At 40.0% G+C, this 1098686-nt stretch overlaps 3 protein-coding genes and 1 long non-coding RNA gene across 19 annotated transcripts; 3 read left to right on the top strand and 1 right to left on the bottom strand.

The window, feature by feature from the left end:
- The first annotated feature begins 146788 nt into the window (after positions 1-146788).
- Positions 146789-264227, top strand: STXBP5 (syntaxin binding protein 5). 6 transcript variants are annotated; one of them, XM_075036033.1, is made up of 29 exons: positions 146789-147603; positions 149420-149517; positions 178585-178666; positions 179533-179633; positions 191996-192130; positions 193252-193315; positions 196817-196900; positions 208265-208388; positions 209689-209767; positions 215799-215953; positions 217024-217096; positions 219322-219469; positions 219875-219942; positions 221026-221066; positions 223168-223388; positions 224914-225092; positions 225710-225835; positions 226310-226461; positions 227965-228048; positions 234289-234354; positions 237962-238021; positions 238116-238163; positions 245299-245349; positions 249557-249796; positions 251284-251653; positions 254292-254457; positions 255271-255382; positions 257637-257857; positions 258568-264227. In XM_075036033.1, exons 1-29 carry the CDS (start codon positions 147451-147453, stop codon positions 258607-258609), a joined length of 3543 nt encoding a protein of 1180 aa, XP_074892134.1. In that variant the 5' UTR covers positions 146789-147450; the 3' UTR covers positions 258610-264227. The 6 variants fall into 6 exon arrangements, with proteins under 6 accessions (XP_074892134.1, XP_074892129.1, XP_074892128.1 ...); XM_075036028.1 differs by lacking the exon at positions 227965-228048 and having other exon boundaries at positions 146790-147603; positions 234292-234354; XM_075036027.1 differs by lacking the exon at positions 227965-228048 and having other exon boundaries at positions 146790-147603.
- A 24464-nt stretch (positions 264228-288691) lies between these two features.
- LOC142034539 (uncharacterized) lies at positions 288692-299648 on the bottom strand. Its single transcript, XR_012651679.1, has 3 exons — positions 299537-299648; positions 296625-296772; positions 288692-290689 (listed from the first exon to the last, which is right to left on the bottom strand). It is a non-coding gene; the product is annotated as an uncharacterized LOC142034539 (long non-coding RNA).
- LOC142034537 (SAM and SH3 domain-containing protein 1-like) lies at positions 299322-869454 on the top strand. 10 transcript variants are annotated; one of them, XM_075036021.1, is made up of 22 exons: positions 357042-357506; positions 358851-358930; positions 557555-557604; positions 765786-765914; positions 804643-804693; positions 804815-804864; positions 816295-816335; positions 817874-817960; positions 819287-819399; positions 821079-821180; positions 835936-836068; positions 840145-840491; positions 844941-845012; positions 847434-847577; positions 849776-849911; positions 850925-851094; positions 852208-852417; positions 853147-853297; positions 855991-856104; positions 862932-864070; positions 864644-864775; positions 865600-869454. In XM_075036021.1, exons 4-22 carry the CDS (start codon positions 765870-765872, stop codon positions 865858-865860), a joined length of 3498 nt encoding a protein of 1165 aa, XP_074892122.1. In that variant the 5' UTR covers positions 357042-357506; positions 358851-358930; positions 557555-557604; positions 765786-765869; the 3' UTR covers positions 865861-869454. The 10 variants fall into 10 exon arrangements, with proteins under 10 accessions (XP_074892117.1, XP_074892116.1, XP_074892118.1 ...); XM_075036020.1 differs by having other exon boundaries at positions 357042-357602; XM_075036016.1 differs by lacking the exons at positions 357042-357506; positions 358851-358930; positions 557555-557604 and adding exons at positions 299322-299411; positions 299906-301059.
- A 44339-nt stretch (positions 869455-913793) lies between these two features.
- Positions 913794-1087855, top strand: UST (uronyl 2-sulfotransferase). 2 transcript variants are annotated; one of them, XM_075036013.1, is made up of 11 exons: positions 913794-914407; positions 979851-979894; positions 996764-996919; positions 1004586-1004665; positions 1020139-1020292; positions 1046721-1046818; positions 1049008-1049165; positions 1078647-1078926; positions 1084983-1085042; positions 1085588-1086148; positions 1087117-1087855. In XM_075036013.1, the coding sequence occupies exons 1-10, from the start codon at positions 914146-914148 to the stop codon at positions 1085607-1085609; spliced, it is 1314 nt and encodes a 437-aa protein (XP_074892114.1). In that variant the 5' UTR covers positions 913794-914145; the 3' UTR covers positions 1085610-1086148; positions 1087117-1087855. The 2 variants fall into 2 exon arrangements, with proteins under 2 accessions (XP_074892114.1, XP_074892115.1); XM_075036014.1 differs by lacking the exons at positions 1084983-1085042; positions 1085588-1086148; positions 1087117-1087855 and having other exon boundaries at positions 1078647-1082818.
- The last annotated feature ends 10831 nt before the right edge of the window (positions 1087856-1098686 follow it).

Genomic DNA, 1098686 nt, shown 5'->3' with positions numbered 1-1098686 from the left:
AGAAGCAGTTTCAGGAACGAGCACAGTGGTATGTGGGAGACAAGCCTGGCTTTCCTCCTGTGTACCAGCCATGAAGCTTGAGAGACCTCATAAACTCAGAGCTTAGGGCAGTACTGAAAATATTTTACAATTATACTTTGAGATTGGCTGGAATTTTGAACAAAGATTTAGGGACTCTTTAGAGAAGGGCAGCATCTTTCAGAGCATCTTTAATGTTGAGCTGCATTTTTGTAGTGGTAAAACAAAAAAAATTTGTTTACTGTACTGATTCCTGATACTTATTTCTCTTTCATATGAAGTATAGCCAGTTATACAAAGGAAAATGTCACTGTTCAGCAGAAGTTTTGAAAAGTTTTGATGGAAACTGCAAATGCCACAGTAGAATGAAAACTTTTCAACATGCTAGACTGCATTGTGAATAGTCACTAAAGAATTTCTCAGAGTTTGCTTGCTTTATTTCTACATTTTAGAAAAAATGGTAGCATGCACAAAGTAATGCAGGTACCTGAGAAAGAAATTAAGTCTTTGACTTGATAATTCAGTTTAATGGGGATTAACTCTGTAAAGAGTTAATCACTTCTAATAATTCATTGTAGGTGTGTTCTACTAAGCTTTAGCAATTTGCACTGCTTGATCCTTTTCTTTTGACCAGCGATTATGAACTAGAAAGGATCTTTTTCATTAAAAAGTATATCTAAAGTTACTTTTAATGCAAGTAGCTTCATTAATCTTCAAATGACTTGTCCCATCTGCTTTGCTTTAATTTGGCTGGCATTTATACAATGAGTTACAGACCAAAAACCAGACCAAGCCCGTTCCAGGATGCCTCGCCGCTGAGACAAGCAATGTGCTGTGAAATCAGGCTCAGTTCTGAGCTGCCAGTCTGCTCACCCTGGCAATGTGCAATTTACCAGCTATGTAAGGTCTCATTTTAATTCAAGGAAGAGACACAGCATTTATGCACATGCACAGCATTTCCCCTCCAAAAGGCAAGAAAAGTGTCTACATATTTTGTCTGGCAGAAAACATAAGAGAACAGCTTTGCATAATCCCACAGCAGTTTGCAGAATGAAAGAAATCTCACTTTCAGAGCCCCTTTTCCCTCTCATTCATTTGTTGAATCAACCCTAATAGATTCACAGTCCAGGTAATATTTCAATCATTTAAATATCCTTGTTATTTGCTGAAAAACAAGATGCTGTTGTCCTCCATCTCAAAGGAGGACAAAGATGGGAAAGTAGAAAGTCAGGGAAGGAGAGGAAACAGTCTGCATCACATGTAGTGAGACAATAGCACAAAAGAAAGGTGTGTTGAAGATGTTAGTAACCATACAAGAAAAGAGATGGGGGGGGGGGTCGGGTAGGACTCAGGACCTTTGACTTCTGTGGCAATAAGAATGTGGTTAGGGACAGTGGTTCAGGGACTGGCAGGCTAATCTGAGAGTGAGGTAACGTACAGACCCAACAGGGATGTTGGTGAGGTTTAACTTGCTAATAAGTCACATAAATGAAGTGTCTTGCTAAAATGAGACCACTGTTTTCTGGCCTGGAGTGTCCTGAATTTAATTTCCATCCCATGGCTGGCTATTCTACAGGTGGCAAAAACCAGAAGACATCAGCTACAGACAGGGTACAGAGGCAGTCAAAGCACTCAGCTGTGGCATGGCTAGGAGCAACCAGAACTACTTCAGACATAGCAAAAGCAGAAAGTGCCTGAAGGGACACAAAGGGGCATTGGAAAATCCATCCTTCCCTACTCTGCCTGTGCCAGAGACCACTATGCAACTCTGACCTTTCAGCTTTAAGGCCACAAAATTTTTATTATTTTTTTTTTTACACTGTGGAGAAACCTTGAGTTGGCTCTGGTGACAGTTGTTGGCAGAGGCTAGAATCATAGATCTAGATATGCAGGAAAGACTAAAGCTGCTCCACTCCCAGCCATCTGGGTAGACAAAGGGATGAAAACTTACGTGTCCCAGGGTTTTACAAAGCCCGTAAAAATATAACTCTTGGGAACTGGAGAAAGGTAAGAGACCAGAAATTAGTCACAAGTGCCTAAAGCAATGCTTGTCCTCTTCTCCCTCACACCACAGAAATGTGTCGTGAGGGGATGTGAGGTGCAGCTAGTGAAGGAATGAGACGCTGCTTGCTCTCACCTTGTCCTTACTCTTGATAGAATGAGTTTCACAGCACTTCCCTGTCATCATCAAAAGCATTAGGAAAAGCAAGGGAATGCTTTTCTGTTGTTCCAGTGCAAAAGGTGGCTTTCCCAAAAGCACATTTCTCAGGCTTGCTTAAGTGGCTTTCACCTAAACTAGTCCAGTGTTAACAGTTCCAAAGACTTCATTGACATCTTAGCTTTTTTGAGTGTTTTCGTTTTTTCTCCCACATATATTACTAGCTTAACACATTGCAGCTGCAATGTTGCAGATGATAGAAACTGTTTTGATAACTGATGCTCTGAAATACCATTTATGCATAGACTGAGATATTCGAGTGCTGTTTAGGGTGTTTGCCTATACCCATATCTGCTTTCTCTTAAAGACTCTGATTTATTCACCACAAAACAAAGCAAATCTGGAAACCTGGCTAAGGTGAGAGGAATGCACTTCCCTGTCATACCATTTACAAACTGGGTGCCAAGTCAAGATGAGGTGTCATTGTATTTCAAGTCTTCTCACTGACCTTAGCAAGAGCTAGAGGTCTAGTATTGTCTCCCATGTATCTATCAGCACACGTGTTCTGAGTGTATCATCTATATAAATTAACACACAGTCAGCACTGGTTCAACAGTACAGGCACGCAGTGCAACACAATTGCAAATCAGGTGCAAGACATTTTATAAGATAAAGTCCCTGCTCAGTGAAATTCAGCTAGAGTTTTGCTAGAGGCCAGGACTTCACCAGTGGGATGCGCAGGGTAAGACATTGTGAGATATCACCCTTGACAGTCTGTCATGGTTTAACCCCAGCCAGCAACTAAGCACCACGCAGCTGCTCACTCACTCCCCTCCCACCCAGTGGGATGGGGGAGAAAATCGGGAAAAGAAGTAAAACTCATGGGTTGAGATAAGAACGGTTTAATAGAACAGAAAAGCAGAAACCAATAATGATAATGATAACACTAATAAAATTACAATAGTAATAATAAAAGGATTAGAATATACAAATGATGCACAACGCAATTGCTCACCACCCAATGACTGATGCCCAGCTAGTCCCCGAGCAGCGATCCCCCTGCCCCCACTCCCCCCAGTTCCTAAACTAGATGTGACGTCCCATGGTATGGAATACCCTGTGGGCCACTTTGGGTCAGCTGCCCTGGCTGTGTCCTGTGCCAACTTCTTGTGCCCCTCCAGCTTTCTCGCTGGCTGGGCATGAGAAGCTGAAAAATCCTTAACTTAGTCTATACACAACTTAGCAACAACTGAAAATATCAGTGTGTTATCAACATTCTTCTCATACCAAACTCAAAAACACAGCACTGTACCAGCTACTAGGAAGACAATTAACTCTATCCCAGCTGAAACCAGGGCACAGTCCAATTAAGTACTTTGCTTTCAGATACTACAGGGCCCAAAGTCTCCCTGGTCCATCCTTTTTTAGCGGTTCCACTGGATTCATTGCTGTGTTCATGCTGTCACCCCAGCAGCAGTGTGACTAGATGGGGTAGTAATATAGATAAAGTGGAAATTACTTTAAATAGAAACCTGCAGAAAGGTTGTGCCACAGTCATTCTTTTACCAAAGATAGTACAGATAGTATAGAGGCAATGCATAACTCTTGCCAACTAAATCTGGAGGCTGAGTCATTCAGCCACTTTTAAAAATTCATAATGATGATTGTTGCCTGGAGGAATTTCTAAAATGAGATGTGAATTGTGTCAATGCCAACAGGTAATATACACTGTGAATAAGGTAATTAAGAGATTATTTAGCTTACTAAATGCCTTGTAATTTTTTGTGTAGTCCTGATGCTGCTGTTTTCTTATGTAAAAATCCATAATGTTTTATTTATTAAAACAAAATATGACAGCTTTACAGTCATTCTGAGGAGTCTTAACACCTTCTACCCACATCAGGTGTTTCCAAGTCTCATAAAAACACAAACCAAGCAAACACCTGAGTGCACTCTCAGCGCTTCTTTGCCAAACCAAAGGTCTTTTTTTTTTTTCTTCAGAGCAGTTGCAAAAAGAAGTGTCTTTCCACCACTAGCCAATATCCCAGCACCAGTTTAAGGCTCCCCCAAATCCTGCACCAGATGTGTTATTTATTAAGACCCCCCACGCCTGTAGGAGCCACTTTTCCCTGCAGAGCTCACCTCGCTGCTGCTCCGGCTTCTGGCAGGGGCACCGGGGCAAAACGCCTTCCCCCGGCCTGCGCCTAAACTGAGACCAAAGGCCAAATTCGGCAGTGAAGGAGTAACCTGGAGCTTGAAATAGCTTGACCAGCTGTGACAGCACGGCAACTTTTGCCGGATCTGCTCGCTAGCGAGAGGTGTTTCTGTGCCTGCCTGGGCGGGCAGCCGTGTCTGGGGGTCTTGGGGTGCTGCCCCCTCCCCACCTTCCCCCGCAGCCCAATTCCACCCTTGCCCAGCCACCGCCCTGCAAACCGGGGGGGAAGATGGGACGGACACACGGCTGGGGCAGCCCAGGGGAGCTGCTGCTCAGAACTGTGTCCTGGCTGGGCTCCAGCAAAGGCGGTCTGTGAGCAATTTGTGGCTACAAAAGAGAAATGCTGAATTTCTAGCTGAGCTGGGCTTATTTCTGAGAGACTGCAGGCAAGGATAGCGATCTTTTTAGTCTTTTATTTACCCCACAGCAAAATATGTACTCAGTTTTGAGTAACGCTATAAATAAACAAAGTAAAAAATAATAACTGAAAGGCACCGGTCTGCAAAATAACAAAAGCTTAGTGCTTTCAACTAGACCCTTCAAAGCTGTGCCCTGTCTTGCCCTATTCCACTTTTGAAAGAGAATGAATCTGTGTGAACTGGAAGGATTTTGTGTGGCTTTCAATCCCTCTGTCCATTCAAAGGCGGTACGTGTAACTGCTCCACGAAGAATCTCAAGCGCAGCTCAGCTAACCAGCGGATGAACCTCCACTGCTGCAAACCCCCAGGAACGCAGACGCTGTTCGTGTCTGGCTTTAGTCGCCTCGAGTCCTTTGAGTCTGAGAAGACTTTTCTACTTTTTGTCTTCAGGGCTTGTCCTCAGGCCAGATAACTGCTTGGCTGGCTTTTCTCCTCCAGCAAGGTTGACACCACTGCACAGTATTGATCTCGCTGCAGCACAAGAGGTGCGGCCGAAATACCGATAGTCACTTACCTCGTATAGTATAGTACAGTGAACTTCCAGAAAGTACAAGTGCTAGTACAGGAGGCTGGTAGAGTAAATCATTAAAACTACCTGCTGTCCATTGTGCCTCTTGACATTCCTTGTGCTGTAACTGTGACTTGTTTTATTGACTCATTATAAGGATATAATGCACTGGGGAGTCAGGAACTTGCAAAGGGATGTATCTGCTGTCCCATAAATTGTCCCTCTAATTTTGTAACACATTACAGTTTAAAGGCAGGTCATAATGTTCCCAATCAGTTACCAAAAGGCAGGTGTCTAACTAAAAAATGCCTTGATTTTGTGAGGAGCTGAGAAACTTGCTTCAAATTGGGGCACTGAAAATCAGGCCAGTTTGAATTAACTGCTGGCGGAGTCTAGCTCTGAAAACATGGGCTGCTATCCCCGAGTACAGCGCTTGCCTTTTAAAACAGATCCAGGGAATGAACAAGAATACAAATATTCCCGACAGCTTCAGGGTACTACTATTCAGTGGCACTGACCCTGCCTGTGCCGATGAGGTGCATGACCTGAAGACTGTCACCTTGAATGAAGACACAGTACAAGTGCCATCCCCACTGGATATGCATCTGCTTGACTCTGGGCAGGTTCTTCAGCTGGGACACCAAATCCACATTCTGCATGTTGTACAAGAGGAAAATGGGGTACCGGGATAAGCAAGGGTCTGTTTTCTCCCCTCCAAGTACTCTTGCACGGATTGAGTAGCTAACTGTACAAGTAAGTTCAAGCATACCAGGGGCTGCTTACATTTTTGAACAGCTGATTGACCTTTTCCTTCCATTTGCGAATCTGATGATACATTTTAGTATGCTAATTTTTTTCAGCATATTTTTGAGTTACAGCACTAAAAGCTGCAGCAAACCACTTTGGTTTAGGTTTCATTTATCACTTATTTTTCAAATGTCAGCATGCACCAAAGGTCTGCAGGAGCCCATCACTTCTCAGGGACAAGAAGACTGTGAGAACCTTCTGATGGGGAACAGTCCGTGCAGTCTTCTGCCTACAATAAACTTTTTTTTCCCAGTATGTGGGCAACAAGACAGAATATCACAGACATTAAAAAACAGATTGACGCTCTCATTGTGCTTAAGGTGCAGTATATATTAGGATACGGCACTTGTCTAATGATGAGTCTTATGGCTGAGGTGTTAAAAAAGAATTAGTCTAGTCAATTTAGCCACCAGACAGCTATCGATATTAACAGAAGCAGTCTGATTGACTTTGAAAGTCTCCAATTATAATCCTTGCTATAATTATGATTATGCTTCTCTGTAGAGCACTACTGAGCCTCCACTTTTGACTCATACCAGATTCCCACTGAAGTCAGCAGGAGCTGTGCCTGACATGGGGATCTCATAGGCAGTACTGTTTGTCTGAAAATAAACAAGCTGTTCTTGTAAATTGGCTCCTTAATATGGACTGGTTTCCCCTTTGTATGGTAATAGCTCTAGTCATACATACAGTTTTGCTTTGTTCTGCCACAGGAACAAAGTCAGATTTAAGGGCGCAGTGGTCTGGAGTATTTTCAAACTTGTCCCGCACTGTAAAATTCTTAACTAGACTTTTCAGGCTGGCAGATTTAGGGGCTAGCTCGAGTCTTTTGAGTTTCCATCCAATAATTCACTATCAAGAATACCCTGCTTGCCTGTAAATTTTCTCCTCATTAATTTTTGCACAGACAAGTAAAACATCTTTGATTTCATCACCATGATTAGAAGGAGGCAAGTAGATTTACTGCAAAAGAAGTGAATACACAGGTTTATTGTGGAAAGCTTATATGGGAAAAATCTATCTTCAGCTCCTTACCTACTTCATTATATACTCAGGAAAACTCTGCTTATTGATTATGTGTGAAGTTGTTAATTGCCTGGCCAGCACTGCAAGCGAGGAAACGCGTTTGGGAAGCAGCTTTCCGTTTTTGTAGAAAAAGCAGAAACAAGGACCATAAACTGGGCAAAATCTGAAACAGCAAAATTCATGAGACTATCATTATTCATGTTAAGATGCGCAATTTGAGAGGAAGATCTTCATATTAGGAAGTTGCTGTAAAGGTTAGCTTGCTGACAAATTGCCCCCATTATCTCGATAACCGCTAAGCTGTAAAAAACATTAATCACTCATCTTGCAAGAAGATCTGTGGGAGTAAAATCCAGTGGGGTTCTGCATGGCCCTACCAGCCTCTTCAAGTCAATCAGAGGACGGGGTTAGGGCTGCCATCTAGGGCTATAATTGAACGTTGTTGTATTCTCTTGTTTCTGGGAGAACTGGGGTCTTCATCCCTTCAAGTATCTGTCTGGGCATCAATAAGCACATATATCCACAATCAGAAGTACATGGACATTTCTTCATGGGGACTTTTTAGAAATGTAATTACAGCTGTCCTTAAATGCCATGTTCTACACTTTCCTGTGTCCTTTACAGTGCTCTGCTACACGATGGCTCTGTTAACCTAAAGCTGTACCAGCATGTTAATCTCAGAGTGTTTTTTTTACTGGCTCCTCTTTCCAAAATTCTCAGTATCAAATACTTACAGTCAAGCACTGAAACAGAACAGAGAGTATTACTCAAAAAGTTTTCCATTGCAGCTTTGTGGCTACAGCATGTTACCCTATGGTATTTGAGCACTTACATACAGGACCAGTTTCTGTCTCCTGAGAGCGCTGGGTGGCGAGGACTTGTCCTAGCTTTGCAGAGAGTAATGTGGCTATTAGCAGTAATACCACATAAGCATTGTGGCCTTTTGAAAGTGGTGTTAGGTGGGAGGCACAGCATGGCCATGGTTTCAGAGGGAGTCTGGGGTCTTGCAGGACCTGGGCCTTGGGCACACCATACTTTTGACAATTCAATCAATGCCTTCTCTCATTAATCCATAGCCATGCTGCACAACTCAGTAGGAGAAACCTTCTTGCTGAGCGCACATTACCTTCTTTCTGTTGGGAGGGAAACCAAAATTTGAAAAGTCAACTCATCATTTTTTCTCATCTTACTTCTGCAAAATAAAAAAAACGAGGCTTCCTAATGTGCAACTGCTTGCATTAATCAGGCAGTGACTGTGCTGAGAGGCGCTCAGGGAGCTCCCACCTGGGGAGGAGACGCCAGGTTAATATCACATTTCAACACTTCTGCTCCCTTCAAGAGACACGAGTGTCATCTAGTGGTGAAACAAACCCACTCACGCACACCCCAAGGGCCACCATCTGCCCACTGGTTTCCATAAAGATCATTGGGCAACACGTTTTGTTTCTGCTGCACTTTAACAACCTAATGCAGAATGTATGTAGTAACACTTATTTTAGCTTTTGTCCTTGTGGGATTTCTTTTACGCATGCTGATGGAAATAATATGAGCCAACCACAGTTAAGAAGCAGGAGACTCTAATGGCTCTCTGCCTGAGGTTTTTCTGTCCCTGCGATGAGATACAGAAAGGGACAATGACCACCAGCATCAGCCTTGCTCCCCAGGAGTTAAGTGAGTGCTTTACAACATAAAGGGCCTTTTAAAGCTTTATTCACTTGTTACATTGTGTAATGTGTCCATTGCAGGAATGGACATTTAAGATCTTTCCATTTTAGAGTAGATTTTCTCCCAAACTCTTTAGCCGCTTTCCACACACGAATACAGATTTATTACTGAAGCAGAGCATAGACATAGTAATTCTCTTTTAATCAGCCAAATAAGACAAAAGGAAAAGCACTATCTCACCAGGAGCATCACTAGCAGAGAAACACACAGGGAAAGGTAGCTTAGCTGGTAACAAAGTGTAGTGGGGAAACACTGGCTGGTTATGTATAATTTTCCTGATTTGACTTTCTGGCAGTTCATCACAGTAATTGCAATGCAGCAATCCCAGGTCAAGATATTGTGCTGGTCTTCTGAGGAAAAGCAGACTTCGAATGCCCACAAGTCGCCTAGAAATCATCACATTGTAAAATTACTCCCACAGCTGGGATCCACGTGAGTGCACGCAGTGCACTTTTCCAAGTGCAGAACTGGAGACCCACCCGTTTTTAGGACAAAGGTGAACTTCCCATATTTTCAGCTAATGCCAAGAACTGAGACTTAAGGAAAATCCAAAGTGCTAAAATCAGGAGGGACGAGTAGGGGCTGGTGGACAGGGAGGAAGGAGAGCTACATGGCCTCGTAGCCCTGCTCCCACCATGGGCAGTGTGACAAGAGAAACCACAGCATCTTATCCCTCTTCCCTCCTGCTGGAAGAAGGTCAGTGGGCCATGCCAACGGAGAAGAGACTCAGGCCTCTGCTCCCCCTTTTAACTCAGCTGTTTCTTTGAGGAGGATTCACACCCCAAAATGACAAGTGCCCAATAGCCGTTTGGAACTGGCGAGGGAAGAAGTATGGATGGTCTTGCTGATCCCTGCGACTGGAGCCACGTGTGTCTTGCCACCAGTTCAGTGCCAGAGAAGTGCACCTATGTTTAAGAAAAGGCACATTTCTAGTTCTGCCCTTGAAGCTGAGGAAAGGGTGCTCTCTTGGCAAAGGATGCTCCAGCGGCAGAGAGCAAAGGGTGCTCTAATTCCCTTCCCAAAGCAGAAGTCCACCTCTCCCACCCTTTCACCCCTTCTTACAATTGTTCCCAGCCTGTCTCCTGGCTTCGTGCTGTTTCCTTTCTTTGCTGCCAGATCCTTTCCCATTAACTACACACCCCTGTGTGGCTCTGCATCTGTCGGGCTGACCTGCTGCCTCCTGCCCAGTTGCTCACCCTGTGAGCTATGGTAGTGCTAATGCTGCTGCCAGGAGCTGGTATGGCAGTAAAAAAGGTGCGTGAATGTGAGAGCCTGGGCTCCCCGATCATCACCCTCCTCCTCGTCCTGAACTTTTGCTGCTCTGTCTCTGTGCTGTGCAGAGATGAACATCACTAATCCTAGATTTGATCTATTCACCACTGCATCCTATAGTGGTGCCAGCAATACAGGACGCACCAGTTAGTGGTGAGGCTTTTGAACAAGCAGAATTAAACTGTGCCCCTGGCTGCTCACAGATTAGCTCCTGGCTCCAAAGCCCCTGTGGTCACAGAGACCATATTGTGAAAATTTGAGGATCCAGTCCCTCTTCTAGGGAGAGAAACTAAGGGCATGCTTCGTCATTCTTCAAATGGCGTTTCACCTCCCACTGCCTCGCAGAGTTTTCTGCTAGAGCAGGCCTCGGACAGTCATGCCACACGTGTTTCTTTAGCCTAGGGGTGCACACAAGGGAAAAAAAAAACCAAAACAACAACCAACCTCATAAAAAGCACTGAATCCCTTTGCAAAGCTGCCAGCTGGCTGTGTAACAGAGTGCTGGGCAGGACCCAGATCAGCCAGGTAGTGAGGGGCTCCTGGCAAGGCGAGGGCAGTGAGGCAAAGGGGTCTTTCCCCTGCGTTGCTCTGCACCCGGAGCCACGAAGGGAAGGCTGAGCAAGAACCGCCAGCTCTTGCTCTCTGCCAGCCCGTCAGCCTCCCGTTCCCTGTAGGAGCTGACCCGGCAGGGCTCGCGCTCGCTCTTTCGTTTGTCAGCCCGCCTGCGTCAGCAGGAACGCGGGGAGCTCAGCTGCTCGTCGTCCCAGCTGAGAACGTTGCGGGAGGAATTAGGTGAGGCGTGCTGGTAAGAGGGAGAGAGAGGGTTTGAGGGGCAGGAGTCACAGGCACAGTGATGTGGAAAAGATGAGGTCAGGGAAAAAACCTCAAACGGGGTATTCTCGAGCTGGAAGGGAATGTATTTTTAGAAGGATCGGGCTGTTTCAATCCCAGCCGTGGGGAGCCGTGGGATCAGCAGTGGGTCTCCCGGGGATTTCAGCAAGATTTGCCTCACAGCTGCAGTGAGCGAGTCGCCACGAGGCAGTTGGCATTCAGCTGTGCTGTAGAAAAGCTAAATGAGTGGGCTGAGAGGCTCGGTTGTCCCCTTGTCCACAGCTGAGATGTGGCAAGAGGCAGGGGAGGGCTTGCAGATGCTGCCAGGTCTGCATGGGCACTGCGCAGGCTGTCCCTCTTCTGAGCAAAAGCAGAAAGCTTTGCTTGTCACAGATGCTCAGTCACACGCTTTTAGGCTTCGATTTGAAGCACTCTTTCACCATGAGGACAGTGCTAATGAGGAGAGGCCATGCCACAGATGGTCCGACCGAAACCCAGGGAGGTCCTGGCAATGAGAGCAGTGTTAGTCGCTGTGCAGCAGCCGACTGGAGACCAGACCCTGGTACCTCCCTCGTCAGCAGAGTGAGCAGAGTACTATATCAAAAGAAGGCATACATTTAATCAATTCCCGTGGTGCTGGAAAACTCAAATTGAATTTGAATTTTTTTAATCTGCTTCCATGTTTTGCCCACCGCTAGTGCCAGAGCGACATTATTCTCCTTCTCCCAATTATTTCCCAGCAGAATGTGTCTCTTTTCACTGAAATTCAGTAAATATTTTGAAAACACTGTGACAAGGCAAAGAATGTTTTGCAAAATCTTTCTCCCTGTAGCCTAAATGGACCTGGCAACAGAGCAGATGATTGTGCTCTGAACTTGGGGGAAAAGGTGAAATAACTCATCCCCATCAGTTCTGCTATTTGTATGTGGGAGTAAATTCAGGCTGATTGTCCATCTCCAAATGCTGCACTGACCTCCAGGTACATGGCATCCTGAGTTGCAGTGCCTGGATTGTCCAGTGGTGTGCACCACGTAGCCACTTTGCTCTCCCAAATGCCACAAAGTGACCTCTGGAGCAAAGTCGGATGTCCAGAGTGCCAGCGCTGGGCTGACCACAGAGCCACAGACCAGAATTGTCAGCTTAGAAAGCTGCCTGTCATGAATACCGGGGAAGGAACAAGTATGACAGTGCAGAATGAGCTTTTGGTTGGTTGGGTTTTTGTGTGTTGTGTCACGTCTGCACATCTAGAACCAAATATTGCAATATTCTGTGCCCATGTTTTGCTTTTTTGGACATACATTTCATTTTGGACACATATTTTCCATATCTCCAAATGTTCTGTAAATTTCAGCAGTAAATGATTATTTAACAATCAAAAAAAATTGTTTCCTCACCCCTTTTTTTGACTTTTTCTTCTTGCTAACTGGCCACCAACAGGAGAAGCACCGTTAGAGTAATACTGAATACAAAAGCTTTAGCTAAGATTTTCAGAGTGACTGAGGGAGAATTGTCAAGGGAAAGGTGTCTGTCCTCTGCATAGCAGGCCCCAAAAGGTAAGCCCAAAAAGGGGATACCTTGGTGGTTGAGTTCTTGGCCTGTGGCTACATTTGAATATTCAACTGCTGTGATGGCAAAGCCTCCCTTGAAATGAATTCTTTTCCCTGACATCATGCTGACAAGTTCAATTGCATTTCATATTCTTGCTAAGAAATTATCTCATACTGTGTTTTTCCTTTCAGAAAGTGCCTGGAGTAGACAGGCATCCTTTGCTAACAAGCCCAAAAGGAAAAGCCTAGCTTACACAAGTTAAAAAATGTCTGAAGGACTGGTAATTTTGGCAGAAAGCACTTCATGCCCTCTAAGGGAAGATCATAAGCAGTGAGGTCTACAAATAATTAAGTCAGCTTAACATTATCATAAACTTTGGGTTATTTGCCCTTATATCACTTCGATTTTTGTTTGGGAAATTCAAAAGCCAGTCCCACCCCTCTGTAATCTTTCAGCCAAGCTTCACTTCATTACCACATTGTGGGAAGTTTTCTGAAACAGCTCATCATCACCTAGATTTACCTTGTTCCTCCGTTCTGCCCAAGTGAAGAGCTTTTAGTTGCACAGTGCATACGTGTCCAGAGCAGCTTCCCTCTCTGCAGGTGCTCCTGCAAGAGCTATGAACACATATCTTCTTCTTTCATTTGAGCTGATTTTTTTTCCCCATAGGGCTTTGCTAGCTGCAGTTGCAATAACTGGATGCAAATGCAGGACCAGGGAGCAAGGCCGTTTGTTTTCAGTGGGACCCCACAGGGTTATCCAGGCACTTAATTCCCCATACAACAACCTAATTCCCAGCAGTGAATTAATTCAGCAATGCATGGGTGCTCCTAGAGAAGCTGTAACCAGCAGCTCACAGATGGAGCAGGCTTTGGTGCTGCAGGAGTGGCTATCGTGGCAGGCTGGTCCCAAGGCTTAGAGAGTCAGATGAGGCTTAATGGTGACCTTACCCCTCCTCCATACAGACCTGGAGTCCATTTGACTCAGAAGAAACTCTTGTGTAAATATTTCCTTAATTCCCTGCTCTGCCCCAGCTTTACTTCCCAAGTGCTGCATTCCTGCTCTGCCCCAGGCAGCGATGTGCCAGCCAGGAGGGGAAAACCTCTCTGGGGCTTCTGTCCTGACATTAGATCAGAAAAAGCTCAATCCCTGGACAAGTTAGGGCCTGCCATGAAACCTGGACCTTAGCGAAAGAAAGCTGAATGGAGAAAGTGAGCGATGCCTGCTGAAGGGACGACGTGTAAAGAAGCCTTGCCTCAGGCCAGCAGCAAATATAAATTGTACATCAGGGGCTTCTGCCTTGGCATCAAGGTATATTTTGGGCTGAGGAAAAGATAACTCTAGGTCAGCTGCTGTGAATAAAGGACTTGAGAGCAGAGTTAAATGATGAGAGGCTATTGATGAAGGGAGAAAATGACTGCGTACGGGCTGAAAGTCTGAAAACCACGATTTTTCGGAATGGGTCTGAGATGAGATAAGCAGCGGCTGGTACAGCATCCACAAGGACTGAAGCAAAGCTTGCCATTAGCAATGCAGTGAGAATGGGACCAGCTCCCAGTGTCCTTCTGTGTCACAGGGCCAAGATATCCAACAGCATCTGGGTAACCAGCTCAGGGGCTTCTGCGCCCAGGAAACAGTTCAGTCAGGGTCATATTTGGGCTTTCCACCCCAGCAGCTAAGGATGGCCAATAGTCCTGTCTGTCTCTCATGAAACAAGCCCTTTTTAAATGTTTAAATATCCCAAGGTGCAAATCTTGAAACCTGTCCATTGCATATCTGTTTGCTATCTGCGGCGCATCATGGGAACCAGTGCTTACAGGTCTAATTGGCGTCCATTTGTAGACTAATGGGTGAGTTAACGAATTGTCCACCATGCTCACTCCTTATTAAAAGCTATTTATTTTCACTTTAGAATACCAGTCAGAGGCCAGCAAAATTGGAGTCTGTATATTTCTGTCTATAGCTCATTATATATCTACGCGTGTGCGCACACACGCATAGAATAAACTGCACTCAGAACATGCAAGGTTCGAGACTAAGGAGAAAGAAGTGTTACCCACATTTTAAAGATGGGATGCAGAAGGAACAGGAGATAACGTGAGTTCCAGATCGTACCTAATGCCTGTGATAGATCTGGAAACTCACGCTTAACAAGAAAACCATCCTTCCTTCCTGGAATGGAAAAAAGAAAGCTAATACACACAGGAATAAATAGGACTGTACCTTCTGCAGAGTACCTGTAGTGTTAAAATAACCTTAATTCCCTGCCCGAGACAGTCTCCCTGCTTTTTTTTTTCATTTTGCATTCAGTAGTCTAAAGCAGGAACTGTGATGCTTATTTTGATTTTTTTTTTTTTTTTAATTTCTTCATTTTTTGCAGTAAAACGTACAATAAATCAGGCTCAGGAGCTCTGTGAAGTTTGCAAAAGCAAGCCCTACTCCGCTCCAGGCATTTATACATGATGCACACAGTCATCAGTGCTCACTGCTGTTATTTCTCTGCCAATCACCTTACCCAATGGGAAGATGTGTCACAACACTGAGCAAACATGGAAACAGCCACTTTAATCAACCATATTTTCCCCATCTGGTAACTTTCCTTTAACATGGTAGTTCAGCTTTCACACAGATTTTATAGAGAGAAAGTTTACAAGCCATAAAAATTAACAGCCAGTATATATGCAACAAACAAATCAACAAACCCCCCCTTTAGTGTGTGCCTGAGTGGATCTAATTCAAACGGTGACTAAACTGTGGCTGCATTTCCATGAGATATTTTGCCTGGCGATGTGCAGTATGCAAAAAGTGTGTGATTCTTTTCAGTGAGAACCAGACCAGGGGTGACAGGAAGAAGTTTGGAGGACAAGCACAGAAAACCAGCCACGACAGGAGAGGAAAGCCGCAGGGAACGGCTTTGCACATGCCACAGTGCCCGTTGCTCACAGAGCAGTGACCGGGCAGGGCAGTGACAGCCTTCCCTTCCCATGTACCTACGAAGAACTTAGCTGGCTCCCTTCACCTTTACCTATCCCTCCTCATAATGAAAAAAACCCAGAGCAATGTGGTTAAATGGTGGGATGCACTCTCTCCACTCTGCCTCAGATCACACCACAGTTAGAGCTCCTCCACGCACACTGGAAGGACATTTCTGGGAGCACTTCTTTCTCAGGAGAAGTCTCTGTAGGGGCAGGAGTGGGTGCCTCGCTAGAAGTAATCCTCGCAGTTCCCTGGTTCATGTGTTGTTAATGGAAGTACACAATTTCTACTGGCATAGATTAGGAGCATTAATGGCAACAGAACAATGAATATCTGTGCAACCAGAATCTGACATCTTCTATTTGTCATGCCACCAAATGGCTTGTTTTCAAATTATAAAACACTTGTGCAGTGAATGGAATCAGGCTATGATAATTTGTGTGTATGAACACTATTTTAAGGTCCACTTGTTACATCTCATTCAAATACTGCCAGCGTGGATGTTGGCTGGATGGAGGAGCATACATACTTGCTGTTTCAGAAAGGCTTCTCTTCCCATCCCTCAGTGTGGCTGATTGAACTGCTTTTCCTCTGGTTATTCACTTCCAGTAAGACTGTTGGTAAGGAGAAGACAAACCGAACACAGCACAGCATCAGAGGACTTAGTGTTTTCAGAGTTGGCTGGGAGTTGTAGTCTGTTTTCCTCTCAAAACAAAGAAGATGTGACAGGTCTGCCTGTCTCTTTCTGTCCAGTCTTCTCCTTCCTTCCCCTCGCCCTTCTCCTCTTCCATCAGCTGCATCACCTCAGTCAGATTTGGCAAAGGAATTGAGGGATAATATCTCAGAGATACTAAGCTCCTGCAGTCTTTGCCAAAGAGGAGAGAGACCCTACTAGAGCTTGCCTTGAGGGAGAAGCAGCCTTTAGCCGCTGCCTTGCAGCCTTGAGGCAGCTGCTTGCTGGCCGGTCATTACATACACAGCTCCCAGCTGCTTCAGTTATTTGCTGCTTTTTGTCCAATTATTTTCCACTGTTTGTCCAATGGAGAGGCCAAGAACAGGTGAGGCAGTGGGATGGGATCAGGGTGCGCAGGGCAGCGGGATGGAGGGGGACACAGGCGGGCACGGAGGGGTGGCAGAGGTGCTGGTGTGGGGGATAGACAACTGCAGCGGCGGTAGCAGTGGGGCTGGGGAAGTGGAAGCACTGCAGGTGGGACTGAGGATATTGCAGTACGGGGGAGTGCAGGGCCCCTGAAGTTAGGGAGGAGGAGAAGAGGCAATGCAGAGAACAGAAGTCTGCCTGTGATATAACTGGTCTATTTTCTGTGAAGAACTTAGAGTGAATTAAAAGCAATGAGTCAAATGAGATGTTTCACCATTTATGTTTCCCATAACAAATTGTTTCTAAGGAATACAATGGAAATATATTTTATGAGAAACAAGGGAGAAGAGGGGAAAGATTTGAGACTCAAACCCCAGGAAGGATAAGTATCTATATTTAAAATGTTCTTTGTTTCCAATTCTTTATTCAACTGCTTAACCATTTGCTTTGATAAAATACACTTGACTAATTGGCATAATTTTCTTTGTTTATACCAATGAAAGGTGATCTCAGACTCAGTTAGGAGATGCTTTGTGCTCTGGAGTAATTCCATGATAAGGTGGACTTGCAGTAGCTACTATGCAACTTGTATTTTTGACTCTAGCGAGAATAGGAGAGTATTGTTTCCTCTTAGCTGTTTGGGGCAATTTTGAGAGCTAGTGATATCTGATGCCAGGTTAGCAGAGAGCAATGTCTTATGGGCAGATGCAAACAACTATCTCCAAGCATGAAAGGAGTAGGAAAATATATATGGCCCTGGGAAATATTTATGGTCCATGATGGGAACACTGGGAAGATATAGAAAGCAAGAATTATTATGGCCAGAGCAATCAGGGGTTATCTGACACCCATCTATGGGAAGGTAGGCTTTCCCAGTTCCATACTGGTGGAATTCCTTTTTCTAGGAAAATTTGGTGGCATGGTGACTGGTCTGTTCAGTTGTATAGTGCCCAGAGGGTCCTTGTTTCCCTGAAAGGACTAATGGAAGACAGTGGGAAACAACTAAAATAAATTCTTAAAACTGAGGTGTTTTCCTGGTACGTGCTTATATTTTTGTTCCATGTATTGAAATATAGATGTTGTTAAATGCAGGAATAAAATACATTGATAAATTTGACTTAAATCCCTTCAGCCCTATTGTTCTCTGAAGACCAGTATGTAATGTACATTTGATCTAATATGAATTTCATCAATACAAATTTAATTGCCAGCTTATTATCATCTGAGAGTTTTCTTCATCACAGGATATTTCAGCATTAAACTTTGTAGCCCAACTTTGCATAGGTAAGATTTTGGATGAGGATTGCTCTTTAAACCGTTCATCCAGAAACAGTTGAAAATGGCCAGTGATCACCTCCTGCAACTCCAGCTGCACACTCAAAATGCCAGGACATTTCAGAACAGCTTTCTTCTGTGTTCCTTTTTGTTGGGGGTGGTTTAGGTGCAGCTGAAGCAGTTGTGCTATGTCTGGACAGAGGAAACCACAGCAGTTTTGCAGAGCAGGCGAGTGCCAGGAAGTTGTCTTATATTCTGTTTTGGCATTAACTCCCAAATTCTCCTGTTAACTTTTCTAATATAATTTTGTTTTAAAGCAATCTCACAAACAACAGGCTTCCTGGGAACTGATAAAGATTTTCTTGCTCTTTTGACTGTAGCAGTGCTGTAGTGTTCCAGCTCAGCTTATCAGAGTAAATTGCTCGCCTTCATTAACTGCTAACCTTTCCAAAGATAACAATGGAAGACCATAGTTTTTCTTTTGCTGATGAAAAAAGATTTGTGAAGTCTGCTAAGGCTTTGACATTCTCATTCTCTAAACCCTTTTTTCTTTTTTTCACCTGGTGATTGCTGGCATGTTGGAGAGCAGCTGACGCTTTGGGCTGACGAATACCCCACCCAGCATGAGGACCTGCTGTTATCAATTCACACAGGGCCCTAGCTTATTCTAGAGATTAATCAACTGAATACGAATAGTGAGGGTGATTATCACATAAATAGCCAGCTCTCCAGTAAATAACTAAACCATTTATCCTGAGATCTGTTAATTAACTTTATCAAGCGTGGAAGATGAATAAACACCTAAGTATCTAGGTGCCAGTAAGATAATAATTTTTGCTTACAATTATACTGATCCTCTCTGAATCCCTACCTACATTTTTGACTCTGAAGACAAACCTCTTAAGAGTTTTGTGTTTCTCCCTTGACTTTGCCCTGGTGTCTGACCTTTGAGCAGACACACAACAACTGATGGGAATTCAGAGCTGCTGTTTGCAAAGTCCTTTTCTGTAAGATGTCGTTTCAAGCCCATCTAGTTCACAAAACTCCTGAGTCACCCTACATGTGGGTGTCTGAAATTCTCTGAACCAAAGTGGAGGATGGGGCTGATGTTCTGGTGTGACCTTACAGATGCTCTGACTCAGTTTTGGAGCTCACCTGAAGACTTGCATTGGTAGACTAGTTTTCTGTGGGGACGAGGCCTGGATTCCTGCAGGTTGGCCAGTGATTCTGCCCATTGCCTTTTCATCACCTGGCCAATTTTGGCCAAATTTGCTGGAAAAGTGGAGCTCACAAAAACTATAGTTTCCCTATGCTTTCAAAAGTTGTCGGCCAGGGAAAGAGGCATTTGTGCTGCTACTGAAGGTACAACCTGCTGGCAAGGGAAGACGGGTCTAGTTTTCTTTTGCATCATTTTACTCATCAGCCAATTAATTAGAAGGGAGACAGTAAGTCAGAGTAACTTTTCATGTCCAGTCCTAAGGTATGCCAAGTGCCTGTCCTTCACAGGGCTGTCGCACAAAGCTGAATCCTATGGCTGTGCCATCTTGCTTTCAAGCATGGGTTGAAAATGAGGCCCCTGCAGAGGTTTCTTTATGAGAAGGTTCTCAGCACTGCCATTATGGTTTTCCTTTGGATCTAAGTGGCCCCAGGTCTTATTCTCTTCCCCTCAAAGTGCAGAACTGCAGCGGTATGGCCTGTGCCTTTGCTTAACTCTCCTGTTTCTTGAGCCCTTATCAGGACAAACAACCAGAGTCCCTGGCTCTTCTCCTTTTTCGGGAGCTGCAATGAAAATTCATCCAGTCAGCTGCATGTGCAAGTTTTCCTGTGGTTTTAGAAACAGCAGCAGTGGAGCAACATTTAATTTGCTGCTTCTACTTCTTAATCTCGAAGGAAAAAGGTGGTAACTGTTAATTGCATCACAGCACACGTGTGCTGGAGAGCACAGCAGTTTGCACTGACACTTGGTGTCCAGGGGCCAGCAAACCTGACTAACCGCAGACCCAAAGCACCACGTGTACAAACCTAAGCCCAAACCACACTGCAAAATATCTGTGTTTATTGTTCCTGTGGATCCAGAGGCACGAAATCGTTAACCATCCCTCAGAGCTCCTGACGCTAATGCACACAGATATAAAAGATTGTGGGAATGCTGACACATACTCATTGGTGAGGGGGATTATGCACTGAACATGTATATGTGGCAATTCTTTCAAAAAGAGCCTGAGGCTGTCTAGATCAGGCATGTTGCAAGAAATAGGTTGCAAAATCTGTTTTTGGGGCCCCATTCTTTTATTTTCAAGTTATGCCGGACCTAAGGGTTTCTGTTTGTTTGGGGGTTCAGTCTTTTTTGTTACCTGATACTGGCTGCAGACTGCACAAGGGAGTGTGCATTAGTGTACAGGAGAAGGGTTGTGTGTGAAAGGCTACAGGGGTAAGGCTCCTGGGCGAATTCTGCAAGGTTACAAACTCTTACTGTTGCTTCTGCTTCAGGCTTGACCATGTTCCTCTCTCCCCTTCCCTCCTCCTTTCCCCTCCCTGCTCATCCTTTGCCAAGTGTAAAGCTGTCACTGTGAGAGGTAAGAGCTGTAAACGTCTGTGCTGCATTATAGCATCTTGCAGGGAAGCTGTGATGATGGAAATACAATGAAAATTGGACTTTTCTAATTAACCTCTGCAAAATTGCCATCAGGAATGCAGAGTATTCCCCAGTAAAGATGCTTTTAAGTGGCTGATTGTGTGTTTGTCCATGAAGCTTTTATCAGACCACGTAACAGCTTTGGGGTAAGCTTGCGAGGACTGTTCTTGAATAGGCTTCCGTCAGAGAAGGAGGGGTGGGAAACCAGCTTGGATGCTGAGAGGCAGTCTGTTGCATTTAGGAAATACAGCAAACAGCCATATAGGAGAGCAAAAGAAATGAAAAAAACAACAGGGCTCTCTGTTTTGTGGCTCAAAGGCTTAGGGGCACCTCAGCCAGCAGAACCCAGCAATTCCAGACTGATGAGTCTTTAATCAGCTCACACTGGTGGAAGCTTTTCTGCACCAGAACAAATATCAAATCCTACTGACATGCATAATGACAGAATCTGGTAAACTATTTAGACCAAGCTACAAAATGAAGATGTGAACCAGACTGGCAACAGACAATAAGGTGCAACCCTGCAGCTTTACTGTTGTTTGTGATTTTTTTTTATTAGTAAATTAAAAAACTGCTTCTGTGTGATTTTGAGAAGTCCATTTCAAATAGCACTGCAGGGCAGTATGGGGCATTTTCCTGTACTGTCTTGCCTGCCTTAGGCTTGAGATACTTGTGTTTAAACTGAGTGTCCCCCTTCCCCCTCACCCCTTTCCAAACCTAGAGTTAATTTGTTCCCACACCTCAGTTTCTGTGAACAGATGCCTCCATCTCTGAGCTCACCATTGCTGGCTGGGAAGTGATTCAGCTACTAAACAGTTATAAGTGAGCAAGGGAATAATCACTGGGTATTGCTGACATCTGAAGAAATAATCTCGTGTTCATGACTTCCCTAGCAAATGAAAAGGGACAAAAATAGAGGCCCAAGCTGCCTCAGAGCAGGGCCGCATCTGAAGTTGTTTGCTACAGAGCATGCCATGAAGAAACAAGAACCAATGAACAAAAAATCTCAAACTCGTGCATTGTAATGAGCCAACAGAGGGTTGCAAATATTTCTGACTCACTTTATGTTTTTTTAAAAATCTCCAGAATAAGCAGTTACTTTTTATAGTCTTGAATGGGTTTTGTGCATTCAGTAAATACATTGGATTCAGTTTTAAGTAGTTCCTAACTTGAGTAGTTTCTTAGTCAAAGTAGCTGAAATAGCTTTTCACAATTTATTAATCTTTGTAGCTGCAGTCTATTCTTTTTGATTAAATTGTGTTCAGTTTTACAATTTATTAATCTTTGTAGATGCAGTCTCTTCTTTTTGTTTAAATTGTGGTGTTCAGTTTTATGAATAGAAATCTGGGGATTAAAATCACACACAGGTATTGGAGAAGAATGTCAGTTTGTTGATTCTTTCTGCGTTGTGTAATCTGAAGTGCAAAAGGATGAATTCAGCAAGCAGCCAAAAATGAAACAAAAACTTGTGCCAGAACAATAGCACCTCTGCAGCATAGACTGCTGCCTTGTCTTTTGTATTGTCTCCACTGCATTATTCTGTTAAAAAAAAAGGCAACTCCAGTTAATAGCACAGGGGCATAACTCAGAATCTGTGGTCCTCTCAGGCTGATAAACCTAAATTGCACAGTCAGTCACCAAAATAAAAATCATAAACAAAGAAGACTGTAGATCTAGCTCCAAATTCCTTTATCTCCATGAAGGCCAAACTATGATCCATCATCAATGTACTATTGTGTAATGGGACTGGAACCCCACATCTGAACCTCTTCACACCTCCAGGCCTTAGCTTTTCTATATACTGCACGAGGTGACCACGTCTGTGGAAAGAAATTCCACGATCTGCTCTTGGGTACAGGTGAGACTTTTCAGGTGAGGATGTATGTTTAATAGTCTTTATCTACTTTGAAGATCAAAAGCCATCATACAGATAGGTAGGCAATAGATATTAAGACTGACCTGTTCACTGAACACGTTTTTGCCTCTATATGGAGAAATGGATTGGCATACAAATCAGAGAAGGACTTATTCTGCTATACGAGTTCCACAGAAAAATTGCCACTGTGTACAGACAGTACTGAATTTTGTCACTCATACTGCAGATAGGTATCTGCACAAGAGCCTGTTTTGTATTACGGTAGTAGAACTCATTGTACCATGACTACACTGATTTTGCTCCTCATGCAAAGCAGCTGGTAGCAGTCCTGTCATCAGATTAGCAGGAGGTCCACAGGGATTTCTATTTCTGGTTAAAAAAGAATTATTAGTTTTCAAGTGATAATGATCATGATAAAATCCCAGCTATAATTCATTCAAGGAAAAGAAACTCTTTCAATGAGTAAGAAATATTACCAGTACCTAAAACCATTGTGACTGCTCATCAGTTTCTTGTTAATGTAAATGATGTATAATACAATGATGTCCTGCGAGCCAACTTTAGACAGGGTGGATTGGCAGAAGAGAGTATTGATAAGGAAGGAGACATGAACACATCTTACCACTATGAGCACGTAAATGGACCACTATAAAGGTCACCATAGAAAGGAAGTTTTGAAGAGTCAAGGATTCAAATGTTTTGTTTCAGGAGTTGCTGAGGATGGCTCTGTCATGCCTAAGATAGCATTGAAGCTGCTTGGTCTAAAAATACCTTTAGCAGTAAGGAGTTTTCTGTGAGGAATTAAAAGAGGGCTGTTAAATTAACAAGTGTTTAACTCTGTCTTTCATCCTGTCAAAATAGATAAAAAATTACAATTATGAATGAGAGGCATCATATGCTCATCACAGAAATGAAGATGTTGAGATAGATTCCATGCCACTGACAGAGTCCCTGGAAGCCTCTGTGGGTACTTGGCCAACCTCTGGGGCAGACACTGAACCTTACATGTACAAATATAGCTGGAAGAGCAGCCCCACACTTGGTCCACACACACTCCTACGGGGTCCCAAGGTCACTGCTGAATAATACAGGGCAGAATGATGTATATATGTCTCATGAATAAGTCTGGGCTGGATTTTATCGAAGTCCGGGTATGTGGCATTTCCTACGTTCCTGCGAGGAACGCCAGAACCATTCTGCTGGATCTCTCACTGACCAGCTGAGGTTCCCTGCCACAGTTCCCACCATGACCAGTATCTATCATATGGTTGTGTGGGCAGAACTGGATCCCACCCTCTACTTCCTGCTGGACAGACCTCATTACCCAGTAAGCCTGGGTACAAACTGCAGAAATATCATTATGTGTTTTTTCCCAAACCTCCTAAGTGATTTCATAGGCTGGCAGTCCAGCCTGGATCTTTGAAGTGCCAACACAGAAGACATCTCGAGCAGTATCTATCTTGTCACAGGAGACGTCATCATAAGTGTATTAAATTTGCGGGTCGCACAAGGCTGGGAAGAACTATGCATATGCTGGAGAACAGGATTATAAATCAGAAATAATTTGAAAAATGACATGAATTGAAGACTCCCCTCACAATGACATGAGATATGGAAGAGTAAGGTGGGCCAAGGCAGAAATACAGGAACGCATATCAATTGCATGAGTAGCAGCTTTCCAGGGACGAATTCTACTAGTGAATTCACAGGGTAACAAGCTGACCAGGAGTCAGAAGCATCACACTGAAAAGAAAATAGCATATTTCATGCAGGGGTGTACTTACTGGACCACAGCCTGAAAGACACATGAAGTAATCCTTGGCTGGATTGGCAGTGGATGTTCAAGTAGGATTTATTCAGCCGGGCCTATTTAAGCATCAAAACCCTACCTCCTCTCCTGTTTGAAAGAGCAAGCCAGATGAGGAGAAAAAACTGATAAATAGAGATGAATTCTGAACATGGCAAATAATAGTACTGAAAAGGGAGAAAGTGAAGCCAGAGATAGAGTCATTGCTTCATTTACCATCAAACTGATTATGACAGTTCAATCTACCTCCCAAGTTCCCTTTTCCAGCCTGGAAGGAAAAGCAGACACACTCCTTTCACATTACCAGCTGGAAGCAGCAATATACACATGTGAACGTTGGCCCAGTGTCAGTTTTGCCCTACACGTGCTGGAAGGAATTGCAGCACACTCATTGAGCGACTGAAGCAAACCCAGAAGAAGAGGTTACTGCATAAACATTTTCCAGTGTATTTGCAAGCTAGTGTGCATGGCTACGTCGTCAAAGGCCTCTCTTCACTGGGATTATTAATTTCAGTCTTCTCTTATTTAATTATTTCATATAAACTCTCTAACAGCATCTCAGGGCTCAAAAAACCTCTGCCAAAACCTCCAGTGAAATCCCTGCTTGCAAGCCACAGCTCTCAGCAATTTTTTTCCCATTTACCTTCTTACATTCACCCCTAGTCACTGCCATGGTCCTCCTAACTTCAGAATTTGGCTGTGTCTCACAAAGCCCAACACTGTACAAGCCCCAAAGTTATCCCTAATCTTTAAGGTAGAGTTTGTATGCAGTTTCTGCTCTTTATTTTCTGCACTTCTTCTCTCAGCCTTTTAATTTACATACACTTAGCCCATCCAAGCTTTGTCATATTAACACAGAATAAAGATGAGACAAGTAAATCTGCTTTGCTTGCATTTTCTGCCAGCTTGGGTCTAGCAAACTTGATATGATCGTATGATAATGTTTTAGAATTGATAATAGTATTATATAGTGATGCCAGCCCCAAAGCAAAGGTCTCTATAGTGTGTAAACTGTAGACGTTAGCCATCTGGGGTGGCAGGAAAGGAACATCTGAAGAAGCAGCAAATCGCATCTTCTGTTTGCAGACAGCCCACATCAGCTTAGCAATAGCAGGCTGAAAGGCAAATTCTTCTGGACTGCTAAGGAATATGTGATAAAGCACTGTTTGCATGAAGATTTGGGTTGACTCAGCAGGTCTTGCAGCTATACTGCTTCCCCACACCAGGATCTTTTTTTTTTTTTTTTACTTTCTATATTTCTTAGGGTTCATCTTTAAAATCTTTTGCATGAAACTAATTGTGGCAAAGTGAACAATAGACAAAAAACTTTCCCCTGGGACGGGGAACAAGGATGATACAACTATGGAAATAATTTTCTTTATTTAGAAAGGAATGCTCCACCAAGCACATTTTGATCGAAAAGTATCTGGTCACTAGTTTAAAAATCATAATAAAAACAGCTAATGTGCCTGAACGTGAAGAAGGCTGCTATCAGGACTTTGGAGACTGGCACCTAAAATGGATCTCATAAGCATCAGTCCCCCTTGTTTTGGATCCCTTGGGACCAATAATTGGGTTTTCGCCTCCAGAGACTGGCAGGCTCAGTGTACATAAAAACTAGGATTTTTTTTTTTTTTTTTAATTTTCCAAAAAGCGACAGCTTCTCTTCCAAATAGCTGAGCTCAGGCACGGCTGCTTTGAGTTTGTCTGCAAACCTGAAGGGTCCTGCTTCCATCTGAAAAGGTAGGTACTCAGTTCATCAGGCCCAGACAATCACTTAGAAAGGTGGCCAGCTGAGGAGAGCTATGCAAAGCTTTCTGATGCTTTGTGTAATAATGTAAAGTAATTCAAATATCCTACAGGCGTCAGAGCAATATTTAATAAAACACTCTGCTCTCTCTCAGGTCCATAGGAAAACAGCTGAGGATTTCTTGAGTCCGGAAGTCATACTGAAAATTATTTTTACTCCAGAACCCTGTAAGATGACTTAAAGAAACCCTAACAGCAGCTGTTTTCTGTGAAAAGATATTGGATTCTTTGAAAAATTTATTGCTTAATTATCTATTATGGAACCCTCCCAATATGGTTATAGCTGGAGTCAGCAGATGGCACTGTTACTCATAGTGATAAAACTTTTTACAGCTGTGCAAAGCTTGGTACATCTTTGAATAAATTCTGCATTGCTGCTCATTTTCTAGTGAAATGTCCTTGGCCAAAACCTAGGCATTGGCTCCCTGCCTCACCTATTAAACCAAAGAAAATACTTAAGACAAATCTTGCCTTAGAGAACTGTTCAAATTCCTGAGAAAGGGGGTTGTTTGCACGATGTCTAAGTAACTCCGGTGCAAAAAAAAAGGAGTAATTGAATACTTTAAAGCAAAGAGCCATACTTTTTGTCAGTGACTTCTCCTCTGCTGGGAAGTTGGTGCTTTCAAGGATACTGGTGCTTGGGCCATATGGCGTCCACCTCGGAGCCCATGAACACTGATGGAGAGGCTAGACAGGCACTGCAAGTCGCAATGTGTGCAAAGCACCCTGAGCCATGCAAACAAAGGGGTCGCTTCAGTTCTAGGAGAAAAAAAAATCTTTTTTAAAATACACAGTCATCAGGTCACAAAAAGAGGGTGAAGAGGGTAGTTGAGGTAAAGCTGAGGAACTTTAGAGGACAGGGAGAAGCCCTTGGAAACAAGAGGTGACTCACCAGCAGGAAAATGGTGAAAGCACTTGGAAAGCCGAGGTAGAAACACACGGAGCATCGCAGGGGCAGCAAGACCGGTGGAAAATGAGAAGGGCTGTGAGAGGTACAGCAGGAGGGCTGGGAAGCGTGCCCAGAGGAGGCTGGCAAGGGAAGGCCGTGGGTCACTCACCCGTGGTTATTTGTTCCCCAGGAAGAAGCAGCACCTCTCAGAAAACTGCTGGTCCAGTCTGAAGTATTTACCTCACTGATGCTATAGACAAAAAGAAAGAGTGCATAACAGCTAGTAATTTTCTCAATAATCGCATCTGTCTTTGTTAAGGTTGTTTTTTTCTCCTAAGGGTCTTGTAAAAACCTCCGCGAACAAATTCCACTTGTCAATGTTTTGCTGGTGGTTCTGGCTTCTGTTATTAAAATTGTGGCATCAGTCACTTCAATCTGTCTGTTGATGATGAGTAGACACACAGATGCAGACGCACAACACTTTTTGTCTGAGAACGACTAGTCCTAAGGTGAAAAGGATTTTACTATTTGACTGAGGCTGCATAAATCATCAGCAAGGTCTATACCTGGTGAGGACAAAAGCTGGTTTCTAGGAATTTTCACTGGGATGTTCCCATCTGGCTTCAATTCTCTTTGCTACATGCAAATCCGTAGGGATACTGGTCCCACTGGAAGCAACCTGAAATTCAGCCAGGGTTGAGATCTGCTGGGCACCCTCAGCTCCTCACAGCTGTGAGCCAGGGTGAACGGAGCTGATGGGGGGGAGAGCTAATAGGGCTCATTCTTCCTCTCCTCTCTCATTTAAAAATATCTGTCTTGCTGTGTTTCTGTTTCTGTCAGTTAATGTCAGCATTCCATCCACAAGATATAATGTAGAGTCTCTATGCCCTCTGGAAATTTGGAGAGTGCATTCTTTCCTCAGAGCCTTCACAAAGTGCTCACAACTGGTTAAGTTTATAGGCAATTAAGAAACACAGAGCTCTAAAAATAACAGTCTGTTTATAATCTATTGTGCTGCTACCATAGTGGTCACCATTTTCTCTAGTTTGCAAGACTTATTGTATATTTTCTGTGTTTAAAAAAAAGACAAAAGTAAATAAGGACTGCTATAATGGTTGACTTGATTAATGTCATGCTTTAGGCTCCGGGTTTTCTTAGATTCTGCAGTCAAATTGTTCATCAGGTATAAAATTTATTAAATCAAAAGGAGTAAAGACCTTTAAAACTGCAGGAGGAGCACAGGCTATATTCTCAATCTGCTTGCAATAAAATCTGTTGCTTGCTTGTCATCTGTCCTAGGTTTGCCTGTACTAATCAATATTTCTCCATCATTGATTAGGGCAGGGGTGGACAATGAGGGAAACTGGTAACATGGACTGAGCTGCAATATACAAAAGGGAAGAAAAATACAAGTGTGTAATAGAATTCTATTTTTATTTATGGGTTTCTGCACTCCAAGTAATATTTTCTTATATTAGCTTCTCCTTAAAGTTTTGTTTAACTGCTAGCTGAATTAATGAGAGAGAACTATGTCCAAGGCATTAAGAAGTGGGAACTGGATGCTAGAGAGATCCCTATTTAGAGACTACTAAACTGTATGAGGAGCACTGCTGTAGAATGTGCTGGGCATATGTTCAATAAGAGCTGCAAGGTTGAAGACCTGGTAAAATCATTTGGAAACAAGTCACTTGCATGGCTTCCTTCATATGCCTTTAGGCAATTACATATTTAAACTCTCAGCATCTCTATCTCTCTTTCAATGAACAAAGAAAGATCGACAAAAAAAATCCTTTTAAAATGCTATTCAGTCAATGTCCAGTTCTGCGTTTGTATTCCTATCTAATTTTGGCAGGTTCAGTAATTTTTGTTGAAAGAAATGCAGTCTTCCTGTGCATAAAGGAAGAGGCCACAATATGGAGGGGTGGGGGGAAAACGCGCATTTTTGCAGTGAAGTACTATTATAGATAATGATTCTTCTCTATTCATTTGGATGAGAAATGTAAGGTAATAATGCTTAAATCTTCCCACCTATGTTTTGGAACAGATTAAAAAATGGCATGACCTTATTGTCTAGCAGACATTTGATATCACCTGGAGTGTTATGAATTTGGTGACAGCAGAGTGTATGCCACTCTTCTTGTTATGTTTTGGTTTTGGAGTTAATTGTTTCAGCTTTGTGAGGGTATGACACAATAAGTGTAAAAATGATCATGTAAGAGCTCAAGACAAAGCTTTTGAATGTAAGAGGATACAAATGAGAATCCAGTTCTTCAGCTGCAAGGGTTGTCTCTGTACTGAGCAAGAGCTGCCTGCCTGAGGAGTCTTGATTAGGAGGTTGAACAGGGTTTGGTGCTTTTGAACTTCATTTTACTGTTCTCCACCAATGTCCCCGGATAGCACACCGTAGCTGGCTGGAGTCGAAGTGTCACATACTGCCAGGAGGACTGTTGTCTCCTGTCCAGGGAGTCCTTTCTGGCGAGGCACTGGGACACCACAAAACTGAAGGATGCGGCTCCCTGTGTGAATTGTGGAGGCCCAGGTCTAGGGTATGTAAAAACCGGGGGCATAGCGAGCCTCATGAGTCTCCAGAGACTATTTTCATCAAAGCTGTGCTGGCAGAGACATCTGTTTAAGCACTGGTGGCCCTTTTACAAGCCTGGCATGGGATTTGAGACCTGTCAACATCTCTGACTGGGATTTCAAAGATGTCATCATTTGGAACAGGGCAAAATAGAGGGCTATCTCACCCAAGGAAATGGCTCAGGAACAGCCTTTCTGAATAATATCCCAGATGTCTCACAGAGGTATTGTGTAAATTTAGGATGAAGGCACAGGGTTTCATCCAATTTCTGTTGTTTTGTGATTCAGTCCCTTCCCTTCCCAGGGAAGGTTTGTTCACAGCCGTTCCGTTTGGCACAGCATTGTATCATCAGATTTTTTACAAACCTCAGCCTAAGAGCATGTGATCCTGAATCACTTCTTTTCTACTGAAATACCCAAGGATTCTTTTTTAGACAAGAGCCTTGGCTCATGGTGTTTTTTACAGGAGACGCAAGCAGAAGAGCTGTCCCAGGCCATATTTTGCTGCAGTGCTTGGTTGGTCTGTCTGTGTAATTTCAAAAGTGCTGATTCATTTCCAGACTTTGAAACTAGTGACACCAAACATGGCCCTTTTCTAACTTGAGGAGCATTTTTTCATGGTAGGTAGACAAATGACATGTTAATGTAAATTGTCAGGGTAAAGCTAGAGTTAATCTGATGTGCTGTATGGAAAGCAAAATAAGCCAATTCCTTCAAGGCTGTTCCTCAGATTCAGACATTAGCTGCCGTCATAGCCTCTTTCTGTAGCTGCCAAGATGTGAGCAGTGGTCAGAAAATGTTGTGCTTCAGCACGGGGAGTGTAACAGCTAACAAGAGCAATACCTGACCCATCCCTCTGCAATCTAAATGCAGTTCAGAAAGGCAGCTTTGCAAGGGCACTTTCCAGACTCCTTCTCCATTAATGCTTTTGAGTCAGGGCATGTGCAGAATTCAGCGAGGCAGAAACATCACCACTCCTCCCTCTCTAGTTTTCCCCTTTGGGGCAGGTTGCTGTTGGGGAGGGGGAGAGGGGCTGCGTGGAAGTGAAGCCTGTGAATCACACAGGGGAAGATCACTACAGGTCACACTGTTGTACCCTCTAGTTGAAAAGGGCTGGATGCATTGCTACTGAAAGAGTCTCTCATCATAGGGCTTTGCATACAGTAATTGTGTAAACGCACAGGAGATCATGGTACAGAAGCTGTGTTTCTGAAATCAGATTAAAAACCAGGTGCGAAATGCAGTAAAATCATAGGATGGGCAAGTTACCTTAGAGGTATGGATGTCTGAGCTAGTGCATGTGCACATATGTGAGGGTTGCTTGCATGAGAAAAGGTTCAGCTAAGAAAAAAAGAATCCTCAGGAGATGTGTCCCTTGCTTTTCTTTGAATTTCACTTCACTCTAGAAAATTGTGTAGGGACTCAGCTGGTTCCCTCAGGATAGGAAGGATATGTGAGCTGCAACTCTGCCTTTAGGTATTTCCAATTACAGAAAGTACAGATCTTGCAGAATCACCTCTCAGCTGTTTACAGGTAAGCTTCTGGATGGATGCACCAACTGCTTGGTCTAAACACAGCTAAATATCTGATTAAGAGCTACATTTTGGAGCAGAGAAAAAAACCTCCAAGTAATTAACATCTAGTAGAGTGCTCTGCTTCTAACTGTTAAATTTTTATATTAGCTACCAGTAAAGCAAATACTTGCAGCTAAACCAGCTAAATGTGATAAATCTGTCTTTGGAAAATAACTGATTAAGGTAACTTAAATTTAAGCAAACTAAGACTGGACCTCAGCTCCAGGTGTCAAATCCCATTTCCCTACGCTTTCAGGTTGTTGTAATTTAATATTCCAGGGCGTATGTGCTTTGCCAGGCAAGAAAACCTATACCAGTTATTGAGATTGATATCTAAGCTGTTAATGTAGGGTACAGCTCCTGCTCTTCTGAAAACAAAACATATACCATATATTCACTTCTGAACAGAAGAATTCTTTTTTCACTCTTCCACAACAACCCATGTTTAAAAGGATGGAAAAATAGACAGAAAAGGTGGAGAGGATGAAACTTTGAACTTACTGTTTTGGAGAGTGTATCCCTGCCAGATGACTCAGAATTCAAGCTGCTGCTCGCTTTGCAATGCCAAGTGAAAGTCAAGTACCAGATTCAGTGATCTGAAAGAGGAGACTGGATTGGGCTGAAATACACTGCCCAAAAAGTGAGGGGGACCTGTTCAGTTGTATACCACCATCCCATAATCTTTCTGGGCTTTCCTCCAAGAGATGCCTCCTGTAACATAAAGATGGAGTAAGAAAGCGAAGACATGCAGGGTCACTGCCTATAATTTTTAATAAAGAAAAAAAGTTTGAAAGGTCTATTGGCCACCTTGCATAGGCTGCAGTTAACTTAGCTAGAGCATTAAGTATTTATCTGTGAACTTAGAGTCCTGGCTGGACAGCATGTTGATGCCCTAAAAGGGAAGAAATCTTTTGACATTATTTCACACAAAATTCTTGTGAATTAACTAGGAAAACATGGTCTTTAGGACAGTGGATTGGGTGAAAAATTTATTATATCCAGATAACCCGCTCTCTGGATGTGGTTATCAATGTTTCATCTTCAAAACAGAAGAAGATAGCAAGTTGGATTCTTTGTATGAAAGGCTGTTTAGGGTTGGTTTTTATTGGTTTTTTTTTTACAAAACATGAAGGAATAATCTGACCTCAACACTTCAAAAATAGAGCAAAAACCTCTGAGTTCATTGAGCATTTTGCTCAGTGAGCTCTAATTGCAACAAAAGAGGTAGAGATCAGGTGTTAGGAAAAGAAACAAATCCAAACAAAAGAGCAATCTAAAAGCAAAGATAATGTAATGGGCTCGGTTTTGGGACCAGTACTGTTTAATATCTTTATCAATCATCTGGACGAGGGGATTGAGTGTACCCTCAGTAAGCTTGCAGACAACACCAAGTTGAGCGGGAGGGTTGATCTGCTTGAGGGTAGGAAGGCTCTACAGAGAGATCTGGACAGGCTGGATCAATGGGCCGAGGCCAATTGTATGAGGTTCAACAAGGCCAAGTGCCGGGTCCTGCACTTGGGTCACAACACCCCCACGCAGCGCTACAGGCTTGGGGAAGAGTGGCTGGAAAGCTGCCCAGCAGAGAAAGACCTGGGGGTGCTGGTTGAATATGAGCCAGCAGTGTGCCCAGGTGGCCAAGAAGGCCAACGGCATCCTGGCCTGCATCAGAAATAGTGTGGCCAGCAGGAGCAGGGAGGTGATTGTCCCCCTGTACTGGGCACTGGTGAGGCCGCACCTCGAGTGCTGTGTTCAGTTTTGGGCCCCTCACTACAGGAAAGACATGGAGGTGCTGGAGCGTGTCCAGAGAAGGGCAACCAAGTTGGTGAGGGCCTGGAGCACAAGTCTTATGAGGAGCGGCTGAGGGAACTGGGGTTGTTTATCCTGGAGAAGAGGAGGCTGAGGGGAGACCTTATCGCTCTGTACAGCTACCTAAAGGGGGGTTGTAGTGAGGTGGGTGCTGGTCTCTTCTGTCAGGTGGCTGGAGATAGGATGAGAGGAAATGCCTCAAGTTATGGCAGGGGAGGTTTAGGTTGGATATTAGGAAAAATTTCTTTACTGAAAGGGTTGTCAGGCATCGGAACGGGCTGCCCAGGGAAACAGTTGAGTCACCATCCCTAGAGGTATTTAAAAGATGTGTAGATGTGGTGCTTAGGGACATGGTTTAGTGGTAGACTTGGCAGTGGTACGTTAGTGGTAGGACTCAATCTTAAAGGTCTTTTCTGACATAAACGATTCTATGATTCTATTCTATGATTCTGTAATGAGATATTGTCTTAGACTTGGGAAGCTGTGGAGGCCTTTAAGAACAGGTTGGGCAAACATCAGTCAGAAACTACAAGACAGAAGCTTGTCCTGGGCACACACTATGTGACTTCATACCGTCCTTTCCAACCATCTTGTTGTATAGTGCTGTAACTTATTCATAAAGCTTACGTTTTGAAAAGCAATGCTCACATATTGCCTTCATGGAAAGGTTAGCTTCTTAATGGCTGTACCAGAAGTGAGGTCTTTTTCTCCTAAGAAATTGGAAAATACTAAATTGATAATGATGTACTGAGTAATTCTTTCCACTGCACCATCAAATTATATGCTTGCATCTGTCAGCCATATGCCATTCCAGTCTTTCCTGTCTTGATTTCATTAATAGCACTGGGCCAAACCAGGCAGAATTCCTGTTTGTGTAGGCAGGTGAACTCTCTCATTAATATCTTCTTGCTTTCTGTTTTAGTGAGTATAACCCCAATAGTATGACATTTCAAAATCATATACTTCATTAATATATGCAACTTAGAGTTAGTTGCAAGGTGCCAAAAATAAAAATGCACTGTTTATATTCAGTCCCCGGCTTCTTGCACCTTACAGAGACCCCATTTTTGTTGTGTTCTTCCTCGCCTGCTTGTTCTGTACCTCATTCCGCACAGTGGGACTGCAAATCCTAGGAGGAGCTGTTGTAATACTGACAATGAGTTCGGCTGACATGAATATGAACTCTGTGCTTTGTCTGAAAATAATTATTCTAGTGAATTGATCCTCTACTGAAGTGATGGCTTGACCTCCCCACACTGAGTTATTCCCTTAGAAATCTCTGTGGGACACACGCGGGAGGCTGTTTTTGTAAGGCTGGGTGACAGTTCAGAGATATGGCAGGTAATTGTTCTCTGGCAAAAAGAAAATCTCAGTGGGACAGATATGCTACTAGACCTCTGCTGCTTTAATGAAAAGGCATCTAAATGTGAACTGCTGTGCCCAGAAAGCTTTTGGAAGATAAAGCCCAGGCTGTCTAATGCAGCTAAGCAACTTGGATATGATTGGAGTTTTTGGGCAGGGGTTGGGGATTGTTTTCTTTGAAATGGTGAATAATTATCACACCCTGTTTTATCACCTTGCTAAGAAGGCACTGCCATGGGATTAATTCTTAAACTTCCTCCCAAGCATTTCTCAAGCTTTTCTCTGCACCTGTGAGTATGAGCTGGAAACCCTCAGGCTTTCCATGAAAACTCTTGTGATTCAGGTGGGTAGTGCAGCAATTAACCCATTGGTGCTGCACCGCTCTGAGAGGTTTCTGCTTTTTAAACACTTGGAAAGTGCTGGGAAGAGGTAACAAGGAGAGATATTTTGACATGTACAAGAAGGAAAGTGGTGCACTGCTGAAAAATTATGGTGTAGTGAGAAAGCTCTTTATGTTTACAATATTATTCAGAGGGCTAAGCCATGCTCCCCCAGGACACCTCCTCCACAGGTGGACCTAGCTGAACCTCATTCATCACAGAGGATGCCCAGTCAATGGCTTTTTTCCATGATTATTTTTAAATTATTTTATTTACTGAAGGGGCTGCTTTTTCCAAAATTATGGTTTCCCTGACCTGTCTTAATGTTCAGTGTAGCTCTGTGGTTTTATAGTCTCTTCACATTAACTTTACAGTACAGTTAATATGGTAGAATGACTTCATGCCAGAAACTCTCAACATATTTTATTAAAAACAAAACAAAACAAAACACAAAACAAAACATTTTCCTCTCAAAAGAAAAGGGATGTTCAATCATTTCAAGACTTAACCAGCTGATGTGGAGGTGAGTTGTTTCTCTTTAGAAGTATTTTTAGAAAAGACCTAGTCTTCACTTGTACTCAGAACAATTTTTTTTATCCTTTCTCAGTCCTCACTTCCACCACTGACAATGTCTTTTCCTGGCATCAAGTCTCTGGTTAACAGAAATTTACAACTCTTTCCCAGAACACAGTAGATACTTGCCCTCCTATCTACATCTCTGTTTACATATAGACTGCTTCTGATTTGGGAATCTTTAGCCTCTTTGAGAAGCAATGATATTATCTTTTCTGTGGAGATCTCAATTTTATTCTTACCTCAGATTTTATGAATCTTCATCCAGGGCCTTTTTGTGAAGAAGAAAATGTTGACTTTAAATTTCAGTTTGTTGCAGGAATCTATGTAAAAAAACCCCTAACAACAATGTCACTTCCCTTGAAATTAAATTGCCCAACTGTTGTTTACATTACAAAAAAAAAAAAACCTTCAAAGGTAAATATATAGCTTCTTACTGTTACAGCAGAGCTAACAGATTTTGAAGTCTGACGTAACATGGTCAATTCTAGTTGAATCAGTTCCATTTCAGCATTTCCACTTAATATAACCAAACTGACAGAAAAATTATTTATTTGATTGTTGAGAAGGTAAAGCATAATCTTTTGGTTTTCTTTTTTTTTTCTCTTAAACTGACAGACTAAGAGCTGCATCTACAAAGAGGTCCCCTTTCTATTCGAGAACAGTAGATGCTGGATAGAGTGTGAAGTCTGCCCTGAGAATAGCCAGGCTGTCTCTGGGGTGGGAAGAGTTTGGGCTGAAGTGGATTCTTCAGCTCTCAAGCAGGGGAAAAAGAAAAATTATAACCCAAGGTGTATACTTGTATATACACAAAGCAAGACCTCTGGCAGCAAGAGAATTCGCTGGCCACAAGGTTAGGAAAAGGCTCTGAGTGGCTATCCTGCCTGAACTCTGTTTTAGATATGGACCCCCAGCCTTCTCCAAGTCTAGGTGCTCTTCTGTGCTGGAGGGAATAAGGAAGGGAACAGATTTGCTCAGAGCAGGTTGCTCGTGGTAGTGGAAGGAGTGACTGGAGTGAGGGCTTGCCTATATGTGGGATTACATTATTTGTATATATTGACATATGTGGGAAGAGGGTAAATCACTTTTACTCAGGCTAGTGTAACTTCTACAACTGCCTAGTGAACCAGTAATTGATACTATTTCTGCGGTACCTCAAAAAGTATAGATTTTCTGCATGACTTGGCTACAATATTTGTATTCAGGTAGTATGTAAAAGGGCCTTTCATCATGTACAAGTAAATGCCAGACTACATCGCATAAGAACTACAAAAAGCTCAACACTCTTAATGGCTTCATATGCTCATAAACTGAGCTATATTAATTCGGTGGAGTTTCCCAAGAGTAGAGAACAGGAGAGCTGGAAAGGACACTCAGCTGGGCTAGTATTGAGTCAATCTCCAAGAAGCCTGAATAGGCAGAGAGATAAATATGGCTGAAATGAGGGAAATAATTCTAGCGTCCTTTAATGAGATGAGAGGAAATTGTAGAGTCCTCTCACAGAATCTAGACTGGCTTTTTTTTAGGGAGTGATAATTGAGTTTGGGGAGATGTTATTTTTCACAGTTTGTATGTGGAGACAAAAACTATTTCTTTACTTCAGGTACTTAATGTGGTGGCGTGTGATGTTATTCCTGAAGTTTACTTGATTCACTTGGACTGAACACATCTTGCTGTCCTTTGATCCATTTATGAAAGTTCGTCTATTATTGTGCCATTGCAAAATAAGCAACAGAAATATTAACAGCATAGAGACTTCAGTCTTCATCACAGTCAGGATTTCAGTAGGATCAAACCTGTCGCCAAAACCACTGGAGAGTGTAAGTCAGACAAACACACTTTCCCTCATCCACAGCTTCTCAGTGGCTTTGGAGGACTCACACATTTCATGAATGGTGTTTCTAGAGGATTGTGGAGGGCGGTAGGAATACTAGACAGCTCCTTTATATCAACAGATCATGTAATGCTCATTTGTAACAAAAGGAAATGCACTTCAGACTGTTGAGACTGCTCATCTCTACTACACACCAGTGCCATACCATTCACAGTCACATAGCTGTCTCCTGGAGTGGGTGACAGCTGTACACCCAGCCTTTCCCTGGCCACAGGAGGTTTGGGCACATAGCACGTGTGTTATGCAGCAAATAGAATCAGTTAAGTCTTTTGCTACTTTGGAGATTGACAGAAAAAGGCAAGCCAGAAATGTACTCAGCTGGAAAGGTGAGTAGGCTGCATACCAGCTATAGGTCACTGTAGAATTCTGCTATACATACTACTTCAAATGCAAGGGAGAGTGGGAAATTAAAACCAGAGTTCATTAAATAGATACTGATCTTAGAAACATTGCTTCCTCGTACTTCATGTCTACAAATACTAGAATATTCCTGAAATTTGCCAGTTTTTCTGGCCTTTGTACAGGGAACACCAGTGAAATAAAATTGGCCTTGCATCATATACCCATAGCTTTTCATACACTGAGGAGGCTGCAGGTGATGTGGCAATGGGAAAAAGAGGGCGACCTGAGGGTTTCAGACAGAGCAATACCTGAGTGCAGGGCTGCTGCCCTTAGACCAGTTGAGGGGCAAGTCCAAAGGATTTGAGCAACAGGACTGGGCAGGATAGTAAGGCAGGAAGTCAAGAGAAAAATATGTGGGATGCAAAATGCAACAGTAGCATGAAATTTGAGTACAGATTTATGGCAATAAAAGAATAAAGAAGTTTTTTACCTTCTCCTTCCTTTCTTCCTTCCCCTCCTCCCCCCCCCCCCTCTTTTCTTTGGTGGAAAAGTCCCATCTTCTCCCTTGACCTCACAGTAGGATGTCCATATACAATCTGACCTGGCAAGGATCCCTTCAACATCTTAGGTTTAGAAGTGTGCCTATCAGTTTTTCATATGGTGTTATTTGATAGGACCATGCTGACAATGTAATAGTATAGACAATCATATCCCCATTCCTAGGAACAATCTCAAGCATTATTTAAATAATGAGGATAGACAGCACCATATTCCCTTTCTGAGACTTTTTACTGGGTGTTCCTGAGGAGCTGCAGTGAAATGACAGAAGCTCTACTGATATTTAGCTACTGACAATCTGTTAATTGCAAAGAGGAAAGCACAGTGAAACAATTATCTCTTACATCCATGATACCTCCTTCTTGAAAAGCTGCCGGTTGTGGTAAAGAGTGTCCATATTTATCCTGAAATCCAGATAAGCTTCTGTTCTGGGTTTGTAGTTTGGATGTACCTGAATTAATGTGGAAGTGAGGTGCTATGCATCTTCAACTTAATATGACAATAGAAAAGAGACTAGAGGTCAGACTAAGGATCCATCCAGCTTACTGTCCTAGCTACTACAGTGGTCACAAATGGAGGCATGTAGAAAAGAGAAAACAGTGCAAACATGGGCAAGCCTGAATATTCTCCCAGCTATAGCTATTATTGTCTGAGGGAATGTTGTATAATGAACCTTATCCTTTTGTTTGCTCTGAACCTGGCTCAAAATGGCTTTCTTTAACGCCTCATTTATTTTACTGGCAAAGAGGGCAAAGAAGCAATCCCTTTTTAACCTATTCTTGAGCTTCATGATTTTGTAGACCTCTATCATATCCCCATTTTGTCATCTTTTTTTGTGACTAGTAGTCCAATCCTGTATCCTTACTCTTTGTTGCTTCCCGCTTCTGAATCTATTCCAGACTCCCACAAGAGATGACTCGACTGTACATAATATTAATGATCCAAATGCACCATGGCATAACGATGGTCTTATTTTGTTCTGTATTTATCACCCAATAGTGCCTGAACTTTAAGTTTTTAAGCATTGCAAAGTATTGAGCTGGTGTTTTCATGGAGCTTCCTATTACATTTATATAGTTATATATTGTGTTCCTATTTCTGTTATAGTCTGAAGATACCACTTCTGAGTGGTAATGGTCAGCTCAGTGGTAAGGGTTATCATTTACATGTGAATCTGGGATTGTGCTGTTTCTTCTGTGCATCCTATATTACCACCTACACTGAATTTCCCCTGGTCTTTTATTGTCCATTCAGCTCTCTGGTCCTGCCATTTTTCTGTTGGCCCCAATCCTTAATAACTTAATATTTACAAAATAAGAAAACTTTCTCAGTGCATTGTTTAGCCTCTCTCAGATCCTTCACCAGGATGAGAACCAGAATGAGTCCAGGTAGAACCAGTAGTCAGCAAGGAATGACCAATTACTTCCAACCTCTGTTTCCACTCCTTTCAACTGACTATTCATCTATGCTAACACCTTCCTCTTTTATGCTGTAGTTGCTTGTTTCTACCACTTTCATAAGATATCTTTGGGGAATTCTAAGTAGATATTATCAGCTTTCTCACTCTTTTCCATAGACTTTCTTGCCCCCTTCAAAATATAGTTTTACGAGGCATAACTTGTTTTCAAAGCCATGTTGACTCCTGAAATTGATCATTAAGATGTGTACTAATTCTGTTTTTTTTTTTAATTGAAGTTGCCAGTTACTTGCCCACTACAAACACCACGTCACGAAGTCTGGGATTCCCTTCAAACTGTTTGTTAATGATTGATGTTACATTTGTCGTGGTCTTCAGTTACCCATGCAATGAGAGGCTGCACACTGTCCTTGGTGATTCAGTTATTTCATCCCTGAGTTCCTTTAGAGCTCCTGGGTAAATACCATCTGGTTTTGAGAATTTGTTAAGTTCATTTTTTCAATTTGTTCCATAACTTATTCTACAGACACTTCAATTTCAGACAGCTCCTCTCTGTCACTCATTAAAAAAAAAAAAAAAAAAAAAAATCCCCCAAAAGACCCCACCTTTTTTTGTTTTGACATAGGAGTCTTCCTAGCTTCTCCCAGAATGAACAGAAGTGCAAGATATAATATCTTTTCTTCATAGGTTTCTGTTCTTACATTATGATCAATTGACTCTTTGTAATCTTTGACAGGTTTTCTGCTCCTCATGTACTTCAAAGTAGATTTATTAATGATACCTTTTATCAATTGTGCATCAAAGTATTTTTGTCTGCTTCACTGTCTGTTTAGATTTTAATCTGCAGAAGTTCATGATCCTTTTTATTCAGCTCATTTGGACACACCTATTCAGCTTTCTGACAGCTGGCTCTGTAATGTACTGTGTAGCAATATTGAACTCCTATTGCTCCCTTTCTCAAGGATTTCTCAGTAGATGGTATTGATTTGCCCCACGCTTTCAATATGGTGGCTTTACAGAGCTTTGAGTGTATGGACATAATTCTTTTAGCTATACCTTGTCTTCAACAAGTTTTTCTTTAATTTTTACATAGAGTACTGACTTTTTGCAATAAATTTTTCAGCTGTGAGTAAGAAAAGTTTTTGTTTTTTCATCTCTGAGTGATCAGGTTAGGGATTCCTTGTTTTTTTACCTTGAAAATTGTTCTAGATACCAGCAATAGTTATGTACTCACTTAGGTCCTCTCTGCACTCCCTGAACACTGAAAAAACCCACATAAATATACATACATTTTATGTATATATAAAATAAACATACGCATGAATAAAAGGGAATTTGTGTTGTGTTCTGAATCAGTAGCACCACATGGGATGAATTGGCTAATTCTGGATCATTTTTATGACTTCATATAGTAAACGAGTTTCTGATGAGCTTGTTCCATAACCTTTTGATGTTTTTCTATAAGTCTCTCTCATAGGATTGCAGTGAGTGAAATGAACTGTTCAGATAGCTCTTAGTTGCTAAGCACCAAGCAGGCCTTCAGTAAAAAGGAAAAGATAAATTTAAGAACTTAAAAATACATAAGAATTTATTTTAATCCCTAACTGCATCATTTGCTTTGACGTTATTTGATTTTGTCGTTCTAAAACAGGCAATTACGGAGTGTAGTGTTCTAACCTGAGCATTGCTTCCTCTCGTTGTGTATGGCATGTCTTGAAGCATATCTTTGGAAGGATCTTAACATAAAGCTAAGGCTACTCAGTGAGGCTTCCTGCTTATAAATTAACAATTTTATCAGTTACTAAGAAACACAGGCTATATTATCTGCCGGTAGCAGCTCTCTGCATGTGGGCATCCTGAAATATTGCCATGTATTTGAACAAGAATGGTCCTGTGCAGTTACATCTTTAAGGCTGATTAAAACACCAGAAGAGTTGCATCTGAGTTTTAAATGTAATTATTAAAAGTAATTAAAAACATCTCATTGTATATCTGCTTTCCTAATGCTACAAGTCCAGCTGACTTGTGGGCACATTCTTGTGTACTGCAAATATATCTTTGTCTTCCTGTGAAAGATGAGAAAAATGGCTAGTAATGAGATGAGTAAAGGAAGACATGTTGTTATCTTCCTAGAGATGACAAGTTTGACATCTAATGCTTTGATGCTACTGGCCCATTAGCAGCGAGCTTTGTGCCCTGTCTGCACACTATAAGTGATCAGAATGCATCACAAAATAAGTCCGAAAAGGTTCATTTGCCAAAACCAACTTTTTTTTGGTTTGATTTTGTTGAAATGCTTAATCTCAGGAAGGTCAAAACACTATTTAGTTGCGATAAGGCTGAGGCATTTTAGTTCAATTTTATCCAGTGAGCTCTTCTCTTACACGAAAATAGAATTTCTAACGTTGAGTATTTGAACAAGCTTTTAATGCTGTGTTGTTCCGTGACCAGAATAGCAGGCAGGGTGTCACGCAGAGGACACCCACTGCGGGCACCCCTCTGAGAGCAGAGCCAAACCAAAGCAAATATGCCTGAGTCCCTCCAGCTACTGCTGTCATCTCAGAAAAGGGAATATTATTGTTCCCTGTAAATAAGTCTTGACATAATATGACCAGCACTTCCATCTACGTACACTATCTTATATAATACAGTGTGTAGGCATTCACAGAAAACTTTGCAATCACTGTCTTATTCTCATTTTCTTCTCCATGATCAGATGTTGATTTACAAGGACTTTCTGATCTCTATCAGTGGTGGTAGAATCGTAACTTAACATTTCTTCTGGGGTCTAGTTCTGACACCAGCATAAATGCTATTGCAAGTAATAGTTTATTTTTCAGTGAGATTGTTTAATTTTCTGTTATATGCCTTAATGGCTTGCAGGTATTGATAAAACAATGGGAAACTGCCATGGTATTTTCAGTCACTTGAATATGGCTTTTAGTGAAGTTAAATTTGCCTGCTCATTTATAAGATGCACTAAATATGGTGAAGTAGGATTTATCTTGCCTGAAGTTCGTTCTCTGAAAGTAGTCTAGGCAAGTTGGTTTGGACATCTGTAGTTGATGCACAGAGGAAAGTTCTTCCAGTGCTTGATTCCTCCCATGCACTGAGGTTGCCTCCATTTGGATGTGACAGATTGTCCTGTGGAGCAGGCTTGCTTTTTTCTTGGCTCCACAGCCAGCTCATAAATGGCTTTAAGTTGGGTGCATAAAATCAGGGATGTAGTTGAAGGAGTTGGACTTCAGCAGCCCTCTGGTAGGATTAATCAATGCAGATAGGTCAAGAGACCTCTAATTCTTTCATTTGCTAGCTAAACCATGCTGTTTTCTCAGGCGTGGGGTAATGCTATGCCATCTTTTTACTTTTGATCTGTGCAAAAACAGTGTTGTCCACTGCTCTCAATGTATAATCAACAATAGACTTCCCTACAAGCTGCATCTTGTTGTGTCAGCCTTATCGACAGGCAAACAGTTATTATTTGCTGAATATAAAACATCCGGCCATGTTAATATGCCTGCATCATGCCTGAGCTTTCCTGATGTATGACTGTACCATTTGTCTCTTCATAAAATGCTAAACAGCTTCTGGAAGAAGTTTCTGCTCTCCAAGTGAATGGCCGTTCTGAGGTAGTAAATTAAGGTTTGAGCATGTGTCTACTAGGATTACTAGGAAAAACATCTCTCCCTTACAAAGCCTGGAAGTGTGCAAAGGCTGTGATGGAAAATCACGGGAGACACCCCAAACCTTGTATAAAGTGAAACAATCTCTCAAAATGTGGACTGGTGAGATAAATATATGGCTAGAGGCTGCCTCTTGGGAAAAGAGGTCAAAGACATTTTATGTCATCTTGGAGGCACTCTGGCAGAAAAACCAAAAAGCACCAGAGGGAGTCACACTCCCACCTTGATTGTCTCTGCCACATAAGCTTCCCATACAAACACGTTTTGGTATTGAATGACACTGCAATGTTAACACCTGATAGATTGCTTCTGCAATTATACTTTTGTCTGCTCTCCCTACAGTCCTCAACTCATTTAGTGGTAAAATCATCACTTTATGAGTGTCGTTAAAGTTAAAATGCAGCAAATAAGCTTGGAGGTTGGAAAGGGAGGAGACAGAATATATCTGTCTTGTCACTTACACCTGGTTATACAAAAAGGTGAAAACATTTTCAACCTCTTCCCAGCAGAGATTGCAGTGCTCAAAGTGATTCCTGCTTTGCCCTTGATGTGTCACTAATACATCCTTTAGGAAGGACTGTGAACACCTGAGAAATGGAGGAAGTGGTCATTCTCCAGCAATAAAAATCTAATAACTTCTAGCATCTGCCAGCTCCGGGGACTATCACTCACTCACTGCGGCCTGAAGTGGTAACAGAAGTGAGGAATCATTAGCAGAAAATGCTTTCTTTTTTTGTTTCTTCATTTCTGTAATCCCAGCTATGGAACAAATGATCGTTTCCAAGTAGTTCTGTTGGGTAGGGGTTGGGATGGCCAACTGCACTGCCAATGAGTTTAAAAAAAACCCCAACCCCAGGACACAGTGTCTGTAGTCTCCTCCTGTATACAGCCATCTCAAAACTGAGGCAAATTAACTGGTGAGAAACCTCAAAAGCAGAAAGATGAGTGTAGAATGGTGCGACATAAATTACTGTGTGGCAGATGATATCATTTCATATGCAAGTACTGTCTGCAAGGCATATCTAGCTAGTAGGATTATTACTTTTTTTAAACAAGTCCCTCTTAATTACAAAGAAGAAAATGCTGAGCAATTATTTCTACTGGGTTTCTGAAAGAAGCATTTTTAGTTGCAAGTGGTAATTATGAAACATAATTATACTTAATTTAATTTACATGTAAATTAAATTGTATTTCAGTTGCCACTCAAGCCACTCTTGCAAGATTATTACTAAGTGGGAAGAATGAGTCAGATGTGAAAAGAGAGTAGACTTCATGAACTGAAAATAAAAATCTAAATTATATTTCAAAATTTCAATTTTAACTAAATAATTGGTGTCACAAGTGCAAGACAGTTGAGAAGACAGAAAAAGGGTTGTAATAAAGACCTTTAATTTTCCATGCACTGCTTGATACATTTGATACGAATAAAATCTGGCTTATTTAGTCACTTTTCACAAGTTAATTCCTGTCACATTCAGATGGTCTTGCTCGAAAAAGGTGAACAAGAGTTGGCTGGCCTGAGTCCAGATACAGTATACAGCTAATTAAGTTCACAGAACACCCACCCACAAAATAACTTTTACATCAGAATCTGAAAGCACGTTGTATTTAATATGCATACTGGAGATAGGCAATCTGAGAGTAATGAAGGGGGAGGGGAAAAAATATGCTTTTAGAGTTTCAGGCTCCTTCCTGATCACTCTAATGAAACAAGAAACAGCGAGTCATGTGGATTTAGGGTCTAATGGGAACATTCCCAGCCTAAGTGTAAGGGAAACATATCCCCATTAGCCAGTTTTTGGCAAGGGGGGGTCCAGATGTCTTTTAAATTAGTAACTCAAATAACATCTTTGCTCCTACTGCCTGCAGTTACCTATTGAAGCAACCTGGCACACAAGTTCGTTTCCCACATTTGCCTCCATGAGGGGATCACTTGCCCCAGAGTTAATACATAATACATTGCTGCACCAAGAGCAGGGCTGATGGCTCCAGTGGTGCATTGCCTTTGTGCCCCATCGCAGTGCAGCAGTTCCCTCCTGGCAGACTGATGCGGCAGCACAGGGAGCCTGTGAGACAGGACAGGGTGCAGCTTCAGCCCAGCCTGTAAAAGCAGCCCCAAAGACATTTGCTCCAAGGCAACATAATTAAGTTGTACAGAGCATCCGTTTGCTCCCAGACTCTTTGCTTATTAAGAAAATTGTTGTAGGAAGACTTCACCTCATTGTAACTCATAGTGCTTGCATACACGCTTTCACCAGCTTAGACACTCTATTAAATAACAATTATTTGTGGTTCTGGAAAACCCTGACAGAGCTGCCCTGTGACAAAGGCAAGAGGACCTGAAAGCCACAGAAAATAACTCTGCACAGAGAGGGGCTTAGGTGTTCTAGCTGTTACTGGCTATAGTCATGATCTTGTGGATTGCACAGCGTTGATTTCAAACAACAGGCTTTATATTGCCTGATGCAACAGCTTTCTCTCTTTGATTTTTGTGACCGAAAACTTTCACAAGTCGCCATACCTGAGTGCTGGTACCCAGTCTGCAGGGGTGGGGAACCCAAGCAAAAGAAAATGGTTTTAAGAAACTCATGGGATAAAAATTAAGTTGATGATCAAGTTAATTTTTTCAGTAATGTTTTGAAGTTGGCTTATTCACACTACTCTATTCATATTTCACAATACAAGAACGTGTGTGTATTACCTTCCTCATTTTTAGGGAAGTAGGCAACTTTTCTGTGGCATATTAATGTCCTAATTTTTCCTGGTTTAACTTCCTTTATTGGTGTAATAAAAATATGGCATATATAACTAGTGTACTGTGTAAGAATAATAAGTGAATCTCCTTGAGTTTCACTTTTGGACAATAGATAGTGCAAGCACCCTGTTATTTGTTGTGCTTATTAAATTATGTACCATTCATTGTTGTCATTTTTAAAAGAAAAAACTTTTTTTCAAATTAATTAAAAATGGAAATATATACCCATGTCTTTGCAATACAAAAAATGTGAAAAATGGGGAGGAATTCCAACATTTTAAAGTGGAACTCTACAAAGCTGCTTTTATGCTCAAGCTTTTTTTCTGGATGGCTCAGTACGTACAGAGTCAGACTCCTATCAGCTGGCAAGCGCTTGCTTCTAATCAATTAATAAGAGGCAGCATTCGGCTCCTGTAGGAGATGTAGGGAGTGTAGGTAGCTAAGGTCTGGCGGTTGGAAGATCTCGCGGTGTACGGAAAGTTAGAGTCCCTCTCCTAATGACCAATAGTGTTTAATTTACGATGTAAGCAGACGGAAGTGGCGTTGTAAACCAAAGGTATATAACACCATGTCGACCACCAATAAACGCCATTTGCTGTCCACCACATTGGTGTCTGCATGCTGATGGACAGGGCTCGCCGTTCCTGAACCAGGTCGCCACGCCTGCACGTCAGGCGACAAGTGGTGCCGAAACCCGGGAAATCGCCTGGACGAGTGAACGGTCAGACGGGCTGCTGGACCAGCTCAACGGGAAGAGGTCGAGGGGGGACGCTCCCGGACCAGGACCAACAAGGAAGATGGAGGCCCTTGTGAAGGTCGTATCCCAATTACATAAACAGTGGGGGATTGATTGTAGGCCCAAAGATTTTACCCTTGCTTGTGGAAATTGGAGCCATTGATCAGCCGGTAGATATACTCCAGGCTCCTCTCCTGTTTGTCTTCTAGATCCTGTGTTCCCATGCAAACAACATTCTTCCTAATTGGTAGCAGTCTGGGAGCTTGCTGGGATTAGCACTAGGATGGTGAGTCCCCAAATTGACTTGTTTTGCAGATTGTTTACATACCTGATAAATTAGCCCTATCATCAAGAAATATGATAATAATGTAGGAATCACTTTTAAACAGGTATGTTATGAACAAGGTGAACTGTAGTCTAAGGGAATATACATACGTATCTGTGTGCATACGCATGCACATGGGCAGACACCTGTGCACAGTTTTCTGCTGAACTTGCTGTTCATTTCTTTTGCACAAACAGTCAGAAGACCACTTAGGCTTCCCAGCGGTTCCTACCAGGATTTGTTCCAAGTGGTCACGCTTCAGCCTGCTGGGGTTTTTGGCACTTACAGTCAATAAGAAAGGTGCTGTTAGAGTTGGAAATACCTTAATCACTGCCACAGAGAGTCAAAAAGCTTTCCCATTTGGAGCTAATATTCAGCACAATTTCAGACCCTGTATTCAGCAGTGCAGAGAAGATGAGACCGTCTTTTCTGTGCAAGGTGTCTGTCTGAGTTGCATTTCTCTTCCCCCTTCTCTTATGCATTGTGTCTTTGTAGCTGTTATTTTCTACAAAATGCTATATGAGAAATTTATTTGTCCAAAGGCTAGCTGAAGTTGTGAGTTGACCTTGTCTTGGCTAGTTAAAGTCAAGAGATACACAGTTGGTGAAATCCTGCCCCCCCCCCGAAGATAATGGTTGTTTTGTTATTGATATTGAGAGGCAACATTTTCCTCCTCCAAATTTTCCCAAGGGAAGGACTATCTGTGTAAGGGATAGGGTACAGATGAGTGTTTTGATGTATTACCTACTGGTAATAAGCAATATAATCAGCCCAACAGTTTATACTGACAATTGCGATACTGAACTGGCTCAAATCATAGCTAGGGAGAAAGGGGGTCAAGAGGGGTTGGGTTTTTTGTTTTAGAGGTTCCCCCTAAGAGTTTCATAGAACAAATATAATTTGTCCCTAATTTTACTTCAGTTCGTACGTATAGACTTACTGGTCTTCATTTTGCAGTATCTCCACTTTATTTTTTTTTTAAGTCCATCAGAGATGGAATTAATACATGTATGGCTTTGGTAGTCCTATATGACTTATTAAACTGAGGTAGTGATGAATGATCCACAGCTTGTTTGCAGAGCCCCGTTAAATACACAATGTTTCTGTTTTCCTGTATTTGCCCAAAATTTTCAGGCCTGGTCCTTCAGTCTGAAAAGCAAAGGCAATTGGAAGAGCTTCAACTTCTATCTAGTCTGCTGTGCAACTGAAACAGATGGTTAATCACCTTCCATAGTATCTGATGAAAGCAGAAGTGGTTTTGTAGGATAGAGCTCATCCTGAATGCTTCTTCTCCCAGAGCAAATGTGCCTCCTGGCATCAGGCTGTGGTGAATGTGTCTGCAACAGTACATTTCCGCATAAGCATGTCTTGCTTCCTTCTTTGGAAGTCCAAAACCAGGGCTAGGCTTCTTGAATCGCAGTCCCTGGAGTGTTCTTTCCTTCTTTCTGTACTGTGTGACACATCTATTTGGTTTTCCTTTGTCCAATCCAATCCAATCCAATAAAAATTCAGGAAAATAGCATGTTCCTAAAAGCTAATGTTGTTACAATTAGATAAACTGAAAGCCATTTACTGCCTTTGGAGACACTTGTATAAAGCTAAACAACTCTTTTTGCAGTCATGAAGGAAGTATGTGAAGAGTGTCCTTTGTTCATCTCACCACTTTACAGAGAAGATATTGAGGTATAAAAACTTTCATAAACATTTCCAGAAAATTTGTATTTCTCTTCCTCTGAAGTACCCTATTCTCCTCCCACATTTCTTTATATATGGAAGAAAAATATGCTCAAATAATATGATATTAAACATAATCATGCAATATTTGTGTAGTTTTGGAAATGTGTGCATTGTAACTGATAGAGGCAATGCTAGATGGATGGCACTATGATGATATCATCACATTTATCACACCCCTGTTGAACTCCTTTGCTATTTATGAAGTTCTTTGTCATCTGTGTGCAGAAATCATATTCTTTCTAAGACTATATGCATCTGTATTTGTACAAGGCCAGCTAAGCAAGTTGTCATACATTCAAATAACTCTTAGTATGCAATAAAGTTAGAGCTTTATGTAGATATATTGCAAGTAAGGCTATGTAAGTGTCTATATACAAGTTTGACATTCTCCAGCAGCAGAAAAACTTTTGCAATACTCCTAGGCACATGTTTGTTGTACTCCTACACCTCCTGATGGGGTGAGATTCACAGCAGAATTTCAAACCTGCTTAGCTGAATCCAGTTGCCATCTCACCTGCCATCTATTACTACTAAGGTATGCTGGTAGTAAACTCTGCAAGTATGGGCTGGATAGCATTGTCAGTCATACGAGCCTAAACAGCTGGTGTAATTTTAGAGCAGCGGTATATTCAGGACTTACACATTCCCTCTTCATGATCTTTTTCTGATTGTGAAAAGTACATTACCTTGAGAGAGCTGGGTGCTAACGTGCTCTAGGCATATACTTTTTTTAGGGTTTATGTTGGTATTTTTGTCGCAGTTCTCACTGTAGCGAGACACCCAGAAATGAACCATGTGCAAATATGCAAGATCTTGCTACCCTTGTACACCGCTTTTATCTTAGATTTTATGGTTTCAGTTAAAAAAAAAAAAAAAAGATAAGCAGGGCAGAAAAACTGCAATCTGTTTAAAGAGTTGCTACCCATTTTCTCTGTAATATAGTCATGTACTACCAAGGGACTTCTCTCTGTACCAGCAACCAAAATGTGATGTGTTAGGACCCTGCATCTGAACAGCAATCGGGGGGCATGGGATGGGGGGGATGACACCTTTTTTAAAAAATAACTGGTTTATGTTTGAACTAATCCAAAAAGAGTTTGGATATTACTACTGTGTTACAACAACAATGCTGAGGACCCTCGCAAGAAAAGCTCTCTTACCTGCTGTGCATAGTATAAAGTTTTTCTTGTGCATTAGAACTATCATAAAGCACAGATTACATCCAGTTAAACTAAGGAATTGTCTAGCCCCCCCTGAAAAGAGTGTGGAGGAGAAGAAAAGACTGTTGTCACACTTCACTTAGAAAAGAAGTTGGAACTAATGTATATTAATACTGAAGAATCTGGCTAATATGCATGGCAAATTCATTTTGTACAGACAAATACATAAAGGAATATTCTAAAATGAAACCAATATACAATCCTTAACAAATACTAAGGTGGATAGGAACAGGCAGTCGACTGAGAACACAGCAAGCTGCTAATGATATCCTTCAAACAAATGATTCACACACCAAGCCTTTTGCTATAATCTCACTCATACAGTGCAGGTCTCTGAGGGGAAAGAACAGAAACAAATTGTGTTTCGCATCACTTGGCATCTCAGTATAATCAAAACCCCAGATCCAGGTAAGTGTGCTATTGAATTGTAAAGTATTCTTATCCCTTTCCTAAAAATGTCTATTCACATGAATCAACTTTGCGGTCCTTGTTCTGCTGCCTGAGCTCTGCTGCCAAGCTACAGGGAGACTCAAAAGTTCAGTTCAAGCCAAACTTGATCAGAAATGGCAGTGATATCAGGATTTCTGTGAAACTTGCAAGAATAGGATTAGAAGGAAAGTCTGAAGTTGACACCTGCTGCTGAGAGGTAAAACTTTCAAAGTACTTAAGTCCCAAATGAGGCGTGGGGTCAGATTTTTCAAAGTCATGATGCTGCGTAGACAGGAAGGTAGGTGCTAATTGGGATTTTCAGAATCATCTGAGAAGCCTGACTTCCTAAAACCAGCGTTTACTCAGGCTGACTGTGGTGGTTTTTTCTGCATGCATGTTGATGCTCATTTATGTCTGTATATGAAAAGAATGCAACTTTTTCAGTTCTAGGTGAAAAGGAGCTGTTTCAGTATGTTTTAGTTTTCAACATGCTCTGTGAAATTTAGGCACAAATTTAATTTGACTTTAATAAATTTAATTTGACTTTAATTCTAGTTTTTAACCTCATTCTGATCAGAAGTTTGACTGTGAGCTGGCACAGTTTACTTTTATTCCGCACTACCTTGTACAACTGCTAGTTGTGCAACTTGTGCTACCTTGTACAACTATATGCCAGCCCACAAAGCTGAAGCTGTTGGTTCCAAGACCCAACCCTGAAATTAGTTGCTCTATTTAATGACAACTTAGTAAAGCTTATCTGACAAATGTATCTATTCAACATGTTTACCTTGCAGAGGGTTAGAGATAGAAATTGTACGCTATTCCTTGTTTATTTTGTTGATGTTCAACTCTTGTGTTTTCACCCTACTGGGGTTTTTCACTGTCTGTTTTTCTCCTAGTGACCACATGTATTGACCATAACTCTTTCATAATCCCAGCAATAGTGCAAATGCCTTGCAAAATTTTTGAGGTTTGCAGAAACCTTAATTTTTCTAGAAGCCATTTTTTTCCCTAAGCTTGCAAGTTACGGCATGCACCATGTAAGTGAATAACCAAAAAGTGGAAGGCAGTACCACAGCTGGGGAGTGGGGAGGATGACCTTAGAACTGAAGTGACCTTAGAGCTTGACTATATTTTTTTATCTCTGTTTTAATTGCTACAAGGCATTCAAAATAGTAATACAGACATGCTCAAATCAGAAGTGGTTCAGACCATAGATATACATAATCTGTCATGGGACCACTACTAAATAACTTAAGCCCTGTATAAGTGCAATTTTGTACCAATTCCCATGCTGCTTCTCTAGGCTTGAAAGCCGCAGCAGCAGTGACTTGGGCTCCAGAGGCTTTCTGCTTCTGGAACTGAGCACTGCCGCTGAGGCCAAAGGAGAAACTTGCTCACTGAAAATTGAAGTCTTGCCAATTACCCTCAACCTTTTCAGTCCTTTAAGGAATGCTTTAAGTTCCCAGTATCTTCCTGTAAGGCTAGTTCTCTCCCTATCATTTTTAATAGCCAAGAATACATGTTTTTTTCCCCCCTATGGGACACCTAAGGAAACTTGCCCTTCCTGCCCTATAGCCCCCCAGAGAGCAGCAGTGGTTTAGGCTCTGAAACCTCTGGCTTTTCTGACCCAAGGTGCACTCCCAGAAATACCTGGAGTACTCACAAGTGACCATGACAAGCTCACAGAGGAGATGCCACCTGCTTTGGGACCAACAACTGCTTCTCTGACTCAAGTCTTCCTTATCCCAGGAATATCTGAGACTCCTGCAGTCTTTCACTAAGACTCAATCTTACCCTATCATTGCGTACGTTCAGAAAGTCATGCCTTTCCCTTTGAAATGCAAAAGGTCACCAAACTGTACCAATACTAGTCCTCGATACCAAACCCCGTAGGCCCTGCAGAGTGCAGCACTCATTTGGACTTTGAGATAGAGGAGACAAAATTGAATTTTGCTACCACAAGCATGTGGGACAGGGAGCAGGCCACTACTGCTGTAGGAAGAAGATGAGGAGGCAGGAGATTAGAGAGGAGCAAGGCTGCGCTGGAAGGTGACTGTGGGGGGTGCTTGGAGAGGTAGCCCTACTGCTCCTTCCAAGGCTGAATGAGGAAGGGATGTGGGAAGAGGAGAGTTTGCTGTTGCTCCAGACCCCAGCAACAACCTGACCCACAAGCCCTGAGCCCTCCCTTGGCCGTAGAAGTGATACCAGATCCACTAGCCAGGGCTATTGCAATGACAAAGCAGGCAGTGATTGTAGGCAGCTTTGCCACTCCAGCAGGCTGTTGCCTGGGGAGCTGTACTCTTCTGTGCCCAGAGGCGTGATGTCCCACTGCCCACAAGGCCTTCTTGAAGCAGATAAAAGGGCAGAGCTCAGCTCTAACCATGCCTGAACAGCCTGCTATCTGCTCAGATCAGCTAAAGTTGTGAAATTTGAACGGGAGTTTTGGGAAAAGTGTGTCTAACAGATAAACAGTTTGGTAATTAAACACTGTGGTCATTCTCCAGCTCTTTCTTTTTTTTTTAAGAATGCTTGGGGGGTTTTTTGGTTGTTTGGTTTTTTTTAAGAATGCTTGTTGTGAACCAGATTAATCTTTTCATTGATTGATCAGTTCACCAGTCTCCATCCATTAGCGGTGGTGGAGTGCATTGAAGCCTGTAATAATTCATGGGACATTCATCATAGGGTGTCCCTGGGATAGATGGAACTGGGGAACTTTTCATCCTCTGTTGTGGTGGAAGTATTTCCCAGGAAAGGTATATTTGTCTGTTTGCCAAAGCTTCTCTCTTCTTGTCTTCTCCCAAACTTGGAGTGTAGCCACACTCAGGGCCAGATGTCTGAGTTTGCAGGCCTACTTTCAATTTCAACAGCAGTCAGTATCACAGCTTCATTAATAATTCAGGTTTTTCCTTCTGTTAGGAAACCAAGAGCTTTTCCTCACTAATCTTTAAAAGCTATTTTAGTCAATCTTACCCATTTTTACATATTCTGACAGGTGGCAATACAGTGTCTGGTTGTGTTCTGAAGGTTTTTTATTCTATAGTTTTCACTTTGAGCACCCTTTTAATAATGTATTAAGCAATGTGATCATCCCTATTGAGTGGCTGTTTTTTCACCTCCTCCCTTGAGACACAAATGTGTTCAGGAAGCTGCTTATTTTGTACGGATGAGTCCTGCTCTAGTCTAGAGTTCTCTGGCATTTTAGGGGGTATTTTAGATTTACTTGAATAAATACTTGTATTACCATGTGATTATGCTACAGAAGACCAAGTTCAAGAGACAAACCTTCCATTTGTCTTGGAAGCAGCACATTTTTTTTCTTTTTCTTGGAACTTCATTTCAGAATAAATCTGTTCCCCAATTCAGACTGGCCCTTCATAATGTTTAATGTGACAGCGTTATAAAGTACAGAGCTAGAATTTCTGCTGTGACACCCCTTATCTTTAATAATTTATAAAGTCTTGTCTTGCAGTTTGCCTTTCTTTGACATTCTGTGCTTTTATTTAAGCTGAGTTTAAGCAGGACAAATAAAAAAACTAGGAACCCAAGAAGAAGTAGTTCCAAGGTAAGCATATTGGCCAGATGTATAAAATGTTTGGATATGATTTCATTGCAGGCTCACATTCAGCTGATCTAACGCAGAATGGTATATGGGCATTTCTTTCTCACTGATATCTTGTTCCCAAGAATCTGATTTCTTTCTTTTTAAATAGTCTCTAATATGGTCACTGAGCTCTAAAAGCTGAGTGTTGTCAGTATAGTGGCACTGGAGTGCTATGTCTGCTTGCATTTTCAGGAACCTGAGAGAATGGCTTTGCAAAGCTATGAGTGCCCTACTCATCACAGTGCCCTGTCACAACGTTTTAAATGCCAGCGTCCTAATGTGCTGCATCTCTGAGTGTATGGAAAAGGTCTGGCAGGAAAAACTGTCCTGCTGAAAAGATGGCTTGACTGTGGTGGTGTTACAGAAATGCTTTTCCTAATTGTCAGGGAGGACAGTGACTATCCCACACTTGAAAACAACCAGGTCTTTCTCCTCTCATCATTTTTAGTTGATAACCATCCCTTAAAGCAGAAGTTTTTGCTGTCTGTCCTGAAATGAATAAGCTTTCTATGTGGAGTGACATTCTCTCATACAATTTCTATTACTCCAGTCTGCAAGGTCTTCCTTTTCTTCCAATATAATTGTCTAACCCTATTACATCTCCGTATGCCTCCCAACTTCACAGGGTCAGCAAACTTCGCCAGCATGCTCCAAATACTGACAAGAACATTATGTAAGATGAGACCAAAAGACCAATTGCTGAGCAACTGCCTGCCTTGTTTCCTTCCAGCTTGATACTGCCTTCCAAGCCACTGTCTTCAGCCTGTTTCTTGCAGCTTACAATTCTCATAGGTTTACCCTATCTTCTCTAGTTTAATTTATAACTTCCTATGTGGTAGCAATTTAAATAATTTTCTGCTGTTAGCTCAGCCATAGATTTCCCTGTGTGAATACTAATTATCTAGGCAGAGAAAGAAATCAGTCTAATCTGATCTAACGCTTGCAAATTCACATTGTGTCTTGTCCCATTTGCTATTACCTATTTCCTTCCATGTCTGTAACAATTCTTTTCTTTAAAATTTGCTTAAGTTTTGGTAAAAGCAAAGCCAAACAAATGACTCCATTGCTGCCAATGTATTTATGGCACCTTTATCAGTTAAAGGCATTGTGTTTGCTGTTCCCCAGTCAGATAACACTGCTGACCCCCACTTCCCATGTAAACATGGCATATCACCCATTGCGTTCCCCAAAACTCTGGGAGTGAATTGTCCTGTGCCTTCATTTCAAATGCATCAGTTTCTTCAAGTATTTTACTTGTACCTGGCTGGTGGGTACTTCATCTCTATACACTAAGTGTCCCATTCTTGCTTTTTCTTAATGCAACTCTGAACCAAAAATCTTAGTGTTTTGGGACTATAGTTGAAATGCCTTTACCCTAAATGTCCCTCTGTGGCAGGGTGGATGGGCCCTGGAAGGGCTCAGGAAAGCAGCTACACCCTTAGGCACCGTCAGCAGAAGGGAGGACACCCAGCTGGTGGATTTAAATAGCACGTCCCTTGGAGGAGATTCCCAGAGGAAACGGAATTCAGCGAAAGCCTTTACAGGTGGAGGAGGTTTTCTTTCTTAACTCCAAGATGAATGAAGGTATTGAATCTGAAACCTGGCATCAGCTGCTTCTTTTACCCCATTCTAGAGGAGTACCTATGGCAAACGTTGCTTACATTGGTAGGCAGCAAGAGCCCATGTGCTGACCTTTCCCAGCCTTAAAAATAGGAAAGACAGAGGGTGAAAGAGAAGGAAAGAGTCCTCTTATTTTAAAGAGGAAAAATACTTGAAGACAGATGCTGTCTCAGTTTGGGAATGTGCCACTGTGTCTTTGTGCCAGTCTCAATGAGAGACAGTAGGTGCGTCTGTGCCACTAAAAATAAGTTTGCAGTTCACTCTCTTCTCACAATTACATAAGCAGAAGCTGGAATCTACTCCTGCATATAACCAGTAGAGACTGTATCTTTCCTAGTCTCTGAAGTCCCGCTCATGCAGGCAGCGTTCTGGGCAGAAGTCTGCAGTGCTTCATAGTGAAAAGCTGTATGTGAGTATGGCGTAGTACTCCAAGAAGCTGTAAAACCTACTTCAGCTTGAATAATCTGAGATAAATTGAGCTTTTAGCCTGCCTGTAATCTATTTAAAATGATAAATAAGAAATATTGTTGAAGAAATATAAGTTGTTGGGGTTTTTGCCCAACGCCTTGGAGGAGAAGGGTGTAGGGAGGGGACAGCCTCTCTGACATCCTACTGGGAGGGCAATATTGAGCTCCTTTCTCATCAAAATGAGCACTAGCAGTGTGTGTTTATTTTCATGGTACTGCAAGCACAACCAAAAGACCTGCAGGCTCCTACTGTAAAACTCTATTCTGCAGAAGCAAAAAGCTTCGGTGACATAGCATGATATACAAGACGATAACCACAGATTGCGCTGTTGATCTGTGCACCTTGCCCGAGGAGATCATTTTGCAATTGTTTAACAGCCTAATTGCAATGTTACAATGTAGTTTGGGATGGGCAGTGAAGGCTGACTTTATCATAAAAAGTGAATTAAGAAACAGGTTGGAAAAAACATTAGGAACAGGACCAGGAAGTTGGCCAAAGTGGTGGAGGGTAGCACCTTACTTCTGTGAAAAATACCATGAGATTGATTTATAAGACTAAGTTCTGAATAAACTCTGGTTCCCTATGGGGAGCTTTGATTTTACGTAATAAAAGTAGCCCCTTCCATTTTATTTTTATCTTAACCTGTATCTCAAATATGAGAGGAAAAGGAGATCACGTACATTCTTCCATGGGCAGATATCAGAATAACAACAATTCAGTATTTTTAGTACATGCAAAGAGTCTCAGCCATCACCTTCAAAATAAATTATTCTAATCGCTCCAAAGGCAGTTTGGCAACCTTTGAGGCCTGCAGAACACAAAATGCCTTATTTTAGTGTTGAGTTAAAAATCAAGACTTAGAATAGACACTGAATAACAAAATGCTAGGAAAGTGACCTTTTTGTCAGCAGTTATGAGAGCTTACTCTGCTTGACTGAGCAGACTGGACAGTCAGAATACCCTTTCACTGTAGAAAATTGGAATGAAAAATTTAATGGAAGTGGCAAAAGGCTGCATTCCTGCATGGAGTATGTGAATAAGAACAAACTTGCAAAGGCGTGATCAGTGATATAAAATTGCTACGAGCTTTCTGAATTCGGAGGAAAAATGTTCAGTACACTTGAAATTACTTGAAATTTCTAGGCCAAATTGAACTCTGATGTGATAGAGAAAAATTGATTTGCTGTTCTTCTGTAAGGGTTTAGTACATCAGTACTTAACAAGCTAAGAAACCTCACACTGTGACCCACCAGATCTTCCCTTTCTGACTGTGCAAGTAAAACAATCCTCGAGAGGTAATACTTCAGGTGTAAATGCAAGATTTGTGCCACAACAATTATACACACACAAGTACAGAGCAGGAGAGGTGAGCAGAATGCATACTGACAGTCTGGCTTGTCCAGAGGAAAGTTTGCCCCGATAAGACAGACCTACTTCGCTGTTAGTTTTAAATCATAACATTGCAGCATTCAAAATCTCAAACATCTTGACTTTCCCCTGATATATTTACTTACTATTTCTTTTCCTAATGTTCTGTGTGGTTCATTCTTTCTGAGGCCTTAGGTAGAGAAAGACAGCCTATTTTAAGCTGTCATCAATGCTTCTGTTGAATGGTGATCAAGTAAGGTAGAAACACTTGGTGGAGATGTATGGAAAATGTTTTTTCCTTCGTGTGATGAAATGGGCACTTGGCTTATTTTAATCCACAGCCCCTCAGAAGGCATCCTGCTGCCATTAGGTCTCTTTCATGTGCTACAAGAAACAGTAGCTCTAGTAGAAACATTGCTGTCTCAGCTTTCAAGAAGTACTGAGCATTTTAGCCTGTACTTTGTTTTCAGGGCCCAGTACGAAAACTCAAAAAACTTGCATCAAAACCCAGCTATGGTCACCAGTTCTTCTCAGTCATAAACCATAGCTGTTCCTGGAAGCGTACTGCAGAAAACTTGGTCAAGCTTCATTGAAATTTAGCCCAATTATTAGCCTTAAGCTGTGGTTCCTGGTGAATCCTAGCTGAATTGTGGAGCCGTGCTGGGACTGTCAAGCAGACTCAAGGGAGCTTTGGAGGTGCAATTTTTATCTGAGTGTTACTGAGCATATGCTGCAATTAACTCTAAAAATTAATTGCAACATGTTCTTTCCAGAAAGGCTAAAGGGAGCTACCTCAAAAGCCACTATGATCAGGAGAAGTTTCTGATAAGATTTGTCCCAAGCAGTCCCGTTTGGGAGCAGCCACGGAGCGGTAGGTTTGCAGGCCCTCTGCAAGTGCCGATGGCAGGACGGTGCCATTCGTGGTGACCTGCTGCTTCATTCGCCAAGCGCCTGTTTGAGCATTGGTTGGAAAAGGATGTACATGCAGGTGCTCCTTACACCTGCCTTATAAAGGCAGATCTTCACAACTGTGGAGTCATAAAGCACCTGGCTTGACATTCATGGGGGATTTATGACTGGATCTATTTTCTTGACTTTCAGCAACACAGACCGTATGTGCAAAGTGGTTGAGTGTGCACAGGGGCAATATAACACTGTGTGTGTATAGGTGTAGGAGACATGTTTTCTGACTATGCAAATTAGTTGCCGAGTGCTTGAGGGGCAAGGTAATATTTGTTATTCACATTTGCACATTACTTATGAGGCTGTGCATTTAAAAAGAGGCATGCCATTTTCTTCTGATGTCTGTGAGTTGCTCAGTGTCATTGGGATGTCTATAGCCCTGGCATCAAAATGACATCTCTTTTATCTCCAACCATTTGCATCTGCAGAAAGCGCATTGGCCCTAATGTGGTACTGTTTCCAAAAGCCTGATACTGGGGCTGCATTATAAAACATTTTCATAAATATTAAGCTTCATAAAATAAAGTATTCCCCTTGACAATATTAGGATTTCAAAAGAGTTTAGAAACCCTCTTTTTCATTCAGTGCAAAACAGAAGTATAGCTTTGTTGTTAAAGCCAGATAATAATTGACCTATATTTCACATGCCTTTATTTCTAGAAGTTGACAAAAGCACTGCGCTCTTGAAGCTGATAAGAGCTCGTACTGGAACTGGGTTTAAACTTTTTTGTGGTGGTCCTCTTTGCATAGGTTTTGAGGTTCAAATAATACTGATAAAAACTGCTGTACTTTGAAACAGTTAGTGTGATGAGCTGTAGTTTTAGAGAGGAAGAACTCCTGTTCTTTATTACTAACAAGTTATGGGATGCTGTCTTAGTTAACCTTCACAAGTGAACAAACAAACAAACAAAAAAAGACTACTGCCTTCATCTTTCCTTACCCAAGACACGATCTACCTAAAATGACAGGGAAACCATAAGGTGTCTGAAGTCTTTGTTGTTAGCAAGAGGAGAGAGAGAAAAATCAGAAGTTTAAGCTGAATGAAAATAAATTGAACCCTGTAAAAAAGCAGTTTAGCAGTAGCCAGAAATTAATTTAATTTACCTGCATGGCCTGCAGGGCTCATATTTTAACCTGACCTAAGGCAGCACAAATGCTTTGGTAATTCCAGTTCATGAAAGAAGATCAGACAATCACATCTTTGTTTATAGCGGGAGTTAAAAATGAGCATAATAATGTCAGAAGATCTTGGATATATATACAAATACTTGCAAGCTTATCTCAGATATAAATAAGTTTGGTCTCAGGCATTTCACTCTTACCTTGCTCTTTTGTACCTCTGGTTCAGTCTAACTCAGAATTTTCAGAAGAATAATAGTCTCCGTCCCTTACAAATATCACATTTCCTTGAAAATGCCATTGGTTTCAGGTGTTCTTGTCATCTTGAGGTTGGTGAACTGCATATATAATTAAAGCATAGAAGAGTAAGGAAGATCATCTGCGTCACACACAGTCTACACTCTCCAGATAGTGTGTCTGGCTCAGAACTGAACCAAACCTAGGTGAGGATGGGCTCTCTTGCTGGGTTGGTGCTCTCTGACAGTCTGGGAAAAAGAAAAACTGCAGAACCATACCCACTAAACAACAACCTCAGTTAGAAAACAGGCTCCTGATATAGCTAGTCAGGAGAAAAAGTCTGCCTTTAAAGAATGAATCAGACCTCCAGTGTATTACCAGTGAGTTCCCTCTCTCAAGGTGGCGTAGTCTGTATACAGAGTATGAGCTGATTATATGTGTAAATTAGGTATGGCAGCGAAGTCTCTAAAGACACATAAATTGAATCAGGACTTCTACAGCCTTAAAAACAGTTATAGGTGGGAACTGGAGAAATGTCAAAAGTAAAGAATAATAGATACAATATGCTTGATTGAGTCACATCCTACTTTTTTTTTCTATCTAGTGTAATTGCACTATGCCATGAATTTGAGCTTGTGCTGTGAAAAGGGAAATACCTTGGAGGCTGTTGTTGTTTTTACAGAAAAGTTTACATTTATTTTTAATAGCTCTGCCTTGAAATGAACATTTTATGGAAACTGTAAGTCTTGTGATTTGAAAACATTTTTTTTTCCCGATTTCATTAAAACCCCGCCATCCAAAAAAATCAGATTTTCTTTGTTTGTGTTGAGATTTTCCAGCCTGTTTTAGTAACTAGGTAAAAATTAGACATGTTTAATTAGCAAAGAATTTTTTGTTTCAGCTTTTTAATGAGTCTAGATTTGTTTTCTAAAGCTCTCTTCCCCTACCGCATCCCAACCCCCATGAACTGCTGTAATCACATATTACTGCTAGTCACTTAAGAAAAACCAGTATTTCATAGAATAAGTAATGAAAGAAGAACCAACCTGATGATGTTACATGAAGGGACCACCCAATTTTCTAAAGCAAAGGTAACACTGAAATTAGCAGCCTGCAGGTTGTCAGACACCTCTGGCCTCTACTTGTGTGGAGTGCTGAACTCCTCACACAAGTCAAGTCTATTCTAAATGGCCAGGTTATTTTCTTCAGTGGTTTTCTAACAAAATGTGTTTTCTGGTTTGGGGTTGGGGATTATTTTTGTGATTGAATTTAAATGAAGTGTTCCCAAGCTGAAAGGGAGAATAGGATGAGTGAAAGAACAGGAGAAGGCTGCAGACAGCTGTTCTTAATGTGCCACACTTTAGCACAAGATTGTTGTTTTGATTTGTTAAATTAAAACCAAAATTCTTCTTCCCCCTACTAAGTACTGCAGTCTAAGAATAAAAGAAAGATCCGTTAAATAAATAAGGCAACAAATACGGAAGAAAAGGATAAAATGCTGGTCAAGGAGAGAAATTTGATTTAATTATCAATCATGAGTGTGTATTGAAATACAGCATGTGGGTACAACCTGCTGGCACTTGAGGCTGGGATGCAAATACTCCAAGAGTTTGCTTTGCCAGCCTGTGTCTTCTCATTAGGCGCTTCCTGCTTAAAAATGAAGCAATTCCTATTCATCAAAGAGAATACTGTTATATTCTGTGCTTAGGAGTACATATTATATATGATAACATGATGAGGGTTCTTTCTTTGTGAATACTCCAAATCATAATTTCTTTTTTCTTTTAAAAATGCATGTTACGGAGGTTGGTTTACTACCAGGGAAAGGCTTTCAGGTTATTTTCCATTTCAAACAAAAGGGGATATATTTTATATTCAGAATTGACTGTAATTGACTGTTCTTTAGCAAACTTTCTGAGTACATCCACAGACATTCAGTGTGTTGACATTATGCTAAAAAAAAAAAGGAAGCTGGGAATTTGAAATTCAGAGATGTATGTATGTATATTTGAACACTTGGAAAATCTGCATCTTTTGGTGGGAACGGGTAAATGGTTAGTTAAACATGATCGAGGCCTTGGGTGAGTATCCAGTACTGAAAACATGATCGAGACTGATCCAGAATTACTTAAAAGATCATTAAACTGTGGCCCAAAGGACCCTTAGTCATAGCTGTAACCTGCTCTGCATTCGGGGCTCGAGGGCTGACAGCTGATTTGGGTGTCTGTCGCCGTGCTGGGAGCATCGCTGCCTCTTCCTCTCTGGTGAGGACTTCTCCTGCCTTGCCTCGGCACGGTGTCACGCAGAGGAGCTGGAGGAAAGTGGCCGTTCTTCCACCTCAAGCGCTGTGTACCAGGCGTCATCGATATAAATCACAGCAGCACATAACCAGATCACAAACACAATACCTGGTGAAAAGACTGGATTTCCTGACAAGGATTTTCTCACCCTTGAAAAAAGCATATTCCATAAGAAAAATTTAAGCCTTTTCTCAGAAAAAATCTCTAGTATTGGTTTTGAATTGTCTCTCTCAGTCCAGTAACATCCCAGCTCTGACTCACTTTCAGTTCCACTTTAATGCTTGAAAGAATAATAGCCTTTGATCTCTTAGAAGGACATGCTTCCCAGATAACAAGAACATCAGAATAAAACTTGGAAAAGAGGCTACCTTCAAACCATTCTGGGTAACTAGTGTTTCACCAGGTCATTCATAACAGGCGAGGTTTTTTCTGAGGCAGGACCACCAGCTGCATCTCTGAGTTTCTACCTCTCCATCCTGCATCTGACACAAATATAAATGAGAGAGAGAATGTTTCGTAAGAGTACCTAAACTGAAATGATCCTCTCCAATCCCATAATGAGTTGTGGTTTTCATAAGATTAATTCATAGGAAATTAGTTTTTTGCTCCTTTCCGTGGCTTCAGTGGGAAAATTCCACTCAGCTTTGGGTTGGCTTAAGTCTTTGAGGACTCTCTGCAAAAAAAGCATGACTTAGATACGAGATTCTTTTCAAAGAGGTGCCACATCTTCCTTCCCACTGGCACCTGGGCATTCGTGTGTGTCCCAGCAAGTACAGGTGACCTCCTCTCCCTTCAGCCTCCTGGGGCTTTAGTGGTCACCTCAAAACTGCTCTGTGCAAGCAGGCTGATGATGGGGGTCAATGACACTTTGGTTTCTCTGACTCTGGGAATTGTAAGGTACGGCAGGAAAAAAGGTTTGCAGCAGTAAGGATAGTGCAGATTTCCCCCCTGGTCCCCACACTCTTGTGAGTCCATTTATAGCATGTCTATGCTTAGGTGCCAGCAGTAACATGGCAGGTCCCTTCCCACCGTGTTGAGTCAGCAGGATGCAACCTGTCCTGGTTTCAGCTGGGATAGAGTTAACTGTCTTCCTAGTAGCTGGTGCAGTGCTATGTTTTGAGTTCAGTATGTGAAGAATGTTGATAACACACTGATGTTTTCAGTTGTTGCTCAGTAGTGTTTAGCCTATAGTCAAGGATTTTTCAGCTTCTCATGCCCAGCCAGGGCACCTGACCCAAACTGGCCAACAGTGTATTCCATACCATGGGATGTCCCATCTAGTTTAGGAACTGGGAAGGGGGGGCAGGGAATTGCCACTCAGGGACTGGCTGGGTGTCGGTCGGCGGGTGGTGAGCAATTGCCCTGCGCATCATTTGTACATTCGAATCCTTTTATTACTACTGTTGTCATTTTATTAGTGTTATCATTATCATTATTAGTTTCTTCTTTTTCTGTTCTATTAAATCGTTCTTATCTCAACCCACGAGTTTTACTTCTTTTTTCTGATTTTCTCCCCCATCCCGCTGGATGGGGGGGGAGTGAGTGAGTGGCTGCGTGGTGTTTAGTTGCTGGCTGGGGTTAAACCACGACAAACCCTCCTCTGGCAAGTGTTGCCAACAGCATTTGGCTGTCCAGAGAAGGACGATGGCGGCATGGGTAGTGTCACGCGTGCCAGTGCAGCCCTGCAAGTGGCCCTGCTGAGCCAGAGGGTGAGCAGAGCCCTCCCCTGCTGCTCTGCCTGGGCTCTGCCTATGGGGCAGCGCAGCCAAGCGCAGCCCCTGGCAAGGGGTCAGCTAGCTCTGCACCTCAAGAGCCCCTTTCTTAAAGTTAAGTTGCTTGTTGGAAGGGAAGAGTTGCTGCACCCTGGCACTCAGACAGAAGTGAGCTCTGGCTTCTTTAATGCCCTGCCGTCGTGGGTCTCTTGCACTCCCCCAGCCAACACTTGCAGGAAGGCTTATGGGTGGCAACTACCCAGCAAAGGCTTACCAATATTTGTCTCACAAAATTAGCAAGAGGAGAGGCTTTCTGCTGTCTCATGCTCATAGGTCATGCCCTATCTCTACAAAACTGCCAAGAGGAGGACTTGTGAAGATGTTGAGGGAAAAGGAGAGAAATAATCTTTGGAGAGGTACAGGCTAAGTCATCTTCTCTAGGTACTAGTCTAGTCTGTCTTATTTTTGGCACGATCCAGCTTCAAAAGTTTCCAATGGCTTTTAAAATTCTCTCGCACCAATTGTTTTTACTATTTCTGAACTACTGGCTCCCTGCCCCCTGCTCTGCTGAGTTGACTCTGCAGAAAAAAGCGCGTCTCCGGGCCGTGACTGACAGCACGCTGCCCCAGCAGCAGCAGCGCCTGAGAGCTGGTTTATGGCAGTCGGCAGGGGATGTCACCCCGTCCAGGTCCTGCTGCTCCTCCACATGTACAAGTAGCACAGCTGAAGAGGAAACCTGCTTAACGTCTCGATGCACAGGCAGCACAGGATGCCAAGTTAACAAGCCTGGGCATCAGTGTTAATAAAGCGCCTATGAAAGGGATACAGTTTAAATGAGCCGCTGATCCCACAGGGAAAATCTGTCAAAAAGTCTATTTGTGTAATCCTGTAAAACAAGCAGACAGTGTGTCTTCTTCCATTTGACACTTCTTACGGCGAAAGCTTTGTCTTTGTAGCTGGGGTGGGGTTTTGGGGGCTGTATTGCTGTAATATTGCAGATACTCAGTATCAGCGTGTCTAGTGAAGCTATAGCACATTCATATAGATGGCAGGAGAGAAAGGAGTGGTACCATGAAGAAGCCAGCTGGCTGCTCACTGACATTGTTGTCAGTCACTTACAGCATCACACAAAAGCTTTACTGGGGTTAACGTAAGGAACTACGCTGCACAACCATATCTGTGTAGAGCCGGCTGAGGAAACCAATCTGGACAGAGAATACTTCACATTCTTCAAGTTTGTATTTGCTCCAGCTAGTAGTTCTCCTGCCAAAATCTTAGTTCACCTGCAACGTCAGAGCTGTGCCTTTAGCACTGAACCTTGCAGCAGGGTGCTGCTATTGGGAGTGCTCCAGTGAAGGTTGGACACAGGCACAGCTAAGATCAGGAGTTCTGTTCTGGGTCCTGCTTACAGCCGCAGCATTTGGAGTGTGCCACAGGCAGCATGGAAAGAGTATGGAAAGACAAGCCCTGTGTCAAAGAGCTTAAAATCATTATAGATGCAGAAACTGGAAGGAGGAGAGGAAAAATGGGCTTGGTATCAGACATTGGCTAAAACAAAAGGGAGCTCTGATAAAGAACTTGCAAACAAGTTTTAAATTTTCAAAATGTATTTAGAGGTTTACTGGATGCCTAACTTCTCGAGAAGTGCTGAGTGTATATGCTGGGGAAAAACAAGCTTCCTTAATGTGACAAGTCATGCATGAAGAATTGGCGGCATCCAAAATCATCGGTTTCTTTCATGAATTTTCACTCACATACAAAGATCCAGAATAAAATACACCATATTTCTGAAAAAGTATTAGCAATGTTTTTAAACAGTTCTCACTCATTTTGGCAAGGGATTGTGGGCTTTTAAATAAAGAGATAACACACTGACAAGAATTTATCTCATGAATATCAGGAAAGAAAAGAGTTCAGCCCTGACAAACAACGACAAAATGCCTTAAACTTAAACCCACAGGACCTGAACTTTAAACTCAGATCAGACCCGAAGCATCAAATCAAACATGTGATGTAGGACGTAAGCCGAGCCAGCAGCCTGCTGAGCTGATGCACTGCCTGGAGGGGAGGCCAGTGGTGCTCATGTCATGTATAATACAGGCCAAACAGGCGAGGGACTTCGAAAGGGGAAGAATGCGCTAACTTGGAGCAAGTCAGACCACAGCGCTTTACACCAACGTGAACTGTCAAAGTCCTGCTAGAGTATTCCTGCAGAGCGTCAGGAGCAGGTTAGCTCCCCGGCCACAACCTCACAGCCAGCTGTGTGTGGCTCGCGTGGCAGAAGGACTGTTGACTGCACGGCTGGTACAGAAGCAGTGGAGCAGGAAGCTACTTCAATAAAACAGTTTAAAAAAAAAAATCATTGAGGATTAACATTTAAAATATATATGCAAGCTAAAGAAGCGTGTAAACAAAGTGCAAGCCACTAAAAGCACAGTCTAGCTCCACGGCTGTTATTAGAATACAGCTTTCTCCGCTGTAGCTGCAGAGGAACCAGTTTGCTGCTTCTGCACTGGAGGAACATGTGGGAGGGAGCTTGCAACCAGTAAGAAGAAACCATCCTTACTGGTGAGGATAGCTGCCAGTCCGCGTAGGAGCAAGGCCTGTGCCTTACAGCCATGCCCACATCGGGCTCTGGTCTCCTCTCAGAAGGAAAGCTCAGCCTCAGGGTAGCAGCCACAGCTATAGGGCAGCCCCTATAGCCTGCGTATCTACAGATGCCCTGCAGCAAGCATGGTCTGTGGGGCTCAGTGGGTGGGTGTGTGTAACGGGGCAGAAGACTTTTCCCCAAGTAAAGCCCAGGGTTAATTAGATGTAAACTTAGATACAGTTATATATGTACACTAATTGCTTTAGAGAGTTATTGCCCTGGGCTGCTCCAAACACTGTTACAGACAGTATTTGCACTAGTTGTGCCTCCTGCAGGGATTTTCTTTTTCAGAATTCCTGTGCCCAGTGCAAATGGTTTTTGAAAGTCTGGATGTTTACGGCAGTCGTAACTGAGCCCAAAGTAACCCAAGTAACAAATGCTCAGTCTCAAACGGAAAGGCTAGAAACAGGTTCCTGGGGAAAGCGCTGTTGTAAACTTACCCCTCGCCTTGCATCTGTTTGCTTTTTCCAAAAGCTGCAGCTCTAGTACTGCTTTGTTGTTGGAACCTTTATAAGTCTGCTTTTTTTTCTGTGCTCTGGTGCTTACAGAGAGGCCAGAGCTCCCTGAAAGCAGAGAAACAGAAGTAGTTTACAAAAGACCTAGCTAAGGTTTAAAATTCAGCATTTACCACTTTAGGTAATTGCAAAAATTTGCAGTTTAATTTAGACAGAGACATCATGGCACAGCTGCAGCTGCAGAGTGCCTCTTCACGGAATGCTTTTAAGGTAACAGCATGTCTTTTTCCCTCCTTCACAAAGAGAGGCCACACACAAACCATGAAAAATTGGCATCCTTGTTGCTTGGTATTTTTCACTAGGTGTCCAATACTTTTAAAATGTCATGGTAGGGTATTGCTTGTTAGATGTACCAATCATTGCAAACTTTTTAAACTAGCTTACATTCTCTGCATGCTTTTAAAATTTCTGCTCAAGTGCTTTTGATGTTTTGCAATACTTCACAGACTACAAATACCTGAGAAGGTTAGAATTGCTATACATACTGGCTGAAACCTTCTTTCTGCTGCATAGGGGATGATTTAAGACAGAAAGGATGGTGAAAGGTTTTCATTTGGAAAATACTTTTATAGAAAACAAGTCACAGAGGCGAGACTGAACAGACAGGATTAAAGGGCATGCAGGATTGCTCAGAAATGCTACTTAAAAGATAGTGATAACAGACTGATTAAAAGACCAGCAAAGCATTAGAGGACTATGTAATCTAAAGCTAAAAAAATGAATAATTCTTGACAAAAAAAGAGGAGAAAGAAAAAAACCCAACTACTTCTTGTACAGGAAGAGGAAGCTCGCTCTTATAGTAACCAAATCAAGTTTTGACATTATGCTTTCTATTTTGCCATACGGATATGTTTGCTGACTTCTAAAAAAACCCACCCCCCAAAACCAAAAAGCATTCCCAACTTGGGTAAGCTCTTCCTTGAAGATGTAACGACCACATGTAGTCCAGGCCATTAATTATCCTCCATATCCGGTTCCCACTCCTTTGCCACCTGCTCTGTCTCATGGTGTGTGCACATATAGGGTCCCTAATTCTCACTTAAATGCATTAACCTTAAGTTCTGGGAAAATGATAGCTCCTACCAAAAGGGAGAGGAAAATGGGACTTCAGTATTTGTTTTAAAAACAGCTGTGAAGTTAAACAAGTACAGCCCTCAGAGTGCTGGCTGGTACTTGAGTTGATGGGATTTTTAACAAAGTGGTAATGGTTGATTCTTTGCAAAAGAAGAGTCAATATTCTTTCTAAGGTCAAAGCAAATCAATGTTGTTGTCTTAACTGCTGTCTATCCAAAAGAGAAAATCACAAATTTGGGGTCATTTCACTGTCTTTCCCAGGTTTTCTACCCTCATCTCCCTGGATGACCCTGGTTCTTCCAGCTCTTTTCTAGTCAAAATTGAATTATTTCCTTTGCTTATGGCCTGCACTTTCCAACATTCTTCCTATTTCTTTGGTACAATTTCTGTCAGGAGTCCAGGTCCAAAATCAAGCTTTGTTAGAAATAAAGAATCTTTACTTGATATTGGCTTTCCTTGAGAAACTCACCTATGAAAAATTCTAGCAATAACTTTAGACCTTTAACATTTCTGCTGTTTTTGTCTGGGTCAAAAACATTGTAAAGAAAAATTGCCACTTGAAATGTAAATCCATGAACATTTATCTTATATGTTAGAAGAGCTCAAAGAAATGGAGAAAACCTGTCTCTTTTCAAAAAGAAAGAAAAATTAGAAATTTCATCCTAAAAGAAGTAGCACTGTGCAAAATATAAAATTTTTTTTTAAACTAAAACCAGAGAAGATTGAAGTCCTTCTGTAAATGCAAATTTAAAAGCAGATTTAATTACATAATTTCTCACAAAGTGATATTTTGTATGGCTGAATATCTGGTAATGACTAGCTGGCAGTGTAACAGAGCCTGTTCCTCTGATGGTTTGCACCTCGGGGAGTTATTTACAAAAAAGCAGACCCTTGTTTTCTGCTTGCAGTGAGTAGCTATAAATGACCGTCAGGTGCTCAGCAATAGCAAAAATGCAGGTCTTCCCTTGGTAGTTTGATTTCAGGCAACCTGGATACTTGAAAAGAGAAGGTAGTGACTGTATATGTATATTTATGTGAAGTGAGAGTACATTCCTCAGCTGTGGGGCCAAAAGACACCTGAACCTGAACACACACAACACCTCCCTTGTGTCCACCCCAAACCGGACACTTTCCTCATGAAAACTTTGGGTGTGCTGTGCTAGCTAGCAGAGGATGAATACACTAGCCTTTCTAGGGAACACGTGCTCTCAGAGTTTCTTTTAGGTCAAATTTATGATTGGGTATAAGCTGTAATCTGTACCATAGTGGTCTGGGGGCCAAAGAGAAAGAATAAATTCCTCAGATGGCAAAAACACACTAAATGTGCACATAGGTTTATTAAAAGGGTGGAGGAAAACTTTGCATTCCTTTCTAACTCACAGAGCCAGTTACCTAGATGTAATTAAGAGATAAAGATACTTGAGAATGACCAGGAAAACCAGGGCCCTCACCTAGAGCCATTTTGAGTGCCTTCCCTGGATGCAGTTGCATAAACAGAGTAAAGCTCTATTTTTAGCCATTCAGGGCAGGACAAGACTTTCCAACATGTTTGCTCACCTTGGCCTGCCACTGCACAGTTCAGCACCAGGCTTCAGCTTTGCAAAGTGCAAGGGGAAATTTAGAGCTGAGGTTTTGGTTCAGGTATACTGTGAGAAAGGAAGTCAGATTTTGAATGGAAGAGTGGTCTGGCCTCCTATGGAAGTGCTGGCTGCTTGGCTATTAGTACTTGTCATTTCCATATGCTCTGAGTTTCAGCCAAATACTGAAAAGACAAAAGAGGCTACTTGCTATGTGCCACACAAATATAAGCCTGGGTGCAGGCTGGGTGCTTATTACACCTGATCCCTTTACCTAAAGCTGTTATGCCTGCAGCCTTGTAGCAGAAATTGGAGAATGAAGGAAAGAAAACCCACTATGTTCCTCCAGCCTTGACACCTTTCCTTTTGTTTTCCATTCAGCAGGGCCTCACAATAGAACTAAAGGGGTGACATCACTCCACCAGATAAATTAATTTAGATTCTCACCAGAAAGCTGGCAGTCAGTACCAAGGAAGAGAGAGGACCACAGGAGGAGTGGGAAGGCCACCATCTGCACAGTGAGGTGGCTGGTGCCAACTGGGCCCAGGGCTAAAAGATGGAGAAGAGGAGAGGATGACCACTGTTCTGCGTGCATGGCTTTTGTTGTTTTCCTAGCTACAGATGGGACGTGCCCAGCATTTGGAAATTGCTGAGACTGCTAGGAAAGAAGAAAGGTGGAGAACCTGGAAGCATGTGGCTGGAATTTGTCTGGGGTACAATTTGTAGTGTCTAAACATGCACGATGCAGTGAATTACATCAGTCCTGTCCTTCTGACTGTGTTTACTTTAGAGAGTTAGAGGGTTTAATGTTGTGAAAAGATCAAAGAAAGAGTTACCTCCTCATGCTTAACTTCCATCAATTTGTTATCTGTCACTTTTATCAAAGCAATATTTTCCTAGTCTGGAGAATTCAAGACTGTGATGAAGTGTAGGAAATATCAGGATCTTCTCTCTGTATAACCCCATTCAGTCACTAGGAATCTGGTATCAGCTGGAGACTGCTACCGTTGCATCTTCAGTTCAGACACAGGCTGTTGCAGAGGAGATGCAGACTGAGTTCTCCCACAGACTATTTACTTTTAGCTTCTTTTGTTGTTCCCTTTTATGCAAAATAAGTATTTCTGAATGTAAATATAAAATTAGGACTTGTATATGGAAAATGTGATTAGGCAGTGTGCGCCTACCAGCATGCATATTATTTTCATTAATGAGTGGTGACAGTCATTTTGTTTTCATGGTTTTTGGCAATCCGTTTGCTCTATTCTGAGACACTCAGTACCCAAGGAGTTTGCTGGAAAACATAATTTTGCAAGAAGACACTGGAAAAACACATTCTTTCAACCAGCTAAATGCTGTCATCAACAGTTATTCTCACATTATATGCAAACCATGTGTGAAAGCACAACACAAGCCCTTCCCCCGCTCCTTTTGTCTGGTGAAGGCTCATGGGGGTATATTGCACATATTTCAAGATGAAGGTTTTTTAACATGCTCTTTAGCTCCCTAAAGCAGGTTTCCGACTTGTATGTCCTCTGATCAAAAAACCAATGAGATTTCAACCAGACCAGGTGCTATTACCTAACCTATCACCACTTCTAAACTAAGACTGTTTTCTTGCTAGGGAGATATCTCTGAGTTTATGGCTGCGCCATTTGGCTATTGGCCTAAATAAGCATACACATGACTAACGTGTCAATGGTAGATTTCTTCTTGATGAAAACCAGGTGTTTGACAATATTGCCTTAGCATCTCCTCTTGATAATGTTAATTACAAAGAAATGGGATCTGCCTTTTCCAGCTGTAGCCATCAAAAAGTTATTCCAGGTCATTCACCTAGGCTCTTACCATAAACCATGCAGGCACTTCTTAAGAATAAATTGTTCAGCCTTTATCTCTTCCCACCAGCTAAGGAGATATGTACATGACAATAGCAGATATCTAACTTCAACGTGGCTAACCATAAATGAGGTGGTTTTCCTTAGTGTGAATGACTCAGCTCTGTCTTAAAATAGCCGTTTATGTAGCTGGGATGTAGCCTTTCATTTAGTTCCCTACCCAGCTGGGACAGCTGAAAAGTCACATAGGGCTAAAGTGGCAAAAGGACTCACCTTCTGCAATTCCATGACTCCAGTTCACGGTTTGAACCCACGGGCTTAAACCTGGTGATTAAACTGCCAACAACCTTGGATGAGCAAGGTCCCCCACTTTGGTGGGATGGTTCCAATAGCACGGCCCTTGAACTTGTAAGTAGGAAATGCTTCAGACTCAAGTTTGTATCTTAAATCTTACCCTTTTTCTGAATCACATGTAACTTCAGTTGATAGAGAACTCCAGATGTTACTTAGACTACTTAGCCTAGTGGTCTGGAGTACCAAATCACTTCCCAGAGCTGGGAGCCTAAAAGACTCAGGAGGCATAATTCTTTTTTATTTAAAACATCCATCCCTGAGAGAGTCCTACTAGTATGAACCAACCTCAGCCTGGTATGTGTTTGATGACAAATAATGAGTGAATGAAAAGTCTTAAGACATCTTAGGGGACTGAACTCGAGGTTAATGCTTTGAGGCTCTGAAAGGTTAGATGTGTTCTTGCTGCCCAGTGAATTCACATCTGTATAATGGAGGGCCACATTCAAGAGTCAACATGGGAGTGTGATATCAGCTGAGGCCTGGTGGTCAAGAGGTTTTGTGTATCCCAAGGTGAGAGATAGAAAATCCAATGTGAATTAACACATAATTAGGATACTCCCTTCTACTGGAGGAAGTATGCACGTGTTCGTACGGTGAGGAAGGGATACACAATGTCATTCTCCTCTTTCTTTGTAGCTTTAAATGAATACAGCTCCCAGCACTGTTTTGACTAGGGACCAAACCTACTTATGTATCTGTTTTCTAAAAAGTGTGCTGAGGAGGCTGCTAGGTCTGCTTCACTATGGCCAAGAAACATTTAAATTGAGGAGCCTGTCCAGTTTGGGGAATTAAATAAATTTGCTGAGCCTGTGAGATGGAGAACTTCCTCTGGAGTTAAGCAGAAGCAGAACTCCAGGGATCTTATCATGAAAATGCAAACTATCTGTTTTTTTTTAACTTTCTCAAGAAATTAAGCAGAAAACTTGAGGAGCACCATCAAGACTCTAGGACTCCAAGTTGCCACTTCTCACGGACTTGCTCCTTCGACTCTCTAATAACATCTCAGTATTAGGAGAATAAGTTCTTAAAGTCACAAGTTTAAGATTCTGTGGCAGTGGGAAGCCCATAAGCACTCAAGAAATATAGAAAAAGAAGCCTCAAGCCCTCACTTCACACCCTCTCAGAACTGCTTTATGGTATCAGGTATATCATTTATGACAGTTTTTGAATCACTGTTCTGCTATAAGGGTAGAATATTAATTCTAAATCCAAATTGTATTTTGGCATCACACACACATATTGAGGCCTTCTTGCACTTTAGAAGAGAGACAATAAAAGTGGTATGAGACAATATAACAAAAAGAATAAAGAAACCAATTTCTTATTATTTGCTCCTTAAAGTATTATTCTGTTGAAGTTCTGTCCTCATCCTACTTGTAATACACTTACAAAGTTTAAGAGAGGGTTACTACTCTATTGCATTTTATAGCATCCTGAGAGTAGTGGTCAATCTATTTTATTTTCTTACTGTAGGTATAGTTATCTCATACTATTCCACTCAGCCACCATGCCACAGGAACCGTTATTTCATTGGAGTTTGTTTCAGTCTCTCTCCCTTTTTATTTTGTTACTTTGTACCAGATGTCAGTGGTTACTGCCAGAGTCAGACTCAGTTTTCTCAACAGTCTTGCTTTAAATCTTCCCTCTCCAAAAATATGTCTATTCTCATAGTTCAGGGACTGAAGCCATGACAATTCTAGCTGCTTTCCAGGTACTCTTCAACCTTTTAAGGTCACAGGGGAGTCTTTTAGAAGATGAAATGGCAAGCAACTTTGTTTGGAAAATATACAGTATAGTCATATACATAAAAGTGAACAAAACTCATTGCATCGGCAGAGTGGTCCGCAGTCCCAGTCTTAACTGCTTGGCTTATTTAGGTCAAAACTCTACCCATAAAACATTCCTTGTGCATCTGCAGCTTCCCTTGTGAAATCAGTTAGACTCTGTCAAGTGGGCTGGTTGTTCTCCTGTGTGCTCATACCCCCTCCAGTCCAACACACTCAAGGGTCCTGGGTTCCACTCAGCCTTGCCACAACCACCTTGCTCTTGTTGAATAAGGCTGACCCTGCCTAATTTCTCTGTTCTTACCAAGGCTACCAGTACAAGGAAACCGAACAAAAAAAGCCTTCTCAAACCCCTTGTCTTTCAGAGACAGCCCTGTTATTGAGTGGATTTTTTCTGCGGTAGGAGCCTAAGTTTGTCTGACCTTTAATATAAAAAAGCACTGTTGCCGTAAAGTAATTCAAATGAGCATTTCTCTTGAGCACCAGCTATAAAACTGTGCAGTTTTTTAAATGAGTTCACGGCAAGTGCTCTGGGCACGTAGATAACAGCTGAATCTCACTGGATAGCTGCCCTTAACCTCTGTCGCTTTAATTCTTCCTGCCATTAATGATTCTCCCTCATGTTTCCAGTGCAGATACAAAGAGAACAATTCCAAACCCACTAGTAAGCCAAACCTTCAGATGCAAGTACCATGGTATCCACAGTGAGTCTGTTCTCCCTTCTTGTAGCCAGGATCAAAGTCATCCTTGGTGTAATTTTATCACGGTCAATGGAGTTCCACAAGAAATGACTTTCAGGTAATTCTCAGTGGATGGCCCAGCAGTAGCTGTTTATATTGGTGCTGATTCCCAGAGCTGTCCCTGCTGGTTTTAAGAGAGAGGCTGGAAAGAGGAGTTTTGATTTTTCAGTATGATGTTTCCAGGGAGTATTTCCCTTCTGACTAGAAAATAAAATAACTTTAAAATGTACAAAAAGTGACATAAAACTGTATGCAATCTCTTTCATTGGACTAACTAAAAATAAGAGGCTATCTTCCATTACTGTTGCAAAGCTGTAAAAGACTGGGGATGCGATTTAGTTGTTAATGTTATTGAGCTTCTCTGACAAAGGTACACCCATCAATAACCTCTGCTATTATATTTTTATGTCCTCTAAAAATAGCTGCTTATTTGCTTTACATCTTTTTCTTCTCAGAAAGAGTTTGTGGGACAGCTCCTTTTAAGGAAAAATTAATTCTAGCTTATAAGTTACAGGACTCCCTGAAGTTTCCCTGAATAAGTTAGAAGACATCATAAGTCATTCTCTCTCCATTTCCCTTTCTCATACCTGTATTGCATTGCCTATGGAAACAAAGAAAACTCCCATGCCAGCGTGGAACTGAGCCGCAGTAAGGGAATCTGGGGTTGGCCCATAGCACAGCTAGGCACTGCTGTGCAGAAACAGCCCATTACCACCTGGAGACTTCAAGACCTTTACTAGGGCATACGGAGGAGATTTAGGACCCCTACAGCTCTCTCTGACAAAGAGAAAGAGATCACTGTCAAACTCATAACACAAGTGGAAACAAACAGGTAGGCATAAAGAAAACAAACTGCAACCTCACCTCATTTCAAGCAGCAACACCAGCCCCCATCAGGAATGTTCTCTGGGGATTAATATCTGCTAGTGGTTAATGAGCCAGAGCACAATGTGGGCCATTAACTCCTCCCAGCTGGTTATCAGTTCCCCAGGAAATGTCCTACACCTCAATCATTATTGTTCAATTACAGCCACATCGCTGGGTCCTGCAGCCTTGCTGCGACATCACATTTTGAACAGCTGTGTTTGGCCAGCCACTAACTAAAAGGCTGCATCCCAGTTTGAAAGTCAGCAGAGGGAGAAGGACATGAGGGCTGGTTGATGAGCAGCTGTGGCCAGTCCTGCATCTCCCTGGCTTTTGAGCAGAGCAGAGTGTGCTGGCAGTACATTCGTAGAGTCATTTAGGTTGGAAAAGACCTTCAGGATCATCGAGTCCAACCATCATCCATGCTCTCTAAACCATGTCCTGAAGTGCCTTGTCTATGCGCTTTTTGAATACCTCCAGGGATGGTGACTCAACCACTTCCCTGGACAGCCTGTCCCAATACCTGACAACCCTTTCAGCAAAGAAATTTTTCCTAATATCCAACGTAAACCTCCCTTGCCACAACTTGAGGCCATTTCCTCTTGTCCTATCTCCAGCCACCTGACAGAAGAGACCAGCACCCACCTCACTACAACCCCCCTTCAGGTAGTTGTAGAGAGCGATAAGGTCTCCCCTCAGCCTCCTTTTCTCCAGACTAAACAACCCCAGTTCCCTCAGCCGCTCCTCATAAGACTTGTGCTCCAGGACCCTCACCAGCTTGGTTGCCCTTCTCTGGACACGCTCCAGCACCTCAAAGTGGAGAAGTCATTCAAGTGGAGAGGAAAAAAAGAAATAGTCATACTGGCTCCTTAGCTTTACAGCAGGCAATGATCAAGCCCGTGGAAATCAGGAGCCTCCTCCAAGCATCTGCCCTGCAGAACACAACAGCTTTGGTCAGTGGTTCCCATGCAGAGGTGTTCAGAAACCCAACTAGCCGCATTGCATAGGCAAATCTGATTTCTTGTTTTGTTTTGTAAAGCCTCATCTTTCACACTTCCTATGAATAGACACTGTGGAAACTGCAGTGTGAATCTGCTATCAAAATGTTTGCTTTTGATACCATTTCCATAAAGTTAAATCACTAGGTTGCTTTAATGTCAGAATACTATCTATCTATATTACGTGTATATAACAGCTCATTTAGTATTTAAATGCACAGTAAATCACAGCGGTAAAAGTTGAGATGAGCTGTTTTCATAGCATAGAATTGAAATGAGAAGGCTCATTTTTCAAATGGGAAGAGTCCAAATGAATCAATGCTGTCATGTTTCTGTGAAATGTGTCAATTTTAATAGAACCGTCTCTTTAATGGAAACATTATTCTGTCAGAAATTTTCCAACCAGTTATATAGCCGGCAGCAACTGGTAAAAATGCTAGCGCTGGCTTTGAAGGCTGTCCCACTAGCCCAGGGCAGTCTGGCCGGCGAGCCAGCTGACAGCCTCCTTTGCCTGAGAGGAGCTGCTGCTGCTGCTGCTGCTGCTGTTGCTGCTGCTGCTGCTGCTGCTGCTGCTGCTGCTTCCATGCGAGGGTGCGGGCAGGTCCCTCCTGCCAGCCCCAGCAGCGGGAGCTGCTCCCACCGCATGCCTGCTTGCACGGTCCTCAGTTTTCCTACTTCTCTGCCACCTTGCAGCTAAGCATCATCTCCTGTAGTGTCACATAGCAAACTGCCAATACTTCTTTTCCAGGCAGGATGGCAAACTATGACATCCAAGGGGTTCGCAGACCACCCAACTGCTCAAGTCCTAAGGGGCAACTAGGGAGGCACCTTCCAGTCCCTTGGAATAGTTTTTATTTGCATTTTATGTGAAGGTGACTGCGATATTTTCTTTCTTCAGTGTATTATGTGGAATGAGTCAAGATTAAATAAATGAATATTTAAATACTTGGGGGAAAAAAGCGGGTTTCGAGGAGTCACAAGCATATGGGACACTAAAAATGAAGAGTTTGCAAAGCAGTTGGCTATTTGTTGGCTATAAGGACAAACTTAAAGCAAAAATCCCAATAATGCCTTGAAATTTTAAATTAATTTGCATCCACTGAAAGCTACATAGGCAAGCACAGCAAATAATCACAAATGAAAATCTCAAAGTGTCACTTGTTTTCATGCATAAAAATGTAAGTAAGTTTTGGATGTCCCTGGGTACTCGCAAAATACCTGGAACTATACAGTTCAGGGAACCAGTCTGGAAAGTTTTGTCCTGGTTGCTGCCTGCGAATCAAGGCACAGTATCTGTATCTCCTACACCTATTAAATTCTCAGCAGGTAAGTGTATGTGTTAGCTGGGTTTAGTCAGAAAAACTGGGCTGCAAGAAGTCTGTTGTACAGGATCTACTTTTTAAAAGGTAATTTAAACGAGGTTTCTTTTCCTGGATACAGCATTGTACCTTTTGTCCAGCTGGAATTGTGACTTGCAAGCTCTAGAAGCAAGGTGATATGAGCGCAAAATAAAAAAACCCAAAAAACTATTTAATTTAAAAGCAGTATGTTAAGAGCAACATCTGCAGAGTGAATTCCAGACAGTCTCAAAATAGACTTTTGATCTTCTGTTCTCATTCATTGCAGAGTGAGAGGCTGTAGCTTCAGCAGAATGCAAATAAAGTAGGTAGCCTGTTTCTCTTACTGAACCTTATAAATTTCAAGACCACTTGTACTCCTAATCCTGTACTCAGGTCATAAAAAAATAATCCTTAAGAATAAAGGAAGTTAGTTAAGAGGTGTGAAGAGTAGTGATGCTGGGTGAGAGCCCTGCGGTGTTACGCAGGCACATAGCTGTCCCCGTCCTGGAGGGCCTTGCTGCAATGGTGTTGCAGTCGGCGTCTGCACAGCGCCTGCCACGGAGAGGGCGAATTGGAATCGTATTCGGACAACTTTTTCTTTACACATCTCAGAGGCCGAACACCTCTACCTTCCCATTAGAAGATGCTGTTTCTGCTGGCTCGTTTTGCTTTCTCTTTCCAGGGTTTGCCCTGAACTGACCTTGCAGTTTTCTCTCCCTGCTCTTGGCCCTCAGTCCAAGCTGGACTGCCTAGAAGGTAGCAGTGCTAGCAGGATGGACTGAAGCTCAGAGCAAGGCTTATCCTCAGGTACTTACCTAGCAGATCTCTGCATCCTGCATTATGTTTATTATTGTTCTCTTAGCAGTTTATTTTTTGTAGTTACCTCAAATATGGTTTGCATGAGCTGCAGTAGTATCTTCGACGGGAGTAGCTAGGAAATCTCCATTGCCTTCTGAATGGCAGGTGGTTTGTAATCTGCTCTTCAGAAAAAAAAAAAAATGTCTAGAGCTACAATGCCTAAATGGTGGCTCCTTTGGCAGTGACTCCAGGAAAGCTTTCTCCTACACGCCTGTCCGTCAGCGTTCTCTCCTGTGAAAGACAATGAGAAGCTTCTGCCATCCTTCCACTTGTAGCTTCTGCTTGTAACTCATAAATTGTGCTCCACCGCTATGCTTTGAAGGCTCCAGCAGCAAGGTTGCCAGAACAAGAGCCAAAACAACTCCTCATAAATGCTAATGAGGGTCATGTGGATAAGTCTTTATTTGCTGCACATTAAACTTACCCTGAAGGACAATTTCCGAGACTTTAAAACTTCAGTGAGATGGGGAGGGAGGAATATTAAGACTCTCTTCTAATGTCAGTGCCTTCTGGCCAGTTTCGTTACTTTCATTTTATTCCTTGCCACTGATCCTTAAATAGAATTTATGGTTGTCCATTTGCACTCACCTTACTCATAGGGTCACAGATGTATCCATGCAGAATGATTACTATCATACAGCCAGAGGAAATAAATGCTCCCAGAAAAAGAGCTCTGGGAAAAAAAGGAGGATAAAATCTCTTGGAAAAATCAAGCTTCTCCTATTTGCTATAGAAAAGACCCAAAAGGGACAGAGTAACTTTTCCACTTTGCATACATTATGGCAGCGGCTTTGCAGTTAGTCTCACCACATCCAGCATTATCCCTAGTAAGAACACAGCTTCACAGAAAGAATCCAGAGTTCATGGAGGAGAAGTTATGCTTGTCAGCATGCTGGCAGAAAATAATCTTCCATTTACTTGTAAAGATCACATCTGCTCATGCCATGAGAAATAATATGCATTCCTGACAGTCCCATGCATAGAGTGAGGCAACAAGACATACACACTGTCCTAGTAATACCTTTGACAAAACTGCCAAAGTTATAGTTATACTTTGCCCTGACTCCTTTATGTGCCACTTCACAGGCAGCGTCTTATCACAGGAGCACGTAATTATGTTGGATTGGTTTTGTATATTGGATGCAGTGGGGTACCATCTTTGACGCATCATTTCAGTGACCCCTTCTTACTTCGGTCAGTGGTCTGGTTTCTACCTTGAGGTGCCCTGCATGCAATGCTGGTCTGATATGTACATGTGTGACAGCTAGCGTGTCACCATCTCACCTGATGAGCCAAGGAAACATTGCTGAGAGGATGCGGTGCAAAGACAGACCTACATAGACCAAGAAAGAAACACAGAAATGGAGAGGATCCTACTGGTCTCACTGGTTTTTTGAGGATTCAGAACAAGGCCATGAATAATTTCATTCAAATTGGCTGAGCAAGACTTCGAAAATTTTCAGAAATTCAGCCTTCAAAATGAAAGATAACACAGTAATTACTCAAGAAAACTAACACTGCAAAACTGTCTTACTCAACAGAAAAGTAGATCTCACGTGACCTCTGTTAACTTTTGGCATTGTTTTATTCTGAGAGATTGACTTTAGTGTGACACTAGCCATGTTACCTACTTAAAACCACCAAATAACTTACTGTCAAAGGGCAGAAAAGTTTAAAAAGTTTACCATCTACTTTTGAGGAAGTATATAAGAGAATCTAAGTAAACTGGTCTTGAATTTTGAGAAATAAATTCTATTTTTTTGTCTTTCCTCCCTTAGCTCCCGTGTATCTTTTCACTTGGTCATACTTGGGACTAGAATTAGAAAAGCCAGTACAACCATCAAAAAGACGTTAGGCACTCAGAACCTGTTTCAACTGGAGCTGAGCACTGTAGTACAAGGGGACCCTTTGAAAATCACAGTTTTCTGTGTTATTTGCTAGCTACAAGGGATCCTGAAGCATAATAAGTAATGAAGGAGATAATAGGAGAAACGCTTTAAAAGATGCTCACTGTACCTTAGTTAACGTTACTGATGTGAAACACCCAGCCTCCTCAGAAGAAAGATTTATACAAAATCTTGCAAATGTTTGTCCTTATGAAAATTTCCACTTTTTAAATTATTTTTTTTTTAATAACTCAAGAACTTGTAGATCTGAAACACCCACATGTGGTAGTACTTCAAGTGAGGAAACTGGAACCTTTTGGAAATTTTTCACACTTCTTTCACAATCAGCAGAGGATTGCAAAGTGAAAGGTTGACATATGGGTCACTTTTGCTGACACACTCGCTAGATCGCAAGCAGCTGCCAGACAATTTGTTTCAAGGACATAGAAATCACTGAGTTACATTAAGAGAGCTGCACACATCTTAATCGGTAGCTCCTCTGCAGAAATGTGTACCTAAGTTTGAAAGTGGTCTCCCTCACTAACTAGAGAATATACAGAAGAAAAACTGCTTTGTAGGTCTTTTTGAAGAATTCATTTGCTGATTGTAATGTATTTTTATTTATTTCCTCTTTCATAACGTGATAGTTGGACAAAAACTGAAGTGTATAACAAATTCACAAACATAAAATATTTCTAAAGATATGAACTTCCTACAGAAAACCAAAAGCTACTTTTCAGACTTCCCAAATTTCTCCTGAAAAATATCATATTTCCTTCACTGCCTGCTCAGATGGTGGGACTAGTGTGGCATTTGAACTCCTGAATTGCAGAAGTCTCCATGTAAGGTTTGCACTTTCTCTTTTTTTTGTGTTTGCACTGATCACATGTACAGAAAAGAGTCTGTTTATGGTCTTGAAAGTAATTGGTGCTATTTGTTTGTTATCCTTGCTGAATGAGTCTTCTCCATTGGCATATTTTTTCTGCCTAAAAAGCTCTTACTAACATTCTCATTTGTAAAACCAATGTAACAATGGGAAAGTGAGCTGAGCTATACTGTGATTCATGGGTAAGAGTTACACTTCAACTGATGGTCCTTATTACCGCAGAGGACACAATTTGATTTCAACTTGAGCTTAGGCTTGCTGAGCTGACAGAACACAGTCAAACAGAAGTCACTGAGAGGCGGTAAAGATAAAACCTTCACTAACATCTGTAAAAAATTAACAAAACCTTCCTGACAATATAAAATATACAGCATGTAAAGACAACTTCTGAGTAGAATTTTTCCCCCCAGAGCATACACACTCCAAGAGACAAAATTATTAATGATAGATTAATCTTTTCCTGTTGCTTATTCCTCATATACACCTCAGTCTGTAACACTGCAGTCATTTGCTGTCGAGGTTGTGATGGTGCCATAGAGAGTAATGACTGCAGTTGACAAATTAGGCACGGAACAGGCTAACTGCAGCAATATTCTTGTTCATATCACTTCAACTCACTTGCAGCCTTGAAACTGGGCACAGGACTAGTTTGTGTAAATTCTTCTGCTTACCTTGGTTAACCTAAATTACTCCTTATATCATCATGTTTTAATGTTGGCCTGAGTCTCTCAGTCTCTTCATGGATGTCCTGCCACCACAGGCACAATAGAGCTCCCAATCTTTCCCTGACAAGTCTATTCTTTCTTTTGCAGAAACCGCTCCATCTTCCCTGCCAGTTTGCTCTTTACAATAGTTCTATCCTTGATCCTAAAGCTGCATCAGTCCTAAAGTTTTCCCCTTATTCCCTCCATAACCTTCCAAAAATTGGCTACCTCTTCTCTCCACGCTCACAAATAAATTGCTTATTCCCCTGCTATGACCAGAAGGCTGCTGCAACAATCCTTTTCCTGGCTTGTCAGTACCGTCTTGAGGAGGGTGGAGATGTTGCACTCACTGGTAGAATGAACTATTCATCTAAAAAAAAAAAATTATCACAGCACTGCTTGTCACTTCAGGTATGATCCACTACAAAGCCTTTCTCTCTTTCTCTGCAGTGAAATACCTGCCTAGACTATCCCCTTGTTTCTGCTGTTGACCCCTTCCTTGGCTTTGCCAATAATACCAGTCTTCTTGTGTTTTCCTCTCATGGAAGAAGAGGCCTCCAAAAATTCCCCTCCCTCAAAACTGTCTCTTGTCTTAATGCTGACAAAAAGCACATGCTTATTAAAATTCAGGCAGCAGAAAAGCTGGGGTTACTTTGTTTCAGGCTAACTAGTATTGAGTCATCATTATCTCTCTGTTCCCCTTCCTGGTTCAGCAGACATTTTTCATCACTTACATTACTCTTAGGTTTTAAATTCCTATGTAAGGTATATATTCTACCTAATAGGATGAGGCCCACATGCTATATTAGTTTCTGACAGCTGCCTCAATACAATAACAGAAATAATATATTACTACCTAGGTTGTGGAGAGTGAGACCTGCACTTGTAGGCTTGTCAGTCTAATTGGCACTTTCGACAGCCACCATAACTTGCATTAAAATAGCTAACACGGAACAAACTCCTGTTTTATATTAAAACACCTAGCAAACACAGACACGGAGGCTCAGCCCTAATGGAGGGAATCAGAGGAAAGCTATTGCTGAAGTAATACTTCACAGTGTTTGACATGTGTAGCGTTACAGGGTATGAGCACTGCGTGTATGTTGCATCCCAAATTTGGAGCGACTCAGGTTCATGGATTTCTGTTGTCAGAATTAAAGTGAAACGACACCAGGGGAGTTCAAACAGCAATCAACATTTATTCAATCTAGCTAACCTTGCCCAAGTACCAATGAACTTATCAATATGAACCTTGCAACATGTCATTAAGCCGCTGTTTGAAAAGAGAAGGGAGGTGTAGAAAAAGAAATGGAAAAAGGAACATGGAACTGTATCAGGAGAGCCCTCCCGTTGAGTTGCAAGGTTCAGAGCAGACCCCCTTGCTTTCTGGACTCCTTCTCAAAGAGGAGCCCGGGGCGGCTGGATCCACTCCTAGTCTCAGACTTGGTCAACGGTTTATGTTTAAAAGGATGAGGGGTAAGGGCTGTGGAAAAGAGAGAAGGAAAAGAGGGAGAGGCAGAAAGAGAGAGAGAAGGAAAGAAAGAGAGAAGAAAAGGGTTTCACCAGTCTTGGGTCCAGTGTTGGTCCAGCCAGCGTAAAGATCCAGTTGGGGAGGGCGCGCACTGAGAACTCGTTCTCCCTTCTTTTATAGTGGGTTAGTTGATGGTCTCGACATGTGCAGTTCATGTTCCCGGGGTTCTCTGGAATTGGTTGGTGAGCTCTGGGGGGGGTGTTCATTGCGGAGTTGCCTCTCTTTTTCTGCTGGCATGACCGCTTAAGATAGAAGCACAGCCCCATCTTCCGTGGGGCCTTCTCCTCTAGGCACATATGCTGTGCTCCTTCTCCTGGTCACTTAAGATAAGGAATTGCGGCTTTGGAGAAGCGCAGTCCCACCCTCTGTGGGGCCCTCTCCTCTGGCACATTGTCCTGTTCACAAAACTCCAGTGTTTTTACAGAGGCCGTTTTCTCCACCAAAGTTCTTGAACGAATGTTTGAGACATTGACTATGATTTGTCAGACCTTCACAGTGTGTTTGGGATAGGGTGGGAGATTAGGGGCTGTATAGATACCGTTGAGATAGCAGCTCTGCATTAGGGAGTGTTTCTAGTTGGAAAGGGAAAGGGAAAAGCAAGTGAACAAACTTTACATGGGAGATGGCTGTCCCTCAGCAGACCTCCTTCTCCTTTCCCTGGGATCTTGTTCAAGAAGCAACAGGTCTGCCTGAGAAGCTGCATTTGGTGTCTGAGATGCTGCATTTTGTGATGTGGGCACAGCTCATCCCAGGTACCACTGTCCTACTAATCCGGTGTTATCGTTTCCCCCACCACCCTTCCAAGTCAGATAAAACAGCATAACCAATTCTGTCTCCACAGGCTAATCTGCATTGTCCTTATCTTGCCACTTCCCTGGTATTTAATGTTCTCCCTACAAATACACTGATTCAGCTTGACCATCTCACACTTAACAACCCCTCTCAACCAACTTTACAGCCACCTCACGAGCAATCTTTAGTTCAGACACAGTCTGGGTCCCTGCCTCTCTGCCAAACATGCATTTTTGCGTGCCTCAGTCCAGATTTTCCATTCCTCTGCTTCGGTGTAATTCAGTTATGCTAACTGAGTTACCCCTGACATCCTCCAGTGGCAGAGAAGAGACCTGGCTGATCGTCTTTCTTTTGCCAACTGTAATTCTCAGTTACAGTTTTCTTAAAACTATCATCTCCAATTCAGTGCCCATTTCAGAGCAAGTGTGGACAAAGCTCAATCTGAATGGCAAGTTGTACATAAATGGCTTATTATACCAGTCCCTGGAGTCCCTGGGGGAGCAGCAGCCCCCATCAAGCTGGAAGCTGCTCAAACACCCAGGAGAGCCTCTGCACTGAGGGGCATCCAGTTAAAATAGGCAAGAGGGATGGCTGAAGGGGAAGTGTTACCATTATAAAGGTGTGGAGCTGAGGAAATGCTGATTTGTCAGAAGAAAACTGAACAGATACCATTAAGGTATGACTCAGAACCTCTTCCTCATGACATTACTCTTCTTCCCATCCACAAGCACACTTTAAAAACATATTTCTTCTCCATTCTTTCCATTGTTTTTTTTCCAGCTAAACAGGGTTCATTACCTAGTGCAAAGCTCGCTGTCCCCACTGATGTCAGCAAGGGCACGCTGTTATCCATACCTCACACGTATGGCTAACAATAAAGGCTGATGACCTTTATTGCCAGGAAATGCAGTGCTGCAGAAATAGTGTCTGCAAGGATCTTTCCGCAAAATTTCTGAAGCTTTTATGGAGACTTCAGGTAGCAATTGATGACTTCCTATTTTCTGAGAACAATATGAGTGCCACCAGAGAAACAGAACAAAATTACTGAACGGATGTAGTAAATATGGGGTTTTATACATGTTTACTGTGAGAAATGAAAATGGCTGATAACTTTTTTTATGAAGACTGTATAGAAAATGAGCCATGTCAGAACAAAAATATTTCATCCTGACAATTCCTGTTCGGAAGACACCATTAATTCTTTGTCACATGGCTCAGCATTTCAGAAAATTATTTTGTTCATATGTGCATATTTAAAGATTAGCTAAAGTTCTGACATCTTAATGCAAGCAAATAAAAAGGTACTTTGTAGTTTATTGCATTACCATTATTCATTGTGTTTTATTGGTATGTTCTCTTTATTTTGTTATTCTTTATAGTAAAAGCATTGAGTGTGTTATGCTTTTTGAAAGGAAAGATTAACCTGCTTACTCTTCTACAATAAACAGATGTAAAATAGAGGCAGCAATAAAAGCACATAGTCTTTTGATAAGCAGCTGGACATGATATCAGGATCAGAGATTCAGGCTAAATAGATTTGTTACTTTAAGTGAGAGCCAAAAAATAATCCTTCAAAAAGTAAGTAAGTTCTGAATTTGTCAAAATGTATGTCTAAATATGTGTCTTGACAACCATGCCAACTATGTAAAACAAAGGAACTATACCAGAATTTCTTAGGCCTGCATTTCCCTGGTATGTTCTGAAAGCATGGAAAAAAATAAAGCTGATGGGAAACACCCCTGAAAATGGCAAATTCCAATTTTCTTACATTCATGAAATTTTCTCCTAGGGAATGCTGTGATGTCTTTCACTCCTGTGCTGACAGTCTTTGTGCATATATTTAACTTTACTCCCCTGAACAGTCTCATCAAATTCTCTAAAATTGATCATAATTTTAGAGTTAACAATGGAGATGAGAGCTTGCAGGATGTGGAGTGCACTTTACCCTTCCAGTCTTAAATTACAGCTAAAAATTTTCCGACTTTTGCCATTAGTAGAGTTCTTCTAGTCCCTTGCAACATCTTGCAATTTTGCAAGTCTAGAAGCAAAAGAACAGTTTGCGGCTTTGGGGCTATATTTTCTTAACTACTGTATTTCAGAGCCCTTGTTAAGTTTAGAATAATGCATAATCGAAGCTGAAAATTATCTTCCTCCTCTAAATTTGTCTCCATGGACTTCTAGACCTCAGTAGTCTTTGCCAAGTTTTAGTTAATAAAACATGAAAAGTATTTTTTTCTTTGACTATGAAAATAAGTCTTTTCTGTTGCTCCATTTACAAAATATTTTAAAAAACAAAACCTGTTTTCTGAAGTGAAAAACCTAATTGAGGTGCTGATATACTTAGGAAATAATTGCTCCTGAAACTGGTATTATTTTACAGTGTTTCACACCTTTCTGTAAAAAAAAAGTCATGTCATGCTGGTAAATGCTGCCCAAGGAGTCTTCCCCCGCACCGTCCTTACTGAGTTTTGATGGCTTCTGTTAATGCCTAAGAGGAAATACTACATCTTTCATGTATAATATCATTTTATGCAGAATACTGTATATGAAGTATTTTGATTTGTTATTTGTCCTTTGAACAGATGTACCTTCAAAGATTTACAAAACAAAACCCCATTTTTTTAAACTGATTATACCAGCTACTGAATGCAACCAGCTACTGGTTGTCTTGTATAAAAAATTAGTAAGCAGGGAGAATCAGAAAAATCTATTATATCATTAGAGTGGTCTAATTTCACAAGTATGAAAATGCGACCATTTTCAAGACACATCTGCTTTTTTATCAAAACCTTTCCTGGTCTTTTTCCTGTATCTGCACAGTCATCAGAATCTGTCATTCATTGACCCTTGCATTTGCACAAACTGAAAAATTTCAGGTAGTCTTTTGTTATAAATCTGGACTCAAGAAGGAATATGACCTGATAATTCTGAAGACCTAATAAGGGGACTGCAGTTCATATGATAGTACAGGTGTACTCTAGATAGTGGGAATCCCTAACAAGTATTTGTTCATGTACTTTGGCTTGGATTCTATTAACAATATAAATATATTTTTAAAACATATATTTATGTTCTCATTTATGTTCTGATAGCATTACCAGTATGCAGCTAAGGTACATGCTGGCATGATATATTCTCAGCTTGGGCAGATGTATGGATTAATGCCTATTCATAGGAAAGCAGCTATTTAATGTAAAACTCTAACAATGAAAGAATGTATGATTTTAACATAGTGTGACAGCACTGATGTGAAGATCTGTCTAATGTCAGCTATAAGGCACCAAAACAATTAAATCTGTGCATAGCTAATAATTTCTGGAACACTTCTTCCCAGGAAGTATGCTCCTTAAAGAATAGATTATCCATTCTTCATCTTTAGCTTGCACTATGCTGACATAATTTACATTATAGGAAATAAAATAAGCCGCAGCAGGCAACAGAAGTCCATGTTAATCTAACAGGTCATGATACAGAATTGCCACTTCTTAAATTTTTTAGTATGGTTAAAACCCTATTCCTGCCTTCTAGGCCTTTGAAGAGTATGTCACCTTCAACTTGGTGCTCTCTCAAAATTTTCACACTTCTTTGCATAAAAAATTTAGAAATTATTCTTACATTACATTTCTAAGAAAATGCCTTTCTCATCCTCCTTAAAGCAGGGCCCTTATCTCACATGTCAGTTATGGCAACATCCTTTTCTCTTTCTTTGTGAAATGCGGTCTCAACCTTACTCCCCCCCCCCAGCCTGCTGCAAAGGTCTTTTTCCTAACATGCCCCATTGACTGTCAAAATTTCCCTGTGCACCCCATCCCTGGGCTTCCATTCTCTGTTTCACTGACCGTGCTGCTTGATTTCCTTCTGTAAGACTGCTGATACCCATCCTGGCCATATGCACTTACTCTCATTTCTTACAAAACCCCTGATCTCTGACCAGATATAAAGCCAGCCTCTGCTTCTCTTGTTAACCTTCAAACACAGTCTTCGTGTTTCTCTCAGGCACCCTTCATACTCTAAAAGAAAGGTCCATGACTAGTCACAGAGCTACCTTATTATTTTTCTTCTCTGTCTTCCTTATAATTTTCCTTTGTTGATGCCTATAAACTTTTGACAACAGCATGCTCAGAGCACATGTTGATCAATAAATACTATTTCTTTACTCTTTTATTAGTCTTCTCACTTAGCCTAAGCTCTCTCAGAGGCAGAAGATGCCTTGTTGTCCCTATTTCCACAGTGCCAAGGACAATAGGTCTTTGTCCATGAATTAGGCACCTAAATGCTATAATATTCTGAATAGTAACTTGTATTCCCTATGAGTAGGTCTCTACCCATGAAACAGATAGATAAACAGGATTTTAGAAGCTTGAATTCAGAAGTAAAGTGTTCTAGGGCATTTTCATGGTAAAGCCTTAAGGAAGCAGCATGATTGACTTTTGTGCTGGGATTTCCCATTGTACAGTTCTATTTTATATGCCCAAGGAAACCCTCCTTCACATCAGACTTCAGTTTGTCTTGTTCTGTGAAAACCGGTGGCTGCTTCAGGGGAAGATTAGAAAAGCTCTGTAGAGGAAAGTTATGTAAAAAATATGATAGAATGTTTGTTTAATCCTATCAGTTCATCACTGGTTTATATGCTGAAGCACAAAGGTCCAAAAGTACTCATTTTCTCGAAGGAAAAACAATCCTTCCTGTAAATTCTTGTATGTATGACTACAATTCCGGCTTTGGAGATTTTAGAGGGAGGGATAACTAAAAGAAAAAAAACCCAGAAACATACTCTTTCATCATTTTTTCCAATCTCCTCTCATTAGGAAAAAGCAAAGATCAGAAATAGTCACTGATTTCAGAACAGAGATTAGGAAATAAAATGGACACAAATTACCAACAAAGTAGTAGGAGTAATGGCAAAAAGACAGTGATAAAGACCTGGATAAGCTCAATAAGTTAAAGATAAAACTGTACTTATGACCTGAATAGTCATTGCTAGTTCCTGCAGAAAAGGAGAAAAGTACCCAAGGCAATGATGGCTTAGACACTCTTGTAAAAATGAAGATTCTACTCTTTTTTCTGTAAGTGAGTGGAATGCTACAGGGAGAAGCATGATGGAAAAGCCTGAGAGTGTATAGCAATAAAAAGAAATGGCTATATGAATGAACTCTGTGGCACTAGGAAGCAAATAAAGAGAGTACTAGGTCTAAGGGATGACAAATGAAAAATGTCAGCATATGTGGAGATATCCTTAAAAGGAAAGGACATAACAAAATGACAAATAAAAGACAGGTTTGCTATGAAAAAATATTCTAAGTCAAAGCTAAAAACCTATGTTTAAAGACACTATTACAAGAAGAATATAAGTATGTTATGTCTCTTAATCCACTCACTGTAGTATCAATTAATAGACACTAAAGAGATATAAAACATTAAGTGCAAATTTACTCCCTTTTAAAAAGCACTCAGGCATGAAGAAATGTCATTGCACAGAACAATGAAAACAAAGCAGAAGCAAATAATTGAAAAAGAAAGAAACCCATAATCTATAAGGCTACTTTCCTTAACAATACTTTCAGAAGTGCTGATGGCTTTTGGACTTTCACATGTCAATAATATTCCTCACACTGATTTTGTTTTAGGTTTTCCTAACACGACGTTTCTAACCTTGTTTGACTAATGCATGTGTGTAACCTCACCATGTATGATGCCGTTGGAAGGGTTAGACCATTAAGATAAGAAGAGCTTAGGGACTTCCTGAACTAGAGGTCTTATCTTTGACTATGTCATACAATCTGACAATCTGCTGTGAAGAAGTGGTAATAAAACCCCTTCATACTGAAATAAATGACTGTGGCCAGTGTTATTTATTTTCTAGGTAATTGCAATAGCAGCATATTTTGCTTTTGAGACTCCTGACACTGTAAGGTGACACTCAGAGCTGCCATATCTAAAGACTGTAGGCTGCCTGTCTGCTTACTCACCGCAGCAAACTCTGGCACTGAACTCACCTCAGGAAAACACAGTGTCCCTGCTCAGGGAAACACAAGACTTCAGACATGCTGTTTCTTGCATTTTTCATATTATGTAATAGCCACAATTAAGAAAGGGTCTTTCAGCTTTCATTTAAAGAAACACTACCTGAACAGAGACTATCTGAATCCTGAAACCATTGTTGATAGAGAGAAGATAAGCTCCTACTTCAAAGAATATGATTATTCTTATTAATATGTCGTACCAGGGTAGTTTGCGAAACCCTAGTAGGAGTAGGTCCCTGGATCTTCTGAGTATCTTGCAAATACAGAAGGAAAGGATGCACCAAGGAATGACTGGGGCCATCTGAATGCCAGCAACTTGTTCTAATTCATGCACATTGATGTACACCTAGACGTTCTCATTACCTGTTGGCAAAAATGTCACCATTTGAATCCCACTTAGGGGATGTCATCGCCTTCCACCAGCACCGGGAAGCCTCACCGTGTATTTGTGTTGGACACCCAATTGAAGGAAATCACATGAGCAAGGAAGAAATCGTTGTGTGATCAAGGTGTTCCTTACAAATAAAGTGTCCTAGGCAAATAATTCCTGAATAAATACTTAAAGACACTGTGTTAATAAGGGAAACATTAATACAATTTATACTTCTAGCTTGCTGTCTTGGAAGAGAACGTAATCATCAAATATCCAAATGCTGTACCATTATGATAAATACATGTTTACACTGGGTTTACCTCAACAAATTTGATAATTTACATTAATGTTGTAGCTTATTGACAGTTTAGCTAATGCCTCTTGCATCTTCTGTGCAATTGTTTGACAGCATTGCTTTATGACTTTCCTGAGCTGTCAAACACACTGAATCTACATCTCCGCGTGAGCATGCATGAATGGTTCAGTAGCTTCTGTGTACATGAAAGCCAAAATAATGAAACACAGAAATACAGTTAAAGGCGTAGATAACCAAACCCAATTACTCTACATAGTTTGCACTCTGTTGACTCTGGTAATTTTAATTGTTTTCAATCACAAACAAGACAAAGGTCAACATGAACGTGAATCATAGTGTGTCATGCGGTTCTTGCAGACTTACAAACAGGTTTGTCAGCATTTCTGGCATACAGCAGCTGCATGATGGTACCAAACATTTTATGTCTAAAGCTCATTAGTTTTTTCTTTGCTTTACAAAAATAGAAATCTGTGCACGCTTTGAAACAGGAAGCTCTGAACTCAAACTGTACATCACACTCAGTTATCTTTTGTTGAAATGCCTGCCTCAGGTAAGGCCATTAGCATATTTATACTGATCCATTTTCATTACAGAATAAGGAAGTAGGTTAGTTACAAAGAAAATGGATCTATTCCTCATAGCGAAAATCAGTCTAATGGTTTATTTGTAAATATAATGTAGCAATAGGGAGTGAGGGAAGATACACAAAAGTATCCAAGCTAAGAACAAACGTTTCTTAGGCTTTCTATACCATTGCCCTCACTTTCAAATGCACTCTGCCCCCACTAACTATACTGAGGATTTTCTATTCTTAAACTTAATCTATAAGAAATGATCAAATGAATGAATGAGATATATGGAAAAATAGAGGGCAGATATGCTAGCTAAAATGAAATTGCTATTAGAAACTGTTTAGAAGGATAATCTCCCTGTTTCTTTAAATTTCTGTATTTGCTCATTACAGAAATAATTATTTTAGTTGTTGACACTTATCAGGGCTTGTCACACCTCACAATTTATAACCACTAGATTTGTTTCCCCTGTGACATTGATTGTACACAGTATAGCCAGAATGACTAAAAGCTAATGTATGCTCTTTTAAAATGTTTCATTTGGGTTACAAATACATCTTAGGCCTGATTTGTTTAAAATCTATATGCATGAATAGATCAACGACACAGGATCCTAAATGATGAAACACTAGAAACTCTACCAAGAGGCCAAGGGAGTATTCACTTTCTGGCTTTCTCATGATAGAAGCAGGATGGCCTGGAGGCAGGGCAATGCAATAATTAAATGGGCATTGCCCAGCAGGAATGGACTCAGCCAAGCTGGCCACAGGATGTCCTTATTCAGAGGTTTTCTAAGCTGCTGAAATAATTTGCAAACAAAAAGATTGGAAACTGTAAGCCAGTGATGACCCACTTCTAGGTAGAGGTAAGGAAAGAAAATTCTTGGTGTGACTGCAGCCACACAGACTTTCACAGCTGGAGAAACTGGGGAGGACTGTTTTTCTTCCCCCCTCCACTCCCCGCACCCTCAAAACACCAAGAATGGGCAATCAGGGCCCAGATTTTGCAAAGATACCTTCAGTGCTGTGCTTTGCAATACACAAAATTAAAGAATAACAATTTCTGTGCCTGTCTCCTTGGACACCAGGAGGAAATGTCTTAATTTGCCTGGGCAGACTTTTGCAATTGATTGATTTGAAATAATTTCCATGCTGCCTCTGTGAAAAGTCCCCTCAGGGTGTGGGTAGGAAGTGGTTGCAATATACACCACTATATTTTCAGTGTGTGATATCCATACAGTGTCCATTACTTCCACCTCAGAACCTCATAAGCTTTAACGCAATTACTCTCTAGCTGTGCTGTGAGGACATGTAATGCTGCTACTCTTATTTATTAGTGGGGAAAATGGTGTATTGGAAGGCTAAGATCTACATATTAGACACTTAATTCCAGCTAACCCCATGTGAAAAAAATTAAATCAGTAGGATACAGGCACCTTTATACCCTCAAAGATTTTGTTAAAACAGTTTGTCTAGGGGTACCACAGGGGTTTATGGGATCAAGGGAACTGGACCCAATTGTGTGCTCTAACTACAGATCCAGCCTTTCTCCCTAGCTGGTTATTTCCAGTATCTCAGTATTCATCTCCTTATAGGGGAATATGTATTTAGTGTCAGGAGTGGAGATGAGCTTATTTACTGACTGTAAAGTCAGTACAACACCTAGCCTGGGAGAATTTTTAAAAAGCTATTCTTGACCTAGTCATGTAACTGCATCCTTATTATTTGTTTCTGGGCACATGTGTCCTAGCGTGTGCTTGTGTTACTTTACCTTTATCCATTTCAAAACCTATGAACTGGAATGAAACTAACCTTGTGTTTGAATGAGTCTTTAGTGCAGAAGTGTAGCTCAGTAACAGAGAGAAACTCTTTTTTTTTTTTTTTTTTGGCATATGCAAAGCCTGCTGTTAATGTGCTTGGCCTTAGGGTGCCAGGAACTCCATAAAGCCTTATTCATATTTGTCTGCTGTGTAAAAGGTTCAGGCAGATGAATGGGAAAGTTTCACAGGAAACTGTAGTAGATTCTGGCTACTAGATTTTTGGTTTAGCTTCTGAGTTGCCTCTGATGTAGCTCATATTCTTCCTTTTGCCTTCAGTGTTGCTCGTGAGACTGTTTAGGGAGAATTATTTTGGTATTACTATGATTGTTTTCCACTTGGACTGCTCATGACCTTATCCAAATGCCTCAAAATCCATCAGTAGTGTTCAATGAACCTTTACTAGCTAGAAGTTGGAGTGGCGTCTTCCCTTTTGTTCATTGTATGTTGTCCTGGGCACACCTGAATGGCTTGCTTCGGCTCTGCCAGCCATTTTAACACATACTTTATTGTAAGAAAAATTGGCTACTAGGACACCATCAGTTTTCAGTGCAAGGAAAGGCTATTTTTATATTTGAGAGCAACAACCATTTTCTTTCCTCGTCCGTAAGCTTTCAGATGAGTTCAGTCTGCAGCATGCAGCTCTAGACTATGCTGAAGTTCAGCCCCAAGGCCTTTGCCAGATCATCGTAAAGATAGAAGCCATCTGTATAATCTGGATCTCTGTGCAAACTTCCTCAAGGCTGGAGCCATTCAGATCCGAGGCTTTGATTTGCATGACACACTTCTGAATATTGACATTTGGCTGTGTCAAAAAACACAAGTTAAGCCAGCCCGGAGCTTTCCTCTCCACCTGTTTGTACAAAGCTGCCAAGCAGAAAAATTAAATGCTTATATTACTAAATGGGAAAGCCTGTTAAAACTCCTGAGCTGTTGATTCTTGCAGTTAGTTTTTGTTGACTTGGTCCTATAGAAATGTTGCTAGCATCTCTTATCAAAGCTGGGTATCTGTTCAAGGGTGTTGAGAACAGTAAATCCCACCAAGTCTGGCTTCACTTTTGGGATACAGACTCACAGAACGGCAGAGGCTGGAAGGCACCTCTGGAGATCATCTAGTCCTGTCGCTGCAGCTCTGTAGTGGGGTCATGTCTAGCTATCAGAAACTCCTGTTGGTGCAGATAAGGGGTTTCTGTACAGCCATAACAGTGGTGTCGCTTGGACCGAAAGCTTGGGGACAGGGCTTACTTACTATCGCTGCACAGCCCTTGAAGACTTGTTCAGAGCCAGTTCTGCTACGTCTGAAACCGTGGGACAGGCTGCGCCTCTCTTGTTTGTCTAATTTCAGACCAGAACATCTATTTTACACTCCACCAAAAGAATGGCGCACCGGAACATAATGTGATAGCAATTGGAAATATAAGGAAGGAGAAGGAGGGTAGCGGCTTTAGCTTTGAACAGAGGAAACCAATTACAGTCAGCAGATGGGGAAACATCTCTGTCCATCTCTTGCTCTTTCTCTGAAACAGTTCAGGGTGACACTGACGTCCCCCTCACCCTCCCCTATCACTGCGTTGAAAACAAATCTAACAGCTAATGGGCAAGTAGGTGACCAAAGTGATCAAACGCCTCCCAGTATGTGCCCAACAGTAGGCAGAGCTGCATATTTGTTGCTAGACTGCTTCCTCTGCAGAGAAAATTAAATGACATTTGTTCAGTTCTGACTGGGCTGGTATTTCACATCTTGCTTTCGACTCTTTGATCTTCAATCTGTTGACTGCATTTCCCTCCAAAATAATGAGGGAGCCTGCTGAGGAGCCACAAAGCACCTGAGAGCTGCGGGAGAGAACAACACAGCCCAAGGTTCATCATAACGTCAATTTAATGGGGCCTCCAGTGACCTGTCGTTTAAGTGGTTGGGGCATCCCTTACAGTGTAAATTCTTACTTCCCTTGGAGAAATTGCACTATATAACATTAAGAGAGTTACGGGAACTTAATGCTATGCCTGCTCAGTCATTACTTCACAGATGTTCATGCACCAAGCGCCAAATCATGGTGCAAATCATAGGCTTTGTGACTGAGAAGCAGAATTTGGCACAGTTTGTCATTTGAGAAACCCTTTTCTGAAAGGCAAGAAGCAAATCTTTGCCACTGCTTTCTAAGAGGGGGTGGTTTTGTTTCAGCTGGCCCAGGTCTTTTTTTAAAATACTGCTTCTATTAAACCATCCCTATTCAAACACCTTCTCTCCCTCCTTAAAAGTTAAGCTACATACTGCCTATAACACATTACAGTTTGTCTCAGAAACGTTACACTCAGTGTCTCAGTTCTCAAGATTAGGTGGCACAAGGCCAGTGTAAATTCATTCCTGCAGTGGATCCCTCTTTGGCTTAAAAAGTAGCAAATCCTGCTAAAAAATATATCGTAAAGAGTGGTGTAACATTTGGAAGCAGGAGAGCCTGTGAAGAGGCAGCACTGCCCTCTGTATGACATTCATATACCACAGTGGAAATGTGTCATGTTCTGAAACTAACTTTCTGTTAGGCATATAGAAAGAAAAAGAAATGGGTGGAGAAGTTGGAAGGAATCAGATTATATTTTTGTGATGAGAAGGGAATCCAGGAAATAAGAATTCTTTCAGTGTTAGAAAGGAAGAACCTGTAGGGGCAACGGTGGGGAGAAAGCTCGTACAAGGAACACATTTCAGAAATCACTGGGAGTATTTTGCAGACTGCATGACCACACACTGGGCAGGAAAAAGTTTTCTTAACTTGAAATAAAAAACGTAGCCCAGGAAAGAAACCAGCTGTTCCTGATGTACCCCCATCCTGCTCATCATTGCCACTGGTGTCCTGCAAGCTGTCTAGGCCTGTCCTTTTCATCAGACTTATGCAAATCCTGCGTCCAAGCAGAATTTGGCTCTTACATTTCCACTACAAGAACCTGACAGATACTTAGCTCTTTTTTTTCCAACTAGTTTCTAGATCTAGATTTAATTTCAGAGCTATTTATCCATCCAGGCTTAGCTCCCTGTCTTCTGTCTATAAATCAACATTGATCTCCATCTTCTTATTCTTTTAATTAATGCTTAATCACTGAGCAGTGTACCGAGAGAAGTTTTACAAAAGACTGCTGCTGCATGGCAAATGAAGCTGGGGGGCAGTGGTGGGAAGGGTTGGAAGCAAACAGGAGGATACTGCCTTCTTTTTCCTTTGTTACATTTCATATATCTCATGTTTGCTATAAAAGACAGTGGCGTTGTGTTGAAGCCAATCTTGGGGAAAAGGAAAGAAAGAGTCAGAAATAGAAAAATACCATCCCTAGATGAATGGCCAGAGCATACATAGAAAATACACTTATTTGTCCAGGATAGCTTAGCTACAGGCTGTTTCCAGCAGTCCTTTTCCTTCTGGATGCACAGCTTTGATGCTGTCTGCAAGGAGCGCCTGGAGAAAAAGTTGCTTATGTCAGGTTAGAAGAGAAGGAACATAAGTGAAGAGGAGGGAGGGGAAGGAGCCCAAGCTCATCTCCGCTCTGCAGCTGCCTCAGTCTCTGCTCTCAGCTCGTGGTCACTGGTTCATGATTTGCTACCCCTAAAACATTTTCGTTCGTGATGGTTGTCACCCATCCAGCAGTTGCCTTTCTCTTCCTAGCTGCCAACCACAGCAATGCTGAGTGCTGAACATGGATGAGAAATCCAACTTGTGTTACATCTTCTGATGTCAGATGTTGAAATAGCTGAGAAAGACTAAGTCTCAGCTTAATAAGTTCCATTATAAGAAGGGCCATGCTTGTGAAACATGAACTTCGAATGGGTCTAACCAGCAGTGCAATATCTTTCACAGGGCTGTGTCTCAGAAGGCCTGGTGGGCCAGCTGCAAAAGCTCGCTTTGAGCTTAAATAGATTTCCTACTGAGGATCAGTAATAAATGCTGATCTGTGATGTGAATTTGGCTCGGGCTGAGATGTGGAGAGGCAGTGCATTGGGCAATGGGTTTTTCCCTCTGACAAAGGAGGATCGCATTTCTGGGGGCAGAAAAGGGGCTGAGCCCCAGGAGCTCTGAGCTTCCCACCAGACTTTGGGGACGTTATTGGCTGTTTCTGCGCATCAAGGGGGAAGCCAATTTACAGAAACTGTGAATTCTTGTCAAAATCTGAGGTGTAGTAAAGGACAAAGGCCATAGGTCAGTGGAACACAGCTCTTCTGGGTATGGGTAACAGCCTGCATTTTAGTACTGTCCCATGCAAAGTTATTCAACCAGAAATGAAAAATGAAAGCCATGATTACAGGAAGGAGGTCCTAGGACACAGTCACTTTGAAAAGGACTCAGGGCCCTGATGAACAGGACACAAAGGCTCAGCATACCTACATGGCCACTGTAGTTCTGGGGAGAATAAAAGGGGAATATTGAGTAGCACTGCTGACATTAAGTTTCCACAGTATCCCTCATTTGCACAGCTGCTACTAGAATACTTAGTCCAAATTTGGTGTTGCAGATCAAAACTTACACAGATATATTGGAGAGAGATTGGAGCAATGAGGATAGTGCAGAAACAACTCCTGAAGAGAAAGAGTGAAGGAACTCAGTATATTTAGCTTACAGAGATAAACGATGATGTGGTTGCAGTCTGTAAGTATGAGAGCACAGAATGTGGTAATAAGGTCTCTGAAGTCTAGCAGACAAATGAATAACAAAATCCCAAGCAGGTGATGAATCCAGTTAAGTTCCTGAACCTTCAACAACAAAGTTTAAATTTTAGTAGAAAAGATAATTAACTGTTAAAACAAAATTTTATATTTTGTAATAGTTCCTCTATCATTGGAAAATTTTTAGTCATTGTCAGACACTTTTCTAATAATGGTTTCAGTGCAAGCAGGAATTAATTCAGCCCCTGGCTTCTGTTACAGCGGAGGTCACAAAGGGACATTGATCAATTTTAACACCAGGATTAATGAACATGTATTCATCCCGTTCCATCCCAGGAATACGCTTGTAGCATCAGGAGTTAGAAGACCAAGATCCCCACCCACTCTACCCTAAAACTCTCTGGCAACTGAGGGAGATGTCCTTGAGGAGTTTCAGCCATATTATCAGGTGATTTTAAGAAGGATAAAACATTACTCAGAAAACCAAATTTTCCTCAAAACCTCCAGAGGAGAAAAGACGGTGAGAGCTATTTAAGGCTGTTCTGCTGCCACATGTCACACGTTGTGACGCACTCTGTCAGTGTGGTTACACAACACCACCACCTCCTCAGACACAGCCGACTTTCTGCACAGGGCCTGTGCCCCCCCTGCCACCCCCCGGCCCCCCACCCTGCCAAACACAAAGTAATAAAACTCTGCTGATCTCTATCAAACCCACCAATTCTGAAGCAAGGACGCACTCTTCCTAGAGACTTCGTGCCTTTCTTTGGCACACAAAACCCTTGCTGTGTCCAAAATACAATTGCTATTTTATTTTTATTAATTATTTACTGACATTTAATTTGGTCTTCTATAGAAGTATTAAGGGATGCTGGCATTGCATATGAGAGAATCAGTCCAGCAGTCTTTCCACCTCCTGGCACCAGAGTATGAAGCTATACAGTAAAGGTAGATAAGCTGCACAGCTAGTTTTGCGTACAGCCCTTCTGCAGCCCGGGTGAATCACTGGGTCTGTTCATGCAATAGGAACACTGGAGGGCCCTGAAATACTGTTTTGCAATAGTGTTTTGGTCAATGTGAAAAATCATTACAAATTAAATTACAGCTATGATAGCTAGCAGAAACTAGATAAAAGCATATAAGTAATTTAACAGGAGTATTTTGCCTGGGTTTTGACTGAATTAAGAGCACTAAGCTTAAAATATGTACTGCTGTGGTCATTATTTCTTTTTAAAAATGTTTCCAGACTTTAGAGATAAGCATGTGTTTACATAATAAACTACCGGCATGAAATATATATATATATATATAACAAATAAGGCTACCAGTAATCTCAAAGTAAAGGTTGCCCAATACTTTCCAGAACAGGGCTGTGCCTTGAAGTATTTACGGACATGCCAAATTGTTTCTTTTAAACTATAATATATTAATGTGGGTGCCTGCTTTCGAATGAATGTTTAGTGGGAGCAAAAAGAAAAGATCAGCTATTTCTGACCTTGAGACTAAAGGAAAACGTCGTGCTCTACCATTTTCAAAGTACACTTTCAACCATTTAGTTAAGAACTGGAACACTGCTGTGTTTCTTTGACAAGGGAGCCAACTCAGGAGCAAAGGAGCTGTCCCTTGGGAAAACTCTGCTCAAATAGAAATTAAAAGCCTTTCAAAATGTGCATGTTCAATGCACAATGAGGATTCCAGCTAAACACCCCCATCATTCTGTCACATTGAGAAAAATCCAGTTTGGGACTCTCGGCAACGGGAAATGCCTGCACTTGCTCTTTGTCTGTCATGCATGGCTCTGGCCTGAGCCATGGGAATACGGGAGCCGTGGGAATACGGGAGCCATGGGAGTACAAGGAACTGAAAGCAGCTGTCTCTGCTTTCATGTCCAGGCAGTATGCAGAAAAACAATCTGACCTGACCCTAGTGTATAGGAAGGGAGAGTAAATGAAGGATAAGTGTAAGTTTATAGGTGACTGGATCAAAGACGTCTTGGGTTGAGGATGACATTAACTGTGAAGACTAAGTTAATGTTTCACAAGTGACATTAGTGATAATGCTAAGTTTGCAAATTTACCATTCTCTGAATTTGAAAAGTTTATGCATAACAGAAAAGTCAAGCAGTCTTGAAAAAATCTTATCTTCATTTTTTTAATTTCGATTTTTAATTTTTTGCCTGCACAAACCAAAAGGAGAGGCAAACTCCATGATTATTTTGATAATCCCAACCCATGAATGTCTTCCAAGGCAAGCTATGTTTTCTTTTTAAAACAGGTTCACATAAAAATATCTCTTCCTTCTCCTTTACAAATACAAATACAGCAAGCTTTTCCAGAACCAAAGATCAAATGTGGTACTCAGATCTGTGCCCTCTGGGATTAGTCATGTTTTCAGAAGCTGCTAAGAGCTTTCCCCCCTTTTAAGCTAGCAGGAGCCCAAAGCACACAGGAACTTGCAGGAAGTTCCCAGTTTAAAACTGCCCAGTGCTGGTTCTGTTAGGTTATCTGTGTACAATACATAGATACTTTGCTTCAAATACAATTTGTTACTCTCTTAACTTCACAGAATCACAGAATGGCTGAGGTTGGAAGGGACCTCTGGAGGTCACCTGGTCCAAACCCTCCTCCCCCCCCTCCCCACTTAAGCAGGGTGACCTAAAGCCAGTCGCCCAGGACAGGGTCCAGACAGTTTTTTCATATCTCCAAGGACGGAGACTCCACAACCTCACTGGGCAACCTGTGCTAGTGCTTAGTCACCCTCACAGTGAAAAACTATTTCCTGATGTTCAAAGGGAACATCCTGTGTTTCAGTTTGTGCCCATTGCCCCTTGTCCTGTCACTGCTGAAAAGCACCTGGCTCCTATTTGTGCCCTCCTTTCAGGTATTTACATACATTGATAAGGTCCTTCTGAACCTTCTCTTCTTTAGGCTAAACAGTCCCAGCTCTCTCAGCCTTTTCTTATATGTGAGATGCTCCAGTCTCTTCATCATCTTTGCGGCCTTTCATTGGACTCTCTCCAGTATGTCCACGTCTCTCATACCCAGGAGCCCAGAACTGGACATAGTGCTCCAGGTGTGGCCTCACCCTTGCTGAGTAGATGGGAAGGATCACTCCCCTTGACCTGCTGGCAATAATTTGTCTAATGGACGATACCACTAGACTTCTTTGCTGCAAGGACCCATTGCTGGCTCATGTTCAACCTGGTGTCCACCAGAATCCCCAGGTCATTTTCTGCCAAGCTGCTTTCCAGCTGGTTGGCCTCCAGCATATATTGGTGCATGGGGTTGTTCCTCCCCTAGGTGCAGGGCTTTGCACTTTTCCTTGTTGAACTTCATGAGGTTCCTGTTCGCCCATTTCTTCAGCGTGTCAAGGTCCCTCTGGATGGCATGACAACCCTCTGGTTTATCACCCACCCTGCCCAGTTTTGTGTCATCAACAAAATTGCTGACAGTACATTTTGTCGCACCATCCAGATCATTGATGAAGATCTTAAACATGATTGGACCCATTATTGACCCCAGGGGTACACCACTAGTTACTGGCCTCCTATTAAAATTTGCGCTGCTGATCACCACCCTCTGGGTCTAGTAATTCAGCCAGTTTTCAGCCCACTTTGCTGTCACCCATCCAGCCTATACATCAACAGCTTGTCTATGAGGATCTTATGGGAGACAGTGACAAAGGCCTTACTGAAGTCTAGGTATACAATATCCACCACTCTCATCTGCCAGGCCAGTCACTTCACCATAGAAGTTTATCAAGATGGTCAAGCATGACTTCCCCTTGGCGAAGCCATGCTGACTACTCCTGATGATTTTCTTGCCTTAATGTGCCTGGAAATAGCTTCCAGGATTAGCTGCTCCCTCATCTTCCAAGGGATTGAGGTGATGCTGACTGACCTGTAGTTCCCTGGGTCCTCCTCCTCTCCCTTCTTGAAGATGGGGGTGACATTTACTTTCCTCCAGTCTTTGGGAACTTCTCCCAGTTGCCATGATTGATTATAGATTATCAAGATTTGCCTTGCAATGATATCTGCCAGTTCCCTCAGCTTTCATGAGTGCATCCCATCAGGGCCCATGGCTTTATGTGTATCCAGTTTGCTTAAGTGTTCCCTGATCTGATCCTTTTCCACCAAGGGTACGTGCTTCTTGCGCCAGCCTGTCCCCCTGGTCTCTGGGACCTGGGATTCCTGAAGGCCAGACTTGCTAGTAAAGATTGAGGCAAAGAAAGCGTTCAGTACTTCAGCCTTTTTCACATCCTGCATAACCAGATCCCCCATCTCATTGAAAAATGGGCCCACATTTTCTCTAGCCTTTCTTTTGTCACCTATGTGCTTATAGAAGGGCTTCTTGTTGCCTTTGACATCCCTGGCCAGGTTCAATTCCATTTGGGCTTTAGCTTTCCTAACTTCATCATAAATAATCTTACAGAATGGCAGAAACACTAACTTTCTGGCATTCTGCTGTGATTCTCAGTAGCACCGTGGTCTGGCAACAGACTTCATGAAAACAGTTCCAAATTATGGATGTTCTGTTCTCATGCAAAAATATGAGCTTTTAATAGAAAATGTCATGTCCATCCATATGATTTCACTGCACTATTTGGAAACTGTCTATATGGGTTTTGTAGCAACTCAAAGAAGTTCAGACCATTGGAATCTCACTTTATCAGCAATACATCATATTTCATTTTGGAAAACATGGCCTCTCCGATAATGTTTGCATGGTGAAGTGGAGGTAATCATGAGTGACCATGCAAGCCAAATGATTAAGTTGGGGGTTTTGGGGGCCTTTTTTTCTTTCAAAAGAAAGAAGAACCATGTTACAAGAAATCTTCATAGTATGCTGCGAGCCATTGTGTCATTCACATAATTTTGGAGATGGTTAGCATACAGATAGTAATTAGGTCCAGTCAAATGGCATTTGCGGACTCATGGATGAATTATGTTAGGCATTTTTTTTACATTAATGATATTTGCAAACCAGTCCAATAATTTCATATTTATTGGTGGCTAAAAACACCCTTTATATATTACCAGCAAATAAATGGCAAACTGGGTTAATAGCTAAATACTTAGTGTTTGCATTCAGTAGGTAAGTTTGGGTTTGGAGACCCAAGCCATTTGCTGCTTAAAAATTCTATGTCTCTGTCTACTGGAGGCTCTACATCAATCGGCAGACTAAAGCATTCAGAGATATGAGTTTGACGTAGAAGGTATATTCTAACATACTTTGAAAATGATTCAGTTCAGTAACTAGTTCATGTTCAGCTCAGCTGAGCAAGAGTTGAATCAAGCAAGATTTCAAAAATATTCCCTGTGTGTTTCCAACCAGCTCTAATGTTGCTTGCTTTCCCAGAACAATTTTTTCTTTGCTTTTCTCTAAAATAGTGATTTTATTGATTTAGGGATTTGTTTTGCTAGCCCTGTACATGTTATTAGAGTGAGCAAGCAGGCTGAGATCTCTGGGACCCTGGAACCAATGAAAAGAAAGGTCTAGCTGATAAAGGGAAAGAAATTAAGAGTGAGCTTGTGGGAGAGCATGTATCAGTGACATACCCATAGTAACATTTAGCTTTTCTCAGTCCATTTTCTTAAACTTGAAGTCCTGAAGTCACTTGAAGAAATTACAGTAGGAAGGGAAACAGATGGGCTGTGTCTATCTGTGGGTAATTACATTATCCTAAAAGTGTACACCTCCCTGGTCTGGTCCTCTGCTCAAGATTTTTACTTGATGGAGGCCCATGGAAATGCACTTCTGCTACAAAGCCAGCTGTACTCAGGACAGAAAAAGTACTGAGGGGGTAAACTAGAGCCTAAGTAGAAGTTACCATGGCATTGGCCTTAAGAATGTAACAGCTGGGAGTGCCAGAGTCCTGGTGGCAATAGAAGGGCATAAACTAAAACAAATGAAACATCCAACCAGTTGATGGTTAAGAACCAATTTTTAAATTGCCTGGGGTAGCAGCACAAGCTAGCAAGGGGATACTCTTCTGTGTTTAAATAGTTGCTAAATCTTTGAGGCAGTCCTTCTGTTAACTGAGGTAACAAGAGCCAAAAATGCATGCCTGCATACCCTGTCAGAGTAAGGTGTGAGTTGCATACCCTGTCAGAGTAAGGTGTGAGTTCTCCATCTAGATTAGCATCACAGGGGCCTAGGGAGGTCATGGCCACCCCTCCTCTTCATGGCCAGAAGTGAAGGGAAAGGACTCATAACTCTGTAATGGAGGGCCAGGGAAGACTGGGCTCTTGCACTGTATCTTAATAGTGATGAAATAAAAGAAGGGAGAAAGTAAAAGTTGGTGTCAGTGTGAGGGCAAGCAGAAGGGTGGAGAGATCTGCTAAAAGGAGCAACACATTCTGGCTGAACTTCTCAGCAGCGGGAAAGGCAGCCTTCAAACCCTCCCTTATCATCACAAAGGCAGAAAATACTGCAAATAGCCAAAGTGTAACTTATTCAGGAAACACATTCTGTCCCCTTTGGGGAATATGATGTATCCTCAGTGTCAGGCATTGCAAACTACAAGAACGCAGTGTGGATCTCTGCAGATATTACAGAAATATACAAAAATCCATATCATTCAACCTGGTAGTAGAGGCATACACATGCAAAATAAAAAAATACATTTAAAAACCAAACTTAATGTAGCAAAACTCACCAGATTTTAAAATAAAAGCCATGTGGCTACACAAACTCACTGAATGGAAAGGTTCTGTTATGTTCACACGGGGTTTGCACTACATAAAACTCCATAAAATTTTGTAACTCAAGAAAGAGGCAAGAGTTAAATTCTCTTATTGCTGAGTGCTGACTTTGGTTTTGTTTGGTTTTTTTTTGTAGTAGTAGTTTACAATTTTCGTTGAGGTTTCAAGCCGTATTGAAAGCATACTTAAGCTACTCAAGTGTGGTCACCTCTGTTAGCTGGTAATCTCCTAAACCTCTGTAAGCAAGAGGGCAGAAAGCCCTATTCCAGAAGGCAACCCAGCCAAACACAACTCCTGCTGCAAATTGCTCCATGAAGGAGCTTCTCTCTCCATTAACTATATGGGAACCTGAGAAAGACAGGCTGGCGATTCAGGTAAGTGGTTTCTAACATTGTAGGTATGGAGAAGAATGTAAATGACAAGAGAAGATGGGACAAGAATAGAGTTTTCTTCTGAAGGAAGAAAACTTGTTAACCAGTAAATCAGAATTTCTTTTTTTCCTATTGTCCCACCAGCTTACAAGCAACACAAGGAATTACTAACAACAGTGATCCAACAAACTATTTAAGTATATTCTTGATTTTAGCTACAGGACCATCTACTTTAAAATGACTGTTTGCATACTTAAGAATGTACTTCAGAGTTTGCTGGATCAAGGCCTGTGTTAATCATAGACTATGTAACGATGAGAGTAGTTTATTTGGAGGCTAGGTCTTGATAGAGTTTAGCTCTTCCTGACCTTATTTTTAACACAGCACTGCTTGCTGTACCTGTTTAATACTGTGATGTGTATTAAATCTGCATAATTACCTATAGTGGGATTTGTTTATCAAGCTCTTCAGATTCAACGATTTCCCCACTCAGTAGGCAAGTCTCTTCTGCTTTTGATCAAACATATCTAAAGTTATAATGACTTCTAAGATTTCACTCTGAAGTAATAGGGACAGGGGCTTTATCAGAGTGCTCAGAAATAGTATTTGTTCTATGGTGTTAAATCTCCAATTTTGTTTGGGAGCTGTTTGTTTTCAACCCTTGGAAAAAAAATGTATTTACTTAAAATCTGCATCACAGCTGGGTAGGGCTCTACCTTCAAATTAAAATGATTTGCCTTCAGAGAATTTATGTAAATCTTTGGAAATTAATTTCAAAAGCTCTACTCTGGAGAATCCATGCTGTTGCTGTACAGCACACAATTATATTAAAAAAAACGCCACTTCTAAAACGACATAAACCAATGCACATTAAATGGAACAAGTTTATTCCTTTCTATAGACCAAGTCCTTGGCTTGTGCAAATTAGTACAACTTCCAAGTCTTCAGAATGTACCAGTTTATTCTAGCTAGCCAACTGTTTTCAAAATCTGAATGTCCTGAGCCATACATTTAATTTCATTATATTTGTAGTAAGTAGGTAATTAGCATGTTCCAAGCCCCAGCCAGGGGATTGCTGGAAAACCTGTAGAAAGGCGCTGCCAATTGCTGGGCTATGTTAGTCAACATTAAATTAATGTGGTGTTTCATAGCACATTGAGTAAGGCATTCATAAAACCAATGGAGCAAGTCTTTTGTTTTATATAGGAGCAAGGGAAATCTGTTATGGAAATAATGCCGTTCAGGAAATACAAATATCTGCACCATTCATCTGCTGCCAATGCATCATTTTCAAAGGTCATAAATCTTTTACATAGTATGAATGTTGTCCTCAGCCTCATTTCGCTCATGAGGGGTTTTTTCCTATTTACTATCCTCAGCTGTCCTTTTTCTAAATGGACCTCCCTGGGGTTCCTTTCACCCTCCATTGATCTATATCTATAGGTATATCTTCCTAGAGCTCTATACTTCTTTTCTCCTTTCCTTGGTGTTAGTACATCTCATATGTACAAATGGAGGTGAGATTTTTATTCTTCCAAAGGATAATTACCATTCCTAGACACAACTAATGAAGCTATCCATGATTATTAGTATCATATTTAATCAAAGAGAAGCTCATTTCTTGTGATTCCTGATTTTATTCCTTTCCTTTTTAGCTTGCCAGTCTAACCTGATTTTATGAGAAAAAGTAATTTTTTTCTAATTAACCAAAGTTCTGTTGTGACCACCTGGAACATGTGAACAAAACAAGTATGCTCTTATCAGAAAGGAAACTTGTGAAGTTCTCTGTAGTCTGCTTCAAGAGATCGGATCTTTATTTAATCAGCGTCTTTATCACTCTTAGAAGAAAATTATCCAAAGTGCCTTTTGAGAACCTTTTGTACGAGGATCAAAGCTCATCTCTTCTAAAGTCGTAACTTCAGCTGGGGATTGCAAGATTGTAAAATCATTAGGGACCCTTCCTCCATTTAATGTTCCTTGTACGTTCTATGGCTTCAGAGTTCATTAAGCGGTTTGTCAATGAAAAGATGATGAGATGTCTTCATTAAAACCTCTGCCATTAAGTCTTTCTAATTTTAGGGGAGAAAAATGTATTTTTGCTCTGAGTTTTCTCTGCTCAGAAGTGAATGCTTTGTAAAATTTGGTAAAACTCCACTTGGCTTTTCCTGAGTGAGCTCAGAGTATGAAAAATTATTTTCATTCATGAATTCTGGTGTGCTTCTTTTGCAGTCAACCAACTCAAAAATGGTCTTACTTGTAAAAACAAAAACAAACCCCAAAACAAACCAGTCCTTACAGATGACTCTTTTAACTTGTTTAAAAAATGCAAAACTGTAAATGAGAGTACCTCTTCTATTCCAAAAAAATAGAGTTGGCAGTCAGTAAACACGTGAGTAATATGGTAATGAAAACAATGCATACCAACAATGAGAATTCGTGCCAACAAATCTAGCACTCTACTCAATGAAATAAGTATTCATTTGTGTGTGTTGTGTATATACATCCAAACACAAATCCTTGGCACATTTGACTGGAAAGCACAGTCAATTAATCATAATTTGTAAACTCATTGCAAAGCCTCTGTTCAGCAGTGTCAGATCCATCTTAAAAGAATAAGCGGCAGCTCAAGCCAGCCATAGGAAGATAGTAAGAGAAACAAATGGGATTTAGGTGTCCTCTTATCAGAAATCAGAAAAGCTTTTATACAAAGCTGCTGATGCCTTGGAAAAATCTTTGAAGAACGTAAGTAGTGTTATACTACATATAACTTCTAAATCATGTTTCAGCCCTTATGGTTAGACATCACCAGATAGGAGAAGCAGGAGTAACCATGTCACCAGTTAGCTAATGCAGATTAGCTAATCCCCAATTTTGATGGGACTAGCAGGTTTATGTTAAACCCTGTTTTAATTATGGTTTCAACTAACTGTGTGTAGAGCTGGATCAATGAGAAGGGTGGAGAACAGCTGGTACACCATGCCTACTTTCAACTCCTGGGGTTGTATACTCACAAAAGGCAATTCCACTTGTGCCAGCCAGTACAAGAATTTAGAATAACAATGAATTTGGAAACTTTTGTAATTTCCTGTTACCCTCCATGACTCGCCCTTGACTTTATTGCAAACTTACCTCCTTATTTATTGTTCATATCTTTATTTTACACACAGAGTGTCTAATATATTGGCCTAGGAGCTAATGCAGTTACTATTATCCATGACATGTAACTAAACTCATGATTATAAATCAGCTCCTGCTCTGGATTCAAATAGGGAAACAACATGGGAATAGTTTTCTCAACAACAATATAATAATATACATCCCTCCCAAGAAGAGCAAAATTCATCTGAGATCAAAGACCTTTCATATGCCATTTCAAGGGAGAGATCAATTTCTATGGTTTGTCCTTAAAAACTGACAAACCTAGAAAGTGTTGTGGGACTTGCTGCCAGAGCAATTCTCCGGTCTCTGTTGGCTTTGGGGCACTGCATTTGCAGGGAATGAGGTAACTGATAAACTCCTCCTATAAGGGTTTGGGTGTTGCTTTTTTCTTTTTTTTTTATGGTTTGGGGAAGTTTGTAGTTTCCTTTCCTTTATGTCAGTGCAATAAACATGAACTTCGTCATGTTTGTAATGATGCAAGTTTATTTGGAGAATCTCCCATTTCCAGAATGAACCAATTAAAGATAAGCTGAATATATTGCAGTAATCTGTTCCTGTTTGTATAGTATTTTGGCTAATGTTAGAACAGTAATAAAGCCTGAAATAAAAAGAAGCAAATTAAAAATTCATAAAGCAGCTGTGCATTTCTAAAGTAGATGAGGGGAATTTTGGAATTCCAATGAATACTCACACCCAGTTGTGATTTGGGACCTGATTTCATTTCATACCTGTAAATCCAATGGTGTAAGTGACCCTACAGCCATAGTTCTTTAAATGATGGGCATGTTTTGTATGTGATTGGGAAGATTAATCTTGTAGGAGTTTATATACTATGTGGGATAATTAAAAGAACAATACTCTGATATAAAGGCATTTTATGCTCAGATAGTACTGCCACCTGAAACACGAAGCCTGAAAAATCGCAGCCATTTATTGTATTTGCATGCTGTGAAACTGGTTAATCTACAGCCTTTTGATTTTCTTAAGGATGAGGAATAGTATGCACATTTTAAGACTAAGTTGACTACGATAGACATGAAAAAGTCATTTTCGAAGATGCCCATATAAAGTTGATGCTTTCTTTTGGTGTAATCATGAACATTAAGAAACTGGAATAAGCAGCCTAAGATATTGAAATAAGAATGCAATACTTTACAGATTGTCCTGAGATGACCTAATATATAAGTGAAGTCATTATATTTTATCCTCACAACAAATATGTAGTTCACGGAAACCTCTATAAAGAAACAATTCATTACCTTGATTTTCTTCTCTTTTGTGGTTTTTTTTGGCCAGCCCTAACTTTTTCTGGTGTAATTTTGAAAGTTTCTGACCCCCTTCCCAGTTGCTCTTCTACTTCCAGGTGTGTTGTGTTTTAAACAAAGTAATAAAGCTCTCATGCACTGAGCAGCTAAGCAATTAAAGGCCCTGTGGATAGAAGCCAATAACTTAGTTTTCTTCCTGCAGTTGTAGATGGGAGTTAGAAGGTGTTCTTGTGTGAGAGTTACAGAGCTGAACATTAAGTAGGTGTATCTAAAAATATAGGTGGAAGAAGCAAAGGTCTTTCTGACAAATTATTAATAGTTTATTTTGATGTAAATGAAGGAAGTAATCCCACCATCTGTCACACAAAAATTCCTTTACCAAAGTAAGAGATACCATGACTCAGAGAGGCAAAATAACTCCATTATTATTAGACAGTCATTTATATTTAAAAGTAAACAAGAAATAAATTGCAGTGACACTATGTAACATGCTTGGGTCTGCAAAGAAGAGAAATAATTGTTTCAAGAAGTGAATACATTATTGTGGAAAGAAATACTGAGAGAATAAGAAAAGACTAAAACTTAACTGTTTTTTTCATCACAGTAAATGGTTACATCTGGAAAAAAACAGAAACTTATCAAAATTATCATAAGACTGGTTTTGCTTCAGTGTATTTTCAACAATACATTATTAATCAATGAAAATCTTCATGCATTTAAAATGAAACAAATGTTAAAATGTGTTCAAAATGGAATGGAAAACTATATAGTAGATATACTAACATCATCCTATAATCAGGTCCATCCCAGCCATAGAATTTTTTTTTGCACAAAATGCAGCAAAAGGAGTTACTCTCAATAATTTTACAGAGGCCAGAAGCTAAGGGAAAAAAAATTTAACAAAACAGAATTTTAAAGCTTTTCAAGGTCAGGCTGGACAGGGCTCTGAGCAACCTGATCTAGTTGAAGATGTCCCTGCTCATTGCAGGGGCGTTGGACTAGATGAGGTCTAAAGGTCCCTTCCAACCCAAACTGTTGTATGATTCTATGACTGAGCACCATCTTAGACTGAAATTGATGGGAGTCAGTATTTTTTATTTTCTGTTAATTAGTCTCTGAATATTTTTCAAATAATTACAATTTCTCAGGTTTACTTCAGAGAGCTGTTAGTAAGTTTAATGTTCTTTTATTGCAAATATCAACAGTTATCTCCCATCAAACCCTCCATAGCAATCTGTTAGCATTTCGTTATATCCTTCCACATGCAAAACCTTGTTCATGAATTTTATTTGAGTGCAGCCTAATATCAATACATATCATGCTACAGAAAGTTAGCTCCTCCGACAATGACTATTTCTCCTAATTATGCTTTTACTATTTTCTCCTATCTGCTTCTCATATTTATGTCCTATATATATCTTAACCATTTTGCAAACTGCTAGCAATGCCTAAACCTTCTTGGCTATACAAATTAGTCACTTCAAGTTACAGCAACTGAAGTCAGCACTGATTGCAACATTATGTTTTTGTATTATTAGCACAAGTTTACTTTGCAGATGACTCATTAAAATGCCAGGTATCTAAATAATGTGTTATCCAGTTCATATACCCTGACCAAAATTTTCATGTCTTTTGCTCTGTTCTCCAAATCAACTCTATCTTCTTTTGAATAAAACTAATTTACTTATGTCAAGCTAAATGTTGTACCAAATTTTTCCCTGTGTGCTTTGTTGTAAGGCAGACACCTCAATAAATTCAGTAGAATTAAGGGTGATACAATCTACATCTAATTTTAAAAGCATGACCTTGGGCATAACCTGTAGTTACCTAATTATAATTTCATTGGGATGCTTCATAATTGCCTATTCTGGTGGGTTTTGTACTTCATCTGACAGATGGAAGTTTGTGTGCAATACACCTCAGATCTGCTCCAGTATCACTAATCCCATGTTCCTAAATAGTAGCCAGCACTACTGGAAGATCTAGCTGTGTACACCTTTGCTAAACAGAAAGAATTGATTGTAGGTAACAGTACTACTTCTTGGACTCCTGGAATATTACAAGTAGTACAGAAGTCCCATTCCATTTTGATGGTGATTTTTTTTTTCTCTTAGTAGTAGTTCAGATGTTTGCCAAAAAAAACCCCATCCCAAACAAAAAAACAAACCAACAAAAAAACCCAAACCCCAGTTCAGATGTTTGCCAAAAAAAAACCCCACCCCAAACAAAAAAAACAAACCAACAAAAAAACCCAAACTCCCAAAAAACCAAAGCATCTCTTTTTTTTTTCCCAAGATTCAAAATTATTGCACTTGGATTTGTTTTATTTCAGTGAACATTTTCAGTGAAGGGCAAGTCATTTTTGTTGAAAGCCGTTTTCCATTTTGCAGAGGTATTTTTGTCAGCTCCAGCTGAAAATGCACAGAAATCTCCCTCAGCCCCTGGCTCTTTAGCATATTAGCCATAAAAGCATCACAGCAAGCTATGTTAGTTAAAAAAAAAAAAATTGCTTTGACCAAGTGCAGAGTCCTGTTTTCAAAAGCCTATAACTCAAGCAAATCAAAACAATTTTTCACTCAATTTCAGCTTTTAACATCTCTCCATTACAGTTGTACAGATGTTCAAAATAACACCGGTGCCTTTTTTATAATGAGAAATGTCTGTCTATTTTCGCACACTCACAGTCTGAAATGAATTTCTGATCAAACATTTTAAAAATTCTTTTTGGGTAGAAACCAAACAAGGAATACTCCAGCCAAAAGTTGATTTTTTCTGAGTTTGAAAATAACTGAATAAAAAGGGAAATCATTATGCTGCCTCAACCAAAGCTTTAGTTGACAATATAATCAAATAACAGGCTGGTATAAGAAAGTGAGATTACCTGAGGTATGTGCTCACTGGAAAGAGAGGTAGAATTAAATGTAAGGCTTTATCAAAGTATAATTGTAACCCAGTGTTAAAAGTTACTAAATTCCTTGTCAGGGAGGGCTACCAATGCTGCAGACATCTGTACAAAACATTCCTGCAGTACCTGCCTATTCAGTATTTCTCTGCACACACTGAGCTGAAATGCACAAAAGCACTAACATTCTCCTTCAGTTCTCATGAAAAGTTTAACAAGACAAAATTAATTTGATATGTACCCAGTAGTATTTTATTTTCAAAACACATATTTTGTTATTATATTCCCTTTTTGGGGTTAAAGAGAAGGTGAAAGTTGAGAGATGATAGCTGGGGAATGCACTGACTATAGTGGTGCTCATTAGGAGGGTTTGTGCTGGTCTTTTCTTTGTGTCACATTCATAAATCACCTGAAATAAAGTCTGCATCAAAGTCCAGCAACTTAAAAAAGAAGTAAAACTAAAAAAATTCTATGTGAACTTCCATCCAGAAAGCACAAATATACTTCTCAACAAACCTACGCAGTCATGCTGCTGACATGCACACGTACCCTTAGCGGACCCACACTTATTTTGAAGTGTTGTGGACGTTATGACAAAGTAAGGTTGATGTTCAAGATTGTAAGAAAACAGACTATAAAGTTAAAAAAAAAAAGACAAAACAAAAAAAAAACAAACCACAAAATACCCCCAACAAACCAAAACCTAAAAGCCCTAACCTTAGTAGATAAGGCTTGCATGCTTTCAGATGATGATAAAGGATTTGGAGCACTTCTAGTCCCACTTATGCTACACTGCCAGGTAGCAGGGACTATATTGTGTCCAAATGGTGACTAATGGAATATTTCTGCTCCAAATTCAGACTAGGTTAAGGATGGTACGTTGTGAGCTTGCTCACATCAGTGCTGAACTTAGCTTCTTGTGGCGTCAGAAGCTGTGACTGGTTTCACCAGCCTTACTTTGAGTATGTCCCTACTCACTGTGCATATTCTCATAGAGAAGAACTTTCTTTGAATCAGTTAAGGCTGAGTAAGTATGACATCCATGCAGAGAAAACTCTTGAAAGCAAGAAAATGTCAGATTACGGAACTCCTCTTAAAGGCACCTCAGTGCCCACACAACACATTTCCACTGACATGAGTAGACTTCACACCTCCCCACAGAACTTCCTTCTGCCTCCCAAATATAAGGGATCCCATCCAGCTCATTAATTTCACACTATAGAACCCCCACACTATAAGCCTAGCTCAACACTGATTATTTCATAAAGTTAGTAAGGTCAAGATGATGTGTATGTGTGAGATTTTGAAATAAAGAGGAGATGGGGGTGTTTGAATTTTATTTATGCTTCAGATTTGTAGTTCAGAGATGTCCAACTGACAGCAATTTTATTTTTTTTTATTTTTTTTTTTTTAAATAGAATAACATGCACATTCTTTTTCTAATTCAATATTTCAGACTGCCAGCTTGGAGAAAATGTTTGGCATTCATATAACAGGTGAGGTAGCAGAGCAGTTGGTCCAAAGATTAAATGAGGATAGTAATAACTGTGAAGAGTTATTAGGTTAAGAGTATGAATTGAAACATGCTGGATAAGCACACAGGCAATTTTTAAATGGGATAACGATACTACTTGGTTTCTGCTGAGTTAATTTTGAAAATATCTGCTGCCTAATGAGAAAAAAAATTGCCATCATTTGCTAAGGCAGTCAGTTCCTGTGTCTTTCATACACTATCCTGTAGTACTACTATCTCTTCCTATTGCTGTCACCTGATGTCTATATATGAAGCAATCCAGAATACATGCTTTATAACAGCACTTGCTCATGTATATTCTGCCTAGAGTAGGTATCTCACATTAAAGTTGAATGAAAATGTAAACTTAATGAGAAATAAATTAAGCAGTAATGAAATTTTAATCACACAGTCACGTGGTTATTGCTATTGCTTAATAGGCAAACTGGTCCCTTAGACTCAGATTAGCAAAGCTATTTAGGATCTTCTGGATGCAGAGAGGCACCAGGGAAATCTGCAAGTTTACATAATCACTCAGACACTTTTGTAAACCCCCCTCATCTGCATGCCTAAATAGCTTTGAAATTCTGGTTTTATCATTTTCTGGATTGGAACAGCAACTTTGGTTGATCAAGGCTGAAGGGGCAGAGAAGTCCTAGTTAGGACTCTCTTTTAATGCAATTTTTTTTGCTTGCTTGCTCTACCACTGTCAGTTTGGAGAGTAGTTTCTGCATTACTCTGAAGTGTACCTAATTTCGACATCAGCTGCCATTTGTTAGAGTGCAGGTATTCTGGTCCAATCCCTACCAGATCAGATGTGTCTGAAAAGATGGGATTGCTGTGAAAACATGATCCGGAAGGCATCTGTATCAGCTCCACACCACTTGAGTAATCCTTAGTAGTAGGAAAGGCTTGAACTCCTGATAGAATAAGAGTTTTCATTTTTCCTTTTATGATTGGAACTGTGTAAAAGGGACTCAAAATCGGGTTGAGCCTGAATTCACAACAGTTTTAAAATCCTACTGATTGATTCAAAGAGCATTTAACTGTAGGTGAATGAGAGAGAATGGTAACAGAAAGATAGGGGGATGGCACAATAAGCATTAGATTTGAGGAAAAGGAATAGAAATTTAGATAGCATAATGAGGGGACAATAAAAAGCATCAAAGTACTTTTCCCATTGCTAGAAACAGTCGCAATATTTTCCTGTGGGAGAAGATGTGGAAAAGGGTCTTCATTGCTCATTTTTCCTTCCAGTAAAACACATTCCTGTGATCCTTTTGAATACCCTTGATCACAAGGTAGCAGTATTTCATTCTCAGAAAACCATCATATTTCAGAGAATGCTGGAACTAGTTTGGGAAAAACAAATGTCTAACCCTGTAACTGAATATCTTAATGCTAATGCCATGTTTGAATCACTCTTTTTAAAAAGTAGTACCTGAGCTTGGAGCATATAGGGTAGACAAAGTAAAGTTTAAATGGTGTTTCAAAGAGAAGTTGCATACAGAGGTTGTTAAGCAGAAACAATAAGTCTTCTGCAAAAGGATTTTCAGATATTTTTGGGTTTTGAAAATAGGGAATGTGTTCCTCCCTCATAAAAGCGTAAGTAACTAGGTAACAGAAATTATTCTCTAAAGGAGAGATTCGGTAGTTCTGGGGCTTGGTTGGCTCCAAATGAATACGGCTTACAGAATGAGAGAAATATTTGTGACCAGAAACCTCTCTAAAATGCTAGACAAGCTAAAATGTTCTGCGAAGGTACCACGTGCTGCCATCCCCCCAACCTTTAAAACATTTCTGAAATACTTAAATGCTTTTTGTATTTTATTTGAATGTATCTCTATACATATGCTATGACCATACTGACAGAAATTCTTTCCTTGCAGAAGTTTGTAGTTCATTCTTTTCCTTTAACTGAGTCAGATTTTCCCTTGTTCTGACCTGGGTCCATTGTTTCTTGTTCTTCTGTTGTGTACCTCTAAGAAGACTCAGCTTCTGGTTTTGGACAGCAGAAATGTCTCCCCTGAGCCTTCTCTTCTTAAGGCTGAACAAGTCCAGTTCTCTCAGCCTCTCCTTTGTACACCATGTGCTCCAGCCCCCTTATCATACCGGCAGGCCTTCATGGGATTGCTCCAGTATGTTGATGTGCTCCTTAGTTTGGTTAAGCTTGTTAGCTTGGCCATGGATCCGCATGGATAAACCAGTCTGAGACTGGTATATCCTAATAGTTGGGTGTTACTGGAGAAATGTTCTTGTTCAGGCATCTCTCCACTGAAGGCTACTTCTATGGTCTCAGCCAGAGAGGAATCCACACCCACCGTGGTGATGAACTAATCATCTTTCCTCTGCTCAGACTGTTTAAATTTCTGGTTTTGTTTCAAGAAATTAAGTTATAATCAGTTCCATGGATGGAAGTGCATGCAATCCAATTAGATTTAGGCCTCACAAGAGAAAATGTGCAGTCTGACACTAAATTAGGACCGAGCTCTGTCTCAGAACCTCATAAGGAAAATAACACGTCACTGCTATCCTAGTCAGTGCCACAGTGAGGTAGTCTGAGGCAATGGTCCCAGACATTAGGAAGAAAAACATGTTAGGGACAGTCTCAGGCATGGTTTATGAAAATCTGAGGTAACTATGAATGAGAACAGATAAGGCAGAGCTTCTATTTAAAAATGAACAATATTTTTGTTTCAAAAACTTTCATACCTTAATCACAGTAAACCTCTGCAGATTTTACTTTAAAAAATTAATCATCATAGCAAACCAAGTATTTCTTGTAGAGCCCTGGAAGAAATTTCTTTAAGGAAGACCTGAGTGAAAGAAGAATGAGATCTGTTCAGCATTTATCATTTTACTCTGCAATTTTTCCACATCAATCTCTGCATAAGAAATGTAATCGTAAGATTTATCCCTTTGCCAAACCAAAACTGGTTCCTCCTCAGTTTGCCTCCATTAGCCCCAGGCTAAGAATGCATAAGCTTGATATCTGTAAGAAAAAAAGAAGCAAAAGCAGCTTTTTTTATCCCCCGCCCCCATAAAGCACCTGTAGTAGTTCATAAAACAATGACCTTGTCCCACTTCTGCAACCACAGATATCAGGGTGAAACAGCCCTCATCACAACAGCATCAACACACAATTCGGCCTTCTAATTGTATTTTATATACTGCCAGAAGAGCTCTCTTTATAAAAAATGTCAAATGTTAAACAAATGCATGTTAAAAATTTGCAAACCTCTAAAAGTATCAGAAGATTTCCATTCTTTTCATCATCAAAAATTATCTGTTATGATACATGGGATATGTGATGCATGGGTGATTTTCCATTGTTTCCAAATTTTCCTTGATTTTCAACTGCCTAGTCTCACCTTTATATTTAAAAGGGCTCTTGCCTTTTGGATGTCTTGGTCTTAAAATTGTACATCTTGGCACTTTTATGACCTAAGACACCAAATGATCAGTTCAGTCCTTGGTGCACATCTGATTGCATGCTAGCCACTGACACTCTAGTGGCAAGTGTATGGTTGTGCTATAGATAGGGGCAGCATTGGCAGGTCTTAGTTTCACACTTCACTCTGCTCCAAATGTTCTAGACAGATCACTGCAACTCATCTGTGCATTCCTTCCTCTGGGGATAGCAGCATGTCCCCCTTCAGCAGGAGATGCTGTAAGCCATTCCCTGTTGTTTGCAGTATGTTCAGGCAACGCAGCACTCTAAACAGCTGCTTCCACTGTAACCCAAGTATTTATTTGTTTTTTACCTCCTGAAATCTTCACACATGCTTTCAGCCTGAAATCTTAAAGCATACTAATATTTGAAGATATCCAACTCTAAAATAAGAGGTCATAAGCAGCTATAATTCAGAAAGGAAGTTATTCTTCTTGATAAATTATGCTGAGTATACTGCTTCTTTTCCCCAGACTGGCCACATAATTAGACACTGAAAATGGTTTGTATACAGTGAGGTTTTCTATTCTGAAAATGCAAGTCTGTTTAGGCATCTGTACAAAGTCTATAGAGGGTCCTTCACTCACAATTGCCATTCAGCAGCACCTGGAGCACAACCAATATCCAGCACTGGCAGCACTGTACGTGGTATCAACAGTAGTAAGCAGTAACGTTTTTATGAGCAGAACTGAAAACAACCTCTGCAACTGAAACTGTAGAGGGAGGTAGACAATGAGCTTGGAAATGGCATGAAATAAAGTTACTCAGGAGCAAAGCAGTGAAGTGATGTGTGCTTGGTCTATACTTGGCAGCTTCCAGAAGTGCCTAGTCACAAATTTTGCTAAATATGCAAGGGGATGCTTGAAGTTACCTATATACTTCCACTGCGAGTCATCTCTGCTATGGGGAAGATAATTATTCTTGAACATACTCTTACATTTTAGGAATTCATTGTTCATACTAATGAACAAAAAGAATATGCATTTATTTGATTGTTTGATATTATATACCCCAAGATGGCACTGAAATGCATTTTTTAAAGAGTCCTGAGGATTTCTGGATAGAGCGACACATCTGTCGAGGTTTGTCTCCTAAGCATAGCTCTCAGAAGTTATATTCTGATCACTCTACAGCTCCACTAGTTCTCTTTCTATAGTTTTCTGTGCATTAACATAAATTTCTTCACTAACACATACATACTACACTCTATTTATAGTAATAACTTTTAAATATTACATTAACAGATTTTACTGGTTTATCTTATTTGTAGTGTTATTAATGTTATGAATAACATGTAATACTAATACATTTATGTCTATATGATTTTATTTGTGTATATTTACTATTGTTCAGTTCATTTATTTACACAGACATATATTAGGGTCTAAACCAGAGGCCAAATAAAGGAGGCCCCAATACTCTAGGGCCTTTTCAAACATACGTGACAGCACATCCCTTCCTCAGAAAGGAAGAGAGCTCTAAACCAAAGGCATTAAAACCCGAAATATATGTTGCCAGATAAAGAACTGGAAACAACAATAGTGAAAAAGGACAGAGAATACATTGTGTGCATTTTATTCTGAGAACTGCTTTCTTGTAGAGGCAGACTCCTTCTGTGTGTAGCCCCGCCACGGAGGAAGCACAGTAACAGCCAGCCCTAGTACTATCCACGGAGCACAGTGGAGCAGATTGCTTTTCCAGGCTGGAAACCAGGGGCCCTTCCTGAACCACTCCCAGGGTCTACACAGCTGCCACAGGCATTCAGATAATGGGCTTTTCCACAACTGTCTTAAGCCTGTAGCAGAAAACCTTACGTAGGCTGCATTGGATTCAGCCATTGCTCACTACCTGGCTCATCCTCTACCAATAACTTTTTGAAAATACAGGTACTTTGTTTATGTATTTTTCTTACCAGACTTGATCTTTATAAGTCTACGGAAACAATAGTTAAGGGAATTAACATTGATGTCTGGCATCAATTCTCCTCCTGAGAAAGTCATGTGCAACATCCATGCTACTATTGACAAAGTTTTTTAAGGTTTGACAAAAATGGTGAGTCAAGCCTGTTTGTTCACTACAGCTACAACTGGGACTGTTTTTAAGGAGTGCCTGTTTAAATACGTTTAAATACCACACCCTCCATATCAAGGGGAAGGCCCTGCTCAACTGTGTTGGTTAATCCTTCTAATGTTTTAATAATTCTACTTGTTCCAAAGTACATAAGGTTTTCTAGTTTGCTCAGAACAATGTATAGGTGTCATAGTACCTACAATATACACTGGACTGTTCCATCACCACATATGCACCCATTAACATCAATTCAATCATTTCTTTGTGAAATGTTTCATTTTCAGTCATCTCAGCTCTGAAATGCCCACCTAGATAAAAACTCCTCCTGTAGCTGCTGAGACTTCTGCTAAAATAAGAGTAGCAAAAATGGACATACAGTCATTCTTACAACAGAATTAGTCTGGAGATGCCAAGGTTGATTTTTGAGATTAATAATAGAGTATTAGAGTGCTTAAATCTTAATATTCTACTGGTGGTGGTTGCTGATGGTTCTTGCATACTGTCTATTATCTTCCTAGCCTCAAACACTAGAGGAGATGAAAGTAGTTACTGGCTTAGAGTGTTGCCAGAGAGTTACAAAGACATCAGGGAAGTTGTGCCTTTTATCATTTGTGCAACTAGTGTGTTGTGCTTGCCCTGGTCGCACACACAGATAATGAGTATCCACACAACTGCTCTGTCCCCTTATCTGCAGCATAGCACGGACTTCCTTCCCCCCTTCTGGAAATTCATAGTTTTAGCATGAGTCTTATAGTGTCTGGTGTTTCTTTTAAATCCAGTCAACTGCTATTACCAAATAAAATGTATACCTCTTTTTATTTTAATAAATGAAAATATATCTAGCCCTTGCATTTGAAAAGAAAAAAAACCAAAACACACCTCTCAAAGAATGACAAAGGTATACCTCAGGGTTCAAAACATAGATGGTGAGTACAAAGAATCAAATTTATCCTCATCCATTCACAACGAGGTAGGGAAAGCTGATGTGTTAGAACTCCATTTATCAAAATACTGAAACATATGCTTAGCATTAAACACATGAGTGTCACACACCCTTGAGTGCTTAAATTTAGTCCCATGCTTTTATATTTTGCTCAATCAACATCAGTATATTCATTTTATTAATGGACACTTACTTTCAAATAAAAAAAAATCAATGAAGAAAATTACTACAGCATTCCACTCTGCTACTTACTTGAAGGAGAACTAGTTCAGAGGGCTTAGTATCTGGTTTTGAAAAAAACATGAAGTAACTACCACACTGAACAGTGGTTTCTGACAACAGGGAAGCCACTTAGGCAATTTATATTTGCAGTGTTGTTTACATATGGGAATAATACTCCAGAGCACAGTATGTGAGCCAAGGAAAGTAAATATACACCCAATTTGTAAACTTTTAATATGCTTGTTTTACCATAAAAATAGACTTGTAATTAGTTCCCAGGAGTTTTGGTACAATAAGATGAAGTCTAATTTCATACAAGATGAACAGAAGATTGTTGCTTTAGCTGAGACTCAGACAAGCATGCCAAAACCATTAAAATGAATGGGAGTCTTCCTACATGTTTAAATGCCTTTACATCAGAATAAATAGCATGAAATTGAGAGTGCTGACTGACAACCCAGAACGAGATATAGCACTATATCACTAGACCGGAGGATTTTCTTTTCCTATATTCAGTCTCTGAGGTTGCTGTGTAAACATAAACATACAGTTTTGAGCAATTAAACAAGTTAGGATAATTAACTGTTCTGAGCGGGAGAAGAGAAAGAAATCCTAAAATGTAACAAAGTTGTAGATCCACAAAAACATTATGGTATAAAATGCCCTTTGATTTCAGTTTTACTGGATCTAGGCTAAAGATCCAATTCTGTAAAGAGTTATTCATGAGAGTAACGAATTATAGTCATCCCCACATGACTACTAATATAAATAAAATACCAAAAAAGCAGGCTTGCAAAATTAGGTCCAAATCATAACACAATATGGTGAAGCTCTCCACATATAAAATACATGTAACACACATAAAATACATTTCAATGTTTAAAGCAATTTTAGCAACTCAAAAAATGAGGGAAAACCAGAAAGTGCAACATCCATGAGCATATTTGGTATAAGAAAATCAAATGTCTATGCGCATAAGCTTGAAGGTTTTTCTGCCATAGTCATGTTAAAGACAGTTATAGTTGGGGGGGGGGGGGTCTTGCATGTTTAATTTAGGTGATCAACACAGATGTTTCAGAGTTAAATTATGGTTTTTAATAGTACAGCCTTGGTCTTATTACATCTTTTTCCCTCTCATTAACAATTTTGGAGACTTGGATGCAGTTTTCAGCAACTTGAAGAAAAGTTTAAGGACTTTTTTTATTTTGTGGTATTCATAATGAGCTCCTAGATGATGCTGTATGCCTGAGGCCACTTCAGTAAACTCCCTTGGGAAAACATCCCAATGTGCCCTTTATATGCATGGATAGAGTAAAAAAAGTAATAGCATATTCCTATCTCAAAAGATAACTGATTCCTGTTCCTGCAACGTCTGATACAAAATCTTTGAAGACCCTTTCTATTCCTACAAAATGTCATGCAAACTTTCTCTGTAAATGAGTTGTTTTCAGTTTCTCTGTGCAAAGTAATTAAATTATTATCTGTGCTGTAATACTTTCCTCTCTTCTTATTGTTTTCCTTTTAAAGAATTATTTTGGTGTATATTGCTCTTCCCGAATCTGGCTTTCAAATTAATAACATGGGTATAAGGTTTAGAACTAATAATGACCTGATAATGGACTTCTCCCATGACACAGAGGGACAAGGGTTTCCCAAATGTGACCACAATATTCTTTATAACAAGGTCCCTAGCTCTATCTTGTCTATCTAGTTGGTGGTGTCTAATTTCAGAATGGGTGGGTTTTTTCTTGCTTGTTATTTGGTTGGTGAGAAGAGAATGTCTTGTACTAGTTTAATCAAGGAAGATTATTATATAACATCTGTCAGATTGACTTGCACCATATGGGCCCTGGGCCATCTTCTGTAAGAGAACTTACAGAGACATCTCAAAATGTCTGTGAAAATAGAACATATTTTTAGAATTGTAGAATATCCTCCTACACTGCCAAATGAACCTGTCAAAAGCGCATCTTGATTTCTTCAGCTCCTACAATTCATGCTTGTTTGCAGTAACGATATTTATTGACCAAAGGTGGGTGGAAGAAGTTTTTCATATCTGCTCTTGCAGATGTGAAACTAACAGTATGGAAAGATTTTTAGGGTGGGGTTTTTTTTGCAAAGTTTTCTAAAAGTTCTGAAGCAATCTCTTTTTTAATTTTATGTGAGAGGAGGAAAGATAAAAGAGACCAAATAATGAGAACAAAAGAGGAAAACAAAAAGTAACAAAATAAATGAAAAGCATTTACATGGTCCAGTACTGTTGTTATGATCCAAACACAAGATTACATGTACCTGACCCTAGTCATGATCCAAAACTCTAGATTTTCAGTAGCAGTAAGAAGTAAAATTTTGAAATAATGATGCTTAGTTTAGGGGTGGTAAAATGGCATCTTGGCATGGAGCTACTGGAGCTGGTTTGAGAAGAATGAGGGAAACAGGCAGTAGGAGTGCAACTCATCTGGCTGGGGTAGACGGGATTCAAGGTGCCAGAGGGGAACTGGAAGGAGAGCATTTGGGAAACATGGGAAAGCATCTAGTGGCTCAGTATGTGGCTTTTTGACTCTATGTGTTTTATTTACTTGGCTAGAGGTCTTTAAAGGATAACACACTCCTAGCCTACATACTATGGTAGAAACAGAACCTGCTGTTCCTCAACAGGCAGGTATTTTAGCTAGTTCCTAAGAGGAAAGTAATCAAGCAGTTGGTTGCTAAAGTCATAGCTGCTAGGATATGGGTTTCTAAATGGTGGTGTCTAACAAATGAAGAAGCCTGAGCCTAATTAAGACTGAACACAAAAAAGGTTAAAAAGAAACATAAAAAAAAGGAAAGTAAAGGTCCAGAAATTGTTCAAAAAATGTCCATTGTCCTAGGACTAACAGTAATATGGGTCTTCCATTAAGAGAGATGTCAATGGAAGATCACATTGTCTAGATGTATGCACTTAGATCTTTCTGTTGAGAGCATCAATGTGAACTGGGAAAGAATGATTCACATCTTGTAAAAGAAGCTATAACAGTGGCCCTCAAAAATGTGTCTTGTACTGACCGAATAAAGTGACTATTCCTGAAGTCATCAGGCCATTATCAGCCATCTATCAACTCTGGAAACTACATACATCTAGGACCAGATTTTTAAACACAGTAAGGGCAGGATCATAGGTGCTTGTCAGCATCATGCAAGTACTAGTGTCAAAAGCCACAGTTCAGTGACTACTTACCCTCCCAGCTACCTAGAGTAGAGCTACAGTGCTCAAGGAGAGGAGTCCGTAGCCATCTGAACTTCTGTCAAATGAGCTGGTAAGACAATATGGTGTAGCACATGTGCCAGCATGCTAGTTTAGCCTCAGGAAGCAGTCTGGCTGTGAAAGGAAGCCAATGTGTGTGAACTAATAAGTTTTACATCTCAGCAAGCCTAATGAGCTTGGGATGACACTGTGCCGATATGACTATAGTGTGGACCATGCTTCTCTTTGCACTATGGACATATCCTTTTTCTCCATCTGCTGGCATCTGCTAGCAGCCTAAATGCTGCTTCCACCTCCCAGTTTGCAAGCTGCTCAGAGCCTTAGCTCAAGTCACAGCCCTGAAGATGCTAAAGGATTTTAAGTTAGTAGAGAGAGTGGGTCGGAGCATTTTACAGGCATACCCAATATCTGCGGAATGCCCCATACCCTCGTATTTTGGCACAAAGCCTCATTCTGAGGCCTGACACTTGCTACAAACATGACAGCTCTCCAGTGCCATGTAACTCTGAGTGGGAATATGGGCAAATGCCCTTAATAAGCAGATGTACCAATACTTGCCCCAAGAATGCATGTCTTGACACGTGGATGCTGAAAGGGAGGGATAAGACCGTAATCTTGAGAAGTGCAACCAGGAGGTGTTTAGGTTTATGAGGTTTACTGCCTCTTTGCTTACTGTTCCTCTCCATGTAGCTGCCCAAGTAATCCAGTCTGTTCAAGGCAAAGTCAGCTTTCAGGAGCTAGAAATACTTGCATTATCTTTTATCAGTTCTCACCCAGGAACCAGTAACTAACAGTTGAGCAACCTCTTGAACACACCTCCTAATGCAACAGGCTATGTTTGTTTGAGGGCTGCGCCCTCAAAGGTTGGCCTTAAATCACTGGCACTTTGTACTGAAATGCAGTGAAGGAGAAACAGTCATAATTCAGGCAGCAGTCTCACCTGGGAGGCCACAACAAAAAGCTGAAGGGTAGTCCCTGCACCTTCCAGGAAAGGTCTTTCCCTGCCTGTGGGAGTGCTTGCTGCCTTCTGTTCTAGGGCAAACATGGACCAACATGATCAAGTGCTTGCAGTAAGGAACCAATTTCAGCTAAGGGTTTATGCAGCTAAGGCTACCAGTTGTTTGAGAATACACTGCGCAGAAGCAGCAGTGAAAGACCATTGACACAGTCAAGAAGAGCTGAGAGTTAGTTTAGGATGCTACTGCATCAAAGCTGTTATTGCCTGAAAGCACAGGTTAGCTTAGCATATGCAAAATACATATTTGTCTGTAAATAACATTGCCATGACCTCTAAATTACTGGGTAAGCTGGTATTTTAAGATGCTTATGGAAGAGGTCTGGATGCAGCTGCCAGAGGGTGGAAGGGCAGTATGGCTCTCATCAAAACACAGCTGAGAGGCACAGTTAGCACAGTGCCTCTGTGAGATACCACACGGAAGGCAAGAGGAACACAGCTGCTGGTCACAGGCTACTAAGGGCTCAGAGACACCATCCAAATTTACCACAGTGTAACAAATTACTCCGCTATAGCTGTTCCTGCATTAGTTCCTTTATTCTTTGAGGCTTAGGCAGAGGGTCTTCACCTCTGTTTGTCACTGCTCTGACTTTGATGTATAACCCACCCCCTCTGAGTCAATGACATTTATGAGTTCTGCATGTGCCCTAGCTTTCATGAGATTTACATAGTATAGTTGTTTAGATTTGAGATCAGTAAGGAAGTACAGATTAATTAATATGGAATGCTTGTAATACAAACATGACTCCTGACTTGGCAAATTAGGCAAGTAACCCGTCCTGTGCATTGCATGGGAGCCTAACCAGCATGGTACTTGCTAAAATCCATCAGAAATCAGCCACATTAGTGGAGAGGTGTCGCCCCACTGAAACAAGCAGTCTTCTCAAAAATCTCCTAAAAACCTGACCCCATGTTTCCTGTCTCCTAAAGAACATGTGTGGTAGTGTAGGCAGCCAATTCTAAGACCTGTGTTTTAAAGGCCCTTAAGATTTAAAGAACTGGCATAACTGGTTGCCTGTATGCAAGAGCATAACATGCCTGAGCTTCCACTGTAGATAGTCTTGGGCACTACCCAGTGCAACAGTAGCTAGCTGATACCGCTGACATGAAACGTACTGTCAATATGGAGCAGTTAAGAAGAGGACCTGATGCCAATTTTGCATCTCATTTACCTTCAGAGAAGCAAAAGAGATCAGTAGGAGGTCTACACTGCTCCCAGAAGGCTGCATGTGGATCAGATGCAGATCAGAAGCAAAATCACAATGTTAACATGCAACATGTGCGCAGGATAACATATGCTTCTTTTTAGCAGAGATTTGCAGCTCGGGTACAATGTCACGCTAACATGGCTATGTGATTTCCAGAGAACTTGGAGTACAGGCAAAAGTCATTTGAGTACATCTATACCTGCCACATAGGCACACAGACAAGAATGCATCTAAATTTACTTTTTAAATTTTCATTGCAGTTATATGAAATTATGGTGCATCTGCATTGTTTCATTAAATACAAAGACAGCATCTGCTTTGAACACAGCAGGAAGAAAGCATTGCTGGCTAGACCAACTCTAAAAAACTGAAAGTGGCTTTTGAAGCCTGTTCTTGCCTTTGAGGTAGCCATATGCATTCCAAAATGCAGGTTATTGTCTGATAGGCAACTACAAGGTTTTGATTTATTCATTTTCACAAGGGAGAAGATTTGAATACAAATATAAATATTGCCAAAGCAGACTGCATAAATGGCAGACTTCTTATGTAACTCTAGATATGTGTCATAGACAAGCAGTTATAGAAATTCAGCAAGTTTCCTTCATTAAGGACAGATTAATTCTAGCTGATCTCTAGCTTCAGCTGCTTCAGGTCCAACTAAAATGAGTCTGCAAAAATGTGTATTTTCTCATGTCAGTTTGAAAGCTTCTGAACCATTGATCAAACAAATTTGGAAGATTCTTGAAACATGCAGTAAAGGGAAAACAATCACGTGTATTTCTTGAGCATAAATTGGCAAGAGGGAAAGGTCATTCTATTGACAGGCTGCAAACAAAGGGCACTTTTTTTCTGGTAGCTGCAAACAAAAGTCACCATTCCCTCAGAAGTGTAATATTTGAGAGCTTGAAATGTATTTTCACAGCAGGCAAAAGTCAAGAAGTGGCTTAACCTGTCCAGTACACGTAAGATGTCCCCTGTGCCTACTGTCCCCACTTTTCCTGCCTTGACATCTCCCACAAGAACGGTGCAGCACCTGCTAAGTAAAATTCAGAGAGGGAAAACACCAAACTGGGCAGCTGAATACCTTTAATCTGTTGGCTTCTGCTGTCTAACTGCTATGGTAACCAACCACATAAGGTAAGAATTGGAGCCTACTAACAAAATTGTCAATGTTAGTATTCTGAAATAATGGTATTTACAAATAAGACATAGTTTGGAGAAATGGAGCTAATAACACATTTTACAGCTATTGTTTTAGGCTAAAGCACTGATGAATGCAACACTATATCCATTGGCATTTAGGCTATTTTCCTTACAGACACACACATGAAAAAGATTTATAACATCTTAAAATCTGCTCAAGACAAACAACATATTTGTTTTATAGTGAGAACGGGTTTGGTGCCTATAATTTGTGTATCATAGGCATATAATGCTGGCTGACGTCTTTAGGGTTCTTATTAGGCTTGGCAATGGCCTATGGTGAGATTGTGCCTACATTTACTGAGATCACCTTGGCTTTTACATTGCATAAGTTAAAAACAGACTTAATATTTTCTATGCAGTAGCATTAAAAAATAATTATTGGGAAGGCTTGGCTTCTGCTGTTGTAGAGGAAAATTTAAGCATGTTTGCATTCTTTCCAGTAAGTGGAACAGACGCTCAAACTTTCAGTTTTTGCAACAGCCTAATACTAACGCTTCTTTTCTAGGTTCAGATTTTGGTTTTGCATTTAATGTGTAATTCTCCTCTATTCTGCTGCATAACATGGGGCATCACTTCAACTGTGTTCTCTGCTTTTAGTCAGCTATATCACATCGATTTTCATACAATAAACAATTTATTTCTTAGTTTTGTCACAGATCCAACAAGACAATGGGAAAGTGATCCAGATTCTATATTGCTAATAATCAAAACACTTATTCCATCTTCCTTATGTACTGTGTGATTACAACAGTGTAATTAGAGGCAAAACAACTATTTCTAATATGCTTAGGGTGCCAAAGGGGTGGTCCGTTATTATGATACATGAGTCAGTAAAACACCAGTCTTGATTTTCACATCTCAGAAGTAGTATGCTTTGCTGCCAATTAGAAAAATCTTTTTTTATCTATAAACTTGGCAAATTTTAGCAAAAAAGCACAGTCAATAAACATGGAATTCTAATTTTCAGAACAGAATCAACAAACTTGAAAACAAGCCTAACAAATGCAATAGTTAAAAAATGTCTTTTATCACATGAATATCAAGAGGCACCAGTTTTGTAAAGTTCATGTTGTCTGTTTAAGTGCATCCGCCTAATATTTCATGTAAGGAAAGGAAGTTTCCTTACGCAAACAAGTTTATTTTTGATATTATTCTCAACTGCACATCCTGTGAAGTACAATTTACAGTGCAGAGACTGCAACAATTACTACACTGGTCTCTTGGTATATTTAGGCAAGTAAAAGATATACACACAAATCTGGGAGGCTGAACAGCCTCAAAATTAACTAGTTTCCTTACCAGATGCAAGACCAAACAGAGGAAACTCTAAAGACTAAGTCATCTTTTCATATTATGAGAAAGTTGGCTGTAAAATTGGTCCTACCCATAAGACTCCTGAGATTCTTTCACTGGACAGGTTATTAAAGACCCAGTCCAACTTAAAGTTAATGCATCATTTGTCACACAGAGAACTTCTATTAAAAATTTCAGACCTACATCATTACGCACCATCTCACCATCATTAAGTATGTTCTTCATGGCTGACTAAAGTTAGCAGAGACACACTAATAATCAGAGAGATATTACTGCTGAGAATTGTTAATGCCTCCTTTCATAAGGACAAGCTGCTGACCATGCTTAGGCATGCAATGGTTATATCTTCTTTCCAGCTATCTTTGGATACCAAGGGATTCACAAATTATTGTCCTGCCTGGCACCTTTTAGTGAGCTATCTGAAATGGTGTTAGGTGGCCAAGTATAGACCCATACAGAGCCTTCATTTTATTTTATCTTAATCAGACTGTACAGACTAACAGAATATTAAGCTTGATGGAAGGTCTCCTCACAGCAAGAATCAGAAATAATTGTCCTGATTTTTTAGGTCTTCTCACCATTGACCATAATGTATTTCTGGCCTATACAGATGTATTTCAGGGATTTCACTTTGGTAGGGGATTCCAGACTGCTAAAGAATTGATTTGTTCCTTGAACCCTTTCCAGAAGAACTGACTGTACTCTCTTGTGACCCTTCTCTTGTTTGGTGAGTTATACAAAAACCTCAAGGGGTTTCCTACTTTCATAGTGAGTTTATCATCTCCAATGCTCTTTCATTAAACACAAATTCAGATTTTCTCATTCCTTTGCCAGATCTGACAGCAAGGGACAGCTCAATCCAGGAGTGAACTTTGCTGGTAGAAAGGCATTGGGGGAGCAGATAGAAGTTTTTCGTGCCCTGTTCTTTGACAGCGCTATTAGCTTTTATCTCTGCACTGGGTTTTATTTGCAGGGTAAGAGAAGAGTTGCTTTTAAGATGTTGATGTTGAGTACGACTGAAGCCCTGGGCAGCCTGCAACAATGGCAGGGCTCCCCAGCACAACTCCCAGTGAATTGTTCAGAGCTAGCTGCAGACTTGGGTCAACATGTGTATCAAACACCAAGCTTTCTATCTCTCTAATTAGGACTTTTATAGAGTTTCTGCCACTCTAGTATCTGAGCAATTATGGAGTTACTCCTGCTTCATATCAGTGTTGAATTCGGTCACATCCTGTGGCAGGAATTTCTCACTTGAGTGATCCTACCATTGGGATGTGCTGCCCTTGAAGGCCTAAATCTCATACCCTCTAGGGCATGTTGCCCTGATTTTTCAGATTAGCATTTGATTCACTCTTTTCCTTCTTGTTTTGATTTTTAATCTCCACAAGAAAAACATTCACCAAACCCAATGCTAATAAATTACATTTTAAAAACAAATACACATATAGATACATATGTATATAATGCTAGGATTTAAATACTTAGAAACAAATAATTCAAGGGTGAATTTCATTGCAATGTTTTTGGGTAAAAAAGCACTGTGATAATACAAAAACATATAAGTGAAATAGCCAGTCCAGTGTTCACTCTCAAAGCTCAACACAGCTGAAAACTAGACACACAGTATTAAAATTATGTATGTGAAAGGTCATGCTAAGTCTATAATACAGTAAAGAATCTTTAAAGAACTGTATGTACATGCAGTGTCGTTTTAAAAGGCTCCTTGAGTTAGAAGCGCACATCCTGCATAACTCCCTCAATCCTGAAACACTGCACATGTTTCACAGAAGCAGTTTCTTTGTACGCAGTGAAAATTTCCTACAGGTATCCAGGCATATGTGCTGCTTGAATTTCAAGTGTCTTCCAGGATTCTTGTCCAAATATTAATAAGTTTTTAAATGTCAGATACTGTGTTTGCCAAATATATATAAAGTTTAACATGGTTTCTCAAACACATACAAACAATACAGGGAATTTTTCTTATTTATATTATTATGAAGTGGTGAATCTTCCCATTAACATTGTTTAGAGGGTGGGAAATGCTTGTTCCAAGATATGAAGGTAAATTTCAGAATTCAAAGAACAATTTCAGGAACAGAAAGGCTCCTGCATAGAGGTTCAGTCACTGTTAATGATAAAGAAAATGAGATACTTATAAATATTGTAAGCAGAAAGAAACTCAGTCATAAGTAAAAAGCTATCACAAAAGAAATAAATGCTGCCTTAGTTGGGAGGAGAACAGCAGTTTACCAATGAAATTAAATCAGTGGTCCATATAATCCTGTTTCTGACAGCAAACAATACTTGATAGTTACAGGAAGTTACAGAAAACTCCAAAATGAAGAAATACAAGTGATCTCTCTGTAGAGGAAATTCCTTCCTTACTTCAGCTAAATTCTGATTAATTTAGTCATGAATGTCTATATGCAATATTTTTCAAAGCTGTCAGTTAATTATCAGTGGATGTTCTTATTAATCATCCAAATATCTTCTTTTAAGATCTTTCAAAGCTTTCGGCTGACTAATTTTTTGCATTAAATTGCAGCACTTCTTTTTGTGTATTATAAGAGATACTCCCTCTTTTTAATTTTTAATTTGTTAACTCTTAGTTAAGTATTTGTGACTTTTTTCTTGGATGACTAAGTATAAAGTAGGCTTATCCCCTTCTCATAATCCCTCATAACCCTCTCTTTTTCACTATTATTTGTATATAACTGAAGCCTCTTTAAGTCATCTCTTTCCTGAATGACGTAGGCCTACTCTCTAATATCTTGTTACAGTTTTCATAAACAGGTTGGACTCTCCTTACTTATTTTCATTTTACTTTAATATTTAGAATGACAAAATATAGTCTCAATTTAATAATTCACTAGTTTCTTTTTAGAAATATATCTATTGATTGTGCACAGTAACAATTTATTTGTTTGCTCTTACCAAGCACAGGTTCTCCTTGAGCTTTCTACAGGCATGAAGCTGGGAATTTAAAATGTGAAAGTAAATATTCATATTTATATTTGAAATTTCCTCACTGTATATATATTTACCAGCATTTTATTTTGCTGGTCATATGGTTCTTCTTACCTTTGTGAAATCTTCTGACTAGTTCTCTCACCTAGATGTCACCGTCTTTTCCAGATCATTAATAAATATATATCAATACATACATTAAGCATATCTTGGAATATTGTGTTAGCATTATTATTGTTTTTAATTTACTACTTATATCTGTTTCTTTTTACTTTCATTTTTTGTCTTTTATGCAGCTCTAGTCAACAACTTTTTTTTTACATAACAGGTGTTCAGATGGACATCATTAACGACTAAATAAGACAAACCAAGTCTTCCTTTATCTATAGTTCCTTTGACAATCTTTGTTTCACTAAAATATTCAAAATAGTAAAGCTGGTTTTTTAATTGTGCTTTCGTTGGCTTTATTTGGGTTTTTTTCTCTGTTAAAGGTAAATGCTTCTCCACCTTGAAGCTGTTCTCAGCATCCCTGATAATGTCAAGAAAGCAAATAGTCTTAGAGAAACCTCAGACACTTAAAATAATTCTTATGTGAACAAAGACACTTCAGAAAAGAAGCAGTGCTCTTCTTTCCTTTCAAAACAATCTCCTGTGATGTTTGAGACTTCTGTATATAATGTATATGTCATGGTTTAACCCCAGCCAGCAACTAAACACCACGCAGCCGCTCACTCACTCCCCTCCCCACCCAGTGGGATGGGGGAGAAAATCGGGAAAAGAAGTAAAACTCGTGGGTTGAGATAAGAATGGTTTAATAGAACAGGAAAGAAGAAACTAATAATGATAATGATAACACTAATAAAATGACAGCAGTAATAATAAAAGGATTGGAATGTACAAATGATGCACAGGGCAATTGCTCACCACCCGCCGATCGACACTCAGTTAGTCCCCGAGCGGCGATCCCCTCTGCCCCCACTCCCCCCAGTTTATATACTTGTATTGGGTTTGTGTAGCAAGGTTTTGGTAGCAGAGGGGGTTACAGGGTTGGCTTCAGTGAGAAGCTGCTGGAAGCTTCCCCTGTGTCCGACAGAGCCAATACCAGCCGGCTGTAAGATGAACCCACCGCCAGCCAAGGCCAAGCCCATCAGCGATAGTGGTAGCGCCTCTGTGATAACATTTTTAAGAAGGGGAAAAAGTTGCGGGGCACACAGAAATGGCAGCCGGAGGGAAGAGTGAGAACATGTAAGAGAAACAGCCCTGCAGACCCCCAGGTCAGTGAAGGAGGGGGAGGAGATGCTCCAGGCGCTGGAGCAGAGACCCCCTGCAGCCCGTGGGGAAGACCCTGGTGAGGCAGGCTGTCCCCCTGCAGCCCAGGGAGGTCCACGGTGGAGCAGATCTCCACCTGCAGCCTGGGGAGGATCCCACGCCGGAGCAGGTGGGTTCTCAAAGGAGGCTGTGACCCCGTGGGAAGCCCACACTGGAGCAGGCTCCTGGCAGGACCTGTGGACCCGTGGAGAGAGGAGCCCACCCTGGAGCAGGTTTTCTGGCAGGACTTGTGACCCCATGGGGGACCCACACTGGAGCAGTGTGCTCCTGGAGGACTGCATAGCGTGGAAGGGACCCACGCTGGAGCAGTCTGTGAAGAACTGCAGCCCGTGGGAAGGACCCACGTTGGAGAAGTTCATGGAGGACTGTCTCCCATGGGAGGGACCCCACGCTGGAGGAGGGGAAGAGTGTGATGAGTCCTGCCCCTGAGGATGATGAAGCAGCAGAAATAATGTGTGATGAACTGACTGTAAACCCCATTCCCTGTCCCCCTGTGCCACTGTGGGGGGTAGGTAGAGAATCCAGGAGTGAAGTTGTGCCCGGGAAGAAGGGAGGAGTGGAGACAAGGTGTTCTGAGATTTGGTTTTATTTCTCACTACCCTACTCTGGTTGATTGGTAATAAATTGAGTTAATTTTCCTCAAGTTGAGTCTGTTTTGCCTGTGACGGTAATTGGTGAGTGATCTCTCCTGTCCTTATCTTGACCACGAGCCCTTTGTTATATTTACTCTCCCCTGTCCAGCTGAGGCAGGGGCAGTGATAGAACAGCTCTGGTGGGCACCTGGCATCCAGCCAGGGTCAACCCACCACAATACTAGATGGGATGTCCCATGGTATGGAATACCCCTTTGGCCACTTTGGGTCAGGTGCCCTGGCTGTGTCCTGTGCCAACTTCTTGTGTCCCTCCAGCTTTCTCGCTGGCTGGGCATGAGAAGCTGAAAAATCCTTGACTTTAGTCTAAACATTACTTAGCAGCAACTGAAAACATCAGTGTTATCAACATTCTTCTCATACCTAACTCAAAACCATAATACTGTTCCAGCTACTAGGAAGACAATTAACTCTATCCCAGCTGAAACCAGGACAGTATATCAATTCAGTTACATTATTTTAATTTCTATTATGATTTTTGGTTTTGTTTTTTTTTCTAGATTGTTTACTATGCGGTGGGAAGGAAAAGAAGTTCATATGCTATGAGAAAAGTGGTAAATTATATACAATAAGAGACACAAAAACCATTTTTGGCCCCTTTTTAAGCATAACTTAGATTGCATGAAAGGAATAGGACTTTCTGAGAGGCTTACTCAGCCTTTTAAATTGATTTCAGAAACTTTACATATATGCATGTAGGGCAGCATTGAAGAAAAGAGGAGACCCTCCCAACCAAATAGTAAAAGTTAGGAATATGAGTATCAGAAATTAATTTAGGTATGTAAGGAGGAACAGGGTCTTATGGAACTTGAAAACGCTGACAGAATGGTTGAAGTTGAGATAATGGCAGATGAAGAGTAAGTAGGGGTAAAAAGAAAGAATGATATATTGGTAAGTGATGGGCAAGGATGGTAACTTGTGTTGCTGTGTTTCATGGAAAAAATGTGTCAAAAGATGTTTTTAAAGACACCAGAGAGATGTTGCATTAGTTGTTATGGGATGAGGACCCCAGAAATGAACACACCCTTGAGGAGAAGAAATTTTGTGACACTAAGAAAGAAGATGAAGTAAAATTGGAGCTCATATGGCTGTGGAAAGGGAGCAGGGGACAATTCAAATACACTACTTTTAGTGCTAGTAGTGTGAGCTCACACTGTGAGCTGTGTCCAATGTATGAATAACATAATGTTCTGGGAGGAAGACCAAGGGGTCTGATTCTCTGTGTGTTAACTGGAGGCAAACAAGGGGATATCCAAGACATAGTTAAGATATGATTCATGTCTTTGGTGAAGGGTGACAGGCTTACAGATCAGCATCAAGAGACAGTAGCTATAACTGTGATGAGATAGCTCACAGGAAACATTAAGTTCAAAGTTCCTTCAGAATGCACGAGAATAAGGCATGAAGGACAACGAACCAAATGGGGAGGTAGCCAGGATGGAGAAAAGCCAAGAGTACATAGCATCTGACACTGCTTCTGATTATCTGACATCTGGTGGTATAGCAAGCAAATATTTTAATATATTTTGTTAGCCTGTTACTGGAAAATTCCCAAATTTTATGCAAATCTACACAATAAATTATCTCAGTAAATCTTTTCTGGTTCAAACATTTTCATAAAACTGAAAGTAATTCTTAAATACTTTTCCCTTGGATTTCCAATACCTTTACATTAGAGCAATAAAAGGAACAGTTGAGGGGCATGAATGTTGAGTAAAAAAAGTCTAAGAGGAAAACGCATAAAAATATGGGGGCGGGGGGGGGTTACTCTGTCCTTCACATAGTTCTCACTCATGTAACATTGCGAGAGTTGAGGTCACCTGAAGCACTCATAATCACAATTCCACATTCAACCAGGCAGGAGCTGAAGTAAGAGACCTCCACCAAAGGATCTTCAATCTTGGGATGTGTTTCTCTGTTAATCCACTGGAGCTGGAAGTCACTGACCTCCGGGTCACACTATTTTTTACCCACTTACATACTTTGTATTATACAAAAGAAATGTCTGGCTTGTTCTCACTGGGGAGGTTGTGATATCTTAACACTGTTTCAAGTTGTAAGCTTATTTCACAAACACTACACAATGCACATAATTACTTCAGAAATTAAATACTAGGCAGTGGTAGATTATGCTCTTTTTCAAAAAGTATGGAAAGCAAAGCAGAATCGTGCTTTTTCCTATTTATGCTCTTCCTTTAATTTGTTTAATTTTGGTATTTTCCAGCATGAAAATACATGAGCACATTTTGCTCCTATTAAATTTTAGAATGTTTTACTGCTACGGGGCATGAGTTTCACTGGTTGAACTATCCTACTGTTTTTGAGTAGCAAGAGCTGTGTGGGGAAATTTTGTTTAAAAGCATTCCTGTTTTTTAAGTATTTACTTATTCTATTTATGTTCTTAGCATAAATATTTCTCTCTGCTTTCACCTTTATGAAAGCTTTTTCTTTATTGTTTAAATAAAGTTCTATTTTTTCACTAAATTTAATTTACAGTTTTGATGAGATATGGATTGTCACAAACATTATCATTTTCTGCTTGAAGTGTAAGGCACATTTCTTTGATCATACTCTCTCTTGCATAAAAATACAGCAGCATGTATGTGCAACCAACTCTCCACCTCAAAGAAAACTACCAAAGGGAAACATTATACTGCTCACATAATTCTTCTTAGAGACTGAGAGAAAACAAGCTGTGTATGGCAAATGAGAGTTATAATGCTGAACTGGTGTTCACTCAACAGCTACAGTGATGATAGTGGTAGTAAGACCCTATGCAGAACAGAATAGGGAGGCAAGATAAACTTCTTATTTCACTTAATCGTTTGCTTAGCTCAAAGATACCATGCTTTCAAAAGATGTGAGGAAGAAAGCATCATTCTTCAGCATTATGTGAACTGCTTTATGTACATGGTTTTTGAGGGCAATGTTTGTTAATGTTTATATGTTGCATTTTGGAAGAGGTGAAGTTTTATCACAGTATAACTCTAATATGCCTTTTTTCTGGGAAGATACCTTTTCAACACATCCGTCCACACCTGAAGGCTCCAAAGTCACAGGCATCATGAATCCAGCTTTACCAAATTTATGCTTAAATGAGAATAATTCCTTGTAAATACTATTCAATGGCCTAAATTCTTGGATCTAAAACCCTGAGTTTAGTGCAGGATCAGGAGATAGACAAAGGTATGTCAAAGCACCTAACAAAAGATAGAGCAGCCTCTTAACTCTCCTGAGTATGTGGTGGCTTCTAGGGTATTCCTGAAATACAGTGTATCTATGAGTGCCTCCAAACCTGAATGGAGTAGCCAGAAGGAAGTCCATAGACATGGATATAGCATCTAATATATGGATAATTCCTAAATACCTGGTTAGGAATTGAGGAACGTGTAGGTGATGGAAATGTAAGCAACCTGATGTCTAGCCTAGCCTAGCCATTGGTAATCTCTGATGGATCTGCTCAATTTCAAGGAAACAAACTATACTAAAAGCTAGTGCTAGGGACTACACACTATTTCTGATTAGAGTGTGGACAACAGAACAAGAACAGCAAAATGGATTTTGCAAATCTTTCATAATCACTGCCTAAAATGCAACAGTTCTTTCATTTTAAGATACACACAGATAGTTCTCCAAATCCATGTTAGGCTTACAGTGCATAATAAATAGCAAATAAAAGCAAGTTGCTTATTTGCACTTATTTGTGATGCCGAATTACAAGTCCTGTCTCCTTTCATTGCCACCTGTGAAGTCACTATGTAGTGTTGGAAATAAACAGGAGAACTCTATTTTAGTGGCAAAACCCATGCAGTCAAATGAAAATACGCAACAAGTGAGACAGACAGTGTGAGTGGCACAGATCAGAGAAGCCCAGGTTTTTGATTATTCTTAAATCAGCTCTCACAAAAAGGATGGACTCTCTTGCTTGGGAGTTCAAAGACTGAGAGTGAGAAGATCTTTCCATTTACTTCTGTAATAGGAAGTAAGTGATATTGCACTATATAAATCTTAAACTCATATTAAGTGAAACAAAATAAACAGCTTTAATAATATCACTCATATTACACAACTATTACCAGATTTTCCAATTTTAAATTTGAGAATGGAGCAACTTTATACTATTTTTCCCCCCAAAATCATTCTAGGAATATGAATGCATGTCCACACTCAATATATGTCAAGAGAATAACTCACAACTGATACAAGGATTATTTATGAGATACATTTTTCTCTTTAAAAAATTTTGAATTGCTGAGCTTCTAGACAAAAATTATCATGACATAGAAAAATATTTCCATGGGACATAAATTAAGACTGCCCTTCAGATATGAACTGCTACTTTAGATGTCAGCATGAAAATGTCAGGGCCCCAAGGGCACCGCCAGCCCTGACTGTCCCTGGCCGGCCCCCCGGGGCTCCCCCACGGCCCAGGACCCCACGTCAGCCCCGGGGCCGTCAGCCCCTGCCCCAGCGATGCCGCAGCAGGGCCGGTCTTCGTCTCCCCACAGCCCTGCCCGGCCATGGGCCCACGTCCCAGCCCAGCCTCAGCCTGTCCCCAGGGAGGTTCCTGGCGCCCAGGCCTGGGTTCGCCCTGGGGCTTGCCGGCGGCCTGCTCCTGGCTGAGGGGTGGCACGGGCCCGGGGTTGGCAGGACCTGTCCCGATGGACCCCCACAGACAGCCCCTGATGACACAAGGACCACCGGCCCTCACGGTGCCCTGACAGTATGCGTATCAAACCACCTTGACAACGAAACCTTCATGGCCCAGAGTTAGTGCAGTTTAGTATTTGTTAGTTAGGCTGGAGTGCTTTTCAAAAGTTTAGCCGCCATTTTTGCCTTGAAAACTTCACACTGTAACTAAGGGCCGCTCGGTCTCCAGAAGAGCAGCAGCTTGGTGCTGAGGGAGAGGGCAGAGGGAGCTGGGCTGGCCGGGGAACGAGAAGAGGAAAACAGATCTCCTCAACCTGCCAGGGAGGCAGAGCTGTGGGTACCCTCAAGCTGTGCCTGCAGCCTCCGCCGTACCTCTGGACACGCCTCAACATTGTTACAGGAAAGCTATTTGCTTTATGGGCAAGAGGAAAAATGCAAATCGAATGCAAATTAAACAGCTTCCACTGCAGACTGTAATTTAGGCATAGCTGTAGGAAGTACTACAAATCGTACCAGATGCTGATACGTTTTGCACGGCTAAACCAGCATGGCTTTACTTGTGTGTGTGTCTCAATTTCCAATTGCTAAAATGAAGATAATCTCTTTTTTCCCATTAACCTGTCTGTCTTGCCTAAAGAGGTGGGCCTCTGTGACAACAGTCTTTCTCCCACTGCTTCTCAGAAACCGCCTTTTTGGCCTGACCATCTACATGGTAATGCACTATAAAATATAGGTATAGTTAATAAATGTTGGCTATTCGTTAGCGTAGTGACCAGCCCTAACTGGGGTGCTACAGCAGAAGGGATGGTGATTCACAGGGAGATTTGAAGGAGCAGATATTAATGACTCCTTACACACCTTGCCTGAAGTAAAGCTCAAAACCATGATAATACATCAAGTTGCTGAACTTAATCCCAGCAATAAGTCTAAATTCTGGTCAGGACAATGTCATGCACTACAGTGCTTGCTGACCTGATCTAATTAAAGCTTACAATTTTCTCTAGCCTTTAGTTCAATCAGTTACTACATGCCAAAGTTCAATTGCCTCAATTAGGGTTAGATTAAGTCACCAACTGGACCTAAAGCCTACTCAAGAAGCTCACTGACTAGTGTCTTGGGACAGAATCTAAAATAATGTAAAGAATGGGAGAAATGAGAATTGTCAGGCTTTTTGACTTTAATAAATTGGAACCTGTCCTGCATAGTCTAGGCTTCTCCTACTCATTTGCCTTGTTACTTATTTACTTTGTCTGAAACAATTATTTGCCTTGTTAATTTCAAATTATTACATTCTTCTTAAATTGCAGGGCACTAGCATTTTCTTTGGAAAGTCCCAGCTGTCCTTGCATTTCACCTCTTGTTTCACTCGTTGGGAGGGAGGGGGAAAGGTGTGGAAAGAGGTTCTGTTTGCCATGCTTGGAATGAAGTTAAAACCATACATACTCTTGTTTTTATGGAAAATCTTTTAATTGTCTTGAAATCTGAAATTTTCTCACACAACTGAGCTAATCAGAAAATTTAAATATGTATCTGGTATTATTATTTCTGAACTGGTGTTACAAGAAGGGTTTGCGTTCACAGAAAAATGGTAACACAGAATGAAAATAAATGTACTAAAGAAGAAAAAGCCTAAAATTAAATGAAGCATATATGCATTTTGGATCTTCTAGCTTCAACATCATTAAAGGGATTGTCTGCTTGCTTGCTCACATGCTTAGCCTTGCAGTTTATGTAGTTCACTGCTCTTAAAGTAAGAAGAAAAATATCAGTGAAATAGTAGCCATTTTTAACAAAGGCCTAATGTTTCTTTAGTTTAAATGAGTACTTGTCTAAATTGTTGAACTACTGTACAACAGGAATCCCATTCCAGCTAATGCATTGTAATTACAGTGACAGTAATAAAATACATAAGATTATTTTTTCTTGTAGTGGGCAGTCACTTAAAATGACTCATTGATGAAAGATCCTGTCTGAAAGGCTACACTTTGTACAAAATACTGTATATAAACAGATCACTATATTTGAAAGACATTTTTTAAATTGCAGCACTACAAATGGATAAATTAGTTTTGTCCATCATATTTTAGCTTTAATTCATTTACCCCAAGAAAATCCTTCTTCACTTGGCAGACACTCATACTTTATCTTAATTTGGCTATTTTATAAAGCTTGTGTTGATTTCACTTGTAATATTTTGGTGCTTTTTAATGGAGACAGATTGTATTTCATATTTACTTCACTCTCTTATGCAGGTCTTAAAGTGGCACTGTAATAGGAAGCACTTGTATTATACTTGACCTAATACTATAAAATGTGTGTGATAAATACATATGAAACAATATTCATTATTCAGTAAAGTATCAGCCTGTATTTTTCTAGATGGATTAAAGCCTTACCTTGTTTAAAACCTGTTCTGATTGTACTAGCATTGTATATCTGAGGTTTTAATCCTGGCTTAGGCCTACTATTAATGTAAAAGTGAGAAAACAGAAGTACGGCACATGGGATGTGAAATTGTAATTTTATTTTGTAGTAACACAAAAAGCAGACGTTACAGAATCTCCATGTTTAGAGATATGCAAAATTTAGACATGACCCTGAGCAACGTGATCTGTCTTTGAAGTTGGATCCAGTTAATGAGTGGGTGGACCATTGGACCCCATGACTACCAGAGATCCCTTCTCACCTCAGTTATTCTGTGCTTATATGATTCTGCATTAATATGTTTCAAGTATCCATTATAATAGATCAAATTGCAGAAGCAAGACAATATAAGGCAAGTGATGATGCAAGTTTTGTACTGTTGACAAGTATGTCATACTATCAGTTGAGTAAATCATGTCTTCTCCCGATGTAGCTTAAGCATATACATAGTGTTAAGAAGGTGCATGATTGCATTGAAGGAAACAAGGTTAATTACATGTTGAAGTGATGGCATAGATCAGGTTACAATCAGAAATTCCTTAGTATCATTATTTGTAATTTTGCTTTGGCATCTAATGAACAACTACAACATATTAAGTGAACTTAAGTGTTGAATGTACATATTACATGCTCCTCCTGTAAATCGTTTCAATCCACTAGCAGTATCTGAGTAATGATTTTCTTATAAATATATGGAGACTGAAAACCCCCAGACACTTCCGTTCAAGTGAGAGATAAACATTATGACATTAATTCATACACAGGAAAGTATCCATAAAAATATAATTAGTTAAGAACAGAAGAAACTGACGAAGGATCAGCACCACAGTATAACAGACGTGGATTTTAGGAGCCTAAGCGCAACACTGCACTTCAAAACTGCTCATTTCTGTGGCTGCCTAGCCCCAGTGGTGCTTATTTGTGACAAGAAAATGAGAATTTTAATTCAGACACCCCACTTTCCACCTAATGAGTAGACACAATCCAGAGGAAAATGTCATGGAAAGAAAACCTATCCTCTACTTTACTTACTGATTTTTTTTCCAAAAAGAAAGTAGGTGACAGAAGGAGATGATCTCTGCAGCTTACAGAGTATCTGCTTGGAAGGGAGGCATCCTGAATTGTGAACCCTGCTCCCAGGACTGTTTATGCCCTATACCCTAGAAAATCATGAACAAAAGAGAAGAAATACTCTGCCACCAAAACTGCCTGTTTTGATTGCACAAGAGATTAATTAGAAGGGCACATGGCAACAAGGGTACAACAGGAAGCTGTTGTAACTAAAAGCGTGAAGCAGGAGAGTAGAGTAGATGCTGTGGTTGAAATACCTCTGTTCTTAACACAGAGCTGGCCCAGGCTCAAGTAAAATGTGATATAGAAAGCAGAAGAAATCAACAGACTGCATGAACAAAAGAGAACTGTGCATATTTAGTACAACCTAAGAACAAAATTAATTAAATGACTGCACTGGCCACAGAAGATTTGGATAAGCAGAAAAATAAATTACTCCTTCAGACAGTGATAAAAGGAAAGGATTGGCTGGAGCCAAATCAGTGAGTCTATGCTGCTAGGATGACCTAACCTTAGGTACTGAAGACACAGCTGAAAATAATGAAAGTAAATTTGAAAACAAAAAATGTAGTGTTAACAACCTCCTTAAATATTTCTTTAGTGTTATTTATTTTTTATTTAAAGAGCCTTTATCTCATGGCAAAAGACAGATGGATGCTTAAGTACAACATTTTTTGAAAGGACTGTGTATCAGTGAATATGAGAATAATACGTAAATAGGTCAATAGATAATAACCAATAAACATATTTTCATTAGATACAGTAAATTTTAGTGTATAGTTTAATAGCTGACACTGCCTTTGTCTGGTCCAAGATGAGACTGGTGGGACAAAGGTGCAAATAAGCATGTGAGTTACTAAGGAGGACAGTGCACAATCTCTTTCATAAGTCTCATGTTTCCATCGCATAGTGCTGCTATTCATTCCTTTTGCCTTATGTACTCTCCCTTGCTAGGGCATTGTAGCTATTCACCTCATCACATAACACTGGTAGTGGCCAGCATTCAGAGACCAACAGTAATCAACTGGTAACAATTCCCCAAATTCTTCCTAAGACAACCATGCCTCTTTCTTTTGCCATGCTCTAGCTCAACACACAACAGCTACGTGGGCGCTTGTATATTATTATCTGTACTAGTTGGGTAGATCAATGCCACAGAGCCCTTCCAGTTCACACTTCAACAGCCAACGTATGCACTTGTCATTATGCTTGCTGACCTGAGATGAATGCGCAGGAATCTTGGTGCAGTCTCTGCAGCAGTAGGATGTGCCTTCTCTCTGCCATGCACGTCCATACAGCCTAATGGCATCCATACATTGGGTGTTAGTCACGCTGTTCCATAGGCCTTTAATAAAAGATGCCCATGCTCTGTGAGCCTGCCAAAGACCACACAGGCTTCCAGATACAGGAACTCATCATATCAGTACAGGCCTGGTCAATCAGGACGTTTCTGAAATGGGTGATTTTACAATCAGTAGACAGTTCATCTCCAGTTGAGGTTATGGCAAGTACTAGCATCGCTTTTTTTCAGGAGTTGACCAGCTCATTGACACATGCTCTTCATTTCCTTCTTGTTTACAGCTTATTCAAATTAAGCTGCAGAAATATCAAAAAAGTTGACCTATAGCTGGAAGCCCTCCTTAGGATTTGTCACCAATGCAGATTATTGGGGAAAAAAAAAAAATCACAGATGTTTGTTTGGCGACAGCTCTGAGTCTAGAAAGCTTGAGCAGTTTCCCAGCAGCCAGGAAAGATTCCAAAACTCACTTGGAGCTGTGGCTACACTGCTCTGTCCAATACATTTGAGTAGAACAACCTGAATAGGATTAGTTCAGAAATGTTTCTCAGCTTCTTTCTATTTATGGCAAGGAAATGTTTGGCTAGGGGTCAGTCGATCCTGACTCTGCAGTGTGAGTGACTAAGCACCATTAAGAAGTTCTCAGGAAAGCTAAGCATCTTAGTCTTCAAAGCCTGGATTGACTGACTGTCAAAACCTTTAGTGCAGTTAGAGGCCAAGCAGAGATCTTGAGGCCACTTCTGATGGTCCTTTTTTCATCCATGCTGCGTAGTACAATAGTTATTATGGTGTGCAAATCACCTGGACTACACTGCCTTCTCTGGATACAACCAGTAACACTTTTGGGGCTTATATACAAAATAATGACAAACACCGTGAGTGGACCTGTCACTTCACTACCTACCCACTGCTCTGGTATTGTTCCACCAAATCTTAGCATACATTATAACTGCATGGGCTTTTACTCATTCTGGCTCGTGCAGGGCTACCATAATTCTCTTTCTTCTTCATGCTAACACTGGTGGTATACTACCCCACAAAAAAAAAAAAAAAAAAAAAGAAGAAGAAAAAAGAAAAGCCCATAAGCACAGTGATGGCTGCACTCTGCAGTTATCTGTAAAGTTACTGTGATTATTTTGAGGCAGAAGACCCAACAAGTCTGACCTGCACCAACTAAAGGTCTGTGGGATCACAGTGGTAGGTAGGCCAACACTACATGCCCCATTGCCTCAAATTGTTAGGAATAGTGGTTGCTTATGTGGTGTCTGTAGAATACTGATCAAGAAATGAGCAGGTGATCCTCCCTCTCCTTTTCTAGGAGCAGTAAATAACAGGATCAGTAAGAAAAGGCGGGCAAAGAAGACCAAAGCCAAGTGGATTTATTTGGTGGCAGGCATTTGTGTGGCCAATGAAGATGCACTGCTGGGGCCAAGTGACTCACGAACATTTAACAGTGGCTCTGTCACAGCTGGACTCCGTCACAGTTGAGTACAAAGATGTTGCAAACTAGTTGGGTCTGCTTGCTTCTTCCCCAGCTGTGCAAGACAGTGAGGCTTTGGACTGGGGTATAAAACACTGGCAAGAGATTTCAGACATCAGAGGCCGGAAGGTCTGAGTAGGCAACATGAAGTAAGGAGGTTAAGCAGAATTGGTCTCGTTTGTAAACAGGATGTGGTTATTGGGTAAGAGCTGGAGGCCCCAAAGAAGCTCTGAAATACAGCAGCTAAATCCTGAGAGATAATGGGGATGTTCACTGAACTATAAAATTAAATGGCCTACTGAAGTCCCAGTGAGAGGGAAGGTTGCCACTAATTTTTTTAAAGGAAGAGCTGAAGTCCCAGAAAGCATTGATTTGTTGAATGGCATCAACTAGAAAGTGTGAGGGAAGAGAACTGCTGTTGTCTCAACCTGGTGTATATCATTTGCCTAAATGTTTGCAAGTATCAGTACAATGTTGCAATAATGAATGAGGTTTTCCAGGTGTTAGGTGCTAAAGTAAACAGAAAATGAAATCCAATCTCTCCTCTAAAAATGTATAGTCCAGTTAAAGAATGGATTCAAGGGCCAAATACATAGAAGGTAAGAAAAGGAAAGTGACTGTAGTATGCAAAAAGAGTGCTTTTAAAGTCCTTTAATTCTTCATCCAGTTTTGAGGTTTGGTTTTTTTCGTAACTAATATTACTATAAATAATGAGGGTAGTTGTGCTATGAAAGTTGTAACTAGGAGTATTTGCAGGGCCTGGCCTAACATATACTGAGAACAGAACTCAAATGGGCTATAACTTATATTCTTAGAGTTATACTTGTACACGCCTTTACCTGTAACAATCTGTGTTTTCCACTTAGTCAAACCCAGCCAAGTTCTACACATTTTCTTCCCAGTTTAGTGTGTTACAATAAGCATGTGTTAATAGATGGACAAATTAGACATTACTTCTGTAACTTATGAACTGTTAGCTAAAATATGTAATGGATAAAGACATACTGAACATGCACACATTGTTCTCTTAAAATTAATTTCTATATCAAATATTTACTGATCCTTATTTAAGTTTACTTATTCCTAGGACTTTTGCCATCTCTGCAAGCATTCTTTCACATTTTACCACGATGATTTGAGGAAGTGTCCGACAGTCCTGATAACACAGGGGAACAGCTATGCAAGTTCATGACTCAGTCACTTTGTAAGAATACGTAAACTGTCTTGGTTTATTTCAAATGCTTATACACCATATACCTGCTGGCAGCATGGCTGTAAATTGACATGAGATTACAGGTCTAAGAAGAGTTTGTGGAATTTTTAATTTTGAGGTTATGATGATGACTGCACCGTGAACTATTTTGCTGCATTCTGATTACGCTTGTCCCTCTGTGCACTATTATATTTACTGTGCTAATAAAGCATGGCTGGCTATCAGGCTGAAAACACCTCTTAAAGGGACTTTACTGCCTGCAGAGCCTTTTCCTGCTAAGGCATTCACGCTGTAGCTAGGGGAGGCGAGCCAATGTCTTGAATCACATCTCTGCAAGTTTTCCCTCCAAAAGTGGCGATTGATCTTCCAGTTCATTTTAGTTGAAAGCTCAGGAAAAAGTCACAAATAATAATTACCTTCAGCAATATAACGATGACTGAAACAAGACCAATCACCTATTACCTGACCGCTGACTAGATAATCCAAAACTGCAATCCAGGAGGAAAAGAAAAATAAAAGCGGAACGCAGACTACAACACAACAGCGGTTAGCCGAAAGAAGCGTTTAACTCTGTGCCACCTGCTTACACCAGTTTTGCTGCCGTGAGAACGAAGGGAGGCACGGCGGTTAGCCGACCGGCTCGCCTTGCCGCGCGAGGGCTGGCGGTGGCTTCTTCGGAAGGCGTTGGCCAGCCCCGCACTAGCCCTCGGTCCAGCCGCTTCGGGCTACGAACGGCTAACGCTCCCAGGCCGGGGTCGCACCGCCTGCGCGGCTCTCCCCGGCACGGTGCTTAGGGCGAGAGGTACGGGAGGATCACACCCCTCCGTTAACCGCTACTGCCGTTGGAAACGCTCCTCCACGCCTCGCCCCCCGGCCCCGCCGCCGCTCCCCCGGCCCCGCCGGGTGCCGCCACCACCTGTTACCTGCTCCCGCCTCGGCCCCGCCGGAGGCCAACCCAGCTCACGCCCGGCGCGGGGCTCTCGTCGCCGGGCCGGGCCGGGCCCCGCTCACCCTCCCGCCACCGCGCCCCACCCGCACCCCTCACACCGCGACGCGGCGGGGGGGGGGGGGGGAGCGGACACCGCCACATCCGGGTGCCGGCGCTCTTAACGCGCATGCGCGGCCGCCCCGCCGCTGCGAGGCAGGGCGTCGCGGTACTCAGTGCCGCCGCCACCGCCGCTCCTCTCCGGGGCGCTGCGCTTCCGCGTTGTCAGGCAAGGGGGAGCGACCGTGAGGCGGGGGAGGCGCCCTCCGCGGCGGCAGGAGGAGGAGGAGGAGGAGGAGGAGGAGGAGGATGGTTGTGGGGGCGGGCGGCGGCAGCAGCCGCTGGCAGCAGCCGGGAGAAGCCCCGCTGGTGACTGGCTGGCGGCACACGCAGCTCTGAGGAGGCGGAGGGTGCCTGAGCCGCGGGGCGGGCGCCTGCGAAGGGGGGAGAGACTGCGGCGGCGGGAGGGGACCGGCACACGCACACACACACACACGCACGCACGCAGAGCCGGATGACAGCGGCGGCCGCGGCTGCCACGATGTGAGGCGGGCTGCGCGGGGGGAAGCGGGGGCTCCGCGGAGAGGAGAGGCAGCCCGCACACCCCCGGCGGCGGGAGGGGCGGCCGGGCCGGGGCGGGCCGTGCGCCCCGGCGGGCAGGGGCGCGGGGCGCGGAGTGGCCGCGGGCGGCGAGTCTGGGACCGGCGGTGGCGGCGCTGGTGGGCTGACCGGCTCCTGTTTGCTTGGCTCCAGTCTCCCGTCTCCGAGCCCGCGGGCCCCCATGAGGAGCGCCCCTGCGCTGCCGGACTGACGCCTCGCCGCCCTCCCCGCGGACGAGGAGGAGCGCTGCCCGGCGGCGGAGAGCGCGGCGCCCCTGATCGCGGGCCGCCCCTGCACCGCCCTCCCCGGCGGGGGCTCGTCTGCCGCCTGCGGGGCGGGCGGCGCGGCGCGGCGGTGACAGCGCGGCGGCGGCGAGGCCGGGGGAGCGGGGAGCGCCGCCGCCGAAGACCATGAGGAAATTTAACATCAGGAAGGTGCTGGACGGCCTGACGGCGGTCTCCTCCGCCGCCTCGGCGTCGTCCGCCGCGCAGCAGCAGCAGGCGGGGAACCGGGAGACCGAAATCCAGGAGACGCTCCAGTCCGAGCACTTCCAGCTCTGCAAGGTGAATGAATGCTGCAGCCCCGAGCCGGCTGGCGGCCGGGGAAGGGGGCGCGCCGCCGCGGTGGGCTCTGCGGGCATTGCTGCTCGGTACCGGCCTCGCCGAGCCTGCCCGCCGCTCCTGTTTACTTGTTTGGATTTTTTTTTTTTCCGGGGGGGGGGGGCGGAGAAGGGAAGGAAGCGGTGGGTGTAGCTGTACAGGTCTCGTTGGATTTCTGTAGTCATCCTTCCTGGAGAGTTTCAGGGTTTGTCGTCTTCTAGGCTCTTTCATGCGTGTAATGTTGACTGTGTTCATGAAGGCTTCGTAGAAGGAGTGGGATGGATGGGGGAAGGAGTGATACCTAGCTGTAGTGCAGATCTGATTATCGCGGCATTTGAGTAGAAGCCTCTGCTAATGGGCCCGAAGGACAGGGGATCTGTCTCTCTGCATTATTTGGAAATGCATTTATCCCGTTCCTTTGCGCCTGAAAAAGGCTGTAGACGTTTGTGGTGGTTTTGCTGCAGTGTGTTGCCAAGTTGCCTATGCCGCTATCGCAAATCTTCTCCAGAGGCAGAGGAAGAGTTCCTGTTTTTTTTATTTGCTTGTGCGTGATAACGATAACTGCAGTTTGTGTCTGCACACTTCAGAAAATGATGCAGCGAATTAATCCACCAGCTGTACCAAGAGGAATAAAAACTGATTTGAATATCAATAACCATTTTTATCTTTACAATGCACCCGTGGCCTAGCTTGATATGGATGAGCTTGTTTGTGGATTCTCTTCCTTGTTTTATCTAGTATTGCAGGCGTTTCTGCCACTTTTGCAAGTTGTTCATGAAGGACATTGAAAAGAGCAGAGCTGTTACCAGTTAGATTTTATTCACTGTGAAATACTGAGAGTTGCAGGGTATGCCTGCAACTTCAGTGAAGTAAAAGTACATCTGAAGTTTGCTATGCATTTATGAGGTCCTAAAATAACTCTCCTTTAAACTACAGAGTTTGAAATGGAAAAGCTGGCTTACATTGTGTATGTTTAGAAGGGAAATAAGAGTAAGTGACACTCTTATGTTCTTGATTCTGATTAACTGCAGTCTGAGAAGTGTAATGGAGTTATCGCTTGGTCAATTACCAAATTAGTCTTGGCTAACCAAAAAGCTAAATGTGCCAGTAGCTTCATATTAAGAAAGAATTCCATGGTTGAGGGGGTTTTTTGCTTTGTTTGGTGGGATGTTTTTTGTTTTTGTCTGTTTCAGGGGCTGTTTTTTCTCTTTGGGGGAAGCAGAGGGTGAGAGATTGGTTTTATGGAGCTTGGGTTGTTTTTTTTTCTTAATGTGCTGAGAGAGGTTGCACTGTCATGTGGGGCCTGTTGGATTGAAATTTAAGTGATTGTCAGACAAGCAGGTCTAGTAGTTTGTAATAGTTCTAATGATAGGTCTGACTTTGTTGCCAAACTTCCTAGGAACATCTCAGATTTTAATAGTTTAGTGCCTTTGTTAGAGCTGAAAATAAGATGCCGTGGAGAATGAGGTAGATGAAAAAATGAAATGCTGAGTTGATACAGTCTTTGTACAGAAGAAATGTAAGATTCAAATTAAGTTTCAGTAAGTATGGCTGTCACTTGATGATCAAGTATGAATGAGTAATTATGACTAAAAAAAAATCTTTTATAATTGGTTCATGTAAGACAGCTGATTTTTCTCAGCCTGTTGTTAAAATGCTTTGTAGTTCCTTTCTTAATTGTGATTAACACTGAATCCTGTTCCCTAACATACGATATTGATTCTGTTTATTTTTGGTCTGCTGCTTGACCCATCGTTACTGTGATGCTCTGACTTGTTAGACTGTACGCCATGGTTTCCCCTATCAACCTTCAGCCTTGGCATTTGATCCTGTTCAGAAAATACTGGCCATCGGGACTCAAACTGGAGCACTAAGGCTGTATCCTTTCATATTATGAAGCAGATTTAGTGCACCTCATGCACGTGATGTTTTGATTCAGCTGCTGGAAACATTCAGAAGTGTGGTGGGAACCAGGTATGCAGGAAGGGAGAAAGAAAAGCTCTGTTTTCTGCTGGTGGGTGGCCTGGCTGTTCTGGTTGTTCTTTGTGTCAGTTCAAGTTGTGTTAATGATGTGAGGTATGGCTGCTCAGTCCCCATTATCTCAAGTTAATATATACATTTTGTAGAGGGTTACTAGTGTGCTGACAGTTTATAGCAGCTGACTGCAAATCTAAAGAGAGACCTGGGCTGAGCTCTGTTTCATTCTTCTGCTGTATCCTCTGGGATTGAAAAATTCCATGCTGCTTGGTGGGGTTTTCTTTTTGTTGGTTGGTTTGGTTGTGGGTTTTTTTTTTTGTCTGGTTCTTGATAAGCTTTGTAATACTGTAGTTACCTGCTACTGCTTCTGTGTTGCCAAAAGATGGTTTCAGGTGGGGACGCTAAAGGGTACAGGAATTGTATCTCACTAATAGTTTCCAAGTGACTGAGATGAACAGAATGAATGTGTGGAATAAAGTACCAGTAACCCTGCTTCTTTTTTTTTTTTTTTCACTAAAAAGTGAACTACCCATATGTTCATAGCCATATGGTACCATAGCCATATGGTACTATCCAAGCCATGTAACAACATATGTGTTTAAACTTTTATTTTTAAAATAAGATGCCCTGTAGATTCTTTAATCCACACTGCCATTGCCCAAACCTTACATTTCGTCAGAAGAGGATGAATTGAATTCTCTGTTGTCCTGAAATTGACTGAACCCTGACCTTTTTGGGGAAGGTTTAGGCCATCTTGCTAGAAAAATTGACTTAATCCTCTTTAAACTGTAGGTAAATCTCATCTTTTCCTTTGCTACTTATATTAGTCTGCAAGTCGACTTTTTTTTTGTTTCCTTCTGTAGCATCACTGCTCTGTAAGGTTATTTGCCTTAGAGAGGCTTGCCTTTTACAAGTTGAAAAATTAGAACTTCAGTATTAAATCTGAGGCTTTAAGAAGAGGCTGAAGTGGCTTGTGTGGTATCTATAACAATATCTATTATGAACTCCCAAGATCTCTTAATTCAAAGTATGAGCAACAGTAATGAACATGCAGTGCTCTTAATACTGTATTTGAAACTACCCTTAATTCTATAAATTTAGGGTTTAAAAAGGTGATAAAGTTGATTTCGGTGAAGAAGGAAATGTGAGTGGTGCTGTTAATTACACCATATTGGTAGAATAGATGAGAAAACAAAAACAGACCTAAAACTAAGGATTTAGGTTGGAGGAAAAGGAGATATCAAAAGGCACCTGTTCAGAGCTTACTCACCTGTAACTTTGGGCAACATGATGCTGCAGTTTGGGTAGTGATGACTTGATAAAACCTATTTACTGGCACTCATCCATGGCTATGCCTGTGAATTCTCAGAGTGTGAATTGCTTTCTAAATAATTGAGAGAAGTGTTGCAAGATTGTGAGGGAAGAAACAGTTACTGTAAGAGGAAGCAGTAACATTGACAGAAAATGTATTTCTAGAGGGAAGGGAAGAAGTTTCATGCAGAGGCTGAAATGTTGGTGGTCCCCTAACTCGATGAAGATGAATATGCTTCTCTGTACCTTGATAGAGATCTTGATTCTTGGAAGAGCTGGCTAAAAGCCCTCAACCTCAGCTGAAAGTTGTTAACCCAACAACCCTGCAGAAGTTCCATCTCCTGTGATTGATTGCTTGCTCTTTGGGATGGACGAGTGCAGGCAGAAGGGATAGACTCAGACACATTCCCAATGTAAAACCAGCCTGTCACTTTCTGCCTAGTGAAACTGGTTTGCAAAGCACTCTTTGGGAAGGAGTGGAACTTGCAAGAAGTGCTTATTTCATTCTATTGCTCAAAGATAAAAACATAACCAAAAACTGCTTGTTGACCTACAGGATGCTTTACCTGCTAAGGTTTTTATGAACAATAAATTATGTGCAAGGATTCATTAAAGTGGGAGCCACTTTCTCTTTGGAGCTGCAAAAGTGTTTTTAGTTGGAATGAGGTTGGACTAGAAAGACTGAGAGTCAGTAAAGAGGTATTCATTGAGAAGTAAATCCTAAAAGTGGGAGAAAAGTCAATCCTCATTTTCTTCTGCATTCATGTTGTGAGAGTATAGAAGTAAAGGAATCATAATGCATCTTTCATTGCCTACCAGCAGATGGGAGCTGGATATTATTGTTTTCCTTGCATCTTCAAGTATAGGTGCATCTTGTCAAGCTTTCACTTCCTTCCTATTGCAAGTAAGTGATCTGAGGAATTGTGAAGCAAGTTTTTTGGTTTTTTTGGGGTTTTGTTGGGTGTTTTTTTGGAAAGGGTGTTAAAGTTAAAATATTCTTAAATCAAGAAATGAGCTAACCTGTTCTTGGTTTTGTTAATATGTGAAGAAATTAATATTACAGTCCTGATTGACTTTGGGCCATTTATAAGCTAGCCCCTTTACAGAACATGCTCCCTGTGTATGAGCAGTCTGCAGTTTGGGTATTTTAACTTCAAAACTAGTGTTGATTAGAACAGCTTAATGTGAGCAGGAATTTTCTTGACCATACTCCCATCTCATTCTTCTTTGAGGAATCTGTAACTGCTGGTGGAGGAACAGAGAGAATTCTAATATATAAATACTAAATGTTGTCTCTAGTGTTGGTACAGGGACGTGTAAAAATAGAATTAAACCATTTTCTGAAGAACCAAAATCTGTGGATACAAACATACTGGGAATTCACTGACTATATTTATCAATTAGAGATAAAGACAAAATAACATCAACACTGTATTGAATTTTCTGACTCCACAAAGTAATTGTAAAAATGGAAATATCTAAACTATAGGTAGCATGTTTCACTAATTGGATTAGAAGTAGAATTCCTACTGTGCTAATATTCTTTGTCCCTGATCCTAGGCTTGATGGGCTAAGACTGGAGGAGGGCATTGTGGAGTTGGTGACTTAGTGTGCCAGAGGTAGGACTTTGCCATTCCGTGCCCATAAGCAGCAGTTGATTCTAGATGTTACAGTTTCAAGAGGGAAGGAAGTCCATAAAAACATTAGGAGGAGACTGCTTTAAGTGTAAAACTTAACTTTATGAGTCACCAAAGTTACCCTTGGGGTTATTCACTAGCTTAACTTGAGCGGTGTATCCCTTGTATTCCTTTAAAAAAAAACCAAACAAACAAAACAAACAAAAAAAACAAACCACAAGTTTCCAGAGTTACTTAGAAATATTTCTAACTCTGATTTAGCTAGGATACTTAAAAGCAAGTGTTTCTGAGGCAGACTGATATTGCTCAGGTATTATCCTTAATTAGAGAAGCATTTTGTGCCCACCGTAGAAAGGAACATTTTGAGCAATTAATAACAAAGGCTGTGCTCTGTTTTCAGCTATGGACAACAACTTGGTTCCTTTACTATATATGAGGAAAAGTTACAAAGTGTATGGTTTAGTAGAATACAGACCCTGAAGAGAGGTCAGATGCTGGACCCGCTACTCTTGACTATAGAACAGCTAGCTAATGTGACCTTCTCCCTAACATTAGGATCTGTTGACAATAGTTAAGCCCTTTGATTCTGTTTTCTGTATTGCAGGGGAAGTTGAGTGATGAGGCAGGCACAAAAGCAGAAGCACAGCACCGAGTGACATAAAATCTTAAATTTATTTCTCACATACACCCACACTCATCTGCTCACGCTGATCCAGTTGTTCTTCTGAGTTTGTGGTGCTGATCAGAGGACACTTATTCTAGCTGCTTGAGGTGTTTGAGTCTTGGCTGGTGGCCTGGCTCTTACGCATAGCAATTTTGCCTCAGGCTCGCCCTTCTGCACAGTGCTGGATGCTTGTGGATGCATTCTCCAGAAGAAGCAATTGTGCTCACTATTGATTTCAAACTGCAATGGTCAGCTTAAGCTGCTGGTGGCCTCATTTGTCACTGCAGGCCAATATCTTTGACTTTCCTCATACTTAAAGGAATTTAGCTATTGTTATCAGGGTGGCTTTCACCTTTTGATCTCCTGTCCCAAATGTGTTAGAAATCAAGCAGTTAAAAGTTCATCTGTGCTTTGCTTCTTTCCTGTGCATACCCAAACCATTACAGCAGGACACGTAATCCATAGTCTTTAGGAAGTTTTGTGTGTAATTGCCTGTGCTTTGTTTTCCCAGCAGATATCATAACCTTCTAATGAGTTAGAGTTGAATATATGTACTCAAGGTTTAACTTACCTGAATGCTGTAATTGGGTAGACTTCACCCTGTGACATCCTGACAGTGTTCAGTGTCATAGGTAATAGCCCTGCTTCTGTGCTGTCCATTGTTTTCACTCTTCTGCTTACAAGTTTCTCTAGAAGTCGAATGTAATCTGAACAGGGTAGCATTTAAACTGTAAAGATGTTTGAGAAAGGCGAGATGGACTTTGTCAGGATTTGTCTGTCTTTAGGATGTTGTTTCCTCAGAACTTTAAATTACTAATTGTACAGGGCTCTGGACTTAATAGTCAGCTGAGCTTTTTTGTTTGCTTTTATAGGCGGTAGAATAAGCTTTGAAGCTAAAGCAGAAAAATTGAAGGAGTTCTTCTGCTCCCTGCTGTTTAACTGCTCCATCTTAAACAAATTTCTTCAGTTTTCTGTGCTTTAATGTCTCAATAGCAAAACTAGGACAGTATATCAAATGAGACATAGTTTGATTGTCTGCCAACATGAATGTAGTATCTTTATTGGTGCTTCATGCCTTAAAAATACTCATTTGCAGCTTGAAGATCAGCTTCTCTCTTGACAGAGGGAATTCTAAAAAGCAAGACCGTTTCCAGTAGAAATTCTTGACAGTAAAGGAGATACCTGTAGAATAAGTGTTGTGTCTTCCATACAGACCAAACTGTGCCTAGGACTCTTTATTCCCAAGCAGAACAGGATCTTTAATTAAAGTTTGGGTTTTTTTTTCTGTTGCAAACCCAGTTCACAGGAAGGAGAAAAATTAGGTTGTTTGTCATTCTGTCATTAAATATCTGAAGATCCCAATCGTTCTGAATGTCAGCATCTGTTCATTTCCCCCCATTCTTTTCAGCAAAGATGACTTTTATGTAAGCAAATGGCTGAAGTTTTCATGTATTTGGAGTGTATAAAACTTGTTTTCTGTGACTTCCATTCTCTGGCTTTTGTGAGAAGAACTTGCAACTGTTATTCTTTGATCAAAATAGCTCACAGCCTGAATGTGTGGTTCCATGTAGTCAGTTTCTGATGAAGTGTTTGTGTTGCAGCATCTGGATAGTTTTGCTGTAGTTGTATACCAAAAAATTCAAGCAATTTAGGGATTTTGTTAGAGCTTCAGAGAATTCACATTTCAAACTTGTGATGTGATTATATCCATTAAAAATACTTTTCCTTTGGATCATTCAGACTATGCAAGGCAGTCTGGCAGTATGACTGTGGGGTTTTTTTTCCCCCTCTCATGGAAGTATCAGCTTGATGTTGTGTGTTTGGGTTTTTGTTGTTGTTGTGTGGGTTTTTTTTGTTTTTTTGGGGTTTTTTTTGTTTGTTTGTTTTTTTTAGGTAGCTCTATACCTGTTCTTTCTCCCTTCCAGAGAAAGGGCAGCAGGGCAATGGCTGGAGTTGTGTTTGCAGTATACAGAGCAAAGATTTCAGTTTTTCAAACCAGCATCTAACTGTGAAGTTGGCACAGCTTCAGGTGGGAGACTGGACCAGATGAACTTGGGAGGTCCTTTCCAACCTAAATTATTCTGTGATTCTGTCTGTTCTGTGAATATGCCAAAGTTGAACTAAACTACTGTTTTGTGGATTGTCAGGGTTTTTTTGGCATTTGTACACTGAAGAGAATAGTCTCAACCTTTGCCAACGTTCTTCTGGACTTTGAACAAATCTTCCTGTTTTCGGAAGAGTACATTGGTAAAGCTACTAAAAATATTGCAATAGTGTCATGCCAGAGACACTCCGTGATTATCTGTTAAAAAGGAAATGTTTATTGGCTACCTTGCCACCCAGTTGACAAAGTAGTTTAAATGAGAAAACTACTTTGCTTAAAACATACATTAATCTTATCACATTTCTGTTTCTTTTAAGGCTACCACACTTCTTGTATCTTCCAGCACGTAGTTCACGTGGGTATCATTAGCTCTCTTGCATCTTTCTTTCATTGAAAAATCCCCATTCCTAAATGAAGAAAATCAACTACCTTTGGATATTCTGAAATTAAATAAGGCCAAAATGCCATGATTAGACATGTGCCATGATTAGACATGTAACCCTTAAAAATGTATGGAATTATAGCAAGTTAGTCCTACACAGAGAAAGCTATGACTGAATTCTTCATAAGAAATAGGATGGTGTACTTTTTAAATCTATGGTTACACTTGTTGGGAGACTTGGTGTGCTGGTTTTAGCTGGGATAGAGTTAATTTACTTCATAGTAACTAGTATGGGGCTATGTTTCGGATTTGTGCTAGAAACAGTGTTGATAACACAGGGATATTTTAGCTATTGCTAAGCAGTGCTTACACAGTGTGAAGGCCTTTTCTGCTTTTCACCCTACCCCACCAGTGAGCAGGCTGGGGGTGCACAGGGAGCTGGGAGGGGACACAGCTGGGACAGCTGATCCCAACTGACCCAAGGGATATCCCAGATCATGTGATGTCATGCTCACCCTATAAAGGTGGGGGAAGAAGAAGGAAGGGGAGGATGTTTGGAGTGATGGCATTTGTCTTCCCAAGTACGCGTTATGTGTGATGGAGCCCTGCTGTCCTGGAGATGGCTGAACACCTGCCTGTCCATGGGAAGCAGTGAATGAATTCCCTGTTTTGCTTTGCTTGCATGCATGGCTTTTGCTTTACCTATTAAACTGTCTTTATCTCAGCCCACAAGTTTTTTCACTTGTACCCTTCCAATTCTCTCCCCCATCCCACTGGGGGGGCACTGATTGAGCGGCTGCATGGTGCTTAGTTGCTGGCTGGGGTTAAACCACAACAGTCCTTTTTCATGCCCAATGTGGGGCTCAAAGGGTTTGAAATAACAACAGATTTGATTGGAATGTGCTAGATTGAATTTATAGCTGTTATTGCTGTTTAGCTCTTAATCGGCAGACTTCTGTGCTTGCCATGGGGCTTGCTTGCTTTACTGCGTATTGGAGTCTAGTGCTCATTAGTGGCTGCTTTTTGCTTTCACTGCTTGCTGTACTGCTTATCGTCTTACTCTGCTGTGCCTGGGAACATTTTGATAACAGCAACAGCGATGCGCTTGGGCTGGCAGATGGCCAGGGCATCGCTGGTGTTTCTGTGCTGCTGTACTGGACAGGCTGGAACTCCAGTGTGAACTCGAATCAAAGCCACTCTGACAGGTGGATGAGTCCATGCACCAGCAGGACACCCTGAAGCATCTGTGGCTGTGGATAAGCCCACGCCAGAGCAGGTATATCTTGACGTGGCTGTGGTTATGTCTGTGCCACAGCAGTTATACCTCTGAAGGGATTGTAGCCCAAGAATAAGTCCTGGCTGTAGAGGTACACCTTGAAGCATCGGTGGCTGTGCAGAGGTCATGCTGGAGCATCTCAAAGCGTGTGGCCATGGATGAACCCAGGACAGAGCAGGTACGCCCCTGGAGGGACTGCAGCTGTGGGTGAGGCCACGCTGGAGCAGGTTTACTTTTGAAGGGACTGTGGCTGTGGGTAAGGCCATGCTGGAGCAGGTATATCTCTAAAGGCATTGTGGCCCATAGATAAGGCCATGCTGGAGCAGGTGCATCTCAAAGTGACTGTGGCTGTGGATAAGTCTATGCGGCAGCAGGTCTTTGATTTGAAGTATTATTGCATATACTGTAACTCTACTAAACAGCTTTTAGTAGTAATTGCTTCTGTTCAAAAATACCTGAAGTATAACTGCATTAAATCTCATACTGTAACTTACAAAAACAAACTTTAGAAAGAAGACTTCTTCCCTGTAGGTATTTTACTGACAAAGTAGAAACCTAGTGGATATAGCCTTCTAGCTTCAAACTTGCTGGGTCATTCTGAGCTTGGGGAAGGAAATGTCTTTGGAAAGCATGGAAAGTTTGCCAGGCTGCTGGCATTAATGTAGCACTAGCATAGCCTGTTTCTGTGTACCTCCTAGCTATTTGTGAAACACTGCAGTGGTATGGATTGTGTGATCTGATGGGGTGAAATGTAACAGGGAATTGGACAGCTGGGACCCAGCTTGAGCACTGTACCAAAAGTCTGAAAGCCTAATTTGCTAGCCTCTTAATTCAACATTTTACTGGCTTTGTTCTTTCTCAGTCACTGTGGAAGGGCTTTTAGAACTGAAGTAGCATTATTGCTGCAGGAGAAGAAATGAGCGGTTTCATTAAAGTCATGTCTGGAAAAGTAGAAGCAATTCATGATTTGAGATGTGATAAAGCTTGAAAGCACAAGATTGCAAACCTTTCCTAACAAAACTTCCTGTTTGGCAGAAGTTTTCTAACTGCATCAGACTACTTCTAAGTGTCCAGGTCTCTACTTTCACAAAGGTTTCACAAGGCAGATGTAAGTGTTCTTATGCGTTACCTTTAAGGTGACTAGAGGTGCCCTCAGTTGTTATTTTTGTATGTTTGCTATTGCTTTTCTAGAACAGTTTTTTTGTTTCTTAGTTTAATGGAACAGTAAAAACCCACATTATTTATGAGGGTTCCCATAGCACATCTGGCTTTTTTTAATAGGGTTATCTATGTAGAAGCTCAGTGAAAAACAGAATAAAACTTGTAAATTATTACATTCTATATGAAGTTAAACAAAACTGGAGGATGTGGATTTTGGAAACAGTTCACTTTGTCCTTAATCTTAGCTAACTGGTAAAGGTTTCACATTTTGAAAAAAAATAGAGTCCTTAGCACTTATGAAAGTTAATACTGCAGTAGGTCTTTATCTTTAATCTCTTGGGTCTTTTCTTTTCCTCTTGCTAGTCTTGGTGTGGCCCATCCTGAAGTGTACCATCAAACTGATCGTTATAATTTTTTTGAAAAATGCTAAGTACATCTGGTTAAGTAGACAAGACTCTACTTTTCCAGAGATGTAATTCTTTGACATGAAGTGTATTTATTTGTTTGCTGGCCTGAGGAAGAAGTTTGTGGTACTTGTGAACCAAGACAGCATATGAGAGTGTATTGCTTACCCACTGCCAGTATGCTGTCTTTCAGCAGCTTTTTAAGTTACCTTATTTTGCTGAACTGTAAGCTTAAATCATGGTATTGTAGCTGGTACTTGAATACTAATCAAGCATAGCCTCTTGTTATTCAATTGGTGATAACTTGGGTGACCTTTTTCATGTCAGCGCTTCTATCATAGGCACTTGATAATCAGCTTACATGTTTATGAAAGGGAGCGCTAAGTTACTACTTCTCTTGACTTCCAGTGCAAATACAGTGAAGGTCTAATGATATAAGTTAAATCTCAGGCAGTGATATTTGTATCACTGAATTTAGGCACAGTTTAAAATAATGAAGGTCTTGGAAATAGCTAAAACTGAAATATTTCACTAGTGAGGACTGTGGTAGAGTGGTATAATTCCTTATTTAGTAGATTTCTAAAATATGTAGCAATTCTGTCAGCCTCTGGAGACTTATACTCAATCCTGATTCATCTTGATTTTTACAATGCTTTTGTGAAATTACTTTTTCTGTGGCTATCACTTAGCCTGATCTGATACGATGTTCCATTTAAGACTCTGCCACAAATGAGAACCATTTCTTCTTACAATGAAAATCTCTCTTTGGTAAGAGATTCCAAAACTGCTTTTATGTCTGAGATCTGTACAACTTGATAACAACCTTGGCTGTGTACTAGTTGTTCTAACTTAAATCACTTCCTGCAAAGGCTTAGTCTATTTTGAATCCCTAAGCTTCTCCTAAATCAATAAAAAAATCTAGTTACTGACAGTGTTCATATTGTGGCAGCTCTATCAATTGCCGAATTAAAATTGATTTTAATACTGTATTAGTAAAATTTTTTCACTGAAGTTCAGGAATAGATCTTCCCTAGTCATGTGTTCAAGTGGTTCTGTACTTACAGATTTTTCATTTGCTTTGAATTTTATCTTAAGTGTCAAGAATAGTGAAAGTAGATGAAACTTGAAATGTGTGTCTGCTAGTATAGAACACAGTGCAAGATTAAATGCTTTGAGGAATGCTAGTTTATGCTGATTGAGCTAATTAAAAGATGTGAAACTGAAATTTTTTTGTAGTACAATGGTGCTGATCTTGCAATACTTGAAATTGCAGTCTGAAGTGTTGTAGTTTGCAAAAATCAACTGCTTGATTGCTGTTCTACAGAGAAGTTTATAGCTTGATAGAAATAACTAAAGGCTACTTTATTCATTTTACTGAATGTCATGGGATTTTTTCATAAGTGCCTTAAAAAGGTAGTAACAAAACCAGGTTTCTGTTTGGACTACTTGAAACTTTATTTCCTTCTAAAATTGAGATAATATAATTGCAGTGACTACTGCTTCCATGTCCAGAATAAGTCTTAGCCTGTCCCACTCAAACCAGACAGTGTTTGTAAGAGCAATACTGGTGGAGAGAGGAGGTTAGGTTCTCCAGCAAGAAGGCTACAGACCAAACTCGCCCTTTTATGAGGTATCTCCCATGGATTCTTCAAGAACTAATTGTTTCCTCCTGCTCCTATATTCTTGTGAAAAGTCTTCACAGGAGGTGTTTTAACTTTGGAAACCAGGGAACTAAAGGAAGGATGCAGATCCAGAGGAAACAAGGCCTTTATACTTCTACTTAGTGAGCTACTACTTTATTTTGTGTGATTCATGCCATTTCAAGCAGGGGATTGCATTGCATAGCCTCTTGAAGCTGCTGCCAGGCTTGTACTCTGTATGTGTTCAATTAACACTATTAGATCTTTGGTTCATGTTAAGATGATATATTTAACACTTCAAGAGTAGCCGGCTAAAGAGGTAATCCAGCCGGTATCTAATGTTTTTTATAACCTTTTCTACTAAAGGTCCTGCCTCTTTCCCACCTAGTAAGAGCAACTCATAGTCATCAGCAGCAGATGGACAAAAGCAATTTGCATTTTTCTACTTGCTTATTAGGCAAAAAGAATAGAATGCTAATTTTTTGGTGATCACTTAATGTTAAATTGATAGGATTAGCAAGCTTGTATTCTTTTTAGCATATGCTCTATCCAGTCTTACTACCTTGTTAAACAGAGCAGATGTTCATCTTCACAGTTGAAAAACATTCCTGACTGAACTTTGTAGTGATGATATTAAAAGTACAGTTACTAAGCTTTAGTGATGCTTATTAATATGCAGAATGGGCTGCAGAGCAATAACTTGCCTGGCATTCCTTTTTATATGTGTTCCAAACTTGTGCTGTAAACTGGTGCAGTGAGATTAGGTTCACAGCTGCCCTTAAATGTCAGATAAAAAGGAAAGTCATCAAAAAAAGCCCCTAATAAAATTGCATTTAAGTGACTAAATATAATCAGATTTCTTGCTGGCATGGTGAATATCCCCTCATTCTTTAAAATAATTAGGTGGGAAACATAACACTTGGGAAAGAAATCCTGGTGAGTTACTAACCTGGCAAAAAAGAGATCAGGTAGCCTATCTCTTTAAAATACACAGTCTATGAGTAATGTCCCCATGCTGTCATAAAGGCTGCTGGCCAAAGGAAATAGTATTCAAATAGCAGCCACTTGCAAAGAATACTACCATTTTCTTAATTTTTTTTGTACGTACTTCTCTATCTTTCAGTTAAAAAAAACTAAACAAAAACATAGGTCCATAAACTTTTTTCAATTACCCCCAGTATATGTGGCTGCCTAGGACTTGGCTGTTGCCCTTGTTTTCTTTGACATTGCCCATGGAAGTACTGTGAATATAGTCCAATTATATTAATAGTCAAAGGGATAGTTAAAAAATAATACATAGAATGGGATTTATATGTGCTTTAGAGGAAGCTGTGAGGAAGAGGCAGCAGGAGTTAACTTTTGTAATATTGTTTCTTTTCTTGAGTAGCAAAGGACAAAAACTACTTGACTCTTGAACTATAGCAATTTGAAATCACTGTGGGTTTGTTGGGTTTTGATTTGTTTTGGTTTTTTTCCATATGAACACTCTGCCAATAATTTCAAGATCAAATAAATGCTGTTCTGAGTAAAAAGAAAAAAAAAAATGGGAAGGAGGTGGCATTTCCTGAGCAAACTTTACTGACTTTTGATGATCTCTTCTTTCTGCTGGCAGTTCCCAGTGGGAGAAGCAGCACATCAGAAGGTGCTAATGTGAAGTTTGGTTAAAAAACATTTAGGAACTGCAGTTTTGCATTTTAGTGTATCATAACCAGAAGCAGTTCCAGTACTTTGCGATAGTCATGTTGTGCATAACTAACAGTGCATTCTGTTATTTCCAGACCAGATTTTTTGATTACATTTGTGCAGCCTCTTTTACCTCCAGTAGCTTTCTATAGATAAACTGGCTGAAACTTAGTAAACATGTCTCTTTGAATGCAGGAAAGTTACCTGTAATGCATTCAGTGTAGTATTAGCGCTAACAGCCATAAAGGCCCCTGTTAGAGCAGTTTGCAAATACATTTCTACAGAAATAAACCCCTAACTTATACAGATCTGCAAGTACATAGACATCACAGCTGGTGCATAGCTGTAATTGGAGAGCTAAGTGATCAATATTTGAATGCATCAGTATCTGGTCCCCTACCTTGCAGCAGAACTGACTTGTATTTGTAGCAGACTTTATTTAAAGCTAGCTCTATTTTAGTACCAGAAATTACAATTCCAAAGGGGCCAGAAATGTGATAGTGTGTGATTTAAATGTAAGTATATGGTAGTCACTAAAAAAAAATTTCTTGATGAGTTTTTTCCATTATAAAATAGCTAAAAAATGAGGCTGTTATTACTCTTGCACCTGAGGGTAAAGTCATCTGCCTTGGCATAATAAGCACTAGAGGTGATCACTGTCACCAGTTCCTCTGGTAAATAGGAGCTGCCCGCATTTCATTTCAGTAGACAAAAGTTGTGGAGATCCTTGCTATTTTGTTAAGGTTATGGACAGGCTCTTCTCCCTTAAGTGCTCAAAAGTGACCTTAACTTATCTGTGTCTAGTGTACCCTGGCCTGGGCAGAATACTTACAGACTTTAGGTGTTACCTTAATGAAACCCTTTTAAAGAAGGATAGTTTCTAAAACCAGGAGGAGGGAAGTATTTGGTTGTTGCCTACCTAGTGTTTCATAACTCAGTTAAACTTGGGTTTTCCTTTACAAATTTAGTCTTCCTCTATTTTCAAGATTGACCTGAGGGGGTAGGATGGGGGTGGGCAGTGGAAGTCAATTCCTAGTCAGGCTGCAGAAACTTGGGAGATGCTACTTCAATTGCAAGAATACTACTTAAATGTTTAGTTCATAAGTTTTGTGTATAATTTCATAGTAATACACCTGTCTGAATTCAAGCTGATACTTGAGATTATATATAATACTTAGTGTGTTGTATAAATATATTTAGTGTACTGTATTATATGTACTATATAAAATATTAAAGAAAAATAGGATTGGCTTGAAGTAGGTGTTTGAGACACAGATCACACCAGTCAAAGTACAAAGCTTCCAATTGGTGGATAAGTGGACACATACTTTCTCTGAACTGACTACTGAAACTTGGCTTTTTGATTTCCTGTTACCAGATCTGCCCAACAAACTTGGAAGAGCATGGTGAGAAAAAAAATAATCATAATTTTGGTGTCATATAGAACAGTAGTGTGTCCAGATTTTGAGTCCTATGTTTTCCTGGTTTCTGCATCTTAAGTGGCATTGGTTTAGAGGAGGGAAGCTAGAATTATTGAGAACAGAGTAGCAGCCTTACGAGAGGATTAACAGTGCTTGGACTCCTCAGTTTAGAGAGGAGGAGAAGGGGTAAATATGATCAAGGGTTATAAAATCAAGAGGACACTGGTTAAAATGCATGCTGCGCTGTCACATAGCAAATTTACAGTGCAAAAACTAGGGGGCATTCCCTAAGTTACTATTAGACTGATTTAAAAGAGATAAAAAGCAATTTTTAGTTTGAATACAATGAGTAGTGAAATTCTAGAATTTGTGGGTGTGGGAGATGGTGTCAGCAGGCTGTACTACTGTATTCCAGAGGGGAATGGACAAACTGTCAGACAACGGCTCAATAAGCAGATGCTAAAGGGACTGGACTAGGATTTGTCGTCTAATGCACTTAATCCACTAGGAAAGTTTGGTTTGGGAGTGAGAAGGGAATAAGCTACAAAAAGTGGCCAGGCTAGTGTGGTCTCCTTAAAGAAAGTTGATTTGCTGTTGTAGGAGAGACAGTGCTGGGCTGCATGGACCTCTGGTTTGAGTCAGTGTGGTGGCTCCCGTGCTCTTAGTCTGGCTGACTCCTGTCAGAGGGAAGAATTCCTTAACTATGGTAGTTGTTCCACAGTATGATTGCACAAGCTTCTTCATTTCAACTCAGTACTTCACATTGTAATAATTTTAAGTTGTGTTTATAAAAATGTTCTCAGCTTCTGTGGTTTGTTAGCAAGGAAATAATCTTTGCTGCTTAAGCAAAATTTATCAGATGCCTGAACAGTTGATGAAACAGTTTTTGTGGTATGGTAAAACATAAAGTGCTGAGAGGGTTGGTGTAGTGTACTGGTGAGTTTTAACATCCAGTAAGCTGGCATGAAAACTGTGTGTTAATTACGCTGCAATCTGATAATGTTCTCTGCCTTGGCTTTTTTGTCTGCAGTGGAGGTTACTGTTGCAATTAGAACAGAGTGCTGGGCAAGTTCAGGAAACAATGGCTATAAGTTTTAAAGGGGAAAAACTACTTTGTGCCATTCTTCAAATGTCATAATGTGCTATTACAGTAGTTCTATCTGGTTTGACAAAGAAGATGCTACTAATGCTTGCTCTTCTAATCTACAGAATAATGGATTGGCATTTTTAGGAATATAATTTCAGCTGCTGTAGGAAGGCTCATTAAAAGAGACTGTTCTTGTAAAATATTAATGAAATTATATTTAGTGTCCAACTTAAAATTAGCAGATTTCAGTTACAAAACAGGTAATATACATAAAAACATAGTTTGTTCTACAAAAAAAAGCCCTCTAAAAGTAGAGAATCCTCTGTATTCTGAAACTTCTCGTTGCCTGCTATAGTAAATTAAAAGCATATAATTACAAATTATACAAATGTACTTAATTTGGGGGGAGTTCACTTCTGAAATTAAACTCAGTTGGGGATACTTGTTAGTGTTGTCTTAGTGTACTATGGAGAATCTTTAAAAATGATCAGTGTAAGTGCATTCTGTATGAGTGATACTGAATCATAAATATATTATTTTCAGCTTCTAATAAGAACTTTTAAAAATATTTAGTAGTCTGAAGTCTTAGTAGCTCAGTACTGGTCACAGCTATTATTTGATATGTTACTTATCTGGTTATCTTTTTTTTTTAAAGGACTACTAATAAATGCCATTCAGCATACTTTTTTTGTTGATGTTTGACTGGAATGCATGTATTGGTCCATCATGGTGGTTTTTAGTAAAACAGATTTCACTCTGGGTTTTTACAACAGGTCAGTAGTTGATGTTCCTTTTTTTCAGTTGTATTTGAGGAGATTATATGAAGAGATTGTTCCTTTTATAGTTGCTATTTTGAATTATTGGAAATTATTGGTTAATAGAAATAATCTCTGCTTGTCTTTTGAAACCTAGTTAGTATGTCTGTATCTTAAACATATGCAATTTTCAGTGTCTGTATGCGATTGATTTTCTCACTAAACGATTCTTCAAAAATACTGTTTTCAGATGTGCTTTAGTACAGTGGTGCTTCTGGAAGAGTTAATTGTAGCTCTTGTCTGTGAATAGTTTCTAATAACCTATCTGTCCTGGAGGTGGTTTGGGGTGAATGATTTAACTCTTTCCTCTTTCTCCTCTGCTTCAAGAGTGTCAAGTTTGTGTATATATGTGGCTTGTGAGGAGGGATAAGGCTTGATTCTGTTGAAAAATTTCATTGTCCTGATTGTGCAGCCTTGTTACCACACAGTCAATTTGAATACTACCTGTTCTCTGCAGACTCGCCAAGTTTACAGAGTCAAACAGACTCAGAATGTGTAGGGATTTGTAGGGTATTCTTGATTAAACAGCCTGTCTTTCAGCCTTTCCTGGAGGCTGAAGTTGGGAACCTGGGCATTCATGGGGAAAAATGAGTAGTAATCAGACTTAAGGTTGCAGTGCTAGTTAGTTTTTTTTATAGTCCTTTGTTGCAAAAGAAATTGGGATACTTTGCAAGCAAAACATTTCCAGACATGTAATTCTTCAAAGAATTAAAGTGAATCTGCATGCAGTTGGCCAATGAAGTTTCTCTTTTTGTAAGCAAAAATAAACTTGGCTTTTTCTCTTAATACATATATGACTTGAATTTAGCTCCAGTGGAATTCCTTACCATCAGGAAGTCTAATGCTTTTCTTAAATTTTTTTTTTTATTCACACAGAGGTACTGACGACTATGAATATACAATGTGATTATTAGTTCCTGTTTGCCATTCTGCTATGATAACATTTAAAAGAAGAAATAAACTTTGAATGGTACCTTGTAGAGATGGTATTTATTCTCTTCAAACTTTTCTAGCCAAATCTTGGAAACAATAGTTTTCCCCTGTGTTTTTGTTATTTTTTATTTCTTTCTAGTAAATATTTAGAGGAACATTACAGGTGATTTAGTTTGTCAGATATCAACTTAAATGCTTGCTATTGCAGTTTATATCTGAGCCTCCTGTGTTTTTACTCCTCACCTTGTGGAAGTTTGACATGTGCTCTGCATTTTGCAGCTTCTAGTCAGTTGAAGTAGCTGGCTGAGAGTTATTTTGCTTGTTTCCTGCTGTTTTTTGTTGATGGAAGGTGTTACAGAAGTGAATTTTCAAAACTAATTAATATCACTTTCTCTGTTGCTGAGTAGAGAAAGCTGTCTGACATTCAAAACATTAAAACAAATATTTTAATGAAAATGTTTTAAGCAGTGAATTACACTGTATCAGTGCAGGTTCTCCTGACTCAAAGCAGGTCTGAACTGAATAGGCTACAATGCCATGTTAATTTTTAATGATCTGGATTTGCTGCTTAGAAACCATCTTGAGGTTGGATGCAGAGTCCTGTTTCAGACAATACTTTCTTTTGTCTGAGCCCCTGCATATTTTCATGTTATGGCATTTCTGAAGCACTGTTTTTCACAGCTGGAAACTTCCCTAGAGAAAGTGGGAAACCCTGTCTATTTGACACTGTAACTTCAGTCTTTGACATTAAAACCTCAGTAAAGCTCTGGACTGTGATAGTCTGCCTCAAACAGTGAGTGTTTGATTTCTTTTTTTAATGCCTTTTTAAAATTTTATTTGCGGGGGTAGTACTGTGACTAGAGATGATGATAAAGGTTACTTTTTTGGAAGATGTATGATTGCTAGGTTTTAAAATACTTTTTATCTTTTAACTAAGCAGCAGCCATTTCACTCTTGGAGTGGTTCTTGTGTAAATAAGTTGCTGAGGATTCCAACGGGAACCAAATTGCTTAAAAAGAAATCCAAAAGTCCAAATTTTCTTAGTTTTGTACTTTAGCAACTGTCACTTTGAAGGTGGTAATTTTCTCAGAAATCTGGCTGTATTTGTCTTCAAGCACATCTTTGTCCAGACTTGGTCTTTACCTTGCCATCTTTTTACCATTTAAAAAAAGGGGGAGAAACAGCGGAAATGTGAATGTCTTCTCCTGGCATTTGGGAAGTAGGGTGGTAGTGAAAAAGACAACAGCACTGTGTGGAAAGGAAAACCTCTACTCTGTTTCCGCAGCCTTTCCTTGACTATGCTCAGCTTTCTTTACCTACCCCCCGCCCCCCCCTGCCCCGCATGTTTCCTTGCTCCTAATAAATAAGAGGTCAAACTATTAAATTCCAGTGTGTATTTTTTTAAGACAATCTCATTCTTGCAGAACTATTGCTAGATATTTCAGTTAAGCTACCGGATTTTGGAGGAACCTTGGAAATGCTGAGCAGCATAAATGGATATAGTTCTGCACTTTTGAAGGGCTCAAAACAGTGATTTGTCATATATAATACTTCCTTCAAGCCATCATATGAAGAGAATGGGGTTTCCCCTTCCCTTGGAACTGGAACAGTTTCAGTTGCAGGAAGTGAGTTGTAATATATAGACATTCATTATTTTGGATACTTTTATCTAGAGGAAAGAAACAGACATTTGTGAAACCTGCTATCACATGGCTCTATCTTGTAGTGTAACTACCTGTGTGTTGTAACTTTTCAAATGTTTCCTGTGACTGCAGCATTTTATACAGAGCTTCTATTTTAGGATGTTGAGGTAATGCTGCCACCTTTCTCCTTTTGATGGGATATGGCCCTAATCTGGGTTTCTCCTACCAGCTTCCTATTTTCATAAAATTTACAGCGAAGTATGATCTATAAGACTTCCCTCCTGTCAAAGTTGATCAAAATAGCTCTTCAGCCTCAGAAATTACTAGCAGAGGACAAACAAGCAAAACAAACATTCTTGTAATAGCAGGGCAGATAAGCACTGCCTGAAGTACCAGACATTACTTGGAATCTGACAGGAACTGGAAGTGCACAAGGCTAAAAGATGAGCAGATTCTCTAAAGTATCAAAAAAAAGAAATCTTGCTGAAGCTAGATTTGCAAGGTAATATCGTCCCTCTATCTAGTAGTTTAAAGTGCCTACTAGAAAAACTGCAGGAAAGATGCATAGGAGAACTACCTTGGACTGTGCTTTGCTGTTGATGATCTGTTTTCTGTGCTTTTGCAGTCTTAAACTGGGCTGTGGGTACTTGGAAATCTCATAACACTGTCTGAATTATTCCCTTCCCAGTGCTAATAAAAGCTATTTGTTGGACATCCACATCCTGCACAAAACAGTAGGTCTGTGTTTATACGCTCATGGGAACTCTTTAGCACTGTCAAGTGGTGCATTTCTTAGGGCCAAAGAAAGGACCCATCTGTAGTCCTGAAGGACACTGAGAGCAAACTACTGCATCTAAGGTGGCATCTGCAACAATTTTAAAGAGTTAAGATAGAATAGGTAGTGGGTTTTTTTTAATGCTATGTGTTGCATTTTAATAATATTGAAGAACTGCATGTTTTAATGCCAATTTTTTTATCTGATAATTTAGGTTTTTCTAATGACCATTTATTTTTTTGACACTATTTTAAAATAAAATTTAAGCTAAATAATGCAAAATGCCTACTAGTGATGTTGAAAGAGTGCATAAACTTTCAAAAACATAATACATTTGAGGAGATATGAATTACGGTTGTATAAGCAACTTCTAGGGACAATGTCAACATTTTAATAGAGGGTAAACACAAGCCACAAAAGTACCACTTCATGCAACACTGATATGTAGCTATATTTGTGGTGTGAAAAGCAACTATGTGTAATATCACAAATGTCTAGACAAAATAGCTAAGTAAAATTCCAGGTATTTCAACAAAACAGTGATCCCTCTTCATATTTTGGTATGTAATAAATTATTTTTCCAAGTTCTATGAAAAGCACAAAAAAAAATCAAGAAACACTCTAATGAGTAGGAACTGGTTTTGCACATTAAAAATAAGAATTCCAGCTCCAAGGTACCCCTTGTTTACTTGATGACATATTCTCCTCTTTTATTTTGGTGGAAGAGTGCCATCTACTGCATTGCTTGAATTGTACCTTAGTTTTTCATTTGTGGTGGTAATTTTGAGCAAACCTTCTATAAAATTGTCACAACTACTTTGATAGTGAAATAGTGGGTTTGTCAGTTCGTTTGGTGATTTGCAAAACTAGAAATTATGCTATAGTGGAACCTGAGGAGGCTTAAAATAAAGTTGAAAACACTGTTCTTAGACTATATTGCAAAATACTTTTAGTAGCAGTGAGAGCATAGTTATTGGTGGTTCATATATGTTTGAGGCTAATTTTAAAAATCTTCAGTGTCATTTTGAATGGAGAAGATTGAAGATGTCTCTCTACTTATGCCTTTGAGCAGACTTCAGGGAAACTATCTCCTGAGACCCATTTATTGCATTATATGTGAACTAGGATTTAGATGCTGTTAGCTGAAATATTTAAAAAGCAATAGCAGCAGTACTGGTTGTGAACATCACTTTGGGTATCTGGAAGATCTTCCAGCTTGTGACCATTACCACTATGAGTCTGGAAACAGATTGTCATGTCAAGTTGGTATAGACAGAGAGGTAAACTTGTATCTACCACCTTGATTTGGGGTCTAAGTTCTACTTTTTGTCTGTATAATGGAAGTGTTGGTACTTCAAATCTGTGACCCTCGTAGCACTTCAGCAAGTAACTTTGCTGGTAAGTACTTCAAAAGGCTACATAAGCAAAAAACATGCTGTTCCTGCATCACTGTTTGATAAAACTCCTAGTGATGAACTAAACTTTCTCCAAAAGGGTGTTTGGAAGAGGGAGTTATTTCCATCACTAGTATGAGGCAAAATGGTGTGGAAAGTAGAAGGGTGGATTTAAGGCTCATCCACAAGTTAAGTGTTGCAGGACTGTGTCCAAAGGGAGGAGCTAATATCAGTACTGAGAGACAGACCACAGCAAAACCTCAGGGAGAAGTTCATACGTGTGACCAACTTAAAACTTAACTTAAGGTAGTCTTTAAGACCTTTTCCTCGTCCAGATCTACAAGTACTCTGTTGATAATGTTTTTAGTTCAGTCTGCTTTAGTCATCTGCTTTTCATGCCTTCTTTCTCAAAGTGAGTGACTAAAAGTTAATACATGAAGAGTGACAAATTGAATAGCAAAGATGAAGAATGGGGCAAAATCTTGTTTGGGATAAGAGAAGAATTAAAAGGGATTAATAGTTGATTCGAGAAGCAAGGTGTTCATGCCAAAAGGAAAGATGATGTGAGAATAACAATTTTTGTAAAAGGAGAGTTATTAACTGAGTGATAGCAGAGGATCGGAGGGGAAAAAACAGTGTAGCTTATGTAAGTTGTAACAATACCCATGGTCTTATTCTATATAACCCCCAAATGATGTAAAGGGTTAATGAGATAAAAGTGAAACTGGGACTCAGCAGACTAGACTAGCTACTACTCAGTTTGTAGGGAGGGGATTGAGGAATGGGCTTGTATTTGAACAAACTTGAGATGAAGTGACTAGTGATTAGTTAGTGTCTTCTGTCATGAATATCCAGTAGTCAGTGACTTGAAAATAAGTGACAAGGACTTGTTTGGCAGGCAAGAGTTAAGGGAAGTATTTTAGGTCATACTGTGTGAATGGAGAGAGACTTCTGGACCTAGCAAAGAATTGCTTTGCAGTCAGAAGTCACTGTTGATGGACAATAATTGATTGGGTAAGGATTGGCTATGTTCTTTGAAAATGTTAAATTTTCCTTCTTATTAGATAATATCTATGGTTCTTTATGCTCTCATAAGTTAAACTAAAGAGGTATATAAATTCACTTAACATCTAATTCAGAACATTACATTTGTTAATGCTGCTGTTGGCAATGTCTGTACAAAATATTTGGACACTGGAAGGAGACGTCATTCTTACTTCAAGTATTCCTCAGGTCTGGGAGCATAGAATGGCCCTGCCTTTAGTTTTGGCCAAGAAGCTATGAACATAAGAGGAAAAGCCTGGTTAATTATTAATATTATGATACAATATGTGCTACCAAAAAGATGGATGAGGTAGGATATCTGTAATAACATGTTAAAATTTGACATTAAAATTAGACTGGTTTAAATGGATGACAGATGAGCAGGACTTGGAAGCATGCAACAATACAAAGATTTTGCCTCTGAACTTTGGTGATAATATTTCAAAATATATAATTATTTCCTGGATTTACTCTTCTGTATATAGTCTTAGGAAAAACTTCAATGAGTTAGCAGTTACCACCCATTTCACAGCATCCTGTGTAGTCAGAGGAACCATTATGCAAATGTATTTGTAGCAATTTCCTACTCTTTCCCCTTGTGTTCTGCCCTTCTCCTTCCCTTCCATCCCACCCAAAAAAGTACCACATTAGTCACCTTTTTTACATTGTTAGTGCTGAAATACAGCTTTTAGACTAAGTAGTAGAACCTCTTAGTAGTAGAACCTGGATCAGAAAACAAAGTGAGTAAAATCAAGGAAAGCTTGTAGCCTTGTTAGTTTTTTGAAAATACTGTGTTGTTTAGTCTAAATTGATGTTTTTACCTCTTCATTTAACAGCATGCTTTGCTATCTGTGAATTGTGTATGTAGAAACTTATTAAAAACAATTTTGTTTCTTGTTTGATTTTAAATCACAGATTTTTAATCCTGTTTGCATTTGTACTACTTAATTACATCTTGTTCTAATGAAAGATTGCCTCTCTGGCAGCTATGAGAAAATTCTACCAAATACAGCCTTTACAGAAAATTTGCTGGCACTTTTCATAGCTGTTTGGGAAATACTGTATTTGTGCGTATTTATGTAAGCAACTTTGAAGGTTAAGATGTACTTTGTCTCCTAGCTATTATTGTAGTTAGAAAATGGATCAGATATAAATAAATACTCACTATCCATTTCCTATCAGTTTCTATGCAAACTAGTTCAATAGTTGTTTAATTTTAGAATATATAACTCATACTAATGTAAGAAAGAAAAAGTTTGTGCTTTAAAATTGCTGCAATACAGAAACTAGTTAATGAACTTTAACTGAGATCTGTGTACTTCAGTATTTTTCAAAACAGAGCTCCTTTTTCACCTTATCAGTCTAAGATTATTTTTTTTTTAGTTAACATTGAATCAGTTGGCTTCTGATGTTTAAAGGAGCTGAGCATTGTTTTACAAACAAAGCGAATACTTACGGAAGTTGATCTGCATTTATGCAGGAACTAATGTTATTGGTAGCTGGTTTGGAAGTTGAGAAATTCAGCTTCCAGGCAGTTATGTAGTCACCACTTCACTGGAATTTCTAAAGTTGCAGTAGTAGTTTGCTGTAAACTGTTAAGCTAGTATGATATTTGTAATAAGATCTAACATCAACTGTTTAAATACCATACCCGTTGTTGCCCTCTTCCACCTGACAGGAAAAGCACGAATGATATGCTCACCCCCTCCTCAGGAAAGCATGAACTCTTATGCATGGCAGGAGATGTAAAAACCGCTGAACTCAGACGGTATTAAATAATTTCATGATAATGCCTCTCATATACTTTTTTGGACAAATATAAACTGTGTGAATGCAGCTTCTCAGCCCTCACTATTACTTAAAAAAATAAAACGGTGAACAGTCAATACCATTGTGCTCAAAAATATTTGGGAACATTATACAATGTTAAGATTTCTAGAAAATGAGAAAAATAATGCATTTTCCAATATTTTGGCATGTAAATGATCTCTTCCAATTTATCCTCCTGTCTTCCCCGCCTCCTCAAAGAGAGGGGAAGACCTTTGGGGAAGTGCCTTTTGGTAACCTTGCAGGACTGACGTCCTAGCCTCTTCATCTCTGTACCCTGCATTGTTTTCATCCTTATGACTAACAATGAAGCTGAATGTAGTTTGATTTTGTTTTGTTGGTTTTGGTTTTTTTTTTAATTGCCTGGAAGTTATAGTTTTTTACTCTCTAAGGACACTTGATTTATGTATAATATGTAATGTTGACTTTTTTCTGTCCAAGTAATGAGGTCAAACTGTATCTAGGTATTGGCTAATTTGCAAGTGCTGTATTTGCATGGAAGTTGCAGCTGGTGTCTTCTGACTGTCCGAATCTGATGTCTTCCTTTTCCTTATCCTGTTTCCTTACTGTCAGTTTTCTTGCCTTCTCACTCTCCTTAGCTGGTAGAAGGAGAGTGCATGACAACAGTCTGGCAGGAATTCCCAGAGTGAATTGTTACCAGTAATTTGATAGTATTGCTACCTGATGAACTTAGTCACAGTTTTAAAGCCCTAGTTTGTTTTTGCTTGGTGCTGTGATTTACATATAGGAGAGTGGATCTGAAGTGTCAACAAATATTATTGTATACTTTTGCAAACATAAGTGCTGAGACATAAGGAGGACTAAAGACCTGCTTAGCTGAGTGATATAAACACAGCAAGAAGCTATGCAGACCTAAAGCTTTAGCAGGAAACTCTAGAATCCTAAAGTTGTTGAAAAATAGTGATATGATACCATACCTAATGTCTAAAACTATCCCAAAAGTATTTTGTGGATTTTTATTCTATCTTGTTTGGTAATACAAAGATGTGAAAGGTCAAAGTGTTTTGTAGACTGTGTTGACTGTAGTACTTTCCAACTTTTTTAATAATTCTTTCTTGCTAAATAGCTGTGTGTCTTGATAGATTGTTCTTTGTTTCTGTGAGAGATCATGCTTTTGTATGTGCAAGTAATAGTACTGATTAGGTCTGGGCGCAGCTAAGACTGACAAACAAGAAAGTTGTGTGAAGCTGTTCTTGTACTGCTTTAGTCCTGCTTAGACGTATCACTAGGACGTTGTGGTACTCTGTAACTTGATGTAAATTAAGTCTTTGGTTTTTATCTGTTGTGGACTGTATCCAAACTTGGCAATGGTGAGTAATACCAGACAGACTTTTAATCTTTATATACTTAAAATACTATTTGGAAGTCTCACCATCATTGTGTGTTTTTTCTATGTTGTGATGATTCTTGGGGACCACAATCAAAGCGCATACAGAAATGTGTGCAAAATAGGTGGTGGCTTTGCCTATACAAATAATTTGGGGTCTGATTAAATAAGGTGGAAAACTGCTGCATAGCAATGACTATAGTAAAACATGCAGGTATAGTATGCAGTCCTAGAGAGCTATAAGCTACAGACTGGTATACATAAGAATACTGTAAGAAATCTACTGCCCTTAGTGTTTTGTATGTAATTCAGATCAGTGGTATGTGTTTTCTTCTAGTCGGAGATGTATTTTTTTTGCATCATAATTGTCAAATATTTAAATACTGTGAGGTGTTACAGCTACAGTATTAAGAAGTATCTAGGAATGAATTTTAAAAGCTGCCACAGTTTCAGATGTGTCTTAAAAATCGCTAGCTATTGTAACAGTGGCAAATCTGATACAGGAACATGGTCCATATCTTCTGCTGTACTGTTGAAACTTTCTATAGCAGTGTAATGACCTGAAGATGCGAATATCCATGTGGTGATAATTTGGAAAGTAATTTATATTATAAATGTGTCTCTGTATGTGTAACTGACTTATGCTAGGAATTTAATTGATAGTTACAGTTTTTGCAACTGTTGCCTATGTCAAAAGGGTCAACCACAGGTGAAGAAGAACCCAATATTCCCTAGGTCTACTTAGAGTAACTTAAATTAAAGAATTAAAAAAACAACAACAAAAAAAACCCAAAACACCTGCTCTTCTGAGGCTTTCATAAATATTCTGGAATTAGTTTTCTCTTTCAAAGTATGACTTCTAAGGGCAGATGTGTACTGAGTTGCCACTATGTAGATAAGCTATAAGTAATAGTAATAATTTTAAAAAAGAATATTTTGCAGGAGAACTCAAATATCACTAATTGAAATGCTTTAATTTTGCCTGGAAAAAAAGACTAAGCTTAGGTCTGAAGCTTGTTTGGAAAAATATCTTTTGGAACTGTTGCCTTTTCTCACAAACCAAAGTAAAATCAGTGTCATTATGCAGTATTAAATCAGAGTGATACTGTGCTTTCCTTTTGTATGACCTGCACTTCTAGCAGTTATGAAAATGAACACTGCTGTTAGGACATAAGTATGTTATCTCTTCCTTCTCTCAGCCATAGCTTTTGTCTCTTACTTGCTTTTTCAAAAAACATGCAGTGAAGACAATGAGATACCAGTGTTATACAGGGTTAATTTCCTAATGGTTGTGGGGAATGCAGAAGCAATATTCAAAGGTACAGCTGAGAAGCTATTAATTTATCCAATTTGTTAATATTTGGAATAGGGGATGAAGCAGGAATAGTAGAGAGAAATGCTTGGAAATGAAGGAAGAAGGATGGGTCTTTAGTTAGAAAACAGCTCAGAGCAGACTGTTTCCTCTAGAGCTACCCTAGGTCTTTGGCAGAGAGTTTTTCCTGTCTACAAAATTAAAATGCTTTGCCCATCTTGTCATTATTCATTATAATATTTGCCTGTTTTGGGGACTACTATGTGGTAGATGATCACTGCTTAGTGCAGTGAGCTCTCTTGCCTTAAGCACACATACGCAAGTATAGAGGACTTGAACAAACTGCATTCCCTGGGATTCTGCCTGTTTTGTGTGGTTGAGAAATACTTAACATGTACTGAAACAGGCATGTATTATTATCCTTCTACAGTCAGTATTTAAGTGACATGCTTTTTCAACTTGGCATACCCTGCAAAACTGGGAGGCTGTGCATTTCTTTAGAAAAGAAGATTAATGCTAGTTAGGAGGATGATATTAATTTGAAATGAGAAGAATAATTTTAGCTGCTAGGTGAAAAAGCGAAGATGACATCATCCTTGGGTAAGGAAACTAAATGGGACTAGTTGCAAGGGTTTTTTTTATTTTTTTGATAACTGTATAGGAGACTGAACTCTATTTTCAGATCTGTACATGAGGCTTCCACTAATTTGTCAAAAAGAAGAAACTTGCTCTGAATGTTTAAAGCTTGTGTAAACTTATTCCCAGTGCTTCGTATTTACTGATTTCTGGAGAGAGAACTGGTTCAGGTGTCCTGGAAAATGCAAAAGGATTTTTTTTGTTGTTTAAAGAAATGTTCAAGTATTCTTAATATTGAAATTTTTACTGACTAGTTGTAACAGTGCTTCCAGAAATATTTGCATCAGAAGTGCTTAAAGAAAACATTTGAGGGATAGAATTTGAAGGGTGGAGTAACTTAAGGAATCCATGGGTTTTTGTTTTTCTGGGTCATACTCCTCTTGTTTTGAGGCAAGATAGCTGTAAAGCCTCAATTCCAAATAAACTCTGGGTGGGTGAATGAACAAGGGTTACATTTAATTATGTTGGAAGCTGTTGTTCAGGGGAGGGGCTGGAGAAATCTTTTGTTGGAAAACTGTCTGTGTCAGTGCAGATTAATAACAAGTTTTAAAATTCAGTTTCTATAAACATCTGAATTTCACTTTCAGAAATTGCTTCTTGTCTATTTCTGCAAATAATTAATTCAAGTGAATGCAAAAGCATGAGCAAGGCTGAAGCAAGTCTGCTCTGAAATGTCTGGTATTCCTTGTGGGGACATTTTTTCCAATCTGGCAATTTGTGTAGTCAGTCCATAGTTAATGCAAAAGCAATGATTTTACATTAAAAGTATTCTGAATCTGTGTAGGAAGGTATCATTTATGGGGACAAACACCCCCCCCTCCCCCCCAAAGTTGTAAGCTCTGTCTTTTTTTTTTTTTTTAAGAGCTATAAACTCGGTGGAATACAGATGGCTTTGTACAGGAAACATATTGATAAGAATTTAAAATACAAGGAAAAAACAGGTGAGGCAAGCTGGCTCTTTAAGCCCTTCCATACCAGAACAAAATTAAACTGCTAATTCTGTTTGAGGAAGAAAGCTGGTATTAAGTTTGCTGGATTATTCAATATCTGTTTAGTATATATCTGTTTAGTATATATCAACATCTGTTTAGTATATATCTCATCACTTAGCTGGATGTTATGCTATGGATGTCTAGGAGAAGAACGTGATTGAAGTTTAAAAGTTAAAATATTGCAGTGTGTTGAAGCAGACTTGTTCTCATTGTAGTTCTACTTACATTTTATCTTGCCAGCTTAGAGGCTGAGCAGGAGATGTGTTTGAGTCCTGATTTTCATGCAACCTATTAAGTCTGTTCAGCCTTTCAACTGTCTCTAATGTGAATGCATATATTTTTTAAGAGTATTTGTGTCCACTTTGGTTTTGATCAACAATTTCTCAGTAAATGGAAAACTCACAGAATGGGTGAGAATTGTACTGTTTTATTAATTTCTAGTGTATACTGAGAGAACAAATTGTACTCTGTATTCCCTGTTTTGCATACATGCTCAGAATGATTTCCTTTCTTCCAAAAACTAAGGTGACTCTTTAAAACAAGAGGTGTTCAGCTCTTTGACAAAATGTATTCCAGAAACCCTGGGCGTACTATAATGATGAAATAGTGACTGCTTTGCATAATTCATCTGGACTTGTGTTATTTCTGCTCTGTCTCATAGAGGTTGGAGAATTTCCTTAATTTTGTATCAGAAGAAAGGGGAAAACCATGTTTGAAATAAAGAATCTTTGCAACTAATAAATGAATCAGCTATGGAGAACTGAAAGAATCTGTGTTGCTTCTGCTTCTCTTTGATATTCATTATGGAAGTATAGGACTAATTTATGTGTGAAAGGGGAAAATGAAGAAGCTTTTGTTATCTCATAGTTGGTGTGAAAGCAGGAAGTCTTGATACAGAGATCCTGGAAATTTACTTTATACATAATTTCCCATTGAATCCTCTGTATTTTGGCTACTGATCTTTTTATCTGTGTCACAGCAGATTTTTTTTTTTAACATGCCTTGCCTTATTCAGCTCTTTTCATCTGTTAAGTAGTGTTTAAAAAGGAGAAAAAGCTCCTTTAGCACTTGAAAAATGTGATAATTTGATTATGATGCTTATTTAGATTAACTTCCCTCTATACTAGTCCTGATATTTAACACTACTAAAATAACTGCTTCATCGTTCTCCATTATGTACTCATTGATGAAGAATCCCTTAAATAACTATAAGTTAAGCAGTTACACACAATTTTTGTATTCCTTGGCGGAAAAATAAGATGGACCTTTTAACTTCTTTGTGTTACTTTGTGGTGTTTATAAATGACTTTTTTTGGTGATCAATCAGATCTATATGGTTGAATGCACTAGCTAGAAGCAGGATGTTAGCCTGTTTGAATGTGTTATTAGTTATAGTGACAATGCTGGTTATGGTGGTTAGTGGTTGGGTTTTTTTTCCTGTTACATACAACAATTATTCCTTAATGGTACCAATTCCAGCTTTGGTCGGCCAGGAGTTGAATGCTACTGTCAACATGACAGTGGAGCTGCAGTAATCCAGCTTCAGTTCCTGATTAACGAGGTTAGTAAAAGGATGTACGTATTCCATAATTCAGAGAAGATACAGAGTGTATTTTTTTCAATGTCTCATTAAGCAAGCATCAAAATCAGCTAACACAAGTGACTCTTAGCCTGAATGGTGCACAGTGATAACAATTATAAATAAATTAACTTTTTTAATTTTAGAAAATGCTTGACTAACTGCTGAATGTATCTTTGTCTCTAGAGTACTCCTTTGCTATAAGCAAGAACTTTTTTCCTTGGAATATTTATTCATGTCATTGAACATTAAGTTATCTCATGAAGTAGTAAAGTACGTTTTCAATAGTACTAACAGTTTCAGTAGGTACTTAATTTTATTTTGATGGAGTTACTGTTTTAGACGTGAGTGGGGAAGAATGATCTCTAATCTGATCCCTCAGTAATTTCAGGTGTTTATTTTTCTAGGGCTGTAGCAGCTGAGATCTGACAGCAGTGCTGTTCTTGAGCTAGCTGGGTCCAGATTTGTAGAGGAACTTCTAGCTCAGAGGAATGGTGAAGTCAGACTTCACTAGTTTTGTCAGCACATAGATATTAGCAGTTGAGTTCATTGCTTAATTTCTCTACAGAGGTGGGCATGAGGGAACTAACAGGCCCACACTGGAAAAAGCTGCTTCCTTCCCCATTACCCCTCAGTATAGCACTGAACCAAATGTGGGCAAGCTGAATGACACCACTTAACTGATTACTACTACTTAGAACTTATCTGTGCTATGGTGTTGATGCACATGCTTGTAAATATTTTTTTTCATCCTGGTAGCAAATACATAATATATTGCCATTATAATGACGATATGCTGTTACTAGGGTTATGAAAATAAGTTGACTAAAACTTTTTCTTTCTTATAGGGAGCTCTTGTGAGTGCCTTGGCTGATGATACCTTACACCTCTGGAACTTGCGTCAGAAGAGGCCTGCTATACTTCATTCACTCAAATTTAACCGAGAACGGTAGGGATTGGATTATTATTGCTTTGCCCCTTACCATCACACTGTGTGCTATTGTAAGATCAGATTTATTAATGTAGTCCAACTCATAACTTGTTAAATGATTAAAACTGGATTTACGTTGGATTTGAGTTGCAGGCTGTTAGGGCCCAAAGTCCTTGTGAGCAGACACACTAGTGACCTAAACTGAAATGACTTTTCTATTACTTTGCATATTGCATTGCTGAACATCAATTTTCCCATCTTTAAAACATGGAGGGATAGAAGACCTTCAGTGTATGTCTGCGAAGGAATTTTGGAATAGAAGAAAGTGTATGTGTGTGCACCAACAAGACAACAGGAAAACTAGTTCAATTTTTTAATTGGAAGTTTTTCTCCCCTTGATGACAAATCATAATTCTGCAGTGTTAGAGCCCCTGTATGTATCAGAAGCAGAAAAAAATATGCATTTTTAACTAACAATTTTGAGACTCAAGTAAGAGCATTGTAAGCAAGCTAAGGAGAAGTTTTAGAAACTTAATCTAAAAGTCAGTTGACTAAATTTCTGCAAAAAAGTGTCCTTTTTGTTAAATAACAAGTAATCCTTCCCCTTTAGGAAGTAGCCCTTCTTTTCCAGTATGGGTGAAGTCTCAACTGGAATGCTATGTCTACTTTAGAGCAGTGTGCTTCAGAAATGGACTGCTTGGGGAGCTCAAAGGATACTATAAGAACACAGAATAATCTGTGACTTGTACCTCTGAATAGGGCAGGAAGTAATAAGCTTTAAGTAACAGGTAGCAATAGAAAGAGGTAAGTTAAGTATTTATGTAAAATCTTCTAATGTAATGTCATACAAAGTGCTAAACAGACTGTTGGGTGTGTTATGGAGTAACCTTGTTGTTTTAAAGAACAGGTTATAAACAAATTTGTCAGCAATAACATAAATGCAGATTACTAGTTTTTTGGGGGGGTAGAGTACTACATGATTCTAAGTTTCTTTTGAGGTTTTTTCTATGATTGCTGTGCATAAACTTTTTACCAGGGCCTGTAAGGATAGGACAAGGGGTAGTGGTTTTAAACTGAAAGAGGGTAGGTTTAGATTAGATAGAAGGAAGAAATTCTTCACTATGAGGGTGGTGAGGCACTGGAACAGGTTGCCCAGAGAAGTTGTGGATGCCCTATCCCTGGAAGTGTTCAAGGTCAGGTTGGATGAGGCTCTGAGCACCTGAGGTAGTGAAAGATGTCCCTGCCCACAGCAGGTGGATTGGATTAAATGGTCTTTAAAGGCTCTTTCAGTCACAAACCATTCTGTGATTCTAAACTGTTATGCAGAAAACAGAAAGCTCTGACAGTGCAGAATTCTCTGCCCCAAGGGAGTGATGGCGTTCCTTTTTGCAGCATAAAAGTCAAATGGAAAGAAATGCAATTCGCAACCTGTAGTTCAGCTAGGATTGTCCAACTATAGAATGCAGTGGTGTATCCAAACCAAATTTTCTCCCCCTTCTTTCTTAAATGACTTTTCTTTTACCTCAGCACCTATTTAAGTGTCAATATAAAATTCAGATTTGCAGCCTGAAACCACATTTGGACATTGGCTTCTAGCTAATGCTTTGAAATAGATATCTGAGGTGGTGATTCTGATTGTATGCAAATCTGTTGGAAGCTGGCTTAGAGTCTTAGGTATATGGATATCTTTGGTTAAAAAGAGTGGAAGTTTTAAACCATGCTTTTCTTCTAAATGTGGTGTTCTCACTAGCAAAACCAGTCACAGGGAGTTCAATGTGTGTACTCATACCAGAAAGAGGGGTGGAGGTAGAAGGGAGTCAAGGTCACTCATGTCACTTCAGCAGTTGTATTTGTTATTAAATTTGGACAGAGTACTGATTTTTCCAGGAAAACCTGTGCTGTGCTGAAATAGGTAATGAGAGCACCATAGTTACCAAGAGTGGTGAAAGTACAGTTTGAGACAAGGGCTTGTTCTTCTGATAATTTTAATCTTAAAGTATCCATTATAATAGCATACAGAAGTAGCCAGAACACTTAAGATCCCAGAACCATACATTGTCATAGCCACTTATTAAAATGTCATGCTGGATGACTGATAACTGTTTTCAAATATTCTGTTTTCTTTTGACTAGTTTATAAAATAAAGCTTTATAAAATAAAGTGTAATCTCATTGCTAGGGAATTATTTTGATTTTGAACTTTAGACAATTGCACAAATTCACTGTTGAATAATTCTGAATAGGTGTCTTTAACATGAAGAGTTCTTAGTAATGAATTATAACTAATAGGTTTGATATGTGAATTTGAAGTAATTGGGCTTTGCTTAGGTCATTTGCATGACGTACATTAACTACTAAGTTTATTGAGAAAAGCGTTCATGAATAAAACTTGGTCTTCTCAATTTACAAGTGCTAAGTTGTTAGATATGTAATTAATAAAACCTTTTAAATAATTTATGTTGTGCAATTAAGAGTTGCGCATAAGGATAACTAACTTCTCAAACAGGAATTATTTAAATATTAAATACTACAACAAAGCCTTGTAGCAATATTTTCTCTAATGATAGTTTAATTTGCCAGCTTGCGTAGGCAACTTCAATATCTTGGAAATCGGTTTGGGTAAAAAATAAGTTAAACTGGAAAAAAAGTCCTTGGAGGGGAACCAAAGCCAAATCTTACTATGTGACTGAAGCAACTATTCCAGTTATTCGTTATTTGCTCTAGGACTCTGTAGATGCTAAGGTTTAAAATTGTATACCTGATTGGGATTACCTGGAAGTGTGTTGACACTGCGGAAAAGTGGTATTTGTGTCCTCTTTGATACGAGTTGAGCTCAACATGTCACAGGCCAATTTGTATTCAAGTTTTGTTTCCAAATCAGAGTTTAACATGTAAGGGTTAAATGTGAACTAGAAGGTTGGTTGTAGCACAGAGAACTGTAGCAGTTAGCTACCCAGATTAAAGGACATTCTGGTCTTAAACTATTCTTGAACTATGTTAAAAAAAAAAAAAAATTGAAAAAATAAATAAGGCTATAACTTGTTAATGAATTCTGTATTCTCCTGGCACAGCCTTTTACCAGCTCTGGCAAATTCCCTGCTTTTAGCCATATGGAAGAATTACTGCCCAATAGTTAACAACACAATTTCTAGATTTCATATTTGTTTCTCCTATTGGTAATCTAGTTTGGCTAGCTTGTTTTCAGGCCTGTTTTGAACATCTGTCAAATAAGGAATAAAAACTAGACATAGCTTGTGTATAAATGCTTGTGTCATGTGTTTAAGTATTTTGTATACTAACCTGAAAATTGGAGTATTAAATTACCTGTAAATTAATTCAGAATGCAGTCTCTAGTATATGACTGGAAAGTGTTGTGAATTCTTGCTTTTCTAGTCATGAATTTTAAGAATAGAGTGGTGAGAAAGAGTTGCTTTTTCTTTTAAAATAATTCTATGCCCATTACAGACTTTGTTCTGAGCTGTGGAAAGCATCTTCATTGGGTAACTTGCAGCTTCTGAAATTTGAGCAAAACTTTTCTTTAAAAGTAGTGGCCAAGAGTCTTTAAAGATGCTGCTTTCTGTTAATCTTTAAATAAGGATCTGTAGATAAGAAACTGGCCATTTAAGAGATTGATAGCTCTTGACTGCCTTTTGTATCAGTGATGGTTAGTAATTTGAAGCAAGTCTTCCGAACTGGCGATTGATGAAGTTTTTCACGTATAACAAATCTGTTATTTGAAATTAATGATGGATGTCAGAAGCACAGTGCAAAACTACCTTGTTTTGCAAGTTTTCTAGCCTTTTGTTCCTGTTGCATTTGTGTGGGTTTTGCAGCTGCTTCATGTTCTAGTTACCAAATAAAAGTTAGAAGATATTAAACCAATGTCCTACTAAGCTTGGCCACTGTTCCTTGACCATGGGAAGCAGTGTTTAGGGACCAGGAAAAAATGCATGATGTTTACATGGGAGGGGTTGCTTGCATGACTTGTCATGCAAGTTAAAAGTGTAGTACCTCTTTGCAGAACGCACAATTCGATGTGTGAACGTATTTAGTATCCTAGGTTTTGTACTTCTCTAATACTCCTTCAGTGAATCACAATGTAGTTTCTCTGTCATCTACATACCTGTATAAATATCCTACACATAATAAAATTGTTGTGTGCTCACATGTAATGCAAGCCTCATGTCAAATGTGTTTTGACTTAATAGCAAATGTTAATGTTAGGCTAGATTATCTCTGAAATAAGCATAGTTAACACTTCTTATTGAAAGCATGTTGTGAGATGGATGTCCAATCTGGCTTTAGTTTCCTTGCCATGCAAGAACTATTAATCTTTGTGCTGATCTAAGGTCGGGTGTGAAAGGTCAAACACACATCACTGAGCCAGGGACTTTCACAGAACCAATTTGAGAGGGTCAAGTGACAGACTAACTTGATTAAAAAAAAAAAAGAAAAAAAAAGAAAAAGAAAAAAGTGGTGTGGGATGACTAATTTGTCTCCTTTGCTGCAAACCAAACCCAAACCAATCAGCTTTACGTACAAGTATGAAAAATTTGTTTAATTATCTAAGACTTGCACCCTTACTGAGCTAAGATTCCCTGTTCTAATGCCAAAAGAACTAGTTTACTTGCTTTGTGACTTAGCATAAAGACAAGAGCCAGAATCACAGCATCAAAATAGAACTGAGTGTTTAGTGTGTATGTGTGCTTTGCATATCGATCACTGAATGGATTGATAGGAGTTTAATTTTTAATATGTCAAATTTTGTGCTGTAGTATTTAAATAGTTTTCCTCAGTGTGAAACTGCACAATTCAAAGTTACAAAATTATGCTTTAAATGTTGCTGGTTTTGTACCCTGCTCTAAATAGCAACTGTAGCATTGTGTTTAAAACACAAACTCTGTCTATAGTGAGTGAAAAATCCCACTTGTATTTACTACTTATTAATAAACAAGACTTTTAACTTTTATTATGACACATACCTTACCTTGTTAGATACTGTAACTTTGTACCCAGCCTGTGCATTAGCAGACATTGGTTGTGAAACAATTTTTCCTTTTAACTCACTGAATTTATAAACTGACCAATTCTGCCACTTTGTGGATAGCAGAAGGACATACAGGTTTTTTTTGCTTGTGAGAGCAGGTGATGATAGATACTGTTCATGGTTTTTTCCTCCACTTTCTGTGTATCAATATCAGTGTTTCACTTCCAGCCTTTGTTTGAGGGCTGCCTTTATCCCCTTTGCCCTGTGCATTTTGGGGTAGGATTATAGTATAACTAACAGAAGGATTACAGATACATATCAAACCATACTTCTGAAGTTAAATATTTGGACCCTTTGCAGTGTCAGTGATACGCCAAGTACAAGTTTAATATACGACACAACTAAGTTTTTCACACATAACTAAGTTTGGTGGGTTTTTTACACTTTTTAAACTGTCTTTCCTCTTGAGAGTAAAAGGAAATGATCACTGGGTCTGCTTGCCTTTATGGTGTCATATAAAGCCTTCTTTTACCTGGTGGGCTTAAAAATGTTACTTGGTGGTGATCCACTAGATGATGTAATTAGAAGAAGTTTTATCTTGTTTCAAGAAGTTAGCAGGGGAAAATGAACTTCTTGACTGTCTGGATTTGCTGTAGGTGTGAACATCTCTTTCATGCAAGATCAGATTCCTTTGAAAAACATTTTCTAGAGGCTGTGCATGCACGCAAAGCCCCATGTGTCAGTGCAGTTGATGGAACTGCAGTTTCATCAGTTGCCTTCTGCTGCCTTTGGCACTGAGGCAGAACTGAAGTGCTGAGTCCTATTACTCTGAGATTTCTGGTTTCTAAGAAACAGTTTTTAAAAAAACTGTCTCCATTGTCCTGTTAGCTGTTTTCCTTGCACACTGATGATTTTCACAGTGGTATGAGGCGCATAATGGCCAACTGCCATGTTCCTGGGCAGAATTTGACCTCTAGTCTTTAAGCCCAGCCTGTCTGACAGACTTTTCTCCATCAGTGATGGGCATAATTCTTCTGTCTCCTGTGGGAAAGCTGCATCTCTCACATGGCCAGTTTTTTTAAGTTGTGGTATGTGACTTCCCAGATGAAATGTTCAGCCTGAACTGTGTGTGTTAGAGCAAGCTACCCAAGTTTTTTCTGATGCCAAAAGTCTGGTTACTTTTTGAGTCATGTCAGATATACCAATAGGAGTTCACAAATATGTAGTGCAGAGGATTTTCAGTGCTAAGAGATCCTCAAATCTTTAGGGCATTTGGTGGGCATTTCTTCAGTATTGAAAAATTTTCTTAGTTTTCCAATCAACTCAAAAGGAATGTGTGCTTTGGTCTTTTGTCATCACTACAGGCAGTGAAGCAGCCCTTTTCTGTTTGTGTATAAATAAAAATGTGGAGTCCCCTTCTGAGTAAAGTACAACTGAAGCTTGAAAAGCCATCTTAAAAGAGAGGTGAAATATGACTCCATAAAGAAAAGAACATGTAAGCTGTGAAATATATTAGGAACATGTAAAAATACAAATACCTGCAGTACCTAAGAAACCTCTAAACTGGAGCCACCTTCTGGAAAATGATCTATATGGCCCTAATATTGATCACATCAGTGGTGACAATTTTATTTCTGTTCTTGGCTCTTGCTTCCCCATTACTCCATCTTGACACCACAACTCAGGTACTGAACATATGTACTTCTCAGCTGCCTTTAGAGGCAGCCCTTCAAGTGATCGTATTTTGAGAAACATTATTTGGAGTGCTGTTATGGTATCTAAATGGAATTGAAGTACCTCATCCAGTTTCTATAATATACTGCATTTATCCACATGGTCTTTTGGGGGGACAATTTTGGGATGCATTGAAGAGGAATTCTTCCTCTGCATGTGCGTTCTGCACCTTCAGGCCTTTTTCGCACAGGTAGGTATTTTAAGCTTATTGCAGTTACCAGGTCTGGAAATAGACCCCTTACAGCAGTCTGGTAAAATCATAGCCACTGATTGCTTCCATCAGTATGTCATTCTGACACTGGCTCTTGACTCTTTATGCCTATTGAAGACTTGACAAGAGACTGTGGACATGGAGTCTAGGCTAACATAAAAATTAAATTTTTCAGCCACCATGTAAAATTCAGAAGCTATCTAATGCATGAAAGATTGAAGGTAGAGGTAGGCAGAATTTCAACTTTGGTAGCTTAACACTTTTCTCTTAAGAAAACTTTTATTTTCTCTATACAATAATGACCTGAGCAGCTAGTGTAATTACTGTAACTGCAGACCTATGATAGCCTGAGGTTCTAGAAATAGTTTCAGTGACTTAAAAATAAAATCAATGTTTGTCATGTATCAAAGTATTTGTCACTGTGCTTTGTTAAAACAATGGAAAATTCTGAAGAACATAGAATACTTCATAATGCAGTAGACTAAGGAAAGGTAAAGATTAATTTAGAAGGATTTGTGTTGTCATAATACACTCAGGATAACAGCCTGTCATTTTTACTTAATATTTCCCTTAAATGCCTAATTCTTTGACTTACATTAATTTAATAAATTGTATTCTTTGATATTTCTGTAATAAAATTCCTTTAGGGAATACTATTACTTGCTATAATAACTATTTTGATATATGTTGTGAAACAACCACAATTAAGATTTTTCTTAACTAACTTTGACAGATTATCAGAAAAGACACATGGTCTGTGGTTGAGAAAGGAAATCCTTTAGGTTTACAAATTACTTCTTAAAGACTCCTGTCACTGCTAATACTCTCCCATAAGCAACAGCACAAACTGTATTTTAAGTACAGTAAGAACAAGAAATATTTTGTGAGGGCTTTTCTTATCAATGTTTTCCACTGCTAGTGTACCACTGTATATAATATATAATTTTGTTTTCTTGAACTATTGGTTCAACTCTTACAAATTCATTTCACAGAAAATTGAAATTATTTTTTTTTTTTGGAAGAGGGCAACAGGGGAAGGAGTGGCTTTGCAAATATGTATGCAGTGAGGAGGAAGATTTTATGCTTAGGGAAAAGAACAGCTACAGTAGAGTTTGGAACTACCCTGACTGCTTAGGGGTTCCATAACAGTACCTCATTTTAGCAGTGATGTTAGCATATATTAAAATCATACTGTAGATTTCAGATTAAAAAAAACAAACAACTCTTTAAAGCATTGGGTTTTTTTCTATAAAGGGATTTTTTCTTTTGACAGGTATAGGGAAGTGAAATATTTGGAATAAAGTGCTGTGCACAATACTTGCATTATGCTAAAAGTTAAATCTACTTCATAAAATGTACTATACTTACTGATGTAGCTGAAATTTCCTTGGAGATAATCTGAGGAATCTGTTGTGCCATGAAAGAGCTACCTGCAAAAGCCTGCTTTCTGTGATCACTGGCTGAGACAGTCCCAGCCTGTCTCCTTAGATGCGCAAAACTGGTCTATTTTTTTATAGATGCTTCTGTTCTAGTATTTTTGACCAGAATGGCTTGATACAGGAGAGGAAGAGTATGATACTCTGCTTTTTACTGATACATTGTTTTCAGTCAGTTGGGGTTTGTGCACAAGAAACACTGAACCCAAGTAAAAAATTTTTGCAAGTCTATCTGTAGTCTTTTCTCTCTGTTCCCAACAATTGATTGTATTTTCCACGTTTATGTATGTATCCATTTGTGGGTAGGGAGAGAGGGGGAACAATGCTTGAGTTGTAGAAATGGCCAGAGCATTACATGGCAACTTCCACTTCTGTTGATCTTAAAGTATGTTATGGATGGAGTATATTATTCTAATCTTGTGGTGGCAGAAAGGCTTCTGAAAGGAAAATCTGCATCTTTCAGAAAAAATATATATGCTGTCCTTGGCCAAGTGTTAAATCAGCAAGTATTGCCTCACCACCAAGATGACCCTGACCTTTTGTTTCCATCCTCCAAAACAAGTTTGAATCCCTGTAATCCGGAGTCCAATTTTCAATGGAGCAAGCGAGGCCACTGAATGTATCCTGTGTGTTGACATGCTAGTATGTTGTCATTGGTCCTTCAGATGGTCATAGCGTCACTGAATTTTAGTTTTTAGGGCTATAACATTTCCAATGTTGTTTAAAAACTTCATAGTTTAAGGTGAAGCCTTAATCATTGAAGAGAGAGAAGCTCAGTACATGGACTCTAACGTTGGAAATGTTATTCTGTAAATTGCTAAAATAAATGCAGTTATCTGAAATGAATCACTTTAGACAAAAATATAATTGAATTTCTGAAAGTTGGAAGACATACTGTTTCTATTAAGAAAATAAATAGCAAATAAAGTTATGTTTGCAAATGGAGGAACGTTTGCCACATTCAAGGTGAAATGGGGCTTCTTTCATTATAGCAGGATCAGCATGACAAATTCCTTTTTGAATTTAAGTAGTCATCAGTTGTTCTGTGAAATGTAAGTTCTAAGAATATTTTTTAGGTTATATAAAAATCATACAAGACTTTTTTTTTCTGATTGTAGAAGACTGGTAAAAGCACACTTTGAAGGATAAGGTTAAGAAACCTGTTTTATATGTGCCTACACTTAACAACTTTGAAGTCTCTTCAACCTCCTGCCTTTGAGAGTTTGTAATCATTTTGTGAAGTTACTAGTTGAACTCAATTTATTTTTGGTGTGGAATCATTTCATTGCTTGCTAACTCTTGACAAAATTAATCTCACTTGCAAAGAGGAGACAAATTGAATATGGCTGCGTATTCAAATAGTCTATCAAAAATATTGAGGAGTTGGACACTTCTTTAAGTGTTGCCTTTTTGCTATAGCAGTCAAAGTTGCAGCCCCAACTTATATTTTTGCCCACCTTTAAATGACATTAAATAGATCAGGTTTTGTAATGAAAGTGTTGGACAACTGTAATTGACAATATTAACTCTCAGATCAAGACAGATAGGCCCATGACCCTGCTCCTGAATATTATTTCTGGCTGCTAGGCCATGTTTTTAGATCCAACTGATCTGGCTGTCAGCTGCTTCTGGCACATGGAGTCCTGGCACAAAAAGAAGCTGTGGTGTTGCAGGGTGCTGAGGGTTTTATGTTTTCATGCTGCATCTCTTTCCCCTTCCCCATGACCTGCTTGTAGTGGGAGAGCTCTGTTGCTGGGCAGTAAGGTTTTGGGGCATGCCTAGGAAGCGTGTGTACGGATGTATGTGATTTAGCTTCTAGTAAAATATTTTTTTTTTTCAAGGACATTGGGGAAACTCAAGTCTTTAACCTTTGGTGTTTGCAGATGTCGTGGTTTAACCCCAGCCAGCAACTAAGCACCATGCAGCTGCTCACTCACTCCCCGCCCCACCCAGTGGGATGGGGGAGAGAATTGGGAAAAGAAGTAAAACTTGTGGGTTGAGATAAGAATGGTTTAATAGAACAGAAAAGAAGAAACTAATAATGATAACACTAATAAAATGACAACAGTAATAATAAAAGGATGGGAATGTACAAATGATGCACAGGGCAATTGCTCACCACCTGCCAACCAACACCCAGCTAGTCCCCCAGTGGCAATCCCCCGCCCCCACTCACCCCAGTTCCTAAACTAGATGTGACATCCCATGGTATGGAATACGCTGTTGGCCAGTTTGGGTCAGCTGCCCCGGCTGTGTCCTGTGCCAACTTCTTGTGCCCCTCCAGCTTTCTCGCTGGCTGGGCATGAGAAGCTAAAAAAGCCTTGACTTTAGTCTAAACACTACTTAGCAACAACTGAAAACATCAGTGTTATCACCATTGTTCTCATACTGAACTCAAAATATAGCACCGTACCAGCTACTAGGAAGACAGTTAACTCTATTCCAGCTGAACCAGGACAGCAGATCACTATGCTTAGTAAAAATGCTACAACCTCTGAAAGTTCAGTGAGTTGGAAAAGCATTTTAAATCTTGTATATAGTCCTTTTTCTCTGAAACTTCAATAAAGTAAGTTAGTGCAGCCTTTTTGCTTAAATATTTAAGCACAAGAAAGTTAGAAAATGGATAAATTAAAGATTTGCTTGAGCAAGCTGCATTCCCTAACTAGAAGGAAATTAGTGATATAAAAAGTAGAGGTACACTTTTGATCGAGGTAGTATTACTACAGAAGCTTTAACTTTTGAAACCGGTAATAAAATTAGTATCTTTTCAGCCATTAGCAATTATTTTTCATTGCTGCTGTTAACTTCAGCACAAAAGCAAAGGCTAAGTGTGTATATACAGCATCTAATGCAAAGGATCTAAAGCTGTTCTTTGCATAAATACTTATTAACAGGTTTGTGAAGTGATGCATGGATGTGGCAAGAAGGGAGCCCAACTGGGAGAAAACAAGAATAAAAAACTTGTAAAGCTGAGGATTAGAGCTGACAGAACAAATTTCCATTGAATAATTATTTTACCTTATCACTGAAACATTTCTGAAAGCCCAAGTTTGATAGTCCAAGTAGCTTGGCAATTTCTTTCAATATTGGACCCTGTCAGATTAAAATGGTTTAGAGTTTACAGTTTCCAGAAAGTTTCTAGACTCTAATTTCAAGTTAGTATTTCTGTTGTATAGAAAAATCAGACACGTTAGAAGCTTCAGTTCCTACAGACATTATTTCCTTATCAATTTTGAAGAAACGATAAACAATGAGCAGGACCCAAGAGGACAGAAATAACCAAGTTTTCAAAGACTAATATTTGCACTGGAGCTATGGTCAAAGAAGAGTTCTCTGCTGGTACAAACTGCATTAGCTTTTGTGTTTTGTTCAGGTATTTCCTTCTAGCAGAAGAGAAAACTATAAGGCAGAAAATTAAAATGTGGTTTAAGTAAAATAGTAGCCCCAAATTTCAACTACTTTTAAAATGACTTTTATAATTGTTTAGGATTGGGTTTAGGTTTGCTCTTTACGGGATACTTTGGGTTACATATAAACTTACATTTCTTATGCTTTATTTTCTGCCTTTGTCTCCTCACTTGAAACCAGGATAATCTGCATAAGGCTACTTCTAAAAATCCTTTGTTCTTTAAAACTTGAAATTAGATAGATTTCAAAGGGAGATTTGTAGATTATAACATAGGAGTATTGTATTTTAAGTTTAAAATGACAGCAATCTTGAGCAAATACATTCAGTATGATAACTTTCAAAGGTGGCTGAGTGATTTTTAGCTGAATGACTTAATAGTTTTAGAATACCTTGTTTTCTATTTTTTGTTTAAGTTTTTACATTGTCTGTGAATCTCTTGCTTTTGTCATGTACTGACTTTGCTACTTTTCTCTGCCTGTAACTTGTCTTATTTCTTCCTGTTTGCCTATTGTTTTTCTTCTACTTTTTGGCAATGTAGACCTTGAAGTGTAAGATATCTGATAGACTTTTCTTTAATTCCTTTTTTGGTGGCTTTCTCTTTCAGGATAACATTTTGTCATCTGCCTTTCCAAAGTAAATGGCTATATGTGGGCACCGAAAGAGGAAACATTCACATTGTCAATGTGGAATCATTTACTCTCTCAGGCTATGTCATCATGTGGAATAAAGCCATTGAACTGTGAGTTTAATCAAGTATTGTCTATTGATGGGAGGGAACGGAAGTGTCCCAGATGTTACTAATATCAGTTGCAGAAATGTCATTGTTACCTACAGTGGCCTCCATATAAGTCTCACTACACCAAATACATGATCAAAATATGTAAATAGTCATGTAAATACTTTTTATTCTCATAAATGTGAAGTGTTAATGTTAATATATATGTTTCTGCCTATAACACTATTTTATCATAGTGCCTGGAATAGACATAAAAATAGACAATATAAAAAGAGACATAAAAATCATTATCTGTGGTGATAAAGAACTAGAAAAATAATACATGTTAAAATATGATGTGGCTGGTACTTGGGCAGGTATGTCACTTATACAGTTTTGGGGTTAAAGCCAAAGTATAAAGATATGTATTGTAAGAGGGCTGATGCATGCTGAGTATAAAATTACTGGCTGACAATGTAAATTTAAATAAGCCTATTCCAAGAGTGAAGTATATTTTACAGCTATTGTTATTGCTTCTCCTTTTTTAATAATAAATTTGTGTATGCAAATATAGTGTTTTGTGGGTGAAAACATATACTTGTGTGCTGCTGTTCCTGTGTTGTTATTTTGTTCCCAGAATGCTATGTATATCTTCAAAACATATATGAAGTCCATCACTTGCCAAAGGCTGTTGAAAAAAACATAGCTCTTCATTAGTCCATCTTCAATAGCAAGAAGTCAACATAAAGTCTTAACTCTGTTGTTTTAACAATGCCCAGCTTGGGCAGTTTGTGAATAATGGCAAGACCTCTTTTCCAGCATAAAAATAAACATTTTATCCAACTGTGTCAGTTCTGTAACAACAAACATTAAGGCAGATATTGTAAAGCTACTGGGAATTTTTTTCTGTGTTACAAATAAGCAGTAAATAAGTCTTCTTATTAAAAGACAGAAATTAAGTGCCTAAAAATAGACAGAAAGTATTTATGGGCTTGAAGATAAAAGTAAAAGTGACTCCATGCTGAAATGTCCATAGCTTGCTTACATGGGGTCTACATCTGCAGAATCTGTATTACTTGCAGTCATTTTGAGATGCAGTTCTGGCAGGGGAAACTTTTTTTTAAATTGAAATATTTTTTGTTTAGGTCGTCCAAATCTCACCCAGGACCTATTGTCCACATTAGTGACAATCCAATGGATGAAGGAAAGGTAGGATATGTTTAAAGACCATTCAATACAATATTATTTAAGCAAGACTTTTTCTAAAGTAAGATGACACTGCTTTTTAAAGAAGTATTAAGTAGATGAGGACAATATTGAAAGCATAAAGGAAGGCTAAATCAAGGTTTTAGGCTCTGAAAATAATATGAAGCAAGGTACAGACATGGCTGTAGGACACATTACTAGAATAATTGAAAGCATCTTGTAATCAGAAACACTTGAAAACACAGCTGGAAATGTTTAATTGCAAAAATTCTTGAAATCAAAGAATTTTACTTATGGTGGTAAAAATGAAGATGTTACCAAAAAAAACCCAATCATAACCTGAGTGCAGAAATAGTGGGGTGGAAATTAAATAAACTTTACAAAGGTCTTTGGTGTTACTTTTTCACAACTTTAAAATGCATATTTTTATAGCATATTTATATAGAATACCGTGTACTTTGTCTTTAGTTTAGCTAATCTAAGGCAGCAGTTCTTATGGGATTTGAGGTCTAACCAACATACTCTCATTTAGCAGACAGCATCTAGTGATTATAAAAAATTTCTTAAAACCTAACTGGACTGTAGTGCAACTAGATAGTCAACTCAACTAAAATATATAAGAAAGAGCTATGTATTAGACTTGTCTTTCCCTTCTTTTGAGGTAATATTAACATAAACATGTTTTTACCTTGACAAAAAGTTTTACAGTACACATTCTTGAAGCCCTTGCAAGACAGTAATTTTTATGTCCTGTGACATAGCCACAAAGGAGAACTTAAGGTATGAACTCAATGGTCATGAGTTCCTTCTGTATTATTAAATTAAATCTACAGGTATTACCCTTTGCTTTGGGATATCTGTTATGAGGCTCATGCAAAAACAACACTGAACGCATAACTTTAGTTCACAGTGAAGACTTCATGAATTAAAAGAGAAAGCAAGGAGTTAAAGTGTTAATATGCCTTCTCTAGGTGACAGCAATTACTGTAATACCAAATCATACATTCCCCACTTAAGTCATGGTTGCAAGACTAAGTCTGTAACAGACCTCTTCTACAAGTCTTGGGATGGGATCACATGACTCATCCACTCCATAAGGGATCTTCAGCCTCTTTAGCTTGTGTGCCTCATATGGTTATTTAGAAAATCTTAGTGGTCTGCTGCAACTTTTGTTCAGATCCCTTGGTCCACACTGAAGAGTAAGCAGGCGGGGAGGTTTCCTTAATTTTGACAATAGGAATAAAGCAAAATAGGAAAGAAGGATTTGAAAACAGCAGTCTTACATGCATCTTTTCCAAAAGTGTGTAGACCCCTGACAAAAGTGTGGTTATAACTTAGCCAGAGACACCTTGATGCCACTTTAAACACATTTTCATTAATGACTTTGCTCTGGATTAATCAGGCATAGGTGATTGAGTAATTGATGAATTAAACTTTGAATTATTATTTTTGTCAGTGTAATGTCTCAAATATCCTAGAGTTTTGAACTTCCATTTGTGAAGAATCTTCAAAGAGAGAAAATAATTTTTTGTACTACTGTTCCACATATGCAGGAGAAATATTTTTTTTTATTTACTTGCTTTTCATTTGACATGTTAATGGTGGATAAAACTGGAGAGAGGGAATGACACTATTGTCTCAGCAGCGGTTTGAATGTTTTAATAGCATGCTTAGTTATAAGCTTGTATCCTAGACACCTGAGGTTTCAGTCCATCAAGGAGAATTTCATGTATACAGTTTTTTTCATTGGGATGAAGCTTACTGCCCTAAGTGCGTAACTAATGAGTTTCTCTGTAGAATTAAGTTTGAATTGTGTTCCAGAATCATTGACCCTAGAATATGAACGCAATTAAGCTATGGTAACTTCAGAAAAGACAAATGATCTATTTATTCTGGTGTATTCCACCCCACATTTAATTATTGTCAATTAAAGTTTAAGAATTACTGTTTTTATCAATCATGCTATCAATCAGTGCTTTAGAATCTGATCTTACACTCCTTTCTCATAAGAAAAATATTGCTGAAAAAAACCTGTGCAGTTGCAAGAACCTCCTGTGTACTCACTTTTAAAATTTGTTCATGCTTTTAGCCTTTTAATTGCTGTGATTTTTCTAATGTTTAAAGTTAAAATACAAAAAACTATAAAATATGGCTTATGATAAGCAAGATAATTTAAAATAATAGTATACATGACACTAGTGAGAAAAAAATTCTAATATTCATTTTTGCTAGATCAAATGTTATAATATCTTTAGGGTATTTTTGTGCTGTATAGCATTGAAATAGATCAAATATTTTATCTGTAAGCTGGTAGGAGATCCTCTGTTGTTTTTCATACTGGAAATAACTGTACACCTTGAAAATCTTAAGCTGAAAAGTCTGTCCAGGCAAAACCTCTAGGTACAGCAATAGGCCATATTGATTTAGATCTCTGTCCTTGACTACAATGGCATGTGTGTGAAAGCAGTGTTTTCTACCTTGTAATTCGAGGGACGCTCCTCAGGGCACTTCTGTTTGCTCACAGGAAATAGACTGTTTCAACAGTGAGTAAATCCCAGCAGCCAACTACTCCTTTTTGTATGTCCACACTGGGAGAAAGAAGTGAGATTGAAGGCATGCTTCTTAATGCTAGGAGCTGCTTCTCCTGTAGCAACATTGCTCAAAGGAAAGATCTCACAGTAGGTCCAGCAACTATGAAAGATGAAGCTGCATTGCCTCCTATATATAAAGTGCCAAGACTGTTACTACTGCCTTATGTTGGCCTTGGTTTCATTAAGAGAAGTGCCACTTAAGATAGGACAGCAAAGCACTTAGATACTCAATGTGTTAGACCAATTATTGTGAGCAATTTGAATCTTTGCTCCCTTCAGAAATGGTTTAATATTGCTTCTAGCAAAAAGATTATTTGCAAAATTATCTTGTTTAATTCCTCTCTAGCTTTCCTCTTCTTAATAACTAATATTCTTGGTGTTCCTTTAGCCAGTTATCTCAGTTGTGATTAACATTTGGAGAAAGCTTATATTACATAGTTTCTTTATAGACAATGAACCATTACCTAAAACTTTAGGAAGGAAAGTGTGTTATTCCAGCAAATCTAAGCAGAACAAATTCCAGTGAGGAAAATGCACAATAAAAAGTTCTTCCCCCCCCCTCCTCAATTTTCACTCAGGAAGGAAGATACTTAGGGAAGTTTAATGTTGACCTTTCTGGAGCTCAAAGGGATTTCCAAGGACTCTTCAGAGGAATGCATTTTTTGTTTTTTCCCTAACTTTGCATGAATGTCAATGGTATTAGCAGGAAGTTTAGGAGGATGGCAACAAGTACAAAGTAAACCTCTCTAACATTGAGGTCTTCACTTCTCACTAATTTTTGTCTTCATAACTACTTGTAGTTACTACATGTAGTATTATGCTGCATCTCTTCAGGGCAAAAACTACAGGCATTGCAAATGGTATTATTTTGCTTATCCTTATAAAGACTTAATATATCTGCTTATTATTGCAGCTTCTGATTGGCTTTGAGTCTGGAACAGTGGTATTATGGGATCTGAAGTCAAAGAAGGCAGATTACAGATACACACACGATGAGGTAACATTTAATCTGCATTTCTTACTATGAGAATATGATTTGCCATTTTAATAGTGATTTTTATTTTTTTTTCATTTCTTCTGCTTCTGTCACCAGTGGATCAATAAATAGGTCTCTTTGAAATTGCAAGTACTTGAAGTTTTCTCTAAAAGAGCCATAGAGTTTGAATAATAGAAACTTTGGACGAATAAGTGTTCACTGATTTGAAATTCGTGAAGCAATGGATGGTGGCATGGTTTGGATTTCTTTGCTAATTTGGGGGGCTGAGGGGGAAGCTTTCAGATCTTTTTTTTCTGTTATTGAGTAGTGTGACTTTCACCTGTGTTAAGAGCTTGAGTCATAAGTTGAAACAAGATGGTTTAGCAATTTCTGTAATATGGAATCTCTCACATATTCTGAAAAGTGGCAGGGGGGTGGGAAGAAACTGCTAAATAGCCTCACTAGGACATTTCTGTAAATATACCCTTTTTTTCTAGGATCAAGGTTTGAAATAAAACTGCAAGAGGTTTAAAAAAACCAATGATATTGAATGGCACTTCTTTCAAACTTGATTCTTGAGAGAATACAGGCTTTTTGAATGACTGAGATTAAGAAAAATCATTCAACATAATATGCAAGTTGATGCATTTTATTTAAAAAAAACATAAAATTAGTCTTGATTACATTTCATTGTAAAATGTCTGTACCATTGTTCAGTACCAGCTGGGACTGTTTCTTGTATCATAGTGGGTGTATTTTCCTTAGCTCTGTGCTGAACTTTTCACAAGACAGGATTTGGGGGTTTATGTGGTGATTCTGGCTCAGTACTCATGCTTATGTGTTGGTTCTACCAATGAAGAGTTTCTTTGAAGGGGTAGTCTCTGAAGTAGTCTAAGCCTTAGATCATCAGAGCTGTATTAGAACATCAGAGTGGAATGAGGTTTCTTTGTGTGTTCAGAAATGTCTGTATAAGCCTCAAAGTATGTTATGTGAAGAACAATTTTCTACCTTCCAGTTCCATTGCATTCACCTAATTAATTCCCTCTGTTTCTTTGTTTCATAAACTTATTCATATCTCCATCTTTTTCTAGTCTTAATCAAGTTCTTCCTGTACCTCTTATTCTTCTTGCTTTTCTCTATTTTTTTAACCATTCTATTTAATCTTTCTTTTATAATAGAGAAACACAACAACATAGTATATTCAAGATGTGGGTGTGCTGTATTTATGATGTGGAATAATTATGTTTGGTTTTGTTTTCTTTCTCTGATCTTGATACTGGATTAGTCTTTTGATGCTGCAAGCGTTAAGCAGATACTTCCTTGGAACAACCTACTATAAAACTAGAGTCTCATTCTTCAGTGTTAATTGTCAGCTCAAAGTCCATTGTGTTTATGTATCGCTTCACATTTACATAGTTGGACAATAAAAATTGTAAGTCTTTCTGTAGTTCTTCACTGGCATGCTAATTTCTACCTTTGATAGTGTCAGCTTTGGTACTGTCAGCACACTTATCACCTTAATATTCTTGTTCTAATTTTCCATGTTATTTATGAATAAACTCAGCAGCACAGATCCCTGAGGGTCTCTACCAATTACCCTCACCCATGAGCTAATCAATTACTGCCAGCCTGTCTTTGTTCTAGCTTGCTTTACTTCCTGATACCTTAACCAATTATTCATCTGTTCAAGGATCTCTAGTCTGTTTGTTTTTATTTTCCTTTGAGAGATGTTGTTGAAAGACTTTGAAAATTGTGTAGACAGCTTAATTGATGTTTCCATTAGGCACATGCTTGTTAACATTTTCAGAGATTTGTTGGATATGATTTCCTCTTACAAAAGCATGTTGACTTCTCATACCTGGTATATTATATTCATCTATATGTTGATTAATTCTGTTCTTTAATGAAGTTTTGTTGCAGTTTCTAGAAACTTACCGAGGGTAGACACTATGCTGCTTATTCTGTTTTTCTTTGGATTTTGTGGTCCGTTTGTTTAAAAATTGACTGTATACTTGTCATCTTCTTGAACCAGCCCTGATTTGAGAGGTTGCAAACAGCAGTGAATAGTTCAGTCATTTCATCTTTGATTTCCTTTAGGATTTATAAATGAATGCATCTAATTGTTCAGTTTGGTTTTTGATTGCAGAAGAGGTAATGAAATACCTTAGGTCAGATCCTTTGGTAAAGGAATGTGCATTATCATAAGCTGGGAATGGATAGGAAGGAGAAAAAAAATAATTAAGGTCTGTAGAGTGAACTTGATGAGTTTCACTGTTCTCATCAGTGAGGATCAACACACATAAAGTTGCTTAAAAAAAAATACTGGCTATTCAGGTCTTAAAAGTTGAAGTATGCTTTTTCTGTGAGTTCAGATTGCCCTTTAAGAAAAATCTCTTTGGAAAAAGAATGACTATATGCAGTAATAATTTGTTGGTTTTCATCCATTTAACATTCTATGACAAGGAATTTCTTCTTCAATAGGCAAGTTATTTAGATCTAATCTTCTAAGGGGGAAGGCAGAATAGAATAATGTCCCATTTTTGAATTTGGATTTGATACAGTTAGGCAGTTTCAAGTTCTTCTGGATTCTGGCCTGAATGGCATAGAAATAAAATGATTAATTTTGTCTAACAGAATTGAAAAATATGTGTTTCTTGAAAGGTGGCATTGCGGAGAGTGCTATAATTGTTTCTGGACCAATGGTTTTGAGAGAAGATCCTATCAGATACAGGAAAAATAATGAATAGAAAGCCGCAGAAAGTAGATGATTATATGTATGCTATATATATCTGTCCTTCTTTTTTTGTGTGAGTCAGGTGAGGTGGGGCTGCTTCTGTATCCTTCTTTCATTCTATTCTTCATTGCCTCTCAGTTTTGTATTTAGCTGCGAAAATGGAGAATCTCTCTCAATTTGTCAGTGAAAGGAATATTGAACTCCAAATATTATTTATCTAATCATATTGTGATCAGTTCTGACTAACTAGTGGCCTATATAAATACACTGTTCTTGCTGTTTTTCAGCTAGCAGTTTCAAGTAAGTGAATGTAAATGTTAAGAAATGCAGAAGAAACAGGTTTTTTTATTGTATTTTGCAAGAATAAAATGATATTGCCAAATAATAAAAACTTCGCTAGTTTCTATGAGCAGCTACCTTAACAGAAAAGAGAAAAGTATTCTCACTTGCTTAATGCTGAAAGAGGTTACTGTGGAAAGGTGGGTAACTTTTTAAGTCTCAGAAAAGTAACACCATAACTGATAGTGTGAAGAATGCTGACTGGCATTGTTGGAATTCTGATAATAAGGTAACCTGTTCATTCTAGTTGAATAACTTCAAATACTTAGCCAAAAATGAAATATCTATATATCTATAGTAAGTAAATAATTCTTTTCAGTGGCAGGCTAGTACAGTTGTGTTGATTTTAAAGTAGAATGGAAAATCAGAAACCAGGGAAACTGAATTGAGCAGGACACAGAGAGGGTACACTGATACTATAAAGACTGTTTGTTAGAAACTGTGCCTTTGGATTAGTCTCTTCCTCACTCATCACTTTGTAGTTGATGTTGGTCTTAAAACACATAACTTGAGAGGCTGTGCAGTCTACCACCATCATTTGATGCAACTCTTTTTTGACTCAAAACTTCAGATGTGTGAAGGGATCCAAATGTCATCCTTTACGATTGCTATGGGTTTGTGTGGTGCAGTTTTTCTGGTAGCAGGGAGGGGGCCGCAGGGGTGGCTCCTATGAGAAGCTGCTAGAAGCTTCCCCGGCTCCAAGTCAGACCCACCTCTGGCCCAGGCCGAGCCCATCAGTGACGGCGGTAGCGCCTCTGGGAGAACAGATTTCAGAAGGGGAACCTGCAGTGAGTGGTGGGATTGGAATGTGAGAGGAACCCCTCTGCAGACACCGAGGTCAGTGAGGAAGGAGAAGGGGATGCCCCTGCAGCCCGTGGTGAGATGGCGGGGTGTCCCCCCCCAGCCCATGGAGGCGAACGACGGAGCGGAGGTCCCCGCAGATGGCCGTGACTCCATGGGAAAGCCCGCGCTGGAGCAGTTTGAGACGGAAGACTGGCCTGCGGAAAGGACCCACGCCAGGGAAGTTCGTGAGGAACTGCAGCCTATGGAAATGACTCGAGTGGGAGAAGTTGGTGAAGGACTGTCTCCTGTGGGAGGGACCCCCCGGTGGAGCAGGGGATGAGTGAGGAGTCCTCCTCCCCCTGAGGAGGAAGGAGCGGCAGAGACAAGGGGTGAGGAGCCGACCCCAGCCCCTGTTCCCCTGCGCCGCCAGGGGGAAGATGGAGAGAGAACAGGGAGTGGGGTTGACTGGGAAGGAGGGAGGGGTGGGGGGAAGGTGTTCTAAGGTTTGGGTTTACTTCCTAATATCCTTTTTTTGTTTTGATTTGTAGTAAATTAAATTGACTTTGTTTCTTCTCCAAGTTGAGCCTGTCTTTTGCCTGTGACCATAAGTGGAGAGTGATCCCTCCCAGTCCTTATCTCGACCCACCAGCCTGCCTTTTTATTTTCTCCTCATCCCACCAGGGGCGGGGCGGGGGGGGGGGGGGGAGTGAGCAAGCAGCTGCGCGGTGCTTTGTTACTGGCTGGGCTGAAACCTCTACAACAATCTTCCTCTGCTAAGGAACAATGAGGGTCAAACTTCCTGAATGATCAGAGGTTTATGGAAAGATACCTGTGCAATTTCCTCAGGGAAGAAGCTGAGTCCTATTATATCTTTCTGTAGTTTCCTGCTAGGCTTCATTCCAAATTACCTGACCTTTAGGAAGCTTTCTTGAAGCAAATTCCCATGTTGTGGTGGGACAGTCTCATTTGTTGCCTGAAAGCTAAGTCAGTGGAACACTATCCATGCTTTCTTCCTGTCCGAACGTGTGTGCCTGCCCAGTACCCTGCTCTGATATTTGCAGCACAACAACACTAGGAGCACTCATCCCCAGGACAGGAATGCTTATAGGGTAGGCAACACCACCACCCCTTAAACCTTTGTAATCATATTTCTGCTTAACCATGGCTGGGGGAGGCAGCTCTAGGTTGTGATTATATTAGTGCTGATTGCTGGCATATTCTTTCCTTGACAATGTTCTAGTTCTTAACAGGGAATTTAGTTAGAATTTGTTCTTGATTTTTCTATATTACAAATGAGATCCTGAACTTCTAGTACTTTATACTTTTTATTAGTACAGTAGTATGTTGCATGTTTAGAGTTAGAAGAATGCACAAATATAAAATTCTTTTTCAGAGAATTTGGAGGAAATTATCTTTGGCATAATGGAACTGCAGTTGTGAATGAGCTTTTCCTTAGAAAGTTTCTTTTAAACCCTCTCCTCAAAACATCCTTTTTGTCTTGGGCAGGCTCAGTGGAAAAATAAGTCTGTAAATTCTTTTTGCATCATTCTCAAGCCTTTTATGCTCAAACAGTGGGGATTAAAAAAAAAAGTTATGCATTTCTTATGTGGAATACGGTTTATACTGCAAACATTTCCCATATTATGTTTTCATCTGTGAAAGAAATAAAACGAACTTCTTAACTATCGGTTTTGTTTCTAAAAAATTGAAGTGTAACTTCTGAAAACTAAAGCTAGTTTTTTACTAAAGTCTATTCTTCAAGTAGTATGTCATTTGTTCTGATTTAAAGTAAGCTTTGATAGCATTAACTCAGCAAATGTATTATAGGTTACTATTTTTAGGCTCAATATTCTGGTACATGGCTGAGTGTAAGAGATTATTTTACAGCATTTAAAAACATGTCAAAGTAGCCTGTGGGATTAAGAGGAGGGAAAATAAAAAAAAGCAACCCTGATGTGTTACTTTCCAGAAACCAAAGCATGTCAATGCAGTTGTCGCACAAGTGGGGTTGTTTACCCAGTGTGGGAAACACCAATATACACACAGAGCAGAGGTATTTTATTCCAGTTCATGTTCGTGCAAAGGTGGGGACTAGGTGGTAGTCCACAAAGCTAGCGCACCTCATGCCTAAACGGGCAAGCAATTTATTCAGTTCAGTTATATGTATTCAATTTCCAAAGTTCTTCCCCAAAACTATTACTGGTAGTTGCTTATCTAGCACAATTTCTTTTGGGTTAAAGTTTCCCCACTTCAAATTAAAGGTACAGTGTTCTTTTATTCTACAGTACAAGCTCAAGGAGAGTGGGGAGGGCAAGTCTTTTGGTCTTGAATTGAGTCAGTGGTTGTGATCTCCTCCTGCTGCCTTTACCTTTCCTTCAGATATCAAAGATTTTTGCGGACTTCATGCCTGTTAGCAATTATTCAACTTTTTGGTGCCTCCTGGGGTAGGATGTTCCCTTCTTATCAGTCTTTTATTTCTTCTTCAGGGGCACAGTCTTCAGCAAGGCATGCCTTGTGTATACAAACGGTGTCTTATTTCACAAGACCTTTGTGGTCGTCTTAAGTACATCATTTCTTGAGTACATCACAGTCATTAGGCACTTGCACATTTCATTGCATTAAAACAATCTTCATGATATATTACCATTTAAATCTCAGTAGCTACATTCATTTTTTGTTTCTCTTGCAGCATTTTTTTCCCTTTTTTTCTTAGGCTGTTGATGAGAGAGTTAGCATAGGTACTCTCAAGTCACTATGCTTGCTTTGAATATTTTGGAAAACCTGTAGAAAAGGAGTTTGTGTCATCATCCATTCAAGTTTACGAGAAAATACTGTCCATGTCCATGGAAATGGAGGTCTATCATAATAGGGCAGTAAAATCTGAATAGGCTATGGTAAACAGTCTGGTTTACAGAATAACTAATCTCATGTCATGGACCTTACAAGTCATGCACAGTATGATGGCTCAATTAATGGCACGAGAGAGTAATGGATCATGGTCAAATCCGAAGAATGATGAAAGAAATTCTCCATGATTCTGGTGCATTCCTGTGGGAAAGTATGCAGAAATTTTGCCAAAGATTGTGTTATAATTGAAAAATAAGCAAGGAGGTGCATATTGTTTAAAAAAAAAAAAAAAGCCAGTTTAGTCTAGATTTTTTTTCTTTTCTGAGTTGTAGCAATTGTATTTGCAGTAGTCTAAACTTGGTATTAGAAAAATGGGTTAAAAAAAGTCTTAGAAACAGGGTAAACTGCTTAAATTTACAGGTTTTGTGTTCACATCAAAGTATCAGTAAATTTCTGCATGTATCTTGTCTTGCAGGAAGATAGGATATGAAGACCGGTCTCAAACTGTTCTGAAATGGTATGCATATAATGAGCTGTAGGGTTAAAATAAGTCTGTAGGAATTGAAAAGAAAGGGATTTTTGTATATGTATTTTATGAATTGAAACAGTTAAATCCCTTGGTGGAAAAATACAATCGAAACTTGGGTCTTTATTGATGAACTTGTCTCTTAAATTGTAGGCCTGTATTTGGATTTATTAATTTTTCTACCTCTTTAAAGAAACAAGAAATAATAGTGATTTCTAGGGATATTGACAAGCTATTGCAGCAGTAAAATGAATTTAATAAAATGTTTTTAAACATGCATTAATCCCTTTAAAAAGCTAGTGATCTACTTAAGATATTTCTGTAGGAGACTTGCGTATAAATGCTTTTAATTTTGTTCCTCAGACTTTTTCTTATTTGTGATTGTACTTCACAGTCCTGCAGTCTCCCTCAGGTAACTGTTGCAGTCACTGCAGGAATGTTTCCTTCTGAAAATCAGATATGTTCACCTTCTTTGCAGGCAGCATAGCAGTCATTTTTCCACATGGGATAATCCTCCTGGAACAGATGGTGAAAGTGAGGCTTCCTTTGTGCACAGCCTGTCTCCACTTAATACTCTAGGATGGTTAATCTATATGTTTCTGGTTAAGTTTTGGCATATGTAGGACAGCACAGTCAATCATGCTGTGCTTGTTATTCAAAACAGTCAGATTTTATATCCACACACACCCCTGCCAAAAAACCCCCAACACATAATTGTCTCAGAAGTTTTGAAACAGATTTCAATATAGTCCAGAACAGCTACCTTAACTTCAAATCAAAGTGAAGGGGATAGTAGGAGTAATTTTAATAAGAAACCATTAGTTATAATTAAGTAAAGATTTATTTAGATAGGTTTGTTTGTTTGTTTTTTTAAAGAGAGCATTCTCTGTGTAAGTTCTTGTAAAGATTCCCTGTATTCGGTGCATGTTTGTAAATAGGATTCAGAATGTTAGTGAGGTCAGGACTTGAGTTACCTGTGCAGACAACTCCTCTTAAGGATACAAACACCTTGTGCCTTAAATACAGTAACAGTCCTCTGTGGTACTAGTGCATGATCTTGTCATAAGGGATTACTGTGTGTTTGGGATCCATATGACCAGTGATATATTCCACAAAAATATTTGAGATGATTGCTTAAATCAGCTGGTGCCAATTCACATTGCTGCATTATGGTATGAAAAGAGTACCAGTTGAAGTTTTAAGTCAAGATGAGAATTATGATTAAAACTGGGAGTTTTATTCTGAATCAGTAAGAATTGCAGCCTCGGTGGTTTCTGACTGATTTTTCTATCTTGGATGTTATGCTTTCTTTCTATCACTAATATTAACCCTGGAAAAAAATGTCAAAACTTTTGCTCTTGAGTATTGGGGTGATTTTTCAGTTATCAGTTTTGTTTTGGTGATTGAGGCTATTGATATCAACCAACTAGTGCCACCTAAAGTTATTGTACTTTTTTCATTGTAACTGACTTGTCACTGTAGATATACTAGCCTGTTGCATACCTAGAGATTATGCTACAGCTACTTACAGGTCTGGTTTTATTTTTCAGGCTTACAGAAAGTTGTGAATTGTGTAACAGCAAAGGATAGTGCTCTGTACCAAAGCTTATCACACTCAGCCCACAGAATTGTTAGATGGATTATTTTAAAACTACATAAAACATGTATTTTTGTTATGCTTTAAGTGATATTTAGCTGCATTGCTAAAAGTAACCAGATGCTCTATAAAACTAGACAATAAATAGCTATAAAGCCAAAGACCTCATTATTCTCTTTGAGTGTTCTTTCCATCCCATCAGGTTCCTTGCAGAAATTAAGTGATAGCAGTCACCCCTCTCCTTCATGCTCAGTTTATCAGATCTTTCTATATTCTTAAGCATTAATGCAGTTTCAACAGTAATGGGGTGTTGCATTTCTTTCCTCTTGACCTTCTTTTTCAAGAAAAGGAAAAAGTGTTAATTTCTTAGATTTATCCTTCTATAAAGCTTGCTTTCTTACTGGTTCTTAAGACCTATTTCTACATAAATGTGTATCAAAAACTGTTCCGTTTATTTACACTATGGGCTGCCTACTGTTGTCAGGGTTAGACTCCACATGGGAGAGTATTTAAAACATACTTATTACATTGTATTTCTAGTCATAGTACAGATAATTTTTTTTTCTTAGTGAAAAGAGCTTTTTGAAATGCAACCTTTGCTTTACTGAGTCTGCACTTTAAAACTTGCTGATCCCTGACTTTGGTACTATGTTGGTAAATAAAAACAAATTTTCAATATTTATGCAAAATTTCTTTCATAATACCCGCTTTTATTTGCTAAATAAAAATTTATTTTACAGCTAGAATGAACAAGACTATTTCAATTTGACTCTAGGAGACTTCATGTGAGATGTCTAGGTTTCTGAGCTACATAGGTATAGATGTGATACTGGTACACTGAACCTGTCTTCTAAAAAAATCTATAGTGATTCCACACTGCATAGGGAACAAGATTAAATTTCACTAAGAAATACTAAACTTAGTTAATCTGTAGTTTACAGATATCCAGATCTTCTACTGCTTTAAGTTGGAAAAGTTATTACCAGAGACTCTACACTCATGTGGTGTAGTAATTTTCCTCTGTCTGTTGTTTAATCTCTGGATTCTCCCAATCATATTGCTGGAAACTGTCTTGGTTTTCTGTATAATCTCATGAAATGTGAAGATCTGATCTGTGTATAATCAATTAGGCAAAGCTAGTTTACATCTTTTTTTATGTGATTTGCTCTTCACCTAGTAATTTACTGCCTAAGCTTTCACTGCTGGTTAGGGCTCCTTACTACTCACGCACCTGGGTTTCCTCACGGAGGAAATCTCTATGTACCTGAGAAGCTGGGGTGAGTGTAAGCCCTGCTTACAGACAAAATCTCTGAGTGTGTCCACTCAAAAGATGGTATTGTACAGCCCATCAGCTTTCACGTATTCAGGTCCTGCTTTCAGTTTTTCTGGAGTAATGTCTTTACCATAAGTATTAAGCAAATCTACCTTCTCAGAAATATCAAAGTTCCATACTTCAAGCAGGTAATACTTCCTTCTGCACCTTTTGGGTAGTAGAGAAATACTTTGGGTTTTCATTGTTTATTGATATTTTCATACTGTAACTAAAACTCCCTCACACATCACCTAATGGTTTCATAATGTCTCCATGTACTAATAGAGATACTGGAAACAAAAATGGCACCAATCTCTTCTTACTAGTTAATCTATTTGCCTTATTTGTACTCTCTGCTTCATTGTTTACTCTTCTCTTACCTTAAGGCAGCAACTAGATTTCATTTAGTCAGCTTTTTTTCTGCAGTAAGATTTTATGTGGCATGGCTTAATCATTCCATTCCTAATTTTATGAATATAAAGATGTTTCTGTATTCATGGAAAGATTTACTAGTAGATTCCTACACTTGCTTGTACCTCAGTACTGCCATTGCAACATTAGAATGCTTATTCAAGCTAATATTTTGGTTTTTTTATAGTGTTCCCCAAGTGATTTTACAGATTTAACTGATGAGGAAATTAAAGGGATTTCTTCCAAACCTGCTGAAGCAGAACTGTTTCGAAGAAGAATCTCTGTATTAGCAGCTGCTAAAATGATCATTATTCTTCATCATTTCCAAAACATCTTATCATTACTTCAATTCTTGTTTTACTTAGGTTCTCAGCCCATGCTTGCCTCTTGTGCATATCCACATAGACATCTCAAAATGCCATTCCTAATAATCCCATGAAGTACATAGGGTTGTGGGGTTTTTTTTGTATGGACAGTGTATTTTTCCTGATAAAAAAAGATTTTGGTTAGAAAGCTCAAATAAGTGCTTGCAGTTATTCTGTGCATGCTATCCATTGAAAAATATGTTAATATTACACTGAGGAGGATTTTGTTCCCCTTAAAAAATACTGTCTTCGTTGTAGTGACATGTTTATGGATAAGGTATATCTGAAAGAAGTACTTATGAACCAAAAACTTACCATGGGTAAATTAAGATGTACTAAAAGCAGTATGATTTAATTAGTACTTTCTCTAATTTTCTTTTGCCCTCTAATGTCATTGAGGAAGGAGTAAGGATAAAATGATGCTAAGATACTCAACTTACAATGTTCCGTTTTTTCTCTTTTCTTGTGTAGGCTATCCACTCTGTGGCTTGGCATCATGAAGGAAAACAATTTATTTGTAGCCATTCAGATGGTACCTTGACCATATGGAATGTAAAATCTCCTACCAAACCTTTCCAGACAATCACTCCACACGGTAAGATGAAAATGGATACCCACTGTGTTTGACAGCTCTTAAAACAGAGAGGGCTTATTTTTAATAGAAGTGTGTTTTGCAAAACCAAGTATTAAAAATACACTTGCAGTGCAAGTAAAAAAACTTTGTCATACTAAATTCTGATTGATTTCATTAAAAAAAGTCTTTATGAAATAAGAATCCAAATCACTGCAGTTCTGTCTAAATCTCTGAACTTTAAGCTCACCTTTCACACAATGGCATTGAACTCAAAATTAACTAATGCATATTTTGCAGGGCTTGCTTTTTGCTTGACATTACAGTCCCATATGTTGTTTAAAATACATATAAGCAAGCATCTGTTTCATGTATAAATGTGTAGATTACCATATAAATTCTTGGAAAGATTTGTAACAGAGTAAGACTAGCATCTGGTAAGATGTTCCCACTTCTCAGAAGACTTGCATTAATGTTAATCTAGGAAATTAACATTGCATGTTGTTCTTCTGTGAAATATGCTGCTGCTCTTCAAAAAAAGTTCTATACAAATGCCAGGTTTGCATGGTGTGTATGTGTCTAAGTCATGTTTTAGGAACTTATTTACCTCAGATACTTAAGTGTGAATGTAATAGGATAATCTGTGAGGTTACAGTTGTAGTACAAGATGCTATAGTTGAGCATCCTGGTTTGCCTCTCTGAGCCTCTAGCAAGTCCAGAGGCTCACATTTCTATTAATGTTCAGGTAGAAAGAATGCATATTTACACCGTACTCTTAATTTCTACTGACTCCATGGGAAATTGTATCTGTAGAAGCTTTAGTTGCTAATAGTCCACAGCTGAGAGAGCAGGCCTTCATGTTCAAATTCAGGTCTTAGCCTTTAAGGATAACACTCAGAATAAACCTCTTTTTACTTGTAAGCTGACCAATTTTCACTGCAAAATGGTAGACATGAGATAAATTTTAAATCTTAGTGCTACTTATAATTGTCCCCTAAAAAAGTTGTTTTCGTTTTCAAAATAAATATTCTACAACGCTTCAAAAAAACCCCCAACAAACAAACAAAAAACCAAAAAACCCAAACCCAGACAAACAAAAAAACCCCACCAATGAAAAAAACCCTAGACCTAAATATTCTAGGTTGTTGTATTGAGTTTTAACAAATCTTTAATGATATTATTCCAAGGCATACTCCATAATTGTCAGAGGTATTGAATATATGTTTGTATGAATGTCCTACTCTGCAAGTTGCATAGTGAATTTCATAATTTGTCATGATGTTATGGAACTGTAAGACTAATATAAGAAAATAATTTACTTTAGGAAAGCAGCTGAAGGATGGAAAGAAGCCAGAACCCTGCAAACCTATTCTTAAGGTGGAATATAAAACAACTAGAGCTGGGTAAGACTTGTTTTGTATGCAAAATTAACATATGTAAAATAAATGCAGCTCTCTGGGAATGTACTTTGTTTTCCAGTTGTTGGGATACATATCTTGATGGTGCTAACCTATGGTAAAACAGCTGAAATAGTTTTGGTAAATCAGGTAAATTGCTGAATAAACTACAAAAACGTGTGAACAAACTAATATATACAAACCTTAACTTAGGTAAAGATATGCTAATGCGTTATCTATATGCTTCTTCCATGCTACTAAACTCATGTGTATTTTTGCTCAATCTCTTGAGAATATTAAAGAAAAAAAGGCTGCTGAAGCACAGAAGACACTAAAGCACAGACCTGAAAAACTGAACTTTGACAAATAGTAGCCTGATGCAAATATTCTAAATTCTGAATATGTGTTCCTCCCCTAAAAATATTACTGACAGAAGCTTTTCTGGTAGAGTGCTATAATTTATGCAGTGAATTGTGGCTAATTATGCACACTGAGAATGTAACGAAGCAGTAATTGCAACAAGAGGCTCAGATGGAGTTACAGTGTCTTGAGTAGCATGTTTTGTTACCAACACTGCCATTAGGATTGAAGGATTTCATGAACTGTGTGGAATTTCTTTTATTTATGGTTCTGAAGTGGTTTAAAGAGTTTGAGTAAAAAGTGCAATATAAAGATAAAATATAAATGAAACCTGCTCAGCTATTTGTAAAGGTTGATTTTTTTTTATTTTTTAAATTTTCTTTTACTTGGGGGGATTTATGTATTGTTTTAATTTGCTTTCCAGACATTCAAATCTATAGAAGATTGTTACTTGATGTAATGTAGTTTTCTACTATATGTTAGTATACCCATACATACAGTATCAGTAGCTTTGTGTATTTTTATTGTTTGCTAATATAAGGTAAAGAGAAATTTAAGACTGTGGCTAACTCCCAGATGTATGAACATCTATGATCAATTGGAAAGCCGTATTTTACTTGCAGCAGTCTACGTCTGCCTGCGTATTCTTTTCCAACTGAAATGTCAAAAGCTGATCTAAAGAAAGATACAGATAAGCAAAAGTAGTCTCAGCTTCAGCAAGTTACAATTTCTACAATCAAAAGCCTTCTGTTATGAATAGTCATTCTGAAAGAAAAGATTAGTTTGAAGCTTGTTCTATGTAATTATAATATTACAATGTGAAAACTAGTCGACTTTTCACACAGGTTAAAGAGGAACTTATTCTAGTATAATTTCTAAGAATACATAGCTCTTTGGGTAGACTACTTTTTCCTAGTGTGGGCTTTTGTTACACCTCTCATTTTCCAGTGTTCATCCAAACTGAATGTTTTGATGCATTTCGGTTTAGTATTTTCTCTCTAATATTTTCTTCATCTTCAGTGCACTTATAAATCTGTAACTGTTGTGATACTCTTCCAGAACTCCAATTAAAAAGAAAAAAAAAAAAGAAAAAAACCACAAAAAAACGCAATCTGCACTGGTGGTGAAGCAGTGCACTGAAAATCTCCATTTGTTAACTTCTACATGTACTTCAGTTCATACTTGAATTTTCGGTTTCAATTGTAGTCTCACAAGAATTTTAAGGCAAGGCAGAACTACCTTTCAATGCTTAAAATTTTGAGTTTTTCTCTTTACCAATTGCAATTGGTTAGGTATGAACATGATACAATTTTGACTTTTAGGTAAAGCACTATCATTTGTTGTTCATGGTTTAATTTCTGTAGTGCAGAGGAGAATAATTTCTGCACAGGACCAAATTTTTTCTAGCTACTGAAAGAATATAAGAAACAAATCAAACTTGCCTCTGTAACAGTCTGCTCTAACGGTTCTTAAAAAAAAAAAAAAAACCACAAAAGAAAAGAAAACAAAAAAAGCTTACAACATCTTTAAGAGGTATTGTTTAATGTATATTTAAGTTATTTCACCTAACTTCTTTATTGTGAAAAACAGTGAGTAACCATTCCATGTTCACATTTTCTGTGCTCTGTATGGAACTCTAACATCTTTGTCACCTCTTCTTTCTTGCTCCTTCCTTATCCAGAGTGGTCTAGGATCTAGATTTGTTTCAATATCTCCTCATACAGAAAACAATTCATTGATGTGATCTTACTTGTTTTCTTTTCTGGTTCTAATTCTAATAAACTGGTTTTTTTGAGAAAAGGTGTCCAGAACCACACAGAGGAAGGAATATAACTGATTGCAACCTGTAGTAGGGGCTACAGACACTATTCTTTCTACTTTTGCGGCTCTTATTAATCCTTTCTCACTTTTTTCCTCCATTAAGTTCTCCGTATTATGAAGCTGGAGTTGGGGGAAACAGGACAGTGTGAGCCTTTTTTTGGTTCTTACAGACTACCTATTTATCTTTACAGTCTGTGGTTTTTCTGTTGCTGGGTTTTTTTTGTTTTTAAGTTTACTGCAGATAGTGCCTGTGAAGTCTCCAAAGCCAAAGTTGTTTACCCTACAACAATAGTATGTCTGTACCTTTACTTCTGGCTATTTAATATTGGCAGTCCTGTACGTGGGCTATGGAGTAGAAAAGGCAAGTTCTTGATATATTCCTTGAGCAAACTGGCATAATTTTTCAATCCCACAGCATAATGTCATTATTCCCCAGCCATTTAAGTTCATCTAAAATACTCTGTCCCTTTTTGAAGCAGTGAGTTCCAAAGGTAGTTTACCTTTTGAGCTTCCTGATATGGTTTCCATGTTGCCTTTTATGCATACTTTTCTGTCTAAAGTGAAATTAGAGAAGCTCTTGAGCTTCCTAATGCCATTTTCCGCTCCTCCAGATTCAGTCCCTTACAGTATTCACTCTGTTTGATATTAGCATTATGGTAAAATTGCCCAAGCTTATTCTTTGCTACTAGAGCTCTGTGTAGAAATTAGAGTTCAAAAGTGTCCCTGTAGAACAAAAAAAAAAATACAAAACAAAACAAAAGTATTGGCAGCTAATGCAGCTGTCATTGACTAACTGTAGACAGCACCTCTTAGCAAGATGGATGTATATAATTGGGAACCAGGGGTTACAATAATAATAACAACAAGGTCTCCAGATAAGTAAAAGTTCTTGATCTGTTAATTTAGTTTGAACAGCACTATTTTTTTGTGTGAGCTTGTTGGTTCAAAAGCACAATTCCCAAAATGAATTTGTAATTTATCTTTACTACTACTTCAAGATTTCTAGTCTTAAGCTGAACTAACTCTTGAAGTCTTTTCTACTTTTACTACTAGGGATTAACTTGACAAATTCACCCATGGTTTGAAAAGTAAGCCAACTGGTACCAATGGCCTGGCTTCTGTATATACTGTTCTGTCTCACATCCAGATTGCTAGAAACTGCCCAACATTTGACAGTTTACTTTTAAAATTGAGCAGAAACCTCCTCCAGGCTTGTGAGCCAGTTAGCTCTCCATTGTATTATGTTTTCATATGCTGCAAGACCTAATACTGTGTTTTCTGAAATTCTTTTCAATGAAACATTGCCTCCCATGTAGTGAATTTTTTTTATAGTGTTCCCCAAGTGATTTTACAGATTTAACTGATGAGGAAATTAATGTAAAGGGATTGCTTCCAAACCTGCTGAAGCAGAACTCTTTCAAAGAAGAATCTATTAGCAGCTGCTAAAAATGCTATATATGAGTTCTCTAACAGCTCAGCACTGCTTTTTCTTAAATGTCTTCTACTGTTTCACATAGGTAAAATGTAACTATCAAAGTTGGAGCAATCTCATCTATTATGTACAGTACAATTTTTTTTATTCTAAATATTTAATTAGAAAACACACAGCTTGTGTTCGTGGTAAATCCATGGTTTCATAAAAATATTAAAAGTTCATACACAAACTTGTATTAGTCTTTCTGGCAGATTAAAGTCAACTTTAATCTTTGATTCATCTGTGAAAAATCCGTGTGACAGATCAGTGTGATCTGTTTTTAGCTCTTCCATTCTTTGTTTCATAAGGATACAGACTCTGGCAAGCCTGCCCAAAGCAATGTGATTACCTTGAGAAATAAAACCAGGAGAAACCAGCGTGCAGTTTTCACTGTGATGTGTGAAACTTAGAAACTGAAATTTGTCACTTTGTTGTCAGTTGATCTTGGTGAACCTGCAAATCTAATAATTACTACAAATTGTCCTGGCAGCATTAGTGTTTAAAAAAAACTAATGATTTTGTGTAGACAAAAAATACTGCAATAAATCATTCCAGCACAATGAGATACTGCAAGTATATCACACCAGTATTTTTTTTCTTCATTGACATCCTGAAAAATAGCAGCTTTAATTTAAGTTTGTCCTTTTCCTGAATTTACTTCATGGACCTGACCATAAAAGATTGTCTGAAGTTCCAGTATGAAGAATTGAGATTAAATGAAAACTTGGAGAAAACTTACTTCTTTTCTAGAAATAAACTTTGGGCTACTGTTGGAGGCAGGATATTGAACTCGGTGGACCCATGGTCTAATTTATGGCCATTCCTTTGAGGTCTCTTCCTCAGCCAGCAGAACTCCTTGATGCTATCAACTCTTCAGTCATAGGGCTTTCTGAAGGATCAGGCAGATTGTGCAATAATTGTAGAAATTGAAAGCTTATCTTGGTCTGCTTTGCCTTTAATGCTACAAACACAGAGCACATTTCAGCCAAGCCTTAAACTCATGAAGGGCAGCATGTGCATAAACTAAACCCTTCATACACAGTTTTCAAGAAGAAAGATGTACCTAATCTGTCACATTTGTGTTTCAAATGCTAACTAGTGAAGGCCGTTTAGACAGTATGGGAAATATGGTGTTATAGAAAAAGATAAAAAAAGATCTCTTCAGCCTCTTTTTCACAATGTGTCAGGATGGTTTGTGTCCGTCCCGTTCCCCACCCCCCCCAAATTTTTTCCAGATACTGACATAGTAGCTGTTTCCAAGGTAGACATAAACAAAGGGGTAGGATTCTTACCTAAAGTAAGCATAAAAGTAGATCAGAGGAATTTCACACTCTGAAGTGCCTATTTTTCCTCCAGAAATATAACCTGGAATTTGAGGCAATAGTCAATAATAGGGGGAATTTCTTGACCTGTGTACTTATAAACAGTCTGCTCTTTAAAAGGTATTATGCCCTATTTTAAACATAAACAATATTAAAATGAGTGTTGACTTTTGATAATCAGGAAAGAAGAAAATACCTAGCAAAACAAATATATTCATCTTGTTTTTCAATAAATTAAATACAAAACCACATATTATGTACATAGTAGAGCACATGTGGATGTGTTTAAAACTATGTTTCTGTAAAGACTTTAAAAAAATTTTAAGGGAAGCCTCTAACCTTTTTTAAAGACTAGAAGAAATATTTTTGCTTTGCTATACTCAGCCATTTAATTATGCAGGAGGAGTAGTCTATGGCAGAGTAGTTCCTTGAATTTTGTGTGTGGTGTTGGGGGGAACGTATAAAATGTCTAAAGTATTTGTGTAATGAGACAACTACAGGCATTTATTTATGTCTTTGCTTCTTAAAAGACGTTAGGTCTTTGGAGCTTATCAAGCAGCCAGTTGCTTTTCCAAGACAGTCATATTATTGTGACTGCAAAATTACTTTACACTGTTTACAAAAATGTTGATCCTTCAAAATTTAGCATGATTCTGTACAGGAAGAAAATGGGACTATTTCTTCCTGATCCTGCTAGAATATTTTATAGTATGGATAAATGGGGCTGTTGGCAAATCTGAATCTGCAGTTCAGTAGAAAAGAAACAATTCTAAAGTTTAACTAAATAAAAAAAATCTTATCTGGAAGCAGTTGCAAAGATTGGTTAAATAAGCAATATAGAACAAAAGGTCTGACGAATTATAGTCTTCTAATTCTTGGGTTTTAGGTTTTGAAACACATACCCAAGCAACAAATTGCATGGAGAGCTGGTTTGCATTATTCTTAATGTATCTCTGCTTAATGATATCTCATTGAACCTTATAATAAGGTTACAAAATTCACCCAGTCTCTTTTAATGTATTATCTTGGTGTGATCCTAAATGCCTCTGCTTTATTCCAGGGAGCCTTTCATCATTCTCTCAGGAGGCTTGTCATATGACACTGTAGGAAGACGACCCTGTTTAACAGTTATGCATGGGAAAAGTACTGCTGTGCTAGAAATGGATTATTCTATTGTTGATTTTCTAACCCTCTGTGAAACACCATATCCTAATGGTAGGCTTTGGAAAGATTTTTCTCAGTACCTTGACCTCTTCTCTTTGGAGTTTTATCCCATCAGAATATTCTTTACTATTGCCTTTCTGTTTTATCTCTGGGGATCAGACTGCAGCAGCAACATCTGTTATCCCCATTGTCTGAAGTATGTTTTATTCCCGAAGCATCATAATACAATAGTTTATTATAAAACCTATTTTGCTTCTAGAAGAATGCCAATTACTGGTTCCATGGTTTTTCCTTTTTTTAATCCCTAAAGCACATGCAGACAAAAAGTAGCATTACAATTTTAAGCCATAGTTACTGCAGCAGATGTGTTCATTAATATTTATTTAAGCACATAAGACCTTTCCAGTCAATGCTAAATCTTGATTAGCATTTGTGTAGTACTCTTAACTTTTAGTGACTTTATTCATTCCAGTACTCACATGAAGTTCATGACTAACCTGTAATCTCTCTTCTGTAGAAGGGGATTTTTTTTATCACAGTTTAGGTAGTTGTCCCAGTTTAATAGTGCCGATGACTTCAATGTTTTTAGCTGTCAACTTCCAGCAGAGTATATAAAACTGCTTAGCTCAGAATTGAGGTCTGCCTGAAAGAGGGAAAGATAAACTTTGGAAACTCCTTCAATTTTCTTATTTTAGTGTCAAGTCAGCTGTCTTTCAATCCATTTTGTAAGTAATTAGAATTTAAACCCCACTGAATAAGAAGAAAAGCAGTTTGGGGGGGGGGGGGGAGGATGTTATTGTTCAGTGATTGGCTCTTTCTCAAGAATACTGCTTATACAAGTTCCTCTGCATGTTCCTTTTCCTGTTATTTGAGCTATTTAAATGGTTCTAGCAAACTGGAAGAGAGTTGAGAACATTGAATTAAAGGGAGAATATGGCTTCTCCAGACTTAACTTGGAGTATTCAGGGGAGTGAGTGTATAAAATATCTCCAGAAACTATAGACATCTAAGTGGGTTTTCTACTCCTGGGTGATAGAGTGCAAGGCCTGCTCACATTCTTGGGGCTGTGCATACAAGAACTACATTTACCAATAAGTAACTTTTTTCTTTCTTGTCTTCAGACTTTCAGGAACCATACGCTGTAGTTGTTCTCCTAGAAAAGGACTTAGTACTGATTGACCTTGCACAAAATGGGTAAGAATCTTGTGTAGTCTTTTTAATGGTTGCCTGCAGTGATCAGCCTGTTGTTCTCTGTTGTTCTGCTCTATAGCTTTTTAATCTACTGTAATACCTCCTTGTCCAGAACATAAAATTTTGAATATTAAATATGAGGTTTCTTTAGCAGAACTAAGTATCTTTATAGATCAACTTTCCTCAGTTTAATGTGTAGTAGATGAGTAGAATATTATCTGACTTTCCAGGCTTGATTGACTGACAGAAATCACTGATCACTGCTGCTTTTTAATTATCACAGTTTATTTTGAAGTTGATTCCTTAGTGCTATGAGGGGAGCTCAGAATTTTGGGGAAAGGAGCAGGGGGAACAACTATTCAGATAAGGCAGGTAATTTTGGCTGACACCGAGTGTTGTTGTTACCACATAAATACTTGCTGATTTTACTGCCAAATGCATTGCTATCTGTTTTGCTTAAAGTAGCTCAATACTGATGCAATAAATATCATATATGTAAAATGAGAATGGTAACATCTACTTCCTGGTTTACTACTGTGGTAAGAGGTTGCTTAAAAGTAGTATCCTATTACAGTTTTCACAACTAATACTTGTCTAACCCATTTTGAGTCTCCTGTTACTTTGTCCATGGAACAGTCCTTATAATCTATTAAGTGGTGATTAAAAATTCTGGATCCTACAAATTTTTCTATCAAGGATTTTGAAATTAGTATAGGCAGTAAAAACTAACTATTAAGGGATTAGTAGCAGAGGAACCAGACGTATAAGATCTTTGTAGTGTTCCTGATTAAAAGTCACCAGTGGTCAATGAATTAAAAAAATCCTTGTGAAGAACATCCTTCTAAGGCAAAACAAAAACCTGTAAATATGTATCCTCAGAGTCAATGGTTATACCTTAGCTAATGAAGACTCTATTGAATTTGGAAGAAGGTCAAGTTTAGTCCTACTATCTCTGCAGCTACTGAGCAATTTCATTTCCTATTTCCCAATGTTACATGGCCATATGCTGTATCCAGAATTTGTTTCTGATATACCAAGGGCATTAAGCTTCCAACATTCATATGTTGAAAGATGAATAAAACAAGTTTTAATGAGCTTGAAATAAAACGGTTTATACAAGGCTTTTTTTCTTAAGTGAAAGTTTGCAGTGCCTGAAATTTGAAGTCACATTAAGGCTTGTTCCATTTCATTTTAAAAAATCTTCAGCAGCTATGTTTTTAGAAGACTTACGATGGTCTTTGTTACAAATGACTTGCAAAGTATTAATTGTTTCACACCTGAAAAGCAATTAATAGGTTTTTTGCTACAGGAGGTTTCCTTTTGCCCTGTGTCATATGGATTTATCATGTTTTGTTAAAATTAAGCCTCTTTTCCATTTGATTTTTAGAATATTGTTTTAGCTTTCCAGATAGCTCTGTATAAAGTTATTGATATGCAGAATATTTTCATCTGTTGTTGATAATTTTTCCTTTAGATGAGTTAAGAGGCTGTGTCCCTTTTGGCCCCTCTCAAAAAAAAAAAAAAAAAGGCAGGGAGGAAATGTATGGATAGTATGCATTTCTCTGGAGATAAATGTTCTTGGAATACAGATGTATTTACCTCTTATTATTATTGGCTTTTTTTCCCTTATTAAGGCTCTGTGACTTTTCTGATGGAGGTGATGGTGGGGAGTGTATATATATGTGTGTGTGTTTGCTTCTAATTGGTAATGGAGTGTTGCTATCTATAGCTTTCAGAAAGTGATCTTGGAGTTGCAAGTAGGTTATGAAAAGTGCTGGAAGACTTTGTCCAAGAAAAGTATAATAATACAAAGTGGAAGTGGAGTCCTCCCTCTTTCTCCCTGGAAGAATAGACTGAAGAGTTAGAAATAAATTCGTAGCTCCACATTACTACAACTAGGACTTGGTAACTTCAGTTTTTCCACAGGCAATTAAGATAGTAAGCTTTTAAATATAGGAAACTATAGGGAATAGCAGTGTTCTAGAAATATTCTAGAAACAGTAAAAACTTTAGGTTCTGTCTAGACTACTACACTACCTTGATAGCATACTGGATGAGCAGTAAAGCTGCATAGTATATTTGTTCATAATCTAATTTGATATGCATTTATTTTCCTCTATATGAAAAAAACCGCAAACTTAGTCTTTAGTGTTTTACTTGTGTTCCGCATTAAAAAAAAAAAAATAGTTTTTCTTAGATTAACAGTCATCCCCTTTCATCCATTAAAGGTACCCTATATTTGAGAATCCCTATCCTTTGACTATACACGAATCTCCGGTTACCTGTTGTGAATATTTTGCCGATTGTCCTGTGGACCTCATACCTGCGCTCTATTCAGTTGGCGCTCGACAGAAACGTCAAGGTTACAGTAAGAAGGTACAACATCTACTACATACGTATGTATTTGAAAATACTGAAAATCAACAGCTCTAAACAACATAACAGTGGCCATACTAAGACCAAAGATCCATCTGACTTATCCTGTCTTTGACAGTGGCTAATAGCAGATGTCTAGGGAGGATATAGCATATGTCAAGCCTATAGTCATGCTTTCCTGATGTGCTCCCATTGATTGCCATATCACTGGAAGCTAAGGGACTTCCTGGAGCAGGGGTGTTGTTTATAGCCATTGATTATTATTTTTTTTTCTCTGCAGTCGATATGTCTAACTACTTTTTGAAGATGTGAAATACTGGAATCTGCAGTATCTGCAGTAATTTCAATGGCTTAACTTTGCACTGTATGATATTTTCTTCCTCAGTGTATTTGTTAATCTTCCAGGAATGGCCTATCAGTGGAGGCAACTGGGGTTTGATCACTCAGAGTTATCCAGAGATAATTATTACAGGGTAAGTGACACCATAGTGTAGTAGTAACTTTCTTAGCTGATTAAGTAGAAGTGAGAATATTTTGCGCCTCTTGTAGAAAACAATGTTCCAAGAGTGGTTTGAATGATTTAAAAAATTATGTTCACCAGACAAGTCATTTGCCTAATCTTCCTGAGGTGTTAAAAGGAAAGTAAAGCAAAATGTGGAGGAGAAGGTAGGAACAAAATGATAGCAGGTGTTATACAGGGATTATTATTATGATGTGGTATTGTGATTATGTCTGCTTGCTATCAATATATGCTGGATGAAACTTACCTTTTATTCTTTAACTTTTGGAAAAGAGTTGAGTAGTGTTTTAAAGCACAGGAAGTCCATTAAATAGTTATTGAGTTCAGTTCTCAAAGGGAAGCCAATTTTTTTATTTCAAAAAGGACAACCAAATACTTAAATCTGTTTGTTTTGATCTCTTTTTGAGACTGATCCTTCTAATACTGCTCTAAGGAGCATAAACCAAATATAATTTGTAACCATGCAGTGCATCACTGAAAGTGAGAGCACTACTAAAGTTTTTTTTAGAACAGCCCATTAACCCTAATGAGGATTACTGTCACTTTATGCTACACATTGGAGAAACGTTGAGAGACAGTCCTGAAAAAAAGTCTAGTCATCTGATTCTCAATGTCAAGGATAAATAAACAACTTAGGTGACTCATTTACACTGAAATACAGTACATTTAGGCATCTCCTTTACAAGTGTAACTCCAAATAAATGGCAACTTTTAAGAAACAACACATGGCAAGGTATACCAAACTGCTTAAGGGATATGCAGGTATCTGAAATCAGTATTTAAAATCGTAAATTAGTATTAGTACAGAGGAATTTCAGGGAGTTAGCCTCCAAAGGTTTTTTTAATCCCTTCTGTCCAAAGTAATTGGGGTGCATGTTTGCAAAATATCTGCTTCCAATAAATTGTGAAAATAAAGTGTCACTAAGAATACTAAAAAAACCATAATGCTAGCCATATATTTTCTAATCGGTAGCAAAGAGGTCTAACACTCCAACTAACCATTTTACCATCTTATTAATTTTTTAATATTTCATAGGCATGCTGATGGGTCAATCAAGTTTTGGGATGCCTCAGCAAGTAAGTGTTTTCAGTAGAGATTTTTTTCCTGTGCAGTAGGAGTTTTCTAAACTTACTGATTTCTCTAATGGAATGTAATTGCAGATTAGTCATTCTCATTATTTCCTGCCTCATGTAAAGTCAGTAACTCCATAGGAAACTGATTTAAAATTAAATAAAGTTCACATTATTTCTTAGTTAAGTGTTTCACTGTTTTTACCACCTCGGTGAAAATGCACTGGTAGTCCAAGGACCTGCTAGAATGGAAGAGTTCTAAAATTTTTTAGAAGCACCTTCAGGAGCACATTATTGAGCATTGAGATGCATGATGGGCAAATGCATTCCTTTTTAGTACAATTGAATTTCAGTAAGTTATTTCTGTCTTTTTAGACAGGAGAGAGGCATGTGTTTATATCAGCTCCCCATAAATTACAGTATCTAAAAATGAGAATTGGAACCAGTAGTAGTTCGTGCTAATAAAATGATATAGGCATTTGTGAAGAAAGGCAGAACAGTAAAGACAAAACACTTTTCTTTGGTGGAACACTGAACAGGTCTGAAGAGTCTGATACCGTTTTACATTTCTCTTCAGTTAGAGTCAGTTGCATCTGATGGTCTACACAGCTAACAGTGAGAAATGCAGTAAGAATTCAAATTAGAATGGACTGCGGAGAGTTAGATGTTTTAATTAATCTAGTTCTGACTAACCTTACTCTTGGTACTTAAAAGCTGTCTGAAGCAATCTTGGAATCATTATCAGTTGTCTTTGAAAACTTGTGGAAGACTGGTGAGATTCCAAAATGCTAAGGCGTGTGTGGGTGTGGGAGGGAACAGATGCAATGTATATGTTTAAAAACTGGGAGGAGGAGTATTTGGAGTGTTATAGATCTTTAATTTCACTTTAGGGTGGGGGTGGAACCTGGGGGGGGACGGGGGGGGGGACGGGGACGACAACAATCCTGATTGATTCTCTGCGCTTAAAAACTCTATTCAGCATAGATCTGTCAAAAAGATCCTGTTAAAGGCACTTAGTTTCTTTCTAAAACAGATAAATAAACCTGTTAAGGGAGAAACTGCAAGTATCCTGTATCTTGATTTTAAAACTTTTAAATCTCAATAGCACAGTCTTACAGATGAGCTAGAGAAGTGTGATTCTGGTAAAAGCACTGAAATATGGAAGAGGAGAAAGGATGCTATAAATTAAGTTTTCCTAATGATATGATTGGTATTTGTAGCAGTGATTTGGGCCATTGACTAGAGAATATGTCTGTGAAGTCTGAAAGCAACACCAAGGCAGTTGAAAGAAAATGTAAGAAAGAATTAGAATTGCAATTGAGAATGATCTTGCTAATCATTGAATAGCTTCCAAGACAATTTATTCGAGTATAGGATCAATGATTTACACTCAAAACTTGTTCTGGGGAAAAAAAAAAAATCGGAGATCTAATGGATTGTAGTGTCAGTGTTGCACAAAAAAGTAATCATTGGGATAAATAAGTTGGAATATCTGTAAAACCAACATGGAGTAACTCTTTCACAATTTTAAACTGTGACAAGGCCTCACTAGAACAGTTCTAGGAAAATGCTATTGAGAAAAATATGGATTGATCAGAGGGCAGCGCTTTTGAATGATCAGACAGGACAAAATAAAAATTGCAGGAACTGGGGCTGTTAAGTCTGAGAAGACAGGTGAGAGGCCATGGATCTGAAATACTGTAAGGAGAAAGGAAAGGAGCTTTACTTTCTCTGTCATAGAAAAGCTTAAATTGTGGGTATGGCACATGTAGCTAGATGTTACTGTTATAAATTGATGCTTAAGTATAGTTAAGCCTTGAGAAGCTGTGAGGGCTTAGTTTATAACTGAAGCTTAGTACGTGTCTATCAGGAAAAGTGGTGCTGTAGGGGGGGTTTCTTTTATACTAACTGATACTGCGTTAGGCAAGTGGTGCACTGCATGGGCAGAGTGAACACAGGTATTCAATGCTTATATTCTGCCCTCTTTTGTTTAATATAGTGGCTTTATCTATGAAGGGAAGTTTCTAAATTAAAAAAAAAAATAACAAGAGAAAAATACCTGTTTAGATCAAAACTAATTTTTTCTTCTTTTCTGGTTTGTTCCTAGTAACGCTGCAAGTACTCTATAAGCTAAAAACAGCCAAAGTATTTGAAAAATCCCGGAATAAAGATGACAGGCCAAACACAGATATAGTAGATGAAGATCCATATGCTATTCAGATCATCTCATGGTGTCCAGAAAGTAGAATGCTGTGCGTAGCTGGAGTTTCTGCACATGTCATTATTTACAGGTTCAGCAAGCAGGAAGTGACAACAGAAGTCATTCCGGTAACTAGTATAACCATTTCGTAACTTTGTAGGATTTACCTATAAGAATACTGTTGTAGCAATTTACTACTTCATTGTGTTTCATTGTATTAGTGAAATGGACAAACACAATTGCCTCAAAGTGAGATGTATTTTTGTGGAGGAAAAATTATAAATTATGAAATTTGGCAAAAAGTGAAAATTGCACACCAAGATCTTGGTTTTCATTAGCTTTTTCAGCTTTTGCAGCCAATAATCGTTCTTTGTTCTATTTATCAAAGCAAATAGTGAATCAAAACTTGGCTGTATCCAGGGTAAAAAGAAAACAAGTGAATGAGATGTCGAGTTGGAGAGTTTTCAAAGCTTTTAGGGAGTTGATTCCTTTTTTTTTTTTCCTTGATTCATAGTAATTACCACTTGTCTTGGTAAAACTTCTGCAGTATGCAGAGCTGGAAGAGCAAAAGCGTGCTGGACATGCCCTAAGGTCTCTTAAGGACTTTGCAGTGTCACTGTTTTATTCTGTATAAGATACAATGATGAGCTCTATTACAAGAGTTTGAGAAGTCCTTTGTTAAATCAGACACACACATGCAACTTTATCTGAGTGTATGAGCTGAAAGCTAACTTGAAGCCATTTAATTATAAAATGTTGTATGTTCCAAGTAAAGCATTAATCATAATGTAGTTGGGTCCCGTCCCCCGCCCCTTATTTTGCCCCCTTCAGATAGGTCTCAGTTGAAGGAGATGAGGCATATTTTTTTTCCTTCTGGTGTTTACTTATGTACAAGTGCATTCCCTTGTGAGGGAATAGTTTTTTCGAAATGAATTTTACAAATCAGCCCCTGGCAAACTATTCTTCAGTACTAGGAATGCTTTAGAAACAATAGTGTGTAGTTCTTTTTTTCAGTCCATGAGTTAAGTTATACTTTCCAGATGATGAGAATAAAACAGTGGAAAACTACACTGCGCTACAATTAGTCCTAATATTGTTATAGATCCAGCAGAAGGAAATCTGAAGTCACGATGAACTCTTCAGTTCTTTAAAATGTATGGTTTAGTTCAATGCAGCATCAAACATTGAACTAAGTCCCATGTGTACAGTGGTACAACAGTATAAAGTGTAGCTGTTTGTATGCCTTCAGCTCATCTTAGGTTTAGCATTCCTGAACTACATAAAACAAGTCCTCTTCATAGCTGAGAATTTTATATGCACAGAATGATAATTAAATGGGTCTCATATCCAATATTTAATTTCTTTCCAACATTAAGCATCAAACTTTTAAACATTGGGAAATAGGTTAGATTGTCAAGTTTTAGCAATCTTCGGATATTCAGTCTGTAGTAGTTAGTATGACACTCTATTTCCAAAGACTACATGTGTGTATTTAGGTTGCAGTGTTTATTAAACTACTGTTATCTTTTAAAAGATGGAAAAGTCCTGGATGCCACTTTCATCACTAGTATCTTCCATTGCGCTTCATTTATTTCATATATAGTTTTTTGAAAGGCAAAGTTTATTGATAATTTTTTTTACTTTAATTTACAGATGCTGGAGGTACGTCTGTTATATGAAATAAATGATGTTGAGTCTCCAGATGGCGAGCAGGTGCCACCTTTACCAACTCCAGGCACAGGTTCCAATCCTCAGTCCATTGTTCCCCAGTCTCATCCATCTACTAGTAGCAGTTCATCTGATGGACTTCGTGATAATGTCCCATGTTTAAAGTAAGTATATTCTGTTATACTTTTGTTGAGTGTAAAACTTTACAAGAAGATGTGATGAGAATATATGTACTTTGATATAATTACAGAAATGTCATTGTTGGCGAAAATGTTTTGTCTCTTTGAGCAACGTCTTCCAAATATCTGAAAGTTGAGATCTGTTCTAAGAAATTGTTGCAATCTTAGTTTCTTTAAATTTCATGAGTTGATTTAAAAACATCCACATGCACCCCTCACCCCCTTCCATTCTCTAAATCAGAGTTCTGGGAACTCTGAAAAGAATGGGTAACACCTTCCTTTTAGACACTGAATGCCTTTATCTGTTCAAGTCAATATAGCATGTTAACACTGTTATGCCTTGCTCTGAAGAGGGGAGAAATGAAGTATTTGTGGTCATTGCTTAATTAAGTTTCAATTAGGTAATGAATTAAAAGAGCCCTTAAAGAAGTGAATGACCAGTTCCAATGTGGTTTTTTTCTGGTTGCTTGTGTTGATTTTTTGCAATTTCCAACTTTCTGAACTCCAGTGTGGTATAGAATTTAATGAATTCTGAGCCCATAAGTTAAAAATGGAGGCTGTGGAGAGTCATAAAAAGATACCTTGTTTTGCTTACTTTGCAGAGTTAAAAATTCTCCTCTCAAGCAGTCTCCAGGCTACCAAATTGAGCTAGTTATCCAGCTAGTATGGGTGAGTGGAGAACCTCCTCAACAGATAACCAGCTTAGCAGTCAACTCGGCATATGGCCTGTAAGTATATTTGGCAAAGTTCATTATTCTGTTAAAGAGGTTTAAAATTATCTATTAAAAATTAGGTCTCCATGTGTGTTCACATAAGCTGCACAGCAACATGAGAGGCAGTCAGTCTCCTGTGCTTAAAAGATAATTCCTTTTGGGTCATGGCAGATCCTGATGATGTTAACATCAGAAATGAATCAGTATCACTCTTCCTCACCTGGCACTTTATAGCCAAGAGTAAGTGTCATTTAAGGCACTGTCAGATAGGTTGGCAAGTACAATGATGGTGATCTGTTCTACTCAGTGTCATATGTTTTTACAAGACAACAATTAGACAATACTGCATTCCAAAATAGTAACTTATGCGTAATTTAGTGTAATTCATAAAAATTAGAAGTCTTAAAATGCTGAACAGCAGCAAAGACTGATATAAAACTTTACCAATATTGATTAGCACTATCTTTCCTTCCACTTCTCTTTTTCCAGAGTAGTTTTTGGAAACTGTAATGGTATTGCGATGGTTGATTACCTCCAGAAGACAGTGCTCTTGAATCTAGGCACTATTGAACTGTATGGCTCCAATGATCCTTACCGCAGGGAGCCACGATCTCCCCGAAAAACTCGGCAACCGTCTGGAGGTGAGTAACCCAAAACTTGTTTTAACCAACTGTGCCTTTCTTCTGAGCTTATCTGGACTAATATTGTATATTCTTTGAATACAAGCATACTTTTCTCCATTTTTTTAGTTTCATCCTTTCTTCTTGATGTGTCCCTAATGTTACTATTGCAGGTTTGTTACTTCGTGTTTCCTTCAAAACTGTTGCTTAGTGGAATCTACTTATGCTTGATAGCATTACTTATTTTTTAGTGGCATGTATGCTTTAAGAAAAAGCAGATGGGAAAACATTATCTGTGTGAATAGATATAAATGTACAATGGATTTATGCAGTTTACAAGATTTTAACTTAACACAGCATGAAGTAGTAGAAGTATCCTGGTATTTCTGATAAACCTTGTACCCATATCACATGCTTGTATAAACCCATTAATGTTTGCAGATAGCCGGTGTATCTGCTGGGATCTTCTTGCTTCCTGTTTTAAACTTTGACTAGAAATGTCCCTGATAAGCTAAAACATTACATTGCATATGCTGTTATGTTATGCTTGAGAGGAAGCCTTCGATTTAAATGAACATAAGAAACTTCCAAATACAAAATGGTAAATTAAATCTTTTTTGAAAAAAGGACTTTGATTTAAAAATATACTCAAGAAGGGTGTTCCTTTGCAGCTGAGGAGGAAAGTGACTTCTGAGTCAAATGCCAAGCTTTTTATTGCCAAAAGGAAAATTTAGTGTTTTTAAATTATTTTCTCCTCTTTCTTAGGTAGTGGATAGTTTTAAGTTAGTTTGGAAAACAGCTGAACACAGAATGATAAACAATGTCACTGCTGCCCCAAATTATTATTTTTCAATAGGAAATAATCTGTTCAAAAAACTTCATGCTCTAGTGTTGGTTGCTTTATTTTAAGAGATCCAGAATAAAGTCCAGGTAAGTTCTTTCAGAAATTTTTTTATTCAAATTGAAGTGGATGCTGTAAGATGTATTTTAGTAAATCATTGGTTTGACAGAGATCCAGTTAACATCAGTCAGCTTATTTCAACTGAGGAAACTGGTCTAAAAATCATTAACGTAGAGCAGAACATACACAGTTGGTAACCTGTCAGGTAAAATATTTTCTTCTAATATATAAAAACTTTATTTAAATAATTACTTTTTAAGAGAGAAAGAAATAACTTTACTGGTTGACTCCGTTAATTCCTCTTGGGAATAGAGAGCTTAAATTCCACTTCATGCATTTAGACTATAAACTGCCTTTTGGAGTGTTGAACATTACTTGCTTTGTTTTCTTGGCTTTTGTTATTTTAATGTATTGGATCTGCATAACTCTGAGTTACAACTGTGTCTCTTCATGAATATAACTGTTACATGAAATCATATATTTTCATCTTACATTTTAATACTAACTATCTGCATGGCAAGAGCATTTTATAAACCTGGTGATACAAGTTAATTCTGCTGGCTTTTCTGTCTCAAATGTACTGTTAGTGTCTCCGTCTTTCCTTTTCTCATTGCTTCATAAAGGTATGCTGACTGTGGCTTCTTGCATGTGCGGCCTTTCTAACTTATATTCAGAGTCTGTGAAAAAGCTTCGCACGTCTTATTTAAGTAAGTCATCTCATGGCAATAAAATATTTTTGAACATCTGAACTTGTTTTTTTTTTTTACTTGTTCACTCACCATAAATATTTTTGTTCATTTTAAGTAATTGTTTTACTTCTAGAAACCAATTTTAATCCATCACACATCTATTGTGTTCCTTGTTCATGGCATCTTTAAAAGAAACTTGAAGGGAAAAAACCAACCGTAATAGTATCTGTATTTTGCATTTTTTGAATAAATAAATATCAAAAGCAAAAGGAGATGCTGTCTCAGAAGTTACTGATGTCTACAGACCTGAGATCTTACTCGCCAAAATTAGTGTTCTTTTGAGATCTGAGGCTAGATGCTTCCCTTTGCTTGGTCCCCTTTCTGGCAGAAAAAGCTTCAGAACTCTAGTGTTAGATTATTATTATTATTATTATTATTAATAATAATAATACTTAACGTCGTAAAAGACAGTGATTTGTCTGTTACAAATGAAAATTTACTTCTACAAAGATGATGTTCATAGGGATTAAGAGTGGAGGTGTTTGTGTATTGGACAGCCCTGTGGGGTGCCTATGTGAGGGAGGTAGCCCATCAGAACCATGATTAACCTGAGGGCTTCTCTGACTTATTCCATCATTCACAGCATCCAAGAATTTGGAGAACATAACACAAAGCTGATTTTTAAAAGCATAACATTGTTCCTTTCCCTAGGATGCCAGTTTTCTCCAGCCCTTGGGCAGAGGTAGGTAATCTCATCCCATTTTTTAATGAAGGAGAGTGGAATAAAACTAAGCTAAGGGAAGAACGACCTGGAGTAAAAGAAAAATAAAAAAAAATTTAAAAAAAACCACAAAACAAAACAAAAAAAAACCCACCGAAACTAAAAACACCCTTTGAGATTGTGGTCCAATTCTCTTAGTTCTGGGAAATTTCTTTTCCTAACAAGAAAAAAAAAATCTTTCAGACAGGCAGAGAGGGGTAGGCTCAATAGCCAAATACTGCTTTCTGTATAGTCTTCCATCCTTTGCTGCCAAGGGACAAAGGGAGCTAGGCATAAAAGAAATGCCTCCACCTTAAGATGATACAGAACTGAAAACCAGGATCTGCCACTGATTTGTTACCCAACGATTGTAAAGCTGAATTTACCTGGACTATTCAATTTAGGAATATGTTAAAGCAGGTTTTGTACAAAAGAGTTAATTTCTTAACCATGTAGTTAATTCTCTTTCCCTCCACTGTCCTGCCAGTATCTTGGTCAGCTGGAGCTACAGTCTTTCTAAAAACTGAAAATAACTTCTCTAGAGTTATCATTTACTATTTCTCATTATTTGTACTTCTTTCAATGTATGTTGCCCAGACTTCAATAGCTTAAATAATAAAGCATTATTGCTATGTAATTTTTCACAAATAAGTCTGTTACATTAAAGAACTATACTTTCCTATATTTATAGGATTGGAACTATAAGATTTGGATTTTGCATTCTCCCTTTCTTGAACATTAATATCTGCATTTAGTGTCTTCAGAAATACAAGGAACTAATATTTCCTTGGTTTTGTTTTGAAAGATATGCCTTTATTGAATTCTTTATTGTTAAAACATTTGTATCTTAATACTTCTAAATTTATTTTTCTATGAATAAAGACATTTTCAACTACTGTACAGCTCTAATAACCTAGGGAGTACTAGTACTTAATTTCTAAATTTTCCTAGAAAAAGTGCTTATGTATTTAATGTGTTTGTTTTGGAGAAACTGAGTATATTTCCCATTCTCTCGGAGACAACCACAATGTATTTAAAAAAAAAAAAAATCATACTAACCTGTGCATGCATTTGGACAAGTTCTTAATTAGTTACGTTAAGTTCGGGTTCAGACAGCATGCAGCAGAGCAGCATATTGTTACTGTACATTGTAGCCCAAGATTGATAGAACCAAAAATTAAATTATTTCAGTATAGAAAGGAGTAAGAAAACATTATTCTCTTACTCAACCACTTCCATAGGTTTTGCCCAAAAAAGGCAGCAAGAATTGGTTCTTCCTCATTAAGAACCCTGCTATTCTGTATGTTCCAGCATAAAATGTCTATGTAATAGATCATCAGTATCTGCGTACATATTTGTAATTTAGTAAATGGCATGTCCTGAGTAAACCAATTGAAAATTTAAAAATACTTTTTTGAAAAAAAAAGTTCATAGAGTAAGAGTTACGTATCTTCTAAAATATGAATGGAAATGCAAGATTTTTCCCTTCAGTTCTGTTGCAAGAATATGATGTATGTTTCTGTCATCTTATTTTTTTCTACTCAGAAAAGAAATTCAGATTCCCGTCTTAAAGCAGCATCTATTTAGAGACAAGGCTCTCTACACTAGCTAGACTGTAAACTGTCTTTTCAGGCTAGCTCAACAGATACAAGCTCCTAGTTGGGATCGTGTTTTGGAATTTATCAGTGATTCATAACCAGGTATATTACTCACATGTTTTGGGTGACAATTTATAGTTTGTGAAGCATGCAGTATATGTGTTTTGTGAAGGCCTGCTAGACAGTGTCATCAGGTACTTGTCAAGGATAAAAACAAAGTCAACCTTTGCCTTGAGATCATAGTATTTGGGGCGGGGGTAGAAACCAACTTTGGCCATGTACTGGAAGACATAAAATGTGTAAGTAAAAGCTTTATAGTGTGATGAAAACCGTACACAGTGGAGGCTTAAACTGTTTAGAGACCTTTGCTTGATATACTGTTTGCTAAATAGGACAGGAGCCATTAAGAAAGTCAATATTGGTACCAAATTATCAAACAATTGGTAATTTTATGACTAAACACCAGAACTTATGGACAGCTGTTATTTTTCCATGCTAAGTTACATAATTGAGTTCACATAGGACACCAATCTTAACTCTTAACTTATTATTGGTGGGAGTTACAAGATTTTATGTGATTTCTCGACTAGTACAATATAATACATCTTTTTATAAGCTAGTATTTCCTAGCTATACCAGAGGCAGTTTAGGATTCTGACAAAATAGAAGCAGTTTTTTGTATGCATGTGACTTTAAAAAATTTTTATTATACATCAAAAAAACTTTTTTTGAATGTGATCTACAAGGGATTCAGAACTGGGGTTGAGTCAAACCTGAAGAAAATACATGCGTAGAACTCTTCTGGGATTGCTTGTTCTAGTTGTTTTCCCTATTCCCTTTCTCCTTGAACTGGATGTGGACATGAGCTATATGAACTTTTAACTTGAACATCAACTAAACCAAACCGACATCAGCTGTGGCTAAGCCAAGTCCAGAACTGAATCAGGAAGTTAGTTTGTTGGGTTTGACGATTTTTTTTACTCTGTTTTTCAGGTTAATTGTTTTTAATTCTAACTTTTACATCTTCATATCAAGCTAGTTCTAGCTGTAATTTTTCATTAGGCTGGTTTCCAGTCAAATTGTAGTTTCTTCAGAGATATATCTGCCTAAAGCTTATGTGGAAAAGCTGGCAAATGTCTCATCAAACTTACTTTATACATCAGTTAATTTCAGTTGTGAGTCTAGGGAGTCTTTAATGCTGCATGGTAATTTTTATGTCTTTAATGAATGACTTTATTTGATTTTTTTTTTTTGGTCATTCATTTGGGGAGGTTTCAAGTTTCTTGCTACTAGAGTTCAGAGAGAGATAAGCTAAAAGCTTATTAGAAGGTCACTTTTCCATATATTTGTGTCTAGCAGCTTGTGATCTTTACAGTTCTGAAATGGAAACTCTTGGATCAATTTGCTTTTGTAATCCGTAGCAATTTGCACATATGCTGTAACCCTGAAACCAGAAAACTTTTCCAGGAGAGCTGCTTTACTGCCAGTGCACACACTGCTTCTATCAGGGCACCTGGGGTTTTTAAGATGAACAGCAATAACAATTGTTACACCAGTTTCTTCTCATTGGTCACAGACAAACCCTCATAGTTCACAGACTTAGATCATTCTTGTTATTCTCTGCTTAGTTTAAATACTAATACAATCATAGGTAGAATTACTTTTTATCTATTTCTGTTCCTTCTTCCCTGTTTTAAATAATAGCAGTGATGACTATGCTTAGATTTCCAAGGTTTATGTGCCATAATGATTGTCGTTATGCTCACTTACTCTTTAGTGGGATAAATCCTACCTAATGCATAAAATTAGTGCACAGGTTTATGATGAGAGAATGTTTTGGGGGGTTTCTGTTGGATCAATTGATCTGAGTTATTAAGATGTATATTAATCAAATTATAGCCTCAAGACTTCTTAAAAAGAAATCAAGCATGCAGGTGTGTGACGTCATTCTTGGCTAAAGACTATTCCTGTCAATGCAGGAATTTTCATAGGAAAACTAGTGTGAGAACTTAAACTTTTCCTATGAAGATAAAGAATTAAAATATTTACAGGAAAGTTCCTGAAGTGCATGTTTGGATTTGTTCAGTTTGGTTCCTGAAGGAGCATGATCTAGAAACACAACTACTTCTAAAAGCACAGTACAGGTTTGTCCTCCCAGCACTGCTACTTTCTAAAACTTATATTGCTTGTTGGGAGAGCAGCACCTGGATTTTTGAAAAAATCTTTTTACACTACCCTGTCTAGTACAAAACATTTAGACCCCCTTGCATGTTTAAAACTCTGGTGCTTTCAGATGTCAAATCATACTCTGTTAGAGAATATGTACCACAATTATCCCAGAGTGTTCATTGATTTACTGATAGATAAATAAATGAATTGCTTTATTCTTTCTTCTGTGTAGTAGAAAGGTATAGCTTCCACCTGGGATTTCACCATACATTTTAGAATTTAAATCAGTTCCCGGACTGTTGTTCAGTATAGGCTTAACCAAGCCTGAAGATCATTTGACAATTTCACATCAGTCCTAGCCTTTGAGTTTTGAGGTTCAAGCTGTACATGCTCTTAGTAATCTTAAAAAAGACTGTTTTGCATAAATGAAACTGTGTGTGAGGGCAACATACTTTAATGTGTTCCACATGGATACGGTATTTCAGGAGAACTTTTTTTCCTTTAAATGATTAACTTCTGGTATAGTATTTGGAAATTTTGAAGCTTTGATAGAAGAGTAGTGCTGTTCCCATTTCTTTTTGTTGTCATCTAACAGGTATGTACAGATGCATTAGTGAATGTGTAGTATACAGCTGTATAGACAGGCTTTGCATGTGCAAGCCCTTGTTGCCTTAGCCATTACCATTACACTTCTCAAGCTTTTTGACTATTTGAAATATTTGTGTGCATGCAAAAACTTTTCATTTTAACAAATATTTCTTAACTATTAGTGTTAAGCATTACATGCTTGTTGGTATCAGTATCGCATCACGACATTTCTGAAGGAAAACTTTAATATATAAACCTGAAGATGCTTTACTAGCCTTAAAATATCAATAAAATTCACTTTTCTTAATTGTGGGCAGTCTTGACAGCAAGTTCTGGTCAAAAAGGAAAATAGAAAAATACCTTGTATACTTCTATTTAGTCCTGTGGAATAATATTTAGGACCCTTATGAGGCAACTTCCATCTTTAGCATCTGATTGTGGACTCCTATGCTTTATTTCCTTCACTGAAACAGAAGGAATGAGCTTTTAGATATTAACATATTACAGTTATTCAAATGATCAGATTTGACAATGTAATAATTTAGTGGATTTCCTCCATACAAGAAAGAACATTTTTGTAAGCACCCTAGAACCTAAATTCTGTAAGTGACATCAATAGGGAGTTTTGCTGGAAAACAAATGTGGCAATGCAACAGCAAATACAAAGTGTATCACTGTAACAGTGGGAAAATAATTTTAAAAAAAAAATGCACTGTAGTTTCACGCATCATACTGCACATGTGGTTATAATCTTCAAGATCCTCTTTCATCTGACTTTCTTTTGCAATTATATTTTTAATATAACTCTAGGATTTTTTTCAAAACAGAAATATTTGTACTTAATATATGTCTATAGTGTGTAAATAACTGTTCTGGTAAGTCTTGACTTGCTGAAAATATGGTGGTTTTCATTGAAATTTAATGAGGAAGCATATTTTGTAAAGAAAGCTTTAGTAGGAAGAAGTGACTCTACAGTCACTGTGGGTAATGTTCAATTTAAAAAAAAAAAAGAAAAGTAATACATAACAGAAATTCTATCACAACTGGCTGGTTTGTAGCCAATAAGAAATGAAGTTCCTAACTGTAGCGGAAGAAGGTATAAAATAGCAGCTGTATTTATTATATACTGGTTTTGTGTTCCAGCAGGTCTTTGTGATATTAATGAAGGTACAATGGTGCCAGAAGACCGCTGCAAATCGCCTACTTCAGGTAATCATAACTTTCTCTGATCTTCAGCTTCTGATTTGCCCAGAAGATGGTATGCTTTAAGTCAACACTTACTAGTTAAGTAATTATATAAAATCAAACCTGTTGTCTTCTCACAAACTGTTTGAGCTGTCATGAATTTTGCTGTGTTGCACAGCTGCATTTTTAAAACAAGGATGATTTAAGAGATGCAATAGGAATATGTCATAAAGATGAATGAAGAGAGATATAATCTGAAATACTTATGCTTCAGGGAACATACTGCACAACGGAATTTTGAAACATTGATAAGAGATGCACAAATTCCTGTAATAGTCCATGTGATTGTGTTTCAGAGTCCTCAAAAGTGGTAAAGATTATTTCTGTAAAAAGAGCTAGTTTACTTCTGCTTCCTCATACGTGGTAAATTACTATTTTTCTTTGGAATCAGAGGTCTTCAGAAACTGGCATCCTTACAAAGTAGGAGTTCCCTACTTCACGCTTCCCCCCTCCCTTTTTTTTTTCCCCTCAGTTGCCAGTGCTGTACAAGAATACTTTAAATGACAGCTTCAGCAATATGTAATACTATTTAGTATTTTGTTTAATATCGCCTAGTTGAGGTTATAGCCATGTAAATGCTTGATAGTACATGTCAATATATAGCATTCAAGATGAATGTTTCATGTAGTAGCTAAAAACTTGTCGCTTATCTTCTATTACTGTGAGAAAACTTTTGAAGTAATATGTCACTTTATCTGTTTCATTCAAAGTTAGAGTAAAGGACAAAATTGCAGGTTTACTCAAGTAACTAAAGTAGTCTGCTCTTTGCAATGTAGTACAAAATGGTAATCAATATAGGAATCTAAAGATAGATTCCTTTTGTATTGTAGCCTGTACCTTTCAAAGCCAAGTTGAAAGCATAACAAAACAAAATATCCTGTTTGTACCTCAAGTAGAAATTTTAACATAAATTTTAATTTCTGATTTGACAACTGCAGTCTTTTGATGTCAATTTTAAGTTGTGCAAAACTCATGTGGATCAGTCAATGTAATTTTCTTTTTTGCTAACCCTTTCTTAGTAACAGATTTATTTATAATTAAAGTAAAATTTGCCTGGAAATTTTTAATTAAAAATCCTTAACTGAAGATGTGATTTCATGACAAACCTGTGTAATGCTAAGAATTGGCATGCTGAAGTAGTCAACTTCAGCATCATTTTTAATGGTGTTTAGAATAAAGCGAATCTTTCCTATTTAATTTTTAAATATCAAGACCAATGTCTGCAAATACCTTGTTGTGCAGTGCTGCAGTTGCAGTAAATCACTTTCACTCTCAAGGTTGAGGAGAATTATTGTTCTTAGTAAGGTATTCAAATTTGACTCACTTAAACAGTCCAGTCTACTTTGTGATAGACTGCTATAAAATGTGTACAATGAACAGCTAATGAGTTGTAACCCTTAATCTGTATCCTTTTTTCCCCTTGTTCCAGCATCACTCAAATGTCAGCCCAAACCACTTCCAACTGGTACTGCTAAAACTTAAAACACTATTTAAATTGAATTAGAGGGTTTCTTTCCTAATTTAGAGTTGGAGTAAAACTCAATTCACCATTTCTACTAACAGTACAGTGAAAGCAAGCCCGAATCAAGGTTTATATGGAAAAATCCTAAATTTAACAATTTGCCTCCATTCCCTCTGTGTTTACCTACCTCACTCCCTCCTGAGTTGTGTTTGCTGAAGTAGGTTAAAAACTAATGCAATCTGGATATTTCTTTAAGAGGATCAAAAAAGCTGGCTACTTAGAATAGATGGATTCAAATGAATTCCTGAAAGGAAACAGAATTAGGGGTAAATTCCTAATCCTGCAGAGGTAGAAATCAATCTCCAATTTGAGTTGACTATCTGAGAAGACTATTTTGAAGTTAGTTCATATTAGAATAAAATCTAGAAGTTTGGAGAACTGACTATTCTGTGAAAAGAGTATATAATGTCTTAGGTAGGTACACACACAATATTGAAGAGAAATAAGTCTAAAGTACCAAAAATAGTGAATGGACAAAAGATGGAGGGGGAAAGCCACTGTTGTGTTCCCCTGTAAAATAGAATCTTGAACTAGCAAGGTTGGACTGTGCCTTGCTTCCCTCAGTTCTGTTCTTTCCTCCCAGCTCTCGGTGAATGAGATAAGGTTCATGGCAGGCTTCTCCAGTTTTCCTTTGGGAAATGTACTTGGAGGGAGGCACCTCCCTGGTAGGGAAATCATTTGGTGGTGTTTGTGAAGACAGAAGAGCTGCAGTTCCTTAGGTTTGGTTTAAGTTTTAGATCTTTCTGGGCAAGAGCACAAGACTGGAAGGAAGCTTGAAAATGGCATACAGTTTTCAGAGAGGTAAGAGAGGACATTTTGGAGAAATCGGCTGCACAGAATTGCTAAGCTTGAGATGCAGGACAGAGGCCAGATTTAAATGAACTTTTTCCAGTCTAGAGGCTCTCTAGTAAAGAGAAAAATACACTAGCACAAAAAGTTTGCTTGTTACTAGCTTTAAGATTGGAGGATGGGATTTGCAATTAAGTGCATTATTGGCTTTGACTGTTAGAATATGATCTGTAAAACAGACTAGTCACTGTTTGGGCTGAAGTCTGCATTTGCTCAAGTGATCTAAATCTTCCACCTCTTCCACCTTTCCGTGCCCAGGTGAAGAGAAGTGGAAGCTAACTTCTATTAGACTTCCTCCAGTGGGTGGTTATACAGTTCAGAGGACTGTGAAAGGGACTAACTGCCTATGCAAGTTAGGAGAGTGTCCCACAGTTTTAATAAGACAGTACTATGGAAATACTGTGAAAATGCAAGAGAAATAATAACTTTATCTCCTGCTTTTTCCTACAGAAGTTAAAATGTAATAAGCTTAGGCTCCAGTGGCATTTATCTGAGCCATAAAACATTGCATAGTGTTGTAAACTGTCAAGTTTTGTGTTCATGAGTGTCAAAATGTTTGCATTATATTGTGAAAGTGTAAAATAAGAATAGAAAATCCAATGACATTTGGTATTTTTTAGTTGAACTGAGCTTTAATTTCATGACAATCATAAGCCTCAAGTTGTGGCCCATAGCCACCACTGGTTTTTCAGTATTAAGGATTCAGAAAAATCCTAGGTGGCAGCATTGGCTCCGAGTTGGCTGCAGAACAGTTGAAGAACTGTGACCCCAAAGTGAATTACTGCATTGGGAAAAAAAAAACAAATTTTCAAACTTGAGCTTATTGTTGTGGCAGTGTTCTGTGAATTATAATTTAGGTTAATCTTTGTGTCTGGAACCATGATTAGAACAGCAATCTAGTTATTAAACATAAGCGTTTTATTCAATGAGGGAAATATTTCTAGCAATAAATTTGTATTCTGCAACATTTTACCTTGCATTATAATTTTTGTGGTTAATCTCAATATCACAGAATTCCTGTCATACCAAAATAATTTGGACTTTATAGTGTCTAGTACAGCTACAGAGAATACCAGTATCAGTATTTGATATTTTAATATATCTTTGTATTTTCCTTAAACTCAAAGCTTGTATTAATACATTGGTTTTGTGTCAAATATATATCTTTGTATATCCATTTCATTCTGTCTTCACTCATAGGTTCTGGTTCACCAAACAATTCTGATGATGATCAAAAAATGAATAATTTTATAGAAAAGGGTACAGTATTTTTCTTTTCTATAATCTTATTTTTTCTTCAGTTCATCCTTTGATACACTTAGATTGATCTTTTTTATTAAAATATTATTTACAGTGAAGACCAAAAGCAGAAAGTTTTCCAAGATGGTAGCCAATGACATAGGTAGGAACTAGAAAAATTCTGCTCTGTTCCTAATCCAGTGCCGTACTCTATGCAACACTAACCCAGCAGCAAAAAAAAACAAAATAAAATTCAAATTTCAATGCATTAAGTTATTAATTTTTCATCCTGTATGCTAATTGGTAATTCTGTGGGCTGCTTCTGTACTAAATACACTGGGCACAATAATTTCTAAAAAATCAATGATATTGGTGGTTTAAATTCTCTGACTTTACAATTGCACTTCTCTATTTTCTGGATGGGTGAAATTCTAATCTGTACTAAGAGTTCAGTCTATGCAAGTGACAACATTATTCCACTACTTTTGCAAAGGTACACTCTCTTTGAGAACATGTGGCTGATTTAGTTTCTTTTTATGTCTTGCATTCATAGCCATATGGTCAGATTTCCATATGACTATGGTCAAGATAGAGGTAGTATCATGTTTTCATTTAATTGTCTGGAAGAGGACTTGGTCATATATATGTACCCCCCGTTACTGTTCCAGAACTGTATTTACTTTTCTGCATCCATCAGTGACACAATACTCTACCAGCTCCAGACTTGTGTCTAAAAAATTTGGTGACAAAATTGTGTTGGAATATGTTGTATGCAGGTAGATTGAACCCTTTTATGATTGGAGTGGAAATTAACTCTGCTTCTGACAACTGGGCCATTACATAAATGAAGGCGAGAGGCTGTATGATTTAATTTTGGGGAAGGGACTCTTCTTCCATAACCGGGATATGGTTATTTTCATTTCAGAATCACTGTGTAAATGATTCATTTTGTTTTCGTTTAGTATGTTAGTATATCATTGTGGGAGGATTTCACTTCATCTCTTTAGTCAGATCAAAAGGTTGAAACTACTTTATATAGTAAAACTGTTTGCTAAATTACTATTTCATAGGTTGTGTGGAACCATAGGTTAAGCATAGGGAGGAAGAGATTTATTTTCAGGTAATCTCCCTTGGTTTTGCTGTTTCAGAATTTAACTTTTATCCTAAACCATTAATCTCTTTCATCACAATTCCATAATTGAGATAAGAATAATTTAAAATTCAGTGAGATAAATATGAGTATGAAGAAGTTCTCTTTGGAATCTGAGGTACAGAATGAGGATGAGTAAGAATATGCTGGTTTTTTTAGTACTATGTTGAGCCCTTCTTGCAGTGGTAACAGAAATGTTATGGAAGATGAGTTCTGAGACAGTGGAAGCCTGAATATAATTCAAGAAAGCAAATGGCTGTCAATAATATGTCAAGTCATCTCTAATTATTAAAAACTGAGTATCATTTACATGAGTACTGATTAATATGTTCTCCTAAAGGAAATTCAGGCTAACTAGAAACTTACGTTCAGTTCTTCTAACAAGAACAACACTTACTCTTGTACATGTTGTATCAATGCCTGTTGATGATGTAATGTTTCCTCTTTGTCCTAAAGCAGTCTCTTCTGAACTTAAGACAACTTATCTTGTGCAAAAAACATAGTATGTTTGACTGCGACTTCATTATTTTTTTTACTTTTTTCGGAGTAAAGTTACAGTATTAATAAAGCATGCTAATGAATTCTGTAGAACTGTTGACATCTGCTTCAGCTTGAAGCCTTTCAACTGAAAGTATTGTGAATGTTTTTCACAGCTAAAAAAGCAAAACATTTATTTACAAGTAATGCACTCTTCAGGGCATAAGTTAAACACAGAGTTAATTGAGACAATAATGCATTTGACATGTAATTCATAAGCGTCTCCCAGTCAGCCCATACTGTGATTTGTGTAACTTGCACAGTTTATTGGAAGTTTGAAGGAACTTAATTATTTCATCTGTATTCTGTTAGACTTCTGAGTGGTTTGATGCTGTGCACTGAATGGTTTTTTTCACTGCCATGTTTTCTATACCTTACCTGGCATGTTTACTCTGCATGGCTCTTTCTTAACTGACATTCTAAGCTCTTCCATATAAGTAAAACACCTCTTCTTTGGTGTTAATAGTTGCATGGTTTTGCATTTCATTGTTTTAATCTGAATTACCAACTAAATGTGAATGGACAATGAGTTTTGTAAAATGTGAGTGTCACTTACTGTTGTTAACTTCATGTTGTATGAAATACTGTTTACCATCAACTGTGTTCACATGGATGAATTTGTACGTAGGACTGTTGTAGCTCTTTGCACTGGCATATAGTGCAGTCAGTTCAAGTTCTTTCCGTTCTTTGTCAATATGTGAAATATAACCTGTCAAATGGATTGTGAAACAGAACAAGAATTATTTACATTGATAATTTCAGTTGCTTTTAATATCACTCCTGTGGTTTTTGTCACATGGGAACAATAAGTAAGGGAATACTGCTTGCAAAGTAATTTCATTTCAGTGATAGGGCTGTAAGGTAGTAACATAATACACATGCATTTAGAAATATGAAGCCATTATCAATTTAATCACTTTATTCGAATTTATGTAAAGACATCTTCATTTCTACAGATTTCTGTCATTACTGAGTGTCAGACAAGGATTCTTGCTTTGTTAAAGGAACAAAAACCATCTAAGACTGCAAAAATAGCATAAATAAACCAAAATGTAAATGCTTTATGCACCAACACTTCAGCTTTTCCATATATACTGTTAAGATCAGTTGGTCTTCTGTTTTTTTTCTGAATAGTCAGTTGTGAATATTCCATGCTAAGGAATGAATAGTAACTCAGGTTAAAGACCTATTGTGAGTATGTTGCTTTTGGGTCACATTTCCTTTTTATTTGCATCAGAGGTGAACTTTGGAAAAGTTGCATTTACCTTGGATATGTGGAGATACTTGGTTTAACTAACCATTTCTAGAAACTATAGAAAATACTGTGGCCATTATTAAAAGCAGCCATTTCTCTTGGGAATGGCAACTATTTGAAAGTATAAATAATGTGCTGTGAAGTAGTACAGAGAAGTGTATCAAATGTAGATGAACTTACAGGAAGAAGAATTGGTGGGAAGCATTTAATTTCTAATGCCATGTCATTTTTATAGAAAGGCTTTGTGATCCAACTTCAGTGGAAGCAAAATCTTAAGCTGTTTTACTCATACTTTGGTCACTTAATTATCTGGCATGAAGAGATATATGCAATTAAATATACAGCTACAAATCAGGTCAGAAGTTAAGGGTTATTGTAACTTCCATTTCTGGAAGCCTTAGTAAAGGTACATGCAAAATACTGTAGACTCTCAGACCTTCATAACTGTTCCAGTAGGCTACACGTCAAATACTTTTCAGGAAAATTGGTTTGATTTATTTTTGCATTTTATACATTTAAAAACAATTACAAACAATATTTGTAGGCAGATCTAAGCAGAGCAGCTTTAATTCCAAACTTCTGTAATCCCTGCTGTTACTCTTGACATAAGGCTTCTCACATTTGTTACATTTGAAGTGTACACCTAAATTTTTCAAACAGTGCTAAAGTCATTGACTGTTAATGCTGTTTTCATGGAATCAAATCTTAAGATGCTCATAATAAGTTCTTTATTTGCCTTAATGTCAGAGCAAGACTGTTTCTTTGAATGTGTTTTTAGTACTTTGGTCTAATTTTGGATATATCAAGTACACCTTTTCTTACATTTTCTTGTAAAATGGCTTTATTACTCTGATATCAAATTTAGAGATTTCAGCATTGATAATCTATTTCTTTATTGTACTGTCACCAGTACAGTATTCAATTCTTTAAGCATCTTGAAATTGGTAATGTTAATCTTTCACTTCTGTGTAGTTGTCAAATACAGAATAATTTGGCAACTTTGATATGTCTAACGAATTCTAAGCTGCTTAGTTATTTCTCATGAAATGTTAAATGAAATGGGCTTTATGTAAACTGTTCTTTTGTCTGTAAAAACACCAAGGCGCTTGTCTCCTTTATAATCTTTAGAGTTTTTTTTAAAGGGTTTAGACTGTTTCCTTAAGTAAGGAATGTGTGAGTAATCACTCTATAGCTTTCAAACTGATGTGCTTATACATTCTAAAGTATCAGCTCAGGATAACCCACTGCAAATAAAATGTGACTATTACTTTTAAGCCACAGCTTCCTATTGATAGTTCAGTCATGTCTCAGCCTTCAGTTTTTCGTCATTAAATTGCTTGAGACTCCTATGCTGAAATGCAACACACTATGTCAAGGTAACCTTTCGTATTTTAACACCTTGCCCCCTCAAGCCTCACCTATGAGAAATCTCCAAGAATCTTGAACGTTGGTTTTGGACAGTTCTCTAACGTCATACTTTCATGTTACACATATTAGCAACAGAAAGGGGGTGTATGTCCGTGTGTATGACTCTAGGTTTTCTAATTTAGAGGAGTATTAAATGTAGCTCTAAACACAGGCAAAACAGTCATTGTTGCCTTGAGCAGCAATGTGCCAGGAGGAGCAAAATGTCTCCCCTGTCTCTGTTTCCTTGGTGCACACCAGCCACAGAAAGGTAGTCTTTGCTGTAAATACTTCAGCGACCACCACCACCACCAAGAGAGGTATTAAACTCTGATATGACAGCTAGTACTTGAGGTCAGCTACATCCAGCAGGAGTAGTCACCGCCACCTTTGCCCTGTTGTACAACTGGAGTAAAAAGCCTGACACTGAGTGCTCTCTATGTAGATCTCCATCGTATCTCTTCCATTTCTCTGATTTGTATCTTTTGTGTCATAAAAGTTGTCTATCATGTTGCTGTTTTTCATCTGGGGCATAGCAAAACTGAATTTTCCAAAACTATTGTAAACCATAAGCCAGATATGAATACAAGCATATTTCTTTTATACTAAGTAATGTTAGTTAAAAATGGCTTAGCTGGCAAAATACTCCTATTTTCTTATTGCATCTTTAGGCACTTTTTTCTTTAAACACAAGATGGCAGTACTGCTATGTAAATAGTTTATTGTTTCCTATTTACATTTGAATTATTGAGGGGTTTGACACATTAATGTATGTTTTGAAATGTTTTTTTTTTGCATAGCACATTAATGCACATTTTCTAGCAATGACATCCGTTTTAACAATTTGTGTATTCTCTTGTCCTATTAATGAGGCATAGATCAGTGTTTGTAGAAAATGATGTCTAACAAATTTGTTTTACCTTACCAAACTAGTTCACACAGCTGGCCTTTTGTTAAGGAGCAAAAAGCTAAAACTGGGGGACTGACTCTTAGAATCTAACACAGTTGCCTGTACTGCTTATTACCTGCTATATTACCTCCTACCTAGTATCTTTTTTTTTTTTTGTCAGTTTTCTCCAAGTTTTTAAAATTATGTGTTAAACACTTCTATTTGAAAAGCCAAAAGTGACTGCTCTGGTCTTCAAAGTGACTAATTAATCATTGCTGGTATTCACACATGGTAAAAGCTGTGAAAAGCCAAAAATAACTCAAGTTTATTTTCTGTGTGCATACTTGAGCTTTTGTTCAGTATCTCAGTTTTTATGATTTACATGTCTAACACAGAAAACAAGTTTTATGATGACGAATGCCCATCTCGTAACTCACAATTCCAGGTGAGGTTTCATGATCTCCTTTCAAGCTGATGTAAGTTCAAGCTGACAGCAAAAAGATGACCTCCTGGTCACTAGTGCTGTTTTGTACCGTGCTTTTCTGCTTGTATAGCTGAGCTCTGATCTGGAACAGGAGTTGATCTTGTTAAAAACAACCCTTGGCAGAAATTTCATTTAAATGAGTTTTGGCCTCCCCATTAAGCTAGGCAGATGCCAGTGCCAACGCAAGGATGAGGGTAGAAAACATGGAGTCAGACTGCCCTTTTCAGTTTCAGCCTCTGCTAAAATAAAGTGACTAGCATTTCATTCTGAGAGTAAGTAATTTCAATTTAATTTGAATAGGACATACTTAGTAACATTGACACATGAAGGAAATTAGATTATTTCTGGAGTCTTATTCTCAAATTTTTGTAATGTATGACAGGAATAAAACTGTTCAACTATTCAGATAACTAGCATTTGCAATATTGATGAGCGTAATTGATGATACAATGAAGTATTTCACTTTCTGAAGGATTGGAAGTAACTTTAAATCACATGCTGTTTTTCAGGATATGTAGAAAACTGCATGATTTCTGTTAAAATGATAATTAGAATAAATTAACTATTTTTAGCTGAGAGAAGCAGCAAGGTTCAGGCTGCTTTATGACTGGTATCCATTACAAGGTACTCCTAGAATTATAAGGCTATTGTCCACATCTGCTTTAGGTAGAGAAGTATTACCTTTACAAGATGGTGAAGAATTAAATGATATATCAGAATTCAAGTGTGTGGCTGGGAAATAAATTCAGAGTCTAGCCCTGGTCTAGTAGTTAAGCTACATCAAAATTATTCCTTCTCTAGTAATTGTTGAAAGCTGGAAGAGGGATGTATGGCTACTAATTTACTAATGACTTTTATGATAGCAGCATTTGTTAATACTGTACTGCATTTTAAATGGACCACAAGATTTCCATTCCTATAAAGAGAATTTTCCAAGTCGGGGATGAGTTCAAGTGCTGTTTTTGACTTCAGCAATATAATCAATATTATACTATCTTTTGTTTGACAGTGCTGCAAGTGTTTCTGTGCTGCTGATTTTATAACTATTCTCTGTAACATTTTCATGGTTAAGGATTGCATCTCAGATTACTAGCTTTTTACACATGTGCATTAATGTTTTAGTGTAATTAAAAGTTCATCTTTTCTCTATTTTAAATATCTTGGCTTTGATCAGGAAGTAGGGCAGAAGAAGAGGGGATGGGATGCTAACCTTATGTAAACTTCAGTGCACATTCTTGCAATAGCCAAGAGTCTGTATTCTGTCCTCTCACCTGAGGAGATGAAACTTGAGGTTGAGCCAAAGCCAACTCCATCCAATCCATCAAGTTCTGCCTGAAGCCTGAGGAGAAATAAAGCTTGGCAAAAGTCAAAGTGCTGTATTTTGGGGATTTTGGTATCTGTCACATTTTACTTTGCACCCCTCCCTTGTGGAAGTGAGGCTGTGCTTTAGTAGAAATCCTGTTAAGTACTGCAATTAATGCAATAAACAATGATATATTAAATATTGGGAAAGAAGCAAATAAAGGCCAGCAGAATCATGTTTATTCCTTTTAAAAAAAAGATATACTTCACTTTTCAGCAAAGATGTCCAGGAAGCTAAGTTTGCCAACTGAGTTAAAGCCTGATTTAGGTAAGTTTACATAGTTGATTTTATTTTTACTAAAACTGTTTTACAGAATGTGAGTACATTAAAGTGAGAGTCCTAAATTATGTAAACTATCATGACTTTGTTGCATTTATCTGAAGTCTAGAACTAAAATTTTAATTCCACTCTTTTTGGGGGCTCTCAGGCACAAAATGTCATTGCTGTCATCATAAGGTAAGCCTGCAAATCTTGTATGTGGCTTATCGCACTTTCAGCATAATTTTTAGGCATCTGTCACTCACTTTATCGGTAGTGCTGTGATAGCAAAAGTGTGAATAAGCAGGTAATGTAAGGAAAATTGCTTCCTGTTTTGAACCATCTGATACATTTTAAATTGAAAAATGAAATATCTTAAGAATAACAGGATATGTTGAGGTCCACTCAACAAATAATTGGACATAGTTTTACAAATGTTGTCTTGTGACCACTCTCTCTAAATGAAAATAATATACAGCTGTTTGGATGGATGACCAGTCTGAGAATTTTTTTCTTGAAAAAGCACAGTAACTTTCTTCTATATAAGAAGCAGTTCAGTTGAGGTTGTTAGTACTAAAGGTCATTGTATTGGATAACTAAAACATCATACAAATGAGTAGATTTATTATTTTTTTAGTACTTTGCCAGCTTGTAGATCAGATCCAGCTCTCCTGCCTTGTTCTCTAAAGATGATGGGGGACAGCTGTAGACCTACAGCAGTAGAATGTAGCCTGAATGTGAAAGCTGCCTTCTGCCTGCCACAGCTTGCTCCCCCTCCTGCAGCAGAATTGCTACCACAACCCCACCAGAAGACAGACCAGGATCAGACTGGCAGCTGCAAAGCTGTGTATTTGGCAACTGTTGCTATCGGCAAGGAAAGAGTCCATGGCACTGGAATATCCTGAAACTGAGCTGGACCACCCTGATTTACAATTTACAATTACAGCTCACTCAGAGAAATGTTGGAAGGAACCCTCAGAGATCCTTTAATCCATTGCTATGGCAAGGATCCACATGTCTGACAATTTAACCTCTCATCTATTCATGAGCCTCCAATAAATAAGTTTTTAGAAAAATTCCCAGACAGAAAGTTCCAATGTTTTATATTCAGACAAATTTCCTGTTATTTAATCAAACTTCCTTGCTTCCATATTAACTTTTTCTTGTCCTTTCCACAATGAGCAGAGATAACAAGTGCTCCCTGTCTTTTTGTTAGCCATCTTTTATGCTGTTGAAAGCTGTCATCATATCTCTAATCTTCATTTTTTTTACAGATTTTTTTTTTTACAAAATTCAGTTCCTTCTCCTTTTTTAGGTTATGTTGTCTAAATCTAGGATGGCTTCTGTTAATCTCCTCTGAACTTGGAATTTTTCTTCATCTTTCTAAAGCTCTTGTGCCCAGAACTAGAGGGATTTAACTGGCCTTGTTGGCAAGAAAGAGCAGAAAAATTTGATTTGACTTTTCAGTCTGTTTCTGTTCTTCCTTACTATGTTTACTAATTTATTAGGGATGGTTTCAGTTTAGGGTGACTTTTGTCATACTTTGCAAACTGGAACACATTTGTATTTAAATATTATCTAATTAATTCTAATTCTACTGTTGTTTTACTCCCAGTTCTTTGATAGCAATAAGTACTTAAATGTGTTGTGGTTTTGTTTTTGTTTTTGTTTTTTTAATGAAGACTGGAGAAAAGAGAATGCTTAAAGTCTTTCAGCGCTTTCTAATCCTGAAAGAGTTTCAGCATTTTCTACATCATTTAATACTTGCTGTTCTTTCTGCTGAAATAATGGAAAATTTTTTGTCATCTCACTTCTGGTATACTCATAAAATAGTTTGTAACTTCTGAATTGTAATAGCCTTTGGTTTTGCTTGGCTTTGCATATGTATGGATATCTGCACTTAGATGCCTCATTTTGTTCTGTGTAAAATTCTTTTAGGTTTTCAGGTCTGTAAATAACTTCCTTAGGCAATTATAATCTTTTTTTTATTTTTACTTCTATCTTTTCTAGTGGGATAGCTTTTGCATAGTGTTCTTCAAAGATTGTCAACTTGCTTGTATTTTTTTTGTCACTTATGTGGCTGTATCTACTGGCTCTAGGAGACACCTGAAATGCCTTTCTCCCAAGCTCATTATGCTTATCATTTTCTCTCCTTTCTTTCCATGGCTTCTTGAAATCTACTCTTCCATGATCTTGTTCTTTCAAATTACTTTTCTGCTTTAGATCTTTAACCTACCCCTTTTCCTCCCTAAATAGCCATAACAAAACCTAAAGTATGTGCTTCTTATGTGCTTATCCTCCACTTTCTAAAGCAGAAGTTATCTTGAACACACTCTAGTCTGCATTATAGCATTGCTTTTCAATGTTGTAATCCAAGTGATTAAGGTACCATTGCCACAAGGTCCTATCCTTCGGTTTAGTTGCTCAAGAGAGTCTCATCTTTCCATCCTTCTGATGAAGTGGTGTGTAGTGGATCGTCACACTGTTGTTCCTTCCTCTTCGTCTGAAACTAATCTATTAACAAACCATAGATTCTTCCTTGACTTCAGGATAAATAATATGCACTAAGGCAGTTAAACTCTTTACCCTTGGTTCTCTCTTGTGAACAAGTTGGCCACTCTCCACAATGCCTGTATTGTCTGGCAAGTTAATTTTTATGGGGCTTTTTCCTGTCCATTCCAATGCTTCTGGAATTTGTACACATGCTCTTCAAATATTCAACCAGATGCAGCTCAACAAATGCACATTTAATTTTATGCCTGTTGCAGTTAATGTATGATTATATTCAGACTGATTAATCCATGTTAGAGTTGAAAAAAGCATTGTTAGTAAATATTCATGCCTGAAAAAACAAGCATCTTAAGAGGTTGTGGTCATTAGAAGAACTATAAAAAACAAATAATTGTTTTCACTGGTTTACTCTGGATTTGATTTTTTTAAATGTGAAAACTTAGCATGTCAACATCTGAGTGGTTGACCTAGTTTCTTTCTGTAATCCATGTTTTACATTTGACTTAGCTAGAATTCAGCAGGATGATAATTTTTCTATCCTTGCTGGAATGAGACAAATATCTCCTGAGAAGGTTCACTGTTTGTGTTGATTAGATGTCTGTATTTAGTCAGTTGAAAACTAGTTTGTATGCTTTTCAAATGCATGTTAGATGTTCTTTGTAGAAAGTTTTGCAATAATTTAATGAAATTAGCATAGTGATACTTCCAGAAAGTATGTCCTTAAAGATGCCAGTTGCATCTATACCCTACCCAAAGATCCAAAACAATAACTTAATTTTTCAGAAGTCATGATATAAATTGCATCAAACTTTTACTAGTAAGGTTTGTCTTGTGCCAAAATTTTGGAATGATGAGTTAAAGTAAAGCATTAATTTGTGAATGCACAGATAAATTCAGATGTGCTGATGTGTTAAGTATCACCACACGTGCAGATAGTGCACAGCTAGAATGGAGCAGTAAGTTTACTGGTTTGAGCTTTTGTTAATATTGGAATTCATTCTCTTTTAAGAGAACCTTATTTGCCAAGCAGTGAGCAAGATGGCCTGAAAAGTTTTAGTGCTGTTTCTGGCACTACAGTACAGTATTCAAAAGGGAAGTCTTCAGCTTTTCATACCAGTGCCAGGTGGCATTTGGTAGCATTTGATGTTTCTCTTGCTAAAAGTGTGGGTGTGTGTAAATAGCCTGTTAGACCTCCTCCATACAGTTTCCTAAAGTGGGACAATATTATTGTGAGTCCTTACAGGTTATGTGGTATCATGCTGTCTGGATGTCACTGCAGTTCTTAAAGTAAATTAATTGCAACTTCATAAGATTATTAAACCGTGTTCTATGGAAGCCAATATTTTTTTCATCTGATCAATGAACTAATTTGCAGAGAGGTTTGTAATTCAATTTTTTTTTTAAAGGAAGAGTCCTGTTTGATGATGACTGTTATTCTCTGTCCTATGAAGACAGAAATATGCATAACAAGTGTTCGTGACAATTACCTAATAGCAACCTCTGCAAAACAAGATTGGGCACTTTGTTCAGAATACGGTGTTGAAAACTGGGCTAAAAGAAAATATGACTAAGGAAGAATACAGGAGTAATAATCAATGGCATGGTAGTTAGAATATACTTCATGCTAAAGAACAAAAAAGAAAATCCAAATTCTCTTAATCCCTGCATTTTGCTATTCTTTTTAATTAAACTGATTTATTTTCAGATGTCAAAGACAACTCTTTCAGTCGATCCCGGAGTTCTAGTGTAACTAGCATTGATAAAGAGTCACGCGAGGCAATTTCAGCTCTTCATTTTTGTGAGACTTTCACAAGAAAGACTGATACATCGCCTTCCCCATGCCTGTGGGTTGGGACCACGCTGGGTACAGTGCTTGTCATTGTACTGAATTTACCCCCAGGAGGAGAGCAAAGACTTCTTCAGCCAGTAATTGTTTCTCCTAGTGGTACGTACAAAGCAGATGGGCTAAAGCATACTTCGATAAAGTATTGTTCTCATTCATATTTTTTTAAAGAAACTGTTTTTCTCTGTTATGGATTAGTTAAATTAATATATATTCCATTGATTTAGCTACTAAGGTTAATGATCTAGCTTGGTTACTTCATTACCAGAGTTTTAAAGTTGCAAAGTTGAAAATATGATCTCGTGTAATGTAAAAATAACACTTTAAGTATACTTGCTGAGAAACACGTTTGCTAACCTTCATGTAGTACCTGGCAATTGTTAAACAGAGATAGCAGAAGAGATGAGTATTTCAAATGCTCAAATTTTTTATTTTTTTTTTTAATCATGAGGTAGGAAACTTTCAGTTTTCCTGCATCATGAAAAGGGAATACAAATTAAGGGTTGTATATTGAACAAGGTTTAAATATTAGTGATAAAATATTCATTTGGATTGCTGTGAGAGGTCTTGTATCTTGTTTTTCTGATACACAGCAACTGATTTTGTTCTAATTATATATTAATGGCTTGCTGAATATGCTGTTAGGTATAGATTTAGCTTTCCTGCTACCACTGTCTCATGCAGAACATGACATGCTGCTCTGCTCCACCTTGCTCACACAGCTGGTATCAGGACATGTGAATTGCAATGCTATTTCATTGAAATAGTTATTAGGAATAGCGTGACCTCTAGACCATATATGTGATTTGTGCTTATCGAGTATGGTATTGGCAGCAGTATTCAGATTTGGTAACATATGATCATGAAGGCAAGACTGCAGACTAGGCAGTATGTTTAATCACTGTATCTGCAGCATAAGCCTTAAAAGGATACTGCCATGTGTATGTTTTTTTGTGTACTTAGCAAATGTTCATGTTTTTACTTATGTGTGAATAAATATAAGTAATACAAGAAATGTATTAGCTTGAGATCTGGCCTACAGAGATAGTGACTTAAACAGTGGGGAGGGAAAACTTTTCTTCTTTCATTTTATGCTAAGGAGTTGCATTCAAGTATGAACTGCAGGGGAAGAAAACCCATGTTGCTTGTTTCTGAACCTGTCTGTATTGAAGAAAAAGGAGGTTCTCACCTTTGACTAATATTTATTGTTGACATTAAGCACACTGTGTACTCCTCAGGAGAGAATGAAATGAGTTGCATTTGTGACACTGAACTTGAATACACGTGTGCATTTCAGCTTGGATTTCTTAATAAATGTATACATTTCCATTGAAGTTAATGGAAGAGTATGCATACACTTAACCTTTGAAAACTGGTTTAACATTTTCTTGAATACATACGTGCTCTTGCACGTTTCATTGGTTTTTAGATAAACATCCAAAGGTTTTGGTACATCTGTGTTGCTACAGAGGCAAGCCTAAGTTCTAGTTTTGTTTTCATTGTGCTAGCTTCTGAAAGGAGTATTTTGTAGCTTGAAAGACAATTTAGGATAACTGTTTTAGAAATGTGCTCAATTGTTTTTTTCCTAGGAACCATCCTGAGGCTAAAAGGGGCAATCTTGAGAATGGCTTTTCTGGATACCACAGGATCTTTGGTCCCACCAGCACATGAACCCTGGAGAGAACTCAATGTTCCTGAAGATAAAGATGAAAAAGATAAATCGAAAAAGCGACGACCTGTCTCAGTGTCCCCCTCTTCCTCTCAGGAAATCAGTGAAAACCAATATGCAGTGATATGTTCAGAAAAGCAAGCAAAAGTTATCTCACTGCCATCTCAGAACTGTATTTATAAGCAAAACATAACAGAGACTTCTTTTGTTCTTCGTGGAGACATAGTGTCACTGAGTAACAGTATCTGCCTTGCATGTTTCTGTGCCAATGGACATATTATGACTTTTAGGTAAGACCTGTTTGATAATAACTTAAACATAAAAAGAAAAAATAGTCTTCTGCTAGATAAAAAAGTTTCCTTTTCCATACAAATATGAAATTAAAAAAAAATGTACATTCACTCAGTGTTCATGAACCTCTAACACTTGGGCCTGGATAATTTTGATTATGCATTCCTATTAGTTATGCCCTTAACACATGAAAAAGTTTACTAGTTTAGCTCAAGTTACCCCAATTCAACAAATAGTTCCAAATATGCGATACCGGTCCATGAGTTGATGAAGTTTGTCTCAAAGTTGAATTTACTCCCTGATGGAGAAAACTGCCTTGAGTTAGACCTTCAGCTGGTACCTGACCTCAACTCTGCATATTTTTGTGCAGCTGTTTGCATCACATTCATGCCTCAAGCTTACCGTTTTGTTGTGTAGCTTACTTATTTCTATGCTACAACCACTAGCAATTAATCTTGCCTTTATAGCCCAAGTTTAAGGCCTTTAAGACATGTCATCTAAAGTAAAGGGTTTAAGTTATGCGTTTAAATATGTGTAGAAGTAATGTTTGAATGTACTTACGTTTCACTTAGGTAATTTTAGTATGTCCTTTTTCTTGAGCATTTTCAAATGGTGTTTTATTCTGAACAGCAGTGTGTATATACCTATACCCTTGTCACCTACATTTTAGTCACAGCTAATGCTAAGATGAATGTGGAACATGGCATTTTAAAATTGTGCTGGTAAAATTCCTAAAACATTATTTTTAAGGTTGCAAAAACAAGCTTTCAGCTTGGGAAATTCTCTAAAAGATACTTCTTCAGGAAATTGTTAGGAATAAAACCAAAGCTGATGCATACTACAATTAAAAAATAAGTTTTGATTAAGTCTTTTAACTCCATTGATGTATACCCCAACATATATTCTAAGCATCTCTACAAAATGCTGCTCACCTTTTAGGACAAGCATTGTTATTTCCCCTAATGAAAACTGAACTTAATAAATAATGTGTAGGTACCATATATTGAGACATCCTGTTTTCCTCAGGATTTGTTTTGTTTTCTAATGAACTTTGCATAGAGGTAGGTGCTAAATTATAAATATTGAATTGTTACATTGTGTAGGGAAGTTGAATTCCCAAGGATTAACTCCATTCCATAAACATGAATTCCTGTTGGGAAGTGGACTTAATGTGTTTAAAAAAAAAAAAAAAAAAAAAGCTGTATGTGTAAAGTTGTCAAAGCATTGTATCATTCCCAAGATGGCCAATACTTACCTACTGATAAAAATTTAGATAGGGCTTACGATTCTGTTACAGATTTGTTTGAAACTCTGAAAATGCTGTCATGGATGTCATGCTTATCCTATCTGATCTAATGTTTTTGTATTTTGTCTTGAAGCTGTAACGATGTTTTGTGCTTCCATCAGTCTGAAGCAAGGCAATTCTCTGTTACTAACTCACTCTTAGCAATATTCTTGGTTTAGATAAGTGCATGGCAGAAGTGTTGTTTCTGGGCGATGTGCTTATAAGAGAACATTGTTTTTTATTTCTTACCTGTAGAACTTGCTTCCAAAGTCATGTTACCAGTTCTCCTTCCTTTTGTTTGTCATAGATTAAATCTGCTAAGAGACGATCCAGTCTGCAAAATGCAAGCTTAATGTTTAGAAATCTCAGTATCATATAAAAAACCACTCCAACGCTTACTGTTGTGGTTACTACATCTTTTTCATTGCTTTTGACTTTACTTTGCACCTTTACTGCTTTTTTTAGTTTCTAGAAATAATAATCTTATACAGATGGTATCTGCAGCAAAAGCTGCTTAATGTATTGTTAGCTGCAGATGTACCAACATCTTATGTAAATTACGCTTTTACAAAAATTTCAGAGTGAATGTTTTTGAGACAGCAGTTTATTTTGGGTTCTATTTATCAAGACATCAGGTGTTCAGTCACTTCTTTCTTGCATTTATTATTACTTTGAGGGAGAGGAGTGTTTGGTAGCAAGAGCATTGTTACAGCCTGAGTGTGTTGAATCTGTTCTTCAGTAGCTTGATGCAAAAGTACTGCAATTACATGTGCAGAATCAGAAAATGCAAGGTAAGTAAACTTTGCTCTAAGAGGACTTCCTCTTAATTATGCGGTCAGACAGAAAAGTTGGGCATAATTCATAAGATTGTTTGAGGCTACTGAATTCTGTTTTCCTTTGAAAGCACACCCCTGCATATTTCTAAGTGTTCTTGAGGAGAGATCTTTTAGACTTGTATTTTTAGTCAAGGAGAAATTCTTCACCCAAGAGAAGAGGCAGGATGTTTAGTTGTAAACTTTTGGTAGATACTTATCAAAATACTTTGTTAGTAATTACTAAATAATGCTTTAAGTGAATCTGAGATTTACATGCTCAGAGTATCATTTAAAGGATGCTTTTAAATGCATCTGTGATGCAGATGTTTAAATTTCACTTTTGAGGCACTAACTTGAAAAAAAATTCATATTTATGTTTTGAGATTTTGCAATTGCATTAAATGATACCCTGTTTATGTGGTAATTATGCAGATGGTGAAGAGAAAAATAATGTATTGCAGTCTAAAAATGAGATATTTGATCAATAATAGACAATCTTGCTGTATTTAATAAGTTTTTTTAATTCTTTTTCTTAAGTTTGCCAAGTTTAAGGCCGTTGTTGGATGTATATTACCTGCCACTCACCAATATGCGGATAGCCAGAACATTCTGCTTCACCAACAACGGACAAGCACTCTATCTTGTCTCACCAACTGAAATACAGAGGCTCACCTACAGTCAAGAAACATGTGAAAATCTTCAGGTAATGAATTACAAAAAATAATTACTGTTTTCCTAGATATATTCTGAGGTTCTTGGTTCTAGATTCGTGATGCTTACAGTAATGAAGTTTGTCATAAAGCCAAGCACTTTGGCTTTCGTGCTTTGATTTTTCTCACTGTAGAGTCTGATTCAGGGTGAATCACTCCTACTCTTAAATTTTACTGTTTCATCCATCCTCTTGTATTTGAAACAGTTTCTTACTTAATTCCCTTTTTGATCGATAAGATATTTCCTCGTATAACACGTGCAGTTAAAACTCCCTTGTTCAACTGATGCTGGTAAAGGTGCATGCTGACGTAAGCGGGGAATACTAACTTAGGATAATTGAAGAAAGCTATTATGTTTCAGGAGTATTAACATCTTGAAAAGACTCTCAGTCATACTTCAGCTTAGAAGTTGTATAGAATACTGAAATAGCAGAGATGCAGGCTGTAAGCTCTACTTTGGTACCATGCATGGATATGGGTATTTGCAGGTATAGTTTCATCAGGACAAAATCGGGAGTGTTGTCCAAGTTGTTGAGGGGCAAATGCAGCTTTACTTGAACCCATTTCTTTGCTAGTGAATTTCATGAGCTATAAGCTTTCAACTATCAGAACAGATGGTTTGGACAGATTTCTTAATATGTTTTTATTTTTTATTTCCTAAGTTGCTCTGCAAAGGCAGATGCCTATTAAAGCATATTCATTTTCAAATTCAGATCCACAAAATAAATCCTTAAAGTGAAAGAATATTCCATTAATTTGCATGTGAAATAATGGATGCTTTGTTGTGTCTCCTCTTCATTGCAAAGGAAATGTTGGGTGAGCTCTTCACTCCTGTAGAAACACCAGAAGCACCAAACAGGGGGTTCTTTAAAGGCCTGTTCGGAGGTGGGGCACAGTCACTTGACAGAGAAGAACTCTGTAAGTTTTTTTAGTACTCGTTATTTTTCTGGTATTTCTACCCAAGAAAGCCAGTGATCCTTGAGAAATGTATTACCTGTGTTAATAGAACATTATATTTGCAAAGAGGAAAGTAAAAAAGGGAATGACAAATACTTTTTCATATCTTTTACGTGTTGTACACCTTACCAACAAGATCAAAAAAGCCTGGTGCTGTTTTCTCACAGTCTCCTTTACCTCATTTATTCAGGAGTAGATTATAAAACAAGAAATGGGACAATTGATTTTATTTTTATTCATCTTTATGAAGTGTGTAGTACTGACCATGTTTTTCTTAATGGTGTTAAACTGAAAGAGGCTGGTTCTGGAGAACGCTATTCTGGACAGTGAGAAAATTAAAACTCCATTCTACTTCAGTTTGTTTGCTAGGTTCTTTTTCCTCATTTGACTTGTGCAGAGATGCCTTAGGAATGAGAGCAAGGGCAGAACTGTATGATAGTTCAATTTGGTGCTCTGTTCATAGGACAGTAAAATCCAGATTTGGCAAAGTTTTTATTGCTTTATCATTTTTTCATTGTTTTTTGATTACAACTTTTTTTTACTGTGGTAGCATGCAGCTTTTTAGTATATTTAAGGAAAATAACTTCCACTTATTCAGATATTTGCTAGATGGAACACTATATTATGCAAGTTTATTTGTAAGAACTGTTTCCTTTTTAACATGAAACATAGCTCTTAACAGGCAAGGCTCCCTGGCAATCCTTTATGTTTTTTTATTGGTTCTTTGATCTATCCAATAAAAATTAAATTAGTCTTTACTATTTTTGCCTGTACATTTTGAACAAATATCAAATATTTAGAGGTCACTTTCTCCATTAAAAATTCCATTTGTATTTATATATGTGTAATACTTTGAAAGGTTGGTCAGGTATTCTATTAGAGAAATTTGTGTGCACAAATTATATGTTTAATTAGTATGACTGGGACAAGAAAAAAATGGCTTTTTGTGGCAACAGAAAAACACTCTTGTAACTTTAGAAGGTATCTTCTTACATCATTTCAATTTTCCACCATCAAGTTTTAGCTTAGATCTTTAGAAGGAAAATAGTATTGAGTGGGAGAAAAAAACCTAATGAATTAATTGTAGCCTGAAAGTAAGTTCAATGACAATTCAAAAGACATCTGAAAGTCTCTTTAAAATAGTCATATTTAACATGAGGGTCACAGTAGAATCTGTAATAAGTGAAATGATTCTTTTTTTTTTATTCTTGGGAATTCACAGAAAGAAGTTTATAGTGTTAGTTGAAATCTAAATCATTCTTCCTAGAAGCATAAAATCAAATCATAAAATCTTGAAATACTGCAGCAAAACTTGTTAAATATGTTAATATTATTTTTCCCAGAAGTGGGAAAAAAAGAAAATGTTTAAACCATAATTTCATTGTTTAGGAAAAAAAAGTTACAGATTATTTGGTTTGACTTCAGCATCCAAAAATGTTTTGGCCTTAACTCAAATTTTTGTAGAGTATACAATTCAGCATGAGATTGACATGTCCATTAGGTGTCTAGACTGAACTAGGTGGCTGATGTCCCATTATGAGCAAAGGAGATGTAGTCAATGCAGTCACTGGAGTCTAGAGAGCTGTTCAGCTGGCCATTCGTGGGTGTTTACTTCAGGATGAGCTGATTTGTTCTTACAGCTGTACTGCCTTTTCATGACTTAAATGACTTTTTTTTTTACAAGATTCTTACAATAATGAGAGCATAAACACCTAATCTTCAGGTGTCTGCATCTAAAACTGAACTTCCATCAAAGGAAACTTCTGCTGGTGGAGTCATACTGGCTAGCTAAACCAGCAAAGCACTTCCAGAACTGACCACGGCTTGTATTTTCAAAATTCTCCTCCTTTGTCTGCTGAACTCCTAACACCTTCCCTGTGAAGTAAGCTATAATGTTAAAAACCACTTCACCAGCACAATTCTGTTGATGACCATGATGCTGGCACTGAGAGAGTTTTAATTTCACACTTGAGCTGTGGAAAGGTTATAATTTTATAACCTGCCTGGAAATTTGGAAATATGTTTGAAAATCTCAGTTTTATTGAATAGTAACATCTAGAAACATTGAGTAGTGAGTATTGCTCATAGTCATGCCTGTGATTAGGTGTTTGGTGTCCATGCAAAGAAATGACACCTCAAACTTATATTGGTATTTATGTGACAGTGATAGAAAACCTTACTATTCTGTTTTTGCTGCTTTGCAAAATGCTTCCAGTTGGAGAATCAGCATCTGGGAAGGCATCAAGGAGTCTTGCCCAGCATATTCCAGGGCCTGGGGGTATTGAAGGGGTCAAAGGAGCAGCATCTGGTGTAGTTGGTGAACTAGCACGAGCCCGGTTGGCGCTAGACGAAAGAGGACAGAAACTAGGAGAACTGGAAGAAAAAACTGCAGCTATGCTTTACAGTGCTGATTCTTTCTCTAAACATGCTCATGAGGTGAGTCTGTTAACATGTTAAACTGAACATTAAACTGATACTCTAGCAAAAATTGCAAGTTTTGCAAGTAACTGGCTCCTGCAAAGCCATGTTAGAGGTATCTAAAGGGAATGCAATATCGCTGAAAAAGGACACTTCCCTTTTATCTATCAATCATTACTCCTAATAATTAAGTATTAATGTAAACAGCTTTGTCTTGTGGCACATTGGTCTAGAGCATACCCTCTGCCTGAGTGGCATGTGGATTTCCAAAAGTGCAACTCAGTTCACATGAAGAATTTGTCACTGAGTTAGATAAGAGTATTGCTCTGTGCGAGATTCCTGTGGTTCTTAAGAAAGACCCAATTGTTGTATGCAGACCCCATGAGTCCAAGTTATTTATTTTTTTTCCTCAGTAACTACATAGGATGGTTGTTCTCTTCTGTGTTCATCCAGATCTCTTTCCATCCCCTAAACTCCTGCGCAACCTTTCCATTGTCCCAAAAACATCTTTTTCTATCTGAGGCCAGATCATCAGCAGTGTTGCTACCATTAGAAAATTCATCATGCTAAACCCTTGCTGTTCAGCAATGTTGTTGTTGCAGTTTTGAGAAGCCTTACTAAAGTCCCTCTTTCTCATGCTGCTTTGTAAGCTTATAATTTGTTTATATCATTGTACTTTTTGATTCGTTATAGAAGCAGTAATTAGAAATTGTTTTTTGTTTTTCTAGATGATGTTGAAGTACAAAGACAAGAAGTGGTACCAATTCTGATGATGCTCATCAATTACATCTGTTTAATTTTGTCCTGATGAAAAAAAAATCTTGGTTTTTCATTAATTTTGGCAGGACCTTCAAAATTCAAAGGAGTATTTACCATTGGATACTGTTGTTTCCTAGCACAAATCACACACTGTTTTACCTCAGTCATGGCTTTAACTGAGGAGCTTTATATTTAAAAGAAACACACACAAAAAAACCAAACTTGAGTGTTTCTTAGCTGTTGGTTAGCTGAGAGTTGGAACAAAGAAGGTAACTGGAACATGTGGAAAAGAGGGTAAAGGGAAAACGTAGTGTGAGATGGGCAGGGGCAATGCAGGGTCAATCCTGTGTTAATATTTCATATGCCAGAAGTTTTTGTGCTATTGTAATTGCTGCCAGTGTTATACCCTCCTGTGAGGAGAGGCAATAAATCAGGGGTCCAAGAGCTGGAATAAAGTTGTCTGTCTTGCTGGACGGTAGCTGACTTACACTTACCCTCTAAGACTCACTATATTTACCATTATTGTTGAAGAAGAGTTCAAGTTTGCTGTCACTTCTTTCATCGGAAAAGCTGGAAGCTTGGAAGATTTCTTGTTGAAAATTGTATACATAGTTGACCTGTGCATAGTCTTTTCTTGGACCCCTGATCTAGTATTCTTGTATTCACATCATATTCTGTGAAGTGCAAAACAAGAGAATACACAATTTTTGCATTAAAAAAGTCAAGTGAATAATATGACTGGAATGTGTCATGCTGGGAGTTTTCATTTGTGTTATGGCTGTGCAATGTGAAATGTGGTAACATCTTCATTGTGGTAAGAATACTTCAACTTCTGTTCAGTTAAATATTATTTTTTGCCAAAAATAGTTATTGGTTCAGTTTGTGTAACATTTAGAATTGGCTGTGGGTTCCATTCATGCTGTGAACTTTTATAAATGTTTAACAGAATGTATCTTTACAGCCATTAATTAAAATAGCTGAGATAGTTTTGAGCAAAACTTAAATTCTAGATGCCCCTCTAGTCCTTTACTGTGAAATCAGATAATCTTGGACTCAGGTTTTCAAACAGTTTTACACTCTGTGGAGGTGCTGATGCATGAATAATGGCAAGCATCTAATATTTAATAATTGTCAGTATATTGTTTAGCAAATTTCTAAATCCTGCTAGTAGAGGTATTTTACAAGTACCTATCTCAGCCCCACTCAGCACTAAAGGCCTAAAGTTTGGATTTAGTCTCTAAAGCAGTGTTTTCAATGTGGGCAGTGGTAAGTGTCCACTAAAACTTCAGGAACTGGTGAAATAGTGTTCAGTTTGGGTGAGGTAAATAATATAGCTGAGCTAACTTGTTAATGGCTGCTGCACTAAAGCTGTAACAGTGGGAATGACCAGAGCTCTTTTAAAAAGAGAGAATTCCTTAAAATAAATGTTTGCATTTCAAAAATTTATTTAGACTTTCTTCCTCAAAGCAGGAATAGTTACTGATTGATTTTGTTTTATGAAAGGGAGTACTTACAAGCTGATAGGTCTACATTGTCTGAAATTAATCATTTGGGTTTGCTTCTCCAAGCATCACATTCTCTGTGGTGTTTTTGCACACTTTCTGAATGTTCTCAAAGCAAAACCTTAGTTATATTTGTATTGTGAAGTGATGTTGCAGGTACATAGATGAGGCAACCTTACAAAACACTTAAAGCATGCAAAATATTGAAGTTACTGATGGTTCTTAATTCATTTTTCAAATGAAAGGCAAATATGTTTGGGCTTTGTAGCACAAATTGATAAATTTTCTGATTTTATGTATGGTAACAATTTAAAAAGACAAGTGAATTCTGTTGCCAGTGTGAGGGCATGCCATACCATGTCCACTGTTCAAAGAACTTAGCAAATGAGAACATGACAACTTGAACAAGTAGCTTTGATTTCTTGATGGCTCTGTCCCATACCTACTGAGTCAATGGTAACTCCAGTTACTTAACTCAGCTTGCCACGCAATTTTTGCCTCTGCATGTTAATTCCTTTTCTAGTGTCTAATTAATGCATAATTAAATTAACACTATTTTGTTAAAAATTCAGGTAGAAGAAAACTAGATAAACTACTATCCATACCATTTCCAAAAATAAAACACCCTAGCTGACACTTGTCTCCTTCCTTATCTCACATTTATAAATTGAGATGACTGATTATTATTAGACCTGGTGAAAATGAACTATATTTCAGAGCTACAGAATCCTGGAAAATTAGTCTCGTCAGGCTCTGTGGGAGAGGATGGCAAAAGTACTCTTCAGCAAATCATGGTATCAATTCAATGGAAGATGACCTTGGTGTGAAAGGAAAGCCTACTTAACTTTCTCATCAATAAACATTTGACAACCACCAGCAAGCAAAAAAAGAGGCAATGAGAGACCATCTGCCAGTACAAGAAGAGTAGTGGCTTATTTGGTATTATAGAATTTATCATAGCTGAATCTTTTTTCTGTTGCATATGTTCAGAGCATGCTTCTAGAGTTGAAAACTAATGAAATGATTACTCACGAGATGAATACACAAATGGTTCTTGGCCAATAAAAGGGGCTATGTACAATTTTATTCTAAAGCGTTCCTTTTTCCTTCTCTGTGGAAGGAAGTTGATCATACATCATTGCATCTTATTCTGCTATTGGTGGTGCACCTTTTGTACAGCAAAGTATATTGAAATCCTTAGGGTAAGCACCCCTGGTTTTTTTGCTAGCATTTTAGTTGTGTGAAACTTTTTTTAGAGTATCTGGAAAACTATAAAATACAATTGAGCTATTACTTTTTTTTTTTTGATGGAAGTGTAAGAAACTGCTGCTACCTATCTGTTTATGTGTAGTGTGTCTCATTAGGAACTGTAAACTGAAGAAGCTTTTCTTCACCTTAGTCCTGCCAAATTGTAACTTTTGAATGTTGATATGTGTAAATATGCGTGTATTCCAAATAAGTCTGAAAGTGTTACACCACAGGCATCTCCAGTGATTTGTTCTTCAGCAAACAGTCAGTTATAAATTATAGTAATATATAGCTGTGTTCCTTGTCTGTCTTTATGCAAAGATTTTTGCCTGAGGTGGTACTTGTATGGCAGGTGATGTTGGAAAGCTACATCCAAAGGAGGATTTTTGGAAGCAAGTTCATTTCCTTTCTTTTTTTCCTTTTTGCTTTCCTTTTCTCTTTTCCATTTTGCGTTTGGGTTTGGGTTTTGGGTTTGGGTTTTTTTTTGCTTAATTAATGGCACTGATCTTACATGAACTTTTAAACTTGAATTTTTCCTGCACTTTAATTCAATCATGGTATTTTATTCCTTAATTTTGTTTTTACATTTGTGCAGTTCAGGTTCATTATCTGTATATAAACACACATGTTCAATAAAGACTTTAGAACAGATTACTTTCAGGCACACTTGCTAATTATGTGACTATCATTTCAAATGTGTGTTTTCTTAGCAAAATATGTATATACAAGTATATACAATATAGAATCTAATGAAAGGCACGTATCCTGTGTCAGCATTCAGTTTATAAATTTCTGCAACACTTTCAGATTTGTTACTAGATAATACAATAAAATCTGTTATATTTATACATACTGCTTAAGAATATACTTTTAGTTTTAAATAATTTTTATATGTACACTTCTACCTTTAATTTTAAAAATACTTATGTTCAATTTTTAAGTCAAAGTACTTAAAGTATGTATATTATCCATAGAAGAAGTTGTTTTAAGCTTATGAATACATTCATATCTCATATCGAGATGATACAATTACTAAGCAATGAAAACAAATAGCCCATTTTGCTTTGCAGAAAATAATCATACTTATTTTTACTTCTCATTATAAACATTCTTAAACAATTCCCGAAGTATGGAGAGGGAAGACAGTGCATTCAGAAAACTAACCTAATGTCAAAGTTTTCTCAATAGCTGCAGTTTGTGGCTGACTGGTTTTCTATGATACGATATTTTTTTTCGGGTATACACATGAAAGACTTTTTTCAGCTTTATTCCTTGGACTCTTAAAATTCCCCAAAATTTAAGTGAGGTTTGTCCAATAGTTTCTTTGAGTAATGTATGAATTTTGATTATACATCAGCTCTTTACATGTAAATCAGCGGGGGGGTGGGGGGTGTATACCGAACATGTGCAGAAAACTTACAGCCTGTGGCTGAAGTGCCCTCTTCTTTCTCATCATGGTTTAACATACCCGGGCAGGCATGGATAGCATGTTCGGTGCGTGGGGAAGGAGTGCAGTGCCTTGCCTCCCTCTGCAAGTTGCAGGGTAACTTCTTGGTTGAACCTTTTCTCATTCTAGCCAATTTCCTATATGATTTCTATGAATCTTTTTGGTGGATGTTGATAGCTTTGTTACTACCACAAAATCTTCAAATACTTTGTAGACAGAAATTAATGATGTTTGGGGGGAAGGAAGGAAGTAAAACAGAAAAAAAGATGTGTAGTGTAGGCAAATCAGCTAAACCAATTTTATTTCAGTTTTCATTGAAAAGCTAAATTAAGCTGGGCCAATTTCTTCTTATGCATGTTATAGAGATGTGCTGTAAATCATCTACTTTATTACTGTTTCAAGCCAAATAGTGTACTGTGTTTCTGGGTTCTTTTACACTAAAAGATGTGAGTGTTCGTTTTTTAAAAAGAAAAAAAAAGGGGGGGGGGGGGAGAAACGAGACAGAAACATAGAACAATCAAATGAAAGGTGTCAATCAGTATTCCTTTTAGTTTTCCATGTAAAGCGCCTAGAAATGTTTGTCATACAGCTGTAGGTTACTTTGACACTTGTACTTCTTTTTGTTAGTACCTAAGTTACATACTACCAGGCAAATAATAACTAGAAGTTAAACTGTTTCAGTTGAAAACATGTAAGGAGTTGTATGTGGATTACCACTACCATTCAGTAATAGGTGATGCAAAGGGAGAGGGGTGGGAACATGTTTTAAATATTCCCTTTTAAAACAGAATTGTAAATAAGCAGTACTATGTTATTTTAGACCTGAGCTCTGCTATCTGTAGTGGTTAGAACTAGGAAAACATGCTGCTTTCTAGTTATGCTACTGCTTCCTTGTACCAGCACCATGGGGGAAAAATAAAAAACCATCAGTAAATTTTTCTACATTGCCCCCTTGTGGGTAAGCATGCTTGATGTGTAGCAGTTCTCGTTTATGTATAACTTAGTGTGTACATGTGTGTTTTCTTTTTTCTTTTTGTTCATTGCAACTTATTCTTCAGTTAAGTCTTGCTGAGCCCCACTAGCTCTTCTGAGGGTGATTACTGGAATATGCATTTTAGGTAGGGTTGCAAATCCATCTGTCTACAAATATAGTTTCATATGAACTGCAAACTGTACTGTTACAAACACAACTATGTTAGATTGCATAGAGTTATTTTACTTACATGTACTTGAACTGAACTATGTCATCATAACAAAGTTAAAAAATTAAGTATGGAATATTTTTGTAAATAAAAATACCTGTGCAGCTGGTATTTTAAATTTAAAATGTATTATACATTAATGTTTCAGAAAAAATGTTCATATATGTGTATATGAATGTGTCATTATGCTGAAGGGCTCTTGACTGGGCAAAATAAACTATTCAAATCTCTCCTGAAATGAGTGGAGCTTACTCCTTTTCTTCCTAACCAGTTCTTTTCCTGCTGGCTGGAGCGTACAGTGACTCCTTGCCAAAAGAGGCTGTTTCATTTTGCTTAAGTTTTTGTGGGATGCACCGTACAACTAGCAGAGCAGTGTGTGCTTGAAGCACTGGCAGCCAGGCTGACAGTGAGTAGCCCCTAAGGAGCACAAAAGGCAAAATGGTTTGTCGGTGGTGGTGTTCCCAAGCAGGTCTAAAAACATTCTGAAACACACATCTCGATGGCGACGATGTGAAGTCCTGTTATCCTTTTAAGCTATCAGAAAAGTTAAGGTTGTTCATTTTACAGACTCAGTAAAGCAAAGTATTTTCTGTAGCTGCATTTTGACAGTGTTCATTAATTTAAGAATCCAGGGTGTATGGGGAGAAGAGATGAAGCTGATCTTTTTTTTTTTTTTCCCTTTGCCATATTTATGGCACAGCAGATGTATTATTTTCTTTGGTTGAGGCTCAGCTTTGCCACCGACCAATTTCCAGCTTGCAGTCTATTAAATTTTCTGTCTTCTGCTGTTGGGTGGGGGGAACCACCTTTGTAAACATGCTCTGAATGATGCAGAAATACTGAATCTGAAGAGAGGCTGAGGCAGTAATTCTGAAGTGAAATTGCTCTATCTCAGTGAAATTTTTGGAATCTCACAAAGTCAAATAGTAAAATATTTCAGTGCTGGTTGTTTTAGTATGTGATTGATGTAGTGAGGATGCAGTTTCATCTGTGGGAAAAGTCTGCTGGTTCCAGGCCTCTCCTGCCTGACCTCCCCCCCCCCCCGGTATCTGATACTTACGTATTCTGAACTTTAAGCACTGCAGCACAGGAGTTATAAATAGGATGATGCATTGGAATAAAAAATTGTTTTATCTTCAATCCAATTAAACTGAAATCTCTGCCATCACCAGTAGCACAGCAAGAATAGCTCCCTCCTGATGGGGACTGTGGGGCTCCACAGAGCATCAGTGGACTGACAAGAGGAGGGCATTGTCAGACTGAGGTTGCAAAGTGAAACACTTTTAGTAGAAGCCAGGATTTGATGAGACCTACATAAAATGGTCCCTTTGCGCATCGTGTGTTACGACAGTTCCGGTGCCAACATACTGTAAATTAACTGCATCTAGAACCTACAGACACATGATGGTACGCCCATTAGTATTAAACTGTGCCACCCTCCACAACTTTTCCTTATCCAGATTCTTTATTGGGAATGGTCCCTGGCCAGCTCTGCCTGGGAGGAGGCTGGGAACACCTGTAAGGACATGGCAGTGGGCATCCAAGGTCCAGTATGGAGGGACCATAAATTGGGCAGGCTAAGGACTGAGTACAGATGCAGGGACCGGGCTCGGGTCCTAGCTTTTGGCGTCAGTCTTTTCGTCTAGGCTGCATCACTGAACCAGCTCTTCCTTGTTGCCCGCTGGCCTGCGGGTGCTTGGTGGCATCTTAGCCCTGATCTTGCCTGCTCCCTCCTCCTGCCCTGGTGCACCTGGACTGCTCCCTTGGCCATGCGTCGGCCAGGAGAGAGGCACTGGCTGTTTCCTCTCTCTTAGGAGAAAAGGTAGCAGCCTTGCTGGAGTCATCCCAGTCTGGCCGAAGGAAATAGGATATTTTCCCTTGGTCCTGCACTGAGGTAAACCCACAAGGGCAGTATGTCAGCAGCCGGTTTCTCACCTTCTAGTTTGCTGGCTGATTTTTTCACAATGCATAATTAATGTTCCCTTAGTAAGGGCTTGGGGGCTTGTATATGTGACTCATTATAGTGGCAGAGTTCTCCTCAGTTGCTGTAGCTGTTTTCTGTATTTTTCAGCCACGGGAGACAGCCTGGGCTGGGGCTTGTGCACTGGCTGCTCGGAAGGGAGGGAGCTGTACCCCCTGGCTGGCTGAGACCTAGGGAGCACTCCTTTATCCTCCAACATTCATTTAGAGCTGTTTGACTCAAACTACTCAGAAGAGGTGGTGGGGGACTGTAGTAAAGCCTTAGTCGAGGAAAAATAGGAAGATTTATGTTGTGTTTTGGAGCAGTTAACAGCGTTTCTGCATCTTGCTGCAGTCACAGTGTGAGCAGGGCTTCAGAGAGAGTTGATCGTTTGAAGGGGTTTGCAATCCAAATGTCAGACTGTGCTTACGTTTTGATAAGTTTACCAACTTGTCTGCCTCATTAAGCAGACCTAATGAGAAATTTTATATAACTGTGATTTCTGTGGCTCAAGAGACTCCTGGGAAGAATAATGTGGAATGCAGTCTCCTCTGTGGGAGTGAACAGAAAATAATTTCAAGCTGGTATCTCCTAATTCTCTTGGGCACCCGCAAGTCTCTTAGCACCACCTCAGTAAGTACCTTTTATCTGAATGTCAGTGTCACCTACCAACTACGGTGCTTTTTCTTCTGGGATCTTAAAATACATAGCACAGTGGGCCAGGCCCTCATGAAGTTTTCTCATTACAGTTACTCTCTTCAGACTGAGTATGCAGATGCTTGTCATTCAAGATGTATCACAACTTAATACTAATTCATATGAGGAAGGACTGGTTTTTTTAAAACCTATCTTCTATGAAAGGGTTAGACAAAATTCAGTAAAAAAAAAAAAAAGGATTAATCAAGGTCATTGTATTTCTCTTTAATATGCTCAAACTTGGAGTCAGTTCTAGAAGTGAACTTAGGAGGTCCCTACTTCCCATTTTGTTTTCAAGCACAGCAGTTTCTGGTTGTGCTTTAGAGTTTCCAGTGTCTCTTAAAAGAAATCTGTGAAGCACCTGGAAAGATAGAAATCAATTCCTTTATTCTACTGTTCCAGTTAAAGCCCCTTAGAAAACTTTTTTTAATACATTCTTAAATATAATTTGTTGCTAGAGCAGGATCCATGGAAGCTGCATTGACCTCTAGAGCTTTCCTTTGGTTGTAAAAGGCCAGTAGTTGGTTTGGCTTCAAATGTCAAACATACAACTGCTTGTTCTTATTGGGATTCTTCTGGAAGCAGCTGCTTCCTCTCCAGTAGTCCAGTCATGCTGCATGCACCAGTTTTGGCAAGTAGCTTGTGGGCTGTAGTCACCGATGCAAACATTCTCTTCCTGTGTAGGTAAAGGAGAACTGAAAAATACCTAAACATTGCTGGCTAGGAGGATCCAATACCAGTATCACAACTACTTGAATGTATTTAGCAGATTATGTCCTAAGGGACAACCAAAAATCTCTCCCTGTGCGCCCTGCGGGGCACAGTGCAAGGCCGTGGGACTCGTACCGTGTCGGAACCGGGGAGCACGGCGTCTGAGGCCTGTCACTCTCTCGCTGTATTCCAGTACTGGGAACGTGACTGGCTGTCAGTCTGAAGTGGATGCAGAGTTTACCGAGGGCACTGATACAGAGCTTCAGGCAAAGAATAGATGTGGTCTTCCAAAATATAAACAGTGACAGGGATTGGCCAGGTACCACATCCTGGAGAGCCCATTTCAGGCCTGAAAACCTGGCTCCTCGTGATTTAACCTGTGGAAAAGGCAAAGCTAATATGAATAATGGCTGTTTGCCATAGTCCTCCGTCGGACTAATGGCAAGCAATAATCTAAAATTTCTTCTGTAGCTGTTGAAAGGAGTTTCTTTATATTTGAATTACCAACAGTAAGGTTGTGATTTGCTCTCAGTCAGGGCGTGAGCTGTGTGTATTGCTATATTGTTGAGAGGCCTACTCATAGTCTACTACCTGATTATCACAGGCGGTGTAAAAACATGGAAAAAAATGTTGGTCTGAGCCTGGCCCCGCAGGCTTCAGCCTGGTAAAAGAATGACTGACGTAGGTCAGAGAGACAAGGGGGCAGAAACAAGAAGACAAGGTTTGGCTGAGCTGGTTGGCACAACACCCGTTCTCTTCTTGCCACGTTTTTGCAGATATTGTGGCAAAGAAAAGCTTTTAAGAATGCACTGAAAATGAGAAAAAGTGGCTGTTTGGACTTTTACAGGGAGCTGCTCCGACATAAACAACAGCGTGGAAAAAGTGAAGCAGGACTGTTTGAAAAATCTAACCAGGATTCATAGTGTTTGGCATAGTTCACCAATCGTGAGGGATCTGGCATCCCACTAAAGGAGCAATGATAGCTCTGGAGGGGACAGGGTGCTGAGAAGGCAACAAACACGGAGACAAACTGCCCGTGTTTGCGGCTGTCAAGAAGGGGGAAGCAAAGGGAAGGCAGCACAGGGGAAGGCAACAAGCACGATGCAGCAGGCTTCGAAATGATCTTTGCGGCTGTGTTGTGCAGAATGGCGTTTGTCAGAACCAGAGGACAGGATCTAAGGAGCGCTGGTGTGGAGCTTTGTCACATGGATGTACGTGACAGGCTTTGCTTCAGAAGCGACGCACAAAAAAGGGCCCGTGAGGCAGCAGGCAGCCCCCTCATCGGCACCGGGGGAGAGTAGCTGGAAACGACGCCTGAGGAGACACCTGCTTGACCAGTCAGAGGACCCACATTATCCCAGGCATCACTTCACATACAGACACCACCAGATATAGGCCACGTGTTTCCAAACACAGTCACACCTGGAGCAGCACTGTGGCTTGTGACGGGCCTCAAATTTGTCTGGCAGCCGGGGCGAGGAGAGCGCCGACCTGAGGGCTCTTCTGCCAGCAGCGAGGAAACTGAGAGCAAGAGTCTGACACTGCTGCCTCCTTCCCAGCATCCAGACCAGGATCTCTGTCATCCTCGAAGTGATCCAAGTGGGCTTCTTGCCGTTCACGGTTGGTAGGAGGTGACTCGGGGACCCCTCGAGCGGTCCTGCTGACTGCTCTGGCGCTGACACCAGGGCTTTGACCCCCGAGGTTTTCCAAGGTGCCTCTGAACCGAACATAAAAAGACAGGTTTTCTTTTCTTTAGCAGGGAAGGTAAAAATTAATCAGCCTTTGATTTTATAGATCTTTTTCTTTAAACAAACAAACAAAAAAAACCTACTGCTCTGGGCCAAATGGACTGGCAATGTCACTTAATGTAACTAAGGCGCAATGTGCACAGCTTCCTTCGGTGCACTGACATGTGGCCACATCTGTCCACAGGGCATTGCAGATGCAAGCACCCTCTCGTGTGAAGAAATTTGTAGTTGCAGAGTGCCCTTCAAGTAGCTTTTGGCTTTACAGCTGCTGTTCTGCAGGCCTGCCTTACCTTGAGACTCTTGTTCCCTGAAGGCAATGCACGTGACACAGGAGCAGATTTTTTTCATTTATTCCCAGAGTTTACAGTGAAGTGTCACATTTTGGCTGAAGGCTCATGAGACAGGGTTTCCTGGGCATGCCAATTCCTGAGCTTCACTGCCAGTTGCTGTGAGTGGGATCTGCAGGAAACTCACAGGCTCGGCAGCAAATGTGCCCTGTAAGTAATAAGCCCTGTGGGTCTTGGGCACCAGATGGAGTTCATGGGAGGAGTACCAGTAATATTGCAAATTAATAAGTAAAGAGGCATCCCCTTCTCATTGTTACCACCCGTCCTGCTCTGGAGTGAAATAAAAACCCCTCCTGCTCCGTAGTTTTAATTAAAAGCTGTGATGGTACATCGCAGGGCATTAAGGATGACTGAAATTGCAGGCTCCTCTTCCCCTCCGCTGGAAGATTTACTGTGTAGGCAATTGGGAGTTGTATGTCTTCCCGATAGCATTATCCTTTAGTCCTTAGCGCACCTCAGTAATACACTAACTAGTATATACCATAGGAAAACTTCCCATAAAAAGTTCCCATATAACTAAAATATGGGTCTCTAGAAACTTTTGCTTTGATAGGGTCACTTAAGAATCACACACTCAGCCTTTCTTTCTTTTTTTTTTTTTTTTTTAAACTGTTCCTACCTGTGTATGAGCTACAGGAAAAGCTTTCCCCAAACCGATCCTCCAGTTTTTTGTGGAGCAGCCTGGCAGCTCATTGTGGAGGTTTTTCCTTGCTTGCTGTGCCAGGCAAATAAATGTCGCTGGGCCACAGGAGAGGAGGCACAGCAGATGTGCCTTGCGGAAGAGGAAAGCTCCTCCAAGGCTTTGCCTCTTCATGAACGGCCGCCCTTTTCCCCTCAGGTGGGTGGAAAGCATGGCGTTTACACTGGGAGAAGCAGCAAAGCCTGTGGATTGCCAACACGAGGGCGGGCAGCTGGCAAGTTTGGAGATGGAGGAGGAGGGCCAAGGACGGCGTGAAGGGAAAGGTCTGTGTGGGGAGAGTCGCTGCTCTGACTGCACAGCAGAACCAGGCTTTGCTTGCCGGGACCTAACCTCCTGCTTTGCAAATGTTAGGCATCACTGGACACCTGTCAGAAGCAGCTTGGCTTCTCTGATTCTTCCAACCCACGCTATTAGTTTTCAGTTTAAACTCATCCTCTAACCAATAGAGTGTAAGAGGGGGACCAGCTATGCACATAGCCTCTTACCTCTCTTAAGCTTTGAGAAAATCCCCCAAGGACAGGAGCAGCGGCACTAGCATGTGAGTCACCCAAAATCTGACTGAATCAAACACTTGGGGATGGTGCACCCTGTGTAATCCTACTCACCTCTACTGGTGTTTGCTAGGAAATTCTTGTTTCTCAAAGGACGCTTTACACAGGCTTGTGATTACTGCCTGTCTGGGGCACTGAGGGTTGGAGCAAGGGGAAAAATTTGCCTCAAAATACATAATGAAGGCAACAGTGTGGATTTTTACCTAGCCCTGACTAATGAAGTGAGCCTTGGGTCATTTAGCCATTATTACGGTTGATTCATAATGATTCATAATAAGCACTTCATAAATTAATGTACTCAGCTCCTATACAAGATGAGGGGTTTAGAGATAGCAACCCTTGTCATATTGCAACAACTCTGATACAACTGTCCCAGTCTTTTCTAGCGCTGAACAAATCAACTTTTGTCAAAAGCACAATGAGACATTCGGCTCCTGGTCTGGGTTCAGATAGATCAACCCTGTGGTTTCTCAGGAGTTTTTAAAAATAAAAACAAAATGCCTTTACTTAGCTTAGGCTGCTATTATAAAATGTCATTGTGCGTAGATTACAGATTTTGCTAGAGTTTAACAGTCAATCTTTTCCATATGAGCACATGCTTTTGGCTGGGAAAACTATTATCTGAATATAATGGCTTTCTTTTCAAGCCAAAAACTAAGTATGGAAGGCACATCCAACTGAAATGAGAAATGCTGTGTTATTTCAGTTTTTGTAAAACTGCTCTTATTTCTGACAGTGGTTTTGCTGAAGACAGTGGTTTTGCAGAAGAGATGCAATCTTTCTTAAATAGACTATAAATAATAGCTAAAAACTGAATTGGAAGCAGAATAAATAGACACAATTAATTCAACTGAAAAAGGCTAATTTTCATTCTGATTACCCATGCTAGCACACAATCATCACTTAATGCCATTACGAGACTGTAGGATGAGGAACAAATCATAGAATTCAACTGATAAAATAAATAATACGCGTGCTGTTCGTTTCAATCCGTCAGTAATTATTCTCCACTGTGTTACATAAAAATATTCCTTTCCAGTTTGAACACAGTTTCAAAACTCTCATTTAGAAATTTCAAGACATTTATGTAGACAATGTGGGTGATGCTCAGTCCTCAGTTCTTCAGTGCTGCATGTGTGTCTTTCTGCCTTCACTTTCCAAATGCATACTTGAAAACCCTTCTCGGTTGGCCAGTATGCTTATGCCCCCCCTCTATATTCTAAAATATTTCACTGGGGTTATTCCTCAAACTTCAGACAAATCTTGCTGCTTCCCTTCCGCCAGCTAATTTCCCAAGCTAGCCCACAGTTAATTAATTTTTTGTTGTCCTACTGTGCTGGACACATTTCATTCCTACAACCAGATGCCAAGTGAAGTTCCCTCTAAGTGGCAGCTGTCATCCAAAATTGGATCTGGAGGAAAGTCCGTGCTGCTCTCTGCTGGGAGGACCCAGAGGTATGTGCAGCATTTGATGGCTGTGTTGGTTTCGCTCTGCAGTGCCAATTTCCCCTGGAAACCTATTGCAAGACTGCCTTTAGAACAAAATTCCTCAATTTTATCAGTGCAGTCTTCATTTTCTGTTTAAAAGCATCCCTGTCTAATAGATTTATTTCACTGTAATACTGACCTTCACCACCCTCGCTCATTTCTACCCAGTCTGGACCAAAAACTGTCCATAGCTCAGCATTTCTGCCATGGGGTGGGGGATATGATAGTACCAGTACATCTGCTTTTCTCATTCTAACTGCTGATGACCAGGGAATGAATCAGAATTTGGAGGGGATTGCTTTTAGCATGATGTGAAATTTAAGTGAAATTGTAAATTGAAGTTTAAGTTCAAAAAGAATTTGCTCAGCATAGGCAGCCAGACTATATGAGCACATAAAACTTGTTTTCCTGAGAAACTGGGCTAAAGACCTGGTTAGAAACCCTCAGTACATTTGGATCAAACAGTATTGAGAAATCAATTCAAGAAATCATATAAACAACCCTACCTTAAAAAATATCACTTCAAATATTAATTTCTAACTGGTGCAGCAATGTACTCCTAAAAAAAATTGTTAGCTGGCTGAAAACTTTTCTAAGCCTATCTTTCAGCTTATCTCTCATCTTTATAGAGTCTGGGAAAGCATGTTAGTCTCTAAGCCATGAATATGATTTGTTTACTCAAAGAGCTTCCTGAAATCACAACGCAGCACTTCTGTATGTTATTAAAAGATAAAAAATGTATTACTGTCAGGTGAAGGGTCAACGTCAAATCCTTGTTATATCTGGAAAATTCGGATTTAGAGGTGAAGCAGTCTTGAAGATGCTCAGTTGAAAGCATCATATTCAGCAAAAATATCTCATGATACCACATTGTTTCCTATGTCTGGGTCCATCTAGTGTTGTCAGGAGAGAAATATCACCCTAACATGCAGCTGCCTGTCAATTTACCTCTCTGGATACTTTCAATAAATTACAAGTTGTACAACAAAAAAAAGAAAATTAGAGAAAGACCATCTTTATAGCGTGTGTGCCGGGGCGGGAGGAGAGGAGAGCCGGGCCGGTCTGAAAGGGCTTGCTGGAGTCTTTGTCTCTTTCTGACTGCGAGACATGGTTCTGCACTGAAAGGAGACTTTTAAAATGGCTTTGGTACGTACTGTATCTCAAGGGGAAAGGCAATAACAGTAATTTCTGTCAAACAACTAAGCAGACATGACTGGATATTGTAAGAAGCTGTTCAGTTGGAAATCAGAAGTAATTTTTACATAACTGTGTTCCAGAAGAAAGATTCTTTAAGTTTTCACTGCAGGACTCAACCAAGTCTTGCATATTTTCCTTTTCATTCAGTTTTACACAGATACCCTCTTCATAAGGGTTACATACTCTTACTATAACTTATTTTGTAGAAACTATGATTATACGCTGCATAATTATTCTTGCCCTGGGAAATTATTAAAAAATATAGAAAGTCTGCTTGAAGTACTTATAGTCACAGCACTGTGATGAAGGTGAAGTAGCACAACTGTAACTTTTTATTCAGAAACTAAACCAAAATGTCTATTGAATTGGGGGGGTGGAACAGAGCAGTGTGTTAGGACCACAAGGCAATCTGTTCTTCCAGCTAAATTGTAGGAATCCATCATGTTGCAATGAGGTTCTCAGAGGCAATTTAGCTAACTTTGTTTGATATACATCTCAAAACAGTAATGGTAACAATAAACTACAGAGAAAACAATTTACCCTGTTTCTGACAATTATTCTTTCAATATTGCAGTGACCCCATTAACCAGCCATGTGCATTAGCAAAATCCAGCATTTCAGCTAAGAATAAGGGGAAGAATAACAATGTCTAAATGGGTTCATTCTAAATCTAATAGCCATTTGAAAAACCTATAAAGTTTTTATCAAGCGTATAGATTCACCTAAATAGACAATGTTCTTACTTATTTTTCCACTACAGAAAAAGATGAGATCCTTAAATCCAAGGCCTTTTCCACAAAGGGCTTGAATTTCTATTACAAATCTTAGCTACTGGAAACTGCTTTTGTATTGACATTTTTCTGACAGCAGAGGATCAAATATTTAAAATGCCTGATTTATTATTGCTCGCATGCAAACAATTTCTCTCTTCCAGAATGAACAAGTGCAAATAATTACTTATGCATTCCTGACAAGAGAGGCACATGGATTTTTTTCCCTCATGTAGTGAGGCCATCGACCTATCAGGTATGTCTCCTGCAGCTGTTCTAAAGAAAAAAAAAATTAATGTCTTTCAACGCCTTGATATGATAGTGTGTAATATCAGCAGCTTATAATAAACCCTATTCTCAAATGATTTTGCTGAGACAGGAGTTCTGCTGACTTTCCATATGAGTGATACTCATTGACATATTTCTGCCACAAGCAGCTACTGTGGGTGTTAACAAATCATGTTTTGTCCCCTGGGACAGTCAGAGCCCAGTGGGGTTTGTATCATGTCTCATCCTTGCTTCAGTCTACTCAGGCATTTTCCTTGGGCTGCAGTTCCCGTTTGCTAACACGGTGTCCCTAGAACAGACCATGTTCTTGCAGAGCTACTTGTGTTTTTATTTCAGAGTGTCCCTATGCAACCGCAACCTCATTTCCATAGCTTTGTGCATTATGGGGGTGTAGATTCATTAATGCTAGCCAGCAAAGCAGCAACTTGGTAGTTTCAATTCTTTTGGTAAGTAAAAAAAAAGTTTTAGATGTTTCTCTTCAAGTTCAGATGTGATAAAGAGTGAATATTGCAAATTCTTCAAATTCTGCGACAAAAAATCACAAATACAAGAACAGCGTGCCAGTCAGTCCAAGTGTGGTCTACGTAACATTTGGCCACATGTAAATCATTATGGAGTTTGCCTGTTAGCACTCCTGTGTACCCCAGTAAAACAACTAGTCACTGCTAATGAAAACACAAAGCAGCACAAGCTTAGAGTCTGGCTCCATCTTATGCTGTGGCCCCGTGTCATATAGCAGTTGGGACCAGATCCTCAAAGATATTTGGCTGCTTGATGCTCTTTGAAATTAGAGGAAATCAGGTCGTGCTTACTTGTAAAGCTTTGCTTCTTGGGGAATTTTCACAAGCACTTAAGCACCAAATTTTCACAGCTTTCTCTGGGATCTGTGAACCTAGGGGTTTAGGCATTGTTTTTGGGTGCCTATCCACATGCTAAGGTATCTACATATCACTAAGACTCCTGCCTTTGGAGCTATGATCTCATTAAATCACAACAAGTAAACGGTATCACGGCTGATAAGTACTTGAACAATTTCCCTGACGCACCAACAAGCAGCAGCAGCCCTCTTGAGCTAGAGATGTCCTGTTTTATTTGATTGCTTGTGATCATTCATAATCCCATGGCATTTTTCGTTAAAGACCTCAGCCCACAATTTAATTGCGAGCTTAAACTGCAGTGCCAGCACAGCTGCTATTTGAAATGGTAGATGCGGTCCCACTGGGAGCCAGGCAGTGATGGAGCCGGCTCTGTGGGGTGACACAGGACGGTTTGGTCAGGCTGAGGTGCTCCGTTTCCCTCCCTGGAGGAGAAGGGCAGGCAAGGAGGAGGGGAGCGGGACAGGAGGACTGGACCCCACACAGGTGAGGATGGCAGGGCCACCGCCAGCTCGGCCCTGCTCCTCCTCCTCCAGCCACGGACAGCACAGCCCGTGCCACACGTGGCTGATTTTCCTCCCTGTTGTGGTACAATCACAGCTATTATAAGCAAAGAAAAAAAATAATTTAAAAAAATGCAATAAATTAATCAAAGGCCGTTACTGAAAAGCAAAAACAGAACTGGGAACTGTTTTCAGACAGATTCCAGCAATACCGCTGTGTAGCCTCCATTTCTTTTCTTTCCCTGGACTTGAGGCACTACATGTCAAGCAAAGCAAATGCTTGTGACCCTGGGATAATGACTGTACAGACATTTGATGTTTTCATTTGTGCTTTCTCTGTGTTTCAGAGCAAGACCTCTGTGGCATGGTGGCATAAATGCTGTACTCCATGCTGGAGCATACACCCCTGGTAGGACCAGCTCTGAAAAATTTCCCCAGGGTAAGTAAAGTTCATCAACCCGTGGTGGTGTGGGGGCTCTTATACAGCTGCTTTGCAGTTAGTATTTATGAGTGACAACCCGAGAGTTGAATGTGTTGGCTGTATGAGGAGAGGTTTTTTCCTTAGAGTTGTCTTCAAAGTAGTGTTGCGATCGTACCGTCTCCTAACGGTTTCCATCTGACAAGCTACTTCAGATTTCTGCGAAACAGAGACAGGCAGTCTGGATCCAATTCACTTCACTCGTGACCCTTCTTGTCATGCTCATCAGCAGTGTCTCTTGTGTCAGGCTGAAGGGTTCGCAGTCCTTCTTATCAATTGGTGTTGCCATGACCTGGTTGCCATGCCCGAGCTTGTGTACTATTTATTTTACTTATAATTACTTATTCAGCTATTAGGAGTGTACACATGTAGTTTGGATCTTCACAAGTAGGACTAATGGTAACTAATGTTTGACAAATTTTGTACCAAATTAAAAGCCAAAGAAGGAAAAACCCATGTTGATAGAGAAGCTGTGCCTGCTGTCCATTTTCCATCAAACTCCTCCCAGAATCCATTAATCCAGGGTAAGAGCTTGGAGGTTTCCTAGTTGCCGTTTCTTTTTTCTCTGCTTTTAAAAATTTCTAGGAAATTTAGTAAATGCTGGCACAATGGCAGGTAGAATGTTAATCCACTTCAGGCCACAGAGATCTATGGGCAGATGGGTCAGCACGGCTTATGCTGAAGGAAATCCTTTGAGGGAAAACAAACTGGCTTAAAACAAAGAGTGATTTTTTTTTTTTTTTCCTTTCAAATCTAGAACAGAAACACAGCCAGCTATGATGGAAAGTTGAACTTCAGATGATAAATTATGCTAATCCTTTATACTTTATGCATATAAGATTTATATGTTTTCATGCTAACCTGAAACAGCAAACAGGTCAGAACAGATTGCGTTCCTATTTTGAACAGTGAAAATTTTAAGGTGCTTAAGACAAAAGAGCTTTGCTTTGTATGTATGTTGTAGGAGCAGTTCTGGTTACAAGACAGACCTTTTCTCCTTGCCCCTGTTCCTACACGCCAGGTTTCCTGCCAGTGCCCGTCCCCACTACTGCTGCCCCAGCCTGCCCCAGTGCCCTGGTGTCGTGGTTTAACCCCAGCCAGCAATTAAGCACCACGCAGCCGCTCACTCACTCCCCCCCCCCCGCCCCCAGAGTGGGATGGGGGACAGAATCGGGAAAAGAAGTAAAACTCGTGGGTTGAGATGAGAATGGTTTAATAGAACAAAAAAGAAGAAACTAATAATGATAATGATAACACTAATAAAATGACAATAATAATAATAAAAGGATTAGAATATACAAGTGATGCACAATGCAATTGCTCACCACCCGCCGATCGACGCCCCGCTAGTCCCCGAGTGGTGACCCCCCCACCCCCACTCCCCCCAGTTTATACACTAGATGTGACATTATGTGGTATGGAATACCCCGTTGGCCAGTTTGGGTCAGCTGCCCTGGCTCTGTCCCCTCTCAATTTCTTGTGCCCCTCCAGCTTTCTCGCTGGCTGAGCATCAGAAGCTGAAAAATCCTTGACTTTAAAGTAAACATTACTTAGCAACAACTGAAAATACCAGTGTTATCAACATTCTTATACTTAACTCAAAAACACAGCACTGTACCAGCTACTAGGAAGACAATTAACTATCCCAGCTGAAACCAGGACACCTGGACTGGCCATCTGGGGACTGCTGGGGACTGCAGCCCCCGCCGGAGCAGGGGTTTGTCCCCACCATACCCATCCTGCTGTCCCTTCTGCCCTGCAGCTCATCTCCCCAGCCAGCCCTGCAGCACCTCACACCTTTCAGCCATGCCCTCCTCTCCTGCCTTCATGCCAGGAGGACCCTAGAAGCTTCCTACTAGCCCTGCTTTGATGATTATCACCCAATCTTCATCGTCTGTATCCTAGCTAGTCTGCTCCCTCTCTAGCCTCCTACCCTTTCACCCTTTTATAGTTTCTGCCAACCTGACTTTCTTCAGATCCTGCTGTATTCAGGTTTTGTCTCCACTTTCATGGTCTGGTGTTGGCTTCCCAGCCCCAGCTAACCATCCTTCAACCCCAAAAGGGCTGAACCAATAACTTTCTATCTGAAAATAAACAAACTTTGATAAGCATTTGCTGAATTGAATAGACAAGGTTTAGCAAATTATTTCACTTTCACTGATTCCCTCAGCATTGCCCACCTTTGAACACCAAGAATAATGACTAAGGCTCTCTCTGAAGACCAGGAGCCCTCCTTTCACCGGAGAGCCTGCTGCCGGGTGTAAAATGCTCTGTCCCCTCCTCTACCCCACAGCTTTGCACAGCCCTAGCGATGGGTCTAAGCTGGCCTCTGTAGGAAAATCTGCTTTTTGTCCACTTTAATAATGGCCCATATAGCCATGTCCTTTCAGTCACCAAGCCGTAAAATTGCTTTTGTTATTTGTTAAAAAAGCACCTGAGTGCAGCCTCGGCAAAGCTTTCTGTGCTAGGTTGTTGGGTTTTTTTTCCTTTTTGCCTTTGTCTTGCAATTAACTGATTGAGGTCCTTATAAAGATGATTAATGTCCCAGCACTACTGAGTGTGGAAAAGTTGCATTTACCTCTTTCTCCAGAAAGGAGGTCAAGGAAGTGGCTTGTGTATTTAGCCCTGAATATGGCAGATGTTGTGTTCATCTCAGGACCATTTCGTAGTGAGCTACAAACCTCAGACTCTTGAACCAACTGACAAGGAAGCGAAAGGAAACACGGGCGCTCCCCCGGTGCCACTGCCACAGAGGTGAGAGCTCGTTGTTCTGATCCAATTACAAATCCCAATTCCATAATCCATTGGACTATGCAAATACAAATTGCAATTTGTTCACAAATCAAACCTTTCCTCTGATTTGTTGTTAGATACAGAATTGCTAAAGACAGCAGGGCAGGAGTGATATCATTTTGATAACCAGTCCTGCCTAGCATGTGTCCTTTGGTCAGCAATGCTTTTCTTGACGCAAACAATTTACATTCGTATTTCAAGCTTTCAGCTTAAAACAGCATTTATCATACAGCAGTCTGAATTCAACAGGAAAATTGCTGCTGCCTTTCCAGCTGTCAGTTGGCTCAAAAGAGCATCATTCTCCTTTTTACCAAACTCTCCTGTGAGACTCTTTTAAAGCCTGAAGAGTATCGTAAGAATTTTGCTGGACAAGTAATGCAGTAATGCCATTTCTTTCTGTATCGCATATTTACCAAATAGCATAGAGTCATAACAAAATTAGGATTAAGTATTTTAGAGTTTCTATCACAAATGAATAGCCTTTTTAGAAAGGAAAAAAATACAAAACATTTACTTTCTGCTATTGAATTTCATCCTCCTGAGAGCAGGATATCCACACAAATGAAATTTTTGCATTGGCTGCTTCAGTCTTTTGACAGTTCAAGCACCTCCAGTGTCTTCCACCAAGGACAAAACATGCCTGGAGGCCAGGCTTGGAGGTTAGGATTTTTTAAACCCCCCCAGGGAGGTTTGCAATGTGAATTGAAAGCTGAATTTTTTAGGTGTTTAGAACACCAAAATGCATGACTGCAAGGGTACTTATTGGTTTGTACTGCATGGTTAGCATCCATTACTGTCTTCTAGATTTGTTTTCATATGACATACAAAACTTCTCAGCTATCTGTAAGCTTATGGACTTAAACTTGCCTGAAGGTTTCAGACTTTTCCTTGGTCTAGGTCATGAGTAAAATATTCTCCTGAACAGAAAATGGGCTCTGGCCATCCTGTGAGTATTGTCTTTTCTTCTAGACAGCAGGGTTGGGGTCAGTAAACCACCTGAGTATTACCTGCTCTTTCAAAAGACAAACAAAGCTTAGTGCAGGGAATTTTAGAGTCCTTGGATCAAAGGAAAGACCTGAGCTAGAAGAAAGTCAGTGCTGGGCTGTTAGAGTGAATAGGAAAACTGCTGGTGGTGACAATGACACAAAGTCAGGCCCTACCTGCCCTTAAGGTAGATTACTTGATGTGTAAAGTCTTCAAAGAGCCACTGGGCCGAGAAAGCCAAGGGGGGAGGGGAAGAAAAAAAAAAAAAAAACACTGGAAACTGTAGTCCATGTTGAGTATAATGACTATTTGTTTTGATATTTTGCCTTCATTTTTGTCTAACCACTAAACCGGCCTGAAGCCATGTCTCACGTGGCCTTCAATTTTTTAGGATTAGGAGGTGGTGTGTTCTTGTGAATGCCCTTCTTGGTGCAAAAGTTTCTCTCCCAAACCTCAGTGCTTTCTCTCTCATAAGCATTTAAAGGGTGTTTTGTGTGCTTTTTGATGTTTGGTGACCTTGTGCCATTCCCACTCTTCAAAGCAATATGAATTGATGGACAGTGAAAAGGCCATACTTTGGAGCTGTGATTTAATTTCAGAGATCTGGTATTACTGCAGCAAGTTAAGCACAAACAGCAATGCTGCTGTCCCCCTCCCCTCGCCTCCCTCCTCATAAAGCAACAGCTGTGACTTCAGAAACAACACCCAACACCAGATATTAAGTCAAGTTTGAGGAGTTTCATTTCAACTAATTACATGAGCAGTGTTCCAAGGTACTGTCTGCATTTCTGAGCTTCATCCATTTAATTTCTTCATTCTCAGCACTAATCCATGTGAATAGCAGATGACATGCAGACCTAGCAGTAGTCTTGTTACTCCAGTTGTTTCTAGTTAATCAATCATGAAAACCAGCCTTGGAGTAAAGTTTTCCACATTTCTTCACCTCTCAGCTTGAACTAGCTCTTCATCATTTCCCTTCTAGCACCAACAAAGATTCCACAGAAAAAAGAGAAAAACAAAGGACTGTATTAACCTACCTCAGAAAACAAAGAATAGTTGATGGAGAAGGGCATGCCACCAGTGGCATGACTTTCCTCTGCTCCAAAAGAAATACTTGTATTGTAGGTCTCCAGAAACTTCATTGGTGTTGGCACTGGAGGAAAAGAAAACCTCTGACTTCTATGAAAATACACCTGGAAATTCAGTAATTATTTCTTACTCTATTTTCTTCTGTGCAAATAATTATGGTTGCCAGCATACATTGCAATAGAAATGGTCTGACAGGTCGCAGGTGGTGGTGGGGAAGCTCACAAGAGTCGAGGACTTTGTTAAGTTGTAGTCACTGTTATGAAAGCCCCTTTTCCATGGCTTTGGGCACTCTGGCCCTTCTTCCTCTTGCTACCTTTCAAAATATGGACTTGCATTTAAACCTGTGTTGGGGGTTTTTTTTCTTTGTTTTTGGCTTGTTTTTTTTTAATCAGCTGCACAGATTGAAGAGGATGTCACTGCTGATGATATTCTAATTCTCTGGACTGGGATCTTTGAAAGAGCTTGAGTAACCAGCCTCTTAAAGCTGAACTCAGTGTTTCCATCCACCGCTAGGACTCACCTAAACAGAGCATCCAGCTGCAACTTCCACTCTCCTCTTGGCAGCAGTTCTGTCATCAAGTCACATTACTTAAAAGACTTTAAAGAAATCAGCAGATTTTGCTTGTATATATAACAAATGGCCCCTAAAAGAAAGAAAATAGGCTACAACTCTGCTTTGTCACTATCCAGAGAATGTAGGAGCTCTTAAACCTGAAAACAAACCTTCTTCCTTGTGACCAGGTAAGCTTCCCAGCCACTAAGAATAAATGCCTTATAAAGACTGCAATAAATCCAAGTTAAAATTTAGTATACTTATAACTAGTGATGGATTCTGCAAAATTATTAACATTACATAAATTTGTACTTTTGAAGAAGTCATTGTTTGTTATTGCGTTAGTTATGTATCAGTAGCACCAAGGTGCTCCGTGACATTTACAAAACTCCAGAGGGAAGGTATCTTTCTTGTAGCTCAGTGTTTCATTCATTTTAGCCACTCACATGTGAGCCTTCAATGATTTGCTGTTCTTCATTGTACTGAATATGAGCTTCTAAGCCTGTTTTCTGAATCTCCTGTGATTTAGCTCTGACCAAGCTAGCTCTGGCTTAGAATGTTGGGAGGAGTGGGGGGTGGGGGTGGCTGGCTGCTATTACAGCTTTTTTAATGCAAATATGCAAATGACCTTCAGTTTGTCCTCCTTCAAGTGCCTCTAAGCATAGCATGAATTTTCCCCAATATTTAGATTGCTAATACCACCCCTTTCTCCAAATCTCTAATTAGCATTTGCTTCTGTGTTGGTGCCTGCTGGAATTAATTGATATTTGTTAGATGCTGAAGGGCAGGAACATATGGTGCCACCTTGCGTGCTGTGCCGATCTGTATGAAACCCTGCCTCTGTAACTGCTGAGTCAGTTCTTCCCTTTCCTCCTCGATGGCAGTAGCTCCAAGACTGACAAGTAGCCAAGGTGAAAACACTTAACCCAGTGTCAGAGCACTGTGGCTACAGCTGCATTAGAGGATAGGATTGCCCAACAGAAAGATATTTGTAGAGAGAAACACTCAGTGTTAAAGATCCAACTTTCGGACTATACCCAAGCCAGGAAGGTCGCTTTGGACTAGGTCGATTCTGGTCCCCTGGGCTGAACCCCAATATGCAGATGAAGCAGATTGCATGTGTATTTTTGTTTACTTCTGATCAGAAGGAAACCAGCTCCTGTGCTCCAAGGCTGCTCTGTGATGCTCACCAAGCTGATCTCTACCAAGTTTATCAAGGTGGTTAGCAGGAAAAGTTGGGAGATAAAAAATGTAAGCACACTCTATACATGCCAAACTTCTCATCTGTAGCAGCAATGGCCCGTGTGTGATCTAATATCCAGTTCATTTTCCTGCAGATGTCCAAAGTGTGAATTGTTAATTCATGCCCTGGATTTCAAGTGGGTTTAAACTAGCTGTTTCCTTCTGCAAAAAAACATGGGTGTGATGAGAGGGCTGCTAATGCCAAGCTCCACGCCTGTAGATGCAATGCAGATGTAAACAAAACTGTTTGGCTTTCTAAGACTGACGTAGTCTTCCAAAAATATCCCAGAAACCTTTGTGGCCTCTCTCACTCATGAGCCACGTACAAGTCTCCATATGACACACATGGACGTCATGCTGTAAAAAGTTGCCTGTGGTGGGCTGCGAAGCAGCCAGTCATGTCTATACCAATGGCCAAAGGACACAGGGGTTCGGTGACTTCAACGCTCTAGTTTGCAGTTGTTGTGACTTGGACTTTGCTTCAAGCAGCAATATAAGAAGGCAGCTCAGCAACTGCTTGATGCTGGCTTTCACTCTAACAGTGCAGGGTGGCAATCCAAACACGAAAAGGCAGCCTACCTGAAGCCCATGAAGAAAAACACAGCCGTGGCACAGCAGAACATATGGTCCTTGTTTTGGCATGGAGACCTTTGGTACAGAGCCCGTGTCAGAGGGTCTGCTCATACATGACTCTCTGGGGTTGGGGTCTGGGCTCCATGTAAACTTGTGTGAGGCTCTGATTGCAAACTCTCCTGTGAGTTTCTCAGTGCCTGGAGCAGCTCCTGGGGACCATGAGCAAGCTCTGCCCAGCAATCTTGGCCATAAGTTGCTCAAGCTTCTCCCAAAGAGCATGCCTTCCTGCTGCACAGAAGTCCAGCCCTGGGGAACATTTTGTCCTGGTTTCTGTGTTTTGAGGAGAAAGAAGAGGGTACAGCAGCTGTGAGTAGAAAGCAAACATTGTCTGATGCTGTATGTGGGCAGTGAGGTGTGAGGAGACAGGCCACAGGGCTCAGAGGCAGGGAGAGCCTTCCAGAACCACTGGACCATTTTTATTCCTGCCCCATGACAGCTACACATAATGTCTGACTGGCTCAAGCTACCAGCCCGCGTGTCTGACACGGACCAGACACCACTGCTGCATTGCATCGACCCGTAGCGCAGCTACGCTCCCCGGCAGCCCGCTGCAGAGCACAGGGCACGCGTCCCTCCTCGGGAAGCTTTGCCCTCGTAGGCATCCTTGCCCTACCACATGCCACCGGATAGGGATGCTGCACATCATGACACAAATGTTGTTTCTTAGAAAGCAAGGGCTGGATTCTATGCTCACTGACATGTTGCTGCTGCGGGATTAAGGCAACTGTGTCTGTACTGCAGTTACTCTGGGTGCTTTTTTTTAAAAATCACCCTTATTCAGGGACTAGTGGTGGTAGTGTAAACATACAGTGTATTACCAGCCTCCTGACTTCATTGTTCACCTTCTTTCCTTCAGAATAAATAAATTGCAAATACATAATAAATAAATTGAAAAGCCCTAAAAGAAAAGAGAAAAAAACCAAGAGCCCCGCCAAACCAAAACCTAAACCGAAAACTAACTCCCCATTGCAAAAAAAGGTGGTGCCTAGGAACCAGAGGTGCTGAAAAACTAAACGGGCCATGGCTTTTAGCACTGATTTGGTACACCTTTCTCCCAGGTTTTCAGAGATGGTAGTACCAAGGAATTAGTTCAGAGCTGGGGATGCAATCTAGAATTTGTTATTCCTAAACCATTCAGCGTAATCCCTTCTTAGAGAAGACACATGCGTTGAATAAAAGTTTATTGTTTTAAAGCTACGCTGCAGACCCATCTATTGAGATTTTTATTTTGTTTTTTAAGTTTACAGACTTAGCTACATACTGGTAGAGAGGTGCATACACATTTTTCTCAGCCAAGGAAAACCATAAATTGGCTACATTTACTGACAGAAGAAGGTGCTGCTAAGGCAAACATTCTATTTCCTGCTGAGAAGCTGTGAATCATAGCGCACGAAGCAATATGTACAGAGGTTTTATTCTATTGCAAAAATATGGGGATGAATTTGTTGCCTGGAAGAAATGAAATGCGGTGAGATAGTGTGAAATACCTTGATCTGTTGCTTGCTGACATAATGTGCTTTGGATAGCTTTCCATTATATTACCCTAAACAGCTGGACATTTGAGTCCAAGAGATTTTATCTATTCTTCATAATTAATATAGTTTTTTTCTGAGGGAACGGTATTTCTAGCACAGCAAAGGGTTATTTTATTTTCCTTATTTTACTCTCATTTTTCTTCACATCTCTCTCACTGACTTTTTATTTCAGCACCTTTTGCTTTTCATGGGTCTTTAGTTCCATTAAACATCCAGCGCTAATTAGACTCTGTTGTCTAAACTGTACCAAACACTTCACTCAAAATCAAAGAGCATTTAATTAGTTAGTCTACAGGTTACACCCTATCTTGCAATGTTAACATAAATGAACAGTTGAAATGCTTGTTACAGCCTAGCAAAAAATGTAAAAAAAGCTTCTTTAACAGCAATCAAGATTTCCATTTCACTATTGATGAAGGCAGGCATGACAAGTCCTTGCTACTCAGATGGCTGCTGGGCTGTTCGTGATGGAGGGAAGGCACGGAAGCAGTAATGCTTATTTCCATCCTTTCCCAGGAACAGTTACACAGGCAAAGCCCCATGCCTGTGCTGAGAGCTGCAAGAGGAGTGAAGCCACCGGGTAGCCTTGGCTTTGGGCAGCCTGCCACTGCCATGAACAGGATCAAACTTCCAGAGAGTTTTGCTCCTGCAGCTTTTTTGGATCTCTGGGTGTTTGTTCTGGCATTTGAATTGGAAACAAGGAAGTCCAGAAACAATTGCTAATCTAGTAATATCTAACTGTTCTAGTGAATACAGCAATAGGATGCTAAAGTTCAGTTTATCTATGTTTATTAAGTGTTTTGATATTGCTGCATGTGCTACCACCATGCTACCAAACTCTTCTCATCACCTGATATTTTAGTCAAGTTCGGGGAAGGAGGGGGTGCATGCCAGGTTTGGGGTACATTGACTACTGTGGCAGCTCACTGTTAATGTATCTGTCCATACCTTCTAACCATTCACAGGCAGGAGGTATTAAGCCTAAAAAGACACATCAGAACCAACTAAACTAATTAAGTGTCTTAGGTCTTGCCCCTCTTTTCCAACTTGGACAAGGTGATAATGACTGATACAATTAGCCACATGCAGGCGAGGTAGGAGGAATTCAGCTTCCATGTGCTGTCCGACAGACAGTATTTCTTTCAAGAGCACAGTAGGCATAAGGTTGAACTGGATGCACACTGGATGCTAGACAAAGTATCCAGAGCAAAGTTTACTACAACTCCAAATCCCCAAAGCAAATGATTATGTGAAAATCTCACCTTGCTTTTTTTTCTTTAAACAAAAAAAAGTTCCCCCACACACTCCACACACTCTCAGCTGCCCCCCTGTCAAAGAAACCCATCTGTCATGAAAATAAAATTAATGTCATCAAACATCAGACCTAGTTCATGATTTCTGAATATTCTGGATTGAAACCACATTGGTTGCTACAGAAGCAAAGAATATTAGGCAGTTCACTTAAGAAGTTCAATCTCCTAAGTAATTACTCTTCAACTTGTCAAAACCATGAATAATAATTATTTGTGGTCTCTAGCAAAGCTGTATGTAGCGGTGTGAAAGTTATGTTGAAAAAATGGAAATGGCTAAACAGAGCCAAAAACTTGACCTGAAAGTGCTTTAAATCCATATGATCTCTGGAATACTTGGAGAAAAAGATCTGCACAAGTGAGTGAACAAATTCTTCTCAAAGTAGTTCAGACCAGTGACCAGCAGTAATGTTTTCCAGGCATGCTTTACTCCTCCTTCCTTCTCTCCTCAGTAACAACCCTCTAGCAGCATTTTAAAAGAAAATTCTTTCACGTTCAGATTCTGCCTCTGTTTTGCAAGACATTTAAGTGTCTGTTAAAGTAAAACTCCCAAAAGGAGCCTCTTCTCACAGATGGATCTACATGAATGATCTTTTCAAAGAAAACTTGTGCTGAAATATGCAGAACTGCTCAAGATGTGCTTGAGATAATTTGTTGACGATATCAGGTTAGGCAGCTCAGTCTGCAAGAGCAAGTTCTGCAAATTAACAAGGAAAATAAAATTAACTAAACTGCTAGATTCCCCATTTAAAAAGTGGAAAAATATTTTTGATAGAGAAAAGAAAATTATTTGAAGCAAAACAGAATCCAATTTATAATGCTTAACTCATTTCAGTGATCTTCAGAATGCTACATTTGTCAGTCACTTGCTTTGGTTCACCAGCATAGCTGACTATGTGCAGATGTATTTGTGGTGTTCCCATTGTAAAACATAAACCAATATTGCCATTACCAGTTTCTAAGTATTATTATCATTTTCACAGTGCTGCTGTCAAGAATGATTGCCTCAAGTCCTCTCTCTTCCTTGTTCATTCTAGGAGTGAAAATCTGAGGAAATAAGGAAGCTTCTCCATTCTCCCTCATGAAATTAAAGTCTCCAAAATTAAGTTGAACTGTGCACTGCCAAAATTATAGTAAGTATACTGTTGCTTTTTTTTTTTGTAATAAGATCTTGCTACAGCCATCTTTTAATAAAATTACATTAAATGCAAGTAGACAGGTACCACATATACTGCTACTATCTCTGCGGGAAGACTTCCATTAGATGTGCAATTCCATGAGTTTGAGGTGTCTGCCACTCCTTGAGGGGAAGGTAAGTAAATAAAGCAACATGTCCTTCTTTATATTTATTTTAGTGTATTAAAAAAAAAAGAGACATGTCTGACAAGCAGTTGTGATTTTTTTTTTTTAATCTGCCTTTAAACAAAAATCAGAATTAGCACTTTAGAAACCACGTATTTGACTGGTAACTTCTGCAGTGTTTTAGGGGTGTTACATCTCAAGGGAACTGCAGAGAATATTGGAGCATAGGTCAGATCAGCCAATATTAAAAGAGCAGCACTAAGTATCTTTGGTTTGCAGAGGAAAAAGACACAGTTTTCTATTTGTACTTGAGGCAGAGGCAAAATGAAGATAATATGGCATTCCATCACTACTTTTCAGAGCTCTGAAACTCCTAACATCCTTGGCCTGGCATCTATAAATACTGTTCATTGCTATACACCACAATTAGGAGTAAGCTAGTGTTCAAATTTAGTTTATTCTAGAAGCTCAGTGAAGTCTTCTAGCATAGCAAAGGTTTATGCACATGCTTTGCACAAAGTGCCTTCAAAATTTCATTAAAAATTATTCATTAAATTAATTATTCATTAAAAATTACATTCATGTGTGTAAAGGCTGAATTACTAGGCAGACAACAGAGACATATAGGTTTCACTTCCACAGTTTTCTTTCATCTCCACGATACGACCTTCCATTTTGTATTCCTTACCTAATTCACAAAAATCTTTAGCATCTCTCTTGCTCTTACTTAACCTCAACTATGTGCCACTTCCAATGATCCCTCCTACAATTAGAGTAGACATGAGGTGCATAGCTCGGCATAGCTGTGGGTAAGGGAGAAGACATCTATGAAATAGGAACTTTAGGCATTTAAAAGCTCTGATTGAAAGCATCTGTAGAGGACTATCTTTTTCTGAAGGTAAAAGAGCTCATTTGGGTGAGATGGAATTTTGTTAAAAGCTTGTAACACAATACCCATGAGCCCTGCACTGGACTTTGGGCATTTTGCACAGCCTGGAGCTGATGAAGATTTGTTTGGTTTGATTTTTGCTGCCATAAGAAAGGTGAGATTTTACTATAAAAAGACAGGGGATGGCTGCAACAGTAGCTTATATGACTGCTAATGGAAAGGTAAACTACAGATTGCCTCGTAGATTTACTGACTGGCATGACTAGAAAGAGTTTGCTTTTTATATTATCTGGAGAGAGGAAAAAATAATTCGTTACAGCACATCTCTGAAGAATAATTCTGACACTTCAGCTGACCAGTCTGAACCAATGCTGATTTTATGAGGCCAGGAGTGGTCAGAGATAAAGATGTATTAATCTTCTACCTGGGTCTTCAGTTGGGCTTGAATGAAACAGGAATTGCCCTAATATTCGACTAATCCAAATTATGCTAATTCATCTTTATTTTATTAATGTTAGATTTAGATCAAACCTTGGATCTTAATTCCAAATCAGAGTCTTGAACTTGATGAGGACATGATTTGACCTGTCTCAAATCGTTAGCAAGACTGAAACCCAGAAGCTGCAGTTAGATGGAAAGGTGGGTGTGCTTCATGGCACACTTCCGAGTCCTGTTCTCTCAACTGTCTTAATCAAGGTTTTGGTTGACGTGAGCAATAGTTGTCTTCCAGGCTGTGCGACTGCTGTTCTTACTATATGAGTTAATACAAAGGTAACTACCTGGATCCCCAAATTCCACTCTGGTAAGGGGTTTTGACACAGCTGAAGAAGTCACCTGGACACCTGGGAGCTCAAAAATGTCCTTGGTCCACCAAGCTGAGATACAGCCTTTGTCTCATGCTCAAAAGGCAGAGCTATAGACTTACAACTGCGCCTTCTGAATCTGGCAACCTGAAATGGCAAATCAGGATGTTGACAAATGCCAAGGTGTTGTCAATGAGGCTGTTTCTGGGCTAGGTTTGACCCATGCCTAGATCAGAGTTGGTGTCACAGCTCGGATCCTCTCACACGTGCAGCCCTTTTTCCACTTACACAACAGTCCGCTCCTACATTGCATACTCAGCTGAAGTGGGTGAGACATGAAAACCTGCAGAAGCCTGGAAGGGAAGAAAACATTTCTTCCTCCCTCTACCAACACATCCAGGGTTAACAAGCATCAGCGATCTGCACATATGTTTTTTTTTAAATTCGAGAGTTATTTGCTTTATAACTCATCTTTCTTCTGTCTTCTCCCACCAGAGGTGCAGAGGTTAACCCACAGATCTGTCTATCTTTCTGTAGCCAGGTTCCGTACCCCTCAGCAGTCTTCCCAGATTCATTTCAAATGTAACCTGATAATTAAAGATGGATGAGGGTTCACTCAAATGAAAGTGTTTGTAAATGAATGAAAACTGCATGCATGCTATAGAGAAATGAAGACATAGAAAAATATTTCTGTTGAGTTACTGGTTGTTGAAAAAGAAATTAAAATATAATATATCCAAAAATGAAAAATTGGATATGTTCCCTGGAGATAAAACCCATCATCCCAATTTTGTATCTATGGAAAAACTCTGTGTTCTTTTAGCTGGCATGACTCTTTATAACAAGGAAAAATGGTCTCGGAAGGACAGAAAACACATGTTATGTCTTCCTTTTTCTTCCTTGCATTTCTAATTGTACTATCAACTTTAGCAGAAATGTGTGGTGTAAATGAATTCGTATGATTGTGAGAGCTTTTGTTTGTTAATTCCCTGACCTTATAATATTCTAGTCTCATATTTATCCATCTGAACAGTTAAAACCCCACAGATGCGCCAGCTGTGACTGCGTGTGTCAGGAAGATAGTGGGTATCAGCTGCAGGAAGACTGGAGTCAACCTTGATTTAATGAAGAGTCGGTGCCGTGTGGCGGTGTGGCAGTCGGCGGAGGCAGGGCGGGCGTGAGGGTTTGGGCTCCGGTGATGCGTGATTGACTCCTGACATGCCCAGGAATGGCAGAATGAGTCCCAGCTGGAAAAAAAGATCACAGAAGAGGCGGGAGCTGGGATGCAGCGTTGTCTTTTGGGAGACCTAGCTGAATGACTGACAAAAATCTATTAGGGAGAAAGGGGCGAGCATGAGTAAAAGGTCTCACAGCGTTTATTCTGACAGGATGATTAATTTCTTGTTACTCATCCAGAATGGGGCTGTCTGGGGGGAATTCAGGGAAATATTTGATTATTTCAAACATTGATTATTTGGAGAAAAGCTTTTGCATAAATCCAAACACTTTATCCCGTCTTTGTTTTGAAACGGCACAGTGGGAGTTTTCTAATTTCTTGGTGGAGGTTCTTCAGAGGCTCAGCACTATCAGGACTCTTTATTTCAAAGCCAGGAGCCAAATCCCTAGCTGCTTCAGAGGGTCTAACTTACTTGGGTCATGCTGTACCCTTTCATGCCAGATGGTTCCTTCTCCTCCTCCTCCTCCTCTAGGACTCTTGGTCCTGGTGATGTGTTGGGCTCAGGTCCATGAGAGAAAAAATCATGACTGCTAACCTGTGGTGCTGCTTGGCTCCAGGAATTTTTACCTGATAGCCACCTGGATAATAATCTTGACTTCTTCTTGCAAGGAAGCACTTTATGTTTGATGACCCTCAAAGAATAGAATTAGCATTCGCTACTTTACTCTTGCTGATTTCTACCTTGCATGGCTCCGGCTTTTATGCCTTGTGTCTCAGGTGCCATTCAGGAAGCTCTGTGTGTTTATATCATCTACAGCAGCTGAGCTCAAGAGAGAAAGGCAAAGCTAGGATAGTGCTTTTTCCCCTCATGAAAACCATACATAGCAATGGCCGTGCTAAATCAGACAAGAAGTCCCTCCAGCTCAATATCCTGTCTAGGTAGCAGGTGCCTAAGCAAAAAATAAGTATATGAACAGGGCAAACATTACAAGGAAATTTTCCAACTTAACTATTTTTGTTGGAGAGGCTGGAGGAAAGAATCAGATCTGGACATAGCAAGAGAAGAAGAATATAACTGAAAGAGAAGAGTGTTAACAAAAAAGCCATTCAGCAGAGAAGTCGTGAAGGAAAAGGGTAGGAGTTGTGGAAATAAGAGATGATGAAAAATGCAGTCCATGAGGCAGACAGAGCTGCAGGAAATTGGTTGGGATAACAGACATGGAGGAAGGATGGATGAATGGAGCAGTAAGAGCCCATGCAATAAGGGAACTGAGCATATGCCAGCAGGTAATAAGAACAGCCAGTCTCTACTGTCAGCTATGTACATAATGGAAAGGAGTTTAAGAACAGAGTTTTATTGCCTATATACTTAAGAGAGTCTAGGTTTTGAGTAATTTTGAAAATTTCACAATTTTCTGTCTATCTTCCTCTAAATACCTTATAAATCCGGGCCTTTGCCTATATGCTGCTGAAGAGAGGCAGAGTGAAAACAAACATGGGAGAAACAAGGACCTGGTTGTCATACGTCAGCTTTTCTGACAGCTCTGTAAAACGAATGAGTGACACTGCTTCAGGAGCGCACAGAAGCCTCAGCTGTTCTGAACTGAACAGCAGGGGTTTTTCCCTGATTTCCCCTGGGGTCAGGATACTACCTTGTGGTCTTAGGACATTGAAGAACCCTTTTGGAATGGAGAGGATAATTTCTGAAGGGTTGAAGGGTTCTCCCCTTCCCTGACATAGGCTTTCTGTCCCACAGTAATTACAGCTGGTGCCACAATTTTTAGGGCAAGATGCACAGGCTAGTTAGAAATGATGGATCCATTTTTGCCCAATTTATTAAACCCACTTTTTTTTTTCCCCTCTACAAAATGCTTTGGTGTCCTGGAAAACTGGTGCCTGATGTTTGCAGATTTTTAATGTATTTGTTTAAGACATATGACTATGCTGACTGTGAGTTCAATTTTATTAGGCAGTAGCTGTATCCTCTAAATTCAGTTTCTCACTGAAAAAAACCCAACAACCAACAACTTGAAAGCTGCATAAAGATTGTTGTTTCATGGTTTGTACATGTGTCTGATGAGGAAGCACTTCTTGATGAAGAGGACTATGTGGAAGTTCATAGAAAAAAGGAAACAGAAGCTCACAGTAAATGTCCAAGTGAGCAAAGTTTTCAGCTTTTCATTCATTATGATTCCAAGACGGTATCACATGGAAGTGCTAGATTGTAAATTGTGAGGACGTAAATATTTATTAGTTCTCTACCCACTGTGCTGATATTCAGCTGGTATTTCTAGGGACTTCCACAACTTAAATAGTAGCAAGAACACTACCATTAGTAATAATTTAGGATTTCTTCTTGTATTCACCTGCAATAAATAGTTCATTTAAACAGTATTCAGTGTGAAGCAAAATGTTTTTAGTACAGGTAAAATTCAACCACGTGCACACCGTATTGGCATTATCTTATGGATCAAAGCCAACAGTAAAGAGAGTGAGTCAGTGGTTTAAGTTTGTAAAGACAAACCTATCCTGAATTATTGTAGGGAACCTTTTCTTTATGAAAATAGTTGTCTGTTACCAGCTGGTAAAATAGCAGTCACGATATATTTCTAGGGATAAAGTGAGGTTTTGTTTTGTTTTAGGGTAATTTTGTTTGCTTTCAGGATAGTCTTTGCCACAAAAGGCCAAGAAGGTAGTACTTGTGCAAGCCTGTTTTGTCTTCTCATTGACAGTGGCATACAAAAATATGTTAGAGGTTGACTGGTTAATAGAGAATTGGGTAGTCGATGGAAGAAGGTGAGCTCTTTTACTTTCTTCTTCTGTTACTGAGGAAAAAGAGGCTAAATTTTTAGACTGAATTCTGGTTACAGAACTTGGTCTGAGGAAAACAGCAGCCTAGATTTGGATATCTATTCCCATTTCTATTCAATTTCCTTCTCTATTGCATTCAGAAAGTGATCTTCTAGTTATCACAGACTTGATCTTAAATTAATGCCTGTAAATTTTTATGGGAAAGGAGCATCATAGTAAATAAAGTAGCTGCTCTATTTCAAATGCACTCTCAAGTCCAAAATAATTTTATCTTCATGACATAGAAAAATGGACGTTTCATCAGCTAAATCCTTTTACATTCCCAGTTAGATAGTCCTAGTGAGCATTGAATTATTACAAACATAGTGAGTAAATTTAGAGCAGGGGCTCGTGTTTTTGTATATTTTAAAGTTTCCTTTAAAATTAAAACATTGCTTTGTTTATATAAAATACTATGTGATAAATTTGTTTTTGTAAACAATTCTATTTTTACACTTAAATTTCATATAAATTCCTTATTGCAATGTTCTCATTAGTCTCCTTTTTAATTCTTTCTTTTCTGTGATAGAGCTTTTGCTAAAATAACCCTTCACTTCTCACAAAGAGCATCTTTTCAAATTATTGTCTGCTGACAAAATATGAGGAGAGGCTAGGAGAACTTGGTTTGTTTAGCCTAGAGATGAAAAAGCAAAGGGAACCAAACTGCAGTCTTTCTCTATCTCTATGGGGAAAGCCATAGAGAAAACAGAGCCAAACCCTTCTTAGAAGTGCTCAGCAAGAGGACATGAGACAAAGGTCACCATTGCTTTGACTAGATAAAAGGAAGAAATTCTTCATGGTGAGAGTGGGTGAGTGCTGGAGGAGACCACCCAGAGAGGCTGGGGAACCTCCATGCCGGTAGATTTTCAGAAGTCAACAGGGCAAAGCCATCTGCAACCTGATCTGAGTTTGCAATTAGCCCCGCTCTGAGTGGGTGATGCCCAGGGATCCTTTCCAATCTAAATTTTCCTAACCTTCTATGAAAGAGTACTTAAAGTAACGGTCATCTGATTTTTTTAATGAGGAAAAGTCAACCTCCAGAGTGCTTAACAGCCAGTAATATTCATTAGAGTTAGTACAGCTCATGGGAGTTGACATGATGTGCACCAATGTTTGAAGTTCTAAGCTTTATACATCAGCTTATTTGTCTGCAGAGTTTACATGAGCAAATCTTCCTTTAGCTGCTGAGTTTTGTTGCTATATATTCTTTAGGACTGACGCTTTAGATAAGACATAGGATGTTTTCAAACCTTCTCTCACCGTTATCATTATTTTCCTCTGGATTCTTTGCCAGTGTACTCCAGGTACAGTCAAATAATTGCAACATTTTACACAGAAGTATAAATAGCTCCATTTACGTGAACTAATAGCCTGGTTCTGGAAATAACTGCCATCGTGTATGAGCAGTTGCATTCATTTTAGTGAATTATTCACCTTGTGCCCTAGTGGAAACCCTAGAAAAGTATTTGAGAATCTGCTTCTGTTGTTTTAGAAAAGTACAGAAGTATTAGCTTGCACTCATTCATTACACATTATTCATTGCAACGTATTCATGCAGTACTCCCTCACTCTGCGTGTGAATCTGAGTTTCCTTTTCTAGCTGAACAATTCCACTAATATCTTAACGGAACTGTATTCATTTCGGAGTCTTCCTCACATTCATGCACTATGTGATTACTCTTCTAAGCATTTGTGTTCTCGTCTAGCTTTGTTTCAACCATCGAATACATCAGTGTATGGTTCAAAACACTAAAAAGTATTCAGGTATCCAAAGGCCAACACTGTTCCCTTAATGTGTCAAAAATCGAGTAAGTCCTGATAAAGGTAGAAAAAAAGAAAGAGCTCTAAGGATTCCTGAATATATTTTATATCTAGGTATAAAGTTAGCATTCAGCTACATTTTTATTTATCTCATCCCAAACAAAATGACTATATACAACATCTCATGATATAGAAAATGTGTGACCATAGCTTTGCAAAATCTATTATATATTATTGTCAGATAATGTAATCCAATAGATAATCATACATTTTAACAGAATATCCTTCAGAACAAAAGGATGAAACCTTTTCATTCCTTGGTACACTGCATAAATGCAGGGTGCCCTCTGTTTAAAGGATACCTAAATGAACAATTCAGTTAAAATAGCCTTTACATTTGCTAAGCAAATCTGTCATTGCTATGCTGTATCCTTTTTGGCGATATCAATCACATTTATGTTGTATTACATGAACAATATAGTCTGACATGGTAAAACCTGCCAGGAATCTTAGTTTTTCCTCATAGTGGGCCTGCACAGCTTACAGAGCAGAAAAAAACCCCACAGGAAAAATAGTATTTTTTTCTGCCATGCATCTCCTTTGGGCTTGGTTCTTCTGAATACACATTAGAAATAACTTTTACCCATTTTGCTGGAAGCTACCCTTAAATGCAAAAATCTGATCCTTATCCTCCACTACCAAACTGCTTACATGTAAAAAGTCTACCAGCAACTTCATAGCAAACATTTCTGTACTTGCTCTCTATATGTGTGTACGTATATTGTGGCTGCAACGTAGCAATCCTGTATTGTTGGTGCGACTTCTAATACATCTTCCCGCTTTTATTATCTGCTGAATTTGAAAACGAAAGTCAAGACTGAATTTGGAAATACTGGAGACAATCTAGTAATACTGAAAACTTCAGAAATTAAGACCATTGTGTCAAATATTCAACAGCCCCCACAATTCAAATAAATTTCAATCAAACTGTGGACTGATTAATTTAAGCTCAGATAAGCTTGGAAAGAAGTGGTCTTTATTTGAAGGACAAAGCAGGGAAAGCATGGAGAAGTGTCCTTTTCTCACCTGTTTATAACAGGTAGGAAAATATTTATTACATGCTGCATGTATCTCCTAGGACAATGCAGTTCAGGTTTCCTCTGGGAGGCTCATCCTTTCTTACATCGTCCATCAGCGAGGTCAGAGGTGACAGACCATTCCATAGCCTGTGCATGGGCTTAGGTAATTCTAGAAAAGGGAAGGACTATTTGCATGATGGGAGCAGGGTATAATACTAGATGAAGGAAGCCAGGATGTGTGGCGCTAATATATTTACTTTTTAACTCAGCATAGTTTGTTCTTCTGTTTATCCTGGAACTCAAAGGCAGACTTACCTGTACGTGCTTTATCTCACCCATATTAGAAGTCTGCTTGTGCTGCTTTCATTTACAAATTGCTCGTGCTCCAGCTCTTTGTTTAGGCACAACCTATTTCCAGCATGTGTCAGGAAACCCTGTGCATTCAGGGAAAGCTTCTCCCACCCTGTAACATATAAACACCTTAATTAGTATGTGTATATAATACGAGTATAAATGGTGTACTGCAGGGATAAGCTAAATTTAAGGTGAAATACAGGATCTGTATTCCACCACTGAAATTAATCTGCAAATACTGCAAGAAATACTGTTTAGAATGATACTACCCTATTTATTGATTTAATAGTTCTGTAGATACAATACGTATGATAGGCGGGGACTTACAGTCAGCAAGCACACTCTCAGCTGGATTGAAACTACAGTTCAATGTCTCAGAAATTAAAATTTTTTGCATTTAATAATTTTTAATCATAACTTTGCACTTAATAAAAAAAAATAAAAAGCACATAAAGGAGGTTTTCAAACCGAGTTTGCTGTTATCACTCAAAACATGCCTCCATTTCCTGCTCTGCCACTCTGTGACCTTCCTCCTTTTCCACTCTCAAATCAGCTTCCCAGCATATTGACTGCCCCTCCCAATTTGGTGTCATCTGGGAACTTTCATTCCACCTTGTCACTGAGAGCATCAGTGAAGATGTTGTACAGTGCTGGCCCCAGTACCAACCCCTGAGGAACGCCCTTTCTAACTACCCACCCAAATGTCATCTAAGTCTTCACTAAGGCTTGCGCCAAAGTTTTCCCAGGGACTGCTGTGAGGTGGACTGGTCTTTTGTTCCCTGGACTTCTGATTGTCTTTTTTAAAGGTGGACATAACATTTTCTTTTTATTTGTTGTTTATTTTTGTATTTCAAAGTCACGTAGAACTGCTGTATTTGCTATCAGGTGAACTCATTTTGTGAAACTAAAATCAATGCCAAACACAACCACAGCGAGCTTCACACTATTGTAACCTGCTGCCACGATCCATGCTCCCATGGGGGTGCACCACTTCTCCTGCTGCCCTGTCAGAAGCTACAGATCCTACCCTTTAACAGGTAGGAGACCTGCAGTTTACCAAGCACATCTGAATCATAACATTTGCAATACCTTAAAAGCCTTCCAAGACCCTTCCAAAACACACACATAAAAATGATATAATTCTGTATGTACTGTCAATAAGCCCGATGAAGATGGGCTGTACCAGTCAGTTTTTCCTATCTCTCACACCATCAATTCCAGCTCCAGTTCACAGAACCACCTTGCTAATTTCTCTGGCGTTGTCAGCCTTTCACCCGGTCTGTGAAGAGAAGATAATTGCTGCTTCAATCTCTGTCTCTGGCCTGAGAAGAGGGTTTGAAATATTATGTGGCCTGGAAGGAAAATAAGATGCAGAAAAAGAAGAGGGATGGAAGGAGATTTTTAAAAGGAATAGAATGCTGTTCCTACCTTCTTCCCCTTTCAGCACATGAATCTGTGATCTCTAGGCTTTTTACCCAGAGGCTGTGTTTTAACCACTTGCAAGTACCTAACCTTTTCAAAACACCTTGCAATGTAACGCTCTTTGTGAGAACGCTGCTATGCTACACAATCCTGTGGCGAACTACCACAAAGTCCCGAGGACAAACGTGGGCCTATCTGTTACAAATAAACCCCACCAAATTACAAAAGGGAGCGCATCCCTCCTCTGGCAATCCCTCTGCTGCGGGGAGGCAGGGTGGGCGCCCCCACCGTCGGTCCCCAGCTCCCCCCAGCCCCTGTAGGTCTGTGGCTGCCCCCGTCCCTTCTGACGGGACCCGACAGGCAGGGCCAGCCCGAAACGGTCTGACTCCCTCGGGACCCCACGCATGGGGCTGAAGGGTCAGCTGAGGGAGAGGCATTTGCGTAAGAAAACAAATTTCAACCTGTTTTAAATTCAAATGGCAGCGGAGGCCGCGCCTCAACATCCCCCCCCCCCCCCGCCTTCCCCGGAGGTCGGTAAGGGGAGCGGGGAGCCCCGGCCACCCCGCCCCGCCACCCGCCGGGCCGGGTGGGGCGGGGGGGGCCGGGCCGGGCCCGGGTTGGGCTGCTCTTTCCGCAGTGGCCTGGCGGGGGCGCTGCGAGCCCGGCGTTGCGGGCCGAGCGCGGCGGGCAGCGTGCGGCGTCTCCGCCGGCCCCGGGCAGCCCGCGGCGGCGGCGGCGGCGGCTGGGAGAGCGGGGCCAGCGCCTCCCGCCTGTCCCCACCGCTTCCCGGAGGCGCGGGGGGACGCTCGCCCCCGCCGGCAGCCCCCGCTCTTCCCCCCCCACGAAGGGTCGCCCTTCGGCCGCCAAGGGGCTCGGCGCCCCCCGCGGGGGAGCCGCCGCCGCCGTCGGTCCGGCTGTCCCAAGGGCGCTGGGGGACAGCTCCCCGGGCCGTACCCCCTCGGGCGCGGTGCTTCTGCCTTGCCGGGGGCGGGGGGGAACGGGGACGGGCAAGCCCGCCGGCTAGCTTGCGGAGCGGAGGCAGCCCCCGCCGCTGCCCGGCCGGGCTGCCTTGCCCCCCGGCCGGCCGCACGCCGCCTCCCCGCGTCCCCGTCCCTCCCCCCCAAACCGGCGGGTCGGGCAGGGGGGCGGCCGGCGGGGACACCGCGGGTTTGCCGGCGGGGCAAGTTGAAAAGGCCTTGGGGGAGAGCCGGGGCAGGGGGGCTGGCAGCGGGGTGACGGGTGCGGAGGAGGAGCGGGGAGAAGCCGCACCGGAGCACCGGGAGGAGCCGGAGGAAATCTGCTGGCGGCGCGGCAGGCGCCTCAGGGGTAGGGGAGGAAGGAGGACCCGGGAGGGGAAGCACCGCTCCGGGGTACCGCTGGCAGGGAGGGGGAAAGCACCGCCACCAGCCGGGGGAGGAGGAGGAGGAGGAGGTGGGGGGAGCGCCGGTGACCTGTCGCGGATCGGCTCCGCCGCCGCCGCCGGAGGATGCACGGAGCGCCGGCTGCCCGCACGGCCCCGCCGCCGCCGCCGCCTCCTCCTCCCGAGGGCGGCTGCGGGGAGCGGCGGGAGGGCCGGCAGGGATAGGGGGAAGCGGCCAAAGTTGGGCTGCGCGCCCCGGAGGGGGGGGGCGGGAGGGCACCGCCGGCATCAGGGCCGAGAAAGTGGGGTTGGAAAGCAGTTTCTGGGCTGGCTGCCGGCGAAGCGCATTTAACCATCATCCCAGGGATGAAGGGGAACCGGGAAAGTAACTCGGAAAAGTGAGTGGGATTCTTATCTTTTTTTTTTTTTTCTCCTTCTTTTTTTCCTCCTAATCCGAAAGGATCCGTTTAAAAGGAAAGCAAAAGCCGCCGTGTGCGCCCGCTGCCGGGAGAGATACGGGAGAGGAGGGCACCGCACACCCACTGCACCCCCGCCTGGGCTGGGCGAGGGTGCGGGATCCTGCGCTCGGGTCTCCCCCAACACGATCGTGTACCAAAGCAGCTACACACAGTAAACAGATTCATCATGCGACAGAGCCTAGGAAGGTGAGACAGAAGCAGAAACAGAAACTAACACTGAAAGGAAGAGGGGAAAAAAAAACCAGACAGCGGCTGCGGATTACTTCCAGAGAAAGTGGGTGGATGTTGTGCAGCAGCGACTTGGGATTTTAGGGGATGCACCCATACATTTTGCTTCTCTCTAGTCCGAGCCTCCCTTCTCCAGTGGCAGAAAGCGGCTGTACTTGGTGGTAGGAAAACAGGAGGAGGAATAAACAGGAGGGGTTCGTTCGGCAGTGCTTGCGATGCCCCACTGATCTGCTTTAAGGATTTTTTTTTTTTTAATTTTATTTTTTTTTCCCCTGGTGGATGTTGGTTTCTTGACCTTGATTTTGAGACCTTCTAGTTGCATCGCAGTTCGGGGCTTGTGTTTTTCTCTCCTTGGGCGAGGAGCGGAAAGGGGGAGGCTGGCTCCGGTGCTGAAAGTTGCAGCCGTGATTATTTTGGAGCCAGCATGTGCACCAACATAGTCTACGAGTGGCTGAAGACCCTGCAGCTCCCCCAGTACGCGGAGTCCTTCGTCGATAATGGCTACGACGACCTGGAGGTCTGCAAGCAGATCGGGGACCCGGACCTGGATGCCATCGGCGTTGCCGTGCCCCACCACCGGCGCCGGATCCACGAAGCCGTGCAGCGGCTGAAGGAGGCGGACGAGACGGCGGCGGGGCTCTACTTCACCCTGGAGCCCCAGCCGCCCGCTCCGCCGCCGCCCCCCCGGCCGGTGCCGCCCGCCGCCGGGCGCTGCCCCCGCTACCGACCCCCGGGCCCGGAGGAGGCCCGGAGGGGGGCGGCCCCCCGGTACCGGGCCGGAGGGCGGCGGGGGGCGGCCGGCGGCGGGGGCTTGGCCGCCTACCCCAGGTTGAAGCTGAAGATCATGATCCGGGACAAGCTGGTCCGCGACGGCATCAACCTGAGTAAACCCCCCTACTCCAACAAGGTAAGAACCGGCCGCTGCTCCCCGCAGGGGGGGGACGGGGCTCCCCGGTGCGGTGGGGCAGCGGCGGCAGCTGGAGGAGAGGGGGCCGCTTCTGCCGGGCGCTGGCGCTGAGCATCTCCAGGTGTGCCAGTGGCATTTTCGGAGGGAAGGGTGGTTGGGACCTGGCACTAGCCAGGTGTGAAGAGGAGCGGGGCCAAGGCAGGTCAGCTCCGCCAACGCTCGTTGGCCCGGTGTGGACGTACAGGGTGGTGCAGCATGGCGCTCGGGTTTTGGGTTTGCCTCTCTCTGGTTTTTGCCTTTTAGCCCAGTCTAGTTCAGGGCGTGAAGGCAGAAATTGTCAGGGCGGTCTTAATGGCTTGGGGGTTGGTTTGGTTTTCTTTTCGGTGAAACTTTTGCATTGTGTCAGAGAGTGATGGCTTCTCTCGTCTTTTGTTAAAGGTCATGTTTTAGTGTCAGCTTCTGTTGGCGTAAATGGCTCATGAAGCAAGTGGTAATCTGGCTAGAGGAACCACTCCTTCCATTGCCTGGATTTATTTACTGGAGGATGGTAATGACTGGTGAATGTCAAAACTATTCATCAGCTGCTCCAGCACAGGCCGGTCTATCTCCTGGACACGTGGTTTGCTGAAAGGCCAGAAAAGTGCAGGTCCCAGAAGAGTACATTCCAGTTTGACGAAACCCCAATATTTACCTAATTCTTATCTTTTGAAAAGGTTATAACGTAAGATTAATGTGGTTTGGAAGACAGAAAGAGTTTTGTCTGAAGTTTTCAGTAGGTTTCCTGCTGAAAACATCATACGCAGAATAAGTAAAATGATAGAATTAAATGGACAATATCATGGAGGAGAAAATGATTTGTGAAAGAAAATAAGGTGTTGTAATGCACGGTTGCTTCAGAGTTCAGAATTAATTGCTTCAAAGTTGTTTGATGATCCAAGTTGCCTGTATTTTCTTTAATGATTTGAAGTCTGATTTTTCGGAAAGACTGAGCAATTGTAGTTGACCTTCAAATTGTGGGTACCTTTTACCTCGGAAAAGCTTACGAAGGTATGGAAGCAAGGTGATGAGGAAGTCTGCAGGTCTGGGTTTACAGAAATGTGAGGAATTAAGATTGAATTATCTGCTGTAGGGGACCTGGGTGTGAGGATAATGAGTAAAATTTAACTTGGACAACAATGCGGAGGTACAGATAATAAGACTGATAGGACAGTAAGTTTCAGGACTCCAGTTTTTTAACAGCTTGGTGATAGAGGTCTGTTAGTCACTTCTCAAGTACAGTGCAGTTGGCTAGTTTGAGGTTTTTATTTGTTCTCTTTTCCTGAAACATCTGGCTGATGACATTGTCAGAGACAGTGTATCAAATCTGATAAGACAGTAGCCAAATCTAACAAAACATCCATGAACATCTAGTCTAAGTACAGCATCTTCCAAAAGTTACTGTATCATTTTGGAGAGATTTTTTTTTTTCCCCTCCCTTGGAAGTGATCCATCGTTGGACTGACACCCTTCTGAAATTACCATTACATGTCTTATATAAAAGAACTTCTGGCTCGCCGGCGTAGCTGCAGCACATTACTCACCTCCATAGCTACGTTTCGCTTCTTCCTTTTGTCTTTGTGTATATTCACAGTGACCAATTCTGTCTTACCAAGTGGATCCTCTCCCTTCTCTCTTCTATACCTCGTCCATAGGAATTGTAAAATTTCTAAGATGCCAGCATATGACATCAAGGAAATTCAAATCTTTGGCGTTGAGTTCTTCTTTAGCTCACCTTATTTTAATTTGATGGGTCTGATAATAGTGTGGATTAACTGTCAGGGCAAGCTCATCTTACACAGAAAGAGTCACTCAGCTTTAATTGGTTTAAATCTAAATGCAATATTTTGAAATAGAAAGAGGAACCAAGCTCACTTAGCTAGTTTTATTTCAGCCTGTGGTGTCAATGTATTTATTTTGGATGATAAATGCATATAACATCATTTTTTTACAGTAATAGAAAAACTTTCTCCATCTCCTCAGTGTGAATCACTTCACATCGTAGCATGTTGTAAGAAACCATAAAGCTGGCAAGATTTGAGTGTGTGTTGCTCAACATGTGTTATTCTGAATGCCACCCACTGTAGCAATCCATCTCCAAAACGGCTTAAAGGGAATAGCAAAAGATCACGTCACTGTACATTATTCATTGGATGTTGTTTAAAGCAAGAAAAATGGAATACTGTATTCTTTCATTTGGGAAAGAGCCATGTTATAACAGTGTCTCTTTTTTAAAAAAAAAAAAAAAAAGAAAATTGTGGATATAATTTAAGCAACCTGTATTATACTTTTTATATAGAATATGCAGTGTACAGACTTCTGCATGTCAAAAGAAACTGGATTATTCTCTGCTGTGCACAGGATTAAAGAATCAGCTTGAGGTTTGTGTCAAGCTTTTTGTATACATTTATCACATGGCCATATGTGGTTATTCTGGAGCAGGGCACTAGACACTGACCTGTTTGACATCCATTTGCATTTCTGGTGCTGCTGAGCTGCTAGCTAGCCTTCTACTTCCCTCCATGACTTCTGTGGAGAATGCCGTCATCTTTTCCTCTTAATATCTGTGAATGGAAAGTAGTATCTATGAATGGAGGAGCGTGCTTTTGTATACATATATGTATATGCATTTTACTTGTTTCCTGAAGAATACTTCATGTGTTCAGTTATGTAGTTCAGAGACAATTTTTGAGTTTTATTGGAAAACATCCCTGAGAACTAGAAGTGCTGCTCCTTTGACTTGTTTGTAGCCTTTTGCTAGGTGCCAGAACTCTAGACGTGTCAAAAGATCTAAAATGAGTATTGGATGTGGCCGTGGAGACGTTAAAAGCATCCTTTTGTGGTCCTTCCAGTGTTGGTGCTGTATTTTCAGATGAAGGGTGAAACAGCAGATTGGGAAGGATAGAAATGTATTGGCATAGTGAATTTCAGTTTAACTTAGCTTGATTACAGTCAGCAGAAATTACTAACAACTACTTAGCAGAGCTTAATATAAATCTCTCAAAGACGTGCAAACTTTGAATTGAAGCCATGTGTGTGGGCGACTTCAGACATGGAGAATTATCACAAGCCGTCTTGATTATTTCCATGGAGAATTAGAACAAGGCCTCACCTCCTCAAATTGCATCTTACATATTTTTCAGGTATAAACCAATATAACTGTAACTGAGAAGAACTCAACAGAAGTCAGATCTTGTTCCATGTTGGTAATGCTCCTTGATAGTCAAAGCCTCCTGTTTTAGTTTCATGCCTGCTGTTGCTGGCTGATAGCCCTAGAAGTCTCATATATCTAAGAAACTTCTGGAGTTGATGGGCTTGAATGCCCTTCAAAGAAGAACCCGTGGTACCTCTCTGAGTGAAGTGAAACATCTGTGTCATCTCAAAATATCTAGCTGCTTTAAAAAATTATCCTTGATGGTTGTAATTCTCTCCTTAATTAGGAACTTAATTATGCCCAGTGTAGGGATAGTATTAATATTCTTTTGCCGTGTAGACGTTTTGGAGCATGAACTGATGGCAGAAGGAAACCAAAATGAGCAGCCCCCCTGGGTTCCAGTGAAGATGAACTAAGGGAAGCACAGCACTGACCCAAACTGGATCAGAGGAACAGAGCCTTTACCTCCATCCAGAGACACTTCTTGCCTTGGTGGGCTTGTTGCAAAACGTATTATGTCCATGCTGGGTTTGAGCAGGAGTAATGTCACTAAATGTCACCGTGGTAGGGAAAGCAGAGGCGCACCAATTTTGTCAATATAAAGACAAGTAGGGTACCTCCTTGTGGAAAGTGCCAAGAGAAATTAAGTATCCTATTTATCTCGAATATAGATTAAGTGACATTTAATAGTTTACTGGAATTTCATTACTATTTCTAATTGAAATAAATGGCCTGACTTGTTTCTTGAGGAGCTTTATTCAATTTTTCATCTGCAGAGAATTGCAAATACATTAAAAATCACTAAAAACGTAGAAAAAAAGCATTAAAAGCTCCCACACCAGTTGATTTGCTTAGCCTCAGTAAAGTTATATTCATGTAGATTTCAGTATTTGTTAGAGAGAGTAAAACTGTAGTGTGACATATGTATGCGTACGTGACCTCATTGTCACTCACTGTGCTGTTCATGATTATCAGCATGCCTGAAAAACAAACACTAAAAATTCAGCTGCATTTGAGGTCATAATCTCAAGAGTTCAAGCAGATGTAGAAAAGTAAGAAGTCAGATCCAAGCATCTGCTTAAACACCCAACCACATTTTTTTTAAGTTCTGTGCTGCTGATATAGCAGAGATTTGTGGTTCTTATTAAATCTTTGTTTAATCCTTGCCACTACAAAATGAGGACTATTTCACAGAAGTTAAATGTTAAGAGGTAAAGATGCCAGTAATACTGCTTTGAAATACACTGGTTCAAGCTGAGTCTGCGGCTGGATAGTGTAGTCAGCGCTTTAGATATCTACAGAAGTGAATTCAGTGAATTAAAAATATGGTGCTTTGAAGAAATGGCAACACTCACCCATACTAGAATTAAACATGAACCTTTTTCTAAAGACCTGACTGCTTTGGAAGAACTGCATCAACTCTGATTAGCAGAGCGTTCTCAAATATGCCTTGGGGAAAGCTGCCTATTGACAAAAGTACTAGTGCATTAAGTAGTAACAATATTTTCATGGCAATAAATTAGCAAAGCTACAGGCAATGTTCAGGAAGTGAAAAGGTATTTTATATAAGAAATCACTGAATTTGTCTTTGATTTCATAACTCTGTTTTCTTTTAAAGAAAATATAGCACCTCATATATTGGGCAGTTGTTTCACAGTCCCGGTTTATTAAACTCACCGAAAACAAACTGGAAAAGATCTTCTGATCAGACCATTAAGGCAAAATGTTGCAGAATATGAATAATACAGTACTGTGCCATATTTGCATTTGAATTGTTCCTGAATATTTTAAAGTGTATTCAATCTCCTCTGGAAATGTTAATGTAAATCTTCCTGGGTTTCATTATCTCTCAGTTTTGAGGGGAGGAAGAGCCCATTAGGGTATATTAAAGGTGGAGTCCTGAGAGAGGATAGTACCAACTCCACAGCCTTCTGGCCCCCTTTCTACAATGACATGCAGTGTATTTTCTCAGTCCTGGTCACAGTGGGGGCTGACAGAGGAGCAGGAGAAGCGCGTGGCTCCCAGCTCGAAGGAGCTGTGCGGGACCGAGCCCCTGCCACTGCCCTCAGCACGGGAGCTTTCCTTCGTCCCCCACACCGCTCCAAAGTGGAAAGAAGAGCTAAACTTGCAGGTCCCTGGCAAAAAAGAGAAATGCCTGGTCTCTTGTAGTTCCCTAAAGGCTTTTTGCCCCCCTTAAAGGGCATGATTCAGTCGGACCTCTGTGATGCAAAGCTGAACTGAATTTTCTCACATAAAGTTTTGCGGGGGGGGGGGGGGGGGGTGTGAACCACACCTCCACAGGGACACCACCAGCGGTCTGGCAAAAGTCTAACTACCAGTTTCACCCCCGCACACCAATAAACCTGTCTTGTTTTAAGTAAGTTTGGTGATCATAAGTCTTTCTGAGGAGAAAGGAAAATGTTTCTGTTGATACCCCCACCCTCAGAGCTTCTGTCTCCACCATATGTAGGATGATGAAGCTCATGCACACAACCATGTGTGAGGAGTCACTGGCAAAGAAACTAGGGTAATTTCTTACCAACAAAGTAATCTTGGGAACCATGTTTCTAGTTTTGTTTACAACTGATATCACTATTATTTCACATATCCCATAATATATAGGGCAGCTGTCTCCCTGATTTCAGATGTGACATTGAAGAATTTGCCTCAAGTCATGAAAAATTTTAGGCGGATGAAGTGTTGGGACCTACTACTGCAGTGTCTTTGTCCATTGCCTTATGCTTAAGTATAAACTTCCCTACATGTAACAGAAAAGTGATCAAGGAACAACCAGTAACTTGGCTATATGGCAATTAGTTATGCCTGTCAATTTTGCCTGTCAGTTATACCCTGAGCATACATGTCATTAGGAAGAGTCCCTATTCACTGAAGACCGAGGTATATAGACCCATATGTATGATCTGAAACATGCTAATGGCTATCGTAGAATTTCTGAATAGTGCAGCAGAAGGGTTTGAAGTGACAGGAATATTGTTATAGCAGATTAGGAATTAATTTATTGTATCACTTACAGGAGCTCACTTACTGGTTTGAGACTCTTCCAAAGCAGGAGAGACAGAGTGAGTTAAGACTAGGTTGGTAGGTTCAACTTTTAAATTTCTTGCTTTGTCAGTTTGAATGAGCCCCTTTGCTTGGTGTTTGATGAAGTTATCTGGTTCAATCTCTTTGTCTAGGCTAATATGACATCTCATATCCATGTGCTTATCTTGACAAATGTGTTGGCTTGTACACGCTGCAGGAATTGTCATTTATTAAAAGAGCACGGCGGCTCTATGTTTAGCACTGCCACGTTATTTTGGGACCGGCTGTGCAGCAGGAAGGGGAGGATCGGGTGAACCTTCCCTGACACTGGCAGTCTGCGAGCTGAGCTGGCCCAAAACCGTCTCCAGTGACTCATCCAGCCTCTTCGGTTTGTTACTTGCAGATAGTAAAAAACTTTTCTTGCGATTTTGCAAAACGAAAGAGAAGTGGTGTGTCACATGAAGCAGGAGTAGAAGGGCCTTCAAATAGTATCTCATCCTGGTTCTCACAAACTCAGCAGGATGTGAATGACAGTGATGCATGCCTCTCACGGGAGCCTTGCTCTTCCAGTTGGTCTCATTCCCGGTGAAGTCAGTGGGGGTTTTGCCAATGATTTCATTTGATGCTGGGTTTGGCGTGAAGTGTTCGAATTTAAATTGGCTAACAAGCACACCCTTACCAACTGTAATTGTTGTGGTGGGTGAGAACAGGATGAGATGAGAACGATAAATACAGTAGTAGCATGCAAAAAAAAGAAGTCAGAACTTTTCAGAGCTTTAAATATCACCATTAGCAGCTTGATCAGCAGCAAGGCAGACTTCTGAACATAGGTTTGTGCTGGAATAAATGTTTGGTAAATATTCTCTGAAGTCTCCACTAACGTATATAGGCTGGAATCAAGTACACATAGTTGTTTATGGCTGTCCTCTCTGTAACTTAAAACTGGGGAGAAATGGCAATAATATATAGCAAATAAAACTTACAACTGGATACAAATGTATGTCTTCTACAAGATCTTTTTTCCCAAGAAGTTGGTTTTGAAGTTCCACACCCTGAAGCAGGGATGTGGTGTTATCACTGTGTATGATGTCACTTGGAACTTCAGGGGGAAATTAAGTCCATTTCTGATGTCTGTGCCTCAGACACCACACAGTAAATTTGGTGTGGTTAAGAAAAGAGTTAAAAAGCTGGGAAAAAAACTTGCCTTCCAGTCAGGGACTAAGAAAAGCTTGTACTGTTTTTTTCCCGGAGTTGGTTAAGTGGCCACTTGGCCATGCTCTCACATGCACGGAAGGCAATATTTTTATTAGCAGAAAAAGGCATTGAGAACTTCAGTGGCTGAGAGCTGAGCTAGGCTATTCATGCTGTGAAGAAGGCCAAAAGCCAGTGTAAACCAAGAACTTAATAAGTCAATAATCCATAGAGAAAAATAAAACCTCAAAACTCAAAAGCAGGAGTGGGCGCCAGTTCTGCATCAGTGCCCTTGGTTTGTGGATAGAGATGTTTGCTGGGAGTGACTCTTCTGCACTAGCAAGCTCCTGTCCCTTGGGCTCTGCATCTCCCAACCCTGCTGACCCTGAGCCCATTCCCTGACCTCTCCTAAATCATCTCCCCTAAGTCTGCCTCCAGGCACACTATCTTCTTCCCTAAGAGCAGTCTCTTTCCCATCCAAGAATGTACATCTGTTGCCTTAAGTCTCCCTAATCTTTTTCTCCCCAATCTACATTCATTCAACAAAGTTGAGGACTGTTAACTGTGATCTGTTTGGGTGGAAAGACAGAACTGATGCAGCGATACCTTTTTGTACAGCTTGAGACAATGCTGTGTCTCTCTCACTTGACGCCATCCCACCCCATCCCATCTCACCCCAAGTCCTGTATGAGTTTCATTCCATCTCTCTCTCCTGCTGCCCCAGAGTCTCAGGCTGTAATTTGGCTCCTTCTCTCTCCTCCCTGATGAGAAGAGAAGCTTTCTCTCCCGCTTGGGAGAGTGGGGCCGTCCCTTCTCTCTCCTTTGCACTCAGTGCCCCCAGCTGCCTTCCCATTGACCAACATGGGTGGCTGAGCCCAAGTTGTTCTCATAAAACTAAAGCTCCAGACTTCAATCTTAAAAATTTCAGTCTTAAAGCTGCCACAAGCTGCAGTTATCCAAAGTCCCTCCAGTCCCAGTTCTCTGGCAGAAAGAAGGGATTGATCTAGGAAAAGGAGGATGTATTATAGCTGTGGAACGTATATATGGGACTGACTTGGTCTTTTCAAAGCAAGACCAAATGTATTGTTAAAAAAATAAGTTGTAACCTCATCAAAAGTTAGAAGTTCAATGCAAAAATGTTGCAAGATTTTCTTGGCATAGTTTTTTAGGGCTAACCATGTGATCATGATAATTGCTTCTAATTGCAGCATCTCTGAATTCTTGTCCGATTGTTCAGTGGTTGCCAAAATTTTTTTCTTCAAATTTTGTTTAGACCTGTCCTATTAATAACTGCTTGCGTTGTACTGCATTGAGAATTTTTATACAAATGCATCTCTGATCTTTTGTATACCTCGTAGTTAAGGTTTCCGCCTAAATATCCAGCTATTAGTTTAGCAGAGGTTTTTCCATAGCTAGGGAATGAGAAGTACCAGAATAAAGAAACATCAAGAATCGAATTTGCCCTTGAGAAGGTCTGTCACAGATCTTCATGGGCTAGTTCCTAGGCTAAAAATTTCAACCTAAAGATAAGAACAAGTGGCTATTTCAGCCTCTGAGTCTACATTCTCTCTCGTATCAGACCAAACATCACAAGGAAATATCGTTTTAAAACACTAACCTAAAGAAACTGAAGGGTTAATAGAGATAACTGTGGAAATTACTAACCAAGAAGGTTTGTTCATTTTAAAGTGTTAACATTAAAAAATGGAGAAAAACAGAAAATAAGGAAATGTAAGTGAAACTATACCAAGAGATCTGGAAAAAGAGTCATTTTGATTTCACCTGCTTTGTTATTTTCATGTGAAGAAAATGCATTGGACTTTCCTATGATAACTTCTAAATAAGATTTTGCCAAGAGAGTATTTCAGAGAGAGGATTTTCACATACACTTGGTATTTACACAGTGGCAGAAATAAAACTCTGTAGCTTGTGGAGTAGGATGGGGCAAGAGGAAGTTTGACAAGAATAGCACTAGCTCGTTTCTGTCCAGCTCTAAAAATTACATGCAGTAAGGACATACTTCATGCAGTCAGTGAATAGAAGTAATAAAAAGTGTGTGTGTGTCATTGCCAATAATGTCAAAACCAAACCAAAAAAACCAGTCACTCATTTTGTATCTCTTGAAGAAGTAACATCAGTATCCCTAGCAAAGGTTATGGCAAAATTCTCCTAAAAAGTTGACTTTATTTCCCAGATTTGTGATCTAAAAATTCTGTGTTTGAAGCAATGTTGAAAAATTCTCCTTTTGGTAATACTTTGGCTCCTGATACAATAATTCCCCAGGAAAATGATTTTATTCTTTTTGATAGAAAGGCATGCACCTGCTGCAAAGTGAAAGGAAGGGAACTAATTTAACTGCTGTCAGGCAGCAATGGAAATCAGGTGAGCCAGGCTTGGTCCTGGGTACTGCCAGGCTAGTGCCCTCAGTGCTCATTTACTTCCATAAGCAGGAGTAGCACTGCAGAGGATTGAACCAGTTTGGGCTAGTTTTCCCAATGGAGTTTAGCTAATCTGAAATACCACTTCTCATAGGTAAGTTTTATGCATATCAACAAAAGCAGAGATTGTAATTGTTAGAGCTAGTCTGAATCTCTTTTTGAAGTTGGCTCATACTGGTGCTGTAGTAAGTATGTGATAGTGTGGGTGCTGTGCGCTTTATAAAATGTTACATCGCTTATAAAATTAGGTGGTTTTCGTATGAGCCTTCGGTAGTAGGTATTAATTCACCTATATAGAAAGTGGTAAAGGACTGAGGTGTTTCCCTAAGGAATTCTTTCATCTTAGAGCTGGAAACTTACTTAAAAGAGAATTTATATTCTAAACTTAAGTACAGTAAAAAGAATGGCTTATGCAACCGCTGGATTTGTTAAATTGATTCCTATGGTGTCTAACAGGAAATAAGCTGTTCCAGTATGTCCTTCATCTGTGTGTGTGAGTGTGATGGTTTGGGTTTTGGAAGGAGCACAGATTTGTCCAGGAGATCTAATTGTTTTATAGAACTTGTTTTATAGATCTTTCAGTGGCTGAAACTGATGCAATAGTTAATAATATTGATCTAGACTTGGAAAATAAGGCAGAAATTCCTTTGTGCTGAGCAGACTTCTTCCTACAGGGATAAGGAAATGAGCATCATTTTCTTAATAAGAAATAGCTTCATACTTACAACGAATATGAATTAAATTCAAGGCGAAGGTAGTGAAGGAATTTAAAGGGCTTATTTTCCTTTTCTTCTTCTTGCCTCTCTTATCATATTTACCATGGAAAAATGTCTTTCTCTAATTTGAATTTACTGTACAACTGGACAAAACCAATTTCATCCTTTTACTCAGCACATTCTAACTCCATAATCTTCCTTTTTTGTTGTTTTCCCTGACAGTTCGTGCAGTATGAATATACACTTCATGTACTTGACGGTTTTCAGTTCATCAGTGTCTAATTTTAAATTTTCAAGGTGTGCTATTTTTAACTGAAGTGGTAGCATTGTTTTTCCCTCAAATTAAACACGGTATTTAAATTACGTTAAGAACTTTTAGAGGTGGTGTCATAAGAATGACTTTCAGAATGATTCAGGTATTTTCACTAACACCTTGCTTTTTTAGACAGTCCCTCCCAGAACTTATCTTGGCTCTTCAGTAGTAAAAGCTTGCTGCTCTTTTTTATTTACTTTTTATTTACTTTTTATTTGCTTTTTATTTGCTTTTTATTTGCTTTTTATTTGCTTTTTATTTGCTTTTTATTTGCTTTTTATTTGCTTTTTATTTACTTTTTATTTACTTTTTATTTACTTTTTATTTACTTTTTATTTACTTTTTATTTACTTTTTATTTACTTTTTATTTTAAATTTTCTGCCCTTCCCCCCCTCGCCCCCCCCTTATTATTTGCTGATATATTGTTTTACTTCTCTGGCTCCTGCTGACAAAAGATAAAAAATTCCATTCTAAACAGCATTGCTTTTGACCTGTCCCTCTTTATTTTAGTGCGGGTTTGTCTTGCAAGGTGTTGCATTTACAAAAAAAAACCCACCAAACTTTTCTGTAGACCCTTTCAGATAGTTACCTGAATAGTAATTATCTATTGGCAATTATGTATATCGCGCAGACAAGGAATAATATTCTAACAGAGCAATACTTACTGTTTTTATATTACATGCCTTTAGGGGCATGCGTGAATATTTAGGGTTTAGGGATTTTGTAATGCTTTCTAAACAGACTGCAGCACTGAATTTTTGTCTTTGTGTATTTTCCTGCAGTCTGTTTGCTAGCTGCTTGCGAGACGTGCAGAATACGTAACTGAAACATGTACGTTGGTAGGTAAATAGACCTTTGATATAAGAGGAAACTTCTGCAGTTTAAGCAGCAAGTGTTATCAGTTGCCTTATCTATAGTAGGATTTTTCAAAAGTAAAAGCATGTTTACAATAGATCTGTCAGGTATGTAGGCTCTGACCCTGTTACACCCTATCGTGAAAGTTGGTGGAAATTTTGCTACTGATTTTGTTGGGAACAGATTGAGGCTTTTGCCAAGGACCAACATTTCTGCTTTCAAAGTACTGAATCAGAAAATGTAACCATTATAGTTTCTGATTGAAACCTTGCCTTTGATCTAAATGACTTTTAAAATGTATTTCTATTAGCTGTTATTTTCATGAACTTGTAAAAGTCCTTTCTCTTTGGAATGGGCTGCTGAAATTGCGAATGTCCCCCCCTACCCTTGGTTAATGTTGCCATTCAAATACTATTAAATTGATCTGTACCTTTTTTTCTGTCTCAGTTTTTTTCCTCTCATCCCCCTCATCCCTCCCCCCCCCCCTTTTTTTTTTTTTATTTTTTTTTCCCCAGTTTGGAGACTTGTGAAGTAAGTCCTAGCCTGTCAAACGGTGTGGTGAAATTCTGGATGGTTTTCAATTTTTCAGCTAAAAGTAAGGGAATAGAAAACATCATCAGTAAGAATGAGATGCTTTTTGGTACCTGAAAAATATTTAGAAGGCAAGAAGTGGAAAAAAAAATATAATTGTGCTATAATTATTTACTGAGGCTGTATAGCCTTTTCAAAAGGAGTTTAGCCTATTTAAGAAGAGTAATCCTATATGTTAATTATTGGTGCCTTACTGGACTTAAACTGCCTGGGAGGAGCTAAACTTGGAAAGGAGGTAGGAGCCTGTAGTAAAGAAATCTCAAGAGCAGCCAGGCTGAGAAAAAAGTTTTTAGGCTGAGAGTTTCTATCACGTTGTTTTGGAACTATATGCCCCAAGGAAGAGATTGCTTTGATTTTGGTGAAATGGTGGGATTTGTTTGCAGATGGGTAGATTAGTTTACTTACACGTTCGGTCAATCCTAAAGGTGGAAATTTGGTAGATGTAACTAATTTTCTGTTCTTTTAGAAAAGTGATGTGTTCAGAGGAGTTGCTGTCTGTCTGCCCGTATGCTCCCTCACTTTCTTCAGAATCTCTGGTTTCTGCTCCCCTTCCTGATAAACACACATGTTTTTAGACCTGTTAGCCCATCGCTTATGCCCATGTAGACCATTTTGTCAGCCTGTGGTTACAAAAAGCCTGAAAGGGTATGTGAATAACACTCTAAGTGTGTTTTCTTTCTATATTCCCAGAACTGCATATAAAGAATACTTAAACTCTGGGTTTCCAAATACTGTCAGTGTCTCTTAAATACAAGAAAAAGTTGGAAGAGAAAAGCTTTTTTTTTTTTTTTTTAATAGGTTCATGTTTAAATCACAGCTCTGGATGTTGTTTAGACAGCTTGCAGCTGAAGAATATGTTTAGAAAAAGACTCCTGCAGTTTTATGCAAGCTTCTTTTCCACTGTACAAATAAGTGGTAGTGCTTCATGGAACTGAAGCAGCTGTATATCTCAAGAGTAGAAAAAGCAGTGAAATTGGTGCAGCAGTTTTCCATGTGTTCCCTTTCAATATATCTAAGGTTTGACTAAATGAATATTGCCAAAGTTGTAAAAATAATTCTGTTTATGTGACATCAGATCCATACTGGGAGTTAAATGTCCTTCTGCTGTTTGGCTAATTGGTAGTACCAACCCTTAGTAATTTTTGTGATTGAAATACTTGTCCAATACCTCTGAATAGAGGTGACATAGTGGCAAGTGTTTTTCTCAAGTGTGAGCTGGATTTTGAAACTACTGATTGACAAGCAGTTGTCTAACTTTACAGAAGCTGCATTACTGGCGATCTTAATCTTGGCTATTAATCTTTTTACAATGCTAAGCTGTCTTTGCCATTAGAATTTTTTTCCTGGTACCTTACATAAATCTTCCATGCAGTGATTTTTAGCTTGTTACTTTTTGCCATGTCTGCCAGGGGCATGGAAAACGGAGGTTTTTTCTTTCCCTCTGGCAGCAAGCTTTAGCTACCTGAGGCTACTGCTAAATCCTACCTAAATGTCTCTGTTAGAATAGAGAAGAAGAACGTTCATTAATCCTCCTTTTAGGTTACACTTTCTAGACCAATTCTCATTCTTTGCAGTTGGTCCCTTCTGTATTCCCTCCCTCGTTGGTCGGAAGGTGTCTTGGCATGGTATCCCAGTGGGGGCCTTGCTGATGTTGGGCAGAATGTACGTTATTCTGTCTTTGCAGTTGATAATTTGGTTTGTTTGCCCTCATATGGGGCTGTTACCCTTTTTGTAATGTTATGATATTACTGACTCATGCCTTGGATCCGCAGGAGGCCCCAAGACCTTTAGGTAGCAATGAGAGCCATTTGTTTCCCATTACTGGTGTATGTAATGATTCATAGTCAGGTGTGCTTTCTTGCTGTTGTCCCTGATGAATAACATTCCCTGTATTTACCAGGCTCTCCCTCCAGTTTAAGGCCATTTTGAAGTCTAAGCCTGGCTGCCTGTGCACTAATGCTCCAACCAGTTGAATGTGGCCTGCTGATATAAAAAAAAATTCTCTGTTTCACTACCCAAATCAGTACTAAAAATAATGATTATTGCTGTAGTGAGGACAGCCCCCTGCAAAACTTCTCTTGATACCTCTTCAAATTTTGGCATAGATAGTTTGTAAATATGTTTTTCCTCATGTTTTGTACTCATTTGTTATTTTGATTTAGGCTGTGCTTCCCCAGTTTGTTAATACAAATGTCTTGTGAAACAGTATCAAAAGATGTAATAAGGTCAAGATTTTTGGCATCTACTTACTTCTTTTTTTTCCTGGAGGTTTGTTGTCTGGTATACGAAGAGATTAGGCTGATGTGACATAATTAGTTCTTGGTGAGTCTATGTTGACTGTTAAACATCTTGTCACTTCTTGATTCATGAAACAAAAGCATTTTTGTGGGGGAGGATCAATACGATTTTTTCCTATACAGGATAATAATCTTGTTCCAACAAATACAGGTTTGTTTCATCCTTCTGTTATCTTCCTTTACCCAAAAAGTAACCGCTCTTGGTCACTGACACCGCTGGTTTTGGGAGAGGGTAGCATGCTCTCTTGGTACACAGCGGACCATCTCCTTGCGCACAGTCCAGTTTTTCCCCCATGCTACCAGTTTCGTTGTGATTGTAAACCTAACGTAGTGGGTGAACTCCTTTGTAGAGCTGTTTGTCCCTATGTATATGATGTCTGTCGGGCACAGACACCTATATGTCCTCTGCATTTCAGCTCCTGCTAGTTTTCTAGTGGGTAGAGGGAACTGAGGTGTCGTGGTTTAACCCCAGCCAGCAACTAAGCACCACGCAGCCGCTCACTCACTCCCCCCCCCATCCAGTGGGATGGGGGAGAAAATCAGGAAAAGAAGTAAAACTCCTGGGTTGAGATAAGAACAGTTTAATAGAACAGAAAAGAAGAAACTAATAATGATAATGATAACACTAATAAAATGACAACAGTAGTAATAAAAGGATTGAAATGTACAAATGATGGGCAGGGCAATTGCTCACCACCCACCGACCGACACCCAGCCAGTCCCCGAGCGGCCAAATCACTGCCTGCCCCCCCCTTCCCAGTTCCTAAACTAGATGGGATGTCACATGGTATGGAATACACCGTTGGCCAGTTTGGGTCAGGTGCCCTGGCTGGGCATGAGAAGCTGAAAAATCCCCGACCATAGTCTAAACACTACTGAGCAACAACTGCAAACATCAGTGTTATCAACATTCTTCACATACTGAACTCAAAACATAGCACTGCACCAGCTACTAGGACGACAGTTAACTCCATCCCGGCTGAAACCAGGACATGAGGATAACTCTGTGCTGCACTTTAGCACTTTGTGCCTGGGGAGACTTTGTCCGTAGCCACTACAGCAATGTGCGTGTACAAAAGCAGGGTCTGCAAAGGAAGGCCTTGAGGCACTTGTGTAAATCATCTCCTGGGGAGTGCTGTGTGCATTTTGGCCACTGCCAAGGATCTGGCCTGATGTGTATTGAATGCTCTGTGGCATCTGTTCTGTCGTTCAGAATGTAGCTGCCGAAAACAGTAACATGTCTGGGTCGCGCATTAATCGTGATTAAATTTCTCAACCCTCAGATGTATCTTTATTATGTGTTAGTCTGACTCAAAAATATAAACTGTAGGAAACACTTTTCCTACTGGGCATGTCATGTAAAAATAAATGTGTCTATTCTGCCTGTCCCTGCAGACGTACTGACCTGATCCAGGGTTGCTGGGGGTAGGACTAATGTGATCGCAGGCCTTTGTGATCTTACTGCATACTTGCAAGGTTATCTCCCTCCCTCCTTCTCTCACTGGAGAAACTGGTGGATTGGTTCTTCCCAAGGAATTGCTGTAATTCTACATCTTTCCTCTTGCACCAAGACCCCAAAATTTTCATAGACTTTTTTGTAGGTCTGGCAATGGGCAGATAAGTGCCCTGCAGCTTGTGGGTTGGGGGCTTTTTTGTTTAGAGAGGGTAGACTAAAAACCAGCCAAACAAAACCAGAAACCAATTGATTAGTTTGCTCTAGTTCAAACAACACAGCAGGGACAAAAGCAGGGCAGTAGCCTGCTGTACAAGTATGAGGAATTGAATGACTGACCCAGGAACAGACTTACAGGGCACACCACAAATGTCCTTCATTCTGTGTGGAGAAAAGGTGCCTTCTCCTTTCTCTCCTCCTTGTGCGTCTAGCTGTTGTTTTTGCAAGGAATTCATCGTTCATGTTTCTAATCCCTAGGATCTTGATCCCTTTTTAAACTCACCTAACCTGTCCCTTACGTGGGAGAGCCACAGCGGGCTTATTGTAAATCTCTTCTTCTGTCAACAGTGGTCCAGTAATGAAATCTCTGATACCATTATCTCTGAAATAGGGCTCTTCCTCTATTAATTGCACTCCATGATGGCCATATGTTGCGAGGATCTACCTGCTGTGATGTTGCGAAAGACAGAAGCAAGAGCAGTTGACTATCATACCTTAAGCATCTGGCCTAATGAGAAGAAATCTTTTCCTGACTAAAACAAGTGCTCAGTCATACACACAGCATCCTGAAACACAGCACAGTAATGTAACCGTGGGGAGGGATGTGCTGCTGAAAGGAATCAAGTTCATGGAAAAGCCCTGGAGAGCTTAAATGTACAGGCAAGAGAAAACCAGAGCCAAGTGACTCTCGTGTTTCCTTAAGCCTTAGCAAGGGAAGGGGTAAATGAGGAAAAGCAGCATCTGCATCCCCATGCCTGCTTCTCTCTAGTGCTGTTTATCTTACTCCCTACTTGTATAATCAGCAGATCTTCTGGTTAATGCAGTGGGAGCCCATTTAGTGTCTTTAAGTGTTGTCGGCATTATTGTTCTAATGGACTGAATATGTTTTGATTCACAAATGCTGATCTTGAGGTGAAGGGGGCAAGCTGCAGCATACTGGAGATTATACTTAATTACTGAACCTCACATTCATCTACATATACTTATGCAAAGTTTGGCATTTTCAACGGTTTATTTTTAAATAGCTGAAAACATTCTTAAATAATGCTGATGTTGCCTACTTTCAGCACACTGTTCCTGAAAACAAACAGTTCAATATATTGCTTTTAGGGGAAATATTTTGCATGGTTGCTCCCAGCCTGGAGCTTTGGGAAAAATTAGGAAATAATTTAGGGGAAGCTATAAATCAGTGAAAAGGGACTTTTAGATTAAAGAATGCTTCTTCAACCATGACTGTGGCTCATAATAGGATGTTATAATCTGGTCATGTAGAAATTTCTGTGTTAAAGTTGGGGAGGGGGGCAGGGATGTACAGGGGGAGGAAAGGAAAGGATGAAGTGTACTTTTTACCTTGTTCTGTTCAAATTCTGTCCCTGGAGATTCTGCAGGATGGATCTGCAAATTGTCTCTTACTGACTTTTTTTTCAGTGTCTTTAATTTAGGAAAACCCCACCAGAATTTAAAACAATTGTTACCTACACTAAAATAAACTTTGGTGACCAGTGGAAGCAGACAATGACATCAGTATGTAGGTGTGGAAGAATCTTTGTGATTTAGGAAACTGGTTTATTGCTATCATTCATCCTAGTAGAAGCACTTCAAGATCCCTAAAACTGTGGGTTTGTGTTTTTTTTCTTTTCTTTTTAAAGAGGAACTGTTTTCTAATTCCCAACCCACATTTATTAGTGATTTGTTATGTATTTATTTTTTTAAAATCATGATGACTTTTAGTTTAAGTAGGTTACTGTGTTTAAAAAACAAAACCCCCAACAACCCCCCCCCCCCCCAAAAAAAAACCAAACCCACCACCACAGTGTATAGTCTACCTGTACATAATCTCAAATAGAGGGTTTTCTCTGTGTGTGCGCAGATTAATTGCAACAGTAGTTCCCATTCAAGGAATACCCCAGACTCACCAGCATGATGAGAACAGTCATATCTCTTCAATGTCTTTGTTCTGATAGCTGAAACAAGGAAAGCTCTTTCAGTCTCTCCTTGTTAATTGGGCTGTCCAAATCTCTGAACATCCTGATACCCGTTTTCTGCACCCATCTAAGTTTGTATTATCCATTTTTTTTGGAATGTGTGTTTATTCCAGATGAATTTTTATTCTAGTATTCTATGAGATGTCTAGCTAGTATACACTTTCATATATCTAGAAACATTAAAGCCTTTTCCTGTTATGAGGTATTTAATTTTTCTGATTTCCTTTCCACCCCTCCTAGAAAACACATATTTCTAGAAGCCAATTTTCTTTTTATTGCCAAAGAAATGCAGTAGATTGCCCAAGTAGTGTGTGGGCACTTTTTCTTCTCTCTTTATTTTTTTTTTAATAATAAATTTATATACAGTGTTTTACTACTCTGTGGAATGTTCTTGGGCAGTGCTGTAGGTGGTAAGTCATACCAGGTGTTATAAGTTGTTTCTTGAAGTTTTTAATTACAGGTCCAAATTGCATATATACCACTGCTGGCCTTTTCAGTTTTTACATATAGCACTTAGAGCAGATTTTTTTTTTTAATTGGTGATTTTGATCACCACATGTATTACACTAACAAGTGGGAGTGCCAAATCTGATCCTTGACACTTTTAACTTTTTTTTAATACACCAAAGCAACTACTACTGTCCCTGCCACTACCACTGTCTTAGATAAAGTAAATTATTTTAAAGTCAATTCTGTAGAGCTGCAATTCTTGGTAACAAAATAATTTCAAGCACTAGTAAGAAAATTTATGGATTTCAATTATAGCTTGTAGTGTATCATAATTCTAGTTTTATACCCTGTGCAGTTCAGTGTTTTGGATTTTTAATGGGTATAGAGCAGTAATCATAAAAGTGATTCAAAATGCACCCAGTAATTACAGAGATTTGCTGTTGCTTTTGCATTAAAAAATGATGATGATTTACAATCAACAAAATTGCAGTCTGTGGTTTTACTTCAGATACTCATGCTGTTACACTGCTTATTAGTTATGGTCAGTGATTTAGAGCTTAAGAGCTACACGTTAGAAAGCTGTAAAATTAGTTATTCTTTAATAGATGATAGCAGTAAATTTAAAACAGACGTTATATTAATTATAATCTTGTACATTAAAGAATACATATGTAGCCCTTTGTGTCTTCTTTCATTGCTGGAAATCAATTACAACTAAAATGAGGTAGTTGGACTACAACAGCCAGAGTCACATATATTTTTTTTTTCTCTTAGTTTCTATTATGGTCCAAGAATTTTAAGGTTAGCTGCCAGACTAATTTCTGTCTAGCAAGTAATGTAAATAAGTCCTTTTCTTCACCACTCCCCATCCCCCAAATGCATATCTAGGTGTATATGAGTTATTAAACTGCAGTTAATATACTGAAATTGTGAGCATTTAAAATTATACAGAATGAAGGAAGACCTATTTTACCTGCAAGTTATTTTTAAGTACCTTTGAAGTAAGGTAAGAATATGGAGGGGATTTGTTCTCATCTCTCCTTTCTATCCATTTTCTTCCTTTCCTGAATATTTCCTCTTTTTTCATGCATCAAAACTCAAGGACAACAGATTACTACCTGTAAGAAGTATTATTTCTGAATTGGGCTTTGCAGTTGGGAACTGTAAGAGTTAAAGCTATTGTAACAGTAACGTGTTTCTTTAGAACATTCTCAAGCATTAGCATAAACAGCACTTTTCCCTTCTTATTAAACGTGGATTTTGACTAAGATAAGATAGTGATCAGGTACATTAGCAGTCAAGTCACGATGTAAAATATCCTGGCATAGTTACTGATTATATAGCTGTTTGTTAGAAATACTGACTGAAAAACTCAGAACTAGAGAAGTTTCTGAACTGTTGGATGACAATGGTTTGTTTCTACAAGCTCTCATGGAAAGAGTGCCCCTATTTTTTTTTTTTGACCAATAGTGTTACAAGAATAAACTTACAGTACTTTATTTTAGCTTGTGTTTTATGTGGAATCCATAGTTGATGAAGGTTTCAATCACTGTCTTGCATTAACAGTTGTATTCATTTTACTGTTTGCAAAAAATATCCTGAAGTGCTGGCCTTTAGAAATTCTCCTTGTCAAAACTCTTCATCTGAAAAAGGGTTTTGAAATGTAGCGGAGACCACCTCAGTACTAGTTGCTTTAGGGTTTGCACACTCTGGCAGATCCAGTGAGTACCTTGTGTAGGTGGTTATGATAGTGTGAGACGGGTGCATCGGAAAATTAGAATAGCAAGATTTTGTCTTTATTTTATTGTGGTTAAGGACTTAACCATTTCTAAATACAAGCAGGAGAGACAAAATGCAAACTCTCACCTGAAAAGAGTTTTGGTTTGGTTTGGTTGGGGTTTTTTCCCCATGGTGCATTCAGGTCTAGAGATTGTTGGATACTTTTTGATTAAAATTAAAAGTCTGGAATATTTCATTTGGGTTCTTCCAGGCTGAGTGAACTTTCACTTTCTGATGAAACTTGGCCCAGGCTTCCAGCAGAATCTCCCTGGTCTGCAAAGCTTCACCTGTTCATTTCTCCTTCTCATCCTCTTCCTCACTAGAGGACCTGAGAATCCCTAGCTGGCGTCTGGCCCCAGTTTCTGCAGCCAATCTCCGATGTATTTGTGAAGCCCAGGTGGGTTTCTGTTGGGTAGCCAACACTCCAGTGTGTGAAGTCCAGGAATTGATTGTCAGGGTGAGGAGGAGTTTGCCCAGGAGCCATATATCCTGCAAGCACTCACAGCTGCTCAGTGAGATTGCATTCTTGCATGACTAAAGATGCCTTTTGCCAAATAAAGTTTTAACTACTGTACTTTCACTGCATTAGCTGAAATAGCCTGTACCAGAATTAGACTCTCATTTTACAAGCAGCTTAGACTGGTTTTGTTTACCTGCCTAAAAAAGGATTTTTAAAATTTTTTTTATTTTTTTTTTTTACTTTAAATCTGTGCTACCTTCCCCTTGTATGAGCATGCACACAAACTCCTGAGTTCCTTCTATGAGAAGGATTAGTTTTGACTTGGATTAGTCCAGTGATATGGGCAAGTCCATGGTCCTGCAAAGACAGGTGGCATAAGGAGCATTAGGAGACAGAGTAGAGGCAGAGATGAGGACATGAGGGATGGGGGAATTCATGAATGCTTCTTCAGAGTCGGGGTTTGCCTCTGCCTCCATAAAATATGTGACCTTCCGTCCTGTGCAGTGTAGATTCATATTTTTTGAGCAAGATTATTTCAGCCAAGTATTAACTGGAAGGGGTAGGGAGTGATGGATAAGTAGCAAACAGCCCTGACAGAGTCCTTTACTCAGAATAGCTTCTGTTTGTCAAGAGAGTTCAAGCCTGCCTGTTTCAAAATAGCTCTGGATTTGCAGAAATAAGTGTTGGGCAGAGGTTATTGTCAATTTGTATAGTAGCTTGTGCCGGATGGGTTAATACTTGCTGCTAATAATTCAGTGGTTTTTCTGTTTGGACTCTGTTTTCCATGTAATACAGGAAGGACAGAAAAAGTAAGACCTTAAGTTCCCAGTAAGTCTGTAAAGTGCGAACATCTGCTGGAGTCATGAACTGTGTATTTACTGTGTTTGGTAACAGGGCAAAGGCAGCTGATCATGATCTTTCTTCTCTTAATTACTTTGTCAAATGTCACTACAGCTCCATGTAGGGAAAAGAGGTATTTCCTTAATGACAAGGAAATAAGATAAACAGCAAGCAAAAATGGGATAGACTGACAGTATGCTGCTGCTCTTAGTTTTATTTAATCATAACTGTCACTTGTCATGTTGAATCCTTTCTCGCTAAGATCTCAGTACATTTTTTCTACCAAAATACATGGTCTCAAGTACTAGTTTTAAACACTGTTGGCCTTTCATCCTTCTAGTAATTACACAAAGTGAATATAGGTCAGAGTTTCAGTTTCGATGTTTCTTCTGGCACTTCTATTTTCTCTAGCCTTGTGCTTGTCCACCCTAATATTGATGGTTTTTTATAATGTCTTCTTAATGAGTGCTTTTGTGCAGCAAGATGAGGACGAGGTATACTTTGCAAATGCGAATGGCTTACCAAAATGTAAAATGGACAGACTTCAAATGAATCTATTACTTGAAGCTAAGCCTAGCAATAGAAATTACATTTGAGGCCTTTGGACCTTCAAGGGACATTAGTAATCCATAGCTAATCTTTATGTTAGCAAAATCAAAGACATGTTAATACATTTTTAACACTGCAGTGCTTAGAATATTCTACTCCAAAATGGATTGAATAGGTAAGCCAAAAGTGTATTACATCGTGCTAATTCCATATTGAACATTTAGCTTGTGAAGCTTGAATGAGGTATTTGTGGTCTGTGAGGCAAAATAGACCCATGACTGTTACAATCACAACCTCTGCCTGTACAAAGGCAAAAATCAGCCTTTTTCAGATTAAAGCTAGCTAGATGATAACAGTAATATCCCAGTTTAGACTTCAGTGTTGACTGTGAAATTCTGGTGGGAATTTTCTGGACAGCAAGGGACATACGGTAGGTAGATGTGCAAGTTACACTAAAGCTGACCTCGAGTTGAGCTTAGTCTTTTCGATTTGTTAAGTACTGTCGAGTCCCCTGAGCATTTCTCTCTGTGGGAGTATAAGACAGCACCAGTTTCCTGTGCAAAACAACCCGCTACTGCTGTTTGTTAACACTTAACTATAAAAGTGACTGCTTGCCTTCAGTCATGCTGAATTATGTTAGCCTTTTAAGATGGAATATTCTGAAACCAGCTGCATTTACATGCATTAGCTGAAGCAGCCTAATTAGTTTAATTAATTAGCATAATTAGCTACAGCTTCATTGTTCTGCAGAGTTAGACTGCTGGGTAACTCTTTGGGCTCAAAAAGGGTATTTGAAGTACCTGGGCTAAACTAGGGTAGACAGGGATGAACTGACTATTTATTTATTAATCTCATAAGTAATAAAAGATGATATGGAAGGTACTGGTGGGGTTAGTGTTCATGTGTAAAGGAGGTCTTTAAGTCTGCTAGGATGTAGAGTCGTCTTGTATGAAGACTTACATGAACTTTATTTGAACACTTTTCTTGTGGCAAATATAAAACATGAGTTTGAACTATGTTATAGCGACTGTATATGAGATTGGAGCGTAACTTGTTGGGATAGTTTAATATAACTTATCAACAAAAGGTCCAGTCACTTGTATCAACTTTTTAGATTATAAATTCCATATAGGTTGCTTGGGAACTTTGTTAGGTGCCTGCGAAGGGCCATCAGGGCCCTGAGGAGCAGCAGCAGTGGAAGCTGCCGCGTTCACTACCATTTTGGATGTCTGGGCAGACTCAGTCTGCTGATGGGAGAGGAGCATCTCCTCTCTGATGGCTGAGAGCAGCACACCTGAGGCAGAGGGCTTTGGTACCCTGCTCTCCGCAGCCTGGGACCATGCCGGGCTCCGTGCCCTTTCACAGCAAGTACCTGTGCAAAACAGGTAGGCAACGTGCTGCCGTGACCACGTGCAAGTGCATGCTAACCTTCTCGGACTGTCCAAGGGATTGGTGCTTTTTTCTAGGTCGGGTTGCTTCTGGAGAGGTGTAGATGTATTCTGTCTGCTTGCCCGTCAGGCTGACGGTAGGTAGGGTTGGGTTGGGTTGTTTTGCTTGTCTGCTCACAAAACTTGAGGAGCGAGATTTGTCCCTGATGTATAAAACTTTTGTGGAGTCACTGCAGAGTTGAATCTGGTACATTTTGTCTTGTGTGTCTTTTCAAACTAAACCAGTAGTTTTAGTAGCTGGATGAACAGTACTGTACGTTCCTCAGTAAGCATGCGGTACCAAACCATGCAATGCCCTACACCAGCAACCAAAATACTGAGGCTTATATGGCAAAGGAGTGAAAGGGAGGTAAGGCATTGTGCTCTACTTACAAGTTCTAAAAAACTATTAAAATAGGGAAATTGAGCGATGAAGAGGACATGTGAGAAATGGCAGCAGCTGGTATGTACTATATAATTTCAAGTGTGAAATTGAAATTGTCTTGTGATCATAGTAGGCATCTACATTATTAATGCCTGGTGTATTGGTTCCTACAGCAATAGTGCTGTCACTTGTCTGTGAAATAATATGTAGTAGACACTTTTATTTCAGTGATCAACCTAAAAATAATTTTGAAAGGCACAATTTTTAGAGGCTCAGTTGGAACCAGACACTTGTGACTGATCCGTCCTAGGACACATTCAGTATTGAAGCTTAGCTTGAACGCTCACTATTCATTCAAAATCTTACCTCTTCTAAATAAATGGAAATGTTACTTTACTGTGTGAGCATTTCCTTCACCAGCACCACTTGTTTCAGAAAACCTTGTAGATAAGTGATGAGTGTACGCTAGGGGCCATATGGATGGAGAAGTAGTGTTGAAAGCCAGAGTAATTTATTACAATCAGCTTGTTCCTGGAACAGGTGGGGTAGATTATTAGTTGCCAAGGACATCTCATGAGTGTGCAGAGAGGCAATACATTAACGGGGGGGGGGGGGGGGGGAAGCAGACGGCAACTTTAATATTCTCTTGTCCCAAATATAAATGAGGAAGAAGAGTGGTACAAACAGGATATTCTGCCTCACAAGGACTAGGGGAGACATTGTGTTTGGGTTTTTGTTGTTGTGGCAAATGTATATTGCTGTGAGCAGCTAAGTTTTATTTGTCCTGCTAGTTGTCACTGATACCCAAATAAGCTCTTTGGAGTTTGCATCCCCTGTTTGTTTTTTAGACAGAGTTTTCTGCACCTGATTATAATGCTAAAACTTCAGAAGCCTGTGCCTGTCCAAGTTTTAAAACCAGCTATTGTTATACTTAATTGGACAGGAGAGCTGGCTGAATTTTTTTCTGACAATATTTTAGTGGAGCAGTATTTTTTTTATTAAGTATGTGAGAGTTGATACTACAGCATTTTTTTAATGTTTCAGTTTTTCACAAGAAACAGCAACATTCGTTATGGTTTTAAAAAGTGTTTTAAATGGTCAATTTAGAATAGAGTACTTCATTTTATTTAAAGTAGTACATCAAAGGAATGTGGTGTGTTAGGGGGTTTGTTTTGTCTTGTTTTTACCTCCTATGGAAATGATGAGATTCTTTTCTGGAAAATGGAAGTGATAGTGTTTTTTCCTTCGAAATAAAAAAAAATAGTTGGTGTTCATGAAAGATGTGCAAGCTAAGGAATGTGGGAGATGGAAGTAAGGGATGCGATGAGCGGAGGCCACCCAGGAGAGTCGTTGCGAGTTTATTCCTTCTCTTTTTGGAAACTGAGAAGGAAATGTTGCAGAGCAAAGGGAATACAAAGAAGGTTGAGATGAATGTATAGGTTAGTATAGCTGTCCTATGCCAAAGTACCAAACCTAGTGTGTACCTGATGATGGTTGCTTTTGGGGAGAGTTTGTTTCATATTAAATAAAATATGAATTAAATAAAGCTGTGGCCTGCCATATAACCTGATACTGTTATCCTTGCTGTGTGTTTGAACAGTGATAGCTAAATGCTGTCAGATAAGAAAGTGACTATTTCACGTGCTTTACATAACTGGGATCTTCTAAAGCACATCTACATGCTCTGTGTGCTTGTTCCTACCCTTAAGGTTTGCACAGCAATATTCCAAAATAAACTTGGGTCTTGGCATTGCATGACTGGTTGTCTCTCTGCTGACAACCTATACATAACTGGTAGTCTCTCTGACAACTTAAACCCCTTTTGATCATGATTTGTTGCAACTGATTGCTTACAGATCCTCTTCCAATCTGTGATGAACAACAGTAACTTTTTTCCCCGTTGTCTTTCTTCCTACATACACCACAAACTAGGTGTCTACTGCAGCTAGCACATACAGCGCATCACACAAAGTTTGCACAGAACTGTTCTTGTTATTTAATTTCAGAGTTGTACAAACATCAGACCTTGACTGCTGTATGGGATCTCAAGTGATGAGATTTCTATCCTAATCAAATTATTCCAGTTATTACATTAAATTTACATTACATTTAAAGTTATACTGCTAACTCTGGTTTTCTTTATACAGTCAAGCTGACTTCTGTAGGTGATGTGCAGAGAATCTCTACATGTTGCTCCTCCTCATCTCGATTGTTTCAAGAATGAGATTCTCCCATTTTATATATGCTAATTTTGATAATTTGTTGCAGATGTTTATTGTTGTTGTTATTGACATGCTATGAAGCACAGCCCAACCTAAAAATGACACCTCTCTCAAGATTTCCATTTGTCCAGACAAGATTACAACCTTTTCTGGTTCAAGAGGCTGTTTGGCTGAGGGTCTCAGGCCCTACTCTGTCCAACATTTTCCTTTCTGCGTAGGGTGGCATACTTGGGAAGGGAGCTGACTGTTGGATCCTCCTGGCCCTCTAAGAAATCTGTGTGGAGATAAGACAGCAGAGGAGTTATCACTAGTCTAACAGCACTGATATTTGAATAGTTGTGCCAATGAATTTAGTCTGTGTCATAGGAGAGGGGGATTTTTGTCTTTCTAACGCTATTGTTATCACATTCTGTCTCTTGCCTCTTCAGTTGTTTAATAAGGCACCCAGATGACTGAGTTAATAAATAACTTGCATCATCTTCCTGCTCTGCATACTAATCTAGTTCTTTGCAACCGCTGTGTCCAGTAGGCAGTTGTGATTGGCTCTGGGTTTTTTTTCTAAGCTGCTTGGATCAATTCTGAACTGCTCAGCCGGTGCTTTCCTGCTGCAGTTGGAGGGAGGAAATGTAATCTCTGATTGGTGTTGAGGAGATGCAGTGTCCTGCTGAGGGCTCTGTCATTAGTCTCCCTCTGTGTCTCAAAATCAGAAGATTCTTTTCCTAGTGGTAAAATATCAGTGATTGGAATGCATGTACAGCAGCATAAAGAGGTAACATATGAAACAAGTCATCTCCTGATGATGAAATCAAGAAATATGATATGTCACAGATGGCAGAAGGGCTGTAACAGAGATAAATGAATGCAGTTAAATTCTACACTTAAAAAAAAAAAAAATCTTCTCCGTAGCAGACTTGGTTGAACTCTTTGCCTATATGTGAAAAAGCAAGGCATTTGGGAATTAAAATTGTATCTTGAGTTTTAAAGCCCAACACGAGAAATGTTTACTGAAGTGGACGTTGCTTTTCTTTTTTAACTATTATTCTTTACTTCTAAGTGTTTCAGGTTTCATTAGATAATTGAAAGGCACTGCAGTGTTCATCTTTAAACTGCCTGGAGTCAGGCAAACAGATACATAGTTGCAGTTGAATGGGATGTTTAATAGCTATTTGTGTAATGTGGGTTTGTGTGCATTCTTTTACTTTCTTTTGCACTACTTCAGTCCCAGGGTTTCACAGAGCTAATCAGAGCACAGAAATTACGCTATCGTCTGCACCAGATTGTTCTGTACATCATGTATTGGCTTTCCAATGAGAAACAGCAGCTCTCAGAAGATAAGAAATTTGTGAGGATGGTAGAAGGAGGAACTGGAGGCTAAAGTGTGGACCAGCTGTTCATGGGGAAACTTTCTGGGGAGAAACGGGTTATGTTCTGATCTTGAACTAAGTGATCAATGTGAAAGGGAGTCAAGTGCTATTTAAAACAACTACACAACAACAAAAATAACCCAAACCCCAGCATTAGTCAAGGTAGTATTATTGCAGGCAAGTGTTTTATTGCAGTAAATCTTAGATAGTTCTCATATCCTTTATAATTTAAATGTACCAAGTTCAGTCAACAGTGAGTGGTTTGGGAGACTACTGGTAAAGAACTGACCTGCAAGCTAATGGAGATTTGCTGAATTTATTATTCAATAACCAGGTATCACCCGGGCTCCAGTTGAGCTTATGGGATCTGTGACCTGAGGTGTCAGGCTGAAAAAAATCTCTGGTTTGGTACCGAGTGTTGTTGTATTTGTTAATGAGAATTATCTTTGTACCAGGTTAGCACTTACTGCCATGCTGCTTTACAAACATGTTGAGGAGACTGTCACTTGGACTTACCATGTGAATAGGCAAGATGAACTATGAAACAGGAAAAAAAGGTGAAGGGTAGAGCTGATGCATACAAGAACTGGGACTAGATTTTCCAGGTTGATAACCTGTCTTCAAAGCTATGTTGACTATTGACAAAAGGAAATGGCGACCTTTCTCCTAACTACTGCTGTCCTTGGTTCAGCAGGCCTGCAGTTTTCTTCTGGGACTTTCCTTTGTGGCTGATTCTTAATGTATGAACCCTGATTGCTTGTGTTGGGACATAGTCTGCGTTTGGTGACCTGGTGCTGCCTTTGTGCCAAGTGATGTGATTTATTTTTTTTTAATCTTGCTTGGAGTATACAGAAAAAACACAAGAATTTTTCCTGTTTCCCCTTTCAGGTAGGTAGCAATGATGGCTGGAGGAGCTAGCTGGCAGCCTCCCAGTTCCTATCTGCTTCTACTTTTCACCCCATAAACACTGTCGTTTTGCTTTATGTTTCCAACCCTCTCAATGACAAAGCTATTTTTCTCACTTAACAAATGTAAAGTTTTGGAGTGTTATACACAGTATCTTCAGTGATAGAGTAACCTGAGCATAAATAAAATATAATCGGCAAAAATGCCTTTGTTATGTTTATGTTTTCAAGTAAGAAAATGCTTAGTAATATCTACCCAGTGACGAGAAGACAGTAGTTCTGTAAAACATAACTACAAATTACTTTCTCTGTGCTACTGTTGGCTTTTGTTTCTGATAAACAGTGTTGTTTGTTTTTTTTAAACAACATTGTTGCTCAGTATCAATGGTTTCAAGTTAGTGTTTAATGTTCCAGCAGTTTGGGTTTCATGGGAGTTGAGAAAAGGCCAGTTCATACTTAACAAGCTTCTTGGTTTTCCAGCCAGTGCAGTCATATTTCTGAAGTAAAAAAAAAAATACAAGTCTAAATTAATATTTGTTTTAGCTGACTTGAGAGATTCATCTTCTTTTTCAAGAGGGCTATAGGTGACTTTTGGAATAAATTAATCACTTTCCATCAAAATGCTTTTCTTACAAAGTGGGAACAATTATTTTAGTAGGTCTTTGGATTTTTTTTAATCTGTATTATCTCAGCAGTGATACCATCAAGGCTGTGGGAATACTTTTTAATATTGCATGTGATAATTTTTTTTTTGTTCATTTAATCTGTAGGTTCTGTAATCTCTTGACCTAGATGCCTACTTAGTGAACTGAAAAATAAAAGTACTACATTATGTAGAGGTCTTCAGCAGCAGATCTCAAGTGTTTTACAATGGAAATAAGTACTATTTGACAGGTGATGAAACTTATGAATAGTAGCAAAATAAATCACCCAAATGTGCTCATTAGATCAGGTGAAGGTCTGTGAATAAAACACAATTTTCCTGTGCCATTCTCTTGTTTTCTTTCAAAAAAAACCCAAAAAACCTCCTTGTGCAGCTAAGTTTTTTTTGTTTTTCCTGAAACTTCAGGGTTTTTCCTGAAAAGAATAGCTGGCAGTTACTGAAAATAGTAACAGGTAGCATATGTGTGTGCATATAGTGCTATATATAGTGCTTGCCTACTCATGGGTCTTTACAGACACTGAGTATTCTAATTATCTGCAAGGTTATATTTTATTATATAAGTATCATTAATATTCCTAATTATCTTCAATGTTAATATAATTTTTAAATTCAGTCAAATCTGTCTTTTCTCCAATGACAGCATCAATCTCTATGGTTTAAAAGAATAAAAAAATAAGAGATCTGTTTGTTGTATAAGTGAGATTTATCTCTTCTATAAAGTTTTGCACTTTGTTCTTTGGGTTTTTGTCTGTTCGGTGGGGTGGGTTTTTTGCTTTGTTTTGTTTTTTCTAAGATTGAGCAGAGATCTCAGTATTGCTTTTTTGAAAAAGCTGTAAGACTGGTTATTCTTGGCCTCCAGCATAAAACAAAGGAAGTCATTCTGAAGTGGGATTAAACTTTTATTTCTGTCATTAACATAAATGCCCCATATGCAAAACTCAGATCTATTTCAGCTGAAATGGAATATTTCCACTGTACATACCTCACTGATCCATCACTGAATTATATCTGCTTTTCCTATGGGCAGTGTTGTCCTGCTGACACTTGCAGCTAATTAAGTTTCATCTATATAGTCAGGTCCTCCCTCCTCTAATGTTTTGATACAAACTGACCTTGCACTCCGAAGTGTTATAGCTGTCTCTTTTCCAGACAGTAGTCCTTGAGATCATTCAGGGTTGTGTGAGACCGGCCCTCCTGTGTGGTGGTGAACCTGCCCTGCTTTGTGACATTCACAAATGCCACTTGCTCCTTTTTTCACGTCAGGTAAAACACTAAATAAGATCAGTCTTGGGACTGATCATTGAAGAACGCCAGCAACAACCTTGTTTACGTTGCATAGTTCCCTTTTCATTATAACGTAGCTACATCTCTGACTGCTTTCAAATTCATGTACTAATCACCCTGCTGTCCCTGTAGAAAACTAGGCAAATGTGATGTAAATATGGAGAAAATGTGACAGAACAGATGAGGGGTTAACAGTTCACCAGGACCAGATGCCATTTACCAAAGGGGACTGAAGGGACTCAACTGTGACATGCAAAATTGCTGAGCTGCTGGCCGAGTTGAGTAACCTCCCATTTCAGATGGCCACCATGCAGATTGCTAGTATGGCCCCCATCTACAAAAAAAGAGCTTAAGTGGCCACCCTGGAAACTAGGGACCAGTAAGTCTGACTTGTATCCATGATACAATGGTAGAGCCTATGATAAAGGGTAAGATCAGCAAGAAGATGGCTAGATGCTTTTGGGAGAGGGTGAGCGTGGCTTCAGTAAAGGGAAATCCAGCAAGGATTTTGAATGTGTACATGGTGTGTGAAGGAGGGGAGGGGATCCCCTGAACATAAGTTTATTGGATTTTCAGAAAGACTCTGTGGTTCCACACCAAACACTGTTAAAGAAGTCAAATTGCCCTGAAATGGGAAGAAAGGCCCTTTCATGAGTTAAGGGGCAGGAAGGAAAGGGTTGGGGGTTAATAGTCAATTTTCAGGTTGGAGAAGAGTTAGCACCAGGATTCCCACTGGGATTTATGCTGGGACAGGTTTTGATCTGTATCTTCGTCAGTGGTGTGAAGAAGAGCTGAAACGTAAAATCCCTAATCCTATCGATGATGTTGAGCTGCTTTTTTGTTGTTGTTTTGGGTTTTTTTTGAGTGGTCAAATGCTGTAGTGATGTTGGAACTGCAGGAGAAGCTTCACAAAACTGAGTGGGCAAAAAGGAAACAGCTTTAGTGTAGAAAAAAATATGGAAGTAGTGCATTGAGGGGAAACAGGCCTACATGTTGCTGAACTTGGAAATGCCAGTTAGAACTCAGGAGCATCACAACATGACAGGGTGGATTTGCTATTTGCCAAATCTTGTGACAGGAAAACTACAGTGGACTCAAAACTTGTAGGATATGGGTGTAAAATGGATAAAGAAAGCGTTCCTGGCACAGCAAGTAGGGAAATTCTAAAACTGCCTGCCCTTACAACACGGAGGGAGATGAACAGAAAGTGGCTCTTCCCATGCCTGCTCCTTCAGTATCCCCTTCCCATTGCTGGGGCTGCTTGGGGCAGAACATGGGGTTGAATGGACCAGTGGTCCGAAGCACTGGGATATTTTTCTTGTTCTGTAACAAGTGGTCTGTTAGGTTTGTGCAAAAAATCTCCCCACTGACCTGATGACTTTCATTCCTGCTTACAATTATGGAATGCAGATCATCTACTTCTCCAAAATCAAGTGTAAACCTCTGCCTAGATTAATCTAAGAGCTCAGTTCTCACTTGTTCATGTCTCCTGCCCTCATGTTGCGTATCCTCTGCTATTGAAAACTGAGCCACAGTAGGTTTTGGTCCACATCTCAAAAATTAAACACCATCTTCCCAAAACTTTTTTTTAGTGACTGATGAAAATAATCCATTTTCTACCTCTCCTAACAGCCACTGAGCCTTGCTGTTGTTAGTTCCCCTTTTTTCATTAATTTCTGTGTGGTAGATTCAGTTACTGAGATAACAGTGTATTTGTGGCTTCTTCAGTAAAACACTGCTCTTCACTCATAGCTTCAGATTTGTATTTAAGCTGAATTTGATACAGCAAAATTTTGGTGATACTCTGTGTGAATGTTTGACTTGACGCGTGCTGTGAGAAGCCCAGCAGTAGGAGAATGTTTGTTATGGAAACTTAAGATAAGTGTAAGCCTTTGCAGGATCATATTTCTGGGTTCCTCATCATCAGTTACTTAAATGCTTAAAATGGCTATGACTTGTTGGTTTGACTTCAAAGCTGCTTACCTTGTATACTTTTGTGTGGGAGTTTTCTTTCTAAGATTGTAACAGAATAGAATAGGGTTGGAGAAGAGTTCCAAGGGACAGGAGGGCTTTTCAAAGGGTTATCTTCAAGAACGAACATCAGGGCTTTATTTTTTTTATATTTGACTTACGTGTTTTAAGAAATTAAATACAACAATGCATGTTATAGACTTCTACTAGAATTTCTTGAAAGGTTTTGCTTGTCAGCATTTGACTTTTCTCTCTCACTATCAACTTGACATAAGATAAAACATTCTTGGTTTTGTGTGTGGTTTAAAGGTTATCCTTTGTAAGATGTAAAAGATGGATAGTGGGGGGTTTTGGTATGGAACAACACAATGCCATTTTTGTATTGTATCAAAACATTTATTTTTTCCCTTTGTATTTCTTAATTTCCTTAGTTCAGTGTTTTAAGCTATAATTTTCTTTTAAAAACACCATAAGCAGTAGTTTGAAGAGATGCGTGAACAAAATTCTCTGTGTAATCCATCTATCATTTTGTGGTTGCACTACATAATTTGGTAGGATACCAATTCAATTAATAACAGCCTCATAATTAACATACTGGCACCAGCAGGCAATTATTTGAAGTGTGACTTTTTTTCCAATCCCTAAAAATTGTTGGTTGGTTTAATGCAACCTACAATAGTAGTATAACAAAAAAAATTGTGATGAAAATATGCTTTTAATATATCTGAAAAAAACTGATGTGGTCTATAGAGAAAGCTTATGTTCTTGACGAAGGGGAAAATTAAAAAAGTCTAAGAGTACTTCAGAATATGTTGGATTGCTTTTGATAGTAAAATAAGGGGAAGGTGATCCTGGGTTTTAGGATAGTAACAGAGCACGAGATAATGTCAACATCTTCATGTCACCGACCAAGGGATCTCTCCCAGTTTCACCTCTTGTCTCTGTACTCTTGGAAATCTTTATGAAAGGACACGCTTATGCTGACTCCTCCAGGACAGCAGGTTGAGGCACAGACTTATGTGCCATTTAAACTATGCGTAAGTCTCTCGGTATGATTTTTGGTGGTGCTGGGGAGGCTGCGTGGTCTCTTGCAGCAAGGTGAGTGTGGCTGTTCGGTTAAAGCTCGCAGGGAGTGCCGGGGTCCTCCCCCCAGCCCCTTCCCCTCCCGCTCCTGGCCCTGACCCTCCACTCGCATCTCCCCCAGGAGAGTTGGGGGAGACGCGCCGTGACACATTTCTGAAGGGCTGACTTTCAGCCTTGACAGATGGGGCGGTAAGTCGTTAATTCTGCTCGCGCTCAGTGTTGCAGGGGCCGTCGTTCCAAAGAAGGCAGTTAAAACTGTCAACACCTAACAGTGCTTGAAGATAATGAACGTAATAGAAACCTGAGAAGCCCACGAGCAGCACTGGCTTCCCATATAGCAGATGAAATCCACTGGGTCTCTGCATTTCAAGAAAGCCTCTTAATCCTATTCAGGCATTTGTAATATGTGCTTATGTAAAAAAAAAAAATAAAAATCTGCTTGTTCAAAGAAGCAAGTTAACAAAAAAAGTTAAAAGTATTTAAGCATCCTATGTTTAACATGTTCCAAAACCACTCCAGAATGTTGACAGCTGGTTATTAATTACAGTGCCATGGATAAATATGCCATGATAATGCAGCACATAATTTTATGTAACTTTTATATACACCTTCCAGTACATGCTCAGTGTTCCCATGGTAGGTTTTGGTGATAAAATACGATATGGTGGATTTTTGTGTTTTTCAATAGCTTAGCTGCTTTTAATTGAGTGCAATGTAGAAGCAAATTTCATTATCAGTTAGTAATGTTTGTGATACTTGGTTTTTCTACCTAGAAGAAAAGTCTTTGTATTAAAGTCATTTTCCTTTTTGGGGGGACAGGAAGGAAGGAAGAAAGAATGAGCACTTGGTAAGGCTCTTTCAGGAGGAGTAAAAGCAGGAAACCTAATGATGGAAGAGGCCTGGCTTTCAAAATCCTTTAAAATGAAATAGAGTACAAAGTATTGTAGCATAAAGTAATCCCCAAGGAAAGTAATTAAACAGAGAAATGATCATGAAATGTGTGAAGTCATTGCTGAGAATCATGCATACAGAAATAATTTGTTTTCTGTCAGTGTGTGTGGCTTTAACTAGAATAGAGTATTGTTTGAAGATACTTACGGCTGCCACTAGCCATGGAGTATTCTGTGTGATTTCCTTTTTATTTACCTATTGCAACTGAAGTGGCTTGAGCTTTTTAATTACGTGACCCTATAGGATAGGAGGGATTTAGAATGATATAACACATGACTTTCACTGTAGAAATCACATGGATGCTCTAGAAGTGTCCAGTAATTATTATTATGAACACTGGTCTGTACACATATCCACACACACCCACGGTATTTATAGAACTGTAAGATAATAGAGTTTCTGCCAAGAATTAATTTTTCTGTAAAAAATGACTTGTTTATCCTCAAATATCTTCATCTCCTTCAGAGGGGTGTGTGCTTTGTTGTCCATCCTCAAGCAGTAGAGTATTTAGTATATTATTAGTTAAAACAGTAGAGCCAAGTTTAACAATGGGATGCAAACTGAAATTCATCAGTAGAATACTTGGACCCGCTTGTTGAGCTTGCAATGCTCTTGGTGGGTCATGTTGTTTTGGGAATGCATAAAAAAGAACAAATGAAGCTGGGGAGAATTTACATCAGCTATGAAGGCAGTAACCCATTTTGTGTACTTCCTTGAAGGTGCAATTCAGAAAAGAATTTCACTTTCAACTTTCTGACATAGCAAAAGTGTCCAAGTTAAATCTACATGGGGGAAAAAACTTGGCTCCCCTCTCCCCAGATTACTTTGAGGGCAGAAAAGGTGATAATTACTGTGCCCTGGATAGTTGTACACCATAGAACAACCTGACTGATACTGTCTCATAGTCTCTGTGGAAGCTCATCATTGCTGCTTCTATCTTTCTCTTTCAATACTATTTCTACAGAAAGAAGAGACATCTGTTTTTGTACAAACTACAGCATTTAATTCAAAATAAACAAGTGACAACTCTGTATGATGAAGCTGTACAGTAGAGCTCTGGCTTCATTTTTAATACCAAAGTATATGCTTGGAATTGGAGATCCCTGTGTTGAGAGTCCCATGAAATGCTGCAGGACCTTTGTGTAAAACGCTGCAAAATCCTGGGTGCACTTCAGCTATTACTTGCATATAAAATGGATTTTTTTAAAAAAAATTATATTATTTACTCCTTTGTAATGTAGAAAGAAGAGTTGGTTAGGAGGAGGGATGCATTGGTTTTTGGAAATTTGTAAGGGACTTAATGGTGAAATGCACCACTGTGGGAATGCATATAAGCAGAGGATATAGATAAAGTTGCTGTGCGCTAATAAAACCGATACACTGAGCAGTTAACTGGCTTTGTAGAATAAGAGTCTATGAACATTAATGACACTAGCTTAGTTTTATAAAAATTAGCTGTTCCACTCAAAGAAAAAGTATTTCTCACTCATGCCTATAGTTAAGGAAACATTCAAATGTTTGAAGTGTTAATCCCATGGAGGTTGTTTTCTGGAATGGGAGTTAGTATAAAACTGGCATTAGTACAGTTTTGCATATCCTACAAGACAGACAATGCTTCTGAAGAGAAAGGAAGATTTGACCAAAAGTTTGGAGGTTGTTTTTGGGGGTGGTGGTTTGTGGGAGGGTTGGGTTTGGCTTTTGCTTTTTTTTGTGTGTGTGTGTGTTTTTATATTCTTGTGAGCATCTCTATTTAATGTATTTCACATGCTTTACTGACACTTCTTTTTCATTCAAGCCTCAGGCATCTTCCCTTTTGTTGTGGGGTGTGATGCCAAACTGAACAATATTAGTTAATCTCAATTTTTTCTACTTTGGGCTTGGGCCAATAGCTGCATGCCATAATCAGTGATCAGCTCAAATTATGGAACAGGGAGTATTTTACATGAGTGTTTGATAAATACATATATTTAATTCTAACTCCTGTTTCTGCACTTCTTAAGATGAAATACTACAGGGCTGCAGTGGATAGGGCACATTCACCTGCACTACAAAATCAAGCTAGTCGTAATTTTTCCCACTGTAAAGGGCTATTGAAAGTCATACAAAGAAACAAGTCAACCAGTTGAAGAAAAAGAAGGAAAGTTGGACTTTTCAGTTAGTTTCTCATGTAATTTCCCCTGAATTTCTCAAGACAATCAATATCAAAAGGCATATCAGGTAAAGTGAATAAAAAAGGATTATGTCTGTAACTTACAGCTTTGGGAAGACTTCAAAATTGTATAAATCTTAGTGTTAACTTCAGATCAGAAATAAATGGGTTAAACTCTGCATTTAGATCTGGTTTCTACTTTCCAGTTAGTTCTGCCAAAAAGTCATTCCACTGGAACATTAGGAAGGAAATAAACTTTTAAACATAATTTAAGACCGGAAAAATCTTTTATGGTTGTATTTTGTATCATGACTTTTTATAAAAACAACAACATTTATTATTTCAAAAATGAAACAGCCCTTCAAATATGTGCAGGATGAAACAGTACATCCCTGGAACCAAATGTCAGGCATGTCGCTGTTTTCTGTATTTGTTTTAAAGGTTCTCAGTGTTTAACATTCTTAGCAACTAGTTCATATACTAATGGCTTAATTGAAATCCTTTAAGAATACGGATATCTACCCAGTCCCTGAAAAATCATTCTGGGGCAGTTCAACAATGTAAGGGCTTACATAAGAGTGTGTGGGGTCTTCAGTTCTATTTAAATATTTTCCTAAAAGTATTTCCCTGTTGTGGTTTGTTTTGTGGTTTTGGTGTTTGGTTTTTTTTTGTTTTTTTTTTTTTTTTGTCGGACCTGTAACTCTGAAGCAGTTTGTTTATTCTTTTCAGACAGCATAAATGTTGGGTTTTTTTCCTTTCTGTCTCTTTACTTAAAGCTATTGTTGCAGTAGAACTATACTTGATGCCATTATTTCCGTTGAGTAACACCTTATCTTTGAAGTATTTACAAACTCCATGTGTAAACTGCTACTTGTAAGAATAAGGATCTCGAAACTTGGTCCTTCTACAGAAACCAATACAAGTAAGAAGCACAATTTTTTTATAGTTTGGATAATTGTTTAGACTTACTGTGACTTGCAGAATTACATAGCTTGTTTTTATTCTTGCAAGATCAACAAATTCATCCAATGGTGGCAGCAATTCTCCCTCTCTATTTCTTGGAATAAACCTGCATGCTTTGGGCAGCTCTCAGACATCTGTATATTCAATGAACAGGGAGATAATTGCATATAGAAATTTGGTTTCCAAATTTTGGTCAATGGGCACATTCTGAACGAAGAAAAGTGTTTGGTGATTATTATTGCCGTTTTCTCTTGAATATTCATTGGATTGTCATTGAAAGCAAATCGTGCTTGTGACTAAGTGTGAGCAGAGCAGGGGTAGGCTGGTGGCAATGGTCTGTAGCTGTATGCCAGCTCCAGCCAACAGTGATGTTGGAGGCCTTGTGTTTATTAAGAAAAAGGTATAATTCATGAAATGTTAAAATTAACATTTAAAATCTTGACTAGACAAGGTGAACCACAGGCATGTAGATAATCGAGGCCTGTCCTTCTAGAGTCAAACATAGATGATTGAGGCCTCCAAGTCCATTGTGAAACTGAAAAAAAAATTTAAAATAACTGATTTTTAAAGTAGCTGATTGCTTGATGCCACATTTTAGCAAACCGTATGCATCTGTGGATCCTTCTGTGGTGCCAGAAGCCTCGCTAGGTCGAAAACTAGAAAATACCAAAATCTTAAAAAAACCCCAAAGTTACCAAAATTTAAAAAAAAAAAATAAAAAAATCTTTCAATAACCTGAAGAGTCTGTGCCCCTGGAAAAATGGCAGGCAAAGGTATTGTCAGCCTTCTGAATGGAAGAGGTAGAGACTGAGGGGAGAAGAGCACGGAGAGTTGCATCTAAAAACCCCAGAAAGGAGAAGTATGGAAGGCAATAAGCAAAATAACAAAACCTAAAGTATTTTCCATAGGGAGTGTGTTAAGGGGAGAAAATAGCTATGCATTCAATAAATTTGAACATGTGCTGAAGGATATATGAATTTATTTTGCTATCTAGTCAAATTACTGTTAATTGGAGTAGAAAATTAAAGTAACTTAGAAATAAATTCAGTCTTATTCAAATATTTGTTCCACATGCCACCTACTTTCCCATCCCTTTCCATTGTACAAAATGGATGAGAGGAAAAAAATCTGGCTGTAGAAACAAGTTGAAGCACTCCATGACAAACTGTAAAGAGTGCGTGTTACTTGGTGAGATAAGAATTTAATCAAAAAGATCTGAAACTTGACACAGGGGGTTTTGCATGGGTTTAACTTCTTAATGTTCTCAAAATGCATGTACTAGGATGTGACTGATTTTAAGTTTTAGGAGTTGAGTTTGCATCTTTACACCCTTCTGCTCTCATCCAGAAAATTCTTCCACTAGATTGGATGCTCTTATTTAAAATAACCTAAATTAGTCTTGCTTGTTCCATATTAGCCGTACTAAGTACATCCTTCAATAGCTAGATGAAATTCAAGTTTTTCAATTAAATTTACGAATTCAGTTTCTAAAACAAGTAACTTCTATAAATACCAAATTCTAATCACTTGGTCTTATTAGTTGATCATAATTTGACTGTTCTATGAATTGTAGGCATAAAATAAAAACAACTTCTAAAATTTTTAGGTGTCTCTGTGGAAATAGTAGTAGTTACCTTGATGATTGTCAATAGAGGTTTACAAATCATGTTATTTGGTAGTTTGTTTTTTGTTTTTGTTTTTTTTAATATTTCAGAGAAAAATAATGTTTTGCAGAATGCACTGGTTTACACAATCTTATGTCAGAGATAATTTAAGGTCTGGCCTCATCCAAGTCAGAAAGCAGTCAAATATCATGCTACTACGTGTCTAACATATTCTACTTGCTGTAAGAAGGTTAATTATAAAGGAGAAGCCTTGAACAAATTGTAAATGTGATTATCAATCATTTTTCAGGTTGCCTAGGGGCAGTGTGCATTTCTGTAATTAAGGGTGTGCATTTAACCAGCACAAACATAGAAGAAAAATGTATCAATTTCTTAATATAGTGTTTGTGAAACTGTGTTCATTTTTTTCCTGAACTGGACTACACACATGAAGTTATTGTATCAAATTCAAATATCAAATAATTGTTGCTTATGTTATTTTCAGTGGTTTTAATGAAAAAAACAAAACTTCTAAGGTAATGGAGACATTTTATTTTTATAAAAAAGTTTTGGTGTAATGCTGTCTATAAATATTAGGTAAAAGATGATAGTCGTTAAAGAACAGTTTCAGGTGGTGTTCAGGAACTGGGTCATGGCTTTCTGGAGAAGAAAATATTACTTCTGTTCAGATGTTAGATTACTAAAAGAAAAGTTTAAATATTGTATGCTGACTGTTCTTGAAAGTCTTCCCCTCCCCCATTCAATCCTTGCATCTCTCTACCCAAGTTTTGAATGAAATCAACTGGTGTTTGTATGGCTCGGTTTGCTATGGTCTGTTTTTTATTAACCCAGGGCAGATTATCCAGTTTTGAGATTAACTCAACCACAGGGGCAGATAGATTTGCTGGCAGTACGCAGGGTGGGCTCTGCCACCCTGGGCTGTTGTTGGGGACTGCTCTGCCCAGGTGCCTCTTGGCTTTTCCATTTACACCTTCCTGTGTTGCGTAATCTCTCTTGCATAAAGTAGCTTGATCTGGTTTTTTTCCCCTCTGTTATTCATGGTGTGAAAAACTCAGTAACTTAGAAATGTAGGAAAAAAATCAAAAAAAGGAAAAGTGCATGACTCTGAACTTGAAATGAGAGTTTGTCAAAAAAAAAAAAAAAAGTACAAAATGAATATTGTGTGGGGTTTTACCTTCCTGAAGATCTTTGTCCTCTCACTTCGAAAGGGAATTTTTGTGTGTTGGAGGTTCAGCCATCCTAGCATCCAGTGTTTATCATGAAAGACACCAGCTCTTCCAAACCAATTGTGTAGCACAATTGGTGTAACTAGATCTTTTCTCAGGCTCCTGGTGTATGTTAAGAATGGTAAAATTGCGTTGTCTTGTGTTACTGTAGGTCATCCCTGTCTCACTGATCAATTTGTGGCATGGATACTGTACGCTTTCCTCTGCCATTATTTTACCTTGCACTTTTAGCTCTTCTCCTTATTATTATATTGTTAATTGTATCTTTTCCCTCAGTTCATCCAGAAGTCTTTTCTGTATTTGCTGTCTCTGAAGATTTTATTCAGGCTCATAAGTTTTAATACCAAGCCGTGTCTGCTTCAATGGATATAACATACAACCATTTTGCTCAATGTTTCCACTGAGCTGTAATATTGCAAATATATTCAAAAAGACTCTAGTGGGTGTCTCTAACGCTGTATTCCCCCGAATAAGCTCATCATAGTTCTTTGTTTTCTTGTAGTTTAAAAATAAGAGCAAATATAATAGAAAATTGAAATCAAAATTGTGTGATTGAACTTAAATCCATCCCAGAAAGCAGGATGCAGTTGAAATGACAACTGCAGTTGCCTAAAGTGTCATTCAGAATGATATTAAAAGCAGTGGCTGAATATTCTGTACTTAAACTATAAAAATAAGAAAAAGTCTTTCCTACTTCAATCCTCCCCCTTGTGTGCACAGACAAAATATGTCAGGTGAAGAAAATCTAGTTGAACAATGATTTGGACTCTTTGCGAACCCTGTATTTTACTGCTTCTTGAACTGTACAATTCATTAAAAATTGAGGCAACAACTTTGATAAAAAGGCCCTTTTTAGATAATAGAAAAGAAAGCAAATGGAATGTCATGTCAAGCTGCAGCACAAAATGAATGTAACATGCACAGATGTATGTTAAAAGGATATGTCTAAACCAAAAGTTAATTTAAAATTTTCTTGTGCTGTGTACAAATAGCCCAGAACAGAGACCCTTGAGATCTGTACAGCAATATTAAGTAAATTATTGCAAACATCAAATGCATCAAACTAATAGTTCTATTAAATAGATGGTATTTCAAGAGATAATCTGTGCATTTGACAGCCGTTTACTATGTAAAGCGTTCTGAAATACAGCTATTTACACAACAGTCTATGTGGTCTCTTATTTCTCTCAGCATCTCAGAATGGTCTTCTTCCAGTCTACTGCTTGCCAAAATGTAGTCATTGGCATTTGCCTTTGTTAAAGACTCTTTGTTAAAGGATCTTGCTAAGTTAGTTTAAGGATTTGTTGACAATAACTATTAGGGAAGCTTGCAATATAAATATTTTATTTCATGTTGTATTATGATGCTTTACACGTGTTGCTTAATAGTTAAATCTAAATTTTTCTTTAAGGAGAAAAAATCCAGTTTGTTTCAATGAAGTTAAAGAATGTTAATTTAGAAAATGAAAAGCTGTGTTAAATGGTTTAGTATGGTAATCCCGTGATTTGCTTGGGATCAACAGTTGCTTGGGAATAAAACAGCTACTTAACACCTGCATCCATTTAATAAGGGTCGATACATTAGAAATGAGGTACGGCTCATCAGGTTTTACTCTTCAAAATTTTTCCGAGAGAACTTGAAAAATAACAAAACTACTTCTCCCTTCTTTTTCTTCTCGTTGAAAATCAATATGCTCTCTAGTAGGAAATATTGTTTCGGAAGAGAGCGCTAGCACTTGCAAATGAGTTTCATTGGGAATTTGGGGGAAAAAACCATGTGTTTACACTTACAAGGATGTAATAGTGCGTAGTTATACGCTTATGACTGATTTCCTTATGCTGACTGTAACTTGCTCTTCCTGAGGCTGTTTCAAAATGTCCTGTTTTAAAAATCAGGAGAAGGGCTATAACATTGGCTAACTTTTAAAATAGAAGCCCTTTGGGCTGCTTGAAAAGGGCTGAGCTCTCCCAGCAGACCATGTTTCTCGCTTTTCTTGTTATTTAAATTTCCTATATAGCACAATGCCAATCAGTGTGGAGAAGAGTCCGCCTCACACCCCTTGCATTGAACCATGTGTTCTTCAAAATAGCGTTCTGGGAGGGTGAAGGGTTTGAAACGCTGACTAGTGAAGTAACATGAACTAGGTGAGGCAGTGCAAAGGAAGAGACCTTCTGGAACTGTGTGGACCCACATCCAAGTAGCATCAGGCTATGTCTCAGGCTGCAAGCTGTGCTTTGGGAAGCCTGGCTTGTGGTCTGTACCAAAGTTGTTCTGTGCAGTGCCCAGAAATCCTCAGACTGTTTTGAACTGCAGCTGCTGAGGTAGCTACAGTATTTGGAGACCATCCCCTGGTGTGATGCTCTCAAAGGAGGCTGTGTTCAGGTGATGTGAGTGCAGCACATGTGGGGTTTTAATGGATTGTGCTTACTTTGGGTACCTGAAAAGCTCCCTGGAACCTATGTGGTCCAGGTCAAACTTGGTCATTTGGCAGGTCTAGAAAGGCAAAAGTGTAATTTGGAGGACAGTATAAAAACATGTTTAGCTGCAGGAGGCATTGTTTTCCTAAGCTCCACTGTGCTAAACTTCATTTGAACAGTGTTTTCTTAAGAGTAATTTCTATCCTTAAAACATTTCTTTGTTTTACTGAGAAGCTGTTTCTTCATCTAACCTTCTTACGCCAGATTACACGATTACACTGTTCCCATTTTCGCTTTACGTGCACAGGTGAAGCAAGGGTTTGTCAACAATCAGAAAGTTTTTTAACCTCTAGGTCACAAGTTTAACTTTGTCCTATGTCAGTACTGGTAGACAGGGTCATGTTTGAGGAACTGTGTGACTAGGATGTGGGATCTCAGTGACATTTTTAGTCGCCTTCATCCATAGAGTAAAAAACCCAAATCTCACTTCTCTTCACAGCCTAGGCATGATCCTTCTGCACTAGGATGGACTGAGTTTAAAAATGTGCATCATTTGTCTACATTCTCTTTTTTTGCCTGGATAAATAGACTGTTTTTAAAACTGCAAACCCCACATCATTTCTAAGTACTAAATTCATTATTAGAAAATATTTTTATAAGAACAAGAACAAACCCTTTACTTCCTCAGTTGTGAAATTTGCTTATGACTCATTAAAATGCATCAGTAGATACGATTTCCCATTGGTGCGTTACTTCTAAAATTTTACAAACAGGAATCGCTTCTAAAGTGACTTATAAATGTATAATAAGCATACTGATTGGTTTGATTTTATTTCTAGTGGTGAAGCAGAGCACAGCAAGCTACAGACCTTTGCTGAAAAATCCTTGAGTTCTTGTCCTTGCGTGTGCTGAAGGAATAAGGACAAGTGAGGGAAGAAAGTTGGGTTATGATGAAAGAAGTAGTGTTCAGTTACCCTTGATTATGTTTAGTTTGGCAGTGTTGCACATGTAGACTCATGATGAGATATACATTTTTCCACTTTCTGTTGCATAGTGTATATGTACTTGTTTTCTTTGGAACTGATAGAGAAAAGTAAATGTCAAAGGATACACTGGGCATAGTGGTGTTCAAGTGCACACTCCTCTCCCTGTAAAACATGTTTCTATGTTACTCAAAATGAGAACAAGTTGTTAAAAGTTCTACAAATGCTGTGTGCTTTTATGTTTTAAGTGTAAAAAATGCAAATTTTTGTGGGTTGGTTTTTTTGAGTGTTTTTTTTTTTTGTGGATATTTTACAGAATAGAAAATGAAGCAGATGTTTCAACAGATGTCAAAGGGGGCCTCTGGAGGGAATGGCTGTTCCACACACCAACAGCATTAGAAAACTACTGAAAGGGAGGGGGGAATCTAGAGTTATGTAGCCTGAGGTCCAGTGAGCTAGAACTCAAAGGCTTTGAGATTGCAGCTATTAAGAGTGGCAGGTTCTACTTTTATTCTTGTGTCAGGGCACAAATTCAGAAACCTTCATCACAAAGGGTATTTCTCCTCCTTTGGTGGCTATGAAACTGTCTGCAAGGATTGCAGTGGCCCTCTGCAAGCTCTTGTGCAAAGTGCTCCATCTCTAAGAGGAGCATCAGAAGCAGATTCCCCTGCCCTGTGAGGAGAAACCTTACTCTGGCCACTGCAGAGATGTGCTCCTTGGAGAAGCTGCCAGAAGGAAATGGGGCACAGCTATCTGGAAACATGTTTTCTGCGCTGGAGAAAACTGCCGAAATAAAGGATGAAGAATAGAAATTAAAAGCAACTTTACAAAAAGGTAGAATGGGATACGAACTTTAGACTTGTTGCGCAGTTAAGTGGTACCAGTTGCAGCATTTAGTCAGCTCTAAATTGAGACTCATTGAATTTCACAGCAAGGAAGGATTGCAACAACCTCCACATCCTGCCTGGCAGTGCCTTGCTCAGGAAACAGCTTTCCTATCACCCCCGTGCCTTTTTTTTTTTTTTTTTTAAATCAAAATGCCTTTCCTAGTTCTAATAACCATAACAAGGAAAAAAAAAAGTTGGAGTTAACTGAGTTGTCTATCACCTAATTTTATCTTTATTCTCTAATGTGCAAAAATGTTAGGTGTGGGGTTTGTTTGGTTTTTTTTTTATATACTCTATGAATATTGGCTCCACCAGTCCTGAGTCAGCATGGTTATTTGTAGGGTATTCATGTCATGAATGTGATATGCTCCATTCAGTAGATGCAGTTTTGTGGAAAAATGTCATCTTGCTAATGAATACAAACATATATTAAGAAGAAAAAGGAAGACCCCATTTCATTTGGGAATAAAAGCTTTTGTCCGTGAGGCCTTGTAGCTTCCAAGTGTATCTGAATCTTCTGTCTGAATGACACAAAGCTACAGGGAAGATAAAGTGATAAGTCTTAGGAGTCAGGAAAACCTTTCAAAATGCAGACCAAGCCTTTATGCTTTTAATTACCTAGAGTGGGATGTTGAAAGGAGTGGGATGATGGAGGGGGCAAAAGTAAGGAAAGCAGCTCATGATTTCTGAGCTGAACTTGCTCAAATCTGCAGAGGCGGGAAACGTAGTTTTCCAGTTCATTAAAGGCAGCAAGCTGTCAGTCAGATGCTTAAGAGCCAGCTCAGCTGAGAGAGGGCACATGCCTTGGTTGTTTACACAGAAATCCTATGAGTGCTGCACAGACGCTTTTGCAGCCACTGTTGGCAGCACTTAACACAGTGGCATGTTGCTTTGATTTTGGACATGCTTCCCGGTTTGGACCTACTTTCCCATGTCATCACAAATCAGCTCAGAGGGATACGGAGCACCTTAGATTTTAAGTAGTTCAGAACTAAAATTTACATGCTGTATTTTACCTGGGATCCACTGTGTGTACCTATTCATGTGAGTTGCTACTTCCAGGAATAAATTATTGCAATAACTTATACAATGGGAACCTGTAGTACAGCAATAGAATGAGTTCTCTGTAAATCCATCCTTTTCCCTGCTGCATGCTGCAATATGAAGAACAGCCATCACCCTGCTTCAGGGGGGAAAGGATTGCCAGGGCAGGAGGAAGAGAGGGGTTAAAATTTTAAGAGGATTTAAGAATTCCTGACAAAATAGGTTTTGCCTCGTGCTTTTCCACAACATGAGAAGCACAAAATGAAGGGGAGAGAAAAAAACAGAAGTAAATGGAACAAAACAAAACCTAGAAACATGGAGCTGTAAGAATGTATGAGGTGTTTTGTTGGGTCGGGGGTTTTTTGTCTGGGATTTGTTTGTATGTGTGATTTGAGGAGTATCTTTTGACTCTGGGCAGTACAGAGCTGCATGAACAACACTGTGTGCATGAGTGTAGAAAACACTAAAAAGCTCTAACAAGAGGAGTTGGAGCAGAACCTGGGACCATCCTGGGCTACCATTCCCAGAACAGTGTGGTGTCCTACAGAGAGATAACATCAAATGGAAAACAATGGTTTGCTGAGAGGGAGAAAAATACCCTAAGGTGGCTACACTCACCAATCCCTTATGATACAGCATATTATCATGGTTTAAGTGTCACAGTGTTTGGAGTAATATAATATTTTGGTGCAAATAAAATAAAAAGTATTGTGAAAGATTTATGTGTATTATCTATCCACTGCCCAAATGGAAAGAAATTGTCTGCCAAATTCTTGGTTGTGAGATGTAAATGGCTGGAATTATACTCAGAAAGATGTCTTCCATTCCTTTTCATTATATCATTTAGTAGCTCCTGAAAAAAAAAAAGAATAGTTTTGCTGATTCAAGGGCCTTGGAGATGTTGTTGCTATTTTCCCATGTACCATAAATCTCATCATTTGTACTTCCAGCAGCAAGCTGATTTGCAGATGTAGAGGCTGAAATTTATGGCAAGAAGTAGAGGACTCCAAGTGGGCTTAACACTATCCACAGCTGAATTGAAATAAATCCAGAGCAACTTCATTTATATATAACAGTTGCTTCAGAACTTTTTTTATTGCAATACCTTTTCTGTCCAATGTATTGTTTTCCTTTACTTTTATTACTACTTATTTATCAAGAATCATGTAACTTGAGACCATTAAAAAGGGAATCAAGAATTAAATGTTGGATATTTGTGACTCTTATTAGAACATCTGCTTTATTCATAAAAGCCAACCTGTTGTGGTGGCAGGCTTTCTGGTAGTGTTTTTTTTTTTGTTGTTGGTTGGTTGGTTTGTTGGTTTGGTTTTTTTAAGTAATGCACAGTGAAAATATGCAAAGACACTCTTACATGGTGGAGATTAACCCAAAAGGAATTGTATCTATATTACACTGATGTATACATTTTCTTGATTTGATTTATAAGATCCAGTATAAGACACTTGGCAATACAGCATACTGGAGAGCCATGGAAAATGCTGCTCTGTTTCAGGAAAGTGCCAATGCAGGCTGCCCTCCCCCTTGCAAATGAGAAATGCAAGCATTAAAGAACCATAATTGTTAGTTTTTATGATAGTTTTTAATATTTTCGTGCATTTGTGATCTGAAGGTGGAGCAGGCATTGAAAGCGTAGTTATATTTGATGTGCGCATTAAATGAACCCTGTGCACTGTGGAGATGTAGATGTGTTTGGTTATGGTGCAGTTTTATTTCTCTTCCATTGACATACCTTGACAGAAAGTCCCATGGAAAGACATGGGACTTCTGAGATAAGAATCCATGGCAGAGCAGTGACATTCTTTCTAAAGCTTTATTTATTGAAACCCAGGAGGTAGTTGAGTTAAATGCCTCATATACAGTATGTATAAAGAAGTGAAAATGTAGAAATGTGTATTGTTTTTTAGCAGGGCCAGATTTGTTGCCCAGAACACAGAGAATTCATGCCATGAGGAGGAGGATGTGGATGGGGGAGGAAGGATGCTATCCTTATGACTTACTTATGGTGTTTTAACTCTTTTCTCCATGGTCTCTTTGGGAACCAGGAACTGTGTAATGCTAGTGAGTACAACTATGTTCTTTTAAAAAACAGAAGAAAAAAGAAAAAGTATTGCATATGTAGGTATATGTAATAGATCTCCCTCTAAATGGTTGTGAACAATAATATTGCTAAATCGTCACGTGCTCATGCCAGAAAATCTCAGTTGTGTTCTCAGGAGTAAGAGTGCTGGTCCAGCAGTGGGCATAATTTAACCTGGTTCTGGGCAGTGGAAGTTATTTGCTGTAGAAGCCTATTTAGATATCTGCATGAAAACCTGTCTTGTTTCATCACCCTCATTCTTACCTACGAGGGATGTAGTGGATTCTGCAGTAAATATCTTTTGTGCTGGATGGGGTGAGGAGCTGTCATGTTTTTCCCTCTGCACAAGGGACACATACTGGAGACTTTGATGCCATGTTCACCTTGGTGGTATATGTCCCCTTATGGTGGCTCTTAATTACTTCAGTTTCTACCTGACTGGGTTTAGGGTACTGCCATCCACAGATCTTACTGAGAGTGTACCAGCCATTTATTCACTCTTCCAGGCCACCACAGCTGTATTACCACTCAAAAAAGAAATAAGGAAACGGACTGAAAATCATGAGATCGATTCAGATTCTTTCAGTTCTTCTGAAATTAATTTTTGTCTGTTGTTTTTGCTTTTGTGTTTTTTTAAGCTTTTCACCCAGCTACAAAGAACACATCATTAAAGAGTGGATGCTCATTGGATTGTCACTTAACCATATGCCTCAGGAAAAAAAAGAAAAGCGCTGATAGCACTTCTGACAGTGTTGTAGAAGTTGGCAACATGCTCATATCCTCTCTGTGTTCTTGACAGAGAAGGCAGGCTGACTTTGACACTTATATTTTGACACTAAATTATTTGGCTGACATGCATATTAAAAACAAAAAAACAAGAAAAAAAAAAACCTCCCTATTTTTTCCACTACTAGTATCTAAACAAAGAAGTGAGAATCACATTTAAATATCCTGGTATCACCAGACTTTCGTTATGGTTGAGCACAGGTATAAAAACTCATTGTCCCTGATTTCCCTCTTCCCACATAGGACTCCAATCCTCAGTTTTGTGTTTCCAAATTGTTCTCTCTTTTAAAATTTTTATTTTATGTGAGCATTGTTTTCCCCTGTAGAAACTTCCTTTCTTTTCTTGTATATTCTATCATCATAAAAATTAGCCTCTCTGAAAACAAATACATGTTTCTTGGGTTTGTGAATTGGGTTTTATTGCACTTTCCTATTCTCAATACGGCATAATAATGCAAGCAATTTAAGGAGAGTGTGTTTTAATAATAATTAGTTCAGCTACAAGAGGTATTCCAATAACTTCAACTGTAGCAGTAACAATATTTTCTATATATGTTTTTTAAAAAAGGGCCATTACACAAAGTGTTTGCAATAGTAGCAGGGACATTTAACTTTACTTTAATCTACTGGTTGACAGATCACCTGTCATCTGCTGATGCTGACCAGTTTCTGAAGGCTGAATGCAGTTATGTTTCAACATAGCTAGAAATTCAAGTTTCCTCTCCTGATACTTCAGTTGAAGGGGGGAAAAAAGTCTCTTAATTGACTTAATCAGTACCACACTAAATAATTACATAGTTTGATTTATATATTTTTTAAAATGCCAAAAACCCAGGAGGAAAAAGGGAAAGCTAAAGGACCATAGAGGTGCTACTTAAGTTACCAATAGTGTTCCTGTGCTATTTGTTTAATTCCAGTAGTTTGGTTCAATACGTTCTCCTTTAAATTACTTTTCTGTTCAGTTAGGCTCTTCCATGCTCAGAAAATAACCTACTTTTAGCTGATGTTTGCAATTTAAATGTATGATTTGGTAACTGTTATGTTCGGGATTTTTTTTGTGTGTGTCAGGTAAACAGAATCATTGACTGTATGTGATACTTTCTTAAATAGGCATCAGGGGGAAAGGGTATCAAATGCAGAGGAAAAAGTAATATGAAAAGTCACAAAATAAGTTATGGATAAAGGTTATTTTTAAAAATGCAATATCAATGATTTATTCTTAACCAGCTGATCCCCCTTGGTTCATCTTTCTCCAGACACTTCAGTTATTAATGTAATGCAAACAATAAGTCATTCAATTTCTCTTAGTTCTCTTTACGCTTGTCAGACACGTTTCTGTACAGACTGTTTTGGCAGCAGCAGTGATGAAATACATTTATTGACTGCAGCCACAGCAATCTAAATAGATATCTGTCTTTCCCTAACACCATGTAATAGGAATTTGTGGGTTTTATCCCTGAAGTAAATCTACTTAGAGAATTTTTCCTACCATAGGTTTTAATGTTTGTTTTTGTCTAGAGTGGTTTTGTTAACTTTTGGAATACTTACAGAAGGCAGGAAGGTGGTTTCCTGTGACACAAAGTTCCTTTGAACATATTTTGCTAAATTTCAGACTTGTTTCTTAGAATTCATGTATAGAATTTTGTTCTTTTTCTGTCAGTAAAAACAGTCATTTACTGTTTTCTATAAATGTGGTATAAAAGAAGCCTGGGATAATGTTTTTTTTTTTTCCTTCATTCCAGTGCATGACCCATCTCATTTTCTTTGATTCATTTTTCTTCTTTCCAGGTTATCCAGAGGACTTCTTCAAATAGTTCTAGTTGTTCTGAGAACTGTACAATAAAATTGAAGCAAATTGCTAAATCAAGTAGACAATTAGTTTTAATGGGCAAGTCCTCGGTATTGTGGTCTCTATTCTGCTACCTGTGTCTTTATTTTGTATGACACAATAATTGGATAAAACAGATAATTCTCTTAGGAAAACGTATTGGTAGAACAGTGGATGGATGCCTTTGTCACAGACTGTGGAGTTACTTACTTTTCCAGCGTGCCCCCTCTCCCCCCTTTCTTTGTAACCCTAAGAAATTGTGTCATTGTACAGACAAGCATTGCAGAGTTCAACAGGGGACAAAGTGCTCTAACTTGGTCTGGCCTATAATTTTATTATTAGCACATGCTTTTGGGAGGTGAGACACATGGGAGGGTGGAGAGTGCAGAGATAGCACCAGGTTCTTCGTCACTAGTTAAGGCTCTTCAATTACCTTTTTAACAGACCCAGGCAGGGAAGAAACTAGAAGATAGACCATGTATTACATATGAGTGGCAGGGAAGGGTATACTTTCTGTGTGTGAGATCTCAGATGCCACAGGTCATCTACTGCCCATTCTACTCTCTAATCTTGCAACTGTAGCTGTATATTGACCACTTTTTTCACCAAGATCACTTTCCTACCAAACCTCTATATTACTACTACCATTATTGGTTTTCAGTTTTTGCACAACTTGAACACTTCTGTATTGGGTTTGTGTGGCAAGGTTTTGGTAGCGGGGGGTTACAGGGGTGGCTTCTGTGAGAAGCTGCTGGAAGCTTCCCCTACGTCTGACAGAGCCAATACCAGCCAGCTCCAAGATGGACCCGCCGCTGGCCAAGGCTGAGCCCATCAGTGACAGTGGTAGCTCCTCTGGGAGAACAGATTTAAGAAGGGAAAAAAAAAGCAGTACAGCAGCAATTGCAGCAGGGAGAAAGGATTAAGAATATTTGAGAGAAACAGCCCTGCAGACACCCAGATCAGTGAAGAAGGAGGGGGAGTAGATGCTCCAGGTGCCGGAGCAGAGATCCCCCTGCAGCCCGTGGGGAAGACCCTGGTGAGGCAGGCTGTCCCCCTGCAGTCCATGAAGGTCCATGGTGGAGCAGATCTCCACCTGCAGCCCGGGGAGGACCCCACGCCGGAGCAGGTGGGTTCCCGAAGGAGGCTGTGACCCCGTGGGAAGCCCATGCTGGAGCAGGCTCCTGGCAGGACCTGTGGCCCCGTGGAGAGAGGAGCCCACACTGGAGCAGGTTTTCTGGTAGGGCTTGTGACCCTGCGGGGGACCCACGCTGGAGCAGTGTGTGCCGGAAGGACTGCAGCCTGTGGAAAGGACCCATGCCAGGGAAGTTTGTGAAGGACTGTCTCCTGTGTGAGGGACCCCACGCTGGAGCAGAGGAAGAGTGTGGGGAGTCCTGCCCCTGAAGATGAAGGTGCAGCAGAGACAACGTGTGATGAACTGACCCCAACCCCCATTCCCCATCGCCCTGCGCTGCTGCAGGGGAGGAGGTAGAGAATTCCAGAGTGAAACTGTGCCTAGGAAGAAGGGAGGGGTGGGGGGGAAGGTGTTTTTAAGATTCAGGTTTATTTTTTATTATCCTATTCTGATTAGTTGGGTAATAAATTAAACTAATTTTGTGAAGTTGAGTCTATTTTGCCGTTGATGATAACTTGTGAGTAATCTCTCCCTGTCCTTATCTTGACCCACGAGCCTTTTGTTTTATTTTCTCTCCCCTGTCTAGCTGAGGAGGGGAGTGATAGAGCAGCTTCGGTGGGCACCTGGTATCCAGCCAGGGTCAACCCACCACAACTTCCTTTTATTCCATCTTTAGGCAAGCAGCCTCTGAAGGTTTCTCTAAACATTCCTCCCACTCTCTACTCAGTTCTCACTCTGCAGATTGTGTTCTTGGTGAGATGTAACGTGTTTTGGAAGCACTGGGCTTATGGTACACAAGTGTGCAGATGCTTGGTAGGACTGAAGTTAATAGCAAGTATCAGCTGAACTTACTGGATCAATATTCTCTTAAACTTCTGATTTATCACACAACTGCAGAATTTTTAGGCATTTGTGAGAAGGAATTTTGGTTTTGATAGTAATATCTAAGCATTACATTGCAGGTAAAATAAACACCCTGAACAAAGCTTACAATGACAAGTATCCTATATATTTGTGTAAGCGATAGTTTCACTTGAGTTATAAATTAGGTTTCTTTCCTGTTGTCATGTAGTCTATTATAGTAATGTGACACACATTCATGAAGAGATTTCTTTGACTTCCTGGGCCAGAGTGAATTGGGCATAAAGTGATGCAGTAGGATTTAAAAACATCCTTGGTATCTTTTTGCTATTGAGATTCTACCAGGTACCTCTGTGAATTTTTGTTTAACTAAGTAGCTTTTAGAATTTGATGTGGAGTGGTTTCTTTCAGTCTCGGGCTTTGCCAATGCAACTAGTTTTCCAAAAATAAACAGCATGCAAAGACTTAAGCTAAAGAATTCAGGACTGCAGGAAGAGAATATTATGGCTGCAGAAACAAGCACTCAGAGAAGAAACCAGGTTGTGGCTATCTATGCAATTTTAGCTTCTTTACCCTTTCCCTTCTTCCATGTATATGTTATTTCATAGATAATTTTTTTTTCCAACTGATCATAAACTTTTTTCATCCCACGGGATGTGTGATGTGCAAAATGTTACTTTTTCTTCACTATATCCCTAGTACATTTTGGTATGCTAATTAAACTGTGTTTAATGCAAAATTATTCATTTCTCTGTGGGCTTTTAAGGTGGATGTCAGTGAAGCATCTTTGTGCTTCACAAAGTTTGGGTTTTGGGTTTTGTTTTGTTTTGTTTTTTTCACAATATCCCTTGATGTACTATCTCCATTATACATTTGGGTAACTTAGATACAAAGGAGGAAAACCAGTATCAGAATTTTTAGCGTATTTAACATCGTATAGACGTACTGTCAGATTCAACTATGATGACAGGAACATTCTGCAATAAGGTCTTTAGCTCGTTGTTAGACACCACTCTAAGCTGGCTGTCACACATTGTAGATGATTATGGTTCATATGAAATACCTCATATAATTACAATATTTCTTTTGTAAAAAGAGATATGCCCATCTTCTTGGTGAGACAAGACAATTAAATAAGGTTATTCACAAACATTGCAGCCCTGTCATGGTTTTGCATAGGCTTCTCTTTGCTTTTGTGTATCACTTGTATACCTTGATGATTTTTAAATTAAGTAATATTCATAGGCTGCCTCATGATTTATGTATTCTCACAGGCTTGGTGGTTATAATTGTTTTTTCTCAAATTCCCACACTGGTGCCATACTTCAGAATCAAGAAATAGGTGAATGATTTTTAATAGCAGTTGTCTCCAGTGGTATATATGCTGGAGACCAGAAATATCACCGCTTTTGTAGTTGCTCTGTATGTTCCCACAGCACACACATATGGTCTTGTAAGTCAGTAGTTAGCTAACGTGTTCTAGAAATGTGACGTTAATCATGCAGATGGGCATTTAGGAAGTCAGCGTTTTCTCAACTCTAGGTTGTTGATGATTTTCTTTAGGACTAATTAGTAGGGTTATTAATCCAAACAATTAAATTCTCTTCTAACACTACAGCTGTTTAATTAATGAATCTATTAATTAATCAGTAGGTTCTCCAGATGTCTACTGAGATACTGTCCCTTGAGCAGCAATATTAGTTGTTGGATTTTTGTAAACCAAGAACTAGAATCTTTCATTTGCTTAGTTGTGTATTAAACAGGAGTTGGATTTATTAAGGTACAAGAGTTGTATCTTTTCCTCTTTTTCTCTGAGTAAAAATCTATTTTTAATTATCATTGGTTATTTTTTCCATTCAGCCACCTGACATACTTGTGAATAGATAATGTGTGATTAAAATTTAAGGGGTTGTTATTCAAATGTCTCCTTTGCAGCGACCCAGAAAAAGCTCGTGCAAAAATGAATGCTACCATATAAACATGCAGATAGCTTAATTGCTTTCAATTTCAAAAACCTACTTGCCTTGTGCCAGTAAGTCATGATCTAACCACAATACTGCTGCTGAACTTGCATTCACGGGGGTGTGTTTGGTGTTTTCCTTAATGCTCAATGGGAACACGCATGCTGAGCCCAAGGTCGCTATTTTATTCAAAACTTTTGGGTAATAAGCCATTACTAAAGATCTGGTGAACCTGCCTGCTGCCCTCCCATATGCTTATCTCTTCCCCTTTCAAATTATACACATGCAAGGACGGGGAAGTTTTTATGCCTGCTTTCACCTAGAGGCTTAAGTGTTGTCCTTCTCAGTCTTTCATAGAAGGAGACCAACCTGTGTGAAAGCGGTGTGCGCTGTATCATTCCCAAAGGTGTGTTCTTATCTGCAGTGTGCTGCCTCACAGTGCAGCTTGAAAATGGGTGGCTGTTTGGGTCAAGTCTGCAAAGTCATCCTGTCTGGTTTCATTTGACTGGTACTGTTTATCGCACAAGAGTGGCAAGCACTTTGACCACACGCTCTGCATATCTTTATGTGCACAGGTTTGACAAAAAAAGTTTCTCTGCATACTGAAATATATAGGATATACGTGCATGTTGGTGCTGGTTTGCCTGGTTTGTAATTGCTTTTGAAAAAGTGAGGTTTCCAAAATTAAATATTATATCTTGTGATACAAAAGATGCTAAAATACCAACTAAAACAGTTCTCAGTTTATTCAGTAATGAATTCTTAGTCACCTAAAAGTATTGAAACCAGTGATCATGCTTCCCTCTCTGTTCTGTAGAAGCCAAGGTATAAATTACCTCGTCAGTTCTAATTATCATACAACAGGCTAGAATGTAACTGTGAAGCTGCCATGGCTGCATTTTTGCTAACACATTGTCTCCCTTGGAGACAAGGACCTATTTTATTTCTCCTCTCATTCCTTCCTCTTAAAATTCCTTCCCTTTTCATTTATCAGGTACAAAAGAAGGTAAGGAGAAGGAATGTAAGCCTCAGGCAAACTGTATTCATTTTAATTAAAATCCTAGAATGCAATCCACACCTCTTCTATTCCTGTGTTGGTGTGCACGAGACTCCAAAACTTGCCAGCCCACAGCTGCCAACATTGCTGTATTATTGGAACATATGTAGAGTTGGCTGCTTTTCCCAGTGCCATGCGTCTATGCCGAGAAAGGTGCTATACTGGGAAAGGATGATGTCAGAGGAGCTAAGGGCATATGTTCTCAACTGGAGTTTGTCCGTAGTGACGTTTTGCTGGAGGCTTGTGCTGTTTGGGAAGGTAGTTTTACTGAGGTGACAGGCTAGGTTTTGCCAGCTGGCATCAAACTTAGGCAAACTATTGGCAACAAGGAACAACTACTTTGAATAAAACTTGTAGGAGCTCAGACCTGAGTGAAACTGGCTTTACTTGGGAAACATCTTGTTTGGGTTCTTTCAGCTTTTGTCCATCTAATTTATTGTTAACGTGGATATTTTAGGGAGCCTTGAGACTACATTGTCTCAGTTTGCAGCTGAGGGGAACTGAAGACCAAGCAGGGGTATAATTCTGTTTCTAGTGATAGGCTGAGCTAGAGATAACTGTTAAGTGTTTATTGTCTGGACTATGTTGTGCAGAAACCTATAGTTGCACTATATCAATAGCTGTCTGTGTGTGGCTAACCAAGCAAAGAGGACTAACTGGAAAATAGGAAGAATGCTGAACAACCAAGGAAATAAATTCTGAATCTATTAAAGGTAGAAAATAGAAAACCTAGCTCTATAAAACTTTTCTGAATTAGGAAGAGCCTCAGTCTGCTTCAAGGGCAAAAGCTTTATTTAGATCATCGGTAAGAATCTTCAGTATTCCTGTTCCTCTGAATTCTTTTGCTGGGATTTGAAAGATGAATCTGACCTATCATTAATTGAAAACCTTTCAGTGGCAGGTAGTATTTGTTTTTTTTTCTTGTAATTTATATAATATCTTTTTATTCCTGTAAATGTGAAAATCATTCCTTGATTATTTTTTTAAATAAGTGTTTAAAAAACCCCAAACAACCCCTCTCCCACCAAAAACCCTGACAACAAAACTGTAACTATGTAAGCTTTTAATAGAAAAGAGTAACCACCCCTAAAACAAATGATAGTGTTGTTGGAAAGGTTTGTATAGTGGCATCTTAAATATTTTCTCTGACTAAATAATCTTTGGAATCTGGCTAATCAGAAACCAGAAAACAGTTTCTGTCTTTCACACACACCCACTCCCCTCCCTGCTCTCCCCCCGCCCAGCTCAATTCACTACCTAGTTTTAGAATTTTATAGTCACTTGCTATTGTATTAGTACTTGTATTTTCTGTCGATTTAAGGCAACAGTGCTAAGAATTGTTTGAGTAGTAAAGTGAAATGAGCAAAACTCACTGTTTGCCTACTTTTATCTTGAATTTCCACTATGTCATAAAGGTTTTTTCACTCTGTGGTTCACTAGTTATTGGTGGTCTGGGAAGTATATGGCAAGTATTTGATCCTTAGAGAGCTAGCTAATCATATGGTTTTAACTGTCCTGTTCATTTTCAGTTTTAGAATTGCATTAAAAGGAAGACAAAACCACATTGCTAATATTGCTCTCTTATGTAAGCAATTTATATAGTCATTGAAAAGATATTATATGACTTGTGAATGGAAAAGGAAAGTTGTCCATGCCTATGAAAGGAAGGATATATGTTTAAGAATTATGTTAAGACATAGTGTACAATATAAAAGCATTTGAGAAATCCTGCGATCCAACCTCAGCCTCAATGTTTTCATAGATTCGAATTCAAGGATAACCAATGAGGTCCAAAACCTGGGTCTAGAAGTTTTCAGAGGCAGAATTAAGATGTGCTCAAGTTCTGCTGATCTACAAGACAGTTTGGAGCACATCATTTTATTTTGTGCCTTTGAAATTGTTTCCTGGCAGTGAAATCAAAAGGTCCATTTTTCAGTCTTGGCTCTATTAATATCTTGATTTCCTCTTTTTGTGTCCTAACCAAAGCTATATTATAATATTTACTCCAGCCTTTCTAGCCTACTTACAAAAAAACACCACAAAGCTATTGCTGCTGTATCATTCTGCATCCTACACTAGCACTAATAAAGATTACTTCAATAAGACAGAAACTTTTCCCCATCTTTTTTATATCTGTTCTCTATTATAGATTTCCACCTTAAGTGCTGAAGAAACATGGTTTTGTGATCTCCACAACTTAATGAGAAACTTCCTCCTAGGATGGACCAAGTAGGTAATTTGTTGCAATGAGCTCCACTTTTGGCTAGGGTTGAGCACTCCCTGAAGAGCATAGGTCAAAAGCATACCTCCAAGGTGAGATTATTTCAAGAAATGGTAGTCTTTACCTCCCTGCCAAACTCTTCTGTGTGCTTCAGTTTCTCACCACCTTGCTCTGTTTCATTCCTTTGACACTAGCTATTTGTAGTGTTTAGAGATGCTTTTACTTCGTCAGGATGATCTCGAGTACAGTAGATTCTTGCTATGCGAATAACAAGATCCTTTTGAAAGCTGGGAGACAGTGATGTGCCAGCCAACTTTCCAAGCAGGTATAAATAATTCCAAAGTAGATTTCACAGAAATGGATTTGTACCTTTGGTCCCATTTCTTCAAAGAGCGTAGCCTCCATGCTGTCCTACTATGTTTGACAAAGAGGTTTTTAAAGGCAACTTAGTTTGAACCTTCTGGGTTTTGATGTATGTGGTAAGGAGCCTTGAAATATGAATAGCCTTTTGTTTTTCCAGCTTACCTAAACACAGCTCCTGGAATGTCAAGACAGTTTTGAATGAAAGCGGAAGGCCCCCTTAGTCTCCTGTTTAGGCAGACTTTCTCAGTATATGGTGCATGATACTTCAGCACTTTAAATAAACATGCTGTGTCAGGCATACTTGATCAAAGGTAGCCTTCCATTTCTGATTAAGGCAGGTGTGCTTAGAGCCTGCCTTTTCAGAAGTGCTGAGCATTTACAAAGCTCTGAGTCACCTGGATTTGCAAAGACTCAGCATCTTTGGAAGTCACACCACTAGCAATGACAAAATTGGAGTATCCAATTAGGTGATCTCATTATAAGTCCAGTTAAATTATAGATGTTAGTATACTTACAGCTGCAGGTAATCATGTGAATGCTGACCTCCATTGAAATCAATAAATGTTAAATTACTTCGTGCTTTTGAAAATCCCATTAGGCACTGAGACAGCTGAATAACTTTAGAAATCTGATGTATGGGAACATTATTTTCTGTGTATGGCACCTATTATGCTAGGAGACTGCAAGAAAGCTGAGCTTTTTAGAGGGAGTAAAAGGAATTAATTGCCCAGTCAATGGGGCATTCAGTGGCTAACTGTCGTAAGCTGCTTTAAAGCCCCAGATTGACGCCTCTGCTTCCAGAGGTTTATGGCCCATATGTGGGACACGAACAACTTGGCATACGGCAACACTGAAGCCCAGCAGAATGTTTATAATATTCAACACACTGTTGCCATTGGCAGAGAAGTATAAGTATTGACCAACTGCCATACTTTCTAACTACTCTTAGCCAAATTCTCTTCTGAGATATGTTCATGCAATGCCACTAAGTTCAGTGGACAGAACCTAATAAACATCAAAAGGGGCGATATCTGGAAAAGCAGCAATTCTTTAGAGTTGATTATTTTTTTTAGTATCAACATATTTAACTGGATTTTCTTTTTCTCCTGATCTTTGTGAAATATAAGAAAATAATATTTTCTGTTTTGAAAAGCTTGTGTGTAAGAAAGGGCTATAATCTCCTGGGGAGGGAAGGGAGAGTTATGGATGATAATCAGAAAGCCTGAGTGGTAGAATTCCAGTTACAGTGTTAGTGAGAAGAGTAGATGCGTAACCAGTATGAGTCAGATGAGATGATGCGAAGATAGGCAATTTTACTTGTCTGACAGATGTTCAAAATCTTATTTCAAAGGCGTGTCTAGAAACCTTTCAGTGAATATGAACGTATTAACGATGTTATTCTTAAGGTTTCAAAAAATAAAATACATTAAAGCTACCACTTGGCCATTGGCTCCCCCATGAACTTTTCCAAATGCCAGCCACAGATAATAGCAAGAAAGCTTGTTTTATCAGATATTATCAGAAAAGTCAAATTAAGTCTTAGCTGCACTCTATTGAAACAAGTGGCATATAGAAAAGGATTGAAAACACTATGTGAAATTTCCTTCAGTTGTGTTTGTTTTTGTGCTTTACCTTGACTAGTCTAGACAGCTTTTTGTAAAATTTTCATCATAAAAGTCTCTTAACATTATAAGATCTTAAAAATGTATTTTCAATGTGGTCAGTTAATCCATTTAGAAAAACAGTAAAAAGCATGTCTTCATAAAATGCACTTGGTTAAACTTTTGAATACAGAAACTGCTAAAATTAAGGATTGAGTAACAAATTTTTATGGTCTGAATATATTTATGGTCTCATTTTGTGATAACAGCAGTAATCAAGCTACAAATTTTTACCTAAAAAGCATCTGGTGAAATGCATCTAAATTACTAATTATTCCTGCTATGCTATTCCCTTTTCTTGGGGCAGGGGGGAAGTGAGGAGGGGGTAGGTTTGGGGGCTTTATGGGAGTTTTTTTTGATGGGGAAGAACATGGTTTTATTGGGACAAATCTTGAGGATGGACATTTAGCAGAGCTTTCAGCCTTCACATTTTTAGTTTCCTTTCTGAAGATAAGGGTCTGGGTCAAAAAATATTCTATGGGCTTAGTGACAGTAACATTTAATAGGGCTGCAAACTGACCCCTGTGAATGGATTGTTCCGCACGACTCCTCCCTGTTGCGTGGTGTTATAATTTAGTATGTAATAATCCTCAGTAAATTCCTGTAGGTTCCCCCCCCCCCCAATTTGGCATGTGTTTGGAGGTAAGGTAATTTGCCATTGTTTGACCTGAGACAATTTTGTACCTCACCAGAATAACCTATGGGAGCCAAGACATAATATTTTTGATGGGACTGAGCACCACATTTGTACACACATGTGTTTTAAATTTTCCATTGTAGCTAAATTTTTATTTTTAGTGTTTTTAAAAGTTTTGGATGAAATGGTTGCATAGTTTCTGGAATTGAGATGAGGAGAAAAAAATTTTCACACTTAAGATAATTCCCACAGCTTTTATTATTATTAACTTTATCTACTGACTTCCATAACTGACTTGAGAGCATAGCCTTGAAATTTAGGAGCAGGTGGCCTTTTTGTCAGGGCTATGTCTTTCGTTATTCATTTGCCAAATTATAAACTTTTAAAGTCTGCTTGCATGGGCTGAATAGAGACAAAAGGGAGGTATTGAAAAAGGCTAATCTTCTCTGTAGTTAATAGCAGACAAGTTCTTCCAGGGCTGATTCAAAGGATCAAAGTTAGGTTCCTGCTGAGTTGCTCTCTTCCTTCATTACTTCTGGAGGAAGTCAAGGGAGAGAAAACTCAGTTGACTGAAGTTAGCCTTGGTGAATACTGCTTTTAAGGTTTCTTGAATTCTCTGAAGTTGTGTGTGAGCATTTTGCTGCACCTTTTAGTTCTGCTAGCGCTGACCAGTCTGTGCACATATCAACACCCCTGAGATACTTAACATACTTTAGCCTGGAGCTACATCATTAAAGTTAGATTCATTTTACTGCAGTTGCTGCTCCTGGCTGAAGAACTAGCACTGAAACTGAAATCATAGTCGCTATCTTGCTGTGCTCTTGGTGAACCCCATGCTGGCCCTGAGGCAACGCTGTGGAAGAAGCTGTCAGATGGAAGCGTGCAAAGCAAGAGGGAAGGAGCAGGGCTGAAGTGTTTCAGTGGCAGTGGAACAACAGCAGTGGGAGGAAGAAGAAATAATAATCCTGATAGTTCATATATTTTTTTGTGACACAGGGGAAGGCAGGGAAAGGAGGAAAACCAAAACAAACCCCCGGCAAACCTAAACCAACCAACCAACAACAAAAAACCAACCCAAACAAAACCCCCTTGGTTCTTCAACATGGCACTAAACCCCTTGCTTTTATATGTTTTCTTTTACTTTTTTCCTATATTGTTGCCCACTGCTTTTTAATTTCATATTTCCATAATAAACCCATTTAGACTCAAATGTATGAGAGAATGATGCTTTTGTGTGTTGAATGTTCTTTGACGTAATTTATCTAGAACTTGACAGGGATGTCATCCTTGATGATTAAAAAGGCATTAATGAGATGAGTACTTGTCAAGACTGGATTATGGCCACCTCTCTGTTAGTTAAATGGCAGTGGAATGACTACTGGAAACAAATGTGAAGCGCGCATTTTTGCAATGAATTATTGATTGTTCTTCATAGAGGAAATAAGAAATTAGAATGATTGGACAATAAAATATAAACACTCCTTGATATTTTAATGAGGCATATTATGACATAGTTGAGGTAAGATAAAAAGCTGCATGATATGAAGTAATTTCTCTTTAAAGAAGCCTAATTCTATTTAGATAGGAAAAAAGGAATGCGTGGGGTTTTCTTTTTTTGATTAAGCCATAATGCACTATGGTTTATGCGATATGCAAATAGTTAGATTTCTTCAACATGTACATGGGAATTCTTAATTACCATTAGATAAACTGATAATAATTCAGCTAGATACTAAGCATATGGTTGACATTACATCTATAACAATTCTCAGAGCTTAAAAATTTAAGCATACACTAATGCTGATTTAATTTCTTAGCTATTTAGTTATCTATTTTTATTTGACAAACTGAAATAGGTTGTATCTTGGGGAACCAGACCAAAATCTGATGTGTAAAGACTTGCTATCTTTACAAAATGCTTTACAGACACTGCTTTGCTGTGAAAGTCTCTTCACAGATTTTTATCTTGTAATGTCAAAACAATTAATGGGAAAACAAGCAGTTCAGGGTGCTTCATCTTACTTGTCTTCAGTTTGTTAACGAGCTCATCTCTCTATATCTGGAAGTTTTTAATATTTATGTGTGAGGAAAGACGTACTGCAGTGCTGCTGCTGCTTTATGGGGCAGTAAGGTTTCAAGAAAACTGTAACCATGAATGAATATTCCTTCACTCCCCCATCTAATCTCAGAACTATGCAATGTGAGATACAGTAAACATTTCCTGCTCACCATAAATTTGTGTGTCTTCCAGCAAGAGATAAGGAAAACAACATTTTAGGGTTTGGCATTTGCAGAATTTTGCCTAAATATGTGGAGATATTTTTAGGGTATATTGGTCTCTAGTATTGGCAAAAAAAACCCTATTTCTTTTCAACCCCCCCCCCTTTTTTTTTTTTTTTTTTTTTGCTATTCTTCCTATCATGTAATTGAAGAAAAATGCAGGAAAAAAGTTTTAATCACTTTTCATTCCACAATACCAATTTCACTATTTTTGCTTGTGTACATCAAATAAGCAGTCTTTATCCACTTTCATGTTCATTACTGTACCAGTGTACTTTCCTATTTGAACCCTCATAAATAATGGTAGCTTTAATTCCAAGGCATGATGAATGAGTGTGTCTGGGCTTTTAACACTCTATGAGAATTTTAAAAAGTCTTTATTTTCACATCTCATTTTCAAACATTATTTTTAGTAAACTGCAACAAAGTAGTAGTTAGGAAGATCCAGCACTGACATTAAATGTCTGGTCTTGTGGAAAACCAAGCAGTCCTCTGTTCTGAGTTAGCTATGTACTTTTGTTGGCACTTTGGTTTTGGGTTGCAGCACAGGGATTACAGGATTACATTGTCTGCTAGGTTAGTAAATGATTCCTGCCTGGCTGTAAGGCAAGTATGTAGCAAGGCTTACCTAAACTTATAGCTCTTCTTTTTAACCTTTTTGTTTCTTAATGGCAATAACTTGGAAAACTGCTCCCTGTCTCCTCAACTCTTTCTAGCTGTATATGTTTTTTCACGATGACAGGTAATTTCTCATATAAATATCTAAGCATAGATGTCTTGTGACACATTTATGGATGTAAGCATGCCAAAATACCCTAATTAGTTTACTAGGAAGTGTGATCATCATGTGTACAAACATTATCAAGCACATGATCACTTGTTGTGACTTTAACTTCCCCCATTTGGCAATAACATGAGATAAACTGCCTCCTCTTAAGCATTGCGAAGGGAACTAACTGTTTCCTGCATGCTGGCCAAGCAGCAATGCTGGCAGAGGGATACGCTTTGCTTCTCCCACACTAGGATTACACTGGGAAGAATTTCCAAGCCATCACATGGAAGGGAAGAGGAGTGGGTGCGTGTGTGTATGTGTGGTGGTGGGGTGGGGTGAGTATTTCACCAAGAGAAGAGTTTGGTCTGCTGGGTTTTTCAGCTAAATTAGCACTCGAGCTAATAAGAAGCAACTTAAATACCTGCTCAAGCTGTAAAGTAACTGTTGGCAGAACAGGCAAGCACAGACGTTTTTCTGCGTGGCTGGGTTGTGCCAGGATGTGAACAGCTACTTTTTAGATATAACATGCAGAGTAAAACCCATTCAGGTTTGCAATGTACATTAGCTTTTTCATTGAAAATGGTAACTTTCAGAGTGTTGGGCTTTTTTTCAAATTGTTTCTGTTAATGTAAGTTAGAGAGTGAGAAATACCCCTATTTCCAGTTTTATGATGCTTGGGTGTTTTACCTTTATGTGAAGGGTTTTTAAAATATTGAGAGTATTTTGTGATTAAAATTCTCCTCTTGCTGAAATCAGTAGGAAAAACCTCATGAACTTGACTGGGAAGAGTATCGGGCTGCTAATGGGTAGGAAAAAAATGAACCATGCTCTGACACCAAGCTGGTTCCACTTGTACCCAAGCCCACGGCATTTTCTCACATGACGACTGCTGGGAGGTTGTATGTGTCAGCCCCACGCTGGTAAGCCCTGGGCTGACTGGAACTGCTCCAAACAGACCTAAATATCACCAGATACAGAGGAGTCTGTTGCATGTTCACATCATTCCTGCCCATAAGAAGCAACTCATGGGTAGGTGTAGGCAGGCGTAAAAATGCTGGTTATCTTTAGGTTAGGTCACAATGACAGTTTTACCAGGTCTGCCACAAAATCACAATTCAAGAGGATGGTATGTCATAGCCAAACCTGTTACACCTCGGTGTGATTTAGTCCTTGGTGAGAATTTAGCTAGTGTAGCAAGCTGTAATGTTTTATGTCAGCGTTTTGCAGCTGAATCAACACAAAACATTAGACTCACAAGAAGTGTTCTTAATATAAGTCCAAGCATACAGTGAAAATTAAGTTTCCTATAGAAACTCTCTCAAAATATTAACTGTGATGATTCCACTATTATTAGTTGTTAGCTCCTATTTAGTTGAATATTGTGGGCATATAAGTAAGTATGGAGTGGAGAGAGCTGTGAGAGAAAATAGGTTCTCTCCCCATCTGGTAGGTTTAAAAGAAAAATGACGCTAAATTAGAGGTTTATATTATCCTTTATTGATGGTATTTTTATGCTTCCATAACATCTTAAATTTGAAAATATCAGTGCCTCAGGAAGCTAACTCACTTCTCTGTAGGTGCTAAAATTTCCATAAATGTGTGGCATGAAATCTGATAGATGTGTTTTTACTGAATTGAGATGTAACTGAGGCTCTATTAACTTGTTATAATCCCTCTGCTAAATTGGGTTCTGCATGTTTTCTCACTGTTAAGTTTCACTATGCAGTGTATGTATTGCAAATATGTAACTCCACAATTGACTGGGAATAGTTGTGAAGAGGTTGTTATGGTCTCTCTTGCGTAAGTAATACATCTTTAGAAAACAAAATTAGGTCATTGGCACAGGCATTTAACAGTGATTTGACTCAAACAGAAGAACTGGAACTGTTTCTTTGCCCCCTGAGGAAAAGAGCAGTTTTGTGTCTATTAAAGTCCTTCAGACTTTTCATCTTAGGCTTATGCTACATGTTATGATTACTGTCCTTCCTTTGGAGGACAATTAGACCTTTTGGGTCAGTCAGTGTTTTACTTTTTATCCTGGTAAGTGAAGCACCAAGAATCTCTGTGGTATTGCCGTGGCTGTGCATTAAGTCAGTAATACACAAGATAAGAAGTCCAGAAGTCCAGAGTGCCATACGTTACTATTGAACTACTACTTCTTCCAATGCATCTAATTAAATAACATCTGAAGGTTAACTATACATCCAAAACTGGTAAGCAGTTTTAACAGTTCGTATGAGAACAACTGACAGAAGCCTTACATTTTTAAAGGATCTCAGTGGCATGAGATTAGTTAAGAAAATCGGACGTGTTGCTGATGCAGGACATTGGCTGGCTGGAGTGGCACTTGTCCACATGAGTTCCTCGGTGAAGGCTTGAGCTGCTCAGTCTGCGTGTGTGATTGTGCCTCCGCTCTGAGGGAAGTACTGCATCAGCATAGCTGTGCAAAGCCATGTGCATAGTTCTCAATGTCCTTCCTCCTCCCCACACCCTGCTCTGGCTTGAGTATGAAATGGCTGTACAGAATATTACATTTAAATCTCCCTTCTGTTTTCTACATGAGACCCTGTTAAGGCTGGTTCTTACCTGGGAACAGTTTTATACCACTTTCACATTTTAAAGACTTCACGTGGTCTCAGGTTACATCCCCCACCAGTGGGATGTGCCTCACTGGTCAGCTGGAAATATATTGTCCGTGAGCTGCAATGCAAAACATGAACAGATAAACTTTGCTAGACCTGTACTGGTTTTCTGTATGGTCAGTTTGTTATTTCTGTCCCTAAATCTTGGTGCGGGAATTTTGTAGCCATGACAATTTCCCAAGAGCTGTGGCTTTGGAAAGGTTAGGAGAGGTTATTCTGCACTGCTCCACAGCGTGAAAAAATGTACAGGATAATTTGTTTGCAAGTGTTAAAATCTCTTCAGTTATTCTGATCAAAACAGAATAGCTTCATCAAATCCAGCATATATATTCTGGACTGGTATTCAGCAAATACAGCAGAATTGTCACTTTACTGCTTGAATATTTTATTCCATGCTTAATACAATGTCCCTGACAGAGGGACCATTTCTTTATATTAAAAAAAAACACCCTGGAATGTGGTAGTTGGTTGCATAAGAATCTCAGCACACTTTAAAAATAAATATATGAAGTAATGCTATATGTAGCAACTGTCATAAGGTTTAATCATAGTTTAATACAACCAAGTTCAGCCTGAGTCCAAGAGATAGTTATCCTATTAAAATCCAGTGTGATTACAGAGCTGTTTTCAGGAAAGAGGGGGGGGGGGGGGGGAAAGGGCTTGTCAGCTTTTGGCAGCGCTGAGGTGTTGGACTTTGATCAGAAACTTTGATTCCTGTGGCTTCTATTACACAGGAAAGGAACTAGTCTTGGCACATCTTCTAACAGGTTGTGAAAGATCTGTTGCTTATGCCCATTGGAAGAACTTTCTTGACTATCAGACATCTTGGTTTCATTAAATAGTTCAGAGAAGTCATGAATTAGAACTGGAGCATTCACAAAAATGGTTTTAATAATGAGTTTCCAGGAACCACATTTATGAAGCATGGGAGAATAGCACTTCTCTGCCTGACAGATATCTGGAAGGAAAAGTTTATTGAAGTTTATGAGATGCTCTACTTAACCAGAGATTAAAACATGGTAAGGAACAGAAGGTGAAAAATAATTTGTAAATACTGGTATGAAAACTAGAAGCTACCATATATGACTTATTTTAATAAGCATATTAGACAATAAAAAATGGTTGAGATTTTATATATTTTCTTAGGTTTTACATTTTCTATTTATAGTTTGTATGATTTCAGTCCCCTCTTAAAGTTAATGTAGTGCTGTAAGTGGTCAGGGTTTTTTTTCTGTGTTTATCCCTCAAAAGCCACTGGAGGGCTTGAAATAGGAACATGTACAATCCTAAACAGTGTCAATAAAAGGAAAGTGAAAAGATACTGACTGAATCCACCTTACTTCTATTTCTTTAATAAAGCTGAACACTGCAAGCACTATGCAGAGGTCCACGGATGAGGAATGGAGTTATATGGAAATTCAGGCGCCCATTTTGGCAAGCCTCTAGGCAGGCATGGATTTTCTAAAGTGGACAAGCGTTGCTGCTTCCCCAGCGCTGCCCCAAATTCCCCTATCTTGCCCATGTGAGATGGGAAAGGCTGTGTAGGATCTCCATTTACTGACCAGTCAGCCCACTTCCATGTCTGCAGATACAGCTGGCCACCTACTGCAGTTTTCAGAGCTGTGGAGCTCCTGCTGGCTGATCTCAGTCATATTGCAGCTGTCAGCCACCTCAGGTCTCAATACTTCTGAAAATTCAGCTTTAGCTCCCCTCCCAAATGTTTCTCATTATAGCAGAGTGTGAATTTAGAGTGTAATAGCTGTGTGTGATCAGCTCCACACCCAGACCCTAGCAATAGGGATGCCTATGCATGGAGTTAATCAGAAACACTTTCATGTACAGATAGCCAAACTAGTTCATCCAAGGTAATGGGGACTGGGAAACACAGATTTCAGGTACTGTAAGTTCGTGCTTGTAACCTGAAGCTTTAGTTTATCTTTTTCTTTAAATGTAGCTATTGCACTGGTTGATGAACAGTGTGGACTGAGCACATGTCTGCAAGTATGTCCCACAGACCCGATATGCCCTAAGGTTATCCCAGCCAGATGTGGAAAACTAGCCTTTCTTGCTGGGAGACAGGGACTGCAGGAGGGGCACTGGAGGATTCTCACTGTTATTTCATTTGTCTCTGTAAAATGGGCAAGTGCTAACTTGGTTTAAACTAGATCCTGGGCTCTAAGCCACAGTCATCTGTGCTAGCTAGTCAGGATTCAAGATATCCAGACTCAAGTTAACCTTTTGTCTTTGTGGAGGTGAGGAGGTTTCAGCCAAGATTCAATAAAAACATTGAACTATTGCTAATACAAAAAGGACAGGGCTTATTTTATTTTTCATTAACTTTCTGGACTGAAATGGTTTGTTCTTGTATCTGTAGTTGGAGATAATGCACAAACAAATTTCAGTCTTTAAAAGAAGCTTGGGGTAATTATAAGTTTCCATACAAATTAATAATATTAAAAAAAATAAAAACCTCAGGACCTGACAGGAGTCAGTGTTTTTGTTTTTCTTCTTACTATTCCAAGGCAGAATTCTTCAGTTCAGCTCTGGGCTTGATTTTCACTTTGGATGATACAGCTCTTGTTTTAACTGAATAGCTAGAGCTGTCATGATGTTGTAATAGTTATTTAAGCCAAAGATGTTGTATGCAATTTTTTTAAATGTTCCCTGGTTTGGGGGGGAGGGGGGGAAATAAGGGAGAGTAAATTAAAAACATAAGGGGTTTTTTTTTCCAAAATATATCCTTTCAATGTTCTGTATACCACAATTTCATGTTTAAACTTTTAACCAAAATCCAGCACACTTAATGAGGTACAGCATGCAGATCAGTGGTTTCCAATTTTCTGCTGTTTGTGAATCCAGTTCCAGCATCATAGCTTTTTTTCCAGTTGCTCCTTAGGTCTGTGAACCCTGATTTATTTGAGAACCACTGAGTTTGCAGAACCATGGCTATGGGAAACCTCAGTAATGAGGAAGGAGCCCTTTGTTTGCGGGAATACCAGTTCCCAGTGCTGCCTTGGCTGGTGTCCTGGCTCTGACAGTGCATTTGACAGCATCAGATAACTGAAGTTGTAAAAATGGCACAGTAGGCAGATAATTTCTTCTTCACAACTGTTTTCACCCTGATTACAGATATTTAAAGACAGGTTTAAAACCATAAAACATGAGACTTTGATAGCCTTTCAAAATGTTATGTTAGTTTCAGAAAATCTGAGTATCCTTGGCAGCTGTGCAAGTTATGTATGGCTGTCAAAACTTTAGATATATACTTGCTCTTATTTTGAATTTTTCTTTCTGTAAAACACTACTGACCACTTTATTTCTGAATTTCTCTGCCTTCAGTTTCATTGCATGACTCCTTGTTCTTGTATTGTGAGACTCTGATTCTAACGTCTCTATACAATTGCTATGTTACTTTTCTATCCTAGCTGTTCTTATTCTTTTGCTTGAGCAAAGCAAAAAGACTTAAAACTGCAGTCTCTCCAGTTTCATGCTACCAGGTTTTCTCATTTCTCTACATCAGAATGGTACAGGTCAGGTTGGTGGATGGACCGTGGCAGATCATTGTACATTTCCCTGTGTGTACAGCCTCTCCCTTTTTCCCTTCATATTAGTCCCAGCTGCATATGCCTCTTATTTGCCTCTGCATTGTCCCCACTAGTTCCCTTATGTCCTCTGTATTTTAAAATATCTCAAACCTTTGGCCTTCTCTGGGCAAGAGGTGGAGCAGCTGGGTGGATGAGCACTCTGGCTGGACACGTAATGGAGGTGGCTGGGAATTGCTGGGCCAGCTGGCTTCTGTATCTTGCCTGTCAGCTACTTGTGGCAATTTACTCTTTCACGGTGTACTCATTTTCATAGCACAGATGTGATAGAGGGGTGATGAATTTAAGCTGCTCTCCGGTGAGCCTGGATTGCATAAATAAGTACATTGGTATGTTGTTGATAAGTTTACTGTTTGAATATGCAGCTTCAGTTTAGCAGGAAGCTGTTGGAGGAAAAGTTAGTAGTGAAAATGAGTATCGGAAGGTAAACTGCTTCTGGACAAATGTAGGAGAACCGTTAGTGGCAAGCGACAGGATGGGGAGAGGTGGTGATGTGGTGGCAAGCTGAGGGAAGGGACCTGCTTGGGAGAGAATACGACCCTTTTTGGTGAGGGAAAGCAGAGAATCAAGCTAGAACGCTGGCTGGACTTATCTGAGCCCTTTCCTAGATTACCTGCAGACAATGGTCAGTCTTTGTGTTATCAACAGTTTCACATAGAAAGGCCTTTTTTTCTAGAGGCAATGCAAACACTACTTGTGTTTGAAGATGGCTTTGCAGCTGGTGGCTTGTCACAGGCGGCTGGAGGCCCAGCCTGACAGACCCAGCCGTGGCGGGGCCTGTCGGAGGCACACAGCGGGCAGGCCAGGGAGCGGCAGGGGCTGTGAGGTGGGGGCCTTGCCAGGCTCTGCCGCAAGGCCTGCAAAGGCCGCGGGTCTCCAGGTGGAACTGGATCATCCCTCCAAGCGAAACTGAACTTTTCCTCTCTGAAGGTGAGGGGATGTGCTGGAGAGGCAGAGAGAGACAAGGGAGCTGGGGCAGGCTGGCTGCCCAGGAAGGCAGGGCTGGCTCTTTCTCCCCCAGGCAGGACTCGCTGCTGTGCCTTACACCCTTCCTCGGCATCACCGGCTCGTCAGAGATCTGTCACAGGAAAGCAGGTAGCAGGGACAGCTCACAACTTAGAGGATCCTGCGCCGCGAAGTCTGAACAGAGGCAGCCTCGCACGGTGGCAGCAGGTGAGTCCTGCCAAATTCCAACATATTGGAAAACTGGATGTGAAGAAGCATGAAACTTTATTCTATCTTGATTCAGGATGTCAGTACAAGTTCTTTTATATGAAATAGTAATTAAGCCAAAGGGAAAAGCTGCACAGAAAGATGCTGGGACTTTCATTCACAGGCTAAAGCAGACCAAAAGACTGTACCCCTTAAAAGAAGATGCAGAGGTATTTTATGCAATACTTTCTACCCCATGTTGGGATAGGTGTAATTTTCTGAGGGTGAAGTTCCGTATGCCATTCTGGGTGTGGCATTTCTGTAGTAGGTGGAAGAAAACCAAGAGAAAGACTTTCTGAGCTTGCTAGCAATGAGGGTCTTTAACATCGGTCTGTTGAAGGGATGTGAAGTTATTTTGCAGGGTATTTATAAATCCTTTCTCTTCAGCTGGTATTTGTGCCTTGTACCATAATTTTTGGTGAGAGCTGTGTTATACTCCATCTACACTTGTGATGGACCCCAGAAATCATCGGACTGAATTTTCTTGCAGGGTTGCAATATATGTTTCAGTAAGTGTTCTTTATAGTAAAGACTGTGATAAAAGATCTGGTCTGATACAATAAGCATGGTTTTTCAAATGCTTTGCTCAGATTAATTTTTTTATTCCCAGTGAGTCAAATAGCAACTTATAACTGGAGTTTTTTCATTAAGTTGTTGAAAATAACTGTACTGCAGCAAATGACAAATATGCTATATTATTCTGAAAATTCTGCACTGTAAAGCATGAACATAATTTTCGTACTTATAAGATACTTTCCATGCTGCGCACAAATCTCTCATTATGTGTCTTGTGTTGCGGTTGTCCTTATTTTCATTTAAATTTATTGCAGTGCTTTGTCTGAAGAAGATATTTTGATTGGTTAGTAAACATGCCACAGGGGGTAGGTAATTTACATGAACCGGCAATTCTGTTGGAATTGCTATTCAGCAGTTTAAACTACTTATTTCATCCTTGCAGTAGTTAAACAAGGGGGAAGAGCTCCCCAAAACATGACCTAGGAGGGGAAACAAACAAACAAACAAAATGAAACAAACCCCAAACAAAAACAAAAACACCCCTGCCCCCTGCCAGTTCCAGAAGTATGGAATAGGTGGTTGGTTTGTTTGTTTATTTGTTTCTAATAAGGGAGTAACTTTCTGGGAAAATAGTAGGAGCACAGTGTGTTAGTCTCTGTGAACACCCCAGCAATGTGTTTGTATTGCAGTAAATTCCTGTAGCCATCAGTGCTGTTCTTGTTCTGCTATAAAACTAGGTGGGATTGAAGTTCATTACTCGTAGCTTGAGACAACTAAAGTTAATGTCTCAACTACTCCCCTTAGCACTAAAAGATGCCTAGAAAGTAGCAACTTCTTTGACAATATGAAGCAAATGAAAACAAATATCAGAGATCCGTCAAGTATGAAGAATGATGTTTTCTCCAGAACATGAAGTTTCTTAAAAAGCTGTTGTTTGCTCTTGTTCTCATAAATCTGTTAAGTATTAAATAACTAAGACATTATGAATTCTGTAAAACCACCTAATACCTTAGACATCACCTGAGGATTGTTAAGGGATGTTTAAGATGTGAAAGATGCCCTAGTTCTGCAACTGGACTTTTGAAAGTTGTGCAGTCCTGGGCCTCCATTTCTCAGTCTTTCAGGACTGTGTCAGGCTGCAAGTGAAAGCATTTGTGTTTGGGAATCACTGAAGCGTACATAATGCTGAACACTTTAAATATGTAAAAGATTCTGCTCTGGGATGTGATGCGACAGAAGATGTCCTTTGTTACTCTTGGACATTGCAGAGCATCTTGCACTCTGTACATACTTGCGAAGTGTTAACTGACAAACTCCTTTCTGCTGCCTTGCTCCTTCTTTTTCCATTTTCGTGCATTCCTGTGAAGTACTGGGAACCAAGCCCCACTGGCCCCAAAACTAGATAGAAAAAGATATTTAGAAGCCTAAATACATTCTCAAGATATGTCTAACCACACACATGTCTTAAGTTAATCAGTCTTCTGATTTTCATTATTAAAATTTTCTGAGAGCTGGAAGGTCTGTTTCTGCCTGGGCATTAAAGTGTCTGCTGTATCCATGTGAGTATTCCTGTCATTTTGCTACACTGAAAAATCACAATGGGACTGCAAAAGAGGGGGGAAAAAAAACCGACCCCAAAACGTGAGGGAGGGGCAGCCTTCCCACGTCAGTTTTAGAGAGTTCGGCAAGGATGCAGAATATTGTAGATCATTTCTGTCTTCCATCTGGGAATGTGCAAACGCAGAAACTCAGGAAAGTATGCTGCCTTGCAGATGACATTCATCTGGACTGAGGGACAGTCCTCAGTTGAAACAGCTTTTTGCACACAAAAAGATGCGAGACCTATCTAAAAACAATAACTAAGAGTTTAAATTTTTTTTAATGTTTATGTATCTAACTCTTGGACTACATTCAAAGCTGTTTAAATGGGCACTTTGCTGCTTGTGCCACCGGGGGAGTTGGGTTGAAGATGCACTGTTAGGTTCCCCACTAGCATTTATGGTTTCCATTGGCTAACTTCATCATCTTCCTGGGCAGGTTACTGGTTTCTGAGGGTGCCCTGGGAGGCACCTCCTTTCCCTGTGAATGCAGAGCGCTGCGCACAGGTACTCAGCTCAGAACTGTAAGGACAGTGCCTGGAAATTTGGCAATGAAATCTAGGCAGCAGGTAGCTCAGCTGCGCAGGGGCTGTGTGTCTCCCCAGAGAAGGTTTTTATCAAGTTGTATCCTCTGTCCAAGAGAAAATAACCTGTAAACTTCCTTTGTAAGTCAGGATTTGCAGCCTACCTAAATACTGCAACTTCATGATTAGCATTAACCCCGGCCATTTCCCCATCAGAAACCGCAAAAAGTTTGTACCAGGACAAAGGAGGCAGCATGTGCTAAGCATGACCACTTATAACATGGTGGTTGAAGAGCCAAAGATTTTACTTTTTCCAGATAGTCTTCTCTAAAACATAGCAACACTCTTAAATCCTGTACATCTGAAGAATTAACAGTAAATCTTAAGACCAGCTGTAACACATCTGATGATTAAATGTGGTGATCCAGGGACAGAATAATTCATTCAATGCTGAGCCACGTATCTACAGCATCCCTTTTTGTTGTGTTTCGTGATGCCTGTGGATGGTTTAGTGTGCGAGATTGACTCACTACACAGAGTATACAACAGAAGCTTATTAGTTTTTCACTCATTTTTCAAGTACTTCTTGCTCCGATAAAAGTAATGAATTAAAAATCAAAGCATAAGATACTGTAATATTGCTTCTTATAGCTACATGCAGACAGTTTCTTTTTTTTCTTTTATTCCTTACTTAAGCTCTTCTGCTTCAGTGACAATTCATTTATGTCTATAAAACGCACCTCACAATTCACTCCAGTTTCTAAAATAGTTGAGTTTGGAATGCTATCTCTTTACTGTAGTTCTGTAATAGAAATACTTCATGTCATCCACACGAAGGCCAGGCTAAGCAGCAAACTGCACTAGAATTTGCCTGGCTTCAGCCTTAATAGGAAGTGGTCAGGAATTTCCTGCTTTGAAATGTTTTTGATGGAGTTTTGAAATTGTTGTGACATTCTAATTTAACACTGTTTAAATTAAATAGTTCTGCTTTATTCTTTGGTGCTTATTTCAAAAGCTGTAATAATTTACAGAAAGACAAAAAAAAAATGTAGCCGACAAAACTTTTCAATTGATTTAGGATTACTTTTGGCTTGAGGCCATGTTTGGATTTTTGACTTTTTATTCATAGTTAGAAAAAAAAATTGAAATTTTGTGTGACAGCAAAACAGCTTCTGTCCTGGTCTAGCATTAATATTGCATTAAAGCTAGCTTTTCATATTGGAAACTATGAATGGAGGAAAAAAATATGGAAGTCTATATTTCTTAGACATAAGAAGAAATCATTACGAATGACATGAAAAAACTGCTAACCTTCAATTGACAAAGTCACTGTCATAAATATATGAATATGTTTGTATATGCTCTAGCCTTAAAATATTTTGAAAGCAACAGGCACCACTCCACCTGAGCATTTTCTCATACAGTTTAAATATCTGTTTTCTCTTTTTGCTCCTTTTATGTCTCCTTGCTCGTGCAAATGGGTGTGGTATTTGTAATATTAGAGCTATTCTTGCTGACCTGAAATGTGCGAAAGCTCAGTAGCTGATGAATATACAGCATAGTAGCAATCATGATGATAATTAAGACTAATTTATTACTCTGTCCCAAGCCTAATCTGATGCAGTTGTCAATGTCAGATGCCTATGAGGTGGTTGTTCTTTCCATATTACCAAGTTAGGAGCAAATTGAGAGTTGGCAAAAAATGGTGGGAACGTTTTCACTCATATTTTCCAACTTTGTGAAATACCTGTTGCCATTTGACCTTTTACTGCTAGGATGATTTTTGTGAAGTTATATTGGTACTAGAGTGGAGAAGAGGAACAACTGTCTACCCCAGAAACTATAATGTTGTTTTGAAATTTTGCATAGATTCTGGATGATTTTATTGGAGTGTTAGTATGAGCAAGTGTAGCCATCAGAGTGGTAGAAAGCCAATCAACCACCTCCTTCTTAGCTATATGCTAATATATTTTGAGGCATCTCTTTTGGGGAACAGCCCATCCCAATGAATAACTTATTTCAGGGCAGTTTAAACTTGAGTTACAAACAATATATTTCTTTGTCTGCGTATGGAGGGATTCAAAGCCCAGGCTGGAAATGGGCAACAGCAAACCTTGTTAAAAATCGCAGCTTGGCAGAAGTGTGATGTAGTTATCACAGAGAACTAATGCCACTGATTATTTTACAGGCAGAAAACTAGTTATAGGCCACAGCTGGGGATAAGGATGGAGGGGAAAGGAAGCATGCCAAGACTGCGAGAAAGAAATAACTTTTTGTTGAGCAAGTTTGAAATGTTCAAGGCAGCCTCCCAGGTTACTGGTGCATGGGTTGTTTGCCCACCTGAGAAGCAGAAATATACCTGCTAGGGAAGTACACATGATGGAAACACTGACAATAGTACCTTGTTGTTAACTGTAGTAATTTTAAATGGCTTAGAAATAGTAGCCATTTAAAAAGCAAAGATATTTCAAGGTGGTTTGGAGTCAGAGTAATCTAGGTTGGAAGACACCTCTGGAGACTCAAGTCCAGCCCTCCACTGCAAGCAGGATGAACTACAGCAGGTTGCCCAGGGCCTCATCCAACCCAGTTTTGATTATCTCCAAAGGTGAGCATTCAACAACTTGACTGGGCCCCTGTTCCAGTGCTTGACTGTTTCATTGTGAAAACTGATTTCCTAATACCTCACTGGAATTTCCTGTATTACAGCCCATGTCAATGTCACTCATCCTGTCCCTGTACGCTTCTGAGAACTCCTTCCCCCCCTCCCTCCCCCCCAATTTAGCTAGCTTACATTGCCGTGTTATCATATCCGTGCTGACTGTAATGGAAAGAAAGAACAAGCAGCCTTGTTTCCAAGAGGAGCTGCACATTCCGACTTACATAGTTTTGCAGGGACCCAGAATGAGAAATTAAGAGTACAAACCCAATATCTAAAGTGGAGCATTTTGCTTATGTGTCATACTAAATATCAGTAGCAACAGAGCAATAATTTTCTATCCGATTTTTTTCCTGGTTTAAAAAATGCATATCTTAATGGTATTTACAATATAACCCCCATCCAGATAGACTCCACATGTTATTACTGACAGGAGTCTAGTGTACACCTTTCTTCCTTTTTACGATTTCCAATCTAACTCTGTATTGATACTAGTTAATTAGATTTAATAATGACATGTCTTCAGTTCAAACGTAATTTTGTCTTCACATGCTCCTTGATACATATCATAGCAGAAAGAAGTGCCCTCCCTTGATCATCCTCTTAGAAAGTCCTTTGCCTGCCCCACTTCACTGTTGAGCAGCTACTGTGATTTATAGGATAGTTTCTGTGTCAGTTACATAAAGTGTGGGGTGGCAAGTTCATGATTACTAAAGAATATGTACAGCTGATCACAGTTAAGATTGATTATGCTAATTGTGGTAAAATACAGTACAACACTGGTGCCAGTATGGTGCTTTGATGGGCCAAGGACAAATGCCTGACAAGTTTTTCATGCATATAATTTTGCTTTATTTTGTTGCCTAGGATGAGATTCAAGTCGCCTAAATCTAGCTGTCTGGAAAGGCACAAGTCTTGGGCATCTCCACACTGTGGGGTTTTTTTGGTTTTTTTTGTTTTTTTTCTTGCTTATCTCCAAAGATGCTCTCTACTCTTTTCTTTGACAAAAAAAGAGTACGTGCTTGGATTCCTTGGTTGGGTGTTGTTTTTTTAAGCTGACCAAAACTAGATAGATAAATCCTGCCCCTAAGCAGTATCTCTCTCTTGTGTGATTCCCAGCTTCATTTTCGTAATAGCGTAGTTCTTTTCATACCTTCTACTTCTTATTTGTGAATTTGAAAACACAGTGGAGACTAGTAGCAGTATACCGGTTTCTGGGTGGGAAACTAGAAACATCATAAGCTGAGAGTAGAAGCAGATAACAAGAAAACCATGATTAGAATCTGTATTTTCAAATTCCCCATGTACTGCCCTAACCTCTAGGACACACTGTAATGTGAGTCCTTTAGGGATTTTTTTTTTTCTCTTTTTTTTCCAGAAATGCTAGAGCTTGGAATTAGGTTATTATGTGATAACTTCTATTCCCTTTTTAAATTTTAATTAACCCCCCAGCTTGAAGATATAAGACTCAAAGCTCTAAATGTGTATAGAAAATAAAGGCTTTTACATAGAGTCTCTAAAAGAAAGCTTATTTTTAAACATAAACTCTTGAGCTTTGAAGAGGGCCTTAGTCATGGGTCTCCCCAAATGCCAAAGATTTCACTTTTTTTTTCCCCTAACTTTTACTGTCTCCTTATGTGTATGCATTTAGCCAGCACAGTATGCTCTGTTTAAGCAGTGATGGTGGTAAATAGTGATAAATATATTGCAGAGTAGCAGGTCTTTGTACAGAGAGCTGTGGGTAGTAGTCTAATCTGTCTAGTGTAAAGATGACTCAGTATTGAAAATCTGGGTGGTCTTGGAGGGGAAGGAAACAATAGCCTGTTTTAAGTAGCTATATTTTAAGCAGACCACCTCCTTGCTTTTGCGGGGGGGGGGGGGGGGTGGGGGGTGGAAGGGGGGAAGTGGGGGGTAAAAGTGAAATAATTTGATCTGTCATCAAAAGCCAGGCAAGTCTGGAAGGGCTCGTTTTCAAAATGTATTATGTTTTTTTACAATGGTGGGAGTCTCTCCTGGATCGATGGCAACTTACAGTAAGGCTGTGCATCTGTTGGTGTGGAGTAATTAACAATATGGAGCAGTGCAGGTGCTTACCCCTGAACTGCAGTCAATGAGACCTTTTGTGTTTTTAGAGCTAATTGCAGTAAGTCTACATAGCAGGGCATTTTACTGTAGGAAATACCTCTTAAACATTGTGGTTTGGTCCAATATGAAAGAATTTAGCAGTAAGGCTGATGAGGATTGAGTTAGTGAGTCAAAATTATTTCTCTGGATGACTATCTTAGACTAAAGATAATACAATTTTGCTAGTGGTTTTCAGTCACCTGCAAGTAGGTAGATTCTGGCTTTATGCCTACTATACTACGTAACAATGTTCTATATAGTGTTCAATAATGCTAATTTCCTAAATTTAACAAGTATAGGTACAATAAATATGAGAAATGCATCATTCTGGTAACCTAGAATGGTGTTAAAAGGATATAGAAGGGAATTCAGAGAGGTAAATGTTTGCTCTGTGTGTGTTCTTCTGGGGAGAAAAAATCTAGTGAGGAATACGTAACTACTTCAATGTGGGGGGGGGGGCAGGGGGGATAAAATATATGTACTCTTGTTATCACCTCAGCATATGTATATGCTTCATTTCAGCAAAGTGAACTCAATGCTTATAATGCAGCAAAAATCACCATTAGGCAATATTTAAGAGAGTATTTTAATTAAATTTAAGCCTCTAAACAATTACTGTAATTAATAAGTTGTGTTCCTTAATGGCCTCTAAATAAAAAGGAACTTGTTTTGTTTTCTGTTGAAGAACAAATGGTTTCATACATAATAAGCTGCTTCAGGACTTTTCCTTTCTAAACCTTTAAAAGCTGATTTGGTCTTTACAGAAGAAAATTCAATTGCAACTCCCACTTGTGTTGCCCTGCTGCCAACATACCTAGGGAATGATTAAGATGGTACTGTATGTTACAGTGCAAGTTGAAGAAAACCTAATGTATCTTCAGTACTACTCACTATTTTGCATGTGCACATATGCAAATGTTATATGGGTAAAAAGTAAACACCAAGATTTCTAGCTGAAGCTGTCTGTAAGCGTTGATTAGCTACTTTTTTTTCCTAAATAGACAGCTATATCATTGTGTATATTTGGAGTCAGTTTAGATACTGTTATTTATTTCCCTTCAGTAAATGTTGGCTGTCTGCCTTCATTTCTTTATGTCTGTGCCTGTAATAAGATTCTGGACAAATAGTGCTATACTTTGGAATCATGCTGTTGTAGCTCAAACATTGTTTTAGCAGAGACTTGAAAGGAGTATATTTACTGTTATTTTAATTAAGCTGTAGCCTTTTTTAATTGGCAATATAGTATACTTTGTCACATTACATATATATGAAATCAATTTAAAAACCATTTTTTCCCCTACTTTTTTTTTATTTGGCAGTCCCTGAAAAATATCTGGAACCATAACTATTCCGGTTTATTTCTCACTTTTGTATCTATTTCTTTAATTTCTTCTATTTCCCTTCCTCAGGGTTTGCTTTCTCTTTTTTAGGTACAATCTTTAGATTCAGTCCTTTGCTTGAAGTACAATCATTAAATTTTATTGTATCATAGTAAGGAAAGTGATGGACTACAGGCCTTGTTATACACTCATTGCATGGCTCAGATTTGTTTTTTGAGATGGTGCAAACAAGCCTTGAAAATAGAGAATGGCTTCTTGGGAAAGGGATAGAGGTGTCCTTTTACAGCTGACTGTCACTTACTTGAGTTGGTGGTCAGAAAACAAGGATAGAAACTGGACCTACAAAAGAAAGCAGCCCTCCACCTAAGCAATTCAATAATATAGCACATACTTTCACATGAGTTTGTGCTGTGCTCCCCTCAATGCAATGCATCAGAGGAGCATTAGGGAACATATATTGCAACAATACAGACTTGGTATGCGTTATGCTCTTCTGGAGCATGAGGAGGAGAGGAATACAAACTGAGTCAGTCTCCCTCTTAGACTGTTTCTGAGACTGCACAACTGCGTCCTATTTGCTTGTGACCTGCATTGGCTGCAAATTTAGAAAAAAGCCATTTTAGGCACTTAACAGGGACCGGAGCAGTTTTATTTGCAGAATGCACAAGGCTGTATTTTAGTCCTAAGTGGTAAAGCTTGTGTGATTGAAAGCATGTGACATACTGCTAATTGCAACAACACCCAGCTCCTAGCATTTGTAGTGCTTGTCCAGAGGAAATCTGAAAGCACTTCAGTAAGGTTACTGCCATTGGCCTTCATTTTGAAGATTGGGAAATTGAGGCACAAGGTGACAAAGTTATATGTCTAGATCAGTGAGGCATTGGCAAGTCTTATTCTCCAGAGCATCAGCCCAACATGCAGTACAATAGGCCATTACCTTCTGTTTGGCCCATCTGTTGTCAATGAAAGTGTGATTGATTCAAGTGCTCTTTGGACACATAAGAGCACTGTGTGAATGGTCTGTTTGTTCCTGTTATGTTAGGAAAGATTTTTTTCTTTCTTTAATGCTGTTAAATATACGTCCATGTTCTAGAATCAGTCATTGTCTTATGCTTTTAGTCTTTCGGTTTTATATTGTACCTGATCCACCTCTGTTTCTCCATTATCTTTTACTTTAATTTTAAAACTTTTTTTACAGTTTGACAAAGGTTGATGGTTTTCCATAATAGTCTTTATGCTTACACATTCTTAATATAAAATCAGTTTTCTAGAATAAGGATATAAAAGCTTAATTCTAACAGATGGAGTAGAAGTTTCTATGTATTGTGTGATTTTAAGCTCTAGATAGCAGTGGCAAACACAGTTGCTGCAGCTCAGACAAGAGAGGTGTTTGCAACACTGTCAGGGAGGGCAATCCAGGGATGTAACATTGCATTCCACTACAGGCCTATGAACACACATTAAATAATGGCAGTACTTGAACAAGATTTTCAGAGGTGCTTTAAATGGGCATTTAGATTTATATGGCTTTGAAGGCAGGTGACATGCAATTGTTCTGAAACAGAATTGAAGTGGTGGGTATCATCTACGTGGGGATGGAGTTTATTCAGTATCCTGCAAACCATGTATTCTTCACTGATGTAAAAAAAACCCCAACAAAACCAAAACTAGTCTTATTGCTTTCTCATCATGAGAATGTGCTTCGAAAAATCTTTAAGTAATTCCAAAATAAGTAAAAAAGACTTTTGATCCAGGTCTACATACTTCTCATCTTCTCTTTTTGCAACAGCGTTTGTACCCTCTCTACCCATGCCTTCTCATGAGCTATGGAGAATCATTGACTTCAGTTGCAACGTGCATTTTACTAGTGAGACACTGTGGAGAAAATATAAATTGAAGAGTCATTATATAGGCTTTTGGTACGTGGTTCATCTTTTGTAATAAAGATCAAATAGGTGGTAAATTTCAGTTTAAAAATAATTTCATGTTTGAGATACTGAAGTAGGGAGAACAAAGAATGTGTATAATCCTTAAATTGGTGATAGAGAATTTTTATGCTTGGGTGTTTTGTGTGGTTTTTGAGGTTTGTTTTTTGTTTGGTTGGTTTTTTAATATGCAATTTTACAAGAATGACAAATACCCTCAGAAATCATGGGAACAAATCAAGCATAAGAAATTTTGTCCCAAAGGATGACCTTCCTAAGAAAATTTATGCAAATGCCTGACATAGGGACTTATGATAAAAATGACTTCTCAATCATAGCTATGACATTGTCCCTCTGATCCCAAAGTCTGCGTACTGGATGTAGCAAACAAGATTGGATTTTGTTTGGTTGTGGCAATACACTGCTGCCATTACTGCTAATCCTTCATGCAGGTTGTTAGAGTAGTTATTATGTTGTTCTTGTGCAGCATTAACTTAGCTCTAAGTATATGGTATGCATCCTGCTTACCTGCAAATTCCCAGTTAGAATGGATGTAGCATATTGTGCTTTTAACACAGAAGTTACCTTCATATTGTCAAGTAATTGGCAAACCTTTACATGCTAGGATTGGCTTCAGCATTGCTAAAAATTAAATTGATACTATGCCAAATTCATTCATGCTGTAACATCGATGGCATTGCACCAGATCTGAGTTTAGTCTATTGTGCTTCTGTTGCTTGGTTTTTCTAGGCACAGATACAGGAAGGAACAGGGTGGGTATAGAATAGTTGATATCTTCTTTGCCTTTCCCATGATTCATTTTTCTTGTAAATTAGCTTCATTGAAGGAAATGATATAACTTAGCAGATCCTTGGCACAGTTCTTCATACAAACAAAACACATTATGGAAAAAAAAATCTTTGTCCATTATAGTTTGACAGCATTGTGTTCACTAACCATGTCTGACATCTGAAAATATAATGGGGCCACTCCATCTGAAGCAAGGAAGGAACAAAAAAAGCATTTCAAATAGGATGGCAGTGACCAAATAACTTTTCACAATATGGGGTTTTGTTTGTATTCTTTTAGATCTTTTATAACATTGTGGTAATCTTGACAAAACCCAACCAAACCAAAGAGCTTACACAATAGTTTTGTTTGGAGTATTGTCAGTTAAAGTAGGACACAAAGTAGAAAAATAGGCAAATCTAGACTGTGCAGCAAATTTGGTCTAACCTGATGATTGTCCGTCATGTCTTATGGAAAGAAATTTAAGAAGAGAGAAAGCAGCTTAGTCCTGGATTCTGCCCTGTGGGCAAACAGTAAAGTGTGAATTGTGAATCTGAAAATGACATTTTGGGGAATATCTCTTCATATTTTACTTATTTATTTTCTATTCATCATTTCTTCAACTCCCGGAGCTGGCAGAAGAAAGGAGGACAAACTTAGTGTTCATCCTGTCTCTTCTGTAGGCACTCATCCTTCTCTTTGCCACTGTAAATGAAGCTTGCTTGTCTTACCTCATTTCAGGTTGGTGCATGGTGTGTCCTTTCCCTGGCCTGTTGCATTGACTGTGCCAATATTTGAGTCTGTGGACTTGCTGCTTCTTTTCTACTACATAGACATTTGTCATTGCTTGTTATCTGTGTTCTGTTCCCTTTTGGCAGCAGCCTGCTCTTGCACAGGATAGGTCTAACATGACACTGCTCTTGGGGACATCATCTTCTCTCTTGTATCATTCTACGATCTCTATCTCTATTGCCTACTAAAGAGATTCTGAAATGAGCACCCATTGCAGTTTCTCGCATGCAGCTTTCCGTACTTGGCTGGAGCTCATCGTGAAGATCTGCAGAACTACTTCATTGCTTTCCTTCACGTCCTTCCTTTAAACTGTCCCCCAAGATGAGGCCTATGGAAAACAGACTTTGCATGTGGCTGTTGGACCGACCTGCACTGCTCCCACTTTTTGTTTTAGTGGACTTCCACCTCTCCAAATCCATCTCCCCTCCTTCCCTATGGATAATATTTTATTAAAAGGAAGGACTATCCATTTGTTCTTCATTCTGTTTTCTGCAACAGTGAAATCTTGATCCGTGGTTAAGGCAGAAAGTAAGTCATCTTACTTGTATTCGTTAGCATGTTGCATTAAGGAAGGACACAATGGAGGGATAGGGAGAACAACACTCAGAAGAAGCACTAAATTAGAAGAGTGGCTGAGGTATCAGGACCAGTCCTTTTAGAACCAATGCCACATGGCACCGTTCCTTGCAATAGGATTTATTTCAGGACTGTTTTTCTTAATTGTTCATTCAATTTCAGTGTCATCACCCTGAAATATCTATCTCCAGTGCTCGTGAGAGAAAATTATTTTGTGGTTTAGAGTTGGCATGCAAATCTTAAAATTAAAACAGACTGGTAGTTAAGCAGCTCTTGAAAGCAGCACTGCTTTGAAGTAAAATTCTATTCCTCCTGCAACCCTGTTCATTTAACATACAAGGACAGGCTTGTGTGCAGGAGAGACCAGCCATGATATACAGCAGTACAGATAAGCATTAGTGGGGTTTTCTTTGGGGTGGGAGAGGTGGGGAAAGAGCAGCAGTGGGAGAAATTTTGATTATAGATTCGATTTATGCCCACTCTCCCACTTTGCTGATCTTGTTGACAGGAAACTGGTGGAACTCCCTTCAAAACTGTATTTTGGGGATGGGGGACCCCGTGTGCTTCTGAGGTTGCACAAAGCAGTTTGCTAAAACCCTTCACTATCCCTTCTTCACTGGTCCCTCGATGAGAACTGCACATTCTTGCTGATTGCTGTTGTACTCTGAAGTAACTGTATGTATTATTTCTTGTGAGATTTATAGCTCTGGTTTTGGGGTTGTTTTTTTTTTTTTTTTCTCTAGTGTTGTCTATATATGAGTATACATCATTACAGGAGGTTCTTCCTTTATAGAGTGTCGATATCCACTCTGACCCTAACATTACAATAGTATATTAATTTTTAGGTGCGGTATTTAAGCATGTTGATCTTTAAATCCACTGGCAAATTTCACAACCCGGTGAAGTAGCACAGGTGTCTAGGAACTATTTTAACTATTCCAGCAAATGCCACAAGCCAAATCCTGTTCTGTTTTATACCAGTGTAACACAGAAGTTAAGGATTTGCTGGTCTAGCATGGATTTACAGTGATGCTGTAGATGCCTTCAGTTCTTTGGACTTTGCAAAATTATGCTGATATTAAATTAAGCATACTAATAAAACACAGCACAAAGCAGAAATAAAATCTCTCAGTATTATTTTTTACATTCTTTTCTAATAAGTGTAAATAATAGTGATGGGCCTGTTTTATGAAAAAAGGAAAAGTCACATGAAAACAATTCATGCATTTTTCTTATTTTTTTAATCAAAATGTCTTTTCATAAAGCTTCATTGTTCTGACAGTGCTTCAAAAGGGAGGGGAAAAAGCCCTAACAAAATACAGAACTCATCCTCTAGCTTATTTGTTATTTACTGCCTATGAAAATCAGGGATTAGAATATTTTTTGGGGGTGGAGATAGAACTTAATGACACATATGACATTGTGGTTTACAGGAGTTTAATTATCAGAGGAATGATCTGCTGCTCTTTTGTGTCAAGCAACAGGGCATTTGTTTAGGAGCAGAAGAGAATCCAGTGTAGCATCAGCTATGCCTTCCCCAACAGGTGGGCAGCCGAGAGGGCTGCTGAGTTTGCTCTTGGACTGTGACAGGTGAAAAACGCTATTTAATGAGTTTTTTTCCCAGTCAATTAGCAGGCAGAGGGAGCTTTCCCATCTGTGCCTGACACAAACAGGGTTTGCCGGTTGCCACATTTCCTTTGTGAGAGTGATGGGCAATTCATAGAATAGGGTAATGACAAGACTTTGCTGGCTGCAGTCTCACTAACTGCTCTGATCTGTTTAATCTCAGGGGTTTGTTTATTAAATACTTCCCACTAGTGAAAAAGGGCAATGTGGAAGAAGGGTTCTCACTAGGACAGTGCAGTGCTGTATGTGGGCTACGGATGCCTCGCAGTAAAACAGAAAAACAACCAGCAACTCCCAGACTGTACTTAATATTCTCATCTATACATGTAATGTATCAATAAGACATGCATGTTTGTTTGGATTTCTTACTATCTGCAGGAGCTACTGGTAAATGTTGCCTTATTTTTGACAACTACTGGCTTTCTTGAAGAAGTGTGCTATACCCACATCAATAAAATATACATAAATCCTTCTGAAGTCTTTATTAATCTCTTCCCACCCTTTTCTTTTCAGGGCACCCTAGTAAGGAAAATTTCAGTCTGACACCAGAAAGCACAGAAAAATTCAGTAGATTACCATTCACATGAATGTAATGTGCCTTCCTCTCTGCAAATTCTCTTCTTAATTTAAACAGAATTTTGTAATTGCGTATTTTATTCATTCCTAGACTCTATTAATCCCTCTAATGCACAGACTTTAAATTTCTTCACACATCAGTTCTGCTGAAGTAATGGAAATTAGAGCACATTAACATATCACATCCTACTGCTGATACATTATATTTACTTGCAGTGATACATAGAATTTTCACAAAGGAAAGGGCAAGATAGGTAGCTATGATTTCTGTACAGCAAATCAAAATCTCTTTGCAGGTTTACCTGGAAAGTAAGGTTCTGATAAATATATAGCATTTGGCCAAGAATCTATATACTGGATAACATTCAATTGCCTAGTAGCAGTATTATTCCTGTTACCTACACTCTTAGTACTTATTTTTCTCTTTCCAAAAACTATTTTTGTCTTAAAATCTACTTGAGCAATTTTATTTCATATGTTTTATTGTGGGTTTATAAACTAGCATAAATACAGTTTTGAGTAGAGGGAGTTGCTTTGGTTTTCTTATTCTTTTCTTTTATTTTAAATCTTCAATTCTGTGAAATATAGCTGCCTTGGGGATTCCTTTGAAAAACCTGATAATGAATGTAAGATGTGAGTGACTGGTGTGTGATTGTGTTGATGTTTTCCCTTCTCTTGAGCCCAGTTTGAAATTCAGCTCTGCACAGCAGGGATTGTCCTCAGCCACATATGACTATTTTGAGGATTGTGTGCTCGAGTAGCTGTGCAGGCTTTGGGCAACTGGCAGCAGTTTGTCATGGCTGCCTTTAGGCTAGTAAACCTTGGGGATTTTAATCCCTGTCCCTCTCTGTCAATCAAGTCTGTTTCACTTTTTAATGTAGTATTATATATTTTCAGACAAATGGTGTTCATTCTACAGTGGGTGCAAAAATACCAAAAGGCAAAATGCATAATGTACGGCGCTTACCTATTTTCCTCCGACTGTGTCACTGAAAATGATTTGCTCTGTGGTATAATTGTTCATATTTAAATCATCAAGCTTGCTTGCCTATTTTCTCATTGTTTTATTTTGATTGAGTACTTTGATGCTGTGAATCCTGGCTGCATTTAATACATTATAATGATGTGAAACTAAACCCTGAATGGCTTCCAAATGAATATTATTTAATTTTCTTTGGCATTCACACAAGCAGCTTCTTTGCCAGCTGAGTAGTAAGTATAGACACGTTTTTCACTTCTGTGTGACATGGTCAGATTTTAGAGCTGTTCTCTTTTGCATTTCCAAAGTACTGAATATGCTGTTCTGAATATTATTATTCATAGTTTTCCTTCCTTTTAGTCCCAAAATGTGAAAAGTAAAGAATAAATGGTGTTAACACTTTTTTCAGAGCTGTACAAGATGAAAAGGGAGTTTCCACACTTAATAGCCAGGTAGTGTGCAAAGATGATGAGACATACTGAAGGTCCAGGAAGAATAATTTGATGTTTGCTACACATTTAAAAATATTATTATATAATATGGAAAAAAGAAAAAGACATTTGTATGGCTTTATGTGTATAGCCATGTTATTCAGTTGCAAAACCTCACATTGTAATGTTGACAGGACTTCCAACACTCCAAGTGAATTAGTTTTGATTTTTAGGCTTCTTCTTGTCCCTTGTTCTTTCTTCGGCAAGTCAGTGAATGTGGTTCACAGTCTCTATAGGTAACTCATACTAAAGTGTTGGAATTTTGATTTCAACAAGTTAGTCATAGAAAACAAGTTAGAAACAAATTGTGCTCAAATATAAGAGATCTCAAGAGGAGGCTGAGGTATCATCTTTTATTGCCTGATGTGGTAGGGGAATCAGTGTGGTTTTCAAAGGCTTTTTTGATTGTTGAAATCATACAATTCTTTTCATGTCTGAAAGGAGCAGGGAGCCAAGAAGTCAAAGGTTGCTCACAGTGAGCTGATGGAGCTGCACTGCTAACTGTGGTGTGCTAGAAGCAAACCAACAAAACCCATCCTCTCCTGGCTTCTCCCAGTGGAAATAGGCATAGAGTCTAAAACGTGAGGCTTTGCAGCATATTTTTTTTTTTTTTCCAAAGAAAGGTCAATGTAGCTCCTGTTCTGTGGCACCCCAATCATTTTCACCACCCATGAAGCTTGCATACTTGGACTTTGGCGCTATTTTTTTTCCCCTCCTTTGGGGGATTGTTACCCTACTGTAGGAAGATGAGTCTGGGTTTTTGTTCCTTTGGGGGGGTTTTGGGTTTTGTTTTGGGGGCGGGTTTTTTGTTGTTGTTGTTTTTTTGTTTTGTTTTTAATGAAATGCAGGATCATCAGTTGAGGGATTTCCCTCCCCTACAGCAGATTATATGATGAGCAACATCTTTCATGACATGACGATAGGGTTAATGCCAGGTTCCTTGTCTCCTGTCTTCCTGTTGAGTCTGAGAATGGGTGAGTCCCTAAAGCCATTACTTAAAAGAGGGAAATGGTAAAAACCCTTCATAATGGACTCCATGTGGGACAAAATCCAGAGGCTTTGTTCAGAACAGAGGTCATCCTTTAATGATAATGGACATGGGTCCTCTGGTCAACACAGTACATGTGCTCCTATGAAAGAATGTCTTCCCTTCTACTCACTTAGTTTGGTTTTCTAATAGGGTTTGAATACATAAGAACTGCAGGCTGTGCTGCATGTATTTGAATGGTATGAACATCAGCCCAAAACAAGAATGAAATGGGAATCCAAAGAATCCAAAAATGAAGTGGCAGTCAGTCCTGATAGATGAACAGGAAAAAGAGAAATGGAGGAAGGGCGTAAATCTCATGAGATGTTGGAGACAACTCTTGCATCCCATTTCAATATGACAGTAAGGAGGTATATTAAATCCAACATACTGTGCTTGCCCTTCTTGTGTTCTGCGAGGCTTGCCAGACATTTGATTATTAGAACCCTTGGTTCTGCTTGCTGGCTGAGGGACATGCTTAAATGTGTCTACATTTCCTGTAGTTGTATTATTTTTTTTTAAAGCCTTTTTCCCCCTGTAATTTCCATGCTGTTACTACTCTGTTACCTACTCAGTCACCTAAACATTCTGCAAAACTTTGTCCTAGCATTCATCAGGCTATCAGACTCCCATGGTACAATTACAGAATGCATAAGGGAGGCTTAAAAATTATTTGGTCCCCTAGTTCTTAACAGTTTTACATATGATTAGCTACTAACTGTCTCAAAATGCTGCTGTAAGCACCATCTTTATATTCCACCAGAGAGGTGCTCTTGGGAGAACAATGAGACGTTTATGGTATTTGGGTGGGAGGGAGATTAGAAAGTGTAAAATAATTTCTTACTCATAAACTCCTACTAAATTATCTTTTCATTTTGTAATAAAATACTTAGTTTCAATAAAGATATACATCAGGGGATTGCCAGAAAATGGCATTATATTTCTAGTCCTTACTGAAGGATAACAGTGAAATAATCAGATGTTTTTGGAAATTGTTTCTCACAAATCTTTGGATCTTTGTTTCTGGGTATTCTAGTGCTGAGCCCTTTCATTTATATTCACCTCTCATCATCTCACTTTCATTAATTCAGAACCTCAAGTTACTGAATTGTGAAGTCTGCTTTTGTTTTCATTTAAATTGCAGAACATTAAACAACAGTGGTATGTTATACTCAGATGGCAGTGCCATTTTTCTCCTGAAAATAGAAGACATACAGCCCAAGACCCAAATCTTCCTCTGTCACAAAAGAATAGATGGTCCCATAGAAAGACAGGGTCTCACTCGGCCCTGGCTGCCTGCTTCCTTTAAACTCTTGTGTTGTCTTACATGAAAGCTACGGTCACAGTCTTTGACCGCGTCACTTTTTGTAACATTCTAGGTGGTGGCCCTTCTCCATAGCCTAGCTGGTCTTTAGCATGCTTTTCTGAAGAGCTCCCTAGTCCAGTTTAATTTTTTGTGTGGAAAAATAATGAAAGTGTAATGGATGCTCTGGACGTATTAGAGACCTCTTTCTGTCTCTGAAATGTCACCTTTCATACATAAGGCTACATGGATGCGAGATGATTTGGTCACAAGGACATTGGGACAACTTAGAAGCTTCTCCTGTGATTCAAATGATTGGCTTTTTTCTGGTTCTCTTTCCAGAGTAGAGCAGCTCATTTTGAGCTGGATCATCAGGCTGCGGCATCATATTTGCTCAAAACTTGCCTTGTGGGTTTGAAATTCTTCAGGCTTAACCTTGGGAATGGAAGTAAAATTACCTTTACAAATGACATGAAAGGCACATGGTAAAGAGTCTGAAGATCATGTCCTTGGGCACGGAAGTGATTCTCATTAAATCCCAATCTATGTACCATGCTTATATTATGGATTTTAGTCTTACACTCTGACCTTTGGAAAACCAGCCTGCAACACGTCTGGTAACAATTGGTTAAAGATCTTCGATAGCTGTAAAGCATGCTTTTGCTACAGCTCCATACAGTTGGATAATGTCTAATAAACTGAGGTACAGGTGATATTCCCAGTGAATAATGAGCCTCTTTCAATCATTATAATCCTAATTTGTTTATTCTCTCTATTCTTAAAAATAAGAAAGAATTGCCATATTTACTGTTATTATCATTGTTTAATTTTGTTTAAAAATTATACACAGTCCATTCTTATGCCTTTTAATACTGCAGTAAAACAGAATGTTGGTAAGCTTAGTTTTCTAGATGGCTAGTCTTTGGCTTCAGACTTTTTCTTCCTCTCTCATTGGTTCAAGTTCCTGATGTTTTCACTTAACATCCAGGATTCAACAGCCTAAACTAATGGACATGTGTGTGTGTCTTCCAACAGCTGATATCAGTACCCAGTCAGATGAGTGCTGAGCAGTTGGGGATTCTTTCAGCAGTGATTCTGCCCAGCATTTTCTGAGGAGTGTGCAGTACCTGACTGATCTGTGGATATTTTTTTAAATTTGGAACATTTTAGATGGACAGAATAGTTTTGGCAAAATACATATCTTTCTAAGGGAAGTTCAACCAACTACTTTTTTTCTCTTGTATTTATGAATTTCAAAGTATATGGCCAGACTTCAAATAGCTGATCAGCTTGCTCGATAGGAAGAACTTGCATAAAATTACAGTCATGTTTCCACACTTGCTTCTTTCAATGCAATAGAAAATGAGAGATGCAGTATGTGGATGGCATACTCAAAGCAATGGTTTGAGGAAATGGTCACAACTGAGCACTGTTACATTTACCAGCCTTAGAAAGAACAATAGTACAATAATCAAGATGCAAGATGCTGCGGGCTTGCATGAGCATTGTAGCCATGTGGATGGATACAAAACAGCCCTATCTTCCTTCCTTCTCCCAACAACCCTGACAGCTCACTCTGCCTCCTTTTACTTGCACTAGTGCCTCAGTTTGTAAGTCACAGAACTAAACCCAAAACAAAAAACCAAACCAAACAAAAAAACCTCCAAACCCACAAATGCTACATTCAAGTACAAAGAACTAGAAACTATTTTGCTATACTATCTTTCCATGCTTACACAAAAAGTAATTCTCTGTGGAATTATGTAATTATTTTTTTTATTTTTAAATAAAGGATCGTACCAATTATGAGGTCTTCTATTCAGTTGTTTTCTTCATTTGTAATACAATACATATTTATAAACTAGTAATACATATTTATGGATTGCTTCTAAGACAGCAAGTATTCCACAGTTTGTATAGAAAATAGTTCACAAGGCTCTACTATGTAATTTTCAGAACTCGTGGAAAAATAACAGTATCTGTAACCTTCTTTTGAAGAGGTACAGCCTTAGCAGATTTCACTGTTAAATTAAAAAAAATTAGACCATGCCTGTATAGCTACCAAGGCTTTGCTTTTGAAACATGGCAGGAATGCAGTTGCCCTGAAACATTTTTTTTTTCTTTTTTTTTCCTTTTTCCCCTGCCTCCCTAAAGCACAAGGAATGGAGGAGGAGTGATGTAGGTAATCTGTAGCCTTCCCACTCACAACATGTAGTACAATCCATGTGTTTGGGAGGAAGCCTATGGACCAAACAGAAACATTGGTCTGGCTGTTTTGGGGTATGAAGCTGACCTCTGGTAGCTGGGGGAAGGAGCTGATGTGGGTTATGAAGCAGTTTAATACATCTAGGAGACATAAAGGTGACTTTTGCTTCTTCACTCTGCTGGACTGAGTCTACTCTGCTGTACTTCTTAATTCACCCAGCAGAACTAAGCTTGTGAATCAGAACCAGTCACTTTTGATATAAGTCTTTGTGGCTACTTTCTTAAAATTAACATATTTTAGAAAGAGTTGGACAAAAAATTGCTGGAGAACAAAATATGCAAGTCCCTAGGAAGTTGTTACAGGAAGGAGTTGTGCCTGCTTTTTAAAAGCAGATAGCAATGGGAAGGAGTCATTTCCTAGACTTAAAATGTTCTGCCTTCATAGTGTAATATTACTGATCACTGTAACTTTTGTGTTTCACTTCCAAAAGTCAAAAAATGGGGTTGTCTGATTCCTCAGTTGATTCATGCTTGTAGAGTGATCAACTCTGCCTTGGGGCTCAGTTCAGTGGCCAACAGCATGTCTCCCACGTGCATAGGAGTTAATCAAAGATTGGATTACTGCAGGTCTTAGTTGCTCAGAATACACATCTTCTGTCAAATGAATCTAAGTTCACATAGCACTTCAAAAACAGCTTTTCCTCTTGCAGGATGAGGAATATATTGCATACATAACTTGAGGGAACTGTGCACTTCTGTTTGTGCTGAAGCTCATACTGAGTGAATGGAGAAAGTGAGAAAGATGAAAGCCTGTTTCTTCACCTCTGCTCATCTCTAAATTATGAGTCTTGTAATGTCCTAGCTTCATGTTGGGACAAGTCTAGACCACACAGTAATTCCTCCTACTTCTCTTACTGCCCCCCCCCCCCTTTTTTTTTTTTTCATCTTTTCCCTGCACCCACACATACTCAGGTCAGGTGCCCTGCAGGTCAGACACAGTCTTTGTGACTAACAAGCCCCAGTGGGGATGGGAATCTCCAGCTGCCTTGTTATTGCAGCACCAAAGGAGCTAGCCATAGGACTACAAGGCAAATTTTGTTATATAGAGAGTTTTTTTTTTTTATATTCTGAAACCTTGTATATCTGCTATATCATGAAAATTTAACCTTTTAAGATCTATTTTGTGATTTTTTTTTCTGTATTCTTTTTATTATTGCTTTAATGATAAGTGTTTATATTAGTTTTGTGGAGGCTTTGCTACTCTACTGCAAAAATGTTCAAAATACAAAGAGAAAAGCTTTAAAAAAGATCTAAAATTTACAGGTGCTCAGAATCCTTTTGGTAAAATAATTTCTATTCAGCTTTGTCAAGGTCCAAACTAGGGGGTTTGCAAGATCTTCCAGCTTTGAATGTACTTAGCAGTATTAGAAAACTAAGATTTTAGAGACTGCTGGTATCTTACATTGTTTCAGTAAAAGTCGTATGTGGACATCACTTTGCTTTGCTAATTCGGGAGGATAACTGAAGGTGCCATTGCAGTTTTGCCTTTGCACTGCACAGTCCTCATTGTCTAGAAATGAGCAAGGACCTTCATGCTGAGGGGAAGAAGAAAGCAGTTTTCTAATGAAAATTCCAGAGAGCCACAGTCACTGTACTTTGTTCAGAGGACATAAGTGGAGATAATACTTCTTCACAAAATTTACAGCCTGCCTTATGTTGCTGATAATTGTGGATAAAAGTAAGAAACCACACAACAGACCAAAACTACATAATTTAATATCCTTGACTGCAGCAGTACCAATTTGATGGATCTGAAAATGGAATTTCCTGTCTCAGGGCTTGGCACGCAGTCTGGGAGCATAATGCCTGATATTGAAACTATGGCTACTAAACTGCATAAGGTAAACTAAGCTATGATTCTCAGCAGTGTTTCAGGTATCAGCATCCAGACAGGCAGAGAGCTGAGGGCTGTCTTGAAGTGAGCATGTATACCTGCAAGTCAGCAAGGGAATTCATAGCAAGGCTGAGGCATTGAAGAGAAATAGAGATGGCAGATATTTTTTTGTTTCCTGTCATTTTCAGAGGAAAAAATACTGTTAATGTTTCAAATGGATCTGTACATAAGCTTGATAGGTGTTCAGGTTCTCTTGTTTCTTATAGGCTGTAATAAGGGATTTCTGGCCTTTGTGTCTTCCATTCACTTTCTTAAGTGAATCTGTTGCATGTAGCAAGAATGAAGAGTTTTATAGTACTAGAGAATGTACTATGAGTTTATGGTGCCAGCACACTCCAGGTAACCAGCCAATACAATCCTCTGCTAGGAATTATACTCTTTGGTTGCCGCTGTGGTTTTTTTAAGGCTTTGTGACTCTGTCATAGAGCAGTGCTACAGGGAACTCATTCCCATTTTAAATGATTCACCTTAGTCTTGGTAATTCAGCAAGGTTAGTGAGTCTTAATGGCCATAATGTTATATTATATGTGCTCTCACACTCCCTGCCTGCCCCCTATTTTTGCTTAGTATGTTCTCTTTATGTTTTTGGGTGGGGATCCTGTGACCTAATCATTTGTAGTGTATACATCCACATGTGAATTCAGCTACCATTGCAGTTCGTAGAAGTGGCACTTGGAGAAAATGATTCACACATTCATCCTCTGACAGATGTCTGGAGCTGGTCAGGTGAATCACAGCCCAGAAATGCCCTTCTCTCATGGTGAGTCTAGGCAGCTAGCCAAGATGTGGATGTCTGCGTTGCAGAAGTCTGAAGCTGTGTCCTTAAAATAAAATGTCATTGCTTTCATTTCCTGAACGATGCAAGCTATGGCATTCTAACACTATTAGGCTATTTATATAATTGCACAAAAAAGTTTACTTTCAGAGTCTGAACTTTAAGAAAATCACTTAAAATGATGGCTAAGTTAACTAGATGAGAAAGCGCATTTATTTAAAATGATGATTAAGTAATATTGATATTTCCTTTATTCATTTGATTTTGGTGAGAAAAGTAGGAATTGTACCTTATTCCATATAATATGCAAAAAATATTTTGCATATTATATATATGTTGTAGGCACACAGAAACTTTTGTTCAGTGACTGTAAAGGCAGATGCTCCCTCTAGTGCCTGAGACTATTTTCTGGTAATGTCAATAGCTTTGTTGGGCTTTCTGCCATGTCTCACTATCCAGTCACTTGAGTCCCTCAGGTATGAATCTTAAAATAGGTAATATGAAACGAGGATAAACCCTTTGGTATTGCATGCCTCCTGCATCTTTCGCCTTGTGTGTAGCAGAGGGAGTCAGATAATGCATTAGGATAAAACATATGGGAAAGTTAATCTAAATATATTATTTTAATTGATGTAAAGTTTTTTTATAGCCTATCAGGTCAGCAAACTGTTTCTTCAAATTAAATGTCATCTGGGAAAACGATGGTACTTGTGAGCATTTCTGAACATAAGGAGGGTTCATTGTGTACATCAAACACGAGGGACTCAAAAAGTACCTGGACACTAATCTCAAATTCAGGTAATTGTTCCCTTTTTGATATTTTTGCTAGCTGATAGTTTTAATATGTCTATTGAAGGTAGCAGACTAAAGTTATATGATGTGTTGTAAACCAGTATATAACATCACTGTTATGATGTAGAAAGAAGAGAAGGCTGAACTATCTAGACAGCCATATACCAGCTTAGTAAGAAAGCATAAGCTGTGGGCATCTATGCTAGTATCTGGTAGCAGGAGAGGGGAGAACGGAATATATTTGCATGCCACGTGAGATGCCTGAAGATGCATATCCTCCTTGCTTGTTAGGCTGTGGCTGCATTCATCCCAGCACACAGTTCTTTCTGAAGGCAGCCTTTCTACACTATGTGCATTCTAAATTTTTTAAATGTTATTTTTAAAAATAGGCATTCTACAGTTTTGTGTGTATCTGTAAATCATGCTTAAAAATAAATTATGTTAGAAATAGTATGCGTAGATGTACAAATCAATGTATATTCCTAGCAACGTTCCACGATAAATTGTAAAATCCAAGGTTATGAATATTACTGCAGTAATGCATTGCCTACACCATTATCGAGCTCTGGTAGATGTGACAGCAGAGGGTTTTGAGGGGATATGAGCGAAGAGAATAGGTAGGGGTTTCTGAAGAAAATTCTTCCAAGTATGATGGTGAGTGAATATTCTTGTGCTTTGTATTTATCCTGACTAAAAGCTGTCTGAAATGGTGAGCTTTTAGTTTGAGGGGGGTTCTGTTATTTCTGTAGGTAGTCTATGTGTCCCTTTTCCCTCCTTTTCCTTCCTTCAATCTTTCTCCCCACAAGGAAAACAAATGGAAAATCTATTGTAAAACCTCTGTTGACATCAGCATTCAAACCCAAGAAAAATGTATACAAGTAAAATGCATATTCTACTTAGGTGCACTGGGAATATCACTAATATTTTTCATTCTGTAGCTTGCATTTATACAGCTGAATGGAAGAGTGATACAGTGCAATTTGAAATAGCAGCCAGCAGCAGCCTCTCTTCTTTCCTGGATCCTTGAATCTTCCTCTTTCCCAGGGGGAGGGAGTGAGGAAGTGTCCACGTGTTTTAGCAATCTTTCTTATCAACATGTACCAATAGACAGGGTAAGAAAAAGTAACTGAAAGTAATTAAATATGCTCGGTTACATTTTAAAGTAGTCTGAAACTAGAGCTGAGAAAAAAAAAAAATCCAGTAACTTGTTACAATTATAACTGATTGTCTATTAAAAGTTACTTTCTCAGCGTTGCCATTGGCAAAGCCATTTGCTGGCTGTAAAGATTCCTTTTCTCCTTGTGGTGGCACGTTATCAGCGTTAGTGGGTATGACAGTAAACAGCAAAATCATGTTGTTTAAGAAATAGACTCCACTACAGATAACCCCTCCATGAAAAGGATGCTTCTTAGATTACCTCTCTTAAATTCTGACAAGATATGTTTACATCCTGTTTGATGTCTCCATATGCCTTTAACTGCTTGGAAGTTTAAATGCTGTGCACTTACTCTTTTGTTTCCAGCTGTGCATTGTAGATTTCGTGCAGTAAAATGTTCCACTTATCTGCTTCAAATTACTAGGTAGGCTAGTCCCTTAGCCAACTGAGTCTATATTTTATTGTGGTTTTTTGGGTGGTCACTGACCTTCTCAAGAAGGGCACATATTTCCTAAGAGGGGAACTTAGCCCCTAACTTTTTATTGTGTGCTACATGATTACCTTTGCTGAGGTTCTCTCAAGAGAAATGCTTTTTCTTGGCAATTGCAGTATAATGTCAGTAGTGACAAATATGGTTCAACAGAGTCATATTCAGGAATTTTAAAGATCAGGTAACATGTCAACATCCTGAAATACAGTATGGAAATGATCATTCACAAGGATGCCGTTTGCATGCGAATATCACATTTCTTTTCTTTGAGGAAATGGGAAGGAATTTCTCTATCATGAGCATTTGCATTCCTGCTGCAAATAAAGGGTTTTTTCTTCAAGCTGCGTTGAGTCAGCAGGATGTGGCCCATTGCTACGGTTCCCTCCTTGCTGCTTCTTCCCTCTAAAACTATAGCAATTAGCTGATAACCTGTTGGAATAGCCAATTATTACTCCCCCTCCTGCTGGCTCTGCTTAAGGAGGAGAAAAAAGGAGGATAAGATTTTTAATATGAAATGCTGAATTATCTCCTTTTTTTTATCTGATGATCAGCCCCTGTGTATTCAAACCGAAGATATGGGTGCTATTTCAGAAATGTTTAATGAAGTAGTCTCTTTATTGTAATCTATCCTTAACGTTGTCTTATAAGACAACCATTGCTGTTGCAGAACCAAGATGCTCAGACTTGTGATCTTAGGCCTGTTTCTGCTCTATTGCATGCAATTAGCTTTGTGCTTAGTTAAAATTGTGATGTTCATTTAGAAATGGCTAAGAACAGAAGTGCACAGCATGATGCTGCACTAATGCAGTTACAGTTATAACTATAATTTGTCTAAACATCAACTGCTATGGGATTCAAACTTTAACAAGATTTTTAGATTTATAGTTTCGGTTTATTAGTAAAGGATAAAGTCTGCCCTGCAATTCTGAAAAAATGCATTGGCTTTTGGTTTTTATACTCTATACTAGTTTATCAGGTAAGGATAGGAGAATTTCATGTAGCTGAATATATATTTAAAAAATGACTGTTTTCAGTAATTATTCTTTGAAGATATTTTATTTTTGCTTCCCCAGTCCTGGGAATGTCTGAGCAGTGGGGCACTGACCTGACCTGTAATTCTGTCATGAATTCAGGTCCCATCATAGCTAATCCGATTTATGTTACTGCTGAAGTTCAACCAAGACCTCAACCATTTATATGTCATGTAGTGATTTTTTTCAAGTAATTTTTCTTTTGTTCAAAAAGGTGACTGTTAACTTACTGTGAATTGTAGAATTCTTAATGTTTTCTGCCAGTCCTGTTGTTCTGAGTTAGTGTTCTGCTGAATGCATTTGTACACTGTGTGAAAGCTGATTTTTCTATGATGCAACACGAGGGCAGAACTTAGCTTGATTTCATTTCATTCTAATAGTGACCTATTTGGCATAGTTTGCAGTTTGCCTTTTTATAGATATAAATTCATACCTCGTGTCTTATATTTACGTATTTCATCTGGATTTTCTCAGGATAGACCTAGTGAAAAATGCTGTCTATGATAAAAGAGCTTTAAGATGCTAAAGCTACTGCCTGTATCAGATCTATATTTTCTGCAAAATGAGGCAGCCATAATAATGAAACAAAAGTCCATCAAACATTTAGCATTACCCTACATTCCTAACTTAAAACTATAAAATAAACCCATTGCTATTTCTCTCAGTTTTCTTCTGTAACAGTTTATCATATCAATAATCTCATTTACACCATTCAACTGACATGTGCTACCAGGAGTTATCTTTTAAGTGTAAATCAAACTTTTGGAAATATTCCAGAATATATCACAGTGTTATATATGTCATTATATAAATATGTTGGCCAAGCTTACCTCAGTATAACTGTAGTGAACTGGAAGTATGAGCCACTGTGTTCATGTATTTCTAGTAGCTATTTTTCCTTTTCACACTTTTGTGATAGTTGACCTGCTTATCTTGTATTCTTTTCTCTGATTTGTATGCTCTTTCTCATTTTCTGTCTGAGTGTTATAGTTCTGTATGCGTTTCCTGACAGCCAATTAATTGGCTAGGTCTTCTCGCAGCCAAGAATAGAAGTAGCAGTTCTACATGGACCCCTTATGTCCATTGATGTGTACAGCAGACATCCTAAGAATGGGGACATATTTCCCTGGTCTTGCGGCTGCATGCTGTTCACATCAATTTCCCATTAAAAGGTAATTTAAAGGTATAGCCCTAGGCAGACTCAGGAGAGAGTTATAAAAAGAGTTTAATTAACAGTTCAGTGTAATATAATCTAAGGTTGAATAGTCTGTAACCATCTCATTTTTTTGTTCACATTTGTCATTTCCTTTACTTGCAGATTAGAGGAGGTTTCCTTGTGTGGTAAAGAACGCAGTGAAATAAGTCTTCGAAGAAGCTTTGTTGTACGTGTCTGGGAGCTAGCTCACTGTGTTATCACGAGCTTTAAACCTGCCACTGCTTATCTCCCCTCTGCATTAGCTCATCTCTTCTGGTCAACACATTTTAAAGGGAGAGATTCAAGTCACCTTCCAGTTGGGCCCTCTATACTTTTTGAAAGCTTTACTGCTGTTCAAAAATGCGTTTAGCCCAACTTGTTCCAAAATACTCTGAAGAAATAGCTAGTTTCATGTGGAAAAAAAATGGTAGAAAATGGGGCTAGAAGAGATATAGGAGGCTTTGTATTCAAAAGCAAGTAGTGTTGTCTCTCTTTCCTCCCCCTTGTTGGTTGTATTTTTGATAAAACTTTCTTTGCTTTGTTTTTCTGTCTTCCCCCCTCCCCGCTCTGTGTTTCTGTGTTGTGCAGGTTTCTGCACACGTCCAGCCAGGCTGAGTGTAGCAGGATGTGTTGCTTTCATGACTCCTAACAGCCTTCAAATCGGAATGATTTTCTGTCACGCTGGCCTGACCTTTTCCTAGAAAAATTTATTACCTAAAAGAAGGAAAAAGAGATATGTAAGGGGATCCGAAGTACTCCCTTCCTTGAGGGCTAAAGATATACAGTACTTGTTGTCATTTAACCATCCACCCACCTAATTCATTCTAAAATGCCAGCTACAAGTGCAACAATTTGTGGACATGACTTATCTTGCGTGCTTGGTACATTAGTCTACAAGCCTGACAATTTTATTCCCCCACAGAAATCTGTCTTGCTGGCTTAGATCTGCCTCCTTTTCTCTTCCAGTGGAAAATATGTAGATTTCATAAAAACTTTTGGTTTTTACATAGATCACCTCTGAGGAATAGAGTGGAAGTAGTGACTGAACTCTTGTTTTGCCCTGTGGCCTAGTATGTTAAATCATTCCACAATTAAATATGGCTACACTGGGACATATTCTACACAAGTTAAATAAGCCTGACTTGTCAAGTATTGAGTTTGTTTTGATTGCAGAGAAAATGAGATGAGGCATAGTTTGATCTTTATTCTTTTGTGTGCCAAGTTTTTAAGTACGTTATGACAGTTAGGGAAAAAAAAAAGGCAAAACAGGAATCTTTTCATATGATTGACAGAAAGACCCCTAAAGAAGTACTTGAAGTGACTACCTAAGTGAAAATTGTTGCGGAGCTAAATCAGCTTTTGCAGTATCTAATTAAGACTCCCACAACATCCAGATAGTTTGTTAATTATCATTCTGCTTCTCCCTCCAGTTGCTGTGTCAGGTAGGCGCAAAAGTTAACATGCACCTCCATAGTACACATCAAATCTGTTAATTTTCATCATACCTCACAATGGAAAGCTGTAGAGGTGATCAAAATAATTTTTAACTATAGCCATTCTGAAGGCTTAGTAAGCTTATGAAGCAAATGTTAATTTACACATGTCTATTTCAAACATATGGTGGGTTTATAATTATAACTGTGGAAAGGTTAGGCGGGGGGGGAGTCGGTCCATCTTGTAGAGCTGAGACTAAAAGCAACATTTTTCAAGCAAGCCTGAAAAACTCCCATGGTGCTGACAACAGGGACTTTCCAAAGTGAGCATAACCCAAGCACGCTTGGTGTTCAGTGCCAGGAAACTCTGACTTCAGGGGTCTCTAGCATTCATGAGTTCCAGGGATTGAGTGAAGGAAATTAAAAGTAATTTAAAAATAGAGCTGTGTTTCTCGGCTGTAGTGTAGACATGCTGTCTCATGAAAATAGTCACTCTGTTACTGGTTTTTGGTGGATTTTTTTCTCCTTTTTTTCTCCCCCTGCCCAGTTGCAATGCCAGGCTCCCGATCTGTATGTCCTATACAGCAGACCCTGTATGTCCGAAGGCATAATATTTCCATACAGACATGAGAAGACTACAGTGAAAATGGACTTTACTGTCCTATATGCATACTCAGCACTTCATTGCAGGATTGAGCATGGCTGCGGGAGAGGTCTAGTGCTTGACTTGTACCACGGCTGAAGGACGCCAGAGGTGACGTGAGCAGGAACAGGCACATCAATAGTTGCATTTTATTCTTAGCTTTCTGTTTGCTCACAGGTAGTTGCTGACCTATGCAAACAGCATATACGCTACTCACTAAGCAAGTCTGGCTAGTATGTGCAGCCACCTGGAAACAAAGTTCTGTTTATCTGCAGTAACCATCTACTCTGAGAGGAATGAGGAGAAAGCAGTCCAAGTTACTCCTGTGATTTAGGCTTAAGGACTTGATAGCCCAGATAAAGATGAAAAGGAAGAGATGAGGAGCTTCTCACTGGGTTGCATAGTGGAAATCACTGTCCAGCTATTACTTGCATAGGCCTGAAACTACCAATTTACAACAACAACTGTAAGATACATCTGTGTCAAACTGTCACTCCATCTTGTATTAGGATTTCCATCCTCTATTACAGCAAGAACACATCTAGCCTTGCCCAAGACAGTGTACTGCAGACTTTTTACCTGCTGACAGGGCACTTGACGGCTTGTCCCTGAGAGCCTTGACAATCAGTGATCCTAGACATCAGTTTGGCTTGTTGCTCAAAAGTTGGCCCAGCTAGCAGGGACAGTGAATTTTCTGTGGAAGCATCACTGAATAACTAATAACACCTGACACTTCTCAGCCTTCCTACGTGGCAGAGAGAGACAGTGCATTCAAGGGTTTGTTGATCATACCTGTGCAAAGATGACTGGAGAACAAGAAAACAAGAGATACTCTGCCTGCCCCAGAACATTAGAAATTTTCAGACTCAGGAAAGAGTGAAATGAGACAAGAGTGGCCAAGGCCAGTACTTTAAAGGGTTTGGAAATTCTAATAGAGTATAGTGGCTGTGATTAAATTATTCCCCTCATTAGACAGAATTGGTAAAACTAGGAACAAGAGGAACCTGCAGTCAGGGCAAGGACTGAGGAAGAGTGAGTTTATAGGGGCACCAAAATATTCAGAAGAGGTATATGTCAGACCAGGAGAGAGTTGGATCTATTAAGAGCTAGGGGGTCTGCAGATGCTTTAACTGTTCAGCGGTGGACTGGCCCAAACTGTCACATTGAACATCGTTTGATGGACATCCTTAACTGCCACAAATGCAATCAGGAGAAATTCAGCACATTGCAGTTTTTAAATCTATTTGCAGTGCTCTTTCATTTCACCAGCTGTTCTGTCCTTACTTCATAGTAGCTTCCAAAGTTTTAATTATTCTTGCCCATAGTTAAAATTGTGCTTGTGTGGGTAAATGGAAGTGTGTTGTATCTAATGTCAGAGATAATTGCTGGCTGCCTCAAGAGACTTGATAGATTCATTACCTCTACATATGGTAGGAAGAAAACTGTCAGATTTTATGTAAGCTTTGAAGAGCCTTTAAAAAGGGTTAGAAATCGACGCAGAAAGAGCATCAGTTTGCTAAACAAGGTCCCACACATTGCTGCATTAGTGCAGTATATTTAAGTTGATACATTTTTCCTACTTGTCTTACAAAAAATAGTCTGGAAACAAAAAATAAAGGATTTATGGCTCACTCTTTGATGCCCATAGATCTTCCAAAATGAAAGCGCTTCACGTTGGACTCTGTCATTTTGAATGTCTGTAGGAAGTCTGTCAAATATACTGAGGTATTTTCCAAGCAAAATCTGTGATGCATCTGATGCTATTACTTACTAAGAATATGGCCAGTTCAGCAAACATTACAAGTGACAAGTTCACTTTGACGTAGTCTTATTCTATCTATTTTATTTTATTTTTCCAGTGTGACTGCACTTAATGGCCTCATTGAGTTTAAAGTTGTATTGTATCGATGCAGATGAGACAAGTTCCTGTCTCAGAAAAGTAACTGAAGTTCTTCTAAGCACCTAATGAGAACTTAAGTTGATCTCACGTCTGGCTGCATAGTCCCACTCTCTTCCTTTGTCTGATGCACGGTCTTTTCCCACTCACTTGTGCCAGTTCTGGTATCCATCAAACCTGCATTTCACCACACCACACCAGTAAAACACTGGTCGAAGTAGACAGTAGCTGGTTTAGTTTAGCCTGCTGTAGAGCCTCAGCCTGGAGGGACGGTTACATGTTACAGCTGCGCTCATCAAGAGGTGTAGAGAGATGTCCTCCCTTGCTCCTTTTGTCTGCTGCTAACCACAGGGTTCTACCCATCTCCTTTGCCGCAGCTTTGGTTCTCACCAACTTTTCATTTAATTCCTTTAACTTGCTAATTCAGCAGAAAGTTCTTCAGTTCCTTTTCTCAGGCTTCTTTTCTGATGAATGACTCTGCCTGGTGCAAAATTGGATGAGCGCTTGATGTGGTGCAAAGGAAGATGAGGGTCAGATGAAGTGGCTGGGATCAAGGGGGGAAATGGCAGAAGAGTTGGCAACACTGGGAACTCCTCCTTCAGTAGCAGCGTACTTTACATCAGCTTGGGTCATAATGTGTTACTTCTCCCCAGCATCATAACCAGAGGAGCAGGTAAAGCCAAGGCCAGGAAACAGAGGTGCAGGGAAGCCAGTAGCACCAGAGAGCTGGGAATTAGGTCAGGAGCCCTGCACACACCAGGCTGTGCTGTCATTGTGCTTTTTTATGATCTTTTTGAACTTGGGGCAGGGTCTTGAAAATTACAGCTGTTGCAAAAAAAAGCACAATAGATATTATTGGGTGTTTTACCATTTGAATCCCACTGCCTTCCCTGAAATATTTACATGAATGTAACAGATACTGATGAGTTGGGCTTTTTTTTATGCACTAGAATTGTTACAGGCTAATTTCAGTGTGCGAACGAAATATTTAAGAATAAAAGGAGGGGAGTGTGTAGTGGTAAGAACAACAGGTGTTTTCACTGACACAGAGGAAATGTGAAGGCTGTAGGACAGTGTGGTGGCCTAAGAAGGTTTCCCAGTGGCACTTGCTGGAATTCTCAAAAGCCCAAATCCTCCCTTTGTGCTGAGCTGTCATGGGTGTTTAAATCTGTCATGAGCAAGCAGGGAATTGATCAAAATATAGCATGCATTTGACGTAATGGCAGCTACAGAAAAAGGGATTAAATCTGTTACAGATGTTGACATATTGCAGCTAGCTCAAGTGGAAATCTAGCTTGTCTTAATTAACACTCAGAAAGCTGGAATACATATAAAGAGGAAAGTTCTTCAGAGCAGATATGGGATCTTTCAGCTAGTTAGCCAGCTTGCTTTCATGTCAAATTCAGAACGACATACCTTTGGACAGAAGAGTTGGATGGTGAAGCACAGTTGTCTCTCATTTTTTCAGCATTTAAGGTTAAGGAATCTGGTTATCCACAAAAAGCCCATTTGTAAAAACGTTGTTGTTCCTCATATCTGTAGCAAACTGTTGGGGAAACTGTGGGAATCAAAACTGGTGAAGAAACAGCAAGGAGATTCCCAGCTTTTCCAGTTTTGAAGTCTTTCCTTCCAATCAGCCAAGCATCATGCAAGTGTACTACTACCATATATGGACTACTTAGGTATGAATTTTATATTAAAGTAGATGAGAAAGCACATAAAGTAGCAATATTAATCTGCAGAATAATCTTATAAAGCAGTGAAAGCAGGTGTGAAATTTTCTTCCATGTTTGACACACCTGAGAAACAGGGGGCTACTCTGCAGAGTGGCATGTAGGAAAGCAATTAGTTCATGGTGTGAAGTAATGTGCATATAGAGTCATAAAACCCTTCTGTAGTGTTTTATTTAGAAGTAAAAGAGCATTTGTTTGTTGTGTAAGCCTCCTTTGAGGAGAATTTATATTGGTTCTTTTGTCCTCAATTTTGTCAGTGAAAAAATTTCTGTGCGTTCTGCACGTTTCTCTGTTTCTCTCTCTACACTTCAATTTTCTGTTACTCTGGGGAACAGACTTCTTGAGGCCAATAACTTAGAAATTCTGCAGATGTCATCCAGAAAGTGAAATTTATCTTACTATTGTCTGAGCTGTAGGAATTAGCTTGTGAGGTTAACAGTGAAATAAAAAATGAGGTTTGGTGCGATCTTTATTGTTTGTGATTTATTTGTGGTAATAGCCTCTGTCACACAACTAATCACTTTACAAGTGTTCAAGGAGGATATTCTTTGCTCTAGGGAACTCGCAGCATAAGGAAAACCGGTCAAGGGAATGGAGGGACAGTGACAGGCAATTTAAAGCTTTGAAAGTGATGACAAGAAGCTTAAATTTGATGTGATAGAAGTGGAAGGCTTCAAAGAGGGAGTGACTTGACATGATCAAATCGACAGGTGAGGAAGATGGCTGTTGCAGCTGTGTTTTGCATGGAATGAGGGGAGTCTTTTAGCAAGTCAAGGAACAGGATTTACCAGTGCTGAAGGTGGGATATAATGAGGGTCAGAGTAAGAGACTTGTCTATAGGAAACACAAACAGGATCTTGGACATGTTGAGAATGAAGTAGCAGTAAAATTGGAGTGTGACTCAGCCACATGGTAGAGGAAAAGAGCAAAGTGAAAATTAACTCTTCAGATTGTAAGTATAAGCCATGGTGAAATCAGTTGAGTACTCATCTTTCATAAAGAAGTGGAAAAGCAAAACCAAAATCTTTGTAAGGAAAGATGTGGAAACTGTTATGGCACTGTTATATAGTATCTATGTACTTTGTTACTAGACCATTGAAAAATAAAATTGGAAGTGCATGTCTTTCACTTCAGTTTTCCAGGCTATAGGACAAAGACACAAGGCAAATCTTCCACTCTGTGGAAGTCATCAACAGTGCAGAGCAGAACTGTATACACTGTGGAAAACATGGGAGGAGTTTAGAGAAAGAAAATTTAATTCACCATGAACTGAATTAAAAACTTCTCAGAGCAGAGCCACATGAATTTTGCTGATGGGAAAAAGTTCAAGTCTCAGAAGTCAGTGAGATACAGAGAAGCTGTGTTCAAGTGAAATCTAGGCTCTCTGGCTGAAGAACAGGCTATAGAAAGCTCAAAGTCAAGCAAAACTATTTTAGTACCTCATGTCAAGTTCTAAAATATTTCCGCTGTCTTCCATGTGCAGCCAGAAGCACCCTTTTCAGAGGAGCAAAACCCTAATCAAACACAAAGAGCTGGCACAAATCACAGCAGCATAGTAATTTTAAAAGTTATTTTTTCTTGTTGCTTGTAGTTGATATTTTTTTTTCCCTAGGTTTTTGTTTTGTTTTGTTTGGGTGTGGGGAATTGAGTCTTAAGGAGATTTTTTTGGAAGCATCCTAAAGACTGGGATTCAAAGCCATAACTCTTATCAGGAGAGTTTTCTAACCAAATTACTTCAGAAGGGTTGTCTTTGGGCAGGCATCTCATTATTAGATAGTACCTATGGAGAAGATGCCCATTTCATCAGTCTGTATCTCACCTCTTAGCTCTTCTGAAGTCTAAGGGACTATTTCTTCCTGGCTGATGTCACAGGAATATTTGAAAATTATGAAGCATTTGTTTTCTCTAGATTTCTCCATATACTTTTTTCCTGCTTGCTTAACTTACAGGATATGAAGTGTGTGACAAAAATTGAAGGTTATAATTGTGCATGTTACGAAAAAAAAAAAGTAAGACAGAAAGAAAAAGAAACCTACAAAAATCAAATTAACAGTCAGATAGCACTTAAAGATACTCTAAAATTGTTGCCAACATAAGAATATATGAAAAGCCAGGCACTGTTGATTTTAACCAGTCTCACAGCATAACAAAAAATTATGATCTGCCAGCCTGTCTCTTCCATGATTATTTTCTTAGTCTTGAGCTTTATGAAACACATTTATTTTAATTTTATTTTATATTACCATCCGAATAACATGGTGGCTGAATGTCAGACTAGAGTGAAATATGTTCTCCTCTACTGTGGGCTTTCATGCAGGCTTTTAATTCTCCTGTTATTGCAGAATATCTCTTGTCTGAGCTTTCATAGTGAAATGTGCTGCAATTCTCTCTGGCTGTCTTGGGTGTTTATGGATTGCTGCTTTACGAAGTAGAAAAGTTTGCATTACTTCACAAACAACTGTTAAGGTAGGGTAATGGAAGAGGCAGATAGCCCCTTTGCTACTTTAACGGCACAAGCAGCATTACATTTCATGTTGCACTTGCTCGTGGTGACCAGAAAGTGCTAGTTTTTTACAGGAATTAGTGGCCAGTGGGACAGGACTAACAGAAAACTTCCTCTTAGAGTATCTGATGCATAAAGGTAGAGGGAAGAGAGGTAACGTATCATCTTTGTCATGATAGAAATCACAGGCTTCCTGGGAGTCATTGGCAGTTACTGCAAACAAAATTAGTGGGCAGGAGCTGTATTGACTTATGTTTGGTTGCATTTTTATTTTGATAAAGTTGCAGAGACTTTGCCAGCATCCATCAACTACACTTTAAGGGGAAACAGAGCTTAAAGCATTTATACAGATACACTATGTGTTTTCATTGCAAGAATGATGTAGCTTTGCAGGTGCTTCCTTGTGGTGGTGATTTCTTTACTTTCAAACTTGCTCAGTGAAGATTTCTAAGTATTATTAACTCGCTTGTTCTTTTTTCTTATCTCTCAGTGTAGCTACCTGATTACATGATCCAACTTTCAGTTTACAAAGTCATGTTACTCAGTGACGATGTCTTTGTAGGGTTTATAGTCCCTTTCCGTGGGAGCATTTTGGAAAGGACAACATGAAAAGGGAAAACTCACAAGGAAATGTCTGTATGTTCAAAATAAAGTAAGTATCTATCTGTCATACTAAGTCATATTCTGTGTACTTATATATTTGCATTTTTCTACAAAGTAAATGTAATATGCAGGGGTTTTAACCTTTGAAAAGAAAATGTTTAAAATGCAGACAGACTGAAACAGCCATATGTAATGTAGGGGCTTGTCTACAATAGCAAAGATCAGATATTATTATGATTCAAGAGAAAAACCCTTGATATTTGTGGCAGGTTGACCCTGGCTGAATGCCAGGTGCCCACCAAAGCTGTTCTATCACTCCCCACTCCTCAGCTGGACAGGGGAGAGAAAATATAACAAAGGGTTTGTGGGTCAAGATAAGAACAGGAGAGATCACTCACCAATTACCATCACAGGCAAAACAGACTCAATTTGGGGAAAATTAACTTAATTTATTACCAATCAACCAGAGTAGGGTAGTGAGAAATAAACCCAAATCTCAGAACACCTTCCCTCCACCCCTCCCTTCTTCCTGGGCTCAACTTCACTCCCGGATTCTCTACCTACCCCCCCCCCCCCAGTGGCGCAGGGGGACGCGGAATGGGGTTTATGGTCAGTTCATCACACGTTATTTCTGCCACTTCATCCTCCTCAGGGGCAGGACTCATCACACTCTTCCCCTCCTCCAGCGTGGGGTCCCTCCCACAGGACCACAGAAGACAGTCCTCCATGAACTTCTCCAATGTGGGTCCTTCCCACGGGCTGCAGTTCTTCACGAACTGCTCCAGCATGGGTCCCTTCCACGCTGTGCAGTCCTTCAGGAGCACACTGCTCCAGCGCGGACTTCCCATGGGGTCACAAGCCCTGCCAGAAAACCTGCTCCGTGGGCTTCTCTCTCCACAGATCCGCAGGTCCTGCCAGGAGCCTGCTCCAGTGCGGGCTTCCCACGGGGTCACAGCCTCCTTCAGGAACCCACCTGCTCTGGCGTGGGGTCCTCCATGGGCTGCAGGTGGAGATCTGCTCCACTGTGGGCCTCCCTGCGCTGCAGGGGGACAGCCTGCCTCACCGTGGTCTTCCCCACGGGCTGCAGGGGAATCTCTGCTCCAGCGCCTGGAGCATCTCCTCCCCCTCCTTCTGCACTGACCTTGGGGTCTGCAGGGTTGTTCCTCTTACATGTTCTCACTCTTCTCTCCAGCTGCTGTTTCTGTGTCTGTCCCGCAACTTTTTTTTTCCTTCTTAAAAATGTTATCACCGAGGCATTACCACTATTGCTGTTGGGCTCGGCCTTGGCCGGTGGCAGGTCTGTCTTAGAGCCGGCTGGTATGGGCTCTGTCGGACACAGGGGAAGCTTCCAGCAGCTTCTCACAGAAGCCACTCCTGTAAGCCCCCTGCTACCAAAACCTTGCCACACAAAGCCAATACAGTATTTTAACTTCTCTGTCTACAGGAGTTACTGCTGTTAAGTGTATGGGTGATCAGCTTCAGATGTTCACCATATATGAGTAAGGCAATCTTTTTTTTACATAATATGTATCTCTTTCAGTGGCTCTACACGTACATACGTAAATATATAAAATGTCACTGGATAATAAGATGGCTAAATGCTGTGTGTATAGGAATTGTAAAGAAACAAAACCAAAACCCAAACCAACCAACCAAAAACCAAACAAAAAAACCCAAACCCACAAAGGGTAGAAACCAGGAGGTGATATATTAGAAAGGACTTTAGAGATGTAGAAAACACGAAACCCAAATTATACAATGAGAAGTTATTCCATACAAGGAGGTCTGTCTGCCCAGACTTGCATCTTTATTCTCCATATTAAATTCTAAAATCTCCAATCGTTTGTGTATTCTGGTAAATGCTTGAGAGTTCTTTCTCTGTGTCCAAACTAGTATTATTTGGATGGACTTAAGTAAGAGGCAGCAGTAAAAAGAGACCTTGAAAGAGAAATGAATTTTACTTGCGATTATTCTGTTGCATCTTTTTATGTAGTAGTAGTCTGCAAATCTACAAAAAAAAGAGGAATAGCAGATCCGGGACCTGGAAAAAAGTACACTTGCATGTAATAAACCACAATATAGTAGTTACTGGTAACTTTTTAAGACCATTGCTTTTAAAGTTTTAGCAAAAACAGTATGTATAAAGACAGACATTCAAGCAAAATTGTATACTATCTTTTTTCTGACGTATATGCTTTTTTCAAATTGTTGCATGTTATTGGAAGAGGAATTTAGCCATATGTTTTGAGGAGATACTGTTTAGAAGGCTCTGTCCCAAATTCCCTAAAATACATGATCACGTGCTACATTCCAAGTATTAGAACTGACTTCTGAGTATTGAGAACAGTAGCAAAAGATTAGCGATTTGTGGGCTTCCAGAGGCAAAAAGAAAGCTTGTTAGATTTTTTTAAATTTTTTTTTAATTTCCATTCCATGCTTTCATTTCACATCAGGTAAATGTTAACAAAATCTTTGTTAGTTAAAAAAGAAAACCCCAAATTCTTTATTCGGAGGCACAAAGAAAAGGCATACGGATATGTTGGTAAAGCATATGGAGGCCCTTATGTAAAGACAAAACAAAAGCAAAATAAAGTTACTGGCTGGACCCCTGAGGTGCAGCACATAAGAGTGTTTGGTGGAATGTTGCCAATTCTCTTTTCTTCTGAAGAACGAAAGTTCCTTTATATCCTAAACAAGTAAAAACGCAGACAGTATACATCTGGTAGCAGCAGAGAGTTGCACACTACTTGAATCTCTGTTTTTACACTGGTTATTTTCACTCAGTGCTCAGAAAGTAGTGACCTTAAAAAGTTAGTGGCAATCACTGTATTACACTAGTTGGTTTATTCCAGATGAGCACAATGCACTTTTTTGTCAGTTTGTGTATCCACAATATACAAAGATTGCTACTGTAGGAACCTCCTTTCTGTTAACAAAGATCTTTACTCCAAAATGATGTTTTGCCACTGTAGTAACTTAACTATATTTGCAAATAAAACTTCACTGGCTGAGCCCAGAAACGTAGTTTAATGCACTTGGTATTTCTCTAAATTTTATGCAAATCTGTGGTAATTTTTACTTCTTTAGTAATGGTTTGTGTCTCCTGTTTTCATTTATGGCAGCCATTTAGACACACCAGCTGTGCAAAGGTAAACATGTACTTTAAAAAATTGAAACATTTATCTTTTGCTGAACATACTATCTATTAACAGCTTGCTCTGAAAGTATTTGAATCAACCTCTGGGATCTGCTATAACTGACACACACTGTCATTACTAAATTAAACATGCCAAGAACTGTTATGGCATATCCATACACTCATAATACATTTTCACACTCTTTTCATGTCCTCCAAAGCAGAAGCAGCATGGCTGTAGGCAGACTGCCTATTAGGAACAGTCTCTAGTGTATACTAACCCCTGAACTATGGCAGGAAATTGTTAGGGAGCACACTGGTCATCACAGCCCAAAATCATATTCTAGTGATTTAGCAGTAGAGACAACTAAGGTTTGGTACCCAGGAACATTCCTTGGCACTGTAAAATTTACTATTGTAGGTGTAACCAAGGAGTACTTCTAGTAAGTCTTCTTTAGGCTACTGCTCTCTTTCTGTTCTATGTTATTTTTAGAGAATATTGCTCAGAAAAAGAGACGTCTTCACTGAGTGTTACCCCTTTTCAGAGCACACACACAGACTAGAACTCATGTATCACTGTGCACATTGTTTTAAAACAAACAAACAAACAAACAAGAAAAGTCATCCTCTTTGGAGATTTTGAGCTATGCAAACTTTCCAGCATTGGTATCTAGTAGATGGCTAATGCATTGTATTGAATTTTTTTAAAGGACTCAGAGTTGGGTACTCAGAAGCAACCAATAAAGAAGCCTTGACAACTTCAGGTTCTTTTGACAATAATGGTCTCCATTTTTATGCTATCTTTTTATGATGTCCTTAAAATTATTAACTAAAAACCCCATAACAATTACTGTTGCAAGTTAATAAAGTCTTTCTTGCAAAAGTGTAGAAGCTACATCCTAGCTCCCAGTGTATAACTGAATTTAAGTTCCAAAATGTGAAGAATGTATTTGGGAAAGCTGAATAGTTGCCATATTCTTCTACACTCAGATATTATGTCCTGAAGTATATCTTTAAATTGCAGACTGCAGTGAAGTAGGAGCATGCATGGACATGAGGGGAGAGAAGGGGTATTAGACCCCCAAGGGGAACTGCATACCAGAAGCAACATCACTCAGAGCTGTGCCTAAGACACATACAGTGTCTGCATAGGCACTGTGACGAGACCTCTGCAGCACTATTTCTGCATCAGCTGCAAACTGTTTTAAATGCACAGCTTCATCTCAGTCCTGCCCAACCTAGTACATGTGGGATGTGCTTCTGTGTCCAGCTTCTCCCAAGCTAGGATGGTATCCTGCAGGTTTGAAGGATGGCACTGGCCTTCCAGAGAGAGAAGCTCATTCATTTGCCTCTTATCTTGGAGACTGCTGCACTGTACTGCAGTGTGTGTGTGATTCCTAGCATAGCCCCATGCTGAAGAAAGTCCTGCTAGAAGGCTTCTTGTCTTCCCTCCCCATGTTCGGAGAGGACTGGCACAGCCCATCTTCTCTTATGTGGCCAGTACTCACTGCACACACCTCCATTGTGTGGGCCCTTGGAAGACGAGAAATTTAGTCTCTGCCTGTAATGCATCTCAAGTTTCTGTAGTGTCTCCATTTTGGTTTTGGAAAAGATCTATAATTTGTGGTGTTAAACGTAATTCATTAGGAAGGCATTTTACCATGGATAAGTGTGTCCAGCTGTTGGTGCGAAACAAATAGACAAGCGATGCTTGGCCCCAAGCCGTGACTGAAAAGCAATTGGGCAATGTGTGCTACATGTCACAATTTGTTTTGCTGTTTGTTGGATGTAATTCCACTGATATGGAGAATTCATCCTCTATCCCCACCTCTCCTTTTATAATGGCAATAGAATTTAAATTGAGAACAGTTTCCCAGACAACCTTAGTGTTCCTTAAATGCTAAAGACATTTTTGCTGTTTACTGTAAATGGGGTGGAAAAAAATCTTAAAAAGCCAAGCAAGCTATGTCCTAGTTTACGTCAGTCATCTTAGCAATTTCCCGTGATTAGATTCAAAATTCATAAATGGTCTTTACTTTTATTGCCTATCAGTTGCATCAAATAGGGTTGCATTTTTTGCCTCTGTAAGTGTTCTTAAATGTCAGACTGATAGAAACAAATGCAGAATATCTTTGCTCAGAAGGATGTGCTAAAAAACTTTGAAACATTGTTGAGAGCATAGATGTAGCCTGGAGAGTGAAATTTTACTGCAGATAGAGCAATTTCTTCTTTTTCTTCCACACCCCCTGATTCAGTCATGTTGTTAAGGGTCTATATTATGCTCCTGCACTGGAAGATTAAAATATTTTGGGAAGCTTATGCAGAGTGTCCCTGCAAGGAACAGACCATCTTTTCAGACATGTCTGTGCAATCCCATAGAGCAGGGATTGAGATGGAGGTCACAATGAGCAGGAGAAGATCAGGAAAACTGGTAGGTCTGCTCCTACAAAAATTTAGCAGCCATTCTACAGAGTTGGGGCATGGGAGAGACCAAGGAGCTGCTGCTCTGCAACACAGTTAAGGAAGGAAGATAACTTTCATCCTAGCTTTATTACTATCAAGTATTTCTGCTAATAAATGTTTTTGTCCCGTGGCAGTTTAAATATGCCACATTATTAAAAGGCACATAAGAGAAGAACAGAAAAGCTGGAAATTACAAGACTGTCGATGCGTGAAGGCAATTTTCCAGAAGACTTACATTGCTAATACATTCAAATCTTTCTGATATGATGCTGCATTTGGCATTTTTTTTAAACTTCTGCCAATTCAAATTGTTACCATATTATGATGAAAAAATGAAGACTGTTTCAGTGCCTGATGTTATCCCAAGCAGTAGGTAGCAGCAGTGTTTCCCCTACAGGTATATAAATAATTTTTTTTAAGGCTTTGACCCTCAGGTACATTTCACCATAGGTTTAGTGAACAAAATCTTCCTATTTCTGTAGTACAAGATGGCTACCTCAATTTGAAGGCACATACTATCACAGTATAGAGCTCCTTCTATTGAATGCTCAGATAACAGCTCTGGCTGAGTCCTAACCCACTAAACTCCATGTTTTGAACCTTCCCTTAATACAAGTAGTTTGCATTGTTATTGGTTTGTTTGGGCTCACTGGCATATGATGGTGGTAAAGGCTCTTCACCTGTTAGTCCTCCATGGCAGTAGGTACTTCTGCAATTTGGCCATGCTAGTCCCCCAAACTATTGCTGGTTCCTCAAATACATTCTAGGTGTGCAAACATCATCTTCAGAAGTTAATGATTCTCTGTTCTGTTTGCTATGGGAGATGAATTTTACTATTTAGACAACAGATGATGGATTCCAGGTATGGTGAGGCATTTTCTGACAGTTTGATAAATCAGCCAGAATTTATCACTCGTATATACACAGTTTATTAGAATAGTTGGTTCTAGAAACACTCCTTGGGCTATTGCCCAGTCTCCTGAGTGTGACCTACAGGTATCAGTTGGGTGGGTTTATATAGGGGAGGCCTAATATGGAAATAAAACATAACAGCAGATTAAAGGAAAAGAAATTGAAAGTCAACAAAAGGTAGTCATTTCTGTTGTTGAAGTACAAGATCAGCTGGAACAGCTGACATCTCGCACTGAGTAGCACCACAGTCTGCCAGCATTGCATGTTCTACAGAAGGATTTTGAAAGGCTCAAACTAATTCTCTATGTAAGCAGGGTATTCACTATCAGTTTCACTGAAGTAGAACATCTTGGTTACAATTTTTTTGTCCTCTTTCACTAACCACTATTAGGGGGTTTTGTAATTTTTTATATTGACAGAAATAATAATTACAGCTAACTTAAGATATGAATACAACATAGTCCTACAGGTGTACTGAGATAATGGGGAAACACTGGTTTAGATATTTTTAAATTTAATCATACATGCTTTTTTTCCCTTCCTTCTTCAAATCAAAAAGGTGATATTTTCCATTGCTGAACTGCTTTTGTTGTATTAAATGATTTTAAAATATACTTTAAGAATAACTTTAGATCTTGAAATTTCAGTAGTAATTTGAATGATGGTAATAGTAATGGAAGTGCAGGTTTGGGATAATATGCTTGCCTTCAAGATCGAAGGCTCGATTTTAATCAGAATTAAAATAAGAAAACTTCTTGAAAGGGAGCTGTGATACATCTTCATTGGTGTACATGTGGAGAGCCTGCTGATATCAGTGGTTCATGGACTGGAAATGGTCCCACGAGTTCTAGTAACTTGAAGTCTTCATCTCCCAGAGTAGTATCTTTAATTTCTGTTGTTGGGGGTATAAGTGTGTGCAGAGAGGCAAGGGACTAAACATCTAGTGAGCAATTTCCTTCTCCTTTCAAGGAAATTGATCTTTTTATCACCAAGTGATTTCTGAATTTCTCATTCTGTTAATCAAGATAGTACATTATTTTTGCCTTTCAGAAAGACTTGGACATGTATAGTCTAATTTTACAGTGTTGCTTTTCAGAATGGGAGCTGCATTTAGCACTTCTGGTTTCCTACATAGCACATTAGGAAGAGATTTGTACGTATTTAGCAAAGTGCACAATGTCATTCAAGACTAATAATCTCAGGCTATCAAAATTATTTTTGACAGCCAAAATTGCAAATTATTTAACATTCAGAAGTACCGAAATGCCAAGAGGGAAAATAGATGTTAAAAAAAAATATATACACTAAGCATGAGAGTCATTTTGTAGAGCTAAGATGAACTAGAACTTAGTCACGCTAAATGCCCTTAAAAAGCTGAAGACTAGAGCTCTCTGCCTTTCCTCAAGTGCATAGGTGCTGTCCAGGTATTATGAAGCATATCCTTGTGACTGAAAAGCTGTCACGTCCTCTGGCTGTGTAGTGCTCCCATTTGCAAAGTTTCAGCAATGTGAAGAAGATTCAGTAACTTTAACAAATTGAAGGGAGCTTGGGAGGAAGATTAGTAATAAAATTAATTAAGACATTTATAGCCCCTTCTTACACTAACACGGTCATGTATGCATTTTATGCCTCTGACCCTGCAGCTTCATAAGAGGATGTTTACTTTAGGAATGTGTGATAAACCACATATTTGTAAATTTTTATAAGTATTAGTCTTTGTGAAAAAAAAAGATAGTGCTTCATTTAAAGCGAAAGCAATTCACTTTACATAGAAAAATGTCATTATCAAAGAGATGAGAATTACACTTGGTTGTTAGTTTGCTGTAGACTTTTAAAGGAATTATAATAATCTAGACCATATGGAAATTTATAACCTTCTGCTATAAAACAGCTGCACTTTTCATAACTGGTAGAAATTATGCATATTTTATATTTGTCAGATTAACTGCTGAGTTTGGCTTTTGTCAGAACTGCTGTTACAAGACAAGATACAAATATTAAGTTCATCTTTTTAAAACTCATTCAGTTATTGCTACTGTTATTATTCTTTCCTTTTTTCCCCCTTTTCTGCTCCCTTATTTCACTGTAATCATTCCCACTCCATCTCCAAAGATCTTTTTTCAAACAGACTTAAGTCTGTTGTTGAAACTGGTGTGAATACACCGTTAAGAAGGTGATAGATAGAGTGATGCTCCTGGGCCTTTGCAGTGGAGCAAAGGTATGAAAGAGTAAATGTTTGATATTAAAGAGTGTTTTAATTCCTATTTTATATATTTTTTTTAACATTCCTCTGAATCCTTACCTCTCAGTGCTTATGCCCTGTCTACCCATTTTTTATGTCTTCTGTGTTAACTGAAATAAGAGTGAGATTGCTTATCTGATTGCTTATTGTCCTGTAAGCAGTGGCATTTTCGAAACACACCACCACTACTATCATGATTTATGATAGGATGCTGATTTCAGAGAGCAGTCTTTCATATAGTTCTTTCAAGGAACGAAAGTTTGTCCTTTATTTATACATAGAGCTGAGCAAAAGGTGCCTCTCTAGGCTTCACTGACTCCCCATAACCTCAGCTTCTCAGGTCCTCTAGCTAGACAAATGTGCTGAGTGTCTGCACAGGGTATTGACTCTAGATCTTGTTCAGGAGCTTCATGTATTACATCATCCTATGAAAAGCAAGCAGCTGATGCTGAGTAATAAATACCTCATTCCTATTTTGCAAAGGAGAGGTGGGAGTTCTCTGTTTTCTTCCCTTCTCTCTCTGCAGCTGCTCCCCTTCTCCCTTTCCGACTGTGAAGATATATCTCCTCGAGTGCTGATTTTAGAATACTTGACCAGAGGTTTCAGGTTGCTTCCATTTGTCTCTACTGATGTAGGTGAAATTAATTTTGAATGATGAGTTATTTCAATTACACAGCCTTTTCTGCCTGCTTGTTTTTAGACAGAATCCTTAACTGTCTTAGCTATACATACTGCAATTATTGTTTTCTACAAGCTTATTAATCATTAGTTTAAAATCAAAAATGCATTACTAAGGGAAGAAGAAATCTCAGTATGTCTACTGTTAATCTGGATATTTTTTTCCCATCTGGTCTCCTAATAATGGTAGGTTGTGAGAAAAGGATGTTTATATTTACAGCTGTAATGAACTGCATGATCACATGAAGATTTGGTGGAGGCCTGCTGGGGATAATTCAGGAAGGAGGAAGTGAGACACAGAACATAAGTGCCGAACACTGTGTGTAATTAGAAAATCTGCAGCATGTTCTTATGAACTGTGACCACTCATCTGCATTGCGTATTTGTCCTTAAAGGCCTGATCCTGTGAGATATTGAATGTGATGCTTGCAGGGTGCAGTTCTTGTTGATATTAGTGGGAACTGAGGGCATATGTCACCTTGTATGAACATATGCTCAGAGGGATAACATCAGTTACCTCCCGCCATGTGAATGCCAGCTTTGATCCATCACAATGCGATTTCCCAGATGTGTCCTGGGTCAGATCTCTGTGCTCAGCCAGTATTGTTCACCTAGAGGGTGAGTGTTCTATATCACTTCTGTACCCCTTCGTATGCCTGGGAGCCTATCTGAGCCAGCACAGCTCAGTTACTGCTGTGACAGCCCTCAGAGTTTGGTGGACGGGTGGCTCTCTGTGTATGAGTGGTGATGGGATGTTTACTTTTTAAGAAGAAGGAAACTGGTCGGAGGAAGAAAATACAAAGCTTAATTCTCCTTCTGGAGAAACTGTGGGGTGATGGACTGTTTTATTCAACTCTGTTAAAAGTGCTCAAAATGTACTTACACCACCTCATTGATTATCATGACAAAAAATAAACAAGAGGAATTTTGCTGGAGGCAGAGACAGCACCAGAATGTCTGGCAATTGTATTACCACTTTAAAAAATGATCTTAACCTCTGCTTTTAATCAGCATCTTTAGCAAAGTTGTTTGTTGAGGGGGTGTGTGTGTTTGTGTCTGTCTCTTCCTTCCCCTTCACTTTCCACATTGTAATGGAAATGCATGATGCCTGTGTACAATCTTTCACCTCTGACAGCATGTACTGCATACTGCATGCAGCTGTCATGGTAATGACAAGTCTGGTGCACCAGGATAATTGGGTACTTGAAGAAGATTCATAAGGCAATATGCTGCACAGTACTGTGTTGTGCCCTGGGGCAAGGGGAAAAAGAGAGAGGGTACCAGGCAGGGTAGGGAGTCTATTTGTGAGAAATGATAATCTAGTAATGTGATTTTGTTTGCCTATGAAGTGGTTTCCCTCATGCCCACCCGCCCCACAGAATTACGTTAAGGGTTTCAAAGTTGGTTTGTACTACGTAGGAAATTGGGTTCCGTTTTATAAGGAATGGAATTGAAATACCCCAGCAGAGTGAAAGAGGTGAGCATCATCACAATGCTGTGGCTCTCTGAGAAGTCGCTTGGTGTCAAACCACTATAATCCTGCCATCTGACAGCTCATTATTAAGAAACAACAAGAACTGACTTTATTACTGTAGACTATAGTTGACGTATCTGCAAATTAACACCTTTTATTCCCTTGTGACAGATTCTGTCTGCTTTTCTGGCATCTGTCATAAGGTGTTAAAGGGGAGCACATTTTTAGAGTTTAATGTGATAACAATTAACCTCTGATCTCTTTTTCTGATACATCTCCTTTTTCATTATTGTTGAAGTTATTTGTCTTGGAATGAAGATTAAACACTTGGAGACCATGTATTTATGCGCACTGATACTGATAGTCTGCATAATGCAGTATTAGATGTTTAACAGATTACTCATTAAAATTTTTGTCGTGGTTTCTCTTCACTGAAAGGAAAGGAAGTGTTGCTCACCGTTAAAAGCAGGAACCTAGGATTCAAACCTTCTGTCTGAATCTCTGATTTGTTTCTGCGTCCTTGAACAAGTCATTTAATCTCTTGGTATGATGAAAATAATAGCCATGGTACCTCACCAGCATGTTGAGAAACCTAATTAATTACTGTTTTTTATATAGCACTTGGGTACCAGCAGATGACTTGTGGCAGAATTATGAAGTACTACTAGTAGTAATAGGTTGGAGAAATTAAAAACTGCCAGTATTGTTTTGCCTGGAGAGTTTTTTGTGGTATCATACAAACAGAATTCTCATCCAAAAAATAAGTCATTAAATAATGAAATCTATAATGCAATTTATGCAGCAGGTAATATAGATAATGATACGAACATAACACAATACCAGCACTTGTAAACAAGAGCTGACTTGCAGTTATGTAGAGGAAGGTCATGTGCCTGAAAAGCTTTTCCAGCATCACCAATTTTGACTATTACAGAAAATGAAACATGTATCAAGGCATCCTTATCTTATTAAGAATAATGAGGTTGACACAGGCCACAGAGGAGTGCTGGAAGAATCACTCCTTAACCGCCTATATGGTGAATTAAGCTGACCTTCCTTTTCATACGTCTTTACAAAGCACTTTGTAAAAAGAACATTTATTGTTTTGTAGATCTTACCCTTTGGGAGCCCAAGTTTTTGGATACCCTTCAAGGAAATTAATTTGCGGAGTTTTTCATTTTGCAGTAACATATTCAAAAAGTAATCTAGAAGCCAGCATGCTGTCTTCATATATTCTTTGTTTCTGGCAGACTGAGACTATGTATTTTGCGTGTGTTTGGTCTTCATCTGAACAGATGCTTCCCTTCATTCCCCCTCATTCCTCTCATCAAAAAAGGATCTGAGCTTTTTCACTGCGTCCCTATCCAAAGATGCCTTTGTATTTTAACTATCTAAGGAGGAGTGTCTTAGGACAGTCCCATTCCCATTGGCTTTAAGTGAAAGTTCCAGGCATGACCCTGCAAGGTGCAGAGCACTGCCACCTCACAGTGTCCTCACTGGGAGAGAACAGCTCTTCATGTCCCTGAAACGTTTGTGCTGCCTTGCAATGTATTATTACTCTAATAATTGTACTGGAAATGGATAAGTTAAAAGGCAGCATAGAGATGGAAGTCATGCTGAGTCGTAGTGTTAGCTTTGCCTTTTGATGACTTCTGATTAAACCATTTTCTTTTTTTAAGTATCAAAGTGGGTAACCTTACACTAGTCCACACTTTATTGGCCTAACTGTTATTGAATGCAGCTCCCTCAGATAACTCATAATGTATATGCAAACCCTACATACATAGGACCTTTGATCAACACTGGACTCTTGGCCAAATTTTCCTAAGAATGGAATATAATTTGTGTTCACTCCTCTGAGAGCTGCAGACCTAAATTATCTCTATAAATGTTATTTTCAGTGTAGTGATGAAGCACAAAGGGTTATTTTTTGTGATAATACCTCTGAAATCTCTAGTGCCCAATCTTTATTATTTGTTAGCACTGAGATGATTCAGGCTATACTGTGTGGTAGTATGCCTTTGTTTTCTGACATTTGAAGGCACGTAATGCAGGAACATTTCACTGCCCAACTGATAGTCCCATCTTGATATCAGGAAAGTTCTGAGGCTGGTTTTTTTGTTGTTGTTTTTGTTTGTTTGTTTGTTTGTTTTAATTCAGTGTTTCTTCTTTAAATGCAGCAAGACTCAAGCTTAGGTTAACTTAGAAACAAATTATTTAGTTTTTCAATAGGAAGATGAGTGCTAGCACAAATTAAATATAATGTAAAGAAATTTATTCTTGTTGTGTTACAGATGAAAGAAAAGGTCAAGTAAGGAAATAAATTTGTAGCAGATCAGGCACAAGTCCATTACACTATTTTGTATGCTGTGAACTAAGGAGTTAGCTTCAGAAAGTATCATTGTTTGTCCTCTTGGGGCTTGTAAGGTTTTTCATTCTTGCCCCACTGGGTTTAGTTCACTTTAAAGGATCTTCCACAGCAAAGCCCATTTTACTCTATTATTGCACAGAATGATAACCTGGGACCTTAATTCATTTTGTGAATATGCTGCAGGTTGGTGATGACAGCATGCAGATAACTAAAGTGTCATGGTTTAACCCCAGCTGGCAACTAGGCACCATTCAGCGTCTTGCTCACTCCCCCCACCCAGTGGGATGGGGGAGAGAATCAAAAAAAAGTAAAACTCATGGGTTGAGATAAAGAGAGATTAATAGGACAGAAAAAGAAGAAAACAATAATAAAGATTATAATAATAAAAAAATTAGAATATACAAAACAAGTGATGCACAATGGAATTGCTTACCACTCCTCAACTGATGCCGTCAGTTCCCAAGCAGTGGCCCCTGGACAGCCTTCCCCCCAGTTTAAATACTGGGCATGACGTCACATGGTATGGAATATGCCCTTGACCAGCTTGGGTCAGCTGTCCTGGCTGTGTCCCCTCCCAACTTCTTGTGCCCCTCCAGCCTTCTTGCTGGCTGGGCATGAGAAGCTGAAAAATCCTTGACTTATTATAAACACTACTTAGCAACAACTGAAAACATCAGTGTGTCATCAACATTCTTCTCATGCTAAATCCAAAACACAACACTATACCAGCTATTAGGAAGAAAATTAACTCTATCCCAGCCAAAACCAGGACACAAAGCCACTTACAAAGACAAGTAAAGACAGTGGCCCGGATTTCTGGCTGCTCAGAAATGCTTGGCTGCAGTTCCTGATTCTGATGAAAGTCCGTGCCAATGTGGACCTAGTACGGTCTTTTTTTGAGTCTGTTCTGTGTATAAATTGACTACAATACTTAGTAAAACAGAGCCTTGACCATATTATCTTATTTCCTTTAACATATTTGTTATATTTAGTGATAGACAGCTAAAGGTTAGATATGCCAGGTGGGACGATCTGCCTACAATCTGTCCCTATTGACCTGCCAAAAAGGCAGGTTGTTGCACCTGAGGATTTGACCCGGGTTATTTAAAGTAATAAGACTGAGCCTTGTGAAGCTCTTGGGGTGTGAGTACATATACTTGAAAGAGTGGAGACCTGCAGTAGGTGGGGGAACTTTTCACATTTCAAATCTCATTTACAGGAAACATGCACATTCCCTAAATTAATTTGAACATCACTTTAGTTTGAAGAATTGGGATTTATAGTCCTCACCTATTTGTACCATGTTAAGAAGCCTTTTGAACCTCAGCAAAAGCATATTCCAGTTCAGTAATAGCTAAGGCGTTAGATTTTCTTTGCTTTCCATCATTCTTGCTAATTATAAATATACATGTGAAGAACTAAATTGTAGAACAAATAGAGACTAGTACTTAAAAATACTTTTGCTCATTGAGTTCAGTGCTGCTATTAACAGTCTTTACTCATTAAAAAAGGGGGTATAAAATCCTGCTATTCACAGAGGTTTATTTCTCATGTGAGGTTTTTGAGACCCATTAACCATATCAGCCAGTAATTTTAAGGAAGTCCATGTTCCCTAGTACTGAATGAGAAAATGTTAACTTTTAACCCTACACAGAGTATACAAAACCACAGTAAAATTTATGTTTACACAACCAATAAAGCACAAAATACTGTTCAGTAACAGCCTGATGTTTGACATCTGAATTATAGAGTTTATACACATACCAAATTATCTAGAAATAGTAATCTGTAATTAATGGTTTCATTTTAATATCAGCTAAAGAGAATCATGAATGGTTGGAATGCGAGAACCTATTTTTAATAAGTGAGTACATCTTTTAAGTGCTAATTAATTCGTTATTTGTTCATCTTTGACCATTCATTTTGTCTTTTTTCTTTCTTTTCTTTTGAAGACCATTGTTGCAGCACCTTTTTGATCAGTGCCTTGAGCTTATATGCAAAACTGTCAGATATTCAGATTGGCCTGCATTTTAAAAATTATAAATGTCACATTTGGAGGAAGCTCTTTACTCTTCCCTTGGTTTTGTTTTATTTATGTATAAAAAAAAATCATAATGATCCTTGTTTCCCCATGCCACAGAAAAGCAGGTAACAAAGGAATTAAGGCCTTAAGGATGGCAAGGAATTACCCTTAAGCTGCAAACACAGGTCTTCAGTTTTATAGGCCAAGAAAATCTCTGAGGAAGTCTGTCTCCATTTTTGAAGAGCATGTAGGATCCGTAGTAGGGACTTCTTTTGTTGTGACTTTAGGGTCTTTCTCACTTTTTGTAGGCTATTCCTCATGGCAGGTTTCTAGCACCATCAGTAGGTGGGACCCTCATGAAATCTTTCCTACTGTAGCTACTGTAAGATATGAGCCACTTGAGGGGCTCTTTGGAATAATCAGCTTGGATATCCGTGGAAATCAGATGGTATAATTATTACTGTAACTGCTCCTTGGCTATTTCAGCTCCTGTCCTAAACATGCCCATGGCTGACAAGCAATGTTAATATCACAAAGTAATGATAAAAGGTGCCTGAGGAAGAGTTCAAACAGAGCAGTGGCTGCTCTAGCTCTTGTCACTCTTACTGTACTCACACAGGTTTAGTTGATCTGGTGGTTTGCTTTCTCTTGAGTTATTTTGTTGAGACGATCAGGATCAGTATCCGGAAAGTAACAGAACCATAACTGAGGTATGAGAGTAGTTTAATTATCAGTGCACATATGACGCTCTGATTCAATCTTTTGCATCTGAGTGCTTTTTAGGATATATGGGAACAGTACAGGAAAAGGTAGACAAGCAACCGTCCTGAGGCATTAGTTTAAATTTTGATTATATTTTTGACATGTGTGGTATGCTGTGGAAAAATAGAGTTACTTCTCAGAGGAACTAGCACATTCTTTTTTGCAGATTTTGCAGGCCTAATGTGACCAGATTGACAATACTGAAGACACTATTTAAAAGTGAGACACAACAAAGCACCACATTGTTTAAAAACAATATTATTGGAAATAATGAAGGTAAATGTGATTTGCTGGTGGTAAATTGAAATCACTGATTAAATTACATCTTTGGCTAATAAATTCACTGGGGGAACAGTGCACAGCAAGTGCCAACACAGCACAGCCCTAAGGCATAAATAAAAGTTATCTAATTGATGGCAAAGATAAATCAGAATATAAGCAAGCGGCTTGTTAATGTGCTTACACGGAATTCATTACAGCTGGTGGAAAAAGCTCCTTCTCTCTGCATGCTTCACTGCACAAGGCAGCTGTGATGTCGGTCACTTTTACCCACCTGAATTTGTTACCTTAAGCTTTCTCATGCATGTGGTTTCTTTTGAGGGGGTACAACAGGTATCTGTGAGAGACTCCATTCTTACTAGACTACATCATGGTTAACTTGACACTTGAACTGTCTTTAGTTGCTTTCATAATTTTTCCTCTGTTTGCTCAAGAAGCTCTGAATATTTTACCAGGAGGTGTCTTAACTTTAGTTAGCGGAGTGAGTCAGGGTCCCAGGCTGATTTCAAACCTACCTCTCTCAATATAGTGAATGAATTCCTGAACCAGCTCTGGTGGGGAGTTAGTTTTTTCTAGTCAGTGCAATCACCTGTGCAGAGGGAAGAAGATGCACTCTCAAAAATGCTTTCCCTGGAGTGGACATCAGATCAAAGTCAAGTTTCAGCCTGATGACTGAACAGCCATTAAATGTCATTCAAAAAACATAGTATGGAAATTATCCTTTCCTTGTAAAATACTTTGTAGTATCCTTGGTTGCTTCTCTGGGCTATGTGATCATGTGGCTAGCAAACGAAGGCTTAAAAACATCCATTTATTGCATTAAAAAAGTGAGTCTGGTTCTGCAGCCTTTGAGATTTATCTATAGGAGAAGTCAATGGGAATTTAGATATAGTTCTTCAGACTTAGTTCTTCAGTTCTGGACTAATACAACTTTTACATCAGAGTCAACGCTAGTGCAAAAAGTGAAGCATCACTGCATATACTATGCTGTCTCATCTGCTGCTATTTATGGTTGTGTTCTGATCTCAGTGTCACTGAGTAGGACTCTTGGGTAACTGCTGCATTTAAGGAATTTATTGTTCCTCTACACATAGCTGAACAGAACTTGTCCTGCTACCTCAAGCTGACAATTAGTAAGGATCTAGTCACTTCACAGAGGTTATATTGTGCTGCTTGTTTGAGATGGGAATTTTGTGATTGATATTCACAGTGTTTCTGCAGCTGTAAAGCTTAAACATAAATATGCATGTTCAAATAATGGCAGCAGACTTAAGCTGCAGTAGAAATCCCAGAAGCATTTTCAGTTGTGTAGTTAAAGGCAACCACATGTCCCCCATAAGACAAAGTGTAAAAGAATATAAAAGTGTTACAAATGCAAGTAACTGTTGCATTTGAAAAAAAAACCAAAATCCAGTTCAAACCTGACAGTGGTAAACCCTGAAAGACTTTACAGTCCTTCTATGCTATCACTAGAAGTCTGGTTTTTCATTGTTCTTTGAAAGTTTGGAGCTGCAATTTAGTGGGAAAACCAAGTCATCTTGTCTCTTTGAGGTAAAAGGGGTAATGGCTCATCAGTAAGTTAAGAAAAGAGGCAAAAATTGCCTTACTTGAAATGATTGTGTAGTTTTCCAGAGACAGAATGACTGAACAATCATGATAACCTTATTGACTTATTTTACCTGCCTTGTTGAGTAGACATGTCATTCAAAGGAATGCTAGTCAGCATTGCACAATCCTTTGAAGCATGTCGCTGATTTTTTTTTTTTTTTTTTATCATGAAGTACAACTTCAGGCACTGATGAGTTTGTAAAGAGAAGCAGGGTGAGTATCAGGAAGAATGATTATTGTGAATGGAAGACTGGAGCAGGTGGACACTGCTAAAAAAAACCCATTTTGTACATAATAAGATAAGTGGGACAGTCAAGTTTTTGTCTCCAGATGAAAAATTTTCCTTGCTGTTGCGGCACATTTTTCTCTAACCTAGCTTGTGGATATGTGTGTCTAGAGTTTGTGGCCAACAATATTCAATTTTCAGTGCAAGAAACTAAAATCATATTGAAACAGCTAAAATAGTTTTTTTTCTGATTGAGGTTCTGGCAGCCTTTGCTAGAGCCATTACCTAACACCTCTGAAACTCTGAAAAGAGTTTCTTTTGCAGGGATGGCTAATTGAAGGTGCTCAGTTCTGAGGTAAAAATAGGTGTGTTTTTTATGCACACAGCCATTCATTCAGACTATATATGCTATATATACCACATGCATGTATATGCTGAAAGCTATCCATAACTGGATATGGAAGGCTCTTTTTCCTGTTGGGTGACAGAGTGGTGGGTCCATGGCAGCCTCTGAATGTGGTATAACAGAAGGAAGCTCTGGAGGTAAACTGAGTAAGCGGTAACTATCATTTGCTCCTTAGTCTAGAGGCTGAAGGAAAAGAGGTGATGGAGTGGCAGGGCCTTTGCAGAGGGCTACAGAGCCAGCTCCTGCTTTGGAAATGGGTTCTGTACCTTGAAGGCCTCCATAATTCCTTGCCTAAAGCCAGCTGCTGCTGCTGCTCTTATGCATAGGGAGGAGCAGATTTCCCCTATAACAAATATAGCTGTCTCTTTAGCACTGAAACACATTACTTATTATAAATGGCAGCGATGGAAAACATCCTGAGATTATTGTCACAGCTATGTGCTATCACATGCCTTGACATCCCCATTCAAGGGATTAGAGGTACAAAGAGAATGCTCAATGAGCTGATTAAATCAAATAAACAGATTTTTAATTCTCATTAAAAAACATTAAATAGCTACTGCTTTTACCAGCAGAGGAAAAAAAGCCTAATATAAATCTGCTGCTGTAATTCAGAAAATTTAAGGCAGTGTTTGTATTAGAAATATCGGGCAAATGTAAGTGTATCTTGCTGAATGTTGCAAACCTTTTGCATTATAAGCAGCAAAAATGCCAAGATACATTTTACATTAATCAGTCAAAATGCAGAAAGTAAAATCTAAAACCTCGTAGAGCAACAGAGGATATTCCTCAGGGGCTATTTCTGTGGAATTGCCTGACTTTTGCCACTGCACAACCCAGATATCCAGCTATTGATTTAAGTCTAATTATATGCTTTTTAGTAATGGTTTACATGTGTATTAGAAGAGGTTTCAGGAATGGAGTGAGGAGGTTGGGAAACGGAGGTAAAATGTAGGGGCAATCAGGAATTGAGGAAGACAGATTTAGAAATGTCTTTGAATTTTTGTGAAACAATTTTTTGCTTATATGATGGGAGAGTCACATAATCAGAAAACCATTTTATTGCAGGTGTGACACATGTTTTGTTTAGCATTTTTACCACTATAAATGAACATTTATTTTGCTCACTATTTGGATTCCTGTAAAAACAGAATTAATATGTTCGTTTAGTTTGCCTGTAAAATTGTAAAATGTCCTGAAGAAGGGCAACCGATTTTCAGACTGGAACAGACAGAGAGACAGAAGGGAGGAAACAGGAAAAAAGAACTGGAAAGAGTTAGATGAATACCATCTTGGCTTGTCCGTCTGGTTCCTTCTTTCCTTCATCCGTTTTCTTTTCATCCTCTACTTGGCCATCTGCTTTGGTAGCAGCTCCCACAGGTGCTGGGAAGATGAGCACATATAGCGAATAGTTTCCGTTTACTGGAACTGGGGGTTGTTCTCTCATTATAAAAATGCCCACCACTTCTGACTACATTCTGAATCAAAATATTTCATTAAAAGTTCCATGGGAATTTAGCAAAAGAAAGTCTCCCAGTTCAAGCATAAGATAGGCACCTGGTGGTCAGGGGCTTTTCTATAGTCCTCCTAGCAGCTGTGGATTTAAAGTCGCTGCATTTGAAAGGTTCTTTATTAAATGAGAGTAACAAAACAAAGCAAAAAAAAAAAAAGTGTAACAAAGCTCTTTCAAGGCTCTGGTATTTACTATGAGGTTTCTTTAGATGGAATAATACGCGTAGTGCTGAACATAACTAACTGTACCTTGCAATTCTCTGGTTTGAGATTACTGAATTAGTAGTGAGAATGTTGAGGGCCCAAGTGAATAATTGTTATTCCTTGGGGTCCCGTTCTAGCAAAACACTTAAGCACACACAATACTAAGTACACAAAAAGAAAAAGAAAATAGTAATCAAATAAGTAAAAGTTAATGCACCTGGAATATATGTACAGCAAGAATGAAGACACACTGCAGGCTTCACAGAACCCTTAGCTTGCTAATTTACACACATTTAGTAAGAACAGAAATTTATTTGGATAATAGTTGAAAATCAATATTTGAAGGTAAGCTTTTACAAAAAGGGTGAGTAGAGAACTGCAAAAAATAGATAATATATAGTTTCCTATCCTGTCTTTACTATAATAATAAAAATAACTTTTTTTCTCTTTTTGATCAGATTCCTGATGATTTTCCTTAGTGACTTGATCCTGTTTCTTCATTTTCTCCTTATTCAGAGCATAATTCGTCACAAAAAATATTTGTTGTAAAAATAGCTGACTTCAGAAGTAGTCCGAAGTAGGAAAAGATCATATTTTCAGGAGGACTTGTTTTCAAAGTTAGTAATTTTGAGAAGGTCCTGAGATGCCTGTCTGTAGCAGTGAGCACCCAAAGACCTTGACAGTTCTGGGCGTGACTTATTTTGGAAAATAGCACAGTTTGAAAGTGGGGGTGAAATTACATACCTTAAACTAGAATTTATTTACTGGGACGACTGTTTTAAGTGTTTCCCACTCAGTACTATGAAGTGTGTCAATATCTTCACATGCACACAACTTCCTTATCTTTTCCGAGCTTCCTCAAGGCAGCAGCTGAACACTTGTTTTATTTAATAATGTCTTTGGGTTGTATGGATAGCTGACCTTGGTCCTAGGTAATTTGATTGTACTTTTTTCCACAAGTAATTATCCCCACTGGAGTTAGACAGTCCCAAAATATTAGGAAATGAGTAACGGAATGATACCATAGACTTTCTTAAGTGACAAATGAGTCATGCAGATTCTGTTTATGACTTGGGTGATATTCTTATCAAATTCTTCTTTTCTGAATCATCTGCTTCACTAATTGTGTTTATTGTTCCCTGTGGAACAACATTACAAGTTATCGCTCAACAAACCCAGTGTGGACAGAGGTGATATATAAACTCTTAAATATTAACAGAACTTTTTTTCTGCCTTAATCTTTGTAAATTATCTGTTGGGGTTTTTTCCCCTTGTCAGTCTCACTCTAATTCTTCAGTCTATTTGGAAAAAAAAAAAAAAAAGAAAGGATTAATTATGTCTAAATTACTGAATGGAATTAAAATGTAACTGCAAAATAAGTATATTTTTCTGCCTCTCCCCTTCCCAGTGCCTCCTGAATGATTAACTTCAGTTTATTTCTAATTAGAAAAGCCACATCAGACTAAGCCACAAAGCATGTCAAAGAGTATGCAAATAGTGTAGAGTACTTGAAAACCTACGACACTTTGCCTTTAAATGCCCTGCGTGGTTTATTAAACTATAATTGTGCTCTCTGAAATGTCGTATTGCAATTATATCCTGGGTTATTAATTAAAAGAAAAGAAACTATAAATGGTGAAAGATAATTTTGCCTGTGAAAAGCTTTATTGAGATTTTAGAGAAGGGCATTCAGGCAAAAAGTGATTTGTGAGAAAAGCTCTCACTGAAAGAAAATTAGATGTTTGGATCACCTTCTGGGGAAGGGAACCTGCATCCATTCTCAGCAGGTTGGGAACTGTAGCTAAAATACAGTGAACCACAAAGGAAGAATTGTAGGTGATAATGACCAGATATTTATGCAAATTCATTAACACCAACCTATATAAGGAAGCTCTAATTTTCTCTAGTCATATCTTTGGGCAAAAAATGGTTTGGTTTTTTTTAAAATATGTTTACTTGTTGGAGTTACATAATATGGAAGTTGTTAATGTTCTTTAAAAATAGATGCGGATGATGAAACTTTTGAGAGTATCACCAGCGTTACTACCACCTCTAGTAGAAGTGGAGGTTATGTGCAAATCTTCACTTTAGGAAATGACACTTCAAAAGAATAAGTGTTCATGCACCTGGTAGGAGTTCAATTTCCATTTTCTGTAGAATAATATGACTTTTTTAAAAATGGAATTTAATTTTATGATATACAGAGCAGACCTAAAATGGTTGTCTGCTAAAGTAGGAAAGAAATATTCTGTAAGCCACAACTCACTCTTGTATGACTTCTCTTTAGGAGTTTGTTTATGATTGAATCCATGCTGCAAATGAGGGATTTGAGTTTGGCCACAGCTTTCTGGTATAAAAGGTCCAGTTTCCTCAGTCTTTTTGGGTGAGAATGCATTTTTACTTCTCAGAAATCATTGTGATGTTGGACTGTATTGCTGAGATGGAGCATGCTGAAGCATTTTTTGGTTCTTCTTTTCTATTAAAGCATTCCTCCTGTGCAAACTGCATGCTCACACATCATTGCTTTGCATCTGATGTCAGAAAATAAATCTGACAAGGTCCAGTATGTCTTCCTGTCTAGGTGGATATTGTCAGTCAGACCATAAATAAACTATGTTTTCACCTTTCTCTATATAAACGGGGGAATATTTTTTTCTTCTTCAAAAGAATCCTACCATTAGCTGTCTTTGGGAGAAGGGGAGGAACATCCGTCAGATTACTTGGTAGGTCTGTCTCCAAAACCAATTTTTCTGTGCTTCTACATACTAGCGGTAGGTCAGGATGTGTGCAGTGCTTCTGAGAAGATGATACTGCAGTAGCTGGTTTTCCCTTTAAGCATTATTCTGTTAGTGCAAGTCATAAGGTTGCTAATGTTGGAAGAGTGTTCAAGTTACGTGTTTTCAGCATATGGCTTTCATTTAATTCCAGAGAGACAGAGGAAGCTGGGTCAAGAGGTACTGGCAAAGGAGGGACCAAGAACAAGTTTTAAACGTCAGCTTTTGTGTTAATCTTGCAGGTGTAAGTAATTCTTACGGTCAAAGGGGCTGCTGGAATGTATGGAAGAGTGTACAAATAATAAATAAACTGCCCCTTAGACTGCACAGAAAGACAGCTTTTTATGATAAAAAAGCTCTAGCTCCTATCTTTTTCTTTCAGCTGTTGAGAGGAGAATAAGCACAAGGGGTTGGTTATTTTGTGGAATACTAATCAGAATATGCTTTTTGTTAAACTGTGTCTTTTAATTGAGAGAAAAAGGGGTGAAGAAAAAAAATATTCTTAGAGGGATTTTTATACAACTCAATGAATGAAGAAAAAGCAAATCCTCTCCTCTTGTTAGGAAAAAAACCCAACCCCAAAGCCCCACCATATAACTAGAGGCATAAAACTCTTTAAATTCACCTTTGTATAGTCTGTTTTGGATTGTGTCTGGCACAAATGCACTTAAGATAGTAAGAAAGTTTCACTGAATCTGGTGTCCCAGTTTGAGAGTTGCTGGAGGAGAGCAGTACTTCTTGGAGACATGCCACCGTTGAACCCATTCCTCTCTTAGGAAAAATGGAACAATATGCTTTTTTTCCACAAAGCAAGTAACTGAAAAAAATAACCTGTCTGAACTGCCAGAAAGCGGAGTACATCCTGGAATGAATCAGGAGCTTGCCACTTCATTGTAGCCAGCGATCTTTGGAAAGCTCACAGATGTAAAATAGTAAAACATCTATATCAGTATATGACCTTATCTGCTCTCTCCCTCTGATAGAGGCTGTATTTCACCTTCAATTTTTTCAATTACTTGTATTACAGATATGTCAAATTTAGGAGCTTTTGGAAGTAGCTGGGGAGAATAGCTGACAAGTTTGTTCCAAAGTAGAATGCTTATTTAAAAAAAAATACTGTAATCATCTAATTGTTCAAAACCTAACTGATGGAAAGAAAATAATCTGCCTTTCAGTTACAGGCTATAAAGAATTGATAGCATAATGTTTGATACCATTTACTTTTAAGGGAGAGAACACTTTTAATCGAATCAAGAATTCTTAAACCTAAATACTTTCTTGCTACTAGGTATTATAGCTGTTTCATTAAAGCATGCTTAAAATAATATCAATATAAATGTAAAGTTAAAACCAAGTTAAATTCTGTTATTATTTTAACAGTACGATTTGGATTCATTAGCAGCTCATCAGTAGGGTCAGGATTTGAAAAGTTCAAAGTTTCATTTGTTATTGCTGTGAACCTGCATTACCATTATTGTGAGGTTCTGAACAAAAGCATATGTTTAAATAACTATTTAATTGAAGAGTATTAAGACAGCACTGAAGACACTCTGCCATGAAGGTGTAATGAAAGTGAAGTTGTAGTACTGTAAAAGACTCATTTTGGCACTTTTACACTACTTTTAAATCCTTATAAAACTTTAGAAATAAGTTTTTTAACTCTGTAAATAAAGCAGTAATGAAGAATTGGATTTTCTACACTGTGAGGCTGCACTAAGCTTAAGCACAAGGAGCTGTGGAGTGACTGCGTGAGAATGAGAATTACTGCATCTGAATTTCCGGAGCTTAGTGTGCTCAGTTCTACAGAACTGCGTAGTATATACCCCAGATTTCTGAGGAAATCTGCAAATAAGATTGTCACTTTGGAATTAATAATTTTGAAGGAATCTACAATGACAGGAATAATATTGAAGCGTAGCAAATTATTTTGCGAGGAATGACAAAAACTATTTACAAAACTGAGGAAGATGGGAGTTAGTATGTGAAATATTAGGAAGTGGAAGAGCTGACTAATGGGACATGACAGTGGATTGTATTGTAAAAGTACTGGCTTGAGGGGGAAAAAGCAGTGGAATTTCCCAAAGACTAAGAAGTTATTGGAGTTAGTGGTATTTTCATTAGTAATATTGTAGCAAGTTGTAGTGCTCTGCTGTTGAAGTTGATATAAATTTAAGAGGGACTGTCCACAAAGAAAGAGTTTTGAGATAGTGGGCTGGAAAGAAACAGATGAACTTGAAGATTACAATAGCAGAAATGTAATGAAATTCAGTTTTAGAAAATGCAGGATCATTCCTGTAGATTGCATGTAGACTGCTAAATAAAATGGAGAATAGGTCATGAGATCAGGTAGTGACTACAGATTGTACTGCTTAATTTTTAGCATGGTCCCTAATTTTTAGCATGCTCCCTGATGTGGTTTTAGGCCAGGCCAGCTAGCCCTCTTCAAGACAATGGTCAGGAATGGTTCAGGGAATCGTGTGCTCTAAACACCATTCCTGACAGCCAGTTTAGACAAGACAAAATCAGTGTTGGCACCACCTAATCTCACAGGCTTTGCACTTTCAAATGTTCCCATATGCTTTCATACTGCACCCTTGTGCTGCACATTATACATAACCTCCATTTTGTGGCATAAAAATACTACAGTGGTGGGCTACAACATGGGTTCTCATTGTTTCAGGTACTTTGAACTGGAAAAAAACCCCCACAACAATAGTAATAATACTAACAATGGTAATCATTGTCATCGTCATCATGTCCTTGGGTCCAAGAGGCACAAAAGATGCCCAGTCTTAGATTCTAATGCTGTCTAGTGTGTATGTGGCTTTAGGGATAGTGAAGTCCTGGGACTTGTTTTCGTTAGCCTTCCAGGCTACCAGTTTCTGCACTGAGGTGCTCCCTTCAATCACAGATTAACAAGTAAGAAAAAAAGACCTGCAAGGACCCTGTGTACCAGAGGTACTTGCATGCCGAGTCCATAAATCAGACTGTGGTATTAGCCAGTAGGAAACAGTGCATTTTGGTAGAGATAGAAGAGCATTCATGACATTGTGCAGGACAGTGGAGAGACCTCCCCTGACAGTTTTGTTTAGCCACGTTCGTGGAAAATGAATTTGAACTGGGACAGCTGGAGCTGGGGTAATTAAGGAAATAGAACGCCTGCCATGCAGAGGGGACAAAAAGGGCTTGGCTTGTTAAATGTAGTACAATTAAGGCTGAGGAGTGTGATTACTCCTTCAGGGGCAGGCACCAGAGAAGGAAGTGAAATAACTGTTTCAGCTAAGGGGCAGAGGTAGCACAAGAGCAAAATGAATGTAACTGTCCCTGAATATGTTTGGCTTGGGAGATATCTCACCATGAGACAGAGAGGGTTCTGGAGCAACCTGCCAAAAGCAGCAGAGGGAGCAAAAAAACTAGTTAGTTTTACAATGGATCAGTGGCGACCTGTGAAAGGACTGGTGATCAGCGCAGAACTTTAAAAGATGGAATTGCTTGCACTCCCTGGGCTGTCCCTTGCAGGTTTATCTTACTTTTGTCTAGAAGAATGTGTAAAACTATTTGGCTATTCAAGGAAAAATAAGCTTGAACATTAAGCACATTCAGGACAATACTGACAGTAGTCTTTAGTTTTCTCAGGTTAAGCTGTACTGGGAAGAAGCTGCAAACACTCAGTGATCCTCTAGTGCTAAAGAATAAAATCTCTGTGTACATCAGGTTGAACAAATGATGTGAAAACAATGCAAAGAACCTTTTTTTATATTTAATTATTAATTAAATCTTTGTGATTTAAAAATCAAGTTTGAGTGACGCAAAGTACCTTCTATAAAATGCCAGTGTTATCCCACTTTTATTGCCAACCCTTTTCAAAGATGAAATGTAGATTTGAAATAAAACTAGGCTTATTTGTTTTCATACCAGGGGAAACCAGTAATACCCCCAAGGACTTATGTTTTTTTCATTTTAACTTGGGTATAGATGAGCTTATATTCCTAAAGAACAATACAAATTCTTTGTGTGTTCACAGTGAAATGAATTGCATAAAACCTATATGCTCTTAATTACAACTACAAAATGGTAATGCTTTTATAGGCTGTATGAGATCTATGTTATAAATTGGCTACAATTTTCCTTTTTTTTAAAGTTGATTAATATTTTGTGTATTTCTAATTAGAGTGTTCTTTTAAGATAGCCTATTTAATACATAAGAATATTTAATGCTGTATTTCCCCCCTCACATTTTTATTTAATTTTACAGTAGTTCTGGGGATTGTGATTTATGAAGTTCATACACGTATAAAAAGAATAATATTAGGTTAGCCAAAGTTTACCAAATAAAAGTATTTCCCAACTTCTAGTAGTGAGATAATACTCAACACCACAATTAATTTGGCAGTTTTATTTTGGGTGCTGCTACCTTTTGCAGCTCTTGGAGATATTATTTGGGGAAGGTGAGAATTTAGGAACACTTGCTTTTAGGGAATGTGTGACCAGTTGTGGTCTCCTTTTCCTGTACAATGATCTGATGATAACTGGGCAACTTCTAGAGGGAGAAGGTCAGTAACAGAGTAAAAAATGTATTGTTCCTCAGGAAAAAAAAAAGAAGTTGTTGCTGTTATTTAAAAAAAAGTTTGTTATTTTAGTGAGAGAGACTTAAGAGTTTTCAGGGTAGCACCTGGGGTCTGGGGCTGTACATCCGGTGTTACCAGTGGTGGAAAAGTTGATCGGTTAGGGACCATGTCTGGACATCTACCAGCCTGAGCCATTATTTATAGGATATGCTGCTGTAATCTCAGTTGTTCATCACAGCCTAGTCTTGTTGAAATTTCTGTTTGTGCTATATTAAAAATACCCATTCTAAGCAGTATTACTGGGGGTGGAAGACTAAATATATCTTGCAATTAGCTTTATATATTGGCATTCTCAAACATTATGTATGTCTAATAACTTTTCCCCTGAATAAAGAGACCCAACATATGCAAATGTATGAGGAGGCATCCATTGTTCGGCTGCCTTTGTGCCTGAGGGCACTTTATGAAGTGTCAGTGATTACAGGTGCTTTTGTTTCGAACAGCATTTCCCCTAAAATAGCAACAATCACCAGTAAGAGGAAAACAAAGCCTTGCCAATATCAGCAGCATAAATGAACTCAAGGGTGCTCAAGGGCCCTTGTAGTAAAGATAGCTGGTAGGGAGATGGTCTCTTGGCATATTAAATGTGTTTTATTGGGGTGGGGTTTTTTTGTGAGAGAGAATAATTACACCTCTCAGAAACCCAGTGGGAGTGACACTGCAGCATAATGGGGCTAACTTTTATGCCTCTACTTGAAGCACCTCATCATAGTCGTGGAGAGATTGAGGGAATGGGAGCTTCTAACCATTGGTTGCCTACAGTCCCCACTGTGCAAAGAAGCTGGAGAAAAGCTAATATATATTGCAAAGAATTATAAATAAACTAAAAGGCTCCCTTAGGAGAAATGTTATGGTATTGCTACAAACACAGGGGTTTAGGCGTTCTCCCACTCTCCCTGCTCGCTAAGGACTCTGTAACTGAGGCTGGTTGTTGGAAGGCATTTTGTTCTGAATGATGCCTGAGTTACCTGTTGCTACATCAGCCGCTGCAGCTCTGCGCAGGAGCCCTCCCGCACTGCCTGCTGCTTTTGACCACTGTACTTTGGTGTTGGGTACTGTGATAGCTGTTGTTTCCCAATCTAAGCACAGCTGCAGGTATGGAAGGATGAATTAAAAAAATCCGTAAAGAAAGATGAATGTTCACATAAAATTAAGATGTTAATATTTAGACCACAGTAAATATATTATTAACATATGTATTAGAATTTGAGATTGCAAAATACAGGAAAATCCAGCTCATATCTTTCTATTCTTTTGATTAACTCATTTGAAATACTTTTCTCTCTGCTACATCGTGTTACACATTGTTAGGACACTTGTGTGACATCACAGCTGGGATCCAATCTTAATACAGACTCTTTCTCCTACACCTTTTTTTGCTCAGTAAAGCCCTGATTTGAAGATGCAGGTCTTGTTACATGCCCAAACCTGCCTAAGGTGCCAAGGATGCTGTTGCATTCTCTTACCTCCATGGCTCTTCTGCCAAAGAGGAAGAGAGTCATTCAGAATGCCTTAACGATATCACTGAAGGACTACTGAATGCAATGTCTAACTTCTAGAAATGCAAACCTGGATGTGGTATCAGGTTGTAATCTCACATCCAGGCAGGGAGAAGAATGTGCAACTAGGTCTCAACATTTTAGCAACGCCCTGCAGCAACGTTAGCCCATTCTAAGGTAAACCCTTCCATCTGATTCACAGGCAGTAGCTCACAGCTCAGGTTGTTCATGCTCTGAGAATTACATTTTCTGTACAAATGTAGACAGATAATGATTCTTTATACAAGCATGCATTTAAATGAGAAAAATGTATCTGACTCATTACTAGCTCTTGAATGAAACTGGACTTGATAGCCATTCTGAAGAGGGATTGTGTTTGGAAGAAATATTTTTGAAGAACATTTTTTTTATTAGCTGTGTTTTGTTGGAGCAGCAGTATTTTGTTGGATACTGCTGCAAGTATGAAGTAGGAAAATAGGAAATAAATGAGTATGTTCCTCTTGACATGAAACAAAATGTTATAGGCTTACTTAAAACAATCTTGAGTAGATTTTTAGATTTTTATTTTTAATTAAGATTTACCGACCTTGGTAAGAAAAAGGGTTGATGTGACAGTATAGCTAAAAATTATTAATAGATTTTAGAGATGGAAATGATGCAGACTTCCACACTTCCACACTGGGAGATGAATGACTATATAATGCAAAATCTAAATAGCAGAGAGCAAAAGAAATAGATGTGCCCAGCAACGTTTCAGTGTGCCAGGCTACTGTGAACTAAAATGTATGATAGCTCCAAAATCAATAAGAAAATCTATTTTGGGGAAATAAAGGTTGAAAAAATTGTGGAAAATATGTTGGTTCCCCAATAGACTCTTTAAAAAGCCATTTTCAATTTCTGGTGATACATCAAAAGAAAGATAACATAATTTTTTATAGTGGTGCTTTTCTAAGGCAGAAAGAGTTTCTATGTGAAATAGATGGAACATCAGATGCAATTAACTTGTATCTAACTCCTTAATTTTGCACAGCAGTAAATGCCATTAGCAAATCTGATCTTTCCTTTATGATAGAGTGTATCAGGTCCTTTTGTCTCATATTAGTGTCTGTGTGGAGACCAATTAATTTCAGACTAGTTTTTACCTAGGTTCTCACTGAACCAGATTTTATTATAATGTGTATGTCTTGCCAGAAAACAATAATGTCACATGGTTTTCAGTAGCAGCCTAACTCAATAAACTGTAGTAAGTAATCCAGGTCCCAGTTGTCAAAGACTGATCCAAAAAAAGAAAGTCTACTATATGGATACAGTCTCCTTTCAACAGCATAAACGGCAGTGAGTGGAAAAGTAGACATGTAGAGGCCTTGCAGTATGAGGTATATGCAATACAGAAATAAATTAATTTTGAAAAATGTGTATTTTGCCAATAACCAAGTAGCTGTCAGGTTAATTGGTTTCAGGTTTCTAGAAGGTCTTTTGGCATACTGTTTCATTAAATGTAAGTTTTACAAAAGTTCTACAAGCAGTTTTATACTGTATGCCATTTTAAAATAAACCAAGAAAAATCCTGTAAAGCAATTAATATTAAATAAAGACAAATTGTTCTAAAGCATGAAATTCCTTGTATGAGCTATGGGCAAATACAGTATTTAAGAAGGCTATTTAGTATTAGGTTAGTAAAAGTCATGGAGCACACACAGCCTATTTGCTTTGTAATTGAAATTTCCTGGGCATCAGAGCAGTCATATGACCCTAAAGAAGAGAATTAGTGATTGCAATCATATCTAGCTAATCAAGTCTTCTGCAGTAAGCCATACTTGAAAACTCTCCACATACACAGGATGTTTCAATTGACTTCTAAGTTTTTCTCACACATTTTCACAACAGTCCAATGTTGCATATTTGCTAATATTTCCTAATCTCATTAAACAGAGCATGGAAAATGGATAGTTGGTATGGGAAGAGAATAATGTCAGAGACTTCTGTGAGCAGAAGTTCAGCTGCTGTGGCTGCTTTATAACAACTCCTGTTCTGTTTGTTGCTTTGATGTGAGAATTGAGAAAGCTCCAAGGTGCAAAACCAACATCGCTTTTGAGTGAGGAACAATACCCCATTCCCTAGAGAAATTCACAGGCTCTGTTTTTTCCTCAATTGATTTTTCATTCAATGAAAATCATGACAATGTGCTAGATGCCCCCAAATAATAATCTCATAAATAAAAATGTTCATTTTTATAGGCAGCATTCTTTATGAGACTTATTTTTGAGACATCTTAATTCCAGCCTACAAAATCACAGTTTCTTCCATATCTATGCTGTCTCTCATGTTCACGTAGCAAATGAGTATTTTCTGCAGGTTCTGCCATAAAGAAACGGTCTTATAAAATTATTTTAGACAAGGGAAAAAAACAACCAAAAAAAACCCTAACCCTGGATTATTCAAACTATGATAGAGGTCTTTCTCCTGATTGGTTCCAAGCAGTAATTTAATGAGGTAGTTTCCATACACATTTAATGTATGACAGCTCTCTTTCCCATTTAAATTGTCTCACTGGAGGAAGCAGGATTTTGCCTGTCTTTGCTGGCTGAGCTACAGCTAAAGACAGGAGCACAGGGCAAGTCTGTTTTATCTGCAGTAAAACACTGGCTTTGAGGGAAATTTTCTATCCCTAGTTCTATAAATTAACAGGGAATTGAGCTTGGGGGTTGAAATCTTGAATTCCTGCATCCTGACAGCAGTTCTCTTTATTGATTCTCACTGTTGAGCTTTGCACAGAGATGGTGGGAAGTGTAATGTCAGATTAGATGATCATAATGTCCTTTCCTGGCCTTAAAAATCCATGGATAAAGTACTTCAACCTCTCTGTTCCCCAGTCTCTCCATTTTTAAATTGAAATAATTCTTACACACATAGGTCATGGGATATGCTAGGATTATTTAGTGTTTGTGAGTGCAATGAAAATAGAAAGGCATATATTTTTAAATAGAAATAACTCAAATACTTTTAGAGACTTTCTTTAAACATTTACTAAAGTATCATCTGGCTGTCAGAGTTAATCTAATATGATTAACAATTATATTATCGTGTTATGCAATACCGACATTTCAATACACATTCACAAGGGATTGCTTCTGATTCATTTGTATGGTAATCCAGCCATTTATTCTACTTTGCGCCTGTTTGTATGGGGTCGTTATAGTCTATGTTAAGGTGTTTGTGAGCTGGATAGGCAGCTGGATTCATGCTCATTAAGCCTCAAAGCCTCTCACTTTCTCCCCTGCTAGCAGTGTTCAACGTGCTGTGGTTTTGTGATTTGGAAGTACAGCACTGAGGGAACCGAGCTGAAACCACCGGTCTAATTTCACTTTGGTCGTTTTTCACTTGACTGATCAGAATGATTTTCAGTCACTCCAGTCAGGGCTGGAATCCCAGAGGTGAAAAGTCAGCGAGTAATCTGTTTAGCCAACGGGTCCTCCAGGTGGAGCTTAGCTAACCGTAACAATTATTGTATTCTCTTCTCTCTTATCATAGCATGGCCATTGCTAATGTTATGTTGGAGCTTCCATTTTAAACCATGCTTTGCAGGAGATGTAGAATTTGCTGTAAAAATTCCCTACGTGATGAATCTGGACACAAAAGGTTGCAATGCAAGAGCTGCATTTGGCACCAATTGAAAGATGAGCTTCAGTGACTTTTAATGAAAAATTGACTTTTTCATCCAGAATATTCTCCCCCAAAATCCATGCACAGAAGAAACCTTCTGTGAGGAGAAAAAGGGTATTTGGTGGGATATATGTCACCACGTCTCCCCAGCTGCTGCATAAGTTGCAGAGGGCCCCTCACTTCAGTATTGGAAGAAACGTGGAATAGCAAAGGAATACCTATGGACTGACCCATTAGTTAAACATGCTAAAATTTATTTATTTATTTATTTGACCAATAACACCACATTTTGTTACACCTAAAGTACTGTTTAACCATAGAAATTGCTTTTCGTGCTTTCTGGTTTGGTTAAGCCCTTGCACTTCTTTCAGGTTGGAGAATACGGATCTGAGAAGTCACTTGTGTAAACAGGCAGTTTCAGTTACCAGGTTCCCTGTACTTCAACATCAGGGAAGCAAGTATCACAAAATGGTTTGGTTTAATATAAAATGGTAGAATCAGGATGAGGTTTTTTTGTTGGTTTTTTTTTTTAATAAATGCATTTCTTGAATCCCTGTTGTAGAAAAAACTCATATTTTTTATAAACTTAAATTAAATTAATATTAAATTAATATCTATCCCTTTTTAAATTATCTTGGCAAATCATGTGTGTGTGTGTGTGTGTATATATATGGCATATATATTCTCACATGTGAATTTTTAACTTACAAAGAAAGTAACCTCTCTTGAAAACATGAAATGGTAAAAAACAGATAGAATATAGTAAGGTCATTGTTCTTATTTTAAAAGCAACTGTTTTATAACTGTTTTTATGTTTTGTGAGGCCTTACTCTTAAGGACTACAGACACTTGAAACTGAGGGAACTCATGAAGAGTTAAAAACACTCAAAGGAGATATTTCTGAATAGTATTCCATTTACTGTCATTTCTCCTGTTTGGGCTTGGGTTTTGGTCTCATATCCTTACATTCTTCTTACTCCCAGGAAGAAAACATTTGAAGATTAATGGCCTTTCTGTTCCCAGGCAGGGAACAGGATTATACCCTTAACTCGTTACTGTTGTTAACTGTGCAGATACCTTCCCAGACATTATTCTTCCAGTTTATCTCAAGTGCTGCCATTTCTCAGGATTCGATGGCTCCATGGAATCACATAAAAGCTTCTGGTAGATGCACAATTTATACTTTAGCCATCTCTGAAAATTCAGCCTCCAAAAAAAATAACCAGGGGGGGGAACCAACAGAAAAAAACCTTGTTTTGTGTTACTGACCTTTCATAGTTGCTGTGCAACCCTTATAATTTTATCCTAAATTTCCAGTAAGTGATGTAACATTTAGCAGTATCACCAGGTCTTACTTCTCTTAAATCCTTTGTACTTGGATCTACTTTTGTACATGGGAACAAGATGGTATGCATTAATTTTATGCACTTGGGATATCCAAAGTGTTTTCTTTCTGGTAACTGAAAAATAGGGAAAATTATCAAATAGGAGGAAATATTTTGAATACATCTTTCAGTGTACAGAACACAATAGGAAAGCTGACAAAGCATTCCTGAATTGAAGATCCTTTGTTTATTACAAATCCTTAACAGTCTCTTTGTTGTTAGAAGTGAGATGGATTCAATTATTTTAAAAGTGACAAACTCTAATCAATATTCAATTATTGGTGTGTTAATTAGTAGATGATGCCTTGTCTCTATTATTAGCACAGGCAATTTGCTGCTGAACTTTTCTGACTGCTCAGTTTCCCATTAAGAGTTAGTATCACTGCAGAAGCACAAGCAGTATAACGGTTGCCTTCTCAGAGCTTTAGGTTAGCATTTGGCCAATCGAAACTCTCAAGAAATATGACATTTCTGTGAAGAAATATTTCTGTGGGATTATGTTGCATAAAACACTTTAAAGAGCTATTATTCATTAATTAAGCAAAGGCAAAACTGCAAGAGATGTTAAAATATCTGCCTGTGCTTGTTTGTAAAGGGCAAGTGCATTGCTTTGGAGTCAGCTGCAAAACATTCCTTGACTTCAATGCAAACTTGCTGGGATTATTAGTGTGCATTGCAATAGGGATGGTCTTTCTATGAAGTTAGCTACATATTAAATTCATGTCTGGACTCCACTTTCAAACTATTAGGCATTGTATGCACACTCACATATATTGAAAGCACATGATCAGAGTAGGGAAAAACAAGAGCTGGAATTATTTCTCACAGTCATAAATGTCTAGAAGTTTATATCCTATCAAATGGCTGAATTGTTGCTTATGAAAGTAATGTTTAAAAATGCCACTAAATTTAGGACGCTGCTAATCTGTTGTCTGCTTCTGAAAGTTCATTTACTTAGGACAATAGAGCATTAATGCAAAATGAAATGGTCTGAGTCAAGGACTGTTAGTAGAGAGACAAAGTTGAATGCAAGTTCATTTTAATCTGTGAGATGTCAGTAAGTACTGGAGAACTGCAGCAACATGCTTTTGGTGAATCTACCTGTTCCTACAGAAGCTGGACTCCTAAAAAATGAAAGATAAATGTATACTTTCCAAATGTATTAGGGTACATTGCTTTTGATTTTAGTGGGTAGCTAGATAGTTGTAGATGATTGGTGGTACTCTTGGAGAATTAATTGCGATACCTAAGGAAAACAGTGTACAATGCTAGTATTTAGCATCATGCCAATCCTGACTATTTCTTTTAAAACACCCAGCAATTCTGCAAAAAGAAGTTTGAGTACCATTACTTTCCAGCCTCAGTATAACACTGGCAGCTTTTCTCTACAATGGCTCCATCTGCCTTTATGTGGTTGGTTGGTTTTTTGGGGGGGGAGGGGGGGTGTTTTGTTTTGTTTTGTTTTCTTCCCCAGGACTTTCCTGCTGGGCTACTAAATGCACATTGCACTACAGCTTTGTAATTTTTTAAATATTAAATATGAAATAGAACACATGCAGTTCAGCCTTGCTCATTTTTCCTTGTTTTATGATACTGCTTTTCTCCCTCTGTGTACAAGGGGAGAAAATAGATGTTGCATGTTGAAAGGGATTACATGGAGAGGAGTGAGAATGGGTGCTTTTGCTCATCAGAAACTACTGATATGTAACCCACTCTAGCTTCAACACGTTTTCAGATACAGCTTTTTGCCTGACCACTCTGTCTTACCACCTCCATGCAGAGCTGAAGTCCTCAGTATTCTTCCCACCTCCCTACACTTTTGTTGGTGTGATTTAGCTGGGCAACACTTAATTAAACTCCATTTCCGCTCGTTACGCTTCAGGTATTATTATGCAGCTCCCTTCAAGAGGTAATTTGTAGGCTGTTTATCAAAGCTGTGAATTTAATAATATCAAAGCCATGCTATTGCGCTGTCACTGTAATAAGATGTATTGACATTTCTTATGAACAGAATTTTGTCTCCATAAGTGTGTTGTTCCTCTGCTGAATATTGTGGGCTTTCAAAACAAAAAAACCCTACAATATCTACATTATTTAGTCATATTATTCCATTACCCTCACCTCCTTCATAGTTAGATATTGCCACCTAAAAACCAGAACTTCAGCACTGTAGTACTTTGGCTACAACAGGAAAACTATCCCGTGTTTTATCTAATGGTGTTACCTGCGGTACTCATCTAGTATTTCTTTTATGAGGCATGAGGGGAATGGCAGCAGTTCCCTTTCAAACTGTTGGGGATACAGGTAGTCTCTGCTGCTGTGGAACAGCAGCACTGAGTAATTAATTCTAGAGCTGGTCAAAACCATAGATTTTTGTTTCCTGTGGAAATTGTGTATGATTTGTGAAAAAGTTCAGGTTTTTTCAGGAGAGAGAGTTCTGAATAAAAAACATAATTATTGTATAGAAAGTAGATACTTTCTTTGATATAATGGAAAATTACTTGGTGATTTTTTTCTGTATAGTTTCACAATAATATGTAGTATCATTACAATGTTTGTTCTTCCCTTAACTGTTGGGTATAGCTCTGCTCTTCATGTAATTTGCTCTCCTTTCCGTAATTCTTTCCCCTGCATTCAGGAGGTCTGCTGAGATTGCATATCTAAAGTATCCAAAATGCAGATACTAAAAAATGAGTATGGAAGGAAGTATGAAAAAGACCAATAGCAAGCAAAATTACCAAGTCTTAACTCCTGCTCCCTTTTTTTTAGTTTTTCTTTACTTTAAATTTCATAGTAGGATGGGAAAAGGAGCATCTTGTAGACATTATACAATCAGCAATGATTTAGGTAATTTTAAATTTAAAGGTCAGAATATGCAGTACATCCATGCATTAATGCTAATGTCTATGGCAGCATTGTGGCAGCCCTGTGGTATTTTTGAATGAAAAATTATTCTTGAATATTCAATCCAAAGTTTTTATAGCTTTTTATTTTAAACTTGTAGATTTTGTTGTTATACTTTTACATTTGGGGGCTATTTTTAATATTCCTTTTTTTGGAGAAAGTATGAATTAATTCTTTTCTTAGCATCAAGAACCAATGACTGATGTTTCTCTATTTATATGGGTAACTCAGTTCTTCTATTGTTTCTTCTTGAATGAATGTCTACAAAGATTCTATATTTGGTTCATGTGTGACTCATGTACATGAGACTAGATTTATTTTGAGTACTACTGTAAATATTGTGGCTGTGGATGCTACTGTTGTTGAAAATTCCTGGCATAAGATTACCCTTGCTTATCTAAAAACTTGCTTTCTGTTGACAAAATACTTACTCAGAGCAAATGTAGTTATGTGCTGGCTGCAAAGTCGTTGATAAGATAGTCCTAGCTAGGCATTTTGACAGAAGGTACAGTGTCTCAGATCCTCAAAAAACTGGTCTGTCCTCATCTGCACTATCCTATAATCTCATCTGCTACCTCAGTGACCATAGGTGCTGGTATAATCACATAGTCAAATCCAGAGAACTTCCTCATAGGCAGTCCTCTGTTCCTTTCTCTCTTCCCTTCTTAGTGATGCTGCCCTCAGCCTTCTCAGGCTGTGAAAAGGAATGTACACTGGTCATTGTGGAAGTGAACATCCAACATGAGAAGAAAAATCTAAATCCAGAGATGGTCTGGAGATTGTGGAATTGCTGCACACCCCACAGAAAATGTGCAACATATCGTCAACCACTTATCAGCATTGTCCAATGACTTCAGTCTCATGGTCAGAGAAGCTGAGGGCATATTTCAACCTCCCCAGGTCAGCTGTCCCAATGCTAGTTAACAGAAAAAGGATCAAAATGGTCACCAGCTTTATCTATGTTGGTTGCCCTCTTCTCAGATCTGTAGCAAAAGACAATGAAATCTGTCTTCTCACTTTCAAAGAGAATTCATCTTTTAGTTGTGAGGAAAAAATACAGATCTGATTTTCACTTCACTTGAAGCGCAATGATACTATACTTTTTGCATTTCTCCCTGAGTCTCGGATTCTGTACAGTCACCATATTCAACACCTTGACCTGTTGGAGTAGCACAACCTGCGCTGGATTCTGGAGTTTCACTGTCATGAACATGTCAAATGCTGAGGGCATACTGAGATGTTCCTCAGTACTGGATGTAACTGAGGGTTTCTTTTGCATTGGGCTGTGTACACACAGAAGAAGGATTCTCAAATGGGACTTTTGCTGCCAGTTACCTAAGCAACAAAAGAGGAGCTAGAGGTATTCGATCAGTTCAGAAGAGGAAGTTATGCAAGGACAGCATAATTAAAAGTAGTCCTGCAGGGAAGACTACAAAATATTTTAAGATCCTAAAATGCCCCCTTGAATTAACCCTGTTAAATCAGTCTCAGTATATACTAACCAAAGGCTTTGAGCTGAGAAAACAAATCAATTATGAGACTACCACAGTGTTTGTGGTGAAGTATACATTCAGGAGAGAGAAGAACTTCAAAGAGAATTAGTCACCACCTTTCAGTTGTGTTAATTTGCTTAGTTGACTCTTAACTGTGTTTGTTCCTCAAATGTCTGTCTGTTCTCACATGAATGTTCACATAGACTGTGAGAGTACATCACAGTGAAGAAATGGTTGTTGACCACAACAAAAGACCAACAGTCAAGCTTAGTGTGAGACCAAATGCTGGCCACGTGCTCCATCTCTTCTATGACAGAGCTTACTTATGTGAAGGGCAGTTGCATTCTCATTTTGTGATTGGATTTTATTTCTCCTATTCATTGAGCTTTTATAAATTTGGTCTTTGGAAGGAAAAAAAAAGTAACTTTACATTTATCTGTACACCTAGCTTCTCCCTACTAACTGCCCTTTTCAAGAGGCTGCTTTAGTCATTGTGGCAGATCACTAGTCCCCTGGCTTTTAGGCCTGCCTGCCATGCTCTTCAGCCCACAAATGCTCTTGTGGCTTCATAAGCTCTGGAGACAGTTGAACAATGAAGCTATTGCTGCTCGAGGCTCCAAACCAACTGTTTCTGAGAAACCAGGAAAAACTTCAAGGTTGCTGTTATCAAGGGCTGTTGTTCTTGATCCTAGGCTCATTATTCCAAGGCCTGTGCCTGTAAGTATGAATGTTTTCTGTTTCTTGAAGGACTATGATGCATCTGGTATTTTCTCCTCTGCAGCATCTCAGACACAGACACCTGTGATTTCCACAAGTTTGGTGTTAGCACCAGTCACCTCTCATCAGGCCACATAGCTCAGCACTGAACATCTCATCACTGAGGCTGCTCAGGACATTGGCCAAGTTTATGAGTTAGTTCAGTGTTGAAATCTGCACTACTAAACTTGATGAAAGATACGATATTCAGGTAGTTGCCAGCTCCAATTCCATTTAAAACAGTATGAGGTAAAATTGGCACTCTGCAGTGGATGATTTTGTCTCTATTTCATCTGTCTCTTTGAAAAGAAGCCAGGGTGTTCTCTCCAGTCACTTCTCCATCACAAATCTCATAGAAGGAGGCAATACATTGAGCCATTTTCAGAGGGTGAAAAGGGGGATGTTTTCCTTACAGCAACAGATCATCTATTCTCAGTGTCCTCTGTCCTTCAGGAGCCCTGTAGGCCTTGAATGTCTAAGTCTTACTGGATTGTGAATGTCTTTCAAAAAAGGTTCTCTTAAATGATCCTATTGTTCCAAGGTCTCTCTCAGAGGACTTGGAGTACGTGGTTGCCTTTTGTACCTCTGTTTTTCCAGTGTCAGTCACTAGAAGGCAAGGAGTACTTCAGGAAGACCTCTTTTAATAATAGTGCCTCTCCAAATTTATGAGGCACTCCTCGTCAGGTGCTTTCCACACTTAGTCCACCTCCTAAGATATGGTTTAAGAACTTATCAAAGGATAAGTTGCAAAGATAAGTAATCATGGATAACTTGGAAGAGGTATCCCAACTTTTTTAATAACATACTCACAACAGCACTAGAAAAACTCATCCATTCACAAAGAGTGCTCTAGGCATACTGAGGTCATTGGGCACAATCTCACCTTCCCCAGAAAAAGGAGCATGAAAGTACTGCTAGGTCATAGCCAAGGAAGAAACCTTGGATGGTAAAATCTAAGAAATGACCCATACAGTGGGGACACGTGAAGGGTGTTATGGTTCAGCTGACCCTGTGGTAAGTGGCTACTAAAGGAACAGTCTTTTTGCTCTCCTACCCCAACACTGTGTTCCCACTTCTCTACTTGGTGCTGGATCAAGTGATTTTATCACTAGAAGGTGAGTTGATATATCTTGTTGATACTTCATCAGAAAACTTTCCTTCTATTTTTCTGTGTTGGCAGAGTTAGTTTTCCACAGGATGAGTCAACTGAACTAACTCACCATGTAGTTGCATAATTCACTAAATCTGACACAAGGCAGAGAGACAAGAATCCTTGACACAAGAATGCAGAGAAATGGAATTGTTTTGGCTGTAAAATCTATTCAAAGGCTAATATCCAAAAGGGAGGTAGCCAGCACTCAAGGTCTTAGACTGTAAATCTGACTTTCTCCTGGAGGCCCTTTAAAAAAGTTGGATTTGTAAAATAAATATTATTAATATTGTATGCAAATAATGTGACACATAAATGAAAAAAATCCCTATCTATTAAGTTGGCTGTGCAACACATTGTTATATAATGAACATTTTACACTTTGTACATATGAATGTTATTGCTGATGCTCACTGGGGTGTATCTCTTTTCTTATTGGCTTGGATACTCATATCTGGGGGTTTTTGCATGCTTGTTTTCTCATAGCCTCACTTTAGAGGCTGAAGGCTTGTCTTTGAATGTGCTGCAGCTCTTCTATGATCTTCTGAATAAATACTAGGTTGCTGAAAATGAAATGAAATAAAGCAATTTTTTCTTTCTAGCCAACAAGAAATGAAATTAAGTCCAATGGCCCAACCTGTAAATATTCCTATGCTTGTCCTTTGAACAAAACAAAACAAAGCCAAACTCCAACCCAAATTTCCTTCTGCTTGGCTTGTCATGTGTTTTAAGGCTACAGTGCCTTGTAGCCATGTATTGTGTTATAGCATTTGAAAGGTTTTTATTCACAAGTACTTAAAAGATTTAGCAGCAGAAACTTATATTCTTCCTCAATTATATATATGAAGGGAGATGAGAGGAAAGATGGGTATTTGCCATAGATAAGTATGCATTTCTAGAAACACTGGAAACAATTCATAATCTGAAAAGCATGTAAAAAACCCAAATTTATCCTTAATTTTGATGTTTTCCCTTTGTATAGTAGAAACTGAAAGATGGAAACTATTAAATGACAGTTGTAAACTCCTTACAGTAAGCGTAGCAAATTTTAACTCTCTGCCAGACCACAAGGTGAACTCTGGGAACATTGTGTTTTCTCTGAGCTGATCTCAAGGGACTTTGCTCATGCTCTGAATTGGGAGTGAGAATTGTATGGGCATCAGCGTCTTACTCAAATAATTCTGAAAATATCTTCAGTTGTGTCTCTAGGAAATTATTCTCATCAGCCACATGAGAACAGCAGTTAAAATATAGCAGGACACTGCCCTCACAAGTTGTCCTTTTCCAAATTTTGTCAGTGATGGTCAGTGCAGTAAAAGCAGTAACAAAAGTGAAAGCTCTTTTTCTTCCTTTAGTTTGGAAATCTGACAAGGACAGGGTTTGCTCTTGCCCATTAGTGTCATGTCATGTTCCACAACTGGAAGCAGGCACCCTCATATTCAAATAAATTCCTTCTTTGTGTACAACGGAGGGTGTCCCCTTTTTGTTTTCTTTCTGTATCCCAAAATACTTTCTCTGTGGCTCACTCAGTAATGCCTGCTGAGTAATATGCATGCTACTTTATTTGCTCCCTGTTGTGTCCTACTGAATTGTCTGTTGCTTTAATTATCTGTGCCCCCATGGGATATCACAGGATGTGCTGTAGCATAGCATGGTGAGAGAAGGGCTCATTCAGCCTTTCTCTTCTTGACTCCGCTAAGGAGATCTGTACTTTTCCTGAGGGATTCCTGTGGTGCTTTTCTTCTTTGGTGCTGTAGCCACCATGTGAGTGATATAAGGAAGAGAGTTAAATTCTAGCACATGGTAAGGGCAGGTATAAGTACAAACAAGAAATTCAGGGATTATTTTGAAGTTTGCTAGAATTGTTTGGTTTAGATTTGGGAGAACTGAAAAGTAGGAAAAATACATGATAATGTGAAAGTGGGATCATATTTTCAGAGTGTTAGGAGGAAATACTAATGGAAGAAAGGAAGGACTCCGACCATATGCATGCTGGATGAGAGAAAAGGGATGTTCAGGAAAGACACAGAGTGAGAGTGAGATTGAAACAGCTTTAGTGATAGGCACAGCAACTGCAACATAGGGAAACGATGGTAGTTGGGAGCAATAAAGGATTGTATAACAAAGGAAAATAAGAAGAAAAGGAAATAATATAGTTAGAATGGAGAAAGATTTCTAATAAGATAGATATGAAAAAGAGAAAAATAAATGGAATGTGCAGGAAATTAAACACAATTTTTTTTTTCCCCACATTTTATGTAAAAATAGTTTAATGACCAGCTCAACTATAATGGTTCTTAAGAAAAAAAGAAAAAAGCTTGTGGCAAGTTGAATTGGAACGTGTGGATACACATAAAGACGTAAGAGCAGTGGCAGTATTTGTAGAAGATGTGGGGCAGCTGTTCTGCATTGCCTGGTTTTAATTTCTATTCTAAACAAATTCTTCTACCTGCCTGGTGATCAGGTTTCTCCTTGACAAAGTTGCATTTAAGGTCAAACCAAATGTGGAATCAGTGCAGTCTTCTTGGCAAAAGCTTCATTGCAGACACTTTGGTAGAAGGTCCCTTCAGAGCTTTTACTATTGACCAGAAAAAGTCAAGGCAGAGAAAGGGCGTAATAAGCAAGAGGAACAGGATAATAGCAGATGCAATATGTCACTGTGTGCGTGCACCACGTCATGCTGTAATGTCCTTTTCAGGAGGAAGAGAGTGCGGGTGTGTTGTTTACTCTATGCTTGGTTCTTTCAATGTGGCCACAGATTGGATAGTGTCAGCACCCAAGTGTGTAGTTGTACTGAAAACTTATCTTTTGGCCAGGCTTTTAATTAAAACAAGGATATTAATTAAGATCTGTACATCATAAATGCATAAAGTGCTAGGATTTTAAAATCAAATTACTGGTTATGAAGTGTTCCCAATGACTATTAAAACAAAGCACAGCAAGGCATTAAACCCACTTTTTACTGCTACATAGAAGGTCAGTTAGGTAGCCTAACACAGTGTTTTCTTTTGCTGCTCTGATAGCTCCTCTGTGTTTGCTGCCATCAGACATACAAATCAAAATATTGTACGAACTCATCTTGCTGTATGAGGATTAGGCAGACTCAGCTGTCTTATCAGCTTCAAGATTGCCCTGTGCTATACGTAGGTAGCCATTGCATGGATGGTGAACAACAGGCTCACTGCTTTAATAGGTGAGTACTCAGACATGGGAAACTTCATGTCTTCTGTTTTTTCTAGATTTTGAAGGAAATTCATTGTCAGAAGTAAGCAAGAGGTCCAGCTTTTTTGGTGACAATATGAGGTACTTATGGACAAGTTACTTTGTTATTAAATAAATTAAGCCTAGCGTTGTGGCAAAACATCCTCATCATGCTGCTGCCAGATATTGCTACTAGAAAGAGACGGAAAACTGTTATCCTGTGATGTACTTTTGATCTCAATAGAGGAATAAAGGGAACATTTATAAATTTAATTCAATAAAATTTTCAGTTTCATTGACGTTAATGCCAAAACTCCCTTCAAATCTTCATCGTTACCACTGTCATATTTCTCAAATCTACCTTCTGTAGTTTTGCTTACATGTTTTTAAATTATTTTCAATGCATGTGGTACCTTTGTAAGTATAAAATGTACAAATATTTCATGAATCTCTCCTTTAAATCTCAAATCCATTTCCAGTTATTCACAGTGACTCTATTCTCTTGGCCACTTGTCAGCATGAAGAAAACCTGTGGCAATTATTTCCTGGGGAGGTCTGCCCTGGGCCATAGGATTCTGAGACTATGGTTCTCATCTATTCAATTCTCACTTAAAAACAGAGGGCTTAGGGTTTAACTGTGGAGTAGTACTTTTCTGGACTGCTTTGCTATTTGTACATTAAAGTTAAAGATACAATCTTTAAGGTAAGTGTAGCTTATATTTAAATTTAGATTAAGTTATAGGTGCAAATTATAGGATACTTGAGTATCTTTGTTAGACTTTCCCAGAAAGTGAAGGATTCAGAATTTGCTAGTTTCTAGTGATTTTATGAAACTTCATATTTTGATAGTATTTCCTTCCATCTGATATTTTGTGTAGCTGCTTCATTCCTCAGCTGTAGGTACCTTTCAGGCCTCAAGTTTCATTCCAGTTAAGTCCTTGGATTTGGAATAGGTACATATCTTCCATTGTATTTTCAGTATTGGATTGTGCAAGAAAAGGTGCTGAGATAAAGTCCATTCTCAGATTCTTACAAGCAAAAGTAAATTATGGTGTACATTAACATATATTTACATATTTTAAAGATTGGTCTGTCAGAAAGTTTTCACTAGTTTGGATCCTCTGTATGATATGACATACTCACAGTTTTGTCCACTGTCAACCCAAAGGTTTTGCTTGAGAGAAACTGTTAAAAATTGTCTATTACCAGTGTAAGCAGCCTTGTTCCTTGCCTAAAATGACTCCTTAGCCTATGTTTTTTTTTCTTTTTTTTTCTTTTTTTTATTTTTTTCTTCTGAGTCATACTGATATGAAACACCATCTGTGTCTTTTTCAAGGCTTTTAGCACATTTCTTTTGTAAAATCTTAAGGTACAGGCAGGCTCAAGGTATTGGGTCTTTCAGAATGTGCTTCTAGTGAAGCTTTTCCATGAAACGTTGCTTGAATGATAAAAGCAATAATTACAGTACTTAAAAATGACAGTCTGTGCATTTTTAGTGAAAACATGCAAAATTATGGTTCAGAGTTGATTATTTTATAATCGTGTCTAATTACATTATTGTTTGCAAAAACAGGGCAGTGTTTATACTTGCAGCAATTTGAAAACTAAAATTTTCCTACATTATAGCCTTGTTGGAATAAGACAAAATTGACCCCAGCAAAGCATTTAGCCTGGGGTAACTCCAGCATAGCACCTTTGAGTAAGAACGCAGAGGAAGGAGGGTGTGTTCAGCTGCAGGCTGAGGCACGTCAAGGTTTGTTTGGAATTCAGAGCTCTCCTTTCAGTGATACTCGGTGTGTATTTAAGGTAGGAGCACGTTCATCCCTGTCAATTTGAGAATTACTGTAATTTTCTTTTACTATGCTGCTCCATGCCTGGTAAATTGCTTTACAGTACAGAAATAATGTAACACAATGCCTTTGTCACTTCCAGGAAGACTTTCAGTCCTTGAAAGACATGACTGACTAGCACTAAATAAATCCCATGATATTGCTAAAAGGACAGAATGCTAAAATATAGTAACTTGTCTCTCCTCACAGCATCCACTGAATTCTCTTTCTTGTTAAATTTGACTAACACAATAATGCTATTAAGAGCATGTCTGAGAAACACTTACATGTTTGGAGGATAAGATTTTTGTATACTAGCCTATAGACTAAGAGTCCTCTTCCTTTTGAAAGCCTTTCTCTGTTATCTCTTCCACGGCTGTTAAAATTCAGCTGCATATTCACACACAAGGTCTCTGCTGTCCTGCGTATTGTCCAAGAGGAGCTGTTTGGCAGGAACTTCTTAGTGGTTTGGGTTTTTTTTTATAAACCATAAAATCCTATACACACACACAAAAAAAATGGCAGGTAGTAGCATGAATAGAAGTGATGTAAGGTTTCTTGGATAGAAAGTCTAGAGAGATTTTAATAACCAGTATAATACAGGTGTCCAAGTATGGTATGATGAAGTGACTGTGTCAGTGTCCTTGTATCTTCCATAGCTCCTGTTGTTTCTGTGCAACTATAACGGATAGCTGCAATATAACCAAAGATAGTGCAGTACGAATAAATGATGACCCTGCCTTCACTTTGTATAGATACAATACTTGTGATTACATACATTACAGAAATACTGTCGTCTTTGAATCCCAGTAAAATACACAAGAAACAGCTGTTGAGTATCTGAAGAACTTTTCTTTACTCCCCTCTGTGGTCTGGTCAAATGCTCAAAGACACGTTCCTAGCAGAAAATATTTGACAAAATATTTCAGAAGAGTAGGTTTCTGTTCAACATGTCTTTCTGTCAGGCTTATGTTTGCTATGGGAAATCATCTTGACCTTTATTAACCCAAAGATTTGGACTATAATTTTCTGTAAGATGCAATAAAATTGAATACGAACCTATGGATCTTAATATTGGATGAAATATCAGCATATTTTGACTGCTGCCAAATAATTTCTGGAGGATTTAGTGGTTTACAGATGAATGAAATGGTGGAACCAAACTGTTAGCTTGTCTCATTAGAAGTCTGATTGTCCATCTGTACTGTGACTGGGGTTCATCACTGCCTGGAAAAACTTCACATAGCTTCTTCAAAAATAGAAATCACAGGACCAAATTCATTCATTCATAGGACCAAATTCTATTCTAAACATTGAGGTGTTTTTAAGCATGTATAACATATGGTACCACACAAGAAAATTTCCTAATCTTCTAATGTGGGCCTCAGCTTTAAGAAAGGATCCTGTGGAAGCAAGGATAAATTTTTTATGAGCTTGCTTTAAGAATGGAGAGTTAGTTTACCATTTATTTTTGCAATTGCATCCAAATTTGTTTATGTTTGATTATAGTTTTACCTAAGGAAGGACCAGAGGTTGAGAAATTCTTAGATACTAGGACAGTTTTGTTAAGTTACCTGTCATTCTGTCTGCCAGTGCACCATTGTTCTTCACAGGCAGGTTTCCAGTGGTTTGTCTAATTTGCTTTTAAAAACCCAAACCAAATTGTGCTTTTGCCATTTCCTATGGGAAGATGATATTCAATGAGTCTCAACAACCATATATATAATTTATTTAAATTATATATGATGTCATCAGAATTTTATCATCCAGATAAAATTCAAGCAGAAAAAATATTTTTATTTATATTTGTTCAGACAGCTTCTGGCATTGTGGTGATATGTTCTTTTTCATAGTATAAATTTTATACCTCGGTGCACAGCAGCGCCTATACTGCTGTGTTCTACAGGAGACTTCTGAGAAGACAGATTTATATAATACAGTCATAATTTACAGTCATTAATATGAAGATGTTTTATCAATTACCTAAGCAAAAATACCCTGCAGAATTTATATCTTTTAGTTATTAAAAAGTGGTGACTATCTTAAATTAGTTATGGGAAATAAAGAATTCAGCAACAGAAATTAATCACTGTCACATCCTTGTGCATGTCTTGTGGATGCTAGGCTGTGTAGAACATTTGTTTGGAAAAGGGGAAAATATTATTATGATACCCTTAATAGAAACAGACAATCAAACAAATCTTAATTTGAAAAGGTTTTGCAGTCATAAATCATAATGGCACTGTGCTCTAATGGAGGAAAAACATCTTCATAACTGTATGACCTTGGTGCAGAGGGCCACTTTCTGGGAGGCATATGGTCTCATCAGACAGTTTTATTTTTCCATTTCAAAGACAGATGACATTTTTGCCAAAATACAAAGTTAAAGGCACACATTGTAGCTCCTGGTAAAATCATATTGTATTTATCCTTACATTTTGTGGCAATTAAATATGTATTGCACCAGTGTGTTAAGATTATCTGTCTCTGTAATAGATACGTTATGGTCATTTGCAATGTCACTGAAGCCAGCACAAATTAAAGGTCAATATACATTTAACATAGCTATAAAGACTGATGTTCTGGTAACTCTTTGATTGTTAGGGTCAGGAGTACTTGGGCTGAACAGAATGAAGTAACAGCAACAACAACAACAACAAAACCCTCCAAAAGGACAAATGTAAAATACGGAACTTAGGCTGCACAAACATCAGTTGGGGATGTAACATAGCTTAGCTGCCACTTAGGCAATCTGCTCATACGATCGAGAGAGGATTTATTTTTACATACATAAGTATATTAAAGATAGTAATAACATTTTCATTCCCATTGAACAGGAGAAGGCAGTAGATATTGAACAAATTAAAGGCTGAAATGATGAAGATACTTCTCTTTAGCCTAAGAACAGATTAGTATGAATTTAAACTAATGAAGAGCTGGATAGCAAATTAAGATAGATGAATTGTAGTTATTTGTGTAGTTTACTGTATTCTTTATTTACAAAAGCTACTGTCTTCTCACCTATCACGTCAGTGGGAGGCAACTAGCATAGTTAAAAAACATGAGGGAGATGTTTTGTGAATTAATATAGTTGAGTAACTTACACAGTTGATACAATTTATATAATTGAGGTAACTGCCATTGGCCTACAAGGCCTGTTTCTCTCCCTCAGTCATATCCCTGAGATGCACCAAGAATGGCATTTCAACACCTGTATAGGTTGCATATGTTTAGAAAAAGATGATCTCCCTGCCAAAAAGCAGGGTAAAGGGTGTAAAGGTTATATGCTGTAAAGACAAGAGAAAGTAAAGTTAAAGTGATGTGGACTGTGGAATTGAACCTCTATCTGCTGAGCCCAGCTCTGATACCTGAACCACATCTAGAGTCATTCAACAGCCTAAGCTGGTTATATCTTGAGATACAGTGGTCAATGTGTGTGTGTGGGGGGGGTGGGGGGGGAGGTTTTTTCTGTATCTTCTGAAAGGTAGTAAAAATAGAATCATGAAATCATAGAATTATAGAATAGTTTGGGTTGGAAGGGAGCTTTAAAGCTCATCTAGTCCAATCCCCCTGCAATGAGCAGGGACATCTTCAACTAGATCAGGTTGCTCAGAGCCCCGTCCAGCCTGACCTTGAATGTTTCCAGGGATGGGGCATCTACCATCTCTCTGGGCAACCTGTTCCAGTGTTTCACCACCATCATTGTAAAAGATTTCTTCTTTATATCTAGTCTGAATCTACCTTCTTTTAGTTTAAAGCCATTACCCCTCGTCCTATCACACCAGGCCCTGCTAAAATGTGTCACTACTGAAGCAATGAAGGGCATAGCAAAAGATTGGTGATATTGTTCCCTGGTAAATGTTTGTTGTCCGTCAGTGTGTAAGCTTGTACTGTGTCTGGCTTACATCATTACTGTGTATGTCTACTGACCCTCTTTCTTTGTGTAATGGGATGCACTTCCTGCAGGTTTTCTCAAACAAGGATTTTTGGAGTAACATTTTGGAGTCATTTTTGAGTGTGACAGGTTTTCTGCTTTAAAATGAACAGGCCGCATCATAAACAGCTCAGCAGTATCACATAATTTTTTTCAGGTCACCTTTAAAGACAGACATGGTGTTCCTACTGTGCTATATGCCCCCAACAAACTGCTTCCTTAGCAGGAGCTCTGTTGTTTTATTGATAGCACAACTAACTACAGATAAATCCTCTGATTTGGTAAGTCCCTTGTTATGTCCCTGATACAAGGCATCTCCTACTGTGTTTCTAACTATCAGATGATCAAAAAACTGAATTGTGAAAGGAACAGTAACCATGAATCTTCCTTTCAGAATCCAGTTTTTGAAGTAAAAATCTTATAATAAATTAGCAGATGAATGAAATATATCTCATTAATATACATTATAGCAATGAGAGAGAGCAGATTTTGCACTAATTAAGGAAATAGAGTAAGTTGGAGAGAGTTCAGCTTTGCTCTTTTACTAATGAGCAATATTGTGTGGACAGTTTGTCATTTAAATTACAGCATGGTATGTGATTCAGAAGACACCTACAATTGTAGATCCATAGAGTAGAAGAATAATGATTGTGTATGAGGTGGTACATTATCCAGCTTATCTGTACACAGGATCACGCTGTGATCTTGAGTATTTTTCTATTTGCTGTCACTGAAGAAGGCACTCACAAGCTTTCAGCACTCACTCTGAAAGGAGAATCTGGAAAACTTCCTGACTCGATTGTATGTATCAGCTATATATCAAAGCTTCATAACTTTGCTTTAGCGAATCTCTGTTTTGGGATGTAGTTCAATCACATACTTTCTCATGAAATCTCACTGCCTAAAGCATACTGAATGTGTCTGATATCCCACACACATCTCGTGTGGCCCTGTCAGAGGGATTTTAAGGCTGTGGTTGTAAATGAACAGCTTCCCAGATTGCACCTCCAGTAACTGTTCAGCTGTACTGCAGTATTTACTCATTATGGGCAGGCACTAGCTGGTCAGAAATACCTTAAAGACAATAAGGGGGCTTTGACCCAGTCTTGGTAACAGTCATGTTACATACTAAAAAGGCTGGTTAAGTCTCTGTAATAGCTGCTGGAAAAAAAAGAAAGAAAGAAAAAAATAAAAGCAGGTAGTGGTTTGGGCTGTGGATTTCCATGTAACAGCTCTTGTTGTTCTTCATAGTTTTTGTATGGAGCTGTTAGGTAATAAAAGTGGTACTTGCTAGAATGTAAGTGTTGCCTTTGCTAGTATTACTTCTGGAAGTATCTCAAACAATTTGAATATGTTTGCAGAAATCTGCATTCAGTCACTGAACATACTGACTCCACAAACCAGTCCAGCACAACTGGAAAAAAACCTTCTCTGCTTCTCATCAGTCTGACCACAAGAGCTGCATTTTGTCTGATATTCCTGTGATCTGGAGATCATAGACAAAAAAAATTGCTGATGGAAAAAAAACTGGCTAAGTTTTTTAAAGTTCAAAAAATGTTTGGTTTGACTGTGATTTGGATTTTGGATAAAGAGGCAGTGGAAAGAGAACATAGTTTCTCTTGTCAAGACTGGTTTTCCTGCTCATCTGATTTCATGTTATTTCTGTATGTTATTTATTATGAAGATCTAAAAAGCAGTGGGTTATACTTCTCATATACATATATAGATATATAAACGCCCCATTTTTCTTTAGGAACCCCGATCTGTATTTTCTGTCCAACTTATAAGATATGGCAACATGAATGAATTTATTTAAAGAAATAAGGTAATATCCCCTGATTGTGGCTATAATTAGAGTGCCAAGATTCTGTTTCAGAAACAGACATGTACCCAAATCTTGAAATACAGAACAAAAACTCAAGAGTCAGTGTAATTGCATTTAGTGTGTTTTCTGTACACTGAGAGTAAAAATGGAGAGAGATGAGAAAGGAAGGGGTAGAAAAGTAAGTAATGTAAACCAAGAGGCTACTGAAACTTGTTAAAATGCCATTAACAGTGTAATGAGCACCTATGCAGTATCCCCTGGGTAATGCATTCCTGGACTTAGGACAAGGAAAGGAGAACTTGCTGTAGGTTTTTCTCCAGTTGGCGAAAATCCTTTCCTGTTTTTTATTAATGAGGTGCTCTGGTGAAGTACTGGAGGTTGGAACTGTCACTTTGGTTACTTTATGATGGTAAAGGGTTCAACATAAAAGGGCTGCAAAATGCTAGCTTTTTTAATGTCTCACTTCATAAATGAGCTTAAAAAAGAGGGCAGTCTCTTTTGTAAATAGAGGGCCATGCTGTCATCAGTTGGATAGTGTCATGGTAATCATATTACGTTTTCACTAAAACCAGTAACATTGCTGGTTTAGGATCCAAACCCATAAAGTATCAAAATAAAAATGGATCTTGTGCTCTCAGAAAACTTATAAGAAACTTTCCACCTGTGTGGTATTCAAAACTGAAATTGTCCTGTACTCCTAAGGAAGAGGGCAGAGAAGCAGCTTTTAATATGCACTGATCTAAAAGTGGTTTTCCCCAAATTCCACAAGTTTATTTTATGATTAAGCAAGTTTATTATGTTTTGATTATAGATAAGAAGCATATTGATAGCATATGATAGCTGGGATGTACATCTAGACTACTTTCTGCTAAGCAGAAAATTATCAAATGTATATCCAGTTCAGAGAGTGTCTGAGGTTCAGAACATACTACAAACAGATGACATTCAGCAAAGATATCCACATTCTCTCTTCCTCGAACACATACATTCCAAATTTTCAAGAGTTTTGGCTCTAACTATAAAGATGGCTTTGGTTCACAATAATACATAAATGTTAGAGAAGCAAAAGTGACATGTCATTTTACAAATGCAATGGAGATTGTTAATTGTTTGTACAAGATGTTATTTACAATAATAATTTCTGAACCAGGTAATGATCTTTTACACTTCCTATAATGGTTTGGATATTATATCATGCTCCAATGCATCTGGACTTATTACCAAGTCATTACAACAAGAGTAAAGTTTTCATAATTTATAGAAGTGATTATGCTCTGTAGTGTAGGAGCTGACCAAATAAATAATAAAAAATGGCATTTTTTTCCTCAGTTCCTCTGCCACTAGCACATGTCTCCCCTCTGACTATTAGAAAAAACGTGTCTGAAGCTACTGTTCAGACAAGACAGAACATGGTTACAAGCATCTTCATTTCCATCAGTCTGAATGTGATACGTGCTTAACTCAATCATGTAAGCTTTGTATACTGGTAGTACTGTACTGATAACTTCTGATGTAGAGAATAGAGTTTTATTTTTTCTTTTCAGATTCTCGATGATTTCACTCTGTCACTTTTTTTTATAGTTATTTATGTTGTACAGATTGTTAAAGCTTTAGTTCTGCAACCTGTATCTCCTTAGGGCTTTTGCCTCCATAACTGTCAAGTTTCCTTGTTTAAATTAGCTTGTTTAGAGTGTATAGCAGGAAGAGACTGAGTAATGAAATCCATACCCTGACTGTATTTAAAAAACTTTTTTCTCCTTGGAAGATCTGAAACTCTGTATTAATTTTGGGCTAGTTGTAGAAAGCCCTGAAGCACCAATTCTAGACTTGCGAGCGGTCCTACTTGCAAACTAGACCAAAAAGTGCTCCGGAGAGCAGCCTGGCTTCTGAAGGAATAAATTAGGGATACAAATTTTAAGCTTGTAATTAATTGTCAGCTTTTTACAATTAAAGTCTTAAGTGCATGTCACATGGCAATCAGCTGCAAAAGCTTAAGAACAACCTACCAATTGCCTGCTACTGCTGGACAGCTGTGTCAACAGGCCATGTGAGAGTTCCTCAAACAGTGCAAAGTTAAGTGGTTTTATTTTATACTGTCATGGAAATGTGGCTCGGGCTAAGCTGCTGGATTTCACACTAAGTGGCTGAAGAATGCAGGTCAATGCAGTAACCTCCAGCATCAAGGCAGTAACACATTGCTGTGGAACAGCAGTATCTTCAATTACTGTGGGTGCTTGCTAGGCAAAATATACATCTGATCCTTAAAATCTATATTCATTTAATGAAGACAAAGATTCCTGACAGCCTTTTCCTGAGTTACAGTACATAGTTTAATAATTGGATCTTTGCATATGAGCTTGATTTTTCATTTCCTTTTTTTAAAGAAGGGTTAATTTTTGAATTTACATTGTCTTTTTCTTTGCTCATGCTATTAGGTTAGTGTATATGCATACTTTCACAAATCTAGCTGCTCTAGAATGAGGATTTTAAGCACTCTGACAAGTGTTTTCCTTGACAGCTGATGTGTAGTTTTTCATATGCAAGAGTGATGTGTTGATTAGAAGGGGTTATTTAGAAGTATAAGATGAAAAAGGTAAAGAAGAAACTGGGAGGACTTTTAAAAACAGAAACCCAATCTTGAGACCTGTTTCTGACCACACCAATATACTGTTACTGGCTTCTGTCATACTCATACATACTGATACGGCGTGGTTCTTTGTTATTGGTTCTTCTAGAGAGTATCTTAAGATTGTCTATTAAATAAAGCATAACAAAAAGGAAGAGGATAGTGTATGCCACCCATCTGCAAGGTTCTCAATAAACCATCCACAATCATGTGTTTGAGCAGGGAGATATATCAAGAAAGGATAAGGAAGAAAATGCAGTACTTTAAAAAATTTGAATCTTAGGTCAAGAAAACAACATTCTGAACAAAAACCTTCAATAATATGAAAAAGTAATACCCTATTGTAATCAGAATGTGTCAGGTTGGTAAACTGCCATTTTATCTCAAGGGCTTAGCCCTGCATTGCAGACTTCCCTTTGCAGTGTCATCTTCACTGTCTGTTGGAGTGCGTTACAGCAACAATTTTGTCAGAGATGCTTGACAGCTGGTGGAGTGACAGGCTCCAAGTGGTCACTGTGAAACAAAAGGCTTTTGACTGAAAGATATTTCCCTATTACAGTGATACTTGCTCATCTATTATTCACTCTTTACAGAAAATAAAGGGGAATATGTACGTGTGGGTGTTTGAGGGAAGGGAATATGGAGAAGGCAAAGCCCTGAAGTTCTCCAGTGAGAAGTAATCATAGTTAGCCAGATCCTTGTAGGCAGGCTTAGCTGCACAGCCCAATGAAACTTGTTAGCAAAGGGATCAGTGCCACGTAAGGAGTATACTCTTTTCATGGCTCTTTGTCAGTCTGATATCTCTCCAATTTATTTTATTCAGACAGCGGTGTTATAAAGTTAGGAAACTTGATCGCTGAGACTCAATTCTTTGCCTTCTTGCCATGTTTCTTCAAGAGGTTTAGCACATCTGCAGAGAAGTAGATTATGTAGCGGCAGTGCCTATGGGCAAAGCTCAAGTAGCACAACAGAGTTCACACCCATATGGCTAACTTTTTTCCTCCAAAAAATACCTTGGCCGCATCCACACAGCCTTTTCACAACAGTCCCTGGGCTCTGCTACAACCAGGTTGTTACCCAGTCACACCAGTGCTCTCTGGTGTGAATCAAAAGCACCAGACAAGGTATTAATTACAACTTTGACAATAAGTGATCACAGAGTGGTGCTGGAGCCTATTCCCAGACCTATTATCCCTACATTTGGGGGGAATGTATCTAAATATCTGAAGTGACAAAGTAGGGTATACTCTGGCTGGTCTTATAAAGATGACTGATCACCCTCATTTCTGGGATGCCAGAAAGGGTAGTGCATTTGAGAGCTCTAGGACCACAAGACATCATTAGTCATTAGACAGATTCAGTGGGCTTTATATCACATGGGAGGCAACAGGTATGGCCATGTGTTAGAGCCATGTCCGTCCAAGACAGGACTGCCTAGATCATTTCCATGTTTTTACAATAGCTTGCTTAAAAGCCTATGCAAGTAACACAAGTGACGAAGAAAAGCTGAGAAGAAGCCTTGATGAAGAACGTAAAGGAGGTATACTGCAGCTGGCACAGTGTCACTTCTTATTCATGTTCACATAATGAAAGGAACAGGTTTACTCTTGCTTATGTAATGCTCTAAAATTGCACTGACTTTCACTCAGTCTAATCGTCAATCGTAAGTGACTGTAAGGTAAAATGGAACAAACCCACAAGGTCATACAATTACTGTAAGGGTATGTTTGAAAGTTTTTGAAGTTAATACACAAAATTCACCCTCTGAGTAGTCTTTAAGATGTAAAATGTAAGAAATATACATGTATGTCTGTATATAGGGTACCTTTGAGTTTCTAATGAGTGCTTGATTGTGGGGATTCTAATCTGATAGCAATTTTCATCTTCACTTCCTTATTTCTGGCATGGAATACTCTATCATAAAAAATAGACTGTGTTCTTTTCAAGTATATTCACAATAACTGTAGGGAAATGTATTTCATGGTTTTACAATAGGGCTTCAGACTTCACAAAGAAACTGTATTGGTTTTTATGCATCCTTTCAGCATCTAAGTAACTTTATTCAGTAGTAATCACCAGTAAAAGGCATAGCGCTCTCTTGAGATGTGAAGACATTGATTGTAAATCACAGTTTTGTAGTGGTTCACTACAAGAACTAAGAATGTCAAACTATATGTATTATTTTTATTTAGGTGCCTGGAAGTATCCTGCATCTTTCAAGTAAATCACAAATAACCTCATGTAACAGCAATGCCTTTTGTTTAGGTGAATGCTTCAAGACTTGATCTGGTGAAAATCTCCCTGCCCCTTCAAAATCAGTAGGCTATTGCCCAAGCTCTGAGACTGACTGGAGGTGGAGGGTAGAAACATTAAGCAGAGAGTGCAAAGAGAGGAGCTGCCCTTTTCAGGATCGGCATGGATGTAGATCAGTTTAAGAAAGTGCTGAAACCACAAGTGGCAGAGACCAGGATGCTGGTTGCAAGCATGAGCTGTCCTGGGCAGCCACCTCCACATCCTAACTCTGGTTCTGCTCCTTGCTTCCTGGACTATGTAGGGATTTTACAGAAACCATCCAGCAAATATGCTCACTTTAATTGGTGCTCTTCCTCCAGTTTTTCTAGTCTCTCAAGTTGGATCAGAATTACTGCTATGTCTGTTTGTTTGTTTGTTTCCAAGAGTTTTAGCACCTTCGCAAAAAATTATATGCTGATTCAAGGGAAGGAGGGGAAACAGGAATGCAGATGTGTGGGGAGGGCAGGCGTGCTTCTTTGGGTGGCAGAGCAGATTTAACCTGGTATAGACTACACTGAGTATCTGTCTCCCCTTCTTCTTGTCAGAGTTGAGGACAAGGCTCAGTTGAGGTATGGGATTAAGAGTAGAACAAGGTTAGTGCCTCTGCAATTTATACAACTATTGCAATCACTGTAGAGCAAACCACCGCATTCTGCAGCCTGGATTCCACTGTTAGAGTAATGCCTCAATATTAATGTGAAAGCAATACATTTTTGGTCCATGTCTACAAAGGTAATCAGTCTTCTTTTGATTTGGATATTAGCTGATTTGGCCTTCAACCGTTCTGTGCTTCAGATCTTGAACTCTGCAATGCATATTCTTTTTTTCCCCACGCTTAACAAGAGTCTTAAATAAGAAATATGTTTAAAACTATGAAAATTCAAATAATGAAGTGTGAAAATCACTCCATTATTGTTTTGCAGAAAGGATAAGAGATGGTGGCTGAGTAGGGGATGTGGAAGATAAAAGGCACTGAGAAAATGTCAAAAAGGTAGAATATATAAAAAATAGAAGGACCATTCTGGAAGTTTGGGAGGTTCTGCCTGTAGGAGACTGTAGTTTCCTGGGTTTACTTAAATAAATATTTCACAGAATCTAATAATAATGATGAATTCTAAGATGCAAGAGATAATAGCAAAGCTGAAGCCAGATCATAGCTTGGTCCTTCCATGAATATACTGAAGCCTTTGCTGCTGTAGGAGCAGGCCAGCTGACCCAATTTAACAAAGCATATATTCCCCCCTGATGCTTAAAACTTCAGGTTCCGTTGGCAGAACATTAGAAATTGTAATCGAGACTGAATGTGCCAAATTTCAGAGCCTAAAGCCTTCAGAAAGACCCAGCACACCGGGAAAGTCTTTCAAAGGCTTTAGGAAAGGGTTGCAACAAAAAAAAAGGTAGCTCTTCTCAAAAATAGTTGTGCTAAAAAGCAGAAAATTATTATTTCTGAACTTCTTATGGCAGTGAAATTTCTATAAATTACCTCAAAGGGGTACTTCTGTCATCTGGAAACGTTAATACCTCACTGTAGTCTCTGTTTATCTCATTGGTCATTAATTTCCAGGAAGTGCCTGATGCATCCAGTAATGACTCCTCAGATAATAAATAAATAATGTAAACCAAGTATGCCTTAAACTTAAAATATAACAAACTGTTCTTAAAAATTGTAGTCATGTGCAATAAATAGATTCAACAGTATTAGACAGTCAGCATCTAGTAACTCTCTCTTGATTGTTTTGCTCCAATTTCTCAGACCCAGTTGCCAATAAATACCCTTCTGGATAACTTTCTCCTGTACTAATGTTGCCACTTAGCCTGCTGAATCACTTCTGCCATTGAAGTAACAGACATTTTTTAAGTGAATATCACCAATTTTTAATGGGAATAGGTTTTGCATGTGTTCTGCAGATAAATTTCCTTCAATAATTGGAATTAGATAAATTAATTTTAATGAAGACCTCCTGTTTGGACATTGAATAGTCTTGCTGGCATTTTCTTACTGGGATACTTCAGTAAGGTATCTCAGTCCATGTTTACACATCAGAAATAAACACTTAAGTTGCTTGCCAAAGGTTCCAAATTGTAGAAATTTAATTAATTACATTACTGTAAATCAGGCCACTTCCATTTTTATACAACTTGGCCATCCAAATTTGAAAGCACTGACCAAACTTTTACATCATGCCAACAATGGTTTGGTGCTTTTTTGGAAAAAAATGCAAACAAAAAAAATTGGTTTTAATGTTTTAGGTTTTTTTCTCAGTAAGAACGTCCCTTGTGCTCTCTGTGGGTGCATCGATACAGATAATAAAGGTCATGATCTCAGCTAAGGGCCTCCACCCTTCTCCTAGGAACAGCCTCAGCATTGTTTTGGCCTCTCCAGTTAGCTCTTCCCCAGACACAGCTGTGGTGGAGGGTCCTGAGCAATGTGAACATGAATAGAGCAGTTAGTTTGTGGCCATCCTGTCTTCAGCATCATGGAGGTAACCTGTGCTTGCAATTCATCTGGTGCCTGTTCCAAGTCAGGATCCAGAAAGCAGGCCATCCTCTCCCTGAATATTCAGAGGGTCCTGATCAGCTGAGTGCCTCAGAAGATCCCAAAGAGGTGACGGCCAGCAGAACTCCTCATGGAGTGCGGCTCCAGCTACCACATGCTGCTGGCGGAGACTGGGCTACAGGTCTGTGTCATCTTCTGCCTTTCTACCGATTGCCTTAGCCTTATGAACACATCCAGGAGTTGCAAGTCCAAGTTGACTCCCTTCTCAACATTCAGGCAGAGCTGTTCACCAGCAGCTTCCTAATTTATTCTCATTTTCATAAGCTGTAATTGGTTAAGCATCAGTTTAAGGGATTCGCACCTGCTTCTGCCCTGCCAGTGATGGCTTTTCCCTCAGCCCTGAAGAACAGCACTGGGGGTGAGCCTGCCCCAGCCGAGGTGGTAAGCGGCTGCTTTTTGCGGCACAAAAGGCTGGGGAGAGGCAGCCAGACTAGTGCAGGAGAGTCTCTCCCTTCTCACTGTCTTCTCTTCCCACTGGAAGTTTATGCCTGTCAGTTGTAATCTCTGGTTAATGCCCAATCAACTCCTGTTTCTAAACTTTCAATGCAGCTGCTGCCTATGGAGGTGGAAATCTCTGCCTGGAAGGAGGGGAAGGGAAACATCAATTTTAATTTTTACAGTTTGTATTTACTGCTGGCCTTTTTTTCTGGTTGTAACTGTTAAGTAGTTGGCTCTCTGACTTTTGAACTTACACTGGAAAGGCTTGAGGTGAGTATTTTGATCTTTGCATGGTTTGGGGAAGCTCAGAAGGGGCCCCGGAGGACTGGTTGCCAGCGCTTTTGAGCTGAGCTCCAAGCTGTTTCCTTTGTTCTGCTTGGAGCCAGCATTGATTCTTATGAGTTGTGATGGTGGTTAGACATAATCTTTTTTCTTCAGTGATTTCAGGTTTCAACATAGTTTAGGGATTTTTCTCCTTTATTATTTTTCTCTAGAAGGATTAGGTATGTTAAACAAATCAATGGATAAATTATTCCAATCCAAATGTGCAGACGGAGGACTGTGACCCTTCCTCCCCTCCCCTGCAACCCTCCATATTCAACTGATTCAAAAGAGACCTGCCCTGGGTTTTGTTTTGCACCTAGTTTTAGCAGCTACTTTTGTGAGATTGGCCTGGCAGCATTTTGAAGGAGTATTTCGTATCCCATTGAGCAGTTTTGGTTTTATATAACGATATAGGACACAAATTGCAACATTTGTGAGAGAGAAGAGTACAAAGACTTTTATTTATTTTGAAGTGCTGTTGTGGATATAGCATGATTGTAGGCAATGGGAACAAGTTAGCCTGTGAAAATGTACATTATGTTCGTATTTGTTAGGTATGTAACTACATTCTTCTGTTCTCATAATACATAGAAATGTGTTTATGCTTAGACTTGCAGTTTGGAGCAAAGACTGCCATAATAGGAATGATATGTCGAGATTTAACTGCTCTGTGGATTGTAGTACAATAAAGCAGTAATCCGTCTCCCCTGTGCTGGTTCTAATTTTTTATTCAGCTGTGGCATTCCATACCATGCTGTTTATCTTGTACTTTCATTCACTCATGGATCTGATAGTTGTGAAATTGGCAGATGGTTTGTGATGCTTTGCTAGGAGTGGTTGTATCTATCCCAGTGATTAAAAGGCTTGCTGATTTGCTTACCCAAAAGGATTAATGGCAGGCAGCAAGGGCTTTGTTTGAAAAATCCATGCCCCATAATTCAACAAGGGGACAAAAAGTAGGCTGGAAGTAATCCAGTATTAGAGCTGCTTTATGGAGAAGCTTTTTAAAAAACTTACTGACTCAGCAACTGGACATTTCCTGATGAGATCTGAACTATCAAGGAAAATGCAGCTTCACACTGTTTTCTCTGTCATTCCATGAGAATAAAGTTCAAGTTTTTAAGCAGGTCAGCAGCAGAATTGAATGACATGTAAAACTTTGGAGAGCTGCCCTGCATATTTTGCTTCTGTATAAAATCAGAAATGCAAAGTACAGAAGCATGACCTTGATGCATCCTCTCCTACCTATGTAATTTAAGCATTCATAAATTGCTGGTTTTTCATTGGTATAGTCAAGCGCTCAGGCAGACCAGATTGTGAGCACTTTAACCTGCTCTTAGGCTTCTGTAAGTTATTGGTTTCCTAGGAAATTGTAGTTGCAAATTGCAAACTATAGTCTACGGTAATAGTAGGCTATTAAATTTAAAGTTAAATGTCAACACACACAAAGCCTAGTGAAAAGCAAACTCCGCTGGGAGTTCAGGATGCTGGTCCCTGTTCTCAAAACCATTTTAAGGTGTATGCAATGATCCTTGAATGGGAACGGAGCTACTATATCAGCCTTTCTCATGCCCATTCTCTCTTCAGCCCTTCACCTCTTCCATTCTTGGTTTCCCAGCTCCAAGCAGAGGCAGTTCCCTCTCAGTCCTGCCTCTTATCAGATGAGTAGGGCAATCCTGAGCAGTGGGGTTCAAATGCTCTCAGGCTGGGAATGCCTGGGTCCTGCCTCTACCAGCAACTGTGCTAACTACGGGATGCCCCACAGAGGTGGACATGGCTTCGTCTGCCCAGTGTGAGCTTCCCGTTTCAGTCAGTGCAGGCTGTCGTAGTAATTTGTGGATGATTTGTTCTGAACACGTCTACTGACTTTATTTCTTTGGGGAGCGGAGGTGGAGGTAGGTACACTGGAGCTTAGATGACAGACACCTCTCCACAGCCTAAAGTGCTTCTCCATATGCAAAGATACCTACTTTGTTGCTAGGAAATTGAAACAAAAATGTTTCTTGACTGTGTATTTCTGAAAATGAAGAATGGGTATAAAAGTAAACAGTCCAAGCATGCCTGTTTTGGGTTCCTAATGGACTGTAGGCAATTGGTGTATGGTGTTATACAGTCACAGTGCTGCTACCACTCCTTCTGTATGTCAGCTGATTCTGCATATTGTTATCCTTTCTTAAAAATAAACGGCATCCCTTGGGTTTTTTTGCTTCATTATATTATCCCTATTTTAGCACTTTGTGCAAACTTCAGGTATTATTAAATATACATTGAACCAGCTCTACTTGCTTTTTGCTTCCAGCCATTCCTTGTGATACCTTTGCATTTTTAATCTTGCCTACAGGGTCAGAAACTTCAGCCTGGTCAATATGGTAGCTGTTGCTGGGAAAATGAGAATCACCTTGTAAAGGACTAATTCTAAGTCTCCTCGAAATCTCCCTCTGAGATTTCTGTCCTGTAGTCTGATCAAGAGTTGGTCTTTTACCTCAGCTAATCCTCTCAGAGTTACGAACAGCTTTTCAGCCTTAGATCAGCCACAAACCTTTCTCAAGGTTTAATTTATTTTCTGTCCTCAAGCTTAAAACATACATGTTTTAAAACAAATGTGTTGGTCTTACATGAGGTATGACTCTCTGTAGCTACATGCAATGCACTTGTACAGTTAGCTCCCTCTGCGTGACTGCCAACCAAAACACATCAAGAACACAGGATTCTGCTGCTATCAGACTATTGTCTGCATGTTTTTCTTTTCACCAGCATCCATTCCTCAAAATACATAATGAGGTTTAGATCTCTTGCAATTGCCTTCCATATATCCAGATGTTTCCATCTTTCCTGCTCAGATTATTTTCTGTAATTTCATTTTCTTCCTGGTGCTAGATGCTGTTCAGAAATTGCTTTGGACCACAGTCCTTGGGAGAGAGACCCTTATTTAGGGGTGCATTTTCATTCACTTCAGCTTAATGGAGAATATGCTTCTTCATGAGATCTTCCTGGGTCTTCTAAAGAATGAGCAGAATTATGTAAAACTCCAGTACTTCTATCAAATAATATCTGTGCTGATATCGGCCAGGTAACTCATCTGGGGTGTTGTCTACAGAATCTGAGACCCAGCTGGAAAACCTGTCTTATAGACCAAAGATAAAATTGTCAAATGTGCCCAAATAACCTAAGATCCTACCTGCAAAAGAGAAAAAAATACTTGGGATTCTAAATTTCATTGAAAGTACTCTTTCTACATTCTTTGCATTCTTTGTTATGCTAAATTTAAATCCAGGGATTTTAAATATGCATATTTTCCATATTGTCTCAGCATACTCTGGAGACGCTGTATGTAAGCTGGTTTTAATTAGATTTGTGTTAAAGAGAGACTGCCTTCATCCTAGTTGAGCAACTAGACATATGTTGAATACTTTTAATGGCAGTCTCTCACTGCCCTAATTGCATGTGTGATTATTTATTATCTTTTCCAAGTTATAAAAAGACAACCAAAATTAGCTTCAAGCAATAGAGGCATGACACTGATGTGGTTCTGATCTCACAGGTAGTAGATGGGAATAAACTACTGACCCCAGGAGCACCTGAACAGTGAATGAACTTAGGATGCCCATTTACCTAAAACTTAGGATAGCTTCCCCAATCAAATAATTTTCCTTTCAGTTAATTCCTCCATATGTGGGCAGGGCACTTCTTAGTAGATATTTGCTTTAGACAAAATTTTTCCAGAGCTTTTGTTTTGACTAGAAAGGATTGACATAATGAGGAAAAAAGTCCTGCACATGAGTAATTTTTGTTGCCATGAGGAAGAGTGAGCAGTTAAAGACATGTAAGGACAGGAAATTCTTTTCTATTCATATTTTGAATGTATGGAAAAGGTTCTCAAGCAATCCAGTTTTAGCTTTGACTCCACAAGTATCTAATATATTCCAGCATTTTGTTAACCTTCTACACAAGTTATTTGTGCAGCCCGAACGGTTTAGGTTGTATCACTATTTTCCTGTGTCCAGGAACAGTTGATTAGGCTAAGCATATGTGAACTTCTGCATATCTGTGATTAAGCACGTGAGCATATCCCAGTGCTATAGAGTGGTTTTGGGGAAGAGAATCAAAGTGTGTTGAACTGTACTGTGGAAGAGACTTGTAGTATTTCTGTACAGATTTGTCGTGCAATCTGATTATTTTATAAATACAGTATTTGCTGCAATGAACAGAAATGCAGGGTAAATGTGGTTTTGCATCATAGGTAGTACATTTGCTATCTAAAGCCACTGTTACCACAGCTAGCATCATCCTTCTCTGTGACTGGCTTCCTTCCATCAGTGCTTTTCTCTCAACAGAGTGCCATACAAAGACGTATCTCACACTAAAAAAAAAAATAGTAGGTCTTTCCAGTGGGGAAATTCATAGAGTTCCATTGTACCTCAGGTTAAGGAACAGTTAATTTTGTAACTTTGGAGTTGAATAGATTTTTTTTCAGTCCATTGATTTTTATATTTTTTTTCATATTTAAAAAAGTATCATCACATTTAGCCTGTGGAGTCCACTGCTTCGTATTTGAAAACTAGATGTAAAATTGGTTAGGACAAGCTCATTCTACTTTGCAAATCCTTGTGTGAACATAGGATACAAGCATTAATAACATCATTTTCAAGCTTCTTTTTAAAGGAAAAATGTTTTTCTTTTCCTTTCTGATTTGATTGCTATGTGTTCACTTAATGAAGACCTGTAAAATCTAATGCCCCTGATTTTAATCACAGTTTGTAGGCTTTAACCATAGGAAAAATACCCCTTACAGAAGTCTGATCTTCCTAGTAACTCTTAGAATGACCTTACTTTAAGACTGTCTATAGTCTGTAACTATGAGATCCTATTCCTTGGACCATAGAGTGATACCTTATTTCATCAGGCTATTTCTATTGTAGAAGGTATAAAAGACTCACACTTTACTCTTCTGTGCTGAATAAATATTCTCCCTATTATAAAAATTAATATGTTTCCTGGAGTATAAATAATGTACTCCTAGGACAGGATGATTGGCACAAGTGATCAAGTTACATGACAGAAAAAAATGGAACTGCTGTCTTGTGGGGACCTTGAGAGAAGAAGCAGGTAAAGAGGTTGGATCCTACCCACACTGTTTTCTCTAGGATTAGTGTTAAGATTTTTTATCTTCTCCATAGAGTACTGGTCCTCCACGATGTAAGCCTTATTGCAACTAAAATTTGTTCAAAATCAGATTGCACGTAAAGAAGAAAGTAGCAACCATTATGGAGTAAATTCAGAGAGAGAAATTACAGGGATGAATTAAAACATTGTGGTTTCATTCAACAATAACCTAAAGTCTTCTGAATAGACTTTTATATCTTTAAGAAGTTTCAAGTAAAACAATGAAAAATGTGTGTGTGCACATATGCATATGTATGTGTAGCTGACAATTTACCTTAGTTTACACTCAGATCTGAGGCTTCAAAACTCAATACAAATAGTAATATTTATATACTGTATTTCCTACCATTTCAGTGTAAGTACTGTTCAGTGCAAGTTTAAATGTACCTGATAGGAAGGAACCTGTAAGCTAGAGTGGAATTATCTTTGCCCAGAATAATTTTTTTCACAAAAAAAGTAAACACATGAATATTGAAAACACATCCTAAGAATTAATAAAAATTTAATAGTTAGAAGTACCAGCAGGTAAAAAAATTCCTAGGTATATTGTTAGTAATAATTATCCCTCTATATGACTGAAAGATTTCAGTGAAGAAAAGATCATGATGAGGAATGTAAAGAGGCAAAAGAACAGTTCACAGTCTGAAGATTAAAAACAGATGGGGGCTAGAAAAAGAAAAAAAATCATATAAGGAAATTAATTTGGGTAAAAAAACATCCTGGCTTTTTTAGCTGTATGTCTACTTATCCTATTTCCTGACTGTAATTAAGTGTCGGATATGTTTTTATTTGTTGTGTTTTTTACATTTATTTTACTTAGGTAAAGAATGAATAGGTCTTGCCACCTGCTTTGTTTGAGAGTAATTTGAACAAATGGTTCAGAACAGGTCAGCATACCCTAGCACACAGATGTTTTTTTCCATTTGCAGAGTATCACTTTCCCAGATGAAAGTTTGGCTGTGTCTTGCTGGGTTGCTAGTGTTTTTGCCAATACTAGCTTTGGACCATGATCTGTCTGGTGTCTCTTTTTGGATCTGTGTAATGTAATGATGAAAGGGAGAGAGAAATTGTTTCTTAGCAATGAAGCAAGTTGGTGATGACTTCACTTGGGATAGAACCAGCCTTAGGCTACAAAACAAGGCCAACCAGATAATTTTTTTTTTCTTTAATACCTTGAAAAATCTCGTGACCTATCTTCAGCACCCTCCTGCAGTGGTATTCTTTGTGCCTAACCTATTTTCTGTGCCTGACTGTATAACATTAAAAAAAAGCCAAAATCCACTCCCGCCCCCCCCCCCGAGTTATTCTCCAAACTGGATATTCAGAAATTGAGAATCTGTACTAAATTTGGAAAAAAGGTGCTTTGAGTTTATTTCAAGATTGTTTTTCAATAACTGATGAAAATCAAAGGCTAGAATACCCTACCACTTAACCAGTGAGAGATTGGGGATGTAGTTTTTTGAGAGGTCTTCCAGATAGGGACTGAAGGTTACTATAAGAAAAGAAGAAATAAGAATAATCCCACTCCCCCCACCCCCCACACCCCCTGCTAATGAGATTCTGATTACAGGTTTAATTAACTCTGCTTTGGGAAAAGATAGCTGTAAATTTTTGTCACTGTATGGAATAGTAGATTTGTATGAAACGAGATTTGTACTGCAGATGAAGACCAGAGAACTGGTGCAGCATAGGAATGACAGGTGCATCAACTTCAGCTGAAAACAGTATGAATCTTTGTGTCTTATGCCAAAGGATGTATTTTTGTCCTGTTTCTAGAATTTTAGCATCTCTCTCCCTTGCTCACATAGCTATACTATTTGCAGTACCAGAAAGCCAAAAATAGACCTGTGGTTTTTGTTGCTTGTTTTCTACTGGTTGTTGTGTGACATTTGCAAGCTCAGGAAGTCATATATTTTCGAAAGCATAGTTCTGTACCCTATTTAACTAATTTTTAAGAGCAGTGATGGCTTTAGTCTAATTTGGGGTGAGTGATCGTGAGACTGAAAGGTGAATTTATTTTTTTCTGTAAAAAGACTACCATTTGATAGATGAGTTTCAACCAAACAAACTTATTAAACAAAGTTGCTGGCACAGGTGGTAACTGGTTTCTGCCAAACATCCACAGAGAAAGTGAATTATGTCATCACAACATGATACAGAACAGGCTGCCCTGTGTGATTCCTTTGTGAAGGAGATAGGTGAACATCTTTGTAATACTGTTGAAGAAGAGCTTACGTCTCCTCACCTGAATTGGTGGCTGTCATAAGGTTTTCTAAAAACTACTACATAAATCTTACTTTTTGATGATTTCCGAGATTGAATTCTGTTGAGCTGAAGCCTTTATTGCATTGAATCGCAATGTGAGTCAAGGACCAACGGACATGAATAAGAATTAAAGAGATGCAAGAAAATAGCCCTAATAAAAAAGCGCAGCACTTGGGTGCCGCAGTTAGATTGAGTCCTGAATTGTCATTGATGGGTTTCTCAATCTTGTCAGTAATGATGGTTTCCCATGGTGCCAGCAAACTGCGAGCAATTTTCTGCAGTAGCTGCTGTGACCAGATTGTATTAAGATGAAATGTTGTCATGAGACAAATATACAAAACCTTCTACTTGCTTGTGTCTGATGCAAGGAAGAAACCCATCTTTCTCTGCTTGGTGAAGCATAGAGAACCCTCCTCAAATCAAGGCTGGAAGAAAATGTGTTGGTGTTTCAGTCATGTGCCATTTATTGTGTCTTTATTAGACACAACTTTGTAACTGGAAAAAAATGAGACTGTGTTTGTAAAGACTATTTTCAATATATTAAATATCATTTTGTCATTTATGTGGATGTATTACCTACAGTAATGTTTTCCTCATTTATCGCCCAGTAGAACAAATAGCCTAGTAAGCTAACCTAGTATGAACATTTGTAGATAGCATTGCATTATGACTTGTGCATGTTTTCTGTACATAATTTAAATTTGTATTTCTTAGAAGTAACCCCAAGTAGCAATGGTTGAATAGAATAGAACAAAATAGAATATTTCAGTTGGAAGGGACCTATAACGATCCGCTAATCCAACTGCCTGACCACTTCAGTTGCTGGTGAGACAGGAGAACAAAATTGTTGAGACGGGTTTATTGAGAAGCACTGACATGGATGACAGGTATCTGCATCAGAGATATTCAGTTTTGTTAAATCCATTGCAGTCTTTCATTTGAGGCCTTTAAGATGACAAAAGTTCACAACTAAACAGCCTTCTGATGGAAATTTAGCTGTTTTCAATTATAATTAAATATGAACCTAATTACACCAAAGTCTGGAAACAACAGGAAGTCATCATATCCAATTAATTTTAAGCAGGAATTCTTAGGACGGATGCCATTTAAGGTTTGTGTTCTTGTGGTTGCTTTTGCCAGTAGTGATAGAGACATACTAGCAGGTACTGCATACAAACCAGTTTCTGGGTGTTATCAGTAAATCAGAAAATTTCTCTCTTTGGATAACTGAGAGGGATAGTACTTTCAATTTTAAGTAGATAAAGTACATAAGCAGTCAGGTGCAGTTGAGAGAAAGTAGAGCAACAGCTCTAAATCCTTTAGACACATCATTAGCTGAAAACGACTTGTTTTGGTTTGGTTTTAAAAGGTGTTTATTCATCATTGTTGTGTAACTAACAGCAGCCTATAATTCATCACATAAACCACTCTGGTACCTGAGGATGGAAGGTGGCAAACGTGACACCAGTTTTTAAACAGGCTTTCTGGGAAGTCAGGGTTAACATAGACCTGTAATCTATACAGGTGTTAGTCTGTAACAAATATAATTTTCAGGGAAATTAATAAAAACTGTGGTAAAAATAGAATTAACGGACACATGGATAAATACGATGAACATTCATGGTGGCTTTTTAAATGGAGTGCTTGACTCACAAAGGCACTGGAATTCTTCAAAGTTGTCAGCAAGTACATGGGTAAAGGAGATTGTCAGAATTTCCAGGTGGGCTTCAACAAGACTTCTTTCCCAAAAGTTTTAAGGAAATTTAAGTCACTACAGGATTGCTGCCTATACAGTTCCTTGCATAGACAGATAGTGGATCAAAAGACAGAAAACAAGGAATAGAAATAATAGAATGAATATAGATGTGACCAAGTCTGTTGATGATATTAAAATTAACTTAGCATTGTAAAGACAAGGTTCATCAATAACAAACTACAAGATGAACTTATAAAAATCGGTGACTGAGCAGTGAAATGACAGATGAAATGCAATGTAAATAGATACAAAGTGATGCATGTAGAAAAAAGTCTGAACTTCACACAGAAAATGAAGGCATTGAGCTCACCATTAATACGCAGGAGAACCAAGAGTGGCCTGGACAGGCTGATCGCATCTTTCTCTATAAGTAAGAGGGAGCTGAACTGAAGCTGGCAGAAGGCAGGTTTGGAACAGTAAAAGGGTACAGCTTCTCACCAGTCATGGAACTCCTTGACATAGAACAAAACTTTGCTCTGGCCCAAGGTCTTAGATTTTAAAGCCAAGGAGCTAAAATGGCCCTAAAAATTATTTCAAGGACAGTTCTCCCTATTATAGTCCCATAACATGGCTTATATTGGTACTAGCAGATGATAACAAATAATAACCTTCTTTGGCTGGCAGACAGAGCTTCTGAACTGTCCTGCTGCCAGCACCTTTCACAAGGAGCCATATAGTAATACTGACAAATCTGTGATGTGTTGCTTCACTGGTACTATTTTCAGTCTTGTGAAGATACAAAGGACAAATCCCACAGGTACTGTGCTGTCCTGGGTGAGAAAAAAGCCTAAAACACTGAGGTTGAAGCACTCACAGATGATGGGGACAGCTGAACAAACAGGATGCTTTTGAAGTGGTGAAAGAGAGAAATTGCATTTCTGAACTCCTGGACTCAAAAGCTGAGACAGGATAAAGTGAAATGGAGGAGTTAAAAATATGAGAAATGCACCAGCAAAGGTGGTTGAGGTTGATGGATACCTGTGGGCAAAGTGCAGTAATAACTCCCTGCTAGAGAATCCCAGAAGCTGCCTGACTTGCCAACAGTAACACTACCTCAGTTTCTGACTCATAGGCTTGAGTGAGACTTGAGTAACTTTTCAGACCTCTGCCAAAATGCGTACTTCTACACGTTTTAGGTGTATTTGATTAAGTAGATCGGAAAAAATTTCTTGCAAAAAGTTTGTGAGGTTTTTTTCCTTCTGATCATGACAAGATGTGACAGCTTTACAAGTGCACAGCCAGAAGAGGAAAAAAACATAGTGCTTTTTCTTCCTTTTACTTTGTCAAGTCATTTCCTGTTAATTCAATGGAAATAAGTAACTGATCTTTTCATATCAATATCACAGTGCATGTCCACTTTCTGGCAGGACTTAAAACAATAATAAGTGCTTGTTGTGTAACATTGCTTATCATCGTCTTCTAAGATTGTTTTGAGTCCTTCAATAATTTCAGTTGCAGCTTAGACAGGCAGTAAATATATACTCCAGTAATCAATTTGAGATGAGTATTTGGAGAGAGCTGTACATACTTAAGTGCTGTTAATATGTCCTTTAGCTTGCAGGTGTACAGCATATGAAAAAAATAGAATATAGCAGGTGGGAATACTGAAGACCTCTGAAAATTGATGAAACTCATGCCTCTATCCTGAGAAAACATGTGGCTTCAACTATTGTTGCCTTGATTAATTATTTGCTTCTTTAGGATGCTTAGATTGGTTAATGTTTGTTCTGTCATTTGTCATGGATGAAGGTAGTCTTTGTATCTCTGGTTGCCAACACTTATTTACTTCTCTCCACTTACTGCATCTTTGATTTAGCTTCTGATCTTTCTTGAGGCCAACTCAAACTCTATCTGTATCTTGCGTACCTTAGGCATCTCTCTTGAGTAGATAGTCAGCCTTTTAAAGTGGAAAAATCCCATCCAATACCGATTCCTTGGATTTTGTTCCTTAAACTACCCATATTTTCCATACCGTCTTTCTATCAATGGCCCTTTCTCTTTATTAACTATTTAACTCTGAAGCTCCTTTAAAAAACAAACAAACAAACAAACAAACAAAAACCCCAAAACTTCTACCAAGCATCTATTTCATTCCTCGTCAAGCTAAAGTTCTATTTTTCTGTTGTTGAAACTTCCTGATATTTTTCCTCCAAATCATCCTTCACACCATCCCTAGATACATTCCACTTCAAAATGTCCCTCCCCATCTGCCTTCTAAGACGTGTACCTTTTCTTTATCCTCTCCTTCTTGCAAGCTTTTATGTCTTTCTACTTTCCAAATCTCATGTCTACCCAATAGATATACCCCTCCTTCCCTCCTTTTGCCTGTCATACATATATTGCTATATTTTAACTGTTCAAGATCTTTCTCTTGTAAAAATGACCTGCTTGCTTTGCTTCCACGTGTTGCATGTATTGCATCTGTAACCCACAGCCTCATCTCACCAGGATTTCTTCTTTTCTAGCACTTGTACTCTTCTCTGTGGTTGAGGGGGCACTCCTCCTTAAAGAGACCCTCTAACTGTCTGTTAAGAATGCCTCTGCTAGCAATTTTTTTTACATCTCACTCTCTTTTTTGCTTCCTCTCTCAGTCACCCAGAATGTAAGCTATAGTAAATGATGTTTTTCACAGCAGTGCTATATATGAGAGACCAGTATTTCCTCATTCTCCTTTGTGGCTTTCATATTCTGTATTGCTGGCGTGAAAGGACATTCCTGATCTCTCTAGAAAGTGTAGGTGCCTGTTTAGTGCCTTGCTATAAGTAGAGCCGCACTTCCAAAAAGCCAGGTCTGTATGTGGTGCAGTAAGTGCCCAGCCACAGGACCAGCTCATGGCCCAGAAGGTTGATCTTGACCATTTCTTACTGTGAGATGAGTTCTTTGGACTTTGGCTAACCTGATTTATAACAGGAGCAAAATTATCTTTGTAAGTATTAATAAATAAAGCCTTTACAACAAAAAATTGCCACAGAAATGTTCTGATATTTCTTCCAACAGTGCACAACTACAATGCTGAATCTGTAGGACAGGTAGACATAAAAATGATTGGCCAAGAGATTAAACTTCTCTGCCAGATACTCAAAAGATATTAGGTGCCTAACATCTAAAATATCAGCTGTCAAAACCCATAAAATCCTGCTTTTTGAGCAGTATGATCTCTGAGCTGGAGTGGGAGGAAAGATTATTGCATACAGGAGTCTGAGATGAATGTGTATTGTGCCAGTTTCTTTCAATTCCTCCAACATTCACCAAGCTTTCTGCGTGCAAAAGGAGAAACAGATTAAAGTGGAAGACAAACTTTAAAATGAATGCTATCTCAGAATTTAATTCAATTTATAAACAGTCACAGTCTGTTCCCTATCAACCCATCTTCATTTAGCTTTTTTCATAAAAATGCAGTGTTTTCTAACTTTTAATAAGACTGCAAACAACAGAAGCCTCATTCACAGTCTGTTCACCTAATAGATGTTAAATACTTGCAATTTTTTTTCCTGAAAATATATCTAAATGGCTAATCAGAATGGATTATTTCTTCCAGTGATAATGGTTCTGACTGAAAACAACTCTTCTAATGGGTAAATCTTTATAAGTTTCTAAACTTCTGTGGTGTTTGTAGTTGGGTGAATCTAAAAGCACTTACTAACAGAGGGACAAATATAGAGAGGAAAAAATTGCTATCGCAGTACTAATTGAGCAAGTATCTTCTATATGACATTGTCTGTGTATGATTTAGGAATAGGTGTCTAACTATTCTGTTTCTGAGGGGGAATTTCCTTGGCTTTCATGGTCTTAATAGTTCGCACAATCTGCAGTCACATGGGACGTGTTGGTGACTTGACTGGTCATGTACACAATGGTGCTGGAAGGTTACTGTTATATTTCCAGGGAATCTGTAAGGCAAATGCTTAATGTCTTACATTAATTATAGAAATACCTAAACATGTTTTTCCTTTCATCTTTTAAAATCTTCCATATTCCCAATCTAATTCCTCCCACTTCAGAAATAAAATTTGAAAAGAAGACCTGTAAAACATTGCTAATTTTCAACTAGTTTTTGCCTTGTAAGGTTTTTACCTGGATTTGGTCAATTAGCTGCACAGAGTCAGGCAACATCTGTTTCTCCAGAGCAGCTAATATTGAATTTCCTAATCACGAAAAGCAAGTGCGGATGGGTCCTGCAAACACACAGCGGCACTCTCCCAAGCTGCCCTTGCTGCTCCTTCCAGATCGAGATGCCATTCACTGGGCAAACCCAGGAAGACCGAAGTTCCAGACACCTGGGCTGACTGTGTGGTACCTGCACATACCCAGTTAAAACATCATGCCCGTTTCTCATGAGAGCTGGCTGGCTCCAGCTCCAGCTATCCCTTTCTTCTTTCAGGGGCTAGCACCGGTCATTGCAACCTGACCCAGGGGGTTTCCAGCAGAGGAGTCCAGTCTGTGTTCTCCCTTTTCATACGGGGGGACAGAGAAGACATATGGGGGGATGTGGCCCACCATTTGTGGGGTGATTCCTGCCTGCAGAACTGCTGAGTGAGGCAGTGGTGCCTTTCAGGCATGGGATGGGATAGAGGCACTGGGGGAGGATAAGGAAAAAACAAAAAGCTGCTTATCTGATCATCTTGCAATCATTTTCTCGATGTGGGATATATACAGATCTCTTCTGAATATTTTACACAGAGATATCTTAACTGAATTATTTTTGAGTTGTCCCTGAAATTTCTTCAGTTTCTGAAAATAATTTTTGGTTTATGCATGCCAAATACATGTGACATGCTCTCATGTCAATTTAGCACTGTGTTGAAGTCATTATTTCTGCTTAATCCTCCTTGCTCATGCCCAAGGATTTCATTAGTACCTCTTGTCATTAAACCGTCCTGGGAGTTCATGTTTTCTCTGAAACTTTTTCAGCTTCACCATTTTCCAGGGTTCAAACCTCCTGTTCTGTTAGTGTAGCCTGTGTTTGCAGTTCCTATGTGTGCTTGCCTTTCATGCACTACTTCCTTCTCCATATCAGAGTATACTAGCAGTCTTTTGTGTAGTTTGAAAAATCAGCAATGTTTTTTTTATTTATTTACTCCTAGATTATTTTTTAAAATGCTTAATGGGATTGTCTCTAGTATTCAATGTTACAAAATCACACTTTCAGCATTTTAAGAATGATTCAGTATTAGATAATTTTAGATCACTTAGTGTTCCAAATATACGCTTTACTGGTATTGTCCAGTGTTGCTTTATTTTCTAAGTAGTAGTTAAGGTGGCTCTAAGTGAACCAGTACAAAATTCTAAGAATATCCCAACTTCATAGTTACCAATTTATAACCGCCTAAAATACTAGAACTTAGTATGGGTGCCAAGACTTCCATTATGTAACCCCAAATATAGTGTTTAATTGTATTCCCATGCTCTCAAAACCAAATCTTTGGAAATATTTTCTTTTATCATGCACAGCATTCATACTTCTTTGTTTGCCTTCATTGCATACTGAAATGTTAGCATGCTTACAAATTTCTTAAGTTTCCTGAGTATTACAAGGCTTATATAAAAACTGGTAATAGTGGTTGAAATAGCTCTCCAGCCATCTCCATAGAGCTTTGGGATGTCATTATAAAAAAGAAGCTGATTTAGTAATCCTTATCCCTAGTCCATGTTAGGTATTTATCCACTTATGTTACTCACACGATGAAAAAATCTTTCATCATTCTCATGCCATGAGTACCACATTCTGCTTTTTGCAAATACAAGTATTATTTGAATACTTGAGCCTCATTGGCATGTTATGAAGTTTTATAATTTCCGTCTATAGTTGAAGTCTTTACTATTGCTAAGTCTTCTCTTGTTGCTATATTTTAAAGCCTTTTTTGTAATGGCTGTATACCTGTCATCTCTGATTTGATTCTGGTTGATCTTAGATCTCATCCCCATATTTCTGATAACAACCATCCCACTGGTAATGATAGCTAAATAATTTCCCCCTTATTTTATTATTGTCCAAACCAAAATCTCTGGTGTCAATTTGGCATTAGCTACAGCCTTTGGGGAGGTAGGGGTAGAAAGGGAGAAATACCAACCAGTTGAGTCCTATGATTCATTCCAGCTCAGTCCCTGTATAGTTGTGCTTGAATAAAGATCATCTTTGCTTATTTTTAGGTTTACCAAAGCAGTGACATATTTGATATTTTGTTGTTTGCATAGAATTTTCTAATTAATATTAAATGAGCTTCTAAAAATTATGGAAGAAGCAACTCCAATAAATAATCCCAAAGTGAAGGATTTTTTTTTTAATATCAAAAATAGATGGAAAATAAAATTTAGCAAAGCAACCCTATTTATCAGTTTAGCCGAAGAAATCACACATTGCTTTTCCAGATAGTTAAGGTCTGACATAGAAATTGCATGTATCTTTTGAAACAAGCTTTTGTTACCTTAAACTTCAGTGTAGTTAAATTGCTTCCATGTGCAAATCCTTTTCTAAATATGCCTGTGTCAGTAGGCCAGGCATCACGTCGTGAATCAAAAATCACGTCGCTTTTTGCTCCCTCTGGAAGTCAGGTGTTGATGTTTTCTGAGAAGCTGTTTGCTCTGTAGTTATTGTGCTGGGGCAAGTCTGAAGACATATTACCATGGAGCCTGCAGTTTTTCAAACATAAATGGAACACCCCTCCAGCCTGCTGTGACGAATTTCCTGCACAGTCATGTCCTTGAATCATGAGCAATCAGTGAAGCATGGTTCCAGGAGACGATTCTGGGAAAGAAACCTGGGGGATAACTACCTTTTAGAGGGACAAATGTAAGCAATAGAACTATAGCTCTGATCCCACAGTCAGCTCCAGATTAATTCTTGAAATTATGTGTATTGAACCTCCCACAGGATCTTTGTCTTGAAAAGGCACAGGTCTGTAGTAATGATTTTAATCTTAAATAATACAATAATTGTCCTACTAAATTAGAGATTAATCCATTCTTTAATTAGACATTGAACAAAAACCTACCTTCAGTTATTTTAAAAGGTGTTGAATGCCTTCAAAGAGAGCTGTTTGTTATTCATGCCAAAAAGCCAAACTTCTTAGAAACCTAAGTATAGATTTAGGAGTCTATCTTTAGGCACTCCTGTAAAGAAAATTCTGAGTGCTCTTCAGGGCAAAAATCTCTATTCTCTCCTCTGTCTTGGGTAAATGGAACTAACAAAAACTAATAAAACAGATAAGGAAAGTAGAATTACTAACCTAGGTACAAAAATGCAATTGTATACGTTTTTCTTAAGCTCCTCAAAAGGAACTTTTTTTATGAATACAAGAGCTGATTGGATATTTCCTTGTTCTTATTTTCTTAAAATTCCAGTGAACTCCAAGCAAGAAGTTTATCTCAGCACCCATTCCCAACAAATTTTCATTTTGATATGGATTCTTTATGGACTTTCATTGGGAAAAGAAGAATTGAAAGTCATTTTTTGATATCTCGAAAATAATGTAACTGACAAGAAAAAAGAATCTCAAAAAGATAGACTCAATAGAAAACAAAATATTAACTACTGAAGTACAAGACTACCACATTATTTTTAGAACAGTTTATTTGGGATAAAAGATTGTTGTGGAAAGTAACTTTAAAATTTCAATCTTACCTGAAATGCTGATACAATCTTTCTATAATCCAAGTAGAAGTCTCTCAAATGCTCCTTTACTTTCATGTGTTCCTCCAAAAAATATTTGTCCAATAGGCCATAAAAATCTTTTAGGTGACATTGTAGTTTGTTAGTGTCCTAAGAATTATTAATTATTAAAACAGCTGTGTTGTCTTCTTCAAAGTAGTTATCCATCTGAATAATTGATAACATAATTGCTTGTGCTTATTCCTATTACCTAAGGGCTTGTCTATTTTCTGTTTTAACATAGCTATCTGGAAGGAGGCTACTGATAATACGTAAAACATCTTTTAGTGCTTATTCAAGAGGATAAAAGGGTATTATACTGATTTTTGGTGATGAACTGCTACGTATTTATACAAAGTCCATGCTATGTTAGTGTCTCAGGGAGGAAATGTCACTACGGTTCACCTTGGGATATTATAATATACAGTAGGCAGTCAGTACATTTTTGCATTCCTCTCATTTTCTTTCAGCCAAGCAGTTGCTGAACTCTATCCCTTACACAGTAGCTTTGTTTAACAGCACCTGTAATCTTCTAGCACTCTTTGTTTCCCACATCTCGGATCAGACGGCAGCATGCAAAGCAGCCTAAAACCAGCAGAATGGCTGTCAAGGGATCAGAGTGGCAAACTGGTAAGGCTATGAGGAGGGGAGGGAGGATGAAGAGGAACATGGACTGATGTCATGATCACGTGTGACACATGGCAGCCGTGCTTCCGTCCTTGGTCCTTCGGACTTGGCAGATTTTTGGCTAATACTGTGAGAAGATTATAATTGTGAATAGGATTTGTGTGGGCATTGTGTAACATATTTGTTGGTTGTGCAGGAGGATTGGCTATTGAGCACCCAGGCAGTGCGCTGCACCCTGATTGCTGGGCCTCCAGTCCATATTGAAAGTGGACTTTTCTGTTAGGACAATCCTACTATTCTTTAGATGCTTGTAGCAGGTAAGACGTTTTTTTCACTTGCTAGTGTAAACAGAAAGAAGAGCAGCCTCTCCGGTTATGTTCAGCTCCACTTACAGTCATAGGCATAGAAAACATGGTGAATGGTACATGGTTCATTCTTTGGCTTACAGGGTCTTTGACTTGGAAGGCTGTGGTATGCAAAGGGAAGGAGCTCTTTGCCCTGTTGTAAAAACTGAAAGTTGTCTCAGCATGGCTGTAAAAAATTAAGAATATGGTGAAGGAAGACATAATCTCTGTGGAAAGAGAGTGGTTTAATTGTGATGCTTCAGTAGGCGTGTAGTTGTACCAACAGCTTGAGAGCTTTCTCAGCTTCTATATTAGATTGCGCAAAATGGATATAATAGTATAGACTCTAGTTCTGTGATTAGTTTCCTACTACATTTTTGTGAAGAGCTAAGGATGATGAGCTCTGGAGAAATTCTAGGTGGTTGTTACTTTGTAAAATACTAGAGAACCAACTGCAAAAATTTTGTAAATGAAGATGCTTGCCTATTTTTACGTGTTAACAGAAAGCAGTTACCGCTTCTTCTCAGTTAGTGCCACTGTAAGAATTGACAAGTTTGCTCCCAAGACTTTGCTTTAAGCAATTGTCATGCCACATACATAACAATGTGTGTGTTGGCTGCCTCCTTGCACTACTTTGTGACAGCAAAACAAGTACCCCTTCCATTCTTTGCCATAGCAGTGGAAAATAAACATCTGGCTATCTGTCTCTTCAGAAAATATAAAATGCAACTTCTGAGAGAGCGTCTACATACCAGAGCATTACTTTGTCAGAGAAATAATACTTTATCTAAGAAAAAAAGCCCCCAAAACTTTAAAATCACAGTGTACAGCATTAACATCTGGTTTAAAGTGTATTAAGAGCCAACAACTCAATGTCAATTTGGTCTGACTTTACGGTATTACTTGCTTGATTATGGCTCTCACTGGGGGAGCCGAGCATTTCGATATCATCCAAAGCCCCTGAGAACGATTCAAACCAGCTGGTATTCTCTATATTACATAATTACGAAGCACACAGTGCCATTTGGCATACTGAAGAGGCACTGGGGACCCACTTCTCAAAATATTTACAGCCTTTTATTCTTCTCTAAACAATCATTTGCATAGTAAAAGTGATATACAGCACACCAACATGCGAGTTTACTTTATTTTCACTTTCTCAAACTTACCTGGAAGTGCTGGTGTTTAGCAGTGAGTAGGCAGAGGGGAGATGGAGCCAGCAGGAATAAAGGCTGCAATGTTTCCAAGAAAAGCTTTATGTTGACTCAGTCAGTGAAAGATAAGGAATCTTTCAAAGAAAACCTGAAAGATGTATAAAAGTTCCTTTCCTGTGCGAAAGCATAGCATGAAACATCTCCCCTGGAAGTTGGAGAAGCTAGAAACCAGGAGAAGTTGCAAGTGAGCAAGCTGGTCGTTACAGAGTTGTTCATGTGTGGATGAGATGCAGTGGCTGCATCTTGGGGGGCGGGGGGGGGGGCTTTGTTTTAAGTAGTGTATTTTTGATCGTTAGATCTGCTTCTTTCTAAGGCAAAGTTGCTAAAACTGTATTTTATCTAAAGTGAACAAAAAGCCATGGAAGTTATCAATAGTTGAGATGCCAGAAAAAAAGAGCAGAAAAAAGGAAAAATCTGTTGGAGTTTCTATCATTATGTATTAGTCTGAGAGATTTAAAGTTACAAAGGGATAGGTGAAGGGTTAATGGTAACTGTCTTTTTTCTCCCTACCACACCAATAAAATAGATACACTTCTTGTACACACGCAACTCTTGAACTACAAACCTCTGATCTTAGCACCCACAACCTACCCTCATGCCATGTATGGGAAGCATTGCACAATGTAGCAATGTGAAAATCCTTCAAAGCCCCAAATTCTTCTCAAGTTTTCTGTTATTAAATTCATGTTTGTCAGAAGGAATCACATACAGCAATGTTATATGATAGATTAATGAATTTTTAAAGGCTTTCATGCTGTGTAGTACAGGTTTTCTCTCTGTTTTGATTTGGTTTTAATTAAGAGATCATTTTAAGTACTTAGTTATGTTGTGTGTAGGGCTAAACCCCAAATCCTTTGTCTTTTTATCGACAAAGCTTCAAATCTGATTTGAACCAAACTTTTGCAGCTTATAAAATTGTTTTGGGGAGGAAAAAATTATTAGCTGAAAGTGAGCACAGGCGAATTATTAGATACACTATAGGGAGCCTGGTATTTACATATTGTCCAGGATCTGAATGGTTGGTATGAACAGATATGATTAGTTGTAAATCTCTGCACCCCTGCGGGTGGTATTATCATTCAATTTCCACACAGCAAGGGTTACTGAAACTAATTTTTGGTGCCTGTTTGTTTCCCACTTTCGAGATGTTTTAATGCATTGCATAATTTGGACTGTAAGTGAAGGTATTGTAAGTGCAGAATCAAAATGAGAAATGTAATGGTAGTCTGAATGGACCATTAAAAGTGGTTTGCTGAGCACAGTGACAAAGTATGGCATGTGCCACTGTGCAGTTAAACCTGCAGACTGCAAACCTTCCTGAATTCTGAACTATTTTTTGCTGTCTGGTCCACTGCAGAATTTGACTGAGTGCCAGTGAGTTTCACAGCCAACTTCCTAAACTTGTCCAAGAGATAGGGCAAAGAAAGAATGCTCCTGTCACACAGAACAAGGAGACAAACACCTTCACCATGCAATGTCATGTTAGATAAGCAGACCACTGGACCTCCCATTGCACTATTTCTTAATTTAAGCATACCACCAGTGTACCTGCCACAGGAGATGCTAGAAAAAATTGCCTTAGGACTGCTGGACAGCTGGAGATTAACTTGTCTATTGCCTTAGTTTCTCCAAGGCAATACCTGACTGCATTTTAATATATGCTGTTTCTGTAAAAGCTTCATGAATGCTCAGATGGGAAACCATACCGCTGACTGTTGCTTTATAATTCTTCTTGTCCTCTGGTTCTCATTCTTTATGATTCTGCTAGTTTTGCCTTGCAAGCTTTCCTGAGCAGAGACAACATTGTGACGGAAAAAGGGGTGAACTGAAGGAAAAAAAAGAGATTAATTTATGACACAAGTAATCAATGAGCCAACTAAGGAGAACACTCTACTGGACCACATACTTACAAACAAGGACGCATTGGTTGGGAATTTGAAGGCTGGGGGCAGTCTTGGATGCAGTGATCATGAAATGAAGAAGTTCAGGATCCTGCAAGGAGGTAATAAGGCAAAAAGCAGGATCACAACACTAGGCTTCAGGAGAAGAGGCTTTCACCTGTTGAAGGACCTGCTTGGAAGGATCCCATGGGATATGGCCCTGGAGAGAAGAGGGGTCCAGGAGAACTGATTGATTTTCAAGGATCTCCTCTTCCAAGGTCCATAATGGTGCAGCCTGATGTGCAGGAAGTCAGGCAACGTTAGCAGGAGGCCTGTGTGGATGAACAAGGAAGTCCTGACAGAACCCAAACACAGAAAAGGTCACAGACAAGAGGTGGAAGCAGGGGTAGGTGACTAAGGAGAGATATAGAGACACTGTCCATGTCCACAGGGATGGGTTCAGGAAAGCTGAAGCCCTGAGCAAAAGGTCATGTACAAAATAGGTGCTGATATAGACTAAAGGCTTAGCTCTCGGGTCTCACAGACTGAGAATTTCTTTTCAGAAGTGGATCTGTGTATCCTGGAACCTGTTATCTTAATAACAGCCACAAAGCATAGAGGGAAATCCAGATTTTTTATTTATTTATTTTTGGTTTTGTTATTGTGTCTTTTCTGTGTGTCATTCTTAGGCTTTTCTGAATGCTCTGCTCTCCTAAGGATAACACAGATTTAGCTACCTACTCAAATGAAGTGCAAGCTTTTATCAGGCATCCAATCTTCCACACAAAATAAATTTTTGTTATGTTCTGACATCTTTTAGGACCCTTCTTACTTCTCTAGTTACTCAATATAGTAGCAAAACCTAGTTCTATTTTGTATGACTGTGTAGATGCTGGGGGTTTTAGATGAGACAGGAAAGGAGGCTGCAATGCAGGGCAGAAATACTCCTGCACTTTTGATAATTTATTCAGAAATAGCAGAAACCTCCTACACAGTAGCTCACTGAACTCCCAATGATATCATTCTCCCTTGTAATCCAGACAAATAGTGTTCCCAGTCCATAATATATACTTGAGAAGCGCCCCAGAAAGGTGGACAATTATGCCTATCTGCTCTCACTACAGAAAGGGAACAGTCAAGATAATGACATATCTGGTGAAGTTTATGTTCTTTCAACACCACGTGTTTTAACACTATGGTAACTTTTTCAAAAGCCATGTGCTGGAGCATCCTATTAGCATGTATATTTTTTAACATAAAAATGGCCTTCAAGTTTGTATTTTGACATTGAATTTGGAAGTCTGCAGAGGCAGAAACTTGGAGATTTCAGTTACATACTCCTTTCCATATTCTCTCTGCTCATTCTGTCTGTGAAATCAAACGAGGTGGAGAGGCAACAGAGTCATTGACATAATCAAATCTGGTAAAACAGATGATGGATGTAATGGAATTCCTCTGGAGGCTCAAAGTAAAATCCATAAATCAGCTATGAATAAATCAGCAAGTTTACCTACATGGATTTCAGATTTGTTGCCATAGCACATGACCTATTAAGGAAACTTGAATCAGTGTAAGAACACTTCACAATAGAAGTCTAATTTCTACTAATAAGATAGATCCCTCAAAGAAGGCTTCACACAGATCTCTAACCAGGCAATGGGTCCATCCACACCGTGGCTGGAAGGATGTTGTGGATTGAACACCCATCTTCCTGAATGGGCTCTGGTCTGCACACCAAAGAGATAGGGGTTTTGCCTTTCGCCCTGACACTTCAAAGACATGTGCATGTAGATGAAAAGAAGATATTTGACAAGAGCGAGATTTAAAACAGATTTTTGTCCCCTTGCTTGTAGGTTTGGCTCAACAGTTAATGCAGCTTTCCAATAGACAGTCTTTCTTTTTGTCACATCTCCAAAATAGTATTCCTTTGTATTCTGACATCTTTTAGCACCTCGCTTACCTCTCCAGCTACTTAAATATAGCAGCGACACTTGGTTCCATCCTATGTGATCATGTTTTTCTTATGGAAACTGGAAAAAGCAGTTGTAGCTGGAAGCCTGTCTGCCTCAATATAGGTAGACCTTACTAGCAGTTACCCAAGGCTAGCTGAGAAATCCATTAATTACATGTGAGTATTTTTCTCTCCACAAACCTAAGATATTTTACAGTCTATTCTGTGTTCTAATCTGCTTCTGAAACAGAAACTTTAGTGAAAAGTAGCCATAATCCTCTTTAATGATACAGGCAGAGTGGATAGTGAATTGCATGTAGAACAGACAACATACCTCTCCAAGCCTATGTAAAACAGTGTCGGCACTTTGTTCTTTGCTAAGGTTAAATCCATTTTTTAGCTAGCAGATTCAATAGTCTGTGTGGTGCTACTAGAAAATTTAATGATTTTTAATGATTGCATTCAATACTATTATTTATAAGGTTCAACAAAAAGAACTGTGTTGTGGAAAAGCAATAATATCACTTACGACAGCTCAAATAAGGAAGTAACCATTATTCTATTGAATGTGTCGTATCCTGATATGATTAACTTTAATTCATGTTGAAAAGACTTTTCACCTGTTACAAGCGAATAGCTTTTCACATATGGTTCAATTTCTTTTACTGTCTTTGATAATTACATTTATCTGGTACTAATTTTTCTCCTTTGCAAAAACGTGCTTAGTAATTTTTGTGTGTATGTATATTAACTTGAATTACCTCATTTCTTAACTCTGTAAAGCTGTTCTTTAAAAGTCCATACTTCTTGCCACAGGAAAAGAACTTCTCTTGTGCACAGCTAGTGTCAAGATATTGAAGGCGAATAATGCAGTTCCTGTTCTTCTGAATAGTATTCGTGCAACTTTTTAAACATTGATCTGTATGCCATTGTTATAAATCACAATTGAACCCTTATTTGCTGAAAGGTTCTGAGAAACATCACTTTAAAATGTGCCTTAAACCATTCAGTTAAAAGTGATACCTTTTTAAAATGCATGGCAGCTAGCATTTTGCTACTTGGAAAAAGAAAAAAACCTAAAGCTTAATGAAGCAAATGCATCAATTAGGTAATTAGCTTAAAAAGCAAAAGGGAATTTCATGTCACTTTTACTTACTAAACCTTAGGATGTCTTACTAATTTACACATTAGATTTTTCTCATGAAGAGGTCAATAGATTGTGTGCTTGTAAGTTCACTTATGTAGATGGTAAAAATAGCAGACATAGAAAAGGAAATTTGTAAAACTTGAAGAATGGTGCCTACTATGGAAGAGTATTTTGCTCTAAAATAGGTCTCAGCAATAGGTGTCTGCAATAGGTATCAGCGTATGAAATTAAAATGATTAATAAAATCATGCTTTGATTTCTTTAATTCAGTTGCAGGAAGAACTTAAATAAGAATAGTACACAGAGAGAATATTATGTCTTGAATGCTATGTTGCAGAACCGGTAATTATTCTTACAGCAGAACATTTTAGTTTCCCTCTGTTAGAAGCTGATTACATCTGTTAGGGAGGCATAGTTTCCAGCCTTTCTTTCTCTGCCTCTACTTTATGGGATCCAAATGTGATTTCCCTGTTATGACTGATTTTTGCATACTTGAACAGCTACGGGTTCTCACCATTGTACTGCAAATGCAGGATGAGGCAGGTGAAAAGAAAGGATTCTTTTAACTGTGTCCTGCTTTGTAAGATGATGTGACCTCCTTTAAAACAGCCAATAAGCCGTATCCATTTCTAAAAAGCACCTAATACCTTCCCCCTCCTGTGAATTACGTCTCCTGTTTTTTTGATGGGTGAGGGTTGTTCTTTTTTATACATACAATATTTTCTAGCCACAGTGTTCTAAGAAACTTGTGCAAAACTACATTATAAAATCAAACTGAGAACTTTTCTCAGTTTTATCTATTTCATAGTACTAATATGTAACCAATGAAGGCACAAAGAAAGGGGCATCAGTATAATAGTTTTTAAAACAATGAAATTACTGAGAGATGTCGCATATTTTTCTAACCTGCTCTTGCAGGTTTTTGGTATAATCCTTAATCACTGAGTATTCTTAAATCTAAAGTTGCCTTGCATAAAGATTTTATACTCAAGTACCGTATCAGTGCTGATACAGTCCTTGATGCTGTCGTTAAAAACTTCTTTCAGATCACACTTTGATAATTTCTAGACTGCTGCTATTGCTTTCTCACGTTGATTAATATCCAAGGAAAATAGCTACTAAAAGAGATTCTACCTAGTTAAAACCATGACCTTGAATTCTGACATCTTGTCTTTGCGTGCAGCATCTACTCTTGGAGACTGATTGACAACTGACTTTTGTTTGAAGTCCTAAGTCTTACCTATTTTTCTAAGAAAGGGATTTTCAGAGGCTCACCTAATTCTTACAGGTTCTGTGAAAATCCCAGATTAATTCTTGATTCATTTGGCTATTGACTGCACAGCTCTTCTTCCATTATACTATTAGCCTCTATCTTCAAATAAATTAAATTGTGTTTAAAGGGATTTTATGGGTATCTTTCTTAGAGGTACTTGTAAGGGCTTTTAAAACTCAATTCATAACTATTCTATAAAGCTTAACTCTAACTCAAAATTGTAAATTCCTCAGACTGACCCAAAAAACTGAATGATACCTACAGAGGAAAAGCTTACCATCAGGCTGTTCCATAAGTTAGCTTTCTGCAAGTAAACTGCCAATCCAGCTGTGTTTGGGATGTATCTGTATAAGCCAACTGAGGGCTTCTGTGCTTCAGCAGAGGAGCAATAGAAATTCAAGAATTTACTTGCTTGTACCAAATTTCTGTGTGAACTCCTGTAACCTAGTTGCAACCAAAACACTATTTTTGACAATAAATCCTTATAAAATAGACCAACATACTTCAAAAGTCAATTTTTATATCCGTATATCATGAGGCAGTGTGCTTGAATCAAGGTCACTCAGATGCGATCAGTCTGTTTCAGTTCTCTGTTTTACCTTTGCTTTCTCCTCTTTTCCCTCCTTCATTTTCTGCCTCATGGTTCAGCTACAGTCCAGAAAGCTCTAGCACAGTCTGTGAGCCTGCATGGCTGCCGTTTGTCCTCTCTTCTGCTCAGGGACCATCTTGTCTTCACACCTGCTTTTACTGCCATTACCTGCACTACCAGTCTGCATAGGCCAACAGGTGCAAAAGTAACTGGAAAGTGCTTGAAGAGGTTCAATTAAACTTTTCTTTCTTTCCTTCTTTCTTTCTTTCTTTCTGTCTGTCTGTCTTTCTGTCTTTCTTTCTTGTTTCTCTTTATTTGTGCCAGATTGGCTTAGCCTGCAATCTTACTAAGCCTAGCAATGGCTTTTATCTAAGCAACGTTGCTGAGCGTGTCTAATTTCTTGCCCCATTGGCTTGCCAGCTCCAGTGGACTGTCTAAATGGTTGTGAACCTGTCAGCACTAAAGGACAAGAGGGCAATATTTTGTTGCACAGCTATAAAACCACTCCAGCAAAGCTGTAAGAATTGCAGAAAGTTATTGTACAAGGATGCATAATGTCATCTGAACCTTCCACAATATTGATACTAAAAAGTAAGAATCATGATACTGCAAAATATGTGATGCTATGAAACTATTTAGGTTACGTTTTAAGAGTCTGGGCATCTCTCTCTTTCTTCATTAACACTCTGTCTTCCAGACGGTCTTGGTTTTATTGTGGACATGAGGACATTTCTCTGGGAGATTTTGCCTTATATTACCAGCTCTTTTGCTGCTGCTTGTGAGGGCACTCTCTCCCTCATCAGTGGCCACCAGAGCTTCCCTGCAGGTCCCTCCAGCAGCCCCTGACCCCACACATGGCATTGTGCTGGTAGAAGTCCCTTTTGCTAGCATGCACAAGCCATGCTTGCAGTAACGTGCCCATGTTTGGCCCAGGCTGGGATGAGTTTGGAATAACAAGATGTGGTGACTTAGCGAAGGGCCAGACCACTTGTGGGACTACAGAACGAGACACTGGTACCACCAATACCACAGTAACATTAATATGTAATCCCTGTGATAATACTAACAGGTTTCAGTTTATTGCTGTTCCAGGAAGAGGCTCCAAGCAATTGAGTTCATTCCTGACCCTTTGTCTATTACGTGTATGCTCCTTATCTACCCAGGATGATGGGTTATCTTGAAAGTGGAAGTATTTCAGGGAAAAAGGATATTAGAGGAGTTCATCAAGTGAGCAATCTTATTTAATATTCTCCTTAATGACCTTGACTCACAAATGAAATTTGCTGATAAAGCAGAGATGGAGTCAATCTCAATGCAGAGGAGTTGAATAACAAGTAGGATGAACTGGGTAATATTGAGAGCTGAAATGAATAAAAAGAGGTGGATTTTAATAGTAGAAAAGACAAAGCCGTGCATCAGAAGCAAGTAATAATTTCTGCTATATTCTGAGCTCTCATCAGTTAGAATAAAAAAGACTTAAGTGCATTAGGCAGTGAGGATGTTTACAAAATACTGATGAGATTTGGCTGTGCAAAACACACAATAGCAAGAGCTATATGATAAGGTATTTCTAGCCCTTGTACTGAGTAGTATCAACTATTTAAAATGTTGATGGGTTCCTTCTAAAATGGACATGTCTGTCTTCACAAAGGATGAAAATTATATTGAAATCACTGCAAATAAGGACTCCTAGGATTGCAGATTATCAAGGAAAGGACATGTTCGTTCAAGAACAAATAGGTATCAGCCAGTTGTGCTTACCTATTGCCTAGACAATTTCTGTTAAGTACTGAGACAACCACTGCACTAGCTTTCCAGTGGGAATAGGAAATCTAGCCAGATTTAAGATGACATTTGATAAAGTTATAAACAGGATTATGTGACACAACTGCTCGTCTGGTATAGCAGGGGACTAGATTTGGTGGCATGCAATTGCTTGGAGTATACGTTTTCCCTTTGAAGAGAGCTCTTAAGTTTTCAAGCATTGAAAATAAAATTTAATAATCCACATCAGAGAGATGCATTCTCGCAACTATTTAACCTCTACAAAAGAGGCAGTGAAGGATAGAGTTGTGAATCGCTTTTGCCAGAAATATTTACCTTTTTTTTTTTCATAAGGTATTCTGGAGGGCTGTGTTTAAGTTTCTTTGTAACAGAAGAAGAATTTTGCACAATACTGACTCTTCCCAGTTGACTGGAAGAACTCTTTATTCACAGAATCTGGGCCTCCCTGGTTTGGGAATAAAAATATTTACGTCCTGGAGTTTCATGATTTTTCAACATCCTAAAAGGAAGCTTGCCCTTCTGTGTTAGTTTCTCTGAGTCACCAGTCCTTCTTGAACTTTGCCACAGTGTAGACTGATTCCAGACAATGCCTTTTCATCCTCTTTGGGTTTTTTCCGTCTGCAGCGTGTGTCTGGATTGTGACAGGAAATGCATAAGCAACTTGTTGATAATGATAACATCTGTGTGTAGTGACAGAATATTTCAGCTGAAGACACTTTCCAGCTTTTTCATCATTTTGCCAGAAGGGTTCCTTTATTCTCAGCCCACGTTTGGCTCTTCTAAAAAAATATTCCTAGTTTTATTTCAGATACCAAAGAAAAAATTCCCTTTGCTTTTTTTCTAAGAATTTCTAAGTATTTGCTCTCAAGGAACTTCAATTACTTTGACAGTGACCAGATATAATGCTGGTTACTTTCCAAGTTCTCATTAAAGATCCTTTCAAAGACCTCAGAAAACAGGCATCTAATTATTACAAGTACCTACATCTGAACAAAAAGGTCAGTGGTTTTACTGGATCCAATAGGATTCATGAGAATGAGAGTAACAGAATCCCTAGACAGTTCACAGAAAGGTAATAATTCAGTTACCATCAGAGTTTTAACAGATACCAATGCAGCATCCACAAGCAATTTTCTCTCAGATTCCTAGGCATTCATATCTTAGGCTTCAGGACAAGAAACTGAGGGATTTACCTTCCAGACAGTACGCATCTTTGTATTTCTCAATCAACCTTAGAAAGTATACACATTTTTTGACTTCGGCACTCATTAAAGAACTTGACCTTTATTGTGATCCAGAAAGGACAAGATTTCAAAATTCTGCTCAGGAATACATTAGTGTTCCTGTACTGTTAATTATAGCCATATCCTAATTTTCTAAAGTTTTGGGTTTCAATGGAAGAAGCATTCTTTAATTTTCCTTCCAGTTCTGGATCTTTTTCCCAGCATGTTCTAATTTTCCAAATTCTTAAACTAAGTCTGCAAGAATAGAGAATTCCAGCAGGAAAATATTGTATTTAATCATTTCACTCTTATTATTCCCTGAATCCTGATAACTTTACAAATGGGAGACTTTTTTAAAAAAGAAATTTGTATTCAAACATTTCCTATTAGCGGTTATAGCAGGCCCACAGAGTTAGTATGTATTGACAGCTTATGCATCTGGAATCCTTATGTGTGCATTTTTCTTTGTGTACTGTGGCTCTCAGGCCAAAAGCAGGATTTTCTAGCCTCTAAAACATTTGGTTGGAATTACAAAAAAAAAAATCTACCTGTCTCTCTCTGTTCTAGCATTTTCACAACTGAACTAGTTGACTGCAACTTTGGTTGACACAAACAAATTAATGCAACAGTTATCACTGAAGAGAAAAATCACAGCTGGTAGGTACTACTAACCACTGACCGCTACTTTCAGTCTATATACCTAAAACATTTCTGAGTGCAGGTAATGCTTCATAAAAGGTTATACTTGCTCACTTAAAGAACAGGGCTGCTTCTTGGGCAAAGAGCAACTTTTCAATTTTATCAATTTGCTGCTTGGTTTCCATATTTTCAGTGCATTTCTGCACTTGGCACTTAAGGAAAGGGAAGAGAAGAAAAATATGAGTTGTTCAATAAATGGCACTATTGCATCCTCACAATCCCCGTCTTCCTGCCTCTGCTCTCCCAGACTTCTCTACCAGTTCTTCCTCTCCTCCAGCATTCGCTATCTTCCCAGCTGGGCAGGAGTCATCTGCTGCTGGGACTGGCTTTGAGTTCTTGATGTACTGGTTGCCTATCTAATTTCTGCTGCTTAAAATGAGCAAAATGTTCTTTCTACCTCTACTTTCAGAAAAAAGGAGACACATAAGTCTTACTCCACTACTCAGGTGATATACAAGAACTTCACTCCCTTTAAAGCATGGTTAAAACATTTAAACATAGAATACTAAAACATTCAATCATATTTTAAAAGGTTCAAGACAGAGGAAATAAAAAAAAAAGGCAAGCGAGGGATCACATAAGGCACTAACAAAAGAAAAAAAAAATCTATCCTTTTCCCTCATTTCTATTTTTTTACTCCAAGATGTAAGGTTTGACCCACTGTAAAGGATCATGGAGCACTGTATGCACGTTAGTGAAGGAAATACCTTTCCTTGCTCAGCATGGTTTTTAACAAGAGAATATCTAGAACAATTTGTTAAATAATTATTAAAAATACTCCAGATGCATAGCTAACTGGGGGGGGTGTGTAAAAAAAAAAATATTAAATGGGTCCCATGGGAAGACCTATTTAGCAGAACATGAAACGTAGATCATTTTGACTTCTTAGATTTCATGGGAGGACGATTGATAATTTTGGTTGACTTGAACCTGAAAACTACAACACAAAACTGTAAGATGTGAAAGATGACAGAAGCAATCTTTGGGGAAGTAGTTTAGGGAAGAAGAAATGGCAGGATGGCGAGAGAGATTGTTCTCAAAAATATCTTCTGTTTTGTCAGTAGAAGGGAGAAGGACTTACGTCATTTAAAAATAGAAGTACTGTCTGGCAGTCTGCTTTTAATAAATATTTGCTGGCTGTTAGGATTTCCACAGGGCTGTTCTAGATTAGCTGATAGGAAAGTTCCTGAACTACGAGAAACATGTATCCCTCCTTCAGCATAGTCTTACTCTTCACCTTTGTCAAGGAGTGTCTTCTCCAGGTGAGATCTGTTCCCAGCAAGTGGTGGTGGTTGAATGCATGACAGGAAAATAAAGTAATTTATTGTCTTAGGAAGTATAAAATCTGACAGGTAAAAAAGACTCTTGATATTTTTGGTACTGTATTTCTCCTTGTATTAAGCATGTCTGGGGAATTTTGAGCCCCTCTTCTAACTTTAAAAAACATAAAGCCCCAATACGTGTTATTTACTGAGAGTGTATCAGATAATTCACTGCCATTTTAGTCAATATTACTTTTCTCCTTTATTTTTCCATTGCTTTATTATCCCACTCACACAGTTTTTAACTCAAAATACTGTCTGTAGCTATTCCACCTTCAGGTAGGTGCCTTGAACAATTAGCAGCTATGATTACCAGTTCCAGTAGCGAAAATATTGGGTAGCTTTTTTCATCTCTTTCTTTTTTCTCCTGCATGCTACTCCAAAAGACACTGACCCATGCTACTTCAGTCTTTGGACACAACAGTTGCCATGGGAATCTGAATGTTTACCCCCACGTCTTACAGAAGTACACCTTCCTTGTGGCAAAGGTGTTTCTATGGTAACATTTTACTGGAGGCCATAGAACTTATACAGGGTGTGCCATAAGGCTTCTTTTGCACATTATCTGTCTTAAATATGTCAGAGTAGGCTTAGCTATATTAAGGCAGGTAATAGTGAGAAGAAATGTTTCCCTTGGAGACTGGACTCTCTAGGGGTTATTGAACACAATTCATCAGAATTTTACTTTATTCCAGGTTTTTATTCTGTGCTCTTTCATTATTTCTAATGGGGTGCCCTATTTTTCAATGGTAGTCATTCTCTGAATAATATTGGCTCATTGTACTATTGTCAAAGAAAATATTATATCAGTATCACTTCTGGTCCTTCTTTAATAAACCCAGTAGGTCTTTTGATTTCCAGGAAGGTGTTGTTGGTGTTTTTCAACTTCCTAAGATGTTGTTTTGGTGATTGTAAGGAAGTCGCTATCTGTAGCAAATGTACTGGACTGAGGGGTTAAATATGGTGTTTTGTTTCTTTTGATTCATTATAGATCATTGTCACCTCTGATAATGGCTTTCACCTTAAAAAATGACATGACACTTCCCAAATTAAAATGTGCCATGTTTTCTCGCTGAGAGTCATCCATTGATGTCGGCTTCCATTTACAGCAGAGCCTGAGCAGGCAGCAGCATTCTTGCCTTGTAATAAATAATTTTGGATTATCATCAGTGTTTTATTACTGTGCTATCAGCCTTTATATTTATTCCTATCCATCAATGAAGGGACTCTTATTGCTGCCAGGTATGTGGGCCCATTTTGTTTCCCTGCCTGTTTCAAAATGTTGGTCCTGGCTTTGCATCAGCCATTGCTTTGCTTTCACCATTGGGACTAGCTACAATATGGGTTGTTACTAATGTCAACCATTCCCTGCTGGCAAGGGTACAAAAGAAGGCTTCAGCCAACACTGTCCTACTTCTAACAGGAGCCTTGGATCATCTTCCTTGGCCAGGGAAAGGTGTAGTTGAGAAAATGAGATGAGCTAAAAGAATTAGGACAAATAAAGGCATTTTATGAATTCATTTGTGACAAATTAGCTCAGACTGCAAATAGATTGATTTGTTTGGGTGAAATGAATTGGTTCTCAGCAGCGTAAGGATCAGAGTCTTCAAGTTTAACATGAGGGAAGGTATATTTAGAACCAATGTTAGCTTTTTCTTCTGGCATTAACTCCAAACTGAAAATAGAGTCTGAAGTTAACACTGTGGAAGCTTCTTATGTATACAGCCTTCTTGTGTAAGGAGCAGCTGTTCTCACACAGAAGTTGGATAAAATGCAAATTCTGAAAGTGAGAAACAAACTGAGTCACACCCTGTAGAATTAATACTGCCTGCTACCTTACACATACTGCCACCACGGAGGAGGGTGCCAGCATCCCTCATGCTCACTTGCCAAGACTCCAGAGTCTCATTCACTGCTGGTGCACTTAGCTCCACATCCACTTGAGATGAGTCCCATCAGTCTGCTCAAACTAAATACTCTGAGCTGTTTGCCAGCAAATGATTGATGCTAATTTTATCTTTGCCATGTAAAAGCACAAAAAGGGAAGAGGAAATTATTTCCATCCAACCTGTTGGCATTTGGATTATTTCATTCAAGACAGCATTACTTTTTTCTGCTTTATAAAATAGGTGCTATGCAATTAGAAGATTTACAAGTGAAAAATTCATGTACACGTGACTTTATCTGGCATTAAATCTACATGGAAAAAAAAGCAATTCAATAAAATATGGAAGCCATATTTTCAGAAGGGTCTCAGTGAGGCATCTGAAATTATTAAAGTACTTTTTAACAAGCATTCATTGCCATACATAAGGTAGGTGACTATGTACACAATCATTTGGTCCTTATCTGTACTGCTTGGTGCTCAGTTTCAGACTCAAAATTGGAACATTTGTTTACTTAGCTGTATTGTTTAGAAAAGTGTTTTGCCAAGACTTTAAGCAAGCCAAATATTTATGGATGCTGTTTGGTAAGGATTCTTCCCAGAGGCAAATCTTCCAGACCCCAAGAGTTAAAGTATTAAGCCAGTTTATGTGAAAAGGGATGAGAAATGCTGTGGTGCTACTTTTTCCCCCTCCTGCATTTCTTTGGTTCATTTCCACCCATAAATCTTTACTTCTCTGAAATAAATCATTTTTGTGTTCAAAATAATCAGTTTAACCCTTTTGTAATTGAATTGTGCCCAGCCAAATGAAGTCAGTTAAATCAGATTAATTAATGCTGGCCTCCACTCCTTCCTCAGGTCTTCTCTGCTGTTATATGAAACTGCACCCTGGATAAGTAGCAGGCCTTCAGGCCACCATATATTTCTCTTTACTTAAGCATGCTGCTCCCTCTTCTCAGCAGTTCAGAAACTATTTGATACTGCCTTTCCATGCCTAGGAAGAGGGATGAGGCACGAAAGTTAGTATAAACCTTGTTCTCATCTTGTAGACTGTGAGAATATAGCTGTTTCCTTACTTCTTCCTTCTTCTCTTCCTTTAACTTCTAATTGTAGCAGCATCTGTATTGCTCTTTTTTTGTACCTTGATTCTCTCTTCCTACCCATGCTTGTTGCTCTTGGAATGCAGCCCACTGAAGGAAGACAGAGATCGTGTAGAAGGATAGCAAGGCATTTTAGTTTTTTCATGACTTACAGGAAAAAGAAGTCTTGATGTTTTGTTTCATGTTTTTTTCCATGGTATTCGAAGACAATGATAAAGTTAAATAAGCAGTGTGGTATGAAATGTGCAATTTGGCATGCAGGGAATTCTCCCTTGAGATTGCACAACTCTGCTTGTGTCCTAGGAGCTGAGTGGTTTTACAGAAATGGAGGGAGAGAGGGCCTGGAGATGAGCCCTATTCCTCTCCATTTTTCCTTAGCCAGTAGCAGGTTTTCCTTATCCCTTGAAGTACCAGAAGAGAGCTGTCGTTTCTGTCCTGTCATAAGGGGGGAACTGGCACAGGGAGGCAATCCTGTACCTGAGGAAAAGGGAGAATGTAGAGAGAGTCCCTTAAGTGCTCTGGGCTGCAGCCTGCACCATGGGATCCTGACCTTTCCTGCAGGATTGAATTTGGAGTAAGGGTCTAGTTTCAGACAGAAAAGGAGATTCACGTCTTTGCTCAGCATCTCCTCTAACCTCCTTGAAAATTTTGGTAATATTTCCATTTAATCCTTCTGGAATTTTGGTGAGAAAGTTGAAACAGTATCACCCTGGATATCACTGAGAGCTAGGGTAACCCAGGAAATATTCCAATAATGAACCTTCTTTTGTGGCATCAGTATTTGCTCAGTAATTAAAGTAGAAGTTTCCATTATACATTTGGGTTTGGATCCTTCAGTGAAATCTGTCTAAGAATTTCCATCAGCTTCAAAATGGGTTAGATTTCCTACAGGACTGAGAATTTCTCTCTTCCTTCCTTCCTTCCTCACCAAAAAAAGGACAGGAATTAGATAATATTTGCCTGAAGACGATATTCCTTAAGAAGAGGAGGATGTGTATTCATTTATATCTAAACAAGAAAGAAAAAAAAAATTTGGATTTCAGGTAGACCGATGTGGGAGAATGAGCATTTTTCTTGTTAAGTACTTGTTAAGTATTTAATTTTTATAGTGGTAATTTATAAAAATGTGTTGTAATGAAGATTTGTAACACAGTAATTGATAAGCATTAGCATTGTAATTTGATGGTAGATTTTTCCATCAATGCACTTTTATGTGACCATCCTTTCTTTTGTTTCTAGTTCTTATTTATGTGAAATAACAGGCTGATGACACATATATTGTTTATGTGTGTTCAACAGTTAATTGCTAGTTGGGATGAATATGGATATACTCATATGTACCTAGTAGCTTGGCAAAACTAGTCATAAGCTTTTCAATATTTTCATGGTACCATTCCTTTGACAAGTTAGGTAGAAAGTGGTCCCTAAACCTGCTGTTAATGCAGTTACCTTGAAATTGCTCTAGATGGAGAGAGAATTAAATCCAGGACTCCTACTTCCTGGGCAAATTCTCTAGCCACTAGGCTGAGACTTTCTCTTTCCAAGTCCTTAAAACAGGTAATTAAGCACAGCTCAAAGTTTGGAACTTTTCAGATTTCTTGCAATGATGTTATTTGGGGGTGGGGCTTGGCTGGGGGGGGTGTCTGTCTCACCCCACCTAGCCAGCAATTTCAGTGGCACTTAAGATATATAGGGTTCAGTAAAATACAGCACTCAGTTACGGTTTGGATATTCTGTGCAGCTATGTTAAATGAAACTCTAGCAGTAGATCATGTAATCAGTTATAATTGACACAAGATTTTGAAAGAATTGTTGTGACTGTTTTTGTACTCTCTTAACTAGCAGCAAAGGTAGGAAATACAGTATTTGTTCTATAGGTGCAAAATAATTTAAAAACATATGAATGAACAGAATTTATTATTCTTCATTGTCCCAGATTCTTCTATAATGAAATTTGGCAGGAGGATCTAATTAAAGTAAATAGTAGTAAATGTTGACAATAATACATGGAAGCATGTCAAATAAATAAATAGGTATCTTGAGAGACTTTATTGAATGTTTTTCATAGCCTGTTCAAGCTGTAATAATGTGCAGTGCTGTATTTTGCATGTTGTGTAGTGACTTGGTATTTTAAGAGATTTTTCTTTTTTATGGTGGTGGTTAACTGGTTTGGGGGGTACAGTCACATTAAATCTAAACCAAAGCTTTACTTGTCATGTACTTTCTTCCAAGTAAAACAACAATATGGCCTGCACTATTATTGAAGTGTAGCTGACTGAGTTATCTTAGCTGTCATTTTCTTTTGGAAAATACAGATTCTGGGTTCTAATGCTTAGTACCATAATACTGATCTCTTTATGTAAAGACATATGGGGTGGGTTCATTGTAATCTACTAAGACAGAGGCAATTCTTTTAGTATTGCAGTGTTTGGAAATGTTGTCTTGGTTTTCTCAGTTCATCATGAGCAGAGGCTGAATAAATTAGTAAGGAATCATATTACCAAACTATAAAATCTTCAGATTGCAATTCAGTGTCTTCTGGTTTTATGTGTTGGGGTCACTCCAGAATAGCACACGTGTAGGCAGAAGATGTCATGTGAAAAACAACCTTATTTCAAAGGAGAGTTGAAAACTTCAGACTGGTTCTTATGGGAGGAGCAGTCACGTCCTCTAATGCTCCAGTTCAATCTAGCCCTTATTAAAAGTTAGTGGGCACAGGGATGCAACTACCATTTTATCCAGATATTTTAATTCATGGAATTCCAATAATGTAAAAAAAAAAAAAAAAAGAAAAATTTTTATATTTCTTTCTTGTCTTTTACAAGCTAATTTTAACAAAATTTAGTCATAATTTCTTTCTGTGATTTTGACTTTCAGTTATATAATGTTGTGTTGCCAAAAAAAAAAAAAAAAGAAAAGGTGATCAGGAGATTAGGATGGGAAAGAACTGTTGGGTTATCTTCTCTGTTATCTCAAACACATTGAGCGCATTGGATAGGAGGCAAGATCAAGTAGAAGGGATTCAGGGATTTATTTATTTTTTCAGCACTATTAACTTTGATTTTGCATAAATTCCATGTGCCTTAGGGGCCTGCTAGCTTGGATAGAGGTTAGCCAGTAACTGCTAACCTTGTCTGCGTTACTATTGATTCTGTCTTTCAGGCACAGTTAAAAAGACAACTTTCTAAATAAAAATTGTGTCACAGTCCATTGCAAAGTGTTTACCAAAGCAAAAGTAAAAAATATCTAAAGCGTGCCCTTCTGTCTCCTCCTTAAACAGTGGGATTAATTTTAAATAAAAGCAGGTGCTTTAAATGTGCTGTACAATTCATACTGTAATCGGATATAGTGTTCTTTGGTAAGCAGCAGAACTTTTTAGATGTTTGTTCATATTTATTGGTTAAATATTGGATTTTAAATCATTAAGGAAAGACAGGAGAGAGGGATGATGGATCTCCCTTTGACCTGGTCACCACTACTTGGATTTAGACTTCTGGAGAGGGTGCTGGAGGTTTCTCTTTCCCAAGAGCCATCGAGCTTCCACTTTTGTCACTCACGGCAGAGTAGAGCAGGTCAGCCAGCAGGAGCCTTCAGCTGCGGCATAGCCGGGGAGACCCGGGCAAAGCTGGAAGCTATGGGCACTGGGAAGCCCAGTCCTTGAGCTGATGAAAAGAAGAGGGGCTTTCCCATGCCCTCTGATATGATGGCAAGGAGTTTAAACCTAGACACTGACAGTCACTGAGCTGAAGGCAAGGCAACAGTTTTTCTTCAAGCCCTTTTGTTTACTTTTTGTCACTCAGCAGTTCTGAATTTCTTTAGCTGCCATTATCTTTTTCTAGTAATTCTTCTGGTTTTCAAAAAATAAGTCTTAGAGACTGCATTAAAGACTGCAAATATTTGGTGTCTTTAAGGATGCTTGAAAGAGAGAGGGAGGCAGTTGTATCCTAGGGCTCCACCTGACTTGAAATGATGTCAGGCTTTTCCTTCAGCCACTCTCTGATTTGCACCATTAACCTGAAATTCAAACCACCCTGACAGAAAAGGGTAGGGGGTCAGACAGGGAGATGGTATTGATCTATTTTGTCTCTTATCCAGCCAGTTTAGAGTTGCTCTTAAAATCATGCATGCTGTAGTACATTGTGTCAGTTTGTTCGGTCTAATGTTAGGTATCCCAAATGAAAATTTCCTTTCTATGATCTCCTTTCCTTAATGTCATCGTATTTTCATTTTTGTATCTTCTTTATAACAGCTTAAGTACTCTAGTAAGTCTACAGGCTGCTTTTATACCTTTTCAAATAATTTTAATAGAGATTGTTTGGGTGTGTTTGTTTACATTTAAATAATAGAAGTTTTATCCCAGTCTCCAGGTGTTTATTGGTGATACTGTAAAATCATAGCACCATTAAACCAATGTATCAAGATAGAACTTGGCCAGCTGTAACCATTTGTTCCTGTGGCATTCCCCAGAAGTCACAAAGTGCTGAATGAAATCCTGTGACCCAATGTCCACCAGCACGTAACCACCTGCCTGCCTGCTTTTCGTTTACATGGATGAGTGGTCTACTGTGAGAAGTCCTCCTCTCTAACGATTACTGGATAGAGTAGCATGAGGAAAGAGGTCTGAGTCTGAGTGAGTCCCAAGATCTTTGACAGCAAGCTTTGCCTCACAAACAAACTAGTTCTAGCACTTAAAATAAATATTCTGAATGTTCACATATTTTATGTAATAGTAAATGGTAAAGTTAGAGTGGTTTTGTAAGTTACTTCATAATAATATAATCACACATCACAGTTTCTGCTGTGCATTTTTCTCAGTTGTGTAGTAAGAGCAATGTGTAAAGAGTGGCTTGGGCAACAATGTTAGGGGAGAAACAGGATGGGGAAAGCTCAAGGGAATCACTACATCATCTTTCTACATGAAAGTAATGTTGCAGTAGTAGTGATATTGTTCTCACTGAAAGCTATTCTAAAGAAATGAAATATTCCACTAGAGGAAATGGAAAGCAAATTTGTTTTGACTTCACAACATACCAATAAATATTGTATTTTCAGTGGTGTGAAAGGAAACCTTTGCTATAGCCAAAGGAATAAGATATTTCTATTGTAAGAAATAGCCCTAAAAAGCAAAACGAACCATGCAATGCTTTTCTTTTTCTTTAAACAAACAAAATGTCTTTAATGAGGAAATGGAGGAAAAAAAGTCATTATTTTCACTCGACAACTAATCATTATGCCCTTGCCTTGGTAAACAGATATTTCTCTCAGTTTAGCTGCATTACATAATAAAATATTCTGGTTTCAGCAAGTGTGTTTTCTGCTGAGTGTTATGAAATTTAATAGAGAAGTAATGTCTTATTGATGCTTAGTTTTTGTGACCTTTTCCATCTTGTATTAGTGACATATTGGTCCTCTGTCTCCAGTACTATGGGATTCTAATGGATAGTATAGAATGGGTCAGATAATGAAAGTCCCTGGTACATTAACTTTCAATTTCATGAATGTCTGAATACTCCCTGGAAGATGAATAACAGGCATTTCCTTCCTTTTGCATTTTAACATTTATGACCTGGTTACGATTTTTTTTGACCGTGTTACCTCACAACAGGTCCTATATTATCATATTAAACTGTGTACTTCTGCTTTTGGAAAAGACCAAATATTGTAATTTACAGAGGGAGACAGGTAGTGCCCAGATTCTGCTAAATTAGATAGTCTAATGCCCATACTTTATTAGCAAATGCAATTTTTTTGCCCAAAGTTATGGTCCTTGTTTAATCAGGTCTCACTCAGCTGGTATAGGAAAGCAGTTAGACTTTGTTAGTGGTTGATCTGTGACTGAAAAAAATGGTAGTTACTGTTATAAGCAGCATTTCAGCCTTGTAACGTTGTAACAGTAGGCAGGATATATGGGAGACAGCCAAGGATAGGGATTAACCAGTATTTATAGGATGTATGTAAGTGTACATAGGATACAATATTACATATATAATATACATATTATATTGTATATATGATATAATGGGAAGATGGAAGTAGTTAGATTTGATATTGCCAGTGTTAAAAGAATGAACTGTTAATGATATGACTGAGGGTACAGCAAGGTGGGAACTCAATCTTCCACTTCTTCATAATATATTAATATAGCAGTTAGTCTTTTTGCAAAGTGCATAAGAACTGACCTCAAGCTTTCTAGGCAGGACTTTCAGAAGATGTTTCAGAAGGTGTCACCTTGCAGGTCAGAACAGCATCTTCTGCTGATTTCAAGAAGCCTGCGCAATGCCAAGTTCTATAGAAATGGGTATCAGAAAATTTCTGAGAACACGTGATAATAATGCCTAATATTAAATAACATCAGTGCAGCATCTTCAGAATCTTTCTTTCAAAAACACTGTAAAATATTTGCAAGGGAGGAGAACAGGATAAAGCCCACATTCTGTAAAAGAGTTCAGCTGCATTTACTCTCCTTCCATTCAGCAGCATTCAGAAACTGGAAGCAAAGTTATTAGTGTCAGTACTTGTTTCATCCATTGAGATTGATGGATATAGATGAATAGGGTGGTTAACAAGATGGGAATATAGCCAGTGCACTACGTCTAAATAGAAATTGGACTAGATTTCCTCATTAAAGTGAGGTCTGTGGTTTCTGTTCCAGATTTTAAACTGATCTGAGGTTTGGACTAGTGGGAAAAGGATGTTTCTCCCATGTCGGGAAGGAATAAAATCCACAAACATCTTAGATTTAAGTGAGATTTTCTAAAGGGAGGTATGAAACATGATGCCGAAAGCAGGGTAGGTTACATCAGAATGTTTTATTGTTTTGTGGCTGCAACAGCTGAGTCAGTTCACAATGCATCTTGGAGACAAATTATGTGTCAACGATTTTTCAATTCCCAGCATCAACTTTATTTATGATCACAAAAGAAGACTTCAAAACATTCTGGAGCTGGATTGAATCTGCTGCCTAGGACCCCATTCTTTCTCTGAAAGCATTTTTTGGTGGAGTATTTCAGAAATAAGCAGCACGTGAGACACTGAATTTTGCAGAGGTTACGTGGAGTCATAAGAATCCAGCAGTTGTGTAGGCATTTTATAACTAACTAATAGTTTGATAGACATTCTTATTTTGCATTCAAATTTGTAAAAAAACCAAACAACCAAACCAAACAAAAAACAAAACCAGTAATAGCTTTTTTTGAAACAGTGCATGTTGATATTTTTGCTTTTTCCAAAGGTGTAATTTAAAGGCCAACTGTAATTTAAGAACAGAGTATGAACACCAAACACATTATATAATTTGTTAAAAAAGGAAAAAAAGTTTTCTTGGGCAGGCTGTATGCAGGAAGGCCAAAATTTAACTGCAAAGCAAGAGTTGCAAAGTAACTTCTGTGTTGTACCTTTTGATTTGAAAAGTCTAAAAGGTGCTTTTTTAAAATAAGCATTTTTTGAGGAGGGATTCTTCAGCATGGGTCATGCTCACTGCCATTAGCAGTCCCATCTGTTGCAAGAGCAAGGACAACTTTGTGAACAGCTGCTGATTATGCAGATGCCTCTTTTACAGAGGTTCTGTTATGAAGTAAAAGATGAGTGTATATGCACATGGCGCATCTTTTACCTGGATTTAGAGGATTGCTTCATCTTTGGTAAAAAACATAGTTGCAAAGACAGTGCCCAAAGCCTTCTTTAGCATTTGAGAGGCCATAAAAGCCTGATGATGTACATAGCATGTGTAAAAATAGGCTGTCTCGTACAATAGGCTATTATAAATAGCCAGCTAACCGCTTTTTAATTCTAGTCTGATTCCAGCACCAAACAGGAAAGCTGGTGATTGGAAGGTTGGTGCATGTGCAAGTCTACAAAATAATTCATGTCTCAAGTTGTCCTCCTTTCATCCAGGTCTAGTTGCCTTTGGAAGATCACAGCTGGGGTTGTGGGGCTGCTGCCATCCCCTCCTGGACAGACCTTTGACTGTCACTGTAGCCAATGACATTGCCAAAAGCAGGTGTAATGGTATTTGACCAGAGGTAGATTCTACAAAATACAGGTGTCATCTACTTCCATAGTTAAAAAGGATACCCTACCATATTCAGTGTGAAGTAGAGCAAAACTGTGATACAAGGGAGAGACAGCAAATCAGGCTGCCATCTGGAATGAACTTGATTTACTTGCATTTTAAAATGAACTGGATTGCATCAGTCAGTTTTGGTCTACTGTTAAATTTTCATTTATTTTAATGCACAGACAAAAAGGTATTGAAAGTCATCATTTCAAAGGGCAGACGTAAAACTTTATACAATGTGTTTTTCCCAGATTTAAGAATGAATCAATAGAATCAAAAAGAGATAATCTGCAGTTCAATGTTATTACTTTTAAAGCATGTACAATACAGCTCAAGAAGATGTACATTTTGTGGCAGAGATGAGTATACAGTTCTTTAAAATGAGTGAAATCAATCTGGTAAAATTAATTTAATATGCAATCTGACTATATTTTAAACTGAGGCATGATTCATGATTCAGATTCAGACAAATCTTATAGGTCCCATTTTCAGTCTAAAGGCTCTTGTCTGCCTGGTCATTGCATGAACTAAATGGGAAGTTTAATTTGTGTTGTGCTACACACAGACCTGAGTGACTTTTAATATAACTGGTATTGCATTACTCTCCATCGTCTTACCAGGGCAGTGATCATCACAGCTTTCTTACAACAATGAAGAGAGTGACCTCTCTCTTTGTGGGGTAAACACTATTTAATAGCCTTGTGAAAATCAGAGAGGAAGCACGAGGGGATATTCCTGCACCAGCACATTTACATGTATGTACATCCTAAGTATAAGACCTCTCTGCTTGAGGAAGGGGGAGTTTGTAAATAACTTTTTGTAAATAAACACGTTGTACTAAGAAAATGCCCCACCTTGGGGCTGCATCAGGATGTCTTTAAGTGAGAAGTGACTCTGGAAGGCCCCTGGGTCTTGTCCTACTAAGCAAAGTGTCTATAGTACTAAAATTTCAGTTAGTTATCAGCAGTTTGATTCTCTATTAGGTCTAATCAAATGTGTCCTGTTGAGGTGGTGCTGATGCAGCCTTGCTAAGAAATGCTGCTCTGAAATGGATGGCTGTTGTGCAGAAATGTGTGTGCCTGACCTAGGGCAGAGGCTGGAACAGTAACAATGCAAATACAGCTGGTGTTTCATAGGAAAGGCTAAGAAATTCTCTAAGAGAATTCTCAGTAGGGAAAGAGGGTTGATGGTGCTTGCAGTTACACAAAATGTAACTACATATTTTCAGGGTGAAAAATCCAGGAGACCAGTGTGCTTGGGGAAGGCAAGCTCAGGGGATGTACTTTAGCAGGGAAAAACTGCTTTCAGTTTCCAGTGATTACAGGTACAGCTTGATGGATTATTGGTAATAAATTCATCAAGTTCCATTTGAAAACTAATTAGAACAATTGCCTCCCTTGCTTATACAGACTAGTAATTTCCTTTGAATTCCCAGACTAAATTTAGTTTTAGTTAGCTTATACTTAGTTTTTCTCTTGCCAACATGACCAGTTTGCTTTGATGTCTTTTGCTCTTCCCTTGTGTCTGTGTGCCCAAGTGTCTCTCTGGTTCCTTGTATTATTTGTATGTCCAGTCTAGCTTCTACCTTCCTCATCTGGCAGAATTTTCCTTGACATAAACATATGTGCATATACTCTAATTCACAAAGTACCCCACTATAATTAATTACTGTACTCTTATCCTTTACAATTAAATCCTCCTCTTTCCCATTCAAGCTTTCTGAAATTATACTGCCCAGTGCTAGGAACTCAGGCTAAAAACCTCTCCTCGTGAAGCAATATTAAATGCTGATCTTTGAACATATTCTTGCTGCCCAATTCAATCAAAGCAGAACACATTAAAGGTGGAGATGACATTTAACTTCCATTCACCAGAACTGGGAAAAGTGCAACCAGGAAACCCTATGCAGTTATCATATTTCTCTCATTTTGTTGGAAAGTTCCCTTTAACCCATATTAACATCTTACACTAATTGAGGAAGAGTTAATAAATTACTTCATGGATCATTCAAAGTATGATGATGCCGTGACATACAAAGGTTTTCTCTGAAGAGTCATTAACTGATTATTTAATCTTTTCCAGGGCCTGAAATTCTGTATTTATATCTAGGCTTTTTTGGAAGACTTAAGTGGGAGATGTGATGGTCATATCCTAGAGATACGGTGCCAGAAAATTAACAGTGAATGTATAATCAATATTTCCAGCATCTATTGATTTATGTCAGTAATTACTCGTGAACCCATAATGCTGACTGTTGTCAAAATAGCTTGCTCTTTATGGTGTAAAATACTAGTTGTGGCAAGGGATTCCTTATTTATCTCAATAAATTAAGTATAATAGTGATAACTCTGAGCAAGTGTTTATATTATATGGCACCTTTGACACTGGCCAGAGAGTAATTCATTCAGAAGGTTTCTAGGCATGAATTAGCAAAGAAAATAGTAATTCCAGTCTGAGTCAGACAGCAAAACCCTTGGGCTGAGTCAGCCTGGGCAACGCTGGTGTAAAATATAGTTGAAATATAACAAGTCAGCTTTCCTGAAAACTTGCACAGATTCTGTTCCGGTTTGACACTTGTGTTTGATTATTTTAAACTAAGAAGCAACAGTCTAAGTTGTATTGCCTGGAAACTCGTTACACAATAGATTACAGCTTATGGAAATTGAAATACAGCACTGAATTTCTCTAGGTTAGTAGTTCATAACTGAATCTGAAAAAGAGAGGCCTGCAAATTTACCAGTTAATTGCAACTCTGTCCCTGATGGTTTGTATTGAGCACTTCTAAAAACAGAAGCTTTAACTTGCCAACTAGGTAATGCTTTTTCAAGGTGCAAGGTGTTCCCAATTTCATCAAAATTCACAGGGAGCTGCAGAGGACTGGAGTCATGGATTGTCAGTAGCTTATATGTATACTCAGCTCCTTTCAAAAACAAACCAAAATTGTGGCTGTGTATCCTGGTAATTGAGGAGCAATATTGAGGAACAGTAGGTGGTACAATCACAACTCAGTTTGGTTCATCTTAGAATATTTACAGAGTTGCCTCAGCTTTATACCTGACTTGGTTGTAATGATGTTATTTACCACAATGGCAATTCATGTCTTGAACCACTTGACTATTCGACTGTTCACCTGTTGCCTAGAGTGTGTTCTTGTTTTGTTTGTGATAAACACCCTCCTTTCCTGGCTCCTTATTTTTGTGTTAAAATCACCAAGATTTTAAAGGAAAAGAAACCATAAAACCTCTTTCTTTAAACTGAAAGGAACACTAAGAACATGGGCTCTGATTAATTTAGACATGATAGCAAAGGCCATATGTTAGTGCTATCAGTACTGCATTACACTAGAGCTTAAAATGCTTAATGGAAGTTGTTAATCTTTATTTTTCTACCATTATTTAATATTGGCAAAAGATTTTTGCTGATCCATACTGCTTTAAGATTAATTGTTCAAATTAGCAGTGTAGTTCACACAGCTGAAACTAAGCATAAGTGTATGAAAGGTCTTTTACACAAAAGTCACCAAAGATATAAAAAACATTTTTATAGCAGAAATCCTCTGGATGAAAAATGCTTGTCCCTTACGTGTTTCCCCCATTTTTCTGAGATAAATGCTAAAAAAAGGTTTGGGTCTATTATCTGTGTTTAATATTCCATTATATCTTAATAGTCGTCACATAACTTGGTTAAGTAACAATAATACTGTGACACACACTAAATCTATTAAATTAAAAGTTCAAATATAAAGCTATGGTGAATTAGAACAGTGGACAGTTTGCAGACATTCCTCTGGTTTCTATGACATCTTCTCTTTAATAATTTCATTTAAGAATGAAACATCTGAAATGAGAATCTAAAATATCTAAAAAGAAACTGTAGACAGATTATGAGTGGTCTACTGGAAATCAAAAGAAATAGTACAGAGATTAAAAATTCTCATAATGAGTAGGACAACTGAAGACAGAAAATGTAAGAGCAAATTTGAAAAAATTGAAGACATGGATAAAAAGTATGTGCTGAATGTTTTACAGGCATGTTAGATGCTCAAATTTAAGAAAAAATATAGTCTTTTTTTGTAAGTCTATTACCTATGAACATCTGAAGTTTTTTAGTAAACAGTTTTACAAATTAAATGGCAATAGTATATGTTGTATAGAACAATAAGATTAAGAAACTTTGGAACCTGTAATGAGATCATGAAGAAGAGGAAATTTGGGAATGGAGGTGCAACAAAACAAATTTCTGCTGTTCCTGTGTGAAATCCTAAACCTGCCACCTTGACATGACTGCAGCAGAAAGCAGTCCTCCTTTGTGGTGCCAAGGTCTAGGTGCCAAAGTGAGCCTCAGATTGTGGGAACACACCTGCTTGGGTAACCTCCGGAGGTGAGAGCTGCAGAAATCGGTTCTCCACTCTGGAGTTAGCCTGTTTGTTCCCTATGGGACATAGCTAAAAATTTAGCCTAGTAGCACAGCAATTTAGAGGCTATGGGAAACCACAATGAAGGATTCACCTATCATGTAACTACATCAGGAACACTGAAGAGTAACAGCTGCCGGCAGCAGGGCTACATATCTCTTGGTTTTGCTGGTTTTGTGCTTAAGTAAATAGTACTCTAAGCTGTAAGAAGTTTATAAAGATAGCATTAATAAAAATTCTTATGTTTACCTAATCTGGAATAGACAGATATATCAGGAATTAAATTGTCCTACACAAGTTATCATTGTAATTAATTTTATCTGTAATTCTTAAGAAGTTAAAATATAATTCTTTTTCTTTGGTTACATGATTTTGAACATGTAATTTTGCATTCCAACATGAGAAAAATCACAGGATATACTTTTCCTTCAAGTCCCTTAGCTTCTGATTTGTAATTCAAGAATATATTTACCTTACTTGTCTCTATGCTATGTTAGAACCGTGGATTTTGGTTGATGTTCATTTGTAACAGTTAATGTGATCAGAAATTAGAGAATGTCCTAGAAAAATTATACAAGTGCCTGACAAGAACAGGTGGATAAAAGAAGCAAGCAATGTGTTCAGAGAATAATCATTCAATAAAATTAATTGAACTAGGCAGAAGAGCTCCAGGTAACTCCTCCTTCTCCAAAACTGTTCAATTATCCTAACAAAACTTTTGTGGCTTGAACGTCAATCAGATAGTCAGTCCCTTGAGGCTTGCCTGATTCCAAGTGAAAGGTTTCTTTGGTTTTTTTTTTCCATTTGCAACAGAACTAGCATGGGTGCAGGGTAGAAAGTAATTAACTATAATACAACCCCTAGCACCAGAGAAGAGTAAAACAAAATAATATTTGGGAGGAGTTTTGAGTTTGTGGGAGGACCAGACAAAAAAATAGAGGGTTTTCAGCTCACTGCAGCACAACACTACATACCCCCTTGGAGAAGTAGGGGCACGATTCCTCCAAGCTGGAGACGCAGGGCAACGTTGGGGAGTTCCCTTCTTCAACCAACTCCAGTCCCCTCTCTAGAGACCATGGGAGCCTACAGTGTTTCTGCCTGTATTGGGATATGCCGTGTGGGTCTCCTCAAGCAGCTTTCGTGTTTCATCTTGAACAGCTTCACTTCTTTCCCCCACACAACAACTGGTGGCTGAGTATCATCTCTGACCTGCTCAGAATTACAACAGACACATAATTCACAGGTGAGGTCTCCAGCAGTTTTAACAGGAGGTTTCACTTCTCATCCTGGAGCACGTGGGTGCTCAGCCTTGCTTTACAACTTTTCAGATTTCCTCTATCCAAATCAAGTAAAGCACGAGACGTTGCTTCCTGATTTTGAGTTCACTGGGTTTGTGATAAAAAGTAAGTTAAAAAGGCAAGAAATCTTCCCTGCTAAAATTATAGTCTATGAAAAACAGATTTGGATGTTTCCTTGAGAATAAGGAAATACAAAGCAATATCCTTTGATAGGTCACATCTACTGAAGTTGACAAGAGGAATTGCATATGACGTAGTGAGCTTCTGTCACTCAGCATTGCATCTGTGATTAGTTATGCTACAGTCAGAACTTCTGCAGCCAAGGACTTAATTTAAAACCTTCATATTAACTTACATTATTAATACTTCAAAAAGTTAACTAGCAAAAAAAACCAGTGCTGATACAAGTTTTTTTTCTGGGTTACATTATAAAAGCATTGAATCTTTCCTTTTTGTCAGGTGTTAATATTTTAATTACTATGAAGCTATGGTTTCACCTGAGATGAGCAGGGCTATGGAGTTAGCAAATAAGGAGGAGAGATAACATTGCAGCCTAATTTTAGGATGCTTTTTCATTCTATTTTTATAGATAAAACCTATTCATTATATGGAGAAAAAACCCCCAACCAACAACCACCCCAAAAAAGACCAAAACCAGCTCTAATAGCTCCAGAAACATTCAAGCTATAATAAACCCCCTCTTTCTATGGTGCTTCAGTTTGTGACAGACACAGCTTTCAACAACCTTTCCCTCACTGTCAGAAGCATTTCTGTGAAGGCTGCAGCTAGATGAGTATTGCAGCCACAGCTGTGATCAGCAGATTCTGCTGCCACAGCTATTATGTGAGTAAGACTCTTCTTCAAAGAGAAAAGCATCTTTTATGATGAAGAACTTAATACCTTGAGCTTTCAGCATGACATATGAAGTCCTAGTTGCCTATGGAAAGATTGAGACGGCAATTCTCAGGAAGAGTTTGAATTCCCATCTGGTCCAGAAAAAGCAGAAAGCAAGAAATTTAATACTCACCTGTCTGCCTGTACACCAAGGTTTCCATTCAGGCTGGAGATGAGGGGTTGCTAGCGATATGTTTATCTTTTGAAGGGATATGGCATCCTTTACAGGCAGATTTTTCCCTGCCTGGTGACCATCTAATATATCTCTTTGTTTCTAAAGACCATGGGCTACACAACAATAATGTTTCTCTTGATCTTGAGAAAAAGCCACAGTGACAGCTGTTCCTTTGTATTTTTCTTCTGTTGTAATTCCCAGAAGTTAGCACCTCTAGCATTAGCAACTACTTTGAAGTGTTTCTTCCGATGTAACTCATTTCTGAGTGTTGAATATATGTGAAATACATATACCTTCAGGGTTTTACACCTTTGTTTTATCACCTCGGGTTCGGCAAGTCCAGGAGCAATCTCTTTAATAAGTATAAAAGATTTTTTAGTACATGTGAAATCTGCGGGGTTAAGAGAACCCAAACCAGAAAATACACAGTAAGAAGGTTTTGTTGACAGCCCACACTGGGCTATGGAAGGATGAAATCTTGTAGGGAAGGAAAGTTGATATTAAGACAAAGTGCTAATAGCTATAATCGTTGTGATGAGTGTAGAGTGAAGTACATAGCTAGCTGAACAGCTCATAAAAATAAGCTGTGGTTACTAAGACGGAAGGACAGGCCAAATCTTACTTTTGCCAGGACAGTAAAGGTGTCTAGCTATGGCCTTGTACTCCATCAAAGCAGTCCTAGCAAATGAGTGCAATGCAGCATGCATATACTGTTTTTCTGAACTGAAACTGTAAATCTGTAACTAGCATTACTGTTGACTTTATGGAAGGTGTTAGCTAACTTGACAGTTTGACCTTTCTCTTCTGATGACAAACACTTGAGAATATGCACTAGAAGTTAGCTTGACTTGACTTTTTCTGCTTTGGCGCTATTGCTGCTGCCTTTTGGTTTTTGTGAGGGAAATTGCCCTTTTCTTGCGTTCTCAACTCCAGCTGAGTTTTCTGCCCTGAAAACCTAATACATAAGATCTGCTTGCCATCAGTTTGCTGGCTGATATTAAGCACAAAATTGATGTCTTAGGGTATGATCAAGTTTTTAACTTAGCTTTATAAATATTCATTATCTTACATTTTCACTAATTGCTCTAGAGCAAGAGAAAATGTTAATTTTTAATCAATAATACAGCATCCTTGAGAACATTTTACAAATTACAAGTTCATTTAAGTCCCAGCATATGTTGTTAATGTTGGTTGTTACATGCTAATTAGTTTGGATTTTTCTAATCAGGTGCACTGGAAATGCCAGCTATGGAACTGGCATTGAGCAGAAATTTTCTGAGCAGAGGTCAAGTAAGAGTTCCTGTATAGAAGAAGCAGGATGTAGTTACTTGCTATTCTGAGTTTCCTCTATGAAATCAGTTGATAAGGAAATTAACTCCTTTTCCTAATATAGGTTAACCAACTGTAAGTGTAATTCTCAGGAATTTGTTCTGATTAGTGATTTCACCATTTTAAGGCACCATGATTACAAATTGATGGGTTTTTTGAAGGTGAAGTATTTTAAAGTACACAGATTTATTCATGCAGGCTATCAATTACTTTGATATCCTTTGAATTAGCATTAAAGTTAAGGGTCTTTGGACTGAAAGGATTTCATTAATTGCAGGCAAAAGAGGTGGAGTCCATAATTCCTTTGGATGTAACTGTCATGAATCTTGAAATGTGGCAGGAAGAGTCATTAGCAGAGTGCCATTCACATTGGCTCATCAGAAAGGGAGTTTGATGTGATTGCCTCAAGCAGAGTACAGAAGGTCAGCACGGGCCAATACCCTCAGCTAACAGAAATGTAGAAAGTTCACAGAGCTGCATGACAGCTAGCTCCAGCAATCCTGACTCCTCTGTCTAGATGAGTTGTTTCTCTGGGAGAAACCTATTGTCAACTGCTCAAGGCTCTTGCCATTTGAATTCTTAAAGGGATTTTATTTTTTATTAGGTGACATTTCTATAATATTCTAAATGACTTAACATTGTTTTTAGGGGTAGTAGTAAGGTTCAATTAGAGATTAAGGATCAAGGCAATGACCTGCTCCCTATTTCTACATGTTTCACTTCCAATTTTTCTCTGTGTTTAATGTTCTCCTGCTATAGCTCTTGTGTAATTTCACATACTTACTAAATGCAAAAAGAAAATCTTGAGTCTTTACAGACTGAAAAGACATGTGACAGGTCAGGAAGGGACATTTCTCCATTTAGCAGAGCTTAGGCACAAAAAAAGATGGATACGTGAGAGAGAGAGCGCACTGATTACCAATTCTCAGTTCTTTTGTGCTTTAGCTTATTCTACCATTGCAGGACCAGGAGAGGAGGCACACTCGAATGACTGGAGGTACTTACCCTTCTCCCCCCTGCACCACTAACATGGATGGGCACAATTCTGAGAGCAAATGAGGAGGCGCAGACTGGCAGAGCCACCAGAGGCAATGAAACATCAGAGGTGTCCATAGAGTCTTTGTTCAATGTAAGAAACTTAAAATGATGTTAGTAGGAAGGAGAATGTTCCTCTAAACTTTTGCTATTCATCTTATCCAGCATCAAAAATCCAAGATCTGCAGATGCTTCAGCTCCTTCACTAGATTTCAGTTACAAAAGTTTAAATCTTAACCAGTTCTGTAGTAGACAACGAATACTTTACTGTTAATGTGGCTGTTGAAATTACATACAAGATTTCATGACTCCTGGATGACTCTCAGAAGTCATTACAAGGGGTATCTGCCTCAGTCTTCCCTGCTTCTTAATCCTTCTACCACCCCATTGTCCCATGTTAATGTTAAAGTGAATATTCCTCAAAATGAGATTTTGAGACATCAAGTTGACCCAAGTGGCCTGGCTTTCTGGCTGACACAGACTGTGCATGACTTCATGCCTACAGAGAAGTAAAGGGAGGAGATTAATTTTTCTGAATCTCAGTTATTTCTGTTGCTTCTGCAGAGCAGGTACAGCTTCTTCACATGACACTTACTGGTCCTAGCCTCTACAGGAAGGTTATTTGAGACTGGGATTGACTGAACAAACCACTTAATTCATAAACCTTTCAAATTACTGAATTGATAAATCTGGAAGGACAGGAGAAAGCATGAGACAGGCCTGGATCTGACTGACTGGTAGCAAAAACTGGTCTCGTGTAAAGATTACAGTGCAGAACAAGGTTAATTTTTTTTTCTTGGGGAAGGAAAGTCTGTAGTGGTTTTTAGTATGGTCATTACTTATCTTTTTATGCAACTGCCTTCTGAGAATTGTGTGTGATGCACTCAGTTCTGGTTGCATGAAAGTTCATGCTTAGCCTCTGGGACTGTGAAAAGGTTCAGTTGATAGTTAAAATAAAAGGTAGGTCACTTACTGCTAGTCATATTTTAAATCTGGTGATGCTTTTGGGGAACTACTTTCCATGCCATTACAAGCAAAGGCACTTTTTCCCCTGTTAATTGGCATTTCAGGTTGTAGCTATATTTTCTGTCATAGTCAAGGCTTGAGCTTTTATGTCTTCTGTCACAGTGACAAAGTGTTAACGATTTCATTGAAGCAGTCAGTCAGTCAAATTAAAATCTCACACCATCTATATTGTTTATCTGTCTTGCCCTACTATCTTTCAGTAATACTTTTGATCTCTAATGGTCAATGACTCTTAAACCTTGACCAAAGTTTAAGTCCAAAGGCTTATTTGGGGTTTTTCTTCTTTATTATTTAATTAAGTATATTAGCTCTGTGCCCCATCACAGTATCTGCTTTACTTCAGTCAGATTCATAAGTTTTGGTGCTGTGCATACTCTCAGATTCAAGCTTGCCATACAAGTTCCAGCCTTCCTAGTCACCTCTAAATCAACAGCAGTCAGAAATGTTAGAGCCTGGAAAAAAAAAAGACATCACAAATACTTGTATCTAAAGTAACAGCTTCCCAGATCTTCCATGTACCTCCTGTTTTATTCTCCCCTGGCATGTGAGCTACATTATTTTAACTTAGCTATAAGTACATGCAGTTTTCCTGGTAGTAAATGCCATGGTTTAAAAAGTGGTAAATGCTGGCACTACTGCCAAACAACGGAGATCCATTATTTCTCGGTGATTTTCTTCCAGACTCAAGCACATGCAGCATCTGGAAATACTACTATGCTGTATGAGTTATTTACCACTTATAAGATGCTTTTCTGACAAAATACAGTCCTTTTAAAAAAAAATTAAATTTTGTAACTGGTGATGATGATCTGACCAATGGTGACTATATTGCAGTCCTGTAGGGAAGGTGCAATAGCCCCATTCTGTGGGACCCAGAGATGATAGTGTCATCATGAGGGAAGAAAGCAGAGTGAGTGATGAGTTGGAGGGTTTATATATAACTGTGTCTGTGTGTGCATATATATGTATAAAGAGTAGACAAATGTGATAAGACCAATGAGTGGTTTAATTTGGTCTTATTTTATAGTTATCCCAGAAATCCATTGAGCAACCTTTTTTCAGATGTAGATTAAATCTAAACATAAATCCAAAGCAAATTGCATATCCATTTATTCCACACAAGGGAAGAAAATGCATAAATAAGCTTAGAATCAGCTTAGAATTTTTTTAATGTTCACTTTATTACACATGCCCCCTGATAGTTATTTAATTTTAAATGGTTTGGGTTCTGAGTCATAGATTTTGAGCACATATTTCTTCAAAGAGATTATCAGTGCTGCTGCATTCCAAAATAAACTGTGATATAAATAAAGCAAAGTAAAAATGTTTCAGTAACAAAATTTAAATGTAATTAATGTTGTAGTTCACAAATCTCAGATAATTTTAAACACCATTTCTTTATTTTCTAGGTGTTTTCTTCACTTTTTCATATTTAACAATGTAATAAATAGCTAGAATATAAACTATAAATGTAAATATACACAGTGCATTGAATAAAAATGTAATAAAATATTGCATACACTATATACATATTTTCACTTACTGTAAGCTGATTCAAAAAACTGCAGTGCAAATTCAAATAAAATTTCCAATATTCAGATCATCTCACCTACTAATATGAGGCTGCCTTTGATCCAGACCTGTATAATTTGGTCTAAAAGGGGGCTAGGAGGAAACAGCTTTGATGTTAGTATAAGTTCATATGAAAACACATCCAACTGAGGTGATGCTATAGATGGAAATATTTCAATAGAGCAACTATAATAGGGTACCTAAGTAACGTTTGCTTGTATTTATTTCTTCGTAATTTAACCTTTGAAGGACAAAAATCAGTCAGGACTTTCTTTAAGATACATATTGCAAGACAAAATGGAGACAGACACACACAGAGACATGCAAAGAAACAGAGACACTAAACATACTGGGACGTTAAACATTTTTCTATCACAAACTCTTAATCAAGATAATATATTGACTTGTCCTAGGGTGGTCCTCCACCTCTGCCTCGTGTTTCTTTAAGTATCCTCATTAGGACTTGGAGAACTCATAGCGTTCCTAGGAAGAGCCTTATTGGTGAAGAAAGAAATTAGCATGGAAGCACTCAAAATAGTTAGAAATGTCACTGCCTGACATTAATTTTAAAGTAAAGATCCCTGCAACATTGATTATTTTTTTTCAGATGCTTCAACATTTTCAAAGCCACAAAATGATCTCTCTCAGGCTATCAAAGGCTGCTTTAAGATTATGTGAGCTCTTTGTAAGAAGAGTCCTTGAGGATTCCCTGCCATTTTTGATCCAAATGTGTAGCTTTCATATTGATTGAATTGAAACTTTCATGAGAAGAAATCTCCTTGTAGCATCTTTCTCCTTTATACCTCTGGGTAAAGATGTGCTCCCCAGATCTCAATTAAATCAGCATTGACCTTGCAACTCCCAGTAGAAAACACAGGAGTTCGCCTTGTCACTTTTTTCCCCTGCTGTTTTCAAGAAGTTGTCATGCCCTCCAGAATTGTAGGAGCAAACCTTCAAAAATATATCCAAAACACAGCATGGAAGTATTTCAAATGCAATCTCTGTATTAAAGGTAACCAATTACACAACTCAATGTGCTGCTTCTGGAAATAGTTAAAATAATACAGAAGTCCATCACAATTAATTCTTCAATCCTCATTTGCACTATTTGCTAACCTCAAGTCTCCCTAAATTTCTGTCTAGGAAGGTGCTGTGCTGTGTGCCAAGCTGAACTTGGTAGTGGGGGTTATTGGGATATGGCAGAAGGAGTCTAGATAGAGCAGGGTATATCATAAGTAGGTTTTAATTGGCAGTTGAAGAAGCAGGTGTGCGTTTTATCACTGCGTTCAGCCAAACTGAAGGGCACACAGATCAGCCACTGGGTCTTATAACAACTAGTTGGTATAGAGGACAAGCTGTATAGGACATATATAAAGACCAGGACTCTGAGAAAAGTGAACCCTGCAAAACTGATTTTTTTTCCTTCAACTCTGCAGAAGGGCTTGTGTGCATATGTAGCTTATACAAAAGTCAGAATACAGACCTACAGTGAAGCGGATGCTTCCTGAATTCTAAAGATCGAGGGTTATTTTTATAGAAGCATAGACATTCCTAAATAGGGAATGAATAATACAAAGACAGTTATAATTGATTTGAAGGCAGTATATTTTCCATGTTACTCTCTACATTTTATTGAGCATTAACTCAAAGAGACATTGCAGCTTATTTTGCATTGTGATTATTCTGACTTTTAAAAATAGACTTCCCCAGTAGTTTTAACAGCCTGTAATATTTTTTAAAGATGTCTAGAATATGGTACAGGTGTTTTATTTTTCTTCTTTTCCATTTTTCATACAGGAATTTTGAAAATCCGTTTTTATGTATTGGAAGTTATGACATGCTCTATTCCAAGAGTACAACAAACCAAACCCTAAAGACTGTTCTGTTACGTTTGCTAACATTTATGCATTTTAACTATTGCCTGATTTTCAGAGGCATCTGTGCTATTACCTGAAGGGCTTTTCCCTCCTAAGAAGCAATTTTGTAAGGTTAGGTCATTCAGAGACTTGTTAAACACCTGGTCAGGGAGGACTGTTTTTTTCTGTTTTAAATTTCACTCTGTTTTGGATTTTTTTCCCTGTTTTACTTTTGGATTTGGATGAGTACTAAAACCATGTTTATTATGGATTTGGGGCATTTGCTAACCTTCCCTGCTATGGGTTCTTCAGTAAAACATGTTTCTTCATGTGCTCTCCCCAAAACTACAGAAGTCATCTCCAAATTCACGTGTCCCTTTCTATTTATGAACTAAGAAAGATGTTCTGACTGGCTATTTTTCATCTTTCTTGTGGGCATTTGGTGTATATAAGAGTGCAGGGGTTTTTGCTCAGCGTTGTCTGTTATAATTACATACATTATAGTAGAGTTTGTGGTATCAGAGAGACCTAATACATTCTTTTCTCTATGTACTCTAAGCACTTATGTGTCTCCAGTCAGACTAGAACATGTATGTTGATTGTAATTTCTTCTGCAAATGCTAAAGGGAGACAAGAAGAGTTGACATTTGTTTTTCATTTTGCTAAAAACTTTGAGGGAGAACTGTGGCCTGGTAAAAGCAGGATGAAAAGAAACCAGAAATAAGGTGTAACTGGGCTTAGAGTCGAAAAATCGGGGACTCAGAAGTTGTCCAGTCATAGCCTGATCTGCTGTGCTTAACAGAAATAGGTCATGTGTTCGGGGCAAGAAATATAAAAGCAGCAGGCATTTTTGCCAGCTTGGATCAGTTTGTTCAGGTATTGTTAGCCGGTACAAAAAGATGTAGAATACAGGATATAATGTAGCATAAAGTATAAAGCAATTATTGTCTAACTAGCACGCAGAAGATAGGTAGGATTTAATGAGCTATTAGGCTAAGCATCAGTCCATAAGCATTAGCATTAGCTATTAGGCTAAGCATGCAGCACCTCCGGCCAGCATGAGCCCAGCAGGGAAGGGTCAGCCTCTGCAGCCCCCGGCACTGGCTTCGCAGCGCTGCTGAGCTGCCGTCTGCCACCAGCTCTGTCATCACTGCTGTCACTGGCAGCTCAGACGCGTGACCTGATGATTCCCAACTCGCTTGACCAGCATCCATGGCTTTTCCCTTCAGGATTTTATACCTTTACATGTTGGTGCACCTCTCCCTCTTGAATCCCTGAGCTACTAATAAGCCCCATCTCAACAACCGTACCCTATTTGTAATTTTTCTTTTCTTGTCTTTCTACTCTTTCACACAGCTCTTTCTCCCAACTTAGTAATTTTCTCAGAAACCAGAGGCACAGTTACATAGTTGGGCTGGATCAGAGCTGGGCCTCCAGTCCTGGAAACACAGACGGCCAGGGCCCTAGGAGACGGAGGGGGAGCTTATAAAGCATCGCTGTCTGTTTTTACTACAGCCTATTTTATTTTTACTGTTAATATTTAGCTTTATCAATTTTTGGCAACTAAACAGTTCTGAACATTTTGTTTGTGGAAGCATAGCGCTGCATCCTGCTTTCCTCCTTACATCAATATAGGCAGCTGTTCTATACTGATCCAATATCTCATCTTTCTACCTTGACCTATATTTCTATATTGACCTATTTAATCTTTCACTACCCTTTTGAACCATTGACATTGTTTTCTTTTCACAACCACTTTCAGGTGCATAGCATATGCTGTATGTTTATAATACAAATTCTATAACCAGGAAATATATGTTGCATCCATTACAAAGGAAAATAAGTTACATTTCCAGGAGGTCATCTGTGCTTTCGCTTCACAGCGTAACTATGTTATCTTCCTATATTTCTAGAAGCAGTACTTATAAACTGATATTTATGTAAATGCTGGAAAAAACAGACATCCAGTGAATTACTTTTTCCAGTATAGATTTACATTTGGTCCAAATTCCTTTCTTGAATGTGGATTGAAAAGCTATGTTTTGAGTATCTAGGAATACTCTCTATTTCAATGGATTTTGTATACTTATGCAAATTACTACTTGAGTTATATAAATTTAGTTTGAGGTCATTATATGGATAATTTGTTACTTAGTAAAGTAGTTTGTCAGGTTATGAGACGTTAATCCTCCAATAGGTCTTTAATTAGGAGAGATGAACTAAATAATTCATAGCAAGACTTGGCCTGCAAACATTTATACTACTCGATTATACCATTTTACATGCAATGACAAATTGTTTTGGTGTAGTCTGGAAATAGCAGGACTTAATTAATTACTTCCAAGGTTTTAGACATCTGTGATAGGTTCTTTAAATGCATTAGATTGGAAATTCATGCAAAGGCTAAAAATAGAGTTCAAGTCCTTGGGGTTAAAAAGCTGAGATGAAAAGAGAGCATTCTGCTTGCAGTAAAGAGCAGGAAGCAGCTGAAAGAGGAGAGGAATAGCAGCTAACCCGTGTGTCCAATTCCCCAAATATTACTTTTGCAAAACTGAGCTGGAAATCATTAAATACTGAAAATGACATGGTTTTAAATTTGAATAAAAGGAATGTGCTAATTACTTGAGTGCCTTTTACTCATCTGGCCAATTAGATGGAAGGGGGTGCTGACAAAGGAGCCCTGAATAGTTTAAAGAGCCTACAAACAAATGAAAAAACAGGCGAAATGTTCTTCTATTCTGAAATCACCTTGCAAATGAAATCAACTACATGAAGATAATTTACTAGACTGGAATGAGAGATTCTTTTTTCAAAAAAAATGCGGGAAATAAGCTGGATGTTGTAATAACACAAGGTTTAGTATATGTCATTAAGTGGTATCTTCAGATGATGAAGCGGTGAATCACACTGCTTTTGCATTTACAGCTAGTGGGAAGAGCAAATAGCAAAGGGTTATAGTCATATGATCATATAAATCTGAAGAAAAAAATCATTTTTATAATATTTACCAATTTATGCTGTGGAGGAGGGCATTTTTTACAAATTAGATACCTGCTCGAACACTTCAGTTGGGAACTCTAAAAGATTGAAATTCATAACCCCAAATCTGGAATTAATCCCTGAAAATGGTCCTTTTGAGTATGGACAAATACCTAATTTTTTCTTTTACACAGTCAAGTTGCTAACCTTTACATGTAGCCTCACAGTTGGATCACTCATCCAGCACTCTCAAGTTCTGACTTCAGTTTCCTCTATGGCCTGAGAAGACTCAAATGCACATTGCTACCTCACAAGAGGACATCTGGGTTCGGTAAAAGGAGCTGTACCATTGTGCTGAATGTGGCTGTGGGAGACCAGAAAGTGAGCAATCAAAAGGGAGAGTGATGGAAAAGATAAGTCATTTGCAGGCTACATGAGGGGAAATGGAAGTCTGAACACCATACAGGTTTTTATCTACAACTGCTTTCTGACTTTTTGCTGTTAATAACTACTACATACCTACCAGCAGACCTTGAGGTTATGCCTATTTAGTTTGCTGGTATGGATATGGCTTGTGGGGACAGCTGGAAGTTTATGAAACATTCTCCATGGGTCTGGGCCACTCTCTTCCACTTAAACTGCACGTTAGGTGCCTCAGCACTTGTGCTGTTTTAGACCTTTGTCACTTGAGTTTCAGGTTACCTGTCTCTTTGTGAAAGTACTGAATTGAAAACCTCTTCTGACCAAAGCACTGGTATTAGGAACTGTGGCACTGAGGACAGCAACAGGTATGAAAACAACATGAGGAGGCTGAATGGAAATAAGAAGGGAAATAGCAGTAGCCACCCAGTAGCCACTAGCACTAGCATGCACATACCTAGCCTCGTTCATAATAGATTTCACTACTAATTCTTTCTAATGATCCTAGGAAGCCTCAGAATATTTGCCACCTTTGGGGTGATTCTAGACATCTGTAGAAAATTTCAAACAGGTCCATGTTTAATGAAGAAAGACTCTGACAGCCACCTCAGAAGTGAAATACCCCAATGTATTATAAAGCGATACTGATAATAGAGGTGCAGGAAGCAGAAGAAAAGGGATATGTAGGGTCTCAGCAATACAATGTAGTTATATAAAGAAGGGTAAATAGCTAAAGAGTAGACTTACTGATTATGTTTGTCCCATATTGTCCCAGATATGTGGGTTAGGTTGAGGCTGAATTTTATGGGTTACATGTGAGTAAAGAAATTGCATTTCACAGCTTCAAAGCAATTTCTTTATTTCATAACCATCCAAAATCAGATGAAATTTGCCTGTTCCATTTTTCAGTCAGAAACACATTTTTACAGAACCCACTTTTTAGCAAGTCAGGGCACTTAGCAGGAGCTGCAGCAAACTCTTTCAATTCATTTATCAAAGCATTTGCAGTACCCATTATAAAACAACAATAGATGTTAACAAAAGGAAGTTAATCCATATTCTATAAATAAAACGTTAGAGAACATCAAAGCTACTTGCAAAATCTCGTGTTTCTTTTAAGTTTCATTCAATTTCCCCTCTTTGCATCCATGTGATGAAAGTTTATTTAAGGGGCCCAGCTAAAATATTCAACATTGTAGAAAAAACAAAACAGCCTACATAAAGAGAAGTATGAAAAGTGCAGCTGAGTGAGAAAGATGTCAGAAAACAGCTTAGCTGTCAGTAGCTGTCATATGCGGCTGAGGCAAAGCCCTGCAGACAGGCTTTAGTTGGCTGCTGCCCTCCTCAGCGTGAGAGGTCAGCGCCCTGAGCAACTCCAGCAGCACCACTGGACAGAATCACAGGAGCACACTCTCTCCCTCCAGCATCCACAGCCCCAGTGCCTGCCTGAAGCTGAGCCTGGGTTCGAATTAGCCTATGCTGGCAGCATGGCTCCTGCCGGTCCACCCGAACAAAACATGAGCTGTTGGCCTTGCAGGGGCTGCTCTGTTTTCTGTGTGGAGCTTTGTGACCCTGCTGCAGTCCACTCTGCTGTTTTGAGTTTGTTCTGAAGGAACTGATCGATAGAAGCGATGGTTGCTCCTGTGTCTCTGGCAGTAGGAGCAGCACCAGTAGATGTGGCATTAAACCACACATGCTAAGATGGCACTGAAATAGTCTCTGCCTAAAGTCTTAAAATCAAAATAAACAAGAAAAAAAGAAGGTAAAGTGACTCTCTCAAGATAAATTGAATGATCTGTGGAGGAGCTTGAATATGGAGTCTAGCAGAATGGCATCTTCTGCCAAGACGACCCATTACATGTGAGGGACGCAGGGCAGAGGCACCAGTGCCAGTAGAAGTCCGTGTGATCTATCTCACCAGAGCCTGACTGCTGAGAGCCAACCTCAGGCAGTGACAGACATAGTTCAAGTTTCCTTCCCTACAATACAGTCCATAAAACCTGAGATAGGTGTCCTTCCAGGGCTAGATTGCCTCTGCCATTTTCTGAAGAGCTTTTCATTATAAAGCTTCTTGTGTATTAGTCTAGTGTTAATGCATCTCAGTTTGCTGCATAGATTTTTCGGGGGCAGAACAGGTGGTCGGTTTGCCTGGTTGGAGAAGCTACCAAGATAACAAATGATAAAATCCTGCGCTGATGCCACTCAGAGAGGTTAATCTCTGCTTATATCATAGGTGAATTCAGCCTGTGAAATTGTTTGAAAGTAAGTTAAGCTCACTTGTATGATTTATGGTTTTTCAGAGCAGCTCTTACAACTGGACAAAATAGATACCATTCAGTTATTTTACTTTGTGTTTGGAAAAAAACCCCCAACATGTATTTCTTAGTCATTCTCACTAAGAATGTTTCTAAAATGAAGAATACTGACCATTTCTCAAGCTACTTAAATAATATTTTGCATTTCTCTTGTTTCTCAAATCATTGCTTAGATGCATACAACCATCCTAAGTGTACACTGCAGTCATGGATGGATATTAAAATGCAGAGGTATTGTATAACTCAAGTAGGGTTTGCATATTTGGCTGTTTGCAAAAACCAGCTATTTAAATACTGGGAGTTGCAAAAGATGTAAAATCTGGCAATGAGGAAAAAAAAAAAGAGAGGCTGTGACATGCAGGAGCACTCACACTCTGCTGAAGTGTGCACGCTGTGCCACCTCGCAGGTGTGGCATTTCAGCTACGGGGCGGGGGGTGTGTGTGCTGTTTGTGCAGTTTATGTTTTTGTTGATGTTTGGTAATGGTAAAATCTTTCTTTCCCATGGCAAGGCGGATGAAATGCAGGACTTTCCTCTTGAAGAACTCATCCCCCGGGAGCCCGAGAGCTGCTCCTGCCTAGCAGGAGGGAGGGCTCTGGTCGCACCTGAGCTGGAGGCAGGGCAGACAGGCTTTGAGAACGCCCCTGCACACCCGGCTTTCCCTCAGCCGCCCCAGCGGCAGGTTCAAGCAGAGGCACGTGTCTTTCTCCTGCTACATGTCACCCATCACTGACCTTCTCGGGAATGGCTGGTGCTGTAGCCCACCCCTGCCTTTGGGGCCCACGTGCAGAGGAGAGGGGCTGGAGCAAAGCCCCCACACTTTGGGGTGCGGAGAGGCCCCAGCTGTGTCCTTGGAAGGGCTGGTTAAGTAGAAAGGATTGAAAATGGGCTTTTGGGCTGAGTGGGCGAGGGTTATGGGAACGGACCTGGCCTGCGGCTGGGAGGAGGGTGGCCTGGCCTAGCCTGTGGCGGGCATGCGGCCCTGCCTCGGGTGGTCAGTGGGGCCTTGCTGGCCAGGCAGGTCGTGCTTCCTATGACCAGGAAAGGTGGCCCCAAAAAGTTGGGGCGGGGGGGGAGGACATGTGCCCTGGGCAGTGCCGTGTTCCTCTTGTGGCATGACCGCCGGGCAGGGTGTTGATGTGATGTGTGCTGCCTGCAGCTTGCTTGGTTTTCAGGGAGTCACTGCAGGTATCTGCCTCAAAGTTTGTCACATTGCGCAGATGTGTACAAACACCTCCTGGGCACAGGGATCTGTGGAAGCTCATATGCCAAAGACGGGACTTTCTGGAGATGGAGAGCAGGCAGCTGGGCGGGCAGCGAGCTCGCCTCCATGGGAGCGCAGCGGCTGCCCGGCCTGCACTGCTGTCCCTGCCTGGCATCCCCAGCCTCGTGGGGGTCCTGGTGCTGCTTTTGGGGCCTGTGTGTTGGGAAATACAAAACTCAAATGAACATGCTGCGCTCAGAGGTATGTGTACATTAATCTTTTAAAAGGAGCTGTATCTTCCATGGAAAACTCTTCTGTATCTATGAATCAGAAAAGGCTGAAAAACACCAAATTAGCAAATAGATAACCGTTGCTGTTACCTGATCTGTGGTGTTTTCGCTTCATCCTGGTTATAGTGTGGAGAGCGGTTTGAAAGGTTGTCTCTTAGGTTTCCTTGCTATAACACTGCATTAACTTTTGGATAGAAATAAATCAAGTGCTAATGCTGCTTTTGTGGAAATACAGTATCCATGATTACTGGTACTTAAGGAAATAATTCACTCTGTTCCAGAAACTCTTGACTCTGCCTTCATTTACTGCTGGTTGTCAAAGACAAGAGATACTGTGTAAAACACCTGCATAGTAAAGTAATCTGGAAAAGTAATGGTCATATTCAGAAGACACATTGACATCATTAGGTAGCATATGGTAGCTCCTTGGCTCTGGGTATGTGCTGAATTTGCTCACCAATATTCAGTGTTTTAAAAGCTTAATTAGAGTGGAAAACAGAGCTAATTTTTAAACTGCCTTTTGGTGCACTTGCAGAAATGTTTCAAAAGTGAAATAAAGCTTTTGAAGCCTGCCTGTACCGAGCCCCTCAAGGTGATGTTTCTTGATGGCTCCTGCCAGACTTCTGCACAGCCAGATCATCTGGTGGACTAAACTTGGTCTGTAATTAGGCACAGTTACATACCTGGTCTCTGCTACATGATGGCAGTCATCCAGTAGTGACTCTAACCTTTAGGAATCTTCCTGAACTTTGTTTAAAAAATTCAGCTGTAAAAAACAAGCAAACAAACAACTAATGCCTCTGTCCCCTTTATCCAAGTGCCAGTATCTTAGACTACCTTCTATGTACTGAGAGTTCTTCTTCAGTGCCTTTAGTGTGCTCAAACTGTGTCTCTCTGAGATGGTGTCATCCATACAGACCTTCATGAGAATTCCCAGGAAAAGAAGTAAGGAGTATTGGAAAATGTACAGTAAAGACTTAATGGGAAGTCTCCTGTGCAATCCATATCCTCTGCCCACCAGGAAAGCCATTTATCTCCCCTTTGTTTGATATGACCTTACCCCAAATATTCTGACACTATAATTCTTCAGCCACTAATGTTTCTCTCCACAGTATTTGTTTATAACTTTGCACAGGGATCTTTTTCTCCGTCTTTGGCCTCTCTCATTAAATACACTGGGAGGTGCTGGCAGAGGAAACTGTGAAAATATTAGTTGGAAATGAGGGGAGAGGGATATGAAATTTGCTTCAGTGTACAGAACAACCTCCTTTGACTGGCTTGTAAAATTAACTCTGCCAAAAGGCAGAGGTCCAATATGGCCTGGGATCCCTAACATGTAAGCAGGGCAGAGACTTTTTCACGGAATTCTCGAAGAGAAACAGCCATGAAATCTGTGTGGGAGAAAGAAAGGAGCATGAGCAAGGAGCTGGGTTTGCAAAACACATCTTTAGCAGCTGACTTGGAAAACTGGCCGTGGTGTCTGCTGGAACCAGCTGTCAAAACCTAAAGAATATGCTGGATTTGGTGTGGTAGCTTCTCTCTTTTAATGGTTCTTTTTATGTATTGCAGAGTTTTCTGGGTGAATGCAAATAATTGTATTATATACTACACTGTGCTATTTTAAGTATGGGTAAAAGGTGATAAATTTGTGGGAAAGGGAACTGGTGAGACGCATTACGTAATATATCACTTTCAGGTTTTGCAGATAGTAAATGCATATAAAATGAAAATGTTTCCCTAGGTTTCACTACTTGTCAGTCAAAGCTCTGCCATACACTCCATAACAGAAGGCAGGAAAAACCATGCTGGATCGCTTCCTTGAATATAACTTATGAAAAAATCCCTTAAATGGAAACCTCCATTCCACAAATGGTCCTTTTCTTATTACATCTTGGTAATAAAAGAAAAGCATGTTCATAAGTTGATTAGATAATTCTTATTATCAAAATGCAGTTTTCAATCAAAAATGACCTTTTCTTACATTTATTGGGAAGCTAGCTTTACAACACATTAAACTGAAGCTTTTGTGCTGGCGCAAGCTTGCTGTTCCACAAAGATGATCTTCAGTTCATTTGCTCTTTACAACACTTATTACAGACAGCTGGCTGCTTAATAAGATTTTGGGGAGGGGGGGGGTCTCTCTTATATTTTGGCTCATTCTTCCTGGTCTTTCTGTCTCTGCTGCATGTTATTAAGTCAGCTTTATAAAGCCTTTGCTCTGCTTACATTCTAGGCATAAAGAAGATGGATAAGAGAGTTTTTTAGGTAAAAGATTGACCCCTGAAGATTATGCAGCAGCTTTATTACATGGAGTAGTGCATAATGTTATCTTTAGATGTTGAATAAGATGATTTTGTTTGAATTAAGTTCTTGTAGAGAACGTAAACTTGCTATTTTCAAGTTTGATTCTTATTGCCATTCTAGTTCTATTACTAGCTGTTGTTTTCTAGTAATGGCATTTTTATATCAAAATTCTGGCTCCTTTCTGAGCCTTTCTCATCCTGCTAAACAACATGGGGAGTATAAACAAGGATCTAACCATGCTGACATTTGAAAGAGGGAGAAAGAAATTATAGAAGTTAGGTGCTATTTGAGAAATGCTTTCACCTGCTGTCTTTTATGTTTCTTTTTTTCTGCTCAGTGATACGTTTTTCAGAGCAGAATTCTTATACTTGTCCAACATTGCTTTTTTGTGGTTTGTTTTTTTGTTGTTTTTAATGATCATGGGAAGGAGTTATTATGTTAGAATATTGGCTTTTGCTACAAACCATTTAATATTGCGTATTTTCCTGCAGCATTTGAAGGTACTTAAGCATCTGTTTTTTCTGTAGATCAGTGTCGTGGTCTAACCCCAGCCAGCAATTAAGCACCACGCAGCCGCTCACTCACTCCCCACCCCACCCAGTGGGATGGGGGAGAAAATTGGTAAAAGAAGTAAAACTTGTGGGTTGAGATGAGAACGGTTTAATAGAACAGAAAAGAAGAAACTAATAATGATAATGATAACACTAATAAAATGACAACAGTAGTAATAAAAGGATTGGAATGTACAAATGATGCACAGTGCAATTGCTCACCACCTGCCAACCAACACCCAGCTAGTCCCTGAGTGGCGATTCCCTGCCCCCACTTCCCAGTTCCTAAACTAGATGTGACATCCCATGGTATGGAATACACCGTTGGCCAGTTTGGGTCAGCTGCCCTGACTGTGTCCTGTGCCAACTTCTTGTGCCCCTCCAGCTTTCTCGCTGGCTGGGCATCACAAGCTGAAAAATCCTTGACTTTAGACTAAACACTACCTAGCAACAACTGAAAACATCAGTGTTATCAACATTCTTCTCATACCAAACTGAAAACATAACACAGCACCAGCTACTAGGAAGACAACCAACTCCATCCCAGCCAAAACCAGGACAATCAGTTTCTCCTTTTTGTTTGAAAGTGGAAATAACACTCTTGTTGAAGATTTGAGTTTTAGTTTTTTCCAGCTGTAGTTTTTCAATAATCAGTCATTGCAAGACTCCTTTCTAGACACACCAAGTGTTTTGTATGTTACAGCCATGGTATGGGAATTACATTCCTCTATCTGTTGCTAAGCAAAGCATTTTATCCATATACTCTTCTGTATTATGTAACTTACAGCAATGCTAAACAGGACTGAGCTGCCTCATTGTTTTACGCCAAGGGTAGGGTACATCTTCCTTAACTTAAAACATTCCTAACATAGGCATCCACATGTGAACCAGTGGTGTAGACCCTCCCTTTGTAGTCAGTGAAGAGAAAAAGGCCTTTCTAGGATGTGGCCAAGATCATCCTAAGGTTAGTGCCAAAAATACAACAGAAGTGTCTGTTTCTCTGCACTGACAATAAAAGTCATCTAGAAGTCGTCATTCTCTAGACATGTAAAGTTAAGTGACATTTCTGTCAACCGTTCCCACAACTGTGGAAAGTGCACAGAGATACAGTTTGAGAGCATTGCTTGCTGGGGATCAGTAACGCCTCCATGTGTTCAAGTTAATTGCTGTGTGGTTTTTAAGTTCTTTTGGAAGAAAAATTTGGGGGTTTGAGAAAACAAGGATTTGCTCTTAGATGGGTGATAATTTTTAAATAGTAGCTGTGCCATATGGCTTGATACCTTGGGATATCAGAAATAGGAGAGAGAGAGATTAATTTGTGGGCAGAGGGCAGGTGAAGATAGCCAGAGGTACACAGTAAAAGCAATTTATCAAGTGGTTTTACTGCACAAAAAATGCAATTTATTCTGTAGGTAGTTACCACATAACATTTTTTGCTGTGATTCATCATAAGCTATGCCTGTATCATGCCGCTGCGGGGGGCACAAAGTAGACAGTGACTTTTGTTCTGTTCCTGAGCAGGAGACTGGCAGAGGGTCATAATTTTCCACACTGCTTCTCAGGAGGCTTCATGAAGGATCTTACTGGTGTCAGCTTTACCTAAGATTTTGTGGAATACCTCTGTCTGCAGTTTCAAAGAATTATAATAGATTTGGAGAAAGCTCATATTTTATGCCCTAATTGCTTGATGACCTGACAGAAGAATGCAACCTTTGTGCTAATGTCAATGGTACACAAGCTTCTTGGAATTATAAAAGACAAGCTTCTGTGTTTGTTTAATGTGACAAAGTATCAAATGAAAGAAACTGGTTTTTTTAAAAAACCCTGTTTAAATTTGGTTGTGTGGACATAAAAGTCTTCTAGAAGACAGAGAAAAACTTTTTTAATAAAGAAAGATTTCTGATATGTATGTATTGGACAAATAGGCATATTACCTCCACAGGTAAATATTTTAAATCATTCGAGGGGTATATGGAGCACAAACTATGAACTGTCTATACTTTTCTACCATATAAAATTATCCATACATATATAATACAAAAAAGAGTGGAATTCAGGCTGTACATCTCAATGCTTTTACATAAGGAAATTGTTTTCAATGCAGTGTAATTAGCCACAGTATCCTAAAATTAAAAGAGAACTTTCTGTCTGAGAGGCTGATGTGTTCTGTGGAAACACTTATTTACAGAAAAATTTACCAGATTACCTCTCACATAAAACACTGAATTTAACTGATGTTATCATTACAGATGCTACTGTCTCAAAGACTTAGTGTAGGAAAGTTTTGACAGAGACACGATGGAAGTTCAAAGCATTTCTTCAAGTATGTTTTACTTCTAAAAACAATTAATATTCTGCAAGCTCTATAGTAAAACTATTGCACTTTTTAGTTATGCCTTAAAAAGAAAAATAGCAAAGAAAAGTTTTCATCAAAGAAACTCCAATGTACAGAAGGGAGCTGTTAATTTTTGTATGCAGTGTCATGTTATAAACCACGAGAGCTACCGAGACCAGTACTTATTAGTGGTGTTTGTAACCTCCTAGGGCATCATTTGAAGATTCTAGGGTGGCTCTCAACTTGAACATCACAACTTGGATATAGAAGTTCTATATATAGTGTCAGTGAATTGTATGAAGGAAGAGCAGTCTGATAGTAGTGTATTTTAACTCTGAGGAAGAAAACACAAGACTTGGAAATTGTTTTCCTCCTTCAAATGCAAAGACCAAAGGAGAATAAGAGTAGAAAAATACTTCAGTTTGCTCTTAATTTACTCAGATATGTGAATCCGTGAATGGGTGGGATAATTTGGTTATTTAGGTGAATTTCTGACTTTATGCAGATAAAAATTCAATGAGGCAGAAAATGGAAACTCCGCGCTAAATAAAGGCTGTTCTTTTTATGCACAGTTAACTGATTGGAACAAGTGGAAATTAAAAGTAAGCCTGGAATTTAGTGACCCACTGATAAGATGCCTCAATTCAAGTAGCACAAGGGTGGGAGAAAAAATTCATTGGGTTCAGGAAATAATATGCAAGGGCACTGGTACCAGACAAAGAAGGATCAATTTTCAAACTGTGTGAACTTCATCAGGAGTTTCTCACAGACTTGCAACTACATTATGTGTGTATATATATTATTTTAAAAATGCATATATAGTACATATATTTTAATGTATATTTTACATATAATATTTTCATTTTTAAAAGCACATTCATTTTCAAATGGCATATTAATCTGCAAACCTTCTTTTGATCCCTCAGTAGTTCTTAAAAGAAAAAAAAGGTTATTAATATTGCATTCCTGGCTCCTTTAAAAGTTTACAAGAAGAAGCTGTAATCTCCACAGTTGCATTCTGTGGGTATAACAAACCATGTGAGGAAGCACATCTTTCTTCCACAGTTTTTTAAGCACAAGTACTAAAGTCATAGTTAAATACTTCCAGTATCTCTAGTGTGCAAATGCCTTTTAAAACTCAGTTCTGATCTACTGACACTATTTTTTTAGTTTGTACATTTTATGATTATGTAAGTGCATCTCCAGAGAGGGGCTTTAAAATGAACAATTATTTGGGCTTTTTACTCGCTTTTTTGATAGAATTCTTTTTTCTCAGTTGTCTTTATAATATAATTTCCCTTAAGTAATTATATAACTGAGTAGACTAACCTTCATTTAATCTCTGCTGATCTTTCTCAAGCTAGAAACAGTCATAGATGGATAGTGAAATTTCTGTCTGACAGCAAAAGTCTCAGCTGAAGTCCTAACAAAGGATTCTAAAATCTGCACTAAAACCTAGACTTTGAAAATCCTTTTCTGGGTCTTATTTCTTAGTAGCAAAGCTAGCAAACTGCTAGTGAGAGAAGAGATTTTTAAAGGTGGCAATCATGACACTTCCACACTTCCCCTCACTTCTTTAAATTAGCACTTCTTAGACTGTAGAGGTAGAAATAAAGTTGAAGGCTACAGAATTCGAAGTGGGGGTTTTTTGCTTGTTGGTTTGTTTCAAGTTTGGTTTGTAGCTAATGACGAAATAATGCATCCATATTTAAAAGAGTGCCAAATGAGATTATGAGAGTTACAGAACTCAGCTGAAAATTATAGAGAGATTTTCGTTATAACTTCAGCTATACAGTTGCAACTGGCATAAATAAAAAAGTGTCTTCTAGTTAAGAGTTCCTACAATATTTCTTTCTTCTCTAAGTATCTTTGTGATTCCTTGTGGCAAAAGTTTGAAGACCGCATTTCACCACTTAACATCAACAAAACATTGTTTATTTAAATTTGTTAATTTAAACAATTTTCTTTGTTCTTACTTTAGTAACACCTCCAATTTGTAATGTTGGTTACAGACACTTGCTTCTTTCTTGCCTAAAGGCCAGGAGACCATTGTGTCAAATCACATAAGCTCCATACAAAGCAGCCTAAAATTTTTGGTGTATCTGAGGTCCTTATTGTACTGTTTGGGGTTCTTTGGTATGTTTAATGGCGGGGGGAGGGATATATGTACTTTGGGGTGAGTATTTTTGCTAAAAGACATGATGAAGAGTCAGCTCTTTTCTGTGCTTAAAATGAGTGTTGCCAATTTCAAAACATAGTGGTAACCGTCTCTAGTATCACATATAAAAACCGAATCTCCCCCTGGGAACATAATGGATATGTTTTAGACCCACAGCATTGGAAAGAACATACTTCCTTCCTACCTTTGCAGTTGCGAGTGGCCAGGACAGCTCTACGTTCTCCCTGTGGCTCTATGATGGCCGCAGTCCTCACATTCTGCAGTTAGTGGGAACTATAAATTATCTTTCATGATGATATCGCTAATGAGCACACTGCAGCCTATGGTGTGCAATATTTCTGCTTTCTGTAGGACAGTTTTGAGAGGGTTCAAAGGGGACTAATAAGCCCTCATCATTCCCCTGCTTCTTGGCCAGTTTGGGTTTACTTTTAAAGCCAGACATGTTCATGGGGAACTTAGACCCATGGTGAAAACTTCAATATCAGGTAGTGCTGACAGTCCCCAAACCCTGTTCCCTAACAGTTCCTCCCTTCAGCTGCTGTCCTCCTGGGACCTGCAGTCTTGGTTTTCCTGCTCAGCTCCAGCCCATGTTGGGAAGAGGAGTACAACTGGCTGGGAGAAAAATGCCTGACTAAGCCCTTTCCAGGTATTGCTAGAGCAGGGAGCACGTATAGATAGCATTGCTTTATTTGGTAGAGGGAGAAAGGATATAAAAGCTGAGTTGCATGAAGCCACAGCACTAGGTTGTGGAATTAGTGTCAACTTTCTGGGGGGTTTTGTTTGGGTTTGGTTTTTTTTCTTCAATGATGTGGTTTGCTAGTTGTACATTACTAGCAGGAATTTGGCAGTGATACACTTATCATAGAGTTCTATCAACCTAGCTTTTCCCCCTCTATGCTTCTATATCTAACTTTCACTTAATTTAGAAGGGAGGTTTAACAGACAATAGTCACTTGCTTATAACATATGTAATGCATAAGATAATAATTTCCATGACCCAGAGGGCTGGGAGGGGTATTTTTGGTTTTATTCACATGCATTTCTAACACTCTCTTAGAAACTGTGCTTCAGCCAACTATCAAATCTGCTATAGCTTTTCTAAGGTGGAAAGTGGACAGGAGATGCTCAGCAATTAAAGAAAGTACTCATGGAGTCTAGTTGATGAAAATCGGTACGATGCTTTTCCTCACTTTCACAGACATCACCTGAGAGGTCTCATCCTTCCAGAGTTCTCCCTTTGTGCTTTTTCTCTGACGTGCAGGCACAAGGCCCTGGTAAAGGTTTGATGATTGTGCTTTGCTTTCTGTTGTATTCAGCAGAACTTTTCAAGGAAATAGAATCAAATCCCTGTAGGTATTCAGGGAAATATCATTTTGATGTTGAAGTGTAGAAATCTTCTCTGACCTAAATTTTTGGAAGTGACTAATGCTTTGGGGAATTGCATTTTCTAATCCTTGAGCTGAGGTTATGTAAGGAGACCTTTTATGGAGAATGAGTGCTTACAATTGGGGAATTGACAAATCTTAAGTGATCTAAACTGGTTATCTGAATATTCATGCCTTAAAAATGTATGGAATACAGTTCCTTCTCTCTAATTGTGCAACATAAATACTTTTTTTTCAGTATTGCAAAACCTATTCAATTATTAACTGGTGCACAAAGATGTGTTACCATGAATCAAAGCAGGATTTATTTTTTTTTCTGTTCTGATTGAATTACTTCTCATATCTTTCCCTCTCTCTTTCTGATTATGAAAGCTACATTACATTTTATGGAAACAAATGTTAGGATATGGATAAAAATGTAAATCAGGAAAATAAAAAGTAGGGTCCTTATGATCTCTGTCACTTTTCCTATCCTGTATTGATATGCAGTATTTTGTTAGTGAGGTTTGTAGTGCTAAACATACAGCATAAGGGAGCTGCTGCTAGAAAAACCCTTTTTGTCTTTTGATTTTTGTGTGATCTTTGTGTTTTTTCAACAGGAGTTCTTCAAATTTTGTTTGTTTGTTTGTTTGGGGTTTTTTTCTCGTTAATGTAAATTGCTTTCATTAAATTCCATTTGACCTTGGGAAGAAAATGTGAGTAAAGAGATACTTCATTTGGAAGAGGAATAGAGAGAGATTGATGTGAGGTTTCTGTATTGTCTGATGGAATAAAATTTGCAGGCTTGCTCCCACACTGACTAAGTGGCTTTGGGTGGTGGTCCAGCAGATGCAAAGCAGCTTTCCTAATTGTGCTTGTTGTAGCCAGTTTTTCATGCTGATGTTTAGAATTTCAAAGAAATATGTGCCAAGAAAAACTGTGTTCTCTTACACAGATAAAACAGTAGGGAATCACACTTCTTTAAAGATGGTCTGATGTCTTTGTAACATTCCTGCATTAATTTGCATATGCTGTATAAAGTGTATAAATCTATGCTTAGGAAAATGTGTCTCAATTTTGAAACGCAAATATCTATTTGTCCTCTAACTAGACAATCTGTGTGTATCTTCAAAGCAGGTGGCAATCCTTATCAATGTAATGTAAAAAAATGTATATCTGTCCAGATCTGGACAGAGAAGCAAGGTATTCTTAAGTAACTTACATCTTCTTAGCTACTACTGAGAATAGGCTGGAATTTAAAGAAAAAAATGGAAATATAAAGCATAAGAATTAAGGTTTGCTGGTTTAGAGAGCTAGAAATGTTGTCCTTCATCTCCAAAACCTTTAAATTTCAGTGGGTTTCATATTCGGTAGACTTAGAAGTGCTGCTATACTGTAACTGAAGCTAATTTGTTGTATATGAGAACTGACAATGTTTTTAAGTGCATTGTAGAAGAAACTGTTTTACTGCTGAATTATAGGCAAATTCTAAAAACAGGATGCTGGCTAAATTGGATGAAATTTAAATCAACTTTACTTGATTGCAGTTTACATCCAGAAGGATTGTGTATTTTAAGGGTCACCCTTAGCATTTCCACATCCCTTCTCAAAAACTAGCTTAAGCAATTAGGACAAGATTTCTAAATGTGTGGGGTGCCTAAAGATGCAGTGATGCTTGGCAGGATTTTGGAGTCACGTGCATCAGAATGTTGTTGATTTGTGGGGTAGCTCCTGAAACTCAATGTGGAGAGAAGAGTCTATGTAAGGATGAAGCTACCTAACAGTTTGACCATACTGTGACCTTAGGCACTCTGAAAGTGATGGGAACTTTCAGCTTTTAAGCCATTTCTGTAACTTAGAAAAAATTTCTTATTGTCTCGTACACTGAAAATTGTTTTGCGTATTTTAAGATTTGTCGTGGTTTAACCCCAGTCAGCAACTAAACATCACGCAGCCGCTCACTCACTCTTCCCCCGCAGTGGGATGGGGGAGAGAATTGGGAAAAGAAGTAAAACTCGTGGGTTGAGATGAGAACAGTTTAATAGAACAGAAAAGAAGAAACTAATAATGATAATAACACTAATAAAATGACAACAGCAATAATAAAAGGATTGGAATGTACAAATGATGCGCAGTGCAATTGCTCACCACCCACCGATCGACACCCAGCTAGTCCCCAAGCGGCAATTCCCTGCCCCCACTCCCCCCAGTTTATACACTAGATGGGACATCCCATGGTATGGAATACACTATTGGCCAGTTGGGTCAGGTGCCCTGGCTGTGTCCTGTGCCAACTTCTTGTGCCCCTCCAGCTTTCTCCCTGGCTGGGCATGAGAAACTGAAAAATCCTTGCCTTTAGTCTAAACACTGCTTGGCAACAACTGAAAACATCAGTGTTATCAACATTCTTCGCATACTGAACTCAAAACTTAGCACTGTACCAGCTACTAGGAAGAGAATTAACTCTATCCCAGCTGAAACCAGGACAGATTTAATGGCAGGTGATGGCAGAGAGGAAAATCTGGATAAAAAGAGAGGTACAAATACCCTATGAACTGAACTCTTCCTGCCAGGGAAGAGAGAAGGAATGCCACAGTAGATGGTATTATTGCAAATTTAGTTTAGTTTAAGAAGCTTTTAAATCTGAAAAGCGAGTGCAGAATTCAGCTGCAAAATAGGTTGCCACAAAGGCAGCTGTTTGGATTTACCCTATAAAGTAATTTCTTGCTGTTGAAAGCTGCATTCAATACAATAGCTGGATACATCTTCACGGCACAATGTTCTCTCATCACTTCTTTTCAGAGTACATTTGTGTGAAGAGTTCAAGAACAATTTTTCTCCTCTTGAACCTTTTCCTCCTTCCCCATGCAGAATTCCACAGCTATGGTTTTGAAGACAAGATGCCTCTCTAGACATGCTTGGGGAGGGAGGAAAGGGAGTTATTGATTTATTCAACACATCAGCCTCACTGATGTCATAGGATTTAGTAGTCGTCTGCATTAGTAGTTCACTTTTATGACCACTGAAGTAATTATTTATTGTTCCTTAAGTTGGCATGAGAAAGTTTCTTGTTACTCTTGTGGATACTTTTGAGTATCCAGGCAGATAATTTGGGGGATTAAAGCCAGCAACATCAGTGTAAGTTCTATATGCTCTTTTAGTTCTTCCATGCTACTGTGTGAAAACAGCTCTTCATTACTTTGAAAGCTTCTCTTTTGGCTGCTGAGCACTAAGAGCTATAAGCAAGCTTGAACTGGAAAAGACATAGAGTGGAAACTAGCACACCCACTAGTAGGAGATTCTGGTGGCCTGACTGAACCTTTGCTCAGGGCTGTCAGAGGATGCATACTACAGGATTTAGTTCAGTTCACTGTGTTCAAAGAAACTGTACACAGGTGCTAGTAGGAATGTTCTGAAGTAATGTTCATTAAGTTACCTTCAATAAGATACTGGTAATTTGTTGCAAGTATTACAGTAAAGCACCTATAAAAGCCCTGGTTAAAAACACCTTTTCAGTTAAATCCTTGTTTTGAAGTGATGTTGAAACGTTCATAACTTCTGTGAAACCCTTTTATGTCCATAGAACCAACAGAAAAGAATAAAATATGAGGGAAGTTAGACAGTTACATCAAAAATCCATTTGTGGAGGAAAATACCCAAATACATTTGATTTGGTAATAAAATTCTTCTTTCCTTGCACTATGCAATTGTTTAGATGTTTGGCTTATGACTTATATGTAAAGTGTTAGTACAATTACATTATTCCTAATTAGCAAAATACCATCAGATGTTTTTCAGTATATGAGATAATGAATAAAGGTTGACTACATTTTCAACAATTAAGTGTTACACCATACAATAGAATGTAGTAGAGTAACTGTAGTATTTTGCACATACTTAATATGAAAATATTTGAGAATCTTCTTTCTTTCATGCACTTCCTTCCTCATTCATTCATAAATGCCTGTGTTTTATAAAGCTTTATTAAGGACTTCACATGTGTGCAGCTATGGATAGTTTTAAATTTCTTTTTGGAAACTGTATGGTTATACTTGAGTTTGTAGTTTCCTCCTGTACAATGTGAGCCATGGGAAGGACAGTCTAAGCTGCAGCAGCCTACTTTATTATATTACAACCACTGATCCTGTGAAAGGGCTGTGTCATGCTGCATTGTGTATGTGTATTATTTCTCAAAGAGAATCACCATTCAGAATAATTAATCATAATTAGCAGCAAAGCAGGAACAAGGTCAAAATACTAACTGATTTTTTTCATTCACATCAATCCCACCTATTTATGGTGCTGTCAGAAAAAAAAGTCATTTTTTAGAATGTGCGCTTTTGTAGTTTGGATCCAGCAGCAAAAGACATTAAAATGCAGCTGTTACAGCTCCATTTACGCAGGTTTTTTTCACCTGAAAGAAAAAGTCCCCATTTAAGCACTCAAGTTAGGCAGTAATTCCTTTGTCACCCCTTAGGAATTCTAACTAGGATGTATTCATCCTATTCAGGGCTGTAGGTTGTTGGGGTCTTTTTTAATTCCTTATAAGTATATTGCCGTCAGTGTTGGTGACACGTATCAGCACCACAGAGTGAAATACAGAAATGAAAATAGAATTTGAGGCCAGCACATGTTTGCTAAAAGCACTGAAAGAGATATCCTTAGCAATAAACAAGAAAATAAGAGGGTAGACCATGACAGGATTTTGTGCATGTCCTCCAAACATGCACTGATGCTATAAAGCTGTACAAATGGAAATAATAAAGGGAATGATTTTTACCCCTAGGCTTGACTTAAATAACTGATAAAAAGTAAGAGGAGGGAAAAATCTGATGAATTCTGCACTGAGGACTGAGGAACTGGAAAAAAGGTTATGATTGATTTGACCCTGGATACATTAGGAAATTAAGCTGAATGCAAGACTGTTCCAACACAATGCTGTATACTGGTTATCCTTGTAGACAAGAACCAACTGGTCGAAGGCATATTTGAAAGTAAGAACTAGATGTTTTGTACTTAATGGATCAAAGCACTCTGAAAATGTTAAATCACCTTTGTACTAGGTAGTTGCTATACTTCTACTTGAAGGACAAAAGGTTTGACAAATGTAAATAAACCAACAAAATTCTTTCTGTTCTTGAAAAGTTAATGAAAATGGATCTTTATCTTTGCCCCTTCTGTCTTTACATTTCCTTTTTTTTTTTTTTAAACAAAGAGAAATCACTCCTTTCATAAGATAATTATTCCTGTCCCTAAAAACAATGTTTTAGGCATCATTTACATGCTCTACATCAGATGTTGTAACTACAAGTTTTGATAACTTGGAAGCATGGGGTTTTGAATGCAAATATATCAATGTGCTGGCTACTAAAGCTCAAGAAGGAGTACTGCTGGGACACATCACAAACTATTGAATCAAACCAGAGAACACAATGAATTGCTCCTTAAGTAACTGCAAATCATATAAAGAAAGGGAAATATTATTGAAAGGCCTCAATTTGCAACAGGCATACTAGAAATTGCATACAAACAACATTTTCTATGATTGATAGAAAAAGTTAACCTCTATGATTTTTTAACCTAGTCAAGTTCTGTAAAATACCCTTTAGAAGTGACAGTGTTTCAGAAAAGAGGGGAAAAAATGTAAGTAGGAAAATGCAAAAAAAAGCTCAAAGAAGGCCTTGAGTAACATATACTTAGCGATAGCATTTCAATGCCAGTGAACCCAAACAATTTAAGCTCTAAATTAAAGCTTGTGGAAGAGGTCTAATTACAGTGGACCTAAAGAATGTGTTTCAGTGTACGTAAATGTCACATTACAGATTTATCAATGAGATTTTTCATAAGAAATATTGATCTTTAAAGCTGGTGGAGGTGGCAAGTGGCTCCCTATTTTTCCCTCTCCTTCCTAGTATCTCTTTCAGCTAGGTTATTTTAATAATCATGTTTTTACTTTGTTTTCCCCTTATGGAAGATCTGACATGAAATTTCTGAAGTACTTCCCAATTCTGTTCCCATTACATCAATATCAAAGTGAAACAATATAGCACATATTTTTGTGTGTTTTATATACATTGTTAATATCTATCATGAAATATTTAACAACTAAGTAGCAAATTAGGAAGAGTTTATCCAGTTTTCTTTCTCTGAAGGAATACAAAGAGCTGAAGACTTGGCTCTGTTGAGATCAAGCCAAGCTATCAGAAAACTGGGTAAGGCTGGAGGAAGTCATATACTCATCACCTTTGCATATCTGCTGTCCTTGTATATTCATTTGATTGAGTTACTGGAAAACAGGAACCGCTGAGGACAAGATTTTAGGCAGGAAAATGTGGAAATGACTGTAGGAATAACTGATTATGAGTGCTCTTGACTGGAGAACAGACGTGAACTGGAATGTCATTGTTTGAAGTTCTTGTGAACTCCTTATAAATTACTTCAGTTATTTTTTTCATTACTATAGAAGAGTAATTGTTTATTACTGCTGCACTCTGTTCCAAAGTGCTGCATCATTCTAGAGTGCTCTGCTGAAGGGATACTTCCCCAACATCCTAAATGTTGTGTTTTAACGAGCAGATATGTAAAGCATGCTATTATTTTCTCCTGATTATTCCTTGCACGTTAACGTTTCTGAGGTGGTTTCTAGATGATGATTAAAACAGATTGTTCAAAAGCAACAAATCCGAGAGACCAGGGCAAGACAGACTAACAAAATTTAGATGAAAAGCATGAAGCCAGCTTTGCAGTTGCTTTATTTTGCCTTAGCAGACAATATACCCTTGAATAGATAGAGTCTAACCATCTAGTACAAATTCTTATACTTGCTGCTCCAGTGGGTTTTGTTGAAGATACTGGCTTCTACTATATGAGTCAGCAGTGTTTATCAATTTTAATACAATGCCTCAGGACTATCGCCACTTACACTTTAATATGACTTGGCTTGTCAATTCAAATCTTGGTTTTTTGCAATTTTAAACTCTCATAATATTATAATTTATAGGGCTCCATGATAATTCATAAAACTATACCTCTTGGTTCTTAGATAAACAGCTTAGGAAAATGTGGCTTTTTATTCTTGCAATGAGCTGTTTTATTTGGCAGGTTTTATTTACTATATTTAAAGGTGTAACATTGAGAAAATTCTAAATGAAAGTTTAGAAGTTCTTCTTTGAATCACAGTGGGCATCTCAATTGGAAAATGCTCCTGTAGAGTCCATTCTGTAAAGATTTAATTCTCGTTGCTGATATGCCCTACAAAATTCTTTGTATAATCATGTTTTAAAATCACACCTTTTCTTAGCCTACTCATGTGGGAAATAATCATGTTCTGATATAAACTGATACCTTAATTCATTATGCCAGCACCTTCTAACACCCATCAGAAGAGTTCCGTTTCCCAGTACGTGCACAGCCCTGAAATCACGATATCTCCTTGATACAGCCTTTGTTGTAGAATTTTGCAGGCAATGCACCATGAGAAGATGGGGGATTTGCAGTGCTGTTCTCAGCTTTGTATGGCCTTTAGCAACTTACTTTAGCAACTTACTTGCCTCCTCTTTGCTTTGAAGCTCCTTGAGTGAAGACAATAAACCTTCTTCTTGCTCACCCCACTCCACGTAGATACCTTAAGTTAGTCATCAAGTGACTGGCATATTAGAAGACTGAACTGAGTTCCTGGCATAAATCGCTTTGTAAGCTGTGTGACCTTATGTGCTAACAGCGTCTTCCTGTGCAGGAAAGAATTTCATTGCCTTGGCTTTTCAAAAGCAGAGATAGGTTGTGTTATCTCTGTCTTAAAGATCACTTAGAAATTTAGTGGCAAAGCAGTTTTTCATTATTTATGCAAAAGAACAATATATTTGATTGAAATAAACAATATCACTAAATTTGTATCATCCTTCATCCAGAAGTTGTACAAACATTTTTTAAAAAGTCTTAAGACACATTTGTGATGTGTCATGTAAAGACAAATTCTTTATGTGCATCAACTATTAGGAAAACAACATTATTTTTCAACATTTGCTGTGTGTTACAATATAAAGCTGGGAGTATTTTAGTAGGAATAGTGTTGCTTCTGCACTGCCGGTATCTAAATACTATTTTTTGGTTGGCACTGGGACTTTCATTTTGACGTTTGGAGATTCTTCACTGTGAAATATGGTTGCAACACTGCACGGTTCCTCTTGTGTTTCCTTAGGCAAACCTTGCTGTCATGAACAAAGAAGTTGCAGAGCAAACCCAACTATTTTCTTTACAGAGGTTTTTTGTCTCAGAGATGGGACAATGCAAACCAAAATCATGCCGAATGAACACTAAATCCCGAAAGCATGCTGGTAATTGAGTATACTGCTGAAAAGTAGCTTTCAACATGTTTGAGCCTTGATTATGGGGAGTGGTGAGGGTGTGGTAAGGGTTTAGGGGGGTTTTGTTGTTCTTCTTGTTGTTGTTGTCGTCGTTGTTGTCTTACCCAGCATTTTATCAGCCCCATTTTTTTGTTTCCCTATTTTCTTGTCTGTAGCCCTCACTATTTGTACATCTGCAAGTTACTTGGTACACTTTTTTCTTAGCCCTCCTGCCATCAAGGTGCTTGTACCATTTCCAAAGTGATACTCCAGGCACATAGATGATAACTGGTGGGTTAAAATCTTTTATCAGCTGTAAAAGAATAATTTATGGAGGAGGTTTACTGTGAAGTATTAACCAGAAAAGGTGGGCTTAAGACATCTGCTTTTGGAAAACAGTATTTCCAAAATAAGTTGCTACTGTACTGACTGATAGAGAATTCATATGCCTCAACTGTTTGGTATTACAGTCTGCATGCATATGCTGACAGAAAAAGGGAAAAGAGAAGGAGCTCCAAGGATTTAATTTATAGTATATACTACAGTTGTAAAATTGTATTCTTGTTTTATGTGTTTAGTTTTCTCTAAACTGAAGTTTATGGGGAAAAAAATATAATGAATCCCTGTATATCGCTTTGCTTTATTCCAAATTTATGGCTTTAACAATCTTCAGTGAGAAGCTGTTTATCTCAGCTCTGTGCATTTTGACATACAGGACTCATGTGGCTTCATTTATTTAATCTAGAATGCTTTTCAAAGAAACACCAATTGCAACTGTGAATATTCAGAAACATAGTGTGATTCTCTATATAAGTAGGACATTTTCTTGACTGTATGGTCTCTTGATCTTTCAATATTTTTACTCTTATACCTATGCTTATACTTAAACATTTAGGTATAATTTGTAGAAAGTTAGTTTAATTCTTAAAAAAAAAAAAAAAAAGAGGAAATGAAATAACTTTTTGTGGGTTTGTGTGTGTGTATATGTGTGCACACACTAATTTATCAAATACCAAGCTTCAATATGTATAGTGCTCTTACATTTACAGAGGATAACTTCAGTGGAGGTTCCTTACAATAAAACCTTAGAGTTGTGCATGTTTTCCTCTGCAGACATCTGCACTTTGGCATTCCACGAGCTGCATTTTGGGTTCAACTAACAGTGTTCGGAGCATATTAATACTACACAGAAGTTACACAAAAGAAGGGAGCTGCAATACATCTAAGGGTTTCTGAAATTTATAATTTCTTATAGGTGCTTTCCATTTACATGCAGATTTATTGTTCTGAGAGTAGAGCTGAGGCAATTAATGAGCTGGTCTGTAGTTTTAAATTGGACAAGTGACAGAGGTGACAGACTTGAGCTGTGGGAAAAGGAAATTTGTGATAGCTTCTTAGAGGTGGGTTTGGGGTCTTTTGTTTGCTTGATTTTCCACAGCGCTCAGCAACTTGATGATCGTAAGTTTTCTTCATGTCAGAGTCAGCTCTTCCTCCTTTTTTCATGATCTTCATTCCAGTCCCATTGCAAGAAACCATTTAAGTGATCTTTGTGATATTTACAGTGAAGCTCAATATTGCCCTCCCTAGATACACATTAAGCATTGGATCCATAAATTGGTCTGTTCCCCCTGGGCAGAGCTGTTACATCTTGGCCCACACAGAGCTGAGCAGGCGTTTGTATTAATAGAGCGTCGTGTGGTCACTGCTGCCATGGCTATCTGCCATTTCACAGATAACATCACAGTCTGATGTGATGTGTGTAAATAGCTCCCTGCACTGAAAACAATATTCTACTGATCCAGCCTTCCAGCTCTTTCCTGATCCTAACCACTGTGTCGTGTGTTTTTTCTCCTAAAGGTTGAACTTCATTATGTAACTACTTATGTTCTTGAATTTTCTATCATTATTTATATGCAAGGAACAAGTCCTATATGCAAGGAGCATTTGCATTCCTTCCTTCCTAAATCTCTGTGTTTTGTTCCTCCCTCCAAACCCAACATATCCTGGAAATATATTTCTGAGAGATTCAGACTTCTCATCCACCTCCTTGTCTTTTTGTGCAACACCCTGTACCACTTCTAGGCACCTTTCTGACCACAGGGTAGCTCTATTTTCCGTTAGAAGACTCCCATGACTGAGTTTTAAATTAGGATAGTGTTGTGGTTTAATTGCTCAGCCCCACACAGCTGCTTGCTCACTCCGCCTCCCACAGTGGGATGGGGGAGAGAATCAGAAGAAAACTCGTAGGCTGAGTTTAAGACAGTTTAACAGGTAAAGCAAAAGCTGCATGTGCAAGCAAAGCAAAACAAGGAATTCATTCCCCACTTCCCATCGGCAGGCAAGTGTTCAGCCATCTCCAGGAAAGCAGGGTACTCCATCACACCTAATGGTGACTTGGGAAGACAAATGCTATCACTCCGAACATCCCTCCCTTCTTTCTTCTTCCCCCAGCTTTCTATGCTGAGCACGATGTCCTATGGTCTGGAATACCCCTTGGGTCAGTTGGGGTCAGCTGTCCCAGCTGTGTCCCCTCCCAGCTCCTTGTGCCCCCCAGCCTGCTCACTGGTGGGGTGGGGTGAGAAGCAGAAAAGGCCTTGACACTGTGTAAGCACCGCTCAGCACTAGCTAAAACATCCCTGTGTTATCAACACTGTTTTCAGCACAAATCCAAAACCAAGCCCCATACTAGCTATGTGTGCATATGAAGAAAATTAACTCTATCCCAGTGAAAACCAGTGCAGATAGTTAAATAAACTCTATGACCTATGTCACAAAACCAGTAAGAGGATGTGTCCTTCAACAGCAATGGATGAAATTACTTAGGATGGCCAAAATTTTAAGTAGCTCCTGTAGGGTGGTCAGGAGGAACTGCAACAGCAGACAGCATGTCCCTGAGCACCCCTGCCAAGCAAACATCTCCTGCCTTGGCTGTTGGGTAGATTATGGCTATTAGGTCACTTCTAGCTCCCCTGTACAGACCAAACACCTTGACTGTGTGTTTGTCTGTCTCTGTGCTGATCTAGTCAGTCTCTATGAGACTCTGTCTTAAGTGTGATGGCCTTGACATGTGGTAATGTTTTACTACATAGTAAACCCAGTGTTTTGTGATACTGCTTGTCCACTGCATTTCTTTGTGGTTTACCCATAGAGGTTCACATTGCCCATTTTAATGGTCTAAGTATGTCTAAGTGGCTCCTGACTTTCTCTTCATGACTGTCTGTGCATCTACCACAATGAGGTGTAAATGAACTGTGACTGTCAGTAGCAACATGGAATTTTTTTAGTGACAATGTATAGCCTAGCTGATCACTAATCAGACCTACAGCCTGTTTTACTCCTGCAGATGAGTGCAGTACCACAGCAGTTAGCTGTAGCTATGAATTTTGATCAGAGTAAACACCAAGGGCTCATTTATTATTGAGATAGTGAGAGTATGGCAACAGGTGATGATGGAGGAAAGCAGGGCTGTGTGCCGCTAAGAAATGAGACAGTCAAATAATATTACACTTCACAAATTTTCGGACACGAAATATAGTCTGAGAGTTTACAAGGCTGGTATACAGCAAGTGCCTGGCATTATCTGGTAGCACTTGGAATGTGTTAGTACTGGGTAACTGAGTGTCTGTGCCTACACTATTCAAATAAATCTTTTAGGCAATGTCTCTAATAAAGATTAGACAAAATTGAAAGTGCTTTCAATAAAAGGTATTCACAAACTGCCTATAGGTGCACTCAGTCTACAGCCACCTCCTTGGTCTATGAGAATTTATGGCATTGTGTTCCCTATTTTTTCCTCCTCCCTGAAAGCCACTGCCTCATCTAGTACTCAAGATCTTGATAAATGCTATATGGAGAACTAATGCCATTGACATTTGCCTTGTTTGTTCTTGTATTTAGAAGTTTGACACCCCATATGTATGGTTTTAATGCCTCCAACTGCACAACTACCTTGGGTATGTTTGTGTACATATATATCCCATTAGAATTGTTCAAAGGTAAGTTCATCAGAGTTTGTACATCACTCAGATTCTGCTGTGATCGAAGAGTGTATATCTAACCATGTACAATTTAACAATTCTGCCAGGATTTTGTTGCCATGCCATAAATACAACTCGAGCTAACACACAATTTCACAAAGATAAAGTCTGACTGTCCGCTGAGCAGGTGCTGCACAGAGATAAAAGTTTCAGCACCAACACTGCACAACCAATACTTTTACTGTTGTGAAATATATATATGTATGGAAGTTTTATCCACTTGGTATTTATTTTTAGGTTTCTATTTATATGTATTAATAGATAATTTAGGTGTCAAGATACCAGATGCAGAGAGTTTACCAAGTTATGCTCAGTAACTTACTGAAGGCCTGTCAGTGAAAAGGAGAATTTTTATTTTAAAGAAGATATACACAGAACCAAAAGATTTCTCAAAGATGGGCAATGTTTGGCAGAGATTTTATGTTTAACACTGATACGGTGTTTCTGTAGCATGGTTTTATGAATCAGGCCTTAAGTGTTTTATATAGTGACCAGCTTTATATTGAAAGGGATTCACCCAACATTGAAATGAATTCTGTTCACACTGTCACTGAGTGAAGTACTGAGAAAAGCAGAAAAATGAGATATTTGATTTTTATTGGAAGTAATTTTTTTCATATTTGTATGGAGGAATTGCAAAAACATACCAGAACTAATATGCACAAGCCTATTTTATAAAATGGCTTACTATTTTATTAAAATAATATAGACACCCCACACAACTTTACAAAATAAACAAGCTTTATAAAATAATAAGAAACAGGCATTGTTCTGGGAAATATATTCTCATGTTTTATACAGTATATGTTCTAGAAGTAGTTCATTCTCAATCGCTGGGCCTCTGTCAATTTTTTCAGTGCCACAGTAGATACAGCTCTCAAAATATGATGAAATTATAGTTTATGCAGCATTTCTTTTCAGATTTTCTTTTTTGGCTTTTGGTTGGTTTGGGGTTTTTTGAGAACACAGTGCCTTTGCCAGTGAGATGGTATATGCAATAACTACACTATTTTAAATCTCTCTAACTTAACAAGTCATCAGAGGCTGAGCTGACATTATCTCCAGTGGCTGATTACATTTCCTGCTGGTGGATTTCTGTCAGGAGTGAGGGAAGAAACTCTTGGTGGGACAGATAGAATCTACCAAGCAGTTCTGCTGTAATTAATGTAGAATTTACAGCAGAAAATCCAGACTGTCAGTGATAGTTCAGTAACTAGTGCCAAGTCCTCTTTATCAATAATGCTTGTCTTTGGAAGGGGCATAGTTAACTTCTTCAGTAGTCCGTAAATTATTACAGAACTTACAAATCTGCTATAAAATCAATACAACTAATTGTAAATTAATAGATTTCTAAGTGTGAAGGAGCATGTAATAATGTAGATGAGTCCTTGAATGAGCATGCCAGTTCTGGTGTCAGGGGTGGGAGCTTCCCACTGTTTTATGTGACATCTTCAAGTGTAAACATATTTCTTTTTCTTTCCCCAACTGATTTAGCCTGCTACCATAGCAAGTAACATTTCCATTAGCCTCCTACTGTTAAATCATGGAGTAACTATAATCACAAAAACATCCACCATGCAAGCAAACTAGTAGAGCAGCAACTGTGGTCATAGCTTATCTCCATCTTACAGGCATTTTTTGTGAGTTCACCACAGTTGGTGCAGAAACAAATCCCTTTAAACTGAATCTAATGAAGGAGAATAAAAATGGATGGTTACAATACAGACTAAGGGTTTATAGATATTCTTGACTACGCTTGCTAGAAAGAAAGACGTTGTTGTTTGTGTTGTTTTCCTTATGTGCAGTATTTTACAGCAAGACAGTGTCCTATGTGTTGATGCCTAGACTGCTCAGGATTGAAGTGGCAGAAGAGGAATGGTCTGACTTCAGGATGTTTAAGTTGTTATTTAAAATAAAATATATGTAGATGCTGACAGGTTTAGCTGTGTTACAGGCAGTAGAACAGAAACAATTTTAAGGCAAGAAAAACTTTCCTGTTTATTGCTTGCACTATTTCGGTTCCAGACTAAAACTAACTGTGTTTGCATATGTGCAATAGCTTTCTGTGATTTAGCTTTATTTTTAACTAGATTTAAATAAAAGATAGCTTTCATTGGATAGCATACTAAGGTTTTGTTTTTCTAAAATCTCAGTTTGGTAAAGCATGCAGACTTGAAGCTGAAGTGACTCTGAAGCAAGGTTAACTTTTACACACAAGTTTTTCTGATCTGGGATTTCAAGGTGTCCTTATCTTCCTTTGAGACTGAAGTCTGGAAACTTGGCAGAAAGCCATTCATGCCAAAGGCTTATCTTGCAGCACAGCTTCTCTCTTCTGGATACAGCTATACCTGTTAGTATTAATGAATTTGATGGTAGCACCTTCAATATCTATGTGTTGTGGGTTTGGTTTGTGGGATTTTTTAAATAATAGAATCATGAATAGGATGGTGATACAAGGTCTCATAAAGAGTAGTCTCTATGTTAAATATATGTAGTAACAGGATATTTTACGTAGGAGTAAAATACATGGTGTGTCATCGTTTGGAAGGAGGACAGAGTCTTAATAAGCTTCATAATGAACTACTAGAACTAAATGTGTAGAAAGTAGATGCTTTTGCTTTTTTGCTTTTGTTAATTTTCTTACTTTAATTAAAACTGAAATGTGGGATTTTTCTAATAGCACATTAGGTGACCTAACAGTGCGGTGATGTGGAGGGGGAAAGCACAGCTTGCTGTGCAGCACTGCCCAGGAGGAGCAGCAGCAGCAGAATTGTAAGATAATTCTTAACTCTATCAGATGCTGCCCCATCATTCTGGCAGCCACCCAAGTTAAACATTGTGGTAATTCTTTCCAGGATTGCTCCTTACAGTTTAGTAACTCTTAATGCTTATATGTGTTTGTTAAAAGTCAACTGTTCTGTGTTTCTAACTATCCTGTAGCGGTAAGATAGTGGTAGAAATAAGAGGTACCTTAGAAACAGTATCTGACCTGTGCTCAATGTCCCCAATCCTGGTTCATCAAATGTATCATGAATCTGAACTTTCTTGTCCAAATATGAGCATTTGTTTAGGGCCCATTTTGAGTACTTCCCTGCAGAGTGTCCGGCTGGCTGAAAGGACACAGAAAAGCAGTGTCTTAGCTATGAGTAATATGCAAACATTAAGTGAAAGACTGAAGAGAAATGTATTCCTCGAAAGGTCTTAGTTTAGTTAGAGATGAGATGAGTTTTAGAAAAAATGAAAGTTAACGAAGAGCTTTACATAGATTGACAGAGGGTTTGGTGCCGTGTCATCCCGTCGTGTTCTATTCCCCCTGCCTTAGGATAAATGAGGGGAGTTACAGGTGAAATCTGCTGAATGCTGGCTATGAGTAGAAAACTGTCATGCCCGGCCAGGAGGTCCCAGTGGAGGAGCAGTCCGCTATGGAGCTGCTGAGCAAGTAGTCTGGTCTGGTGAGGGGGAGCTCAGTCCCTCTGGACCAGGGGGTGGCACATCATCCATTTTTCTCTGTAGCTTTATGATGAAAGGGGCTCTGCAACTATGCTGTGTGACACAGCCTTGTGCTAACTAGATGGCATCTGTGTCTCCAAAATAATAGGAACATTCTTGCTGTGTTAAAAAAAAAAAAAAGGATTCACTTTAAATATATGTTGGAAGGGCACAACTGCATACAAACTATTTAAAATCTTCTGAGAATTAGAGGTTTATTATATAGTCAGCTATACTCTGTAGGAAATCCTTTGTTTCTCTTTAACAGGCTTTCAAGGTTCCTTATTTAAGTGCATAACATCATATTTTAAATGATTCAAACGCTTCCTATGATGGCAAATTTAGAAAAGGAGCAGTGTAGTTCAAAGGTGGTATCAATTGTAAATGAGGGGCTTTGTTCTTTCCCTTTTTCTCTCCTCCTAACTGGTCTTCTAAGTGTCCTTATGCATGAAGCATTTCACGTGGTTGAACAGTGGTGTATTCTCAGACTACCCCTTCTTTGATAATACATGCTGGTAATTAGAAAGGCTTTGAATGTCTGTATACACATTTATAGTGGAGACAATATGTGCTATTTTTTAAAATCCCATGTTCCAGTAACTTTTAGATAGTACCTACTAAATTCATGTTTATTATCACAATTTTTGCTTACAAAACTAATGAATTATGGAGGACTTCTGATATAATACCACTCCGTTTATTAAGGACTATTTTACGCATACTGGATTAAATACTATGCCAGTTGTATAGCTGTTTAGTTGTTGGTTTTATAATAATCTATTAATTTAGTTTTCATGTGCTCTCAAGTAAGGCCACTGAAATCAATCAAACCCATTCAGAAGGGGTGGAGCTGCCTCGGGTGTGCCTTCACTGAGCGACCCTTTGGCTGTAGCTCCAGGCAGAAGAATTAGTCCTGATGCTGCCCGGGGAGGGGGTGGGCTGGCCCCCTGACCAGGGAATTGCCTAGAGCAGCTCTTCCATCCATCCCTGCCAGACAGGGTTCGTCTCCCCTCCTAAATTATATATCCATTTCCCAGTATTCTGAATTTCTGCACCATTTTTTATAAGAAGCATATTGATGTGTGTTGATTAAATGTATGTGCTGGTTGTAGTACACATGCAGACTACCGTAGTTTCTTATCCCCTGCAAAACACCTCTTATCTTTTTTATTGTGGGAGGAGGGGGAAGAAGGGAGAATTGAAACTGAATGAAGTAAAACTTCTTTCCCTCCCCTAAATGTCAGATCTGTAACATAGATTTCCTGATATATTATTTTCATCTTTTTGCTTTTTTTTATTTTAGGTAAGTGGAAACTTTCTCTTCATGACTCGGGGACTGGTTTAATTGCTGTGGTAAGTGTTCTCCATTACATGAATATAGGGATCAGTTGTGTGTAAATTAACACTAACACCGTAAGTTGGCTTCACAACTGACAGCTGATGGTTTTTAGAGGGCTGCATATATATACACATGCTGCTTCTCCTACACAAGTTGTTAGTATCTTTGAATACAGATGATTTGTTCTCTGCAGATCTGCTCAGTTGTACAGCTTGCAGGTACCCTCAGTCATTTTTATGCATGTAACTTGGTTTAGCATTAGCTTGTTATGTTGTGTTTGGTCTTACAATACAGAAGCTTGTTATCTGAAGTGGTTTACCTATGTTTCTGTTTTGGTTACTTGACCTCCAAATTTAATGTGTTCAGTTGTAGTAATAAGCATTGTTTTCCTTGTCTCCTTTAGCATTATTTCACACTGTTTTGCAGTAGCACAGTTCTGGTTGTTAGTGGCTCAGACTTATTGCTGTATGTGGTTTTTTAAATTGCAAATTAATTTCTGAATTGTGTGTGTATGAAAGGGGAAAAAAAAAAGTTGAACACCTAGCCATGAGTTCTTTCACAGTAAAAATGAATGCTTGAATTTGCTTTTGTGCACTAACTGTTCCTGATATACCATAGCTGGGTGAAAGGGAGGGAATGACTATTTTTTAGGAACTTGGCTTTTAATGGTAAGGGGGGAATCTTCTCTTTTGGGGCATGCAACTTCCACGGGAATTTTTTGTCTAAGCAGGTGTATGATGAACGAGGCAGTGGACTGCAGGAGAGAGAAACCTCCTTTTGTGTTTCTGGCATTGCCCTGGGAAGGGCAATATGTATGTAATCCTCCTGTTGAAAGGACTGCAATCTCCCATTCTAGCATCATCTGTTCAGTTGTGGCTTTGAAATGAAATTTTATGACCCCATTTGATTTTTGGTTTCTTTTGGAGGGGTTTGGAGGTTTTGTGACCATAAATCTTTATTCTATGTGTTTTTTGTTTATATATTGGATTAAAGAATGCATTACTTATGGCAGTAGTATTTTAAGCATATCCAGCACACTTAGCCTTTGCCAACAGCATTATTTCTATTGATGGTATTTTTGGATGCAAGTAAAGAAGGTTATGCTAGTGTAGAATAGCTCTTAACTTCATTAAAATGGCTTTTTTTTCCAGTAGGTTTTTTTAAAGACATATGCAGTTTGTACACTATAACAAAAAATTACAGTTCACCTTTTTAACCAAATGAGGTTAACTTATTTTCATTGTGATTATCTTTTTGTTGCTTTATCAAAAAGATAACAATGGTGATACTTATCTTAATTTTTAAATAATTGGTTATTAAATATGGAAGTGTTGTCCTGCTTCAGAATGTTCATACAAAGTCTTGGCATAGTCCATCTACACTGGCATTTCTATATTCTGTGGAAAAAGATCATTGTATAGTTAAGCATGTACTTGTAAAACTCAGGTTTTACTCAAGGCATTTGTGAATTAGCTGCAGGATACCCAGCTGTGCCTTTTTTTTTTGTTTTGGTTTTTTTGTTTGTGGGTTTTTTGGGGTTTGTTTTTTTTTTTTGCTTGCTTAAGGGAAACATTTACTCAATACTATGCCCAGATCAAAATTGGATATATATTTTTTTTAAAGGCTATAGATTATTGCAACTGCAGAGCTAATACTGGGGTGAAGGAGAAGCTAGTATAGCAGACAAAATCACAACATGTGTGTGATTATGTACATATATAAATACATGAACTTTTTATTTAAAGATGTTGTCCAATGATTCAAAAATCTTCTAGCGCTTAAAGTAACTTAAAAAAAACCTACAAAAACTAAAACAAAGGTTTCAATAATATATAAGTCTTAACTAGGTTGTGTTCAAATTATATTGGTTTTTTATTCAGTGACCTGATAAAGAATGTTTACTTCTTGTTTCAAAAATTCTGAATTTAGAATGGGAAAGTACTTATTTGCTTCAAATATCCTTTCCCCTCAACTACTTTTTTCACTGAATGCTTGCTAAAACACTTGATTTTTTTTTTTTCCTGAGGTCTTGCTAAAAAAAGATTGTTTGTTGTCCAACAAGACAGGTAGAAAAATTCAAATAACATATTCATAATAATAATCAAAATAACTAAAAAAAATCTAATTACCCCTTACCAACACAAATAACATCTTATTGCCTGGTGATGTAGAGTAGAAAAATGATAACTCTAAGAAGTAGAAAATGTCCAAATGAAAGAACATTTCATGCCAAAGTTGAATAAACAAATGCATGGAAATTGTCATCCCTGTTGCTTTAGTTGAGTGTTGGCTGTGTGGTTAGAAAGACCAGAAACTATCCTGCCAGTGATACCCATCATAATGGGGGAGGAAGCCATGCACCTGTATATAGTGTTACACATTATATACAAACTATCTGCTGATGAGTTGACAGTGGTCTATGTGTGAAGAAAACTGTGTGCTTGAGAATGTAGTTATATCAGTGTCAAGCCTAGTTACATATTATTTTTCAGCTCTTAAAATTTATCTCCTTGTTGGGTAGGAACACTTACAAATGAATTCCTGGCAGACAAATAATTTTTTTTCTTGAAATGTACTAAGGACAGCAGATTTTACTTTAGATACTACATCGAGGTCCATGCCCCATGCTGTTTCCAACCGTGCTATAGTTTTCTTTCCTATTAAAGAAGCAGGACTAGAAAGATCAAAAAATAGAAAAATGGGAAGGTGAAGAAGGTCAGGTTTTGTGCTTGTGTAGGCTTTTTCATACTTGTGCTTTAAACCCTTTTAAGAATGACAGAGGTGTGCAAATCCAGATGTTATCTGAAGAGCTACCTCGAAGGAGGTTGGTCAGAGCAAATCACACCAGTGTCAGGGCAAACCTGTGCTGTGGCTGTTTGTGACTGTAGACAGTCCAGCAGCTTGACAGCTGCACCCCATTCCAAGTGTTAATGGTATACTAATATGCCTGTCTTTTCTTTTGCATTTGATTTGAGGGTGCTGGTTCTTGACACCTGAAGTTGCTCACTGTAAAAACTGCAGTTAACAATGTGTCATAGTTTGTTTTCTTTTTTTTAATACTGCTTACCCGCAGTGATCCTCATTTGTACTCAACATCATTATATATGAAGCTTTTTTTTTTTAGCAGTGATAGGTATTCTTAGTTTGCATTGTACTTCAGCAATCTTCAAAATGTTAAGAACTGAATTTGGGATTAATGCAGATATTCAAAATTTTCCAATTCATTTTGCAGCTCAGGTTGCTTTCAAATTTCTGTAGAGAAACCTTACTAAAACAAAACTGTATTGTAGAAACTGGGGAAAGTAAATCTTGAATCCTTTATATGCAGCAAACACTTTAATTAGCCTGGCTTGGAGTCTTTCTTGGTCATCATTATTTTAGGTTGTAAATGTTTCTAGTGTCACTTCTTAATATTCAATCACTTGTTACGTTCTTACTGACCAAGTTTGGGTTTATTTTCAGAAATCAAATAAATTTTTTTTAAAAACTTTAGCTTACAACTTCTATTACCATGTTGCATGTTCTCTTGCATTAATAACTAAGTTAAAAGCTACAGTGAAGACAAAACATCAAAAGAAACAGCTGTGCCTTTTGCTGCTGCTCAAAGGAGACACCAAATGTAAAATTACACTATCAAAAACTTGTAAACACTAAAAATCTTATGTTTCAAGATAGCTATTCAAAATAACAGTTTGAGTAAATGTTGGATTTGGTATTCATAACAATTTAGACCTGTGAAGTTTGCTACGTATGTATTGGAGAGGAAAGCATTTCTGAACAGCACAGCAGGTTACTTCAGCTGAATATGATTTTGAGGCATGGCTGGAGTGCATGTATTCCTAGGTGGATGAAGGCTATCATTAAGTTTCTCCATCTGGCTAATAGGACACACTTCCTTTCAGAAAGAATCCTGGACTGAGGACCTTTTAGGGGTGAGGAGTGTTGGGGTTTTTCTTGTGGTGGTGTGTTGTTTCATTGTTTTTTTTATTTGTTTGTTTTTTCCACTTGCTACGTTTCTCAAACTATTTTTTAAAAATGTTTGTATATTAACAAAATCAATTTTTAAAAAATATTTTATTCCAGAAAGTGCTTTCTTAAGCTTTTATCTTAAAGGATAAATCGCTGCATTTCAAGATGTTTCATGAACAAGAATTAAGCAAATAAGATCTCAGTCTTCTGACAGTACAAGGTGCAAAAAAACCCAAAACACTCTGTCTTGTCTTTGGAACAGATGTGAAATTTGCAATGACAGATTGGTTCTAATAAATTTACTTCCACTGCATTAATCTGTTGAGTAACATCTGACTTTGCTTTTCATGATTATACTATTGAGATTTTCCTAAGCAGCCTCATTTCCACAGCAGGCTGGTTAAGGCTATCTCTGAAAGAAACTTAACCTCCACTGAGAAAGACCCAGTGCCTTTCATTGAACTAAATTACTAAAATAATAATCTAAGAGTTTTGAAACTGTATACATATGAATGCATGTATGTATAAACATGCAAGTAAGCAAACAGGTTTATAATACCAGTCTAGCTAGATTATACTTTCCAATTTGTTGTTTTGATGATCAGAACTACATTACTTTTTTAATGACTTTGTACGCAGACACTTTGTATTGCATTGTGATCTCTTGTAGTCCATGACCTCACCTTCACCTTACCATGTTTTTGGTGGGATTAGTCTGAATCGCATTCCGTAAAGCAAAAAGCGCCTTAGTTGCATTAATTCAGAAATCCAGTCCAGAGGGATTGTGGTCAGAAGCTTATCATTGTACTTTTTAGTCTATTAAATTTAATTTGAAAGTCTTAATAATAAGCTGGTAGCTGCAGCTTTTTTTTTTTTGTCTTTGGTTTCTTAATTTTGAAAGTGAGGGGTGAATTTGTATGGAAATAATCAGTATAGTCCCAGAAGATGCACACGATCCTCCATAGCCAGATTTGGTTCTTTATGCTAGAGTGAGTAGAACCACTATGGGCAGCAGTAATAGTGAGCTTCTGTGTGATATGGTTTCAGATTACTCGGTTTACTCGGCTTGCTCAATATCCCTTGTACAAACCTAGCGTGCAGTAAGTTAGAGGTGACATATTGTCTTGTTAAATTGGAGCTCTCAGATTTGACTGCGATCCTGTTGAGAGCACTTACCTCAATGTTTACCTGCCCTTATTTACACTAGTCAACGCAGGACATAGAAACTAAACATCTGCTAGTTTATATGTTAATGGGGCAGTCGGCTAGCCTTAAACATTTTATGAAGCCTTGAAAATAACTTGAAATTTTTGTGCTTTTTCCCCATCAGCTAGTGAGGACAAACTGAAAGTCAAATTATCTGGTGGTGTGTGTCAAAATTGTATGTTAAAAAAGAATCATAGTATTGTTTATGGAGGAGAATAACTCCAGAGTATTTAATTGCTGTGAACACGCGAAAATTAACAATCATATCGTGGACTGCCACACAAGTATTGATCTATGCATTTTACTACCATGAAATTCTTTTTGAAACAAAGTGGAATTTATGAACTGCAACTGAAATCCATGGTTTTTTTTGAAAATTATTTATGAACTATTTAAGTGAAGCATTTGTTATTTTGCGATTATTATTCAAATGAGTGCTTTCCTAATTATATGAAATACTTGTTTTCCTCAGGGTTTGCTGACAGGAAACAGTAAAATGTTATTTTACAGCTTGTTAGTAATGGTTTCTTTTATATATATATATATTGCTAGCTGTGAGGATTTCTGTCTCATTCTTTCATATTCAGAACTTAATTTTTTCTTTATGGAAAAGAGATGGGGAGAGAAACTTGTAAATATCTGTAACACCACCAGAATGGAATGACAGCAGAGGTGTTGACAACATATTGTTTTAAGCTTTATTTACAAATGTAATTAAGAACTGAAAAGATAACCTTAAAATAAAATCATGGGGGAGAGTCTTATGCATGGTAAAATCTACTCTTTCATTACTGCACACTTTCAGCGCTCATTTACATTGTTATTTCCCGAAGTCCCTGCAACTGTTAAATTATGCAAATTAAGTTACCATAATATTCAGTGCCAAAATGTTTTATTTAATAGCAGTCATTAATTTATTTCTCTAATCGAATCCTCTAGGAAATCATTTTAAATCTATCATTTTGTTTTAAATAGGTCCCAGTTCAGCAGAACGAAAACCTGTTGGGCCTTACGATCATGGGGTTTTTTCAACACCTACATGACAATTCTGCAGTGATGCCCCCCTCTTTCCCTCCCATTTACCCAGTAATTTTGCATAATGGGAGAATCAAACAACGTATTTAAATATGACATAACCAGGTATTTTGAATGCAATGAATAACTACTGTTGTTAATGCTTCCACTCGAAGCAGAGCATTGTAAGAAAGAGAAGAGTTGAAGCAGACCTGAGAGAACTAGGGTAGCACCTCAGAGAGATGGCGAACAATGCTAATAAGATTAAAAAAAGAAAAAGATAAATTCTTGCACAGCTCTGGGTCTCTGATTCACATGAACTTTAGAGTGGAGTACAAGGGCATCTTGAATGAGCTAAGTTCAAGCTTGAACTTGAGGTAAGTTCAAGCGGTTTCTGGATCTCCCAAGGAAAGCGTTTTTTTTAATTTTTTTTTTTCCTAAGTCTTAGCAAAGGGGAGGCAGGGGAATTTCCTGTTGATTCATCCTTCTGCCACGTGTATTTCAACTGTGTTATTTAGAGGAGGGAAATTTTGAGGCATGTGATCTGGTTTACTGTGAGCACAAGAAGGAGCATGATTATGGAGTTAGAGCTGCCATAGGCTTTGGGAGGGCTAAACATCATTTAAAGTTTTTGTGATCTGAAAATACTACTCCAGTAACATACACAAATTTCTTTTTGTCAGAGGAATCTATTACATTTGAAATCCTGAATTTTAGGTATAAAATATGAAGCTTTATGTGCACGTATTTATAAGCAAAACCTGGATACTGGATAGATTTTTCTTTCCACAAAACTCTAAACCTTTGCACTCCCTGCCCCCATCCCAATACTCTTGTGCAGCTGTGGCAGGAAATTAAATTCAGTGCAGGACTGGAGATTGCAATCGTCTCTCCTGTATCTGACATATTTTTACCTTGTTCCATTGCAGGGAAGTTTTGGCAACTTGTTTGAAAATGCAAGTGAAATATTTTTGCAGGGACAAATAAGGTAACTTTGCACCATTTAAAAGCCACAGGGAGCAGAATATCCTGTTGTCTTTGAGAACATGCAAATGAGATTCTTGTCTAATTGAAAAATAAGGACATTTCTGGGTTAATTGCTGGAAATGACCAATTATCCAAACACCTGCAATAAAAGAAACACTACCACTCATCTGCTATCTATCTTCAAATAAATTATTATCATCTTTAATATGTAGCACCATTCACCAGAAGACTACATGATTCTTATTACTCAGTTTTGTGAATAACTGATAAGGTTGTTACCCAGCTGCCTTATTTGCCTTTTGAAATTAGATGGAGCAACAGTACTGATGTCAGTGGATTGCCTCAAACCTGTCAGTATCTGTCTTAGTTACAAGTTACAGGTCCTTACACTCATGAAGTGATGTGAAAAAGTAGGTAGGTGACCATCACCTCATATTTTCCTACCTTCCCTCTATGCGATTTAATCGAGGCCTAAACAGGCTAATTCCTTCCACATTCATTCTTCCTTCTCAGCCTCACTTCTAGAAGTGTTGCTGTAGGAAGCAGAAGCATTAAAGAGTGGAGAAACTGAGTATTGTTCATATGGGGTGAAGGGCAAAATAAGGTTGCCCTGGTCTCATCATGCTTCTTCTCTCCCCCTCCCCAGGCCTTCTTCTGCGAGTAGGTTTCAGGAAGATCTGGCAATGAGGAAGAACATTCCTGGCTTTAATATTTAAAGCAATCTATGTTTATAGGTTTCTTTATATGCTTATTTAATATATGCGATTTTATGCAACCCCAACATAAAATAAAGTGATAGGGTGTATGTGCCTTTTTGCTTAGTTAATGGTGCTTACCTCAGGTCACTTTGATTCTTTATATGTAAAATATTAGGACTTAAAAGACATTAGAAGAATAAGTGGGTCTTTTGGAGAATTCTGCTTCTATTTCTTTGACTTAGAAACTAGGAAGTTCGTAATATTAAATAAACACTTATTTTCATGCTCAGGACAGATTTTTTTAATAATTATTTTCTGAATCAATAACATTCAAAACAAGAATGGCACATAGAAAAAAGATATTAACATTAGCCAAAATAATGTAAACTACCTTTGACTAATGTCCCCATATAGAGATATTATATTGTGACAAAATCAGATTTTCCAGTTATTTTTAACTAAAATAAAACAATAAACAAAATCAGCAAGCAAAATTGGCAACTATCTCCTCTTTTTCCCTTCGTCTTGACTGTTCTTGGCAGATTTCCCATCTGTGATTATATATTCTTGCATTCCCAAAATATAAAGCTCTCTACTGAATCTCAATGACAACGAAAAGTCTCAGCAGGTTTGTTCTCTAGCGATCTGACCTTTCCTCTGTCAACTTGTTTACTTAGGAACAGTTCTGCATCTTTGATTCAACCTGCAGTTTACTGAAAAGCAGAAGCAAAACTTCCAAGTCTGCCTCTCTACTTCTGTGGTCTGTAATTTCTGTTGTAGAATAATAGTTTGGAAGATTAAAGGGGGGGGTGGTGGTGGTGTTTTTTTCTTTTTTTAGGAAGTCAGGGTCTCAGGCTTGGAATTTTGTGAGCACTTTTTGTTATCTTGAAATGCTGTTTGCCTCACTGCAGTGTTGGATATTAATTGGATCAAATGGAGGCAACCAGCTGCTCACACTTCAACTCCTGTCGCTTCTATATAGAGATAAAACACAGTAGGTAAAATGCCAGTTTATCGGTCCTAGGCTTTTTCCAGTTTTCTGGTTGAATTCTTTGAGGGCGATCTAGAAATACTTTTACAAACTCACCTGTGTGAGAGAAGCCATTTGTGAAGGAAGCGTGGCTGTGGGCTTGAGGAATGAGGGAAGCCTCTGTCACACCTCTCTGACTCATTTGTCAGCCTGAGCCTCACTTTCAGGAATGATAGTTTTTATCTAGGTCCCCCTTCCCCCTCACAATGCTCTTACCTGTACCCAGTGACTAGACTTGTCTTAGCTAAACTGAATCTACCTACCTCTAGCACCTTGTGTGAGCATACATGATTTTCTAGTGGTTTTGCTGGTCATGGAAAATGTGTAGGTACTTGGGGTTTTTTAATCATAACAACATGATAGAGACTGAACTGGTACATACAAGTTTTTTGGGGGTGGTTGTTTTTTTTTTTTTTTTAAAAATGTAACACAGCTTCCTTGGCTGAAGCCAGTCCACAGCTCAGAAAGCACATCACCTTTTATTAGGATGTTTATTCTTGTCATATATCAAAGCATGTCCTATAAAACAATCTTGACTTTTCTTTCCCTCCTCCTCCTTTCAGGATTTGGTTGTACTGATGAGTTTTTTGGTGGTTTGTGAGGTTTGTTTTGTTTGTTTGTTGTTTTTTTGTAAGGTAATAGGACACTGACTTAGAAGGTGTTTAGACAGAGAAAAGTTTGCATAAACTAACTACTGCTTTCGTCACCTTTTGTAGCTGTCCCTAGGCTTCTGCTCCCCCTGTTTTCCCTCTAGAAGAGCATCCCTCTGCTCATGGCTGGGAGGATGCTTGGGGACCTTCCCATTGCCCGGCAAGTGCTAGACTCTCTGAGGGTGCCCAGGGTGGCAAGGTGGGCTTCTCTACCGGCACTCAGTGAAGACAGCTGGTAGTAAAGATTTTTTCAGGAGTTCAGAAATGACTTTCCTGATCACTTGCTGCACCTGTTACCAATTAGCGTTATCTGCAAATAATGTGTTGGTTACTCATTAAAGCCCAGATTCTTGAAGTTATTTGTAAGACCAAATTCTGTGGGTTTCAGTATGGAAAACTTGAATAAATTTTGTGGAAGATAAAGTGACTTCTCAAACTTCACAAACATCTACAACCAGTTTGCACTCAGCTTCATTTCCTTGATAACCATCTGCTATGCTGCTGCACACTCTTACACGTAGAAAGTGGATAAGGGAGCTTAAATTGTATTTGGAGATTGGTTGATTGTCAGTTATTTCCATCAAGACGACAGTGGCTAAGAGACTTTTTTTTTAAGCATGTAGTATGAAGCACCTGAAGGTGTGCAAATGAAAATTAATACTTGCATTTTTTACTGTGCATTTTTACTGGCAACTTTTACTGGTTCGTATCCTTATTGATCATCATCATCAGAGATGTTTGTGCATCTACTTCTCCTGAGTTTATTTTTACCAAGATATGATTAATTTGTATGGAAGAAGTAGTAAATTATTTAAATGTCCCTGCTTTTCTGCAAAGATTGGTGTTCAAACTGTACAAAGGATCAACATTAGTGATGTTCAGTGCTCTTTAAGGACACCAGTTTCAAGTGTCAACTTTGAAGCCATTAGTACCTGTTAATAGTCTTTGGAGCTATCCAGCTGAAATTTTGAAGTGATTCAGTACTACATTTCATCAAGTACATAATTATATTGCTATTATTCAAAGAAATCTATGTAAATTAAATATACTCTATGCTTTCTTCTCCTGATAGAATTAAAATTGCAAACTTATAAGATTTTCTGTTTTAAGAGTGGGCTGAAATCTTGTGTAAATTGACAAGACAATCCACATGAAAAGAATTCTGACTAAAAAGGACTAAGATATCTAACTAACCTTATTCTGAGTGAGTTACTGACAGTGCTGGTACAGCCTATAGTCTCTTTCAGGCAGAAATTTCATCTGCTTGGTATTTGTGTGCCTTGGTCACGTGACTTAGAATAAATCTTTCTTGAAACTATGCTGCCCTTTCTGATTTCAGTGAAGTAAAGATTCAGTCCTAAAAAGGTTTCTAGTGAATGCATTTGCTAGATGAGGCTGAAGCCTGACTATTGGACTAGTTTTTGCCTGCCACAGGAGTGTACTCAAAAAGAGATGGGAAAACTTGTATATTTGTAGGATTCAAATGTACAAGACTGTCAGCTCTTTTTACTGACAAATTAAATTTGTTTTTTTCATGTTTTAATTATTAGTAAGTAATAGATCTTTATCTTTAATAGAGTGAAATTATGTAGTGTTAGGGAAGTGATTTGAAATTAAACATGTCTTTGAAGGTGTGGTGGTGCATTCCTTCCCCCTCTCTGGGCTGATATACGAACTCGGGAAGAGTTCATGACAGAAGGTTAATGAGCAATGTGTTCCAATGTGTTCTTAAAGTAATCTGAAAATGATTAAGAATATGTTGTATAAGTAAAATGTATGTCATCTCTAATTGTATAGACAATTTGATTTGAGAAGGGATCAAAGTCCTAATACTAGCCTTAGCAGCCTGCGTAAGATTTCTGACTGTGGAAGATAGCAGAGCCCTTTCCACACTGACCGTGAACAAATGAATGATATTGGTAAAAAGTAATACAACAAACTGAAGAGGCTAGAAAGCATATAATGCTTTGAAAATTACTTCCTTTTGCTTCATAGGAGTTCTGGAAACTGCTCAGCAGGTTTATAAACTTTACTCCCGAGGGAAATGCTCTGACCAACAGAAATGCAACAATAGCTAGAATTAATATGTATATGTTTACATTTTGAGTTGTCTAGGAGTTGTGTAAAGACTGTGCATCCTTTCAGCCTGTATTCTACCTAGCTAGTCGAGGAAGGAAGTTGCCTGTTTGCTGAGATTCTTCCTATTCCGTGTTCTAAGTATCATAAAACCCTCAAACTTTTATTATTCCTTTCTAGTAAACTTTTTTCAAAAGAAGGCAAAACACAGAAACAGCACAGCATTTTGGCAATAAGGTATATATTATGTAATGTGCTCAAAACTGTAGTTTCTTTCCTGAGTCAAAGATGCTGGCCTTTAGTCAACTACATCGTTGCTGCTAATAGACACCAGCAGAAAGCTGATAACAAAACTCACCTCCATTGAATGTGTTTGCTCAGCAGATGTGTATCACTGAAAATGAAGTTATATTCATACTTCACTTGGAAATCTAACAAAATGATCTTTGGTATGCTTTAGTCCTGAGAATTGAAGTGATAGCTGACTGAATCTTCCCTGTCAGACATTTATTTACGTTTCCCACAGGGAAATGCATTGCACGCTTAGGAAGTGACTGGAATGTGTTGCAAAAAAATAAAAAATTATTTGGAAAAAGTTTCATCTATTATCAACATGGATGACATTTCGTTTAAGTGTGATGAATGCATATTTGTATAAGAAGTGGGACATCCTGATGCTATTGCACATATGTCTTTGGAATTACTGTTGTGCTCTCTTCTAAGAAGCAAGTTTGTTGCAGATAAGTATCTTATTTTTGCCAAAGTGTGCTTTGGAATGCTAGGTACTTGATGCTCTAGTAATCCCCAAGGCAACCTGAGAATTTGTTACACAGTGCAGAATTGGCCCTGGAAACAGCAGTAGATCCTAAAAACCACATGGATTATTTCTTAAGGTGGGCTAGTGGCCACAGTAGCAGGATCCTGATTTCCACCTACTTTGCCATGTCGGTGTGCTTCCGGCACTTTGTTGGACTCTGTATGTTGATGAAGTGGAATGCCTTTGATGTTACTTTGCCTCCTATGTGGCCATGGTGGAAGCTCAGGTATTAAATGTCTGCTAATATGTATGCCTCATGGAGATGTTTGTTTAACTGTGCAACATGAGCTTTCCCATCAGCTATTCATCATCCCTAAAGGAAAGTAGTAGGTCACATAGTAGCAGGCCAGGTTGTTCTTACCCTTGCTCCCTTTGGGCTAAGGAAAGTTAAGAGGAGTAGAGCTTGAAACAGCAAAACTTGTGATACCAAATAGAAATGAAGTGGAAATGGCAGATTGCTTTCCACTTTAAAGTCTGGTCGAATTTAATTTTATTAGATATCTCTCAATTACCTTCCTCAAAAAGGAAAAAAAAAAAAAAAAAGTAGGTGAGTTATCCTAAGATCTTTATTTTGTTTTGTAATATCTTGAGCTGGGCTCTTAAAATATTATATTTGCTTGTGTATTTATTTATTAAAGTATGAATGATATGTTAAATTAAGCTTAATGTATTACTTAATGCTTGTAAAAAACCAACAATGCACTGAATGTCTCTAAAGTGCAAGCTTCCACATTTGAAGCCCTCTAATTAACCTACTTGCCTTCATATTTAGAATAATCACATCATGTAATTTTAAATAAAGTGAAGCTATAGGAATGATGTAAGATTCTATAACAGAATAATCTGGTTTGGAGCTGATAATAGGTCAAATTGTAACATGATAGAGAAATACAGAAAATTGTTGTAAATGTGTAAAAATAATTTGTTGTTTGAGAGCAGCAACGTGTTTTCAGTGCTCTCAGATGTATTATTTGATCATGGGAAAAGAAAAGAATATTTGTGGAAGATCAAACAAGATCATGTACAGGGTAGATTTTATGGTTCACACAAACTCTGGGCCTTTTCTTCTAAAATTCATCTGATACCTGTAGCTTCATCTGTGGGGGTTGGTGATTTTCAGTATAACAGAATTTTGTTCTATATAACATTTAGTGAAGTGACTGTACACAGAGAGTTATTATCATTTCATCAATAGGGAATCCATTGTCTGTGATAGCAGAACAGGAATACTTTAAAGGATGGTCAAATCGATACTTTTAAAAACATACATTGAAAATCTGTTAGTAATAATCAAGTTTATCAAATACATTAGAACCTGATCTTGAGGGTTATCTCGCATTTCTCTTCAATACCGTTTGGAATATTAAATTTGAACAGTGTTACAGTCGATCTCAAGAAGAATTTCTGTAAGTGTATGTATATAAATGTTTGGTAGCTTAACATGTACCAGGTGAAACTTAACAACAAAAAAAAAAAAACTAAAAAAGAACAAACCCCCTGTGGTTTGTGTCAGTTGCTGTACATGCCAAGTAGAATAGAAATTCCCTCACTTAGCTGTCAGTGAATAACATGATAATCTTTCAGCATTCCAGTATGTCTTCTCCTGGGGAAAAAAAATATGTTTGAGTTAAAAACAAATAAGAGTGAAGTCAAGGATGTATTTCTGTTCCAGTTGGCATTTTAAGTAGCAGACTCCTGATTTGTGGCCTTTCGCTCAAGTAAGGGAGGGATTCCTTGTGGAAGGGCAGAGGAAATACTCCCTCACGTACTGCAGAAGCACCAGCAGAGCTGCCCTTCAGTGACCCTGCTACTTGTGCTGGCCTTTGCATATGCCTCCCTCAAAGCATGGGCTTCATGACAGATACTCAGCTCTTCCAGTTCCCTGGTCTGTCTTAAACCCTGCGAACTCTTGCACACCTATCTGAATCCAGAGAGAAGCCTTGTGCCACGTACTCGATGTGAATGTAGTGTGTGGCTGCTTCAGTTCATGCTGCCCAGCCTTCTGCTGAACTGCTGATAAAGCTGCTTTTGCAGCTGGAAAATAGGGATGTAGAGTTTGCTGCTACCTGCTTGCTTGTTTTTCCTCTGCTGTGTTCTTCAGCTATCAGTCAATGTAGTCTATTGCTAAAATGCCTGTTCAGACACATCATCACTGTATTTGTTTAAACTCTTCTGTTTGAACTCTGGTTTCTTCTAATTTCACTACGATTCATATTGTTGTCATTACATGAGGCAACCTGTTTCCTTATCAATGGGAATAAAATGGCAGAAAGCAACTCTGCCTTTTTTCAAATGGCTTGCAACTGACCCAAGCACAAGACTGAATCTTCTAGCAAGGTGAACCCTCAACACCTGCATTTCAAACCATTTTTGCTTTCTTTCTGTTTTGCATTGTACAGGCCTGCTCCTTCAAAAACACTATTATCTTGTGTTTCAAATACCTGATCAGATCCCCACAAAACATGGCTGGCTCCACTACAGACACAGTACTGTGTACTTCCCAAAGAGCAGAACCATGGATGGTTCTTCCAAAGCTTTTTAAATTGTGGGAGAGGCTGACAAAGGTCTGGGGGAAAGTGTGGCAGAACTGGATTCGTAAGTCTGAGGAAGTAACATAGTCTAGTACCTCTTCTATAATAATTATGTCTTCTCAAATTGCATGCCACAGGGAACTTGATTCCTTGCTGCCTGTCCCATATCAGTTTGGGCCACTGCATGTAGCTGCTTTTTTCTTTTTAAACTTGTGTGCCATATCTTAAAATGCATACAAAATATTATATGGAGATTGTATCAATGACATTTCTAAACATAGGATTTCTGTATTTCTTTCCCTATTTTGATGTGAGGGTTTTGACAACTGCCCTTTACTTGTGTGCCTACCTGTTGCAGTTAGGGGCCCAGCTTATATGCTGAATTCTGTCTTTAAAGCTAGATTATTTTTCCTTTGACATTCTTTCCTCTTTATTTTGTTTTTTACCCTTTACAAACCAATTTGTGATTTCATGCTGTTTTTATTTTATTCTGTTTTTTGTACTAATAGAAATGAGCCCACCCAGGTTCAGTACTTAAGGGTTGGTTTTTTTATTTCTGTAGTTTTCCAGCTTTCCTCTTGTTCACAAGGTTTGCACAGACATGCTACACTTTTACAGACATTACACTCTAGTCTGGCATTACATTGTATAATCATTTGTAATCAAAATTGCTTCAGATGATTTAGGAAGAAACATTGAATGCAACTGTTAAATATAAGAAGTACGGAAGTAGAGCCTGATTTAGAGCCTGCTCTTAGGTCTTAAAGCATAAAACTATTGGTGCTAAGATGGTAATGTGGAGACAACTATGTGTTATCTGGAGTGACATGATAGAAGCCTATGCTATACTGTAGCCTTCACATGTAACAAATACTGCTACGCATAAGCAGAGCACAGAGAGAAATGAAATCAGCTCTGTCTGTCAAAAGTGAATTTGCAGATGCATCTGAAGAGGATCAGCAGTATATTTGTACAGTTCTGTTCCTGATGGTTTCATTGTTCTGAAACACTGCAGTTAAGGATTTTAAGATCAAAAAGGTTGTTTTACTTCAAATTAAAATTGAGTTAGGGAACTTGGATTTTTCTTATTTTTTGTTCTACTTTTTTCCCAGAGCAATAAAATACAAATATTAGGTAAGTCTTTAAGAGCATAATAAAATGCTGCTGTGAATAATATGCTGTTCGGAGGATGCAGGTGTAATTTATTTCCTCATGTATCATCTTGAAAAAGATTCTGTTAAAATTTTAATGGAAATATATTTTTGAACATCAGTCTGAAGGACCTGTGTACAGATATCAGGATATAAAGACAAAAGTTCCAACTCCAGTTTTAAAACAAACTTTTCTTTTGTTGTGGCTTAACCCCAGCCAGCAACTAAGCACCACATGGCTGCTCACTCACTCCCCACCCCACCCAGTGGGATGGGGGAGAAAATCAGGAAAAGAAGTAAAACTCATGGGTTGAGATAAGAACGGGTTAATAGAACAGAAAAGAAGAAACTAATAATGATAACACTAATAAAATGACAACAGCAATAATAAAAGGATTGGAATATACAAATGATGCGCAGGGCAATTGCTCACCACCCGCTGATCAACACCCAGTTAGTCCCCAAGCGGCGATCCCCCGCCCCCACTCCCCCCAGTTTATACACTAGATGTGACGTCCCATGGTATGGAATACCTCGTTGGCCAGTTTGGGTCAGCTGTCCTGGCTGTGTCCCCTCCCACGTTCTTGTGCCCCTCTAGCCTTCTCGCTGGCTGGGCATGAGAAGCTGAAAAATCCTTGACTTTAGACTAAACACTACTTGGCAACAACTGCAAACATCAGTGTTATCAACATTCTTTGCATACTGAACTCAAAACATAGCACTGCACCAGCTACTAGGAAGACAGTTAACTCTATCCCAGCTGAAACCAGGATGTCTTTTTAAGATATAAGCAAGTTACTTGTTTTCTATAAATTTTAGTGTTACTATATGTTAAAAAAAAAAAATTAGGAAATCATATTTGGATATGTCTATGAAAAACTAGGACATTGGTGGTGTAGAAGAACCACATCTAAGCTATGTTTTCATAGCTATCCTTGGGGAAAATGGTTTGAGATGGCTTATTCTAGCAAATGGTTAATTTCTGAAGAGTTTGGGAAAAGGGAATGGAAATACTGATGAGAAGAAAAAGGAAAGGAGTCCTCACCTTGAGGGAGGAAAGTTGAATTGGAACTCTGAAGCTAAGAAAACTCTACTCCTGGCTTCTACTTGTATGGCATAGGTATTTCAGTTGCTTGGTCTACTATCCAAAAAAAAGCCTTGTTCATCGTTTTCAACTCAACTGGTAAAAGCATGTGGTACGTATGGTCAGGGTGCCTGTATGGGTTTACAGACAAATAAACTGGGATAAGTGGAGAAGGTGACATACTTGGGATAGATGGGCTCGTTGGCTTTTACCTGGAAAGGCTAAGATGGGGGAAGAAGCGTTTCCCCAGGAAGAGGAAAATAATTCCTGTTGAAGACGCCAAGGAAAAGAAAGCTAATGGAGATAAGTATGATTGTGTTTCATGGTGCAGAATGATGAAGAGAAATATTGCAGTCTGTGGTTGAAGAGGCTGGGTGTGATTTTTATTTCTGCAGGTGGCTGTAAGCCTTATTCATTACCTTTGTCTAACACCGGCTCTCTATTTAGTTTACAGAATTCAAAATCTAGCACTGACTTTAGTGGTGCTAGCATTGATTTGCAACAATTTCAGACAAACACAGCTTAAATGGGTTTCTAACACAGGCTAACGTGTTGTTCTATTGATGTGTTAATTAAGCTCTTAACTAGGTGGTGGTAGGCTATGACAACGTTGTGTGATGTGGCAGCATCCTCAAACTGTTCCTGAAAAGTTATGTGTTTTAAAAAAAAAAGTGGGGGGTATTGCAGGTGGAATGTTCATTTCCACTAAAATCGTAATAATGCAGTTTTTAAAATCAAACTTATTTTGTTTTGCTCTGAAAAGATGTGGCTTCAGATTTATTCTTTTACTGTGCTTAACATTTTGATTTAGTAATCTAGTTCTGAAATGTTTTCTTTTATACTTTTTGTTTATATTTATTTATTGGTCTTTTCATTCCCTTGCAGTGTGTTTGCAATTTAATGGATTTTAATTTAATTTTTTAAAGTCTTTAGAAACTGGAGGTTAGCATTGTTCATATAGAGATGTCCAGGTACCAAATTCAGTACCCGCCTGGTGAGCAGCATGGAAGACAGAAGTCTTCCCCAGGAGCATTTCATTTGCCTATGGAGACAGTGTCTTTTCAATTGAAGGAAATTTATTATTATTGAAAAATCAAAAGGTATTCAGCCTTTTGGTGATAAACAGTCTCCTTGCAGTCAGACAACATTTCTTCTGAAGACAAAGGCATTGTTAAAATATTGATACTGAAAGGTGTAGCAGGCAAAGGGATTGTAAGGCTCTAATTGCGAGATTGCCAAGAAAATTATGGGGTTTTTAAACTTGAGTGATCTGAAGGTGAAGAATAAGGACCTTATGGAATACATTAGCGAGTTGAGTCAGAAGCTGCTGCTGCTGTTGTTTCTCTTATGGTGGCAAATGTAGAAGTTGCAGCGTCAAGAGTGTTTTTTACAGCTGAGTGGTGGAAACTGTGCCTGGGCAATAGTACAGTAGTTACTGGTGAATAAAGTTAGAGAGGGTGAGGTGGTGTTACAGATGCCACCGTACTGCCATGGTACTGCCAATGTACTGCCACAGGTGGTAACAGAGAATTATGTTTTAAATACTCTGATTGTTACCCTGGTCCTTAACTATACTTGGAATTTTTTTTTTTTTCTTTTAAAAATCTTTCCAATATTATTTCTGTCTGAACAGTATAATGGTATGGAAAGACACAGCTCCTCTCCGAAGCTATTTACAGACACTGCTGTCTCAGTAGCTGCTCTGTACATCCTACAACAGATACATCCTAACACGTGGTACCAACGTTGGCTGTCCCAGGAGAAGAAAAAAATATGCTATTGTAAATAAGATAATAGTGTATCTGTATAGTATTTTTGATTCTGTAATTACCCACTAATGCTGTGAACTATAATTATTTAACCCACCCCCAGTTTACAGTTTGACAATGCTGCTATGGAAGCCTAGAGTTACAAGAGTGGATAATTTCGAGCTTCAAAGCTCCCGGGGTAGATGTGTCCAGAAGTCCATTCTACACTCAGAACCCTCTGTGGGTTTTCAGTTACTACACAAAGGTCATGGTTTCCAACCCCATTGTTCTGCTCTCCACTAGCTTTTCCAATCTCTGATTTATAGTAGAGAGTGAGATAAGAGCCAGTAAGTAAAAGTGTATATGTTCTGATGGGGGATGGGATGGGAGGAAAGGCTACAAATCCTTTTAGTAAAACAGAACGCTCTCTTGGTGGCTGCTTTGCTGCGGTTTATTAGTTCACCTGCCTTTAAATGAGTCCTGCAGGTGCTTTGACAAATGGATTGAGAGATTGCCTAGTAAGTTCCTCTGCTTCTTGTAAGTACTTCTGTGTGGATGATTTGTAACTTCCTACGCCAAGATGTCTTTGTAAATCATAACAGAGGGCCCTATGCCTTCCAAAGCCACAGTGTGGCTTGGAAGAGGAAAGGAATGCAAGCTGAAGAAACATGCTGAGAGAAAAAGTATTAACAGAATTTCAACACCTTAATTTTCTAAATGTGTCTTGAGGAAAGAGATGTCTTTTTCTCTTGCTAGTTCTTCCTACTCATGGCAGTAGGTGCTGCTTTCACCTGGAGTTATCAGACTAGTTCTCTCTTCTGCCAAGTACCTGGGTCCTAATTTGAATCTCCTCCTCATAAGTCTCATTTCTGTTGTTGCTTCTCCCTGCACTACTATTGTTCCTCAAGTGATACTTCAGACTCTTGAGTTTGGCTTGTCCCAACACCACCTCTGCCTTGAAAGATAAGTTTAGACTTGACACAGGGACTTGAATTATTCACAACTCCTCTTGACATGGTAATGTATTTGATCTCTCCAATATTTAGAGAAAAGATTAAAGTTGTGGGTGTTTCTGATGCATGAAGGAAGTGGGGAGATCATGTTTAAAAAAAAAAAAATTACACATGTAACAATCAATTTCATTTCACCCTGAATATACTTTAAAAGCATTTAGTTAATCTTGTTTGCAGCTCTGAGATGGCAAGTGTGATATTGTTACAGAGGGAAGAAGGGGGAAACATAGCATAAAGTTAAGCGTCATTTCCAAGGCTCAATCTCAGGAGCTGGAAATTCCAGGGTCCCCTGTTTCAATCCGCTCCCTGTTTATAAAGAGCTTTTTAGTTTTCTGCAGGATCCTGTAGGTTGAAATTCAGGGCAGCACCCACAGGTGAAGGACATCTTGGTGGTACATAAGCTAAAATGACTTCTTAAATTTTTTTCATACTTCCAGAGCATGCTTTAAGTCAAATGCAAGATGCCTGGCTCCATACTGGGATAACTGGGTAGAACTTAATTTGCTGTGATCTAATAACAACTGACTGATTCTTCTCCTTTGTGGGAACAACTTGTTAGGGACCTGAGAGGTCACATCTGTTTGCGCTGACTAAAAACTGTTTTATAGAACAGGTGTTTGGTTTTAATCAATTCTGGAAAAGTTTCCTTCTCTATGTGAAAATATTCCCATGCATATATGTTTGTATGTATGTATGAAGGCTGGGAATAGTACTGCCATAACTCACTATGTGACCTTTGTAGGTATCCTAATCTTATAATTTCTTCTGAAGTGTTTACTGTCAAAGCTGGTCTCAACATTTTAAGACTGACCTATTAAATTATATCCAAAATGAATAGCACTTGAATGTCAAAGATACTGATTCTTTTTTCTAGCAGAAAAAAGTTTTAGAAAGTAGGATTTTCAAGTTTTAAATGTCTTTTGCAAATTCTTTTGGTACTTTGTGTTCTGATTTCATGTAACATTCTGTGCTCTTTTACAACAATGCTTCATTCTGAAGTCAGACTGAAGGGGAAGACTATTTCTGAGAGAAAGAGCACATAAGAAAGTTCACTAAAATCTTAGCTTGTTTTGTAATTGAGCAGGTTTTGGTGTCCTTTTTCTTATTTATGCAAATGGATGGAGTGGCAAGGGGAGAGGCCTTCCGTTTCTGCTTCCTTCCTAGAAGGTTAGCCTGTACTTTGGCTGGCCCTTAGTAATTTCTGTTTCAATTTTGGATCTGTATCTTTTTATCACCTATTAATTTCAGAAAACTTAGGGGAGTTGAGCAATGTTTTGCCTGCAGTTACTCTTCCCTGTTGGTACAGGAGGATAATTTTTGATCCCGGTTGGAAAGTATAGGTCCCTCTTAATCAGCTGTATTTTCATCTGTCTCCTCTAGTTAGGGAACAAGTTTTCTGGTAGGTCTGATGTTTCTCCTACTTGTTTTGTACCTGAAGTCTTAGACCGTGGCTAAAATGTGCTAGCATGCTTAGGTTCCCTGTTTTCAAAAATGTTGGTGTCACCTCTTGAAATTCCTGATGGAGAGAAATTAAGAAAGATTGATAAGTTTTTAGAAATGCTATTTTACCTGCTGGGAAAGTTACAGTGCTTCAGATGATGTAAGCAATAAATGCAATCCCAGGTGACCTACAGGTTAACAATGACCTTTGATTGACCATGGAAGCACATGAAGTCTTAATAACTGATTCCATACAGAGACAACTTGTAGCCCACTGTAGTTAGTAGTAACTGAGGGCCATTATAGTCTGATGGATGTTTGGAGGCTTGTATAAAATGAGGTGGCTCTTTCAGGCTAAACTTGAGTTGACAGACACCTATATCTCTGTAGATTCTTTTATTGGCAAAGGTACAACTCAGCCAGGATTGATGTGAACTGTCTTCATGTTAAGATCATAAATAAAGGCATACTCCATTCTTTGGCCAAACCAAATATTTTTTTTCTTTTATTTTGTTTCAAAAAAGGAATAGAAGATGAGAACTGATACAGGTATGAGTTCCAGAAAAATATTTTAAAAAATAGATATAGACATCTGACTTGATCAGTATTCATTAATGAAAAACAGAAGGGCCTTTCAGATTGGAGTTTCAAATTATTGACTAGATTTTGTATTTAATTTGCTGAGTGTCAGGAAAATCTCTAATATATTTTATTTTTAAAGGGAAATTTCAAATGTCACTGCAGGCCAAATATAGAACTAGCACTAATAAAAGACCTCTGCTTCTTTCTTTGTACACATATGCATACATCCAGTGTTTGTTCTTTTTCCTCTTATGCAGTGTTTGCTAAGGAATGGACTAAGTTCTGTTTTCTGATGATAATTACCACACAGTGCGATATCTGAGCTCTGGGGGTTTCCTTAGATTACTTTTTTTTTTCCTTCTCTTGTGTGAAGCTGAACTAAGGTAGTCTTTCTTTGCACAAGAGAAGAAAAAAATGTTCACTATTTCAATTTATCAGTGTTTTCATTTCTACAAGCTTGGGAGGTGATAGAATTCAACAATAAGAGTAGTGTCTTTTTCTAAAACATTTGTTAAGGGAATAAAGACAAGAAAAATAGAGTCATAATTCTGAAAAGACATATGGTGGAGCACTGCTTACTTTTCTTGATGATCCTTCTTCAGCACTCTAACAGTGAAAATCTGACAGCACAAATTCAGTCATCTCACTATGTAAATCAGCAAATAATTTTATGCAGAAATTTCTAGATACTTTGAACAATTTATGCTTTTGTTATAAATACTAAAACTCTTTCCCATTAAAAGAAATTGTTTTCCAGTGTGTACTTATATCCATTGTACTTAAATTTTTATTATCTTTTTATTATTTAACTCTTTGCTGTAGGCACTGTCTCTTCCTATGGAGAAGAGAAAAAGTGTTCTGTTAAATCATTTGGGTTACCGAAGGTGTTTAGGAGTAACAGAATAAAATGCTTTTGAGTTTATTTTTAAAAACCCAAACAATCAAATCAAACCAAATAAACTTATGCTGACATTTGTCTTAACAAATCCTTACACATTAAGTGTAGTAACTTTGAATTATACTTAACTAATGAGTTAAACAGATTTTCTCTTCCACTCTGCATTTTCAGTGTCTAGTTTTGTACTGTGTGGGTATTTCAATGAGCCAGGCAGATTTATAGTAAGGTGGGGATTGATAAGGTGGTGAGTTTGGGGTGGTTTAGTACTAGATCAAAACATCTTAACCATGTAAATGGTGAAGAATTTATTCCAGTTCCAATTTGTTTAAAAGCTCTGAAAGAATAGCTTTGTCCAATGAAGATTCAGATTGTATTGGGTGCTTTCTGCTTGCTTACACTATTTGGTATTCAGGCAAACTTTATGCTGGAATGGTGCATCTGTCTTGCTACAGCATGAACACTTGCATGCACTCTGGTTAGACGGAAGGATGCACAAGCGTATCTTCAGGCTTGATCCATTTCAAACTGGTACCGTATGGTGTGGTGTTGATGAGTACAGCATCATGGTATGAGAAGGCCACGTAAACAAACCGAACACCAACTCAGAAATCTTTTGTTGGAGCCCTTAATATAAAACAGAGCAAAGCTACCTTGGTCAGTAGAAATAAAAATAGCAGTATAGATGACAGCACCACAGTATGAGCTGCCTGTTGAGGAGAACTGAAAGCTGTGTTTGCAGTGGATGTTTTCTGGATTCTGCCTCAACCTTTACGAATAGATCACAGCTGGAGTATTTGCAGAACTTCACATCATTGGGGCATGCTCAACACTGGCTTTTAGTATAGATCTGTTTTTCCTTTTGCTGTATCAAAAGGAATAGAAGTACAGGTCAAAAAGAGCATCTAACTGAAAATACCCAAGTCAAGATAGCAGAACAATTAAAACAGGAAGAAAAAGGCAGGGATAATAGCAGGACTTAAGCAATCACCAAAGCGTGGTAACCTTTGTAGCTGAGCCTGACCTCTTTGCCTTTCAACTCCCCATGTCGTGCTTATATTTTGGGAACATGTTGACTGGAAAAAAGAAGAAAAAGCAGACACTAATCAAAGAATACTAAAATAGCTCAGCAAAATGGGGTATTGGTGTTGCAATCTGAATGCTATTTTAACATTGTTTTACAATGCTAATTTTCAATTTTTTAATCTCTCTTTTCCTAACTGAGCACAGATATACCCGTGAAAAATGACACTTGGCATGCGGTGATTTGAAAATCGTTGTCTGCCCCTTGACGTCTTCATCTGACAACATCTATATGTTGCCAGGTTGCCATGACAACTAAGTACAGTTGTAATTGCAACCCTGGAAAGGTAATTCTTTCACTCAAAATGTGGCATACATTTAGCCTGTCTGAAGTTTCAACAAACCATCTTTTAATGACAAGTATTATGAAAGGCCTGAATGAGGTAGTTGCTTTGATGTCAATTTTTTTTTATTATCTCATATAGCTTAACTAGATGGATACATTGGCTTTTATTCAGTGGAGTCTGTATTTTTTAACCTCTTTATGCTTTATTTAAGTTTCAAATGTATGGTATCAACTGTGAATCTGAAATTAACATATGAAAGCAAAATACCACATAAAGTGTTCATTTACTTGCGTTGGCAGTTCTGAAAGCAGATCATCTTGATATATTCCTCATACTTACCCATCATTTGGGTTAAATCAAATGAGTTTTGTTGTATGGCTGACTGTACTTTCTTAAATTAAAAAAATAAAAAAAAAAAATAAAGCACAGCCATCAAAACCAAAAAATAAATGCAAGTGTTTCTACTGAGCAGGCCACATAGGCTTTACAGTACCACAAAGGAAATCTTAAGAATCAGCAAAACTACCGTAATTCTAAGAAATTTCCACCTGATTTGTATGCCTGTGGGAGGAGAAAAGGAATTGGAGATTGTGTGTGCATAGCTGAGCCTTATTATTCATCTACAGTCCTAGATACTGAGAATTGGCAACACATAGCTGCATTTTACCCTCTTGACAGCCTGACCTGTCTTCTCCATCTATGATGTTGTACAGTCTCTCACCATCCATTTCATTACACAGGTTAAGTAATACGCTGGTCAACTACACCACTTTGTAGTAGTGCAAAAAAGCCACCTTGCTTGGATGATTTTTTTGTCATGTAGGGCTAGAATATTGGGCTTTATACTCTCTGAAGGGTATAAACTAGCTCTGAAAAGTAAGAGTGAATGTAGTCCTAAGCTTTCCATGTTAATTTCCTCAAACTGTGGTACCGCTCCATGAGGACATGGTAGGAGCATTTCTTAGGTTGCTGAGCTCTTGCTCACTAAATGATAGTACTGTCACTTGGGATTTCTGGGATAAATTGGGCAACTTTAGTTTTCAAATCTGTTAGAGCTTCAGTGAAAGGTGAACGTCAATAATGTGCATTTAGCTTCATATATGCTAAATGCCTGTATTTAGCTGCTTATTTGTCTCAGCAATCCACAATACTAAAATCACCCTCTGTAAGACACACGCAGAGATGTTTGTGATTATTTTTTTTTTTCCTTCCCTGAAAACAAGAGCAGGTTGGGACTTTGAATGTGTTTTGAAAATCAGGTTGATTTGCTGTAACAGCTTTGACTTTTCAGCATACATTTCAACTGTCAGTTGAAAAATACTTTAAATGGATCGAGGCCATTCACACTCCTGATACATTTTATTTTTATAATAGACGGTCTCCTTGCAAGTCTAGACATCTATGATCATTTCAGAAGGACAGGTCCTCTGAAACAATTGTGCCGTTATGCCATCTGATTTTTTTTTATCTGTTCCTTTGTGCTTGAAGTTATTCAAAACATTTTTCTCTGTCTTTTTTTCATTGCTTCCTAATGAACCAGAAGACAAAACCATGGTGTCATTCAGCAAACTAGAACCTGTATATTTTGAAACAAGTCACAGATGTGTCCCTTGAGATGTCCTAAACTTATTGTGACCAAAGGAGTGAAGTAGGCTTTCAATATTCTAACACACAGTGGTATAAATTGCAGAGAAAGAATCACGATTGTTTAATTTGAAATAATCCTTTTATCTCTAAGGCCTGTGCTTTGCATCGATGTGCTGTATCATTTGAGTATTTTGTGTGATCTGGTAAACAATGTTCTAATTGGTTTTGCAGATTTTTAGTTTAAAAAGCCAGCCACACCTTCTACACAGGATAGAAAACAGCCATTCTGTGATTAAAAGACATTGAGCAGCAAGCACGTAACAATACTGACTGGTAAGGCAAGTGGAGTAGGGAAGGGACCGCAGAAATCCTCAGTGTGTCTCTACGTATATTACTCTGAATATCAATATAGGGAGATATTCTAGTGCCTCTGGATAAACATACTAGGGTGTGCTGGCATAATTCAGCTCAGAATTTGCTGCTTAGTATATATGAAATATATAAAGTGTTTTATTTTGAAAGTTAATTTTCTGCAATGGAAATGTAGATAGTAAACCCACCAGTGACAAGTGGAGTTCTTCAGGGGTTGGTACTGAGACCAGCGCTGTTTAACATCTTTGTCAGCAACGCGGACAGTGGGATTGAGTGCACCCTCGGCAAGTTCGCCAATGACACCAAGCTGTGTGGTGTGGTTGACACGCTGTAGGGAAGGGATGCCATCCAGAGGGACTTTGACAGGCTTGAGAAGTGGGCCTGTGTGAACCTCATGAAGTTCAACAAGGCCAAGTGCAAGGTCCTGCACATAGGTCAGGGCAATCCCAAGCACAAATACAGGCTGGGCCATGACTGGATTGAGAGCAGCCCTGAGGAGAAGGACTTGGGGGTATTAGTGGATGAAAAACTGAATATGAGCCAGCAATGTGCGCTTGCAGCCCAGAAAGCCAACCGTATCCTGGGCTGCATCAAAAGAGGCATAAACAGCAGGTCAAGGGAAGGGATTCTGCCCCTCTACTCCGCTCTTGTGAGACCCCACCTGGAGCACCGCGTTCAGCTCTGGGGCCCCCAACATAGGAAAGGCATGGACCTGTTGGAGCAAGTCCAGAGGAGGGCCACGAGGATGATCAGAGGGCTGGAGCACCTCTCCTATGAAGACAGGCTGAGAGGTGGGATTTGTTCATCCTGGAGAAGAAAAGGCTCTGGGGACACATTATAGCAGCCTCCCAGTGCTTTAAGGGGGCCTACAGGAAGAAATTCTTTACTGTGAGGGTGGTGAGACACTGGAACACGTTGCCCAGAGAGGCTGTGGATGCCCCATCCCTGAAAGTGTTCAGGGCCAGGCTGGATGGGGCTTTGAGCAACCTGGTCTAGTGGAAGGTTTCCCTGCCCATGGCAGGGGGGTTGGAACTAGATGATCCTTAAAATCCCTTCCAACCCAAACCATTCTATTATTCTCTGACTTCTTTCTGTAAACTTTAAATATTCACTTTAGCACATGGGAAGATCAACTAGGACCTTACATCCTGGTTTTTGGCTTATACTGTATTTTTTTACTTTTCCTTTCTTTAAAGCCATTGAGATCTAAAAGTTGGCCCAGTATTCTTGCAGGAAAACAGTTTGTATGTGTTTTGAAAGCTAGTTATGACTGTGAGTTTGATTTCTTATCCTAGTTGCCACTGTTTCCTGGCAGAGGCACTATGTTGTGCCATCAATGTTTAGGAGTTCTCACAATCCTGTAGCAACTCCACACCATTAGTTTGTTTGTTTGGGTCTTCACCTAATGGACTGTTGTGCTCTGAATTTTCTCTCAGCATATGAAGTGACAGGTTTGCTTTTTGTTGTTTTTGTTGTTGCATGTTTGCTGAGTAAAAGTTCTTGCCTTCCCTTCATGAGAACTATGCCTTCAGGCTGACCTGGAAATCACTCACATGCTCTAGTACTCTTCCCCTGAGTGCTCTGTATTTACAATTTATCTGTTCTGAGGTGTGTGGTAGGCTATAACTTATCTGTAAGTTTATGTTGCATAGGATTAGAATGTAACTTTTTCTTAACTTGCACAAGGAATGTAAAAATAGAAATCCCTTTAGTGTATTTTCTCAGTTGCCTCAAGGTCCTTCAGAACACTTGTCCTGTTTTAAACCCACTTGCTTTTGCCCTTTGTGTGACACTACTTGGATGGGACTCCACCTGCTGAGAAAGCAGGCTTTTTCACTTTCTGTATTGTGCCAATGCTTTTTATGGGCTCAGTTCCTTTGCTGTGTACCAGTGACTTCTTCACTGACCACTCCAGCACCCTTTTGCAGAGCCTTTGACAAGCTGGTTGCCCATCTAGGCAGCTTGCTTAGCCTGCCCACTCTTGGGTCAGGGCAGCAATGTTAGAGTTAACCACTTCACCTGATCCTGCTTCCCTCAGAGGCGTGTTACAGTCCCCGTTCCCACAGACACACACTCCTCCTTAAAGCAATTGCATGTCAACATTATAATGGTGCCAAGAATTCATAAATTATATATAGACGGCTTGTATCATCATACTTCTCCTTTGTCAAGAAAACCTCATTAGGATAGAGGTGAGCTAGTCCCCTGGGTGTCTTTCTGATGTTCTGGCATCTCAGTCAACACACCTGCTTATAATCCTTATTAATTGAGACTTCCAGCATTCACTCTGTGTATGGCCCCCTATCATGAAATTGTTTTAGGTCAGTTTTCATCTCCCTGTGTAAATCTCCTTTCTTATTACATGTGGGAAAGCTATACAGAAAGAAGCATTCATAGCTCCTGCTTCTCCTTAAGTTCATTCATCCATGAAATCTGTTTTTCACACATGAATTTTAAAGAAAAGGAGTTACATGAGGTAGATGTGAATTAACCTGTAATGCTTTTGCAAACCTCTACATCTGTGTGATCATTGAGACAAACAGGTGATTGTGATAAGTTTGTAGGAAAGAGAAGCCACTTACATGCAGTTTTGCCATTGCTGTAGAGCCTTCTTGGAGAAGTTTGGAATCCGGAGCATGTTTGTCTGCTCATCAGGTGGGACTTGTAGTTAAGAGAGAGTGGTAATTATGAGAGAGTTAAGACTACATCTTTTCTGTTGCCCATTCAGTGCATATGAAGACGTTGTTTCTCACATAGAAATGCGATGTAGACACACTCTCTTGCATACTCTGTAACAGTTCTGATCTTGAATATGCATACTGTGATTAATACAGTCCTTCACATCCTTTGGTTATAAATGTGAAAACATGGGCTAATCTGTAAAAATCAAACTTTCAAAATGTATGAACCATGCTTATAAATCTAAGAACCCATATTGGCAATGAAAAATATGTTTGAAGGGAAAACAGTATTTAAATCAGTGGGTCACACAACATTTTCTTTAAATCATAACTCAATAAAGAAATTGATGCTAATTAGTGTTTAAATCTCTCATCTTGTCAGCTTTATGTGTGGTGCTTTGTTTGAAGTGAAATGTTTTTTGACATAGCCTTCCTAATGCAAAATTTTTTTCCCTTAGTTCTTTGATGTTGTCGTTAAAGGGAAAGACATAAAAAAAACCCCAAACTGCTCTTTAGCAATAGTAGTAAAGGAGGGGAACTGATTTGATATATTAAATTCTCTGGGGCTTTGCATGTAAAGCATCAACAGCTCTGACCTATCTTTACCAAGAATAGAGAAAAAATGATTTATTTTTTGTATTACAGTAGCACCTAGAGGCTCCTTTCAAAATCAGCTTTATCATATTTGATGTTATACATGTTAATGAGCATCTGTCTTTCAAAAATTCCCAAATAGGCCAGGCAAAGACTGTAAGTAAAACCAGTGTTGTGGTAAGCTGAAGGGAGGTGCCCAAGGTCATTCATAGATCCAATGCAGAGCTGGGAAAAAACGCAATATTACAGAGAGTAGGACCCAGCACAGCACCCGCATCCCCACCGGTGTGCTAGTGCCAGCACAGCAACATTTGGGGGTATCAGGGGGCTATCAGAGGGGTATCAGAGCTCATAAACTCTGCTGGACTCCTTGGATCAAACTCTGCCCTGTCTGTGTAGCTTTGTGAAAATGAATGGGGCAACAGCAGCAGCAGCTTGAGGTGAGCTGAAGGAGGAGAAAATGGTGACAGTAAAGGCTTCCTACAAGAGCATTGATACTATACTGAATTGCACTACTTCTGTTATATATACCCCTAATGCAGTGTAGTATAAAAACACATGAGCTGGCTTTAAATGCAGTGATACTACAGTGTGTTGTAATCTGCTGTTCATCCTGCACCTGGCAGATGCATAAACCAAAATATTCCAGATGTCAGTGAAAGAGAAATAATAAGATATGCACTAATAATGTGAGGGTGTGTTTGTTGGGGAATGTATGTGTGTGTGTAGACATCATATAAGTCATAAACCATGATTACATAATATCATACACAAAAGCAGTGTTAAAGTAGCCTTATTAAGGTCATAAAATTTAGCTTTCAGGAGCCAGGAGATGTTGTTGTGAAGGTTTTCTTCATGGTCTCCATTTAATCTTGTGCATATACGTTGTAATTATATTGCATGCACTGTTTTTTTCACCTCCAAGTTCTTAATTCATTCAGCAAGGATTGTTCCTTTTTTCTTCCCCTCTCCTGTTCATTCTTTGTGTTCTGTCCCTATACCTGCTCTACTGCTTGTTATTCAATTCCTGTTCAAATAGAATGGTTTATATCCTTGTGAGTTTTCTAAGGTGTTTTATCATTACACAGTCCAAACATTTAAATGTTAATAGACCTGTCAACAATACTATTGTGAAATGGTATTGGTATCATTATTCTCTTTTAAAGATTAGTTTTTCCAGCGTTTTATCACAGAAAGCATCAAAACTGCTGGTTTACGAGTAGTCTAGAACTGAGGCAAATAGATTACGGTTAAAAATAGCAATCAAATTTCTTTACCTGATCTGAGATGTCTGGGATCATGCTTCTCAGGGTACTGTTTGGTTCAAAATACAGCTCCTGCTTGGATCCACAGTTAAGAAGTTTGGACCTACATCACTTCTACAAATAAGAACCAGACTCTTCAGCTGAGAATATAGACAATGTGAACCACAAACATTTAACCATCTATAAAAGTTAAGGTTCTGGTTTGTCCAGTATTCTGACTTTGCACACAGTGAATATGTAAATGCAAAATTAAATTCACCATGGCAACATCCTTAAGATGTGATTTTTTTGAAAAAAATTTTTTTTCCTCTGCAGTATCTATCCAGCTCAGGGTGGGGGGGGAGCAGGGGGCAGGGGGACCCCCAAGCCTGAAACAAAGGACGCAAGAATCTTGTGGGCGTTAGTAATCTTTACATATCCTCAGGGGGAGATACATGATATCTGATGCCCATGTCACATATGGAGTGAAGAAAAACAGTGTCTGGTCAATTTTAAAGATATATAATGCAGTTAGCAGCCAATGTGACACATCTTGTTTATCTGCCTTATGTCATTGTTAGGAATGGAAACTGTAGGACTACTTGCAAATGATGTCTGAGTTAAGAGAACATCCAACAGTAATGGAAAGGTATTTTTCTTTAGGTTGAAGGGAAGATACTGAAGGATCAGTGGGGGTGGGTCTTGGTTTTGGGTTGGGGGGTTTGGGGTTTTGGTTTTTTGTGGTGGCTTGGGGTTTTTTCTTCTTGAAGCACAGTACAGAAGACAGTTGCTCAGCCTTACAGCCAGAAGGCTTTTTTGAATAACCTGTATCTTAATTTAATTTGTCTATATGAGCATATTTCCTTCCATTTTAAGAAGAAATCAAATTTTGGTAGCACGTAATGAAAGTTTTAAAGCTTCTTCTCTGAAACTAAATATAACAAAAACACACACAAAAAAAAGTATGTAAACTCTTAGTGTATCTTTTTTTTTAATATCATAATTTGTTTCCAAGTCACCCTGGTGACTCTTGAGTAGGTACAAGAAATCATAAGTTGGGGTAAACTAAGTCTGATTACCAGATCTGAAAAATAGAAATCAACACTAAAATAGATTCTTCTCTATACATAGCACAGAATTAGTGAGAATGTGGGATACATCTGAAGGCTACTTCAAATGCTGTGTGTGTATTAAAGGATGTTTCATTTCCAGTATTTTTAAATAATAATCAATTGCATGAAACTTTAAATTTCTGATTTATTCTGTCTATATTATTAATGATGAACTGCAGTTGCAATGTTTGTTTATATTAATGATGCATCTTCAGTCTATGAACAGCTTCCAGCAAATATTTGAAAACAGCAATCAAATCTGTTGGTATTTTCCATGGATTAATTTGTATTTTGTGACATCTGACTTTCTGCTCAGAAATTTCCTCCCAAAATAGCAATTATTATAATGTGAACTTCATGTGGAATATCTTTTAAGAAACCTGATGACTACTGGTTTCCTTATGATATTAAATATTTTCCTTTATCAGCACTATTTAACTTGACAATTTGGAAATTCTCAGTCCTCCCTCACATTCTAAGGGCAGCCCTACATGTAGTATGATAGTGCTGGAGAGCAGCAAGTGTAGAGAAACCATCTCACGGAGCTGTCTGAAAATCAATTATATTCCTTAAGAATAAATTCTAATATGTATATGTTGCTACTCTCAGATATTTTTTCTCTTTGGATTATGTTATGTTCCATTCATGTGTTTCTTCCTTCTTTGCTTGCTGTGCGCTATAAAAATGTTAAAGCGTTCAGACTATTTTAATAATCTTTTTAAGTACTCTGAATACTGTTGGATAGCTGATCTGCAGTGGGTCGTTATTAGTCAAATGAGCCATTTCCCATGTTCTAGCAATAAGTGTAATATTTAGATATATAAATTGCACCTTTCATTTTGTGTAGGTGTTACGCTGTCATTTCAGTATATGAGTAGCTTGGAAAGGCCGTAAGTCTCCCTTCCACAAGAAGAAATGATTTTTCTGATCTCCAGGGCACACCTCTGCCAGCAGTGAGCTCTGGGGGGATGTGCTCTTTTGTTGGCTGCTTTTTTCTCTCACGTCATGTGTTTGTGTCCTTCAGTCTATGACTTCCACTTAGGTCAAGGGTAAGCTTTGACAAGGCTGTTCCTTTCTGTAACTGGAGCTAAAGGCTGTCTTTTCAGGCCTAAAGGAACTCATTTTGTTGTTAATATGGTATGTCAAAACACTTGTACAGTCAATATTCAGAGATTTTTTTAATATAGCACTTGCTTTTAGAGTTTCCTCAAAGTAAGTACGTACAGAAGATCACCGATTGTAATTGCAATTATCACCAGCCCCAGCTGCCGATGGAGCCGTGTGAACACCCACTGTCTGGAGGAAATACACAGTTGTTCAGCTCTTGCTCTGCCCCATTCGAAAAGGTCATTTTGTCAGACTGAACACATCACTGTTAGTGTGACCGTTTAGATGGCAAGGAAACTTCCTCTTGTCATAGGGTAGTATGTTAAATAGAAAATGTTAATAATGTCAACCTTAAAATAAAAGGTTTTCTGTGGTTTTGTGGGTTTTGTTGTTGTTTTCTTTTATGTAGCAGAAGACATGCCCCGTAAAGGTCAGGTACTCCTTGGTAGCATTTTGATAAGAAAACATTTTGGTAACTGCGAGATCAGTTTATCTTACTAGCACCAAAAATACAGCTAACTATCCATCTCGGACCTTTCCCTGCATCTGTCATATTGCTACCAAGTGTTGCCCATTTCTGAATTGGTGAGGATATGATGGATCTGCCAGAGCAATTTAAAGATTTAGGAAGTGTAGCCAGGCAGGAGGGATATTCTAATGGCGCTGGGGCTGCAGCAGAGAAATGCTTGTTCTCAGATTTATCTTTTGCAACTTATAGTTACACTGAAGGTCTGTGTGTATTGCCTTGCTGTCCCTGTCTGACATCTATATGTAAATCTATTTTGTGTCCTTAGATAATGCCTTAGTATTTCATTTGCCTACAAGCACAAAAACTTTAGGAACATGTTACTTTTCTCTTTGATAATGTTGGAAACATGGGTTCAGGGCTTTTAATTTCTGATTAATCAGGAGCATAAGAAAGTTTTTGCAGGAATGCCATGTGAATTTAGTGAATTGCATGTTAAGGATAAATCTGTATTCTAAACACAGCCCTCAAAGGCCCTAAGTTCAAAGGTACCCATGCTGTGCCAAGATAATTCAGACCAGTATCCTGTGTGGAATATGTATATTACATTTTAAGCTAAAAAATCATGTACGCTTTAAGCTAATATTGCTAGTGGCTGTGCAAGTAAGAAATAATTTAGCCTTTGTATTACATCAGTATGCTTTGTCATGAAGAAATGAAATAACTGTAATTTTTCTATTCACAAGTAAAGCTAGAAAATTCTATGACTTTTTTAATCAGTTCATTGTGGATTTAGATTCCATAAAAAATTTTAGGAGGCTCTTTTCTCATGTTGTCCATATAATTCTAGTACTGACAATGTGACCTCTGTTTCACCTCCTCATTGAAAATGAGGCTAACAAAATATATCTAGATATTTAGATAAATAAATAGATCTAGATATTACAAATATGTATTATTACATATTCAATACAATTAAATGTAGATGTAATTTTTAAAAATTCTATGAATATGACTGACTATATCTGGAGAAATGATATCATGCTTCAATATTTCTGAACTTTAGCTTACTGGGGGAAATATTTTGCATTTGAAACTCTGAACACTTGCTCATAAAACTTAATACTTTTGCTACTGAATTATATGAAGGAAAAAATAAAACTGCATCTGAAGCAACTATACAGAATTAAGAAATAATCAGAAGATAATGTTGTAATGCTTTATCATTTTGTGGGTCGTTGACCATTTAACAGTCATCTGTTTGAACCACTCCAGCCCAAGATAGCAAAGATTTTTATACCTGTCAAGCTATTTAGTAATGACCTGGAGGATTGACAAACTCACTTCAGTTCCCAACATTTCACTCGTAGCCTTAATACTTTAGATCTTGAATTATATTTTTAACAGCTGGAGAGGTATTTTTCTCAACTTGAACACAGTACCTTTGCTGTACTGTGTTTCATACTGACCTTGTCTCCTTTGGACAAGATGGTAAGCTGTGGAGTCATGGAAGGTTGGCAGCAGGCTTCTGGGCAACTGATAACATATACAGATATTAATCTCAGTAAAATAACTTTTTTCCCTTTGAAAATGGTCATTTTGTCTTCCTCCAGTTTTATGGCCAATGCTGATTACGTTTATAGTTAGTAAACCTGTTACCTAGCAAATCAGAAATTAGTTCAGTTGCTCTTCAACTTCAAAACTGAATAAACTCATGAAAAGGTTGTATCTGAGTATTCTGTTGGTAGAAAGAGGTCTTGATGCAGGGTTTAAATTCCAGACTTTCTGAAACTTTATTTAAAAAATGTTTATTTTCATCTGGGGATGGGGTTTTAATGTTTTGGGGTCTTTTCAGCCAGATAAACAAGCAGAGGAGTTTAAAGGAAACTTGCCTTTTGGTGTCTCAGGCAACTTCAAGATAATTTCCCTTTTTAAGCCTCTCGGACTAAAGGAGCTAAAATTGTGCAGGGAATGGATGTCCTGGCACCCCGGAGAAGGAGAAAAGCTGCCCCTCTTTCTTTTGTTAAGGAAACACTCCTCTGTGGGTTGGAGGGAAGGAAGCTAAGTGGAGAGAGCACACTTGGCAGGAGGCAAGCAAATGTAGGCTTCTGCGGTTTTCTCCTTTACGTCCACTGATACAAGGTTTGGATTTGGAAGAGTACATTTGAAGGTGCCTTTACCTATGCAGTTATGGGTTGCAAATCAGAAGAGGGAACAGCACAGATTTAAATTCTTTGGGTAGATTGAATGAGGGAGATCCAGAGGCCCTTAAGCTTCCGTTAAAATTCCTGGAAGACAGAACAGAGTCTGGATCTCGTGTCTCTGAAAGCAGTTAGGATAGCTTGTGAATAATTTTGCGTCAAATAATTTTTGAGAAAGCACAGTCCTTGGGCCCAAAGACTTTAAATCTTGATTAGATTCAGGCCTCATGGGTTGCACTCGAAATAAATTTACGTATTCAGTGCTAGAAATTAAAAGAAATTGCTGTCTCTTGAAAAAGGAAAGTCAGCATTTGTTGAAGAATCCCTTTAATTATATTTCTGGTCTACATTTAAAAAAAAAAAATTAATTCAGCATAATCTTCACTGCTATCTCCAAAATAAAACGTGGTTTAGTTAATTGGCTGCTGAAAGTGAGCAGACTCTTACACAGTTGCAGCTTGACTCTTTCAGTGATAAGATGGGGAGCGGGGTGTATCCTCTATGCAGAGCTATCAGGACATACATATTGCTGCTGACAGGAGCTGCTGCACTTTCCATTATAATACTTGTTTTCTTCCTGTCTATATTCCAGGCAAGCACTGAATATTTGTATGTGTTTTCATGCAGAGCTCTGTCAGCATATTCTGTCACTATGCAAGCCCCGCTTATTTCTTTGCAAGAGCCGCTAAACATCAAGCAGCACAATGGTTTTTTGCGATGAAGGTTAGATGACAGTGATTTGTCTGAAGCCACCAAATCAGTTTCCAGCTTTGGCCAGAAATGGATTTTTAAACTAGTTCAAGGTGATAGACTGGCTGAGTAAGTAGTACAGAAGAGTCATAGATGATATTAAAGCAATAACTTGGTAATACTATTCTTGTTATTGGACTGCATATCATGTTGCAATAGAAACTATGATTAAAAATCACTTAAGAAATCTTTCATTAAACAGAATTAAAAGGCTGAGAAGTTCTGATCAAATTTAGTTGCATGATTTTAAATACTTTCGTATAACTTCACAATAACTTATTTAAGAAAAGATGGGTCCTTTGTGAGAAATGTTATTAGTGGAGTCCTTGAAGCAAGTGCTGGAAAATGGCTTTTCCATTACTTCAGAGGCAGCATTAAAGTACCACGAAATTCAGAGCTGCTAGTTTTATCACAGACATTTTTATACCAGTATTTAAGTATTTCCCTTATAGACCTTATATCTAACGGCCAGCATTTTAAGAGAACTGATATACCTGGAGATGGATCACCAAGTGATCATTAAACAGCAAATTATAAATCTGGAGATGGATCACCAAGTGATAGTTAAACAGCAAAGAATAAATCCATCAGATTTTCTAAGTGTTGTAGATAGTCATATATCATTAACTGATATTACAAAACATATTTGGGTTTAATTAAAATTCCAGTGTATATATAGAGAGCTTGATTTTGTAAAAGGAAGTTGTAAATTTAGCTGACGACCTGAAGCCAGCTCTTGGATCTTTTTATTTATTATTTTTTCCCAGTTAGGTAGGCCTTTACAAGTTAAAAGAAATTCGTCTCCTATATAAATTAACTTCCAGAGATCATTCCAATTATTGTACTTGGTGACAATAGGAAAATTTTTTTCCTGTTGCAGTGTCACCAGTCTATAGAAGAAACGATTTGCATTTTATTCCTCTGTGGAGACAGGATATAAGAAAAAAGAATTAGTAGGTAAAACAGAGCAAGTCTGAAATAAAGCACTTGCACTGACTGTCCACCCTACTGTCAGTCTCCCCTTGCCAGCAAATTCATTGAAGCAATATTTTTTTCAGACCTGTAGATTATTTAAGGTAGCTGTGGCTGATGACTCCAAGAACACAGCTGCTAACACCTGGTTTATAAATAGGGGTAATTGCAGAAGAAGAGCAGATACATACCTGTCTCCAAGCCAAAACGTTTTACTGAAGGACCACTTTCAGAAAAAACAGACTAGGACAATGGGAACAGTTTGAAAGAAATATGTTTAAATGGCACCGTACCAGGGCAGGGCAAGAGGGGTTGCAAAACAAGAGCAAACACTTTGTATCCAGAGCTATGGCTTACAGGAATCCAGAATGAGGGAGGAGCTGGGCAGCTCAAGAGGTTAGAGGGGCATTGCTACATGTCTTTTTATGGCACTTTTTCTCTCTTAAATAAGGGTAAAGGAATGTAGCATTACAAGCCTCTTACTTTTGTGAGATATTTGAGTGCCTGCTGTATATGAGGCAGATGTACTGTTCTTTTCTTCAATTACTGGTCAGAGGACTGCTCTTTGAATATTACTGGTCAGTGTTAACGTTACAGAAAAATATAGCATATTATAGCCATAATGTTTTGTCATCTTCTCTCACTGTGATAAAGGACAAGGCACAGTGAAGGCTGGTCAATGCTTGGTTGGTAAATCTATCGGGAGCTTGAGGCGATTCATAGGACTGGTTGGTGAAGGCAAAGGGGGATAGATAAACGATTGCTTTAAGAGAACATTACATAAAGCTTATTCTCTTGGAAAAGTTGTAAATCTGAGGTTTGGTCACTTAAAGTTTTGACATTCTATTTCACCTTTCATAAGTTGCTTTCAGAAGTGACAACTAGTGATGTCCAGACCAAATTTGACTTTATGTAATTGTCCTCTGACTATGTTGCAATTCTTGTAAAACAGTGTAATCGCATCCTCTCCCAAAATATGGTCTGGTGTTATTGCGTTTTATAAAATAATTGTTCCTTCTTCCCAAAAGTATATGTATTGAAGGGGAAATAGGCAAATTGCTTCTGACAGAATAATTTTAGGCAAACTAGCAAGGAAATAAGGTTTCTTAATGCTTTCCATTATTAAAGCCTGCTTCCTGTAGCTTATAGTTTTACCAGACTTAAATTTCTGGTTTGGAGTTTTCCATGCTTGATCTCTGTCTTAGGACATTTTTTTCACCACATTAAAAAAGAAACTTGAGACTGCAGGTATAAACTCTTTGCACTGCACAAGGTTTACAAGTATTACATACACCTATAATTATAAGACTGGATTATTGGAAATAAATTTGGTTTGAATTGGTGACCTTACTGTTAAAATTTTGTGAACTCTTGCATGCTTTTAACAAGGTGAACATTTCAATAAAATTCATGCGGCAGTCTTGTGTTTGGATAATGTAAGAAGTAACTAAGAAGTCACAAATTACCAAATATTACATTATACATAATGTTATTTCCAGAAATTTAAAGTTAGTTCTTAGGATGATGAAGTCATAAGCTTGAAAGGAATTAATCTGTTCAGTCACCAACAAGCTAGGGGAACCACCCAGAGGAAGAGCAGTAGCCTCTATTTCGTGACATTCTTTCATTTGATCTCATCTTTGTAGTTAGAAGACAAAGCTATCTAGATTTAATAAATTTTTATTTGCTATGAGATCATATGAAATGTCACTTGGAAATATATTTCCAGTTGACTTAAATTTAAATACCCTTTGATGGATGAAAAACTGACAGGCAGTAACCCCAAACTACGGAATGATCAAGGACAGTGCACTGACTATAGGAAGGAGGACCTACCGAGGGCATCATCAGTTGTTGGTAGCCCTGCTTATGCTGACTGAAGAGTTTCAGTAGTAATTTCTTGGGGAAAAGGCCACATATTTATAAAACATGTTGATTACACTAAACTGGAAGAGAAAATAAGAAATGGAACACAAAGCGACTAGTGATACAGACAGACAATAACAAATTTAGATTTGTTAGATGGCATAGGTAAAAAAAAAAAAACAGATGCAGTTTTAGTTTAAAAAGAAATCTTGTCATGGTGGGGGAATCTCTTTTCGTAGTAAGGATATAGTTTAGAGCTATCACAATCTGGTGCAACAGCATCAAAGCAGGACCACTTGGTATTAGAAAGAGAAAATCAAAAGTTGAACCTACAGTAGTAAATCATTGGTTAGCGACTGATCTCTGCCTTGCACAATAAAGAGGTCCAGAGTGCCTCAAGTATCACAGCATTCACATTAATCCCCTCTAGACTGACTTGATGGGGTTCCCACCATGTCCACATTGGTCTCTTCCGATCTACATGGAGCACCCCTGTCACTCCTAGATGTACTTTATATGAGCATTGGGTATGGGACAGAAGGGAAGAAGTTCAGTTTGTAACCTTAAATAGAGAGAAGGCTGTCACAGCCCACCAGGGTGGTGGTTTATGGCATAATGTCAAGGACATGACAGCAGTAGTCAACTTGTCCAACAGGAGAGCTGGTCCTGGCAGACAGTGACATTAAGTGCTGCTGCCTCCTTCATACTGCCCCTTGGAAGGAGAAGCTGAAGCAAGTCCCCTACAACCTTATGTCAGTTGTGTCTGAATATTTTCTCGTTCCTCAAGGAAAGAGATACAGATAGTCAGCGGGACATGGCCCATGATCAAACTAGAAACCTGTGTTACTTGGTGGCATACATGTATCCTTACAATTCTTTTTGTTGGCTGGAATGACTTCATTTGAGTCTGATTGTTCCCTGTAATGACATGTAAGTAATGCCCTACAAAGAAAGATTAATAAATATGGTAAATTAAGATAGAAAATCATGATAGCTTGTGCTGGACTAGTTCCAAAAAACTTATAACCTGATGGGTTATTGGGGTTTTTTTTTTGTGGGTTTTTTTGGTTTTGTTTTGTTTTTTTTTTTTTTTTATATATATCCAATGTCTTCCACACCATTGAGACTAATAGTCTATGCTATATGCCTTTAAAAAGCCAGGAGTGACTGTATTGGTAAAAAATTCCATCACTCTGATTATTATTGTTCTTCCCAAGCTAATGCAGTTGATGACTGTTAACCTGAGAATTATTAGGGATGGAATCAATGATGTGTGCCATCTGTAACAATGAAATTGTAACATTAAATGGCAGAAACCATTAAAGTCCAACACTGGGTATTAATAAAAAGCTTTGCATTAGAAATACTATAACTGACAGAATCAAGGTACTAATGAGATTTCACATCTAGTTCTATTCATTTCAAACATCTAGGGCTCGTTTTAGAATCTAAAATAGGGATCTAAATCTAGATGGATATTCCCAAGGGGGAGTATCAGTGCATGTTGTCAAATTTTAGCAAAGTAAAAATTATGAATGTTATTACAAAACTAAGAAAGCTTTTTTATGTTGGTTTGGTTTGGGTTTTTCCTTTTTTTTTTTTTTTTTTTAGTCTCCACTGCATTTCCTATTTTTATTTTAAGAGCAGAGCTGTTGCTGAAATTAGAAGCCATTATGGGATAAACAATAAATTTGGATTTTTCTATGGGTTTAGGATTGAATAAGTGTAAACAAAAAAGTCTGTTAAGATCTTTGGTCAGAATTGCTACTTGAAAAAAATTTCAAGTGTATTAATATATCTGACCATTATTTTTCTTTTTTTTATATGAATAGATACTTACAAAACAAAAACAGAAAATATACTGGTCATTAAAGACTAGTATGTTGCTTATGGAAAATAATCCACAATTTGATGCCAATATATATGATGTTATTACTGTATATTGAGGCAGATTTTCTAAGGTGAGAGCTATTGTTATGTGGCATTTTCTGTGTTGTTTTCCTTTAAGATACTACTTGGTCTACATGCAGTTCCCAGTGTGTCCCTTGCTGCCATGTGAAAAATATATTATAAAAGTTGCCTGTGAATATGTTCATGTCAGTCACTTTGTATGAAAACAAAAATTCCATCTGAGCAATGACCTGCAGAGAAAAGGGCAAAAGAATGAGCAGTAGGATCTATGCCAATAGTATGTCTTATATCTTGAGGAGAATGACTTTCTAAGATTAATTCATTTTAAGCAAGAGGAATCACCTTGTTTTACGACCAAGTAGTAATCTCAAGGTCTGTACATTAAGTTTTGTCATTATGAAAAGAGGATTCTGAAGTCATATAAAAAAACATGACCTCTTAGAAAAATCCAGTGCACAAAGTCTATTTGCAAAGATTGTGTTATAAATCATGATTCATTCTGTGATTGTGATCAGCATGTAGTAGAAAAAATTCATCTTTTTCAGGGGCGTTTTCTTTTTATGGCCTCCTTCTTATACAGTTAAATTGCTTTACTGCTTTGTTCTTTATCTGAGTTTAAATAGTTTTTACATCTTTGCTTGTATATTTTCACAGTACCTATTTTACAGCACTGAAACCTTTAAAAGACAAAGGAAAGCTTTTCTTTTTCTTTTGTTCTTTATAGAATCTTACATTTGCATTCATGCATGAATGTTTCAAACACAAGACTTAGTGAAGTATCGCCTTGCTCATTTCTGACCCAGACCGTGGCCGACATCTATTGCTAGAGGAAGAATCATATAAAGCATCCCCCTAAGTCTTCTGCACCACTGGCCTGGGCTTATAAGTTACAGCCCAGTGGGGAGCAAACCAGTGCTGCTAAGCATGGATGAGAAATGAGGTGGACACCCTTCCTCACTGCTCCTTTGCTGCTAGTCAGTGTGCCTGAGCCGAGACAGAGGTGGGAATGGTCTGGACCACCATAAAGCTGTCACCGGTTATGTCCCTTGCCTTGGAGTTACTGCCTGATACAACTGCAACTACGTGTTTCTCCCTTGGGTTTTGTATCAAATGTAGAATTTAGTCCTTTGGAAGCAAAGGATATAGATGTTTGCAGGCTTTGTGAAAACTTCGTTTTCACTGACTCTCAAATGATTTAAAAGTACAGTTCTGGTCTAAAACGTGATGATATTACAGACTTGTAACTTTCCTTTGCATGACGTGAGCTCAATTTACGCCCCAAGTTTTTTCGTTCTTCTGTGCTTGAAGTACTTGAAAATATTTTTCTCTGCCAGCAAGTGCAGATAGCTTACAGACCCTCTGTATTTAAATACCCTATGTATTTAAGAGGGTTGCCAGTTACCAAACTTCAGCAGTGTAAGGAACGACAGATGGAGAGCATAATAACTTTACTATCTCGGTAGAAAGCCAAAAAACATCAAACTGTCTGACACGTGGGCCCAAGAGCACATAGAATGATAAAATTTTTTTTCACTAGGGAAATTGGAATCTAAGATCTCATTTGACACACAAAATGTGAAATGGTTGGATGTGTACAGTTTTTAAGATAAGAATGCATTTGCAGTAGCTTTCTTTTTTACATTCAGATGATCTCTCAAGGATCTATAACCATAATAATTTAAAAATAAGTAGTTACAATACTTCACTCTAAGAATCCCTGATACAGAGTACTATATTATTGAATTGAGTAAGACCGTTATAAATCTTTCACTTGTACTGTTTTGTGTGCAGAATCTTGAACTCTTCTACTGCAGACTATCAAACCAAATGTCGTTTCTTCTGCATGCAATGATTAACAATGTGCAGGCCTTTGAAACTTTGAGCTAAGCTTTCCTAAACATATCAGTGCATGATATTTCTTTCTTTTTATTCCAATGACATGACCCCTGAATCAAATCAGGCAAGGCTTGCCTTAGAATTAGTCTCTGTTGCTTTGAGAGCAAGCCAACAAGGGATGTGTAAATTATGCAGAGAGCAAATCCCAACTGTGTGCCGTTTACTTGCACAACAAGCTCAACTTTAATTAAGCCAGGGCCTAAGATCCTTTGCCAAGTTGCTTTCAATACTGATTTTACAGTTCATAGAGCAACATCCTCACCTATATGAAAGCCTTTTTAACCCTTCAAAAACCTGCCTGTGGTAGAATATATGTGATAAGGGGGCCTCATAATTCAGTGGCTGACAGAAACACTCTATGATAAATACAATCATTTTGTCAGATTGCAGACTTGAATTTAAAAATGCAGATTTTTAGAATTCTTCAGTGCAACAGGCATAATGATTGACATGACCTACCACTGTAGTGTCAGTATTAAATCTACAAGATTATTGCCTGCTAACATCAAATGGAAAGGATTAGAAAGAGGTGACCTAAAGGGCACACCCAGGATTTGGAAGTGAGATAACTTCTCATAACTCAAAAACACTGAACCTCCCTTGGGAACCGTGAAGATATTTCCCAGTGGGCGGAATCCGTTTTAGGGATGCTCATTACTGTGTGAATTCTTTCCTCCATGAGGAAATAAAATATTAATCCATTTTGCTTATATTCTACAGAGCTATATATTTCAGTTCTATTACAGCTGCTAGCTAGCAACTGTGACTGTTTCACTTCAGAGGGAATGTGGTTGCTGTTATTTAAATAGTGTTAAACATTATTTCTAAAAATTACAGGGTTTGATTTCTAGTACTAAAATTCAGTGTTGTACCAAACAATAAAGTCCATCCAAGATCTCATTTTAACAAACAAGAAATTGAAAAAAAATTGATCACCTTACAAAAAATTAGTGATAATTAGGTGTGCGTACAGTTAAACTTGTCATGTGCTGTTAGTGGTTTGGACTTAATTCTAAGTATTGAAAGAGACCAGTTTCACCAGATGAAAATAAGTTATCAAGAAAATCAAAGAGAAAGAAGTTTTGAAGAAATACAAATAAAGATTTGGAAGGATTTTCTGTTTTGTTTCGATTTTTATTGTGCTTTTTAAAACCACTGTACCAGCTCTGATAAAGGGCTTAGTGCTTTTAAAGCATGTGCAGAAGCAAAACTTCAAAAAAAGAAGGTTGTATAAAAACTAGTGGTTAGCTGGGGGGTGGGGCAGGGGGGAATGTGTTTTGTTCTTTTTTTGGTGTTTTCAGGGGAGTGTTATGTTTTTTGAAAATGAGACATTTCTATAATGTCCAAGAGCTCTTTCTGACAGTCTCTAATAAGCTTCAGCAGAAATTTGGACTTTTAATTAAGATTAAAGTGAAATTTTGGCTGTTGACAGTCTGTTCTAAAGACACTACTGTATGTCAAGTACAGCCAAACATGGGTCTGTCATTGGATTTCAAATCTTTTATTTATTAGCAGTTTCAAAAAATAGTTTAAGCCCCATTATGCCTCAGACCTTTTGAATGAAGCTGTCTGGGACTTGATGGTGAAGGTTAAAATTGCAAATTGCTGTAAGTCCTGGTCATTTGAGCTTAAAGCCATTATCAGGTACTACTATTTCTAGCTCACTGATCATATACAGATCTAATGCATGTTGTGATATATTTTTATGTGAGATTTTCCTTTACTGAAATCTCTGGAAATATAAGTAATAATTTAATAGTAAAACTGAACCTCTGTGTGTAAATATTAATGCCTGGTTCAGATGATATCTTCAACATTTTCTTATGTGCCAGCACTGTTTCTTCTCTGAATTTTTTAATTCCTGTATGACACTCAATGGATTGTTTAAGGTATATGAATCTGTTGGTATTTTTAAAACTCTATATAGTACTGAGCAGTAATAAATATTCTACTGGTTCCTTTTAATTTTCAAGTCATAGTCATACAGTAATTCAGCAGACGTTAGTTCCCCAGTAGGCACCCTTGGTTTTACTGAACTTTTCTCTATGTAGTTTTTTTTCTTCACAAGCTTGCAGTTGGTGGTATGTAAATGCTAGGTCTGGAAATATTGTAAAGGCTCAATATTTAGTTATCACGTATACAGACACAGCCTACAGAGACATCATGCATTTTTCCTTCTTTCTGAAGGACTGCACACATCTCCATATTTTTTCCCAATTCTAGATTTTCCAAGCTTTTCAGTAGCTTTTTTATATCTTTGTTTCTAGTCATTATCTGATTCTGTCATGAAATCTTCTGTAGTCTCATCAATGTGTGTTACTCATTAGCTTAAGCTTAGTCAAAAAAATTGTCATGTTTGCTTTTCTAGCCACATATAACTCTTGCTCCCACCACTCAAATTTCATGCAGTGTTCTTCAATGTACTCACTATAAGTTATGGCCCAACTCATCTTGACTTAGTGCATAGTGAGGCTCTCAGTCCTGTGAGATTTTAGAAAATTACTGAGTTTTCATTCTTTCTGAGCCCAGTTGCTCATTTCTGGATCTTGAAGCTTTGCACAAGGATATTTTTTTTTCAGTAGAGTCGGTAGATGAGTACGTGTTACTTAAGATTTCTACAGGGAGATTCACTAGTTATGGAGAGCAAACAGTTCTGCCCTTCAGGTCTCTGCTTCTAGGACACCGAATTTGAAAGAGCAACTTCAGAGGTATTTGCTGAGCAGAAGTCAGCCATGGCCTTGTTAATCACACTCTGCTTCAAAGATGAAACAAGAATAATACTGAAAAGCTCAAAAAAGCAGAGGATGATTAAAATGGTTAGGGAGCTGGCGTGTATAACATAGGAAGAGAGGCTGAGAAAGGTGGTTTTACAGCCTGAAGAAGAGAAAGATAACCAGGGATTTAACTGCAATTTTCAGTTAACATGGCGGGGGGGCTTTAGAGAAAGAAATTGCATTTCTCTTGGAGGTGCACAGAGAAAGGACAAGTGGCAGCAGGCACTTGGTTGGACATATGAGTGAAAAAAAATCTTCACCGTGAGGATTCAGCACTGGAAGAGAGGACCAGGGAGGTTGTCATCTCTTCACCATTAAAGATTTTCAAAACTTGGCTGGACAAAGCCCTTTGCAACCTCATTAACTTTGAAATTGCCTCTAAACTTGGAAGTCGTCCCTACTTTGGGCAGGTGGTTGGACCTGGTCACCTTCAGACATTGCTTCCAGCCTAAATTATTTGGTGATTTTATGATTCAGCATTAAATCTTCTACATGGCATTTGATTTGAAATCACATGGTTGAAAGTTCAAAATTAATATGGTATATAGAATAGGTTTAAAAACCACTGTGTGTCAACAGAGGATAATTCCCACAGGAGTGTTTTCTAGTTGGGTCTTGTAGGAATTTATTCTTGTTCCATTGCTAGTTAATATTTTAACCTTTCACCCCACTTTCTCCCCCAAAATAGAATATATTCAATGGCTGGTGAGGAAAAAGAAAACTTTTTCTTAGTTTATTTATTTTTCTTACATCCAAAGTTGTAACCTGTCTCTATTCCCACCTCCCACACCCCTCCAGAGCCCTGGACTAGGGAAGGCTGGGACTGGAAGTGAACTTTGGGGCTCGATCACGTTCCTTTCCTACTGTGGATGAGAATAAACAAGTTGGTCTCATGGCAAAGTATTCATGGCCTTTAATGCAGTTCTGTTAGTTGTAATCCACTTTGTTGTTATGTGCAATAACTATATTGCCCTTAAAGGGAAGCTATGTTTAGAGAAGTTGTTTTAATCCATTTGTAACTTCATTATCAAACAAAACAGTATGAATAGCAGGCTTATCTTAAAAGAAGAAAAAAAAAAAAAAGGAAAAAAAAGTCCTGGGTCATTTGTGAGCAAAGGGAAGGGACACCAGAGATCAAGGAACAAGAGCAACTGAAGTGGCCCTATCTCCAATATTTTGCTGAGGGAGAAGAAGAGAGAGGGAGTCTTCTAACTCTTGACTACATTCTTGTCCTTTCTCTGCACCGTAAATATTTTTGGTTTAAAATTCAACAAGTAAGATTCTCATTTTAAGCTGTCAAACATTTGTTTGAAAACTAGAATCAAGTTGTCAGTTTTAATACTTTTTTCTTCATTTATTTTACCTTTTCATAATGAGTTAAAGAGGGGAGAAAGACACAGGAAAAGAACACCCTACCAATTGTAATGACCGGCAGACAGGTCCTTAACACTTTTAAGTAAGCATTTTTATACTTTACCATTACAATCTATAAAAGAAGAGTGAAATGATTCAGGACTGTTTGTTGAAGTGCAAGTCCTTGGATGAGCCAGGATAGACATGGGACAGACAAAATGCTGGCGTAGTTCTTGGTCCCTTTGCTGAGCTTGTGTGATGGGGAACAGGTAGAGAGTTATCCAATACTCAGGTAATGTTAGCCATTTCTTACCTCACGCTCATATATGGAATGGATTTGAATATGCCCTAAAGTGCATCTTCATAGGATTCTGCTTCTATCAGCAAAAGAAACCTCCAAGAAACTGAGTTACACCCAAGAAAGAATTCTGGATTGCTGCTATAGGAAAAAAAAAAAAAAAAAGTGGCATTATGTAGCAGGAATTTTATTTTTTTTGGTTTTATTTGGTTTCATTTTTCATTCATGCCCCACCCCTAACCTTTAGGGTAAAAGGTATTTCACATTAGCATAAATATTAAGGAGATGCCATTTGTGCTACAGAAAGAACTTTCAGCTAATCATTTTTCCATGCATTTAAATAGGAATATTAGAATGAGGGTAATTACTTCAGTTTTCCATGAGTGATCCATCAAGACATTGACTTTCACTGTATGTTGTTGCACAGATTAGTAAGTGTAGAATTAAATTAAAAACCAATGTTGGAATATTTGAAGTGTTTTGACAAGTTTGGTATTTTTTAGTTTTTAACAAAGTTAAGATTTTATTTTTAAAAAGTATTCCCTTCTTCTGAAGAGATTATTTTGTCAGGAAAATGTACAACAGATTGGATGATAAGGGAGAATTTAAGTTATGACCAGTTATATGAAGGAATAACCTCACAGGAGTGGCATAGAAAGTGTGAACAAATAGGTTAGAGAAGTTGCTTTAAAATTAAAGATTCCAATCATTATTGTTGTTGTTATTGTTGTTTTATTTCACACCAGAGATACCACTGTTGGCATTGGGGAAGGACAGTACAGCATTGTTGAAGCAAACGTAATTGTAACAAACAAGTATGACTTCAACAGAAGTATTTCTGGGAGATTCAGATTTGACTATTATCAAGTAAAAAGAGGTTTTATTTCCTCTTCCAGTTTTTGGCTCTTTTACCTGGATAAATTTTATTTTCTAAGTCTTTACAAGAGTATTCCACATTCAAAACTTCCTGCTGAAAAATTCATATTTTTATATACTAAGAGGCTAAGTAGCTGTCTCAAAAAATGTCTCGCTAAGCTAGGCTTCTAAGGAACTGCCAAGAATTACACACCATCACGTACTATCCACCTAGCTTAAGCACAAGAATGTACCATTCATCCCCTGTCCAGGTACAAAAGCAATGCTTTTTTTGTGTCCCTCTCTGCTTGACTGTATGCTTGAAAGCTGATCACCAGCTAAGCAAGTGATGGGACTTGGGAAGAAATTTGCTTTTTGAGTAAAACAGATTGCGTTGCCAGAATGCAGTATCAGAGGAATGGCTTATTGCATGATCGCAGATCTGATATTAACAGGATGCTTTGTCAACGGTTGGAAAATTCCTAAGTAGGCATTGACTTCTCTTGCCAATATCAAGATTTATTGGCATGAGAGATATTGACTTCAGCAAATCCATGACATTATTATATCTCAAAGGTTAATAAATCTCGTTACCAGCCAAAACCATAAGTCAATATAATTACGCTTGATGATGCATGTTTTCCCTGAAGATCTCGGCTTCATATTATACTTCCAAGAAATATCAAAACATTGAGAAAAAAACAACTAAGGGAGAAGTCAGTATAAATAGCCACATCCACATTATCATACGTCTCATAGTCTTTGGGTCTTCGTGAAAGGCACTTGCCTGTTTCTGTGCTATTTCATATGCTTTTTGAAATGGGTTGTTTTCTCTTGAAAAGTTGGGCTCGTTTTCAGTAATAGGATTTAATTTTTATTATTGAAAAACAACGCTTACGTGTGTCCACAGGAACTTCTGAATTCACAGATAGTCTGGTTTCCAAATTATATTTTAAAATATGTAGGTCTAATGAGCTGCATAGGACTGCAGTCTGTTGAAAAGACCATGTTTTATAACACCTGAAAGAAAACAGTGCTCCAGCGTGCAATTTAGGTAAAAAAAAATCAAAAACATGGTCCTTAATAACCTGATTTATTTTGAGCCTATTTATTGTGTTGTGGAAAAAGTAATTTTTATTTTAAAAAGACCCTCTACATTGATTATACCTAAAGTTTATTTCTATCGGGTTTTTTTTTGTCTTGGATTGTGTTCTTCAAAGCAGAAAGGGGGGTGGGGGGAAGCCAGGAAAGCTGCTTGGCTGTCCCGCTGCCTGTGGTGGGAGGGACCCCCTGTCACCATCCCTCCTGGGGGCGACATGGGACCCAGCTGAGATCTGGCACATGGATGCTCCCTGTGTGCGGGGTTGGACAGCAGAACTACTCAAAATTCACAATTTCTGCAGTGAACAGTTTAACATAGAAACAGCATCACTTTGTGACTGTGTGGTTGTACAGTAATTTCTGGTCCTTTGTGAAGCATACAGTACGTAACTAATGGTGCAGAAGCAGGAAATGGCCATGAAAATCCCTTTGCACCAGATTAGTTTTGACTTCTTTCTGGATTTACAACTGATTTTACAAATCTGAAGAAGCTCGTCTGAATATATATAAACACATTTTTTTTTATTTCCCAAACTATTGCATGATTTCAGATAGTTCTTTTAAATGATCCTCTTGCTGAGCTCTTCTTTGTTTTCCTCTTTCAACCTCGGCATTTTCTTTACCTGTTGACATTATCAGCAGTAATAGCTTTTCTTTCTGATTTACAAAGTAAATGGCAATCATTTTATTGTGGAAGTTTTGATTTAATCTGTTGACTTGGGAATATATATAACAGTAAACGTATAAGCTAGTAAATTTCTGAAGAGAAATAGGAAAGTTCACAAAATGTAGCCATACATTAAATTACATATTTTCATTTTTTCAAAGAGGGTATAACAAACAACCAAAAAAGATAGGAAGACCTACAATCACACAGCAGTGGACGTGATAGCGCTGCACAGGAGTTGAATTCAATTTTGTGACAAACCAGTTACTGAAAAGGCATTTTAACAAAATGGAGATACTGATGGGGTTGAGGAAGAAGATAAGTTTTAAGTTTGTCCTTTCTTCTCAACTGCTTTAATTTCAAATTTGTCACTAATTTGAGGTGAGAGGGCTTTAATAAAATATCAGGTCACCTTTTTTCTGAGAAGTCTAAGCCATTTATCAAAGGAGGCGGACAGCGTTAAGAATAGGTGCTTTGTCACATCTGATATAGTTGGGGTTGCAAAACAGTTTCCGTATAATGTGAGGGGACATAAAGTATTAATGGTTCCATAAAATCAGGCAGCAAAATCCCTTCCCATAATCTTCCTTTTGCTCCCACAAATTAGTTGGAAGATTGCTTTACTTCAGAGCAAATAAGAATTGTCAAGTACTTCTCAAAAGCACTGATTAGATCAGGGAGATTTATCATGTTACAGGATCATATCAGTTGGTATTTTAATTTTTTTTCCACACATGATGTGGTTTATATGTTATTCAAAAGTTGAGATAGTTGGTCTTACGTGATTTGAAGCAATTTATAGAGATTAGGGTTGCAACATAAAAGAATAACAAGAAGCTAAAGTATAAAAAGCTGCATAAAAATGCTCACAGAATTACAACAGCTTTTTAAAGTCTGTCTGCCCTGTGCTACTTGGGAGGTTTCAAGGTGGCACCTCTCCTAGAACTCAGGTCTTCTGCTAATAAAGACAGTACTAGCACAGCAGGAAGGAAATAGTTGCCCCTTCATCTGTAGACTCAAATAGCATGTTTTTTCATGTGAATTAGTATATGTTTTCCAAACTAAATTTTGTAGGATATACCCCTTTTTAAGTATTCCAAATATTGTACTTCATATTTTAAAGACAGTTTCACAAACATAGTTTTCCCCCTTAATGTGGTATATTTGTCACAGTGCAGAGCATAGCACAGGCGACTGTATCAAAAAGAAGAGGTAACAGAACCTAGGGTAAATGAGTGTATAGTGAAGTCTAATTTGATTACTTTCTGTTTTGATAATCTTCCTCCCTTTCTTTCTGACTTGATGGATAGTCATCTTTTTTTAGCTGGTGATTCTCTATGGCCTCTACAGTCCTTTGGCAGAGATTGCATCTATGAGTCTGCATGCTAATTTGTGGGGAGTTTGTGGCAGTATTGCACTATCACGTAGTGGCTGAGTGGACCATCATGTTTTGAGGAAATATGAACACACGGTTAGATTAACTGTTGTCTCCTCAGAAGGTCTTAGGAGTGCAAAGGAATGTGAAACTCCGTAGGAGGAGAGGGGGAAGCAACGTCTATGGGAAAGGCATTGAGGAGAGCTGTGCCAGAAAAAGGGAAAAAGCACTATAATAAGTACAGATACAGTCAAAAAGTTATTCCTTTTTTTTTGTGAAGGGAGTGGGGATTAAAAAAAAAAACCAAACGCAAACTATACAAGTAAAAATTCCATGAAAATTAAAGACAAATGTTTATCCATCTGGGGTGATAACGGGGAATTGTTTTCTCTGAGACTACTGCGACTTCTCTGCACTGCTCTGGAGTCTGTGTGTATCTGATGTAACCACGGCAGAACTGTGATTTACTGAGGTACACACGACACTTAAGAATTGCAGCCTTTTACAAAGCAGGTAGGTGAACCCTCTGTCCTAGTACACCTTTAACGCAAAGTCTCTAAACTGCTGAAATCTGTAGCTAGGCTGCATGTCTACAAGGAAATAATTTTTCGTATTTCTAGTAGTTTTTTATAGCAAACTTCACTGAGTCTTTTTAATTTTCCATTTTGAGTTGGTTATAATAAGGATAGCATAGGATGGCTAAGACACTGTTATAATATTACGTTATCTTAATTTTACTGACATATATTGCCTTTTCCAACGTGAAACATGAGATTTCTCAGTACCTTATTCAAAGGCGAAAGCAAATATGGCACCTGCTGTTCTATAAAGGTTTTAGAGTAGCACGGTTGGAGCTAGTTTATACTGCAAATACCAAACCACGTGCTATGAGTTTCCTGATGAATTAGTGACTTGTCATCTTGCTTATGCTGTATGGATATACCCAAAATACAAAATTCTGTACAATTTCCCTAATCTACTGATCAAATCATTTTGTTTATGAACAATATAAGATAATGGTACGTTGTACTCTGTGTGTAACTGAGCTATAAACCTTTGCTGTCTGCTCTGGTAGGGGTTCAATTTGTAATCTTTGATTCAAGCCATTGCTCATTCTTTTTATATTCTTCCCTCTCGGTTGGCTGAGTCCCAACACAGTTTGTTCTTTAAGCAAGCACTGGGAGCAATAACCATTAACCTTTTTAAAGTGGCTTTTTAGCATGTCATGAGTTTGGATGTCTTGCTTCTTTTCACCATTAACCTTTCTGATGGGACAGTGCGCCGTGTTTTGCTTACTTCAGCATGTCACACACGTTTTCACCCCTTGCCCATTTGCAGGCACTGTATTTCGTTACAAGAAGGATGGGAGAATGTGGTGGGGAACAGACAAAGGCGGTGCGTGCCATACCTTTTCCCTAGGCACATGAGCAGCTAGTGTGACTCTAGTTAAGAAAAATAGCCCATTAAAGTAGTATCCTTTTTCAGGTGCAGAAGCAGTTCCTCTAACACTATCACTGGTGCTTGCTACAAGGCCTTAATTGTTAACCATGATAAGGCATTGCAACCAAAGCCCTCAAAACAAAAGCTGTTCATCTAAGGCCAACATCAGTGAAAGGTTCAGTTATTCTTGCTTTACTGAGCATGAAATGGAATTGAAAGGCAATATTAAATGGGTTATTAAACTTAAGACATGGTGCCTTGTGATCTTCTCTTGCAATTGCCCTTACCACATGCATATATAATGTGTGGAATATTCTCTATAGGGCTAGTCATTTGTATGGGCTTTAAGTTTCAAGAAATGTTAGCATTGCAATTATTCAGTCATCATTTTATGATAAACTAAAAATACGGTTCCTTTGGAAACTAAATGTCTGTTCTCTGGTTATTTTCATCCTCTCTATATGCAGGCAGGTATCTACCACAAAGAATGATTAAGAAGTGGAAAGAATATACTTTCTTCTAGCACAATTTCCCTCCCTCTCAGAAATTCTTAGTGAGAAACATGTACTTTTGTTTCTCTTCAACATAAACACTCATCTCTCAAGTTTTTGGTTTATTTTACGTAGCATTACGACTTCCCTCATGTCCCATTGAAATGATTCTAGGACAATTGACATATGTTTCCTGAAAACAAACCAGGCATTTAAAAATGAGTGCCATCGTCTAGCAGCATTGTGGTCAGAACCTTTTCTCAGGTGAGCACTGAACAGCTGTTTCCATGGACTTTAGCTGGCCTGAAGGCAGGCCCAAGGGAATTGCATGAAAGCACATTTCTAGTGCTGGATTCAGTGTTTGTTCAGCTTGCCTAGAAACCAGACAGGGCTGGAACATTAAACAAAAGGAATTGATCTAAAGGGCATTTGCCAATTAAACCCAATTGCTAGTGAAGGTGCCTGGTAACATAGCATTTCCACTGTTTGCTCAAAAACTACAACCAAACTGGACTAGGAAGCTCCTGTGTAACTCTTCGTCATTTGCCTGGCAACAAAAGTATTTTCTACATGTTAACTATCTCCATAACTAATTGAAAGACTTATCCAGACTGGTTAATTATCATCAGACAGGACCATTCAGTATCACTTCAGTAGCATGAAATAGAAGTTGGAAAAACCGACACTGTGCCTAACTGGCAATTAAGCAGAAGACAGCATCCGTTAATTTTCTTAACTGAAGCTTAACTCCAATTTGTGTTTATCCATACACCTGAGAGTTCTTGCTGAAGAACTGCAAAATTTAGAAGGGGCAGGGGGGAGAAATATTCCTTGTGAAACAAAAGAAATGTTACAATATAATTCCCAAAAGATATTGCTAGAATTGTAATCACTTCCACTAGGATTTGTCTGTCTTATTTTGACAGTTTGTATTGGAAACAGCAACTTGACTTAGAGGTGGCTGAGGATCATGGTATAAATAGGTAATCTGTATTAGAATTTCTCGTGCCTATAGCTGCAAGGTATGAATCCATTTCTAAAACAGTAGTGTGCTGGAATAGAGTTAGTCTTCTTCATGGTAGCTGGTATAGGGCTATGCTTTGGATTTGTGCTGGAAACAGCGCTGATAACTCAGGGATGTTTTTGTTACTGCCGAGAAGTGCTCACACAGAGTCGAGGTCTTTTCTGCTTCTCAGCCCACCCCACCAGCGAGTAGGCTTGGGGGGCACAAGGAGCTGGGAGGAGACACAGCCGGGACAGCTGACCCCAACTGACCAAGGGATATTCCAGACCATGTGATGTCACGCTCAGCAACAAACAGCTGGGGGAAGAAGGAGGCAGGGGGGATGTTCAGAGTGATCGCGTTTGTCTTCCCAAGTCACCGTTACACGTGATGGAGTACCCTGCTTTCCTGGAGACAGCTGAACACCTGCCTGCCCATGGGAAGTGGGGAATGAATTCCTTGGTTTGCTTTGCTTGCACACGCAGCTTTTGCTTTACCTATTAAACTGTCTTTATCTTAGCCCACAAGTTTTCTTACTTTTACCCTTCCGATTCTCTCCCCCATCCCACTGGAGAGGAGTGAGTGAGCGGCTAGGGTTAGACTATGACAAGTAGTAAAGAAACTCACCTTTAGTGATTCTGAAAATATTTTTAATTATTATCTCTAATAATTTGCCTAACTCTGGAAGAACTGTCAAACAGCAAAAGAAAAAGAAGTGGTGATACAGTCAAAACACTCACAAATAACCTTAGAGCAAGGATAAAATCAAATGGATTTAAAGATGCCGCTGGGGAGGATTTTGGTTTAATCTAATGACTTGGTTTGGTTTATTTCTGCTGACAGACAGGTCAACTGCCACAGCTTCATTTTAACACTTTACAAAATCATCTTCCAAATTGCTAGAAGCACAAAGACCATTTAAAGTCAACTTTCACCTGAGAATTAATTTCTGTATCAGAAGAAAAGTGAGGCTAAAATTAAAAGCTTCAGCAGACCAGATTTGGGTTGCTTGGACAAATACAAATGATGTAATGTTACTCTAAAGATACCCTGAAATCAGGGTTCCATCTTACTCAGAACTAAAACTATTTAGTTTAAGATATTCAAGTTCCTACCAAATTTTGGTGGGGTTTATGCCTGGGATTTTGGCTTATCCTAGTGGTCTTGTACAAGAACTATAGAATATGACTTCTGATTTTGGGGCCACCTCAGCCAGTATCTAAATCCTGGATGCACTATTCATAAATCACTTTTCAGTCATAGTATTTTATGGCTATACATGGGAAAAACAAGGATTTGTGCCAATGATTTTGTGTATTTTCTTCTTGTCATTTACAGTAATGAAATTCCAAGTTGTATTTTTTTCACACTAGGCATTTCCTCCCCCTGCCATTAAATCTTCTGTTGTTCTTCAGCACAACCCCTGGAGTCCAGGGAAATGTACAGAAGTGCTTTTTATTTCAAACACTAACACTACTGATCCTATTTTCTGTGTTAAGGAAATGAGTAAATCCATCCTTCCTGCATGGCTCAATCAATTTCCTTTTGAAAGGGAAAACCTGTGCTGCTTTTACCTTCAGACAATATGTCAGTATTTCTACTGTGATATATAGGCAATGGATTTAGAGGGATTTTTTTCCCATAAACCAACTAGACCTACACAGACTGTTTGCTCTGAAGTTCACGTTTGAGGTATGCATACTGCAATTAATCCTTCAAGGACTGTTTTTAGCACTGCAGTTTGTGCTTCTGCCTATGTGAGTTTGGTTGTTCTCGCTACTTCTGCTCTCTTATTTCACAGTGATTCAAGGACCTTCCACATAGATTTGCACCAGTTGTGCAGTGCTCTATGCAACCGGTGATACTTTGTCGTGTGTTGATGCAGTAAAGAGCAGGTTTTGAGTGCTCTCCATAGTAATGCCAGTCTGTGTCTGAGCTGTGTGTCATTCACGTTTAGCTTGCTGAGATCCAGTGAAAAAGCAGTAGTGCAATACACAAAGATGTTGCAGTGCTTTGTGATTTTGTACAATAATCTTTTGCAGTCTTATTAAGTCATGAGATCTTAGAGGTTTGCTCTAAAACTGTCAGAAAAACAAAGTTTCTAGTTTGTGGGAAACTTCAATTGTACCTCAAATTTGCCTTAGGTCAAATTGGGCTTGGATGCTTCAAATCCACTCTTTAGCCTCTCTGTAACACATCAATTTACTATAGCAGGTGCAGGAAACTCCAGCATCTTTCTCCCCAACTAGCCCAGGGAAAACCTATAAGGAAGCCAGGCACACTTCCCTTAAACAGCCTTGTGTTCAAGAAACCCAAAACATAAAAAAAACCCACCAAACAAAAATCCAAACAAACAAACAAAACCAAAACCCCAACAAAATACAGTAAATAGACTATAAAGATTGACTTTTTAAAATTTCATTTTTGAAAGATAAGTTGTGCTTCTCTGAAAAATCTTCTGGCCAGTTCTGCTTGATGTGACTTGCAGTTCTCTGACACTGGCAAGGGCAGGGGCCCAAAGAGGTGAAAGTACTGTTGTCTTCATATGCAGAAACTTTATGGTGACATCGAAGAACTGAACACAGGCTTTTATTTTATTTTTTGCTCTTATACTTTATTTATCTGGTTTTCCTTTTATATTTTAAAAAGCATATCTATCAATCACACCAATAAAAGATGAATAATTTGTAGTTAGTCTAAATGTACATGGTTTTAAGAGAACCTCAGAGTGGCATTTGAAAACCTCCACTGGGGACAGAAGTAAAAATAGAAGTTTATGTTGGTTTTCAGGTCTAGGACAGTATTCCAAAGAATATGGGAGAGTATGGAAGAGAATATAAAACAGAGTATGGCTGTCAATCCATCCTACCCCTCACTGGGTTCCCTTGGTAGAACAGTGGCTTCTGTAACCTGTTAACATATTCAGAGGCAGTTTAAGCTCAGCAACTTTAAAAAGATTGGAAATGGTTTGTTGTTTTTTTTTTCTCCCCCTTTTTCAAGGTACTTCTAAATCTCACTGGTGTCTGCTCTTACATGCAACAGGGATTCTTTTTAACTCTGAGGCGAGGCCTGAGGCTCTAATCCATGTCTTCAGGTGACCTGCAGTTAAGGCTTGTCAGAATAATTACATCTTGCTGTGGATGGGCATAAGCATTCTTTGTCTTTTTTAAGATTCTTCCCTGTAAACTACCTGACCTGAGCTGACTACCCTTCACAATGGGGGAGAGGGAGCGTAAAGTAAAATTAGCTATGCACGTCCTGCTGTCAGTCTGAGATCTCCATCACTGACTTCTGTCAACCTCCTTGGCAGGAAAACAACCTATCCTGCCCATGCTTTGCTTTATGAAAACAATGCATGCTTATTAAAATAAGGAAGGAGAAACAAAACAAAATCCTACATCATACGTTCATTTACACCAAATTGTCCCTGAAACCAAACTCCACATGTTTATTAAGATGTGTGTCCCCGTTGCCGTGACCACCTAGCATTGCCTTGAACTGCAGAGAACAGACAAGGAGTGATTGAGTGTGCATTTTTCCTCTTTATGTATTATACTTGAGTTTAGTCTCGGTCTGGCTCCTAAATAGAATAATCAATGCCATTATCTCTTCCTCCCTTATCTAAATCACATCAGGAGATCAATAGCTACAACAAAGACGGCCAGTGCTTTCTTTCCACTGGGACTCATTACTTTGCTGCCCAAGATGGGGGTATAGATATTCTCAGGAAGGTTATCTGGTGTTCCCTGGTAGTTAACAACAACTGTCAGTTATTAATGGTGCTCTGCAGCCTCACCTTTACAGTGCCGTGACTGATAACAGGACATGTTTATAACAAAATGAATCTCTGCCACCTTTTCTCCTCACCCTCCCAGTTCTTGTTCGTTCTTTAGTTTCCTTTCTCCCCTCCTGTCTGCTGTTGCAATCTGAGGCAGCATGTCTGAGAATAGCAAATGTTGGGGGCCTTCTCATTGAGATTCCTCACAAGTGCAGGTTTGCTTTTATACAGGCTAACATCTGCTGCAGTATTACAAAGACTAATTAAAATAAATTCAGATCCTAAATTAGTCTTTTCAGTAACATTTATTACACAAGACACTGGGTGATAAAGTGTATAATACAGTTAAGCTGAAGCAAAGTTGTATTTTGATTGGGTTTGCTGGCCAGTCAGGAGCAATCTCCCCAAAGAAGTTTACATTTGCAATACAGTACTTTCTGCTAGACTAATAATGAAGTCTGCCACAATGTTCTCCTCATGTTTATTTATACATATCAACTAAATGTAAAAAATGATGCTTTAAAAAAAAAGAAAATTACACTTCTCCTGTCAGTTTGGACTACACTCCCAGTTTTTCTTGTCAAAAACAGACAGCCGGTTTGCAAATACTAGGTGAACGGTGTGACAGACAATTCACACATCAAATCATCAAATCCTCAAAGGGGTAGTTAGCCACTAATTTAATGGCTTCACTTTCTGCAGTGGCACAGCCTCAGTGTAAGTGCAGAGCCAACCCTACACCGTAATCCTGCCTTGGGGGACCGGGCATGGAGCTTGGGTAACCCCAAATTTTTGTGGAGTGATGAGCAAAGAGAAGCAAGACAATGGTACCTGAAGTACATTTGGTATATATCAAAAGTGTTTGCAGCAGTTAGAAATATATGGATGACCAGGATTGTATTTATTCCTTATTATGTGCTTCAGAGAAGCAGAACAGGGTGCCCAAACAACAACATTATCACTTTTCCGGCCTGCAAGGCTGTAAATGAATGAAAACGAGAAGAGAGCAGTTGTGAAGCTGTGCCCTCCGGACACGCTAAGCTAAGGAGCCAGAACGTAAAGCAGTCATGCTGCATCTTTCTTCTAATACAACATCAGGATTTGCTTGTTGACTCTTAAGGGCCTGACCTTATGCCAAGTGAAAATAATGGGAGTTTAGTGGTTGGGTTCAGGTAGGAACAAAAGTCACCTTTCTCTGCAAGAAAACTAAGGGTTTTCAGATGCATGGAAGAGGAAAGAACATGTGCTGCTTCAGGCCTTCAGACCGTCAGTGAACACCACCATGATGTGAAATATGTAGCTGTAAAAAGGTTCATCTTATTAAGGAACTGAATTACTCATATTTCCAGTCCTTTGTGCCACTTATTAGGAGAGGTTATTACAGTGGGGGTTTTGTGGCTCTATGTTAATAATTCTTTTTTGGACTTTTTTTTGACTACTATCTGCAGTCACTCCTTGTTTTCCATGAAATAGGGTAAGAAAGAGCAGAAAACATTTTTCCTTTTGTTTCAATTGTCTCTTAATGTACCTAAGAAAATATTCAGGAATGTGGAGTGTGGGGGTATTGCTTTCCTTTGCCTGCACAGCATTTCAAGTGCAAGACGTCTTGGCCTGGACCATTCCGGCTTTTATTTCTTTATGCATTTTAGGTGCTTTTTGGGGTCATCTTTAAAGATTTTGAGGCCTTTTTTAATTAATAACTTGGTATCTGCCCTGCTACTCAAAGATTTTGTGCACCTTCCAGTGGATGGGTAATAAGTTAGTTGGAAAGAATGTGCATTTCTTTGTGTACGAGAGAGAGCGCACCCTTACATACACTGTTCATTTTGATAGTTTTCATTCAGGGCAAAAATATAACTTGAAGATATATTTTCTAGTAGCTCTCCCTTGGCTACTTCAATTTTCTTACATGAAACAGAAAAGTAGTGCAGGAGTTAATAAAAGACAGGTCTGTAAAAAGGGCATAATATGTTACAGATAACTCAGCACTGATATTTATGTTTTCTTTTATTCTGTCAGTCCCCAGATTATAATATACAGATTGAGTATTTCCAAGGACACCACAAGGAAATTTGCAGAGAAATCAAAATGGGCTATGGTAGGGCATAATCAAAACAAACAAAACCACTCCAAAAATACCCTTGAAAATAACCAAGCTTCAGAGTTAGATAATCTCAGCAAAGCACTTAAAAGGAACGTAATGAATGAAAGAGATGAGCAGCAGAAGTGACTGAAGTGGTCTTAAATTAGAAAAACACAAAGGAACTGGAGTTGTCTGTGTCTGAATTTCTTGAGAAATCTGCGTGAAGTTCCTTTTTCTCTGATGGTTTCTTGTGGGGCATAAATAAAATGACTTGTGTCTAGTCTGCTGCCTAAAATCAGTCTAGGAGAAGACATGAACTGGTAGTTAAATTCTGGATTGGCTGATACCAACTTCTTACATCTTTGTTACCTGGGTGATACTGTATCTTCATCTCACATGATGATGAAGGGCTTATATCTGTTACAGTACACCATTCTTTTCTTCATCTGGCAATGTTTTTGAGCTTTTCTCCACTGGTCTAGGGGCTTTCTATGCGCTAGTAGCCATCCACCATTGTCTCTGCATTGCTATTGCTGTCATTACTGTTCAAAACCAAGAACAGATTAAAGCAAATGACATATCTTTAAATCAAAGTGTGATCGTTAACTAACACAAACACATCTCTCAGCCACGTAAAACTGGGAAGGTGCTTTAATGCACGCCTTCACCTTTGCCATGCTGAAAAGCGGGTGGTGCTGGAATTTGGATTCAGTCTCTCGGAAGCTCCTAAGATAGTGAAAGTTTAGTCATAGAGTTTGCAGCATAATGTTTGGCTACAGTTCAGCAAAAAGATGAGAGGGGAGGAGCGAGGCAGCAAGACAAGCACACCACGCGGGAGCGCTGATGCTGATGAGACGTTTCACTAAGATGATTAATGCCCATTTACAAAATTGGGCTATTTACAAAATTGAGCATGTAACTTAAAGACTGCCTGGGTTAAAAGGAAGTGCTGCTGCCCACTGACACCGCTTTTATCCCGCACTGTTCCTTCTGTCCCGTTGTGCTGTAATTACAGCTGAGCCTTGTGCAGTGGCCTGTCTCGGGTGGCATTAGTCCAGGACCTGCTCGCTGCTACTGCTCCTGTCTCGACCGGTGTGTTGTGCCAGGCTGCGGGAGCAAGGGGATGAGGGAGCACTTAATGGAAGGCAAGAGGTTTCCATTTATGGCTGTTATTCCACTCTGATTCTGGGGTAAGAGCCATTATAAGGGTGTTTCAGAGCACAACAGGAAAAAACTACCATAACTAGGAGTAATGGGATAAGATTGAGCAAAGGCAAATGGAGGCCATTTCCTGACAGTGAGATCTATTAGACTGTAGAACAGATAAGTCTCCCAAGGCAAGTGGTAGAAGTCCAAGCACTTGAGTCATTTAAAACTACAGTGGACAAAGAGCTCAGGAGTATGTAATAGGGAATAATATACCAGTGGCCACAGAATGGAAAATTGACATAACGTGCCCTTCCATCTCTAATTTCTGGAATACGTACAGACCAATTGAAGCTTTCCAGCTTGTAGTTTCCTGGTAAACATTTTTTAGAAAGTCCAGTTTCTAGAGAAAGAGTAGTAGATGCAGATGTCTCTGAAAGGAAGTACTGCTGGTTTTAGAATGCTGTTCCACAACCCTTTCTGTAGATGTCTTCTCTGCAGGTGACAAGTTTCAGGCTTTGCAGTTGAGTGAAGTCCAGCTCAGGGGGACAGCTTCCTTTTCAGAAACACCATTTTCCCTCCACCCTTGTTGTTCACCACATCCTGTACCCAAATATGCATAGCATTATTAATATTAGTTTCAGGCTTTTGGTTGCCTTGTACCTTGTTAAACCATTTTTATAAGTAACCTAAAACACAGAAATAAGGTTTCATCTCGGTGCTAGCCATCTCCTTCACCTTACAGCTGTATGTTGGCATGATGGAGTGGGCTTTGCAGGAAGAGAATCTGTGGTCATATAGTTAAACTCAGGAAAGGCACCTCATATGTGGGGGACAGTAAGAATGAAAAGCACAAAGTATGTATGAGAAGCACAGAAAAGTCTAGAATTACTGAAAGAAGACAAGACAGGGAATGATGCGGTGCCACAGGAGAGCAGTCAAGGCAGGAACAGCAGAGTTCTTAAGTGTACTTGAGCACGAACATGATGCAAATAAATAGTGATGTGAGCAATGCAGTGCCCTAGAGCAATAGACCTGAAATGCCAAGTTTTTGATAACTTGAAGGCAAAATTAAAGGTGTTGATCAGGAGTCACTCAGGTGGGCAGGAAGCATGTTAAATACTTCTGGGTTTGGAAATTCCACTGCCTCCAGTAGACAATATTGATCTTATGATGTGTTAAAAGCTGCTTCTAACCTGTAGCTTTGTCATTCTTTCACTGTTGCATGCATAACGTAACCTTAGATTAAACCATAGATGGCAAAATTCACGAGCAGGTTGTGCAATGTATCTGTAATTCACCCCTCCTCTTAAGCTATAACCCTTAGTGGGTATTGGCAGAACAATACTACTAGCATAAGAATTGGCTTGATCTAAACTGCAACGTTGTTTATGCTAGCAAATGGGGAAAAGAATAGTTATTGAAATGGATTATGTTCAAGAAGCCCTGAGGGTGGGCTAATATACTAAGAAATCTTTAGCACCCTGTAATGATTTGCTGTCTTTAAGAGGCTGGTTTCTTTTTTCCTGTGACTTGTTTTTCTTTTAATGTTGCCAGATTCATTTTTAACAAATCTGATCTGAACATTGTATTGTTCGCTTGATATTTTTTACCACCTTTCCCTGTTGTTTTTTTTAAACATTTATATATATCATGTTGGCCATTTATGTCTAAGCACACGTGCTCTGCTCTCTCAAGATGCTCTAGTTAAAAGCCTTAGCTGAGAACTGAAACAAACACATTGACGCACTCTGAACTATGTGCATATCACATTAAGTCTTTTTTATGTTGGGCTGTGTAAATGCATAGATCTTTGCCTTATGCCTGGATAGTGATCAGATTTTTTTTTTTTTAAATTTTAACTAGCTACAATGGCTAATTCCAAAATTTTGACCTCCAACTAAGATGTTCATTTGGTCAGCACCTCCATATTTCCATTTCACTGACATGGGTAGTCAAGATATTGAACATAATGTTTTGTGGTGCAACTTGGCATGTCAAAAGAAATGACAAAATTGTTTATTGGTCTTTTACTAATTCAAAACCGCTATTTTGCTTGATATGTCATCCCCAATTAACAATAGGAGCTTAAGAAAAATTTTATCTGTTTTCTGTTATCTATACTAAGCAGATAGAGACAGATCTTCTGTTTCTTGCTGTTCTGTTTTTTTGCAGATCAAATCCATAAACTTTCTGTCTCAGAATTGATTTGTACAGGATAATAATAAAACTTAAGTATCAACGTTGTACCAGAATAGTTATTACTTTAGATATATTTTATATTTATAATGCTCTTCTATATTTAAAATAATAGAGAAATGCTAAAAGAGGAGCAAAATTCCAGTGACTATACCAGTATTTATCCACTAAATGAACACCTTTATTGTATCATTTAGGTGAAAGATAGGTATATTAAAAAGTATGTGTTATGGTAGGATACAGAGTGTGTATGCATACTATATACAGTCCAGTAGAAAGCTATGCTGAAACATGTAAATGGATGAACACAGCCTATGTAACCATAGTCTATCAATATATATATATTTCCATATTATATCCTGTAAAGCATTTTCCAAGAGGGGAAAATAAGAGCATGTGAATGGAATACTGATTCCACTGGTAATAACGGCATCTGATCTACAGAGATGGCTAGTAGATTCAAATCATTGTCAGCTCCTGCCTTCTAGGCAGTAATCTTTCAATGCAGGATTTACCATAAAGATCAGAAAAACAGCTGGCAACTAGCAACTTGTTATATAAAAGACCTTTAAATGTCTTCTGCTATCTAGTGTGATTTACTTAAAAATGTAGCTATTGAATGCACAAAATTATTCAAGACCCAGAACTCCAATTAGCTGGTAAAGTCCAGTTATGGCTTTAATTGTTTTAAGGTTTCCAAGGGGATACGAGTCTGTGAAGTGCTGAAACGGGGGTGGGGGGGACATGACAGACTGTGTTCTGGATATTAATTTTCCTAACTGTGGCAGGAACGTTTAACCAGACAGTGCAAATGCAGTCATTAGTGAGTGGGAAGCCCCATGCCAAATATTGAAGAAGGATAAGATACAGCAAACTGCAGAAAAATATAGTTGAAAGGAAAAAAATAAATTTGGGGGCTGAAGGCCATGTTGAACATTTAAAGCAGGGGAATAACTGAGATAATGATTTTTCCCTGTCACTCAATTAGAACACCAGTGGAGGTGTACAGCCCGTACAAACCCATGCACACTCTACACTGCTGGTAGGAATGATGTATCTGCACTGCAGTCACTACTGAGAGAACTGGATTGGGGTGATTTTGAATGTGGTTTTTTAAGGCACCTTCTTTCCAAAGCGGAAATCTATGAGAAAATGTAGTTGCCATCAGCATGATTTTTATATCTATTTCTTTTGTAAGGTGCAAACTTGTTCTTCAGTCGACCATATTCACCTTCTTTTTCCACACACACACCCACCCCACCCCACACTCATCCGATTCCTCGAGCTCTTTCTGTATTACCAAGTATCTAATTCAGCTTTCATATCTGTTTTAGTTATCTATCTCTCTATTATAGCTACTATAGCTATATTTCAACAAGCTATCCTGCTAAAATATCCTGTCTGAAAACTCAGACCGACAGCTTAAAGAGTGAGTTTGGATGGATGGATAGATAAACGGTTATCCAGAATAGCTCTTAGAGCTGTCTATTTTAGCAAACTATTCAAGCTGTCAGCCTCTGTGTATTTATAGCCTACTTATCACACTAGTATCTGAACACCTATCAATTTAGCATTAGAAATCCAGTCCAAGTCTCAATCCAATTGTGGAAACTCACTGGCTGTTCTCTACTTGCCTTGGATGAGTAGAATAAAAGATGTGATATCCAGCCATGCTTAGCTTTTTCCTTCCTAGTCTATTGTCTGACAGCTTGATCGGGGGCTTCCTAAACTGTCAAGAGAGACTCTTTTTGGTGATTCCATATAAAAGGTAGTTTGTACTTGTTCAGAGCTCTTCTCTGAAAAAGGTTTACCTCTTTCTGAAAAGGAATCTTCATTAAAAAGGCTTGCAAAATTTCCAAACTAAAATGTTAATTTCCATTTCTCCCAAATTTTTTCTCCTTTTTTATTGTTTTACCCTTTTCCATGTCTTTTCTTTTATCTTTGAAGTTGTGTTTGGTTTTCACCTTACTAGTTGGGCAGTATGCCGAAGAGAGAAAGTGAAAATTATTTTTTTCCCCAGTGAAAACAATGGGTAACACTTTGTTGAATGTATCACCAAGTGGTAGAGATATTCACTTGACAGTGAGAAAAGCTAAGCTTTGAAAGTGAAGCAGTTCTCCAGTATGCTGAGCAGAGAGTCATCTAGAGAAAGGAAAAAGGAAACATTAAACAAAATTGAAAGTTTCATATCTGATAACTTGGCTGCTTTTCCTAAAAAAAAAAAAAAATAAAATAAAAAGGAGCTAATGGTTTTCAGTGCTATGTTCCCAAGCATGAGAAAGACATCCTGAACGTGTGATGGACTGCTCTCGGGGTTTATGCTGATCACAAAAATGCATGCCACACATATCAAAGAAGGCATCTACATCTTGTCTTTAGAAATGGTCAGTATTAAAGACTGCGTAAAAGAAAAAATGGTTTTTATTACTCCCTAGGTTAAAAGGCAGAATAGAGTCAGGGTATGACAAAATACAGTATGATAGCACAATACAGCTCTTTGTGCAACCTGTGATAGCGATTGTTAATGCAGTAATATGTCATTAGTAGAGGTCAGTCCATTTGTACTCATGGTAAGATCCTCGCAAAGGCCTTTCTGCAGCACTGGAAGGTTCTCATGTTACCACAGACGCTCTGAGGAAGCACCGATAAAAGGAACAGGTCAGCATGGTCACGAGTTACCCATGTGGACACAGATGTAATTCACACCTCCATTATTGCTCAGGTCAGCCAATTTTCTGGTCATACCTCTTATTCATAAGCAAAGAGGAAGACCAGATGTGTGCAGCCAGAGGCATGCCTGCTTTTGTTCAAGAAAGAGTGCTTGTTTCTCTTCAGGGGGAAAAAGCTTCTTCATATGGCAGTCTCAAGGAGCAGAGGATTTCTTTTTTTTTTTTTTTGTCCTTGCTGAGCCACTCAGAGGCATTTGAGAGAGCAATCAGTCTGTAATGTATGAGAATCCATCCCTTGGTCAAAGGGAAGTGGCATTTGTGGCTGAGTTCAGAGTTTGTGGTTTCTTAGCCTTTGTTGCCAAATCACACTCGGCCCGTTTCTTCTGTGTCAATGTTTCTGTCCCGTTTCCACTAAGGAAGGTCAAAAAGGAAAAAGCTTGGATTACACTGTTTCCCTTTCACTGAATTTGAAGTTCTGGTGCAGATAGGTGATTAATTCCCTGATTAATTCAGTATGGAACTGAACTGGAAGAGTATTTGACCTTTCAGTTAAATGGGAGAGATCACAGGGCAACGTACTAGATGTTTTTGTACACCCACTCAGCAGGCTGCTTTTTGATGCAGTCAGGAACAAGCATCTTTTTCTCCCTTCTTTTTTGTGAATCTTTTTAATTTCTTTCATAGTAAATTAAAATTAGATGTGTTTTAAATACTAAAGCACAGTGGTTTTCAGGAAAACAAAAAAAAACAACCAAAACATTTAACTGGTTGGAGAAATCCAAGTTAGAATTGGGAAAACATAGCAGAGAGTTGTTGGGGTATCTGTTCTCCTTGAAAGAGCTGAGGGAGAGGGCAACCAGAAGATGAGGATGCTGCAGGATGGATCTTTGTATTGGGTCTGGTTGGGATGGAGTTAATTTTCTTCAGAGCAGCCTGTATGGTGCTGTGCTTTAGATTTGTGGCCAAAACAGCGTGGATAACACACCAACGTTTTAGCTGTTGCTGAGCAGAGCTTGCACAGCTTCAAGGCCTTCTCTGTTTCTCACTCTGCTGCCCCAGAGAGTAGGCTGGAAGTGGGCAAAAGGCTGGGGGGGGCAGCCAGGACAGCTGAGCTGAACTGAGCAAAGAGCTATTGCAGCCCATACAACATCATGCACAGCAATATTATGGGGGTGGGTAGTTTTTCCAAAGTAGACGTTGCTCAGAGGCTGGCTGGGCATCAGTCTACTGGTGGGAGGTGGTGAGTGATTGTCTTCGTATCACTTGATTGGGTTTTTTTCTTCACTTATTAGGCTGTTTTTATCTTGACCGGCAAGAGGGAGAGAAGTTTTTCTTGCTTTTGCCCTTCTGATTCTCTCCCCCATCCCACTGTGGGGGAGTGAGTGAGTGGACTGGATGGGGGCTTAGCTGCCAGATGGCACCAGCCCACCACAGTCTGTGATGATTAACTCTGGAGACAATGAAAAAGGCCAAGTCTTTCCTGTTGGAGATAAGAACTTGCTATCAGCTCCTCCCTGCTATGCAGCTATATTTACTGCTAACATACTTGTTGTATTCATAGGTTGTTTGCAATAAAAATATAATGGGGAGAAAACGACATGTGTATAAATATAAATCTCTAGAGGTGTTAGTGACAAGCTGCTCTCAAAGGAAACAGCTGATCAATGTATAGGAAAGATGAAGGGGTGTGATCATGATCAGACAACAAGGTTAGCAATATCAGCCAGGTCTCCTAAAATAGATGGAGGAGTTGCAATTTCATGTCTTCAGCTACAACCTGGCCTTGTTTGCTGGTTTCAAATATAAAATAGCAATAAAGCATCCATCTACCTGACATCCTTTTATGTTCTCTTTCAATCATGGGCCACAAAATGTTTCTTTTCAGGTTTACTCTGGTTTGGCAGCCCTGTTATTGCCTATCACTTTAAGGAGTTGAAAAGGCTGAGGATTGATTTCATTTTCTTTTAGCTCGCGAGCTTTTTTATGCGGAATCTGTTTCTCACTTGGTTTGCATTTCATCTAGGATAATGCTGGCTATCAGTGCTTGAATAATAATTGAACTGAAGCAAGCTGTTCAGCCTAAGGTCTCAAGCTGGGAAAGCTGTGTATGTCATGTGTGGGTATTTCAAAAGAATTTAACATTCCAAAATTAAGTTGCGAGTAAACACAAAAGGTAGGGGAAATCTGTGCCGCTTTGGCTATGCAGCTACACCACTGCCTTCAGTAGTTCCTCACTGTACCTGAGCTAGTCCTTCATGTTCTTTAACAATTTTCATCAATGGTATGTAGTAAAGCATTACAGCACTGAGAGGGGGAAAATGGTATACTGTTAATTTTGAAACACAGATGAGCCTTGTGGAATTGTTTCTCCTGTCCCTTCATATGCTTAGCTTCTGTTGAGTGGGCCTTTAATAGTTACCTGACTTGGAATTGCACTTTTATTTAGATACCATTAGTGCCACTAAAACATAGATGCTGGTTGTAGCTTTTGTAATTATGTTGCTACACCTTTCGTTTACAGTAACACTATACCATTATTGCTCCACCATCTGTAATCTCTTCTAACAAGCATTTGAAATTGTGGCTCAACTGACAGGAAAAGCAAGCTTATTTTACAGTATCAGTCTGTAAACGGATTGGTGATTATGCAGTTTGTAGATTGCTTATATTGAATGCCACTGTTTGACACATGCTACTTGAATTTGGCAGATGTTGGAGACAAATGGTTTGGGGTTGCAGTTTGGGCTCACCTGCAGTGAGTGATGGTAAGCACTGAGTACTCAGAAAGCTCCTTCTGTCTGCAACAGGCTTGGGCTGTGACTTGGGGACAGGGTTTTAGTTGGGGATAGAGGAGTGGAAACTTAACCGATGTCTACAAAACTACGGAATGTTTTATCTTTTTTTTTATTAGATTGCCATTTGAATCATTCTAATTTTCTTTATTATAGTCTCCTATATAAACCATTTTTTCAAGTTGGGAGAAAAATTACATTAATGTCCAGATAGTAATTACATCTTGTAAGTCACAATCTGATGGCTTGAAAACAAGGGTTAATTAAAACTTTGCAGACTGTTTTTGGAAAGCTTTAACCTTCTCCCACCCTACTTAATCCAGACATGGCACTGGAAGTTCACCAATATATAAGCACCTTTACATGTTTTACTAGCCATTCACATGCACAGTTACTGTGCTACCAGTTAGACAATGTGGTTCCTCTGTGCTCTGGAGATGAGAGACAAGGAAGGATGTGTTAAATATTAAGAAAAGGTCTTTCTATATGAAATTCTGCCATTTGCATAAAAGATGCTACAAGACACAAAAGTATGAGTTAATCACAGAGGTTAAACTATAAAAGAAAAAGTCATGCTTAAGGAGACAGACATTTCTGTTGTAGCTATCTATGAATTTATGATACTGCTGATGGATATCTTTTAAACTTCAGAATTAATGAGCACCCTGAGGACAATGAATGATAGTTGGTTAAAAAGGAATAGAAGAGTAAAGGGACAGTATTCAATATAGGTTTTTTTACTCTGCAGGGGTAGACAATGCTAAAATCCTTTTGCTGATAAATATAAAATAATATATGTTGGAAAAAAATCATGCTTCAGCCAAATAAGAAATTGCACAAACAAGTTACAGTATAGCTCCTGCAGCTTAGTTCCTTTATAATGTAAAAGAAGAGTCAGCTAAATAGCATAACTTAAAACAAAACCCCAGCTTTTTCATTACCTCTGAAACTTCAAGGAGAAATGCCAAGCTTTCAAATGTCAGATCATATCCAAACTGTTAGCAACTTCCTTTTTTAGAAAAGAAGCAAAGGAACTAGGCTGCCTTGGGACTGTATTTTGCTGTGTACATAAAGTTAGGAGAGGAGCGTACACATTTAAAACATCCCTTCCTGAGCAGGTGCCTGCAGAATCCTATTGCGTGTACATTTGCAGTCTTTCTGAACTGTGAAGACGTTGCAATTCAGTGTGAAGTACTTGCTTAGCATTTTCTTTCTTAGGTTTCAAGTGCTTCTCATCATTTTTGAGCACTCCAAACCAGGGATGAGGTTTACTACTTTCAGTACTGCTCAGGCTGATCCACGTGATCTTGATGGATTGATTGAGAGTCAGACGGGTCTCAGACTGGCATCTCTTTTTTTTGAGAGAGTCCTGGTACAAAGTAAGATTAGTCACATGTACAGCAAACCTCAAGAGGTATTCAGCTTTTCTAAAGGCTGCAAGCATTTCCATGGGCATCTCCGGTCAGGGTCATGGTGGGGGTGTGGATTCAGCTTCCCTCTCTTGAGGGCACACACTTTACCACCCTCGTGCAGGTCCTTGGGTTGCACCTGGTCTCTCACCTGGCTGTGCCAAACCAACGGCCATACCTTTGTCAGCAGCCCGGCAGTAAGTAATTCTATAGGTTGCGAATCTGCCACCCGCATTATGGAGGGAAGGGATCAATATATTTTACAGAGTTTTCTTAGTCTCATAATGTTGTGGTTTTTCTCCACACCAGACGTCTTCATCTTTGCTCCATTTGTAAAATACTTGGGCAATTGGCTGCAACTTCCAAGTTACATGGCGTTTAATTGTGAAATTTGCTGAAGTTTTTCCTTGCCTCTAGAAAAACTTTTCCTTTAGCCTTTAAACATCAGTTCGGCCATTTGTTGAAAAGCTCTGCATGGCTCACAAACTCCTTTTAATGCCTCCATTCCTCTGTCTTGTCAGCCCTTTTCATGAAGAGCCCTCTTTCACATGAGTATTTTGTGCTTATCAGGCAGAGTGAGTGCCTTGCTGCTCAATATAAAGCCCTGAGACTTACCTGTGTGACGGGGTTAGACAAGGTTAGACAAGTAATTTCACCTATCCTTATACTTTTTGAGTCTTGGGCTGATCAGGTTTTTCTTTACCAAAACAAACTTTTGATAAGTGAGCAAATCGAGGAGTGTGCAACCGCAGTAAGTAGGACAAAATCTTCCCTCCTCTGGCAGACGTGGAGTTCAAATGGTAAAGAAAAGGAGCGTGAGCAGTCCTCCTCTGCTTGGGGGATGTTTTCTGGGGAAACAGCAATTCTGCATCTCTTAATCACAGCAGATACTGGTTGAACATAATCTCCCAAGGCAACAGTGAGGCTAATATGACCTGCGATCTGTGGATAGTTACCAACTTCAGGTTTTGCACTTGGTATGACTGCTGCTGGATTACTGTGTCTAGTTCTGATGTCCCCGGTACAAGAAGGAAACCAGCAAGTTGGGAAGGTCTCGGGTGAGAGCCTTGCAGTTGCTGACTAAAGGATCTTAACTGGTTCAGCTGGTCAAGAAAATGGTTGAGAAATAACTGAATTATTAGTTTAGTAGTACTTACACAGAGAACAGGAGCGTAATGTTAAAGGGCTTTGCAATCCAGCTGACAAATGTATCTACCAACTGGAAGCTAGACAAACTTGAGCGAAATATAGTGCCTGCTTTTAATAGTGATAAACACTGGCAAAGTGTACCACAATCAAGGATGGATTTTCTAAACCACAACAGTTGTGGAACATGACTCAATATTTTCTAATTCAAACAGGCATTAGTTTCAGGAATAGCTGAGGTTCCTTGTAGCCTCACATGAAAGTCTTTTAAAAATCATACATAATACATGCCCCACCTTTCTCTTTAATTCTGTTACGTACATTCTTTATATTATCGAATAATGCCTTTTGCTGTATTTCTGGACTCTCCAGCAGTTTCTCTTTCTGCTAGGCACAGAGTCTGTACTGTATATCGGGGACAGTGATGTGAAGTATAAAATGTGAGAGCAATTATTTGATTTTCCTGGCCTTTGAAACTGCTGTCTTAGAGGACAAAGCAGAATAAAGAGCATTTCTAATCTCTGGCCATTCTCATCCCTTTTTCAGACCTGTCACAGTTCCTACTTGATAAACAGGTCTATGCTAGTGTTAGGTTTGAAGTGTTAGCATTAGACTGCCCTAGTAGTAATGTAAAGGTAGATAAAGCTTTATGTTAAACTTACTACTTTAATTAAATGTGGGGTTTTTTAGTAATCACTCCTGAAGCCCATTCCTTCACTCTACATTTTACTCGCAATCCTTGCATGGTCCTCTTGAAAACGAGCCTTAGTTCTGCAGTCTCCTGAGCCTTCACCAGGGCTGTGGATGGCAGCTATGGTGTGTGATTTTTTTTTTTTTTTTTTTTTTTTTTAATAAAGGTTGTTCAGTGCCTGCAGTACTTCATGCTCAGAATTGAGAAAATGGCAATGTGCTCCCAGCAAGCATCAGAATATTTAATCCCCAGGGCTAGGAGGTGCAGGGTTTATATCTGTATTTATTTCTCAGATGATTTTCATGTTTTGGGTTCCTTTTACAAAATAGGGATGCTTGCACTAGATTTTTTTTTTTTTTTTTTTTTTGAGGAGGAGGAGAATACAGACAAGACAATAATAACTTCCATTTTCATTAGCTACATCTCTACCTGTGTTGACATTTTCTGATGAATACCCCCTAGATTATCATCAGGAGCAACAGCAGCAAAAAAAATACTGACTGCACTTGAGGTTTCTTAGCAGGCTGAGAAACAGGGAAGGAGAAAAAAGAATATTCCAAAAGTATATCGACTGTGGCAGTATTGGGGTCTGCTTCCAAGTGATTAATATAACCAAAAATACACTTGAGAAATAAAGGAGCAGGAAATTATTTATATTCTCAGAGATACTCTCTCCCTTCAGCATATACTATTTGTAGATCCTCTTTCCCAGTTTTTAAAAATACTTTTCTACATAACTAGTTTCCGTGTTCTCCCCATGAAACATGAATGAGAGCCACTGTATTTTTAAAGCTTCATCTGCTCTGTTCGTAAATGGTATAGACCAGCTACAACCGGTGCCATTTGTTTTAAACACCCTGTTGAATGGAACCATTTTATGGAGAGTTGGCTGACAAGTGGCTTCAATTAATGGCAGTGGCCAGGAGGACAGCTACGCCTACAGCTTTCTCAGCAGTGCCGAGTAGCTATTTGGTCTGAGTCCTCAAAATAAGTATGAGCAATTTTTGCAAAAAAATTTAGTGGATAGACAAGCCTTTACCATTTGAAAAAAAGTATTTCCAAATTTGAGCCGCACAATTATATATCTGTCCCAGTGTTTCTGTCTCCAGCAGTGGAGAGTATTAGATCACAGAGAAAAGTGCTAAAACTCCCACAGTGGACAATTATGGAATAAGCTGCTCTAAGGAAAAGTTCCTTCCTGACCCCAGGATGCCTTGAAGTATTTCTGTTCTGTTTAATGTAATTGTAGATCTTCATATTAGTCCTATAAATGCCAAATCCCTTTATTAATCCTTCTGCAAGATTATTTCTTTTAAAAGTCAATTCTGCGCAGTGGCTGTTCAAAAGAAGTAGAAATTAATCTTTAAAAAAATAAAAAGAGATTCTTTCTGTTTTCAAAGCAGGACAAGATCTAACTGATAATTCATAAACATATTTCTCTTCACAACTAGCCTGATACATTCCAGTTGAAAGACAAGAATGATTATTCAGCCTGGTTGTAGGCAACTGAATAAATTATGTTGCTGCTAGAATATTCTTGAGACTTCTTTTTAATGTTGTTATTTTTTATTTATCTGTTCTAGTTACTCCTATAATTCTTTGTATTACACTCATTCCGTAATCCTTTGAAACATACCTCAGATGGTCTTCAGAGCATCCTACGCCTTTTTTTTTTTTCCTGGAGGTTCATGATCTAAGTTTTAAATATGTAATAGACTACTAATCTTTGTAAGAAATAGGATCATAAATTCAGGTATTAAAGATAAATATTAGGTAAATTATAAGGCTAATGTGTTCCCAACTAAGTAATTTTCTGATAAGCATTGACATTTCTGGAAGACATTTAATTATTGATGTACAATATATCAGGAATGATTAATCAAAAGGGTATCATAAGTTCAAATGGATATAAATTATATGTTTTATAATGCTGACGTTATTTAATTTACTAGGATTTGAGTTTAGTAGTCATCTTGGATTAGACAATGTAGGGGCACACTGTGGGAATATTAATTTTTGTCTGACTTCCCACAGATTCTGAACTGGCAGGAACTGGGCAGAGTTTCCAAGGCTAAATCCTATGTAGAATTCTGATATGAATGCATGCCTGAAAGACTGTTTAACTTGTATAATGGTGTCAAACACAAGCAATCTTTTAAAATACAATTACATTGGCTTCACTTTTCCAGGACTGGGATGGGGGGTGGTGTTTAAGGTTTTAATGATCTTACCAGCGAGACCTATGTTGTACCATAAGGTGGTGAAAAATGCCATCATCCATTTTTATCTAAGATTTAATATTCTAAGGTTACACTGAAGAGTTTAGATGCTGTAGATTCGATTTTTCTAACACAATTTTTACTCTGATAGGGTAGTGCTGGTACTGTTTTCTCATGAATATGTAGCAGCATAAGGAAAGAACTGGACAATATGTGTTCTATATTAGGAAACCTATTTTCTCTTCATTATGAAACACAAATATGTTCCTAACAGAACTATCCATACTGTAAGTATGTTTAGATCAGCTGTTACACACTGGTCTTATGCAAAAATGCAGTTCTCTTATACTCATCTTCTGAACATGCTGTCTATTGTGCAGGCTGTGTGCTATCTGACAGATTCATAGCTAGGAGGATTGGGTCTGTGGTGATGATTTCTCAGCCCTTGTGAAGGTTGTATAAAGTTTGTGGCCTTTCAACTCTGAAATGAGTTTACTTTTCAAAGTCAAACTCATCTCTAAAATGCCTTTTCCAGATGAATAATCAGCCTACCAAAAATCTTCTGTGGTAACACAATACCAAAGTAATTGTGAATCTAAAACTTTAAAAAAAAAAAAAAAAAAAAAAATGCAAAACAAATGGAAACATTCTAGCGGCCTTCAGGCAAAATCAGGTTTTCAGTGAAAAATCTGGATGCAACTTTAACGAGAGAATCTGTACTGGAAAATGTTGGCAGATAGGAATGTTTGGGCAGTTTGATATTTTCTCTCAATCTGACTTGCTCAATCATTCAAAGCAGATAGAAAGTCCATTATTAGGGCCTTCGGTTATCAGGTCCCTTAAGTGTATTGGGGTAACATTGCTCCTTGCGCAGCTTCCATGGCAACTGCGGGATATTTAGAGGTTCAGTTCAGTGGCACGCATCAGTGATAGTAGGAAAAAGACAATAGCTGACAGTAACCTCTCTGTTCTCAGTTACTCTAGAGAGCAAGCTAATGAAAGAAGAAAAATAAATACCCCATCTCTGCTATAGGTGAGAGCAGTCCTGGGTTTGCCTACATCTTGTGCATGGAAGTATAACTGACTTAGGCCTTTTGTTTTCCCAGCATACCATCCAGCCATTACTGGAAGTCATGCAGAAACATATCAATGTATTACTTTTTTTGCTTCTTCCTTGAGAGAGGTGACAATGTCAACTGTACAGCCAATACTTTACAAAAAAAGGTCATCTCCTCAGTATGGCAGACTTCAGCCCTTATGATGATGCCATTGCTGAAAATTCATGCAATTTCTTTTTTATTACTACAATATCTGCACAAGGACTGTAATAGTATCTTTTGTCAGGTTGAAAGAATTAAAGATCAAAATATCTTAGGTAGAATTTGCTGAAAGGTTTTTGATGGGTTTTGCCTACGCGCTGATCATTTTCAGTAAATTGTTTGTTTATAGTGGAGGAGTGAATACTGCAGTAAGTCAACTGTTCTTTTTCTTTTTCTCATGTATCTCCATTGAAAGGAGGAATATGTTTCAGGGGTGGAGATCAGTGCAATTTTTAACAGTTGCATTAAATTGCATTTTTAGAAGAGACAAAGTTCAGTATCAAAAGAGAAATCATCCAACAGCCTAAGTATTTAATGTGGCTCTAAGTTATTTAACCAGCTGTAAGGTCATGACTGTGTAAGAAACCTTTCTGTTCTATAGCTATTGGCATGATTTTTAAAAAAACGTTTGGCTTCCACTAGACTTTCTTCAGGCTCATTGTGCCTTTGAAAACACCATGGTACAATAACATCATTTTGAGCTGGCGAGTTCTGTACAAGTGCATGTATTTTAGAGATGTGTGATCACACTTGTGATCTTCCTCACCCATCTGCAGATGCCTTTACAGGGGTTCGCCGTTGTCTGCTCTGTCTCCTCCACGCTCAGTGGATCTGCTCCTGATGTCCGAAGTTGAATGATTACCTTCATGAGTGGCCTTTTACTGTAGGCTTTACTTGATTTTTCTAGTGTGTGTGTGCTGTTTTTCAGATTTTGTATTTGAGCTATTTTGGTGCAGGTCAGCATGACTGAGATTTTGTTCAGGACCTTAGCTTGATTTTGGATAAACAATGATTTTGTTAATAGCAAAGCAATAAAGTAAGCAAATACAATGGAGCTTCAAGTAAATGAACAAAGAACAGAGAAACATGATTCCCTCATGTGCATCGAGTGGTTCACCTGGCTATGAAAGGGCTGAATCCCAAAGGAATCACTGAAGTTGAAGGTTGAGGTGGTACATGTTGGGACCATTTTGTGCTTAGTGTCACTCCAGAACAAGTTCTGATCCCTAGGGTTAAAGAATTCAACTGTCATGATTAACTTATGGCAAGGAGAGATTGGAAACAGCAAACAATATTTGGTGGAATAATTCTTGAGGGCTGCATATATGTTTGTATAGAGCCATTTTAAAATTGCATATTTTAATGCATGAAATGCTAAGATCGGTTTGTAACTTCAGAAGACACTGCAGAAATTGTCACAAGATAGTTTCTGTATTTTATAGGGTAAATCTTTTCTTCTTTCCTCTTTATTAATTATAAGAACTTAGAAGCTTAAAAAAAACACATACTTTCTTGGCTAATGAAATTGTTGATCTGTGGGGAGTGAACCTTGGATGCCTAGAGCAAAAACCACAAGCCTTTGGTTGCCTTTGGTCAAAGAATTAACTTTAGTTTTTTGTTTAAGCTTCTCTGCAGGAGTCACACAGACACAGTATTCTGGAGTGGGTTGCATTTACCAAAAGGGCTTTTTGCCATTTTTGTGTAATAAGGCTTATGAGCGCTGAGTCTACAGCATGAATTTGGAATGGGGAAAAATACAGAAGAGGAGGAGAAGAGTAAGCATTTTGCATTTGAGAGAGATTGATGTATTCAAGGATGGTCTTATTTACCAGTAGAGATTTTCTACTTCCTTTCCTCTTATGCACCATGAAATGTAGCTTAATACTGTTGATCAGTTTTATGGTGGCTAGCTGCATGGTTAGGTGCAGGGGGCAATGTGCCTACCTGACGGCAGTCTAGTAAGGACTCATTCCACTGCTGCTGAGTTAAAATTAATCTGTTTAGGGAGAGAATTCATCTTACCACTGTTCTTTAAACAGACAAGAAAAGGCCTCTTCTGCGAGGGTTAGAGGCTTTTCAATAGTCAGAGTTGTCAGCCGAGTGAGCGCTCTGTTGGCTTTCCCTCTGCAGGGGCTTGTGTGCAAAGTGGAAATTCAAGGTTGAAATGGGATCTCTGCAATCATTTATGTGAAAGTTGTACAATGATGCCCCTAGATGAAAGAATACATAAAAATTCATAAGATACATGAGGAGCAAATTTCATTAATATTTATCAGCCTTCTCCTTTGTGGAATATACAGATGTTAGCTCATTGTTGCATTTAAATGCAGTATACTCAAGACAGGAAAGAAGTAATGGGCAGTAAATTTCAGCAGCCTGATACTTCTGAGTATATCTGTACATGGCCATGCAGCCAGAATGATAGTAACCATGCTTTTAAAACAGCATTTTCAGCTACTCTTTTCCTCATGTGAGTTTGTGAAAATTAATCAACTTTATTAACATCCCAAATTAAGGACTGCATTAAGGCAATTTGGTTTTTAAAGGTTGCCTTTCAGACTGTTCCAATTGCCTACTGTCACTACCCCAGCAATACTGGAAAATTAAATTACGATGGTAAAACACCATTTCTGTTACCATAGATGTTTTCAATCTCTTGCGCTCTTTCTGAGAGAGGACAAAAGTTCAACCTGTAGCTCATCGTTTAATGCTGCTCCAGAAGTGTAGCTGAAGTGGAGAGGGTTATTTGGAGTTACAAGTGTGCTAAAGCCTATCAAATTCTGCTGTGGCTACTCTTGTTCTCATGCTAGGGGATAATTACTTGGAACCAAGGTGCTTGGCAGATATACTTTGTGCCATACCAGAAAATCAAGCTGAGCAGTGCAGTGTAATAAGCAGTATTGTATAACATGTTGTTCCAATTAGCTCATGCCAGGACCTATTAACAGCACTTTCTCTAATTTTTATTTCCCAGCCAAACACAACAGTAATACCACTGGAAAACACAAGAAAACAATTACAATCAATCCATCAGTTCTAACTAAATGGCAATATATAATCAGTTACTGAGGGGTCCTGCACTGTTTTGTGTTGACTTGACAGGGCTACCCTGAAGAAAAACCAGAGTGTAAGCAGTCTTAACTGTGGTAATTCTGCTCGTGTCTCAATCTCAGTGGTTTCGCCTGCTGTGGTTCTTACCTGAGACTTTCTGGAGCAAAACAGCATCCCACTCTTCTGGGATGTGGGAAAGATACCACCAACTTCTGTATAAAAAGTGCCTATCTTGGTTGACCACTTCATGCGATGCTACCTACTTCTTGTGTTGTCCTGCTATCTGTGGTCATAGCTTCCCATCGTATACGCTTGTTGTTTTCATGGCAGCCTTCAGGAACCACATGGTATTGGCTTTTGCCTTCTCTCTCTCCTCAGCTACTGCCAAGTCCTGGCTAGGTCTGATGTTGGTTTCCAGCAGTGCATGCCTTGCAGTTTTCAGTTGAGCGAAATGTAATAGCTATTGAGAGAATTTCTCCTCAGCCCATGTTTTAGATCAGATATTTGTGCAGATCCAAGATATACTGAAGTGCCAGAAACGTCTGTGTGAATTTCTGCTAAGTGGGCCCTCCTGTTTCACACTGCATTACTGTGAGAGTCAACTGTCAGCTATAAGATAGCAGCTAGACCCATGTGCATTCTCCAGGCTATTCAACAGACTTCAGAGAATTACAGCATTACTCTCTGTGTCAAAGGTGGGAAAAAAATTTAAATAAAACAATCAAAATTGATGTAGTTCTCTCTGCAGCGGAGGTTGGCTCTAATGGACTGTCAGAGGCACACTCTGGTGTGGAACTGTGTGTGTCGGACCTGGACCGTGCTGGCCACACAACGGGCTATTACACAAATGCTACCAGAGGAGCAGTTTCAAACAGCCCTGGGGAAAAAAAAAAAAAAAAAAAAAAAAAAAATCAATGATCTAGAAAAACAGAGTTGAAGAAATGATGATAGGACTGTAAGAGTCCTGAAGGAATTGAGGGCTCTGACCCTGAGAGGATTTTAACTAAATGGCTACTTAGTTAATTGGATTTACTTGGGGACGGAGGGGTGGAGGGGCAGGGAGGAAAAAGCTTAAATGAAGCTGGACGTAGAAAAGATTCTCTAATAGATCAGACTGAACAATAGTAAGAGCTTTATTACAGTCTTGTTAAAATTCCCCCAGCTGAACAGTTACTCAGTTATTGTGTTAAGATCCCACTATAACATGTTCCTAAGGGATTTTTGCAGTCTCAGAGGTTGTATCCATGCCATAGCAGAAGCAAGTCAGTAGTTCTTCAGCTTTTGTGCCAAGGGGAGACTGTGAACTCCTTTCGTGTGAGACATCAGCAGAGCTGCGAAGAGCAACGTGAGCCAGGTACAGACCATTTAGATCAGACTTCTGCACCTGCCTTTTCATCCAGGCCACAGAGTGTGTCTTTAATTTTTTGCTCTTGCCTACGTACAGCCAATTTGCTGCTTTCTTCCGCTATAAAACGTCACCCCTTAGTTTTCCTTCACTGAATGGCATGTGTCTGTGAGTCCTCTTAGCAACTCTTGGATCTTCTTTTTTAAGTCTACTACTAAGAACTACTGCTTTGTATTATTCTGAATATATTCTACTGCTCCAAACATCAGAATCTCTCTCCTTCCCCCTTGTCTTCCAAACACTTCACTTTGGCTGCAGCTCAATCATTCTGATCTTACAGTAGGGCACTTCAGCTCAAGTGATGGCTCTGCAGGCTTCAGTGACCTTTTGCTTTCTCCAGCCAGAAAAAATATGTGGTAGAATCCCAAGAGTATGTGATTGACTGCACGTGCACCAAGGCATTGCTAAAGGAGTACTTATTGCCGTACTTCATACATTGCGTACAGGCAGATTCATGAAACTGTCATACTAGGTCTAGTAGGGGGATGGTTAGATGTTTCTATAAAAATGCAAAGATGAAATGCGTAGTGCAAAGGACAGTGTCAGATGAAAATGTGTCAGCAGATGGCAAGCTGCTGCTGCTAGTACTACTGGTTTATTTGTTTCCATAGCAAAATGTGTGTAGGAAAAAATATTCTCAGTCAACTAACTGAGCACACAGCAAGCCTGGGGGGGGGGGGGGGGGAAGTCTTTATCACTGATTTGCAAGAAAGATCATTCCTATCATGCAATTTCTGGTATCACAGATTGATCAAACTGCTCTTCATGGAAGAGGCTGCTAGGTCAGACCAAGTCCTTTGCTTGGTGTTGCAGGAACAGTGTTAGAGGACACATCTGTTTGGGACATTCTCCTCCTGAGAACTGATTCCTGTGGCCCAGCTGTCTGAAGATTAGTAGTGACTCTTCAGGCTGATGAAATGAGTCTTCCTCCAGAATACCATGTGGATTCTTTGGGGCAACTTTTTACCTCTTTAGAAGTGTCGTAAAGGCTGAAGTTGTCATGCGATATCAGTGGAAGGTTTCTCTTCATCCTCACCTTTTTGTTAAGAAGGAAGACTCAGGTAAGCATAGATGTTTTAGGAACCAAAGAATCATGATCAAAGTTCATGAACATAATGCTTTTCTTTGTAGTTTACTTCTCCCTGGGAGTCTAGCTTGTTCAGAAAGACAGGTCTCTGCTTTTGCTTCAAGCTCAGATAGTAACTTTATTTTAAGCAAGTAAGACAGAATCCAAATGTGGAACATCTCTGATCCATTTATTATCTCGGTGTCATAAAGTGTCACGCTCAGCATCACAGAGCAATTCCCAGCAGACCCCCCTCAGGGTTCTGCTCTAAGTGACCTCTACCCATGGACACCATTTGTGAAGGGCAATGCCAGCCTGCTGCTTAGCAGGTACCCATTTAAATTGCTTTGTAAGTACAGAAATTAAAAACCAATTAATATAGAATTTTCACTTAAGGAAAAAAAAAGTCCCTAATCATGTTGGGATTATTTTTAGTCTTTGGAGTTTTTCAACAGCTGGATTCATGATATATCTTCATACAGAGTTTGACTGACAGAGGTGCAACCCAAGCACACCTGCTTATGAGCAGTATTTGCACCTTGCCTCAGTACTCCTGCTTTTTACTGACTCACTGCATCTTGCATTATTTAAAAGCCTTGATTTTGCAGACATGCTCTTAATTTACTCACATAAGAAGTCTGTCCTTCAGAAAGGTGTTGTCTTATGCTTAAAATAAGCTTTTAAAGGCTAATCTTAGATAGGTTTATAAATACGTAGCAGTATCTTTTTTCAGTGCCATGCATTTAGTGAAAGCTGCTGAATGTTCCACATATTTAAAAGTAAGGCCTTTATTTTTATTAGTGTAAAGAGGCTGTCTTGTATGAGTTGATAGTTTTCTTAAAAATTTTGGACACATTTGCCAGATGAGAACACTGGAAGCTTGTGGGGTGGGGGGATGTTTTGGATGGGGTAGAACAAATAAACCTTCAAGGACATCTTCATGTCCCACAGAGATGGAGAAGTGAAAATTCTGGGGTCAGAAAGAGACCATATGGCAGAAAACATCAAAAATGTTTCTACATTAAAGATGCATTGAAACAGGCTCATGTTAACCCATGATGAATTACAGCAGTATTAAATGTTGCAACCAACTGAGTACTGAAAGAGAGCATTGTCATAAACATTAAATCAGCAAATACTAGGAAACAGAAATCAATTGCAGGTTGTTATGACAGGTGCTGTCTCAACTCTGTCTCAATACCACAGCGACATTTTATTTATTAATCAGGAGAAATACATAAGTTGTACAAAGAGGAGGATGGAAGTTGATCATTATGTACAAACTTCTGTTGTGTTGCGTTTAGCTTTCTATCTCACGTGCAGTTTGCGTGGGACATGGTTGAATGGTATGAACCAGTGCTGTGGACAGGATTACATGCATGGGAAGGGTTTTAGGCTCTGCAGGAGCCCTGCCTGTATCTCACCCTGGGCTAAGGCACCTTCAATCAGCTCATCAGCAGGCTCTACTCTGATTTTTCTGTGTTTCTTAAGTATGATCTGCAGGGCGTATTGGACTTCCGTGTCTCATAAAGGCCGGGTAGGCTTAATGTTAGCTTGGGGAAGAGAGAGACATCCATCTTCCACTGAGTTCCTGCTGACGTTACAAATGCCTACAACTTTGGGGAAAAAAATAATCATCTTCAAAATGAAAGGGGAGGGACATAAAAAGACAGGAGAATGAATACTTCAGCATTATGAACGGCTGTGATAGTGTTAGAGAGCTCATGCAATGATTTGCACTTTACATAGATGTAAACATTTAAAGAAAACATTATATGGTCTCCATTTTAGAGGAACCACTAGAGCTATAGCTAAGTATGCTTAGTGACTTGGAACTTTTCTCAATTACATATTTATCTACCATAGATTAGTTATTTAAATAATTACACATCAAGTAACATTTGTGAGTTCAAAGAGGTAGCAGAGTATGGGGCCTGTAAATAAATCACCTTTGAGTGTTTGGAAAGTAAAGGATTGAAAGATGAGCCTTTTCTCAATGAAAATACAATTGGAATTTCAGGCTGTACTGCTGCTCGGCCTATAAAGGCTGATAAAGGGTGGGTTTGCTGTGCTGCTGGTGGTGTGTAAAATTCCTAGATGTTCAGGGTTTAGACAGCTTGTTTTGAATATTCATTCACTGAATTCATATAAATTCAGATGATGGTTGTCACACTATTTAGAAAACAGATTGGAAAATTATTTCCGTAACTCTAGTAATGGTTAACCTTCAGCAGAAGAGTAATAGAGGGACCAATGGAGTTCTAGTGCATTTTTTAGATTTTCCATATTTTTAATGTGCCATGTAGTTTATTAAATATAAGTACTTCTTACTTTGTAATATATAGGGAGTGTTATACTTAATAGTTGGTCTTTTACCCAGTTTGAAGTTACTAAGCAATTTTTTGAGCATATTCTGCTCAATAAAGGACACCAGCACAAATTATATCCTCCTTTTCATGACTTTTAAAAAAATAAAATCAGCATGGCTAAAGTTCTGGTTATAAACTGAAATGCAGAGTTTTGAGGAGAATCCAGAAGTTCTTGAATTATTGGTATGAAAAGAAGCATCAATCTGCCTTCCTAGGGGCAAAAAGGAAGTTTCTATTGGCTATTTTTCAATGTTTAAAATATTTGTAAGTATGTATATTGTTTAAAAATTGTGGAAAAGTTTGGAAAAATATTTGAGTTATCCTGTTATCACAGAGAAGTCGAATTTTTGTGCATTTAATTTTGATCCTGGCTATAATCACTTTGACTGAAGGCTCTTTACTAAAGCTTCTTCTGCAGCATTAGCTATTTGAAATCATTTCAGGTTATTTTTCTTTTGATACAAATTTCTCAGAATGTATCTCAACTATTATCAGTGACATTTATACAAATTATTTCCTTGCATAATCTTAGCAGCAGCACTATGAAATTGTTAATTTCTTTTAAAAATATATCACATTTATAAACTTTTTATTCTTAAAATTACTACTAGAAATTTTTCTATGTTTGCTTTAGTGTTTTGCTGAATGCAGATGGGCCATTATATCGAGAATTAGTTTACAAGACTTGTAAATACAGGGGTGAAGACTGTGAATTTAAATACTGATACAGGAATTAAGCTTTCCTTCAACAAAGACAATTCATGTTAGTTCTTTTGGAAATGCTGCAATCTGTTAAAACTGAAATTACATTAAAATACACATATTAAATATGTATTAGATAAATATTAAGCCTGAAATATGCAAATGCTGGAGCTTGTAATTGCATTTTTTGTTTTTCCTGATGTGTCTATTGATTTTTTGATGACACCAAATTTTCCTCTTCTGATCTTTTAATACTTAAAAAAAAGGGGGAAAAAATATAGCCATAACAGAGTTAGTTGCATTATCTTCGAATCCACAGTGGATTGAACTAGTGACTCACCTCACCTTTAGTATTTATAAAGTACATTTGGTACATCTTAGATATTAAGGGAAGTGAATAGCTATATAAAACCAATTTCCAGTCAAATGCCATTTGAGAATTTGGAGTAAATTTTGCATTATTGTATGCACTATCATTTATTATTTACATGGAATAAAAATAAGACTTTGACCTTCAGTGATTCAGTTGTTTTCCAGGGTACAATGAAGGTTTTACTAAATGCAATTTAATGTTCTGGAACATGGGTAAAAAGATGTGCAGATACAGACTGTAAGGAAAATGTTAATTATCTTAAATTTAATTACAGAAAAAGATCATGATGAGAATAAATAAAAATGCTTGAAATGCAGCCAAAACATTTTCTAAAGAACATTAAAAAATATTGCTGTTTCCTAATCACAGATGATGTAGAGATAAAGCTGCCGTGAGAAAGATGTTTAAATTTCACCTATGTGGGTAGCAGTAGAGAATCAGGGCTAGACGTAAAGTAAACTGGAACCTTAGGCTTATAAAAGAGTAATTTGTCTAAGGCTGAAGCAGAGCCTTCCCCGTTACCTCTGCACCGTGCCAGCTGGACATGTCAGAAGCCCCCATAAGCCACAGATGTCTCCACACCAACTTCCTCATCCTGAAGTACCAACGCACAGAAATCACATGGTCTTTGTGAGGAGTCCTGCAGCTTTCAACGGTCTCCTTTTGTGTTTAATGTAAAGTCTGAAGATTACAGGTAGAAGTAATGGTACATGACAGCAGCATTACCTACTTGATAATTGCAGGTGTTTAAGGATTACTATCTCTTACATGCAGCTGGGAGCTTTCTTCATTGTGGCAAGGGTGGAAAGTTTCATAATCCTGCGCTTTCAGACAAGAAATGTGTGTTAGCCAGGGATGAAGCAGAAAAGTCTGTTTATTGGAAGAAATGCTCTTGACTATTCATTTTCATCTGAGCACTCTGACACCCAGTTCCTTTGAAAGTACTGCTAATTTCTGACAAGCCTTGTTTATATGTTGTTTTATGCCAAGCTGAATCCCAGAAAGCTAATTTTTGTTCCTATTAAATGTAATATTTGAGATTTAGATAAGTCACTAAATTCAAATGAGCATTAGACCATGTGAAATTATTGTTTCCGTTCGGAATTGACTGAGCTTTTTCCAATTTTGCTTAGACTGCTCCCTTCCCCCCCTCCTTCCTCCAAGGAAACAAAGTGTAGGCAGTCGGGCTGGCCATTTGGCTGGCTGGCTTCCAGTTCTCCTCTTCTCCTTAGTCTGAGGTGAATAGGCAGAAAAAACAACAAATAAAAATAACCATAGAGACACGCTAATGAAAATGGATCAGACTTCTCACTCCTTAATATCCAGGTGGTTTGTATGAACCTTTATATTCCACAGAATACTACCATTTCTCAGACTGCTAGGAAATCTGAACTTAAACTTCCCAAATCTGAAGGCAAGACAAGTGCAAATTTTAAGGTAAGGCAAAGGACGATATTCAGGTAATACAAGGACAATCCTGAGGCAAGAGTTCAGGATCCTTTTCCTGATCGTCTGTAGCATAGTGCTTGAAAATGTCAACTCCCTCATCCTGCCCCCATCCTTTTTTATTGCCTTGATAAATGAATTAATTACTCCAGCACCAATTAGTCTTAAGGTGAGAAGAGGCAAGAGGTCTGACATACTGCGGGAGAGAAGGGAAGGACTGGAAAGGAAACGGACAGGCTCAGGAGTGGGGCAGAGCACGGGGTGAATGGGAACGCGGAGCAGTGCAGGTGAGCCTTGGCCCCAGCTCCTGCCCGTGAGATCTGACCTGTCACTAACCTGCTCCCTGACATCTGTTGAAAAAACAAATTGGAGAGTAACAAGGAGTCTGAAACATCACGCTCTGTCTGATGGACCGCAATTAGAAACCTTATGCAGCCGTGGCTGTGGATTTGGCACGCGTTCGCAAGCCGTTTTCGGGGAGGTTTTGTTCTGACCTCTCAGGCAGCGAGCGCCGTGAGCTGGCGTGGGGCTGGTCCCCGTGCTCGGGTGGGAACAAAGGGAGCTAGGGGAGCAAACAAGTGCCCGGCAGAGCCCCAGGAGGGCTGCTGGGCCTGGCATGTTCGGAGAGAAAGGAGTCATTATATTTTAGGCAAATCAGAAAACACTGTGGCTCATAGACCTTACAGGCTGCGCAACAGATGGTGTTGTTTTGGCTGGCACAGGAGGCAGGTGTTAAAGCAACTTCCAGAGATAATGGAGCTGCAACCAGCAGAGTTGAGAAGAGTACAGAGAGTTACAGGGCATAACACATTTACATGGAGAACAGGAGAAGAGGAGCTTTGAAACTGAACTCAGATTTTGGAGGCAGCCACCTGACTCATGCGCTGCTTCTAGAAGGAAAGGAGATACAACGGCATGAGCTGCTTTGGGCTCCCACGGGAACGGTGTGAATTGCTGAAAACACGTAACCTTGTCAGGGCTGACACATTGTGGTTATCATCTTTTATTGCTGATGTTTTCCATCCCCATATATCACTGCAAGAAGAGATGTGTTGTCTGGGAGAAGTAAAAGTTGTGAAAAATAGGTGTAGATGGTCCCTGAGCATGGTAGTATTTATCCACCAGAGCAGTCTGAGAGGAGAAAAAGCATTCAGCCGGGGAACGGGTCTTCAGGCTGCAGAGGGTCTCATCTTCAGCAGTGAATGCCAGCCTGTCCATTTCTGGGTTTTGTTTCTGGAGCTGTAGTTTGTAAGCCCTTGCCGGGCACACCTCTGCCAAGCTACAAGGCCTGCTCTGATTGATGGTGGGCCCAGCCTGACCTCTCTGGTGTCTGCACGGCAGCTTCGCCCCTCGGTCGGGGTGGCTGGGGGGTGGCAGACCTGCTGGGCTGCGAGCCCTGGGGGCAGGTGCCCCCCAGCGAGCCTGCTCTGGGAGACACGCTGTCTAGACCGTGCTCAGCCGTTTGCTGCCGTGGCCAGGTAGTGCTGGCTAGCTAATCGTCCCGGCTTCCCGATGCCATTAATGATGGCTTGACTGCAACTAATTGTATTGTAACATGGGTGGACATATCTCATATTCAAGTGAAATTCCACAGGCTTGTGGTATAGGCTTAATAAAAGGGCAATATTAAATCTTACTAACTCTCTATTCATGCTAATTTGTCCCTTGGCAAAGACCTGCTACCAGGCTGCCCAATTTATTTTGTGAGTAGGCATAATTTCCCATAAAGGAACACTTGAAATTAAAAAAAAAAAGGGCTATCATACTGGCTATCTCAGAGCAAAGAAATGCTGGATGCACCTGCACAGTTTTCTTGCAGGTCAGATACAGATACTGCTGCAACCTCACCAGGTCAAGCAAACCTTAAAAGTGCAGAGACCAGCAGGTGTGATGCACATGCTGCCGTTGGTGTGCACCCAGCTTCGGAGCCCCTGGCTGGGAGAATGACTTCTTCGGTATTGACTTCTTAGGTATTTTTTTCGAGCTGCAATTTCAAGGGTTATTTTCCCTATTTCTTCTGTATCTTATTTTAGCTAATTTTATTTCCATTTCATTGTGACATATTTCGTCATTATTACCATGAAAGTAAATAGTAGTGGAGTTGCTATAATAGTTACGGTATGCAGATAATTAAAATAGAAAAATATTATTCTACTCATTTCCTTTCACTAAAGGAAGTCATTAATGAAGTCATCGAACATCTCAAATGATACTTACAGTTTAAGACGTACATCCTGATTGTGTTAGCTGCTCACTTGACAGATAGTATAAAGAAATACAAGCTATGTGTCCCAGTTAGAAAACTGTAATAATACCTAGGGTATTGCATCATGGGGATCCTTTCATCTAAGGATTGGTGTGAATAGATTTTGCAAAATATCACAGACCTCCAAATCCCTAGAAGTTTTTTTTATGGCTTTTTCAATCATTTGATCTGTTCTTGAAAGTGTATATGGGTTATAACTGCTGTATACAGATAAACAGAATATATAATAATCTTCTTGGAAATATAATCTCTCGAGTTTCTAATTTAGACTGCCGAGGTTAGTACCGAGTGTTAGTTATGATCTGTGGGGAAGATTGATGCTCAAGTTGTCTAAATAGGCAACTGGAAGTCTCCCTTTACAAAGAGAGCTACAAAGCTGCTCATTTTGCAGTGACTGAATGCTACAAATATGTATTATTCTTGAAGTACAGTTCTAGATTTTAACTGATTTAGGGACTTAGCTTGCAATGGGACATTATGTCTAAATTATTATGTCTAAATACAGCAGTGTTGTGATATCATCCATGTTAAAATAGGGGCAGTACAAATTACCTCTTAGACATGTCTGTGGGAGAGTGAGTGATACAATATTTGAGCTCTCTCTGATCTGTGCATATTGCTCTTGGCTGTATGCTGCCTGGTAGTATCAAACCCATAACTTTCAACATTTGAGGTTGACTTACCAACTGACAAAATAAGCTCAACACCAACTCCACAAAACAAAATCTTGCGTAGAAACATAATGTGAAGAATATTTTAAATCTTTTGCAGGGCAAAATGCTCACAGTTTAGGTTTTTTGAAAGAAGTTTCAGGCTGTATAAAAGTATAGGTTTTTATACTTTGTTTATTATTGTTTAGTCAAGCAGACTTTCCCCTCTTTCAATTTGCATTTAATATAATGGGAGCTTTGAGAAACCTACTGTAATTTAATTTGACATGTAGTTTGTATATGTGGAACAAATTTATAATATGTGGCACTTAAAACACACTAAAGGTCTCAGTCTTACTGAGTTTTACTAGCCAAAGAACAATGAATAAAATAATCCTATCATGGGTCTTTGGAGAAGCCAATATGCGTTCTTCCTTCCAAGTAGTGTATTTGTCTTGCCTGTTGGCCTGAGTTATCCATGTTCTCAATAAAATGTGAGGTTTCGCGTAGCAGTTGGTGTGAAGTTAGCAAGGTGCCTAATTTCTTGGCGAATATAATCAACAAGAGATTTGAATATAAAATTATATGGTTATTATCATTAGTTTAGAGAATTTAGATTGTTTTAATATTCAAGAATAGATTGGTCTCATTTTCCTTTATTGCAGTTTGAACATATCACAGCATAATTCAGGTTTGAAGAAAGATCAGGAGGCATCTACTCCAGCCTCCTGCTCAAAGGAGACCCTCACCCCCTGAGCCCAACCGGCCAGTCAATTTTGTACCCACATAGGCTGTAACACCCTAACTTGGATTCAAGAATGTTGTGGGAGATGTGTTGCAAGCCTTGCTGAAGTCAAATGGGCCCGCTTGTTTCCTTGTTTGGCCTTTTACTTCTAAAGCATCTGTATTGTTTCCCTTATTTTAAGTGCTTTTTGCTGACACCGTTTATTCCTGTTCTTTGGAAATTTTTGAAGCAACTCTTTTGACTGACTGGACCAGAATCTCTTCTTTTCACGAGTTCACAAGTGGCCTTTCACTTTTGTTTTTATTGAGTAAAAATCAGAATGAGTGATATTTGTCATTTAATAAAAGAAGTAGTGGAGACTATTAAGGAAAGGAATACTAAAACATCATAGTTTGTTCAATGAGTCATAATTTGCTGTGCCAGACTCTCTTTTAGGCTTTTTAAAAATGTATATCTGTACTGGAAATGATTTCTATTAATTTTAAAGACAACTTATAATACAGTCTAGTGGAAAGCTTTGTTTTCACAGCAGCATCTTTCAAAAAGGTCATCCTTCAGCCTCAGAAACTGCCTTCAGGCAGATTCTGTTTAGGCTGATTTTTAAATGCATTCTTACAGATAGCCTGTCCAGGTAAGTCCTATTAGAATACAAAAGTCATTTCTAAGTGGTTGCAGTCCCTAAACTATCACAGTTTAGAGATCTGGATGTAATCTTTGCAGGTAAGAAACTCCGTCTGTATGCGCGTGCACAAAAACTTGCGTCTTTGAGATCAAAATACTGAAGAACCTGAATTCCATTTTCCCATACGGCAGATACTGCAGATCATGCTTCTAAAGCCGCCTAGGTACCAAAGGATTTATGCAAGCAGTGGGATTGTTAAAAGCATCTGGGTATCTATCTTCATCATGCTTTACCTATCTCAACTTTAGTCATCTTAAGCATGTAGTCAAATGGAGTATCCTAGATTCCCCCAATCAATCATCAGTAGAAAGAGACAGATCCAGCACACAGTGAATTCTTCAATACAATTCAGATACCTTCCGGACTGCTTGTGCCCTGTACAATTTTAGACTGTCTAGTGCTGCCATGATTAAAAATATTTGGGCCTAAATAACATGATTGTATCTACTTAATAATTTAATATCTAAGGCCTGAAAAATCAAACTCTTAAAAGCATTTATAAAAAGGTGTTCAAGAATTTTTCAGCCCTGAGTTTTATTGTCCATATTTATTGCAAAGCCCATAAGGCTGGCCTTTAAGTCTGAAAGACTTCGCAGACTCATGTTTGCGTGTAAAAACAAAATGGAAAAACAAAAAGCATTTGTAAATTAAGTTAAAACATACTTCTATGTATATTTGGGAGGGGGGGTCCTTCTGTAGTATTTGTACATCAGTTTTCGTGAAGATAATTATCTAGTTGTCTTCTGCTATGTACAAAAGGAAATGGGAGCTTGTGCGCTTTTCACTTCAATGGTGGAAACAAAACCAAAATGGATGCACAAACTGCAGAGCAGCTGTCCTGGTGAAAGCCCACCGTTTCATCAGTTCAAGTACATTTTTCTTCATGCGTTCAGATAATAAGAAAACAATGTATTCTAATTTCTTCATCCTGTTAAAGAAGAAATATGTATGAAGCAAAGACTAAGACTTTATTAATATTAAAGGAAAAAAGTGTGCCTAGACAGGTCAGAGGTAGTAAGTGGAAATACTCCGGAGAAATATTTCATATTATGTGGAAATCTTTATGCATATAGTAAAAGACTGCATAAACAGTCTCCTTTTTATTCCGGGTGGCTAGTGGTAGTGAATTTCTTGTAGAAAGGTGTCTACCAGAAGCTATGGGAGAGGATAAATTAGATAAAGGTCCTTGTTTGGGATTTGAGCTCCTTAAAACAGCCAGGTAGCGGGCTCTCAGTCTGCAGCTATTTTTCAGGGCACAGCACCTAAGGCTAGAAGGTAAAGAGGAACCACCCGTGTCAGCAGGCAGCGCAGAGGGGCAGGCGAGGACCTGGGTACCTCTGCTGTGAGCAGAGTTTGCAGCAGCAGCCCTGGCCAGGAGGGTAAGAGAGAAAGGGAGCGAGGGGGGGACGCGCTGACGGGTACCTGGAGGCAGGCCGCCATCGGGACGAGCAGCCAGTTCGCCGGCTCCTCAGCCCTGCCACCCTTCAGCTCAAAGAGCTCTGAGAAAGAGAGGAGTCAGTCGGTTAAACAGAATAATTACATTCCTTCAAAAGTGAGTGAAAGTGGCACATGTTCAACACGGATCTCCTCCCCCACTTCTTGATCGTAACAGAAGATTTGGGCGGATTTCCTATTCAGAGGCAATCAGTGAGTGTGGAGAGCGAGGGATGCAGGACGCCCCGGCTGACCTTCAGAAGAATTATTGTTTCTTTCACTCATGGTTTCTCCCCCAGTCTCCCTTGTACAAGGCTTGGGAGCTACAGAAGCTTTCTATTTAAAAACAGGTGCATAAGTGGAGCTGTCTGCTGCAGGGATGTAATTGATTCAGGACAACAGTGCCCCTAATCAGACAGCTGCTTTTGTCATCTTGCCCTTTTGTATGAGGGAATAGGAAAATAGCTATCACTACGCATTTTAGTCAGGAAATATTCAGCAAATATTTGTCAAGTAACGTGTGTTTAGAATACTGCTTGAAATTATACATATATTTAACACTTTCCCCTCCTTTACTGCTCAAAACTGTCAGGCTTTAAAGGATACAATTTAATTAGTGGTGGCATTTTAATACAGTTACCGGCACTGCCTGTGCTGTATGCAAATAATTTATTTCAGGGAAATTGTATTGGGATTGAAAATGTTTTTTCTTTCCCAAGAAGTATTATAATTCCTAATTGACTGAAGCTTTGCTGATTTAGAAATGCATTCAAAGAAACCAAGACGCAAGTCAAGGATATAGGGGGATTAAAGTTACTGTCACTCTTATGCAAATGCCTGTCACCCCGCACAAGGCTCACAAATTAAAATTGAAGTGCCGGTTTGCTGCCGCAGTCATGCTTTCAGAATAATCAGTGCTGAATTCAACTGACATACCACAACTGTTTCTTGAAACCAGAGCATCATTCTTGTATAACATGGCACATTTATATTGTTAGAGAAGATTTATATCAATTTCATTCCGCATTCAGATTTTTGGAAGTTGCTAGATATGAACCAAGTGTACTTGCGTGCCCTGAAGATGAGTTTTCCATGTGCAGCGCCATGCTTGTCATTACAGATTAGTGCATCGTTTAGAGGGAAAAGGGATAGACAGAATAGATAAAATATTTTGCATATGCATAATCAACACAATTGCAAATAAAGGCAAAAGTCTTGGGAGGCAAAACACAGCTGTAATGCTAATACAGAGTGAATAATTTTCTTGATGAATTTAGCCTCTGTGTCTGCTCACCAAATGTCTTCAAACATATTGTAATTTCTGTAAATTTGGTTATTCTTTAGAATTGCTGCACTGTTTTGTTTTTTTGTTTTATTTTTTTACTCTTCGGATTGCATGCAATTTGTGATTATAAAATATTTGCTATTCAGCCTGCAGGCTTTATTAGCTAGTAGTCATCGATCATATAAACATACCTCATTTCTATCTACTGGTTGGATTGGTATAATTCCTTTAGTAATACCATCTGCAAACAGATGACCCATAGTAAAGTCTTAGAACTTTATTTGTGGTGTATTATGGTATGTCCTAGAATTAATTGCTTTCTGTATGTAAGGGAAAATTTTAAAATGTACATAGTTGCAGTCTTTGAAGGAAGGGCAAAAGATAAAATGGTGGTATGTTTCCCATGGGATATTAATTCTTTTCTCATCACATTTTCATCTACATGGTCTGGTTGGGCTTTTTCTTCTTTTTTTCTGTGGAAGGGAATGTTGAGTTGCTTTTTTTGTCTAATGTTTCTAATCTTGTTTGTAAGCAAATTAATAATGATCACAAGCATTTTGAGAGAGGATCTGTAAGAATTCTCTATCTGAAAAGAATTAGAACCTCTTTCTAGTGCAATATAAACAGCTTATTAGTAAGGAATAAGGGAACAAGCATTATTTCAGAACAGTTACTGTCCTTAGAGTGATTAGATGATTGCTTTGTATTTTGTGGAAGGAAATATTTACTTTAGTGGTAGTAAGTTTTACTTCACTTTCTTATTCTAGTTACTGGAAACTGCTGCAGTGAATCCAATTAGGCAGCTCAGTATTGTCTCAACATATACACAGGCTGCCCAATGATTCGGGAATATTCTCTGTGACCATGTTCTAATGGGTAGCAGACAGGTTATATCAAAAGCCATTACAAAAAGTATAAAGCTATAAACCTTTTGAAGTATTTACACACAGAAATAAAATCTCGTGTTTTCAGAAACAGTAAATCAAGAATATAACTGTTCTTACAACTTGGGGAGGGGGAGGGGAGACATTAAATGATCTTATTTTAGTTCCTGCAATTTAAAAGTATTTAGATGTACAAGCACCAAACAACAGGCTGCTGCCTACAGTGGTGTCTGTATTCTTGCATTTGTCTTTCCATAAATCCATTAGTCAGGCACCACTCTTCAACAGCCCCTGTAACGGGTGTTACAAAGCATTGCATTCAGTTATTCTAAAATCAGCAAGTTATATATACCAGAAGAAAATCACAAATACTGTATTTGTCAGTGGCTCTGTACCAGTGGTAGGGTTGCAATCAAGCTCCCATACATATCATATCATTAATGGTTCTGACTGGGTAATCATCACTCTCATAATAAAGGAGAATGAATGATTGCCCAAAGCAAAACAGTGTTTGCAAAGAGCTCTTCATATGCCGTTTTCTTTCATGATACATTTGATGACCAAGTACAAAACGTTGCTAACTCCGTAGCTATTATTCAGGAACATGATTTATTTTGATGTGGGGAAGGAAGGTCAAATTCATTTAACAACACTGCATTTCCCCTGCCTGTGTTTTTACTATGTTTAGTGTCTAGATGTTGACTATCAAATCATGTTTCTCAAGACCTTATTTGAGAAAATGATCTGGATGCAGTTTTTATGTCTATGACCTGCACTACGTTTTCAGGAATTATTAGAAGTATATCAACCGGATGGATCCCTTTAGCACCTGTAATTTTTATTCTCCATTTTGTGGCTTGCTGTCAGCCCTACCCACAAGCATTCATCCCTGGTGAGGCATGCAGTGTTGCTGTTGGTCATGCAGTGGCTGTCTGGGGTCTGAGGGCTTTGCTCAGGGTTAAAGCTGTTCCCTTATAGCTCCTAACTTTGCCATTTATTAAAGCAGTACACCTCAGTGAGGCATATTGGCTATTGCTATCCTTCCACATCATGAAGCAACAATTTACAAACTGGAACTACCTTTTCTTTTTCCCTCTGAAAGTAATTATTAGCTACAAAGCTGTAATAAATCAGAGCACTTAAAGATGGCCCAAGGGAGCTTTCATGCTCGTAAAACCTTGCCAGTCAGGGTTTGGTTTTGCAAAAACTCCTTGTTTTGTTTTTATTTGAACTTTCAGAGCAATGAAGTTGAGAAGGTTTGGATTAAAGGTTTTCACTGGGCTTTTTTTTTTAATACTGTTATCAATGCTAATTCCAATATTAGATATAGTAAATCAGTTCTTTTTAATTCCTAGGCTGTAAAACATTTAAGCTGGGATGAAGAAAAGCTATACATTTTTATATCTTTCACAGATCTACCTATGTCTAGCCAGACTGTTTAACTGCTTACAGTACTCTGTATTTGAAGATGGTTTTTCTTGAGCAGCGAGATAGCTTGCAGAGAAGGACACGTCGAGGTCTCAGTGGAGGAGAGCTAAAGCCAGGCTAATCCAGAGCACTGGCACTGGGGGTGTTCAAAGGGTGCACTTACTGTACTGGGAGCTGCAGACATTTTATGTGCTCACAGAGGTTACTGCAAATGCAGGCATCTCAAGTCCTGGCTTTACAGTGGCAACTTTATTATTTGTACTGCGGATGTGTTTTGCATCGTGCACAATGTTATTGGAAGTGCTTTGAAGTATTTCTGGTAGAGGATACAAAGCATCTCATAAGATGGGGAGTTGGACTAGATGATCTTTAACGGTTGCTTCCAACCAAACCATTCTGTGATTGATGATATGACAGTATGATGTGCAGGAAGAAACCTCTTGAAAGAGAAGGTAGTTCCAACATTGTCAAAGACTGTGCTGTTACAGTGATTTGGGGAAAGAAATATGGCAATTCTGCTCCTGCAAATGCTGAAAATGAAAATTATTTCTAAAACTATTCTAAGTACTGAGCCTTTAATTTTATCGCAGTAAAATGGATTTCTTTTCTTAATAGAAAAGTAATTCCTTTTTTTACAGTGAATTAAGTCAGAGTTTCCAAAGTTGATATATATGCTCTTTTAACAAACTGAATGGGACTAACTTAATGGCAGTTTTTGGTAGGGCAGACAAGGTTAAAAGCATTAGTAGAGAGAGCAGAGACATAGGCTGTCTAGAGAATATCTGTTGTAATAGTTGAGGTGGTTTTAGCAAGGAGAGGGTAGTTACAAACCATTTTCTGTTTACCGTCTTTCTTCCAGACAGTAAATCTACTAACCAGTTAGTACGTGTAATGCAAATAAAATGGGGTTGGGGGCGAAGTGCTGATGAACTCCTGAAGTTATACTGGGAATATCGGAGGTGTAAGGATGAATTGGCGCAACTGTGGAAGAAAAAGCACACCACTGCAGCGTGGTTCAGGTGGGCATGGGCTGGAGCTGTTGATTTCTCATGTTTTAAGTCTTTCCTGTCTGTCGTCCCTCTGCTCCACTGCAGCAAAGGTAAAGAGGTCACAGAAAAAAAAGTTATCTTCCAATAATGTATATTACAAGCAACTTTTTATAGATTCCCCAATTTAGAAATGAAGTTGTTACTATAGTTCTTACTGTATTTGTGGAGTGGCTGCAGGCTTGATTAAAAAAACCCAAACAAACAAAAAAGGAAAAAAAAAAAGACAACCCCAACAGCGTGTCATAAATGAGTGGGGACTGTTAAACTGCTGAGTGGGTGGTTAGATGTATCTGAGAAATACAAGTGTTACTTTAGGTAACAGTCTAGACCAGGACATAGTGACAATGCATTGATACACAGGGCCAGCTCTCTAAAAACACTAGACCCCCATTAAAATAGGCACTATTTAAATTATTATTAAAAAGTCTTTGAAGTATGAAATGCAATGTTAGAAGAACAATGAAAAAGGAAAATTAAAGAACTGCAAATAATTCCTCCATTTCAAACGCTCTCCAATTAAATGCCTATGTAATCTCTGCTAGTCATTAACTGAGATCAGCTAATGAAGAATGCACAAAACATTTGGGCTGTAGCTCTGCCGTACAATCAGTCATGTGAATAAAATTGTTACCTGATAGTAAGGAAGCTTTATTGAATCTGATTGATAGTAAAACTCAGCTGACTTTGATGAGGAAAGAGTGGAGCTGGGATCTCATTCTCCATCTTTAGCTAATGGATAGACTTTTAACACTGTTGAAAAGGGAAAGAAATTCTGCTTCAACTTGTCACTGAAACACCTCCAATAAATAGGATTATACATTTGTAAGCTCTTCTGATCTAGAAAAAACTCAGCAGACTGACAAGTGCATGCTCAAACAACTGAGTGGTCTGATTGCAGAGGATGAACGGCAACTCTGAAATGAAGGCAATGTATGTAGAATCAAATCATTCCCTCTTTAATTTTGCTACACACATATTGGGAGAATTAGTGAAAAAAACTTGTTCTCAACTGCCAATGATATAATCATAAAAGTATCACAAATCACACAAACAGTCCCGCATATATTTAATGGCGTATTCCCAAATGACAGGAATCTTCTCTGCGTCTAACTAAAATCTCTGCATGAAATCAGGCTGTGGGTGAAAATGAGTAAACATAAAAGTGATACTGGATGAAAAGGTGAAACACTGAAGAAACTAAACCAAGGTGTTACTTTGGTCTTACCGTCCCTATGAGCAGTGAGAAGCATGAGTTCCTTTTTGACACTCCACACAACTTCAGTACCTCCCCCCCCCAAAAAAAAAAAAAAAGCTTCAAGCTCCCTTGGAGATGTCACTCATTCCTCCCTAACAAAGATTTGCGAGTCATGCGCATATTAACTCCAGGCTCAGCAATCCTAATTTATAGGCTTTGTAGCTGCATGTGACAATGCGGTAGAGCTCCCAGCTGGCAGGCTGTCCGGCTGCCCTCTGGGACAGCCCCTTGGACTGCGCTCACGCTGGGTTCCTTCCAGCAGCTTTAGGCACCCCTTGCTAAACCTGCTAACGAGGATCTGTTGCCTGTCTTTGTGTGGAAGGTGTAGTGGCAGCAGCAACAGCTTGTTAATTTTAAGCTTGTTTACTCCTTTTTGGCAACTCCTTCCCCAATTCAAAGGGGCATCTGAGAGGTCATAGTTGCAGCCCTTCTGCTTCTCTTCCCTGCTGCAGGCACATGCATTCTCTGTTCACCATGCCGTCACAAGGTGAATCTTTGAATCTTCCAGTTCAAAGCCAAAACCAGCCGAAGGATGTTCAAAAGCAATAATTACTTTGCATTTCTCTGTAATGTCATCATCTTGAAAATTGTATTTGTCAGTGAACCTCTGTGAGAAAGTCAAGAACATCTGGTCCTGGGAAGGCAAATATTAGGTGAACGTCTAGTTTGACCATTGTTCACCATGAAAAATGACTTTCCATCATAAGAAGATGATATTTACTTGGCATTGCTTTGTGTTCGTAAATCTCAGCTCCTTTTACTCTTGCCAAAATAGTTTTTATTCTGAAAAGAAAATGTCAGAGAGTTAAGAACTTTAAGACTTTTGTCTAAAGTTGTTGCTGTTATATGGAAGATGCATGAAAGTTATAATGATGGGGAGAAATGTAAAAACCTTAAAATAAACTTTTTTTGGAACTGGAATGATCCAATGAAACGAGTAGAATTACTGTAGTATAAATCATGGTTTGGCCCCAAGTCTGAGTACTTCTGCAGTTTTTGGTAATTCCACGTAAGGCCTTTGTAATTTTGTCAGCGTACAGTGTATGTAGGCAGTGTTACCACTGCCCTATTCACACTTGTTTCCAGTATTTTCTAAATGGGCTTTTGGGGCTGAGTGGTGGCAGGTTTTTCCTTCACCTGTGAAGGAACACAGAGACGGGGAAAAGGATCCCATAATGGTTCCTTAAAACGGACTGTCAACAAACCCTAACGAGTTTCCAGAGAAAAGAAATATTACTCACGTTTTCATAGCACAGAAACCACCATCTCAAACCAGGAATAGTGCCAGCAGTCTCTGATCCTTGAATAAGCAGTTTACTTGCTCAAACTTTTATGCTGTATGGGAATCAGCACTTTTCTCCCCCACAAATACCTCTGTTATTTGAGATAAGTAGTCCAAGCGTTGCATGTATTCATGATCAAGGATTCATACTTTGAATTTCAGTTGAGAGAGTTATTGCGTGTAAAACCTGATACCTTCCTTTCCCTCAGACTTTACTAGCTATTTAGAGTTGGTTAATAACAAGTTGCAACTATAGGAGCAAGTGAAATTTTCACATATTTGTATGGGATTAGATGAGATCTGATCTGATAGGATTGGATCAAATTTGGTCTTTGATACATTCAGTGTGCCTAATTTGAGTAGTTCACGGTTTTGGGTAAGCCCAGTACTGCTTCAAAGCTGCTGACTGGGGAGCTGTCAAAACCTAGGTCGTAACCCAAATGCTAGTGTCAGTGAGACATCCAGCATTAAGTTTCTTCAGGTCTGGCTTGGGCTGCTTCTAAAATCCTGAAGGAAGATGCTGAAGAGTCTCAAGCACAAGGTCTGGGGGTATGTGTTGGGTGTCTTGCCTCCAAAGCAGCAGGAACAAGTGGAAGTGTCAGGGGGTCACCTGGCTGAGATGGTGTAATGAGCTTGTGGCACAGCTTGGCCCATGCTGTTGCGGTTGAGTCTGCTCTGGACCAGTGCCAGGCTGGAAGAGAAGAAGTTGGGGGTGCGTTTCATCGAGTATGCTGTTAATAAGCTGCATGCATGCTCCTTGTTGGTACTGTGCAGTTTCTTTTTTTCTGGTCAGTTTGCTTAGTTTCTTTATCGGTTTCCTGAAATTCTCCAAGGAGAACTGAAAAGCTTTAATAGGTAATAAAATTAAGCCTTTTACAACAATAGTGAAAAAATGACATTAATTTCTCAAACTATGTGGTGCTGGGGGTTTGATGTACTAGTATTTGGGGAGGGAGAGTGTCTTCTTTTAATATTTTTTATTATAATTTCTTAAGCAGTATCAGTATTCTGAGAGATAAAGAATACTTACTGCAGAAGTGGGAGCACAGGAATCTCAGGTATTCTGAACCAAAACGATAGGAACTAGAAAGTCCAGGGTTGCAGGTTATTCCTGCTATGAGTGAAGGCACTGTAAGCACTCACAGACTTCACAAGGGTGCAGAGACATCCAGGGTGAATTTCTCCTGGAAAAGAGTCTGAATTAGCTCTCTTAGTGCTTGTCTGCAGGGAAAATTTGCCAGTGTAATTAAACTGCTCTAGTTACACAGGTGTAACTCCTTGTTCGGTCACTCTTGTTTCAGGAGGAGCACCCAGGCAGGGCGTTTATACCAGAGTAACCACAGCAGCGTGCTGCCATAGAGTACAGCACGGCCATTTGCCAGCTGGTGCGTGCCAGGTGGTTGCCATCTGAGATGCTCAGGACAGCATTGCTCATGGTGAAAAAAATTGCTGAGCTGTGCCAGGGCCTTAGGCAGGACACACATTCCCGTCAACGCCCTGAAAATAAACATTTTAAGTTATAAGTCAAATCATTTCCCTATGCATATAAGCTCCTTTGAAAACCTCCTATCGCAGCTTTCTTTCACAGTTCCATTTGACAAAAAGATGAGTTTAACTGTTAATATTTAGCAGGCTTCTGATGTTGGATCATTAACCCAGTTTCTCACCACCCCGCTTTCCTACCACCCCTCTTTTTCTCCACCCTGCCCGTGACTGCAGAGTGATTCCTGACTAAGGGAAAGGCTGGGAAAGGGATGAGGTGACTAGCTGGAGGCATGGGTGACCTGGGTCCGAGTCCTTGCTTTGCTGCAGACTTTCCATATGGTCTTGGGTAAGACAATCTCTCTGCGGTTTGATTTCTGCCCTGAGAAGGTGAGGAGCAGCATGTTCGCGACTCCAGGAAGAGTTGGGAGTTGCAATAACCACGTCAGAGAAGATGAGTTGCACACGCTGGGCAGGCTGAGCGGTCGGGTCAGTATCTCAGCTGTGTTGCATTTCCTGGGAGATAGGGACTGAAAAGTTGTTCGTTCCCAAGCCAGGCTGCTTTTCCGGAGCAAAGCCGTGTTGCCTTCCCTCCTCTTCCCTTACTGAGCAGCCTTGCAGAGCTTTAACTGCCTAAAGCACATTTCCGTTTGTCTTAATGCACTAAAAATATCTTTCTGAACAGGGATAAATCCACTTGAAACCCCTTGTGACCCCTGATTATTACAACCTGAAGAAATAATTGATTTTAAAGCAGGAAGGTTCATAACACTTCTCAGGTCATTTGTCTTACGAAGATTTGGCTGGAGAAAGACAAACCTCATTCAGAGAGAGATGTTCTAAAGAAGTTGACTTTTCAACGTATGAGATATCACAGTTCATTACGGGACAAGCTCTGCTATTACTGTCAATGTTTGCTAACGACAGGTTCAGAAAAATTGGCAGCACTGGATGTTAATGTTGGCTACTGAAAAAGAGAAAGAAAAAAAAGAAAAAAGCGCAGCGGGGGACCACCATTAAATGTGAGCTAAAGCTAGGTTGCTCTTCATGTCTTCATCATCCATGTGTAGCCTCCCATGCTTGGCCTTGTCTGGACTGGAGTTGTTATTTCGTTAGGTTTTTTTGCAGGGTGTTGCTGAACTGCTGAATATTTTGTGTGTTCATCAGCTTGCATAATTTGCTCCTACTTGTCTTACACCAGTCTCTGTCTGAGGGGGAAAAAAGCGCATATCTTATGTGGGAACTCTATTATACAGTTGTTAAAAGCAGCTGTTTGAATCCTACTATTCAGTCTTTTCTCTACTTCATTTCAAATGGGACAGTTCAGATTGTGAGTTTAGCTCAAGGATATACAATGAGGGTAATCAAACGTCTTTATATAGCCTCAAATTTGTGTCATAAAGAACTGCAAAAAAGGCATCCAAACACAACATTGAAAGTTAGATAGCAATTTATTTCTACAGTGTAATCTGGCAGCCATTTCCCTGGCCTACAACAGGCTTGGAAGTGCTTTACTGTAGTTAGTAGACTCTAGAAAGAAAGAGATCCTCATGAACGTACATGCTGATATTAAATGTACATTCGGTGTTTCAGAATTTGTGTTTACTTGTGTAACTGTAAGCATACAATATCCCTGACATAAAAATGAAGGGATAGGCTAATATTTTATCTCTAGTCCTCTGTGTTCCCTCTTCTAGCCATACCACGTTTTCAGCGTTAGATGTCTGGCCATGGGAGAGACAAACCGTAGCTTTTTAACAGTAAATGGATTGCGCTAGCTCTCCCGTCTGATCCTCGGTCAGAATAGCGGATGGGGTGATGGAGATGTGCTTAGTGGATTGGAACTGCCGGGTCCAGTCCCTTTCCTCACCCAGGCTTTGGCTGGCTTTCCTGCCCTCCCCAGGTTAGTGAGTAGCTTGGGGGCAGCAGCACTCAGTCGGAATTCACCCACCCCTGTTTTCTCTTAAAAGCTGTCTCTGGTTGAGTATCCCTTTCATATTTTTTTTTTATTATTATTCTTTCTCTGCAGAGAATTATCTTCGTCAGAAATATTTCATTCTTCTTGTTTCTTTCAACATGCAAAGCAAACCAGTGCTGTGTCCTTTCAGATCGCTGGCAGATCTTTTGTTGCTTTTTTGTGAGGAGGCAACCCAGGGTGGCAAAGTCAGACGGGGCCTCCAGTGCAATAGGCGCTATTGAAATGTGCCTAAAATCTGAGATGCTTTTGCAATCCTAGCTATTTAGGGGAAAGCTCACGATATAGTCAATGCTGCGTGGGATTTGTCTCTATGCAATTTCATTGGTGATGGAGCTTGCTTGCTTGCTTGGTCTCTGTGTTGGGCTAAACAGCGATGGTGGGGATGTTTTGTTCAAAACTTGCTTTGCTAAATTTAAAAAAAAAAAAAAACCCAAAACAACCCAAACCACAAACACAGTACTTCTACAGCCGTATCGGGTATAAATAGTCCTCTTTGAGACCGCTGGTAAATTTTGTAGCAAGCCTTCTCCGAACGCGTCCTCTGCGGAGATGACTACCTGGGCTCAGTCCGCCGTACCTGCCCCTCGGGGAGGGGTTTATCCAGAGAAGGTCCTCGTCCCCACCGGGCGGCGGGAAGCTCCTTTCCGCGCCGCCCCCCCGCCCCGGCCGGGCGGCTTCGCGAGCGCGGGCTGACCCCTAGCGGCCAACGGCCGCCGCCGCCCCGGGCCCCGGCCGGTTTGGGAGGCGGAGGGGGGGACCCGGCGCTGGCCGAGGTGCTCGCTGGGCTTCGCTCTGCCGGTGCCGGCACACCTCGTCACTTTAATTATTTTAAAAAAAAAAAAAAAAGCAACCCCCCCAAAAAAAACAAAGTCCACCCCCCCCCAAAAAAAAAACCCGAACCACTCCCCCTCCTCGCCAAAAAAAGCAAAGAAAACCTAAAAAATGTCCTTTTCATTTAAAGGGTAGAGCTTTGGGGCTGTGGCTGGGTTGGGGGGGGTCTTCGTTATCAGTTGCCTGGGGAGGGGAAAGCCAGTGCAGCGCTGAATCCTGCACCTGCCCGGCGTTTCCCCGGTGCATGCTGGCTTGCGTTGGGCACAGCCCTCGTTGCGGCTCTCGGGGTCTGTGGGTGCGCCGGGGTGGGTGTTGGGATGCGCTCTCTGGGCTGCCCAGAGAAGCCAGCTGCCCGCTGTAGGGTGGGATCTGGGGCTTCGGGGGGTCCCGCAGCATCAGTAGCAGAGAAGGAATCGGCGCTGTCATTTGCTTTTGTGTTTCAAAAGAAGTAAACGTTTGTTGAAGGAATACCCTGTGTCTGCTGAAAAAGTCCATGCCAAACAGCCTCTTCCTTCCTCCCCTGCGCCCCCCCAAAACCCCAACAAAATGAAGGAAAAAGGAAGAAAACCATAGGACAGCTTAACTTAAACAGGCCAAAGAAGAAGGGAAAGCATGATTTGCTTATGTACAAGATCGCAACTTAAACACGATATAGAGGAAAGAGCTGATATTTTGTCCTGACTTAATAATCATAACTTTACTTGTGACTTTTTTTCCAAAAATGAAATAGTTCTGATAAGGATGATGGTGTGGCTTAAATAATTTAGCCATTCGAGCTTTTCTTTCAAATTATCTGGCATCTATTAATTGAAATGAAGTTCTGCCTTTGGCTTTTTTCAAGGCCTAGATTTGTAACTACAGATTTATTTGCCATTTACAGCCACTTCGCATCAAAAATCACTACTGTAAGGTTGCTAGCATTTGTGTTGTATTTTGGTATTGACCACTGCAAGATCACTAGTCTGTTTATAGCACAGAAAAGTTGTTTCATTGTGTCCTTTCCTGCTATGCCACGCTTACCTTTCTGAAATCAATGGAACCAAGCACACTGGAAGAGAGAGGAAATTTTGGGGTGTTTATGGTATTCTGGACAGAAATAGATGAGGCAACTGAGTCCATTGTGGTTTATGATGGACAACTGTGGGTATAAACAAAATGCTAAGGGATTCCATTGGTGCTAAGAGATTTTTTATTTCCCTGTTGCTAATGCCAGACATTTAAAAACAAACAAACAAAAAGGTTTATTTATCTTATTACATTTATATCTTTTAGGCATTAGACTTCATGTCCCTTCTCTGTGACGCTGAGTACTTAAAACATCATGATATTCTTCAAGAAAACTAAGCTTCTCATAAATAACATGATTCTAGCAACTGAAGCTTTAAAAAGAAAGGTATGGTTATATACCTTTGAGAGAGAGCTCAAAATTATGGAAGTTATGTTAACTAAATGATAGCATTGTTGTTTGGGGGTTTTGTGTGTCATTTTTAGTTATCAAAGCATCTATGGATATTGTATATAGATAATCAGGAGTGACACTGACCAACAATACTGCTACATGCTGTTCTATTAAAGCCAGATGCTGGGGGAGGGATGGGGATACAACCACCGTTTTTGCTAAGAGCCAGGTCAGGACTATACTGACTTCTAGCCTTGGACATTTTTTTCCCATCAGCTATCAAACCCTGACTTATCCTTCATAGAGTACTGTCAAGAAGTTTGATAAATACCTTGCTGATTATTCATATACTTTATATAATTCTGGCTTATTTGTGACAGGTAATCATATCAGTCTTTGCTGCAACCTAGCTTAGGCTATAAATGTTTTTCTCATGGTGCCTGGTTGCTACGTTAAGTTGAACACAGGGACTGTCTGCCATAGATGGAGAGAAAATGATGCTGCATGAGAAAATGATGTTTAAAAATCTGTTTGCAAGTCTGAACAGAAGAGAGGAAGTGTGTTGTTTACTGGGGTGGACTTTATACAAGAACAAATCAACTTCTTTTTGTTTCTCGTCAAGATCTGTTGGCTGAAAACTACTTTAGCTTCTGGGGTTTAGGATAGTAATTCCAACAATTGGTAGCAGCCTCCTAATAATGGGCAAGAAAGTTGTGTAGGAAGCTGACAACATGAATGATGTAATTTACGAAGCCACTGGAAAGTTCCGAGTAAGATGACTTTTTCCTCTCTGTCTTTTTTGGTAAATGAGATGATAACTTTTTTAAAAATTGCTATCAACCTTTACTGCATTGTTTCCAAAGAACCACATAATGTTCATATGTAGCTAGGCCTGACCAAATAAAGGGCATTAGTGGCTTTCTGTTCCACCTTCTAGCACAGGCAAATTGTAGAATAATGTACTGTATAAGAAATTCATGTAAACACAAACCCACTTTTCACAGAGATTGCTGGCATCACTCGTCTGGAGGTAGCAGAGCTGCCTAAGGGTTTTCTCTTCCCCCTCTGGAGTGGCAGCACTGTGTGTACACTGCCTGCAACATACAGCATAGCGTATATTGTCAACAACCTGAGTACGCAAAACTTGGATCAGATGAAAGTAAGGCAGCTAGCAGACATCAGGTATTTTCAAAAGAAATTTTTTTGTTCTGATTTGATTTGAGCTTTAACTAAGCTTAAAATTGCTGTTGTTAGTCTGTCCAAGCTGGTGAACTCAGCTAAGGAAGAGATACTGAGCCATTTCCTTGGAAAGTAGCTAAAAATACATTTTTAAAACAGTGAATATTTTATTGTGCACTCCTTCATTCCACACAGCCCCTTGTTTTACTTGTGTTAGTGTCCAAGTGCCATGATCTGTGCATGGGACCTGTGAGCACAGATAAATGTCTTCAGTTAGCCTGGCTCTAGACTGAGAGCAACGCCATCTGCTACCTCTAACTCGCAGCCCCAAAGGCCGTACATCTGATCTACAGGAATGACTTTGTGCTCCTCTGCTTGCAATATTTCTTAAACGTTTATCACACCTCACATAGGAGTTGATCTTGATGTCCCAGCTTTGTTGCAGCAGTGAAAGGACACCTGCTACTGCAAATTTTTATTCATACCATGGTTTTCTGCTACAGGATCTATAAAGAGGAAAAGAGCAATGGGAACTCTTCCGGTCAGCACCCCAATTTCAAAAAGCAGCATTTTTTCCTGCAGGGAGAAAAAAGGAAAAGCATAAATAGTTAGAAAACTAAAAGCAGCATTTCCTTGCTCTTCCATTTTGTCATGAGTATCTGGGAATGTGACAAAGTTTGGGTACTCGTTGATGCTGAATACCTGTGTACAGGTTTGTGGAGGGTGAGGATGCTGACCTGTGCTTCGAATTCCCAAACCTGCTGTGAACTTTACCAACCCCACTTAGCGTCCCAAGCCCTCTGAAGACTCCACGCTCTCACTGTGTTGTAAATTAATGAAAAAGAGGACTGAAGAAAATGCAGTTAAAGGGGTGATAAATTTTTTCCTAGCCAAATTTTGTCCTGACCCTTACAAATCTCTGTAGCGTAACAAGCAAGGGTGACTGGTAAAATTAGGGTTCCCTTAGCACAGCTATGTCCAGATTTACTAATTTACTATAGAGTTTGCATCTGGAGTCACTGTTAGAGATGTTGGAGACCTTTCTGCCCCGTTTCCTCTTTATCAATTACCAGAGTCCTTTCTGTTGTATTCTCATGTACTGCTCTGTAATAAATATGGAAGAGAACTCCTCTCACCCCTCAGACTTTGTAGTTAGAACTGTTACCATTTCATGTAATAATTCTTAAGTGTAAAATTGAATCCAGTATTAGAGAGTTTAGTTAGAGTTCAGAACTGTAGGATTTTATGATCAAAACTCTCTCGGTATTTTGTGACCCAAAGTGTATTTTGGAGTGTCAAAGGCGATCACGTGCACAGATGACAGTGGGGATTTATAGCACGGTTGTGTTTGACCACTTACCTTTGTCTCAAACAATCCAAAACAATTATTTTCAAGTATCTTCTAGTGTGGTACATAGCATACAATAATTTTCAATATCCAAGGTCTAGAACCACCATTGCTGCTTATGTCTCTACTACACGTCTAGCTCCTCTCTTATATTTTAACTTGATGAGTCTGATCCAGATTCCATTGGTATTAATGAAGAATGCTTATTGACTTCAATAATCCTTGAATTGCATCTAGTATCAACCACATTAACATAATCAAGTGAGAGGCAATTGTTATGGATGCATTATTTAGCACTGATTGGGAAGATACTGTCAGCTCCCAGTGTCAGCTGGTGTTAGATGTTATTTTATAAGGGCTTGATTATTAAATTACTATTGCAGGCTGTGAATCTTTTAGTTGTGCTTTCACTTCTTACTCTGCAATATTCTGTATTTATGTTTATAGTTCCCCTAACGTGTATGTTGGAAGGGTTCAGCCACTTTATATGATTTCCAAATCTGTAGTCTCTTCTTCTATGAAGTGGCATTTCTTACAAACCTTAGTGAAGAGAGGGCCACAATGTGCCTCATACTGCTCTCTGCATCACGTAGTGAGACGCACCCTGCATCGCTGCAGATAAGGCTTTGACTTGACAGCGCTCATTCGTGCATAAAGTGGGAGAAGGAGTATGCCAGGTTTCTGATGCTGCTCATTCGAGTCAGACTCCCGGCACACAGTGCTCCTTAGCTTGGAAGTCGCTGAAGGCCATGAAGACAAAGAATATCAAACTGCTGATGCCACGTCCTGGAATTGCTTCCTCAAGCCCTGTTCAGGGGGTGTGATCAGCAGTCATAAAACAGGCAATTGCAAGTGGGAAGCAAGATGCTGGCAGGTCACACGCGTATAGCAAAGCTCTGGTCCAGCTGGTGTTAGTGACGGTGTTCGGTGTTGCCCTGTGCACTAGAGGCTCTGCCTGTGCCCAGGACGTGAGCGTGGTTGGGTTGGTAGATGCAATAACATGTGGGGTTAAGTTTTTTAAAATCAGTGTTCAGCTTGACTGAATCTAGAAATATTCGTGGTGCCAGTTGCCAGCAGTTTAAAACCTATACTTGATCACAACTTGAGTGAGCAAATGCAGAGGCCACGGTGGTGTAGGAATAGGAGACAGGATACTTTCTACAGAGATAACCTCAGTTTTGTTGATCCTTAAGGGGCAGTTAAATATAGTTTCATTGGTGATCAGGGTTTTTCTCCAAGAAGCTGCAGGGGACATAGATTTCTGCTGCAGGTCAGCTGCTTGCCTTCCAGGAGCACGTAATTTGTTTTTAGTGAAGTCCAAAATTATTAACTGTCATATTAATCAATGCATATACTTGTGCCAGCAACTAGAAGAATTTCACCTGAGATCATAACCTTCAGGCTGATGGACTTCTGTGCCAGTGTGAGACTTCATCAGTCAATAGAATTCCGTCTGCAACCTTATTTCATGTTGCAAAAGCCAGACCACACCCCGTAAACCAGACATGCAATCTTCCTCTGCCTTGTCAGATTGGAGTGAAGATGCTGGAGAATAATGTGGTTGAACTTTTGGGACAATGAAACGTGTGCATGTTGTATTGGGCACAGTAGTATCGCAGTGGGCTGTCTTAATCACCCAGAGGATAAGGGCAACCTGCAGTGTTACACCAGGAGGTGACGAAGGCCCCTCGCTGGAGTGCATTGCTGCACTGCCACAGCTGAGAGAAATTTGTCTGTGACTGTGGTACCGAGGTCTGCTTCACAAATAGGTCATTAAAAACAGAGTACACTTGCACTTGCTACAGCAACCAAACCTCAGAAATCTTTCTCACAGATTAAAGCAGGTAAAGTGTGCTGAAGCACCAAGGAAAAATATTTGTAAGAAATTAGTACAAGTGCCTGATTTTAACGTGTAGCTATTTACATAGGTATTGAAATTAAAATACAAAGTTGGAGGGGGGTGTTCTGCCTGGTACAGGCAAAAGCATGGAGCTAGGTGATGGACATGTGAAAATGTTCAAACCATATTTGGGGGGGATCAATATAAAAGAACTTCAAGAAAGGTCCATAAAGGTGATTTACTTTTCACCTTTTTCTGGCTTACTGCAGAAAAATGTAATTGAACTTCAACTGGTCTCTGAATTATTTGGCCTTCTGTTAAGGTAGCAGAGAAAGACCTTTGATAGATGTTTATTATGGTCCTGATGGAACATTTTATGCTGTGTAGCACAAGAATCAAGGGAGAAAAAAAGAAAAAATAGACTTTTAAAGATGGTTTCTACTGTGTGCCATTTCACCTCTGTGGTTTTCCTTGCTGTCTCTATTCCAAGTTCCTGCTTATAGGATCCAGTAGTGCACAAGCTGCCATCACTTGCCCTTTGCTTTTCTATTGCACCCACCCTCTCCAAATATTAGTCTGAAACCAAGAATTCAGTCACTTAGCATTTTCACCGCAGTATTTCTAACTGTTGAAATTGTTTTCTAGTTTTTTAAATAACTGATCTGAGGTAATTTTCCATGTAAATTATATTTCATAACACAAATTCAAATGCTCCTCAAAATAAAATGACCAAGTAAAATAAAGTAACATTATTATGGTAAAGTAATGGAAGTAATGGATCTACAAAAATTCCTTAGAGCTTACAGTGGAGCTCAGTGACAGGACATATTTCCAACCCACTGGGTTTAATGTACATGGTTCAAAACAACAGATAAAGTATTGGAGACTTTGTCGTTGTAGCTGGAAAGCCCAGAGGCTTAAGGATCTTTTGCAATAGGACAAAGATGTCTGCATTCCACAAAATGCCAGAAGAATTATATTCATTTGCCAAGTTGCAGGATTCACAGAATAAAGCAGGAAAAACATACGTGCCAATAAAGAACAGTTTAGTAATTTTTGCAAATCAAAGAGCTTGAAAAGCTCTAATAATAGATTTATTGCTGAACAACATCCTTTGTGATTATTTATTTCTGGACAGACACAGGATGATCAGCATCCTGATTTATTTCATTTTGTTTGTATAAGTAGAACACTGAAGTGATTAACTGGGAATAAGTGCTGATTAAAGGTGCATCTAATTTTATCCCACATTGTTTGGGGATGACATAGACTCGGGAAATCTGAAGTCAGATCATTGGATTGCAAATGTCGATCGGTGTGTTAAATAGTGCAAGTGTTAAATAGGCCGAAGTGTGCAGTCAGAGTCTGGTATGGTTGTTTTATTAGCCTGGGCAACACTATTGGGTGTAAACTTGGCATTTTGATTCTCCTTTTCCTTTTGTCCCACTGACCTAATTAAATGCTGCCTGAAAGTGCATAACTTGTTCAGGTTGTAATACCGTAGATATTATGCTATTATGTGTATATTGTATTATTTGGTATTATATATATAGGTAGAATTTCCAAAGCTGTAAGAAGGTGTAAGGCTTTTCTTTTCTTACATTTTTAATGATTTAACGGGGTGATAGCATTACTACTTCTTACCCAGGGAAAACCACCGGGTAGGTGTTTCACAGCCCAGCTGTTGAGGGCTCGCTCCAGCTGTGCACCCCCAACAGAAGCTGCTTGGGCTCCCCTGGGACCGCTCCCCGCTGCCATCCATATTCTTACTTGGCTTTGCCTGTCCACTTCTCGTAGTTACAAGAGCCAGCAGGCACAGCAAGGGCATCAGAGAAAGATGTTAAAGACAGGAGGATGTTGTTAAAGATGGGAGCTTGGCAGAAAATGCAAGCTTCTAAATGTTAACGCTTGGAGCTGTGGTCAACTTTCATCTAGGTTGTCTCAGCAATTTCCAAGCCACAGCACCTGCAGTGTCCCAGCTCATTAGGAAATGTCAAGAGGTGCAGAGTGAGTACTACCTCAGACCTCAATGTGTCAGAAACAGCAAAAGCTTGCAAATAAAAAAAATGTTATCTGATCAGTCTGGTGAGGGCTTGATGGTCATGTAAAGGTCTGCATAGCATTTATTTGCTTGGAATGATATTTTTAGTGTGGGACTTGAAAGATTTTGAACCTTCACAAGGTTTATCTGTGAAGGCAGCTGACCAAAAGCTTTAAAGATAGGCAGATAAAATAAATGACAAATCTTGCACTGGAGTCTCCTAACTAACAGGCGGTCATTAAGTTGTTAGGTATTTCCCCCTTTTCAGTTTACTGCAGAGAGTTGTTACTAAATTCCTCAGCCTCTATTCTTGGGACACAGACAGGTCTGCATGCCTATGGAGAAGAAGATGCAGCATTTAGATTGTCCCTGGATCTTTTTACCCCCATTTCTCCAAAAACGCACTGCAAATTCTTCTGTGTTTTCTTGGAGTTTGGGATTTTTTTTTTTTTCAGTCGTTAAAAGTGGCAATTATAAGCACATTTAAATATGTTTTTGTAACTTCTTCCTATCGCAATGGTTTTGTGCATTAATCCAGTAATGCTTTGTGGCAGCCTAGATGTTTTTAACGTGTGGTTTATGATGAACTTTATGATATTTATATACATAGCAAGCAGGACTCCACAGTTACGTTCCATACACAGAATGTAACTTCATACACCTTAGGGACTTACACTTCAGAGGCTTTTAAATACAAGCCTCTGGCTTGAAGCTATCTTTCTCTTGGCTGCACATAGCACCCAGTAAAAGTTTGTATCTGGCACGTCATTTTTGAGGTGTGGCAGAGTTATAGATGGTAATACGAGTCGAAGTTTTACAAATTATTATGTTAGAGACATGTATGAATCCTTGAGTTCCTTTATTATACGTTGTGCAAGCATTCAGTTAGCTGAGGCATACTTTGCTTTTGAATCATAAGGAAAATGCCACTACCCAGCTTGCTTGCAAACTCGTTTGCTTAGAAGCCTCATTGCATCAGCGAAAACAACAGTGTGTGTTTAGAGTGCTCTGTGGAGCACAATGTTTCCTTTTCTTCAGTCCATAATTTAAATGATTGGAGCAATACTTTTGACAAGGAAGAAATAATTTCATTGTTATGGATCATTTTTCACGTGAAACTGAGTTTTGGAATAAAGTGATGGTAAGTAAACCATGTGAGTGGGGAAGGAGGGATTATTTTTGTTCCGAGTTTTATTCAGCAGTTTCTGAAAACTAAGATGGAAGTGATTTTGGTATTCTGACTGCAGGGTTATATGGTTTTTATTAAGCAGAAAACATAATATAATGATTAAAAAAGGGGTGAGACAGTAACAGGCATGCTTGCTGTCGTGTTCCATGGGAAAGTGGAATGTGATTTCTCTTTTAATATCGAGATACAAATCTGATTCACAGTTAGTTCATCTGACTTCTTCTGAAAGGGAAACATGTCAGCTCATTAAATAGATGCGTTTTTGTCTAAGCAGCTGCTTTAAACATAATAGTAACCTAGATTTTCAAAATAATTTGTGAGATTGCTATCTAGATATTTGAAGAGGGCTTTTTTTTTTTTTTTGCTTTTAAAAAAAGAAAAATAAAACCAAAGCCTAATTTTATTTCACATAGGGAGAAACTTTTAAAATGACTAATTATGATTGTTCTCTTTCTGGGAACTGCATTCTCTGTATTCATTGTATTCTGCATGTTCTCTAAGTAGCCATTTTCTTTTGTTTCTTTTTTCTCTCTTTTTTTTTTTTCCATCAAAATGCAAATAATACTTCAGTCATTGAATTATCCATTTCATCCAAGAGAGAGGGTGGGTGTTTTTAAGTCCAAGTTTCACCCATAAGAGTTAAAAGGCCAGACAAAATAATGCTGCTTAAGTATAGGGAGGTAACCATACCAATAGCTGCAGGTTAGGACAAGTAAATTTTATTGTGCCTTCTCTTGTTGCTGATGGTAATCAGGACATTCATATTAGCCTGATGAAAAGAAAGAAATCAGCTAGAGGATTTCTAAAGTAACTTAAGGAACACTTTTTTTTTCTGAGGGAGAGAGGCATGATCTAGCTGCTAAAACGTATAATCAGTGTGTCTGGCTTATCGTCTCAGGCACTGCCACAGGCAGCCTTAGATGAGTTTGAGGAAGCCACCGTACAACCAATGTTACTACACTTGCTTACAAAGTGAATTGTACTTTGTTCACGTAGTAAGGTATGCCAGCAAAATCTTGCGGTTTACATATTTTTAAAATACCAGTGATTTTTGTCTCCGTCACAGGGCTGCTATGACTCTTACTCCATTGGTGTATTTACTCTTTGATGACACCGTTTCAGCCATCTCCAGGTCTTTCCTCCACAGGCAGCAGTGCAGTTGAGCGGGAGTGATTAATGTAAAACTTGTTCAAATTTGCAAGGACTTCTTTTTATTTCCTTCTTTTAAAAAAGACAACTAAAGTAACTGTTTGGCTGTCCAACTGCTGAAAATACAGGAGTACGTAACCAACCTGCATTGTGAAGATGTATGAGTTAAGCTAATCTTTTTTCATATAATTTAGTTCAAGTTTGCAAGCTACGTCAGCTTCTTAATTTTGCTGTCTTGTATATACAATTTGTACGAACGTCATTAGCTCATGACAGCAGGTTTGCAAGTGGAAATGATGGTCCTGTTGAACCTTTAGGCCATGATCATGCAATCTGGTTGTAAACCAAGAGTTTTGTGGGTAAAGACAACCTCTGTGGTTGTCTGAACATATATATTGAGTGGGTTCCCCTGTATGGAAGTTACCTTTGCAGTTTAGTTATTTCAGGCAACCTTTTGTCCAGTGATGGCTTTGGGCATGTGTCTCCTTCATGATTTGCTAAGTGGTTTAAATATTTCTTAAAAAATAAAACTGAGAGAGCAGCTCAGCTTGTTCTTTTTTTGCAGTGATGGCGGTTTTGTTACTGCTGTTCTCCCAGAACAGTAGCACTTCCATCTTCACTTGACTGTACTCTCCTCTTGGGTGAGCTCTCTCTGCCAAGAGCAGAGCCCTGAGCTCAGAGCTGAGCTTTGTAAACACTACATGAAGAAGATGCAATGAAAACTCCTGTCTATGGGATTTCCCATCTCTTGAAATCAAATTTTCAAATAAGTGCCCATGTGTCCTAATGTTTTCCTGTCACAGAGCATTGCTTGTAGGACAATGCAATTTTCTTCATTGTTTATTGCGCTTGAACACAGCTTAATCGTTTAAAATGTCCAAAGGAACAAAAATGATTTTTGAAAAATAGGGCTATGGTTGTGTGAACACTGTAATTTTCAGGAAGGATTTTAAAAGAAAGGAGCCTGGAAACATTGGTTGTAATTTCAAAATAAAACAGCAAATGCATTGCATTCCTGTGGAAGAAGCCAGCTAATTGTCACGAAGACGATATGCCAGTGTCCACATTGTTAAGCGAGGTTTGCAGTAAGACTGCTGTGCTGAGCTGAGATCTGGAGGGGATTCTCAACTCACTCTGCAGAGTATCTCAATGCTGGAAGCTGGTGAGCTGGTTCCCCGTGTGTCTTGAGGATGGGGTTGTCTAGCCAGCTTGGCTGAGAGTGAGTCAGGATAGCTGGTCCATATGGGATCACTGGACTCAGCCACGTCCCTTGTCAAAGATAAAAAGAAGAAAACGCTTTGAGGCATGCTAATGCTTCAAAGGCAGTAGTGGACCCATTCTCCTGATCACAGGCATTTTGCTTACCTCAGCTCCAGTTTTGAGTTTTGGTAAAGAAATACATGATAACCAGAATGTGGCTAATGACATCAGCATAGAAAGTGTAACAGCAGTAGAAAAGTGCTTAATCCTATAGTCATCTTATGTTGAAAACTGGGGAGTGAGAGAGGTCCTTAGAGCAAAATGGCTGCAACCAAATCCTGTTGAAAGATTGGGATGTGGGGTTTTTTTTCCTCAGTTCCTATTAGATGCTGGTTTGCTGCCTTTTTTGTTTCTTTGTTTCTATGAGTCAGGTTTGAACTGTGACTCTCACCAAGGGCAGATGAATGTGGAAGGTCTCTTGACTCGCCTTCATGGCTGCTGGTGTCCTGAGCCCAAGCATCGCTCTTGCAGGCTCAGGGGTGCCCTGCCATCCTTATCAGCTGCTGGACCATTTAATTTGGGGTGCAGCTAGTCACGAACAAAATCTCTTAGTGAAGGAGGTTTTCTTCATATAAATTCAGAACAGCTGTGGTGTGACAGTTGGTGTCAATGCAGTGTTTGAAATGGGCTGAGAGAAGGAGAGTATAAGAGAAATGTTAATTGCCAGGTCATGGGTTCATGGGGTCTGTCTAACCATAGGAATAGGATGTGCCAGTGTTTGCTATTGGCAAGTTGAGGGTCACTCTGCTAAGATTTTGGGGATGTAGTTCAGAAACTTGGCTCTGCAAAACTGTAAATGAACTGTGTGTGGTGCCAGCTTCACCATACAATGGAAAGGGTGATCACACTTTAATTGAAGTGCTTAAAGTAAAAAGATAAGCTAAAAAGTACTTCAGCAATAACATAAATAAAAGCACTAGTAGGTTTTAAACATGAATGCTGAAGAAGTAATCATTTAAGAAAAAAGCAACCCTTCTTCTGAACTCAGCAGGTTTTCTGCAGTCTCAGGTGTAGCGGGGGGAAGCCTCATTTGTAAGCTTGGGCGCAGCAAGGGAGTGGGCTGCATCGTCTCCTTGCTCCAAATTCTGGAAACGCTGATCGTCGCCAGTTTCCCTTGCCAAGCAGAGGTCCCACGGTTTTTGAGAAGCCTGCTCTTGTCTGCATACAGTCCACCAACATCTGAAATGCTTTACCCATCACTGACCAGGTGGAAAGTTCCAATTCACATGTGTGAAGAAACCGCTGATTCATTTGCATGATATGCCACAGTCCCACTGCTTTTGGTGTAGTCAGATAGTAGATAGCAAAAGATACTGAAATATATTTTTCCGTAGTAGTTGCATATAAAATGACTTTTTTCTCCCTTCCTCCTGATTTTCATTCCCATTTTTCAACCTCAATTTATATTTTGTGTTTCTTTTTCATCCCATCTATGGAACTGAAAGCACTGTATCTACTGCATGCCTGCATTTGTTTTCTGTCAAGTCATCCAAATTCTAAAAATCCAAACCCAACATTTACAGGTAATCTGCTCATCTGGAAGCTGGTAATTTTTTTAGAATCAGGTTGGAGGCTATATGCTTCCCCAGAGAAAAGACACATATATTGATGTGTTTATGCTTTGCAATAATAATATTTGTCCATGTGAGAAAGTGTGAAGTTTTTTTCTTCTGCCACACCATATGGCTTATGACTATTTACAATCCAAACAATAACAGCTGCTGCTGAGTAAGAGAATCCATTCCTCTGAGCGGGAGATGGGCTGAGTAGCAAATGACAAAGTATACATCCACAGATGTATTCCAAATATCCTCATTTACCACTCAACATCCTGTCTATCATTCTCCTCTTGGAAACTGTTGGAGCTTCTTTCCTTATATGTTTAGCTAATGGGGAGAGCTTTGGCAGCTTGTTTGGGGAGTTTGGGAGCAGGTAGAGAAGCTGTGTCCGATGATGGCTATCCAAATGGGAGAAGGGAAGGAGCACCTGGTTGGGTGCTCAACAAAATGAAAATGTGAATCGTGCTCTTAACCCCTTTCAAAGAAAAAGCAGTGGAGTCTTAATAAATTAGAAGTTTCTAGCTGGAACAATAAGCCAGGCAGTCTTTAGACTTTTAAAATGTAGGTCACTTCATGCCCTTCATTGATGGCATGCCTGAAGTTTGGAATTCCATATTACAAAGACACATTTTGGATTTCTCAGCCAGTATCAGTTGTTTAGGGCTCCTATCAGTTGCCTGTTTGAGCCTCTTTTTTTCTGCAGTTTTCTGCTGGCCATTTTGATAATTCCTGAATTTTTGTATCAGGCATTGTAAGAGGTGACTTACCATTGTCAGTCATTCCTGTCAACAGCAAGAGGATAATTTCCAGATATTATACAATTGGGCTACATGCCTGGCCTTCACCTACAGTGCTCTGATTGGAAATGGCATTTAAAGCATGTCTGTGCCTGTCAGTAGGTTCTCATATTTGCACCAAGTTGTTCATGTACCTGCTCTTTCCCAATAGGTTAGACAATTGGCACATTATATTTATTATGACTTATCTCATAAAAGCATATTCCAGGGAGAATCAAATGTTCGGGGGGGTATTCCCCGGGTATATTCTTCCTGTCACGCAATAATCTAACAGTGCTCGTTAGCAAAAAAAGAATTGCAAGTTTCCTGCAGTTGACGCTTTATCTGCCGTGAAGCTTTTGCTGGTAAATAAAAGCCACTGGATTTCCTCCAACTTCAGAGTGCATTGAAAGGTAGCTATGAATAGAAGTGATCACACTTTCTAACAGCATTTACTGTTACGGTGGAGCCTTCTTATTGAAAAGCCTTAAAATTAAGGCAGATTAATTCCTTGACAGCATATGTAATGAGTTCTATCATTTACATTTTATTTTTTTAAATGTATCTGTAGTACTCCTGTGCCACTGGGAATTTTTTATGTCAGGGCTACACCTACCATAGAAACAAAAGGACTAAGAGGAACTTTCTGAGCCTTACTGGTAGTTAGGCTGGCAGCCCTGAACCTCACTGCCTCGACAACCCTTTAATTTGGATGCCCTTGTGGTCATCTTACAGAGAGATATTTTTAACTTAAATGGTTTTCTTCCCTCTGCTTGGCGTGAACAGGTCTCCATCTCAGACTCTGCTTTACTAAGGTCAACGGCCTCTGCTCCTCTCCTCACATAAGATCGATGCTCTGTTGCCATGATTTCTCTGGCTGCTTACAATTTCTCATTCGTGACTGTGGAGTGACCAGAAGGGTTTTGAAGAAGGGACCCCACAGAAATGCATAGGCACTTGTGACCACTGAGAATGACCTGTAGGGCACATCCCATGTGCCAGTTCATCAAATAAATAAAGCGAGGCTCCAGGTAGATACAGGTCAAATCGCTTTATTGTAGAGCCTAAGCAATCCTGCTTATAGTTAATGAAAAATCCCCTTTATAAATCTAAGGGCTGTGATATGGCACCACACAGTTGTGATTCCATAATTCATGTGCTGAGTCAGCTCATTCCCACATGATGGAAGGAGTTACTTGAGAACATGTGCCTCGGTATGAATTTCATTTCACTTGCCAGAGATAAAATGGAATTACCAGAAATATTTGTATGAAAAGTCATAAGTACAGGCTTAATCTACATCAGTGCTATGGGAAAGAGCTTCTAACATATTCCTACCAGAAAAATGGTGATAGGTACCATCTCCTGCCCCATTTATGCTTCACTAGAAGAGACAAATTACTTCAGCTTTCTTGGATCAATGCAGCTGTGCCCAGGTTAAACTTGGAACTGCGTGGAGAGAAATCAATACAAAACAACTGACAACAAAAATGGCAGATGGGAAAAATTGCTCTGTATAAACTAAGGCTACATTTTGTCATGGCCTTTGCCTGCCAAAGCTGTTCTGTGAGCAGTAACAATGGGTTGCATAAACAAATTTAAGGGATTGATGGAATTTGATTTCATGCTTTGTTCTTGCTAGCTGTCTGCTATGTTAAGCAGAGAATCCATTTCAATATCCACTATGCAAAATTCTAGAAACAGCTGTGATTATTTACTTCTAGGGTGCTGCCTAGGGATAGCTGGGCTTGTTGGCAACTCTGCGTTAGAGCAATCAGTGTCAAGAAATCACCTAGTGAATAAAATTGTTTTGCTGACCTGTGACATGATTTGATGCCATTAATACCAGATGTTGAAGCCTCTGCTCCTCCTCCAGTCCTGCTCTTAGTTCATACAACACTGAGATGAGAATTTGCTATTGAAAGCTGTCTCTGCTTCCTAAGCAGGGAATCCATGAGTTTCATCTGTAGAGGAAAGCCGCTGTATTGGCTTAACTAACAAAAAGCATATTGTCACATTGTCCAAATGCAAAGACTGAATTTACACCATCCCTTCCTGCTTTGGGATGGCTTTGGAAACACTGTAGAAATAAGTCACAGAGCTTATCAGCTATCAGCTTATTGCTAACAGCTTTGCAAGCCGGTGAAATTGAGCGTCTCCTGCACAGAGGCAGCCTTGCATATTAAAATTGCTTTATGTTTGGGACTTCATAGGTGTTGTCTGCATTTTGGTTTCAGACCAACAGGCTAGAATCTAAGAGAGTAATCTCTCACATCCCATACATTTGCTTTAGCGTAGCAAGTTAGAGCAAGAAGCTTTGTTTGGACAGCATCCCAGTGAGACAGCGTAGAAAGCATGGAACTAATTAATGTCAGGAACCTGTACCTTAATGTGAATCCTAGTGTCCTGGAACTGCTGAAGCATACCTCTCAGAACTCTCCTTCTGGAAGTTAGACTCCCTGATTTGCCCAGAGACTTTTGCCAGGACCCAAGCGAGTGATCTGAATGTGCTTACACAATAACCTTGCGAAAGTGTGTCCATTAGCGTCAGGCAAGCACCTCCAATAGCGATTGTTCATATGGTTCTTACCTGGCATGCCAGAAAACATTGAGCAAGGGATGAGGTAAGAGGGAATTTGGGGAGGTCTTCTCTCCGTCTTACTCAAAAGTAAAGAAGAAAATCCTGCTTTTTCAGTCTCATGTCTGTAAGGGATCTTCTCTCCTGTGTTTCCACAGGCTGATAGTATGAGGCCTCATTTTATTGGAAAATACAAGGTAGGGGATAATAAGACAATGCAATAACAGAATCTTACAAGAGAAGAATTGAAGTGAAAATCCTGTGTCTTCCTCTTTTCCTCTCCAGAAATGCCCCATTTCTTAGCTCTGCCAGCAGCAGGGATGGCTCAGTACCGCCGCAACTCCAAGATCCTCGGGGCAGCCTCAGGGCCCACTATACCACAGGAAAAGCATTTCGGGCTGTTCCCACCCACGTGGCTGTCACTCCATATCTTGAGAGTGCAAAAGAGTCAATCGGTGCCCTAAGTGAGGTTCTGACAGGCTGGGAGCTGTGCACGGGCAGAAGGGTTGGCAAGGCTTCAAGCATCTGCATGATCTGCTTTAACACAGGCTATTTTAGATTTAAAATGTGCCTGAACTGTCATCCTAGACTAATTCCTGCAACGTGAATTGCACTTTATAGTGCCATTGATCTCATTATTTCTACAATTTCATTCCTTTTATTGTGAGTGTTGTCTGGGGCAGGGGACCAAAACAAAAAAAAACCAACCAAACAAACAAAAGCAAACAAACAAACAAAAAAACACAAAACAAACCAAAAAACAAAACAAAACAAACAAACAAAAAAAACAAAAAAAAAAGCAAACAAACAAAAAAAAACCCGCCAAACCCCAAAACCCTGAACAATTTACTGATTTACTGTTCACCACTTTCTGCTGTCACAGGATGAACTTACTTTCCCCAATACCTTTACTAAACCAGCGGTGCATATCCTCTGTGAAAAACCTCCAGCTGTTACAAGAATTTCTAATGTATATCTTCGAAATCCATCTTTTGCCTCTTGATTTAATAGCCTTCTAAGCTATTACTTCAAAAGGGGAAGTTGCCTATTTTTTATTTCTTGGGTTCAGTAGTTAGTGATAAATGAATCTCGAGAGAGAAAATAACTGAAGATGATGAATAGAAGAAAAATGTTCATTATTAGCTCAGGCAGAAAATGAATCCCTTTTCAGAAATTCAGGAAGTTGATAATAGTGGATTTTTTTTTTATAGATGATTAGCCTCATGACAAATCTATCACTTTGCCTTCTCAAACAAGTATGATATGTTTTGTCTTTTTTTCCTCTTGACAAGGGAATTCATGACATAATGTCACCCTGTTGGAAAATGTGTATGTTTCTGGTAATTACTGGAAAATGATGGTGTTCTTTATTTCCACATTACACAGGGTGGTTGTGATTAAAAAGTTAAGACATTGACATGCAAGAAAGTGCTGGGATAAGTCAGTTAATTTCTTTTAGCTGCAGCAGACATTTTTCTGTGAGAAGACATACTACCACTTGCACGTGCTTAACTGTTTAACAGCAATCCCTGCACAAACCAGAGTGGTGATCCCACACAGCTGCTGAATTTCTGTGCTATCTTCAGTGAAGGTACCCCATCCCTCATGTAAAATTTTACATCATAGGGAACTCTGCGATACCTTTTATTATTGCCACACAAAGCAAAAAAGAAAGAACTGTTTTCTTATCCATTTCCAGGTCTGTATGTATTATTTTCAGAGATGCAGAGATGAAACATCATCTAAGCACCCGTCCCCCTACAGCGATGTACTGCATTTGAAACTCAAGCAGAGAACAAGATGTCATGCTGTCCTTCTTATCTCTAAATCAAAATAGTATCTCTGCCTTCTTAGACATATCCTGCCTTTGGACTTCATTTAGTATTTCTCTCCAAATTGGTCTGTTACAAAGCCAAAGCTAAGGGTGACAGAACCACTCTGTCACCACGCATACTGGTCACTCCTCACTGTCGACTTAATGGGTGAAGTCACAGCTTGTATTAAATCTTGCCCAGCCCTTTATAACTTCTCAGCTGCATTTAACACGGCATATCTGGCCACCCTTAGGCGTGGTTGGCATCTTTACTCAAAAGATGTGATGGCATGCTTACCTAAAACATTTACCAAAGCGAAGCCAAGGCTTAGGGTTCCCTTGGGAAATGGAAAGAGAAGCTGGCAGTGTGGTCCTGAGGGTCCTTCCAAAAACCATGGGGAGAGAAGTACTTGGTAAAGAGGGGGAATCAGAAGAAGGGCTGATCTGCTTACTAATACCCCAAAATAAGGCAAGGTTTGCATTAATGTGTTGCTGCAACACAGGCGAACCCTTAGAGCTTTCTGAACTTAGAAAGGTATTTTCCTGACTGGACATGGTAGAGAAGTAATCCTTTAATGCAGTGAGAATTTATAGTATTTCAACACATTTTTCATTCTCAAAGTAGGATGGAAAGCCTAAATCCTGGGAAGAACCATAAATTCACAAACTAAAAAGAATTAAATAAAAAATGAATAGCAACATCTCTCTGTTTTCTGTCCCTTTCCCTCCTATTTTGCACCTTGTTTTGCCAGGTTTTTTACTCATTACTAATCCTTCAAAACAGCAACAACAAAAATGCTGCCACAGAAAATACAACCTTTTACATATAGTTTTGTTGTTGGCAAATAAAATTTTTTATAAAGATAGAATGTGTTTATTGAAAAAATTTGCAGTTGACTCAACTCTACTCTTGAAAGTAGTCCCTTCAAATCCATGCAAAATGCAGATAAAATCCCCTTAGTAGTCCCTTCCCCCAGACTATGGTTAAGGAGTCTGGGTCCCGTGGGCTCAGGACGCAAGATGAAAACCTGTTGCGTTTACTGGACTACAGTGTAATCTGGGTTGAGCAATGGCATTGATTTGTATAGCATGTGGCCCAAAGTCTCATAAATTCCCTGTCTGAAGGGAAAGGAAGAGGAAAGAAACATTGTGTTAAGTGCCTAGATTAAACTCCAATAATCTCACTGTGTTATAATTGAATGACTGATAAAGGAATAGCACACTATAAAATGATGTGGAAAAGATGAATACTGTTCAACAAGATTAATATGCTAATAAAGGGGATTTTTTGCTCTGAACTAATTATAAAATCCACCTCCTGCAAACAACTGAATAGACTTAGGTTGCTTCTTCCTAGCATTTCTTTGCTGTTGGTTATCTTTTAGCAGTAAAGTTCATTAGTTGCAACATAACGGTATAATGAAAAGTAAGAGAAGGAATTGTCATCAGTTCAAGAGAGTCTGGGTGTTTTTTCATCTTTACAGGCTTTCTGGCACTTTCATGTAGCTTTCAAACCTCCAGAAAGCTGTATTTAAATTTTAGATCTTGGATGCAGCATACAAAAATTTCAAGCAGATGTTTTTAGCCTGAACACCAGTCAAGCAGAGTGGAGCCCTGCACATACGCTCTGGAAGCTGACGTGTGGTGTTCCCTGCCTGTGCTCCAGCGAGACGTGTGCCAGATCGCTTTGGCTTATTGGGAAGGTTTTGTCACGTGCGATTGACAAAAAAAGGGCCTTTCTGACATGATTCCTGTGGAGCACAGGGAGCTATCAGGGTGGAGATGATGGAAACACAGGATAGTTAAAGGTTTCTGCCAGAGGAAGACAAAGATTCCCTATCTATGCCTTTGCTAGCAGTTGTAGGAGGTAGTAGTGGGAAGCGGGTGGTTCTATGTAAACAGGACAGATGTATGGCAGCTCTCTCACAAGATTTCTCTTTCTCCTGCAAGGCCCTCATTTTCAAAGTCGCCTTGCTTTCGCACAGCTTTTGTCTGATGTCACCTCTCTTATCTAGTATCAGAGGCCTTTTGGTGCTACCAAAGGCTGCCTAAATCTTGTGCTGCCTGAAAGGAGCCCTCCTTTATCTTTCTGAGGCATCTGTTCACCATCTAATTTCAAAGCATAGCTGAAAATCTGTTTTGTTGGTTTTCTTCTTTTTCCCCATGCCAGTGCTTTAAAATTTCGTAATTACTTTGTTGTTGTTGAATTTGTAAATTTTTAGATGTGGTCTCTGTTTTTCTTTTGAGAGCAAAAATATTGCCTCAGATTGCTCTATCACAACGTATACCCGAAATTTATTAGTTAATAATACTTTAAAAAAAAACAAACCACAACATCCTCGTTCTATTTAAATCAGCGTGATGATTTAGACCTGTTTTGTTTCACCAAACAGAAAAGCACAAGGAAGAAATCAGCTCTTTGACTGAGGAGCTGAAATAGTTAACCCTGATGGATTTTCACATATCAGTTTTGGTCAATATTTGTTTTTTTCCCCCCAATACTGTAAGTCCCTTGTCTGATGCTGGGATGCTTGCCATGACACTATAATTCCTGACTTACAGAGGTTGTATGTGCTCCTTGGTGCATGCAAAGATAAGTCCAGTTTTCCTTTCCCATCCCTTACACTCCTCTTCCCCGCTCCCCTGAGCTTTTTTTTCCTCTTCCATATTTATACCAATAGTGATGAAAAAAGGAGGGAGAGCTACCTCCTACCATTTCCTTCAAGGCCTAAGAAACTGGGGTATGTATCCAGCTGGGTTACATTTTTCAGTTTCTGTGGATTTTTTTTTATTCTCTCAATTTATAGATTGAAGCCAGGAATTGCCCTCCTCTTACAGCCAGCCACAATCTGGGGCCCTTAGAGAAGAAAGAGGAGGGACCCGGAGAACTTTTTCTTTCCCTTTCCTCTCTCCCCACCTCTTCCCCCTTGAAATCACCCCCCCAGACAGACTCATCTCAGCCAAACACACCTTTAAAACTGCATAGATACATTCCTTTCAGGTCTTTTAAAACTCATTTTTCAAGGAAAAGGAGTGGGAAATTCACAGTCCTTAGTGTGGGTGGGAAAAGCCTTGAGAAAGACATATCCCAGAACACCATGCCAGGCTTATGACAGAGGCTGCTTCCCCTGAACACCTTCTGAGCTGCGTTACTTGAGTCTGCTCAATGAGAAAACATCACACAGGGCATTTTCACCAGTGCAGCTGGTGGCCTGCATGCTGCACTGCTACGTATGTTTGAAATCTGAAACTTAGACAAGACAAAATCTTTTTTCACCAGAGAACTGAAAGTTGCATCTTATTGCTCTCTATATAATATTTTGGTACAAAATATTATTCTTCTCCTGCTAGGTATTTGGGGATGAAAACTCTTTTTAAGAAATGGTATAAATTATGAAAATAACATTTAAGTTTTCATAGTTCTCCAAAATGTTTGAACTCGGGAAAATTCATCCTCCAAGAACAAGAAATACAGATGATGTGAGTCTAGAAAGTAAAATTAATTGGAGCTGTAAAGGTATGAAAATCAAGAGGATCCGCTAGAGATATTCATGCAACATGGTAGTTGCTATTCTTCCCTCTGTAATAGATGCCTATGGCTGAACACACGGGTTTGGATATATACATTCAGTTACTGTAAAACTGGTCCTACTGAATCCAGAAATCCTGAGAACTCAATTGAGAGGTTTTGAAAAAAATCTGTGAATGTTGAGTTACAACTGTAGCAAATAAGAATTCTGCATCTATCATCAGTGCAACAGTTTGGGGGCGGGGGGGATCTCATCAAAAAGCTGGTACAACAAGTATGATTTGCCTGAGTTTCTCCTTTGAACTTAGAGAAAAATGTTCTCCACCTAGGTGAGCAAGAGCCAGCTACTTTCTTGCTTGTACATATACATGTCTGGTCCTGTAGAGTGGGCAGAAACTGAGCTGATGTACTGAGCAAGTGTAATTTAAATAACAGGTTTAATTACAGTCCTAGAACTGGACCGTCAAGTTTGTGACAAACGCATAGGAATTTCCACTGCACTTCATAGAGTCAGCAAATGTTGATCAACAGGTACTGCTTACTCCGTCTTTCTGAAGTTTTGATTTAAAATTACCGAGATCAAACCAGTTCTAAGAACAAGATATGCATGCATTGGATTCTTAAAGTTTATTCATTTTACCAGTTCAGGTTTTTTCATGGTACATATTCACTGTAGTGATAGACGTTGCAAAACAACTGCTATGACAAGATAATATGCTTTTAAAAGCCAGTACTGTTGAGTGCTGGAAAAAGAAATAGAGAAATGAGTACCTCTTGTACAGACTTAGAATTTGTCTGCGGTGACAATTGTTTTCCTGGATATCAGTGGTATGTCAATAATCACATTCTATTCAGGGGAAATGTCATCAAACCATTCTAAAGGCTACTAACTACACATTTTTCAATAAATCAGTCAGAGCTGTATTCCGACAGCATTTGGAAAATCTTCCCTTAAATCTTCCTTTAAGTTTTAGATATGAATGAAGCCCCTTATATTAAAATTGTTTTGCCTCTGGTTAACAGAGAATAGTCTTGTTAATGCAAAAACAGTAGAAAATGGTGCACAAGCACTTTATTTTTAGAAGCCATTTTCCAAACATTTCATTTGTTTTATGTCCATTACCTACACTAAAAATTAATGCCAAAGTGGGAATTATATTTAGAAAGAAACCTTTTTTCCTCTTTGAAATATACTTTGTGCCTTTTTTATGAGGCCCTCTGGAGAATTAAAGCAAATAGTTGATTCTCAGGAGGACTTTCATTTGCTTAAAAAGGGCGGAATTTTTTTTTTTTTTTTACAGCAGGTGTTAGTTATTCAAGCTAAATGGGTTGTTGGTTTCCTGTTTCTTTGTTTTTCTCAGTATCTTTTGCTTTTCCAGAGGACTCCCAAAAAACACCTCCATGTATTTGAATGTTTATTTGTTACTGTTAAATCAGTGTTAGAAATAAACAAATTACTCTAGAAGATACTCTAAAATACAAAATCTATCAATTCTATTTTGTCCCTTTTAATTCAGGCACACTTATTCTGTTCCTATCAGGAATCTGGGTCCCTCGATTTTTCTTTCCTCTCCCCCTCCGTAAAACCTTTGCAGCATCTCAGTCAAATACATTGATAACTGCAAGGTTTTTGTCTTGTTTCTAAGCTCCAATATTTGAATTCAAGAAACAGGTTGCATCTAATCTGTTCGATTTTGATGCCTCTGATGTCAAAACCAAAGTGGGATGCACTGAACACCACCTTGGGCTCTTCAAGGTGAGAAGCCGGTTTTGTGTTATCTTGTATCTGCCCCTATGTTTTCCATAATGCATGATTAATAGAAAACAGAAGGGCTTGTCCCCTGTATTTTTAAATTGATCAGTTCTGTTTTCAAAAAACAATTTGCCGAACAAAAATTTTTACCATGTGTTAACTCTCTGCTCTTTTTCTTTGGCAATTTTTAGACCACTTTGCCAATTTCAATCATACTTGAAAAATTATATCTTGGGTTTATTTTTCCAGTTATGTTTGTCAGGATCTATGAAATAACTGAATATTATATATGAGTAGATTTTTGCTTTGCTGTTTGCAACATGCGGATCAGCAATTCCATTAATCAGCTGTTGAATACAGGGCCAGATAGCAAGACAGATGATGGGAGCTTCGTGAGCCCTACTGGACAGTAGTGAATGGCAGTAAAAGACCTGTGGGTCCCATTATGCAGTCCCCCTGCCTGGTTCCCTTATCTTTGTAACTTTCCATCTGAAAATTCCCATCCTTTGAAAGCGTCTCGGCATCCATAGCTGTCAAAATTGTCCCCTAACTTTGAGTGTGTTGGTTCCAACCATCCCCTACTCCATCCTCCTGAAGGTACCACCCTAAGAAGATTTATATCGGTTCTGCCCTAGAGTATCCTGTGTGAAAGCGAGGCTTGAGCTTTTCCCCACACATAAAATGTTGTGAACTTGTCCCAAGACGTGACTTGACAATTGCTGCTCCTTAGTGTGATGTGATACCTTGACTCCATGAACAGGACTTCCCTCAAGTTCTCCTCTTCTCAGGATGCCTCCAGAAAGAGAAGTTGCAGTTCATGCCACTTCACCACAGGGAGAAGGGAATGATGCATGTTCCCTCCAGGCTTTCTGCTTCTCCTTAAGGCGTTAATCAAAAAGCTGCCTTGGAACCAGAAGACTTGGGGGATGACGCTGTAGAGGTGTTCATGACTTCTTGTTGCAAAGTGGAGGAAAGATCTTCAGGGAAGTGTAACAGCAGAACTATCTGTGCTGGTTTTGCACTCTAATGATATTCATGTTCTTTCGTGTGTGCTGATGAAAGCAATAACTCCATTAGATACCAGTGGACTCTTTCTGTTACTTATATCAATCCTGGTAGGTGCTATTGTTCATCCAGAAGCAATGCAAAGAAAGGCAGGCTGAGTAAGAAAGAGCCAGTTGTCTGGTGTTATAAATACTGGCCTGTGGCTTTGCCCTTAGTGACCTAAGAGGTACCATAGGTTGAATTTTTATTAGCAGTACTTCCCCAATAAAGCTATTTTCCCTCAAACATCACATATTAAATTGATTATGCACCATGTCATTTTAAAAGTATGCAGTTGCTGTTTGATTTATATGGTCAGACTGCCTGCCAACTCAGCAATTTCCATCCTAAAATAACAGATCCAAAAAAACCCCAAGCCCCATAGTCGGCTGCTTTATGTTTTAATGAGTCAGCTGCAGATCTGTGCAACCACTACTTTCAGCCCATTTGTCCAAAGGAACAAGCAAAAACATGCAATTTTCTAGCAATTACAATCAGTGAACAACTCTACACGGAAATGGTCAGCAGAAGTATTAAGGAAAGAATTTAGGAAAGAATTTAAGGAAGAATTTTCTGATGTTTTCTGCGTACGCTTGCTCTCTGTATATACATATATATGTTTCCAGTAAACAATTAAATGACAATCACAGACATTGTTGGCAAGTTTTAGGAAAAGAAAAAGAAGGGGAAAAAACAAACCAAAATGAAACAAACAAAAATCCCCAAACCTGGAGAAGTCAATGAAGTTGCTAGAGGTTTGCAACTAAGTGCGTACTTGTTGTGGTTTAACCCCAGCCAGCAGCTCAGCCCCACAGAGCCGCTCACTCACTCCTCCCCTGGTGGGATGGGGGAGAGAAGCAGAAGAGTAAAAGTGAGAAAACTCGTGGGTGAGATAAAGTTTAACAGGTGAAGCAAAACCTGCACATGCAAGCAAAGCAAAACAAGGAATTCATTCCCCACTTATGGGCAGGCAGGTGTTCAGCTGTCTCCAGGAAAGCAGGGTACTCCATCACGTGTAACGGTGACTTGGGAAGACAAACGCGATCACTCTGAACATCCCCCCTGCCTCCTTCTTCCCCCAGCTGTTTGTTGCTGAGCATGACATCACATGGTCTGGAATATCCCTTGGGTCAGTTGGGGTCAGCTGTCCCAGCTGTGTCCCCTCCCAACTTCTTGTGCATCCCCAGCCTGCTCACTGGTGGGGTGAGGTGAGAAGCAGAAAAGCTCTTGGCTCTGTGTAAGCATGTTACTGCTCAGCAGTAACAAAAACATCTCCTAATTATCAACCTTGTTTTCAGCACAAATCCAAAACATAGCCCCATACAAGCTAATATGGAAAAATTTAACTCTATCCCAGTCAAAACCAGTGCAGTACTTAAGTGAATGGATGCTGGCAAGGCAGTGCAAGCTTTAATAATCTCTCTTAATGCTGTAACAAAATGAATGAAAAATTTTCTTGGCAGCTTTTCTATGCATGGTTGTTTCAGATGTAAAGCAGGCAGGCCTGTGTGTCCTGTATGTGTTACTCTGCCATGGAACAGCACACAGACTAAGAGTACTGGTAGGAATGGCAAATACAGTTGTACGGTCATATCTAAAAGCAAGAAAAAATAGGGAGGCAGCCCACAAAGCTAAATAATGCTGGTACACTCTTCATGTGTATAATATGCATCTTGGTATTAATTAGGAAGGAATAAGAGAAGAAATCAGTCTACTTGCTTCTTGTAGTTCAAGATATAGAGCTTGTTGATCTCTTCAGGATATTGTGATAGAGATACCTTGTGTTGACCACTTAAAACCCGCTGCACCAGAGTGCTACAGTCCTTTCTTTGTGACTGAAACATGAAAAGCTGCAGGGTAAGAAATGGCATTCTCAGAGTTCTCTAGTAGCAGCAAGAAACAAAAAAAATTCAACCCATGTAGTATGGTATCTGGGAAACAAGGAGCCCATCTCCATTAGCTTCCCTTTTGGCACTACAAAGGTCACCAGGAATTCAGATATCCTTTTTGATGTGAAGGAGCCAACGAGCATTTGACAGTCACTGCAGATGCCAGCTTTTATCAGTCCAATCACTTATGACCATAATCATGTGTGACTGTCGTTTTAAGGTGATCTATAGAGCCTTGTACTTAACTTGTATATTATTTCCGTTAATGATGCATAGTTAAGCCCAGAGCAATAATGTAATGAGACGAATCCAATAGAGTTCATTTGTGGGGCTTGTGAAAGGAACATCCTTAACAGACCTTGCATTTAATGAGAATATGGTATTGATTAAATTAGATCCACAACGGCACAAACAATAACACTGAATTTCCAAAGTGTGCTCTGATTGAGCTACTATTTCAGATTTAGGCTCTAGGGTTAGAAATGGGGTGAATGCATATCCATAAATAGTCTTTGCATGGCATCAGTACTAATTAGTATAATTATATCCCAATGTCATTTGCTTAATTTATGCGTTGGCAGCATGGGTGAAAGTAGGGGTTTTTTCTTGCCTTTTCTGTTTAGAATTTGGTTATTAAGATGAGGTCGTTAGTTTACAATTAAGTGACTTTATTTCCTCTAGCACTAATATTAATGGAACACTTCATCACTGGAGCCCATATCTTGCCTTTCTGGTAAATAGAGGGAGGAACTCCTAAGGGGTTTAGCTTCCCACTCCATCATTAAAGCTGAAGGAGGAATTTCTTACATGTGTTATATGAGACAATGAAGCAATTTCTTATGAAGTCATTTTTGTACACACATTCCCATCTCCATGCCTCCAGTGGGCTCTTTGGATCTTCCCCCCATCCCTCTGCCAGCACAATCCATCAGTTCAGATGTGGAAGAATGCTTTGCTTTGCAGGGGGAAAAAAATGTGAAACAGCTTTAATTACAGAGTTTTGCCAACCCAAATCAGCCCTAAACATTCAATTCTAGGCTATGTGTCTGGCAGCAGTTGACATCAGAGCTCTCTGATGAAGACTTTTTCTCCTTGGTGTGGAAGGGGGATAAGGGAGGAGACCTGTTCTATGGACCACTCTAGACTATCAGTGTGCCCTGTAAATAAAATCTTATTGTTGTCACCATGTGATGCGTAAAAACAAACATACAAAAAAAAAAAAAGAATGCAAAGGAACAAAAAGGTAGAAAGGATTACTTTTTTCCCACCTGTATTAAAAAAAAAAAAAAAAAAAGAAAAGAAAAATTGGCTCAGGGCTTTTTTATTATTTGTCAGAGCGTGATCTGTTTTAACCAGATGCTCTCTGGCATTCCCCTCTAGCAGTGAAGCAGAGAGGGAGTGCTGCTGTGTTCCTGCAGGAGCTGCTGCAGAGCAGAGCAAGCGAGCTCCTTGCTTATGGAACTGGGCAGCAAACATTTGAGTCACATTTTAGGATGCAAGTTTATAAGCTGTTGTTCCTCTTTTAAATACTATATTTTCCAGTCATGTCATCATATCCTTTCATAGATTTTCTTTTTTTCCTCCCTGAAACTAAATGACCTACAGCTACATACCACTGCTATAAAGCACATACTTCTCTTTTATGGTCCTCTTTGCCAGCAGGATCTGCTCAGAGCATGAGGCATGCTGTGAGGATAAAATGCTGTATTTTAATCCCAATTCACTAGTTGTGTCTTTTATCCTTCTAAGTCGTTCTAGATACATTTTAAAGGAATCCTAACTCTAAACACTCCTGAGAATGTGTGCTATGGCTTTTCAATAGCGTAGCTGTTTCATGTACATGCAGGAATACATGTCCCAGTATATAAACTCTACGCCTGAACTTTCTGAAGTGAGTATCTTGAGTTCGTTGTAAATCCCCCTCTGCGTGGTTCCTAGTGGAAGCCTCGGGTGGTTGCTTTGCAGCAGGTGACCATGTGAGGACGTGTCAGAGCAGGGCTCTTGCCAAGTCTGGCCTCCTTCCACCCCTCCATGTTTGCCCATCGGGCTCTGGAGGAAGGTGCGTGCTGAAGACCTCTGCCCCTTGACGGGAGGATTCGCTGTATTCCTAATTTGCTGGGGAGTGGGGGGCGCAGAAGGGCTGAAGCTGAGCAGCTGGCAGGGCTGTGAAAGCTGTTAAATGGAGAGCAGGGTGTATTGCCTGAGAGTGGAAGTCCTGTCCTGGCGTTCCTTCGTCCATCCCACATTCCAGCCTCCTGCATTCATCTTAGATGTCTTCCAGAAACCTTCCCAGGAGAAACAGCTGCCTCGTGCTTAAGAGAGGAAATACTGAAAGCTCCTGAGGTTTTAAATCTGGGGGATTGATGCAATTTCTCCCCTTTGGCAACACAAACAGTGTTTAACTCATCTCTTGCCACTGTCAGGGGCTGAAGAACTACCCTAAACTTTTTTGTTTTCTTGAATAAAGGATGGTATTTTCTGCGGGCTCTCCATGGTCTTAAAAGTGGACAGCTCTTTGGTATTAAATCATGTAGCTTAACAGGATTTGAAAAGCTATGTTGAGAAAAGGATGGAAGTGATATGATATTGGCACATGGCTCAGATTTTCAAATCTAAGGTACCTTAAGCTTGTTCATCTAAAGGTGGCTCCTTAGTGGGATTTTTGAAGTGCCCACTAGTAGTTAGGAGAATAGATAGATCATTTACCAAGTCTCCTTTTTTGCCCCTTTGAGACCCTAAATAGCTGTAAAAATAAGAAGTGTGGGGCTTTCTCTCCTACGATGGCTGAAGCTCTTACTATAATGCCTTTGGAAGGGACAGTCAAAAATTTGTCTGGTATAGGGCTGACTCCTAGTGATTACTCTCGGACAGTAGCAGCAGCCTTACGGGAGTCTGGCAGAGAGGCTGAAGTCTGAATGGCCACATGCATGGATATGTTCATGCATGTACTGATGTAAACAGGCAACTTCTGAGTTGGGCTTGCAGCAGATTAATGTTAATTGTTAAATAGTGTTGGGTAGGTATTTTGAGTCATAGACATATTCTCCCATTCCCATGAGAGTATGGTTTGGCTTGTGTTAACACTTGCAGTGCTGAAAATCCAGAGTAACTCCCTTGAGACAGTGGCTTTAGCACAGATTTTACCAGAATGTAAAGGGGAACAGGTACCTGAAGATGGGCGGTTAAGACACGAAAGAGAAATTAATTGCTGTGATATTTGCTAGATAAACAGAGGAGGTGGAGGTGACATTCATACTCTTTAGAAAAAGAAACAGCAATTCTTCATAAAAATAGAAGCCAATGTTCCTGTAAGTAAATGGATATGAAGTACTTTTTCTTCTATTCATTTCTTCCAACTTTCTTGCTTCACGCATTTGACAGCATTTTGAGGATAGCTGTGTTTGCTGTATCCCCTAGCATATCATTTAATCAGTTTTCAGTGTTGTGCCCGGGTCAATGCTGTTTGCAGGAGTGCCAGCTGTATACTTGGCACTGTCTAAGCACTTGAGGATGGCAGCCTGGACAACTGTTAAGGCAAAAAGAAATAACGTTACGCAGCTTAAAAATCAACATATTTTCATAAGCAGCATGTCGCAAGTGGATCTGCCAGGTTCAGGTAAAGCAGAGCTTTTGCAGAAATTTGAGCAGAAGAGGTGATATGGAGCAAAAGACAAGGAAACTCTGAAAACTTGGCAGGCAGGAAGGCTGAGAGGAAAGAGGCGGGCGAGAAGAAGTTAAGATAAAGCTTAACAAGGGGAAGATAAATTAAAAGGACCCAGAATTACATTGAGCTTGGAAGGTGCTGACATCTGTTATGATTTTGGAGGGAAGCCAACAGTAAAGCTAAGAAAGGGATGGGGGCAGAGGAAGGAAAAGAGGTGATCAAACTTCCAGGCAAGAAACACATGTTTATTTGGCAGCACTTTGATTTGTATGACTTTGTGCACACGGGAAGGCAGAAAGGACGAATGGAGGCTGTGGTGATGAAAATGGGATATGTGTGAGAGATGGAGCAAAAGATTGCACTCTAAGGATGGAGATGAAAGGGTGGATTTTGAAGATGCTGAAGAGGTGAGTGTTGTGACTTGGAGATGGTTTGGATGTGGCTAAGGGGGAAGGAATCAAACACAACCCCCAAATGTGAGCTGGAGCAATAGAAAGAGGAGTGGTATTGTCAACAGCACTAGAAAGGTTTTGTGAAGAAAGGTAAATTTGTTTTGGCCATAATCCATCAAAAATGACAAAGAATTACAGATTTTCTTGGATAGCTAATTCGTACTTAAACAATTATTTTTTTCATAGGATTAATTCATAGTATTAACTCCCAGCAACTAAAACAGTTGCCAGCTAATTTAAACCACTCTTACATGGATCTGTAAAAGGCCTCACATTTCACGACATAGCACTGTTGAAATGGTTGTTAGTTCTTGGGTTATATAGGTCTTTCAGATAACAGTGGGTTAGGAGAAATACATGTATTTTTTAAGGGAAAGTGTAACTGGAAGATCCCAGAAGTTGACAAGGAAATGCAAGGCAAAATGTTAGTACCTTAAGTAGGTAGTCTGTATGTGGATATGCCTGTACTCCCTCTTTGGGTGGCTAGATTTCATGATAGCCATCTCTCTTGAATTTCCATGGATGTCAATCTTTCTCTCTGTCTTGCTCTTTTTTATTTCACTACCACAAACAAATGCAGTGTCAACTTGGAACTCATCAAATACGATGGCTAGTATTACTCTTGATGCCTTCCTGGACCACAGTTCAGGAAAAAGCTGTTTCTCAGCCACTATTGATAAAGCTACATACGGCTGTTTATTTCAAGATTCTCTATAGTAATGTGAAAGTTACCAGTTTTAGTCTATACAGCTGAAAGTCATGGCTGTTTCTTTCAAGACTGACAACAAAGTTTGTTTCTCTGGCAGCTGTCAGGTTCAGGGCACCCAGGAGAAGTCATCTCCTAATGAACCATTATGGACTACCCAAGTGGGAGAGCCTGACGCTTGTTTGACAGACATGCATCAATATTGTGGCAGCATTGTGACTTGGCTCATAGACAGCATTGAAACTAAGAGTTGCCAATATTGTCGTGGTATTCACAAAACTAAAAAATCAGTGAATTACACATTTCCCCCCCTCTCTGTGCCTTTTCTTTTGCTGTCCTCTGCTCCCAGCATGGGATGACGCTACCAGTGCCAACCTGACTGTTCCTTCTGGGGAGGTGAGGGTAGCCCCTGCTCCTGAGGGAGACATGAGGGCAGCCCCACTTTCCTTCCATTCCCTCTGTCCAGGGGCACGCCTTTCTGTTCCCAGTAAAATGCCAGAGCACACCTGCAGCAGTGAGGTTACTGGCACAGATCCCGAGCGGCTGCAGGGGGGTGAAGGAGGAGACTCCAGCATCGTTCTGCATTTCAAGCCCCGGGCAGAGTGAAGTCCCCCAGGGGCTTGCCTGGGCTCCCAGGAAAAGCACCTTGTGTAGGAAGCAGAGGAGTTAGCACAGGAAAGACATTCCTGATGCCAGTGGGATACTCGTAGAAACCGGTCTACTGTGTGACAGTACGGACCTAAATCCTTGAGGAATGTGGTGCCTTTTGTCTTATTTCAACATACAGATGAACGCACTGCTTCTTTTAAATGCCTTGGTGCAAAAGAGAGGCTGTAGTGCAGTTGATTTTAAATGCTAAAATGTATTTATAAACCTAATGCTTCCTCCAGCTGGGAGCTGGAGCAATTCCTGTAGTTTCTTGTTAGCTACCCAAGGACAGTTGTGGCTGGTCTGTGATAAGAGAAAGTTATTCATGCAATCTGTCTGGAATACAGATTGCATCCTTTATTTTTAAACTATTAGAGGAAGGACATGCACATGAGAGGTGGAAGGAAATAAAAACGTCAAAGTTTTAGGAAAGTCAGTCCACCTCCTACCCCCCCCCCCAGGAAATGTTTCCTTGTGCAACGTCAGGAGTTTTGCTTTCCTTGACATTACTATGTGCTATCATCACCTTACAGCATTCATTATTATTTCTGAAGAAAACTGAGCTGGAAACCCCCCATTTTTAAACTGAGCATTCTTTGCTAATCAGGTTATTATGTTTCATTTAAGGAAATCACAGTCTAATTTCCTGCTAAGCAATCTATTATATTCGGGTGGGGAGGGAGCTGTAACTGCTGCTGCTGCAACTCTTGTTTTAAAGTGCTTGTCTGCATTTGCTATGAAGTTTGGGGTTGCCTGTTTCATATGCATGTAATAATTAGAGAAAAGGCACTTTAGAAAGGTTTTATGATTTTCCTCCTGAACCAGACTGTGCTGTCACACCCCTTGCTGGCCACCTCCTGGGAGACTGTGCAGGATTTGTGGTGGTCGAAAGACCAGAGAGCAAATAAAAGTGGCAGCTGTGGAGAAGCACCAGCAGCGAAGGTCTGCCCTTATCCCTTCAGCCCCAGGTTGAAAGTTACTCAGACCGTGATAGCTGAACATTTCCTCCGTAGCAATTGCTCTCAACCTAAGCTTCCTCCAAGATATAATTGGGTCACTTGCAGTGGGTTTTGCTATCTGTCTGCTATGAAGTCTTGCTTGAAATGTATAAATGGGTCAAGAACATTAAAGTCTTGTGGGGAACTGCTTTCAGGGTTAGATCAGTATTTGTGCGTATGTGCTCGCAGAGGCAGGGCTTAAGGCATGTAGCCCTGCATACATAGACTGCCTGCTGGCAGAGGGGAGGTCTGTGCATACTAAGAGAGATTAACATCTTTCCACTTGGACAGTAACTAGAATACAGGAGCATGCTAGGGTAGCCAGAATAAATTGAAACTACATTACTCTACACTCGCTGCTGAGAAATGCAGAACAAGAGCATCTCTATTCATGTAACATTTCTCCACTTAGGCATTCAACTAAGGAGGCATGAGGGAGTGCAGCTTTACTCTTGCTGGAAATAAAACAGCCCTAGCCCGCATCTCCTGATTTAAAACAGTGCTCTGTGGCAGTATCGCTTCTGCTTGGCTGGAGCGATAGCTCCTGTCTTGATTCCTTCCAGTTTTAGAATTGCTCACCTAAATATAGCTTTGCTTATCACAGTCATCTAATCCTTTACAAAAACAAGGCTGGTATTTTTTTAAGGAAAATAATTATCTAAAGCCATTCTATTTCAAATTCATTGATTTCTTCTCTTGCTGCATTTCCAGGTTGACTTGTCAGATCAAACATTGTGTTGGGGCATATTGGGGAACCAGAGCTTAATTTGCACCTGCAGTGTCCAGGACCAAAGATGAATGATCCAGTCATATTTTTACCACTACCTCTATCTCTCGGGTACCTATCTCTACCTTTAGCTGTCACACTGCAGCCTGTGCTCTGCTTTGATTGCCTTCACTGTTCAGCTCCATGTTGTTCTCTCATTGCAGTGACTCAGCTTCCAGCATGGTTCTAGAGCACAGATTTTAATGCCAGAGAATCACTGGTATCACCTGCACAGTACAGTGCCGGGGATTTCAGCATGGAGCCCATTCAACCTATCATTTATGTTGGATCAGTGCTAGGGATCCCAGATGCAGTCTGGTGGAAAGGGTTCGTATTTGTCTGTCCCTTAAGTTATGGAGGGACAGTTGTGAAACCATAAATAGCTTGACTTCAGCACTTTGATTGCATTGATTAGTAAAGTCTGAAGTGGACAAAGATGAAGAGAAAGGCTAGGGGGAAGGCAGCACATTCATCATCCTCCAGGCAGAATCCATCAAAAATTACATTTACTATGCCTGAGCAATAGTGGCTGCCTTGGCCAGCTCTGTCTCTTTCCTATGTGCCTGCGCACATATGTATATGCGCACACATACACAAATGCATACACACCCTCAGTCATTGATACGACAGAATTTGTGATGCTTGCTTGGCTCCTTTACCTACGTGTCAGTCCTTCCAGGTATAACATATGCTTCTGGGAGCACAGTAACATCACTGTGCCAGCTGAGATCTGTGAGCAGTTGCCCTCCTCTGCTAAAGCAAGTATGCTCTTTGTTCTGATGAGATGCCATTTCTCATTTACATCAGCCCTCTTGCAGTCCTGCATCCCTCAGGCTGGGGTCCTAGGAGGGCAAAGGAAGGAGGGTGGCTTCAGCGGAGGTTATGGCTCATTTCAAATTGGCTTCTGAATGCCCAGGTGTTACCTCCCTAGAAATGTAACCTATTCTAGTATCCACGTCTGCCAGTATATATCCCATTACTCAGGATTTGCCTGAAAATTTTGTGTATATTTACTATAAAAGCAAGAGATGCTTTAAAAAAATAGAAATGTGACTTACCTGTGTGATTTGTATAGTGAAGTAAGTGAACATGAGCACTAATGAGCAAAGTGTGAAGCATGGCTTGGAAAGCATGCAAATCCAATGAAAAGTATGTGAGATTTTAGACGAGACAAAGAAGAGGGAACAGAGATGTGAGAGAGAGTTTTCCCTCAAGCCAATGTTGTTACTGTGCTTGGTGAAAAGGAGGAACTGTTCTGAAATGCTGAAGCAGTCCAGACCCAAATGCATTAATTCCAAGTTCAAAGACTATCACAAACCAATCCAGGGTTGGTGGTGTTTGATTTTATTTTTTGTGATCCACCTGCACGTCAGGGGTAAATCCTTCTCGCGTTCTTAAAAGTTGCTCCTTCTGCCACTGGCGATGCCATGCAGAAGCAGAAGGTTGTGCTTGGGTTCACTGAGCTGGAACAGCATATTGATATAAACAGACCTGGGACCTGCTGAAAGAGATCCTGCTTGGCAGTAACACCACCTTGAGTTCAGACGGGATGTACATCTGTGCCTCATTGATAATGTAATAACCTTCATTACATTTTTGGCTGAGAGCACCTGTGCACAGCCCGAGACATCAGCCCAGGGCAACCATTTTGATTGAGGTGATATTAACAGTTCTCATTAAAACTGATGACTATAGCAGTGCCCAATAGCACTGATGTACTAAAGCGTCTGTCAGCATTTCTATTACAGAGCTCTATTTTCAAGAGTTAATAACTTGGCCATAAAAGTTTGCCTACTTCTGAGCTGAAACTTGAATACAAAATATTAGACTGGGGTTTCTTCAAAGCAACATAACTATTACAAGCCTATCTTTCACTTTTTTTCTGAGGCAATCTTGTGCTTTGTTAACAGTGCAATGGCATTTATCTGGTACTCATAAGATGCCAGAAAAGTCATGTGTCTTCCTAGGCTGGAATGGGAGAGCTAGAAATGCCTGAAAAGTCTTGGGAGTCCATTGGAGGAGGCATCCCCCATCTGCCCTGAGAGGAACTAAATCAGGCTTTCAAACTTTAAAATTGGGCATTGTTCTAAAATACAGGAATATGATTATCTTATTTGTAATTGAACTTTGGCTTTTTTTGCTTGAATTGCATGTTTAGGCTGTACAGTAGTTTTATCTGGATAATAATTGTCTCACTAATAATTAAGGAATAATTATTTCAGATAAAATATTCCTCATTAACTTTCTGCAGGTAGACATTCTTATTTCAAAGTAAGAATATCATCTATCATACTAAGTTTTCATACTTTGGGAGTGCATTTAAGTAATTTCCAAAACTTAGGTATTCTGATATTGGAATATAAATTTTTCTACTGAGTTATTCCTGAATCATGTTCAATTTAAATATAGTTGCCAGTGGACACAGGCCCTAAAAGACACTTAGAATCATTTAAACATGCAAAGTTAAGGCATAAATACAGAGCCTGAAAATGTCATCTTTCCCATGCTTAACTTTACTGGCAAGTAACATTAATGTGTTTGAAGGGTTTAAATCACAATATTTAATTATACAATTCCTTACAGACACAAAATGACCAGCTAAATCAGTGGGACCGCAAGACTGCAAATACATGTCAGCAAAGAAGAATGTGGATAAACAGCAATTATGACACAGATCTGACAAGTAAAAAATCCAGCTGAGCTCTAGAAGTTTATATTTTGGCATCTGGCTCTTTGCCAACACCAATGTTTCATACTTGACACCTTACATGGACAGTGTGTACTTTTGAGAATATTCTTAGACAATTATATGCATCTTGGCGAGCCAACATCCCCCTTAGGGAAAGGAGGGGGTGGGAGAGAGAGGGAGAGGAGAGAGCAAATAATGGGAACATTAATTATGCCTCTTATTAGTCATAAATTATAGAATCACATAATAATTTAAGTTGGCAGGGGTTTATGGAGACCATCTAGTCCCAACCGCCTGCCTGAAGCAGGGCTAACTTCAAAGGTAGATCAAGTCCTGTCAACTTTTGGCTGTCTTCAGAGATGCTGATTCTTCTAACTGCCTGGGCACCCCTTCTAGTGCTGAACCACTCTCGCTGTGAAGAATTTTGTCCTTGTGTCTAATCAGAATTTCTCTTCTTGCAATTTGTGACTGTTGGCTCTTTTCCTGTTGTCATGCCTCTCTGAGAAAAGGTTGGCTCTTTCTTCTCTATGACCCTGCTTTTGGTAGGTGAAGACTGTTATGTTGCCCTTCTGCCTTCTTTTCTCCAGGGTAAGCAAACATGGCAGCATTTCAGTTGGGTCCAACCTCACAACTCTTTGGCCTCTGCTACATTTCTCTCTAATCTGTCAGTATTTCTCTTGTGCTGGGTGGCCAAATTGGCCACAGTGCTTTGGATGTGGTTTCAGGTGCTGGAGAAAAGAGAAATACCTTTTCCCTAGACCTGATGGTTGTTATCTTGCTCATGCAACCTGGTATACAGCTGGTCTCTGTCACTGCAAGGGTGCATCTCTGGCCCACATTCAACTTGATGTCCCAGTGCTTTTCTGCAAGGCTGCTAGCTAGCCGGGCAGGTCAGGCTATATCAGTGCCACCTTTGGTCTCTCAGTATATTGATGGGTGATTTTTTTAGTTTGGGGTTTTTTTTAAAAAAAAAGGAAACATTCTGAGATTTCCACATACTCTTACTTAAGAAGCAATGGAGATGTGAGAATAGACAGGAAAATTAGTTCCCGTAGTCTGTGGAATTGATGCAATCAATGGAAGAAGGTAACCTCACCTCTAAGTTGTATTCATTGTTTGTATAACTGTTTAACACATAGGTATAAAGTTTCATCATCCATAAAATTTGTCTCTTATACAGATGAGTAAAACATGCTAAGCGTCCTTTCCATGTATGTTACCTAAAGCACAGCACAGGGGTATGCTATTTAAGCATTCCTCCAAGTACTTCAGCAAGGTAGGGGGATAAACATTACGACCACCATATAGGGAACAGGAAAACTGAGGCACAATGATTCAGCTTTCTTCCAGAGATCCACACAGTAACTCATTAAGTGAGCCAAAAGGAAAACTCTCCAATCCCTCTCCTTAGCGATGTAGCCATCTCAATCACCTAAGCTATGCTATATGTGTATTTTAAATCTAGCATCTTTAGACTTTTAGTAAAAATGATTTGAAGATGGTTTGAGGAATGCATGAGTGTTTTGCATATTTAAGTTATGAGTTAACCAAATGGTTCCTATTTCTGCCTTAAAAAAAAATGTTTAGGACAGGATATACCTATAAAATGCCAGAAAATCCAAAAAAGTTTTCCATTTCCGCAAATGAAAGTAGGATTTGGCTTTCAGTGTTAGAATGACTACAATTTACAGGAACAAAACCCCTCAAAAGTATATTAAAAAAAAAAAAAAATCAAACTGCAGTGAAATGAGCAGTAAATCTGAAGTTAAAAGACTGAGAGAAGGCAGCTGTGATTTGAGGAATGTGGTCCTCAGAATGCAAAGACAGATCCTTAAATCTTCACTTTCTGGAGTAATCGATCTAAGTAATCCCTTTGTGATCAGTCTTTCCCAGAGCAAGTAGACTGTGCTCAGTGTATTGAGTGTTTTAGATTAATTCACATGGGGTCTACCAGCCAAACCAGAGAGGTGGGAAAGCAGATCAGTTGCTTGGCACTCCTTTGCAGCTGAACTCAGCCAACAAGCTGTTCATGATGGCAGCAGATGTTCCTGCCTTTGCCTTATGCCAAAGTTCGCCGTATGGACTTAGTTCATGGGCTGTTCCTCCCAGCTGCAAATTCCAGTACAGTCAAAAGCCTTTCAAAGTAGAAAAATTGGATGCTGGGCATCAAGATCTGGCAGCAGTCAGTGTTTTCGAAAAGGTGAATGATAGAGTAACAGTAATCTGCAATGTAACGATGCAGATACTGGAATTGCTTTCTTTTCCAGTCTTTGGCCCAGAGCCGTTCTCTTTTGTTTCAGTGCATAAACACTGAGGTTTTTGTGGCTGGACCACATTAAAATTTGCACTTTGCAAAGTCCATGTTTCCTTTGATGTAGTCCATGAATATTTGAGGACCAGGTTCCTCAAGGCCACAATCCAACCCTGTGGAACAAAAGCTAGCACGGATTTGATAATAATCTAAGATTTTTTTTATTTATACTTCTTTTATTGAGGGACATCCTGGTTTCACTAATGAAGGGCTTCACAAATAGCAAATTTAAGACCAAGGCCAGCTGTGGTGCAGAGGAGACTATCTCAAGAAAGAAACAAACTTTGTCATGTGCATCAGTGAGGTGTAAGATACAGGTGCAAACTTTTTCCTCCTGGAAGCTCTGTATCCCCTCTGAGCCTCCGAAAAGTGAGCGTGTCTTGAAGCCATCTGGTGAGCGCTCCTGTAGACTGCTCCTGCCTCTGCGCTCCAGGGGGAATGGGGCTTCAAAAATCACAGGCTTAGGTACAGAGATCAAAATTCCTTTTCAACTTGGGGGCATTGGGGATTTTGGGGTGTTTGGTTTTTTAAGAAAAAGAACTGGGTGGACATTGCTGATAATTTCAGAATAAATTGGTCATTTTTTCAATTACTCATTTAATCTTGCCCTAATAAATACATTCATTGTTTTATTTTTAAGCACAGAAAGTCAATTAAATGGCTAGTTTTATAATGCTGATTTTTTACATATTAGAGAAAGATAAATGGACCCATCTTCAATTTTATATTCCCTTGTGTGTGTTTTTTATCACTGTATACCAGTTATTAGTGATTTGTCTATTTTGCTTTAAAAAAAACCAGAAAGTATTATGCAACATTTCAGAAGTTCGGATCATTTTTCACAAAACTTTCTTTTTTTACACATATTTTACTATGAGGCATGCTGCCTATTCCTATACAGGAGGAAGGCAGAAGGCACACCTGGATGCTCCTGTAGGAGTACAATGTCGGTATTTGTATATTTATTACTGCAAGGGAATTCTTAAATATGTAACACTTTTCAGTTTTCATAAATGGGATTTTGGAGCCATTGGCTTTTATTCAAGAGAGAAACCTAAGAGCGGTTATACTGCTGAACAGGATTTGAGTGCCTTTGGAGCTCTGTTCCTGATTTTCAAAACTCAAGCACTTAATGTTTAAATTGATTTTGAAAATAGGACTTGGGTTGCAAGACCGTATAAGTGCTTCAGAAATCTGTTGCCTTTCAACTACACTAAAACAGAATCACAGCATCTGGTTAGAACACATTTAAAACATATAGCATGGCTGGCACCTAATGGCAGAGCTTAACATTTTGTTTATTTCTTAAGAGTATACATTGCAAACCCCATCTTTTTTCTTTAAAATTGGTTAGTTATGTAAGCCTTAATTTTTCCGCATGCTTACTGACAGTTTGATGGAATCCTAAGTAAGCCTCCCGAATCAATTCCCCTGTTTCATACGCCATGCTAAGAGTGATTTGATTATCCCTGTGGCTGCAAAAAAATAGCCTGCATCTGTCCTGAATTGAAAACAGATCCACATTAAAGAGTATCACATCAGTATTGTTGATACGCTAGAAATTAGTCAGTTGGGAAGTACATTTTCAAATGAAATATGATGGAATTACAAGCAATTAACTTCTTCCTTGGAGTAACAGAGAGATAGAAGATACATGTTCTGTTCTTTAAAAATACCTCCCACTGTTAGTTAGAGAGTAGGATAGCAATAATGTGCTTAGAGAGTGAACTACATAGGTAGCAAGGAAATACGTGCTGCACAGCATCAAGGACTGTTCGCTTCAGCCTCACCCATGTAAGCTGTAGATGTTCACTCAGTTAAATGGTCATCGCTGCTTCCTCCTTCAGCTGAAAATATGGCCTAATGTCTCTAATCATGCTGGTGCCTCATTAGCCTCATATCAGGCTCTAATATGTGTTTTAGATTTGCTTTTACTGTGCAAGAGGCTACAAGTCTGTAGATCCAACACATAGTTGTAATTCATACAGTGCAGTTCTTAGGTTGATCTGTCTTTGGTACAAACCAAAAAAATTACTTACATTATGGGCATTTTTACCTCTCTCTTGTAATGAGGAGAATGCACTAGTTAGTACCGCTTTTTCATGGCCACCAAAATGTATTAAAAAACAAGGCAGCTTTTTCATAACCCTTTCTATCTTAAACATGTGTGATTGATGTAATTTTTTTCACCAGAGATAACCTCATTTTAGCAAATTAAAATGCAATATGTCCATATCTGAAAATTTGAAAAATATATAAAGCATACTATAATTATTATCTAAGTCCTTTGACTTTTCTACTTCTTCATTTATTTTGCTTCTCAGCAGTTTGATGTATTTAAGGACCAGCTTATGCCAGAGATGACTGAGCAAAGCATGGAGCATTTTGCTATAGCTAGTCATTCACTTTGAAGCTGCCCTTGACTGTTTCACCTCCCTTAAAAAAGTTAATAATAAAGTTACACTGCTTTGCTATTTTAGTTCATTGCTTTGGCATTTGCATGTAAAATGAAGTCTCTTCTTGGCATCTGGGACAGCAGTGACAAAAATTAAAATTGAATCATCTAGATATATGTTGAGTTCAAGTAGCAGTTAGCACAAAGAGAGATGGGACAACCACCTTGTTGATTGCTTTTGGACTGTCTGCTTAGGACAGGACAAGACCGTGGGAGGCAACAGGCCCAATTTTTAAGGAAATGAGGCTATGAATCAAAGATTGACTCCCTGCAGGAGGTATGAGTTACATCCAGTGACTAAAACCATGTGAAAGATAGGGAGCCAAATAGCTGACAAAAGTGGAAAGAAGGATTTTTGTTGATTCATTATAGGAGAAATAATGAAAGCTAAAAAGATTTTTGGAAGCTGGGGTAAGAATCACTGGGAAACTTTCTTCCTTTCTTTCTTTCAGAGCTGTCAAAAAAGTGGGAGCAAAATCTGATCTAGTCAGCTACCACTTTCTTTTTTCTAAGTCCATTGATCATAAATATTGTGATGGTGTTAAGAGAATTTATGTTACATGAGATTCCTATAACTGAAGTAACGATATATTGGCCAGGAGGTGATGTTTTCTTTAGAGGATCCAAAATTTTGTTGTGTTTTGAGAACATGCCAGCATCCCTTAAATTATGTCAGATTTTTGTGTGTGCCAAAAATGACTACAGACTGCCATGGGACCATCTTTGCCTTATGATCAGCCAGATTTTTTTATTTGCTTTTTTGGTGGCTTATTTGTCTTCACCTAATATTGAAGGACTAAAAAAGCTGTTTGGTAGAATTAACAGCTTACCAATAGCTCAAACTGTTTCAGTAATGGGTTGTTGAGAGTCAGTTAAGGAAGTAGATTAGTGGATAACTCTTCCATCTCTGAAAATCCAGATCGTTCCATATCAATAGGAATGGAAAGTTATCTTTCGATAGTTGTATTCATCTTGTCCTTAAATTCATTTTTTATCAAAGTACACATTCCTTATTTTTGACTCACTGGCACTGCTGCTGACAATCTCGTCATGGCAGAGGAGCACAAAGGACAGGGCATGCTGTCTTGGGGGTGAGATAGGGACATGCTGTTTGCGCTCAGATAAGTCTTCCTGCATTACTTGTGTAAAAGGAAGAAAAATGTTACTTGAATGTTTTACCACTGCACAAGCTGGGGTTTTACAGAAAATCTACTCCACCATTACTATTAATTTAGGCTTAGGTGTATGCTTTTACTGAAGAAACATGACAACATTTGTGAGAAAAAAATTAATTGCTCTACATTGATTTTGGTTTTTTCTCTTTACAGTTAACTTGTGTGTGTGTGTGTAAGATTACCTGGTATTCATGGAATTTGACTTAAAATATTTGCAAAATCCCCCAAATATCCCAAGTTATTCCTGGCCTTGCATGCTTTGCAGATTGTCATCAGGCATTAGTCATCTCTATTCTGTAATCAGAGACCAGAAGAAATAGTCAGCAGACAAATAGCCAAAAATGTAAGTATTATTTTACTAAATTATTTAGGTATGAATTATTAACATGAAATATGGTCCAGAAACAGACCAAATCAAAGTGCCATATAGATTAGTGGAAGAAGAAGGAACAATGCAACTATGTGGCTGCTGTGCCATCATGTGAGCCATTGTTACTGGGTATCTGTAAGATCAGGGAAGGGCACTGTCTCCTTAGGTTCTCCTTGAGAAATCTGCATTTGTCGTCTATTAGATTAGATAATTAAGCTTTGGTGTGGAAAAATTTATCAACTTTTACAGAATTTTGCTTAGTGGTAGTGAGCTGGCTGCACCGGCTGTGCCCAGGGTGCAGTGGTGAATGGTCTATTGCAAGCCCTGATAAATCTGCCGTGGATGCTACCAGCTGATTTGCTCAGTGTTACATCACGTAGTCAAGTGACTCTTATTTCCTCTTCTAACATAACTAGAACACAATCTTGCAAGATATGGCATTTAAGCATGAGTTTAACTGTAATCACACAAATAGTTGAATTGAGATGACCCACATTTTTATTTTCAAATACATGTATAATTGTCATGTTGGACTGACACCACAGAACTTTCTGATATCTTGTCAGAGCAAGACACTGTTTTATTATTCAGCAAAATGAAGTAACATAAGCCATGTATGGGTATGTTTACACTACACTTGTAACCGTGTCGGGACATCCAGCTATAAGACTACTGGTTTTGTCCACCGTTATGGGGCTTTTATTTCTTATTTGGTTGGCTGGCTGGTTGAAGGAATTTTTGTTTCATGCGTGTTGAACCACATTACAGTGGCTGAGGAATATCCCTGAAGTTTAATTCTGTTTGTAACCATCCTCAGCAATGGAGTTCTTTCCACAGCCAGAGGTAACATTGCCAGTACTAACAATGTACATTCTCTCAACTTGCCAAAAAGTTGATACTCACCAAAGAGTAGCTTTCTTGCTTTGACTGGGGAATGTAACATAGAAGAATAAGGATAATAAACCAGATCATGACTTTTTATTGAACATATCACCAAAACTTTCTATATCCTGTATATCAATGCATATCCATATCTGGAATACTGATTTTATTATCAAAGTTTTTTCTGAAAAAATAAGATCCTCATTTTCAAAGGGAAATATTTATTTTATATTAAGACATATGGTCTGTGTGCTTATTTTTTCATGCATTAATTTCAGGAATAGATATTTATGTTATTTATAATTTTTGAAGGTTTTCTATCATCTCAGTGTTTCTAAAGGGAAATGGATGATGTGTATTGATTAATACTCTATATGTTTTTATTAGTTAGTAGCTATGCCAAATGATTTAGAGGCAGCTATCAGAAAGGTTTTCTTAATTTATGCAGTTATAGACCATATGACATGAAGGACAAATAAGTGTCAAGAACTCAGGTGTAAATTAAACACTCTATTTTATTCTGCAATGCTTTGAGTCCTGTATTTTAAACCTCAGCTTGCTTGGCAATACATCAATTTTTTAAAGTTCAGAATGTACTTACATTTGGGCATGCACATAGAAGATAATAAGTCACATTTATTCTCTCTTACCATTATTGTGAGCATCCTTGCAATTACTGCTTTGTCAAAACCAAAAATTCCATGGCCTGCAAGAGATGTAATTTTTTCAGACTACCAAACACAAGGGGAATTTAACTTTGAGAGTTTTGAAAGGAATTACTGGTGACATTTTACAGTTTATGACAGAAAGACAGATAATAAAGTGCTGTCTAAAGGGAAGGCACCAAAATGAGGCGCTGTGTTTGCCTTTTCACAGTCTCTGGAATGCCAGACTCCGCTCAGGAGGCCCCAGCGGTAGGGCTAACAACGTTGAGATCCCTTCAGACAATTCTCGGGCTTCCTTAGGGTAAATTTCAACCTGAACTAGCTTGTTTGAAAACAAGCAATTTATCTAAGTACTCTGTAACCTCTTCTTTTTCCTAATCTGACCTGAATTCTCACCCCTTTGTCACTCATATTAATGGCGTTAGACACCTGATAACAGTTAACATTGTTAGTGAAACAGAAACAACAAAATCTTTAAATGCGTTTGCGGTCTCTGTAGCGCATGTTTGCTTTACGTTCCTCTTGAACTGTGGATCAAAGCGTTTCCTGGTCCCTACAGTTAATCTACTGTACTTTCTTGTTAGGCCTCCAAACACAGGAAGTTTACAGCTCAGGTTGCACTTAGATTCAAGTATAAGATATGTAAGTACAGGGAAGGTATTTGCCCAGACTTAAGCCAGTAATTATTCCATAGATTAACTTACATTTTAACTGATGGGTCTCTGAAACTTACTTTAAAAAAAAAAATACAGCTTTCCACTTTTGCCTGGGTTACATGATTATTTACTCTTGTTCTTCACATATCAAACTTTATCTCGCAAGGTAATTTTCTAAAGGTATTCTGTAAAGAATCCAGGAAAAAACATGGTTTCTTTCTGAAATGGTTGATACTCCTCTTTATTCTTAGAGGACTGGAAATTACATCCCTAAGAAAAAAAAAATATCTTCTTTTGAACAGTTGTTCCTACCCGTTGTGCAAAAATGCAGTGGATTAACTTGGCTACTGCGGTAGTTTTCTAAGCCAGCAGATCTTCTGTCAGTCACGTAAGGTTGTGCAAGCACTCAGAGCAAACCTCACTGGAGAAGCACTGCCCCACACTGTCAGGAAAATCTTGCTGAATTCTATTATATGAAAAGTTAAGTGTTCTTCACACATGAAGACCTCTTTGCAAATGTTTTCCATTATCTAAACTGTTGGCCCAGATCCACTGGCAAGAGCAATAGTGGGAGTGTAGAACAAGTGGTGAATATTGTTGTCTCTTTTCGTTTTATTAGATTTCTCATGATATTTGGTACTTTTGCTAATCCCTAGTTACTGAATAAAGTGATCACATGAGAAAGACAGCTTTCATTAAAATAAATGGGAAGTTGCATCAATGGTAAAATTCAGCCCTTGCTGTTGCAAAGACTTTGAAAACATACACTCTGGAGGTGCGAAACTCTGAATGGAAAAAGAGCCCTCAGATCTGCCTCTTACGCATGAATTTAAGCCACTGTAGGACATTGGGGAGTGCAAGCTACGGTATTTGAGAGTGGGATGTCCACAATCTAGGGTATATGCATTAAACACCAGTTGTTCCTTGCTAGCTTCCGACAGTAGCACAAAACCCAGCAGTAGCCAACTCACCGTGTGTATGCAAAACCTCTTTTGCCCAGTGAGGGGGGAACAGATGAAGTCGCTGGGGGACCAGGCACTTCAGATAACACCAGATGCATGTTAAAAGTGATATGCAGCATCCTCCTGCTCTTTTAAAGTAGCTTTGAAAATCAGAACATGGTGCTGTGTTCAGAAATGGAAGAATTCAAACTTTTAAATATTAAGCTGGTAAGATTTAGAAGGGAAGATAACGTAATTGAGGTCATATCTGTTTGCATTGCTAGGACTAAAACAAGACCAAAAAATCAATCTTAAAACGCAGGCTCCACGCAGTGAGTGATGTGAGTGAGCACGGCCAGTTTGTGAGCAAGGCAGTTTCAACAATCCGGTCGAATTCTTCAAGAAATGGTGTTGATCTGAACCAGAGCAGGAATTACCGCCCGCAGCAGGGAGCAGGGCAGCAATATTCCTCTGTCCCAATTCTGAACCCGTGCTCCAGGGGGCCCTGCGCGGCCAAAAGTGATGCTTCCTCCTGCTCACCATCTGCAAGCAGGGGGGTTGTGCTGCTGCAAGCACTGTGAAACCAGGCTTTGCTGCTCCCCATTAAATAAAGTATCGCAGGGCTAGAGACCTCCTGCCCAAGTCCTGCACACTTCCAAGCGGTCGCTGCTTGCTTTTACCTCCGTGCTGATCGGGACATGTGTGATGATGCTCCGGCTGGGAAAGAGTTCTGCCCCAGAGAGGATTAGGTTTCAGTGCTGAATTGCAGCGTTCTCACTTTATCATATGTAAATGTCGGTTTATATGTTGTCTTTAAACTCCTTCAGAAGTCCTTAAATGCTACAACAAATCAAAGATTATTGTAGGAGTGATGGTTTATTTAGAGGGAAGTATTTTACTTCCAAATAAGAAGAGAGCCAACACATGAGAGCAATGAATTTTGTGTGTGTTCTGTTTGCATGTTTGTGATTGTTTCCGGACTAAAAAAAAAAAAAAAAAAAAATCAAATTAAAAATTACCCAGCAGGAGCTTGCAGTGCTTGTGAATTATTTTCTGTTTGTGAAGTGCGGTAGGAGGAGGAAAGCGAGTATTTAGATCTTTGGGTTTATACGGTCTTGTTGCTTAGCAGGTTTCAAAACAGTTGTAGTGCACCTCTTGGGCGATTCCTGATCGCCGTCACATTAGGGTGCGTGTCTCTTCCCACAGTCTTCCAGGTCCTCTCTGCAGAACTGATCCATGTTGCGAAGGGCAAGAGCAGCCAATTCAGTTAGCTGTAAAATATTTGGACTAACACCTCTTGCTTCCTTTAAATAAAGTGTGTTTCCATATCACAAATGAAGGGAAGTTTGGATTTCCGCCTTTTCTTTTTGTTGCTTAGGTTTCAGCTGTACTTGGTCATGTTTACTCTGATACTGTACAAGAAAAGCACCCCGTCCTTTTAACAGTTCCTGTCATTGAGACAGTCCTTCTTCAAGGAGACACCGGGAAATTTTAGTCAGCAGTATTCCCCATGGCGGGAGAAGAGGCTTGAAATGAAGCTTCTTGGAGCTTGGCTAACTTCAGGAGTCACAGGCAGCCTTATTCCTGATAAGCTTTAGTTATTTCAGATAAGTGATCTGGAAGTTGAGGTTTTAGAGTTGGAGGTAAAAATTTCTTCTTTCTTTGGCAGTCTCTAGTTTTTCTGCGCGTAGCAGTAGACACAAGACAGTTTTCTGGAGTGAAGGGAGAGAATGCAAGGAGTCAGGCTTGCCTGTTACATGTAGTTGTTTTGGTGTGTTAAGATTAATAGTAATTGTGATAGGTCACAGAGCAAGCCTCAATTTCTTCAGTTTCCTGCAGATTTATGTAAAATGCTTACCTAGTTTTGTCTCATTGATGGCTGGAGTTTAAAAGAGATAATACTGCCTAATCTTAACAACAGCGATCATTCTTGCTTCAAAGCCCTTCAAAAATATCAGTGTGACAGACTTGGGACGCTGCTTAAAGATGCAGTTAGAAACTGCCGTGGTTGTAATCATGGCCTGTTTCCACAGGGCACTATTACCAAGCTTATAAAACCGGTGCCTAGCTTTATTTAGCTTTACAAGGCTTTAACTTCATTCTAGCAGAACCACATGAGCCTGTTTCCCCCCACGCCCCCGTAAGAAGGAGGGAAAGTTTAGAAAGGGGCCCAGCCATTACTAATGAATGCCTGAACTGTGCACACAAATCCCAGTTCTCGGGGATGTAGGAGGGTGCTTTGGCTATGGCTCCACATCCAGGAGCAGCACTGTTTGAATAACACCTCCCATAAAGCAGCCTTCCCTCTTTCCTCTCTCCTACCCCAGGCTATATGCCAACAAAAGTGCTCATGTGGCTTCCTGATGTACCTGATTGCAGAAGTGATCTGGCTGGAAAAATAGCCTAGAATTTTATTTCAGGTTTCTTTTTCCCCACCCGGATCAGCTCCTTGATACATTTCACCACACAGCTGCACAAATAGTTGGCTTTGGCAGAGCACAGGGAGGGGAGTGGGGTGGGTACCCATGTCCGAAGAAGAAGGGGAGCCAGGGCTGTTTAAATTATCCTTGCCATCGGAGAAGTGCTCCAAGAACCACAGTCCCAGCTGCATGGAATGCAAAAGCACAGGTCTAGACTTCCAGCTGCTTTCTGTGTTCATGAAGAACCCCTACAAAATTGGGAAGCCATTGCATACAAATATGAGACACCCTCATCTGTTTCTTCTGTGGGGACTCTTCTCAGTGTGCAGTTGTGATGATCCACGCTGGTTATGGTTGTTCAACATTATGTTGTTGGATACCACCCAGAAGTAGCTTCATGCCTCTAAAAAAGCAACCTCCAGATGTGAATAAAAGTGACCATCGGAATGGGTGGTGCCAGCACTGTGGTCCCACAGCCATCTATCCTCCTTACCTGCCTTGCCATTAAGATCAGGTCTGTGCAACACTAGACCCAGATCAAGTGGCAACACAGATGTGTCCTGACTCAGACTTCGGCACATGGTTACTCAATTAGCCTGAGCCTGCAAAACAGCATGTATTTCAGACTTCTGTTTATGCTGGATTCAGAGGACAGACAGTTCCTAGTCAGGAGTAACGCCTGCCAGAACAAAAGTTATCCTTCAGAAATACTTTAAAGCAAATTAGAACCAGAAATGTAGCTTTGGGCAGGTTCAGCATTTTATGTCAAATAGCTAGATTTTATTTTATTTGGTACTATGCGCCCTAGAACCAGAATTACCACATCATGTGACAACAACCTGATAATTCTGCAGAAGAGCTACAAAAGGAATGAAAAAAAATAAAAATCATAGAATCTCCCCAGCTAACTCCAGTTGGTTAAAATCCAGCTAACAAACTCTAAACCACCAGTAGCTTATGAAGTCTAGCATGCAGTGTTCTCTACTTTTTTTAATGGCTCAGACTTGCAAAACTGTTCTTAGGTAGCTGAATGAGAAGTATTAAGAGTTTCTTGTTTTGTTTTTGTGGTGGTCCTCTTTTACAGAGGGGGAGATGGTTAATTTTGGTAGCCATAGCAACTGTGAGCAGCATCCCTATATCTTAATGAGTAGGTGGGGGCGTGTATTTTTTACGTATCCAAGCAAAAGCTTTTTACACAATGAGTTAAGCTGTTTGCAGTTTGAGGTTTTTGAAGCTACCTCTGGAGATGGTTGTCCCACAGTCTGTGTGGATGTATTAACTGGACCAAATACCTGCCGGGTCACTGCATCCAACCGAACAGGGCATTTCACAGAACCCTTCTGGAAGGAAAACTGGCTATGGAGGTCCGTTTGAACACTTGGGATGATGGCAGAAAGGAACAGACTAAATTTTTATGGAGTACCATCCTACAGGTCACAGAAAGCAATTTGCAAACATCGGAGAAATGTCAGGGAAAAGAGAGGCAACAAGGTCCATCCAGCTCTGAAAGCATCTGTGAAAAATTACATAGCCCAGGTGGCTGAAATGGTTTCACATTCATTGCACATGTAGTCTGGTCTTTGCTATCTCCAGTGCAGTCCTTCTGCTGATCTATGGTAGTTATTTGCCCCATCAGTGCATGAGCATGTTTCCCATTCCCATAAATAAGAGTTATGTCTTTGTATTCAGAGAGAAGGGATTTTGTCTAGTGCCAAAGCAGCTTCTCACAGGACTGTTTTCCTCCCACACTTGGTTTTGTTCAGCTCTCCTGACCTGTGTTTTCTTTGTTTTGAGCTGTTTGGACTTTTATATTCTAGGTAATAAATGTTAGTAAACTATTGGAGAAGGTGACATGGCTAGAAATTGAGTCCTTAGTGGGTTCAGTCATCTAAGTAATGCAACCTAAAATATGAGAGATAGCTAGAAAGATAGAAAAAAAAATCTTGAAAGTTTTGCAGCGTAGAAGTAATTTTATTTTATGGGATGATATCATCACATTCTTCCCTCTCCTTTCCCCCTGTACCTATCAGTGAGAGTCTTGCTTTGCTATATGTGGGAAAGCTTGCTCTCGTTTACAGGGCTCTTGTGTTATTTAGCTATTTTTTGTCAATTACTTTTAAAATCTCTGTCACAAGGTACTATTCAAATAGTGCCAGTGATAACTATGGCTATCACTGCTAAAAAGCTTCTAAGCCATGGAGCGTGGGTTTCTTTCGTATATGAGTTTAGGTTGTTTAATTAATGGAGTGCAATACTGATGACCAGGGTACCTCAGGCCATACAGACATTGGTGCTGTACTCGCAACCACAGGGTCTCCTTTGACACCTCCTGTTTATTGTCCAAGACTGTTGCTGGGAAGGTGGAGCTGGCGATGCATTAGGTTTGATGTACCAGGGTTCTCTGGAGCAAATGTTCACCAAGCTGCAATGTCGATTTTTGCCATTTGTTCTCCCCCCTGTGCACTTTCCTTGGTGCAGCCATGCTGGGAGAAGGAGGTTTGGTGTGCTCTCTTTCCAGGGAATTTCTGGAAGTGTTGCTGATGCTTCTGCTTCTCTCCCCATCATTTTTTCTGGGGGGAGAGATGGGAGGAGGAGAGGCAGTAAAAAAATTTTGAATTCTTTTTAATTTCATTTTTAAAATTTTTAAAATTTCTTTTCATTCCTGTGCTACTGTTACAGACCAGGCCCTCCGCCCACTCCAAACTGTCTCCTTTTGTGTGACAGAAGCTGTCATCTGACATTCTGATGATGCCATTTCTCTTTAGGTTCTCTGTCTCTTCTCCGTGCAGTCCACAATTTTCTTACCCTGTTCACCAACTGGTTAATCAAACAAATTGGCGCACAGCCATCTTGGGAAACAATTGTATAACTGAAGATACCAAGGAGAAGGCAGGGGAGGTTTCACCGGCGTAAAGTCAGTAGCAATGTGGGAGGAATAAGCTCCTGGATAGCACTGCACGCCCGCTAGAACCCCCTCGGCCGGCTCCTGCCTAAATTGGGGTCAGCTAAAAACGCTGCGGGGGGGGTGAGGGGGTTGTACTTGCACATTAAGCGAGAGCACCGCAGGGAGCTCGGTGACAGTAGTTCTAGGATAATTTTGCATCCAGCTATGGGCAGATCCTGCTCTTTTGCTTCCTCCGCACTGGTGAAAGGTGGTTTTGCCTCAGCTCCTCGTGGCGCTGGGCGAGCACGCTGTTCGCCTGGCTGCTCCCCGGGTTATCAGGAGCTGCAGAAGCAGCAGATTAGGGCCATTCACACCGGCAGTTTCCTTAGTGCCTTTGTGAGACTGATAACTTCTGGCAGAAAGGCAGTGACGCCAGCGGGCAGTCATCTTTTCCCCAAGGAGAGCTGCCCGCCCAGCGCGTGCCTTTATCCCCACAGGTGTGGCTCCCAGCTCCCGGAGACCCGGTCTCTCCTTCTGGTTTTTGGTGCCCAAAATAGTATCCCAAGCCGGTCACCGCGGCTTGTCCGGCTCCAGCAGTCCTCCCCGGGGAGCCAGTTCTGAGCAAGGTCTGGGGGAAGCGTTGCTCAACGGCAGCCTTGTCCTTGGCGGGTGCCGTTGCGGCCCTGCCGAGGGGGTACGTGCTGAGCCAGCCTGGCTGCGGCGGACGACGGCCTTCACCCCCCTCCCTCCCTGCTGCCTGGCAGCCTGTGGGGAAAGGTGTCGGCCCGCAAAAACCAGACGGGCTGGGTGAGGAAACAAGAAGAGGCATGAGAGTAGCTCGGTTTGATTCCAGGCCTTTGCGTTTCAGGGCTGCCAGTCCAAACGCGGGGCACAGCCTGGGACGGGTGGCAAGGGAGTGTGCCCACCCCGGGTGTGCGGCCAGCGTGGAACGTGGTGCCGCAGGAGCGTGCCGCGGGCACAGCCGCCGTCGTTGGGCAAACCCGGTTGAGGCAAACCCCTTCTGAGCAACGGCGTGGTACTGGCGGGCCGCCGGCCCAACTTGCTGCGCCTGGCTGAGTCCCTGGACTCAAAGGCAGCGCTAAGTACAGGCGTGCCCTTAATCTTGATTTCCTACCCGCACCTTCGGGGGAGTTACAAAAGCAAAGTCCTACTGTGTCTGAGGATTTTTAAACACGGCTGTGAATGTATATTAGCTTGCTTGGCCCAGGATATAGTGAGCTACTGAGAAAGAGTGTTTACTGAAGTGTACCCTGGCATCCTTATCCTTCCTTTGCAGCTGCTATTTACCAGACAGCATTTGTGGTGAATGTAGCTGGCAGGAAACATCATCTAGGAATGAACTGGATGAGTTAAAGAAATTTTCACACTAACATTGTCACAGGCGTTTGAAAATACTTCACATGAAGGCATAGTTTTGTAACACTGAATTAAAATAACATTGCATGAAGCTGGCTCAACTAAATCAAATTTACCATCAAAATGTTTGGTGTTTTTGTTTTGGGTCCCTGCCTTGTTTACAGCTCCGCTGTGTTACGCTCTGTGTTGCAGAGCATCTCCATCCTCTCTATTGACACGTTGTTTCACAAACGTGGCAGCAACACAGCTAATTCACTGGCACTGAGCGGGGAGGAGATTTAGACTTTTTCTCGGCAATTAAAGAAACTCATTATGAAAATGCACTTATTACTGGTTTAGTCAGAATGGCCTGCTATGACGCTATTTCTTTAAGAAGCTCAGATTGCTAAACTACAATGAGAATGACTTCTTTAAAAATTATCATACGAAAGTAGCAGGATTGTTTCTTCTGAGATTTGGAAATCGCCTTCTCCATTCTGGGATTTAACTTGCCAGTCAGATGTAATTATTCTTCTTGTAGTTTTGTAACCCATGACTGGAACTACTTCTTTTTTTTTTTTTTTTTTAAGTCATCATTCCAGAAACTGAGAAAACTGCTTAAAAATAGATTTTAGAAGAGATCAGAACCCACAAAAACAAAAATATGCAGCCATTAATATGCATGTCAGTCCACCATGCTGATTCTTTGTAGGTTGTGCAATCTACCCCTTCCTTTACCCATTGTCTTTGTTTTCTTATTTAGATCCTTGTTTAGATTTCTTGCAGGACTGTAACTCTCTATGTTGTTTTAAAAGTTCCTAGCAGATTGTGGTTGCTGTAGCTATATGGGAACAGACTATTTTTGTTGAGTTATTTATTTGAATTGGGACTCTCTAAAAGCCCCTCCTTGTCATCAATCTAATAGAGACATTCTGACAGTCAATGAGTCATTACTGGAGTGACATGAAGCAGAGTATAGTGTTTGGAGACGCCCTTCCAGTCAAAGACACTGAGGTTTAAGCCTCCTCACAGATGTGCAGAGCTGTACTAGCCATGCCTAACTCCCTTGCATGCTTAATAGGCTTTTTGCCTATAAATCCCCGTGTGCCATTGAGAGATTGGATCTTTGTAGAAGGGCTGGATTTAATAGGAAGCCTGGATGTCTCCGATATATCTCACAGCTCCTGTCCTCAGCGTTGCTTGTGGGGGTGGGTGGAATATGCTGCTCTGACACCAACTTCTGTTGCCACCCGGGTAGGAGCAGCAGAGGGGGAAGATCTCCCTGCCCAGCACTCGGAAGCAGGCTCAGAGCTGGGGCTTTGTCTCCAGAGCTCTGACAGCAGCATGGCCATGAAACAGCTGAAGTAAACAAACCAACAATACAGGCATTTTTGTACAGAATGGATCCATTATTCTTCCTGACAGCATGACTTGGATTTTGAGTTCTCATTCTTTGTATTGTTCCTTATTTAAAAAGAAAGAGAAAGCAGAACAAGGAATAATACAAATGAGACAGCCTAGGGCTTGTGCTTGCCGATAGGATACTATTAAGGTCCTGTCGGGTGCTACAAATTGGAGCCATTTTGTAACCAGGTCCCTGAATCCAGCTGCATTTTTAAAGCAGTCAGGCCCTAAAGTCTTATGTGCTTGCATGATTGATTCGCACAGGACTTTTATGCAGACTGATAACCAAGATGCGGTAAGCAGTCATTTAGCAAGACTGATTCACTGATCATTCAACATGCAGGGTTTTCCTTAGCTGGACAGTGGGGCTCACACAGTCATATAGAGTAGCGCATGTGCATGCGTGCGTGTATTTACTGCCCTATCCATTTCAGCCCCAGGTGGGATTTAGGCCAGAGGATGCTCGGTGGACTGCAGCAGGGATGCACGCTGCTGCATGTGGGCACGCTAAGCGGTGAGTCCTCTCTGTGGCTGGCTGCCAGGTTGGGTTCTGCCCTGGCCATCCCTGCTGGGCAGAGGGGCCTGGAGGGAGCCCACGGCCACAGGGCTGCTGGAAAGGTGCATGAAACTGTCAGGGCTTTCAGACAGTGGTTTGTTGCAAGGCTCACACTTAGTAAGGCTTCAAAAAAAGGGTTCAGCTGAAAGGGTTGTCAGGCATTGGAACAGGCTGCCCAGGGAAGTGGTGGAGTCACCATCCCTGGAGGTGTTCAAAAAATCGTGTAGACGTGGCCCTTCAGGACATGGTTTAGTGGGCATGGTGGTGTCGGGTTGATGGTTGGACTCAATGATCTTAAAGGTCTTTTCCAACTGAAATGATTCTATAAATTTATGAAAAAGTTTGTGTTAGATAAATTTTGAGACCTTTCTGGTCATTCGAACTGGAAATCGATGCTGTCTGCTGGACACAGAAAAGCCAGCATGGATTCTGGAAGGAAAAAAGAAAAAACCTTTTTCTCCTTATTCCAGCAGAGGCTGGCTATGCCTGAGAAACAGCCCTTGAGCTTGCTGAAGCATCAAGGGTGGAGACATTTCCCAGCTACATCAAGAGAATATGGATTTATGGACTCCTAAAAGCACACAGGCTCCCTGCCAAGGGGTAATGAGTTTGTCTGGTCTGCATGGTAACCTCCTCACCTGGCCGAGGAAGACTTCTGGGGCGTTCCTCTGGCTGGAGGACATATGGCTGCGGAGAAGCCCTGCCTGTGGGAGAGATGAGGGAGGGCCTCTTGAAACCCTCACGGTCTCCTGACACTGACTTTTTCGGATCTGGGCAGTCATAACAAGGGACAAGCAATAAAGACGTCGTCACTGAAATGAGACGCGCTGTTACCATAATCAAATTAGCTATCCCAAGCCCACTCCTGGAAAGAGCCCATCAGGAACATTAAGTAGAAAATTGCTGTATGTTTAAAAATTGTTAGTTACTGATTGCACGTGTTAGAGCTGTAATCTCTTGGGTTGTTCCATGCCATTTTTGTTTTAATCTCTGCACTTGTGATTTCCCAGGGGGACACATGGAGTAAATCCTTATTCGACTTTCAAGACTGTGTGTAAACCCCATTTTAATTGGGCAGTCTGGAAGACCTTTCATTCAACTAGACGCCGTTTCTGTTTATACATCTGTAGCATTTAAATATTGCAGGATTGTTTAAATGCAATGTTTAAATGCATTTAACATTTAATGCGTTTATGTTTAAATGCATAAACAATGTATAAATTTATGTTTAAATGCATAAACATTGCGTGACCACCTCAGTTCATGGTCTTAAACATATATAATTGGGGGTTTTGGCCTGAAGCAAGCAACAGTGGAGGAATTAAAGGGAACCACAGAACATGTCTCTGACAGGTAACAGATAACAATAACTTCACTGACAGTTAAATAAATAAGTGGCTGAGAGTTGTACCCATTAACAGCAACCAGCAAACCAGCTTCCCCACTTACTGTCCTGATACAGTTTGAGAAGCTGATGCCCAGAAACCCAGGACTGCTGTTCTCTTGCAGCGGGAGGTGGGAAAATGGGGAGGACAAGCAGCAAGGAGAACAGGGTACATGAGGGAAGGAGTAGTCATGAGGAACTCTGGTAGGCGAGTCAGATGCATTAAAAAAATCTTTGACTGGGAGACATGGAAAAATGCGGAAGCGAGAGCTGACAGAGGCATCCAGCAAGAGAGGTAAATGGGAGCAGAGGTCCTGGTACAGGAGGACATTAAAGCGTCCTGGTCAGGAGATGCGGAGGGGAAAGATGAGGGAACACACAAATGTTGTGTCCAGTACAGGCTGTGGCATCCAGTGAGGGTCAAGGGATGGAGGCACAACAGAGGGAAAGGGATCACACGTGGGTTAATGTCTCATGCTTACAGACCCAGGTACCTGGGACACAGGGAGGCAGATGGCAGGGAGGGATTAGAGAAGCCCACGATGGAAGGAGATGGGGTACATGCAGAATTGCTGGCACAGGGACACCATGGTCACCTGCAGCAATGTCTTGTGCAGCCCTAGGAGAAGTTCAGGCCAGTTCTCCCCACATCTTTATTGTTCGATGCCTACAGAGGCAGCATATGCAGTGAGACTGTCCTCAGCAGTACACTTCACAAGATTGACAGCAATAAAATTTCTTCAGGAAATATGTTGTGCATCTGTTATTTTCAATGGGTATAAGGTGGGAGAGACAGCCAAAGGTAATTTGCTGGCTTACTCCCCGCTCATACTTTAAATTTGGAAGCTTAAGCCTTTTTTCTGGCATTGTGACTGTTCAGCAGAGGTTGTAAAGCTCAGCTTTCAGTGGGGAAATTGATCAACTTGAAAACCAAAAATTCTCTCTGTCTGACACTGTCTTATGAATTCTGCAGTGTATACTGTCTTTTTGCCCCTTTTCTGCTATTGATTTCCTAGTGTGGGGTAGTTGTGCCATATTTTTGAATGCATGCATATGTCTAATTGGACATTTGTAATTAAATGTACGTAAAATACACACACACACACACATTAAGCATATGGAAGTTTTGTTAAGAAGGAGTTATTCCCTCTGTGGCCATATACAAACATTTGAAATCCTTGAATCAGACTGAATCACAAGGTTAAAAATAGATCTGTAAAGTCTTTGTATTTACTTTCTAAATTTTAAACCCTGTGGAGGCGTAAGGAAGCATTTAAAATTTTCTCACTTTAATCTTTTTCTCTGAACCAGAAGGAGTAAACAGGGAATTTTCTTTCCTTTTCTTTTAATGAAAACAGGAGATTCTCAAGACTTGAAATGAAATCCTGAGAATAGGCGACAGCATGTTTCCCACTTCCTTCCCGTGTTGTTCCTGCCAGGAATCCTCAGCTGTTGGGCAAAGCCCCCAACCCTCCTGCACCCCCCTTCAGCCCTTTCCCTTGGCACTTCTACCTCGCCCCCCTTGGACGGTCGGTGTTGTGCTCGGACAGGCTAAGGCTGCTCCTGCTCACTTTGGTCCCAAGGCCACTGCCACTGGGTGTAAACGTGGGTGTAAATCCCTGTCCCAGAGCCCGAGGACTGTGGCTGTTTGTTATATACATCTCACTTAGTCTCAGCCCTCATTCCTCTTTCCACAGCAAACAGGGATGGTTGGTGGGGTCGGGATGGTGTGCAGCTCTAGCCCACACTGTTTGTCCCTGTAATATTGAGGTCAGGCCCTCTCTCCTCCTGGGAGCGTAGGAGAAGCAGACCCTCCAGGAATTGCCCAATTTAATAGCTGCAGATGGAAATGCCACCTATAGCGACTGCAAAGAGCTGCTGCTGCTACCAGAGCGCAGCTTTGCTTTGCAAACGCAGGAGCCGCTGAAGCTGCAAAGGTGAGCTAATGAAAGTAATGGAGTATGGGGAAATTATTTAAAATCACCACAATCACCATCATCTGCAGAAAATGGGTTTCTGCCCTTCCGGTACTCCAAAACAGCAATGACACTTTTGCTCATATGAGAAAGAAATCAAGATATTTTTAATGTGAAAAAGGAAAGTCTGAGAACATCAGTGACTTAACAACAGTGCGGAGGGACTTCTTATATGGCTCTCCATCTCAGAATCATTTTACCCCTTTTGAACTCATAGTGATGTATGTCCTTGACAGAGTACTTTATTTTTCAACTTGCTTCCAAATAGAGCTAAAAAGGTATTTTAGAAAATTATACGCAGGAACTTTCTAAAGGCCTAACATTTAAAATGTTCCATAAGCGTGTGCGTGCGTATGTCTAAGAGAAATTCGTGTGTGTATGTATAGGAACAAGCCAATTTTTCAACACATTTGCTTGCTTTCTGCACTCCAAGTTCACTTTCGTTTGTGCAGTTACAAAGCTTTTGCTGTATTTAGTCCTAGATAAGATTCAGAAGGCCACGACAAATTGGCGGTACAATCCTTATCAGTGGTTTTCATAACTGGCGGGGTTCGGGTTGGTCCAGGCTGGAGGGGAAGCTGCGAAGGGACCAGCCTGGGCTGGGCACCGGGGCCGAGACCGTGACCTGTGGGTGAGGGACACCCCCAAAGTGATGCTGGGGTGATGCTGGGGTGGTGCTGGGGCGGGCTGCTCCCCTCGCAAACTGGAGAGCCCTTGCCTTGCGGGCACAGCCCCGCCGCAGCAGCGTGTTGGCAGTCAGCAATAGCGGGTAGCCGGCGCGCAGCGGTGGAAATGACACACGTCTAGCAGAAAGGGAAAAAGGTGTTTGTCAAAGGAAGGCCAGCAGCTGGACAACTGCAGCTGGGCGGCTCTGCCTTTGTTTGAAATGTAGTGCCGGGGAGTCAGCAAGGCCTTTGGCTCAGCTCCTCTGAGCCTTTGTATGTACCCGTCTATATACTTTTTAATATTTTAGGGAGTGGTTACCCAGCGTTTTTAGGAGGCATGGCTCTTCTTTAGGAATGGGACTGTTTGGCTTGCTGATACTTTTCATCTGGAGCATGAAGTGCTGTTTTGATGGCCGATGGGGTTTTTCCCCTTGCTGGGTCTGGAAGTTGGTGCAGAATTGAGTGGCACAGATGCTTTGAAGAACAGCCTGTGCTTTAAAGAAGAATTAACTTAATCCCTATTGAGAAAGTTGCTATTCATTGATGTCAGATGGTAAGTCATTTACATCACTCCATCCTCTTATATTTCTATAGCTACGTACCTGTATTTCCAAACTAGATTCAGATTACACTGATGCTTTTTACAAAGCTATCATATGGTTAATTGTAGCTGAATTTAATAGTTACTGGCATTGCATGTTTGAATGAAAATAAACAGTTACTTTCAAACTGGTTTCACCCTGAGAAATAGAAGCATTACTTCTGATATTACTGTTTGTGAACAGTTCTGCTGCTTGCTGTCTTCCTATTGCAGAAAGGTAAGAAATGAAGTTAGACAGTTATAATTACAGGTAAGATTTTAGTGTTGGTTTATATTTTTTATTTCTCTCTTTAAATAAAGTTTGTGGATAAATATGAAGGTGAGGAATGTTTAAATTGAAAAGGAAGAGACCAATACGTACAGATGTGGAGCAACAGGATGTGGATAAATGTTAGTTGTGTGAGGGTTTTTTTCTCTCTTTGCTTTAAATATTAGTGAAAACTTGCTTCTTGAGTTTAGCTTGAATTCAGATTGTTTCTCACTTGCTACATCCTCTAGTTACTCATCTACTCACATTGTTTTAGAGTCAACAGAAACTAAATGTTGCTCCTATGTATTCACTTGGTTTAGATATAATTTTCTGTTCAGGGCACCCGTATCAGAGAACATAACACTTCAGTGATTCATTGGGTGACTGAAGCTGTTAGTACTTCCCAAGGATGGCACAAGAAATGAAAACTCAATTAAGAGTGACTTTCCCTTACAAAGTAAAGCCTTTGAATCAGAGTGTACCTCTGAGCCTTTTGTCTGCCAAATGGGTGGGGGTAATTCAGTTGAGAAAATGCAGTCAAGATGTGAAAAAAAAGTGCCTGGGGGCATGCAAGGCCTGTTTCCAATGATGCACGGATGTTAGCAACATGCTGAGCTTTAAGATACCAGAGCACAGTAAAGCAGAATATTCCCTTCTCACTCTCTGGGAATTAAATTAGGTGTCAAACCAAAGGGCTTTAGGAAAATAAAATCAGAAAATGTTTGGTTTTCAGTTGGAACTTTTACATGACTTACAAATTTTCTGTGTGTGAAAGCTTGCAAAAATATGGTTCTTTGTTGGCACTGAAATGAGGAGTTGTCGCTTTTTTCATGTCAGTGCCTTTTATATAAGCGAGTTGTAACTTTAACTCAGAAGCTGTTCAATTATATGCCTAGTTTCCAAAAAAATTGCAGACTACGCTTCAGCAAAATTAATAATAAAAATTTTAAAAGTATAAAGTACTTTACAGTATATACACTTCATAGAAGATGGTATAAAATCAAGCTTAAGATTCTTAATTCCTAGAATCATGTGTAGAACTGAACCAAGTTATTTTAAAAGTTCCAGCAGAGACTCTTGTTCCAACTACATCAGTAGGTTTCCACAACTGTAATCATCTCACACATTGTAGTATTATACTAGTACATAAGAATTTAAAATGAAAGAAAAAAAAAAAATCTGGACTGTTCAGTTTCACTGTTCCTTCAGTGGTGATAAATACAGAACGCATCCCCATTGAGAAGTACTAAAAATATATTTTCAAAGTCCCTACACTTTCAGAAGACTCATTAGGAAAAACAATGGTGACAAAACCAGGACTTGAGTCATTCTGGTTGGAGAAGACTTGGCTGTTTGCATCCCTCGCTGTATCAGTGGGAACTACTGCACCCTAAATGGACTGCAGCTAAATTTGTATTTCTCTGAACAAAGAAAGTAGACAAAGTGAATAAAAAGGAAATACAAGGTAGTGGTGCTATACATTTGGTTTAAATGAGTTTGAAAGATACCACTTGAACTTTGTGTGAAGATACCACTATGGAGGGATGATTATATATCTCTAAGTGTAGATTGTCTATTTTAAGAGAAAATAATAAAAAATTAAAGAAACTGGGCTTTATTCTCTTTTCATAAAATATGAAGAACATCTTTTTTTAATACTTTCCATTTTCTTCCTCTTATAATCTGTTGTAAATAGGCAGTATTCTTGATCTCAGCTGCTCAAGCTTAGGTTAGGCTTTCTGAATAATGGGAATTCTTCTTTAGGAAATTCTCCCCAATATATTTTTGGTATCTCATTATGTCAACTGAGGTTTCTTCAGTATTTGAAATATGCTGAAATTGTATTTTCATGCACTGTAAAATCAAAAGGGTTAAAAATCCCTGCTTTCTTCTCCTAATCTCCATTTCCATTAAAAAAAAAAAAAAAAATTGTGTCCACATAATTTTGTGTGTTTGTAGAGGGGCAAGGAAGTGCCAGCTGTCATAAATTCTTAGGTTGAAGATCTTCCAACTGAGCTAGCACTAACTCCCAAGCAGTTGGGGTTTTTTTGAAGGACATGTTTTGCAGATCTAACAACTAGGTCTCTAGGTTATTTAAGGTGTTCTCTGGACTCTTAATTGATTCAGATCTTTTTTGAAGTGCAGTGTCAGCAATGAGTCTCATAGCCCACCTGATGGAGGTCTTGCAATGTTGAGGAGAGCAAGAGATTTATTTTACACGCGGTCTGTTAGTAAATCTTTATATAATGGCTGCTTTTCTATGACAGCAAGAAAGAAGTTGACTCATGTTCAGCCTGCAGCCTGCAGATCCTTTCATGAGAACTGCCTCAGGGCCAGCTGTCTCCCATCTCCTGCTCATCCTCCTAACTTATGTCTTCCCAAGTGAAGTATTGTGCAACAATATGTCCTTTTTGCATACTGCCTCCTGTTTGCCTTAGCCCGTTTCTCCAATTTCCATATCCATCTGTGTATCTAATCGTGCTCTCCGGTATGCCTGCAGCTCCTTCTAGCTTTGTGCAATCTGAAAACTCGGAAATCTGACTGCATCATCTGCATTGGAGGCTAGCCTACGACATGGTCCTCTCTTACTCACTCATGGTTTTCAGCACTTTCTGTTGGCCTCTGCAGGTTCAAGCACTTCTTGCAGTTTGCTGCTGAGCATCATGATCTGGAGAGGTTGGTTATTGGCCCTGGAAAAGCCTCGAAACGGATGTCTTGGTCACAACTCTCAAAATGCGAACAGCCCCTAAACGAGTATGCTGTAAGAACATTGAGTAGTGTCAAAATGTCTTGATGCATCTTTCCAATGTGATGAGGAGCCACTGATAAATACTCTGATGTAGTTTTCCTGTCGTGCATTGACATTCACTGATAATTTCACGTAGACCGTTCTCTTCTTGAATATGCCATGTGAAGCAGCATTGGGAACCGTATGAAAATGGAGATATATCTCATCTGCTTCCTTCTTACTTGTAAGGTATCTCATTGTACTATTGAACAAAAATTAGCTTTATTTGACAATAATTTACATTGTTTCTCACAAAGGCACGTGACCTTGAAATCTTTACGTGCTTGCAAATAGCATGTGTGATTCTTTGTTCCTGAGCACTTTTTCCTGTAAATTTAGGTCAGACTGAAAGGTCAGTGGGGCCCCTGTGAAACCTACTTTTGGCTCATAAAGATGAGCATTTACTTGCCTTTTTTCTGTCTTCTGCAACAACATTAACCATCTGTATTGTTGTGCCTGCATCTATCCTACTGGCCTCACCGGACTTGGGCGCCAGGAAGATTTTGGTGTCCGTGGCTGAGGCAGCGGGAGGGCAGAGGTGATGTGGGGCAGGGCGGCTGCGTGGGGCAGCCCTGAAAGGGGCCGGCGAGCCTGTGGGGACCCAGACTGCTCCAGTGCCCTCTCTGGGGGTGGATAAGGCTCGGTTTCTCTCCCCGTTTCATGCCCAGGATGTATCTGCCGTGACCACCTCTAGCCACTTTCTCTCACCTATGTACCAAAGACACGCTTAGTGGCCTGTGGGGTTTGTGTCTCAGCAGCATTTGCATAGTTAAGTCTTTCTGCTTACCAGCAGGTTCTGCTTTGTGTGATACTATTCAGAAATAATCCTTATTCAACCTGCTTTATACCAGATGTAGTCATCTATTGTAGGTGTTCAACAGTACCAGACATTTTGTTATTTTTTCCTGTTATTAATGCCCCAAAACTCTCAATGGGGCTTTCTGCTCTGTCTTTCCAGAGTTTGGAACAAGCATACGTTACCTTTGAAATACAGACGCAGGCCTCTCTCTTGCCTATCATTCCCAAACAAACTGTACCTTTTCTATGTTAGAATTTCAGTTGTGTGAATTCTCAGCAAGTTTCTGTTATGCCAGTTAAATCTCATACTTTATTATGCGTTAAGACTTCCTGTTATTCCTATGCATTCCTCCTGTTTTATTCCTCATAGCTTTTTTATTAGCACATAGGCTTTTAATACATTTGTCAGACTGAGCTGCTATTTGTTTCTGTTCCTCTTGTGACCTTAGAGTGAACCCCAGTATCTCTTTTCTCCTCTTCCCCTCTTCAGAGTTTATGCTCTTTTTTTTCCCCTCCTTTCCATTACTTCCTTGGGTTTTGACCGTTGTCTGCATTGTTTTGGTTGAGAGGGGAGAATTTAGTTCACTTTGTTGTTTTCTGTCTTTCTTCACTAGATGGATAACAGCAGAATAGCAAGGAATCTGTCGTGGAGCCATTATCCCATGATCAAAGAAGTCAAAGCACTCCCGGCAGTATCCTCTGCATCCAGCCCCAACGTGTGCGTGTGAGTGTGTGCACGTATGCACGCACGTCCACGTGTGCCCCTCTCCTCTGCCTGGTCTTTTGCATAGTTTGGTATGGTCTAAGGTGACACTTATGGAGCCCCTTCTCCCTTAGCCCAATTATTGTCTGAATTTGTCCCGCTTTCTCTAGGAATCCATGGTTTTGTTTCTATGCATTTCCTGCTCTGGTTTTTTTGAAGTAAGAGAAGCTTTTTGCCCCTCCTGGAAGAGGCCAGAACTATGGATGGAGGGAGGTCACTAAGGTGGATAAGCACCTAGAGAGGAGCAGGAGTGCTTCCCACTCGGGCTGGGGGTGCCTGGGCTCCTGATAAATTGAAGGGCAAACAAGAGGCAAAGGAAGAGGCTCAAGACCATAACAAAGGGAAACAAACTTCTGAACAGGTTTTTAAAAAAAACTTGGGAGAAAAATCCTGCATACCTAAGGGCTTAGATGTCTTAAAAGAGAGTTTGTAACTTCCTTGAAAACATCGCGGCCACCTCCTCCTTTTCACTGCTTCTTTCTCCTTCCTTTAAAGACCGTGCATTTTAGTGCAGTCTACATATATTTGAGGCCCTCTATGCTACTTAGTCACCTAACTGCTAGGACATTGCTGTGTTGAACTGACTACTAAACTGCCCCCAAATAACTAATTAGCTTGCATACTTTTTGCTTGCAACCATTTCTACACATTAGCTGTGACTTCTGTTAGTACATACCATCATTTAATGGCACATTCTGCATATTTAAGCATTAATCTGGTACTGTAACTTACCTAGTTATTTTCAGACTCTGGTTGAAACTCAGCAAAAGTGATTTGCAACTTTTCTGTATTCCTAAAGATGTCTAGGCTTAGGTGCAAATTGGTGTGGTGAATTTAAGGCTATTAAAAACTAAGAAATATTCTTCATTACTTTATAAGGACTTCATTCAGGTACTTAGTAAGGGCCTCAGGAGTCCGTGAAGCACAAGCTGAAAACCATAGCTTCAGAAACAATATATGAGGAATTAATGGTGAATTCACAGTGTTTGTTACCTGCATTGCTGCTAGTAACAAGAGGAAGGCATCTTCTATGTATTTAAGCAGTGAAGATTAGCAGTAGAGGTTTCAAAAGTAATTAGTTTACTCCACTGATACCAACATGGAAAGGACTTCAGGAGCTAGATTATTCTAAATGTCTCATTTCTCTTTCTCCCCTTTCACCATATTGGCATATAGTTTTCACTATGGGGAGATAACATGTAAATCCAGAAAGATGCAGGAGCCTGAAATGAAGAGAGAAAACTATCGCTATGATTCTTACAAACCTAGATTAGTACGGTTGTAGTTGAATACTCCATGATTCTTCACCTTCAGTACTGTGTCAGCAAATGATGACCATGGGTCATTATGATATAGTGTCTGCTACTTCCATGTAAAATTATAGTAATAATAATTATAGAAAATACAACTGAAATATGACTGCCTGTCACTGTGCTATGTTCCAGAAAGATCATGGTGCTGATAAAGTTCTCCAGATGACTATGATGCTTTTAGTTCTAACATACCAAGTTTCCTTGCAAAAAGATTTGACTTTAAAAATATTTGGTATTTCAGTTCAGTTTCTTGTGAAACTCTGCATTTTCCATGCACTTTGTGGTACAGAAGTATTAGTTTCCAGCAAACGCTCCCACGTCTTCGCATTGGTCTTTCATTACAGAGCATTTCCCCTTCCTGGTTACAAGAGTAAGTGTCTGCTTTCAGCTGTGTATTTTCTGTGGTTGTTGCTGTAATGTTTTTAACAGGTTTATTTCTGTTACGCTTCATTGTATAAAAGGTGTCCAGCAAAACAGATCACTTCCTAAGATATCTTTGCTTTCTTAGAGTCATGGAGCATGTGACGTGTAGCCTGGATGGGTGCACGATTATTTACAGCATGAGGAGTACAGCGTGGTCCAGCCGGCAGTGCCCTGGACTGCAACCCAGGAAGACCCTGATCTCCTTTTTGGCTCTATTACTTATTTGCTGTGTTTCTCAGTGCAAATAACTTCATCTTTGTGCATCTTCACCCTCTATTTCTGACTCAGATGTAGAGTGAAGATGCCCTTAATCTATATGCAGTGTTTAGTATAATAAGAAAGATCTTGTTCTTTCAGTGAGGTGTCTACATGCTTCTGTAATAAACATTAAAATACATGCTAAATGCTAAACAATATTTGAAGAAGTAACAAAACATGTTCAGAAACTGCAACAACATCAAAGACCTATTTGGGCAAACACTTGTCAGGCAAATTTTCATCCCGCTACCTGTCATTTCCTGGTCCTGAATTTATTCCTGCATTATTTATTTCTAGGCTTTCCAGAACCTTATGTGTAGACAAAAGCTCCTATTTTACTTCATATGTTCCTCTGACTTTGGTAACTCTAACTTTGGTAACATTGTTACCTACTACTGCAAGAATTATAATACCTTGAATTGTGGATGGCTGGCATCACAGCAGTTCAGGCAGTAAGATGCAAGTTGCTTGGAAGAGAGGGAGCTCCCTTTCACAGCTGTCAAGGTAGTTTTCAGCTATGGTAAAGTGCAAGCACTGATGATTTTAGATTGAGTTTGGTTTTTAACATGGCAGATAGGCATACCAAGGGAAAGAAGCTCTTTTCAGAAGCTGCAGTTAATGCTTTATATCCATGTCAACGTTCATTTTCTGGGTTTTGTGCAAATTGGATTAGTTTTCAGATGTTTTAAAGCAAGCATAAGTGGTTAGTTCAAAGAGGCTGCAGGAAGGGAGTGCTGGGATTTCAGGGGAGACCTTGTCTCTGTTCAGTGCAACAGGGAGAACGGACTGGCTCTGCCCGGTTCTGCCTGGATTACGAAGGAGAAAGGAAACTTCTTGCTCCTCCTTTCCAGAAACTGCTCTTGTTCCAGGGGAAGTGAGTGGGAGATTTACGATTGGCATTGTACCTTTTGCAATTTGCAAACGTAGAATTTACTAGGAATGGGGTTAGACCCTTCTGGAAGAGAAATGAGATACTTAAAGTGTAAGTTGCCGACTTCATTCCTCTTTCAACTTTTGCGTTTGAAGGGAGGGAGGGTTTTCCTATCAGTGCAGTCATTAGCTACAGTTATTGCACCTTCAGAGTTAAAACAAAACTCAGTCTGACTTTTGTGGTGAGGCATTTAGTGTGGAAAGGGTGTGTATATGTTTTCTTTTTCTTTCACCCTCCGATATAAAATACTACTGCAAAAAATATTCCAAACTTTTCCAAAGGACTTTTGCTGCGGAAAGCACTAGTACAAAGAGTCCTTTGTTCACAGGAGTATCCAAACCTGTGGTAAACTCTTGCTCATTTTTCCCCCCCCAGACAGGTGCTGTGAAGCTCTTTGACATTTGTAGAGCAGATGGGATGCCATTTTACTGTTGTATCTAATTGACAGAACCTTACTAACTCTCTCCATGCATCCTGCCTCAGAAAGTGTGTGCCGTGGAGTCTTAGGGAGCACTTTTTCCTCATCAGCAACTTGCTTAACTCACTTACTGCCAGGTGAAGAGTGAGAGCGATAACTTGCTAACTGGCCTGTGAAGCCTCTTGGGAATTCATAACCCAGGGAAATGATTTCTTGCTGCTGAATTTGCCATTTTGGCTGGTTGGTCACTTGGCTGTTGACTTGGCTACCATACATTGTATTATGCGTATCTGCAGCCACAGATGTTATTGTGTGCATATATTTTAATGTAAATAGCAGTGTTGTCTGTCTATGCAATCACATAATGACATATGTAATTGAATATGTGTAGAATACATGAAGATGGCTGTGAAATGCTGTCTCGGGGGATGTGTGAATGCACACGTCTCTCTGTGCCTCCTCCCCCTCTCAGGCTCCCAAAGGACGGTTTTGTGAATGTCCGGTTTTGGGATTCCAGACACGGTGAGGGTCTGATTTCCAAAAGGCTGGTGCCTGTGAAGGTCTCAGAGAAGAATGTAACTGTCCCAATCATTTCTGCTAGTCTTGGCATGCCACCTTCATACTCAGTTCTTGCACATACGTATGTCTTACAGGAAAAACACAGAATAACTGTTTTGAGTGTAACTTCTGCTAAAGGTTGTACACTCCTTGGCAGGTCTGGTTTACACAAGAAAACCACATTTGCAATGTGCTTCCATCATTTAAATCCCAATAGACACATATGCTTCCCCAGAAATGTCTTCTTTGAAGACAGCAGGCGATGATTTCACTTTTGGAAAGGTAGCTAGACTGTATTTTATGGTGATTGTCATTGGATATAGCCAAGAGGGGTAGGGATACCCAAACAAATATTTAATGCATTTCAGTTGGAGTATAAATGAACTAAGAAGCCCCTTGCCCTTGAGCAGCTGTAATTTTTAGGATTATTCTTACGAAGCATATTGAGTTTGAGATTCTTGGCTCTCTTGTGCAGCAGCCTGTCTCTCTGGCAACTGTCATCCTCAGTCATATCAGTTACATGCTGCCACAGCCACTCAAACATCTTGTGCAAATGTTAATATTAAAAGCAGGCCAGGTGGTAGCAAACTCTGGGCTAGATCTTCAGGTCACTATCAAAATCACAGGATCTACAAATAACCTGTATAAAAATTCTCCATTTCTCCAGGTGTCAACAGGTGTTTCTGTGGCACTGGCATTTCAACGCCCTTTGTGGTATACTTGATACCTGTAAGCTCTAATTCTAACTTGCAGCATTGCATGCTGGCCTTTTGGCATGAATGCCATTCAGATATCCTTTTGGATAGATGCTGGCTGATGTACATGGGGCTTTCACAGTCTGCTTTTAAAGAATTAAAGCACAAAAAAGTATTTAAAAAAAAAGACTAGAAAGAATCTTAAGAGGTTATTTAGCCAACCCCAAGCCCCAGAGCAGAATCAGTTGTACCAAAATAATGGGATGTTGGGAGGCTCTCAAGAACCGGTTAGACAGCGATGAAGGCACCACACTGACCCCAGGCAATCAATTCCACCGCTTTTACCAACCTTGCAGTTAGAAAGCTTTTTCTAGTGTTTAACCCAACATCACCCCTGCTGCAATTAAACCTGTTCATTCTTGCCCTGTCCTCAGTAGATAGAGAAGTTTATTTTTCTTAGCGAAGCAAAGCTTTTACATATTTGAAATTATTATCCTATTCTGTGGCAATCTTCTTTTGTCTTGGATAAAGCATCCTCCTCCTTTCAATCTCTGCTTGTAAACATCTCATTCATGTAGTTGTTTTCTCCATTTTCTTCCATTAGTGCATGTCTGTCTTGAGGTCTAGGGCATACTGGGTCAAAACACAACCCAGTACTCCAGCTGAGGGCTTGGGCTTGGTGAGCAGCATATAGATTGCTACACGTCTTGCGTGTGGTTGTGTATCCTACTGGCTGTACTGAGTCTGTCTTACCATGAATCTTGCTGCTCTGCAACAAGATGACTTGTTTGATTCATGTTCAGTAGTTATTTTCAAGCTCTTTAAGCCTTCTGTCACCTGTAAATTTAGTGAGCATATTCTCTATTCTACCAGCCAAGCTATTAATTAAAGTATTGAAGAACAGATCCCTGCAAATCTCCACTCAATATATTCTTTCACTTTGGCCGCCAACCACTGAAAAGTAATCTCTGTAAGTGTTTTTTTCAACCAGTTGTGTACCACTTTATAATGGTATCAGCTGACTGTGTTGAATAAGGTAGAAACTTTATTAAATTCCATATGTACTCCATCTGCTGCTCCTTCTTATCCTCCAAGGAAGGAAATTAGATTGATTTGACACAATTAATTTATGACAAATCCATTTGGCTGTTTTATACTTTTACAGGATAGTCAGGTGGAAAAAGAAATGTTATATAACTTGTCCGTGTATCTTTCCAGCCCTGAGCTTGCTGTCCCTTAGCCTTCTTGAACTCCCCTCTTCATGAGTCCTCATTTATAATTACCATGGTGCAGGAGTGAGAACAAGAGCTGGAGGCAGCAGTCATTATTACTGCCAAAATCTTTCTATCTTAAAGCCAAGCCTGGGCATTCTTGGACAAACGTGAACAGGTTAAGCTTTTTTGAAACCACTAAGCACACTAAGTAGCCTCTAATACTGTTTAGCCCTTTGACACTGACATGAATTGTGTCATGCGTTACAGTCATTTCTCATACATCCATATAAAAACAATTCAGCTATTTAACCTCTGTTACCTATATATACACACGCTTCTTTGGGAAATAGTAGGTGCTAAAATATTTTAAAACTGTTTCTCCCTTGCCAAAATCTTTGGATGCATTTGAACTCATTAGAGATCAGGATAATATTGTGCATGTTTGGGGGTGCTGTGAATAACTAGGTCCTTTGAATTCCTTTCTGGTTGCAGACGAACATGAACAATAGCTGGGCAAGTACAGGCAATAGAAGGCATAAGTTTAAATCATGTTTAATACATTGAAAGCTACTTTAAGTAACTACCCAAGAGAACAACTGTATTTTCTTTCTAACATAGGAAGTCCATGTCTGTTAGTATAATGTTACCTGGAAAATGCTAGGAGATAAAAAGGTATCACGACATTTGGAGAATGCTTTTAGGAAGTAAGGAATTTGTCTTTTTGACAAGTCAAAATGCAGTGTTTTCTTAGCTCTGTCTGCTCATGCAGTTTATGTATACAAATATAATAAATAAATAATAATAAACAATAAATATAATAATTATTTTTATCTCCGGGAGTTTTAAATTTCTATATAAAAACCTGAAAGTTGGTGAGTAATGAAAATCATCTAAATGAGGCCCAATACCTTGCTGGCATCTTACCACATGCTTATGTATTCCCTAAATGCTACATGTGTAATCATAGGGAACCTAAGGGCCATGTAGGCTTTTCAGACTTCTTGGGCAATTGCCCAGGTAGCATACCCCTTAGAATTACTCATTAAAACCACCCAAAATAATTCATGTAGCTGCAAGCCATGTGAAATTAAGTCATGGATTGTATCTCGCCCAGAGCCTTGTGGGCTCACCACCTGCCCCTGCTGCTGCCTCCTCAGTGGTGGAGCTGGCAAATAATATAAAGTGACTCCAGAAGGTCACCTGGCTTGCCCCCAAGACACAGAGTTACTGCTGCTATTTCTCATATTCCCCTCATGAATATAGCAAATTTCTTTCATTCCTTTTAGTCCACTTTCACATATTTTGTCCTCAATGACAAATAGCAAGGACTTCTGAAATGGCCAGAGCTTCTTTTGTATACACAAATAATGTCATTGTTTTAGGAGCCAGTATTTCAGGGCTTAAAAACACATACATTTATCTCATTGCCCTGAGTTACACCCTCTTGAGCTTTCTTCAGCAATCTGAGTTTCCCCTTGGTGTTTACACACCCTTCATGCTTTCAGATAATCACTGCATCCTTTCCAGTCCCTTTAACCTTCATCTAGCCTAGCAACAGTTGTTTGTTTAAATTTATTCTCATAAATCACATCTTCCTACAGAAGTCAAATGGAACGTGTGATGCACTTCTGGGATCAAGTGTATTGGTAACTTTCAAAAACCCAAATCTCAATTACTTTTTGTTAGGCATATGTTGCTACAGGATACACATTGTACTGAAGAAGCGTATTTGGCCATTCAAACAGAATTGCCTAATTATTAAATCCTTGCAGATGAAGATTCATTTTTCTGAGAACTGGAGATACCAGCCTACTCTACATACACCTAAACAAAATGACTTCCTTGTAAAACTTCATCAACATGGAGCCAGTGCAGTTAGCTCATTGCCCTCGAGGGCTGTTGTATCATCATCGATGCAGTTGGTTGAGTTGTGGAGGGTAAATTCCTCCCACTCACACCACTGCAGTCACAATAATCCTTCTGTTCACAAACTTCCCAAAATATTTATTGAGAGAATAGCTTGGAGGTATGTTTTCAGCAATGCTTAAGCCTGTTTTCACTTGTCTCTCTTGCTTGCCCCCCTCTTTTTTTTTTTAATTACATTTTGGGAGTGGGTTGGCCAGTGCTTAAAAGCTGGAGTTTCAGAGAGACAGCTTCTCCTTGCTTTAATTAGTTTGACAGGCACCTCTGCTTTCCAGCTGAGTTGCCCTAACTGGAAGCAGCTGCTCTTTGGAATTACTCCCCCTCCTCGCTGTGTTACAGAAGTAGTGTCTTGTGCCCCTTCAATGAATTTATGGACATCAAATGCACAGTTCCAAGGCTTAAGGTGTGCCTGGCTGCAAAGAGATGTTTCTCTCCTTTATTACTTAATGAAGTTTTATGAAGTGAAACATGTCATTAACAATATAGGGAAAATGAAATGTACAGATCGGATACGTTTGTCCGCTTCCTTGTTAACCCTTGTTAGTGAGCGTAGAGCGGGTTTTAAGATATTTTTCCATGGCAATTTGAAACTCTGATTTGAGAGCCTTGAATGATTGTACAGCTTGCCAAGGTAGTGAAGAATAAGGATTCTCCAGAAGAGCACAGGCTCTGTGAATCAAGCTCATGCCTGTGTTTACAGCCACAGCTGAAATGAATACTTATCATCTTGACTACATTGTCACAGTCTTGTGAATGCTCCTGATTTCATCACTAGCTTGATGATTTATTTAACATCCTACCACCTGGAGCCAAGTGATGTAAAAATCTCAATTTGCTGCTGTTTTTTAAATAATGGAAATGTAAATTCTGGCTTTTATTTTCCAATAAAAGCATGAAAATGTGACCTAAGTGCACCCTGATGACTCAGACAATTGAAGCTGAAGCACTCCAAAAGTCTTACTTTAAAAATTCCATTATATTTAAATGCAAGTGTAATTTTCAGGTGCCTGCCATCTGTGAGCTTTGAACACTTATCATTACAGCAGAAATTGCAACACCACGTGTAACACAACTGCTTGCTAGTCAACTGCTGTTTGTTTTTCCCTAAATTATCTCTTAATGGACGTGTCTGGGCTTGCTGGGTGGTGCACAGGTCAGCTAACTCAGGGGCACAACTCTGAGATGAGGTGGACACCTGTGTTTTGGTCTGATCTGGTACTCTGGGGAAGGGGCAGGAAGCATTTACAAGGAAAGGTAGGGCAGCTGTTTGGAAAGTGAGAGAAGACTGGGTGCTCTGCATCCATCAGACCCTGCTGATGAGAGCTGTTTCCAGGGTTGGAGGCGCGAGGAGAAGCTCCGGCGATGGAGCAGGAGTTATCCCAGCAGAAAGTGATCTGAAAGAAGAGGCTGAAGCTGGTATGTTCTTCTGAAGGGGCTGCAGTAGGGAGAATTGACCCTAGGCTGACATGATCTGCAAGCAAACAACAAATAATCACGTCTGGTCTATTATCTTCACCTGTGGCTAGCTGAGATCATCAGGCAGGTTTCTTTGGTTGGTTGGCTTCTGCATTAAGTAGGCCCACCTACTCCTTCACTAATAATATATCTATGTGACTTGGGACACAGGCTTGAAAAGTGCAAAGTCTGAGCTCAGTACTGAGTCCTTGTGGGACTGAAAGTCGGGCTTTGATAGGGTCTGCTGCTTGTTCAGAAGGGTGGGGTATTAACTTTTAAAGAAAGTTAAGGAAATAATTTGTTTTCTGTTATGTTTTGGGACAATATTTAATTGGTAAATTGGGTGCTGGGTGTTAGGTGGAGTGTGGAGGAGGTGACTTTTGGGTGGAAGTGGTCTGTTCTGGAAGAGAAGCTAAGCAATTCTTCCTCTTTTGTTTTCTTGTAAGTCTCTACCATTGGCATGTTTGTGTCACACATACTTTGCTGTAGTATTTTGCCAAGGGCAGCTCTGTGAATTTTTATCTCTCCATTGACAGCAAGCAGATAACTTTTTTTTTTTAAGATCTACATTTGCATTTCATAATTGGTTGCTTTTGCAAAGATACAATTAATGAAAGCTCTTAGGTTTCTTTTTCAAGAAAGTATTACTTTTAGGAAAAGTAGTTTCCCTTTCAAAGGGAGATGCAATGAAGATCTTCTCTGAGGTGTATCCATTCTTATTTTAAAAATTTGAGCTGGTCATGGAGTGAGTAGCAACAAAACAGTCACTGTGAGCTTGGCCACCTCTGTTGGTGTTCTGCCCACCTTACAACAGCCAGCTTGGCATGATATTTACATCAGCACTGAGCATCTCTGAAATACATGGCTATCACATGCTACTAAGTTGTACCTTGTTCTTGGCTGGTTTTATGATGTGCTTTGGGATGAGATCATCAGACACTTTTTCATTAGTAATTTACTAAGAGTTTCAACAAAGGAATCAAAGGATACCGCATTTGGAGAAAGGAGAGGCTGAAGTCCTGTTCCCAGTTCTGAGGCTTGCTTTTTGCCTTTTTCACTTCCACAGTTCTAAAATTATTTGGGGTAGGAGCAGCCAAAGGACGCTAAGTTAAATAGTTCTGTCTCTGCGGATATTTTAAGTCTCTTACAAAAAAGATTTGTATGCATCCTTTCTAGCAGACGCTTAGAAAAAGAACATAAGAAGTTGAGCAAGCTCCTGTGAACGGCAGCATAGAGACTACCCCTAGACATCCCAAAGGATGCTAAACTCCTGTCTGAAAAACTAATTAAGGTTTATAAAACATTTTGTAAGAAGTGCTGCAGAAAACTAATAGAAAATGAATGCTAACTATTTAAATGTTGACAGGAAATAACACAGCATCAAAGCTGGCTTTGCCATGCAGCTGGAGACGAGAGGGTGCTGTGTTTGGGTGGAGAAGGCAGAAGTAAGTAACATGAAGAAGCAAGAGTGCCTGACATCGCGGGAGGCAGACGGAGTCCTGATCTGCGGGTGGTTTTGGAGCAGCATGCTGTGCACCTAAGCAGGCTCGCGGCTGTGGTGTCCCCAGGGATGCGTGCTCCTCGCTGGTCACGCTCGGGCTCTTGGAGCCCTGCCACTGGGTGAGCTAGCGCTGCTGCCTCCCAGGTTAAGAAACGCGGTGCTGTGCTCCGCAGTGGGGAGAGGAACTGGGCAGGATACGAGAGGCCTTTGTGGAGCACATCTGAGGGCAGGAAGGGAGGATAGGAACCTTTCCTTTCTCCTTATGAGCCAAAAGGTATCCTTCCAGAAGGGCTGCGGTACTTGCTGTGTTTGGATTTCTTTTCCTTATATGACTTCTCATGTAAAGTCACAGCCACTGTATTTTAACTGAAGCCTGCCAAGCTTGGCCGTATTTGTATGTCTACCGAGCGTGGTCCTAGCCCGAAGCATTGAGACTACTGGAATGATTTTCCTGGGCATGTGTCTCTCCCTCCTTATTTTTTAATCTAGTTTGGTACTGATATCCAGGGGAATGATGGATCAGATGTAATGTGGAGAGTTCAGACTTTTATCAGAATAAAGCAATTCGTTGTTCCTAACTGCCTTCTACTGATAGAATTAAACAGACTTAACTCCATCTGGTTCGTGTTGGGCATATTAGTGTACTGCTCTCGCTGTGATGTGATACTCTAGTCATGAGGCTGGCAATAAGACAGGGAGCTGACAGCTAAGCCTCTAAAAGAATAAATAATGATTACTGACTGTACAGCAAAGAGTATATGGTCTAAATACTGTCTCTTTTAAAGTCGCTGGATAAGTATTGCTTGCTTGCACTGCTTTTAAAATCAGGAATATTTTCCGTAGTTATCTAACTGGCAGTCGATGCTGAAACTTGATCATTTCAGGAATATATAGCAGTCTGATGTGCAAATGCACACAATGGATCTAGCGCTCTCTTACAGTTTATGCCTGTATGTACTAAGGCTGTCTGAGAGTGACAGCCTGTTTAGCAGAATGGCTGATGGGTTGGATGTGTGGGTCCCCATCCTGCCCCACGCTAGAGGCTTTCTGGAGTGGCCGCTGGCATGTCTGCTTTCTGCTGGAGAGCAGCTGCTGGCTCCTTTGGCTGGTATGGGTGATGCAGAGAACCCACTCTGAGGGACCCCGTGACCAGAAATAATAATCATACTTAAATAATTCTTAAGGAAAATACTTTAAAAATGAACTAACAGGTCAGAATTAAAAGAAATTATGTTTTAGAAGGACTTTCAAAAAAACATAGTGAGGAGAATGAGATAAAATTGTTCCAAGACGGATTGTGATAACTTGATGGGATGGAGCCTGCAACCAGTAAGGGTTGCAATTCCAGTCAAAGGCTGTGATGTGAAACTGTGTGTTTCAATTTGATGACCTTTACCAAGGGGAAAGAGGGAGAGAGCTGAAAGGAGATGCAATCATTCCTAATAGTGTGTTGCATTGTAATTTGCTTGTGTTAAGAGTTTTAGGGCTTTTGCGGGTCACCTGTAGGGGCTAGCTGGAATTTTTATTTCTCCTTTCCCCTGCGCCCTCTGTGCATACAATGGCTTGCTTATTTATTTCTCTGAAGCTTTGATGTTCCGGGGCTGGGCAGGGTGTTGTTAGTGATGTTGAGAAACCTCATGTGTTTTGTTCACGCACGCAGAGTTAATTGCTGGGCGTCTGAGCAGGAAGCCATTTCCCTCAGGTCATCTATCGGGAACCTATGAATTTTGGTGCCCATTACACTGTGGGGCACGATCCGCTTCCCAAGGCGACCTGATCTCTCCCAGCCTCTTGGATGTAGCTTAAAATTGATATCAAAGTGCTCAGGGTTGTTTGTGGTATAGATTTCTTGGATTAAATGCTTTTTATGTGGTTGCCAGTAGTTGTGATAATTTGGTTCTGATGGTGCACATCAGCTTTTCCAGTTCATTTTGATGCATATTTCAATTTTTCACTATTAAATGCTTTGTTGAAACCATTGTGTCGCTTTTGTGTGATACTGTGGTGAGATGATACATGCTACTTTGGGACAGAAAGATTGTCATCTTTTGTCTTAATAACTGAGAGGTTTGCATCTGAGGTTTGTGCTTTTCACAGAGGAAGAGTTTGGCCTGGTGAAGGAGATCCCCCTAAACCCTTAGTAAAGAAAGGAGTGAGATGAGCTTCTCTATGGCCCCCTTAAGCTGGAGCTAGGGTTCTGCTCTGAGTATCCCTCGAGAAGAAAGTCCATCTCTGTTGAATACAGAAGAGTGCTCTCCAAGTTGGTTAATCCTGCCTGGTGTGTAGATGTGGGAAACTCTTATTAACTGCACACCCACATGTAGCTGATGGTGTGATAGGAGGATACATTCACACGCACAGTGCATCTGCCATAACTGGGTGAAACTAGATTCACCGCATACGTGTTGACCATTTCCATCTCCTGTATAGAGATTTCCAGGAGATCAACCGTGAGGAGCTTCGTAGCTGTTCTGTGGAGGGACTTTCCATCCAGAGTGCATTGGAGTGTGTGTGAGAGCAACCATGAGCCCATGCACTGTGGGTGCCACACACTGGGGAATCCTATCAGGATCGCTGCCTCGCTGCCTAGTGCTGCCCTCTAACTGCACATTGACTATTTTCCAGGATTTCCAAATGTTAAGTGCCTGGTCAGAGCTCCTGTGAGATGTCCCAAAAGTCTCAGAAAATGGACCAGATTTATTTCTTCCCAGTAGCATATAGAGGTCCGGTACAATATGCTTCTAGAACATGGTCTTCTGTGGATGCTTGAGTTATCGTCTAGACAACTACCGATAAAAATGCAAACAAAAATTTTATTCTAACATGCAAAATTTCAATTACTTTGTAATTGTGTAGTAGCGGTTGTACCACAAACCAAATACTGCAGTCATAGCTGGGCTTCATAACCCATGTAAGGTCTGAGTTTCTGCTTGTTCTAAAACTCCCATACTCTTGTTGCAGCTGGCTTTTGTAAAATGCCCCTGGGATTTATTACTGCAGGACATTGGCATCATTAAAATAGAGGAACCCTGTGATATCTAGGAGGGGGATCTGTTTGAGGGAAGGAGAGGAGGCAATATTTTAGCATGCCATAGTCATTGAATGTCTTGGGGAAATGGCATCTTGTGAATGTCTGAAGATGAATAGATACTATAATTGCAAGACCATAGAAGATGGTAGCTATTGTAAACTGCTGTGTGTTTGTTGCGATTCTCTCATGTCAATTTGTTTCTTAAAGCAACTGCTCCTGGAGTCAAGTGATTTTGCAAGATCTTTTTGCCTTACGACCCTTTTTTTTAAATCAAAGGCTCTGTGTCTCAGATAAATTAAGGTCAACTGGCTAAGGGAAGAGTGCCGTGGCCATGCGTCATGTTCCTCTGATGAAAGTTGCTGCCTCCACAAAAGAGGTGACATCATGGCTCAGGAAGCAGCTCTTGGACCACCACGATTTATAATCTAGTTTCTGTTACCTGTACTGCAAGGCTGAAAAGTGCGGATATTCAGGACCTGCTTCTGTAAGTAGTGTAGTCATCCTTGCACAGGAGCAATGACCTCCATTGGCAGGGAGGGGCAAGGCAAGTGGGAGTGCTGCCCCTTGCACCTATTTGATCTTAATCTATTGCTGCCTGAGTCAGAACAATGAGGGGGTTTTAGACTTTGTGCTGCAGAGTTGTTGGTTTGGTTTTGGGTTTGTTTTTTTTTTTTAATATGGCTCCAAACTATAAAAAAGACAGTGTACGGAAGACAGTGTGCACAAGACAGGCCCAGAATATTTAAATCCTGAGATCAACAGTGTGCCTTGTTCAGATATTTTTAAAGTAGGTTGACATTACTATTGTTAAGTGGTTCAACATGGATTTCAGAGGGGCACTAAGTAAATTACACCCGACTAATTAAACCAGTTTTGAGTTATGCAAGCCATCTCAGAGTACTGAGAGACTGCACTGGCACGCCTTTATCCTCATACTTCATTGGCTTATAGTTGCATACAATTTAAAGGTCAATTAGTAGAGATTTCATACCTGGATTGGGCCTTTCATTATTTCTCATTACTAGTCAATAATGTGATGAATTACGTAATGTGTATCTTATATGTGAATCCTAAAGAAGGGTCAATAAAAATGTGCATATTTCTACATCTTCGGTGGTTTCTTTACCACTTTCAGCATAATCCTCTTTCAGATTTTCTACCTGTGCTCCCCACCTCCTTTTCTCTGTTCTGCATGTGCTGTTTACCACTCCAGCAAAAGCCATAGTTAACGCAGTGCTTAGAAAAGTCTCGACCCTTTCTTTGCATACCAGTTGCTGAGAAAGGAAGCATTTTGACCAGCTTTTCTCTCTGGTGCCAGCCTCCAAAGTAAAAGGAGCAATCTTTGAGAACAAAAAAAGAGCATCGCTGGGAATGTGGAGAGAAGAGGAGGAGTGCAGCCACCCCTCTTCTGATTTATGCCTTCTCCAGAACTATTTTTAGCCCTGTTAGCAAATGGTATCATTTGTTGCTCCAGGCCGTGCGGTCAGTGCGAGCCTTGTCAGCTGTGGGGCTGGGGGGAGCCCGGTGCCGGCCAGAGAGCCTGGGAGGGGAGCGTGGGTGCCAGGCCAAGCCCCAGGTTGTGTTTGGGTGGTGCAGGGCATGTAACATCCAGCCTGGCAGAAAGCGGGGCTGGTGGGATGCTGGAGAAGCTACGAACTGCTTGATGATATGAGCTCTTAAAGTGCTTGGCCAGTGTGTGAGAGCTGCGTACCCATTAAATAAGTCACTTCCCCCCCCCCCCGTGCAAAAAGGTGCCTCCAATAAGCAACAGCTTGAACCAGTAGTGTTCCAAGGTGCATCTAACCATTTCAAAGCTTAAGGATGAGCACTGAGACACGGAGGAGTGAGGGATTTCCTCGCCGCGGGAGCCAGGAGCGAGGCAGCGGGCAGGCCGGGAGAAGGACCCCGTCCCGTCAGGTCATCCTCCTGCTCCTTCCACCCCGCGGGCAGGGGTTTGGGCACCCGTATTTACGGTACCTTCCCCAACAAGTATGCTCGTGTGTATCCGTGTGCATGGGCGCTCAGCTGTTTCCTAGGAAGTGGGAGCATCCCCATTGGTGTCTGTAATTAGTGATTATTTAATTTCACTATAATGGGGGGAGGGGGAGTAAAGTAATGGGAAGCAGGACGTATGGAAGGAGGAAGGGCTTCCACAGTGCTTCCCCAAGGAGAGCTTTGCCTTTTACGATACAGTCGGCGACAGATCTCCCCTCTCCTCAGGGGAACGATGGGATGCCGGTACTTAAACCAAAAATCGGAGTTAACCGGGCGCCTCTTCCCGTGCCGGCCACGTAAGGAGAGCGGCTGGCACCGCCGCCCGACTACTCGTCCCGCGGCGCTAAGACGACGCTGTCGACTTCGCCGCCGGAGCTCCCGGCGTCCAGGTGAGGCGCTGGCACGGGGTGAGGGCCGGTCGCCGACGAGGGTGAGGGCCGGGGGCGGCGCCGGGGCCCTTTGTTGCCGCCCCGGGGCGGCCACGTGCGCCGGGCGAGCCCACCGGCAGGCGGGGGGTGCGGGGCCGGCCGGCGGTGGCGGCGGGGAGCGGAGGAGGAGGAGGAGGGGCTTTGCCGCCGGGTGGGCGCCCCCGCCGCGCCGCAGTGGCACCGCCGGCCGCCCTGTCGCTGGGCCGAAAGTTTGAGGGGGGGCGGCGGCGGCAGGGACGGCCCGCGGCGTCCCGGGGCGGGCCGGGAGCCGAGCGGGGCGGGCGAGGCATGGCGGGGCGGGGCGGGCCGGCGGCGGCGGGGAGCCGGCGTTGATCCGGCGGCCGGGCCGGGGCATGGAGGGGGAGCGGGCGGGCGGCCCCGCCGCCCCGGCGGAGAGCGGCACGTCGGAGGCGTTCGCCCAGCTGTGGGCCGACGTGATGGGCATCCTGGTGAGTGGGGCCGGGGCGGCATCGGGCTCGGGGGCAGCCTGCCGTGGGACGGGGCGGGCCGCGGAGCGCCGCTCCCCAGCACTGCTCCCCCACCACCACCCCCTCCCCGGTGGCGGGCGGCGAAGCCCTGTCCGGGACGGCGGGTCTCCCCGGCACCTGCTGCGGCGTCTGCCCCAGCGGGCGAGTGTGACCGCCGTGCGGGCTCGGACGTCCCAGGCAGAGTGGTTCCGTGGGCGAAACCCAGTATCGTATCGGCGACCGCTTTCGTCTGGGCTTCGGCGGAAAGTTTTGTGGGCTGTCAGCGTAGGAGAGACGCGAGCCCGGCGCGGAGCCCCGCCGGGGAGCCGGGTTGGGGTCGGGGGTGTTGACCGGACCGGACCGGAGCGGACCCCGCGTCTGTTTACACGCCCAGAAGCGCTTGTTCGGGCTGGTCAATGGGCGCATTGTTTCCTGTTGCTCCGGCACGCTGGCAGATTCAGTTAAATTCGGGCGCAAGGCTGGTCTCTTGCTGCCTTTGCATTCCACGCACGTGTTTTCGGCGTCCCGGCGCCAGGCGCGGGTGAAGCCCCGTGTCCCCCGGGGCAGGGCCGCCCGGCCCGCAGCGCTGCCCGGTTGTGCTGCCGGGTGCCGGTTTTGGAGCTCTTATTCCCGACGGTTTTTTGGAAGCGAGTTGCTCGGTTACGGCCCGTGGAGTTTCTGCGCTGGTGATCTTCTGAGGAGGGACTAATCCTCGTAATTCACTGGTTACAAACAAAAGAGATGGCCCCAGTAACAAGGGCTCAAGGAATTATATTTAGTGGGCACGTAGCGTACCAACAGGATGGACTGGACGGCAAACAGTAAAAATACAGGGAGAGTCAATTCTTTACTTCTACTTGCAGCGAGAGAATAATATTTACTTTAGGTGGAAGATGATAATTACCACAGAGGACTGCCACTCAGCAAAAAAACAAATACTGATGTTATATACGTACTGGAGCTGGCAGTTTTCCAGTGATGAGGAACGTGGTAATCAACAGTGGAGTGCCTGTTTATTCATTTTAAAAGCAAATGAATAGGCTTGATGCGTATTAATTTTTGTTGTTAACATTTAACCAATAGACGTTAAAGAATATTGTTAGAAATGCCTTTTGGAAAACTCAGAACGGTTACAGAATTGAAGAGATAATTTAATTAGTGTTTTATGCTGTGGTTTTTTCTCCACATGGACTTTATTGTGAGTACTCAAAGTAAGATTAAAAAACCTGCCTCATTCCTGTTCTTCGTAGAAATTCTCTGTTGACATGGCATTCGGTTTAATAGCACCCGGCTGCGTACACTCTTTCACTGTTAATGATTTTAATCTAAGAATGCAAGCAGAGTCAGTTCTGCCAGTTTGTAGGAAGCGCACAGTTGGTACTTTATGAACAGTCTCTTTCTCTCTCTTTCTGGCAGGTTTCAGTACTGCATTTAGTAAGAGGAAAGTGCTATTGGATGCCTGGGAAGGAGTGTTTGAGGAGGCCAGACCAACAGCCTAGCACGCTGGAGCTCAGTGCAGAAAAAGATCCGATTCTCACACCACTAATAATTTGAATAGGTTTCTTCTGGCTGTACAAGCTAGTTTCCTTCCTGGCAAAATAGAGCTATTTAATTATTTGTCTTCTAATAAAACTAAGCTAAAGTCATTTGTCTTAGAGTTGGTCTGCTTTACGAGAAGGAAGCATCTTGTAACTAGTTGCTAGTTTATATCAGTTACAAATATCACCCAGCTCTAGTATCTTTTCTTACTGCAGTGTTTTGTGTTGCAACACAGTTAAGATATGAAAAGATAACCTTGTGTTGGGTCTCGAATTATAATTTATCTGAGGGAGGACAGAAGCTCTTTTCACTGCAAGTTGTCAGCTTTCTTCAGATTTAGGTTTTTTTAAAGAGTTCCTAGTCTTTGTGGCTGCAAAATATGTCTTAATATGAAATGAATATAAACTTATTTAGTGCTCTGTCCTTGTCTGAAGGTGAGGAAGAGGTAGCTCCAGTGCCTTTTTCACCACTCCTCTTTGCGGTACATAGAGCTTTGTCCCTTTCAAACCTGTGCTGCAACAGGCAAACAAACAGTAAACTAGATTTGTGGCTTCCAAATAGAAGTCTTTGGATGGTTGCTCATGGTCCATGAGGCCACAACAGTGGCCTGTAGAGCTGGCTTACTTCTTTGGTGTTGTCAGTGAAGCGAGAGTATGAGTCTTAAGCTCCTGGGATTTACAGTAATTCGTGATGAAAAACATCTAGGGAGCACAGAGGTAGACACTGGAGTGATTCACTGGGAACGGCTCTATGAACGAAGAAGTCAGTGCAGCAATAGGCTGGCTAAGTTGGCTCTGCAACCATAGGAACACACTAGCAGGGGGGAAGAGGCAGGAGAGGAGAGCCAGGATCTTGGGAGGGGAAAACTACAATGAAATTAAGAAAGGTGATCATGAAAAGTTTGTTGATCAAATGAGAGAGAGAAAAAATTGCATTCTTAAGCAATGATCGTAGGATGATGCAGGTTAGAAAGGACCTCAGGCGGCATCTAGCCCGACCTTGAGCTGAAGCAGGGAGAGCTGAAGAAGGGGGAGCGCCGAGGCCAGGTGAGGTTGCTTGGGGCTTTATCCAGTCGGGTCTTGAAAACCTCCAGGGACAGAAACTGCATAACCTCTCTGCGCAGCCTGTTCCACAGCTTCGCCGTCCTTACGGTGAAAAAGATGTTCTTTGTAAAAATGATGAAATGCCTGATTCTGTCCTCCTCACGCTGAGGAGTTACAGCAGTGGGGAGGAGGAGGGGAAGATGTTGCCTTCCTCCCACTGGCCCTGCTGGGGGCATGGTGGTGGCCATGGTGGTGTCTCCTCTAGGTGCAGGTTTAGGAGGAGAGGCCATGGAAGTCAGGCCAGCTGGTATTTTGGTACTGTAGTTACTTAAAATATAAACAGAGCCCCTCTCACTTAGTGGATAAATATATTTTATTGTTTGTGTACATTCAGTTAAGTTCCTTAAAATAGGACCTCGTTAGCAGGAACCTGTGATGGCAGATCCCAGGTCCGGAGGGGAAGCAAATACTTTTCAAGTGCTGCTTGTAAGCAGTATATTTTACGGACTTTGAAGTCGCATAATAACTCTCTCTATACTTGACAAATACTGAGTGTACTTGCAGCTGTACTGGGATTTTGCTGAAGTAAATGCTACTTTTCCCTTTTGCACTTATTCTAATGAAATATTTCATAGGTGCAGCTGTGGTATAAGCACCTCAAAGCTATTTGTGCTGTTAATGGAGCTCAGTAGATAACATAATTATATTTAAAAGCTTTTGCTTAGTCTGTAGCAAGCACATGTTGGAATGTACTGGTTAATTACAATTTGTAGTGTTCAAAGCAGCAATGGCTGGTGGAAGTCTATTAAGGTTTTAGAGAGAGATTGCAGTAGGTGGATCATGAGTAGTAATATAGAAGTCCTCTGCATCCCCCAGACTCAACACCGTAAAAAGGGATATTTTTGACATAGCATCACGTATTGATGCAATGATAGCAAGCTCTTTGTTGCTAAGAGTGTGAAGGTTTGTATGTGATCAGATCTGAGAACAAATCGTAATACGAAGTGAAAATCATGAACTTTATTCTTTTAAAGATGTGCTTTTGAAACATGGGCTATTGACCTTACTACAGGGAAGACACTCTAGTGTCTGTCTTGTTTATGGGATGTTCTTCCTTCTTGCATAGCATGGCTGGAACAGGTATCTGGGTCAAATCTTGACATTAATAAAATTACTGGCAAAACTCTGGTCAGTGTTGATAGAGCAGGGATTTCACTAAAGAAAACTATTTGTGTGAAGAGTTTTTGCTTCAATGGCCAAGATGCAAAAGATAGAGGAACTTGCAAGAGATGCAATGAAATTAGAAGTCTTTCCAGCCTTTTATTTCAAAGTGATAGATAGTTTCCTGTTTCAAACTTGAATCAATTATAAAAGCTGAAAAAAAGAAAATTCTTTATTTTTCGATAATATTTTGCAGTTATACTAAGAGAAAACAGTGCTTTCCCGCTGTCTGCTGTTAGCTAAAGAGAACAGTATTTTGAGGACAATAAAGCTCACTTGGGTTTGTACTGGGAGCCCTAATATTTACATATATAACCTATCTTGCTCTCCATGTTTCAGTGACTATTTGAATTTCTTATCAAAGTAATAAAGAAACAAACTGAAAGAGAGAAAGACGCCAGCTGATAATACTACTGTGATAACATGTAATTACATACTGGCTAACATACTTTGGGGAGAGGCATTTGATGTTAAGCTAGGGAGCCTGGATATCTGGAGAGATCGGGGAAGTAGATCCCTGACCGATAAAAGCAGTCAGAGGACTGCCAGGAGGAGCTGTGGCAGCTCACACCAGCTGCAGATTTCTCCCAGGGTTGCTCTTCCTTAAACCATTGTTAGTTCGCTGTGACCTCCTGTGGAAATTTCTGTAGTCTGTTGCTCTCCCAGTGTCTCCTTCAGGTGACTCCATTTCTCCGATGCCTGCTTGGCACCGAGAGGCCACTCCAGCTGAAGCCGTCGGTGCTCAGCATGGTTCTGTGGAAAAGCACAGGCAACCAACTAGCTACTCCAGGTAGAACGTGCTTTTGAAAATGCAATGTACTCATTTTTTTTCTGATTTTTATTGACATGTTGGCGAAATGGCTGTGGCACTGTGTAATTAGCTCAAAAAGTACTTTGGGACATTCTGATTCAAAACATTTTTGTTCTGACTTCTACTTTGGAGTGCATTTTTAAAGCATATCCCAGTTGCAACAGCAAGGATGAACCCAGAAGGCCTGGCCTCTGCTTTTCAAACTAGCAGGTATTGTTTTTTCTATTTTACAAAACCATGGAGTGTATTTTCCTTTCAAATAAAGAAATCAAAACAGAGAGTGACTGTCAGTTTAGGTGTTGGATTCAATTTTATATTTTAAACTTAACCTGTTGCATCTCCTTTCCCTCTCATCTCCATGCAATGTTGCACCTAGCAATGCTAATGCTTTTATGAAGAAAGACAGCTCATAGAGATAACCTTTGGTCTAGGCTTTTTCTTGCATGTCAGGCCACATAAAACAGATGTCTCCATCAGAGAGCTTAGTCCCCACAGGACCCTATGCAGTCAGGAATGATAAGAGGTTTTGGTTCTGGTGCCCTCTTCGTTCTTTCTTGAAAACAAACTCAAGGTTTCCGTGGCCTTTGAATTGCAGAGGAAAGAGTAGGGAAGATTTTTATATACCTGTTCTATGTCTGCTATGAACTGCTGTTTACTAGAGAATAACCATAAATTTAAGGTAAACTTGAATCTTGGTGATAACATTTTATTTTCCACTGTGTTGCTGGTTTGCTGTGAATACCAGCTCCATTATCAATATGTGGAAATACTCTTTTTCCTCATATTTACTTACATTTTGAAAGTCAATCAACCAAGCTCTCTCAGTCTTTTAAGAGCAGTGGAATACCAGATTGCCAGAGTTTGCCTGTAATGATGCCTCCTTCCTTTTGTGGATATGAAAAAATGGCAGTCTCTAATCAGCAAGAAAATGTCAAAATTGGTGTGGAAAATGGAAAAGTGTTGCACATGCAGGACAATGAGGACTTCAAGGGATTTTATTATGTGGAATGCATATTGGTTACCATTTTCCGTAGTCAGGTGAAAAGCTCTTATTTTTAGTGCGTATCTTGGAGCAACTGACGTTTTACAGGACTAGATAATGATTAACTTATTCTGATGCTGTCTAGAAAGCAATGTAAATTAGCACTGATTGCACGAGATGCTGTGCAAACGGAGGAGCAGAGAAATTAAGCCATGTGAGCTGAGTGGAGGGAGTGGGGTGCAGCAGAGTGGGGTCACTGCTGGACACGGTGCAGGGCCGAGGGATGGATGAAAGGGGCAGTGCCCAGGGCAAGGGAGTTTGAGTGTGAGGGGAGAAAGGACTTCCCCGTCCTTCCAGACCCCAGTTGAACTGCTCCAGCTTTGGCCCTGGGCTCGGCTCCTTCAGGACTTTTTGCCTTCCAGAGGTGGCATGGTGGAGGAGAGGATGCTGGTGTGCCCAGCCCTGCTGCCTGTGCCTTCCCGGGTTTCCCTCCATCATTTGGAGTCTCTGGTTGTAGCTTTCCTTCACACAGCAGCACAGGCTTTCTCCTTTTCTACTAACCCCATTGTCACAATATTAATGGTTGTAGAGCCCATGTTGTGCTCAGACTTCAGGAGGTTCAGTAACACAGGATGAATAAGAACTACCTTACAGTGACCCAGCAAAGAGATGTGTCACAATACCTGTTTTAACATAAAGTGCTGCTAATAATTTTCCAATTTGTGATTACGTGATGCAGGCTAATGAACCTGCTGCTTTGTCTGTTGCCATTATTGGCGGTGGGATGAGGAAGGTGGTTGTTGTGACTGTGGGAATGCTGAGGTGGCTTTGCAGGAATTTGGATTCCAGGTTTTTCGTGAGGAAATGAACAAAAAGAAGGAACTGGGTTTAATATGTGCAAGTCCATAAAAATTAAGTTTCTACTGTAAGAGCGTATTCTCCATAGACGCGTGTTGTGTGATTAGATAAAGAGATATGAAGGGCTTTTATTTCTCACTGTCATCAAGAGACTTAACTGTCCCATTGTCAGGAAAAAAAATTACCACATAGTTCACTGAAACACATTCGAACCCAGGAGTTCACAACACAGATTTCCATTATGGAAAATAACTACTTCGAAAATACAAGGAGCAGCCCCTACCACACTGCAGTAGCTGTGGTGTGGGTCAGGTGTGGGCACGCTGGCTCTGCTTTGATCCTCTTGAGGTGAGGGGAACATTTTTCCTGGCTTACGGTAATAGCAGACCTTTCGTGTCTACTGCCATGTTTTGAAGCACAAAGTTATAATGTACTATTTTTATTTGAACTAAGATTAGTATAATAGAGTACTTAATGGTTTAAGTTTTAATGACACCTGGATAAGCATTTTTGAGCTACATACTAGTTTTAGATACGCATTTCCTCTGAAGAGTTTGAGATTGAGGATTGTATAACCTATCTGGAAAACAGTTTTAAGCAGAGTATAACTGGAAAATTAGATGCACAAGCTTAAAAATATAATAAAACAATGATTTATAAATCACACTTTCAGGCTTTTTTATGGAAAGTCATACAATACATTGGAGAACTGGTTCCTAATATCCATGTCGTGATCTCGTTGGAGTGCTCTTGTGGGTCTGCTCTTCCACAACAAGCCCATTAGATTTTGGTGATTTGATTTACCTGTGGCCCTGCATGAACATGGGGATATGCTATTGAGATCAGTTTACATGATCAGACCTCCAGATGGAAAAAAAATATGGTGGTTCTTCTGTGCATGGGTAAACACACATTGAAGCTTACAAGCATGGTAATATAATTATCATGAACATAAATACATCCTTTTCTGTTTCATTATTGTCACTGTATTTGTGGTGGTAATACAATGCTTTTTGCTCTTTGGTAACAGCATGCTAAAATTTTATAACACAGCATTCTCCACCTTCAGTATATTCTCTGTGTGGGAGTGTGTGCATAAAGGAGATTAGGTAACTATTTAATGCAATAATAAAAGCAGTACTTTGAAACCTTTGCAGTGAGTGTGACGAGAGTCAGTAGATGGTAGTGAAAACAGTACCATGCTTGTTACAATATTAAATCGAGAGTACATGAGCAATCTGTTGATTGCGGGATGCTTCTAACCCTTTTGCTTGGAACTGAAGATGCTTTGTGCAGTGCTGATGGGTATGATGGAAACAAAAGATGAAGAAAAGAACAAAAGATAAAGGGTCTAATTTCTGCCCTGTTTACATAAAAACTTCATGAGTCTAAGGGCCAAAGTTTATTTATACTGGAGCAGAGTATGGCCCTGTAGGTTTTCAACAAGAAAGGAAAAAACTTTTGTCATTCCTTCACAAGTTCGGATGAGTTGAGCCTCCTGATCCTTCCAATGCCAGCACCAAGTCGACCCTGCTGTGCAGAGCTTGTTCTCTGCTCAACTGTAACCCCAGTCTAACTCGATGGAGGAAAAAATGGATTTGAGAACACTTACCATGAGAGCTCATTGCACCATGGTGGCACTGTTAAAAGTCCTTTCAGTGAGTGTACGTCCACAGCTGGAGCTTGGGTGAAAACATGTGCTAGGGCTGATTGCATAGCATTACATTGCACTTCAGGAAAAAGGCATTTTGGAATTTTAAGGTATTTTGCTTGCCAGAATAATATCTTAACAGTCATAATATATACCTCTAGATGTGATATGTCATTTCTGTAGAATCTGGTTTTTATGCATTTACAACTGGGAAGATGTTTGGGTGTTTGTGTTCTGTCTATAATCTCTGTTTATCTGTATCTGTTACAGTTCTGAAACATATTCATCCTCTTCAGATTTTGTGCTTGCAGTCTTCCAGCAGGACCTTCCCATGTATTCCAACTCAGCTGAAAGGGTTTTTTACACCAGCAATTTCTAGTGCAATCCTAGGGATGGAATGCAAATTGACGATAGTTACTTTCTACTGCTAAATTGAAGCTCATCTCTTTTCACCATCCCTGTTAGACGTATTTCATAGTTATCAATATCACTGCATAGACTTAAATGTAGCCTTCAGTTATACAGAATAATTTTTAATACTTGTGAGTTTTGGAGTTTTCAGTGTTTGGCCAGCTTAGTGCAGTAGCTCTGAAAACTGACAATAAATGCTTTGCATTTAAACTGAAATGTATACTCTGTGAGGATGAAAATAAGAAAACTTCTGTTTTATACATAAGTATTTGTATTCATACATAATATACACCACAACTTGCAGGTTGTGATTTCCACTCCATTATTAGGCTCCTTTCCCACCTTAGAATTCATAAATAACCATTGTAAAACAGAAAAAGGCATGGGCAGGCTGCATGTTGTATGTCAGTCATGGTTTCTGTCTTCAGGTTTCCAACTTCAAGATGATTATATGTTTACGCTTCAAAAACTCAATGCTTGAGTGTGTTGCGGGAATGTCATGTTTTATACAAAAGTTGGGGAGAACAATTTCCATGTGCAACATTTTATAAGTTATGTAATCTGATAATAAAGTAATAAAGAGACTGTATTTCAAAACCCAAAAAACTGGTAAGGTGAGGAAATCTCTAGTTGAGCAAGCAAACAAAAACTCATGTTCAAGTGTCGCATTGGGAATACCAAGAAGTAGAGCAGTTGATGGGCAGTGGAGCAGGGATGCTAGGGCCTGTGGCACTAAGCCATGTTGGCTGGTTTCTGACCTGTTGTTCGTTGGATTTACATGATGCTTCATGTCAGAGTGAGGACTAAATAGGCTCAGAACAGGTATTTGCTTTTTGCTATCTCTTGCATATAAATGTGTTGTTTTTTTCAGCACAGCAAGCACAATGAGGGATCTCCACCACAGAAGCTGTTTGTGTTCCTGCTTTCCTTGAGGTCACTTGCAATTTGCCCCTGATTTTGGTGGAAGTAAGATCAGGCTGTGCGCAGGCTGCTTATATCCCTTGAAAAATGTTGACAGCAGAGGTAGCTCCAGGTACCGCAGTGAGGGCACACAGGCACTGACGTCCCTGCGCCGCTGGAGCACTGGTGTGGCTCCAATAGCAGGCATCTCTCTCTCTCTTCCCCCGCTGGACGTGTTTCCTTAGGTCGGTCTGTTTTCATTTCTCGGGAGAAAAAGGGCTGAGAAAAGGCAGATTTTCTGCTGGTGGGGCATGTTGTGAATCTTTGTACATGGCAAATTCTTTGGACGTTTTTCTCTGTTTTTACATACCATACTTTCAGTTTCTCTGAGGCTGTGTTTTCCTTACAGAGGAAAATGGCAAATTCCTGGTGTCTCTTCTTGATTATCTAAGTTTCTCTGTCAGTGTTGCAGCTTGTATGTGGAAGTTCCTACCTTGCTTGCTGTGCACTGTACAAATACAAATTGAAAATGCATATTTTCTGTTATATTTCATTTTGTGATGATGTGTCCTGTTTGTTGTTTGCAGAGGTTTGGGTGAAAGGTCTATTTTATTTCTGGTTTCATCACTGGAGACTGCTCAGTTATAAGTAGTGCAAGATGGTTCTCAGTCCTTAAGAATTCTGTTTTCTTCTTTAATTACAGCTACCTTTATTCTGAGCATTTTGTGATGAGGCATGAAATGGAGTCTAATCCTGTGTCGTCCCCCTCCACTGTGGTGGCATGTTCTGTTGTGTACCGAATTGAAGGGATCCTGGGACGTGTTGGCTCAGTGGGGTATATTGTTTCTTGCTCAGCCCAGATCCAGCAATGTGTTGTTTAGATTTTGTGTCCGGGAGTGAGTATGTATGTGCAGATGGATAAACTTTGTAAAACCTAAGCTTTGCATGATAGCTATCTAAACTCAGGAAGTTAGCAGAGAACATAAGGTCAAGGACTTAATCAAAATATTGGCATGACGATGAAGAACAGCTACCTTCCTACCGCATATGGTGCGTGTTCATGCATGAATGAGAAGGGAAAGGGATGCTTCTGCATATCCTTGTTACAGACCTACTCATGATGAGTCTCATTGGGTTTGGTCAGTGTGGAGGTTCAGTTCCTAATTACCAAAATTGAAAGAAAAGAAAGAGGTGGATGTTCTCAGTGTTGCTTTTTCTCTCTGATGGAACAGTACTTTCTTCGAGTAATCTTTGCCAAGTTACTTGTGGTTTTTAATCCTCGTCTCAAATATACTTAGAATAGAAAAGATTGTAAAAATTTTCATTTTTCATCTGCCAAACCTAATTACAACTACTACAAAATGCTTACAGATAGTTGTTTATTTTGTAAACTGCCATGAAAAAGAGAGGGGAGGGGGGTAAAAAGGTATGTTAGCTCCTCTCTGGCCCTTCTGCCTTTCTTAGGTAGATGTTGATGTATGGGTTTGAGCAGTTTAAAAAAAAAAAAATTAAAAAAAAAAGCAATGAGGTTTGTTTTATTTTTTTTCCTCCAGTCTCATGCCTGCCTCTTTCAGGAAAATACCTCTCATATAAAGAGGAAACTGAGGATGGCAAAGGATGGAGGTGCAGTGACTCAGTGTCCAGAATTGTATTTCTGTGGCTAGAAAGGCAAAAAGAGAGTCCCAGCTGAGAAGGGTAACTTGCAACTGCTAGGAAGAGGGATTTAGGAGTATCATGTGAGAGGAAGAATTGCCGCCTTCGCGGCAGGAAGCAGCTGGAGTACACACAGGGACCTTGGCAGGGGAAGGTCAGCACGCAGGCTGGCTTCGGGGAGGCCCAGAGGAGGTGGCTGAGCGGTGTGGATGGGCTGGGAGCATGTGGGAAGTAAATAAGGGAGTTCTAAGCCCGGTTCAGAAATGACAGGGCTCACTCCAGGTGCTGAGTAGGGATGTCAGAGAGCAAAGTAAGCCTTCGTGTCTTGCCCCTTGTTTTGATTTTGCTTGAAGACAGATACAGACTATAGGTGGGTAACCATTGATGTGTGTATGAGTCATGTAGAAGTATGCCATTTAGGTATTACCAGCAGATGCTTCCAATGGGTGATTTGTAGCAGAGGGCTGGTTAGCTACAACAGGCTAAGGATGAGAGTGTGATTTACCATTTCACTAGAGACAGTCTGATGCCCTGACTCCCTGTTCACATGTAACTCATTCTGAACCAGCCTTTGCATTTCGGGTTGTACCTCTCAAGCTTTGGAGAGATCGCCACATCTGAAGATGTGTGATTCTCCTTTCTCCCTGAGAGAGTCATACAGCAAAATCTTTGTTTCCCTTCAAGTCCTGATACTTTATGCATGAGGCAGCTTATTCACTGTACATGCTTTCATTTGAAACTGATTATGGTGCATACTGTGAAAAGTGGTGTAACATCTTCCTTCTGCTCAGAGAGCTCCCTGCTGGTTTTGTGGTGCTTCAGATATATCCTGGTACATAGGTTGTCCTTCTGCTCTTGTGGGTTCATAGGTTGGTGTTCCCTGAGACTGCAGTCTCTTCTTTCATCTCAGAAGCAGAGTCTGTGAGGAAACTCCGTCATCCGAGACTTTCTTCTTGTGTTACAGTCACTTTTACAACTAGGTGAGATGTTTTTCTTTGGCATGACAACTCCCCTGACAAATGGTTAGTTAGCGGGATGCTCTCCTTTTGATGTTTCAAGTTGCTATGCACAGGGAAGTTGCTCAAGTGAGAACTTAGCTTACCTTCCAAGTCCAAGTGTCTTTATGTACAGTTGTTGTCTTTCAACCTGGGGTTCAGGGCCTTGGGTCAGTCAGAGTCAAGCTACTGGGTTTTGTAGAGACACACAAATTTTGCAAGCTTTATTGACACTGGGGTTCTGCCAGCTTCTGCTTTTTATGATCTCTTTAGCCACATGGAGCTCTTCAAATTGCTTCATGCTTCAGTTTGGGGTGTATCTCTGTGATGTGCAACACTTGAGTAATGCATTCAGTCTCCAGTAAAAGCAACATAGAATCATAGAATATCTTGAGTTGGAAGGGGCCCATAAGGTTCATTGAGTCTAACTCCCTGCTGCTCGCAGGACTATCTAACACTAAATCATATGACTAAGAGTGTTGTCCAGATGCTCCTTGAACTCTGACAGGCTTGGTGCTGTGACCGCTTCCCTGGGGCGCCTGTTCCAGTGACCGACCCCCCTCTCGGTGAAGAACCTTTTTCCTAATGTCCAAGCTGAACTTTGCCTAATGCAGCTTCATTCCCTGTCCTCATGTCTGTCATCAGTGGGCAGAGCCACTGGACTGACAGCACCCACAGGCTTAAGCACTCCCTTGGAAAAAGTGCATGGCATCCTGCTTACTGGGGAGTTCCTGTAAGTAATAAAGTGCATGTTGCCCCTTCAGAGAAATGTGTGCTTGAAACACTTGGGAGATAAGGCAACCACACACTTACTCAAGCCCAGACTCTAGGATTTGCTCTGTAGGTAAGCAGAAATACTTCTCTTTTATTTGGGTAAGAGGCCTATTTAGCCTAATTAGGAAGCGCTTTGGCAATGATAAAGCAATATGAGCACACAGGAACGCAAAAAGCCCATCTTCACTGTACACAGATAAAGGGAAATGAGCAAATAAAATACGAGATCCCAGAGTAGAAAGGATTATAAGCTGGCAAGAGGTAGAGTTCTTATTGCTAGGTTGATATCCCTAATTGATATAAACATGAAGCCCTGTGCAATCTGGTAGTTAAAAGATATGCATCTAAATAATATTTAAATAGATTCTTGCATTTTTAAGACCCACTGGAGTGTAATTGTATTCAACTTAATTAAATGAACTGAAACCCCTGGATAACTATGCATTACTGCTCCTAAATAAAACACTCTCCAAAGAGACTTCAAGATACTTAGTTAAGGCGATAAAAAACCTGAGCCCACTGCCATGAAGTTTTGCATGAGCAGCTTTATATTTAGTTCATCTGTATTGCTACCTACAGTGGTTGAGAGTGTGTGTTAACAGCGCCGTAGCCCTGATAGAGTCAAATCCGAGGCTTCACTGAAGTGCTTCAGGGCAGAGTCGTCTTTCTGGTTTTACGTTATTTGTATGAATGCGGGGTGTCTATTTAAGCTAGCTTATTAATGCCACTAAAGACTGGGAACCCCTCTGCACCTATGCCAGCGGCGGGCACCCAGTCCCTGCAGAAGCGGGGGTTTGTGGGGGGAGCATGGGCAGGCGGGATGGGCGGCATCAGTGAGGGGGGGCCTGGGCGCAGCTTGCTTACAGCAGCTACAGGAAACCATTTCTTCTGTTGCTAAGATTATGTGGGGAAACATGGATTGCTGCCATGCTCAATTACGGTTGTTTCCTGATAAAAGACGGCCCGTCAGGAAGCGGTAGGAGTGAAGGCGAGGTTAGTCCCTGGGTTCGCAGAAGCGTTGGGTGTATCCTCCAGACTGCAAGCTGCTGAATTTCTAGCAGGAACAAGTAGAAAAATAGCAGAGTTTGAGAAAGCGGTTTAAATGTCAACATTCTGGTTTTCCACAGGTGACAGCTAGGCTGCCCTCTGCGCTTGCAGCAGTAAATCAAGAGCTGTGTGTCTGGGGTGTACCCTGTACCGCTGGCCAGCATACAGGGTAGCCAACCAGGATAGCCAACTTCCATATCTACTCCCAAAACAGAGGAGACACCCCTATCATGCCTTGGTGTGCAGAACGGTATTTTTTTCATGCTTTGTGAAGCTGGATTTTGGGGTAAAGGCAGATACTCCAAGATTCCCTTTCCCCCTTTCCAAAACCTTCACATGGGTAGCAGGAGAGTGCCTGTCTCTTGGAAGTAAGCCTCTTAAATGGGACAGGGAGGAATAAGTAATTGTGCTTACTGTCACACCCAACTTCGAAATAGCGTAGTAGCATTTCTTAACATTGGAATGCTCATCACTGAGCTGGGTGCCGCATGAATAAAGGTGCAGTGCTGCCCTGTAGTTCTTGCCATGTAAGTGCAGGTGAGGCGATAGGCTTGTCCAGGCAGAGGAAACCTGGGGCAACCACATCCCCACTGGGCTTTCCTGGGCACTGGCTTCCCAGCGGAGCGGGAGAGGGCTGGGCTTTCTCCTCCACTCTCCAGTAATTGTAGCTGGGGAGGAAGGTCCAGTGCACAGTTTGGCTGCTGAGGTGGTGAGACATTAGGGAAGGCATGGAGGGCTCTCCTCCTTTATTGGTGCATCCCCGAAACCAGTACCACCAGGTTTCAGTGGGCTGGGGGAAGCTGCGGTCCTTTGGGAGGGCCAGGCAGGAGACCCGGTCAGGATCTCAGTCCTGCCTCTCGAAAAGGCCGGGGAGGGAACCCCAAACCCAGAGAAGTAGAAATAAAGGGGCAAGGAGCACACAATGGTACACTGAAGAAGCAAGGGAAAGGGGCAGGGGGAACAGAAAGAAGGATAAGAAGGGTTTTTTGAGTGAACTTTCTTTTTTCTGGGCAAGGTATGTCCTGTTTGTGCCAAACTGTCCTGGTGAAAAGTTTAAGATAAAGATGGTTATTCTCTACTACCGTGACATTTGGAAAAATAAATGCGTAGAGAGGAGCAAAAGTCAGAGTACGTACTTGTCACTGTCATTGTGGCTTTTATACAGGACCTAGCACAAGGCAGAATGAAATACCATTTCTTCCACAAAGAAACTACAGATTGTAAGAGCTTCTTAGTGGCGGGGGGAGGGGGGGGGGGAACACGACAGGGGACGGACATTCCATGGCCCAAAACAAATTTAGTGCATTTTATTTGGAGAAACTAATTAAGGACCACCAAATTGGATAGAGAACTATTTTAGTAAACAACCAATTGTCTTGCCTTGGGTAGCATGGTGACAATTATATTTGATATTATTGTTATGCCCCTTATGCATGTACCTGTTAGGAACCAGCGTAAGTTGTGTCTCAGGCAAGAATTAATTTGAGCAGTAAATATGTAAGGTATAGGGTACTATGAAGATTTTACTGCCATGTGTTGATGCAATAGAGATTCACAAATCCAAAGTTTAGTAAGTGCTTTCTTTTTTTATGCGTTTTTTTATGATGTTGATGAGATACTTCATTTACAGGATAAAAGGATTAGGTTAGAATAAAATCCCATATAGGAGCAGAATATTAGTGTACCAGTAGATAGTATTAATATTTTGGATGTTGTTCTTGAATGGACGTTGATTTACAGACAAATAGATAGAGTTGCAAAAACAGTAGAGAAATAATTTCCTATTCCTAAAATAAAATCACACTTCAAATACTTCTCAGCATACTCCTAGGAGTATGTTTATAGTGAAACCCTTTATTTTATGGTAGTTTCTGACTTTTTTTTTTCCTCAGTTGAAAATGACACCATTATTTCATACAGTGGAATATTGTTAGATAGGATCTCAGTGACTTGGATTAGGGTGTTTTACTGTTTTATTGTGTTTCACCAATACATCTATCTATAAGGGAATGCCCCATAGTGATTACTGGTATGAAGTAGAAATCAGTTTTGACTATGCTTTTTGTACTAAAACTTGGACATAAACATGACCAAAGTTTGCTTTCTCTGAATCTACCATGTGACTTTAAGACCTTGGGAAACACTGTAAACCAGACTTGCTGAGCTTATGCAGTTGTCCTGAGATAATGTTGTCTTCTCAGTTTGTTTTGACTTTTACATATCTCCCCCCCCCCCCTTTTTTTTTTCTTTACATGTTTTCTGTTTAGGTTTTTTTCAGGCTACTGTTTTAATGATTTGCTCACACCCCAGTTATGTAGACCCAAATGTCACAGAAGATTTGTTTTTGTCCTACTGTGTTACTACTAAGTATAAAGAAAAGATACAAATTTTAATGAGACCTCCTTCGCTATTGCAGTTGATACGGCCAGCTCACCGAGGTAAAGATTTACTTTATCATCTACTTAAGATGTTTGGGTTTTGTATATCTATTTCATTAGATTCTAACTTGACTCAAACATGAAGCCACCCCATAACATGTGCTAAACTGCCGGATTCTGAAACAAATATGTCTCCATCTCCTTAATGGTGCTTTAATCACATATATGTTCATTGCTTAAGTCTTGCCATTTGTTTCTGCGCCAAGTGTCAGGATAGAAGCCCACTGCAGCTGGTGTGCATGAAAAGGCACATTTCCACTCAATTTGAGGAAAAAGCCGCAGCAAACACAGTGTGCAAAAGAAGGAGGCAGTAAGAGCTAGGGAAACAAAACTAATGAGAGGTGATGTCAGGTGCAGCTATTACATGGCTTAAGGAGTTGTTAACTTATTCTGCTTTACAAGCTGGTAATGATAACCTGTGCCTGACTGCTGACCAGCCTGGTGGGTAATGGTGGCCTGGCAGGTATCAGAGCAGACAAGAGTTTTGAGTTACATTTTGATGAGCTTAGTGGAGATCACCTTGGGGAAAGGAGGATAGAAGATAATATGCTGTTATTAGGCAAGCTGGACAGTAAGGGTGCTTTGAAGTAACTTTTCATGAATAAATTTGCATGTAATCTTGTCTGTCAAGATAATGAGCATGTGAAAGAGCTGGTTCTACTTGTGATAAATACCTACTTTTTAAGTATGTTGGAATGTACATTTGCATAGGTACAACTTTTTCGTTAGCGTGCACATATATACACACACATATTTTTATTTTTTACATAGAGGACTTCCTTGGTTGCATGCCAGAGAGAGGGATCCCAGTAGTGTGCTTTCAAATTGATTTTAATTTACAGAGGGGAAAAAACGTCAATCACATTGAGAACACTTTTCCAGAGATGCTTTGTTACATCTTCTTGACAAAGACTTCAGGGCTTTACAGTGAAAAGTGAAGGGGAAAAGGATTATGGTGCTGATGGTGAAGGAAACACTTCACTTGCACAATTTTGAAAAGGGGAATAGTTTGTTTTGATGTAAAGATAGGGCAACGTTTCATATATATATATTAGAAAAAGCTTACATAGCTTTGTAGTTTAATATAAAGTTCTGGGTCTAGGGTGACTGTGCTCTGAACTCAGTGGGCTGTATCAGTTATTTCAGATAACTGCTGCAAAAGCTTTTATATCAAACTACCATTGTGCATTCTGCTTATTGTACAGAATCTAGAACTGTTTTAACTGTGCTGCAGAGAGCTTGACACAGTTTTATTAGATCTATTTTTGTAACTCTGTCTGTAAAGCTGCATAGCTTAATGACTCAACCCTCAGATGCCATAAAAATTAATGGAAAGTCTTCTATTGAATTGGTCTGATCTGTATGTTCTCTTTGTTCTCGCAGTCCTGCTATAGAGAGGTCAAAGGAACCATGACAACCCTTCAGCATCCTCTAAAATAGCTGTTCTCGATATAAAAATGTCATGACTTTGACACTGAGTATTTTATGCCTTCCCCTGAATATCAAGGCAAGCGCTGGACTGCGTGGCCTCGCGCTTCTCTCTCATTCACATTTCTGACCCTGCTGAGTGTCAAGACAGACTTTGAACCTGTCACTTCATGGATAGCGGAATTGTTAGTTCTGCTGAATGGAAGATTGTCCTTTCCGAGCCCTAGGAAAAGAAGGGAACGTTTCTCTAGCAGCTTGTTGGGTTTATTTTTAATGGCAACCATTTTGAAGCTAAGCCAGAAGGCAAAATATCAGCCTTATTCCTGGCAGAAATACATTGCTAGCAAGGGACAGGTAAGAGGGTCAGAAATGTGTCACAGATAAAATTATGCTGAAGCTCTGCAGGTTTTCCTACAGCTGCCTGTCCTCATGGTGCAAGCCTGTGTTACTGTAGCAAACTGAGACACAAGCCCTAGCCAGAAAGGTGCACACAGGTTTAACTTCTGTTTTGAGGTTTGGGTATGATTTAAATCTGCCTCCTTAGAAAGAACTGTGGAGGAACATGAAATACAGTGTGTCTCTCAGATTAATCACCTGTAGCCTGAATTCATACATTAGTATATTTTGCAGTGCAGGGAGGTACACTGCCAGTCCAAGGCTGCCTAGGGAAGGATGCACAAGTTTCTCGAGCTTCTGTGAGCCTGCATTAAGAAAAATATCTAAAAAGGACTGGTATCTTATTCAGAGTTGTCCCATGGAAATCTGAGCATCCCTTGCTTTCTAGGTAAGCTAGTTGTGCTTAACTTTAAACATCTCGTAGGATATGTGGTATGTAGATGAAGTCCTGTTGAAAACCGTGTGTTTATTTGGCACAAAAATGTTTCCCTTCAGCAGATGTTCTCATTTCACCGCTTTTTTGGTCCCTTCTCCCTCTTACCCCTCTCCTCTCCCCAAAAAAGCCTGTTTGCTCTGGCCCATGTTCTGGCTTTCATTTACATACTTCTTACAGCTATCCAAACCAAAGGTATTATTGAAATGCAGGGTCATGTTCCACAAATTTTTGGTAGGCGTCCCTGTTAAGATCCAACTGCCAGAAATAAGCTGCTAATGTTTACAGTGACTCTCCACACAGTAGTCCTGTGTTTCAGGCACGGAAATGGATTTTTCTCATCTTGGGCTGTGAAGGTCAAAAACACGCCTTTGCCAGGGCATGATTGCAAAGCGTTGTGAAAGAGCATCTTCCCTTCGTCTGTGCCCTTTCCACATACAGTTATACTTTAATAGGAGAAAGTCAGATTTTTTTTCCTCCCAGTTTCTGACCTGTTCCTAACCTCCCAGTTTATGCAAGTGCTGTGGCCATAGCTGGAGTGGTTTTTAAGTTAGGAACTTGTATAGTTGCATTGTATGCTGTAGTCTGCATTGCTCTGTGCAGATGGAGACCCGTCTGTCTTGCTGACCAAATGGTCTTGTAGCGTGCACATCTTTTTTACATTTTTGAGATTCATGCAGTTGCATGAATTTCAGTCAGTGGCATGGAGGGTGAGCACATATATCTGATAATCAAGACCTCTTCCCTGACGTTCCTAACATCTGCTGAAATAGGAGGAGGAGGATATGCTGGAGTATGCAGTTTTGTAATATATTTTTTAGAATCTGAGATAGGAATGTACAAACTCAAATAGTTGTATTTTTGGTGGCTTTTTCTAAAACTCTTATTCTGCATGGAAATTTATGCAGAAAGTATGTATGCTGTGCCAGTGCCTAGTATTTAGGTTCAGATGCAGGTTCATGAAATGTATGTGTTTCTTAGCAAAGTCCGTTAGTCCTCCTTAGCTAATGGTGCGTTTATTTTATTACTATTATTAAAATGTGAGTGTATTTTTATTTAATTTTATTGCCAGCAGAGATCTCTGACAAAACGTTTTTCTCCTTTACACTTTCAGATGTCAAATACAAAGGATTATGCCAGCGCGTTAAACCAACTGATGTGCAGTGACCGAGAAATCCTAACTTTATAATAAGTGTCAAATCGGTCCAACTTTTCTTTGTAGTCACTCCATTAACAGGAATCCCAACGGATTCCTTTGGTATTCACATGCATATCAGAACTAATTCTCTGGGAATTCCAGGGCAATTCATCATTTACTCTGTGTTTTATGATGCCAAAAAATGTTGCATGCATACACTATAGGATGGAAATTTAGGAGCATATTTAACAACCAAAAATAAAAATGTGAGATAACTTCTGTTTTCATTAGAATATTTTATTAAATCTTCATGTTATGTTTAACCCTTTAAAACTAGTGGGTTGTTTACTTTCCTGGCTATCAGACTTTTTTATGGAAAGGTCTCAGGCAGTAGTGAAGTCTTAGGAGAAACATGTTGTAACTTTTTACAAATAAATTAAAGCATTTCAGGAATGGTATTTCTGCTTGATATTTGTGTTGCTTACAGATTTTTTCCACTGGAGAAAATCTGTGGGACTACATAGTTGGAACATTGCAGTTTGTATGGCAATAAACACAGTTGGTGCAAAGGAGTCTTCATGGTAGGGCTTTGCTTAACTGTTAAATTTGTAACAAAATGAGAGAGTTTATCGTGAGGTCTTGGTTTTAAAAACTTTAATAAACTAAAGCAGTTATGAGTATATCAGTGGCTACTGAATTACAGATATATCACTAAGAATAAATTTGAAAGGTGTGTCTTTATTCATCACTCACATAAGCTGTTTCAAATACGGGTCCGTCTGTCAAAATGGGACATAGTGGCACATAAGGCTTATTATGAATTGCAGTGGCTTATTATTTTTGGTATCAAATAGCTGTATGCTTTTTCCTACCTGTGAAACTAAGATGGCAGTCCATGTTTGTTTAGACCCTGTTGTAGTATTGGAATCAAGCCCACAATGTAGAGCCATTAATAAGGAAGAAGAGGAATGAACAAACTGATGGGTTTAGACTTTTATTCTATTATCTTAAAAATCCTCTAGGTTTTGGCTAGCATATGAAAGCAAGAAAGTAAAAGGAACTTAAGAAAATTAACATTGGCTCTTATTCTTTATACATCAGAGTGAAATGTATTTAAAATATTATTAGTTATGAATGCTTTTATTGTTCTGGTTTTTTAATAATGCTAGGGATTTTTTAAAACATTTTGGACAATTCCTTTGACTCTCTTTGTAAAAGAATGAATGACTTCTCAAGCTGGAGCTACTGTTTTGCATATGAATATTTTTAAAATACTCAACTTGAAAACAAAATAGAAATACAAAGCACACTGGTGGTGATTTTGTGTGAGAGTTTAGAACTGTTTGGAGAAGTTGGAGGGTCGATATAATGAATAGACAAAATTCTATAGTTCAAAATTCATCTTCTGATTAGTTGTACTTGCTTTTGTTGATACCTAAAGTAGGTTGTCTTGGCCATTATCAGTGCGGTAGAAAAATGAAGCATCTTCTCTTTTTTAGTTTTGCCATGTTTTTAATAGTACTTGAAGAATAAAGGAGGAGGATGGAGATAACTACATGTAGGGATAAAATTTGGGTAATATCAATCAGATATACGATCCTTTGTTAAGTTATGACGTTATTTCCTTACATGTAACATGAGAGGATGCTGTGGGGTGTGAAATACTTGCTATCTTTGGCTTGGCTTGATTTGTGTATCTGTGTTTCTTTTGACAAAAGCAGTGCTTTCTGGACACCCCTACGCATAAATTCATAAAAGCAGCTCTTTGCCACAGAGACAAATGATCTAGTCCGCATCTTCCACTGCAACTTCCTGGCAAGCTGAGACGTAAATGCAAATATTTGTATTTTTGTTCTTATTTTTTGAAGCTAGAGACTTCAAACCCCAAGCTGTCCGCATGTAGTTAGGAGGTTGTGTGCTGCTTTTGTGGAGTGGCCAACTCGTAAAGCTACCCGCCCTTGGCCTGGTAACCCAGCAAAAGTGTATGGCAGAGTTGCAATGAGTATATGTTTCAGTTATCAATTCTCATCTCTAGGATCTTGTGTTTTTTCTGTTCCTTCATCTATTTTTGGACGTCAAGCTTGCTTTCACTCTTCCCCGAGAGCCGGTATGAGCTGTATTTGGAGCACAGCCCCTGACGTGAGTCCCGAGCATTGACAGCGATCCCTTCTGTCAGCCCGGCAGGCTGGTGCCTGCAGCTCAACGTCTCTGGACGGTGCGGCTCTGGCAGACTGGGACGCTTGTGAATAGACCTTTCTTTGTAGCCACGTGCTCGCTAGCGGTGGGGCCACCCGCATTCTGTGGGCTTTAATTGGGGTGCTGCAATCGAGCTAATTTTGCTCTAGGGGACAGTCACAAGCCTTCAGTCTTGTAGAGACCACCTTTAAGAAAAGCACACGCCAAGTGAACGGCACACCAACATAAGTGAAAAAGGAGCACTTGTTCAGCTTTGTTTGGTCTGTTGTGCAGCACCATTGCTATCCTGCGAGCGGTCTGTGACCGTGGACCTGAGGAGGTCCAGGAGGGTGCACAGAGGAGCTCTGGAGCATGCTGTGATCCTCACTTCAGCTCCACCCGGCTCTCAGCTAAGCTGATGTTCACTTGATATATTTGGCTTTGGAGTATTTCTCAGTATTTGGAGTCACACCTATTTCCAAGTAGGTGTACTATATGAAATTTAACGGTTTCCAGAATTGAGAGAGGAGATGGACTGATAAAGTAAATAGGCAGATTCATATTGTTCAAATAAAATGATGGTTTCCCATCTTGCCCATCTTGGAGAGGGGTGTTTGTTATGATGGAGTGACTGGGATTCAGATGTCACGTCGTCTCTTTGGAAGTCATACAGGTTTTCTTACTGCCTGCAACAGTGAGCAAATGAAGATTAAGTTTTGGTTAAGTTTTGGGGTTGCTTTTTCTGTTTGGTGTTCATTTTTCTCCCCAGCACTGCAGCAGTCGTTATCCCCACCAAGCGCGCAAACCTTGTGAAAGCAGCTCGTTGTGCGTGTGCAATCAACAAGCGTGCCCTCAGCCACCGCAGGAGTGTCTAGTTGCACAGGCAGATGTGTGGAGCTTGTGGTACAGGTGGAGAGTCAAAGTTTCTTCCCCAGCTTGTTGGGAAGCAATAGATGGCAAGGAGGTGGCTGGAGGAAGGCATGTGCTTGCTGCCTGCTGAACGGGTAGAGCTGCTGCTCCGGTAGAAAGGCAGGGTAGCACTGTCACACTCTCAAAGATGCTGTCGTCTTGTCCTTGTAAACTACGCACTTGCTTAGCAGTGTGGAAAGTTTTTAGCTCTGGAAAGTTTGAAGTTCCCAGAAGTGTATTTGCACTAAGGGACTCAGTCTTTTAACGTTTGAAACGTCTCCTGTTTGAGATCTTGGCAGGTTGAGAGATAGGAAGTACATAGGTGTATATATAGCAGAGGGTGTGTGTATCGATGTATTTACTGTAGTTATTTCGCTTCTGCTGCTCCAACAAGTGACATGCAAATTGTTTTCCACCTGTACTGTACACAGTAGTTTCAAGAAACTGCAAGCTGTTCTCAATTTTGGGAATGTGAGCTCTACAAAACTTCCCTGGGGAATTTGAGATACCTGTTGGGCATGTAGAATTGCACTTTAAAAAGTGTGTTTCACAGAGTCTGTGGTTCAATAGGCTTTTGCTCCGATTTAAACTGGAATGTTTTTTCCGATTCTGTGGAAGCGATACTTCATTAGAACAGATCTGCCTCTTCAGCATAGTCAAGAAATAAGCAGGACCGCATGCTTATTTCCAAATGGCAAGAGCTTCAGTAATGTGTGGTTTCTAATTTAAAAGATTTCTTCCTAGCTTGTATGCTAAAATTTTGCATTGCAACTTATGTATATTATTAGCACAATTATTTTTAAATGATTTCTCGATTGCTTAGTTTTTTCTTAATATTCTAATAATTTTCTAATTCTAATATTCTAAATAACTTTGTATTTATCTGTTGCATCTACTCACAGCAGCAGTGAAATAACACTGCAGTGTATTCTTGTTCTTCTCTCAGAATATGCACAAAGTGTAGATTTTTGCCCTTTAAAGAATGTATACAATAACATATATATGCTCTTTCATAAATTAGACAAAGAAACAAAATTACTCCATCCCATCTTTTGGACCTATTTTAAGTGCGTGCGTATTTTACCAAAGAAATTGTTAATTCACCCTGCCTATTCCCTTGCCCAGCCCTCTATGGCATACATATCTGAAGTTTAGAAGGGTTTCTCATGTCACTTAAAATCCAGCCTGTTTTTTGGTTTGGTTTGGTTTTTTCCTTATTTATCTGTCATTTTAAAAATATGAATTTTGACTGTAATTAACAAATTATTACAATTAGATTCCTGGCTATAGCCATTTCATTAACAGCGTAGCAATCCTGCCTAGCAAAGCAGACATCTGGGGCTAAGCAAACCATGTTTCTTCCTCCAGTATATCTTAAAAGAGCAACTGGCAGAGTGTCTTTGTGGGTGGCATAAACTGGCCTGTTAAAGTCATTTGGCTGGAATTGTTTGCAATCTGGCTGATTGTGCTTATAAGCAAGAAGTTTAATGTTTTAAATAGCTGTTAGTCATTGTCAAGGAAAGCAGGACTACTCCCAAGTAAATAAGGTCAGTGAAACGTATGTAATGACTGGTTATTGAATGAGTGGGCAGCTGCTTGGGAGAACCAGATGGAATATGAATGTATGTAGGTGGGAGGGAATTGAGGCAGATAGTGCCTGGGGATATGTTGTTCCACTGCTGCGCGTTGCTGTCTCTGTCTTCTCTCTCTGTGTAGGAATTAGCAAGGTCCCACCTGTTTCTGAGGAGCTACTGTGGTACTGCAGTTCTCAACTTTTCTTGAGCGTTAGCATGCTGGGGGCTAGGGATTGAGAGGATGACCCAAGAGCTCTGTGCTGGGTGTGCTGCAGGGAGGGAGTCTCCCTCAGAGTTGTGGTGTTACCTTTAAATTAGAATTTTAAAACTGATTAACCTCTTTTCTTTTTACTTTGTCTCCACCATAGGATGGGTCACTGGGAAATATTGATGACCTGGCACAGCAGTATGCAGACTACTACAACACCTGCTTCACGGATGTGTGTGAGAGGATGGAAGAGCTGCGCAAACGGAGGGTTTCCCAAGACCTTGATATGGTATGTAGAGAAGTTACGACTTTATTAACAAATGATTGCCATTCATGTGCCAGATGAAGAATCAGCATTTCAGCTTGAAGAGTTCTACCCAGGGAAATAACTGTATGTGATTGTGTTCACGCACACAAACGTTTCAGCCAACTCAATTAAACACTTGGAAATTAGCAGGATTAGTTTTTTTCTAGTTATTTGTTATGATTCATTAAGCCTTGGAGTCTGCATTTCTTAGTTCCTCTTTAATTAGAGTACTTTTTACTTGCACACGCTTGCTTGCAAACCTCAATTCTTGGAGGCAAGATAGTGTCTGACAAAAGCATTGTTTCCTTGCTACAAGACGCTCCCAGCATGAGCACAACAAAACTGTGTGCTGTCTTTTGCACTCCAAGGTGCAAACACTGGTTTCAGGCTCCCAAATGTAAGCAGTCTTCAATTTTGTGAGCCCTTTTCCATTATTACATGTTACAGAACCTGTAGCGGGGGACATTGAGTCACTGAGTCCTTCAGGCTGGAGGGGACCTCAGGAGGTCTCTAATCCAACCTTTGGCTGAAAGCAGTGTCAACACTGAATTCAAACCAGATTGCTCAGGGCTTTATCTGATTGGGTTTGAAGACCTCCAAGGATGGAGGCTTTGCAGCCTCTCCGAGCAACCTGTTGTACTGCTTCACTGTCTTCATAGCGAACTTTTCTCTTTTTTCCTGATACTCTGAGATACCTCCCATGGCAATTTATACCCATTGTCTCTCATTCTCATGCCATGCACCACTGTGAAGAGCCAGGCTCCATCTTTTGATAACCTCCCCATAGGTACCAGCAGGCTGCCAGTAGGTCCTTTCAAAGCTGTCTTTTCTCCAAGCTGAATGTCCCATCTCTTCTTGCAAGGCAAGGGCTCAAGTCCTTGAGCAGCTTGGTGGCCCTCCCCTGGACTTATTCAAGTTTATCAGTGCCTGCCTAGCACGCAGGACTGCAGAGCCAGAAGTAGTGGTCCAAGAATGGCCTGACAGATGCCAGGGAAGGGGGAAGAATCGCTTCTCTTGATCTCCTGGCTACCCTCCTGCTGACACGGTGTGGGGTGCCGCTGGCTGTTGTTGCTGCCCGGGCATGCTGCTGGCTCGTGCAAAGGCTGCTGTCCCCCAGGCCTTTTCTGCAGAGCAGGCTGGCCCAGCCAGTCGGTCCCCAGCCTGTGCCAGTGCATGGGGGCTCACTCCTCCTCAGGAGCAAGACTTCGCATTTGTCTGAGTTGAATTTCATGAGGTTCCTGCCAGGCCACTCTGAATGGCAGCCCTGCCCTCAAGCGTATTGACTGCAGCCTGAGGTGGGCATCATCTGTTACCTCGACAGGGGTGCCTTCTGTTTCCTCCTCAGGTATCTAACAGGATAGGCCCCTGCACTACTTTGCTTGTAACTGACCTCCAAGTACGGCACATTAAATGCTATTCTTAAAGCCCAGCTAGCCAGTTTTTCAGCCATTCAGTTGTGTAGACTTGCTGGGGAGTCCCACTGTAGCTGAAACTAATCTATATGCAGGTCATCTCCGTACCTCATTTTTATTAGGTTTAAGAAGGAACCTCTTAGGAGGCCTGTCACAAAAACATCATGTGTTTTCACTTGTTGGACAATTTCCCTACTGTCCTGTAACATCAGTAAATGTTTGTCACTGCTTAGGGTATGTATTACTGATTGCTGTGCTTTTTGCATTGTAAACTCCTTTGTTAGTTTTCATAACATTCATACAGATCACCTGTGACAGAGAAAAAAACTTTAAGTCTGCTTTGTTAGATCTTCGGTGTTAAGTTTGTGTTTCCCAACAGTATCATACACTTTTACATACAGACCTACAGATATTTCCTTCAAGTCTTGTCTTGCAGAAAAACAGGTTATTGAAGGAATTAATTTTTTTTGTCACTTGTGGTTTTGCTGTGGTGGTAATTTTTGTATAACACATACAGAAACTCGTAACCAAAGTATAGTTAATACCTCTGCTGAGGCACAGCACTGTGACAGAGCCAGCATGGGATCTGATCACAGTTCCACAATTCCTCTACAAGATCAAATCCTTTAAGACAAATTTGGGAGCTGAAGTTCTAGAACTGTGTCTTCTACCTTTGCTTCCCCAGATCCTAGCACTGGCTAGCAGCAGGGAGTGGTTTGTGTCCTTTCTCTAGCAGCTGTACCTGATGATGTGGATTACTTAGGGCTACTTTCTTTCTTCTTGGGATTCCAATTTAGCAACTGAGAGGCTTCCAGAGCTTGTATGGACTACGAACTTTGGTTACACAATGAACAGCTGCAGGATCAAGGCAAAGAGAGTCATCTCCTCAGCCCCACTGAAGTTTGCTAGTTCCTTCTTTATTTTTAAATGAAAAAAAATTTAAATGTATTTTGCAGATCTGTTGCTGCCAAGAAGTTTCAAGTGTTAAACAAAAGGTTATTGCAGGAAATCCGTTTGTAGACAGACCCTTGAGGCTTCTGTGAAGAAGCTGACTGCACAGAATCCTGGTTCTCCTGAAAACCCCCACGCTCGGAGTGGCTGGTATTCTGGGTAGCTGTTGGCAGCAATGAAACCCCCTTTCCTGGTGCTCTTGGAAGGCAGCTCTTGTGCTGGGTAATGTAGTGTGCCTTATGGTGGGAGAGGACTCACTTCCATTTAGACAGATGGACCTAATTTGGCTTCCTTCACTTCCGAAGCTGCAGAAGCCAGGCTGGGGAAAGCCATGTGAGCTTAATTAACTCACATCAAAGGTGCAGAGCTTCATGCTGGTTTAAATAGATGTGAGCTAACCCAAGACAGACCAGTGAGTGATTCACTACCTCATTCTGCTTGAGAGAAGCTGTAGTCAGAGAAAGTGGCTGTGTAAAAGACATCCTGGGGATTCCTCTTCAGTGGCTCTCATATTGAGTTTGCTCACTCTAGTAGTCCAGTGATGACTTCTTGAACTGTCACCTCAGAGAGAAGATATTGCAATTGAAAATTACATTAGTGGTCAATTTTTGCTACGTCTCACCACTATAATACAGTTTCTGGACATCAGATAGCTATTCTGCTGATAACACATGAGACTATAGATACTGGCTCACTTCCATAACAACAGCACCCAAACAGCGCTGACTGCAGCTGAAACTTGCTCTCATTAATAAGGAGGCAGGCTTGACTTAGGCACACAGGGAGTGGGAAATGGCCACGTTGACTAGAATGCATTTTCAGTGTGGTAGAGGGGCATGCCTGTTTATAATCTGCTGTAGAAACAGGAGTTGGTTTAAACAGTAGAGCTGCTGAGGTGACTGCAAAAGTACTAATGTGAAAGACAGCACAGAAGAGCAACTCGTTTGTTGTGATGGTTTTCCTCTCTTTACAGCTTGAGGAAAGGTAGTGTATTTGCAGAGGTTTTGGGATAGTGAATGGGCAGTAATGCCAGGGGAAATGCCAGCTTTGTAGCATATCCCAGATGTGCTATGATACCAAATATATGCAGCCCCAAAATTATTATGCACCAGTAATATTGGTGCATGTTAGTCTAGCCTGGCTTTGTCCTGCTGTACATTGCTCTCCTAGCATGAGTGAGGAGGAACAGTGCTGTCTATATACCCTCTCTTCCCAGCAGCGGGGTTGCCCCAGAGCTGGGGATGGGCAGTACTTCTGCTCCCCAGCCCTGTCTTTTTGCTCTCTTTAGCAAAGTGCTAGAACAGAGCAGAGCTGATATGCATGTAGTGCTAGTGCAAATTTCCAGGGGTTTGCTGGAATGGAGGTTACTGAATCATGAGAAGGGGTTACCACCCTAGGATAAACCCAACCCCTGCACTGAGATCAGGTCTAAATGAGGAATAAGGGGGCAAGGGGGAGAGTCTCTGTTGACAGCTATCTCAAAGCTACAGATGCTGTGTGCAAAAAATTTCATAAAGCAAAAGGTATTGGGATACATCTTTAGATTTTATAATTATGAAAGGCCAGGCAATCAGCAGCTGTGATATAGCTGGGAGACTGCAGCTTGATTTTTGGATGGCAGTTCTGATGTCTTCCTCTGAAATGCAGTATGAGTGATAAATGATACATAGCAGGAACACAAAAGGCCAAAGTTAGGTTTGGAGCTGCTTTTACTGAATGCTCTGAACAGAGAGAAAGAGTGGGTCACCCCAGGGATGGAAGCATCCTCTAAAAGTTGCACGGAGAGGCTGTGTCAGGAGGAGCAGTGTAATAACAAAGAAGTGCCTGAGCTGGCAGAGCTCTGCCAGGAACATGTATTTAGCGCCGGCTCGCCCAGATTGCCCTTTGTAGTGTGTCCACTGGAAGGACAGAAATATGAACTGTTTATTGCTGCTTCCGTACACTTTGAAATAATTTTAAGCTGTTTGGGAGCAAGTGCTGATATCTTGATTGTATATTGTACTTTCTAATCAGCTCTCCAGCCTTTCCTATCAGACCATGGCCATTTTGGTCTAGATATCCTGCTCTGGAGTTGAATTTTTTAAAAAATCACTTGGTAAAATTGTTTGGGAGAGCAGCATATCTTGTAACAAAACAGTAGCTGCAGATGGAGCTGAACAGAGTATTTTTCCAAATGGTAGTGCCGTCAAGGATTGTTAGTTGTCCCTAACCACGATAACTGCTTTCTGTGTTTGGAATTTTGCCTCTGTTTTCATAATAGAGAATGTGCTTGGGTTTGGACATTAATGTTTGTGAACAGCATGGGAGTTGCCCACATTTCCTAGCATTTGGCCTATTCCTGCGCACCATGTGGTTCTTTGGCTGAGGAAAAACTGCAGTTGGAGTAGATATAGTAGATTTTCAGGCCCATAATGGATGTATCACTGGTAATATTGAGCTGGGCATCTGCTAAAACGCAGTTACGGCTAGCAAAGTGACTCTGTGAGGATGGCACCTTGTTACTGCTCCTATCTGCTTCCTTTGCGTCTTCAGGATCATATCTGCCTGGCTCACTGACAAAACCAGGTTCGCCTTGCCTGTCAGCAGGGCAGGATGACATTGATATAGCTGTGAAAGAGCAAACTGCATTCTGCTGTCTCGTCCATCACTGAGAGCGGCCAGCTAACTGCTGCTGCCAAGGTCTGTATTGTAGCTGATGAAGTCAAAGAACAGCTTGAGGTTTTTCTGATGGACTCTGACAGCTACGGTTGTGGCACTGAAAAGTTGCACTAATCTTTTGACTTGTAAATTACATAAATTTAAAATGAATGCCACTGGAAGGCTATAAGGCACACAAGTATACCCTTTTTTTTTCCCCTTGTTCATTTAATTCATTTTGATGTGTAAAAGGGGAAGTGTTCAGAATCTCTCTGTATACATGGTGGTGAAGTACAGTGCATGTTTTTTGACAAATTGACTTGCCTAATCCCGTGTGTTTTTACAGTACCTGCACATATACACATGCAAAGTCAGAAAACAGAAATGAATGTAAACCCAACATAAGTTTCTTGCCTTGCTGCCCAGCAGGTATGTAGCCCTCATAAGTCTTGGCTGTGCATGGTTTGGAAAGATGCTCAGCAACCAGTTGTTTGATTACAAATGGGGTTGACCATCTAGATAATGTCATCATGTATAAATGGCATGGGTCTAGCAAGGCAGAGTGGAGGAAAAGTGGCAAAAATAGAGTAATTTGAGTCATAGAGGAATTAGGCTTTAACCTTTTTGGAGGTGTATTTGGTTGATACGGTACTGCTGGCTGGTGATATCATAAGACTACTTGAAAAACTAGCCAACCTTCACTGAAGGAGACTAAAATACCCAGAACTGTTGCAGTCAGTGATTGATGTGTATTTAAGAAATCACTGTGGGAGTTAGCCACCGAAGCTGGAGTTGGGATGCTGGACATCTTTGTGGAGTCTCCTGTCCCTGCTCTGTAGCTGGCTCTAGCCACATCACCATTCTTTGCATCTTACGTACATTAAAATCTCAGGATCCTAAAATAGACTGCTTATTCCCTGCCATGAAATGATCAGCTCTGCTTTGCAAATGCAATACTGGCTGCTTTTACCTTTGTCCTGAGAGGACACCTCTATATCTTGCTGGAACAGGATCCCACTGTTTTGTTTTGTCTTGCTGGCTGCAAAAGGCCCTCCAAAGTATAAACAACATCTGAGTTGGATTAAAAAGGTATCTAAAGCACAGAAAAAGCTGGAGAACACACAGATAAGACTTACTAAATTTTGGAGAGTTTCCAGGCCTTATCAGGCAGACACACAAAAGAAAAAGTAGCAGTGAAAGACATGGACTTTCAAGCATTATTTATTTTTTTCTCCAGTATAGCTTGAAATAGAGGAGTTTTTGCCTGAATATGAGGTGCATAAAGTAGATTTACATAGAAAATATATAATAGAGATTTACTATGTGTGCAGTCTCAGTCTCTTGACATTTTAGGCTTTATCTTCATAAGTTTAATACATAGTAATTTTTTCATCGTTAGTGGAGCTTTTCAAAGGTAGACACAATGGAAATTCTGGAACAGATGGGCTATTTTTAGTGTCTCATGTATCACACACCAAGACAGCAAAGGCATTTAAATACAGAGCTAGCATTAAGCATGAAAATAAAGCAAGGCTTGTTCCATACTCAGCAAAGTGAATACCATTCTTAAACAGTTCTTAGTCCACTTAGTACTAGCAGACTAAGTAAAAATCTCTTAACTTTCTGTAAGCTAATGATCTCCTGCAGTCTCACCACTGTTTTTGTTGGAAGCCCATTTATGAATAATCCCTTAAGCAAAATCTGTCTATTTATAGGCAAGAGTTTATAGGCTGGAGACTCAGCAGGCTGCACAGCTATGGTGGTTTGGGTAACCTTATCTTTTCCATACTTTCGGAGGGTCCTTGCTTTTTGGAGTAGGACCTTCAGTTTAACACTTCTGGTCTTCTGAAAATGTTTGTATTTTTGGCAATGTCAGTGTTACAAGAAGAACAGGTTGTCAAAGGTAATTGTTATTTTTTCTGAACTGGTAATACTGTTATGAATAAAATAATATTTATGTTATAAATAGAAAAGATAACTCACTTCTGGTAGTCTGATGGATAATTGTGGAGGGGAGAAATTCTCCTTAGTGTTATAAATGTATTTCTGGCTATTCTTAATCTTTTAGCATCATCTGTAGTGATTTTCTTGTCCCTTTACATTCAGCAGGACTTTTACTTTGAACCTAAGATCAGTTGAATATATTCTTACTGTGCTGTTCTTTTATCCTAGAAGCAGTGCATATCTGCTGGAACTGACGGACTAGATTTGTATTAACTCTGTGATTTAATCTCATCGGAGCCTGAGGACTTTGGGGGGAGGGGGGAATTGGTTGACTAACTTCAGCTCCCTTTGTGTATTTTTTTTTTCCTTTCTCCCCTCTGAATTTAAAAATGACAGCAAAAATGAAAATGTACAGCATCATGCTATCTGGACCGTTAGGTAAATTTCATTGCAAAGGATACAATTGTTAAAAAGGAAAGCAAATTAAATTGTCACTTAAGAAGGTGCATATCTGAGGGACAAAAATCCAACAAAAAACTAGAAAGAACAAAACCAACAAACAAACTAACCCCCAAACTCTGTGGTGAACAGTTTCTGTGGCGTGCAGCCCAGCTTGCCATTCCCGTTTTACTAGAAGAATACCAAAATACCCAGCTGAATGGCATTGCTCTGGGAAGAACAGCAATGTGTATTGGCTGGGTCAGAAGAGTGTCAGACTTTTGTAATGTGGTAGCAACTAAGCCAACAGAAGAATGATCCTAGAAGGTGTAATGTCTTGTATTTAGACATCTCCTCTTTGTCCGTGTATAGCTTCAGCTTGACTCCCCAGGCAGCCTCTGTGTACTCTCCTTCCGTCCCCCAACCGCTGCTCTCCAGTCCATCTATGTGTGCTGAAGACAGCTGACAGCAACTTCAGAGGTCAACTAATTGTTGCGCTAGCTTGCACTTCTTCTAAGTCCTTGGGTTGAGGAACACCACCACGAGTCCTCAAGGAATAGTAAGGCTCTTGCTCAAGACAGAAATCATGAAGCTAGTGAGGCATTCAAGAACCACACTTGTAAAAACCGTAACAGCCTTACAGGTCATCAGGGAAAACAAACAGGTCTTAATCAAGAATAAATCAAGAGCATGTTGTGATGAGAATGAGAAACACATCACGAGTATTTGTGCACATCTGGATGTGCTTTGGAACGTCTGTTTCTCTGCAGCAGAAGGACGCTCCTCCAACAAAGATGCCCAGAGGAAGGCAGAAGGCAGGCCTCCATCTGCAAATTCAAAGGGGTTGTTTTTTTGGTTTCGGTTTGTTTTGTTTTGTTTTGTTTTTTTCCAGCCTGGCCCTGCTCTTCATGATGTAGGTTCTGATGCTGCACAGCTACTCTCTTTTGATCTCTCCATGCTTTATCTTCTTTTGGTGTTGTGTAGGTTTCCTGTTTCAGCAGTGTCGCCTGAAGCATGCAGAGAAATGCTCTGTTTCAAACAAGATGGTCTGTGAATTGTGTGTTTGAAGGAGAACTCAAGCAGTTCGAAGAGATGTGATTTCTTTGGTGATTGATCAATCTGTTTTCCACAAAATAATGAAAAGGAATGGCTATCAGCTGGAAACCCTTCTTCCTGACTCCCATATGTCATATCCCTCTTGATTTGTATTTGTAAGTTTTCCCCAACAGTTTAGGTTGCAGCTGTATCTTACATAAGGGAACAAAGTAATTTGGGATTACTACATCCAGATTTTCCCTGATTCCAAGGTTTTTTTGGCTATTCAAGCAAACTGAGTTGGGGAAGGCAATAATCCTGTAAAAATACATGTATGAAAATGAATGGGTAATATTTTGCAAAAGGATTCAGTTTCAGTACCTTATCAGAGGGGTGAATTTCTTGTGTTGCTGGGCATGATGAACAAAATCAGTCATGGATTAGAAACTAATTAAAGAAGAAAGACTTGAAATGATTAGCAAAATTTGGAATTCATAAGTTCTTTATGAAACACATACTGGTAATTTTTTGTTTATGTCTGTGTCTTGCCTGTTGCTGTTGAAGTCCCTGATAAGACCATAGTTATAATAATTTGGTTTAGGCACGATGTGAAAATAGTGGCAGTATGGTTGTGTACCCAGGCTCATTTAAGGATGTAAAGAAGGCAGTGTTTGCAGGAGTACTGTCTTATTAAACCGATGGATGAAGGTGTGGAAAAATAGACAAGCTTTTCATTGTATAAGGCTTTACTCATAAGCCATCCAGATAAATTAGGAAGATAAATAAAGCTAGCAAAAGAAAAATCAGAATTTGGAAGCTTCCTTTAAGACAAACTAGTCTGATAAATTAAACAGTATTTGAAAGAAGTCCATCTCCCCTTCACCTCCAAGGGCACACGTTTCAGGCTTCAGTCAGCTTTCTGTCTTGGTGCATCCACAGACCCGTTCAGGTTTCTCCTTGTTCTGGTATCCCAGCAAAGGTTAAGCCATAGTTCAAGTCCATTTTGACAGAAGAGAGAGCTTTTAAAGTTTTGCAGCATATGAGAGGTGCTGAAAGTCATGCAAATGAGAAGTAAGAAGGAAGTCAGTCATCAGAGTAGCTGTATTATATTCATGTGGTTAACTGTTGAAAGCCACATAATTGGAGCTTTCAGTTGCTAGCCTACACAGAAGCTCACAAAATAGTTTTATTTCTCCTTTGTGTAGCACTTCCCACCCTCAAAACCCTTTAAAAACATTAATTAGCCTTTGTTGCATCCTTTGAGGTTGATAATTTTAGTACCATTACCCCTATTTAGGCCTTGCCTCCCTGAGATTCAGCTGCTGATGAAGATTTACCTATGCAATTCTCTAATTTCTCCTCTGTAACTCAATTTGCAAGAGAGTAGCACAAGATTTATACTAAGTTACAACTTAATGACAGACAACAGGCATTAGTCTGGGTCTCCCCCAGTGTAGCTGTAAACAAATACCAGCCACAAGAGCTAATTAAGCAGTGAATGGGCAGTGAGTGACAGATAATCTAGGTGACCTGTGGCTCAAGTCTAAATCCAGTCCACTAGACCACACTTTAAAAAAAAAAAAAAAAAAAAAAAAGTGTCAGATGTATCTTAAAATTGTGCTGGACTATTACAGTGTTCCTGATCTAGCATCTTTCAGAGAACTGTCCTATTTTCCTGTGGTCTATGGAGGTCTGGTGAAAAGTCTAGCTCTACTGGTCAGTAGCTCACTGCCAACCATCTCTTCTTTGTACCATCCTGCCTCTACCTTAAATAATTGTCCGACATATGGCAGAGATAATGTTAATATAAATGCAGAGGCAGAGCGCTGTTACTTCACTGTGGAGCAGGCTCTCGTTTCTTGAACAATGCATTAGTTTCACTGGCATAATGTCAGTTGGTGATGGCTGAAAAAAAATGCTATTTCATGGAGCTCCAAACTAAGTATTTCATTTTGAACACCTGTGGGAAAGTATGAGAAATGAAAGGCACGGTGTGCAAAGTAGTAGGAGGTGGTGGTTTGATCCAGCGGTGTAGAAAATCAAAGTTTGGTTCTCTCCTCTGCCTGAGGAAACTTGAACTCTTATCTCCTATCTTGAAGCAGAGTGCTCTGCAATTTAATATTCTGTAGTCGTTTTAACCTTATCTGGTGATCAACCCTATTCACATATATAAACAGTTCCTGGTGTAGCAATGGGAATAGTAGTGTCTCATCTTCCAGGTAGGCATCTTTACAAAGTTACTGAATCTTTTCTTCTTCACTTGCAGGTTAAATCATTTCTATATTTTAAACAGGGTTCAACAGCTTTATTAGGAATGGAGTAGGAATATGAATCTCAGCCTAATGTTTTTTTGGCTCCTTTTTTATTATTTTATGTGTTTTGGTTACTTCACATTGGAATGGTACTCTAAAAAGGAGCCAAGCTGCTGACCCTCTAGCAAAATTCAAGCTTATTTTTCTTGATTGCTGTTTTTGACTGTGTAACTAGTTTGGATAACTTTTTGTTTGTAGACTAGACAATAGCAGGCAAATTATCTCCCTTGATCTCTTTGTTTATGAGTAGCCTCCCAAGTTAACAACAGGACTAGAATTTACCTCCATGCTAGGCTGGATGAGCATTTTGGGGGACTTGGTAACTTTGTTTTTCTTCCTTTGAACTGAGTAATGTTTAGCCTTAGTGGATTAGTTTTGTTGTGGCTATTGAATTGCAGATGGTACATGCAAACTTTGTCCTGGTTTCAGCTGGGGTAGAGTTAATTTTCTTCCTAGTAGCTGGTACAGTGCTGTGTTTTGGATTTAGTGTGATAATAATGTTGGTAACACACTGATGTTTTAGTTGTTGCTTATCCTAAATCAAGGCTTTTTCAGTTTCCCCTGCTCTGCCAGTGAGGAGGGGCACAAGAAGCTGGGAGGGAGCATGGCCGGGGCAGCTGACCCGAACTAGCCAAAGGGATATTCCATACCATAGGACACCATGCTCAGTATATAAACTGGGGGGAGGTGGCCAGGAGGGACGGATCGCTGCTTGGGCATCGGTCAGCAGGTGGTGAGCAATTGCATTGTGCATCACTTGTCTTTTCTTGTGGCTTTAAAAAAAATTTTTATTATATTCCTTTTCATTACTATTATTATTGTATTTTATTATTGTTAGTATTATGTTTTATTTTACTTTAGTTATTAAACTCGTGGGTTGAGCTAAGAATCATTTTACTTTTGTTTTGTTTTGTTTTTTTCCTCCTGATTCTGTTCCCCATCCCACTGGGTGGGGAGGAAGTGAGTGAGCAGCTGCGTGGTGCCTAGTTGCTGGCTGGGGTTAAACCACAACAGCTTACAATTGCTCTTGAAATATATAGATGTCTTGTAGCAGTCATCCTAATTTGCTAAGAAATGTTAATGTTCAAAATTTCTTTAAACAGGGGAAAGGGAAAACCAGCATGATTTGCATCAACTCTTAGACTTTTCTGGTAAAGTGGAAATATGAAATATCTCAGGAAGCTTTCCATGACTGAATGACAAGGGTTAGTTAGGTACGGAACACACGTTGTTAAAAAAATGTAGAAAAACAAATTAAGTACATTCTTCTCAGTGTTCTACAGTTTGGCTAAGATAAACAGTTATTACAGAATTTAAGTAGCCATGAATTTTTCTTACCAAATTTGTGGTCTAAAGGGAGTAAAGGAGGTTAGGAGGAAAGAAAGGTGAACATAAATTTTGGGCGATTGGACATACTCTTTGGAGCTTCCTGCTCTTTTTTTCCACTCTGGTCAGTTTTGTTGGGATACTTAGACTTTTCAGGCACAGGAGGTGATGAGTGCTGAAGGAAGGAGCCTCAGCTCTGGGGCAGTGAGGGAAGAATAAGGAATCCAAGAGAGTCTGGAGCCGGTGCCCCAGGAGCTGGGACCTCTCACTGCGTTTGTCAGGTGGAAGAAGAGGGAAGAAGAGAATTTGGTCATTGCTTGCTCACAAGGGTGAGGAGTGAAATGCTAGAAGGTTCAGTGAGTAGGTCACTAAAAAACTAAGCTGGAGTAAAGAAAAACAGATTATGCGCTCTGGCTGCAAGGGAAAAAAAAATGCCACAAAGCAGCAGGCTATTTTTGCTTACATGAGCCCTGAACTGTCTGCATTGATCAGGATACCATAATAGTATAATGTATTTTAAAGTATGGTAATAAGTAATAACCAAAAAACCCCAGTAATGTAGCACAACTTTAGTTATTTTAAGGCACTTTTAAAAGATGTTTCAATTCTGTTAAGAGTTAGAGCTAGAATGGATTGCCAGAAACATCATCACTTAGTGGCACACTCTTCTGTGAATCTGTCATGGTCCCTAGCCATAATGCAGGCTCAATTTTATGAGGCATGAGGTCAGAGAAGGAGAATTTGAATAGCAGTTCTGACCTTTTCATTATAGGTACTGCAGGAGAAGTGGTGATCCACGGTCAAGGCTCTGATTCCCACTATGATAGGTTGCTCTGAAACTTTGCAAGCTCCAAGATGAAATAAATGAGAAAAGTGAAGTGAAAGGATTGAAAGAGAAAGTAATAGAAAGGTTGAACAGTTTCTTCATAGAGTGTTTTATACACCTGAAAGCACTGGGGGGACGGGGATGGGCAGGAATTGAAGTTAGCCATATCTTAGTCCAGCTTCACAAAATGACAGGAGGACTTAAATACTGTTAACTTTTAAGAACAAACTGCACAAGTTTGGTGAAAACCTAGGAAGATCCTGGAATGCAAAAGGTATTTATTGCATTATAGCCTCATTTGGAGCAATGGCAGGGCATGAATATCCTGAGGGTTTGCAACTTTAATGCATTTCATCTACTCTTAAAAATTACAAAAATAGAAATGTCTTCCTGACCATAGTTCAGCCAGCGAATGCAGAAGAAAGCAGGAAGGCATTTTAGCAGAGTGATATAAAAAAATCTAAGGTCTGTAATGAAGTTTAAGGAGATGGGCATTTTGCCAAAAGTCACTTTCATGGGAAGCATAGCAAAGTATGGTAGGAAACGCTCTTTGTGTTTTCTTCTATGTCCATGCTACATGGAACAGGAAATACTTATTGTTTTCTCTGAATAGTGCAAAAACAATTGATCTTCTCTTCTTAGTAGTGATGCATTGAGATTCTTCTGACTGAAATTATTCATATTTCTAAAACAAGAATTAGTCAATAGTGGCCTTTGTTGACGGTAAAAGGAGTATAGGGCAAGACATTGCAATTGGCTCTAAGATTGTTTGGCTTATAGTAAACTACCTGTTGTGTTTCCTTTCAGCCTTTGACATAAATGGCTGCTTTAAATCTTCTCTATTGAATCTTGGGGTCCTCCTAGCACTGAAGAATATTTTATCATTATCTTTGAGGTAGTTTGAGGTGATTCCTTTGAAAGGATGCTTCTAGTTACACAGTAGCAGCTCTTGAATTGTGCTTCAAGTATGAAAGCTTTCATGAGAGGTTATTATAGCAATTTTCAAATCTCTACCCATAAGCTTATGGACTCTTAAAAAGCTAGCATTCTTGAAATTTTTTTCATGATCTCTGGGTGTGGGGTTTGGGGTTTGTTTGGTTTTTGTTTGGTTTTGGTTTGGGGTTTTTTTTAACACCCATTTCCCTTTATCATTTTATGACCACCGTTGTTTTTCACCCTCTTGTGGACTTGAAAACAGGAGTATAGTATTTTCTGTATGAGATCACAACAGTTTACCAGGACCTGAGGCCTAACAATTTCATTCTTAAAAAAAAATAAATCTGAATTTAATCTTTTACATAAAACAGGGCCATTCTGTTTCTTACTGCTAATGCAATTCTCTCTGGTTAATCCCTGTTACCTGTGGGTCACCTTGAAAGTTACTGGCTTTGTTTACTTGCAGGAAGAGACACTTTGTCAATGAGTTTAACCTAAAAATTTGGTGGCAACGTTCATGTAATTCCTTTTCTATATGAACTCGTATTCTATCGTGGCAATGCTTTAGGTAACATAATACTTGCAGTGCAGAAATGCTGACCCCATAGCATGTAGAATCTTGCATTGTTCATACCCCAAACCCACCCAAAATGGAACGTTACAAGATGAGCTGTGTCCTGTCTCACCTCTCTAACCAGAGGAAAATGGCACATTTCACTTAACAGCTAATAGAAACACCAAAGGAGATTTGGAAAGCTAAAAGGATGTCTTGCATAAATTTATCTCTCAGCTGTCTGATAAGTAGAATGAAAATGAAATTGAGGCTTCTTGTGAACAAGTGTGACTCATGAGTATTTAATGTAATTTTAATAGCTCTTTTAATAAAAAGTGGCTTCTTAGAAGTTTTTAAGGAACCTATTGACTGTCCATGTCTCCAGCTTGGGTGGAGTTTCGTATCTATAATAAGGGTGTGCAAAAATTCATCTTATGTATCATACTAAGGAAATCAACTTGGCATGAATCACACCACTTATCCTGGTGTCAGTATGTGCTGTTGCTCATTGGAGGACTGGATAGGTGAGCAAGGCTTACAGGAGTTGGACCTGTTTCTTAACCTGGTTCATTACCTTCAGAACATGGTAAACCCATTTAAGTAAGAACTTACCAGTCTGCAGAAAGGGGTTTCACAAAAAAAAAAAAGCTTCTTGAAACATAAGCATGTCAATCTTTGTACCCCTTCTGTTACCAGCAGCTTCAGAGCGACTTGGATGCAGTTATGTTGAGCGGTGAGATGTTCAAAATGGAGAATGTCATGGACTATTACCATGTGTTAGGCATTTTTACTGTTCTAATTGTTTTTATCTCTGGGTTTGAGCGTAAGACCTTTACTTCCACTGCTCTTACAGAGCTGCTAAGTGGCAGGTGAAAGGTTTTGATTACCAACACTGGATTTGTCAGCCTCTTTCCCAGAGTAGAGGTAGGATAAAATACCTGAGGAAGCTGTGTTGTTCTAGAATTACCATGTCTATCCATCAGTGATAGTTCAGATAGTGCCTCTGTACCGCCTTGTTACAGGAGACTCAAAGCTATGGGAGAAGCCTCCATCTTTTATCTGTAACAACTCTCCTTCCATGACACCATCTTCACTCTCAAGGCTGTTCTTCTTACTAGTCCCTATCATCTTCCTCTTCCATCCCTTCCCTTAGCAGCTCAGCCTGTGCTCTCCCACCTTCCTCATTTCACTCCACCCATGCATCTTTTCAAAGCTTCACAACCTATTCTCTCTTCAGTACTCAGAGTAGAAGAGTCCTTGCAGCACCCTTATTCCATTCACTTTGTCCTGCATGCTTCATTTTCTCTTTTCCTTGAGTGCCTCCTCCACCATACTTTAATTCCACCTTTCCATATTCCTTGTTCTTTCTCATACTTACCTTCCTGAGTTGGATGTTGTTACCTCATGGAGAGCAGGAGCTTTGTGAAAGCAGCTATGCTACTTCTGCAGAATCGCAGTAGAAGGAATGTAAAAGATCAGAAATCTGTGCAAAAACATTGCCTTGAAGATTCATGAGTTGAGAATGGTGCAAAAGTAAAATGTCTCTTGAAACACAAAATAGAAGTTAAGCTGGTGTATTTAGCTTCTCTTCTTCCCGTTTTGGATTAGACATCACCATAAGCAGTCTGTGTCTCAAGCACACCAGATTAAGGTTGCAACATCTGCCCTGGGATAAAGTTGCCTATTATTACAAATGGAGGAGTGGAAATTCTCTTTGTAGTTATGTGTGAAATGTATAAACCAGAAGTGAAACACAATTATAGCAAGATCTGAATTTTTTTTGTTGTGGTTGAAGATGGGTTACCAAATGTATTCTGTTTTTTTAATACTGTTGTACTTCATGGAATTTACCTTGGCTTCATTTTATAATTTTGGGAAATCACGTGGTGCATCCTTTGCCACAAGACACATTCAGCTCTGCTTATCATTCTTGACAGATGTTGATCTGACCTGTCCTTAAAACTGTCCCAGCATGTTAATTCCACTGTCTCCCTAGGCAAATTATTCTAGTGTACATAGTCCTTACCACGGAGTGGTTTTTATTGGTATCTTACAGACATCTCTCTTTAACTTTTGCTGTCTTCCGTGGATGCCAGAAATGTTCTTTACAGTAACTCGTTTTGTATTTATGAAGGGCATTATGTTCTTCCCCCCCCCCCCTTTTTTTTTTCCCCTCCCTTTTCTTCTTCCCACAGGTTAAACTGCTAACTTCCAACACCACCTTTTTGTAGACCATTCACAAATATCGCTGTTTCTTTTTCTGGACTATGATCAACTTGCTGCCACTTTTTTGAACAACACTACCAAAAACTGAGCATGTGATTGCACCTGAGGTCTTAGCAGGACTAACTAGAGCACAAGGGTTGGTAGCACACCATTATCTTGTTTATACTTGTAATGCAATGGTGGTTCTTTACACAACAGCATGACAATAAGACTTAGGCTTAGTTTATGATTCACGGTAATCCCTACATCCTTTTCTGCCAACTTGTTAGCTCTCCAGGGTGGGGAAGATCTGGATCTCTTTGTCTGGGTGGTTCTGTTTAAATGCAGTACCTTTCAGTTCTCTATATTGAATAGGATCTGATTTCCAAACATTAGGCCAGAATAATCTGCTTTTTCATCAGTTATTTCCCTAGCAGTGGTGGTGGCTTGGCATGTTTGTTTTTCTAGAAAGGAGCCTTATATGAAAACAACCTTGTCTATGTAATGGATAATGACAGTACCTTCCAGCCCTTTGCTCCTTGGTAATAGAAGTAGACAACAGTCTCTCTTTGCACCTGTGTATGTATATAAAATATATATATGTGTGTGTATATTTATATAGATCACGCTAGGTTTGGCAAAAATTAGGCAAGGTTCTGGGGTGGCAGTTTTTAATTGAGCAGTCCCATTATGTGCTCTCTTAGTCTTCGTAATTGATGTAGATCTCTTTTCAACTCCTTCTGAAAAGCACGTGCTACTGTGGGTATTTGTAGGAAAGGGTCAGCCTGTAAGCAAGAGTGACAGCGAAGGGTCCAGAGAACCCCCTGTATTTACATGTGACCTTGCAAAAAGATGGGAGAGAACTTAACCTGTCTCAACACTGAGGTCATGTGCCAAATGTTAAATAGTTTATTCAATGCAAATTATATTCCATGGATTGATTTGGTATATACTTACTATGTAGAAAATTTTTGCCACCCTCTCAAGTGGAGTTACCAGTATTATGAAGTTGTTTTATTCATAATGCCTTCTTTAGTCACTATTTATTGATTTCTGTAGCGGAGTCTTCCATAAATTTAGTAATGAATTACTTGATCTTGAACCCTGAAGGCCTTATTTATTGCTTGCTGCAGTAAAGAAAAAACAAGAGGTCAACACAGGCTGTAACATAACTGCTATCCAACCTTCCTTTCAATAGAACAGAGCTGTAAAAATAAGTGTTTATTGTTTTTTCTCAATTTAATGTAATATTTATACCTGCTATTTTGTATATTTTTTTAAATTTTCTTGATGTTTGCAAAATAAACAGTTGCATTCCTTGTGTGCCTGATGGCTTTGAAATCAAATAAACTATATTGCATAGATTTACAATTATATAATTGCTTTTTGAAACAAAATTATTTGTACAACTTGTTTCCCATTGTTGGACATTTTGTTTTTCTATGGAATTGTATTGTAAAATCCTCATTTAGTTTTTATTGTTTCAAAAACAGTATCCTGAACATGCATTATGATGGGGAAAACTATTGTTTTTAATATAGGTGTTTGTCTGCCACTTTCTTAATTCACAGACTATTTTATGATCTGGTTTTCATTAATATGAAATAGTATCCTATTCACAAACACTCCTGCTGAAATTACTTTCATGTCCCCTGCCCCCCTACCACTCCCTGCCCTTTCTTGTGGAAAAGACCCTTCTTCATCAAAAAAAGTTTAAAACTGTGCAGAAAGGGAGACTTCTGCGGTGCCCGCTTGGCTTGTCTGTAAAAAATCATTTTAGAAGTGTAAAGGCATATAATGTAAAATAGCATCTGTCCTTCACCAACATCATGACATCTCTTTCTGAAAACACTTTTTCAGGTAGTGGATTATGACTGCCCTGAAGAGGACAGACTGTCTCTTACAGCACTGTGAGGAGTTACTTTCATTGTCCCATGGTATTACTGTGTATGCAGACAGGGTATTGTTACATATGATTTGCAACCGTGCATTGCACAAAGGTGGATGCTAAAATACCCATTTTATAGATGGTTAAACAGAGGCATACAGAAGTTAAATAATTTGTTGAAACTATTTGGTTTTCATCTGGTGCCTATTGACAAAGTCCATTCTCTGGATGGGTGTGGATCAAGCCTGTGATGGGATGGTGACCGGATTTGACTAATGACAAATGATGCCTTTTCAGCAACACTGAGAAATAACACAGCAAATGGGTGTTCCTGGTGTTTGGCATACAGGATGTTCTGCTGCTTTTGGTTTCCATGTGTTCTTGACCTTTGGTTGTGGGCCGTTTCTGGATTTTCATTTGCCAAGGTAAATTTTCTCAAAATTGCAAGAAAATCAGTTAAGCTTGTAAGTGTTGAATGCAGCAATGTTCATGCTCTGAACTAGATAGAAATTTCAGGACGTTCATTCAGATGTATGTGAAAGGCTCTCCAAGTGCAGAAAGCAACAGTCACCAAAGGAACATAAATTAGCATTTGAAGGAGTTCCAACAAAAATTAAGGACATTCTGTTGAAGAGATGCTAGGTCAGAAGGAGAAGGGAAAAAACTTTCATACTCATAATGCTGTCCCTTTAAATAATCTAGGAAAGGTAATATTCTTGTGCAGTCAGGAGAGATTTTTCTGGAGGAGCAGAGGCTCTTTGTGGATGGTTCCCATTTCTCATTAATACGTGGCAGACAGAGCTTAAGTCTCCTTTGCATTGCTAGATGAGGACCTTATCTTAAGCAGTCAGCAAGGCAGTGCTGATAATATGAAAAAGTTTGTGTATACTGTGACATCGGCATACAGAAACAATTACATTATGGCTACAGAGAGAATTTATGGAGACCATAAATAAGTTGGTTTAATTAGGGGCACAGTGCGAACCGCTGACACATTCTCCTCAAAGTCTGCTTTCAGAGCATGATTACTAAATGGTTTTTTCAAAACAGGAAGTTTGAGGAGGCAAATTAAATTGGATAATGCAGTTGGGTTTTTTATGTGAGTGGTGGAAGTATAGTCACAGTCCATGAAGTCTGCAGGGCTGCTCGTGTGTGTGCATCCAGAATCAGAGCCAGAGTTGACAAAGAGCAAATCATGAATTGCTGCATAGATCAAAATTATAACAGTAAGAGATGTTCTCTCATCTTGGCACGCATGCTTTTAATAAAGCGGCAAATTGAGAAGAATGAGTTTTCAGAGAATTGGCTTGTCATAAAAAAATATATACTTTTGTTATATAGGTATATATAACCTTTTGTTCCCGCCCCCCCTTTATTTTTTCAGAATGGTTATTTACTCTAAAAATTAAAGACCTGACAATAACCATGCAGTTATGTAAGGTAGGGTGAACTATGTAACCTACTCAACAAGACTATCTGTTTGCTGGGACCTTTGCCAACTTTGCTTTCACAAAGGCTGTTTGTAAAATAGCTCCTGTCTGCCTGCATTGTCTCTTTCTGCTTTCCTGGACACCTAGAGATAGCTACCCCTGCCTTTAGTGATCAAGTCTAATTAAAATCTAGTCTGTCTGATAAAAAAACCCACAAGCAGAAATACCATATACACATCCCTATAAGAATACGGAGCAAGAGGTTTGTTTGGGACTGAGTGGGACACAGTCGCAGAGTGTTTTGTGGTTATTTTCTCAGATGATCATCTCGCTGATGGTTTTTTCAAGGCTGGTTTTGGCAATGGGGTGGTTGCAGTAGCAGAGTCCTCTTTGGGTAGCCAGATGCACACCATGGTCTAAGTTGAGACTGCAGGTGTTGAGGGCTGAAAATGCAGGGCACCAAGGAAAGGAGATGCTGTAATTCCAGTTATTTATACCTCCGTATGTGTTTTCTGAGGTGTTCAGGCAGCTTCACAAAAAGCTGTGAACTACAGTAGGTAAGAATTCTTTTTCCAGACAAATATATTGAGACACAAAGGGTTTAAATAACTCCCTTGAGATAATACAGATAGCCAGTAGCAGAACTGGAAGAGGGACTGAGTATTTTTAATGTCTAGATGTCTCTCTTACTGTTTTGGGAATGCTATTCACAGAAGGTGAGAAGGGAAACACTATCTTCTGTGCTGTGTTTGTGGTGGGTTTGGGTTTTTTTTGTTTGGGTTCCCACCCCTCAGAAGATGTGCTTATTATCTTGGTAACAAATGATTGTCCGTGTTGTCTTTGGGCATTGTAGGAGGCATGTTATAAAAGTTTTTGGCAATTTGAGGCAGAACAGGCACCGGTAATAGCTACCTTTTATGGTTTTGGTCTGATAGCCTGGGTCATTCCAGTTCAGGCTCCTAAATCCTAGAGAGGCTTGTTCAGACTATTTGTAGCCAAAGCACACGAAAATAATGAAGAGGAATTTTTTGTTTTCTTTTTAGGTTCACTGGGTAAATCTACCATAGAGTCACTCAGTGCTGTATTGAGCTAGTTTATTGCAGGAGGAGCCGTAGGTGTGAGGAGCCTTGCTGTCCATTGGAAGACCACAACAGTCTGAGTAACCTCAAGTGTAACCTACAGATATATCAGCACTGTGCTACTAATTTTGTCTCAAGCTCCCCAAGGAGCACCATCTTCTGAAGTAGTCTTCTGTGTGTTTGGCCTTGGCACTGTGTTCTCTTCTGACCATCACACCGTGCTCTTCCTGATTTTGCCTATGGAGCTGCAGATCTGCTGTTCAGCAGTACAAATGAGAGAGTTCAAAGCAGTATGACAGACGGGAACCCAGCGGCTGTCCTGGTGGGAGGTATAGTCTCGAGGTTGAGTAGATTTGGGTTTAGTTTTTCTCTTCCTGGGAATAGTGGTGCATTGTGTGTTTCATGGGCACCACATAAATCACTTCTCTAAGTGTGTAGCTGTGGAAAAAATCCCTTGGGAGCTGGTCTCACAGAGACTGGGACGCTATATAGTAAAAACAGCTCTAAAAAGCAAGTGTTTTGCTTCAGGCAGTACAAAGTGCAAAATATGCAGAAGAAAACTTTGGAGGAGACTTTTATCCACTTTGAAGACTTTTACTTCCCCTGTCCCTGGTGTCAAGGACATCAATTTATGGCTTGCAGTATGCCCGGAATTAGAGAGATGGGACATGCAGTTGGAAAGAGAGGAACAGGCTCAAATTAGCTTTGCATGCCAGCCTCTAAAACTACAGTGGTCTTCTTTCTGTAACTCCTCCTATTTTACATGGACTGCTAGCCAAAACAGTTTTATTATTTTCAAGCTTGTTGAAAATAATGATTACAAGCACGTTTATAGCTACCAAGAAACTGATTTTTCAAGATATTAAAGCAAACAGATCATTCATTTTTCATTCTGACCGGTTAACATTTCTCTTTTTTTTTTTTTTTTTTCAGTAAACTGCAAAATGTCTTTTTGTCCTCTAACACTGAGACTTGAACTGACAGAAAGGGATGGTATAAAAGACGAGCATTTGCCAGTGCTAGAGAAGCCAAGGACGTGCAAAGAAAACAGATTAATTCAGTAGCAAATAGGCAAGGGCCATGAAGAACAGTTTTTACAGCAGATATCTTGCATAGCCAGCAAAGGGACTGGAGTGGGAGTGATCTACTGATAGAACCTTACATTTCAGTACCTAAACAACAGTAGCAGCGTTTGAATCTTTGCAGGCACTTCAAGGCCTTGTTGAGGGGGGCAGCTGCAGAAGAGTTGCAAGAATCCATTTAATCCAAGCCTTCTGAAACATGCAACGTTGTGTTGTTAAAAGTTTTTTCTTCATTAGATCTGAAGTGTACTGAAGGAATGAGCAAACAAGACTGTTAATATAAAAGGCTAATAATTGAGTTTATGTAATTAATACTGTCCAATTCAAGCTGACAGCTGGGAGGCAATTTAGTTATTGTTGAAAAAGTATAAAGATAAAGATCATGTCAAATCAATGCTCTCACCTTTTTTAAGCTTAAATTTTGGCATTTTAAAGTTCTAGCGAGCTACATGTGATTTGAAAAGAGGCCTCTTTCAGTATATACATTTGCCATGCATTTTTTACAGAGAGCTAGAATTGAGTACTTGTCAAGGACAAGGAAACACAAGAAAGAAATTAAATCAGTTATGGATACAAGTATAACTTATCTGGTCTAGTGTCATCATGTACTTTGGAAAAAGTTAATGGCAAACAACTGGTGGATTGATTTTCAGAGGTTTTTTTCTTCTCTATTTGAAGCATTGCTTCAAATCAGAAATGAATTTGGTTTTGGCATTGCAATTTCGTCAAGATTTGGAGCTTGTTTTCAGAAGTGCATAGTACCAGTAGGTCTTTGACATCTAAGGAGTTCTGTTTCATCTCCTTTTGCAATTTAGCAGTCATAGGAGCCCTCACAGAATTTCAGTGTGTGAGGAGTATACCTAGGTGTGAGGAGTTGCATGCATTTGTGAGGAATGGTGAATAATGAAACTGGCTTCAGGTAATCTCCCTGTAATTGCTGTAGCCCCCGCTCTTTCCTAGCACTGACCAGTTTCCACCTTCTTGTCTTCTTTCCTCGTGTGATTGGATGAACTGACAAAGAGCAGCCTCTGGATATGCTTGGACAGTGACTTATTCTTTTTCCAGATTTAAAAAGATCTGTCTATCCTCTAAAGGCTTGGTTAGTTGTGTAGAAACTGCAGGTTATGCGTTGTGAAACGTGAAAGCTGCATTTTCTACAGGAACTGCAATTCCCTGTGATGAAAAATGAAGGTATCCTGCATTATTTACTGGTTTCTCTTAGTGCTTGTACCCTGTCCTGTGGGATCAGGGCTCCATCTGGTAAAGCATGCAAAAACATGCCAGAGTTTAAACATATGAGTCCTGTTGCCAGGCATGTGCTTAAATACTTTGTTTTCTTAACCCCTCAATATCTCTGAAAGATTATATTAAAATATATATTACATATATATAAGAATGATCATAGATTAAGCTAAATGAAGAGCAGACTAGAAAGACAGGGAAGATAACTTAATGCTGATAACTGCACTGTGTGTCTCTCTCTGGTTTGAAAGCCAGTGGAAGTACATGAAACCATAGTTTCTTTATAGAAGTACGGAGCACCCTGAGCACATTGCAATACACTTGATCTAATTCGTATAGCTGGACCTGTTGGTATCTGTGAAAGCCTAGTGTAGCATACGGGAGATTGTTCTGTAGTTTCAGCTACGATTACTAATGCACTATTTTTATTTCACTTGTCTTTAACAAAATCTTGTGTAATTGAAAACTCAATTCTGTATCCATTGGCATGCACTTATTCACAGAGTGCGCATAACATTGAATAAGAGACAATATTATTGAGGAGCAGTTTGTGTTAGAACTGGACTTAAAACAAGAAAAACTTTTAAAGAAATGGTGTATGCACTGATGAGAGCCTCAAGCTGTCGTGACTAATCCCTGTTAGGGCCATAACCTGGAAGAAACCCGAAGGTACTAAGGGGAGTCTGAGCAGAAAAAAATGAAGCTTTTTGGTTAAGACATTTTGTTGCTGTCATGATTAGAGCAGACTTGTTTCCAAGAAGCCAGGACAGCTTTCCCTCCTGAAGACAGCTGAGCAGAGGAATTTGTACCATGGACACTCCCATAACAGTGGCAGCACCTGCCCAAACAAGCAGGTCTTGGCTGCCAAAACCCAGGCACTTAGAAACTCTTGCAGGTGTTTGTACAGCTTAAATTTTACTTTGCTCAGATTTTCCTTACCACAGTAAATTAATTTAGTTGGAGACCCTACCAGCAAAGTGAGTCATAATGCTTACACAAAGGCATTTGCAAAGATGGGGTGTTTGGTCATTTGTTCGCTGGGTTTTGCATGCGTAATTTATATTTGCTGGAGGGAAGAGGAGACAAGACACAGCACGCTCCCTTTCCGCAGCAAACCCCTTTGCTTGTTGCAGGCAGGCAGCTTGCAGTGCGCTTGCTCCGTGGGCTTGCCAGCAATGATGAAGCAGCACTGAGAGCGCTTGGCAGCAAATTATTAACTGAAATGATTTGACTTCAATAGATCTTTCCCAGTCTAAAGCTTTTGAGTGCCCTTCAGTTTAGATTGTAATTCAGCTGTTATCACTCATAGCAATACTGCAGTGTTGTTAAAAGGCACCGAGGTCTCTGGGCTTGTAGACTAGGTGTTTGTGAGTTTCATGTTTCTTTTGTACCTTTGCTACTGCCTTTCTCTTTGTGGGGTTTGTGCAGTTGGCTGGATTTTCAATGGTTTTGCTGATGGTTCTTTATTCCAGATATTTTATCTGTCTCCAGGATGAGGTCTGGCTCAACACTTCTTACTTTTGAGGATTGTAGTGTACAGTCTCCTTTGCTCTTTCTCTTGCTATACATGCATCCCAGCCATCAACATTTTCTTTGTCGCTTCTGGTCTCATGCTTTGTTTTAATTTATCTTCTGGGTTTTTGTTTGGTTGGGTTTGATCTATTTCTGTTCAATGTACACACCTGTTAGAAGGTGATGGGAAGGCTTAGTTATGTGAAGTAGGAGTCATAATGAAGCCCCAAGTTCTACAGCAAGAGGGTAAAAGACGGCCTTTATATTGTCCTTAAATCAGCTGTGTTTAATGTGGTGCATGCTTGCTCTAGCTGGCCTCCAGGGTTGCAAAGGCATTTGTTGCATTTACCGTTGTAAGTGATCTCCTTCCAATCATTTAGTTTTACAATTCTGCTGAGGCATGTGGAGGGCTGAGCCTCCTCGGCAGCAGTACAGATGAGGCATAGTCACTTAATTGGCTAGTTTTACCTAGTTCGTCAGGACATCCCTGGAACTTACGGCCAACCCTTGTGCTGCTGGGTAGCCTGCATAAGCACACTATTTCGCACTGTTGGCAAAGGGGCTGGGTTTTGAATGGACCTCTGAACAAAGATAGTTATTGGTTGCTGAGGGCTCTGTTTCACTTGATGTATGTTTTGAAGAAAAGTTATAGAAATTCAAAGCAATGCATGCCAGCATTTTTAATGCCAGAATTTGATTACCTGTGACTGCAATATACCTTTAATGGTAAAATACGGTGCCGAGTGGATAGTGTGAATAAGAAGGTGCATGAGGGAGTGCAAAGCTGTGCAGGCTTTTCTGGAATGAAGGTATGTGCTACTTGTACATACTGCGTCACTGAAGAACTGTGGGTGGCTCTTGGAGTGCAAGTCTGCTCTGCACTTGTGCTTCATTTGTTTTTGCATTGCCCGTTCTGTGCGTCCTTCTTAGTCAAGTGTGACCCACAGTCTGGTGGAGGGAAGGGCTGAAGTTGCAAGTGGAACTTGGGAAGAAGCTCATTATAGTTGCCGCTTCAGGAATAAAATGGTCTAAGTAGCTGAATTGTGAGTATGGAGTCTAACTGCACAGGGAGAAAATGTTACATGAGAGAATCATTTGTAAACCTTTACTGGAACACTCTTATTTCTCTGGTGAATAGTTGTGGATGATGATTGCAGATTATTTGCTTGGAGCAGCAGTGGCAGCTTTCTTTACAGGTTCCTTAGGTCTGAGTTTTCTATGATTACTGAAGGACATCTGTTTGCTGAGGTTCAAATGCTTTGCCTGTAAGCAACACATAACAGCATCATAATTACATTTTCTCTGCAGACGTTCTTGGTACTAGGTTTGTTCATTGTTCAGATAGTGGCCTCTTGTTTGGAAAAGACCCCCAGCTGAGTCTGTGATGGGATAACCACATGTTGCATAAAAACACAATGAGGCAAAGCAAAATTGTGCATCGCTGTCCTGTGCTAGCCTGAAAGTGGTGCGATGCCCCTGGTTTGGAGGGAGCCGGAGTCAGCCCCGGGGATCACACAAGCCTGATCTCACCAGGAGGGTGCTGTGGCCCTGGGGAGAGGGTTCTGGTCCCCACTGTCCTCTCCTGGGGCAAAATCTCTGAGCCTCCTGCTTTGAACAAAGGGAAGCATGAGCACTTTACAGCTATTTGACAGATCCTCAGAATTCAAATTTGTTGCCCTTTAAATTTAAGAATCACTGAAACCTGTCTTAACCACTTTGCTGCTGCCTGGCTGGTGTGCCAGGGCAAAACCCACCTTCTATCCTGAGTGCTGGTTATGTGGCAAGAGCCCACTTGTGCCTTTTCAGCTGAACAGCTGAGCTTTGCAGGACCTGGCTGGAGCTCTGCAGCTGGGCTGGAGCCTGGCCCAACAGTGGGAGCTGTTAATGGTGTGATTGAAGGCTTTAATTTAACCCCTTAACAGCAGTTGTGCTGATTAACTGTCAGATGTCACTGTTGCACCATTACCCTTCAAAGCAAAACTTGCTGCAGCTGTAATCCCATAGAGCACAGCTTCCATTTGCTGCACCGCCATTTGGGACCATTACTGTTAACTACTCCATCTACAGCGTAAGAGTTTCTAGTCAGGTCTTACTTTAAATGTAAATAGAAAATGAAGAATATTTCTATGAATAGTTGTGTAGATACAGGTTTCTATCATGAATGTGTAGAAGGCAATAATTACTCCTTAATAATATCAAACAGGGATGCTGTGTATCTTTGTAAATACACAGAATTGTGCCAAATGGTATAATGGCCTTCAATAATAATTCTTCCTTCTGATGGGAATGATCTTTCTTGTCATCTTTGGGCCTAAATAATACAATACTATGCATCAAAGTTGATTTGAAATTCAGTTTTATAATAATCATCATGTGATGGCCAGTGATGAAGACTTAAGTAAGGATCTGGCCCAAAGCATCCATCAAATATAGGCTTCAATTTCAAAAGTAAAGAGAGAATGGCTAATTTAAAAGTCTCTTTATCAAAGGCAGTTTTTATAGCAGGGAGGATGTATAAATACAGACTAGCAATTTTTGGGCTAATCCTTTTTTGCATTAATATGGTTAATTTGTTTTCAGTTGTCTTATTCAAGAAATTAATTTCTACCTCACTTTCTAGGAGCCTTTGAAGTTAGCATCCAACTATCAACCTTTGTCTCTCTTCCCTCACCCCCTCACATTCCTGGAGTGCATTTATGCAGGTTGAGAGCGAGCAGTTCAGTGCCTAGCTCTAGGGAATGAATTCATATTATCCATCTTAATTTTCAGGTGTTCAGTTTCACATACCTACATAGTAAACAAAACCAGTTTGATTTCAAGTTAAACATTGATTCTGCTTTTTAAATGGTTATAAAAGTCAGATTTTTAAAAAACTACATATTAAAACTTTTCCCAGTAGGATCAGTTTCTTTCTGTTTCAACTGTACCTTCTTAAAAAGGATCCTGAAAGAAACTGCTTCTTCGAATGAGTTTATTGTAATAAAAAATGTAGCAAAGAGTCATTCCCCATGTGCTGACACAAGTTTGTCTGATAGAAAGTTTTTTCAAAACCTTTTCTTATCTGTACTCCTGATGTTTCCACTGTCAGAGTGGCTGAAATGGGGGTCAGACCCCACCAGCCCATCATGTTTATAAGTCATGAAATATACAGCATATCTCACATTACAGCTTTCTAACTGGGGTCTTCTCATGAAATAATGACTGTAGGAGTCACTAAGGGGGAACTAAACTTGATTGAAAACATTGAACTGAAAGTGCAAATCAGCAGAAAAGGCCTACCGAGTCTAAAACACTGAGAATGGATGGATTGAAAGCTAGGGTTGCAAGGCTTTCTGCTGACAAAGACCTCAGTTCAGGATGTCTGTATGTTTGAGCTTGCAGCTGTTGATGTTTTTAACCTCTGAAAGAGGAAAAAAGGTACAGTTTTACTCTCAGTTGGAAAGCAAGGATCCATTTTGTCCAAATGTTTAAAGTTTTGACATAATTCTTTTTGAATGAAAGGGTGCAACAGGAGGCTGTTTGAATTTCTTCGTGGGAAGATGAGAAAAACAGTAAATGTGCACGTGGGCACAGCCTCATGATAAAACTACTTGCCAGGGATGTGGGATAATGCGGCTCAGGTCCTGGCTCAGCTCAACTCTGTTACATGGTTCTGTTGCCTCTGTTTCCTGTCTTTTACTGGATTCTTTCGGTTCTCTAAAAATTTAAAAGAAAAATCCATTTCCTGAGCAGTAGCACTAAAACTTTCAGAAATTCTGTGCTGGGTGTGAGAAAGTCTTAAATCTGGTAGATTTTCCTGAATTAAATAAAGCCTTTAGTCCTGTTCTTAAAGGTTTGATTTCACATTTAAAAGAAAACACAGGGTAGGTGTATGTGCCTCTATACATGCAGACTTTTTAAAATTGGAAACTTGGATAAAGGTGCAGATTTTCCCAGAGGCTTATGAAACCAAGAGGAGGTCATGAGCTCAGAAGAACATGGCCTGATAGCAGCAACAGGCAGCCCAAAGGGTAGCAGTTGTAGAAACAAGGGTGGTGCCAGGTTTCTCGTGAATTGGTGGTTTTCTTCCACTGCCCACAGTGCTGTCAAGTTCTGAATTTTGGTTTTGCCCACCACAGCTAAAGGACCCAACAGAAAGAGTCGGATCTCTTTCATATGTATTTGGGGTTTGTTTTGAGTCTTTTAGTGTGAGGTGTCTCAAGTAAAAGAAATGGAGAGAACTGTGTAATTTTACTGCTGTAGCCAGTCTGTGCATTACAGTGACTTGCAATGATGGAAGTTTCTGACACAAAATGCATTGCAAGTTATCAGGTTGACATAAATTGGGGGAGAAAAAAAAAAGGGGGGGGGAAGTTTTAAACTAAAATATACTTTGTTTTCCACTAGATAACTTTTGTAAGTTTTTTTTTTTTAATCTGTCTCCTTTTTAACAAAGTAGAATAAATCACTGCTTTCCCAGAATGAAATTAATGCAAAGTATTTCCCCCCTGCCCCGAAATGAGGGACTTCATTGCTGGTACCCCATGCATCTGTGGCAATAAAAAAAACCCCTTTGTGGATTTCTTAATGAGTAGTGCTTTCTTCTGATTTACCTACTCCTGAATTTCACCAGGGTTTTTAAGGCCTTGGTAACTTGAAGTCAACTGTAGTTTGTGTTTTCTGCTACAGTTCTTCTGAATAATTCATTGATAACTTATTGTTTGGTACAACATAAAGTAAAAACAACGTAGAGTTCTTAAATGTTAGTTAGCACAATAAAAGATGATGTGTGTCCTGGTTTTGGCTGGAACAGAGTCAATTTTCTTCATAGTAGCTGGTACAGTGCTGTGTTTTGGATTTAGTATTAGAATAATGTTGGTAGCACTCTGTTTTATTTGTTGTAAAGTAATTCTTATCCTAAGTTAAGGCTTTTTCAGTTTCCCCTGCTCTGCCAGCGAGGAGGGGCACAAGAAGCTGGGAGGGAGCATGGCTGGGGGCTGACCCAAACTAGCCAAAGGGTATTCCATACCGTAGGACACCATGCTCAGTATATAAATTGGGAGGACTTGGCCAGGAGGTGCCGATGATTTCTCAGGAACTAACTGGGCATTGTTCAGTGGGTGGTGGGCAATTGCATTATGCATCACTTGTCTTTCTTGGGTTTTATTTCTCTCTCTCTTTTCATTATCTTCCTTTTCATTATCATTATTATTATTATTATAGTTGTTGTTACTATATTTCCATTATTAAACTCTTCTTATCTCAACCCACAAGTTTTACCTTTTTTTTTCCCTTTCCAATTCTCTTCCCCATCCTGCCGGGGTGGGGGAATAGTGAGCGAGCAGCGGTGTGGTGCTTAGTTGCTGGTTGGGTTTAAACCACGACAACATGAAAGGGAGTATACTTGCAAGAGTTCATCAGTATGACAGTAACAACCCATTTCACAAGAACCCCTGAGCCTTGAGCATATTGATTGATTCAGCGCGAAAGCTTCCATTCATTTGCAGTGTAGCTCATCTGAAATTTCATGTGCTGGAGGCATGGATATTGGCCTGTAGGTTCAGAAATACAGTATCAATACAAATACGACATATAGTGGACTTGTGTTAGCCTATGTTTCCATAGTATGTCTGAAAGGATTTATAGCATGGCTGTAGAAGTTTTCCTGGAGGCATTGGTCTTAGCCTGGGCTTCACCTTCTCTTTCCTTGCTACTTTTCAGAAAGAAAATACATCTTCTGTTGTTCTTGAAAGTATTGAAGAGAAATTGAGAAAATGACAAATAAGCTTAATACAAATGTAGTACAGCTTAGTGCACATGAAAAATTGGTAAGATCTGAAAAGTGTTTCACAGAGGGAAATAGAGAACATCACTGACCCCGAGGAATGGGTATCCTTAATTTGAAGAGCACATAAAAACAGATCAGGACTGTCGATGCTCAGAAAGAAGTTTGGCATATTCTGCCATGGCTTTCAAGGCGAGGAGCTGCTTGTGATTATTTTCATCTTACCGGTGATGCTATGAGTGCTTCACTTCAAAACCACTCTAAATTCCTGGCCCCGCAGTTGCAGGAAAGCAAGGTGCAGGGTGGTGGTGGGAATATGTTGTTCATGGAGGTGTTGACATCCTAATTATTTGAGGGTATTGGTTCAGGTGGTGACCGAGGCTGAGGTACCCACATGCTGCCATAGCCATCCTTGCTGGAGGGCCAGCAGCTGGGCGAGGGGTCTGTACTTGGCTGACCAGACTGTTCCTACCCCAAAGTACACTAACAAACTGTTGTTTGTTTGTTTGTTCATTTATTTTCTCCCTTCTTTGTGTTGTTTTCCCACAGGCCAAAACCCTCTCCCTGGGGGAAGTGGTGACTCTTCCCTGGGCCTCCCCTTGTCAGCTCCCGCAGGAGGAGGGCCCCTTGCTCTGGGCAGTGTCCAGTTGGGCTTTGCCTCACGCCTCCCTCGCCTGCATCACGTCCTGAGCGCTCTCCCGCTTCACATTTAACCATTCTTGATGTGGTTTGTTTGGCTTTTTCCATCCTTCTGAAACATTACAGCTCTTCCTGATGCCACAAACACCCTCGCTATCTTTAAGTCCTCCCTGGAAACCCACATCTTGTGCTGTGTTTTCCATTATTATTTCTCCTCTGAAAAGTTCTTTTTGGCCTTACCTGTACGACAAAAGTTGATGCTGACAGACCTCTGGAGTTTTAGGCAAAGACGGCAGGTCTTACTCATCCAGTTTATACCAGCAAGAGCTCTAGTATAGATGCAGTTATGCCAGCACAAGAGTGCTTTACTATTTTACCATTTGGGTAATGGGTGTAAAATAAATCAATCAGAGACCTGCTGTGTCCCAATTGCATATATACGCCTTTATATTAATATGTTTTTATCACAGCGACAGCTACCATAGTTCTGGGCTTGCTTCATCTTGTTTAGAAAATTGATCAGAAGGTATTTGATTTCCCTGCTGCAGTCCCGTATTGACTTTCTCTGAAGCCCATTGCTGTTGGTTTTTTGTCTTTGTGCCATAATTTCACTGGATTCAGCCTCCATTTGTTACAAGTGGATTTATGAGTTAGTACTGCCTCGCTTTTCATTCTTACAGGGCTTTACAAAAGCTGCAGTTTCTTTGTAATTGCTAATGAATTATGTTTTTCAAAATCATCATGGAATGTTTTTCAGCCCCTGTGGCTTCCAGCCTTAGTGCTGAATGCAACGTATTTGAGATGGACAAAAAAACCCTTCTGTTCTTATTGTTGGCAAAGGGAAGAGTGTCAAACGCTTCCCCCCGTGACGTGTTACATTCAGTAGATACCAGCATTTGCATCAAGCTGAGAGGCATGATTTTTCTTTCCTACCTAATACTAAAAGCAGACATGAGTGCTGTAACAGCGTGTTCTCTCTGAAGCTGCATTTCATCAGTAGTTAAGCTAAGTGTTTACCTGTGTCTGCGCTGCTGTATGAGGCACTGAGACACTTGGACTGTTAATTCATGTGTAGAAGTATTTATTGTTTGAAATCCCATTTTTTTTAACCATTCGTCCCGCTTAGCTTATTTCCTTGATTGAGAGTTTTGCTGCTGCTGCAGGATGTTATCATTTAGCATGTATCAGCTCTGGCTCTAATGTGCAAGAGTAATGGAGCAGAAAGCCTTCGCTCTTCACTGAAATGGCCAAGGGGATAGTCCAGAGGTGGTGGTTTGAGACTCAAAATGGGACTTTTACTAATCTGTACCACTGGAAACTCACTGAGCTGGTTAATTCCCTCAAACGCTTGCTGAGGTGGTTGCCACAGGAATAGGTCTTTTTCATTTCTTTATTCTGACCTGTGACCCACAGCTAGTGACTTGTAGGCAATTTCCATTACACACCTGTGTACCTGCTCTGTCTCTGCATAGGGGCTTCCCTTCACCTTCTCCAGAACCTTTGCAAAGGCTGAAATAGGGTGTGTGGTGGAGGACTCCGAGCAGAATGATTGCTTTCAAAGTAAAACAAACTCTTAGAGACCTTTGGTGCTCTGGCTATCTTTCAGATATAGCTTTGTTTAATCATTTCAGAAGCTAGACTAGAACATGCAGTGCCTGTTCAGAGTGAACAGGGAAAATGTTTGGGGGAAGAGACTGGCAGAATTTTCTCACAGAAGTTTTCTGCTGTAGGTGCCCTATTTACACTTGCTGAAATGGTTTCATAAAATCATTTATAAATTTATGAGCATTTTAGCCATCTCCTTTTCCACTGGTTATGTCACTGAATTTTCTCAGCACTCATCTGGGTCTCACTTTTGCAGTGGCTGTCTGCACAGTGAGATTAATCCTGTCTTGGGATCTGCAGAGTAGTGTTTAAATTTATGATTCAAATGGATACAGCTCCTGTGGCAGAAACTGTGAAGAGGTTCATGAATTTCTAATTAGAAGGGATTCATTCCATGAATATAATTTCCTGAACTAAATTGTGGTGTGGAGCATAGATGAAGCTCAATGTTTAGGTAATTAAAATATGCACATTCCCCCTAGAATGTGTGAGCCTTACTCTGGATAACCACGTTTCCTTTTGGATGCTCTTCTTTACCATGCTTGTGTATTTCAGGAGCAGAACAGCAATACCTTCAGATAGGCAGAGATATCCCTTATCTGTTGTGTTACACACAGAACAACTGAACTGAAGTTAGCACGGGAGAAAAAGTCCCTCATGAATTCAAAACCTGCCATTCCAGTCAGGAAATGGGTTTCCAGCTTCTTCCCAGTGTATTTTGTGCTTTGTACTTTTTTCCCATATGCATTTTTCAGGCTAAACTCATAAATGATTGTAAAACCGCTTTCAGGATTTTTACGAGGAAGTTAGTATAGAAAACCAAAATCACAATATTTAGAAACCTGCAATAATTTGAAAAGAAAATGTATCCAAACGATCACATAAATCACAGTGTACAAAATAAGCAGAAAAGCTACCTGTGAAGGAAGCTTCTTCCTCGAGTGCTGAGGCGAACAACATAAGGCTTGAAGCATAAGCTGCAAATCCCACTTGTTAAGCTTACAACACGCGTTTTCTTTCAAAATGAGAGATTTGCAAGAAGCACTTCGCTGATTCGCGCTTCTGCACCAGAGCTCCCGAGCCGTATCGGTTCGGCTCCACAGTCGCTTTCTGCAGCACAGAAGTTGGCGATCCGGGGCTGTACCTAGGCAGGGCCGTGCCTGCGGAGCTTCCCTTCCTCCAGCCGCTGGATCACAGCTTCAGCCAGGACCTGGGGGCCTTGTCCTGTGGCCATCTCTTGGTGGCATCAGCTTTGGGTTAAGGAGGGGACAGGAAGGAAATAGGACTGCTAAGAACATGGCTTTAAAGCTGGGAGAACAAAATGTTTCTGCAAGTTGAGATTGTTTTAAATTGGTCATAGGTGGCCTGATGGAGGAATCCTTAGTTTAAATTCAGCAGGCTTTGCTCTCCAGGATATTAGCATTACTAATTTTTAACGGCTCCCTCTGGCTTTATTATCAGTATTTGAGATTCTGTGCTGCGCTAACCTTGGACCTTGAGGGGAGCTGGACAAGCTGGTGCTAAGTCACCATTTGCCCTTCCTCTTACGTGTTCCCTGGGGGTTGGATACAATTGATGAATATCTCCATTTCTGCGGAATCTTCAGATCTTTGTTGCTGTGATTTAACAGCGTATTGGATGTGTGTGATATGCACCAACAGTGTCCGGGTACAGGATGGGTAACTTAGGCAGGGCCCCTTAAATCTGGAAACCATACAAGTAAATCAGACGCTTCTGGGAAACATTGGACATAGTCATGTAGCTTAAGGATTCTACACTTGATCAGGTACTTTTTCAGATCCTTGGGTTTCTTGCACCAACACTACATGGTGTGTAGTTGGCATGAATGTCTGGTACACCTCAGACAAGCTTTATGGACACACGTGGAGGACAGTTACCTGGGGCAGCAGGCTGCTAGGACAGAAAATACCTATCACTCTGACACCTGCTTTGTCTCAACCAGAGTCCTGGAAATGCAGGCCAGGGATGTCTGTTACTGCAGCCACTGTTTCTGTAAACCCAAACTCTCCTCTGTTTCATTTTAAAGGTTTGGTTCAGAAGGATGAAAGATGTACTTTCATGAAACTAATCTTTGAAAATATTTTTTGAAAAGATGTTATAGCGTGCTTGAGAGCATGCCAAGGGTACAACATTTGCTCAACCTTCTAGAATTAGTCATTGGTATAAAAAAGGCCCTGATCCTGCTGGATTAAAGTCAACACAACCTGTGGATTTTAATGTGAGGTTTAACCTGAGGTTTAATGAATTTTAACCTAAATAAATAGAATTGCTCAAGGCTGATTAAAAAGTTCTCTGATATAGATCTATGCCAGAAGTTCAGTTGAGAGTAGTATTTTCCTAAGTATTTTCCTTTGGTTCTTGTCTAAATAGCAATAGGAAAAATATCATTCTGCTGGAAAGGCAGGTGGGAATAGTAATCAGAACAGTACAGAACTATCAGGTGTTTTGCATTCCAGCATTGCAAAGTAGAGTGTTAGAGGAGGGAGAGGAGGGTTGTTATTGCTACTTGTCCTCCACAGTCATCCTGATCCTGTAAAACTGCTCCTGTTCTAACAGGGTGGGCTTAACAGTAAATGAGAAAAAAGAAAGCAAATACAGTCAGCTTTTTTAAGATTTTGTTACATGGGATGCAGCTGACTTCAGCTGAATAGTTGTGGTGGTGGGTTGACCCTGGCTGGACACCAGGTGCCCACCAAAGCCATTCTATCACTCCCCCTCCTCAGCTGGACAGGGAAGAGAAAATATAACAAAGGGCTTGTGGGTTGAGATACGGACAGGAGAGATCACTCACCAATTACCATCATGGGCAAAACAGACTCAGCTTGGGGAAAATTAACTAATTTATTACCAATCAACCACAGTAGGGTAATGAGAAATAAACCCAAATCTCAGAACACCTTCCCTCCACCCCTCCCTTCTTCCTGGGCACAACTTCACTCCCGGATTCTCTACCAACCGCCCCAGCAGCACAGGGGGATGGGGAATGGGGTTTACAGTCAGTTCATCACACGTTATTTCTGCTGCTTCATCCTCCTCAGGGGCAGGACTCATCACACTCTTCCCCTGCTCCAGTGTGGGGTCCCTCCCACAGGAGACAGTCCTCTGCCAACTTCTCCAACGTGGGTCCTTCCCACGGGCTGCAGTTCTTCACGAACTGCTCCAGCATGGGTCCCTTCCACAGTGTGCAGTCCTTCAGGAGCACACTGCTCCAGCGTGGGTCCCCCACAGGGTCACAAGCCCTGCTAGAAAACCTGCTCCAGCGTGGGCTTCTCTCTCCACAGATCCGCAGGTCCTGCCAGGAGCCTGCTCCAGCGCGGGCTTCCCACGGGGTCACAGCCTCCTTCGGGAACCCACCTGCTTTGGTGTGGCGTCCTCCCCGGGCTGTGAGTGGAGATCTGCTCCACCATGGAACTCCATGGGGGACAGCCTGCCTCACTGTGGTCTTCCCCACGGGCTGCAGGGGAATCTCTGCTCCGGCACCTGGAGCATCTCCTCCCCCTCCTTCTGCACTGACCTTGGGGTCTGCAGGGCTGTTTCTCTTACATGTTCTCACTCCTCTCTCCAGCTGCCGTTTCTATCTGTCCCAGCAACTTTTTTTTTCCTTCTTAAAAATGTTATCACAGAGGCGTTACCACTATCGCTGATGGGCTCAGCCTTGGCCGGCGGCGGGTCCGTCTTAGAGCCGGCTGGTATGGGCTCTGTCGGACACAGGGGAAGCTTCCAGCAGCTTCTCACTGAAGCCACCCCTGTAAGCCCCCCGCTACCAAAACCTTGCCACACAAAGCCAATACAATAGTTTTAGGTTGAAAGTGGTAACTTTTCATCTAACTGCAATCTCAGGCTACAACTTCACAACCAGCTGCTCAAGCAAAAGACTTCTATAAAACCTTGGGAACCCAGATAGCATCTTATAAATGATAGTTTACAAAAACTAGCATATTTTTTTAAAAAACCACTTGCAGCAAGCAGGTTTTTAGGGCAACGGATAAATCATCATGAAGTTGGGATCTAAAGGCAGGTTGGGGACACAGTGGATTCTTCTGGCTGGCATACTGAAACTTTAAGATGGGATAGCTGATAAAGTGCTCCTTTTTTTCACCTATGCAGCAGTGTGTGGATAAATGAGGTGCTCATGAATGGGAAACGTTTGGACCATGGGGCTTGTCTTTCCCTCCCTCTCTGTGGACTGCTAGGTCGGGGTGGGAGAGTGCCCGAGGAGGATTCGCAGCGATGTGTCTGCAGACTTCTCCAGACGCAAAACTTACTCAGATTCCATTTTGACAGAGCTAATGGAGAAAGAGAGAGATGCTTGGTGCCAAATAGCTAATTTCACTTTCCTGATCTGTGAACATTTCTGGAATTTCGCTGGGCTCAGTACAGGTTCTGCTTGACTAGAGGAGGTCTGTTGGATCTGTCAGTAAGTGAATGTGGTTGCCTTTTCATGCCGACTTCCACTCAAGGACTTCATTTCCCCTTTTGTGCTATAAAATCAGCAAAAGGAGATACGCAGACCATGCATGGTCAGGCAAAATCTCCCAGTTGGGCGATGACCCTGTGTCAGCCTTGTTTCCTAGCAAGCACATGGCCGTGAGCCGTCCTGTGCCCTCCTGGCTGCTGTAGCCTGCAATGCAAGCTGACTCAGTCGTGTGGCCGCAGAGTAGGTTCTTCTCTACTCCAGATCTTGCAAAGTTTCTGGGCGGGCTAATCAACACCGCTTCATGGCAGCCAGCGGTAATTTCCTGCTTAGTATTAAAAGGCTGCATTTCCAGAAAATTGTGTCTGGTTTTCTTTTTTTGTATTAAATCTTAAGAACGTTTTGTCACCCTTTTTGTAGACAAAGGGCATAGGAAGTACAATTTCACAGAGATAAGAGATTTATATGTAGGCTGAGGAATGCGTGAACAAAAAGACCTCCAGTATTGAGAAATAAATCCACGTTCTTTTTTTATTTTTTTGGAGCATGTACACTACTGTGGTTGCTTACTCAGCTATGACGGCCTTTCAATTACAGTACTCACTTTGCAATAACTTAACTAGGGGTAGGACTGGCTGAGAATAGAATAGGCATAAGTAGATTCCCCCATAGTTTCACACGCAGATCAACGAGCAAAGCGTAGTTCTCGGTACTGACAACTGTAATTTCTACCTCCATTCTAATTGGAGTTTTCCCACTGACTTCAGCTAGACTGGTTAATAGTATGTGCCTTTTAGGCAGCTGGCTTGCAATCTTAAATTAGATACCACCAGTGGGACTTGCCTCATCAAACTTGAGGCAGCTGAAACCCGTCGGGCGAGCTGTTCTATAAGAGTTCCTGTCTCTCTCCATTGGCTGTAAAGGGAGTCTGGATGACCGTGTCCTGGAGTAGATGTTTATATCCTAGATTTTGGAAGGAAGGTGATTTGAACTCTGTCTTGTTGAAAAATTTCTGTGTGAGAAACTGGCCTTGCTGAAATGCATTGTAATCCTCTCAGTATTTTTAGCTCAGGGAACACTCTTTTTAATGCTAGATTTTTGCTGTATGTTCTTCCTGAAGGTAAATTTTGTGAAATTGCACTTGAACTTACCTAACAAATTGTGTGATGATCTAGTGAGAATAACACATTTCTCTTTCTATTTTGAGTCACCTCCATCTGCCAATTTCACCTTCTTCTATAGTGTCCAGTGATAAGGATGGAATTAGCTGTTTTAATGGAGTATTTCAGAATTTCTTGTGAAAGTGATTCCTTCTGGAAAGATTAATGTTTCCCATCTGAACGGTTTTGAGGTAGTCCTAGGTTCTATTACCCTGTTTCTTCTTCCCTTTTTCTCCCCTTCAGATTTCTTCTTTCTAGTGTTTGGATATTTCATTAACCTGACATTTGTTCTGTTTTAGGAGAAACCTGATGCCAGCCCCACATCTCTACAGCTGCGATCCCAGATTGAGGTAAGCACTTTGATTTTGATAATCCATTTTTGTTTGTTTGTTTGTTCTTTCATTATTCTGCATAAATCGGGCAAAGGCTGCTGTCATGTCTGCTCTCACTGCTATGTGTCTTCTCTTGCAGGAGTCACTTGGTCTCAGCAGCACCTCGTCAACACCTGACACTGAAAGAAAGTAAGTGAAGGCATAGGAGGTGGGAGGGGGAATTTGGTACGTTTTGTTTTTCCTTGGAGTAAATTCATTTTAGATTGTGTTGGTGCTTCAAGATTTCAGATCCAGCCACTATTAAGGAAACCTGTTTTGGAACCTGCTCACTCTCTTTTGGCCTTTTATTATTTTGGTTTTTAGATCAAGGGAGGGTTATCTTTTCTTCACTCTGTGAGCACTTGGGGTGTGCATGCACCAAGACGACTGGTAGTCATTTTTGAGGAACGTCACTGATTTCACATTCTCTGCAAATTAAACCTGCTTGAAAAACACTTTTCTGTGACTTGACCTAAATGCAGCCAAAAAGAGATGGGCGAGGGGAAAGGAGAGTTACAGTCTTAAATCACTTTGCTTTTCCTGTGCACTCCTGGGTTTGTAACTGTGCTTTTGAAGAAGGTGCCAAGGGAATGAAGTATTTAAAACCAAGTTAAAAGGAGCTTTAATTTTAGCAGTCCTTATAAAAACCTCTCTGTGAGGACTGAGAGAGTTTCTGTTTACTGTCACCTCCTGCTGCAATGTGTGTGCTTGTTTTCTGCGCCTCCTTCCTTTGATCCCAAGATCTTGGATCCCTACTGCTAAGGGTAACGTGCAGCAGTGCATGAAGACAACTGACACTCTATTTCCAATTGCCTGCACTTCGTGGGATAGTGCCAGCTGGACTGGTTCAGAGGGAGTGAGTGGAATCCAGTTGTGATGTGAAGCACTTTCGTAAGGTTTTACAGTCCCACATTTGAATATCTTCTAGTGATTCAACACCGGGCGGTAATGGGAAGGTTGTAAGAAATTGCTGCCCTTGCTTTTGCTAAGTTCAGTTGAAGGAGCATCAGTCCCAATGGGAGCTGTGGTGTGGATGTGGGGTATGGCACTTGCCTGAGCATTGGCCATGTAAAAGTCAAGTGTACGGTAGGGAACAGCTGCTTAGGGGCTTCCTGTGGGGTTGTCTGAAAGCTGGTTCATGCTAAAGGTCTTGAAAGGCAGTAAGTTATCTTTTAGAGGTGCCTTGTCTCTCTTCATCACTCAGGGAGAAAACAGTGATGGTTTGCTTGAGGCAGATGCTCATTTTCAAAACAGCTTAAGACAGATAAGGTGAATTTTACCTTGGCTACCATCACTGCTCCTGTGTTACATGCTGTTAACAGAGAAAGCCTAGAAAGCTTAGAGTTTAAAAGTGGTGCTTCAGATACTGAAACATGGAAAAGTTTTCTTCAAGGATACCTCCCTGTCTAACATTATAATGAAACCAGACGTGCCAAGTGGATGGGAATGTTATGAGAACTGTAATCTGGGAAGTAAGCCTCCGAGGTTATCCTATGATCATAATACTTTTCTCTCAGTCTCAAAGCGCTTTCCCCATGGGTAAATATCATCACCCCACCTCAGGGTAGTAATGAGATAAAGATCTCGCAGGAGGACAGCACAAAACTGGGAATAAACTCCTCTTACAAGTTCTAGCCAGCTTCCTAAATTGTGTCTCTGTGTAGGTGTTGTACCACAAGTAACTGAGTGAGAAGGTGTTACCTACAAAAACATCTTCTGAGTAACTCTGTTCTGAGAGCCCATTTACCTCACTGAAAGGAAATTAACCTTGTTATCTTAGTTCAGATGGAAGGGACCTGTGATTTTTGTGGACCTTTCAAGAATGGAGGTGTCCTGTTTGAGGATTTGTCTGTCAGTTGAAGGGTACGTGGGTTAATGTGATCAGATATATGAAACTGGTACAGGGCAGGTTGTGTCAAATATTTGTGCAATAAGAAACAAGGCAATGTGATGCATGCTAATTGGGCAAGGTGTTGAAAATAATAAATATCTACTTGATACTACACAAATTATTTCAAACTGAAATTATGCAGGTCTGTGCCTATTAGTGACAGCCTGCCACATCAATGCTGGTTTCATCCCTCTAGCTTGGAGGGCTGAATTCTCATGGGAATGCCTCTTGCAGGGAGGCAGAGTTTATAAAATTGATCTGCAGGAAAATGACGACTTCAAGGCCATCCGATAGGTCTGTACTTGCTACTAATGTGTTGAATTGGATGTTTTTCGGGGGAGGACAGTGTGTTGGCCCTAGCGGGTGTTATTGAGTTCAGCGTTTAGTTTATGGTTTTCATCTGAATTTGCTGTGTGGGCATGCCACAAGACAGGAAAGCTTGTCCCTTTGGGGACACTGCTTTTGTGGCCCTCTCATGCTGCGTGAAAGATCCGGGGTAAACCTTTTACAAAACTTCTTTTGTTGTGAGAAAACTCCAGTTTGCCAAACCTGAAACTCGATGCAGATGTGCATTGGTTTCTTACATTCACAAAGAGACCTGAGGGGCAAAAGGAAAGATTTGTCCCAAAATAGCCATCCAGATTTTCAGGAGCTAAAAAATCTGTTGTTGTGAGTGCTCTTCCAAAGCCCAATTAAGAGCTTGCCTAAGAAAAGTTATATTTTTACATATTGAAAATACAAACATTTTCCCAGAGTGAGGTGAGCTGAGTTGTTTCTGGTCTGGTGTTCTGAATGGATTGCTTCAGAAGTAAAAGTAGTCCCAAGGAAAAACCCGTGCTGGGATAAGGAGCAGAGAGCAAGCAGCTGGCTGGAACGTGGTTGCTATTGGTACCTCCCTTGCCCAGCACTGCTGCACACCCCACAGCTTAATGCTACCAAGGTCTAAAGTTTTAAAGTAACACACCTGGATGGTTGTTTAATTTGCCAGTTGAGAGATTCCAGACAGAAAGAGGCTTTGAGGGAGTCTGGAAGAAGCTATGTTTGTTTTAACCTGGTTTGGTTTTCCTTTTCTGTGGTGCCCAACTGAAGAGAGAGCCTGACAGGCTCCACTGTACACCGCATTGAAAACAGATTAGCCTTGGTGCTCCACGGTAGGAAAAAATCCTGTTTGTGTGGACAAGCAGTCTATGTCCAGTCTTGCCTTGAGACTTAGTAACCCTGCTGCCCAGTCTGTTCAAAACCAGCATGAAATTAGTTGGTGCCCTCAGTCCAGCAAGTTGCTCAACAAGTATCTGTCGAGCGGGTGATGTGCAGCAACACAGAAGAGCAGCTGTAGTGCCTGGAGGGAGGCAAAAGGGGTTAAACGAGCCCAGAGGCAGAGCTGCTTGTCACTTCAAGTCATTGTCCTTCCAAAAGGCATTTGGAGCAGTACTACTTTCTTCTGTTGCTGACAACACTGTTCCTGTTAATTAGATGAAGCTACAAAAAAAGACTGCGCATATGAACCTGCTCTGTGCGTTATAATTGCCCTACCAAAGATGGCTTTCCTTCGATTGATTCTGACAAAGGGAGAAGAATCATCACTGCAGCAAAGGCCTCTGAGATTTATGTGAATAACAGCAAGGGTACTGATGTGGCCTGAAAAGCTATCCGTAAACAACGGAAAACAAAGTCATGTTTGTTCAAGCTTCGCCTCACAATTGCTCTGATTTTTTGGCTATACTGGAGTTCCTTCTGTAAATTGAAACAGTTGGTCAGGCTTCCAAGTCGTATAATGTTTAGCAAATAATGCAAACCATGGAATGAGATGTTTGTAGGTTTCTTCTCTTAATAATAAATTTCATTTACCTCTGTCCTTTCCAAGATTCCCATCTTTTAAACTGCAGTCTTGCTGTCTGTTGTGGTGCTAGTGGAACTTTGCAGATTCTCAGCGTCCCTTCAGCAAAGTGGCTGTAGCATCTTTAACAGTGATATTACTCATTTTAAACAAAAATCTCTGCAGAACTGCAGGTGCTCCTATATAGACACACTGACTTCTACTTTTGCTAGAAGAATCATCAGTGTAACAAATAGGCAGTAAATGTGTTCTTAGCAGTTACTATTGCTTCTTTGTCCCCACACCGCGCTGGTCTGGGGATGCACTGTATATACAATCCCTATTATTTCCAAGTGATGGCAACACCCCAAGGATGTTTACTCAGGCAGGAGACTGAGCAGGGGTTTCTCATAATTGTAAACAGAGCATTTAAAACAATGTAATCCAACTTTTAGCCTGTTCCCATTTTTGAACATTCAAGTCTACATGACAGACTGATGAGCTCTGCACGTTTGCCAGGAAATCCAGGTTAAACCCAGTCCCCTGAACTCAGGCTTCTGCATCCTGACTCCATCCTGTTTTTAGAAGAACTAGGAATGTTGCAGAGGGGAAGTTGTGTATTTTCCCTCTTGGGAAATAGATCTGTTTGCTGTTGCTGTTTGCTCCAGCGGCCTCTGGGCGAGTTTCAAATGTGGTGTATCGGAGAACTGCCAGGAAAGAGAAGGAAGTGGGTGAGAGACCCAAGAGCACTGCATACAGATAGGGTGAGGTACAGTCACTCCTATATACTCATTTTTTTTCTTTGCAGCTGCTAGAGAAAGGAAGGATAAAAAACAACGCATGAGGTAACAGTTGTGGCTGTATGTGGTGTTTCACAGGCATTCCCACCACCTTCGCGTGGCAGCGGGTGTTATGAATTGTCAGCTCCTATGTGAATTGCCAGCTGTTTCTTGAACTGTACCACTGAAGCACATTCCTGACCAAGTAAATGGTCATACTTCATATTAAGCGCCACAATTCATCCTGCTGTACTCCTCAGCCTGCGGCACAGTATAGTTTAAGTGTTCTCAACCCTGTGATCCTCAGGACCTAAATCCCAGATTCTGTCAGAGCAAGGAGCTGAGCAGAAACAGACCTGTCGAGCGGAAGGTGCTGGACAAAAGCATGCACGTGTGGGGCGCAGGCAGCACAGGGCAGCATTGCTCAGGGGCTTTACATTCCCCCAGCATGGGGGACCTGCTGTGTGCCTCTGGCAGCTGTGTCCTCAGCTCCCCGCTTCAGCTGCTCCCAAGAGCGAATGCCTTTGTCATCCTCTGTGTGCACAGGACGTACATCTTAAACTGAGCCCCTCGCACGTTGAATTCATACAGTTTGGCCCGATCTCTGATGGCTTGTTGGGAGTGTCAGAGGAGGAGTTGTAGGCTGCTTGGGCATTACGGCTTTCTCTGAGGTCGTTAGCAGGCAACCAGTGAGGCCCCAACAGAAGTGGCTGCTATCTGCATGCTGTTGTCTCTGCAGGAGAGACTATTGACTGAATCTGGTTTAAGGATTTTCTCCAATGGATGAGCCATAGTAAAGCCAGTCACTGTCCTGCAGTATAAACTTGAACTCCAAATCAGCCTAAGGCTGGGAGAGTGCCTGCAGTTCAGTGTTCCCATCTTTCACAGTGATTTTCAGTGAAAGCAGCAGTCTCTTTAGTAAACGGCTTTCGTTTTGCAGGAGGGTTCATGCAAGCCTCAATTCTGCCCCCTTTGGTACACTAATCTACTGGCCTTTGCCAGTAGTTTTTAATACTAGATTTCCTCATCCTCTTCCCCTGCAGCATCCAAGCTGCAGGTCAAGCTTCCAATGCAGGAGGTTATTAAATCATGCCTCCAAGTCATGGATGGGGAGGCTTAAATTCTATCACATTTGATTCTGGCAACTTCTCAAGGTGCCCAAATTAACTTTGGCAGGTATTTGTAAGCTCATCTGCAAAGAAACAGGAGCGTGGGTTTGACAGAGGACGTGAGGCAGAGGGAGGGCAGAAACTAAGTAGAACAAAGCAGAAAAAAAAAAAAATCCCTCAAACTGAGGATGCTAAAGGCTTCACTTAATTACTAACAAAATAAATTGTTCCTTTTGCATAGTTTGAAAATGGAAAGGAATACTGGGAGAAAAAGAAGTAAGAGCTTGCTGTACTTCAGATGTCTACATTTAAGATACTTTTTTTTATACCCTGTGCTTGCAGGAATTGAAAAGAATTAGTGAATGTGAACGGCCCTGTTTTCACTTGTTTGAGGCCTGATTTAGTCAAAGCCAAATTATTCATGCTGCCTTTAAACAGCCTCCTCAAGAGAAGTAGGGCAGGAAACTCCCACAATAACCCGCACAATGGGAGCGAGAGGCCAGCCAAACGCCGCCCGGGACACGTGAGGAGGGAAACCAGTGTGCCTTTGAGCAGCTGGAAGAAGATTTCAAGCATGGTAATTTTGTACGAGGAAGCATGAAGGGTGCCTTTCACGAGAAAGTCTGACTTGCCGCAGCTAGTTGACAGGGCACGTCGTGAGCAGTGCGCACAGAACAGGGTTGCATTGCATGCAGTATGTTGGGCCCTGCTCTTTGCTGTTGAAGAGTTTTTAGCTGGCAATTCTCTGCCTCCTGGCTAGGACCAACCAGTTGGTTATTAAATACGTGACGTAGCCCCATCTGCCTGCTGCCAGTCACCAGACAGAGCCCGTGGGACCAACGTGGTGGCTTCCGTGCTGGTGGTGGTAGAAAATACACATAGGCACACACGGCCCACAAGCAGCTCAGTGTTTGTTTCCACTGAGAAAGTTTTGACCTGCTTAAAGAGCTATTGCTATGGAAACCTAATGAGAAGATAATTGAATGAAACGTCTTTGCTTTCCATCCCTTTCTCACACTGGTGCCAGCAAGGTCAGAATCTTGCAGGCCTGCTTTCTCTTCAGGTTCATGCAAATTTGATAAAAATACCAAAGGCCTGTTTTCTTCCCTGTGCCAGCTCCAGTTAGATAAATTATCTCGTATTCAGTCAGGAGCAGTTACAAGTCTGTCAGTTTTTCATACTAATTATGTGACTGGGCCATTTTTAATGCACACGGATAACTAAATGGCTTTGCAGCACAGCCACCATGGGCTTTCACATCGGTTTATTCACCGCTATGAATGTGCATAATATTTGTAGATTGAAAATCCCATCCAAAGCATTTCCCTCAATGGGCTATAAATAGTCATTGGGAAGGAATAAGAGGGCCACTATCAGTTTATTGAAGATCATAACAGTAGTGGTTTCATTATCAGATGGTGCTATGCACCTGTGGATTTTATGGTCCATAAATGAGATGCAGCCATGTGTTAAAGCACATCTGCATTTAAAATACTTAGTGTTGAAACAAAACCCCATCAGAATCCTGTCATTCTCAGTTCCCATGTTTGTTCTGTTTCAAGAATGATGAGCTTTCAAAAATCAACAGGCGCATTCATGAAAGCAGCACATGGTGTCATTTGTTTCCTTTCCCAGTTCTGCGGTGTACCAGCACATTCACGTCTTGGGGCACGTATGACTGTCTCTTGTAAAACCAACCACTCTGTATGTGAGAGAAGCCCTGGCGTTTTTCTGTCTGAGATCAGAATCAGTCCCGAGTTAACAGGGAAAGCTGTAGCCTCATAGCTCGATGCAGCCTAGTTAAAACCTGTCTTAATAATCAGATACAGTCTCAGTTGGCTTATGATGCAAACGTGTGCATTGGTTCTTCCTTGTGCTCAAAGTTTTGGAGCCCACCTCCAGGATTCGAGGGTTAATTTATAAAAGGGAGGGATTGCTTAGGTATAGCAAGGTCATCCCTGCTGCAGCACTTTGATGGAAAGATAGACTGTTCTGGATGCCTGGCTTTGCCATTGTTCTTACAGAACCCGCAGGCTGCAAAAGAAAAACCAGAAGTGCCCTCCAGAGGCAGTCCTCATGTCCAGATCTTCATTGTCAGAGACGTCTGGTCTGGTCTCTATCTTTCAAGCACCCTCTTAAAAGCAGTTAGTTTTTTAAAGCTGCCCTCCCTTTCTCTACCTACTGTTAGAATTTTGTTCAAATAGGTTGTCTTAATAGTTAGGAAATGTTAATTCCTCCTTGCTAATTTTTTCCAGCTTATATCTATTTGTTCTTGTGTCTGATTTATTAATAGGCAGTAAATTAATCTCCTTGCAGCTTTCAATTTTGACAGACTGAACAGGCAAAACTTTTCTAGCTTTCTCCAGTAAGATAAGCTGTCTGGTTCCTTGACTATTCTAACAGCTTTTTTCTTTACCGCTTCTGGTTTGAATTCATCTTTCTTGAGCATGAGTAATGAAGGTTGTACAGCTGTTCCCATATATATTCATTCTTTGTACTGCCATTGGAATTTCCCATCCTTACGCCTGTTAGGATTAACGTGTTGGGTTTTCCTCAGTCACCCTTTTTCAGCTGGTATCCCCAGGTACTCTGTCATTTGCAAACCTCTAGCATTTGAAAGACTGACTTCCGTGCCAGTCCTGTTTGTGTACTTGCACATTTTAGAGTTGAATGTAAACTCATTTCTGTTAAGCCAGTCTTTCTGATCAGCTAATTCCTGGTCCAGGGTCTCTGCTTTGGCTGTTGCTAGTAAATTTTTTGTCACTGATCACTGAGTGGCCTGGTGTAATCTCTGCTAAAATGCATCATCTCTCTAAGGCACTAATATTTGGTTACTCCCAAAAGTAGCTCCATTTTTAGATTATCTATTGTGCTCCACCCCTCCCCCCCCGCATTTGTTTATTTCAGCAGTTTGGCTCCAGGAGGCCTGAAGGATCAGCCTAGAGATGGTTTTGAATTTGTGAGATTAATGGATTAAAGTTTCGACCCTTTCTGCAGCCTGCTTCCAGAGATTATGGGTTGATAAGAAAGTACTCCTTCCCTCTGGCCGTAAATCTTTCTTTCTTCTTTCTTGTCTGAACATATACCCATACGTTTCTTTTGCTATACGCTGTGACAGAGTACATTTCACGTGAAAGCTTGCTAATGAAGTTGTACATCAGACCACAACAAAAATGAAGGCCTCCATGGTGGAGTAATGGCATTTGGCTCCCTTTCAGACATGCAGTGCTGAAACTTCTGCCAAGTGTCACTGCATCATTAACTTTCAGTACAAGTTATCAGTCTATGAATGGAAGAACACAAATCACTTTCAGTGCACGTTCACAGAGGAGCTGCAGATTTAACAGAGTAAGGGATTGTAATTGGCAAATCAAACATACAGCAACGCCGAGGTACTCAAATTTTTCACCAGACATCTAGGAAGTAAAACGCTTGATTGATTTCACTGAGGTTTTTTAAGTGTCAGAGTTGTCTGGTGGAACTAAAAAGCAAGTGACTTATCAGGCTCTATGTGGTAAGTTTTGTCAGCATTTCCATCTCTTCAGACCAGCTGTTAGCATTTTCAAGGTCAGGCCAGGCATGGAAGATTTCCTCTTTAGGGAATGCATGAAATGATAATTGGAATCTGCATCCTCTGATGAAACTCAGCATAGTTCTTAAATCAGTTACAAATGAGAAGGTGGTCTGCTTGCTGTGGATTCTACTCTTGTCCTCACCCCCTCTAGCTCAGGCGCGTCAGAAGTTTGTTCCTGCTGCTCTTCCCCTTCTTTGGAGGCCAGCGTGCAACGAGTTGGTGGCCTCAGGCTAATTCCCAGTGAACAGATGTCCACATCACAAACGTTGCCGCTACACCTGCTACTTACTTGCATCGTTGTTGGCAACTGCGCAAGAGAAGAAAAGGATTAAAATGGATTTGGAGGCTGAAGAGCATGAGAGACTGCCTCTCCACTTTGAGGCTGATTTCACTAGTGAGGCAGAGTTCTGACCGTTAGCAGATTTCATTTTCTAAGGGTGGTGATTTGGTGCATTTCATGGATACTAAATTTAGTTAAGTTAAACAGAGTAACTGCTTGATGGGTGAGGTCTATGCTTGGGTGCAAAACATAGAGTGGATTAATTCTGTCAGTTCCAACAGAACTTGTCTTTCTTTTTACTTGGTTGTCTCTATATACAGGTCCACACACTTTTTATCTGATTTACCTTTATTTAGAAAAATACTCACCGACAACTTTACCTTTAAGTGTCTGGATGAAATCCTGGCCCTATTGAAAGTCTTCAGATTTTGACACTGGCTTTTCTGGAGTTTTTGCCCAGAAAGTATGGGGTTTGTATTTTTCTCCTGCATTTGTTATTCAGGCTTCTTAAAAACTAAGCATTTGATGACATATCACCTGTATCATTAACTTTTCCCCTTCAAGGGTAAACTTTATCAGCAAGGGAAAACAATAGATGTCTCCCTCTGCCTGGTGCACTACAAATCTGAAATTTGGTTGCTTCAATTAGTTTGCAGTTTGTGCTGGATTATATTTCTAATCAGTCTGAGGTTGAAATAAGTTACATTTCAGAGCTTCGCTGTGCCAAACCCTCCTTGTCTCCATGAGTTACTAAATCAAACTGAAACTTCATACTGTCTCATTTCCCATTTAACGATGTCTTTGCAAATTGGTGAGCATGTTTTTTGTGCTTACAAAACGTTGGCCAGTAATAGCTTGCATCTTCTAAACTGTGAACTGGCTTGAACTGAAATTTTCCTTCAAGTGGTTTACTGAACTGATCAAAAACTCTTCATTGCCCTCTTCTGGGTGTCTAAGAAAACACAAGGAGCCCGCGCAAACACTGTGGACAGCAACAAGAGTACGGCATGTGTGTGTTATTATATGGCCTCATTCAAAGAACGATTTGGTTTGAGGTCGTCTTGGTATGCCGGGGTACGCATGTTTCCATTCTGCATGGCTGCAGTACAGCCACCGCACAATAGCGCATTGTCGTGCGGCGGGGCCGAGCTCTCGCGAAGCTGCTGCAGTAATGCTTTGCACTTGGAGCCTCCAGCAAAGCCATTGAAGCTGGCAGAAGTCATTTCGCTGGCTTGGCACAGCATGGTTAAATAGCGATTCCCATAGGAAGGCTTCAAAGAATAGCACAAGATTTGGTAATTTCTGTTAGCTCCATTTATACAGACAAGGAAGAAAAAGGCAATGAAGCGGGGTGGTGGTGTCTCGTCAGAGATCCCACAATGAACCGTTGGCGCTGAGTTGGAATCCATTATGGAAAACTGGTTCAACGAACATAAAGACTGAGAACAAAAGATTTACTTGCTGTTTTAGGGGGTTGTTTGTAAAGTCCATGTTCTGTTAAAATGAGTCTCTCCAGCCAGCTTTTGAGGGAGGGAGCATGCACTGGTGGGAAAGCACACAGAAGGGACACGGGGAGAAAGAAGTTGTAGTCTCCGGTTATCTATGGTCACACTTCAAAGGGTCTGGACAAGTTTTCTTCACCTTGTCTTTACACCTCTACTCCTCTCTTCCACACAGTGGATTCTGAAAGTTTAATGAGTGCATATTTATAAAGCATTTTCAGATAAAAGCCAAATAGGCCAACAACTGTTACACAGCTAAACAAATACAGCATCCCAGTGCTGCAGTTTCTAAGGCAGCCAAATTACTGTTTTACAAATGGAACGGGGGAAAGTATGTGAAAAAGTGTTTTTCTGAGGGATCCCTAGACTCCTTTGCCTTAACCATAGGTTTTTGTCAGTATATTTTTTTCTATGCTGGTCACAAAAGGCATGTTTAAGAGGGGAACTCAGTTACTGTGGTCAGACCAGTGGGTTCAGTTTTTGTTTCCAACTTGCTGTGTTGGGAAGAAAAGGGAAGAGAAAACAGCTCATGATATATTGTTTGGCAACTATAATTTACTGTAATCAGACAGCTCCCATGAAATGTGAGAAGCCTGCATCAATAAGTTCATTTCTCTTTTTTGTCCTAGGCTTTCCATTCATAAATCAAGTTCGGAAGAAGGCTCTGTAGGTCAGTATATTTCATTTTATTTGATACTCCTATGGAATTTTTGAACAGGTTTTGAGTTTTGCTTGTGCTGGGATGTGAAGAGCTGAGTAAACACAATGCTGGCAGAAGTCAGCAGCATTTGTGTGTGTGGGGAGGGCGAGTCTCAGCAGCTTTAAGTTAGATGCTGGGTGTCTCAGTGATAACTGAGACTGCCCAACCAGTATTGTCATGTGATAAATACGCATCTTTTACTTGTTGTATTGAATTTCAAATGTCTGCATGTTATATCACTGCTAGCCTATATGTTTGTATTGTGAAAATGACCACCACCAGTGAATAACAGGGGGTTTTGTTATGTTTGTTCATGTCATACCAGAGTCTCTTCCTTTGTTTCTGAAATATTTTGCCTTCCTGAATATGTATTTGTTTTCCATTGTCTTTCACTTTTTCTTTTTTTTTTTTAAACATACTATAATTAGTTTGTATTGCTATCCTAACTTGTTAGTTCAGCTGATACAATTCTGGACAAATTTTATTTTGCTTACTGGAGAGGAAAAGAAAAACTGGGAGGGTTTTTTGTTTCGTTTTTTTTTAATGTTTTTCTAGGGACATTTCCACACAGTCTAAATTTAAGCTGTGTTTCAGAGAGTCTGTAAACCCAGCTCTAGGTCTTCTAGGGTGAGGTCCAAAATACTATAGTCATATGCTGAAACTCAGTATAAACTGTGTTCCATCGAATTTTTCAAAAGCAGAGGGATGAAGTAGCTCTTTATCAGTAGTGTTTCTGCCAGATCAGGTACAGTATGTTCTCTTGCAGGTGGCATAAACTTTATGGCATGTGCCCTGGTTAATTCAACAGAACTAATTTACATGCCCTACCTTAAGCCAGATCCTATTTCTTTTTTAGAACAAATGATTTACTTGGTCATCAAGCCGTACGTAGATCTGAATGGGCCTGGACACCCCATCCTTGTACAGTCCAGGCATACAGAGAGCAAGAGTCAGATGTCGCTGATGGTCTCATAAAATTTCTCATGCCAAGTAGTAGAATATGCATATGTGTTTGTGCGTATGTGTGTGTGCGTTTATATATATGTAAAGTATTTCTTTTCTGTATAGATATGCACACACATATTAGAAAATTACTTATCTGAGGTGTGCCTCAGGTTGCATAATTGTCGTTCAGTTAAAGAGAATAAACCAACAAAATGCTTCAAAAACACTTCCAGACTTGACATTAACAACTCAACAGATATCAAAATGAATGTAAAATATTTTCTGTTTATAATTCAAAATATGTAAGTTATTGGCTTATCTCAGTCCTCTATAGCATTGGCAATTACAAAAGAATGTGCATTTCCCTGAAATAGTTACATCAGCACAGTTCTAGTACAGAATAAATCAAGAAAAACAGAAAATCTGAGGGTTTTTTATTCTTGTCTTTGACTTAGAAAATACAACTTAATGCTTGAAGGTTTCTCTAGCATTTACTAACTAATTTTTTTTTCTTAAATTCTTTTTCCCTTTCCCCTTATCCTCCCTCCCCACTTTCCTTTTAGGGAAAGCAGACTGGAAAAAGAAAAATAAGTTTTTTTGGCAGAATTTCCGAAAGAACCAGAAAGGACTAATGAGGCAGACTTCAAAAGGTAAATCTTTTTTAAGGACACACAGCCCATCCGTATAAAATAGAAGGAGCCAACATCACAAAGGCTTAAAATTGATTTGCAAAAGTGTGGCAGTTGGGGGCCTGTGGATCTGGAAATGTCACAGGTTTGGTTCATCATGACAGGGCTCGTAAAGACGAGTCATGTTCTGTGAGACTGCAGATAGGAGGCTGGGACGCCTTCGGTCCTGACTGTCCATGATGTCACACATGCAAAGTGATGTGTTTAATATATATTTACAAGTACTATCTGTAAATGAACAAGATATGCTTTTTTTTTTTTTTTCCCCCTGATCCTGACATGATGAGAGAAATACTGATGTGTTTTAATTGAAAGATCTTTCTCCTTTCTTTGGTATTTGGTTACATTGACCTGTTTGCTTTAGGCTTGAATCCAACCTTGCATTGTAGGAGAAGACACTACAAGAACGGAGAAGTAAAAGTGCATCTGGTGACTAGTGCAAATGTAGGATCGATTCCACTTAAACTGTCAGGTGTCTTTCTCTAGTTCTTGTCCAAAAGATGCAGCTGTGCATTGCTTTAAATATTTATCTTCACAGAGAAAATTCCTGTTTCCCCATGTGTATCTGTTAGATTCTTGTGTTGCAGATGCTTCTCCATGTCGCTATGTCTATATTCAGATGGATTGTGAAAGATGACAGCAGCCCGCTTAGGAAGTCAAAAAGGGGCACATTTACACTCTCAGTTAAGAGTAGGTCCCTGCTGGCTCTCAAGGCAGAGTTCTAATTGCCCATGCTGACATGTCAAGCACATACCCAAAGGAGAGGTCCTGGAGTTGACAGCCCCAGTACATCCCAGGGGCTGATTAGATAGCCGGGATAGATTGGGGGATGTGCCCAGTCCGCAGCAGAGAGCTGCAAGGGCCCAGCACACCGTTCATGAGGAGGCTTCCCATCCGCCCTGGCAGCTGGCTGCAGTATTCCTCAGGGCTGAGTGCAGGACTTTTCTGCCATTAGCACCTTCACTTTGGATTCTTGTCCTTCAGGGTCAATAACTGAGTGATGACAGTCACTCTTTATTTCTTCTTGTCATATTCTCTTGCTTTCAGTGTCAAAGTAGACTTAGTTTTATCACCCTAATTTACTTCCTTTTCTTGCTCAGTTACTTCCGAATCATTCAGTCCTTTGAAACCATAGTGTGAGCCTGCTCTGGGGAGGGTCTGTTTCTGGCCAGCCAGATTCACGTGGCAACCAGATTTCAGAGCACTGGGTAAAATCCAGTTTCCACGTATCCTGCTCTGTGCATGACCTCTTACACGTGCTTGTTATCTCTGTGCTTTTTCCTGCAGGAGAGGATGTAGGGTACGTGGCCAGTGAGATCACAATGAGTGACGAGGAACGGATCCAGCTGATGATGATGGTCAAAGAGAAGATGATCACCATTGAGGAAGCACTTGCTAGGGTATGATATGTACATACTTCAGTTTCCTTAAGAAACATGTTTTAGGATGTAGGATATGCCAATTTAGAGTTTTCATTTGCTCAGAAAACAGAAGGGGGAGAAAACCTGCCTGTTTGTCCCATGGCACTTGGTAGCATAAATTAGATAGCAATTCCTTTGTTTATGGGGAAAAGTGAGATTTAGCTCAACCAAAAATAGATGTCCAGTACATGGTAAATTGAGTCCTAAAAGCATTTGCTTCTCTCCATGGCGATAAAGGATGCTAATCAGAGAAAAGCTCAAGTGTAGACATTTTCATTGCAGCTGTCTAAAGTAAGGGAGAGGAATTTGACCTGTACTAGCCCTTATTTATCATGTATGTTCATGGGTTTGTTTCAGTACGAAAGGAATGGTTCAGGTTTTGCTGAGTTTGCCTTATTTGTTTCAGAACGCATGTATTTCTTATTTTCCTGCTGCTAATGGCTGAAGGGCAGTTTGATTGAAGACTTCCATTTTCAGCAATTAAAACTTAAAAAATATTAACGTTTAAGCTAAAATTACTTCTGCTTGTTTCTTAGCCAAAAGGTGATGTTTTGTTTTAGTAGCCTTCAAGAAAACATATTCAGCCATTTTTGGCATTTGTTATTAAAATCAACACGGATGTATTTTTTGATAAGTATAGTGGCTGTCACAAGTGCTTCTGTACAAAATCTAAATATTAATAAACCACAAGAAAAATAACTGTAAGGTATTGTATTTGTGTAGCAATAGGGCTGAGATTTTAATTTCTCAGGAGCCAAAAGGTCAGTGCTGAAGTTCCCACACCACTTCTGATTTTGTACCCTTGTGCAACATACTGTGATGGAACACAGGGTATTCTGCATGGGCTCCATTAGAGGTGCAGAAAACATGATTTAGATCATGAATTGGCACTCAGATAAATTTCTCTACTGACATACTGCACCTTGAAATAGATTATCCTAGAATATAAAGTTATGTTATTGTCTGAGGAAAATACTACTTTGCTGGGAATGGTATCATAAAAAAAAAAGCAACATTTTAAAATTACCAGTTGGTAATACTGGGAATTCTTTTACTTCTCTGCTGTTAAAAATTTGGGGGGGGGGGGGGTTACCTGATCTGTATGGTTCATATATATACTGGTACTGTTTCCCTCTAGTGGTCTGAGCTACTAGCAGCAACTTTTTTTTTTTTTAATCAGTTCTTGATGATCCTCTCAACAGTTTGACTCCAGTAGGATTGGTTTTATGTCTTAAGCTTTTTATTGGAAAATGGGAAAGATGGTCTTTTGTTTTAAAATTATAAAAGGTGGTTCCTAGTCTTTACTGTGGATCATTTTCTTTGTGAAGGAAATTGGCAGGCTATTGTGATTTAGTCTGTCACCTGTAAACTGTGCCTCTAAGATGGGGATGTATAATTTATATTTTACCAATGACAGTTCATCAAAATTCAGTATTTACAGATCACTTCCTTTTAAGAAAAAAAAACCAAAACTCATCACTAAAACTTCTGATTCTAAAACAAATTAATTTATTTTAAAAATGCAGAAGTTCTGATTTTCCCAGTTCACAGTGGTACACAGTTAAAAAACCTGAAAGGACATAAACTCTTGCTATTTTAATAAAAATTGGTAGCTGCTTCTCGCTGGAAGATGTTCTCTCTGTCTTTTCGGATTTCAGCTGAAGGAGTATGAAGCCCAGCACAGGCAGTCAAGCACTGTAGATGCTACAGAATGGCCTGATGGATCTTACTCAACATTTGATGGATCTTCCAATTGTAATGTAAGTACTTGTCATTCTGATAAAGCTCCCCAGTATCATTTAATATTTAAATGCTTTTATTGCAGTACAGAAATATCCTGATTCACCCGGAGATTTCCTTAATAGGAAATGTGTCATTTGACCTTGTGATGCTATGTGCTGTCTGCAGAAAATCTTTAACATAGATTTTAGATCTTCAAGGTCTGTTGTCATAGACTTTAACAGTCTTATTGTATAACCTCTCTTTTTTTCTTTTTTTCTTTTTTTAATCTTGCCCTTTGTTACTGAGCTTTTGAAGAACAAGTGATCTCAGGCAAAAATGCCTGTGTTCCAAAATGCACAGAAAAGGTTTTTTAGAGGGAACTGTTTCTCTTTGTTGATTCACAGTAACTGAGAAGTAGAGTTTCTCAGGCCTTCCTAGCCCTTGTTGATGCATTCTAGATGAGGGTCTGGCTAAATCCTAGCTGCCTGGTGCTTTCATGTAGTTCTATCTCTGCATTTGCTAACTGTCAGCCCAGAGAGTTTGCAGCTTTTGCCAGACCCATAAGCAGTAAGGCAGCTTTCCTCTGTCATTTTTATTTCTGAGCTGTGTAGCTTCTGTTGTTTTTATGGGCACCAGACAGTCTTTGTGTCATGCCATACTGAATTAATTAATTTTTCCTTCCAAATATCTTCATTTTCACTGAGTAGTTTATTCCACTTCATTTCTCTAATTGAAAGTTCACAGATAAATCTTGGAGAAGAACACATTCGGCTGTCAAATCCAAGCTCTTTGTAACCCATATAATTGAATCATAAGCTTTTGAGACCATTGATTGATTTATTTATTTTATTGTCACTGGAATTTCCTGCTAACTGCAGCAGACAGTTAGCTTCTCCTCCCTAAATGAAAAGAGGAATGCTATGTCATTTTATGGGATGTTTAAAATATTTTGTGGTGAAGAAAGATTTTCTTGTTTGTATTCAAAAAAAAATATGCCCATCTTTAGTTAAATGGGAGCAGAGCGGGGACTGATGTTGCCTTATACTCTGTTCTGATATATCAGAAATGTGCAAAGAATAGAGACTGACTTTTCTGCGCTGATTGTTTAGCCGGTTGAAAGATGTCTTGATCTTTTCCTCATTAGTATTTATAGCCTGAACTTTCCCTTCTCGAGGTCTTTGGCTAAGGTACCTATAGCATGAAAGCCTCAAAACTCTCATTTACCATGCTCAAATCTCAGAAGGATACTGAATTTCTCTCTTAAATCTTCTGATAGAGGTTTACACTTCTGTGGAAGTTACTGAAAGCTGTGTATACCTCTGAGGACCGAATGTGACTCAGTATTTCCTCCCTAATGGAACAACTTGGCACCTTTTCTCTAAAATTATTTTCCTAAGCCATCTTTGCACTTTGAGCCAACAACTCTGTGGCCTCTCTCTGCTGTTCTGGTAGGATTTGAACCATCCTCCTGCTAACATCAGTGGGGGATCTCTATTCCATTGTTGTAGATACCTCTCAAGATTCTTGCCCTTGCTCCTAATTTTTATCCTGGTTACATTTAACAGAAGCTGTGAAACTGCTTGCCTTCAAGGGTAAAGCAGATCATCTGCAGAAACGAAACTTCATGCTATATCAAAAGTCAGCTTGGCTTCTTTTTTTGTGGACAAGAAAGAAACTAGGGTTAACTGGGGTGAAAGACTTTGGGCTATAATTGACATGCAAGAGCGAAAAACAGCGCAAAGTATCAGATAGGTCTAAAGATAGAGTGTGTGTTCACCCAGACTGTTTTGCCAAAGGACATCTCTATTAATCTAAAATGACTAGCTTTTTAGATGCGCAAAGTTGATTCTGTTTTCAAGTCCTTTCTTTGCCAAATAGTGTGACTTTCAGTGCTATTTGTGTGATTTGTACTCCGTGAATTTGGAATCTCAACTTAAAACTACCCCGCTCATTTTATAGAGGCCATGAAGCAAAGATGTTTTTCCATATATTAAAAACATTCTGTTAAGTAGCCCACTGCCTTCTAACCTCAGAAAGTAATTGAAAATATGAGTCACTGAAATTGAAGTTTCTGGTTTGAATTAAAACTCCCTGGGCAATGGCTCTTCTGGTTCTGTTGGCATTTTTTCCCATTTCTTTTTTTTTTTTTCAGTTTCATGGCCAGATTGTTACTAGGCAGTTTTTAGTGGAACATTGTGATCATATTTGATCATTTTGTAAACATTTTATACACACAAATGATAAAAGCGAATTGCAGAATAATTACAGATTGAGGGAATTTAGAAAAAGAACAATTTTTTGTTTACTTGCTATACATTTGTTTGGTAACCTTGGGGATTTAAGAGATATCAAGACACTAGTATAATGGCCTTTTTTTTTTTTTTTTTTTTTTACCTTCTCATTTTATCTTTGCAGGTAGAAAGACCTGCTGCTAGTTAGGAGGACTTAGGAGGATGGGTCACTAGTTTTTTTGTGGAGAATCTTGGTATAGCTTTGCCCAGTGACTACATTTCAGGAAAGGAAAAAAAAAAAATAGGTAGAATCTAAGCAACCAGAGAATCTAAATATGGAGGCAGAATGTCTGGAGTGTTCTAAGGGTTTAACTACTCCATTGCTTTCAAGTCAGCTCTGCCCACAGCATAAGAACAGCCACCTACAAACTAACATCTAAAGGGCAAATATCATTAGTTGTTATTTTCCTTTGGGAGGGAGAGGGGGGAAGAGATCACTTTTTTTTTTAAACTTGTATAGCTACTATATGTTTATGACTAACATCGCTGGTGTTGATCCTTAACTCATTTTAAAGATTGATTTAGGGATTCTTTTTCCCAGCTCCTCCTCTTTTAAATTACTATGCCAGGAAATGGAAGCTTGCATTTTGTGCCCTTACAAAACTAAACCCTAAACATGAACCACAAAGGATTGAAGGGTCATCATCTCAGCATCTGAAGGGAGGCAGCCCAATGTCATTGCTGTGTGGTTAATTGTATGTCCTGTTTGTTTGCTCTTGAGAAACAACCAACGGCCTTGCCACGTCAGTAGGTGACTTGGTTCTCTTCCACTTTAGAGAAGTTTGTAGCTTTCAGTCTCACTACTGTGGTCCCTTTGTTTCACAACAAAGTCTGCATGTTATTTAATTGCTAGTGTGGGAATGCAGTTGAAACTGTTTTTCTTTTTAGTCAGATGTATCAAAAGTCTAAAATGCTTCATCATTTTTTTACCAATTTATTTCTAAGTATTTATGTTTCATCTCTGTTGGAATGAAGGCTGCTCACAGTAACACTAGACAAGCTTTCATTGCCTTGTGCCAGGCTTTGGGATGTAAAGCAGGTGCAGATTGCAAATGGATCTCTTTCTGGATTTTAGATAAGGGCCTATTTGTCCTCAGGAGTCAGAAAGTCCAGGGAAAGAGAGGACTTCAAAATTGTACCACATTCTTTCTTTACACTGAGGTGCCTTTTATGCTTCTTAAAGATAGAAGCTCATTTGATAACCCTTGGGGGCTGAAATTCTCAGTTCATCTAAAACAGGGCTGCTTCATCCCCAGAGCCCCACTGGTACCGCTCCAGCCCAGCTCGGAGGACCAGCATTAGGAGAAACCAGTATAAATCCTTTCCTGTGCCCTCTGCTGAAAGACTGCTGATTGGTACCAGTTGCCATGTTTGATGCAGGAGTCGGGGAAAGGAGAGAAGCAGGAGAGAGGTTGCGACAGAAGTGTGTATCATACGTGTGCTGCCACTGAAACAAACCGCTAATTAACTTCGCTGACGGTTTCTGTAGGTGCAAGTTAAATGAAGTTGTAATTATCTCTGGGCTGAACTGTTTTGTTGGTCTCGTCGGGCTTCTGTGTTTCGGTTTTGATCAGCAGATAATGGTCAGCCATCCAGAGCTCATTAATGCAGGCTTCCAGGTAGCGCAGCCGGCCTTGGTTTGAAGGGTGCTGCGGTGAGCTGTGCCGGGCTCCCCCGACACCTCCCCACCTGCCACACGTGGCCTTAGCAGCCTCGGGAGAGAGGCCATCGAATTGATGAGCGGGGAGAACAAAACCAGCATCTCCCTCCAAAAGCACGGCCCGCAGGTGGACCCACTGGAAGCCCGCAGTGCTGTTCTACCTCCCTGCCCTCCCAACACTGCTTTACCCAGGACTGTCAATGTGGGACCATTACCAGGAGGAAACTGGTGCCCCGTTTGTTTTTGCAGAGGAGGGTGGCAGCGGTTGTGCGGACCTGGGGGCGTGCTGTGCACATCTGCATCTGCCATGAGGTGCTGGGGGAAACTGCCCCTTGCGTTGCCGCTCTTTCTGACTTCTATCGATCCTCTTTGTAACAGACGGCAGCAAATCGAGTCCCTACAGCAACAGCTCTAGCTGGCGTGAGATAATCTTTTGTTGCTCCTGTTCTTCCTATTATTTCCTGAGGACATTTTTATTTACCAAGTCATTAAATGGGGCTAAAAGCTGAAAGGGTGTGCAGCATAGGGTTTGTGTCTACTACCAGTGTCAAAGGCAGAATAACAGACAAGAATGGACTTTAGGTTGTATTCGTTTCAATCCAAGAGATGCTGAAGCTCTTGAATCAGCATTGTATTACCTATGGTACAAAGCTGACCGACAAAAGATGAAGCCTGATAGAATTATCTCTGGCTCACGACAGTCATTGCTGTGTTGTTCGGTAAGTGTGAAGAGTAGGAAGAAAAGAAATAATTACAGTATAACTTCTGTAGCACCAGCTACCTTGAGAGTAAATCTAAGTTTAACTAAAGCAAATCCACATTATTCAGAGTTATACTGCATTTCAGTGGTTCAGATTGTGGATGCTTTCTAAATACAGTGATTTTTAAATGAATTTTTATTCATATTACTGATGGATTCTTTAAATGTTTAACCATTTGTTAACATTATTATTGCTTATACTACAGGAGTGTTAGAGTAAACAGGAAAAAGCTCTTCCTTTGGTACAGTCAGTTTAACTTGTTGGAACTAAGCTCAAAGTTGATGCATATTGTGAATCAGCATTGGGTATCAATGGCAACTAGGGTATGATGACTTTTTTTTAATTTAAACAGTAGTGTTTAAGCTGAGGCAACACAGATACTTTGAGCATTTTGAAAGCTGTGTGCTATGGTAGCCCCATTTTTGCTGTTATCACAGAACTTAACCATTTTTTCTAAGGTTGGGGTTTGGGTTTGGGTTTTTTTTTTCCATGAAAGGCAAAAATGGGGAAGAGGATGCTTCTGTGTTTCAGTTCTTGGAGAACTTGTTGCCACCTCCAGTCCTTGCATGGTCTTTGAAGTAATGGGGGGGAGCTGATGTTGAGCATGGCTATGAATGAACGCAGGGCTTTCCTTCGAAGAGTCTAGTGTCCCGATTTCTGTTAAGATTTCGTGAAAGGCACTGATGTGCCTCATTGTGTTGGATGATATATTTATTATTACTATCCGAGTTCCTGTAATACTGTCAGTGCTTAGTAAGAGTTATGATGAAAAAAGAGCCTATAATAAGAAATGGCTCAAAATGATAGTACTGAATTCCCACACTATGTGCCTAGCACAGGAACCTGTCCTGGGAGCTGCTGGCTGCCCTCCCTTTCCACTGATCTCAGGGACAGTGTCCAGCACCTCTCAGTGAAAGCTAGCAGCAGCAGAATTACAGCATATTTCGTTACAAATGTCCCCCCTCTCTATCCATGTGTAAGAGCAGGGTTTCCCATTGGTGTAGTAATACAAAAACCTTCATGAGAGAAATGCAAACTGTCATTACAGTTCCCAGGACACAACACAAAGTTTTAAGTAAGGTCAGCACTGTGGAGTGATGACAGCAGAGTGAGAGACCATTGATGTGGTTATATTTGCTTTTGTAGAAGACTGTAAGGAGTTTTTTACCTATTTGGTCTGAAATTTTCCAGAACCCTTTAGAATTAGCAGGAGAAACGCATTTATTTATGAATAAAACTATATCACTTCTTTAAGTATTTTTTACCGTGCAAGACCTGCCTATGTTGTCATCGGATACAACTTGACTAGGTGTGTGTCCCTAGTGGGACTGAACGCTGTCACCACAGGATTGTACTGAGCAGTTGGCAGTAATGTAGCCCAAGTAAACCTCCTGCTCACTGCCAGTAGGAGTTGCTCCTGCAGATGTGAAGACTGGATGTAATTAGTCTGTTGTAAGGTCTTTCAGAAAAATCTTCCTGCTATCATGACTCAGAGAAGAGAGCTTACACTAACATGCAGGCAGTGACTGTAATTAAGCGTGTTCATAACCACTTCTGTTTTGACTGCATTCACACAAGTCCTATTGACTTACTTTACCGCAAAATGTTTGGCCGTGTATTTGGGGAGGGTGGGAGGTGGGAAGGCAAATTAATTTAATATTCATTCTAACACATGACTTGGCTTTTTTTTATACCTTTTTGCCCTTGGGCAGATACCTAATTTCTCTGCTTATTACCTAGAGGGTGGGGGACAGTGGTAACAGCTTTTTCCTATTCTCCCTGTATGCATCAGCCAGCAGGAGATGCTGTAATCCATAATGTGGTTTCCCTGCCCCCATCTTTTCTGAGACCAAGCCTATTAAATTGGAACAAAGCCTTGCTCAGTTCAAGAATTAGGAATCTCAAAAGCCATGTGTTTCACTGCCCTATTTGGCAGACCCAAGCTGAATAATCTTTACTTGTGGTACAATAGAAAATTTTAATTGCGCTCCTGTCGGCTACCACTTGCCTCCCCTCCCCACTGCTAGTGTTTCCTTCTTCGCACTTAGCACAGTAACATTAATATTGTTTGAAAATACTATAAGAATGTAATTTAAATTACTACACCCTTCACTAAAGGGAGCTCATTCTCTTATTTTTCTTTTTTTTTTTTCTTTTTTTTTCTCCAATATGACTTTCACTGTATTTCATGTATTGCTGTTCCACGCTTGGTTTTCCGAAGTGCCGGGAGGTTGGTTTCCAGTGCCAGTGGTGTACTCCATTCATTAATAGTACAGGCTACACCAAAGAAAAGGGATTCTCCCCAGGCCTTCTTAACCTTGCCAAAACACAAGATGCAGTTGAGACCTCCTTGTTAGAGACTCTCTTTCCCATGTGTAGAGGAGTCTGCAGGAGAATTGGAAAGGAATGCTGTATTGTAACAGATACGGAATAATGTAATGCAGAGCTTCATTCTGCTACATATACCTATGACAAGTGGTACATGAGTACAGCTGTAATGTCATTAAAATTAATTATGCTAATCAGGGAGAGAAACACTTTGCCAGGAGGAAATGTGTCTGGCTTGCAGATGCAAACGTCAGCAGTGTGCTTCTCAAAATTACTTAACTAAAACCTGGAAACAGTTAACATCTAGGAATTTGCCTAAGCAGCTATTCTAGTATCAAGACAGACCTCCTGGGAGAATTAAATTTGCGTGCTCTTGTTACTTATGACAAATATTTCCCACTAATTTCAGCAAGCAGTGTCGTCACCAGCTAATGTGTAATATATCTTTCACCAAAGTAGCCGTTGGATGCTCCTTTGATTTCCTTGTAAGTAATCACAGACCGAACCCAGACACGGTTACCTGGGGGGGCTGACACTTCCACTGCACGTTTTAGACTTACACAGCCCTTGCAATTCATGCTCTTGCAGTTAATTATGTGAAGTGGCAAAAACATTTATGACCTCTGTTAATTTTCTTAAAAATTTTGGAGACCATTATTTGCAACCTCAGGATATGATGTGGATTATTACATCTGAGCTTCACACAGTTTTCTATAAACAGCCTCTGCAAGGATTAGAGGTTTGTGAAACTTTCTTAATGAAACCGAAAACCTTCAAAACTCAAGTTGCAAAGCCCCAAACTTAGATCAGTTTCACTCATGGCCATGAACTTTTAAGGGAATCTGGGATACATTTCAAGGAAGTTGCTGTCATGTTTCACTTGATGTGGGCTGGTATGTTATTGAAATTGGAGAACACTAGCTGGTTTTATCTGAAGCTTAGAATTTTCCATAGGGCTTTACATCAGAGTTTTGGGGCTGAAGTAATTGTATGGTGAGAACCCAGCTACAACACACCAGTAAATCTAGTTTACATGACCATTAGGGAGTAGAAAAGCTGTGTACGGTCACTAGTACAAAGATGGAGAAATTGAAAAAGGACATTTGGCTAGGTGGCTCATTAAAATCAGCCAGTCATCCAAGGAAGTAGATGTTTAGCCCTGTTGTGATTTCACTGTGTGATTGATCTGTGGTGAATCCAGATTAACTGGCCGTTGATGGTATGGTCCTGAGTAAGGGGAGTCTTTTCTGAGCTTAAAGAGGGTGCTGTTGTGGTATGCCTTTGCTACTGCTTTCCACCACTGGATAGCAGTGCTCCTAATTAGTAGAGGTTTTGGTCTGTGTTTTCTTGTGCTCTGAGAAGAATTGTCCAAATTCTGGATTTGTCCCAAGGTTTGAGATTAGGTATGGTTGACTATAAGAGGAGCGCCAGTTTACTTGAGCATCTCAGCATCTGTTTCGTAGGAAGGAAGGTCTGAGCCCAGCCTAGGAGGAGAAGTTGGAAGTCATGCTACAATGCTTCATAAAGCCGCAATGTGGCTAATTCTAGACCAGTCTGATATTTCTGAATTAAACATAATTTGCCTTTCCAGTTCTTAGTGATGTTCTTTTTTTATAGCACTGAAACCAAAGGGAAAGAAAAAAAAAAAAAGTATCTTAAGTTCACTAATTTAAAAAACATTAAGCAAGGTTTATTTTTCTGTCAAATTAGCCCTTTATAAAGGGAGATTCTCAGGGGGGCTTTTTGTCAAAAGAATTAAAAAGTGAAAATAAAAAAAGCCTGGTAAAGGGCCTAAGTTATATTTCCTATAGACACAGCCTCCACTCTAGCGGTCGTGTCTGAGGGTCAGTCTTCGTCCTGGCTTTGCAGAGATTCTCTGTATTTTTTTCTTTCACTGAAATTCCATAGACAGTAATTAAGGAACTGGAGGCCAGCAAGAGGTCAGCAAGCCTTCGTCAGTGAAAACAGGGATTGTTTGCCATGTACAACACTCCCTTTTTTCCTTGTGGTGAATAGAAGATTTGCTTAGAGCTGATGACTTATGCCTTTCTTGCAAGTTATGCAGCTAGCGAGTAACTGGGGGAATCAATCAGTGAGCAGAAAACAGCTAATTGAGTCCAGCATCACGCTTTTTTCTTCTTTACATGTTCAGTGCTGGAATCGGAGCCAGTTTGGTGTCTGATAATGTAACTCCACAGAAGAGGCATTTTGTGCACAGGATTCAGAGCAAATACAATACTTAAGAAGAAGGGTCTACTGCTGAATTTTAGGGTTACGAAGCTGACAGCAGTTGAGGACTCAGGGGGAATTACTCGAAGCTGAGCTTTAGGCCTATAAATGCCGAAGCTGGTAAGTCACTGAGCATGTAGCGTGATGTGGAGAGGATGTGCCTCCTGTTTCAGAGAGGGAGAAAGAGAAAAGGCTTTTGTGGTTATTCTTAGGCACAGCACAGCATGCATAGCTTTTCTCGGTTCTCCTCTTCGTTTCCTTGGGCTTTTAAGTTCTTTTCTGTTCTATTTTCCTGTCTCTGACTTTATCCAGGCATCTTTAATAAAAATTTTTAAAAAGTTAGAATGGTTGTTTTTTTTGGCAGATGTAAAGCCTGTTAGAGAGAAAGAAGAAAGGACACGTGTAGCCACGTCTCCTAAAGGGAACAACAAAATCTCTTTGCATTTACTATAGAGCTTGTAGTTCTGAAGTGAGCTAGCCAGAGCTGGGGGATGTGATGTGATGTGATGTGCCCACGAGTCTGAATGTGGCTTTTTGCCACACTTTGCTGAACTAGAATTTTCTGATAGCCAAAAATAATTGCAGCTTGGGCTTAATCAGCTATTAAGAGATTTCCTTGTTTCTTAGATGGGAGGCTTCCTAGAGATTTCAGTTTGGGGTTGAACTATTACTGGGCATAAAGTGAATTGTAAAATGGTAACATCTCTCTAAATGGCTTCACACAGCTCATGTAAAAGTCACGTATGTTTTTGTTTATGGAGCTGAAACAGATTAATCAGTTATGATAGCTTTAACTGGATATTGTTCTAGTGTTTCTTAAACATTTTTATTAGGACCTGGCTAGCAGGCTTTGCCTATCTTGTGTTTTTTAGGGGCTGCTGCTATAATCCTGAAGTGTTTCCAAACATAGTCCTGCCGAAAGCTAGCTACTTACTTCTGGTTTACATTTTGCCAATTAGTTCCAAGTACCCTAATAAATGTTGGGTTTCTCTGTGTGTGTGCACGTGTGTGAAGCGCTAATTCAAAGGGGGAGGTTAGGATTGTTATTTCTATGGCGTGTGAAATGGGCTGGATGTTAGAGAGCAGCAGAGCGAGGCGTGTGCCCTGCCTCCAGAGCAGGCAGCGGCAAAGAGCCTGCGGGAGGAAAGCGGGAGAGACAGCAAAGAGGGCGCCGGGAGCAGAACCGTAGATAGCTCCTTGAATATCAAAGTACGCGTGCTAATTTCCTATTTGTTCCTGGATGCAAGGCTTTCCACTTTGATCTTACATATGAGATGATGCGAAGCGTGGCCTTTAGAGGTGCCCGAGTAGGAAAAGTTTTCCAAGGAGAGGAGACGCTAGAGGTGGCAGAGGGAATTGATCTCTCCTGGATTTGAGAGCACCTTCAGAGGTTTGTGGCCACATTTGTTAGCGGCGAAGAGCTGGGTGGTGGGGATGGGCCTTGGCCTCCGCGTAATTTTCCAGCCATGCGGTACGTGGTGGCTGCAGTCCTCCGCATGCAGTCCTTGGTATTTCCAGATGCTGTTAATTTAGTCCCCATTCCCCTGCAGTCCTTCGCGCGTTTGTGCAGCCGAGCTCGTCCAAGCTGGCGGGTTTCCGCGCCGTGAGAGCATTGCAGATGTGTCGGGGATGCACTTGCTCCAAGCGGCGCGGGGAAAGGCGGCTCCGCCCGGCCAGCCCCGCCAAGGGGGCCCCGCAGGCTTCGCCGGGTCCCCGGCAGCCCGGCCGAGCCCCGCGCTCTCTTTAAAGGAAGCGCGATTTTTTTGTGCGTCGGCTTTGGACAATTTGTTATGGTTTAAGGCTGTGGAGCCAGCTGTCTGCAATCTGATGTAATGTTGCCCTGGAAACCAGAAATGAAACACTTAAGCATTCACCACAGAATTACTACATACAGCATTAGCCAAAATAATTAAAAGTTGAGCCATATGGGCTTTCAGATGGAAAAATTTGGAGCGGAGGAGATGGAAGTTAAGTTGTTCCTATTTGCAGTACTGCAAATACGTTTGTTTTCCCTTTGGTGTGTGGGGAGAGGCCTGCTCCGGCAGTGTGTGGGGGAGATGGAGGGGCCCCGGCCATTTCGCCGGCGCGTTGATGATGCCAAGGCTTGGCCTAACGAAGACGGCCATGTGCCAGGGGCTGGGGGAGGCAGTGGCGGAGGGGTGCGCAGCGTGGCCTCCTCCTGTGCCGGAGAGCCTCCGGCCTAGCCTCTTGCAGATGTGTCGTTCCCTCTTTAATAGACTCTGTCTACCCCTTTTGCAGTGCTGCCGTGCACTGAAGCACTTGTTAAAGGGGGAGAGGGCGAGAGGGGGGCTGGCAGCCAGCTGCGTTGAAGCCCCGTGCCAAGGCCTGGCTGCTAGAGCTGTCCAGGAAGACGTTTGCCCAGCCCACCACGCGTTAGGGAGATTGGGGCGATTTTTCTCATCTGAAGTCAGGGAGAGCCACCAAAAAAAGCAATTCGGTCACTGTGGAAGTGGGGGGGGGGGGCGGAGAGCGGGTAGAGTGGGTCAGGGAAGTCAAAGCATCGAAGTTCAGTGATTTCCAAATATGTCGCTTACGGCCTGAATGCTTTACATTTCTGCTTTCTGTTTAATATTAGCTGTAAAAGAAAGCATGGCCTGAGCTGGAAAATTAAGCTCTGTTTCCCATGTGCCAAAATGGAAACTTTTGATAATTTCAAGGCCTTTTTTTAAAAAAATTGTTTCAAAAACAGGAAGCGAATCTAAAGTAATCCTTTTTCAAAACGGTTTCATTTTCAAGGAATCAGCATTATTTGACAAGAAAGTTTCCTGAGCGGCACCACTGGCGTAGTCACCGACGTTTTTAGGCCTTTTTGCATGAACTTATTAGCCATCCTTTTCCTTTACAGAAGATTTTCCATGCCACATGCTACCCGATATGATAGGAAATAGGTTGCTGTAGAGGGACTGACTTTGTTTTTAGTCAAGCCATAATCCGGTGGCTCCTGTTGTTAAACATGAGCTGTTCTTGCCTCTCTTGGCCAAGCACTGGCACTGGGAAGGGTCTGTCACTGCCTGCAGAGGACCCTGGCTCAAAGGGTGCCGGGAGTCGTGAAGCAGCAGGGAAGACCAGCTGGCACTAGATTACGATGGGACTTTATTTATTTTGAAGTGTGGTGGGGACTCCCTGTACCACCCACTCGGGTTTGATGTCAGTACCTTGTGCTGAGGCTATTTTGGCGCTTGCTTTCGCAGTGGTAGTCATGAATGCAAACGTCGAACATCGTAAAAGCTTTTGTTGTCGTTGTTGAGTCTTCTTAACTCTGAGGGGGACAGTTCTTTATTGGATACCAGTGGTGCCAAAGTAAGACTAGTTGTTTATTCTTTGATGAAATCCTGAGCAGGAGGACCAGGTATGAGCTGTTCTCTAAGTTTCACAGAGCTCACAATTTTACAAACAGTAGTCTTGCAAACCAAGGGTATATGAAAAGTAATGAAGGAAGGCAATGACTTAGAGTAATTGCATTTAAACATTTAAACACATCTTGAGTGCAGGGTACGCATGATGGTTGCTTGCCAGGATGCGCTTAACGGCCTAAGAAGTCTTGACTGAACTTCTTGATTACGGTCAATAATCCATTTGTCATCATATCTAAATATGTCTGGCTTGTTGTTTGACATGTCATTAAATTGTCCCAGCCATAATCTCTGAATTAATGCTCATCTTGCTGTTTAATTTATCTTGATATAAACAAGTCTGGTACTCGTCTTTACAGCCCTATTTTTCCTGAAGGAAGATTATTAATTACCTAGCCAGCCTGTACCCATAATAAACGCACTCCTGCAGCTTTCAGATGGCAGAATGGCAATTCCTTCTGTCATATGTGGTCCATTTGGTATTTCTTCTTGTTTTGGAGTAATATGAAGTTTGTGGGAAATCAGTAATTGACAGTGCCCTTGTAGAAAATGGCTGAAAGATTGGTCTGGTATGGTTCTGCTGGCCTTGTGAGGTGCGTGCCTGCGAGGTAGGCTTTCAGAGCTACCCTGGCTCCTTCAGGCACTGTTGTGCCTTTGAAAGTGTACCCGTGCAACTGCTAATTGGTGTCCTGCCCCATGGCATCTGCCGTTATTGCCGCATCCTGATAATTTAAGTGTGTTAGAAAAGCAGAAAGTGTTCTTATATTTGGCCTGTCTTTTATTCAGCCTTCAGATAAGCAGACAGCATTTTTGCTGGGGAAGACGAGAGGGTGGCTTTTTTTTTTTTTTTTTTTTGGCTTGCGTTTGTTGGGGATTTTTCTTTTTTAAAAAGTTTAATTAAGGAGAGAGAGACAAAAGGATGAGCGTGCCGTGGAAGCCCAGATAGCTGTGCCGACAGGAAGTTGCATGAGGGTTTTTAGAACTGACCATTAGGAATGCGGTGAATTAGCTGGGACTGCGGGTGAAAACAAAGTAAGGTATATGATCCATACCACGCTCCAGCTGGAGCCCACACTGCTCACAGGAATGTGCAGCAGTACACAGTGCCAGGGCTGTCCTGGCCGAGCCAGAGAGCCCTGCTGGCCTCCTCTCCTCTCCCCTTCCCTTCCCCCCCGCTGCCTTCCACATTCTGAACTGATTAAAACAGAGGAAGTAGCACATTGAACGTTGGATCTGGCTCGAAAATCGAAGTCGTCTTCTCGTTCACAAGGAATGGATTGTTTCAGCTTGTTGTGTCACTGCTGCTGGAGAGAGGGGAATTTTTTTTTGTCTCTGTAATGTTTGATACTTGAGGGAAAACAGCTGGAACCAAGCATACTGGATCAGATGCGAAACGAAACGGGATGCTGGGGAATATGGACTACACTGTATATCTGAAAAGGTCAGAGTTTTCCCTTGGTCAGTGCTGGAGGAATGCTGTGTCCATCTTAATTCCAGCCTCAAGAGCCTTCAGGAGGAGTGTAGGGAGCAGGGAGGAGGAAAGGAATATTTTGTAGCTGTGGCAGTTGGTGAGCGAGGCAGATGAGGTCTCCTCCTTCCTTTTCCTTCCCGTCCCTTTCTTGTGCTGCTGTTTTTGATTTTCTGGGAAGACTGGGGGGAAAAAAAGCAAGTCGTCAATGACACAGCATCAGTTTGGAGAAGCTGTTTATAACCAGGTTTAAACAGCAAGTTCTGAGATGCCAGACAGACCAGTGACTGACCCAAACCACAGGAGCATAACTGGTATGGTAAGAAGAGCCCTGGGAAAGAGCCCTGCCTGAAACGTACTGAGAGAGGACGTGGAAGTAGTTATTACACAATGCATGGGAAGACAGACAAGGGCAGGAATGCATTTTAATGCCTAGGATCTTACATTGCACAGATTTAGAAATCAAAATGGTATGTCATGCTTTCAGAAAAAGAAAAAGAAAAAAAAAAGAAAAAAGAAAATCCTCAGTAATTTAAATGTTTCTGTCTGACTGAGCTGAAAATATAACACCAGTTACAGAGCTGCATTGACACAGCGCAGCAGATGAGCTGGGTTAACTTGACTTCAAGGAGCAAGCCGTGGAACTACTATTTTATTAATATTCCCTTTGTTTCTTTGCCAGTCAAGAGAACAATCCGATGATGAAACAGAGGAATCGGTGAAGTTTAAGAGGTTGCACAAGCTGGTGAATTCTACTCGCAGAGTCAGGAAGAAACTCATAAGAGTGGAAGAAATGAAAAAACCCAGCACAGAAGGTAAAATGCAAAATGCATATGGTTAAAACTGCGTGTGTGACTACATGTTTCTGTTGAGAGGGGACAGAAAGTGGAGGGCTGGAGGAGGGAGGGGTGGAGTGTTCTTAAGGGATGATAGGAAAGACTGCCTTGTTTATGGTGCATGCCGTACCCAAGTAATTGCGTTTTGAGACTGTGGAAGGAGGAAAGTGACAGCCTAGAATGTGGTTACTGCTGATCTCCTGGTATTCCCAGAGCAGTGCTGGAGAGTCCCTCATTAAGAGATTAGGACTTGGTTCATGTTTTATGCCCCATGCTGGGGAGGGAATGAGACAAGGAGCAATCCCAGCCGGCTGCCCCACAGGCTCAGCAAGGAGCTAAGAAGAGCGACCACCACGTTGGTCCCTCCTCCAAGGCCTGGACCAGCACACAGGTGAAGCTCTTGCTAGTTCTGGGAGGGTAGGAGCCGGTTGGTGGTATAGTTGCACCACATGGCATCATCCTGTGGCAAAAGTACAGAAACTCTATCAGACGTTTTTGTGGGATAGCAACTGCCTCGTGTAATATTAACTCCTACTTCTGGGGGAGCCTGCCTGCAGTTTGGCTCCTGAATGAGCCCTGCTGCCAAGAGAGAGGGGGAGAGAAGGGGGGAGGAGGAGGAGGGTGGGGAAGCGGGAAGCAGAGTTCAGGCCCTGGGAATGGCATACTGCAGAATTAACTCCGGATGACCTGTATCTGTGTGTGAGCAGCCAGATTAACGGCGCCTGAGCCTCAGGAGCCTCTCTGGACAGCCCTGGTTGAGTCCTCACTGGAATTGTGGGCACCCCTCTATGTTAGTGTTAAACATTTAAACACATTTAGCCTTCCCGGGTCTGTATGCCAATTCCCCTCAGCTTTGCAGTGAGCTGAGCCATATTCTGATTCCTTCCTAGTGCATTTAAGGAGAATGTGTGCATCTTCTTGGGTATGTGGCAGGAAGCTGTTGGCAGATTTATGATCTAGCCTGTGTCTCTCCTGCGTGATGATGGTTTTACGGACCGGTGTGAAAGGCACGGCCAGTCTAGAGCTCTGGACCGGGCAGCTGTCTTGCTCTGAAAAGGTTTTGTCACCTCATAGGGTGAGCATAAAGCTGAGTTACCTTGGAAGCAAAAACATGGTTTATGAGAAAGGGCAAACAAAACAGGGCTATTTTTCCCTGGCTCTGAGGAAGGGACCCCAGAGAGGCCTTTCCTACCCCCTTCCTCCCTGTGGGCCTGGGAAAAGCTGCAGGGAGCAATCAGCCAGAGGCCGGGGTGGGAGCAGCTGCAGGAGCAGGCAGCCCGGGGGCCGCTGGGCGTGCAGATGCCTTCCTGCAGTGTGACCAGACTTTCTCGTCAGCATGTTAACTGTCTGGTTTGCTCTCTGTTCCCTCTCTTACAGCGCTTCACTTCTGTATTTCCTTTTCTCTTTCAGTCTTTCACTTAAGTGTCCCGGTTCCTTCCAGGGTTTTTTTTTGTCCACAGTTTTCCACATCTGCCCCCCACAGAAAAAACACTGAATTAACAATTGTTTCAAAAAAAATTTGCTCTGCTTCCTTTTTTCTCCATCTCCTGCCTGTCTTCTCTGTTTTAACTCCAGGCTTTTCTGAATGAATTATCCGTAACTCTGAGTTTGCATTTTATCTAACACTTTGTAGATTGGCTCTTGAGAAACTGTAGCAAAACCAGTTATTGCTAAATAACAACATGGATTACTTCTCTATAACTTCTGCGTAAGTAGAAGGCCCCTTAAGTAGCCAAGTCTGCATTAGGAGCAGATATCTATGACTCTTCTTTCAGTAATTTCTACCCACACCCAAGTTTTCATGTGGCAAATTAGAAGTGCTTCATAAATGCTGTCCATCCTATATCTCATAATGTAGGTCTGTATTCCCATTGGGATGTGTCAGAGGGCTCTGCAAGATCACAAAAAGTACTGTGGTCAGATTTGGGGATTGCTGCCTGGCCTTCCAAGTTACCTGTGGTTGACTGGATCGGTTCTTGAGCTGCTTGCTGCTGTTACTTGAACCTGTGTTATGAATGTGAAGTAATGTGAAATACTACATGGCTAGGTTTTGGGGAGCTGGCTATAAAATTTGAGTAACATCAGTAAAATTTCAATAAATTCATCAGTGTTCAACAGCCTTTAACAAAGTGTGAGAGCAGGCTTGGTTTGAAAACTGACGTGCAGTTCCTCAGAAGAAAGATTCCTCATAATCCACCTCAAAAATTCTTCACAAAGAACAACTTTGCCAAATTTCCCTTACACATTCCTGTTTTTAAAGAAAAGTACACTAGTCCCAGATCCTTCTCCCACATTGCTACTGTTGACTCTGTTATCACACTAAATATATATCTGGATGATCTGATACTAGAATGTGCCAATATCTGAATCCATGTGTCTTTTGTATTAGTCTGCTCCTAGTAAGCTAAGTAACTGAAGCTTCCTAATTCCTGGGTAGCATTCTTATATGGCATTTAAAAACGAATCACATCTACATCTGTGTCGTTATGGCTTTGTGTCATGGACTCACTCCAAATAACATCTGTTACAGTGTTGACACACAATGCATATTTTACAAGCTGTTTAAAAACATATTTACTCAGTGGACTAAAATTGTTTATCAGCACATATTCAGTCCCAGGAGAATGTCTATTTTCTGTTCAAATTGAGAAGTAGAGGGGAAAAAGAGCAAGTTGGACAGTCCAGTGAAAGTGGTGTCAAAATCAGTCTCCAGTCTACAGACCCACCCCAGAAAAATTCTCAAGAGTGAAAGTTGTGTGTCAGATGTGATCCACTATCCCTTCACTGTCACAGCGAGTTTTTATCTTGGTAAAATAGCAACTTAGATTTCAGCAAATATAGGTCAAATATGTTTTGCCAACAGAGTGAACTGAAGCTGGGAGAGGAAGCCTGTACAGGGCAACTAATGTTCTTTCACCTTGAAATGTGTCCCCTGTTACTGAATGAGCGAGTTTAGTAAATCATAGGTATTTTGGTAATGGTTCAAATTTAGCTCTGCTGTAAGACCATGGAAGCAATCAAAGATGAAGGCAAAGTTGGGTCAGACAAGAAATAAATAGTCACATTTCTCTGTGTGTTTCTGATACATACCTGTGAATGCTGTGAAATTTGTCAGGCAGGAGTGAGGAGGATGTGTGCTCTTGTTTGACTCTTTCCTTGTACTGCATCTAATACCTGAGCCTATACTTTGCTCAGAAGAAAACACCAGAGAAGTGTTTCTTGAAAGATAAATGTGAAAAGGACTTGCAATTTCAGGTCCTTTATTCCATTCTCTCCACTCCAAAAAGGAGACCTGGCTGTTTGCCCACCTCCAGTACTTGCATTGCAAAAAGTCTTCTTCCCTTTCTGTGAAATATATATTTGGTGAAAACCAAGTGTTTCTGTCATTACCAGGACACTGTTGAAATTGGCACACCCACAATTTGACCTACCTTTTTTTTCTTTGCATCTGTTTAAGTAAATTCTGTGTGATTAAAATTGGTGCCTCTTCATCTATCGAAAACCCCAAACTTTTAATTTCATCCTGGAGCTCAGCTCCGTAACTTTCTGGGAAAAATACTGCTTTCTGCAGCAGCAACAGCACTGGGTATTGGAAAACTGGACCTGAGAGATACTTGTTTGGGTTTTTAATACCTGGGTATACTTCTGACCTATTGTAATCTCACTAGAGCTGAGCATCATATGCAAGTATCAGAAGAAAAACATGAGAAACAGATCCCAGTTCCAGCTTTTAAGGATGTTCTTAGTGAGAGCATCTGTGGTCTTACTTAGCTGCAGATAAAAGAGAGAAACTTAAAATAATGATGAGTTTACTTACAGGATGCTGTCATCTCTCTACTGTTAACTCATCCCAGAACTCTCACTTCACAAATGGAAGGAAGGAACTGCTTCAGATTTATCCACTCACAAATACCTTCTGGGCTGCTTATATCAGGAAGAGTTTTCTTCCATTTTAAGTGGATGATATCTTAAATAAATACAATAAGGCTCTACAGGGAAACATCTTGGAGAATTATGAACGATGACATGCATTGTGCTGCTTTTGTCCCCTGTAGGTGTGGAAGAACACTCACTTGACAACTCTCCTATACTGGATGACAGATCGGCACTTTATTCTGGAGTTCACAAGAAGCAATTCTACTTTGACAGTTCCTGTGAAAAGCAGCCAGAGGACGACTCGGACTCACTTACTACTTCTCCTTCATCCAGCAGTCTTGATACGTGGGGAGCTAACCGGAAGCTGGTGAAGACCTTCAGCAAAACTGATAGCCGTGGCCTTATCAAGCCTCCCAAGAAACTCGGGACATTTTTCTCTTACCCAGAAGAGGAGAAGACCCAGAAAGTTTGCCGCTCCTTGACAGATGGGGAAATGAAGAAGAGCCTCGGCTCGCTGAGCCATGGGGTAAGTACAGAAAGCATTTGCTTTTATGACAGCAACAGGCACAAGCACCATCTTCTGGTGTCCCTGGAGGAGATTCAGAGTGTAAGGAAGCAGATCCGATTGAAGAAAATGGATACTAACTATTCCTGTTCCAGAGCTTTTCTTTGCCAGCGCCCTGCTAGGAAAGGAGCATCCCCCGCAACTTGCGACCTACAATTACTGCGGCACAAAACGAAAGGGGGTGGAGGTTGTGGCTTCCCAAACAGAAGGCTACGAGGGCGCACTTCTGTCAGCGAGTTCAATATTACCTATGTGGTGGAGAGAAGCCTGTACAGTCACCTCAACCTCTCACAGCTGGTGCGTCCCGTTACTGACAGGACCCTGAGCAAGGCTGACAAGCAGGACCTGAGGAGATGCCTGCTGGAGGAGGATGAGGAGGCCAAGAGGAAGTGGGCTGCCACAGTGGATCGCTGTACTAAAAGGGTTCTCTTGAGAATCCACCAAAAGTCTGTGAGTCAAAGAGTTGCCATGAAGGTGGTCTTCCAGTTTCTGTGAGGTTGCAGTCAACACTTTCTGCTTTATACTTTTAACGAAAATCCAGTGCTTCTGCTTAGAAACTCTTAAGCACTGTAATTCAGCTGTAAGGGAAGAGTTTGATATACTCCCATCAGAGAAGAGTTTTGTTGAGTTTGCAGTTTTGATGTGTACAGAGTAACTCAATGAGAGAGAGCAAATACGACAAAATGCTGCTTTTTAAATTCATCTAGTGCAGAAATTGAGATCGCTGGTGAACAGAGGAGCTTTGAGATGCTATAAACATGTTCTTTGTGATGCTTTGGGAGTCGGTATTCTCTTAAAGGGATACTGAGAGATGAACAAAATTTTCAGAGGATTAGAGCATCCTTAGTCAACTGTGCTCTGTTTCTCTCCTGCTGTCATTGCCTCATATTGGCCCTTCCCTTCTCAGTTTGCATCTCATCAATTCACCCACCCAGCTCTGTATTCTCTGTTATACACACAGCTGCAGAAAGACAGGGGGTTTTACATTATCCAGACACTGCCCTCCTGCTTGCTGCACACCACCAGAAGTGCCCCTTCTGCTCTGTCCCCAGCCACTGCTCCTTCTTTCTAGCATGGGGTGAAGGTGATACCTTCCCTCAGAGCATTGTGGAAAGGGAACAAGGGGTAGCCGAAAAAGGAAATTGTGCTTTACAATGGGAAATTAAGTGATTTGAGTACTCCAGATGGATCCAAAGCTGCTTCCTGATTATATGACCCAGTTTTGACAGTTTCCTTAACCATGATGCTGAGTTTCCTAGGAGCTTTGCCTTTGGGGTCAGCCAGATCTCCAAAGCTGAGCCAGCTAGTCTGTTGTCTAGTTGACAATGTAGATATGTTCCCTACTTCAGTGGGTGGAAACAGCAGTGCACCCATAACATTAAGCAAGATATTCCAGGGAACAATACAGTAGAAACAGCTTTCCCTCTTGAACTACAGATTTTATTTTGAGAGGTCTCTGCTTCTATTTCTGTGAGGTAGTCTCAATATAGATTCAAAGCCTTAGTCTCCTTGAATAACCTGTGGGAGGTGAGCAAGCCTTCATGGTTCACTTTTTGCTCTTTGGCCACAAAACAGATAGGGTTTTTTCTACCCAATACCACCATACTGTCTTGGCAGCTTCACTATTTCTTCTGCATTGACTGCTTGCCCTGCCACTCAGAGAGTACTGTTTATGTTCATAGACACTGTACTCAAAAGACGTTTTCCCGTGAGGATATTACAATGATAACAGAAACCTTGAAACCTTACTCATCCTTCTGTGGGTTGAATAATAGGGGTATCTCAGGCAAGAGAGCATACTCATACATGCTAGAGATGCCCCATAATTAAAAATACCGTTAACTGTCTTTGTAAATATAGATGACAGAAACAAGGTTTTAGTTCTTCTAATAAGTTAGTCTCGCCATAGTAATTTCATTATGAAAACCATCTGGACTGATTTTCACTTATTCATAGAGATACAAACAGAGAAGAAATGGATAGCATTTTTTTGTTGTTGAGGAACTAGGTCAACTGTTCCTCCATCTTTGTTTGAATGGGATAAATGGTGGAGACATGCTGCTTTTACTAGCTTTTTCAGCATACTTCTTCCTGAGACTGCCAAAAGCTGGCAAACTTCAACTAATGCCACTCCTCATTCCTAGAAACACTTAATGTTTGTTTGCTGCAACCTCAGGGAAATTGCAATGCCTATGTATTCAGTGGAACCGGTCACTCTGTCTTGCCTTGCCATTCATTTTTGTCATTTATATTTGTTTCAGTGACCTGGACATGCATGAAATTTTCAAATCACATCAGTTTTTCTTTTCTCCCAAAATGATAATACTTTTAATTGCATGGCCATTCCATTGAATATCCCTCTCCTCATCCACAGACCTTTTGTTTGGTACAGTATTGCCAGGGTCACTACTAGAATCCAAAGGCGGAAGTCAAATGTTAAATATATGGGGAGGTCCATAATGAAACAATAAGCATCATTAATATGGTATGTTTGTTCAGAAACTTTTAACCAACAGATATTTTGCTCTCTGAGAAGGCTGCTTTAGGAGGAGCTCTGGCTGGTTTGACAGACAAGTTTGCTCAGAGCAGTTCCAGATGTCTTCTCTTCATTGCTGGGGTTACCATATGCTGTAGGATTAGTTAGAATGGACTCTTCACAGAAGGACGACATTACTCATAGCTAAACGTGCTGTGCTTTAAAAACTGATCTTATTACTTGTGGTTGGTCTCAAATGCTTTCCAAAAACAATTTTAAAAGCTATGCCATAGTCACATTGCATTCTGGAAAAAAACACTTTAAAAAAATTCTACATCACAGCACTCTTTTTAATGTGTGTGGGGCCTAGACAAAGCTGGCTTTGAGTTCTAGTAGTTGTGGTGCGTACAAAAACTGTCATCCAAGCACTGTAGGTGCACAGCACCTAACATAAAAGCTAGAAAAGAAGACTTTTTAAAAGCTGTTAATATGCATGCTGATTAGCAGTGGATAAGGCAGGAGGAATGTTTACTTTAATAGAACTAATTGATGTAATTGTTTATTAAGTGGCACAGTTTATAGAGCTTGCTTCTTCCTAAGAGAGTGTCGAAGCAGACTGGTAGTTCTCAGGTGTTGGGTCTTCACTGACTCCCAAGTACACACTCACTGTACTGATTGGGCAGTCCCTTGTAGGTATGTCTGACGCTTAGCTGAGTCTTAAGGTGTGTTCAGAGTTACTCTGTTGGGTAGTTCAGGCCCTAAAAACTTACGGTTTGCAGGTGGTTGATCTTCTGCCTCCTGTTTGTCTCAACTCTGACTCTGAAGAGCATACTTACAATAGACATCTGCCTGTCTCACAACCCACACTCAGAGCCCTGAGTTGAAGTTGTGGAAGTAAATTGTAACTGCTGTGCCTTCATTTCCCTGGATTGCCTTGTGAGACTTCTGTCAGGGCCAGGTACTTGAGTACTGTGCAGCTGGTTGTTCAGTGGCCAAATAAAAAGTCAAAGGTTTTACCTTTTGGATTGCAAAGCAAAAGCTGGATTCTCTCTGAGCCCCCTAAGTGTCTGGTCTTTTTTCAAGTGATACCAAAGCTTTAGCAGAGACTCATCTGCCACAGTTAAACAGTGGTTGGCTATGGGAGTGCAACTGTACTGAGTTTGGTTGCTCTCTGCTCTTGGGAGGGAAGCAGTGTCATAGTGCTGATGTTCTTTTTTTTATTCAGGATGATTATGATAAACTGCATTTGTGCATTCAGCCAAAACCAAGTCATTCTACTAGGTGATTGTGGCACTGTAAACATAGCATACTTTCTCCCAGAAGTAGCTGAGCTGCTGTGTACCACCATACGTGTGATGGTAAATACCTAATCTGGAGTCAGAGCTTGCTGAGTCTCTGAGGACACAAGACTTATGGATAGCTGGGCTAGTTTTTCCCTTGTCTTATCAAGGGCTTGCCCTACAAGGCCTCTAGTGTATCCCTGTATTTCAGTGGAAATGGAGTCTATGCAGCTGTTCCCAGAAGGTAGGTTATTCAATGCTTTAAAAGACTGGTGGTTCTCTGTTTCAGTGCTACTATGGACTTATTTATGAAGGCAGATGGGAGCGCTGAGGTGGAGTTGCCAGCACCCTGGAAAACTTGATCCATAAGATCAACGGTTCCCTCGGACCAAAAAGTCTTTTTTCTTTTTAAATAGTAGGCAATAGATGACTCAACAGCAGCAGACCTTAGGCCAAGGAGTTGTCTCTGGAAAAGCCAAATGACTCAAATTGCTTTATAACAGATTTCTTGATTTATAAACTCCCATCCTTTTGTTTGTTTGTTTCCATTTTTGCAGACATTTGTGTTTTCACTGCTGTTTTCCAAATCACAGATGTTTTGAGTGAGCTAATCATTGTGATAGAACTGTATCCATCCTTTTTTTTTTTTTGCAGAGAACCTGTAGCTTTGGAGGATTCGACTTGACAAATCGTTCCCTTCATATTGGAAATAGTTCTGACCAAATGGTGAGTTTAAGACAAGAAGGCACAGACTTGAAATAGCATAAAATGAAATGTGCAATAGAGTTATAATAGACCAAAGTGTAATTTAGGTCTGTAATAACAGTTTGGGGATCCAAGGAAACAGAGTATCTTTGTTAACCTCAAACTTCCTTAGCTTTGAGAATAACATACCCACCCATATCCATGTGTGTATAAGTATTTATATACCGTATGTGTAAAGAGGCAGGAACAAGTGATCAAAGCGCAGATCTGGGGGCACATCTGTGGGCTATTCTTATGTCTGACTTCCTCAGAGCATCACCCCAGGCAAAACATAGGATTACTATACTTTCTTGGTAAAAATATTTGCTATTTGGAATGATGAGGCACACTTTCATTCACAGAAGATCTACAAGTTACTTGGGTGGAAGTCATTATGTAAGAGATTTATTATTTGTTTTCTTATTGTATCTAAGAGCTCTGGAGTAGACCAGGGTCCCATTGTGCTGGGTGCTGCACAATTGATCTGAGAGCTCTTTGTGTTTAAAAAAAAAGAAAACAACACCAGAAAACAACACCTCCCCTGAGAATTAATTCCATTTTATGTTACTTATGTTGATCCCGGTGTTACTTTTGGTCAGTCTTTGGCCAAAAATAACAAAACAGAAATGAGCTAGAACATTGTATCAAATGAAACTGCCAACGTATTTTTTCCTTTTGTCCATATATGTTTCTCTTTTCTGTTTCAACATTGGCTCTGATAACTTCTCTGTTCAGTTAAATCAAGTCTAAATTGTGGAACATTTTGTATGCCAGCATTATATTATTTTTCATGTCAGCTGGGGTTTTTGGGGTTGTTTTTGTTTTTCTGATTATTTTTTTAACATTATAAATTACCCCTAAGTTGGCCAAAACTGGGGATGGTTATTTTATTCATCAATTTTCAACTCAGTAAAATGTTAACTTCCAAACTTACAGTGTTTATCTTTAAACATAGATACTTGGCATCTCTTGTTCAGATTGGTTTTGATACAGGAAAGCATGAAATCTAGATGTTACGTTTTTGCCTACTAGCATCAGTAGTGGGAGAGATGCAGTGCACCAGAATCCTGTATGCAGATCAAGGGTTTTTTTCTTGAAAACTTTTAAGTCCATTAAGTGGAAGGTTTTTTTCCAAAAAGATAAGGCAAAGAGCTGTCCTTAATTTCTGCTAAAAGACCAGAAGTTACCAAAGAAGTTGTAATCACAAACAACTTGTAAAGGAAAAAATACAGAATTGTCAGAAATGAAGTATCAGCTGAATTTCAGGAAAACTTTTGAGGAGAACATTAGTAAAGTAGCAAACATACATAAATTTAGAAAAAAAGATAAATCTTTTATGTAGAATATAGTGTACACTTATTTTAGGGTTTGTTATGTACCTAAATCGTCCTCAGAAGGATTATTGAACCAAGTTGGAGACCAACTTCAGTAGTCAATCTGTTTGGCCAAACAGATTTTGGTCCTTTTTGTCTTGTGATTTTTGGTGCACTCTTGCCAATGGAGGGTGCTGGTGGTAGCTTTAATAGAGCTGCTTTGCTGTGGTTCCTGACACACTGTAGAACAAAAGACCATGTTCAACGTGCTGCCTGGACAATCTGAGTAAGGGCTGAGTCATAGAAGTTTGGCAAAATGTCAACTGATCCATGTTAATTCTTCGCATGTGCTTGTAGCATAAGTAAATGCTAAGTACCTTAAACTGGTTTAGAAAAGGTTAAATGCTTTGAAAGCAGCTGGCCTTTCTCATCCACTATATATGGACCAGCTAATTTAGTTCCGCAGTACCCTGTTGTGTGTCTTAAGAATAGCTGTGCAAGTGTAACCTTCTACCATGGTTGATGGATTTAGTAGCGCTTTTTTCATTTTTTTTATAAACAATCCACAGTAAAACCACAGAGACAGTCATCAAGAGAGGTTAACTGAATGCCTGTCTGAAAATAAAAAGTAAAGTTGGGTAGCCAAATGTAGGTATCCATATATATACACACAGAGATACGTATTTAGCTAGGATCTCAGAAGTACCTTTATTCCTGTTAAACTACATGTAGTATTGACCAACATGAGCCACAACTACTGTTGCATGTCCTGTCAGGAGGGCTTAGCCTGAAACCATGGAGTTTTCTATGCGGTCAAATACTTACCTGAAACTCAAAGAGATGAAGGCATCCTGACAGATGCCAACACATCTACACACAGCACCTGCAGTAAAGGTTACCAGTCAGGCCTTAGGAGTAAGGTACAGTGGACTGCTACAGTGGTTTTGCACAAGGTCTTAACAGTGAATTTAGAGCAGTAAACAGGACACCATGCTGCCATCCTGTGTCTGCCTGGATGCCTGCAGACTGCTGAATGAGGAAAAATATGGCTCTTGTATTTTATAGGTTTAAACCCTGTTTTATTTTGCAGGGCAAAGAAGGAGACTTTGTTTATAAAGAAGTGATCAAATCGCCCTCTGCCTCCCGTATATCTCTGGGCAAAAAGGTGAAGTCTGTAAAAGAAACCATGAAGAAAAGGATGTCTAAAAAATATAGCAGCTCTCTGTCTGAGCAGGTATGTAAGGTCTGCAATGGAATCCACTTAATAGCGTAGAAGTGATAATCAATATTGATTCCTACGCTTCAAGGCATCTCTGAAGAAATTTCTAACAAGACTATGTCATATGGCTTATTCCTATGTTCTTATAAAATCCCTCACTGTGAAATGGCTTCCTATAGATGCTAAACCATGAAAATGCATTTTCAGACTTTCATTCAAATAGCTCATCAGCAGAAGCCTGTGGTTGATGGCATTACACATCTCACTCTGTATTTCCATTTCTTTATCTATCATCATTATTTATGAAGGGAACTGGTCTGTGACACAGGGTCACAGTAGTATATTTAATCTGCAATTTACACCTTAGTTTAAATTCCCAGCATAACTTCACATACAGGGTTCCTCTCTGCTGTTACAGATTTTTTTCTCCATCATAGCTTGCCCACTGCAGTAACCCATTAGAACAGATGCACAATGTAGTCAGAAAGGGGCATCCCACTGAAGATTTTCCTATTATTCTTTCATTACAGATTTTTATAGCTTATTCTTAAAGGCAAAGCTGAAGTACATTAGTTGTAAATTAGGCTTTGAATTGCAGTGGCCTAGGAACAATTGCCATCTTTTTCCCTTTCAGTATGCTTTGTGTTCTTTGCTTTGATGGAGTATCAAAAATTCGGTATTTGTTTAAAACCAATCTTGCCCCTTGAAATGTGTAAGGAAGAGCTTGGAAAGCGGCTGGGGAGGCAGAGCTCTCTCTGGCTGACATTGCCACCAAGTGGCCTCGTACTGGCCACTGGATGGCCGGGGCTGCTTGTGGCCGTAGGGAAAGGAGAAGGAAGGGGAAAGGGAAAGGAGTCCTGCCCCACCAGATCAGCCTTTTGGTATTAATGCAGAGCCTTAGGGCCTGTGAAAGGAGCAGTTCGTAACATTCAAAATAACAACCCCAACTGCAGAATCTGGAGACGGATAGAGAGGCAGAAAGGTGACCAGTTTTATGCAATGCTTTGCAACATTAAAATCCCTTTTCTGTAGGACTGTTAGCCATACTTATTCATAAGCAGGGGCAGTGCTACAGTTACGGTTATTTAATTTAAATTTACAATTAAAACGTTTTAAGGTCTAGCATGATTTGATACCGATAAGGAGATGCTTTGGTGTCTGACTGGCCTTACAGTGCCCCTCTGCAAAGGCTGCCTAAGAAAGGGATGCTTTGAGAAATCAGTTGACAGGGAGTTAGCAATACTTCTGCTCTGTAGCTCTCTCCAAGATTGAGTTGACCTCTGAAGTCATAAGCTGGGATGACTTTTTTTTCTGATGATTCTGCAGCATGCAAATAATAGCTTTCATCTAAAAGTTTTCTGACCACACCTCTCCACAAAAACTCTTCTTGTATGCAAGCTAGAGTTCTTTTTTTTTTTTTTTCCCCTCAAACTTTTTGGTATAGTCATTTTAGAATATTTGTACCTTCCTGTCATCATGACTGAAACTGTGTGCCAGTATCTCTGCATTGAAAAAAACAAGCAAAAGCTATTCTGGCCACAAGTATCTGCTGCTTTGTTTTAACTACTTCACAGAGGCTGACAGAATTTCAATTTAGGAAAGACCCTTTTTGATTTCCTGTAATGCATGACTGAGGGAGAAGAGAAATTGCCTCACCTATTGCACATGTAGCAATTTTTTTTATATTTATGCATTTATGTTTATGAGTACTTATGCTATGCACAGGCTGCATTTTCTAGTTAATTCTTTTTTTTCTTCAAGGTCAACAAGCAAAGATATCAGCAATTCACTGCAAAAAAAAAAGTACATTGCTGTGTGTCTCACTTGCATTGTCTGATTTGTTTGTATTCATCTTTGTACAAAATTCTGATTCAGAAAGCTGAATTTGGCATTAGCTGTTTTGCAAGTACTGCTGGCAAAAATACCGTGTGTCATTAAAACCTTTGAATTAGGAGTTTTGTGTAATGTTTCTTTGTACTTACAATGCTAGCTCTTTCAGACTGGACTGTTTGCTCCTGCCCCCGCTACCATGCCTAATAAAGTGGGGTTTCTGCCACAGCTGAGTACCATTAAATGAGTAGAAAAAACACAGAAGGTTTCATCCTGTCTGGTAAAGAGCAGGAAAACAGAATCTCTTTCCTTGGAGATGAACGAGCAGATCCTGTCAGTACCTGTGTTCATTTACCAAACTGAAATGGTTCAATCCCTTTCAGGAGTCCAGTCCTGGGGTCATGCCGGGTTCTCCGCAGTCGCCACCGCTGGACGCTGACTCCCTGGACAAACCCAAGCTGAAAGCCGGTGGCTCAGTAGAGAGCCTGAGGAGTTCCTTAAGCGGTCAGAGCTCAATGAGTAAGTTTGACTGTAATTGCGTTGCTCCATTTCTGTGGCTTCAGGGAGCGGAGATCTCCACAGTAAGCAGAATCAGAGAAAGTCAAAGCAGAAGCAGTGGTTAAAAAGTAGAAAGGCTGATGGGTTAGTCATTAAGGGTTTACAAAGAACTGTAAATTCTTTGATGCAGAGACGCTTTTTTTTGCTTTGTGTTTATACAGAGCCCTGAAAAAGTGAAATCCTACTTTCTGGCTGGGTCTGCTGGGTCCTGCTATTACGATATAAATGATTGGAGTTAGAACTACAATCCTTGGCCAGTAGTAAACAGCTCATCTTTACACTAGATTTCTCCTGGGCACTTCTGATGGGCTTCCCACCCACCCGCCCCCCCAGAGAGACCTTGAGGTTCTCTTGTTAACTACTTAGAGGAGTATTATTTAAAACCTCTTTAGTTAAGATAAGCTCTGTTTTGTGTAGAGATAAAGTGGGACACAGATGACGTGAACTTGCTTCGCTATGAATTATTGACCAATAGAAACCAAGGGAAAAAAAACTGAAGAGAAAACTCCATTTTTAAATGACTGAAAGTGTGTTCTGAAAATCGTCTGCTTTTTTTTTTTTTTTTTTTTTTGTAATATCAGTACAAAGTGTTGCCATAATACTAAATTTCTGGATGTGAGGGGGATTCTGGAACCCTCAAGCAGGATTCAGAGCTTATTTTCCCCACACCACTACGCTTTTTGTGAGCAAAACTTCCCAGAAAGATGTCATCACCTGTGATGTACTATAGATGAGACACTAGTTAAACGGCTTCTCAGTTAAATATTGTGGAGCTGAATTTGGGAGAACAGGAGTGCAAAGTAGATTAACTAACTCTCCCATCATAGGTATATAAGAAGTAGCAGCATTTAAGTCCTTAACTTTGATTACTGTGTTTTGTAGAAGGAAGACCCATTTTCTGTCTCACCTCTGTTTCTGAACCTTCTTCACAAAGAGATTCTTTTTTGTGGACTGATACTATGTCTCTCACACAGGTGGTCAGACGGTGAGCACAACAGACTCCTCTACCAGCAACAGGGAGAGTGTGAAATCAGAAGATGGTGATGATGAAGAGCCTCCTTACAGAGGACCTTTTTGTGGAAGAGCCAGGGTTCACACTGATTTTACTCCAAGTCCTTATGATACAGACTCTCTGAAGCTCAAGGTACCAGCTGTATCTGTTTTTAAGGGGACAAACATTTATTTTGGCAAAAGTCTTAATTAAGAGATCTTTTCAAGAACTATACAGTTCTTAGTCTTTTTATGAGTTTACATGTGTTTTTTGAAGCCCTTTGACCTGTCTTATTCTGATACATTTAAGATTTGCTTGAATTACACAAAATGTTATAGAACATAAGTAAGTATTAGTATTTCTCCACGTCCACGGAAAGACACTTGTGTCTTCAGTTTCTGAAAAAATAAAAATGTGCCACAAATTCATTTCTATTTTCAAGGATTTTCTTTGAAAGATTGGAAAAATACACAATGAATTAATCCATCAATGGAAAAATTTTCAAAATCCTTGAAAGAAATGTGGATGCACCTGCACATAGTATCTCTTAAAGGCATTTCAGTTAATATAACTTGTTTTGAGTTAATATTTAATTACTTTGCTGACTGTGAGTTGCCATCCCCCCTTTAATTTTTCTGGATATCAGCTTTTGTTATTTTTAGTTGTGCTATATTCTATTCAAACTGTCTGACTCCTTATATTCATGACTTAAAATTCCGAGGGCAGCTAACTCCTATTAAAGCAGATGTATGTAAGGTAATCTCTTTAAGGATACAAAACCAGTTGTGCATCCATTTCTTTGTTATGGTTAGGAGCACATTAGGAAAAGCAGCAGTCTTGCATGGTTCCTTCTGCATACACCTCCTTTCTGCAGGAGATCTGATGTGAGATTGTGCCCATATACACTGAGCATGTTCTTATTTGCACCAATTTCAGATAGTTGCCCAGCTGAGAGACATGTGTACAAAACAGGAGTGATGCACTACTGGGCTGTAAGCAGGTTTGTGAATCTGGACAGTTGGGGTCCATTCCAGGTTCTTTTGTTGACTTGCTCCATGGTCTTAGGCATGTCACTTAATTCCCTTTTCTTCCATTTGTAAAACAAGTATAATCAGACATTTTTGCAAGAGCTGTGGTTAACCTTTTGAAACCTAAAGACTGTTGTCCATTCTATGTACATGAAAATCTAAGAGAAAGTGGGTGTGTTTACTTGAATATCCATCAGAAAGCATGCCTAAATGCCTTTCTTGCTTCTTTGGTCTGCAGAAAGGTGACATCATTGATATAATCAGCAAACCCCCTATGGGCACTTGGATGGGCCTGTTGAACAACAAAGTTGGCACTTTCAAATTTATCTATGTGGACGTGTTAAATGAAGAGGAAGAGAAGCCAAAGCGGCCCACCAGGAGACGCCGCAAAAGCAGACCACCGCAGCCCAAGTCAGTTGAGGATCTCTTGGATCGCATCAACTTGAAGGTCCAAATTCTCTCATTCTGTTTACGCTTCAGTTTTCCTTGTGGGAAGGGGGCCACACCTTTGGAGTTGCTAGTTTTGAAAGCTGCACACCAGATACATAATCCTAAGGATCATGACACCACTTAGCAGAATCGGGTCTTAGCTGCAGAGTGAAAATAGCTGAGGCCAGGCAGAACTGCCTGTCAGGCTTAATGAAGTGCTGCAGGCTACAAGTTGTATGCACTCAGAGACCGTAAATCGTTGCATAGTATGGCTACTAGCTAACACACTTCAAAAGCAAGCAAAAAGTGTAAAATAACAATAGTTATTCTGTCTTTAAAGAGGAAGGTTTTTTCACATTTCTGTTCAGAAGACCTAGGGATAAACTGGTGCGGCTGTTGTTCACCCTTTGTACTTCTCCCTTCATACAGAGCTGTGCCTTATTGTGCATCCAGGTAGCATGCTACCCAGGCCATTTAATACAGTGTGTTACAAATACAAATATGTGTGCAGCATTCTAGTTCTGGCACAGTTACCTCCCTGAACTCTGACCAATGTTTATACAAACTATAATCCTATAATTTTGCTGTTATACAGTGGTTTGCATTTGCTAAGCTACTGCTTTTTTTGCTGGTTGTGAAAAATCTCTTCTGGTATCTTTATTGACAAAATAAGTTGAAATAAATATATTGTCTCACAACTGCCTTTTTTTCTTCTTTTTTTTCTTTTTTTTTTTTTCCTTTCATGCAGGAGCACATGCCTACTTTTCTGTTCAATGGTTATGAAGATCTGGATACCTTTAAGCTGTTAGAAGAAGAAGATTTGGATGAACTGAACATCCGAGATCCTGAGCACAGAGCTGTTCTCCTCACAGCAGTGGAACTTCTGCAGGAATATGATAGTACGTGGGATGTTTGAGGTTTTCAGTTTTACTAGAGCTCTGCCAAGAACCTTGTGAACCCCTTAAAGCAGAAAACTGGTTCCAGGATTTTGATTTTTTTTTTTTTTTTTCTTAATCCAGTTATTTCCAGGGTAATCCTGTGTCACAACATGTAGATTTTTGAGGAGTGACTTAAGACTTGCATTTGTTCTGCCACAAGTCTTTTGTTCATGTAAGCCCTGCTACCCAACTTATTCAAGTGATGTCAAGTGTACAACACATACCCTTTAGAATACTGATGTTCAGGAATAAATCCTGAGGTAATATACTAAAAATAAGAAGCTGAGGCATGGAGAACAGGAAAGAAGAAACTTCTAGACTAGAAGGAAGAGATTGAGGTTATCAAGGATAAGAAAAAATTCAAAGCCCAGAGGGCTTTGGAGAAGGGTAATATGAATTAAACTTTCTCTTATTTTACCTGCACATGCATACAATTCTTGAACTGTGACTTGCAGGATTGTACAGGTAGCTTCAGGCTGTACACATGACAACACAGCAATTTTCAAAGGGAGCAAATACATCAGTCAAGTGCAAGGAGTGAAAGGCAGTGACCCACCGATCTAAGGTGCAGCAGTGCAGTTCTGCCTGTTGTACAGATGGTCTCAGGCAAGTGATTGCAAAGATGAGGGAAAGCAGAGTAAGCCATGGCATTCAAGTTCAATGGCGTTTTTGCCACGCAGGAGGAAGCAGGGCTGTGCCATCCAAGCAGTAGTCATGGTAGAGTAGAATCATTTGTAAAGCAAGTGTAACTTGAGACAGGAATTTAGATGCACTCAATACCTAGTTGCAGCACTCAATTTCCCCTTTGTCCCTAAGTCTTAGCAGAAGTTTGGTATCCCACCAAACAGAATCAGTGGAACGGATTGTATGAGGGCTTTCTCAGCTGTTTCTGTGCAAAATCCTATCTTTTAGCTTAAATTGCCATAGCAGCCATTTAAACAGCTGCTTATTAAGTGGGCAGTGCTTAATTCTGTTAGAGAGATGTGTGGTTAGTATCTCTAGATAGTGCTGTGTGGTCCGAGCTTTCACTGACACGTAGCTTTCTTGTTCATTTCATTTCATTTCCCAAAGAAGCATCCACACTTTCTCCGCCCTCCTCTACCCCCTAGTAAAACTGCAGTTTCAAAATTAGATTCTTTTCACTTATATCAGAGTTGCTTTTCGTCACCTAATATGAGCTCCTTTTCATTATTTGCAGACCTATTTAGAATGCTCACTTCCCTGAAGTAATATTTTTTTTTAGGGCCCTTCAATTTTGGTTTGAAAACTTGAGGAACTATGTGATGTGGTGGTTGGAAAGTATAAATTCCAGCTCCAAGTCAGGGTGATGAGGAGAAAGAGAAGTGGGGACCAGACAGCTGGAACCTGGGAGGGACAACAGCACTTAGTTCCACCCCATAATTACCTTTCATGTGCTGAGAATAGGAATTGGAATAACCATTTCTGACATTTTATTGCAGGGAAAAAAGACAGAGCATAGGCTGTATTCTTCCATCATGAAGTTGGTTTTCTGTATCTTCAGCTCCAGATTTAGTTTCTTTACAAAATATGATTTCTGACCAAACATTCTGGGTAAATTCCTGGAATCCAGCCTCTGCAGCCTGGATGGACCACACTTGAGTGTTGGCCCTTTGCACAGACAAAGGAAGGAAGGAATTTTTAGCACTAGCCTCTCCCTTGTCCCTTCCCCCTTTGTCAGGGGGCAGTATCTAACTTTGCCAGACCCACTCTTGATCCTTCCTCTTGGTCCTTTCTGGAATGTAGATCAGGGTTAGGATTTTACTCTTTTTTCACTTGATTTGGTTCTTTTCGGTGCTTTTTGCTTCTGTTTTGGGTGTTGGGGTTTTTTTTTTAAGTCTTAGGAAGAACTTGACACCATCATTTAAATAAATTTCCATGGTTGTAAGTTGCAGGACTTGGCCCCAAGGTAGTTGAGGTGCACACACGGTCCATTCTGCTTTCATTATGTATCACACTGCTCCCTCACACTCATGCTGAGGCTGTTGCTTAATCCTTTACCAAACGGGATGAATGTTTCCAACATTTGTGATGGCTGTTCCTAATGCTCACTCTTTTCTAAAACAGTGGTGTGATACAATTAATACAACAGCGAAGATCATAGAATAGTTTAGGTTGGAAAAGACCTTTAAGATCATCAAGTCCAACCGTTAACCTAACACTGCCAAGTCCACCGCTAAACCATGTCCCTACGCACCACATCTACATGTCTTTTAAATACTTCCAGGGATGGTGACTCAACTGTTTCCCAGGGCAGCCTGTTCCAGTGCTTGATGCCCCTTTCGGTGAAGAAATTTTTCCTAATATCCAATCTAAACCTTCCCTGGCACAACTTGAGGCTATTTCCTCTTGTCTTATCGCTTGTTACTTTGGAGAAAAGACTGACCCCCACCTCACTACAACCTCCTTTCAGGTAGCTGTAGAGAGCAATAAGGTCTCCCCTCAGGCTCCTTTTCTCCAGGCTAAAAAAAACCAGTTCCCTCAGCTGCTCCTCATAAGACTTGTGCTCCAGACCCTTCACCAGCTTCGTTGCCCTTCTTTGGACATGCAAGATAGTGGTGTTGGAAATGGAAGGTTGAGAAGTTCAGCCGGATTTTCTGTTTGCCTGTTTTTCACTGTATTCTCACATCCTCTAGGTAACAGCGACCAGTCAGGATCTCAGGAGAAACTTCTCATTGAAGGCCAAGGCCTAACCGGATGCTCTCCTCGGGATTCTGGCTGCTACGAAAGCAGTGAAAACCTGGAGAATGGTAATGGTCACAGCAACGAGCCTTATTATCCCTGCAGCCTTTTTTCAGTAGATAACTTCATATACGTTCTGCTCCTGTTCCTAGCTAACACAAGCTACTTCATACTTGACTTGCTCCTTTGCTCTGATTGCCTCTTTCCCTCTTGGCTTGAGCCATTGGTTTTCATTGCTACTGTTTCTAATGTATTTAATTGTGTTGGTAAGGAAATAGATCACGTTTCACAAATCATCTTTCTTTTGTGATCTAAGGCAACAGGCACTCTCACGGCCATTCCCTGCCTTCTCCACTCCCTATCATATTCTCGTGCAACCGTGCCTCATGAGGCTTGCACTACTTATACTCCAACAGCCCATGTCTAAGTGACCACTGGCAATGGAGAAGTCACTGAGCTCCACTGAAATTAGGAAGATTTCTTCTAAACCCATACAAAAACCATTTAGAAAGTGTTCTCTGTTTTAGGCCATATTTTTGTGTTTGCTTAGGTTGAATGTTGCATTCTCCTCCAATCAGAAGCCAACTGCAGAGATTTAGGACTTTTTAGTATATGAACACTAGCAAGTTAAATTAATTGAGAAGTTGGTAAGGAAATAAACTATGAAAAAAAAATGCTTATGATCTCAATTCTCATTACCTTAGCTTGCATCAGTGAAAGGTGATGCACTGAAAAATTACCAAGACAGATGATAATAGAGATTGCTCTCTCTGTTCTGAAGAAATCAGGTGGTTGTGCTGATGGAGCATGCTTTACTTGAGGGATCATGTAAACTTGTCATTAGGGATGAAATATTAAAATATGAAATTGGTTTCAGTTTGGCATTATCACTCCAAGCATTTGAGCCATGGCTTGGCCTCAGACCGCCTGGTTTCATCGCTAACATCCAGCATAAACAGGAAACCAAGAACAGCATAAATAGAGATACTGTACACCCCTTATAGTGGCTGTTTTTCCAATTTAAAATATGAGCTAAAGATCTTTCTCTAAGTATGTGCATCTTCTGTCAGTCTGCCACTCAGAAATAACCATTTATTGAAGAAAATTGCAATTTGCTTTGAAGCTGAATACCTGAAATCAACAGTACACTAAATTCCTGAAAGCAGAGATATTTTTTTTCTTGAACATGAATCCCAATACAGTAGGCATGCTGGAATATAATCATAGCTAAATATATGGCATATGTGACAATTTGCTTTCCTTTTTATTTCTAAGTACCATCATAATGATAACTGTAGCACTGAAGTTAAATTGCTGCCTGTACATTTTCCTTATTTTAACAACATAATAAAATCTTTAGAAAGCAATTGTCATTGCCTGTCTGCTTAGATACTTACATTTAAACTAATATTTCTATGTGAGTTTTGCAGAATGTGAAATACCACTGATTATTTTTTATATTGCTTTTCATGTATGACTTGCTGCATTTCTGCATCATTTTTGCTCACAAATGCATTTAGTGCTTGTTTTGAAAACCATTATGAAAAGAACATTTGGTACGGGATTCATTCAGAGAGTTTGTCAAGGCTGGTTAATCTCAAATGTGCTCCACCTTCTTTGCAAAGTTCATGGACCATAGTTGTTTATATGCATGTTGTTTTCAAAATACATTGGATTCTCATCTGTTAAAATAAGGATAATCATTTATCTAGTATAAACACTTCATAAAGGGGAAATGCATTCTGAGAAGAAATTGGTCTTCAGATTTTCTGGGGAATGGTTATAGATAATATTTTGATGACTAGTATAGTGTCCTCTTTTGGGCTAGTACTGGACCTTTTGGCATCAGTTCAAGGTTTCAGAGATGCTCTTAGATTTTGGCTAGAAAATGGTTTGCTATGTACTGTGGTACTGGTACAGATGTATCTTTTTTAGGTACTTCTCAGGGTCCCACTGCAGAAATATTTGGGTATTCTCATAGGTATCCACAATGTACTTACAGCAGCACTGTGATTTTATTCTGATTTACAGAGAGCAAGGAGCATACAGTTTGTGAACTATTCAGTGTTACATAGGAAGAACATAAGAGCAGAAAGCAACCATCCATGATCCGGCCATTAGTCCATATAGTCCAGTCCTCATTTTGAAACAAGGCAGAGAGAGCAGGCTCTCCTTTAGACTTCTGACAACAGTGCAGTTATTGGGCTTGTTTTGCCTGCAAGCGTCATCCGTCTGAGACGCATTTGGAAACGTTATCAGAAATCTAGTTCTCACAGGACTGACCAAAAGCAGATAGCTAGAGAACATTACAGGAACAGAGCAAGCATATTGGATGCTTCCCAGGGTACTCTTGGGGAATGAATCATTTAAGGACTTCAGTAATTGGGTACTGTTCCCTGGCATTCATCCATTTTCCTGAAACTGTTTTTCTTTATGAACAACCCTGGTCTTCCTTAGAACCTCCATACCTAGTAGTGTCCATGTATAGACCTCCGTCATACTCCTTCCCAAGTCATCTCTTTTCTAGTCTGAGAAGGCCTGTTAATTATTCCTTATAGGTCATTCATGTCCCTGATCATGCCTGGCTTCTTTGCACCTTTTCTTGTTGTGCTGTATAGCTTTTTTAAGGTGAGAGGGGATGTGAAGAGATCAGAATTGCACACGCAATGCACAGAGCTGAAGCAGACAAACCATGGCTTCATCAGGTGGGATAAGGGTGTTTCTGATTTGTTCAGAAACTGAAGCCCAGAGTGCCAAGTAGGCATCCTAAGCACTTAAGCGTTCAGTGCTAATTAGTCAGAAAAGGAAGCAACAGAACAGGTGGCCACATTGCCTAATGTAATGTGCATTTCTACTAGTTTGTAGTCAGTAAAAAAAAGCAATGAGGCTGGGATTGTCTACTGTGCCATCATCTTTTTTGTGTCAACAGAGCTGTTTGAAATGCATGCAAAATATAGCCACAGAAAGCAATGCTGAAATGAAGTTGTTAAACTCTGGGATCTGGACAGGCCACTGAATGCATTGTGTCTGGTTTGGAGTACTTAGATTTCTGAGGATGGTATTCCATACAGAAAAAAGTACTCAGACAAACACTGAAAATTTGTTGCTATAGCTCTGGTACCTCTGGAAATATTCCCCAAGACAATCTTCTTCTGAGGTGGATAGTGACAGGGAATTGAAAACTTCCTTCTCTGTATTCTAACAACAAGAAGTATCATGAGAGGTGGACAGTGCTTTGTCTAATAAAAACTGGACCGTAATGTTAAACAAAAGAGTTGAAGTATGCCTGTAGCTTGAACTGAACCTGGAAACAGTATAAACTTTCCATTTGTTTTGTGTAAGGACCACCTTTGTTATCTTAGTTTTCACCCAGACACCTGTGTCCTTCTGCTCACGTTTAAATTAGAGATGCTACTGTGTTTGACAGCACTATGAAAGGCATTAGACTGCCTAGCTGTACCAGGGAATCATAAGAATGAATTATTATCAAAAATGCTAACGTTAAAAACGTGTGTTAAACCTTGCTAGCTATACACTTTAACCCTTGTAGGTTTTTTCAGGGTTTTTTCCGAGATAGGGATGGAATGTTACATTTGTGGACATTGTTTATATAGCTGTTCACTTTAGAATACAACTTAAAAACATATTTAGAAGTCTGTTTTCAGGAAATATTACCCTCCTTTCTTAATGTCTCAGAAACACAATGAAGTTACACCTGCCAGTCAGGAGGAGGGAAGGAATAGCTAGAAGAAGAGAAATCACAGCTGCCCTCCTGATACTGCTCTTGACTTAAATCTATGTAAGAGAAATCACATTCTGAACCCCTGTCCTTTGTACAAAACAGTAGCATTGAACCCAGCACTTTTTCTAAACCATCTTGAAGCAGAGATCTTAAAGAGTGCATGTTCAGTTATGTATTTTATAGGCAAAATGTTTTGAACTTTCTCCCATTCTCTCCACATTTGTTTGTTTTATGGAAAACGGGGCTGGAACAAACTAAAGATTTGATTTTACTTTCCCCAATTTTTCTTTTCTCGTTTTTCTTGGTATTTGCTTCTTCCTTTTCCTATTTCCTATTTCTTCTTTTTTCCATTCCCAGGCTACTGGCTTTATACAGACATGTCCCATTTCTAAAGAAATGAAATGTTGTTTGCTAGATACCCTTATGGCCTCAGTAAGAGCTTATATTGCACAGTAGTAGCATTTCTTGCAACTTTTCTTTCAGTGTTGAGGTTCCCGAGTGTCTTTTCCTAAAACCAGTATAACCCCTGATCAATATTTCAGATTAAAAAGAACATACATGGATTTTGTTATGTGAGCTGTGACAGCAAGCCCCAGACAATATGGTGAATTACTACACAAGTCAGGCATGTACTAGCAAATATGAATAATGAAAAGAGAACACTCCTTTCCATACTCATTACATATTGACATTAGTGCCTGAAGGCACTAAAAAATGAATGTAACATTTCTTACACATGTCTTTTTAATGTGGTTGAAAGTTATTTTCAGAAGGTGGTGGCCTAGCTCCATGGAAAGATGCAGGCAGAGAAGTCTTCCTGCTACTTCTCTGAGCTACCTGAACTCAAGGGAGCCAACTTAATGTGTGATGTCTCTTTATTAGCTTGAGTTGGACTGTGAACCATACAGGTTCTGAGAAAGGAGTTCCTGTATGTTTGCATTCATCCTTGTAGGCACGCCTTGATTTTAGATGGAATAACCTTTCTGGCATACCAGTAAATGTAACCAACTTTTTTTGAGGGGAATGTTTTCCTTATTTCTCTTTAAATATAACCTCCATTTTCTTTGCTAGTGTCCTGGTTTCAGCTGGGATAGAGTTAACTGTCTTCCTAGTAGCTGGTGCAGTGCTATGTTTTGAGTTCAGTATGTGAAGAATGTTGATAACACTGATGTTTGCAGTTGTTGCTCAGTAGTGTTTAGACTATAGTCAAGGATTTTTCAGCTTCTCATGCCCAGCCAGGGCACCTGACCCAAACTGGCCAATGGTGTATTCCATACCATGGGACGTCCCATCTAGTTTAGGAACTGGGAAGGGGGGGGCAGGGAATCGCCGCTCGGGGACTGGCTGGGTGTCGGTAGGCGGGTGGTGAGCAATTGCCCTGCGCATCATTTGTACATTTCAATCCTTTTATTACTACTGTTGTCATTTTATTAGTGTTATCATTATCATTATTAGTTTCTTCTTTTCTGTTCTATTAAACCGTTCTTATCTCAACCCAGGAGTTTTACTTCTTTTCCTGATTTTCTCCCCCATCCCACTGGATGGGGGGGGAGTGAGTGAGCGGCTGCGTGGTGCTTAGTTGCTGGCTGGGGTTAAACCACGACAGCTAGTTTTCTGGATACTTTGGTTTTTAAAATCCTTGAATAGAGAGAGAGGCAAGAGAGAGCGAGCAAGCTATTTCTCTTTTAGGTTAAACAGTTTCTTTCATTCATATTCAAAGCAAGCAGTGTATGTTATTCAAAAGCCAAGCATTGAGCTTCTTTCAGGATAAAGATTTGAAGGCAAGCTGTATGAGAAGAAAGCATCTATTGCTTAAAAGTACACCAGATTAACTTAGTTCTAATGAAGTTAGCAAAACTTCTCAGATCTCTAAAAGTAACTGGTTCTTTAATTGGCAGCTATCAATTGCCTGTTATTACAGACTTTCGATACCATTTAGCCAAACCTATTGGTTTGGGGTTTTTGGTGGGGGTTTTTTGTTTGTTTTTTTTCCACTGGAAAAAGAAATTTCAAGCTTTATTTATCTACCCTGATTTTAGAAAGCTTACTGTACATGGGGGAAAGTATCGCTGTCACCCTGAAAACAATAAGTATTCAGGATGTGCATTGCATTCTGAGAGGTCGTCTGCTTTGAGACAACTTTACTTCTGTCTTGTTAAAAAGAAAATTTTAAAAAAATCTATGCAGTATTTGAGAAATGACCTTGCATTTCATACTAATGAATACTCCAGTGAGCTCAGTCCCTTTGATCAGAATTTTTCTGTCTGATGGACTCCACTATTTAAAATCAGTGGTGCATATCTCATAAAAATATCAAATAAAGCTTACAAAGAACATGTGTTCATATTGATTCATGTTATCTCGTCTTAAGTCGTTATAATAAAACACCATGTCTCTAAGACCTTCCACTTCAATAAAACACTATGGCATGGGAATAACACTAAGATTAGTCACACTTGAAACTGCCTTCTGAAACACTTCTCCATCTCATAGTATAAGACCTTTTTCCATAAAACTCTGCTGTCCCTAAAAGTAACTTTATAAAGGTACTGGTGCAAAACCAGTCTTCCAACACTTTTTTGCTCTCTGGTTCACCATTGTGAATAGTTTGCTGCTTATTTAAAAAATGAAATAACACTATTGGTACACTTTGTCATTAAAATGAATAAACAGGATCTTTTTTAAAACAAACAAACAAACAAAAAACCTTTCCTAAGCAATCTAGTAAACTTCATTAGAAGGTGAACATAATTATCAATATCCTAAGCAATTTAGAAAAGTGGGAAAAAATTGTAGGTCTTTTGAGTTATGTCTGTGTGGAGTCAAACCAGTTCATACAGTGGGTATAGCGTATCAGTTCTAACTAGGATATTTCTACACTGAAAAAGGTTTAAATGAGCTAAACCTCGAATCTCTGCAAACTGGGGAGTAGGAAGGATACTAAGTATTTTAAATGCATTTTCCTTACACGGTCACATTTACCAGTTCCTCATTAATAAAGCTGAAGCTCACAAATTCATATACTTAAAATGGCACTGAGTTCGTCTACATTTAGGGTTAACAAAAAGGGAGTAAATAATTTTGTTTGCATCCATTAGATGCATTGCAGATTATTTTTTTTTTAATGGTGGATTGTAATTTATTTGCTTCAAGGTAAAACTCGAAGGACCTGTCTTCTGCCCTCAAAATCAGCAAGTGAGCATAGCTTTAAGGACTTCAGCAGAAACCAGCTATCAAATTATCCTACTCTTCCACTGACCAAGTCAATAGAAACTCTACAGCAAGGGGAAAAAGAAAGCCGGCTCAGTTGTGCACATCATGCTCTGAAGAGCTCTGTCAAACCTCCAGCTGTTACGGGTCTGAAGAAGAACCGTAGAAGTTTACCAGTTGCTGTCTGTCGGAGCTATGAAACTCTGGATGGCCCCCAGGGTGTAGATACATGGCCAAGATCTCACTCGCTGGATGATCTCCAGGGAGAATCCAATGTTAACCTACAGGACGCTAGCAAGGAAGTAGGTTCTTTTCCTCAGGATTCACTGGATAGAGCAAAAAAGGCAACTGGCTCTGCCCTGCCGCCTCAGTCTCATGGAGGCAGCTGTATGGCAGATGACTTGATGGCTAAGCAGGGTAAAGGAGCTGCTAGTTCTCAGAAGGGAAGAGCTAAGGAATTGGACTGCTCTGTAATGGAGACTGCAGGTGGAAGGCCTGCTCCGTATCCCCTGAAAAACTGTGAAGCTCAGCCTGCCTTAGTGACACATCTTGCAACAAGGACGCCTCTGGAAATGCAAAGTAAAGGCTTTCATGACCTTGCACGGGCTGATTATGCTCCAGTCCTCAAGGGAGGTCTAGAAGCTGAGCAAAAAGGCGCAAATGAGGCAAGAATGCAACCAAAAAATCCTTCTCAGCCACCACCTGTCCCTGCCAAAAAATGCCGAGAACGCCTTTCTAATGGATTATATCATCCTCCCATGACGGCAAGTGGGAACCACTCAAGTCCAGAAGCACCATGTTTGCCAGTAAAAAAGACCAGCTCATCCACTCCCATTGAGTGTCATGGAGTACCTGTCCATAGGACATCTTCAGAACAGGAGCCCAGTACCCCTCCTAGCCCACTGCCACCCTGGCTGTCGGAGCTCCCAGAGACTGCTAGTGTTCAGCAGCATGTGATAAAGCTAGGTCCTGCTTCAGCGAGGAAGGTCTCTTGTAGCAGGGGAATGGATCTGGAAATGGTAATAGAAAACAAGTTGCAGTCTGAAGACATTGATCTTACTGAAGAACCATACTCTGACAAGGTAAGTGGAGTACACTGCTTCAGCATTTTTCTTCTACTAGCATTCCAAGGGATAGTCTTTCATTTATTGTATCTGTTTTATTTTTGTGAGTAACCAGCCTAGATAAACCATAAATCATTAGGACATTAGACATTCTGTAACTATGTTTGTCTTTACTATCAGGCCTTATGCCTAAAGTAACCCTTGTGTTGTGGGGGAACTGAGAAATCCCAGACTTATTCCAAACCTTCATCTTTTCAGGCCACTAGTACCTCGGTGGCACTGGGCATGGAAATGTGTCTTTCTCTGCTAGTGTGGGGAAGTAGAGCTGAAAAAGGAAGTCATGATTAGATTTTATGCATCCAAGAAAATCTGAATTGATAGCACAGTGATTAGGACATCTTTGGGGGAAGGAAGGAGTCCTAAGGTCTAGTCCTTCCTTTAAGGATTGCTTTTTCAGTTTCTGTGGAATCTCGAGGAAAGCTCCTTCTTGCTCCCATCCTGCACTTCTCTTTATGTTTGCATGAATTGGTCTGTATTGATACACTTTGTTCATCTATCCTCTTTCCTTTGTGTCTGGCTGGCAACATTCAGCATGGTCGCTGTGGCATTCCTGAGGCTTTGGTACAGAGGTACTCTGAAGACTTAGACCAGCCTGAAAAGGATGTTGCCACAAATATGGACCAAATCCGGGTAAAGCAGCTGAGGAAGCAGCATCGCATGGCAGTGAGTATTTCCATAAACCAAATTTTCTTATTTATGAGCTGACATTTAAAAAGGACTGACTGCTGGTAAAGGGAGATACCTGCGAAGTCCTGGTACAAAATTGCTCCCTGTGTTCACCCAGCAGGTACAACGTAGGTAGGGGTACTACAGGGGCAGGAGGTACCTCCCCCTGTCCCAAAGGAGGACAGTTAGTAGGGGAAAGGAGAGCAATAGCCCTCTCTCTTGACTGAATAGTAGTCTTGAAAGTCTAAGCAGACTGCACGCAGTGGTAACAGAGACTTGCTCACTAAGGGTGGCATGTATTAAATGCTTCTGTATTGAAAGATTTTACACTCCTTTTTCATTTCTTAAACTATACTATTGTCCACTCCTCCTTAGCAAAAGCAGGAGGGGGAAACCGTCAAAAGCTTTCATGGCTTTTTATAAGAGAACTTGGTCTGTCTGAGGAGGTAATAGGCAAAATTGGTCTTCTCTTGCCTTACTGAGAAATTAATAGATCCCCCTGGAAAGTCTTGTCACTGGGTATTTTTTACTGATGTCAGACTAATTCAGAATGGCACATGATGGTTGCCCAAGCAGCTGGATACTTCCCACTGCATCTGCATTGCCAAATTTCTTGCTGTTGCTCCTGTGCCAAGTAATCTTAGCCTTTCAACCCACACCACTCTCATACTGACAAATGTGACATGAGAGAAGTTGAAACATCTGCTATGAAATTCTACCAGTTTGGAAGAAAAAAAAAAAAAAAAAGAAAACATGCTGTAAAACAAGCTGTTATGTTTAACATTAAAGGTTCTTTTCTTTCTTTTTTCTTTACTGTCCAGATTCCAAGTGGAGGTCTCACTGAAATTTGCCGAAAACCTGTATCCCCAGGACTTATCACCTCTGTATCTGACTGGCTGATTTCCATTGGTCTACCTATGTATTCCAGCCTGCTCACAGAAGCAGGATTCAATACACTGAGAAAAGTGCCTTCTCTGTCACAAACTTGCCTTCAAGAAGCTGGCATTACAGAGGAAAGGCACATAAGCAAGCTCCTGGCAGCGGCAAGACTCTTCAAACCCCTTGATCCAGAGGCAATTTAACGTGCTCCATAGTGTGGCATTGCCTGGTCTAGAATCCACTGCTTCTTCCTGCACCAGTGTTGCTCTAATTACTTCACATAGCTAAAGGGATCAAGGAAGTGGCTTCCAAGGACAGGCAGATATCTTCTTCAAAGGATAAGAAATGTTTCTATTGCAGTCTTTGGCAGCTGAAGGAGAAGAGAAGCAACCACCAGGTAACACAGATGTGGTACTTCCCTCCCCCCTCGCTCCCCCGTAAAGTATTCTTATTTCATAAAGTGCACAGGGTTGGCCTGAGAATCAGACAGCTTCACAAAATTAAGGGACCCTTACACATTTTCCTCAAGTTTGTGAAAGTAATACCAGTAATAGGCCCTGTTTCTGTGGAGAGCTTCTTAGGTTGGGGGTCTTCTGTACATCAGGTTCCAGGTACCTGGAGTCAGTCCTAAAGACCAGGTATAAGCCAAGGTGCAAATTCCAGTAGAAGCTGTTTGGCAAATGCCTTTTGTTTATTTTAGCAGTCTAGAGCTAAACACAACCCCCATCCCGGTCATCTTCGCTGTTGCTTGGTATAGGTCCCAGTATGCCACAAAGCCTTTAGCTAGGCCAAAGTTAATGGACTGGAATTAGTTTTCAGTATGGTCTGTCTCTGTCACTCCAGTGCAACTAACCCATGGAGAGTCAGAAGGCTTCCTTTTATTTGTACAGAGCTGAGGTCATTTTTATAACTGCTTTCTAGCAATCAGCTTTTTATTTGCCTTAAAATAAGCTTTTAAGCAGTTACCTAGTGTTCACTTACCTGTATTCATGTTTCCCAAGCCTTGTTTCAACCTGTCACCCTTAAGCTGCACTTAGGGTGATTTCCAGCTGAAGTAGCTTCTATAAAATGCCTCATCATAACACCTTCTGTGTTGTAGAGATGCTTTTACAAATGCAGGTTTATGCTAGGTTTTGGTTGTCAGGCTAACTTCTTGTTCACTACAGTCTGCGTTTACTGTTGTTACTAAACTGTTCCAAGATATACTGCCTTGTATATATGTAACTGCTTTTCATTTTAATCATATTCTGTGTACTGTGTTATATTGTCAATCATTACGCTGCAGCTTTGACTTGGTATCCTGACCATATCGATTCCAAACAGTGGGTTTCTGCAAATGAAAATTCACTTGTGGGAGATCAAATGCGTTGAAAAAGCAAATTGTGTCCCATAGAAATCACCACATCCATTACATGGATGAAAAAAATCCTATATAGTCTTATGAATTACACTGTGATTTTACAACAGTTGATATCCCTCATGACTGTGTTAATGTTACACTCTCACTGGAAGAGAGCATTGTTCTGGCATATGTAGTTAACCATTTTTCCATTATGTAATGATATTTTTCTGCCTAAATCCATGTAAAACGTTCCATTTGCATATGTGGCTAATGACAGATGTTATTTTTCTATATGGGTACACATTTTATATACCAAATACAGATTATCATGAATAGCACGTAACTAGCTTTTTCTTTGGGGTCTATATGGTGTGTCTTTCAGCTTCTTGTAGTGCAAACGCTCCATGGAAGACAGAGCAAGCGTACTCCGGCAGGTAAAGGGAGATAGTATAGAAACCTGGGCACAGGCCAGCGTGTGTGGCTGTTTCCAATATCAGTTCTGACATCAACTTCTTGTGTAAAACCAGACAAGGCACTTCACTATTTGGTGCCTCAGTTATCCCAGCCTCATACTGAACTAATGACACTTTTTGTGATAAAATGCTCTCAGACTGATGAATGAAAAATTGTGGTTACACCATGATTCCTTACTATATATGGTCCTTTCATGGTCATGTTTTAAGTCAGATGAATTATGCGTTTTAATACAGATGATAATTAATTTGGCTCCTGGTGGAATTGGTAGGTGTGAGGTTTGCTTTCCTTGTTTCATATTTCACCACTGTCTACTGCACACCATCATGTGAAGGCAAGTAATTCACTAATGTAACTTGAAATTGTTCTCAAGCAAAGCTCCTCCGGATCTGTTTCTGTAATGTTCTCCCTGGTGTGTGGATAATCAGCATGTTCTAATATGACAGCATCAGGAAACATACAGCATAGGTGTTTTGCACAGCTGGTGAAAATAAAAAAAAAAAAAAGAAAAGAAAAAAATTGGACAAAAAAAATCAAGTGTTTTTTTAATAATGATGATTTGTCTGTTGTTCCTCTCTGAGGCTTACATGGTGACTATCAGTAAGCAGGAGATGGAAAGAGTATTGAGACTTCCTGGGATTCCTGGCAGGGGCCAGAACTGAGTAGAAGTAAGTAGACAGCAGCTATACTGGAGCAAGAGAAAAGTCCAAGCTGGCTATATGCAATAAAAAAGGAGACAAATTTCCTCGTATTGCAGGGAAGGCAAGTCACATAATACAGCTGTCCTGTACTAATTACCTTCCCCTCTCTTAATGACAGAAGAATAATTACAGAAATAAGCTGAACCTGTGTGCCAAACGCTCTTTGTAAATCGGTAATTTCTAAATGATTGTGTAGCCCAGGGAAACCAAATCACATCCATCAGGACTAGAGTGAGCAGTTTGAGATTTGTGAGTTTTAATAGTTGCTTTGTTTTTCTTTTTAAGACTCTGCTCTGTGGTCTTACTTGAATTACCATTTTAGTTTATATTTTAATCTAAAAAAAAGCCTTAAGCTTCTCAGTGTTTGAGCTTCCCTGCTGTGGTTTCAGTGACCTGTGGCATTCCCCAAGCAGGTGAGGCGGAGTGGTATGAGAGCCATAACCTCTTACATTTTCTTGCAACCATTCAGTGCTCTAAGCAAAAGTTGACTTGTTAACTCTTGGGAAGCATGAAAGAAACCTGCTGCTGGAATCCTAATCTCCTCTGCTCAGGCTAACGATGTTAAGTATCTATCCATCGTACTGTTGTAACTCAAACAGCTATTTAACAATAGAAGCAGCAAGCCCAAAATATTACTGAATGCCGTCATAACCATAAGCTTTGATCAATAACCCTCTGTTACTACCCAGGTGGCAATGATGCCTGTAGTTCCCTGTGCTCTCTTATGACCGTGGCTTTGAATGCAAACTGGGGGCACGATCAGAAGCATTAAACATTGCATTATTCAAACAGGTCATCATCTCTAAGAGCAGCAAGAGTGGTTGATTCACCAAGTCACAGCTGTGCAGTTGTACTGTATTATTTTTAGAATAAATAATACTTTTGGTCCAAGATACTTTTATCTTTAATTGACACCCTCTGAGGAATCAAAACTGTCAAGCAAGTTATGTAACAACTAACAAAGTTGCACTTTCTGTATATGAAATCAATATTTAAATAACTTATTTTTCTCCATTTGCTGTTCTTAAATGATGTAAGTAGCTGTAATATACCAGTACTCAATATGTCCTGCAGTTTGCTTCAACCCAAGAAAGCTGTGTATTGTAAAGAAAAAAAAAAAAAGAAAAAACAAAATATGAATGTGTAAAGATTATTGTGCTGTTTTCATTTAGCAAAAAAAATGGTTGACAAAAGGGTTTTCCTGTGTATCAAAACTTGTCTATAATTATATGTCATACTGTTCATAGATAAAAAGTAAATAAATTTCTTTGGTCTCTCTCTTTTTTTGGTCCTTTTTTAATTTAGCTAACAGGTCTTCTGTTTACTGGTCTGGTAGCAGTGTCCAGCTATGTAATTTCTTGGCTTGTATCCCAGGCCCTCTCCCTGCAGCTTACCAAGCCTGTAGTTCCTCACTTTGTAAAGCACTCTCAACATGTATCTACAGCAGGAGAAAAACGTTTTAAAAAAGAGATTAAAAGCCCTGATAATCCAGGACTAGAAGCAGCCCTCAAAATATGATTGTATTGGATGTGGATCATGACTGTCCAAACTTTGTCTCTTGTATCCCATGACTGTCCGGCTGCTGGGCTCAGGGAGATGTGTGCGAGGGGTCTCCCAGGTCTCCCCTTGGGAGCTTTTCCACTTTGCAATGGAATAATTAAAAATTGGTGTAACCAGAGAAAGAGTATACGAGTGTAATGCTCTGGAGTTGCAGTTACAGCTCTTGCCTGCAAGAAGTGATTTCAAACCTGGTTTTCGAATGCAGCTCCGCTTCACTGGGCTGGCGAGATGCCTCATTCTGGAGAGGGTGGCTGTGACTCCTGAGCAGTCAGGTAATCTCTGCAGTCTGTAATAAGATGCCAATGTCCGCATTTTAGGGCAAAGGAGCCTTTGGATGTGACTCTCAGCACTTCCTTCTAGCTCACTTGAGTGACTTCTTGCTTGTTGTGTTGCATTTGTTGGTCTAGTTAAATTTGCTGTGTAATTAATGGGTATGCTTAAATACCTAACAGAGCACTGGGCTGGCAGGCCCACATGGCAACAGTGCGCCATAGCTAGAAGTTAATCCTTTGTGGATTTAGCCCTAAGTAACAAGGGTGGGCTGTGCCTGCATTAGTTGTCGTCAACCAGAAGCTTAACTCTGGAAATGACATAGAGAGAAAACAAAAACTCTATCATTTGGGTTGGATCCAGACAGCTGAATCTTCAGTTCCCCTCAGGCAGCACTCCTGTCAGAACTGTACGACGTGGCAAACAGTTCGTGGGAATGCGATAGCGTGTCAGATGTGAACTTTTAATTTTCCTCCTCTATTAATCTCTTTTGGGTTCAGCTGAGGACCAGGCTGCTGCTGTGCATGTGCACCAGAGGGCACTGCTCTGCTGGCCGGAGGAGAGCGCCCAGCCAGCCTCGGGGGACTGCCGCTGGCTCCAGTACAGGCTGTTTCCAAGAGTCTCTCAAATAACAAAACAGAAATAAAAACAAAACAAACACTGCACAACATGAAAAGCCAGAGTGCTTGCCATTTCTGCAGCTGGAAGGAGTATTGCTTCCCTTCCAAGACTGCTATGGTCCAGGATTGCTTTGGGAGCAGCTGAAACACAAAGCCCCTATCTATTGCTCTCAGCATTTTACAGGGGTGTTTGATCCAAATGTGTGCTAACCACCATAGCCGCTGCCAAAACCAAACTCCGCTGCCCCCCCGACACATGTATATCTAGCCTTATTCTAACAGTTCTCTCTCCGCAAGGAAGTGTTTGCACCAGAAAAAGAGGCACGGGAGAAACATGTTAAAATTCTTGCTACTAGTACTTGTAAAGGAAACTTTATGCCTGAGCAGAAGGTTCACATGTAAGCCCATGGAGGCTTAAAAGCTATGAATGTAACGTTACATATACCACCAGAGCTACCTCATGAGAGTACTAAACGTTAATCATTTAACATTCAGGAAGTAATATAAAGCAAAACTCTTATTAGCTCTTAAATTTGCCCTTTTGCAGGTACTGCAGTCTTTCATTGCATGAATGGGCATAATTTGAACTTACAATATTCTACACCAAAAAAAACCCAAAAAAAAGCCCTCTTTAGAAACTTTTCAGGACATTTATGATGGAATGAGAATGCTTCCAAAAAGACTCAGACTAGAACAAAGCCATAGATCTTATTTCACGGGAACCTTGTTGCTTAGGCTGCTGTGGTTGGAGTTCATAAAAACTCTAGGTGCCTAAGGTCAAACAGAAAAACGCCTGGTGGGATTAGTTGCTTCCAAGACTAGACAGGTTTGAGTAGGAGAAAAAGGTGAGTTGGGATTACAATTTTGCATTTCAAACAGCTTTGTTGTTTATTGAATCCAGCCTTTTAACTTCACCATCTCTGAGACAAGTACTGCAGAGGCTTGGAGGTTCTAGACTTGGCTCTTCCAAGGCGGATCTCATCCCAGGTAGGCAGAGCCCTTTGTGTCCCTGACAAGTTCTACGTTCATTATATTGGCATATGCTATTCTGACAGTCCCATGAGTTATATTTCTCTGCTTAGCCACAAAAAGCATATACAGCTGTGCAAGTTTATGAAAACATGACCTGTATTTATGTCCCTAAATCCTGCCATAAGGGGACACACTTGAGAATTAGACTATCAATCTGCTACTATTTGTTTTGCTCTTTGGCTCCGCTGACTCCTATGATACTGAATATATACTCACCAGGTATTAAAAGTTACAATTTTTTATGTTTTACCAAAACGTGGGTAAGCTGTTATCTAATGCTAGCATTCACTTTTAAAGTTCTGATTTAAGTGGCTCATTTGCAGTTAGCCAAACAAAAACCCCGCCACCCATGACCAGTTCTCTGCCTCAAGGAGTGAAACTGAATTGCCTCTCTTGCAAGTTCCATGTTGATTAAAAAACAAAATGCAATGCCACCTCAAGCATACGGTGAGCCATTCCTGTACAGTACCAGCAGTGTTACAATAACCCATCTTTCACTCTGATGTCCGTATGCCAGAGTCCCCACTGGAACTAGCTTGATACTGAGAGCTGAGGTTAGTTCAATTTCCAGGTCTATTCAGGTCTTAGCAATTCTACGAAGCCAAAAAAAAAAAAAAAAAAAAAGAATTGGCAATATTGTGGACCACCTACTACACCCTGAGGCGTGAGCAATTTTATAGGTTACAATGGCTATCTGAAAGCAAGATCAGTGATGCCGCTGAGCACACTAAAACTATAGGCAGACACTATATATATACATTTTTGTTTCCTTTTAGCAGCACCGAATTGCTTGCCATCCACAGGAGCTGCTGCATGAGGAAGTCTGTATTTGCTGCTAGTGACAAGCAGGACTGGTCCCCTCCTGCCTCCCACCGCGATGCCTGCTCACCACTTCAGGTCCGCCGCTGTTACAGAGCAGCACAGGCTGCACTTGCTTGTGAGCATCAAAGTATGAGCATCATAGAAGGTGCTTTGGATTTGGAGCAGTGCCGTTTCTGAAGAGCAGAAGAATAGCTTAGATTAATTCAGTTACACAAATAAGCACTTACGTGCTTAATAAAGTCATCTAATGAAATGAGATGAGAGGCTCTCAATTCATTAAGCCTCTTCCCTTTGAGAGTGACTTTTTTATCCCCAAGGGTTGGATTTAGAACATGCCTTGGGACCAATTGCTGCCTTCTCAGTTTTCTCCTCTGCAACCTGATGACAAAGTAAGAGGGGGTTTCAGGCTGCTTTCTAATACACGTGTGAGTCAAAAATTTGCCTTTTGCTGCAGAGCAAAACCTATAGAAGGTGCTCAAAGACTTACTACTTTTCTCTTTTGTGTGTATTTTGGCAATTTGGTCAGTTGTGTCTTGCTTCAGGAATATGGGAGGCTTCTACCTGAGTCTATGGGGATTCGTGCAAGTTAACATTAAAAGCAATGGCCCAAGCTCCCATGCAATACCTGTCAGTGTGTAGATATGCCTCCCCTGGAGCAGACAAGTGTCTGCAACACACAGTGTTTAACCTCGCAGGCAAAGCTTCCCAACCATAAATATTTCATGCCCAGGAACACATAAAAGAAACACATTCGTCCGTGCTTGTCTGCGTAGATAGTAGGCCAAGGTTCAGCCTCACTCCTTGCATCTTTGCAAGCTGCATCCTACTGCATCCTACTGTCATGTTAGTTGTTCAGCCTGTGAGAAGATGAAAGCCAAGGTTTTGTCAAATTCCAATCTCCAGCTCGTCGTTCAGTGCTCAGGATCAAAAGTGGCTCTCTCTGATCCCTTGTGCAAGCAGCACCAGAGGTATAAAGCGTCACGGGGAAAATGCAGCTAGCATGACATGGATTTGGTGAATACCTCTTCAGGGCCTCACAAAAATCCCACATTCAAATGGGAAACAGAGGTGAGAAGACAAACCAAACAGCTGGAGGCCTTCCAAGCTGGTAACTATTTCTGCTTATTTTTCCAGGTGTATATCTGCTTTGCTGAGTGGTCGTGTAAAGTTCTGTGAAGTCAAGATGCTATTTGGAGAAGAGAAATTCAGTTCAATTGCATAAGTGGAAGAAGCATCCAAGCCAGATGCACTCTTTAATTCTGAGTAATGCTGCTTTTACCAGGAGCGTTGGATCCCGAGGCACAAGCAATGAGAGGCCCAGGGGAGCAGGAAGGTACGGTGGGTAACAGTGAGATCCCACAGACACCGTCTTCTTGATACACGAAGTGAAGTAAATCTAGATAAATCCTATTTAGCGCAAACTGCAAAGATCTGTCAGGTTGCAGCCTGAGGCTTCTGCAAGGTTTGCAGTACCAGAATAGGAAACGTTTAATTTCTGTTACTTGTTTTCTGTTATTTCCAATATCCTCCCTGATAGTGTTCAATCCTGTGTCTGCTGTGGGAATAACATTTACAGGCTGCACTTCTCTTCTTCCTTCGTGCCTGTCAAGGTATGCCTGAGCCGCAAAAGCACGGCAGTCCCTCCGAGCAGCCCAAGTGAAAAACCAGCTCTGGAGTATTCCTGGCATGGGTTTGCTCTGGCTGCGTTAGGGGCTGTCCTGGTTTCAGCCAGGGCAGAGTTAATTTTCTTCTTAGTAGCTGGTACAGTGCTGTGTTTTGAATTTAGTGTGAGAATAATGCTGCTAACACACTGATGCTCCAGTTGTTGTGAAGTAGTTCTTAGGATAAGTTAAGGCTTTTTCAGTTTCCCCTGCTCTGCCAGTGAGGAGGGGCACAAGAAGCTGGGAGGGAGCATGGCCAGGACGGCTGACCCGAACTAGCCAAAGGGTATTCCATACCATAGGAAGCCATGCTCAGTATATAAACTGGGGGGAGTTGGCCGGGAGGGACGGATCGCTGCTTGGGCATCGGTCAGCGGGTGGTGAGCAATTACATTGTGCATCACTTGTCTTTTCTTGGGGTTCATTTTTTTTAAAAATTATTTTATTTTATTCCTTTTGATAACAATTATTATTTTTTATTATTATTGTTAGTATTATGTTTTATTTTACTTTAGTTAGTAAATCATTCTTGTCTCAACCCACAAGTTTCACTTTTTTTTCCCAATTCTCCTCCCCATCCCACGGAACGGGTGGGGAGTGAGCGAGCAGCTGTGTGGTGCCTGGTTGCTGGCTGGGGTTAAGCCGCAACAGGGGCACAGGAGGGAGGAAAATGGATCAACCAGCTCATGGAACAGCTGAGGTGGTAATGAGGATTACTGGGGGAGAGGGGAGGGTAAGAAGGAAGGGCTGGATGAAGAAACTAGTGGAAAGCTGATGAATGTCAGAAAAATAAGAGCAGCATTTCTACCTTCTGGGAACACAGAGGTCTCACATTCTCAGATGTATATTTGGTGTGTATTAGACAAGGCTGTGCCATGCATTTAATTAGTTAGTTTAAGAAGATGTTTTTCAAAGACAAACTACCTAATAATACATAAAGAATTGAAGAAAAAGAAGAAAGTTCTCATTTATTTCTGAACACCTGTGGGAACTACATGCTGTTATCCCCCAGAACAGGCATCTCATGGTGCAGGACAATTACTACCAGACAAGGCAAGACATCAGGCTCTCAGCATGGACTGCTGTTCTCTGTTTCTATGTTGTTCTGAGCAGGCTGTCACTAACTCTGAATTACAACAGCGTCTGATTCATCCTTTCTCACAAATAGCAGTGGGAACACAAAATAGAATGTTAGTTTTCCCCGGCACATAGTTTCTGCTCACTGGCTTGACTTACAAGGAAAGTAGCAGCTACAAGGTTTGTCATCACCTTGTGTTAACTACCTCTAAAGCCCAAGGGCTTTTTAAAAACCAAACAGAATCCAAATGATGAATGCACACCAAATCTGCAACCCCACACTTGTTGCTAATGAGCCAATTAGCCAAAAACCAGTGTGAGTATCTCTGAACCACATTTGCATAAAAACTCTGCCACTTGGTGCCGTCATCTGCATCCCATGCAAACCTACAGTTTGCTTCCAGCTCCTCTTCGATCCAAAGTGGAATGCAAACAGTAATTGATGTTAGTACAAGGCTCTGAAAATGTGAACTGTTCTGAAAGTGCTGCTGCTTTCACCTCTGTTATGGAAAGGTCCAATATTTGACAAAAGGCCATTTTTGCCTCTATCAATCCATGCTTTTAGAGATCACAAAGCTTCAAAACAAATGTATAAATGAAACAATGAAGAAAACCTATGAGGCCTTAGAGATGGGAAAGGTTATTTAATATTAGCAAAATACACTTAAACCTGGTGTTGGTTCACTGCCTTCCCCTCACTTTGTCGCTTACTGACTTGTCGCCCTTTTTCACAGAAGGACGTGTCCTACCTCTCTTCAGGTAACCTAGGTGGGCTACGGCTCTCCCTGCCTGCGCAGCCCTGAGCCGGGACACACCGTGGGATGATGCGGAGCACTTCAGCCATCACTGCGTCACGCAACGCAACGCACAGCTGGTGCCAACCCCCTGACCTCCCTTCGGGTGCCCCTAAATCCATACCTCCCCCAGCTCCCTGCTCTGGAGGGAAATCCCACCACTCTCACCCACCCCAAACTCTGCTGAAGGCTCTGGGGACCTGGGCACGTGGGATAGGCAAATAACTACGCTATCAGCTATGTCAGCTATTGTCCACGCCAAATCTGACGTATTCTGTGGGTTTGATCTTACAGTGACAATCCCAGAAATGGCCCTGGAGCAATGCAAAGAAGCAGAAGAGGCATGGACCCTCGTATGACACACAGCCACGGTCTGGGGAGAAGATCAAACAGAAGGGAGAGGATTCAGGGAGTTCTGTGCAATTTTTTTCTTAAACACAAGAAATGAATTTACACTACTCCAGGAGGAATAAAATTCCAAAGGAGTAGACACCAGAATTTACATTTTTACCTCCCAAGCCTTCTAAAAACATCAGTGTAAGGGACTGTCATCACTAAAACAACCAGCAGCCTTTAAAGACATCAAAATCTTCCCCTCTGCTGAAAGGCGCTGCCATTTCCACACACACTTCTCAAGTCTTATTTGTTCTGGCGTTGCCTCATGCTGGCTGGCAATATAATAAAACACCAGTCAAATGATTCACTTGGATAACATTTGCGGTCCAAAGTTGCACTTTGAATATATAACTAAAGCCCCCACGGACTTGTATACAGAGAAGTCTCTTCACATGATTGTTTTGTTGGCCAAGTACTGGATTGCCATCTACTGGAGAGTAAAGAAATAAAATCCAATAAACAGATTTTGCGTAGTGAGGGAACTATGTTGCCTGTGCATTTTTGGCTTTAACTTTCCCTGCTTCTACAGAATTAACCCAAGTCTGTGATGGCCTATAAAATGGTTTCTCTGTTATGGTAAACCACTTCTGGTCTTCACTGTCTTCAAAGTTAGACCACATAAATACTACTTTTAGAGTGAGGCACTTAAAACATTTTTTTTTAAAAGGTTTCTTCAAAATGTGCATATATGGTCCATTTAGAGCTGGAATTACTAGATAAGCAGCCAGAAAAGAATGTTGCTAAGGATTAAAGCTTTCTTAGTCCTGGACTTCTGAATTTGTGTGACCTTTGTGGTCTAACAGTTGTAAGAATGGCTACTGGATAGCTAAATAGTATTACTATTGAGTGATAAATTTATTACTAACAGAATTTATGCCAAAGGCAAATTAAAATGAAATACGTAAAGCTTTCTCCCTCTGGCCGTCTCCTTTTCCCTGTGTAACGCATCTGTGCCTTTAAGCCCATTAATATACAGTAATCTCTTGCTGCCTTCCAATTATTTTTTAAAAAAAAAGACCATAAGGTCGAATGTTCTTAGAAGATAGCAAGAAGAAGAAGAAGAAGTAAAATTTGTGGTACAGCCTCAGCTCACTCTACCAAGTGCTCTACAACTGCCGTTGATGGGCTGAACATGTTTCCTACAGGACACTCCTCCCAATCGCTGCAGAGCCTGACGCTGCATTAAGAGACTGTCCAGGTGGCAGATTTAAAAGAAGAGTTAAAAAATAAATCTATAAGACTGTGGGCTGCATTACTGAGGAAGTTTGGGGCAGATATGAAACGAGGCAGATGATGTGTACAGTAACAGAAAGAATCGTTTCGTGGCTCTGTCAGTTGAGGCTGGCTTGAGTCATGCCTGTAACACAGAAAATATGAAAAAACAGATACTTTGTTTAAAAAGACAGATGAAGATTATTGAAAGGTTGGCTGTGTTTCAAGAAGAACGTGCTCCAGCCACCACAGGTCTTCTGAGTTCTTCTACCCACCTGCACCCCTGCCCCCTCTCCATCTTTCTTTATGTCTGTCCTCTGCCAGTCCCGTATTTTCACTCCCCCTTTTCTCCTCATCACCTCTCTTTGCTTACCTTGTCATTAGTTCATCTGTTGAGGTGCTTGTTCCAGCCTATTTCTCTCTGCTGAATACCACAGCTGTAAGCATTTCACTCAAGACAACTTATTCACTCATTGCTGCTGAGGCTCAGCTGGTGCAGCCGGAGAAAGGCATTTTGGGGAACGTCCCGTTCAGATCCTGCAGTATTAATGGCAAATCTGCTGAACAGATTTGTGTGCTGTGCAGTGGCTGTGGCCAGCATTAAGACTTGCTTTAAGCTGGACTGTTTTCAGGGCAAAAAGAAAAAAAATCTCATCATTTAACTGTTATATTTTTACAAAAATCACAGAAGTGATGAGACCCAGACTTTGTCAATAGACTTGATCCTAAAGCAATGAAGCAGCAAGTGCTCAGTGACAAAAGAGAAGTGAGTACAGTTGAGGGGTTGTTGTTGTTGTTATATCATTCTTAAATTTTTTTCTTAAATGGTTGAATGATTTTTCTTAGGGGAGAAAGCAAATCAGTCTGCAGCATAACCAGGGGAGTCCACCCTCCCAGGACTGGACACTGGGGGGTTCCTTTTCAGGAGAAAGTCCTTTTCTGCTGATCTCCTTTCCTTGAAAACAAAGCATATGGGTTTTATTCTCTGCCTCTCACACAGGGCATGCGGTCTCTCTCTGAAGAAAATCTACCACACCATCTGACTTTGATCGTATTCCACTTTGTAGTAACCCTTAAGACAGAGGCAAATCTCAGTGCTAAGCAATGTATGACTGGGAGGAAAAGAAAATCACTTTGCTATTGGTACGGTTATCCTCCGGGCTCCAAGTCAGGAGATCAGTCTATTGGTTCAATTTTCTGTGCAGCCGTTGGATATTTTTCCATTTTGACGAGACTATATTTCTTGAAAACAAAGAGAAAAAGCCAAATAGGGTGGGGAGCTGGGGAAGTTTCCAAGCAGAGCTCTGAGAGATGGTGTGCAAGAGACAGAAACTTCAGAAATAATAGCCCATTTTGTTTGTCCAGTAAATTTTCCGAGTGGCATCAAAAGCAAAAAAGCTCTGCGATTCACTGTCCTTCAATCACATTTCACGGAGCTCTGTGCCGAGCCCTTTCATTTGCCCCTTGTAGCCCCTACGAGAGCCGATACCACGTGTTAGCTGGCCCCACGGCCCGTGCCACCGCGGCCCCCTCCCAGCCGGCGTCCAGGAGAGGCTGTGCCCCAGCGGGCAGCTTTCCCCCTGCCCACCCGTGGCTGTGGCTCAGCCAGAGCCCAGCCAGCCCCCAGGTTTGACGTGCAGATGCCAAATGGGGGAAAGTCCCACGTCTGCTTGAACGCTGCCCTGTCCTCCTCGGATCTAGAAATCCGGGCTTAACGGCAAATTAGCACCGACTTGATTTTGTGTCTTGCTGCCGGTGGCTACTTTAGACTTGTCTGAAAATGAGTGTTCCTGTTCCCGTTGCCTCATCCTGAATCAGCTTGTACCTCCATCTGTGGTATAGATAGCAAAGGAATTAGCGTGGATAGCCAGCTGTGTCTTGTAGAAGCTGAAGCCTTTTGCAGAGGGAATGGGAGAATGAGAAGTCTGTGAACTGTTTTTTGCAAAACCTTTTAATAATCTTATTTGGAGACTAGAGCCAAGCTTACACATTATTGCCTTTAAGTTTTGTTACTTTCTCTTTACAACAACAAAACATAGTGATATTCTGCAATATACTTCCATGGGCTGCCCTGAACTAAGGCGCTTACTTCTGCCCATCTTGAGTGATCAAAATGATAAACCAACCTATTGCTGGCCCTGGTGCCATAATGAGGTCTAGCATATAGCTTTATATAGTCACCCAAAGATGGGTTTGTGTATTTATTTATTTATTCTGTGGATCTTTTGCCTTCAGTGCTGTGTCTTGAGGATAAAAAGACAGACTTTTCCTACCCAAAAGATGCGTGTTCAGCCTTCCTTATCCACAAATACAGTACTGCCCTGTACGCTGCCCTGTCTAACTCTTCCAGGGGCTTCAATGACCCTACCCGCTTTCTTTCCTGCTACTATCATTAGCCCCCTCCCTCAGTACTTTCCCTTCACAATATTAACCCTATTTTAGCCTCCACTGTCTTAAAAATTAACCACCTGAAGTTCCTGCCCCTGATAACAGCCCCTCTGCAGCAGGCTAGCCCTGGTGCCGTCGGAGGGGCACCTCTTTAGGGTGGCACGCTTTTCGGGCAAACCTCGCTCTGTGCTAGGGCAAGTCTAGGAGTGCCTTGGCGCAATCGGAAGAGTCCAAGAGGACACTTCTGGGCTTGCGGTAAGGCTAATGTGGGTCCCAGCGAAGCAGGGGGGACTCTGTTCTTTCCATGCAATTATCTGAGTTAGTAATATTTAATTCAATAACTTCCTTCCTAACTTAATAGCTGTGGAGTTTACACGTTTATCTGTATCTTACCTACTGGATGTCATTAAGGTCACTGCTACCTCAGAAAGCGATGTGTTCGAATTATATGCGGTATAGGATGAGGACGGGGATGTTCAGTGCGGCGCAGCTTTCATATGAAGAGAGACTAAATAGCTCTGAGGTCTGAAGGGAGAGACTGAGGCAGGATAGGATGAAGGCCAGTGAAATGACGATGGCCAGGCAAAATGTGAGTGGAGAACAGTTTGCTCAGAGTCTTCACAACACAGTGAACCACTGATATTTAATCAGCAAGAGGAAATAATTCTTCGTGACCGTGGTGTTAAATTGTGGTGTTCCTTACAGCAAGCTGCTTCAGAGGCCACAAGAATTAAGGAATTGGAGAGATTGTGGAATATAGCTTCATTTATGGCTGCTAAAAAGATTATGGTGTGAACGCAGGCTTCACATCAGGACACACTTAAACCACAGACAGCTGGGAGAGTGTGCAGGGGAAAAGGTCTCGTACTCTTTCCACAAACATAGTTTAGGATGCATCTGAAGGGAAGGTACCAAGGTGAATAAACCCTTAATCTGACCTAACACAACTGTTCCTATGCTAACGCGTTTGGGAGACTTACTGGTAGACTGGAAGGTGCAGCATGTGGCATCCTCCTTGTATCTCATTTCTTCCATAGTCCAGACTAGCGGTAACAACATGGATTTAGCCACAGTGGTCAAATATGAGATCGCTTTTCCTTTGGCTAAGAACAATCTGCAGTACCTCAAACCCCAGTTTAATTGCCCAGAAGCCTGTGGGGATTCAAATGAAATAGGAAAGGGCCTTTCCATTAAAAACGGAGTAACTCACTACTGTGTTACTCCACAGGACTTCTCAAACGTCAACTGATGCCAACAGCAGCAGCTGAGGAATGATCTCTCTTGGCTGACACTCCATCTTCATATACAATTTATGGAGCTTAGTGTTAATATATGGCCTTAAACAGATGCTGCTTTTCTCCTTCCATGTGATAATGAAGCTTGTGACAAAGCCAGGAGTACCTGAGGAGGAGGAAAGGAAGCAGAAGTATTTTCATTGCAAGGGTCACCGTGGGAAGACTTTGGTGAATTAAGCAGCCGTGCAGGGGGTGACATAAACGTGGCTCAGACACTATCTTTGCCCTCCCGTCCTTTCCTTCCAGCTCTCCACTAATGCCTCGCAAAGTGGGAAGCAAAGAAACCATCCATCCCGTTTAGTCCAGACAAATTCCAGACATCTACTTTCTCACTGTTATTCCAATTACTAATATTTCAAGGTCGAAGCGACCGCACAAACCAGAGAAACAACCGCAGCAGCCGCTGCCAGACGTCCAGCACCCGTCTCTGGGAGAAGCCGGGGGCTGCCGGGGCTGGGTGAGGGAGAGCCTGGCAGGGCACCCCCGCGGCCAGTGGCCACCCCCACGGCCGGTGGCCACCCTGCAGTGCTCACTGGCCCCTGCTCCAGCAAGTCCTCCCGGCACACGGTCCTCCAGCTCCACTTTACTGCTGTTCCCGACAAATAAAGGGCTTTTGGGGACCCACAAAGCCCACGGTCACCACCCGCAGCCTGTGCGTTGAAGTCTGCTCCCCGCCGTTGTTTTCTACAGGGAAGTGGCTAAAAATCCCTCCGTCGGTGCCATGTTTTTCCATGAATAGGGCCTGTCGTGATTAAGTATGTGCGCATGAGGGAGCTTTCCAAGCTTGAGCAATCCATCTGGCAGCAGTCCGCAACGCTATAAGGTTTGTTTCTGCAGTATGGGACCGAGAGCTGATTTAATTGCATTAGTCACCAAGCATCAGTACCGCTGATCTTGGACCCAGAGCGCTGGCTGGGCAGCAAGTCTCATGGTTGTTTTAACTTTGTTTGTTTGACCTTTTCAGTGGTCTGGACCCCTCAAGGAGCTGAAAAATGCTTCAGCCCCCGCTGTCGCCTCTGAAACGCAGAGCGGCTAGGGCCAAGTGTTAGGCTAAATATCAGGCTGAGTAATAGTTCATCTTCACGGGGGAAAAGCCTGCCTCTTACTGATTGACTTTAAAGAAACTAGTTTTTAAATAGTGACTCAATTCGATTGGAAAGAAGGAAATGGAGCTGGTTGCTGTTTATTGCTCTAAGGATCATTAAGCATTTCTTTCTTTTATTTATTAGCTGTGAGATTTCTTTGTAGGCAAATAAATTCGCAGATCTGTAGAACAGAACCAAAACCTGACATTTAGACCCAGATTCAAGTTTTCCCAAAGTTTGTGGGTGTTTGACTCATGTTATCCACTGATTCAAGCAGGATAAAGAGAAAGAAGCTGAAAAAGTTATGTCCTAAGATAAAGTTTTCAAAGTCCAGCAGGGCTTTCTCTTTCAGGTAGATCATTTAAAGATACATCTTGTGTACCTAATACCTTTACTTGCTGCGATTCATATTACTGTAGGCAAAGCATTGCACAAGTTTAAGTAAGTCGCCAATTAATATTACTAAAAAGCTGTTTACTGCCAGACCATTATTTTTTTAACCTCTTGAGCCAAACTCTCTCAAACTGCACAGCATCTGGGGAGGAAATTATTGCTCAAACTGCCAGTGTCAGGACAGATGCCAAACAAACTTTGTTCCGTAGCATTGATATCTTGCTCATTGCTGTCTGAACAACACACTTGTGACTTGGAGTCCTGCACTCCAGCTTTCAGGAGAGAGCTTGTCAAAGCTGAGCTGATGCAAGAATTTGTACCTGAGGAACTATAACACAACTTGCCTTCGACTCCTCTCATCAGCTGGATTACTCCTGCATGGCAGGTTCAGAAAATAGAGAAAAGCTGAAAGGAGTTCTGCACCAAATAGTCTGTAAAACTGTAATTTTAACAAAGTCATATAGAAATAAGGATGAAATATATGAAATTTATTATATGATACCTGATATTATGGAACCCCATACCCTATGGAGTTTGAAAGACCTCCAGAAAAACCATAAACCTGATAGCCCCAAACAGTTGAATTGTAACAAGCTATCACAAGAATCATCTCTCAGTTTTAATAATCTTTATCTCACAAGATCTTGGTAAAATATGATGATGTATTCTTTTTAAAAGATCCCATACCACTGAGTTTTGAGGAGGACAGAGATGATCTAAATGTGCTAATGGGTTATTTGTGCTCACTCCAACACTGAGCTCGCAGGTTGATGGTCCCCAAGTTGGAATAGTTACTCCTCAGGGCAAGGCTGCTTTTAGCTGGAAGTACTTTACTATTTGAAACTTCCTGATTAACACTTCTTGGGATTCTGTAAATAGCTGGGGAGGAAGACATCTGCATCCAGATAAAAGACGTTCGTGGATCTGCTGTCGGGAACGCGCAGTTCCCAGAGCAGCATTACCAGCGATCCCTGTGAGCCAAAGGAGATGATTGTGAGAACGATGCCTGTGGTAACACAGAGACTGAGGGGGACAAATGGACAGCCACAATCAGACACTGCCTCTGGAGGTCAGTTAGGACTCTGGTAGATTACCCAGTGAAATTTTCAATAGGAAGAAAGATAACTTTTAAATTCCTCCAGATTTTTTTTTTGCTCACTTTTTCTCTGACCAAGGAGTTAGGGCAAGCAGCTGTGTTTTCAAAATTCACTTTTATGGTGTGAAATTGCTTTACAATCTAGAGGGAGGGGAGGGGAGGGAGCTGAGGCTTGGTTTTAGCAGAAAGTTAACATTTCAGGCTAAACTTCTTTTAGCTAACTAAAACATGATAACCTTTCTTCCTGTACTGCCACATAAACATATATGGTATGGCTCCGTCCCAGCTTCTGAGGTTAAGAGCTCCAACTCCAGCTCTACTCTGAAAAGATACTCTGTAAAAAACCCACATCCATATTTATTGGTTCTCAGTCACTCAAACCTCAGATCTGCTCATTTAAAAATAAAAAAAGATGGTTTTTTTCTAGCTGCCGGTGCTTAAACTGCACCTGGCTCACAAATCATCTCTCATAGACTTCAGCTGCACCTTAACTGCGCCTGCAAGGCATCTCGCTGGGCTGGGATTACGGATGAGGCCGTCAGTGCCAGGAAGAACACAGCTTGTCTTTCACAGCCCTGAGAGGGTGTGCGGGGCTGGCAGCCTTAAAAAACATCTTTTTTTACTTATAAGTTGAACGTATCCAATCCGCTGGTCAGCTGAAACATTCCAGAAATCACCTGAGGTTGTGCTGAATACCCCAAATGCAGAGGTGAGAGGTGGTGCGTGTTCATCATGTACTCAGTGGAAAAGGTCACTATTCTTCCATTAATAAGGTGGACCACCTTCCTCACAACATTTCTGGCTTTCTCTCCAATGCGCTTCTCGGGAGGGACAGCGCAGTTATGTTACATCAACCACAAAATCCTACCGGAGGGAAGAAATGGTCTGCACGGGTAGTTTAAGTGACTCTATTTTTTTTCTTTTTAATGTGGTTTCATAAACTTATAATTGCAAGTCATCTCAGAAGACAAATTCCCCATAGCTTTCTGGAGCACCAGGAAAACGCAAGGACCCCGCAGGGCGGCGCAGCTCCCAGGGGAACTGCTGAGCCCACATCTGCGGGGAGGATGTGCTATCGAGGGAACCGCCGGCCCAGCCCCAACACCGCCAACCGCCGGGCCTATCTGCAGGAAATACCCGGCCTTCAGCACCAGAGAGGTTGGGGAGACACTAAAACATTTGTGGGGAATGCCAAGCCTGTGCTGGACGCAGAGGCAGGAGCGTGGAGCAGCGAGGGTGAAGGCTGAAGCAAGCCCCAGGAGCCAAGCAGAGGGGCACAAGGGTAGCTGCACCTGTAGCTAGACTGGGCTCAATTCAAGAAAAAAAAAAAAAACAACAACAAAAAACCAAACAAACAAGGAGAGAGAGAGGAAAAGAAAAAAATAGGGGGGTGACTTATCTGATAATCGTTAATTAGGTCTTGCTTGCAGGGACTTCGGCGGTTCTGTCAGAAGTAGGGAGAGAGCCCTGGGCTGGTTTTGCTAAGGTAAGCTCTGCACCACTATTCAAACCTGCGGTCTAAGCTAGTGCAGGGGCTGTGCCATGGGGGTCTCTGCTTTGGGGCAGGGTGAGCACTATCAGGGGGGCAGGCATGTGATGTGACTCCAAAGCAGCCAGGGCTGGGTCATGCTAAATCTTCTTCCCCAAACCAAATGTTCCCCAGGTGTTCGCCCACTGCTGTGGCTGCAGGAGCAATGGTTATCTGTGCTCAGTTGTATTTCTTGGGGGAACTTTTGTACTTTGCCCTTGAAAAAATGAAATTGTGTTTTGTCGGGAAGCAAAGGGTGAGCCGAGGGAGCGTGTGGGCCGCAGTTGTGTTAATGTGCTTGATGCGAGGTGTGCTGCAAGGGGTGACCGATTGCTGGCCCTCTTCCCTGTGGGTGCGTCCTCAACCCGTGTCTCCAGAAGGATCATTCCTTCCCTTTTTCTCCCTTCTTTATTTTTATAGGTCTCCCTCCCACCTTGTCCTTTGACTCCTTAAGCTAATGGATTGTCATTCAGCTTTAATCTTTCACTGTAATTTAAGTCCTTCTGGTTGTCCAAGCAGTGGTGGAGAGCTCTTAGCATGTTTTCCTCTCCCTTTGTAACTTGTTTATATTTCACTTGTGTAATTCTTTGAATGACCTCTTCCTCTTGTCTATGCTCTCTCCTACTAAGTTTCTGTCTTCCAGATCTGCTTTTCCCCTTCAGTGGCAGTTTTTCTCTCTCATCTATATATGTGTGACTCTGCATATACTAATAATGGGGTTCAATGCTTTGCAACACAAGGTGATTTTCTTTGCATTACAAACATGCATAATGTTCCTACTCTGAACCAGCTTGATCTGTGCTCTCACTTAGCAGAATGATAAACTATTTTGCTGAGTAACTGCTCATCTATTTTCAAGCAGTCCACTTTAAAGAAGAAAAAAGTTGGCAGTTGTTTCATTTATTAAATCAATGTCAGTGCAGTTATGCTTTTAAATGGGTGAGGTCTTTTACTGGAGGAGGTAAAGTCTGCCTGGTATAGGCCATCGGAGTGTTATCACAAACTGTTTTTAAGTGGCAAAGCCGATGTAAAGAATCACTGTGTGACTAATAAATGCATTATCATTTTTAAGCTATAAAAATTAAACCATTCCCTTCCCCCTCCCCTTGGAAGGAAGGTATCGTTTATCAACCACTACGGCTTCAGGGTGTAAGAGTTCATGATGGTCTGTGGTGATGTAAGCACACTTTTTGCACAATGCTGAACCTGTAGGGAGTTTTTTCATTTTTATTTTGAGGCTAAGAGGCAACTGAACTTTTATCATGGGTCTAAAGAATACACATATACATATATTGTGTCCGGTTCCCTTAAATCTCAGTAAACAGGGTTATGCTTACAACGATAAAAATCATTTTGGCAGCTGTGGCAGAAGGCAAGAGAGACTAGGATAGTTCACAGCACTAAAGAAAAGGTCATGCCTTCTAATTAGGATAAAGCACATGGCTGTGAGGTGTGGGGGGCCAGCCTCTCATTTACCCTCACCAACAGCACGAGGGGAGAAGAGGTTTAGTTCCCACCAACTGCCAGCAACTAATTCTCTCTGTGCTGTGGAAATCAGAGGAAGGTTTTTTCGAAGGAGAGGGGGGGAAATGAATGTCACAAAATGGATGAAGACTATGCTACTCGTTGTGGGGTTTTTTATGACTGTTGTAGCTCCAGGGAGCACTAGACCATTGACTTCAGCCTAACCTGAGCTATTGGTGGCTGTAATTTCTACCATCCCTTGTCTTAGGAAGATTTACCAGAGCATCATTTCTCTATGTCACTGCACAGAAGTGACAGCACTTGTAAACAGATGATGATGAATTACCTGTGGGAATTACTCGTCCTACATACAGTGCTGTTGGAGGGTAATATCTGCCTGGTAGCAGGCGCCTGCAGGAATCCAGCAAGAACAGAGGGACTAGAGAGACTAATCTTCATCCTGCCCTGCAACAGCTTGACTTTCGGTGGGACAGCTTTGTGGCTAATGTAGCAAAGGCGCTGTTTGCATTCCCTTTCAGTGATATGCTTAACCGCCGCATTTGCTGAAACAAGAGGCTGGAACATAAGAAGGGAATGAAAAGCCGGGGGAACTGTGGCCGTCTCCTACGCAGAAGTATCAGTGCTGCACGCTCACTCTGTTCCCCTCTGCAACGCTGACTGTATCTCCAAAGCTCTCCAGCAAATACACTCCTCCAGCGCCGCCTACATTTACCTTTTCACAAAAGCATCTATCAAGGTCTGATTAAAACCAGAATATGCTGCTTGACAAGACCTGGTCTAGGGTGTGAAAGGATCAGTCTGGTAGAGCCAGAATGCTCTCTGGAGATGGGTATAGTCCTCTGGGGATGGAGCTACATCCAGCTTCAACTTCTGCCAGCACTCGCAGATGCTAGCCCCACCAACAGTCAAGCCTCACATGTGCTGCCAACTACCTGGATAGACAGCACTTCAGCTGCTCCAGTGATATCCCCACCAAAGTACCATGCACCCCATCCTGCCTGCCAGCACTCTTCAGGACATGCTCAACAGCCTCAATGCTGGGAACCAATTTAACATATTTTAAGAAGATAGTTCTTTTTAAAAATAGAGAGGAAAGCAGGTTTCCTTGTTCCTTTTTTTCCTTAAAAAAAAAAAAAAGTCCTTTCTCCCATATGGGCATGTTGAGTAAAGAACTGTGTAAAAATGATGCTCTCTTCTCCCCTCGCTTTCAACTCTAGCAGACTTGTTCAGAATTTAATCTGGTCAAAAAAATCTGAAAGTATCAAAGGTTTCTTTCCCACTTCAGGAAAGTGCAGTCTTCTACTGGCAACCCACAAGATCATTCCTCTGTCACTTATCATCATGTTTCATGAACCTTATGACATTTCAAGCAGTTCTTTTTATGGAATGTGGAACAGACCTACTGAATTTTCTATATCTCTCACTGAAGATTTTGGACACACACACTAAGCCAACACAAAACAGCTTTCATTTAGTTATTTCTGTGAAAGAATATTTTATTAATTTTCTGTATTGTGAAAAAATCCTTTCATAAGAATACAGAAGACACACAAAAGTCTTCTAGTATCAAGACACGAAATGTGCATGTCTTGGCTTGGAGTTTATTGAACTTTACCATAGGACTTATGCTTGGTTTTGGGGGGGGGGTGTTTTTTCTGTTGTTTTAAGTGCACATGTAACAAAGGGCATAACGCCAGGGACGACAGACTCCTGTAATATCTAGGAGCTAGTCAGTACTCATTTGAATAATTAGGTGTTTTCTAGTGCACTTCATGGTCCTCTCCTTCCACCAGGGCCTGACAGAAGAATGCAAGACGCTGTGTTTGTGCACCATTACATGCACGATGTCTGACTTCCATACACAGCTACCTGTACCCCACCCAGAGTAGAAGAGACCGGCATGATGAAAAAGCATGGATAATAGCAAGAGCATTTTGCACAGGCAGGCATCCAGGAGGCTTTTCTAGGAGGGTGGCTGGCACTGAACTGCGGGCGATGAGCCCTACAAGTGAGCACCCTGGTGCTTAGCCTGGACCCATGGTTGGGGTGCAGAGCTGCTCAGGCTGCTCTGTGCTGTGCTGTGCTGCTGTGCCCCCCCCAGAAGGCTCTCCTGCTCGGGTGCTCAGCATCTTACCCCACCAGGCTCCAGAGAGTCACGCCGTGCTCTGCACCACAGCAGGAGCCTCCCCAGAGCTGGAGAGCCGAGCGAAGCCCAGCAAAGGTGCCATCCCAGAGCACTGGGCAGGCTGTTTGGCTCTGGTCTGGCTCTGCGCTGGGGTGTACCAGCTCCTGGCCGAATCCTGACCTGAGCTGCTGGGTTGTCTCTGTGTCACGGTCCCAAGTCCCTGTGTTGTGCTGATAACTTTTTTGCCCCGGACTCTTGCCCAGGGTCTCTCCAAAGCCGAGCGGTGCTGTGTTAGTGGGGCAGCTGGAGGGAATGACACCATCCAGCACTTGGATATGGAAAACCACAGGAATTCGGTCTTTAGGGCATTGATTGCAAGTCTTCTAAAAGTACTGAACTGTCTGTTATCATCATAGTGACTTTTCATCTCAATACCAGACTCACGCCTGCTGGGAATTCATGAATTTTTTAATATATAGATCAACATATATATACACTAAATGATGGTGGTGTGACCTGTTGCCCAGATTTCACAGGGTAGAACTCAGCTATGAAATGTCTGCACTTTACTCGATTTGCACATCTAATGCGTAGTTTCTGTAATGCTTATAGTTGTGTGGTGGATATAACAGAGCTTGAGGAACCATGTTTACAAGTTAACAACATATGCAAGATACCATACAGTATAGCAAACTGAACAAGAGATTTAATCCGTGATCTTTATCATGTGGTGTACCTGAGCAGCTAAGTCTAAATGTAGAGACCGAAACACTAACTGTGATATTTTCAGATTGATGTTTGCAAGTGTCCATCTTTACCTTTCTTGACCACCAGTTCTACATTGTAAATCCTGCAGGAATTCCCTTGGTGTTCCCACGTGATCCAGCATTTGCTGGAGGCCAGTCCGTTCTTCCCCTTAACTGAGTAAATGCTTTATACATTCTGTGAAAGAAGAGGTGCAGAAACAGACTCCCAGCTCAGAGAAAACCACATATTCGGGTCCCCTGAGAAGAGGTCCTTCATCCCCAGTACCGCTGTATCTAGATAAAGAGAAATTATGGAGCAATATTGCAATGCAAATCCGGGTCACCATGCCCAATATTTGAAAATGAACCTACCTAGACATACTGTTGATTAGACATGCCCTGGTAAAAAGGCAAAACATCTGCAGAGTATATTTCATCTGGATCAAATTGAGGTTAATACCACTGAGGCTGCAGAGTTTTGTATGCTGTATGGGAGTAAAGCCAGATTCAAAGCCAGGTTCAGGAAACCTTCAGTAAAATCAACACAAATTTTGATTGTTCGATTTGTTTTTCTCTCAGTGGAAAAGCAGGTAAGAGTTCAGGACAACTAGCAGCATGTTAGCTTTAAGGAAAACAATGCAGGAAAATCTGTGGAGTAGGATGACAAATAGAGTTGCTGTGAATACTACCTCTTGGCCTGGTTTATGTTTAGATCCTTTTCTGAAAAGAATCTTTCTGTTTTGTTGTGGCTGAGTGTTTTTCCATCCCCACTTAAAACTTGAGACAGACCTTAAAAAAAATATAAAAATCAGTGACGTGCAAATAAAAAGCTGACATACGAGTCTAGCGCACTTTTGTAATTAGCAATTTTTTTCATTAGAAAGGAGATGGCATAGTCCAATATAGAATACATATATACTACATGCATATTATACATATACATTCCTACATGTAGTTTGGCACTTTAAGTTTGGATAATTTTCCATTAGTGACCTAGGCAACTTATCTAAGCTCCACCTCCCACGCGTGCCTTACTGCTTCTTGGTACATCTTTACATTTTCTTCATCACTGATGCTCACAGTATATACTATAACATTTATTGCCAAGAGAAATAATGTTCCTCATGGTGTTTTTAGTGATAAAAATGGGTTTTTTAAGGCTCAAGTGCTAATGCCAAACTCATTCACAGTTACTTTTGGCATTGTAAGCAACAGGACTGTGCATTCTGTTCAGAAAGTATGTGACAACTTAGTTAAGTAAACAAAAACCACTTTTGCATTCTTTTTTATTAAACCTACTATGTAGGAAGGAGGTAGCCTGCAGAGAAAGTGTTAGAAACTTATTTCAAAGGCAGGTTATAGATTATTGAGGAGAGACACAGTAAAATCTGGGATGAATGATCTGTCCCAAAGCCAAAAGAATTTGAAGAAAAAAGCTTAACTAGTTGGAAGAAAACAACAGATGATTTTGTCAGCTTGAATCAAGCAGAAGAGTGAAACACAATTTCCTGGGAATTCATGAAAAGAGGTATTTCAATAAAAGAAATAAAGGAAGGATGCTGTATCCAGATGGTCAAAATCACACAGTGAAAATCTGTCTTCAGCAGGTGGAGATTGCCAGCCTTTTTAAGTGGTGGTGTCAAGTCTCATCAGCTAAAAAACTGCAGATGCAAGCAGTAGCTGGGCAGGAGGCATCAGAAAAACGTGTAAGCACTGTGTTTCTCCCAGTAACTCACTAGATGTCATTTCCCACTCAGGACGGAGCACATCTTCTGCCTCAGCGCTGAAAGGTACCATTTTCAGAGTGAAACAGTAAAACTGAGCTGCTGACCTGCTGACCTCTGCAGCAGTTCAAGAGAGATTACTGCCATTTTTGCATAACTAAGAGTGGTGATTTCCACCCAGCCTTTGGGTTGTTTTTTCTCTCCTTACATTTCCAGGAGGATAGAATGTCTTAGAAGTTTGGAAAACAATAATATAGATGTAAATGTTGGCAGGGAAATCTCTGAGTTGGAGAGGACAACGGAGCTAGCTCAGAAGTTCTGGCTCCAACTCCAGGTTCTGGACGCTCTCTGGAGAAAACCGCATATGATGCTGCCACTCTGCTGTGTGATGAAGCATTAGGAGCCTGGCGGTCAAGGAAGAGGGATTGCTGGCCACAAAAGTTCCAGCCATCTAAAGCTTTCCTACCTTAAAAAGTAAAGGTTTTAAGTACAGCTCTTCTGGCTGCATTACGGGGTCTTCAGGTACTGGGTTTGACCACTCGCACTGTTGTTGCTGGTCTAAAACTCCAGGTGGAAACTTTTCACTTTGGCACTCTGTCCTTCATCTCCCATCTGGTCCTCTCTTGCATCAATGGTTTTTTTTTTTACGTAAAACCTAAACATTTACCTAGCATTCTATGTTTGTAGTTCTGGGTCAATAACAAGTTGTTATGCTTGCACTCATCTGCCTAGACTGCTGATGTGAAGACTGAAGTACTTGGGGGGGGTTCTGCTGTTTTCATGGGCAAAGTCTGGTTCCTGTCTTCTGTGCATACCACCATAATTTGGGAAGGAGAGGCCCAGCCGTGGGGGAGCAATGGGTTAGGATCTATTTTGACTGATATTGGCTATATTGAAACCCAAGGACCAGCTGATTCACACAAGAGTGCTGACTAAGTAATAATAAACCTTTAAAAAAAAAAAAATCACCTTTCATTTTGGGATAGGTGAATCAATTTTCAGCTCCTGACTCTAGAATTTTTTTCTAGATGCCCTTGAAAAATTGTTGAGCTCATCACAAATATACAGAAAAGAATAATTTATGAACATATTTTTGTGAGATTTATTTCTGTTCAGAAATACCAAGTACAATCAGTGTGATTGTACAATGAGGCTGATTCAGTGCTCTAAGTGGAACATAAACATATTCCTTGTCTTTAAGTATGTTTTCTGCATTAGCTAACTTTCTACTAAAATGAACAGCAGTATAACAGTTAACAATGTTAACATTTAGTCTGTCATCTTCAGAGTCACTACTGTACAGGGATGAACAGGTCATACCAATTGAAAATTATTCTTTTGATTGTCTTTGGTCTCTTGAAGATAAGACTGCATCTGTTCTGTTTGACTCATGTCTTCAAGGATTTCTTCACAGCCATGACTGAGGAACATAATTTTATTTTAAATGGGATGTGAAACTTCAGAGCACCAGCTTGATAACAGATTTAATAACGACATAAAGTCTTGTGTGAATGCAGCACAAGAAATTTCAGAAGCACAAGAATTCAACTGAACATGTCCTTCGTCCTTCCACCTTCTTGCTTTCTCCCTGTCATACCTAAGTTCAGGTTGGTATTCATTGACATAGCACGCAGTAAGCTAACACCAGCTATCATCTCTCAACTCCTCCTGCCTGTTTATTTCCATCTCTGTGAAATATTTATTGCTGTTTCTTTTATTCTTATATCCCGAGGGGTATGGATTTTGTTTACATCCTAACAGAATTAAGTAGCAGGATGTGTTTGCACAGGCCTTACAGGCATGCTCCTGCTTGGTCTGCTCAGGTATTAATTAAAGGTGCTTGTGAGGGACTTGAAAACTTGAAAAGTTTTGTCAGCAAAAGTCTATGTTTCTGGTAGAATAGAAAGTGGTTTACATTACATAACAAGAGAAAATGTGTAATTTGGGGACCATCCACCTAGCTGAGCAGTTTATTTCCCTGCAGTAATAAATGTATTTTGCATCTTTCTACTCTTGATGTGATTCACAATTCTGTATGTTTACCTGTAACAAGGCTTGGTTACAACCTAATCATTTGCCAGAGGGTTTCCCAGTTTAAAATCTGTTTCCCTGTCCCTAAATCTACTGCCAAACAATTTCTCATCTGTAGTTAAATTTACAAAAGGATGTAGTGGTCTTAGCACTGCAACACTTGATTTAAAGGGGAGCATGGCCCTTCCGTGCAGGGTGTAGGAGATGAGTGTTGAGTCTCCCTCTTGCCTCAAACTATTTAAACTTGGATCTGCCACTCTTCTGCAAAGCTCCCTCCTTCAGGGGCTGCTCTTCTCCACTCCTGGGCCCAGGGACCTTCAAGTCTTATGCAAAGTGGAGCATCTTTAAACAGGGCCAGTGTGGGGCTGTCTGCCCCTGCCCAGTATGTCCCTGGGTAGGATGCTCACCCGTGGGTGAGAGGGAGCCGAGTCCTCATGTCCCGTTTTCTCTGTGCGCTGAACAGGCTGATAGAAATTGTCAGTGGAAACAAAACCTCTTTGCATGTCTATCTGGCACGTGAGAGTTCTGAGGAAGTTATTGTCAGTGGAAAGAGAATGGATATTTATTACAATGCAGTTTAAACTACACCCACAAACTGTGAATACTGAGACATATTTTCCCCCTAAGAAGTACCGAGAGGATTATGTGTGTGAAATTGTATATACAATTAAATAGCTCTTCTTAGCTGCTTCTGAGCAAGCCTCGTTGGGTAGGTCTGTCCTGCTAAATAAACCACAGCAGGAAGCAATACATGGCCGAGTGGTGCAGGATGCGTCCCATCGGTCCTCCTGGTGCCTGGCTCCCCTGAGTGCCCGTGAGTCCTGCACGGTGCTCAGCCCCGCACCTCCCTGGGGCCTCATCTGCTGCACCGAGGCCCTACGAGGTGACAGTTGGGTGTTCAGGAGCTCTGGACTTGGGCTTTTTTTCCATTTCACAGCATCTGAAGCAATCTGGGCTGCATTACAGCCCACAGTGTTGATGGTTTTACAGCATGAAACGGCGGGTACTGTCACGTGCCGTGGTGTCGTGTCGGAAATGTTTTGTAGTACAAAGCCTGCTAGAATAATGTCAGAAACTTGTGCTCGGTGAAGAAAGCCAAACTTGGGGCAGCCATGCCCATATGGCCCTTTGGAAACAATTCACGGAGTGAAATATTTCCAGAACTGTACTCGCTGACCTCCTGGAGAAGGTTATCGGGTCTAGCCCACAACAGGGAACTCGCTAGCAACAGAGCAATATACCTCATCCGAGCTGTGGTGCTAACGCTTGCTGCATGGCCGTTTTGTTTTAATTTAGCAGTAGGGGTGTGCTCAATGAATCTCAGCAGAGGCCAGGAGCTACGATTTCTGTCCATGCAGAGGTAGACTGTAATGAGAGAAAACAGACTGCCCAAGGCCTTTTGCTTCCCAGCTTATGTAAGGGTTGTTTGCTTGAGGCATAGGATGCTATTGGCTTGGAAAAAGTGGAACAGAGATGACTTGCAACTTTCTAAAAATATGTACATTTAATATGGCTTTAATGGTCAAGAGGAATAAAATACATCTAGGGAATATCTGTCTCTCAAAAAAATTAATCAGTGAATAAAAACAAAACAAATTGAGACTGGAGCAGGACATACAAAGAAGGATTAGGAGGTAAACATACATTAAAATATGTAAACATACATTAAGCATAATGTAAACATACATTCAAAATAAACATTTTATTTCAGTGTTTACATTGTCATTTAGGTCTGGGCCACATTTTCAAAAGCAGATTTCAAAAAACTAATCTAATAACCTTTCATAGATAATTAAGCTCCTAAATCACTCAGATATTGCAGAAAGTAACATCCCCCTCCCATTTTCTAATTAACTAACTTTCTTAGAAAATAACAGCTTAGTTAAAGAACAGCTTAAGTTAAAGGTTTGCATAGTCTGTCATTTGTTGTGGGGAATAAGAAAGGTTCCCTAAGAAGTCAGAACTATGATTAACACCCCTGTATCTCTAAGAGAAAAGAATTTAGACTTCTTCTGTTACGTTTCAGGAAAAATGCTAGTTGGAAGATTATTGGTTGGTGTCCAACTTTCAGAGATAATTCTCTTAATTAGGACTCTTGCTTCATCACTTTGCTATTCCCATTGTCTGTGAAAATGAGAAGTTTGGGTTCCAGAGAGCAGACTTAAATGGCGAAAGGTAGAACTGCCTGCCTTGGTGAGAGATCGTCAAACCATAGCACTGCCTCTGCTTTTCAGCACTGCATATAAATAGGGTACATATAAAAAGGGTATTAAACAACTGAAGAGTCATGGACAGCAACAGCAGTGAGCAGAGCTTGAGGAAATATGTGACCAGTGACAGAACTCACAGGAATTTGGTTTGTTTAGCTTGGAGAAAAGGTGACTTATAAGTATGGTAATAACAATCCTCAGAAATGCTGCAGGCCACCAGGGGGGAAAAAACAAACAAACAAACAAAACCCCAAAACAAACCCCCAAACCTTTCCGTGATGTCTGTGAATAGGACAAAAAGTAATGATCTTAAACTGCATCAAGTGAGATGTAGGTGAGACATCACCAGTCAGAATAGCAAAGGACTGGAACTGTGTGTCTGGTGAGGTTCTTTGTTGTCAGAGGTTTTAAGAACATCTCTTCAGATGTTTAAGTACAAACATCTGTTGAGGCAGTCTAGGCATAGCTGGCATAGCCAGTTCTACCCTGGGAGAGGTAGATGTGCTAAATGACCTACCAAGGTCCCTTTTGGACCTACTTCCATCATTATACTACCCATAAAACAAAACAAAACACAGCTCTCTTTAGCTACTATGTAGTATTACACTTGTAAAAAAAAAAAAAAAAAATCCCTTTTTTGTTTGCTAATGCTGTTCTTGCCTGAGGTCACAAATAATATAGGGAACCTCATGCTGTAAGGCTCCTGAGCAATGGTTTAGCCAAATGTTGTCCGGATCCATAATTTCTACCCCTTTTCACCTTCTACATAGTCCTAGAAAATTTCTTTACCTTTGAGGGGGAAAAAAAAAATCTCTTGATGCTCCATCTTCACCACAGTAACTTGGAAAGAGATGTGTTTTACATAAGCAAAAACATGCCTTCCTTTCTGGAAAGTGTTTTTCATGTTTATGATCTTGGCCGCAGAAGCAAAAAGTGAATGATATATAGCTGTACCCATTGCACATAGGGGTTTTTTTCACTGAAGGTAATGGCAGAAACCACAACTACAGCACAGCCTTTTTCTGTTACGTCCTTCAGATTCCATAATTGGCTGGGATTGTTCCTGGAGTCAGTCCACACCATCTTCAAGCTTATTCAAAGGGTGAAAACTTTTCCTACCTCTGTAATTAAAGTCTCTTGGCCTTTCATGTTAAAGTCTACAGGAGAGAAATTTTTAAAGTAATGAGATGAATATCTATTCAGCAAAATGTGTACACATGTTTTTTGGAATCCATTTAGTTTTGATACCTGAACACACTCAGGCATGAGCCTTGCTGAATCACAACTGCAATGGCATTAGACTTTGCTGTTCATAATTACGGAGCTGAGAAGTGTAGTGCTCCCTGGCAAAACTTGAATACCTCCTAAGTGCAGAAAATAATGTGAAAATGCACAGTACAGAGAACAGCAGCTTTATTTTCTTCCAATCTACTTATATACCTCCAGTCTGCACTCTTTTCTCTTTCAGGTCCTGCTATGCTTATTGCAGGCTGCCTGGTCCAGCTGACTCAGTCATTTACATTTGGAAAATCTGTTAACCATTGGTGACTTTCAATTCATCATTCAGCACATTGTCTCCTCTGCCATACTGTCCCCTTTTCAATTTCAGTGTCCTTGATTGTCCTCTTTGATTCTATGATTCCTTCTCATTTCAGATCATCTTAGATTAAGATCAAAACTCTTAAATTAGCTTAAACTCTCTATCTATCTTAGTCCATATCATAGGCACAGCTTGCTTCTGTCCCTTGAAATGTCTGTTCCTGAGTAAGCGCACAGATAGGCGCCCTTTTTACTTTTGTTATTGTTGCTGGTTTTCACTTATGCCTTTTGCTGTTCAAGTTGTTTATTAATATATATCATCTGATACAGTCACCTCCTCACACTGCTATACTCTCCAGGGTTTTAAATTTGAGGCTTCAGTAGGATCAGAAAATCCACAGTGAGGGCAAAGGACACATTAAAAAGTACCGACTCAGATCTTGGCCACAGAAAGGCATACATCTCCCAAATGCTATGTTTGGAAGGTGTGACCGGGAAAGATCAACAGCATTATGCACAAGAGCTCTGACCAGGGTTAAAACTAGTAACTGGGCCATGAAGCTTGTGAGATGAGCACACTGTACTCCACCTGAGCATTTCATTAGGACTGCTGAGCACTGATGGGACCTTGGGGCTTCACATGGAGCTCTGGCCCACCCAAAGGGAAATCTCTTGGGGCAGAGTCCTGCTGGCTGTATGACCTAAAGTAAAAGTCTAAAAATTAGTATTTTGTTTCAACAGATTTCATTTCTGGTCTTCTTTCCAAAAGCTCTTTCTTTTCTTGTCTCCCATTAGCTTGGTGCCGATGACACCAAGCTGTGTGGTGTGGTTGACACTCTGTAGGGAAGGGATGCCATCCAGAGGGACTTTGACAGGCTTGAGAGGTGGGCCTGTGAGAACCTCATGAAGTTCAACAAGGCCAAGTGCAAGGTCCTGCACATAGGTCGGGGCAATCCCAAGCACAAATACAGGCTGGGCCATGAGTGGATTGAGAGCAGCCCTGAGGAGAAAGACTTGGGAGTATTAGTGGATGAAAAACTGAATGTGAGCCAGCAATGTGCGCTTGCAACCCAAAAAGCCAACCATATCCTGGGCTGCATCAAAAGAAGCATAACCAGCAGGTCAAGGGAGGAGATTCTGCCCCTCTACTCTGCTCTCGTGAGACCCCACCTGCAGTACTGCGTTCAGCTTTGGGGCCCCCAGCGTAAGAAGGACATGGACCTGTTGGAGCAAGTCCAGAGGAGGGCCACGAGGATGATCAGAGGGCTGGAGCACCTCTCCTATAAAGACAGGCTGAGAGAGGTGGGGTTGTTCAGCCTGGAGAAGAGAAGGCTCCGGGGAGACCTTACAGCAGCCTTCCAGTACCCAAAGGGGGCCTACAGGAAAGCTGGGGAGGGACTCTTTATCAGGGAATGTACTGATAGGATGAGGGGTAACACTTTTAAACTGAAAGAGGGTAGATTTAGATTAGGTGTAAGGAAGGAGTGCTTCACTGTGAGAGTGGTGAGGTGGTGGAACACGTTGCCCAGAGAGGCTGTGGATGCCCCATCCCTGGCAGTGTTCAAGGCCAGGCTGGATGGGACTTTGAGCAACCTGGTCTAGTGGAAGGTGTCCCTGCCCATGCAGGGGGGTTGAAACTAGATGATCTTTAAGGCCCCTTCCAACCCAAACCAGTCTATGATTCATTCTATGGTTCTATATTTCCAAAGGGATGAAAATGGACTTAACTCCATAGTTAAAGCCTTCTCCCATGTTCTGCTTAAGCTGTGATTAGAGAAGGACAGAGAAATAAATATTACCAAAACTGAGATGCCAAATAAGTGCCTGGAGCAGTTTAAGCTGAATGAATGGGTAGGCAGAGTAGGTTACGGTCAATTGGTAATGTTTAGATATAGCCTGGTTTGTAGAATGGGGGAGAGGTGCAACATGGAGGTAACACCCAGGTGTCAAGGCTGAGAGACTGGCAGGATGGCTAAATGCATGAAGAAGAAAACAGCAACAGAACATGTAGATGAAGATTGAGTTCTTTTTCTACTGTATTAACAGCTAAAAACCCATGAAGTGCAAGGGAGACAGGCTGCAACTTTAGCTGGGACAGGAGACGGATCTGAAGTGAATCTGCAAGATGACAAACTGACAATAACTGCATTTGCGTTCATAGCTCATATTGCCCAGAAATAAGGTGTGGTGGGAGAAGAGAATGACAGTGCCCACAGAAAGCTGCAGAGGACAGCAAGGCTCCTCCGAAGGAGCGGGCAGGAGGGAGAGGAAGGAACCAGAGCCTGTTGTGGAAGCCGGGGAGGACCTGGCTTCGGGCAGAGTCAGCAGCGACCACAGCATCTGGCTGGTCGCTGAGGAAGAAGTTCTGCACGAAGCTTTGAATTAAGGAAATGGGCGTCTGAAACCTTGTCAAGAGCAGCCTGCCTGTTCTGTAAGCAAGAACCTAGGTGTTCTGAACTCTTAAAAGAACATTTAGTGTTTCTAAATCACTTCTGACCCCCACAGGAAAGGCCCCACGTCAAAGCTAAGTTTTACAGTTTAAACTGCATCCCCGACTGATGTACAAGAAAAGTTTTGCTTATCACCTATTAATGTATTCATTCTTCTATGTTCAGAAACCTTTTACATGGTAGGTATAGCTGTAACGTCAAAACACCAAAGGAATTGTACTCCTGTAAGCTGATACATCTTTAGTCAGCTAAATTATATCCAACTAACTATGCATTATCTGAAAGGGAGAACTGATAAACTAAAAGGCGATAACCAAGCTACCTTTTTGTAGTGTAGAGCGAATTAAAATGCAGTGCATAATATTTAGATGTCCATGATGTATAAAACTGTTTGCTTCCAACACACTAACTCTGCAACTTGAGTTGAAAAATCCATCCAGTCATTCAGCTATATTAATATTATACAATGAATAGATGACATAAAACACTATTGTCTTTTTCTCTTCCCTTTTTGCTTCTATTACTAATAATAGTAAGAAGTAAGAAAAACTTGTTATGTAAGGTAGGTTATTCAGTAAGCTAGTTATAATTCATATGGAAAGAGAATATTGATTTTTATGGAAAGGCTGAAATTAGAAGATATAAAGCATCCTTTTGTCAGATAGGTTTTGGGGCCTAACTACTTCAACCACATTCAGAAACAAAAACTGCACTTCTAAAAAGAGAAATATCTTGCTAACCAGACGGCAAGACAGTGACACATTTATCTAAGTAATAAAATTTCTCTCACAGAAATGACAATGGATAAAAAAAAGGAACATTTATAGCAGGTGGAATGATCCCTTGGAAGAAAATAAGAGATGCAAGTTTCAGTCTAACTTCTTTTTTTTTTTTCCATGGAAAAATCAATGACCTATAGCGTATAGTAAATTAGTTAACTATGTAATACATCAAACCTCGTAAATTATGTAAGATTTGATTTTACAAATCAGTTCTGCCCATGAGAAGTTTTGCAATAGTAAGTACTAGTGATTAAAGTGTCAGCATGAGGGACTGCTGCAGATTCTACCACTGTAATACAGAACGTAATAATTACATGCTTGGAAAGTCCACATAATAACAAATACAAAGTTAAAATTATTTTAAAGGGTGGTTTCAAGTGAAAATTAAAAAGCAGCACCAAGGCACAGCAAGGTGGTCTCCGTATGTGGCCCTTTTTTTAATCAGAACATACTCTACAGCTGCCTTTGCAGCAAATTTACCACCCTGCCAGCCAGAGGACTCGTGTTTGGGGACAGTGTCAGATTGTCTGTGTCTGGCTTTTGCAAAAATTGCACATATTCTGAACATGATGCTTTTGCAACTTCTTAAAACACTTTCCTATTCTCAGTTATTTGCATTCTTTGTTTCCCAGTCAGCCAAATCCCAACAGGACTTGACAGTTTCGATGACGGCAGTTTCTTTTCACTTTCTAGAGCATAACATAAAGAAAACACAACAGAATTCCTATAGGCTTTACCTTACCTCTTAATGTACCACTTGCTTTCAGTATAAGATCCACTCCTTCATTCCTGACAAGTCTAGTACTACCATTTTTAAATGCAAAAGGAACATCACACAGCAGTCACAGCCTAAAACTGAACTCTGCAGTGGCAGCTTAGGTTTATTTGACAGGCAATGTCTTCTTTAAAAGATAAAGTGACATGTGTATTTCACATTTACCAAAATGCAGACTGTTGGAAAATAGTGGCAATGGAAATTTTTTTTTTACTCTGAATTTGGAAATTTCCCTACTGTAGGGGGTTTTTGCATTCTTTTCCTGTTTAGCATCTCCTTCCTATAGTTTGCTTTCATTCAGGTAGAACTGTATCTGCTCACAGGAATACAGCTTATCCCATTCTGTTGTTACAGATGTGCTCTGCAAACTTCAAGACTTCTGATATTTTTTGCATCTTAACTTCCTCAGAAACTTTTCTTTGAAGCATTGCTGTCCATGAAGCAACTCCTTTAACAATTCCTGCTAGCTGGACGCACTGCCAAAGCAGGTATGTGATTATTCCTTTTGGAGACTATGTTACAAAGCATGCTCAAAGTGCAAACATCTGGCAGCCTCTCTGAAGCAAAGAACTGAGCTGTGCACAGTATGTTCAGCGTCCCATCTCAGCTTCTCACTGCAGACGTCCACAATGCATTACTATATTTTCATATTCACTTAGTAAAGGACAGTTAGAGTTTAAATTAGGAGACACTGGACAAACTTTGGGAATTCTCACCTTGCTATCATCAGCTAATCCTTGCCTCTCTGCAAGTTAGCGTGCAGTGTTGCAGGAGGGAGTAGATTTCTACTCACAGTAGAAATCACACTATGAGTAATTTCCCTTGAAAAACATAAGACAATGATGTAAATGTTATAAAATGTTTCACAGTCTCTCTGCCAAACTTCTTTGGGATCTTCCAGCCCTGCTTTAATTTACAGAAGTCTTGAGCTATGCAGAAAAACAGCACGTGGGGTACTCATGTGCCTTCACTATTCCCCATTAATAAGTCCCACCATTAAGCAATATTATCCAAACTCCTCTGAAATTATATTGGTTTGTTTGCTTCTCAGAGTTTTCCCAGCCATAAAGCTCCTGTAAAATGACCACCATCACCCCCTCCTAGTCTTGCTTGCTTAGTTATAGGACCTTTAAAGCAGAGCCAGGGGATGAGAAGTAGAGGCATCCTAGGGGTTGCAGGTAGTAAGGAGCAATGACTGGATTTTCATTTTGTCACCTGCCGTTTATCAAACAAAACCCAGTGGAAGGATCATCCGTCTGGTTGAGATTCAGGAAATATAGGGGACTGTCTTTAGGTGAGTTGTGGCTCTGCCCCAACAGCAGATGTGTTCCCTGAGGAAAGGGAAAGGCTTAGGAAAGCAGCCTATAAAGCTCATAAGCCAGGATTCACTTATCTATACACTTGTAGGAAGGGGTTATCCTTTCAAATATTTAGAAATAAAGCAAAGACCTGGAGGCTCATACTATGTGGGCATTTGGTAGCTCATTTTTGCAGAGGCTGGAAAGAAACTTACGTGAGAAGATTGATTAATTAAGTAATTGTGCCACTCAAGATTTTGGCTTTCTGTATATCATCAGGAGACAGGTGTGGCTATTAGAAGAGGAAGGTATGTTGCTTCCTTACAACCAAGGGCAACAAGAACCATGGCATTCAGCATGCAGGGCAATAAAACCAGGCTTCAGAAGGTAAAAGATATAGGAGCAGGGAGATTATAAGATGGAAATATTACAGAAATGACCTTTAAAGAGCATAGAGACCACCAGACCAAGTCTCTTATTTAATTGACTCGTGCTGTAGGTGGCACACTAAACTCATGCACTGAATCCTCAGTATTCTTGCTTTTTATATAAAAAAAGTGATATATAAATAATAAAACTTACTGTTTGCCATTTCAACACTATAGGAAATATCTGGGCTTGTAGTTCTTATGCATCTGTCGTGGTTTAACCCCAGCCAGCAACTAGGCACCACGCAGCCGCTCACTCACTTCCTCCCCGCCCAGTGGGATGGGGGAAGAGACTCGGGAAAAAAAAAAGTAAAACTCATGGGTTGAGATAAAGACAGTTTAATAGGACAGAAAGGAAGAGCATAATAATGATAATGATAATAATAATAAAATGACAATAATAATAATAAAAGGATTGGAATATACAAAACAAGCGATGCACAATGCAATTGCTCACCACTCACTGACCGATACCCAGTTAGTTCCCGAGCAGCAATCCACCACGCCCCGCACCCCAGCCAGCTCCCCCCAGTTTATATACTGGGCATAATGTCACATGGTATGGAATATCCCTTTGGCCAGTTTGGGTCAGCTGTCCTGGCTGTGTCCCCTCCCAAGTTCTTGTGCCCCTCCAGCCTTCTTGCTGGCTGGCCATGAGAAGCTGAAAAATCCTTGACTTTCTTAGTCTAAACACAACTCAGCAACAACTGAAAACATCAGTGTGCTATCAACATTATTCTCATACTAAATCCAAAACATAAAACTATATCAGCTACTAGAGAGAAATTAACTCTCCCCCAGCTGAAACCAGGATAGCAGGAAAAACACATGGAAAATGGATTAGACTTCCATGTCCACAAGCTCAGGGAAGTTGAAATGTCTCAGATATAACATAAGTTGCAGTTACAAGAACCTCAGCTGCCTATTAGTATTAGTAAATTCAATTGGTAATTAATAGGTAATAAGATTCTTTTACTCATCTTATATTCTTTTAAGCATTCAAAGAACACAACTGAAAAGCCTTTTTAAAAAGAGAAAATACAGTGAGTTGCAAAAGGGATATAGGAGAGAATGTATCCTCTGTAATAAGAGATGAATGTTTGTCATTAGTTTAATGAAGGGGCCCCAGAAACCTCCTGCAGCCCCCCATTAGTCTAACAGTTAGTCCATTGTACACATATACAATACACAGTCACTTGTCCTTGTGGGGGATCATGTCTGGGGTAAGTTTAAAGGCTAAAAATGAAGCCATTTCCACATGTCTGAAGCTTAGATTTAAGGCATCAGGAATTTAAAAAAAACAACAAACTTTTGACATCCCTATTTTTCTAAAATAGTATCTCATCATTACAACAAACTTTCTCCTTTGGTTTTGGCTGAGGGCTTGGTCTAATCATGATTTATTTCCATCTAATATTTATGTTTCTGGTTAAAAGGAGAATTTTCAAAACATTGGTGTTCAGTTTTGCACCTACCTCTCCTGGCTTGAACAAACATATTACATTTTTGAAGACAGAGACATTTGGAGCACTTGTGTGAGCACTACATGCGGTAATGAAGAGTGGGAAAATTTTAGCTTTCCATCTTGAGAAGTTAGAGGCATAAGGCTGTCATTTGGAAGGGGAGCTTGAATGAGGATAAAAGGTGCAGTTTATCCTTTAACTTCTATGATCCATAGCTATATGGATGCTGATGGCGTAACGCTCAAGCGAGTAACAATTAAAGTAATGGTTAAAATATCTTCCTGGGGTGAAATTCACCCCTTGCAGAGACCAACAAGCCAATCAATTCTCTGAATTCAGTGGGAGAATCACACTTTGGACCCCGTATCATAATTCCTTCCACAGCACTTGCAATTCATACATTTGCAGCAGAGTGCTGTAGTTTTTTCCTGACCTGGGATCAGACACAGATGATTGCAGGAGGAATAATTCTTCATCACGCTGTGCTTGGCACAAGGAACCTAGGCTGAGGTCCAGAAGAGTCGAGATGCAGCTGGTGCAATGTGCAGATTTTGGAGCAATAGCCTTGTCCTGCCACCCTACTCTGGTTATCTGTCCTAAAGGAAAGAGGGATTTACATGCCACATGACCTCCGTATGTATTTGGAGGTTTCTGTTATGCAATTCAGGGTGAGATTTCCTACCCAGGTGCATATCTGTCATCTCCCATCCTTTGGCCAACGTAAGACTCTACAAATGTAAGAGGTCTGTAACTCATCTGAGGGTGTAAGCATAGACTGTCATACGCAGCCCTTGCAACAGTCTTCTGTCCATGGATAAATATGGTTGTGAAATAAAAAGGCAAGGCTGGGGAGAAGGCAATATGATCTTTCTTTTACAGTAAATTAACAAACATTTTTCATAACATTACAAACATACAGCCTTTTGGCTTTGTGCTGTTTAATATGAAAAGGCAACAACACTTTAAGCAGATCTTCAAAAGACACAGTGTACTGTTCTCTGAAATGCAAATGGCATATGGTTGAGCCTGCTTGTGTTAATTTGAGATAAAAAGAAAGGGAAAAAAAGGTGACATCTTTTGAAAGAGCCTCCCATAAGGGCAATAGAGGCTGTCTTTACAAGGTGTGATGTTGAAGTCTGGCTTAGCTCAATCAGCAGCACACACACAGCTCCACTGAAACAGCTAAGGTCGCTGCAGCAAGAGGCAGGGAAGGAAAATATAGTGGAGACAAAATAATAGCAGCAGCAACAACAGAGTCAATTTTTATTTCATCAAGCAACAGAAATCAGACCAGTTGATCATAATTGTTGCTCTGGTTTTTAAACTCAAGTCTCTCAATCAGGAGATTACTCAGTTGAAGGCCTGCTATAATGAGAATATATGCTTTCTTTTTCCACAAGAATTGGAAATATTATGATCTAAGACGGACAACCCCAGCATCTGGGAGTGCTTAAAGCAATTCATAGTTTTGCTCCAGTCACGTGGCTCTGGACAAAGACTGCAGAAAAATCAAACTGGTCCAGAGGAAGACTTGGTGTTGAGTAAAACTCAATAAATTGAGCAAGGAGCCTTCGATTTATTTGCCTTAATTCATTATAAATGAATTACATTCTTTCTCCTCTTGCAAATGCTTGGCTGCTATTTTTGTGTAAACATCCATGACTATGTTAATTGCATTTCATCTTTTTATACTAATTTTATAGATTTTATTGCTCTACTTTAGAGGTCCTAAACAATTGATTTATATAGTCTACTTTTTCAAAAGGCATTTTCGTAGGCATTATCTTCCAGATGTATTTTGTATAGGTTTAAAAGAAATCCGTACTGCATGCCAAAAATACTGTTTCCAAAGAATATAATTTAAAAGTGGGGGAAATAGTTTATGCTATGCAGATCTACTTGCTGCTTTGCGTATTGCACATTTTAACAGCAACAAGAATCTGCAAGAGTAACAAGAATGAATTATTTAAATGAGAGATTTTCTTAATGAATTAAAAAATTAAAAGGTTCCATATTTCCCAAAGTTATTCTGCAAGGTGACACTGAATAAAACTCCTAATCTGGCTGTATAGAATGAAAATGAAACTTTACATACAACTTAAAATCTTTCACGTTTATATGTGCATGTGTCAAGGAAACGATAGGAAGCCAAGGTTATATATGTAACTGTCTGGGAAATGAGTCAAAACTAAGAAAAAGAACTCTCTGAGCTGGTGCAATAAGCTGTCTGAACTAGTGTTAAGTCAGCATTTTACACCTATGGCTACCCCATATATGTCTGTGTGCATATTTGTATGCAGGACAGCATCTTCATCTTTGGTGCACCACTCTTTTCAGTCCCTCATACAAGGGGAGAATTATCAGATATTGGTCTAGCAATTTGCATATTACTCTGTTGGCTTGAGGTTTTTACGTTTTGACCTTCCATTTCAATTCTCAGCAATGTATCACCACTCTACAGTTAAAAGTTGGCTGATAAAACTGAGTGCCTAAAAGATCAAGTTATCTACAGAGCAAATGCAAACAGTTCTGAAGGACATTCCATCCACTGTAGTTAACGAGTAAAGGTTGCATCACCTGAAATATGGTGTACTTCTGTTTTGGGGTTGGAAGCAGCAGGGCATTGGCAGCTGAAGGAAGAGCAACAGCAGTTTCATGCAGCACATGTGCTGTGGGGCCACCACTCATGGGAGGTTAGAAGATGAAGTGACCTGATTTACAGACTTTACAGTAAATTTTATCTTGTGGGTCAGTCTCTTTGTTGTACATTGCATTTTCCAAAATTTGACCTAACATGTAATGACACCCTGTGGCAGATTATACAAAAGCAGCCAATGCATAACTCTGTTTTCGGAGAATACCACTTTACCAAGTGAGGGATCCATGCCGAAGAGCTTGACATTTGCTGGCTTTTTGATATGTGAACAAAGAGTTTTTCTGAAATACTTTGATTACATGCAATCTGCCTATGAATAATTCAGTAAAGTAACTTCTAGCTTGTGAATTGTTTCATATATAAGGTCTGAGATGAGCTGAAAAAACACAGGGCCAAATTTACTGAGGGATTTAGACCCCCAGTTGTTCAGACAGCTGCTTTTGAAAACCCCACCTGGAGACTGAGACTGCCAAGCATTAAATGCACCACATCAGGTGTTGTTTTCCCCACCCCACTAGGAAAGAATTTCCTTCTTCTCCCCTGTAAGTACAAATCACCTCTCGATCTTGTACACCACACTAGGTGTATGATCTTCTCTGTCTTCACCCTTGGTGCACCACACTCTTCCAGTCCCTCATATGAACCTGCTTCTCACTTCTTTGTTAAATTTCTTCTCAATTTGGCTTTTCACCTTCCTTCTCCCTCACCTCCCCTCCATCCCAAAAGCCCTAAAACCAAAACCCAAACAAGTTAGAGAGTCTTTTCCTACTTGTTGGAGCCCTCATCTGTGGGAAAGAGACCTCATTTGTAGGTCTGCCTTATTTATAAGACAGCAGTGGTGGCATTAGTATTAGTAGAATATTAGGAGTTAGGATATTCATTTCTAGAGTAGTTTCAGAGATGTGGATTGAGGTTTCTTACAGACAAGACTAGATGGCTGTTTTTTCTTCCTATAGTGATCCCAGCTGCAACACCAATGCACATCTTGGTGCATTAGCTTACTTCTCCCTGAAGTTTTTTCCTATGCTACAGAATGCAGTGAGCTACGGGTAGCTGTAAAATGTCTCTGGGAATGGCCAAGGTAAACTGGTGCCAGGATGACTCTCTGCCCACCCTGGCTAAACCTGCTGAGAGCGCTGCGCTAACCTGGCTCTGCTGCTCCCTGGTATTACAATGGGGTTGCATGCATGCACCAGCTACTTTGGAGGTAGCTGCGTGTTTCTAACATATTTTTGCGTTTCCTGGATTTAGACGTAAGTGCCTAACTATCTACTTTAATTAGTGCCTAATTAGCACCAGTACTGTATTTTCCCCATGTGACTGTCTCCATCTTTACATGTCTAAATCTGTCCAGTACCTCATATGGTGTTACTCTGTTAACTGTCTAAACAAATATAGCTTTTAATGGGTCTGCTGTGTGAAAACTCATGTTTACACATTGAAACTTCTGCCTTTCTATTAGTAGTTCTGCAGACAAATGCAGGAATTAGACTGCTATCGGAAAATCAATACAAAGAGGACACAAAGTCAAAGGGAACTCAGTTGGGGGGTTCTCAGTGGATATTTATGAGAGGAAAGGATTGATCATCAAGACTATACATTATACAACATCCTCTTTTACCTCTAGCTTCAATTGCCTCTTCTGAATGATGTGCATGCTGATTAAAAAAGAAGGCATCCTGGTTGAATTCTTTTGTTACCCATTTTCTAAGAAAATTAAGCAAACAAATACACACAGTGGTATCAGGAGTTAGAATAGCCCTGTGAGTAGCACTTTGCTGGAAATAGCCAGCAATGCCAAGGGATTAATATAAATTTCTTTTGATAAATCCATCACACTCCATGTGATGTCAATAGAACATGCTCATGTAATTCCAGGTACCATTTCAATTACAAATTATAAATACCTGTTCTGAAGTGAACCTGCTCCATCAGAGTGTCACTAAGTTGTATCCATTTGGCACGTAAGTTCATTTCCCTGTCTTCAGATATTTGCTGTCATATTTTTCCCAGGGAAAACCTTCCACAAAGGACAGAAATTAATACAACCGGCCAGCACAGGGTTGCAATTCCAGTTCAGTCACAGCAAATGAAACTTGCAAGCATTCTATATGCATGAAATGAAAGGGTATGGTGCGTCCTTATTTCATCTCCATCAAATTATCAACTGTTGCTGAACAAAGCAAAATAAAGCCTGCACAGTTGCCATCAATTACTCTGTTATGCTCTGAACCCTTTCTGAATCGCAGAGAGCGCTGGAGGAATCTAAAGCTGTGATCTTTCACGGGTGCTTCTCAGATGACATTACGTTATGTTATTCTGTTATACCAGTGAAACTTTACTCAGTGAAGCCTTGCATCTAAATTTCCTCTATCCTTACTGTCTTATGAAAATTAGGGCCCAGGCTTTATCTTATCCCTTTCTAGTTATTTATACCTTTGCAAACTGTCTATTCTGAAATATCCCAGCTGGGGAATTTTGCTTAATGAGAATTTATTTAGAGAATTTATTTAGAAAATTTCAAAAAAATGTTCAGATGTTTCTCAGAATAAGGGAAAGATGTTTTGCCTGTGTTAGAAACAAAATCCTACTGCTGCAGAAATGGGAAATCGTAGTGCATCTGTTCCTTGGAGCATTGGTCTTTGTTTTTTGGGCATGTGGGTTTTGCTATTCCCATGGAATACTAGAGATCTCTCTGTAACCTCAGATTATGTGTGCTCAGTAACAGAGAGCAGCAGCAGCCCAGCAACTGGTGCAGACATTCTCAAACAAGATACTAATGACATAGGCTCAGAATCACAAGCGCACAGCCCAGTTGGCAAGACGTTACGTCCAGGCTGGCTGAGTAGCAGAACTGACTAGCTAGTGGGTAACCCATGCTGATGTAGCCAAACGAGTCTCTCTGACGAGTACTGCCAGACACAAAAACCTCATGCACTCTTTATCTCACTTATTGAACTTGTTTCTGGATCCACGCATTTGGACTTATGATTCAGCTCAGGAATCTCTTGCACAGCACCAATGTGGATCCACTTTGCAATTTTCACCAGCTATGTTCTCCGCTCCTTTGATTGTATGGAGCATCCTCTTCCAGCCCTGGGGAAGCACCTCTGTACTCGCAATGTCCTTCATGCTGGAACCGTTGCAGCCGGGAGGGGCATTCAGTCTGAGCAAAAGCTGGACCAAGACTGGATGAGGTCATGGAAGGAAATAGATTTGGACAAATATCCTGGAGCTGAGACTAGATCTAGGAGAGGAGGAAAAAGAAGAGTGGGACAAGGTCAAGGCAGGCAGAGGATGAGGACTGCTGCGGTGAATGCTGCTCTGAAAATGATTGATTCTGTGTCTGCTAGCACCAGAGCACTCCTATATGATGTCAGGCAGATTACTTGAACTACAGGTGGCCACCAAGTGCTCTTTTTATGCTTGGTGTTCGGTTTGAAAGCCTGGGGTCTGATTTGTAGGAGTAGTTAGCATTCACAGCTGCGCCTGAAGTCAAAGGGAGCTATGCTTCGAACATACAAAGTGCTGCATAATGCTAACTATTTCAACAAGGCAAACCCCAGTCATCTCAAGGCTGGCAACCAAAATTAATAGATGCATTTAACCTTAATCTTTTTGTGTCTCATTTCCCAATCAGTAAAATGGTGATATTAGCTACATCTCATGAAAGTAATTCATAAGCATTCATCATATGCTCAAGGTACGGTAACAATGAATGCTGTAGAAAAGCCTGTATGATGTTAATAATTCCACATTACAAGCAGGATTTAAATAGCTTTAAACAAAGCCTGAGGACATATGTTGAACAAAGAGATTAAAAATAAACTGAAAAGCTGCACGTTCAGTGAACAGTGTCTGTCCCATGCACTGTGCAAGGCAGTGGTCCTCTGAGCAAAACAATATCATCACACAGTTGAAGGCTAAATTGTAAGTCATATCCTCTACAAGTCAAAACAAGTTTGTCTGAAAAAACTTACCTTTGGATTATCGTAAAGTGTCGGAACTTGGCTTTTCAACTGTAATATTCTTTTAATGTGGGGTTTGAGTTTTGGATTCTTTGGGGTTTTTTTTGTGTGAATGGGCATGTAATAAGTTAAGAATGTATGTATTTTAATTGCTTTATGCTGTGCATGCAAAATCATACTGTTTTTGTTAAAGTAGCTGAGTAACAGGGGAATTAAAAATAGGAAAACAGTTGCACTGTATCAAGCTATAGCACAAAGTAAATAGTATTTATTTTCCTGCTCATTGCCCTAGTTTGATTTAGGCATTCTAACTGATATTATAACATAGGTGTGATAGTTCATATATGTGAAAGTAATGTGAAATTACAGTGAATTTATACATTTAAGTATATGTTCCAGAAACAAATATTTCTATTTTGTCTTCCTCCCAAGAGAACTTTTTTACCTGTCAATGCCTAGAAATACAGCAAGAACTCTCTCAACAGTACAGTCTTCCCACTTAAATTTTACTCCATTGATTGGTCTGGTTTTCCATCGTTTCTTTAAAAAAAAAAAAAAAAATCTCTTCCTAGAGATCAAAGACATTCTTTGCAACCAGAAAAATAAAGATTTATTGATTCACCTTACAGGTGTTGTCTGTCTTCTCATCAAAGCATCCATTTTTCTCAAACATTCAGTGTAAGTGCTTACCTGTTTCTCATCTGCAACAGCACCTAGCACTATTAAACAAATCTGCAGTGTGGTCATTCAAACAAGCCAGTAGATATGGAAGTATTCAAAAGAATATAAAACAATGTAAAACATCCATGGAAGCAGTGCAAGACAAAACAACCACAGCAGCAGAGCATGTTAAGTAAGTCCTCAATACTTCCTGAGTGTTTCAAAGCAACGTTCATGAGAATTAAGAAGTGGTAGTTTAACCGTGCAATTAGACTTAGGACTTTATCTGGTGAAAGGTGTTGGATATTTCTGTTTAAAGTGAACTGCAGTCCTAAAGATTTACCATTTGCTGCCTTTTTTTTTTTTTGGTGCTTAAACACTAGCCCAAGCAGACTTATTTTTTGTATTATACTGTTTTTCTCTTTTTCAAAAATGAGGTGTCATTCCTAACTTTGTCTTTGCTACAGGTTTTGTGTAAGATTGTGAAGGATCTGTGCAGAGATGCCACAGAACTGTGCAACTAAAACCAGGAGATTCCTCTCCAAACTAAGAAGGTCTGCTCTTTCAGCCAGTATGTGGATATTTTTTATCAAGGAATGCAATGGGATTGGTTATTTATTGTCAGATTCTGGCTTTGTGCTCTTGTCCACACCAGCATGATTAATTTCCATATTTCAGCAGATGCCCTTTGCTGGTGGATGCCAGCAACAAAATGAAGCCAGTAGTGTAGGTAAGGTTCAGGCACTTACCCAAGCCTTTCAGTGTAAGTGGCAAAAACATCTGAATGCAGTCTCCTGAGCAAAATTTCCAGCTGCAAGTGCGCAAAGATTATGAGTCAGGCCCCCTAAATCAGGATGCATTTTTTAAGCCTAAAAAGGAAAAGGGTGATTGCTTTTTAATTTCTGACCTGGCAAATTGCACTCGGGTCATGATTTCCTACTTTCCTCCCAAACCACGGTGGATAGAACTTGCTATTGCTTAGAAATGAAGTCTCGTGGTATCCCATGAGCAGGATCTTGGCGAAGCCCCCCCCTTCCAGCCAGGTCCATAAAACGAAACGGTGAACTGACAATACCACCCCAAGCCCTCCTCCCTTCGCTGCTGCGCTGGCAACGCAGCCGCATGAGGGAATGAAATGTATTTCTACTTCAGACAATGCCCAAGGACAAGAATAGCTCCAAATAAGCCATCAGGACATATTGGGGACATATGTTGTATAAAGAGGATGAAGCTATTAAAACAGCTCAGCGCTGAGTGAACGCCATTTACCCTACGCATGGTGGGAAGCTGTCCTCTAGGAAAGATAGCATTGAGTAATTAGAGGCTGTATCATAAGCCATATGCACAAGGGGGTCAAATTAAGGTTGCACGAGCAGTTTTAATTTCGTAACTTCTGTACTTGTTTAAAGCCTTGTCCCCAGTAGAAAACAGCCCACTTTAATCGTCCCAGGTAAGCCGCAACGAGAAGAGCGATCCCTCTCTCCCCTCAGGAACGATGTTACGCGACCGTAAAGGTGCCGGACCTTAATGCTGCGTTACGGCTTGTCTAAATCACCACAATATTACGCCTCTTCACTGCTACCATCACTGTACGGAAAGACAGGGCAGTCCTGGCGTAGCGTCTGTGGGCCACTGGGGCCCTGGCGAGATGAGACCCCTGGTCCAGGCCCCGGAGAAGCATCCCGAGGCCTGCCCCAGCGGCAGAGGCGCGGGCAGGGGGCCATGGCGGTGTTCAGGGCGGCTCAGGCCCGAAGCCCCGTCACGGCCCCTGCCCCACGGGTACCGGCCCCGCTCCCCGCGCAGCCCCACGGCCCCGAGGGGGCTGCCCGCGGCGGCAGGGGCGGGCCGGGGCAGGTGGCTTAGGTCGGCCGGGGCGGGCCGGGCGCCGCCGCAGCCGGGCCGGTGGGGCGGCGGCGCCCGCAGGGGTCGCTCGCGCGGAGGCAACGGGCGCGTCGCGGGGACCGGAGGCCGGGGCGGGCCGGGGCGGGCCGGGGTGGGCGGGCGGCGGCGGCGGGGCCGGGCGGCGCGCACAAGTCGGCCGCGAGTTGCCGGCGGTCGGTGGCGGAGCAGCGCTGGCTGTAACTTGACACCGGAGCGAGAGGCCGAGCGGAGAGAGGGAGCGAGAGCGGCGGCGGAGGAGGAGAGGAGCCCCAGGGAGCGGGATGGTGACCACCTCCTTCCCCTCCCCTTAGCGGCGCTCCGCAGCAGCAGCAGCAGCCGCCGCCGCAGCGCCGGGGACTCTCGCCTGCCGCGGGGCTGGGGGGGCAGCCGGCGATGGGGACGGGACGGGTCCCCTGAGCTCCTGGGAACTTTCCCCGCCGCGGGCAGCCGGAGCCGAGCAGGCGGATGGAGGATGCGCTTTGCCCGGCGGGCTGCGTGACCCGGCGGCGGCGAAGGGGAGGATGAAGAAGAAGCAGCAGCACGGCGGCGGCGGGGACTGCCCGGCGCCCCGGCTCCCCGCGGCGGCGGCGGCGGGAGGGGGCCCGGGCCCGGGCCCGGGCGGGGGCTGGAAGAGGCGGCGGCCCCTCTCGCCGCTGCCCTTCCTTTCGCTGCGCGACTACGGCTTCTGCATGGCCGCCCTGCTGCTCTTCTGCCTGGGATCCCTCTTCTACCAGCTCAACGGGGGGCCCCCGCACTTTCTGCTGGACCTGCGGCACTATCTGGGTAAGGGCGGCTAGCGGCGGCGGGGACTTGTTGCGGCTCCTCCTCGCCCCCCGTGGCGGCTGGGCTGGGGCCTCCCTTCGACGCCCGAGCGGGGGGACGGCGGACGGAGGGGGGCGCCGGCCGCGGGGCCCCCCGGCTTCCCGGGCGGCGGGAGCGCTGCCGCGGCTGCCCGGGCGGGGCGTGCAGGCGGGACGCAGGGCGGTGAGGTCTGACACCGAGGTGGGAAGGACCGACGGCGCTCCGGGAGCGGAGCGCGGGGGTGCGCCCTCTCGGAAGTGAATTTCGGCGAAAGGTAGGGTCTCCTTGAGACCCCTCCTCAGCCCCGAGACGGACCGGTGGCCGGGGGCGGCTCTTTGTCTGCCGGCTCCCTCTTGCCGTCAGGTCGGGGCTGAGGCGGCCGCGGAGGGGAGGGGAGGGCAGCGCGCGCTGCCCGCGGGTCGCGCACCGGGGATGGCGGGGGGGGGGGGGGGGGAAGGGGGGGCGTGGCAGTCCTGTCAGCGCCTCCCCACCCCGGGCAGGTGCGCGGGGGGGGGGGGGAATTACCAACGGCTCGTGATTGTAAAAAAACAACCGAGCAAAGAGAAAACCCCCAAACACAAAAGGCAAACGCGTAGACTCGGCGAACCGAGGGTCCCTCCGTGTGCAGCGGGCTCGGCTCTGGAGAGCAAGGCGGGCTGGCACGGCGGGAGCAGCAGCGCCCGGGCGCGGGAGCTCGCTCTGGTGCTTCGGCGCAGCCGGCGTGAGCCCGGGGGGCTGCCCCGGCCGGGCGGGTGCGAGCCCCGCGCTGTGGCCTGTCTCTTCATCCTCAGGTTGACCGCAAGCGCGCACTTGGTTTTCCTTTGTGCCCGGTTTCCACATTGCTGCGTGTCACTTCCCCCCTTAACGGAGAAGTGAAAAGCAGAGTGCATCGTGAGGTCATGTAAGTACCTCGGACTGGCAGGGCTGGTTCAAATAGGGAACAAAAATTAAGCGTTTCTCCGTGTGGGAAGATTACTACAGAATAATTTGCGCTGTGAATTTTTACCCCATTAGCTACTCCGTGTTGCTTGACTGTGAAGGCAAGCCTTTTGTGGTACACCCTGCAGAAGGGCCATCCATAAGAGACAGTGTTAGGTTGCAAACAAAAACACGGGACTTGTGTTTCAGAGAAATAAGCTGAAAATCCATATCTGTGTGTACGTATTTTATGAACATCTTGGGAATACAACTCGGGAGGTGTGCATGTATGTTGCTTTTCTTTAAGGGAGAACTATCCCGTGTCTTCAGTTAACAGATGAGAGGGTATGGAGAGGACACAGCCAGGCTCTTCTGGGAAATGCAGGGCAGTAGGACAAGAGGCAACAGTCACAAGTGGCAACAGTCACAAGTTGCAACAAGGGAAATGCCAATGAGATATTAGGAAAAAAAGTTTCAACGTGAGGGTGGTCAGACTTTGGAACAGGCTACCCAGGGAGGTTGGGATGTCCATGCAGATATTCAGAACTCAGCTGGACAAGGCCCTGAGCAATCCAAGTCAATTTGTCCCTGTTTTGTTGGGGGGAATAGGGCCAGGTGAACAGAAGTCACTTCCAGTTCATGTTACTCTGTGATTCTACTGTAACCAGAGAAAAAAAATCGGTGAAAATTCAAGTGAAAACAGTAGAAGCAGCACTTTGAGTATTGCTTCCCAAACACAACAGAGTATTGCCTTTTTGGCTTGAGTTTTAACAATTTATTTTTTTTTCCCCCTTCCTTTAATGTTACAATTGGGAAGAAATTCCTCCACTGAAGAGGAAACAGACAAATTTTCCGCCAAGGTAGAAGCAGATTTTGCTCACAATTGATTGACTTTTTAATGGGATCAAGCACAGATCTCTAGTTTTCAGAGAGAAGTTGATGTCAATTTTTAAAATTTTAATCTTCATCAAGGGTGAACATTGCTTGGCTTGTGTGAGAATAGACTGCGAGAAGCAGGGTTACGCAGCTTCTCACTTTGTGGCCTTTTGACTGTTTTTGAGGGATCTGGGAAATAAAGCTAGGTTCTGCTACCCTAACCACTCTAGCCAGTAGTTGTGTCTCTGCTGGAAAATCTTCTGAGGCCTGCAGATGAAAGGCTTGGAAACCACTGCATCTTGGTGAATAAGTCATGATAATTTTAGTGAGGCGCTCAGCAAGTGCAGAAAAGCCTTTATTGTGTATGCCTGAACGTGATGAGCCTCTGGGGAAGGAGTGCAGTCTTATTTGAAAATGGTTTAGGGGTTGGGGTTTTTTTGAAGTTCTGGATTCTCATGGCATGAAGGAGACAGATCTGTTAATGAACTTCTGCACTTGTTATATCAGTTAGTGTAGGAATTTCCCCTCTGTGCCTGGGTCACCTGTGGTATTGAGGAGACAAGGACTTGTCTAACATCCTGCAGCAGGCCAGTGGTTGAGCGGGAAGCAAAGTCCTTGTGGCTGGGGTCCTAGTACCCACTAAGCAAGCTGTGCTGCTGCCTTTGCAGAGACGTGGAACATGCTTTGTCTGGATGCGAAGGTACCTGTCTGCATGCTACTTTCTAAAGTTATTTTAGACTTCGTTGGTGTACAGTTTCACTTGGGTTGTGAAAGTTGAACCATGTGGATGACCTTGCTAAAGATTTTTTTTTTTTTGTGCTGAGTGTAGATTTTGCAAGAGTGGAGCATACTCCTTGAGGTATCCAACTGGGAAGGTTTGCAAATTAAGAACAATTTTTTTCTAAACAGTAGTCTCGTTGTCTTCCAGGGAACTAACAGAACTGCTTGGAGGAATAGGTATTGGACATGCAGTCCTGCTAACTACCAAAGCCCTACATATGTACGTGTGTTTTATACAACTGTTGGACTAGTCAAGTTTCATGACATTAAAAAAATTACTTTTTTTTTCCCCCTGAAGCCACAGATCCAGTATACAAGAAACTCTTTCCTTCCAGTCCTTCAAACCCACAATTTATGGTGTTAAAATTTAAATCCCCAAACAAAAAGCAGCAGTTAGTTTGCAAACCATGTTTTCAATGTGTGAATTTTGCAATCGTCCTTATTGCATTTAAATCTATAAGAACCAAGAAGGACTAGGCAAAAGGGAAAACTGATTTCTGTTTAACTACTTTGTGGCCTCCACAGCATGGGGAGGGGCCATCTTGTCTGGCTTTGGGTTTTTTATTTTCATTGCAAATTTTGGTGCGTTGCTCGTGGTTAGTTACATTACTCTGGAGGGAATGCTTGGATGTTTTTTATCTCGGAACTTGAAAGGATGCTCTTAAGTAACAACACAAAACTTCAATAGCGATCAGTGTAGAAATCACACCTGCATCAGGCAGGTGTGTGCATAAAAGAAAATTAAGGTAGTGTGAAAACACTGGGTTTGAAAAACTTTCATTTTGTTCTTAGGCCTGCATCATACACCGTGGAAGAGGAGGAGGAGGTATAAGTTTACTCTCAAAGGAATTAAGTGTGAAGATTTGCTACTTCTATGAACTTGCCTTTGGTGGTGGTGGGGATGAGTGTATTTTCAGAATATTCAGGCTATTAGTAAATTTTTTTCTCCTGGACCAGCTTCTCTGATGTCTTGTCCATATGCCTCTCCCTTTTTGTTTGATCGCTGTACTGATGGGGGAGAATCTTGGGAAGACGTTATGGCATTTTGTAGGGAAGAAGGTAGCTATATTCAGTATTACCACTTTGCATCGCCATCTCTTCTCTTTTATAAAACTCTACCAGAGTCATATGGAGCAAATGAGAGTAGAGTAGTATATACGAGGCTGTACTTTGTTATTTGTCCCATTCTGACTTGAAGCTCATTAACAGTTCAGAGGACAGAAGGGTCTGTGGAAAGCTAATGGTTTCTGCTGTCTGTTCTGGCTGTGGTTCAAGATAACACGGCTCAAGTTTCACACTGTAGTCATCCCATCCAGATGGATCTAGAGCCCTGGTTTTCAGCATGTAGTCAGTGGAGGCATGGACATTAGTGGGTTATTTCTAAAGAATCCGTGGAAGATACTTTAAAGCCATCTGTTGCCAGTAGACTTAAATTTGCTGTATGGGGGTGCATACCAGTCCTGGACCATCTATGAACTCCAAAACCCAAGAAAATTTAAAAACTGCCCAGCTTTCCAGTAACAAACTGGAGTATTGGGATTTGCACAAATGAGGTCTTGCTTGTTGATTCTGCCAAGGTAATCCTGGCTCGGTAATCAAAAACCAACTCCAGCAGTGGGAGGAAGTGAGAAGAGTCTTCCCTTAGATGAGTAAGACAGAAATCATAAATCTTGGACAGCCCTGTGGCTTTTGGGGAATGCACTGGGGACTCCATTCCCCTGCAACTGCAGTGGTTTTGCATTGTTTTATTCTTCCCTGCTTTGGCTTGTGATATCTACATGCTTCAAAATACAGAAATGAGTATTTCCAAGAGCTGGTAGCAACCCTCTAATGGCCAATAAAAAAAAAACAACCCTTTTGATCTTCAGTATTTGCAGTGCAAACTTGTTGTTCATGTCAAAACATTTCCCCTGCTGAACTCCCCAGGAGCCTGCCAACAAGTACACTGGCTTGATTGCATGTGGCAGTTGCCTGTGCTGTGGCTTCCTATGCAAGAGAAAAGACTTAAGTGGCCAGTTGTGTTCTTCAAACAATCTCTGAATTGCTCCCTACTCTCACTCGTCATGCCACTGGAAGCTCTCAGGTATTTTGGTGAGATGTGCTTAGTAGGCTTAAAGTTGTCACAGCAACAGTTATGTTTGTTTTGGACACGTGGGGGAATATAACCATAATTTTGTCAAATAGAAGAAGCAGAAAGAAATCTGAGTATTTGGGGAGTTTGTAACAAAAATCTTTAAAATATTTAAAACCAAAGTGAAACTTTTTTTAGTTGAGGTAGTATGAATTGGCTTTATTTTGTAGGGTGTTTTGGGGTTGTTTTGTTGTTTTTTTCCTGAAATGTCTGGCTTTTTCCTGTTAACGTGTTAAGAAACCTGGCTATCCAAAGCAAACAATAAAAGTGACTGACGTTGTTTTGTATACAAATTTTATTCCTAAGCTGTAGAAGAGGCAGGGCGGAACAAAAGTTGGGTTTTTTTGAGGGGTTGGTTTGGGTTTTTTATTCTGGTAATACTGCATTTATATCTAAAGTGATGGAAAGCACAGAATTCTTCAGGGCAAGCTTTTCTAAACAATAAAAGCACCTAGCATGCTCCATTGTAGGTAGATGGCATGCTGCTTTTTTTATGGCCAAAAATGGTTGTCTCATCCAGTTTTGTTTTGCAAACAGATCATGAGTCTTTTACAGTTTTGAAGGCCCTTCAGGTGTGTGAGTAGGAGAAACACGCTCAGGGAAAGAGAGTTAGGTTTATGGATGAGGTTTACTGTGTGGTGACACAATACCTGTTTCTGAAATGAGTATGCTTTTAACAAGGCCCTGGTTATGGTCTTAGTGACAATTTTTTTCTAATTGTCTTCAAGAATGTGTAGTGTTCTCAAAAGAGAACAAAAGTTCTCTTCCGTACTTGAAAGCATTTTGATTTTTTTGCTGGCTTTTCAGTGGATTGTTTAATTCCATTGCACTTGGAATTTACTACATTTTAAAATTCGTTAACGTTGTAAAGAACTGAAAGGTCAGTTCAGAAGCTGCTTCCTAAAGCCTTGAAAAGAGATGGTCCGAACCAAAATGACAAGTCTGTAGCTATATCTTTCTCAACTTTTCTGTCCTCTTTGGACTTCCTCATTTTGCTATTGTGAACGTGATACGTATTATCCTTTAGATAAAAAATATGTTTGGACTTCCACTTATTTGGTAAGTACTCAAGTAACAAGTGAGCTTTTTTGGAAGACAAAAGACATGCCTCATCTCCAAGAAGCTCTTGTTAAAAGGCTGCATGACTTGCTCATCACTCACAGCTTGTCTGATTGTAAGATTAACAAGGCTCTACCTAATGCATGATACTGTCAAGGAATACTCTATGGAGAACCAGAATGCACCTCATATTATGACAGACTCAAGCCTTTTCCTTTCAAAAAGATGAAGTGGTCACTGGACTACATTATCCTGGCTGACCATAAAACGCTGCGTACAGTGAAGTCATAGCAAAAAATGTTTAAGACTGTGTGAATGTGTTGTGATGATATTCTAAATATATCTGGAAAATTGGACAGCATTTATTCAGATATGTATTTTCTGTTTTCAAAATCCAGTCTGGGAATCAGGTATTGCATGTATGCAATTGTGTACATTTTTCTGTTTCATATTGTCAACTCTGTTGACAAGGGATTTAAAGGATTAATTCTGTTCCTGATGAGACGGAATGTTACTACAGCTTTTTCAAAAATGTGTTTGGTTTTGATTTACTTTCAGGTTATGTGGTAGTGTGGTATATACACCTGTGAGAGGACAAATCTACTGATTAAATGGGATGCTCCACTTGGGCTTGGGGAGATGAGGGAGGCTTCAGTTCCCTGCCTGACAGACTTAATGTGATGTTGAACAAGTTGTGTGTTAATTCTGTCTGCATTTAATCCCCTTTTGTCCAAAGGACATTTTGAAGATAAATGTGTAACAGAATATGATATTCTCAGATATTACAGTGATTGTAGCCATAGAAATACTTACAGGGAAAAGATACTTGTGATAAATCCTTTTGTTGTGGAGGGATTTTGGCTGTGTCAAAGAGATAAGGCAGATAGAGAGTGTTACAAGGGAGCTTTTCTGTAGGCTGAAGCAAGTCAGTAGTCCAGCTACTTCTCTTTCAAGGGTATCGCCACTGTTCATTAACACAATCTCTGTACAGTTTTACTTCCAGGAGTTATTGCTATAATTGGTTTCCAGAGTCTCATTAAAGGGCATTGGTTCTTATATGTGTCCTCATATAGAAGACTTTATGTCCTGGAGAATGTAACGGGGTCACTTACTTCTTGTTTCCAGTGGTGCTGCTTAAACTTGATTTGCAAAAATGAAAGTAAAAACATAGTTTCTTGAAGCTTTGTTAACCTAAAGTGAACAGCAAGCACTTTGTGCTCTATCAGAGAATACTCAGCCAAAATGAATCTTGGCTGCTATGGGAGTAAAAAGGTGATTGATGCAGTGGTTCTCATATTTTCACACGAAATTAGGGAGATTGCTTTTGCTTAGGGTTTGACGAAGAACAATAAGCATTGAAGGCTGCCAGAAGGGATACTCTCTAGCAAAAGTAACTCATACAAAAGCTTCAACACTTTATGCTCTGTGAAGAAAACAAAGGCTGTCTAATTTTTCTTTTTTTCCTTAACTCTAGTAAAGGAACTGAGATTAACATCTGTGCTAGCTCTACTGCACTGATTCCTGATAAAGCTGTTTTGAAATCTATAGCGTGCATGTCATAATCAGCAGTGACAGTAAGGGGGAAATTTTCCATTTACTATTTAAGTATAGGTCTATATTGTCAAAATTCGTAGAACACATGAAGAACGTATAATGGAGGGACTTGATTTTGGTGTGATTTTTGATGGGAACACTCTGTAAAATGGTCGAACAGGTCAAATAAGGTCCTAGGACTGTTCTGACACAAAAGCTTGAAACAGTAAATACAATGGGATAAAAAGAACACCACATTTATTTTTCATATCTCCTATTTTTCTGCTGTTCTCTTCTACCCCGTTTCCAGCTGGTAATCGATTCTTTTTCCGCCATCCTCTTCGGATCCCATAATTTAAATTCATATATTAATAACAAGAGAGAGTTTCTAATGTCTTTTCTGTCTAGCAAGAAATGAACTACTGAAATTCGTTGAGTGTGTTTTATATGATTATCACCCCATTTTTTTCGGCACTTAAGAGAGCCCTTCTTTTTCTGGGTTGCTGTCTTAGCCTTGTGTGAAAGTACTTGCACATTGTTAGCTTCTGGCTCCTGTAACCCATTCAAGAAGACCAATGCTGGTTATTTTGGTCTCATAGTTTGTAGGTGAGATGTAAGAGTTTACATTTTCATCTTGGACTGGACAAAAAAGTCTGTTTATAGTTTTTTTTGGAAGTTGTGACTTTGCACCTGCTGCTGACCCCCTGCGAGCATGGTTTTAAATTGCAGCGCTGTGAAAGGAAGCCCTGTGTGCTTCCGCTGTTGTGAGTACAGCCAAGGGGGTGAATAGCCACTCTGTGTGCTCATGCAAGTGTGTATGAACACACTTACGAAAATAAACTACTGCATTGTTATTCAGGGTAGATAATTGTAAGGATGCGTTCATAGCCCTTTCTAATTGGATTGTCTTTCCTGAAGAACTGGGTGGATGGGGGAGGTCCCCCTGCTCCCCTTCTGTGCTGTTGTGCTTTTGGAGCAGTAGGTTTTGGAGCCAGGGCTTGCAAGGGTGTAGAGGCTGCTCATTCTTACCATGGGGGCAAGAAAGGGACAAGAATCCTTTTGAAATTGGTGAAAATTAGGTTCCTCTTTGGATCTCGCTGGAAGATTCGTATCACTCAAATTTATCTGGTTTTCCTGTCTTATCAGTGAAGGGAGAGAGCCACTTCCAGGTCATTACAGTTTATGATAGACATATGATGCAAGTAGGATCAGCCCTTTTCAGAGATGTCAGTCATCTGTAGCCTGTTGTAATTAACTTGGAAGGGAACACCAGGCTTGAGTATGCTGCCGCTGCCTTAGCCACTATTGCCTTTCCCTGGGCAGTGGACGTGTTTGCCTGTAAGACTTACTCTGATCAGTGCAGCAGTGGCTCAAAAGCATAGACTGAAATCTTGTGGGTTTTTTTTATTTTATTATTATTTTAACTTTCAAGTGAAAACTGTGGAAAATGATGACACATGACTTTTCACCAAGGAAAGTTTCACCACCATTAGTGGTGAGCAGGCAAGTAGATACTCAAACGTAACTTATGTTTATATAATGAGGCATTTGTTTTTCTTTGTTTTAGAATCTGGGTTAGAGGATGTTTGGTGACTGGAGGGGTGGATAGGAAGTGGAGAGCAATTATTTGGCTGAAATTTATTTTACTCTCTTGCTCTTTAGAACTGCATTGAGGGAAGCAGACAGAGCCTCTTGTGTGGAAAATAGATGTTTGGCTTTGTTTGTAAGCATGGAAGCAGGATGATTAGGTTTATATTATGGTTTCTGAGTACTAACGCTTTAGAAACAGACATTTGGATGCTTGCCAAGGCTTGCTTCTTATCACAGTTAATGATTCGGGGTAAAAGTCATCAGGAGGCTGTGATGGAGATCATGGAGCCCATGGTGGTTTGAGTAAAGAAGCAGTGCATTTCTGCCATATGTAAATAGTATGTTTTAGCACCCCTGAGAATGTTTATTTTAAAAACCTCTACTGGTCAAGTGTATGGTTGGTTCAGTTTAATGTATCTGCCCCAGAGAGAGGATGACAACATAACATTGTACTCAAACAAGGTTACCAAACTGCTAGCAAGTGACAAATCTGTGAGATGAGCTGCCAGTGGCTGGATTAAAAGCTGATAGTCAAGAGGATTTGACTTACTGTTTCCACTTCTTATTTTCAATGTGGAAAGTCCTGGACATTTGGGGAGGAGGAGGTGCTCCTTACAACTGTCCTTGTAGTTTAACAATAGGTGTTTCTAAAATACAGATGACAAATTTGTAACAAATAAGTGAACGTTTCATAGCTTTTGCCTAGTTACTACTAGGGACTATTGTGAAGTCTCTATTGCTGCTTGTTTTTTGATCAGAACTGCAGATTACTTTGGAGGAAACTATGACTGTCTCAAGGAATTTTACACGATGTTTTGGCCAGGAATTCAAAGCTTGCTCTAGATATCTAAATTCCAGTTCTGTGTCTTTTTACCTTTGTCAGATCTCCTAAACTTTGGGAATTCTTGTGCAGATTAGAACTTGCATTACTTGCATTGTTTTTCTGAATAGATTTTTGTTTTGTTTTGTTTTTTAATTGTCTATTCAGAATATGAAGTTGTATACTTTTGCTCCATGGCAGTAACTTGTGTTGAAACAGACATGAGACCTGAAAGGGTTGGGGCAGATGGGGAGGTGTGAGAAGAAACCAAGCCTTATGATGTTGTTTCAGAAAGCATTTGATAATTGTTTCGCAATGTACCAGTTTCATCTTCAATTTCAGATGGCATAGTAATTTTGTGAATGCCTACAGTAATTGATTAGTATTATTATGACTTTGTTTACCTCATGGCAATTAGCAGGAGATAGCATTAAGTGTGGCTACTTTTTTTGCCCCCACCCCGCCGCCGCTGCCTTTTTTTTTGTTGTCAGAAAGGAGTTAAATACAGTACCGATGTAGTCTTTTTCTTTGGTCTCATTTCCTCTCATCTGTTTTCTTATTGCCTTCCAAGATGTGAGCACATTCTTTTCCTTCCACTCCTCTTGTATTTACAGGTAGTTGCTCAGTCTTCTTCTTAATCTGTTCCTGTACAACACCAGCCCATGTTTAGCAGATGGTGGTTTCCAAATCATGTCTTGCTGGTGGTCCTCCTTCCTTCAGCCAAGTTCTCTCCTCAGTGGCTTGCATTATAAAGCAAATACTCTTGCCTCTTTTGTCTGACGTACATCTAGAGAAGAGCCATCTGGATCTGTGTTGAAAATCAGAAGTGGGGTTTTAGAAGTGTCCCATGAGTAGCCTGTGCCTTTGCATTCTTAAAAGGTAAGTGTCGAGGTTTCAGCCCAGCCAGTAACAAAGCACCGCGCAGCCACTTGCTCACTGCCCCCCTGCCCCGGCCATGGTGGGATGAGGAGAAAATATAAAGGCAGGCTGGTGGGTCGAGATAAGGATTGGGAGGGATCACTCTCCACTTATGGTCACAGGCAAAAGACAGGCTCAACTTGGAGAAGAAACAAAGTCAATTTAATTTACTACAAATCAAAACAAAAAAAGGATATTAGGAAGTAAACCCAAACCTTAGAACACCTTCCCCCCACCCCTCCCTCCTTCCCAGTCAACCCCACTCCCTGTTCTCTCTCCATCTTCCCCCCGGCGGCGCAGGGGAACAGGGGCTGGGGTCGGCTCCTCACCCCTTGTCTCTGCCGCTCCTTCCTCCTCAGGGGGAGGAGGACTCCTCACTCATCCCCTGCTCCACCGGGGGGTCCCTCCCACAGGAGACAGTCCTTCACCAACTTCTCCCACGCGAGTCATTTCCATGGGCTGCAGTTCCTCACGAACTTCCCTGGCGTGGGTCCTTTCCGCAGGCCAGTCTTCAGTCTCAAACTGCTCCAGCGCGGGCTTTCCCATGGAGTCACGGCCATCTGCGGGGACCTCCGCTCCATCGTTCGCCTCCATGGGCTGGGGGGGGACAGCCCGCCATCTCACCACGGGCTGCAGGGGCATCCCCTTCTCCTTCCTCACTGACCTGGGTGTCTGCAGAGGGGTTCCTCTCACATTCCAATCCCACCACTCACTGCAGGTTCCCCTTCTGAAATCTGTTCTCCCAGAGGCGCTACCGCCGTCACTGATGGGCTCAGCCTGGGCCAGAGGTGGGTCTGACTTGGAGCCGGGGAAGCTTCTAGCAGCTTCTCATAGGAGCCACCCCTGCGGCCCCCTCCCCTGCTACCAAAAAAACCCATGCCTCACAAACTCGTAACAGTGAGGAAAAATGCTAATGAGGTACTTTGAAATACAAAGAAAGATCTTGGAGCTGGGATGTTGATAGACCTCTTCTGTACAAGTTTGATGAGATTACAGGTAGAAATTGCATTCAGGTTGGGCAGTACAGTGCCAAGAAGAGATTTTTAAATGGGAGAGAACTATTCAGGGGAAGAGGGGACAGACAGGTGTCTTGATGATCAGAGAAAGTTACACAAGATTTAGACTCTGAATGGCTTGCCTATAAGGCCCTGACTCCTTTCAGAGGTTCCCTCTGAAGTCAGCAGGGAGAGACAGAGATATCTCCAAAGAGCAACTCGGGCTAGCTGTGTCTTTAATGACAGCAGAGCCCCTGACTTGTGAATGGAGAAATACTTGAAGTTTGGTGGGAAGAATCTGGGTCGTCATGGTATTTATTCTTAGAATCATTTTTTGACGACCAGTGGAAGGCTTCCAAAGAGGAGGAGGAGGAAGAGCAGGGAGAGGAGCCTGGAAGTTACGCTAGCAAGATTTTTTAGATTGATAGGTTGCTTCGTGCCAGTGGATCGTTGAAACCTGAGTGCTTAGGATCCCTAAAATTAAAGACTACATAAAGCAGTGGAAAAATAGCACTGCAGGGGATATCTGTCCCTGCTTGATGCATGAATTTGATGCCATGTTTGTTTCTCCCTAAGTCTTGCAGTTCCACGAAAAGGGTGTACGACAACAGCTTTGGTATAATCTGAAATGTTGCAGCAGATATTGTAAGGCAAAGGCTGTGAAATTGCTGACTTCTCAGTTCCTTTCATATGTGCAGCTGATTGTTCTTTCCTAGCAGAACTTCCCATGCAAATCTACAGATTTCTTTTGTGCTGCCTGCTGGGAGATATCACAAGTAAATTAAGATGAATAACACAATAACAGGGCCTGAACCCTACCACCTGTGGTTGGTTGAGTTTTTTGGGCATTCTTTGTGTTTTGGTTTGTTTGTTTGTTTGTTTGTTTTCCCGGTTGTGTCATTTTGGTCATCACTGTTATCTGTGCAACAGGCAAATAGAGGTAGCTGCATATATAAATGAATAGTAGCAAATGTGTAGGCTACCATTAGGAACAGGCATGGAGGCAGGAGAGATGCAGTGGATCTGTGGATGTGCACAATCTGTGGATGTGTTGCCACTTACTGGCTGAGGAAGTGTTGAAACCAGAGACAATTTGGGAGGAAAGAGAAGTTTGATGTTTTACGAAAATCCGGGAGTAGCTGCTGTAGATGGACATCCCCTGATTGTTGAGTATTTCCCAACCAATTTAATTTTCTGACAGAACTAAATTATTTTCAACCACCCTCACAGAATCCCAGAAGGGCTGAGTTTGGAAGGGACCTCTGGAGTTCATCTGGTCTGACCCCCCGTGCTCAGGCAGAGACACCTAGGGCTGATCGCCCAGGACCACGTCCAGGTAGCTTTTGAATATCTCCAATGATGGAGACTTCACAGCCTCCATGGGCAACCTATGCTGGCACTTGGTCAGCCTCACAGTAAAAAAGCGTTTCCTTATGTTCAGGGGAAACCTCCCGTGCTTTAGTTTGTGCCCGTTGCCTCTGGCCCTGTCAGTGGGCACCACTGAAAAGAGCCTGGTTCTGTCCTCTTTGTATCCTTGTATTTATACACATTTTATTTATACATGTTGGTAAGATTCTCCTCAGCCTTCTCTCCTCGGGGCCGAGCAGTCCCCACTCTCTCAGCCTTTCCTCGTGTGTGAGGTGCTCCAGTCCTTTCATCACCTTTGTGGCCCTTCGCTGGACTCTCTCCAGTATGTCCATGTCTCTTGTACTGAGGGGCCCAGAACTGGACACAGAGTGGTCCAGATGTGGCCTCACCTTCTGAACAAGGGAACGTTGTTTGAGAATGTGTGAGGAAAGCCCTTTGCAAAGCAGGGGCTTCTTAGGAGGTCTTTTTCAGCACATAGAAGAAGGAGAGAGGAATCTGAGTAAATACCATGTACTTGCATATTGTCTTTCTGTTGCAGATTTGTTTCTTAAATCACTTTTGAGCTGGTGGAAGTTCATGTTAAGAACTGGATAACATTACCACTCTCTTGCATGTGAAGTAGCCATTCTCAGAAGTGTGATTAAATGAAAGCTGCGGTAGTAATTGCTTCTTTCTCTGTGAGCTCTCTACATTGCCTCACTAACAATAAACAAAACCAATCACTTAATGTCATCCATTCAAGAATATTTTTCTGGCAAGTCAGTCAAATTTGGCGTGAGTTATTTAATCTTGTGATAAACACCCTTACTCTATTAAGCCTGTTGCATTTTTCCCTCTCTGGTTTTGAATCTGATACTTGTCTCATCTAATCAATGAGGCAAATTTTGGCAAAGCTCTGGGATTCCTTGTAGCTCAGTGGTTGTCTGGTTTTTGCACTATGCTGCATGGAAACAGCTGACAGCTTCAGGATTTTTCCCTGGAACGTTTTGGTTATTAATATTAGAAGCTGGAATACTTTTAAATAGCATATAGTGTCTTTCACCTTCTGACCCCAGCTCAAATACAGCTGAAGTTGACAGTAACTGGATCTTATTGCTGTGCTGAGGTGTTCAGTGACGCAGGTGCAGTAAGTTCATTGTGTAAGTTGTTGTGATACCATTGCTGACACTGCCACTCCTCCTCACTCCACTGGCTCAAGGATACAGCATGTCAGGCCAGCATGGGAGCAGGGAGCATATAGCGGCAGTGGAGGATCCAGTGGGTTTTATCTGATGGGAATCCCAATGGGCTGGTACACTTTCATCCCCATTTCTGTGTGCTGTGGTGCTGGGCTTGGTGCTGGTGTATGCACTGTCCATGCTTAGTGCAAGAGGCAAATGAGATTCAGAAAGATGTTACTGAGGGTTATAAAGCTTGTGAGGGGCGTGGACCTAACTGTCTGCAAGGTGAGAGCTGTGCCTGTGTAGTGGATTTCTTTGTACTACCCTGCTCCATAGTTAGAGCTGTTTGTTTGGAGCAGTTAAGGCATGTACCAATGATAAATTTATTCCTTAAAAAAAAAAAAAAAAAAGCAAAGAAAAAACAAGCTTGAATTTCCTGCTAGGTGTCATAGACCAAGAAATCTTTCCATCTTCTGCAAAAGAAGCTGCTAAGTGTCTTCCTCACTTTCTCTTCTCTCTTTCTGTCACTACTGACTGGAGAGTACAACTATCTGTTCCTTAGCCTCATATAGCAGTTTCCATCTAGCAGGTCACAGAGGAAGGTAAATTTTAACACTTATTTTATTTAAAGGGCACAGAGAGGCCATGTGCTTTGCTTGGTGTCATTTGGCTGATCAGTAGCAGTATCAAGAATAGGACCATGATTCCCTGCATTCTTATAAGGGCAGGGGTTTGCCTGGAAACGTGTGCAGTGTGTCTGACAAAACACTGATGCTCAGCAATAAGGAAACTGCTGCTTGCCCTTATCTCAACGCTTACCTGCCTCTTCTGGCTGGGGTGATCTGAGTTTGTACAGTCTATGGGGCTCATATCTGCACAACGTTCCTGAAGAGTAGTGAAGTTGTTTTTCTGATGGGGCTTCTGAAGCACAGGATGGTTCAGGGAAGTGTGAAACCAGGTCCACTAAAGTGTGGAGCAGCTTTTACCCAGCAGAGCCTCCAACCAGCATAGATAGGTATGAAACTCACATTTTCCTGTCTGCGAGCAGCAGCTTTTTAGAGTCTTTCCTCACCCTGTTCCCGTCGGCAGGGAAGCCGGCTACTGCAGAGCTGTACATCGGGCTTGGGACTCTCAAAATGTCATGGAAGCATGTAGGAGGGAGTGATAGCTGGGAGAAGAAAGTGGGGTGAGAGAAGGACAGGTTGCTGGGTAAAACGTTCCCGATTTAAGCTAGAACAGCATACCTTTTAATGTATTCTGCTTCAAATGAGCCTGCAAGAGACAGGAATAGTACTGGGGGAGCAGATCAGTGATAAACAGCATGTTAAGGAGCCTATTCCCACTGAAAAGTATTTCTTGCTGCTTTCTGCAGCTGTCTTCAACACCTCTGTGGAATTTGCTCACCAAAGCCTCAACTGTGGGTGGAAAAAGTTGTATTTGTGGCATGGGTAGATGTTAAAACAGCTGCTTTATGTAGCCAGCACAGCTTAAAAGCTGTATAGCCAGCTTCAGAAGTGTTTCCTTAACTTATTTATTCTGAAGACAGAAATATTTTTAATACAAAGGAGCTCATAATGCAAGAGAGTCGATGAGAGGCTCATGTAAATTTTATCCATCTGTTAGGCCCTCTGGCTATTTTTGGCTAAAATTTTAGACTCAGAGTTTTCCCTAAGTCTGAGGTAACAGTTGCATTGTATGAGAAAAATGACCAGAGAACTTTTTTTTGGTCATTCTAACAGAATTATTACTGTGTCATGAGCACAAAATAATTATGAAACTTTAAGGCAGATCAGTTCAATGGTTTATGCTCTAGCTCTTCACCTTTGCAGAATGATTATGTTTTGGCTCACAAAGTATGAAAATTTTCTGTTTTCAGGCAGAGTACTCTGGATCCTTGTTTAAGCTTGAAATGTCATTTCTGTAAGAAATAGATGTGGTGGTCTCAGACTATTCCTTTGTGAATATGGTCAACATCAAAGAAAATAAGAAACCCACAGTAACTCAATATATAGTTAAGTCCGAGTTAAAAATGGCAGGTTTAGCTCTTCAGTTGTAATATAGCCCTGGTTAAAAATATTTCCTTACTCGTACTCTACAAATAACATCATAAGTATGGTTTTCACTCTTTTTCTCCAAACACCCATGCTTCTCTTCTGTTCTAGACTGTTTGCACTCCTGATCTCTGACTGCACTGGGTCTTGCTCACTGGCCAGGCTTCTCTCTTATTTTCAGTAAATCTCTTTTATTTGCTTTAGTGGCATGCTGGTGCAGGGAGTGGTTCGTGGATTGCAGAATGGAGGACTTTTAGTTCCTGATGCCACTTGACTAGGTAGATTTCTTAGGACAAACCTGTATATTGCATTTAGTCATATCGCACAGAGGCTTATAATACTGTGCTGGTCACACCTATAGTTTGGCAATTGCTCCTGCTCAACTGGGAAAGAAGGTTGGAGGGAAGAACAAGGAAGAAGAAAATTGTAAGTGTTCTTTCTCTTTCCTTCCTTCACTGTTTTTGGACACTACAACAAAGTGATGTTAGCACTAATGTGAGACTTAATGTCTTCTGACTCCTGCAGCTGTATTTCTTCGTAAACCACAAAGAACAGTTTATAGAAAGTATAAACTTGTGAAGCATTCTTTTGTGTGCTTTTCAATACATTGCAATTTCCGTGACCAAAAAAAAAAATAAAAATCACTTTATCAGCTTAAAAATCCTGGAAAGAAAAGGAGTTTAGAACTGGGAAAATTTGTATTAGGCAACTAATAAGTTAGAGTTTGCATTAATGGTTCTTATGTGAGTTTTTTCCAGCTTAAGTCTATCTGTGACACAAAAGTTAAGCTCCTGCTGAGAATTACAGTCCAGTAGGGCCTGATATTTATTTTCTTTAACTAGAAACCACATAGAGTATGTGACCAAAGTAGGTTTATTATACTGGCATATATTGAAATTTCTTAGAATTTACATTTCATTATTTAATATTATTTTGTTTATGCAACTCTATCTTCAGTTTGTTTTATTTGGAGTTCAGTCTGTAGTGCCATATTTTCTTTTTTAGGAGGAAGGTCTGCTGGATTTTTCTTCAATAGTAATTTTTTCCTGCGTGTTTTTGAGTGTAGAGGTGGTGCAAAGCTTAGATGCTGGGTTACAGGACTTTTTCTGTAATAGAAGTAAGAGATAATCTGCTTCTGGAAAAAACAAGATCAATAATACATATGTGTGAATATATGTATGAAAATAGAAATCGTATTCTAGGTTACACACAGTTTAATTAACATGAAGAGGATGCCGCTGTTCATGCACAACGTAAAGCTGAAGCATGTGTAATACATTGTTTAAACCCATGCTTTCTTCTTTGCCTTGCTAGTTGTCAGTATTTGTGTCCTCCTTCTGAAGTAAAAATGAATAAGGAATGGATATAAACAGTTACAACACTGTTGGACCTCCTCTTTGGAGGTTCAGGTGAGAAATGTTTGATGATATATCTCCTACATTTGTGGTAATAGATAGCTGGTATTAAGCAAGGATTGCTTAAGTTAGTAAGTTTTTATAAAAAGGGTTAAATAACCCAGTAGATTGATCCCAAATACTCTCTATATTTATCCATTTCATACAAATTCTTCTCAAGATGAAGATGGCCAGGCTGCCTGTGAATGTAGACACCAATGTGCCTATGAATAAATTGGTCTGAGGTGCTGTTGAAAGTAACTTTGGTTTGTCTGGGTGCTCTCCTCTTGGAACTCAGGAGCTTAGACAGCAATGAGTGTGTCTTGCTCCTGTAAAAAGTTCAAACTTCTTAAATATTTTCATAAGTTACTGCAAGTGAACTCGCTGATGACTTTCTGGTAAGATCTGTATTGAATTCTTCCTAGGAGAAGTACAGAGAAGCTGTTTGAGCAGGCAGGGATGGGGTTAGGAAGGCCAAAGCCCACCTGCAGTTGAATCTAGTGAAGGATGTGAAAGAGAACAAAAAGGGCTTCTACAGGCATAATCAGCAGCAAAAGGAAGAGCAGGGAAAAAGAGGGTCTGCTGCTGAATGGCGACAGAAGAGGCTGAGGTACTTAAAGGCATCTTCACCTCAGTCTTTACTGGTGAGATTTGCCTTCAGGAATCCCAGGCAAGGAAGACTTGCCCTCGGATGCAGAAGATCAGGTTAGGGAACACTAAAACAAACTGGACATACATGAGTCTGTGGGGCCTGATGGGCTGTCCCCATGAGTGCTGAGGGAGCTGGCCGATGTCACTGCAAGGCCACTCTTCATTATCTGTTGAAAGGTTGTGGTGATCGGGGAAGGTTCCTGAGGGCTGGAATAAGCAAAAGTCAATCTTATTTTTAAGAAAGGCAAGAACAACCAGCCAGCCTCACCTTGATGGAGCAAATAATCCTGCAAACCATTTCCAAAAATATGAAGGACAAGAAGGTGATTTGCAATAGTCAGCATCAATTTATGAAGGGGAAATCAGGTCTGACCAACCTGATGGCTTTCTCCAGTGAGATGACTGTATCAGTGGATGAGGGGAGAACAGTGGATGTTGTCTCAGCATTGGCAAAGCCTTTGACTCTCGTCTCCCCTGGCATCCTGATAGACAAACAGATGAAGTGCGGACAGTGAGGTTGACTGGCAACTGTCCGATCTGCCAGGCTCAAAGGGTTGTGGTCAGCAGCATGAAGTCCAGACAGAGGCAGTCACGAGTGGCATATTCTGGGACCACCAGCACTGTTCAACATTGTCATTAATGGCCTAGATGATGGGAAAGGGTGCACCTTCACCAAATGTAAGAAAGGTATGGGCTTAGCTTAGTGGACTGAGTCTAGTATAGGGCCACCAAGATGATGGTGGGACTGGAGCATGTGTCATCTGAGGAGGGGCTGAGAGAGCTGGAACTGTTCAGCCTGGAGAAGGTCTTACCAATGTGTACGGATACCTCGTGGGGAGAGTAAAGATGGAGCTGGACTCTTCCCAGTAATACCCAGTGACAGGACAAGAGGCAGACTGAAATACAGGAAATTCCATTTAAACATAAGAAAACACTTTTTTTCTTTATGTGAGGGTGATTGAACACTGGCACAGGTTGCCCCGAGATACTCAAAACCCAGCCCTGAGCAGCCTGCTCCAGCTGGCCCCACTCTGAGCAGGGGGGCAGAGTGGACAAGAGGCTCTGCTGAGGTGCCTTCCCACCCCGCCATGCCATGGGGCTGTGTTCCTGGAATCTAATGGTGTGTGCTGACCGTTCAGAAACTTGGTTAGGAGTAGGAGTGAAAAGTCAGCTCTAGTGTGAAGCACAGAGGAAATGCTTCCTCTCTGGTGCTAGGAAATGAAAGGGCATAGAAAAAGCATTCATCATACTACTCTGTATTTCTTGCTGTAAATGAGATTTTGTAAAATTAAGACTTCGAACACCATGAGAAGAGACTCTAGTCCATGTAGCCAGTTTTCACTATTTCTGGTACTGTACTTTATGTGGAGCTGTTTACTCTCTAATGTATGCATGCATTAAGGAAGATGGATATGATAGACATGTTGCTGATTAGTGGCAGGTCTGGGAGCAGAGCTTGGGTCCTAGTATCAGTCTCAGCCTAAAGGAGAATGATATGTCAAAATTGCATGTCACATTCATGAATCACTTCTAAGACTTGAATTTTTTTTCAGGACTTTGGAAAATTATTTTCTAGGAATTGATTAATTGAACATGGAAGAATGTAATTTTTGTGTTACAAAGGGAAGGACAAGCTACTTGACTGCTAACTACTTAACTTTAGACACTTCAAATCTTACTTACTCATTCTTTTAAGCTGGAAGGTGGAATATGCTGCTGCAAACTTTTTTTGATCATGGTGTTCCTTGCATAGGTTTCTTTTAGTAGCTATGTGAAATCTACCTGTCCTCTTGCATCATGTCATTCTCAAAGAAGGATGTAGTGAGTGATTAAAGAGAAAAATAAGCAGTGACTTTGGTAATAAACATGGGTTTGTGTTTTACACACAGTTAAATATCCAGTTGGACTTGAGCCTAGGAATCAAAATAATTTAGACCTACAATTTACAGTAGCTGAAAACATTTTAGAAGTATTGTTTGATTAGCATCTGTATGTATTCTACAAAATTAAGTTTTTCCAAAAAAGAGTCTTAGATAATGTGTGTGTCAGAGTGTTGAGGGAGAAGGAGTTTGGCTAGGAAATACAAGAGAGGTTGTATATGATCATGTTGGGAAGGGAATGCTCCTTACTGATTTCAATTATCATTGACCACTTTTGCCGCGATCACTTTTTTCCCCTTCTTACTTTGTGTGCTTTTTCCTCTTGGGTCAGTAGGAGAGCAATTTCTTAGAAGGGGGAAGTAGTACAGTAAATCCATTGTGCCTCTAGGACATAGTAACTTCAAAAGATATGATGCTTCAGTCTCCTAGCTAAAGGCATGGTCTAGTTCTTTCAAGTGAAAAATATTGAAGCAGGTTTTTCAGTCAAATTGATACCACTGGCAAGTTGGATCTAATTCAGATGGCTGTGCCAAGGATGGGAGTCTTGAAGTTTAAGGAGACAAAAGAAAACAGAGAATTTTTTCAATTATAGTTTAATTTAAAAAAAAAAAAAAATTATAGCAAGCTTAGCTGAAAATTACATGTGGATTGAGAGCAGAATTGCTATTGTGTTAATTTATTTACTGAGATGAGCAGTAATATTCTGATATTTTCCTTCACACACATGACATTCATATTTGGCACTGATAAGCATTCCTCTCTGAAGGAATTTTTCTTGGGTTTTTTGCAGAACTTTTTCTGTTTCCTGGAGTGAAGGAAGAGCAATTTGAGTATGTTTGCATCACTTTTCCTACAGACCCCTGTAATTGCATGTGTTAACTAGATGTAGTTAACTGGCTAAGAGATTCTGAGGAAGTTTTAAACAAAACCTTCAAAGGGTCAAGACTGAAAGGATTGGTGCTGTCTCATCAGGGCAGGCTCTGGTATCTTTGCAGAGGTTCAATGGATGCAGTGATGTTGCAAGTTGACAAAGAATTCATTTGAATAATTCAAATGATAGAATTTAGGTGTGTAATTGCACTTAATTGATATTTCTTCTTTTTTTTGCCCACTTCCTTTTCCTCAAATGTCTTACAGATTATGGAAGTCTTTCTTCTGATGTTCTCCGTTTAAACAGATACAAAGTACTTTCCTCTTTTAAAAGGCTTTCCTTTCTCTTTTTATTCTCTGTAGCTCTCCCCACTGGGTTGCCTACTGATTGCCTAAAACTCTGAATACTTGAGTTTGAGTAGCAGGAAAAGGACAAACCAGCTAACAGTGACTTCTTAGCCTTTAACATGGGAGTCTGCTACTGAATCACCAGCGGGTGAGAGGTGAAGGACACTTCCGAAAAAACCCAACACCCCAAAACTAGGAAACAAAGGAAAATGAAAAGGATTAAATACTTAAAAGATGACTTGTGACCTTTGTGGAAGGATACCTGTCTGTTAAAATTTTAATTACTCAAGTAGGTAAAACAAGAGGGCAGCAATTCTCAGATAACAGGCCTGTGTAATTGTCCCTTAAAATTGGCAAATGCTTTGACGCTCTGGGAGTGGCGACGTGCCCTGTGAGTTGCAGGCCATGCAAAAGATCTGTTTCCTTTAGTGAGCTGGGTTGGGTTGTTTAAGAAAGAAGTGAAAACCTTTTCTGCTATTCATTGCCACTTCAGCTGACTCTCTGATGTAAACTGGACTCAGTGACGTTGGTGGTGGATGCTAGCACCCAGGCTGCAAGCATGAGCCAGGCAAAAGGGTCTTCTTGAGAGGGAAGGGGGACTGCGGTACTGCATCACTGACCAGTGCTCATTTAAAGCTGCTGATTCTCTGCTCTGAGAAATAAACAGTGGCAATAAAGAGAGTTGGAAATACAGATAAGCATTGATAATGTAAAGTGAATATTCAGTCCAGCTTTATTATGGTAGATTTGTATGCCATTTTTGCAAAGCTAAACTTTGTTGCTCTGTGGAACAGTACATGCTGTTGCAAAGAATAGGAAATTTCCCTTAAGAAACCTTCGGGTAAGAGTGGTTTCACAGCCCTTTGTGAGATGGCTACTTTATGATATGCTGGCAGCCAGCATTCCCTCATCCAGTGTGTTTGCTCTTCCAGTCTACCTTTTCTTGGAAAGGCAGGAGTGTAAGTAATAGCACAAAATATTTCTTCTGAAGTTGCATTGGAAAGTAAAATTTATCTCCTTAAAATACATACAATACCTTACACTGTGACTTAGTTTTACTATTTGGAAAAATGATTATGTGATCTCTTGTTCTTACATGTAGGAGATTAATATTTTTAATTTTTTTCTTAAGTTGTGCCCCAGTTGGATTGTAATTTCCTTATGAACTAAACAGAGAAGTTTTGAAGTTAAAAATCTAGATAATTGGTGCAAGGTTATAGAAACAGTGCCTACCAGAAACTAACACTAAAAACCCAGCACAGTTATCTTAAAAAGAATGTTTGAGACCAGAAAGAGGAAACAGTCTAGGAGATGGTGTTTGTTATTATTAAATACAAAGTAAACTTCATGAAATACAAACTTTGATTTAGATAGACAAGAATTTACAAAGAAGGAACCTCTTATAGCTATAGGGAGGAATCAGAAATTACATGAGTTTTAAGCTTATTTCTGTCAGTGTGCCATTCCCTGCACCACATGCACAAGTATCTAGAAGCAATCAGGAACCAGATGGTATTCCAGAAAGTTAGCAGTGTTTTAAGCTTCGAGGAGGAATGGTTGAAATTGCAGGAATTTCTGAATGTCTCTTTTAGCTTTTCTCTTAAAGAAAGAACTTGGATGTGCATTTGAATCTGGCTTTCTGAAAGTGAATATCAATATGGTCTATAAATTTTGAAATATATTGTAATTGTCATCACATAGCTGAAATTTACTACTAACAGTTAAGAAAACCCCACGATCTAAAGAGAACAAATAACCACTGCTTACTGTTGGACTTGCATCAAAATCCTTCTCTCAGAAAAATGCAGCCGGCTGTAGCTGCCAGCTAATGTACAAACAGAACCGAGAGAGGGAACAGCTGCGCTCTGAAAAATAGCATAACTCAAAAGCAGCAGTGCCCGCCTCGGCCCCTCTGGTGTTTGGTTTCAGGCTAGAATTACGTATTTTGGGGTAACTTTACATATTCAAGTAAGCTTTTCTAGGTGATCTGTAGGGTTAAAGATTTCTCACCTAAACCCAACATATTGTTACCTTTTTTTTTTTTTTTTTTTTTTTTAGAGTAACTTCATCCTGGTTTTTCTTACCTTTGTGCTTGTAGCATTTCTTACACATTTGTGGCAGTCTGTGTTTGTCAAATAAGGATTGTAGGTCCAGTATTCTGCAGTTAGCATCTCTGAAGCTGCTTGGTGAGCGTGTGTTGGCCAAAAAGGCCTTATGCCTGGTTCACCTGGATTATGAGGAATATAATCTAGAAATAGGTGGTGGTGGCCTAATAGAATATTTCTTCTTGCTGGGCCTCTGTGTCCTGGGAAATGTGGCCACTTTGTTAAGGAGCAAATAGCGTGTGTCACATTTCAGTTAAGACTGCAGCTGAATCTGCACATGGCAGATTTAAAATGAGAGTTAAGTTGTGGCTAAAATTAGGGAAACTACACTATCAGGAAAAACCTAAAGTGGTGAGTATAAAGAGTGACAAGTATGAAGGTGTGCATTCATGCAGCTTTTTGTATACATCGTGGTGTGCCAAATATCACACTCTATTTCACTGGAAGGTACTCAGAGCTTGTCGCATGGAAGGAAGTTTTTCACAAACTAGAAACTCTTGACTAACCATCTTCTAGTGAATATAAATTCAAAACTGCCATAAAATCTGACTTCCAATGACTGCTTTAAGTGACTCCAAGTTTTTATGTAGTATTATGTCCATCAGTTATTACTGACAACTGACAGCATTTTGTCTCCATCGCTGTCGTGTGTTTTGTTCCAGATGCCACAGGATACAGCATCTTATTTTTGAACTCCACAAAAATAAGCTTAATGCTTTATTTGCTCCAAGCCAAAAGAGCATTTATTTCCTGTTTGTTATGTTTTAGCCAATGCGCTGTATTTTAGAAAGGGTGTAATGCTGGCATTTTCTAGGTAGCGTGAACATGATTTGTCATGCAGGAAAAAAATTATGTAGATTGTCTTAAATCCTGAAGAGGTAACTTGTTTCTGGGTTCATGTTACGAAGTTCTTGTTTACTGAGGGTAGGGCTACTCCTCCCAGGAGAGTATGGTATTTTGTTTTCTGCATAAAACCTGGTAATTTTCAAGGGCAAGACAATTGCAACTTGTTTACTGTTTTTAGAAACTTGGGTGCTGCTGTTGCCAAGCATACAAAGTAATGTTTTACATTGGTTTTTGACAGGGACATAACATGCAGCCGGGATCTGTCTGTTTGCGCCTTCACTGACACCTTACTCCTGGAAAGTTTTTTCTTGCTGGGAAGGTGGCGGGCAGAATCTGTCCCTGGTCTCGCTGCCCTGGGGTCCGTCACCTCGCTGGCCATGGGGCACCCTCTGGTCAGAATAGTGGCCCTCATCACTGGGTGTAGTTTTGAGCATGGTTTGTCTGACATACTGATACTAATGTTCCTCAACAGATGGAGAAATAGTGCTAATGTGGCCCTTGGTAACAAATCTTGTAGACGACATGGCAAAACAGGTATCTGATCTAGTAACGGCTTCTGTGAACATTATGATACATTAATATACTTAACTGAAAGTGTATTTCAGTTCATAGTGTCTTAAGTGATTCTTGTCGGGTCACATTATGTAGTTTGGGACAAAATGAATACTCAAAGTAAACTTATTTTTAATTAACACCATCTTTGGTGGTTGCAATAACATTGTTTAGGAAGAGAGAAAAAAAATTATGGAAGGCACAAAACTATTAATTTGGTTTTAGTTATATAGCTCATATGAGATTTATTCCATAAATAGAGAAGTTGCTCCTCTGAAGGACAAAGGTGAGTCACTTTTTTCTTTTTTTCTTTTTATTCTAGTCACGGGGGGGGGGGGGGAAGAGCCCGATACTTACTGGCCACTTTAGTTTTCTGTGAAAAGCATTTAAAAATGTTACAATGACAAGTGTGGTGGTGGCAGCCACACACAAGTAAGGTTGAAGAAAAGAGAACCTTGGCAGTAGCAAGGTAGAGCTTTGAAGGTTTTTCAGAAATTGTAGCATTTTAGCTTTATTCATATTTTAGTACACAATCTTTTCGTGTTGCTTCAGAGTTCTGCAACCATAGTAGTTCATGCATTTTGTCTGTACTTGGGTTTTAGCATGCACTCAGTTTTCTTCTGACGTTCTGGAAATCTCATGGCTCCTGGGATAGGCACATCTTTGATGAATTAGAAAGCTCTTCAGTTTTGTGAAATGATATCAAGAATGTAATACACATTTTTTTATTAAAGCTTCTAGTAATACTGAACAGCTGGAAAAAATTATGAATGTTTAAAAACCAAAATAAACAGAGCAGATGCAGGAGAATACTGTTTTGGGCATGCTGCAGCCATGTTTTCTGGTAATTGCAGGTCATGTCCTGGTCATGTTGGCTGACGAACATCTCCTGTAGAGCTGGAAGTGGAGTGAAGGGTGTGAAGCAAAGCCAGCTTCCCTCAGGGTACGCCAGTGGTGTGTGTTGGGCTGGGGAGGTTGCCCGGCCAAAGCTGTGAATTTCTGGTAGTGCCAATGATTTACTTAGGAATAGCATAGTCAGTATTATCTGTTAAAATACTGAATTATAGTAGCTGAGTAATACTAGTTGGATGGATGCTGAATCATCTATGCTGACCGTCACAGAATGACAGGAGATGCCGTTGTAGGCTGTGTGTAGGTCTTAGAGTGTTGAATGCTATCAACATTGAAAATGGCTTGAAGGTTGTGGGAGTAAAGGCATAAGGGCTTTGTGGCTTATTGAGCAGAAGGCGTTCATTCAGTCTTACCAACAGGGGACCTAAGTTACCTGCAAAATCCTTGCCTTCCTCCAAAAAAACCCATGAACCTCCCCCTGCAAGGTTCCCAGTCTGCTCTGGGCTCTGACTAAGGGGCTAGATGGCCAGCCAGTACCTCTTGCAATAGCACTGACTACATTTGGACCAGGACCCTGTAGCTCTATGTTAGCTTTTTTGAGGGATGTGTTAGAATAAATTGTCACATATTGCAGTGAATCTAGAAGCTGTGGACAAGGCCATGGGGGTGCAGATGTTGAAGAGGGTGCTGCTTTGTGCAGCACTTGGATGCCTGCACTGGTCCTGAAACACACCCTTAGGCATGTGCCCTCTCTTCCTGTCCTAAGTCGTAGAGCTACCAGTGGGAAACTGATAAACTGAACAAATTTGCTGGTTTACTTTGTGAGATATGGAAATAAACTATGTGTTGGCTAAATTAAGCATATGTAAACTATATTTACTTATGTTTAACTTTCTCTTTGGATTTAGATGTAAACGTTGGGAGGCTGCGCTTGTGAAATATCTAAACAATTAATCTCCTGCCTGTCAAAAGGGGCACTCTGGCCTTGATTATGATACCAGATCCCATCTGTCCTAGCTGGTTTCATCATGCTGCTTCAAATTGTGTTAACGCTTGCATGGGAAAGTAAATGTTTGCTAGTTTGCTTTGTGTGATGATAATGAAACTGTGTATTTGAAATTCAAGAAATTAGTTATGTTAAATGACTAAGCCCTTTCTGCAGATCTTGGAGAATGGCATTTACAAAAGCTGGAGATGATACACTGGATTAGATTTTGGAGATGCTTTTTAGGTCTGTTGAAAACTGATTGCAGCAAACTTCTTAATTTGAGCACTGCCGAGTTCCCCGGGAGTGCTGCTTTTGTCTTTTGAACTTCACAGATGTCAGACATTTCTTTACTTCATTATATGGAGGCGTTGAAAATACGTGCATCAAGCGGTAGATTTATGGAAGCATTTGTAGCATAAAGCTAAGAGTGAAAACACTGTTCTGTCATGTGCATCTTCCCCAGATGCCAAGAACCTGTGCAATACTGTGGTTAAGGTATTTTGGTTCAATTTTTCCTGTATGTTAGAGCTGTTGACATTTTAGGAATTTTTGTGGCAACAATTCAGCAGAGGAAAACATGATTAAAGGCTTGGGATGAGGGAGACAACCTACATTCTATGTATGCTTCTACTACTGGATATATTTGGTATGTTGTTTAAAATAGCTTACCTTTATTTTCCCTTTCGATAAGCGTATGGACTAAGCTGTTTCTGAATAGTAAGCCACACTGTGGTGGTTCTGGATGTGTAATTACTGGAAAGACTCTGAACATAATCAAACCTACTCTTTTGGCGTTGTCTGAGTTGGACTGAAATAAGAAGCTTTTAATAGCACATACCAGCAAAACTGCCTGTTCAGAAATTGTTGACTTTATCTCTTACATTTGAATTTTAAAGTTCCGCTGAAACTTCCAGATGATGTCGCATAATTTGCTGAAAACATGAGGGTGTGTTTTTTTCTGTTTGTTAGGTCTTGTTGCGTTGTCAAGAGTGGAAAGTTGCAAATAAGCCAAAAAAATTCTGATTCTGAACCACTTCCAAATTTGATTTGTATGTTCAGCGGCATAAATGAGGCACCGTGTCTGAAGAGACATTCCACGCCTCTTGTGGGGACGCTGGCCATCAGCAACAGAGTGCGGAAGCCGCTGTTTGCCAGAAGTCCTCAGTGAAGAAATTCAGTTCCTCTATTGAGTGTTTGTGGATTAAGCCCAATTATTAGAAATGGTCTAGCTTGTAAAGTTTTCCTGTTACAAGCGATCATTTATTTTTTTTAAATGTGGATCACCATACATCATTTGCTACAGATTGAAAAGAGTAAAGAGGAAGTGCAAGTTAGAGAGAAAAAAATGGTGGTAAATGTTTTGGAAGTATCTGAAGTAGGCTTTATAGAAATGAAGATTAGTGTCTCTAGCTCTCTGGTAGCTGTGGCTCCGCAGTGCGTTTCATACCAATTGATGCCTCTGTGTGTTGATTGAGCTGTCAGGTGAAGGACTGGATTTGTGTGGTGAATGATCTTGTGCAGAATCTCTGCTCTGTCTGTTCAGACATGTCACTGGAGCGGTAAGCTGTGAACACAAGTGGCAACAGTAATAGTATTGAAATTTTTGGGTGCAAATATTTCAATTCCTACAGTTAGCTGAGGTGAGAACTCTCCCCTCCTTCTTAGCAAATATTTTTTTCTAATCATGGATCACTGATTTTTTTTTTTTTTTAGATAGCTGAGCTCGCAAATAGGTTTGAGACTGCAAAGGGATGTTTTTAAGATAATGTACTGAGGTATCCTTAAAGATCCAGCTCTAGCAACATGAGCTAAGGGCCGAGCACTGTTCTTGGGCATCCTGCTTCAGTGAACTTTCTCCATATTCTCTCTGCCTCCAGGGATGCTTTGAAAGCTTACCTCCTTTTGGAGAGTTTCTGATCCCAATTTGCATGCTCTGGCAACAACATGAGCTTATGGGGAGGGAGTTGGAGGGGGTGGGTGTTGCCCAGCAGCTGAAATCCCTGCCCTTGTGTTTTCTTCTAAGAATATGAATGAATCCATAAACAAATAAAGATTACAGGTTTGCTCATAAATGCTGTGTTCGAGGACGCTTTTATGGACACCAGCTATACTGGGGAAAAAGTAACAGGTAATATCAGCTAGGTTGTCAGGCTGCCAGACTGCAAAGGAGAAAGTTGCAGAACGCTACCTGAAGAAATTTCAAGTGCTCTTTTCTTTCTCTTGAGGAGAGCTAGAGAGTTGTGAGCTATGTAATACAGAAATCAAGCTAGGAATACGAGAGGGAAGGACTGTTCAATCCAATCCCCTGCTACTGTAAGCAACTACCTCCTATAAGCCATTTAAAAAACGTTTTAAAACTAGTTAGGTTTGTTTACTTTTGCATTCCCTCTGAAAGCTTGTTACCAAACAACACTGCTCTGATGTTTAGAATATTCCTTTCATTTCCAGCTGAAACTTTTCACTCTGGCATCTTTATTCATCTTTGTTCTTGTGCCACAGTCTTTTTGTAGTTTAAATAGCTCTTGTTCCTCTGAGCCTGTGAAAGCTAACATAGCCCTTTCATGTAAAGAAAACCAGCACTTTCAGTTTCTGGCAGGACTCCCTCCTTTCTTCTGATGGTGCTAGTAACACTTCTTGCACCTGTTACAGGGTGAATTACTCTTTTTGGAACAAAATGGGCAAGAATGGTACACATTATTTTATACACAGTATCATGCAAGACTTTGTTCACTGGTTCCTTTCCTCTACCGGGCATAACTTTCCTGATGCACACTATGCTCCTGTTTGCCTTTCTTAACATTCATTATAATCTTTTTACAGATATGGACACGTTAATTGATATCCATTGTTTCTAGGTGAAAAAGCTCCTGTCCTATTAGGGAGGGTCCCTCAGCGTGTGGGTTTGTACTATTTAACTTCACCTCATCTCTGTTATTCTAATCCTCAGCATCACAGCAGTTCTCCACGGACCAAGTTGTAATACTTCTCTGCTGATGGTTCCTTCCAGCTTCATGTCACTAGGAAGCTTCATTATAGCTCTCCTAACCTTTGTCCCAAAGTAATTACCAAAATTATTCCATTCTGATTATAGACTGCAGCATGTCCAAAGTAAGGTTTGTGCAACTTCTGGTTCTTATTATACAGTTACAAACTTCTTTTCTGTCTTTCTCAGGCAGAAATGATTAAGTTCGGAGCAGAGGGCCAAATTCTGTTGTGTTTTCATTTGGTGTTGATCTACAGTCATGTGAAACTGTAACAATTCTGCATTTCTTCAAGTATCAGACTAGGATCAAACAAGCCCTTCCCTCTGAATGTGCCATTTCAGTTCCTTATAACTTCGAATTTATTTGTAATATATGAACGCACAGTTGGAAATTATGTAAGTCTGAGATGGGTGGTAGCAAGGAACACTAAGATTACTAATTAGAACTGGATAACTGTTAATGTTCCCCCGTCTATTTTGTGGATGTGTTCTGCCCTGTAGCTGAAGATGCTCTGTGGCAGCTTATGTGTAAGGTCCAGTACGTTCCTTCCACAACCCTGGCAGAGCTCGCAGGACATGAAATTCAAGACAAAAGGATGAGATTCATGCATGGGTGATTGCTCTGACTGGATCTTAAAAGACTTGTTAAGTTGTTAATTATTTATTTCTTGAGTAGTAACATGGAATATTTGGAAATGCCCAACATTGTTATTTTTTTATTGGAAAAATTTAATAAATTGGTGAACTACAGGTATTTAATTTTTTTTCTAATTCAATTTAAAAAATATTAAAGTGATATTTTTGACAAATCTCTATTGAAGGTAGCTTAGTTTTGTAGTCCACAATCTTACAAGATCATGATAAAGAATAAGATTGCTGAACTAACTGGTTTGGGTTTAGAGATAGGGTTGAAAAGTTTTGTACCATAGTGTGCTGAAAAGTCATCTTGGTGGTACTGAGCAACTTCAACAGTTGCTATAAGATCTGTGAATTTATTGATTTATTTTATGAAGAAATACCACAAGTAAAATCTTAGTGTGTTAAGTGTAAGCTGCTTACCTTTCCCTTTCCATGTGCCAGATATAATGCATCTGACTCTGGATATTATTGGCTTCCTTCAGAAGACTTTCTTTTCAGAAAAACATATGGAGTCATTTATGTGAGATACCAGAGTATCTTTCTTTCCATCATTTAAAAATGAGATATACTTCTAACTGTTGACCTCTGTCTCCTCCTATATTTTTGTGTGTCTGCTAAAGCAAATGAACTGTCACAATGAGGATAGATGTTTCTACCTTGTAAAACCTGTGAGATCTGATCTATTAAGCAAAAGGACTGCACATCTCCAAGAGAAACATTGTGTAGAGCTTTAACGTGTGGGTGGTCTGTTTTCCCTCTTGGAGTTTTCCAAGGTTGCCAAAGTACCTGAGTGTTTTATTGCAAAGGAAAGCTTTCTGATGTTTTCTTGTGCTGAAAATAGGCAGTGTTTGCCCCTGAATTTGGAGGTAGAGAGGCAGTTTCATGCTGGAGCAAGAAAGCCCTGCTAAAAAGACCTTCAAATAGGTTTTGTGCAAGATTGGTGTAAACTGCCCTAATCGGGATGTAGCCCTAGAGTGGCTGTATCAGCCCTTGTTCCTCCTATTGAATTAAGCAACTGATAACATGGCAATGGGCTGCTTGGAAAGTAACATCTGCTGTTTGGAAACTTTCTAGAATGCCTTAAGTATTTTGGTTTTGGTTTCTTACAGTGATTGTTTCTATCTGTTAAATGCCAAAAAGGTTGTCTAGATGCCGGGAAGTGCACTAAGGGTTTTGAAGTACTTGAGCAATCTGCTCAGTACTGCTGAAACTGAGCTGCAGGTTTGTCTGATCAGGTGCTCCTGCCCTCAGTCCTGAACAGGTGGTTAAACCAGCTGGTAGTGTCTTAGCTGATGCAGGGAATTTTGTTAGGAAGTCAGTTGAGGTCATTTTGAAAGTAGTAGTCACTTACATGAACAATCTGTATTCCTAAGATGATCACGGATGCATAGAAAATGAATGTCAGGCAAAAGTTTTTTGGCAATTACAGAATTCAAGAAGCAGCTTCTTTGTGAGAATCTAATCGCAATGAGACGTCCAGTACATCCAGTGTGATGGATGGCACTTGGTGTATTTTGCCTCTGGAAATGAAGTCCTTGTTTGCCAGGAGTTCCAGTGAGTGGATTCCCACTTCAGTTCTGTACTGTTCCCCTTCACTGATGAGGGCTGAAGGGGATTTGGGTTGGGTTTTAGTCTGGTGCCCTGGGTTTTGATTATTGCTGCCTTTGGGTTCTGCTGCTGCAGTGCAGGAGAGCCCTGTGCCAGGACTCCCTCTAAGAGGCTAAGCGGAGTAAAGCAGGTCCACAAAGTAAAGGGAGGATAGCGTGTATTAATACCATGGCCTTTTTATTCTCTCTGGTCATCTTCTTAACTGTTGCTGTGCATGGATGGCCATCAAGCACCTGCCTTGAAGAGAGTGGGTGGCAGATCGAAACTCAAGGTGGTATAGAAATCGGAGGAGTGATCCTATCCTACAGTGAGCTTCCTTAGCATTGGTGGATTTTGGTGATGCTCCTGGGTACATTGTTTTCCATCTAAAATGGCTTAATATGTAGTTGTCTTTGTTAAGCAATGCAGGAGAGGCCAGCCATGTTGTATCTCAAATTCTTCATTTTATTCTAGCCTGAAACTGATAGAGCTAAGCAAATTGTGAAAAATGGCAATGTGTCATACTTCAAATTCTTTTATTTGAAGTTGCATTGAAGTAGAATTCCAATAACTTTCACAATACTTCTCAAAGCTCAGAGCTGAGGGGAGTAAAAGTGTTACAGTTCCTTCCTATGAAACCTGACTGACATTTTTGCTGCTGAGGTACAGCACTGGAGGTCAAGTCAGCTTCTTGCCTCTTCACCTAACCTTATGGAAGGTATAGTTTGTTCCCAAGTAATGTATCTTTGCTTTATAATACAATAGGAAATTGGGTTAACGCTTTAGACAGTAACAGTTTGTCCTCTTTGATACACTGGAGTAATTGGCCTGTTAAGGATTAAGATGCGGTAGGATATCAAGAAATTAAGGCAGTCCTTTCTCAGGGAGGGTCATGAGGAAGCATTGCTCAAAATGTGTGGTAAGGTTAATGGAAAATGGTAACTGGAAAAATACTTAGTCTGGAGACTTTTCCCTCAGCTAAGTTAGTAAAAACAATGAAGAGCCCTATATTTGCCCTTGTATTTAAATTTTGTTTAGAGGGTTTAATGGGGAGCAATATGAACTGATTGTGTTACATATCAGAACTTCAGGAGTACAAGACGGAGGAGATGGCTCCACAGCTTAAACAATAAGAACCAGGGAGAGTCACTGTTTTACTAATTAACTGGTAGGACAGTTAGAGGAAAATAGTGTTTTTTATTGCATAACAACCCTATCTGTATGCATCTTTCAGGATGCATCTGAATCAAAACCTGTGGATATCTTTAATGCTTAAGGTTAACAAAAATGACTGAAACGGTAGGATATTCAGGATAAGATCTGCGGGTTCTTAGATCTTGTGTTGTCATGTGTATGCCATATGACTCAGGTGATTAGAGGCATCTCAAACTCAACACATATGGATGGATTTTGAGGAATTGCCAAGATAGCCTTCCTTACACAGTGGTGACTGACTGTGCAGTTTTAGCTCATAGGGAAATGGATAATTTTGTTTTGATTGATGAAGCTGGATGGAAAGCTTTGTTCCAGTACTTGTAAGCACTGTGGGTGTCTAAACTTGAAAGTTCAGACAGAAATATTGTAAAGCTGTGTGGTTCATACCATGCTGCAAGGAAGACTTATGCATGCAGTGAAAGTGAGAGAAAGTAATAGCAAGATTCTGGGTTTTAAGGGTCTCCAAGGAGATCCACTGTCATTCAGGAAAGGGAAAAAACATGGCTATACAGGTCTAAATATGAGCAAGTACGTTTGTCATGTAAAAAGGCTACTGGAGTGGCAGAATGCTACAATTCTACTGAAGATAAGAATAAGAGAATAATCTGTAGTGTCCTTAAGCTTTCTTTAGTTAATTTAGTCATTCATGTACTAATCAGGATAATAAGCTCAAGCAGAGTACTGTGCTAGTGCAACGAGACAGATGCAATATCAGAGCAGCTTGTTTCCAGGACTAGCTGGATGTCTCCTGCAGGACTTGACTGGGCAGTGCAAATGTGACCTGAGAGCTTTCTGGTTGTATGGCCAGGCTACATGTCAGTTCTGGTGAGTGCAGCAATCATCACATAGAAAAAAAAAAGTATTGTGTTTAATTTGTCCTAGGTACAGTCTGCCTTTCTTTGGCTATATGTTTGATTTTGCTGGAATGAGGAATATCTTTATCATGGGCATAGTCTGCAAATCCAGCCTTCACAATGACTAATGGAAGTGGCTGTTCGGGTCTCCCTGTATAACTCATTCAGTTAAAGGGAATGATGGAAAGCAGTTGAGTTTTTTAGCATTTATCCACTGCTTCTCCTTGGAAAGAGCCTGTGATCCTAAATCCTTCTCCCTCATATCAAATAGTTCTCCCTCAGACCAGATAGCACTTCTCGTGCAAAAAAACTTAAAAGGTTTGCATATCTGTATTCAAGACACAGGCAAATTAACGTTTAAAAATTATTGTATGTGGAGTTACTTGGACTTGCAGAAATTGGCACTCCAGTGGGTAGAGAACACAGTAGAGGTTTGGTCCTCATTGTAACAATCTTTTAAAGTGTTTGAGCATATGCAACTTTTGCGTTTGCATTCTTGCTTCCTTACATGCAGGGAGAAGGATTTAAACAGCAGTGAATCTGCGTCAGAGGTGATGCTTCTGTCAAACAGGTGAAGGCCTCCTCTCTTGAAACAAGATTTCTTCTCTTTGAAAGTTGTTATTTCTTTGTTTTAGTTTTTCTTGTTTCGAGTGGCATGTTTATTCCAGAAAATGGGGGGGGGGGCTTTGAGAGCAATTACCTTTACTGCTGTTTCTCTGGAAATTACTGCTGTTTCTCTGGAAATTACTGCTGTTTCTCTGGAAATTACTGCTGTTTCTCTGGAAATTACTACTGTATGAAGCTGGTAGAAAGCTTTTCTGCTATTAGTGTGCTGGCTGCAGTTGTTTGTGAAGTAGGTCAAAGAGGTTTGAAGATACACAAAAGATGAGAGATGTATGTTGGGCTTTTCATAGTTAGGTGATTAAGTAAGAATTACAATAGCAACAAAGAGGCAACAGACTGTGCCATGTGCTGGAATCCCCAGGCTGTGGGATTTCATGCATGTGTTTGAAGGTCTTATTGTAGGTTCAAATAATTTGCCTAAAACATAGGGACTGTATAATAATGAAAGATATTACTTTAGTTAATGTTTCCTAGGAGGAAGAAAAATTTGAATCCTTTATTTAGGGAATACCTATTTCAATAATAATGCCTTCAAACTCTTGTATTCAGGAGGTGGGGGAAGAGGGGGTTGAAGTGGCCGTTGCAGGAGAGAGCTCACACAGATGCAGAAGGAGATGCCAGGAGACCGAGCAATGGAGAATGTGATACTTGCAGTTGTGGCAGGTCTTCTCAGGAGGTATAATACCTTCCTTCCCTTCCTACACCTCCTGCCTACGCTCTTTGTTTACACAAGTAATTTTACTCCCAGCAACAGATTACTTTGAGGGCCATGGAGGTGGTGATCTCATGGCCGCTATTATTGTACAGGTACAGGCTCTGGGGAAGGATGAGTGGTTTTAGCCATTGGAAATGGTTAGGAATACTTATAAAACAGACACTTTCAGTTTGGAGGGATGGAAAAGGAGATGGTAGATAATAACCTGAGAAACAGAGAGGAAAGAGAAACCTTTACAGTTGTTCCATCCTTTCTTGTATAAGCCAAAAGATGAGAGAGGAGAAATGATCAGTTAAAGTCAAGAAAGAAAGGACCTTTTGAACTTTTTTTACTTTGCCTTCTTCACAGAAAAAGTCTTAGAAAAGTGATTGATAGGTTTGCAAGTGGAGACAAGTTGAGCCTTTTGATATTTTTACCACAGATATCTCAAGTCCCTTGTCTGGGGGATGCTGAGAGTTTTCTGTGTAGGCTCAAGTCAGCTCTGGAGGCAGTGAGAGCCACTTGACGGGGCCTGGAAAATGGTGTGGTGGGAAGAAGCTGGGTATGTTTGTCACACTGGCTTCTGGTTACTGCCTTTTGAGTCACTTATCTTGTTATAGGTACGTCTTTGCAGTTTCTTTACAAAGGTGCACACATTTGTAACTGTTAGGGTGCTCAGTCATACCACAGATTTAGGTACTGTTTGGTTTTAAGTTTTGCTTTCTCTGCTAGATGCTTCATGTATACACACGTTCTTGTAAGCATTCTTGTTTCTGAAGTCTAACATTAACAAAATGAAAATGCAAATGCATAAGTATTGAAAAGATTTTTGTTTGCAAATCTGAAAGTTATTGTGTCTCATATCTTGTACTGTCTTAACTGTGGATACTGTATCTGAGAGAGTTGCCCTGAAGATGAAAGGGGTGAAATCCATAGTGCTCTAATGAGTATTGATGTTAGGTAGAAGCCATGTGTTTGTGCATCAGTGACACTTTTGCCATGTTCAGGCAAAAGTACTGGAACTCTTCTGCCTTCAAGAGATGAAAAAATGTTCCATTTCTGCCACAGGATTGATGAAGTTGAGCATTATGGGAAGAGGGCTAAGGTTTGTTTCTATTAGGTAACTGTTAGGACTGGGGGCAGGGGGAAATTCTCTGTAAAAAATGTTTGCTAGCTGAGGTAACTAGTTTGTGAGAGCAGGATATCTTATTAGCTGTGCAGATGTACTCAGTATTTCTCTTCTCCAGTACCTCAGAGATCTGTTTTCTTTGCTCTGCAGCTTGTACGTAACCCCCTTATTTAATCCACAGGCTCAGTAGGGTACTACATTGAACAGTATTGTCCTGGCTTGCTCTCATGAAGCGTGTGCGTGCCTCGGTAAGGTTTATGCCATCTACTGCTGGCAAATTCTTCACAATGAGGTAAACAAGTACTTTCTCTCTCAGGTAGTCATTAATTGCTATTGTTTGCATATTTGGTAAGAGGAGACTTCCTTTTTTGCATACATCGGGTGTTACTTCCTGAAAGCCTACAGCACAAGACAGAAGGATTTGATGTGGAAAATACTGGTCGAAATGGCCAAAGCTCTTTTAGTTTCTGAGCAAGTGGAAATGGGACCTTGCGACAGGAGATGAGTGCTGCCGTTGGTAGTAGGTACAGCTGCCGGCCTGTCCCCAGCTGCCATTGCTGGAAGCCTGAGGGAGACCAGCTGAAGGCCACGTGGCAGCCTCCTCCGGTCAGAGCCAAGCGGTGGTACAAGGCCACACCTGGGGTGCTGGGACACCACTAAGGGCGCAGAGATGTCCGTGCCTGCCGAGGGCAGGGGTTCCCCGCGTACGGGGCCAGGGCAGCAGGAGTGTGTCACCGGACGAGGCCGTCACATCGGCAGCGTGGCGTGCCCCAGTGCACTCTGGCTTTATAGCGTTTTAGCCTGAGTGCCAGCCCACCGTCGAGGTGATATGGTCTTTCTGTTTCCAGGTGTGGCTTTCCTATCTGCACCACCCACTGTGGGTCACAGAGGTGTCCACGGTTTCATGCTTCATGTTGTCATCAGTGCGTATTTTAGCAAAATCTAAAAATTAGTATGTTTAAGTGTTTTCTTGCTTTCCACCAGCTTTGTGGCCAGCTCTAGTGATGCTCATCGTTTATTACGAGAGAAACTTGTCAACACGAGGGTGGTTCAACAGGTGCAGGAGAGAAATGCTGTTTTGAAGAAAGAACTTCTAATGGCAATGGAATGTGAAAAAGAACTACTGGAGACCTCTGGAAAAAATGTTTTTCTTGGTTCTGGTACTAGCAGAGCTTCAAGTTTTAAAGGTCTGCCAGCTGATCAGTGAGGAATTGGTGCTTGCAGAGGCATATGCTAACATTTGGAGGGATTTAGATGTGAAATTGCTAGTTAAAATTCACTCGATCTGTAAGAATAATCTGAAATGTAAAATCTGTGATACTTAAATACAAAGGGCAAACTGAAAGACCTAAGAATCTTCTAAAAGTTCTCTGGGCTTTGTCTTTTGTTGTTTATGTTTTGAAAGGGCAGATGCTAAGTATTTATATTTCTTGCCTCATTTTAAAAGCTAAGCCCAGGCAAAGGCAGGAAGTGCCTGTGCACTTCTGTGTACATCTGTCTAAATCACCATGATAGCATAGGAAGTTGCCTCTACTTATGGAAAAAAGAGGGGAAAAATCTACAGAATGCTCAAAGAAATTAAGTGCAACAAATAAAGTTCTTTGGGGTTTAAGACATTGTAACCTTTTTTGGCTATGTCCAGTCAAATATTTCTTCCATAAGAAAGGAAGACTCTTCAAAAATCATGAAGATAAATTCTGCAGAAATATAAATATATATAGGGGGGGAAGACATATCCAGTCCTTCTGTAAAACAGTGTTTTCATATAAAACATCATGTCTATATGATGACCAAAGACAGCAAATTTGGTTAGAAGTCACACTTGGGCTTCTGTTGCTGTGGACTTAATTTTTTGAATGTAGATATGGTATTTCGCTTCAGAAATATTTAATGACAGTGACTGATGTGAAGTCTAGTTCAATGGCTATTAACAAAATAGCAGTTTTAGATTATAACTATTATTAACTTGCTACAGAGATAAGTTGCTGGTGTCTATTTAGAATTGGTCAGTACCTGCTGTCTTTATGACTAAAATATTTGATGTTAAGTATTGTGTCTGTGACCAAATGGAAATTAGTCCCAATCCATAGGTCAAAGGCAGAATTTTTAAAGTCTAATCCTGAAAATGAGTTGGACAAGTAATACTTGTAAACTCTATTTAATAAAAAGCATTGTCCTGTTCAGCTTTTGTTGGCTATTAGTGTTGCCAGTATCAAGTACAGTCATTTAAGGAGTAAAACTTGTTTTGGTTGTTAAAATCTAAAAAATCCTCTCAGTCTTGCAGAGAGATAGTCCACTATTTTATATATTTAAATATCTGTTAATGTTGGCCTAAGCAGCAGTCGCTACCTCACTAGTATAATGCTTGTGCCATCCAGATTTAGAATCCTTGCAAATACTTAAATACATAAAATTACTCAATTGTGTAGGTCAATATTCAAATTTAAGCTTGTGTTATATATAATTTTCTTATGTATCAACATGCACTTCAGACTGATGCTGTAGTAATAAAGGAATGATTTGCTCCTGATACACGTGAGCAGAAGAACAGTGAGAAGGCATTTATCTCCGTGCACGGTATAGTTTTGAACAACCACATTTTTTAGGAGGAAAAAACAAAATTGGAGAGAGTACTGGGAAAAAAAAAACCAAACCCAAAATTCTTTGAGGGCTGGAAAAAATATCTTGCAATGGGAAACTTGGTGTTGGTTTAGCATAAAGAAGACTGGGACATAACTTGATCACAGCAGTCAAGTACCTTTGCAGGGAGAAAATACCAAGGAAATTGCAGTACATGAGAAAGTCATAACAGGAAGCAATAGCTGGAAGCTGCAGTCGGATAAATTTGAATTGGAAATAGCAACAATAATGCGATTATGTGGAGGACTGGGGACAACCATAAGATATGTCAAGAGAAAAATCTATTGTGGAGAATCTGGCTGTAACAAGGTCAGTATCAGTAGCAAGTTCTTCATTAAAAGTTATATTATGAGAAACATTTTGGCTTTCCTATGCTGTTTGTGTAGAAGCTATGGAAAAAAAAAACCCCACATTTTTTAATTAAGGGAGGAGAAGAATGTTCTGGGAGGTTATCAAAAATGTAGGACAAAAACATTTCTTGTGGCAAAGACTCAAGGATGTCTTTTCTGAAGAAAAAAAAAAAGAAAATGTTCTGCTGATTTCTTTGGTGAATGCTAGAGTTGTAATACTCAGGACTCCAAAAATAAGTCATTTTTTTTACAACCTCATCGTGCCACTTTAGTTTTTAAATAAAACTGGCTGTGACGGTCTTTGTCAAAATGGACTTGAGCTGTTTTGAGCAGTATCAACTGCTTTGCTTCTGCCTTCAAAAATGGGAGCTCTCACTGAACACAGGTGGACTCTCTAAATACTTTGTAAATACTCTATGGGTGGGAGAACCAGGCAGTAATTGAGGGGTAAAATTCCCTAACCTGTTGTACAGGACTGTAATGTGAGAATAACCTCTTCTGGCCTTTGGGAGAGGAGAGAAGGGAGATGCTTTCTGATTTCAGGGAAGAATCTGAACTTTATGCGGCATTTTTGGCCGTGTTTGTTCACTTTACATACTTTGCCCAAGGGTTAAACTCTGCTTGAGCTGTATAGTTGTCCCTTTACAAAATACGGGCGCTGCGAGGCTTGGTATTATAAACAACTGCAGATTATAGCTGAGTTATGACATGGCCTTGAACAAGTAGCTTGTGTGGGAGCCAGAGAGAGGAGAGCTCCTGTCACCAGCAGACCTACAAAGTTGTCATGAAAAGGAGTTCCCCATGAGCTCTCCCAACAAGATGTGTAAGTTTTCACTGAGCAAGTTTTTCAAGAGGAATGGTTTCCTCTCTGTTTTTTCTCCCACGCTATCTCCCTTCAACATTGTCATCTCTTTTGACTGCAAGGGAGGAAGAAAAGTTGTGGGCGCAACATGACTTAGGAGACTTGGGGGCAAGGGAGGATGCCTCGCTGAGCCTGAACCTGATGGAGCCAGGTTGCATTTTGCAAATACAGGCAGACAGAGGCAGTGGGCTGGGGACGAGGCAGTGAGAGCCAGGGAGGCAGGCTAGCAGAGGTGCTGCAGAGCACGGCCAGCAAGCAAGGGCTGCCTTTGGCCGTACCCGCCAGCCAGGTCTCGCAGCTGACAGTGGCAGTGGAGTGGGACTGTCCCAGAAATAGAGCCAAGTGACCAGTGAAACAATCATAGCCGCTCCTGGGAAATTTTCGTACATGCCAGGAGAAACCTTTGCTTGTGTTTTTCTTGGATCTCTGTCTTGCGCTTTTCGTAGAAAACAACAAGAGGGTTAGCATCAGATCGAATTTGAAGTTTGACCTCCTGAAAAAGTGAAGTTGGAAATCAAAAAGCAAAGCACGCGAATTTTTGTGGTTTAAAAGCAGATGTCCAGTTTAATATTATATACCTCCCTAAAACACTGCATATTGCCAAACAATTCTAAGCCAGTGCCAAATATCAGCATCAGTGTTAGTGCCCTGTTTCTGCATCGACCTTGCAATACTTGGGCTCTCTTCAAATGGATGGCAGTCAGACTTTTCTCCTAATGGTAGCTGAGCCTTTTATACTTCTGTTCTTAATGTTTTGAACAACAGGACTAAAAATTCTGAGTGATGATTCTTTCCTCCTGTATTCCTTAGTGTAACACAGCAGGAAAGTAAGAGACTAGCCCTCTATCATAACTGAATAATCCCAGCTGCTCTTCCTCAGTATTGCAGTTAGTCCTAGGCTTTCACGTGTCTGGAGTAATATGCATATGCCCAGCATTACCAGTGTTAGCTGTGAGCTGGTAATCTGCTCGAAGATAGACTAGAAGAGTGCTTTTACTTAGGATCACCACCAGAATGTCACTAAACAAGCTTATTTTATATATAGAAAAATTTAGAAAAAAAGATTAGAAAAACAGACACACTTGTTCTTGTGAATGTGCTGTTAAGTCAGATGTAAAAGGTAACAATTTGGAAAGAAATGTTTTGTCATTTGAAACTCTGTCACCCAATGCACAGAAATTATTTTTCTGAACTTAGAGATGGCAGTTGCTTCTCACACAAACACCCCAAAAGAAATGGTGTAGTGTTTCTTCGCAGCTTTACATGGAAGTTAATGATGTTCTGTGGTGCTTGGTCATCTCATTCGAATGTACATGCTTTGGTTACGGAGAGCATGAACTAGTTTCTCAAATTTTGAATCTGTTTATTTTGAAACTGACATCTGTTACTGTGGAGAAAAAATAATGCCTTAAAATTAGGATTGGATTTACCATGGCCGATAGGTATTGTGATATTGTTGTGTGGTTTGAGTATTTTGTTGTGGACTTTGTGATGTATTTAAAATTTCACAGAGGACTCACAGGTCACAAGATGCACATCCCCACCCTTGTAATAACCCAGCCTTTTACTCCCATAAAGCTGGAGATCTAATAGGATGACCATTTTATTAATCCAAGGAAACTTGCCACGTTAAAGCTGGAGGAGAGAGACGTAAATGCTTGCATTTAAATAACGGGATAATACAGATGAGGCTGGATTTAGTAACTTTTATTGGACAGTGTAGAGACAACAAAAGAAGCTAATGGGCTCAAGCTGTGCAAAGGAAAGTATTCACGTGGGTAGTGCTGGAAGGCTTCTTGCTCTCACCCTCTGCTTGCTGAGATCTGTATTTCTGCCTCAGCTCTTGTTTTTGAACAAATACTTCTAGAAAAGATGGTGGATCTGGTGCAAACAAATATTTTTGTATATTTTTCTCAGGCATTAGAAAGGAGAATGGTGATTTTTTTTTTTCTTTTTATAAGAAAAGAATAGTCATGGCTCCTGTACAAGGTACAACAGCCTGAGATATCTCTATATGTACAGCCTCTGGAAGAGGAAGGGATCTCATAATGCAGAATATTATATAGCATGTCAGCTAGGATAGCACTCCCAAAGAGTCTGGGAGAAGAGTCTGTTGTGATCTGTTAACAAACTAATCAGTATCTGAAAATGTCTGAAATTGATATTTTAACTATTGAATGGTTTGACTTTATCAGCAGCTAATATCCACACTCCCTCCCCAAACTGCTTCTCTCTCTCATTGGTAGTAGCAGCCTGCCTCCATTTTAATATATTTCAGCAAGACTATTCCATCTTCCTCCCATGTGCTGTGTCTAATACTGCTGTGGGGTTTTCTGGGTGTTCAGGATTTCATGTTGTTCGGTGCATGTTCTCAGAGACCTGATAGACCACTCTGCTCCTCAGTGTCTTGTAACAGCAACACTGTCCCAGGCGTAATCAGGATCAGGATCGTGGCAGGTTTTGGAGGGATAATTGTGTAAGTTTGGGTGGTCATTCACACCTCTTAAAGGAAGGCAAAGGAAGCCTCCTGTAGGTGAAGTCCAGCCTATAAGTTGCCTGTGAGACACACTTCAAGTAAAAATTGGAAAGCTGACGCCAGGGCTGTGCTTCCAGAGAAACCCAAAATGTCATGAGTGACAGCATAAAGAAACTACTGGCTATTTCTGCATTGTTGCATCAGAACTTTCTGTGTTTCAGTCTCTGCACATCAGGTACAAAACAATATCTGGAAATATGAAGCAAAAAAGAACTCCAAATTCATGCATTTTTCAAGTTTACTGATTTATTTCAGTGGCCTTTATATTACCAGGAATAAAAGAACCTCAATATATCTTCTGAAGAATAGTCATTAAAATGAGACAGTTGGGAACAAATTAGACATCATCTGTATGCTCAAGACTTTGAGGATAAACACCTACCAAAATTCAGAATATTTGAATTAGTAATGGCATGACTGTTGCACATCTCACTGCAGTATTTCAGTGTGATCACATTCCACATTTATTTGCATGCAACTTTTCCTAAGGAGCTATTCAAAACTCGGATTATGCTTTTACCATCCCGTGATCCTGACATTCAGCACTAATGAGTTCACATAGTTAAGTTTTCAGTACTTAAAATAACAAAACAAAACCAGTAAAAAAAAAAAAAATGCAACCCCCAAAACAAAACTTCTGTTAATTGAATTCAGATGTCTTGTCTGGAGAACATTCAATTAAACACAAAAGTGAGATACTTTCTGGTTCAGCAAAAAAGGGGTTTTTTTTTTGTTTTAATTTCTTTGTTTCTTGTTGTATAGTGTTTCTTGCTTCTTATGTGTACTGAAAACTGTCTGGATAGTGCAGTATCAAGCTTTCTTCTGTATGTATTTTCTTGCTTTCCTTTTCTTCTGCTCAGTTAAAAACCAGGTTGTGTTTCCAGCTGTAATTTCTATGTCTATTTTGAAACAGACTCTCAAGCTAGATACTCACTGTTTTACAAGTCTTTGTAAATTATAAGACTTTAGAAGGAAACACTCAAAGTTGTTCACACATTCTGCCATCTTTAGATTGAAGAAAATAATACCATTTATAACAATTCAGTTTAACCTTGTTTTTAATGTGACTTGATGCCAGAAATGATATCACAGTATGAAAATCATGGTTTGCCTGGGGGAAGGAGGTGAGTAAAAGTGAGTGTGTTTAGTTGCAATAGTGCCATGTGAAGCTGCAGACGTCTGATAGTTAAAATATTGGTGATGTTTCCCTCGCCATTTTCATGAAAAGTAGTCACCCTTCTTAATTAGTTGTTCTGTTGTCAACCTGGGAAGGTCAACAAGAGCAGATCTCCTGTGCCCACCCAGGCAGTCACTGGGCAGCGTGGTGTGCCATCAGGACCACTGCCAAGGACCAAGGAAGGAAGGTCAGCAGCCAGCATATATTGGAAGTGTTGGTGATAGAGGCCAAGGAGCATAAGTAGAGAAGCTGGAGAATGGGTGCAGGATTCTGTGTTGCATCAGGGATGCAGGGAGACAGACAGGCTGCCCTTGGCTTCATCAGGTGTCCGTGTAAGAGTGGTCCTAAATGAGGCAGAAACTGGTAGAGTGGGAGTGGAAAGCCTCCTGCCAGCAGCACCAGTGCCCTGCTGGAGGCTGGCATTCGTTCATGCCTTTCCAGCGGGCGCTCCGGTGGGCAGCTCGGTTGGGTCAACACACTTGCAGGTGATTGCAGACTGAGTATTCCTTGTCTTCTGGGTACCAAAAGGAAAATGTTTCAGTCAGATTTCTGGAAGGTGTGCAAATGACACCAGCTGCAGTTCAAGCAGGATGCTTGTCTGCCCTGTGAGCGGGGAGATTGTTTTATGGGCTGCTCCACAACTCCAGCAGCTGCTACGTACATGTATTACATGCTTGCTAATGCTCTTCAGTGGCATGTGTACCTTGGCCAGTCCTACTAGCAAGAGGGCTTGTTGCCCTGAAGAGCCTTCCTCAGATTAATTACTCCTGTGGCTGCCTGTGTGGCTGTGGCAAACTCACCGTGGCCGCAGGTCTGAGAGTTACTGTAGGACCGTGGTGTCTCTGTGTGAGGCAGAAATTCTTGCTGGGTGCCTGTGGGTGTGGGGAACATTAGGTTTTCCATGGTGGCCTTGCACAAGGGTCCCTTGCGGCCAGGCTTGCAAAACACTGCTGTGGGGCTGCCAGCCAGGGCCCTGCAGGGTTTGGAGCCAGTGGGGAAGCTGTAACAGGCCCTTTGGAGGAGAGCATGATGGCTCAGCTCAGCCAGAGACCAGTTTCTGCATTGAGTAGGATGGCAGTTGCAGTGCTGATGGGACTGTAAGGCTGAATCGATGCCCGCTTGGCTTGCATTGTCCGCTTGCCATGACTTGTGGCAAGAGGCTGTCAGGAGGTTTAGTTCTGTTCATATCGCAAGTAAAGTGTGTTTGTATAGTGCTTGAGTGAAAGCTGTCATTCTTAAATATTGTGTGGTTGTGGTTTGGGGCTTTTCTTTGTTGTTATTGCATTAAAACGGCATTCCTAACCGTTGAAGAAGGGGCAGAATTGTCATGGTTAAAGTGTTTACAGGAAATGTAAACATGTGATGGACTATACTGGAAGAGCAATTTAGCTGGCCTTCTGTTTTAATTTAGCAAAATCTCAAATATTGTGGAGTAGTAGTGGGTTATTCAGCTGTCACTTAGAATGTTTTCTCTCTCTGTACTGTTTTCCCCTGTTGTTGCTGATCAGGTGAATGACTGAATCAGGAGGAGTTTGGGAAGAAGTGGATCAGTAGCCAGAGCACAGCTCTCCCACTGTTTGGTACAGGATGCTCTCATGGCACCAGAAGTACTTTTTTTTTTTTTTTTTTTAGTATTTTGCAGAATGGGGATTTCTGCTGAAGTAAAAGCAAGAGATTAAATGAAAACGTGAATGCAGTTGAGTTCTTCTGAAAGCAGCAGTAGGAAGAGAAAGCAGACAGGTTTCGGTTTCCATAGAAACAAAGAGAGAAAAAAGATCTCAAAGCAGCTTGTAATTCCTGTCTCCTTTCTCGCTTTAACATTTAACCAGAAGTTTGCGAAGTAACCAGCTTATTAGGGATCCTACTTCCAAAATGCATGGTTTCAATTCAGGGCTGGTAGAAATGAAAATACAGTAAAGAATTGTATCTGAATGAGTAATTTCATACATGCCACATTGTAGTTTTGGAGCATTCAGAGCTGCATTTGCTGATTCAGTCATAGACTAATTCAAGCTTAAAAACACCATCCATCGTGTGCAGTGTCACACAATTTGCTATCAGCCGTAAAAACGTTACTGTTCAAGTGCTTTACACAATGCATGGAGAAGCCTGAGGGGCAACTGCTGTGTGCTGGGAACAACGGTCTTGCAGCCATGGTTCAGCGCTCGGAGGTCTCATTGAAAGCTGCTCGCGGAGCAGGTGGTGCGACGATTCCCGGCCCTGCTCAGAAGGGAAGGTGACACAGCTGAAGTGCAGGTCCGGTCCAGCCGCTGTGGCTGGGCGAGGTGGAGGGAGGCACTGGGGGCTCAGTGATGCAGGTGCCACGTTGTGCCCAGGTACAGCTCAGGGCAGGTTTGCAGAAGGCAGAGGGATGACGATGTGCTGGTTGCAATGGTCTCTTGCGGTGCTGAGGATGCTGCTGGTTTGGAATAGCGTCTGGTTGCTGGATGAGGTTGTGTGTTACTCAGGGTGTGCTAAAGTGCAACACTGCAATTACAATCAGAAACCTGATAATGTTTTATAGAAGCAAATTTTCTTTACTTCATTTAACCTGCACTCTCCATTAGCCCATAGTCTTTATTGCTGAGAATAATAGTAATGAGTATAATATTTTTCTTACACCACAGTGCTATAATGGCATATGTACACATTAAGGAAGGTGTCTGCTCAGGATCAGTACTCTGGTTTTGTGCAACATCTGCTTTAATGCTTAGAAAGTGGAGAGTTAACATTTTGATTATATTTGCAGATGATTCTGAAGATATTGTAAAAGCCAGTAAGGGCAGAGATACGTTTCAGAACAATCTAGAAAAATTAGGTTGACAGTAAATAACAGGTCACTTGTGGAAAAATATGGAACTGGCATAATTGCAGAAAAGTAGTTAAAATAGCAAAATCGTATAATGTTCTGAGTACTAAATAGCATACTAACAACGGAAGTCAAGTTAAAACCAGGTTGCATGCCAGATTGCAAAGAAATAAAAAAGGCTATAATTTCAGCTGTGTGAAGGCAGTGTTATGTTAGACGTGAAGATATTCTTCCATTTGTAATGGCAGAAATTTCCTAATCACTGAAGACACTGTAACTGGGTTTCTGACATTTCTGTGCTGCCTTTATGAGTTTCCTGAAAAGTGTGAACTGCCTTCACTTATTTCTGTACTGAAAACAAATTTTGAAACTGTAAAATGCCTGTTTCTCTGTGATCGTTTTCACAGAAACCGTAGCTCCTCCAGGATATTGGTCAGCAGCTGGGAGGAGTAAAACTGCTTTCCCCTTTGTGATCTTTGAGTGACTAAATTATTCCTAGATCTTAGTTATACTATGAAATCCCATTTCCAACCTACCCTAACTACTTCTGACATACATTGCTGTCCTATTCTGTCTGGCCAAAGCCATTGCTGCCTAGCAATGTCATATAGACTAATACAAACATCTTAAAGTTCTTGAAGCTTCAGAGTTGCTTTTTACTTGTATGTTGTGCTCTTATGGATGGATGCATGCATGCTTTGGAAAGGGTACTTTGACTGTCTGGTATTTTTCTGTTAATATTGTCAGAATATTGCACAGAAAGTGAAGTGTCAGAAATGTCCACCTCACAACAGCTTGGGTCTGTGCAGGAAATCCCTCTTTCCTTCAGAGGAGAAACTGTTCTGCGTAACCAAAACTTAAGTAGCTGGAAGTTTCCACTGATTTCAGCACTGGCTTCCAGCAGACATTATTTTCAAAGTTCATTTGGGTTCTGATGACCTGAGTATCTGTTCTGCAGAGTGGTTGAGAAATGAACATCAGGAGTCCCTAGGTAAATGGTGGTTTTGTTTTATTTTGTCTCTCTGTTGTTGGGGTTTTTTTTCTTGTGGTTTGTGGCTAGACCACCATTAACAAATTGATGGTATAACCTAATTGCTTCTCATGCATTGTCTGCCTTAGCCCCAGCAATGGTACTGGTGTTGGTCAATGTATTGGGTCGGCTCTGTTGAATCCACAAGTTGAAGAAACAACTACAGAAGTCCCAAAAACTCCTTAACAGCTGTTCAGCTTACTAATATTTGTTTTCCAGTTCATTTTTTGTAAAAGAGGAGAGGAGTCCACCTGATGGCCTAATGTTTTGCTCCACGTTTCTTGGGACTCACGCACTGCCTTTTTTCTGTCTCAGCACCCACAGTAACTTTGAATGTGTTTACATGCAAATGTGTCCAAATTACATGTCCAAAGAAGAGCAAGGAAGCTATTGAAGGCTCTGGAGCACAAGTCTTATGAGGAGCGGCTGAGGGAACTTGAGTTGTTTAGCCTGGAGAAAAGGAGGCTGAGGGGAGACCTTATCGCTCTCTACAACTACCTGAAAGGGGGTTGTAGTGAGGTGGGTGCTGGTCTCTTCTATCAAGTAACTAGTGATAGGATGAGAAGAAATGACCTCAAGTTGTGCCAGGGAAGGTTTAGATTGGATACTAGGAAAAATTTCTTCACCAAAAGGGTTCTCAAGCACTGGAACAGGCTGCCCAGGGAAGCGGTTGAGTCACCATCCCTGGAGGTATTTAAAAGACATGTAGATGTGGCGCTTAGGGACATGGTTTAGCGGTGGACTTGGCAGCATTAGGTTTACAGTTGGACTTGATGATCTTAAAGGTCTTTTCCAACCTAAATCATTCTATGATTCTACAGTCTAAACCAAGGCTTGTGATTCCTAGGAGCTGTGGAGGTTGGCAGTTGTGAACACTGTCTCTCAGACTCTGTAGAAGTTTAACTTAAAAGAAGTGGTCCCGCTGTTGCTGGTAGTGCTCCCCAATTCAGCAGTGATGGTGGAAGAGGTTGAGGATGTGGCCCAACCCCTTGAAGCAAGGCTGGCATTTTGCATGGAGTCTGGGCTTTTGTTTGGGTCGGTGTACCTGCAGCAGCCCAGCTGCCAAAGTAGCCCAGGAGGCTGCAGCGTAGGCCTGAGACCTCGCAATGTCAGTGACGAGGTGCTGATATCCATGTTTCTGTTTGTTTGTTTTTTCTTCTGCAGGGGAATTCATAAGGGATGACTTCTGTTACTTAATAGCTTTCAGTCATGGTACTTGAAATTTGACTAAACATTCAGCAAGTGCCATGAGAATACATGGTGAAAATGTATCCTGTCATTCAACTGCATTATGAAAAGGGAGAATATCATCAGAGCTACGGTTTGTTGAGTGCTAGAAAGAAGCAGAAGGCCCTGAAATCTTTTCCTTGACTGAAGGTGGCGGAAGAGGGTGCACTAAGCCTGCTGGCATCCTTCCCAGCCCGAGCAGAAATATAGTAGCTTAATATGACATGATAGATCAAGTGCAAAGTTGCTTTTCTTCCCATGGAGATTATATGTAGAATTATCTATGATTCCATTACAATAAAGACACACTTCTAAAGTAGTGGGTGAGGGGGAAGGAGAGAAGCAATGAACAAATCAAAACCGAAAAGGGTATGTGAGGGCAAAGCTGGCCTTCCTGGTTCTGCTGTTGAGCTTTTGGGGTTTATTTGGGGAGGCGGGGTGTGTGTGCGTGCACTGGTTTCCTGCTGTGATTCGTGTGCCAGGCCATTTGTTTTAAAAAGAAAAGAAAAGCAACCTGACTACCCTGGTTTCCACTCAGGGTGGTATGTAGGAGTCTCTGTCTTGCTGTAAAATTGTGTAGTTTTATATGAGCCTCGTATAGCTGCCTGTGCAAAATCCTGTTTGTGCTCACTTGCCGTAAGTTCCAGCCGATAGCACCATATTTATGACTCTTCCTTTAAGTTTCCATTAACTAAAATGGTGGCAGCATATTTCAGGGTTTCTTAGGAGCTAAATGCAATGCTTGTTTACATACTAAAGAAAGAGTAAAAAGTGTAAAAGTATGTAAAGTTCTGGACTTAAATGAATAATAAACTCTTATGGATGTTGGAAACCTGATGTGTTTTAGTTAATTGTGAAGTTAGTGAGTGCTGGGCCTTCCATGAGCATGTCAGAAGGCTGTATCTTCTTTCCAAAGAGGTCCTAATCTGAAGGCTCAATCCTGCAAGTGTTACTGGTGTAAAACTTAGTTCATCAGTTGCTCTCATGGCTTTCCAGTAACTACCATACTAAAGTAACCCTTTGCAGGGCTTTTAGATCAGTTTACTTCTATAATGGCTGTTACAAAATATGTCAATGATTTGGATTTTGAGATGACTCTGAAGAAAAAATGGCTGTTTGAGATGTTTGAGGTGACACTGTTTTGTCTTACTTTAAAGAAGGATTGCAAAGAAGAGAGGAAAACTGCCTGGCATGGGAGTAGGAGCTCTGAGCCCAGTTGAGTCATTTGAAGCACTTTATTGCTTGTGCCTTGGCTGCGAACTCACATTTCAGCCTGAGTAAATACACTGGTGTCTTCTGAAATACGAATATTGGTAATCCCAGTGCCACAGCATTTTGTCAAGTTTTCTACCCCAGTTGTACCTCCTTAAGGTGCCATTTTCAGTTGCCTAATTTTCAACAGTTTGGGCTGGTATATTTTCAGTGCCAGAAGTCTGTCTCAGGCTGATTTTATTTTTTTTTCTTAACTATTTGTTTTAATTTGAGTAAAAAAAAAAAAGTACTATTTTTTAGAAAGCAGCTGGGGGAATTACATTGTTAGTGTTTGACAAAAATAAGTTCTGGAGGGCTATTGGTTGGTAAATAATACAGTGGAAACTGCTGTGGGAAACAAGAAGAAAACAGTGGAGACCTCTTAAATGGCTTGTGTGAAGTTGCAGCGGCACCGGAGAGGAGGTATTTTCACAGCTGTATTTTGTTTGGAGTTAGGAGAGCTGAGGAGCTGACACTCTGCCTGACCATAGCATGAGAGCTGCTGATAGCAGATCCATAAGGATGTCAAGACCTGGAACAAAATGACTTGTGGTAGGAAGTCTGAGATTAGTTTTTGAGGGCTAGAGAGGAAAATAACGCCACAAAAGTCCTGACACGTGTCCTGAAGCCTAGAGCGTTGTCAGGCCAAAGACACTAAAGCCCTGAGCAATCTGCTACAACCGTTGCCAAAAGGTTATTTCACTTTCATAGCAGGGTAGTAAATTGAGCGTGCCTGCTGCTGTGGCAGTGCAGTCCAGTTGCATGCACTCCTTTAAAGTGTGAAGGCTGCATTCAGATTGAAACAAATTTGATGTTGGCATTATACTGTTTTTTGGGTGGTGTTTGAAATAGAATCCCTTTCCCACAACAGTCTATTTGAAGGAGAGTCAGTATTCATCAGAAAGTACCTTCTGTCTTTGGATCAGAGGTCAGGACAATCCACAGAAGTGTTAAATTCTCCATGAGTAGCTAGTATCGGTACTGCAGGCACTATCCACATAGTTGTCTGTCTGTCCTGATGATTTTTACACTGTGAACCATTGTTTCTTTGTCTGGAGATGTTGGGTTCCTTAATTTTTAGGTACCTGGCTTCAGAAAAATCTGAGCATTTACCCTCTGAAACGGGCCTCTTTCAAGATGCAAGGGTATCCAGTCTGTTAGATAGCTTTAAAACATAAGCATTAAAAAAACCCAACCAGCCAAACAAACAAACCAGCAAAAAAACCACTCCCAAAAAACCCCAAAACCATTAACCCCAAACAAAAATCTGTGAGCAGCAAACACCTCAATATGCAGAATGAGATTTGATTTTTGGTTCTGTGGTGCTTGTGTGAACACATCTCCATTATAGATTTCCTGTGTAAAGACTGCCCATCATGCTAAATGGGCCTCACTTAAGAGAAGTGAGTTTTGCAATACGTTGCTGATTGGGGAACTCAATAATTTAACTTCAGAATTACTGTACTGAGAGAACCTCTGCTGTAAAGGGACAGAAATCCCACGTGAAGAAAGACAAAGCCATAAGAAAATTAATGAGTGAGATCCGGATGATCTTGCCTTGTAAGAATGTTTTTACTTAGGGAGACATACAGCGCGTAAGAGTAAACTGAGCTATAATTTTACATAAGTTAGTATTTAAGCTTCTAATACACAGAAAACCACAACACTATAAACTTTGTACTAGGGGAGAAGATAATTCTTATGTATTACATTTGTGTAAGATGAATTTTTTTTGTATTCTTGCTTTCTCAGGTATAAGAAAGTGAGAAGAACCCATGCTTAGTAGTTAATCATGCACTTTTCGTAAAATCATGGTAACAAGTGCTGCTGCGAGACAACATTAAAGAGTAGCTTGGCTCAGCTCTAGAGGGTCAACAAGCTTTTTTTTATGTAAAACAATAAATAATTCTCTAGATTAGTTTTCTCTAGGTAGATTTCTCTATCATTTTTGGTGTCTAGATGTCATGTTTCTGAGAAACCTATAATCTAATACAGAATAAAGGACAAGAATTGCCTTTTTCATGTATCTGAATGTTGATTTCAGTATGCTGCAATTTCTTTACTCTGTATCTCAGCCAAGCTCAATGGAAATTTGTGGAAATAAAATACTGTCACTGAAATGACCCTGTGAAATGTTGTAGAATTACACCACTCTGCCTGCTGTATGATTAGAACAAAAAGCCTATTCTCACCTTTCAGCAGAAGTTTAAAAATATTGCCATAAAGCTCTGGCATTAAAAAAGCATTATTATTACTCTTTCGAAGAAGGCTGACAGGCATGTCCTAAAAATAATACACCACCTAGTAATATAATGTAATAATACATCTAAGTTATACTGTCCTGTACTATGTGCCAATATGAATTGCCTTTGTTTTAACTTTTTTAAACAACTAATTTCATATTGGTTAGGAGTTATCCAACCATTAAGCAAAGCAGAGATTGTTGCTGATATATATTTATATAGTTATATTTAGATAAAGTAAAAAAAATTCTCTTAATGCATGTGTACACTGAGAACCTGGATTTAGATAATGACTACTGTATTGTGATAGTCTACATGGCACAGATGTTTTTCGTATACTTTAAGATGTCTCTTGTAAGAAGCATGGTCTGCAGGAGGGCTGGTGAGTGGCAGTTGGAGGTCTGTTAAACTACCACATCTTAGTGGTGACATCCTGATGTGGTTCTCCAAGCTAAATAAAACACAGGAAAATGATATAAAAAGAAAGAGCACGCCTAGGTAATTGTTACCAGTAGTCAATGTTTGCATCTCAGAGTTCATAAGTGCGGTCAAAGCACCCAAGAGCAGTCCTAAATAAATAGTTATCCAAGTGAGTCAAAATGCATTTTAAACCTTCTTAGTACCTTCATCGAGTTGAACTCCTCACCAGTTAGGTTAGTAATATAGATATAAAGTGCAAAAACTTCTGGGACAGGTAGAGAGCACAAGAGAAATAATGCCAATTTGAAGACTTCGGCTGAGGTTGATGAAACCTGGACTGCTTGTGTTGTTGTATGACACTGCATCCAGTGTGGTTACCTTTTTAACATAAAGATGTTAATGCAGAACCTGTCATTGCTGAGAGTTTTGACACACTGTTTTAGTAATTGGAGAGCTTAAGGCTGCAAGAATTAATCAATACATTTGAAAAATCTTCACGTGTCTGTTGTCTTCCAAATGTTTTCACTCAAACTTTTGCAAATTGAAAGCATACTAAACGCTTGATAATTGATAGCCAAATATTTGCTGTTTACAATCTGGGAAAAAACATCAGTACATGTTTATATTTACTGCTGGATATGTTTATGAATTGGTGAAAGTAATGAGGGTTGTGTTGTCTCTGTCATACAGGTAAGCCTTGTGTATGCGTTGCATGGGTCTTATGCTGTCCGTATTACTGAAGCCTCATATTTTGAAGAGCAAAAGTTTTTATAACAATACATTATTATACAATTATTATTTCATAGGGCATCCTACAGAATGTTTATGAATCAATCTAACAAATCATGCGCTCATACAAACATGAGTACAAATCTTGTTTAAGATCATGAGGAATGAGGCAGAAGGCAGGAAAAGTCATCTTTCTAGAACTCATGATGTTTGTGCTGGGCACTTGCAGTGCTTTGAAGAAGAAAATTCCTTCAGAAACATTGAGTTTTAAGTTATCTATTCCATGTACTAAAATGACTCTTTTCTCAATAAAGGCTGAAATCTGAAGTAGAAGGTATGTATTGCAAGGGGTTGGAATGACAGGAATGGGGTTAATCCCGTCCATTTACAGTTGCAGGAGATGAAAGGGTGCTGAAATGGAAAGGCAGGTTTAAGCCAAGTCCAGTGCTCTGTGGTTGCTAAATCTTGCCTCTTATTTTTAAAGATGCAATTTCTATATAGAAGTTCCTAAAATACAAAACACTTGCACTGAGAAGCTTTTTGTCACTCAAATGCAACTGTCTGAGACAGGGGTAGAAAGGAGTTAAAAAGTCTTCATGAACAGAAGCCAGTAGCTGGATAGTGTGAAAATTGAGCAGTTTGGCCAAAGCATTTATAGTAATGGAAAATATTTGTATTAAATCATATTGAAGTCTAGAAAACCATCTGAAGCTTTAGTATTTTTTGTAATAGATATTAATAAAACTTTATGCTAATGTGTCATAAAGAAGTAATAGCTCATTTAAGTACAGTATGTTCCTTATCTGACCTACTTACATACTCTGTTTTGCAGTTATAGGCTTCTAACAGACTTGGCAAGAAAAGCTACTTCCAATTTTGTGCCTGTTAAGCCTTTTGAGGATGGGAAGCTAATAAAGGTTAAACAATTTCTAATTTAAAAAAAAAATATTTTCAGGGAAGAAAGCAATACAATGGTAGCCACTTCTTACATAGAGTGCTCTTGGTTTTCAAGAGAGGCATAAGTATAGGGAAGAGTTTTACAGTGATTCTCTCGTGGCACAAAAAAAAAAAAACAGTAGAGAGGAGGAAAAGGAGACAGACTTGTAAAAAGGCTCTTTATTTTTCAGTCGTACTTCTTGAGATCAGATAGAAAGACAACCTGAACTGTGAAGAAAGTGGAAAACCATGCAGGCATACAGCTCAATCCTGCAGGCTACTTCATATGGGGGGTCCATTATCCTAAACGCAGCTGCCTCTGTAAAGAAGTGTGACAAAATCATAGCAACCCTATGACTCGAGAGATGTGAAAAGCATGTGCAAGGAAAACTCATTTGATTTAGCATTATAAAAATATGAGTAATTCTTTAGAGCTTTATGTGACCAATTGTCTGTGAAGTGTGTTCATTTCGTCTGCGCTAGGAAGGTGCCACTGGGGTCAGGCCACAGACCTAGGCAGCTTCTCAGAAATGTGTCCCCAGGGACAGGAACTTCAAACCAAACGCCCAACAAACAACCCATTCTGGATAGCATTTGCAGCGTAGTACTTAATAATACTAATAATAGTAATAAAAGTCTTCCTTGAATAACTGGTGACTTGCCAGTTGGGTGTTTTCCAAACTCATTGACTTGCTGTTTTCCAAGATTGCCTGTGCAGGGGGAAAAGAGAGAGAAGTGTATCTGAAAATATCTGCATAAATGCAATGAACAGGAATAAAACTTGCAAGTTGGGTTAAGTTTAAATAATAAAATCCTTGTCTCTGGAAAAACGTCATGCAAAAGAGCAGAGCTGATGTCTGGTGTTGATGTAATAGGAAACTCTTGAGACTGGTATCATCCGAGAAGGTGTCTGGTCAGATACGGATTCCCTGGAGTTCGTAGGCTGAATGGCAGAGTGAAGTGAGATTAAGAGGCCTCACGTGTGACAGGGTCTTCATTGAAGCTTCATCATTGTGTCCTTTGTTCAGCCCTCAACCTCACCTTTAAATTGTCGTCACTTGGGTAAGGAGAGCCTTGTAGAGAGAAGGTTTATCTGTGGAGTTGCAGTCCTGTACTTCAGATGCTCAGAGGGAGGTTTTCTGTTTGGTGTGCTGCTCTCTGTGCGGGGGAGAGCATGCGCATTGAAAGGGGAAGTGTCATGGCCCTGCCGCCATCTTTTGTCCCACAGAACTTCTTCCTATGCGTCGTGCAATCTGCAGGCTAGAGGTAAAAACGTTTGCTCTGATGAAGGCAAATGGCCTGCAAATATTCTCACATCTATCTATCACTCAGGAGGAAAAGGGGGAAACAGAGTAACTGTAAGCCTTAAAAAGTTTCTTCATATGACAATCAGTTAAAACAGACTTCTTGCCAAGCTAGTTGAGACTATCACTGTACATTCACCTGGAGTGGAAAGATCTTCCTGAAAAGTTTTCACAGAGTGCTCAAAGAGATCTAAAGGAAGGGAATTGGTATTCATCTCCCATCATCTCTCCCCATGCTCCTTTCTGCAATTTCCCCTTTGTTTCCGTTCTTTTATGAAGATGTTGCTCTTATCCAAGTTGAAAATTTTATGCTTGTTTTTACTGAATTGTATCCTGTGTTTTCAGACCACTCCTTTAACTGATCAGTATCTTTCTGTGTTCACACAGGAGTTTCAGCAGATGTCAAATCCCTTCATTTGGTATTGTTATCAAATTTAATACCAGTGCTCCTTAATGCATTTTTTCAAGTCATGAATGAGAATATTGAGTGATAGGACCCAGAACAACACCCAGGGAAAATTTGCTTTATTTAAAAAAAAAAAAAAAATCATTACAAAGAAATAGGGCTGGAATAGGAGCTGGTTTAATTTGCCTGTTGGGTCTAAAGCAGCATGGCAACACCTGGGTTGCTCCTGGCAGATGCCTGCCTAGTCTGTTCCTGGAGATCTCCAGTGGTGGCCAGTCCACATCCCCCTGACTTACTGCAACATTTTTCTGTTTCCAGTTCAAGAGTGTCGAGTTTTGATAGCTACTTCCAGAGTATTGTCTTTCAGCCAGATTTTCACTCATTCATTCTCGATTAATTCTCAGAGATAGTTGTTAATGCAACCTGCCACAGGCAGTTTCTGAAGTGTGCTATCTGAATGTCATTAATTCTAGCTCATTTCCACTGTTAGATGTTTCTAACTACTCTCTAACTTGCTAGTTTCTATGCTACACCAATCCTTTTTATATTCAGCCATAGTAATTTGACACAGTTTCCACTATTCTCATGTTAGCCAGTTAGGAAATGAAGTAGGAGATGTCTTTGTCTGTGTGATTTCAGTGGGTGCCAGTTCAGCTGTCAAACTGAGAGCTTTTCCCAGCTTGCCCCTTAAATTTTGAACAGCTTTCTTTGTAGTTGCCTAGCTTTAAGTATTGCTTGACCACACATTTTGGGAGGAGAATTTTTCCCAGGGATGCCCCAAAAGGCACCAAAAAACAGAGTACTGTGTGTATTTGTAGAACTGACTCTGCATTTTTGCTAAGGTAAATCTTGCTAAGGAAATTAAGAAAACAGTAAAAGTCATTACAAAATACCTGGCACACTTTGTGAATGAAGGTAGGATAAAAATCTTCCTTGAAGAAAAAAAAAACCCACACCTCCCCCACCCCCCACCCCACCCCCACCCCGTTTAATCAGTGTCCACTTGCTATGTGATACCCAAAAGCAGGACTTGAGAACCAGCTGAAAAGTAGAGTGAAGATGAAGAACAGATTAATGAGACTTTGAAGTGCATTTAGTAAAGAGCTACCTGGCCACAGAGAGAGATTGCAGTCTTTGTTCTCATAGTGAAACGCATTCAAAAAAATCAAAATAGTTTGGCTTAATGGCACCTTATTTTTTTGATCATTAGGTTTTCTCTGCACTGTCTTGATAGAAAGCTGCATATCTGCTTTTCTTTGAGTGCAGGAAAATACCTGTTGGGGCTGGTTTTAGTACTTGATTTGGTTGTATCTTTTTTATCCCTCTCCCTGCCCCCAGTAGTAATAAAGCAGTTTATTGACAAAACAAGCAACAAAATGAAACACCTGTCTGTACATTTTTAAATGCTCGTTACCTTTCTGCATAAGGTGTGTTGAAGCAAGACTTAACCACACAATTTGGAGAGGATCTGTGATTTTGGAGTAGCTTTGCCTTCTGGAGTCTCCTCTCTTTGCAAGAGGAGGGCTGTGCCTAGCGTGCACCTTCCCCTGTCCTGCCCTCACCTCTCTGCTGCATGTGCCAAAACCAGGAGGAGAGCAGTCAGCCTCTCACCACAGGCACCTAACTGGGCAGGCGGTGTGCTGCTGTTGGGTGCAGAAAGGATGACTGAACCTGCAAAGATCTCGGAGAAGGGCAGGGAGGATCCTGGAGGAGTAGAAAGCGGCTGAGAACTAGCAATGCAGAGGATTAGACTGCTGTTTGCCGGTATGTTGGGCTGGGGCCAGTATATATTGGTCTATGAAGACTTCTGAGTGCTAAAGGCCAGTACAAGAAAAAAGTTGGTGTGAACTGGTCCTGTAAGACTTCCAGAGTGAAGATTAGATGCAAGTGTCTAACCCTTGGGGGTTAGGAAAAGTCTCCCAGCAAGAGTCTCGGAGCAAAATATTCAACTCCTTGATATGTATATAGGACAGATACACAATGTGGGTGCTTGTAGTAGGAAGATTATGAATTTTTTCATGTCAGACCATCTAGATCTGTGAGTTTGTAAGATGGAAGGTTTTTTCTCCTTATTTGAGAGCAGGTTTAGCCAAGAGTTTTCATTACTGAATATTCAGATTCAATTTCATCTAGCCAACGTTTCTAAACATTCATTAAAATGGGTCTTTCATCTTGTAGAATTATAGGCTGGAAAGTCTGTCATTAGAGGGTAGAAGCAAAAGCAAAAAGCACAAAGCACCAGAAATATCACCAATAGACCCAATGTCTGTGATATTTCCATTGTAGTGCTTACTGTATCTCATAATTTGGATAGATAGCATCATATCAGAACTTTGATTTTTTTTTATTTGAACTAAACCACTGAAAGTTTTGAATTTCTTATTCATTAATTATAATTATACATTTCAGTATGTTTGAATGTAACAAATACAGTTAATGTGAACATTTTTCCTAAGATTTTCCTGATCTATGAAACAAGTTAACACTCTAGTCTTGAGTATGTTAAAAGGCAACCATATAAATATAAACACAAACAGATTTGGACAAGCTGATAGTATACAGAAAGTCAGTATTCTTTAATAGTTGTTTTCATAAAGGTATTTTTCTTCATTTAGAATCTTTCTCTCATGTATATTCTGCATTGGTTTAGAACCTACCATTATCCAAACCCTTTGTATCTGTATTCCAGTAGTACTTTTATATATATTATATATGCAGAACTACCAGTAAGTTTTCAAAAACTGTAGTTACGTGTGCCAGTTTCTCTCCTAATTGTGTTAGAAGTATGAAACTGGTAGGAAAACAAATCTGAATTATATCTTAATGAAGTTTCCAGGATTCAGTTCACTGGATAATAAAGCCAAATAGGTATTTTTATCATGGTCCGGCTTCTTAGCTTCATTGCATGCAGTGATGTAGAGTGAATTAAATGTATGGGTTTGGTGTGGGGGTATTTTGGTGATTTAATAAATAAGGAGTAACCAAAATGTTTTGAAAGGCAAGAAAGGAAGTAGAAAAATCCATTTTGAAATGTTTTTTTTTTTAAAAAAAAAAAAAAAAGAAAATGCTTACTCTACATTTTTTTCATGGTCAAAATTTTGACAGGATGTTAGTCTTGCACAGAGGAAACCAGTTGTAGGTACAGAACCTTTTACATATGATGGAAGAAATTGCAGTAAGTCACTTTGTATTCCAGTGCAGACTGGTCAGTGGGGTTTTTCTATGTTTTGCTATGTTAATCTTCTTTGCACACCTCTGAAAAAGTTCCTTCAGTTAAAGCTGGTGTGGCTATGCTGACCTCAGCAATAGTAGAGTTTTCCTATTAGGTTGGATTTGAGCTGGGCAACATTCTGCTAAGCTGCTAGTTTTCAGGTTGTAGTCCCTAGCCCCCTTCCTGCCTTTGGACCACAATGGCCTCCACGACATGATGACAAAGAACATCTTATTATTTCAGATGTGTAAAAGTCTATGAAAAATCCAAGGATGTTCACTGCTCCACTAGGAGAGAAAAAAAAATAAAGGGGGGGGGGGGGGGGAGAGACACCTATGAAATGCAGGAGGCTGAGAATAAACTGCAGAAACCACCCCCAGCCTATTGTTTCTGGCAGTTCTGTCTGTCCTGGGTACGTGCTGCCATCCATGGGCATCCTGTTTGAGGTAACGCTCCTACTGGTGGAGCCTCCCCAGTGTTTTCGGTAGTGGGAAATTTTTTGTGGTGGAAAGAAAAGAGTGAAGAAATTGCACAGAATAAAATGATAACTGGCACTGGGGAGCCATGAACTGATTTTGATTGCAGGTGGCTTTCCAGTTTCTTGCTTAAGTAATTTTTTGACTGGAAGCGGAACAGAACTGATCCTCTTCTGATTACTCGCTAGCACTTTCATTTATTTTGAAGGTGCAATTCTTAATGTTAGGGGTGCTTGGTGGGGGAGTCGTTCTTCAAAGCGTTGATTTCCAGACAAGAAGACTCATCAGACAACTATTAAACTGTTCCTTTCCTTTAGCTGTCAGATGATCTAAGGGGTGGTATGCCAGTAAAGGTTGTATTGGCGCCTGAAAGTTTAAGACGGTGACCAAGTGAAGAGAACAAAGCAGAATTTTCACAAGACATATTGAATTTGGCAGTAGCTGGATCCCAGCTCCCTTAGACTGCTGCTTGTGATTCCCACCAAGGGAAAACCCTGCTCCAGGAAAATAGTCAAAACTTGACATTTTCCATGTTGGCTTTCTCTGTTCATCTCTACTCAATTCTTTCCGCATGATATCTAAATTGTTCAAATAGAGTGATCCTGTTTTGATTGCTATCAAAGGGTCTTCAGTTCATACATAAGACCATTTACCACCTCTTCCCGTACTTCATGGTCATTTTTTGGAAACCTTTTTGTCAGGATTGTGGTTATTCTCGTTTTCTGTGGTTCTGAACTGATAACAGTAATATTTGTCCTTAATACTGGGGACTGACCATCTTTCTCTGTATAAACTTGGCTTGCTTCAAGCAAAACCCCCACACTTCAGTGATTCCAAGAAAAAAGGAACATAACCACAAGGTTTCCCTGAAGATTTTGAATACAGCTGATTCACTTAACCTCAAGGATAATAAATTATGGAAAAATTTGGACTCCTTCCATGTATTCACCATGTTCTGTAATAAAGCTGAATCCTTTTTTTTTTTTTTTTTTTTTTTTTTCCTGACAGAGACTGGGGGAGACAGTGTTCAGTCAGCTCAAGTGTGCTGTTGAACATGTTTGTGGAATGCATAATACCACTGTTTTGAGACTTGATTATTCTGTCTGACTTGTTTCTAATGCCTTAGACTTGCATGCTATTACAGGAAGGCAGAATATATTGTAAGGCAGAAAATTTTGTTCTTAAAGAACAAATACTCCTCTTCAGGAAAAATAAAAAATCTAGAAGTGTCTTGTTGGGCAACAGACAAGAGCAGTGATGTCTTTAGTGCTTTATTAAAGGACTTCAGAGAAGTCATCCTAATAATTTAATGACATAGAATCATAGAATATCTCAAGTTGGAAGGGACCTATAAGGATCATCGAGTCCAAGTCCCTGCTCTTTGCAGGACTACCTAACACTAAATCATACGACTAAGACACTCCTTGAACTCTGACAGGCTTGGTGCTGTGGGGAGCCTATTCCAGTGGTTGCCCCCCGTCTCGGTAAAGAACCTTTTCCTAATGTCCAGTCTGAACTTCCCCTGATGCAGCTTCATTCCATGTCCTTGTGTCCTATCGCTGGTCACCAGACAGAGGAGATCAGCACCTCTCCCTCCACTGCCCCCCTCCTTCAGGAAGACATAGGTTGCTTTGGAGCAATGGACTAGATTCTTACTGAGGAGAGAAGACCTCCTCTACGATCATTTTATCATTTCCACCACAGAAAGTATCTTCTCTTCTTGTGGCACTTAGTGATGACAAACACTTGTTGTCTGTGCTAGGGCATATGAAAGCTGCGTAATAATGTTCTGCACCTTAGATAAGCCTGTTGTGTTGATGTAGTTAGAGTAAACACTTGAGCTTATGAACAGTGGTTTTAGTGTTTATGGTGCTTATTCCTAAGTCCCTGATTTTTACTGTGCAACTCTCCTTTTTGTACTACTTTGTCATTTCTTAGTAGACAATAGTTCATAGATTGGCTTTACCTTGGTATTTCTCCATTGTTGCAATATTTATAATGCTGAATTTTTCTTTTGTTTTTCAGCTAACCTAGTCTGATATGTAGTCTCTGAAAAGTGGCCCTACGTGTGAAAGCAGCATCCTCTCTCAAATTCAGATTTCTAAGTGCCCGGTGTGGGAGTCATGCTTAACAAGCTTTTCATGGCCTCTTCCTGTGTTAGAAAATCATCATCTTTCCTTCGGGTTTTCTGCAGAAATATTCTAACCTAGGTGCACGCTTTTTAGCACGTTTTTGCATACATTAAGGCTCCTGTAGCATGCCCTCTGTTTTGCAAGCAGAAGGGAAGCAAGCCCAATTCTGTGATATGATGGTCAGTGAGAGCGTGTGCAGGGCTTCGCAGGGTTAAGGAACTGGCTGGCGTACCCCAGAGCCTGCCCGCTCCACTCCATCACAGCTGCGTTTGTTGAGTTATTTTAGTGTTTTTTACTTAGGGTATGGAATGAATCATACAGCAGAAGGTTTCACTTTTATTACTGAAAACAAATACTCATTTTAAACTTGAACCCAAAAGAATTCAGACTATTGAATTGATGTGGCGTGCTGCGAATGCTGAGATGGGCTCTGGTTCGTACTGAGGAGCAGAAGCAGGAGATGTGGCAGGAGGAGGGAGCTGGCTCAGCACGTGGCGTTTGGGGCAGTGTAAGGCAGTGGGGAACGTCTGCAGCTTTCCTTGCGCTGCTCTGCATTTGGAGGTTGTTCTGACCTGGTTTCAAATCAGTACTCTTAACTTCCTTGATCACTTGTGTCTGGCAGTCGGTTTCTATTGCTGTTAGTTGCTTCTGGATTTGAGCAAGCAACTGCCATGAAAAAGACCTTTATAAAATGGGCCAAAATTGTACTATTGTCTTTTAAGTGGATACAGTAGTAACTAGACTGTGCTGTAAAAAAACAACATTCTGAGAACAGAAATCAAACCTGCAGGATGTATGTCCAAAGACAGGGATATTTTGGGTTAATTTTAATCATTAAAAAATTACAAAGGAAGGAAAATGCAGTATGCATACTAAGAACATAGATTACTGATACAGAAAGGTGAAATTGGTTAAGTTATTGGCTCCTTAATTTTAAAGAATGTCTCAAAAAAGTTTCCATAATATACCTTAGACACTCTTGGTGCTGCTCTGTAAGATACTGTATAAACTCTGACTGTAATGATGTGCTTTCTCAAGAGACGGTGGTAATTCAAATCTTCTCTAGAGCAAAATGGGCTATGATATGCTATAGTTAATATATATGTAGTTAATATTCCTTTTTATTTGGGTAAACATAAACTGCCAGTGTTTTGGGGAGGCGAGAAATATATATGACTATTAACATATCCTTCTTAATACCAATTATAAAAGTCTAAAGTTTTGTTACTCCTGCTTTTGAACAAATTAGTAGTTTTCATATAATGTTTATGGCATTTCTCATGTGCTAATTTGTTTAGACAACAGAAAGTGCTTTTTAACAAACACCACCTGTTTTAGCATGGATCAAAATGAAACATTTTTCCTGACACAATGCGAAAAACCTGAAGAGTTATTTTTATCAACAACAGTGGCAGTGTTTCAGCTTAATTAATTACAAAGAGGAGACAGTTGCTGTGAACTATGTAGTAGGAGCCTGATCCTACAGGAAAGTTAAATCCTAAATCAGTGTGGATGGAGAAGCACTAACAGAGCTTTCCTTGTTCCTCTCCCAGGGGCAACCCTGGGTTTACCTGAAATGCTTATTTTCAAGTCCATCTCACTGGATATGGAATAGCTACTTTATTGGAAGGCCATACACAACTCTGTTACCAGTTTGTGAACTGAATTACTTCCCTGGCAATTGGAATCAGATCAGAGGAATGGATAATAGAAATTATCCTGAATATAGGGAATCAGCCAATTATGGCATTGAAGTAATCAATTTGGTCATTCAAAGGACGGGTATTTGTGTCAAATGGATAGAAAGCTGAGTTTCTGGTATGCTCCAGAAGGTGATTTAGTTGGCCATAGAAAAGTTACTGTTCAGGCTTTTGTAGTTGTGCAAACTCTGGTAAGATTGCAGTACATACAAGAACAAATTTGGGGTATTACACGTAACCTTTAGATGAATTGGAAGCCTTTTGACTTAAGTTTTCATAACTTCATAACCTATGCTAGAAAAGCATAGAAAAAACAGAAGACAAAACACTTCTGCAAAGTAATCCTGATTTTTTATTGTACATGGAAATTCATCACACTCTCACACACAAACTTCTCTTTCCGGCCTCCTGGATCCAGAAATCTCTGTTTTTTCTGGCACTCCAAAAAACAATGTGACACAGTGTCCTTTTGGCCGGATTGACGAGAGAAGAGCTCTTTGGTGCCAAATTGTGTTTTATTCCCACTAGCCTGCATTGCCCCAGAGGCAGTATCTGTTGCCCATTCAACACCCCAGGAATGGAGATGCTCATGAGTGGGACATGCTTTTTACAGTCCTCCTCCATGTGACATTTGCACACCTTGTAGGCACTTGTAAAAATGATTCTGATATGCCGTACTGATGTAAGGTTGGAGCAGAGGTATTTTTGCTGTCTCTGGTACGAGGATGACTGAGAGGAGAGGCATGTGTGGCCCAGGGGGGACTTGTAGACTTGCTGCAAGGTTTCATCTTCTGCTGGGACATGTTGGGAAAGCTCCTGGTTAATCCTTTGGAAGAAGGGTTCAGGAAGGACAGTTACAGGGAAGACAGCCTATGGGTGTGCATGGGAGGGCATATTTTATGTATCAGTGTGTGCTTGTAAGTAATGGGTAAAAAGTCTGAAATTGTTGCCTTTTTAATTGTAGCTAACTAAAAAGGGAGCACTGAAAAATTTTAGAAGCTTTTTTTTTTTTTCTGAAGCTTTTCATCTGAATTAAAAGAGCATCTTGAAAGGGCAAGTGTAATTACATCAGAATACAACTCCCATTCAGTCAATACTGTTTGGGAACAAAAAAGTAGCTTGGAGATTGGGGAAAACCCATGTTAGAAGAGAGATAGGTGAATGCTTGTCAACTCCATCAGACCAAAATCTGATGAAGGTCTTTGATACTTTATTATTTAAGAAATCTTTTTGAGGTTAATTGTGCTCACTTGCTTAAAATGTACAAGGATGCAGCTGACAGTTTTTGTCATGCAAATAATTGAATGCCATGATTGATTAATTAAAGCTGCCTTGGCCCATTTAGTTTTAAGCTAAAATGACAATGTGCATCTAATCTTTTATCAAAAATGTAGCCAAAGCAAATTAGGTTTTTTTCTCTAGTTAATCAAAAATTAAAGGAGAGGGTATTTATTTTCCTTGAATTATTTGACACCACAGAACCAGTGGGATAGATTTACACTGGTTCCATGAATTGGCAAGTTTTAAAGTTGTATTGGATGACTTTTGTTTACCTCCATCTTTCTTCTTTTTGTAGGAAATTCCACTTATTTGGATGACCATGGACCACCACCTCAAAAGGTGAGCTGCTGTTGTTTGGTGTTTGATTTCTTCTTGCTTTTTTGATTTGGGTGTTTAACTAATTGTATGTTTACATGTGTGCAAAGCAACTCTGCTGAGTTTACCTCAACAGCACTTGGCCTTTCTGACTTTTTCCCCCCAGTGTTTTCAGGCATTTGTAAGTAACTTGGGTTAAATCTCTGTGTGACTAAACTAATGAAATTTTTGTCATCAAGTCAAGGGGAGGCAGGATTTTAGTGATGTTTTGTCTGTCAGCTCATTCATGCAAAAACAAGACACTGCAGTTGGAGTTAATAAGGCAAATGAAGATGGCCTTTTTACTGGCAGCAGTTCCTACAACATGGGCTGTGCTGCAGGTGTAATGCTTTCAATCAGAGCAGTAGGATATGTTTAATGAATGTGCATAATGAGCCCTTTTATAGGGATGGGGTACACTGTTCCCATCATGTATGATTGTGCAGCATTGACTTCGCCCTCACCGTCATCATGGCACCTTATGACATTTCAGGTGAGGACCAGCATCGTGATGGTTTCTTCAAGAGGAAAAAGTGGAAGCAGGCATTTAGAGTCTCTTGTTTTGTTTACTTTTGTTTTACTGTCTGTGGGTTTATTCTCTAAAACATGATTTGCTACTATCTTGTGTTTTGTCTTTCCATACAAGGTGGCTATTATAATTCCTTTTGTATAGTAGCTTTAAGAAAAAAAAAAAAGACAACTGTTACCTTGCCATGTTCTAATTTCTCCAGACTCACTTTTATTTCTGTAAGTACAGTGTAGTATCTTACTGAGGTATTTGGGTAGAACTAAGTGTGGTTTTGAAGTCTTTATGCTGTGCAGTGGCAACACTTGAAGGTGCAGCTTTTCTGAAAGTTTCCTTTCCAAATTATGCAAAATTCTTACTGTTACTTGTAAAATACCAAAGCAGAAAGAGGGTGGGAGATACTGTGGTTATGTATATAATAATAATTAGCTATAGGCCAATTTTATATAATATAGCCCATGGCTTTCTTTTATATAAAACTTTTCAAATAGTATTGTTTTAATGGAACTTAGATGCCTGAACGCTTTTGTAAGCCCTATTGGTATTTAAGTAGAAATTTTACCTGTTTCAAGAACTCCACGTGAAAGGGTGAGATTCCGTGGTCACTTCTAGCCAAAAAGTGTAGTCTGCTGATGAAAGGGTCATTTTTTCCTCAGCAGTGCAGGATTCCCACTGGGCTGATGTGCATGGGCTAGAGCAGTTACTGAAAACACGTCTGTCCTCTAGTTTAGTTTTCAGACATTATTTCGCTGGTGTGGCCCACCATGAATGCTAGTGGAGCAGGTGAGAGTGAGTAATTAGAGATGGGGTGGAGGCGAGAAGCCACTATCTTTGATGGTAGTGCTCACTCCTCTCTGTTCAAACTGACTAAGAAATCACACCCTGAGCCACCAGGCCTTGAGTTTGAACGCTCAACCATGTGTGTGCATCGCTGTGGTGACAGAGTTGGCTTTTGGTCAGCAGAAGGAGGGTAATGTGGAAAGTGATTCGGCTTAGCTTAATTATCAGTGAAAGTAAGCTACAATAATCTGGGTTTCTTAACCTTTTTGCTGCAAACTCTGTGTGCACGAGATCTGTAATTTTCAGCTGATATGTGGAAATTTGTTACACTCTTAAAGTTCAGACAGCTCAGAGGGATGATGTACATCTGATTTTCTTCCTCTCAACGCAAATTACTCACTTTTTCTGCATGCACGGTTACAAAAACAAACAGATGTAGACAGAAGTGACAAAATCAACATGTTAAGTTCATCATTACTGAGATGGGACGGGGGGTAATCTAAGGCTAAATGAACGTTTCACACTTAAAATTTATTTAGTACCCTCTTGTGCTCTTGAAAGATATTTTTTTGTTATTTGGGTACCATCTGCTTGTCTTGCCCGGAAGTACAGCAGCTTGCATGGAGTAAAGCATTATGTTTTTCAGGTCTCCACAGTGAATACTCAGCTCAGAAGAGTAAAGCAATGCTTATTCTGGACCTGTATTTTTCATGCTTGCATTACCATTCAGAAATGCTTAGCTGTGCCACTAAGGAAAAGGCTGTAATCTAGATAAGAGTTTTTAACCTTGAAAACTTTATTCAGATTTTGGTCCTTTTACTTCAGGAATTTTGTGTTACCAATTAATGGTGCTGTAGATGGGAGCTATACTCCAATGGGAGTAGCAGTTGGACAGATTTATCTAACCCAGACACTTTCCCGTTTACATTATGAACATTTCTTTTGCCTATCTAAACATGTAATTTTGGGCTATGTTCACACAGCTTTATCCAGCTACAGCTCAGCTGTCTGTAGAAAGGTCAGCTGGTTAGGTACCTACACGATTGATTGATTGGTTATATAGGTAGTCTTTGATTACCTACTTAGTAAAGTTTTTGGGCTTCCTCTGTAATCATCCTCACTCCTGAAAGCTTGGTGAATAGCTCAGTGAAATAACAGGCCATAGCCTCGTGTAAGTTACAGGTATTTTGCTTTTTGAAGTACCTGCCTGTGTTTAGAAACATTGATAAAAGATGGGTGCACGCATTTTTATCATGCCTTGAACAACATGTGGGCAAGCCTGCTTGTACTTGGGTGGGGTTTTTTGTTTTGTTTTTCATTCTCCTAATCAAAACATGGGCGGGGATTAGTAAAAGGGCAGATAATTCCTGGTATTTGCTTAGGGTCATGTTTTGCACGGAGATGCTCTTGCTTTGTAAATCTCACGGATTGTATTATTGACTAAGTGCAATTATTCACCCTCCTACAGCTTCAGCTCTGAACTGTGAACTCTGCCTGTGTGAGTGAAACTAAATTCACTGTAATTGTCATCATCTTTCAGGTAGCCTCTAGTCATATGACTAGGTAACTGTCTACATTTAAACTACTAGATAGTTAAGATCAATGACTGGTTTAATTTGACTTAGGAAAAGGTGTCAGAAGAAATTAATCCTGAATCCAACACTTAAAATATTTCATTACAGATAGTATTTTCAGTTGTGATCTTCACAAAGCACAGACGAAATGATGCACCTTTATTAGTAGCATGTGTAATGCACAGATGAAAAAGCCCTCAGTTTGTTTCTTTCAATCCTGGCAGTCACTTACCCTGGGAAGCATACCCTTGCCCTGCCGCATTCAACTGTGGTCAGTCCTATGTGGCACTATTATGTGAAGCTCTCCAGCGTTTTCCTAATGCCTGCTGTATTCATCAGAGGGATTTACAGCATGCCCTGAATGAAATGAAAACACGAGAGGGGGATTTGGTAGGTTTAGGAAGTAAGTCTTAGAGTCAGAAGGATTCTAATTTTATGTGTCTGTTTAAAAATGCTTAAAAGCTAGAAATTGAGATAATGAACAACAGTCCATTGCCCGGGGTTGAAATGACTGAGAGCTAATATTGGCGGTATGTAGTTAGCTGTAGTGGAAGGCCACCAACAGTTGATATGCACTGGACTGTAGCTTTTTTGCAGAGTACATTCCAGTGTTTTGTTGGAAATTGTATTAGTTTTGGCTTTTCGTCATGGCTAGGTGCCAGAACTGGTTTTGTTGAATACTGCAGGGTTTTTCTCCCAGTGGAAGAACTGAAAATAGCACTTGTTCTCTGAACAAGGAATAGCATCATCACATTTCAGGAGATCAGGGTACTGGGCTGTTTTTTCAAATAAAGGTGACAGCAGCAATTTTCTCAGTGCAAGCAGAGAAGGAAAGCTTTGCTCACTGCTGTACATTAACATTGCTGGCATGGTTCTGGTTCTCCCTTTAAGGCCAGTTGAGCCAGCTTTTCAAGTCTTCCCCCAGTAAAGGTTTACTTGACTGTTAAAGGTTAGCAGTGGTTATCCTTGCCAGTGGTATGAAGGTACTGTGTCTGACATAGGCCACTCTTTGGTCCTTAGGCACCAAAGACTTGACCAGAGATTGACTAATCCTAGATTTTCACGAGTTCTAAGACAGATCTCTGTGTGCTTCTCTGCAGGTAGATGCAACCTCCACTAACCTTAGCACAGCTCTGGTCTTGCTAGTGTTAGTATGCGACAGATAAAAAGAGAATATAGTTGAGCCAAACATAACCTCCTACCCGGTCAGTAAGAACTAACTCTTCAAGTTAAAGCACTTGAATTTCCTAGTTCAAATCTCTACCTCCTCGGATTTTTTTTTATACACATCTGAAAAATATAAATATTAAGGTTTTTGCAAAGTGATCATTTGTTTATCCTTTTTCTGTAGATTGGACTCTAAATGATGCCTACAGATGATGCTACTCTGTTTTTAAAAAACACCTGTGAAATTGGTGTTCATTAGTGACTGATGGTGTTCAGTTGATATATTTCATGTCTGAGCATTTCAGCAAATAAAATGGGTGTATTTTGTTCCAGTACTTAGGCTGGCTATTTCTTTAGCAAAACTTCCTGAGGTTTTATTCCTGCATCCAACGTGGAGAAGCTGACCTTTGAGGACAAACGATGTGATCTTTATCAAACCTACTGTTGTTATTGATTGAAAGCTTTTCCCCTGAGAACTTGGCAAGAGCATCAGGATATGTCCGTCTTTCGGTGCAGCTGATATATACGTGTAAAGGAGCTGTGCACATAGATGACAGATAAATTACATTCAAGTGGTCTATTCTTCTTTTCTTGACGGTTTTCCCATGGGATGCCTGTCACAGACCCAGTATATTCTGGCAGCTGTTTAGGTGTCAGCAAAGCCCTAGGCTTAGCATGTGTGCGACAGTGCTTCAAAGCTTTAAGTGAATACAAAAAAGGATGTGGGTCAGGATGAGGTCAAAATGAAAAGAAATTAAATGCATACACAAAGTAAGTTTGATCTGATTTTATTGGTTTGAAGCTGGAAAGTGGATAAATACCCTTTTCACCATTCTTTCAGTTCTTACCTAGTACTTATGTAGATAATTGTTCATGTTTTCCTTATGGATCAAGACTGTGGGAAAAGATAGCAGAGTCCTTGAGTGGCCTTTGGGATGTATATACTTGTCACCCTCTGTTGTCAAGTAGGGTTTTTTTATTTTATTTGACTTTAAATCTTACTAAAAATTGATGTCAGCATTGCCCCCATTACACTGAGGTTTTAGGTTCATCAGGTTTATGTCAGCTTTATTATTTCCAATTCTTTTGGTAACAGTACTAAGATAACAGCCAAGAGCTGTGCATTTTTCTTTTAGTTTTGCTTTATGTTTGTGGTGGTTTTTTTAGTGGATACTTCCTGTTTCATTGGAACTTGTGGTTTAGTTCTAGCCATCTTTTCTGAGAACATGGTTTTACCCCTTCAGCGCTGTCCAGTCTTAAGTGATTGATTTTTTAGGGATGAAGTGCTTGATTTTAAAAAACACAAAACCAAAAAACAAGATTTGTTTCCTATTATGTACATGCTTATCAGGGATTTTAAGAGCATGAATAGTAGCGTGTGTGTTTTTGATACAGTTGAAATTCTCTGTTTAGCTGGTTTGAAACAAATGGTGGCTAATCTTTGCAGCCATCTATGCAGAGCAGGGTGGGAGGAGATTTCAGTGATTAAAAAAGCCCTATACTGCTTGTAAAATGAAGAGTTGTTTATAAGATGATCATGCAGTGCAAAAGTTTTCAGCTAGCAAAAATTGTCAGAATTTAGAAACGCTAAAATAGAGTAAGTAATTTCCTGTGGTTACCAGACTCAATACATGGCTGATAAAATCAAAATATTAAGACAATTCAGTAACTGCCTTAACCACAAAGATCCACTTTATAGTTTGAAGTACTGTTTTATTGTATAACTGAGCATTAGAGCCTAGTACAGTCAATAAAATACTGTGATTTTAAATAACAAAATATTTCTCCACTTCCCTCAGTTTATTAAAGGCAGTGTAAAATAATGGTAGAAATATTGGGAATAATTGTTTTATGTTCTTTTTAAATTGTGTTCTTCTTCCTTAATAACTAACAGTATCTCAAGGGAAGACAAATCTGATTTTTCCAGATTTCCCCATTGTCTGTTATTTATAATTGGTTGGAGTCCTGCTGAAACTACAAGTGGTGAATGATATAGCACACTAGTATTACAGAGATATTGCCAAAAGCTAGAATTGAATCTGTACTATTAAGTGTGAATTGGGTCATAAAAATATTTCAATAGTACTGGAGTACTAATTTCTGTTTGTTTTTCTTCAGGACAAGAAATTATTTTATTCTCTTTATTTACCAAAATAGAGGAGGTGATTACTTATTTTTTTAATATTTCTTCAGTTTATAGTATATCAGAAAGGTGTTGGTATGGGGAGGCTGACTGATAGTAAATGGACAGTACAAAGAGACTTGGGAAATTAAAGCCAGGCTGCCTGTCATAAGGAGATAAATGTGTGATGTATACTGTGCATGCTGACACCCTGCAAAAATTTGAACAGTAGTGAATTGGCTTTCTACTGGGCCTGACATTTTCAGCCTCTCAATTTTGGAAGACTTTGGGAGACTGGTCTTGTGGGGATGCAGGTTTTGTGAATGACAGTAGTCTGTTGTTTTCATCCATTTAATTTCAAAGACGCTTGTAAAGTATTTCATCTTTTGGTTTGTACCTTGTCAGGCAGTGTGCATAATTAAAGGTGAATTTTGCTTACCATTGCTAAAAAACTATCCAAGGCATTAGTATCCCCACTTCTGAAGCTAGTAGAGCTCAGTGTCTTCACTGAAATTTAGGACATAATCCATTCTGAGTTGATTTTTGTTCACCTGCAAAGCATCCGTGCAGATTGTTTCACAGCATGTGAGTATCTCTTACAGATTACGGTTTTAAATTTCCAGCTGTCCAATACATTCCCCTCTTCTTCGCCTTCTTACCATGATAGGAAGGTATTCATAAACTAACATAGCGTAGGATGAGGTAATAAGCACTGTATTGGGTTTGCATGGCAAGGTTTTGGTAGTGGGGGGCTACAGGGGTGGCTTCTGTGAGAAGCTGCTGGAAGCTTCCCCTGTGTCCGACAGAGCCAATGCCAGCCGGCTCCAAGATGGACCCACCGCTGGCCAAGGCTGAGCCCATCAGCAACAGTGGTAGCACCTCTGGGAGAGCAGATTTAAGAAGGGGGAAAAAAAACCTGCACAGCAGCAAGTGCAGCTGAAGAGAGGAGTGAGAACATGTAGGAGAAACAGCCCTGCAGACCCCCAGGTCAGTGCAGAAGGAGGGGGAGGAGACTGCAGAGATTCCCCTGCAGCCCGTGGGGAAGACCCTGGTGAGGCAGGCTGTCCCCCTGCAGCCCAGGGAGGTCCACGGTGGAGCAGATCTCCACCTGCAGCCTGGGGAGGACTCCACGCCGGAGCAGGTGGGTGCCCGAAGGAGGCTGTGACCCCGTGGGAAGCCCATGCTGGAGCAAGCTCCTGGCAGGACCTGTGGTCCTGTGGAGAGAGGAGCCCACGCTGGAGCAGGTTTTCTGGCAGGGCTTGTGACCCACGGGGACCCACACTGGAGCAAGTCTGTGCCTGAAGGACTGCAGCCTGTGGGAAGGACCCATGCCAGGGAAGTTTGTGGAGGACTGTCTCCTGTGTGACGGACCCCACGCTGGAGCAGGGGGAGAGTGAGGAGTCCTGCCCCTGAGGAAGAAGGAGCGGCAGAGACAACGTGTGATGAACTGACCCCAACCCCCGTTCCCCATCACCCTGCGCTGCTGGGGCAGGGGGGAGGTAGAGAAAATTGGGAGTAAAATTAAGCCTGGGAATACGGGAGGAGTGAGGGGGGAAGGTGTTCTTAAGATTCAGGTTTATTTCTCATTATCCTACTCTTGTTGATTGGCAATAAATTCATTTCATTTCCCCCAGGTTGAGTCTGTTTTGCCCGTGATGGTAAATGGTGTGTGATCTCTCCCTGTCCTTATCTCGACCCATGAACTTTTTATTATATTTTCTCTCCCCTGTCCAGCTGAGGGGGGAAGTGATAGAGCAGCTTTAGTGGGCACCTGACGTCCAGCCAGGGTCAACCCACCACAACCACTCAATCATGGCTGCTTGCATTATCTTTTTATTAGGAAGTGATGGATTATAATGCTGAAGTCCAATTACAGCTGGGTCTGGATGACCTAAACCTTCAGTGGAAAAACAAAAATCTGCCATTCTGGATAGGGCTAGCGTGATAAACTGATTCGGTTGATGTTGCTAAACCTTGTGACTCAGTTGAGTAACACTCGTGATTTTACCACCAGTCTTATATTTGTTGATGCTGTACTTAAATCCTGGACTGTTAGTATTAAACAGTTCTGAAAGAATCTCAGTTGGCCTGAAAAAAAGGGTTTTTTCTATGTACGATGTTTGAAGAAAAAAACTTGAAAACATGGAACTTGGGATGCTGTAGAGGCTTGCAAAACTGAAAAAAAACCCCAAAAACAAATAAGAATTCTAGTATTATTTTGAAAGCTTCATGATTTTGAAGAAGAGCTGGTAGGTCCTGGCAGTCTTCTACTCGGGCTTTACAAAACTATCAAGTGTAGTTCAGGAAACAGTAAATAGTGCTGAAGTACTCTAATAAGGGCTGTGAGCTCTAATCAAAAATGAGATTGTAGACTTGCCTATGAGTGGTCAACAGTAGAGTCAAAGGGGACAGGGTGTCTTGACTGGGCTGAAGGGGTCTGTGTGAGAGTGGTGGTATCATGGTAATTCAGGTGAAGGAGGGCTTTGGGCAGGTAATGTAAGGATAGGGCAGTGCAGGTATAAATAAGTAATTCTCGGGACAGCACCCATGACACCCCGGTGTCCTGGCGGAGTGTGGAGGCCTTTGCTGCTGGCACCATTGGGAATTTTGAGTAGATGCAGGGAGAAGCTCCCTCCATTGAAATGGAAAGGAACCCTGCCTTGGTCAGCAGGAATGAGGTTTGGTTTGCCTGAGCAAGCCAGATCAATCATTTCAGATTGCAGAAGGGTGAGATGGGAGCACTTGATGCTGGGCCTCATCCATTATTGCCTCCGACGTGTCATCTCCAACACCACAGGATCCACTTGTGACTTGGACATGGACCGTGGTCAGTCAGGGAAGGTATTCTGGGCCTTTGAGTAATTTTAGATGATACTGGGATTTCTGCTGTGTTCTGGCTCTGCTGGAAGAGTTGGCCAGCAGCATGTTGTCCTTCCTGTAGGTGCTTCTTGGCATTGCTTCTTCCAGGTGGTGACATGTTATCAGGAACTAGATTTAAATCTCTTACTTGCAGAAGCAGTGATGGAAATTCAGTCCTTTTTTTGTTCCTCTGAGCATGCAGAGCAAGAACACGGCGGAGCCAGCTCATCAGTAATGAACGTGTGGGTTACAGTCCAGCAGAACTGGCCTGTTTTACTAATTAAAATCTAGTTACAGCTATAAACCACCTCTATTTCATACTGCAATTGACTTATAAAGTGCCTGTGCAAAGTGCAGTGGGAAAGACAAGCATGCTGAAGATGTTAAAATAAAAAGTGAAACTACTGAAGGGGGCCTAAAGTAAAAGGCAGGAGGGCAAACTGAAACACAGTATGACAGAGCCTTGGCAATGGAGAAACCATGAGTGGTTGCGCTAGCTGCAGCCTAATAGATAGTCAACCACAATCAGTACAAAAGGGTTAAACCTTAATGTGAAGAAAGACAAGTGCATACAGAGGAATACATTATTTAGTCTACCACTCACCACATTCAAATCCAGTATTATTGGCTCCCAGGGTGAATTCATGAATATTGCATTGGAAGGCTAGGAACTAGTGTAAGGTAGTTAGGTTACTTAAGGGAACACTAGTGCCATGATGTATTATAAAAAGTTTTAAACCCAGGCTTAGCTACTTAATATCTCTCATTTTGTAAGTATCCAATATAAACATGTGGGTTGGATGGGATAGGATTTACTACTTAAACAGAGAATAACTGTGCCAGTGTGTTCTGAGCACATCACAGAGTGTACAAAACCCTGGGCTCAGGAGGAAAAAAAGTAGTTTTAAACCTACAATTCCAATACATATATACATATAAAATGAAGCTGATTTGGAGTTAAAATCTGGCTTGCACAAATTCTGCAGCTTAAGGGTTTTTTGATATTATGTGGAAAACCTTCCAGTGGAAAACTGGGTAATTAAAGTGACACCAAAATTCTTAACCTACCTGAATTCATGCTAGTTCCCTCAATGAATACCAGCATCAGTGAACTGTGTCCTTACATCATTTATCTCCTTTATCTTGTTATGAGATAAGTGCATACCAGTAAGGCAACTTCCACAATGTGATGAACTTTAGAAGAGATGAAAATACTGCTTTTCAACTGAAAACTAATGAAGGTCTTCCTGTTCTTTTTCTGTTGTAATTTGCATACACTCATATAGGGTAAAGAAAAAGAGTGATGTCTTTCTGTTCTGCACCCCTCTCTATACTAGCAACAGTCCCATATGCTTTGATTCTTCTAAATGCCATCCTGAGATATATTAAAAAGGGACATCTGCAAGATAGGAAGGATAACTGTTCAGTTCTCCTTGGCACTACGGTGACAAGATACAGCACTATATCTAATTTTGGTCCCAGAAGAAGTGAACAAGTTGCAAACTACAGAGGAAAGAAGAATGAAGAGGAGGTTGAAAAGCGTGCTACGTTAAGAAACGGTGAAAGGAAAGGATTTGATTAATCTAGCAGGTGTTGGTTGTAACCCCCTCCCCAGGCAATTATCTGTTTGGTAGGGTGATTCCCTCTCACTTCCTTCATTCCTGAGAGGAGCCAGAGATGCCAGCACTTGCGTGCAGCAAGTGTTGCTGAGCGATGAGAGCCAGGAGTCCTGCTCACGCCTCCAGAGGCTGCCTAACATCAGTGACCACCTGAAACTGCTGAGTGAACAGAGCATCTGCTCTTTACCAACCTCCTTGAGTCTTTGCATACATGTACTGGATTTGAACATGGCTGTAACTTCACGTACCTGAAATAAACCTGGTTCTGCACTCTGTTTGGCAGGCAATCTTGTGCAACAGATTGGCAGAAGTAGTTGTTCAGCTGTGAGCTGCTGTTATAGGAAGGTAAATCAAGTGTAAGGTAATAAAAGGAGCAAAATGAAATATGTTGACAGGATGTGGCCAAAATTTTGAAGACTTGATCTTTGACCTTTTCTTTGTAATTTTCCCAGGTTGCTATTGATATTATCATAGTTTCCATTTGCTGTATGTATAGGCATAGTATGTTGTAATAGGACCTGATCTGAGACTTAACAGGGAGACTTAATATGCTTTGGACTGAGCTCTTTTTAAATTTGTACGGGTGCAGTACTTCACAGAAAAATTCTTAAAAGTTTTCATATTGGCTATACAGATCTGGTTTGTGGGACACATCAGGAACCATTAGCTTTGGCGGACACTTCATAGTAATGCTTTTCTTCAGTCTTAAGAAGTTTGAGGACTGTCTCTACAACCAGTCTCCTTTTGCTGTTTGTGCTCTATGCTTATGTTTCCAATTTATTTTGGTACTTAGGGATGTTGAATCATTAGAGAACACATTTTAACTTACTCTTCCAAATTTGTCAGCTGCTAAACAGATGAAATACATTGTTTGGGGCAGGGGAGCGGGGCGGGGGGGGGGAAGTCATCCTTTTTCAATTAAATTAGTTGCTCAATGAAAATGCAACAGAAGAGACTTCTGTTTCGTCTTCTGCCTTATTTTCAGTGCTCCACTGCAGCTATATGGCTTTCAAACTTTGAAAACAAACAAATTTCACCCTTACCTTTCTTGTGGTTTCTAGTGTATTTTCAGTGACCCATAGAGGAGATCATGCTGTCTGGTGTGCTTCAGAGTTGGTTAATTCCAAAAGCTTGTCTCTGTCCAGTGTCACTACACTCTACAGGTGGATGTTGACATAACTGAATCTGTGTGGTTTAGCTGGGGAAGAAGGAGGCTAACTAGTGATTTATTTTGTTTTCTCTCTTTTTCATCTTTCAGTCATGTTTTCTGCTGACCTATCTTTGTGTTAGCAATTCTTCATTATAATTGCTTTAAGAGTAAGAATAAGTTGATATTTGTTTGGAATGTGATTTTGTGCAGCAGTTCCTGAAGTTAGGTTTGCAATACGTTATCTCTTAGTGGCCTTAGAGTTTGTCTTTAAATAGGCTGTGGCAGGCTTGTGACAAACCTCAATTAAAAAGAGGCATCCAATGGATCTAGGAAGATCTCAAAGCACGTGATTGAATTATCTGATCTGTATTCATGTAACCCACAATGTGAGAGTGGTTATTCTCTGGAAATGGTAGAAGATGAGCTAAAAATGAAATGCATGGTGGGTAACTAAATTCTGGAATTTGTTGGTATAGCAGGTTGTGTAAGAAGTTTTTCACGCAACAGGCAAGGATGTGCCTTCTAACATCCCATATGCAATCTTTGGGGGCATTGGAGGAGGAGGAGAGGTGCTAGAGAGAAGTGGACTGCTGACAGCACTCAAGTTTGCAGGTGCCTAATGAGCACTTTCCACCATTCACAAGCCAAATGGGCTATTCCTTTGACCCAGTAAGCTGTTTTTTGAATTCTTACAACTCTGTCTCACTTGGACAGGAAAAAAATTGAGAGGTTGCACTGGGAAAATGTGATGCTATATAGAGATGTGTGACATCAGAAAATATTACATTGCTTTCAGGATCTTCCCAGTTCTGTCTGTGTTGGTTGCCCTCATTCACCTGGTAAACATGGAGTGCTATCTGACTGCAGGTTAGTGTCTGCTCAGAAAGGAGAAGCCAGTTCTGGCACCCACTTCTGGCCCCTTTCATGAGTAAGGACAGGGGTCACTTTTTGCAGAAGTTGTGAAGATAATGGATTGTTTTCTGGGAACATGTATCTCTGACATGAGTTATTTGTCTGGGCAAATTGTACCTGGGCTGGGAAATTTTTGGCAAATGAGCAAAATTATACTGGATTTGGCTCAGTAAAAGTGGAATTATTTAGGCCCTTGGGTGGATCCCTAAATCGTTCGCACTGCAAGTAATTATCCAGCCTAATTTTCATTAAATGATGCAAAGGTTTACCTGGAGACAAAGCCACCACTGAAGATGGAAGTCTGCGCTTTTGTCAGGCTATCTGAGAAAGGGCTCCCCCCCTGAGACTGGCAGACCTATCCTGCTGAACTACTTGACAGTCGTCGTCCATAATGCAAATTCATTTTGGGTTAGACTTGCTTTTTCTTCTCGATTTCATTCACAATGGTTCTTGACATCTTTAACTGTGGAACAAAAGGAAAAAAACCTCAGTTTGAACTGACAAGTGAATTGTTATGTAACTTTCCACACCCTTGGGGAGAGCTGTTGTAATTATACTGTGAGGTTTACTTTTTTTATAGCTGTAAGTACTAATTCATTTAACTCCAAAGTGAATTACATGTTTGAATTGTTTATATTACATCTGGGCTTTGATGCAGTGCTCAATAAAGTCACTCTGTAATTATTTTGAAGTTGTGTATATTGTTACATGGATATCATGTTGCCAGAGCATCACCTCAGCAGTTAGTCAGTCTACATGATACATACTCTCATTGTAAATAAAATGTAATCCAATTAGTGTTTTGTGAACCTCCAGCTGCTGTTTCCCATCTTGTTTCCGCTAATATAATAAGAGCCTTCTTTTCAAGTGACTCCTCTGCCACCATCTCTTATGTTGTCTGAGTCTGTTGTGAGTATCGGTGGGGGAAAAGAAAGAAGTTGCTCTCTGAAAAAGTTTTCAATTTCTTGCATTTCTAGATTTGCCTGATACAAGCTCAGGTTTCTGGAAGAAGTATTTCTTCTAAGAAATTACTTAGACATTTGCTAAAATGCACAAAGCAGATTTGCAGCATCCTGAGGGAACTGGTCACATTAAACAAATAGTTGCTTATTTACCAAAAGCCTGTGTATTGCATGGCTTTGTGCACTGGGCACACCCTCTGGGGTGTTTAGGTGTTTAAGTGGAATAGTGACGTAAACAGATGAAACATGAGCAAAGCTTCAGCGGTACATCCCTAAAGCTAGCCACATTCAGCAGTGCTGCAAGTGAAGTTTTGATTACCATTAATGACTGTGTTCTTCTGAAGTGAGCTTTGAGCTGTTGCGTTTATCTTGAATCTTGTCCTATTTTACCTAAGTGCATTCAGATGTTTACTGAATCAAGGCATTGATATATTGGCCTCATTTAAGCTAAACAGTTGTCTGAAAATAATAGCCCTTTATTTCAGTTTTCTCTGTCTGCAGTGAGTATTTGCTTATGGATTCTTTTGGAAGTTGCCATGGTTATCATCTGTGTGCAGAACAGAGTTGTGCTATGTGGGAAGGTGAATTTCAGAAACAAAGGTGAGAACTGGCCAAGCTTGGTAGCAACTGTCATTATTTTAGCTGGTAGAGTTGTTTGCACAGAATAGAGACTTTACAAAGGCCTGCTTTAATTTTTTTTCATTTTTAAAGAATGATAGTAATAAGATTCACCCAAGATTACTGGCTAATCAAGTCAGGGATTTAATTAGAACTTGAATGTAATCTGGGTGCAGCAAAATTCTGCTTGAAGTGTACCAATGAAGAAAAAATTTTGCACTCTATATTGCAAAGTGCAACTTTGCTATGAAAATAAACCAGTTAATAATTATGAAGCATTTTTAAACATTTCCTTAGCCCTACAAACTCCAGTCATTTATCACAATTCCAGGATGCTAGGCAAACAAATGCTACATATGCTCTTGCTCCTTCGCTGGCATTTGTCAGCATCTACTTAGCATTTCTCTTGAAGACTTTCACATACTTACACAGCAAAGTATGCCAAAAGTGTATGTCTGAGCAGAGGAGAAACTTCCACAAGGTAGTTGTTGTGTGGATAGTGTGGAAGGGCTGTGGCAAATACTGATGCTGGTTTTTGTTAAACGAAGTAATGAATCAAAAAGGGGACAATCCAGAATATGGCTCGTATGTGTTCTTGCATGAGGAAAAACTTTGATGATGGTGTCCCTAGTGTTATAATCAACATAATAATATGTGTTCAGATGTTAACCTTTCAGATATCATTAGCGGTTGTTTTGGAAAAGGTTAGCTACAGCTGTAGCATAGAGATGTTAAATTCATCACCTTTGGAGTTCTCTGATCATTGAGGCTGGGATTTTGCATTTCATAGGAAGCAAGGCTTCTAAAGGAAAGATTGATAAGGAATAAGGGGGCTAGGTTTCTCATAGAAAACTAGAAAAATATTACAAAATAGTAAGACTTGGTGTGTAATGTGGGTTTTGTATGAGCCTTGGGAGGCCCGTGTTTACTTGCTGAATCAGCAGATGTGGTGTCCTGGAACTTGGAAGGCTTAACTGAGGCCACGACCACCAAATACCTACCCCTTCCCCAGGTAATCTGGAGAATGACAGCTTCCATGTTTATGTTGCAGTGAAGGATATCCTAAACATTGCAACCAGTAACAACAGTAATGTTCTTTTGGTCATGAAGTGTAACCTTGATAGCAAAGTGCCAGTATGTTCCCTTTATATGTAAGGGAATCCAGATTTTTCCTTTTATTTTCTTTTATTCTAGTTTGCAGTCCTCTCCTCTTTGAAAGTAATCTGAAGGGTTGCCTGAGGAATCATTTTGCTTCCCTGATGAAGATCTATTAGCTGTTCAAATACCATGAGAAGTGCCAGAAGCCCATGTGCCTCATCTGACTGCTTTTATGTTAGAAATCTTTCTGCTGGGAGGATGTGATTGCATCAACAGCAGAACTAACTACAGGTTGATACACACCATCACTTTGGCATGTGAACTGTTCCTTGCGCTAAACACATTGCCTGGAGCCTGGGTGCAGGCCCTGTGTCAGGAAACATTTAGTGCCATCGTCTTAATAGAAAAATGAGCTTTCCATAAGTGAGTGCTATATATGCACTGCTGTGGATGAAACTGTGAGCTCCTATGTTAGCCAATTCAGAAGGCTTGAAAACAGATGCCTCTTGGCCTATATTACCAGATGCTGCTGCTATATGCTATACACCAAATACTTGTCTAGTGTGATAGTGTGACTTCAGAATGCCTTTTACTGAAAGAACAGCCCATGGGCATTGTCCAGGGACAAACAAGACTGCATCCAATGCGCTTCAGGACACTGAATTACTATGCGCTTGTTCTGGTTTCCTGGGGAGGAGAGCATGGTGCAAGAGTTAGCGTGGCCTGGAGACTGTTCCCAGTGGGCAAGTTGGATGTGGCTGTTTTGTTTTGAGGTTTAGTGAACATTATCTGTACAGAGGTGACCAGACTGTGCCAGTTTGCCTCCAGGCCACCTGTGGCACCAGCATTGTTTATTCCACAAGTAGACACCTAGCCAGAGGCATGATTTGCTCTCTGAGTCTCTTTGGAAGATTCATGTTTATATTTGAAATTGAAATAGTTGATTAATTTTAACTCTATACAATAGGTGGTTGTTTGGTTTTGGTTTTTTTCTTTTTAAGCTGAAGTTTTGCAATTCGAGCATTCCTCTTGCGTTATGTCAACTTCACTTGGAGTTGCCAAACTGTAGTGCAAATTCACTCCTCTTCATTCTTTGTATGGGAGGCAGCCAAATAAAGCTGACTATATTTGCATTGAGGTTACAAGCAGCAAGTTTAAGCCCATCATCATCTTCACTAGAAGATACCAGCAGTGGCTTAGTGTTTCTGGAGTAGCTACCAATCTGCACTGTTACATTAAACTGGATCATGGTGGGGAAGTCTCAGCTTGCCACCTCCTGAGCCATGTGTTTCTATTCTAAAGAGCTTCTAGCTTGCTGGTGGAAGTGAATGCTTCCGACCTGGGCAGGGCCCTAAAAATTCTCCTGTATGTATCTGTTGGCTTATGGTCAAAACATGCTGTGATTCAGAGGTACACAGAGACAAAAATACCAATATACTAACTCCATTTTTTTCACTCTTTATTTAGGTGCTTCCTTTCCCCAGCCAGGTGGTCTACAACAGAGTTGGAAAGTGTGGGAGTCGAACTGTGGTTTTGCTTTTGAGAATTTTATCAGAGAAACATGGATTCAACCTAGTTACATCTGACATCCATAACAAAACAAGACTGACCAAAAATGAACAGGTAAGATACTCCTGCTCATCTTAGATCCTGTTTACTTATTATGTTTGTGAAACTGAGAAATAAAGGCATATGCTAGCAGAAATAGTATTGAATCGTGTACGCTACTTTGACCTGAGTAATCAGCCAGAATTCATCATCCTCTAAGTGGCTTCAGTTAATAGGAGTGATGGATGGTAGAGCCAAGAGCAACATCATGTGGAAGCTAACCAGAAAAACTAACTTCCAGTGAGCCAGGTCTTGAATTTAGTCAGCCTAGCAGTTAGTCCAGCAGTGGGGCAAGAAGGGTTAGTACAAGTGAAGTTAAGTGCTAACAGCTTCTGGGACCTGTATTAATGTATCTGCAGGGCACAGCCATTTATCATATAAGCAGACCAGCTTATTCAGACATAGCTTGGGTCTCCTTAAGCAGAGCAGGAGTAAATAATGGCCAACAGGGTTTTTTTAGCTCACTTTCTTAATTCACTTCTAATAATCACTTGCTTCAAAAAGTTGTTTCCCAGGGCCATGCTAACACATGTTGCTATAATCTGACATGCCGCTGATCCTATCTTAGCCTCTTGCTCATCTGCCTTTTTCATGTTATCGCACAACCCTCACTAAAGCAAGTAAAAATACCACATGAAACCTCTTTACCAGGACACGCCTTTTCATGTTCCCTTACAGTTGTAGAGGGCATTATTTTTGCAGCTTTGATTCCACAAAAGATCCAGTTATTTAAATTCCCTTGTATTTAGCATAACCACGTGCCCTCTGTGAGTATCGCTGCCATCAGTAGGTATTGCTGCAAGTAATACAAAAAAACCTCAGACTCCAAAGTGTACGGATGTAGTCAGATGCTGTACACGTGACTGCAGCACACGTTGCCCACAGTTGCTATTTTGATCTGCTGATCAGGTAAATGCCTGTGTCACTGCTAGGAATAGGAGCCTGCAAACCACAAAAGGATGTATGTGATGATCAAAATACGAACCTGGGCCTGCCACTGACGTTGTGCTGTGTTTGGGGGTGGTTTATTTGTAGCTTGTTTTTGTTATTTTAGATGCAGCAGTTCATTCCAAATGGAAATTTGGGAGCACGTATTGCTCCTGCAGGTCTAAGAGCACCTCCTCCCTTCCAAGGTGGCCATCGGGGTCCCACCGGCAGCCGCCTCACCTAACCTCGCATGCACCCAAGTTCAGCGCGAGGCGGGGACCAGCTGGCCAGGGCTGCCGTGCCAGCCCAAAGGCTTCTGTGCACGGCTGGGTGCGACACCCCAGTGAAAGGCTGGGGGGGAGGACAGTGGTGCCCCCACTGCCCCTGCCTGTGGCCGAGGGAAGGGGCAGAGCCCTGGGCTGCAGCTGCCGCAGCATCCCTCTGTGTATTCCGCCGGCAGCTCCGTGGAGGCTGGGGAGTTCGCAAAATGGTCCCGTCGGGTCGGGGTCAAACTATGCTGTGCTACAGAGCCTGCCTGGTTAGTTTTTCTGCTTAACTGTTGGATATGGGATAAGGGATTTCTGTGGATATGACTGCTTTTGTGTTTGGGGCTGTTTGGGTTTTGTTTTAACTATGTCCTTCACTGAGTTTCATTGCTGATTGGGAGATGCATCATAAAACCTAAAAACCTTTCAGGTATTAATAAACACCAGCTTTCACCCTCATCGTCTACTTTGTTTCAGTTCTGCTCTGCCTTCCTCTGGTAGGTGGATTGTCCTTTGTTAAACGTGCTACAAGATCGCATCTCAACAGTCTTCGGTGCTTTAGTCCAGCATGTGGAGATTCCAGAGAGGCCCAGACTTACTTTTGATGCAACCAAAATGCTGACGGAGAATTAATACCTGCATTGCTTTTTGCACTTCAGAAGCTGTTGGGTTACTAGACAGAGAATGTGCTGGAACACAGATGGTGCTGGATGTATTGCTACAGAGCTGATGATTTACTCTATAGATTGCCCTACTATAACTTGACTCTCTTTAATTTATGGCTAATTTACGTAGTTACAATAGGTTCATAATTTAATGAGTACTTTTGCTGAAGAGTGCCTTTGATCGCCAGGAAACATGCCTGGAGACAGTAACAGTTCTGTTGTTCAAAGTATTTTTAGTTGTCTTCTCATTTTTTATGAGCAGAATATGAAAAAATAAATTATTTCTCTCACCTTTAATGTGGTGTACACAAGAGGAAGTTAAGAGAATGGATGGTCTCAGGCTCCAGGCATTGGAATGAGAGAAAAGAGAGCTGGGCTGGGCTGTAGGCTCCCAGCGTGAGCATGGGCTTCTCACTCAAGATGATACGTCTCTCTTCCTTCTGTCATTTGTCTGTCCTGTGTTTGGTTAAAGCCCTGATCCAGCCAAGACTTTTCTGTAAATATTTAGCTTATGCAGTCTGCTGTGGTTAAATAAAGTTAAGCACGTAGGTGTTCTTAATGACTGCAGGGATTGCACATAACTGGAATCCATATTCTCCTTGCCTTTTACCAGTCTCTGTCCTACTAAGAAATTTTCCCAAATTATGTGAGCCTGCCAGCAATTAGAATTGCAGCCTTTGAACATCTATGGGCATAAGGGAGTGAGTTCTAGAAACAGATGAGTTAATCTGTGCCTTACCATTTGCTATAATATTTCCAAGTAAATTAAATACAGAAAATAATATGTAGTATTCATGTATACAAAGTCAGTCTAATTGATGTGGCTTTAAAATGACACGCAAACTGTTGCAAAATGAATTCTTCCCCTTCCCTGACTTCTTTCCCCCCCATTTTTTTTGCATTCAGAGAAGTAAGAATGAGTATGCTAATAGATATACAAATACCAATCACCTATGGGAGTAACTGATAGTTTATCTTCATATCATTTCCTTCTACTGCCCATCCTTATGGCTTTACAGCCAGCTTTATATATAATTCCAGTTTAACACACTAAAAATCCATCACTAATTTTTCTTAAATTCTTTTGAAGATAGAAAATTGGTCATAGCAGCTTGGGGAGCTGCAGAAATTCTTGAAACCATTCCAAATTTTTGAGAGCTGAAAATGAAGATCTAGTCTCATTCCTGTGAGTTGCGAGTTGTTTATTGAAATGAATACCGAGATGAAAGTGATATACCAAATACCTGTAGATACTTGTGCCTCCTGGACCCTACATGCCTTCAGTACAGACTGAAAACAGTAGAAAAAGGTAAAGAACTCACAAGACAGACAGAGATTTTTCTTGTTGTTCAATTTGTATCGATGATAGTGGAGACCATCGTGTGATCCAGCTGACCTCACTTGAAAAATCCCAGTTGCCTCACCATTTTTATACATTTTGACCTCGAATTCTCCCAGTGAAATACAGCAGCTTAAAAAAAGTAGTAACATTTTGGCTGTTGTCTGTGCAGGCTTATTATCTGATTATTTCTTTTTGTTCCCAGTAGATTTTACTTATTGCAAATCTCAAACCAAACAGGACTGCTCTGAGCAGTTAGCGTGGCGGGCTGGCTGTTTCCAGAAGAGGGGAAGAAGGTGTCCTCTCTCAGAAGCCTGGGTTGAGATTTTGTGCAGGAGCAAGGCTGTGACTGGAGCAAAGCCATCCTCCACGTTTCTCGCTTTTCGGGGAGGGCCCCATCCAGTCTCTGTCAGTCATTTCACTGTGCCATCTGCTGGATTGTTATTTACAGTGCAGCAACAGCCGAGTACAAATACACAGATGATGCTGAGCCAGTACAGTTTGATTTCTGCCGTACAGCCAACTGAGATCCCACATTGGTAGTGTAGGACAGTAGACTAAGGAAAAAACCTTTCCCCTTGGAGTATTGCCTCTTGGTGTTCTTGCTCAGGTGGGCTTTAAGGTTCAAAAATAGCTTGTGATTTACAGGATTGCCTCTGTTTGCAGATCTGGTCTTCTTTAAAGGTCCTATTTAAAAGTCAGCGCAGAAAATGAATTTTGGGGAAAAATTTAAAATAAAAGCTTGATCAAGGAGTCACAGTTGATAGAAAGATGTTACGCTAGGGAGCAAATCAGCATTTAGCCTAAAGGCTCTGCTCCTTCCAATTAATTGGTGTTTGCGGGGGAGGGCTGGAACGACAGCAAATGTGTTGACCACACCACAGAGGTCTTCGCAACTGCTTGCTGTGGTTTAGCATCTCTGCAGGCTCCTGTCCTGCGGTGTGCACGCTCCCCTTTGCTGGAGAAGCAGAGCGCACCCAGTGCTTTGGGTTCTCCTTTGCCCGGCCGTGGAGCTGATGTGGCTGGACCGTGCCGTGGGCTCCGCTGAGCACACGGGCACAGGGTGCTGCTGCCTGCCTCTCCCCGCACGCTCTTCGTGTCCTGGCATTTCCCACTGCCTCCATCCTTGTTTAGCAGCATTAACGCTCTGGTGCAATTCAGTTCATTTCAAAAGCAAATAACTGTCTTTTTCAGCACTGTTTCACTGAAAGAGCCTAACTCCCACAGGAGAGCGTGGGCAGCAGCAAGAAAGAAGAATGGCTCTTGATGGGCCCTTAACCTCGCGGGCATGTGCTCCTTTCAGGATTCCTCCAGATATTTTTACAGCTTCTCCCTTCAAACACGGATGTGTTCTGGTTCCTCTCTCCCCTAACAGTGTTTGCCAGGGTAGTTTTATCTTCTACTGCTTGCGCCTTTTCATCTCTTTTCAAACCTAGGTTGGTTTAAGACCATCTCCTAGATCATCTCTGCTTGTATGTTTCTCTCCTTCATCACTCGTTCCATCCAAAGGTACTTGCTTTCCTCTGTTCACTCTTGCTCTCTGTGGGTCCTCAACAATAATCATCGTGGAAAAAAAGGCAAACAAAACAAACCAACCAACCAACCACTAAAGACCTTACTCTTCTGGGAGACATTGGAAGATTTTTCTTTACTTTTTTTTTTTCTTTTAACATCATTTTAAAAGGAGGGGCAGATCACTAGGTATTCCTGAGCAGTACATTTGGCTTGTTCGACTGAAATGAGTTCAACACAGTGGGATCAGAGAGAGAGGCCCATGGGAAATATGGCCACAATTTGCATGTGGCCGTGAGCCATTACAGTTACTTATTTTTCCCTCCTGACATCTGTGTGTTGTTTCTGTTGAGCCTTACTTACCCTTTTGGCAGGGTTTTTAAAAGAATGTTTTTTGCTTGTTTGTTCATACGCCTATTGTAGCTTTATCCACATGTGCTTTTACAAGTCCAGTTGATCATTAAGTGTCTAAATATGAAGGTACTTTCAATCAAAACAAAATTCTGTGTCTGCTTTGGAGTAAGCTATTATCATAGCTCAAGAGATGGAGTTTGGTAGCAAGAGATTAAAAAAAAGCCAGGAGCCAGATGCTGTCCTGCTCTCCATGCCTCTTTCCAGACTCCCTTTGCTTTTGAGGCAGAAGTGCCTGCGCTGGTCCGGCAGCAGACTGACATGAGCCTGACACTGACATCAGGTGAAGTGCAATGGGAAATGTGGTGGTGGCGTAATGTCAATCTGCCTGGCACCAGCAAATTGGTACCAGCCCCAGGGAGAGCTGAGGGGCAAGGGAGGCTTGCGTGGTACTTTGTAACACTCGCATACACCCACACATACGTTTATCTAGTGGTATTCTATTAAAGCTGCCTGTCTTTTTAAACTCAGTGGGATTACTTTGTATGGGTATACTATCTTTACATCTCCATATTTGTACTCTAATGGTGGTTTTTCATTTATTCCAAGGTGAAATTATAGTGGTGACCGTAGTGGCATGAATAGAGTGTTTATTCCATACCAGTAACTTCCTTCTGCCATCTTCCTTCCTTCATTCATGCAGATCGAGTAACACACGTAAAATGTCAATTTAACATAAAGCTTCATACAGGTCTGAGAATTTCAGTTCTGTAACTTGTCTGTGTAAAACCAAAGAAAGAAGCCAATTGAGACACCTGATACCCAGCCTCTAGAGTCTCCCCTTGTTTCATTCTGCAAGGTGAATGAATATAATTTTTTGGTAGAGAAAGTTACCAGTCCTAAAGAAATGTCGGCTTGCTTGGTTTGCTAGGAAAGCCTTTGTCTCTTCAGAGCATTAACAAACAATACTCAATTATTTTGTGCTAATTATTGCAAAGTTTCCTGGGCTTTCTAATTCTGGCCTGGGCAAGCTCTGCTCTTCAGATTTATTAATTTCTTGCTCATAGCATTTATATCATACTGAAGGAGCTGTATAAAGACCTGTTGGTATTTGAATCAAACAGTCCAGAGTCCATATACGACTAACTAAAGCAGGGGGGCTATTCCTTTCCTGCCTCTTTTTTTTTTTTTTTTTTTTTTTTTTTTTTTTTAAATCGCACATCTTCTTTCTGTTTTTTCTTGTTTCTCTTTTCCTTTCACATTGTCTTTCTTTTGGTGGTCTCCTCTTCTTTATGTTCCATACCCTTGGGTTTACAGCCTTTCTCAGATGTCATATACCTTGATATACTAATATGCCTTGGTATACAAGGTCTATACCTAATATGCCTTGATGTACTCCAACTAGTTTGACAGGAGAAGGCCCATCCTGAGAAGGCAGACAACCTGAACTGTTTGCTTCAGTGCTGATCGTACATGTATGCATATAAAATTGTTGAAGGCAGAAGAAAAGTAGGGAAAAGCATATTAGTGTGTGCATTTTTTTACTCAGTCCTAGAAGTTAAATGGCTATAGTTTGTGTTGTCTGAAAGAAGAAGGCAGGTTATGTGTCCTAGGAAAAAGTGGAGAACGAAAGATGGATGAGAAGCAGTAAAATGTGACACACGGTGTAAAAACCATGGCAAAATATCAGTATATCGAAACTGGGAAATAGAAGGAAAAAAACACTGTCATTTCAAATGCATTTGTGTTCAGTGTCCATAATGTAGCCTGCATTTGAGCACAGGACAGAAAATCTGAAAAGAAATCTTAGGAAATTAATAGTAAGAGAACAAAATTAACCAGGATGTCTCGACTCTCTAGCATGATGCTCCATTAGACACTTTCAGTTTCCCCTAGATCATAGCTAGAGCTCAGCTTACACAACATAGATACTCATATCCGTAGTGAGCAGTCTTCAATATATGCTGTTTACGTTATTCCATTTTAATGATCTGAAAATTTAACTAATTTATTTTTTTAAAAAAAATTAAAATTGTGTGAATGTGCCTGAACTAGAACTTAGCTTTATCTTTCTGAAAGTGCCCATTTAATTTGTACTCTTAATTTGCTGTAACAGTAAAAGGAACAGCAAGTGCTGATTTCTATATTTAAACAGGCAAATCAATCAAGTGTTTTGGCAATGTTGGCAATTATTACATGAAAATGGTCATTGGCTCAGCTCCCACTTTCTGTTACATTTTCAGACATTTTACATTTTGGCATTCTGCTGAATAGAGCCAGTGTCTTCAGAGGGCAGCCACCACTTGCAAAGCTCTGATGCAGATTTAGGCAGGGGTTAGATTTTTCTTTTAGTTTATGCCTTTCCTTAAACTGATACCCACTTTTGGAAGTACATAAGCTCCATGATAGCAGGATGGTGTCTGCAGCTTAACCTTTCTTGCTCAGGCATGAAATAGTAGTTGTGCTATCTTGATGACAGTGTTTGGGAGGGATAGTGGGGAAGGAGTTCCTGAGTGATTCAGACTTGAAAATTACATCATCATATGTTGTTTGAGAGTTACATTTGTCTCAAAATGTGCATTGACATAACATGGAAAATTTGATTTGTTGATTCTTTTTAGATGGAATTGATTAAAAACATAAGCACTGCTGAGCAGCCCTATTTATTCACTAGACATGTTCATTTCCTCAACTTCTCAAGGTAAGGCATTTTTTCAGTTAAAAGTCTTTTTCATTGATTTCTATTAATTGTAATACATAGAACATTTTCCCTCATTTTTTACATAGAAACAAGACAATGTACTTTTTTTTTCCTCCTTTCTGGCACTGGAAGTCACATTCAAAAGTTGGGGGGGGGGCGGTTCTGCGCTCTCTTTGCTACAAGATAGTTAGGTACAGTATGTTTGTGAAAAGCTAGGATGTTATTGCATGCCTTTGCCTCTGAGATGATCTTGGTTTACATTTCCAGACAAAATGCATGAGATGGTAACTTGGGTCTTTAGACTGTGCATTCATGTTTTAAAAGTGGCAGCACACTGTTATGAATGTTTCATCTCTGTATAGCCAGATACTAATACAAGACTGAAAACTCCACTGAATTAATTAATTTTGTACCTGGAATGACTCTTCACCAATTTAACCAATTTAATTTCGTTCTGACAAAATAGTCCCCATTCCACAGGGAATGGAAGTATTTCTAAACCATGGAAACGGATTATGCTTTGTATCATGGGAGTGCAGTCCCTTCTGGCAGCTATTTGAAAGTATGCACCAAGACTCTAGAGACATTTATAGCATGGAATGTGAAGAAAATTGAACTTGGATGAAAGTTCTGAGGAATTTTTGGAAGGATGTGAATGAGTGATGCCAGTTAGCATTTAGCCAAGACACAGAGGTTAGAGCTGACTGCGGATGGTTATTGCCTAGGCTTTAAATTTAATTTGGAAATTATATTTGGAAACTGGTGCCGCTAGGTTGGACTCCTCACATTTATATAAAAAAATTTCTGTACAAGTGTGAATTTCTGTAAATCTTTGCAATGGCTTGCCTAACTTTTTGTTAGGCAAATGTCCCAGCATTTTGTTTACATTTGGTAGTGTTAGTGTATGTCTTTTGAATGTATCGCTTCAGGCATGGGTAGACAGTGTAGTAAGAAATGATAAAATTGGGGGGGCTGTTGTTTAGTTTGGGTTTTTTCAAAAATAAAATATTTTGAGCAATTGGAAATTCACTTGATACATAACATAACTATCAGCATGATTTTGTTACATGAAAACAAGAAGAGTTAAACAAAATTCTGTTCTTCTGTGTTCTCTAATCTGTTTCCATGAGAGTTCCATTTCTAATGTATTATCTTTAAAGAATAAAACTCATTAGAATAGGACTTCACGTCTTTGATAAATGATCTCTTCTCTCTGCCAAAATGCAAGATCAAACAAGTAGCCACACCTGGGGGTCAAAGGGATATTTCTTGATTAAACTGATTTTTCAGAGATGGTACGCAACATCAGGTACGTGAGAAAACGATGAACGTCATTACCTCTTGCTCCTCCCAAGATCCCATTTTCTATACATATAATACATCCTTGCCATGTAAGTAACATGTTTCTTCTGTAGCCTATCCATGAGATTAAATCTCTCTACATTTTTCTTCCAGTAGAAATTTGTGAAAATACATTAAAATTATATAAGATGTGTAAAAGTATTTGTAGCTTCCTTTTTGGCTGCTCCTTGCAAACCTGAAAAACATATTTTTCTTTTTATTGAGAGGACACTTGGTTTAACTAGTAGCTGTAAAGTGGTGAAAAGGCTGATGAGTCTTTTAAATGAGACATCATTGAAGTGCATCAACATTGCTTACTATTGGTTTAGCATTTCCTAGTGTTTTCTGAGTAATTAAAAATTTTTGACAGTTTTAGTCTTTAGTTTCAAAATTCATTGGTTGTGCTACACTTAACAGTGAAGTAGCATGTTGAATATTCTGTCTGTTCCTTAATTCCACGGTGATTTTTTTTTTTTTTTAACCGATTTCATTAGGAACTGGAGTGTCAAGTATGGATTTTGCAGAAATTTCAAGAATGAGATTTAAATACACATTATAAGTATTACAGTATTGTGAAAGCATTTTAGTTTTGCTTGATTTTTTTGAAACTATTCCTTTATAGACAGTCTCTAGTGGAGAGCTGAACTCAAATTGTCTCCTGTTTGCCCCAGCTTTTCTGCCAGCTCAGCATAAAAGCCATGCAATACCCCAGAAACTAAAAAAATGAGTGTTAAAGTATCAATATGGTGTTTTCTGGCTAACAGCTGAAGACCTTAGCAGCTCACCGTGAGCAGCCAGCGCCGTGGGGAGCGGGACACATGCACAGGGACAGGTCGGAGACAACCGACGCCTGACCGCAGGCTTAGGGCAGCTTCAGGTGTATGAAAGGCTCAAAGTTCAGCCTGAAGATCGAAGAACCCTACTTTGGTGAAACCCCTTGCTCCTTCCCAAGGCAGGGGATGAGGCTTTCTACATGCTGTTGTAGCAGAGCTCTTACTGGAAATCATGAATTTTTGCAGGGGCAGCCATCCTGGGCATTAGTCCAGTGACCAAACTTGCTTCTCTTGTTTGGCATCTTGTACCTTTGAAACCAAGCTTTTGTTTGCAGGAAGGGATAAGGAATGCTTTATTCTCCTTCCTACTGTGTGTATCGAGCTGGCAGACAAGTAGGAGATAGAAGGCATGTTATCTTTGCTACTCTTTTGGTAAGCTCGAAGGTCACTGTTGGAACAAAAGGAGTCTCTTCCACTCGCCTTGCTCTTCTCTGCTTGAGTGCTTTCAAGATCTGTAGGGATTGCATTAGGCTGTTTAGTCCATCTTGCCAAGGTACTAGAGAAGCAGAGAAAATGTAAGCAGAGGCATGCAAAACGGGAGTCTGCTTTGCTTTTGCTTATTGGTGCTTTTCAGCTCCCAAACAGTAGTAAGAAAAATAAACTTGATTTTCATTTAACTTCACTGATGTGTATAGCAGCAATGACAAATCACTTGGATTTCCCCCCTTTGCACCCTGCACCTGCTTTTATAAACCTGTCAGCACTTAAAGGTCTCTGATTATTCAGAAAAGCATCACGGCATTTACTTATGATTGTTTCCAACTGAAATAAAAGGGACTGTATCTTCTTTCCAGAAAAAATCTCTAGTGGAAGTGAGCTGAGCCTTCAGTGGTGAATATGAGCACATGCATGTTTCTGAGGCACCATTAGTTTTGCTGAACAAAGTTCTAAAAACTTGAAAATCTCATCCTGACCTGAATACTTGCCAGGGCTGGTTTCCCCTCATTTTTGAACAGTTTTAAGAGTGCCTGCTGGTTCAGCTGAGCTAATGAATCCTCATTTACTCACCTGTGTCTTCATCTTTTAATTTAGTACTACATTTTTTCAATCCAGAGTAGTACAAAGAGGTAGACAAAAAGAAAAATCTTAAAAGGACTTATTAAAGCAAATCTTATGTGAATTTTTACAGGCATAAATCTAATTAATTGTAGCTTCAAACAGAAGATGAAAAACTAAGTTTCTTGCTCTTTGTTGATGTGAGTGAATTTCTACATAGCACTTGTCATGGGAGAAGCTTTTATTCCCAATGGTTTGCAGCTTCTGTTCCCAGTCTCTCCAGTGCAGCTAGGGCTAGCTTTAGGAGATGACCGCCTGCCTTGGGAGGGTGGCTACTCCATCCAGTTCATTTTGGGACCATTTCTTTTGGGGAGGGTGGTACTGCTTATTGAATTCTCCTTTACTTGTGATTCCTGGGTGAGGCTTTTCATTATGGCTCTGTTGTCATCGTCCTGCTCATTTCATCCTAAATTCTGGACTGACCTCTCCATACGTGGCTTTCTTCTAATAACCCGACTTGGAAATGTTCTTATACACAGAGGTAAACGTTCAGGTGCTTTTTGGTTTCATAGTGCCTGTTGCTACTGGGGCTAGCCCAGCATGGGATTTCCTTGCTCTTGATTGGAAAAAGAGAGTATTTCTCAGAAGTCTTCCGTGAAAGCGTCCAAGCTGCATTTGAAGGCATCATGTTACACCGCCTCTGCCATTTCCTTGGGCACTTGGTTCCAGTTGTCTGTCAGCTTTACTGTCACAAATTTTTGTGGCTAATTTCTAAAGTGAATTTCTCTGGGTTTTGCTCCGTATTGACTGAAATGCTTTTTTTGTTCTCTGGTGTTTCTCCCCATGCATCTACCTGCCACTGCCGTCTCCAAACACCTTTCACTCTTCCTTTTGATCACAGGTACTCTCAAACCTCTTGCCAGCGGGTGTTTTCCTCATCCATTTAATAACTCTGTGACTCTTCTCTGAAACTTCTCCAGTAGTTCCATAGTCTTTATTAAGTGTAAGCATCAAAACTGTACTCTGGACCTGTATCAGCTTCACTAATGCTGTACATGGTAGAAAAAAACCCTCTTTGCAGTCACCATGCTTATACCTTCTAAAGCTACAGTTGCGCCAGAGTAATCTGGGCTTTCAGGGTGAGTTGTTTTTCCAGTGTGTTTCCTAGATCCTTTCCTAGTCACTGTTTACCAGGCCGCCATTTCCCATTCTGTAGAAATGGCCTTCATTCCTTATTCTTACATGTGTTAACCAAGGGGAAAAAAGTTAGCGACATGAAGCATGCAAAATTGCTAGCTTCTGTCGTACTGCAGTGGATGTTGTGAAGTAGAAAATTCTTTGAATAAAAAAAAAAGAAAAAAGAAAAAAAGAAAATCTCCCTTGATATTTATGTGTACTCTTAGAATGCTGAGATCTGTTGGCCTATGTTAAAAAAACAAGAAGAAAACCAAAGAACTTTTTTCCTTATGCGCCCAAGGAGCTCTAGAAGTTGTCAGTCATAACCTGTGCTGTGGTCTGAGATGCACGTGGCAGAGGCACCCCCCTCCATTTGTGCGGAACTCGGGAGGTTTGCCTCCCCACAGGTATGTGTGCCCAAAAAGGGCACATTGCAGGACCAGGGTGACAGCTATCATTTATCTTTGTCATATCCCAATTCCTTTTCAAAGTCAATGCTGCATGTATTTAAAAAGAATTATGGGAGCCGTTAAATTAGTAAAAATACTGATAAATTTTTTTGTCTCTTTCTGAATTCAAGTTTATATACTAAGGTTGCTGGGAAAAGCATCCAAAATGTTAATCAGAAGCAAATATTTAAGAATGTCCCTACTCTAAGCAGGTAAAGATATACATGCTGATACATTTGCTGAGATTGCAGGTGTTATTGGTAGATCTAAGCAATACACTGTTAGAGTGCAGAAGCTGTAAAGAACTGGAATAACCTGCAGAGAGACAAAAAGCTGTTTCAGGATAGCTGCAGGTTGTTCACTGTGCTTTATCATAAATGCTGCTTGTAATCTATTTATTTAGCCTGAGAAAAAATGAAGCAGGAAGAAGCTTCAAGTTTGTGCAAAAGCCCCACTTGACCTCTTGGTAATCTGCTGAATTAAGTAACTGTAACAGTCTTTGGGCAGCTACTCAAGATGCCTTGTGTGTGCTCCCAAGTGTCACAGATTTCAGAGAAGCAGAAATAACATTTGCAGGAATGCACAGGGGATAGTGAGGCCACGGTTTTGGGTCAGGATGAATCAGGGGTGGGCAGAATTACGCAACTCCCATTTTGGACGCAGGAAGGCAGCTTTCTTCCCTCCGACACTGTTATCTTCGAGCATGTACTTACCGACCCCAGTTCGGGCTGAGCGAGAAGCTTGGCTGCTCCCTCCTGTCGTGGGGTAAGTGAACGTTACAGGGCAACATGTAAAAAACTAAAGACATGCCTCTGTCAGTGACTGGTAAGTGACTTTTGCTTGTTTAAAGGGTGGCTGATTAGGTCAGGGTAAAGTCATAGGAGGGAGAAGCATTAAAAAGACCACCCAGAGAGAGAAATAGGCTTTTTCATCTCTCACTGGAGCCATGAATTCTTTACTTTCTGCAGTAGTTATAGGCCACTAGGGAACGATCTCCTTTAAAGTTTCCTATGATGTGGTAAGGAGATGCAGAGATAAAGCATGGACTCAATTTTAATCTTACATTTTAATTAGCCCTTATAATTCAGTTCAGTATATCTTATTTGTTCAAAGCCAGGATGAATTATCACACAGCATTAGTATGTGAGGAGTCATTCTTTCTGCGCTGTCGGGCTGCTGCCCTCTTCTTCTTTTCAGCAGCAGTTTAATATCTGCAGCATCTATTTAGCATACATGTGTATGTGCTGGAGGGGAGGGGACATCACTTTCCTTTTAGCATTATTTTCTAAGGAAATAAGACTCATACAGCAGTTCCAGCTGTTGTGCGTGTCTTTCCAGTTTCCCCCCACGCCTAAATAATTTCTGAACCCGTTGGCCAGTTTCAAACCAAATTTGGAAGGCCAGTAGAAGACTCGGAGACAACCACGCTGCTGCAGGTACATCTGCTGAAGGGAAAGCCAAGCAAAACAGAGCTGCTGGACCTTCTGCTGGGCCACAGCCAGCAGCCACCCCCTCCCTGCGCCCTGCTTGGATGCCAGCCCCAGCTCTCCCATGTCCCTCTTGCTCAGTGCATGAGGGGTGTGGGGGGACGGGTTTTGAGGAGGGGAGAAAGACCTGTTGGGTCTTCTGCTTGGGAAGGTACTTGCCTCTAGTCCCCAGAATCAATGTAAGAAATATTTTGGATTTTCTATTATTCATTAGCAGACTTAATGTGTAAAGTTCTTGGTTTTCTTAAAAAAGTCTTTTTTGGTAGACAGTCTGTATCAGCATTGCTGATTTTTATTTTTTTTAATATTACTTTTTTAAACAGACACAATGGCCAACACTAACTAATAAAAATGAGTAAATCAGGCTGCTGTAGCGGCAGACAGTGTTACAGCCAGCAGTGCTGATCAGTTTGGACACTTTCCTTCAACTCTGACCTGAATTATGGGTAGTAGTAAATCACATATTGAATGAAGGCAGAGATAGACAAAGAGAGATTCAGTCTGGATAAACCCAAAAATAAATTTAGTTTCTGAATATTGTTCGGGTTTTTTTGTTATTCATCAGTTTTGTGGTTTTTTTCATGCAGAAGCAGCTCTAAAAATTGCAGTTTAACACAGCAATTTGATATTACAGCATTCCCTGTTCTTGGGCTCTGTAAAATGTGTCTGTAGCCAACAAACAAAAAGGAGGTAAATCATGAAGAATTAACTTGACTAGATGTCATGCAAATAAGCTGCATGTTTGAAAGCAGGAGCGTGCTCTGTGCTGACAGCGTGGTGTCTGAAAGCCTTGCATGTTTGTTAGTTGATCATTTGTAAGGGTTGGGTGATACATTTACAATTTTTTATGGCAAATACCTCACTTTGCCATGACTTAACCTATATATGTCTTTGGTCCACTGATTTGGAAATAGAATTTCACTTTTAAATTTTTTATGGACTGGTAAGAGGTCAGTAAAACCAAGGTGATTCTGTGATGCTGTTTTCATTGACTTAAGATGAGTCATGGGATATTTGTCACAATACGTAGATTTATTAATAACATTAGGATTCTTGTTTCTCTCTTTCTCTGGGACAAGTAATACATGCCTGTTACGTGTTTTAACCGTGCTCTACTACCTTTGAAAATAGTGTGCTGGGCAAATGTGTGGAGCTGACGTAACAAGATGCTGAACGTCCATAACCCTGTGCATGCAATCTCAGGTAAACTGTATGAACGGCAGTAGTTCAGTCAGCTCCCACTGATTCTGTACAGCTCAGCTGTGCGAGGGATTGGGCTCTTTGAACGCCTCCTCGAATCAACATCTTGAAACAATGATTGCAGCCTAACATTAGCTACTAAAGTAGTTTCACGTTGTGGATTTTTTTTTCTCCTTTAAAAAAATCATCCACACCTAGGAAATGTCATTAAAAATATGGTAACAAAAAAATCATTACCCTCTGGGTAAGCTCTTAAAAGCAGGGAAATGTTAGCTAAACTTACGTGCATGGCCTTAACACTGTGTCTTTATGTGTGTTCATTATAATCTATACTTTTTGCTAACACATCATGAAACACTTTCTACCATCATGTGAGGTCTACCTTGTAAAGTACACATTTCATGAATGGCCACATGGTGCTGTAATCCCTCCTACATCTTTTTTCCTTTTTTATACTACATTTTTTTAATGATGTGAGTGTGTAATGATTTTTTTTAACTGTGACTTGATGGAAGGCTAAGCACAAATTTGACATGCAGTTTGACCTTTGTATGGTCTAAGGGTTTTTTTCAGGTTTATTTTTTTAAACAACATTGCTCTATGGTGAGTTTTTCCACAGATTTTAAGATTATCTGATTTAAAATTTATTTCCCTAGATTTCCTGTGTTCTTTGCATAATAAACTTTTAGCTTTCATTCAGCTGGTAATACGATATTCTCAGAATGGAGGTGGTTGCTTGAAATTTAGTTACTGAAGGTGGGATCAGCCATAACAGCTAAATTATGCCTTTTTTACTGTTGTTTGATTTCTGTGCTCATGTTCACACTGTAGATTATATTACCAGTTCGGGAGTAAATTAATTTAAGAAAGATGTTGATTACTCCAAAAGAGAATAAAGAGAATGATCAGAGATAAAAAATTGACCTGTGAGGAAAGATTGAAAGGGCAGAGAAAAAAAAATAGAGAAGACTGGGAAAGAGGGGACTGTGATAACACTTTGGAATTTTATATTAAAAAGGTTCTGCAGAGATAAAAGGACTATATGGTTCCTTATGAGTATTGATAGCAGAAGTGGTGGTCTTAAATTGCATCAACAGAGTTCTAGATCAGACGTTTAGGAAAAGGCTTGAACAATAAGGACAGTGAAGCAACAGAGTAGACTGTATTTGAGGATTTTGGAGCTGGTAGTGGCAATTACATAGCTGATCCTACCTTCAAGCAAAAAGATGGATTGTGGCAGTCCCAAGTAATTTCCAGTCTTTCTTATCCTTGCGTAATGCACAATACAGGCTATTTAGGTTTGAACCTAAGCTTTCATCTTTCAGGAAGGAAATTTAAGTCTTCATTCAAAAATCACCAGTACTAGAAAATCTGCTGCCCTTGGTAAATTCTTCCAATACTGAATTGTTCTCTCAGATTATAAATAGTGAGTTATTTTTCCTCTTAGTTTTTCTGAGAAATCCAATTGACTCCTTCTCTTTGGATCTCAGAGTACATTTGCCCACTATGTAAAGACTCCTTTTACCAAATTTTTCCTCTATGTAAGCTTTCATGTGTAATTTCTTACACTCCGTCGTGCAGTCACCTCTCAGCCTTCTCTGTATTTTTTCTCTTCTCATTTTCTTTTCAAGCTGAAGGTTTTCGGTTTTTTGACATTTTTCAATTGCAAGGCATTTTTTTCATCCTTCTTGTGACTCTGCAGTGAACTTTGTGCATGCTTTGCTTAAAATGGACTCTGTTAGTGGTCACATTGGTGCTGTGCCAAGTCTTTGCTCCTCTCTGCTCCTGCTTTTGCTTCTCAGAAAAAGGGAAACTAGGATTATTCTGGCCTGTAAGGTCTCACATGCTACTGATAATCTCTTGAGGCGTGCAAGTCCTTGCCAGAACTGCTCCTTCCCTGTGGGTGTCCTCTGCTTCTGGTTCTAGACGCTTTGGGTTTTATTTGCCGTACTACAGTGCATGATGTTTGCTTATGTCTTGCTCGCCCTGTGGCTCAGTTGGCTCTTTATCAGCAAACTGCTCCCTTCATTATTCTCTCCTTTTGCAACTTTGTTATCTGAAAATGTTATCAGTAGTTTTGCACTTATCTTCTGAATCACAGATTATCGTGTTAAACTGTGTAGATTCAAAGCCTCAAGCATGATGATATCCACAGCTTGCTCTATGTGATGGTGATTACGTAGAATTTCACATCTGGGACAGGGTAGCCATGTTTTCAATTTCAGTTACATTGATTTTTATATTCTATACATTGTATACATGATACATACTGCCCAGTTACAGTAATTTTTTTATTATACCCAGTTCACTGTATTTCAGTTTCCATATAGACATTCTTAGCATTATCTTGAGTAGTTCTCTGCGACAGCCATTTCCACAGGACAGCTGGAATCACCTGTGACACTCCTGATAATGTATTCATACGAGAAGTTGAATATGCAGTACCGAGTACATTGCAACATCCTTTGCATTATAAGCTTCCTAAGAAGTTGAGTCCTGAGATTTTATGTGAACATAACTACCTCAGCCAAATCTGTGGTCTCATCCAATTTTGAAGATGTATCTTTTCTACACACCACGTTTGTTGATTTAATACTTTCCAAAGAGCTGTATCAGCTGTTCTGCTATTTGCTGGAAATTTATTGTAATAATTTGTGATTAGTTTTTCTCTTACTCTATATAATGTGCAATATTTGCATCTCTGAATTACAATGAAATGTTAATCAGAGGTCCAGAGAGATCCTGAGCCAGACCTTTGGAAGTCTTGAATGCAAGGTATCTGGAATTAAGTGATTTTAAATAATGCAGTTTGACTATAGCTGCTGTTAGTGCTTTGTGAGGAATTAGTGTTTTCTCTCTTACTTGTTTCCAGCTGTAACTTTGCATTACATAAATGAAAACACAATTAGTATTTCCTTCTCAAGTGTTGCCTTTACTTGACTTGGGGATGCTATACAGACCCAAGCAGGATTTGTATCAGTGTTGGCGCTGTTCATTATAAATTTACGTAGTAAACTACTTTGATATCCTGAGCATAATGAAAAAACCCTTATTGTTTAGCTTGCATGAATGTAAAAGATTGACAGCAATACAACATAAAATATTCTGGGAGACTTAAAGGGTAGTGAAACAGAGAAATACAAGGCTTTATAGTGTAATCTTTTAGCCATTTGCTTGTCTGAGGCAGTTTACTAAGCAATTCCCAGAGGACTCGGTTGTGATTTTTACAATGACATTACTCAGCCACGTCACTTCAGAAGCTGAGATTTCTACCATTGAAATCACAGCTCCAGAAAGGGTCATTAATGAATGGAGTGTGCCAGTTTGCACTATTTTACTGCTAACCTTGAACCACTGGGCAGTTTGGATCCCCACACAGACCTCCCATTCAAGGCCAGACCAGCCAAGGACACAGTTTTGAAATGAAAAGGTTAATCTCAACTCACTTTCCTTTTTTTCCCTCCCAATTCCAAAGAAAAGCTTGGAAACATGACCACAGCGTAGGGTGGAGGCACAAAAGCTGGAAGCGAGGCACTACAGACAAAACCAAGAAGATAAACTCCTTGATTTTGGAGGCTGGCAATACCATGTAGTCCCAGGCAGGTGGTACCTCAGCCCGCTCCTCCGGGAATCTTTGCAGCTCACCCTTGAGAAGGCTCGTTGGAGCATCCAGCAGGTGCCTGGTGCCTCATGTGCAGAAGAGGGTTGCTTTGCACAAAAGCATGCTAATACAAGATGTTACAGTAGCTTTTCATTTCAAGATACCTTTTTCAGAAGATAGATTTTGATGTAACTGCATCTTAGTGAAGTCCTAAAGAGGTGAAAGTTGTATGTTAGTGCTTTTACCTAACCTCCCGGTGAAGCTGTGCTGCAGAGCAAGTGATGGAGCTGTAACATAATTGATGAGTAAAGCGTGCTGGGCAGTTGTGCTCTCCATGTGTGATTCTCAGCTGTATGAAGCTGTAATAGGAAATCGTGTTTCTAAGGACACAGTATGCCTGTCCCTATTACTATTAGGTGACTGTCAGTTCTTGTTTGCTTCAGTTATATTGAATTTCTAGCAACCAACTCATTTGTTTAAGGGGAGATGTTTTACATTAAAAGATTAAGAGGCAGCCAAAGTTCTTACAGAGAACAGGGTGGGAGTCTTCCTCGAGGAGTGTGGTTTGCCTGCAGGAATGAAGAAGCCTGCTTCTGCTTGTGCAAAGAGTTTTGTGCTGAATGGAAATGCAGCGGCCTCCTGAAGTGAAGTGAAATGAAAAATAGTAGGAGCTGAGAGATCCTCCGTTTTAAAGCCAAGCAAATAATTTTGGTTGAATTTTTAAAATTCTTTTATTTCTTTTTTAAACTCATCTTATAAGGGGTTTGTAAATGGTTTTGAGCAAAGATTTTGCTCATGTAAATAATAAAATTGGAATTCATCAGAGACATTTTTCTAAGGGGCAGACCTGCAATATCTGGCATACTTCTCAGGCCTTTTTTTTTTTTTTTGTGCTTTTATTAAAAAAGGGGTGGAGGAATATATTATTAATGAACCTAAGATTGAAGCCTGCAAATATTCTAGTTATTTTGGTGAGGACTCCAAAAATATACCTGTCACAACAGAGCAGTTAAAACTAATAGGATGTAATAGTATATACTAAATAAATCAGGAGAAGTTAAGTACAGGAAGAGCACTGCAGAGGATCAGTGTACACATTTTCAGTGCTCTGCTGGCGTCGTGGTGTCCTGGTCCACTCTACCCAGTTGCAGTGATGCGATGCTGGGCATGATAATGATCAGGTACCTTCATCATGCAGGATCCAATCTTGATCCCACTCAGGGAAGGTAAGCCTTCTGCTCAGGCCTAGAAAAATATGATTGTGTCCCTTTTTGAATCCTTCATAATAGGTATTTGAGTATAAATAAAGTGACATGATGTATAATGAGAGCACAGTATGTTGTTGTTTGCAAGAGCACTTTCATGTGGGTGGTGTTAATTTGAAAAGTTTCACTCTGGAGAGCTAAGTAATATTTAGTATCTTGTGATTGATAGGTACCTAAAAATATGGAGAACATACTTGAACAAATGGAGCATTGATTTGCCTTTTTTTTTTTCTCTAAATAGCTTAAGGTTATTGATTTTTTTAACCAGTAGGATTTTTTATGCCATGCCAGTGCTGCTTAGCTTCCATAAAAGAGTCTCAGTACAGTCCATAGAAACAAATGGTTGGAATTGAAGTATTATAAACTATGTTTTAAAAAAAAAAAGCAGATTTGAATAAGAGCCAGAACAGACTTAATTTTTCTAAAAATTCCCTGCTTGTAGCCTGGTGGAGCAACTGCAGCTGGGTGTATACCAGGCTGGTTACAGTGTGTAGAAAATCAGAAATCTGGGCTGTCCTGTGTTTTGGGGGGGCACAGTCTACATTTCAGAAATGAGAAGTTCCTCTGTAGCTCTTTGGGAAAGAATGCCCTCCCATCTCAGCCGTCCTGTTGGGACGAACAAGCTTGCATGTGCCTCTTCTCTCAGAGCTGTTGGTACTGAGTTTACAGTTCATGTGTTCAGGGACATGACCTTACCAGCAAAAGGACGGGCTCTGACACTTTGGTGGGTTGGTTATGCAATCTGACCCCTCCTTTTACTTCAGAAAAGACAATGTGTGTTGAATATTTCTATCTAGACAACTCATAGCTGCCTGCTTTTGATTTTTCTCTCTTCTGAGGACCCTTTAGGCTTAGTGTCCTCTACAAAACCCAGGGCAGGGTAGCCCTGCTCTCTTGCTTCTCTGAATCTTGTAATCTTTCTGTCTCTGTCTTAAGACAGCTTGCTGCTGACATCGCTCCTTACTGTCTTCATTGCTTCCCCTTTTCTTTGCTCTTCTCCACTCCCTTCTGTCTTTAGATTATTGCTGATCTGCATCAAGCAGCAGGAAGATAATGTGTTCAGTAATTTAGGTGCAACCTATTCTTGCCAGCAACCTCACTTGAAAAATGTAGTTTTCATGGCTACCAGCCATGGCATTCACCAAAAGCTTTCTATTTGAATAAATATTGTCAAAGCTTTATGCCCTCATCGTTCTAAGGTATTTGCAGGAATACTTTTTTTTAATGTAGGTTTTATTTTTGTATGAAGACAAAAAGCAGCAAAGACAAGCTCAGAGAAGAATTCAGGGTACTGAACTGAGGATACTTCCCTTGCACACCCATGTGCAATCTGGGCTATGCACTAATCAGGAAGCAAGGAGCATCTGCCTTCTTAATTGGAGTGTTTCAAAGTTTTATGCTGTCTGTGCAATTTCAAATTATGGCAGCGATCCTGCAACACTGAGGTCAGTGAGATTACTGATATGCATAGTTATTCATGAGACAAGCCCTTGCAGACTGTATTTAGTGGTCTGGGGAATCACACAGAATAAAAATCAAATTGAAGCTGTATGGGATTTTTCTCTTATCTTTTACTAGAATTCGTATTTTTAAACAATTTTGCTGACTCTTTAATATTTATGAGGAGCCCTGATCTTTTATTATACATATTCAATTATTCATCTGACTTAACAGATGACAAGAAGCCGAGAGGGAGTTTTTTTTAATCTAAAGGGTGTCTTCAGTTTTCTCTTCTTATATTTTACATTTTAAAAGAAAATATATAAATTGTGACTCAGAAAATCATCAGAACAGCATTTAAATACTTAAATATGGCTATGTCCTCAAGCTCCCAAAAATAAAGCGTAAGCTCGTGCCTAAGTAAGAATTGTTCTCCTAAATTAGGGAAACAGAAGGGAGAAACATAATTCATGTTCTTAGATCAGGCAAATTCCAAGTTGAATTTATCCTATGAACTTCTCAATCCAAAAAGGCTTTATTTTGTTCTTTATCTCCCAGCATTTGTAGTCCATAAGTGTTCCATAGCGTCAATGTCCGTTCTTCAGTTTTGACCATGGGAGAGTGTAAGCAACTTTCCTTTTTTTCTTCTAGTTAGGCCTGTTCTCTTGATGCTGTGTATCAACATAAAATTTGCAGTCAGTATTTTAACACTGTGAAAATACAGTATTATCACAGACCTTCTCAAGCTCCCTTTTTCTCCTTTCCTCTTTTTTTGTATACCACCTATTAAACTGAAGATGTTTGTCGTTAACTACCAGGAGGAGGTGTACAAGAGGGTAAAGCCCAGCTGATGAGATTGCTCTGGTTTATCTTCTCATCTCTAAATTGCAGGTACCTATGCAGCATTTTGCTTTTGTGCAGAGCCTGGTCACAGCTGGTTTTACTCTTTCCTTTTCCTTGGACTTGCATGTACTTGAAATTGATACTTAATTTCTTTTTTGAAGCGGGAATTTTCATATTGAGTTTTTAAAAAAAATCTTCATGAAGTGTGTAGTACAAGGATAAGGCGTTGCATAACCATGAAATAACCTCAAATCCAGCTGGTGGTGCAGGCTGGGGGTGAGAGAAGGAAGATCTGCACAAGTTCCAGCAAATACAAAGATGGAAATACCATGCATATCTGTCATTTCATCCAAAGGAAGCCTTTTGAAATAAGCTTGAATGTTGCAAAACCCTTTGCACATTACTACACTTACTTACTATACAGGTGAAGGTGAGCCAAGGCTGCCTTATAGCAGTTAGTGTTAGGTGGTGCCTGCTCTGCGATGGCTTCCCAGGTGGGAAATGTGTTGAGAAGAAGAAATGCTCATTCTTGGATTCAGCTGCAGAAGGTTCTTCATCTGAAAGCAGCAAGGAGAAAACTCAGGAAGCAAAACTATTGACACAGTGGAAAAAATGGTCTTAAACTGTTTGTAGTACACATGGAGCTTAATGTGATACCATATTTACCGTTCATCCTTAAGAGATCTTACATGCTTTTACAAAGTTTTGGTAACTAGTTGTAAGCTTTTCGGTTTCATTCCTAAATTTGTAAAAGCTCTGAACCTCTGTAGGGAATAATTTGAAAACATTCAGATGAAAGATGGATACCTTCTGATAAGATTCACCCATTTTTTTCCTACCAGGTTTGGAGGAGACCAGCCGGTGTACATCAATATCATTAGAGATCCTGTCAATCGGTTTTTATCCAATTATTTTTTTCGACGTTTTGGAGACTGGAGAGGAGAACAGAATCACATGATCCGTACTCCCAGCATGAGGCAGGAGGAAAGATACCTGGTATGTTTAAATAAAAGGCTCTGATTACCAATTTCCCAGATCGTCACACAATGTTGATGTTCAAACTGTGTGCTTGAAAAGTGGGAGACTGAGGCATCTTCCATCTTGCATTTTTTCATCTGTCTTTGTCTTGCCTGCTACTTAGTTTGGTCAGCTTTAGTATGTAGAGTGTTGCTGATGGATTCAGTGATCCAGTTTGATCTTGTATAAGCTGACAGCAAGTCCCAGACTGCCACCATTGAATTACGGTCCTTTCACTGAGTTGGATTTGCACTGTATAGTGGTTAGGCATAATAATTCTGCCTATATTTATCACTGTGAATATTCAGACAGATTTTTAGGTTGAAACTATGTCTGTAACTGTGCAGCCTCAGAGGAAAATTGGGAAACAGAGCAATTCAGTGAGCCCAAACCTCTAACATTCTTGCTGGTAAGTTGTGCATAGTGTTCTTTATACCAGGGCTCTGATCTCAATTCTTGGTTTGGTTTTGTTGCCTTTTTTGTATTAAGAAGGTGGCAATAGTGCTGGATAAGCTGTTCATAATAAGTTCTAATTTTGTGCAACTGCTGAACTGTCATAATGCCTGTCAGTCTTTGTCACAGACCAAGGTCCCATGACAGTAGGTGTTCTACAAATGCTGAATGAGAAACACAGAAGCTGGGGAGGTGGTCAGTTTGTTTGATACTGATCTCTTTGCATGCACACTGACACCTCCCTAAGAAGACAAAACGGTGGAATTAATTCTTACCCTCTCTATAATGGAGATCCAGTTTGATTTGACTCAGCCTTCAGCCACACTTGAACCTGCAGAGGGTTCAGTGACACAGCGGTGACAGGACAGCTTGGTGGTCTGCTGTGAGATGTTGCAGGCCAGACGTAAGGTCAAAACAAGAGAAGGCTGTGGGTTTTGGAGAACAAAGAGGATGTTTTGATGATGTTTTGGAGCGGCAGTAGAGTACAAGACGTGGTGCGGGTGAGCCGTAGACAACACAGCTCTGAATGACTGCCACGCAACACGTTTCGGTCCTAGCTGAGGTCACATGAATCCAAGGAGGGCTGAGGTTTTTTCCGTGTGACAGGGCTGTGTTGATGTCTTTTGAGCTTTGCTACTGTTGTTTGTCATGCAAAGCCCTGTGAACAGGTAAGCTTATAAATTATGAATAATTAAGGGGGGGGGTATCAGTGTAATTGTGTGTAGCTTTAAACTTTAATGACATCTGCTATACAGATATGAACTCATTTCAATAGTGTTGCAAAGGGTTTCTCATTTGCTATATGTCTAGAGATACCAAAGAGGTCCCTGCATCAGCTGTGCAGGTTTTGACCTCCTGGTGTGCCGAGTTGGAAGGCAGTCCCAACAGCTTTGCATGCTGTGTGCTGTGTGCATGGACTTTGGTTTCTTTGTCTCTGAATGGGACGGGGGGGTTGCAGAAATGCATGCAGGGTGGGTTTTCTACTACATTATTATTTTGTTAGCACTGTCATGGTTTCTTTTTTGAAAATCTTAAAAATGAGCAGTACAGTCTGTACTTCGCTCTGAGTGCCTCTACTTCTCACTTGAAGTGGAACATGCAGTGATTGGCACGTCTCGTGACTGACTGACGCTGTAAAAGCTGGTGTTAATTCAGTACCGCCTGTGCAGTTTAAAATGCGGTATGTACAGCCACTGAAATTTTACTTCAAGCAGAACTGAAATGAATAGATCTAATTCCTATCATTTGTGTTGGTTTGAAAGCTAATAGAAAGAAATCACCTTGCATTTTCACTGGGGTGTTCTTTAAGAAATTAATTATTTATATGCACACAGACATATGTGTACATACACAGATCAGTACAAAAGCTATAATGAAAAGGAAATAAAAAAAGGCCATCTGAGGTCAGTAGTCATTTTGTTCAAAAGGCAGTTTGTCAATCAGAGACACTATCAGCATCCTTTATAAAAACTAATTTTGCTTTTTCATTTTGATCTTCTCTGTTGGTAATTCAGTGTTAGAATCCTGGAAACGTTTTTGGAATCTGTTCTCCATCCCTCCTTGGCAGGCATTGGCTGTCACTTGCACTGCTCAAAGAGGGCAGTTGCTACTGTCACAGTAACGTATAGGCCACCCACCAGTGAAGTTCATTTTAACAAAAGCCACTCACTCATTCCGCATGTTAAGCATTTTTAAGACTTGTGCTATCCAACCACATAATATACTGCATGACTGCATTTTAATTTTTTCCTCAATGGTGCAAGGAGATGTGCTGGCATATTTTTTAAAACTCAGATAATGGATTTTGTGGAATGGTAGCTTCAGAAGTCTGCTAAATCAATTGCCTGATCTAGCTGTGAAGAAAGTAAGCAGCTGGTTTTACCTCTGAGCATGAGCCAGTGCGGCCCTTCAGCACAGGACTGATGGCTGGCCTGATTGCTGACCTCATACCTTTTGCAATTCTTCCCTAACTTTTTTTCCTTTTTTTTTTTTTTTTTTAACTGAAAACTCACCATAAAGCATTGCTTTTTTACAGGGGACTATTTGAAGGATAAGCTTAGATTTAGCATATTAAATAGTTTCTATGTTGATAACAGTATTAAACCCAAGTCATTCGAGATGAGGTGTGCCTGACTGTGAGCAGATATGTGAAAGCGGGGGGAGGATACGAGAAGCTTTTACTTTCCTTTTTCCATCACGCCTCAAATCAACAGCTAGGCAAATACAAAACTGCTGATTGCTCCACAACATTGAGCTCATTGCTGAAGAGCCTGAGAAGCCTTCTGTTGACAGCAGTTACAGACTTACAAAATGGACTGGAGAAGCTCTCGGTGTAACTCCTCTGTTTTACCAGGAAAGACAGGTTTGCCTGTGGAAAGATGTACATCTTTTCAAACTGGGGTATTAGGGGCTAATTGTGCTTTTCTCAACCATGGTGTTCCTGGCTTCCCATCTCTTGGAAGGTGTTGTGGGCAACTGGGAATCTTTCTAGGACATCCTGGCATCTTGGTCAATAGCTGCCAACACTGGCCTTCTCCCTTGAAGAGCTGAGGCCAGCATGCATTTTCTCTCAAACTGCATTGTGAAAGTGTGGAAGCTCAGCACCTCTATAAAGCCGGCTCTTAAGGGAGGAAAAACATTCTAAGATCAAGTTTTGTTTCTGATGAACACCTGCTTGGCTATTGGGTTGTGATACCATTAATGGAGGCATTCCCTCCCCTCAATTCTGATCCTTAAGAAAAAAAGGGGGTCGGGGAAAAAAAACAAAAAAAAGCCACAACCTTGAAGTCTTATAATACCGTGGGTACTGTTTTTTTAACTTTGAAAATCTGAACTGCTGACATTGCAAAGATCAGAAATAGAAATTGCCACTGTTCACTGATCATTTGAAATTTTCTCTGAATAGAGCTTCAGGCTTTGACTCTGTTCCAGAGAAAACAACCATTCATTCAGGAGTCAGATAAATTATTTTAAACGTTTCGGTAGATGTCTGTGTTTACCAAAATTTAATTGAAAGCCAGGATAGAAAACAAGTCCTTTATTCACGAGTCAGATACGGCAGAGGCAGCTGCTGCAATGTGAGACTTTCCATCCAGATCAGCCAGCTCCTTGCCCTGACCTGGTGCTTTCTCTGCTAGAGTGAGTTACTGTCAGTCACCTACAGAGATCACTTCCAAGCTTCCCCAAAATAAATAGTGGCAACATGTTAGCGTGGAATATGCCAGAGAGGTAATGGTCTGAAACAGTGGTGAGCACCTCAGGTCAAGTCTCAAACACACTTATGCAAGAGCTGCCCTAACTTATGGTCCTGTAAGATGAGATAAATTCACAAAAGTTAATTTAAATCCATCATAATGAATGTGTTTCAGGTTGAACTAGAGTTATTAGAGTAAATACACCTCAATAAAGCAAGTAGCCCCTTATCAGTGCAGCTGTGAGTGCTGCTGGTAACAAGCAAAAGAAAAATACAGAACCAGATGATTTAGTTTAAGGCTTGAAACTGCAGAAGTAGGAAGCACTCCTGATAAAGAGAGGGACTACAATAAATATTGAAAGCTTTGTATTAAAATTGTCCTTTCCAGAAGGTTTGTTAGTAATTACCTAGTATTTATTACAAGGGCAGCATGAGACATCAAATATAAAAGGTATGTATGGGTTTTTTATCCTTCCTTAATACTTGCTAAACTTTAATCTAAGACAGCTAAGGCTGAATGAGCCTGTGAAGTGGTGTGGGCTGTGTATTGTTGCCTGAATTGCAAATTTGGGAAGTCTGGTTATATGCAATTCTGATCTCTGCTAGGCTCACAGATAACATGGCTCCTAACTCACTGAAGTATAAGATCTAAACATCTTTGAGCTAATTTGTTGGAAGAGAGAGGTTTCGTATAAAAAAGATCATTCAGTAAATTAAGAACTTGTCACCTTCTTATAGGACGTTTCAGATTTTTGTTATAGTTAGTAGTTAAGTTTGCAGCACATCTCTGTCAGGCTCAGCATAGTCTTTCAACTTCATCTCTGAAAATACATATGCTTTTGTCAGCTAAAAATAAAAATATTCTAACAATATTCAGCTTCAGTTCTGCTAAAGATTACTCATGCAAGTAATCCCATAAAGGAGAAACTGTCTTTTTGTCGTTTAAATTAGATGTTAAAATATTTGTAAAAAGTGTGTTAGGATTACTGCAAAGGAGGGAGGTAAAATTCAAAGGACATCAGGGAACTTTCAAGTCAAATTTCTTATAAAAGGAACCTCTCCTGTGACAAAGATTGGCTTTTCTTGCTAAATATTTAAACTAATGTTGTTTAGGTTATTTCATAAAGTTGAAACAAAATTAGAGAAAAAGCTGAACGGTTAAACTCCATAGAACAATGCTTTGTATTCCTGAATTTTGAGAATTTCCTTTTATGACTACATTGTTTTTCATTAAGATAAGCAGATTCGCTAAATACATTTAACCAATTTCATTATTTACATCCCCAAATTTCTATCTACAATGAAAAATATTCTTTTACCAATTGCACTCATTTTCTGACAGCAGCTAGCTGTCTTAGTTCCTGTCTTTATCTGGATAATAGGAATATTTAACCATGGCCAATTGTATTGTGAAGTGGCATCAGTAATAACATACTGAGCTTTCTCCTTCATGACTTTAGATATGTTTCTTGAAGCTTTTCAGTCTGCCACGGATATGGCCTCCAGGAGAGACCATGCTATGGAGCCCATGCCTCCACTCCCTGACTGTCACTCTGATGAATGTGTTTCTGTATCAAAAAAGGCGGTGGGAGAGTTGCCTGCCTGCAGGTTTGGGGGGGGGGGGGGGGGAGCAGGGGCAGGGAGTAGAGTGTTCATTTCTATATGGGATTTTTCTGCTGAGGACCTCAGAAGGGGCTACACGTGTCCATTGATTGAACCTTGGAACTTTTAGGGTGGGTCTGGTGAACTTGGTTAACATTGTTTAGATTGGAAATCTGAGGCATGCAGAGGTTAAAAATATTTGCCTACATCTGTGCAGTGCATACCAGATATTAGGGAGTTAAGTATAGAAATAAAAAAGTACATTTTTCAGTTACTGGCTGCTGAGCTGTAGTTAAGAGACTAAACCTTTTATGCACCCTTAGTGTTTTCCCTAAGTTACCCCCATAGGTGCAGTACTCATTTTGCTCCCTGTGTTCTGTCTCAGTGCTGAGATGCTTTCAACTGGTCACTGGACGTCCCACAAGGTGTCCTGAGCTGCAGCGCAGCTTTGCAGCTGTAGATCTGGTTTGAGGATCCCACAGTAGCATCAATCTCTGCGGCTGGGACTGGGCTGCCGGGAGGGGATGGCTGAAGCGCAGGCACCTGTCAGCTGACCCAATTAGAACAGTTTGCTGCTTCTTCCCTCTAATGAGTGCTTTTAATAGTCTCCAGCTGTTTCCTTTTACTGCATTAACTCTTCACAGCAAAATTTCTGGCCTGTTTTTGTAACTCTTCATCTGCTCTGTATGCTCTAAAGCACCATCTTTCCCTTAGATTCTCCCATTTTGTTTTAATAATTCATTCAACCACAAAGTTAATGATAATCCAGACCTCAGCTGGAGGAGGGACTGATTAAACAACTTATAAAATGTAATATTAAAGGAAATGTTTTCACGACTGACATTTACTTTTCAGTGATTTTAATTTACAAACCAATATTTTTTAATGTTCCCCTGTGGAGTTTGCATTCCAAACATTGCAGCATTATACAATTATACGAGAGCAAGAAAATGTGACTTCCTAATCTGTTTTCATTTACTAGTCTGAGTCAACTGCACATAATAAATAAGCAATATACCATTGGTTAAGATTGCAGCACTAAAATCTTTCATGTAATTCATAATACATACTTACCTTAATAGCAAAGATAAAAAGATCTGGATTTTATTAATATCATGCTTTTATTTTAATGATACCATTCTGTATTGCATTCCTTTTTGTAGAGGGAGGATACAGGATAACCACAATATTTTGCTTCAGAATGTAAATGTGAGGTATTTTTTCATGCAATGTTGTACTGGTCTGAAAATTTCTGGCTGTTGTAAATGTTAAGAAACTACAGGAGAAACCAGAAGTCAAGTAGCAAAAGAGTCCCAAGCACTAAGTACCCACAATCTTATTTAAACTTATTACAAGGTCTTATTACCACCAATGAGCAGTATATGGTATTTAGGACATTCGTATATATAGTATTTTACGGTTTTTTATTTAAGGACCTAGCTGTATTAAGCTGAGAATGAAGAATCCTCGTTTTTATGGTGATTTTGCCAAGTTTGTTATTTGTGCCTTTCTCAGCATGAATACAAGGATAGCTCTTGATGTTCTCTTTTGTGTTCTTCAGGGAGTTTTATGTGTGTGGTAGCCTGGGGAACTAGTTTTCTCCAGCTTCTCTGTAGGAAGCTATTGTTTGTAGAGTGGAAAATCCCAAAAGCAGAGCAGAGTCTACTATATTGATGCTGGCCTTCTAAGGCCATATAAGAGAAGAGGGTATGTCCATGTTCCAGTTTGGGGAGACATATTTTGGAGATTGAAACAAGAACAGAAAGGAGCATTCTTGTGTAGCCCAGGGATAACAGCCAGCCTTGCCTTCAGCAAAGGTGGGAAAGAAGTTTGGGTGGAGGATTATCCTTATTTCATATAGAAAATGATGGGTTCTCAGCAGACTGTTACCATTCAGGAATGAGATCTTGTGTTTGTGGTGGATGGTTCTACCATAGCTTCAGCTCAGTTCTCAGTAGCAGTCAAAAAAAGGCAAATCAAAAGGAACAGAGAACAAAGGACCTCATTGTGTATAAATCTATAGCGTGGCTGCATGTGACTTCCTGTATTTGACATTTGTGACCTCCCATTCCCTAAATGGGTTTGGAAGAACTGGAAAATACTCAGAAATGGGTAGGAGCAATGAGGAAAGGATGGAATAATTTCCATACAGTAATGACAAAGATTAGGACTCTTCAGATGAGGAAGAAATAAACAAGGGAAAGGATATGAGAAGACAAATTTGCAGGAGGCATGGAAAAGTTGCAACAAGGATGATTGCTTGTGGGCTGTTTCGGTGTGAGACCTAGAAGATCCCAAATGGAATGGGCAGTTGCCAGATCCAGGAAAGAGCAGAGAGATGTGAAGATCTGGACAACATATAATTAAGCTGTGGAAGTCCTTGCTGGACATTGTTGTGGATAACAGTTTAAATGTATTCAGAAAAGAAACATTTTAGGAAACATTTCTTTAGAGAGTAGGTGGTCAAACACTGGAACAGGCTTCCTAGAGAGGTGGTCGATGCCCTAAGCCTGTCAGTGTTTGTTTAAGAGGCATTTGGGCAATGCCCTTAATAACATGCTTTAACTTTTGGTCAGCCCTGAATTGGTCAGGCAGCTGGACTAGAGATCCTTGTAGGTCCCTTCCAACTGAAATATTGTATTCTACTCTATTCTATTCTGTTCTGTTTAAAACAAGTAAATATGTAGCCCTCAAGGGCTATTAATTACCAAAGTAAAGTCTCTTGATCAGAAAATCTGGTAAGTACGTAGCTGGAGCCTCGGGGGTACCCAGGAAAAGGGTCCTGTCCATATGGTAGATGTTCCTCATAGCCCATGCTGGTTTTCTGAAATTAGTGGCTGCTCTGGGTAACTCAAAAGCAAACTTTGTAATTACATGCTTGCAAATGAATTGTACTACTAGGTGATTTATATAAGTTACTATTATGGTCATCTCCAGCTGAATGTATTGTATCTTGACTTTAAAACAATTGAGTGTTCTTGGGTTTATGCCATAGTAGCTGAGGCTTTGTTGTCTTACAGCTCTGCTGATCAAATGAATTTTTGTAATTTCCAAACTGACGCTGAAGCTTCTAATTGTTAACACTGTCGTGACTACTCTCAAATTTATCTTAAAAAGCTAAGATACAAATACATTTAAAGTATGAAGTGCATCCACAAGTTTACATTATGCACAGCTAATAGTAAAGGTACCAAAACAGAAGATGTGAACATCCTGAAGATAGTGGGTTTAAACATTTTTTTTCAGTGCATGCTTTCCAGAAAATAGAAGTCTCTTGGGTTTGATGTACGGTAGTTTCAGTATAGATGAGTTTCAGGTGTTTTGATAGTTTTTGTAAGTCTCAATTTGAGTATTTGCATTTTCAGTTCTCATTTATTTTGTTAATGTGAAAGCAACAGGAAGACACATCTATGGAGACACTTAAATGGTTCCCAGTAAGTGATGACTTAATGATAATTAGCTGGCGAGTAACCATTGCAGGAGAATGGAAACAAGAGAATCTGTGTGTGATGTGAATGTTACCTTCAGTGCATAGTCCAACATTTTGTGCATTGTGAAGCTGGAGAATAGTCTTTAGTAGTCATCACGTAGAACTAATTATTGATTGATATTTTGTCTAAAGTTGGAATAGAATGATGTTTAGAACTGCAGTGTTTTATCATCCAGAAGAAAAGAATGCTTCCAATTTCCATTTCTGTTAGTATAAATTTTAAAATTAGTCTTTTTAAAGTTACATTTTATACATGGCCTAAATAATAGAGATGGGGCATTGACCAGCAAATAGTCTGTTTTAAAAATATGATGTAATCATATATATGTGTGTGCGTGTATTCAGAAGTCTGACTTTTTGAAATGTTTAGTATTGTTTTCATGTTTAATTAAAAAATGTCTTGTCTAATGAAATCATGGTATCCTCCCTAGAAAACCCTGCTAGATACCCTCCTAAGTACCCTTCTCGCTAGGAGTAGACCTGTTCCCTTTTTCTGGTTGCTTTATGCTCTAACCACCTTAAATGAAAACTGTTTTATTGGCAGTGTGATGGGGAGGGAAACTGCAGAACCTTTCAGTCCTCATGATAGAGGAAGGGCAGAGAGAGGCAGCCCTCCCCTTACTGCCAATATATTGAACGTATTCAGGCTGTGGCATGATAATGTAATTTCAAGCAGTCAGATATTCACTTCACTCTGTAGGTGTCAAAACCTGCAGGAACTGACAACCCGTGAGAATAAAACTGAATTTGTTAGCCCATTTTATTCCTTGTCTGTCATTGTCCTCCCTCTTTCCTTTTTGTAGTTCATACATAAGTTTTCTGGCTGTCAGCACTACCAGTGAAGTGAAATAAACTGAAATCCTGATCTCTAAAACTTATTAGCTAAAGCAAAACTGAAGCTCTAAGGTGGCGGATGGCAGGGAGAATTCAGGGTGGTGGGTTTAGGGGAACCACCTGCCCGTGGCATGCAGCTGACGTGGTGAGGGATAGCCCTGTTTTTATAAAAGGATCCGAGGCTGTCCTGGGCTTTAGGTGTTTGTCATCAACAAAATATTTTCCTATTGTGTAATTTTTTGGTGGTGGTGTCGACTCTTCTGTTGATTGCAGAGTGACTGGGTTACACTTGTGAATTCTGTATTTTTAAGACTGCAGTAGTTTATGTTGAAAGCACATGGAAGCGGAGATGACATGTTGCAGAAAAAAGGGACATTCAGTGCCCAGGTGTACTCAAGACTTAGTTTATCCTGGTTCTTCTGAAGTCTCTAGGGTTTAGTCTAGGCTACAGAGTAAAATCTTGTGCCTTGTCCTGGTCCCAGCTCACATGGGCTGTGGGGCCAGTTGGAGCACAGGGTGCTCCCTTCTGGTCAGCACCCAAGCTCACGTCCCTGGAGCCGGGGCGCACACAGGGTGCCTGAATGTCTCATGGGACACAGCTGGGATGCACGTACACACTGGGGGCGGCGGGGGGGAGGCCCTTCCCAGCCAGCCCACCGGGCAGAGCCTGCTGAGCCTCCACAGCTTCTTGCTTTGGTGCCTTCCCCAGACACCGCAGGTGTCTGGTGCTGAAGGGTCACTGCTGAGGTTTCTTTCAGGTGCTAAAGCTGATATATTGTTGTCTGCCCAGGCAGAATAAATAAAACTACTACTGCCTGTGACCAATAGGTCTTCTGCTGGGGCAACCCCTATCCAGTACTGTCCATTTGGACATTGTCAGACCAAGGCTTTAAGGTTTGGCTTCTCAATAAAGAACAGCCTGGAGCACCACGGAAAAGATGCCAGCCCTGCTCAGTTTGACAGTGTAATCTTTCAAGTTAGGACATCATGTGAGCTTAGGACCAAGAAGAACAAGAAGGAGCTGGAGGAGTGGATAGAGAAGAGGAAGAGAAGGAGAAGAGGGGGAGCTGCTGGTGGGAATGGGAGGAGGTCTCAAATGCATGTCCTTAGTGCAGGGATCACAATGTTTTCCAGGATGGCGTTCCTATTTGTTCAGGTCTTTCTAGTTAAATGGATAAAGGGACAAAAAAAAGAAAGGCTACTTGAATTAAAAGGACTAACGTCAACAATCACAGCAGGAATGTTTGATTCAACGATAAAAATCCTATCATGTGAGATTTGAGGGCATCCATAGCCACTGTTCAGACTCACTTGTCCTCTCAGAGAAACAATTCCTATTTTAGACCCACAGTCTTTACCCTGAGTATCACACTGGAAACTGTCAGGACAGGGAGTATTTCCCTGTGCACGACACACCTCCCTGTGCACCACTGTGATCAGTCCTCTCTGTCTCTCATCAGTAGAGAAGGGCAGGCATGGGTTTCTCTGCAGTATCAAGTATCAGCATCCTCCTTTGTTGAATGAAGCCTATGTAGTGTTAGTGGTAAGTAAACGTAATAAAGATTATTTAAGTTGTACAGGTCTTGCATTCACAACATTGTGAACACAAGGCATTGCATGCTGAGTAGAGTCTCTCTTTTCATTTAAGAATAAAATTTACTATAATCCTTGACTGACTAACCACATGCAGATAAAGGAAGGAACCCTTTGTACAGTAGTGAAACTGAAGCACAGGGGTGTGAATTTAGTTTTTGTTTCTGTCTCATTACAGAATTAACAGATCTGAACTGGGGGATGATCTTCCCAAAAAACAGGTGCTGGCTGTTTAGTCTTGCTCTGTTTCAGTATGCTCCTGTGATATAGAAATGTGCATTTGTGTTTCTACAAAGCAACAACCAAATGCCATAGGTTTGTGTTGGCAACTGGATTGGGATGTTGTTCTCTCCAGTTGCTTGGCTCTGCCTGGCAAGTAGCTGGTGTGCTTTCCCACAGGAGTGCTCTTCAGGTGTTGGATATTCCAGAAATCAGATTTTCCATCTTGGCATAAAGGGTATTGCTACAGATGTTCTTTTTCTTTTTTTTTTCTTAGAGATTTTTTTTTCTTGCAAGAGTGTAATTTGTGTGATGAGGTTATCAGTGTACTAATAGCTTCAGTTAAATGACTTTTTTTAGTATGGAGGCTACAGACTCATATTAGGTGTCCTCCATTCTCATTTTTTTCCTGAAGGGATTTGAAAGGATGAGAGACTTCAGACAATGAGATGACGGATTGGCTTCATTGCCAAACTGATAAGCAATTGCAATCAGAAGAGGAGTTGGCAAGTTTTGCTGCTTCATACAGTAGCTTTGGGAAGACTAGTGGCTTCTGTGCCCTGAGATGAGGACAGATTCAAACCACATGCTCTAAAGCATCTTGGCACCTTAATGAAATGGAAACCCAGTGGAAATAACCCAAGCATCTGAGGGATACTGATGGTCACAGGGAGTCTTTCAGAAAGCTATGCACACCCTGATTCCTTCAGCTTTTTGTGGTGGATTTTACTTGAATTCAAAAGAAGAAATAAAACCAGTTTTTCATAACTTGGTGAGATGATGTTGCCAGAAGAAAACGTGAGGGAACAGACTGTGACAAATTGCAAGCCTGTATTTGTTGACATTGAGTTGGGGCTTGGGGCATTTGGCCATTGTTTCCTTACAGTGGGTCAAGTGAGGAAGGGTGTTGCTGCCAGGAACTCTTTTCTTTTTTTTTTTTTTTTTGGTCTGTCTTAAAATTCCACCTTATTTAAAGGAAGAAATGAGAGAAAACAAGAAACAGACATCAGCTGTTTCAAATGCACTCCTCCCACCACCACCACCTTTAAGATGACTTTTTAAAGTCGCATAACCTTATTAAAAAATACATGCATCCCTCACCAGTAGGCTGATGATATTGTATGGTCATGAGCTGTCATGGGGATGGAGAGGGCCTGTCTTGAATGAAAAAGTAATTCCATCTTTCAGAATAAGCAGTAGACTTTCAGTGTCAGTTGAGAAAATACGTTGCCCATGAACAAGGTAGGGAAATTCTCCTTTGAAGTAAAAGCAGTGTTCACTTTTTCTGATTTTTATTCTAAGCGTTCTTTTCTTTTTTTTTTCTTGTTGACTAGTATTTTCAAAGCTTTTCTCTCTCTTATAACTATAGTTGCTTTACATAAAATCAAAACCAAAACACCAAAAAAACCTCAACAAAGGGTGTTTAGCTGCTTATTTGTTGTTCTGGACTCTGGAAAATGGACTGCCGTTGTTTCAGCAAAGCTGCCTACTGCTCAGTGAATTATTGAAACACAGTCTAGTCAGGTTACCTTGAACTCAACTTTTTCCTATGAACTCTGATCCAAGCAAAGCCAGCCACTATTCATAACTGAGCTTGTCAAGAGTAATTTCTTTTTTCTTGGGGAAAAATCCACTAACCAGTGGCAAATAGGAAACTTTCTATGGTGAATATTGATTGCTAAATGAGATAATTTTTTTTAGAAATTAATTTTCTGTTCTCTTTAAAAGGAAAAACCAAAACTAAAGTGCTCATCAGTGGTTGAAGGAAAAAAAAACAAAAATTTCTTCAGAACGTAATCCAAAGAGGTGATGTTTTTGATAAACAGGAAATTAAAAAGCAGATTTTACACTTTTCCCCTCCTTCTAGCAAGGTTATTAACTTCTATGATTTTATAATTGATCTTTTTGATGCCGTAGCACCTGAGATGAGGGGATTGAGAGATTCTGGGTTTCCGTGGGGGGAGGGAATCATGCGTTTGTTTTGCATAGTTGTAGAAAAGAACTTCAGCACATGACTCAGGGTTCAAAAAATAAAAAAGAGGCAAATAGAAACATTAATTATGCCTCTGAACCTTGCAATTTTAGGAGTTTTTAAATACTTGGAGTTGTCTATACAGTGATAGTCTTATCAAACTGAAAAGTGGAATCAATATGTTTGTTCCATTTTGTGACTGCTATTCAGAATGGCAGTGCTATGGATGATGCAAAGTAGTAGTAATTTTCCAGAAAAGCATTAGAGCTTTTCAGCAGGGGGAAGACTATAACTAAGGAAATTGGACAGGGGCAGCAGAGCAGAATCCATCCCTAGTTGCAGCAGCAGGGAAGCCACATGCAGTAGCAGTGTGTTTTTTCTTCTCTGCAGTTCCTTTTGCGTTTCAGCCCTGAGAGATGAAGGGAGAGATTCAAAGTCAGTCGATGCTGGGCAGAAGGCTGATAAAAAAGCAGAATTAGTACACAATTCTCAGTTCTAGCTCTTTTAGGCTAGAAGCTCTTCTAGCACTTCTAGGCTTGTGGTAAAGTGCCACCACAAATGTGGTAGGTCAAGGGGACATAAAAGACATTTAGACCTTGCTGCTATGAGGAAGCCAGTTATTTGTGTCTTAAAAGTCAGTATTGTGCTTTTAAGATTTATCATCTAACTTAAAAAAATGGGCAAAACCAAAGAAATGTATAACCTGTGCTGTATGATGATCATCATATGTTTTCTCTTTTTTAATGGAGAGGTCAGCAGCAGGTTTCTTTTTCTTTTCTGCTAGGCAGTGTACTTGATGTGACTGGATTATTTCAGGTGCACATCACAAGCTGTTGGACACAGTCCCTCTCCCTTTAGCATCAGTGAAAAGGAATTGTATCACAGGAATTCACAAAAGCAGATAGTCTAAGCTATAACTGAGCAGTATGTTGAAATAAAACTTTTAAGGTGCATCAGCTAGCTGGTGTTCATTTTCTTTAGTGAAATTTTTGCTACATCTGCAGATGAGAGAGGCTTAATAATTAAAAGAAATACTGCTTTTGTGAAGCTTGCAGTAATTTTTTATTGTGGCATATCTTCCCTTCTCCCCTCCTTTATTTGAGGATTTATATTGAAGAAAGTAAGCATTTTCCTCCCTAATTCTTGTCACGTGCAGTTCTGTAAAAAACGTGCAAAGGAAATGATCTCTCATGTTTGTTTTTCCTCTGTCATGATGGGATATATGAGAGCAATAATATTTAATGCTCATTGCCAATGAAATAAATTTCCTTTTGATTCATGGATTGCTTCTTTCTGATGACATGTTTAACATTCAGAACACTGATATTTGTTTTAATAAGTCTCTCAAACTTTTGTATTAGTAAAACTATTTTTTGTGGACCTCTACTAAAAAGCGTATTGCTAGCTTCAAGATGTTGTGGCATTCATAGAACTTAAATGTGTTTCTGTTACTGTATGCGGTTTTGAGGTTTGGGCTAAAATCTGCTGAGCATAAGTTCTGTGCATGCAGTCAAGCTTTAAAGGAATGAGAACGTTTGACCTGGGAAAGAAAACATGAGAAAAATGTGAACTACAGAAATGTCTTGTAATTAAAATAGGCTTTCCTGTATTGTAGCAACGAAACAATATTTTGAAACATTGAAATCCTGTGATATCTCTGCAGATGACATTGTGTCATGTGTAAAGGTGTGAACTTTCTGCCTCAAACCCTTCTTGAGACATGAGCACCATCCAGCCCAAGATGGTGGGGAAGACAGTACAAGCTGTGGACAGGCTAAAGGGTTGCTTCCCCTCCAGTGTCCTCTCGCCTTCTGATGTTCTTCAGCTTACCAGTTTCCTGAGCCATATCTGTGTTTAGTAGCCCTTAATAGACCTTTCTTCTATGAATATATCTTTTTTATTTTCTTTTTTTTATTACGCTTTTGGGATTTATTTTTTTTAAACCCTGTTACACCTTTGTCATCCAGAATATGCTATTGCAAGGACCGATGCATTTACCAGCACTGAATTTTTTCCAGCATTTTTTTGCCTTATCAGCATTATAGGGTCCTTCTGTAACTTCTTGAGGTCACATTTCTTATCTGCTCTCATTAATATTCCCTGAAAAATTTGCTACTACACTGTTAACCCTTCTTTGTTATGCACAAGAGATGTCTCAGCACAGATGCTGTGCGACCCTACTCAGTGTCTCATTTGACTAAGAAAACTAGCCATTTTATTCCTGTCCTTAGCTTCCTATCCTTTATCAGCCTCTCCAATATTTCCCCCCCCCCCCCCCCAATAAGAATTTAGGAAGACAGGACTGCATTTATCACATCCTTAGTGACTGAATCAAAGACCTGTTGGAAGCTGGAGAGGCCCAGCTTTCTTTGATGATGATTCTTCCCCTTGCTGGTTGTGTTCTTCATTCCAGAGCCATCTAACACTAGCTGGTTCTGGCAGTCTTCTGTTCATTTTATCCATTTTTCCCTAAAGTGTCTTTGACTGTCACTTCAGTTTGAGACGCTTTTTTTTCCTGACTTACGTGCTCTCTAGAGGGACCTTTTCTGTATGTGAAAGCATCCCAGATCTCCTATGGTATTTTTTGTGACATGATTGTCCATTCTGAGCGATCTGTAATGCATATCACTGCTCAGTTGTGAGCAGGACTTGCTCTCAATACAGGACACGCTGAGTCTTAGTATTATAATGTGCTTGGCTGGACAGCGAGGCTTTTAACATTAAGAGTGGTGTATTAGAGAGGTGATGATCTGCAGTGTTACACGATTATTTCCTCTGTATCTTCTCCAGTTTGGTTTTTAAAAAATGTGTAGCAGAAATAGTTTCTGGGATCCAGCATTTCAAGTCAAATGGAAGATGCTGGGTTCCAAGAGCCAGGGACATGAAATTATTTCTTAATTCCCTCCATGGCGCTCTCTTGTTCAGATGAGAATTTACATAAGGCACCAGCAGGGTCTTTTCTGCTTTTCTTGGAGCTGAAAAAGCCTAGGTTAAAAACTGTTCTGCTTTAGGACTTCTAAGAAATTGAAGAGAGTCCAGAAGACAGTCTTAAAAAGCAACTACTGTAGGGAAATGTAAGTCTTCAGATGAGTAAAAATGCGCTATGAAAAGATGCCCTGCAGTTACTCCTTGTGTTAACCAAGATTAAGACAAAAAGGAGTTTCCTTAAATTACATTAAGGTGTTTTCATATCAGATACTAGTAAAGGTTTTATGACAATAGCAGCAGTAAAGCACTACTACGAATTAGAGTGGATATGAATATTTTTATGAACAGATTGGACAAATGGCAACCCAGGTTTAGATAAGCTTGGTACTCCCTTAGCAAAGGATGGACTAAAATGCTTCTTGATGCCCTGGGTCTTCTGTAGCAGCCTTTCTTGCCGGGACGGGCAGCAGCCGTGGCTGTGCTGTACACCAGGGATGGTGAGACCACCCTGCCAGGAGAACCCTCACCCACCACCTGCATCTCTGGCCACTTCCAGCCCGCTGACCTCAGCCTCGTCGTCAGCTCCAGGCTGAGGCTGTCATCTGTCGGAGAATAACTTTATCTGTGCTCCAGAGCTACCTTTTGTGAGCATAAATTGCTGGAAGTTACCTGTTGACTCGCTGCTTTTCTCACAGGCATCTGTTAGCTAGGGTACAGCAGCACTGCGTTACGGAGGGCTGAGAAATCCTTGAGGTGGGGGGTATTTCCTGCTCAGCGTTTGCAGAATTGAATATATGCCATCCCTAATTGACTTTACTAAGGGTCATCAACCGAGCAGACTAATTTTCCAGGCTCTTTTATGAAAAGGTGTTAGTAAACAGAATTAACAGATGCACTGTCTCCCTGCTGTTAGTTGCCACTGGGATTCATTCTTGATTGCAGTATAATGGTCTGTATTTTTGGTCTTCCCTGGATCTGTGCCCTCTGTAACAGGATGGTTATTTAATGCTTATACACTTCTTTCAGCTGGCAGGCACTCTCCCTTTTTTTGGCATAATTTCTTTCTATTTTTTTTCATATATTTTCCATACTAAGATGGTTTGAGGTGAAAAATACAAAAGTGATGGTAAAGAAAGATAGGAGAAGGTGCCTACTTACAACTATGAAGTGTTTGTGTTCTAATTGGTAAAGCTGGTCTAATATGATTTCTGATAACAGAGAGAAATATATCCACCTACCTATTTCTTTGATGTGGTACATCATTATGAAAATTGGGATCTGCAAATGTGCTTAATGTTTGTCACATCTAAATAGTAGCATTGTGGGCATAGTTCATCACCTCTGCTATGTTAATGCCAGCAAAAGTTTCTATATGAATGAACAATTTATGCCTGCACTAAATGAAAATGTCGACGGTTAGCAGAAGACACTGTTTTGTTAGCCGCTGCTTCACTTGCTAAGATGCCAGGAAGAAGAGCTGAATACATTGTTGGCAGAAAAGCCAGGCAAATTAGCCCAGCCAAAAGAGTCCGTCAAAAATAAAAAAGTGGGAATTAATCTTGGCAGGCTATTTGCTTATGTGCTCTGGGGGAAAAAATGAAAAACACGTATTTTGCCAGAAAAAAGTGGAAAGTCAATTCAAAAAATAACCCAGAATTATCCTCCACCAAAAAAAAAACCCAAAACCAAGGAAATCTGTGCTGATGTCAGGACAGCACAAACTGAATCTAAGCAAGCCATAGGCTACCCTAACCTAGCTTTAAACAGTCAAGTTTCCTCATTAAAGCACAATTAAAGGAAGACTTAACTGAACCAGCCTTCGTATCCTAACAATTTGAAAATACTTTTTTATCTTTTTCTCCAGATCTTCTTAATAGAATTTTCTCTTGAATAATCGTACTCTTACAGTACGGGCTTTTTTAATTATAGAAAAAATATCTCATACTATGAAACAAAATGAAGTTTCATTAACTTGCAAGTATAAAAGTCTAGGCTACTGATGCAGTTAATCAGGGAAAGTATTTGAGGAGAGCAATAGAAGATAATATATATTCCTTATTATACTCTCTCTACTGATATTTAGGGTTGATCTCAGGTCATCCATAGTTGCCAAGGGTGTTGTAAGCTTCCCATCCCCTCTCTCAAATGCAGCATTAATGTGCTACCCTGGAGCGTGTGAAGTAGAAATATTTAGTATAAGTCTGTAAGCTGTCCTTGTAACCATAGGTGAAGAAAGCTTAGCGGAAAGCTATGGGGATTTATGGCATTGCTGCTACTCGGTGGTGCAGTGTGGTGGTGTGCTTTGCACACCCCAAAGAAACAGGGCAGCAAGGAGGTGACCATATGTGTTTAGATTAAAGCCATTTTTGTCTGTGAGAACAGCAGTCACATCTACTCCAACCTTTAAGTTTGGATGCTGTTTTGGGTACAGAGGTAAGTTCAGTTTCGATCTAAACAGGTTAATTGATGAAAACTCATTCCCTGGAGATGAAATTGAAAAAAACCCATATATTTCCGGGCTTTCCAATGTTTTATCACAAGCACCAGAAATACTTTTAAATTTTATTTTCTCAAGTCAACTAAGCACCTGTAGGCAGCTCCCTCCACTATTTCTCAAGATGGCTGGTGGACTTACCCCTGCCTGGAGGGAAGGAGAACTCTCTAGCCTGTCCTCTCCATCCATCACATCTCTGAGCTGCAGACTCGTAAGAGGTCAGTGTAGCAGTCCTGCTCATGAGAGAGAGTGCCATGCTAGAGAATGAACAAAAATTATTCTTTTCCTTTCATTTTATTTAGGTTAAACATTGGAGAACTAGGGTTTTTTTCAAGTTTCTAAAGTGCATTTTTCTTTTAAGAAAGATTTTTCAAAGCAGAGACCTTTATATTCCCCACATTTTTAATATATTTTTTTCTTGTATACATGGTTGACTGACTTCAAGCCAACATATTGGTGTGACTTGCTACCCAGACCAGCAATGCCAGAGAGGGAGCTTGCTCTCAGAGAGGGAGCAAAATGTCTTTGGAGCCCTTTGGCTTGCAGTAGCCTAGCTAGATGGCTGATACGGAGAAGAGCTGACGTATGGGCACTCGAGAGTTGCCTCTGTCCGTAGGTATCTGTTGTTTCCCCAGGACAACTGTGTATGTGTTAACTTTTCGTAAGAGTCTTTTCAAAAATAGCCCAGTGAACAATCAGGAAAACATAGCAGGATCCAATCCTCCCAGTTGTTCTCATTGCTTCCTTGGGGACTCCCTGGGGGCTTTCTGCAAGATGCTGGGTTGGCCTTTGTAGCCCTTGGCTACTGACAGCGTGCTGCCACTGCTCCTCAGTCCCTGGGACTTGCGTTCGCCCGCAGGAAAGCCAGTCATCTGCAAGAGAGAGACTTTATCGGAACTTGTAGGTAAACACCCCCGTGTGTCAAAGCGAGTGGCTGACTAATAATGTGCTGACAGAAGATGTGGTTGTACAAAGCATCTAAAGAGAAGGGAAGAGAGTCTGTTTCCAGATAATATGAAGCAAAAAATTATTCGGGGGCAAAAAACCCCAATGCATTTATAAGAGCACATTGCTTTGTTTTACAGGACAGCTTCTTTAAATAAGAAAGCTGGAAGACAGCAGCTTGAATCAAATGAGCTGGCTCTACGGGGTGATTTTGCTCATCCAACACGCTGCTGCTAGGAGTCCCTGAAACTTTCTAAAGGATATTCTTCTGGTCTCCTGCGTAGGCTGTTACGCTGTCTCCTTCTCTAGTAGTGCACTGGGCCTTACAGAAGTATGGGTGATAAGAGGGCTCTTTTCTTCTCTTCATTCTCCAGTTGCTTTTGCTGCTGCTTTTTATCAAATACATGCTTTAGCTGAAGGCAAAGAGCATTTTATTGAAGAAATGGTAATGAGGGTTTTCTGGGAATTAGAGATCAAGGATTTTTTTTTTTTTAAAGCACATTTCAACTCCTGACAATTTTGTGGAGGAAAGGAACTTGAATACCTGCAAAGGTGTGAAATGTCTGTGCAGCCTTTGAAGAGCTGTACAAAAGCCTTCAGAAGTGTATCTCTTCAAAAACAGACATACCAAGTGAGAAAGAGTTGAAAGGAATGTTATCTGTGACGGAAAACTAGTTTTAAAATGCAAACCTTAGCTCAGCTTTCAAACGTACTATTTGTCGAAGGTGAAGCAAGATACCTCTTGACCTTTAAGCAGGAAAGCAGTGGTTAAAGCCAGCTAGAAGGGGTTATCTTTGGGGAGCACAGCCCAAGCTCTTTGGTGCCCCAGGCACTTCCCTGTTCCGTGCTCCAGTCTGCTGTAGCATCTGTCTTCACAGGGCAGACCTAAACCTGTTGCATGGACCCACCAGAGGATTAGCCTTTACTGCATGTCTCTCATAGCTGTGGTCGTCTCTTTCGCAGCAGTTGAGATCCTCTTCAGGACGAAACGCGAGTCCTGCCTCTGCTGTCTCACCAGTAACTACACCAGATCTGCCAGGTAGCTAAAAATAGAGAAGTCCCTGGCACCCGTGGATTTCACAGTGCCACAGGAGATGATGCTGGGAGCGTGGGTGGCTCTTGCGGCAGCAGCAGCGTTTGGGCATAGGGGGACAGTCGGTGCCGGGGTGAAATGGCCGCGCGCTCTAGTGACTGTTTCCCAGTTGTTGCAATGACCACGTCGGCAAAATGACTAAAAGAAACAAATGTGGCAACTGAAGTCATTAAATATCGCCTTTGTCACCCTGAGGGGGACCTGCCCTGCACAGCTGGAGCACAGCAGCGGTGGCATTGCGGCATTTCCATGAGCAAGCCCCGCATTGTTCACTCTTCTGGTAGAAGATGAGAAGGCAACCGAGGGAAAGAAAAGGGTTTCTGTTGGTTTTTTGAGCTGGCGGAGCCTGCACAGGAGTGAAGGGGCAATCACAGCTGGTGCAGGGGTTGTTTGGGGACAGAAACCCATGTTTCAGTTAGCTAGATCAGCTCTGCCATCTCATGGAGCTTCTCCCCAGAGTGCCCACTGCTCGCTGTGCAGCCTGCCACTGGTGTCCCAATAGACTTGTCCAGCTCGCTGTCATCTCCAGAGGACCATCACCCACCCAGGTTGGCCCAATCCACCCTGCCTGGCAGCCCTCCTTGGAGGGGCTCGGTACCACAATAGCATGGGCTGGGAAACGCTTAGCTTTGGCTGTGTTGTCCAGTGCTGGTTTGGGAAGTGATGCCCAGCACCCACCCACCCCACAGCAATCTGCTGCCGGTGCCGTTAGCATAGGTGCACGAAGAAGTAGTAAATGCCACCAGAATTTGAAAGAAAGAGGTCATCTTGCTGCTGTGTGGCTCTAGTTACCCAAATACTTGGTTGAGATGAATAGAAACATTAAATGTCACCTGATTAAGTAAAAACCTCTCTAATTAGGCTTTAAAATGCATTGCATTATAGTTTATTTTCCATAAAAATATGTAAATAATTAGTGCTTCTAAATGAGATTTAGTAAGTCATGGTACATTTATATTTGAAAGCCTTCATGCCAACTGTACTTTGACTTTTCAATGTCTTTCTGGAGCCTTACAAAGTAGAAAGTTGTGCTTTTCCTTCTTTCATGTCATATTTATGCTTGTGAGCCCTTTTCTGAGCTGTCATGTTTACATTTTCTTTCCCATCTCTCTGTGGCCACCCAGAGCTCCCTAGTGGGGTCAGAGAAAGCAGCGTTTTGGTTTTTTTTTTTTTCCCCAGTGTAGTTGTATTTAGTTCGTATGATGCAATGCTGTCCTCAGGATGTAACGGTCAGTTTGACCTCCTTGCAAACACAGAGCAAATATGTGAGAAAACATATTACAAGCCTCGAGAGGATTCTTGGGGGCTCTCAGCAGAGCAGAATAATTTTCCTTGGCTGGTGACAGTGAGGACTAGACTGGGCCGCTGACCATAGCAGCATATGAAGAACAGCCTTATAAACAGCAAAAGTCACCACAGACTGGGCTCACTCACTGTTTTTTCCACATCGTTTTATCTTATTTCATTTTATGGAAATTTGAAAGATATTTATTTAGGTCACTACTTCCTCTGTAGCCTTCATGACACCCTTCAACTTCACATCTGCAAACTTCAGACTTAAGGAAGGAGCACGCACCATGGCTGGGCTGTAAGCAGGGTCTCCTGATTTCACAGAAGTTGCAGTATCCCACAAGGGCAGGGCATGGAAAGACAACATGTTGTATTTTTCATTTTGATTGTGAGAGAAAGGCCATTTTTATGGCTTCCCATAGATTAATGGATGATTAATGGAAAAAATATTTGCAAGGCATGTATGTGTTTGAGTTATGATTCCTCATTTTAAATTGTTAGGGATACTAAGAATTGCCGTACATCCGTGGCAGAATCTGGTGTTTCTGTTGAGGATTAAGAAAAAGGGAATGCTTTGAAGCCCAAGAGTTATCTCTTCTTTTAAAAAACTTAGGTGTTCCTTCTACTGGACAAAAAAGTTGTTAATTCCCCCAGTACTCTTAAGATTTTATATTAGGAGGGGGGAAAAAAATCAAGCTCTCAAATCTAAGGTCACATCTTTTTGTATATGGTACAGTATTTGCCATGAGTTAAAGACATTAACTTAAGTAAATTGTTTATTCTTCTACAAAAAATACTTTAAAGTTCACTCTTTTTGTGATAGCATTAAAATTCCCAAAGGAATTTCATATCCATGAATTTTTTTTAATCAAGTGCCAATTGCCTCTTATGATATGTATGAACTCACTATGGCAAGTGAAACAGTTTGTTATTAACTTTAAAAAAATATATTCATAACACACCTTTGATGTATTTCTGATAGATCAGTAGTCTGGCTCGTTGACAGATTAATAGATTAGGGCACATTGTGTTTTTTATGTGAAAGACAATTTTACACAAGAAGATAGTAGACATTACCAATTTACCATTTCAGCCAAAATTGTTAACAGCAACAGAAAAATATAGTACTATTAAAAAGAAAGATGGTTTCTGTTGTTACTTGCAGCCCCAGGGCCGGTTCCCGGGTGTCCCTCTGCCCTGCTGGAGACAGAAGCCCAGCGGGACGTGAGCAGTGTGGATCATAGCCAGCAGCTGAGGAATAACATAAAATTCCTCTTTCTTTATTGTGGAGGGGTATGATCAAAGTAGCTGTGTGTGTTTCTTTCTGTATCTTTCCTGGCTGTGTTAGAATATAATTTTTTTTACACTCCAGCATAGATCACTCCAGTGATTTAAATAAGCAAGGCTGTCATCTGTCACCTTGCAATTTTTTGTCTCGCATAAAAACCTTTCTGCCCTGAAAGATCTGTGTCCTGCTGGGAAAACATGCTCTTACTGGGAAATGTGGCATTAATGTTGCTTAGGATAACAGAATAACACCACCTAGAATAATGTCACTTCACCTTAGCTTTCCGTGCTCAGAAAAAAACCAGAAATTCCTGTAAGTCCTGCTAGCAACCAGAGAGCAGCTACCTGTAGGTGTGTTTAAGTCTTGTAATGACTAGCACACCTCAGGCCAACCTTTCTTTCGCCCCACTTCTTGGTTAAAAACTGATTTCACATCTCATGGAGCTGCATAATTATCATCAAGTAAAATCTTCTCTGAGGGGATGGATGGTGGCTGGTGATTTATTTCACAGGATTATGAATATGGTAAAATAAGAAAGGCAAGCAGGTGCTGCAAATGCATCAGGACCCTCCAGCAGCTGTAATAGAAATCACAGCGGTGGTGGTAAACGGAGACTGGAAAGGGGCAGTGCTTTTACTGTGGAGAAAACGTGGTGCTTCTGAAGTCCAGAATGTGAAATGTGTGCCCTTATGTGGTGAAAAATTGTAGGTTTGTATGAAAGCATACCTGGCTTTTATCTTAAACCTTGAGTGCATCAGCAAGGAGGGGGAAGATTTTTCCCTCTCACCCTTCGGCATTCCTTCCATAAATCAAATTCGAACGGAATTGCCACTCAATAGTTTAGACTAGTGCTGCCCCAGTTGTTTCAGTGATCCTACAACAGTCTACCCTAAAAAGGAATACTAAAAATCTATTTTTGACTAAATATAAGCTGATCGCTTGTTAAAGCTGCAGGATTTTCCACGTGAATTTACATTGCTTTTATTGTATGGATGTTTCTCAGACCATATTAATCAAATATTGTTTTCAAAATTACAAGAAGGTCCCTGTTACACTTCTGTGTTGGGTATTGATACTTACTTATCTCAGGGAATATTTTCTGACTCACTGTATTCATTATTCTTGCAAAGAAACTGTAAGTTTCTTTGTTGTGAGGTAATGTCTGTTCATCTTTGTATGGGAGTAAGAAAAGAGGAATGGTTCTTGGTTGGGTGTTACTAATTGTTTTTAAATCTTACGTAGGTGTTTCTGCCTTTCAATTAGTCCATCAATCAAGTGCAAGCTGGCTTAGATGTAATTTAAAGTATTGCCAGGACCATATTTCAGATTTTTTAAAATCCAAGCAATTTATGAATTCATTGCAGGTCTCTGCAGGTTCTTACAGAAACCAAAAATACATATCCCTGAAAACATCTCCGGTGGTGTCTATAGTAAAAGTACAATAAACCCCTAAAGAAGTGCAATTTTTAATTCATGTTAAAAAACCCCTATTGGGGTGATAGGAGGGACACATTGCCTGTGCCACCTTACTGTCCCACCAGTAGATTTCTTAGTAATATTCATAGCATTGAGAATGGGGAGCTGGTTAGCTTCAGCTCAGAAGCTTGAATGTCAAAATTCAGGTCTTGACCATAAATCTTCTGGAATGTATTTAAGGCAAGCCCTTCTCAGTATGCTTGAATACGTGGGGGAGCAGGGGACATGGCCTCTTTGTATCCCAATTGGCAATTTTTATGTTGTTTTCTTTGATGGTTCCTCACCGTGTGATTTACTTCCCAGCCCAGGATCTTCTGATGTGCTTATAAAATCTGAATCACATAAGTGTAAGACAGACGAGGCAACAGGAATGTACTTGAAAAGGCTTATGGACCCACATGTGACACTTGTGGGAAGAGCTTTTCTGCACCGAGGTCTCAGAAGCGGATGCTGCGGCTGGAGGCCGGTACCCCACGCGGCCCCAGGAGAGCAGGGGATGCTCTCCATGTCTCCCCCGCTGCTGAGCACTTCTGTCTTGCCAGGGGCACGTTGCCCGCTGAAGTGTTCTCTGTTGCATTTTATTTGCTTGATGAAGTATGGATTTGATTAGTCATTGATTTTATATTGGTGCGCATCAAGCCTATTGCATTATAAAAGCACACGTCTTTAAATAAGAATGAAGATTGCTTTGCAAAGATGAGATCCTTTCATCTTTGCTTATGTTGTCTTGCATTGGGTGTTTTTTTTTTGCCCTGTATATCTCTTCAGAGTCAGTGGGTCTGCTTGCAGAGTAAGGGTCTGTTAGACTAGATAAGGATAGTGGAATTCAATCCCACTTGCAGGTACATTTATTATTGTGCTAGAGTAAAGCTAGAAATGGAATATAGTTCCTCAGGGTTCAGTAGCTATGCCTAGTCTTTGAAAAATGATAAATAGCTCCTAATTAGATGAATGACAAATCAGGAAAATGATAAATACTTTCTAATAAGCCCTTTTCTCAGTGGGAGTTTACACAACAGGCTCAATTCTGAACATCTGAGGAATGTACAGAATTGTAATCAAAAGTGATGTATGTTTTTATATCAAGAGTAAGCTGTGCGAGTTACAGCTTATGTTTGTTCATTCCAGTCATTGAATGAAGCAGGATAAAAAAAAAATAAAGAAAATAATTGTTGTCTCAATTTGATTTATTCTGGCTACTTCAGGTTTCCCCCAGGGTGTATTTAGAAGAAAGAAGAGTCTGAAAATAATCTCCTGAATATTTTAAATGTAACTCAGTATGCAAGTTGATCCACGTGTCCCGCTTTGAATCATGCAGTAATCTCAATATAAGAATTGTGTTATTTGCAGCAAGGAAAAAAAAAAAATGTTTTTTGCATGCTAGGACAAAATGGCTTCCCCAAAAAAAACTTTTTAATGATATTTGTCTCTGAGATGACTGTATAAAGTATGAGATAAAGAAAATCTTGTTAATAGAGAAAGGAAAATGCATTATTAAACCTCCTTTTTTTTTTTTTCTTTCCTCCCTCCCCCACAGGACATTAATGTATGTATCCTTGAAAACTACCCTGAATGTTCCAACCCCAGGTTATTTTACATCATACCATATTTCTGTGGACAGCATCCAAGATGCAGGTAAATATATACAAGGTATCCCAATTTGTTCAGCAATAGCTATTGCCAACAATTTGTCAGAAACTGGTAATAAAGAGGCAGCAGTTGTTTGAAGTACAAGAGAAAAGTGTAAGTACAAGTGTAGCACTGTATGTGGTAACTGCCTGCATATAGTTTGGAATAAGGAGGGTAAGGCAAATGTAGTACTATTCTTTTTTCTTGATTTAATATGTGAATAATTCCTCAAATCTGGATGTGTTTACGTGGATTTTTTTTTTCTTTTCTGGGTTGGCAAGGTGAGAATTGCAGTGACCATATGTGCTTGTTACTCGTTTTACCTCACTGTAATTTTGTAATATGTGTTTTAGCTCTGCTCAGATGCTCATATCAGGTCTATACATGAGGAATTCCAGGTTTCTGTGTCCATGTAAGAAATAGTAATCATGCTTAGAACTATGTAAAGTGCAGCCTCCTACTCTGTAATTGAGCTAGCTCATTTTAAATGTGTCTATTTACACCATTCTCGTACATATGTGAATAATTTTAAATACCTTCTTGTTTTCAAATACTTTTGTATTGTTGGTCACAGCATGTTCTTTACTAGATTTGTTCAACTTCAAGGTATTCTATTTATTTATTGTTACTGCTTCTCCATAGTGGAACAACTGCACATGTTTTCAAAAATTTCTTTCTACAGCCATACTTTTTTGTAGCAGTAATAACAACTGAAAGTGTCTTCCTTCTTACATCTCTAAGTATCTTTGCTGTAAAATCCTGCTTTAGTTTTTTGACTTAAGTGAAGTTATGATTAAGAAGCAAAACAGATTCATGACTTCATTTTCATTACACATTTTTTTCTTAATGTATTTTGGCCTCATTTGCAAATGCTTATGGTTGCACATTGAACTTGTGTGCATGAGTAATCCCATTAACAACACTCACATACCTGAATACTTCCACAACATACCTCTGCAAGGTTCCCAAGCAGTATGTTGAATTAGTGTTTTGTAGCTTGTTATAGATCTGTCTCCTATCATGCCCTTGCACTTCCTTCAGCTAATTCCAAGTCACACAAGGAGCTGCAAGGAGGTTCGTAGTATTTGTTAGGACACTTTGCTCTTCCAGAAAATGGATCACTGCACAGAAAGTGGAAGAGAATGAAAAACGTGCTCCAAGTCTGCTTTAGTAGGTGTGTAAAGCAGTAAGTTTTTCCACATCACCAAAAGAGCTTCTGACAAATGTTGTTGAATTCCCTGTTGCATAGAGTTTGCAACAGCCCAATGGAGTTAGGGAAGAGGTGTGATCTCTAGCCACTCTCAGGTAGCATGTGTGACTTGGATGTTCATCATACCAGCTGGAGCCTGTGAAAAAGCTGATTTCCTTTAGTTTGAGGCACTGGCATTATATCCCCTATCAATATGAATGCTGACTGCTGCTCCCAGGACATAATTAACATGAGTTAGTCTAAGGGATTTAGTATTCATATGCTTGTCTAACTAAATTGTGCTTCTAAGAAACTATGAGAGAAGCATAAAGGTGCACTGGTTTCCTGCCAGCTTCTTCCACTGGGGGAAAAGATAGAGTAACCCTAAACTGATCTTCAGAACCAGTGTCAGTCAGAGCAAACAAATGCAAGTCCTGTAGCAGAGCCGCAGGGCAGTCAGGGGTGATGGCAGGGAAGGGGAAGCTCATGGAGACTTTGGCAAAAGTTAAAATGAAGGACAAGGTGGGAAACAGCCTGGTAGCCTCCTGTGTGGTATTCGCTGGGTCACAGCAGGCAATGATTGCTCGCAGCAGTTCTCCTGAGGTAGGTCAAGGGCACCGCCACCTCTTAGCACCCTTCATCACCCAAGGAAGTCGTTCCTCCTGTGAGACAGGTCATGGCTTCCAAGTCAAAATACAGAAGTTCACGAGTTTGAGCTTATAAATAACTTGGTGAAAGACATCTTCAGAACGGAGTACTTCCACGCAGTGATTCACTTCCTTTTAATGTGATCTTGTTTTTACATGCCAAACCAATTCTAGATGTTGTGCGGAAAAGCTCAGTAAGCCAGTCGGGTTTGGGGGGGGTGGTATATTCTGTTAGAAGTACAGCACTGAATATTGTTAGATTCAGTTGTGTTCTTGGCTTGAATTTCTGAAGTAAATGCATCTTTAAACTTTTTTTTTTCTCTCCTCCCTCTCTCTCTCCCTCCATTAATGTCATACAGGGAGCCTGGTGAATGGGCCCTTGAAAGAGCAAAGCTGAACGTTAATGAAAATTTTCTGCTTGTGGGCATTCTGGAGGAGTTGGAGGATGTGCTGCTTTTATTAGAAAGATTCTTACCTCATTATTTCAAGGATGTGCTTAGCATCTACAAAAACCCAGGTAACTTTTTTCATTAAAAAGCTATTCTTACAGAAACTTTGGCAAAATCTGCATGGCTGCTGAAAGGTACGTGTTGTCTTGCTTATTCAATGAAGAGATTTATCTCCCTTTTGGGGAGCAGATTTGATTGATGGGGAAGGCTACTTATTCTGCTTTTATTCTTAATGTTACTGTGTGGTTTTCATTCCTGGGCAAGCACTTGGTGCTCCAGTGGTCTTGCCACATGCCAGAAGGCTTCCCGTTTACCACTGGAGTGGCCTTTTCTTCTTTTAATTCTGTCATACTCAGCTCTCAAATAATACTGTCAAAATATTCTCAAAATGGTGTCATCAATATCTGCCTAAGTAAACCTTCAAGAAATGGTTTGCGGAGCTGAATGCTTTGGAGATTCTCCGGTACCAGGATATTTATTTTCCCTCAGCCTTGACTAAGAGTTGAAGTGACATCAACATTCAGTTAAACTGAGTTTAGGTAAAGTACAAATAAGAACATGTATTTACAGCACTTTAAGTACAAAGCATGCTAAGGAAAAAAGCTTGGGAGACGGGTTTCTGTCAGTAGCCAGGAATTATGGGTGACTGTCCACCAATCCCTGCTTGCAGGATGCATCTTTGAAAATTTTGTATTTAGCGATGATACAGATATTATAGGGAAAGAGTGGCATTCCTCCTCTGAACATGATTTCAGTAGGTCATTACCTGCTTGCAATAAGGCAGTTAAGGCAGCTCTTTAGAAGGTATGAGTGTTAATTTGTGGTGGTACTATATCCAGCCATAGAGCTAATTTGCTCAATAACAGACATAAGGAGAGCGTGGTATGGTATTGACATGAGAGCAGGGCCCAATTTTGGATCAGTTATTTCTCTTGGTAAATTAAAAAATAAAAAGACATATGTTTGTAGTATGTGGCGGTCTTCCTAAATGTTTGCACAATTCAGTCTCCAAGGTTTTCCCATGGGGATGTTAGACAAGAGGGAGGCTGGGGATCAATAGAAGGATGCTCTCTTTGCAATGAGCAGACTTTTCTTTGGGAATCAGTAGCACTTCCTCAGCTGTTCTGTGCACCATAGATTTTTCACTTCTCTTACAATGGGGGAAGCTAACAAACAGCACAGAGGGTCTCAATTTTCATTGGGGTGCCCTAGAATTAGTCAGGTGTGAAATAAGCAATCTCCCAGAATTGTTAAGTGCTGGATAATCTTTCTCTTCTCTGTGTATATTCCAGTATCTGGGGGAGATTTGATCCCCTATTTCAGGACAGTGATTTCCTCTAGGATTTCATGTGTAAGACTGGTCTTGTGTCATATCTGAAGATTCACCTCTTTCCTTCAGTATTCCCCATGAGGATTAAACTTTTGTTTCATTTTTCCAATTCACTTATTGACAAGGAAGAATAGAAAGGAAACAGTTTCCTTGTGTTAACTCTCTCCTCCTCCTTTCATGCATGCATATGTTTGGGGTTTTTTTCCAATCATAATTTTTTCAGGTTATTTCTGAGTTGGTGCTAATGCTTACAAACTAATAAACAGACTCAGCCAGAAAGGAAAAAAAACAAAGAAAATTCAAGTGCTGTGTAAGAAATCCTACATCGTTCTCCTCAGGGCACCTTAGACCTGATCTGCAACACCCTCTGCTGTTGCATCATGAAATGCTGGGAAGAAGAGTTGTTACTCTGCCCAGCTGTGTGGTGATCCCACAAAGCAGCAGATACTTTGGGCCAAAACTGAACTTTTGTTGCAACTAACGCTTGCAGATTAAATCTGTACACTTTACAGTTTTGTCTGCTGACCTGCTGCCCCACCTGTGATACTCTTATCGCAGTCTGTCTTCTTTTTGTATAAAGAAAGTAAAGCTTTTCCAGAACTTATCTTTTATCAGTTGAATATATTGAGATGAGAAAAACACAGTGAAGGACCGTGTACAGAAAGGTGATTCACTTCCACATCAGTGAATCTCTGCGCCAGAGACCACTGCAGTAAGCGGTTCTGGATTAGACACAATTCAAAAACTGGATTTGTAGAGCTGCTTTGAAGCAGAAAGTAACTGAAGGCAGGCAATTTCCATCCAGTGTTGCTTTAGTGGATTACATAGATTAGAAAGCAGAGTAGGAAGCTGGTGATTGCTGTCCCGCTAACATCATAATCTAAACGAAATTAAAAGCACCTACCTCTTGCTGTAAGAAGCAAACTGCTGGATGTTATCAAACCGAAAAAATCACATGTGCATTTAAGATACATTTGTGGGAATTCCACGTTAAACCACTTATTCTTCCCAAAGTTGGGATGCTCCTCCCTCGTTACAGGTGCTTTGGGTGGGCACCAAATCACTATAGCTCCCATCCAAGCACACTTGTTATTTTCAGGAGCTTCAGTATAGCTTGATGCTAATAGAAATCAGGAAATCTGGAAACTTTGTCTGATCTCTGTTTCTTTTAACCATGCAAGCTGTATTCAAGTTTCTTTGTTTCTTCTGTATCTGTAGTAAAATTTCTCGTCTGAGACAGCATATAACAACATTTTTTGAGGAACTCTTGCTCAGTGTCCTCCTCCTAGCTAGAATACAAAGCCTGTAGCCTTTTTACCTTCAAAAATACTTTGCTGCTATTGTTCTGAAGCAGAAGATCAGTAAAACTGTGGCTCTATTGATCAGGTAGATAGTGGAAGGTTTACATCAGAGAGGACAGAAATGTGAGTGCGGGTGTCTGTATATGTAATGACACAGATAACTGCTTAATGCAGTATGACTTGAGTGCTTTTGTCAGTGATGCTAATGATTTGTTTTACATAAGCTGGCAGAAGGAAACTGTGAAGAAAGGTAAAATATAAAAAAAAGTGTGAAATGCAGTTGACTTGTTCAGACACTATCACTAACAGTTGGTTATTGAGGTTTTTAATATATTTTGCTTGCCAGCTGCTGTGTTATTTGTTCCATGCTGGCTTTTTTTTTTTAGTTTTAGACAGTGTCACATTTTGAAATGCACTCCAATTTTTCTCAAATTTTGTGAGTTTAAAACAGTTGGCAATTCTGCATGACAGGAAATTTTAGGGTCAGAGGACACTAGGAGGATAATTCTCTTCATTGTATTAATAAAAATGTTGCCTTCAGCTAATCCATATGCCAAATATTTTGACTTGTGTGTTTTATAACAATGTGCAACAAAATGCAAAAGCTCTTTGTGGTGCTAAAGTTTTCATTGGAACCAATCTGATTTTATCTTGTAGAATACTTTAGAGCTACAGGCTTCCTGGTTTTCTCCTTTTCCACTCTCTCCTTGAAAAAAAGTATTTTCTTAACATTGATACCAAGTCAAGGAATTGCAAAAGGATTCTCTTTTTTGATGCCTGTCTTGTCCAAAGTGACAAACTCTTCCTGCCTTGACAGCCAGGACTGCATTTGACAAGAGATCAAAAGGGGGCAGGTGGCAGCAGCGAACGGATTGTGGAATAGTCAGACAGATCAATAGATGGGTAGAATAAATAAATTAAAAAAAATTACCGTGTTTACTAAATTTCTTTGCTAACACAGTAAAATTTGCTAAAAATTTTGTTCTTTTTTCCCCCCGTATTGGAGCAGATAGTGTCCAACTGCAGAGCCTTGGATTGTATTTATTTCAAAATTTGGAAGCATTTCTTAACTCTTTGAAAGGCCTGAAATACCTATAGCATAACTTTACATGTAAAATTTCTCCTTGCTCTCAGGAGCACAACTGAAGGAAAAATAATTGGTCAGTCCTGTTCATTTTTGCTGGCTATAGCTCACTTCCATAGCCTGGCAGAGAATACTTACAGAGTTTCTTTTGAAATGGGCATGTGTGGGTTTCATTTGTTTCGTGTTTTTAAGAGGCAGAAAATACACACTATATACAGCAAAACATAGAATTTTCTTCTGCCTTGTCAACTTCTGTGTCATGGGGTAAAAATTAACAGCATCTAATATAAAAGAATAGGTAATAAAATGGTTTTTAGCACCTCAGAAATAGGCCATATCCTCTCACCTTTCTGCAGGAGTTCATAAATTTTCTTTGGCACCAGAAGCCCTATAAAAACACTTCTTCCCAATATCAGGGGGGAAAAAAAAATCTTTGTTTCCTGAGGTTACATTTTGCATGGAGAATGTGTAGATCTTGCTCTAAAGCAAGAGGACTGACTTAAGCTTTTCAAACAGTGAATTTTATTGAGTGCAATGAAATTACTCATGCTGTCAGCTGGAAGAAAATAGGTTGTTCAGGTAAACTGTAAAATGTGCTTTTTTTGAAAATGCAACGAAAATGTGATTCTCCTTAAGAATCACATTTACAGGGAATATTTTAAACTGTAGTAGTAGTATTATCCCAGGTAATAGAAACCTCCTGATTTTTTAAATCCATTCTGTTCGTGAATGCTAGTGACCCAGTCTTGACATTTTCAATTTATAAGCTTCCCCTTCTCTTTAAACCCAGTAAGGAGGGAGTTGCTGCCATTTATCTTGATTGCAAGGCTGAGGTCCCATGAGGCAGATGATGAAGCCTTTTTTTGATGGAGTTAGGAGAAATGTGGGATCAACCCTGGAAGTCTTTGCACCATGCTGAAGACTGCTCCAGTGCCGGGGCAGCCCTGAAGGTGGGGCATGCCTTCAGATGGTTCCTGCACTGGAAGTAGAAAAGACCATTTTCCCCACTCCTTGTCAAAATAAAACTCTTCGCAAGTGGAGAAGGCCGAGAGAGGCTTTTCTTTCTTTCCTTATCCCACCTTCCAATCTATCAGTTTGTTAGCGGTGCTCCCTATAGTCTGACTGTTACTTCAGTGCTAAATTCTTGTGGCAGCCTTTATCCCACCCTGTTCTTGGGCTGCTCTGGCAAGATGTGGATGCTATACATTTGGAAATGTTCAGGAACTGAGGGTCATTGCTGGAAAAGTTGCTGTGGTATGAAGAAAGCAAAGGGAGGGTGGGAAGATCCCACTGTTCTTTTTTCCCTCTGAGAAACTGGAATGGATGTCTGCAGGCACAACCTCCAAGAGCAAAAACTCTGAGTAAGAAATGTTGAAAGAAGTCTGATGGAAGGAGGCAGTGCTTTTTGTGCAGTCTTAAACAGTGATCATCTTATATTCTGCCTTTGTTCAGCACAAAATGAAATGAAAGAAAAAATTAGGACAAGTGATCTGCAGCTTCTAATAGTCTGTGTGCTTCTCATGAGCTGTACTTTCTGGAGAGGGTTGTGACTGGTAGGGGGAGAGGGAATATATTGGCTTATCTCTTGCACACAAATGCACAACCCTTCTCTCTCCTACAAACATCTGCACTCTCAATGTGAGAATAAAAGCAGCCTGGATTAGATTCAGTTCCAATGCTGAGACTTTTTTGCATCACTTCTTTGCATCTGCTACTTTCTTAAAACAGAATTTGGGAAAACTTGGAACACATTCAGATGTTCAAAAACTTTGGAGACTCCAAACATGCTGTCTTTTCTTTTGCCTCTAAAACAGTTTTGTGCTTTCCCTAAATACTTTTGAGAGGAATCATTGTGTATGAAAGTTTTCTACAGAAGAGGAAAATTCTAAATTTCATGTGGAGGTAGAACATGAGGTTGGACTTGGGAAGTTATTAACTGCGTAATGCGTCCATGGCAAGTTCCCATCCATTATGTGAAGCCAACTGTATGTGCGACTTAAAAAGTTTTGTCCAGGAGGTGGTGTAATCTCCCTGCTTGTTCAGGACTTGCAGGGGACTGGAACATCGTGCCAGTGGTAATAGCACATGTGAATTTACATTCTGCCTGGGTGGCGTTTTCTTCTTTATCACCCAACATCCTGTTCTGAAAATAGAAAATAAAAATAGGAAATGTGAACAAACTGTTCCTTTCTTCTCCCTCCGAAGTCTGATCTTTCAAAATTACATAGAAGAACACTCTAAAACAATGGGTATGCTAAAACAGGCAGCTTAAGCTCCAGGAGGAGTGTTTAACTGTATTTTTGTTTCTTGTAAAACAAATTCCCAGTTCTCTGTGTGCAAGAAAGGCAGGGCAAGAGAAGAGTCACAGTGCATATCCCTGAGGACGTTTGTTCCCAATTAGGTTGATAGCATCTAGGACACTCTGCACAGCTCATCTGCTTCTTGGTTTGTTTTATAAAGCTGAAGGTAATATCAAAAGCTGTAGATACATTATTTAGCTCTTCAGCCATGAAAATACAAGGTTTGGAGAGCAGGGACAAAACTGGACTGCCTGATCTGGGATACCTTGAAGTTAGTGGAATCACCAATCAGGGATAAATGTAATCAGTGGAAATATCCTTTTTTTCCAGTTCAATAAAAGGAAGATATGTTGTTTTCTGTCTTTCAGAGGTTTCGAATCCCATTGTGAATAAACTAAGCAGTTTTAAGAGTATGAGCTCTTGGAAGGATTTGAGCACTTCTGGGCTTTCTCATGACTCTGTTTTTCAAAAGATCCGCCAGGTCTTTGGAAGATTTGTTTCAGAAGCTAAACTTCTCTGTGGCAAATTCTGCAGCAAAGATTGGCAGCTTATAACAGCTGTGGTTCTCATTCTGCTGAGGAAGGTGGAGCCACTCCAGGCTATGTGTGTGTTGCATGAGGGACACAACTGTGGCCACCAAAAGATTTATCCAAGATAGTATCAGTCTCATTGCTAAACTACGAGCAGCAGTAAAGGTGTGGCAAGAGAGTTTGGCGTGGCTTTCCAAGCCCACGTGGAGCTTGTATGCATCCAGGCTCAAGTCTGCTGTATTTACTGTTCCCTGCTAGCATGTACTTGTTAGATTGGAGTTAGCTCATATGTGCGTGGTTACGCAGCAGAGCATTTGCCTATAAATACATTTTGTGACCCAAAATGAATGGCACATTTTGATACAAAAAGTGAGGTAGCTGACAGCCTGACAATGACAGTCACTCCAGGTAAATCTGCTCCCTGAGCTTATAGTGCAGGGAAGTGCAATTTACAGGTCCATCTGCCAAGCATATTACTATGGTTCTGCTTTCTCAGGATGAGTGGTTGACTTTGTAAGTACAGCAGGACCAACGATAATTGCTTATATCAGGTGAGAAATTGATGTATTTCATATTGGCAAGTTGGGATGGTGGGCATGGTTCATGAACTGGAGGAATGAGGAGGGCCAGTGGTGATCCTCAGTGTCCCTCCCCAGCACTTCTGGCATTTGAGAAAGTTGGCCACCTTCCCAGTCTCACCACTGAATATGGCAAAGAAGGAGATACGGTTCCTCTGCTTGCCAGGTACAATGCAGATTTTTAAATCCTTATTTTAGGCTTGGATTTTCATGGGAGTTGAATTTGTAAAGGCTTTGCTTAGAATGAGTTGTAGTGGAAGGTGAAGTCCATGTTCCCTTACATCATCCTTTAAAAAACCTAGATCAAATGTTCCTCTCCTACTAAAGTTTCTGGACACGTGAGCTTGTAGTCTGGCTCTGACAACCTGCGATGTATTGTAGAGAGAGGCTAAGTATTTTTTTCACAAATTACTGAATTTTTCCTTTCTTTGTGCTGTAATACACGTGGTATATACAGGGCTTGTGTTCTGCAGTCTGCTACCCTTTTCCTATTCGTTTCCACCACCTTTTTCGTATTTCTCTTTCCCATCAACAGGCAAGGTCTTTGCCTGAAGCCAAACACACTTTACTTTTTTGCATGCTCTTGTCTGAGTCTCTCCATCATGAGCAGAGTTTCCCCTCTCTAAACTTTCTGTATAATGCATTTATACCTGTAAGATTATGAAGGCTGAGACCACCTACGGCATTGTCTTCCTCTCAGTGCAATTCCAAAAGACTTCAGCCTCCAGATTTTGCATTTCATCCCACATCTTCATTATGCTTGCATTGTTTCAATTTCCTTTCATCAGATCTATTGGTGGGCTGTCTGGTTTTGGACTAAACCCACACAGATGTAATTTCATACTTAGTTGCAGTAAAAATAAAACTTATTTGTGGTCTAAATCCCAAGGGGCTAGTCAGCCAAACCCTTGCATCCAATGTATCAAGAGTTCATGTGTATTTTGTGTGTGTGTGTGTGTGTGTGTGTTAGGAGATCATTTTGAAGGGTTGATGCTGGTATCTTTCAAGCTATTGTCATGTTTATCTAGTAAGCATATCAGTCACTAAAGATGTTATGGTTTATAACAGTGCTCCTGCTATTCATCTGAGGTTGATTCCCTGATGCATCTTTTAAATGTTTCCTGTTCCTAGTATAACAAAGTAAAAAACCCACGGGCAAGCAGCTTTGTTAAAGCTCTGGCACAGAGGGAAAGCTGCATTCAGATACAGCATTAGCTATATCTCATAAATAATCCAGGGTCAAAACACCACAAACATTTTAATGACAGACAATTAAAGTTTGCAACAACAGTTCATTCCTTCTTGACTAAATTACTAGCTAAAATCATAATGCTATTTTAATCAGTAACATTCCAACTAAACCTCTGTTACTGCTTCTGCTTTAAAAATAGCATTTGAATAAAAATTATAGCAGTAACAGATTATGCAAATTGCTTCTTTGACAACTTTGACCTCTATTCAGGCAACAGAAGGCATAGAGGAGGAGGCAGATGGCCAGTAAATCCCAGTTCCGTTCCCAGCTGCAGCTCCAGTACATTTGCACAGGTCTTCATTTCACCTACATGGAAACAAGCAAATTGCACAAGGTGTCTGAGGCTGAAAAACTTTAGTTAATAATAGGACCAAAACAACTGAGAATTTAGCTCAGTTATCATTGTGTCCCACGGTATGTTTTCAGGGTCAGTGTTTGGGGAGAAGCATCTTTTAACTGAAAACTGAGCATATTTGGCATTGAAGACACAGGAACAGTATGGTCCAGATGCCAGAGCTGACTATTCGCTTTGCTTTTAGGAGCATAATCACATTTTTAGTCTTCAAAGGAGGCTATTATATTTTTCCCTCAGACTAATCATAAGTCCTGCCCGTTGTATCGGTGATAGAATAGGCTACAGGTTAAACTGATCATTCTTATCCCTGAGGCATCTTGCAAGAGCAATGCGAGTACTGTGAGACAGAATCTTTGATGGCTCAGAAATGTTTTGAAAAATACTAAAGGTAAAATAACTACAGAAAAGAAATTTCATTATAAAAACACTTTTATCTGTGATTTTTTTAAAGTAGAGATGAGCAGCCATTCCTAAGGAATTACTTGGGTTTTCACATAAGCATTGCAATTTAAAATTGAGTTTTTACAGTGATACAAATGAGCTGCTATAATAATTAAAATGCTGTAATAATTAAAATGAGGAAAACATGAAAGAGCATAAATTCTGACAAGTTAGGTGTGAAATTATAGCAAGGCACTTTCTGGCATGCAACTTGCTAAAGGCATTGAAGCTAATACCAAAAGGGTTTTTTTCAACCACATCAGAACTAGGTGACCCACCACAGAGTTGGGGAGAGGGAGACAGTGGGTAGCTGGGAGGGGTGACAGGGAGACACTCCCAGGGAAGAGACATCCCCAGAGCACATCTGTAAATAGACCAGTTACTCCCAGGGGACACAGTGTATTGCACTCTAAGTCATCTTAAGACCACTGTTACTACTATTAGAAAAGAAGGGAAAGAATTACTGGAATAGATTTCCGCCCTTGATTACAAAGTTACAAGAATTAAAGCAAAGGAAATATATTAGCAGCATAGCTCTCAGCTGCTACGCAGGAGTCCTTTTGGTATGTCCCCCAGCCATCACTCCTGAGGCGGTGATCTGCTCACTTGAGCGTAGCTTCACACCGTGGCTGTGCTCCTTCCTCCGAGCCCCTTTGCTTTGCCTGCCCTGGAGGCAGTTTGTGGTGCTGGAGAGCTGACCCCTTGCTCTTCCAAGAGTGAGTCTTTCTTAGAGTTTATGGTCCCTATTTCCTTTCCCAGTTGGAATTTCCCAGCCTTTTTGATCTGTCCCTCTTGAAAACTTGCTCTCCAAGAAGCTATGGCAAGAGAAGAGGGTTTTACTAAATATGGCTAGGAAGATTCCTTTTTTTCTGCTTTTTCTCTGTTCTTGAAGTGGAATCACAAATTCACAAGTGTGGTAAGAAAGAGCGCCCTCCCCTCCGCTGCTCTCTAGGCTCATCTTCCCTGTCTCCTCCCTTTCTTCCAAATTGCATTCCCATTGTGTTCTTTAATTAGTATCTTCTTTCCAGTTGGGCTGCTTTTTCTCTCTCCCAACATTTGCACAATTGTTACTGCACTTTATAAATCTCATCTTTTGAGTTGTACTTGTACTGTTTGGACTCAATTTGAATAACTTCTCAGTTACTTGCAGATGCCATCTATAATACAGATAACAGATTTGGTGTTAGGGTGTGGTGTTTTTTTCTCCTCAGTGATCTTTACTCCTTGGCAATGTCAGGAGTGCTGCTGTCAGAGCTAGTATTCACCAAGGATCTCTTTGAAACTGAAATTGCCAACTCTGCGGTGTGTCCTGTCGTTCAATCAGCAGCTATTTTGGAAGAATGGAAGGTAGTTGACATGACTCCAAGCTTTTAAAGGGCTGCAATGGTCCCCTGGGCAGCAACAGATGAAAGTATCCAATTTATGTACTGGTAGGAACTATAATAAAGAATGGGATTAATAGTTGGGAGAAGTCAGTATGGTGTTTGTAGAGCCTCACAAATCAACTAGTTCCTTGAAGGAGACAGCAAGCACAGGGATATGAGATGGTACAGGTGTGATTTTCAGCAGGATCTCTGTCCAAAAGCTCTTAAAGAAAATAAGTTGTCAGGATATGGGAGAGAATGTTCTCCTGCAGGATAAAATTAGTTGAAGAGGTAGGCTTTAGTTGTTTGGTAGCCTCCCCTTACTTTAAACAAGCACAGCAGTCCTGCAGGGACCGTGTTCCAGCCTGGGATAAATGTTCTCTTAAAAAGATGAGACTGAGGTGAGAGAGGTCACTGTCAATATGAAATTACCAGGAAGCAACAAGAACAACACGGAAGTGGTTTAGTAATCGTAACAAAGCAACGAATTAAAATTCAGCTTCTGTGCAGTTGAGAAGGTCTGTCCTCGGCACTCAGGACTGCAGTACGCTGATGCTCTGGATCCCAGTCTGTGTCCAGGTTGATAGGAAAGTACACAGATTGTCAGATGGGTGGGTATTCTTTTCTGTGCAGGGAAGCAGTGCCCTACAGAAGAAATTTTTATGAGAAGCTAGATCAAGCCATGGCTCAGTTTTTCCAGATGGTGGAAAATGATGACGCAGGACAAAAAGGCTAAATCCTGGCTAAATCTCAAGAGCAGCTGAAGGAAAGACGTTCACATTTGAGGTGCTGCCCTAGCTGCAAAGCAGGGAGTTCATACAGCTGTAGTTCTGATCCACGTTTAATTGTAGGTGATTCAGCTCTGATTTATCAGTTCTCTTTCAAGTTTGTGTTCTGGGTGGGCAAAAGGTGGCAAGGGTGACAGTGAAGCCAAACAAAGGTAATTTTCTGTAGAAACACCAGGCCTCGTTTGCCAGCTAGACTTACCAGAGGAAGAAAGAAACTGTTGAGTTGGTCTCTGGTTTTCTAGCAGTGAGCAGCAGCTGTTTTGGTAGCAGTAGCAGCAGCTCATATAACAAATGTTTCATGATGAATGCAAACAAAAGCCAGCCCTGAAATTCCAGCTCCACTATGTACGCATAAAATATAAAACCAGTTCAAAATAACATAACTACTCAACTTAAGGGATTTTTCCCCCCCTCTAAATAAATTCCATATGAGCATTACTGTTTGGTCTGCTTGGTTCTCCAGGGCTCGCCCAGAAAACATTTTTATCATACAGGCTGAGGGCAAAAAGTGAGCATAAAAACAGACCAAGAAAAAAATATTTTTAAAAGAAGTGCACGTGCAAAGAGGTGTGTGGTTTGGGGGAAGGCTTTGAGAATACCAAACATGCTTACTGGATTGAAATTACTGCTGATTGTGAGTTGGCTGAATTCACTTGCCTCCAAAATAGGTCTTGGAGGAATTCTTCATGCACCTCCGTGCAATTTGGTTTCTGAAGAAGACTTGTGGTTTTAAAGGCATCTACATGCTAGAAGAGTGTTATGCCCTCTAGCATGAATGTCTTTCCAGATAGCTGGTGGGAGGATTTCTGGGGAATGCAAGTTGCTGATGAGTGCATACTCAGGGGAAATGAGGGTATTGAAGAGAAAGAAAAATATAATAATTGGAGACTCAGGAGAAATAGAAGAGCTATCCAGGGGGCACTGCCTTAAATTGTCATCTTCCTCCAATTGCTCAAGTTAAAACAAAAAGTAAACCCCAGCATTTACCCTTCCCTCCCTGCTTTGCCGCTTGCTGAAAGTCTGGAGCAGCATCTGTTGTCTGCCCACGCAAGCGCTCCCGCTCTGTTCTCAGGCCCCGAAATATTCTCTCTTCACAATCGGTTTGCTTTCCCCATGGCTTTCTTTGACTCTTCTGGTCTGGCTTCCCTGTAACTATGGGATTAATCAGCTCTGTGCATCCACCATAGGAAGAAACCTCATATCTTGTGATCTGCCAGATCAATGATAAAACAATATAACCTGTTCCTATGCCGTTTGCAGTATGATTCCATCTAATACTTTTCGTGTAGTGAAAATCTTAAACGAGGTAGTTGTAGTGGTCTGTCTTCTTCCGTGATGTTTCTTTCAGTTGAGTTTTGGAGGGTCTATGAAGTTGTGTTACTGTGTGATGTATTGCTGTACTTAGGGTACACGCATACCTGTAAGCCATTATGAGTATTACATCTTTGGTATTATAGAGCATGCAAATGCGGGGCTTAGAACAAAATCTGTATGCTTGTTTCAGTCTTTGTTTCTCCTGCTGCTTGACTGCTTTGATTGATTTCCAAACAATCAGCTATGTTATTTGATTTCTTGCTTTTTGTGGAGTGGAAGGGGGAAAAGGAGATGGATAAAGAGTACTGCTGGACCTAGCAAAAAAAGAGGAGAGAGGGGGTGGATTGTTTCGTTGTTTGCTTGTTTCTAGCCAGAAAAAAGTACAACACAAGTTTCTGGGAGAGCCCAGTGGCTGGTTCTGTTGTGCCTGTGTTGAGGGAAGACATGGAGCACGCTGACATTGCTGCAGCAGAGTATTTGGTGCATGCCTGCCTTGCAAGGAGCATGTGCGTGCACAGTCTGGCCAGAGCCCCCGGTGTTTTACAGAGCTGTGCTCTCAGGGCTTTCAGGATGTTAGCAAGTTTGGAAGTTTGCTGCTTGGGCAAGAACATGTGCTTTTTCTGTTACATAAAGTGAGAGTGGGGGATTAATGTGTGGCTGATATATAATATACATCTCCTAAAAGCTAGTGGAAATTGGACATGACAGGAATGAGAGTGTAGCCAAAGCAAATTTATTTAAAATGTTGAATGAAAATATTCACAGAACTCTGTCTTAGCCTAAATACCACTAAATATTTTGCTGGGCATTGAAGTCTTATTTTAAGTTTTCTTCCACTCTTCACTGTCCCTGTAAGTGCTCTGCCAGTTTCAAAGTAGCTGTGACTGATCTTAGAAGGGTCTTCAGGCAGCTGACAAACCTGTTTTACTTAATGTCAGGTGCTTAAGTTACGTACCAGGGAATCTGAACTCTCTGCATGATCAGTGAAGAGAGGTAAATGGCTGCTTAGCTCTCTGGGGGTTTGTTTGATGCCCTGAGTGGCTGCCTGGAGTTCAGCAGCAGGAATATTTCTCACTTGTGCTGTATACTGGTATACAGTTGTGTAGGGATGGATGTTGTCAAGGAGCTGGCGTGGAATAGTGTTTGTAGGAGTGAGGATGAAGTATGCATATAAAACCAAAGTTTTTATCATGACTTCTTAGTGCTCACTTTGTCGATCCAATAGATAGATCTGTGCATCATTGAGTGCTATTTGGGCTAAGCTTTTGGTGGAATTGTTTGGGTTTTTGGCAGGGGGGTGGTTTGGGGTTTTTGAGCACCCTTGGTAGTATCTTTTCCTGCAGTGTTTCCAGGAGCAAAGTCTATGGCATAGTTCCTTGTGGGGCATAGAAACACAGCAGAAGCCCAGGACTTCCTTGCCAAGAGCAAAGGAGATGAATGAAGAGGAAGATCTATTCTAATAAACTCTCGAGAAACCCCTGTGTGGTGACCAAAGCAGCTGCTAGAAGAGTGCTTAGAGCGAATGAACTATAGAAGACAGGAAACCTGGGAAGAAGTTTGGATAGTAAAACTATGAAGGGATCTTGAAAAGGGCAAAGCATGGCAGGACCAGCTGGGGTAGGGGATGGTGGTCAAACAAACCTGCTCAGGTATTTGGCAGCAAGGGAATTTCACCAGTTGCTTACTCCATGCTCTCTCCAAGGTTTTTTGGATGCAGCGCATGTGAGGTGTGTCTCTGGTCTTGCACTGTCCACAGCTTATGTTTCAGTGTTTGAGAAGTCCTCAATCTGTTCTGATTCTGCACTGAATCATAGGAACTAGTGTTTGTCCAGTTTCACCATAAAGGTATCAGGTGGTAGTGCTTTCCATGTCTTCCTTAGGGTTATTGTTTCAGGTTTTGTGGATCTTTCGGGTGTGGGGAGTTTTTTCCCTCTAGATTCTTACCCTATCCATTCCCATTCTTAATTTAGTTCAGTAAGTGGTAAATTCAGTGGTAAATTTTGAGGGCCTGTGATGGCAATTAAAAGTCATTAGAGACAGGGTTTAATCTGGGAATCCTGAATGCCAAATAGCACTTTGAAGAAGTCATGGTCTTTCCTGGTTTTGAGTACATAGTTTAGCTGATGATTTTGAGTGTTAAACCAATTGATTTTCTTTAATGACCAGGTGAGATGCTTAGCATGGGCGGCTGTATACTCTTTTTAAGCACAATGAAACAGATTTCTCTTGTTAAGGGTGTTTTGTTTTGTTTTGTTTTGTTTGAAAATGGCAAATTGTTCTTTCCAGTCAGCATGGTGAAATAGGGTGAGATGAGGGCTATTGGTGTCCAAGCCCTTGAAAGAAAGACATTATCCTGATAGGCATATATATATACACACACACATATATACACATCCTGATACACTTATATACACATCCTGATATACCAAGAACAGCTCCCGTGGCACTGCAAACCCTTTTTGTAGTCAACTGTTTTCAGTTCTTATTAGCTGAAAATAACAGGAACAAATTGCAGCTTATACAACTTTGCCTGTTTGGTGCAGCTATGCCAATGCAGGTGGTTGATAGCAAGAAACCTCAGTCTGTCGTCTTATACTTCAGCAAACAGCTTATCAAAAATGTCAGCCCAGTTCATCTAGAACTTTTTCTAACAGAAGAGCAATGAAATTGCAAAGCATATTTGTCCGTGTATTGAGTTTCAGCCTTTACTTGGCACTGCTTTCTGCTGCTGGTGGAATATGGCATGGGGTCCCTGGCAGGCTCCAGTACTTTGTGCAGTTACAGAACACATTATTTAGCCTATTTTAAGGGCAGACTCACTGCTTAGCCAAAGGTTCTGCTTTGAATCGCTGAAAATTATTTTCCTTGGTGCATGTTTTTGCAAGCTACTTGTAGAAATCAATGGTTTGAGTTCCTGCTTAATTCAGCTATTCAATTCACAGGCTGCTCCTGTTACCCTTCCAGACCACATCTTGGTATACATCCCACTTGTTCAACAGGTTTTGTTTTAATGGAAATAAAAAGTTAGTGCGTAGACGCTTTGTATCTCACGTGCAGAAAGGGAAAAACTCCAAGTCCCACACATCTTTTCATATTGTACACACATGTGTGAGTAATGTTGTGAAGAAATGGCACATGATACATTGGTATATTTTATTAGCAATTGGCAATGCTAGACCAACATTTTGATTTCAAAATAGTGGCAGAACTTACACAGATTGCCACTAAAATCAAAGGACAAATCTAGCACCACATCCCTGCTTCTGAGTCTTAGCAGACAGACTGGATAATCAAAGGCAAAAGAGATACAACAAAAGTATTTTGATAAACAGGTGTCACCCACTTTAAAGTGTTGAATCTCAGTTTAATTTTTCCCATGCTACATAAATAGTCCCTTCACTTCCTTCAGCCTTGTGGTTTTTCATTTCCCGCTGTTGTTCAGACCAAATGAAAAAAAAAAAAAAAGAAAAAAAAAAGAAGCAGTTATATTTATGAGGACTCTGTATTTGCTCAGTTTAGGGGTTTTCGTTTCTTCAATAAATGTACTTAACAAAATTAAATGCTCTGGGAATGTGCCAGAAATGCTGTCAACCACTGTGGCAAGCAGATGGATGAAGTTTCAGCGGAACGTGATATGCCTGGGTTACTGCGTTTGTTTAGAAACTGATGACCATAGTCACTGGCCACACCAAAGTAGCCTGTGAGGAATGTGTTTTTAAAGAGCTCGGAGTCACAATTTCGTATTGCCAGCACCTGTGGACTTACAGGAGAACTTGGGCTCCATCTAGACACTGAACTGAGTTCTGGGACCAGTATACTCATCATTAAGACAAAACCTGATTGCATGCATTGGTCTCCCAATGAGTGCTGAGCCTTGGTCAAACCATGCGCCTTAAGGCCCTGTTGGCATCTGTAAGTGCGTATACACATCCATAGCGGTATGTGTCCCTTCTACGTAAACGTACGCCAAGCCTCCCAGAGATGAATTTTTGATTTTTTGGACAGGCCTTTACAAAGCTCCCTTGATTTTTTTTTTTCCCCCTCGTTGTTTTGGTTACTATGGAAACCCTGAATGTACCGTTCTCTCAGATAACTTTTTCATCAAGTTTTCCACAGAACTTCATTAAAATATTCCATTTAAAAAAAAATATACATATATATATATTCAGTAGTGCATTCTGTCCGCAGAATTTTAAAAGCTGATCATTTATGGTTTCAGGATTTCTTTGAACTGTTGGGCAGGAGTGAAATTTAGGCATTTATTCTTCTGGTAAGCTTAGCAAATTGAATAGGATTTCATAGATTCAGTATCAGATTTGTTGTTTTGGGGAATATCTGTTGAAATTGGGCACTGAAATGCTAACTCTCAGTTCTTAATGATATTTTCTGTGTTACTTTACCAGATAAGACATTTACTTATAGGTTCCCCTCTTGCTTTTAGAATTAGCCTATGAAATTGAAGAAATCTCTTGCCCTGAATTGCCTTTTTTGTTAAAGAAGTATTCTCAGTCTGTGCTTTGGGACAAGCAACAGTTCAAATCTGTGGTAAAGGCACACAGGTTATCATTTACTTCTGATTCTTAAGTATGAAAAAAAGTTAAAATTAGTTATGTTGTATGGCTTTTTAACTGCAAATTGCAGTGTTTTCCATCAAGTATTTGTAACTCTAATCACACCATCTCAAAAATGATCTAACAGAAAAAGTGCAAAGCAGGAGCAAGGGAGATGGTCAGGGGCATGGAATGGCTTTCATAGGAAAAGAAACTTAATAAATAGACCTCTGACTTTGGAAAAGAGACAACTGAAGTGGGATATGCTAGAAACAAAAAATGAGCCATGCAGAGAGATTGAATCCAGAATGATTAGTCTTAATTTCTCAGGGACAATCAGTTTTTAAAAGTTTAAAATAGACATAAAGTGTTGGGTGGTGTTAGTTGTGGGTTTGGGGTTTTAAACCAATAAGTAACTATAGTGTGGAACTCCCTGCAACACACCATGCTGATGACCAAAACCTTGGTAGGATTGCAGAACTGCTGCATTCATGGAGAAGTTCATTGCGTCACTACATTTAGTAGCCACCCATGCAGCTTCTGGCTCGAGGGGTGCACGGCTCCTGAGCACCAGAAGCTGCGAGACGGCACTGGGGGAGGACACGGTCTGTGCCTCTGCCACTCCTCCTCCAAGCATCCACTACTGGCCACCATTCAAATACTCAGTATAGTGACTAAGTGGGTACTTCATCTGATCCGTTGTGCCTGTCATATGCATTATGTATGTATTTTGTGAGTATATTTTAAATTTCCTAGACAGGTGTGACAGGTTTGCCCAGCCCTGACAGCAGCTATTTTTACTCTGCTGGCTCTGGATGGGTTCAAGCTAATTTTCTTTATAGCAGCCTATATAGAGCTGTGTCTTGGACTTGTGACTAAAACGAAGCTGACAACACACCAGTATTTTGGTTGTTGCTCAGCAGAGCGCCCACAGCGTCAAGACCTTCTCTGCTTCTCGCGGTGCCCTCTCTGTCAGTAGGCTGGGGATGGGCAAGAGCTTGGGAGGGGAGGCAGCCAGGACAGCTGACCCAAATTGGTCAGAAGGATAGTCCATGCCGTAGAACGTCATGCTCAGCAATAAAAGCAGGGGTGAAGGAGGAAGAACAGCAGGTTTGGCTTCCAAGGTGGCCATTGCTCGGAGACTGGCTGGGGACTGGTCTCTCTGTGGGAGCTAGTGAGGGATTTCCTTTGCACTGCTTTTTTTCCCCCCCCACCTATTAAACTGTCCTTATCTCCACCCACGAGTTTTCTCGCTTTCATTCTTCCTGTTCTCTCCCTCATCCCATTGTGGGGGAAGGGGGACTGAGCAAGTGAATGCTGGCTGGGGTCAACCCACCACAACAGGATTTCTCTCTTTATCTTGATGCAAGTCTTAATGTTGCATGTCTCCTGAATAATGTTGGGGGCCTTTATTTCACCCCTCCTGAAGATGGCAGAGTGAAAAATTGCAATGTTCTTCCAACAAAAGCCTGTTTTGTTGCAGGTTTAGTGTTCTTTTTAGTAACCTTGCTGCCTTCCAAAATTGATTTTTCTTGAAGAGCTCTTCCTAATTGCTGTCACATCCTTCCCGGTTTCTGTCCCATTTTATCCTCATTCAGAGGTGTTAATGTTTACATGTGCCCATAAATACTGAAATGGAAAAAGGCAGCAGGTCATTTTATCTCCTGTTTTCTTAAGCACAAGGGAAGGTTTAGTGCAGTATAACCTTGAAGCGTGGTAGCTGTTATGTCAGGGCTAATATTGTCGTTAAATCAAAACAGTGCAGTCATCCTGGAAACTTTGATACTAGCCAGTCTCTCTAACGCTGAAATGAAACTACTGATTGAAACACTGCAGACATAAGACAATTTGCAGGACTAAGTGCAGGAGCAGTGGCTTTTCATACCCTGTAAATCTCCCGTCCTGATTCATGGGTGTTTTCACAGTACTCTGCTAATTCCTTTAACCTGCAATAGAGTTAAGGCTACTGAGAATATACTTCCTGTAAACAAGGTGATAGATGACAGAACGATGTACCCATGTATCTCTTCCCTGTCAGCACAGTAATGCTAAATGCGAGTTGAATTAAAAAGGATCGTTGAGCAAACTCTGTTTACTCAATGGATTGCTCTTGGTGCTGACGCACGAGCGAGGATGGTCAAGGTGTGCTGGAGCTGATCATGTAAGTCACTGAAGACAGATGAGGTACTACGGGGGAGGCTGTCTTTGCTGCTGGCTGGTACAGATGCGTGGGGTTCATAGGGAGGCCTTCGTCTGCAAAGATCTTGGTCTCATAAGTATATGTCAGAAATGCTGTTTCCCCCCTCCTTCAGGAGGAAGAATCTATTGCCTGGAATACAGAGCAAGTACATACCTGTGTAAATCTCGACAGTGTTTGAACAGTATCTAAGCACCTAAAAATGTCCTGTATTCATTTATATTAACCCGAGCAGGTTAAAATCACGCTTCTCCTTGAACTGGGGCCTCCTTCTGAAAACTCTCGGACACATAAATAATAGCTAGGGGAAGTCTCCTGCCACAGCTCACTACGTCCTGCAATACAGCCTCTGAGGGAGCTCACCTCACCCAAGCACTTCAGCGCTCAGAGTCAAGTGGGTCACGCCAGACCCAGGGATTTTCAAGTCCTCATCCCTCACCTGTGGCTGTGCTGCTAAAGAAGTGATGAGGTTGGCATGAAGAGCCACTGCATCTCTGTGTAACCTCTGCAACAGCATCTGCCTCGGAGGTTTCAGGGAGGGCCATGACCTCTCAGCTTACAGCGAACCCCCAGTGTCCCAAGTTCCCCATCGCAGACCAGGGCTGCAGGCTCTGTTACAGAGACGGCAAAAAGCCCAGGTGTGAATTGAATTGGGCTTCATGACTTTGTGGAAATCCAGCAGGAGTCACTGTGAAGTCCTGAGATAGCTAAATGTTTGGCTTATCCATCTGTCAGACTCTTCAAGGTCTGCTAGGTGCGTAGAAATTTCTGTCTGTTTATGAGAGAGGACGCTCGCCCTCCATGCGAACTTATTAGTGCAGGCATGGAGGGGAGCAGGGGGTCGCCGGGGGCTTCCTGCAAGGAGGAAAGATGCATTCTTGTTTCTAGTTCATAGTAACCTCGGGGGACGCAAAGACGCTGGCAGCCTTAGGGCTTAGCCCTGTTGAGACATTATACTTTGCCTTCTAGCCTGAACGGTAGAGAATCAAGACATTCCCTCTCCAGTAAAAGCATGGGGTGAGAATTGCATTAGCCACACTAGGAGATTACTCTCCTCTCCCAGGACTTCTAGTTAATATAATTCCCCTTCTTTTTAGTTTTTTCTCTTGCTGAAACAAGTCTGCCTGTGTTAAACAACGGACCCTTTTCCTCGATTTTGGCCAGAGGAGGAAGCCTTTGTCCCGATACCCTGGCAGCTGGCCAAGGCAGTCGGGCTGTGGGCCAGGAGGGGGTGAACTTGAAAGGAACAGTGTGTTGTTTCTGCTCTGGTAGCATTCTTCCTTCTTCACCAGTGCCTCAGCCCCTGGCCGCCTTCAGTTGCTCATTATACACAAAAGAACCTAAGGGCAAAAGAGAGAATTTTCTCTTGACCGCCTGTAACTTCAAATAAGAAGAAATAAAACAATTTCAGGGCTTTCGGTTGTCTGTGCAGACGTAGTTGGGAGAAAATTTTCTTAGAACTGGCAACTTTCTCACAAGGGCGAAGAGAACTGATAGCTTTTTTTTTTCCTCCATTTTAATAGCAGCTTTCATACAATAACGTACATCTTTCCAGTCCTGTATACCCTATCAGTAGTGGTTTTACCTTGGCAGTGCACAAATTTTATTACTGACCGTTACTTTAGTCCTAGCTAGTATTTTTGCTTTCATTTCTCATTTCAGTAGTTATTCTTATATAAAGCAATAAGCAGTCATATGTACGCTCTAGGAAGACAGGAAGAGGCAGCACTTAGAATTAATAATTTTTGTTCTCACACTTTTTTTTTGTTTTTGTTCTCACACTTTTTTTTAAAAAATGTAATGTTACTTCACATTCCTGCAAGGCCTGATGCTGCAGGGTGGTGACCACTAGGTTTGAACAGCCAACGACTGGAAAGAGTAGCAAATTAGGTGTTCAGACATCTTCCAAAAATGACATTCACGCTGAGGTATCTCAAAGGCACTGACAAAAAGGCTTTCACTAGTGGTGCTCCTGACTTGGAAGCTAACACCTGCAAGACATTTGGAACTTTCATCTGTGAAAGACTTAAATGGACCATTGGGTCATTCAGCTTGGCTTCTTGTGTGCTACAGGAGTTGGTTAAGTTATCCAGCATTGACGTAAAAATATCAAGTGAAAGCAAATCAACTCTTTTTGTTTTGTTCTAGTGATTAATCATCTTCACCACTTTAAAAAGCTGTGCCTTACTTCCAGTCTGCATTTCTCTGGTTTCTGCTTCCAACCCTTCAGTATCCATAGTTTTCTCACCATGAAAATATGCAGATGCTGTAAACAAGTCACCTCTCAATCTTCTTTTTTTGGTAAGCTGACCAGAATGAATTTATCATCTTTTTCTAAAGTGTCCCTTCCAACCCCAGTATTCATTCTGAGGCTGTTTTCATACCCTGTCTGATTTAGGATGTGGTTACAAAACTGGATGCTATGTGCCAGTGTTGCACTCATCAATACTATATATGGAGATAAAGACACCTCCACCTCGCTCCATCCCTCTTAGACATCTTAAGCTTGCACAGCACGTCTCTTCCATCGCTTCCTTTTTGTGGACAAAAATCACAGATAGCAGTCTACTGTGACTCAAAGCACAAAGGCAAGATGCCTGCTCTAGGTTCTCCAGTCCCAGGCTAGATCTCTGCAGATTTTCTGCATAACATACCTGTGGTGAAGCTTTTCCTGCTTGTGGGCGCTGCTGAAATTTGTCTCGATCACTGCAACTTTCTCTTCTCGCTGCAAAAAAGTAATAGTATCTGCATAACCTACTATGCAACACTGTTCACAAGTGATCTGTAAGAACCTATTTTTAAATTGTGGTTTTGTCGGATCCAGATTTTACTGGATCCATTCAATAATACTTACGCATCTAGAAAAGATAGGTTAGAAATTGCATATGAACTGCAACCATAGCAATTCTTTCAGCAACCCGAACTAGAGAATCCTGGCATTTCCTCTGTAGATGACTTTGGTTTTGGCACCTCCAACTCTGTCTAGTTCAACTTAGAAGTTGCTTAACAGCAATGAAAGTACCTGACCACATTCTCATAAGAATCCGCCTTTTCGCTCCACCAATGTGGGTTAATTTTCAGGGTTTTTTTCCTTCTGTGTTAACTTACCTTAACTGGGAATGCAACATTAAAGTGCACCAAATAAAGGAGTCTTTTAGAAGATCCTGTTGAGATTTGTTATCTGATCATGCGTGAGATACAGCATGTTTGCAGGCTGGCTGGGGCAGCAGCAGAGGCAGTGTGTGGTACAGCAGGGTCAGCTGAGGTGTCCCATGCGGCTGGAAATCCACACTGTTGGATCCACAGCTCTGAACTGGTAGGAGCAAAGGTATAACGCTGTGAAGTTTCCAAGAGGATAGTTGGATGTTTCATGATAAATACTTACTGGCTGGAGAAGAGACTTCAGAGAGTGGTAGCTGTTTACAAAATATGAAGAAAGTTATATATTTGCATTGCTGAGTGTGTTATAAGGCGAGTGTTTCATAATAGCGATATGATGCCTTTAATAGCTTAAGTAGTATTTCAGAGCACTGTTGAATGCATATCACTGTTACACTGTCCAGTTGACAGCCAGACCAGTGCAGTGTTGACCTCGGCAATATATTCACAACATATGTTAACCTGCATGCTGTAGGAAGATATTTCTTTTGTTATTTTCAGCCTTATTGGCCCAAGGTACTTTTTACATTTATCACTGACATTATTCTTTCTTTTTTTTTTTCCCTCATGTTTCTTCCTTGTTCTGAATTTGTGCCATGCCTCCTTGGTGTTTACATCCTTGAGCATTAGTAGTTGTTTGGTTATGTGTCTTACAGATTATCTTTGTGAGCTCTTCCTGGCTAATCTCTGTTTTGGCATCCCTCCATTTTTCTCTGCCAGGTTATCATTCTCTGAGGTCCCTGCATTTTGTCCATGTTAATGTTAATAATGAAATTATATCAGGTTAACAGTGACATTATTCTTCCCTCTGGTTTCCTTATTCATTGTAGCGGTAAGAAAAAAGAAAAAGCATTGCTGTAACTGTCTCACCTAGTTCAGTTGCTGTCATTGGCAACCATCGTTTTGCAGTGTCCATGCTAATTACGGTCTGATGTACTTGCTCCCGAGATCCCTGTTTGACAAATAGGACATCCAATTTGCCTGTGATTGCAGGTCTTGAGTTCTGGGTGTTTCCGTGACCCCTGGAGAGCTGTCCTTTCAGAGAGATCTGTATCTGACCTTCAGGAGAAGGGACATTGCTGTGTGCCAGTGGGCTAGAGTTCTCCTAAGCTCCTGGAGTTGGGAGTCATTCCGTGTCATCAAAGCAGCACAATAATTCAGGACAGAAATGCTAAAACAAAGCAAGCATTGCTAGTGAGTCTTCAGCGTGCACATGAGTGTCTCATCTTTATCTACACGTTGTTAAAAGTTACACCTTATTTTGTGGATGTGAATAACTGAGAAGAGAGTAAACTAGCAGTAAGGAGGTTCATAATTGGGATTCATAGTATTTCAGACAGACGAAGCTAGTAGATGCTATGGGACAAATTACCACTTACTTCTTCATCAGCTTTGGGTTTTAATACACTTCTTCCCGGCCGGTGACTCTGTTAGGTTTTCTCCACCGACCCTGCTGTCCTTGAGCCAACGTGGGCCTACACGAGGTGCTCAGTCGTGCAGTACAGGCCCGGTGCCCCATCCCTCCTCCCGCCTGGGACCTGGGACCTGGGACCTGGCCTGGGCCCGGCACGCTCCCGAGCAGTAGCAGCCCCATGGCCGTCGAAAAGATGGCACGTGAGCCAAACACGTCGGCGTCTCATCTGTTCTCCCAAACCCGTCCTTTCCCAGATATCCTTCAAGAGCCTGGCTAAAAATTTCACGTTTGAAAAGCAGAGCAATTGTGCCAGAGAATTTTCTGCTGAGCTGCAGTTAGATATTCTGGGGGGAGAGCATTTCTAGCGTAGCCATCAGAGCCCTGTTTTAGCACCGCGGCAATCGTCTGAGTGGCGTATCAAGCAGAGACCCTCGCCGATCCGTACGTCACGTCTAACCACAGTGACATACATTTATTTCCATTTAAAACTGTGGAGAAGTAGGTATGTGCCGCAGCTCAGCTGCGTACGATTGAAACGCGGGGCCTCCCCGTGTAGTTCCAGGAAATGAGTTTACTGTATCTGTGACAGCCATCGTGTTCACACAGCCTCAGAGCAGCAGAGCTCGGCGTGCGGTTTTTCCACCATGAGCGTTAGCCGGGCAAGCCCACGGTTACGCTCGCCTGCAGCTGTCCGGCGCTGGCTCCGGCCTGGCTCTCCTCTCCCCGCCGGATCCCCGAGGATGCTGGGCTCCCTACGGCTTCGTCCAGGAGCAGCGGAGCAGCGCTGGGGAACGAGCCTCTGCGTCGCACCCGCCGAAACAGCGGGGCGCTGGAGAAGGCATCGCTCCAAAATTCTCTTCTGAGGTGGAGAATGCCTTTAGGATCATTTTGTCTAAATATGGCAATCCAAGGGTTTTTGAGCCACAAAGTATAAAACCCACTTTTCCCTATGGCTTGGATGGCTGCAGTGAGTAATGCTGATTTCTTAGTTTAAAAAAAAGAAAAAAAGAAAAGAAAAAAGCAAGAGCGGGGAAAGTCATAGTAGATACTCATCACCTGGTAACCCAAAGAATTTAATTTTCTTCATCCATATCTGCATACCAATTTAGTCTTAATTCAAGGCATGAGCAGTCTGCGCTGGGAGGTTGGGTTACTCTATAGTACATTCTTTTTAGTAATTTAAAAGAATGCCAAAGCAAACACAGTTTTAAAAAAATAACCCTAAAAAGTAAATGGTGTGGTTTGTTGCCCTCCATATGGTTAGCTGTCTCAAAGGTCATAAAATGGGCGTCCTTTGGTGGGGCAGCTGGGTTTACGTAGCATATACAGATTGTTATTTTGGCTTTAAGCCAGATCTACCTAATTTTTCCATTTTGCTTCCATGATGAGGAGAGGTGGTTAAGGTGACTTCAAGCGACGGTTCTGTGATTTCGTTCATATTTGTATTAAAGAGCCTTTTAAGAGTATTTAAGATTAGAAACCAGTCTAAAAATTCAAGTGCAAAGAAGGCGAGTTCACTTGTTTTACCAAAAGGCTGAGCCTGCCGCCAGGCACAGCCCCAACTCGTGCCATCTGACAACCAGCACCTCACAGCTAATTACACGCTGCAGTTACTGGTGATTATACTGCGAGGCAAACCGACGGAATCCAGAAAATCTACCTTGCTCCCCGCAGCCTTCCAGAGTGTGGGTATTTCTATCTGTACGTACGTATACAACTATAGACGTAGGTGTCTGCGCAAAAAATTGCACGCATCCAGGAGTCCTCTATGCCATGACTACTGCAAATTCGGAGGAGGAGAGTATTTTGCTGCTTTCTCGCCATCTGCCACAAGGGTGGCGTGCAGGACCTGGCCAGTTTGGCAGATGGGGTGCCGGCGGGCTGCTCCCTGCCTGGCCCACCACCAGTAAATTCCCCTTTGGCTGGTCTTGCCCCCCACTGACCGCCCCCCCAAGAAAACAGTCTAGCGCTTTTCACCTTGTCATCGTTGGCAGCACTCCTGGGCTGAACACAAGTGCCCCTCTCTGCCGGGAGGAGCAGCCACCAAAGGGAGCTGGAGCTGTAAGAAGTGGCTTTTCCCGCTTAGAGTCCTGGAGGGATCATATAAGTAAAGGGCTTTTTCCAGCGAGGTAAATGGAGTTTTCTGTAACAGAAATAACCTATGTAAAATAAAAATGAAGTTGGCAAGCAGTATAAAGGCTTAGGCTTAATAAATGCAATATTTAGTAGTGTACATTTGCTGCTGAGTTTGTAAAGAAAACCAGACTGCAAAGCTGGCAGGAGCTACCAACTAAGCACCAGAAAGAGGAATGTCTTGAAGTGCTCAATAATCGTGAGGCAGCGGTCGCCTTCTCACCCAAGGACAGACCGAGTACAGGGTCCTTCCTGGAGTGTATTCATCTAATACCCATCGATGGCAACTGGAACAACTGACTGAAAATTTAAAAAGAAGAGACATTTGTTAATCTATTCCAGTCTATGGCTAAAGGTGGTGTAGAAGAGAATAAGCTCTTGGGAACCCAAATATTTTCACCAAAAATATTTCACACCATTCGCTAGCTACAGGTAGTGCTTTCTATGCTGATGTCTATTTTAAATCCAAGCATTTCATGATCCTTCCTCTACCCTTTTGCTAGACAGCATGTTAAAGATCGCTTCTTTATTTTTAATTCATTTTTTGTATATTTTTATCATTTTACTCCTGTCTAAACAAAACTATACAAATTGATAAACTGTGAACAGTCAGTAAGTATAGAGCATATACCGCCATACATCGCTAAAATTAAAGAACAAAGAACTCTGTGTGCTAAGTTGTTTAATTACGTAGATATATGAGTAGAGACAGATTTCAGTGTAAAGAACTACAAAGTTTGGTGTAAAAGCTCCATTTAATTACAGAGCAGCATGTTTTAATTTTTACCAACTAATGAAAACAGTCTTCCATTAGAGAAGGAAGTAAAAGTACAAATTCAAAATAGAATTAATGCTTTAAATAATTTTTTTGTGATTTAGAACAGCATTATGTTTGGTAAGCTAGTCAACCTATTCTCTCTTTGTGTCTTATTCTTCCTACATTTCAGATTACTCTGCTGTAATTGGTAAGCAAAACTGAGAGGGAGAATACCTCTTTCAGATACAAATTTTTTCTTCTGCACCAGATGTATGTGACGCAATGGAGTCAAATGAATATGAGAATGTCCAGCGCAGCATCACTTGCTGTCTCATGTAGTGTTACTAAAATGTGTGGTTCTCAGTTGTTCTTCTTTATTTCCTTTACTCTGAAGTAGGAAAAGGTGTGTCCATTGTCTGAAAATTGCAGTGTTTATAGGTGTGGATACCCTAAGCTATATGAACATCAATCTTTTAAAATGTAAAGAAAGCCGTTCATGTTCACATAGCTGTGCTCTACCTTCCTGTCGTACTTCTCAAGATTTCAAATCTTGCATAATACCAACTTTTTGTCTAAAGATCAGTGCTGTTGTGTTTGCTAGCTGGACTTACTCATCTTTTATTACCTTTTGAAATAAACGGGTTTGCCATTGCTTAAAATTCCTGTCTTCCCTAAAAAGTTATTCTTGATTATTTCTCTTGGATGAACGTATTGCTTGTGGACTCCCAAGAACAGCTCACTTTTGCTACTAGGAACCATTGATCCATCCCTTAGCCTTACGTGTAAGCAATTGTGAAAATGTGTTTCTTTGTAGAGCTGCTAAGCATGCGTTTAGCCTTGCTGGCACGTGCTTCAGAAGGCTTCAGTTTGGACTGCTCACGTGAGCAAAACTCTGTCCGTGGTAAAACCCCATTTTGATTCAGGGACTCCCTCTGGAAGCAAGGGTGGTTGCTGCCTCTGGGAACCAGATGGAAACATGAAAAGGTCTTTGTTGTCTGCTTCCTCCTTGTAAGTTTTTTTTATTGCCGTGCTTCATGGCCCGACCCTTTTGAAATCCTCCAACTTGCAGAACTGCTGTTAGAATAAGAATTAGGTTTCTATATCAAAATCGCTCTTCTTCACTGCAACAGTTTATCTGTGTGGTCATGCAGAATACGGGGATTTCTGTTTGGCATTTGAGGCAGCACAAATAGAGGATATAAATATTAAGGAAAGAATGAGCAGCAGAAGCCAAGACATTATCCTGGAACAAAAAAACGCAGTTCTCCTGCAGACCTTGCTGTTGTAGCAAAGAGCAAGGAAGTGAAGTAAGCACTGGCAAGATTAAAATTAATCTATTGGTTTTAGAGTTATGGCACATGTCCTTAAGACGCCCCTTAGTCAAGTGGCTTCCCTCAGGAGAGAATCAATTAATTTGCTCTTAAAATCCTCCAGAGATACAGCTTTTCTAACTTGTATGCTCTGCTGCACTGCCTAACCATCCTTGCCATGAAAGAGGTTTTTTACTAACGTCTAACTGACATCTCCTTGCTTCCATGCAAGCCCATTCATGTTGCCGTATCTGGACCCAGGTGTATTCTGAGGCTATTACAGTCAGTTCCATGAGCATCACGTTCTCTCAGAGTAACACATGAGGCTTACTGGATTGGAGCACTGAGCTTTCAGAAAACCTATTTATAGAAGCTAGTACTTCATCAGTGTAATGTTCATCTCCACTTCTCCTAGAAGCTGCAGTTGTTAGGGGGGATACAGTGATGCTACAGGTCAATACTTCCAGCTTTTTCTGTTGTTTTCTTCACAGTTGACTTTCAGTTACGCTTCTGTCTTGGAGAAGAAGAAAATTCTTAGGATGCTCTGGCAGCCTGTTGACATCTGGTAGAAAACAGCAAAATGATTGCCTTGAGAGTTTGCTTTACACCTTGTTCAAATACATTCATCTCCAATGGTAGAATAACCGTATTTAGAGAGGAGGCAAAGAGGCAATTCAGTATTTTTGATAGTAACTCTAATTCTTTATCAACAATAAAGGTGTTTTATTTCAGTTTACCAAAGCAGAAGTTGTCAGGTGAAGAAAAACATACTGAAATCTTCCAGTCCCAGGACACGACAGGAAGATGAGTCTAATTTAATTAACAGTTATAACAGGATGAGAAAGTCAATGGGCACATTCAGTCTTGAGGTGTCATGTGGCAATGCCAGCAATGCTTCGGTGCTAGCCTGGGGTGGATTCAGGTTGATAAATTTCTGTTTAGATTTGAACAATAATTAAGCCACAGCGTAGTATGCCACACAGGAAATAATTGATTAGTTCAGCTCAGCTGTGTGCTGGATATATGCTTCACATGCATCAGGCAAAATTTCCAAAGCTAGGCAAGGTTATGGGTTTCTGTATGCGTAGTTTATGCTCATAATTGGTATGACCTAATTTGCATTTTCAGATAACCATTGCTAATTAAGATTCTCAGTGACTACATGCAACGCCAAATGCCATGTATGAACTAGCCATATTTAAACATGCAAGTCTAACTTCAAACATCTATATTTTTTCATCTCTTGTTAAAAGTAAATCCATTATTAAGGAGGCAGATTGAGCTCTTTTGTATCAGTAATGCAGTAGGGCCATGCCTTAACCTTTTAAAAAACAGTTTAGGTCTGGTCTCATTAATCAGCACCCACCATGTTGCTTGTTTTCTTTTTTACAGAACATAGGAAACTTGGCAATCTGACTGTGACAGTGAAAAAGACCGTCCCCTCTCCAGAAGCAATACAGATCCTCTACCAACGCATGAGATACGAATATGAGTTTTATTACTATGTCAAAGAACAGTTCCACCTGCTGAAGCGCAAGTTTGGACTGAAGTCTCATATCAGGAAACCACGTCCCAGACCTGAGTTCTTCATTCCTTCTCCCCTGGAAACAGAGGAACCAATAGATGATGAGGAAGAAGATGATGAAAAGTGGCTAGAGGATATCTATAAAAGGTGATGGATGGAAGAGCTATCCTGTCTCTTCTGGTGACCCCTCCAGCTTTCTTAAGATTTTTTTTAATTATTATTAAAAGTAATTCCTTAAGGAACTGAGTTAATGCGCAGCAGCATTTGAAACGGAACAGAAGAGACCATTCCCACATGCTGGGGCCATGGGGAGATACCTGGTTTTGCAGGTTTGATTCAGTATACGGTGTTGGCTCTATAGCATCCTTGCTATAGCATAGTTCAAGAGAGAAGTATCTATCTACTGTCTATCACAAAATAACTTTTGGAGTATACAGTAGTACTCTGGGAACCTGCAGAACATAAAAGAGTAGATTAGGCGGCCTTGAAAAGTGAATTTTACAGACTCTCGTCTCTCTCCTTCTCCAGAAACAAGTCCTCGTTGCATAACACTGCGGCATTAACTACCGGCAATGTGAACTGCAAGCAGTGAGCCATTTGGGAAGAGTGCCTCTTTCTGCCCAGAGCGCACTGGTATGCCAGTGGTATGGTCAGAGCCATTGCTGTGTCTGTGCACATCCAAGGATAACAGGCTCAGAAAGGGGCTAGATAATGGCTTCTGAATTACCCTCTGTGGTAGGAGCGAGGCTGCTATTCTGGCAAATTAATATTAGTGGACATAAGGCAAGGTACAACAACCAGATGGTTTTGGTAAACCATTCTAGTTCATAGAGTGGAAAAAGTTACCAAGTCAGTGAATGCCCACAACAGATGAAAAGTGCAAGGCAGGGCTACCTAAATGGTAGAGTTTGGTTTCTGCAGTTGAGTACATCTCTATTAGACTCTGAAGGAAAAGGTGCAGCGTATGGGTTTTATGTTCAGGAAGGGTATTTGTAGATTTTTATTCTTCTTATGGGTCACAAATCCAAAGAGATACAGAAGTCATTCATGAAAAAACATAGATGATCTGGAGCTCCTTTTAAGCATGACCTGTTTTTCTGCAATCACAGAATTTAGTTGTTCACATTTGAAGCTGAACGCAGCTGCCCCACCAGCGCAAACACCAGATGCCTGCCTTTAGCATGGCTAGAAGTAAAATTAACAATATGGACATACACAACTTCTCTAGTTGCAATATTTCAGAATGATAAAACAAAGAAAAGAAGGTATGCTCTGTGAAACCAAAGCCGATTCAATGATACGTCGTTAAGAGAGTCACTGTGAAAGTTACCCGTGTCAATCACTACATGTATTATCAGCAGACACTAGAAAGGGGATGGGTGGAGGCTGGGAGGGGAAAAGGGAATAGCTCCAATATGTGACATGCTGTTGTCTTTAAGGTGGGTGTCCCTGGGGTTCCCTGTGACGTGCAGGCTTGCCGGCTATTCAACAGCCTGCCGGGACTGGTGGTGCAGAAGTGACAGACCTGCAGGCAGCAATGGGCAGAGCTCTTTGGCCATCTGCAGAATGGGGGGGATTTGGCCTCTTGTGCACCGTTGTTGCCAGAGAAGGCTGGACTAGTAGAGGATAATAGCAATAAATTCCTGTCCTAGACCACAGGCAAGAAGCAGGGCCAAGGAGTTGCAGCTCCTTCCCAGGATGAGTCCCAGTAACACATCAGGGGCAATGCACCTCTGTCTAACTCGCGTCCCGTCTCAAACATCTACCAGGCAATTATTGCTTCCGATTCTGTGGCTGTCTCAGTAGCATGTCTGCTATCTGCAAGGTCATGCTTCGGTTTGCAGTAACAAGCAAAAGTTATTTTGTGATGGACGAGGCATATAAACTCGGGCTAAGCTCGAATGTGCTTTCCAAGGGTTTCCTCTTCCATGAGCCTGCTGAGAGCCAATAAACATTATGGTCCATCTTCATCACCAGTCAGTCTTTACTGTACCTACATGCAGAGAACGAAAATAAAGAAGCGTAATCGTGTTAAGACAAGATGTTAACTTACAGAAAATATTATGTAGAAGATTCTGTTCTCATTATTAACATGCCAGGTTGGTGGTAGCAATGCGCTACCATGGGGGAGCACGTTAAAGAAAGCTGAAAATGGCACAGATAACAACTAACATATTAGCTAAAATACGAATCTGCTGCATTGTATATTTTAAGTGGTTTCTATGAAATTACATTGAAAGAGTAATGATTAGTTTACACACTGTGGAGCTGTTATATTTTGGAAAGAAAACTAATACTCTCACCTTTCTGAAATTGTGTTTAAATCCTTGTTGCCAACGTTGTAACAGCATAATCAGTCACTTAACACATTCATCCTTCCTGCAAGTTCACTGCCGCTTACTGTAAAGTCTATTTTTATCTGTTTATTTAATGGTATCTTCAGCCATCACTACTTATAACCTAAATACAAAACCTGTTTAATGATTTACTCGCTAGGTTTTAATGTTGTTGTATTTTTCTTAACAATCAACCTGGCCTCTCCTCCTTGAATGGTACTTCATAAATTTATCTGGCACATAGCATCTAAGATTCCTGGTCCTATGGCCTATTTGTCTGTCATGAAATATATTTTACTTAATTGTTAAAAGGTACGTTTTAAGCTGGTTAATCTTTTACTTATTTATTGAAACTTTTCAGCACATTCCAAATTTTAAGTTGCTCAGGAAGAAGTTGGATTTAAATGATTATCTATTGGTCTGACGGATATTTCTTATTCAAAAAAATCGTTTTTAAGCCTTTAGCCCACGACAGCTTTGTAGGAAGTGCCATGCATGTACTTGTAAATCTTTGTGGGGGGGAAAGGTGAGTGCTTGACAATTATGAAAATAAGAAAACATATGTGTACATTAGCTTAGCTATAAATGAAAGCAACATATGTTTTGGGATGAAATATTCTTTAACTTATTCACTACCATCTCCTGAAATATAAATAAGCCATATGACTCTCTATTTTTCAGTCCAGTGATGTTTAAAAAATAAAATTTGTGCATTTCTTCCTAGCGCCATAGTCCACTTGCTTACACTAGTTTTCTTGCCTGGGTACAGCAGCTGTGGGTAAGATGTTGGAGTTGCACCTAGCAGAACAGGATTGCATACGGCAGTTTATCATCTGAAAGTCATACTTTAGCAGCAAGATTGGGGCAGGTTGTTCCTGGGTTATTCTATGTTCTGAACTGTCTGGAGGTGTGAGAGTGAAGGCAGAATTATTTTACTCACCTGAGATGTGCAGTAAGTATCCTGAAGTACATTGTCTCATGTGCTTTGTGGCTGCTAAGTGGAAAGAAGTTTTATCCAGGAGAGAAATGGCATGGTCCCCATACACTGCTTTTTACTAGGTGTGGTATTTGATGGCCAGGTAAAAAAGCTCCAGTAGCCCAGAGTGATGTTGTAATGTAAGTAAGTGAAACGTCAGTGCTTTCACATTAAAGAGAGAATCAACCATTGTTAAAATGCAGCATTCTGGAAAAAATAAATTTTAGTCTTAAGTTTCAAGTGACAGTGACAAATGGTGCGGGTTTTTTGTTCCTGTTTAATTCTCTTCTATATAAATTGTGCTGATGATGCAAGGCTGAGTATCTGAAATGTTCTCTAACTATATGTAGAGAAGTAGCGTGGCAGAACTGAAGGTATGTGAAACTGATGGTATATTTGAAGGATTTCAATTTCTTTGCGATTCTTTATCATAGGACCTTTGATGAATTGTTTTAATGTTATAATATAGGATGGTACGTAGTATCACATAGATACAGACAAAACCACAAATTCTAAATATTGGAGAACAGATCTGTGGATTCCAGCTGTTGAATTCTTCCTCCTTTCAATTCTTCATGTAATAAAAATATTTAATCTAAAGGTAGATTGTTTTGACTAACAAAGGAAACCACACTGCATGCCAACTTGGGTCCTCTTATCAAATGAAAAAACATCATCCACCAAAGAATAAAGCTCTACATCCTCTTAAAAAATAAAGGCCTGTAATTCCCAGTTAAGGGTAATGGTGCTTTGATCTTTCCCTCCATTTTCAGAAAGGGAACATCTGTGACGTTAGACCATAGCCTAAAACAACACAGCAGCATTTTTGAGACCTAGAATACTGTAATACAATACCACAGCATTCCTTCTGTTTTATTTTTAAGGAATCAGCCTTTATTGCAAAGAGCTCAGCAAACATATAAAACACTGTCGATCAATCTGCTTGCATGAGCCAAGACCAGAGAAGAGAACCGAACGTTGTTACGTATAGACCTCCATACACAGACTCCGTGAGAAAAACAAGAAAGGTGTTACCAAGCGTGGTACCAAGAAGTGCCTGTCTAGTGGTGTTGGAATCACTGGGACCACTTTTGCGGGGTCTGTCTGTCCCAAGGGAGCATTTGCAAAGTCAGGCTCTGCTTAGGTGCCCACAGGTATGGTGGGAAGGGTGCTGGAAGGCAGCTCTATGAAAAACAGGCATTGGGGGGTGAAAAAATCCCCTGCAAAATGTTAGAAGTGGATGGAAGGGATCTTATTTTGAAGGTCAAAAGTTAAATCTCAACCGCATAACTCAGTTGCTGATGTGTCACTTGCGACTGAAAAACTGCCATACATTTTCTTCGGTTTGCCCAGAAATGGTACTGGATGCCAAGCTGCAGCATGAAGTGAACTTCAAAGCTCAGTTGTAAGCTTTAGAAAACAGCTGTGTGTAATGGAAGCACCAGCACACCGTAACAGTTGCGTCCCAGCACCGATGTCTGATGCTGTCATATTAGAAGAGCCTGGAGATGGGGTGGAAGGTTGTTCTAGGGGCAACAGGGGTTGGGGAAGGGGGGAGGTTTTCTGCAAAGACAGATTTGGCCTGTCAGACACCGTAAGATGGTAAGATTTGACCAGTGGTATATTTGAATGTGGGTTTTGAATATAAACATGTGGATTTCCTTTTCTGAGTATGTAAAGGAAGAATGCAAGTCTGGTTTTGTATTTAACTGATTGTGGCTGAAAGGGTAAGTTAATGCCACTGCTGTCAGGCAGGCATGGTAGGAGTGTGCTTTATGCAAACTTTTGCCATCCTGTTCCGTTCTTTGGATCCGATGGGCAAAAAGGCTGGTGGCAAAGAATTCTGCTACACCACAGGGGAACTGGTGCTGTGAAAAGTAGAGGTTAGCAGGAGTACACAGAGGCAATGCTGTTCAGGGTTAAGAATAATGGTCTAAACACTAGGATAATATAGAGCACCCAGCAGAAGCGTTACACAGACTGCTCACTCTCTTTCTGGCTTTGGCTCATCTGGAAAACTTGAGACCACACTTCAAAATGAAATGCTGCTTCAGATTTGTGATTTGTATTAAGTTAGCATTTGGGGGGGGCTTTATCCATGCACTTCCAAATTGCTACTCTATCTCAGAAACCTGGCAGAATGTAAGCATACAGCCTATACCTGTACCTGTGTTCAGGAGCTGATCCGAGACATAGATTTGATCCTTCAGCCGACCTCTCTCCAGGCTGAGTGCAAGTAATGAGCCGAGTGAAACGAATCCTTCTCAGCACAGCGGTGCTGCTGCTGGGCCGAGTAATTTTTAGTTCCTGTGCCACAAGGGAAAGCATTCCTGCAGTTTTCATTTACCAGGCCAGGGCAATACAGGAGACTTTGGATAACCTCAGGGCTTGTGGGATCATTGTCACGTAGCAAAGGCCAGTTGCGTCTCCCAGTTTTGAACTCGTGATTCTCTCCAGTTTGGGTGCAGGAGAGAAACAGAGGCGGTTAGAGTCTGTGGCAGACACAAGAGCAACAGTCCAGGGTATGGCTTCCCACAGCACATGGGAACTTCTCTTCTTGGAGCCTCCAATCTAGTTTGTGTGGTAGTAAGCTCACGGAGGGCAAATCAACTGTAGTCATTAGTCTCTGATTGCTCAAAGACGACAAGATTCCTAAGATCATGCTGGAGAGATGTGCTAGAAGAAGCAGCAGGCAATGAGGCACCTATGCCTCACTGAAGAGCCGTGAGCCTTTTTCATTTTCACTTTCTCTATTTGTTTGTATTCAAACAAACCATAGGCCATATTTGGTGTGTTTCCCAAGGTCAATCTGTGTAGGGCATTTCTTCACTAACCATATTGTCTGAGCATCTTGGAAAATGATTTAATGTATTTATCCTTTTGATCCACAGTGGAGGTAAAGAAGTGCTGTTATCCCCATTTCATACATTGGGAATGGATACAGCAAGTGGGTAAGTGATATTCCTAATGTCACACAGGAAGGTTGTGAAAAAGCACTGATTATAATTTAGCAAAGTGTCTTAATCCTTGAACTTCCTTTCCTGCTCTAAAATCAGTCCTAGATTTTAGAAGGCAAAACAAGTACCATGGAAAATTTTAGTTACATGGAGTTGTCTCCCCTTATATTTCCTAAAACTGCAGACTTTTCAGGTAACTTCCTCAATATGAATGACTTTTTAGCCCTTCAGCAGACCATTTTTGTCCCTTTGGGACAAAGATTAATTCCTAGTCTTTCCTGTTTAGTTGCATAATGAACACCTGCAGAAATGGCATGGCTGCAAGGCAGATTTGTGTTTGGGAAAGGTGGTTCTGCAGCAGTAAGAGCAGATAAGCAGATAGATGGGTAGCTGAAGTCACATCTTGCAAATTTAGCTATTAGCAAGAATATGGTCACATTTTCTCCTGCAATATGTGGTGCTTGCAGACTACCTGAAAAGTCATCAAACCAGTGTTCATGTATGTAGTCTAAGTTGTGTTCTCCTTTGGTTTTCCACAGTGCTTGGAAATCCACAACATGAAGCAATGCCTTACTGTTCAGCAACCTACACCAACACAGAGTGAAAAGACAGTTCTTGCTCAGCTCAGCTCACCGAGTAGTTGGTTTTCTCTGGTGTATCCATAAACCAGAAGGCTTCTCCAGCTGTCAGACAGGGGTATATGCCTCTCAGCTGAGAGATCTGGTGCTTTCCCATCATCTCCTCCCAGTCCCTCCCTTACCTGGACAGTACACATCGTTGAAGCGTTTGCCTACGTCTTCTGGGGAGCATCTTAAGGAAGACTGAGCGAACGTGGACATAATCCAAACTCCTCTGTCCAAGTGCCCGTGCTTTGTGGAGGAGCATAAGCTGCTGAGCCTTGCTCTAAATTTTGATACTGGGGGAAGGCTCTTGAGGTTGAGCCCACCTTGCAGGTGTCAGCTTCGTTCCTGCTCCAGATCTAGTTTCTGCTCTGAGTATTAGGGCGAGTCGCGGCCTGTCTCTGTTGAAATAACTGAGGCTTAGCAATACCAAATCCGTCCCCTTTGGCTTCGGGCCAGGAGGCTGAAATGCGCTGGCAGGTGAGTGCATCAGGGTGCAAAGAAGTCTCCGCAGTATCAGTCCTCCGATGTGAGCAGAGACGCTCCGTGTCAGCAGCAGCCCCGGAGGCCGGTGTCTGAGCGGGGCGAGAGAAACGGAGCCAGTTTCTCAGTCGTAGCTAGCTGGTGGGCATTTCTGCCAAATCTCCCTTGGACAAGTTCATGCTAGTCCTGTCAGCACTTGCTGTGGGAAAAACATTTCTTCCTGCGCTTCTTGGGACAGAAAGCTGACAAGGAGAGCACGGCAGCACCTCTTCCAAGGAGGCTGGAGGAATCCAGGGGAGACGTCAGGGTGCAAGGGAGGGAGAGCGGCAGCCTCCTGCCTGCCCGCCCCACGGGGGGCTGAGCTCTGGGCTGTTTCTCACCAGACCCAGGCAGGACGGTGCTGATAGAGGACAGTTGCTCCTTGAAGCATTGAAAACCCAGCTCCTCACAATGGGCTTTCTTGTCAGAAACTCTGCTGTGAAAACTCCCTGGGGTCTCTGCATAATTGTAGCTTTCCAGCAGGTTTTGCCCCAAAGAACATGATTTGGCCCATCAGCGTTGGCTGGCAACTGAGCTTTCTAGTGACTCCACAATCCAGCCCTTGTCAGTCACACCAGTTGGGTCCGTGCATGGGGCTCTTTGTGATAAACCTCACTGGAATTTGGAAAACGTTCAGCAAATTTGACCCCTACTTTGTCTTTTAAATATCACAGTGTCAAGCAGCATCGTGCATGTCTTATCACTCCAAAACTGGGAGAAGGAGATGGAATTATTATGTGGTCAGCTCTGATTTTCCAAAACAGTATCTTTTGAGTCAAAGGAAAAAAGCTTTTTGCTTCTCAGAAAGCAAAGAGAATGTCCTCTTTTTGCCTGGGGGAAGGGGGCTCTTCTCAAACTTACTCTGATCCCTCATGGGCAGGTACCAGTCACCCCAAAGGAGCCTAAAGCACTTTCATCTTTTGTAGGTAGAGCACCATGGCAGCCAGCTCCTGCAAGGAAGGTGAGATGAGACCCAACCCATTTCTCTGACAGGAAAGGGAACGGAGGCATCGCCAAAACCTTGGCCAAGAACAGCTCTGACCGAAGTTAAGAGCTTCTAACTTCTCTGCAAAACAGATAGAAAAGCGCAAAATAGATAGCAAAGCTTACCGGAGCAATCCAGGGAAAACGCATTTAGCCGCAGGTCAGCATCTTTTAAGCAAGCTGCTGCTCCTTGCTAACATGAGGAGGGTCAGGCCCTTTCTTTCCTTAAAAAATGTACGTGGTCCCCCACCCCAGCCCCCTTCACGGCGGCTGCCTGGGCTGCCACAGCCGTGCCGGTGCTGTCGCCGGCAGCAGAAGACGACGCACCGGCCCGGCTGCCTCGGGAGCCCCGCACAGCGGGCGGCCCGGCTCGCTGCCGAATCGCTGTGTGGCCTGGCCTAATTGCTTAAAGCTTTCCTTTTCCCTTTGCTGCGAAGGCCGGAGTGTAGTATTTATCTACTCTGCAAAACTTTTATGAGAATTGGTACGGTTTTGTAGAATTCCTGAATAACAGGGATCACAATAGCTGCGGTGGAGCCAGACTTCACAAACCCAAACGCCTGTGCTGTTTGCCTGATTTACTTGCAGTCTCTACAGGCAGAAATTGCGCTCCTCTGCCTCCCACCAATCCCAGCGGCAAGTGCCCCAGACCACTCAAAATCCAGCTGAGGTGCAACTGCCCAGCGTGCTTCAGCCTCCACCTCCCTCCTTCTGTGTCAGTCCCAGGCACCAGCAAGGAGCCCAGGTACCACTGGAAGGCAGCGGGATGTAGCTCTCTAAACCACTTGGGGACTTTGCACTAGTTTATAGTCCTCTGGAAATAAAAAGGAGGCACTGAGAATTTCCCTGGGGAAATTTTCCATGGGGAAAACCTCCTCATTTTCCTGCCAGATAGTGAGCTGTGAAAAGTAATTTGAAACAGGACAGGTAATCCCCACCTTCCCCCAAATATCCCTTCAGGTTTTGGCCAGGCCTGATGTACTGTGAAGCCGGCAGTGTCACGTCATATCCTGGAAGACTCCTCTTACAGTCAACATTTAGGATCAAACAGTAATAGTAATGACTAATAGTAATGATAATAATGTGTTTACCTCACAGTGTTAATGTTCAACTGAGTAGTAGATGCTGCAATTGAAACCAACCAAAAAAATGCTTCATATGCAGAGGAAACCTTATGCAAGAAGTGGATGAGTGCAGCTTAAACTGCAGGAGCCTCTTGCTGAGGCAGCCTAGAATGCAGCGCTCGATGGCTGGGCGTAGCTAGCTTTTTCTTCTTCCTTGCCCTCCAGTGCATGCCAGTCATTTCAGTTTAGATTGAACAGCCTTTTAGAAAAAATAGTAAGCCAGGCCAAACCCAAGTATCCATTGCTTTCTCCGCCCCGTCGCTCCAAAAGCAGTTTGCTTTAGTCCAGTGAGTCAAAAGGTATTGCTGCCTTACTCGTCGTTCCCATTTGCATTGCTCAAGAGGAGACCTGGCAGAGAAACGGTGTGCACAAGCCCTGGAGCTTGTACGGGGACTTGGTAGCTCATTCTTGGGGAAGCGCCACATTAGCTGTTGGGACTTCAGGCTTGGAGACTGTCTAAATGGTTGTTGCTATTTGCTCAGGGCCAACCGAGCCTGCGTGAAGGTGCCACCCTAAAGGGAACTGCAGTCTGAAATAATCAAGTGGAGCAAAACCAGGCTGGCACACGCAGCCATGAAGTTCCCACCGTAGCACTACAGTTACATGCAGTTAGCATGTGTTAGGTTTCTGCACTGTATAGGAACATACGCAGGTATGTGCATATAGCTTCAAAACACTTAACTACGGCCCTCTGGAGCTCCACAGGGTTTTTAGACACAAAACGCAGGAGGGTTTTGCTTCTGTAAAGTTTGAAAGAAGTTTGGAGACCGGAGCAGAGAAACCAGAAAAGAGGTGAGATGCACGGTGAAGTGTAAGGAGCAGAATGCTGTACAAGGGGAGGCAGGGACAGATAATCCCAGTGCAGGTATTATTAAGCAGCTGGATATCCATAAGGGAGCTGGCAGAAAGGCCAGTCACAGCCTCTCTGGCTCCGCTCTCCCTGCCCCTCTGCTGTAGGCACGCTTCATGAAAAGCCCACATCTGATAAAAGACAGGAGCACACAGCAACAGGGAAAGGTTTCAGATCCAGACCTAGTGATGGGTTCCAGGTGAAACTGCTTAATAACCCTGGAAGCCTCTGCCTTTCAGGTGCTGGAGCCAATCTGAGGGGAGGTGAGTAGAGACGGGATCCTTTCTTCCTTTTGGTTCTCATCAGCGAAGGCCACTGCTGGTGCAAATTAACTAATACTGCACATTTATGAAAGGAAGCAAGGCTGCTTGTAATACTCTTCCACGCTCTCTTCTAGCAACTGGTCAGTATCAGGTTTGTTTAAGGGTTTTCTTCACCTCTCCATCTCAACTTTGTGCCCTCTGCTTCTCCAAAAAGAAGTGCTAAAGTCAAGGGAGGCTCTGAGCTGCCTCGCTCTTCTCAGAGGAAGTTTTCCTCCTCCTGCTGCTGCTGTCCCTTGTCCCCACACCTCATGGCTCTCCGCGGAGCCTGTGCTCCGCAGATACGGGTGGGAAGCTTTCGAAGAATCCATCTGCTTATGTTACCCCTCCCCGGCCCAATATCCTGTTTTAGGAAGAACAGCTTCTGTCATGAGAAGCGGGGGGAAGCGAACCGATGATTTTTCGTGCCGGGGCGAAGGTCTTCCTCTCCCCCTTACCCTCTTTTCTGTTCTGGGGGCGGACCCTCGCTTTTTCCCCGCAGAGGGCAGGGGACGACCCCCGCCGCGCCCTCGGCCCAGGCCCGGCGGGGCCCTCCGCCTGCCGAGCCGCAGCCCGGGAGAACGGCAGCCGGCTGGGAGGGGGCTCTCCTGGGGAGCCGTACCGGCTCCGCCGGGGCCTTTCCCCCGGCCCGGAGCCGGGCGGGCACTAGAGGGAGCCGGAGCGGCGGCCGCGGCCCTCCCCGCTCCCGCCGAGCCCCCGCCGCCGCCCGGCCCGGCCCCGGCCCCCGAGGCGGGGGAGCAGCCCCGGGGCTGGCTCCCGGTCCCCAAACAACCTCGGGAGGTTCGCTGTCGGGGCTGGCTGCGCGGTTTCGCCTCGGATTAGCGCTTTTATTCGGCCGTGGCTCGGGGCCGGCAGCACCCCCGGCTCGCTTCGTTCCCTCCCGTCTGCAGCTGCCGGGCCCCGGGTACCTGCGGGGCCGCGGCAAGACCGGGGCAGGCGCCGAGGAGGAGGAGGACGACGACGGCGACGACCGGCTTGTCGCAGAAGAAGCCTGAGAGGGCCCGGACGGAGCCGGGGCTGCCAAACGAACGGTTCTGAAAGGCAGCGAGCATCCAGGCACCGAGAAAGGCGAGAGATTACGGGCGGGAGGTGGTGTGAAATGTGGCAGGGCAGTAGAAGAGGAAGGCCAGGGAGTGTCCACGTCTCTGGAGATGGCAGCAAGGACGGGCTCGCTGCTGGAGGAGAGGGGAAGGCGCCTTGCTGCATACTGAAATGATAATATACAGCTCGCTTTCAAGAGCCAACCAAAGAAACCAAGTATGTGAAACGTCCTTTCCGGGCTGGGGCCGTAACAGTCTTTGCTGAACAAACGTCAGACCTGCAAAAACATATTCCCATGGACTTTTGGCAGTGGGAAGAACAAGTTAAACTTCTGCACAGATAGTACCTTTCTTCTGGTGACATCAAAGCTCAGAAAAGATGAATAGTCTAAACCCTATCGCTCTCTTGAGAGATAGTTCGCTATTACAATCCCAGCTTTGCCGGGCACGTGCCGGGCACGTTTAGAAGCACGTGGCTTACCCAGTCTCACACTTAGGAACGGGAGCCTAGGTCTCTAACTAGCACCTTGCGTTAAACAGGAGCCCGTGTGTGTCCGTGTGTCCCGTCCCCCCATACTTTCACCCCTTCCTACTGCCTCTCCTCTAGCAAGCGGCACCATACAGGGTACGGGCAATTATCTTTAGGCGAACTCACCCGTGGTTCCTTGTTCGCTATTTTGGTCCGGACAGAACATAGATCCTGGGACACGGGCACAGAGAGAGATTAGGTGGTTTAAATCTTATGCCTCGGGCCCCTCTCCAAGGAAAAGCTGTTGCTAACTTACAGCTGTCTCGTGCTCTCTGTGGAATGAGAGGGAAGTCCATTCAGTCTGGTGAAAATAAACCCACCATCATAGCTGGCATTCTCGTTGGTAGTCTCAGTGCAGAGGCCAAGGATTTGAGGGCTGTGACACATGAGGCAGCTCGCTCCTAAAGAGCTTGATCTGGGTTGAAACGTGTCATCAGAAAAGCATGAGGAGCCTTGTGCTCCCACTGTCAATACAGTACTTGCCCTCCTCACACAGACCGGTTTCCTTTTCTGTCCTGGCCCTTTACTGTACATTCATGTTAAAGGAGAAGGACACCCAGTTTCCTCTCGCTAAGCTCAAGGACTCAACCGTCAATCCTGCAGCTACTGTTTTGCCGTCACCATTTGTCCTTCTCTCTTCCTGTACAAAAGGTTGTGTCCTATCCTGCCTGCTACCTGGCAGGCACCCGACATCTCCTCTGCCTGTTCACCCTCCTCCCTTGTTCCCCGGCTCCTCCTGGGCATGAAGCTGAGTGCTTGTGCTTGTACCTGGGTACAGTGACTCACAGCTGGGCGGGCTGTCAAGTGGATGAGCAGTGAGAAATGGGCTGTTGCACAAACGTCATTCTGCTAACAGCCCGGTGAGGAGGAATTGGGAGTCCCTGCAGACACGACTGCACCATGCTGCACCCCAGGCAGCAGCCATGATTTTTGCTGTCCTGATTGACAGCTGTCAAGGGACTTAAGAAACTCTCCTTGAGTTTGCCAGCCCTGCAACATCAGCCATTGCAGCATCTTCTAGCAGACAGACTTCCACAAAGAAAAGTGTTTCTGTTTTGTGAAGCATTGTTGGCTGGAGGGCCAGAAAAAAACAGTGCTCACGTGTTTTATTGTCATTCTTCACGTCACTTAAAATGAAGCTACTACGAGATGTTGCGAAGGGGGACGTTAAATAGAGGAATTAAATCTCATCAGAGAATTTCTCAGCTCACTGACTTGCCACAGGTGCAGCTCTAAGGATAAAGCAGTTGTCAGGAGCTCTTCCAGGAGCACGGCAGCACTGTAGCTGTGTACATGCTCTGCCATTATCAGCTTTCCCCTCCAGTTTAGGATCAAGAGTGAGTCTAGGGCTGTGCAAGAAGCTATCACAGGCAAGAAGTGTTGACTATAAGGCTATTTATCATACGATACGAGAAAGCAGAAGCTTTCATCATAGAGGCCTGGAGGTTTTTCTCTTTACAGTTTTACCAACAGGTCTGAGAGTTTATACAGACTCCTCATAAGGGGTGAAATCTCTGTTGAAGTGGGTTTCATAATCTTCCCGACTTAATTCATTTAGTATGGTCAACATAAGCGTAGCACACAGCAAATAGGCCAGAACAACTCTGTGAGGTGAGAAGGTACAGAGAGTGAGAAGGAGACACACTGGGGGAGGGATACACCACCAGCAGAAACTGAAATGCAAAGCCTTCTAGAAGAGTTGTCATCCATCAAACTGATTTGCCACCTTACGTCGCCACTGTAACGGTTTCACATTTCGCAAGCTTTTCCTCATGGAGCCTAATCCAATGGCCACTGGCCCCGTGGCTGAAATTAAGGAGGTGAATCGCCCTGGAGATGACATGCAGGCTTTTTAAGTGAAAGAAAAAAAAAAAGGTTAAAAAAAAAAAAATCAGTCTTAAGTCTCCAAGCTTTCCCAGGCAATTCTGGGTGGCCTGGTTTGATCTCTTCCCCCTGCATTCACTGACATAGGTGTTTTCTTGATACAACTTCCACACGCTCACTGTGAGTCCTCCTCAGAGCTGAGCATGCTATGTGTTCATTCTCCAACTTTAAAAAAAAAAAAAAAAAAAAAGAAAGGCTGGAAAAATGTAAGCAAGGGGTGCTCCAGCGAGGCTGTGTGGACAGCTCTGCAGCGCCCAGCTCCTGCACACCTTCCTCTGAAGGCTATGGAAGGGGTTTTAAATTATATGGTGCCAAGAGAAGGGGAGGCCTGCAGCTGGTTTTAGTCCTGGGGTAAGAAAGTTAAAAGAATAAAAGAATTACAGGCAGCTCTTTCACGTAGGTGATTAGTGCAAAGGAATGTCAGATTCGGCAAAGAAAGTTTGCTTATCAAGCTGCAGATTTATTAAATGCGTTCCAGACTTGCATTGCTTCATTCAAGTTTAACAGAGCTGTAATACTTAATATGCCCTTTAGCAATTTAATACTCTCTTGTACAAATCATTGGAAAATTTAAAATAGAAAAATATGTCCAGGCTTAACTGTAAGAAGAAGGGGAACTCTGTACAAAAACAGAGGAGAAAGAATGCATGGGTAAAGCTGAATATTACTGAATATCTTACCACATGTATTATTCTGCTGAGTTATTAGTACGTGCACTCTCATCTGCGGGCTAAAGGAGGAACTAGCAGTAATAACTTACAGAACAACAATTTTCAGCATCAGGGCTTGAGACTGGCATCACATCATGCCCAGAAATTACTCCTCAGGAAACACGTTTTATACATTTTTTTGCCTTCAGAGAACACAAATGTGGGTTTCTTCTTTAAGGAAATGAAAATCAGTTGTTGGTGCTGCTTATAACAGACAGGAAATATTGCTGTCAAACACCATACAATTGCTTTCACAATAAAAAGGGATGTAAACATTGAATAGGTACATCACTGAGATGTTAAAGACAATCTTTGTTGGAGATAGAGAGAGGACAAGCCTGTAAAATGCCTCGCTGCTGCATAATTATGTGTGAATATAAACAAATGCATAAACATATTTCTGCATATTTCTGCATAAATATTTTGGGTCTAACACCCTGTGTAAGAAAATTCCTTTGAGGCTCTCTGTGCCCAAGGTGTGCAAGGGTCTGTCCCAGTTTGGACAAGAGGATGTTATTTAATGTTTCCCACATGGGAAAGAAAGGAAGGGCTTTATTTTGTGGTAGTCAGTTAGACTGCTTGACTTTTGTTTTTTTAAAGGAGCAAAGGCTCTTAAAGCAGCCTTCCCAACCAATTAGCTGCATTATAAAAGCATATTCCTGAATCTGTAACTGCCCTGCAGAGGGTTGGACCAGAAGATGCAACAGTGCCTGCTGCATCCTACAAGGAGATGTTCCCAGGACAGAATTCAAGTGCAGGAAAGGCATAGTTACGTACGTGATGGGTACATCCATCTCAATGTAGGTACAACTGATGCAAAACTGTATATAGTACAACACTGTATGCCGGCCACTTCTAATGACACTGAATCATTCTGTCAATCAGTATATTGCTGCCGAACCAGACTGACTGTCAGTAGCCAGCATGAGTCAATGATACACGCAGATCACAGGGCCTTACAGAGTCTGGGGAGAGCCATTGCTCCCAGAGGACAAACTTACTTGGAACATAAAGGACAGTGGGATTAAAGATTTGCCAAAACTCATGAATTGAGTTAAGCAACAGCTGGGACCAGAATCTCCCCTCTCCTGCCCTAGTCACACACTACCAGGCCCTGAGCCATTTTTAACAATTATCGTTGCCTTCTACTGGCAACCTCAGACTAACTCTTTCCATACTATTTAAGGGCTGCAGGACTGGATGTGACCTCCTGAATCACTGATCCCGGTCCCTTCTAATTGGAGGCAACCACATCATATGAGCCTAGTCAGAAATGTCTCAAAGTGAGTGGGGTGGTGGGACGTGTGATGATTTCATCCTTCCAAATTCCAGAGGCAACACCCAAGCGGTTGTGGCAGTGATCGTCTCTTGCTCAGACATTACGGGAAGACTATGGTCGCCTGTTAACAAGAGGAATTTGTGCTGAAAGGTGTTCTGTTTTGTTTGTAATTTTCCTGATGTGGCTATGGAAATGCAAGTGAGGTGGGATCTAGGTAGAGCAGCCACTCATCTCTCACACTATGGTAATTATCAATGGCACCAAGTACTAAAGAGCAACTTGCCAGCATCTGAGACCTCAGAGAGCCCTATTGAAGCAGAAGCTGGTACAATATATTGAATATCAGAAAGATCTGGTGTATGGTAATGGGGCCTGATGTAGGCATGAATGTGTTAGCAATGTCTGCCTTTGAGAGGCACATATTTCATGGCCTCCGTGATACACAGAATTAATTTCCTGAGCAGAAGGAGAGGGCTTTGATTCTCCTTCTCCATTAGCCTCTATCTCCCCTATCTCCCACTTCTCTACATGGAAGCCTGTCTCCATGCCTGCAGGAATGACAGGAGGGAGGACCTGGGCAGGGTCTGTCTCTGCAGGGTGCAGGTCTTAAAGAGGTGGGGGTTTGGTTTGGTTTTTCTTTCTTGTCATCTGAACCACGTGGTGGGAGGGATGCCCTGTGGGATCAGCTCTCTTGTTTGCTGGGGAGCACACCCTGCAATGCGCTTCTGCTACCAGTCCTTTCAGAGACCATGAGTGTGGAAGCAGCATGATGTGCCTGAGGTGGGGATAGGTGACCACAAGAAAGAGAGAGGTGAGCGGGACTGCTTGGGTTTTGAAGGTGGGAGAGAGAAACTAAACCAAGAGGTATAGGGCTGTCACACCAGCCTCTCTGCAGACCTTAGAGGCAGCTGGGGGCCTGGGTCACCTGGGTGCTGCTTAAAAAGTGCTCTTGGACATGGGCGATATATGAAGGAGTCTGAACATGGGCCAGAAGCACAGGGGGAAAAGGATTGGAAAAGACTTTGGAAAGAAGGGCATGTGCTTGCAGCAGCTAGAGAGCCAGAGCTCCTAGCAAGTGTCAGATTCACCCAGACATGGCAAGGCCCAACAGCATCTTCCACCACGGCACGGCAGAAACAAGCAGCAGGAATTCGGGACTTTAAGCCTTCCACAGAAACAACCCTCTTGTGCTGGTGTCCAAAGCTGCCAATTACAATGGCAAACAGCTATGTGTTAAAGAACAAAGGCCCCTTAAAATATCAAATAGTGTTTTAACTTGCTCCAAAATGCAGGAATAAAACTGAGTTTCATGTCACCACTGAATTGTGACAAGCTACCAACAAAACCTACTTTGGAGAAGCTGGCATGGTTTCCACAGTTGATATCCAAAAGCTACATAGAATTATCTGTGGCAGCAAAGTGAGGGTAACAAGCAAAAGAGATTCCGTTGTCAGGAGCAGGAAAGGGGAATCACATAGTTCAGATGTACTGAGGCAGATGATCCAAATAGCTCAGGGGTTTTTTTAAGTCTCGTCTTCAACAAATACCTAACACAAGAATGTATTAAAGCTGCTTTCTCAGGAAAAAAAGAGGCAGATTACTTGCATGCATTGCAAGGATCTCATTCACGTAGCATTAATAAGCTGCTAGTATCACTGTAGCTCAAGTACAGGTTATTTCACTCACATTTAAATTTTTTAATTTAAAAGAAACACTCTTGTGAGTCCTGCTATTTAGGTTTTAGCTTACTATAAATTAGTGTAGGCTAGTAGTTAAGATTTGGAATTCAGGCTGGGAAAAAGAATTAGTGTTGACTTTGCAGGAAAACAGTGCAGTCCTGCATCTAATGGCTCAAGAGGTCGGTCATTCACAGCAAATGGGATGTAATTGATCAGTACAGAGAAATTCAGCACATTCCCAAGCAGTTAAATCTGTCGTTCGCTGCGAGGAGCTGCAGTGGTCAGAGGCTTGGGCATGCTCTATGCATCAGAGTGTGCCCATGGGCAGACAACATGTTGTGAGCTTTCCTCTCTTTTCATAAGATGCTGGCACACCTGTGGGGGTTAAGGTCAGATAGAACCTTTCAAGCCACCAAAAAGTACACAGAAGGCTTCCTCCATTTCTGCTGGAGATTTAATCTGGTTATTTCTACATGTGGTTGTGTGAAATTTCTTGGCAAAATTCAGCTTTTAGGAAGGATATTATAGAATAGAGATTGTGCTGCATCAGCATTCTGTGAAGAGATATTAAAAATAGACATAAATAGGAATGGCAGGTGTTGGTAGCATCAGTCTTTAAGTCAATTGCATGTGGTTTCCATAAAGCCCTTTCCTTATGAAAATCAGTGCTAAGAAAATATGATGACTTTTGCACCTACTCTGGAAACAAAGAGATCGCTGTGCAGGACCTGAGGAAGAGACCTCCTCAGCTGAAAATGATGCAGCGCGCCGGCAGCTCCCATTGCTCTCCTCTGTGCCCTCAGCCCGCGGCTGTCCCTGGCACAGGAGCAGGAGTAGAGTAGCACTGCCTCTCACCTGAGCACTTCTTCACTTGCAGCTACTTTTACAGTAGGTAGGATTTTTGCCTAGTTAGAAGGAAGACACAAAGTCCTTCCTTGCACCAAGCTGCACACTCCAGGTAATCCAGGAGCCAGGACGTCAGCTCCCACTGGTCTTCCTTACCTTGCCACGTTTTCTCCCAAAGCTGTTGACAAAAGGCATGGTGTGACCACAGGCTTGGATGGGGATGATAAGGAGGAATTAAAGAGAAAAATTTTCACATCAGAAACAATTTGACATGTGCCCAGCTGGGAGGGTGGTGGCTGGCAGTGGAGTGACAAAGCTGTTCAATGCATGTGGCAGGTCAGTTCTTAAAGCGCATGCGGTGCTGTGGTGAGTGGCCAGTTTTTCCTAGTAGTTTATGTCGCTATATAGAGAAATGGGAGCTACCTCTGCAGCTCAGAACATCAGTACTCATTGCAGGTTGACAGACCCAGATGTCTCTCTCAAGCTTCAGGTTCGCAAGCCCATCTCTCTGACGAGAGTGGTAGGTTTGGGGCACTGCAGGCCTCTCCTTCCTTGGCACGTCTCTCCAGGACAAACGGTCTGCTGGCACTGGGACAAGACGAGCTTTCCCCTGTGCCTGGGAATCTCTGGTCAGGTGGTGGCACTTCACCAGACTGTGGTAAGGCCATCCAAGGTAAAGGTGGTTTAGGGGAGTCCAGCCTCCAGGATGTTAGAGAGAGAAGACTTTCCAAACCTTTAACAGGGAATTCTTCACTACTGTAAGGAAAATATTGAGCCTGTATCTCCAAGAAAATTCTGGCAGTCCAGACAGATCTTCACTATCAGAATGGGTCTATTACAGCTGTGGAAAAAGGTTCCCCCATCTAAACCACAGACTCACTAAGCCTGCCCACTCTGAGAATCCTGTTAGACATATCAGAAGGTGACCATGGACTGCCAGTTTCCTAATGAATGGTTTCATTTAGTACAGTATTTGAAATGTGAGATCCTGAGATAATGACTCAAGGATTGCTCAAGAGGACAGGATGCAACCGCTCTGAAAAGCCTCTTTCTGCTCTTTTGCTGGTAAGATAGCTAATAAACGTCTCCTAGAATGGGGCTCTGGTGCACATTGCCAAAATTCAATTTGTTCTTCTGAGGCAAAGATGTTGAGTGATGAAAACCAAATTGCCAGTGGCAGCTGGGTAAAACCAGTTAATATTCTGTAGCCTGGAATATAGTGCCCATACCTGCATTCCTCCTAGGTGCAGT

This window comes from Buteo buteo, chromosome 9 (assembly GCF_964188355.1).
Source record: "Buteo buteo chromosome 9, bButBut1.hap1.1, whole genome shotgun sequence".
Taxonomy (NCBI): Eukaryota; Metazoa; Chordata; class Aves; order Accipitriformes; family Accipitridae; genus Buteo; species Buteo buteo.
The sequence above is the reverse complement of the archived record's forward strand: the minus strand, read 5'-3'. Positions and strand labels throughout refer to the sequence as shown.

What these genes read in the sequence shown, in the direction of transcription:
- STXBP5 (XM_075036033.1), top strand. Translation starts at nt 147,451, where the DNA reads ATGAGGAAATTTAACATCAGGAAGGTGCTGGACGGCCTGACGGCGGTC. An exon ending in TATAAAACAACTAGAGCTGG is followed by an intron (nt 209,768 to 215,798) that starts GTAAGACTTGTT and finishes GCTTTATTCCAG; the next exon opens with GGAGCCTTTCATCATTCTCT. An exon ending in GAATAATTTTATAGAAAAGG is followed by an intron (nt 238,022 to 238,115) that starts GTACAGTATTTT and finishes TATTATTTACAG; the next exon opens with TGAAGACCAAAAGCAGAAAG.
- LOC142034537 (XM_075036016.1), top strand. Translation starts at nt 300,577, where the DNA reads ATGTGCACCAACATAGTCTACGAGTGGCTGAAGACCCTGCAGCTCCCC. An exon ending in AATGAGGCAGACTTCAAAAG is followed by an intron (nt 817,961 to 819,286) that starts GTAAATCTTTTT and finishes TTTTTCCTGCAG; the next exon opens with GAGAGGATGTAGGGTACGTG. An exon ending in GAAATAGTTCTGACCAAATG is followed by an intron (nt 845,013 to 847,433) that starts GTGAGTTTAAGA and finishes TTTATTTTGCAG; the next exon opens with GGCAAAGAAGGAGACTTTGT.
- UST (XM_075036013.1), top strand. Translation starts at nt 914,146, where the DNA reads ATGAAGAAGAAGCAGCAGCACGGCGGCGGCGGGGACTGCCCGGCGCCC. An exon ending in CATTTCCTCAACTTCTCAAG is followed by an intron (nt 1,004,666 to 1,020,138) that starts GTAAGGCATTTT and finishes TTTTCCTACCAG; the next exon opens with GTTTGGAGGAGACCAGCCGG. An exon ending in CTAGAGGATATCTATAAAAG is followed by an intron (nt 1,078,927 to 1,084,982) that starts GTGATGGATGGA and finishes TTTGATCCACAG; the next exon opens with TGGAGGTAAAGAAGTGCTGT.